The sequence below is a fragment of the Microcaecilia unicolor genome, chromosome 2 (genome assembly GCF_901765095.1).
Source record: "Microcaecilia unicolor chromosome 2, aMicUni1.1, whole genome shotgun sequence".
NCBI classification, from domain to species: domain Eukaryota; kingdom Metazoa; phylum Chordata; class Amphibia; order Gymnophiona; family Siphonopidae; genus Microcaecilia; species Microcaecilia unicolor.
In genome coordinates, this window is record NC_044032.1 from 70,107,078 (window position 1) to 71,166,659 (window position 1,059,582).

At 43.7% G+C, this 1,059,582-nt stretch overlaps 3 protein-coding genes across 3 annotated transcripts; all 3 read left to right on the top strand.

Annotated features, from left to right (window-relative positions):
* Nucleotides 1-191,283: 191,283 nt before the first annotated feature.
* On the top strand, nucleotides 191,284-741,556 carry SPEF2 (sperm flagellar 2; the record flags this gene model as incomplete). Its single annotated transcript, XM_030191922.1, has 33 exons — nucleotides 191,284-191,432; nucleotides 225,452-225,553; nucleotides 241,700-241,952; nucleotides 256,542-256,712; nucleotides 275,899-276,039; nucleotides 304,207-304,286; nucleotides 341,835-342,033; nucleotides 366,869-367,057; nucleotides 390,760-390,947; nucleotides 410,847-411,015; nucleotides 466,948-467,167; nucleotides 477,995-478,128; nucleotides 482,945-483,048; nucleotides 506,309-506,556; nucleotides 516,508-516,628; nucleotides 528,857-529,011; nucleotides 552,764-552,915; nucleotides 557,023-557,150; nucleotides 557,909-558,047; nucleotides 562,079-562,216; nucleotides 587,829-587,989; nucleotides 600,430-600,637; nucleotides 622,166-622,319; nucleotides 638,610-638,741; nucleotides 654,888-655,026; nucleotides 662,316-662,542; nucleotides 681,662-681,768; nucleotides 690,311-690,493; nucleotides 692,723-692,815; nucleotides 703,840-704,016; nucleotides 722,052-722,216; nucleotides 727,781-727,903; nucleotides 740,756-741,556. Coding segments are annotated over 33 exons (5,127 nt in total), but the record flags the coding sequence as incomplete, so codon positions are not given.
* A 40,063-nt stretch (nucleotides 741,557-781,619) lies between these two features.
* Nucleotides 781,620-791,584, top strand: LOC115462093. Its single transcript, XM_030192132.1, has 2 exons — nucleotides 781,620-782,406; nucleotides 791,093-791,584. The coding sequence occupies exons 1-2, from the start codon at nucleotides 782,031-782,033 to the stop codon at nucleotides 791,317-791,319; spliced, it is 603 nt and encodes a 200-aa protein (XP_030047992.1). The 5' UTR covers nucleotides 781,620-782,030; the 3' UTR covers nucleotides 791,320-791,584.
* A 138,351-nt stretch (nucleotides 791,585-929,935) lies between these two features.
* Nucleotides 929,936-1,028,289, top strand: IL7R (interleukin 7 receptor). The gene is made up of 8 exons (XM_030191923.1): nucleotides 929,936-930,008; nucleotides 978,961-979,096; nucleotides 991,390-991,532; nucleotides 998,245-998,399; nucleotides 1,001,588-1,001,753; nucleotides 1,013,015-1,013,105; nucleotides 1,019,245-1,019,320; nucleotides 1,027,801-1,028,289. Exons 1-8 carry the CDS (start codon nucleotides 929,936-929,938, stop codon nucleotides 1,028,287-1,028,289), a joined length of 1,329 nt encoding a protein of 442 aa, XP_030047783.1.
* The last annotated feature ends 31,293 nt before the right edge of the window (nucleotides 1,028,290-1,059,582 follow it).

Genomic DNA, 1,059,582 nt, shown 5'->3' on the forward strand with positions numbered 1-1,059,582 from the left:
ATTGAACAAATCAGAAAAACATGTAGACTATAAATTTGTCTGCAGTTTGGAGTTTAAGCATTTATCATATGATGTGATAAAAATGTTAAAGAAACATTGGTACTTGATTCAATCTATTGAGCCCTTTGTTAAAAAAAAATCTTATGATTGCATCTGCATTTGTTAATAAATCTATATCCTTACAGCGACATTACCCATGTGGGAATTGTTCAGTGTGTTGTGTTGATAGATTTGTTAGATCCATCCAACATCCAGTGACTGGAAAGAATATATATTACAACAGTTTTCTAACTGTAAAACATAACAAGTTATTTATGCATGTATTTGTCATTGCAAACTTATGTACATTGGCAAGACCAAGAGCGCTCTTAATAAAAGAGTAATAGAACACTGCAATGCCCTTAACAGAAAGATTATAGAGAAACCTTTGGTTGAACATGCAATAAAAATGAATCATAGATTTGAGGAATTCAACTTTTTTGTACTACAAAGACCGAACATTCCTTGGAGAGGAAAGGATGTAGATAAATTGTTAGGACTGAACAGAGAATGATATTTGAATTTGGGATTGTTACACCTAATGGTTTAAATAAGGAGTTATATTATCTGGCTTGTTTATAAATTATGATTTTAATACATTATAAAGTTCTTTTAGTTTACTTTGTTTTCTTGACATCTTTGAGCTGTATTTTTATTTTATTTATTAGGTATAGTTGGATCTATAATTAATACTAGTTTAAAGATATTGTGATATTACTGGAATATATGTTCTTTTTTATGGTGAAATTTTAAGTGTAGTTTGTATTTTAATCCAGGCTCTGTCATGTTTTGAAGTCATCTAATGTTCTGTTTTGTACAATGGCTCTGCTTTGGCACACTGGATATATATATATCATGCTACCTGTGATTGACATTTGATTAATTGTTTCCAACGATCTAAATACTGTTTTTAGATATAGTACCATGACACACTAGAAATATGTATTTTGTTTTATCTGTGGTGGACAAATGTGTGTTAGTTATATCGCTCTTTTAAGCTCCTATGGTCAGAGGACTTTTTTTTATCAGTTCCCATTTTATGTCACAGCTCTGTCATGGCTCCGGCCCTGACCCCAACCCCAACGGATTTACCGGAGCGGATTGTGTGACGGCATCCTTCCAGCAGCCCACGCCTGCATACACCCTCCTAGGGTGCGCGCGTGTGCCACAGCCCACTACATATAGCACTAGTGGTGGGACATTGAGGGATCATCTGGGCATCATGGGGCTGAGCGTTTTTAAGGGAGCTCAGTCCTTCCTCGGGTGCCTTTGCAACTGGTTCCTGTTTGCCAAATCTAGCTTGTCTCCTGATTCTTGCTTGTCAGGTCCAGCTTGTTTCTTGGTTCCTACTTTGCCAAGTTCCACTTGTCTCCTGGTTCCTGCCTTGCCAAGCTTCAGTCTTGTCTCCTAGCTTCCTGCTGTGCCAAGCTCTTGTCTTGCCTCTTCTCTTTCAGCTCTGGAAGTGACCTGTCTGCCGTGGTCGGGAATCTGGCTACGGTTCTAGGGCTCACCACCCAGGATCACAACATTTTAATGTATTTATATGATTCTGGGGTAACTATTTGTGAACAGTTAGATTTTCTGGACCACCAAAGCTTTCTGTTAAGGAAGAAGTATATACTTCCAGTTTTAGTGATAGACGCCGACTTGACTGTGCTTGAGGAGAGACACTGCGAATTTTCACTGCTGTAATTTGTATGATAAGCCTTTTATTGGTTTTGTTTTTGATTAATTTTGAGTGCAGTCCATACTATAATGGATAATGTTAGTTCTGCAAGTTATTTATTGTCACGACTTGGGATAAGCCCTTGAGCAGAAGCCGAGTTGACACTACCCAGCCAACCTGAGGGTTAGCTAGGCCCAGTGTGTTTTTTCTAGCGAAAAAGGTGCAGGTACTCAAATGCCAGGCCACCTTTCAGAGGTGGGGTCATCACTGAGGGGACCCACCCCACAATAGCCAGGCCCCCTGCAACCAGTCACAGAATCTATGACAAAGCAGAATCGGTGTGTAGAGCCTGAGCTCTTTCATTAAAACTTGGGGACCATGGTCAGTTTTAGCAGACAATGGAAAAGGTGCCGGTACTCAGTACCCCCAAGTACCCCCTCAAAAAAAAGCCCTGGCTAGGCCCCAACCGGCAGCAGGCAAATAACCTGGGCTAGGCTCAGAACAGACTGAACTAGGCACTGTCGGCCAGGCCTGAGTCAGGACAAAGCTGGAGTGGAGGACAAGGCTGGAACAGAAGACAAGAGTGGAGCTTGAAGGCAAGGCTGGAGCTGAAAGGCAGGAAGCAGGGCTGGAACGAGGCTGGAACACGGAGCAGGAGCAGGACTACAACAGACACAGGCAAGAACAGGAGAGAAAGTGGAACAAGGCTGCAACACACTCTAGACAACAGTAGGAGACCTATTGCAAAGCCACTGGCTAGGAGTCAGGAACTTCCTTAAATTATATCAGACAGGAGGTTATGACATCAGCCAGCACCCTCTTGCAGATCTATTAAGTAAGTGCTGGGTTTCCAGGAAGTAAACAGATCTTTCTTGGCATGGAATGCTACTGGAGACCACAGAGAATAGGTAATGGGCTAAGTCTCCTGCATTCAGTGGGTCATCTCCAGCACTCCTGACAAAGCGGGAAAGACTCCCACTCAGAAAGGGAATTGTTTTTTCTCACACTGCCACCACCGCTGGGGCTTCTCCCAATGAGCAGCAGTAGCGGCAAAACAGTAAAAAAAAAAGCAAGAGCAGGGCAGCAGCCTTAATTGTTCTGTCTGTCTGCCTGTCTTATCTAGATTGTAAGCTCTTTGAGCAGGGACTGTCTTTTTGTGTATGGTGTGTACAGCGCTGCGTATGCCTTGTAGCGCTATAGAAATGATAAGTAGTAGTAGCAGCAGCCTTCAGGCATGTGCTGTCAGTTCTGCTGGTCCTCTGCCCCCGGAACTGAATGTTGACGTCAGCGGGGGCAGTGGACCAGCAGAGCCGACAGCGCATACCTGAAAGCTGCTGCGGCCCCATGGTTGCTTTTTTTTTTTTTTGTCACAGCAATTGCCAAGCAGGTTGGATGAAAACAGGAGACGGGATGAAGTCAAAAAGTTGAAGACAATGGGTTAGTCTGTTTCCCCTTTCCATTCAAAACAAAGCAAGCAAACGTATGAGCTGCTACATCCACGTTGTCATTCTTTATTGTTGGCAGCATTTTTTATTTAATCTCACTTATATTTTCAAACATGCCAGCTTGTTCAGCATACGGATGTATAAAGAGGAAGCATAATAACAGAACAACGTTTCATAGGTAGAGTAGTAAATCGTAATCAGTGTGTCATTTGGAGGGGCTGGTTATAGGGACACCCTAGCACTGTTATATTTGTGCAGAGATTTTTTTTTTCTCAAGGTAAAGGGCCTCTAAAACAGACATCATGTTATGAGAATCAGGTGCTCAACGTTCAGAGTTTTTATCTATTTATTTCTTATTTATGTCATTTATATCCCACATTAAACATGAATTAGGTAGAAACGTGGGAGCATTTAAAATGTTTTTTCTGTCCTGTGCCTACATGAGGTAGAGTGGGCGGAGCCAAGGCAGAGTGGATGGGGCTGGGGTGTGTACTAAAATCTCCCTCTCAACAATCGGGACCCTTTGGCAGCTCTGTTTATTAAGCGCAATTTTAAGTAAACACTGCTAACAGCTCTATTTTAACTGATTGGTTTTGTGATAGTCTGGGTCACTGTCGGTCTACTATATTTATTACATCATGTTTTTTATGTAACATGGGGTACATCTACACACATTTGTCCATGTTTGTTTTATCTGTACTGCAAGATTGCCTTTTTTGTACTATGTTATATACATGTTTGCAATTTTATCTATTTGTTATATATATGGTGATATTAGTTTTATCAATCATGATTTTAAGTATTTATATAATAATAATAACCCAGTAGGGTTAGAAGGTTTCATTTACCTGTGCAGGGCAGTTTCTGCGGGTGCTGTGGGGCTGGAGTGTGCCTGGCCAACGTTTGGTGCATTGGTCAGGGGGGTCTGGCTCCAGTTTCAGAGCAGAGTGGGAGCTGAAAAGTCGAGGAGCAGTGCTGTGAGGCCTGAAGCAGTGGGGAGCATGTGGACCGCGACTGCTGGAGTTTGGAAAAGGCAGGAGGCTCTGCTAGTTCCAACTTCTGTTTCTTTGCGAGGCCGTGGCCTGACGCTTTGCCTACAGATTTCCCCTTATGCTGTGTTCCATTGGAAGTCTACTTCCAAGCTAGGGAGTCCTGAGGAGTAAAGCTTGGCCTAAAGCTTTCACCTTATGCTGTGTTCCAGTGGAAGTCTGCCTCCAAGCCAGGGAGTCCTGAGGAGTAAAGCTTTGCCTACAGCTTTCACCTAATGCTTTGTTCCTGTGAGGCCTACTTTCTAGCTTGTAGTCCTGAGGAGTAATAGCTCTGCCTACAGCTTTCACCTTTGCTTGGGTCCAGTGAAGCCTGCTGCCAGGCCTGTGAGTCCATAGCCTCCCGTGCCTCAGTTGAGATTCCAGTTGCCCACCATGAGTCCTTAGTTGCTGTATGCAGTGAGTGGCTTTGTGCTGTGTTTGGGACTGTGTAGGCTGGATGGCAGGGAGTGCTGCAGGTGCAGCGGCTGAGGCCACATCTCGAGGTATCTCTGGATGAGGGAGCAGTGCTTGGAGTGCGGAGGGGACCGCGTGGGCCAATCCTGGCCCTTGGGTGTTGTGCAGGGCCGTTGAGTCTTCTGCTTGGGAGCATCGGCTCAGGTTTGGCTTCTTCACCTTGTTTGCCTTGGGAGCGTCGGCTCGGGCTTTATTGCTTTATCTTGCTTGCCTTGGGAGCATTCAGCTCGGGCGCCTGAATCACTGTTTGCTTGTCTTAGGTGACATCCCTAGTCTTCTGTGAGCGGAGTGACCTGCTCTTGCCTCTACCTGTGGTGCAGGTCATCAAGAGACTCTTTCTTTTCCCTTTGTTTTGCTTCTGCTCCACTCTGGTTTTGAGGGAGCTTGCCGCAGTTGTTCAGCGGCTCATCTGAGTGTACTGACAGAATGAACCCTTTTCTTAACCACTACTGCTGTGAGGCAAGAATTGCCTGTTTGTCTTTGTCCAGCTAGGGCAGGCCCTTTGTCTAATCTATTGTGTTCTACTGTATGCCATATGTTTGCATTGCTTTTTCTAATAATGAGATGTGCAGCTAGGCTGCTTATGTTTGATTTCCCTATACAGCTAGGCTGTTCTACTTTACCTTAATCTATGTTTTATATTTGCCTTGCTTCAGCCAGGTTAGACTGTACAGCTAGGCTGCCTGTTTTCCTTTCTGTGCCGTTTGGCTACCCTTTTAGTCTTGTGTTTTTTGCTTCTAATAAAGCTGACTCAGTTCATCTCCACTTGTGGTCCAGTCCAGTTCTTGGGAGTACTCTTAGGTCTGAGGGGACTCGGTCTACCCAGAGGTGGTTGAGTGATTCTCATGTGGCCACGTCTGGGCCAAGGGCTCACAAACGTCACAGGAGGCAGAGGAAAACCCTGCTTGTGTCTGTGTCTGCATTTGATGTCACCACTTTGTGACGACAGTGACATCATTGCAGCTGTACAAGTGCTGGAGGAAATGCTTGACCTGAGGCTTTACCGGGAGCCTTGGTGAGGCTCTGGAGCACCAGAGGAGGAGCAGAATAGCTGGGTGAGTCATGCGAAAGTCCAGAAGATTTGTGGAGAAAGTTTTTGGGTCCCAAGTGAGTGCGGGTCTGATTCGCTGTGTGCGCACGCGTATGTATTGAAGGTACCTACATGAGGAGAAACAGTGCGAGAAGAGAGCATGCCTGGAAGCTGGCTCGTGGCACAGCTATACAGTGGTCGCGTGTTGGATTAATTTTAAAAGAATAGCACATACCTTTGGAAGAAAAGGTATGTGGGAAAAATAATGAGTAAATACTTTGTGTTTTATGTTAACTTGGGGTTTTTTTTGTGATGGAGCAAGGCTGTAATCTTGTTGTTTTGGGCTTCAGAGGTCCTGTGCCTCAGGCTCAAGGCAGGGAGTTTTGACAAAGATTCTAAACTGACTGCTGAGGCATTTGGGTGGTTATTGTTGTGAGAGACAGGTGTATCTGGGTGCTGTGTGAAAGGGCCCAGATTTTGAATTAATTTTGGGAAGATTGTGATGCTGGTGTATACAGTTTGACTGGATTAGTTAATCGTTGAAGCCCATGGTTTATCTTTGGCTCCAGGGTTCAGTGTGAGTGGACGTTGTATGACTGGCAGCTTAAAAGTTGTTGCCTATACTTTAAAATTTTCCCATTAAGGGTAAATGAATAAAACTGACCTTGTTAATTATCATATTCTATATGTCAGGTCAGAAGCTATCTAACAGCTCTGCATAACTTGAGGCTACTTTATTTTATTGTGTCAGCGTCACTGTGGATAGAGAAAAATGTAAATGTTGATGACACTGCCCCATAACTAATTGATGGGATTGTGACAGGTTGTAAATTTGAAAGTTCTGATTACAGCAAATTTGGCTGAAGTTTCCCTGAAATTAATTCACTGAATATTTAATGCTCAGAAACCCTGGTGACAGCAGTCCATTTATATATATATATATATATATATATATATATATATATATATATATATATATATATATATATATATATATATATTTAACATATATATATATATATATATATATATAATTCGCACCTCCAATGTTCTGAAGCTGACTCCGTGGCAGCGAAGCCGTGTAGTGTTCGTAGGGTTCGTAATTGCACTCACTATCACTGCCCCGCCTGCATGGTAACACGATGTCAGAAGGAGAAGCCTCAGCCGCCAACCAACGGGAGGGTAGCTATCATGATGGAGCAGGACCTGGGCACTAAGCGGGCAGAGTCGGTGGTGGATTGAGCAGCTGCGGCACTGGAAGGGTTCAGAGACCGAGCTGGTGGTGTCCCCATCACTGTCACTCTGAGAGAAGCACGTCTGGGTGAGCCTTACAACACTGACCCCCCCTACAAGCCCCCCGCCACCCGCTCCCAGTTCAGCAGTCCCACACCCCCCTCTAACATTCACACAAACACACACACCCACGCTCCAAGTTCGTCACACCTTCTCTCACTTTCACCCCCCCAGCAACGCTGACACCCCTCCAAGCCCCCCGCCATCCCCTGCCAGTTCAGCAGTCCCGCACCCCCCTCTAACATTCACACAAACACACACACTCGCGCTCCGAGTTCGCCCCACACTCTCACACTTTCACCACACCCCCCAGCAGCGCTGACCCCCCTACAAGCACCCAGCCACCCCCTCCGAGTTTGGTAGTCCCCTCTCCACCCTCCGACTTTGCTGCACCACGATGGATGGAGGGGGCAGGGGAGAGATGCTGCACATGGATGGATGGAGGAGGCAGGTCACAAAGGACGTTTGCTGCATATGGATGAATGCAGGGGAGACAGCATAATTGGTACACACAGGACACACTACATTCTCTCACTCACTCACACACACAGACAGACAGACACACACATTCTGTCTCCCTTTCAATCACCCACTGTCTCTCAATCACACACTGTCTTTCTCTCTGACACACACTCTTTCTCTCTCACACATACTCACTCTTTGACACATACTCATTCACTTTCTCACACATACTCACTGTCTCTCACACATTCTCTCTCCTAACAGTTCCCTTAAAAACATAATTGCCATTAGAGGACAGCCTTGCTAGCTCCTTTCATTTCTTTCAGAAATGGGCCTTTTTTACTAATATATATAAATATAAGAATCAAATACACAGATTAACAGTCTCCCTCTCTCTCTCTCTCTCTCTCTCTCTCTCTCTCTCTCTCTCTTTATAGATAGATAGATAGATAGATAGATAGATAGATAGATAGATAGATAGATAGATAGATAGATAGATAGATAGATAGATAGATACTGTTAACCTGTGTATTTGGCTCTTAAGTTTGTTATATGTGAGCTCAAGGAAGGGAAATGCTCCTTTAAGTCTGGAAAGTGGCAGAGTTAATATACTGAAGTGCTTGATTTTAAAATAAATATAGTTTCTTTGAGTAAATGAACAAAACTTGTGACCACTAAGAGAAGGCAGCTGTAACGGTGTAAAACCTTAGCCAGACCTGGATTGGGAGCCCTGGGAAGAAGGAAAAGTTCCTTCAAGTTAAGGGATTCTGGTTTTTGTTGAAAAGGAATTCTTCTTAGGTGAGCAAGTTCTGCTCATTTCTCCTGACAGAGCAGAAAAAAATATTTTTATGTTAGATTGTCGCTGTGTTTGAACAAGGTGACTGAAAAGAGTGAGTGCCATATGGTTGAGGGAAGGTTTTTGTGGGAGGGCCATAAGGGACTTCAATTATCTTTTATTTTTCCTAAATTAGTAATAGGGGCTCAGAGAAATACCTACCTGAAGCAAGTATTTAGTTTAGTCAGGATTTTGCCTACATTGAGTTGATTATAGTCAGGCATTAGTTACCCCTGCAGAGGATTCCGGACAGGGGTATGAGCTCCAAAGTTAAAGAAAGGAGAAGACAGAAGAAAAACAAGAAAGAGAGGTGAACGGGAAAAGCCTGACAGACACAACAACACTAATACAAAGGAAAAGAAACAAATAGACATTGAATGGTTTACTTACCTGGGGGTAAAGTCTTGAGTCTTGAAAAGTTGCTATATCTGTAGAGAAAAGGTTATCACAAAGCATCAATCCATTGCTGAGACTTGTTACTAATTTTAGACTACTTTGATTAGAAAGGTATATTGTAAAACTCACTTGTCTGATTTTTCTTGTAATGCCAGTTTGTACACTGGATCCATTTTAGGGCTCTAGAGAGAAAGATAAAAACTCATTTACTTATATTTTAGCGTTTCTGAGTATCATTCAAGTATCTATTCTGTTTGGAAAATACATTCATTCTTTTGTACTTTAGTTGTTCCTTTTATCTGTTCCCGTCTTTCCCTTTAACCCTTCCTTTTATGTGGTCCTGTTGCCTGAGAGAGAGTTGCACCCAAGGTATTGGCCATTGACTACACTGCAAGAGTAACAGTAGGGTGTAGCAGGCTCTCAGGGGGCGGGATTTACAATAATATATTTATGTGAAGTTGTATATGTTTATTCATTATTATTTATAGCTATTATAACACTTAGGCAGCCCTTAATTGGGCAAAACGTGGACCACAATGGGTATTTTTTTCAATAACGTATTTGTTGTGTGACCTTTATCTGAGATCTGTTCTTTGATTCAACCTTATGGTTCAATCTGAGAAGTTGGACCATCTGCAAATTATAGATGCATTGCTAGAATATGTCTCCACCTCATTTAAGCTGCACAACTTCTACGCATGAACTATGGATCTGTGAGGGAGTGTGTCTTCTGAGTCATAGAACTAGGAGCCAACTTTTCAGAAAGATTTGGGTGCTACACCCATCACAAGTTACCCCTCCTTGGACAAAGTGAAGGCATTTGCTCAATATTGGGGGTGCTGAAGAACCTGTGAGTACCCCCAGAGCTGGCACCTATGTTCTTCTGAATCAATGTGCACATCCTCACTGTCGCATCCCTCACCTGTGCCGCTTCTCCGTCGGGCATGCCACGCTGTCAGGGTGTCGCAGGGAGCGTTGACCAGGAGAGGTGGTCGGGCACCAAGCCCCTGCGTCGCACCGCTGGAATCCTGTCTGCAGTCTGGGCTGCTCCGGCCCTCCGGTCCGCTTCGGTGGCGGCGGGGAGACGCCGGCCAGGTGGACAGGGCCGGCGTTCCCCGAGAAAGGGATCCCTTGCAGGCGCGGAGCCTCAGAGGAACGAGGTCACTCCCCACAACGTCCGGATTGGCCGATCGCGGCTGACTCCGCCCACTGCTTCTGGCCGGCCAATCCGGGGCTGTTGAGTCACGGTTGTGGGTAGCTCCGCCTCCTTTCAGCTGTTACCGGTCCTCCTGATGGGGAGGGCTATTTAGGAGCAGCAAGGCAGAACTCTCATTGCTTCGGCTTCTGCTTTGGTGGATTCTGTGGCGTTGGATTCTTCCTGGACTGCTCTTGCTTAGAAACTTGCCTGGACCTGGACTCTGCTTTTGTTTGCCGCCTGCCCTGAAACTTGCCTGGACCTGGACTCTGCTTTTGTTTGCCGCCTGCCCTGAAACTTGCCTGGACCTGGACTCTGCTTTTGTTTGCCGCCTGCCCTGAAACTTGCCTGGACCTGGACTCTGCTTTTGTTTGCCGCCTGCCCTGAAACTTGCCTGGACCTGGACTCTGCTTTTGTTTGCCGCCTGCCCTGAAACTTGCCTGGACCTGGACTCTGCTTTTGTTGGCCGCCTGCCCTGAAACTGGCCTGGACCTGGACTCTGCTTTTGTTTGCAGCCTGCCCTGAAACTTGCCTGGACCTGGACTCTGCTTTTGTTTGTCGACTGCTCTGAATCTTGCCTGGGCCTGGACTGTGTTTTTGCTTGTCTCCTGTTCTGAGACTGGTCTGGTCTTGGATTTAGCTCCTGCTTTCCATCTGCCCTGGAAGTCTCATCTGTGGCTACACACCCCTGACCTCCTGAGGAGTGGCTGCTCCACTCTTCAAGTAAGATCAGGACTGTCCGGCTGCCTAACTCTGTTCGGCACAGGGGCTCACTTTCTGAGGGTTACTAGGCCTGACACTCACAAACACATCTGATAAAGCTCAAGTGTTTTCTAATGTAGATTTTAATTTGATGTGTTGCTTCCCAATGGCTATAAGATCACATGGTCAGAAGATGACTTAAACAAATTGAATTGTGATGCATTCAGTATGTGGAATTAGTTTATATGATTATAAAAGATGGTTGTGTTGCATGAACATGATTTCAAAGGTATACGAACATGAGGAATAACAGCCAGATTTATAGTTACCTGCCTTCAAGGGAAATGAATATTCCTCCTACGATGGAACTGTAAGGCTCTGCTTCTATGGAAAAGAAAACAAGGGACTGTATTAAAAACTCGGTGCACTTGCAAAACATGCCAATATTTGAAAAAAATCTGCTTGACATAAAAAGCTTTCCTAGAAAAGGGAAGAACACACACACATTTTACAAAGGAACGCTAGTTTTATTTTTAGTGTGTGCTAAAAATAAGTGTGAACTTAACGCTAGAGATGCCCATATATTCCTATGGGCACCTCTGGTATTTAGCATGCGCTGATTAGTGCACGCTAAAAATGCTACCACAGCCTTATAAGCCACTTAGAGACACTTTTACAAAGTGGCGGTAAGCCCAACACAGGCTTACCGCTCGCTAAAAAGGAAGTTCCGCCAGACTACCACAGCAACCCAGTGGTACTTCCCATCCCCATTTTTGCTGAATAAACAAGTCTAATTGTGGTGTTTTGGACTATCTAGAGCTTTCTCAGAGGCAACAGAGGAAGTCTGTTGTATAATTCATTGTGTTTAGCTAACCTATTCATAATTAAAGCATGGAAGAGTAGAAGAAGAGTCTCTTTATCAAGAGAAAACAAATTAAATGTATACAACACAAAAGAAAAAAAACACGCCTTAACCATGGATGATATCTAAGTCTTCAATTTCACCTCCAGGTCCAAGATTTCTAATACCTGTACAAAACAAGAGAGAAAGAGCTGGTGACCAGACAAAGCAGGTGAGGGGATTGGAGAAGGGTGCCAGCCTGAAATTCACATCACAGAGAATTTAGATGGGTTGAACCTAAGCCAATTGTCAATAACAAGTCAATAAGTGACTGGCATACCTCCTTCAGACAGTGATTAAGAGGTCTTAAATCAAGCTGTGAAGGATCTACATAACAGACCAATAGAATATTCTTTACAAAAAGAATGAAGTGATATTTTTAGATTGGATGAGATCAGCAAGGAGCTCAGAAAAAGATGGAAAAGGGTGTATGACCAAAAGGGAGATGTATAACATAAAGTATCCTCAAATCATATAAGCAAGTGATAATACAAGCCATTGTCATGCCCATCACTGTCCCTTTTATTTGGAGATAGAACAGTTCTTGAAAAAAAAAAGTGTGTTTCAAAGCAATAGATGGTTTATGGTTTATTAAAACTTGCTTATAGCACTCTGCCACAGTAGAGCAGAGCAGTGTATAATCTAAAATTTTAGAAAAGAAAAGAACTCCATTAGTGACAGGAAAGGTACACATTCATTCTAATAAAGACTATTGAAATTAAGCATTTTTGGACACCATCTGCGGAGGTTCTTTTCTTTTCTCCTCTACTGTTTTTTTTTGTCTAGAGTTTCCCTTTGAAAAATGAAGGCTTGGGCAAAAGGGAATCTCCAGTTATACTTAATTTCCTTGTGTTGTAAAGCGTGAGTGAAAGGATGGAAATTCTCTCTCTTTAAAACAGTGTAAGATGATAAATCTATGAAAATGCAGACTTCTGCTTCTTGGAAATAGATGTTGCCTTTGGTTTGTACTCTTTATGTTAAGGCCTGCTGGTTCTCAATATATTGCAGGGGTTCTCTACCCAGTCTTCATGACAGGCCTTGCCAGTCAAAGTTTCAGAATATCCACAATGAATATGCATTAGATATATTTGTATGCAGTACCTCCACTGTATGTGAATCTATCTCATGCCTATTCATTGTGGGTATAAGAAAAACCTGTAACAAATCAGACTTGTTACAGGTTTAGATTTTCCCATAAAAAGTTAATATTCTAATTGGCTTTTTTTATCTCATTTACCCTTGGTGACCTCCATCGTCACTGTATTGCCCATATCCCTAAAAAAACCTTGTGCAACCAATGGAATGAGAGAAGACAATAATGAGGAGTCAGCAAAAACATGTCAATAATGTAAAGGGTCGGATATACTGGGATAATTCTCCACAGGTCACCCACAGTTAGGTGCCGGGTTGCTGCACACTAAGGGCCAGATTATATTTATGACACCAGAAAATTGATTCTGAAAAAAAGCGCTATTCTATAAGCCAGTTTAAAGTTAGGCACGGTTTATAGAATAGCACTTATACCTGGAAAAAATGCTTAACGTTAAGCACAGCCATTTACACCAGCTGAAACGTGGTGCAACTGTACCAGGGGCTTAGCCAGACTTTGGCGGGAGGGGGGTCCAGAGCCAGAGGTGAGGGGCATATTTTAGCCCCCCCCCCCACCCGGCGCCGCTGACACCCCTCGCCATTGCCTCCTCCCCGCTGCCACCACCAACTTTGACAATCTCTGCCGCCGACCCTCTCCACCCCTTCCGCTGCTGACCCTCTCCACCCCCCCTCCCGTCGCCAACCCTCTCCCACCGATGTGGGCTACCTTTGCTGGCGGGGGACCCCCAATCCCCACCAGCCGAGGTCCTCTTCTTCCCGCGAAGGCTTCATTCTGTTTCTGAAGTCTTGCACGTACAACGTGCAGGACATCAGAAACAGAATGAAGTCTTCGCGGGAAGAAGAGGACCTCGGCTGGCGGGGATTGGGAGTCCCCCGCCAGCAAAGGTAGCATCCACCGCCGACGTGACTTTCTGAATTCCCTTGCTTCTTTTTGTTACCCCACCCTCTAGTTTAAACGTCTAGAAACATACTGTCTGAATTTCTGCCAAATGGATCCTGTTTCCTGTCACAGAAAGATGTATCCGATCCTGGCCAGTTAAATGCTTTTGAACATCGGGTGATAGGTGCCTAAATATAGGTGCTCCTTTATAGAATTTCACTCCTTCACATACTCAAAGTCACAGACATATCGGTTCCCTCCATCCATACCTAGAACCTCATGATCTACACATTCAAAGCAAAGTGACCATTCCTGCCACCCACAGTGTTAACCTAAAATCAGATGTGAAATAATCAACATCACAATTTCATTTTGGAAAAGGGGTCTCAGTTCATGGATGGGCAGTTGTATCCATATCCAGTTATAACTTAGGTGGGTGTACCTGCATCTTGAGAATAATGATGATCAAAAGGTTTTTTTCTTATAGTTTGGTGTACTCAACCTCCATCGCTTTTACTCCAAGGCCTCACCATGGGATTCAACTGAATTGGGATCCTCCAATCTATTCACCCAAGTGAAGCAGTCCTTCACCCCATATTCATGCTGAGTTTCCCTTTTCCATTTTAGTTTGTCGAACAAAAGGTTTCTACAGGGTGATGCCAAACATTTTATGATTTCATTTGGCCATAATAAAGGTTTTAACAGTGGATTTATAATAAGACTAGTGAAAAAGGCCCGTTTCGAAAACAAATGAAACGGGCACTAGCATGTAGTTTGTTTTTCTGTTATTTTGTCACTTGATATTAAAGGAAAGGCATCCCACTGTGTAGGTCGTGGTGTTTGACAAAATGGCCGCCAAAAACCGGATATTGTCGTTTGAATTGCTCACAGAAATGATTTTTTGTAATGTATGTAGAAAACCTATCCCCACAGTTGTTGTGTTTTGTAACATTATTATTGTTAACAGATTTATACTTTAGCATTTGTTTCAGTACTGGTAGTGGTGCTCAAAATGTCTGCCTATAACAGCGTTGAAAGTAGCGTGGAAATGGTGGGGGAAATAACAGCGAAGCAGCAAAGGTGTAGAAACAGAAATGAATCAGGGTAGAGGCGTGCAAGCAGATGAGCAGCTAGTAAAGTAGTGTGTAAAGGTTCGGTTGTTGCGGTCGGTGGGCATTGTAGCAGTGCAATGATTATAACACGGTGAAACGTATTGTGAAATTGGCGGGTGAAATAACGGAAAGTAGCAAAGAGGAAGGAAGTGAATGAAATGAATGAGTGCAGATGAGTAGAAGCAGACGAAATCAGTATGTTCGTTCGGTGGACGCTTTTGTTTATGTATTGTGGGCACTAATGTCCCGGCATAGCAGAGGGGGAATTGCGGACACAGAAAGCAGCAAGAAGCAGAGGGGAAATTGTGGACACAGAAAACAGCAAGAAGTCAGTAATACGTTTTTGTAATTTTGGAAAAGTAAGTCCGTGTTACCTTTGTTGGAAGAAAGTTAAGGAAAGCAATGTTGTTTTTCCAGCGTTGTTCGTCTCGTGTTACCCAGAGAAGGAGTGACCCCTTTGGCGTGTAATGCTCCTCCTTTCTTGTGTAGCAGTTGGCTGTGATAGGTCCATCATCCGTCCTTGCATTCCGTTGCCTGGCAACGATGGAGGCCCACGCAATGAGTGACAAGTTCACGTGTAAGGCACCCCCCTTCTTCTTTTTCAGTTGTTTGATAGGTGCATGAGGCGTGATTTGCATTCCTTTGCCTCGCAACGGTGCAGTCCTTCGCCTCAGACGCTCCTCCCTTCTTCTATTTGAGTTTCCTATTGGTTGTGACGCTCATCCGTGTGTGTTGCAGCTGTGACGCTCGTCCAGGTCATGGTTGCGCAGAGATGTACTGTGCTTAAAAGTGGTTACAGAGCTTCGAACATACGAACTATTGAAGCCTCAGAGTGTGGTTCAGAACATTCAGGGTGCTTTTTATGTCCAGTTGGGGCGTGGCGTAGGTCGCAGATGGGGCGTGGCTGAGGGCGGTGGTGAGTAGTCCGAATAGCCTTCCCTACCAGGAGGACTACAGCAGTTCAGGGCTGCCACAGTTGGAGGGAGCTTCAGAACGTTCAAGGTGGGATTTATTTATAGAGATGTTTCTTCTAGACGTTCCTTCTTATTGTTATCATTTATTGTGTAATCAACATCTATATATATTTAATAATTCTTCTTATTTTTTTATGTTACCCATTTGTGTCTCTTTAAGAATAACTTTTTTTTTACCTTGTTTTTGTATTGTTAATAGGAGATTTTCTTTGATGACTTTTATGGAAATATGTAGGATATGAAATCTTTCAGATACGAATCTTCTTCTCTTTTATACATTATTTTATTATTATATATGTTTTTAATGTTTTATATTGTATATATAATTTCATATTTTTTAGCTTTTTTATTGGGTTGTATTTTCTTTATTTTGTAGACCCCTGATGCAGGCCAGTAGGGCTGAAACACGAGTCATGTCGGGTCTCCCTTGTTCTTGAAGACTATTGAAATTAAGCATTTTTGGACACCATCTGCGGAGGTTCTTTTCTTTTCTCCTCTACTGTTTTTTTTGTCTAGAGTTTCCCTTTGTAAAATGAAGACTTGGGCAAAAGGGAATCTCCAGTTATACTTAATTTCCTTGTGTTGTAAAGCGTGAGTGAAAGGATGGAAATTCTCTCTCTTTAAAACAGTGTAAGATGATAAATCTATGAAAATGCAGACTTCTGCTTCTTGGAAATAGATGTTGTCTTTGGTTTGTACTCTTTATGTTAAGGCCTGCTGGTTCTCAATATATTGCAGGGGTTCTCTACCCAGTCTTCATGACATACCTTGCCAGTCAAATTTTCAGAATATCCACAATGAATATGCATTAGATACATTTGTATGCAGTACCTCCACTGTATGTGAATCTATCTCATGCCTATTCATTGTGGGTATAAGAAAAACCTGACTGGCTGGGTATATTTGAGGACTGGGTTGAGAACTACTGATACAGCGGAAACATGAAATAATAGCATAAGACATGGAACCGCTCATTTCTGCTAACTTATAGACTGTGAGCTCTATCTAAATGAATTCCTGTGCTGCTGTTTGATCCTGGTATATAATGGCTGTAGAGATCAGAGACTAATTGAAAGATATCCTCTTTTTTCTGTTTCAGAAATATCAAGTACATGAATATTGCAACATCTGTCTATTTTCTGTCATCTTGCTTATCTTGGATTTCTGTGCTGAGTGTCTCTAGTTTATGAAGCTTATTCTGAAAGACTGCCTCAGCATTAATTTATTTCCCACTGTTAATTTCATTTTGCTTCACCTGATCACCCAGGGATTTTGCTTCTACCTTTAACTCTCTTACAGTGGCTGTAATAGCCACTCTCAGGAGCTTAATCTCATTCATCAGTTCTATAAAATCTACTCTAGGTACTGGCACAATCCCTGATTGCTGCATTTCTTTTAACAGCCCCCTTATCAGTGCGATTAGTCATCATGTTAGATTCTTAGGGATGTGGCGAAACTTAGCTAGATCTAAAGAATAATTAGGCTTTTTTTCATACAATACAGAGTTCTCCAAACTGGAAAGCATAGCCGTATCAGTATAAATACATAGGCAACTGTGACCCATAATGATCTGCAAACCACAATGAACATTTTCCATAGACTTAGGAAAAGCAAATAAGAAGCTGCAACCCTTTCACGGAGAAGTTCATGAAGCAGTGATTTACAGCATCTAGAAAATTTGGGAGCAGTTCTATAATAGGACACCTCATTTAATTTTTTTTTAATTTATTATTACATTTGTATCCCATGCTTCCCCACTCATGGCAGGCTCAATGCGGCTTGCATATTGTATACAGGTACTTATTTGTACCTGGGGCAATGGAGGGGCAAGTGACTTGCCCAGAGTCACAAGGAGCTGTCTGTGCCTGAAGTGGGAATTGAACTCAGTTCCCCAGGACCAAAGTCCACCACCCTAACCACTAGGCTACTCCTCCACTTAGAGTGCCTATTCAATAACATCATCTGGGTACCCCCATTCTGTTATAGAATACTAGTATAAACCTGCATTGGCGTGCTTATTTATACCAGGTCAATGGCAGGCATAAAAGGGCATTTCTAAGTGTGTCATGCAATGCACATAACTTACCAGTATTCTGTAAGTTCATGCATATGTTGGAGACATGCACTTGCCCCTTCCATTCTCCACTTATAAGTATGCCCCCTTGCAATTATGCACTATAGCTTTTAAGTGTTGATTTTCTGTACACTTAATCATGCAAGACAACATAACTGCATACACCGAGTTATATAATTGCCTTTCATACTTTCCTGGAATATATTGATGAGACATTTACCCAATCAAAATTGAAGTAATTGAAACATCTCCTATTTACTGAGTCTCCAAATTTGCTGGCCTTTCTAATTTTTGTTAGCATTGTATTGTCCTTCTCTTCTTCCTGTCCAGGTGGATGGTAGTATACCACCACTGATATACTCCTCCATTATACATGAAAGTTCTGTCCATAAAGATTCCATATTGCATTTTGTTTTTCTGAAAAGCTTTTATCCTGTTTGGCTCTATTCATTCCATTAACATAGCACCAACCCTTCCAATTTGATCCACCCTGTCTTTTCATATAATGTGTACCCTGGTATCAGTGTTCCTTTGATTGTCTTCCTTCCACCAAGTCTCTGAGATACTTATTATGTATAATGGTTCATTTATTGCCATACATTCTCCTATCCTATTTTGTAGACTTCTAGCATTTGAAGATTGGTTTTTGTTTGCATTTACAACCTGTGCAGCAGTTGGTGGTCTAATTTGCAATCATTTATGTCTGTTTGCTCCTTATTTAAATTCTCCAGGGCTACTTCAGCTGTATCATAGCTTTAATGGTATTCGCTGTCACTTTCACATTATCTCCAAATAAGCAGTTTTCAGTACTTAGGTCATCTGTCAGGCTTGTATGGATGTTCTCTTGAGCTGAAACATGCAACCACACCAGCCCCCAAACTTTATAGATGGCGCTCAAAATTGTGTGCAGATTTGGGTGCGTGCCTAATTTGCACATGCAATTTAATTTGAGCAACAAGCCATTTAGCAGAAACAATTGGCCGCTAATAATTATTGGTGCTAATTGGCAACAATTTGCATTTACACGTGCATCTTCCTAGTCAGTATTCTATAAAGATGAACGCATACATTTTTAAGTGTGGCTCTGAAAGGGGAAGTGGCTATAGAAGGAGCATGGAAGGACAGGGGCGTTCCTATAGTTTGCACACAATGTTTCAGAATACAGCACATCTACGCCTAATTGAGGCACAAGGATCTACACCAGGTTTCAGCTGGTGTAAACCTCGCACACAAAATTGGGCACAGATGCTGGCACTAAGCACTATTCTATAAACAGTGCCCAACTCAGAATGCCATTTCTAGAAGAGTGCTTAGCACTCATATTTTTGGCATTCAAATTAGAGTACAAATATGCCAATCTAGGGTACAAAGTTTTGTTACCAGAGTACAACTCACAAATGCTTCATACATAAGTACTCCTTACTACAATCATTTTTTTCAACTTATTTATTAATCACATATGCCTATATCTTGCAACAGTCCTCGGCACTCACAGTCACTCGCCGCTTCCACTCAGACCACACAGTTCTTTCAATATGCAATCACTACTATCACTTCTAATCAATTAATGCAAAGGCTTTCATTAACTTATATCAAATACATACTCTCAGAGGAATATATATCAGTCTTTGCTATATCCAGGACTCCGTGATTATATTCAGGCACTACTCTCCACCGTACTAAAGTGCCCACAGGAGTCTTAAACCAACAGTTCACCATATTATAGAAACTTCTTAAGAACCGTGTCCATGAGGATCATTTCAGCCAGGGACAAGCTACCGAGGTACCTTCTGTAAAATTATCCACTGCGGCTAAAAGTCCTTTTAAATCCACGAGTTCTCAGTATCTCATCCTGGTCCTCTATGCCAGACCGCATTTCGGAAATTTTTCCTTCTTCAGGAGGAACCAATACCTAAATTATATTCATCGGGATCTCTTTACAAGTCAGGAGATTTCTACCACTATAGGTACAAAAAGTATCGTGTGCTGAATCTATCTGCTCAGTGCTGAGCATGCACCATCATAGCTTCTTTAACTCTGGTCAAAATGTGCCAGTAAGGTCCTGGTGCTGTCTTTTCAATGGGATCAACTATATAGAGAAGGCTGCACAGGCCTGCACTTCTCTTGTACCTTTGAAGGGGTTGTGGAAAATGACTTCACCTCAGGCTGTGTGAGCATACTGCCTTTAGACTTAGGAACCTCCAAGGAGCTTTGTGCCACCTTCAAATCTCCATGGCACTATTCCTTTGTAGCAGAACTTTTATGTTATTGTGCGGAGAGGTGTATAGGACTTCCACTGAGGAGAAACTGATGGAATAAATAGAGTCAGCTGATCTCTGTGTAGACAAAGCTCTATTTTCTCCTTTATGGGCAAGAAGAATCCTTTTCTCTGCTTCATAATGGTTCTGAAGTCAGTTAAAACAGTCCTTCCAGATTTGTGGAAATATTTATCTACAATGTTTATATTCAACTTGGTTATGATCAAGTCCAATCATACTAACCATGTAGAGTGGGTTTTGAAGTTCTGAATCTTTTGTCCACACTGTGGAAACGGAACCCTGACTTCAGTTCAGAAATGCTGAGGAACCAACAGAAAATTTTAGAAAAAAAGAAAATAATAAACTAACACAAGGGATCTGATATTTCAAAAGAGTTTAACTGGGCAGGAAAGGGTCAGGCAGGGTTAAGTCCCACTGAGCCGGCTATCTGGTAATATTAAGTGGTGCTTAAATGGGTGATGCCACTGAATATTGTCTGTGACAACCCAGGCACTGTATGGTTAATGCTGGGGTGATCCAGGGCCAGAGTTGGGTGTAGCCAGTATTTAGCCAGTGAGTAGCCAGCGTCTCGCTGCACCCTACGCCTGGAATAAACTTCCCGAGCCCCCTTCGTCTTGCCCCTTCCTTGGCCACCTTTAAATCTAGACTGAAAGCCCACCTCTTTAACATTGCTTTTGACTCGTAACCACTTGTAACCACCTACCTCCACCTACCCTCCTCCTTCCTGTACACAATAATTGATTTGATTTGCTTACTTTATTTTTTGTCTATTAGATTGTAAGCTCTTTGAGCAGGGACTGTCTTTCTTCTATGTTTGTGCAGCGCTGCGTATGCCTTGTAGCGCTATAGAAATGCTAAATAGTAGTAGTAGTAGTAGTATTTAATCTACTATTACTACTACTACTATTTAGCATTTCTATAGTACTACAAGGCTACACAGCGCTGCACAAACATAGAAGAAAGAACAGTCCCTGCTCAAAGAGCTTACAATCTAACCAGTTAATAAGTGGATAAAGTTGGGAGAGCAAAAAGGCTGTCCTAACTTTATCCAGTGAGCTAACTGGACATCAGTCTGAATATCAGAATTATGGGTGGTAGCCTGAAGGGTATTCTGGTCTTCCCCTCCATCCTGACTCTTCCCCAGAGCAATGGCTGCCCCCTGATTCAGATCCCCCTCCTTCCCCTCTTCCCCAATTCCAATCCCCATCCTTCCTTCCCTAACTCCCCCCCCTCCCCCAAAGAGAGGAAAAAGACCTGAGAAGTTCTGAGAGAAAGGACATTTCTCTGGTAAGTGAACACTATTTTGCTTTGTTCTTTGGGAACTTAAAGATTGGGTTTAAAGGAGGAATTGTAGGTTAGTGATAGGCAAAATAAAAATATAAAAAGCAAATTTTATCAACTAATCTCCATACTCTTTTCCACTTAGTTTTAAAAGCTTTGTACTACAGCATTAACAGATAGAATCTAACAGGCACTGCAAGATCTAGTTTAGTCTGCCCACCCCTAGGACAACTCTTCATTTATAGTCAGTTATTGTAATTAGGGTAACAAGCAAAGAGTGCTCTTACATAGTTTTAAATACATTCATTACCATCTAAGAAGGAACACTAAATAAATCATACAATATACTATATAAACTAAAAGACATTTTTATAATAGGCTAATGTCCTTAATACTGTAGCAAGCTTTAAATTATTGAAAAACTCAAAAACACTAAGATGGAGTCAGCAGTCCATCAGTGAGAGGGGTGCTATTCAGTCTTTTGCATTGAGTGTCACATGTATGATTATCTCCCAGTTGGTGAGATGTCATATGTGTGTGCCCGATGCAAAGAGCTCCTAGCTCTCAGAGAACATGTCTGTTCTCTTGAGGCTAGAGTAGCAGACTTGGTGGAGCTGAGGGAGACAGAGAGGTACATAGAGAAGACCTACAGGGATGTTGTAGAGAAGTCCCACCTCCAGTCTGGTAGCCCCTGTGCTACCTTGGAGGAGGGAGGTCTCCTAGAAGGAGAGCATCACCCTGGTGAAGTAGGAAGTACTCCTGTAGCCAGGACCTGCCCACCAGGGGATGTACTATCCTCTCGCACTGAGGATATGTACTCCAAGTGCTGCCCGGGAGGGAAAGCTTAGGACAGCTGTTGTAGTTGGTGATTTGATCATTAGTGTTCCGATGCACCCTTCCATGCCTACTCTAGAACCTGAACGCTCTACTCCTCCAAAATGGGATAACTTGGGTGCTCCTCCAGGAATACAGATAGCTGGGTGGCTGGTAGACATGAGGATCGCCTGGTGACTTACCTGCCTGGTGCGAAGGTGGCGGACCTCACGCGTCACCTAGATTAGATAGTGCTGGGGAGGAGTCGGCTGTCTTGGTACATGTGGGTACCAATGACATAGGAAAATGTGGGAGAGAGGTTCTGGAAGCCAAATTTAGGCTCTTAGGTAGAAAGCTCAAATCCAGATCCTCTAGGGTAGCATTTCAGAAAATGCTACCCTATCCAAGTGCAGGGCCCCAAGAGACAGGCAGAATTCCAGAGTCTCAATGCATGGATGAGACAATGGTGCAGGGAAGAGGGTTTTAGATTTGTTAGGAACTGGGCAACATTCAGGGAAGGGGGAGCCTATTCCGAAAGGATGGGCTCCACCTTAACCAGGGTGGGACCAGGCTGCTGGCATCGGCATTTAAAAAGGAGATAGAGCAGCTTTTAAACTAGAAATGGGGAGAAGGCCTACAGTCGCTCAAAAGCGCATGGTTCGGGATAAGGTATCTTTCAAAGATATCACCAAAACAGGGAACATAGGGTATCCTGATAGTGAGGTTGCAAAAGAGACCATAGTAGATCAGGTGTCCTTAAATAAAAATAAAATCAGACAAAAGATTGCAAATTAATACTGTCAAGTACTGAGCATAATGTAAATAGGAACAACAAACATAGTTTGAAATGTCTACATGCGAATGCCAGGAGCCTAAGAAATAAGATGGGAGAGTTAGAATATATTGCACTAAATGAAAAATTAGATATAATAGCATCTCTGAGACCTGGTGGAAGGAGGTTAACCAGTGGGACACTGTCATTCTGGAGTACAAATTATATCGTAGTGATAGGGTGGATCGAATTGGTGGAGGGGTAGCATTGTATATTAATGAGATCCTTGAATCAAATAGATTGAAAATTCTGCAGGAAACAAAGCACGTCTTGGAATCCCTAAGGATTGAAATTCCATGTGTAAAGGGGGGAAAGGCTTGTGATAGGAGTGTACTACCATCCACCTGGCTAGGATAAACAGACGGATGCAGAAATGTTAAAGGAAATTAGGGACGCAAACAAACTGGGCAACCCAATAATAATGGGTGATTTCAATTACCCCGATATTGACTGGATAAATGTAACATCGGGGCATGCTAGGGAGGTAAAATTCCTTGATGAAATCAAGGACTGCTTTATGGAGCAGCTGGTACAGGAGCCGACGAGAGAAGGAAAAATTCTAGACCTAGTCCTTAACATGGTAACATAGTAGATGACGGCAGAAAAAGACCTGCACGGTCCATCCAGTCTGCCCAACAAGATAACTCATATGTGCTATTTTTTGTGTAACCCTACCTTGATTTGTACTTGTCCTCTTCAGGGCACAGACCGTTTAAGTCTGCCCAGCACTATCCCCGTCTCCTAACCACCAGCCCCGCCTCCCCCACTGGCTCTGGCACAGACTGTATAGTCTGCCCAGCATTATCCCCCGCCTCCTACCACCGGCTCTGGCATAGACCGTCCTACCTATAGTCTGCCCAGCATTATCCCCGCCTCCCACCACCGGCTCTGGCACAGACCGTATAAGTCTGCCCAGCACTATCCCCGCCTCCCAACCACCAGCCCCACCTCCCACCACCGGCTCTGCCACCCAATCTCGGCTAAGCTCCTGAGGCTCCATTCCTTCTGAACAGGATTCCTTTATGTTTATCCCATGCATGTTTGAATTCCGTTACCGTTTTCATTTCCACCACCTCCCGCGGGAGGGCATTCCAAGCATCCACCACGCTCTCCGTGAAGAAATACTTCCTGGCATTTTTCTTGAGTCTGCCCCCCTTCAATCTCATTTCATGTCCTCTAGTTCTACCGCCTTCCCCTCTCCGGAAAAGGTTCGTTTGCGGATTAATACCTTTCAAATATTTGAATGTCTGTATCATATCACCCCTGTTTCTCCTTTCCTCCAGGGTATACATGTTCAGGTCAACAAGTCTCTCCTCATGCGTCTTGTAACGCAAATCCCATACCATTCTCGTAGCTTTTCTTTGCACCGCTTCCATTTTTTTAACATCCTTCACAAGATACGGCCTCCAAAACTGAACACAATACTCCAGGTGGGGCCTCACCAATGTCTTATACAGGGGTATTAAAACCTCTTTTCTTCTGCTGGTCAAACCTCTCTCTATACAGCCTAGCAATCTTCTAGCTACGGCCACCACTTTGTCACACTTTCGTCGCCTTCAGGTCCTCAGATACTATCACCCCAAGATCTCTCTCCCCGTCTGTACCTATCAGACTCTCCCTGCCTAACACATACGTCTCCCTTGGATTTCTACTCCCTAAATGCATCACTTTGCATTTCTTCGCATTGAATTTTAATTGCCAAACGTTAGACCATTCTTCTAGATTCCGCAGATCTTTTTTCATGTTGTCCACTCCCTCCAGGGTGTCCACTCTGTTGCAAATCTTGGTGTCATCCGCAAAAGGCAAGCTTTACCTTGTAACCCTTCGGCAATGTCACTCACAGATATATTGAATAGAATCGGCCCCAGCACCGATCCCTGAGGCACTCCACTACTCACCTTTCCCTCCTCCGAGCAAACTCCATTTACCACCACCCTCTGGCGTCTGCCCGTTAACCAGTTCCTAATCCAGTTCACCACTTCGGGTCCTATCTTTAGCCTGTCTAGTTTATTCAAGAGCCTCCTGTGGGGAACCGTGTCAAAAGCTTTGCTGAAATCTAAGTAGATTACGTAATGGTGCTGGGGCCGCTTGATAACAGTGATCATAATATGATCGGATTTGATATTATCTTTGAAGTAAGTATACATAGGAAATCAAATATGTTAGCGTTTAACTTTAAAAAAGGAGACTATGATAAAATGAGAAGAACGGTGAAAAAAAACATAGAGGAGCGGCTGTGAGGGTCAAAAATTTACATCAGGCATGGATGCTGTTCAAAAACACCATCCTGGAAGCCCAGGCCAGATATATTCTGCATATTAAAAAAGGAGGACAGAAGACAAACGAGAACCGGTGTGGTTAAAAGTGAGGTGAATGAAGCTATTAGAGCTAAAAGAAAATCCTTCAGAAAATGGAAGCAGGAACCGACTGAAAATAATAAGAAACAGCATAAGGAATGTCAAGTCAAATGCAAAGCGCTGATAAGGAAGGCTAAGAGGGACTTAAAAAAAAAGATTGCGTTGGAGGCAAAAACACATAGTAAAATTTTTTCAGGTATATTAAAAGCAGGAAGCCGGCAAAAGAATCGGTTGGACCGCTAGATGACCGAGGAGTAAAAGGGGGTGATCAGGGAAGACAAAACTGTAGTGTAGAGGTTAAATGAATTCTTTGCTTTGGTCTTCACCGAGGAAGATTTGGGTGGGATACCAGTGCTGGAAATGGTATTCGAAGCTGACGAGTTGGAGAAATTTAGTGAATTCTCTGTAAACCTGGTGGATGTAATGGGGCAGTTGTACAAACTGAAGAGTAGCAAATCTCCTGGACCAGATGGTATTCATCCCAGAGTACTGATAGAACTGAAAAATGAGCTTGCAGAGCTATTGTTAGTAATATGTAATTTATCCTTAAAATCAAGCGTGGTACCGGAAGATTGGAGGGTGGCCAATGTAACGCCGATTTTTTAAAAAGGTTCCCGAGGAGATCCGTGAAATTATAGACCGGTGAGTCTGATATTGGTGACGGACAAAATGGTAGAGACTATTATTAAGAACAAAATTACAGAGCATATTCAAAAGCATGGATTAATGAGACAAAGAGGGGCATAATCGAACGGCGCCCCAACCGTATTATTGAAAAATGATAGCCGGCTAGCTTTCGTTTCGATAATACGGTTGGAGCCGGCCAAATCTCAGCATTGGGCCGGCTTTAGAGATGGCCAGCATTGGTTTCCAGCGATAATGGAAACTAATGCCAGCGATCTGAGACGTATGAGGAGAGACTTGCTGACCTGAACATGTATACCCTGGAGGAAAGGAGAAACAGGGGTGATATGATACAGACGTTCAAATATTTGAAAGGTATTAATCCACAAACGAACCTTTTTCGGAGATATGAAGGTGGTTAGAACGAGAGGACATGAAATGAGATTGACGGGGGGCATACTCAAGAAAATGTCAGGAAGTATTTCTTCACGGAGAACGTGGTGGATGCTTGGAATGCCCTCCTGCGGGAGGTGTTGGAGATGAAAACGGTAACGGAATTCAACCATGCGTGGGATAAACATAAAGGAATCCTGTTCAGAAGGAATGGATCCTCAGGAGCTTAACCGAGATTGGATAGCAGAGCCGGTAGTGGGAGGCGGGGCTGGAGGTTGTGAGGCAGGGATAGTGCTGGGCAGACTTATACGGTCTGTGCCAGAGCCAGTGGTGGGAGGCGGGACTGGAGGTTGGGAGGCGGGGATAGTGCTGGGCAGACTTATACGGTCTGTGCCAGAGCCGGTGGTTGGGAGGTGGGGATAGTGCTGGGCAGACTTATACGGTCTGTGCCCTGAAGAGCATAGGTACAAATCAAAGTAGGGTATACACAAAAAGTAGCACACATGAGTTGTCTTGTTGGGCAGACTGGATGGACCGTGCAGGTCTTTTTCTGCCGTCATCTACTATGTTACTATGATCTCAAACCCGGCCAAATCCAAGGTATTTGGTCGTGAGAGGAGCCAGCATTTGTAGTGCACTGGTCCCCCTCACATGCGAGGACACCAACCGGTCACCCTAGGGGGCACTGCAGTTGACTTCAAAAATTGCTCCCCAGTGCATAGCTCTCTTACCTTGGGTGCTGAGCCCCCCTCAAATCCCCCCCCAAAACCCACTCTCCACAACTCTACACCACTACCATAGCCCTAAGGGGTGAAGAGGGGCACCTACATGTGGGTACAGTGGGTTTTTGGGGGGTTTGGAGGGCTCTACATTAACCACCACAAGTGTAACAGGTGGGGGGGGGGGGGGCACTGCACCCACTAAAAACTGCTCCAGGGACCTGCATACTGCTGTCAGGGAGCTGGGTATGACATTTCAGGCTAGCATAGAGGCTGGCAAAAAATGTTTTTTTAATTTTTTGGGGGGTGGGAGGGGGATGGTGACCACTGAGGGAGTAAGGGGAGTTGATCCCCGATTCCTTCCGGTGGTCATCTGGTCAATTGGGGCACTTTTTTGAGGCTTGGTCGTAAAAATAAATGGACCAAGTGAAGTCGGTGAAATGCTCGTCAGAGCCGGCCTTTTTTTTATTATCAGCCGAAGCTGGCCATCTCATCACCATGCCCCTGTCCCGCCCCCGTCCCGCCTCTGCTACCCTCCCGACACACCCCCTTGAACTTTGGCCGGCTCTGCGACAGAAAGCAGTTGGAGCTGGCCAAATTCGGCTTTCCACTATACCGATTTGGCCGGGTTCAGGAGATGGCCGGCCGTCTCCCGATTTGTGTCGGAAGATGACCGGCAATCTCCTTCGAAAATAAGCAGAAAGTCAACATGGATTTAGTGAACGAAATCTTGTCTCACCGATCTTACTACATTTCTTTGAAGGGTGAACAACCATGTGGATAAAGGTGAGCCAGTTGATATTGTGTATCTGGATTTCAGAAGGCGTTTGACAAAGTACTCCATAAAAGACTACAGAGGAAGTGGAGAGTCATGGGATAGGAGGTAGTGTTCTATTGTGGATTAAAAACCTGGTTAAAAGATAGAAACAGAGAGTAGGGTTAAATGGTCAGTATTCTCAATGGAGAAGGGTAGTTAGTGGGGTTCCCAAGGGGTCTGTGCTGGGACCGCTGCTTTTTAACATATTTATGAATGACCTAGAGATGGGAGTAACTAGTGAGGTAATTAAATTTGCTGATGACACAAAGTTATTCAAAGTTGTTAAATCGCAAGAGGATTGTGAAAAATTACAAGAGGACCTTACGAGACTGGGAGACTGGGCATCTAAATGGCTGAAGATGTTTAATGTGAGCAAGTGCAAAGTGATGCATGTGAGAAAGAGGAACCCGAATTGTAGCTATGTCATGCAAGGTTCCACGTTAGAAGTCACAGACCAAGAAAGGGATCTAGGTGTTGTTGTTGATGAAACATTGAAACCTTCTGCTCAGTGTGCTGCTGCGGCTAAGAAAGCAAATAGAATGTTAGGTATTATTAGGAAAGGAATGGAAAACCAAAATGAGGATGTTATAATGCCTTTGTATCACTCCATGGTGCGACCGCACCTCGAATATGTGTTCAATTCTGGTCGCCGCATCTCAAAAAAGATAGGAATTAGAAAAGGTGTAGAGAACGGCGACGAAAATGATAAAGGAGATGGGACGACTTCCCTATGAGGAAAGGCTAAAGCGGCTAGGGCTCTTCAGCTTGGAGAAAAGGCGGCAGAGGGGAGATATAATAGAGGTCTATAAAATAATGAGTGGAGTGGAACAGGTAGATGTGAAGCGTTTGTTTATGCTTTCCAAAAATACTAGGACTAGGGGGCATGCGATGAAGCTACAATGTAGTAAATTTAAAACGAATTGGAGAAAGTTTTCTTCACTCAACATGTAATTAAAACTCTGGAATTCGTTGCCAGAGAATGTGGTAAAGGCGGTTAGCTTAGGGGAGTTTTAAAAAGGTTTGGACGGCTTCCTAAAGGAAAAGTCCATAGACCATTATTAAATGGACTTGGGAAAAATCCACTATTTCTGGGATAAGCAGTATAAAATGTTTGTACTTTTTTGGGATCTTGCCAGGTATTTGTAACCTGGATTGGCCACTGTTGGAAACAGGATGCTGGGCATGATGGACCTCTGGTCTTTCCCAGTGTGGCAATACTTATGTACCCCCACACACACATATACACACCTGCAACCCCTGTAGTTCCGCCTGGGCCTACCTTTACTATCTCTGGTGGTCTAGGGGTCCTAAGAGAGGAGCTATGCTCACTCATTCCTGCCCATCCTGGTTTCAGCTTCCAAATGGCTGCTGTGACCTCTAGAGGCAGCCTTGTGGCATTATCTAATACCATGAGTGCCACTAAATTTTGTGGTGGCCATTTTGAGACCGGAGCTGCGATGGCATCGCCCCTGCCATTAGGACCCCTAGGCCACCAAGGATAGTACAGGTAGGTCCAGGGGGTCTACAGGGGTTGGGGAGGCCTTTTTCTTCTCTTCAAGTGGGTTAGGGAGTGAGTAAAGGGGGCTGGAATCAGAAGATGGTGAACTGCTCAGATCTCTTATTCGGGTCCAAGCTGATATGCAGACTAGACTCACATAAATCATGTCATGCAAGTTCTGTCTGAATATCAGCTGGGACTCATTTAAGAGCCTGCAGCCTCAGGTAAGAGCTGGTGGATATTCAATACCAGTGCTTGGACATGGCCTTGGCATTGAATATGAGGCTTAATTTTTCCCTCGGCAATCGGTGTTTTTAAAAACCCTGACCATTGCTGGCTGAATATTGACCAGAATAATTTTTGTGTTTGTTTCAGGGGCATAGCCAGACAGCAGATTTTGGGTGGGCCTAGGCAAGAAGTGGGTGGGCACCAAGTGTACTCTCCAACCACCAAAACAATATCTAAGCTGGTGGGAAAATGCTTCTCTCCACCTTGGCAGTCTGCAGTAGGCTTGCACTGAAAACAGAACATGCGCAGGTGCCAGTATCATGGAGAGCAGCGTTTTTGTTACCCTCAGGGGGAAGTCTTCAGCTGGCAGAGCTTGGGATCCCCAACAGCTACCGCTAAACATGTGCTACTATTAGGTGGGCCTGAGCCCTAACTGGGTGGGCCTCGGCCCACCCAGGCCCACCTGTGGCTACGCCACTGGTTTGTTTTTAAGTAAAAAGACAATGAAGAACAATGTTGAAGAATACACAGAAGTAAACTTCTTGTACAAACTGATCTTTGTTTCTGCGTCCTTTCGGCAGAGTAGTAAAAACAAAACTGAAGTGTTGTGACCACTGCACACAGGAAGGGCTGTGCATGTGCAGAATTTTACACTAAGTTCTGAGCTGTGGGAGAGCAGTCCAATCCTGGTGATATGAGATGACATCACCCATTTGTGTGCCTCAGTCCTGCTTTCAATGGAAAAAAATGCTTTATATAAGTATCCTTACAATACTGTGTTCAAACTGTATATAAAAATTAATATGAATTCAATTAAAATATTTTCAACACAAAAAATACAGAGGCCTTTTTACTGAAGCGCATGAAAAAGAGGTTACCATAAAACTCATTAAAGCATTTTGCACTATTTTGATTGTTTTCCTGTGATAAGAGCGCATCAACTATTTTTCATAAATATGGTTTTAGAGGGGGTCGTGTCATGGGCAGAGAATGGGCATGTAAGCATTAACCAGGATTGAGCCTAATGCATAATTGACAAACCACTGCTCCTAACCAAGGAATCTTAAAAGCATTCAAAAATGTATAGGACATCACTGATGATGTCTCAAAATGTGGTAATATAAAACATCTGAAAAAAAAAAGTATACCAAGGGTGCCCATGAAGCTGAAAACAGCTCACGCAAGCTCAGACCATCATGCCTTGCTCCCGTAGGACAAGTACATAGCATCCATGAGGTCCCTACCACATCCCTGGTGTTCATTCAGTGCCTGCAGGGGAAAACATCTAGCACCACCTGGCAGTACAAAATGTATAGTGCTGCAAAACATTTAGCACTGCAAAACGTTTTGTACTGCCCCGAGGTGCAAAATGGTTATTTACTTACTTTGATTTTGCTCACAATCTAATTTTGTACCTGAGACAACCGAGGGTTAAATAACATGCTCAAGATCACATGGAGAAGCAGTGGGATTTGAACCAGGCATTCCTGGATGTTAAGCCCAATGCTGTAACCATGGTGCTATTCCTCCATCCCATTCTGTATTTTAAAATGTTTAGCCCTACTCTGGGGTGCAAGTGTTTTGTACCCCAGAGTAGGGTTAAACATATTGCACCAGCAGCGAGAGGGGTGCTATCCAGTCTTTTGCATTGAGTGTCACATGTATGATTATCTCCAAATTTATATGTGTATGCTCGGTGCAAAGAGCTCCCAGCTCTGAGAACGAGTCCATTCTCTTGAGGCTAGAGTAGCAGACTTGGAGAAACTGAGGGAGACAGAGAGGTACATAGAGGAGACCTGTAGGGACACTACAGAGAAGTCCCACCCAGTGGAGTAGCCGCAGGGGGCCACAGGGGCCTGGGCCCCCCAAAATTGTCTCTGGGGCCCCTGGTTTGGCAGGCGGGGGTCCCCAACTCCTGCCAGCTGAAACATTTGTCCAGCACTGGTCTCCGCCACATTGCCTGCCTTGCTCTTCCCTTCACGTCGCCTACATGTTCGTTTTAGTGGCTCATTTTAGTGGCTGGTGGACACAAGGATTGCCTAGTCACTTGCCTGCCTGGTGCGAAGGAGTGGGACTTGGTAAAAAGGGAATCACATTGGATACCTCCTGATTCAGTTGAGCCTTTAATTTCATCATTTTACCAATGTGTCTTGTGTCTTATGAGACATAACCACTTTGGAGAAAAAGAAATAATGTACTTTTAAAAATGTAATCAAGGAAGACAAATCTGCCCTCAATAAGTTGAGAAATAATAGAGAGATTGTAATCAAGCCAGCAGATAAAGGGGGTGGTATAGTTATTCAAAATACTGCTGATTACATTCAAGAAGTTGAACACCAATTATCTGACACCAGCTTCTATCTTCCTCTTGATGATTCAGTTTGGATTTGAAGCAGACTATCTTACTTATAAGGAAAAACATTTCCTTACAGTGCCCAAACCAATATACCTACCCTCTACATTTTGCCTAAAGTGCACAAATCATTAATCAACCCCCCCCCCCCCCCCCACCCTCACCCCAAAAGATCAATATTTTCTGCAATTGGTTCTGAACTTGAGCCTCTGTCAATATTTTTTATACCCTTTTGCATCCTTTTGTCCCGTAAATTAAATTATATGTATGAGATTCTAGTCACATTATAAACCTGCTACATGATTTGATGCAGATACTAATGACCTAATCCTTGTCACTTTTGATAATGAATCTTTATAAACCAGCATCCCAAAGAATGAGGCACTCAAAATCCTCTATGATACACTTAATAACAGGAATACTACCCTCAGGGTGCCAATCAATTTTTTAAATTCAGTTAGCAGCTCTGACCCTCACAGAAAATGATTTTTGTTTCAAAGGGACATTTTTCAGATAAATTAAGGGTACAGCAAAAGGGGCAACCATGGCAATGAGGCAGCCATGTTATATGTGACCCATTTTGAATCTCAGTTCTTGGAGACACATTCTTTTTCACATGAAGTCAGATTCTGGCATCAATATATTGATATTTTGATGTTGTGGAAAGGTAGTGTGGAAAACCAACAGACAAAAATCAATGTTTACATTTTGAACACTTCCAAACAAGAAGACTGAAAGAAAATTTGTTGTGTTCTCAATTTTTGAGACTAAGACGATTATGCAACAATTTCCATGGTTTTGATCAGCAATCCTTCTCCATGGCACTTAGATTTTTAGAGAGGGGTTACCCAGTTGATTGCATTACCACAGGGCTATGTAGGGCAAAAGCAACACACAGGGATAACTCCTCAATATACACAAGGAAAGAGTTAACCCAGATCTGGTTTGTGCATTAAGAGTTTCAAATTTATCCAGAGGTATTAAAAAAATCATGAGGAAGCAACTGGCACATGTTAGATCATACATGTTTTTAAGGACAAAAAAATTAATAGTTGCCCATTCAAGAGGAAGAAACATTAAAGAACTTGTGCACCCTACTACAGTACCTGAACCTAACACACAAAATAATGTTGACCCTTGGTCATTTTCCCTGTGGTTCATGTACCATTTGTTCGTCTTCATTAACATCACTTCTTTCTGCTTCCGACCGGGCTTATCCACTCAGAAATCACTCTGATTGCAATACATAAGTTTGCTTTATGTAGCTTAACTTTAAGAAAGATTAAGAGCAGAATGATTGAACATAGGTGTTAACCTCAAGATCAAACGTGAATGCCCCCTTTAGTTCAATACTGTTTATCTTTAGGATACAGTTTTGAGATCTTAGATTTTTGGTTCATAAAGTCCGCCACCTATATCATGTCGTGAGAGAAATATCGAAAGAGCAAAGATTGATTTTCAAATTAGAACCAGTTGCTCCACCAGGACTTAATAATGAGATGGATCTTTTCTGGGGCTTTTTTTGTTTTTTTTTATAACACACCAGAGTCCTCTTATAATACATACTATCTGTCATTACTCACTATTATTTGAACATTTAATTTTACCTATGGATGTTTTATACTACCTTTTATGCTACTTATTAGCTTTTCAATAACCCACTAGTGAATGAATGTATTGTGAATTTGCTTGTTGTAATTAATTATTTATTCATTCACAGTAAGATGGAACTAATTTGATGGTGTAACTCAGTCCCTTATGTTAGCTCACAGTGCATATGCATATATTTTCTAAGTTTTCAAATGACGGAATAACGTTTCAATAATTTCATAAATACATAATATATATATCCTCACCTTCAAAGCCCTCCACATAGGCTGCTCTGATTACCTTTCATCCCTTACTATTCCCTATGCTCCTTTACGTTCTCTTCATTCCCTGTCCGATCATCATCTTGTCCTTCCTAATCCCAAACAGGCAATTCTTAAGTCAACCAGATATCGAGCTTTTTATTTCTGAGCTCTAGCCATCTGGAATTCTATACCATTAACCCTTTATGCTAAGTCCTCCCTTAAACAGTTTAAAATCAATCTCAAAACCTGGCTTTTTCAATCATGCTTTCTCCCCAGAGTTTATTTGCCTTGATTCACAGGGAGCTTTGCTATTCCTTTCTTTTCTTTCTTCTGTTCTATTTCTTACTATTTGTTTTTCTCTCTAGAATACTTGTTTTACCTACCCTATTTGGTATTGTAGTTCCTTTCCATTCTTTATTTATTTATTTTAGATTGTACACCACCTTGGTCTGTCAGTAAAGACGGTATAGAAAGTAAAATGAAATGAAATAGTTCATCAGGAATTAGTTTCTAGTAATGTTAGCTATCCCTTTGAATCCAAAGGTCCTTTCTTGGCCCATTAAGAGGTCAATTTGGCACCTCTTCTACTGTGTCTAACCAGGAAGTAGGATGTAAGTAATTCTAGCATATTAGACTGTTATTTATTAGACTGTACCACACTGTTCACTTACACGTGGATTCATTGGGCATGATTTTTGAAGTGGTAAATATAGGTAATCACTCACATCGTTTAAGTTTTACATGCATTTTGTTTTCACCTTTTGCATTTTTTAGAAATCAAGTTCACTCCCTCAAGACATTTCACATTCACGTTAATGATACGTTTGAAATCACTTAGGACCTGATTCTATATATGGTGCTATGAGTTACATGCGTTAAATTGGTCACATGCCCAATTTAACACATGTAACTTTATTGAGGAATGAGCTAATCAGTGCTGATAATTGCGTGATAACCAATTACCAGCACTAATTATCAATAATTAGGATTTACGTGCATATATGTACTGGGTCCATTTGGATTCCAATGAGTAAAAGCAAGAAAACCCACACTTAGACAAATACAAATACTAAAGAAATACAGACATTTATTAGCAGCTTAGGTATACATCACTAAACTCATTTTCATCATCTCAGTGTCCTTTGGCTGGGAGAACCCCTTTTCAGCAATGACTGAGAAACTCCATTATATAGTAGGGAAGCCCCACCCACTGCATCCCAGGATGCACTGGGCAGGGCACTGCAATTTTGAAGGTGGCACTGGAAATAGGAGGGAGTGTACTCCCTCCTCCAATGCAGAGGTACGAGGGTGAGTTGGCCACTTGACCACCCTGGAGGGTGGGAGGTTGGGTTGGCAGCCCACATGGGCTACCAGGTATGTTTATTTGGGTGTAGGGAGGTTAGGGGGCTTGAGATCCACTGGACCTCCAGCACCTGTGTCACCATCCTGGGGGAAGTATGGGGGCTTAGGGGTACTAGGCCACCAAGGCCTTGCTTTTGGAGGGGGGTCTGGGAGTCCCACAGACCTCCAGGCCCTGTGTTTGATGGGTCCGGGTTTTGACAGCCCGGGCCTGTCAAACAAGTGTTGAAGGATAGTGCCCGAGTGCATGCTCAGGCAAAACCCTCCCTCACTTTCCCAGGATGATCAATGCTAATAATGTGCTTAAATTTGCATGTTATTAGCGTTGATCATTGGGGAGTTAATTGTGCTATTCCGATGCTATTTTTAGGGCGCTGTTTCAGAACAACATGAGGAACTGATCATTGGGGCCATAGTTACCAACTGTCCTTAATCACCACTCCAGTAAGCAAGCAGCACATCCTCTTTTTGCAAACTGCTCAAGCTATGAATGAGAGGTCAGCTAAAGTGCAGACTCCACACTGAGCCTAACTTTAGGCCCATCACATTCCACCTGTGGATCAGTGGGGAGACTATACATTAAAACTGACCGGATAGAATGGGCAGCACACTTAAAGATACAATATGTGAGAATACAGTTCCATACAATAAGAAGGATTAATATCAAAATTACAGTCAGCATAGGATGAAACAAAGTATGGGGGACCATCCAGAAACAATGTCTTATCAATGATGTTCAGTAAGCCTCTTGGATGATTCTCCTACTGCTCTCAATGATCAGACATTATCAAAGTGTTTAGCTCATGCTGCAATATAGATTGGTTAATCGTATCCAGATTTTGTAGCACCATGGTAACATTAATGATTCGTTTCAATCGGGTTAAATCAATTAATGGAAAAGACATGCGGGTCAATTCCTGGTACTGGTAAATCTATTGTTGTTTTTGATGGGTAATATTACACAGTATATATGTTTGATTACCAAAACTTAGCAAAGATACATTATGGAAGCATTGACTAAGAGATGGAGCATAAGTTACATTGTTAATTTATACAGATTGCGAAGATACAGACAGTGTGTGTAGCATTTGTATTACTTCAGTGTAATTGACTAAATACATAACCTTCCAAGCACATATATTGATAGTATGCTACAACAACCATGGTTCATATACAGGGACTCGTGAAGGGGCATAATCGAAAGGGGCACCCAAGTTTTCCTGAGGATGTCCTCACAGGACGTCCCAGCAAAGGGGCGGGGAAACCTATATTATTGAAACAAGATGAGCGTCCATCTTTCGTTTCGATAATACGGTCGGGGACGCCCAAATCTTAACATTTAGGTCGTCCCTAGAGATGGTCATCCTTAGATTTGGTTGTTTCTGATTTTCGACGATAATAGAAACTAAGGATGCCCATCTCAGAAATGACCAAATGCAAGCCCTTTGGTCGTGGGAGAAGCCAGCATTCATACTGCATTGGTCCCCCTGATATGCCAGGACACCAACTGGGCACCCTAGGGGGCACTGCAGTGGACTTCAGAAAAAGCTCCCAGGTACATAGCTCCCTTACCTTGTGTGCTGAGCCCCCCAAAACCCATTCCTCACAACTGTACACCACTACCATAGCCCTTACAGGTGACGAGGGGCACCTACATGTGGGTACAGTGGGTTTCTGGTGGGTTTTGGAGGGCTCACATTTACCATCACAAGTGTAACAGGTAGGGGGTGGTTGGGCCTGGGTCTGCCTGCCTGAAGTGCATTGCACCCACTAAAACTGCTCCAGGGACTTGCATACTGCTGTGATGGACCTAAGTATGACATTTGAGGCTGGCATAGAGGCTGGCACAAAAGATTTTTAAAGTTCTTTTTTTAGGGTGGGAGGGGGTTAGTGACCACTGGGGGAGTAAGGGGAGGTCATCCCTGATTTCCTCTGGAGTTCATCTGGTCAGTTCGGGCACCTTTTTGTGCCTTGGTCGTAAGAGAAACTGGATCAGGTAAAGTCGTCCAAATGCTTGTCAGGGAAACCCTTTTTTTTCCATTATGGGTCGAGGATGCCCATGTGCTAGGCATGCCCAAGTCCCGCCTTCCCTAGCCTCCGACAAGCCCCCGTGAACTTTGGTCGTTCCCGCGATGGAAAGCAGTTGGGGGACGCCCAAAATCGGCTTTCAATTATGCCGATTTGGGAGACCCTGTGAGAAGGACGCCCATCTTCCAATTTGTGTCGAAAGATGGGCTTCCTTCTCTTTCGAAAATAAGCCTGATAGTCTACAAACATGATTATCTCCCACTTACATACATCCTAAATCACTAAACGTTTTGTTTGTTCCCCATTGAAATGCACTGCCTTTCAGCTGAGGTTGTAAGAAAACATTTCGTAAGATCATTGGCGTGGTATAGTATTTACACAACTTAATGTCTAGTGAAGTCTGATTATATAAGACAAAATATGCAGTGCATTGAGCTTCACTACACTAGGTGCCTCCTTCCCTAGGCAGTGTCCAGACACTCTTGGAAATGTTAAATGTCTGCCGCCACAATTCTGGGTTATGTATATGCAGCTGGGTCCTAAAATTATCAAGCTACATGATATAATACAATTTCTTTACTGAGCAGACAGTCCAACTTTCAAATTGTGATATATTCTCTAAAATTTTGACCTCTTCCTTCATTGTATAATTGAATAATTGCAGAAACTGCAGATCAACTGTGAAGAGTTGTTTCTACGAGTCCCAAACAGTGAGATTCCAATCATCTTGTAATTTTAAAGCGGCTTCCAAAATGCCTCCAATTTGCTGTGAGTGAAATTTGCTCTTCCTCAAGAGCACACTTTTCTCCGGCCTCTGCCTTAACCCTCCCTGAAGCCAGCCCCTCACAATGGATCTAAGTAGACTGTATTTCTAAGAGATAATTACTGGGTGATAGAAGTGCCCTAATTAAGAGCCCTGTTTACTAAGGTGCGTTAGCATTTTTAATGCACCTACAATTAGCGTATGCGTTAACCATGTAGGCGCCTATAGGGATATTGTAGGCACTTACATGGTTAATGCGTGTACATGGTTAACGTGCGTTAAAAACATTAGTGTGCCTATAACACAGCTTAGTAAACAGGGCCCTAAATTTTTAGCCTCCTAATTGGTTCAAGGGCTAATAAATCAGAGGTCAGACCAGGGGTGGGTGGGAGTTGAGGTTGGTGGGTGGGAATTAAGTCTAAACTGAGATTTCCTGTGCCTATTAGCTGTGTTTTATATTGATACTATAGTAACTGTAAGAAAGCCCCCTTAAAGGCTAACCTATGGAATTGTAACAGACTTTATATGCTAAGAAAAAGAATTCCTTAAATTCTTTATCTGCCATCATCTACTATGTTACTATCAGGCTTACTTTCAAAAGAGAAGGGCGCTTATCTTTCGACACAAATCAGGAGATGGGCGTCCTTCTCCCAGGGTCATCCAAATCGGCATAATTAAAAGCCGATTTTGGGCGTCCTCAACTGCTTTCCATCGCGGGGACGACCAAAGTTCATGGGGGAGTGTCGGAAGCATAGTGAAGGCAGGACTTGGGTGTGCCTAACACATGGGTGTCCTCGACTCATAATGGAAAAAAGAAGGGCGTCGCTGATGAGCATTTGGGCAACTTTACTTGGTCCATTTTTTCTTACGACCAAGCCTCAAAAAGGTGCCCGAACTGAACCGATGACTACCGGAGGGAATCGGGGATGACCTCCCCTTACTCCCCCAGTGGTCACTAACCCCCTCCCACCCTAAAAAAAAAAACCTTTAAAAATATTTTTTTTGCCAGGCTCAATGTCATACCCAGCTCCATGACAGCAGTATGCTGGTCTCTGGAGCAGTTTTAGTGGGTACTGCAGTGCACTTCAGGCAGGCGACCCAGGCCCATCCCCCCCTACCTGTTACACTTGTGGTGGTAAATGGGAGCCCTTCAAAACCCACCAGAAACCCACTGTGCCCACATGTAGGTGCCCCTCTTCACCCATAAGAGCTATGGTGGTATTGTACAGTTGTGGGTAGTGGGTTTTGGGGGGGCTCAACACCCAAGGTAAGGGAGCTATGCACCTGGGAGCAATTTCTGAAGTCCACTGCAGTGCCCCCTAGGGTGCCCGGTTGGTGTCCTGGCATGTCAGGGAGACCAGTGCACTACGAATGCTGGCTCCTCCCATGACCAAATGGCTTGGATTTGATTGTTTCTCAGATGGGCGTCCTTGGTTTTCATTATCGCTGAAAATCGGGGACGACCATCTCTAAGCACGACCACCTCTAAGGTCGACCTAAATTTCATGATTTGTGTGTTCCCGACTTTATTATCGAACGAAAGATGGACGCCCATCTGTTTCGATAATACAGGTTTCCCCACCCCTTTGCCGGGACGTCCTGCGAGGACGTCCTCAGGAAAACTTGGGTGCACCTTTCGATTATGCCCCTCCACGTAAATTTGGTGTGGATCCCCCTTATTCTATAGCAACATGTATAAATTGTGGGAACGCCTCTGATCCATCCATGTCCCTCCTATAGCCATGCCCCCTTTTTGGAGCTGTGTGTAATATTTACGTATGGATCCGGGTGTGTAAATATAAGCATGTAATTTCAATTAATGCCAATTAGCATCGATAATTTATTGCTAGCTCCCAATTATCAGTACTAATTGGCTCGTTATTCAATTAAATTACATGCACAAATTGGGTGTGCACTCAAATTTGAACAAGAAATTTAAAGCACCATTTATAGAATTATAAGGTTTATGTGCATATTGTTATTCAGTGTTATTGAGACTCCCAAAGATGTAGATTCATTGGGCACAGTTGGTGCAGAATGCAGGCTCACAGTTCCTTTTGGGTATTCCTAGACATGTTTCTCCTGTTTTGATGGAAATTTGTTGGCTTTCAATGTTTTCAGGAGTTAAATTTAAGATCATGTTGTTAACTTTGAATGCCTTGAGGAATGAATGTCCTAGGTTTTTAAATACTAAATTAGAAAAGCATGTCCTAGGAAGAGCATTGAGATCAAGCCAGGATTTTTTGTTTGAAGTTCCTACTATAAAAGAAATAAAGAGGAGTAATATTGAGAGTCAGGATGTTCTCTATTATGGTACCTATTTGGCAGAACAGCTTACCTAGGGAGCTCAGGCTGGAGAATAATCTGAAACAGTTTAAAATGAAATTATAAATGTGGCTCTTTACAGCTTAAGGAACTTTGGGGAACTGGATCTTTCGTATTTTAACTTTGTATTTGTTTTTTTTAGTTGCATTTGAGTTTATGTTTCTTATTTTATGAATGTGTTTCTATGTAATTCTTTATACCTGCAACCTGAATCCTGGTTCTGCAGGTTGTTCAGAATGCAGCAGCAAGATTAATTGCTGGTCTGAAAAGTTCAGAACATGTCACACCAACTTTGAAAAGTTTGCATTGGCTGCCACTGAAATATTGAGTTCCGTATAAGACATTAGTTTTGATCCACCACCGAATGTATGATATAGTACCTAGTACTTCATGGATAGTTTATCTATATATTCACCAAATTGCTCATTGCAATCTGAAGCAGCAAAGCAGTTATGTGTTGCTGCATGTCATTATTCTGATATATGCAATCAATCTTCATCTATTGCGGGAGTGAATTTATGGAACAATTTGCCTGATTATTTAAGACTTTGTCCCAGTAAGCAACAGTTTAAGAAACTTTTGAAGACTTTTTATTTTGTAAAGGCTTTTATGGAAGATTGACTTGATCTCATATACCTGTGCAGTTCTCCATGCAGTATTCTTTTGAATGCTAGTTATTCTGTTGTCTTGTTTTTTATGATTTTATGAAAATTTTATTGTAACCCGCGGGATATGCATGTGAAAAAGAAATTAAATAAACATATTTTTTATTTGTATAAATGGTATATAAGAATTTTAGGGGCCCTTTTACCAAACAGCAGTGAAATGTGAACTTAGCACGCCCATACGCGGGTCATTCCCATCCACTATGGCCATTTCAACTGCTGGGGTAGAATGGCCAATTTTCCAACTTTTCGTGTTAATGGCCATGGGCTGATTTTCCCATTAGAGCATGGCTATTAGCACATGAGCCCTACCAACACCTATCTCGTACGTGGTAGGCTCTCATATGCTAAATCTGCACTAATTGGTTAGTGCATGTATAACCTGGTCCTGCTATTTCGGATTAGAAGGGACTCGAGAGGCACTACATGTTCTGCTACTTACTCACTCCTGCCCTGTCAGGTCATCCATACAGGAACCACATGACACTCAGAGGATCCAAAGAACTGGAACATTTATTAATTTCTTAAACGATGGTTTCACTGCATTGATCTTCATACAGTACAATACAATACAATACAGTACAATACAATATGGTCACAGCTAAAGTTAATTCATTTGGTTAACACATGTGCTTAACCTTCATGCCTGTCCTGCAGCTCAGTTAGAACCCAAAACGGATTTCACACTCCCGATGTACTTCAATACCATCCAGGCTAGGTTTCCAGTAACTGCATACTTCCTTCAGGCTGCCACCCCGAAGGTCTTGCTATCAGCCAGGGTAGACTGCAATTCCACCCGAGCCCCAGTTACGGACAGACTCTCCAATCCACCAAGTTTCTGGCTCCTCAAAAGGCTGATGCAATATAACAGCTTACTGTCTAGGTAATCAATCATAAGTACATAGGTATTACCACACTGGGACAGACCAATGGTCCATCGAGCCCAGTATCCTGTTTCCAACAGTGGCCAATCCAGGTCACAAATACCTGACAAGATCCCAAAAAAGCTCAATCCATTTTATGATGCTTATCCCAGAAATAAGCAGTGGATTTTCCCAAGTCAATTTAATAATGGTCTAAGGACTTTTCCATTAGGAAGCCGTCCAGACCTTTTTAAAACCCCACTAAGCTAACCGCCTTTACCACATTCTCTGGCAATGAATTCCAGAGTTTAATTACACATTGAGTGAAGAAACATTTTCTCTGATTTGTTTTAAATGTACTACTTTGTAGCTTCATCGCATGCCCCCTAGTCCTAGTATTTTTGGAAACAGTAAACAAACGATTCACATTTACCTGTTCCAATCCACTCATTATTTTATAGACCTCTATTATATCTCCCCTCAGCCATCTCTTCTCCAAGCTGAAGAGCTCTACACACTTCAGCCTTTCCTCATAAGGAAGTCGTCCCATCCCTTTTATCATTATCATCGCTCTTCTCTGTACCTTTTCTAATTCCACTATATCTTTTTTGAGATGCAGCGACCAGAATTGAACACAATATTCAAGTTGCGGTCGCACTATGGATAGATACAAAGGCATTATAACATTTTCACTTTTGTTTTCCTTTCTTTTCCTAATAATACCTAACATTCTATTTGCTTTCTTAGCCGACGCAGCACACTGAGCAGAGCATTTCAACATATCATCAACAACGACGCCGAGATTCCTCTCTTGGTCAGTGACTCCTAACGTAGAACCTTGCATTTCGTAGCTATAGTTTGGGTTCCTCTTTTCCACATGCATCACTTTGCAGTGGCTCACATTTAATGTCATCTGAATAACTTTGTGTTGTCAGCAAATTTAATTACCTTACTAGTTAATCCCATCTCTAAATCATTTATAAATATGTTAAAAAGCAGCGGTCCCAGCACAGACCCCCGAGGAACCCCACTATCTACCCTTCTCCATTGAGAAGGTATCTTAGAGACGGGGAGATATCCTTGAAACAGCCACAATGGCGAAACATGAGATTGTGTCGGACAGCTGATCCCCTAAAAAACAGACTGATCAAAGTTAAGTGCTTGTATAGCATAAAAACCCTGTATAAAGAATACTGTAACAAAACCTATGGTGAATATCGCTAGTTAAAATGAAGTAAATTAAAACTAAAAACAAACAAAAATTTAAATAATACAATACATATTACGGAGACCAATGAGGACTGGAGGAGTGGCGGCTAAAACTATATAGTGCCTCATGACTCTGATGACTGAGGTCTTCTAAGACTACTTTAAAACTGATTATCACGAGGGATTTACAAGAGTCATTTCCCCATGCTCCATCCTCCTGAAACAGAGTCAACATACACTTCATGGTATTGGGATTTGAATTCCACCCCAAAGGAAAAGGGGTGATTCCAACCATATGTCTGCCCGAGGCACATGCATAGCAATCACTTTTATTCAAACTGGCCACTGTAAATTTGACCCATTCAACCCAGGCATTTATCCCCCCTATATACTGTTTCTGTCTCAAATGTTTGTCCCAAATCCTTTACCTCTATTACTTACACCACCTTGGGATCATTTAGAGCTGGTTAAAATGGCTTTATCATAGGCATATTTGTTGCAAGTGGGATATCCTGAACCTTCTTGTCCACAACAATCTTTAAACAACGTGCTACTGGGTCTCTTCGTGATACTTCTATTCTTACCATTAACCTTTTCTGTCCACTCTGTACCCACGATTGTCATAAAAACAGGATTACACTCCTTATCCCTACAGTCAGACTGCAAGGGTCCTTTAAGAATGCAAATTCTGGGCTTAGTTATTGTCACATTTACCCCACTAGGTGTAGCAGTCCACCCCTGTGTCTGTGTAGTTCACAATACATAATACCAAGTCATACAGGGTGCATTCAGACACATATACTTGTCTTCCCTGCTATAATTTCTCTGTGCTTTTAAAACCCCACAATTAATTAAGCTGCACACATCGAACCGCTATCTGGGGTTTAGTGGTTTCTGTTATCCTCATTGTGAGCTTCACAGGCAGATTCTGAAAGGGATGAACTGACTTTGGGGAGTGTGATCCTGTAAGCATTAACATGACCCATTAACATCAGTATCAGGCTTACCCATAAGCATAGGAGCCAACTTTTCAAAATTATTGGAGGTGCTATGCCCAATGGAAACGACCCCTCCCTGGACACATACAAGGAATTTTCTCAATATTGGGGGTGCTCAAGCACCCACAACACCCCCAGAGTCGGCTCCAATGCCCATAAGGAAAAGCTGAAACCACTTATGTTGGACACATTTGACTTTGGACTGGTTAAAGGTCACCACTTCCAAATCATCTCCTTCATCCCCTTTAGATCTCTAAATCTTTCCTTATGTAAGCAACAGAACAGAACAGAACTAGTCCTACAAGTTGCAACAATACTATTACTTCTAGTTCTATCTTTTCTATCTGCATTTAGGAAAAGATATATGCACTTTATTCAAAGGAAAGAGATGGTTATAGCCCCTATGCTAAAGAAAGGCAGTCTTCTAATCTTAACAAGCCTAAATAGGTATTTTCCTGTAGCCTAGTGGTTAGCGCAGTGGACTCTGATTCTGGGGAAACTGGGTTTGATTCCCACTGCAGCTCCTTGGGACTCTGGTCAATTTACTTAACCCTCCTTTGTCCCAGATACAAATAAGTACCTGTATATAATATGTAAACTGCTTTGAATGTAGTTGGAAAAGCCACAGAAAGGCAGTCTATAAGTCCCATTCCCTTTCTAATAAAGTACCACAGTTGCTAACCCCCTCCCACTATTTCATATGTAATGAGCCAAAATGTTACCAATTCCCCTTGTTAGGTCAGTATAGTAATATGTTCCTTTGTTCAACCCTTATCTTAGCATACCCATATAATATGTCCCCTTCCCTTATAAAGAATGCCCCAGGCCCCACATTCCAAGTGTCTATTAGTGGTTCACACAGTCTACAAAATAAATAAAATAAACAGGCATACACTTTCAAAACTTAGAAAAGGGGTGTGGTTTGGGCATGTTTTGAGCTGTTTTCCAAACAGTGGTCAAGCCAGGTCACAAGTACCTGGCAGAAATCCAAATCATGGCAATACTGCATACTGCCCTGGGATTTGTAGTATGGAGTGTTACCACGATTTGGGTTTCTGCCAGGCACTTGTGACTTGGCTTGGCCACAGTTTGGAAAGCAGGATACTAGGCTAGATGGACCATTGGTCTGACTCAGTATGGCTACTCTTATGTTCTTATGTACTGGGATGGGCCAAGCAGCTAGATGTGCATTCCACATTTCAGAAGGGGAATGCATGTTTATGTCTGTCAATATGAACATCGGCATTTCTAGCTGCTCCCAGAGATATCTAGGTTTTAGAAAGTTGCTCACTTTGTGCAGCATTGGAGGGATTACAGGCAGAATCCCCTTAATCTGCAGTGCTTTTTGTCCTCCTCAAAAGTGATCTGGCAAGGGATATCGGGCTCTGTGATAGCTTTGAAAAAAATACTTGTGTTTTTGTAAAAGGGCTGACAAATGTGTATATTTCAACACACACACACACACACACACACACACATATATATCCAAATAAATATATGTTCCGAAATACCAACATACACATGTATGTGCTGGCACATACATGTTTATGTGGCCGCGTTGAACCTATTGACATATCAGATGTTTATGGCTATAAAATAGATGCTCCCGCCACACATAATTGGCACACAAACGTCCATTCCTAGATATATTTTTGAAAAAGCTCTGTGTTAGCAGATTCTGTTCTGTAATACTGGCAGAACTTGGCATGTCCCAACCTGGACATCTTAATTCTGAGTTGAACATTCTTTCAAAATTTGCCTCTGTAACTCTATTATAATTTGAACTTCTGAAAAAAAAGATATAAAACAATAAACAAATCCTAAAGAAATTAAGAACTGATATAACAATGGTAGAACCCAGTGAATCTTTGTGCAGCGTGATCCAAAGAATAATAACACACAGGCACATGTGACAGAGTGACTACATCCAATAAATACTGATTGTTCCGGAATCTGAGCCTGGGTCCCAAGTTTTCTCTCAGCGACAGTGCTTTCTTGCACAGTTTTATGGCAGCTGTTATATTTGCCTTAAGGCATATTACCAAACAGTATTATAGTGTTTTATTTAAAGAGTCCTTTGACCTATTCGGAAGTGTTTTTAACATAACTGCAAACAAAACATTCATTTCATGTCTTTGCCCTTTTCTACTTCATAACAGAATATATTTAACAAGTGTCTTGTATTAGTTCCCAGTGCTTTGCTACTGTTATAATTGTCACGTGCCCGCAAATAGTTTACACTGCTATTGGCTCTAATGTTTTGTCAAGGCATAACTGGGATTTTGAGTTACAAGATCACAGTCTAACAAATACCAAATTAAATTAAAAAGCATATAAAAGCTCTCAGGCTCAACCGAACTTTGATTTGACTGGATTTTTGGAGTCATCCCTGGAAATTGTGACTGAAAGAACTACTCTAATTGCTACCTTTGCCTTGGAGATGGATCGTAATAACATTTTCAAGACTTATTTCCGCCATGCAAATGTAAATTTTATGGGTTCAAGGATACAAATTTTTCCTGATCTTGCGAGGGACACTCAAAAGAGAAGGAGAGAGTTCCTGTCTTATAAGACAAGAGCTCTCAACTTAGGAGCTGTCTTTCAATTAAAATTTCCTTGTAGATGTTTGATATCCCTAAATGCTAATAACTATGTATTCTTTGACCCTGTAAAATTACAACAATTTATTGAATTACAGGAAAGCGCTGTTAAGCATTGAACGGTTAACCCAGTGAGAAATGCTATAAGTGGGCTAGCGGGTTAAAACTGCTCTCAAAGTTTCTTTGATAGATTATATATTTTCTTTTTTCCTAGTACTTGGATCATAGAATTGTGGACAAAGTTTATAGAGAATTTTATTTCCTTTAAAAAGTTTATTTTCTTTTCTTGTGATTTTCTGAACATTTCCATTTACATTTGTATTGTGAAATAAAATGTAAAAGAATAAATAAAGAATTAAAAAAAAAAAAAAAAAAGCATATAAAAGCAATAATGTATTTAGAAGACAGCAAAGTTCAGTGTTATTCATCTGCTGGCAGAGAGACATTAATTTTTACCACATGCACCCACATATTTAATGTTGTGAATTGCTTCCTAGTACAGTTCCTGCTTCTCAGAATAGCTTCACAGCCTAATAGGATTAAAAACTAGTTTGATCCTGTAGAGAAAAGAATTTAGCATTTACCCGTTAGACCTGTACAGTGTGTCAAATATACAGATTTGGAGATGTCATTATAATTAAGGGATTAAATGTGTGAGAGTAGTAAGATATTTTTGGTCTCATTGATGAAGCATGTTATGTTGGTTAATTTTATAATTGTCTATGTATTGAATTGTAGAAACACCCTTTTGGAAGATTTATACAGCTGTGCGGAAATAGGAAGGAATTAGCAATTGCATATACTACATGGTGACTGGAAAAAACGGGAACTCCAACATTTTTCCAAGTAACCCAAAAACAAAAGTACTATTATTAAAAAAAAGTATTACTATTATTGACAGGTGTTACAGCAAGATACTGTAAAAGCTGGATAATCCCTGTTTTCAAAATGACATCATCAGGAAGTGACCATTAAGATCCATTTTAGCAAAATGGCGTTTAGTCAGTGGTGTCGAACACATCGTGAATGTGCCAAGGTTGAAGGAGAACACTTTGAACACAAATTATGAATTAACTAAAACAAAACAAAACATTACATTAATGTATTTTCAAAGGTCATAATAAATGTTTAAACAAATTGCAAACTATTTTGAAACTATGTAAAGAGTCCTGTTTCTTTTTTGACACCATGTAAATACAGGACCAGACAGTGGCAAAGTGGTAGTTCTGACAGTTGCCACATGAAACACCTGTGTTGAATTCTCAGGCCAGAACTCTGCCCCCCAGGCTGGGAGAACTGGGGATACGATAGAGGCAGTGGTTACAGCCCCGGGCATGGGTCCCAATCACTGTGCAACAGTGACTCCTAGAGGTCAATTCTATAAAGGGGTAGCTATTTTTAGGCACCTAGGGGGAGAATCTATATATGGCGCCTAAAAAAATCAGTGCTGAAATCAGTGCCGACTAAGCGTGTTCTATAATTAGCACCTAGATTTAGGCATCGATTATAGAATACGCTTAGTTGATATTTCAGCGCCTAAATCTACGCGCATCCATTTACACCAATGAAAATGTGGCATAAATCCTGGCGTGTAGATTTAGGCGCACTGGGCCATATTCTATAAGTAGGTGCATAAATTTTGCAATGCCCACAAAACACCCATTTCCAGGCCCATAACCACGCCCCTTTTTGACTGCATGCATTAGAAGTTTGGCGCACATCATGTCAGAATATGCTTTGTGAGTTGTCTGCCTAAATGTTAATCAATGCCAATTAGTGCTCATTATTGCTTGTTAAGTGCTGTTATCAGCGCTCATTAGCTTATTAAGCCAATTGAGTTGCACTCATTGTTATAGAATCTGCACCGATTTTGGCACAGATCTCTAGGTGTGCTATATAAAATTCAGGTGCTAATGCCCAATATTTAAAACCGTTTAACTCTCCGGGAATGGCTCCTAGGACTAGGGGGCATGCGATGAAACTACAGTGTAATAAATTTAAAACAAATTGGAGAAATTTTTCTTCACCCAACGCATAATTAAACTCTGGAATTCGTTGCCGGAGAATGTGGTGAAGGCGGTTAGCTTGGCAGAGTTTAAAAAGGGGTTAGACGGTTTCCTAAAGGACAAGTCCATAAACCACTACTAAATGGACTTGGGAAAAATCCACAATAACATGTATAGGATGTTTGTACTTTTGGGAAGCTTGCCAGGTGCCCTTGGCCTGGATTGGCCGCTGTCATGGACAGGATGCTGGGCTCGATGGACCCTTGGTCTTTTCCCAGTGTGGCATTACTTATGTACTTATGTAATCGGCTAGACAGCAATATTCAGTGAGAGGTAGCCGGCTATCTCCTGCTGAATATTGCTGGTTAGCACTTAGAAGATAGCTGGTTATATTACATGATATAAGTGACTATCCACTGATATTTAGCACATCATTGGCTATGTTTGGCAGCCAAATTAGGCCAGCGCTTAATATCGGCTTGGCTGGTTAAATTTAAACCTGCCAAAAAAAACCCATCCGGATATTCAATGCCAGTCACTGGAAATAGTCCAGTATTGAATATCCGGGCTCAGCGCTGACCATGGGAGACAGCCTGGCAACCTTACGCAGTCTGAATATTGGCCTTCTAGAAGGTAGAGAGTTGCATTGGGACAGAAGTTTCACCCATCCCTGCCCATCCCCAATGGAATCTAACCCACACCCACCCGTAACTGCTAAGATCCATTCCATCCCTACCCATCCCCACAATTAATCTCCTCCATCCCCACCTGTACCCACAGGAGTTAATGCTATTATTTACTTGCTCGCAAGAAACAACCACTCAAACCAAAGGGTACATCTTAACAAAGTGAGGTAAAACATTCCACATAAACTATAATCCAGCATATTTTTACTTCTTTACCCTGCCTAATAAAGTATTCAGAGGTCATTTCTACATTCCCTATTTCCCCTAACCCCCACCCTCCCCCTGCCCAGTTTGTAAATAATCCCATAGTTTTTGACCCGTATTATTTTTATCCCTTCTTGCCAAGGTTAAAGTATTCCAAGAGAATGCACTCCTCCACTGAACTATCATATGTGAAGTATCTGATTTCCAATTAAGAGCCAAAACTTTTCTAGCTGCTAAATAGCACAACAATTCTTGTTTAGCAGATTGTCATAGCAAGATGAGCCCGGCCCCCAAGAAATACCAGAATGGGTCTAATTGCTATTTTCTCTTACAAATTTTCCCCAACTATTTCCCAATTTCTTTCCAAAATGTCTTAACCTCAGGGCAATGCCACTACATGTGCATATGAGTTCCCCTCACAAATTGAGGAAGTGTTACCCAACCTCTAGGTGGGTGCCCACCCAGGCAATAGTGGCAATAGTGATCACACAATATGGTTTGATATACGAGCTAAAGCAGAGTACAGATGCACAAAACTGGATTTCAAACATACTAATGTTGGTAAAATGGAGGAGTACTTGAAAAAGGAGCTGATGGCATGGGTAGGCATAGGAGAAGTGGAAAGACAGTGGTCAAAGCTCTAAAGTGAATAGGTAGCCAATGTAAAGATACAAGAGCATTAGTAGCACTTTTGTACTTCTTAAGACCCAAAGTAAGTTTGGCTGATGTATTCTGCAACAATTGCAGCCTAGAACGCAACTTAACAGAAAATAGGCATGTACAAAGCATTACAATAATCTAGATGGCTCAAAACACATGACTGTACCAATATAGCAAAATGAGATCTGTCAAAATACCATCTAACATGACGTAATTGACGTAGTTTGAAAAAATATTTAATTTGAGGTTCCAGAGAGAGAGAGAGAAGAGTCTAAAATAATTCCAAGGATCTTTGATGACAGTTCAAATTTCAAAAACAGATCTTTAGACACGTGTAAGAAATTAGGAATTGAATTACCCTTTCAGGCTAGCCACAACAATTTTGTTTTATCAGCATTCAACTTAATACCATGAATTGAACTATAGTGTTGAATCATATCCATGCATTTAACTACCTTTGATGTAGTTATAGACCAATTTTCATCAACTGGGACTAAAAGCAGCACATCATCTGCATATGAATAAAAATAAATTCCTAATGAAGAAAAGCCTCTTTGTTCGGTGGGAAAAGATTGCATACTGTCCCAACCAAGAAAAGACATAAGAATTTATGTCCACTCCGATCCACTCAGGGCCTCCGCTCTAGGTGCCCAGCGCTCCCACCAGGTGCTGTGGAGGACTTGCAGCCCTTCTGCATTTCCTCGCAGCTGTATCCAGGGTGACTCCAGTTCCACCCCGATCTTCCCAGGGCCTTCGCTCCAAGTGCACAGAGTTTCCAGGTGCTATGTAGCTGTTGATTACGATCTACAAACAGCTGAAGACAGCACTGATGTTGAGATATGCTCCTACACGCAGGCAACAACGGCTGATGATGGAACAGATGAAGAAATGAGCAGCGAGGCACATGCTAATGAAATTCAACAACCTCCTCCTGTCACTTTTGCAAGAGCGCTGGAGAGTCTCAACACCGTGCGGGCCTATCTGGAGGCCACTGGATGTCAGTGCTATGACAGTTTTTATCGTCTGGCAGACGTAGTCTATGGAACTCACAGACCGAAGAGTGTACAGAGGACTATAACTGATTACTTCAAGCCAGCTTAATGTCAGTTAACTGAGACTGTATACTGTATGTATAATAATAAACAGTATTGTACATATGTTTATCAGATGTCAAGCTTCTTTGTGTCACAACGGTTAAGTGCACTCTCTGGTTAACTGCATGCATCTCTTTGGTCCCAGACCTTTGCACTTAAGCGGATTGCACTGTATGTATATGTATATACAGTGGTGGAAATAAGTATTTGATCCCTTGCTGATTTTGTAAGTTTGCCCACTGACAAAGACATGAGCAGCCCATAATTGAAGGGTAGGTTATTGGTAACAGTGAGAGATAGCACATCACAAATTAAATCCGGAAAATCACATTGTGGAAAGTATATGAATTTATTTGCATTCTGCAGAGGGAAATAAGTATTTGATCCCCCACCAACCAGTAAGAGATCTGGCCCCTACAGACCAGGTAGATGCTCCAAATCAACTCGTTACCTGCATGACAGACAGCTGTCGGCAATGGTCACCTGTATGAAAGACACCTGTCCACAGACTCAGTGAATCAGTCAGACTCTAACCTCTACAAAATGGCCAAGAGCAAGGAGCTGTCTAAGGATGTCAGGGACAAGATCATACACCTGCACAAGGCTGGAATGGGCTACAAAACCATCAGTAAGACGCTGGGCGAGAAGGAGACAACTGTTGGTGCCATAGTAAGAAAATGGAAGAAGTACAAAATGACTGTCAATCGACAAAGATCTGGGGCTCCACGCAAAATCTCACCTCGTGGGGTATCCTTGATCATGAGGAAGGTTAGAAATCAGCCTACAACTACAAGGGGGGAACTTGTCAATGATCTCAAGGCAGCTGGGACCACTGTCACCACGAAAACCATTGGTAACACATTACGACATAACGGATTGCAATCCTGCAGTGCCCGCAAGGTCCCCCTGCTCCGGAAGGCACATGTGACGGCCCGTCTGAAGTTTGCCAGTGAACACCTGGATGATGCCGAGAGTGATTGGGAGAAGGTGCTGTGGTCAGATGAGACAAAAATTGAGCTCTTTGGCATGAACTCAACTCGCCGTGTTTGGAGGAAGAGAAATGCTGCCTATGACCCAAAGAACACCGTCCCCACTGTCAAGCATGGAGGTGGAAATGTTATGTTTTGGGGGTGTTTCTCTGCTAAGGGCACAGGACTACTTCACCGCATCAATGGGAGAATGGATGGGGCCATGTACCGTACAATTCTGAGTGACAACCTCCTTCCCTCCGCCAGGGCCTTAAAAATGGGTCGTGGCTGGGTCTTCCAGCACGACAATGACCCAAAACATACAGCCAAGGCAACAAAGGAGTGGCTCAGGAAGAAGCACATTAGGGTCATGGAGTGGCCTAGCCAGTCACCAGACCTTAATCCCATTGAAAACTTATGGAGGGAGCTGAAGCTGCGAGTTGCCAAGCGACAGCCCAGAACTCTTAATGATTTAGAGATGATCTGCAAAGAGGAGTGGACCAAAATTCCTCCTGACATGTGTGCAAACCTCATCATCAACTACAGAAGACGTCTGACCGCTGTGCTTGCCAACAAGGGTTTTGCCACCAAGTATTAGGTCTTGTTTGCCAGAGGGATTAAATACTTATTTCCCTCTGCAGAATGCAAATAAATTCATATACTTTCCACAATGTGATTTTCCGGATTTAATTTGTGATGTGCTATCTCTCACTGTTACCAATAACCTACCCTTCAATTATGGGCTGCTCATGTCTTTGTCAGTGGGCAAACTTACAAAATCAGCAAGGGATCAAATACTTATTTCCACCACTGTATATATATATATATATATATATATATATATATATATATATACATACACACACACTGCTCTGAAATGATCCTTAAGGGTGGTATATCAAATATAATAAGCCTGAAACTTGAAGCTTATCTTGGGAGCTCAATACAAGTTGTATCCCATTTGCTGTATAGAACTAAAGCATATGGATCCTGAATAAAACTGCACTACTTTTAATAGACCAACATAATGAAAGAAGAGAGCGAGAACAGAACAGCACCAAAATAAATGAAAACAGGTAGTACTTCATCACATGTTTATTAATAAAAAGCCAAGTCAAACAATCAGTACACATTAAATACCCAGCATGGACCATGTTTTTCTTGAAGGATATGTCAACTGTTCACCCCTGATGCAGCCTTCGGGCGAAATATGGCAAAATGTCAGGTTTTTAACATGCATTGTTTTACTTGGCTTTTATTAATAAACATGTGGTATAGTACCACCTAGTCTTTCTTATTTCTTTGATACCACAGAGCACAAGCCTCTCCTTTGTTCCTTGTCCATCATAAAAATGATTCACAGGTGAAGCAATATATGAGCTTCTTCCATCTGAATAACAGACCTGTGGAGTGGCATTTTTGAAAGAATGTCCAAGTCAGAATTGGGACGACCTGCTCACAACGTCCAAAACAATCATCATCTCACAGCCATTTCTGAACAGGAAAAATGTTGGAATTTCCTGATTGAAAACACGTGAGAAGGACGTTCTTGTGCTGAAAACATCCAAAATGAACAGCCATTTTCCAAATGAAACACCCAAAATATGAACATCAGAAAAGCAGGCACAAAAACATCTGGCTGGCATCATTTGTACAAAAATGGCCACACAGACGTCCCTGCAGAGCAGATGGACAGCCTAGTGGTCAGTGCAGTGAGTTTTAAACATCAGGACCCAGGTACTAATCCTACCTTAATTCCTTTATATGCTACTCTAAGCCCTCCAGGAACAGATAAAAGCCTACTGCACCTAAAGGTACACTACTGCAATAGCTATCATGTTTGCAGGTGTCTTATAAATTCCGGTACAGTACATAATTCTGTGTTCCAGGAAGGCTCACATAGAAATAAAAGTATTGAAGTGAGAGTTACACCTGAGTCCTGTTGTTCAAAATCCATTGCACTGATCACTAGGCTACTCCTTACACTTGCTTTTTTAAAATTTAATGTATACTGCTATGTTATTATCTTTTGTTGTCTATTTTTCAATTAGGGTCCTATTTACTAAGCCACGTTAGAGGCGCACTAGCGTTTTTAGCGCATGCTAAGCATTAGCGCACACTAACAGTGTAGTTGCCCATAATAAGCCAAACCCCTCAGAGAAAAATTACACTGGCTTCCACTAAAAGATCGAATTACATTCAAAACCTGTACCCTGGTTTCATAAAATTGTCCATGGCGAGGCCCTGATTTATATGTCAGACCTTATCGACCTACCAGCAAGGAACACAAAAAAATCATCACGGACATTCTTGAACCTCCATTATCCCAACTGCAAAGGACTCAAATATAAATCAATATATGCATCCAGTTTCTCCTACCTCTGCACGCAACTATGGAATGCATTACCAAGTACCATAAAAGCAACACACGATTTGGCAGCCTTCTGGAAACTATTAAAGACTAGCCTGTTCAGAGAGACTTATCATTCGGACCCTTCTTAAATGAACTGTCATCACAACTTTACCAGAGCAAGTCAAAATTGAACTCTTTTTATTTATTTACTTTAATCTCATTGACATTATTGAATGTTATACACTATCCTTGTTTTCAAATATCTAAATGAATTGTATATCTATTCATCTCTAATTTCTACTATATTTTCTGTACCTTAAATGCAATAATATTCTGTATTTCTCATTCCGATAATGGCGATCGCCATTGCAGCATAATGTAAGCAACATTGAGCCTGCAAAGAGGTGGGAAAATGTGGGACACAAATGCAGCAAATAAATAAATAAAATAATATTCCTATGGGCCTCTACGCAGTTAGCATGCACTAAAAACACTAGTGCACCTTAGTAATCAGGGCAGTTAATGTGTACTGCTTAAAAAACTCGGTATTAAGCGATAATAAGTTAATAAATCCAATCTAAACCAAGCCTGCTATCCACTGTCACTGTCACTTCTTAGGGGGTGGGAGGGGGTTAGTAACCACTGGGAGATGAAGCAGGGGTCATGCCTTCTTCATCCCTCTGGTGGTCAGTTGCTCAATCAGGGTACCTTTTTGTACCCTGGATGTGATTGAAACAGGTCTAGATAAAAAGTCCACCTTTTTTGTCTTGGATCTTTCTTCCCATTCCATGAATGTTGAAATTTTAGAAATGCCCCTGACTCACCCGTGGACCTCTCCTGGCCACACCCCTTTTGAGTTGCATATTATGGGACTTGTGTGCACCTTGGGGGTCTTTTATTGCGTTTTTAGCTCACAGTAGAAATCAGCGTGTGGTGCGTCTCGGTGTTTACTGCCAGCTGATTTCTGCGGGGGCTTAGTAAAAGCCCCCCATTGTTATAGAATAGCGCCTAGCAAGATGTGCGCCCAAATCCAAATTGGTGCTAATTAGCACCCAATTATTGGCACTGATTAGCTTGTTAGTCAATTAAGTTGAGCGCACATCATAGATCAGCCTTCAGAAATCGGCTCGCAATTTTGGATGCCATATATAGAATCCGGAGGTTAGTGTGTTTTATAGTGACAGCATTTAGAAAAGACTAAGGTTACAAAAAGCATTGAAAGAAATATGAAATTTTTAGAGGACCCTCATATCAAGTAATTGAGTGAGAATCAATGGACCACTGTCTTCATTTATTTGAGCTCTGATGCAGAGTTTTTTTGTGTGCTTGAAACATGATCATGTTGGCGCTCTTGTGAACCTTATAGCGTCTTGCTTCAAGGTGCTGCTATACGGCCCAGCCATAAGTTAATTTATTTTGTTTTTAAGCTTTTTTGAATAGTCCGCTCAATATTTAGTGCTATTTAATAGGTCAGATTGGATGCTGACCGGTTAAATAGGATTTAACTGGCTTTCCGCTGATATTCAGCAGAGAAAAATCATCTATCCTCCAATATAACTGGCTATCTGCCAATTTTTAAACCAGATTTGGTGGTCATATTTGGCCACGTCAAACCCTGGTATATCTTTGGCTGGTTTAAAGATACCCGGCTATGTCGACATAGCCGGTTATCTTCAACTGCCTGGAAAATAACAGATATTCAATGCAGGACACCGGAAATGGCCCAGCATTGAATATCCAGATTCAGCACGGACCGTGGGAGACAGCCCAGCTATTTCCCATGGTTTGACTATTACGGCCAATGTGTTTAGAAGTTTTTGAAGTTTCTGTTTTTCACAGTTCACGTTGGGTGACGTTTGGTGTGAACACTTGGCACTGAGGACTGATGATTATAAATCTCTGCTTTCCCTGAATTTATCTAAGGAGAAAGTAAAATGATAAGAACATAAGAATAGCCATACTAGGTCAGACCAAAGGTTCATCTAGCCCAATACCCTGCTTCCAGCAATGGCCAATCCAGGTCACAAGTACCTGGCAGAAACCCAAATAGTAGTAACATTCCATGATACCAATCCCAGGGCAAGCAGTGGGTTCCCCCATATGCATCTCAATAACATACTATGGACTTTTCCTCCAGAAACTTGTCCAAACCTTTTTTAAATCCAGATACGCTAATCGCCATTACCACATCCTCCAGCAGCAAGTTCCAGAGCTTAACTATTCTTTGAGTGAAAAAATATTTCCTTCTATTTGTTTAAAAAATATTTCCATGTAATTTCATTGAGTGTTCCCTGGTCTTACTTTCTGAAAGAGTGAAAAATCAATTCACTTTTACCTGTCCTACACCACTTAGGATTTTGTAGATCTCAATCATATCTCCCCTCAGCTGTCTCTTTTCCAAGCTGAAGAGCCCTAACCTCTTTAGCCTTTCCTCATACAAGAGGAGTTCCATCCCCTTTATCATTTTGGTTGCTCTTCTTTGAACCTTTTCTAATTCCCTTATATCTTTTTTGAAATATGGCGACCAGAATTGAACACAATACTCAAGGTGAGGTCGCACCATGGAGCAATGCAGAAACATTATAATATTTTTGATCTTATTTTGCATCTCTTTTCTAATAATTCCTAGCATACTGTATGCTTTTTTGGCCACTGCCACTCACTGGGCAGAAGATGTGAAGATCCTTTAAAAATTTAAAATTTCTTTCAATGCTTTTTGTAACCTGATTTTTTCTATATGCTGTTTATGCTTTTAACTCTGTTGACCTATTTTGGGTGTGTATTTTATAATGTCAAATACTTTAGGCTATAAAATTCACAACTTCAGCAATGAAACAAGAATATGCCATTCAATTCATCTTCCCCCCTGCAAGATAATATTTTAAATGGATAGTAGACATTCTTACTACTTCTAGATAAATCCCCTGATTCTATAAAATTCACTGAAAATTGAACATGCATATTTAGCTGTGGTCTCGATTTGCACTTGCAATTTAATAGGATAATGAGCCAATTAGTGCCAATAATTGGCTTTTTAATAAGCAATTATTGGCACTAATTAAATTTAATTGGGTGTTACGCATGTAAAGTTAAGCATGGGATCTGCGCTTAAACTTTACATGTGGCCCAAAACAGGGGACATGACAAGGGAACAGTCATGGTATTTCGGGTTGGAACAGGGGCATGGCTTTGAGTTACACATATTATTAGAGAATAAAGGTGCTCTGCATGTAAATTTAGGCGCGGGCATTTGCACCATGTTTTCATTGATGCAAATCGTTGCTCCTAAATTTATGTGTGACCATAATACTTAGCATTATTCTATAAACTGTGCTGAACTTTAGGCGCGGCTTATAGAATAACGTTTAAGCTTGTTTTTTCAGTGCTGATTTTTTAGACGCCATTTGCTGAATCTACCCCAGAATGCTATAACGTTTTAACATTTTTTAGTTTTTTTTAGGACCATCAGAAAGCCTGCTCCAATCACCATTTATATTTATGAGCATCTGCCATAATTCTTCATAGGTTCTTATTATTTTTATATCTTCAACATGTATTTAAAAAGAGCATTTCAATGTTTAAGTACTTATCTTAAAAATAGAGAGCATCTCTCAGGACCACCCAACATAGTAACATAGTAGATGACGGCAGAAAAAGACCTGCACGATCCATCCAGTCTGCCCAACAAGATAAACTCACATGTGCTACTTTTTGTGTATACCTTACCTTGATTTGTACCTGTCCTTTTCAGGGCACAGACTGTATAAGTCTGCCCAGCACTATCCACGCCTCCCAACCACCAGCCCCGCCTCCCACCACCGGTTCTGGCACAGACCATATAAGTCTGCCCAGCACTATCCCCGCCTCCAAACCACCAGTCCCGCCTCCCACCAGCGACTCTGGCACAGACCGTATAAGTCTGCCCAGCACCATCTCCGTCTCCCGCCACCGGTTTTGCCACCCAATGTCGTCTAAGCTCTTTAGGATCCATTCCTTCTGAGGAATGTTTTGCTTAAAATTGTATCAGGGTAGTGGCACCTGAAAAAAAAACATATTAAAAATCAACTCTTTGAAGTCTAACTATATATATTTTTTCAGGTATCACTACCCTGACACAACTTTAAGTGAAACATGATCATGTAAGTTGGTCCTGAGATATGATCTCTATTTTTGAGATAAGTACATACTCTATATCATTGAAATACTCTTTTGAAGATATATAAAATAAGGACCTATGAAGAATTATGACAGATGCTGTTAAATATAAATGGTGAAGAGCAGGCTTTCTGATGGTCTTTTAAAACAAAACTATAACATTTAAAAAACATTCTATCTGGAAGTAGAGTGAAAATCTCTCTCATGAATATTCATTGTGGATATCCTGAACACCTAACTGGTTGGGGAGCTTCCAGAACAGGTGCTATGTTTTCTGAGTACCTATTTTTGGGGTCCTTTTACCAAAGGCACGCTGAAAAATGGCTTGCGGTAGTGTAAGTGCAGGTTTTGGGCGCATGCCAGGCCATTTTTTAGCGCGCCTGTAAAGAAGGCCTTTTTTTGGCCGAAAATGGACGTCGGCAAAATCAAAATTGCCGCGCATCCATTTTAGGTCTGAGACCTTACTACCAGCCATTGACCTAGCGGTAAAGACTCATGCGGTCTGAAAGAAGATTTATCATCTCGGGTCAATTTGATTCAAAATGATATCAAGCAATTACAAGAATTTAATTCAACAGTGGCTAAAGATAAGCTGGCTCTTCATAGAAAAATTGAGCAGATAGAAAATTACAATAGGCGTTTGAACCTTCGTATCTTGAATTTTCCAAAAGTACCAGGATTATTACCTATAGACTTACTTAAAAGGTACTTCTTTGAAAATTTAAAAATTCCTCCGAATGCTATTCCTCCGATCAATAAGATTTACTATCTTCCTAAAAGACCTGGGAAAAATGGTGGGGAATCCAGACCTGAAGTTGAAAATATTGACTTGAATAATATATCTGCAATTCTGGAACAATCGATAGATAACACATCAGAGAGAGCTACATTATTAGTCTCCTTTGTATTTGAACAAGACCTCAATAACATCTTAAGACTTTATTTTAAACATTCTAAAGAACTATTTGGAGGTGGTAAAATTTGGATTTATCCAGATGTTACTAAAGTGACTCAAGAAAGGAGAAAGATTTTCTTGGTTGTGAAACAGCAAGTGATGGATCTTGGGGCCACATTCTTTCCTGCTTATCCATGTAAATGTTTGATAAGATTAGGAGAAACTAAGTATATATTTTATACACCAGAACAATTAAAAGTTTTTCTAGATTTGAAAAGACTAAAATAATGTTGGACACGTAATAAGCAGTCTCCACACGTAGTCTTAATTTATGTTACAATTTCCTAAGATACTCCTATATTTCTTTTTCACGTTCCTCTAAAAGTGGTCTAAGAAAGCTGAAGTATACATTTCTCATTTTTGAAAATTTCCTTATTGATATTTTCTAGTGCTGTGTTGCTGTTAACAAGTGAATGACTTGTAAAGAGATGTAAAAATTACTATAAATAAATAATTAAAAAAGACTCACACGGTAACCGGGTGGTAATGACCTACGCGCACCAAATTCCACTTCGCTCGCTTCCATTACTCGCGCCTGAAAATAAAAAATATTTTTCTGATGCGCGTATGGGACACGTGCCAAAAATGAAATTACCGCAACAGCCACGCGGTAGTCAGGCATTAACTCCATTTTGGCATGCGTTGGGTGCATGTAGACGCTTACACGGCTTAGTAAAAGGGCCCCTTTATGTGCCTATACCCTCTGGGCAATTCTGTAAGTGTCTACATGAGTGTGTAAAACTGTTCTTCATGCTCAATTTCATTATAAAATTAGCCATACAAAATCTGTGGGAAAACCTTTGTGCTAGGTCTTGATTGTCGGAAAAAAAAACCCCTAGGGGTTGAAACCTCATCCACATATTTATGTTCATGTTTTGACATATTACCAGTGCCTCAACTCTGTGGTTTAGAAGATAACCCTATTTACATGCTAAAGGAAGAGACTGGCCTGCCCCAGAGAATCCCATTCTGTCAAATAGGACTCCCTGCACACGGAATCCCTAGCAACAGCTACAAATACTCCTGGGAATGTAATTCCAAATACTTTACACTAATAAAATCATGGAAGATTACTGGTATGGAACAATGAACAACTGCTCAATTGCCAGAAAAACACATAGCTGGTTAATTATACTGTTCAAAAAGGATACCATTCCAAAGAAACTTTATCTACTGTTAAATAGCAGCCGGATTGCTTTTTTAAAAACATGCAATTTTAAAATTAGGAAACTCATTTCATCTTATACAGCAGGATTATCAGAATCAAAAGAGAGAATATCAGCGAGACAGACAAAACCAAACAAATCATAGCAGTTAAAATTAGTTTCTTCAAGCAAGTATTGTGGAAACCAGGCACAATGTGGCTATTCTATAAGAAAGGTGCTATCATTTAGATATGTGTTACCTATGTAGAATGCTAGCATGTATGGTATATGTATGCATACTTGTATGTGTTGAGGAGTGGCCTAGTGATTAGAGCACTGGTCTTGAGATCCAGAGGTACCTGGTTCAAATGCTGCTGCTTCTTCTGATCTTGGGCAAATCACTTAGGGGTCCTTTTACTAAGGTGTGCTGAAAATGGCCTGCACTGGTGTAGATGTGTATAGGTCCATTTTTCAGCGCACCTGCAAAAAAGGCCTTTTTTTTTTGGCTGAAAATGGACATGCGGAAAAAATGAAAATCGACACGCATCCATTTTGGGCCTGAGACCTTACCTCCACCCATTGACTTAAAGGTAAGATCTCACGCGTTAAGCAGGTGGTAATCGTCAGCACGCGTACAATGCCGATTACTGCTCAGCTAGCGCTGAGTGTCAAAAAATGAAATTACCACCCAGGCCATGCAGTAGCCAGGCGGTAGTTCAAAATTGACACGTGTAGGACATGCGTATGCACCTACATGGCTTAATAAAATGGCCCCTTAATCCTCCATTGCCTCAGGTAAAAACTTAGCTTGTGAGCCCTCCAGGGACAGGGAAAATACCCAGTGTACCTGAATGTAACTCACTTTGAGCTACTGCTAAAAAAGGTGTGAGCAAAATCCAAATAAATGTATATACCAAATTTGTGCCTAATATTCTGTAAATAGACACCTATATTGCATACCTTATAGAATATTATAAAGTACATGCATGTATTTAGGAACCTGCACTGGGCCGTTGAGCTATACAAGTGCTTTATCCCTGTCCCTTTCTACACCAACTTCCTATTACAGAAAGGCAGGGACATGACAGAACCTTGAGCGCACACATTAGTCTTATGCTCCTGTGCTTACACTTCTCTCCAGCTGCTCCTCCAGAGCACCTCCTATAGCTGCTGTCTGGAGGCCATGACCCCACACTCAACTCTCCCCTTCAGTATGCCAGAGTCAGAGCAACAGGTTCAAGCTATACCTCTGGTGTCTTACATTCTGGAACCTAACAAGGACTGAGTTTTGAAAGCCTTGTTTTGTAATGGAGAATCTCTTTCTTGAACAAAAGATTTGGATCTTCCCAGATTTATGTCAAGCCACTCATCATGGCACATGTGGTCCAGTGATAGGAAAGAATGGGAGGGAGGTGCTAGAAGCCAAATTTAGGTATGTGTCTGGAAATATGATGAAAGTGTCAGAACAAGTTGATATCTGGAATGCATGCTTAGCAATGGCATTAGAAAAAAATGGCCCCTCTAAAGAAGGTCCTTTGCTCTACAAACAAACATTCCCCCATGGTTCTCCCTAGAACTACGGATCCTTAAGCATCAAGGACGTCGACTTGAAAGAAAATGGCGAAAATCTCACGTAGATGAAGATAGGCTCAACTGTAAGAAACACATGGCAATGTACCGCCAGGCTTTAACAACAACAAAAAAACAATAATTCTCTGAACATATAGAACAAGCTGCAAATTCAACCAAGCAATTATTTATAATAGTAAACAGACTACTGCAAACCCCAAAACAGAACCAGCCTTGCCAGTCACAACTAACAAGCAACGATTTTGCCACATACTTTGCCAACAAAATGATAGTCCCATCAAAGCTCCCACCAGCTAACAAAGAGAACACTCATTCAACCAAATCACACAGGAAGTTCTTGAAAAAAAATCCTGAAAGTCCTATGGCCTACAACCTGCCCTCTTGATCCCTGCCCAGCAAAGATAGTACAATGAGCGAGCATAGGCCTCATTGAAGGGTCCACAAAAATTGTTAACACCTCTCTTGTGGAAGGGCAGCTGCCAACAACACAAAAAAGAGCTGTGGTGCGCCCCCTACTGAAAAAGAGCTCACTCGACCAGGACAAGCTCGAAAACTACTGACCAGTCTCTTACATTCCTTTCCTAGCATAACTTATAGAAAACACAATCTGCATTCAACTCAGCGACTAGCTAGATCTACGTCAATCTAGCTTCAGGCCTGGGTATGGAACAGAGATGGTTCTTGTGTCCCTTCTTGATGATCTGCACAGAAATCGTGACAGGGGATCTTCCTCAATACTAGTGTTGCTGGATTTCTCAGCTGCCTTCGACACTGTAGATCATAATATCATGCAATTAAAGCAGCATGCATTTTGGGCCATAAAATATAATTCCAACAAAATGAACTGAAGTGAAAATCAATATGGCACTGTAACTTAAAATTTCAAAACTATCATATGCCTTTTAAAATGCTATTCAAGGTTCAACCAGTTATTCAAACATAACAAATCATTAGCATTTTCTGGAGAAAGGGCTGCCCTGAGTTTGTCTATAATGTGACCAGCCACAGAAAATAAATATTCAAAGGGAACAGTTGTCACAGGTGTTCCAAGATACTTTCTTGCTAGATGACAAGGCTGAATTATTGGATGTCCGGGATTTCCACCAATTCAAAATGTTTTCTTCTCCAGAAAAGACTGGTTCTGATTTGTACCATGAGATTTCAGCATCAACACTGTCTTTATGACCTACATCTTCATTGTCTGAATCTGAAGGCAAATTGAACAGACACCTTTTCTTTGGTGGGGGTGGTTTTTGGCCTTCTTGTATAGTCAAAGGTACCGAAGACAGCAATTGCTTTACAGAATTCCATGTGGTCTCTCGATCGGCATGATTTAGAAAAGTCAACTTTTTAAATCTTGGATCTAAGGCAGATGCAACTTTTGGCTAATCCAAGTTAAAGTTCTGCTTTTGAGCATCTAGATCAACACAAAAAGCTTCTTTGAATTTTATAATGTACCTTCTTTGGAAACTGAATAGTCATGCTCTAGATGTGAGATTGATGGTAACATGACAGAGCACGAAATGTACTTCTTACATCCAAGTAGTTCTGTTACTGTTTTGCATAGCTACATCACCCTTGACACTTTGTGGATCTTCTTCTATTCAGCGGCTGACAAGGTGGCGAGTGCTTCTGTTTGGACAGTACCGCAATGACTGCATTCTTTTGTTTCTAAAGTCACTGAAGCATATCATGGGTGCTATTCCAATGTGTGGGCACATCTTTTATTAAACTTTGCTCTAGCAGACCTTTCAATTTGTGCTGTTTATGTGACTCTACAGTGTTAGTTGGACTATGTTTGAAATGCCGATTTTTCTGTATTTTGCAAGACAAGCTTCCAAGTAGGCTGCTTTAATTGCAGTATTTACCGAAAGCTGAAGTGAATGTGCCATACACAGAACAAGCTCATCACAGTCTTGATCATGTTTCGGGCATTGTCTGTTCCAAGTGATGTTATTTTGTCTCACAGGGTCCAAACCATCTATCACTGAGATAATATGTTGTTCAACATTTTACGATGTATGTCGCTCACTGAAATTAAAAATGCCTACTGCAAACGACTGAAGAATCCAATTCTTATCAATGAAGTGAGAGTAAACTCCTAAGTAACTGTCATTGGCCATGAAAGGCCAGTACTCTACAGTAATGGCAACATAAATAGCATCTGCTAAATTTTGTACTCTCTCAGCTTTCAGTTTTGAAGATATCCAATGTTTTTCTTGAAATTGTTCTTCTTGATGGACATTCATAGGTATCATTTGACATTGCTACCCTCAGTACATCACGCAGTCCTGTATCAGCAACAATACTGTTCAGCCTGCAGTCCTTTGGAATCCATGTTATGGCATCCATAATCACATTGGCCTAGTGGTTAGGGTGGTGGACTTTGGTCCTGGGGAACTGAGTTCAATTCCCACTTCAGGCACAGACAGCTCATTGTGACTCTGGGCAAGCCTACCATGAGTGGGAAAGCACAGGGTACAAATGTAATAAAAATTGTTTTGAGCATGGCTGATTTTCTTACTCTTGTTAATAAAAGCAGATATTGTTGACTGGGAAGAGAATGATGATGATGAAACAGTTTTGTTAGTACTTGCTGATTTAAGAAGAGCAAATGAGTGTTTTGACTTTATATGGTACTGAAGTGTTGTGACACTGCAATGATATTTGAATTCTCTCCTACAGTATTTACAGACAGCCACTGATTCATTCTCAATAACAACTTTTCTGACTCCATCTATAAATTAATGTTTAAAAATCTCACTCTTAGGCCAAACATTTCTCTCCCCCTTCTTACTGGCTCGTTCCTACTGAAAACAATCTCTCTCTCTCTCTCTCTCTCACCCTCCCCTGCGCTTCCAGATCCAGCATTGCTCCTCCACCATCAAGCCTTCCCTCCCTCTCATTGAATGGAATGAACAACAGGAAACAAAAGCAGCTTCCTTTTTGAACAGATGATCAGTGTGGCTGATTAAAATCCTGTACACACTTTCCAATTTTCAAACGTTGACCCAGACATCCTTTTGAAAGAGAAACATATGCACACCATGGCTGAGATTATCCAGCACATGCTCTCCAACTTTTTTTAAACATTGACCTCAGGTGTGGTTCTTCCCCAGAGGACGAGGTCAGATACAAAAAGGATAGGGAAAACAAGGAAGGAAAATGGGTAGGGAAATATGGAATGTTCAGGGAAGGAATAAGGTTAATTTTCACTTTTCCTTAAGTCAAACAAAACTTCAATAAAACTCAATAACACAAAATTATAAGCAAATGTTTTTTTTTAATGTCTTTCTAGTACCCTAACTGGCCAGTGTGCAAACTAATTTGTGCAGCAGAGACATCATCAGATAAGTAACTTTACTTTAATTATTCGCTTAATGAAAATCTAAAATTAACATCAATGTATTCATGCAAACGAACTGATACTTTGTGTCATTTTTTCTCTTTTAACAGGTGCTTCAGGATTTCAAGACCCCCCCCCCCCCCTCAGGTAAGTTCTGGGTTTTTTTCATTATTATTATCTTCCTTTTTGTCTGTGTCTTTTGTCTCTCAATCTGACTGCATTCCAACTTTATCTCACCAATCTTTCTTGGCTTTTCTCCTGCCTTCACCTTTTTTTTGTTGGTGCTCAGCGATTCCGTCTTCTCCTTTAATTGCTACTCCCTGACTTTAGCAACTCAAAAATGGAATACCTTAACTATCCCAGGAAAGCTTGGAAAGCTATTGGCTCCCCTGGTATTCCCTATCTAGTTTGCAAAAAAGCGAATAATTACAGTCCCTGCGAGCACCCTCCCTCAAAATTATTTATGCTACACAACAGGACTTTCATACCTCAGGCACCCTATTTTCAATTGAATATTTTAAGCCAATTTAACTAGTAAAATTTGCCAATTTTTAGTGCCTTAGCAAAAGTCTGCTTAAACATAAAAAACACAACTCATTTTTCCAACCAATGAATTATTTCCATCACCAACCAGTGTTCCTGCTTAATCTCAGAACCTTCACTCTGAGTCTGTAATATTGATAAAATATGTTACAGCTCTTTATTTATTCCCTTTGCTTCTCAGTTTAGAGTGAGCAGGTCTCTCAAAGGATAAACCATCTTTGCCTTATTTTAATTTGGCATTGACAGATCTTTAAATATCTCAAATTGTCTAGAGTGCACTAACATATATCAAAAACTTGCGGATGCACTCTTGCTATACAATCTGTGGATAATTGCACAATCTTGAAATATGCCGGATATTTTATAAAGTAGCCTCAATAGCCCAGGGAACCATTAATTAGGACTCCACTGAATTGGCCTGTATCATGGGCTCCTCCTACTTTCCGAAAAAACATCCACAAGTAACAAAAAACTCCCTACTCAAGGGAGAAAAAGATCTTGTGAACAAAAAACAGATAGAGGGGTATTTTAGTAATCTAGTGCAAATATCAATATAACTATGAGTGCATTACACCACAGAGAGTAATAAATGGAAGTAAAGAAAATATGTATATAATCACTTCATAATCCTCTAAAAATGTATACTGAAACGATATTCAAAAGAGAACCACCATTCATTAAATTACTACTTGATTAGAATCTTTTTCAATGTTGGAATATGCCACTTAACTATAGGAAGTTGACTTTCCCTAAAGAGGATTTTATCTCTTTAAATTTCTCAATAGAAGTGATTGGACAATAGAACACAAGCAGGTCAACTCACCGATTGGCTACCTTAAATAACTACGGAACACCCATAGAGTGGAGCTATTAATGTTGGCGTTCTATATTAATAGTCGCCATGTTCTGGACCAAGGTTCGCGATGGATAGAAAAGAAACAAATCTATTTGTTTTTGGATATTTCTCCTGATGAAGAACGCGAAACAGTGGGGTCCCTTGCTGTCGAGAAAATTAAGAAGACATTACGGCTGAGTATATAAACCGCTGTAGTAGTACCCACGCATATAAATTTCACTTCACAACCGGAACTATATGTGACTGAAAGACATGAACCAGGGCTGGAAACCGTTCATAATTGCTTTTGGTGGATTTGGCTACTCGAATTTTGAATTTTGAATTTTGAAGTGATAGCAGTTCCAGGCTTCAAGATAAGTGGCATATTCCAACATTGAAAAAGATTCTAATCAAGTAGTAATTTAATGAATGGTGGTTCTCTTTTGAATATCGTTTCAGTATACATTTTTAGAGGATTATGAAGTGATTATATACATATTTTCTTTACTTCCATTTATTACTCTCTGTGGTGTAATGCACTCATAGTTATATTGATATTTGCACTAGATTACTAAAATACCCCTCTATCCGTTTTTTGTTCACAAGATCTTTTTCTCCCTTGAGTAGGGAGTTTTTTGTTACTTGTGGATGTTTTTTCGGAAAGTAGGAGGAGCCCATGATACAGGCCAATTCAGTGGAGTCCTAATTAATGGTTCCCTGGGCTATTGAGGCTACTTTATAAAATATCCGGCATATTTCAAGATTGTGCAATTATCCACAGATTGTATAGCAAGAGTGCATCCGCAAGTTTTTGATATTGACAGATCTTTCCCAGCTACTGTCACGATCAGGCTAACCCAACTGCCAAACTCGGCAGTTTAGAATCTTGCCCGGGACTCTGACAGAACCCTGCATGCAGCTCTGTCAGAGTATTAGGCATGTGCTGCATTTTAAAATTTCCAGCACACACACTCACACAAAACCATTTTTAAAAATTATTTGAAAAGGCCATATAAATATATCCCCTCTGCCTCCCTTACCTGAACAGGGTTTTTCTCTTCTGCAAATCCCCATATTGCACTGAAGCACCTTCAGCTGCATGGTTCTGCCCACGAGCCTGCAGCTCCCGACTACCAGATCCGACACTCCTGCCATCTCCAAGGCAGCCGAAGCTGCCTCATGTGCATGCGTGCTCAACCATTCTCGGCTACACTCAATCTGGCCCATATAAATATTTGGGAGGCTCTCCGGAGCGCTTCCCAGCACTGCCCCATCTTTTGCAGCCCTCCTTTTCCTTTCAACACCAGCCCTGTTCCACAAATCAGGCCAGTGCTGCTCAGGCCCAAACTCCCAGTGCTTCTACACATATGCAGTCAGAATGATGTCACCACCCCCAATTCGGTGACATCGGATGCCGACGCTCCCCAAACAGGGCTTTCCTCCACTTCCTGCAATTGCGATCCCTATATTCCTTGGGCCTCCCAGACCAGTTCCTACTCCAGAAACTCTCCTTTCCCCAACTGAGTGTCTTTCTAGCCCAGCGGCACCCACAGCGAACTTTCAGCCATGCGGCACCCATGGCAACCTTCCAGTCGGCCCAGTGCTCTACCAGACCGCCACTCCCAATGCTGCTTCTACCCAGCACTGCAATTCCCCCAGGTATTTATTTTTTTCTTTTTAACCCTACTGGGTTAAATTAAGAGACACAAAGTTCAAATATTTTGCAATAACTTTGTCAAGGCAAGTAAAATTATGCATTAGTAAACATACACACATTGCTGAGATGAAAAAGTTGGTCATGTATTAGTTATGGTAATTCATGTCGCATCAATCGAGCTGGGAGAAATTTCTTCAAGAAATGAAGCTAGAGTGTTAGGATCAGAAAAGTCCCTAGTGGGATTATTAAATGTGACCTGCATGTGTGTGGGGTAAAACACGCCGAAACGAGCATTAATTTCCTTAAGCTTTGGACAAAAAGCTAGGAGTTGTTTGTGTGCCTTCATGGTAGTTTTGTTCAAATCAGGTAAAAATTGAATAGTGGTATGAGGATATTTGATGGGAGCTCTCAGGTGTGTTCTCTGCATTATGTCTATAACTTGAGAATAATGAAGGACCTTTAGAGCAATAGGCTTCAGGTATTTATCATGCAACTTGCCCTGAGATGGTACACAATCTGCTCTCTCAGTTTCAAAGTCTTTGTTAAATTGAAGATCCAGGACAGAAGAAATGAATTCTTCCAAGAATTTAATCGGGTTTTGGCCCTCTCTATTTTCAGGTATGACAATTATGCGAATATTGTTTCTCCTCACTTGATTGGTAGTGTCTTCAATGTCTTTCTCAATCTGTGTAATATGCTTACACTGCCATTGTAGCCAGGCCTTTAACATTTTCTTTAGTCATAGATTAGATTGTTCTGCTTCTAATGACTCAACTCTGGATTTAAATTGTTCTACCTTATTTTTTAGCATTAAGTCTTCCTTAATGTCACTAATGTTCTCCTTAGTTTCTGAGAGAAGATCTTTTGGAGTGTGAACTTCATCTAATAAGGCCGAGGAGGCCGCATCTTCAGATTTACCTGCCATCACTTTTTGTGGCAAAACAGCTTCAGCTCTGTGCCTCTTACCACTTTTTCCTAATGACATAATACACATGTAAGTCAGCAATGTTTCTGTGTGGGAAAATCAGCTTGTGATGTGGACGGATGCTTTATATTAGGATTGAGTCAGTGAGAGCTCAGTGCCTAAGGTGCTCAACTGTGTCCCCCAGAAATTCTTTTAAAGTCTGCTTTTCTGGAAAACATTTGCAAGGCAGCTACCTGGTTTTGTGTTTCGTAACTTTACTTCATATTACTGCCTGGACCAGTCTACAATCAGAGACAGTGCTTTTGGTCAAGAAGAGCGAATTAATATGATTTCATAAGCTAAGCAACTCTCACATAAGCATTTACCGGGTTACTCAACAATGAAAAATGATCTGAAAATGGGAGCAACCCTAAGCTTGGGAGTTACCTACCTCTGTGCCTGCATACAACCTGTTTATTAATGGAATAATCAACGTATCTATAATAATGAAACCATGCACAATTACATGACATCTTTAAAAATGGTTCTAAAACTTCATTTTTTGTTAATAATAATGGCATGAATTGACTTATTCTTTCTTTATGTTGTGATATTTTATTATTATTATTACTACAGTCTTATATCCCACAAAACAGGTAGCAATAGACCAAGAAACTGAACAAATTTCAGAGGAATTACGTTTTATAAAGAAAAAAACAATAATTTCCAAAAGCATAGTTACAACAAATTAATAACATTTCTTAAAAAGAAATGTCTTGAGAGCTTTCCTGAACTGAAGATAATCACAAATTCTTAGAAGAAAAGAAGGAAGAGAATTAGATTAATACCCTTGTTTTGATCTAATTGTGGACGACTGCATGGGTAGTAAGGTTCTGGCTGGGGTGTATAAATCGCACTCCCTTCTCCCCCTCTGTCCTTCCCTTCCATATGATCTCATTTCACCCCTTTCCTTCTACTCTCTCTGACTTGCTGACCTGAACATGTATACCCTGGAGGAAAGGAGGAACAGGGGTGATATGATACAGATGTTCAAATACTTGAAAGGTATTAATCCGCAAACAAATCTTTTCCGGAGATGGGAAGGCGGTAGAACGAGAGGACATGAAATGAGATTGAAGGGGGGCAGACTCAGGAAAGATGTCAGGAAGTATTTTTTCACAGAGAGGGTGGTGGATGCTTGGAATGCCGTCCCGCGAGAGGTGGTGGAGATGAAAACGGTAACAGAATTCAAACATGTGTGGGATAAGCATAAAGGAATCCTGTGCAGTAGGAATGGATCCTCAGAAGCTTAGCCGAAATTGGGTGGCAGAGCAGGTGGGGGAAGAGGGGTTGGTGGTTGGGAGGCGAGGATAGTGGAGGGCAGACTTATACGGTCTGTGCCAGAGCCAGTGATGGGAGGCAGGACTGGTGGTTGGGAGGCGGGAAATACTGCTGGGCAGACTTGTACAGTCTTTGCCCTGAAAAAGGCAGGTACAAATCAAGGTAAGGTATACACATATGAGTTTATCTTGTTGGGCAGACTGGATGGACCATGCAGGTCCTTTTCTGCCATCATCTACTATGTTACTATGTATGCCATCCCTCACCAACAGTCTCTTCACACTCTCATTCCCTCTTTTACCCTTTCATTATTTTCTCTCCTTTCTCACCTGGCAGACTCTTCTACTGGTGCGGTACAAGAACTCCACTTGCACTCAAGCCATCCCGATACCACTGTGCAGGTCTATTCCTTTTGTCACTGGTGGTTAGGAATCCTGTTAGTTATGCTTCTTCTTGGGCTACAGAACTAACTGAAGAGACTAAGGAGACTGCTGTGCACTGGAAGGGCTGTGCATGTTCAGACTATTTCTGAGTTCTGGGAGAGCTGTTCTGTTCCAGTGATGTCACCCACAGTCATTTGTTTTGGAGGTAAAAATAAATGTTTGAATCATAATATTTTAAAATATACTTTGGACACTGTAAATTATATAATCACACTGGGAAATGATAAAGGGACTTGAGATACCACCTTTCTGTGATTACAATCAAAGCAGTTTACATACAGGTACTTATTTTGTACTTAGGGCAATGGAGAGTTAAGTGACTTGCCCAGAGTCACAAGGAGCAGCAGTGGGAATTGAACCCAGTTCCCCAGAATCAAAGTCCACTGCACTAACCACTAGGCTACTCCTCCTCTCTGAGTCCATGGTTAAATATTAGTATAATTGAAAGTTCAGCCTACCATATTTAAGCAGACAAGGACTATGTTCCTCTTACAACTGTGCACAATTGTGTGACACCTTTAAATTCTTTTGAAAATTCAGTTTTTGTAAATAATAATGGCATTGATTGAGTTATCCTCCTCTTTTGTAGCAGTGGTGTAGCCAGACCTGACATTTTGGGTGGGCCCAGAGTTAATATGGGTGGGCACTATGTATATATAGATGTGAGTAGTGTTTCTTGGAATACTCCTAAACAATGCCTTAGCATGTACTTGATGATGGATTTCTAAATAAATAATCTGCCCATCTGTCCTGCATCAACATAACCACATAAATACTCGGAGCCTATGTTGCAAACCTTAACACCACCAATTATGAACACACAAATACCAATAACAGCACCATTAAAAAGGCAGCAGTGAATATACACAACACCAATATGTGTCCTACTGGAAAAGCCAGACAAGTCAGACTGATATAGATCCCCACATAAACCACATGCCAGAATAATCTCTCACATGCAGAACACAGATCAACCTTCATTAATTACAGCATAAAGGACCAAAACTTTTAAAATGCCCTGTAGCCTAGCATCAGCTCTGCCCTTCCCTACCCCCCATCCCTCCCTGTAGCCCAACATCAGCCCTACCTTTCCATTCCCTATCCCCCATCCATCCGTATAGCCCAGAATCAGCCCTACCCTTTCCTACCCCCCCAATCCATCCCTGTAGCCTGGCATCAGCTCTAACTTTCCCTTCCTACCTCCCATCCATCCCCATAGCCCAGCATCAGCCCTTCTCTACCCTACCCCCATCCCCGCAGCCTGGCATCAGCCCTTCCCTTCTCTACCCTACCCTCCATCCCTCACTGTAGCCTAGTGTCAGCCCTGACCTACCCCCTACCCATCCCCCCGTAGTCTGTCATCTCCCCCACCCTGAGGCACATAAGCATTAAATATAAAACCTTTTGTTTTTTTAATGTCCTGAGCACAGCAGAGCCCCCACCCCCACCCACATTAAATATAAAGTTGTTTTTTTTTTTATATAATTTTAACCTGGGCACTGCAGAGACCATCACCACCCAAAAACTCACCAAAATGAGAGGAATGGACAACTTTTTTTTTAATTAAGCTGGGCACTATTAAAATTTATTGTTGGTAAATTTCTGGGTGGGGATAGGCTCCTCATTGCCTAAGGCAAAAGAGATATATTTAATGATTAAAATATACCTTTTTTTGCCCTAGGCAGTGAAAAGCCCACCCCCACCCAGAAGCCCACTACCACCAGCCAACATTTTGAATACCAAAATTACATGACATTAAAAAAAAATGTATTTAAATCTTATTGCCTGATGTGCTGGGTAGCTGCTTGCAGTTGCACATGCCAGGTAGTGCAGAGCACCCTGGCTCCTGTAGCTGACTCAAACTGTGTTTGGGGCCACTGTTGTGGGGGAGTGCTACTGTTGTGACTGTGATCGAAGATTCGAGTGACTCACTGTTAAGAACCCAACCGGTACTGAATTATCTAGACCCAGACGCGGATGGCAGGGCACCAGGCTGGCCCAGCTGTGGACTAAGGAGCCATGCCGATGACACAGCCAGGCCAACAGCTGCCTTTCCTCTGCGGTACTGCGTATGGCCCGGCTGTGCGCTGCGGGCCGGGGTGGGGGGGGAAGCAGGCAGTGCTGCGTGGCTGCAGCGCATGCAGCAGCTGAGCTTATGCTTACTTATTTTAGTGCGAGAACAAGGCTGAGCGCACACAGCCGTGGTGTGGGATGGAAGGCAGTGCTGGCCGAGGAGGAGGAGCCAGGACCAGAAGTCAAGAGCTGCCGAGACTGCCAAAATGCAGGTGGGTGGGACTGGGAGGTCAGCTGAGCGGGCTGGCACCGCGACGGCAGAAACTAAGGCTGTGCTCCGTTCAGCTGCTGCTTTGCTGTGCACTTTTCCCTGGTGCTTAAAACTGGGTGGGCCTGAGCTGAGATTGGGTGGGCCCAGGCCCACCCGTAGCTACGCCCCTTTGTAGTCATACAATCACAAACCCATTCCACTCACTTGATCACATGCAACCCTCATCCATTCACTCGTCCACACACATACCTTCACAAACAGACCCTATTTATTTACCTACTTGTAGACAGCCCCCTCCCCACTTCTCCTACCTCTTGTCTACCTTCGACCCATGCATCCCACCCATACCCACTCCAAAAATGTCTATGTCCTCTAGTCGTACACAGAGAAACATGCATTTATGTAATGCCTTTAACATGCCCTTCCAGCTTGTTTAATTTTACAGCTCTAAGAGTTCCACCTAATATCTAAAATGCTGTTTATACAAGCAAAGCAGTACAGAATGTGCATCTGATGTATGATTCCTGTGCATCATTAAATACGGAACCATAATGTACAAGAAGCTCAGCAAACACGTTTTCCAGAAATACTTCCAACTGATTAGAGACTCGGCACACAAAATTGTTATAAATGGTATTTTTGGTTCTTCATAAAAACTGCATAAGCAAAACACTACAGCCACAAATAGGAGATAAAAGAATACACGGCTTAATTGGCTTATCCTTGCTCAAAAGCAATTATCTGAGTATTGCTCAAATGGGGAAGATGAAGAGTAGAGGCGGCATGCTTATTTTCGCTGGGCTTAATTGCCTATGCATATTTCATGCACTTTTGGCTTTCACTTCCAAGACGAGATCATCATATTTGCCCAGCCACACTGAGGGTAATCATATGACAAGCCAGCTAAGTTCTGTGTCAGGTAAAGTTACAAAAAAATAATTGAGAAATGGAGTGACACCTTACAGTAAACAAAAATAATCCAAAACCCCACTAATACAAATATACAATGCTCCCCTTTATATATATACTAGCCGTTAAGCCCGTTAAAACGGGCAAGATTTGTGTTTTGCAAAATGTAATAATTCTCACCTCCATCCATCCATGTGCAGCAAACCTCCTCTCTCCCCTGCCCTCCCCCCCATGTCCAGCAGCCGTCCTGTATCCCCTGGCCTCCTTCCCCCGTCCAGCAGCCATCCTCTCTCCCCTGCCCTCCCCCCATGTCCAGCAGCCCTTCTCTCTCCCCTGGCCTCACCCCGTCCACCGATCCTCCCCCCATATCCAGCAACCCTCCTCTTTCCCTTGGCCTCCCCCCCTCCCAAATCCACCAACCCTGCCCTCCCCCCATGTCCAGCAACCCTCCTCTCTGCCCTGCTCTCACCCCATGTCCAGCAACCATGCCCTCTCCCCCCTGCCCTCCCCCCATGTCCAGCTACCCTCCTCGCCGCCGCTCCCTCCCCCCTCCGTGCCGGGCCCCCTGCACTGACCTGACAGGCGCTGTCAGGTCAGTGCAGGGGGCCCGATATGGAGGGGGGCGGGGCGGGAGCGGCAGCGGGGATGGGGGAGGGTGGAGGTGGTGCGCGCGATGTTCGTTTCCAGGCTCCAGCAGCAGCGTCCGACAGTCCGACTCAGTTTTCCTCTCTGTTCCGCCCTCTGACGTCATGACGTCTTGACGCGAGGGCGGGACAGACAGGGAAGTCTCTACTGCGCATTTGCAGATGAGTCGGTCACTTGCGATTTATATGTTTGATATATTAGAAGAAGGTGTGGAAGGAAAAAGCTTCAGAATCCTCATCAATAGTAGTAAACTGTTGACACTAGGGAACTTTCATTACACTGAATCCATTATGTTATATGAAAAAACTTTGAGGGGCCCTTTTACTAAGGCACATAGACGCCTATGTGTTGTCCAACGTGCGCCAAATTGGAACTACCACCCAGCTTCCGTGTGCCCCGGGCAGTAATTCCATTTTTGATGCGTGTTCGAAACACGTGGTAGAAATATTATCTATTTTCTACCATGTGATGCTTACCCGGCGGTAAGCAGCAGTTTACACGCACTGGCTGCTTACCGCCTGGTTAGGCGTGAGACCTTACCGCTAAGTCAATGGGTGGTAGTAAGGTATCAGGCCAAAAATGGATATGCGCTGGTTTTAATTTTGCCGCACGTCTATTTTCGGCCAAAAAAAAATGCCCTTTTGCCAGACGTGCTGAAAAAATGGCCTGTGCACATCCAAATCACATGCCTACATCAGCACAGGCCACTTTTAGGCGAGCCTTAGTAAAAGGGCCCCTTAGTTACTTATTTTAAATGAAGATTTGAAAAAAATCACATAATGGTCCCACCGACCAACCTCGCTGCTTCAGGGACTAAGGGTCATGCACTCATAAGTACATAAGTAATGCCATACTGGGAAAAGACCAAAGGTCCATCGAGCCCAGCATCCTGTCCCCAACAGCGGCCAATCCAGATCAAGGGCACCTGGCAAGCTACCCAAACGTACAAACATTCTATACATGTTATTCCCGAAATTGTGGATTTTTCCCCAAGTCCATTTAGTAGTGGTCTATGGACTTGTCCTTTAGGAAACCGTCTAACCCCTTTTTAAACTCCGCCAAGCTAACCGCCTTCACTACGTTCTCCAGCAACGAATTCCAGAGTTTAATTATGCGCTGGGTGAAGAAACATTTTCTCCGATTTGTTTTAAATTTACTACACTGTAGTTTCATCGCATGCCCCCTAGTCCTAGTATTTTTGGAAAGCGTGAACAGACGCTTCACATCTACCCGTTCAACTCCACTCATTATTTTATAGACCTCTATCATATCTCCTCTCAGCCGTCTCTTCTCCAAGCTGAAAAGCCCTAGCCTCCTTAGTCTTTCTTCATAGGGAAGTCGTCCCATCCCCATTATCATTTTTGTCACCCTTCGCTGCACCTTTTCCAGTTCTACTATAACTTTCTTGAGATGCGGCGACCAGAATTGAACACAATACTTAAGGTGCAGTCGCACCATGGAGCGATACAACGGCAGTGGCGTTCCTAGCCTGGCTGACACCTGGGGCGGATTGCCGATGCGCCCCCCCCTGGGTGCAGCGCGGGCCCTCCCCCCCCCCCCCCGTTGAAACTACACCCCCCCAGGTTCAGCGCGACCCCCCCCCCCCGGGTGCATTTTTACCTGTTGGGGGGGTGCTGCGCGCCTGTTAGCTCCGAGTCCGTTCGTTCCCTCCCTGCTGCTCCCTCTGCCCCGGAACAGGAAGTAACCTGTTCCGCGCAGAGGGAACAGCAGAGAGGGAACAAGTGGACTCAGAGTCAACAGGCGAGCGGCACTCCCCCAGCGGCGTGCACCCGGGGCAGACCGCCCCCACCGCCCCCCCTTTGGTACGCTACTGTACAACGGCATTATAACATCCTCACACCTGTTCTCTATACCTTTCCTAATAATACCCAACATTCTATTCGCTTTCCTAGCCGCAGCAGCACACAAAGGGGCTCTTTTACTAAAGGTTAGTGCATGCTAATTCCATTAGCACGCACTACATGTTAAGAAGCCCACAGGTTTAAATGGACTTCTTAGCATATAGCATGCGCTAATTCCATTAGCATGCACTAAGCTTTAGTAAAAGGGCCCCAAAGTTATTTAAATATGTCCATTCAGAAGAAAGCATTTCATACTCACTGTAATCATACATCATTTAAAGCACTGAATGAAATTCCTGTGCTCTCAACTCTCAATAATGGCCAATTGATCTTATAGACGCCTCCATTCTGTTGACACTCAACTTCATTTCCTGCTTTGACATTGAAGCATGCCTGTAGATGGCATGTTTCAATACACTGATAAACTAATGAACTTACACACAATCCATCAAAATTGCTGTTAATAAAAAAAATGATGCCATTCAGTCTTCAAGTTTAAGCCTCTTGATTCTTCTATTTTCATTCTTTTAATGTTAGAATGGGGAAGCATTGGAGATGTTTGAAATGGAGAAAGATAGAACTACCGCTAGTACCGCTTCACATCTACCCGTTCAACTCCACTCAGGTCTATAATATAATGAGTGGAGTTGAACGGGTAGATGTGTTGGGGGCATGCGATGAAGCTATAATGTAGTAAATTTAAAACAAATCGGAGAAAATCTTTCTTCACTCAACGTGTAATTAAACTCTGGAATTCGTTGCCAGAGAATGTGGTAAAGGCGGTTAGCTTAGCGGAGTTTTAAAAAGGTTTGGACGGCTTCCTAAAGGAAAAGTCCATAGACCGTTATTAAATGGACTTGGGGAAAATCCACTATTTCTGGGATAAACAGCATAAAATGTTTTGTACATTTTTGGGATCTTGCCAGGTATTTGTGACCTGGATAGGCCACTGTTGGAAACAGGATGCTGGGCTCGATGGACCTTTGGTCTTTCCCAGTATGGCAATACTTATGTACACACATTGCATTCAGGAAAACCATCCTTACTTGGACTTAAGACAGGGGTTCTCAACCCAGTCCACAGGGCACAGATGGCCAGTCAGGTGTCAGGATACACACAATGAATATGCATGAGATAAGTCAGCATGCAGTGCCTCCATTGAATGCAGATCTATCTCATGCATATTCATTGTGGGATCCTGAAACCCGAAATGGCTAGGTGTGTCATAAAAACTGGGTTGAGAACCCCTGAGTTAAGATGCTGTATGATAGACCATATTCCCTTTCATTTGTCAGGAGGAGACCAGAACAGCCAGATAGTACATCAGGTGCAACAATGGATTTATCAATTGAATACAGGAGAACCAGGAGGTTTAAACCAAAATGAAAATAGTGGGTATGCAATGCTTTCTTCCGAATGCATGTCTGGACATGTTTAAGTAACTTTGTGGTTTTTGTTTCTAATTCACACGGTCCTTTTTCCCTATGTGAGAAACGAAAGGCTGTCCAACCGACATCTGAAACTGAACATGGCAAAGACTGAGCTCCTTGTCTTTCCACCCAAACCCTCTTCTCCTCTTCCCCCACTTTCTGTCTCTGTTGACAATGCCCTCATCCTCCCCGTCTCTTCAGCCCGCAATCTCGGAGTCATTTTTGACTCCTCCCTCTCCTTCTCTGCCCATATCCAGCAGACAGCTAAGACCTGTCGCTTCTTCCTCTATAATATTAGCAAAATTCGCCCATTCCTCTCTGAACAGACCACCCGAACCCTCGTCCACTGGCTCGTTACCTCTCGTCTTGACTATTGCAACCTTCTCCTCGCTGGCCTCCCGCTTAGCCACCTATCCCCCCTTCAATCTGTCCAAAATTCTGCCGCACGTCTTATCTACCGCGTGAACCGATACTTTCATATCACCCCTCTCCTCAAGTCGCTTCACTGGCTCCCGATCCACTACCGTATACAGTTCAAGCTTCTCCTATTGACCTTCAAGTGCACTCAATCTGCAGCCCCCCCATTACCTCTCTACCCTCCTCTCCCTGTATGTTCCCACCCGTAACCTCCGCTCTCAGGACAAATCACTCCTTTCTGTACCCTTCTCCACCACCGCTAACTCCAGACTCCGCCCCTTCTGCCTCGCATCACCTTATGCCTGGAACAGACTTCCTGAGCCCATACGCCATGCGCCCTCCCTGCCCATTTTCAAGTCCTTACTCAAGGCCCATCTCTTCTCCCTTGCTTTTGGCACCTAACCACCTTCCCATTCCTGATACCTACACTGACTACATAGTTTTTACCTTTAGATTGTAAGCTCTCTTGAGCAGGGACTGTCCTTCCCCATGTTTAAACTTGTACAGCGCTGCGTAACCCTGGCAGCGCTATAGAAATGCTAAGTAGTAGTAGTAGTAGTACCACCAGTCGGACTCGTGTGTGATTTTTTTTTTCAAAACTTAAGATAAATATCTAAAAGATTTTTCTCATAATATAATGCAAGATTTTTTTGAGTTGGCGATGTGACTTTTCCCTAAAGTCAACAGTTTACTACTGTTGATGAGGATTCTGAAGCATTTTCCTTCCACACCTTCTTTTGTATGTACAACAGTAAAAAGAAAAATATAAGAGAGCACCGTATATTTGCTTTAATTCGCATCTGTTACAGTTTTTCAAAGGAAAAGCATGTGCATACTTTCCCTTCAAAAATTATCCCATGGGAAATACATGCAGCTGTTTACACCTGCTCATTTCTGTACACAAATTTGCCAGTTTATTTTTATTTTACGCTGAGGCATCCTGCAGTAATTTTGCGATGTGCATACACAACCATGTGCTAAAAAATATTAATTATTTTTCTGCAGAGGGAGCATGTTTGGATGCAGAGAGTGGGCAATTCTGAACTAATCAATTAATACAGCTGCATTACTGCACACTAACTGGTTAGCGGAGGATTAGTGTGTGAGTCCTAACCACCTCCAAAACAAGTATTGGTATGTGCTTATGCGCTAATTTTTGTTAGTGGCCGCACGGCATTAATGGCAACATTAGCACATGGCCATTAATTCAGAAAATGGAATATTAGCCATTTTCTGGTTGCAACAAAAATGGCCTTAGTACGTGGGAAAGAACCGCGGAAGGGTGTGCAAAGACTAGGGCCAGCTCAACACGGTAAACAGGGTAAGCATGGAAGGGGGGAGGGTTCTGACATTTGGGGGGCACCAACAGCTGCCACTGCTTAACTGGTGTGCCAACCCAGCAACACACAATCACTGGCATTAAGCCTCTCCAGCTACCTCCTCTTCTACCTGCCCTGCCCTTAAGAAGCATTTGCAAAACAGCAGCCTCTCTTCTTTATTGCTGCTGCTCTGCCTGTCCTCAAACCGATCTAGCGCCTGCACCGCATTCTCCTCAGAGATTAACTACTTCCACTTTCACAAAACTGGAAGTAGTTAATCTCTGACTCGGAGCCGAGTCGAAGGAGCATGCAATGCAGGCGCTAGACCAGTTTGAGGACAGTCAGGGTGGCAGCAGCTAGAAGAGACGCTGCTGTGGCTCTACAAATGATTCTTAATTGCAGGGCAGGTGGGAGAAAAGGGGGTTACTGTTAAATATGATATTGGGGATGGGGGAAGGAGGGCTTGGATTCGGAAACGCACTGATGCAAGGACAGAAACAGGGGAGAGGTGTGAAAAGGAGGGCTAGAGCTGGAGCTTGATGTAAGGGTCAGGTAGGAGAAAGAGGTAGGGGCCAGGTAAGAGAACGGGGGCTGGAGTTGGACTCTGGAGCTGGGGTTGATGAAGGGGGCAGCCGAGAGAAGGGGGGATGGAGCTGAGGGAAGGTGAGAGAAACAAGGCTGGAGCTGGAAGCTGATGTAGGGGGCAGGTGAGAGAACTGAGTCTGCAGCTTGGAGCCGATGCGGGGGGGGGGGGGGGAGGAAGGTCGGAGAGTAAGAGCTAGAGCTGGGAGCTGAGCAGGGAGCAGATGCCCATTTTTTCAGCCCCCTCCCACTTCTGGCAAGTGGCAGAAGAGGGCTAGGGTTTGGAAATGGCCCTGATTTAGGGACTAGGAGACGGTGGCTGAGGGCTGATAACAAGTCTGGGGATAGGAATGGACTGAAGGGGGATAATACTGGGGCAGGGAGACAGGGGACTAAGAGCTATCAGACTGGGGATGGCAATGGGATGGGTGAAGGGATCTACTGCTAGGCCTGAGAAAAGGGGCTGAGGTCTGACATGGGGTAGATGGGAGATGGGGGTTGGGTGCTGAAGCAGGGGCTGGAAAGACCAATCTACATTGGTCTACATTTTTTGTACCTTTGTTGTCTGACCACTAAAAAAAAGTGGTCAGACAACAAAGGTACAAAAAAATTTGATTTTAAATATTTAGGCCCTGAAATTCAGACCTCAGGAGATAGCTGGGCTGTCTCTTGTGGTCTGCGCTGAACCTGGATATTCAATGTCGGGCGGTTTTCGGTGACTGGCATTGAATATTGGGGGAGGGGGGGGTTGACAGTTTGAAAATAACTGGCTATGTTGATTTTCAGACATAGCCGGTTATCTTTAAACTGGCCAAAGATATACTAGGGTTTGACATGGCCAAATATGACCGCCAAACTCGGTTTAAAAATCAGCAGATAGCTGGTTATATCGCATGATATAACCGGTTATCCGCCAGCCGCTAACCACAGATATTCAGCAGAGGATAGCCAGTTATCCCCTGCTGAATATCGGCAGATAGCTGGTTAAGTGCTATTTAACCAGTGAGCATCAGTTCTGACTGGTTAAGTAGGTCTAAATATCAGGCAGTTAGAGAATAAGAGGAAAGCTGTGAAAATGTGGATTTCTTGTTTTTGGTTGTGTACAGGAGGAAATGTCTTTCTAGTTCTCTTTTTCAGTGTTCTGCTGCTTACAGTCTGGTTTCTTGGGTTTTCAATTTCATTTTTTGTCTAGATTTTTTTCTAATCTGTAGTCTCTTTTTTTTTTTTTAACTAGATGACGGTTTGTGTTTTCCTTTTGGAAACACAGAGGAGGACTCTTGTAACATGTGTTTGGTTGTTTGCTTTTTCCAACTTGAGGTATACTGGTGGTCTAGAATTTTTGTATTGCTAACTTTTCATAGGTAAGGTTAGTGTAGTTTGAGAGTGTATTTGCAAGGTTTTTGTTTTTAGAATTCTACTTCTGTTCTGTATCTGTTGCTGGGAGTTTTATCGGCTGATTTGGGAATGTCACATATGAATGAATAATTATATTCTAAGGGGACAATTCTATAACATTGAGCCTGCAAATAGGTGGGATACAAATGTAACAAATAAATAAATAACTAGGTGCCACAATTTAGGCATGCCAATATCATGCACTGAGGCACCAATTCTGCAATGGCATTTGTGTGCCAAAACACCATTATAAAATACTAGAGTAAGTTGGCATTGAAGTGCCTAAATGCAGGTACGAACACTTATGCCAGGTCTATGGCATGCATAACCATTCATGTCTAAACATGGCATTTTAGTGAGTAACTTACAGTAAGTTATAGAACAACGCTCTAGCACATATGTGTGTATGACTGCATTATATATGCATAAGACAAGTGCTAGTATTCAATATCATATGTGCACAAATGGTGCCTAACTTTAGGTTCCCTGTTATAGAATTAGGGTGTATATGCTTTATAGAAATTTGAGTAAATGTAAATCAACGTAGGAACTGGAAATGGAGCTCGGGTGGATACTGACTTCCCCCAAAGAAAAAAGGTGCTGTTACCCTTTGGGAGGAGAATGATAAACGAGGGAGGTTGGGAGGAGAGAAGAGAGAGGAGATGCTGGATCGGGGGGGGGGGATGAGGGGTGCCAACTGATAGTTTGCAGGGGGGTGCCAGAAACCCTAGCACCAGCCCTGCATGCTTTGTTGGTGGTGACTTTAACCTACTTCTAAATCGAAAGTCTAAATTCCCCTTAAAAAAAAATCTAAGGCTTAGCGAATATTACATGACTTTGTCACAATTAAAATTGAATGATGGCTTCAGAATTATGCAATTTGACAAACTAGACTTTACTTTCTTCTCTACTTCTCACACTACCTACTCCTACATTGCTTATTTTTTAATCAGTAATTCCTTGCTAGACAAAGCTTGGCATTCTAGTATAGGAGAGATAACATTATCTGAACATGTTCCTACAGCAAAAATATCGGCATATACAGATGATGTCTTTGTAGATACTAATCCGTCTTCTATCCCTGCAATAGTGGATATCATTTCAAAATACTTGGCATTCTCTGGATATAACTGAACACTAATAAAACAGAATCGACGCCTATCAACTGTTCTAATATAAAATCTGAGACTAAACAGTACAATTTCAAGTGGTCTCCTAGCGTCATGAAATATCTGGGTGTGTACTTTGGCTCTATGATTATTGAAACTATTAATTTAAACACTGAGCATTTAATTAAAACAACCAATAAGTTAATTACCAAATGGTCATCCCTTCGTTTGTCATGATGGGGCAGTTTGTGACTGACTAGTATTTCAGAAAGATATAGCAGAATTAGAAAAAGTTCAAAGAAGGCAACCATATGATAAAGGGAATGGAACTCCTTTCATATAAAGAAAGGCTAAAGAGACTAGGGCTCTTCAGCTTGGAAAAGAGATGGCTGAGGGGGGATATAATTGAGGTCTATAAAATCCTGAGTTGTGTAAAATGGGTAAAAGTGAATTGATTTTTTTACTTTTTCAAAAAGTACAAAGACTAGGGGGCACTCAATGAAGTTATATGGTAATACTTCTAAAACAAATAGAAGGAAATATTTTTTCATTCAACAAATAGTTAAGCTCTGAAACTCGCTGCCAGAGGATGTGGTTACAGTGGTTAGCATATCTGGGTTTAAAAAAAGGTTTGGACAAATTCCTGAAGGAAAGGTCTATAGTCTGCTATTGAAACAGACATGGGGGAAGCTACTGCTTGCCCTGGGATCGGTAGCATGGAATGGGATTCTGCGAGGTACTTGTGAACTGGATTGGCCACTGTTGGAAATAGGATACCAGGTTAGATGGACCAACAGTCTGACCTAGTATGGCTATTCTGATGATCTTAAGATTGGTGTGCTTGCTTCTATGCCCAGAAAATAAATGAATATTCACAGAGCCAAATGCAAATCACCAATGGTGCAGGCCCTGCAAAAGAATCTGACCAAGGAAGAAGATTAGCCAATGGAATACAAAAACCATTGGTGCACATAACTCTGGTATATGCTAGATCGTCAATGCCCAAACCTCTTGATTAACTCTGGGCTTGCATCTAGCCCTGCGGCATTACTGGCCACTCCAATGCAAAATGAATGGATCCCATTCAGCGTTAGGTCAAATCCAATGCATAAAATGGGACCTGTAGTAAATAAAGCACATTAATGAACATTTGTGCATGCTAATCAAATAGAAGATCCAGTTGTGCCCTTGAGTTAGAGCTGACTCCTGGTGACCACACATAAGGGACCCCCCTTGTGGTTTTCTTAGCATGACACAGAAGTGGCTTGCCTTTACCTTCTCCAGTGGCATGGAGGGTTAAATGACTTGTCCAAGGCCAGAAAAAAACTACTGTGAGATTTGAGCTTGGGCACCTCTGGTCTCTAGCCTGCTACTTGAACCACTAGGCTATTCCTCCATGACGTAGTATACCTTAGTAAATCTAGCCCTAGGTTTGTGAAATGAGTGCATAGGATTAAATGAATGGATGGATGGTTATAGGAAATAAAGAGAAAATGCAGAAATATATTTCGAATGAGTGAGATGGTGAGACTGAAAAGTGAATAAGTAATTCATTTACTTAAGGATGGCATACAATATAGGGCCCATCATTTTTCCATACAAATCAAATGAGAGAAAATCTTTAGAACACAGGCCCTGCAGTACTAGATCACTGTTTTTAGACGTTCTGGGATAAAGCAATATCTTTTATGGGAAATGCAGAGTGTGGGAAGAAAAGATTGTATAACAGATTCTTCTAAATGCAAATTATAGGGCTGCATGTTTGTTGGTGGGTAATTTTACAGTTTGTTTTGGGAGCATTCAACTGCTGATACCACAAGAGGTTTGGCATATGTTGAGTGCTGATACTAAAATCTAATCTAATCTAAGTGTTTATATTCCACTTAACCAATCATACAACTCAAGGTGCATTACAAAACAAAAACAATAAAAGAAAGGGTACAATTTCCATCCTGAATAACAATAAAATAAAATCAATTACTAAATTCAACTGTATACTGTTTATCAATAAGTCTATAACAAAAACGTATGCTTTCAAGAACACCTGAATATGATATCACAGCGCTAGATCACTTCGAACATTCAGTCTGAGATTGGAATCAACTATATTTCAGCTATGCAAAAGATTCATATCAAATAGATATGATTTCAACAAGTGTCTGGATATAGCATAACTATCCACTGCTCTAAGATTATATGGTAATTTATTCCAAAATTCCGACCCATAAAGATTGCGTTGGAGGTAAAAACACAAAATAAAAATTTCTTTAGGTACATTAAAAGGAAGAAGCTGGCAAAAGAATCAGTTGGACCACTCGATGACCGAGCGGTAAAAGAGGCAATCAGGGAAGACAAAGCCATAGCAGAGAAATTGAGGGCCCCTTTTACTAAGTCACGTAAGCGTCTACGCGTGCCCAACATGCGCCAAAATCAACTTACTGCCCGACTACCGTGTGGCTCTTGTGGTAATTTCATTTTTGGCATGTGTCCGATACGCACATCTGAAAAATAATTTTTATTTTCTGGCATGTGCGCCAAGTGGCATCTGATGCATGTGTGTCCTTACCGGCCAAATTCTTTACCACTAGGTCTATGGCTGGCGATAAGATCAGAGACCTAAAATGGACGTGCAGCAATTTTGATTTTGCCGCTCGTCCATTGTCAGGGAAAAAAGGCCTTTTTTACAGGCGTGCTGAAATTTGGATTGGCACAGGCCCCAAACCCGTGCCTACACTACCGCAAGCCAATTTTCAGCGCGCCTTTGTAAAAAGACCCCTAAATGAATTCTTGCTTCAGTCTTCACCGAGGAAGATTTGGGAGAGATACCGGTGCCAGAAATGGTATTCAAAGCTGACGAGCCAGAGAAACTGAATGAAATCTTTATGGAGGATATAATGGCACAATTTTTTTTTTTTTTTTTTTTTTTTATTATTTTATTTATTTGTAAGTTTTTTAAACAAAACACAAGCATTACATCTTGTTTAGGAAAAACAGAAACGAAAAAAGTTCTACTTCAATATATATAGTCCCCCATTTCAATTAAACTTCTTTCTTAGACCACAAAATTGAGACAAGGGGGCTAAAATTTTAAAAGGAGTTACATCAAAATAAATTTTTAAGCAAGAATATGGCCTGGATCACCTCATCAAACATATACATTGTGAATTACTGATCTTCAACTAACACCAGATCTATCTGTTCACTTTTTTCATGTCTATAAAACTTCTCAATTGTCCAGGATCAAAAAAGTGATATTTGTTGTCCAAATATTTTAACTGACATTTACAAGGATAAGACAGTATGAAACTGGCTCCTAAGGCCTTAACTTCATCTCTCATTGCCAGAAAAGACTGACGTCTCTCCTGGGTGATCTTTGCAACGTCTGAAAAAATCCAAAGTTTTTCACCATAAAATGGTTTTGCAAAATTACGAAAGTAAAGTTTTTTAATCATATTCACATCTTGTTCGAAAACCATTGAGACCAGGAGAGTTCGTCTCTCAAATATCCCATCATTAGAATTTTCCAAAAAATCAGTTAAATCCTGGAATTGCTGATTCCCATCTGTTTTCTTTTTAGGAATAGGTATATAAAATATTTTGTTGATCGGAGGTATTAAATTTGAAGAAACAGATAGGTTTTCAATTAGGTATTTTTTGAACATCTCAGTTGCATTTATTTCCGAAGAATGGGGAAAATTAAGAATCCGTAGGTTCAAACGTCTATTATAATTTTCGAAATTTTCCAATTTTTGATGAATTATCATTTTATCTTTAATCAATGAGTCTGTTTTTTTGGACAAAGAAGAAATATCCTGTTGAACCTGTACTTTATTTAATGCAAACTCCTGTTTCAATGATTCAAACGCGTTTGTTAGCAAATCCAGTTTACTCACTATTAGCGTTGTCTCCTGGGCAGTTTGTGAGACCATAGATGTTAAAGACTGAATCGCGAAACTAATAGATTCTAGTGTTGACGCCGGTGGAGTTACAGCTTCTCCCTTGTTGTTACTTCCCGCTTCTCTGGGGGTTTCCCCGCCGACCGGGGAACCTGGAACAACGACTTCCGAGTGCTCCTGGGTCTCCGAACACGCCCAGGCTACAGCGGGACACGGCGGAGGATTCACTTCCGGCGAGGACAACGATGTTTCCAAACCCAGTGGGCTAGATGCTCCTTCACCTGCCCATACTGCGGGTACACTTTCGCCGGTCAAACGTGGGGTGCTTGTGGCGTATTGGTCCAGCGTTGTTTGAATCTGCGTTGTACCTGGAGCTGCCGGCGGTAAGCTTTTCACAACGCCCTTTCTTTTAGTATGTGGCATTATAATGGCACAATTTGACAAATTAAAGAGTAGCAAATCTCCTGGATGGGATGTAATTTATCTTTAAAATCAAGCGTGGTTCCAGAAGTTTGGAGGGTAACGCCGATTTTAAAAAAAGGTTCCAGAGGGGATCTGGGAAATTATAGACCGGCGAGCCTGACGTCAGTGCCGGGCAAAATGGTAGAGACTATTATAAAGAACAAAATTACAGAGCATATTCAAAAGCATGGATTAATGAGACAAAGCCAACATGGGTTTAGTGAAGGGAATTCGTACCAAGAGGGGGGGGGGCGGTGCGGGCAGTCCGCCCCGGGTGCACGCTGTTGGAGGGTGCCACGGCGCGTGCCTGCTGCGAGAGTTCGCTAACTTCTCTCGTTCCCTGCAGCTCCCTCTGCCCCAGAACAGGTTACTTCCTGTTCCGGGGCAGAGGGAGCTGCAGCGAACGAGCAAAGTTAGTAAACTCGCAGCAGGTGCACGCTGCGGCACCCCCCCCAGCGGCATGCACCCGGGGGGGCTCTTTCACGGGGGGTCTTTCGCCGGGGGGGGGTCCGTGCTGCATCGGGGGGGGGGGGGGCGCTGCACCCGGGGGGCGGGGCGCCGCCCCAGGTGTCCGCCTCCCTAGGAATGCCACTGATTCTTGCATTACCGTTCTGTTGCATTTCTTTGAAGGGGTGAATGAACATGTGGATAAAGGTGAACCGGTCAATATTGTGTATCTGGATTTTCAAAAGGCATTTGACAAAGTACCTCATGAAAGACTCCAGAGGAAACTGGATAGTCATGTGGTAGGAGGTAGTGTTCTAATGTGGATTAAAAATTGGTTAAAAGATAGAAAACAAGAGTAGGGTTAAATGGTCAGTATTTTCAATGGAGAAGGATAGATAGTGGGGTTTCCCAGGGGTCTGTGCTGGGACCACTGCTTTTTATCATATTTATAAATGATCTAGAGATGGGAGTAACTAGTGAGGTAATTAAATTTGCTGATGACACAAAGTTATTCAAAGTTGTTAAATTACCAGAGGATTGTGAAAAATAACAGAGGACCTTACGAGACAGGGAGATTGGGCATCTAAATGGCAGATGACGTTTAATGTGAGCAAGTGCAAAATGATGTATGTGGGAAAGAGGAACCCGAATTATAGCTATGTCATGCAAGGTTCCACGTTAGGAATTACAGACCAAGAAAGGGATCTAGGTGTCGTCGTTGATGATATGTTGAAACCTTCTGCTCAGTGTGCTGCTGCGGCTAAGAAAGCAAATAGAATGTTAGGTATTATTAGGAAAGGAATGGAAAACAAAAATGAGGATGTTATAATGCCTTTGTATCGCTCCATGGTGCGACCGCACCTCGAATATTGTGTTCAATTCTGGTCGCCGCATCTCAAAAAAAGATAGAGTGGTCTTAGAAAAGCTACAGAGAAGGGTGACAAAAATGATAAAGAGGATGGGATGACTTTCCTATGAGGAAAAGCTAAAGTGGTTAGGGCTTGTCAGCTTGGAGAAGAGATGACTGAGGGGAGATATGATAGAGGTCTATAAAATAATGAGTGGAGTGGAACGGGTAGACGTGAATTGCTTGTTTACTCTTTCCAAAAATACTAGGACTAGGGGGCACGCAATGAAGCTAGAAAGTAGTAAATTTAAAATGAATTGGAGAAAATATTTCCTCACTCAACATGTAATTAAACTCTGGAATTCGTTGCCAGAGAATGTAGTAAAGACAGTTAGCTCAGCGGGGTTTGAAAACAGTTTGGATGGCTTCCTAAAGGAAAAGTTCATAGACCATTATTAAAATGGAGTTGGGGAAAACCACTACTTATTTCTAGAATAAGCAGCATAAAATGCATTGTACTGTTTTGGGATCTTGCCAGGGACTTGTGACCTGGATTGGCCACTGTTCAAAACAGGATGCTGAGCTTGATCGACCTTTAGTCTGTCCCATTATGTTAAAAAAAATCAAACAAACAAAAAAATCAAGCCTACAATCATTTTTTTTCTAGTTGAAGATTTTCTGCATTGCGAAAAAGAAAGTATTGGGAATTGAATTTCTTGGGTAGAATATAACATTCTACCTGTTGAATATAGTGAAATTGTTGAGCTCGAATACTCCGGTGCTATTTCATATGAAATTTTAAAAACAAACAATAAAACCTTAAAATGAATCCTGGCTTTTAATGGAAGCCAGTGCATTCTTCTGAGAAATGGAGTGGTGTGATCAGTAGATTTTTCTCCCAAGATAAGCTTTGCTGCCATATTCTGTACTATTTGTAACTTGCTGATCTGGCACAGAAACTCATAGCAGTTTTTGTATGTTTCTTCAAGAGATCTTCAGTTACTGATGAGCAGGAGTCCCATATGCGATCCATCGGATCACTATATAATGAGTCACCTATGGAATCTCTTTTCTCAAAAATGGATATCGATAAGGAGGCCACATCATCAGACAGTTCATTACAGATGTACAGATACATTTAAGCATGATGTACAATATGGTAACATCATCCTACCAGATAAGTTAATGTTATTTTGTTCAAATTACATAAAATATTCTTAACTCAATACAAATATATAAGCATCCAACTTATATAAATAAATAAAATAAATATCATGAACACAGGTGTTTTTTCAGAGGGCTTCAAAGTCCTCACCTATCATGCATTAATGATTCATATGGGGGGGGGGGGTTCTGCTCAAGGTCTAGCCAGGAAACTTCACTAGTTACTGATGACCAGTAGATTATGACATAAGGAGGGGCATAATCGAACGGCGTCGGCCATCTTCGGGGCTGGCGCCGCAAGGTGGCGGAGCCAACCGTATTTTCAAAATATAGTTGGAGCCGGCTAAATCGATTGCCGGGTGTAGAGGAGATGGCCGGCTTCGTTTTTCAGCCATAATGGAAACCGGGCCTGGCCATCTCAAACTCGGCGAAATGCAAGGCATTTGGTCGTGGGAGGAGCCAGCATTTGTAGTGCACTGGCCCCCCCTCACAAGCCAGGACACCAACCGGGCACCCTAGGGGGCACTTCTAAAAAAAAAAAAAAAAAAATAACAATAGCTCCCAGGTACATAGCTCCCTTACCTTGTGTGCTAATTCCCCCCCCAAACCCACTACCCACAACTTTACAACACTACCTAGCCCTAAGGGGTGAAGGGGGGCACCTACATGTGGGTACAGTGGGTTTTTTTGGGGGGGGGGGGTTGGAGGGCTCCCATTTACCACCACAAGTGTAAGAGGTGGGGGGATGGGCCTGGGTCCATCTGCCTGAAGTGCACAGCACCCACTAAAAACTGCTCCAGGGACTTGTATACTGCTGTCAGGTAGCTGAGTATGACATTTCAGGCTGACATAGAGGCTGGCAAAAAGGTTTTGGGTTTTTTTGGGTGGGAGGGGGTTAGTGACCACTGGGGGAGTAAGGAGAGGTGATCCCCGATTCCCTCCGGTGGTCATCTGGTCAGTTGGGGCTCTTTTATGAAGCTTGGTCATGAAAAAAAAGGGACCAAGTAAAGCCGGCAAAATGCTCTACAAGCCTGGCTTTTTTTTCCATTATTGGGCGAGCCGGCCATCTCGTAAGCATGCCCCTGTCCCATCCCCGTCCTGCCTTCACTACCCTACTGACACGCCCCCTTGAAGTTTCGCCGGCTCCACGACGGAAAGCAGTTGGCGCTGGCCAAAATCGGCTTTTGATTATACCGATTTGGCCGGGTTCAGGAGATTGCCGGCCATCTCCTGATTTGTGTTGGAAGATGGCCGGGGATCTCTTTCAAAAATGAGCTGGAAGGTTAATAATTGGATCTAGATTTGCCAAACAGGATTGATCCAATCCTGAGTTTACCCCATTGCATGCAGGGACATGTAGTCTTGTTTTTCTTAAGGAATTCAGGGGTCCTTTTACAAAGGTGCTATGAAAAATGGCTTGCGGTAGTGTAGGCGTGGGTTTTGGGTGCGCGCCAATCCATTTTTTAGCACACCTGCAAAAAAGGTGGGTTTTTTGCCGAAAATGGACATGTGGCAAAATGAAAATTGCTGTGCATCCATTTTGCGTCTGAACCACCATCCATTGACCTAGCAGTAAAGACTCACATGGTAACCAGGCGGTAATAACCTAAGCACGCCAAATGCCACTTGGAGTGTGTCTGTTACGCATGCCCAAAAATAAAAAATATTTTCAGATGCATGTATTGGACACGCGCCAAAAATGAAATTACCACAAGAGCCACATGGTAATCGGCCGGTAACTCCATTTTGGCACTCATTGGGCGCGCGTAGATGCTTACGCGGCTTAGTAAAAGGACCCCTCAATGGAGAAATGAGAACTACAAGTCCATGCATGCATTGGGATAAACCCAGGATTGAATCAACCCTGTCAGGCAAATCTGAACCCAGTTGGCAAACCTATTATAGCATCATTTTGCAAAGAAAAAAATATGGTTGTTAATGGCTACTATTTTGAAATATTTACTTATATTTAATTATCATAACCTGCTGCTTTTCAGTACATTTATGAATTTTCTACATTCAAGGTCACATTCATAATACTGCTGTGCCTAACCTTTCTTAACTATAATCAAATGTATAAGTCACAATTTGCAGTTAACAGTCTTAGACAAGGATAATAAACTATAGTGCAGAAGAAACATTATAGAAATAATTAATGCATGTATAAAGCAGAGAGGATACAATTTAGCCAAACTTTGGAACTAAGAAAAAGTTAGTCTGTCTTTTATTTTACTGATTTGATTAAAGAAAGAACAAAAAGGATTACATTAATGCAATCAATTATGATAACAAATAACTAGAATTGCTAAAAGGAAGAGATGCTGGTGTCTCCATTATTGCACAATCTAGAATTAATTTATATACTTAGGATCAAAGATGACTTTTTTTTTAAATTTTAAATCGTTTTTATTATTAATAACATCACTTGTACAGCTGTTCAAATAAAATCCAACAGATCACACAACTTTTCAATTGCGCTAACAGAATCGTCTAATAGTTTTATCTTTTATCCCCTCCACCTCCCACCCCCTCCCCTCCCTCCCTCATCCAACATTCCCCCACAGTCAGATTGGAGGGTTGTGCACGCTGTTGAGGTAACTGAAGAAATACACCCCTCCACGTAACTCACCGCAAAGGGCCTTGGCTCTTATGGCCCCTTGCGCAATGCTGCTTCCTCTAACAGGGATCCTCTGTGTTGATTTGGACTCAGCCATAGCCGTCAATGACGGAGCAGTTATGGTCATTACATCACAATACGTCATATTCCTACCCCAGTAAACAGTTCTCAATGACAGGGTGTTCTGCTCCCTCAAGACGTCTATTTATAACCCCCTGCCCCTCCACTTTCTGAATACATAAGCCGAGTCCGCTCCCCTTTACTATTAAACTGCATACATTATACATTCATTTAAGTTTGCTGATGATTTCTTCTTCTGCTTCCATTGCCTGTTACAACATAGATATTAAAGCACTTTTATTTTGCCATCAGGTTTAAGAGGACAGAATTCATAAAGCGAGTGATTCTACAAAGCATTTTCCATGTGTAAAGTATGTTTTACATGCTGAAAAGGGCCAGTGGCGTTCCTAGGGGGGCTGACACCCGGGGCGGATTGCTGATGCGCCCTGCCCCCTGGGTGCAGCGCCCCCCGATGCAGCGCAACCCCCCTGTGAAAGGACACCCCCCCCCTGTGAAAGAACCCCCCCTGGGTGCATGCCGCTGGGGGGGTGCCGCGCGCGCCTGTCCGTCATTTGTTCCATGCTCCCGCTCTGCCCCGGAACAAGAAGTACCCACCACCCCACCGCCCCCCCTAGGAACGCCACTGAAAAGGGCTCTGATAAAACTGCACAGATGAATTTGCAACCCAGGGCCTTAGTTTGGGAGTCACAGGAGCAGAATTGCAGTCTACGCTGGTACATTTTATAAAATACAAAGAGGGGCATAATCGAACGCGATTTCCATGGGCGTCTATGTCTAAAAACGGGTATGTGAAGAGGCGGGACAGACCGTATTTTCGAAAAAAAAATGGATGTCCATCTTTTTTTTTCGATAATACGATTTATGCCGGCCAAATGCATCGGATTTGTGCAGATTTGAGCTGGGCGGTATCGTTTTTCAGCGATAATGGAAACCGAAGGCGCCCAGCTCAAAAACGACCAAATCCAAGCTATTGGGTCGTGGGAGGGGCCAGGATTCGTAGTGCACTGGTCCCCCTCACATGCCAGGACACCAACCGGGTACCCTAGGGGGCACTTGTAAAACGTAAAATACAAAAGTAAAATACCTCCCAAGTCCATAGCTCCCTTCCTTTGGGTGCTGAGCCCCTCAAATACCCCCAAAACCCACTTCCCACAACTCTACACCATTACCATAGCCCTAAGGATTGAAGGGGGGCACCTACATATGGGTACAGTGGGTTTTGGGGGCAGTCTGGAGGGCTCCCATTTACCACCACAAGTCGAACAGGTAGGGGGGGATGGGCCTGGGCCCACCTGGGTGAAGTCCACTGCACCCATTAACAACTGCTCCAGGGACCTGCATACTGCTGTCATGGAGCTGGGTATGACATTTGAGGCTGCCATACAGGCTGGAAAAAAAGGTTTTTCAAGTTCTTTTTTTTTGGTGGGAGGGGGTTAGTGACCACTGGGGGAGTCCGGGGAGGTCATCCCCAATTCTTTCCGGTGGTCATCTGGGCAGTTGGGGCACTTTTTTGGGACTTGTTCGTGAAAAAAAGGGGTCCCAAAAAAGTGACCCAAAATCGCGGTAAAACCGCCTTTCTTTTTTTGATTATTGGCCGAAGGCGGCCATCTCTCCTTGGCCGATAACCATGCCCCAGTCCCGCCTTTACCACGCCTCCAACATGCCCCCGTCAACTTTGGTCGTTCCTGCGATGGAGTGCAGTTGAAGACGACCAAAATCGGCTTTTGATTATACGGATTTGGTCGCCCACGGGAGAAAGACGCCCATCTCCCGATTTGGGTCGAAATATGGGCGTCTTTCTCTTTCGAAAATAAGCTGGATAATAACATAAGAATAGCCATACTGGGTCAGACCAATGGTCCATTCAGCCCAGTATCCTGCTTCCAACAGTGGCCAATGCAGGTCACAAGTATCTGGCAGAAACACAATTAGTAGCAACCAATCCCAGGGCAAGCAGTGGCTTCCACCATATCCATCTTAATAGCAGGCTATGGACTTTTCCTCCAGGAACTTGTCCAAACCTTTTTAAAACCCAGATACAATAGCCACTGTTACCACATCCTCCAGCAACGAGTTCCAGAGCTTAACTATTCATTGAGTGAAAAAATATTTCCTCCTATTTGTTTTAAAAGTATTTCCATGTAACTTCATTGACAGTCCCCTAGTCTTGTACTTTTTGAAAGAGTAAAAAAATTGATTCACTTCATACTCGTTCCACACCACTCAGGATTTTGTAGATCTCAGTCATATCTCCCCTCAGCCATCTATTTTCCAAGCTGAAGAGCCCTAAGCTCTTTAGCCTTTCTTCATATCATTTCGGTCACCCTTCTTTGAACCTGTTGAAATACAGCAACCTGAATTGCATGCAATGCTCAAGGTGAGGTCAAACCATGGAGTGATACACAGGCATTATAGTATTCTTGGTCTTATGTACCATGCCTTTCCTAATAATTCCTAGCATACTGTTTCCTTTTTTGGCTGCCACCACACACTAGGCAGAAGATTTCAGCATATTATCTACAACGACACCTAGATCTTTTTCTTCCATGAGGACTCCCACGATGGACCCTAGCATCAGGTAGCTATGATTTGGATTATTCTTCTCAATGTGCATATCTTTGCATTTGAACACACATACAGTACACGGACACCTTTACACCTTCTTTGCAGCAGGTGTAAAACTGTGAACCATTGGGGATCATTCTGAGTGCCTATTTTATGAAGACGCATAGGAGCCTAACATTGCCTTTATAAAACAGGTGGGTTTTGGAACTTGACAGAGGCGACCTATTATGAAATATACCCCAGAATGAACTTCCCATGATTCTTTTCTACAATGGTGAGACTATTTGGGATGGCACATGTAATTTGAGCCTTCAGGGCTTGAAAGCTGTGATGCGTGCATTTATTTTTGCCTTAACTTAACTCATTGTTATAGGACCCAGGCAAGCAGGTCAACCACGTTATTATAATTTCAAGAGAAATCTATTATATGATAGCAGATAAAGAATGCAAGGCACATCTTGGCAGCCTAATATCTATTTCTGTTCTAGACTACAGACTCTAATTGCACTCTGGAATTACATGCACTTCCTGTAACTAAGGGTTTCCTTTTAGAATTTCTAACACTTGCAAATCAACTTTATACGCTTTAATTCATAGACTAACATATGCTAAATCAATTTTGTGTACACTAAACCAGTGATTCACAAACCTGGACCTGGAGGCACCCCAGCGAGTCAGGTTTTCAGGATATCCACAATGAATATTCATGAGAGGGATCTGCATGCAGTGGAGGCAGGGGTGCCTCCAGGACCAGGTTTGGGAATCACTGTACTAAACATTTTTTAAGTTACACTAATGAACTGAATACATGCTAAAATACATATATCCCTATTCCAAATCTGTCTTATCAGACTTATACCTATAGGCGGTCGGTAACTCAGACATTTGGGGTGGCTAAAGATGGGCGGGACTAGGTGGGGCTAGGGTGAAGTGAGCGGGGCTAGAAAGGGATGGGATCAGATGGGAAGGGGGGGTGACACCTATATCAGCAGTAAATGGTCAGTGGTTTACTTTTGAACAAAGCAGGGAAGTACCCCTCCACTGCACCAGCTGCCTCCCTTCCTAGTACTTCTATTACTAATGGTAATATGCACATTGAATACACTCCAGGGAATTATGTACAAAAAAAAATCAAAGCAATGCACCAAAAATAAAACATATTAAACAGAACAATATTGCAGTATTCTGGAAACATATACAGGTACTTTAACACTTAAGGGGTCTTTTACTAAGGCGCGCTGGCGTTTTTAGCACGCATTAAAAATAGGTGCATGCTAAACGCTAAAGACGCCAATGCATTCCTACGGGTGCCTTTAGCATGTAGTGCGTGCCTATTTTTAACGCATGCTAAAAACACCAGCGTGCCTAAATAAAAAAAACCCTAAGTTCCCAGTTGACCCTAGCCCCCCAGTTCAGTATCTTCCTGTAGGCCATGTTAATTGTTTTGCTCAGCACCACTGTAAAAGAAACCCTGTATTACTGGCAACCATAACATGATTGCCTATCAGTGTTTTTTTGGTAGGTTTCCAAATGACCTCCAGGCTTCAGATCTGCTGGCTTTTAGTTTATTGTTTAGCTACCAAACATGTTTATGCATTTTCTATGTAGCTGTATATAATGGTTAGAGCAACAGGGGTGCATTACCTCCATCTTATTTATTTGTCATACTTACTTCAATGAGTTTGAAGTGAGATACAAAAAAACCCCACATAATAAACATAACACCATAACCCCCTATATATATTGTGGATACCCTGAAACCCCAACTGGCTGGGGGTCCTCCAGAACACATTTGGAAACCAATGATCTACAGGATGTACATAGCCAAGTATATAAATAACATCCATATGAAAATAACAGTGAGACAGAAATTCAAGTTTATGAATATTGCCAATCAAAACAAAGATTCCCAATGGAGTTGGAGTTTCAGTGCTGTCTACTAATAGTGTGCTGAAGGTCTTTAAATCATTTTTACAGAGGTCAAATACATGGTATCATAGACATGCTTTCCCACTAAATAGTCAATATTGCTCTATATTAAATACTGGTGGTTATTTCAGAAGCTCTATTCCTGTTTTGGATGCATGAAAACTGGCATTTAGAGAACCCATTGAAGAAGAAGGGCACGAATACAGGCACTTTCCCATCTTGCTGTCCTACCTGTGGCATCATTGGGGAGCCTTGCAGTTCTCCATATTTTTCCAGCTAAGCCATGGTACGCAGCCGCTTAGCCATAGGCGCATGACCAAAGGGGCAGGCCTCGCCCCTTTGGAGTCCCTTCAGAGCAACTTAGGAGTGAGGAGCTGGACACCTTGCTGCTCCTAATGGGGAAACATGAAGGAGGCAAGTCCAGTTTTACAAGGCCAATTGTGGTTAAAGGACCTATGGATCAACATTTATGCTCGTTGGAAGGCGTGACCTCAACAGGAACAGTAAGTACTTTCATCTCTCACGAGGTCTCCTTATGATTGGGTGCATGAACTCCACCTCCCCAAACTGCAGCTTTGAGGGAGTCGGTTAGTACCTCAGGACAAGAGGTTATTACTTTAACCACAGGGCAGAAAACTGATGGGTTCTTCTCTCATATCTATTGGTTCAAGTGGTTCTAAAATAGCAGATTCTATTTCTGTTCCAGCTCTAATTAAGTTGTCTGTAGATGTTCTTGAATCTCATAATACATGGACTGAAGGGGGTTGGGGAAGGAAGGGCGGGGCTGATGCCATCTCAAAAGAGTGCCGCCTGAGGGCCCCCCCACTTAGTTGGCCTAATGATAGGGCTGCCACTGCTTACCACCACATATTTACTAGGCGGTAACCCTGTGCTATTTGAGCAGCACACAGTGATTTACCTGCACTACCCAATTAGCACAGGACATGCCTACCCTCTGCCTCCAAACATGACCCCGTGCTAAAAAGTAAAACCCATTAGCACATAGGTAGTGTTAGTGCTTACCACCACTTAGTAAAAGGGCCCCCAAACTCTTGACTGCAGGAGCAACTTTTTAAAAAAAGGTTTTCCTGCAAGTGTTTGATTACCTATGAATCTAATTCCTGTATTGGATCCTGTACATCTGGAGCAATTTTTGGCAGTGGCATGCAGAGGCGCCATTTTACAAAGGCGCGGTAGGCTCTATGTGCATGCAGCACATGACAAAATGAGACTACTGCCAGGCTAGCACACTCCCCTGGCGGTAATTTCAGATTTGGTGTGCACCCATAACATCTGGACAAATTATTTATTTCCTACCGTGGTGTTTCTGGCATTAATCAGCAGTTGGCACACGCCGACCAGTCACCGCAAGTGTAACACGTGAGCCCTTACCGCTAGATCAATGGGGTGGCGGTAAGGTCTCAGGCTGAAAATAGATGTGCGCTGGTTTCAATTTTAGAACACGCCCATTTTCCAGCCCCTTAAGAAAAGGCCCTTTTGCTTAGATGTGGTAAAAAATGGCCCAGTGTGCACCTAAAACATGCGCTCGCACTACCGCAGGTGACTTTTTACCATGGCTTAGTAAAAGGACCCCTGAATGCAAAGAAGCCCATTCAATTCCCATGGGCTTCTTCGTATTCAACACACGCTAATCAGCAGTGCCACTTGTAAAAAGAGTTCGTAATGTTGTATCTAGTTAAGTGAGTGGGCAAGTATTTACTTAAAAGTTAAGTTTTCTTTCTTTGTCGGTTTCCATTGATATGGTCTATAACAATTTTGTTAATTATTTGCTTGTGTATATATTTTGATACGCTGAAACCTTCTGCTCAGTGTGCTGCTGCGGCTAGGAAAGCGAATAGAATGTTGGGTGTTATTAGGAAGGGTATGGAGTCCAGGTGTGCGGATGTTATAATGCCGTTGTATCGCTCCATGGTGCGACCGCACCTGGAGTATTGTGTTCAGTACTGGTCTCCGTATCTCAAAAAAGATATAGTAGAATTGGAAAAGGTACAGCGAAGGGCGACGAAAATTATAGTGGGGATGGGACGACTTTCCTATGAAGAGAGGCTGAGAAGACTAGGGCTTTTCAGCTTGGAGAAGAGACGGCTGAGGGGAGATATGATAGAAGTGTATAAAATAATGAGTGGAATGGATCGGGTAGATGTGAAGCGACTGTTCACGCTATCCAAAAATACTAGGACTAGAGGGCATGAGTTGAAGCTACAGTGTGGTAAATTTAAAACGAATCGGAGAAAATTTTTCTTCACCCAACGTGTAATTAGACTCTGGAATTCGTTGCCAGAGAACGTGGTACGGGCGGTTAGCTTGACGGAGTTTAAAAAGGGGTTAGATAGATTCCTAAAGGACAAGTCCATAGACCGCTATTAAATGGACTTGGAAAAATTCCGCATTTTTAGGTATAACTTGTCTGGAATGTTTTTACGTTTGGGGAGCGTGCCAGGTGCCCTTGACCTGGATTGGCCACTGTCGGTGACAGGATGCTGGGCTAGATGGACCTTTGGTCTTTCCCAGTATGGCACTACTTATGTACTTATGTACTTATTTGTATATTGTGATGTAAGAAGAAAATGTAAAAATAAAATAAAATTTAAAAACATGAAAACTAACATCTAGATGTCTCATATTGCATGGATGTCCAAATCTGAATTTTACAAAGGCAGGATCTGGACGTCTAATACTGCAGTACTCCATATGGAAAGGGAGCATGGTCTGGGTGGGACTAGGGAGGGCCCAAAATATGGACATCCAACACCAATGGCAGAAAAGGAAGGGACATCCAAATCAAAAAAGATGGATTTTGTATTTATACCTGGTACTTGTCAGGTCCAGGTTACAGAAAGGTGCTCTGATTGAGCAATTCTCCACTGAATGGAGATAAAAGAAGTCACACTAGGTATTTTTTGTGTCTCTGGAGTGCTTACAACAAAAAGCTGCAGTGAACTTTGAACCTACAAGCTCTGACTTTCAGCTGCTTGCTTTAACCATTAGGTTGAACGTCCACATGGATATCTGTTTAGCCATTTGAAAATATGGATGCTCCTCTGATGCCACAGAATTTCCTCTCCCCCCCCCCCCCCCCCCCAAGTGATTTACAATACCCAACTGGAAAATAATTACAACAATCAGCCTACTTCCCCTCACCATTGAATACCTCTCAGATTCTTTCCCCTCTCTTCATCCTCACCTGCTGCATGGAAAAGAAGTCAGCAAAGGAATCAAACTCAAGTTTTCTGCATAGCAGTACTGAGGATTAGCCAAAGAGCCAGCTGTAACACAAATATTTAGTATACTGCAAACATGCTGAATATCTTTTGGTGTAAATGTTTCTATTTTCCAGTTTGCAGGAACTGAGACATAAAAAAACTGTGCATCCAGAAGTTCAACCATTTAGAAATGTGTAATTGTTTTCCTTCATGTAAAGGAGCTAAAAAGAAGTCTTAAAATAAGCTAACCTAAATTATGGTCAACACAAATAAGTTTTAGTATGGAAACTATGTAAGATTCAGAACGGATTCAAACAAGCTAAATTATGTTGCATTTGCTACTCCTTGTATAGATCAAAATGCTTAACAAGCAGACAAATCTTATTCCTGTTTCTGAGAATCTCTCACCTTACCTCTTTTTGTTACCCCTTTCTTTATTCTCTCCATAAGGGAGGTCAAGGCTCTTTGTCAATGAGGAGTAAGTCATATTTTGAGATTCTCCTGGTGAAAATGAGAAGAAGAGTACTTCAGATGCCTGAGGAATGATTCATAGCCTCACAGTAAATGTTTGTTCAAAACAGATCTTTTTACTAGAACCAGATGATTTTCAGACAGTCTTTATAGAGAGCAAAATTTTAAAAAGTTAAAAAATACATATCCATCTACTGGATTTAAACATTTCTCTTTCCTATAAAAACACAGAAACATAGAAAAATAAAGGCAGAAAAAGGACTATGGGGCTCATTTTCAAAAGAAAAAAAACATGTAAAAAGTGGCATAAAGTAGCATTTGGACATTTTTCTCACAAAAATGTTCAAATCAGTATTTTCAAAAAGCTATTTTTCAGACATGTTTCTATGCTGTTCTTCTGCAGTGCATCTAAATCCCAAGGGGGCGTGTCAGGTGCAGGATTTGGGCATTCCTAAGACTTGGACATTTTTTTGCCATAATGAAACAAAACAAAACCGTCCAGTAATAAAACTAAGATGTTTTGAGCTAGACCTGTTTTTATAAGAAATAAGGCACAAAAAGGTGCCTTAAATGACCACTGGAGGGAATCAGGGGTGACCCCCCAATACCCACCCCAGTGGTTACTGACCCTCTCCCACCCTCCAAAAATGTGAATAAAATATGACTTTCCGAGAAGTCCAAAGAGAATCCACAGATGTGGAGAACTCAAAAAGATCCCATGGAAGAACTCAATTGAAGAAGGAAAGTGGGAATGCAAACCAGGCTAAACAAGAACAGGACCACGGAGGTACTAAAATGAAGCAATATTTATTGAAAGTAAAACGACTCAACACAACGTTGTGTTTCGGCCGGAAGGCCTACATCAGGAGTCTATAAATTAAAATAAAAATAATAAAAATAAAAATAAAACAATGTGATTTTTATTTTTATTATTTTTTATTTTAATTTATAGACTCCTGATGTAGGCCTTCCGGCCGAAACACAACGTTGTGTTGAGTCGTTTACTTTTCAATAAATATTGCTTCATTTAGTACCTCCGTGGTCCTGTTCTGTTTAGCCTGGTTTGCATTCCCACTTTCCTTCTTCAATAAAATATGACTTACCAGCCAGTCTTGGATGTTGTAATAAAGCCTACTGTTTTTGGACATTGTCTGCTGCTTCTTCTTTTGTCACCCTTGCTGTGTTTGACTTGTTACCAGCCTCTATGACAGCCTCAGTGGTCCGTTCAGTGCACTATAGAGTGGGGGACTCAGGTCCCTATCTTCCTCTGTCAAATTTGTCGTGGAAATTGTAACCCCTCCCAAAGTCATCAAAATGCTACTGTACCCGGAGGAGTGGTCTAGTGGTTAGAGCAGCAGTCTTGAAATCCAGAGGTGGCCAGTTCAAATCCCACCTTCTGCTCCTTGTGATCTTGGGCAAGTCACTTAACCCTCCATTGCCTCAGGTACAAACTTAGATTGTGAGTCCTCCTTGGACAGAAAAATATCTAATGTACCTGAATGTAACTCACCTTGAGCTACTACTGAAAAAGGTGTGAGAAAAATCCAAATAAATAAAGGTGCCCCCTTCACCCATACAGGCTACTACAGTGGGGGGTAGTGGGCAACAAGATAAGGGAGCAAAGGTCAGATGTGTACTTGGGAGCATTTTTATGAAGTGCCCTCTAGGGTGCCCCATTTCTCTCCTGAGAAGTCTGGGGGGACCAGTTTACTAAAAATGCTCCTCCTACATCCTCACCTGCTCTATGGAAAAGAAGCCAGCAAGGGAATCAAACTGAAGTTTTCTGTATAGTTGTAGAGAGGATTTGCCAAAGATCCAGCTGAAACACAACTATGTATTCTACTGCAAACATGCTGAATATCTTTTGGTGTAAATACTTCTATTTTCCAGGGGCTGGGAAGATTTCCCTATGAGGAAAGGCTGAAGCAGCTAGGGCTCTTCAGCCTGGAGAAAAGACGGCTGAGGGGAGATATGATAGAGGTCTATGAAATACTGAGTGGAATGGAACGGGTTGACTTGAATAGCTTGTTTACTCTTTACAAAAATACTAGGACTAGGGGACACATGATGAAGCTACAAAGTAGTAAATTTAAAACAAATCAGAGAAAATCTTTCTTCACTCAACGTGTAATTAAACTCTGGAATTCGTTGCCAGAGAATGTAGTAAAAGCAGTTAGCTTAGTGGGGTTTAAAAAAGGTTTAGATGGCTTCGTAAAGGAAAAGTCCATAGACCATTATTAAATGGACTTGGGGAAATCCACTGTTTATTTCTAGGATAAGCAGCTTAAAATGTATTGTAGTTTTTTTGGATCTTGCCAGGTACTTGTGACCTGCATTGACCACTGTTAGAAACAGGATGCTGGGCTTGATGGACTTTTGGTCTGTCCCAATATGGCAATACTTATGTACTTATGTACATCCCAATGGCATGAATCTCTACGTTTTGCACTTATTCATTTTATTTCTTTGAAAATGGGCTAAAAAACAAAAAGCCCGAAGAACAAAACCTAGTTCAAAACAGTATTTTCGAAAAAAAAAAAATAGATGTTTTTCTTTTTCAAAAATGACCTTCTTTCCTATTCAGATTTTGGACATTTTGTGCAAAACATCCAAAAACGTACTTAGACGTCATATCGAAAATGCCCCTCCACATAGCCTATCCAGTCTGCCCATCCATGCCAGCTATTATCACTTAGAGATTCTACAATCTTATACCAAGCTTTTATGAGTTCACATACAATCTTCATCTCCACTTTCTCCACTGGGAGACCGTTCCACGAATTCACCACCCATTCAGTGAAGAAGTATTTCCATAGGTTACTCCTGATTCTGTCCTCTTTCACCTTCATCTTATGCCCCCTCATTCCAAATTTCCCTTTCAATGTAAAAAGACTTGCCTCCTGTGTATTTATGCCACAGAGGTATTTAAAAGTCTCCATCATATCTCCCCTCTCCCACCTTATTTCTAAAGTATACATATAGAGATTTAAATCTGTCCCCAAATGCTTTTTGATGAAGACCACTGACCATTCTAATAGCCATACTCTGTGGAGGTAATGCATACAAATTTATCTCATGCATATTAATGGTGGATATCTTGAAAACCTGTCTGGCTGGGTGTGTTCTGAGCTCTGGGCTGAGAATCCCTGCTCTATACATTTGGTCAGGATGACCCAGGTTATACCTGATTTTGCCACATCCAGGCCAAATCACATAAGCTAGATGTATAGGCACCCAATATCAGCACCAATACAAATTGAGAATGCGCATATTGGGCACCACCCCCTTTTATGCTATTTAATAGTACACATATTCAGGGGAATTCCACAAGTGGTGCTTAAAATTGTGTGTGTGCCTAATTCGTGCATACAATTTGAGTATCAAGACTATTAGCGCCAACAATTGGGCGCTATCAATTATTCATGTTAATTGGCAACAATTTAGATTTACATGCACATCTTGCAAAGTGCTAATCCAGTGGTTGCCAAAATTAGGTGCCCAAAATCTGTATTCTAAGATAGTATTCTATAATGGTATCCAGGTGCCCAAATTCCACACTAGAATAGATCCTAAGTTGGCATTTAGAGCCAATACTTACACCATGTAAAAGGCAGACAGAAATGTTAGCACCTAAATGTTGGCACCTAGGCGTACAACTTATAGTATTCTATACATTTAGTGCCTTTGTGTGACCCGCCCATGCCCCACCCATGCTCTTACCACATGAATGCCCCCTTTGCAGTTATGTACCAAAGCACTTAGGTGCAAACTCATAGAATAGCATTCGAGGGCAGTTGGACGCCTAACTGCCATTTACTCCGATTGGGCACCTAACTTATGTTTGAGCGCCTACAGTTAGATGCCTAATAAGTGGCACCTAACTTATGGTGCACTATATAGAATTAGGGAGATAGTGGAACATACACATACCGCCCAATATTCAGCGCTATTTAGTCAGCCAGAATGGCTGCTGACCAGTTAAATAGCGCTTAACCAGTTATCCACCAATATTCAGGGAGGGGGGGGGGGGGTAACCGGCTATCCCCTGCTGAATAACCCTGGTTAGCAGCTAGCAAGTTATATCACCCAATATAACTGGCTATCCACTGATTTTTAAAGCTGGTTAAGCGGCCATATTTGGCCACGGCCGGTTTAAAGATAACCAGCTAAGTATGAATATTGACTTAGTCAATTATCTTTAAACTGGCCAGAAATAAACGAGAGGACATGAAATTGAAGGGGGGCAGACTCAAGAAAAATGTCAGGAAGTATTTTTTCACGGAGAGAGTAGTGGATGCTTGGAATGCCCTCCCGCGGGAGGTGGTGGAAATGAAAACGATAACGGAATTCAAACATGCGTGGGATAAGCATAAAGGAATCCTGTGCCGAAGGAATGGATCCTCAGGAGCTTAGTCAAGATCGGGAGGCGGGGCTGGTGGTTGGGAGGCGGGGATAGGGCTGGGCAGACTTGTACGGTCTGTGCCAGAGCCGGTGGTTGGGAGGCAGGGCTGGTGGTTGGGAGGTGAGGATAGTGCTGGGCAGACTTATACAGTCTGTGCCTGTGCCAGAGCCGATGGTTGGGAGGTGGGGCTGGTGGTTGGGAGGCGGGGATAGTGCTGGGCAGACTTATATGGTCTGTGCCCTGAAGAGCACAGGTACAAATCAAAGTAGGGTATACACAAAAAGCTGCAAATATGAGTTATCTTGTTGGGCAGACTGGATGGACCGTGCAGGTCTTTTTCTGCCGTCATCTACTATGTTACTATATTACTAAATGGCCCAGCATTGAATATCCGGGCTCAGTGCCGACCGCAGGAGTTAGCTGGTCTAACTCCCACAGTCTGAATATCTCCCCATAGTATTATACATATAATAGTGCTAAAAATATTTTAAAACGCTTACACGTTCAGCACAGTGCCAAATATATATGTGTATTTTGAATACTGGCTTTTCTTTATCAATGAACTTTCAGCAGCTCTGCTCCATTCAATGAAACACTCTTGTTTCCATAAAAATAACATGGGGCACCCAGTAACCCTTCCACTGTATCAGTGTTGGTTAAATTATATTGATGAAGGAGGAAGGAGAAACAACAGCAACCAGAAAGGAAGGGATGGACAATAAAGTGGTAGTTAGAGAGGGAAGTTTTGAGAACCAAATGAAACGCTTGAAGAACAGAGACAGCAGAGAGGGAAAAGGAAAACTTATAGACTGGTGGCAAGGAAGAAAGGGTACATGGTAGAGGGGAAATGGGGATATGAGAACATGAGAAACAATAACAGATGGAGAGGATTGAAAATCCTGAAAAGCAAGAGCAGGATACAGGAGAAGGAAGACCAAAGTAGCAAAGTAAGAAGGTGGGAGGCTTAGAACTTGAATGGCTTGAGCTGATATGTGTCCAGCACCTAGCCAGATCTGACTTGACTCACTGCCCTCACAAACAACAGTTCAAGAGTAAGACAAATCAGCTCACTCGTCCCACCTGTTTATCATTCTTCCTGTTTATCCAGCTCTTTCCACCCTGCCTTACTCAGAAGAGCTTTTTCTGATGTGTGTGGATGTCCCCACCTACTGTCAACCTACCAACACTGCTCCAACATGCAAATTGTCCCTGCACTGTTCTCTAAGAGTGCTTTTAGAAATCAGTCATCACCATGGTAAGGAATAGTACCACACAGCTCAAAGGTAAAATTAGTTACCACACCAGTACAGACTAATGGGTTAAGTACATCCGCCAGAAGAAGGAGACAGAAAAAATTAGTTTATTTATTTATTTATTTGTTGCATTTGTACCCCACATTTTCCCACCTATTTGCAGGCTCAATGTGGCTTACATAGTACCGTCAAAGGCGTTTGCCCAGTCAGTGGATAACAAATACAAAGTTGTATAGTGATCGTATGAGGTATAAGTGGAGGGTCGGAATGGAGTTCCACATACTTTGCCCTTAAGGGTATTGTGCAGCCTGGAATGCTCAGTATTTTTCTCTGTCTCCTAGCGGATGGTAGACAGATTGTGCAGCTCCTTTCTGGTGATTGGCTGGCAGCTCCTGATCTGGTTTATCCAGGTGTCAGTTGAGCAGGGGGTTATAGCTGGTTATATTGAGTTGTCTGCCTGGAATTGAATAATACCCAGTGGTCCTAGAGCCCTCATCACTGATAGCAAACAGCACCTAAGGACACTGCCCGGATACAGAAGCTAAGGATGCTGCTAGAATACATCACATAAGAATGCAGCCAGCATATGAGGAATCAGCCAACTTGCAGAAGGTAAGAATGTGTCCAGCCTGCAGCATAGAAGGATGGAACCAGCTTGCAGCACACAAGATGTTGCTAGCACACAGTACACAAAGTTGCTGCGAGCATGCAGCATACAAGGATGCTGCCAGTATATAGCCTATAAGGATGCTGCAAGCACAGATTCAGGTTCTACGCAAAGGTTTATTATTTGTTCTCACCACTAGATATAATGCCTTTCAGAGATTCATTCGCAAATTACAGATCATTCAGGCTTTCTCCAACAATACAGTACATACTGATAATTCCATCGTCAAAAATCCATCACAATAAATTCCTCCAGAGCCTATGGACCCTCTGATTCACACTTTTAGCAACTGTGTCCAAGGTGATGACATTCTTCTTGAGAAGAATAACAAGCAATGCTTTATAACATGTTACGACAAAAAGAATAAGCAGTACGCTCATTGGCCCATGATCATTCCATAGTCATAAAACCAGTTGATGAAGGAGGAGGGATCAAGGTGCAAGACAGAAGACTATGTTGCAGAAATCAAAAGACATTTGGATGACAGACAGTATTATGCCCTTTTGGATTTAGATCCCACAGAATCCCTTAATAAGGATGTAGAAAAAGCAATTTCATTAGTTTTATTTAGAGGATTTCTGACGTTCAAAGAAAATACTTTTTGGTGGTTAAGCATCCCATTATCCCGGCCATTTACACATTGCCTAAGAAGATCCACAAGTCAACCAACCATCCACCTGGTAGACCTATCATTTCTGCCAAATATTCTGTGCTTGAGCCATTATCAGTTTTCGTAGATTCTTTTCTTCATCCGTTGAGTTCAAGGGCCATACTTCCAACCATAGAATTCCAAACTGGTTTATTATCACACTTGCGACAATAGCATTAACAAAGAACTATTTTTGCTTTTTAGATCAGTTTTATCTGCAAGTTCGAGGAACAGCAATAGAGGCAGCCATGGCCCCAGATACTGCAAACCTGTATGTTGCTCATTTTGAAGATGCTCATCTCCATAAACATCCCTATCAGAATAACATAATTTTTTATAAACACTACATCAATGAAATCTTTTTATTGTGGCTGGGTGACAGCACAAGTCTGGAGACATTTTTTTTCCTGGTGAAGCAAAGGCAACAGGGACCTGGCAGCAAAGTGACCCTGACTGCCCTGAAGAGAGAGAGCCACTGGCCGCAGTTGGCCCTGCAACTGCGGCCAGTGTTGGTGGCCAAGACATCACCTGCAGGCGCAGAGGTAAGGACTGTGCACACCATTACATCCCAGGTTGCATAACTTATACAGAGGTCTGCCAACACAGGCTATTCTTCAGCCAGTAATATATCAGTAAGGTCCCCCAGCCATCTTTTTCGCAGTCTCCAAAATATCTCTTTTTCAAACCCTTAGGGATCTGTGAGAAAGAAATGCACCATCACGTATCGGGTTCAGTTTGTTTCCATGTGGATGTCTCTGTATCTGAGAGGTGCAGGTTAAAGCCTAGCTAGACTACAAATGGAAAACAAGTGACCATATGACAGAGCTATGCTAGGTCATATGGCAGAGGTAGAAAAAAGTCTTGCTTACCTCACTGCCTTCTATTTGCTCAGCATGAGTCTCAGCACCTAATTTCCCAGAAAAAGCACTGGTCTACACCCTCATGTCCACCCTTCCACTGGACCCCCATTGTTATATCCCTATTTTTACCCCTGTTCTTCTCTATTTGGTGACAGATATTCACACCAGAACAACTGTTTCCAGTTGCCCTCCAAGCATACCACTTCCCAACCCCCACATGAACCCACTGTGATAGTCACCAGTGTGTAACTAATATTTCCAACACAACTCAGTTCATCACTGTTAGGCATTGCTGCACCTTGGGTTCCCATATCATTTACAAAGACAGATACAACAATTGCTCAACAAACAGTTTCCATGCCAACGATGCATGACAAAAGCCTCACTATCATACCTCCCAGTAATACAGGTGGCTGCAGCAAGCTATATAATTGAGATACAGTTTACAGGAAACAGGATCGCACTCAGCATTTTAGTCACCTCTGCCCTCTACTGGCAAAAAGAAGCAAGTGACGTAAGAAAAATAGGGGAAATGCCATACCTGACTTTGGGGAAGCAAGTGCTATACATGTATACTACTGTTGCTTAAATGGACTACTGTGGAGGGTCCTTTTTGTCAAACTTTTGGCAACACACCCCAATTACTGAAGTCAAAATATGTGTGCCAGGTGTTCTCAATGTGTGTTTTGTCACTTGCTTCCATTTTCCCTTTGGAAGGCAGACCGGTCAAGCATTGTCCAGTTGGTGTGCCAACATCACCTGATTGTCACAGGTCTGGTCATGCTAATGTGTCCTTTGCTCCTTTCATGCAGCTGCAGCAGCTGCACAGAACAATGGTGAGGAGGCCGCCCAGAAGCGGAGGATGCCGCTGCTGTTGGCCCTCTCCAGGTTCATGGCCCAGAAGATCAGGGTCCAGCAGCAGTGGAAGATGATGACTGCTGCCTTTGGATGGAGATGAAGACATCAGGGACACAGGTGTAAGGCAGAAAAGTTGGAGGAGGAAGAGGGAGAGCCAGCTGAAAGCCCGGAACATCAGCAACATGACCTTTCCTGCATGGCAGCAGGAAGATCTTGGCCACCCTGAGCAGGAACAACATAAGAGTACATCCAGTTGTGTTGGCTGGCTGGTGTGCAGGAAGAACTGGCAGTTGCGAAGGAGGACGGGAAGGCGAGGATGGCCTTTGAACAACAGTTTCTGCATCTACTCTCATCAGTGGTTTCAAATAAGGACACCCAAAATGACATCCTCCCCCAGCTGCTGCAAGGCCACCAGTCAGCAGGCAGCTCCCCCAGATCTCTCAGCTCTGTGTCCCAAGCGAGTGCCTCACTGGGCCTTCCAAGCCACCAACTGCTGAGCCCAGTGCCCCACCCCCAGCTCCTCCAACCTAGCTTCACAGCAGAGGCAGTGGGCCAACCTCCCATGGTTGAAGCCGGGGCAAGGGAAGGTTGAAGCAGTGATGGGTCACTTGGACCTTACCTCTCTCCCCAGGACCTTGTGGGACATGTTGCTGCTTGGACTGTTGCTTTCTGGAACTGATTTCTGGGTTTTACCACACCAATCCACTTTTTCTTTATTGTAATCCTCCATATCATGATAGGATGTAGGCAATTGAGGCGCTGGCAAATGTGATGCCAGATCCCAGTTTTTGGATTGGGCTTGACCTGAGATGCTGCAGTCCCATACAGGACATTGAAGTCTGCAGCGGAGGGGGAGGCAGGGTCACCAATTATATACTGCACAATAGGGGAAGGGGAGAGGTGAGGGTCACCAATTGTATACTGCACAATGGGGGAGGGGAAAAGCTGGGGTCACCAATTGTCACCTTTATATAAAAATATTCTTACCTTTCTCACAAAATATGTGTCTGGATGATGTTATTTCGGACTTCCTGGCCTCTCTGATATGCCTGGTGAAGTAGCAGATCCATCTGGTGTCCCTCTGGTCTCTCATCCCTCGCTGTCACTCTTCTCCCTGGCCTGTTGTTCAAGTTCTGGCATCCACATTGTAACCACCAGATTGTGCAGCATGCAGTGAAGATCTCTTAGACCTTGGCTGAATTGTACATAAGCTCCCCCCCCCCCCCCCCCCCCCCCAAAGCGAATCTGGTTTCAGAAGGCCAATGTCCTTTCAACATATTGGGTTTTATATGATCACCTGTTGTTAATAAATAATGTTTAATACAGAGCATTGTTTGTGTTCTTAGAGGGCATACCCCTTTTCTATTTTATGTCTGCTCCAGAGAGCTGCAAAGGATTGGGGATTGCAGGAATCAAGTTTCCTTTTACCCCCGCCTGTGAAGTTGATGAGGTAAACCGGAAGGGGGAGGTTTAGAAAGGGGAGGGGAGTTGCCAGGCCAATGGGTGAGCAGCGAGGCGGGACAAACACAAGATCCAGATGAGGGAAAGAGGGGAGCAAGGCGGCCACTGCTGAATTGTCTTGGGTGGGCCTGAGCCAAGAATGGGTGGGCACAGGCTCACCCATAGCTATGTCACTGCTGTACCTAACTGCATGCGTTGAGTATGAGAAAACGCAAATATGAACCCTAAGATCCAGATTAAGATCTCAAAGATGGTGGAATGCTTTACCATTAAATGTGAGATCATTAGATTGTTAAATTGTTTTTTAGGAAAACCTATCTCTTCCAGCTTTCAATAGGATTGAATTGTTAACTCTGTAATAAAATTTATACTTCTCTGGGGTTTTGCCCAGTTTTCTTTTACTGTAAACTGCATGGAGCTCCTGTGGGTTTTTGTGGGGTATAAATACCTGTTGTATGTATGTAAAGAATTGAAGGTCTTTTGATTTGGGGTTTTGAGTGCAAGAATCATTTCATGGAGTTATATACCAGTGGACTGTGGGGTTTATATGCCAATGAAATTGACTCATGCAGAGACATGCATAGGGAGCATCATGAACTGATGCTGCCATATGGCATTAGGTTCTTGGTTAAATGAAATCAGCCTGCTGTCAAAAGGAAGCTTTATCGTGCTGCATATCTAGTAGGGATCCAACATGGAAGAAATGTTGTGAATGCTGAATGATTGATTTGGGACAGTTTAGGATGAAAATCTGCAATTCTAATAGGTATATTATCATGAGAGACATCTGTGCTTCTTCTGTAGAAAAGTATTTCACCAACCAGTCATATAGACATATAAGCGCCCCCTTCAAATCCCACTACTGCTCATTGTGATCTTGAGTAAGTAGGGGCCCATTTACAAAGTCGCACCAAAACGTGGCCTGCGGTAGTCTTGGTGCATGTATTGGATGCGCATGGGACCATTCTTTCTCCAGCACGTCTGGAAAAAAAAGGGTTTTTTGGGGGCGGGGGAAATAGACGTGAGGCAAAATGAAAACCAGCACACATCTTTTTTACTGTCTGAGCCCTTAACACCACCCATTGACTTAGCGACAAGGGCTCATGCATTACCCGCGTGGTAACTGTCCAGCGCACGCCAACTGCCGATTAACACTGGGACAACCCTGCTGTAGAAAATAGAAAATTATTTTCTACTGCGTGTTTCTGGCGCATGCCAAACTTGGAAATATCACCAGGCGCACACACTAGCTCGGCGGTAATGCCAATTTGACGCATGCTGCATGTGAATAGGCTCTTATGTGCCTTTATAAAAGGGCCCCTTAACCCTCTGTTGCCTCAGGTATAAAATTTGACTGAGCCCTCCAAGGGCAGGGAAATAGTACACCTGAATGTAACTCACCTTGAGCTACTACTAAAAAAAGGTGTGAGCAAAATCCTAATAAATAATTTCGTAAACACTCTTGGTGCTGCTGAGACTGAACAGCAGAAACCAGCATTGATAGTGAACTTCCTGAACTATGAGGCAGAGGAGCCTCCTGTGAAGGGGGTGCACTGTTACGTGAACGTATGCATCCTTGATATCACAAAGAGCATAACTATTCTTCCATATACTGGAACTTGTTCAAATCAGACCCTTTAAATAGCTGCCTAGGAGCATCAAGCTGTTATTTTTTCCAGGAATAACACAGCTTGCAAAGCTAAGAGCAAGTTGTGTTGAGGGGTGTTCTATGGTCAGAAGGTTTGGATGGATCCTGACTTAACTAAGAGAGTCTTTTACAAAGCTGCGCTAGCGTTTTTAGCTTGTGGTAAAAATCAGCCGGCAGTAAATGCTGAGACGCCCATGGGCGTTTCAGAGTTTACTGCCAGCTGATTTTTACCGCAAGCTAAAAACGCTAGTGTAGCTTTGTAAAAGGCCCCCTAAATCTACAAACAGAAGAAGAAAAATGTTTCTGGCCATGAGGCAAGAGACTAATGTTTAGTAAGGCTAGGAGGGGCTAAGTATGCTTTTTGTACTCCGGAACAACTAAAGGCTTTTCAGGATGTGAAAAAAGATCTATGCTGGGAAAGTTTTGTGATGAATAAAGAGTGGGGAAGTTTCACATTCACATTAAGCTTTTCACTGAATAACAGTGTGTAAAGATATTTTCCTTTTTTTTTTGTTGTTTTTAATAATCTCTTATCTGATTCCACTCCCTCCTCTGATGGAGTCAAATAATACGTTTGTGGCTGTTAGGTATATCGACGAAACGGCTACAAGATAAGTGATCCCTACACATTTACAAATTGAGTGTTAGGAGTCACACCATTAAAATCTGTGAGGTTTTTTAGCCTGTGATGATTAGGTAGAAAGCTCCCTTAGGTTGAAGTCCAACAAAGAGTTTTCTATCTGTATTTGAGGCTTTTTCCTCCAATATAATACCAGAACAGTAGAACATAGGAGAGAGTATTGATTTAGGAAGGATCATTCACCGCATGGCCATTTCTTGTCGAGAAAAAAAGACAGCCTTTTACCCACTGCGGTAAAAGGGGGCCTCAGGAAGCATCAAAAACACATGCTGAAGCTAGCATAGGCCCCCCTTTTACCACAGCTTAGTAAAAGGACCCCTTAATGCATGCCAGTAACTACTCCCCTTAGATGTCTGAAATTAAGCACATTATTTGTGTGGCTCACCTAGATGTTTAATGATTAGCACTGAATATTGTCCCTCGACTGAGGGGGGATATGATTGAGGTCTACAAAATCCTGAGTGGTGTAGAACGGGTAAAAATGAATCTATTTTTCTCGCTTTCAAAAAGTACAAAGACCAGGAGACACTCAATGAAATTACATGGAAGTACTTTTAAAACAAATAGGAGGACATATTTTTTTCACTCAAAGAGTAGTTAAGCTCTGGAACTCATTGCCAGAGGATGTTTAAAAAAGGTTTTTACATGTTCCGGGAGGAAAAGTCCATAGTCTGCTATTAAGATGGACATGAAGGAAGCCTCCGCTTGCTCTCGGATTGGTAGCATGGAATGGTGCTACTATGTTTTTCTGCCAGGCACTTGTGACCTGAATTGACCACTGTTGGAAGCAGGATACTGGGCTAGATGGACCATTGGTCTGACTCAATATGGCTATTCTTATGTCCTTATGTTCTTAATATTTAAAAGCATTTATCTAGCTACCAGAAAAATGCTGCAGACCACAGCCAGTCGTTGATGTTCAGTGGCATTATCCAGATAATGCCATTGAAAATTAATACAGATTGCCCAAGCACTATCCAGATAGCACCAAGGTAGTCCAGGGGTGTGGATGGAAAATAACAGGATAGTAGCGACATCCAGCACCCATATCTGGATAACGTGGTTGGTGGAATTCCTAGATATTCAGAGCCAATATCAGGAGAATGGCCAGTGCAGAATGTCCAGGTATGTGTTTAAATGTCATGGCTGGCATTTACATCTACTGCTGAGTTTAAATATTGACCCATATATGTTTTAAGTGGTACCATCCCCGGAATGTCCCAAATCCTACCCTGTATTTTGGACTGAAAATTTGGCCATATTACAATTTATAGTACATGAAGCAATCACCCTCACATCCCCTCATGGAAGATCCCTCTGACTCCCAATCTCCCCCCAGCACAAGACCCTCCCTGGCACTAGATCTCCTGACAGGGCTTGACCTGGTACAAGTGGCCTGAACTTTAAAAAAGGATGCACTTATAACATCAGTGTTGCCACTGCCCACTACTGGGTGTCTGCTTGATCTTGTTTTACATGACTTAGTATTAGAACAGAATTTTGATTTATTTTTTTTAATTATGGAGACTGGTGGTCTGAAACTGATAGGGTATGTTACTCTGAGCTCTGCCTTTCTAGTTTTACTTGTTTTTATCAGGTTAGAAAGGATAGGAGTGCTAGAGAAGTAGCCCTGGCTTTTTATTCCATGTTGGCCTTCTTTGAAGAGTCAATCATGGCTCTGAAATGTTAATTAAAATGGGCTGGAACAAGAAGATGCAGATGCTGCTAGTTTATTATCCTCCAGCTGGTGCTTCTTCTTTTATAATTAGGGCTTCTGTTCATATGTGTTTATGAATTATTAGGTGTTTATTTTCCAGCTAATCAGAAGTTATTGGAGGGCCCAAGAAACTGTTTATTGGTGAGTCTGTGCACAGCTACAGTTGCTGGGTACTTTTCTGATGGAGTCAAGTATGTACATTTGTGTCACTTAGGAGTCATCAGCACAGAAAATGCACAAAAACAAGGCAAGCCAGGGGAGGGTTGAGATAGTACTAGGAGACGTGGTGTTTTTCCGGTGTTTATCCAGTAAACAGCTATTTTCAATTTTTGCATTAGAAGTGTTTTATAATTTTATTGATTAAAACCTACAATCAGAAGCCCTAATTATAAATATATTAGATAGCATTACAGTGTTCATTTTGAAAAATCTGGATTTGATGCAGGGTTGTAGCTAGCTATGTGCAGCCGCACAGGGCACAAAGGAAACTGGGGTCCCAAAATTATGCCCCACCCATTCACTTCTCTTGCTTGCACAACATAAGTAGGCAGGATGGGATCTTGCAGGGAGCATTTCTTGGCATGCCACACAGGGCACACTGTTAGCTTGTGACACTACTGGTCTGTTGGCACTAGAGGATTTGGTTGTGCATTAACTTAGAATCAAAGAATGCAACAGACTTTCTTGTATCTAGGCCACACTGCTTACAGGGTTGTAGATTCTACACATATGGCAGGTCATTCTTTCAACCTGATTTTCAATCCATAAACCCTAATTTTCTGGATTTAGTACAAATTCTTAAGATTTAGTGGTCCCCTTGTCTGCCCACAGGGTTAATTATAAAATATATGTTTGTGTTTTTGAGGCTGATAGCTATGTGTCAATAACCCATTAAAATGAGTATCTAGACCCATATTTACAGCAGAAATATTTTTAGAACATATTTCTATAAACTTAATTGAAGGTGACAGCTCAGCTTGTGAACTGGTTCATCCTTGAAATGTGGAGTTTACTTTGTAAGATTCATGCCAACAAATCTGCTCTTTAGCTCTGAAGAGCTTAGGATACTTAGTGGGGAGTTATCAAGGTATGGTTAAAAAAATTAGTTTTTACCACACATTATTTGCCACGGGAGTCACCAGCCTGTGGTATCTCTGTACTGCAGGTTGTGACTTCCATCTCAAAGTACTAATGTTGCCTGTAAGATATCTTGCAGGCAGCATTATCCATTGGCTCAACAGCATTGGGCCTCACAGTGCAGCCTGATGCTTCCAGACAACATCTTAAATGGACTGCAGTGCTGTCCCCAATGACCCCATCTCAAGCCCTCCCAATCACAACCCTTCCAATAGCAAGCTCTCCAATTACAACTCCCCACAATAATAACCTCAGCTCCAATCAAACCCCACCCCCTAAAGGATCCTGTACCTGGTAGTCTAGTCTGGGATTACTGGACAGGAGCAATCCCAATCGCTCCTGCCCTTACTAGTGCTACCCCTCAAAAATTTTATTATTTCAGTATTTATATACCACTTAGGCCTAAGCGGTTTACAGTTTCATTTTGTAGGTACTGGATCTGTCCCTAGTGGGCTCACAATCTAAGTAGTACATTGTACTACTGTTGTACCTGAGGCAATGGAGGATTAGGTGACTTGTCCAGGGTCACACGGAGCTGCAAAGGTAATTGAACATGGCTCCCCAGGATCTCAACTCACTGCTGATCATCAGGCAGCAGCAGGAACTGAACCCAGTTTCCTGTCCACAACCTGCTGCACTAACCATTAGGCCACTCCTCCACTCCTGTGTAGGAGTAGCCTATCAGGGGAGGTTGTGATGTGGGGGGGGGGGGGGGGTTGTAATCTTGCTTTTGGGGGGTTGTGATCAGGGGGCTTGCTATTGGGGGGATTGGGGTGATCATTGGAGGGTGGTGAGGATAGCAGTATGGCCCCTTTAAGAAGCAGCCTGGGAGCATCAGGCCACACTTTGAGAACTGATGATCCTAGGACAGTAAAATAACCCCAGATTTTGGTTGGGGATATTTTTCCAGCTATCACACAACTTGTGGTACTCACTGCAAGTCATGTTATAGAACTTGCATAGTAATAAGCTGCTTTATATGCATTTGCATATTCTGCATCTCAATACTATCTATCTTGCGATGACTTACTGTAATTAAATTGTGTCACAGCCCTTTAACACGTGCTAAGGAGCAAACAACACAATTTAGAGCCTAATGCAGCTTGATAACTTCTGCCCTTAAAAATTCTATTAAGTGTCTGGAAAGAAAATGGCGCAAATCCAGAGATGCTGATATACTATCAAAGAAACAGAAACGATTTATTTTTGTTAAGTATGAACATAGCACAAATACCAGTAAGGAGCTTTAACAATATCTGACAAAAACTTAGCTAGGATGAGCTGGCATTTTTATTTGGCATCACAATTAGGAAATTTCAGGGCAATCTTATCTTGGGTCATGGTGATGATCTTTGGAGGATGAGGGTGGGATCACTATGTTGGTGGTTAATAACATTCAGGGCCCAATTTTCTAATATTGACATATTCTTTTAGATTTTTTCATGGTGCTAGTCCATGTTTTCTTACAGGTTCTTCTACTAAGCTGTGATACAAATACACATTAGCATACCATTAAGCAGGTCTTTCTGGCAGGCTAAAGTCATTTTTACCACGGCCATGAAAACTCAGATTTTTTTTGGCACTAATGTTAAAAAGCATAAGAAGCCACCATGAAAAAGGGTTTCTCAACCTTGCTTTATTGATCAGACCCAACATGGTTCATGTTTCGGCAGGAACCGCCTGTGTTAGACGCCAGCACTTTATAAGCTGAGCTCTCCCTAGACTCCTTGCTTCAGCTTCTACTTTGGTAGGTGTTACTTGCTCAGTAGTGTGCTTCTCCTCTACTTTGTTCTTCGTTACTGACTCTACCTGTACCTGGATTACCCTTGTGCTGCTGCCTGCCTACTGACACCGCCTGTACCTGGATTACTCTCATGTCTACTGCCTGCTGCTTACTCTGCTGTACCTAGATTATTCTTGTGTCTGCTGCCTGCCTACTGACCTTGCTTGTACCTGGCTTACTCTCGTGTCTGCTGCCTGCCTACTGACTCTGCCTGTACCTGGATTACTCTCGTGTCTGCTGCCTGCCTCCTGACTGCCTGTACCTGGATACTCTTTTGACCTGCTGCCTGCCTACAGACTCTGCCTGTACCTGGATCACTGTCTTGTGTGCTGCCTGTCTGGCCGGCACGTTCATTCACCCCGCTTCCTGCTCCATCTCCGTAAGCCCTGCAAGCCGCCCACTCCTAGGGGCTCAACCTCTGGGGAACGGCGGCCAGCGCAGGTGAAACCCGGGGTTGTCCAGCCACCAAGCAGAACCTGGTCGAGTACTGGGCTCGGCAGCACTCTACTTGGTATAGGAAACTCACAGGTCTGAGAGTTACATTGGTCACCCTCCAATCTTCCGGAGCCATGCTTGATTTATTTATTTATTTATTGCATTTGTATCCCACATTTCCCCCACCATCAGTAGGTTCAATGTGGCTTACATATTATAAGAGAGAATGATTATAGAGTTCCGATTTCTTGGAGTAAAGATCTTAATAAAAAGGATCAAAACTGGTATGCGCTATGTTTATGGTAGTCTATGAGCATGAGTTGATTGGGCAAGGGTTAGTATCATTGTTTTCATTTCTGAGGTTATTCCAGCAATATTTAAGTTGTTTTGAGGCAGGTAGCTGCTGGAGGAAGGAGCTTCCTGAAGGCAATGGCGTAGCCACAGGTGGGCCTGGGTGGGCCTGGGCTCACCCATTTAGGGCTCAGGCCCACCCATCGTAGCAGTAGCTGGTGGGGATCCCAAGCTCTGCCAGCTGAAGACTTCCCCCTGATGGTAATGAAAACGCTACTCTCCATGATACTGGCACCTGCACATGCTCAGTTTTCAGCGTAAGCCTGCTGCAGACTGCCAAGATAGAAAGAAGTGATTTCCAGCCAGCTGAGATATTTTTTTGTGGTGGTGGGGGGAGGGGGGGTGGGGGGGGGAGCAGGAGAACACTTGGTACCCACCCACTTCTTGCCCAGGCCCACCCAAAATCTGTTGTCTGGCTATGCCCTGCCTGAAGGTGTGTTTTTAGTTTTTTTCAGAATTTAAGGTAGTTGATATTGGCTTTTAAAGATAAATTATATATCGAGATTTTAAAGATAAATCATATATACTAACAATAGTTCTGCAAGTTCATTTTTTCAAATCTATCAGTACTATGAATGCCATCCGGTCCAGGTGATTTGCTATTCTTCAATTTGTCAAATTGCACCATTACATCTTCCAGGTTTATAAAAATTTCATTCAGTTTCTCTGACTTGTCAGCTTTGAATACCATTTCTGGCACTGGTATCTCTCACAATCTTCCTGGTGACGACCGAAGCAAAGAATTCATTTAATCAGTCCACTATGGCTTTGTCTTCCCTAAGTGCCCCTTTTACTCCTCAGTAATCAAGCGGTCTCACTGATTCTTTTGCCTTCTTCTTGCTTTTAGTACACCTAAAAAAAATTTAGAATGTGTTTTTGCATCCAATGCAATCTTTTTTTCAAAGTCCCTCTTTGCCCTCCTTATAAGCACTTTGCATTTGACTTGACAATCTTTATGCTGTTTCTTATTATTTTCAGTCGTTTCCTTCTTCCATTTTCTGAAGGATTTTCTCTTAGCTCTAATAGCTTCCTTCACCTCACTTTTAAACATGCCGACTATTGTTTGGTTTTCCTTCCTCCTTTTTTAATACATGGAATATGTTTGGCCTGGGCTTCCAGGATGGTATTTTTGAACACAATCCAGGCTGATATAAATTTTGACCTTTGCAGCTGCTCCTCTGAGTTTTTTTTCACCGTTCTTCTCATTTTATCATAGTCTCCTTTTTTAATATTAAAAGCTAATGTATTGGATTTCCAGTGTGTACTTCCTCCAAAGCCGATATCAAATCTGATCATATTATGATCACTGTTATCAAGCAACTCCAGCACCATTGCCTCCTGCACCAGATCATCCACTCCACTAAGGACTAAGTCTAGAATATTATCTCCTCTTGTTGGCTCCTGTACCAGCTGCACCATAAATCAGTCCTTGATTTTGTCAAGGAATTTTACCTCCCTAACATGCCCTGATGTTACATTTACCCAGTCAATATCAGGGTAATAGAAATCACCCATTATTATTGTGTCCCCCAGTTTGTTAGCATCCCTAATTTCTGATAACATTTGAACATCTGTCTATTCATCCTGGCCAAGTGGACGGTAATAAACTCATATCACTATCCTTTTCCCTTTTACACATGGAATTTCAATCCATAGGGATTCTAAGATGTGTTTTGTTTCATGAAGAATTTTTAATCTATTTGATTCAAGGCTCTCCATAACAAACAAAGCTACCCCTCCACCAATTTGATCCACTCTATCACTCAATGCAAAGGACTGGATAGCAGCCTTCTCGCTGCTGGACTGCTGTCTGCTTAGTGTGTGGCAGCAGCCAAAAAAGCAAACAGGACGCTAGGAATTATTAGGAAAGGGATGGTGAATAAGACTGAAAATACTAGAATGCCTTTGTATCGCTCCATGGTGCGTCCGTACCTTTACTATTGGGTTCAGTTCTGGTCACCGTATCTCAAAAAAGATATAGCAGAATTATAAAAGGTTCATAGGAGAGCGACCAAAATGATAAAGCGGATGGAACTCCTCTCGTATGAGGAAAGGCTAAGAGGTTAGGGCTCTTCAGCTTGGAAAAGAGATGGATGATGGGAGATATGATTGCGGTCTATAAAGTCCTGAGTGGTGTAGAATGAGTAGAAGTACATCGATTTTTTACTTGTTCCAAAAGTACAAAAACTAGGGGACACTTGAGGAAGTTACATGGAAATACTTTTAAAACAAATAGGAGGAAATATTTTTTCACTCAACAAATAGCTAAGCTCTTTGGAACTCTTTGCCAAAGGATGTGATAACAGAAGTTACTGTATCTGAGTTTTAAAAAAGGTTTGGACAAGTTCCTGAAGGAAAGGTACATAGTCTGCTATTGAGACAGTCATGGGAAGCAACTGCTTGCCCTGGGATTTGTAGTATGGAATGTTGCCACGATCTGGGTTTCTGCCAGGTACTTGTGACCTGGCTTGGCCACTGTTTGGAAAATAGGATAATGGGCTAGATGGACCATTGGTCTGACCCAGTATGACTACTCTTACGTTCTTATGCTTTGATCCCCAGTCTTCCAATTTCCTAAAGTCTTTATGCAATTTTTCACAGTCTACGTGCGTTTTAACAACCTTGTGTCATCTGCAAATTTAATCACCTCACTCGCCGTTACAATGTCCAGATCATTTATAAATAAGTTAAATGGCACTGGTCCTAGTACTGTGGCACTCCACTATTCACCCTCCTCCATTGACAGACATGGCCATTTAACCCTACCCTCTGTATTCTGACAATATCCAATTTCTAATCTACAACAGAACATTGCCTCCTATCTCATGACTCTTAAATTTTTTCAGGAGTCTCTTATGGGGATCTTTGTCAAAAGCTTTCTGAAAATCTAGATACACTACATCAATCAAAATAATTAAAAAAAATGACAAGACAGTTTGCAACAATGGTTAGCATTTCCTATCACATTATAAACCATAAATTCTACTGCTTTGTCACCATCTGATCACCTACCTATCTCTCTACCTCCCACCACCCATACCTTGAGAGTGTCATTGGAATGCTTTTATGTAAGCAGATTGATCATCCATTGTCAACCCAAGTTTTCCACAGTATCAACAACAGTCTTCTGTCATTCTGAAAGGGTCTTTGAAAATCAACCCCAATATTTCCAGAGTTTTAACCTTACTTATGGCCACACTATAAATTTGACTTAAATTTTTCATAATAGGTGGTTTATTTTAATTGACCTCCTGGAGATTGTGTTTTTATTTTCTGCTATAGAACCACAACGAAAATTAAAAAATAAGAGAAAATGAGGATGTTATATATAAATGAGAGAATGCAGGCAGAGTCAATATTTATGTACAAGGGTCCTCATAAGCAAAGTATCCAATTATGAAGAGCATGGCCATGTTGAAGAGGAAGCTTTGGTAATTATAAGTGCACACATGGAGGTTCATTTTCAAAGCTATGTGCTTTGAAAATGAACACATAAATAAACTTTCAGGATAGTTATTACAATCATGAAAATCTATAATACTTAGCCTGTGCTTGTTGAGGACCCATAATTAACTGAAGCGACCAAGAGTTTCAATCTGTGCTCCTATTCAAAGAAAATTATATACTTTATAATTCAAGAAAAAAGCGAATTATATTGTAAATTTGTCATTTGCAAAAGGAAAGTTGTTCTCTTATGTTTGTAGCAAAGCAGGGCTGTGGACTTACATTTTTCTAGCTTCTATAAAGCAAGATAAAAAAAAATAGAAAAATCAACCATCCCCACAAGGACTCGCCAACATTTATGTTCCAATCAAAAAACAACATGGAAAGGGAGTCATTCTTGCACAGTTTACAACCTGAGTCTGCTCCTCAGGGTCAGGTATCAGAATATAACACTGTGTTCTTCAATGCAAGGTCCAGCCCCAGTTAACTTTCTGGGTTTTTTTTTTCTGGTACTCTGTCTCTTTACCAAGGCTCAGGACAAAAGGGGTAAGTGGATGATGGGAAGAGCCTTATGCTTGAAGAACAAGGCATCTCTCAATAGACAAAAGAGAATGCATTTGGAAATGCTCACAACCTTGAGGATACCCCCAAATTAAGTTTGACAGTGGGCTGGTGAGATGGATATCATTGAAATACACTGGTTGGCAGTGTTGTGGATCCCAGGAGAAGATATTTGGTGGTTGTCCTTCAGCTCATTAGAATTCAAAATGGTCCCAGCTTAAAAATTAATGAAGACCACTGACATAAGAACATAATAATTCCAATAATGGGTCATATTAAACATCCATCTAACTCAGTATCTTGTTTCCAACAGTGAGGTCGTAAGTAGAAGAGTGGTGTCCCATCAACAGATTCACTCCCCAGATCCCTCCCTGAACAATCATTTCTTCCCCATTCTCTGCCCTCTTCATGCTCAGCATACATACTCTTATTCAAAGAAACAGGTTGTCTGGTGAGGAAAGGATTTCCTTTCAAGACCATGGCCTAGAGCAGAGGTTCATAAAACTTGGTATGCATACCCCAAGAGGTATGTGAGACATGAATGAGGAGAACGAACGTGGCATCCGGCACCCAACTGCTACTTTTTTCTTCTTGCCACCACTTGCTTGCCTGCAGGGCCAATGCCTTCATATGTCTGCAGAGGCAACAAGAAATAGAAACTGAAACTTTTCCCTGCCTGCCGCCTACCCAACCCCGTGGCTGCAAGCAACCCAGAAGCAAGTGCGGGGCCATAGACTTGGGCATACTACTGACAGCTCCTGCTGACTTGCCTCTATAATATAGCATCCTGTTTTGGAAGGGCAGGACCATAAAGACTCACATGGCTGGGGAAGAGAGACCCACACACAAGAGATGCTGCACTGCTTGGGGGGAGAGACACACACAAAGAAAAGGAAGATAACTGAGAATGGGGAAAGAAGGGATACAGAAAAAGGAGATGTATGATGGATATATATAGAGAAGAAATGTCAAAAGGACAAGGATACCCTGACAAGAGAGTTAAAAGAAGACAGAGGAAAGCACAAACCAGATATTGGGACCCACATGATTAGAAAAATAACCAGACAACAAAGGTAGAAAAAGTAATTTTATTTTATTTTCTATTTCATGATTAGAAAATGTCAGTTTTTGGAATTTGCGTTCTTCATAGAAGGGTGAACTATTCTGCTTTTAGAGGTTGAAGCAGGACAATTGGAGTTCCTATCTAAAATTGTATTAAGAGCCAGATTGAAATTATCACCAAGAATAACAGGTATGTTAGGAGATTACATAAGGGCATTAGCCAAATTGTGAAAGAAAAGAAAGTTTACTAATGTAGGACCAAAGGTTTTGACATTTAAATGGATTAATTGGACCTTTAGTATTTAAAGAAATAATATTCATTGAAGAGGATGTTTCCAACAGCAAGAATCATGCTAAGAAAAGAGAAAATAAAAGTATTATTCAAAAACAGTGGCGTAGCTAGGGTAGTTGACACCCGGGGCCGGTCATTTTTTAACACCCCCCCCCCCAATCCAGTACTAGGCATACCAAGAATACAAAACACTCAGGACCTATAGAGCAATTCTACCATACCATAAGCAGTAATTTGTACGAGTCACACAAGAAAAAGGAAAGCATCTTAAACACTACAGTGAGCACTAGAACATCAATTCACCTATTGTAAAACGGAAACAGACAGATTAGTACAGATCGTCGATCCTGCACAGTCAATGCCAACCGAAAGCCATGCCTTTTTCACAAACACAGATATACCCTAATCCACTATAGAATAAGTAATCATAAACTTTCTATTTAGACAAAAATTAAACTGCCAGACTCTGCATACAATGCAACACCACAGAAACAGAAAATGTCCCCTAGTACTGTGCAAAACATAAAGACAGCAGATGTAAATTTGAAAAAACTAACAAATACCAATCACCACTTTACAAATTAACAAATAGAAATAAAACAAATACAGAAAATAAAATAATACCATTTTATTGGACTAATACGTTTAGCTTCCAGAGTCCAAAACCCCCTTCCTCAGGTCAATACAGTATAGTGCTTTTACAGTATCTTATCCTGACCTGAGGAAGGGGGTTTTGTTTTCTGAAAGTTAAGTCAAAATGTATTAAAATTAGTCCAATAAAAAGATTACCTTATTTACATGTTCTATTTATAAACATTTATTAACAGAGCTACAATACTATATCCTAAAGCAAAAAAATAAAAATATATATTTTATTTACAGTTTGTTGTCTCTGGTTTCTGCTTTCCTCATCTTCTTGTCACTGTCTTCCTTCCATCCAACATCTGTCTTTGCTCTCTCTCTCTCTCTCTCTCTGCCATCCAGTGTCTGCCCTCTCTAATGTCCCTTCCATCCAGTGTCTGCCCTCTCTCTCTGCCCCTTCCATCCACTGTCTGCCCTCTCTCCCTTCCATCCACATCTGCCCTCTATTTCTGTCCCTTCCATCCACCATCTGCCCCAGTCTGTCATCTCTCTCTCTCCCTACCATCAACATCTGCCCTCTCTCTCTCCCTTCCATCCACATCTGCCCTCTATCTCTGCCCCTTCCATCCACCATTTGCCCCAGTCTGCCCTCTTTGTCTCTCCCCCTTCCACCCACCATCTGTCCTTTCTCTCTGCCCCTTCAATCTGTCTGCCTCTCTCTCCCCATCCATCCAGGGTCTGCCTCCCTCACGCTCCCCTCTTCCATCCAAGGTCTGTCCCCTCTCTCTCTGCCCCCTCTTTTCAGCCCCCAGTTCCAGTCCCCTTATTCCACCTGCCCCTAGTTCCAGCCCCAGCCCACATCTCCCACCTGCCCCCTTTTCAGTCCCACTATCCCACCGGTCCCCAGCTCTTTTCTCCCATCAGTCCCGAGCTTCAGCCCCCAGCCACTTCTCCCTGTCCCCTTTTCAGCTCCTAGTTTCAACCCCAGCCCTTTTCTCTCACCAGTCCCGAGCTTCAGCCCTAGCCAGTTTTCCCTGTCCCCTTTAAAAGCCCCCAGTCCCACAGTTTCAGCCCCTGCCCCTTTCCAGCCCCCAGTTCCAGTACTAGCCCCCTTATCCCAACTACCCTCCTTTTCAGCCCCAAGTTCCAGCCTCCTTCATCCACCACATGCCTTGCATCCCCCATTTTCAGCCCCAGACCCATTCTCCCACCTGCCCCAGGCATGGACCCATTTTCCCTACTGTCCCCTTGTCAGACCCCAGTTCCAGCTTCAGACCCCTTCTCCCATCTGAGCACTCCCCTCCCCAGTCCCCTTCTCCCCTCTGAGCTCCCCCACCCCTCCCCAAACCCCTTCTCCCCTCCCCAATCCCCATCTCCCCTCTGAGCACCCATCTGAGCTCCCCCACCCTCCCCAATCCACTCCTCCCCTCTGAGCACCCATCTGAGCTCCCCCACCCTCCCCAATCCCCTTCTCCCCTCTGAGGTCCCCCTCTCCCATCTGAGCCCCCCCGACCCAGTCTCGTCCCCCCTCCATTGAGAGCCGACAGAGCCCTCTTCTCCTGCCACCACCCTGCCTTTTTAAAAAAAAAATCCATGCAGCGGCGCAGGCAGCGCCTTGCGTCTGCCCTTTGTGTGCTGTGAAAGGAGAAAATCGCCTCGCTGGCGTCGGGCCCTCTCCCTCGCTGTGTCCTGCCCTCAAGGAAATAAGAAGTTACCTCAGAAGAGGGCGGGACACAGCGAGGGAAGGCCCGACGCCAGCGAGGCGATTTTCTCCTTTCACAGCACACGCAGGGCAGATGCGAGGCACTGCCTGCGTCGCTGCATGGATTTTTAAAAAAAAGGCAGGGTGGTGGCAGGAGACGAGAGCTGTCGGCTCTCGATGGAGCACCCCCCACCCGCTGACACCCGGGGCGGACTGCCCCCACTGCCCCGCCCTTGATACGCCACTGTTCAAAAATAAAAGTTAAGCCTAGAGAAATCGAATGTGAATAACATAGTAAATGACGGCAGATAAAGACCTGTACGGTCCATCCAGTCTGCCCAACAAGATAAACTCATTTTACATGGTATGTGATACTTTATATGTATACCTGAGTTTGATTTGTCCTTGCCTTTCTCAGGGCACAGACCGTAGAAGTCTGCCCAGTACTGTTCTTGTACTAAGTTCTGAAGCTAACATCGAAGCCCCTTAAATAAAAAAAATAAATCAATGCTCATATGTAAGAAAACAAACACAACAATATAAATTTTGAATAACTAGTTGTGTGCCGACATAGGGATAGAGCAATATCAGTTACATACACATGATCCCTAATGTTAATAGTAAAAAGCATAACAGGCAGATAACAGTAGTTTCTTACTGAGAAAATAACTGCTGAACTTATAAAAGGTTATGTGTATAATATTTTAATGCAATGAGACACATTATATGCAAAAAAATGCTATAGAGATATATATGTTAAACACTATGGTGCTCATTTTCAAAAGAGAAAAACATCTCAAAAAACGGCATAAAGTGGTATCATTTAAACCACTGAACTGAAGGGGATGGTGAGATTTCTTTATGAAATTGCCGTGATCCTCCCAGGGGCTTTGCTGTTGGACCTAGACCTAGGAATAAGTTAAATCTGGCTGCAGTCTTCTATAATGACAGATATACAGAGTGAAAACAAACTGCAAACCCCTACTATAGGACTTTCACCAGATATATTCCCCACATCATAAAAACAGCAAGAACACTTAAATGTTGTGCTTCCCAAACTTGTATCCAATATAACCCCATTTTAGCACTTCAAAATTCACGAGACCCCAGATGATGATGGAAAAAAATAGCAGTCATTTTCTTCCCTCACCTGTCTCATTCATTTCCCTCTCCCTCATTTGATTCATAGGGAGCAGCAGGGGTGGTATCAGCAGTCAGCGCAGGACCCTGTGTGTCAGTAGGGTTTCCAGTCTAACAGGAAGCTCATACTGGGAAGAGGGGGCAGGGGGCAGGGCCTTTTTTGCTGACTGCCACTACTGGCCCTAGGCCACAGTTGAAGTCTTAGAGGGGAAAGGAACAGCCCTGTTGCTTTGACCTCATCTGTACATAAGTACATAAGTATTGCCATACTGGGAAAGACCAAATGTCCATCAAGCCCAGCATCCTGTTTCCACCAGTGGTCAATCCAGGTCACAAATACCTGGCAAGATCCCAAAAAAGTACAAAACATTCTATACTTCTTATCCCAGAAATAGTGGATTTTCCCCAAGTCCATTTAATAATGGTCTATGGGCTTTTCCTTTAGGAAGCCGTCCAAACCTTTTTAAAACTCTGCTAAGCTAACCGCCTTTACCACATTCTCTGGCAACGAATTCCAGACTTTAATTACACATTGAGAGAAGAAAACTTTTCTCTGACTCATTTTAAATTTACTACATTGTAGCTTCATCGCATGCCCCCTAGTCCTAGTATTTTTGGAAAGCGTAAACAGACGCTTCACATCTACCTGTTCAACTCCACTCATTATTTATAGACCTCTATCATATCTCCTCTCAGCTGCCTTTTCTCCAAGCTGAAGAGCCCTAGCCGCTTTAGCCTTTCCTCATAGGGAAGTCATCCCATCCCCTTTATCATTTTTGTCACCCTTCTCTGCACCTTTTCTAATTCCACTATATCTTTTTTGAGATGCGGCGACCAGAATTGAACACAATATTCGAGGTGCGGTCGCACCATGGAGCGATACAAAGGCATTATAACATCCTCATTTTTGTTTTCCATTCCTTTATTAATAATACCTAACATTCTATTTGCTTTCTTAGCCACAAGCAGAAGGTTTCAACGTATCATCAATGACGACACCTAGATCCCTTTCTTGGTCCGTGATTCCTAACATGGAACCTTGCATGACATAGCTATAATTCAGGTTCCTCTTTCCCACATGCATCACTTTCCACTTGCTCAAATTAAACGTCATCTGCCATTTAGATGCCCAGTCTCCCAGTCTCATAAGGGCTTCTTGTAATTTTACACAATGCTCCCACGATTTAACGACTTTGAATAACTTTGTGTCATCAGCAAATTTATTTTATTTTTTATTTTTATTACATTTGTACCCCGCACTTTCCCACTCATGGCAGGGTCAATGCGGCTTACATGGGGCAATGGAGGGTTAAGTGACTTGCCCAGAGTCACAAGGAGCTGCCTGTGCCTGAAGTGGGAATCGAACTCAGTTCCCCAGGACCAAAGTCCACCACCCTAACCACTAGGCCACTCCACACTAGTTACTCCCATCTCTAGGTCATTTATAAATATGTTAAAAAGCAGCGGTCCCAGCACAGACCCCTAGGGAACCCCACTAACTACCCTTCTCCATTGAGAATACTGACCATTTAACCCTACTCTCTGTTTTCTATCTTTTAACCAGTTTTTAATCTACAATAGAACACTACCTCCTATCCCATGACTCTCCAATTTCCTCTGGAGTCTTTCATGAGGTACTTTGTCAAACACCTTCTGAAAATGCAGATACACAATATCAACTGGCTCCCCTTTATCCACATGTTTGTTCACCCCTTCAAAGAAATGTAGTAGATTGGTGAGGCAAGATTTCCGTTCACTAAATCCATGTTGACTTTCAGGCTTATTTTCAGGAATCAAACAAAATAAAACATGGAAAAGAAAATAAGATGATACCTTTTTTATTGGACATAACTTAATACATTTCTTGATTAGCTTTCGAAGGTTGCCCTTCTTCCTCAGATCGGAAATAAGCAAATGTGCTAGCTGACAGTGTTTATAAGTGAAAACATTCAAGCATTACTGTGACAGTCTGACAGGGTGGGAGGAGGGGGGTGGGTAGGCAGTATGCATGGGGACATCAAAGCATATCATTGATATTCTAACAGGGTGGGTGTGGATAGGTGAGGGGAGGGTGATCAACAGAGACATACAGCTTTATGGTTTATAATGGGCTAGGAACCCCAGATCCTTGTTAAGGCTTATTTTCGAAAGAGAAGGACGCCCATCTTTCGACACAAATCGGAATATGGGCGTCCTCGACCCATAATCGAAAAAAGAAGGGTGTCCCTGACGAGCACTTGGACGACTTTACTTGGTCCTTTTTTTGTTATGACCAAGCCACGAAAAGATCCCTGAACTGACCCGATGACCACCGGAGGGAATCAGGGATGACCTCCCCTTACTCTCCCAGTGGTCACTAACCCCCTCCACCCTCTTTAAAATTATTTTTTGCCAGCCTCTATGCCAGCCTCAAATGTCATACTCAGGTCCATTGCAGCAGTATGCAGGTCCCTGGAGCAGTTTTAGTGGGTGCAGTACACTTCAGACAGGTGGACCCAGGCCCATTCCCACCTACCTGTTACACTTGTGGTGGTAAATGTGAGCCCTCCAAAACTCACCAGAAACCCACTGTACCCACATCTAGGTGCCCCCCTTCACCCATAAGGGCTATGGTAGTGGTGTACAGTTGTGGGTAGTGGGTTTTGGGGGGCTCAGCACACACGGTAAGGGAGTTATGCACCTGGGAGCAATTTCTGAAGTCCACTGCAGTGACCCCTAGGGTGCCCAGTTGGTGTCCTGGCATGTGAATGCTGGCTCCTTCCATGACCAAAGGGCTTGGATTTGGTCATTTATGAGATGGGCGTCTTCAGTTTCCATTATCACCGAAAATCAGAAATGACTAAGTCTAAGGATGACCTTCTCTAAAGTCAACCTAAATTTCCAGATTTGGGCGACCCCGACCATATTATCGAAATGAAAGATGGACGTCCATCTTGTTTGTTTGCGTCCCTAATTTCCATTAACATTTCTGCATCCGTCTGTTCATCCTGGCCAGGCGGACGGTAGTACACTCCTGTCACTATCCATTTCCCCTTTACATATGGAATTTCAATCCACAGTGATTCCAAGAAGTGTTTTGTTTCCTGCAGAATTTTCAATCTATTTGATTCAAGGCTCTCGTTAATATACATATATACAATATAATTTGTACCCCAGTATGACAGTGTCCCACTGGTTATCCTCCTTCCACCAGGTCTCAGAGATGCCTATTATATCTAATTTTTCATTTAGTGCAATATATTCTAACTCTCCCATCTTATTTCTTAGGCTCCTGGCATTCGCATATAGACATTTCAAGCTATGTACTTGACAGTATTAATTTGCAATCTTTTGCCTGATTTTTATTTTTATTTAAGGACACCTGATTTACTACTGTCTCTTTTGCAACCTCACTATCAGGATACCCTATCTTCCTTGTTTTGGTGATATCTTTGAAAGATACCTTATCCAGAACCATGCGCTTTTGAGCGACTGTTGGCCTTACCCCCGTTTCTAGTTTACAGTGAGGGGCATAATCGAACGAAAGCGTCTATCTCCATGGGCGTTTATCTCCGAGAACGGGTCCGTGAAGGGGCGGACCGAACCGTATTTTTGAAAAAAATAGACATCCATGTTTTATTCGACAATTTGTGAGCTGGGCGTTTTTGTTTTTCAGCAATAATGGAAAATGAAAGCGCCCAGCTCAAAAACGAAAAAATCCAAGGCATTTGTTCATGGGAGGGGCCAGGATTCGTAGTGCACTGGTTCCCCTCACATGCCAGGACACCAACCGGGCACCCTAGGGGGCACTTTTACAAAAACAAAAAAAAAGGTAAAAGAGCTCCCAGGTGCATAGCACCCTTCCCTTGTGTGTTGGGCCCCCCAAATCCCCCTCAAAACCCACTGCCCACAAGTCTACACCATTACTATAGCCCTAAGGGGTGAAGGGGGGCACCTACATGTGGGTACAGTGGGCTTGGGGGGGTTGGACGACTAAGCATTAAGCAGCACAATTGTAACAGGTGGGGGGGGATGGGCCTGGGTCCACCTGCCTGAAGTCCACTGCACCCCCTAACAACTGCTCCAGGGACCTGCATACTGCTGCCAGGGAGGTGGGTATGACATTTGAGGGTGAAAATAAAAAGTTGTGAAACATCATTTTTTGTGGTGGGAGGGGGTTAGTGACCACTGGGGGAGTCAGGGGAGGTCATCCCCGATTCCCTCTGGTGGTAATCTGGTCATTTAGGGCACTTTTTGGGGCCTTATTCGTGAAAAAACAGGGTCCAGGAAAAGTGCCCTAAATTCTAGCTACAAACGCATACTTTTTTTTCCATTATCGGCGAAAGGTGCCCATCTCTGTTTGGGTGATAACCATGCCCCAGTCCCGCCTTTACCACGCCTCCGACACGCCCCCATCAACTTTGTACGCTTCCGCGATGGAGTGCAGTTGAAAACGCCCGTTTGGCTTTCGATTATACCGCGTTATTCGTTTTTGTGAGATAAACGTCCATCTCCCGATTTAGGTCGGAACTTGGGCGTTTTTCTCGTTCGATTATAAGCAGGAGTGTGACCCTATTATGGATCCCGACCCATATTTTGAAAACCACTACCATAAAATCATGGGGCACAAGATCAGAGCATAGCACTGCTTTTACATAAACTCTCCTTCAGTTCTCATACAACATTACTTGAGTGAAGGGTTACACACAAAAGCTCCGTGTTTACTTATGGAAGCTGTATCTTTCTTATCATTACAAGGCATCAAATATCCTATCTCAAAAATAAAAGAACTAAAAATGTTTCAATACTTTTGAATGATTCCCCCTTTCTTTATCTCATCAGGTGTCCAATTAGACTATCACTTCATATCCTCATTCTCTCTCTACTCTGCCTCTGTAATCTTTCCTTGAGACTCTGGGCAACTTTATTGAGAGCTCCAGTGGCATAGGAAGGGCGGGGCGGTGGGGGCGGTCCGCCCTGGGTTCACGCTGCTGGAGAGTGCAGAGAGCAGCTGCGTGCCTGTCGGCTCCGCTGGTTCACTGCTCCCTCTGCCCCAGAACAGGTTACTTCCTGTTGTGGGGCAGAGGGAGCAGGGAGCCAGCAGAGCCGACAGGTGCACGGCTGCTCTCTGCACCCTCCAACAGCCAAGAATGCACCCGGGTAGGGGGGTGTCACTGCGCCTGGGGGGGGGCTTGATGTACCGGGGAGGGGGTGTCATTGGGCTGTGGGGGGGGGGTGTCGTGCTGCACCCAGGGGGTGTGCGCAGCGGCGATCCGCCCCGGTGGCAGCCGACCTTGCTACGCCACTGGACAGCTCATATCTCTCCAGGGTTCTATCTGTCAGCAGCACAAGGAATACAGAATGTTTGTTGCCTGTATAAACGCTTGTAAAATTTTAATTTTTGTAAGGATGTGGCAACCTGTTTTTTTGGGCCCCTTTTAGTGTTTTTTTTAAGGACCTTAAAATTTGTTCACATTCTGTATGTATAGATGAAGAACTTTTGTTGAATAAGGATGAGTGGGAAAATGTGGGATATACTGTAAGTGAACAATAAATAAATAAATGTCAGTTCCCCTCCATATGCTTTGAGACTTTCTTTCTAATTTGCCGTCTCTTAGTCTTGAGCACTGAATAATGTTCAGTCTGTCTCATAGCTTCTCTCTTTGCCACTTCAGGAAGGACAAGAGCATCTGATCTTTTCTGTTTTAAAATGAATCAGCCAGCTAATCTAAATTTTATAAATTGGACAGAAGGTACTCAGATTGAGTGAACATACTCAATCCACATGCAGACCCTTACTGATTACTGGGTTTATAAAACATGATAGCCACATGCACAATATGAAAAGAAAAATGAGAATAATTTTGGAAGCAGATATACTAAAGGGCTCTTCCCTTATGACCCCTTCCCAGGTCCTTCCCCACCTACCAATCCCTCATGGTCCCTGCAACCCATAACCATTTCTCATATCTTCTCCTCCTGTCATCCCACAGCTCCTTTCCAAGTTCACGCTCCTGCCCTAAAAATAGTTCCTTTTTATTTTAATTTTCTTTCTAGAAGTTATACATTTCCCAATAACAACAAAGGGAATACGAGCAAAAGTAAATAACATTATCTAAAGGACAATAAGAAAAAGACATTATTTCATACACAATAATATCAACTCAATTAGCCCACATCACGAGAGGAGATAAATTTACTAATAGACTAAAACAGCTTATGAAAAATTTAAAGAAAACAAAAAGAAGATAACTTCTTAACATTCTGGGCTTAATATTTAAATGAACTCCAGATATAAAAGTTCACTACTCCAGCACAATCAAGTCTCATATTCTTGCAAAAGCTTTTCTAACTGTATAGAATCAAAGAAAATATATTGTTTCTCCTGAAATGTAACCAAACATTTACAGGGGAAACAAAGAAAAAAAGTGGCTACCAGAGTCACTACTAAATAGTCCCTTCTTCCCTTTTTAGGTTCTTTTGTCTTCCATTTGCCATGGCCTTTTCCAGGTCTCTTGTCTTCTGCCCATCCTCCTTACTCTCATGACCCTTCTGCTAATGCCCTTCTCCATGTTGCCGTCTGGGTCCTATCCCAAATCCCTTCCCATTGCATGAGTTCCCCCGGTAACAAAAAGCCCATGCTGAAGGAGAAGAAGGGGCCACTGCAAGATTAGACCCATGAGCACTTGCTGGCTCACAAGCCTCAGGTTGGATATACCTTCCCATTACTGCCAGGCAATGAACTGTTAGGAACAGTGGATCTTTCCTCCTTCCATGTCTAGTTCACCGATGCCTATATCCACCACGGTTCCTATGTGTCTAGGAAGAAATAAAAGCTTTGTATTTCTAGCCCTTAGTTGTGCGGAGAGTGGCAGCATATTTCCACAACAAAAAGTACAGACTGAGTCAATAGTATATATATATATATTTTTTTTTTTGTTACATTTGTACCCCATGCTTTCCCACTCATGGCAGGCTCAATGCGGCTTACTTGAGGCAATGGAGGGTTAAGTGACTTGCCCAGAGTCACAAGGAGCTGCCTGTGCCTGAAGTGGGAATCAAATTCAGTTCCTCAGTTCCCCAGGACCAAAGTCCACCACCCTAACCACTAGGCCACTCCTCCACTACTATTTCCTACTATTGTGTCTATTGACTTCTAGTTTCTTCAGAAGTACACAAATCCATACATTTAATGGGAGCAATATCAGCACTGAATCAACCTGTCACTTTAAACAAGGACTCGGTATGGTAATCCTAGTAAGTTATGTTAAAATGTTTTTTGTTATGAAATATGGGATCAAATAATCATCAACACAGATTTTCTCAGTTTATTAGACGGTTGCATTTAAATTTGCACATTTTGCAAAGTGCTGTAGTTTCTGTGTTAGTTAAATATGAACAAGGAAAGGTGAATAAACAAACTGTAGCTGATAACTTTTATCCGCATTAACTCAATATATGCATAACTAGCTTAAAATTATACAGAATATGCTGAGCATGAGGTTGTGAGCATGTGCCAAGAAGTTACAGATTACAATTATGGCTCAGCAAAGTATGCTTAATTAACCATACTAGAGAAAATCTGTAGACTAAACAAACCTATTTATCAGCCCAAACTACAGATGTAAACTTGCTTACTAAAGTAAAGACAAAACAGGTGGAGGAAAAGATCTCAGTATTCCATGGGTTGTGCAACTGATCTGTCCAACTTTAAAATTTAGGACTACAAATGTTGCTGTTCACATGGATGAAAATAAATCATTGATCAGAGAAACCTCCACCTTATATTTTGTGAATCCATTCATCTTCAACATATATTTAACACAAAATCGAGGTGTGAAAAAAACACATCATCAGCTTTGATCCCGACAGGACATGATGTCTTCTTCAGGGGATCATCAAGTGATAATCTCTGCAAACAAGTAGAAAAAATTCAGTTGTTGTATAAACCACACCCAAGTGAGAAAAAAAAATCAATTCAACACATGGCAAGAACTTAGAACACACACTTACTGTGTAAGTATTTTTATCTGATGTATTCTCCTGGTTACGTCCAGCTTCTTATTAATGTTATCCACGTAGAACTGCAAGGTAATTGGTGAAATTTAAATTGTATTGTTATTGTATGAGACATGAATCAGTATGCTCCCACTGCTAATGCAAAATTCATAATATTGCCCGCTAAAACCAGGACACCAACTGAAGCTGTCCAATAAAATATGGCATAGCTGATGACATCACAGGGGAACTCCATTCAATATGTCATTCATAGGAGAACTGCCCAATCTATACTGTGCCCAAAGGTTCTTGTTTACACTGCAATAGCCTGAGCGCTATGTCACCCCTACCAACAACCTGATCAATGGCAAAACATTCAAAGTCATAAAAACTGTGCTCTGCGTTTCACTGTGTGTGACCAAAGGTGCTCCCAATTTCTGTCTCACCACACTGGAGTGATGTTCATCAATCCTAATGTTTAAAAGGCGCACTGTCCTGCCCACATGGAGTTATTACAGCTGCACTTGATCATATAATCAATATAGTCTTTTCTACAATCAGTCTAAAAATTCAACTTGTATTGCCATCAATCGGATTGGTGAAAGTCACAAGCTCCAGCATTGAGGTTCAGGCCTGTCAGAATGATGAGGACTTTAAACAACAAGCTAAACAATTCTCGAAACATTTGGAGATGAAAGGTTACCCTAAGCATATTATGAAAAGAGCTTACAGATGGGCAAAGTACAATAATCGCGATTTGTTGCTTATGGATTTCACTACTAAAATCGTTGATAAATCCATTAATATGTTTGTGATGAGGTACTTGATGGGAGGGGAAGAAATGGCCAGGATCATCAAGAGGAACTGGGATATTACACATTCCGTAATTTAAAGATCATGACTTAGATTGCTTAGTCCAGCTATGCTTCCAGAGTTATCTACCCAGCCACTGGCTGGTCTTAATGAGGCAGGTCATCATAGATGTGGCAGTTGTAAGAATATTCAGATTGCAGAATATCAATTGTGGCTGACAGTGGCTTCCTGATGCTGACCTAGTTCCTCAGGAACACCATCTCAATATCAGTCATCAGTTCTAGTCCTATTTTTTTGCTGACATTCTCATGTCTTCTCCACTCCAATTGTAACCAGTCGACTGATGGCTAAGTAATATGAAACCCACATTGTGCAGGTTGATTTGAGGAATGTAGTGGAATCCTCTTCAACAACATCTGCATGTTTGGTATTCCAATTGACTGTAGTGCTAAGAACCTGTACTTTTCCCATAGCCCCGTCAAAACATTCGTATGTAGCGCAAACCTTTTTGTGCTTCACAGCTGTCAACAGCTGTTACAAGACTGAGTGTGTATTTGGCACATATGTTGTGATTGTGAAACCAGTCGGTGTCAATGTCATCAGCGCATGATTCATCTTCGACTGCATCAAACAGAGATCCAACATCAGCAGCTTTAACCACCTCTGACTTGGAAAGTGACTGGTTGTTGGACTCTCAAGCATGAACTGCCATTCTCTTAATTGCCACAAGTGCAAATGCCGTTTAGAAAACACCATGCTTTTGTAATATTTGCTGCATTGTCAGTAACACAACAGATGATCTTAGCTGTTATGTGGAATTCTGTGAACAGTTCAGCCATCATTTGAGCAATCTACTCCCCAGTGTGGAAATGTTTAAACCTTCAAACAGCCAAAGCATGAGAATGGTGCAATAGTGTCTCTTTGCTTATGTAATTAATGATCATTCCAAGAAAACAGGGCTTCTGGCTGCTCCAAAGACCTGCTGTTACAGAAACATATTCCACCTGTTGTAATTCTGTAATAAGCTTCATGTTAGATTGCATCTACTTGGAAGATGGACAGCAAGCATATAGCATTGGAAAACCTTTCTGAAGCCTCTTTCTCACCTGTTTATTTATTTAGATTTTGCTTACACCTTTTTCAGTAGTAGCTCAAGGTGAGTTACATTCAGGTACACTGGATATTTCTCTGTCCCAGGAGAGCTCACAATCTAAGTTTGTACCTGAGGCAATAGAGGATTAAGTGACTTGGCCAAGATCACAAGGAGCAGCAGTGGGATTTGAACTGGTCACCTCTGGGATTGTAAAACCAGTGCGCTAACCACTAGGCCACTCCTCCACTCAAGTGGCATCATATCTTCTGCAATCACCAACAAGACTTCATGATCAAACTGTTTCTGTGAAATAGTATCCTTATTTTCTAGTCCATTAATGTGATTGTAGTTGTATTATATTGTAAGCCACATTGAGCCTGCAAATAGGTGGGAAAATGTGGGATACAAATGCAGCAAAATAAATAAATAAATAAATAAATAAAATAAATTTGGGCAGAAAGCTGTTGAGTGGAATGTGGATAAATTTTTTTTGCTGGTGGCTCTGATTGCTTGGATTGATCACCTCCTTCAGCACTCTACTTCTTGCTGTTCATTGTTTCCACTAATGGCTGCTTGGCCTTGAACATTGCATGATGACTAGTCTGTTGTTCCTGTTTTAATTCAATGTTTTGCACATAAGTTAATTTATGGAAGTTAGACTAAGGGGCTCATAATCAAAAGAAAAAAAATGTGCAAAAAATGGCTTAGAGGGCAGATGGATGTGTTTCTCACACAAAAACATTTAAACCATATAATCAGTGCTTTTTTGTGCCATTACGTGCCAATACTGTGTACCGGCACCTTTTTTTCTGAGGGCCGGCAGCTCCCCTACTTGTTACAGATGGACCGACAATAAAGAACAACAACGTGGATGCAGCAGCTCACAGGTTTGTTTGCTGTGTTTTGAGCGAACGGCAACTGCTGAGCGGGGGAGTGGAAGAGATTAATCAAATGTCTTCCTTACTTACAGTGGACTAGATAGGCTCACTTCCAATCCACTCTCTATTTAAGGAAGTCGCAGTGGCGAACCGGCGGGCGGTGGCGGCAGTAAAGGCAGCAAGCAGGCAGGCTCGCCTCATTCCTTCGCTTCCCTGCCCTCTCAATGTCCCGCCTTCCTCTGATGTCTTTTACTTTCCGCGAGTACTACTTAGAATGTGATACACACTACTGGACAAAAAATGGGGGGAAAAAGACCTCAGAAAATAGTGACTTGCGACTGCAAGCCCGTGGCAATTAGACCATCCTGGTCAAGTGCCTACTCTCTGTAATCACTGGTCAAAAACCCCCAACCAACCACGAAGGTTAGTGAAAATTATTTGTGTTGTTAAATAATTTTTTCAAAAGTTTTTTTATAAATTGCTTCATGCATCAATTAGAAAAAGGAAAAAGTAACTGTGTAACTGATATACAAAAATTAAACAAAGTTCAGCTTAGCTTTGCTGGCTGAGCTTGACCATATGTAATTCTCCAGAATGACCCAAGGCCATGCTAATTGGATTATGGACTTTTCTTTTAGGAAGTTATCCAAACCTTTTTTGAACCTCACTAAGCTGCTTTTACAAAATTCTCTGGAAACGAATTCCAGAGTATAATTACACATGGAGTGAAGAACAATTTTCTCTTATTTGTTTTAAAATTACTACTTTGTAGCTTCATTGTGTGACTCCTAGTCCTAGTATTTTTTGGAAAAAGTAAACAAGCGATTCACATCTACCCATTCCATTCCAGTCATTATTTTAAAGACCTTTATAATATTTCCCCTCAGCTGTCTTTTCTCCAAGCTGAACAGCCCTAGGTGCTTTGACATTTCCTCATAGGGAAGTCATCCCATCCACTTTATTATTTTTGTCGCCCTTCTCTGTACCTTTTCTAATTCCAGTATATCTTTTTTGAGATGCGGTGACCAGAATTGCACACTGCACTCGAGGTGCAGTTGCACCATGGAGTGATATAAAGGCATTATAACATCCTCATTTTTGTTTTGTATTCCTTTCCTAATAATACCTAACAATCTATTTGCTTTCTTAGCCTCCACTACACACTGAGCAGAGGGTTTCGATATATCATCATTTTCCTGATCAGTGACTCCTAATGGGGAACCCTGCATCACATAGCTATAGTTTGGGTTCCTCTTTCCCACATGCATCACTTTGCACTTGCTCACATTAAGGGGGACTTTTACTAAAGATTGGCTCGAGATATCTGCAGCAGGGCCCATTTTATTCCTATGGGCCCTGCTGCAGATAACTCGAGCTAACCTTTAGTAAAAGAACCCCTAAAAGTCATCTGCCATTTGGATGCCCAGTCTCCCATCTCGTAAGGTCCTCTTGCAATTTTTCACAATCGTCTCGCGAGTTAACAACTTTGAATAACTTTGTGTTGTCATCAAATTTAATTACCTCACTAGTTATTCCCGTCTCTAAATCATTTATAAATATGTTAAAAAGCAGCAGTCCTAGTACAGACCCTTGTGGAACCCACTATTTATCCTTCTCCATTGGTAATACTGACCATTTAGCCCTACTCTGTTTTCTATCCTTTACCCAGTTTTTTTTTCCATGATAGAACACTATCTCCTATCCCATGACTTTCCAAATCTTCCAGTACCATGCTTGATTTTAAAGATAAATTACATATTACTAACAGTAGTTCCACAAGTTCATTTTTCAATTCTATCAGTACTCTGGGGGCGGGACACAGTGAGGGAAGGCCAGCCGATGAGGCGATTTGCTTCCTTTACACGCAGAGCAGACAGACGCGAGACGCTGCACTTCCGCTTCACAGATTTTTTAAAAAAGGCTGGGTCAGGTGCTGGGTGGCAGAAGAGGGTCGTCTGTCCACGGAGCTGGTAGGCAGGTGGGGAATGGGTCGGGGAGGGGGGCTCAGATGGGAGAAAGGGCCTGGAACTGGGGTCTGAGAAGGGGGCAGGAGGGAGAATGGGTCTGGGGCTGAAAAGGGGGGCCCTAATGCAAAGCATGTGGATGAAGGGGACTGGAACTGGGGGCTGAAAAGGGGCAGGGGCTGAAACTGTGGGGACTGGGGGCTGAAAAGGGGACAGGGAGAAGTGGCTGGGGCTGAAGCTCGGCACTGGTGGGAGAAAAGGGCTGGGGCTGAAACTGGGGACTGATGGGATAGTGGGGCTGGAACTAGGGGCAGGCGGGGATAATGGGGCTGGAACGTGGGGTTGAAAAGAGGGGGTAGAGAGAGAGGAGACAGATCCTGGATGGAAGGGGAGTGAGAGGGAGGGCAGACCTTGGATGGATGGGAGAGGGAGGACAAATGGTAAATTGAAGGAACAGAGAGAAAGGGCAGACAGTGGATGGATGGAAGGGATAGAAAGGGCAGACAGTGGATGGAAGGGGAGAGAGAGAGAGGGCAGATGGGCAGATGGTGGATGGCAGGGGCAGAGAGAGAGAGAGGGCAGACAGGCAGATGGTGGATGGAAGGGGCAGAGATAGAGGGCAGATGGTGGATGGAAGAGAGCGATAGGGCAGTTGTGGATGGAAGGAAGAGAGAGGGCAGACATTGGATGGAGGGGACAGCAGAAAGAGAGCGAAGACAGATGCTGGATGGAAGGAAGACAGTGAAAAGATGATGAGGAAAGCAGAAACCAGAGACAACAATATATATTTTTATTTTTTCGCTTTAGGATAAAGTAGTATTGTAGATGTGTTAATAAATGTTTATAAATAGAACATGTAAATAAGGTAATCTTTTTATTGGACTAATTTTAATACATTTTACTTTGGGAGACCAAAACCCCCTTCCTCAGGTCAGGATAGGATACCGTAATAGCACTATACTATATTGACCTGAGGAAGGAGGTTTTGGCCTCTGAAAGCTAAATGTATTAGTCCAATAAATTGGTATTTTATTTTCTATATTTGTTTTATTTCTATTTGTTAATTTGTAAAGTGGTGATTGGTATTTGTTAGTTGTTTTCAAATTTACATTTTCTGTTTCTGTGGTGTTGCATTGTATGCAGAATCTAGCATCTTGGGGTTTCAGTTTAATTTTTGTCTAAATAGAAAGTTTATGATTACTTATTCTATAGTGGATTAGGGTGTATCTGTGTTTGTGAAAAAGACATGGCTTTCAGTTGGCATTGACTGTGCAGGATCAATGATCTGTACTATTATGTCTGGTTTCATTTTACAATAGGTGAATTGATGTTCTAGTGCTCACTGTAGTGTTTAAGATGCTTTCCTTTTCCTTGTGTGACTCATAGAAATTACTGCTTATGGTATGCTAGAATTGCTCTATAGGTCCTGAGTGTTTTATATTCTCGGTATGCCTAGTACTGGATTTTGGAGGGGATGTTAAAGAATGACTGGCCCCGGGTGTCAACTACCCTAGGTATGCCACTGGGCGGCGCAACCCGGAAGTAAGTGAGGTAAGCATGGCAGGAGGGCACCACAAGCCATGCTTACCTCACCTCCCGCCGCTCTCGGGGGGGGGGGGGGGGGTGTTAATTGTTGATTTACCTCCGTTGCAGCAGCCGCAGTGAAAGCCCGTCTCTAGTCTTCCCTTCATTCCCGTCAGTGTCCCGCCTTCTTATGATGCCATTTCCTCTTTCCATGAGGGCGGGACACTGACAAGAAACGAAGACAGCTGCTGGATATGGATGGATGGAGGGGGCAGGGGAGAGAGGAGAATCGCTGGGTATGGATGGCTGGAGGGGGGGCAGGGGAGAGAAGAGAATCGCTGGGTATGGGTGGTTGGAGGGGGGCAGGGGAGCAAGGAGAATTGATGGGCATGGGTGGCTGGAGGGGGGCAGGGGAGAGAAGAGAATTGATGGGTATGGATGGCTGGGGGGGCAGGGGAGAGAAGAGAATCGATGGGTATGGGTGGCTGGAGGAGGGCATGGGAGAGAAGAGAATCGATGGGTACGGATGGCTAGAGGGGGGCAGGGGAGAGAAAAGAATTGCTGATATGGATGGATGGAGGGAGGGCAGGGGAGAGGAGAGGAAAGTTGCTGGACATGGGTGGATGGAGGGGAGGGCAGGGGAGAGGAGAGTTGCTGGACATGGGTGGATGGAGGGGAGGGCAGGGAGGAGAGGAGGGTTGCTAAACATAGGTGGATGGAGGGGAGGGCAGGGGGAAGAGGAGGGTTGCTGGATATGGGTGGATGGAGGGGAGGGCAGGGGGAGAGGAGAGTTGCTGGACATGGATGGATGGAGGGGAAGGCAGGGGGAGAGGAGGGTTGCTGGACATGGGTGGGTGGATGGAGGGGAGGGCAGGGGAGAGGAGGGTTACTGGACATGGATGGAGGAGAGGGGAGAGAGAAGAAATGCTGGACATAGATGGAGGGGAGGGAAGAGTGAGGAAGGAGATGAGATGAGGGAAAAGGAAGAGAGGAGAAAAACTGCAAATGGATGAAGAAAATAGGCAGAAGCTGGATCCACTGGACAGTCAAGTCTGCGGAGGACCCAGCTTTTACTTACGGATGTAGGGCAAGAAATGAAGAAGAAAGGAGAAAAGTAAACAAATAAATGGAAAGGAAGCCCTGGAAACGGAGTTAAGAGGACAGATAGCAGCAGAATCGAATACTGGGCCAGCATGATCAGAAAAACAAAGTCACCAAACAAAGGTAGAAAAAATAATTTTATTTTCATTATAGTGTTTGGAGTATGTCCACTTTGAGAATCAGGTGCTCAACATTAAAAGTTTATATTTATTTACTTATTTATGGCATTTTATCCCACATTAAACATGAATTAGATTGGAACCTGGGGTCATTTAATTTTTTTTTCCTGGAGTAATGCATTGCCCCCCCCCCCCCCCCAGGCTCTCTCCCCAGCTATAGCCAGCTTTGCAATTTGGGGGGACGCAGAGGTGGACGAGGGGCACAGAAGTGGACGGGGGGGGGGGGGGGGGCGCAGAGGTGGACCAGGGAGAGAGCCTGTTGTTAAACATTTACCAGCACACCACTGACTATAACGGCAGTCCTAACCTTTTTCTCCTGTGCGGAAACCCCTGGAGACACATACTTGGTGCGAGAGGATGTTGCATCAGGATCACTTCCTGCCTCTTCCCAGTGATGCTGTCCCTTCAGGAGACCTTTCTCCTCCATGGCAGCACAGAGGTTGCCAGACTGGAGGTGGGACTTCTCTACTATGTCCCTATAGGCCTCCTCTGTAGAGCTATCTGTCTGCTTCAGCTCCTCCAGGTCTGCTATTCTAGCCTCCAGAGATCAAACCTGTTCTCTGAGTGCTAGGAGTTCTTTGCACAAAGTACACACATACGACTTCTCATCATGGTACATCAAGCAACATTTTTTTTGAGAGGATCTCAACAAGTGCACCTGCTGATAGAATCTCACCTGCTGATAGAATCTCAGGGTGGAACAGAGATTAGTGGAATATAATTGTTTAGAGCTTTAAAAACAAGTAATAAAATCTTATACTTAACTCTATACAGAATAGGTAACCAGTGAAGAGATTTTAAAATTGGAGAAATGTGACTGATGGGGAAGTTCATCAGTAATCACTCTAGCTATCGAATTTTGTGCAACCTGAAGGGCATCTAGAGTATTCTTTGTAATTCCTATAAGAAGAACATTGAAGGACAGACAATAGAAAGAATGAAAATAGTGGCATTTATACATATAAATTGTATACATGTGTAACTGGCATTTTCAGAAAGCTGCTATTTATATATGGAGATCACTGAGGTCCAGAAATATCAAGAGGCCATAGCTTGGGTATGGTTTAGGTTGACTTGAGTGCACCAAATATCTACATATTTATTCCCCATGTTACACAGGAAATCCGCATCTGTAAAAGAATTTCCCCATCATGTTTTGTACTGGCACAGAGTTTTAAATTGTGCTTATTTCTCCCAGGGCTTTATATAAGGGATTTAAAAGAAATTATTCTTCTTAATCTGACGTTCATTTTTGCCTCCTCCAAATAAAAATATTTATGGCCTTACTATTTCATTGTTGGCAATCAGACATATAGGTTCGTAAATATGACCAATTACATGTGTAAATATCTGTAGCTATACATGGAAGTTGCAAAACTGTTGCTTCCATGTGGAAAATGCCAAGTTGAAGCCATTTTTCTTGTACAAGTGTAAATTTGTAAAATATCTGCTGCTGTTGTACCCACCAGCAAAGACACATGCACTCCTTTACTTCTTGATGTAGTTTACAAAAGTCTCCACAGAGCCTTTTGTAAAATACAGTCAAAATGAGCACGTCCTGACCTGGTCATCTAAATTCCAGTCTCAATGTTCTATATAAATTGGGCCTTTAAGTGTCAGAGGCATTAGGGACAGGTGGAAAGGGAGAGCTAGATACTGGATCAATAATTTATGAGCTATTAATAGAGAGAAAAACATGATCTTACAAGGTCTGTTGTTTCCATATAAAACAAATAGGACTTATTTATTGAATGGATTTTCTTTAGTTATAATATGTAAGAAATTCTGTCATAAATCATCAGGGCATTTTTCTTTTAGAAAATTGGGTGTAGTGTTGTCTGAAGCCGCATTGTAGTACCATATGATGAGATGTAACTGTGAGGACTGGAATGGCAGTTTTCAGTTTCTGATGTATTCATTACAGGAGCTCAGCTGCATCGGTTTTATATTTAGTTGTTTTTCTTTAGTCTTGTTCTGCATCCAGGAGAACATATTTATTTCTTTAAAATAACAAAAAGGAGGGAATATTAACCTGAAGCAGTGAGAAAATGGTTTGGGTGGTAAAAACTGCAACTCAGATGTAAAGATGGCGAGCATTCAAGCAGTTTATGAAACAGATGCGAACATGGTGCTTGTATTGCATATTATACTGCGCATTTCTCCTTCATTCGGCTACAAGGACCATTCACTTTCATACAAAGAAGGTAGTCGTTCTTAGCAGGCCGGCAGCAAGTCTCATACTTTATTTTTATTTTCACAAAGAACTAATAATATTTGGTCCTGGGAATTTGGTTTCCTGCCTTGGAAAATATGTGATCAAAGGTCAACTATTTATTTAGATAAGTCATACAGTAAAGAAACTTCTGTACAGTAAATAAATAAATAAATGCTTTTTTTCCCCATCATTATCGCTCCCTCTCCTTTCAGAAAACCTTCCTAAACAGTGAGCCATTAAGTAGAAAACAGAGTAAATCCAAGCCAAAGCCTAAATGCAATATAATGAAAACCAGATTTCTTTGGTTCTCAGACATACAGATTACACACATACACACATCAGTCAAGATTGAGACCTCAAGAAGACATACTGCATGCAGTGAACACTAGCGAGACAGAAACTAATGTACTTGCCCTGCACTGTGCAAAGCTGTAAGTGATGCATATTTCCCAAAGCTGACAGAAAACAAATGACTTCCCACAAAAGAATGAGCAGGAAATACTCTATAATAATCCTCAGGGATAGAGGAAAATGGCAACTATATCAGCGCTATAAATAAATGTGACGCATGAAAAAAAAGAGACCAGAGTGGTTTTCAAAAGAAAAGGCTAAAACGTAAGGACAAATTGTTAGCGTTTAAAAAGTACACAAGATTTCAGAAAGAAAAGGCTAGGCAAAATATCTGAAAGGCTGAGGGAAGAAGGACGATATCAGAACAGCAAAGGCAAAAATGGACAGAAAATAGCTAAGACTGAGTAACAAGACTATTTTTAGCGATGCTAGTGAAATTCAAAGATAACATTGTAAGTGTGAGGTTTAAAGATTAGGAATATGTAAAGGGTGAGAAAGAAAAAGAAGGAATACTAGAAATATGTATTTAGGGCCAGATTCTGTAAATGCCCCTGGGTTCTATATATCGCACCTAGTGTTCCGTGCTAATATCCAAGCATATTATTTAATAATGCACATAACTGAATTAGCTTAACAAGCTCATCAGCATTGATAACAGGTCTTAATGAGCACTAATTGGCAATAATTTACACACACAACTTGCTGAGCATATTCTGTAATGCAGAGCACGTAAATTCTAATGTGCAATGCCAAAAGAGGGCGTGGTTATGGGTGGGGAATTGGGCGTTTTGTAGGCATTCCAAAATCTATGCACATTGTTATAGAAATTGCCCCTGTGTGTCTAAATCTACACACAGCCATTTACGCCACGTTTCCCTTGGTGTAAATGGATGCACGTAGTTTTTTTTAAAAAATTGCACTTAATATTACAATTCCAAGTTAATTCTTGTACAGAAAAATGAAGAATATATAACACATTATTATTACTTACTAATTATTACAAGAAAACTCGGTATAATCTTCCTATCATAGTCCATCATTCTGGGAGAAGACAAGGCACAATATTCAGGAAATATAGTATCAATATTAATTCAGATATGTAGTCCTGATGGGAGAGATCCAAGGATATTCTAAATCAGATTAGGATGTAGATGTCAAAACTGTTCCTGATTCCGGAGGTGGTACTCCTACCCTTTTGGATTCCAGAAAAGAACTTAAGTGTAAAGGATCAAAAATATATATATTTAACAGAATTCAGTTTCACTACACATTTACATGGGAAGTTTAACCAAAAAACACCACCTAACTGATAAACTGGAGAACAAAGCTTAAGAAAACTTTGACGCCGCTTTTGTGTGGCTTTAGATACATCAGGAAATATTCTAATATTATAACTCAAGAAAGTCTCTTGCCTATGTCTGAAAAATTGTTTTAATATTCAGTCCCTATCTGGTTGTAACACAAAAGTCACAATAAGCATTGCAGGTTTCACACCCAAGTTGTCTTCTTCTATTAATTATGTTAAATTTAAAGTATCAAAAACAGTGTCCGTTCCTTCAATTTCAGGTTGATTAACAATACTTTTTTTTCATATAAGGATGCACGTAGTTTTAAGCGCTGTGATATCAACTAAGCGTATTCTATATACTGTGCCTAAATATAAGTGCTGCTTAAAGAATATGCTTAGGTGGAAATTTATTCTGCATTGACTTTTCAGGCGCCATATATAGAATCTGGCCCATGGCATCTAAAAAAATAGGTGCATCCAAAAACAGCAATTAGCAGTATTCTGTCGCTTAATGCTATTCTATAAAGCACTTCTAAAGTTAAGCATAATTTATAGAATAGTGCATACGGTCGTAGAATGTGCCTACATTTAGGTGTGGCCATTTACACCTCTGAAAGCCTGGTTTCCCCATGCCTAGAATGTAGGCGCATTGTATAATCACATGTGTAAATTTGAGAAACGCCCCCAAGATGCCCACATTCCTCCCATGGCCATGCCTCCCTTTCCAGCTATGCACTCTGGAATTTACGTGCACCTCCTTTTAAAATATGCCTAAAAAGAAGTGTGCGCAAATTGCAATTATTGCCAATTAGTGTTAATTGGTTATAATCAGCCAATTACCATTGATAGGCTTGATACTCAATTAAGATATGCACATAAATTGGGCACAAGCCCAATTTAGCACTTGCAACTTGCTGCATCTTATATAGAATCCGTGGGTTAGTGTGCACCGACATAATGATAATAACAATAAACTTTATTTATAAACCTGCATTATCATAAAGATTCTAAGCGAGGAACAAATCACATACATAATGAGAACAACATTACAAAAAGAACATTACAAAGAATAAAGAGAGAATCATATAAGATCATGTCATCATGATTCATAATAATGGCATAATCAAAGGTTCATAGAATAAAAAACAATAGCTATTTTCACTGTTCCATTGGCCCATATACTTGAAGAAAATAGCAAGTTTTCAGTTCCTTCTTGAACTCTGTTATATTTTGTAATGTGTGAAGTTCAATGGGCAATGCATTCCATAATTATAGACCCATAACATAAAAAATAGACAATCTATATTCCTCCAATCGCACTAGGTGGTAAGATGGTACTTCAAGAAGGCAATTCTGAGAGGATCTCAAGAAACATATTGGCTGATAAAATCTTAGGGGCCCTGTTACAAAGCCGCGGTAGGGCTACCACAGCAATGGAGCAATACAAATCGGTCCTACCGGCGGGCTGCAGCAGGAGTTCGGCAGTAGTGCCGGTATATGCTACACGCCATTTCTGGTGCTCAAAAAGTTTTTCAGTGCCAGGGCTTACCTGGCAGTAATCAGGCAGTTCCACGCGCTGCCCGGTTAGCGCAGGATACCTTACCACCTCCTAACTAAATAAGAGATGCTAAGGGCTCCCCTAGGAAATGGCCACGCAGCAAGTGCTTAACTTACCGCATGGCCATTTCTATTTTTAAAAAATCTTTTTACCTGCTACAATAAAAGTGGGCCTCCGTGCACAGCAAACCCGCACACTGACAGCACCGCAACGGTCCTTTTACCGCAGCTTGGTAAAAGGACCCCTAAGAGTGGAACATAGGGTGGGGGAGACAATTATTGAGAGTTTTAAAAACAAGCAACAAAATCTTAAACTCAATATGACAATAAATAGGCAACCAGTGCAATGATTTCAGAACTGGACAAGGCCCACAGAGAGATGTCGATTTTTAAGAGCACAGAAAATGGAGGACAATGCTCCTCTTTATAAAACTGAAAATAGGGAGGCGTTTCATTTCTATAGACCAGACATTTATACCTCTAGGATGTGTCACTGAGAAATACATGTATAGTAGAATACTTTGAATCCAATAGGTTACAGGAAAAAAACAGCATGACACAGATTGGACTCTCCAGATAAAAATGAAGAGTGATTTAGGATAGCTTGTTAATCTGCTAGACACAAACAAGTCAATAGTCAAGAAACTGATATGATTAGCATTTTAAAAAATAGGGTTACCATTATCACTGAAAATTGACATGAAAGATTCAAGGCATTCTCAACTAACCCAGACACACACTCATACATCTCTGCTTCCTTACTGAGACATATTTTACTGAGTCCATCACACAGACATTTCTAAGTCTGCAAATGGAGGAGAGGGGAAACTGCCATTGTGTCATACTTCAACCCCTGAAATCTGTATAGGTCACCCACACACAGTTGGACATGGATCACAGAGGCATTAACAATCAATAATTAGTGTTAATTGGCAGTCATCAGGATCTGCCCTATGCCCTATTCTATAACATGTGTGCCTAAATTTTATGGTGCGCAACTCCACAGGGGGAGGGGCACGGGCGGGTGAGAGGCACTCCCAGGATTTAGGTGCGAGGTTATAGAATAATATCATTTATGCACCCAACTACCATCAGCATATACACCAGCTCACGCCCAAAGTTAAGCTAGTATTCGATACAAAAATCCATAGTCTGCTATTGAGATACACGGGGAAGTCACTGCTTGCCCTAGGATTGGTAGCAGAGATCTACACCGCTTACAAAACACTCCTCTACACATAATTCATAAGGCCAAAACATTTGATCACATTATCCCCTTACTCAAGACATCCCATTGGTTTCCCATCACTTATCAAATTACATATAAGCTACTTGTCTTTAAAACCTTAGCCTCCAAGGAACCCTCCTACCTCTGTCGTTTGTTACACTATAATCCTTCATGTATCCTCCATTTTCAGGACCAAAATCTGTTGATTGTGCCAACCTATAAACAAATCATTAATGGGCATAACCGTGCTTCTATCTTTTCAGTCCAAGGTCTCTGTTTCTGGAATTTCTACTCATATCCTTACGACATCAGACATCTCTAGTCTCTTTTAAGGCTGACCTTAAAATGTTTCTATTTCAAGATGCTTTTTGATAATTAGTCCCCTAATGTGGGCAGACTCGGAATTAAGTTAAGAGCATCCCTAGTGTATGTACCCTTCCCACTTTCTCTCTTAATTTTATGGAGTTCTCCCCCCTACCCCACACTTTCTGTTCATTGTCTATTATCAATGCGTGGGATAAACATAAAGGAATCCTGTTCAGAAGGAATGGATCCTCAGAAGCTTAGCGGAGATTGGGTGGCAGGACCAGTGGTTGGGAGGCGGGGCTAGTACTGGGCAGACTTCTACGGTCTGTGCCCTGAAAATGGCAGATACAAATCAAGGTCAGGTATACATATAAAGTAGCGCATATGAGTTTATCTTGTTGTGCAGACTGGATGGACCGTACAGGTCTTTTTTTGCCGTCACCTACTATGTATGTTACTTATTTTTCTTATATATACAACTTAGTAAGCCGCCTAGATAGAATTGTGGGCTGGCAGATTAGAAAATAATAATAAACTTGCTACTATTTGGGTTTCTGCCAGGTGCTTGTGACCTGGATTTGTCACTGTTGGGGACAGGGTGCTGGGCTGGATGGACCATTGGTCTGACCCAGTGTGGCTATTCTTATATTATTCTTATGTTATTCTGTAAAGGTTGTTCCGTGCAGAGCACCCTTTGCAGAATACTAACTTAAGGGCCCTTTTACTAAGCAGCGGTAAGCCCACTGCGGGCTTACCACGCACCAATCCAGAACTACCGCCGGGCTACCGCAGGAGCCAGGCGGTAGTTGCCACCCCTAGTGCACGCCACTTCCACTGCTATTTTTGTAGCACCAGAACTTAACCAGCAGTAATCGGGTAGCGCCACGCGCTGCCCAGTTACTGCTGGGTTAGAGCGGGAGCCCTTACCGCCATCTCAATGGGTGGTGGTAAGGGCTCGCCACCGAAATGGCCATGCAGTAAGTGGTTCACTTACCGCACAGCCATTTCTTTTTCCCAAAAATGGACAGCCTTTTACCCACTGCGGTAAAAGGGGGCCTCGGCGCACATCAAAAACATGTGCTGATGCTAGCGCATCCCAAGGTATGCACTTGTTTCACTGATTCTCTCCAAAGGCCCCGTGCAGACTTCTTTAGCCACAGCCCTTGCAGCTCTGCAAACACACCTCAAGAAAAAGAATCCTTTGACCCGTTATATCTGTTGTGCTGTGCATTCATTGAACTTAGTTGGTGTGAACAGGATTGAGGCATGCAGCACAGTAGTTCATTAAGTACCTTGATCTGCTGCAAGCTCTCTATGCGTTTGCATCTATCTTTGGAACATGGTGTTTGTAAATGTAGATTTGCTTGTCATTCTTACTCTAAAATCTCTGTCAACCACACAGTGGCATGCTCAGGCAGATTCTGCCAAAGTCCTTTGGAATAACCATAGCAATATAAAGTCAGTGTTGCAAGCTATTTCAGAAGATGTAGCTAAAAAGCATGACACGCAGAGAGAAGCTGATGGAGTCTGCGGACAGCTAGTCACCTTAGAAATGACTTTCATGGCCAATATTCTAGCTTGATTCAATGCAATATCCGCTGTACTGCAGAAAAGTGACATTGATCTTGCCATGGGTGTTGGAGCCCTCAAGTAGCTGATGACTTTCCTGAATGAGCAAAGAAATGTGTTCAACAGCTATGAATGCGAAGCTATGAATGCGAAGTTCTAGATGTGCCAGCTGTTAGTTGATCTTACAAAAAGGGCATTCTGTGGAGACAGAAACACAAGTATTTTGCTGAAGAAACTGATGATGAAGATTCAGACTTTACTATCAAAGGCAGGAGAACATTTCAGATGGAGACATTTAGTGTGGCTATTGGCAACTTAATCAACAGTTTCAGGTACTGCCAATTTTGGGTGGGCCTGAACCCAAAGTGGGTGGGCACAAAATTTTCTCTCTACCCCCCTCCCCCAGCAAAATTTAGTCACACTTTTCAGTAAGCTTTCAGAGGCCAAAACCTCCTGCCTCAGGTCAGTATAATGCTGTTATGGTATCCTCTCCTGACCTAAGGAAGGAAGTATTGGTCTCTGAAACTTTATTAACACAAGTACCATATTACTTTATCCTAAATTAAAAATAAAATTATTTTCTTTACCTTTGTTGTATGCCCATTTACTTTTCTCATTGTGTTGCTCCCAGTCTCTAGATTCTGCTTTCCTTTGTCTTTCTCTTGCCAGGGTTTCCTGTCCGTTCATCACCTATGGCTTTTCATCTTTTCCTCACCCTTGTTCTCCACATGCCCCTTCCTCTTATTCTCCAGTCTTTCCCTACTCTGTCCTCTCCCTCTTTCCATCCAGCAGCTCCCCTGTTTCTCTCCCCATCCTTCCAGTGTCTCCCCTCTTTCTTTTGCATCCAGCGTCTCCTTTTTCTCCCTACCCTTCCATCCAGTGTCTTCCCTCTTTCTCTCCTTATCCTTCCACTCATCTACCCTCTCTCCTGATCCTTCCATCTAGTGTCTCTATCTCCCCTCTCCTTCTATCCAGTGTCTCTCTACCCTTTTCTGTTCAGTCTCCTCCCTCTCTCCACATCCTTCTAGTTTCTCCCCTTTCTTTCTGCATCCTTTCATCCATCTCCCCTCTTTCTCTCCCTATCCTCCCATGTCCAGCAGCTCTCTCCCCTCTAGTCCCTTCTTCCTCTTCCTTCCTTGTCCAGCAGCTCTCTCCCTTCCCTCTAGTCCCTTCTTCCTCTTCCTCCCTTGTCCAGCAGCTCTCCAGCCCCTTCTTCCTCTCCCTCCCATGCCCAGTAGCTCTCTCCCTTCCCGCCAGTCCCTCCCATGTCCCAGCAGCTCTCCCTTCCCGTCAGTCTCTTCTTCCTCTCCCTCCCATGTCCCAGACGCTCTCTCTCTTTCCTCCAGTCCCTTCTTCCTCTCCTTCCCATGTCCCAGAAGCTCTCTCCCTTTCCTCCAGTCCCTTCTTCCTCTCCCTCCCATGTCCCAGCAGCTCTCTCCCTTCCCTCCAGTCCCTTCTTCCTCTCCCTTCCATGTCCAGTAGCTCTCTCCCTTCCCTCTAGTCCCTTCTTCCTCTCCCTCCCATATCCCAGCAGCTCTCTCCCTTCCCTCCAGTCCCTTCTTCCTCTCCCTTCCATGTCCAGTAGCTCTCTCCCTTCCCTCTAGTCCCTTCTTCCTCTCCCTCCCATGTCCCAGCAGCTCTCTCCCTTCCCTCAAGTCCCTTCCTCCTCTCCCTCCCATATCCCAGTAGCTCTCTCCCTTCCCTCAAGTCCCTTCCTCCTCTCTCCCTCCCATGTCCCAGCAGCTCAGCCATTTTCCCTCCAGGCCCGCCCATCTACAACTTTCGCGCACTGTCGCTGCCCTTTTGTCCCGCGGAGGCAGTGTTCAGCATTTCCTTCCTGCCCTGTCTTCTCCCCAGGCTCCGCTGCATCGTCCCTGCAAGTGAAATCCTTTTCGGCCGTCGCGCTGCGCTGCCATACACACAGGCAGCTTCACTCTCCCCCTCCGCGTTCATCCAGCCCTAACAGGAAGTGCATCAGAGAGGGCCAGAATGAATGCGGCAGGGAGGAGCGAAGCTGCCTGTGTGTATGGCAGCGCAGCGCGACGGCCGAAAAGGAGAAGGATTCCATTTGCAGGGACGATGCAGCGGAGCTTGGGGAAAAGACAGGTCAGGATGGAAACGCTGAATGCTGCCTCCGCGGGACAAAAGGGCAGCGACAGCGTGCGAAGGATGGGCGGGCCTGGAGGGAAAATGGGTGGGCCTGGGCCCGTCCAGGCCCACCCGTGGCTACGCCCCTGCTGTGTACACTGTTCGGTGTACTTTTCGCTATAGAGGCAGAGCCTGCTCCTTTGAAAATGCACAAGGCCAAGTGTTTCTCAGACTCTGTCTGACTTGGACAGCAGCCTGGGTGATGACTTGATTCAGCTGAGAACATTCATCACTTGGTGTCATGGACACGAGTCAGATGGCGGAATGCTGCCACAGAAACTAATGGATACTTTGCTGAAATATGGGTTGTAATGTACTTTCCCTAATTGCAATGTACTTCCCTAATGTCTATATAGCTCTGAAACTGATTTTAACCTTACTAGTGACAAATTGTGAGGGAGAGTGGTCATTCTCACTTATGGAGTGGATAAAAATGAGCAGCATACAAGGATGAAACAGGAACGACTAACTTCAGTTTCACACATGTCACTTGAAAGTGAACCTACTAAACAGACTTTGATGATGTGGTGAATGAGATTTCACAGAGAAAAGCAATGTCCTGTGTCCATCAAGCCCAGCATCCTGTTTCCAACAGTGGCCAATCCAGGTTACAAGTACCTGGCAAGATCCCAAAACAGTACAATACATTTTATGCTGCTTATCCTAGAAATAAGCAGTGGATGTTCTCTAAGCCATTAATAACATGGCCTTGGGGAAAATCCACTGCTTATTTCTAGACTAAGCAGCATAAAATGTATTGTACTGTTTTGGGATCTTGCCAGGTACTTGTAACCTGGATTGCCCACTGTTGGAAACAGGATGCTGCGCTTGATGGACCTTCTGTCTGTCCCAGTATAGCAATGCTTATGTTCCTATGTTCTATGTGAGCAATAAATCTCCTATTAAGCTGTTAGACAGCAATTGCTAATTACATGTACAACAGCCAGTGAGCTGGATCCTTGATGTTATACACATATTTGTTTAACTTTAAAACATAAATTGATGTTATGTGCGTACTTGTATAAATTTAAAACACTTGCACAGTTGCATGTATATTGTGTTCCATGTGTGATGGATAGTAAAACTATGTACTTGGAAGTTGCTGCCAGGAAGGGGGAGGGGGGGCCCTAGGTGCTAGTTTGCCTAGGGACCCACAAACTTGTGATCCATCTCTGGCTCCAGCAGTGGGAAAGTGAAGCCAATGCTGGAAAGACTTCTACGATCTGTGTCCCGTATATGGCAAGACAGATCAGGAGGGTTGGAGTGGGCTTCAATGGCAACTCCAGCAATGGGAAAGTGAAGCCAGTGCTAGACGGACTTTTATGGTCTGTGTCCCATATTTGGCACGACAGATCAGGATGGGCTGGAGTGGGCTTCGAAGGCAACTCCAGTAGCGGGAAGTAGGGCCAGTGCAGGAAGACTTTTTTTACGGTCTGACCCATGAAAATGGCAAAGACAGATCAGGAGCAAGTATGTGTATTTTATACGACATTCATATAGTATGAGTGCAGGTCTTGTACAATTTTAGTAAGGTTCAATAATGCTTTGATAATGCATGTGACTGTTGGGCAGACTGGATGGACTATGCAGGTCTTTATCTGAAATCATTTACTATGTTACTATATGTCACTACAAACTTTTAGCATGTGTTTAAACCAGTGTTATTCATTTCCAGTCCTTGAGGGCCCACAAACAGGTTACATTTTTAGGATATCCCTAATGCAATGTGTGATATAGATTTACATTCAACAAAGGTAGTATGCATGGGATAGAACTGAATGTTTACTACCTTGGTATGTTATACCTGTACAGTTTTATGCCCTTAAAAAAAAAAAAGTGCTCACGCCATGGCTGTTACAATTGTACCTATCCTTAGAGCAAGATGGAGTTAAACAAAAGCCACTTTGTAGATATGGTTAAAACAGTCATTCCTAAACCCAATAAAACCCTATGTTAGTGCAAAACTATAGACCAAACTCATTGTTAAATGCAGATTATAAAATCTACACTAAGATCCTTTCTAGCAGAATTAACAAAGTGATAAGGAAAATTATTGACTAAATGAAAGTGCAGTGGGCTACAGATGGAACTGAAGGGCAGAGCCTTAAGTAGGAGGAAACAAAGTAATAAGGAAAATTATTCACCTAAGTCAGGTAGGTTTTAAGCCAGGCCAGGCAGATTCATTATGGATAATTCCCACATGTTCTATCAGCTGTTTGATGTAGCCAAAACTAAATGAAAGTGCAGTGGGCTACAGATGGAAATGAAGGGCGGAGCCTTAAAGGAGGAAGCAGTATTTATTGAAGGACCTGACATGGCCTGTGTTTTGGCAAAATGCCTATGTCATGTGGAGGGGCATTTTCAAAAGGGACATCCATGTTTTGATATGGACATCCTCACAAAATGTCCCGATCTAGTGGCGGGGAAACCCGTATGTTCAAAACAAGATGGACGTCCATCTTTCGGTTCGAAAATACCATCAGGGATGTCCAAATCCTTAAATTTGGTCATCCCTAGACTTGGTCGTTTCTGATTTTCGGCGATAATTGAAACCAAGGACATCCATCTCAGAAACAACCAAATGCAAGCCAAAAAGTGGAGATTTTTTCCACTCAGGCTGCTTTTAACTCCAAACTCCTATTTACTTGTTCAGTACCCATGCCTGTTTTATCATTCCCACCTTAACTAATTCCCTTACCCCTTATTTGTCCTGTTTGTTTGTCTTGATTAGATTGTAAGCTCTGTTGAACAGGGACTGTCTCTTACATGTTTAGTATAGAGCGCTGCATACGTCTAGTAGCGATATAGAAATGATAAGCAGTAGTAGTACATGTGACACCAGACTTAGCCTCCATGTTTGATATGGTGTGGTCAGCTCAGAAAAGTAATAATAGTCTATACCAATATTTTAAAACATGTGGATAAAAATGCGCAGGAAATCATACAAATGATAAAGGAGTTTTGTCATCCTGGGCTCCTCTCAATCTCATATGGTGGAGTAGGCTTGAAACTATTAAGATGATGGTGACCCCTAAAGTTAATTTTAATCTTAGTACGATCCCAATACTTTATTTATTTATTTATTTATTTAATCATGTATTAGCCTGCTCTACCAATAACATCCAGAATGGGTTACAAAAATTACATACTTAATAAAATTACAAGAAATAACAATACAAACAGATAATACATAGAAAAAACCCTCAAACATAGAAACAATATAATATATAAAAATCACAAAATGTCATGAATTCCATCCCATACAGTGAACAAAAATGTACCTACACAAATCCAAAAAAAATAAAACAGCCTATCTAAGGCTGAACAAGAAGGTTTTAATACTTCTACGGAATTCTAAACTGTCATCGGTATTCCTAATACATATAGGCATACTATTCCATAGAAAATTCAGGAAGCATGAATATGCACAGCTACAGGCACACTCAAGCCTGAAAGAGCAAACAGAAAGAAGAGAAAAATGTCTCTCATTTTGAGAACGTAAAGAACAGTAGGTACATAAACAGGTAATTTCTTCAAGAAATATTTTGACACTGTAAGGTGTAAAACTTTGAAAGTCAAAACCAGCAATTTAAAAGAACAGCATTTCTCAACAGGTAACCAATGCAGAGACGAAAGAATATGACAAGACATAGCAGAGTTGGATAAAAGCTGAGCAGCTGAATTTTGCACTCATTGAAGTCCTTTTATACGTTTAGCAGGTAAACCCACAAAAAAAAGCATTGCAATAATCAATGCATTACTTTGGGAGTCCATTCATATCATTGGTTCCTAATAGGGGAAAAAAACCCTCTTAGGAACCATTGATATGAACAGACTCCCGAAGTGATAGTGGGTTGTAAAATTGTTGTTGGATATTCCCTTATCAGGAGATTTGAGGTTACAATTGTTTACTATGTTTTATACAGGAAGAGGGGATGTGTTATAGCTTTATTATTTAACAAACTATGGGGCCCTTTTACAAAGACGCAGTAAGCTCTATGCAGTTGTAGTGCATGCCAAAATGAGACTACCGCCAGTCTAGCGCCCCCCCCCCCCCCCCGGTGGTAATTTCAGATTTGGTGCATGCCTATACTGCTGAGACTTTATAAAGGTCGCCAGAAATTGCATATGCAAATTTAAGTGTGGTTCTGACCTGTGCATGCAATTTAATTGAATAAGCCAATTAGTGCCAATAATTGGCTCACAAGTAATTATTGGCAGTAATTAGATTACATTTGGTGTTATGAGCGCAAAGTTAGGCACAGGATCTGCACCTAAAATGCACGCATGCCCCAAAAAGAAAGTCACAGAAAGGGGACAGTTATGGGCGTGGTTTTGAGTTATGTGCGTAATTACAGAATAAGGGTGCTCCATGTGTAAATTTAGGCACAGGTATTTGCACCACATTTTTGTTGGTGCAAATGGTTGCACCTAAATTTATGCACAAAAATAGTGCTTAAGCACTATTCTATAAACCATACCGAACTTTAGGCGCAGCTTATAGAATACTGCTTAAGTGGGGGGTTTTCAGCAACAGTTTTTTAGGTGCCACATTCTGGGTGATCCGGAAAATTACAGACCAGTAAGCCTGATATCAGTGCAGGGCAAAAAAGTGGAAACTATTATAAAGAATAAAATTACAGAACACATAGACAAACACGGTTTAATGGGTCAGAGTCAGCATGGGTTCAGCCAAAGGAAGTCTTGCCTCACCAATCTGCTTCATTTCTTTGAAGGCGTGAATAAACATGTGGATAAAGGTGAGCCAGTGTAGTGTATCTAGATTTTCAGAAAGCTTTTCATAAAGTTCCTCTTGAGAGACTCCTGAGAAAATAAGTCATATGATAGGAGGCAAGGTTCTGGTGTGGATTAGGAATTGGTCAGCACTCAAGAAAAAGATCTCGGTGTCATTGTAGATAATACGCTGAAATTTTCTGCTCAGTGTGTGGCAGCAGCCAAAAAAGCAAACAAGATGCTAGGAATTATTAGGAAAGTGATGGTGAATAAGACCAAAAATACTCTGTATTGCTTCATGGTGCGACCGCACCTTGAGTGTTGCGTTCAGTTCTGGTCGCCATATCTCAAAAAAGATATAGCGGAATTAGAAAAGGTTCAAAGAAGAGCAACCAAAATGATAAAGGGGATGGAATTCCTCTTGTATGAGGAAAGGCTAAAGAGATTAGGGCTCTTCAGCTTGGAAAAGAGACGGATGAAGGGAGATATGATTGAAGTCTACAAAATCCTGAGTGGTGCAGAACGAGTAGAAGTAAATCAATTTTTCACTCATTCCAAAAGTAGAAAGACTAGGGGACACTCAAGGAAATTACATGGAAATACTTTTAAACCAACTAATTAAACTCTGGAATTCGTTGCCAGAGAATGTGGTAAAGGCGGTTAGTTTAGCGGAGTTTAAAAAGGTTTGGACGGCTTTCTAAAGGAAAAGTCCATAGACCGTTATTAAATGAGCTTGGGGAAAATCCACTATTTCTGGGATAAGCAGTATAAAATGCTTTGTACATTTTTGGGATCTTGCCGGGTATTTGTGACCTGGATTGGCCACTGTTGGAAACAGGATGCTGGGCTCGATGGACCTTTGGTCTTTCCAAGTATGGCAATACTTATGTACTTATATGTACTTATGTAGGAGGAAACATTTTTTTCACTCAACGAATAGTTAAGCTCTGGAACTCTTTGCCAGAGGATGTGGTAACAGTGGTTAGCGTACCTGGGTTTAAAAAAGGTTTGGACAAGTTCCTGGAGGAAAAGTCCATAGTCTGGTATTGAGACAGGCATGTGGAAGCAACTGCTTGCCCTGGGATTTGTAGCATTGAATGTTGCCTTGATTTGGGTTTCTGCCAGGTACTTGTGACCTGGATTGGCCACTGTTTGGAAACAGGATACTGGGCTAGATGGACCATTGGTCTGACCCAGTATAGCTACTCTTATGTTCTTTAGTTCAGTTCAAAAGTAAAGATTAATAAGTTGGGGGCCCTTTTACTAAGCTGTGTTAGGTGCTAATGCACACCTAATGTAGTAAAAATGGCCTAACGCGGGATGTGCTAAAGCGTTCTGCATTAGTTTTGCCATCTGCACGTGCTAAGCACATGGTATTTTTATTTTGAAGGGAGGGGTGGGTAGAATGGACACTGAAGCGCTATTCAGCTAGCACATAGACATGAACACACTTAAAAACTAGAATGTATAAATTGCGCCTAACAAATCGGCACTGAATAAAACGCTGTCACTTCCCAATTTTGCCCATTCATTGTTTTCTTCAGGCCATGTTGTGGTGCCCTTTATTTAGAAATATATTCTTAAAGCTCAGTTGGGAGACAAATGTGGCCTGATGAAAACTTGGTAAACAGAGGTGGGGCTTGAATTAACGCCCGTATAGATTAATTTTTGGAAAGTAGCAATGAGAGTCCTCTCTTGTGCCAGTACCAAGTGATTTCATTTATTGGGATTTATTAACCGCTTTTATGAAGAGATTCACCCAAGACGATGTACAGAAGTTACAGTTTAACATAAAACTTACAATTTTGTTAACAGCATAACAATAGTAGCAATGACCAAAAATAAACATAGATACAATAAATGAGGTAAACTTGAGAACAGCAAATTAAAACCTAATAATAGGACTACCATGAAACAGGATCAAAAATATACACGTTTAACTGCACTGAAATTCAAATAATACAATGTCGGTATAATACTACTGAAACATCTAATAAGAATGCGTTAGAACATTCAAATAACATAGATAACATGCTAATGATATTCTACAACACAGCTTACCAGGCAGCCAAGGAGCCAACTGCACATATAAACCAGGACAAGATGGGTAGTAGTCAGCTGGGATAAATAGATGGGTGGCTAAACTCAAGGGAAGTTCTTTGTACAGTTAAACTAGATATAAAGAACTGGTCTAAGTTACAGTGGGGGTAGCAAGCCAGTTCAGATGCAGAATGAGTGTATAGTCAGTAACCCTAAGTATTAAAGGCTTCGGAGAAGAGCCAGGCTTTCACCTGCTTTCTAAAGTAGAGGTAGTCTCACGTTAGATATAGCTCCTCTGGGAGTAAATTCCAGAGCGTGGGGGCTACTCCTGAGAAGATTCGCTGACGGGTATCACATCATACAATTTCTTTTGATGAGGGGACAGATTGAGATCTCTAAAGTCCTCTCAAGTATCATCACTAAGAAAAGTAAAGGACTAAGGGGCCCTTTTACTAAGCTGCGGAGGCACATATACGCATCCTACTTGAGTCAATTTGGAGTTACCGCCTGGCTACTGCATGGCCCTTGCGGTAATTTCATTTTTGATGTGTATCCACTACGTGTGCCGAAAAATAATTTTTATTTTCTGGCACGCAGCAGAAACCGGGCAGTAATTGTCATTCTCCGTGCATAAACGATTATCGCATGGTTAACGTGTGAGACCTTACAGCTAAGTCAATGGCTGGTGGTAAGGTCTCAGACCTAAAATGGATACGCACCAATTTTGATTTTGCCGCATGTCCATTTTCAGCAAAAATTTTAAAAAGGCATTTTTTGCTGGCGCGCTGAAAAATGGATCTGCGCGCACCCAAAACATGCGCCTACACTACCACCGGCTATTTTCAGCGCACCTGCGTATGTCTAGTAGCGCTATAGAAATGATAAGTAGTAGTAGTAGTAGTAAAAGGACCCCCTCACTTATTCTTTAAGTACTCTGGTCAATTTTGCCTGAGGACCTTGAAAATCAAACACAGAGTTTTAAATTTAGCCCTCTAAGGTACTGGTAGCCAGTGTAGTTTTTGCAGGAAAGGTGTGATTTGGTCACACCACTTGCAGCCTTCTATCAGTCAGGCTGCAGCTTTCTGAATTAGTTGGAGCTGATGCAAACTCTTTTTGCTTTGACTGTTGTAATTGGGATGTTATCATGGCATGGACCACTGTGGTCAGCCTTCTCATCAATATATGAAGAAAGGTTTTGTAGTTGCCACAGGTGATAGAGACAATTTTTAAAAGTTGTTTGAATTTGTGGGATCAGAGTGAGTGATGAGTCTAGCAGTATCCCAAGATTCCTGACCTGTGATCTTAGGGGGAGTTCATACTTCCCTAAAGGTATTTTGAAGTCAGGTATTTGTCCACTTGTGTTAGGTACTCAAAGAATATCTCTTTTGCTCGGGTTCAGGAAGAGTTTGTTGTTTCCCTAATCCTGAGTTGCGATTATACAGTCAGTTTACTCAAGGCTGTGGATAGATCTGGTTCAATGGGTATGAGTAGTTGAACATCATGAGCACAGATATAAAAGTTTGTGTCCATCGACTGCAGCAGCTCAACCGGAAGCTTGAGGTACATATTAAATAAAATAGGAGACAGAATGGATCCCTGTGGCACCTCACTGTTCCTTGCCCAAGGTAATCATGTGCTGTTGTTGAACAGAACTGATTGTTGTCTGACTGACAAATAGGATTTGAACCATATAAAGACTGTGCCACTGATACTTGTTTCTGCCAGATAACTCTCTAATCTTATTTTTAGGCTTCTAGCATTTGTATATAGTAGAGCTGTTCATAGATTTAAAGGTTTAATCACATGATTAAGCATGAAAATTTTTAATTGTGCGATTAATCGCATAAGGTGCCCCCCATATTTCCTCCTATACAGTGGAATATATAGACAGCAGATGTAAATTCTCAAAACTGACATATTTTAATTACTAAACTACAAATAAAGGGGCCCTTTTATTAAGCCGCGTAAGCGTTTACGCACACCCAATGTGTACCAAAATGGATTTACTGTCTGGCTACCACATGGCTCTTGCGGTAATTTCATTTTTGGTGCGTGTCTGATACGCATGTCCAAAAATTTCAGGTGCGCTCAGTTACAGTGTGAGATTTTACCGCTAGGTCAATGGCTGGCGATAAGAGACCCAAAATGGATGCGTGCTGTGATAAAGTCACATCCAGGATAGTTGGGTTAAGGCAGCTTCAGTCTGAACTACAAGTCCCAGAAGGCATTGCAGGCAACGAGCCAGGGGGTGAAATGGAAAACCCGGACTGGACTCCTAGCTGCAATAACAGAGGACATGGGTGTAAGCTAACAGGAGGTGTAGGTTGGCAGTTGGCTGCCACTAGGGGGAAAGAGAGATAGGAAACCCTGTGTGCAGGAGCTCCTCATTAGGCTCATGCTCAACTCAGCTGGTATGGTTGTGGAGAGAAGCTAATGAAAGGAGAATGATTGGTTGTGAGAGGAGAAGCCAGGGATTGATTAGGCAGGTGGGAAGGAGTCTCAGCAGTTCAGGGAGAGCAGCAAGGAAGGCAAGAAGCAGTTGCAGGCTGAAAACACCCTTTGGCAGAGAGGTCCCTAAAGTAATGAAGTCTGAGAGGCAGTTACAGGCTGAAAACCCTTGGGCAGGGAGGTCCCTAAAGTAGTGAAGTCTTGGAAGTATTTGCAGGCTGAAAATCCTTGGGTAAGAAGAAGTCCCTAAAGTATTGACCTTACTAGTGAAGCTGTTGCAGGGGGAATCCCTTGGGTGTGAGAAGTCCCTAAAATATGGCGCTCATTATGAGGGTGAAGAGAATAGAAGTATAACTGCTGCTTTGTGATTGAACTATGATGATGAATTGAATGGACTGCTGCTGTTGGAACTGTGTACTAGAAACCTGCATGGAATAAAGTCCTTGAGTTTGAAGTTACTGGTGGATATCTGTTTCTTTATTGTACCGGGAGCCTGCGGTTAGAGGAGATTGTTCTATCCCTGGCTGCACAAGAGAGGCGCCTGGTTAGAGCGCCAATTTTGATTTTGCCGCACGTCCATTTTCGGCAAAAAGTTTTAAAAAGCATTTTTTGCAGGTGCATTGAAAAATGGATCTGCGCATGCCCAAAACACATGCCTACACTACCACAGGCCATTTTTCAGTGCACCTTAGTAAAAGGACCCCAAAATAATTTATCTCACCTTTGTTGTCTGGTGATTTTATCTTTCGAATTATCTTGTTCACTGTCTCTGGTTCTGCTTTCTTGTGCTCTGAACTCTGTTTCCTGGACCTACTGCCTTATTCACTATTTCTTTTTTTTTTTTAATATTCCTTCACTTCCTGCCCTATATCCATCTTTCACACACAACTTTTTTATATTTTCTTCTTCCTGCTCATATCTAACTAGTGTCCATCTCTTCCCTTCCTTCCATGGGCACCATCTCCTCCTTTCTCTCTTCCCTTCCATGGACACCATCTCGCTTCTCTTCTCTCCAAGGGCACCATGTCTTCTCATCTTCCTCCCCTCTCCTCCCCAGACATCATCTCTTCTCTTCCTCCTCCTCTCCTCCCTGGGCACTATCTCCTCTCCTCTTCCTCTCCTCCCCTTCATGGGCACCATCTCATCCTTTCTCTCCTCCCTTTCTCTTCCCTCCTTCCATGGACCCCATATCCTCCTCTCCTCTCCTCCCCATGCACCATCTCTTCTCCTCTCCCCTTCCCTCCATGGGCACCATCTCCTCACCTCTTCTCCCACCTCCCTTTTTGTTTTGTTTTTTTTTTCCATTTCATATATCCAGGATCTCTAATGCTGCTTCTACCTGCCTCCTCAGACCTTGCGTTTAACGCTGAAGGCAGGCTGCGTCTCTGTCACCCGAAGTCTCTCTCTCTCTCTGTAGTGTCCTGCTCAGAAACAGGAAGTTCTGTCAGAGGAGGCGGGATGCCAAAGAGAGAGAGAGACTTCAGGTGACTGAGATACAGCCTGCCTTCAGTGTTAGACGCAAGGTTGGAGAAGGCAGGTAGGAGCAGCAATAGTGAGAGAATGCAGGCCGTCTTCTTCAATGGGCCACCTCTTCTGGGCCCCAACGCTGCTGCCAGAGCCTCTTCTGCTTGCCCCAGTCCGGAAGTGCTGTGGGTTCATACCTCTGTGGTCACTTCCGGTTTGCGGATGCGCACAGCTGGCTCTGCTTCCCTTGCACTGTAGGGAGCTGCCTCTTCTTGCCACAGCAGCAGGGCTGACCCAGCAGCTGGTCCATGCAGCTCAGATGAGAAAGGCGGATGGTTGTGAGTGGGTGAAAGAGAGCTGCCTTTTAACATGCATTACAATTTTTAATGCATCTTAAACATTTAACGTGTTAATCGCGTTATTAACGTGTTAAACGTACAGCCCTAGTATATAGACACTTCAGATTGTGTTTTTCTCCTAGCATCTACAAGCTGCTTTGAAGTTGACAGGGATAATTTGCATCCTTTACTCCGTTCTCCCATTAAACATTCCTGGCTTTCTTTCACCATTATTGAAACTTCTCTATTGGGATTCCCTAAATGTCGTGTTTTCAATAGTATGCTTCGAGCATATTTCACACCAAACCATGCACGCCTGGGTGACTGTCAGCTTCCCCCATCCCCCCATTTTAGTTTAAAAGCTGCTCTATCTCATTTTTAAATGTTAGCACCAGCAGCCTGGTTCCATCCCGGTTAAGGTGGACCATCCTTCTGGAACAGGCTACGCCTTCCCCAGAATGTTGCCGAGTTCCTAACAACTCTAAATCCCTCATCCCTGCACCACCGTCTCTCGAACTGAGACTGCGGAGCTCTGCCTGCCTCTTGGGTTCTGTGTGTGAAACAGGAACCATTTCTGAAAATGCTACCGTGGAGGTTCTGGATTTCAGATTGGTTTCCAGAACATCCCTCCCTCATTTTCATTTGTCTTTGGTTCCCACATGTACCAAGACAGTTGGCTCCTCCCCAGTAATATCTAAAACCTTATCTAGGTGATACGTGAGGTCTGCCACCTTCACACTAGGAAGACAAGCAGGGGTGTGCTGGTAAATTGTTAACAGGGGGCTCTCTCTCGCCAGCAAAGTAAAAGAGAATTCAGGAGGGGCCCAAGCCCACATTTTGGGATCCATTTGTTAAAGTAGCCATGGAGAACTGGCTCCCAAAATTCTTAAAAACTTAACAAACGGCTCTCGAGAGCCTGTGAGAACATGCTCCAGCACACCACTGAAGACAAGTGACCAGGTGATCCTCATGCCCACCAACCACCCAGCTATCTACATGCCTAATGACTGAATCACCAACCACAACAGCTGTCCTAGCCCTTCCCTCCTGGGTAGAATCTCCTAGAGACACATTCTCAGTGTGAGAGGATATTGCATCCCCTGGTGGGCAGGTCCTGACTACAGGATTACTTCCTACTTCACCAGGATGATGCTTTTCTTCTAGGAGACCTCCCAGCTCCAGGGCAGCACAGAGGCTGCCAGACTGGAACTGTGACTTATCTACGACGTCCCTGTAGGTCTCCTCTATGTACCTCTCCATTTCTCTCAACTCCTCCAAGTCTGCTACTCTAGCCTCAAGAGAACGGACTCGTTCTCTGAGCTAGTAGCTCTTTGCATCAAGCACACACATATAACCTTTCACCAACTGGGAGATAATCATACCTGTGATACTAAATGCAAAAGACTGGATAGCACCCCTTTTGCTGCCAGAGAATGTGGTAAAAGCAGTTAGGTTAGCAGGGTTTAAAAAATGTTTGGATAATTTCCTAAAAGAAAAGTCCATAAACTATTATTAAGATGGACTTGGGAACATCCACTGCTTATTTCTAGGATAAGCAGTATAAAATCTGTATTACTGTTTTGGGATCTTTCCAGGCACTTATGACTTGGATTGGCCACTGTTGGAAACAGGATACTGGGCTTGATGGACTTTCGGTCTGTCCCAGTATGGCAACGCTCATGTTCTTATGTTCATAAGTGCAGCTTGCAATCATAATCAGGGTCAGTAGACCTATGCAGTCTTTTCTGTCCTTTTTTTTCACAAATGCCTTTCTCTTTGTACATTTAGGGCCCAATTCTTTATATGGCACTTAAAATTATGCGAATTAGGCAATTACATCTAAGCTTAGGCGTAGTTCATGTGACTAAATTTACACGTTCCATTTACACCAACGAAAAGCTCACTGGCCCATATTTTATAACAATGCAAGTAGATTTTGGAACATGCACGAAATGCCCATTTCCACACCCCCTAACCATGCCCCTTTTAACCTGCATTCATTGGAATTTAGATGTAGTACATTACAGAATACACTTAGCAATGTACTTACGTAAATTCTAATTTTTGCCAATTAGTGCTCGTAATTGCTTAAGACCTGTTAACACGCTTAACAGTTTGTTAAAACAATTAATCTATGCATGTAGTTATAGAATACGCCTTCATTTATGTACAAAACCACGTGTAACTCTAGGTGTGCTATACAGAATCTGGGGTTTAGAGGTCCTTTTACTAAAGGGTTGGGGTGCGGCAGCCTGGCGGTAGTTCCCACCCCCAATGCATGCCATTTCCAGTGCTACAAAAATATTTCTATTTTTGTAGCGCCGGTGGTTACCCAGCAGTAATTGCGCTGCCCAGTTATCCCCGGGCTAGCACGGGAGCCCTTTCCGCCATGGGTTGCGGTGTGTTACCCCCTCGAAATGGCTGTGTAGCAAATGGTTCATTTACCGCATGGCCATTTCTTTTCCAGCAAAAAGGACAGCCTTTTAGAAACTGCGGCAAAAGGGGGCCTCAGCGTGCATCAAAAACATGCACTGATGCTAGCGCAGGCCCCCCTTTACCGCAGCTTAGTAAAAGGACCCCTTAATTTTTGTTAATGTTCATTTCCAGTTGCTGTCATCAAGCTTTTGTTTTTTAATAATTTGGCAGGATAATTCAACATTTTCACATATGGCTCAAATAAAAGGTTGCTTTGCTTCGAAGCGCTGATCAACTAGGCTAGAACAAACATGTTTAAGACAACAAACAGATATTAATATGGAAAAATTATCACTACAAATTAACTAAATTGACCTAAATTAGCTCTTTAAAATTAATTATAGCCACAGTTAGCAGATATAAAAACACTCTGTATGTGAAGTAATTAATATATTAGGAAATAAGCCTTTTTCATTTCTTTTCCTGTGGGACTTCATCTTGTGGACATAATAAGAATTTGCACAAAGCCAAAGACACAATAAAATTTGCAATGGCTAATATGAGGACGTGACCTGTTTTTCAGCAAAAATTAGTGGATAATGAACAGCCCTATGAAAGAATACCTTAGTAAGAAAATCTCAGTTTGTCCTTAAAGAGGACTTATCAGGTTTTTGCACAACACCCTTCATATTCTTTTTATCTTTGCTGACTGGATTGTAACAATATATTTAATTCTGGCATTAAAACTATCGCAATTAAAAATCTTCAGGTTTAGAAATGAATTATTTCTGGGTTCCTTTTGTCTTGCTGCACCTCACGCCCGGAATAGACTTCCCGAGCCTATGCGTCTAGCCCCGTCTTTGGCCGTTTTCAAGTCCAAAATAAAGGCCCACCTCTTTGCCATTGCTTTTAACTCCTAACCTCTACTCATTTGCCCTGTCCTTTTTCCTCACCAATTTATTCTCTTACCCTTAATTGTTCTGTCTGTTTACCTGTCTTATCTAGATTGTAAGCTCTTTGAGCAGGGACTGTCTTTTTTGTATATGGTGTACAGCGCTGCGTATGCCTTGTAGTGCTATAGAAAAGTTAAATAGTAGTAGTAGTAGGGTTTAAGAACTTTTATTTTTCCAGATATTTCCAGTCTTTCAAGAAAAACAAGTCTTTCCTAGCTATGAGATAGCGGATTATTTCTTCGGGGGCATCTTTTATACTCAGATCTCCTTGCTTGTGTGTTATTAATTATGCTAATTGGAAATATATTTTCTTTGACCCTGTTCAATTGAAGAATTTTCCTGATCATAAATTTCTGTTACACCATTGGCTTTGGGAGGAAAGGAGGGTTAAGGATACAGAGGCTCTTTTACAGAGCGGCAGTAAGGCCAATGCGGGCTTACTGCTCGCTATTCTGGGACTGCCGCTGGCCCAATGCGGCTGCCGGCAGTAGTTCCGGGTCGAGTGCGCACCATTTCCAGGGTGAAAAACCCCCTGGAAATTGTTAGCATGGCGCTGCCTGGTTACCGCCGGGTTACCGTGGGAGACCTTACCGGCACCTCAGTGGGTGGCAGTAAGGGCTTTCTGCTGCATGGCCACACGGTAAGAGTTTTCTTACCGCATGGCCATTTTGATTTTGGAGCTTTTTACCCGCTGCGGTAAAAGGGCCCTGGTGCATGGGAAAAATGGCCCCTACCACAGGGCCCTTTTTCCTGCAGCTTCGTAAAAGAACCCTCCAGAGAATTATACTAGTTATGATAACCAGGTTTGATTTCCTAAAGTTAATTTCCTGATTCTGTTCTGAATATCTTTCCCAATTGTTGTGCTCTGCTTCCTTTTATAGGGGTCTTTCTAACAAATGAGATTTCCTGATTATAAGATTTAAGGTATCTTTCCATTTTTATATATTGTATTTTCCTTCCTTAAGTTTGTTATATTACCTTAACAAGAAGTTTTGTTGCTTGTATTATTATTGTTAAAATTGCATAAATAAAAAATCTTCAAAATATGCAAAATGTATATTTTGCTCAGCGAGAAAATTTGCTCATGTCTCCTCACTGTTGAGTCAGATTACAGTTTAAGTGCTTCAATTTGCATTTTTCTTTGTTGTATCTTCACTTTGGAATGCTTTGCCTGCCTATTGAAAAGTGAAACTTCACATAATACATTTAAAAATGTTCTCAAGACTCTTTGACCTATGTTTACTAAGCGGCTCTATGGGCGCGTTAGCATTTTTAACACAAGTGAATGGTTTACACGTGTAAAACGCTAACATGCCCATAAAAATGCATAGGTGCGTTAGCGTTTAACATGCCTTAAATTTACAGGCACGTTAAAAATGCTAACACACCTTAGTAAACAGACCCCTTTGGGCCCTGTTTACTAAGCCACGCTATAGCACGCGCTAACGCTAGAGATGCCCATAGGAATATATGGGTGTCTCTAGCATTTAGCGTGTGCTAATTTTAGCTAGTGCACCTTAAACAGGGCCCTTTCTTTTGAAAGGATTTAAGGGATATTATGGGACTGCAGTTTCAAGTGGTGATTCTTACTCTCCCTCTTTACCTATTGCTTACTCACTGCTAGGTAATTACTATATGTTCCCCTCCACTGTTTTCTCCACCAAAGTTTGTATTACACTAATTATAAAGTTGAAATTGCTTTGTTGATTTTCTAATGAAAAGTATACACTAAACAAATTAAACTAAATTATTTTGAAATGCAAACCTCCTCCTCCCCCCAGTGGCATATTTATACACCCCTGTCAGACCTAGCTCCCTGCCCGTACGTTAAAATCATCTCTGTTGCAGTGTCCGGGCACCGGCACTCATAGGCTACTGGGACTTCCTCTCTGCACCGTCTAGCCCCCTCTGAAGCAACTTCCTATTTTGTGAAGGATGTGACTGTTCAGAGAGGAAGACCCGGTGCAGGGTGCAGGCAGCTTATGATTGCTGCTGTGCAGGTGAAGACTGCAGCAGAGATGATTTTAAGGGGGAGGGGACGCGCAAAGGAGATGCACCCCCTGTAAAAAAATATTTCTGGCTATGCTGTCTCCCCCCCCCCCCCAAATGATGTCTTTACCTAGACTAACACTGATTTAATGTTTGCTCATTTGTTTAGTTTGCAAGGTATGGGTTTTCTACATAACAACAACAACAAACAACCAATTACTAAAAACTAACTTGTTCAAAAAGGCATACCCTAATGATCCAACTTAAATGCCTTAACCCTGCATGGTGTACAGCGCTGCATATGCCTTGTAGCGCTATAGAAATGATAAATAGTAGTAGTAGTAGTAGGTTTTGCAAAAAACGTCCAAAATCTGAATAGGAAAGAAGGTCATTCTATACTATCCTGCTTAACATCTTCCTTCTCTCTTCCCTTACTTTATCTTTGTACTCTACTAATTGTATCTAATATCCCAGAATGAATATGTCATAACAAAACTCTGTAAGCCACATTGAGCCTGCAAATAGGTGGGAAAATGTGGGATACAAATGCAATAAATAATAATAAATAATAATAATAATAATAATAATAATTCCATAGTCTAGGAGATAGAAAATAGATTGTGCTATATCTTGTCGACTCGTAATGGGCCTGCTTCGGATGGTGGGTACAAGCCTATTAGAGTCCAATGGTCGAAGAATACAGATCGGAGTATAAGGAATAGTTTTGGATGCCATATAAGAAGGAAATCCTAAATGATAGGCCTTGTGGGTGCCCTGGTTACCGTTACGATATTGTATTCAGTTTAAAATTCTTAAACTGAATACAATATCTTAACGGTAACCAGGGCAGACAAATACAGAGAGATGTAATATGGTCAGAGCATCTTGCTTTTCAAAGCAACCTAGTATTACAATTCTGAAGTGTTTGAAGACTTTTCAGATGAGAAGACGGTAAGCCTGCATAAACAGAATTACAATAATCAAGCCGAGCTATTAGAAAAGCATGTAAAGCTGTGAACATAGAAGGAAAGTCAAGACAGTTATGGACCAAACACAGAATAGGTAAGGTTGCAAAACCTGATTTTAACAACACTGACATTTGTTTAGAAAAGGTGAATTTAGAATCAATCCAGATACCTAAGTAGTGGAAATTATCAACTGTTGGAATGGTAAGACCAAACAGAACTGGAGTCAACTGTGGCTGAGACAAGGAACCTGTAATCCAACATGTGACTGTTTTGCTGACAAGAGTAGATTTAAGTGAAGGCTTGGAATGTCTGGATTTATTGCAATTATTCATATAGCACTGACACATGTAAAGGTGGTCCATTTGTTGTCAGCTATCTGGCTTTAAAGGCTATGAGCTGAAAAAGATTACCGGTATCTAGCTCATTACAGAGAACTGCAGGGGACAGAACTGTTAAAAATGTGACCAAAAGCTTTTGGTGACAAGTTTTGTGTACTCAGTAACTGTGCCCTTTTTTTTTTCCTAACCTTTTTGTTTAGTTACTCTGAAATATTTGACAGCCTAAATAAACTTCCATTCATGGAACATTTTATCATTAGGTATTTTGCAATAAATCATGTTAAACTGTGCTGATAAATTACAAAAGGTCAGTCCCTGTGAATTGAACTTGGCTCCATATCACATCAGGCTAGATGATTCAGGAGTATTTATCATTTTGGGGATTAATTCTAAGGCTTTTCTTTTTTCTTGAATGGTGATTACTAGCCTTTTGTGGTAGTAGTTGGGATTATTTTCCCCGTGTGCATCAGTTTGACAACATTAAACTTCATCTGCCATTTAGATGTCCAGTCTCGCAAGATCCTTCTGCAAATCCTCACAATCTTCTATTTTAATGCCTTTGAATAATTTTGTGCCATCCACAAATTTGTATACCTCATTTCTCACACCTATTTCTAGATGTTAAAAAGTCCAGGTCCCAGTACAGACCCTTGGGGCACTGCACTAGTGACTCTTGTCCATGTGGATAACTGATCATTTAGTCTTACTCTCGGTTTGTCTTTTAGCCATTTACATTGCACAAAAGGGTATGGCCTCTTATCCTATGCCTATAATTACCTAAGGAGTCTTTCATGAGGGACTTTGTCAAATGCCTTCTGAAATTTCAAATACACCTATAGCAACTGGCTCACTATTATCCACTTGCTTGTTTACACCAGGGGTGTCCAACCTCAGCCCCTTCCAGGTCAAGTTTTCAGGATTTCCCCAATGGATATGCATAAGATCTTTTTATATTCAATGGAGGCAGTGCATGCAAATAGATCTCATGTATATTCATTGCCTCAATTAACCACACTCGAGTAATAAATAAATAACACTGTAGTTATTATATCTGATAGCAATAGGTAACTACTAAATGAATTTCATATAACCAGTTATACATTTTTTAATATCAATGCTTATGCAAAACATACTAAAAATTGTAACATTACATTGCATTACATGAACTTTATATACCAACTGAATTTATTAAGTGTGACCCCAATTGTGCTTATGGTTGACCCTATTTTGGCTTAAATGTCTCAAAGTAAATAATTGTCCATAACAATAAAAGCTATAGAAATGATAAGTAGTAGTAGTAGTAGTGATAAGTAGTAACAGTAGCCAAAGTGGTCAGTGATCTTCTTAATCCAATCAAATGATCGCCAGTTCCTTTTGGTAATGGATACTTTCAAACCTTAAAATTATTGTCCTCAGAAGATGTAATCCCCAAAAGGTGATCTTCCATTCAAACAAGCAACATAGGCTTTAATTGGGTACACACTCAAAGTTGCCTCAATTCAAGACTTGTACCCAACATGGTTCCATATTTCACATTTAACATCATCAGGAGCCAAGACTATAAAATCAAATAAATATACACACGCATGCAATGTAACCTACATCGACCCTTCCATTAATCCAAAATACTTTATATATAACCAACTCTTACCTTAAATACCAACATAACTTTTTCCATGGTCATGATCAGACCAGGATTTCCAAGTAGGAGTATGCATATGCACTCTGCACCTTGTTCTCAACAAAAACACCAGCGCATGCGCTACAAAATTCATGGACTGTCTGCTCTGATTGGTCGGATATTGACATGGCCTTAAACATTACCTATCCCACTTCTCTGTTTAATCCCAAAGGATTCACTGTGTTCCATAAATATACGAATCACTGTACTCTACATTCCAATCATTTGATTGGATTAAGAAGATCACTGACCACTTTGGCTACTGTTGTATATCATCGCTGTGAAAGCAGGAGTTTTATTGTTATGGACAATTACTTTGGGGCCCTTTTACTAAAAGGTTGGTGTGCGGCAAAGGGCTTGCTGCGCTCCAATCCGGAACTACCGTCGGGCTACCAAAGGAGCCTGGTGGTAGTTCCCACCCCTAGCACATACCATTTCCGGCGCTACAAAAATATCTTCTACTTTTGTAGCACCAGGGCTTAACTGGTGGTAATCGCTGCTCGGTAAATGCCAGGTTAGCGCAGGAGACCCTACCGCCATCTCAATGGGTGGCAGTAAGGGCTCCCCCCCCCCCCCCAAATGATCACGTGGTAAGTGTTTCACTTACCGCACTGCCATTTCTTTTCCTCAAAAAAAGTCAGCCTTTTACCCGATGCTGTAAAAGGGGGCTTCAGCGTGCATCAGAAACACGTGCTGACGCTAGTACAGGCCCTCTTTTTCCACAGCTTAGTAAAAGGGCCTCTTTATTAGAGACATTTAAGCCATAATAAGGTCTACCATAAGCACAATTAGGGTTCCACTTAATGGGTTCAGTAGGTATATTAAGTTCATGTAATGCAATGTAATGATGCAATTTTTAGTATGTTTTGTATGAGCATGGTTATTAAAAAATTTATGGTTACATGAAATTCATTTAGTAGTTACTTATTGGTATCAGGTGCATATTCATTGGGGTAATCCTGAAAACCTTACTGGATTGCAGCCCTCAAGGACCAAGGTTGCACAACCCTGGTTTACACCATCAAAAAAAGTCTCATTAACCGGTAAGGGAAGAGTTTCTTTGCTGAAACTTTGCTCACTCAGCCCCATTATGCCATGTCTGTTTATATGGTCAGTAATTTTGTTCTTTCACATATAGTGTAAACTCCTCCCTTCTTCCGTAGGGCGCAGCCTCCTCCCAGGTGCAACGCCAGCTGCAACTGCCCCTGTGGGCACAGCACATATACCACACTGGTTGAATAAAAAGCCCTTTTTATTGTAGTTCCAATCCTCCTCAATACAGGAGCGCTGTTCACTGGGCGCTTCCCCCCCTTTAAACTCAGGGGAACAGTTCTGAGGTCCTCAGCTTTTAGCAAGTGCAGCGTCCAAACAGAAATCCACAATCCCCAAAATATCAAAGAACAAACAGGTGAGCTGAGATTCCTCTCAGCCCGCAAACCTCAGTCAATTCCCCCCTCTCCCCTTCCCTCCCCAAGTAAAGGTTCCTTTATTTTCAAGTGTTCTACAGTTAGTAGTCCTTGGCTTCCACAATGTCCAAATCAGTTTCTCTCCTTAGTCAGGAACCACAGTACTTTGGGTTCTCAGACTGAGCAGTGCTCCACCCTCTGCACAGCAACACTCTGTGGCCTCCCACACACTGCTCTCTCCAACAGTTGTAAAAAGTCATTTATCTTTAACTTTCCAGGTCCATCTGTTCCTCCTCATAGGGTTCAGCTGCTGGAAGATCGGCTCCACTTTCCTCACACTCCATGTCCTTTTTCTCCTCACCATAGATCTCCTCAAGTCCTCCGTTCCTCAAAGACTTCAGGAAGGCAGCTCTCTCTCTCTCTCTCACAGGTGGCAGGAATTACATATTGCTTCCTGACCCAGGTAAACTGGTCCTTTTGGTTCCTGCTCCCCCTCCTGGCCACTGGTGTTTCTGCATCCCCTTTTCTGCTGATGCTCGGGCCCGCTCCCAGTAAGGGAATCCTACCCGGGTTTTGGGTCCCACCCCTTCCCCTGCTGACTTCTGGGTACAGTAGTTCTAACTCTACTGGCTTCAAGGGAGGTTTCAAGGACCCTGTCCTATTACAAAAGCTTCAACCATTTTACCCTGCACAAACAACAAATTGATTTCAAATTGTTATTGCCTATTATTACATTACATTATACCGTTTCTTATATCCCACAAACTTTCCCAATTAGCAATTTGACGCTGGTCACAAAATTAAGGGGCTAGGCATACCCAGGAGCCCTTTTTGTAAAAGTGGCCTTACATTGGCTACATTGGCCACCCTCCTATCCTTAGGTATTATGGCCATTTTCAATGACAAGTTATGGATATTTCAAGTATGAACTCTCTGGGATGAATGCCTTCTGTTCCTGCTGATTTGTTGCGCTTTAGTATGTCAATTTGATCTATTATATCTTCTAGGCTTATAAATCATCACCCCATTTTCAGCACGGTTATGACCCCAACATCCTCTTCAGTATAAACTGAAGTAAATAAATCATTTAGGGACCCTTTTACTATGCTGCACTAGTAAATGTACTTCGCTCATTTGCCTCCCTGTACTCCATCTTACCTCAGCCCACAGGCAGACATCAGGGCCAGACTTCTAGGCAGTGGCGTTGCGAGGGCAGCTGACACCCGGGGCGGGTCGCCGCTGCGCACCCCCCCCCCAGGGTGCAGCGCGACGCTCCCTCCCCCTTCCGTAGCGCAACACCCACCCCCGCCCCCGCCAACATACCTGGAAGGCGGTGAAGGGGCGGGCGGGAGGGCCAATCCGCCGAGTGCACGCCGCTGGGGAGTGTCGGCGCCTCGCTGGTTCCTTGCTCTCTCTGCCCCAGAACAGGAAGTAACCTGTTCCGGGACAGAGAGAGCAAGGATCCAGCAAGGCGCCGACACCCCCCAGAGGCGTGCACCCGGGGCGGACCGCCCCACCGCCCCCCTTCCTAAGCCACTGCTTCTAGGCACCCTGGGGTGTCTCTGGCAGTTTCCTCGGCATGGAAGGGCAGCTGACGCTGCCCTTCCCTGCAACCCAGGACCCATCGTGGCCTGGATGCAGTGGTGTGCTGGGAAATTTTTAACAACAGGCTTTCTCTCTTGGGCAAAGCCAACCTACAATTTAGGGAGGCGGAGCCAAGGTGGACTACTAAGGGAACAACACATTCTTCTCTCTCCTCCCTCCCTCCATGCAGGCATTCTAGGCATACTTTTGGTGGCAAGGATGCTGAGCCCCACCAGCCAAATAAATGGATTACCACCACTCCCCACTGCTTGTTTCTGGCTATGAGCAGCATGCCAGGAATTCTCATGCATACTTGCAGAAGAAGTCCTGGCTTTCTGCTCAGAGCCAGAAACAAGCAGCGGAGTGCGGTGGCAGTCCATTCTTTTGGCTGGATGGGCTCAGTATCCCTGCCAGCAAAGGACAAGGAGTTCAGAGACGCCAAGGGAGGCCCATCTCAAAGCTGGAGATTTGCCACCGCTATTCTAGAGATTGAAGGCCAATAAGTGAGGTTTCTCTTGTGGACTCTAGCCATGTCTAAAACCAGTTCTAGCAGATGGACATCCAAAAACTAACATATATATAATACATCAAAAATTTAATTATTATTTTCATTTCCATCTTCCAAAATTCCAGACAGCAGATGTACAGATCAGCAGGACCCAAAGCAGTCCAAAACAAGTAAAGTCAGAAACATAGTTTATACCTATACCATGTGCATGTAAGGACTGGAAAAACAAATTAAAACAAAGTTTAAAGCAAATACCCTTAATATGTAGTACTTGGTAGCAATAATGAAACAGTGATGGAAATTTCACATAGCAAGCAGCCTGAGCCAACAGATTTATTTTCCATTGAATATAATTACTTTGTATGAACTTGGCAGCTAATAGTGTGATGAACTGGCCAATGTTGGTACATTTAGACTGACTCTGGACAGTTCTGCTTGAAGGAAACCCTTCCCTCATTATTCAATACCTTCTCTGTGAAATGGTAGTAATAAAAAAGGCAAGTGCATTTTTATAATATACCACTGCACTCTACAAAACAAAAGGAGCAAGTTCCCACAAGCCATCTTTTTCTTTTGATGTAGGCACAGGAATGACTGAAACAAGTGAAGGGTGGTGTTTGTGGGGTTTCTGGAAATTCAGGGTGTTTTTGAGGAGAGTCCTGCTGGGGTGTTAGAGAAACAGGGTTACTTGTGTTTTTAAAATCTTACTGTGGTTATACATTGGTTTCTACTGGTGCACCAGGCCACATATCTAGTGGATATAGCTACTAAAGTTTTACTGTAACTCCTGAGGCAAGTGGTTGTATCCACCGAAACACAGCCCGTGTCGGGTCTGTATTCAGGTGCTGTTATTAAAGAACTTTCAAGATTCATCTCCCTGGTGGGTCGTCATTGTGTCACCCTCTATTGTCTCTTGGCTCCTGTTGGATCGTCATAGAAGCTTCTTCCTGTTTGTGTTTTTGAACTTGCAAATTTATGTCATACATATTCATTGTGGATATCTTGAAAACCAGACTGACTTGGTGTGTCTCGAGGTCTGGGTTGAGAACCCCTGTTTTATTGAACAGGCTCCTTCCAGGCACCCTCTGGGTACCTATTTATAGGCACACAGTTATGGAATTGCCCCCTGTCATGGAACCCAGGATGGCGAGCCCTTGTGCTGCAGCAGACAAGTCCTCTGAGGAGCCACAGAGCAGAGGCAAACCAGGCACTGAATACACACAGGATACCAGACATGGCAAATAGCACACTCAAGACAACCATCAAGCACCACCAGAAAAGCGAGATAGACCACTCAGGCGGGCCTCACGGCCGATCCAGAACCCACTCATACAGAGTTCAAGCGTACGGGCCTCACGGCCAATCTGGAACCGAATCATACCAGAAGAAAGGGAAAAGAAACAGAATAGAATAGAATCTCTTGAGCAAGTACTACTCAAGCAGTGCACACACACTGCACTAAACAGAGCCACAAACAAGGGGTCAAAAGACCCTACACACAGGTACAAAGAAACTGAAGGGGAAAAGACAACCCCACTTAGACTCATATGGTAGAAACCACAAGTAAAAGATAAGAAAGTGGAGGAGTGGCCTAGTGGTTAGGGTGGTGGACTTTGGTCCTGGGGAACTGAGGAACTGAGTTCAATTCCCGGCACAGGCAGCTCCTTGCGACTCTGGGCAAGTCACTTAACCCTCCATTGCCCCATGTAAGCCGCATTGACCCTGCCATGAGTGGGAAAGCGCGGGGTACAAATGTAACAAACAAAAAACACACAGGAAGGCAGCATAGGACTGGGCTTAGAACCATAGCTATAAATGAATAGTCCTAACCAAGTCAAACAGACATCACACAGAGAGGTAGCACAGGGCTGGGTTAGTAGTCCCAGAAAAACAGAAGAACCACCCACTCAAGCACAAACAGAACCAAACAGAGAGGACAATCAGGGCTGTGCTAGATCCACAGCTATAAGCGAATAATCCTAACCAAGTCAAACAGAAATCACACAGAGAGGTAGCTCAGGGCTGGGCTAGTAGTCCCAGCTAAACAGAAGAACCACCCACTCAAGCACAAACAGAACCAAACAGAGAGGAAACTCAGGGCTGTGCTAGGTCCACAGCTATAAGTGAATAATCCTAACCAAGTCAAACAGAAATCTCACAGAGAGGTAGCTCAAGGCTGAGCTAGTAGTTCCAGCTAAATGGAAGAGCTGTCCACTTGTGCCACACAGAGAGGCAGCTCAAGGCTGAGCTAGTAGTCACAGCAAACAGAAGAACCACCCAATCAAACAGAATCAAACAAAGAGTATGCACAGGACTGTGCTAGTAGACATAGCTAAACGAATAAGCAATCCATTCAAACACAACCAGAAACCTCACAGAAAGAACTCAAACAGAAAGCACACAGGAAAAAACTCAAGTCAAGGCCACACAGAGGAACACTCACGGCTATGCCATACAGAACTCAAGGATAAGGGAAGCCACTCACAGGAATACACAAAGCTGGCCATGCAGCACTCAAGGGTAAAAGGGAGCCAACTATAGGAATACACTCTAGGCTATACCATACAGCACTCAGCGAAAAAGAAAGCTACTCCAAGGAATACACAAGGCTGGCCATGCAGCACTAAAGGGTAAAGGGGAGCCAACTATAGGAATACACTCTAGGCTGTACCATACAGCACTCTGGGAAAAGGGAAGCCACTCATAGAAAAACACTAGGCTGTGCCACACAGCACTCTGGGAAAAGGGAAGCCACTCATAGAAAAACACTAGGCTGTGCCACACAGCACTCAGGGAAAAGGGAAGCCACTCATAGGAATACACTAGGCTGTCCCACACAGCACTCAAGGGAAAAGGGAAGCCACTCATAAAACTACACAAGGCTGGTCACGCAGCACTCAAGGGAAAAGGGAAGCCACTCATAAAACTACACAAGGCTGGTCACGCAGCACTCAAGGGTAAGGGGGAGCCAACTATAGGAAAACACTCTAGGCTGAGCAGTCAGGGAAAAGGGAAGCCAACTATAGGAATACACTCTAGGCTATACCATACAGCACTCATGGAAAAGGGAAGCCACTCATAGGAATACACTAGGCTGTGCCACGCAGCACTCAAGGGAAAAGGGAAGCCACTCATAAAACTACACAAGGCTGGCCATGCAGAACACAAGGATAAAGGACAGCCACTTATAGGAATACACAAGGCTGTGCCACAGAGTCAAATAACCGACACTAGAGACAAAGGGAAAAATAAGCAAACAGGGAAAGCTGCCTTTACGTACACAGATCAGATAAGGCATAATGCTCTCAAGAATCAGGAGACAGACACAGGAGACAAAGTTAAAGCAGGCTAAAGGGAAGGGCTGCTTCTAAAACACATCAGAAAGAAGCAGGGCTTACACCGCAAAGGATTAAAGCAAACAAAGGGAAAAACAAACCATGTTCTTACCAGAACTCAGCCAGGAAAGGAAGGGGAAAAGCAGGCAAAGACAGGGTACACCCAGCTGCACCAGAGCAAGGTAATCAGGGAAGCAGCTAGGAAAAAGCAGCTGGGCTGGCAACAACCGGCTCTCTGAACAGTGAAAGGTAACAAGGGAAACTACACAAGGAAACAAAACAGGTTTAAGCTAGAGAGCCTAGATAACAAGAAAGGAATCTATTCAGGTTCAAAGCAGAACCACACACAGAACAGGACTGCTTGAGGAGCAAAGTTAACAGACAAGTAATCCATACAGGTTTAAACCAGAACAACAGACACACAAAAACAAAAGAGGGCTTTGCTTGAAAGCAAACCTAACAGGAAGGTAATCCATACAGTTTCAAACCAAAACCACTCACATAGGGCTCAGGGCTGTGCCCAAAGACACAGATTAACAAGAAGACCAGTTCCCTCAGAATCATACAACAAGAAAAGGGAAAAATAAACCTGTTGCAAAGGCAACGCAGGAAAACTCCCTGGATCCTTATAAAGGAGTAGGCTGATGAAGTCACAGGTAGGAAATGAAGCAGAAGCAGGGAGACCAAAGCGGACCTTGGCTTCAGGGACACCAAAGTGAGGCTTGGCTAACAGGAAGAACAACAGGAAAAAGGCAGACTGGAGAGGTCACAGAGCTAGATACAGAGAAACAGTAGGTCTGAACATAAGGGCACGGCCACAACCGTGACACCCCCATGATCACTAACTCTTCATTTACTGAAATACATTCTAAATCTTATTTTCCACACTTCTGACCAGGGGCGTATCTGCGTGGGGCCACAGGGGCCTGGGCCCCCGCAGATTTCGCCCTGGACCCCCCCTACTGCCGTCACCTACCCCCGCCGAGGTCCACTTCCTCCTGCCTGCCGGTGCCTTTTACTTCAGCTGGCGGGGGACCCCAACCCCCGCCAGCCCAGCCGAGGTCTTGTTTAAGTTTTCTTCCTCGTGCTGTGCTGTAAAAGCTGCATCCCTTCCCTTCCAGTTTCGGACGGAGTGTCTGACGTGTCGGACGGGGTTGGCGGCGGTGGGGGGAGGCTATAATGTGCCCCCTCACTCTAGCCCCTGCCCCCCTACCGCTGAACCTCAGATACGCCCCTGCTTCTGACATTCAGATGCAGACAATGAAAAGTATGTTTTGTATGTGTACTTCCAAGTATGTCTTGTATTTGTATTTTTGACCTGTGTAGCAGTTGATGGAGTAATTTCCATTCACTACAATAGGAGAAAAGTCTTACTCTGTGTTTTACAAAGCTGCGGCAGCAGCTGCCGTGCAGTAAAGCCAATACAGCCCATTCACTTTGAATGGGCTGTCGGCATTACTGCACCGGCAGCCACTAGTGTGGTTTTGTAAAGGAGGAGGGGGGTTAGGTATCAATTTTTATAGAATTTAGCCATTTACCTTTGGAACATAGGAAGCTAAAATAGCCTCTATGTTAACAGAGATGTCTACTTTTAAAGTGCCATTAAAATGTAGGTGGCCAAAAGGAAAAAGAGCGCTAGGGAAACAAGTTAGGAACTCAGACCTGATTTTCAATGTTAATTGACCCCCCCCCCCCCCCTTACAAAACCACGCAGCAATGCCGACATAGCTCATTCACTTTGAATGGACTGTGTCGGCATTACCGCACTGGCAGCTGCTAGCATGGCTTTGTAAAAAGGGGGGGGGGGGGAGGGTTAATTAAATTAATAGCAGGTAAAATCTAGATGGCTGGATTTAGGAACCTTTTAGGATAAAATCCTTGCTATTTAAGCCAAAATGTGTTCTTCTAAATGAAGAATTGAGTATTTTTTTTAAGTTATCCCCTAGTGAATCGGGCCTTAATGCCTAATGGAACAGAAAAATACATTTAGTTGTTTTATAAAGGAAAAAATATATTTCATAATCATTAGTTAGAATGTCTACAGCCCACAGATCTCATGGCCAGCTTTTTTGTTGAAACTAAATAGTATTAGTAATGGATTCTGGAAAAAGGGAAAGACATGCAGATTATGAGTTCAGAACCTTGTGCATGGTTAATTTTCAGCAAGCAATTGTATGCAGGCTGCTGCTCTTGGAATATTAAGCAACATGTTCCTCTATCAGTTGCACAGATCAAATGCTGGATGGGATGCACATACCATTGACCTTTGCTGGATCAAACTAGGCTAAAAAAAATTTCCATGAAGCACACATAAGTCTATATTACATGAGCAAATAGGTATACTAAAAATAGAAGAAATGGAGGAGAGGGATAAACATGTTACTTTCATGGAAAGAGGATTTGAAAATTATTTTAAAAGTCAGAAGCTGGTGGATCAAGATCACCTAGCATTGAAGACAGGGGTTCTTCATTTTAAAACATGGTACCAACATGAGTCACTCAGCCTATTTTATTGTTTTTTTACTACAAAAAAGCCTCTAATTTCCATAGCTGGATTTTATTTGCAGCTTCTAACATACAATAGTTGATTTTAAAAAGTCCAAATTTACAATACATTCCTTATTTAAATCCTTCTGATGGCTTAGAAATATACCTTATTTTGCAGCTTATATATTAAAATGCATACATTTTTTGTGTGTACATGTGATAAAACTTTAGAGGAGGGAGGTAAGGAGAAATTAGGTCTTATCTGATCATTTTCTTTTCATTAGTCCTTCCCATTATTTCAGAACCTGTGAGATAGTTGTGTCCATCAACCAGCAGGCGGAGATAGAGAACTGAAAACTAAGCTGAGACATATCTCTCTTGACATCCAGTTCAGCTCCTTAGTATTTCTTTCTCTAGCAGGTGGATGGGCACACTTTTCAGTCTCAGGTTTTGAGTGTTTTGCTCCTGGTCCAGTTGCTCAACTGGTTCCCAGTTGAATTTTGTGAGTGGCTTGATTCTGCAGAGTCAAATCTGGAAGCCTTCAAATCCCCGTCTTTGGTGCACCAGAAATTTACTTCTTTCTTCCCTTCACCTCTTCCCTGTTTCCTGTAGAGCTCTCCTTTTCCAGCACAACAACCTTAAAAAAAAAGAAAGAAAGAAAGAGATTTTCTGGACAGCATGGACAGAGTATCAATCCTGAGCCTTTTTGATCTGTCTGTGGTAAGACGTGGAGACTGTGAGCTTGGGGGGGAGCAGTTGGCAGTGGTAAATCCAACTAAAGTTTGACTCAAAACTGCTTGGAGGGCTGCAAGTTCTACTGGGTACAGGGGAGGGATCCTGACTCACTGCTTGGGACACATTGTGCAGAGCTTGTGATAGGGTGAATTTCGATTCCCGTGGAGGCAGTTAAAAGGTGTTCCTGCTGTGGGACCCACCAGCCAACGTCAGATCATTGCAGTGGTATATTATAAAAATGCACTTGCCTTTTTTATTACTACTATTTCACAGAGAAGGTATTGAATAATGAGGGAAGGGTTTCCTTCATGCAGAACTGTCCAGAGTCAGTCTAAATGTGCCAACATTGGCCAGTTCAGCTAAGCCATAAGACCAAAGGGGCACGGGGTCCTTCATGAGTACCAAACCTTGCTTCAGTAGGTCATGTACTCCTGCCAACTGTTTCCTCCATGTCTCAAGGGATTCCCAGCTTCCAGGCACTGCAATGGCCTGACGTCTGCTGGTCCTGCCTACAGGTAAGGTTAGTACCATGAGAGGAGATAGCAAGTGATATAATAATATAATAATAAAGCATAATATAGAAAAGAATGTGAAACTTTCTCCCCTATATTCACAAACATTTAACCGGTCAGGAACGGAACCTGGCTGGTTAAATGACACTTAACTGGCTATCTGGCGATATTCAGCAGGGGATAGCCAGCTATCTCTCGCTGAATATTCCCGGTTAGTGGCTAGGACATAACTGGCTATATCGAGTGATATAGCACATTCCTGGTTAGTGGGAGGAGTAGCCTAGTGGTTAGTGCAGCGGACTTTGATCCTGGGGAAGTGAGTTCGATTCTCACTACAGCTCCTTGTGACTCTGCGCAAGTCACTTAACTCTCCATTGCCCCAGTTACAAAATAAGTACCTGTATATAATACGTAAACTGCTTTGATTGTAACCATATAAAGCCAGTATATCAAGTCCTACTCTCTCTTTCCCTATTGTGAGGGGCCACGTAAATAGCTGGAATATCTTTGGCTGGTTAACTTTAAACCAGCCAAAAATAAACCAGATAGTCAGTGACGGTCACCGTAAATGGCCCGACATTGAATATCCAGGCTGAGCACCAACCACAGGAGTTAGCCCTAACAAAATAAAAATAGAAAGCAGTAGCAGTACAACTTTAGACAGAATTCAAGAAAGAAATCAGAAGACAAATTGAAAGAAAACAATGACGCAAAAGTGCCAAGACAAAATCTAATAGCAGTACTCTACCCTTAAGGTGAAGAATTAAGGAGAGACCTCACATTTATTGACGCCACCTCTACCCTATACTTGAATATCTGGTCTCATTGCCAGGGGGGAGGGGGGTCAGTTATGCAGGTCAGAAAAATACATAATCCAATAATATAATTTTTAGTTAATCACTTTCTGGGAAACCTTAGAAAAGATAAACCACCTAATTATGGACTCTTGGTTTCAAAAGAAAGAATTGTCTCTGAGGTTCCTTAGTAAAAAAAAGGAAGCATCTAGGAACATGAGTGACAGTTAAAAGAGATTTTTTTCACTTTAAAAAGCATCTTCAGTAACCAGTTTCTATCAGGATCTAAGGCGCGCACACACAATAAACAATAAAGAAGATACAGCTTTATTTTTGACCTTTTCACAAACTCTATAAATTCCAGACAATCCAATATTAACTGAGAAGCTCGTCCCTATTTCTTAGCCTCTCTACCTTTGTGAGAGATTCAAATAGAATTTTTAAAAAAGGACTGCATATTTTTTAAACATTTCCATCACAGAAATAACCAGTACCCATGGAAAGTTTAATAGACACATTCTCCTAATTCTCAATCTTACTATGAACCTCCAAATAGTCCCTAACAAAACCTTTTTCTTAGAAGGGTCACAAGATTATCAATATCAGTGATTGAGGTCCTGAGCACTGATGTTTCACGTTGACTCTTCAAATTTCAAAGAAATCACCTTAGTTTGGTGGAAATACCATCCCATAAAGTCTCAAAATTAAATAGTTTGGATCTCAGCAGTGTAGGCCAAGAGCAGCTTGAGGAATAAACAACTTCACCAGAAGGCTACCTTATGAGTCTACAATCTGCTGCCCTTTCACTAAGGTCTTCATCACTGTTGAATTCATCTCCATCTCACCAGGCCTGGACTTCACAGCCAACAATTTGGGTATCTCCTCTGTACTCTTAAAGTCATCCTGCTGAACTCCCTCCCTGCCAGGAGCCCCACTATCTGTCAGACTTGTGAGTTCTTGTACCAAGTAGAGTGCTGCTGAGCCTGGTACTCAGACCAGGTTCTGCTTGGTGACCGGACAACCCTGGGTTTCACCTGCGCTGACCGCCGTTCCCCAGAGGTTGAGCCCCTAGGTGCGGTCGGCCTGCAGGACTTACGAGATGGGGCTGGAAGCGGGGTGGTGAACGTATTGGCCAGGCAGGCAGCAGGCAAGAGAGTGATCCAGGTACAGGCAATGTCAATAGGCAGGCAGCAGGCAAGGGAGTAATCCAGGTACAGTCAATGTCAATAGGCAGGCAGCAGGCAAGAGAGTAATCCAGGTACAGGCAACATCAATAGGCAAGCAGCAGGCAAAAGAGTAATCCAGGTACAGGCAAAGTCAGCAACGAGGGACAAAGTAGAGAAGAAGCAAACAACAGAGCAAAGAAAACACCTACCAAAGTAGAAGCTGAAGCATTGAGGCAGGGAAGGGTTCCACAGAAATAGTGCTGGCATCAGGCATTCACTGGAGACAGCTGAGAAGGACAGTAGGCATGGAAGAAGGAGAGCAAGGTAAGCAAACAGGCAACCAATAGGGAAACAGCAGAGGAGGCAAGGGAGAGCCCATAGGTTAAGGGCTGAGAGATGGAAAACCAGGACACCAGTCAAGGGGAGCCAATCCCCATGGAGCAAGGAGGCGGGGCAGAGACACCGGGAGTCACCCAGCCAGTGTCCACAGGGGAGAGGAGCGGAGCACCATGGGTCGAGAGTGCTGGCAGGCACGCTGCTGAAGGGAACCCCGGCCCTACACCAATGGAGGGAGCGCCATTACTGGCAAGTGAGGGGCGTGACACTACCACATACCTCCAACATCAGCCAGCATCTGCAGCAGCTCAGTATGGAGGGAGAGAGGGAATTGCTGTTTTTGACTTAAGCTCTCCTGAATGTCTGGAGACATTACAGATCTCCTTCTTGTTTTCTTCCTCTCTAAAAAATTCTTATATCAGATGTCATCATGGAAAACCAGAAGATGAACTAATTAATTCACCATGGATAAACTGTAGAAGAGTCATTGATTTTACCTGTTGGCAGCCCTTGCATTCCCTGCCCATGAAGGTAAGTAGAAATCTTGAGAAGAAAAATTCAACCACAAACGGGGAGCTCCCACTAACAAGTGTCCTTCCCACCATCTTGGATCCTCTGAAATCCTTGTATGATCCACAATACATTATTTTTTAAAGATTTGGAATATAAGGTATTTTCTACTTTTATTCAAAGGAAAATCTTAAGTATTTTGTCAAATAGTAGGAACATTTCAGACTGGATTCAGTTTCCTAAAATATTAAATTCAACATCATTAGTGGTACAGCATGTTCTTTTCCATTCAGACAAATTGATGTTCTTTGGAAACATTGTCAAATGCTGAGAGGTAAAACTAATTACTGTACCACTTCAGCTTCATCAGGCAGCAATTATACCATAACTACCCCCTGAAACCTCTAGCCTTTTGCATATATGTTGATGTGCCTCAGTACTCCTACATGATCCTTTAGTTGTAGAACTGAAGTGCATAGATGATTATAAAAAGACATGCTTCATGTGGGAGAAATTAAAGAGCAGTTGCAATGCTTTATGTTCTTGAGTGAGTTTAAGTGATGAACTTAAAGAAAAAAACATATGTAATCTGAGTTGTGAAAAAATTCCCCATCTTTATACAAGCATTGACCTATCAGCAGCCCCAGGATGGCATATTTGCTGGGTTCAAACCAAACAGGAACTTCCCACAAAAAATGAACTACTTCCAACTAACAATACTGTGAATTATAACATCAGATGCTGTAACCACTCACTGTGGAAATTAAGGAGAAAAACCTCAAAAGTCTGTGGTACTCTATGATATTTCATAGAAAAACTAGTACTCAACAGACACCAATATCATCGTTGGCCAAAAATCTCCATATTTTCTTTTGCTTAGTGTAGAAATAACAACCCCCCCCCCCCCCCCCACGTTTACAAAGTTGCACTAGTGGCTGCTGGTGCGATAATGCCAACACAGCCCCTAGGAGAGGATGTATCTGCTGCAGAGGCTAAAACTCACAGTAACAAATTTTCATGTACATAGGAAGCAGAAAGCCTGCAAGGGACCCCATGGGACTGTTAGATCATAAAGGAGCAAAAGGGGTGCTCAGGGAGGATGATGCCATAGCGGAGAAACTGAATGAATTCTTTGCTTCTGTCTTGATGGAAGAAGATCAAGAGATCTGCCTGTACTGGAAAAAGTTTTCAAGAGTGATGACGCGGAGGAACTGAAAAAAATCTTGGTGAACCTGGAAGATGTCTGAGCCAAACTGACAAATTAAAGAATAGTAAATCACCTGGACCACATGACATACATCCAAGGGTACTCTCAAGAACTCAAGCTGATGAAATTGCTGATCTGCTGTAAGTAATATGTAACCTGTTGTTAGAATCGCCCATAGTACCTGAAGATTGGAGGGTGGCCAATGTGATGTCGATGTTTAAAAAGGGTTCTAGGGGTGATCCGGGAAATTATAGACCGGTAAGCCTGACATCGGTGCTAGGCAAAATAGTGAAAACTATTATAAAGAATAACCCTCCATTGCCCCAGGTACAAATAAGTACCTGTATATAATATGTAAGCCGCATTGAACCTGCTATGAGTGGGAAAGCACGTGGTACAAATGTAACAAAAAAACAATTACAGAACACATAGACAAACATGGTTTAATGGGACAAAGTCAGCATGGGTTCAGCCGAGGAAAGTCTTGCCTCACCAATTTGCTTCATTTCTTTGAAGGCGTGAATAAACATGTGGATAAAGGTGAGCCAATTGACGAAGCGTATCTAGATTTTCAGAACGCTTTTGATAAAGTTCCTCATGAGAGACTCCTGAGAAAATTAAAGAGTCATGGGAGGAGGCAAGGTTCTGGTGTGGATTATGAATTGTTATTGGACAGAAAAGAGAGGGTAGGGTTAAATTGACATTTCTCTCAATGGAAGAGGGTGAACAGTGGAGTGCCGCAGGGATTTGTACTGGGACTGGTGCTATTTAACATATTTATAAATGATATGAAAATCAGAATGACAAGTGATGTGATTAAATTTGCAGATGATATAAAACTATTCAAGGCTGTTAAAACACGTGCAGACTGTGAAATATTGCAGGAAGACCTTAGGAAACTGGAAGACTGGGCATCCAAATGGCAGATGAAATTTAATGTGGACAAATGCAAGGTGATGCTCATTGGAAAGAATAATCTGAATCATAGTTACCTGATACTAGGGTCCACCTTGGGGGTGAGCACTCAAGAAAAAGAACTGGGTGTCTTTGTAGATAATATGCTGAAATCTTCTGCTGTGTGCAGTGGCGGCCAAAAAAGCAAACAGGGTGCTAGGAATTATTAGGAAAGGAATGGTGAATAAGACTGAAAATACTAGAATGCCTTTGTATCGTTCCATGGTGTGTCCGCACCTTGAGTATTGTGATCAGTTTTGGTTGCCGTATCTCAAAAAAGATATAGCAGAATTAGAAAAAGTTCAAAGACGAGTGACCAAAATGATAAAGGGGATGGAACTCCTCTCATATGAGGAAAGGCTAAAGAGGTTGGGGCTCTTCAGCTTGGAAAAGAGATGGAGGGGAGATAAGATTGTGGTCTACAAAATCCTGAGTGGTGTAGAATGAGTAAAAGTAAAACAATTTTTTACTTGTTCCAAAAGTACAAAGAATAGGGGTCGCTCGAGGAAGATACATGAAAATACTTTTAAAACAAATAAGAGGAAATAATTTTTCACTCAATGAATAGTTAAGCTCTGGAACTCTATGCTGGAGGATGTGGTAACAGCAGTTTGGACAAATTCCTGGAGGAAAAGTCCATAGTCTGCTATTGTGACAGACATGGGAAGCACTGCTTGCCCTGGGATTTGTTAGTATAGAGTGTTGCCATGATTGGGTTTCTGCCAGGTACTTGTGACAACCAGTGGCGTAGTCACAGGTGGGCCTGGGTGGACCGAGGCCCACCCAGTTAGGGCTCAGGCCCACCCAACAGCAGCACACGCTTAGCGGTAGCTGTTGGGGATCCCAAGCTCCGCCAGCTGAAGACTTCCCCCTGATGGTAACAAAAACTCTGCTCTCCATGATACTGGCAACTGCGCTTGCTCAGTTTCAACGCATGCCTGCTGCAGACTGCCAAGGTGGACAGAACCATTTTCCTGTCAGCTGAGATATATTTTTGATGTGTGTGTGTGTGTGGGGGGGGGAGAGCAGATGGTGCCCACCCACTTCTTGCCTAGGCCCACCCAAAATCTATAGTCTGGCTACGCCCCTGGTGACAACAGTTTCGAAAACAGGATACTGGGCTAGATGGACCATTGGTTTGACCCAGTATGGCTACTCTTATGAGGGATACCTAGGAGAGGATGTATCTGAAGCAGAATGATGGAATGAAGTAAAAGTATTGTAAAGCAGCACATCTTACAAAAGTAAATAAAAGCAACAAAGAATAAAATAGAACAGCACGGTTTTCAGAAGAGTTATTTTTCCATCTTGCTGGTTCCAATTTCTCTTTTCTACCTTCCTCTCTGTCGTCTGCTAATTCTTCTTCAAGCAGCTGCAGTCCATTTGTCTTTCTCGTCTCTCCTGTCTGTTCCCTCACTATTCCTGCCTCTGACATATTGATCATTCCTTTGTAGCTCTTTTCTGCCTCTCTCTCACCCTTCTTCAGTCTCTTTTTTACTTTTCATCTACCTATCAAATTTCCATCTTCTTCAGTCACCCACTAGCTCTCCCATTCCCTATCTTACTCCTCCCCATCTCTACTTTCTCTTTTATCTTTAATCTACTTCCCATTACCATATTTCTACCCTCTGTAATCACTATCTCTCATTCATTTCCTTGCCACCCCTCCTCCCCGTCTTGGCCTCTCCCACAGGGTTCCAATTGTCGAAACTTTGGAAATTAAAATTGTTCTGAGAATTTTCTCCTCAATAATGTTTGTTGTTATTCATTTTGACACCACACTGTCTTTTGAGTCTCAAATGGAAGCTGTCTCTTTACGAAACTTTGGAGGACTAAAAATGATTAGGCAGTTGTGCTCTCAAGGATTTGGAACAGTTATGCAAGCCAGAGTGCTCATCATCTTAGAGGCCCTTTTACTAAGCTGCGGAAAAAGGGGCCCTACGGTGGCATTGGCATGTGGATTTGCTGTGCACTGAGGCCCCTTTACCGCAGTGTTTTTGTTTTGTTTTGTTAAAGGAAATGGCTGTTTGGTAAGTACAAACTTTGCAATGCAGCCATTTCCTGGGGAACCCCTTACCGCCCTCCTGTGTTAACCTGACAGTAAAAATAAAAAATATTTCCAGTTATGCAGGAAATGGCATGTGTTGGGGGTGGCACTGTGGTGCCGGAGTGGCATGTGCCAATGCCACGGCAGCTCTACCGTGGCGTTGTAAAAGGGCTGCTTAGGTTATTATAATTCTATTTATTTACGCTTGCCCAAAGTAAACCCATAAAACTATCATATGCAACATTGCTTCTACAGCCTTAGCCTATATGCAAATGGTGCATCACTGGTAATCACAATTTCATAATAACCATCCAAAGTAACCCCGCAAAGCAACCGCCGGCCACCAGGTGCCGCTCCCACACTTATCTGTGCACCTAATAACAACTCTTTGCGCTCTTGTACGGCTGCGTGTGACATTCTGAGTCGCAGAGGGCGGCGGCCTTAGGAACCGTCGCTTGGCAACACTTCTTTCCTTGGTAACGGGACGCGGCCGGCCGGGAAGAGAGGCCGGGAATCCTGTACTGGTTGGTGGTGGTACCTGTGTGCACCTCCCGATTCCTTTACTGTCGCCGGAGCCATGTCGCAGATAATCTGTCAGTGGCTGAACGAGGAGCTCCGGATCTCAAAGCCTGTGGGTAAGTAAGACGGTAGAGTTCCGGGATGCCTGGACTAATTGGACTGCGAAGTTGAGGGGAACTTTCCACCCGTATAGAGAGGTGAGCTGGACGAGGCTGAACTCTTAGCCGTTTTTTTTTTTAAGTAGACCGCTGTTAATTACCCCTATAGTGCGGCTTCCTGATGCGGGGCGGGCGCGGTCACTGGTTTCGCCTTAGGGCGGCTTTCGAGCGCCCTCCCCTGGCTATATGCTGTGTGCCGTGCCGTGAGAGGCGATGGCCTGGCAGCAAACACTCTCCAGCTCCTGTTCAGCTGGAAGCACGTAGTTGGTGCAAGGGTAGTGAGAGCCTTAAGCAAACCTGCAGTCTTAACACCTGCCCCGCCCCCCCTCCAGGGGCTACCTACCTAGTTATGCAGCCCTGGAAGCAGGGGTAGTAGGAAGGTAACTTGTAATTTCAATAACACCAGAGCTTCCAAGTTGCCCATTCCAGGAGGGAGACTTTTTGGCCAGTCCTGGTTTTAAACTTGTATCCCCAAACAGTGTAGTATTTGTAGTCCATGATTCTACCCATTGAGATCAGTGCTGCAGGACCCATAATGCACCAGGATGAGATTGCCAGAAGTCTAGGACTGGTCAAAAAGTCTCCATGCTGGAATGGGTAACTTGGAAGCTCTGTAACACACTGCATTGAGGTGTGAGTTGAAAACTAGGATTGGCCAAAATGTTTCCCCCTGGAACCAGATAACTTGGAAGCTCTGTATATCTGAGTTTTTTTTTTATATACTACTTTTCAGTCTTCCAAAGGACTAGCCATCAGTGCAAAAATAGTTAATCATGTTCAAAGACAAACATGAACTTTCATTTGCACTACCTGAGGAATTTTTTCACCCCTCCCCCCCAACATATTAAGTTGATAGGTGCTTTGTACATAAGTATTTGTGTAAGATGATTTAAGATGATGTACATAAGTATTTGTGTAAGGGTGTTTATGTTTATGAAAACTTGATATACCGCTCTGCCAAGGCAGAGTAAAACGGTTTACGTAAAACTATAACATATATAAAGTTAGAAAAGAGAAAAAGAACAAAGTAATAATAGAAAAGCCATTCATACTTAACAGGTAAGGTCAGAGAGATGTTAAGAACCCCCCCCCCCCCCCCCCCCCCCAAAAAAAAAAAAAATCCCATGCTGGTGTGTCCGTAACCCCACGTCCTCAAATTTCTGTTTAAAGAGAGAAGTTTTTAAATTAGCCTTAAAAGAGTTCAGTGAGAATTCGCTGCGCAGATGAATAGGAAGAGAGTTCCAGATGAAAGGGGAAAGGAAAAAGAATGCAGTGTTTCTTGTGGATTTGTAGTGTGCGTTTTTTGGGCTGGGAAGAACAAGTTGATGGTCCTTGATGGAGTGGAGAAGCCTGGGGGGCATAGTGGATGGTCAGGCATGAAAGATAATCTGGGAGGCCTTGTCTTAGGGTTTTGAAAGCAAGGAGAGCTATCTTGTATGTTATATGTTTATCAACTGGTAACCAGTGATAACGTTTGAGTAGTGGAGTTACATGATCAGAGTGTCTTGGCGTGCAAAGTAATTTGATCGCAACGTTCTGGAGGGATTGTAGTCTCTTCATGACAAATTGAGGTAGGTCTGTGTATATGATATTAAAATAATTGAGTCAACTGGTGAACAACGACACAATAAGGGCAAGAGTCAAAAAGAGGACGAATGGTGCATAATTGACGAAATAGAAAAAATGAATTTTTAGACAACTGTGAGATCTGTGGAATAAATGAACATGCTAAATCCCAGATAACTCCTAAATAGCAAAGTTTGAGTACTGGGGTAACTGCTGAACCAAAAAGTGAAATAGGAGTTACAGGAGGGGAACAAGAACCAATAAGCCAGCAAGCAACCGTTTTTAATTTATTAATACAAGTTAGTGTTTTAGTAACCAGTTTGCCACTTTGTCAAGACATGCTTGCAATAGAGCAATAGATGGCCAAGGTGAAGGTGAAACAGGGAAGACCAAAAGAATGTCGTCAGCATAGTAGTATGCCAAGATGCCAAGAGATTGAATGAGGTAGCCAAGGGGCTAAGGAATAAGTTAAGTAAAAGAGGAGAGAGAATGGATCCCTGGGGAACCCCGCAGTGAATGGGTTGCACACTAGAGGTGGAGGATCTAGTGGACTCTTTAAGGAACGGTTTTGACAGAAACAAAGAAAACCAGGATAGAACTAAACCAGATATACCCAGATTGTAAGATGGGAAAGAAGTAGAGTGTGGTCAACTTAATCGAACGCTGCAGAAAGATCAAGAGAAATAATAAGTACTATCTTATGTAGGTGAAGATAGGAGTGAACATCGCTAAGAAATGCTGTTACGACTGGGTGCTGGTTAGTCAGCTCAGAAATATGAAGCTATCAGGGCTCTTGAGATCACCACAGCAGAGAATTTTGGAGTATGTTTTCTTTCTTTATCAGAAATGTTTGTGACATTTACTAGGAAGAGATTTTACAATATAAAATGGTTTACAATCTGAGGGTTCCTTTTACAAAGCAGCATTACCGATTGCGCTGAATGCGAAGAAGCACATGGGAATTGAATGGGCCTCTTTGCATTCAGGGCGCCACTAATCAGTAGCACCGCTTTGTAAAAGGAGACCTGAGTTTGTACCTGAAGAAATAGAATATGATCCTTGTGTAAATCCCAATTAAGTTCAATTAACTCCAATAATTGGCTGTTAGCAGCCAATTATTGGCACTGATTGGCTCATTAATCAATTAAGTTGCACTCGCAACATCAGTAATGCGTACAACTTTAGTCACTATATATAGAATCCGGGGGTATGAGGGTCATTTTCAATAAAATGTGCGAGTCCAATTTTGGACATTTTGCTAAAAACATCCAAAATTGATGTGACAGACATAGCCGTTTTCAAGCCTGAAAAACATCTTTCTTTTTGGTTCAAAAGTCACCTTTTTCTAAATGTTTGTGCTCAGTGTATTTTCTTTTGGGACCATTTTGGGGGAAAAGAAATCCAAAAGAAAAACAACCCAAATACCAGCCATTGGCATGTCTGGGCCATCATTCTTTATTGACTGGCCACACAGACATCCCAGCAGAGCAGTGGGGCAGTCTAGGGGGCACTGCAGTGAACTTCACATAAAAGGTTCCAGATTAGAGAGCTGCACGGCTTCCGTCCCCGCGGGAATCCCGCGGAACCCGCGGGATTCCCGCGGGGAAGGAGGCAGTTCCTGCGGGGGTTCCCGCGGGGATGGAAGCAGTTCTGCGGGGTTCCCGCGGGGACGGAGGCAGTTCCTGCGGGGTTCTCGCGGGGATGGAACCAGTTCTGTGGGCTTCCGTGGAAGTGTAAGCTGCACCTGCACCAGCCTCTCATCTACCGAATACCAATTTATTGAGTGCTGTCTCCTCCTCCTCTTCTTCCATGCTTTAACAGCATAATGTGGAAAGTCTTCCATTAAGGAGGTGGTAGAGTCACAAATGATGACGGAATTCAAAAAGGCGTGGGATGAACACAGAGGATCTCTAATTAGAAAATGGAAGTTATATAAAAGCTAACTTTAAATGGCTGCATGTGTGTGGATATGTCAAGTGACACTTAGATGGCGACTCTGGCTGTGATGAACTAGAGCTGATACCTGACAGACTTGTATGTTCTGTGTCTCATACATGGCAATCTGGTGTAGGATGGGCTGGAAAGGGCTTAGCAACTTCAGTGGCTGGAACATGAGGACAGTGCTGGACAGACTTTTACGGTCTGTGTCCCACAAATGAGAACATGAATAGGCTGGAGTGGGCTTTGATGGCAACTCCAGCAGTTGGAACATAAGGATGGGGCCAGATAGACTCCTGTGGTCTTTGTTCCAGAAACACGAAAGAAAGACCATAATCAAGTATATAATATCACACTCGTTGATTTAATGATGAATTGATCATGAGTGTGACTATTGGGCAGAGTGGATGGACCGTTCAGGTCTATTTGCTGTCACTTACTATGTTACTATTAATCTCTTTGCTCCCAGGCTGGTGCACAGACCTCAGCTCTGACACAGGCACGAGAATCAGATGTCACCTTGACCCTACTGGCGCGTGCATGTGGCGGCCTCTCAGCACACACTGCCAGTGAATCAGAGACAATCTTACATGTGCGCACCAGAGTGTTCCAAGTTCCAACTTCCCATTCCTTCCTTGCCTACAGTGCTGTGGCTCAAATCCAGAAAGGGAGCTGACTGGAACTTTCTTTTATGTACTATTAAATTCTTACGGGGATGGGTTAAATTCTTACGGGGATGGGTGAGGATGGGTTAAATTCTTGCGGGGACGGGTTGGGATGGTTTAAATTTTTGCGGGGATGGGTGGGGACGGGTAAGATTCCAGCAGGGAGGGCGGGGATGGGTAGGATTTCTGTCCCCGTGCAACTCTCTATTCCAGATGCACATCTCACCATAAATCCCTTATACTGTATGGTGAGCCCTCCAGGAACTGAGAAAAACCTACTGTACCTCAATGTGGCAGTGAAGCCATGTAGGGTCGTAATCGCCCCGCCTCGAGGGAACTCTTTATAGTTGCCAGCCCCCGCGCCTCCCTCCCCTCCCTCTCTCTGCCCTCCAAGCACGACCTGTCCTCTGGCAGCCCCTCACCTTCCTAAGTGCTGGCTGTATTTTAAAAATTCTTAGCATGGGATGCGGCATCCACAGTGAAGGCGAGCAGTGCTTCACACTGCCTTCACATGTGTCTCAGCTCTGCCTCTGGTCCCCCGCCTTCCTGAATCAGGAAATGAGGGCGGGACCAGAGGCAGAGCTGAGACACATGCGAAGGCACTGTCAAGCGCTGTTCGCCTTCACTGTGGACACAGCACTTAGGAAGGCGAGAGGCTGCCGGAGGGACAGGTCGTGCTTAGAGGGCAGAGAGAGAGAGGGAGGCGCGGGGGCTGGCAACTATAAAGAGTTCCCTCGAGGGCGGGGCGAGGGGGGCGTGGACCTCGGAGGGAGGGGGCGTCCTCCAAGTCGAAGGGGGAGGGGAGGTCCTGCGGAGGGGAGGGGAGGGGGTGGACCTGGGAACTCAAAGGGGAGGGGGTCCTGGAACTCGAAGGGGAGGGAGGTGCAGGGGTGTGGAACTCGAACGAGAATGGGGGGCATGGAATTTGGAGGGGAGAGAGGGGGTCCTGGAACTTGAAGGGGAGGGAGGGGATCCTGAACTCGAAGAGGAGGGGAGGGAGGGGTCCTGGAACTCAAAGGGGGGGGGGGGGGGAGAGGGAGGGGATCCTGGAACTCGAAGGGAAGGGGAGGGGAGGGAGGGGATCCTGGAACTCAAAGGGGGGAGGGGGGTCCTGGACCTCAGGGGGGAGGGGGGCCTGGAACTCGGAGGGCACACAGAGATGAGAACTCAGAGGGGAGAGAAATGGAGGGAGGGGGGCCCTGGATATGGGTGGATGGAGGAAGAGGCCAGGGAAAGAATGCAGAGTTGATGCACATGTAGGGGGGAGGGCAAGGGACAGAGGAGAATTGCTGCACCGCGATGGATGGAGGGAGCAGGGAGAGATGCTGCACATGGATGGATGAAGGGGGCAGGGCATAGAGGCTGTTTGCTGCATATGGATGAATGCAGGGGAGAGAGCATAATTGGTGCACATGGGACACACACTACACTCTCACTCACACAGATAGACACACACATTCTGTCTCTCAATCACACTCTCGCTCTCTGACACACACTCTTTCTCTCACACACACACTTTCTCTCACACATACTCACTCTCTGACACATACTCATTCACTCTCTCACACATACTCTCTCTTACACATACTTTCTCCTAACAGTTCCCTTAAAAACATAATTGTCATTAGAAGACAACCTTGCTAGCGCCCGTTTCATTTCTTTCAGAAACGGGCCTTTTTTTACTAGTGTAATAATAATGGGTGCTTTCAATTATCCGGATATAGACTGGGTTAATGTAACATCGGTACGCGCCAGGGAGATAAAATTTCTTGATGAAATCAAGGACAGCTTCATGGAACAGCTGGTTCAGGAGCCCGACAAGAGAAGGAAAAATATTAGAGTCCTTAGTGGAGCTCATGATCTAGTTCGGGGGGTAACAGTGCGAGGCCACTTGTTAACAGTGATCATAATATGATCAGTTTTTGATATTGGCATTGAAGTAAGTGAACTTAGGAAATCAAATACACTAGCGTTTAACTTTAGAAAAGGTGATTACGATAGAATGAGAAAAACTGTGAAAAAAAGACTGAAAGGAGCAGCCCACAGGGTAAAAAACTTGCATCAGGCGTGGATTCTGTTCAAAAACACCATCCTAGAGGTACAGGAGAAATATATTCCGCGTATTAGAAAGAGGAAAAAAGAGCAAACGTCAGCTGGCGTGGCTAAACAGTAAGGTGTGGAAGCCATTAGAGCCAAAAAACAATCCTTCAGAAAGTGGAGAAGGAGAACCAACTGAAAAATAACAAGATAAAACATAAGGAATGCCAAGCCAAATGTAAAGCGGAGATAAGGAGGGCAAAAAAGGACTTTGAAAAAAAGTTAGCGTTAGAAGCGAAAATACATAGTAAAATTCTTTTTAGATACATTAAAAGCAGGAAGCCGGCCTAAAGAATCGGTTGGGCTGTTGGAACGAAAATGGTGTTAAAGGGGCGATCAGGGAAGACAAAGCCATAGCGGAGAATTAAATGAATTCTTTGCGTCGGTCTTCACCGAGGAGGATTTGGGTGGGACACCGGTGCCGGAAAGGGTATTTGAAGCAAGCGAGTCAGAGAAACTAAACAAATTCTCTGTAAACTTGGAGGATGTAATGGGTCAGTTCTACAAACTGAAGAGTAGTAAATCACCAGGACCAGATGGTATTCATCCCAGAGTATTAATAGAACTGAAAAATTAACTTGTAGAGCTACTGTTAGTAATATGCAATCTATCCCTAAAGTCAGGTGTGGTACCGGAAGACTGGAGGGTAGCCAATGTTACGCCGATTTTTAAAAAAGGTTCCAGAGGAGATCCAGGAAATTATAGACCGGTGAGTCTGACGTTGGTACCGGGCAAAATGGTAGAGGCTATTATTAAGAATAAAATTACAGAGCACATACAAAAACATGGGCTGATGAGACCTAGTCAATACGGATTTAGTGAAGGGAAGTCTTGCCTCACCAATCTACTGCATTTTTTTGAGGGGGTGAACAAACATGTGGACAATGGGGAGCCAGTGGATATTGTGTATCTGGATTTTCAAAAGGCGTTTGGCAAAGTGCCTCATGAAAGACTCCAGAGGAAACTGGAGAGTCATGGGATCGGAGGTAGGGTATTACTATGGATTAGGAACTGGTTGAAAGATAGGAAGCGGAGAGTAGGATTGAATGGTCAGTATTCTCAATGGAGAAGGGTAGTTAGTGGGGTCCCGTAGGGGTTTGTACTGGGACCACTGCTTTTTAACATATTTATAAATGACCTAGAAATGGGAGTAACTAGTGAGGTAATTAAATTCGCAGATGACACTAAATTATTCAGGGTCGTCAAGTCGCAGGAGGAGTGTGAAAGATTACAGGAGGACCTCGCGAGACTGGGGGATTGGGCGTCCAAGTGGCAGATGAAGTTCAATGTTGACAAGTGCAAAGTGATGCATGTGGGTAAGAGGAACCCGAATTACAGATATGTCATGCAAGGTTCCGCGTTAGGAGTCACAGACCTAGAAAGGGATCTAGGAGTCATCGTTGGTAAGACGTTAAAAACTTCTGCTCAGTGTGCTGCTGCGGCTAAGAAAGCGCACAGAATGTTGGGTATTATTAGGAAAGGGATATAAAACAAACACAATGATGTTATAATGCCGTTGTATCGCTCCATGGTGCGACCGCACCTCGAATATTGTGTCCAATTCTGGTCGCTGCATCTCAAAAAAGATATAAAGGATTGGAGAAGGTGCAGAGAAGGGCGACGAAAATGATAAAAGGGATGGAACGACTTCCTTATGAGGAAAGACTGAGAAGGTTAGGGCTCTTCAGCTTGGAGAAAAGGAGGCCTGAGGGGTGATATGATAGAAGTCTACAAGATAATGAGCGGAGTAGAACGGACAGATGTGAAGCGTTTGTTTACACTTTCAACAACCAGGGGACACAAGATGAAGCTAGAATATGGCAGATTTAAAACAAAACAGGAGAAAGTTTTTCTTTTCTCAGCGTGTAGTTGGACTCTGGACTCGTTGCTGGAAAATGGTAGTGACAGCAGCTAGCCTTACAGAGTTTAAAGGGGGTTTGGACAGATTCCTGAGGGAAAAGTCCATTGAACATTATTAAAAATTAATTTTTTTAATGGTTTTTGCCGGGTTCTTGAAGCCTGGATTGGCCACTGTCGGAGACAGGATGCTGGGCTTGATGGACCCTTGGTCTTTTCCCAGTATGGCGGTGCTTATGTTCTTATGTACATAGGAGCCCTGCTAGATAGAGAGCAGGTTCATGCCTTACTTCCTCTAGCGAGAGCGGATACCTTGGTAGCACTTGCCTCGCAGTCCGTGGCAAGCCAGCAGGTTTCAGCTTTGCAGATGTTGAGACTGATGGGCCACATGGCCTCCACAGTGCACGTCACTCCCATGGCATAACTCCATTTTGAGAGCAGCCCAGTGGACAACTTAGCCTCTCAGTGGTCTCAAGCCACGGGGAACTTAACAGATGTAATTTGCTACCTACCGGAGTTGGCTCACACCCTTCTCTGGTGGACGATCTGGTCCAATTTGACTCGGGGACTTCCATTCCAAATTCCACTGCATCAAAAGATGTTGACAGTGGATGCATCCAACCTAGGTTGGGGAGGTGATGTGAATGGGCTTCATACTCAAGGTTAGTGGTCCACTCTGGAGGCTTGTCTTCAAATCAGTCTCCTCGAGCTATGGGCCATTTGGAAAGCTCTAAAAGCTTTTAGAGATCGACTCCAAAACCGCATTATCCAAATTCAGACAGGTTGTGATGTTTTATGTCAACAAGCAGGGGGGTACAGGGTCGTACCCTTTGTGTCAGGAAGCGGTAGTTATGTGGCAGTGGGCTCTGCGCCGTATACCTTGCTGGCAAGAACAACTGCCTGGCGGACAGACTCTGCAGGATATTGCAACTGCATTAGTGGTCTGTTGACATGGGCATAGCCCGAAAGAACTTCCAAGAGTGGAGCACCCTCTTGGTGGATCTTTTCGTCAGTCATCTCATCAGCAAGATCCCTCAGTTCTGCTCCAGGCTCAGCTTGCATGGCAGACAAGCATCAGATACCTTTCTCCTACGTTGGGGAAGAGGGCTTCTGTATGCGTGTCCTCCTGTACCTCTGATAGCGAAAACCTTGCTGAAACTCAGTCAAGACTGAGGGCACCCATGATACTGATCGCTCCTCATTGGCCATTCTTCTTCTGGAGTTGTCTTCAGACGGATCCGTGGAGATTGGACTGTTGTCCGACCCTCTTCACGCAGAATGAGGGGTCCCTTCTGCATCCCAACCTCCAATCTCTGACCCTCATGGCTCTGGATGTTGAGAGAGTAGAACTCGAACCCTTCGGATTGCCTGAGGGTGTCTCCCATATCTTGTAGGCTTCCAGGAAAGACCCTACTAAGAGGTGTTACTCTTTTAAATGGAGAAGGATTGCTGTCTGGTGTGGGGGCAAGGCCTTAGATCCCTTCTCTTGCCCTACACAAAAAACTGCTTGAGAACCTCCTGCACCTCTCTGGTTTGAAAATCAACTTTGTAAGGGTCATCTTAAGGCTACTGGTGCTTATCATCAGCGTGTAGGAGGCGAGTCCATCTCTGTACAACATTTAGTTGTTCACTTCATGAGAGGTTTACTGTTGACAAAGTCCCCTACCAAAACTCCAGTTTTGTCATGGGATCTTAACATAGTCCTCAGCTAGCTGATGAAAGCTCCTTTTGAGCCTCTGGATACCTGCTATCTGAAGTTTTTGACCTGGAAAGTTGTATTTCTGGTGGCGGTTACTTCAGCTCGCAGAGTTAGCGAGCTCCAAGCCCTAGTAGCTCACCCACCATAAATTAAATTTTACCACTTCAGAGTAGTCCTCCACATGTACCCCAGGTTCCTTCCTAAGGTTGTGTCGACATTCCATCTTAACCAGTCAATTGTTCTTCTGACATTTTTCCCCAGACCTCATGCCCATCCTGGCGAAAGTGTGCTACATACTTTAGACTGCATGCGAGCCTTAGCCTTCTATCAGGAATGGAATCAAGTACATAGACAGTCCACTCAGCTTTTCATTTCTTTTGACCCCAACAGGTTGAAGGTGGCCATCGGCAAACGTACACTTTCAAATTGGATAGCAGATGCATCTTCTTTGCTTATGCCCAGGCTGGGCTGACTCTTGAGGGACATATCACGGCTCACAATGTCAGAGCCATTGCTGCGTTGGTAGCCTTCTTGAGATCAGCCTCCATAGAGGAGATTTGCAAGGCTGCAACGTCATCTTCAGTCCACACATTCACATCCCAGTACTGTTTGAATCAGGACACCTGATGCGACAGTCAGTTTGGACAGGCAGTTCTACAGAATTTGTTCGGTGTCCAGAACCTAACTCCGCCCTCCTAGGTCCTGTTTTATTCTGTTCCAGGCTGCACCTGCACAGCTAGTATGTATATTGTTTCAGGTTGATTGAAGTTTTAGTCTCAACATTTCAAGACTCCATTATTCTAGCTTTCTTGTTTTTGGTGAGCCTGTTAGCTAGGGAATAACATGGCCTGCTTGTCCTCGGAGAAATCAAAGATACTTACCTGTAGCTGGTGTTCTCTGAGGACACCAGGCCGCTTATTCTCACATGCCCTCCCATCTCCCATACGAGTTGTTTGGTTGTTCTCTTTATGCTTTTCATCTGACTGAGGAACCTGCACTCGAGCATCGGGTGGGAAGGCACCAGCACATATGCGGTGGGAGGATTCAGCGTCCGCACCGGGGCTCCGTCGGATGATGTCACCCATATGTGAGATTAAGTGGCCTTCTGTCCTTAGAGAACACCAGCTACAGGTAAGTATCTTTGCTTTTCAGGAGGGAGTGCGGGAGGGAAGGAAGGAAGGAGGATGGGAGTCAGTAGGGGCTCATGTTGTTCCAGAGGAGATTGGAGTTGGGGGAGAGCCCATTGCTCTTCCGAGGGAAAACGAGGGAGGGAGTGGGCATTGGAATCGAGGGGGACCTAGCCAGATACCCTTATGTGGGTGCCAACCGATATACATAAGTGTCTTCTATCCGTTCAGGCCTGTCTCCAGTCAGACTGTCTCCTATCCATTCAGGCCGGTGGCTGTCTCCTATCCACTGAGGCTTGGATATTGAATGCTGGTGCCTGCTTGTGGCATGACATGGAATATTGAGGTCTAACTTAACTGGCAATGGTAAGTGTGTAAAAAAAAAAAAAAAGAAATAAACACAACCACTGGCTGAATATTGACTGGAACAAAATTTCTGCTGTTTGTAGCATTCGCTTATGAAACAATATAAAGCCCCTACTGCAATTTCTTTGTGTTTGCCATTTTGAGACTGGTTAGCAGAAAGGATTTCTTTTTTCCTGCAATTCAGAAGAGCCCTGTATGGAACATCCTCACTTCCTCATTCTCACCCTTCAACAACAAGAACGCCTCTAGAGCATTTGTTCCTCCCTATCCCTGAGTAAGCTCAAGGCACCTACAGGTAATCTAATTCCTTCTTATCCTCCCTTATTCACATCTGACAAAGAGCCCTGACTGTGGGCATCCCATTCTCTTACTCCCCATACCCCCTCCACAAGTAGAGTTAAGCCTGCCTACTCTGTGGCATGACCGCTCCCTTCCACTACTCCACCCAAAAAAGAAGAGTCAAGCTATGCCAGTGATTCCCAAACTTGGTTCTGGAGGCACCCCAGCCAGTCAGGTTTTCAGGATATCCACAATGAATATTCATGAAGAGATTTGCATGCAGTGCCTCCACCTCTTACAAATCTATCTCTTGAATATTCATTGTGGATATCCTGAAAACCTGACTGGATGCCTCCAGGATCAGGTTTGGGAACCAGTGAGCTATGCCTTCTAGAATATCAACACTACGTCCTTTGACTTCCTCCTCTATTCTTCCAGAATGGATGCTTATTATTCTTGTGGTTCCTTTCTTTGCCAGTAGGAAGCATTATGGAGCCCTCGTGCTAGCAGGTTTCTGTCCTGACTGTGAATGCCATTGCTTTGTTAGGTGGTATCATTTGCAGTCAGGTTGCCATGTCATAGCTGGATGTAGAGTGCAAGGATGCCCTGGACAGCTTGGGGTTGACTTTTCTTAGGGAAGGGGGAGGCAGAAGTAAGAGGAACAGGGATGCTTCTAATGGGACTTTGTGTCAGAAGGGACAATGAGAAAGTAGAAAAGAAAAATACCTCAAAAGGGATCTTGTATTTACTTAGGGAGGAAGGAAGGATAACCTAGGGAGGGCTTTATTTCACAGAGGGGTGTAAATGACCTGTGTGGGGATCATCTAGACTGCAAAAGCAGGGAGGAATTTCTCCCTATTAAATAGTCCTGTAAAACATGCATGCTAAAAATGCTCTTTGCTTTTTCCTTTGGGATTAATGGAAACAAATCAGATAATACATGAAGGGTAATTTTATAACAGGTCACCTAGGTATGGAGGTCAAGTAGGTGCCTGTTATAAGCCCATTCTAAAAATGTGTATAGGCACATGTGTCTTAATAAAATACTATCACAAAAACATCCTAAATCACAGCTAAAACACAACCATGTACATTTATACCAGCTCAGGAGCTGCTATAAATGTATGTGGCTGAAGTATATGCGTAGGTGCACTCCACCTACATTCCTCACATGAACATGCCTACATCTGGGTCATATATAGGTATGTGAGTACTCATAATGTGTACTTGTACGTATGAGATAGAGTTATAAGAGGCATATAGTTTTACTAGTAAAAAAGCCCCGTTCCTCAGCAACCCTCCAGACCGGTCAAGACGCTTGGGTTATGCATGCCTACCAGCAGAGGGAGACTGAGAACACTAACTTCAAACTGAATACATATAACCTGTGCTAGCCCTCTATCTCCAGTATTTTCTCAGTCTCAGGGTAGACATGCAGCCTGTGCAGCTTGTCCGGTCTGGTAGGATTTAGGTTCCTTGTTGTGAGATTAGTTAATCTTCAGTTGGTTTCTGGGGATAAATTGATGAAAGAACAGTGTTAATCCCTGTGCCTGGAATTCTGTGGTGTGCAAGGGCTTGGTAGGTCCGGTGGGGCCTACCATTGTCCCCTCTGGGGTGTCACACCCGGGTGGCCGGGTCCCTCCCCCCGACTGGCTCTCCCGCTTTGGGCAGCGTTGTGTCTCGGCTGCAGTGTTAATCCTGCAGCCTTGAGTGCCATACAGATAATAGCAGCAGGGCTCAAATAAAGTTTAAAAAAAAAAAAAAAGAGCACACCTCGTGTGGAGAGCTGCAGGAGCTGCACTCCGGTGTTTCCGGAGTTGTTCAGCTGGTCTGGGAGAGCTGAGCCAGTAATTAAGCGCCGGTGAGTGTTTTTTCTTTTCTTTGCTGTTCGCCGGTTGTTGTAATCAGCTGTTTCTGAGGCGCGAGTATGTCGGGGAAGTTGCTTCGTTGCCGGCTGTGTGCGCGTCGGGGTGTAGACGCGGCTGGCGGTCCCTGCCGGTTCTGTGGAGAGCCCAAGGCCCTATCCCTCGCGCCACCGGTGTTAGCAGCGGAGGTTCCTTCGGCGGGATCGCAGGAGGTTGCTGCGGCTCAGTTTGGCGCTTCAGCGGCGGTTCCGATTTTGGCGGGAACCGCCGCCATCTTGGATTCGGGTCTTTTGGGCGCTGAGACGGTCGTGGGACCACAGTCTCTCCCGATTTCGAGCCCCGCTGGGGGGGAGGCCTCGGGCAGCATGGGGTTCCCTCCGGAGTTTGTTTGGAGTTTGTTTCAGGCTTGGAAGGCGGGCCCATCGGGTGCAGAGTCCCTTAGTCCCAGGTTGGGGGGGGCTATCGCTAAAAGGCCACGTGTGGAGTGCTCTGAAGATGTAGAGGTTTTTTCTCCTCCGGATTCTGAGGGCGATTTTAGCCCCCTGGAAGAGGAGGAGGGGTCGGTTGCAGGGCAGGATGGAGACCTGCCTTTGCCAGGGGAAGACCCCTCGGTGGTTTGGATTTTTCACAGGGATGAATTATCTGAACTCATTGAGCAGGTGTCTGCCACTTTAAGGTTTGATCCTGCGGCAGCTCCCATTGGGGATGGGAAGCAGGTGGACCCTCTGGTTAAGGGGATCAGGCGGGTCTCTCGCTCTTTCCCTATGAATGCGGACTTGAGAGATATGATCACGCAGGAGTGGCAGTCGCCGGAGGCTCAATGTAAGGTGGCTCGGATTATGACCAAGCTCTATCCTCTTCCTCAGGAGGACAGAGATTCTCTCAGGCCCCCGACGGTGGATGCCGTGGTGACGGCAGTGACTAAGGCTACTGCTATTCCAGTGGATGGGGGGGCCGCGTTGCGGGACCCTCAGGATAGGAAATTGGAGACCTTCCTAAAGCGGAGTTTTGATCTGTCTGCCTTGGCGCTGCAAGCGTCTGTTTGTGGAGGTCTGGTGGCTCGGGCGTGTTTTCGCTGGGCTGAGAGGCTCCTGGATAGCCCGCAGGCTGATAGGGCTTCTCTTGTTCAAGATCTGGCCAAGTTGGAAATGGGGTCGTCGTTCTTGGCGGATGCGCTGTACGATTTGTTGAGGGCGTCTGCTAAGAACATGACCTTTGCGGTGGCGGCTCGGCGGGCCCTGTGGTTGCGGGGCTGGGTGGCCGATGCCGCCTCCAAGGCTAAACTTTGTTCCCTTCCTTTTAGAGGCTCTTTGCTTTTCGGGGAGGAATTGGATAAGTTGGTGAAGGGTCTTGGTGATGCTAAGGCCCCGCGGCTTCCTGAGCTTCGTCCCAAGGTGCCTAAGGGGGCTGCAGGGCGGGGGCGGTTTCAGGAGGCTCGGCGGTATCGGCCCGGTAGGTCTTCTGGGGGGACTAGGGGTCGGTTTTTCCAGAGAACCCAGTCCTTTCGAGGTGGCCGTCGCGGGGGGCGAGGCTCCTCTTCGGGAGCGTCCGGGCCGTCCCGTGTGTCGCAATGATGGTTTGGGGACCCAGCCTCTCGTTCGCGTGGGGGCTCGCTTACGCTTGTTTTACCAGAGGTGGGTCCAGATCACGTCAGACCAGTGGGTACTGCAGATAGTGCGAGACGGGTACGCCCTAGAGTTCGACAGTCCTCTCTCCGATTTCTTTCTCGTGTCTCCCTGTCATTCAAGATGCAAGGCAAGAGCAGTACGGGCCACTCTGTCGCGTCTAATCGGTTTAGGGGCGGTGGTACCTGTTCCCATGTTAGAAAGGGGTACGGGCTGTTACTCCATTTACTTCGTGGTGCCCAAGAAGGAAGAGGGTGCCTTCCGGCCCATTTTAGACCTCAAGAAGGTCAATGCAGCCCTAAAGGTTCCCTCCTTTCGGATGGAGACATTACGCTCAGTTATTGTAGCGGTGCAAGAAGGAGAGTTTCTGACTTCTCTAGACCTGACAGAGGCTTACTTACACATTCCCATTCTAGAGGCGCACCAGCGTTTTCTTCGCTTTGTGGTCTTAGGGAGACATTTTCAGTTTTGTGCGCTTCCCTTCGGCCTGGCGACTGCGCCCCGCACCTTTTCCAAGGTGATGGTGGTGGTGGCGGCGGCGCTGCGCTTGCAGGGCATTTTGGTTCATCCGTATCTGGACGACTGGTTGATTCGGGCCAAATCAAGGTCGGAGAGCGAGGAGGCGACCGGCCGTGTGGTGACCTTCTTGCAGTCGCTGGGTTGGGTGGTCAATCTGGCAAAGTGTCACCTGGTGCCTTCCCAGTCCCTGGAGTATCTGGGAGTTCGCTTCGACACGAAGAAGGGCCGGGTGTTTTTGACAGCTCCTCGCATTTCCAAGCTGCAGGGGCAGATCCGTCAGCTCCGAGCGCAGAGAGCGCCGTCGGCTCGGGCGTATCTTCAGGTGTTGGGTCTGATGGCGGCAACAATAGAGGTGGTGCCTTGGGCCAGGGCCCATATGAGAGAATTACAGAGAGCTTTGTTGTCTCGTTGGTCTCCTCAGTCTCAGGACCTGGAGGAGAGGTTCCCTCTGTCGGGGGTTGCCCTTCGCAGCCTTCGCTGGTGGCTCCACTCTCCGAATCTAGCGAAGGGCGTGCCGCTGGACACTCCCAATTGGACGGTGCTGACCACGGATGCGAGTCTCTCGGGCTGGGGAGCGCATTGCCTGGGTCAGGTAGCCCAAGGACGTTGGACGTTGGAGGAAGCATCTTGGTCCATCAATCGCCTGGAGACTCGAGCAATTCGGTTGGCTCTTCGGTCCTTTCAGAGCCTGCTAGAAGGCAAGGCAGTCAGGGTTCTTTCCGACAATGCCACGGCCGTCGCATATGTAAATCGGCAGGGGGGAACGAAGAGCCAAGCGTTAGCTGTGGAGGCGGCGGAGTTAATGTTGTGGGCAGAGGCTCATCTTCAGGGCCTCTCGGCGGGCCACGTGGCAGGGGTGGACAACGTGAGCGCGGATTTTCTAAGCAGGCACACGTTAGACCCCGGGGAGTGGTCCCTCCATCCCTCAGTGTTCAATCGACTGGTGTTGGAGTGGGGTCGACCGGTGCTGGATCTCATGGCATCGGCCAACAACGCTCAGGTCTCTCGCTTCTTCAGTCGTCGAAGAGATCCTCGGGCCGAGGGCATCGACGCGTTAGTGCTCCCGTGGCCGGCTCAACAGTTGCTCTATGTCTTTCCGCTGTGGCCTCTGGTGGGCCGCGTGGTGCAGCGGATCGAGCGCCATGCAGGTCTCGTGGTTCTGATTGCGCCCAATTGGCCTCGACGTCCGTGGTACGGAGACCTGGTTCGGTTATTAGTGCAGGCTCCGATTCCGTTGGGGCCCGGGGTGAGATTGGTTCAGGGGCCGATCGAGATGGCCGACCCTTCTCCATTCTCGCTTACGGCCTGGCTCTTGAGAGGCTCAGATTAAGGAAGAAAGGTTTTTCAGCCATGGTAATTGATACCATGTTGCGTTCTCGTAAGAGGTCTACTTCTTTGGCTTATGTGCGAGTGTGGCGCATTTTTGAGAACTGGTGTCAAGAGCGGGATTATGTTCCTCTACGTGTTTCGATCGCGGAAGTTTTGGAGTTCCTACAGGACGGTCTTGACAGGGGGCTCTCGCTCTCTTCCCTGAAAGTGCAGGTTTCAGCGTTGTCTTGTTTCCGTGGAAAGATTCAGGGGATTTCCTTGGCGGCTTCGCCGGACGTGGGGCGGTTCTTGAAAGCTGTCAAGTTGCTTCGTCCGCCTCGTCGGCCGACGGTTCCGCCTTGGGATTTGAATTTGGTCTTGGAGGCTCTGGTAGGCCCTCCGTTTGAACCATTGACTTCCATCTCGTGTAAAGATCTTACTTTAAAGACGGTGTTTCTGGTGGCCATTACTTCGGCGCGTAGAATTTCGGAGCTACAGGCTTTGTCTTGTAGAGAGCCTTTTCTCTCCTTGGCTAAGGAGAAAGTGACGTTGCGGACAGTTCCTTCGTTTGTTCCTAAGGTGGTATCCTCCTTTCATGTAAATCAGGTGATTTCGTTACCAGTGTTGGGGGATAGGTCTGGTGATCGCTCTCAACGTCGTTTGGCTAAGTTGGATGTGCGACGCATTTTGCGGTCGTATTTGAGCAGAACGCAGGACTTCCGAGCGTCGGATCGTTTGTTCATTTTGTTTGGAGGTCCCAGAAAGGGTGAAGCGGCTTCCAAGGCTACTCTGGCTAGATGGTTGAAGGAGACTATTGCCTCGGCGTATTTGTTGAAGCGGCGGCCAGTTCCCTCGGTACTAAAGGCACACTCTACTCGGGGGGTAGCCGCCTCTTGGGCGGAAAGTAGTTTTATTCCTCCGCAGGACATTTGTAAGGCGGCGGCGTGGTCGTCCATTCATTCTTTTGTAAAGCATTATAGAATTGATGTGCAGGCAAAAGAGGATGCTCGGTTTGGAGCGGCTGTGTTGTCTTCTGCTTTTCGTGGGTCCCACCCTTAATGTGTCTACTGCTTTGGTACTTCCCAAGCGTCTTGACCGGTCTGGAGGGTTGCTGAGGAAGGTGAAATTAGGCCTTACCTGCTAATTTTCTTTCCTCTAGACCCTCCAGACCGGTCAAGAGCCCGCCCTGTCACTTAGCAGAAGTATTTTTCAGCCGTGTCGATTATCAGAAATATTTTGAGCCGTGTTCTGCTATGACTGTTCATTTTATATTCAGTATGGTCGGAGAACTTTCTTTGACCCTAATATTCTGCAGAGTGGGACGCCTGGGCGTTACATCTGTTTTAAGCACACTGTTGGTGTTTCACTATTAGTTTTCCAGGTACAGGGGTTCTATTAGTTTCAGAGTTACTGTTCCAGGGATTTGTTTCTCTGCTTTGCTAAGTGTATACTGGAGATAGAGGGCTAGCACAGGTTATATGTATTCAGTTTGAAGTTAGTGTTCTCAGTCTCCCTCTGCTGGTAGGCATGCATAACCCAAGCGTCTTGACCGGTCTGGAGGGTCTAGAGGAAAGAAAATTAGCAGGTAAGGCCTAATTTCACCTTTCTGATGCAAATGAAACGAGGGCTAGCAAGGTTTTCTTCTGTGTGCATGTGGGAGTGTGTGTGTCCCTGCCCTCTGCCCTCTTTCCCTTCCCCTGTGCTGTCTGTCCTCTCTGTCCCCTCCCCCCTCGGAGTCGAGTCCTTCAGTGTTAAGTTTCCTGCTGTGCTGTGTTTGTGTTACAGAGATAGTGAGGGCTTTTGCCCTCTCTCCCCTCCCCCCTCTGAGTCCTTCACTGTTACAGAGAGAGTGATTTGATTTCGTGCTTTGCTGTGTTTTCCTTCACTGTTTGTGTTACAGAGAGAGCGAGGGCGGGGCAGACACTCATGGGGAAACCGGATATCTCTCCTCCTTCACACTTCCGGCTGGAGGCTTCATTTAGAACGTTGGTGGTGCCTTTTATATATAGAGATAAGAGGCATTTTATGTATGTATTCTGGCACACACTCACAAAAAATCCATTATAGAGGTACTATTTTTTTATTTCAATCCCCCTGTAACAGTATAAGTCTAATGACAAAACAACTTGGAGGGGCATAATTGAAGGGCGCCGGCCATCTTTGGGGCCGGCTCAGCAAAGGGGCTTCTTTTAAATCAACTAACTGGCTACTTCTCTGCATGGCTGTTTACCCCATAGCCTTTTCCTTCCAGAAACACTTGTAAACAGATGAAAGTGACTATTTAGCATTTCGTTTGACTTTAATATATTTATTTCTTTAAACTTTTAAAGAAAATGTGGCTCTACTCAGTTCTTCCCTAAAAGTTTATATTTAGAGCTCTACACGGTTCTGCAGACAGACTGTGCTGTTAGTGTGTGGATTTTGTACCTTTAGCAGTGTAATACTTTGCACCTGCATTTGATCAGATTTCAATTGACTCCTGACACAGGCCTTTGGCCGAAACACAGTCCGTGTTGAGCCATTTGCATGTTTCAATAAAGTATCTTCTGCCATCCATCGTCAACTTCACTGTTTTTTTTTTTTGTCTGAGTATCAGTGGCGTTCCTAGGGCGGCTGACACCCGGGGCAGATCGCTGATGTACCCCCCCGGGTGCAGCGACACCTCCCCCCGGCGAAGCGACACCCCCCCCCCCGGGGTGCATCTTTACCTGCTGGGGGGGGGGTGCCGCGCGCCTGTCTGCTTCGCTCGTTTCATGCTCCCTCTGCCCCAGAATAGGAAGTAACCTGTTCCGGGGCAGAGGGAGCACGGAACGAGCGGCGCCGACAGGCGCGTGGCACCCCCCCCCCCAGCGGCGTGCACCCGGGGTGGACTGCCCCCCCCCCCCCCCCCCAGGAACAACACCACTGCTGAGTATTCTCAGTAAAAACATAGACCCTCTCAAGTCCCAAGCATATTGTGAAGTACCCGTAACACAAAGCCTAGAAAAATCACTCAGGAACTATAGAGCTGATCTACTTTACCATAACACCACTAACTTACAGAAGTAGCACAACAAGGACCCTACCTAGGACAATGCAACACAATAAATATTGCAGTCCGATCTAGAACATCAATATGCCTATTGGGAAACTGAACAAACTGAATAATTACAAATGCTTAAATAGAAGCTCCATGCAAACAGACTACCTGGCCTTGGTCACTGAAGAAAAATAGACCCTTGCTAGGTACAGAAAAAGTGAGCACAAAGTTAAAATATGAATACATAGACAAAATTAAATTTTAACTCTAAGAATCCACATTCTTCAAGCAGTGCAACATTAGAACAAGAGAAGTAGAAACAGCATTCTGCAAAATATAAAGAAGGCAGTATGAATTTACTGTAAATTTGACATTTTCCACTCACCGAATTAAGAATAAAGCTAAAATTATTTCTCCCTTTGTTGTCTGGTTGTTTTGTTTTTTTCCAGTTATGTTTGTCCCAGTCTCCAATTTCTGCTTTCCTCTGTCTTTTCTTAACTTTCATTACAACATCTCCAGGCCATCTTCCACTTTTCTCTCCCTTCCTGTCTCTTCCATTGAAGAGATTTGCAAGGCTGCAACGTGGTCATCAGTCCACACATTCACATCTCACTACTGCCTTCAGCAGGATACCCGACGTGACAGTCGGTTTGGGCAGTCAGTGCTGCAGAATCTGTTCGGGGTTTAGAATCCAACTCCACCTCCCTAGACCCATTTTTGTTCTGTTCCAGGCTGCACTCTCAGTTAGTTGTTTATGGTTTCAGGTCAATCTGTGTTATGTCCTCACCATTGCGAGGCCCAATTGACCAATGTTCATTGTTTTGAGTGAGCCTGGTTGCTAGGGATACCCCACATATGAGAACAAGCAGCCTGCTTGTCCTTGGAGAAAGCGAAGATACATACCTGTAGCAGGTATTCTCCGAGGACAGCAGGCTGATGGTTCTCACAAACCCGCCCACCTCCCCTTTGGAGTTGTTATTTGCTTCTTTTTATGCTTTTTGATTTAACTGAGGGAACGTGCTCACGTGGCGGGTGGGAAATCGGTCCGTGCATGTGCAGTGTGCGCTGCATGTGCGCCAGAAGACTCTGGCAAAACTGTTTTTATATTTTGCTTGCAAAATGCCGTCCGATTCCTGGGCCAACGCGGACGTCGACCCACTTGTGAGAACAATCAGCCTGCTGTCCTCGGAGAATACCTGCTACAGGTATGTATCTTCGCATTCTAGTTCCATGAGTCAGGACATCTTAACTGTAATAAAGGTGGCAACTTTCCCACACTTTACTCTTTATCTTTAATATTTTCTTGGACCTGAGTCAGGGTACCTTGGTACTAATAAAGGTAGCAACCTGCTCAGCACTCCGTGCATGTTTATTTCCATGAACACCTTTCTTCCCTCATCATCTTTCCAATTGACTTTCCTCTTTTGCCTCTTTGGTCAAAGAACAAACATAATTAACAGTAACCAAGAACTTTATTTTTATTCAAACATAATTTTTTCCTCAAACTTTTTATTTTTTTTTATTTAAATCATTTATTTATAATTTTTCATTTTACAAGGGTCACTTGCAAACAGTAATACAGAGATGATTGCACATTAATACAATATAAGAAGAAAACAATCCCAACTAGATATATGGATTATATACAATCTTTCTCTTTCTTAGACCACAAAGTGAAGAAAAATAGGGAGAGTGAGATAAGACAAGGAGATCAGTTAAACAGTAAACAGAAAAAAAGAAAACATGGTATTAACCTGATTATCCCCAGATATTACTCATCTAATACATTATTCCACATTGATCATCTGGTTGGCTTCCTCAAGACCAAATGCGGCGTATAGTCAATTCATTTAATTGAGAACATATTGTCCAGGTTTTAGTTAGGAATAATACATCTGATTACATTCTCTCTCTTTTAAAAAACAGAAATTATTTAACGATACATATAGTCAAGTCTCTAATTCAAATCCCACTGATTAAAGCAATCCCAATTTTTACAGGCTTCACTCCTTTCGAAGTAATAATTAAGGAAATATTTCTGAGGAAAACTTTAGGAGTCATACCTGGAACTTTGGGAAAAACAATAATCTCAATATTAATAATCCACAAAAACATCCACCTTATTATTCAAAGTTTCTGGTCCATTATCATTTTCAAGATCATAACAACTTCTTGCTTGTACAGAACTTCATCTGTCATATCAATATTTTCACTCTCAGAGGGTTCAGTCAAATTGTCCATGCAACTCTCCAATAAGATCATTTCTGAAACAGAGTTATTTACTACCGCCATTAGGTCCCGAAGCGCCTTCCAGATGGTATTCAATGTAACTTCCACGGAAGCCAAAAACGCCAAGATGATTTCTCTTGAGGTGTTTAGGAGTGGTTCCGCCGATTCAGGTTCTGCTGTAAACGTCCTCCGTTTCAGCATACGCCTCTAACTCACTCCTCCACTCTTTTGGACATGGTGGTTGAATAATTCGGGAGCGATGGAGTTGTTTTTCCAGGTCCAAGAGTGTCGACGCTCCTTCGCCAGCGCTAATCAAAAGACTCGCCAACCCTTTCATCTGTGGGCAGTTCGATGCGCAGCGGTCCTTCACTTGCTGCTCAGCGGACAAAATGCTGGCCAGCAGTGGCTGACCGCCGGTTGTTCCCTTCCTCTCAGTTAAGGAAAATGCAATTGCAGAGAGGAAATTTACATAAAGAAGACAGAGCCTCAGAGGGCAGCTGGGCCGTTGGGCATACGAACTCCAGGTCACCATCTCACCACTCTCCCAGTTTGGGACACTCTTTGTCTGGTTTCTCCTCAGAGGCCTGTCTGATATGGGTAGCCCTTCAGCATAGCTCTCTGAGTCATTGAAACACGGAAGCCCCTCCACCACTACAAGGTGGTGTCCCTTCGGAGGGGTTTCCTCAAACTTAAACCATTTTTTTAGCAGAACTATCTTTACCCCCACCAACTTTGACATAATCTTTGTTCTCCAACCATCCACCATTTTCTTTCCCAATTTTAACATATAATTTTTGTTTTAGATACTACCTCGACATAACACAACAAAAATTTTATGCCAGTTTATTTCAGCACAACAGAAACAGCACAATGCTGGGTCTGCCCAATCTCCATGCCCTTCACCCATACCACTTGAGGTCCAGTTTTCATACCATGGCTTCACCTGGCAGGCTGGCAGTGATGCTATAATATTTACTGCTATGATAGGAGTCCTTCAGCTGTCCTAATGTATGTGGATTGATCATCCTGTCTTCCAGTCTCTACTTTGAAAGTCAATGTGATGATCTACCATCTGGTCCTCCAGGCCAGGTATCTGGTATGTAGGATTAGGGAGCATCAAAATTGGCTTCCCTGACCCAAGTGTGCCGCTGGGCCTTCATGACACACATCACTGTGAGGGGTACATATGAATATCCCAGATTACTCTTTTTAGGTGGCGATTGGCTATATTTAGGCAATTTCTTCCCTCCAGCACAGCTGGGCTTGAGCCAAGGTGCCCGAAGGAAATCAGGTGTCAGAGGAGTGTCCAGTTTCCCTCCAAATCTTTGTCCTCCCTTTAGGTCAATGTTGGGGGCTTGGAGCAGATGGTCCATCTCCTTGCTCCTCACCACCCACTCCGTAGCCAATTCCAAGGGGACTTCCATGTCCAGAACCCCTGTGGCCAAACACAAGTACTTGCCTAGGTTATTAGGATTTAGCAGCCCCGTAGCCATGTCCTTAGGGATTTGATGTAGTATACCCCTATCTCCTCGGTATGTCTCCTCTGGTTCAAGTCTTGACCTTCCTAAGTGTACCTGCAGCTTTTCAGGGACCGGTACCAGCCTGTTCCTGTCCTGCCCAGCCTTGCTCCAGCATTCCTGCCAGCCTGTTCCTGTCCAGTCTTGCTCCAGCATTCCAGCCAGCCTGTTCCTGTGCAGCCTTGCTCCAGCCTTCCGGCCAGCCTGTGCCTGCTCTGCCTTGTTCCAGCCTTCTTTCCAGCTTGTTCTTGCCCTGCCCTGCCTTGCTCCAGCATTCCAGCCAGCCTATTCCTGCCCTGCCCTCCCTTGCTCCAGCATTCTGGCCAGCCTGTCCTAGACTTTGTCAAGCAACTGCATCAGCAAATGTCAGCGGAGACCTGTGGTGTGCTTGCACCTCACAGGTGGAGCCAACCTTGCTATGGCCCAAGGGCTCTCTTTCCTCAAATTGTGACAGGACTATGAGCAACTGGTGGAGAGACATGATGTACAGTTCTTTCATGACAGTTTTCAAAAACATGACCAGAAAACTGGTACAGGAGCTCAAGTAGGGCAAAACAGCCTAGAACCCTCATGGTATGTCATCTACTGGAGGCAGAGAAAAATACTGAACTGTGCCTGCACGATGCCCTTAAAGGTTAATCGGAAAATGGAGGGAGTGGGAAGTAGGCCAGGCTAGCCAGGAACAAACAAAGAAACTTCAAATGCTGGTAAACAGTTTATCTGTGAAGACTTGACACAGCACCGTGTTTTAGCAGTCAGCCTGCTTCATAAAACTGTCGGATATTAAATGAGTGTTGATACAAGCAGATGAAAAAGTATGGTCTTGAAAAAGACCTTTTTGAAAAAACTTTGTGATCTGCATAAAGTGAGCTCACTTCATTTGTCCCTGGCTAGCCTGGTCTATTTCCCACTCCTTTTGTTTTCCTGTTATTTTTCCATGGGATCTCAGTGTTCCTCCGCCTTTGCGGACCTCCACTGAACCTTATAGGTTAATCACAAGGAACTACTTTGTTTCTCTGTCTCAATCCGCTGATAGAGGGACATAACCCACAGGTTCTGGACTGGACTAAAGGAAAGAAAATTGTCAGGTAAGAGAATTTTTCTGTCATTGGGAGAAATGCGTGGTGAATGGTGATAACTATGTGGAAAAGTAAATACATGTAATAAAAGTTTCATTCATTATTTTCATTTTATTTATTACAATATATTCATTTAAACAAAAGTTGTGGAGGCATTACTTTTCATTCAGTCCTCATATTTGTTTTTAAAAGAGGTGTAAATTTATGCATCGGCATTTGTGCACTGTTGGGGCTGGATCTGGGAGACTATTTTAGTAAAGGTATAAAAGCAGCTATATTTGTGTGTTTATTTAACATTAATTATATACCACTAATGAACCAATGGTTTATATAAAAATATAAACTAACAATGAATTGCTAAAAGAATTCAAATGCCAGCGAAAAAATCTTCTCTTCATACAGCAGCAATGCTGGAAATGATCAAATAGGTATACTTCCTGAAAGACCTCAGCAGTGCCACTCGATGTCAACCTCGTCGAGATTTAAGCACTATATTTGTCACTGGTCTTTTAATGTGAAAGTTATTATTTCAATTGCACCTTTCAACAATGAATCACTTAAATGCTTTTTATAATTAACTGATCTTGTGACAGCTCAGAAGACGTTCATCCGACATGATTCATGTTTCACCATGTGCTTTTTCTAGGATATGCCCTCTAAAAAATATTAATATTTCAAAAACTTTAAATAGTAGAAATATAAAATAGCAGAAATTACAATTGAAAGTTTATTTTTAGATAACCCTGCTACTATTAACATCTCCCTTGTGAAACCACCTTCCAATTGGTACCCATTGGGAGCGATGGATCCATTTATCCTTACATTCAGAAATCTAGTGTTGAGAGATTTTGATAATTATGATGCATCATTACCTTCCTTATATTATCACTTCAGTTTGTCTAAGAAACAATTTGAGGCTTTACAATCTTTGAGAGAATCAGAATCTCTGTGATGAGGGCCGACAAGGGGAGGAGCCACTGTGGTACAGTCCAAAACTCAATATCACCAAGAAGCAATTCATTAATTATCAGACACAAATACATATAAAAAATTTGAGAAGGATCCAACCCAACAATTACAGACTATTATAAAATCAGTGGTTGAACCAGTTCACAAACCAGGCATGCTAATGAATAAAGAAGCCCAATGATTGAGTGAAATACATCCAAGAACACCAAACATTTATTCCATATCATCAAGCTGATCAATCCATAGACTGGTGGGTTGTGTCCATCTACCAGCAGGTGGAGATAGAGAGCAAACTTTTGCCTCCCTATATGTGGTCATGTGCTGCCGGAAACTCCTCAGTATGTTCTCTATCTCAGCAGGTGGTGGTCACACACAGCAGCAGCTCTGGCTAGGCCTCCAAGCCTAATTTTTAGGTTTTGTTTGAGTGCCTGGGGTTGAGGGCTCTTTTGAGCAAGTGCAAACCTGGTGGTGCCAGGTCCCTCCTTTTCTCCCCCCTCCCGCTGGCTCCGTTAAAAAAAAAAAAAAAAATTTTTGAACGTCCTTAAAGGCTTTTATTTCGACGTTATTTTAAGCGTCTATTGCAGCTACTCACTGGGACACCAGGTCGTTACAACTCGGAGCGGACAGCATGTAATTTTTACCTTTTTATAGCGGGCAGGGGGTTCCCCGATTCTTCTCCTCGTGGCATATGGCGTCTGAGGGCGAGGGCGCAGGGCTCCCCGGGTCGCTTGAGCGCTTCTAGAGGGATGCGGGGTCTTAAAGCCTGATTCGCCCTTGTTGGGTGACAGTTTCGTGACCGATGAATGTCCCGGTCCTTCCTCCGGCGTGGCGGTTTTTCCCGCCATAAACGCCCATCCCCCGCTCCTCGCCTCCGCCATCTTGGCCGGCCACGCGGCTCGGACGGCTTCTTCTTGGGCCGCCCTTGAGGTTGGAGACATTAATGCCATGAACGCCCTTAATTGGGCGACGGCACAGAAGCGGCTAAAGTTAAGAGCCGTTCTTCCCGCGCGGCTCCTTCGCGGAGTTTCGCAGCCGGACGCCATTTTGGATGCGCAGCATGTCTCTCCCCCCGCTATTGCGAGCGCTGGTTGAGGGTTGCGTCTAGGGCTGTTGCCCAGGCTGCGGAAGTGCACAGTCTGGGGGGTTTCTCCCCCGAGTTTGTTTTGCTGCTGCATCAGGCCTTCCTCATGCACAACGCTGCCCCTGCTCCCTCGTCTGGTAAAGAGGTTGAGGTTCCCAGAGGTAAACGTCCTCGGGTTGATTCCCAGCTTGGAGGAATTTGTCTCCTCCGATGTAGATGAGGGCAGCGTGTCTGAGGTCTCCCAACGGTCCTTTGCGTGATTCCTTGGAGGAGACGGATCCCCGCTCGGATGGAGCGGATGACCCCTCTGCAGCGCGGCTTTTTAGCCCAGAGGATTTGCCCAACCTGTTGTTACAGGCCATGGACACTTTGAAGATTTCCTCTCCGGAGTACGTCTCTCCCTCAGCCCCTGTTGGCTCTGCCATTATCTGGGGGACGAAGCGCCCGCCTAGAACCTTCCACGTGCATGATGCCATGCACACCTTAATTTCGGCTCAATGGGATGTCCCAGAAGCGAGCCTTAAAGTGGCTAGGGCTATGTCCCGCCTCTATCCTTTGGCTGTGAGTGAACTGAGGCCTATCTGTGGCCTACCGTGGATTCCTTTAATCACTGCGGTGACTAAGAAAACGGCGTTGCCGGTGGAAGGTGGCACGGCCCTAAAGGACGCCCAAGACAGAAGATTGGAGGCGGCCTTAAGGTCAATGCTTTGAGGCGGCTGCTGTTAAGTTTGCAGGCCTCAGTTTGCGGCTCCTATGTGGCCAGGGGCGTGCCTGACTATGGTGCAGCGGGCTTCCCCCCTACGGATCATTCCTTGAGGGCTGATTGGCCGGCCCTGGAATCGGGCTTAGCCTATTTGGCAGACTTGCTGTATGATGGTCTTGAGGCCTCAGCGAAAGGCATGGCTCAGACAATCTCTGCGCGGCGGTGGCTTTGGCTGAAACATTGGTCTGCTGACCACGCCTCTAAATCCCGCCTGGCTAGGTTGCCTTTTAAAGGCAAGCTGCTCTTTGGGGTCGAGCTTGGACAAAATCGTGACCGATCCTCGGCACGTCTAAGGGCAAGAAATTACCAGAGGTCAGGGCTCGGGCTAGTACTCGTCCCGGTACCTCCAGAGGACGGTTGCAGGAAGCCCGTTGGTACCGCCCGGGCAAGTCGGGTTCCTCTGCCCCCTCTTCCTTCAAGAGGAATTTCTCCCCCAAGCAGCATTCCTTTCGCAGAGACCCGCCGTCCCGGAGGTGCTCCCTCCGGTCCTCCCCCAGGGTCTCGTACCCAATGACGGGTCTGGTCCACGCCCCAGTGCAGATTGGAGGGACGGCTGTCCTCGTTTCTGGGGCGAGTGGACCACAATAACTTCAGAACGCGTGTGTGCCGGAAGTCATCAGAGACGGCTACAAACTAGAGTTCTGCCGACCCTTAAAAGACGGGTTTGTACTCTCTCCCTGCAAGTCTCCGGTCAAAGCTGTGGCAGTGCAGCAGACCTTGGACAATCTGATCCGCCTGGGCGCGGGTCGTTCCGGTGCCAGAAAGTCAGCTTGGCAAGGGACGTTACTCCATTTACTTTGTGGTACCAAAGAAAGGAGGTTCTGTCCGGCCTATCCTCGATCTCAAAGGGGTCAATCGGGCCTTGAAAGTGCGGCACTTTCGCATGGAGACTCTCCGCTCTGTTATAGCGGCAGTGAAGGCAGGAGAGTTCCTGGCATCCTTGGACATCAAGGAAGCGTACCTGCATATTCCCATCTGGCCTCCTCATCAATGCTTTCTGCGTTTTGCAGTCCTGGGACGACACTTCCAGTTCAGAGCCCTCCCTTTCGGGTTGGCTACTGCTCCGCGGACCTTTTCCAAAGTAATGGTGGTCATCGCGGACCTTCCTACGAAAGGAAGGAGTACAAGTCCATCCTTATCTGGACGACTGGGTTGATCCGAGCCCCCTCTTATGCAGAGTGCGGCAAAGCTGTGGACCGGGTAGTTGCTCTTTTGAGCTCCCTGGGATGGATCATCAACTGGGAGAAAAGCCAGCTGCGCCCGACTCAGTACCTGGGAGTTCGATTCGACACCCAAGTGGGCAGAGTGTTCCTGCCAGACAATCGGATTGTCAAGCTTCAGGCTCAGGTGGACCAGTTCCTAGTAGCCTCTCCCCTTCGGGCTTGGGACTATGTGCAGCTGTTGGGCTCTATGACTGCCACGATGGAAGTTGTGCCCTGGGCCAGGGCTCATATGAGACCACTTCAACTCTCTTTGCTGCAGCGCTGGACTCCGATGTCGGAGGATTATGCTGTGCGCCTTCCCTTGGACCCAGCATGCGCAAGGCGCTGAGCTGGTGGATGCAGACAGACAAGTTGTCTGCGGGAATGCCTCTGGTGACCCCAGAGTGGATTGTCGTCACGACGGACGCCTCGTTGTCGGGCTGGGGGGCCCACTGCTTGGGAAGGACAGCGCAGGGGCTCTGGTCTCCTGCAGAGGCAAAGTGGTCTATCAACCTCCTGGAACTCAGAGCCATTCGGTTGGCGCTTTTGGAGTTCATCCCGGTACTGGTGTTGAAGCCTGTACGGTCCTGTCGGGACAATGCCACGGCTGTGGCCTATGTCAAACCGCCAGGGAGGTACCAAGAGCGCCCCTCTAGCCAAGGAGGCTATGAATCTTTGCCAGTGGGCGGAAGCGAACCTGGAGCAGCTTCAGCGGCCCACATTGCCAGAGTCATGAATGTCAAGGCGGACTTTCCTCAGTCGCCATACCTTGGAGCCCGGAGAGTGGCAGCTATCTGCTCAGGCGTTCTTGGACATCCACGAAGCGCTGGGGCCAGCCGAGCCTAGATCTGATGGCGTCATCGGCCAATTGCCAAGTGCCGCGCTTTTTCAGCAGAGGACGGGACCCTCGATCCCTGGAGTAGATGCTCTTCTCCAACAGTGGCCGACACAAGAGCTTCTCTATGTGTTCCCGCCCTGGCCCATGTTGGGCAGGGTGCTAGACCGGTGGCAAAGCATCCCGGCAGGGTAATCCTGGTGGGTCCGGATTGGCCCAGGCGTCCCTGGTATGCGGACTTGATCAGGCTCTCAGTCGACGATCCTCTGCGGCTGCCAGTGGAGCAGGGCCTGTTACAATCAGGGTCCCGTGGTGATGGAGGATCCCTCCCCCTTTGGTCTTACGGCCTGCTATTGAGCGGCAGCGTCTGAGGAAGAAGGGCTTCTCAGACAAGGTCATCGCCACTATGCGGAGAGCGAGGAAGCGCTCTACTTCTACTGCTTACGCCAGGTTTGGCGTATCTTTGCAGCGTGGTGTGAAGCAGGCTCACTTTCTCCCTTCACTGCTCCAATTTCTTCAGTGTTGGCGTTCCTGCAAGAAGGTCTGGAGAAAGGCCTGTCGCTCAGTTCCCTTAAAGTCCAGGTAGCGGCTCTGGCTTGCTTCAGGGCCGCCTGAAGGGTGCTTCCCTGGCTTCGCAGCAGATGTGGTGCGCTTCTCAAGGGAGTTAATCACCTGCGCCCTCCTCTGCACTCAGTGGTGCCTGCGTGGAATCTCACCTGGTACTAAGAGCATTGCAGAAGCCGCCTTTTGAACCCTTGTCGAGGGCATCTCTGAAAGACCTGACGTTGAAAGCAGTCTTTTTGGTTGGCTATCATTCAGCCAGAAGAGTTTCCGAGCTCCAGGCGCTCTCATGTCGAGAGCCTTTTCTGCAGTTCAACTGAGGCAGGATTGACTATTCGCACAGTGCCTTCCGTCCTGCCCAAGATTGTTTCTCGCTTCCATGTGAATCAGCAGCTCTGTCTCCCTTCCTTTCGTAGGGAGACTACCCAGAGGAGTACCTCTGCTCTTAAATATCTGGAGGTGAGACGTGTCATCATCAGATACTTGGAAGTGACCAATGATTTCCGGAAATCGGATCATCTGTTTGTCCTGTTTGCAGGTCCTCGTAAGGGTCTGCAGGCTGCTAAGCCTACAGTGGCAAGATGGGTCAAGGAAGCCATTGCAGCGGCTTATGTGGCCGCGGGGAAGGTGCCGCCTATCCATCTGAAGGCTCACTCCACGAGAGCTCAGGCGGCCTCGATGGCAGAGGCCGGATCCGTCTCCTTGGAAGAGATATGCAAGGCGGCAACTTGGGCTTCGGCTCATACATTCTCCAAGCATTACCGTTTGACTGTGGCTGCACGGGCGGAGGCCCGGTTTGGAGCTTCAGTGTTGAGGTCAGGGATTTCAATGTCCCGCCCTGGGTGAGTACTGCTTCGGTACATCCCACCAGTCTATGGATTGATCAGCTTGATGATATGGAAGGTAAAATTATGTATAATCATAGCTGATAATTTTCTTTCCATTAATCATAGCTGATCAATCCATAGCCCCTCCCAGATATCTGTACTGTTTTTATTCTGGTTGCATTTCAGGTTCAAGTTTAGTCTTCAGTTACTTCAGAAAGACTTCGTGTTCAAGTTTTTTCACTTGGATTCTTCAAGAGTTAAGACGAGTTTGTGTTACAGTGAGCTGCTGCATTCCTCTCCCCTCCGTTTTACGGGGCTGGATTGAGACTTAAAATTCTGCCGGCACTCTCCTCCCGCTTCGTGCGGCTGTAGGGCAGCTTTGTACCCTCCCGCTTCGGCGGTGTTAGGGTCAGTCAGCTCCTCCCGCGGTTGCGGTTGCAGGATAAGCCAGATCCCCCCGCATCGGCGGGTGTGGTGTCCCTCCCCCGCTCTGCGGGGATGAGCTGGACGGATTCCCCTCCCCACTTGTGTGGGGATGAGCTGGGTTAATTCCCCTCCCCCGTTTCGGCGGTGGTGAGCTGGGCAGAGTGTCCCTTCGTGGGGTGTAATTCTCTAAGTGCTGAGTCCTGCGGATGGAGCTTTGATATCGACATACTGAGGAGTTTCCGGCAGCACATGACCACATATAGGGAGGCAAAAGTTTGCTCTCTATCTCCACCTGCTGGTAGATGGACACAACCCACCAGTCTATGGATTGATCAGCTATGATTAATGGAAAGAAAAATTATCAGGTATGATTATACATAATTTTACCTTTTGTACTGAAGATATATAAAAACGTTGAATCACACCAGGCCGTCCATTTGTCTCCACCAGAAGTTCAGTACTGGAAACTCCTCAGTTTATTGACACATTTTAACTTCAAGAAGTAGTGAAAATACCTTCATATTTGTGAGACAGGACATTTTTTTTTAGGTTGCTTGAAGGATTTGGATTGGGAGATGTACCAGATTGTGCTTGGATGGCTAGTTTGGACATTGTTGTATACAAAATTCTCCATAAGGGTCTTTGGAAGTTATCTCTGAGTACTGCCAAAATGACCTATACCCATGAGAATATCTACAGAGTTTTTGTTAGCTCTACCGATCTGGTCATCACAAGGAATTATTTCTGTTATGAAGGCTATTATCAACAATTACAGGGGGTCACCAGGGAGCTACGCTAGCACCATCAGTGGCCTCCCTTTATGTGGCTCGCTTTGAGAGAGAGTTTTTTTATATCCAGATGGTAATTTCCAACATGTTATTTTTTGGAAACTATTTTTGGATGATGTATTATGGCACAGCATGGAGGAAGATCTTTTAAAGTTTGTGGAATGGATTAATACACTGGATCTTAACCTGCAATTTACAATTAAGTATAGTTTGAATTAGAATTTTTGGATGTTTTGGTGCATAATACACATATACACATGAGAAGTTATACACTACTTTATATTGAAAACTACTAGAAAAGAATAGTTTTTTACATTTCACTAGTCACCATCCTTACCAATGAAAAAAAAATGTTTACCAGTGAGCCAGTTTTTGAGACTGACACACATTTGCAGTTCTTTCAGTGATTTCAAACATCAAGCCACACTGTTGAAGGTACACTTTAAAGCACAGGGATACCCTGAGAAGGCAATATCAGAAGCATATTTATGCTCCTGGTTTGCTGGAAGAGAACTACTTCTGCAAGACAAACAAACAGCTACCACTACAGAAGATATATTAACATGTGTGCTGCCCTTTTCTTCACAAGCAATTAACCAAATTCAAACAATGAATTGCAACCCCAGACTGGATGTGTTGTTAAAGCTCGTGTAGATACAACATGCGGCAGCTCCAATGTAGTGTATATCATTGAATGCCCGTGCCCATTGGTGTATGTCGGGCGCACTAGCGGACCAGTTCGTTTAAGACTTAAGGAACATAAGGCCAAGATCACTACAGGAAACTTGAAGACACCGTTAGTTACACACTGGATAGACAACATACCATTCAGGAAATCAGGTGGAGATGTAGTGGGAGGGTGTAAACGGTGAAAAGATTCTCAATTATAGGGAACAACATTTGATTTTTTTTGTTACAATCAGTTATTCCAACTGGGCTGAATGCAGAAATAGAATGGATGTCACTGCTTTGATTAGGGTCTGTGATTGGTGGAAAGGTTAAACAGCTGATCCTATATGTTTGGAGAGTAAAATGCCAGCGACTTCTTGACTGTAGGAGAGATTTGTCAGCAGGATGGATCTGGGTTGAGTGGTAAGAAGACCCTGAAAATATAGGGGATTCTTTTTTTCTTCTCTTATTTAATACACAATTAACACGCCAATCGTCCTCCCTTCCCGACCCTCCAATTATAACTTAATACGATCACTATACAACCTTGTATCTGTTATCAACAGACTGGCCAAGCGCCTTTGACGGTACTATGTAAGCCACGTTGAACCTGCAAATAGGTGGGAAAAATGTGGGGTACAAATGCAATAACTAAATAAATAATATATTATATGAAGTTTTTGAAACACTAGTATTTTTAGGGGGCATATCCTTGAAAAAGCACATGGCGAAACATGAATCATGTCGGATGAACGTCCCCTGAGCCGACACAAGATAAATTAATTATAAAAAAACATTTAAGTGATTTATTGTTGAAAAGGTGCAATTGAAATAATAACACTTTCACATTAAAAGACCAGTGATGAATATGGTGCTTAAATCGCAAAGAAGTTGACCTATGTTCATCGAGTGGCACTGCTGAGTTCTTTCTATTTGATCATTTCCAACATTGCTGTTGTAGAAAGTTATATAAAAATATACGCATAAAACTTATAACCAATAACATTCTAAATCAAATCAAACATATACAATGAATCCAGATTGGTGACTGCATTCTGTTATTTGATAGGCCGTTAACTATTCTTTTTTTTTAATGTGCAGATCCAAAGTCGTTTTCAAAAGATTTGCTTCTGGATACCTAATTGGGGAAGTTCTAAACAAGCATGAGCTCCAGGATGATTTTGACCAGTTCGTACAGAGCAAGTTAGTAAACTTTGGTTATATGAAATGGGAAGGTATTTTTTTTTTTTTTTATCTGAAGACAAGCAGTTCATTTTAGTCACATACATATGCAGTGTGAACACACGAAGAACTGAAAAGCCAGATTCTCCAGAGCTTCAGGAAAGTCATAAAACGTCATTGCTCAATTGCTCATGCACAGTAGTTCCCACGCAGCCATGTCTCCATGGTTCCCCTAAGTTTTTTTTTTTTTGTCCACAAGGACTGTCAGATGTGTCTTCATTATTGCAACCTGGCACAGCTGATGAAATACTTCTGGTCTCTCTTTCTCTTGCCATGTTTTTTACGTGTTCTATTTTCATTTCATTGTCTCTGTTGGACCAGTAGAGTAACCCCACTGCCCAGTCATCCCTTCTATACTGCAAGAAGCATTACATTTCTTCAGGTTATCTACATTTAGGGAATAATATATAAGGATTCTCCAAGGACAAGCAAGGCCGTTGTATTCTCACATCTAGGTGACATCATCTGACGGAGCCCGGTGCGAACAATGACTAGCAGGATGAATGTAGAAATGGCTGGCAGTGTCCCACCACATATACACTGGTGTCTTCCCTACTACTACTACTATGTAGCATTTCTATAGCGCTACAAGGCGTACACAGCGCTGCACCAAACATAGAAGAAAGACAGTCCCTGCTCAAAGAGCTTACAATCTAATAGACAAAAATAAAATAAGCAAAATCAAATCAGTTCATGTGTACAGGAAGGAGGAGAGGAGGGTAGGTTGAGGTGAGTTGTACAAGTGGTTACGAGTCAAAAGCAATGTTAAAGAGGTGGGCTTTCAGTCTAGATTTAAAGGTGGCCAAGGATGGGGCAAGACGTAGGGCTCAGGAAGTTTATTCCAGGCGATGTGCAATGTGCGAGCATGGGTTTCTAAGACCGACTGCCAGTGGGAGTGCACTGGCATTGAGGAGGTCTCCACCTCTCTTGATATCAGGCACTGAAATTAGGGTGTGTACAGGTTTGACGTTGTCCTTGTCGACTCCAAAGGACCTCGATGGTGGGCATCAGGGAAAGCCCAAGAAGCATAAGCATTGGCCCAAGAAGCATAAGCATTGGTTCTTTTTGGCACATGGTGTCTGGAGTTTCGGGGCATCAGCATCGCCAGTACCCGAGAAGTGCTGGCACCGAGAGGAACGCTCCCCCTTTTTGTAGAGGTGTTGGCGCACAAGTCTCTGAGCAACCAGGTTCCCGCTTCCAGTTTGGCACAGACATCTTTTCAGACTGCCTCTGTCCTGGCTCCCCTACCTTTGCTGGTTCCTTCCTTCGATGAGTGGTACGATGAGTGGTACAGAGCCATGCTCAGGGAGGAGCTGGCTTGGAACCAGTTGCAATCCGCTCAGGCATTGAGTGAGCTTGTGCCAACTTCAGATCAGCCCCAGATTCTTCCTGAGGTTCCATCCATACCTGTGGAGAGATCCTTGACGTTGGCATCTTGAAGGGTGTTGATGTCAACAAGGACCTATGCTGTACTGCTGTCAGTGTCAGGGGAGGAAGCGTCCCTGGCGTCTGAGGGTAGGTCTGTACCTTGGCACTCTTCAGTGCATGGACGTGGTTCCACTGAGCTGAGACAGGCACAAACTCACTCAGTGTGGTCTGAGTACTGTGAGGAGTGTGACTGGGACCGCTCATGAGAGTGAGAAGAGGATTCTCATTACTTCTTTGAGGAGGAGTTTTATGGGGTACCTTCTGATCCTTCCCACCTTAAGAGAGATGTAAATCTCCACTTGAGGGTCTCTTTTCCACTGGCTTTGTCAAGGAGTTGACTTCAGCCATCCCATTTAAGTTGAAGATGGAGGAGGATCCCAGTGCAGAGATGTTGTCTGTTCTGGACTATGAGTTGTCACCTAAGGAGGGGGTCAAAGTAGCATTGCACCCTATCCTTAATGATGCACTGATGAAGAACTAGGAATCTCCCCTCTCACTACAGATCACACCTAAGAAGGTGGATACACAGTGTCATATCTAGAAGGCTCCCAGATTCAAGAGGGTACAACTGCCTCACTGGTTGTCAAATCCACCCTCAAAAGAGCTAGGAGTTCCAGGACTCATGCCTCAGCTCCCCCAGTTAGGGAGACTTGACCACTAGACTCATTTGGGAGGAAGTCTTTTCAGGCCTTGATGCTTATTGCCTGCATCCAGTCCTATAAGCTGTACATGAGCCTTTACTTGAAATCTTTGCTATGCAGTACACGTGGAAGGGCATAATTGAACGCGAACGCCCATCTCCATGGGCGTCTATGTCCACGAACGGGTACGTTAAGGGGCGGGATAGACCGTATTTTCGAAAAAAAATGGGGCGCCCATCTTTTTATTCGATAATACGGTTTGTGCCGGGCAAGTGTATCGGATTTGTGCGGATTTGAGCTGGGCATAATCGTTTTTCAGTGATAATGGAAACCGAAGGCGCCCAGCTCAAAAACGAACAAATCCAAGGCATTTGGTCGTGGGAGGGGCCAGGATTCGTAGTGCACTGGTCCCCCTCATATGCCAGGACATCAACCGCGCACCCTAGGGGGCACTTGTAACAACAAAAAAAAGTAAAATACCTCCCAAGTCCATAGCTCCCTTCCTTTGGGTGCTGAGCGCCTCAAATCCCCCCAAACTCCACTGCCCACAACTCTACACCATTACCATAGCACATATCTCTTTGTCTGGCTTCTGTGATACATATGAAAGTCTTTGCATGACATATGCTTAAAATTGTGTTGCACGAACAAAATTCTTTTGACGATTCAACCAGCAGGGGAGCAGAGAGGGGATCAGCAATGTCTTTTTCTCTCGTTAGCACCCCCATGTGTCCAGACTGACTAATAAGACAGAGATGGTTTCTCTCATTATGTGGGTAGGTGTGTTGGTCTTAGGCACATAAAAGAAAAAGAACACATTTGCCTAAAAATTAAAAATCTTGTAGGACATATCTGAAGATGTCCAAAAAGAGGACATGTCCTCTAGGACATATGGAGGGGCATAATCGAACGTAAACGTCTATCTCCATGGGCGTTTATCTCCGAGAACGGGTCCGTGAAGGGGCGGACCGAACCGTATTTTGGGAAAAAATAGACGTCCATGTTTTATTCGACAATTTGTGAGCTGGGCGTTTTTGTTTTTCAGTGATAATGGAAAATGAAAGCGCCCAGCTCAAAAACGAATAAATCCAAGGCATTTGTTCGTGGGAGGGGCCAGGAGTCGTAGTGCAGTGGTCCCCCTCACATGCCAGGACACCAACCGGGCACCCTAGGGGGCACTGTTACAAAAACAAAAAAAAAGGTTAAAAAGCGCCCAGGTGCATAGCACCCTTCCCTTGGGTGTTGAGCCCCCCAAATCCCCCTCAAAACCCACCACCCACAAGTCTACACCATTACTATAGCCCTAAGGGGTGAAGGGGGGCACCTACATGTGGGTACAGTGGTTTGGGGGGCGGTGTGGAGGGCTCCCATTTACCAGCACAAGTGTAACAGGTGGGGGGGATGGGCCTGGGTCTACCTGCCTGACGTCCACTGCACCCCCTAATAACTGCTCCAGTGACTTGCATACTGCTGCCAGGGAGGTGGGTATGACATTTGAGGGTGAACATAAAAAGTTGTGAAACGGCATATTTTTGTGGTGGGAGGGGGTTTGTGACCACTGGGGGAGTCAGGGGAGGTCATCCCCGACTCCCTCCAGTGGTCATCTGGTCATTTAGGGCACTTTTTGGGGCCCTATTCGTGGAAAAACAGGGTCCAGGAAAAGTGCCCTAAATTCTTGCTAAAAACGCATATTTTTTTTCCATTATTGGCGAAAGGCGCCTATCTCTGATCGGCCGATAACCACGCCCCAGTTCCGCCTTCACCACGCCTTTGACATGCCCCCATCAACTTTGTCTGCATCCGCGACGGAGTGCAGTTGAAAACGTCCAAATTCGCCTTTCGATTATACCGCTTTATTCGTTTTTGTGAGATAAACGTCTATCTCCCGATTTGGGTCGCAATATAGGCGTTTTTCTTTTTCAATTATAAGCTGGATGGTAACCCTGTCTGCAGGTTTGATGGGGTGTGTGGTTGTGGATCTGAATACTACTGATGTATGTGTCTCTCCCTCCTGGTTGTGAATGTGTCCTTTTATATCCCTGAACTCTCTTTTTCTAGCATATTCCTGTGTAATAATTTGGTTTGTTTGATGTAATGTCTCCTGATTACCAAAGAGGTGTGGATTCCTTTGAAGGTCCACTAGTTGGAGTCAGTTAGTCTGGGTCCTATTGTTGTGTTGAGCACTGGTTCTAATATCTTTTGTTGCTCTAAAGCACAGGTGTTAAGACATGTAAACTACACCCAAAGGGTGTGGGGGGTGGGGGGGAGGAATGTCAGAGCTGCGTGCATTATTTCCCAGAGGCCTTTTGTCTGACACTCTGAGTAGGCTCTGAAGCCAAGCCTCAGTTAGGTTCATAATGTAATGCAGACAATATCCACTTTAGATGTTTTGAGACAGGGTTTTGATCGTTTGCAGTATTTTTTGGTTATGCTGGATTTATCCGCGGCTTTTGATACAGTGAATTATAATATTCTCATACAGAGAATGAGGGCATGTGGCATTGCAGGTAATGTTCTTAATTGATTTGTTTCTTTTTCAAGCGGTAGAAAATTAGAGGTAAGAATGGGGGATCGGTTTTCACAAAAAAGGGATTTGATGACAGAGTTACCACAAGGTTCGGCTCTTTCCCTATTCCTGTTTAATATATATCTGATACCACTTTATCGTCTGATGAGCTCTCTTAACATCCATTATAGAGTTTGTGCGGATGATACTCATTTTATTTTTCCCTTTGAAACATCGATAGAAAATGCAGTGGTTCAATTGCAATTGATTTTTAATATAATAGTAAAGTGGTTAACAGATAACAAACTGGCTCTAAATGTTGATAAGACTGAAATTATGTGTTTTGGTTGTTGTGATGAAGAACAGATTCCAGTTTCAATCAAACTTTGTGAAAATGAGGTATGCCTGACAAGAGGTTCGAAATTTTGGGAGTCATTTTAGATGTTTGTTTTAATTTTAAACCACATATCAGAAAGACTAGGGAACACTACGGGAGTTACATGGAAATGCTTAAAAAAAAATAAGAGGTAATATTTTTTCACTCAATGAGTAGTTAAGCTGTGGAACTCTTTGCTGGAGGATGTAGTAACAGCGGTTAGTGTATCTGTGTTTAAAAAAGGTTTGCACAAGTTCCTGGAGGAAAAGTCCATAGTCTGCTATTGAAATTCATTTGCAGAAAACAGGGGCAGAGTTTGAATCAAATGAAGACACAAAAATAAATTTTCACCAAAGTTATTAACATGAGCATGGAAATTTAACTCAGCATACATAACCATTCCCAAAACATGTACTTCAAAGTCTGCCATGAAGGTGAAATCTTCAACAATTATAGGGGCCCTTTTTACTAAAGCTTAGCATGCGCTAAGTGCTAAGAAGTCCATAGATATAAAATGGGCATCAGAGCACAGTAAGCTTTAGTAAAAAAAAGGGTCTCACGATTAGGTAGGCATAACTCAGTAAGTAACTTTCTTACCTAAAGAAGTTCTTTTATGTCTGAGAATTTGAAATCAGTCTATTAGAAAATTAACCATTCTTGAACAACCCTTAAACACTTGCCCAATTGAACCAAAGCATTCCAATTAGTTCCCAGCTCACCATAAATCTGTATGTCATCTACATATGTTTGTCATTTGGAAATCCCAACAGCTGTAAGTATACATTAAACAGTTATGAGGACAACACTGAACCTTGGAGAACTCCACACCAGTGATCTTAGGGTTCCGACAGTTCCAAGTTTACTTCTACTCTGTGTTTTCATCCAATAAGAAAAAAATTGAACCAGTCCAATGATGTACCTCTAACACCAAATGATTGTAAGTGTTTAAATAAAAATCTCGTTATCTAGGGTACTGAAGACAGCTGAAAGATCCAGAGGCAAAAGAATAGAATCTTTACCACGATCTACATTTCACCTCAAATTAGTACTGGGAGAAAAAAATGTCTCAAGACTTATCCAACCAGTTGTTCAATTGAATGGCCACATCTAGTTCTATCAATTTACCCAAAAAGGAGACCATTTACTAACTTACAGTATGATTTCACACTTAAAACATATTAACAGACAAAGTTAAGGTATATTAGGTGCAAAACTGCTTCATTAAAAGTTGGGGGTGACCTCAACATTTTGAAGAAGAAGGCTATGTAATAACGCAGACTAGTGATTGCTGCCATAGAAAATGAAGCCAGATAAAGACTATATAGTTTATCCAGCATCCATACCATCTACTATCCCTTCCTGTCCTTTAGAGATCCTATGTACTTGTCCCAAGATTTCTTGAATTCAGATAGTGTCTTCATCTTCACCACCTCCACCAGGAGGTTGTTCTACAAATTAACCACCCTTTCCATGTAGAAACACTTTTTTAGGTTACTCCTTAGTGACCTTTTTCAATATCATTCTATGCACCCTCATTCCAGAGTTTCCTTTCAGTTGAAAGAGACTTGCTTCCTGTCCATTTATCCATGGAGGTATTTAAATGTCTCTATTATACCTCCTCTTCTCCAGCCTTAATGGCATTAATGGCATGACTGATAGTGTTGAATGTAGCAGAGATTGGAGGATGCCATGTGCTAGGTGGATACTCTTTTTGGAGAGAAGGTGGAGGAGGTCGTTGACCTCATCAACAAAACATACTGATATAATCGATCCTCTCTCCCTCCGGACACCTTCTGCACATGCCTCCTCCTCTAGGAGATTTTTTGGCACGTCAAAGAGGAGTACTTAATACTTGCAGAGGTGTAGGTAGACCCCTTCTCACCAGCCTCAGCAGGCTCAGCCCGTTGTGCTCATTCTTGTCAACTTTAGTCCATGTGCAACCCTGTCTCGACGACTACCCCAAGTCCTATCTGCTCCATATCCAGCAATTGTAGTTCATTAGAGCCTTGCTAGACATTCAGCTGGCTTTGGCTTTTCTTCCTGTGGAACAGGCAGACGCTGTTGTCGCCCTTGCCACTTGAGTCCGAGCACCTCAGCAGGTCACAGCCCGGCAGATGTTGAGGTTGTTGGGCCACATGACCTCTAATGTTCTTGTGACACCCATGGCACATCTTCACATGAGAAGTGCCCAGTGGAACCTAGTTTTCCAGTGGTGTCTGGCCACATGAAATATAGATGATGTCATCCGAGTTTCACCAGAGCTAGTTCAGTCCCTGATAATTCAGTCCAGTTTGACTCTGGGACTCCCATTCCAAATTCCACAGCCCATGAAGATACTGACGACGGTTGCATCCCTTCTAGGATGAGGAGCTCACTTAGTTGGGCTTCACACTCAAGGTGCTTGGTCAGCTCGGGAAACAGATCTCCACATCAACCTTCTGATGCTCCGGGCAATCTGGAATGCTCTAAAGGCTTTCAGGGATCGGCTGAACAACCAAATCGTACTCATTCAAATAGACAATCGGGTTGCCATATACAATACGAACAAGCAGGGGGGCACTGGATCTCGCCCTCTGTGTCAGGACGCCGTCTGGATGTGGCATTGGGTGCACCAGCACAGGATTCTCCTCAAGGCCACTTACCTGGTGGGCAAATCCAACAGCCTGGATGACAGACTGAGCAGGGTCATGCAACTGCACGAGTGGTCACTCAGCATGAGCATTGCCTGCGAGATCTTCCGAGTGTGGGGCACCCCCTTGGTGGATCTCTTTGCCACTCAGTCCAATCACAAAGTCCCTCAGTTCTGTTCCAGTGTCCAGGCCATGACAGGCTAGCATCGGGTGCCTTCCTGCTTCACTGGGGGACAAGACTTCTGTATGCATATCCTCCAATTCCTCCTGTGGGGAAGACTTTGCTGAAACTCAAAGAAGACTACGGGACCATGATCCTGATTACTCCCTACTGACCCCGGCAGATCTGGTTCCTGCTTCTTCTGGAGTTATCCTCCAAAGAACTATGGAGATTGGAGTGTTTTCTGACCCTTATCATGCAGAGTGAGGGATATCTTTGTCAAGTCTCTCAAGACTTGTATAGCTGTTTCTTAAGAGTTATTTAGCTGTAAGTCTCAATATCTTAAAGTATAAACCCCTAGCACATCAACACACCTAAATCTCTTGTTCTTTTCTGAAGTTCCTTTATTGAATATCATAGATGAGCTTGTGAGCTTTATCAGTGGAGAGAAGGTAGAAGTTTAACCAGGATCAGCTCATTGCAGAGATAAGAAAAGTAGTTCCACAGATAGAGGCGGCTCGGAGTTAGGTGTTTGGGAGTGCAGTACCCTCTTTTAGGAGAGTATTTTCGGGGTGAAAAGACTAGTGCTTTTCCAGAGCTACAACAGGATCATTGCTTTGTCCTGGAGCAAAATGGATACTGTCCTCATGGACAGGAGGGGCGGAGCCAGAAGCTCATACAGACTCAGAGAAGAAGGAGTAGAAAGGCCAATAGGGACAAAGCCTATCCTCGAGTGGCAAGGGTGGCTCTAGGGGGCAGCCCCTGATTGGAGGAAAAGGTCATACCTGGCTGACCTCTCAGGACAGAGATAGTAAGAATGGCCAGGAAGTGCTGGCACATAAACAAAGAAGCCAAGCTTGGCTGAGACAGAAGAATGATCTAAGCAGCATCACAACCAGTAGTAACAGATCTTATACAGACAGGCAAGTGGGGTTGCGTTGTCTGTGAACTACATTACACACAATGCATTGCTCACACACATATCTTAGCAGTGAAGACTGCAGCAGTCAAAATCTTTAGGAGTAAGAATAGCAGTGAAGGCATTAACACATTTTAGGGTCACACTAGAACTAGTGCCAGGCTGTTAGGGGACAGAACAATCTTCTGTATCCCAACCTCTGATCTCTGGCCCCTGACACTCATGGTCTGGATGTTGAGAGCTTAGAATTCGCTTCCTTGCATCTTCCTTAGGGTGTCTCCAAAGTCTCGCTGGCTTCCAGGAAAGATTCTACTAAGAGATGTTATTCTTTCAAATGGAGGAGGTTTGCCGTCTCTTGTGAGGGCAAGGCCCTAGATCCTGTTTCCTGCTCTACACAGACCCTGCCTGAATATCTTCTGTACCTCTCTGAGTCTGGTCTCATGACCAATTCTGTAAGGATTCACCTCAGTTCTATTAGTGCTTATCATCAATGTGTAGAGGGTAAGCCTGTCACTGGTCGACCTCTCATGAAGTGAACAGCTTAGAGGCTTGCTGTTGAGAAAGCCCCCTGTCAAAACTCCACCTGTGTCATGGGACCTCAGTGTTGTTCTCACAGAGCTGATGAAAGCTCCTTTTGAGCCACTTGATTCCTATCATCTGGAAGTACTTGACCTAGAAGGTCATATTTTTCATGGCTGTTACTTCAGCTCGCAGGGTCAGTAAGCTTCAGGCCTTAGTGGCGGATGCACCTTATACAAAGTCTTATCATAACAGAGTAGTCCTCCGCACGCACTCTAAGTTCCTACCTACGGTTGTGTCGGATTTCCATCTGAACCAGTCGGTTGTCTTGCCAGCATTCTTCCCTGTCCTCATGCCTATCCTGGCGAAAGAGCACTGCACACCTTGGACTGCAAGTGAGCATTGGCCTACTACATGGAGTGGACCAGGCCCAACAGACAGTCCGCCCAGCTTTTTGATTCTTTTGATCCCAACAGGATGGGGATCGCCATTGGTAAACGCACCATTTCCAGTTAGCTGGCAGATTGCATTTCTTTCACTTATGTCCAGGCTGGTCAGGGCTCACAATGTCAGAACCATGGCTGCATCGGTATTCCACTTGAGATAAGCCTCCATTGAAGAAATTTGCAAGGCTGTGATGTGGTCTTCAGTCCACACATTCACATCTCATTATTGCCTTGGGCAGGATACGCGACACGAATGTCTGTTTGGGCAGATAGTTCTGCAGAGTTTGTTTGGGGTCTAGAGTCCAACTCCACCCTCCTAAGCCTGTGATCTGTTCCAGGCTACACTCGCACTCAGATTGTATATAGTTTCAGGTTAATTACTTTTTTGCCTTCTCCGTTGTTCTTTTCGGTGAGCCAGGTAGCTAGGGACTCCCACATTTGAGAATTATAGGCCTCCTTGTCCTCGGAGAAAGCAAAGATACTTTCCTATAGCAGGTATTCTCTAAGGACAGCAGGCCTTATATTCTCACATATTCTCCCATCTCCCCTTGGAGTTGTCTCCTTTTTCTTAGGCTTTATATTGTACTGCTGCAGCAGGCGGGAAGGCACTTGCGTATGCATAGTGGAGCATGTCAATAAGACTTGTTTAAAGCTTGTTACAAGCTCCAGACCGGCAATATGGACCTGCATTACCCATATGTGAGAATATAAGGCTTCTGTCCTCAGAGAATACTTGCTATAGGTTGCTTTTAATAAACTTTGTTTGCCACTGGTTGGTTCCTCTTGGCTGATTTTTTCTTTTATTTACGACTTCCAATAGCACAGCTGAAATTACTGCCACCTAAAGAGGAGTGCAGTGAGCTGTTAGAGGAGATGTGGCTGCACAGACACTGATCCTTCCCAAACAGACCCGCACTCCCCTTGATCCATGATTGCATTCCCAATCTCCCAGTCCAGGCCCCAGTCCTCCCCCACGTCAAAGTTCCAACCCCCCTGATCCAGGCCCTAACCCCCTCTCGATTAAATTCCCAAGCTCTCAATCCAGGACTTCACCCACCCCATGTCAAAGTTACAACTCCCCGATCCTGGCCGTGACCCACTGAGTCAGTCCCAACCCTACCGATCTGGGTCCTGACCCCCCCCACAGATCAACAGCCCTGCCCCATCAACCCTCCCCCTCCCCCTACCAACAGCGAGCCCTTCCCAAACCTCACCTTCCAGGACTTTCCTGGGGACTGGGGATCTGCATATGTGGTGCAATAGTGCTGGTCAGCACTTTAATTCCAAAATAGCACTGATGACTCCTAGCAGTATTCTTGCAGCTGAGAATGTTATTGTAAGGATGGGGTTGGAACTGACTCAGGGGGTCAATGCCTGGATCAGGAGGGGGGTGGGTTGGGATTGACTTGAGGGGTTCAGACCCTGGATGGAGGGGTGCAGGGTTTGTGAGGGGAGGGGCGGACCTCAAACCCATTGTGCTGCCGCAGTCAGCTGTTGCTGCCACTGTCACAATTAGTACTGGAACTGTGTTACGTGCCTGGGCCAATATCGCCGAGGGCCCACGCTATCAGCCCAGTCATGTAACATGGCCCCCCTGCAAACCCCCTGCATTTACAGCAAAGCCTTTACACTTACTGCACGGTAATTTTTGCATTAACTGTGCAGTAAGTGCAAAATTTACTGCTGTTTGGTGAAAGGTTCCCCCTTTGTAACTTGTAAAGTCAATTTTACAATTTCAGATGGTCTTCCCTGTTTTGTTCCAGAATTATAAAATAGAAGACTCTCTCAACAAAACATAATTCTTGCTTGGTGGTGGTGTTGTTTTTTTACCCCCTTTTGTTGAAAACTAAAGAGTCCTACATGTGTGACCAAGGTGACCTGCTTGTCTTCATAGAAAGTGAAGTTGCTTGCTTTTAATAGGTGCTCTGTGGATGTAGCAATTCACACAAACCCTCCCTTCTTTCCTTTGGCGTCAAAGGGCCAAGGCAGCCATTGCAATCTGGAAACTAGTTTTTTTTTAAATTTTTTTAGCAAACAGACACAAATGCACATGAGAAAAAACATCAATGGCTAACAGCCAATCCATTCAATAACGTACATCAATCGGTGTAACAATGAAAACAATGTACACCAGTCATGCCATACAGTCAAAGTGAAGATAACATAGCACTTACAAATAGATTGGGATGACAGATGTTGAACAACATTAGTCAATATTGCCCCAATTCAAACCAGAACCTCACACAGAAAGAAATCAACACCATGGTTCAACGAAGAACTGAAAAAACTTAAAACACAAGTTAGAAGGTTAGAACGAGCGTGGAATAAAAAGAAAGCCGACCCCACACTTAACGCATGGAAACAACTTCAAAGAAAATATAAATATACCATAAGACAAACTAAAAGATTATATTACAAAGCCGAAATTGGACCAAACTACAAAGACACACATAAACTCTTCCAGCTCGTGAACAAACTATTAGATATCACACCAGTCACAACCAACAACAAAGATACACCAGGAGCAGACAAACTTGCGAGATACTTCAATGAGAAAATAGTACAACTACGACTTAAAATACCTGTCAGTACCATCGACTACACCGTACTCCTAGATTGCCTAGATCCAAACCCTGGTGTATACCCAGCAGACAGAACCTGGACCAACTTCGAGATTTTATCAGAGGATCTCATCTCACAAACGCTCAAAAGGTTCGCCAGATTTCACTGCAAATTAGACATATGCCCAAACAACCTTATGACATCGGCCCCTCAACAATTTATAGCAGACTTAACAAACCACCTGAACTATATGCTACAAAATGGACTCTTCCCTAAGGAGAAAGGAAACATTCTACTCACCCCCATACCCAAAGACGCAAAGAAAAGTGCTAATGAACTAACTAATTACAGACCAGTAGCATCTATTTCCTTAATAACCAAACTAACGGAAGGGATGGTGCCCAAACAACTTACTAACTATTTAGACAAATTTTCAATACTACACGACTCCCAATCAGGATTTCGAACCAACCACAGTACTGAAACAGTACTAGTTACTCTCATGACTAAGTTCAAACAAATGATTGCAACTGGCAAGAACGTACTACTTCTACAATTTGACATTTCTAGCGCCTTCGACATGGTTGATCATGGAATATTACTACATATCCTCGAGTACTTTGGAATCGGAGGCAACGTTCTCAATTGGTTCAAGGGGTTCCTAACCACACGATCATACCAAGTGACATCTAATTCGACTACATCAGCCACATGGATACCTGAATGTGGAGTCCCACAGGGATCCCCCCTCTCACCGACCTTATTCAACTTAATGATGATACCCTTGGCCAAACTACTATCAAACCAAAACCTCAACCCATACATATACGCAGATGATGTAACGATCTACAGCCCATTTAAACAAGATTTAAAGGAAATTTCCAACGACATCAACCAAAGTCTACATATCATGCATTCATGGGCAGACGCATTTCGGCTGAAACTCAATGCAGAAAAAACCTAATGCCTAATACTCACCTCTCAATATAACACGAACAAATTCACCACCATTAACACACCTGCACTGAATCTTCCAATTTCGGACACTCTAAAAATTCTCGGAGTCACCATTGATCGACACCTAACACTTGAGAATCACGCGAAAAACACAACCAAGAAGATGTTCCACCGAATGTGGAAACTAAAAAGAATAAGACCTTTCTTCCCAAGGACTGTCTTCTGAGGCCTGGTACAATCAATAGTACTTAGTCATTTAGACTACTGCAACGCACTATATGCTGGCTGCAAAGAACAAATAATCAAGAAACTTCAGACAGCCCAGAACACGGCAGCTAGACTCATATTCGGTAAAACAAAATATGAGAGTGCTAAACCCCTACGAGAAAAACTGCATTGGCTCCCTCTTAAGGAACGCATCACGTTCAAAATATGTACCCTGGTCCACAAAATCATTCATGTAGATGCTCCAGCCTACATGTCAGACCTGATAGACTTACCGCCTAGGAATGCTAAGAAATCATCCCCCACATTCCTCAACCTTCATTTCCCCAAATGCAAAGGACTAAAATACAAACTAATGCACGCATCAACCTTTTCCTACTTGAGCACACAATTCTGGAACGCGCTGCCGCCCAACTTAAAATCGATCTACGAACTAACTAACTTCTGCAAACTATTGAAGACCCATCTCTTTAATAAGGCATACCACAAAGACCAACAAATATGAACTCCTCCACATATACCCAGAATTGTCTTTATTATTTACTTATTATATTAATATCATGCTTTTCACTATCATGTTACCCAAGAACCTTCTGTAATACTAAATGTTCAATTCTTATGTATCTCTACTATTCGTGATGTATTGTAAGCCACATTGAGCCTGCAAAGAGGTGGGAAAATGTGGGATACAAATGCAACAAAGCAAACATATAAATGGCGAGTGACCGTACTCACTCGCAAATGCGCAGTAGAGACTTCCCTCTCTGTACTGCCCCCGCGTCAATACGTGATGACGGGGGCGGGACAGAGAGGGATACTGCGCGAAGCCGCCGCCGCCACCGCTCCCCCCCAAGGTCGCCGCCGCCCCCCCTCCACCCGGCCCGAGCACTCTCTTCGGTATTGAACTTACATCGGCGAAATGCAGCACGCAGAACAGCTGAGCTCCCATCACCCTTTCTTCCCTGCCTGTGTCCCGCCCTTGCCGATGTTACGTCACACGAGGGCGGGACACAGGCAGAGAAGGAAGGCCGACGGGAGCTCAGCTGATCTGTGTGCTTCCTGCGTTTCGCCGATTTAAGTTCAGTACCGAAGAGAGGGCCCGGGCCGGGTGCAGGGGTAGCGGTAACCTCGGGGGGGGGAGGGGCAGCGGCGAAGGGAGGGGGCCTTGCCAAAACCCCATACTAGCCCGTTTTAATGGGCTCAACGGCTAGTAAATAAATAAATAAACAAGTGAACAAACTGTGCATCCCTTCTGATGCCATATTTTTGTAATTTTTTTCTTTCCTCTTTCCCCCACCAGTCCACCTCTCCCCCACCCCCACATACACCGAATATAATAGTGGCAAAGCCCTTGCAGTTGTGAATGAAAGGTGCTGTGTTTCATCCTGGATTCCAGTTGAACTGGAAGTTATAAAGGAGTAGGAGAAGTTTCTGGGTCCTAAAAAGCAGGAAATGTTCCTTGATTTCTTGTTTCTGTATTTTATGACCTTGAGATCCTGTAGTTTTTACGTCAAGCATTAGTGGTTCTGACCATTACAATTTTAATTTCATTGTTTTCTACATTTTGTAGTTTAATTTTCTTTTTTTTTTTTTTTTACAAAAGAAGAAAAACATCAAAATGTGCCAGTAAAGCTTTCAATAAGATGAAACTCTAGTTATGAAATGTCTTTATGTCTGTTGAATTACAATAAGCTTTCAGATTATTTGTAAGCTTAAATATAGCATGTGAGTCATGGGTATAGAATGTTTTCAGGTTTCCCATACCTCCTTGCATCTGTTCTCTCACCATTTCTGTATTCTGCTCGTTTTGAAAGCAGATAACTCTGCAAACTATTGTTTACTCCTGTTGAGAAGTATCTTTTTTTTTTGTACACAGTAGCTAGCTTGTCTCATCTAGGGTTACCATACGTTCGGATTTACCCGGACATGTGCTCTTTTTGAGGACATGTCCGGGTGTCCGGACGGATTTGGCCAGCCTGCCCGTTTGTCCGGATTTCTGGACAAATGGGCCGCGGGACTCCTCTCCCCTACTCTACTATCCCTGGTGGTCTAGAGGTACCTCTTCGTCTTCGAGGCAGGAAAGAGCCCCCTCTTTCCTGCCCGGAGCGCTGCTGCTAGCTGCCCTGCATACTGTGAGTCCGGCTCTCGGCGTTTCAAAATGGCCGCCGAGAGTTGAAGCAGCCTCGCGAGACTTCAACTCTCGGCGGCCATTTTGAAATGCCGAGAGCTGGACTCACAGGATGCAGGGCAGCTGAGCTGGCAGCAGCGCTCCGGGCAGGAAAGAGGGGGCTCTTTCCTGCCCCGAAGAGGTACCTCTAGACCACCAGGGATAGTAGAGTAAGGGGAGGGAAGGTAATGGGGGGAGGAGGGGGTGACCGGGGAAGGGAATATGTGTCAGGGGCGGGGCGAGTGCGTGAAGGGGGGCAGGGGGCGTGAAAGGGGCGGGGCAGGGGAACGTGAAATGGGCAGGGCAAGTGTCCTCTCTTTATGAGGACAAAACATGGTAACCTTAGTCTCATCCCAATACACTCAAAGTTGTGGTTAGTGTGCTGCAGACAGTCCCATTAAGAACAGTTGTAACTTTACCTTGTTCTTCAGTTTGCCTGAGGATTCCTGACATTTGGGAGGACTCGGTGCTTTTGCCCACTTGAGAATGAAGGATAGCAGACATCACAGAGGAAATACCATTTTGAAGTGTAGAGGTCCTGCATAATTTATGTATTTTTTAACACCTTTAGGGCTGCAAATTCAAAACTTAACAATTTCTCTCGCATGGAACCAACACTTCACCTTCTGGGTTTGCCATTTGACCAAAATGTGGCCCAAGCTATCATGTCAGAACAGCATGGAGCTGCAACCAGACTTCTATATCAATTGTACATTGTTTTGCAAAAACAGAAGAGCACAGGGCTAACAGGAGTAGCCCTAGAAACAATGAGATCTCCAGCATCAGCAAAACTTCAAAATATTGAAACTGGCCTTTATCGAGATGTAAGTATTTTCATTCTATCATTCTGATCATCTTATAAGCAATTGTAAGTGCAGAAAGAGAACTAAAAACGGGCCACTTATTCTTTAAAATACATACACACATATATATATTGTTATATACTAGGGCTGCATTGCAAATTGTGTTCGTACTATATATATATATTTCTCCGAGGACAAGCAGGCTGCTTGTTCTCACGACTGGGTTGACGTCCGCGGCAGCCCCCACCAACCGGAAGAAGCTTCGCGGGACGGTCGGCACGCAGGCCACGCCCACCGCGCATGCGCGGCCGCCTTCCCGCCCGTGCGCGACCGCTCCCGCCAGTTACTTTTTTTCCGCGACTGAGAGAGTGGTGCGTTTGCCTCTCTCTCGGTTCAGCCGCCGGATTTTCGACCGCGTTTACGCGGATCGTCGCTTGGATTCCCGTTCGGTTTCCTCTGATTTTGTTTGTATTGTTTAGAAAAAAAAAAAAAAAAAAAAAGAAATTTTTTGCGCGTGTGGAGCACGCGCTCCCCTTTTTCCCTCGCTTTCTAGCGGGGACGCCACGTTGCGGCCTAGTGGCCGCTCGGTCGGTTGATTTTTTCGTGGTGTGATTTTAGCCACCATTGCCGACTTTGACTTCGCCGACGCGATTTTTCCGTCGATGTCCTCGAAGGTCCCGAGTGGATTTAAAAAGTGTGGTCGCTGCGGCCGGCCGATCTCGCAGACCGACACCCACGCTTGGTGCCTCCAGTGCCTCGGGCCGGAGCACAATCTCAAGTCGTGCGCTTTGTGTCTCGGTCTCCGGAAACGGACCCAGGTTGCGAGGCAAGTTCTGCGGGACCGTCTTTTTGGAACTTGCGCCGGCCCCTCGACGTCGACCTCGACGGCATCGGTATCGAAGGCCGGTTCTTCGGTACCGGTATCGATGCCCGAGACATCGGCACCGATGGCAGCGACCCCAGGAGAACAGGTCCCGTCGGCCCGCCGGTCCGCCGGTGAGAGTGGGGTTGAGAGGTCGCGTGGGCAGTCGGCCCCGGTCACTCCCTCAACTCGTGAGCCACGGGACCGAACCCTGTCGGACCCGGTACCTCGAGACCGAGGGGGATCGACCTCCTCCTCCTCCATGCCCTCCGGCGCCGGTGACGTGCACCGGAAAAAAGATAAGAAGCGCCGTCACCGGGAGCCCTCGGTGCACCCTGAAGAGGAGTCGACGCCGAAGCGTCATCGCAGAGAGGAGAGATCTCCGTCGGTGGTGGAGGTACCGACGCGTCGGGGTTCCGGCACCTCGGTGCCGTCTCCTGGCCCCCAGCAGCTTCTGGCACCGACACCCTTACCGGCCCCACCGCCTTTCCCGGCAGCGGGCCTGGACGAGTGCCTCAGAGCCATCCTTCCGGGGATCCTGGAAGGGCTGATGCGCCAGGCTGTGCCGGCGTCGGGGGTGCTTGCGCCCCCGGCGCCGATGACTGTGGCGCCGGCGAGCTCTAGCCCGGCGCCGGGGCTGTCGACACCGCCGCCGCTTGCGGTGCCGGTCTCGACCGCCACGCAGGTGGAGTCCCCGTCGACGTCGATGGAGGGAGCTCCGTCCCCGCCGGCGCGGGAGTCCACCGCTCGACGACACCGAGACCTTGGTGCCTCGACGTCGAGCCGGGCCCGGTACCGGACTCAGCTACATGAGCTAATGTCCGATACCGAGGATGAGGACTCGTGGGGGGAAGAGGAGGACCCGAGATATTTCTCCTCAGAGGAGTCTACGGGCCTTCCCTCGGACCCCACGCCGTCACCGGAGAGGAAGCTCTCACCTCCTGAGAGTCTCTCCTTTGCCTCCTTTGTGCGGGATATGTCTATAAGCATTCCCTTTCCCGTGGTCTCTGTGGAAGAGCCGAGGGCCGAGATGCTCGAGGTCCTCGACTATCCATCACCACCTAGAGAGTCCTCCACGGTACCGCTGCACAATGTCCTGAAGGAGACGCTGCTTCGGAACTGGGTGCGACCACTAACTAACCCCACCATTCCCAAGAAAGCAGAGTCCCAGTACAGGATCCACTCTGACCCAGAGCTCATGCGGCCCCAGTTGCCCCATGACTCAGCGGTCGTGGATTCTGCTCTCAAGAGGGCACGGAGTTCGAGGGATACCGCCTCGGCGCCCCCGGGGCGGGAGTCTCGCACTCTGGACTCATTTGGGAGGAAGGCCTACCAATCCTCCATGCTCGTGACCCGCATCCAATCTTACCTGCTCTATATGAGCATCCACATGCGGACCAATGTGCAACAGCTGGCGGACCTGGTCGATAAGCTCCCGCCGGAGCAGTCCAGGCCTTATCAGGAGGTGGTCAGGCAGCTGAAGGCGTGCAGAAAGTTCCTGTCCAGGGGGATTTTTGACACCTGTGACGTGGCATCTCGTGCTGCGGCCCAAGGTATAGTGATGCGCAGGCTCTCATGGCTGCGTGCCTCTGACCTGGACAACCGCACCCAGCAGAGACTGGCTGACGTCCCTTGCCGGGGGGATAATATTTTTGGCGAGAAGGTCGAGCAGATGGTTGACCAACTGCATCAGCGGGAAACCGCTCTCGACAAGCTCTCCCACCGGGCGCCTTCAGCACCCGCCCCCGCGGGCGGGCGTTTTTCCCGGGCTCGGCAGGCTGCACCCTATTCTTTTGCGAAGCGTAGGTACAACCAGCCGGCCCGAAGGCCTCGTCAGGCACAGGGACAGCCCCAGCGCGCTCGTTCCCGTCAACAGCGTGCGCCTAAGCAGCCCCCTGCGCCTCCACAGCAAAAGCCGGGGACGGGCTTTTGACTGGATCCATGGGAACATAGCCGCCCTACAAGTGTCCGTACCGGACGACCTGCCGGTCGGAGGGAGGTTAAAATTCTTTCACCAAAGGTGGCCTCTCATAACCTCCGACCAGTGGGTTCTCCAAATAGTGCGGTACGGATACGCCCTGAATTTGGCCTCCCTGCCTCCAAATTGTCCTCCGGGAGCTCAGTCTTTCAGCTCCCATCACAAGCGGGTACTTGCAGAGGAACTCTCCGCCCTTCTCAGCGCCAATGCGGTCGAGCCCGTACCACCCGGGCAGGAAGGGCAGGGATTCTATTCCAGGTACTTCCTTGTGGAAAAGAAAACTGGGGGGATGCGTCCCATCCTAGACCTGAGAGGCCTGAACAAATTCCTGGTCAAAGAAAAGTTCAGGATGCTTTCCTTGGGCACCCTTCTGCCAATGATTCAGAAAAACGATTGGCTATGTTCCCTGGATTTAAAGGACGCATATACTCACATACCGATACTGCCAGCTCACAGACAGTATCTCAGATTCCGCCTGGGCGCACGCCACTTTCAGTATTGTGTGCTGCCATTTGGGCTCGCCTCTGCCCCACGAGTGTTTACCAAGTGCCTCGTGGTGGTAGCGGCCTACCTACGCAAGCTGGGAGTGCACGTGTTCCCATATCTCGACGATTGGCTGGTCAAGAACACCTCGGAGGCAGGAGCCCTCCGGTCCATGCAGTGCACTATTCAACTTCTGGAGCTGCTGGGGTTTGTGATAAATTACCCAAAGTCCCATCTCCAGCCAACTCAGTCTCTGGAATTCATAGGAGCGCTGCTGAATTCCCAGACGGCTCAGGCCTACCTTCCCGAAGCGAGGGCCACCAATCTCTTGGCCCTGGCTTCGCAGACCAGAGCGTCTCAGCAGATCACAGCTCGGCAGATGTTGAGACTTCTGGGTCATATGGCCTCCACAGTTCATGTGACTCCCATGGCTCGTCTTCACATGAGATCTGCTCAATGGACCCTAGCTTCCCAGTGGTTCCAAGCCACCGGGAATCTAGAGGATGTCATCCGCCTCTCCACCAGTTGCCGCACTTCACTGCTCTGGTGGACCATACGGACCAATTTGACCCTGGGACGTCCATTCCAAATTCCGCAGCCCACGAAAGTGCTGACGACGGATGCATCTCGCCTGGGGTGGGGAGCCCATGTCGATGGGCTTCACACCCAGGGTCTGTGGTCCCTCCAGGAAAAGGATCTGCAGATCAACCTCCTGGAGCTCCGAGCGATCTGGAACGCACTGAAGGCTTTCAGAGATCGGCTGTCCTGCCAAATTATCCAAATTCGGACAGACAATCAGGTTGCAATGTATTACGTCAACAAGCAGGGGGGCACCGGATCTCGCCCCCTGTGTCAGGAAGCCGTCGGTATGTGGCGTTGGGCGTGTCGGTTCGGCATGCTTCTCCAAGCCACGTACCTGGCAGGCGTAAACAACAGTCTGGCCGACAGACTGAGCAGAGTCATGCAACCGCACGAGTGGTCGCTCCATTCCAGAGTGGTACGCAAGATCTTCCGAGAGTGGGGCACCCCCTCGGTGGATCTTTTCGCCTCTCAGACCAACCACAAGCTGCCTCTGTTCTGTTCCAGACTTCAGACACACGGCAGGCTAGCGTCAGATGCCTTTCTCCTTCATTGGGGGACCGGCCTCCTGTATGCTTATCCTCCCATACCTTTGGTGGGGAAGACCTTACTGAAGCTCAAGCCAAGACCGCGGCACCATGATTCTGATAGCGCCCTTTTGGCCCCGTCAGATCTGGTTCCCTCTTCTTCTGGAGTTGTCCTCCGAAGAACCGTGGAGATTGGAGTGCTTTCCGACTCTCATTTCGCAGAACGACGGAGCGTTGCTGCACCCCAACCTTCAATCCCTGGCTCTCACGGCCTGGATGTTGAGGGCGTAGACTTCGCTGCGTTGGGTCTGTCTGAGGGTGTCTCCCGGGTCTTGCTTGCCTCTAGGAAGGATTCCACTAAAAAGAGTTACTTTTTCAAGTGGAGGAGGTTTGTCGTTTGGTGTGAGAGCAAGGCCCTAGAACCTCGTTCTTGCCCTGCACAGAACCTGCTTGAATACCTTCTGCACTTATCAGAGTCTGGCCTCAAGACCAACTCAGTAAGGAATCACCTTAGTGCGATTAGTGCTTACCATTATCGTGTGGAAGGTAAAGCCATCTCTGGAGAGCCTTTAGTCGTTCGATTCATGAGAGGCTTGCTTTTGTCAAAGCCCCCTATCAAGCCTCCTACTGTGTCATGGGATCTCAACGTCGTCCTCACCCAGCTGATGAAACCTCCTTTTGAGCCACTGAATACCTGCCATCTGAAGTACTTGACCTGGAAGGTCATTTTCTTGGTGGCAGTTACTTCAGCTCGTAGGGTCAGTGAGCTTCAAGCCCTAGTAGCTCATGCTCCATATACTAAATTTCATCACAACAGAGTAGTGCTCCGCACTCACCCAAAGTTCCTGCCGAAGGTGGTGTCGGAGTTCCATCTTAACCAGTCAATTGTCTTGCCAACATTCTTCCCCAGGCCGCATACCCGCCCTGCTGAACGTCAGTTGCACACATTGGACTGCAAGAGAGCATTGGCCTTCTACTTGGAGCGGACACAGCCCAACAGACAGTCTGCCCAATTGTTTATTTCTTTCGACCCTAACAGGCTAGGGGTCGCTGTCGGGAAACGCACCATCTCCAATTGGCTAGCAGATTGCATTTCCTTCACTTACGCCCAGGCTGGGCTGGCTCTTGAGCGTCATGTCACGGCTCATAGTGTCAGAGCCATGGCAGCGTCGGTGGCCCACTTGAAGTCAGCCACTATTGAAGAGATTTGCAAGGCTGCGACGTGGTCATCTGTCCACACATTCACATCACATTACTGCCTCCAGCAGGATACCCGACGCGACAGTCGGTTCGGGCAGTCGGTGTTGCAGAATCTGTTTGGGGTGTAAATCCAACTCCACCCTCCAGGACCCGAATTTATTCTGGTCAGGCTGCACTCTCAGTTAGTTGTTCTTCGTAGGTCAATTTCTGTTGTACCCTCGCCGTTGCGAGGTTCAATTGACCTGGGTTATTGTTTTGAGTGAGCCTGAGAGCTAGGGATACCCCAGTCGTGAGAACAAGCAGCCTGCTTGTCCTCGGAGAAAGGGTATGATACATACCTGTAGCAGTTGTTCTCCGAGGACAGCAGGCTGATTGTTCTCACCTACCCTCCCTCCTCCCCTTTGGAGTTGTGTGTTTCATATTTTATTGCTTGTCATTCAACTGGCGGGAGCGGTCGCGCACGGGCGGGAAGGCGGCCGCGCATGCGCGGTGGGCGTGGCCTGCGTGCCGACCGTCCCGCGAAGCTTCTTCCGGTTGGTGGGGGCTGCCGCGGACGTCAACCCAGTCGTGAGAACAATCAGCCTGCTGTCCTCGGAGAACAACTGCTACAGGTATGTATCATACCCTATATATATGACAATTTGGCAAACTATATGGGTAAATAGTGATTTATATGTGCAGATTGACTGACTGACAACTGCCCTCTTTCATTGTCATTACAAGTATGTGCATTATTCTACAAAACAGGCACTTTAAGTTATTTTTAGAGGAGGTACTACTGGGAGGGAGGCGTTCCTTTCTACTTCTTTAAATGCATACTTTCTTTTTGCTTTGAGAAAGATGCAAAGTCCATAGGTGAAATATACCCACAAACTTTGTTGTAATGCAGACAGTTTAAAAAGTGCCCCATATATGATAGTAGAAGAGCTTGTGGGGATGGAGTCCAGATACATATTCCAGGCAATGTTTAAATTCTGTGCTCAGCAAAATCTGACACTGGCTTTTATACATAATCTGGATATTCAGCACTGACATAGTAGCTGGTGCCAGATACTCAGTTACAGTGGTGACCGGTGCTGCTGTCAGGTTAGTAGAAATATTCAGTCCACTATTCAAATAACTAACCAGATAAAGTTAGGACAACCTTTTTGTCTTTTGTTTCTATAATTTTCTATGCTTTTATCATCTCTGAGGAAGGAGACGATTGTATAGCTTAGTAGTTGGTAGACCAGCATCAACAGTATTTTTCTTACTTCAGTACCATACAACTTGCCTCAGAGCCCATCTTATCCTCTCAGTGTGATTAAGACTTTTGGGGTGAATCACTGGCATAAAAAAACACTGCAGCATTAAAACTCCATGTAATGTTTCCTTTAATTGGTAAGTCCCAATTCGTACTATTTAATATCAAAAAAGGTGTAGCTTTCAAAAAAACGTGCTCAGGAAATAACGCTCTGTGGACCTCCACTGACTGTGGGCCAACAAGATAAACTCATATGTGCTACTTTATGTGTATACCTGACCTTGATTTGTATCTGTCATTTTCAGGGCACAGACCGTAGAAGTCTGCCAAGCACTAGCCCCGCCTCCCACCCACTAGCCTCCCCTCCCACCACCGGCTCTGCCAGGGCCGTGCCAAGGGTCTCTGGTGCCCCCCTGCAGACTATCAGTTGGCGCCCCCCCCCCCCCACCAGTTTAGCACAAGATGCAAAGGAAATAGGAGCTGAAAGATGGAGTGCAGATCTTTTCAAGAAGGCATACCGTAATCATCCATCTTAAACACTAAATAATAACACTACACAGGATCTATCCCTCCCCATCTTCAAATCCTTGCTTAAAGCCCACCTCTTCAATGTTGCTTTCGGCACCTAACCATTGGACTAACCAGGAAACCCAGATTGCCCCAATTTGATTGACTGCATTCTTGTCCCTTAAGATTGTAAGCTCCTTTGAGCAGGGACTGTCCTTCTTTGTTAACTTGTACAGCGCTGCATAACCATAGTAGCGCTTTAGAAATGTTAAATAGTAGTATTACTATACAAAACCGAAAGCCTATCACATGATTGATTACCCTCCTTGCTACCTATATTTAAGCACTACCACTTCAAACCTCATGTCGAATAGAATCTCTCTATAGCAGATGACTACTGCTTATCATTTAAAATCCATTTTATTACTCATCAGCTTATCTTCCTTGTTCCTTTCCTCCTGCCTTGGTCTCCCCTCCTCCTCCCCCCTCCCCCCCACAGAAATTTCCTCCTTGTTTTTCCAATCTTTCTGTTTGCCTTTCTGTTCCATCAGTTCTTATTTTCCTTTCCTGCCCTTACTCTCCCCTCCTTCATTCCTCCCTGATTCTAGCTTGTTCTCCACCCCCCCCCCCCCCCACAGAAATTTCCTTGCCTGCCTTGTCTTTCTTTTCTTCTTCCCCAGCTAGCCTGGTGGTTCCAGTTCCCCCACCCAACCTGCAGCCTCAAATGTACTTAAAGTAGGCCCACCACGCCACGCCAGCCAGCAGCCATTATAATGAAAAGTACAACAACAAGGGCAGGCAAAACCTTACCAATGATGTCCAGTCCACGCCACTGCCACAGAACAGCAGCGGATCCAAGCAGCGCGGTGCCGGCTCGCCTATCCTCTCTCCTGTAGGGCAGCACTAACGTGGCGTCGGCACTCGGCTCGGCAACACCCCTCCCCCCATAGGCGGTCGGTGGCCCAACTGTTTGGGGAGGCTAAAGGGGCGGGGTTAGGGGTGGGGCTGGGGTGGAGCTTAAATCCATAATTGTCTGATCACACACAGAAAAAAATAAATAAATGTCACAATTAATACCTTTTATTAAATTTAGATATTAGTTATGTATCATATGTCAAAGAATAAAGTGGTTGCTCAAAGCATATACTAACCACAATCGCTCAACTGCAAAACACTATGCACAACTTTGTGCAAAAACACACTCTGAACCTTACTGTACCATAAATATTACACTGGGCAGAAACTAATACACCAATATACCACCCATACGGAAAATGCAGACCGTCAACAATATTGAAACAAGGGATCATAATATCACAATTCTCATGTAGAGCCACAAAACATCCTAATTCATGTTTAATGTGGGATAAAATGTCATAAATAAGTAAATAAACTTTTAATGTTGAACACCTAATTCTCAAAGTGGACATATTCCAAACACTATAATGAAAATAAAATGATCTTTTCTACCTTTGTTGTCTGGTGACTTTGTTTTTCTGATTGTGCTGGCCCAGTATCCGATTCTGCTGCTATCTGTCCTCTTAACTCCGTTTCCAGGGCTTCCTTATTTGTTTACTTTCCGCCTTTCTTCTTCATTTCTTGTCCTCTGCAAACTTGACTGTCCAGTGGATCCAGCTTTTGCCTATTTTCTTCATCCATGTGCAGTTTTTCTACTCTCTTCCTTTTCCATCATCTCATCTCCTTCCTCACTCCACCCTCCCCTCCATCCACCCATGTCCAGCAACTCTTTTCTCCCCTGCCCTCTCCTCTCCCCTTCATCCACCATGTGCAGCAACCCTCCTCTCCCCTCCATCCACCCATGTCCAGCAACCCTCCTCTCCCCTGCCCTCTCCTCTCCCCTTCATCCACCATGTGCAGCAACCCTCCTCTCCCCATGTCCAGCAACCCTCCTCTCCCATGTCCAGCAACCCTCCTCTCCCCTGGCCTCTCCCCTTCTTCCACCATGTGCAGCAACCCTCCTCTCCCCTTACCTCCATCTACCCATGTCCAGCAACCCTCCTCTCCCCTGCCCTCTCCTTTCCCCTTCATCCACCACGTGCAGCAACCCTCCTCTCCCCTTCCCTCCATCCACCCATGTCCAGCAACCCTCCTCTCCCCTGCCCTCTCCTTTCCCCTTCATCCACCATGTGCAGCAACCCTCCTCTCCCCTTCCCTCCATCTACCCATGTCTAGCAACCCTCCTTTCCCCTGCCCTCTCCTCTTCTTCCACCATGTGCAGCAACCCTCCTCTCCCCTTCCCTCCATCTACCCATGTCCAGCAACCCTCCTCTCCCCTGCCCTCTCCTTTCCCCTTCATCCACCATGTGCAGCAACCCTCCTCTCCCCTTCCCTCCATCTACCCATGTCCAGCAACCCTCCTCTCCCCTGCTCTCTCCTCTCCCCTTCATCCACCATGTGCAGCAACCCTCCTCTCCCCATGTCCAGCAACCCTCCTCTCCCATGTCCAGCAACCCTCCTCTCCCCTGCCCTCTCCTTTCCCCTTCATCCACCATGTGCAGCAACCCTCCTCTCCCCATGTCCAGCAACCCTCCTCTCCCATGCCCAGCAACCCTCCTTTCCCCTGCCCTCTCCTTTCCCCTTCATCCACCATGTGCAGCAACTCTCCTCTCCCCTTCTTCCACCATGTGCAGCAACCCTCCTCTCCTCTCCCGTCTGCCCTTGTTTCCTTCCTGCACCCCCCCCACGCCGCCGTACCTTTAAATATTATATTTTTGCTGAAGTCGCGGGCAGCACCGGCATTGAAGGCATCAGCAGGCTCATCGCGCTTCCAGCAGTGGATGATGGCTCCGCCCTCATAGAAACAGGAAATACGTCAGAAGGGGGCGGAGCCATCATCCGACTTGCGAGGGAAGGCTGCTGGAAGCGCAATGAGCCTGCTGATGCCTTCAATGCCGGTGCTGCCCGCGACTTCAGCAAAAATATAATATTTAAAGGTACAGAGGGCGGCGGGGGGGGGGCGGGGCAGTGGCGGGCTAGCCTCCCCAAGCCTCTTATACGGGGCGCCTATGCCCCCCCCCCAAAGTCCTCCAGAGTTGGACTGCCTGCGAGGCTCCAAGCGCAAGCGTTGAAGAGCTGGGGGGCGGTGCTAACAGTCACCAATGGAACGAGGCAGCGCTGCGCACGGGAAGGCATCAACCAGAGCCAGCAGCGGCGCATGCGCATATAGGCGCCAACGCGACTACGCGAGAGAGGTGAGGTTTACATTTATATTTTTTAATTGACTCGGCCGGCGGCGGCGCCCCTGAAAGGCAGGCGCCCCCCTGCCATGCTTACCCTGCTGAGTGGGTTAGCACGGCCCTGGGCTCTGCCACCCAATCTGCGCTAAGCTTCTGAGGATCCCTTCCTTCTGAACAGGATTCCTTTATGTTTATCCCACGCATTTTTGAATTCCGTTACCGTTTTCATCTCCACCACCTCCCGCGGGAGGGCATTCCAAGTATCCACCACTCTCTCCGTGAAAAAATACTTCCTGACATTTTTCTTGAGTCTGCCCCCCTTCAATCTCATTTCATGTCCTCTAGTTCTACCGCCTTCCCATCTATGGAAAAGGTTCGTCTGTATCATGTCTGTATCATGTCTGTATCATGTCACCCCTGTTTCTCCTTTCCTCCAGGGTATACATGTTCAGGTCAGCAAGTCTCTCCTCATACGTCTTGTAACGCAAATCCCATACCATTCTTGCAGCTTTTCTTTGCACCGCTTCAATTCTTTTTACATCCTTAGCAAGATACGGCCTCCAAAATTGAACACAATACTCCAGGTGGGGCCTCACCAACGACTTTCTTCTGCTGGTCACACCTCTCTCTATACAGCCTAGCAACCTTCTAGCTATGGTCACCGCCTTGTCACACTGTTTCATCGCCTTCAGATCCTCAGATACTATCACCCCAAGATCCCTCTCCCCTTCTGTACATATCAGACTCTCACCGCCTAACACATATGTCTCCTGTGGATTTCTACTCCCTAAGTGCATCACTTTGCATTTCTTCACATTGAATTTTAATTGCCAAACCTTAGACTAATCTTCTAGCTTCTGTAGATCCTTTTTCATGTTTTCCACTCCCTCCTGGGTGTCCACTCTGTTGCAAATCTTAGTATCATCCGCAAAAAGGCAAACTTAACCTTGTAACCCTTCGGCAATGTCACTCACAAATACATTGCACAGAATCGGCCCCAGCACCGATCCCTGAGGCGCTCCACTACTCACCTTTCCCTCATACGAACAAATTCCATTAACCACCACCCTCTGGCGTCTGTCCGTCAACCAGTTCCTAATCCAGTTCACCACGTCTGGTCCTATCTTCAGCCTGTCAAGTTTCTTCAAGAGCCTCCTGTGGGCATCCATGTCAAAAGCTTTGCTGAAATCTAAGTAGATTACGTCTATAGTACGTCCGTGATTCAATTGTCCGGTCACCCAAAGAATTCAATGAGATTCGTTTGGCACAATTTACCTTTCGTAAAACCATGTTGTCTCGGATCTTGTAACTTATTGACTTCCAGGAAATTCACTATCCTTCCTTCAGCATCACTTCCATTACTTTTCCAGTAACTGAAATGAGGCTTACCGGCCTGTAGTTTCCAGCTTCTTCCCTATCACCACTTTTGTGAAGAGGGACCACATCCGCTGTTCTCAAATCCCACGGAACCTCTCCCATCTCCAGTGATTTATTAAATCTTTAAGAGGACCCGCCAGAACCTCTCTGAGCTCCCTCAATATCTTGGGTTGGATCCCGTCCGGTCCCATGGCATTGTCCACCTTTACATTTTCAAGTTGTTCATACACACTCTCTTCCGTGAATGGTGATATATTCACTCCATTCTCATATGTACTTTTGCCAGTCAATCGCGGTCCTTCTCCAGGATTTTCTTCTGTGAAAACAGAACAAAAGTATCTATTTAGCAAATTTGCTTTTTCTTCATCATTATCTACATAGCGGTTCGCAGTATCTTTCAGTCTCACAATTCCCTTTTTAGTCTTCCTCCTTTCACTAATATACCTGAAGAAATTTTTGTCACCCCTCCTTACATTTCTAGCCATTTGTTCTTCCGCTTGACAGTGTCCGTTTAAAAATGGAGCGCCATCTTGTTAATAATAGTCCCGGTAAAAATCTGACTGGAGCAGCATAAGGTAAGAGCACTGAATAAGATGTGAAAGCTGTTCCATATACTTTAATTTTTCTCCGTTTGGTAAAGGTATTCTGTTACATTTTCTTATGGGGTACTCAGAGAAATAAGGGCTAATGCTCCTAAAGAAGCACTGGCGAAACAGGGGCTCGCTGTAGAGCGTACCCAACATTCTACGCTAGTATAAGATAAGTACCTTATGTTTAGAATTTAACGTTTACGGAAAAAGACTATATTACAGAATATAAGAAAAATGTAAAAAATTAAATGGTAAATTCAGAGGTTTTTTTTCGCTTATGAAGAAGCTCAATAAGCAAAATATCAGAAACTGCACTTACTACCTATGTTAATAAAACCAAAACCAACAAAACAAAATATAAAATAATATTTAAATGAGTGCTCAGTTTTTTGGGTGTATATACAGTACAATGACTCAAGGAATCAAAATGTAGATTCACACCTTATTGACATCATTGCACGCCCTGCCTCCACCTGTGATGATACTACTTCCAAGATAATTTTTTTCTTCTTTTAAAAGTTATAGAAAAGAATACCCGCTACTTAGCTTAAGCGGTGTGGAGAATCGTTCATCAGCTTGGCGTGCTTTGACAGATAAATGCGATTTCCTGGTCACTGCTATACTTTTTCAATGCGAAATTTGTGAATTCAGCCATCAAACGAAAATCAAAGTTCAGTTCCCTACATGGGCCATGTTTCGCCGATATAGCGGCGTCTTCAGGGGAAGAAGCTCGCCAGAAATCCGCATTTCAGTGATAGATGTTTTATGGTGGATTCTGGACAGCAAAGCCTTCACATAGATGAAATCAAAAGTGAAAGCGAAGCATCTGAAGCCTTTTCCTCTGTAATTATACTGCAGTATTTCTGCACTTGGGAGAGCATACCTTAATAACCTTTGCAACTTTCAATTGAAAGGAAGTTCTGAAATGAGGGGGCATAGGATAAAGATGAAAGGGGATAGTCTCAGAAGTAACCTAAGAAAATACTTCTTAAGGGAAAGGGTGGTGAATTTGTGGAATGGCCTCCCAGTGGAGGTGGTGGAAACAAAATCTCTATCTGAATTCAATAAAGCTTGGGACAAGTACATAGACTCTCTAAGGGAGTGAAAGGGAGAGTAAGTAGATGGCACGGGTGGACATACTGGATAGGCCATATTGGGCTAGATTCTATATGTAGCACTGTAAAAAAAATTGGCACCAAAACAAAATACGCCTAGGTGTATTCTATAAACTGTGTCTGACTTTGAGTGTGGTTTATACAATATGCCTAGGGCCTGTCCACACAACTAAATCTAGTCGCAAGAATTTACGCCAAGCAAACCTTGGTGTAAATGCTGATGACTTAAGTTAGTCACGGAGTGGGTGTATTCTATAACAATGCACATAATTTTTAGTAGAACCCAATATCCACCCATTCTACACCCACGGCCATGCCCCCTTTTTCAGCACACTCCCGGTGCTGGGAGGCGAGGCTGGTGGTTGGGAGGCGGGGATAGTGCTGGGCAGACTTATACGGTTTGTGCCAGAGCCGGTGGTGGGAGGCGGGGCTGGTGGTTGGGAGGCGGGGATAGCGCTGGGCAGACTTATACGGTCTGTGCCCTGAAAAAGACAGGTACAAATCAAAGTAAGGTATACACAAAAAGTGGCACATATGAGTTTATCTTGTTGGGCATACTGGATGGACCGTGCAGGTCTTTTTCTGCCGTCATCTGCTATGTTACTATGTAAGATTTGAATAATATTATATAACAATGTAATCCAACAACATCATGGATCAAGACAATAGACCAGATAGAAACATAGAAAAATTAAGGCATATGAAGTCCATTCCCCAGATTCTATATGGTGTGACTTGGGCGCACAATTCAAGTCTTGCAGTTCTTCTTTGTTGATAGTATACTGGCAAGTTCCAGAGTTGCACCACTAAAATGCCATTGTTCTCTGACTCCTTCTACTGCTTGGAGGGCATAACCCATTCATTTGGTCTGGTCATCAAGGAAAAGAAATTAGCAGGTAAGAACAAATTTCAGTGTTGTTTACAAATTTTGTATCTTGTACTCTTTTCTTAGCGCCTTAAAAACGTAGTGCCTCGTCAGACGGATCTTGACCTGCAGCATGTGTCAGAGCAGTTTGAAATGAAATCAAAGGAAATGGATGAGAAAATGGCTCGGCTACACTATGAACAGCTCAGAAAGGTTAAAAAAATACAAGAGGAGCTAAGAATACAAGATATTGAAAAGGTATGAACATAATTTCTTATGTACAGTAAGTGTTGCACACATTAATTTTTAATGCAAGTGCAGTACAATGATGTAAAAGCTATCTTTTGCTCAGTACCATTACAATTTGAATACCATTCTTGGCTATTTGTTAACAGACCTATCTTCTAGAAAATGTGTTCAAACTTGTATCATCTAGTTTTAGTACTCTCTGACAAGATAAATAACCATCCCCTATTTACTTGTTCTACATAATTTATGAGTTTTTAAACCCCCCTATCAGTTACGTTTTTTTCAAGCTGAAGAGCCTTAACTTGTTAAACCTTTCTGCATCAGAGGGATGTTCCATGCCCTTTACCATTATGTTTCTCTTCCCAGTATCATTTCTAGTTCTGCTATATATTTTGATGTAGTAACTACAACTGTATACAGTACCAAAGGTGTGATTGCCACATAGATCCAGACATATTATAATATCATTTTTATTGTCTTATTTCTTTTGGAATAATTCCTAATATTCTATTTGATTTATTTTTTTTAGTGCTGCTGCATATTGAGCTGAGAATTTCATATATTTTCACAATGATTTCTTGGTTCTTTTCCTGGACCCCCGTTACTTTATTTTCTATATTGACCCTCTTTTTCTTACATAGCACTCAGGGAAATTATTTTAATTCATGGGCTAATAATGATGAATGGAGACACATTTTCATTCAAATGTAAGCCTTGATCATCTTAGTTTCATACACTATTTAAGCAAAGGGGTTCTTGAACATAGCTTGGACTTAAAGAAGTAGAAGTGGAATTTAAGTGCTGCTCCCTGTGTTCAGAAAAATTCTTCCTCTCTATTACACAATCTAGTGTTTGGTAACACATGGAAAATTGTCAAGCCAATAGTTATCTGAATCACTGCAGCTCACTATCCCTCTCCTTGGTCCAGAAGGTGGCTACTAAAATGATCAGTGGTCTTGATCATAAAGCATATAGAGACAGACTCATAGACCTCAATATGTATACTTTGGAGGAAAGATGAGAGAGAGGATATATGACTGAGATATTTAAATATCTCCACGGCATGAATGCACAGCAGGTATGTTTATTCAACTGAAAGGAATCTCTGGAATAAGAGTACACAAGATGATGTTGAAGTGAGATAGATTCAACAGCAATTTAAGGAAATACTTCTTTATGGAAAGGGTGGTGAATGCGTGGAATGAACTCCTGGCTGAGTTGTTGGAGACACGGACTGTATCTGAATTCAAGAAAGCATGGGACAGGCATGTGGGATCTCTTAGGGGGAAGAAGAGATAGCAGATGACATGGATGGACAGACCAGATAGACCATATGGTCTTTATCCAGCATAATTTTCTCTGTTTCTGTCTTGTTTTCTCTCTATATAAAACGCACCTCCAACGTTCTAATGAAGCCACAAGTCTCCAAACGTTCTAAATTTGTAGCTGTGTAGATCGCTGTTCCTCCGTGAGTGCCCCGCCCTCGCGTCACAACGTGATGACGTCGAGGGCGGAGCACTGACGCTCAATGAATCGCGTCGCCCACCTGTTGCTACGTGACGAAACGTGACGTCAGACGCATCGCAAACCGATGCGAACGACCTGCAAGAAAGAAGGGAGGACTACCATCGTCCCGAGCCAGCCTGAACGTGCGAAGGAGGGAGGGAGGGAGACAGGCAGGCAGCCTGAACGTCGGAGGGTGGGAGGGAGAGAGCCAGCCAGCCAGCCAGCCTGAACGTGGGAGGAAGGGAGGGAGGGACCTTGAACATGGGAGGGAGGGGGGCCACGACCCTGAAAGGCGGAGGGAGGGGGGACCATGACCCTGAAGCTGGGAGGGGGAGGGGAGGAAAAAGGGGAGGGGGAGAGGAAAGGGGAAGGGGAAGGAAATGGGGGAGGGGGAAGGAGGGCGGGAGACGGAGGGGGGCCCCTGGCGCACTCTCATTCTTTCTCACACACACACTCTCAATCTCACACGCACACACTTTCACACAGACAGCCTCACTCTATGTCATACACACACACACTCGCACATTCACTCTGTCTCTCTCTCACACAGTTACTCTCACACACACTCTCTCAAACATACACACTCCGAGGAAAACCTTGCTAGCGCCTGTTTCATTTGTTACGGAAACGGGCCTTTTTTACTAGTCCTATATAATAATTCTCACCTCCAACGTTCGAAAGCTGCCTGGGACAGTGGCTCCGTGGTCTGCTTCCGTCGGTAGATCAGTGACGTCATCCGCTTCACACAGCCTCCTCTTTCGCTTCTGTTTCTGCTGAAACAGAAGCGAAAGAAGAGGCTGTGTGAAGTGGCGTCCCTACGTGCAGGAGATAAAAACGTGCAGGAGGTGGGGAGGGGGGTCCTAAAACGACAGGGGAGGGAAGGGGGGGGGGCCATGAACGACACGGGGGGGGCGGGACCACAGGAACAGCTGAAACAGAAGCGAAAGAAGAGGCTGTGTGAAGCGGCGTCCCTACGTGCAGGAGGTAAAAACATGCAGGAGGGGGGTCCTGAAACGACGGGAGGGAAAGGGGGTCATGAACGACAGGGGGGGAGGGGGTCCTGAAACTACAGAGGGGCGTCCTGAAAGGCGTGGGAAGGGGAGAGGGGGGATGGGAAGAAGTGGTGGGGGGGGGGGGGGTCCTGGAACTCAGATGTGAACAAGTGGCAGGGGTTTCAGGAACTCAGGCCCAGATGCACTAAACCTTAACGACCCTTTAACGAAGACATTTTCAACTGTAGCATGCATTAAAGGCCATTTTCCGACGACGCTGGCAGCTAACGAAAATGGAATGCAAATGAGTAACTACCATTGAAATGTGGGCAATTTGGGATGCACTAACCATTCAGGATTGCACCATCAGACGGAGGCGGGCCCAGGTCCGGAAAGGAGAGAGACGTCCTGAAGACTGCAGCGATCAGATGGTCTTCTTGCCCATGCAGCGCCTTCATACAGAGGTGAGAGACGCTGCGCGGGCCCGGTAATGCGGAGGGGAGGGCCGGTGGGGGGGGGGAGCGGCGGCGACAATCTCAGGGGGGGTGGAGGGGGCGGAGCATGGTGGCGGAGGATGGTGGGAGGTGGAGCTGTGTCAGAGTAGAGAGAAAGGAACAGGAAGGGAGGGGGGCCGGGGCTGCTAAAATTTGGAGTTTTCGTGCAGGGGGAAGCGGGGGGCAGCGGGGGGGGGGGGGGCAAGGCAGTCCATATAGGACGCTCCTGATGAGCGCCTTTGCCCCCTCTCGATCCTTTTTTGATTTATGTTTTTAGTTTTCTATTTAATGCAGGGGAAGCGGGGAGCCACGTTTTTGTGTTTTTTTGTTGTTGTTGTTTTGACGTTTGTGGCATTCGCAGAGCAGCCAGCAAAACGCTTGGCTGCTCTGTGCATGCTTTAGGGGCCGATTACCAACGGGGATTACACCACTTTTTTTTTTTATGTTTATTTATTAAATTTTCTTAATACCAGCATATTAACAACAGCTATATGTCAGTCATATATCATACTAGTAAAAAAGGCCCGTTTCTGACAAAAATGAAACGGGCGCTAGCAAGGTTTTCCTCGGAGTGTGTATGTTTGGGAGAGTGTATGTGAGAGTGACTGTTTGAGAGTCAGAGTGAAAGTGTGAGTGTGTGTGTGTGAGAGAGAGAGTGAGTCTGGGTGTGAGTGTGTTTGTGAGAGAGTGTGTGTGTGAGAATGAGAGTGTGTGCAAGTGTGTATGTGAGACACAGTGTGAGAGCGAGTGTGTGTGTGTGTGTGTGCGAGAGAGAGAGTGTGTGTGAGACACAGATTTCTCTGTGAGAGTGAGTGTATGAGACCAAGCGAGTGTGTGAGTGACTGTGTGGCACATATAGAGAGAATGTGATACAGTGTGAGACAGAGTGTGTGAGAGTGAGAGTCAGAAAGACATTGTATATGAGAGAGAGAGTGTGAGCCCTGCCCTCCCAATCCATGCCCATCTGTCCCCTGCCCCCTCCATTCATCCTTTTCCAGCAATTCCCCTCTCTCCCTGAGCCCTGCCCTCCCAATCCATGCCCATCCATGCTCCTCTGTCACCTGCCCCCTCCATTCATCCCTATCCAGCAATTCCCCTCTCTCCCTGAGCCCTGCCCTCCCAATCCATGCCCATCCATGCTCCTCTGTCACCTGCCCCCTCCATTCATCCCTATCCAGCAATTCCCCTCTCTCCCTGAGCCCTGCCCTCCCAATCCATGCCCATCCATGCTCCTCTGTCACCTGCCCCCTCCATTCATCCCTATCCAGCAATTCCCCTCTCTCCCTGAGCCCTGCCCTGCAATCCATATCCATCCATGCCCATCTGTCCCCTCCATTCATCCCTATCCAGCAATTCCCCTCTCTCCCTGAGCCCTGCCCTCCCAATCCATGCCCATCCATGCTCCTCTGTCCCCTGCCCCCTCCATTCATCCTTTTCCAGCAAGTCCCCTCTCTCCCTTCCATGACCCCCCCTTGCATCCATGCTCCTCTCTCTCCCATGTTCCAGCCTGGCCCGCCCTCTTCTCCCCCCCACCTTCGCATCCATGCCCCCCCCTTCGCATCCATGCTGTTGTTTCACTCCTGCCCTCCCGCTCCCATTGTTCAACTTTACTGCCCACCCTCTTCTCTCCCCCCAACATCCCTTTTTTTTTTCTTCTTTTTAAATTTACCTCCGTGGCGGTTCCGGCAGTGCAGCGTCAGGGAAGGAGGCGGCGCTCCCGACGTCTAGCCTTCCCTTCGCTGTGTTCCGCCTTCTTCTGATGTCATCCTTGACGTCAGAAGAAGGCGGAACACAGCGAAGGGAAGGCTAGAGACGTCGGGAGCGCCACCTCCTTCCCTGACGCTTTGCTGCCGGAATTGTTTGTTTTTTTTTCCGCCCTCGACGTCATGACGTTTGACGCGAGGGCGGGGCAGAGACGGCTGGCTGGCTTCACACCATGAATCCACGAACCCTACAGCCAGGGAGTGTTTGAGTGACTTCAGAACGTTGTCTTCAGAAAGTTCACGGTGCGTTTTATTATATTAGATATGTGTAGTTTGAATAACAAGAAACATACAACACGATATCCCCCTCCCTTCCCCCCTCTCCTAATAACAACCCCCCCCCCTTAGTCAATAGCAAAAGCTGACGTTGTGAAGTCCATTAAATATCTCATTCAAAGTCTTGGAATAATCAACTGAGGTGCATCAAGGTCTATTCCATTTTGTGCTCTCCAGGATCTATAGTGTTCCCATAGCAAATTAAATTTTGTTACAAGTCCTGATCGTAAAGCTGTCATTTTGGACATTTGGTATAGGTAATCCATCTTATGCACCACCTTTATCACTGATGGTGCCATTGGGCTTTTCCATGCTGATGCCAGTGTGATTTTCCCAGCTACTAGCCAGTTAGATGTTAACCGGTGGTCTGAAAGCCGAACTCCTGGTGGGCGAACATGCAACAGGCATACCTCTGGCTTAGCGGGATATCGTACCCCAGTCACTTTAGCAAACATGTCTAGCAGTTCCGTCCAGTAAGGTTGAATCTTCGGACAGGACCACCAGTTATGTAGCATATCCCCCACCTGAGCGCAACCTCTCCAACATTGGTCAGACCCCTGTCCATGCATTTTTACCAACCTCTTTGGCGTATAATACCATTGGTACAGTATTTTATAACTATTTTCAATCATCGAACTAGTTATAGAGACTCGCAGTAAATGTTCCAGAGCTTTTTCCCATTGTGTATAATCTATTGTTATTTACAAGTCCCTTTCCCATCGCTGGATATAGTGGAATATGGGTTCCTTATTACTAAGCAATGCCTCGTATAAGCGAGAGGCACAACCCCTATGGCTTCCCACTCTCACCGCTTTTTCTATGGCTACCTCTTCTAGGAGTAATTCTGTTTTGGCCTTCTTGTTTATATAGTCCCTAATACGATTGTAATGAAATAAATGTGATGCAGGTAACCCATATTCCTCCTGCAATTCTACAAATGGTATTATTTGGCCCTCCTCCCATAACTGGCCTAGTGTACCAAGTCCTCTCTTTTCCCAATGGCTATAGATTGGATTTTCCATCCCCAACAGACACCCTGGAGCAGTTTTTATTGCCATCTGCTGGAAATATAATCTATTGGGGAGGTATCTCTTCCTCACAGCCATCCACGTCTGTAAGGGATATTGTACCGCCAAGGGGGCTCTCTTAATATGGTGCTGCACTTGGCCCCTTGGCATCCACAATAGAGATTGTAAATTTGTTGGTCCCATCCAGTGTTGCTCTATTTGACACCATAGTTTTGTGCTGCCAGCGCTCCACTCTGCCAGCACTCGTAATTGTGCTGCATGATGATATAGAATAAAATTCGGGACCCCCATGCCCCCCTGTTTTTTAGATTAGTACATTACCTCTGCCCTCACCCGTGGTGGCTTGTGCTGCCATATGTATGCAAAAACCTTTCTTTTAAGCTGTCTAAAAAACCCCGACAGCAATGGCAACGACAGTGCAAGAAATAAGTATAGAAGTTTGGGTAATATCATCATTTTTATCGCTGCCACTCGTCCCATCCACGATAATTCTAAGCCCTCCCATCTATCTAAATCTCGGAATAATTCCTTAAGCTTCTTGGGAAAGTTAGTCTGATATAGATCTGTTAATTTGGGTGTTAAGTGGATACCTAAATACCTAAGGGACCGCTCCACCCGCTTAATCGGAAATTGTTGCCGCAAAGAGGTCTCTTCTGCAGCTATCAACCCAAGACCCAATGCCTCTGATTTTTCCATATTCACCCGAAACCCAGATAGTTTACCATAGTGATTCAATTCCAGCATTATCTGAGGCAAGGATTCTCTCGGGTTGGCCACCGCCAAGAGAACGTCATCCGCAAATAGCATAAGTTTGTGTGTCATGTGCCCCACATCGAGGCCATGGATATGTGGGTGTCGACGTATATGCTGGGCTAGAGGTTCCATTGTCAAGGCGAATAACAGTGGCGATAGCGCACATCCCTGACGTGTCCCCTGTTCCAATGTTATGGGGTCTGAACTAGACCCGTTAATCCTTACGGCCGCTAATGGTTGGGTATATATTAATCGGAGCCTCGATACAAATCGGCCTGACAATCCCATGTGCTCCAGCACCTCGAACATAAAACTCCAGCTAACCCGATCGAATGCCTTTTCGGCGTCTAAGGAGAGAAGCAACAGGGGTTGCCTGGTATTGGTTGCCTCGTTGATCAAGTGGAGTGTCCTCCTGATGTCAGTTGCTTGCCGTCCCATGATAAAGCCCGTCTGGTCCTCATGTACCAGTTTCGGCATAAGTTTTTGTAATCTCTTAGCTAATATTTTAGTAAAGATTTTATAGTCAGAGCCCAGGAGTGAGATCGGGCGATAAGAGCTGCAGTATTGTGGATCTTTCCCTGGCTTAAGTAAGACCACCAGATTTGCCAATCGCCACGTATAAGGTAACCCCTCTTGTGTGTCAAGCTCATTAAACGCCCGGACTAGTATTGGTATTAATAATTTGCTATACCTCTTGTAAAACTTGTTTGTAAACCCATCGGGTCCCGGTGCTTTGCCATTAGGTAGGTCACTTATTACCCATGCCACCTCGTCTGATGTAATGGAGGCTGAAAACATCTCCCCCTCTACTGATGATATTTAGGGAGTCTGGCTTGTCTAATGTAGCTCCAGGACTCCCGTGAATCTACGGTCCCCTCAGCTTGATATAGAGCCTTATAGTATTTGGAGAAGACTGCCTTAATATCTTCTTGCGTAGTACGCATATTCCCCCCTCCATCTTGAATAGACGTGATATGTGTGTTGGTGGACCATTTTTTCAGCTTGAATGCTAATAACCGGGAAGTCTTATTCCCATATTCAAAATGAGCCTGTCTCACCCTTTGGAGTTGTTCTGCTATCTCTGCCATTTGAATTTCTCTGAGTTTCATCCTCAATGCATGCATGCGGTGGTGTGTGTCCCCTGTTCCTTGTTGCCGGGTGACCTGGTCGTTAAGAGTGGTCAGCTCTGTATGTATTTGTTGGGTCCTTGCTCGTTTTTGCCTTTCGAGGTGCACTTGTAAAGCTATGACTTTCGGATTACACCACTTTAACGAATGTTTAATACATTGTACTTTTCAATACCGCACTGAACATGTGCGACTTGTTTTTTTGGTGCATTCTTCGTTTTTTCAAATTCGTTAAGGACTTTTACTTTTTAGATTTTTTTACCTTTGGTTGATGCATCTGGGCCTCAGACAGGGGTGGAAGGGGAGAGGGGAAGGGGGTTCAGCAAACTCTCGGTCTCACTGTGTCTTATATATGCACTCGCACACACTGTCATTCTGACACACACACACTCTCCCACAGACACACTAGTACACAGTCTCACTCTCTCTCTGACACACACACACACTCGCACAGTCACTCTCTCTCTCTCTCTCTCACACAGTCACTCTCACACACACACTCTCTTTCAAACATACACATTATGAGGAAAACCTTGCTAGCGCCCATTTCCTTTAAAACAGAAACGGGCCTTTCTTACAGTATTATATAAACTTGACACACTGAATCACAGTCCATATAATAATTATGATGGAAAAAAGGTGGTCAGATTTGAGTTGGAAAGTCCTACTTTTTCCTCTCGCCTTACCATGCAAAGCAGTCAATATGTACAGTGGGGGAAATAAGTATTTGATCCCTTGCTGATTTTGTAAGTTTGCCCACTGACAAAGACATGAGCAGCCCATAATTGAAGGGTAGGTTATTGGTAACAGTGAGAGATAGCACATCACAAATTAAATCCGGAAAATCACATTGTGGAAAGTATATGAATTTATTTGCATTCTGCAGAGGGAAATAAGTATTTGATCCCTCTGGCAAACAAGACCTAATACTTGGTGGCAAAACCCTTGTTGGCAAGCACAGCGGTCAGACGTCTTCTGTAGTTGATGATGAGGTTTGCACACATGTCAGGAGGAATTTTGGTCCACTCCTCTTTGCAGATCATCTCTAAATCATTAAGAGTTCTGGGCTGTCGCTTGGCAACTCGCAGCTTCAGCTCCCTCCATAAGTTTTCAATGGGATTAAGGTCTGGTGACTGGCTAGGCCACTCCATGACCCTAATGTGCTTCTTCCTGAGCCACTCCTTTGTTGCCTTGGCTGTATGTTTTGGGTCATTGTCGTGCTGGAAGACCCAGCCACGACCCATTTTTAAGGCCCTGGCGGAGGGAAGGAGGTTGTCACTCAGAATTGTACGGTACATGGCCCCATCCATTCTCCCATTGATGCGGTGAAGTAGTCCTGTGCCCTTAGCAGAGAAACACCCCCAAAACATAACATTTCCACCTCCATGCTTGACAGTGGGGACGGTGTTCTTTGGGTCATAGGCAGCATTTCTCTTCCTCCAAACACGGCGAGTTGAGTTCATGCCAAAGAGCTCAATTTTTGTCTCATCTGACCACAGCACCTTCTCCCAATCACTCTCGGCATCATCCAGGTGTTCACTGGCAAACTTCAGACGGGCCGTCACATGTGCCTTCCGGAGCAGGGGGACCTTGCGGGCACTGCAGGATTGCAATCCGTTATGTCGTAATGTGTTACCAATGGTTTTCGTGGTGACAGTGGTCCCAGCTGCCTTGAGATCATTGACAAGTTCCCCCCTTGTAGTTGTAGGCTGATTTCTAACCTTCCTCATGATCAAGGATACCCCACGAGGTGAGATTTTGCGTGGAGCCCCAGATCTTTGTCGATTGACAGTCATTTTGTACTTCTTCCATTTTCTTACTATGGCACCAACAGTTGTCTCCTTCTCGCCCAGCGTCTTACTGATGGTTTTGTAGCCCATTCCAGCCTTGTGCAGGTGTATGATCTTGTCCCTGACATCCTTAGACAGCTCCTTGCTCTTGGCCATTTTGTAGAGGTTAGAGTCTGACTGATTCACTGAGTCTGTGGACAGGTGTCTTTCATACAGGTGACCATTGCCGACAGCTGTCTGTCATGCAGGTAACGAGTTGATTTGGAGCATCTACCTGGTCTGTAGGGGCCAGATCTCTTACTGGTTGGTGGGGGATCAAATACTTATTTCCCTCTGCAGAATGCAAATAAATTCATATACTTTCCACAATGTGATTTTCCGGATTTAATTTGTGATGTGCTATCTCTCACTGTTACCAATAACCTACCCTTCAATTATGGGCTGCTCATGTCTTTGTCAGTGGGCAAACTTACAAAATCAGCAAGGGATCAAATACTTATTTCCCCCACTGTATTTCTGTCAATTCCTTAAAGGTGCAGGGAGTTAGTGTGCTTGATTCACTGGAATCAGAAACAGTCCATTATCTCTTGTGCTTTAAGTTGTTTTGTTTAGCTTTATCCCTTTGTCTGGCTGTTTGTTCAGGCTCAGTGTTGCCATTACCACATGCACTTATCAGATAAGCAAGTGAACCAAAGTGTCAGCCAGACAAGATTTATTGCCCTGTTTTTTTTCCACTCTTAGCATTCCACTGCCAGAGACCTCTGTGTGTGAAAGATTTATTTAAAAACCGCACAACTTACAAAACATGGTAGAGATCTCTCTTCTCTTTTCTTTTTCTCTCTCTCGCTCTTTTTTTAATGATCTCCTCTTTATTTATTTATTTATTTTCACACACACACACACACACACACACACACACACACACACACACACATATATATATATATATATATATATATATATAATCTGAACCATATGCTTATTGATAAAGCTGACAATGTCCATGCCATTTACTCTCATGAGAAACTTTGTCAAAAGCTATCTGAAAATCTACATAATTGCCTCAACCACTCACCTTTATCGACATGTTTATTCATGGCTTCAAAGAAATAAAGCAGATTGGTGAGGCAAGACTTCCCTTGGCTGAATCCATGCTGACTCTGTCCCATTAAACTATGTTTGTCTATGTGTTCCGTAATTTTATTCTTTATAATAGTTTCCACTATTTTACTTGACACTGAAGTCAGGTTTAGTGATCTATAATTTCCAGGATCACCTCTGGAACCATTTTTAAAAATCGGTGTTACATTGGCCACGCTCCAATCTTCAGGTATTAACGGACAATTTTAATGACAGGTTACAGATTACTAACAGCAGATCAGCAATTTCAAGTTTGAGTTCTTTTAGTACTTTAGGTGTGTGCCCATCTGGTCCAGATGGTTTTGTCGATTTGGCTCAATAGGTCTTCCAGGTTCACCTTGATTTCTTTTAGTTCCACTGGTACAGGTAGATTTCTTCTATAAAGACCAAAGCAAAGAATTCATTCAGTCTCTCTGCTGTGGCCATGTCCTCACTGAGTGCCCCTTTTGTTCCTTCATGATCTAATGGTCCCAGGATTCACTTACAGGCTTTCTGCTTCTGATGTACCTGAAAAAGTTTTTGGTGTAAGTTTTTGCCTCTGCCTCAAGTTTCTCTCCACATTCCCTTTTAGCCTTCTTTATGAATGCTTTGCATCTAATTTGCCATTGCTTATGTTGCTTCTTATTTTCTTCATTCAGGTCCTTTTTCCATTCTTTGAGGGATATTCTTTTAACTCTAATAGCCTCTTTCACTTCACATTTTAACCATGCTGGCTGTCGTTTGCTCTTCTCCACCATTGTAAATACGTGGAATACGTCTGGTCTGGGCTTCCAAGATGATATTTTTAAACTGTTTATGCCAGATTTATAGTCCTAACCTTTGTGGCTGATCCTTTTAGCTTCTTTTTAACAATTTTCCTCATTTTATCATAGTCACCCTTTCGAAAATTAAATACTGCTACATCATGTCGTTATCACTGTTTCCCAGTTGACCCAACACCATTGCCTCTTGTACTATGGCCTACATTGCATTAAGGACTATATCTAAAATAGCTCCCCCTCTTGACGGTTCCTGGAACACTTGCTTCAAGAAGCAGTCTTTTGTTACATTAGTAATTTTATCTAGCGCTCTCTTATGTAACATTTATCCAGTCAATATTGGGGTAATTTAAATTGCTCATTATTATATACTGTTGCCCAACTTGCCTGCTTTTCTAATTTTTGTAAACATGTTTTCATCTGTTTGGTCTGTCCTGGTGGACGTTAGTAGAGCCCTACCAGTATACTCCTTCCCTTCACTTATGAAATTTTTATCCATAAGGATTCCACGCTGCTACCTGTTTCATATAGAATGTTTATTTTGTTTTACTCAATTCTCTGTTTAGCATATAATGTAACCCCCCTCCAATTTGATCCACTCTGTCATTGCGATATAATTTGTACCTTTGTTAGCACAATGTCCCTTTGATTGTCCTCCTTCCACCAGATATCTGAGATGCCTGTTATATCTACCTCTTCATTTAGTGCTATGTACTCTAACTCTCCCATCTTATTTTTTACGCTTCTAGCACTTTTGTATACAGACACTTGTGTTTATTCCTTGCATCTGCAAGCTGCTTAGAAGTTGACGGGGATAATTTGCAGCCTTTACTTTGCTCTCACTTTAAACACTCCTGGCTTTCTTTCACCATTGTTCAAATCTCTCCATATGTCCTGTTTCAATAATATCCTTTATGGATACTCTACACTGAACTATGTGCTCCTGGGTGACTATCAGTTCCCCCCCCCCATTTTAGCTTAAAAGCTGCTATATCTCCCATTTAAATGTTAGGGCCATCAGCATGGTTGCATCCTGATTGAGATGCAGTCTGCCCTTTAGGAATAGGCTCTCCCTCTCCCAAAATGCTTTCCACTTACTACACGTGGAATGGAGAGCATTTTCAAAAATGGGTCATGTGCATGGATGGAGATCATTTCTGTAAATGCTACCCTGGAGGATCTGGATGTCAGCTTTATACCTAAGAGCCTAAATTTGGTTTCCAGAACCTACTTCCCATATTTTCCTATGTCATTGATACCCACAAGACAGCTGGTTCCTCTCCATCTCTATATAAAATCCTATCTTAGTGATGCATGAGGTTCACAATCTTCGCACCAGGCAGGCAAGAGACCAGGCGATCCTCACGTCCACCAACCACCCAGCTGCACCCGCATAGCTAAGTGGACAAAATTAGGACAGCTTTTGAACTGTCCTAAATTAATCTGCATAGTTATTCAGGTGCCGGCACTGCATATCTCTGTTACCAACATAACTGCCAGCTCCTCCCAGACACTGTCCTCTACACCACCTCTGACGTACAAGTCAGAGGCAATATTCAGTAGCACTGTCCTGTTTAGTGCCACTGAATATTGGGGGGTTGGTGGCCACAGGTGGTTTAAGCAGGCAGGAGCCTCTTCTGCCTGCTCAAATTGCTTTGAATATCAGCTGGATAGTTTCCCTTCTTACAAGGTCCCCACTAGGGACTAGATTCTATATATCATGCCTAAAAATTTGGCACCTAAATGAAATTTGCCTAATCGAATGTCTAATGATTGAACAACAACATTTGTTCTAACCCTTTGCGAGAGCATAATGCATCCGCTGGTGGGCAGGTCCTGACTACAAGTTTACTTCCTACTTCATCACCAGGATGATGCTGTCCTCGGACTTATGTACAACATCCCTGTAGGTCTCTTCTGTGCATCTCATTGTCTCCCTCAGCTCTTCCAAGTCTTCTACTCGATTTGCAAGAGAACGAACTTGTTCTCTGAGAGCTGGAAGCTCTTTTCATCAAGAAATGTGTGGTAGGTCCAAGGATTCCAGGCTTTGTTGTTTTCTAAATATCTCCCTTTTTGTCACTGTTTGAGCTCATACTCTGCCAGGAAGGGAAATATTTAATCACAGCAGCGTGCATATTTTTTTCTGACATTGCACGCTTTTTAATGCAGCAGTAATTTGATTGATATTTGCTTGCAAAATTGGGAGGCATAGTTTTTGTGTTGGGCAACTATGCGTTGGCTTTAATCCAAGATCAATGCATCAACTCCCTCAGCCAGGAAGAGAGCTCACATGATGAGAGAGAGCAAACTTTGTAGGGAAAAAATGTGCAATAAAGAAGAGGGGGCCAAAGAAACGAGAGGCACTGTAGGAAAAATGGAGAAGATAAATACAGAGTTACGGGAGTGTTGTAGTGATATAAGGAGCTGAAAAAAGAAAAGTACTATGATTAATAGGATTAAACAAAAGAAATATAATAGAGGAAACAGCACAGAGAGAAGGTATTGGGAAGGAATAATGGAAAATATCCAGTGTACTTGAATGTAACTCACTTTGAGATACTACTCAAAAAGGTGTGATCAAAATCTAAATAAATAAATAACATATACTCCTGGATTCTATATATCGCACTGAGATTTCCATGTGGAAATCGAAGCGTATTCCATAACAATGCGCATAACCTAATGGATTAACAAGCCAGTCAGTGCTGCTAATTGCCAATTAACAAGCAATTATTGACACAAATTGGCATTAATTAGAATTTACACGCAGAATTGTGTAGGCGTGTTCTATAACGTGCTGCGCATAAATTCTAAGTTGCATAGTTGAAAAATGGACGTGGCAATGGGTATGGAATGGGCAGGTCATGGGTGTTTCTAAAATCTATGGCCGTTGTTATAGAATATACCCAGTCTACACCTAATTTAGGCGTTGGCATTTACACCTGGTTTTACTTGGCATAACTGTCTCGACTAAACTTAGTCATGCGTATGGGCGCTTGTCGTATCCTATAAACCGTGCAGAAATTTTGGCTTATTCTACAAAGTACACCTAAATTGAGGCGTACTTTGTGGAATGCGCTTAGGCGAATTTCATTTTGGTGCCAAATTTTTAGACATGATATATAGAATCTAGTCCATAGTGGGGACCTTGTAAGGAGGGAAACTATCCAGCTGATATTCAAAGCAATTTAAGCGGACAGAAGAGGCTCCTGCCTGCTTAAACCACCTGTGTCCTTAAACCACCTGTGTCCACCAACCCCCCAATATTTAGCTGCCTGGCTTCTGGGATTTAGTCAGGACGCTGCTGGAATACCACCCCTAGTTCGGTTATGATATCATGAGTTACCAGGTGGGTCCGGCCTGGCACGTCAGTAAATACATCTTCATTCTGGCATACCAACCTCTCAAAGTCGTCCTTCTGTGAGTCAGAGAGCTGGTTGCCAAATTGGACTTGCAAGGGTCTGGAGTCTATTGGAACCTCTGGCCCAAAGTCGTCTCTTTGAACTAGGGCTGCCATCATGGGAACCCACTTCTTCAGCAAGTTGATGAGGAAAACCTTCGCCTTGTCCCTCTTATCAGGTTGTGCCACCCTATAGTTAACAGGTCCTATTCTTTCCACCACTTCATAAGGACCTTGCCACTTGCATAACAATTTACTTTCAGAATAGGGTACATAAGTAATGCCACACTGGGAAAAGACCAAGGGTCCATCAAGCCCAGCATCCTGTCCATGACAGCGGCCAATCCAGGCCAAGGGCACCTGGCAAGCTTCCCAAACGTACAAACATTCTATACATGTTGTTCCTGGAATTGCGGATTTTCCCCCAAGTCCATTTAGCAGTGGTTTATGGACTTGTCCTTTAGGAAACCGTCTAACCCCTTTTTAAACTCTGCTAAGCTAACTGCCTTCACCACGTTCTCCGGCAACGAATTCCAGAGTTTAATTATGCGTTGGGTGAAGAAACATTTTCTCCGATTTGTTTTAAATTTACTACACTGTAGTTTCATCGCATGCCCCCTAGTCCTAGTATTTTTGGAAAGCGTGAACAGACACTTCATATCCACCTGTTCCACTCCACTCATTATTTTATACTAGTAAAAAAGGCCCGTTTCTGTTTTAAAGGAAACGGGTGCTAGCAAGGTTTTCCTCCGATTGTGTATGTTTGAGAGAGTGTGAATGTGCAAGTGTGTGACAGAGAGTGAGACTGGGTGCGAATGTGTGTGTGAGAATGAGAGTATGTGCCAGGGTCCCCCCTCTCTCCCAATTCCAGGGTCGCCCGCCCCCCCCCCCGGTATGTCTCCCATTTGCAGGGGTGTCCCCCCCCTCCCTCCCTCCCTTCCTCCCAGTTGCAGGGTCCCCACTCCTCCCATCCTCCCTTTTTCCCAGTTGCAGGGTCCTCACATTCCAAATTACTGGAGTCTCCATCGAAGCCCTCTCCAGCCCATCCTAAACTGGATTTCTATATGTGGGATATAGACCGTAGAAGCCAGCCCAGCATCGGCCTTAGTTTTTACAGCCAGAGTTGCCATCTAAGCACCTAAACAAAGCGGGAAGGTCTCTCAAAATTGGTCATGAAATAGTCCGGGTCATCTTTTGGCGCCATTATCTTTAATAAAGAAATCGAAAAGGTCACTGACAGGCTGGATGCCTTCGCAGCTATCCCAGCTTAGACCTGCGAGCTCTGTTGTAGCTTCACAAGCTTCTGAAACACTTGCTGCTGCACTTGTTGTTGCTTCTATAGCTGTTGCCACTGTTCAAGATGCGAAAGCATAAATTGTTGTTGTAGCTATTGCTGTTGCTGCTGGCCCTCCACCAAGGCTTGGAGTAACCTCTACATATTTTCACTGTAAGCGGCCCAGGCCACACAGTACACCAGAAAACAAAATAAAAGCCTGCCTGTCTGGCACTAGCTTTTCATCCCCTCTAACTAGGGCAGGGCTAAGCCCTTTTGCCCAACGTCCCAGCGTAGTGCTGTTACTAGGCCCAGTGCCTTGAAGGTAAATAAGAACAACAAACATAGTTTGAAAAGTCTATATGCGAATGCTAGAAGCCTAAGAAATAAGATGGGAGAGTTAGAATATATTGCACTAAATGAAAAATTAGATATAATTGGCATCTCTGAGACCTGGTGGAAGGGAGGATTACCAGTGGGACGCTGTCATACCAAGGTGGATCGAATTGGTGGAGGGGTAGCATTGTATGTTAAGGAGGTCCTTGAATCAAACAAATCGTGTAATCCCTATGGATTGAAATTCCATGTGTAAAGTGGGAAAGGATAGTGATAGGAGTGTACTACCATCCACCTTAACCAGGATGAACAGACAGATGTAGAAATGTTATCATAAATTAGAGAGGCTAACAAACTGGACAACACAATAATAATGGGTGATTTCAATTACCCCTTTGTATTGATTGGGTAAATGTAACACCAGGGCATGCTAGGTAGGAAAAATTCCTTGACAAAATCAAGGACTGCTTTATGGAGCAGCTGGTACAGGAACCAACAAAAGGAAAACTTCTAGACTTAGTCCTTAGTGGAGCGTATAATCTGGTGCAGAATGTAATGGTGCTGGGGTCGCTTGATAACAGTGATCATAATATGATCAGATTTGATATCTGCTCTGGAGTAAGTACACACAGGAAATCCATTTAACTTTCAAAAAGGAGACTATGATAAAATGAGAAGAACAGTGAAAAATGAACTTAGAGGAACATCTGCAAAGGTCAAAAATGTATATCGTGCATGGATGCTGTTCAAAAATACTATCCTGGAAGCTCAGGCCAGTTTTTATTCCATGTATTAAAAAAGGAGGAAGGAAGGCCAAACGACAGCCAGCATGGTTAAAAAGTGAGGTGAAGGAAGCTATTAGAGCTAAAAGAAAATCCTTCAGCTAATGGAAGAAGGATCAAACAGAAAATAATAAGAAATAGCAAAAGGAATGTCAAGTCAAATGCAAAACGCTGATAAGGAAGGCAAAGAGGGACTTTGAAAAACAGAGTGCGTTGGAGGCAAAAACATAGAGTTAAAACTGTGGTAAAAGGGGGCCTATGTGTGCAGCAAACCAGCATGCCGACGCCACCGCACCTTGGTAAAAGGACCCCTATTTGCAGTATTGCATTTTTTTCACCAAGACTTAACATGCTAGTATATTTACTTTTTAAGATCATGCTTTTAGGGGCCCTTTCACTAAGCTGCATCAAGCAGCTAGCATGCCTTTTACTGTGTATTAAAACAGCCAGCATTGCAAAAAATTCACACTAGCTGCTTAAAATGGGAATAGGTGGTACATTTGTATAACTGGGGTGATGCGGAGGAGTGGATAGTGGTGATGGCTAGTGCTTGAAGCAGTAGTGCACGTTATTTGTCATGACTCCTAATGGCAGAGCTGCATGTATCGTCACCTCAAGAGGTAGTGTTAAGCATAGCTGCCCTATCTGGAGTCCTGTAGCATGGCTGTTGTACAGGAATTACAACAGAAGTATGCCCCCCTCCACATTTCTGACCCCACCCACCCGGTGTTGCGTGCCCCACTCCCATCAGATCCTCCTCCCTGTCCATTAACCACTATCTTAAAGCCCTACCCCCCCAGAGCCTGACCTTTCCATATCCCCCTGAACCTCCTTGAGACCCACCTTGGGTCACCACTGGTGGTCTGTTGGGCCTGGATGGGAGTGATCCCTCATTGCTCCCACCCACATTTGCTCTCGAATTCAGAATGGAACCGAAGACCTCTATCAGCACTCTCACGGTACTATTGGTAGGGAGTCATCTTTCCATATTAAGAGTGGAAGGAGGCCCCCTAGTGGTACTAGGGGGGACTACTGTTAATGGTCATAAGCACCGTTTTGCATCCTGGCATAGACTTGAATGGGAACAGAGGTGGATCACTCTCATTTGGGCCCATTAGACTACCAGTGGTGATCCCTGAGTAGGTCCTGGGAGGGGTGTGGGGAGGGTCAGCTCTGGAGGACTGGGCTTTTTGTGAGCAGAGTTTGAGAATGGGTAGGAGATCGTATGGGAGGCTTGGTATGCAATGTCAGGGGGACCATGGGGCATGATTGAATATGCAGAGGAGGGTGTTGGGGAGGAGGTATGGGAGGTGCAGGAGTAGGTTTGGGCATGAATTGGAGGTGTGGGGAGGATTGTGGATGCAGTGCTGTGATCCTGTTATTTTATTTTGTGTGGGCCCATGCCATGTCACATGCAGTGGCTGATAGTGCAAGTTCTTCCATGCTATCTGCTACTGCATGTAATGTGGTGCCCATGTGATAAGTGTCTGCCGTGCACTCACCATATATTAATTTTTTTTCCTTAGTGTGCAGTAATTGCAATAACATACCACAATTCAGTAAAAGGACCTCTTAGTTTAAATATTTGTGATATGTTATTTTTATTTTGGAGGATTTATTTCTTGTGTTATATTGTAAGTTGTTTTGAGCTTTAATAAAGAGCAACTAATAAGCCATCATAAGTAAACAAACAAACAAATGAATAAATAAAAAAGGATGCAAGGCAAATAAAGCACTAGGTCTCGTAACACTGACTGAAAAACCTTTATCTGTTTAGCTTCGCCAGGCAAGAAGAAGACAGAATGAAATCTTGGCAAGAATCCAAGCGGCTATTGTGCATATTCCAAAGCCAACTACAGATCGTACTTTAAAGGCTGTCGAAGCTCGGAAAATATTAAAAAAGAAAAAAGAAGCTGAGGTCAGTTGTAAAACATCATATTTTTTCTATTAAAAGGAAGTATGAAATGAAGGAAAATGTTATTAAGGCTAGAGGAAGGACTAGTTGAACTAGGTGGTTGCCTAGAGCGCCATGATTTGGCAGGTGACAACAGCACTGCAGCAGGATTGGATTCACATCAGTCCATGTGCGAGTGAAGAGTGCTTCTTATGGGCCTGACCCACAAGACCAAGAATGTAAGGCACCAGCGAACGGAATACCTAATTTGTTCCCCCTTCTGGGTGTCATATTATATCTGTACATACCCTTTGGTCAGAAGCCGATGCTTCTGTGGTTGTGGGGGGGGGGGGGGGGGGACTGTTTGATCCACTGCCGCTCATTCCCAAGCTGTTTTTGGACTAGGCCACTGGAAGAGATTATAAATGCATAATTTTTAATTTTATATATTGTGAGGAAGGGAGGGGAGAGAGTTGGCACAAAGCTTGGCAACTTTTTCTATAAGCCTTTGGGTAGGCTTACCGCTCATGTGTGTCTGTTCCCATCTTCTGCTGTCACTTGGGACCTCCTTAATCTAATGTTTTCTGTGAAGCTAATTAGATGCGTTTTCTGTTGCAATTGCCTCAGAACGTAAAACTTGTTAGAAAAGTTTTTAGTTCATTCTGTAAGCCCTGTCACAGTTGTGTGTGTGTATGTTTTTTTTTAAGTTCCTTACAGTTTTCAAGTTTTATTTCTTTTTCATTTATTTCAATTTATATTCTGCTTTTGTGTACTACTACTACTACTATTTAGCATTTCTATAGCGCTACAAGGTGTACGCAGCGCTCCACAAACATAGAAGAAAGACAGTCCCTGCTCAAAGAGCTTACAATCTAATAGACAAAAAATAAAGTAATCAAATCAATTAATGTGTACAGGAAGGAGGAGAGGAGGTTACAAGTGGTTACGAGTCAAAAGCAATGCTAAAGAGGTGGGCTTTCAGTCTAGATTTAAAGGTGGCCAAGGATGGGGCAAGACGTAGGGGCTCAGGAAGTTTATTCCAGGCGTAGGGTGCAGCGAGACAGAAGGCGCGAAGTCTGGAGTTGGCAGTAGTGGAGAAGGGAACAGATAAGAAGGATTTATCCATGGAGCGGAGTGCACGGGAAGGGGTGTAGGGAAGGACGAGTGTGGAGAGATAATGGGGAGCAGCAGAGTGAGTACATTTATAGGTTAGTAGAAGAAATTTGAACAGGATACGAAGACGGATAGGGAGCCAGTGAAGCGACTTGAGGAGAGGGGTAGTATGAGTAAAGCGACCCTGGTGGAAGACGAGATGGGCAGCAGAGTTTTGAACCGATTTGGAGAGGGGAGAGGTGACTAAGTGGGAGGCCAGCAAGAAGCAGATTGCAGTAGTGTAAATGAGAGGTGACAAGGGTGTGGATGAGGGTTTTGGTAGGGTGCTCGGAAAGAAAGGGGCGGATTTTACGGATGTTGTAAAGAAAGAAACGACAGGTCTTGGCGATTTGCTGGATATGAGCAGAGAAGGAGAGAGAAGAGTCAAAGATGACCCCAAGGTTTTGAGCTGAGGAGACAGGGAGAATGAGAGAGCCATTAACAGAAATAGAAAACGGGGGGAGTGGTGAGGTGGGTTTGGGGGGAAAAATGAGAAGCTCGGTTTTGGTCATGTTTAATTTCAGGTGGCGTTGAGACATCCAGACAGCAATGTCAGACAAGCATGCTGAAGCTTTGGTTGGATGCAAGGTGAGATATCAGGGGTAGAAAGGTAGATTTGGGAGTCATCAGCATAGAGATGGTAGGAAAAGCCATGTGATGAAATTAATGAACCAAGGGAAGAAGTGTAGATAGAAAAGAGGAGGGGACCAAGAACAGAACCCTGAGGTACGCCGACAGGCAGAGGGATAGAAGTAGAAGAGGATCCACCAGAGTGAACACTGAAGGTGCAGAGGGAGAGGTAGGAAGAGAACCAGGAAAGGACAGAGCCCTGAAATCCAAGTGAGGACAGGATATCGAGGAGTATGCTGTGATCGACAGTGTCAAAAGCAGCGGAAAGATCAAGAAGAATGAGGATGGAATAGAGACCTCTGGATTTAGCCAGTAATAGGTCATTGGAGACTTTAGTAAGCGCAGTTTCGGTTGAGTGGAGAGGACGAAAACCAGATTGTAGTGGGTCAAGAATAGCATACTCCTCGATATCCTGTCCTCACTTGGATTTCAGGGCTCTGTCCTTTCCTGGTTCTCTTCCTACCTCTCCCTCTGCACCTTCAGTGTTCACTCTGGTGGATCCTCTTCTACTTCTATCCCTCTGCCTGTCGGCGTACCTCAGGGTTCTGTTCTTGGTCCCCTCCTCTTTCCTATCTACACTTCTTCCCTTGGTTCATTAATTTCATCACATGGCTTTTCCTACCATCTCTATGCTGATGACTCCCAAATCTACCTTTCTACCCCTGATATCTCACCTTGCATCCAAACCAAAGCTTCAGTATGCTTGTCTGACATTGCTGAATGAGGATGGAATAGAGACCTCTGGATTTAGCCAGTAATAGGTCATTGGAGACTTTAGTAAGCGCAGTTTCGGTTGAGTGGAGAGGACGAAAACCAGATTGTAGTGGGTCAAGAATAGCATGTGAGGAGAGAAAATCAAGGCAGCGGCGGTGAACAGCACGCTCAAGTAATTTGGAGAGAAAAGGGAGGAGGGAGATGGGTCAGTAATTAGAGGGACAAGTAGGGTCGAGTGAAGGCTTCTTAAGGAGAGGTGTGACCACAGCATGTTTAAAGGCAGCAGGGACAGTCTCAGTGGAAAGTGAGAGGTTGAGAACGTGACAGATAAAAGGAATAAGAGCAAGTGAGATGGCATTAAGAAGGTGGGTGGGAATGGGATCAGAGGAACAGGTGGTACATTTTGAGGAAGAAAGGAGAAGTGTAGTTTCCTCTATAGTAACTTCAGGAAAGGAGGAAAGGAATGAGGGGAATGAGAGAGAGGGGAACGGACTAGTGGAGGGAGAGGTGGCGAGGTAGAGAATTCAAGGTTTATCTTTTGAACCTTGTCGTGAAAGAATTCAGCAAGGGTCTGACGAGATAATGAAGGGGGAGTTGGGGGAGGGGGCACCTTGAGGAGAGAGTTAAATGTGGTGAAGAGAAGTTGAGGGTTAGAGCCAAGAGAGTTGGTCAGTTGGATATAATAATCCTGTTTGGCGCGTAAAAGAGCAGATTGGAAGGAGGTCAGCATGAACTTAAAGTGTAAGAAATCAGCAAGGGCCCGAGATTTCCGCCAGAGGCGTTCGACGGAGCGGGTACAGGAACGTAGGTAGCGGATATTAGAAGTCAGCCAAGGTTGGGGTTTTGTACGCCTTATAGGACAGGTCATCAAAGGTGCAAGAGTGTCTAAGGCAGAGGATAGAGTATTGTTGTAAGAAGAAACAGCCTCGTTGACAGACGTGGATGGTGCCACAGTAGAGAGGAGGTTTGAAACATGGGAGGATAGAGATGAAGGGTCAATATTGTGAAGATTCCTAGATAAATTAGATAAGATAGGACAGGACTGGGAGGGAGGAGATTTAAGTGTGAAAGTTATAAGATGGTGATCAGAGAGGGGACGATCAGAGGCAAGGAAACTAGAAGGTGAACAGTTGGAGGAGAAGATGAGATCAAAGCAGTGACCATTTTGATGAGTGGGGGAGGTGGAGCATAGTTGGAGATTAAAGGAGGATGTTAAAGCGAGTAACTTGGAAATATAAGAGTTGGAAGGATCATTAGCAGGAATATTCAAGTCACCAAGGATGAGAGAGGGGGAGGAAGGATCATGGAAGAAGGCAAGCCAGGCATCAAAGTCACTGAGAAAGGATGAAAGGGACTTATCAGGGGGACGATAAATGACCGCTATTCGAAGAGGCAGAGGAGAGAAAAGGCGGATAGAGTGGACTTCAAAGGAGGAAAAACAGTGAGATTGAGGTGGAAGAAGGGTTTGAAATTTGGAGGAGGGAGAGAGAAGTAGTCTAACACCGCCCCCTGCGACCAGCAGGGCGAGGAGTATGTTAAAAAAGATAACCGCCATGGCAGAGGGCTGCGACTGAAGCAGAGTCATCAGGGCAGAGCCAGGTTTCTGTTATGGCGAGCAGATGGAGGTGACACGAGATAAAGAGGTCCTGGATATAGGGGAGTTTGTTACAGATAGAGTGGGCATTCCATAGGGCACAAGAGAAGGGCAGGGGGGGGGGGTGTCCAAGATGGCGACTCTCACCCGAGGTTGAACGCTCCAAGAGTTCTGGATGTGAACCTCTTTTCCTTTTGCAACGATAATAATAATGCCTCACACTAAGAGGAAAGGCTTGGTGACGAGTAAACCGCCGGTGCTCCTTACCTCTACGCCCCTCCAGACAACCCTGGACCGTTTCACCACGAGCTACCCTCGAGTGACCAGCGTGTTGCAAGCTGCGTCGAGAGAAATTGAGGGAGCAACTTCCCTCTTGGCTACCGAAACATCTCTTTCACCGCCGGACGTTAACACCCCTCCGTGTCCTGCCCGCTTGAGAGGGAGGATGTTGGACCTGATCTCTTCGGAAGGCGATAGAGACGGCTCTGAAAATGGCGGCGCTACCCCGGAGCAAGCAGAGGAAACACCGTTGGAGCTTTTTCCTCCACAGGAGGTAACGCTGGATTCGATAAGGAAGGCTATTCAAGGTCTGACAACGATAGTGACGAATACTGCTCGGGAGACTAATCTTCTTGTGAGTAAAGTTAATTCTTTAACTGAAATGATGGAAAATATTAAAACTGACTGTTCTGAAAAATTTGAAACGATTCAGGCTGAGATAAGAACGTTGAAGGCAATACATATGACTTTAATTAAAGATAAAACAGTTATGATGAGGAAAATTGAACAAATTGAAAATCAAAACAAACGATTGAATTTAAGAATTCTGAATTTTCCCATAATAGAAGGCATTGGCCCGATGGAATTATTCCGAAAATATTTAATTGAGGTACTACAATATTCCCCCTCGGTTATACCTCCTGTAAATAAGATTTTCTATATTTCCTCTCCAAAAAAAAGTCAGGGGGAATTGGAGGAAGGACCTCAAGCTGAAGGTGGACATAATTTACAGGATATATCAACATTTCTTGAACAATCCTTCTCTGCCATATCTCAACGACAAACATCTAATATAATAAAACGCACCCTCAACGTTCTGAGGACAACGTTCTGTGAAGCCTTGAAGCCTTGAAGCCTTGAAGCCATGAAGCCATCTGACGTCACTCCCAGGCTGAAGGGTTCGCGCCGGATTCGTGGTGTGAAGCCTTCAAGCCAGCCAGCCGTCTTTGCCCCGCCCTCGCCTCAAACCAAACAAATCCGGAAGCGAAGCGTCAGGGAAGGAGGCGGCGCTCCCGACGTCTAGCCTTCCCTTCGCTGTGTTCCGCCTTCAAAAGAAGGCGGGAGACAGCGAAGGGAAAGCAAGACGTCGGGAGCGCCGCCTCCTTCCCTGACGTTTCGCTGCACGAACCGCCACGGAGGTAAAGTTAAAACGAAGAAGAAAAAAAAAAAGGGATGCATGGATGGGAAGGGGGGGGGGATGCATGGATGCGAAGGGGGGGACATGGATGCGAAGGGGGGGGGGAGAAGAGGGCGGGCCAGGCTGGGACATGGGAGAGAGAGGAGCATGGATGCGAGGGGGGGGGTCATGGAAGGGAGAGAGGGGACTTGCTGGAAAAGGATGAATGGAGGCGGCAGGGGACAGAGGAGCATGGATGGGCATGGAATGGGAGGGCAGGGCTCAGGGAGAGAGGGGAATTACTGGAAATGGATGAATGAAGGGGCCAGGGGACAGAGGAGCATGGATGGGCATGGATTGGGAGGGCAGGACTAAGGGAGAGAGGGAAATTGCTGGATAGGGATGAATAGAGGGGACAGATGGGCATGGATGGATATGGATTGCAGGGCAGGCCTCAGGTAGAGAGGGCAATTGCTGGATAGGGAAAAATGGAGGGGCCAGGTGACAGATGAGCATGGATTGGAAGGGCAGGACTCAGGGAGAGGGAAATTGCTGGATAGGGATGAATGGAGGGGACAGATGGCCATGGATGGATATGGATTGCAGGGCAGGCCTCAGGCAGAGAGGGAAAATGCTGGATAGAGAAAAATGGAGGGGCCAGGTGACAGAGGAGCATGGATGGGCATGGATTGGAAGGGCAGGACTCAGGGAGAGGGGAATTGCTGGATAGGGATGAATGGAGGGGACAGATGGGCATGGATGGATATGGATTGCAGGGCAGGCCTCAGGCAGAGAGGGGAAATGCTGGATAGGGATGAATGGAGGGGCCAGGTGACAGAGGAGCATGGATGGGCATGGATTGGAAGGGCAGGACTCAGGGAGAGGGGAATTGCTGGATAGGGATGAATGGAGGGGACAGATGGGCATGGATGGATATGGATTGCAGGACAGGCCTCAGGCAGAGAGGGGAAATGCTGGATAGGGAAAAATGGAGGGGCCAGGTGACAGAGGAGCATGGATGGGCATGGATTGGAAGAGCAGGACTCAGGGAGAGGGGAATTGCTGGATAGGGATGAATGGAGGGGTCAGATGGGCATGGATGGATATGGATTGCAGGGCAGGCCTCAGGCAGAGAGGGGAAATGCTGGATAGGGATGAATGGAGGGGGCAGGTGACAGAGAAACATGGATGGCCATGGATTGGGAGGGCAGGGCTCAGGGAGAGAGGGGAATTGCTGGAAAAGGATGAATGGAGGGGGCAGGGGACAGATGGCCATGGATTGGGAGGGCACGGCTCACACTCTCTCTCTCATATACAATGTCTTTCTGACTCTCACTCTCACACACTCTGTCTCACACTACTACTACTACTATTTAGCATTTCTATAGCGCTACAAGCTGTATCACATTCACTCTCTATGTGCCACACAGTCACTCACACACTCGCTTGGTCTCATACACACACTCTCTCTCACACTGTGTCTCACATACACACTTGCACACACTCTCATTCTCACACATACACTCTCTCACAAACACACTCACACCCAGACTCACTCTCTCTCTCACACACTCACACTTTCACTCTGACTCTCAAACAGTCACTCTCACATACACTCTCCCAAACATACACACTCCAAGGAAAACCTTGCTAGCGCCCGTTTCATTTGTGTCAGAAACGGGCCTTTTTTACTAGTTGTTAATATCCTTTGTTTTCGAACAAGATATGACCTCATTGTTCAAATTATACTTTAAGAATTCTATGAAGCCCTTTTGTGGGTCAAGACTTTGGATATATCCTGATGTTACAAAAACTACTCAGGACAGAAGGAAAGTATTTCTAACTATGAGAGAAGAAACCCGAGCACTTGGAGCCACTTTTTTGTTGTCCTACCCATGCAAATGTTTAGTTAAATATTTGAATGCTAAATATGGTTTTTTTGAACCACAACAGCTTAAATGTTTTATAGAACAAAAAAAGCTTTCCAATGTGAATCCAGCTTAAGATAATAACGGTTAACATGGAAAATATTTGGGTAGATTAGAGTCAGGCCATTTTCTTTTATTTAATTTTCTTTTTAGATCTCTCTAAATTAAACAACTAACCCCCCATACTTGTGGTCTAAGGAAGAGTAGCATAATTTGACTTACAATTTTGGAGAGTGGGAATATATCCACTCTTACAGTGGGGGAAATAAGTATTTGATCCCTTGCTGATTTTGTAAGTTTGCCCACTGACAAAGACATGAGCAGCCCATAATTGAAGGGTAGGTTATTGGTAACAGTGAGAGATAGCACATCACAAATTAAATCCGGAAAATCACATTGTGGAAAGTATATGAATTTATTTGCATTCTGCAGAGGGAAATAAGTATTTAATCCCTCTGGCAAACAAGACCTAATACTTGGTGGCAAAACCCTTGTTGGCAAGCACAGCGGTCAGACGTCTTCTGTAGTTGATGATGAGGTTTGCACACATGTCAGGAGGAATTTTGGTCCACTCCTCTTTGCAGATCATCTCTAAATCATTAAGAGTTCTGGGCTGTCGCTTGGCAACTCGCAGCTTCAGCTCCCTCCATAAGTTTTCAATGGGATTAAGGTCTGGTGACTGGCTAGGCCACTCCATGACCCTAATGTGCTTCTTCCTGAGCCACTCCTTTGTTGCCTTGGCTGTATGTTTTGGGTCATTGTCGTGCTGGAAGACCCAGCCACGACCCATTTTTAAGGCCCTGGCGGAGGGAAGGAGGTTGTCACTCAGAATTGTACGGTACATGGCCCCATCCATTCTCCCATTGATGCGGTGAAGTAGTCCTGTGCCCTTAGCAGAGAAACACCCCCAAAACATAACATTTCCACCTCCATGCTTGACAGTGGGGACGGTGTTCTTTGGGTCATAGGCAGCATTTCTCTTCCTCCAAACACGGCGAGTTGAGTTCATGCCAAAGAGCTCAATTTTTGTCTCATCTGACCACAGCACCTTCTCCCAATCACTCTCGGCATCATCCAGGTGTTCACTGGCAAACTTCAGACGGGCCGTCACATGTGCCTTCCGGAGCAGGGGGACCTTGCGGGCACTGCAGGATTGCAATCCGTTATGTCGTAATGTGTTACCAATGGTTTTCGTGGTGACAGTGGTCCCAGCTGCCTTGAGATCATTGACAAGTTCCCCCCTTGTAGTTGTAGGCTGATTTCTAACCTTCCTCATGATCAAGGATACCCCACGAGGTGAGATTTTGCGTGGAGCCCCAGATCTTTGTCAATTGACAGTCATTTTGTACTTCTTCCATTTTCTTACTATGGCACCAACAGTTGTCTCCTTCTTGCCCAGCGTCTTACTGATGGTTTTGTAGCCCATTCCAGCCTTGTGCAGGTGTATGATCTTGTCCCTGACATCCTTAGACAGCTCCTTGCTCTTGGCCATTTTGTAGAGGTTAGAGTCTGACTGATTCACTGAGTCTGTGGACAGGTGTCTTTCATACAGGTGACCATTGCCGACAGCTGTCTGTCATGCAGGTAACGAGTTGATTTGGAGCATCTACCTGGTCTGTAGGGGCCAGATCTCTTACTGGTTGGTGGGGGATCAAATACTTATTTCCCTCTGCAGAATGCAAATAAATTCATATACTTTCCACAATGTGATTTTCCGGATTTAATTTGTGATGTGCTATCTCTCACTGTTACCAATAACCTACCCTTCAATTATGGGCTGCTCATGTCTTTGTCAGTGGGCAAACTTACAAAATCAGCAAGGGATCAAATACTTATTTCCCCCACTGTATATCTGTTTGTGTGTATTTCTATCTCTGTTTTTTCCTTATACAAGATGTTGATGCTTGTAAAATGTTTAAATAAATAAATAAATAATTAAAAAAAAAAAAGAGAAGAGGTGGGAAGTAGAGGAATAGAGATGAGGTTAGAGAGGTCGCGGTGAGATCTGTAGAGTAACATACTAAGGGACTCGTTTTCAAAGCACTTAGATTTACAAAGTTCCATAGATTACTGTGAGGCTCATTTTCAAAAGAGAAACTGTCTAAAAAGTGGCATAAAGCAACATTTGTATGTTTTTCTCACCAAAACATCCAATTCGGTATTTTCGAAACCCATTTTCCAGAGGTTTTTCTATGCAGTTCGTTCAAATCACAAGGGAGTGTGTTGGAGGCAGGGGCGTAGATAGGTGGGGCCACGGGGGCATGGGCCTCCACAGGTTTATCCTGGGGCCACGGGGGCATGGGCCTCCACAGGTTTAGCCCTGGTCCCCTCTACTTTCAACCTCCCCGCCACTGCTGACCCTCCCCCGCCGCTAGGTACCTTTTGTTGGCATTTCCCCAACCCCCGCCAGCCGAAGTCTTCTTCAGCGCCAATCTCCGGTGCCTTCGCTGATCTGTTTCTGTGAGTCCTGAGTGACTCCTGACGTCCTGTGTGCACGTAACATGCAGGACATCAGGAGTCAGGCCTCACAGAAACAGATTAGCAAAGGTGCCGGAGACCGGCACTGAAGAAGACTTCAGCTGGCGGGGGTTGGGTACCTCCGCCAGCAGACGTACCTGGCGGCGGCGGGGGAGGGGGGATCGAAAGTGGTGGGGGGGTTGGCGGCTGGGGGAGGCGGGCTAAACTGCCCTCTCACCTCGAGCTCTGGACCCCCTCCTGCCAAGGTCTGGCTACGCCCTTGGTTGGAGGCGTTTTAAGAGTGGGATTTTGGCGTTCCTAAGACCTGGACATTTTTCAACCATAAAGGAACAAAATGAAAACATCCAGGACTAAAACTAAGATGTTTGACTAGACCTGTTTTAATAACGACTAAGCCACAAAAAGTGCCCTAACTGACCATATGACCTGTGGAGGAATAAAGGAATGACCCCCTTCCACCCCTCAAAAATGTAAAAGAAACAATACATACCAGCCTCAGATGTTATAGCCAGTCCTATTAGAACAGCAAGCACGTGTCTGGTATAGCCTAGTGGTCAGTACAGTTCACTTTGGAGAAGGGGATCCAGGCCTATATTCCACTCTAACTGTTACTCTTGTGGTGGAAAGTGTAAGCCCTCCAAAACCTACCAAAACCTACTGTACTCACATACAGGTGACACCTGCAGCCATAAGGGCTATTGCAATGCTGTACACATAGGCGCCCGGTATAAGAGGCTTGGGGAGGCTAAGCCTCCCCAGCCGCAGCAGGATGGATCAGCTGTTTCTTTCTCTCCGACTCCGAGAGTAGACCAGTCCTGACTCTTCTTTGCAGACAGTGCTGCTGCCGGCTCGCCATGCTGCCCAGCCCATGCCCAGTTCCGCCCGCTACTTGGTCTCTCATCGTCACCGTGCGCCGCTTCCCATGCTCCTCCTCCTCTTTTTGCCTCCACTCCACACCGCCGGCGCCAATCCGCCTTAAACCGGCTTCGTTCGGTTCAGGCTCGCAACGTCACTGATCGCATCATCATGATGTGCTTCTTGCCTCACAGGCTCAGCCAGTCAGTCAGCCTTCCCTAGAGAGCTCCCGTCCTGTCACTTCCTGTTCAGCATAGGCGGGAACACGCGGGAGGGGCCATCATCACTGTGACTGAAGGCTGGATAAGAGTGTCTGAGGTGTTCCCAGACCCAGAAATTGTGACACACAGCGCAGCGCACGTTGGATTTCAGGAGGAGAGAGGTAGGTGCTGCTGACTCTGAAGGTTATGTTTAAATCGTTTTTATTCAAGAGATAAGTATGAACATTATTTGTAATACAGTTACAGTTCTTTTCTGTTTAACCCATTAAACCGAACCCCCCTTTTCTTAATCTTTCCCCCTTCCCCCTTTTCCCCCTCCCCTTCCCCCCCAAGTTGACACTGAAGGTTTTAAGTCAAAATAAAAAAATATTTTGTTTCATGCAGATCTCTTTTGTTTAAGCCCCTAATGCATATCTAATACATACATTTAATAAAATGTGTTAATTGTAACTTTTATTTTTACTTATTTTTTTCTGTGTCAGACAATTATGGATGTAAACCCCACCCCCTTTAGCCTCCCCAAACAGTTGGGCCACTGACCGCCTGTGGCTGTACAGTAGTTTTTTGGTGGGTTTTGAAGGTCTCACCATACAATATAAGTGGGTAATGGTGAGATGTGTACCTGGGAGCTTTTAGGTGGAGTCCTGCAGTGCCCCCTAGGATGCTGCACTTCTTTGCAAGGATGTTTATGTGGCTGTGCCGGCTCCTCCTACATCCCAATGGCTTGATTTTGTTCATTTTTCACTTGAACATTTTTTTCCAGAAATGGAACAAAAAGATAAATGCACAGACCACAAAAACATCTAACAAGTGGCTGTTTGAAAAAAAAAAGATGTTTTGCTGTTTCGAAAATGGGTATATTTGCTACTCGGATTCTGTCCAAAGAAAAAAGCAACACTTCAGAACTAGGACAACAGGAGTACTTTATTAATCAATGATTAATCATTGATTAATAAAGTACTCCTGTTGTCCTAGTTCTGAAGGCCCAGTGTTGCTTTTTTCTTTGGGGGTCATTGATTAATAAAGTACTCCTGTTGTCCTAGTTCTGAAGGCCCAGTGTTGCTTTTTTCTTTGGATTTGTCTATTTGTATACTGTAGTGCTCTCTCTGTCTGTATTGCAACTACTCGGATTCTGGACATTTTGGACAAAACATCCAAAGTCAGACTTAGACATCATATCAAAAATTATATGATTTGCAACTTTGTAAGTAACATAGTAACATAGTAGATGACGGCAGAAAAAGACCTGCACGGTCCATCCAGTCTGCCCAACAAGATAAACTCATATGTGCTACTTTTTGTGTATAACTTACCTTGATTTGTACTTGTCCTTTTCAGGGCACAGACCATATAAGTCTGCCCAGCACTATCCCCGCCTCCCAACCACCAGCCCCGCCTCCCACCACCGGCTCTGGCACAGACCGTATAAGTCTGCCCAGCACCATCCCCGCCTCCCGCCACCGGCTCTGCCACCCAATCTAAGTCTAAGTGCTTTGAAAATATGCCTCATAATAAAACATGTTCCACACAAAATCATACCACAGACATTAAAACATGGCAAAAGGTAATCAATCAAACAGTGATTCTACAGTTATTGCAATTGTAATTCAAAAACCAACTTGTGAGAACAAATGCTGTTTCAGCAGTTTTTTAAACACTGTCAAATTCTTCTTCCATATCATCATGCTGATCAATCCATAGACTGGTGGGTTGTGTCCATCTACCAGCAGGTGGAGATAGAGAGCAATCCTTTTGCCTCCCTATATGTGGTCATGTGCTGCTGGAAACTCCTCAGAATGTTCTCTATCTCAGCAGGTGGTGGTCACACACAGCAGCAGCAGCAGCTCTGGCTAGGTCTCCAAGCCTAATCCTTAGGTTTTGTTGAGTACCTGGGGTTGAGGGCTCTTCTTGAGCAAGTGCAAACCTGGTGGTGCCAGGTCCCTCCTTTTCTCCCCCCTCCCGCTGGCTCCGTAAAAAAAAAATAAAAAAATTTGAACGTCCTTTAAGGGCGTTTATTTCAACGTTTATTTCAACGTTTATATCAGCGTTTATTGCAGCTGCTCACTGGGACACCAGTTCGTTACAGTTTGGAGCGAGAAGCAGGTAATTTTTACCTTTTGTAGCGGGCAGGAGGGTTCCCCGATCGGTCTCCACGTGGCCTATTGCGTCGGAGGGCGAGGGCGCGAAGAATCGTTCCCCGGACCGCATGTGCGCGTCTAGCGGGGATGCGGGGGTTTCAAAGCCTGAATCGCCTTTTTTGGGCGTCAGTTTGGAGGCTGGTCAGTGTCCCGGTTCTTCCTCCGGTGCGGCGGTATTTCCCGCCATAAACGCCCATCCCCCGCTGCTGCCCCCCCCCCCCCCCCCATTTTGGCCGGCCACTCTGCTCGGACGGCTTCTTCTTGGGCCGCCCTCGAGGTGGGAGACGTTAATGCTATGGTCGCCCTTGATTCGGGCGACGGCAAGAAAGCGGCCAAAGTTAAGCGCCGTTTTTCCCGTGCGGCTCCTTTTCGGAGTTTTGCGCTGGACGCCATTTTGGATGCGCAGCATGTTTCTCCCCCGCTGTTGCGAGCGCCGGTTGAGGGTGCGTCTAGGGCCGTGGCCCAGGCTGCAGAAGTGCACAGTCTGGGGGGTTTCTCCCCTGAGTTCATTTTGCTGCTGCATCAGGCTTTCCTTATGCAAAACGCAAGCAAACGCCCTCGGGTGGATTTCCAGGCCCTAGAGGACTCTGTCCCCTCTGATGTAGATGAGGGCAGCGTATCTGAGTTCTCCCAACGGTCCTTTGGGAATTCCTTGGAGGCTACGGATTCCCGCTCGGATGGAGCGGATGACCCCTCTGCAGCACGGATCTTTTGCTCAGAGGATTTGCCCAACCTGTTAGTGCAGGCCATGACCATTTTGAAGATTTCCTCTCCGGAGGACGTCTCTCCCTCAGCCTCTGCTGGCTCTGCCATTATGCTGGGGACGAAGCGCCCGCCTAGAACCTTCCACGTGCATGAGGCCATGCATACCTTGATTTCGGCTCAATGGGATGTCCCATAAGCGAGCCTGAAAGTGGCTAGGGCTATGTCCCGCCTCTATCCTCTGCCTGAAGGTGAACGGGAGGCCTTTCTTTGGCCTACCGTGGATTCTTTAATCACTGCGGTGACTAAGAAAACGGTGTTGCCGGTGGAAGGTGGCACGGCCCTAAAGGACGCCCAAGACAGAAGATTGGAGGCGGCTTTAAGGTCGTCCTTCAAGGCGGCTGCTTTAAGTTTGCAGGCCTCAGTTTACGGCTCCTATGTGGCCAGGGCGTGCCTGACGATTGTGCAGCGGGCTTCCCCCTCGGATCCTTCCTTGAGGGCTGATTGGCCGGCCCTGGAATTGGGCTTGGCCTACTTGGCAGACTTGCTGTATGATGTCTTGAGAGCCTCGGCTAAAGCTATGGCTCAGACAGTCTCTGCACGGCGTTGGCTCTGGCTGAAGCATTGGTCTGCTGACCACGCCTCTAAGTCTCGCCTGGCTAAGTTGCCTTTTAAAGGCAAGCTGCTCTTTGGGGTCGAGCTGGACAAAATTGTGACCGATCTCGGCACGTCTAAGGGCAAGAGGTTACCAGAGGTCAGGGCTCGGGCCAGTGGTGCCCGCCCCGGTTCCTCCAAAGGACGGTTTCAGGAAGCCCGTCGGTATCGTCCGGGCAAGTCGGGCTCCTCTGCCCCCTCTTCCTTCAAGAGGAACTTCTCCCCCAAGCAGCATTCCTTTCGCAGAGACCGCCGTCCCGGAGATGCGTCCTCCGGTTTTCCCCCAGGGTCTCATACCCAATGACGGGGCCCTGGTCCATGGCCCAGAGCAGATTGGAGGACGCCTGTCCTCGTTTCTGGGCGAGTGGACCAGGGTAACTTCAGACGCTTGGGTGCTGGAAGTCATCAGAGACGGCTACAAGCTAGAGTTCTGCCGACGCTTAAGAGACGGGTTTGTGCACTCTCCCTGCAAGTCTCCGGTCAAAGTTGTGGCAGTGCAGCAGACTTTGGACAATCTGATCCGCCTGGGTGCGGTCGTTCTGGTGCCAGAAGATCAGCTTGGCAAGGGACGTTACTCCATTTACTTTGTGGTGCCAAAGAAAGGAGGTTCTGTACGGCCTATCCTCGACCTCAAAGGGGTCAATCGGGCCTTGAAAGTTCGGCACTTCCGAATGGAGACTCTCCGCTCTGTTATAGCGGCAGTGAAGGCAGGGGAGTTCCTGGCATCCTTGGACATCAAGGAAGCTTACTTGCATATTCCCATCTGGCCTCCTCATCAACGCGTTCTGCGTTTTGCAGTCCTGGACCGTCACTTCCAGTTCAGAGCCCTCCCGTTCGGGTTGGCTACTGCTCCGCGGACCTTCTCCAAAGTAATGGTGGTCATCGCGGCCTTCCTACGAAAGGAAGGAGTACAAGTCCATCCTTATCTGGACGACTGGTTGATCCGAGCCCCCTCTTATGCAGAGTTCGGCAGAGCTGTAGACCGGGTGATTGCTCTTTTGAGCTCCCTGGGGTGGATCATCAACTGGGAGAAAAGCCAGCTGCGCCCGACTCAGTCCCTGGAGTATCTGGGAGTTTGTTTCGACACCCAAGTGGGCAGAGTGTTCCTGCCAGACAATGGATTGTCAAGCTTCAGGCTCAGGTGGACCAGTTCTTTGTAGCCTCTCCTCTTCGGGCTTGGCACTATGTGCAGCTGTTGGGCTCTATGACGGCCACGATGGAAGTAGTGCCCTGGGCCAGGGCTCATATGAGACCACTACAACACTCTCTTCTGCAGCGCTGGACTCCAGTGTCGGAGGATTACACTGTGCACCTTCCCTTGGACCCAGCAGCAAGGCGCTGAGCTGGTGGCTGAGGACAGACAAGTTGTCCGTAGGAATGCCTCTTTTGACCCCGGAGTGGGTTGTCGTCACGACGGACGCCTCTTTGACGGGCTGGGGAGCCCACTGCTTGGGACGGACAGCGCAGGGGCTCTGGTCTCCTGCAGAGGCAAAGTGGTCTATCAACCTCCTGGAACTCAGAGCCATTCGGTTGGCGCTTTTGGAGTTTCTCCCGGTACTGGCGTTGAAGCCAGTATGGGTCATGACAGACAATGCCACGGCTATGGCCTATGTCAATCGCCAGGGAGGTACCAAGAGCGCCCCTCTAGCCAAGGAGGCCATGAGTCTATGCCAGTGGGCGGAAGAGAACCTGGAACAGCTGTCGGCGGCCCACATTGCGGGAGTCATGAGTGTCAAGGCGGACTTTCTCAGTCGCCATACCTTGGATCCCGGAGAGTGGCAGCTATCGGCTCAGGTGTTCGTGGATATCACGAAGCGCTGGGGCCAGCCGAGCCTAGATCTGATGGGAGTAGATCTCTGGGAGTAGATGCTCTTCTCCAACAGTGGCCGACGCAGGAGCTTCTCTATGTGTTCCCGCCCTGGCCCATGTTGGGAAGGGTGCTAGACCGGGTGGCAAAGTATCCGGGCCGGATAATCCTGGTGGGTCCGGACTGGCCCAGACGTCCCTGGTATGCGGACTTGATCAGGCTCTCAGTGGACGGCCCTCTGCGGCTGCCAGCGGAGCAGGGCCTGTTGCATCAGGATCCCGTGGTGATGGAGGATCCCTCCCCCTTTGGTCTTACGGCCTGGCTATTGAGTGGCAGCGTCTGAGGAAGAAGGGCTTCTCAGACAAGGTCATCGCCACTATGCTGAGAGCGAGAAAGCGCTCTACTTCTACTGCTTACGCCAGGGTTTGGCGTACCTTTGCATCGTGGTGTGAGGCAGGCTCTCTTTCTCCCTTCACTGCTCCAATTTCTTCAGTGTTGGCGTTCCTGCAAGAAAGTCTGGAGAAAGGCCTGTCGCTCAGTTCCCTTAAAGTCCAGGTAGCGGCTCTGGCTTGCTTCAGGGGTCGCCTGAAGGGTGCTTCCCTGGCCTCGCAGCCAGATGTGGTGCGCTTTCTCAAGGGAGTTAATCACCTACGCCCTCCTCTGCGCTCGGTGGTGCCTGCGTAGAATCTCAATCTGGTGCTAAGAGCCTTGCAGAAGCCGTCTTTTGAACCCTTGTCGAGGGCATCTCTGAAAGACCTGACGTTGAAAGCAGTCTTTTTGGTGGCTATCACTTCAGCCAGACGAGTTTCCGAGCTCCAGGCGCTATCATGTCGGGAACCGTTCCTGCAGTTCACTGAGGCAGGAGTGTCTATTCGCACAGTGCCTTCCTTCCTGCCCAAGATTGTTTCTTGTTTCCATGTGAATCAGCAGCTCTGCCTACCCTCCTTTCATAGGGAGGACTACCCAGAGGAGTACTCTGCTCTCAAATATCTAGATGTGAGACGAGTCATAATCAGATACTTGGAAGTGACCAATGATTTCCGGAAGTTGGATCATCTGTTTGTGCTGTTCGCAGGTCCTCGTAAGGGTCTGCAGGCATCCAAGCCTACAGTGGCACGATGGGTCAAGGAAACCATTCTAGCGGCTTATGTGGCCGCGGGGAAGATGCCGCCTATCCAGCTGAAGGCTCACTCCACTAGAGCACAGGCGGCCTCGATGGCAGAGGCCGCGTCCGTCTCCTTGGAAGAGATTTGTAAGGCGGCAACTTGGGCATCAGCTCATACCTTCTCCAGGCATTACCGCTTGACTGTGGCTGCTCGGGCGGAGGCCCGGTTTGGAGCTTCAGTGTTGCGGTCAGGGATTTCTATGTCCCGCCCTGGGTGAGTACTACTTCGGTACATCCCACCAGTCTATGGATTGATCAGCATGATGATATGGAAGGTAAAATTATGTATCATACCTGATAATTTTCTTTCCATTAATCATAGCTGATCAATCCATAGCCCCTCCCAGATATCTGTTCTGTTTATATTCTGATTGCATTTCAGGTTCAAGTTTAGTCTTCTGTTCCTGTTCAGGAGGATCTTCGTGTTCAAGTTTTTTCGATTGAATTCTTCGGGAGTTGAGACGATTTTGTGTTACAGTGAGCTGCTGCATTCCTCTCCCCTCCGTTTTACGGGGCTGGATTGAGACCTAAATTCTGCCGGCGCTCCCTCCCGCTTCGTGCGGCTGTAGGGGCAGCTTTGTACCCCTCCCGCCTCAGCGGTGTTGGGGTCAGTCAGCTCCTCCCGCGGTTGCGGTTGCAGGATAAGCCAGATCCCCCCCGCATCGGCGGGTGTGGTGTCCCTCCCCCGCTCCGCGGGGATGAGCTGGACGGATTCCCCTCCCCCACTTGTGTGGGGATGAGCTGGATTGATTCCCCTCCCCCGTTTTGGCGGTGGTGAGCTGGGCAGAGTGTCCCTTTGTGGGTGTAATTCTCTAAGTGCTGAGTCCTGTGGATGGAGCTTTGATATCGACATACTGAGGAGTTTCCGGCAGCACATGACCACATATAGGGAGGCAAAAGGATTGCTCTCTATCTCCACCTGCTGGTAGATGGACACAACCCACCAGTCTATGGATTGATCAGCTATGATTAATGGAAAGAAAATTATCAGGTATGATACATAATTTTACCTTCCTAAGAGCAACCGATAATTTATTCCATTCTGTTGGACCAGCAATGGAATAAATCCTCGGTGTAGGTTGATTATAGGACTCGAGCAGTTTTCTGTGGTATTTTTGTCACCACTGAGTCGTTTTGATTTTGCTGCGGCTATTTTTCCAGACGATATGTCCCAGAAGAAGACCAACATCAACAACCCAGCAAGAGGTAATAAGCAGTAATTACTCTGGGAAACTAAACATTTTAATAAGAAATCATAAAGTAAATCACACAAAACATGGAGTAAGCAGTTTGTCGAAGAGATATATGAAATTACTAGTAAAAGAAGCCCGTTTCAGAGCAAATGAAACTGGTGCTAGCAAGGTTTTCGTTGCCAACACCCCCCCTCCCTCCCTCCCTGGCCAACCCCTTCGTTGTTCTGCCATTGCTCCGCCCCCAACGTCATGATGTTTGACACGAGGGTGGGGCCTGGAGCGATTTCCGACCCCCCCCCCCCGCCTCCCTGCCAACCCCTTCGTTGTTCTGCCATTGCTCTGCCCTCGAGGGCGGGGCCCGGAGCGATTTTGGTGGCTTCTCCACCACGAACTTTCGAACCTTTTTGCAAGGGGAAGCATGCCCAGGGTATATGGACACCAGAGGAGTCGGAGTGGTCCATCAACCGCCTGGAGTTGAAAGCGGTGTTTCAGGCGCTTCTGGCCTTTCAAGTGACCCTGGAAGGATTGGCTGTCAGAGTGATGTCGGACAACACGACAGCAGTGGCCTACATAAATCGACAAGGCGGCACTCAGTGCAGAGCACTGGCCGCGCAGGCCGAACAGATTTGCCACTGGGCCGAGCTGCATCTTCAGTTTCTGTCGGCAGCTCACATTGCAGGTCAGAGCAACGTGCAAGCCGATTATCTAAGCAGGCATCAGATCGATCCAGCAGAATGGGAACTAGCAGATGAAGTATTCCTGCAGATATGTGCCAAATGGGGCAAGCCCGTGATGGATCTTATGGCGAGAAGTTCAAATGCCAAAGTCCCGTGCTTCTTCAGCAGACGGAGAGATCCTCGCTCGGCAGGGTTGGATGCCTTGACTCAGCCCTGGCCTCCGGGCCTACTATATGTGTTCCCTCCGTGGCCCTTGATAGGGCGCGTGCTCCTGCGGATTCGGCTGCACCCAGGAGAAGTGGTCCTCATCGCCCCGGATTGGCCCAGGAGGCCTTGGTATGCGGACCTCCGACAGATGCTAGTGGAGGCTCCCCTTCTTTCACCTCTGGTACCGAACCTGTTGTCACAGGGCCCGGTAGCCATGGAGGACGCCTGCCACTTTGGTCTTATGGCATGGCGAATGAGAGGGCGCAATTGAGGGACAAAGGCTATTCAAACACAGTCATTTCCACTCTCCTGCAGGCCCGCAAGCATTCCACTTCCGTGGCTTATGTCAGAATTTGGCGCCAGTTTGAGTCTTGGTGTGCTTCGAAAGCGATCACACCATCCTCGCCGATTCTGGACTTTTTGCAGGATGGTGTACAAATAGGCTTGGCCTATAATTCCCTGTGGGTGCAAGTGGCAGCGTTGGCCTCCCTTCGTGGTAAGGTTGAAGGCGTGTCTTTAGCTGCTCATCCAGATGTGGCACGGTTTCTTCGGCTCCAGCGTTCCGTGCGAGCACCCTGTCCAGCTTGGAACCTGGGGCTAGTTTTGAAGGCCCTGCAGGCTTCTCCTTTTGAGCCGCTTCGGCGAGCATCGGAGAAAGATTTGACACTAAAGGCCGTTTTTCTTGTGGCCATTACTTCGGCGAGACTGGTGTCAGAGCTCCAGGCGCTGTCCTGTAGAGACCCATTTCTGCAATTCTCAGAGTCCAGGGTCACAGTTCGGACCGTGCCTTCCTTCATGCCTAAGGTGGTTTCAGCGTTTCACCTAAACCAGCCTATTTTCTTGCCCTCCTTTGATAAGGAGGAGTTTCCAGAATCTTTTGGGCAATTGCACCTGTTGGATGTGCGCAGGACTCTGCTGCAGTATCTGCGAGTTACTATCTCTTTCAGGATCTATGATCATCTGTTTGTTTTGCTATCAGGTCCTCGCAGAGGGTCTCCAGCGTCTAAAGCCACTATTGCCCACTGGCTCAAAGAAACTATCTTTTCAGCTTATCTGCTTGCCGGCCGGTCTCCGCCTGTAGCCTTTAAGGCGCATTCTACCAGAGCGATTTCTTCCTCTTGGGCTGAAACTGGAGCACTCTCTTGTCAAGAGATATGCAGTGCAGCAACATGGGTTTCTAAGCTCTCTTTTGCCCGACATTACAGGCTGGATGTGGCTGCTAGGAGGGATGCGCGTTTTGGAGCACAAGTGCTAGCGCATGGTGTGACCTGTTCCCACCTTATATAGGGATTGCTTTGGTACATCCCATACGTAATGGCTTCATCTGCTTGATGACAAGGAAGGGAAAATTAGGTTCTTACCTTGGTAATTTTCTTTCCTTTAGTCATAGCAGATGAAGCCATGAGCCCTCCCTGTATAATTGTCTGTATGCTGTGAATCTGTTTCAGGTTCTGTTCTTGTTTCCTGAAGTTCCTTCCTTGGGAGAAAGTTGGAAAACAGTCTTCAGGATTCATGTACACTTATAGGAGGATGAGTCCATTCCCACCAGTTTATGTTTTGGAGGATGAGTTTATTCCCTCCAGGAGGTTGCGTGTATCCCCTCCAGTTATACAATAAGGAGGACGAGTTTATTCCCTCTAGGAGGATGTGTTCATTCCCTCCTTTTGAGTTCATGCCCTTGTTAAGGGGCCATCGTTCGCTATGAGGAAAGTTCATGTTATTCCCATTGCGGTTTGCCATACTGCTTTGGAAGCTTCAAATACTGAAGAGGCAGTGGAGCTGGCTGGCCATGAGGCACTGTGAAAAGTTGAGTGCTCTCTATCTCCCCCTGCTGGTTGATGGACACAATACGTAATGGCTTCATCTGCTATGACTAAAGGAAAGAAAATTACCAAGGTAAGAACCTAATTTTCCCTTCCTCACCACCATGTTGTTCAAATCCACTCTAAAAAAAGCCCCGTGTCACTCAGTGCCACCTGAGAGGGAGGCTCAGACACTGGAATCTTTTGGGAAGAATTTATTTCACAATGCTATGCTATCATCCCATGTAGCATCCTACCAGCTCTTCATGGGCATGTATTTGTGTAACACTGTGTGCAGTGTTACAGAGTTTGCAGACATTCTTCCTAGAGAAACTCCACTCACTAATAGCGAAATGGAAGGAGTGCAGAAAATGCATAGTCCAGGTGACTTGTGATATTTTTGACTGTAGCTAGGTGAGTCTGTGAACTGGCACTCAGGGACTCACCTAGCTACAGGCCTCAGACCTAAAACTGGATCTGCAGGAAAATCTTGCTGACTTGCCATGTCATGGAGAGAATCTCTTCAGAGAATAAGGTACAAGATGCAGCTACTTTCATCAGTCAATATAGTGATACCCTAAAAGATCCTCTCCAGGTACGCTTTCAATCAGCTTCCTCTTCCAGGAGGAAATATTAGCCATGTTTAATTTTTTTTTTACTTTACATTGCTAATATCAAAGGGGGTAATTGTGTAATAGCCCACATTTATGTGAAGTCCATGAGTAGTTTCTACTAATTTTCGGATGGAAAATATGTTTGTATGTGTGTACTTTTCCTTTGAAAATTACCCCAGGACAACTGCCTGCACACATTTATGCCTACAAGTGCAGGTAATTTTTCAGATCCAACCATATCTAGATAAGCGAATCATCAAGTATAATCTGCAAAATCACGGAATACGAGACACTTGGGCTAGTCACAGTAAATATTAATTATCTCTCCTCAGATTTCAAAGCCAATTTATCTGTGTGTAAAGAACCTTCAGCAGTGACTTGTTTTCCAGGGACACATATACACATACTTTTGAAAATGGAAATATGTTTTTGTAAATGCAAAAGCTCCCCTTGCCCCAGGGAACACCTCTTGTTACTGCTAGAAAACTTACACTTGCAGAGGCACTACACATGTGACCTTACTTTGTATAAAGGGCGATCAGTTTTCTAAAAGCCCATTTTCACAGATAAAACACTGTTTTGCCAGTGGAAGGGGCTTTGAAAATTAACATGAGGATACTACTACTACTATTATTTCTGGAAGTCTCTCATGAGGAACTTTATCAAAAGCTTTCTGAAAATCTAGATTCACGCCACCAATTTGCTTCATTTCTTTGAAGGCATCAATAAACAAGTGGATAAAGGTGAGCCAGTTGATGTAGTGCATCTAGATTTTCAGAAAGCTTTTGATAAAGTTCCTCATGAGAGACTCCCGAGAACATTAAAGAGTCATGGGATAGGAGGCAAGGTTCTGATGTTGATTAGGAATTAGTTATTGGACAGAAAACAGAGGGTAGGGTTAAATGGTCATTTCTCTCAATGGAGGAGAGTAATAGTGGAGTGCCACAGGGATCTGTACTGGGACTGGTACTATTTAACATATTTGTAAATGATATGGAAATCGGAACGATGAGTGAGGTGATCAAATTTGCAGATGACACAAAACTATTCAAGGTTGTTAAAACACATGCGGACTGTGAAATAATGCAGGAAGACCTTAGGAAATTGGAAGACTGGGTGTCCAAGTGACAGATGAAATTTAATGTGGACAAATGCAAGGTGATGCACATTGGAAAGAGTAATCCGAATCACAGTTACCTGATGCAAGGGTCCACCTTGGGAGTCAGCGCTCAAGAAAAAGACCTGGGTGTAGAAAATACTCTGAAATCTTCTGCTCAATGTGAGGTGGCAGCCAAAAAAGCAAACAGGATGCTAGGAATTAAAAGGAAAGGGATGGTGAATAAGACTGAAAATACTATAATGCCTTTGTATTGCTCCATGGTACGTCCGCATCTTGAGTATTAAGTTCAGTTCTGGTCACTGTGTCTCAAAAAAGATAAAATGGAATTAGAAAAGGTTCAAAGAAGAGCGACCAAAATGATAAAGGGGATGGAACTCCTCTCGTATGAGGAAAGACTAAAGAGGTTAGGATTCTTCATTTTGGAAAAGAGATGGATAAGGGGAGATACAATTGAGGTGTACAAAATCCTGAATGGTGTAGAACAAGTAGAAGTAAATTAATTTTTTATTCGTTCCAAAAATACAAAGACTAGGAGACATTTGAGGAGGTTATATGGAAATATTTTTAAAACAAATAGGAGGAAATATTTTTTCACTTAACAAATAGTTAAGCTCTGGAACTCTTTGCCAGAGGAGGTGGTAACAGCGGTTAGTGTATCTGGGTTTAAAAAAGGTTTGGACAAATTCCTGAAGGAAAAGTCCATTGTCTGCTATTGAAGCTGACATGGGAAGCAACTTCTTGCCCTGGGATTTGTAGTATGGAGTGTTGCCACAATATGGGTTTCTGCCAGGTACTTGTGACCTGGCTTGCCCACTGTTTGGAAAACAAGATATTGGGCTAGATGGACCATTGGTCTGACTTAATATGGCTACTCTTATGTTCTGTAGCGCTACTGGGTGTACACAGTGAGGGGTATAAACGAAAGGGACGCCCAAGTTTTGTTGAGGACGTCCTCGCAAAACATCCTGATGGAGGGGCGGGGAAACCCGTATTATCAAAACAAGATGGACGTCCATCTTTCGTTTCGATAATACGGTTGGGGACGTCCAAATCTTGAAATTTAGGTCGTCCTTAGAGATGGTCATCCCTAGACTTGGTCGTTTCTGATTTTCGGCGACAATGGAAACCAAGGACGACCATCTCAGAAACAACCAAAATGCAAGCCCTTTGGTCATGGGAGGAGCCAGCATTTGTAGTGCCCTGGTCCCCCTGAAATGCCAGGACACCAACCGGGCACCCTAGGGGGCACTGCAGTGGACTTCATAAATTGCTCCCAGGTACATAGCTCCCTTACCTTGTGTTCTGAGCCCCCCAAAACCCATTACCCACAACTGTACACCATTACCATAGCCCTTATGGGTGAAGGGGGGTACCTAGATGTGGGTACAGTGGGTTTTGGAGGGCTCGCTGTTTCCTCCACAAATGTAACAGGTAGGGAGGGGGATGGGCCTGGGTCCGCCTGCCTGAAGTGCACTGCACCCACTAAAACTGCTCCAGGTACCTGCATACTGCTGTCATGGACCTGAGTATGACATCTGAGGCTGGCAAAAAATATTTTTAAACAAGTAAGGGGAGGTCATCCCCGATTCTCTGCAGTGGTCATCTGGTCATTTTGGCCACCTTTTTGTGCCTTGGTCGTAAGAAAAACAGGGCCAGGTAAAGTCGTCCAAGTGCTCGTCAGGGACGCCCTTTTTTTATATTATGGATCGAGGACGTCCATGTGTTAGGCACGCCCAAGTCCCGCCTTCGCTACGCCTCCGATATGCCTCCTTGAACTTTGGCCATCTCTGCGACGGGGATGTTCAAAATTGGCTTTCGATTATACCAATTTGGACGACCCTGGGAGAAGGACGCCCATCTTCTGATTTGTGTCGAAAGATGGGCATCCTTCTCTTTCGAAAATGAGCCTGAATGTGTACTCAAACACATTAGAGATAGTCCCTGCTCGATAGAGCTTACAATAGTTGGAAGGGCAGGTAGGGTCCAGAGAAGATTTTGTGAGGAGTGGTCTAATCACACCATATTTGAAGGCATCAGGAGCAGTTACAGTGGCAAGTGATAGATAGAGGCTGTGTCAAATGGAATGGATACCATTAAGGGAGCTAGAGCTGAATAGATGGTTGACAGTGGGATCAGAGGAGCAGGTAGTGTGTGTGGAAGAAGAGAGAAGATGTGAAGGTTCCTTCTCTGTGATTTTAGAAAAGGAAGAAGAGTGGCAGGGATTGAAGGAAGGTTGTGAGAATGAAGTGGGGGAAGGAGAGATGGAGGTGACCTGGTGGAGAACTCAAGATTAATTTTGCAAACCTTACTAACTTTGCGAACCTTGTCATGGAAGTACTCAGCCATGGTTGGGACAGAAAGTGAAAGTGGAGTGTGTGTGGGTGTTATAGGTGGAGAAATTTTGAGGAGGTAGTTCATTGTGGCAAAGAGATGATCAGGGTTGGAAACAAGAAAGTTTGTCAAATGGACATAGAACTTTTATTTGGCAAGAAAAGAGTCAGCAACAATTTGAAATGTATGAACTGAGCATGGAAGTTTAGCTGAAGATACTCAGCAGAGCACGTACAGGAACATAGTTAGGGGATTCTGGAGGTTAGTTGAAGTTGGGGTTTGGTACATCTCATAGAACAGGGAGGAGCAAGAATGTCCAAAGCGGAAGAGAGTATAGTGTTATGAGAAGAGACAGGCTTGAATCACATAGTGGATGAGAGAGTGCATGGGCAGTAGCCTAAATATTCCTAAATGTGTTTGCTGGTGATTGGACGAGAATGTGGATTTGGAAGTATGAAGGTGATCAGATGATAGAGAGGGAAAGAACAGATGGAGAAGTTTGAGCAGTTTGAGAAGAAGATGAGGCAGTGGCCATGCTGGTGTGTAGGAGTTGTGTAACATAGCTGTAGATTGAACGAGGATGTGAAATCAAGAAACTTTGAGGCATAAGAGTTAGAGGGGTTATCCACATGAATGTTAGTACTCAACAATAAGGGAAGAGAAGGGTGCTTTGAGAAATAAGGAAAGCCAGGAGTCAAAGTCAGTGAGAAAGGAAGAGAGGGACTTTTCAGGGAGATCAATAAATGACAGCTACCTGGAGAGGTAGTAGAATGAATAGGTGGATGGAGTGGACTTCAGAGGAAGAAAAGAAGTGAGACTGAGTTGGGTTGGAACCTACAAGAAAGGAAAAGTAGCAGCCCAACACTAGTGCTGTGGTGATCCAGGCAAGGTGTATAGAAGTAAAAAATATCTTCCATGACAGAAGGCAGCAACTGAAGCAGAGTCTTCAGGGAAATACCAAGTCTCAGAGCAAGAAGTTGCAGCGTACATTATATAGAGGTCATGAATGTAGGCATGCATGTTGGGGATAGAGCGGACATTTCAGAAGTCACACGAGAAAGGGAAATAAGAGGGAGAAAGGAGATGAATAGGAATAAGATAGAGAACTTGTGGTTTGATCTGCACAGGTTTGGTGAGAAGTAATTAGGATTAGGATTGGTATCCCCAGCAGAGGAAAAGAATGAGCAGGACAGTAGAGAAGAGTAGAGTAGAGGAGGCATGATGATGGTGAGAAAGATGAGATGCACTCAGACAGAATGGAGATGGCTTAATGAAAGGAGGAACACCTTGAAGCTTGACAGGTGAGAAGTTAGAAGACAAAATGAATGGTGAGGTGTTGAAAGTGGAAAATTGGCAATGTTGTTTTGAAATCTGTAGTGGTTTGAGACGGGGAACAAGACTGGGGAGAGCTTGCATCAGGAAGAGAAAATGTAGTGGAGCTATAGGAAATAGAAGAAGGGAAAGTACAAACCTATGGTGATATAATATGACATGTGCCAACTGGTAGGCAGCCAGAATGAGCTTGGGGTAGCAGGAACAGAGACTCGAATGTATTGAAACTGGAAGTCACTTCAAAGGACACTGGGAGGAATGTCCAGATGGGCTACAAAACTTCCCCAGCATTTGGCAAGGTGCCAAAGGGAGTGTATGGTAGCAGGAGTAGAGGACTGAATGGTTTGAGCTGGGCCTGAAAGTCACCTCAGTAGACCCTGGGAGGAATATTCAGATGGGCTGCGAAGTCTCTTCAGCACCAGGATAATTTTCAAAGGCATTTCTGTTGGAAAAACTTTGCTTTACCAGCAGAAATGGAAAGTCTGCTTGCTGTGTGGGTAAATTTATGCAGATGCATCCTGTATATGTGTAAGCTTATCCTCTGTTTGAATAGGTGTTTGGGGTTGAGGGGAGGCATTTAGATTTACCTGCATAGTTTAGAAAATTCTACTAACTATGTATAATTTTTAGTAAGATTATACCAGTGGCATAGCTACATGGGGCCTGAGGGAGCCTGGGCCCCCTCAGATTTGGCCCTGGACCCCTCCCCCGTCGCCGCCAACCCTCCCCCGTCGCCGTTGCCATCGCCGTCGAGTACCTGTGCTGGCGGGGGTCCCCAATCACCGCCAGCCGAAGTTCTGTGTCTTCACTGAAAATTCTTCAGCCCGTCTCTGGGCTGGCGCGTTGCTGCAGCCTGCAGCAGCTGATCTGATTCTACAAGCGGGAAGCCGATTCTCTTTGCGTGGTATGAATCGTAGGAACGTGCAGGACGTCAGGACGATTCATACCACGCAAAGAGAATCGGCTTCCCGCTTGCAGAATCAGATCAGCTGCTGCAGCAGTCTGCAGCAACGCGCCGACCCAGAGACGAGCTGAAGAATTTTCAGTGAAGATACAGAACTTCGGCTGGCGGGGATTGGGGACCCCCGCCAGCACAGGTACTTGACGGTGACGGCGACGGGGGAGGGTTGGCGACACCAGGGGAGGGGTCAAAGATGGCGTCGGGGGGGGGGTCAAAAATGGTGGCGCAGGGGGAGGGGTTCGGCAGGGGGGGATGTGCCCCCTCACCTTGGGCTCTGGCCCCCCCTTCCGCCGAAGTCTGGCTACGCCCCTGGATTATACAACACAAAGAGCAGGTAAGTGCATAGTTTCCTTGGAGTTATTTTTTACAGGCATACTTTCACTCTGAAAATCTAGCACAGTTCGCACAGAGAAGAGCATGCGTACACTTTTTACCTTTGCATACAGTTATAAACTTAGCACAAAATAGCCAACTGCATGCATCTGACCAAAGAATGACATTGTCATTGCTGCTTCTGCAGGATGTCTACACTGAAATTATGAAGTTTGAAAAATCGCATAAGAAGGAGAGTCCATCTAGTAGCATTCATTCCATTGACAGGTAATGACTTAGTACATTTTTACATTAGTTTCCAGGGGGAAATTGGAATTGTTGACAATTTGGAACTCCTGTTGGGCTATGAGTCTTACAAAACAAAAATGCTTGATTTCTGTAACCACAGTTTATTAACATTTTGAACTGCCAGTGCAGTCTTAATTTGTTGTATCATATTTAGAAACAGAAGAAAACACATTAGTGTAAAACTGAGTGACTGGATAGTTGAGCTGACTGTCAGTTTCATGGCTCCTTTAAACAAAGTGAAAAAAAAGGGAGCAGTTTGGACCATAAACCTTCCCCTGGGGCATTTCTCACCGAAACATAGATCTGTGCCGAGTCCAATTATTTGTTTCTGTGATTGTTTCCTTTTGGTGGATATTTGAGTCCATTTGTTTGCTCCTGTGACTCTACGCCTTTGGATGGATGTTTATTCTAGTTCATTAATGGCTTTTGTGTGGATTTCTAAAAAATAGATTTTTAGCCACGACCTCAGACCTTCTGGGTTTTCTTTGTTGTGGAAGGTTCCTGGTCTGCCCCTGCTCCTTTGTTTTTTCAGATTCGTCCCTTCACAGGTTTTCCTCTCCTTTTTTTTTTCTGTTTGTGTCTTTCTTTCAACCAAAGTTAACTAATTATTTTTCTCTTCAGCTTTCAATATTTACTCTTATCGGGGATAATTCAGTGCCTTTTGCTTAAGTGATAATGCCTTTTGGGGAGGGTCCCTATGTCTATCCATACACATCTGTTTGTGCATATACAAACAAACATATTGGCTTTCATTTCCTCTATAAAGAGCAGAGCAGAGCAGAGTGGCAGTGTGAAGAACAAAAATCAGAGACAGGACAGACTGAAAATTTGGCAGGAGTTCTTGGGATCGTCTGGCAAGTAGTAGGGGAGAGTGGCAGGGTAGACTGAAAAGGTGGTGGAAAACCCCAAGTCCCATTGGAAATGATTGGCCTGACTTAAGAGAAGGGAAGAAGAGGGGTGAGGGAGCAGAGCATAAGGGATGGAATGGTTTAGGGAAGAAGAAAGAAAGGAGGAGTGGAGCATAAGGGTAGGAGTGGGGTTAGAGAAGAGAAAAAGAAGGGGAGAATACAAGAAGGGAAAGGGGAAGTGAGGAAGTGAAAAGGAGTGTTAGAGAAAGGAGAGGTACAAGGTTTAGTGGCAGCAAAAGGAGGGATAGAGAGTTTGTGAGCGGATGGAAGGAAAGGAAGAACAGTAGCAAAGGGTAGGGAGTGGAAAACAGTATAAGAGGGTAGGGGGGACAGGGAGTGAGTGCAGAAGGAGAGGGAAGAAGATTGAAAAGCCTACATGTACTCATTCATTGGCATTTCTGCTGTTGGGGGATGGTACCGGTACCAAAATATTGCACTCTCATTTCTTAGAAACAGACAGGAATGCTGGCAGAAGACTCCCTTTCAATTGCTAAACAGGAATGTTGCCCAATAGATAAACGCTGCCTGTGAAAATAGAAGTGCATTGATTTAGCCACACGTGGAGGGGCATAATCGAACGTGAATGCCTATCTCCATGGGTGTCTATGTCCGAAAAGGGGTACGTGAAGAGGCGGGACAGACCGTATTTTCGAAAAAATGGACGTTTTTCAGCTGGGCTTTTGTTTTTTTTAGCGATAATGGAAACTAAAAACGCCCAGATCAAAAAAACGTCCTAATCCGAGCCATTTGGTCGTGGGAGGGGCCACGATTTGTAGTACACTCGCCCCCCTGACATGCCAGGACACCAACTGGGCACCCTAGAGGTCAGTGCGGTGGACTTCAGACAACACTTCCACATGCATAGGTCCCTTACCACGGGTGCTGAGCACCCAACCCCCCTCCCCCAAAACCCACTACCCTCAAATGTTCAACACTACCATAGCTCTTAGGAGTGAAGGGGGCACCTACATGTGGGTACAGTGGGTTTTGGAGGCCTCCCATTTACCAGCACAAGTGTTACAGGTAGGGGGGGGATGGGCCTGCGTCCACCTGGCTGAAGTGCACTGTGGTACCCACTAAAAGTGCTCCAGGGACCTGCATACACGCATGCCTCTAGGACTTTTTGCTGCTATATAACATTGGCACACCAGTTGACACCTGAAGACTAATCTCTCTGAAAACGTCCTTTATTGGAATAAGCACGCTTACTCACAGTTAACTGCAGATCAGAGGTTGTGCCCCACTGGCAACGAGTCTCCCTGGTACTGAGATGAGCAGTAGGTCAGAGCTGGCAGAATGCCCTCTTTTAGCCACATTCAAGGTAAGAACTAAGTTCTGTAACATGTGAAAGGGATCTAAAATTGGCTTACAAAAATGGCCACTACCTCATGGACTACCGGAAACAAAACAGGGCACACTCTAACCCAGTAAGCAGAGGGAAAAGCACCATGGGAGTAGAGCCTACCAGCTACCAACATCGTGAGCATTTGCCACAAGCTAGTGGAATCACGGAGCCCAATACCCTACACCAACCACAATGCATTGCTGATGTGATTCTGCAGTGCGCATAACAGAAAAGGTGTCACACTCACCCGAGAGCCACATCAGAACCAGGGAAAGGCTGTCACAGGATAGAACACATTCTGCTGTCATGGAGGTGGGTACGGCATTTGAGGCTGGCATAGAGGCTGGAAAAAAAGTTTTTAAAGTGGGGTTTTTTTGGTGGGAGGGGGTTAGTGACCACTGGGGGAGTCCGGGGAAGTCATCCCCGATTCCCTCCAGTGGTCATTTGGTCAGTTGAGGCACTTTTTTGGGACCTGTTCGTGAAAAAAAAAAGGGTCCAAAAAAAGTGACCCCAAATCGCGGTAAAAACGCCTTTTTTTTTTCGATTATCAGCTAAAGACGCCCATCTCTGCTCGGCCGATAACCACGCCCCAGTTCCGCCTTCACCACGCCTCCAACATGCCCCCGTCAACTTTACCCGTTTCCGCGATGGATTGCAGTTGGAAACGCCCAAAATCGGCTTTCGATTATACCGATTTGGGCGCCCACGGGAGAAAGATGCCCATCTCCCGATTTGGGTCGCAATATAAGCGTTTTTCTCTTTCGATTATAAGCTGGATAAGCACCTCACTTTCAGTCACTGCTCACTCTATGCCAGTTGTCTGCCCAAATATATTCTTACCCCCCCTCCCCCCCGCTACCATATTTTAACATGGCTGTTTCAGCTGAGTCCCCTACTCAGATGTGCCTGAGTATATGAATGGAGGAAAGGAGAAAAACTCCATTGTGTGTTCAAATATGGGTGCACACCCAATTTGCATATGCAATTTAATTGATAAATGAGCCAGTAAATAGGCACTAATAATGCTAATTTGCTTTAATTAAAATTTGCATGCACATTTTTAGGTGCTGTAATAATATGCAGATCTGAAAAGGGGGCGTGGACATGGAAAGGGGCATGAGTGCATTAGGGGCAGTCCTGGAATTTGGGCAGTTTTATAGAATAATGGATACCCATGCCTAATTTAGGCACAAGAATTTACACCAGGTTTTACTTGGTGTAAATCCTCTGGTGCGGTTCCCGGCACCAAATGCTATTCTATAAACAGCACCCAACACTGAGTACCGGTTTTAGAATAGCGCTTAGTGCTAATTTTTTATCTGTGCCCAAATGGAATTCTATATAGAGTTCAATTCTGTAACAGTGCACTTACATCTAGATGCCTAAAGGGTATGTTTGTATGGTGCCTATGTGGTGGTACCTGTTCTATAGGTGCCTATTTTTCTTTATAAACTACTAGCGTAACAGGTTAGATATGGATATATAATTTAGTTATGAGCACTTACACTAGGCAAAGAGCTGGTATAAATGCTCATGCCTAAATTGTGAAAACATGTACATAAATGATAACATTCTATAATTTATGCATGTAACTGTGCACCCTGCTCAACCTCTGCCCAAGTACTGTCCATGTCTATGCCTACCTTCCAACTACACACCACAGCAGGATTTAGTGCATTCTGAGTATCGCTGGATAGCCGGTTATGGGGGATTTAACCGGCAGGTGCCGATCCTGGTCAGTTGAATGCCTTTGAATATTGAGGGGGCTTATATTTAACACCCACTACAGAAGGAACATAAAGAAGGCAGGAGTCTCCTAGAAGAAGAAGGAGATAATGGGAGTGCAAATAGTTTAACCAGATACTCTGGACAAGACCCTTCAAATATTTTATAGACAGACAAGCCAGCTTAAAAGAAATTCAGGTCGCAACTGGAAGTCAATGTAAATTCACTAAACAGGGGTGGCATGATCAAATTCTTACCATAAATCAGTTTGGCTATGGCATTCTGTAAAACTTGCAGTCGAGAAAGTGTAGTAAATGACTATGTCCAATAAAAAAAGGTATCATCATATTTTCTTTTCCATGTTTCATTTTGTTTGATTTCTATTGATAAACCTTTAAGAGTGGACTAACACGGCCACCACACCTCTCTACATAAAAAGTACAAATTATTACAATAATCTAGATGAGACAAAAGAGCCAGAATCATAAAATGTCTTTCAGAGAATAATAAACAAATGTTTCTTACCTGATGAAGTTTAAAAACACTGATAACCATAGAGTTGATCTGGGGAACCAAAGATAGGGAGGTATTCACATAAACTCCCCAAATTTGAAACTGATTCTACACCCATGTTAAATCATTACTTAGTACAAGTTTAACAGTAGTGGATGCACCTGCACGGTCAATTCCCTCTGTAGCTCTGTGTGACCCTGGGTAAGTCACTTAACCTTCCATTGCCCCAGGTACAACAGTACAATGTACTGTTTAGACTGTGAGCTCACTAAGGACAGACCCAGTACCTGTACAATGAAACTGTAAACCACTTATGTCTAAGCGGTATATAAATACTTGAATAAATGAATGAATGAATAATAATTTTTTCATATCTTTATTTAATTTGAAACTATGGGCAACACTCAGTTTTTCAATCCTTTCCATACAAGATATAACACTGGGCATCATGGAATCAATAACAAAAAAATATATCTGCATAAGAAATAAACTTAGCCCTCAGAGAGAGAAAACTGTGTCAGAATGAAATCATATAGACATTAAACAGCATTGGGGAAAGGGGGGACCCTTATGGAGCACCGCAAGGTGATTTCCACTGAGCTGAAAGTTTATTGTTCATTTTAACACAATAATGTCTGTAGATCAAAAACTCTCTAATCCAATTAAGTACACTACCTACAATATCCAAAAGACTCAACTTATAGAATAAAATGTTATGATTAACCGAAAGCAGTGGTAAGATCAAACTGTAGTAGTATGGCAGCTTTACCCTGAGAAAACAGTAATTTTACTTCTGATATGATAGCCAACAAAACAGCCTCTGTAGAATGAAATGGTCGGAAACCAAATTGCAGGGAATGCAAACAGTTACATTTGATAAGAAAATCAGATGATAATTCTGCCACATATGCTTCCAGTAACTTTGCAAGAAGAGGAATACTGGCCACTGGTCTGTAGCTTGCAGGCTGATCAGAGTCCAATTTAACATTTTTCAGAATAGGAAAATTGTTAAACCAGACAGCCAGAGCTGTTGGAAATGAGCCCTGTTGAAACTTAGTAACATATACATAGTAGATGACGGCAGAAAAAGACCTGCATGGTCCATCCAGTCTGCCCAACAGGATAAACTCATATGTGCTACTTTTTGTGTATACCTTACCTTGATTTGTATCTGTCATTTTCAGGGCACAGACCATATAAGTCTGCCCAGCAATATCCCTGCCTCCCAACCACCGGTTCTGGCACAGTCCGTATAAGTCTGCCCCGCACTATCCCCGCCTCCCAACCACCAGCCCTGCCTCCCACCACCGGCTCTGCCACCCAATCTCAGCTAAGCTTCTGAGGATCCATTCCCTCGGAACAGGATTCCTTTATGTTTATCCCACACATGTTTGAATTCCGTTACCGTTTTCCTCTCCACCACCTTCCCTGGGAGAGCATTCCAAGCATCCACCACTCTCTCCATGAAAAAATACTTCCTGACATTTTTCCTGAGTCTGCCCCCCTTCAATCTCATATCATGCCCTCTAGTTCTACCTCCTTCCTATCTCCGGAAAAGGTTTGTTTGCGGATTAATACCTTTCAGATATTTGAACGTCTGTATCATATCACCCCTGTTTCTCCTTTCCTCCAGGGTATACATGTTCAGGTCCGCAAGTCTCTTCTCATATGTCTTGTAACGCAAATCCCATACCATTCTCGTAGCTTTTCTTTGCACTGCTTCAATTCTTTTTACATCCTTAGCAAGATACGGCCTCCAGAACTGAACACAATACTCCAGGTGGGGCCTCACCAACGACTTATACAGGGGCATTAAAACCTCTTTTCTTCTGCTGGTCACTCCCCTCTCTATACAGCCTAGCAACCTTCTACTTACGGCCACCGCCTTGTCACACTGTTTCGTCGCCTTCAGATCCTCAGATACTATCACCCCAAGATCCCTCTCCCTGTTGGTACCTATCAGACTCTCACCGCCTAACACATACGTCTCCCGTGGATTTCTACTCCCTAAGTGCATCACTTTGCATTTCTTCGCATTGAATTTTAATTGCCAAACCTTAGACCATTCTTCTAGCTTCTGCAGATCCTTTTTCGTGTTTTCCACTCCCTCCCGGGTGTCCACTCTGTTACAAATCTTAGTATCACCCGCAAAAAGGCAAACTTTATCTTCTAACCCTTCAGCAATGTCACTCACAAATATATTGAACAGAATCGGTCCCAGCACCGATCCCTGAGGCACTCCACTACTCACCTTTCCCTCCTCCGATCGCATTCCATTTACTACCACCCTCTGGCATCTGTCCGTCAACTAGTTCCTAATCCAGTTCACCACTTCGGGTCCTATCTTCAGCCTGTCCAGTTTGTTCAAGAGCCTCCTGTGGGGAACCGTGCCAAAAGCATGCTGAAATCTAGGTAGATTACGTCTATAGCACATCCCTGATTTAATTCTTCAGTCACCCAGTCAAAGAATTCAATGAGATTCGTTTGGCACGATTTACCTTTGGTAAAACTATGTTGTCTCGGATCTTGCAACTTATTGGCTTCCAGGAATTTCACTATCCTTTCCTTCAGCATCGCTTCCATTACTTTTCCAATAATGGAAGTGAGGCTTACCGGCCTGTAGTTTCCAGCTTCTTCCCTATCACCACTTTTGTGAAGAGGGACCACATCTGCCATTCTCCAATCCCACGGAACCTCTCCCGTTTCCAATGATTTATTAAACAAATCTTTAAGAGGACCCGCCAGAACCTCTCTGAGCTCCTTTAATATCCTGGGGTGGATCCCGTCTGGTCCCTCGGCTTTGTCCACCTTTAGCTTTTCAAGTTGTTTATACACACTCTCTTCCGTGAACGGTGCTATATCTATTCCATTTTCATTTGTACTTTTGCCAGTCCATCGCGGTCCTTCTCCAGGATTTTCTTCTGTGAAAATAGGTCAAAAATATCTATTTAGCAAATTTGCTTTTTCTTCATCATTATCTACATAGCGGTTTGCAGCGTCTTTCAGTCTCCCAATTCCCTTATTTGTCTTCCTCCTTTCACTAATATACCTGAAGAAATTTTTGTCACCCCTCCTTACATTTCTAGCCATATTTTCTTCCGCTTGCGCTTTCGCCAGACGTATCTCTCTCTCTTGGCTTCTTTCAGTTTCCTCCGGTATTCCTCTCCGTATTCGGCTTCTTGAGTTTTTGTGTATTTCAGGAACGCCAGCTCTTTAGCCTTTATTTTCTCGGCCACTTGCTTGGAGAACCATATCGGTTTCCTTTTTCTCTTGCTTTTATTTACTCTCCTTACATAAATGCTTGTGGCTCTATTTATAGCTTCTTTTAGCCTGGACCACTGTCCTTCCACTTCTTGTTCATTCTCCCAGCCCATCAGCTCCTTCCTCAGGTATTCCCCCATTTTACTAAAATCAGCACGCTTGAAATCTAAGACTTTGAGTGGCTGCCCTCCACTTCAGCCGTCATATCGAACCAAACCGTTTGATGGTCACTGTCGCCCAGGTGGGCACCCACCCGGACATTTGATACACTATCCCCATTTGTGAGCACCAGATCCAGCGGCACTCCCTCCCTCTTGGGTTCCGTCACCATTTGTCTGAGCAGAGCACTTTGAAAAGCATCAACTATCTGTCTACTTTCCGATTCCGCAGATGGAACCTTCCAATCTACATCTGGCAGATTGAAATCTCCCATCAACAGAACCTCTCTCTTCTTTCCCAATTTTTGAATATCTGCGATCAAATCTTTATGTAGTTCCTCTAATTGTGTCGAGAGTCTGTAGACAACACCCACGTGGACAGAGGTTCTATCCTTCTTCCTTTCCCCAGGTCCCTGTCATTTCAGTCGCCGTGATATCATTCCTCACAAACAGAGCTACTCCTCCACCTTTACGACCCTCTCTATCCTTCCTAAATAGATTATAGCCTGGTATGCTAGCATCCCATTCATGGGAACCATTGAGCCACATCTCCGTGATTGCAACAACATCCAAGTCTGCCTCCAGCATCAGGGCCTGAAGGTCATGAACTTTATTGCTTAGACTGCGAGCATTTGTGGTCATCGCTTTCCATCTACATTTCCTGGTATGCGTTTCAACATTACTGATTTGGGGGTTTCTTTTCTCTTTGGGTACCTTCATATCTTTTTGTTCCACTTTCATTGCTTTTTCTTCGGCTTCCGTTCTGTTTTTAAGAACATCACAGTGCTGTAATGGAGCAAAAGAATTTTGTATGGTCAACACTTGTGAGGGCGGATGCTTTCTTGTCACATAACGAAGTCTACCTGAACCTACCGTGATCCGTGTATTCTTAGGTGGTTTTATCCTTTGTGGTAGTGGTGATAATTTGGTATTATTCTGTGCAGTATGATACTGTGCGGTCCTAGATGTTGCTTTAAGTGCATCTAGTTCCTGTTTTACTTTACTGAGCTCGTGTTTTAATCTAGTGAGCTGTAGACAGATAGGACAAGCCCTAAGTCTCCAGATGATTGGTCTTGAAACAAAAGCACCATAATTATTACAGAGAATAAAAGTCATCCTGATTGGTTGAAATGGGTATGAACAGGTGTACTATGATGGAGTTACCAGTCTGGAAGACTGCCTCTGTGTGACCGAGGAGTAAAGTAAGCCAAGCAACCAGCTGACTTGAGATATCTCACATAAGATGACATCTATCCAATAGACAATTGGATTTGGAATTGGATAACTTCCCAATCAAGAGTTTGAGCTTATAAACTGAAAGTGGTGGAAAATCTGCTCAAATTCTATTGGCTGGGCAGCTAATACAATTATCATGAACCGAAGACGTAGTTACTGTATCAAGATCTGGAGGAAATAAATTTCTAATTTTTATTTTATCAGAAAAGTAAAATGCCAGACTATCAGCAGAGGGGCAAAGTTGTAAGTCATTGACATTTGAATTTGAAGATGTCAAAGTATGAAACAGGCCAAAAAGTTTCTTTTGATCTAAAACATTATTTTCTATTAGATTGGCATAATATGTGTGCTTGGCAGTTTATAAATGATGTTTAAAAACTGTTTCCATTCAAGTCTACTTGCTGCATTTTTGGCCTTTCTCCACTGATGTTCTAGCTAATGACAAGTTTTCTTCAAAGCAGCCAGCTCAATAGTATACCATGGTGCCTGATGTCTAGCTGAATTCAGTTTACAAATAGTCGGTGACAGAGTATCAGTTTATTGTGGAGAGCACATTATGCTAGATATTCAGATGATCAGAAACTGTTGCAAGATCTAATTAAGTAAGAATCTTCGTCCAAAAAAACAGTTGAATCTATTCTATGTCTAGTCAGTATAGGAATAGATGATGCTGTAGAGATTGATATGGATAAAAATAATGTGAATTCAGCCAGAAAGTGGCCAGACTTACTGGTTTCCAAATAGTATCACTTGTTGTTAAATGAGAAATAGACCCAGAGAAGAATGAAACAAAGTCTAAAGCATGCCCTTTCTCATGAGTTGGGTCTAAATCAATAATCCTCAAAGATCAAGTTTCTAAAATTGACAGGCTTCCCACATGACCGTTATAATTGCAGTTTCCAGACTGTTAATTAATTAATTAATTAATTTATTACATTTGTATCCCGCGCTTTCCCACACAATGCAGGCTCAAAGCGGCTTAGTTCTTACCTGATGTGCTTCATATTGAGCTGCTTTGGGATGTCTGTTATCAACACATATTTCATCCAGTGCATCCTAAATGGTTCTGTAACCATATTGTAAAGCTCTGGTCTGATTAGCTCTTGCTGACCACCTAGTGGAAGACAAGAAGTTTGTTACTGGCATTATCAGAGCTTTGGCCATGACAGTTCCAGTAAATAGTATCAAGTTTTTCACACTGACATGACAATTTATGTCATATTGTTCAGCAGTATGACCTAGTTTCCCAATCCTTGAATTCAGAATTGAAGGCATTGTCTTTCTTAGAGAATAATTTGCAATGATAATAAAGTGATCCTGTAATATAGCACAACCACTGACCGAACTTTTTAATGCGGCGGTGGAAAAAGGGGAACTCCCAGCAACGTTGAAAGTAGCGGATATAATGGTATTTTTAAAACCGAATAAAGATCAGAATAAACCTGAATCCTATCGACCTATATCCCTAATAAATTATGAAGCAAAGATATTTGCGGGTATCTTAGCCCACCGCCTAGCAGGGGTGTTAACAGAGATTATAGCCAACCCACAGGTGGGGTTTGTTCAAGGGAGACAACCGGTCAAAAATATTAGGAAGATCTTGGCTTCGCTGGAATATATGCAGTATAAGCAGCAGGACTCTCTACTAATAAGCTTCGAAGCGGAAAAAGCGTTTGACAGGGTGAAGTGGGACTTCCTATTCCAGACATTAAAGGCCTATGGGATGGAGGGATTCTTTGAACGGGCTATCCGTACATTATATAATGGACCAGAGGCACGGATTTGGGTTAATAACAAATACACACAAGCATTTCCGATCCGCAGGGGCACCCGTCAGGGATGCCCTCTGTCCCCGCTGCTGTTTGCGTTAACGCTAGACCCATTGATACGGGAAATTTTAAGGAACCCCGAAATAGAGGGGATAAGGCTAGGGACGGGGGAATTCAAGGTGTCAGCATTTGCTGACGACCTACTAGTACATCTGTCTAATCCAATGCAATCTCTACCAGTGGGTTTATATCTCTGTACCATAGCCTAGTTCATACTGGAGTATTAATAGAGGCTCTACTTCTTTTTCATCCTGCTAGTCCAGATGAATGAGTTGGACAGGTACAGTAGGTTTGCTTGCTAGGCCTGATTGCTCAGGCTGCAGTCCCATGCTTTACAGTTCTGGAGGTAGAGTACCTTGGCTAGTTGCTCCTTTGATTTGGGTCCTGGTCTTTCCAGTTGAGCTTGGCGGGGTTCCACCCTCCAGCACCATGTGCCTAGCCTACTGGCTTGTGCTCAACCAATTATATATAATCACTTGTGTTCCTTAATGCTTCATCAATTGAATTTAAACAGTTTATTTGTGCACATATATATATTGAGACTGTATATTATTTGACACATCAGTTGAAATCTCATACTGGTATAATAATCTTCACACTAATAATGTCTCTTGAATCCTTTAGTGAACATCCATATATATATCATAACTATAAATCTTCAAATAGTGTGTTTAAGCAACTCCCAAGTATCAATCACACAACTTATTTTTAGAAAAACTGTAACGCAATTCTTTGAATTTTGATAGAGGCCATGTTTCACCAGAAAACTCAATGCAAAGAATAGAGCTTCTTAAATTTGAACCACCTGGCCCATCTGAAAACCCAAAGAATTGATTTGATTTGCTTACTTTATTTTTTTTTTTTTTTTTGTCTATTAGATTGTAAGCTCTTTGAGCAGGGACTGTCTTTCTTCTATGTTTGTGCAGCGCTGCGTACGCCTTGTAGCGCTATAGAAATGCTAAATAGTAGTAGTAGTAGTATTAATGGAGTGCTTTGCTGAGTATGGCTCTTTCTCTGGTTTTAAATTAAATACTCATAAATCGGAAGGCCTCGCAACCAACAAAAGACTTAGAGACAATTGGAGAGGAGACTTTCCTTTAAAATGGGCAGGTAAGGAATTTCTATATTTAGGGGTATGGTTAACAGCAGACACCAGACGACTATATAACAAAAATGTCACAACTCTGCTACAAGACACTGGACAAATACTTAGCCAATGGCAAAATTTACCACTCTAAGAGTGGACGGATAGCTTTGTTCAGTATGATAGTATTCCCTAAATGGCTGTATGTGATGTGACAATTACCACTATGCATCACCCAGAGGGATTTGGGGAAACTCCGATCATTGCTGTCCAGATACTGCTGGGGAGGTAAAAAGCCAAAGATAAAACTAGAGCGGCTCTATGGAGGGGGGAAAAAGGGAGGACTTGGATTACCCAATATGAATTGGTACAACTGGGCATGTCTGTTAAGACATCTGGCAGATTGGATACTAGGTACGGAGGAGTATACGCCTTGGGACTTGGAAAGGGAGTTATTCCACCCACTGCACCCACATTATTTGATACACCTTACGCAGACAAACACGCCAAAGCAGTGGAAAAATCATATATTATTGCGTCCAATGAGACGTGCTTGGCACTTTTTGATGAAACAACTAGGGAATAATCCAGTGAATACAGATATCAGAAATTTGGATTGGGATTAATACAGGGGAAAGTAAAAGAATGGGCAAAACATGGAATTGTGTATGTTACAGATATGTTGATGGACACAGGGGATATAAGATCTAGAGAGAATTTAGAGGACCTGGTGGGTAAAGAACAGGTGGATTGGTTCACTTATGGACAGGCCCAGGCGTTTATACGTCAGGCTCTGGGGAGCAATTGTTCAAGGGGAGTGTATCGGATGGTGGAGGAATTTTTTCTACCATTGGAGGTAGGGCAGATTACAGTCTCTGGGATCTATAATGCATTGAGCACTCTACACTTGCATCAGACATATGAGGACATAGAGAAGAAGTGGGCTGAGGAGTTACAAATGCCGGTACAGGAGGGAGTGGTAGCACACAGACTCAAGGAGATTCATACTATGGTACATAGTGCACGACAAAGAGAAATACAATTTAGAATCATCACTCAGGCATATTTCTCCCCAAAACAGGCGTTTTATGCGGGGCGCCTGGAAACCCCAGCGTGTGTCAAATGCACAGACCAGGGGGGGTCATTACTTCATATACTATACATGTGTCCCCGGGTGGTGACCTTTTGGAACAGGATTCAGGGATACTGTGGGACGCTTCTAAAGAAAGAGATCCGACTTAGACCGCAGGATATAGTTCTGGGAATGGAGAGGGGTAGGCTAAAGTTGCGACGGGTGGAATCACTCTTGGTATGTAAAGCTCTGATTGTGGGGAAACAGTGTATTTTACAACATTGGATAAAGGAGGATGCTCCAACATTTTGGGAATGGAGGAACGCATTCCATGGCCTGCTGGTGTGGGAAGCAAGAGGAGCAAAGAAAACCCCTAAATGTAAAAAAAGAGTTCTGGGATGTATGGGAACCGTATATTCAGTCACTGTCAGGAAGAGCTCGCAGTTTAATTCTGAACTCCATGTCATTGTAATGGGATAGGAAGGGAGGGAGGGGGGGGGGATTACGGGGTGGGGGGGACTAAGTTGGGATGGTTGGGTGCTAGAGGAGGAATGTATTATTAACAATATACAGGAGACTGATCTGTTAATGGACACTTATCTGGCTAGAAGATATATGGATATAATTGCAAGTTATGTTATTGTTTACTTGAAACAACACAGAGTGTATTTAAAACTGTTGAAAATATTGAACAACATCTGCCCATGTTTGAAATAATGTATACTTGTTCAGGTGTTCAATAAAAAATTATGTACTCTAAAGTGATCCTGTAGAGAGAGACATACAAGCTATTCTCTTGACAGTACTTCTCCTTTTGTTTTTATTTGCTAAAAGTGTTCCTGAGTTACATTCCTGCTTGTGTTTCCATATTTTCTCATAGAAGCAGAGAATACACCAATGCATTCTCTAGGTTTGTTTAAATAAAAAATAGTTTTGCAGTTTTTCCATCAACAAACCATAGAAGAACTAGCAATGGTTTTGTCTGGACAGTTGTATGACAGTGATTTCCCATGTAGTTTTATGGTTTTATCTTTCCTTTTACCTGTTGAAACCTACTCTTCAGCCATGGAAACTGTTCCTCTAAGAACATAAGCGTTACTACTGGGACAGACTGAAGATCCATCAAGTCCAGTATCCTGTTTCCAACAGTGGCTAATCCAGGTCACAAGCACCTGGCAAGATCCCAAAACAATAAAACAGATTTTATGCTGCTTATCCTAGAAATAAAAAGTGGATTTTCCCAAGTTCATCTTAGTAATGACTTATGGACTTTTCTTTTAGGAAATTATCCAAGCCTTTTTTAAACCCTTCTAAACTAACAGCTTTTATCTCATTCTCTGGCAATGAATTCCAGAGTTTAATTACACATTGAGCAAAGAAATATTTTCTTTGGTTTATTTTAAATTTACTACTTAGTAGCTTCATTGTGTGCCTCCTAGGCCTAGTGTTTTTGGAGAGAGTAAACAAGTGATTCACTTCTACCCGTTCTACGCCATTCGTTATTTTATAGACCTCTATCATATTGCTCCTCAGCCATCTCTTCTACAAGCTAAAGAGCATTTTCCTCATAGGGAGGTTGTCTCATCTCGTTTATCATTTTTGTTGCCATTCATTATTTTATAGACCTCTATCATATTACTCCTCAGCTGTCTCTTCTATAAGCTGAAGAGCATTTTCCTCAAAGGGAGGTCGTTGTATCCCGTTTATTATTTTTGTTGTCCTTCGCTGTACCTTTTCTAATTCTGCTATATCTTTTTTGAAATGCAGTGACCAGAGTTGCACACAGTATTTGAGGTGCAGTTGCCCTATGGAGCGATACAAAGGCATTATAACATTCTCATTTTTGTTTCCCATTCCTTTCTTACTAATTCCTAACATTCTATTTGCTTTCTTAGCCGCTGCTGCACACTGAGCAGAGGGTTTCAAAGTATCATCAACGATGACACCTAGATACTTTTCCTGGGTGGTGACTCCTTAATGTAGAACCTTGCATCACTTAGCTACAGTTTGGGTTCCTCTTCCCCACATGCATCAGTTTACACTTGCTCAGATTAAACGTCATCTGCCATTTGGATGTCCAGTCTCCCAGTCTTGTAATGTCTTCTTGCAATTTTTCACAATCTTTTTGTGATTTAATAGCTTTGAACAACTTTATGCCATCAGCAAATGTAATTACCTCACTAGTTATTCCCATCTCTAGATCATTTATAAATATGTTAAAAAGCAGCTATCCCAGCACAGACCCCTGGGGAACCCCACTATCTACCCTTCTTCTTTGAGAATACTGACCGTTTAACCCAACTCTCTGTTTTCTATCTTTTAACCAGTTTTTAATCCACAATAGGATATTACCTCCTATTCCATGACTTTCTAATTTCCTCACGAGTCTTGTATGAAGTACTTTGCCAAATGCCTATATCCACATGTTTATTCACCCCTTCAAAGAAATGTAGTAGATTAGTGAAGCAAGATTTCCCTTGACTAAATCCATGTTGGATTTGTCTCATAAATCCATTCTTATGTATATGTAAAACAAGTTCTGGGCACCAGCTTTTTGGGTCAGGTACCTAAAACCAGGGCCACAAACATTAGTTCTGTTTCACTGAGCTGGGTGCAGGCCAATGCCAGACTTGATCCTGGTAGGCAGAGTTTTAAGCCACACTCTTTATTATTTCTTTGACAGTTTTAGAGCAAATAGACTTCTTGTACTCCAAAGAATCTCTCCACTCCAGTTCTTATGTTAAATGCAAAACACAACTTTACTGGAACGCTGCAACAAGCAGATATCCAAACTTCATATTTTTCTTTAACAAAGAGTTTACTTTGATGAACGAGGTTTTTGTGCCAATCCAAGACTTTTGGTGTAAAGTTCCAATTGTTGAATTAATACTCTCTTGTATGTCCTAAGGTATTTGCAAATTTACAGCATCAACCAGTCCTCCAAGACCCATGCTTTCTGGCAGAACAGGGATGTGGTTTCCTGCTCCTTCCGCAGTATGCTGTCCCACTGGGCTTTTACCTAGCTGCTGAGCCCATTCAGGATCAGACCTCCCTGTCTGTTCTACTCCTCCTGTGGGCTGGGCTCTTCACCCTTCCATTCATGCTGTTATCCCTTCCTACAGTGAATCTGGAGAGTTCTGCACCAGTTCTATTAATCCCCTGGGGAAATTCACATACCCAGTTTACCAGGGGATTACATGTATGCTCTGTAATTTTGTTCTTTATAATAGTCTCTACCATTTTGACTGGCACCGATGTCAGGCTCACCGGTCTACAATTTCCTGGATCACCTCTGGAACCCTTTTTAAAATTTGTCATTACATTGGCCACCCTCCTCTTCCAGTACCATGCTTGATTTTAAAGATAAATTACATATTACTAACAGTAGCTCTGCATGTTCGTTTTTCAATTCTGTCGTTACTTTGGGATGTATACCATTCAGTCCAGGTGATTTGCTACTCCTTAATTTGTCAAATTGCCCTATTACATCTTCCAGGTTTACAGAGATTTGTTTCCGTTTCTCTGATGTGTGCTGTGGAAATGCACTTTTCTGCCATGGAAACATGGTCCTCTGCTGTTGAATGTTGCTCGTATGTGGCTGATTGGTTTACCAGAGAGTCATCAACTTGCTCAGACTCGTCTGTTAACTATGAGCATGGTACTAATGAAAAGAAGACCAACCTAAATAACAAAATAGAGCTATCTAGGATATCTTGTAATCAAATATTCATATAGCAATAAATGATATCCACATACACTCCTGATGTATTTACATAATTTGAAGTGGAGGAAAAGCCTCAAATGTTAAGGGAACACTCCGTCGTTGATTAGACCAACATAAGGGAGGTCCCTTAAATCATCACGGGCAAAAACCTCCTTTATCCAAAAGTATGGCTTTTATCCAAAAGTATGGCTAGTCTGCTCTAATACTCTTGAACGGACAATGACCATATATATTTTACTTAACGGTTCTACTTGCACTTATCTTTAACCTTGCAGTCAATTAGACACCTTCCATGGCCCGACTTCGGCCCAAGTTTCGAATTCTGCCTCAGGGTCCGTGGTGTCTGACTGAAAAGTTGTGCAGAAAAAGCAAATATAAATCACATCAGTATATTTTCTAGAGACATGACTTCATTAACTCATTTTCAAAGTGATCCTTACAATGTGCAGGTTATCTGTCCACATCCGTATCTAGCTGTCGAAAAATGACCGCGGTTTATAAAGGCTTACGCCAGACGCCCTTGCCTGAAGATCCGCCTAAAGGGGTGTCAATCACATGACATCACGCTGTATTAAACAAATTGATTCCATTCAATTCTGGTGTTTATGCCAAATGGATACAAAGTATGTAAGCGAAAAATCCAGCGTTTTTCTTGTCTCAATAGGAGAAGTTTCTTATCGCCTCCCCCTAAATGCCATTTAAGTTGTTGGAGCACAAAACATCTCAGGCTTTCAAAAGAATGTCCTTCCTTGTTACAATGAACTGCCAGAGGTGCTATAGTCTTCTTGGTATTAATATTACTTTTATGCTCCATCAATCTAGTGGATAATTTTCCTGCACTTCAAATTTTGTAAATACATCAGGAGTGTATGTGGATATCATTTATTACTAGTGAAAAGAAACCATTCTAATGCTACCCACTGTCATTTATTCACCTCTTCTTCATATTTTTTTTTTTTTGTGCTTTGCTGATCCTGGAAGAGACATTTTTATTTAGTGTATACTGTCGAGGATATCTTTTGAAAAGTGTATCCTACTCCTACATCTCATGTGAAACAACAGACAATTCTGTTTCTCCTGCATTTCAGGAAGTTATTTGCCATATCCAGAAACAGATTAGTGCACACTAAATGACACAGAGCCCATTGTATACCTATGGGCTTCTTAGCATTTAACACACACTAATTCATTATCTTGTGCTAAATCCATTAGTAAATGCTTAGTAAAAAGGCCCCCTAGCCTTCCTACATACCTTTCCATTGCATTAGACTTGGTTACAGTCCTATTTTTCTTATTGGAAACATTCTAAGATGCAGAAGGATGTGATGTTTAAAAATACTGACCTGACAAAACAAAGCAGAAGAGAGACATGACTAGTTGTTTAAAAACAGATTGGAAGAGGTGGGTTGAACTGTTGGAGGTCAGAGAGCAACCTCTGTAAATAGCTGATAAAATTCAATGTGGATAAGTGCAAATTGATGTATATAGGTAAAAATAATCCTACTTGTATGTACATAATGCTGTGTTTTGCTATTAAGTGTCATCATCTAGATAAAGAATTTTGAAATCATGTTCAATAAAGTGAAATTCTTAGTTCACTGTGAAGCAGCAGCAGAATGCTAGGAATTATTTGGAAAGGAATAGAAAATATCAGATGCCTCTGTACAGATCTATGGTGCATGGAGTTGAGGAGTAGCTCAGTGGTTTGGGCAGTGAACTAAGATCCTGATGAACTAGGTTTGATTCCTACTGCAGCTCCTTGGGACCCTGGGCAAGTTACTTAACCCTTCATTACCCCAGGCGCAAAAAAACACCTTAGATTGTGAGTCCACTAGGGACAGAGAAACATAAGAATAGCCATACTTGGTCAGACTAATTAATGGTCCATCTAGCCTAGTATCTTTCTTCCAACAGTGGCTAACCCAGGTTACAAGTACCTAGCAGAAACCCAAATACAGCCACATTCCATGCTACCAGTCCCAGGGCAAGCAGTAGCTTCCCCCGTGTCTATCTAAATAAATAGTACCTGCATATAATGTGTGCAGCACTCCATACATCTAGTAGTGCCATAGAAATAATTATTAGGTGGTACTAGGACTAGAAGACACTCCACAAAGCTAAACCATAGCCAATTTTAAACAAATTGAAGAGTGTGTTTTCAGTCAGTGCATAATTAAACTGTAGAATTTGTTAGTGGTCAAGACAGAGCTGGATTTTATGCAAGTTTGTATGAATTCCTGCAGGAAAATCCATAAACAATTATTAGGTAGAAGGACAGGGGAAAGCCACTGCTTATCCCCAAAGTGAGCAACAAGTAATTATCTACTGATTGGGATCTGACCCAGATTGGCTGCTGGTCTAAATGGATTCCTGGTCTGATCCAACATGTAAGTACATAAGTAATGCCACACTGGGAAAAGACCAAAGGTCCATCGAGCCCAGCATCCTATCCACGACAGCGGCCAATCCAGGCCAAGGGCACCTGGCGAGCTTCCCAAACGTACAAACATTCTATACATGCCTTGTACCACAGCATTAACAGATAGAATCTAACAGCCACTGCAGGATCTAATTTAGTATTCCCACCCACCCCTAGGACAACTCCTCATTTATAGTCAGTTATTGTAATTAGGGTAACAAGCAAGGAGTGCTCTTATAGAGTTTTAAATACATTTCATTACCATCTAAGAAGGAAATACTAAATAAATCATACAATACACTATATAAAGTAAAAGACACTTTTATATTAGGCTAATATCCTTAATACTGTAGCAAGTTTTAAAATATTGGAAAACTCAAAAACACTAAGATGGAGTCAGCAGTCCAGCAGCGAGAGGGGTGCTATCCAGTCTTTTGCATTGAGTGTCACATGTATGATTATCTCCCAGTTGGTGAGATGTCATATGTTTGCGCCCGATGCAAAGAGCTCCTAGCTCTTAGAGAACATGTCCGTTCTCTTGAGGCTAGAGTAGCAGACTTGGTGGAGCTGAGGGAGACAGAGAGGTACATAGAGGAGACCTACAGGGATGTTGTAGAGAGGTCCCACCTCCAGTCTAGTAGCCCTTGTGCTACCTTGGAGGAGGGAGGTCTCCTAGAAGGAGAGCATCACCCTGGTGAAGTAGGAAGTACTCCTGTAGCCAAGACCTGCCCACCAGGGGATGTACTATCCTCTCGCACTGAGGATATGTCTCCAAGTGCTGCCCGGGAGGGAAAGGTTAGGACAGCTGTTGTAGTTGGTGATTCGATCATTAGGCATATAGATAGCTGGGTGGCTGGTGGACGTGAGGATCGCCTGGTGACTTGCCTGCCTGGTGCGAAGGTGGCGGACCTCACTCGTCACCTAGATAGGATTTTAGATAGTGCTGGGGAGGAGTCTGCTGTCTTGGTACATGTGGGTACCAATGACATAGGAAAATGTGGGAGAGAGGTTCTGGAAGCCAAATTTAGGCTCTTAGGTAGAAAGCTCAAATCCAGATCCTCTAGGGTAGCATTTTCTGAAATGCTACCTGTTCCACGTGCAGGGCCCAAGAGACAGGCAGAGCTCCAGAGTCTCAATGCGTGGATGAGACGATGGTGCAGGGAGGAGGGTTTTAGATTTGTTAGGAACTGGGCAACATTCTGGGGAAGGGGGAGCCTATTCCGAAAGGATGGGCTCCACCTTAACCAGGGTGGGACCAGGCTGCTGGCATCGGCATTTAAAAAGGAGATAGAGCAGCTTTTAAACTAGAAATGGGGGGAAGGCCGACAGTCGCTCAAAAGCGCATGGTTCGGGAAAAGGTATCTTGCAAAGATACCTCACAAACAGGGAAGATAGGGTTTCTGGATAGTGAGGTTACACAACAGACCGTGGTAGGCCAGGTGCCCTTAAATACAACTAAAGATCAGACAAAAGATGTCAAATCAATAGTGTCAGGTACTAAGCATCATGCAAATAAGAACAACAAACATACTCTGAAATGTCTATATGCAAATGCTAGGAGTCTAAGAAATAAGATGGGAGAGTTGGAATATATTGCACTAAATGAAAAATTGGATATAATAGGCATTACTGAGACCTGGTGGAAGGAGGATAACCAGTGGGACACTGTCATACCGGGGTACAAAGTATATCGTAATGATAGGGTAGACCGGACTGGTGGAGGGGTAGCATTGTATATTAACGAGAGCCTTGCCTCAGATAGATTACAAATTCAGCAGGACACAAATCACACCTTTGAATCACTGTGGGTTGAAATTCCATGTATAAAAGGGAAAAAAATGGTGATAGGAGTGTACTACCGTCCGCCTCGCCAGGATGAGCAGGTAGACACAGAAATGATAAAAGAAATCAGAGATGCGAACAAAATGGGCAATGTGATAATAATGGGTGACTTCAATTATCCAAATATAGACTGGGTAAATGTAACATCGGGACACGCGACAGAGATACAATTCCTTGATGAAATCAAGGACAGCTTTATGGAGCAACTGGTGCAGGAGCCGACGAGAGAAGGAAAAATTCTAGACTTGGTCCTTAGTGGAGCGCATGATCTGGTGAGGGACGTTATGGTACTGGGGCCGCTTGATAACAGTGACCATAATATGATCAGTTTTGACATCGACCTTGAAGTAACTGTACACAGAAAGTCAAATACATTAGCGTTTAACTTTAAAAAAGGAGACTATGATAAAATGAGAAGAACGGTAAAAAAAAAACTTAGGGGGCAACTGAGAGAGTAAAAACTGTACAACAGGCGTGGACGCTGTTCAAAAATACCATCCTGGAGGCCCAGGCCATACATATTCCGCGAATTAGAAAAGAAAGACGGAAGTCCAAAAGACACCCGGCCTGGTTGAAAAGTGAGGTGAAGGAAGCTATTAGGGCTAAAAGAAACGCCTTCAGAAAATGGAAGAAGGAACCGTCTGAAAATAACAAGAAACAGCATAAGGAGTGTCAAAGCAAATGCAAGGCGCAGATTAAGAAGGCCAAGAGGGAGTATGAAAAAAAGATAGCATTAGAGGCAAAAAACATAGTAAAAAATTTTTCGGTATAGTAAAAGCAGGAAGCCGGCAAAAGAATCGGTTGGGCCGCTGGATGACCGAGGGGTAAAAGGGGCGATCAAGGAAGACAAAGACGTAGCGGAGAGACTGAATGAATTCTTTGCTTCAGTCTTCACCGAGGAAGATTTGGGTGGGATACCGGTGTCGGAAATGCTATTTCAAGCGGACGAGTCGGAGAAACTTACTGACTTCACGGTAAACCTGGAGGACATAATGGGGCAGTTCGGCAAACTGAAGAGTAGCAAATCTCCTGGACCGGATGGTATTCATCCTAGAGTACTGATAGAACTGAAAAACGAGCTTGCGGAGCTACTGCTAGTGATATGCAACTTATCCTTAAAATCGAGCGTGGTACCGGAAGATTGGAGGGTGGCCAATGTAACGCCCATTTTTAAAAAAGGCTCCAGGGGAGATCCGGGAAATTATAGACCGGTGAGTCTGACGTCGGTGCCTGGGAAAATGGTAGAGGCTATTATTAAAAACAAAATTATAGAGCACATCCGAGGACATGGATTACTGAGACCAAGTCAGCATGGCTTTTGTGTGGGGAAATCTTGTCTGACCAATTTACTTCAATTCTTTGAAGGAGTGAACAAACATGTGGACAAAGGGGAGTCGGTTGATATTGTGTATCTGGATTTTCAAAAGGCGTTTGACAAGGTACCTCATGAAAGGCTGCAGAGGAAATTGGAGGGTCATGGGATAGGAGGAAATGTCCTATTGTGGATTAAAAACTGGTTGAAGGATAGGAAACAGAGAGTGGGGTTAAATGGGCAGTATTCACAATGGAGAAGGGTAGTTAGTGGGGTTCCTCAGGGGTCCGTGCTAGGACCGCTGCTTTTTAATATATTTATAAATGATTTAGAGATGGGAGTAACTAGCGAGGTAATTAAATTTGCTGATGACACAAAGTTATTCAAAGTCGTTAACTCGCGACAGGATTGTGAAAAATTACAAGAGGACCTTACGAGACTGGGCGGCTAAATGGCAGATGACGTTTAATGTGAGCAAGTGCAAGGTGATGCATGTGGGAAAAAAGAACCCGAATTATAGCTACGTCATGCAAGGTTCCACGTTAGGAGTTACGGACCAAGAAAGGGATCTGGGTGTCGTCGTCGATAACACACTGAAACCTTCTGCTCAGTGTGCTGCTGCGGCTAAGAAAGCGAATAGAATGCTGGGTATTATTAGGAAAGGTATGGAAAACAGGTGTGAGGATGTTATAATGCCGTTGTATCGCTCCATGGTGCGACCGCACCTTGAGTATTGTGTTCAATTCTGGTCGCCGCATCTCAAGAAAGATATAGTAGAATTGGAAAAGGTGCAGCGAAGGGCGACTAAAATGATAGCGGGGATGGGACGACTTCCCTATGAAGAAAGACTAAGGAGGCTAGGGCTATACAGCTTGGAGAAGAGACGGCTGAGGGGAGACATGATAGAGGTATATAAAATAATGAGTGGAGTGGAACAGGTGGATGTGAAGCTTCTGTTCACGCGTTCCAAAAATACTAGGACTAGGGGGCATGCGATGAAACTACAGTGTAGTAAATTTAAAACAAATCGGAGAAAATTTTTCTTCACCCAACGTGTAATTAAACTCTGGAATTCGTTGCCGGAGAAAGTGGTGAAGGCAGTTAGCTTAGCAGAGTTTAAAAAGGGGTTGGATGGTTTCCTAAAGGACAAGTCCATAAACCGCTACTAAACGGACTTGGAAAAATCCAAAATTCCAGGAATAACATGTATAGAATGTTTGTACGTTTGGGAAGCTTGCCAGGTGCCCTTGGCCTGGATTGGCCGCTGTCGTGGACAGGTTGCTGGGCTCGATGGACCCTTGGTCTTTTCCCAGTATGGCATTACTTATGTACTTATGTACTTATGTTATTCCTGGAATTGTGGATTTTTCCCAAGACCATTTAGTAGTGGTTTATGGACATGGCACATCTTATGTTCTTACTGTGTGTCATATACATAAACATTAATTATCTTCTAAAATATTAGGGCCTGATATTCAGTCCAAGGCAGTCAGTGTGGTTAATAAGCCACCGATAGCTGCAGGCTGAATCAAGCCTGGATATTCAGTGCCAGGCCATGTCCGGCTTCCAACATTGAATATCCAGGGCAGTACAGTTATCTGGAAGTTAACTGAGCACTGGCCGACGTTCAGACTGTTGCTTAGATATGTCAGCAGATAAAATTAAGACAATATTCCATATCATCAAGCTGATCAATCCATAGACTGGTGGGTTGTGTCCATCTACCAGCAGGTGGAGATAGAGAGCAAACTTTTGCCTCCCTATATGTGGTCATGTGCTGCCGGAAACTCCCCAGTATGTTCTCTATCTCAGCAGGTGGTGGTCACACACAGCAGCAGCTCTGGCTAGGCCTCCAAGCCTAATTTTTAGGTTTTGTTGAGTGCCTGGGGTTGAGGGCTCTTTTGAGCAAGTGCAAACCTGGTGGTGCCAGGTCCCTCCTTTTCTCCCCCCTCCCGCTGGCTCCGTTAAAAAAAAAAAAAAAAAAAAAATTTTGAACGTCCTTAAAGGCGTTTATTTCGACGTTTATTTAAGCGTCTATTGCAGCTACTCACTGGGACACCAGGTCGTTACAGCTCGGAGCGGACAGCAGGTAATTTTTACCTTTTTATAGCGGGCAGGGGGTTCCCCGATTCTTCTCCTCGTGGCATATGGCGTCGGAGGGCGAGGGCGCAAAGGGTCGCTCCCAGGATCGCTGGAGCGCTTCTAGAGGGGATGCGGGGGTCTTCAAGCCTGATTCGCCCTTGTTGGGTGACAGTTTTGTGACCGATGTATGTCCCGGTCCTTCCTCCGGCGTGGCGGTTTTTCCCGCCATAAACGCCCATCCCCCGCTCCTCGCCTCCGCCATCTTGGCCGGCCACGCGGCTCGGACGGCTTCTTCTTGGGCCGCCCTTGAGGTTGGAGACATTAATGCCATGAACGCCCTTAATTTGGGCGACGGCACAAAAGCGGCTAAAGTTAAGAGCCGTTCTTCCCGCGCGGCTCCTTCGCGGAGTGTCGCGCCGGACGCCATCTTGGATGCGCAGCATGTCTCTCCCCCGCTCTTGCGAGCGCCGGTTGAGGGTGCGTCTAGGGCTGTTGCCCAGGCGGCGGAAGTGCACAGTCTGGGGGGTTTCTCCCCCGAGTTTGTTTTGCTGCTGCATCAGGCCTTCCTCATGCACAACGCTGCCCCTGCTCCCTCGTCTGGTAAAGAGGTTGAGGTTCCCAGAGGCAAACGCCCTCGGGTTGATTCCCAGGCCTTGGAGGAATTTGTCTCCTCCGATGTAGATGAGGGCAGCGTGTCTGAGGTCTCCCAACGGTCCTTTGCGGATTCCTTGGAGGAGACGGATCCCCGCTCGGTTGGAGCGGATGACCCCTCTGCAGCGCGGCTTTTTAGCCCAGAGGATTTGCCCAACCTGTTGCTACAGGCCATGGACATTTTGAAGATTTCCTCTCCGGAGGACGTCTCTCCCTCAGCCCCTGTTGGCTCTGCCATTATGCTGGGGACGAAGCGCCCGCCTAGAACCTTCCACGTGCATGATGCTATGCACACCTTAATTTCGGCTCAATGGGATGTCCCAGAAGCGAGCCTTAAAGTGGCTAGGGCTATGTCCCGCCTCTATCCTTTGGCTGTGAGTGAACGTGAGGCCTATCTGTGGCCTACCGTGGATTCTTTAATCACTGCGGTGACTAAGAAAACGGCGTTGCCGGTGGAAGGTGGCACGGCCCTAAAGGACGCCCAAGACAGAAGATTGGAGGCGGCCTTAAGGTCGTCCTACGAGGCTACTGCTTTAAATTTGCAGGCCTCAGTTTGCGGTTCCTATGTGGCCAGGGCGTGCCTGACTATGGTGCGGCGGGCTTCCCCCTCGGATTCTTCCTTGAGGGATGATTGGCCGGCCCTGGAATCGGGCTTGGCCTATTTGGCAGACTTGCTGTATGATGTCTTGAGAGCCTCAGCTAAAGGCATGGCTCAGACAATCTCTGCGCGGCGGTGGCTTTGGCTGAAGCATTGGTCTGCTGACCACGCCTCTAAATCCCGCCTGGCTAGATTGCCTTTTAAAGGCAAGCTGCTCTTTGGGGTCGAGCTGGACAAAATCGTGACCGATCTCGGCACGTCTAAGGGCAAGAAGTTACCAGAGGTCAGGGCTCGAGCTAGTGCTCGCCCCGGTACCTCCAGAGGACGGTTTCAGGAAGCCCGTCGGTACCGCCCGGGCAGGTCGGGCTCTTCTGCCTCCTCTTCCTTTAAGAGGACCTTCTCCCCCAAGCAGCGTTCCTTTCGCAGAGACCGCCGTCCCGGAGGTGCTCCCTCCGGTCCTCCCCCAGGGTCTCGTACCCAATGACGGGGTCTTGGTCCACGCCCCAGTGCAGATTGGAGGACGGCTGTCCTCGTTTCTGGGCGAGTGGACCACAATAACTTCAGACGCTTGGGTGCTGGAAGTCATCAGAGACGGCTACAAGCTAGAGTTCTGCCGACCCTTAAGAGACGGGTTTGTACTCTCTCCCTGCAAGTCTCCGGTCAAAGCTGTGGCAGTGCAGCAGACCTTGGACAATCTCATCCGCCTGGGGGCGGTCGTTCCGGTGCCAGAAAATCAGCTTGGCAAGGGACGTTACTCCATTTACTTTGTGGTACCAAAGAAAGGAGGTTCTGTCCGGCCTATCCTCGACCTTAAGGGGGTCAATCGGGCCTTGAAAGTTCGGCACTTTCGCATGGAGACTCTCCGCTCTGTTATAGCGGCAGTGAAGGCAGGGGAGTACCTGGCATCCTTGGACATCAAGGAAGCGTACTTGCATATTCCCATCTGGCCTCCTCATCAACGCTTCCTGCGTTTTGCAGTACTGGGCCGACACTTCCAGTTCAGAGCCCTCCCGTTCGGGTTGGCTACTGCTCCGCGGACCTTCTCCAAAGTAATGGTGGTCATCGCGGCCTTCCTGAGGAAGGAAGGAGTACAAGTCCATCCTTATCTGGACGACTGGTTGATCCGAGCCCCCTCTTATGCAGAGTGCGGCAAAGCTGTGAACCGGGTGGTTGCTCTTTTGAGCTCCCTGGGATGGATCATCAACTGGGAGAAAAGCCAGCTGCGCCCCACTCAGTCCCTGGAGTATCTGGGAGTTCGATTCGACACCCAAGTGGGCAGAGTGTTCCTGCCAGACAATCGGATTGTCAAGCTTCAGGCTCAGGTGAACCAGTTCCTAGTAGCCTCTCCTCTTCGGGCTTGGGACTATGTGCAGCTGTTGGGCTCTATGACGGCCACGATGGAAGTAGTGCCCTGGGCCAGGGCTCATATGAGACCACTTCAACACTCTCTGCTGCAGCGCTGGACTCCGGTGTCGGAGGATTATGCTGTGCGCCTTCCCTTGGGCCCAGCAGTGCGCAAGGCGCTGAGCTGGTGGACGCAGATGGACAGATTGTCTGCAGGAATGCCTCTGGTGACCCCAGAGTGGATTGTCATCACGACGGACGCTTCCTTGTCGGGCTGGGGAGCCCACTGCTTGGGAAGGACAGCGCAGGGACTCTGGTCTCCTGCAGAGGCAAAGTGGTCTATCAACCTCCTGGAACTCAGAGCCATTCGGTTGGCGCTTTTGGAGTTCATCCCTGTACTGGCGTTGAAACCAGTACGGGTTCTGTCGGACAATGCCACGGCTGTGGCCTATGTCAACCGCCAGGGAGGTACCAAGAGCGCCCCTCTAGCCAAGGAGGCTATGAATCTATGCCAGTGGGCGGAAGCGAACCTGGAGCAGCTTTCAGCGGCCCACATTGCCGGAGTCATGAATGTCAAGGCGGACTTTCTCAGTCGCCATACCTTGGAGCCCGGAGAGTGGCAGCTATCTGCTCAGGCGTTCTTGGACATCACGAAGCGCTGGGGCCAGCCGAGCCTAGATCTGATGGCGTCATCGGCCAATTGCCAAGTGCCGCGCTTCTTCAGCAGAGGACGGGACCCTCGATCCCTGGGAGTAGATGCTCTTCTCCAACAGTGGCCGACACAAGAGCTTCTCTATGTGTTCCCGCCCTGGCCCATGTTGGGCAGGGTGCTAGACCGGGTGGCAAAGCATCCCGGCAGGGTAATCCTGGTGGGTCCGGATTGGCCCAGACGTCCCTGGTATGCGGACTTGATCAGGCTCTCAGTCGACGATCCTCTGCGACTGCCAGTGGAGCGGGGCCTGTTACATCAGGGTCCCGTGGTGATGGAGGATCCCTCCCCCTTTGGTCTTACGGCCTGGCTATTGAGCGGCAGCGTCTGAGGAAGAAGGGCTTCTCAGACAAGGTCATCGCCACTATGCTGAGAGCGAGGAAGCGCTCTACTTCTACTGCTTACGCCAGGGTTTGGCGTATCTTTGCAGCGTGGTGTGAAGCAGGCTCACTTTCTCCCTTCACTGCTCCAATTTCTTCAGTGTTGGCGTTCCTGCAAGAAGGTCTAGAGAAAGGCCTGTCGCTCAGTTCCCTTAAAGTCCAGGTAGCGGCTCTGGCTTGCTTCAGGGGCCGCCTGAAGGGTGTTTCCCTGGCTTCGCAGCCAGATGTGGTGCGCTTTCTCAAGGGAGTTAATCACCTGCGCCCTCCTCTGCACTCAGTGGTGCCTGCGTGGAATCTCAACCTGGTGCTAAGAGCATTGCAGAAGCCGCCTTTTGAACCCTTGTCGAGGGCATCTCTGAAAGACCTGACGTTGAAAGCAGTCTTTTTGGTGGCTATCACTTCAGCCAGAAGAGTTTCCGAGCTCCAGGCGCTCTCTTGTCGAGAGCCTTTTCTGCAGTTCACTGAGGCAGGAGTGACTATTCGCACAGTGCCTTCCTTCCTGCCCAAGATTGTTTCTCGATTCCATGTGAATCAGGAGCTCTGTCTCCCTTCCTTTCGTAGGGAGGACTACCCAGAGGAGTACTCTGCTCTTAAATATCTGGATGTGAGACGAGTCATCATCAGATACTTGGAAGTGACCAATGATTTCCGGAAGTCAGATCATCTGTTTGTCCTGTGTGCAGGTCCTCGTAAGGGTCTGCAGGCTGCTAAGCCTACAGTGGCAAGATGGGTCAAGGAAGCCATTGCAGCGGCTTATGTGGCCGCGGGGAAGGTGCCGCCTATCCAGCTGAAGGCTCACTCCACAAGAGCTCAGGCGGCCTCGATGGCAGAGGCCGGATCCGTCTCCTTGGAAGAGATATGCAAGGCGGCAACTTGGGCTTCGGCTCATACATTCTCCAAGCATTACCGTTTGACTGTGGCTGCACGGGCGGAGGCCCGGTTTGGAGCTTCAGTGTTGAGGTCAGGGATTTCAATGTCCCGCCCTGGGTGAGTACTGCTTCGGTACATCCCACCAGTCTATGGATTGATCAGCTTGATGATATGGAAGGTAAAATTATGTATAATCATACCTGATAATTTTCTTTCCATTAATCATAGCTGATCAATCCATAGCCCCTCCCAGATATCTGTACTGTTTTTATTCTGGTTGCATTTCAGGTTCAAGTTTAGTCTTCAGTTACTTCAGAAAGACTTCGTGTTCAAGTTTTTTCACTTGGATTCTTCAAGAGTTAAGACGAGTTTGTGTTACAGTGAGCTGCTGCATTCCTCTCCCCTCCGTTTTACGGGGCTGGATTGAGACTTAAAATTCTGCCGGCACTCCCTCCCGCTTCGTGCGGCTGTAGGGCAGCTTTGTACCCCTCCCGCTTCGGCGGTGTTAGGGTCAGTCAGCTCCTCCCGCGGTTGCGGTTGCAGGATAAGCCAGATCCCCCCGCATCGGCGGGTGTGGTGTCCCTCCCCCGCTCTGCGGGGATGAGCTGGACGGATTCCCCTCCCCCACTTGTGTGGGGATGAGCTGGGTTAATTCCCCTCCCCCGTTTCGGCGGTGGTGAGCTGGGCAGAGTGTCCCTTCGTGGGTGTAATTCTCTAAGTGCTGAGTCCTGCGGATGGAGCTTTGATATCGACATACTGAGGAGTTTCCGGCAGCACATGACCACATATAGGGAGGCAAAAGTTTGCTCTCTATCTCCACCTGCTGGTAGATGGACACAACCCACCAGTCTATGGATTGATCAGCTATGATTAATGGAAAGAAAATTATCAGGTATGATTATACATAATTTTACCTTTTTGCTGTCTTAACTTTATCTACTTAATGGTTAGCGGATAAAATATCACTGTGAATCGGATAAGTTTATGACTTCTCCCAAGCCACTCTTGGGCCACCCTTGCATTAACTGAACAGTGCCTAGACGGTCACAGGCAATATTCAGCAGCACTACCCATTTAAGTGCCGCTGAATATTGCCAGATGGCTAGCTTAGCAGGGTTTAACCAGCCTGGTTAAACTCTTTGGAATATCAACCCCTTGATGTCCTATGGAAAAGTCATGAGTCCAACAACACTACAGTGATATGCTATTTCACACATACTGATTCTGTCTGGGGGTTGGGTGCCTTAATCTGGGGTCTGCCTATTTTTCTGCATAAAGCATTGCTTTACCTTCAGAAATGCTTTGGAAATTACCCTTATATGGGGCTAATTCTATAAAGAGGGTGCCAAGAATGTGGGGAAATGACCAGAATACCAGCCCATATCTGAGTATATGTGCAAATATGCGCATAGAAAGCAATATTCTGGCTACCTACTATTCTATATAATGGTGCCTAAATGCAATGGCACATAATTTGAAGATAAACATACATATGGAGAGGGACTATGTGGAATGTGAGTGGAGTACACAGTTAAGCATTTAAATGATGGAATACTGTATGTTATATACATGTTTGAACCATATAGGCACAAACATTTACATCAGCTCAGTGGCTAGTATAAATGACCATGTCTAAATTATATACACATTTGTGCTACTATTCTAGTATTCTGTAAAGCCAGATTTCTTCACCAGAGTTACTCATACCCTCAAGGGATACGGAAAAAGGTCAGATGGGGTGCAGAGATGGGTCTTGAAATCTGAGATAAATTATGAAAACTTGCTAGACAGAGTGAAGGCAGTTAGGACAGTTATTGGTAATATAACTGTGCACTACCTTAATTTTAGTGACATATTAGCACTGATAGCAGCTAACAGTGACATATGTAGCTAGTCATTAGTAGACGTGGTTTAGGAAGGGGGTGCGAAGGTTTCATTGCTCAGTTAAAGGGATGTGGGAACCAAAAAGGGTTAAGATACTCTGCTATAAAGGAAAGGAAGTGTCTACTTTCTTTTGCAGAATAAACTTCAGATAGGTGTCCCTTTACAGATTTGCCCTCTTAACAGGTTTTTATTCTGATTAAATGTCTATTTTAACAAGTATATATTCGACTCTAAGATGCATATTTTTACTCATTTTAATGTGTGTGGAAAGTAGGTGTGGCTTACACTCAATGGCTTCTTAGAATCTATGACAAAAATTACAAATCACGTAGCCATGGGCCGCCTAAATGGAAATCAATGATCAGGAGTGGCCCAAGGAAATTTGCTGCCTGAGGCAGGGATGAGATGCCGCCCCGCCCCCACCCGGCCACAGTCTGGTATCTCCCCCTCCTCCTCCTCAACCGTCTTCCTTGCATTTACTTTCTTTTTTTTTTCTTTTCCAAAATGTGGCAGTGGCAGCGATTCTTGTAGGCTGCCCTGCCTCTGAGGAAACAGGAAGTTACGTCAAGAGGCAGGCCATAGTAGAAGAGGCCGGTGCCAGCAGCAGGGCAACCTATGGGAATTAATGGTTGAGGAGGGAAGGGGGGAGATGCCGATCCATGGAGAGTGGCGCTTGAGGCCCCCCGCCTCAGTTGGCCTAATGCTAGGGCCACCACTGTCTGCAGTATTTGGCACACTCCTTAACAGTTTACTTTCAAAATACCATACTTTTTATATTGTTAAACAGCAATAGATTGAATCAGGGACAAACCATCATGATCGTCGATTTTTCATCAAGAGAGCTCAAAACATGTGATGTCATAAAAGAAATGTCGGTATAAAAGATACCAGTATATGGGTAGAAGGTAATGGTAGCATAAAGAAAAATAGTCAGGCACGTGCCTACTTACACTAAAATCTTAAAGAAAAAGGAATACTTTATTAATCATTATCAAGAAGGAAAAACTGCAGCACACGGAGTGGGCCCCACAAACAATGTCTGACACTTAACTATAGCATTCATGGTTTGGGATCCACCTGTTACACTATGGAATAACTCACATCATCACTATGCCAGAGGCACTGTAAGACATCCAGTTTGAGATTAAGCCCCCTCCACAAGCAAAGTACCATCCCTGTTGAAGGGTTGGTAGGGATGCCTAGTCCTTGCCAACTGATGAGAGTTGCTTTCCCAGTGCTGCCTCAGCAGCGAAAAGTCAACGGCCTCTTTTCCAGCCACTGACACTGATACTCCTTGCACATGCTCAGTTCACGCATGAACTGAGCATGCATGAGGAGTGCCGGCATGGGGCAGATCTCATCGGCTGATGGGGATCGGGTATCCCTGCTAGCAACGGTAACATTACTAATGGGGCTGGGGGGTAGGGGGGGAGTAGAGAGAAAAAGCATTGCCCACCAGTCCACCCCTGGGCCCTCCTCCCCTATAATAAATTGAATCATGGCCATCCCCCTGCCTTCGGGTATTCTACTGCTACTCTGTCCTGCAAATAAATGCGTTTGTGCTTTTTCTTCTGCATATGTTTATGTACTATAGTTTTCCTTAGCTTCAGCAGCAGATGAATCCAGGAACTGGTGGGTTGTATCTGTCTACCAGCAGGTGGAGATAGAGAACACAAAAACAGGCAGTGACCCTCTGTGTACTGGTCCTACTCGCTTTAGTACAACTCTATCTCCAGCAGGTGGTGGACGGAGCTTGCCAGCTCCCTGGATTGTCTGTGTTGAGGGGGCTCCTGGGGTGCCAGTTGAGCTGGGGTGTGTGGCTGATGGTGCCCACTTTAAAGGCATACTTGTTTTTTTCAGGTCCCTGTCTTACCATTGATTCCCCTGCTCCCAGTCATTTGCTGGTGCTGTGGATTCTGTGTCTGTCTGTATTTTGGCTCACAGTAAAAGAAAAAAGAAAAAAAACAGTTTAGATCAAAATCGGCACTCAGGCAGCAGCTGCATCACGTTCCCAGACCAAAGCTCTGTGGGACTGGGTGCTGGAGGATTGGGAAGCCGTTTGGCAGCTCCTCTGGGGACGGACTTTGCCGCCCTTGTTGAAAGGTTGAGTGCTGTTTATTTCTCTGCCGGTCCCTGCATTCCCACGAGCCGTCAGCGCTGCTGGTCATGGCAGCTGAGACTGCCAAGTGCTGTTTGCGCTGTGGGAAAAGGCGCAGCATAGCGGGACTCTGCAGCTTCGGCTGCATGGAGGAGTCAAGGGCAGCGGCGATCTCCGATGGGATTTCTCGCGCTCCGCAGCTCATGGTGGGCGCCATTTTGTATTCGCCGGGGGACGCTCCCAGCGTGGTCCCGGAGGCAGAGGAGCGCACGGTATTGGTGAAGAGGCTAGCAGAGGGCAGCCAGTTGCCTGAGGAGTCTCGGGGGCCGGTAGCATCGGAGACTGTGACAACTCAGGGGCCAGGAGATCCATTTTCCCCCGAGTTTATTTTGCTTATGCACCAGGCATTTTTATTAAGAAAGGCCTCTCCAGGTGTTTTGGTGTCTCCTCTGCAGTCTTCTTTCCCTTCAGACTAGGTGGGGTCAGGTTTGGGGGTCGGAGCTGCGTCATCATTTCCTGAGGCCCCGCCAGCGCTGAAGTGCAGGAGGCTGTGGTCAGGGTCTGAGACGGGCTCGGTGGCTTCGCTGGGGCCACAGCCTTCTCTGAGGGGGCCAGAGGGTCCACCAGAGGGTCGTTGAACTCGGGACTCAGAGATCTTGAAGAAGGCGAACTTGTTCAGGAGGAACAAGATGACACTAAGGCGGTGCGGATTTTTCATAGAGTCGAGTTGCCTTCTCTCATTTCTGAGTCCTTGCGGGCGCTGAATATTCAAGATTCTGAAGCAGTGGCTGCGGCAGCCGTGAATGTTAAAATGGCTAGCACTAGGAAGCTGAAACGAGCTTTTCCTGTCCATGAAGCTATTCAGGAGCTTATTTCGGACCAGTGGTCGGAGCCTGAGGGGAACCTAAAGGTAGCTCGCACTATGGCTCGCCTGTGTCTGGTGGGAGAGTCTCATTTGAGCCTCTTCGCCTTTCCGAAGGTAGATTCCCTGGTTACGGCAGTCACCAAGAAGACCACTCTTCCAATGGAGGGGGGCATTGCCCTCAAGGACATGCAGGATCGCCGTTTGGAGGCCTCCTTAAAGTGCGCCTTTGAGGTTTTGGCCTTGACTCTGCAGGCCTCAGTTTGTAGTTCGTATGCAGCACGGGCCTGTCTGTCTTGGCTTCAACAAGCTATGCAGCAGGAGTTGGAGGTCTCGGCTTCTTTGGCGGAGGTTGCCCCTCTTATGGAGTCAGGGCTTGCGTATTTGGCTGATGCTCTTTATGATTTGGTTAGGGCCTCAGCTAAGCAGATGTCTCTGGCGGTCTCTGCTCGACGGCTGCTATGGCTGCGCCACTGGGCGGCTGATATGGCTTCAAAGCAGCGGCTCACGAAGTTGCCCTTTAGGGGTAAGCTGCTGTTCGGAGAGGATTAGGAAAAGATTTGGGAGATTCCAAGACTCAGCGTTTGCTGGAGGACAGACCCAAATCCGGGCCTCTCTTCTTCGACGAGACCAAGGTTTCGGGAGTTGCAGCGTTATCATCCTGGTAGGGCCTCTGCTCCTTTTCAGCATTCTAGATTTCAGCAGCGTTCCTTTCGTCTGGACAAAAAGGCTGCTGGTTCTGTTCAGCGACAGGGAGGCACTAACCAAGCTTCCCAATGATGGGGTTCCGGTCCACTCTTCCATTCCTTGCATTGGAGGTTGTTTGACCCTGTTTCTGGGGGAGTGGGCCAAGATCACGTCAGACCTTTGGGTCCTCAATCTGATAGAGCACGGATACAAGTTGGAATTGCTGGCACCAAGGATGCCTTTTTGGAGTCCTGCTGCGCTACAGTCGGAAAGCAGAAAGCAGTGGCAGAAACATTGTGCTCTCTTGGCGTTAGGAGTGGTACTTCCTGTGCCTCAGTCCGAGCTTCGGGAAGGTCGCTATTCTATTTATTTTTGTGGTACCCCGGAAAGGGGGTTCCTTTCGGCTGGTGCTCGACTTACGGAAGGTGAACAAGTCTCTGATGGTTCGGCACTTGGAGACTCTGCGGTCGGTGATAGCAGCAGTGTAGCCTGGGGAGTTTCTCACCTCGATAGATCTCAAGGAGGCGTATCTGCATATCCCAATTTGGCCTCCTCATCAGAGATTTCTGCAGTTTGCGATCTTGGGACAACATTTTCAGTTCCTCGCCTTGCCGTTTGGGCGCTTTGCACCTTTTCCAAGGTGATGGTGGTGGTGGCGGTGGTGGTGGTGGTGGCAGCAGCAGCGGTGTTTTTGCGGAAAGAGGGAGTCAGAGTCCATCCTTATCTGGACAGTTGGCTGATCCGTGCGGACTCGGAGGTGGAGAGTCGGGCGGCCACATCTGAGGTGATAGAAGTGCTACAATCCCTCTCAGTCGTCACGCTCTAGATCCCACGGAATGGAAGTTGGCTACGGAAGCGTTTCAGCTGATATGCAGCAAGTGGGGCACTCCAGGGATAGATCTCATGGCGTCCAGTTCCAACTCCAAAGTAGTGCGATTCTTCAGCAGAAGACGAGAGCACGGATCAGAGGGGCTAGTTGCCCTCTCTCAACTGTGGCCACCTTCCACGCTTCTCTGTGTGTTTCCCCCCTGGCCATTGATCGGTCGTGGTTCTTCAGCGGATTCGCCTTCACTCGGTGGTATGCGGATTTGAGGCGGCTTCTGGTCAAGGATCCGTTCTGGCTTCTGCTTCTTCCGGGCCTTCTGCATCAGGGTCCAGTTGCTATGGAAGATCCTTGCTGCTTTGGCCTTACGGCTTGGCTCTTGAGAGGGCAAAGTTAAGGAGGAAAGGTTATTTGGAGGAAGTGATAACTACTTTGCTGAGGGCTCGCAAACGATTTACGACTACAGCTTACGCTCGGGTTTGGCATGTTTTTGAAGCGAGGTGTGACGCTCATGCATGGTCGCCTATGCGGGCTTCGGTTTCCCAGATGTTGGCTTTCTTGCAGGAAGGTTTGCAAAAAGGACTGGCCTACAATTCTGTGCAGGTACAGGTGGCAGCACTGGCGTGTTTCAGAGGCCTGGTCGTGGGTGCGTCGATTGCGGCTCACCCAGATGTGGTGCGATTTTTGTGGGGAGTCTTGAAGCTTTGGCCGCCATTGCGTTGTCCGTGTCCTACGTGGAGTTTGAAGCTGGTTTTGCATGTGTTGCTGTCGGTGCCCTTTGAACCTCTTAGGCAGGCATCTCAAAAAGATCTTACGCTTAAAGTGGTGTTTTTGGTGGCTGTGGCGTCGGCCCGGAGGGTGTCGGAGATTCAGGCCCTGTCGTGTTGCGATCCTTTTTTACAATTTTCGGAATCCGGGCTTACGGTTTGTACGGTTCCTTCGTTTCTTCCTAAGGTGGTGTTGGCGTTTCATTTGAATCAGCCGCTTTTTCAACCTTCTTTCCGGAAAGAGGATTGTCCGGATTCCTTTCAGCGACTGCGCCTTTTGGATGTCCGGCGTGTTCTTTGGCAGTACTTGCAGATGTCGAATGAGTTTCCGGGTTCAGATCACTTGTTCATCCTTTTTGCTGGGCCGCGACGGGGGTTTGCTGCGTCTAAGGCTACAGTGGTGCGGTGGCTCAAAGAGACAATTGTTTCAGCTTATCTTCTGTCGGGGAAGTCTCCTCCGGAGGCGCTGAAAGCGCATTCCACTCGGGCTCAGGCTTCTTATTGGGTGGAGACGAGTCTGTTTTCGGTTCTCCAGATCTGTCGGGCGGCGACGTGGGCGTCACATCTTTCTTTTGCTAAACATTATCGTTTGGATGTGGCTGCAAGGGAAGACACGCACTTTGGGGCAGCAGTTCTCTTTCGGGGAGCTGCAATTTCCCGCCCAGTCTAGGGAGTGCTTGTGCACATCCCACCAGTTCCTGGATTCATCTGATGCTGAAACTAAGGAAGGAAAAATTAAGACATACCTGATAATTTTCTTTCCTTTAGTCGCAGCAGATAAATCCAGGATCCCTCCCTGTTGCAGTCTGTGTTCATTTTCAGCAGAATCTGTGTTAGGCAATGCCGTTAGTTACTCAGTTTGAGTATTGTTCACTCTGGTTGAGTGTGTTTTCTTTTATTGTGAGTTACGTGATTTTCCTGTTCTTTTCTCTGCTTTGGGATTGGTGTTATACTAAAGGGAGTAGGACCAGTACACAGAGGGTCACTGCCTGTTTTTTAGTGTTCTCTATCTCCACCTGCTGGTAGACGGATACAACCCACCAGTTCCTGGATTCATCTGCTGCGACTAAAGGAAAGAAAAGTATCAGGTATGTCTTAATTTTTCCTTAACTTTTACAAAATGGGGATGCATCTTAGAATTGATGGCGTCTTAGAATCGAAGGTTTATTTGTCCACTTAAAAAAAAAAAAAATGGGGGGGGGGGGGGGGGGTCCATCTTAGAATCAATGGCATCTTAGAATTGAGGAAATACAGTAACTTCCAGAAGTAGAAAATAGTTTATTCCTTAAAAAATTTTTAAAAAGGAAAAAAGAAGAAATTTCATTGTAACAATTTCAATTTCAGAAGTACCCAGTTGGAAGGAATTAGCTCAGTGTCCTCTGTAGTAGCCCCAGCTCCAGCTTTGTTAAAACCAGATTCAACTGATGAATACATAAGAAGTATTCAGAAACGCTTGGAAGAAGACCACATGGCACGGGAGCAGCGGGAAAAAAGGCGACGAAAAATCTTAATGGAACAACTGGGAGCCCATGAGGCACAAGAGGTGAGGTGCAGCATGACATGTGTAGTGACGGGAAATTGCCCTCTTGATACTTTAAAAAACACACACTCACACATACAGGCTCTCTCTCTCTCTCTCTCTCTCTCTCTCTCTCTCTCTCTCTCTCTCTCTCTCGCACAACCTAATGCATTTCTTTCAGACTGTGATGAAGCATACTAATTTCTCTTTTCACAGTGAAGGCTAGTTGAGCAGGTAGCTTGCTGGACATTCAGTGATGAAGTCTGCACAGCAAAGGTGACCATAGTCTAGGGAATTAATTTACTGTTAGAGTATACTGTATACATTTCCCTACCAGCAATTTGCGCCATCAGATCATCTACCCAGATAGGTGCAGTGTCTGGATACTTTTTACTTGAGAGATTTATACCACTGACATAATCGGAACTGATTTTTTTTTGGCAGAACCAAAGTTAATATAGGGGCACAAGATGTACAAGTCTAGCTTGTGCTGGTTATACTCTTAAGAAGTAATTGTATAAAGGATTTTTCATAAGTAAAGTCTATATTATAAAATTATCCCAGGTGTTACATGCATAAAAATACACACGGTGCTAAGAAAGAATGTACTTTTGTGAAACCCACATGTAAGCATGTTCAAGGGCAGAATTTGGGCAGAGCACTCTCTGTTTTTAAAATACCTGTGTACATGCATAAATGCCCATGGCTTCAATCCAGGTTTACCTCTAGTATTTTATAAAGCCAAATATGCACCTGTTTGTCTTTATAAAACAGGCTAAAAAGAGGCACAATTGCCCTCCAAACCTAGGCAACCAGCTATAAAATTACACTCTTAAGGGGCAGCACTATAACTGTGCATCTCTATTTAAGCTCCCTGAGGCTGTGTGGTAGGTGCCTGTTCTATAATGGAACACAGAGGGGCATTTTCGATAGAATGTCTAAATCAGAATTTGGACGTTTTACAAAAACATCCAAATTCTGAACAGGAAAGAAGGTCATTTTCGAAAAAGATAGACGTCTATCTTTTGTGTTCAAAAATGCTATGGACATCTTGTGATTTGGACGGCCTTTTTTTTGGACCGTTTTAAAAAAAAAACATCCAAATGCAAAACAGCCAAAACAGAGGAGGAGTGGCTTAATGGTTAGTGCAGCGGCCTTTGATCCTGGCAACATGGGTTCAATTCCTACTGCTGCTCCTTGTGACTTTGGGCAAGTCAAATGCACAAGGGGCATTTTTGGATATGACATCTAAGTCTGAATTTGGACGTTTTTTGTAAAACGTTCAAAATCAGAACAGGAAAGGTCATTTTCTGCAAAAAAAAAAGTCTCTCTTCCTTTTGAAAATGCTATTTGGAAAAACGTTTTGTGATTTGGATGTTGTATTTTTTGGTCCATTTTGAAATAAATACATCCAAATGCAAAACGTACAAAATACACAAGAAAATCCACAATAAAGTGAAATGATTCACATTTTGTAAGTGTGGTAAAAGCTTTGGTTGTAATGTAAATCTCAAAGTGCATCAGAAAGTGCGGAAGAGAAATCATTTGCATGTATAGAGTCTGGTAAAAGCTTTGGTCATGAGGTAAACCTCACAATGCACCAGAAAATACACACAGGAGTGAAACCATTTACATGTCTTGAGTGTGGTAAAAGCTTTGGTTGGAAAGAAAGCCTCACATGGCATCAGAGAATCCACACAGGGATGAAACCATTTACATACACTGAGGAGCTAAAAGCTTCAGTTGTACTGGGACAGGTAATTAGGGAATGAACACTCTTGCTATGAAGTATGGAAAAATAGCACTCTGTCATTTAGATATATGTAATGAGGCCTCCTTTTCATCTATAGATCTGAATTCAAAGCCCAAATCTAATGATAAGCAATAGACACAAGGGTAAGATGTTATAATAAAATAGAAAGCTTGGCATCAGGTAGAATAGTGGAAAAGTGACAACCCAGGAAAGCAATAGGGCATCCTTGGGGGCACTGCAGTGGACTTTATAAAATGCTCCCAAGTACACATCTCACCATTGTTCCCTTACCTTGTCTGCTGAGCCCCACAAAAAACACCACCCCCAACTGTACACCACTACCATAGCCCTTACAGGTGAAGGGAGCACCCATATGTGGGTACAGTGGGTTTCTGGTGGGTTTTGGAGGGCTCACAGTTTCTTCCACAAGTGTAACAAGTAGGGGGAGGTAGAAGCCTGGGTCCACCTGTCTGCAGTGCACTGCACCACTACTAGACTACTCCAGGGACCTCCATGCTATTCTAATGGACCTGAGTATAACATCTGAGGCTGGTATAGAGATTGGCAAGTAATATTTTAATCACATTTTTTGGGGGGGTGGGAGGGGTATTGTGACCACTGGGGGAGCAAGGGGAAGTGAGTCCCGATTCCCTCCAGTGGTCATCTGGTCATTTGGGGCACCTCTTGTGTGGAGTAGAGAAGTAGCCTAGTGATTAGTGCAGCAGACTTTGATCCTGGGAAGTGGGTTCAATTCCCACTGCAGCTATTCGTTATAAAAACAGGTCTAGCTCAAAACATCTAAGTTTTAGTCTTAAAAACTACTACTACTATAAATCACTTCTATAGCGCTACCAGTCATACGCAAAAACAGGTCTAGCTCAAAACATCTAAGTTTTAGTCTTGGACTTTTGCCTGTTGCTATATCCTGTTTGAATTTGGCCAGGAGGGTGGTTAGCACTGTTTCGGTGCTGTGGTGGGGTCGGAATCCTGATTATGATTCATGTAGTATTGAGAATTTGTGTATGTAGTCGGTCAGTTGTTTGGTTACCATACTTTCCATCACTTGACTGCTAGTGGGATAGATGCTACTGGGCGGTAATTGGTGATGTTGTTTGTTTTCTTTTTGGTATCTTTTGGTAAGGGGGTGAGTAGAATGTTGCCGTTCTCCTTTGGGAAGAGGCCTTGTTGGAGCATGAAGTTTATGTGGGATGTGATATCTGTTATGAAGCGAGCAGGGGCGGATTTTAAAAGGTGACTAGGGCAGGTGTCCAGTTTGCAGTGAGTGCCAGCTGCCCTGTTAATCGCTTGAGCCATTGTTTTGGCAGTGAGGGGAGCAAATTTTGACCAGATACGATCTGCTGGGAATTCTCCTAAGGTTGGATCTAAGCCATTGATGAAAGTTTCGATATCGGCAGTGTTGTGAGGAAGGCTGTTTCGTAATTTTACAGTTTTTTCATTGAAGTATTTGGCTAGATCATCTGCCGATGGGATGTCTGAGTTGGTTGTGGTGACTGGGGTGGAGTCCAGTAGTTTGTGTACAAGTTGGTATAGTTTTGTTTTGTGTCTTTGTGATCTGGTCCTATTTTGGTTTTGTAGTATGACCTTTTGGCTTGTCTTATTGCGTATTTATATTTTCTATGTATTTGCTTCCAAGCGTTGAGTGTGTGATCATCTTTTATTTTTTTCCATGCTCGTTCAAACTTTCTGGTTTGTGTTTTTAGTTTTTTCAGTTCATCGTTGAACCATGGTACTGGATTGTGTCTGTGCGAGGTTCTTGTTCGTAAGGGTGCCTACATGTTTCTACATCTTTCGTCCCATTCAGAAAGGAAGTTTATGGCGTCCGTCTGTACTGTCCAGTCATTATTATATATATATGTTGCCAGAATGTATTCGGTTCTATTTGGCCTCTTGTAGTGTAAGTTGTTTGTTCTTGGGTGCGATATGAACCCTTTTTCCACCATTTTAGGGATAGGTTTCGTTTGTAGTGGTCGGTCCAAGGTGTTTCTGTCCATTTAATATCTGTTATTATCAGGTTCTGGTCAGTGGACAGTTTGTGTGAGAAGAGGTCAAGTATGTGTCCTTTAATGTGGGTTGGCTGTATGTGTGGCCATTTACGATCCCATGAGTGGAGGAATTCCTTGCATGCACGTGCGTTGGTAGAGTTCGGATCTTCTAGGTGAAGGTTGATGTCTCCTAGAACTAGTATATTAGAGCTAGCTACATGAGTGTTTGAGATGAAATCCATGAAGCTTGACTGGCTTTCGTTCCAGTTACCTGGTGGTCTGTAGAACAAGACACAGTTCAGATGGTCAAGCAGGGATTTGTTGTGGATCCTAATTGAGGCGATTTCGAGTTGGGGTGTAATGGTCTCGGCTATGGTTTCAGTGATGAAGTGGGAGTGGTAGATTGGGCCTATGCCTCCACCTCTTTTATCCTTTCTGGTCCAGTGAGTGATTTTGTATCCTGGCGGGCATAGGTCAAGAATTATGGGATCCTTTTGGTCATGGATCCAGGTTTCGTTAATGAAAATTAGATCGAGGTTTTCGGCCGTGATCCAGTCTGTTATTGTTGTTGTTTTGTTAACTACAGATCTGGTATTAATGTAGCCCACTTGAATCTTTTCTATAATTGGTGATGTGTGGATTTTTTTTAGTTGTCTTTCCTTTGTTTGCTTATTATGACCTTTCTTGCCGTTTTGTTGGTTATGTCCGTATGTGGGTATTCTTTCTTCATTTTAGTGGTTGTTAATTTGATGAGGTGTGGCGTTAATATTCAGCTTTTGGTGGATTTGTAGAATGGATATGATATTGATTGGTGCAAGTGGGATGGATAGTGTTAGGTGAATCAATGATAGAGAGTGGATTGCTAGGAAAAGTTTGACTATTCATTTTGGTGTCAGTTTGGAGGTAGGTAAATACTCACAGTTAGAGGATCAGGGGTGACGTCCAAGGCGCAAAGACTCTATAGTCCTGGGCGTCGGGCTATTGGTTGGGGTAAAGTCTAGGGCACCTTAGGAGACTTTATTAGTCAAAGATCCTGTTCCAGGAATCTATGAAGTCTCAGGTTCCCTTAACCAGATCCATATGCAAGGGGTGTGTGGGAAAGACTCCAATCCCTTGCTCTGCAAGGGATGGTGAGGTCCGTCTTCAGATCCTGGTGGAGAGAATCTTGTCCGTCCTCTCTTACCCCGGTGCCGTGTGGGCTGGTCTCGGCATCGCGGGTCCCTCGTGTGTCAGCCGGGAAGCGCTCCTCCCTTGTTTTCTTTGGCTCATGCAACGCTCACGGGCTCCTCTCTTCTGTTCACCCTCTCTCCCCGGGCGAGCGTCCGAACGGCCGGCGCAACTGAAGGTGCGGCTGGGCGGTCGATGTCTGCAGGTCAACACTGTCTCCGCGATGGGGGGGGGACCTCAGTTGACTCGCAGCAGCCCCAGTCGGCCCGCCGGAAAGGGCATCGGCAGGCCTGCTGGCTGGTCGCCGTCTTCTCCTGTCCCGCCTGACTCGCTGGACGCAAGAGCCTGCGCTCCCCGGTGGCGCTGGGGAGCTGGTGGACCGCCGGGCCGTTGGTGGGGTGCAAGGCCTCAAGGCAACATGGCGCTCCCGGGCTGGGAGGAAGCCAACCCTGATGGTTCTCGGCGATCGCTGGACGGACGACTGCGCGGCAGATCAACTCACCCGGTGATAGGCATTTAGGTTATTATAGAATACAAGCATAACCCAGTATAGTTGTGCCTAACATCTAGGCACCTGCAATTACTCCAGCCATAGAGTTGGTATAAGCGTGGGCACCTAAATGCAGCAGGGATGCATGGGTTCTGTAAATTACGTGTGCAAGTGGAGCCCTACCTTTGTAAGAAGCAGGTGTTTGCTGAATAGCGCCTTAGGTGCCCTGTTAGCACGCAAGTAGATATTTTTGCGAATGCATGTACATAACTGCTAGTATTCTAAACACTTACACGTGTCATGTGCACATAAATGTGGACAGTTAGGTTATAGAATTGCTCTTCACGTAACAAATGATGCCATAAGAGTGTACCTTACCTTATATTTGTAAGTAACAGCTGTCATGCATCATAGATTGATATTCAGGAGGGAGATATCCAGATCTGACTATCTTTAACTGGGTGTTCAAAAACGTAAAGGTCCATTTTTACATAGAATGTTGAGATGGGAACTGGAAGGTCCAGCTTAGGTCATACACAGTTTCCATTGTATTTTACAAAAGGCTCTTTCAAACATGGAACCTTTTGTATGAGCTTTTGTAGCTGTTGAAAGAAAAGAAAGGAAAAGAGAAAACAAGCAACCAAAGTCCCTTATTGTACCCCTTCTTGATGTTTATGGGGAAGGCAGACTGGATGGGCCATTTTGGTCTCTATCTCCATCATGTTGCTTTGTTACCATGTTTGATTTGACATAACTTTAATTGTACTACATTGTACTACAATTTTTCAACAAGAAATTCCTTATCATCCTGCTAAACCGGACCAGTTCTATGGGTTATGTTCCCATACCAGCAGATGGAGGCAGAGACATTCAAGATTCTAGTGACATCACTGATGTAAAATGTGGTGCAGCCAGAAGACTTACAGTATTTCTTCCTCCATCAGTTGGTCTGATGCTGCAAGATTTCTTTTGTTTTTAATTCTACTAGGCTAGACTTCCTCCCCCCGATATTCAGCCGGTAGCAGGCCACACGGTTGGCTGCCACCAGCACTGACTCCGGATATTCAGTGCCGGTAACTGGAAACAGCCCGGCATTGAATATCTGGTGTATTTTTTCCACCTGCTCTAACTTAATCGACTATGTGAATATTTATTGTTGGCCGGTTAAGTTAATAGCAGGCAAAGATAGGATTTCTACTTACGTGCTCCAATTTGCCTGCTCAGCTTAGCCGGCCAGCGCTTGAATATTCATGGATAGCCGACTATATTGCGCAGTATAGCTGGTTAGCTGCTATGCACTAAGCGCCAATATTCAGCGGAGATAACCGGCTATCTCACGCTGAATATTTGTGCTTAGCCAACTAAGCACTGTTTAACTGGCCAGGAGCCAACTTTAAGCCCGGTTCACTGAAAACTGCCACAGCAGCTAGGCATCTTCCCTGAAACAAGCGTGAGACCTGAGCAATCGCAGACTGAAGCATTTGCTGCTGCTCAGGACTAAGGAGTGGTAGTCTTGCTGGGCCCCGAAGCACCGACCATGCTGAGAATGGAGAAAAGGATACCTGGTGTTCCTTTGACAGTTTCTTCTCCTCTTTGGAAGGATCCCTCATTGGAGTCAGATCAGTCTACTATTAGCTCATATTTCAATAACAATGCCCTGAACAATTTTCTCTTGAGACGATTTGGAATGCGGTTACCAAGTTGAGGCAGGCTTTAATTGCAATTATGAATGCATTGAATTTGAAACTATAAGAACAAGAAACAAAGAGTAATAATTTTAGAGGAAATATCTGCCTTACAAGCTGTGGAGGAAGACTTTAAGGTGAATATTTCTATTATACAGGAGGTGAACAATGCTTTATTTGAGGTTTAAAATTGAAGCCTTAGAAAATCAGGCTAGGGCTTTGAACCTACACTTAATTAATTTTCCAAAAGTACCATGAAAAGATCACCATGTGAAGTGTTTATAAGGTACTTAATAGAGATATTGAAGATACCGAAGGAGTCTTTCAGACTTATTTTCGAAAGAGAAGGGCGCCCATCTTTCGACACAAATCAGGAGATGGGCGTCCTTCTCCCAGGGTCGCCCAAATCGGCATAATCAAAAGCCGATTTTGGGCATCCTCAGCTGCTTTCTGTCGCGGGGACAACCAAAGTTCACTGGGGAGTGTTGGAAGCATAGCGAAGGCGGGATTGGGGCATGCTTAACACATGGGCATCCTCGGCCGATAATGGAAAAAAGAAGGGCGTCTCTGATGAGCACTTGGCCGACTTTACTTGGTCCATTTTTTCTTACAACCAAGCCTCAAAAAGGTGCCCGAACTGACCAGATGACCTCCCTTTACTCCCCCAGTGGTCACCAACCCCCTCCCACCCTAAAAAAAACTTTAAAAATATTTTTGTCAGCCTGTATGCCAGCCTCAAATGTCTTACCCAGCTCCCTGACAGCAGCATGCAGGTCCCTGGAGCAGTTTTAGTGGGTGCAGTGCACTTCAAACAGGCAGACCCAGGCCCACCCCCCACCTACCTGTTACACTTGTGGTGGTAAATGTGAGCCCTTCAAAACCCACCAGAAACCCACTGTACCCACATGTAGGTGCCCCCTTTCACCCCTTAGGGCTATGGTAGTGGTGTACAGTTGTGGGGAGTAGGTTTTTTTTTTTTTTTTTGGGGGGGGGGGGTTGGGGGGCTCAGTACACAAGGTAAGGGAGCTATGCACCTGGGAGCAATTTCTGAAGTCCACTGCAGTGCCCCCTAGGGTGCCCAGTTGGTGTCCTGGCATGTCAGGGGGACCAGTGCACTACAAATGCTGGCCCCTCCCCCGACCAAATGGCTTGGATTTGGTCGTTTCTGAGATGGGCATCCTCAGTTTCCATTATCTCTGAAAACCGGGGACGACCATCTCTAAGGATGACCATCTCTAAGGTCGACCATCTCTCAGGTCGACCTAAATGTTGAGATTTAGGCATCCCCGACCGTATTATCGAAATGAAAGATGGACGCCCATCTTGTTTCGATAATGCGGGTTTCCCCGCCCCTTCGCGGGAATGTCCTATGAGGACGTCCTCAGGAAAACTTGGGTGCCCCGTTCGATTATGCCCCTCTTTGCCACCTATAGTACAAATAATATTTGTTACTACCTAAGAAAAAGAATAGAGAAGATGTACAAGTTTATCTAAATGTTTCAGAGATCTTGGAAACCTCTGATACGGAAGTGAAGGAACTAGCTTACATTAATAGTGACTTGCACTTTAAAAACTGACAGGGGCTTGGTTCTGCAACTTTTCTTCAAATATAAAGATGTGCTGTTTATGAACAGTAAAATAAGGATTTATCCAGATGTCTTCAGGCATGCTCAGAAGTGAAGGAGAGATTTTCTTTTGATGTGACCTGGGGTACTGCGGATAGGAGCCCTTTTCTTTTTAAAATTTCCCTGCAAATGTATAGTTAAATATGTTTTTTTCTATCTGGTCAATTGTCATCATTCCTGGCTGCTAATAAGAGCGTAGGAACTGAATATGTTAATCCATCTACAAGCTCTGTATAATGTTCAGAATATACAGTTTCTTGGAGATTTATCTGCATTTTTCCTTCTGATTCACTGATTATTACTTAATCCTTTTGAAGGTTTTCATTCCCACATTGTGGACTTTTGTGGTTAAGGAAAAAAGTTGTATATTTCCTTTATTTTATAGATTTCACTTTTGACCAAATATTGGATTAACCACTTTTCTGTACAAGTGGAGTATTGTGTTCAGTACTGGTCTCCGTATCTCAAAAAAGATATAGTAGAATTGGAAAAGGTACAGCGAAGGGCGACGAAAATGATAGTGGGGATGGGACGACTTTCCTATGAAGAGAGGCTGAGAAGGCTAGGGCTTTTCAGCTTGGAGAAGAGACGGCTGAGGGGAGATATGATAGAAGTGTATAAAATAATGAGTGGAATGGATCGGGTGGATGTGAAGCGACTGTTCACGCTATCCAAAAATACTAGGACTAGAGGGCATGAGTTGAAGCTACAGTGTGGTAAATTTAAAACGAATCGGAGAAAATTTTTCTTCACCCAACGTGTAATTAGACTCTGGAATTCGTTGCCGGAGAACGTGGTACGGGCGGTTAGCTTGACGGAGTTTAAAAAGGGGTTAGATAGATTCCTAAAGGACAAGTCCATAGACCGCTATTAAATGGACTTGGAAAAATTCCGCATTTTTAGGTATAACTTGTCTGGAATGTTTTTACGTTTGGGGAGCGTGCCAGGTGCCCTTGACCTGGATTGGCCACTGTCGGTGACAGGATGCTGGGCTAGATGGACCTTTGGTCTTTCCCAGTATGGCACTACTTATGTACTTATGTAAGTGGAATTTACTTGGTTATTTATGTTGTAATTATTTTATTTTTATTACATTTGTACCCCGTGCTTTCCCACTCATGGCAGGCTCAATGCAGCTTACATGGGGCAATGGAGGGTTAAGTGACTTGCTCAGAGTCACAAGGAGCTGCCTGTGCCTGAAGTGGGAATTGAACTCAGTTCCTCAGGACCAAAGTCCACCACCCTAACCACTAGGCCACTCCTTATAATTCTTCGAGGAAAAGCAGGCTCAATATTCTTACGTGTGGGTCATTGTCCTTGATGGCCCAGGAGATGGAAGAAACCTTCAAAAGCTCAAGAACCTTCCTGAACATTTCGCCGCGCGGGCGGACCCACCGCACATGCGTGGGCGGCTTTCTGCCCGCGACGCGAACGTGCAGTGATCAGTTCTTTTTCATCTGCGCTTCGAGAGAGTTCTGCTCGCCACTACTCCCTTGTTTTGTTGGCTGAGGAGAACCGCTTTTTTCGTGTTTATCGCACCCTTTTTCTTCTTTTTATTTACCTTCTAAAGAGTTTTTTCCCTTATTTTTAAGTTTTTTCCTCATGTTTTCAAGTTTCCTTTCTTTTTTCATTGCGGCCGCCTTTAGGCTGCTCGGCCGCATCTTTTTTCCCTTTTTTGTGCCTTTTTAATTGGCACAATCAAGCCTTTTGATTTCGCGGACGCTATTTTCCCACCCATGTCATCGAAGGCTCCCAGCGGCTTCAAACGCTGTACTCGCTGCAACCAGACTATCTCGGGTACTGACCCCCACGCGTGGTGCCTCCAGTGTCTTGGGCCCGATCATCTTCCAGCTGCCTGTAAGCTGTGTAAGTTATTGAAGAAAAGGACCCAGGTGGCTCGAGAGGCTCAGCGCGAGAGACTTTTTTTCTGATCGGTTCAGTCCTTCGATGTCGGCATCGACATCGGTACCGAGGTTGGCGGCATCGGCGTCGACGTCGAGTAAGCAGCGACACCGAGAGTCCAGGTAATGGCTGCCAAAAGACTGCTTCGAGCTGGGAGCAGCAAGGCATTGAGTGGGTCTCCACCCGTCTCGAGGCCTACTGCTATGCAGGCCCCCCGGGACCGACCTTCACCGGCCCCGGCCCCAAGGAGGCGTGAGGATTCCACATCCTCGGTACCGAGGAGTCTCGATGACGGGCGTCGAGCGAAGGCATTGATCTCCTTCCAGGCATGGTACCGAGAGCTCCTTCAGCTCCCAGCACAAGCAGGTACTTGCAGAGGAACTCTCCGCCCTTCTAAAGGCCAATGCGGTCGAATCTGTTCCACCAGGGAAAGAAGGGCTGAGATTCTATTCCAGGAACTTCCTTGTGCAAAAGAAAACAAGGGGGATGCGTCCCATCCTAGATCTAAGAGCCCTGAACAGATTTCTGGTCCTAGAAAAGTTCAGGGTGGTTTCCCATGATTCAGGAAAACCATTGGCTATGCTCTGTGGATTTAAAGGATGCCTATACTCACATCTTGGTACTTCCAGTTGGGAACTCAGACCTTTCAGTACTGTGTACTGCCCTTTGGCCTAGCATCTGCACCCAGGGTCTTCACAAAGTGCTTGGCAGTTGTCGCAGCATTGCTAAGCAGACTGGGAGTGCATGTGTTCCCTTATCTCGATGATTGACTGGTGAAGACCACTTCGGAGGCAGGGGCTCTACGGTTCATACAGATGACTATTCAACTGCTAGAGCTACTGGGGTTTGTAATAAATTATCCCAAGTCCCATCTTGTTCCAGTGCAGAAATTGGAGTTCATTGGAGCTCTCTTGGATACACGGATGTCTCGAGCTTATCTTCCCCAGGCAAGGGCAGACAATCTTCTGGCCCTAGTGTCCTTGGCTCGGGCATCTCAACAGATCACAGCTCGGCAGATGTTGAGACTTTTAGGGCACATGGCCTCCACAGTTCATGTGACTCCCATGGCATGCCTACATATGAGATCAGCTCAATGGACCCTAGCTTCCCAGTGGTGCCAGGCCACAGGGAATCTAGAGGATGCAATCCATCTCTCCACCGATTTTTGCAGCTCCCTTCAGTGGTGGACCATTTGATCCAATCTGACCTTGGGACGTCCATTCCAAATTCCTCAGCCACAAAAAGTGCTGACGACGGATGCATCCCTCCTGGGGTGGGGAGCTCATATAGATGGATTTCACACTCAAGGGGTTTGGTCCTTTCAGGAAAAGGGTCTTCAGATCAACCTCCTGGAATTGCGAGCGATCTGGAACGCTCTCAAGGCTTTCAGAGATCGGCTGTCCAACCAGATCATCCTAATTCAGACAGACAATCAGGTTGCTGTGTATTACACCAGCAAGCAGGGGGGCACCGAATCTTGCCCCTTGTGTCGGGAACTTGTCCAGATGTGGCTTTGGGCTCACCGTTTCGGAATGTATCTCCAAGCCACATATCTGGCAGGCGTAAACAACAGTCTGGCCGACAGGTTGAGCAGGATCATGCAACCTCACGAGTGGTCCCTCAACATGGACGTTGTCCGCAAGATCTTCCGAGCTTGGGGCACCCTCTCGGTGGATCTTTTTGCCACTCAGACAAATCACAAAGTCCCTCAATTCTGTTCCAGACTTCAGGCCCACGACAGACTAGCGTCAGATGCCTTTCTCCTACATTGGGGAACAGGCCTGTATGTGTATCCTCCCATACCTCAAGTAGGAAAGACTCTGCTGAAACTCAGGCAAGACTGCGGAACCATGATTCTGATTGCACCTTTTTGGCCCCGTCAGATCTGGTTCCCTCTTCTTCTGGAGTTGTCCTCCAAAGAACCATGGAGATTGGAGTGTTTTCAGACCCTCATCACCCAGAATGAGGGGTCGCTTCTACATCCCAACCTCCAGTCTCTGGCTCTCACGGCTTAGATGTTGAGAACTTAGAAGTTGCCTCTTTAGGCCTTTCAGAGGGTGTCTCCTGAGTCTTGCTTGCTTCCAGGAAAGATTCCATGAAAAGGTGTTATTCTTTTAAATGGAGGAGGTTTGCCATCTGGTGTGACAGCAAGGCCCTATATCCTTTTTCTTGTCCTACATGGACCCTGCTTGAATACCTTCTACACTTATCAGTGTCTGGTCTCAAGACCAACTCCGTAAGGGTTCACCTTAGTGCAATCAGTGCTTATCATCAATGTGTAGAAGGTCAGCCTATCTCTGGACAGCCTTTAGTGGTTCGTTAATAGCCTGGGAGAAACCAGGCCTCAGTAACTCCAAGAGAATAGAGCCCCTGCTTCTAGATCCTCAACGGGTAGGGTTCTGCCCAGAGTTTGGCATTGCTCCTGTACCAATAGGAAAAGTTCTTTTTGACTCTCGGTGGGTTCACAGAAAGGTCAGCCCTTTCAAGGGTGAGAGGCCAGGTGGCTCATGCTCCTTCCTTACTCGACCCCTTTGCTGGAGGGGCCATAGTGCCCCAGTGAGATTCAGCAGGTCTCCTCTGCAGCAAAATTGGTGGGAGGGAGTCTTTGTCTGTTTCACTGAGAGTGGATCCTCCTTATTTTCGACCTGCTAGACCTAGAAATAGTTCATCTTAGCTATTCACTCAAATTTGCAGAACCAGTTTCACACCCCTTTCGGGTGTTACCCTGCAGAACTGAGCCCAAACCGGACATAGTAAAGCAGACCTTGTGTCACTTGATTAACCTAGGAGTCGTCAAGCCAGTACTGCCCCAATAATGTGGTTGTGGTTGCTACTTGATGGGGGGTAGGGGCAGAGAACTTTACAGCCAACTCTGAATTTCAATGGAGTCACCACTTGTTTGCAAGTCCCACATTTCTTGATGAAGACTTAATGTTCAGTGATTTTGGTGGTGAGACCAGGAGGGGCATTTTCGAAAGAGATGTTCATGTTTTGATTTGGATGTCCTTCCAAAACGTCCCGATCCAGGGGCGTATAAACCTGTATTTTCGAAACAAGATGGACGTCCATCTTCTGTTTCGAAAATACCGTCAGGGAAGTCCAAATCCTTAAATTTGGTCATCCCTAGACATGGACATTTCTAGTTTTCTGCGATAATGGAAACCAAGGACGTCCATCTCAGAAACGAACAAATGCAAGCCATTTGATCGTGGGAGGAGCCAGCATTTGTAGTGCACTGGTCCCCCTGACATGCCAGGACACCAACCGGGCACCCTAGGGGGCACTGCAGTGGACTTCATAAATTGCTGCTAGGAACATAGCTCCCTTACCTTGTGTGCTGAGCCCCCCAACCCCCCCCCCCCCCAAAACCCACTACCCACAACAGTACATCAGTACAATAGCCCTTGTGGGTTTTGGGGGGCACCTAGATGTGGGTACAGTGGGTTTGTGGTGGGTTTTGGAGGTCTCGTTGTTTCCTCCTCAAAAGTAACAGGTAGGGGGGGATGTGACTGGGTCCGCCTGTCTGATGTGCTCTGCCCCCATTAAAACTGCTCCAGGGACCTGCATACTGCTGTTATGGGCCAGAGTATGACATCTGAGGCTGGCACAAAGTATTTTGAAAGATGTTTTTTGAGGGTGGGAGGGGGTTACCGTAGTGACCACTGGGGGAGTAAGGGGAGGTCATCCCCGATTCTCTCTTGTGGTTATCTGGTCATTTCGGGCACCTTTTTGTGCCTTAATCGTAAGAAAAACAGGTCCAGGTGAAAACGTCCAAGTGCTCGTCAGGGACATCGTTCTATTTTTCGATTATGGGTCAAGGACGTCCAAGTGTTAAGCACGCCCAAGTCCCGCCTTCGCTACACCTCTGACACACCCCCTTGAACTTTGGCTGTCCCTGAGACGGAGTGCAGTTGGGGATGTCCAAAATCGGCTTTCAATTATACCGATTTGGACGTTTATGTGAGAATGACGTCCATCATCCGATTTGTGTCGAAAGATGGGCGTACTTCTCTTTCGAAAATGAGCCCACTGGTGAGTTCTTGGCCTCCCAGAATCCTTCAAAGGCATATTTCCACATTGCCATTTGGGATACTCACAAGTCTTTGTGCTTCCTCAAGTCTAGCAGATAATGGACAATGGACTTTTCCTCGTATATTCTAACTGCTGTTACCATATCCTCTGGCAACGAGTTCCAGAGTTTAACTGTTCATTGTGTGAAAAAATATTTCATCCCATTTGTTTTAACAAAGTACATACTGGGACAGACCAAAGCTCCATTAAGGCTAGCATTTTGTTTCCAACAGTGGCCAATCCAGGTCACAAATACCTGGCAAGATCCCAAAAAACATTTTATGCTGCTTATCCCAGAAATAAGCAGTGGATTTTCCCCAAGTCCATTTTAATAATGGTCTATGGACTTTTCCTTTAGGAAGCCGTCCAAACCTTTTTTAAACCCTGCTAAGCTAACCGCCTTTACCACATTCTCTGGCAACGAATTCAAGAGTTTAATTACATGTTGACTGAAGAAACTTTTTCTCCTATTCATTTTAAATGAACTACTTTGTATCTTTATCGAATGCCCCCTAGTCCTTGTATTTGTGGAAAGAATAAACAGACACTTCACGTCAACCCTTTCCACTCCACTCATTTTATAGACATCTATCATATCTCCCCTCAGCCCTAGTCACTTTAGCCTTTCCTTATAGGGAAGTCGTCCCACCCCCTTTATCATTTTTGTCGCCCTTCTCTGCACCTTTTCTAATTCCACTATATCTTTTTTGAGATGCGGTGATCAGAATTGAACACAATATTTGAGGTGCGGTTGCACCATGGACCGATACAAAGGCATTATAACATCCTCATTTTTGTTTTCCATTCCTTTCCTATTAATACCTAACATTCTATTTGCTTTCTTAGCTGCCGCAGTTACTGAGACGAAGATTTCAATGTTTCAACACCTAGATCCCTTTCTTGGTCAGTGTAGCTATAATTCGGGTTCCTCTTTCCCACATGCATCAATTTGCACTTGCTGACATTAAACATCATCTGCCATTTAGATGCCCAGTCTCCCAGTCTCATAAGGTCCTCTTGTAATTTTTCACAATCCTCTTGCGATGTAACAACTTTGAATAACTTTGTGTATATCAGCAAATTTAATTTAATTACCTCACTAGTTACTCCCATCTCTAGGTCATTTATACATTTGTTAAAAAGCAGCAGTCCCAGCACAGACCCCTGGGGAACCCCACTAATTCCCTTCTCCATTAAGAATACTGATCATTTAACCCTACTCTTTGTTTTCTATACTTTAACCAATTTTTAATCCACAATAGGACACTACCTCCTATCCCATGACTCTCCAATGTCCTCTGGAGTCTTTCATTAGGTACTTTGTCAAATGCCTTTTGAAAATCCAGATACACAATATAAACCGGCTCACCTTTATCCACACGTTTGTTCACCCCTTCAAAGAAATGGAATAGATTGATGAGGCATGATTTCCCTTCACTAAATCCATGTTGGCTTTGTCTCATTAATCCATGTTTTTGAATATGCTCTGTAATTTTGTTCTTTATAATAGTCGCTACCATTTTGGCCGGCACCAGCGTCAGGCTCACTGGTCTATAATTTCCCAGATCTCCTCTGGAACCTTTTTTAAAAATCGGCATTACATTGGCCACCCTCCAATCTTCTGGTACCATGCTTGATTTTAAACATAAATGACATATTACTAACAATAGTTCCGCAAGTATTTCCATTTAACTTCACTTAGTGTCCCCTAGTCTTTGTACTTTTTGAAAGAGTGAAAAATCAATTAACTTTTATGCGTTCTGTACCATTCAGGATTTTGTAGACCTTAACTGTCTCTTTTTCCAATCTGAAGAACCCTAATCTCTTTAGCCTTTCCTTATATTATAGGAGTTCCATCTCCTTTATCATGTTGGTCGCTCTTCTTTGAATCTTTTCTAATTCTGCTATGTCTTTTTTGAGATATGGCGACCAGAATTGAACACAATACTCAAAGTAAGATCGCACCACGGAGCATAACAGAGGCATTATAATATTCTTGGTTTTATTTTGCATCCCTTTCCTAATAATTCTAGTGTTCTGTTTGCTTTTTTGGCTGCCGCCACACACTGAGCAGAAGATTTCAGCATATTGTCTACAATGGTATCTAGATCCTTTTCTTGCTAAGGTGAACCTTAGCATCAGGTAGCTATGATTCAGATTATTCTTCCCAGTGTGCATCACTTTGAATTTGTCCACATTACATTTCATCTGCCATTTGGATGCCCACTCTTCCTGCAATTTTTGACAATCCGCATGTGTTTTTACAACTTTTAATAGTTTTTGTGTCATCTGCAAATTTAGGCCCTTGTTTACAAAGCCTCACTAGTGGCTGGCTGTGCAGTGTTGCCAACATAACCAATTCACTTTCAATAGGCTGCGCCGATTTCCAGATCATTTATAAATATGTTAAATAGCACCAGTCCCAGTATAGATCCCTGGTGCACTCCACTATTCACCCTCCTCCATTGAGAAAAATAGCCATTAACCCTACCCTCTGTTTTCTGTCCAATAACCAATTCCTAATCCACAGAAGGACATTGTCTCCTTTTCCATGACTTTTTAATTTTCTCAGGAGTCTTTCACGAGGAACTTTATCAAAAGCTTTCTGAAAATCTAGATACACTGTATCAACTGCCTCACCTTTATCTGCATGTTTATTCACTTCTTCAAAGAAATGAACTGATTGGTGAGGCAAGACTTCCCTTGGCTGAATCCATACTGACTCTATCCCATTAAACCATGCTTATCTATGTGTTACATAATTTTATTCTTTATAATAGTTTCCACTGTTTTGCCTGGCACTGAAGTCAGGCTTACCAATCTGTAATTTCCCGGATCACCCCTGGAACCCTTTTAAAATATTGGTGTCACATTGGCCACCCTCCAATCTTTAGGTACTATGGACGATTATAATGGCAAGTTACAGATCACTAACAACAGGTCAGCAATTTCATATTTGAGTTCTTTCAGTACTTTTGGGTGCATGCCGTCCATTTCAGGTGGTTTGCTACTCTTTAATTTGTCAGTTAGGCTCAGTACGTCTTCCAGGTTAAACAAGATTTCTTTCAGTTCCTCCACATTGTCACCCTTGAGGTATAGATAGATCTCTTACATCTTCTTCCTCAAAGACCAGAGCAAATAATTAATTGTCTCTCTGCTATGACCTTGTCCGCCCTGAATGCCCCTGTTGCTCCTTCATGATCTAATAGTCCCACGGATTCCCTTACAGTCTTTCTGCTTCTGATGTACCTGAAAAAGTTGTTCATGTGAGTTTTTGCCTCTGCAGCAAGTTTCTCTTTATATTCTCTTTTAGCCTTCTTTATCAATGCTTTACATCTAACGTACTAGTGATTATGTTGCTTCTTATTTTCTTCATTTGGGTCCTTTTTCCATTCTTTGAGGGAATGTTCTTTTTGCTCTAATAGCATCTTCCACTTCACTTTTTAAACATGCTGGCTGTCGTTTGCTCTTCTTTCCACTTTTGGAAACTGTGTGGAATATATCTAGTCTGAGCTTCCAAGATGGTACTTTTTAAGCAATGTCCCTGCCTGATTTAAGTCTTAACCTTTGTAACCACTCTGTTTAGCTTCTTTTTAACCATTTTCCTCATTTTATCAAAAATTAAATGCTGCTATAGTAGATTTCCTTTGTGAGTTCACTCTAGATGTTAGCTCTAATTTGATCATGTTACTGTTTCCCAGCGGACCGAACTATGTACTATGCCCTGCATTTCACTAAGGACTAGATCTAAAATAGCTCCCCTTCTTGTTGATTCCTGGACCAGTTGCTCCAAGAAGCAGTCATTGATTATTTCTAGGAATTTTACTATTTATTTATTGTTCATTTATATCCCACATTTTCCCACTCATGCAGGCACAATGTGGCTTACAAAAATTAGGCAAATATACAAACAAGCAGATATACAGTGCAGAGGAGATAGAGGATAGACGGTGGGAAAAAATAACTAGCAACAGAAAGCTGAGCAGGGTGGGGAGCAGGAAGGGGTTATCAATTTGTGGAGTAACTAGGGGTGTAACCTTTGGTAAAGAAGTGGGTTTTCAGCAGCTTCTTGAAAAGGCTGTGCTCCATTTGTGCTTTAAGGTGCTGCGGGAGAGCGTTCCAGGATTTAGGGCACCAGTAGCGGAAGGAAGAGGTGAAAATCCTTTTGTACTTGACACCCTTACAATTTGGGAAGTGTTGATGGAGATATGTCCGTGCAGCAGGCATGGCATTCCTGGGTGGAAGGTTGATCAATGGGAGCATGTACTCAGGATCCAACCCATAGATGATTTTGAGGCATATTTTCAAAGCACTTAGCCTTCCAAAGTTCCATAGGTTTCTATGGAACTTTGGAAGGCTAAGTGCTTTGAAAATATGCCTCTTTGTGGGTTAAGGAGCAGAGCTTAAAAGTGATGCACTCCTGATTTAACATACAATATTGGGTAATTGAAATCATCCATTATTGTACTGTTGCCCAATTTGCCTGCTTTCCTAACTTCCATAAACATTTCTTCATCTGCCTGTTCGTTCTGTCCTGGCAGACAGTAGTACAGCCCTACTAGTATACAACTTCCCTTCACACATGGAATTTTTATCCATAAGGATTCCACACTGCTATCTGTTTCATGTAGAATGTTTATTTTGTTTGACTCAATTTCCTTTTTAACATATAGCACAATCCCGCCCTCCAATTTGATTCAGTCTATCGTGATATAATTTGTACCCTGTTAACACAGTGACCCATTGCAGTCTTCCACTAGGTGTCTGAGATGCCTTTTATATCTACCTCTTCATTTAGTGCTTTATTCTCTAACTCTCCCATCTTATTTTTTTAAACTTCTACCATTTGTATACAGACACTTCAAATTGTGTTTTTTCCTTTTATCTAGAGGTCTATAGTTTATTAGTGCTTTCTATTTCACTGAAACTGACTACTCAGGGCAGAGCGGTGTACATACTACAAACATATAAGAAAAAGAACTCCATTGTATGATAGGAAAGTGGATTCACTCACACTTAGAGGGACAAAAGACAAACAGGTGGAGAGAGGGAACTGGAGGAGGAGAAATAAAACCATCATTAAAAAAATGGAAAAACAAAAGGAAAGCTGATAAAAGGTCTGGTACTCCGAAAGTCTGCATGAATAGCCCAGTCTTGAATTTGGATTTAAACTTTTTAAAGGAGATGTTATTGTAGAGGGAAAGAGAAAGGTTGTTCCAGACGTGAGGTGAAATAAAGAAAAATGCGCAATGTCTAGTTGATTCTAAATATGCAAATTTGGGACTTGGGAGGATTAGGCAATGATTGTTTATAGAGCGTAGAACTCTTGCTTTAGAATAAGGAATTGTGAGACAGGAAAGGTAGTCAGGTAAACCTACTTGGAGAGCATTGAATGTCAGTGCCGCAACCTTGTAAATGATGCATTGTTGGACCGGTAACCAATGATACTACTTTAAAAGAGTTATTGTGTGATCATAACGATGGGCACGACAGAGTAAACAGATGGCAGTGTTTTGAAGAGTTTGTAACTTCTTTAGTGCTGAGTGAGGTGAACCTGTTTAGAAGTTGACTGAGATAATTTGTATTCTTTGCTCTCCTCTAACACACTCTTGGCTTTTTTTCACCATTGTTGAAACTTCTCTGTTGGGAGTTCCTAAATGTCCTGTTTCAATAGTATGGGAAATAACCAAAGCAAATACGTGGATGATAAAACAATATTTATTAAAAATAGGTGGTAATAAAATTAGAAAGCCCGACACAGGCCGTGTTTCGCCCAACTGGGCTGCATCAGGGGCTACAAGACAAACAATTATATGTACATTAATAACTTAAAATATAAAATGTCATCTCAGCTAATAACACTAAACACCATGAAAAGACATATATATCAAAATTAGTAAAATATCATCAAATCATATGTACGTATATACCACAATATAATCATATTTATGTCATAAACTTAAATATGGAATGGATACATATTATGATAACTGAAATAGTCTTTAGAATTTCTTTTGTATTAAAACTCTTATAAAATATTTAATATGACATGATTATAATTTAAAATAGTGAATTATTCCAATTATAACATCAAATTACATGTATACCATTGATGAAACTAAATATGACCAAAATAAATATTAAAATTATTAAAATAATTAAAAGAGCCGCCTATACATTGCATATGGAACATTAAATATGAAATAATGATAATGATGAAATAATAAAATAGTAAAATATGTGCTGCAAAGTGACTGAATATGCAACCTAAATATATAAATCAATTGAATACATACCTAACAGATATTTTTTATTACATTTGTACCCCGCGCTTTCCCACTCATGGCAGGCTCAATGCGGCTTACATGGGGCAATGGAGGGTTAAGTGACTTGCCCAGAGTCACAAGGAGCTGCCTGTGCCTGAAGTGGGAATCGAACTCAGTTCCTCAGTTCCCCAGGACCAAAGTCCACCACCCTAACCACTAGGCTACTCCTCCACTCGCTGTCTGATCATATAAATCCTGAAGCATAAAAAACCTGACGAATGAGAAATGAAAAGTAAAGACTAAAAAAACTGAAGAAATAATATCTGAAAGTCAACAAATAAAGAAAAATGAATTAAAATAAAAATTAAAAAAGTGAAAAAACTAAAAAATATGAAATACAAAATAAATGATACTAAGAAAATATTATAATAAAATAAATTAATAAAAAATAAATAATTAAATTAATAAAAAAAAGTATTCCAAAAAGGCAAGTGATGAGATTGAATCCATCACTGAAAAAATGTTGAAAATAATTACCCATTTGTTGAACTCACAAATATGAGATGCAATGTGTAGCTGATTAAACCAAAAATGCTTCAACATGGAAAAACCTATAACAGATGTTGGACAACATGTCAGAGAATGTGACCGATTTAAACCTTTAGATGCCATTTCTACATAGGTATCTTTTATACAACTTCATAACTATGAGAGCACAATTGAGCTATTTGTAAAGTGAGTCCTGGATTTATATTTCTCTATTGAAATATAATGTATCACTATGGAATCGTATAAACGACACATTGAGGGGCATAATCGAACGGCGCCGGCCAAATCGATGGGCGGCCATCTTCGGGGCTGGCTCCGCGAAGGGGGCGGAGCCAAGCGTATTTTCAAAATACGCTTGGCGCCGGCCAAATTGCTTGCCAGGGTTAGATGAGATGGGCGGCTCCGATTTTCTGCCATAATGGAAACCGGAGCCGGCCATCTCAAATCCGGCGAAATGTAAGGCATTTGGCCGTGGGAGGAGCCAGCATTTCTAGTGCACTGGCCCCCCTGACATGCCAGGACACCAACCGGGCACCCTAGGGGGCACTTTAAAAAATTAATAAAAAAAAAACAAAATTAGCTTCCAGGTACATAGCACCCTTCCCTTGTGTGCTGAGCCCCCCCAAATCCCACCCAAAACCCACTGCCCACTGTTGGGCAGACCGGATAGATTGTACAGATCTTTCTTCGAGGAGAAGCAGGCTGACAATGGTTTTAACCTATTAGTGCCCACTATTAGTGCCCAATGTTCCCATATGGGATTGGTCACTAATGGGTTAAAAATCAGCTGGCATATGCTAACACAAAAGGCTGATTTACAGTGGTGGAAATAAGTATTTGATCCCTTGCTGATTTTGTAAGTTTGCCCACTGACAAAGACATGAGCAGCCCATAATTGAAGGGTAGGTTATTGGTAACAGTGAGAGATAGCACATCACAAATTAAATCCGGAAAATCACATTGCGGAAAGTATATGAATTTATTTGCATTCTGCAGAGGGAAATAAGTATTTGATCCCCCACCAACCAGTAAGAGATCTGGCCCCTACAGACCAGGTAGATGCTCCAAATCAACTCGTTACCTGCATGACAGACAGCTGTCGGCAATGGTCACCTGTATGAAAGACACCTGTCCACAGACTCAGTGAATCAGTCAGACTCTAACCTCTACAAAATGGCCAAGAGCAAGGAGCTGTCTAAGGATGTCAGGGACAAGATCATACACCTGCACAAGGCTGGAATGGGCTACAAAACCATCAGTAAGTCGCTGGGCGAGAAGGAGACAACTGTTGGTGCCATAGTAAGAAAATGGAAGAAGTACAAAATGACTGTCAATCGACAAAGATCTGGGGCTCCACGCAAAATCTCACCTCGTGGGGTATCCTTGATCATGAGGAAGGTTAGAAATCAGCCTACAACTACAAGGGGGGAACTTGTCAATGATCTCAAGGCAGCTGGGACCACTGTCACCACGAAAACCATTGGTAACACATTACGACATAACGGATTGCAATCCTGCAGTGCCCGCAAGGTCCCCCTGCTCCGGAAGGCACATGTGACGGCCCGTCTGAAGTTTGCCAGTGAACACCTGGATGATGCCGAGAGTGATTGGGAGAAGGTGCTGTGGTCAGATGAGACAAAAATTGAGCTCTTTGGCATGAACTCAACTCGCCGTGTTTGGAGGAAGAGAAATGCTGCCTATGACCCAAAGAACACCGTCCCCACTGTCAAGCATGGAGGTGGAAATGTTATGTTTTGGGGGTGTTTCTCTGCTAAGGGCACAGGACTACTTCACCGCATCAATGGGAGAATGGATGGGGCCATGTACCGTACAATTCTGAGTGACAACCTCCTTCCCTCCGCCAGGGCCTTAAAAATGGGTCGTGGCTGGGTCTTCCAGCACGACAATGACCCAAAACATACAGCCAAGGCAACAAAGGAGTGGCTCAGGAAGAAGCACATTAGGGTCATGGAGTGGCCTAGCCAGTCACCAGACCTTAATCCCATTGAAAACTTATGGAGGGAGCTGAAGCTGCGAGTTGCCAAGCGACAGCCCAGAACTCTTAATGATTTAGAGATGATCTGCAAAGAGGAGTGGACCAAAATTCCTCCTGACATGTGTGCAAACCTCATCATCAACTACAGAAGACGTCTGACCGCTGTGCTTGCCAACAAGGGTTTTGCCACCAAGTATTAGGTCTTGTTTGCCAGAGGGATTAAATACTTATTTCCCTCTGCAGAATGCAAATAAATTCATATACTTTCCACAATGTGATTTTCCGGATTTAATTTGTGATGTGCTATCTCTCACTGTTACCAATAACCTACCCTTCAATTATGGGCTGCTCATGTCTTTGTCAGTGGGCAAACTTACAAAATCAGCAAGGGATCAAATACTTATTTCCACCACTGTATGCTTGTGAATGGGCTTGTATAAAATTAGATTATGCCTAAAAGTATGCATAGTAGAAGCCAGTTTGTACTTGTATAGTACACATGTTCAAGGGTGGAGGCTGGAGAAAATGTGGAAGGGGGTTGTGATCTATGCACATATTTTATAAGATACACATATACATTTAGACTTGCTCTTGAGCAGACCTAATGTCCACACTTTCAATCTAGGTGTGAGTCCTGGAGAATTTGTGCTAGTGTTTTAAAAGACATGTAAGTACTTATGTGTCTTTATAAAGTAGACAAATATGCACTCCTTTGCCCTATTAATGTAGGTGTCTTGTTAGAAAATTACCCTCCACAAGTCCACAGAAACCATAGTAATTGCCAAATGTTAAACTACCTGAGATAATGTGAATAATTGTGTATTTATATATTTTAATTATACGGGGAAATTGCAACTTCACCTGTGCTTTACCCAAATGCAACCCCAGAACATGCCTACACACTGTTTGTGTAACAGTATACATATATTCTTATCACCATCCATACTTTTACATGTGTAAACCCTGTGGTTCATTTTGTAAAAGCTTTTTCATGCATGAAAATTCCTTTATAAAATTACCTCCATCATGTTTAGAGTTGACTGGATAAATAATTCTGAATATTAATCATATAGCATCTAATGCCTCAATATTTCACTACTGATGATATACCTCCCTGCTTACTAAGCCACGCTGCAATGCCGATACAGTCAGCATGCACGTGGCTTAGTAAACAGGGGATAGGCTGCTGATAATATTTCATTTGATTATAATTTATAATCCATATGATATTGAATATAGATAGTGTTATTTGTTGAATTTACTGAATTTAAAAAGCTTGCAAAATAAAAAAGGATGCAGTATTATATTTTTGTTAAATTCTGTCAAAAGACCTTAGGATGATTCCTTTTCAGGAAGCTTACCGGGAGGAGCAACTTATTATCCGCTTGATGAGACAGTCGCAGCAGGAGCGCAGAATCGCTGTACAACTCATGCATGTTCGACATGAAAAAGAAATTTTATGGCAGAATAGAATTTTTAGAGAAAAACAATATGAAGAGAGACGACTGAAAGAGTTCCAAGATGCTCTTGACAGAGAAGCGGTAAATGATTATTTATTATATAACTAAGGCACAATTTCATTCTATGATTTGATTTTACCCAAGGTATACTAAGGGGACAGCTTAGAATTATTAGTGCAAAATTCTATCATAGTTGCAACATTTTAAACTACCTGTGATACTACTACTACTACTACTACTTAACATTTCTAGAGCGCTACTAGAGTTACGCAGCGCTGTACAATTTAACAAAGAGAGACAGTCCCTGCTCAAAGAGCTTACAATCTAATAGACAAGTGAACGGTCGGTCCGATAGGGGCAGTCAAATTGGGGCAGTCTGGATTCACTGAACGGTAAGGGTTAGGTGCCGAACGCAGCATTGAAGAGGTGGGCTTTAAGCAAAGACTTGAAGACGGGCAGGGAGGGGGCTTGGCGTAAGGGTTCAGGAAGGTTGTAAATAATGTTGAGCCGTGCTAAATCTTCTAAGCATTTTAAAAAGCCAAAGGTTTAATTTTGAAAAATCATTTTAAGAGGACAGGTTTCAAAGACATTTGCCTGTATAGTAGAAGCATTTGCCCAATTAAATGGGTTGACTGAAAATTGCCCTCCTTGGATGCTGCTAAAAGTATGGGAGGGTTCATAGTTCACATATTTTTAACTTTGTAAAAGAAAAACATTTCTGCCAGTTCATTTAGGTCAGGGAATGGAGAACTAGATTTTCCAAAAGTATGAGTACCTATGTTATTCTCTCAGCCTGCCCCTTGCTGCCGACACATGTAGCATATACAAAGTCTGTGGACACTTTTAGTCTCTGTGCTTTGTACTTGTTAATTTTTAAAGAAAAACAACATGAGTGATAGTTCTTGAGTGAAGTGCATACATTGAAGCAACTCTCAATTTGCAGCTAAATAAGCTATATAAAAATTTCCCCTAAAACAATAAAGAACTTAGGAGGAAATATTCAGCCCATGGATGTCAGTTGCTGACAGCCACCGTGATGAACTGAACCCAGATAGTCAGTGTTGGGCATTGCATTTTCAGTTAGTGTGGCCAGCTGAAAGTTAACATTCAGACCAGTGCACGGTTAGCTTGATGGGTAAAGCATCAGCTCTGCCCGAGCTCTACCCATAGTCCACCCAGCTGTAACCAGATGGTTCATTAAGTGTTGCTGAATATCGGCGAATAGGCAGGCACAAGAAATTTAACCAGGACTGAATATCTATCCCTCACATTTTCTTTTCTTATTCTTACTGAGCTCTTGAATGAGAAAAATGCCAAGCAACCAGAAAACAGGTTGGTTGGTTGGTTTGTATTTCAGTCCTAGGAAGGAAGTTATCATGCTTCGTTAGGAAACTAACCTGTGCGATTTGCCCCTTAATACATATTAAAAGCCTCTAACACTGGCTGCAGTGCCCTAACACAGCTTTAAATAAGATACCCCATGTTCTGTATTAATGAGATGCAAAACATGCAGATGCATGTAAACCAGCTCATTACTATTTAAATATTATACCACAGCTTGTGTTGTGCACTGGGTGTACACTGCAAGGCACAGTATAGCTATAAAATAACCTCATCTAAAGGCTGGGATTATTTTACTACTGGAAGCATCAGACCACCAAACTGTGGCCCAATGCTTATGGGATGTTTCTTAAAGGAGCCAGCAACATGAAAAACTGTACTCTCCTGCACGCCCCTCCCCCGCAGAAAGCCCCTGTTGGAGTTCTACCCACTAGTACACTCCAAACAGTCACCCCCACCAAAAGGGTCCCCCCCAAATGCAATCCTTTCACCCCTCCCCCAAATAGAAAGATGATCCCTAGTGGTAGTACCATGAGACTACTACTAGGGGTCATAGGCACCATTTAGGATCCTGATACTGGCAGGGGAGGAGGACAATGGGATCGCTCCTGCTCGATCACTAGAACCCAGGGAAGTTTTAAGGTCTAGGTGAGGAAAGCCTTCGGAAGCTGCCCAATGCTCCTGAGCTGATGCACTAACAGCTTGTATTATAAACATAGAAAATGATGGCAGATAAGGGCCAAATGGCCCATCCAGTCTCACCATCCTCAGTAACCACTGACTCTTCCTTTTCCTAAGGGATCCCATATGTTTGACTCATGCTTTCTTAAATTCCGACACACTCTTTGTCTCCACAACTCTGCTATTACACGTTGATAATTTCCCTTGTTAGGTGAAAACACCAAAAAACCTCAATCAGTTTTACAGACATTTTTTATGATGGAAAGGTTTTCTGGGTTTTTTTTTTTTTTAATAAAGGGCACCGAGTTATCCAGTAGCAGGGTTTGGAAGAGTTTGATCTTTCTGAAAACATTTACAGCTAAGACAGAATATTTAACACTGGACTTGTAACTTTGCTTGAATGTTAACTATTAAGGAACATATTTTAAAAAAATCTTTTTCCCATCTGTATTGGCTGTCCATTTATATAAGGAAGGATATCTTGTAGAAGACTTTTGTGCTTTTGCTCTTTTGAACCAATACAATAATTGAATTATTATTTTTTTATTTTTTTATTAAAGAATGGTACACAGGAAATTACACAAGTAAATTAACATCAACCAACTAAATAATAAGTCTGTTCAATAGACCACATAAAGATACACACTGCACACGTGTTCCATTCACATTTTATGTATTAAACCTCTATCCATACCCCCCAGGTCCTCCCCCCCTACTACATGTCCGCTAGATGAGGCAGTGACTGCACTCCCAGATGGTCCTGAGCTGCCTTCCAAAGATCAATATACAGTACCAGGTTCTCCCTCTTAGGATGCAATACACGCAGAAATTCCCAAGAGGCCATCTGCAGCATGCTGGCCTTCCATTCAGCAAAGGGTGGAGGTTCTTTCCCCATCCAGTGGTTTTGCGAGCCAGGACCAGTGTGAGAAGTACAAACTGACGTTGATGCTCCAAAAGGCCCTGGGTGCGCAAAGTAGAGTCTAAACCCAAAAGAAGAGACCATAATTCCACTCGCACGTAACCCCCAGAACCACTTCAAGAGCAGAGAGAACCCTGGCCCAGAAAGGTTGTAGTTTTAAACATTCCAGAAAATGGTGTACTGTAGTGCCCTTTCCCACTTCACATTTATCACAGATATCAGTATCCCAGAGTCCCATAGATTTTCCCCTACTCTTACAGATATATACATCATGCAGAATCTTGAGCTGAACCTCATGCAACCCCACATTGGGAGTAACCTTGAAAGCTAACCCAAAACAAACAGACAAATCTCTCCCCGTGACCACTTCTCCCAAATTTGCACTCCATCTCTCCGCCATCTGATCAAGGAAAGAAGTCCACTGCTCCTTACCCATTCTGTACCAGACTGAGAGTTTGCTAGAAGAGACTCATATTTGCATAAAAATGGTATCTAGCTGGGTAAAAGTGGGGTATCGATTCCCCAATCTCCTCAAAGAAGAATGATAGTGGTGGAGTTGGAGAAAAAGAATTTAGCAGGTAGGTGCCACTTTGTTTGACAGTCCTGAAAAGAAGGAATGCCTCCACCACCCAACTCTAGAAGCTGACCCACATATCTGCAACCCCTTCTGCACCATGAGTCCCAAAGCAAACAGCCCTGACCTGCAGGGAAGTCAGGGTTATGCACCAATTCCAAAAATGGAGATGCTCTTGTGACCCCTCCCAATCTCGAGTGCCAGCATTCCCAAGCCCTATGTAATGGCCTCAACATGGGCGATAAGGTAGTCCCCGCACCTTTGGACTGGATAGTGTTATAGGTAGTGTAAGGAGAAGCCTCCTGGGTCCAAACATACTTGGGGGCATAGCGAAATGTCGCCATATGCAATTCATGCAGCCAGCGAAGCAGAGCCGTCACATTGTAGAGTCATAAATCGGGCAAGTTGACTCCCACTTGTTCTCTATCACGCTGGAGCTTAAAATAACTGATTCATATTCTGTGGGCTGACCAAATAAATAAGGTCACAACCCCTCATACACCCCCTTATCCTTTCTAGTAATCTAGAGGGGCATCATTTGAAGGGGGTAAAGTAACTTGGGTAGAAGGACCATTTTTACCAAACTCTCAAAACAAACAACAAATTCCACAGAATCCAAAATGGCTCATTATTCAGGGGAAAAGCCTCAAAGAGCTCCCAGACAAAAACTTGATCTGACGGAGCTAAAATGGACTAAACTGTCCTCCCTTCATCATAGGCAAAAACCCCGATTCCACAGATCTAGAAACTTTAAATGCCTGTGGTAATTTTTTCATAATTTTTCTATTTTTTTGATACACAAAAACAAACTGTTATCCGTGCAAAATACACCGTGATTTGAACACACTATCCGATTTATATTACTTATCTTAAATCGAATGGTGTTCACTGGATGCTGCTCTCTGCTATGTGGTCCTCCACTTGCCGCCCTGAGCCGACGGTGGCCAGCGTTTCGCTGCTCCTTCAGGGTCTCAGGGCTGCAAATGGGGTTCCCGTCATGCTCTCATGTTTTGAGAGTTTATATTAATCCATACCACGGTATTAGTTGTTTAGTGGATTCCATTTTTACCAAAGCCACTCTGCCCAGAAAGGAGATAAGAAGTTTCTTCCACCGATGACATAACAACCGGATAGTGTCCACTCACTCTCGCACATTTTTTTGTACATGACTGCAAAATCTAAATGTAAGTACAATCCCAAATACTTAAGAGGCCCCATATTACAGACTAGGGGAAAGTCAGCCAGTGACCTGCATGGGCAATCAGAAGACAGTGCCATGGCTTCCAATTTCTCAAAATTAATCTTCAACCCTGAGAAAGAACCAAAATTCTGTATGAGTGCCACCAGTGTAGAAATGGTCTGAGATACACACTCCAGAAAAATCAACATGTCATCCACAAATAGGTTTGTTTTATATTCCTGAGCCCCCACCCTTATACCCTGCTGAGCACTTGATTGACGAACCTTGCTTGCCAAAGGATCTTGTCGAACGCCTTTTTGGCATCTAAGCTAGTAATGATCGTGTCCCCCGGTGTTCCTACTCTAGTCTATATCACACTCAGCTCTTGCAGAATATTCGTGGATGCATACCTCCCAGGGACAAATCCAGTTATATCTTCATGAACTAACGTGGGTAAGACTTTTCCCAGATGGGATGCCATAATACTAGCAAAGAATTTGAGATCTTGGTTTATGAGAGAAATAGGACAATAAGAGCCCAGAAGCTCCTTAACCCTCCCCGGCTTAAGCAGTACCACAGTGGTTGCATGTGCTAACTTACCCATATCCTGCCCTGATGTACACATTGCCTGACAAAGCGCCTGAAAAGGGCCAACAACACACAACCCACCCATGAAAAAGGTCATACACTAGACATCGTCACTCACAAATTCTCACCAGAACCAAATATCACACTAATAGACACAAAATGGACAGCCAGGCCATGGTCCAACCACTACAGTGCAAACCTTTCCCTCCACTGGAGAACAAAAAAGACACAACAAAAACAACAAACATATACTACGAGAGGCAAAATAGACCCACTAACATTCTGGCAGCAACTCTACACTGATGAATGGACAATACCTACAGACTCACCCCAATTTCTCCAAGATTGGGAGAACAGATGCAGAATAACACTAGACAACATAGCACCACTTCAAGCCAGAACCTCACACAGAAAAAACTCAATACCATGGTTTAACGAATAATTAAAAGAATTAAAAACACAAGTCAGAAGATTGGAAAGAGCATGGAGCAAGAAAAAAGACAAAAACACACACAAAGAATGGAAACAACTACAAAGAAAATACAAATACACTATCAGACAAACGAAAAGACCTATTACAAAACCAAAATAGGACCAAACTGCAAGGATACACACAAACTCTTCTCACTCGTAAACAATCTTCTAAATACTACCAAGGTCACCTCCAACAACTCAGATACCCCATCAGCAACTAACCTTGCGAGCTACTTCAACGAAAAAATCATAAAGCTCCGACTCATGATACCCACTACCACAACAGACTACACAAATATCCTTGAATGTCTAGACCAAAAACCCGGAAAATGCCCAGCAGATCGATCATGGACCGACTTTCACACACTCTCATCAAAAGAAATTTCACACTGGCTAAGAAAATACGCCAAATCGCAATGCCAATTAGACATCTGCCCTAACAGTCTAATAAGATCCGCACCCAAACAATTCAAAATAGACCTCACGAAGCATATAAACTGCAGGCTTCAAAATGGGCTCTTTCCTACGGATAAAGGAAACATCTTACTCCGTTACCGAAAGATGCTAAAAAAAGCACAATGGACTTAACTAACTACCGACCAGTAGCATCTATTCCACTCATGACCAAACTCATGGAAGGCATAGTGACGAAACAACTTACTGAATACCTAAATAAACACTCAATTCTGCACCAGTCCCAATCAGGATTTCAGACAAATCACAGCACTGAAACTGTACTAGTGTCCGCAATGAACTCATTCAAACAAGCAATTGCGACAGGTAACAACATCCTCCTCCTGCAATTCGACATGTCCAGTGCCTTTGACATGGTCAACCATGACATACTAATACATATACTAGAAATCTTCGGAGTAGGAGGCACAATTCTAAAATGGTTCAAAGGATTCTTGACCACAAGATCATACCAAGTAACAACGAATGCGGACAGATCACCACCATGGATACCTAAATGTGGTGTCCCCAGGGATCCCCTCTCTCACCAACATTGTTCAACCTAATGATGATACCTCTAGCCAAACTATTAGCCAATCAAAACCTCAACCCCTACATTTATGCAGATGACATCACAATCTACATCCCATTCAAACAAGATCTAATTGAAATCACCAACAAGATCAACCAAAGCCTCCAAATAATGCACACCTGGGCAGATGCATTCCAACTAAAACTTAACGCAGAAAAAACACAATGTCTTGTACTCACCTCACAACATAACAGAAAAAACTTCAACGCCATAACCACACCATACTATTCTCTTCCGGTCTCACAAAACTTGAAAATTCTCGGAGTCACCATGGACCGAAACCTCACTCTTGATACCCATGTGAAAAACACAACAAAAAATATGTTCTACACCATGTGGAAACTTAAAAGAGTAAAACCTTTCTTCCCGAGATACACCTTCCGTACCCTGGTACAGTCAATGGTAATAAGCCATCTGGACTACTGCAATGCACTATAAGCCGGGTGCAAAGAACAGACAATCAAAAAACCTCAAACTGCCCAGAATACAGCCGCCAGACTCACGTTTGGAAAAGCCAAATATGAAAGCGCAAAACCACTAAGAGAGAAACTTCACTGGCTTCCACTGAAGGAACGCATTGTGTTTAAGATCTGCACGTTGGTACACAAAATTATTCATGCAGACGCCCCAATCTACATGCTAAACCTCGTAGTCCTACCTCCCAGAAACGCCACAAGATCATCCCGTAAATTTCTCAACCTGCACTACCTTAAATACAAGACGATGCACGCCACTACCTTCTCTTACAAGAGCGCACGCAGATATGGAATGCATTACCTACAGATCTGAAAGCAATCAAAGAAACATCTATCTTTCGGAAATCTCTGAAAACATTCTTCTTCAACAAGGCCTACAATGAGAACTTATAACCTCACTAAGTCCACTCAACTATGAGCGCACACCTCCTATAATTACCCTAACAACTCTCTCCCCCCTTCCCTCACCCCTTCCTAAGCGCTACACATTACTAATTGTATCTGATATCCTGTTATGACAATGTTATCAAATCTATGTAAGCCACATTGAGCCTGCAAATAGGTGGGGGAATGTGGGATACAAATGCAATAAATAAGTAAATGTCCTAGTAGATTGTAAGTTCTGTCAAGCAGGGACTGTCTCTTCGTGTTCAAGTGTACAGCGCTGCGTACGTTTAGTAGCACTATAGAAATGATAAGTAGTAGTAGTATCTTATAATATTCCTGCCCCAAGCCATCCGGTCCTGGAGCTTTCACCAGCTTAAGGTGCTTAAGTATGTGAGCCCTGTTACCGGAGTATTAAGACTTAGCAGCTGATCCACAGACAGAGAGAGAAGCTCAAGTCCACGGAAAAACTCCTTCTACGCACATCACAGTGACCCTCTATCATAGAGAGTTTGATAGAAGTCAACAAACGCTGCCTGAATAGCTTGTTCCTTGGATGCCAAAGTTCCTAAAGTGTACCAGATCTTAGTAATCACTTGCTTAGTGGATCTGCTACGGATCAATGTAGCCAAAAGCCTGCTTGCTGTGTTCCCCCATCTGTACAATTGGTACTTGTACAACTGGATATCTCTCATGGCCCTCTTTTTTATGGAAGAGGATCGCCACACCTCGTTGTCTACCATTGTAAGAAGCAAATGCCAGCTCTCCAACCCAATCTCTTTTTAATTTGCCATGTTTTGTATTGGTAAGGTGGGTTTCCTGCATAAGTAGGATATCTGCCCGCAGGTGCTTAACATATGTTAGAATCTTCATACACATCACTAGCAAGTGAATCCCATCCACATTCAGATTGTTGATATGCAGGTCACCCATCCCACCAGCCATCTAGAGGATCTGCTATTAAAATCATCCCAGTTATCCTAGAAGCTGATGACGATGTCCCAACTAAACCATCCCAGCAGTGTTTAAGCAGCCTCCCCATCACATTGAAACCTTGCAGCAATAACAAACCCATCAAGAATATGGAGTAGCCCCCATCCTCCCTACCCCCCTCCTGGACAGAAGAGTCAACAACTGTATACCCCACTCGCTCATCCCCACACATGATCTTCCTCCCAAGAACCCCCATACATACTCAATCCACCCCCAATCTCTCAAATAACACCCAGTCCATACTATCATACTCAGCAGCTACACACAGTACCCAAGCACCCTTATTCCCTTGGCAGAAAACACCCTACACCCATAACCTACATGATGGAAAGATGGCCGACAGGTAAGGAGCTCCGGGATTGAGCTCCTGAGGTCCAGAGGAGTGAACCCACCTGGACCGTTCTGCACCGTCCCAACCGGACCGGAATGGACCGGAACTGACCCGCAACCGAGGAGGGACCACAAGATCGCGATGACCTCGCTGAAAGTCCGCACAAACGAGCAAGCTCGAGGCCAATCGCAGTGGTCTGCCTGCCTCGTGGCCATGACACATCCCAACTGAACTAGTCCGCTGGACCGGCAGAAAGTACAGGATCAGTCTGAATCGTCCCGAATCAGGCTGAGATCGGGCTAGAGCCGGATTAGAGTGACACGGAGACATCGGGCGGCTCCCTGGACCAGGGCGACCTCACAACATCCCCGAGTTGATCGCAGTCACCTACAGGCCATGTCCCTGACCAGACTGAGCCGACCTGAGCCAGGATCGACCGACCTCGTTGCCCGCCAGTCTTGGAGCGGATAGCGCCACTAAAACCAAGTGGCGCTACATGGCTCAACAGAGCAGAGACCGAAACAAGTCGAGCGATGTCCCCCTCCAGATCGGACCCAAATCGGACCCGCCGATTGGGCCTACCACCAGCGCCAACCAGTGAAGGAGGGACCGGCATCGCAAAATCAATTGCCGATCAGGAAACCAGGAGGCCCACTGACTTCGGAAATTCTACCTGACAGAACCGAGCCCCGACTAATAACACCAGCAGGCATCGCAGAGAGGAACAAGCAAATCCAACAAGACGGGAAAGCAGCTGCTTCGGCCCGCTCCCCCGGAACCCGAAACCGCTCTATAACCAGCGCCAACCAGCAAAAGAGGACCTGGCTGGTAAGTAAAGCATAGAGCGTGGGACGAAAAGAGGACAGAACTAAGCGAGAAATGCAGAGAGGCGAACGGAGGCCAAGGTGAGCAGGAATTTGCTAGGAGTGGATGCCACACACTTCGAAATAACTGTCTAAAAGAAAAAAAACCCACACCCATCTCGGGGTAGTAGTACAGCACCACCTTTAATACCGCTTTAAAAAACTTTTTAAATTGTTTAAATTGCATTGCTAATACCGCACTGCCTGGACTGCACTGCTGTATAGCACTGCGGATAGGGTGCTTACTGTGCATTGTTTACCGGCTAAGCTACATTGCTTACAACACGTTGCTCACATTGCTGAAACTGTACTATCAATACTACAATGCATACACTGTACTGCTAAATGTTTTAAGTTACACTGACTATCCTGCACTGCTCAAAATCTGCTCTATAACACTGCGTATAAGGTGCTTATTGTGCATTGCTCACGGTCTAAGTTACATTGCTTACAACATGCTACTCATATTGTATTGCTACTGTTCTAGATTAATTTGCACTGTTCAGATTGAAATGCTTACAACGCACTGCTTGCACTGCTTGTACTAGAGCCAACATGAATACCAAAAAACTACTCATGATAATATACTTCCTCCCCCTAATCTACCATGCTTCGACCATTCCCTACCGAAACAACAACTTACCCACTATAAATAAACCTTACAAACAACCCATCCACAACCCACCAGACCAAAAGAATAACAACCAACTGAACGGAAAAACAAACACATACGGAAACAACCAACAGAAAGGGAAGAAAGAAAACAACAAAACCAAATACCAAGAAAACAGGCAACTAATAACGATCAATACATCCATGGCCCAGACAGAACAGTACCATCCAATCCAATTGGGATACACAAACGCTAGATCAGTAGTAAAAAAACAGAGGATATAACAGACTGGATCACCACAGACAATCTCGATCTCCTATTCATCACTGAAACCTGGATCCATGACTTCAAGGATCCCAAAATCCTAGACCTGTGCCCACCAGGATACAAAATTACTCACTGGACAAGGAATGGGAAAAGGGGAGGTGGCATAGCCATAATATATAAATCCGAGTTCATTATCACAACCACATCTGAAACCATCCTACCTCAACTTGAAATTGCATCGGTTAGAATCAATCACCCAAACCTGCAGGAACACCTTAACGCAATCCTACTCTACAGACCGCCAGGTAAATGGCAAGACACCCAAACACACCTCATGGACTTCATCTCGAATACATGCATTTCTACCTCAAACCTCATCATAATAGGCGACATCAACCTGCACCTAGAAGAACTTACCTCAACAAGCACCCAAGAATTCAAAGAATTCCTACAACTATGGGACTTTTACATACCAAAGGCACAACCAACACATACCAAAGGACACACACTAGACATTATTGCATATAAATTCGATCCAGACTTAAACATTACACCAGCAGATTCAAAATGGACACCCACACTGTGGTCAGATCACTACAAAGCATTCATCTCCCTCCAATGGTGAACGAAAACCACAGTCAAAAAACAAGAACAAAAAACCTACACCACGAGAGGAAAAATAGACCCGGTAACATTCTGGCAACAGATCTACCATAACGATTGGACAATAAAGGCAGACACAACAAAATTTCTCCTAGAATGGGACGATAGATGCAAAACAATATTAGACAAAATCGTCCCAATTCAAACCAGAACCTCACATAGAAAGAACTCATTACCGTGGTTCAATGAAGAACTGAAAAAACTCAAAACACAAGTAAGGAAATTAGAACGCGCATGGATTAAAAAAAAAAAAGACGATCCCTCACTTAATGAATGGAAACAACTCCGGAGAAAATATAAGTACACCATAAGACAGACCAAAAGACTATATTACAAAAATGAAATCGGACCAAATTACAAGGACACACACAAACTTTTCCAAATCGTGAATAAACTGCTAAATACCACCCCAGTCATGAACAACAGCACAGACACTCCAGAGGCAGAAAACCTCGCGAAATACTTCAAAGAGAAAATAATACAACTGCGACTCAAAATACCTGCCAGCCCCATCGAATACGCTACATTCCTAGACTGCCTAGATCCGAACCTTGGAGAATACCCAGCAGATAGGATCTGGAATGAATTTGAAACAATATCGGAAGATCTTATCTCCCAAACGCTTAAAAGATACGCCAAATCTCATTGCAAACTAGATATATGCCCAAACAACCTTATGAAATCAGCCCCCCAACACTTCATCACAGATCTAACGAAACACGTGAACTTTATGCTACATAATGGAATCTTCCCAAAGGAGAAAGGAAACATTCTACTCACCCCCATACCCAAAGACGCAAAGAAAAATGCGAGCGAATTAACCAACTAAAGACCAGTTGCAGCTATTCCCTTAATAACCAAAATAACAGAAGGAATGGTAACCAAACAACTCACAGAATATCTAAACAAATTCTCAATACTACATGACTCCCAGTCAGGATTTCGTTCTAATCACAGTACTGAAACAGTATTAGTTACGCTCATGACGAAATTCAAACAAACGATTGCAACCGGCAAGAACATATTACTCCTACAATTCGACATGTCCAGTGCCTTCGATATGGTTGACCATGGAATCCTACTACACATCCTGGAATACTTCAGCTTCGGAGGCAATGTTCTTAACTGGTTTAAAGGATTCTTAACCACACGCTCATACCAAGTCACATCAAAATCCATTACATCAACCGCATGGACACCTGAATGTGGAGTTCCACAGGGATCTCCCCTTTCACCGACTATATTCAACCTAATGATGACACCTCTGGCCAAACAACTATCTAACCAGAACCTCAACCCATACATTTACGCCGATGACGTAACAATCTACATCCCATTCAACCAAGACCTAAAAGAAATTTCCAACGACATCAACCAAAGCCTGCACATCATGCACTCTTGGGCAGATGCCTTTCAGCTAAAACTCAACGCAGAAAAAGCCCAATGCCTAGTACTTACCTCTCAATACAATATGAGCAAATTCACCACCATCAACACACCAAAGTTAAACCTACCTATCTCGGACACCTTGAAAATTCTTGGAATTACCATTGATCGGCACCTAACACTTGAAAATCACACGAAAAACACAACCAAAAAGATGTTCCAATCAATGTGGAAATTAAAAAGAGTAAGACCATTCTTCCCGAGGACCGTCTTCCGAAATCTGGTTCAATCTTTAGTCCTCAGTCATCTAGATTACTGCAACTCACTGTACGCTGGCTGCAAAGAGCAAATACTCAAAAAACTCCAAACAGCCCAGAACACGGCAGCCAGACTCATATTTGGCAAACCAAAATATGTGAGTGCAAAACCCCTACGAGAGAAGTTACAGTGGCTCCCACTCAAAGAGTGCATCACGTTCAAAGTATGTACCCTAGTACATAAAATCATCCATGGCGATGCCCCAGCATACATGTCAGACTTGATAGACCTACCATCCAGGAATGCTAAAAAATCTTCTCGCACATTCCTCAATCTTCATTTCCCTAATTGTAAAGGTCTAAAGTACAAACTAATGCAAGCATCAACCTATTCTTATGTGAGCGCACAGCTCTGGGACGCATTACCATGTAACCTGAAAGCGTATTAACTAACAAACTTCCGGAAACTACTAAAGACTCATTTCTTCGACAAGACTTATCACAAAGACCAAGTCATGTGAAACTCACACCTATACCATGAATGTAAATCAATGCCTTCTGTTCTTACTTTCATGCATTCCATTACCATTCAACACAAACCCTTCTGCAACTCCTAATGTTTAACCTCTTCTCATTTCCACTATCCATGATGAATTGTAAGCCACATTGAGCCTGCAAAGAGGTGGGATAATGTGGGATACAAATGCAATAAATAATAAAATAATAATAACCCCACCCATCCCTTGTTGGTTCTCAAGCCCACCCACTCCCTCAGTCCCCTTGCCCCCGTGAAACAGTATAATGTGCTAGAAAAGTGTGACACAACCCCCAACTAGGTCAAGAAGATAGAATAAACCCTTACTCTAATACAATCAGATCAAAAGTCACACCAGTGCAATGAAATAACATGAAAAGATAATGAAGCTTGAGGCTCCGGGCATTAGGTCAAAAGTGTGGTGCCCGTATGTAAAACTTGTAGTCTGGCATCTCTTTCCTGGGAACTGCATATCAGAGACCCATACTTAGGCACAAGAGCGAAAAGAGCCCATCTTCATGCCCTATATTAACAAGGAGCCTTAAACACAGAACATAGCATGATCAAGTTCCTTCAAACTCCATGGGGCTTCTTGTTGGCCAGTAAATCTAGGAGGATGGTAGCTGGTCTGGAAATGAACGTAATTCTTCAGCTGTGGTGAGCACCAGAGTACGATTGTTGTGGACCAGCTGCACCTGAGCCATGTACTGGAACACAAATTTGATGCAGTTGTTAAACAGCTGCAAACAAAAAGGTGACAGAGCTTTCTGTTGCTCAGAGACGCAAAGCGAATAATCCTGAAACAAGAGCAGCTTAGATCCTTTATAATCCAAAGAGTGGTTGCGCTTATGGAAAACCATTAGCTGTGCTTTGACGGCGTAATTCAAGTAGCGGACAATGACCGGACGTGGTCTAGCTGCATCATCTCTCCTGCTCCCTTCCTGGTGCGCCCGCTTCACGTGCACCAGGCCCAAGGCCTAGGGTGGCCCAACCACTTGTGGTATCCAGGGCTCTGCAATCTCCACTAAAGCCACATCTTCTCCGGGAGGCCTATAATGCGCAAGTTATTTTGCCGTCCCGGTTCTCCTGATCTTCCACCCTTTCTGACAGCTGCCTATATTGTGTTTCCAATGAGCCCAATCTGTCCTTCAGCGTGATGACTCGGTCCTCCTGGGTGGAGATTCGCTCCTCTGCTTGTTGTATCCTGGCCACCTGTCCGGCTACTGAATCTTTCCATTCTTCCATGGCAGCATGCATTTTAGCCAGCTTGTCATCCAGAAGCTGTGGCAGATGACACATGGAGACATGGACAGTGTCCTCAGAGTTGCGCGCCGCTGGAGATACTTATTGCTGGGCTGCCATTTTGTGCATGCCGCTTACGGCCTGCTCCCTGCTGAGACAAGCCAAATGAGTCAGCATACCAGGCACTCCCAGCACTCTGCGCCTCCGCTTTCAATTCAGAGCGAATCCTGTTGGGATCAGGTAAAACCAGAAACAGGGGGTCTAATCCATCATGGGGTGTGTAAATAAGGATTTTTTTTTAGCAGAGGGAGCGGAGCTGAGCTTACAGGTGTCTGCTGAAGCAGCTTGCCATCACGTGACCCGCCTCCTGCCTCTCCCCACCCCTTCCAATAATTGAAATTTTAATGAAACTGCTTTGACTACTTTGGTCTAAACCTGGTTAGATCTGTCAGTGATTCTTTCAAGTTTGTATCTATATAGAATGCTAGGTATAAGTTTTCAGGAAGTTTGAAGAATGTGGGTTTGTTATCAATTCTATCTATTGTAACTGGGTCCCCCTTCCAGGACCCAGCCAGGCTCAACCCTGCTTAGCTTCCTTCTTCACCCGACTGTTGCCTTGCTCCACACCACCTTGGCCTGTTCTGGGAACTCAGCGCCAGACCCCCTGAAAGCTTGCAGGACTTCCTCCTCTCTCTATTGTTTCTACAGAGGCTCAATCAAGGCAAAATGTTTATAAAAAAAACTTTATTTTCTTGCTTCCATTCAGCATAGACACAAAAGGAAAACACCTTACTCCCAGGTTGTTAAGGTTTGCTGCCAAAGTCTCATTCAGGGTTTAAACAGTCCATATAACTTCACTTTAGCCAAAATTACTTCTTTTAGGGAACAGTACATTATCAGATAGAAAACACAATAGCTTGGTAGGTTGCAGGCCCAGACCTTTTCAGTATGAAACAGTTTACACAGTCTTTCTTACAGCACAGCTACACAGCTTTGGTCCCACCTGGTTCAGACTGGGGTTTCAATTGTGCCCAGCCCTCTTTCTCTCCCAGGGGCTGCACCTGTATCCTCTTTAGTAGAGATCTCCCCCAGTGCCTCAGTCTCTCTCCTCTGGTCTTCCACCAGTCTCTCCAAGGCACAGCTAGCCACCCTCTTACAGCAGCTTTTCGGGTTTGAGCCAGAGCTCCAATCTCCATCTGTTCCTCCCCTAGTCCTTCAGTAACCTCCATTTTATCCTCCTCTTCAACTTCCCCCGCCCCCAACCTCTCCAGCTGGCCCTCATCACCTTCCTCAGAGACCATTTCCCAATCTTCTATCTCCTCCCCTAACTCTTGCACAGCCGGGTGGGGAAGAGAGGGATTCTGGGACTGGTAGTTCCTCCTCTTCTTCCTTAACCCGGCCAACCTCTCTGCCTCCGGTAGCGCAGCTTTCTGAATGTGGGTGTTGTGCACCTGAAGTCTGCCCCGTTGGGGTTCCCCGGCTGCCTTCACCCCCCTTCTGCGTGCCTTTCCGGATCCCCTTTCACCTACCCTCTCACACTATTTAGAAGTTGCCTTTCTGTGTTAGTGGAGTACATTATGTGAATAATGTATATGAATGCTTTTTAGAGCTGATGCATGCAACCTTTATGCTGGAAAGTTTGGATTTACTACCCTAAATGTGGATATTATTTTCTCCGATGACAAGGAGGATAGCAAGTCTTCACAGTATGAGTAACATAAGTACATAAGTATTGCCATACGGGAACAGAACGAAGGTCCATCAAGCCCAGCATCCTGTTTCCAACAGTGGCCAATCCAGGTCACAAGTACCTGGCAAGATGCTAAAACAGTACAATTCAGTATAGTACAACATCATTGATAGATTCCGTGCAGTAAAGCTTCTCCTGCTTAGTACAGTGGAACCACAATATAAAGAGCCCCACAATAACATGAATCCACATATAACGCGATCATGTCTTGGCTCCCCCTTTTTTTACATACATCTCCTTTTGCAACAGATCAGTTTTTGGTTCAGTTGTGTTCATGTTCTATTGACCTTGCTATAATGCTACCCTGCATTTAACGCGATCATATTTTATGGATCCCAATCATAATGTTATGTTGGGGTTCCACTGTATTTACTAGAAGTCCAGTTGCGATTTGACTTTGACATCAAAGGCATCAGATTCCAGGAATCCTGGATCTGCATTAGTTGCTGGGGATGCATTAGCATTGAGAATGCACCATACACCCTCGATATTGAGTATCAGTAGAGGCCATCAGGAGTGGTAGTTATCTGAGTCCTTACCAGAGAAGAGGAATGATTCATTCTTAACTTCATTGACTCCAAGGTCTTGCGATGCCAAACATAAGATGGAGGCCAGGGCACATCAACATCACATTGGAATGTGGCACCGAGAGCACCAAGGCACCAGGATTGTTGGTGTCCTTGAAGTGCCCCTGATGTCAGGACTGCTTATCCTGTTCAGTATCAGAGCGGTTGCAATAGCCTCCAAGAGTCCTAGACTTCAAAAGCTGAGGACACAGAGGGCATGGCAGGTTCAATAGGACAAGCCTTTTGGCTCCTTGAAGACCGATACATCAACATTGGCACTGGAAGCATCGATCTCAAAGGCTGCCGAGACTTCAGCATCCTCTGGGAGTGTACCAACATCGAGGAGGTTTCCACCTTTCTCTACATCGGGCGCTAGTAGACCCTGGGGACCGGTCTGCATCGGAACTGACACAGACAGCACATACAGGTTTGATGTCATCCTTGTTGGCACCGAAGGACTGTGATGTGCATTGGGGAAAGCCCAAAAAGCATAAGCACTGGTCTTCTTCAACGCATGGTGCCGGGAGCACCAGTGCATTGGTATCGCCAGTACCTGAGAAGCACCGGGAGGAGTGCTCCCCCTCCTTGGAAGAGGTGCCAGTGTGCAAGTCTCCTAGCAGCCAGATCCCTGCTAATGGTCTGACATGACACATTCTAAGGCTGACTCTGTTCCGGCTCCCCCACCTTTGCCGATGCCTTCTTTGATGAGTGGTTCTGAGCAATGCTCAGGAAGGAGTTGGCGCAGATGCTGCAGTTGCAAACCGCTCAGGCATTGAGTGCACTTGCACCAACTGTAGATCAAACCAAGATTCTTCGTGAGATTCCTTCCATGCCGATGCATAGATCCTCAGTGCCAGCACCTTGTAGGGTGTTGACCTCAACGCCGGGAGAGGAACTTTCCCCAGAGTCAGAGTAGAGCTGTACCTCGGCACTCCTCGGGGCGTGGACATGGATCCCCTGAGTTGAGGCATGCACAGACTCACTCAGTACAAGCTGAATACAGTGAGGAATCTGAATGAAAACACTCATGGGATTCAGAGGAGGGACCCACATTACTTCTCAGAGGAGGAGTTTTATGAGATACTTTCTGATTCCTCCTCACCTAAAGAGAGATGTAAATCTCCACCTCAGGGTCTCTCTTTTACTAGTTTTACCTGGTAGTCCAGACCAGATGCATTCCATGTATTTACAAAGGTGAAAAGAAGAGGAAATAATAGCCAGCATGGTTAAAAGGTAAAGTAAGGAGGCTATTAGAACCAAAAGAATATCTTTCAAAGAATGGAAAAGTGACCCAAATGAAGAAAATAAGAAGCAACTTAAGCACTCAAGCTAGATGCAAAGCTTTGATAAAGAAGGCTAAAAGAGAATATGAAGAGAAACTTGCCACAGAGGCAAAAAACTCACAGTAACAACTTTTTCAGATACATCAGAAGCTGAAAGCCTGGGAGGGAATCCGTGGGACCGTTAGATCATGAAGGAGCAAAAGGAGCACTCAGGAAGGACAAGGCCATAGTGGAAAACTTGAATGAATTCTTTGATCTTTAAGGAAGAAAATGTAAGAGATCTATGTGTACCAGAAATGGTTTTTGAGGGTGATGATGCAGAGCAACTGAAAGGAAACCTCAGTGAACCTGGAAGATGTACTTTGGGGTTCTACATGGAATCTTGTCACTCTTTAGGATTCCAGAATCTTGTCACTCTTTGGGGTTCTACATGGAATGTTGCTATTCTTTATTTTTCTGCCAGGTACTTGTGACCTGGATTGGCCACTGTTGGAAACAGGATGCTGGGCTTGATGGACCTTTGATCTGTCCCAGTGTGGCAATACTTATGTACTTATGTAAATTGACAAATTAAAGAGTAGTAAATCACTTGGACTGAATGGCTTGCATCCAAGGGTACTGAAAGAACTAAAACATGAAATTGCTGGTTGAGACATAGGGGGGGCGTGACAAGATGGCGACCTGAGCGTTTGCGGATCGAGCAGCTGAAGTTGTTGGCAGCCTTTATTCTTTTTTTTCTACCTTTTCGCTGGAAATGCCCCACAGAAAAAGGAAGGGGATAATTAAGGGCCAGACGCCAACGGTGCGAACTTCCTCCCCGGCTCAACAAACACTGGACCGATTCACAACGCCCATTCCCGTATTGAGGGCGAGCGATGCCGGCTTGGGAGATGTTGGATGAGCTATGGCTCACTCGGAATGGGAGACATCACTTTCGCTGCCCGATAATCGTCCTCCGCCTCCAGTGATCTCAGGACAGAGCGAGGAGGGTGAGTCTACTATGGAAGGCATGTTAGACCAAACCCCGGTTGGCGCTAACTCTCTCCTGAACGCGGAAGGAACATCTTCGGAGGGGAATCCTCCAGCGGAGATTACACTGCAGACGATATGGAAGACTTTACAGGCTTTAAGCCAGACTGTAACGAAATCAGCTCAGGAAACTTCACAATTAGTAAGTAAAATTGATTTACTGACTAACTCCTTCGAGAAAACTAAGCAAGAAACGAAATTACAAACTGATACACTTCAGCAAGAAGTAAAATCTTTAAAATCTGTAACTGAGACCTTGGTAAGAGATAAAATGGTAATTCACAGGAAAGTAGAGCATTTTGAAAACTTTAATCGAAGATTGAACCTTAGAATATTAAATTTTCCATGGGTTAAAGAAATAAGTTCTACTGAAATGTTCAAGAAATATCTACAAGATATTTTACTATACCCAGATTCAGCTATTCCTCCTCTAAACAGAATATTTTATTTACCAATACCTCAGCAAGCTGAACCAGGTGATGGTGGAAAAAGTAAATCGACGAATTTACCATTGGATTGCCAAGATCAGTTGGACATTTCATTAATACTAGAGACCTCTTTATCTCAAATTGACCACCGTAGAACTCTTTTGATATCATTTGTTTTTGAGCAGGATATGAATGCAGTTTTGAAGTTGTATTTTAAAAATGCTTTAAAATTTTTTGTGGTCAAAGAGTGTGGGTATACCCGGATGTTTGTAAAACGATGCAAGATAGGAGAAAGAAATTTCTGTTGTATAGAGAAGAGACCCGAGCGCGAGCGCTGGGGGCAACATATTTATTGGCTTACCCATGTAAGTGTCTGGTTAAATATCTGGGGGTAAAATATACGTTTTTTGAGCCAGAACATCTTAAAGCGTTTTTAGAAATGAAAAAATTAGCCATTAAACCTGCAGAGTAAGAATTACCACCTGATTATCAATGTTAATGAAGGGAAGATAAGGTCAGGCCATATACGTATTTTTTTCTTTTTATTTTCTTCTTGAGATCTCCTATTATCTGAATCGCTCCCCCTTCCAGCCATTTAATTGTGGTCTAATTAATTGTATAACTTGTTTTTTCCTTTTAGGTTTAATGAATGTACCTCTAATTTTAATATTATGACTAAACTTGCTTAATGAATCAATCAAGTTATACAATGTATTTCAAATTGCATGTTCCACGTGTAAAAAACTTAATTAATTAATAAAAATAAATAAATAAAATAAAACATGAAATTGCTGATCTGCTGTTAGTAATCTATAACCTCTTGTTTGGAGGGTGGCCAATGTGACGCCGATTTTGAAAAAGGGTTCCAGGGGTGATCTGGGATAATACAGACTGGTAAGCCTGAAGTTGGTGCCGTGTAAAATAGTAGAAACGTTTATAAAGAATAAAATTATGGACACAGAGATAAACATGGTTTAATATGACATCATGGTTTCAGCCAAGGGAAGCTTTATCTCACCAGTTTGCTTCATTTCTTTGAAGACGTGAATAAACATGTGGAAAAGGTGAGCCAGTTGATGCGAGGTGTGGAATGTGATTTAAAAAAAAAGGCTTTTATTATATGTGTTATTTTTGTAAACCACCTAGGTTATAGGCGATATATACATGTTTGAAATAAATAAATAGATTTTCAGAAAGCTTTTGACAAAGTTCCTCATGAGAGACTCCTGAGAAAATTAGAGTCATGGGATAGGAGGCAATGTTCTGTTGTGCAGAAGTCAGTAGCAATAAATACCAGAATTCTTAGCACAAGTCCTAGAAGAGAACGGAAAGGAGGTACCCGGACACCTCTGCTTGTTACCAAGTCATCCTGTAGCCCCAAATCCTTGCTTATATTTCTGATCAAAGTCTATTCGTATCCTTCAGCTCTCATATTCCCAACAGAGCATGCTTAACCCTGTCACTTTTAACTTCTTTAAGTCAATTCTCCTTAAGTTCAGAGCCCCAATTTTAGTATAGCTCAGTTCAGATCAGAATTTAATGATGCACAACACAATACAGTGATTATATCACCTATATTTTGTGTTACGATAGGGTCAATGACATTTATTTGTCAGTACCAGACCAAATATAGCCTCTCCTCAAGTGGACTATCCCACTAGGTCCCCTTTAAGGCATCCAAAAATTCTTCACTCCTATATGATGTTTATGCTGCATCATTGGGGTTAGGAAGGAGGGGTGTTGCAAGGGGTGGGTGAAGGAAGAAGCGGACTAGGGATGACAGAATGCGTCTGGGGGTTGATACATGGCTGGGGATTACAGAATGGGGCTGATATTGGCAACTGCTGGGGATGGCAGAAGGGGGCTCATACTAGGGCTAGGAAAAGGTCTGATGGATAGGGCTGGAAGAAAGGGGCTTAGAGATAATACAGGGATTGGGGATGGGAGAAAGGGCAGATATTAAGGGATGAGTGTAGGACAATGGTTCCAGTGCTGGGCCTGGAAGAAGGAGGCTGTGGACAGGGGGCTGATGCAGAGGCTGGGGCTGACAGGGAAGCAAGTGAGAAAAAGAGGGTGGGGCTTGAAAATGGGTCTGATGCAGAGGTTTATCCAGCTAGATCTGAGTGCAGCCTTTGATATGGTCGATCACCCTTTGCTTCTGAACTATATTCAAGAAATAGGGGCAAGAGGTACTGTGTTTAATTTGTTTAGATCATAGTTTTCTTCTTTCCATACTTCACAGGTTGCTGTTAAAGACAACATTTCACAATCCTCTTCACTTACCCTGTGGGATCCCTAAGATTCAATAATGGCTTCAACTTTGTTAAATATTTTTATGGTTCTTCTGGTCATGTTAATGCAAAATTTAGGTCTGGTACTGTTTTCTACACTGATGATGATTCAGCAGTTGATTGTGCATGATTCCTGGGATTTGTCCTTTTGATCCTATCTGTTTAGCTGCTTTTCTCAAATATCTGACTGGATGGTTCAGCATAAGCTTTTGTTTTTCACTTTGTTTTTAATCCTCAGGAATCTGAGGCTCCCTGGCTGTCTACTCATAAGAACATACACAAAAACATAAGAGTAGCCATACTGGGTCAGACCAATGGTCCATCTAGCCCAGTATCTTGTTTTCTAAACAGTGGCCAAGCCAAGTATCTGGCAGAAACCCAAATCGTGGCAACACTCCATACTACAAATCCCAGGGCAAGCAGTTGCTTCCCATGTCTGTCCCAATAGCAGACTATGGACTTTTCCTCCAGGAATTTGTCCAAACCTTTTTTAAACCCAGATACTCTAATCACTGGTACCACCTCCTCCGGTAAAGAGTTCTATAACTTAACTATTTGTTGAGTGAAAAAAATATTTCCTCCTAAGTGAAAAAATATTTCAACCTTCTATAAATTCTACTCCTGATTAAATATACTATTATTTTATAGGTATTCTTATTGATTGTTCTCTTTTATTTGGTCCAAACTCCACACATCTCTCAGGTTGTGCAGAAGTTTCTTTATTCCATCAGAAATATAAGTGGCTGAGGGCCTGCCAGCCTGCCTGCCTGCTCGCCCAGAAACCCGGACAAATGGGCAGGCTGGAAAAAAAACATCCAGAGCCCCAACAGTTCCCTAAAAAGGAGGACATATCCAGGGAAATCCAGACACATGGTAACCCTAAACTTATCTGTCTCCTCTGCTGATTCCTTATTCCTCCTGTAGGCTACTGCAGTCTTCTAATATGAACATTATGGTTATTCCATCTATGTCTGTTTTAGGACTGGACTCTTCTCAATCATCTGCTTTCTGATGTTTAGCATCTACGCGTTAGAATCAATTTCCCACATTTCTTCGATTGGAATAATCTCTGACTAGGTTCAAGCCTGTTTTGAAGACTTGGTTATTTGCTAAGGGTTACAGTTAATATTTGCTTCTGAGATATTTTAATCCTGAGGCCCCCTATTTGATGATTCTCCTTCCTCATTCTGTTAGCTGTTTACTGGTAGCGCTATAGAAATGATTTGTAGTAGTAGTACTTGTACTTGGTCTCACAGGTATTTTATTGTTGTGATACTCATTCTCCCATCCTATAGTGTCTTGTCTTGTGCATTGTATTTGTTGGTTTCAGGTGTGTGTTGTCTATTTTCTTCTCTGAGTTTATTATGTGCACCACCACACTTTGAATAGTGGTATAGCAAAAGCTGCACAAATAAATAAATAGCAAAGATGGTAGTAGAATTCAGTAATTAAAGGTAAAAGCCTTTACATCCCTGTAATTTACTGAGCTCTTTTTGTTACACCAAAGTAGACCTAAGGTTGTGTGTTTATAACTAGAATCTTCTACTTTACCTGTTGTGGAAGAAAGAAGTAATGTTTCTTGTTGTATAGGTTTAATTGTAAGATGTTTGTTGTATTCTATTAGACACTGGCACAACAAACAAAAGTTGACAATGAGGAGCAGATTTGTAAGGAGCTAAAACTTCATGAGAAAATTGCAACTGAAAGGGCGGAGGCTCGTTACAGAAAGCATTATATGATATGTCAGCAAGTTCTAGATCGTATGATTGACTTAGTAACGAAAACAGGAGAATATCGGGAACTGACAAACAAGTAAGTGCTCTCAGGGGATCTTATGTGATAACATTTTAAATGACATTGTACTATAAATAGGGATTTTATTATTGAGTGTTTTTTAAATGATACATTTTGATACTTTTTTCCAGCTCATTAGGTATTCTTTGAGGTTGCAAAAAATCTCTGTTTATCATTGTTTTGGCACCATAATTACTATTGTGTGTATCTTTTCCAATAGAATCAAATATATACATTTCTGTCACTTAGGAGTAGTCAGTGCAGAAGAGGAACTGAAACTGAGTGGAGGGTACAAGATAAGCTGGGGAAGGAGGATTAAAAAGTACTAAGGGAAGTGGTATTTTTCCAGTGTTTATATGTTAAACGCCTAATGTTTTTGCATTGGGGGTGTTTTATTGGTATATAACAGTTAAAACAAAATTAGAATGCCTAACTTAAACATTCACCTGTTAAAAAAAGGCTGGGAAGGCAAGGGAGTGTGGAACTGATGTTTTAATGTTTTTCTTTTTTTTTTTTTAATATATTATTGCACTCCTTGCCAGGCAATAAGTGAATTAGAAGAGTAACAAACAAATAATTATCATTCATGTAATAATAGGAATGTTTTCTCTTCAAGTTCAATCATGGGAAGACTGTATCTTAATGTGTTTGAGTTATCATGCTTCTTTTGGTAGTTTGAAAACATTACCTAACAAAGTACCATAAAACTAGTTTCTTTTTATTTGTTGTTTGCGTTAACAAACAAAAGGCCTATATTTACTAAAATGTGCCACTGTGTTAGCTGCACTGTCAGTTTTAATATGTGTTATGAATTAATAATTCTGTTGCATAAAATGAGACCTCTAGTAATAGCACAGATTAATACATTTTAGTGCACTCTAATGTGGTGTAAATCTATCCTTATGAGGTCAGAGGAATGTAGGAGGATATCCAGATTACTCTGGCAAGGTAAAACACAGCAGGTGTCCACCTTGTGGAATGCCCACTCAGTCTGCAACAAACTGCCCTTCACCCACGATCTCTTCATCTCTCGCTCCCTTCAACTGCTCGCCCTAACCGAAACCTGGATCTCCCCGGAAGACTCGGCCTTAGTCGCGGCCCTCTGCCATGGAGGTTATCTCTTCTCCCACACTCCCCGCCCAGTTGGCCGTGGTGGAGGCGTTGGGCTACTACTCTCGCCCTCCTGTAGTTTCCAACCCCTCTCCCTACCGCAGTCTCACTGCTTCTCATCCTTTGAAGCCCACTCCATCCGGCTATTCTACCCGCTGCCACTCAGAGTCGCACTCATCTACCGCCCCCCTGATAAATCCTTCTCTTCCTTCCTCACCGACTTTGATGCTTGGCTTTCCGTCTTTCTTGAACCCTCATCTCCGTCCCTCATTCTCGGAGACTTTAACATACATGCTGATGACCCATCCGACCCTAACGCTTCTAAGTTCCTCATCCTAACATCCTCCTTCAACCTCCAGCTGTGCTCCACCACCCCTACTCATCGTGACGGCCATTGTCTTGACCTTGTCCTCTCCTCCGGCTCACCCTCCAATTTCCACGCTTCTGCTCTTCCTGTCTCCGATCATCACCTGATCACATTCACACTTCTTCACCCCCCCCCCCCGCCCCGTCCAACTTTAACCACCACCTCCAGGAATCTCCAGGCTATTGACCCCCCCACTTTATCCTCTAGCATCTCTAATCTCCTCCCCTCCATCATGTCCTCCGAGACTGTAGACAAAGCGGTCTCCGCTTACAATGCCGCTCTCTCCTCTGCTTTGGACACCCTCGCTCCATCCACCTCCCGTCCCACAAAGCGTACTAATCCCCAGCCATGGCTGACCCCTTGCATCCGTTACCTTCGCTCCTGCACCCGATCCGCTGAACGCCTCTGGAGGAAATCTCGTACCCATTCAGACTTCCTTCACTACAAATTCATGCTATCCTCCTTCCATTCCTCCCTATTCCTTGCAAAATAGGACTATTACACCCAATTGACCAATTCTCTCAGCTCCAACCCACATCTTCACCACCCTTAACTCCCTCCTCAAAGTGCCCCCCGCTCCCACTCCCCCTTCACTCTCTCCTCAATCACTGGCTGACTACTTCCGCGATAAGGTGCAAAAGATCAACCTTGAGTTCACTACCAAGCCACCACCTCCTCTTCACCCTTTAACCCTCTCCCACAACCAACCAACCCAGGCCTCTTTCTCCTCCTTTCCTGAGATCACCGAGGATGAAACCTCCCGCCTTCTTTCCTCCTCGAAATGCACCACCTGTTCCTCCGATCCCATCCCCACCAACCTACTTAACACCATCTCCCATACTGTCACCCCCTCCATCTGTTGCATCCTTAACTTTTCTCTCTCCACTGCAACTGTCCCTGACACCTTCAAGCACGCCGTAGTCACACCTCTCCTAAAAAAAACATCACTTGACCCTACCTGCCCCTCCAACTACCGCCCCATCTCTCTCCTACCCTTCCTCTCCAAACTACTTGAGCGCGCCGTTCACAGCTGCTGCCTTGATTTTCTCTCCTCTCATGCCATCCTCGATCCACTTTAATCCGGTTTTCGCCCTCTACACAGGACAGAAACAGCACTCTCTAAAGTCTGCAACGACCTGCTCCTCACCAAATTCAGAGGCCACTATTCCATCCTCATCCTCCTCAATCTATCCGCCGCGTTTGACACTCAATCATGATTTACTTCTTGCCACACTGTCCTCTTTTGGGTTCCAAGGCTCTGTCCTCTCCTGGTTCTCCTCTTATCTCTCCCACCGCACCTTCAGGGAACACTCATGGATCTTCCTCCATTCCCATCCCACTATCTGTTGGAGTTCCCCAGGGATCTGTCCTTGGACCCCTTCTCAATCTACACCTCTTCCCTAGGCTCACTGATCTCATCTCATGGTTTTCAGTATCATCTTTATGCTGATGACACCCAGCTATATCTCTCCACACCAGACATCACCGCGGAGACCCAGGCCAAGGTATTAGCCTGCTTATCCGACATTGCTGCCTGGATGTCCAACCGCCACCTGAAGCTGAACATGTCCAAAACCGAACTCCTCATCTTTCCACCTAAACCCACTTCTCCTCTTCCTCCACTCTCTATCTCAGTTGATAACACCCTCATCCTCCCCGTCCCATCTGCCCGCAACCTTGAAGTCATCTTCGACTCCTCCCTCTCCTTCTCTGCGCATATCCAGCAGACTGCCAAGACCTGTCACTTCTTCCTCTTCAACATCAGCAAAATTCGCCCTTTCCTCTCTGAGCACACCACACGAACTCTCGTCCACGCTCTCATTACCTCTCGCCTTGACTACTGCAACTTACTCCTCACCGGCCTCCCACTTAGCCATCTATCCCCCCTTTAATCTGTTCAGAACGCTGCCGCACGTCTTATATTCCGCCAGAACCGATATACTCATATCACCCCTCTCCTCAAGTCACTTCACTGGCTTCCGATCAGATACCGCATACAAATCAAGCTTCTCCTCCTTACCTACAAATGCACCCGGTCTGCGGCTCCTCACTACCTCTCTACCCTCATCTCCCCCTATGTTCCCGCCCGTAACCTCCGCTCACAGAACAAATCCCTCCTTTCAGTACCCTTCTCCACCACTGCCAACTCCAGGCTCCGCTCATTCTGCCTTGCCTCACCCTATGCCTGGAACAATCTTCCTCAACCCCTACGCCAAGCCCCCTCCCTACCCATCTTCAAATCTCTGCTTAAAACTCACCTCTTCAATTCTGCTTTCGGCACCTAACCTTTCGAGAAATATAGTATGCCCCCCAATCTATCTGCCCTATCAGATTGACTCTACACTTGTCTTTTAGATTGTACACTTGTCTTTAGATTGTACACCTGTCTTTTAGATTGTAAGTCCTTGAGCAGGGACTGTCCTTCCATGTTAAATTGTACAGCGCTGCGTAACCCTAGTAGCGCTTTAGAAATGTTAAGTAGTAGTAGTAGTAGTAGGATCCAGTATAGAAATTTTATTTTTTTATTTTATTTGTTAGGGAAGGGAAAGGGAAATGGGACTTGATATACCGCCTTTTTGAGGTTTTTGCAACTACATTCAAAGCGGTTTACATATATTCAGGTACTTATTTTGTACCAGGTGCAATGGAGGGTTAAGTGACTTGCCCAGAGTCACAAGGAGCTGCAGTGGGAATCAAACTCAGTTCCCCAGGATTATTTGTATCCCATATTTTCCCACCTATTTGTAGGCTCAGTGTGGCTTACATAGTACTGGAGAGGCATTTGCAGACTCCGGTGTGAACAAATACAAAGTGATGTTGTGGTAAGATAAAGTTCATGTGGCACAGCCACATTAGGGAATCGTAGAACGGAAGAGTTGTGTTATGTCCATTACGTACTTTAGTTTGGTTGTGTTGCAGAGATCAGGCATTTAAGTTGGATCGGTAGGGTATGCCTTTTTAAACAGGTTAGTTTTTAGTGATTTCAGGAAGTTTAGGCGGTCGTACATCGTTTTCAAGGTTTTTGGTAATGCGTTCCACAGTTGTGTGCTTATGTAAGAAAAACTGGATGCGTAAGTTGATTTGTATTTAAGTCTTTTGCAGCTTTGCAGCTTGAAATAGAAAAAGAAATGCATGTCATTTTATACTGTACAAAATACAAAGCTATAAGAGAATGCTGCACATTCAGATTCCCAAAGCCAACATATTCAAATCACTGAACAAAAAAAGAATTATTTTTTGGTGTCTACTTTTATTGTCTAGACAGCTTTGTAGGCCTCTGTAGCTCATGTCTCCCACATTTTGTAGGTGCAGAGCTGTTATGTTCTGGTGGCAGTATGCTGCTCCACATTCCCCCATGGGCGTGTGGGGGATTGGCTGAAGGTACTGCTTTTCCTGTAGGGACCCTCTCTGTGTGTGGATTTGGACCATGCAGAACCTGGATTCTTTCACTAATACTCAGTACTCAGGGAATATGGGACAATTTTAGCAGGCAACAGAAAGGCTCTGATGCTCAGTACCATAGAGTACCCTCTGAAAACAAAAACTCTGGGCCACATTAAGCTTATCAGACAGGATCACCCCCCCAGATCCTGCTTTTCTTTCATGCACCAATGTACTTTACTCTATACCTATACTGTCCCGCTCCAGGTTTTGCAGCCCAAATGTGTGACCCTCCATTTGTTAGCATTAAATCTTAGCATTCTTAAAGATTTACTAGATCTCTCTTCATTTTACCCACACTTTCCAAAATGTCTATCCTGTTGCAGACCTTACCCCTCAACCCCTTCCACAATATCGCTTACCAAAATTCTTAAAAGAACTAGACCAAGGAGCAGTCCCTGTGGCACATGAGTGGTAATTTACCACCGGTGTTGTGTTCAAAGTACATATTTTAATACTTAAGTAAAGGTACTGTGAAAAACACATTAAAAATTTACGTAAGTAAAAGTAAAAAAGTTATTGCCTAATGTATTACTTTTTCAGTAAAAAGTAAAAGTACTACAACTACAATGAATGGAACTATTGTTAACGTTTTTATCCCAACAACTTTATTTCTCTACAATTCAGTCCACTTTGATTTTAGTAAAACTACATTTTTGAAGATGTCACTCATGCGAGTGCACTTGTGAGTAATAGCTAAAAAGGTGTTCAACAACTGCACTACCACAAAGTGGATTATTCAGTCTGATAAGAAGTTCCTTCAAATCAGGCCAAGTTGCAGTATTACTGATGTCTTTGCATCTGGTCTACAGGTTCTGATCAAGGGAATCTCTGAAACACTTGAAATCTGTTTAGTAAAGAGTACTTTATCATCATTATTGTCATTACCATCTGCATTAGAAGTAATGCTAATTCATCTCTTGCATCTTCATCTTTTATCTTCATTAACATCATCATTCTGTCTAGTTACAAAGGAGTCTTTCACAAAGTTGGAATCATTGTCTGTTCTGTTCTAACAAACTTAGAATATGTTTGAAAATTGATGCAAAAGCATGAAATGTGTGGCAACCCTTCAGTCAAGGCCAGACCCTGATGTATACCCAGCAGACAGAACCTGGACCAACTTTGAGATATTATCAGAGGATCTCATCTCCCAAACGCTCAAAAGATTAGCCAAATCACATTGAAAATTAGACATATGCCCAAACAACCTTATGACATCTGCCCCTGAACAATTTATAACAGACCTCACGAATCACGTAAACTATATGTTACAAATTGGACTCTTCCCGAAGGAGAAAGGAAACATTCTACTCACCCCCATACCCAAAGACGCGAAGAAGAGTGCTAGTGAACTAACCAACTACAGGCCAGTAGCATCCATTCCCTTAATAACCAAACTAACAGAAGGGATGGTAACCAAACAACCCACAAACTATTTAAACAAATTTTTAATACTACACGATTCCCAGTCAGGATTCCGGTCTAACCATAGTACGGAAACGGTACTAGTTACTCTCATGAATAAATTTAAACAAATGATCGCAACAGGCAAGAACATACTACTTCTACAATTTGATATGTCCGGCGCCTTCGATATGGTTGATCATGGGATACTACTACATATCCTCGAGTACTACGGAATTGGAGGCAACGTTCTCAATTGGTTCAAGGGGTTCCTAACCACACGATCATACCAAGTGACATCTAATTTGACTACATCAGCTACATGGATACCTGAATGCGGAGTTCCACAGGGATCCCCCCTCTCACTGACCTTATTCAACTTAATGATGATACCCTTAGCCAAACTACTATCAAACCAAAACCTTAACCCATACATATACGCAGATGACGTAACGATCTACATCCCATTTAATCAAGATCTAAAGGAAATTTCCAATGACATCAACCAAAGCCTACATATCATGCATACTTGGGCGGATGCATTTCAGCTGAAACTCAATGCAGAAAAAACCCAATGCCTAATACTTACCTCGCAACATAACATGAACAGATTCACCACCATTAAAACACCAAAACTGAATCTTCCAATTTCGGACACCCTAAAAATTCTTGGAGTTACTATTGATCGACACATAAACTCGAGACTCATGCGAAAAACACAACCAAAAAGATGTTCCACTCAATGTGGAAATTAAAAAGAGTAAGACCTTTCTTCCCAAGGACCGTTTTCCGCAACCTGGTACAATCAATGGTACTCAGTCATCTAGACTACTGCAACGCACTCTACGCTGGTTGCAAAGAGCAAATAATCAAGAAACTTCAGACAGCTCAGAACACCGCAGCTAGACTAATATTCGGTAAAACAAAATATGAAAGTGCCAAACCCCTACGTGAAAAGCTACACTGGCTCCCACTTAAAGAACGCATCACGTTCAAAATATGCACCCTAGTTCACAAAATCATTCACGGAGACGCCCCAGCCTACATGTCAGACCTGATAGACTTACCACCCAGGAATGCTAAAAAAATCATCCCGCACATTCCTTAATCTTCACTTCCCCAACTGTAAAGGTCTAAAATACAAACTTAACGCATGCGTCAACCTTTTCCTACCTGAGCACACAATTCTGGAATGCGCTGCCATGCAACTTAAAAACAATCTATGAACTAACTAACTTCCGCAAACTACTGAAGACCCATCTCTTTAACAAGGCATACCACAAAGATCAACAAATGTGAACTCCTATACATATATCCAGAAGTGTCTTACAATATTTGCTTGTTAAACTACTATCATGTTTTATCAATATCATGTTACCCAAGATCCTCCTGTAATACTAAATGTATATTTTCTTATGTATTTCCACCATTCATGATGTATTGTAAGCCACATTGAGCCTGCAAAGAGGTGGGAAAATGTGGGATACAGATGCAACAAATAAATAAATAAATAAATAAACTTCCTCCCTAAAGACTCTTATCAATCCAGTGGACAATAATTATCCCAATGTAAAATTTTCTTCGGGATAACCAGCAGTCTGTTGTAATAGAGACATATGTCTGTTCACCAAGAACTGCAATCAGCTTCCCACTTCAAAGTGACCTAGCTCATCACCGTTCTGTTTGGCTGGAGACTAGTAACCACTTCAACAAACATAGGCAATTCCATTGTTCTTATAGGCTACTAGTAAAAAAGGCCTGTTTCTGACACAAATGAAACGGGCGCTAGCAAGGTTTTCCTCGGAGTGTGTATGTTTGAGAGAGTGTATGTGAGAGTGACTGTGTGTGAGAGAGAGAGTGAATGTGCGAGTGTGTGAGAGGGAGAGGGAGTCTGGGTATGAGTGTGTCTGAGAGAGAGAGTGTGTGTGCGTGAGAATGAGAGTGTGTGCAAGTGCGTATGTGAGACACAGTGTGAGAGAGAGTGTGTTTCACACAGATACAGTGTGTGCGAGAGAGAGAGAGTGTGTGTGAGACACAGACTCTCTGTGAGACTGAGTGTATGAGACCAAGAGAGTGTGTGAGTGACTGTGTGACACATAGAGAGTGAATGTGATACAGTGTGAGACAGAGTGTGTGAGAGTGAGAGAGAGAAATACATTGACTGTGTGAGAGAGAGAGTATGTGTTTGACAGAGATACCTCCCCCCCCTCTCTGGTGTTAGGCCCCCCCATCCCTCCCTCTCTCTGGTGTCAGGCCCCCCCTCTCTCTCTCTCTGGTGTCTGAGCCAGGGGCGTAGCCACGGGTGGGCCTGGGCGGGCCTGGGCCCACCCAATTTGGGCTCAGGCCCACCCAGCAACGGAGCACCCAATGGGCTTTCTTTCCCCTCCCTCCGTCGGGCAGCGCGCGCCAGCCTAACTGTACAATAAACTGGATGGGCTGAAGATAGGACCTGAAGTGGTGAACTGGAATAGGAACTGGTTGACGGACAGACGCCAGAGGTGGTGGTGAATGGAATTTGCTCGGAGGAGGGAAAGGTGAGTAGTGGAGTACCTCAGGGATCGGTGCTGGGGCCGATTCTGTTCAATATATTTGTGAGTGACATTGCCGAAGGGTTAGAAGGTAAAGTTTGCCTATTTGCGGATGATATTAAGATCTGTAACAGAGTGGACACCCGGGAGGGAGTGGAAAACATGAAAAAGGATTTGAGGAAGCTAGAAGAATGGTCTAAGGTTTGGCAATTAAAATTCAATGCGAAGAAATGCAAAGTGATGCACTTAGGGAATAAGTGCATCACTTTGCATTTCTTCGCATTGAATTTTAATTGCCAAACCTTAGACCATTCTTCTAGCTTCCTCAAATCCTTTTTCATGTTTTCCACTCCCTCCCGGGTGTCCACTCTGTTACAGATCTTAATATCATCCGCAAATAGGCAAACTTTACCACGGGAGACGTATGTGTTAGGCGGGGAGAGTCTGATAGGTACAGGATCTTGGGGTGATAGTATCTGAGGATTTGAAGGCGACGAAACAGTGTCTACAGTGGCTGTAGCTAGAAGGTTGTTAGGCTGTATAGAGAGAGGTGTGACCAGCAGAAGAAAGGGGGTGTTGATGCCCCTGTATAAGTCGTTGGTGAGGCCCCACCTGGAGTATTGTGTTCAGTTTTGGAGGCCGTATCTTGTTAAGGATGTAAAAAGAATTGAAGTGGTGCAAAGAAAAGCTACGAGAATGGTATGGGATTTGCGTTACAAGACGTATGAGGAGAGACTTGCTGAACTAAACATGTATACTCTGGAGGAAAGGAGAAACAGGGGTGATATGATACAGACGTTCAAATATTTGAAAGGTATTAATCCGCAAACGAACCTTTTCCGGAGATGGGAAGATAGTAGAACGAGAGGACATGAAATGAGATTGAAGGGGGGGCAGACTCAAGAAAAATGTCAGGAAGTATTTTTTCACGGAGAGAGTAGTGGATGCTTGGAATGCCCTCCCGCGGAAGGTGGTGGAAATGAAAACAGTAACGGAATTCAAACTTGCGTGGGATAAGCATAAAGGAATCCTGTGAGGAAGGAATGGATCCTCAGGAGCTTAGTCAAGATCGGGAGGCGGGGCTGGAGGTAGGGAGGTGAGGATAGTGCTGGGAAGACTTATACGGTCTGTGCCAGAGCCGGTGGTGGGAAGCGGGACTGGTGGTTGGGAGGCGGGGATAGTGCTGGGCAGACGTGTACAGTCTGTGCCAGAGCCGGTGGCTGGGAGACGGGGCTGGTGGTTGGGAGGCGAGGATAGAGCTGGGCAGACTTATACGGTCTGTGCCAGAGCCGGTGGCTGGGAGACGGGGCTGGTGGTTGGGAGGCGGGGATAGTGCTGGGCAGACTTATACGGTCTGTGCCCTGAAGAGCACAGGTACAAATCAAAGTAGGGTATACACAAAAAGTAGCACATATGAGCTATCTTGTTGGGCAGACTGGATGGACCATGCAGGTCTTTTCTGCCGTCATCTACTATGTTACTTTGTTACAACAAAGCTGCACGGCACCGGGTCCGTCAGCATCCTACCGGCACCCAATGGGCCTTCTTTCCCTTCCCTCCGTCGGGCAGCGCCAGCCTAACTATGCAACAAAGCTGCATGGCACCGGGTCCGTCAGCATGCTGCCGCTAGCTCCTACCTTGTCATCTTTCAGCAGAGGTGTTAGTTCTGCTGCTAAATCTGCAGCGGATCCACACGGTGCCAGGGCTGTCTCTTTGTACGCTGCTGCAACTGCTTCCTCTGCGCTAGCCCCACCTCTTCAGAAAGAGTATCGGAGGTGAGGCGGGGCTAGCGCAGAGGAAGCAGTCGCAGCAGCGTACAGAGAGACAGCCCTGGCACCGCATGGATCCGCTGCAGATTTAGCAGCAGAACTAACACCTCTGCCGAAAGCTGACAAGGTAGGAGCTAGCAGCAGCATGCTGACGGACCCGGTGCCATGCAGCTTTGTTGTATAGTTAGGCTGGCGCTGCCCGACGGAGGGAAGGGAAAGAAGGCCCATTGGGTGCCGGTAGGTGGTGCCGGAGAAACCTGCAGCGGTGGCTTGGGGGGGTGGTTCGGGGCAGTGGGTAGCCAGACAGCCAATTTTGGGGAGAGGGGGGAGAGAGAAAATTTTGTGCCCACCCACTTTGTGCTCAGGCCCACCCAAAATTGGCTGTCTGGCTACGCCACTGGTCTGAGCGTTACTGTGCAGGATGGACGCTGAGCTCTGGCTGTGCTTCAAGGAACTGACCAATCCTATTTAATAGAATGCACCTCCAACATTCTGAAGCCGAGAAACCTTGTGTGGTTGGTCACTTCTGCTTGTGACGAACCCGGAAGTACGTGATGTCAATTCAGGAGATGGATACAGAGAGCAGGAATGCCTCAGCCTTGTAGTCAGCTTCAGAATGTTGGAGGTGCGTTTTATTATATAGGACTAGTAAAAAAGGCCTGTTTCTGGCTGAAATGAAATGGGCGCTAGCAAGGTTTTGCGCGGAGTGTGTATGTTTGAGAGAGTGTGAGAGTGACTGTGTGAGAGTGAGAATGTGCAAGTGTGTGTGTGTGACAGAGAGTGGGTGTGAGTGTGTCTGTGAGAGAGCGTGTGTGTATGTGAGAATGAGTGTGTGCGAGTGCATATGTGAGACACTGAGTGTCCTTCCCTGTCCCCCCTGTCAGGTGTCAAGACTGGGGGGACTGTGGACAGTTATGAAGGCAACCCCTACCAAAATAATGAAAGCAAGACCATTTGTATAATAATCACTGCATTCCAGAGAACAAAATGGAGCAAGTTCCCACATGCTATCTTGTGCTTTCTGTATTCAGTAGCTGACAGGCTTGCTAGACTTACCTAAGTGGCTGCAGCTGCAATACACGAAAAGAAAGCAAGGAAACCTATGAGACGTAGATACGGCCGTCCCCTTGGCCTCTGACGCTCCTCCCTTCTTCTATTTGACTTCCCTCTGATAGGTCCGTCATTCGGTGTGACGCTCCTCCCTTTTCCTGTTTCAGTTCCCTTTGATAGGTCAGAGCGGTGCAGCTGTGACACTCCTCCCTTCTCTGATAGGTCAGGGCGGGGCAGAGGTGTAGTGTGCTTAAAAATGGTTACAGAGCTTCGAACATACGAACTGTTGAAGCCTCAGAGGGTGCTTTTTATGTGCAGATGGGGCGTGGCCTACGGCCCAGATGGGAGTGGCTGAGACTGAGGGTGAGTAGTCCGAATAGCCTAGCCTACCAGGAGGACAGGAGTTCAGGACAGATGGAGTAAGCTTCAGAACGTCTGAGGGGGGATTTTATTTATATAGATATTCACTGAACTCAAAAAATAAAGGAAGTCAGTCCATTCAAAAATTTAGAATAATATATTGGATGCCTAGATAAGAACCCCTACAAATGTAAAAATAGCAATAAGAAATTAGAAAGGGGGTAAAAGAGTTCAGTGTAGTCTGTCCGTTCAGCCGAGCTAGATTTTGGTGAAACTAGCCGCAGAGGCGGCTCACTTATAAAGCGCTGTACATAATGACTACTCTTTATCAATGCCCCCCCTTTTTTGAATAAAGTTTTTTTTGTTTTATGTTCACTGAACAGCAAAATTTAAGATGAGATGATCTTCTGTTTGTTTGACAAGATTTGCAATTGCAAAATCATAAGTACATTTTTGTCGCCCTTCTCTGCACCTTTTCTAATTCCACTATCCAGCTTATAATCGAAAGTGATCGCCGGCCATCTTCCGACACAAATCGGGAGATGGCCGGCGATTTTTTAAAAGCGGCGAAATCGGTATAATCGAAAGCGGCATTTTTGACAGCCTCGCCGCGTTCCCGTCGCTTCGCTGGCGAATGTTCAAGGGGGCGTGTCGGTAGATTAGTGAAGGCGGGACATGGGCGGGCATGGGCGTGGCTACCAGATGGCCGGCTTTAGCCGATAATGGAAAAAAAAAAAGCGGCGTTAAGCAGTATTTCGCTGGCTTTACTTGGTCCTTTTATTTTCACAACCAAGCCTCAAAAAGGTGTCCCAACTGACCAGATGACCACTGGAGGGAATGGGGGATGACCTCCCCATACTCCCCCAGTGGTCACCAATCCCCTTCCAAACTAAAAAAATAAAACTAAAAACCTTTTTTGCCAGCCTGTATGCCAGCCTCAAATGCCGTACCCACCTCCATGACAGCAGAATGTGTTGTATCCTCCGACAGCCTTTCCCTGTTTGCGATGTGGCTCTCGGGTGAGTGTGACACCTTTTCTGTTAGGTGCCCTGCAGAGTCACATTAGCAATGCATTGTGGTGAGTGTAGGGTACTGGGCTCTACTCCCATGGTGCTTTTCCCCCCCTGCTAACTGGGTCAGAGTGTGCCCTGTTTTGTTTCCTGTTGTAGTCCATGCGGTAGTGGCCATTTTTGTAAGCCACTTTTAGATCCATTTCCTGTGTTACCCACGTCAGAGAACGTAGTTCTTACCTTGAATGGTGCTGAAAGAGGGCATTGTACACCAATAGTGCCAGCTCTGACCTATTGCTAATCTTAGTACCAGGGGACTCTTTGCCAGTGGGGCACAACCTCTGATCTGCAGTTAACTGTGAGTAAACGTGCTTATTTCAAGAAAGGACTTTTTCAGAGAGATTAGTCTTCAGGTGTGAACTTGTATGCCAAAGTTATACAGCAGCAATAAGTCCTAGAGGCTGTATACAGGTCCCTGGAACAATTTTAGTGGGTGCAGTACATTTGTGGGTAGTGGGTTTGGGGGGCTCAGCTCCCAAAGTAAGGGAGCTATGCACGTGGGAGCTTTTCTGAAGTCCAGTGCAGTCAGGGCCGTGCCGATGCAGTAAGCGAGGTAAGCGCCGCAGGGGGGCGCCCACCTCTGGAGGGCGCCGCCGCGGTGCTTACCCTCGCCCCGGCGCCCCAGCCCAATCGTGGACTTCGGACGTCCCTGCTGCCCTCACAAGCGTAGCGCTTTTGCGAGGCAGCTCGGGCTCTCCCTCCTTCCTTCCTTAGTTTCCGCTCTGGCTCCCCGATCAGCAGCCCCCTCCCCCCCCCGCGTGTTTTAACCTTTACGCGATGTCAATCAATGAAGAACGCACACCAGACTCGTTTCCAGTTCTCTCTTCACACAGTGTCCCGCCTTCAGCGTCAGCGATGATGCATTTCCTGTTCCCGCGAGGGCGGGACACTGTGTGAAGAGAGAAGCTGGAAACGAGTCTGTTGTGCGTTCTTCATTGATTGACATCGCGTAAAGGTTAAAACACGCGGGGGGGGGGGGGGGGGGGGCTGCTGATCGGGGAGCCAGTGCGGGAACCAAGGAAGGAAGGAGGGAGAGCCAGAGCTGCCTCGCAAAAATGCTGCAGCCTGCAACATGTAGGGGGGAGGGCAGGGGAGAGGAGAATTGTTGGCCATGTATGGATGCAGGGCAGGGAGAGAGAAGAAATCACTGGTCAGGAGGGGAGAGGGCAGAGCAGGGGAGAGAATTGCTGACAGGCATGGATGGGAGGGCATGGATGGGAGGGCAGCAGCAGGGCCCAGGGAGAGGACAAATTGCTGGAAGGGGAGGGGAGAGAGGAGGATTGCTGGCTATGGATGGAGGAGGGAAGGGCAGAGAGGGACAAGGATGGACATGGGGGCCCAGGGAGAGGACAAATTGCTGGAAATGGAGGGGAGGAGGATTGCTGGCTATGGATGGAGGAGGAGGGAAGCGCAGAGAGGGACAAGGATGGACATGGGGGCCCAGGGAGAGGACAATTTGCTGGAAATGGAGGGGAGGGGAGGAGAGGAGGATTGCTGGCTATGGATGGAGGAGGGAAGGGCAGAGAGGTACAAGGATGGACATGGGGGCCCAGGGAGAGGACAAATTGCTGGAAATGGAGGGGAGGGGAGAGAGGAGGATTGCTGGCTATGGATGGAGGAGGGAAGGGCAGAGAGGGACAAGAATGGACATGGATGGGAGGGCAGGACCCAGGGAGAGAGAAGAAATTGCTGGAAATGGATATAGAGCAAGAAATGAAGAAGAAAGGAGGAAAGTAAAGAAATAAATGGAAAGGAAGCCCTGGAAATGGAGTTAAGGGGACAGATAGCAGCAGACTCAGATACTGGGCCAGCATGATCGGAAAAAGAAAGTCACCAGACAACAAAGGTAAAAAAAAAATCATTTTATTTTCATTTTAGCGTTTGGAATATGTCCACTTTGAGAATTTACATCTGCTATCTTATTTTGCAATGTATAGCAATTTGTTTCTAAGAATATTGCTGACAGTTCCTGTCAGTGTGGCAAGTGGTGAGCGATCATTTTCACCGGGGGGGGGGGGGGGGGCGTGATCATTTTCACCGAGGGGGGGGGGGGGCCCCAACTGATAGTCTGCAGGGGGGCGCCAGAGACCCTAGGCACGGCCCTGAGTGCAGTGACCCCTAGGGTGGTTGGTTGGTGTCCTGGCATGTCAGGGGGGCCAGTGCACTAAAAATGCTGGCTCCTCCCACGGCCAAATGCCTTGAATTTGGCCGGGGTTTGAGTTGGCTGACATAACTTTCCATTATCGCTGAAAAATAAACCCGGCCATCTCAACCTCGGCGAACTCTGCCATTTGGCCGGGCTAAACCGTATTATCGAAAAAAAAGATGGCCGGCCATCTTTTTCGATAATACGGTTCCGGCCAGCTGTAGCGCCACCGCCAAAATAGATCGCCGGCGATCTATTTGGCCGGCGACGTTCAATTATGCCCCTCTATATCTTTTTTGAGATGCGGCGACCAGAATTGAACACAATATTCGAGGTGCGGTCGCACCATGGAGCGATACAAAGGCATTATAACATCGTCATTTTTGTTTTCCATTCCTTTCCTAATAATACCTAACATTCTATTTGCTTTCTTAGCCGCAGCAGCACACTGAGCAGAAGGTTTCAACGTATCATCAACGACGACACCTAGATCCCTTTCTTGGTCTGTGACTCCTAAAGTGGAACCTTGCATGACATAGCTATAATTTGGGTTCCTCTTTCCCACATGCATCATTTTGCACTTGCTCACATTAAACGTCATCTGCCATTTAGACACCCAGTCTCGTAAGGTCCTTTTGTCATTTTTCACAATCGTCCCACGATTTAACGACTTTGAATAACTTTGTGTCGTCAGCAAATTTAATTACCTCACTAGTTACTCCCATCTCTAGGTCATTTATAAATATGTTAAAAAGCAGCAGTTCCAGCACAGAGCCCTGGGGAACCCCACTAACTACCCTTCTCCATTGAGAATACTGACCATTTAACCCTACTCTCTTGTTTTCTATCTTTTAACCAGTTTTTAATCCACAATAGAACACTACATCCTATCCCATGACTCTCCAATTTCCTCTGGAGTCTTTCATGAGGTACTTTGTCAAACGCCTTCTGAAAATCCAGATACACAATATCAACCGGCTCCCCTTTATCCACATGTTTGTTCACCCCTTCAAAGAAATGTAGTAGATTGGTGAGGCAAGATTTCCCTTCACTAAATCCATGTTGACTTTGCCTCATTAATCCATGCTTTTCAATATGCTCTGTAATTTTGTTCTTAATAATAGTCTTTACCATTTTGCCCAGCACCGACATACTACTACTACTACTACTACTACTTAACATTTCTAGAGCGCTACTAGGGTTACGCAGCGCTGTACAATTTAACAAAGAGAGACAGTCCCTGCTCAAAGAGCTTACAATCTAATAGACAAGTGAACGGTCGGTCCGATAGGGGCAGTCAAATTGGGGCATTCTGGATTCACTGAACGGTAAGGGTTAGGTGCCGAACGCAGCATTGAAGAGGTGGGCTTTAAGCAAAGACTTGAAGACGGGCAGGGAGGGGGCTTGGCGTAAGGGTTCAGGAAGGTTGTTCCAAGCATAGGGTGAGGCGAGGCAGAATGAGCGGAGCCTGGAGTTGGCGGTGGTGGAGAAGGGTACTGAGAGGAGGGATTTATCCTGTGAACGGAGGTTACGGGCGGGAACGTAAGGGGAGATGAGGGTAGAGAGGTAGTGAGGGGCAGCAGACTGAGTGCATTTGTAGGTAAGAAGGAGAAGCTTGAATTGAATGCGGTATCTGATCGGAAGCCAGTGAAGTGACCTGAGGAGAGGGGTGATATGAGTATATCGGTTCTGGCGGAATATGAGACGTGCAGCAGAGTTCTGAACAGACTGAAGGGGGGATAGATGGCTAAGTGGGAGGCCGGTGAGGAGTAAGTTGCAGTAGTCCAGGCGAGAGGTAATGAGAGCGTGGACGAGAGTTCGGGTGGTGTGTTCAGAGAGGAAAGGGCGAATTTTGCTGATGTTAAAGAGGAAGAAGCGACAGGTCTTGGCTATCTGCTGGATATGCGCAGAGAAGGAGAGAGAGGAGTCAAAGATGACTCCGAGGTTGCGGGCAGATGAGACGGGGAGGATGAGGGTGTTATCAACTGAGATAGAAAGTGGAGGAAGAGGAGAAGTGGGTTTTGGTGGAAAGACGATAAGCTCGGTCTTGGACATGTTCAGTTTCAGGTGGCGGTTGGACATCCAGGCAGCAATGTCGGATAAGCAGGCCGATACCTTTGCCTGGGTCTCCGCGGTGATGTCTGGTGTGGAGAGATACAGTTGGGTGTCATCAGCATAGAGATGATACTGGAAACCATGAGATGAGATCAGGGAGCCCAGGGAAGAGGTGTAGATTGAGAAGAGAAGGGGTCCAAGGACCGATCCCTGGGGAACACCAACAGATAAGGGGATGGGGGTGGAGGAAGATCCATGAGAGTGAACTTTGAAGGTGCGGTGGGAGAGATAGGAGGAGAACCAGAAGAGGACAGAGCCCTGGAACCCAAATGAGGACAGTGTGGCAAGAAGTAAGTCATGATTGACAGTGTCAAAAGCGGCGGATAGATCCAGGAGGATGAGGATGGAGTAGTGGCCTCTGGATTTGGCAAGGAACAGGTCATTACAGACTTTAGAAAGTGCTGTTTCTGTCGAGTGAAGAGGGCGAAAACCGGATTGAAGCGGATCAAGGATGGCATGAGAGGAGAGAAAATCAAGGCAGCGGCTGTGGACTGCGCGCTCAAGTGTCATCAGACTCACCAGTCTATAATTTCCCGGATCTCCTCTGGAACCTTTTTTAAAATTCCGCATAACATTGGCCACCCTCCAATCTTCCGGTACCACATTCGATTTTAAGGATAAATTACATATTTCTAACAATAGCTATGCAAGCTCATTTTTCAGTTCTATCAGTACTCTGGGATGAAAACCATCCGGTCCAGGAGATTTGCTACTCTTCAGTTTGGAGAACTGCCCCATTACATCCTCCAGGTTTACAGAGAATTCATTAAGTTTCTCCGACTCGTCAGCTTCGAATACCATTTCCGGCACAGATATCCCACCCAAATCTTCCTCGGTGAAGACTGAAGTGAATTCATTTAATCTCTCCGCTACGGCTTTGTCTTCCCTGATCGCCCCTTTTACTCCTCGATCATCTAGCGGACCAACCGATTCTTTTGCCGGCTTCCTACTTTTAAATTTTTACTATGTGTTTTTGCCTCCATCGCAATCTTTTTTTCAAAGTCCTTCTTAGCCTTCCTTATCAGCGCTTTGCATTTGACTTGACATTCCTTATCCGTTTCTTATTATTTTTAGTCGGTTCCTTCTTCCATTTTCTGAAGGATTTCCTTTTAGCTCTAATAGCTTCCTTCTCCTCACTATTTAACCACACTGGCTGTCGTTTGGTCTTCCGTTCTCCTTTTTTAATACGCGGAATATATTTGGCCTGGGCTTCCAGGATGGTGTTTTTGAACAGCATCCACGCCTGATGTAAATTTTTGACCCTCGCAGTCGCTCCTCTAAGTTTTCTTTCCACCGTTCTTCTCATTTTATCATAGTCTCCTTTTTTAAAGTTAAACGCTAATGTATTTGATTTTCTATATATACTTACTTCAAAGCTAATATCAAATCCGATCATATTATGATCACTGTTATCAAGCGGCCCCAGCACCATTACCTTCCGCACCAGATCATGTGCTCCAGTAAGGACTAGGTCTAGAAGTTTTCCTTCTCTCATCGGTTCCTGTACCAGCTGCTCCATAAAGCTGTCCTTGATTTCATCAAGGAATTTTACCTCCCTTGTGTGTCCCCATGTTACATTTACCCAGTCAATATCGGGGTAATTGAAATCACCCATTATTATTGTGTTGCCCAGTTTGTTTGCGTCCCTAATTTCCTTTAACATTTCTGCGTTCGTCTGTTCATCCTGGCCAAGTGGACGGTAGTACACTCCTATCATTATCCTTTTCCCCTTTACACATGGAATTTCAGTCCACAGTGATTCCAAGAAATGTTTTGTTTCCTGCAGAATTTTCAATCTGTTTGATTCAAGGCTCTCGTTAATATACAATGCTACCCCTCCACCAATTCGTTCCACCGTATCACTACGATATAATTTGTACTCCGGTTTAGAACTGCTTTGTTACATCCCATCAGTTTCTTGATTCATCTGCTCTGATGCTAAGGAAAATAAAATTATGTCTTACCTGATCATTTTATTTCCTTTAGTCATAGCAGATGAATTCAGGATCCTGCCCATAATTTTCTGGGGGCTGTTGGTTGAGTTGTTTTTTGTCAGTTGTGTCTGCAGGTTGAATCTGTTAGATTTGATTTGAATGAATTCTACATTCCTCTGTTATGTGCTTTGCTTGATTATGAGAAATAGTGAATCACAAGGAGCCTTACCGTCCTATCTGAGGGAATTCAGTTTTGCACTCTTATCTCCTCCTGCTGGTAGATGGTCATAACCCATCAGTTTCTGGATTCATCTGCTATGACTAAAGGAAAGAAAATGATCAGGTAAGACATAATTTTACTATTTGTATGTGATATTTAATGAATGTTTATATGTAGACCACATAGAATGGGCTGGTACTAGTTTTGTAGGCTAAAAATGGAGGGAAGGAAGTATGTATTAAATAAATACTGTACCTGAATGAGCTCACTCTGAGCTACCATTGAAAAGGCACAAGCTATATCTGAAGAAATCTAAAAGTTAGATCATTTTTAAATATCAACCCTATTAATCTTTTACTACATTGTTATCAAAGAGATGATAATTTTGTTTTCTTTACAGTTTAATCCCATTTCAACTAATGCGTGAATGGAAGGAACTGTTTTTTACTGGAAAATCAATCTATGCACAAGCATCCATTGACCCCTTACCTTCTCAGCCAACTTCAGAACAGCTTGTGGAGCTAGAAAAGCAAGAACTGTTAGATGAGAAGGGTTTTGAGGACTACAAGGTACACTTAATGGAATAAATGTATTATGTATGACATTTTCTAACCTGTTTAAATCTGATCTGGAAATAAACTTCCATGTTGTTTAATGAAAGAAGAAATCATTTCTCAGTTACAAAGTACTTAAGGTAAATGATTGATATCCAAGGCCACTTGAAAGGGTTACAGTGTCCTGAGGTGAGTGTTTCTTTTATGGCCAGTTTTGCAGTATGAGTTGCACAAGTTTTAGGGCTCTTGCACCAACAGGAAGTATGAGTTGCACAAGTTGTAGGGCTCTTGTACCAACAGGAAGATGGTACTGAAACTTAAGTGCCATTTCTTCCTCAGTTTTTGGATCTACAGTACTCTCTATAGAGTTAGATCCCAGGGTGCTTCTTCCTCTATAAACAAGCACCTTCCTACATTGCTACAGCTACAGCCATGTTCTGCCTCTCTACTTAGCTATGCATGTGTAGATTCTGCATCCTACCTCACAAACTCCCTTTACTGTTCCAGCAAGTCCAGAATCAGCTCTTGGCTAGCTCCAGCCACAATCAATAGGGAGAAGAGCAGGATATTAACCAGTTCCTGAAGTGAAATGCAAATCCAGCTCTGATTGGCCACTGATGTCTGATTGACCACTTCTGATTATGTTGCATCACCAGCCAGTTTCAGCTAGCTAGTAAATTCCTATTATAATTGATATCATCATACAATTAATTCTTTTATGTGGGAGTGAAGTCTAGATTCTGTACAGATTGGACAGGTATAGCCTATCAATTCACAATGTTCTGGGTGGATTACAAAAAAATAAATAATTAAAACTGCACATCCAGGTCTGTAACACACACACACTCCGCATTCCCCAACAATGGAGAAAGGATCTTTCCCTTTAGAATTTGCTATAGAGAAACACAAGTATTCAAATTATGATGGCACCCCAGATGGCACTGCCAGACACTTCTGAAATAAACAAACTGCCTCTTTGTCCACTCATATCTCAATTTGACCACTCCTTCCTATTCTCTAATGTTCATGTTCTGTAGACCTTAATATCTTACATTTCCCTCAAAATCTGCCTGCGTCTCCTACTATTTTTCCCTTTCAGCCCTCTGTTTATAATACTGTGCACCAGATAATTTTTGTTTATGTGCCAAGAAGCCATATCAGCTGAAAATTTAAAGGGCAGAATTCAGCTGGCAGCAGACAGCATTTCTTTAATCATTGATCACCATTAGCTGAATTAGACCCAGATATACAGTGCCAGTTTCTATCTGGGTATTTGCACTGAATATCCTTGTACTTAGCTGCCTGCCAGTGTTCAGTAGCGATACTTACCTGCCCTTTTGCATAGTTGATGACAAAGGAGGCAAAAGGTAGGTATTGGGGTAGGGCGGGGCTAGGGCAGGCCTAGGGTAGGGCCAGTTAAAATCCTTAGGGTAGGGGACAACACCTATGTCAGCAGTAAAGAAACATTAGGAGCACTTTTGAATACAACAAAAAAGGGTCCTTTCACTCTGTCTATGGTGCAGATGATCCATATGCCTCCCTCTAGCATGGGCGTAGTTTGGGGGGGCGAGGGGGGCATTGCCCTCCCAAACAAGCTGCCCTTCTGCTGGTGACTGACTGTGAATGCAACTGCAGCAGTGGCAGCCTAAAGGAACCCCAAACTTCCTGGCCCTGCCTCTTTCAGTCTATTCCATCTTTATAACAACCGGAACTAAAGTCTAAGTGCTTTGAAAATGAGCCCCACGGCTTCCCAAGGCAGATTACAACAACAGTTAAGATGAACTCACCAGGAAACAGTTTATTCTCCAAGGACAAGCAGGCTGCTTGTTATCACATGTGGGTCAACGTCCGTGTCGGCCCAGGAATCGGCATGTTGTCAGCAAAAAAATAAAAAGAATTTTGCCAGAGTCTTCTGGTGCGTGCAGTGCGCACCACACATGCGCGGACCGATTTCCCGCCCATCGTGTGAGCGCGTTCCCTCAGTTGTTTTTTCTCCTCGTTGGGTGCGGTGTTGTTTTTCATTGTTCCTCTCAGGCCCAGTCTTCATTTTTGTATTCAATTTTTTTCCTTCAAATATTATCGTTAAAAAAAAAAAAAGTAGAAAGTCCTTTTCCTATTACTTTTGTTAGCTTTTCTCCCTTTTAAAGTTTCCTTTCTTTTTTGACGCGGCCGGCTTTTTTCCCTTATTTTCGTGCCTTTTTCTTTTAGCAGGCACAATAGTGTCTTTTGATTTCGCCGAAGCCGTTTTTCCTTCCATGTCATCAAAGACACCCAGCGGCTTCAAACGTACTCTGTGCAACCTGACCATCTCAGGTACCGATACCCACGCCTGGTGTATCCAGTGCCTTGGGCCTGACCATAGCCCAGCCGCTTGTAGTCTGTGTCTTCGTATGAAGAAACAGACCCAAGCATCTCGAGAAACCCAACAAGAGAAGCTTTTTGGGGCTCGGTCCGGTCCTTCGACGTCGACTTCAGTACCGAGGTCGGCGGCATCGACATCGAGGGAAGCATCGGCGTCAGGAGCGGAGATAATGGCTGCTGAAAGACCAATTCGCACTGGGAGTAGTGAGGCATTGAGTGGGTCTCCACCTTCCTCGAGGCTTCCTGCTATGCAGGCCCCCAGGGACCGACCTTCGTCAGAACCCGGCCCCTAGGAGGCATGAGGATTCCACGTCCTCCTCATTGGTACCGAGATGTCTCGATGTCGGGCGTCGAGCGAAGCCGAAGAAGCACCATCATCGTTCTCCTTCGACACATGGTGCTGGGAGCACCGGGGCGTTGAGGGAATTGGCACCCGAGAAGAGTTGGTGCCGAGAGGATTGCTCCCCCTCTATTCAGGAGGTGCCGATGCGTCGGTCTTCTGGCAGCCCGGTACCTGCTTCCGTGCCTTGACAGATTCTGCCACCGGCTCCTTTACCGACCCTGCAGCCTTGTCCGACGGCGACTCTCAACGAACGCATCAGGGCCCTGCTTCCAGAGCTTCTGGAAGGATTGCTGCACCAGTCTGCTTCGGTGTTGGGGGTGCTTGCGCCTTCCGTAGTGTCTGCTGCAGCGGCATCTTGCCCTTCGCCTGTGGTGAGGTCCCCGACCTCGGTGCAGCCAGGTCGACTCCCCTTTGATGCCTGTGGAGGAAGCTTCTCCGGAGTCGAGGTGGGTGTCGACTTTTCGGCACCGCCATCGAGGATGTTGTTCCTCGGAGTCGAGGCAGGCTCAGTTTCGGACTGCTTTGAGGGATGTCTTGTCTGATACTGAAGATGAGCGTTCGTGAGAAGAAGAGGAAGATCCCAGGTACTTTTCTTCTGATGGTCCTATGGGATTCCCTTTGAACCTTCCACTCCACCAGAAAGGAGACTTTCTCCACCGGAGAGTCTATCCTTTACCTCCTTTGTCCGGGAAATGGCTGCAGCTATTCCCTTCCTTGTGAAGGTTGAGGATGAGCCCAGGGCTGAGATGCTCGAGGTCCTGAATTATCCTTCTCCACCTAGAGAGGCTGCAACGGCTCCTTTGCATAATGTACTGAAGGAAGTCCTTATGCAAAACTGGTCATTCCATCTGTCTAATCCCGTGATCCCGAAAAAAACTGAATCCCAATATCGGATCCACGGTGAGCCTGGACTAATGAGGTCTCAGCTACCTCACAATTCCATGGTGGTGGACTCCACCCTCAAAAGAGCCAAGAGCACTAGGGACTATGTCTCAGCGCCCCCAGGGAGAGAATCTAGAACCTTGGACTCTTTTGGGAGGAAGACGTATCAGGCCACTATGCTCACTGCCAAGATCCAGACATACCAGCTCTTCACGAGCGTCCACTTGCAGAACTTCGTGAGGCAACTGTCCAGCTTGGCTTTATTTATTTATTTCTAACATTTGTATCCCTCATTTTCCCACATATTAGCAGGCTGAATGTGGCTTACAAATACCATAATGGTGAACGCCAAGTACGGTAGGTATTAAACAAATACAATTAGAAAAAGGGTCAAGTAAGGTAGGGGTAAATGGGTACAATAAGGGACAAGGAAATAAGAAATAAAATGTCCATTGCAATGTACATGTATAGATGCATTGTAGAGTTGAGGCATTTAAGTAGAATCAATAGGGTAGGCCTTTCAAAACAGATAGGTCTTTAAACTTTGCTTGAAGTTTTGATAGTCGTGCATCGTTTTCACACTCTTCGGTAATGCATTCCACATTTGCGTACTTAAGTAAGAGAAATTGGATGCAGAGGTTGATTTGTATCTGTGTCCAATACAGCTTGGATAGTGAAGGTTCAGATAAGTACGTGATGAGCTCCCTCCGGAGCAGGCCGAGCCTTTTCACCAGGTGGTCAGGCAGCAGAAGGCGTGTTGAAAATTCCTGGCCAGGGGTACATTCGACACTTTTGATGTGGCATCCAGGATTGGTGCCCATGGCTGCATGTCTCTGACCTGGATCATTTTGTCCAGCAGCGGATGGCGGATGTTCCTTGCCGGGGGGATAACCTTTTTGATGAGAAAGTAGAGGACCTAGTTGACCAGATCAAGAAGCACAATGATGCTATGGATTCTCTCTCCCGCCGGGCGTCTTCTGCTACTACCTCCTCATCTAAGAGGTTTTTTGGAGGGAAGAGGAGTGCTCCCTATTCCTATGCTAGGCGTAGGCACACTCCTGCTTCTCGGCAGCCTGCTCAGGCTCAGTCCCAGTGCGCTTGTTCTCGTCAACAGTGTGCACCTAAGGCCAGTGCGGCTTCCCAGCAAAAGCAAGGGACGGGCTTTTGACTGGCTCCATTTCAGCATAGCCTCAATAAACGTGTCCGTACCGGACGGCTTGCCGGTTGGGGGGAGGTTAATGTTTTTTCACCAAAGGTGGCCTCTTATAACCTCCGACTGGTGGGTTCTTCAAATTGTCTGGTTAGGATACACCCTCAATCTGGAATCCAAGTCTCCAAATTGCCCACCGTGAGCTCAGTCCTACAGCTCCCAGCACAAGCAGGTACTTGCAGAGGAACTCTCTACCCTTCTACAGGCCCAAGCGGTCGAGGTCCACCAGGGGAAGAAGGGCTGGGATTCTATTCCAGGTACTTCCTTGTGCAAAAGAAAACAGGGGGGATGCATCCCATCCTATACCTAAGGGCCCTGAACAAATTTCTTATTCGAGAAAAGTTCAGGATGAATTCCATGGGCACCCTTCTTCCCATGATTCAGGAAAACGATTGGCTATGCTCTCTGGACTTAAAGGATGCTTACACACACATCTCGATACTTCCAGCTCACAGGAAGAGTCTTCGATTTCGGCTAGGAACACAACACTTTCAGTAACGTGTACTGCCTTTTGGCCTGGCGTCTGCACCCAGAGTGTTTACAAAATGCCTAGCTGTAGTCGCAGCGTCACTACGCAGACTGGGAGTGCTTGTGTTTCCTCATCTTGATGATTGGGTGGTGAAGATCACCTCGAAGGACGGTACTCTGGAATCCATGCAAATGACTATTCAGGTGCTGGAGCTAATGGCGTTCGTCATCAATTATTCCAAGTCCCATCTCACCCCAGTCCAAAAATTGGAATTCATTGGAGCTCTGCTGAATACTCAGACAGCTCGAGCTTATCTTCCCAAGGCAAGGGTGGACAGCCTTCTGTCTCTGGTGTCCATGGTTCAAGCGTTTCAGCAGGTCACGGCTCGGCAGATGTTGAGACTTCTGGGGCAGATGGCTTCCACAGTTCATGTAACGCCCATGGCACGTCTATGTATGAGATCAGCTCAATGGACCCTAGCTTCCCAGTGATTTCAAGCTGCGGGGGATCTAGAGGATGTAATCCAGCTGTCCACCGACTTTCGGAATTCTCTTCAGTGGCGGACGATTCAATCCAATTTGACTGTGGGACGACCATTCCAAGTTCCTCAGCCACGAAAAGTGCTGATGACGGATGCATCTCTCCTGGGGTGGGGAGCTCATATAGATGGGCTCCACACTCAGGGTGCCTGGTCCTTTCAGGAAAAAGGTCTGCAGATCAACCTCCTGGAATTAAGAGCAATCTGGAACATCTAAAGGCTTTCAGAGATCGGCTGTCCAACTGAGTATTCTTAATTCAGACAGACAATCAGGTTGCCATGTTTTACACTAACAAGCAGGGGGGCACTGGATCTCACCCTCTGTGTCAGGAAGCCGTCCAGATGTGGCTTTGGGCTCGCCTCATGGCATGTTTCTCCAAGCCACTTATCTGGCAGGCGTAAACAACAGTCTGACTGACAGGTTGAGCAGGATAATGCAGCCTGACAAGTGGTCACTGAGCATGGGTGTAGTCCGCAAGATCTTCCAAGCGTGGGGCACCCCACTTGGTGGATCTTTTTGCCACTCAGATCAATCATAAGGTCCCTCAGTTCTGTTCCAGGCTTCAGGCCCACGACAGACTAGCGTCAGATGCCTTTCTCCTACATTGGGGCACAGGCCTTCTGTATGCGTATCCTCCCGTACCTCTAGTAGGGAAGACTTTGCTGAAACTCAAGCAAGACTGCGGAACTATGATCCTGATTGCACCCTTTTGGCCTCGTCAAATTTGGTTCCCTCTTCTTCTGGAGTTGTCCTCCGAAGAACCAAGGAGATTGGAGTGTTTTCCAACCCTCATCACTCACAACGATGGGTCGCTTCTGTATCCCAACCTCCAGTCACTGGCTCTCACGGCCTGTATGTTGAGAGCTTAGAATTCGCCTCCTTGGGTCTTTCAGAGGGTGTCTCCCCAGTCTTGCTTGCTTCCAGAAAAGATTCCACGAAGAGGTGTTACTTTTTCAAATGGAGGAGTTTTGCTGTCTAGATCCTCTTTCTTGTCCTACACAGACCCTGCTTGAATACCTTCTACACTTGTCAGTGTCTGGTCTCAAGACCAACTCCGTAAGAGTTCACCTTAGTGCGATTAGTGCTTATCATTGCCGTGTAGAGGGTAAGCCTATCTCTGGACAGCCTTTGGTTGTTCGCTTCATGAGAGGTTTGCTTTTGTCAAAGCCCCCTATCAAACCTTCACCAGTGTCATGGGATCTCAACGTCGTTCTCATCCAGCTGATGAAAGCTCCTTTTGAGCCACTAAATTCCTGCCATCTGAAGTACTTGACCTGGAAGGTCATTTTCTTGGTGGCTGTTACTTCAGCTCGTAGGGCCAGTGAGCTTCAGGCCTTGGTAGTACATGCACCTTATATCAAATTTCATCACAACAGAGTAGTCCTCCGCACGCACCCTAAGTTCCTGCCAAAGGTGGCGTTGGAGTTCCATCTGAACCAGTCAATTGTCTTGCCAACATTCTGTCCCCATCCTCATACCCGCCCTGGTGAAAGCAGTTTGCATACCTTGGACTGCATGAGAGCATTGGCTTTTTACGTGGAGCGGACAAAGCCATTCAGACAGTCCACTCAAATGTTTGTTTCTTTTGATCCCAACAGAAGGGGAGTCGCTGTTGAGAAACACACCATTTCCAATTGGCTAGCACAGGGGTAGGCAACTCCGGTCCTCGAGAGCCGCAGGCAGGTCAGGTTTTCAGGATATCCACAATGAATATGCAGGAGATAGATTTGCAAGCACTGCCTCCATGGTATGCAAATCTATCTCCTGCATATTCATTGTGGGTATCCTGAAAACCTGACCTGCCTGCGGCTCTCGAGGACCGGAGTTGCCTACCCCTAGGCTAGCAGATTGCATTTCCTTCACTTATACCCAAGCTGGGCTGACTCTGGAGGACCATGTCACGGCTCATAATGTTAGAGCCATGGCGGCGTCAGTGGCTCACTTAAAGTCAGCCTCCATTGATGAGATTTGCAAGGCTGCAATGTGGTCATCAGTCCACAAATTCACATCTCACTACTGCCTTCAGCAGGATACCTGACACAACAGTCGGTTTGGGCAGTTGGTGCTGCAGAATCTGTTAGGGATTTAGAATCCAACTCCACCCCCCTAGACCCATTTTTGTTCTGTTCCAGGCTGCACTCTCAATTAGTTGTTTATGGTTTCAAATCAATATATGTTATATCCTCGCCGTTGCGAGGCCCAGTTGACCAATGTTCGTTGTTTTGAGTGAGCCTGGTTGCTAGGGATACCCCACATGTGAGAACAAGCAGCCTGCTTGTCTTCGGAGAAAACGAAGATACATACCTGTAGCAGGTATTCTCCGAGGACAGCAGGCTGATTGTTCTCACAAACCCGCCCACCTCCCCTTTGGAGTTGTTAGTCTGTTTCTTGCTTTTTGATTTAACTGAGGGAACGCGCTCACGCGACGGGCGGGAAATCGGTCTGCGCATGCATGGTGCGTGCTGCATGCGCGCCAGGAGACTCTGGCAAAATTCTTTTTAATTTTTGCTTGCAAAATGCCGATTCCTGGGCCAACGCGGACGTTGACCCACATGTGAGAACAATCAGCCTGCTGTTCTCGTAGAATACCTGCTACTTGTATGTATCTTCGCTTAACTGCTGTACCAGGCACAATAATTTTTTGAGCAGTTTTATTTCATGATATTTATATCTACAAATGGGAAGCTTTCAAATATATTCAAAAGTTTTAAAATGAGTAAAAAAAGAACATTTTTTTTGTTCTCCATCTTTTAAGGCACTGCCTATCCAACTGGAACAGCTTTTGACTTTTTACAGATGGACCACGCATAGGCAAACCCTTATTTCTAATAATCTTTTGGTATTGTTTTCAGTAGCATTTGCTATTGTCTTCGGTGAGTGAAAATGGTGGCAAACTTCAATCAATCTGTCTTTGGATTTTGATCTAGTTGAACCTTCTGTATTACTGCAATGTTTTATCTACAGTGGGGGAAATAAGTATTTGATCCCTTGCTGATTTTGTAAGTTTGCCCACTGACAAAGACATGAGCAGCCCATAATTGAAGGGTAGGTTATTGGTAACAGTGAGAGATAGCACATCACAAATTAAATCCGGAAAATCACATTGTGGAAAGTATATGAATTTATTTGCATTCTGCAGAGGGAAATAAGTATTTGATCCCCCACCAACCAGTAAGAGATCTGGCCCCTACAGACCAGGTAGATGCTCCAAATCAACTCGTTACCTGCATGACAGACAGCTGTCGGCAATGGTCACCTGTATGAAAGACACCTGTCCACAGACTCAGTGAATCAGTCAGACTCTAACCTCTACAAAATGGCCAAGAGCAAGGAGCTGTCTAAGGATGTCAGGGACAAGATCATACACCTGCACAAGGCTGGAATGGGCTACAAAACCATCAGTAAGACGCTGGGCGAGAAGGAGACAACTGTTGGTGCCATAGTAAGAAAATGGAAGAAGTACAAAATGACTGTCAATCGACAAAGATCTGGGGCTCCACGCAAAATCTCACCTCGTGGGGTATCCTTGATCATGAGGAAGGTTAGAAATCAGCCTACAACTACAAGGGGGGAACTTGTCAATGATCTCAAGGCAGCTGGGACCACTGTCACCACGAAAACCATTGGTAACACATTACGACATAACGGATTGCAATCCTGCAGTGCCCGCAAGGTCCCCCTGCTCCGGAAGGCACATGTGACGGCCCATCTGAAGTTTGCCAGTGAACACCTGGATGATGCTGAGAGTGATTGGGAGAAGGTGCTGTGGTCAGATGAGACAAAAATTGAGCTCTTTGGCATGAACTCAACTCGCCGTGTTTGGAGGAAGAGAAATGCTGCCTATGACCCAAAGAACACCGTCCCCACTGTCAAGCATGGAGGTGGAAATGTTATGTTTTGGGGGTGTTTCTCTGCTAAGGGCACAGGACTACTTCACCGCATCAATGGGAGAATGGATGGGGCCATGTACCGTACAATTCTGAGTGACAACCTCCTTCCCTCCGCCAGGGCCTTAAAAATGGGTCGTGGCTGGGTCTTCCAGCACGACAATGACCCAAAACATACAGCCAAGGCAACAAAGGAGTGGCTCAGGAAGAAGCACATTAGGGTCATGGAGTGGCCTAGCCAGTCACCAGACCTTAATCCCATTGAAAACTTATGGAGGGAGCTGAAGCTGCGAGTTGCCAAGCGACAGCCCAGAACTCTTAATGATTTAGAGATGATCTGCAAAGAGGAGTGGACCAAAATTCCTCCTGATATGTGTGCAAACCTCATCATCAACTACAGAAGACGTCTGACCGCTGTGCTTGCCAACAAGGGTTTTGCCACCAAGTATTAGGTCTTGTTTGCCAGAGGGATCAAATACTTATTTCCCTCTGCAGAATGCAAATAAATTCATATACTTTCCACAATGTGATTTTCCGGATTTAATTTGTGATGTGCTATCTCTCACTGTTACCAATAACCTACCCTTCAATTATGGGCTGCTCATGTCTTTGTCAGTGGGCAAACTTACAAAATCAGCAAGGGATCAAATACTTATTTCCCCCACTGTATATTGCGAATGCAAGACAAAGTTTTGTAGTGGTTAGGATCTTTTTTTGCAGGACAGGTCCTATTTTGTGAGGAAGGGTACAGTTTGTTCTGAGGTGTATTACTGGCAATGAGATGTCCTCTGTACTCCCCTTCCATTATTATTCTGTTTACAGTCGTAGTCCTCAATAGTTCGTAAATACGTTTTTGTTTTGCACTTATTTATGCTGATGTCATCGTTGTTAGTCCCCCTGAGGGAGAATAGAGATGTGATTGTTGGCTCATTAAATAACTGTCTTTCTGAGCTTAAAACTTGGTTGTATGAGGGTAGATTGCTGATTAATGTTGACAAAACTTCCTGTCTAGGAATGGGGAATATAAATCATGCTGAATTGTCTGTAGTTCCTAGGTTAGGAGATACAGTACATTCTCGATTATTCGACCTTCACTAATCCGACCATCCAGCATATCTGACAGACCCCCCCCCCCCCCCCCCCCCCCCCCGGTGACATCATCGTGTTGCCATTAAGAAGTGCACAGATTCTCTTCCCGTTTTCTGGCTTCACATGATGCTGGTTAGTGTTAATAAACAATACTGTATTTTAAATACAGATACTCTATGCCTGTTCTTTATGCACAAAGTATGTTTTCTGTGCATTTTTAAAGGGGTTACCATTGTTTTCTCTATTATCTGACTTTTCACTTATCCAACAACAGCTCAGTCCCATTTATGTCAGTTAATTGAGACTGTACTGTACTGATACATATCTTGGTTTTCTAAGATAAAATGTGTTGGGGTGATGTTGTGACAGTATGATATAGGTCAGGAACAAATCAATTATGTTTTGATTTGCCTGCTGCTGAGGCCCATGGATACAGAGTTTCAAGCTGACTGCTAGGGGATGGCTGAAAGGGAGATGAATGGAGAGGATCTTGGAAGAACAGAGAGGAATTGATGGAGGGAGGCTAGAGAGAGAGAGAGAGAGAAATTGGTATGTTGGTAAGTTTGGAATGCGATAGTAATATAGTAGATGACAGCAGTTAACGATCTGAACGGTCTATCCAGTCTGTTCTACAGTCACACTCATTATAAATTCATTCTATTCTACTTATGTCTTATATACTGTATAATATTCCATTGAGGATTCTCGTCAGCTTACAATTTAAGAAGCTCTCTGCAAAGGAGGAATATACATTATCAATTTTATAATCCGACATCCTAATCTCTAATTAGTTATCGAACAGATAAGTCTTTAATGATTTCTGAAAAAAAACAGAGGAGTGTGGTAGCCGTGTTAGTCCATTCTTAAGGTTATCAATAGAAATCAAACAAAATAAAACATGGATAAGATGATACCTTTTTTATTGGACATAACTTAATACATTTCTTGATTAGCTTTCGAAGGTTGCCCTTCTTCGTCAGATCGGAAATAAGCAAATGTGCTAACTTATATACACTGTCAGCTAGCACATTTGCTTATTTCCGATCTGACGAAGAAGGGCAACCTTCGAAAGCTAATCAAGAAATGTATTAAGTTATGTCCAATAAAAAAGGTATCATCTTATCCATGTTTTATTTTGTTTGATTTCTATTGATAACCTGAAAAAAACCAAATACGATAGTATGTATTTCATTTTTAAAGGTAGCGTATTCCACAAACCTTGCCTCTTAAAATGGAAAGGAGCTTTCATAAAGAGACTTTAAACACAGATTCTTTACAATAGGATAACCCAATTTCAGAGTTCTAGAAAAACAAAGATTTTGCCCCTGAGAAGATATCACAAGTAGTTCTCCTAAGATATCTGAATTTAAACCACAGATAGATTTATAAATCAAACAGATTATTTTAAACCTTATATGTTGTTGAACTGACAACCAATGGAGACCTCTCAAAATAGGGGAACTAGTAACATATTGACCCAGGCCATAAATCAATCTTGCTGCTGTGTTTTGCAGCAATTGTAGATGTTTCGCAGCCCAAGCAAAACATTTCTATACAAAGAATTACAGTAATCCAGCTGGGGTCTGAGTATCACCTGCAACAGAATTCTAAAATTATCTTGATGTAATGAAGACCTAAGTGCCCTTAAATGTCTAAGTTGTTTTTTTTTTTTTTGCTAAGAAAACTGATCAGTCTTTTATATGCCAGTTTAGAATCCAGTATGTTTGTTTATGTTGATTTGAATATTTGGTATACCGCTTTTCAGCACAACACATCAAAGCGGTTTACAAAACTAAATGAAATATAGAAAAAGAAAGGAACTCCAATATTCAAAAGGAAAGTAGAACATTCAGTCATGGTGGAGAACAGCTAGCAGAGAATGCAAGAAAAGAAAAAGAGTAGGGGAACAGGAGAACCAGGAGAAACACTGATTCCCCACTGGTGCCAGGACCGAATGTCCACCTTGGGCAGAACATCCTTAGAGGGGGTTGTCAAAGGCCAGTGACAATGAAAATGAGCATAGGATAGCTCAGACCTAAGGTCTGGGGGGAAAGAATTCCAAAGGAAAGGTGCTAAACAGAGATAGACTGAATGGTGAGTGGACTCCAGTCTAGCACATTAAACAGGAAGGTCTGTGAGACAGGATTCTGATGCAGAGCGAAGTATGCGAACAGGAAGATAAGGGGTAATTAATCCTGCAAGAGAAGGCAGGGAGCCAGAATGGAGAGCACAAAAAGTAATTGTAAGAACCTTATGAGTACTTTGTGATTTAATTGGGAGCCAATGATGTTGTTTCAGAAAAGATGTAACGTGATCAAAGCGTCTGGCCCAGGCAAGGGTGCGTTTAGCGGTGTTTTGAACAGTTTGGATCTTCAGTGAAATATTTGGGAGCCCGTCATAAATAATATTACAGTATGCGAGTTTAGATGCCACCAGGGTGTCTCTAGCATTTAGTACATGCTAATCATTATCACGCGCTAACGCACCTTTGTAAAAGGACCCCTAACTGCATTATCTGAAGTACTAGATGCTCTAGCATTGAAATAATCATTTACCAAAAATTAGATTGGTCAAGTATTTCCTTTTCAACTTAGTTAAATTCTGTTGAGAAAGATTATTATTTGTAATAAAAGCCTCCAAATAAAATGTAAGATAAAAACGATCTGATCATATTAAAGGTTTCCAATTCTGATGATCTAAAGAGCAAATTGGAGAGTCATGGGATAGGAGTTAGTGTCCTATTGTGGATTAAAAACTGATGAAAAGATAGAAAGCAGAGAGTAGGATTTAATGGTCAGTATTCTCAATGGAGAAGGGTAGATAGTAGGGTTCCCCGGGCTCTGTGCTGGGACCGCTGCTTTCTAACACATTTATAAATGATCTAGAGATGGGAGTAACTAGTGAGGTAATTAAATTTGCTGATGACACAGTTATTCAATGTTGTTAAATCGCAAGAGGATTGTGAAAATTGCAAGAGGACCTTACGAGACTGGGCATCTGAATGGCAGATGGATGTTTAATGTGAGCAAGTGCAAAATGATGCATGTGGGAAAGAGGAACCCGAATTATAGTTATGTAATGCAAGGTTCCACATTAGGAGTCACTGCCCAGGAAAAGGATCTAGGCGTCATCGTTGATGATGTGTTGAAACCCTCTTCTCATTGTGCGGCGGCGGCTAAGAAAGCAAATAGAATGTTAAGTATTATTAGGAAAGGAATGGAAAACAAAAATGAGGACGTTATAATGCCTTTGTATCACTCTGTGGTGCGACTGCACCTTGAATATTGTTTTCAATTCTGGTCACTGCATCTCAATAAAGATAATAGTGGAATTAGAAAAGGTACTTGAGCGACAAAAATGATAAAGGGGGATGGGACTACTTCCCTATGAGGAAAGGCTAAAGCGGCTAGGGCTCTTCAGCTTGGAGAAAAGACGGCTGAGGGGAGATATGATAGAGGTCTATAAAATAATGAGTGGAGTAGATTGGGTAGATATGAATCACTTGTTTACGCTCTCCAAAAATACTACAACTAGAGGGCACGCAATGAAGCTACAAAGTAGTAAATTTAAAATGAATCAGAGAAAATATTTCTTCATTCATCATTTAATTAAACTCTGGAATTTGTTGCCAGAGAATATAGTAAAAGCATTTAGCTTAGTAGGGTTTTAAAAAAAAGGTTTGGATGACTTTCTAAAGGAAAAGTCCATAGACCATTATTAAAATGGGGAAAATCCACTGCTTATTTCTAGAATAAGCAGCATGAAATGTATTGTCTGTTTTGGGATCTTGTCAGGTAGTTGTGACCTGTTAGAAACAGGGTGCTGAGCTTGATGGACCTTCGATTTGTCCCAGTATGGCAATACCTAAGTACTTATATATGTACTTATTTACTATAATAATTTGCACCTCCAACGTTCTGAAGCTGACTGGCAGGAAGTTGAAGCCCGGTTCGTAATGTCTGAAGCCTTCCGGTGATGTCACCTTGTTGCCTGGGAAACCGTGTCGCGTCACAAGCACGGGCGCTACGAGTTTGCACCACCCCCGCCTCCCTCCCTCGAAGAGCAAGCAGGACCTGTCCTCCAGCAGCCCCTCACCTTCCTGTGTGCCTGCTGTAATTTAAAAATTGTTACCTCGGGGTCCGGCGTCAGCATTGAACGCGAGCGGCGCTTCACTCTGCCTTCCCATCTGTCTGAGCTCTGCCTCTGGTCCCGCCCTTCCGGAAACAGGAAATGAGGGCGGGACCAGAGTCAGAGCTCAGACAGATGGGAAGGCAGTCTGTAGCGCCGCTCACCTTCAATGCTGATGCCGAACCCCGAGGTAACAATTTTTAAATTACAGCCGGCACGCAGGAAGGCAAGGGGCTGCCGGAGGACAGGTCCTGCTTACACTTCAAGGGAGGGAGGCGCGGGGGCATTGAACTCAGAGGAGAGAGGGGCGTAGAACTCGGAGGGGCGTGGAGGGAGGGAGGGGGTGTCCTGCAACTTGAAGGGGAGGGGGGCGTCCTGCAGCTTGAAGGGAGGGGCTGTGGAACTCAAAGGGCAGGGGAGGGGGTCCTTCAACTTGAAGGGGAGGGGGGCCTGGAACTCGGAGGAGACGGAGGGAGGGAGCAAGGGGGGCTGGAACTCGGACGACAGAGAGAGACAGGGGGGGGGGCTGGAATGCGGACGACAGACAGGGAGGTAGGGAGGGGGGCGTGGAACCTTGCTAGTGCCCATTTCATTCCTCTACGAAACGGGCCTCTTTTACTAAAATATAAGTAAATTAGTAAAAGAGGCCCGTTTCATAGAGGACAATCTGGTTGAGTTGTTCTCACAACTGGGTCGATGATCTACGTCGGCCCAGGAAACGGCATAATACAGCAAAAAATCAAAGTTTGGCAGAGCCTTCTGGGGTGCATGGAGCGCGCACCGCACATGCACGGACCGATTTCCCGCCCGTTGCACGACTGCACTCCTCAGTTTTTTTCCTTCCGCGTGAGGAGCAGCAGCTTTTGTCTGAGTCTCCTCTTTGTGCCTGGGAAAAGAGCCTTCGCTTTCGACCTGGTTTTATTGTTTATCGGTTGGTTTTCCACTTTGTTAAAAAAAAAAAAGAATTTCCTTTTATTTTCTTAGGTTCCTTTTTCTCTTTTGAAGTTTCCTTTATTTTTCATAGCGGCCGCTGTGTAGGCCGCGCGGTCGAGTCTTTCCTTTTTTGTGTCTCTTTTTATAGGCACAATTGAGCCATTTGATTTTGTTGGTGCGGTCTTCCCTTCCATGTCTTCGAAGACTCCCAGCGGCTTCAAACATTGTACTTGGTGCAGCCAGACCATCTGAGGTACAGATACCCATTCTTGGTGTATTCAGTGCCTTGGGCCCGACCATAGCCCAGCTCGTTGTGCCTTGTGTCTTCGTATGAAGAAAAGGACTCAACTTGCTTGAGAAGCCCAACTCTGGTGTGCTGGAGCCAGTTGTTAAATTTTGTACCGACTTGCGAGCCGGTTGTTCCTGAGTGTGAGCTGGCTCTCCTCCCTCCCTCTGGATCCGGTCCCTCACCTCGTCCAGCGAATTCTTCGGGGCCTGCCCGCTGCTGGCGCTGACTCTCCCCCGCTGCCGGATTGCTCTTTAAAAATGGCCGCCGAGACTTCCAAAGGCGGCCTCACGAGACTTCTGCTGAAATCTTGCAGGCCGTGCTTGTAAGTCTCGGCGGCCATTTTGAAGAGTGATCTGGCAGCGGGGGAGAGTCAGCGCCGGCAGCGGGCAGGCAAGATTGCCTGCCCCGAAGGATTCGCTGGACGAGGTGAGGGACCGGATCCAGAGGGAGGGAGGGAGGAGAGCCGAAGAATTTGTTGAACAACTCGGTGGCTGGAGGGGGTGGCAGGGGAGAGAAGGGAGTCTCAGTCGCTGGACTTGGGTGGCTGGAGGGGGGGCAGGGGAGAGAAGGGAGTCGCTGGACATGGGTGGCTGGAGGGGAGGCAGGGGAGAGAAGGGAGTTGCTGGATATGGGTGGCTGGAGGAGGAAGAGGGACAGGGGCGAGAAGGGAGTTGCTGGATATGGATGGCTGGAGGAGGAAGGGGGACAGGGGCGAGAAGGGAGTTGCTGGGCATGGGTGGCTGGAGGGGGGGCAGGGGAGAGAAGGGAGTTGCTGGATATGGGTGGCTGGAGGAGGAAGGGGGGCAGGGGCGAGAAGGGAGTTGCTGGATATGGGTGGCTGGAGGAGGAAGGGGGACAGGGGCGAGAAGGGAGTTGCTGGGCATGGGTGGCTGGAGGGGGGGCAGGGGAGAGAGGGCAGTCGCTGGGTATGGGTGGCTGGAGGGGGGGCAGGGGAAAGAATGGAGTCGCTGGACATGGGTGTCTGGAGGAGGAGGGCAGGGGAGAGAGGACAGTCGGGTATGGATGGCTGGAGGGGGGCCAGGGGAGAGAAGGGAGTCGCTGGACATGGGTGGCTGGAGGAGGGGGGCAGGGGAGAGAGGACAGTCGTTGGGTATGGGTGGCTGGAGGGGGGCAGGGGAGAGAGGAGGGTTGCTGGACATGGGTGGCTGAAGGGGGGCAGAGGAGAGAGGAGAATCGCTGGGCATGGGTGACTGGAGGGGGGCAGGGGAGAGAGGACAATCGCTGGGCATGGGTGGTTGGAGGGGGGGCAGGGGAGCGAGGACAATCGCTCGGCATGAGTGGCTGGAGGGGGGCAGGAGAGCGAGGGCAATCGCTGGGCATGGGTGGCTGGAGGGGGGGCAGGGGAGCGAGGACAATCGCTGGGCATGGGTGGCTGGAGGGGGGCAGGGGGAGAGTAGGGTTGCTGGACATGGGTGGATGGAGGAGAGGGCAGGGGGAGAGAAGAAATGCTGGACATGGATGGAGAGGAGGGAAGAGTGAGGAAGGAGATGAGATGAGGGAAAAGGAAGAGAGGAGAAAAACTGCACATGGATGAAGAAAATAAGCAGAAGCTGGATCCACTGGACAGTCAAGTCTGCGGTAGACCCAGCTTTTACTTACGGATGTAGGGCAAGAAATGAAGAAGAAAGGCGGAAAGTAAAGAAATAAATGGAAAGGAAGCCCTGGAAACGGAGTTAAGAGGACAGATAGCAGCAGAATCGGATACTGGGCCAGCATGATCAGAAAAACAAAGTCACCAGACAACAAAGGTAGAAAAAATCTTTTTATTTTCATTATAGTGTTTGGAATATGTCCACTTTGAGAATCAGGTGCTCAACGTTAAAAGTTTATATTTATTTACTTATTTATGGCATTTTATCCCACATTAAACATGAATTAGATTGGAACCAGGGATCATTTAATTTTTTTTCCTGGAGTAATGCATTGCCCCCCCAGGCTCTCTCCCCGGCTATAGCCAGCTCTGCAATTTTTTTTTTGGGGGGGGCACAGAGGTAGACCGGGGAGAGAGCCTGTTGTTAAACATTTACCAGCACACCACTGGACACAGGTCTGAAACTGGGGAAAATCCTTGAAAATCATCGGTTTTATTATTATTATTAACATTTGTATAGCGCTACCAGACGCACGCAGCGCTGAACACCTGACACAGAGAGACAGTCCCTACTCAATAGAGCTTACAATCTAAAAAGTAATACAGACAGACAAGACAATTAAGGGTGATGTCAATTAAGGTAATTAAGACAATTAAGGGTGCAGGGAGTATTGGGTGAGAAGGAACAAGGGGAGGCAAATGAGTAGTAGCTAGGAGCCAAAAGCAGTGGTGAAAAGGTGGGTTTTCAGCATAGATAACTTTAATCCCTCTTATCTGCTGGTAACAGTGCCTAGTGGAAAGGAGAGGAGGGGTAGAGCTCCATAGTAGAGCAAAGAAGAGCCCTCTGCTCTCTGCTTTATTCCTTCCTCTCCTGTTCTTTCTTCTTCCATCCCTAACTGCTACATTTTGACACTAAATGGCCCAGATGCACAAAACTTTAACTACCCTTTAACGAAGAAATTTTCAACCGTAGCATGCATTAAAGGCCATTTTCCGAGGACGCTAGCAGCTAACGAAAACGGAATGCAAACAAGTCACTTCCAATTGAAATGTGAACAATTCGCAATGCACTAATCATACCGACGATTGCAACGAATCATTTACCGTGATATATTTAACGTGAAGTCAGATCTGTCGTTAAGGCCTGAGCTGTCATACAGACACTGCTCCCTGCTTCTCCCTGCAGCATAAAAATCCAAGCTGGCATGTTTGAAAATAAAAAAAACCCACACAAACACGTGGCTCCCCGCTTCCCCCTGCATAAAATTGAAAAACAAAACCCCCAAAGCAAAAAAGTATCGTGGGGGGGGGGGGGGGGGGGCCAAAGGCACTCGTCAGGAGCGCCCTGTATGGACGCCCTTGTCCCCCGTCCCCCCCCCACCCGAAGTCGACGCTGCTCCCTGCTTCCCCCTGTATTAAAAAAAAATCAAAAGAAAACTCAAAACTGTAGCAGCCATGGCCCCCCTCCCTTCCTCTCTCTCTTTGTCCTTCTCCCACAGCTTTGAAAATTAACACTCTGCTCTCCTCTGAAGCCAATTTCCCGGTTCTGTAAACAACTTTAAGCTGCCCTGGTCCCCCTCCCTTCCTCTGTTTCTCCCAGCCGGGGGCGTCCCAGGTCTCTCTGCTGAGCTAAAGGGGATCACAGTGAAAGAGGTCTTTTGTTAGAAGGACGTCCTTTTTGGAGTCTTGAGGAGGACATCTTCAACTGCACTCTCCTGCTAGGATCACAGAGCTAAACGCTCGCACATCCCGATCCCCCCCTCGCACGCTCCCGTCTGACGTAAGCAACCTACATAGGTTTAATAAGTTTGTGTTGACTTTGTGGCATGCGCAGAGCAGCCAGCATAACGCTTGGCTGCTCTGCGCATGTTTTAGGGGCCGATTACCGACGGGGATTACAAATCTGTAATGCATTGTACTTTACAATACCGCACCGAACATGTGCGACTTGTTTTTTTGGTGCATTCTTCGTTTTTTCAAATTCGGTAAGCACTTTTACGTTTTAGATTTTTTTACGTTTGGTTGATGCATCTGGGCCTAAGACAGAAGAGAAAATAGCTGGAGCAGCTAGAGTAGGTGCTGTTTTGTGTTCTCCCTCTCATTAATGCCTGGAATTCCTTAGCTGAAAAAATTCTATAAACAATAAAATATTCAGACAAAATAAATAATTAAATGTATGCAAATATGCTGCATAATTGTCACAGGCTTTGAGAAATTTGCCATGGACTTTTCTACTCTTTCCACTGATTTTTGCTTCTGAACTGCCACAGGAACGTGGATAGTGTGTGTATGAACAAAGGTACAGGTATCCTGTATTTATATGGCGAGTGCTGCAAAATCTGGTACTAGCCATGAAATAATCCATTCTCTGTGGAATCAACAAAGGAGACCAGGGGTCAGTTGTATGGATGAGCAGGGAATATTTTTTATTTTGGTTTCTGTTTCTTTTGTCCTTCTTTGGATGACACCTTTGCTCTATATTTATGTTTATTAGACTTGATTTACTGACTTTACTGGTATCTGAACATAGCTCTTTACATGCTGCCTGGGAGACAGACTGCAGTGGGAATCAGCTGTTCTCCAGAGGACTGTACAATAAAGTTGTGACAAGAGCTTCATAAGATTGTACATAGCCATGCCCCGGTTTCCACCATGAAAGCACACCAAAAACTTTCCCAAGGCACAGAAGTGATTCATGGAATACTGGTTGAGAAGTGCCGTAAGAGTTTTAGTGCAGAAAAATCTACAGTAAACCCAACTCGCTAAAGTATAGCGTGATTAGCATGCGAAACCACCAAACTGGGAATTGCTCTGATGTAAAAAATGTGCTACATTTTGATGCAAATTTTTACTTCTTCTATAGGGGTAATTCTATAAGAAGCTGCCAAGATTTAGTTCCAAATATATGTGTAGATCCCAGTATTCTAGATCTTTACATGCATATATGTGAGCACATAGGCAGTTTTCAATGGTGTATACTTTGCAAGTGGGCATTCACATGAACAGAGTTTGTGTGGACTGTGGATTGGATGCACTATTTTTGTTCATAAATTATAAAATGCTGATTTACCTTTGTACTTTTCCAATCTAGGCATGAAAATTTACACCAACCCTAAGGCTGATGTAAGGTCTCATGTATAAAAACATATGCGTGCATTTGACCTATTTCACTAGTATTCTAAAAAAGAAAAGAGGTACCTGCTTTCTTTTTTAGAATAGGTTCCAAATTGGTACCTTTTTATAGAAATATCCTCTTAGTGCAGAATCTTTACTTTGGCTTAGGGCTGAAGTTTAGACTGTACATTGGAGCAGCAGGATCACTTCATCTTAAAGGACTTATGGCCCAGCTGGGCCCAGTAACCACCAAATCCCTGAGGCAATCTGGTGAAGGACATCCCTGCCCCAGATGCCCCAACACAGGGGATGCCCTCAAACTGAGAGCCTCCAGGTTGGGGCATTCTTCTGAACCAATAACACTTGCCTGTACCAGAGGGGTGTTCAGAGATGTCTTCTTCCACCTGCGTCTCGAAAAATGATCACACAAAACTATAGCACAGATTATTACATCAGCTCACGATCTCTTCTTATCTCCACTCTATGTCCCCACCCTCACTTATACATTTCCAAGATGGTGGCAGGAAGATCAAGAAGATGCTGGCTGCCTCCCTGGATCAGATAAATATTATTGGTCAGGGAGGGTGCTGCAAAAGAAATGGTCTCTAGTTGAGGGCCTCCTTGGGATGGGTGCATGGGCCAGGGGTGCCCTGGATAGGATAGCCCCAGTGAGGTAGGGGAGAGGGGAGAGCAGGAAGTTCAGAGCCTACTAGGTCATCAGGAAATGGGTGGAGGATGAGGGTCTGGGGGGGGGGGGGGTCTGGAGCCCACTGGGGTCACCAGGGATTGCTTGAATCAGGGATATAAGATTTGTAGCACAATGTTAGAAAACTGTGCGCTGAAGCTTAGCACACCATTCTAATGCATGGCTTATTACATTGGCTCCTGCATATGTGAGAGGGAGATATAAATATTGGAGGGGGAAACAAGGATGTAAATGTGTGGAGGGGAGAAGGGAAAAAGGCAAGAAAGTGTTTTGTGAGAAGACAGAAAAAAGAGCAGAGTGTGGGCAACTGCACAGCGAAGGGATCAAGAAGTTGTATATATGTCAGGTGGGAGAGCAAAAGTGTTGGGGGTCAGAAGAGACAAGCAAAGAGTGCAGGAGGCAGTAAGAAGAGAAAGCCTGTGTGCATGTGTGAGAAAGGGGAGGTCAAAAATATGGGGGGGGGGGGGTGAATAAGAAGAGAAAGTAAGGATGGAAACGGGCAAGCAAGGGGAGGGAAGACTAAGGAGAGAGAGAGGAGGGGGAGAGGAAAAGGGTGATTGAGGTGGAGTAGAATGGGGAATGAGAAAGAAGAGGAAGTACAGGAATATGGAGTGAACAAGGGGAGGGTACAAGAGGGGAAATGAGAGAACAAGATGGTGGGAACAAAGATGGAGGAATGGGGGGGGGGGGGGGTTGTTGAGGAAGCAAAAGTTGAAGCATGGAGAGAGGACCAGGGATTGCAGAAATTTTAGAAGGAGAGAAGCCTGAATTGGGGGAGAAGAAGGAATCCAAGATAATAGAAGTGAAAAAGTAGAGGAAAGGTGAAAGAAGAACAGATAGATAAAAGGAGAAAGAAGCTGAAGGGGACAAAAAGAAGAGGAAGAGAAACTATTGATAATGATCTAGATGAAAGAGACAATTGAAATAGAAAAGAAAAAGGAAGACATCAGAGGGAGAAAAAAAACAAAAATTAAACAAAGACAATGGCAGAGAGTGAGTAAAGATGCTGTACCAGAAAATCAAGCTGGAGAAACAAATGGTTGGAGAATAAGTTATTATCTGACAAGAATATTAAGTAAAAAGTAGTTTTGGACAGGGGAGGGTGAGTTGGTGAAGGAAAAGAGGTCTGTGCAATCTTCCAAACAAGATGGGCACCAACTGCTTATGATGTGCATTGATATTTTTCATGAAAAAGAGGTCAATATAATCTTTATAAAAATGAGTCTATTGTTTTGCCTTTTTTATGTGAATTTGAGCCATCTCACACACATCTTTGTTGCTGATACCATTGCTATGGTTTCCTTGAACATATTGCTTTGAGACTAAGGTTTATACTTTTTGAGCAACTTCTGCAAGATAATGTTTTTAGAATACTTTGTTGTAGCAGTTCAATCAGTGTAAAGTCTGGGTGCACTGCCATCTTAACACAGAGATCAAAAGATGTAAATACGGAGACTTTGTAGGCTAGTATTCAACAATAACTTGCTTGTTACCTTTTTATGTTTGGGAAATATTCACCACACCATACATGCAGTGCTGCCCACATCCTGACTTCTTATTTCGCTTTTTTCTGAAAGTAAACTCTTGCAAGTAAGTAAAAGTTAGTAGATAACAAACGTCTGATTGTATTTGTTTATCATTTGTAGTTTGTGTTTTGTACTAATAGTTTCCAATTAGACATGTTTTCATACAGTTTAGAACTGATTTGATTTATAACATTGAAATATAATTTGCCTGAATAAAAATAGGAAATAATAGGCTTATACATTATATACAGCGCCTTGTAAAACTTTTCATACCGTAGCACATTTTCCACTTTTTGCTGTCTGAGATAATACAGTTTAAAATGCATTAACGGAGTTTGTTTCACTGATCTGTACAGCATACTCTGCACGTTCCATGTGAAAGAATAATTATAGAAATATTCAAGATGTAATTAAGAATAAGAAGCAAAAAAATTGAATGCACAAGTCTTCATACCAAATCTAAGAAAATCCAAATTAGCTCTGTTTTCAAAAAGGTTCATAAAAAATTAAAGATCCAACCTGTGTCAATTCACAGTAGTCGAGATAATTCAAATACTCCCGAATAAAGAATCAAGATGTTTCTGTTTTGTGAAGTGAATGTGAATGCAAAGTCTAAACATTCTAAACAGGGAGCTGCTGAAAAGCTCCTGATAAAGTTATTCAAAGGTACCACCTGGGGGAAGGCTATGAGAAAATTCCAATGTGTTTGAATTTCACTTGGGGCACTGTCAGGTCCATCATAGTAAAATGGAAATATTTTTGCATCACCAAGATCTGAGTTAAGTAAACTACTAAGGAAACTCACTATGAGACAAACCTAAAATTATTTTAAAGGAACTACAGATGTCTCTTGCTGAGACAGGGGGAAAATTGCTTATTGTTTGTTGTTTTCAGAGCACTTGATATACCAGGGAATGCTCAAGGTGGTTTACAATCTAATTTTAGAAAAGGAAAGAAACTACAATCCATATAGGAGAGGTAGATAAAAGAAGGAAGGAGGAAGGAAAAAAATATTGACTGTTCAGTAGTCAAAGGCTTATTCTACAAACAGTCTGTGTGAGATGGAGGAAAGAAAGAAGCCATATGGGGTTAGATACTTTATATGGCGCCTAAAAAATCGCCCCCCCCCCCCCCCACACACACACACACACACACTTAAGCGGTATTCTGTAAGCCTTGCCTACAGTTTGGTACGGTTTATAGAATTAACACTTAAGCAGAGAGGTCACATGTAAATGTAGGCACCATCATTTGCACCAGCAAAATGTGGTGCAAATGCCTGTGCCTTCATTTACACGCGGAGCACTGTTTTTCTATAATTAATGCACGTAACTCTAAACCATGGCCCTGATCTGGCCCAAAATACCCGTGACCCTCCCATTTCCATACCCTCTTTTCTGGGCTACGTGTAAATTTTAGGCGCAAAAGTCCCAGTAAAATCTAATTAATGCCAATAATTGCTTTTTACAAATCCAATTATTGGCACTAATTGGCTCATTATTCTATTGTGCGTGCAAATCGGGAACACCCCTAAATTTACATGTGCAATTTTTGGTGACTTCCTCAGAATCAGGAGGTTGATGTACTGCATAGTATTTGTAAAGAAGCACTTAGAGTACCCTACACTCATGTGTGAGAAAATTTTATGGTCTGATGAGACCAAAGTGGAACATTTTGATCCAGTGCCGAGCAGATTTGAGAGGTCAGGGCAGAAAATGAGCACAGAGCCTTACCCGGAGGCGGTGGAAGCTTATGCAAGGTTGACTACTGTCTTAGCTGTTTATAACTAGTAGGTAAAATTTTGTGACAACACCTTTGGTTTGTTTGTAAGGCCCTGATGCAGCCTTTTGAGAGGACGAAACATGGCCATGTCGGGCTTTTAATTATTTATCTATTTATGGTTTTAGTGGCAAATAAATTGGACAATTTTGAAATATATAATGTTGGAGCAATTTGCCTCTTTTTTATTCTGTGGGACATGAAACAGACATAATACATTATCCTGCTAACACTATCCCTAACATAAAGCATGGCAGTAGCAGCATTATACTGTGGGATAGGGAAATTGTTAAGAATGAGGGATAGATGGACAGTATAGGCAGATCCTGGAAGAAAACCTGTTCCAATCTGCTTTAGTGCTGGAGAGAAGATTAACTTTTCAGTAAGACAGTGGTCCTAAGCACAAATCAAAGCAACAATGAAGTGGTTCAACAAGAAAAATGGGAATGTGCTAAAATGACCCAGTCAAAGCCCAGACCTGAATCCAATTGAAAATCTATGGCAAGACTTGAAGATCGCAGGACACAGACTGCTCCAGCCATATCAAAAGAGTTTGAGCTATTCTATTATGTAGAATGGGCAATAACTGCATCATCCCACTCATTGCTTGGTCCAGCTCCACCATCACGTAAGCACAGATCAACAATCCTATCTAACCCCTATGTTTTTACACATGTGACTTAAGTCTGTTGAGAAACAGGAACTGATAGTCTGGAACTTTCCAGACTCAAGAGCTTATGGTCCTGTGCAGTGATGAAGAGACTAGAGCCTCTTTCTTGAATTAAAAAATTGAAATGAATCCCCACATTTGATTAGTAGATAACTCCGTATGTGAAATATGATAAAAGCCATTCATTTATTTTTGTAAGATTTATAGGTAAGTATAGATTTATCATATTTATGAAGAGTATTACCATGGGCAAAATTAGGCCCCTTTATTCAATTCTGGGATATATCCGGGCACCAGCATTTAATATCTGGGGCCATGCCAGCATGTGCTGGCTGCAGGATCTTATGCAGGTCCTAGCTGATATACATCCGGGACCCACATAATACACTTATGGAAGCCCCAGCTGAATATCAGCTGAGACCCTCATAAAGAGAAGCAGGTGCCCTCACTCCTTCCAAGTCGCCCCCTCCCCAGTCCTGATCTGCTTCCCTCCGAGTTCCCCCTCCCCCCCAATCTCAATCTCCCTCCCTTCCCTAAGAAAAGATGATCCCTTGACCAGGCTCCCACACCCTCACCCTCTGTAAGCCCCACAGGCCAACCCTTGTGACTTAAAGGGTCTTAAGGGCGGGAGCAGTGCCCACACGTTCCTGCTTGTTGTGGCTGCAGTCTCAAAATGACCACCATGACTTCTAACAACAGCCTTGCCAATCTCCACCACTTCCACTGGAAAGCCATTAAGTATTTCCTCAGGTTACTTCTGAGTGTACCCCTTTCTCTTTCATCGTATGATTCCAGAGCTTCCTTTCATTTGAAAGAGACTCATCTGTGCAATTATACCAAGTAGGTATTTAAATGTCTGTATCATACCTCATCTCTCTCACCTTTCTTCCAAAGTATAGTTATTGAGATCTTTAAGTCTGTCCCCAAATGCTTTATGATGAAGATCACTGACCATCGCATCCCTTTTCCTACTGGCCATTCCTCTCACTATGCACCCAAGCATCCTTCTAGTTTTTGTCATCACCTTTTCTACCTGTTTTGCCACCTTAAGATCATCACATACAGTCACACCCAATTCCCACTGCTCTTTCTTGCACTAAAGTTCTTCACCCCCTAAACGGTACTGTTCCCTTGGGGGGTTTGCAGCATAATGCATGACCCTGCATTTTATAGTATTAAATCTTAGCTGCCAAATTCCAGACACATTCCTCTATTTTGCCAAGTCCTTTCTTGTGTTATCCACACCATTAGCGGTGTCTACCCTATTGCAGATTTTCCGCAAAGAGGCAAACCTTACATGACAGACCTTCATCAATAGCGCTTACAAAAATGTTAAAAAGAACTGGGCCAAGAACCTTTCAGCACACCACTGGTAACATCCCTTCCCTCAGAATGAGCTCTATTTACCACTACACTCTGTGGCCTTCTACTGAACCAGTTACTAACTCATTCAGTCCCTTTTGGGGCCCATACCAAGGGCATTCAGTTTATTTATTAGTCATCTATGTGGAACCATGTCAAAGGCTTTGCTAAAATCTAAATACACCACATCTAGTAATGTCCCTTGATCCAATTCTCTGGTCACCCATTCAAAGAAATTAATCAGATTTGTCTGACAAGACTTATCTCTAATGAAGCCATGTTGCCTCGTGTTCTGTAATCCATTTGGATTCCAAAAACTTTACTTCCTGGTAACTGTGAGGGAGGCTATAGGATGCTGCCATTTCCCCTTAACAACATTACCTCACAGTGTCAGAGAAACCTTAAAACCCCTAGTCCCACCCAAGGGGGAAGTGACATGGGAGGAGTGGAGCCAAGGGCATGGTCCAGGAAGTATAAGAGGCCGGGCCAGAACTAGGTTAAGGAAAAATATTCAACATAAAGGAATCCTTCACATGCTCATCTTCCAATGTAGTATATGTCATCCAGTGTAAAAAATGTGATGAAGGATGCTATATTGGAGAAACAAGCCAGATGTTGAAGAAGAGATTTAATTTACATAGAGATCATATGAAAAATGCGAGTGCCAACTTTTATTAAATCTTCATTAAAAGTAGTACTCATAAATTGTATCTCCCTCGCTCAGTATTTATCATGCACTCCAAACATTCACACTGCTCATACATCCACATAATCAGGATCATGAGTATGTGGATGTATGAGTAGTGTGAATGTGTGGAGTGCATGATTAATATTGAGCAAGGGAGATACAATTTGTGAGTACTACTTTTAATGAAGATTTAATAAAGGTTCTTGCAAAAATATTTATAACAGTTACTTAGTAAATTAATCAATATGTTTTTTTTTTTACTAGATATTATTAGATACTCAATAAATGACAGTATACTTTAATTTCTGAGATAATGGCACCTTTCCTGAAGTAATGGATATAGAAATAATATGCATTATATGAAACTGCTTCTGATGGCCATAAGATTGATCTACCTCATATTTTTCTTCTGCGCTCTTTCCTTGGCAGTTCATATTGACTATACTTTATAGTTTTTTCCGATGATGAAGATGTGAAACAATATACAACAGATACCAATACCACAGTGTATAATGTGATTGAACTGTTTAGTATTCTTTTGCCATTTTTAAATTGTGGTTTTATGTTGTTCAGCCCTGACAACTTTTCATGAAATAATATACATATGAAGGCAATATATATTATGGGCCATTATTTTTGTTTATAATGGGACTGAATTCCATAAAGCTCCCATGTTTTGAATTCTCCACCATAGTTTAGTTTGCCTGTTATTAGCAATTCTTTTTATTGTACTAGATGAGGAGATACTAAGTATTACTTGAAATTATTTCTATTCATCACATGATTGAATTGCTTTATTATTCATTGATGCTGTTTTTCTAATTCTAATTATAAGAGCTATGATCTAAACAGAACCAATGACCCTCTTCAGTATGCAACACTAAATCTTCACATTTGAAATACTGGGTTATGTTTTCTCTGCTAGTCATGATTATACTCTGTCACCAAGCAGCAAAAACGAGAGGGTCCAACCGTACACAAAATATATCCACCAAGAAAAAGTACAAAAGGGCCTCCAGAACTGGAACAATGGTACAATCCTTATTAAAAGTGACCCAACACAGGCCGTGTTTCGTCACTCACCAGTGCCTGCCTCAGGGTCTTCCTGTTGCTGCATCTGTCGCCTCACACCATGGAGATAGTCAGCCTTCAATCTTAAATGTGTCAAGGGAAGACTGGAGTCTCGATTCAGTGGGCAACTTATTCCACAATTGTGGGCCCTTCCAAACTTATTTATTTATTTATTTATTTATTATATTTGTATCCCGCACTTTCCCACTAAAAGCAGGCTCAATGCGGCTTATGTAGTAATAGGTAACACAGAATTTTGTTATGTAAAGTAGGAAATTAAGTATAACATAATAGAAGGATGGATGGGTAGTAAATGGCAACCAATCTTACTTTGTTAGCTTGGTAGGCTTTTTAGGATCCTCAACCCAGGGATTCTTTAACCCATACACTCCTACCCTTCTCCTTTGGGACTTTGTTTCTCCCTCCCAAGGGAGAAGGGTATGAGTGTATGGGTTAAAGAATTGATAATGCTATAGAAAACAATGTATAGAGCTCTTCTCAAATTTCTATTTGGTATAACTGTAAATTCAAAATAGAACAGAAAACTATATCATGGAAGTTTTGGCAACAACTAAATATTTGTATTCCTATGGGTGTCTCTAACGTTTAGCGCGTGCCTATTTTTATCGCGCGCTAAAAACATGAGCACGCCTCAGTAGAAGACCCCCTAGGTCTTCATCCAGCTTATTTTCGAAAGAGATTGCCGACCATCTTCCGATACAAATCGGGAGATGGCCGGCGATCTCCTGAACCTTGCCCAATCGGTATAATGAAAAGCCGATTTTGGCCAGCGCCAACTGCTTTCTGTCGCAGAGCCAGCAAAACTTCAAGGGGGCGTGTCAGTAGGGTAGCGAAGGCAGGACGAGGGCGTAGTCAGGAGATGGCCGGCTTCGCCCAATAATTGAAAAAAAAAGCCGGCCCTGACGAGCATTTCGCTGGCATCACTTAGTCCCTCTTTTTTCAGGACCAAGCTTCAAAAAGGTGCCCCAACTGATCAAATGACCACCGGAGGGAATTGGGGATCACTATTACACTTGTGGTGGTAAATGGGAGCCCTCCAAACCCCCCCCCAAACCCACTGTACCCACATGTAGGTGCCCCCTTCACTCCTAAGGGATATGGTAATGGTGTGCAATTGTGGGGAGTGGGTTTTGGGGGGGGGGGATTTGGGGGGCTCAGCACCCAAGGTAAGGGAGGTATGCATCTGGGAGCAATGTTTGAAGTCTAATGCAGTGCCCCCTAGGGTGCCCGGTTGGTGTCCTGGCATGTCAGGGGGACCAGTGCACTACACATGCTGGCCCCTCCCACGACCAAATGCCTTAGAGTTGGCCGGGTTTGAGATCGCCGGCCTCGGTTTCCATTATTGGCGAAAATCGATGCTGGCCATTTTAAACCCAGCCATCTCTGACATTTGGCCGGCCCCAACCGTATTATCGAAATGAAAGATGGCCGGCCATCTTTTTCGATAATACGGTTTAGGACTGCTCTTTGGGGCGCCAGCCAAATAGATGGCCAGCCATCTATTTGGCCGGCGCCGTTCGATTATGCCCCTCCATATCAACTCCTTTTGGGATAGGCTTTTCTTTTACTTGAAGATTTAGTTCGTGAATATGACTTACCTCCCAACCAATGTTTCAGTAATATTGATCTAACTTCTTTATCAAAATCATCTGATTTATATGATTTCCGTTTCTATATTTGCCAAAGGTAAAATAATGCCAGAATTTTATAAAGTTGTGAACTTAATGCATTTCCCACATTCTAATGGTATTTGAGATGTTTGGTTTAAGGTCCTGAATATACAAATTAATAATATTGATTGGTCTCATTTATGACTCAAAGTAAATAGACCAACTCATTCCACCAGCATCCCTTTACTTTTTACTACATAGGGCAATTTAGACCCCTATGAAAAAATATTTAAAACAAGATTTATAATCACATTGATATTCTGTGTATGGATATATAAAGACTTAAGGCAACCAATGTCTTATATCTACTCATACCCTTTGATATTCACAGAAAACTACCAGTTCATTATGTATCTGTATAGCATCTCCCTTCTTTTTAAAATTGTTTTTAGTATTTTAGTATTGTTTTTTCCATAATTGTTCTCACAGTTCTATTCATTTGAGCATGTAATATATTTATCTGATGGAATATCATTTTGTATACATGTTTTTGTTACTTTACTAAAAAAATTAATAAAATAAGATTTGAACTAAAAAAAAAGATATATTTCTCCAAAGAACTGATATTTATACATCAATCTAAACCATATTCTAATAATAAACATATTCTTTAATACAAAAGAAACTTTTAAAACAGATGTAAATACAGACTACCCCCAACCACACACCCTTAGTCTCATAGAAACAAAATCCAGGAGATGTGGAGGGTCATTTTCGAAAGGGACGTCCAAGCTTCGATTTGGATGTCCTTGCAAAACGTCCCAATCCAGGGGCGGAAAACCCTTATTTTCGAAAATACTGTCAGGGACGTCCAAATCCTTAAATTTCGCTGTCCCTAGATTTGGACATCCCTAGACATGGACATTTCTGATTTTCTGAGATTTTTGAAACCAAAGGCGTCCATCTCAGAAATGACCAAATGCAAGCCATTTGGTCGTGGGAGGAGCCAGCATTTGTAGTGCATGGTCCCCAACATGCCAGGTCACCAACCAGGCACCCTAGGGGGGTACTGCAGTTGTCTTCATAAAATGCTCCCAGGAACATAGCTCCCTTACCTTGTGTGCTGAGCCCGCCAAAACCCACTACCCACAACTGTCCACCACTACCATAGCCCTTATGGGTGAAGGGGGCACCTAGATGTGGGTAAAATGGGTTTGTGGTAGGTTTTGGAGGGCTCGCTGTTTCCTCCACAAACGTAACAGGTAGGGGGGGATGGTGCTGGGTCCGCCTGTCTGAAGTGTACTCACCCACTAAAGCTGCTCCAGGGACCTGCATACTGCTGTCATGGACCTGAGTATGACATCTGAGGCTGGCACGACATATTTTTACAGATGTTTTTTTGAGGGTGGGAGGGGGTTAGTGACCACTGGGGGAGTAACGGGAGATGATCCCCGATTCTCTCCGGTGGTCATTTTGGTCACCTTTTTGTGCCTTGGTCGTAAGAAAAACAGGTCCAGGTGAAAACGTCCAAGTGCTCATCAGGGACGTCCTTGTTTTTTTCGATTATGGGTCAAGGACGTCCAAGTGTTAGGCACGCCGAAGTCCCACCTTCGCTATGCTTCCTACATGCCCCCTTGAACTTTGGCCGTCCCTGCGACAGAATGCAGTTGGGGACGTCCAAAATCAGCTTTCGATTATACCAATTTGGACATTTTTGTGGGAATGACGTCCATCTTCCGATTTATGTCGAAAGATGGGCGTCCTTCTCTTTTGAAAATGAGCCCAATAGTATAACTCCAGTATTTATCTTAGCACCAACATGAGTCCAAAAAAAAGAAAAAAGAAATGTTCAGCTTTCTTCATTCCATGGCAGCATACTTGCACACACAAGTCACAAATGCTGTTTATCACAGAACCAACTCCACCTTCAGCTCTGCCATAAAGTTTCAAATCATTCTGGCTCTATCCAGACACCACATTTTCTCCAGCAAAAATGCCAGGAAGCTGGGTGTACAGTGTTGCCAGGTAGCCTTGGAAAAGCAAGCACATTTTGCTTAAAAAAACAAGCACAAAACAAGAGATATCAGTTCAAAAAGAAGCCTAAAATAAGCCTAATTTTTTTGCTTAATGTGAAGTTTAATCATACTCTAAAGCACTAAGAGGTCCTTTTACAAAGGCGCACTGAAAAATGGCTTGCAGTAGTGTAGGCGTGGGTTTTGTGCGTGCGCCGATCCATTTTTTAGCGCTCCAGTAAAAAAGGCCTTTTTTGCAGAAAATGGACGTGCAGCAAAATCAAAATTGCCGTGCATCCATTTTGGGTCTGAGACCTTACCACCAGCCATTGACCTAGTGGTAAAGAATCCGGGGCAGTAATGAGCTATGCGCATCAAGTGCTGGACGTGCGCCAGAAAATAAAAAACATTTTTCAGACACGCGGAGCGGACATGCGCCAAAATTGAAATTACTGCAAGGGCCATGCAGTAACTGGGCGGTAACTCCAATTTGTCGCGTGTAGGCACCTAAGCGGCTTAGTAAAAAGGCCCCTAATATACTTATTAGAAGGCAGTACATAAGGTACACCAATATTCAAAGGGAAGATTTATGAATTGCAATCCCTCGGGGCTGTGGCTGATGTCTCTAGGAGCAGCAGTGGGTCCTCCTCTGCCTGTTTCCTCTCACAAAGACACGGTTCAATTCAGAAGACCCCAAGGGGTCCAGGTAGGATTCCCCTGGAGTTAAATTCCACTTGTCTTGTTTAGTTTTGGTTATGCATCAGAGAAATGATCCCTTAATAAAGGTCCCAGTGAGCAATTCTTTCCAACAGTTTATAAGCTTCTGGGCTGGCAGCCCGTAGCTATAGCCCTTAAGGCGCTGGTAAGGCTTCATCCAATTCCCCTTCCCCAAGAAGTTCAAACAAGTTATCTTAGTAAGTTCATCAATTCAGCACAAATATCAGCAACATTTTTAATTTCAGTTCTCCAGTTCACACAAGAAGCCCTTCTATAACAAGGGCTGGAAGCACACCTCCCACTACACAGTACTTATTCACCTATGTCCTCCCACTCTGCCTTAGTTGCTGGAATTCTCTTGCTCTGTAGTTTCCCATTTCATAACTGCCGGCTCTGCTGAGGGTTCCAGAGGCACGTCCTTCCCCTCCTCCATATACTCCATGGTTTCTTCTGCCTCAGAGTCGTCTCTCTGGGCTTCTTGTTCTCAGAGAGTCCTCAGAAATACCTCCCTTTGCTCACCACACCCAGGAGGAATCGCATACTGCTTTCTCAGCCAAGGATACTGAGTTTCGTCCCTGCCACTCGCTCTAGTGGGGGCTGGGAAAAATGGCAAGCCTTTCTCTGAGCTGCTTTTCCCCACATCTTTGCTAGGACTCCACCCCTGCTCTTCGGGCCTGCCTTTCCCACACTGTCCCAAAAGGGGTTCTGGGTATTGTAGTCTTAGTGGATTTTGCCTTCTAATGGGGATCTGAGCGCTAACCTCATCACAGTATACTTTCCCTTTGGAAATTACCCAAAAGAAAGTACATACAGACCTTTACAACTGCTATTTAACATACATATTCTTGCCAGTAGATCACCTCTCCCACATAGCGGGAGCCATGCGCTGGTGCACATGCTACCTTGCCTCCCCCCCCCCCCCCCCCTCACACAGATCCTGCAGCTGGAACGGCAATATTGGCTCCTAACTACCAGAGAACAACCTTCTGCTAGATGTGTAAAACAGCATATTATCTGTGCATTGGCAGTCTTAAGACTGAACATGCTTGTATAATGAATTATTAAGCAAAAGAGCTGGATGCAGACAGTTTATTATTATTACTGACAATTTTTTGAATAGAACAAACCATCAAATCTTTACAACTGAAACGTGATAAACAATAATAGCACCATCCAAACCTACCCCATCTCCCTTCCCTTCCCTCCCCTCCCCCTTTCCCGTTCTATCATAACATAAAATCCAGAGGGTGGCTCGCCCTCGCCCTTAAGAAAGCCTATGTTTCCGGCAAATGAATTAGATGATGCAGTCAGCCGTGGAGCATCCAGAGCTACCCCTGAGAGGGCTCTCCGTGTGTTATACTTGTCCTATTGTTTGTGAAAGTGCACAATTTGTTGAGACCGGATAGCAGTTAGCTTAGACATCTGGTACAAGTAATCCATCTTGTGAACGGCTTGTGTCACTGGAGCCAGGAGGGAGTTCTTCCAAGCTGAAGCCAATGTGATCTTTCCCGTTACAAACCACACCGAGGCAAAGCGGTGTATGACAGGTTGGACTCCAATGGGTAGACTGTACCTATAACTTGGCTATGCAAGCAAAGCAATTCAGTCCAGTAAGTCTTTATTTTGGGACAAGACCACCATATATGGAACATATCTCCCACCTCTACACACCCTCTCCAACAATGGCCGGGATCTTGATTATACATTTTTGCTAATCTGTGGGGGAAATGCAGACAGTTTTAAGACTGATGCAATGCCAGCCACGTGTATCATTCTGCGCATTATCAAAATGCAGGTTGATATGCATTGCTTATGTGAGGGGAGAAAGTACAACACAGTGATGGAAGATACTTTGTTTGAATTAAGTTTTTCCTCTCCTTCACACTGTAAAAATTAAATAAGATATATAAACAACAATTAACAAACTTACCTAGAGTAACTCCAAACAGAGTAAACAAAAAAAGCAAATTTGGCTCAGTTGCATCCCGCTTTTGTGTCCTGTCCACAGTCCACTTCAGCAGCCCAAATACAAGGCGACAGAGTTGCACTGCTGGTGAGACTTTGCCTTATTCTGCCCTTTTCCTGGAAGATTTGTGCACTAGTCTGCACAGTCCACAGATTTAAAATGAGAGTTTTATTGAAGGAAGTATATGAAAACAGAGCGACTGCCCTACCGCGCTCACAAGTTAATTCACGACTGCCCAAATTCAATTGGCTGAACAGATGGGGAAGCAGCAAATCCAAGAGCAGCAACGCGGACTCGGACACTGCCTTTGCAACTGAGACAGCCATAGTGCCTGAGAGAGCTGGCCAGAATGATCAGATTGACAATGGTTCACACTAGGTAAGTTCCCTGCACAGAATTTTACCATGTTGCCAACCCCGCTTATTTCCTGAGAGTTTGGGCAGTGGCAATGATGACAAGCCCAAAAATAAGCTACCCACAAATTCCCCCCCCAAAATGCAAGTTCTAAAAAAAATAAGTCCAAACTCATGAGAAATAAGCAAGGTTGGGACAAATGGAGGAGCACACCATTCAGTGTACAGCTAGTCTTCAAAAGAAAAGTCCCAGTTTGCAGTGTCTCAGGTGCATCAAAATAAAAGCTTCATGGTCTAGGAAACATGCAGAAAAGAGTGTCCTCAACTGAATTCCAACAGGACTGAACTCAACACAGATCTATGTTTCACTAAAATATAGTGTCATCAAGAGTCCAAGCTGGAAAAAAAATATATATACATAGCACTCTTATAAAAATACATAAACATCAAATATACATAATCCCATCAAACATTATTTCAAATACATACCAAAAAGTTTCTTCACATCCACTAAGCCAGGATAAACACTCCCAGAGCGGCAGCCTCACAACTGAGACTAACCACCACAGAGCTGCCAAGGGGTCCTGATTTTTGAGAGGGAGATTTAAGTACAAGCCCTGGGGCACTAGTGTTTTTATCGTGCACTAACCATGTAGATGCCCATAATATTTTTATGGGCATCTACATGGTTAGTGTGCGCTAATTTTTTAGCACACTAAAAATACTTGCACACCTTAGTAAACAGGGCCCGTAGTTAACCTGCTCTGAACCTAAATTTAGGGATAGAAGCGGGCTATAAGTTTCCATCATCATCATCTGTATTTTAGCTCAAACATTCTCAACTCACAGAAATTGCTAGGTTGTAATGCTAAAATGTCAGTTACATCAACATAACTTAAGAAAATTAAATGTTTAATAGTAATATGCAAATTTGATGACTAAATAAGTACATACAATTTCTCTTTGAAATTCAAAGCAGGTGATGAGAAAACTGCAAAAAATTGTAGAGGGTTACTTTTTTTTTTTTTGGCCTCATCCTGTAGATACTCTATATGCTAATGTGAGTAAATGATCCCTCAATTATTTTTTTAAACAAAGCAGTATCAAACTGAATGCTAATGGCTAGAGGTAACTGGTTCCACTCTCTGGGACCTGCAATTGAGAAAGAAAGAGGAGAAACGACCCTTCAGAGTGCAAGGATCTAACAGAAACATGAATTTGCAATACAGCAATCAGATATTGTGCCACCACCTATAAAAAAAACTTGTATTTGACTCCAGATACAATGGGCAGCCAATGTAAGGTACAAAGATGTGGAGTAATGTGCTCAAATCAGGAGAGTCTGGCAAGTAAACGGGCTACTACTCTTACCCTCCTGTAAATTTCAACCCATTCTTCCACCTCAGTCTCACTGCTTTTCTTCCTTCGAAATCCACTTGATCCATCTATTCGCTCCTCTACCTCTCCGGGTAGCAGTCATTTATCGACCCCCTGCTAAATCCCCCTCTTCCTTTCTCACTGACTTTGATGCCTGGCTCTCCTTCTTTCTCCAACCTTCATCTCCTTCCCTCATTCTTGAGAATTTTAACTTTCATGTTAATGACCCCTCTAACTCTTATACTTCTCAATTTCTCGCCTTAACATCCTGCTTCAACCTTCAACTGTGCTCCATCGCCCCTACTCACCAGAATGGCCACTGTCTTGATCTTGTATTCTTCTCCAACTGCTCACCCTCCAATTTCCTTGCCTCAACTCTCCCACTATCTGACCATCATCTTCTAACTTTCACACTTAGACACCCTCCTCCTCAGTCCCATCCTATTCTAACCAACACGTTTAGGAATCTACAGGCTATTAACCCTTCTACCCTGTCCTCCAGTATCTCTAATCTTTTCTCTGTTACTATATCAGCCAAGTCCGTCAATGAGGTTGTCTCTTCCTATAATACTATTCTGTCATCTACTCTGGACACTCTCGCTCCTCCTGTGTCTCGTCCTGTAAAACGTACCAAACCCCAGCCTTGGATGACCCCTACTATCCGCTACCTTTGCTCTTGTGCCCGCTTTGCTGAATGCCTTTGGCTTAAATCTCGTGCCCATGCTGACTTCTTACACTTCAAATTCTTACTGACCTCCTTCCAATCTGCTCTCCAACTTGCAAAACAGGATTATTGTAATCCGTTGGGTTGGTCGTGAGCCCTTGGGCCCTGGCCGAGGCCAGCAGGGCGCCGACCCAGGCCAAGGGGAGACCGACCCACCACCGCACACCCCAGCTACACAATACCCCCTAAGCTACCCCTCCCCACAGTCCCTCAGGAAGAAGGGAAATAGGCATACATGCGGGCCTCATGGCCGAACCGGAACCCACGCACACAGAGCCACTCGTGCGAGCCTCACGGCTGAACTGGAACCCAATCACACACAGGGAGGGGTGAAAGAACCCAGAGGGCCCCAAGATGCCAGACACGTGCCGCACACCAGCAATAGGGCAGAGGGGGAAACAAAGGACCAGAGCGGGCCACGCCCACGCAGGGGACTAGCGCAGGACAGGGGAACTAACACAGCAACCCCCCCCCCCTCACCAGGGTAGGAGCCCCAGGCAGAAGCCAGAGGAACCAAACACAAAAGGAAGGCAGAAAGCCTTTGCCTCAAACCCACTGTAGACAGAGGCACCCAGAACACAAAGGGTTAAGCTTGTAGAGCCAGCAGAGAGAGAGTGCCATAAATCAACAAACAATCAGAGAGAACGCTTCCCCTCCCGAGAGGGAGTGGGGCCCATCCAACAAACACACTGGCAGAGGCAGGAATACAATACACACAGTACACAAAGGGTTAAACTCACTGAGCCAGCAGGCCAGGACACTGGGAAGAGAAATCCTTAAAACAAACAAACAAAGGAGAACGCTCTCACTCAGCCCAGAGGGAGGCTGAGCAATGCCCAGCCCCCACTAAACAAACGAGCAGCTGACCCTGATTACAGAGCTACGCACACACACACACACACAGCAGCAGCTAACCCAGAGGGAAGGAAAAGAATACACTAAATCAACACAGATCCCTGTCAGAACCTAGAGCACGTTCTGAGAGAAACCTATCAGGCTTTCCTGTTACCACCAAATAAGTAATGCAAAAGCAGAGAAACTCTTCAGCTGCAGGCTAAAGTACTATCCCCTGACGTCAGCACAACCCCTGGCAGCCAATCAGAAGAGACGTCCCCCCTCCCCCTCAGCCAAACCGGCAGAATCATAACAATTATTATATCCAATTAACTAACTCTATTGGTTCGAACCCTCAACGTCTCTTTGCCACGCTAAACTCTCTCCTCAAAGTGCCTTCTCCTCCAACTCCCCCTTCACTTTCTCCCCAGACGTTGGCTCATTACTTTCACGATAAGGTTCACAAGATTAAACTTGAATTCACAACCAGTTCTCCTCCACACCCTCTTCCCTTAGTCCACTCTCTCAACTCTCTTACCCCTTCCCTTAGTCCACTCTCTTAACTCTCTTACCCCTGCCTCCTTTCCTTCCTTTTCCGAAATTACTGAAGAAGAAACTTCACTTCTTCTTTCATCCTCAAAACTAACCACCTGTCCCACTGACCCTGTCCCCACTCATCTACTCAACACTATCTCTCCTGCTGTCACCCCTTTCATCTGTCATATCCTCAATCTGTCACTTTCTACTGCAGTTGTCCCTGATGCCTTCAAACATGCCGTAGTCACCCCACTCCTCAAAAAACCTTCTATGGATACTACCTCTCCTTCCAACTATTGCCCCATCTCCCTCCTCCCTTTCTTATCCAAGATACTAGAACGTGCTGTCCTCCGCGCTGCCTTGACTTTCTTTCTTCTCAAGCTATTCTTGATCCACTCCAATCTGGCTTTCGCCCCCTTCATTCAACTGAAACTGCACTTGCTAAAGTCTCCAATGATCTATTCCTGGCTAAATCTATCCTCATCCTTCTTGATCTTTCTGCTGCTTTTGACACTGTTGATCACAGCCTACTCCTTGGCACGCTGTCCTCACTTGGATTTCAGAACTCTGCTCTTTCCTGGTTTTCTTCCTATCTCTCTCAGCGTACTTTTAGTGTTTACTCTGGTGGATCCTCCTCTTCCTCTATCCTGCTCTCAGTGGGTGTACATCAAGGATCTATCCTAGGACCTCTCCTTTTCTCAGTCTATACTTCCTTCCTTGGTGCTCTGATCTCTGCCCACAGTTTTCAATATCACCTTTACGCTGATGACTCCCAGATCTACCTCTCCACACCAGAAATCTCGGCAGAAATCCAGGCCAAGATATCTGCCTGCCTGTCTGACATTGCTGCCTGGATGTCTCACCGCCACCTGAAGCTCAATATGTCCAAACCGAGCTCCTTATCTTCCCACCTAAACCAACCTCTCCCCTTCCCCCACTCTCTATTTCTGTTGACAACACGCTCATTCTCCCTGTCTCATCTGCTCGTAACCTTGGGGTCATCTTCGACTCCTCCCTCTCCTCTGCACATATTCAACAGATTGCTAAAATCTGTCGTTTCTTCCTCTATACTATCGCCAAAATTTGCTCTCTCCTTTCTGAGCACACTTCCAGAACCCTCATCAACACTCTCATCACCTCTTGCTTGGACTACTGCAACTTGCTTCTCACCGGTCTTCCACTCAGCCATCTCTCTCCTCTTCAATCTGTTCAAAATTCTGCTGCACGATTAATATTTTGCCAAAGTCGCTATGCCCATATCAGCCCTCTTCTGAAGTCACTTCACTGGCTCCCTATCCGTTTCCGTATACAGTTCAAGCTCCTCTTATTAACCTATAAGTGCATTCACTCTGCTGCCCCTCACTACCTCTCCACCCTCATCTCTCCCTACACTCCTTCCAAGGAACTCCATTCACTAGGCAAATCTCTCCTAATTGTACCCTTCTCCTCCATCGCTAACTCCAGACTCCGTTCCTTTTATTTTGCCGCACCTTATGCCTGGAATAGACTCCCTGAGCCTTTATGTCAAGCTCTATCCTGGCCGCCTTCAAATCCGGGCTAAAGGCCTACCTGTTTGATGCTGCTTTTAATTCCTAACTTGTCACCTGCTCGTAACCTTTATCTTGTCTTCCTCTCTTCAATAGTCCTTTTCCCCATATGTCCTATCTGTCTGTCCTACCCTTTTCCCTTATTTGTCCTGTCTGTCTTGATCTAGATTGTAAACTCTTTTGAGCAGAGACTGTCTTTTCTTCATGTTAAATTGTGAAGCGCTGCATACGACTGGTAGCACTATAGAAATGATTTATAGTAGTAGTAGTAAAATTGAAGCTCTCAATTATCACTCAGATTTGGAGCTTAAATGTCACTGACCCTACAGCACTGAGGTTTAGAGCACCAATTCCTCCTGTTCCTAGGATGCTTTCCTCTTTTCCACTTCCTGAGCTTTATACCAGTTCTTCAGTTGAAGGGAAGAAGGAATCAGAGTGTCTGTCCAGTTCCCTTTTGCTATCACAGCTCATGTTCTGTCTTTCAGCTCCTTTCACCCTCAGTGCCTGTATCTACTTCTTCCTTACAGTGCGTCTGTCCCCATCATCGCTCAGCATCTCATCCCCTTGAGTGGTGGAGTAGCCTAGTTGTTAGTGCAGGTGCCTGCAAACCAAGGAAACTGGGTTCAATTCCCACAGCAAGTCCTTGTAACTCTGGGCAAGTCACTTAACTCTCTATTACACCAGGTACAACAGGCTAATTTAATGGCTGATATACCAGCAGATAGACTCTGGAATTAATTTTTTTACTCTTTCTTCTGCTATGATTGAAAAGATCTTAAAAAGAATGGCTAGGAAAGAGAGTCCTTTAGATGTTTGTCCATATTTCTATGTAACAGCAGTTCCATCTCAAGTTATAGTATGGCTTGCAGAATTTATTAATAATGTGTTGTTGGAGGGTATATATCCTAGTGAAATAGCTTCTATCACCCTGACCTCTATACCTAAAAATATAGAAGGAGATCTCACTCAAGTTGAAAACTTTAGACCTGTGGCTAGCATTCCCTGGATAACAAATGTTTGGAATTTTGGTGAATTTTCAATTTTTTCTAGAAGAGTCTATATTTGCACTCCTCCCAACATGGGTTTCAATCAATGCACAGCACTGAAACTATGCTTACAGGAGGAGATTCTATGTATGGCGCCTAAAAAAATTGGCACTGAAATCAGTGCTGACTAAGCATATTCTATAATCAGGATGTAGATTTAGGCATTGATTATATAATATGCTTAGTTCATATTTCAGCACCAATATCTGCGGACATCCATTTATGCCAACGAAAACCTGGTGTAAATCCCAGTGTGTAGATTTAGGCGCACTGGGCCGTATTCTATAACTAGGCGCCTAAAGTTTGGAAAGCTCATGAAACACCCATTTCCCTGCCTATAACCATGCCCTTTTTTGCCTCCACACGTTAGAAGTTCGGTGCACACAATATATAAGGATAGTAGAGGACTGGGCCTTAGCTAATTTTCTTAAGCTTAATACACAGAAGATAAAACGTGTATGGTTTGGGGATCATCAGAAGGTTTCCCTAGAAACAATAAATCTTACATCAGGCACTTCTTTGTAGATTGATAGCAAGTCAAAAGTACTTTGTGTAATTCTTGATTCTAGGCTTTCTTATGAACATCAGATTAATGATCTAGTAAGGAAATTGTTTTTCACTTGCAGAAGTTTTGAGGGGTTAGAGCTTTGTTCTAATGGATTTTGTACAATAGCACAGACAATATTCGATTACTGCAGTTCTTTATATTGTAGTATAAATAAACAACAGATGTGATGACTCCAGCTTTTACAGAATACAGACACCAGACTGATTTTTGGCTTGACCAAGTTTAGTGAGGTTAGTTCACTTTTGATTAATCTACACTGGTTAAGACTAGAATCTCAAATTTGATTTAAAATAGCCTGTTTGATTTATAAATGTATTTATGGTATGACTTCAGCTATGGTTTGAAATGTATTATTGCTTCCAGGTCTTAGATGACATTTAAGAACTTCAAACATTTGACTCTTAATATTCCCTCTATAAACAATATGAAATTGAAGTCTGTTTGAGAAAATTCTTTTGCATATCAAGGCTCAAAGATATGGAATAACTTGCCAGTGACAGTACATTTAATGTCATCTTATAGTCTTTTTCAAAAGATTTTATAAACCTACTTGTTTTCTTTGTAACATTTTATTTCTAAATGTCAAAATTGTAGATTACAACTGTACATTCTATCCAATTGGGATATGCTTATTCTTTGTGATCCACTTTGAATTGCAAGTTAAAAGCGGAATAGAAATTACGGAATAGAATAGAATAAAATAAACCGCTTTGATTGTAACCACAGAAAGGCAGTATATCAAATCCAATCTCCCTTACAGCTTACATATATTACAGTAGCATTCTCTTTGCTAGGCAATAAACCCTTTTATTTCTCTTCACCTCTTCCTAGTCTTTTTACTCCTCTCCTTATTCTTTTTCCCTTTGTCAGTCTGTGGAGGAAAGCTTGGGGAAAGGGTACCTGCACAGAATGGCAGTTACAACAAAAAACACTTTACTGGGTAGACTGGATAGACCAAGCTGGTCTTTATCTGCCATGATTTAATATGTTACTATGTTATGTGATTTTACAGGTTCTGGTGATATGTGTCCATCTGTCATTTGGAGATCATAGATGCTTAAGAAGCATTTCATTAATATACTTTTCATTGTCTTGGATGCTTCTCAGCCATGCTACCTCTTTTCTTAGTTCTTGCTCTTGTTGTCATGTTCCCTGCCTGCGCAAGGTACGGGCATCTGAAGAGATGGCGGCCATCTTGGATTTGGGCATATTCAGGCGAGGGCGGCCATCTCAGGGGTGGGCGTCTTATGATGGGGCGGTCATCTTGGTATTGGGCAGCCACAGGAAGGAAGCCCATGTTTGGGCTTGAGGGCGTCTCCATTTGGGGCAGCCATCTTGAAGACAGCTGTGCATGTTTGGGCCTAATTCCTGCATTATTTAAAGCCAGGCCACCAGTCCTCCCACGCTTTGGCTTCTATTCAGTTTTCTGGGTAGTTGCAGTGCTTGGGTTTTCTTCTGTTTGCTGCCTGGTATTGACCTTCGCCTGATTCTGGGGTTGTTTCTGTCTGAAAGCATCCCACCATATGGTAGCTGATATATTTTCTATTTGGTTGTTAGAACAATATTCTAAAATAGTTTACTTGTTGTAATCAATAAAATGATTTTCTTTTAAAAGAGCAGCATTGAACCTTCAGTTACAGTGAGGAAGGTCAGAATGTTGTTACTTTATAATGAGTTGTATAGCTGCAAGATCTGAGATGGTGGTAGCCAAGATGTGGGATTGCACTAAAAATGGAATTAAAGTATTGGAGATTGGAATTAAAGTATTGGAGATAAGAAAACAATCTAAACAAGAATGTGTATGATGTGGTAGAGAATAGAAGATGGAATCTATAGTAGTAGGATGTTGTAATCCCCATGTGTCATTGAGACCTAACTCTTGTATTATATTGCAAAGGACTATGCAGCTGTTTAAGCATGGAGGAGGACATCTGAATTTTCTATCTAATATGGGATCTAATGGAAGTATCTACCTATAATATATGGAAAAGAATTATGATATTGGCTATTTCTTTGAAGAAATCTGGATTACTTTTGTTAGGAGCACAAATATTGATCCCATATTGATTTTTAGCAAAACCCAGCAACCTTCTTTGTCTAAAGATTAGAATTATATATTGATTTGATGTGAAGTTTTGAAGTATATTGCTACACCATTTCTTTTCCCCAATGCAGAAGTGGCTCCTAAAACATATTTTTTATAATGTAACAAATGAGTAGGTATGTGATTAAGATGTGTTTCTTGTAAGAATAGTATATCTGGGGAATGCTGAGCTACGTAGTGCTAAAATGTTTGCCTTTTAAAGGGATTATTTAAACCCATAATATTCGTAGGTAAAATGGAATCTAGCAGTAGAATGTTAGAACTAGAATCAGGGAATTAATATATGATGGAAGTGAATGTTAAATTTTATTTATTTATTAAGTTATTCATTTAATACATGTATATCCCGCTTTTATCCAAGGTGGGTAATAATATTCACATACATAATTTTACATAGATGTCATATACATAGTCTTCGACAATCATCACATACATGGTTTTAGCTGGGTGGCAGTTACAATTATATGGAGAAGACACCTAGTCACCTGTGTCATATACGTGGAGGGGCATAATCGAATGCGAACGCCTATCTCCATGGGCATCTATGTCCGAAAATGGGTACGTGAAGAGGCGAGACAGAACGTATTTTTGACAAAATGGATGTTTTTCAGCTGGGCGTTTGTTTTTTTTTTAGCGATAATGGAAACTAAAAATGCCCAGCTCAAAAATGGCCTAATCCGAGCCATTTGGTCATGGGAGGGGCCACGATTTGTAGTACACTCGCCCCCCTGACATGCCACCTGACATGACACCAACTGGGCACCCTAGAGGTCAGTGCGGTGGACTTCAGACAGTGCTCCCACATGCATAGCTCCCTTACCATGGGTGCTGAGCCCCCAACCCCCCTCCACCAAAACCCACTACCCACAAATGTACAACACTACCATAGCTCTTAGGGGTGAATGGGGCACCTACTTGTGGGTACAATGGGTTTTGCAGGCCTCCCATTTACTAGCACAAGTGTTACAGGTAGGTGGGGAGGATGGGCCTGGGTCCGCCTGGCTGAAGTACACTGCGGTACCCACTAAAAGTGCTCCAGGGACCTGCATACACGCAGGCCTCTAGGACTGGTTTCTGCTATATAACATTGGCACACCAGTTGACACCTGAAGACTAATCTCTCCGAAAACGTCCTTTATTGGAATAAGCACGCTTACTCACAGTTAACTGCAGATCAGAGGTTGTGCCCCACTGGCAACGAGTCTCCCTGGTACTGAGATGAGCAGTAGGTCAGAGCTGGCAGAATGCTGTACAATGCCCTCTTTCAGCCACATTCAAGGTAAGAACTAAGTTCTGTAACGTGGCTAACACGTGAAAGGGATCTAAAACTGGCTTACAAAAATGGCCACTACCTCATGGACTACCGGAAACAAAACAGGGCACACTCTGACCCAGTAAGCAGGGGGAAAAGCACCATGGGAGTAGAGCCTACCAACTACCAACATCGTGAGCATTTGCCACAAGCTAGTGGAATCACGGAGCCCAATACCCTACACCCACCACAATGCATTGCTGATGTGACTCTGCAGTGCGCATAACAGAAAAGGTGTCACACTCACCCGAGAGCCACATCAGAACCAGGGAAAGGCTGTCACAGGATAGAACACATTCTGCTGTCATAGAGGTGGGTACGGCATTTGAGGCTGGCATACCGGCTGGAAAAAAAGTTTTTAAAGTGGGGTTTTTTTGGTGGGAGGGGGTTAGTGACCACTGGGGGAGTCCGGGGCGGTCATCCCCAATTCCCTCCAGTGGTCATCTGGTCAGTTGGGGCACTTTTTTGGGACCTGTTCGTGAAAAAAAAGGGTCCAAAAAAAGTGATCCAAAATCGCGGTAAAAACGCCTTTTTTTCGATTATCAGCTAAAGACGCCCATCTCTCCTCGGCCGATAACCACGCCCAGTTCCGCCTTCACCACACCTCCAACATGCCCCCATCAACTTTACCCGTTTCCGCGACGGATTGCAGTTGGAAGCGCCCAAAATCGGCTTTCCATTATACCGATTTGGGTGCCCACGGGAGAAAGATGCCCATCTCCCGATTTGGGTCGCAATATAGGCGTTTTTCTCTTTCGATTATAAGCTGGATAGTCATCACTTATATGGACATGTAGTCACATTTATTTATTTAATTATTTATTATTACATTTGTATCCCCTGGTTACCCGCTCAAAGCAGGTTCAATGCGGCTTACATAGTAATAGGGAATACAAAATATTGTTAGAGAAAGTAAAAGTGAAATATACCATAATAATAGAAGAGATGAGTAGGTAGAGATAGGCAATGGAGAAGGGAGTGAGGTGGGAGATATAGTCTGGGTCAATGTATATATAGTCTTCAATGGGTTGCAGTTGTAATTATGTGGCGAGGAAACATGATCAGTAGAATGGGTGCCAGGTGTGGTTGAAAAACACAAAAGTAGGAACGGAGTTAACTAGATAGGCCCTCATGTGGTTGGAAAGGCTTTCACAGACAGATGCGTTTTTAGTAACCGCTTGAATTGTTGAGTGTCTTTACCTGCTTTCAGGTATCCCAGTAGGGCGTTCCACAAGGATGGGATGGCGAAGGAGATGGCTCGTTGTTTTGTCTCTATGTAGTTGCAAGATTTTGCGGCAGGTAGAAATAGTTGATGTGGTGTCTCGGATCTTAGTGCTCGTTTCAGTTTATATGATGGCATAGTGTTTCTGAAGTAGGCCGGGACTATCCCAAATATGTGTTGCTGCATCAGTACAAGAGTCTTGAATTGCACTCTGTACTGTACAGGAAGCCAGTGCAGTTTCTTGAGTGTTGGCGTGATGTGCTCGGATTTTGGTATTCCAGTGATCATTCATGCTGCTGCATTTTGGATGGCCTGTATAGCTTGCATTTGTGATGTTGTATACCCAGAAATAGTGAGTTACAGTAGTCAATTTTAGTCAGTATTAGACTCTGTACAATCGTTTGGAAGTCATACAGTATGACCATGTCTTTCAACTTGCTCAATACGCGTAGTTGAAAGAACGAAGCTAAAATCACATGGTTTATATATTTTTGCATTGTCAAATTGGTGTCTAGGAAAACTCCAAGGCTAGAGACATAGGACTTCATGATCACTTTCTCACCTTGATATTCAAATATTTTTGGTAGGGATGAGTCAGCGGTCTTACTAACATAAATTATTTCTGTCTTTGCAATATTTAGAGCCATTTTTATCTGTTTCATCCAATTAATAATTTGGACAAAAATGCTCTTCAGTCGTAAGGATAAATCCTTGTCATGGTTTGTGATAGAGATAATGAATTGGACATCATCTGCATATATTCTATATGAGATGTGTAAGTCTTGAAAGGAATTTCCCAGCGACACCATAAATAAGTTAAACAGTACTGCTGATAGGGATGAACCTTGTGGTACGGCACATGTGATTGAGAAGCAGTTGGACACTGAGTCCTGCACTCTAACGTGAAATTTTCTTTGTAGGTACGAGAGAAACCAGGATAAGCCTTGACATGAAACTCCTAGCCACCCGCCTGCAGTTATGCTGCAACCACATAGAGGGTATGTTCCCAGCACAGCTATGGTCCGCCTGCACCTGCCATTTGTGCTCTACACTAACACCCTCCTCCCACCAACTGGATCACAACCACCTCTGGGCGAGTCTCCCGCTCTCCAATTATCCCCGGTGATTTCTAGGTTACTGGAACCATGCTCCCAGTGGTCCCCAGAAAGCACTCACAGACCCAACACACAAACCACCAAGATTCTTTATCAGTCCAGACAAACAGGGCGAACAAACAATTATGTTTATTCTTTTAAAAAATATTGAACAGTCGAACAAAATAGTGCAAATAGCTAACAATAACAGGTAACTGAAATATGGATCAACTATAACAGTCACTAATCATCTGTATACATTTTATGCTGCTTATCCTAGAAATAAGCAGTGGATTTTCCCCAAGTCAATTTAGTAGTGGTCTATGGACTTTTCCTTTAGGAAGCCGTCCAGACCTTTTTTAAACCCCGCTAAGCTAACTGCCTTTACCACATTCTCTGGCAACGAATTCCAGAGTTTAATTACACATTGAGTGAAGAAACATTTTCTCCAATTTGTATTAAATTTACTTATTTATTTGTTACATTTGTATCCCACATTATCCCATTATGGTGCAGGCGGACCATAGCTGTGCTGGGGACAGACCCTCTACATGGTTGCAGCATAACTGCAGAAGGTAAAGGTTGCCTATTTGCGGATGATACTAAGATTTGTAACAGAGTGGACACCCGGGAGGGAGTGGAAAACATGAAAAAAGATCTGCGGAAGCTAGAAGAATGGTCTAAAGTTTGGCGATTAAAATTCAGTGCAAAGAAATGCAAAGTGATGCACCTAGGGAGTAGAAACCCACGAGAGACGTATGTATTAGGCGGTGCGAGTCTGATATGTACTGAGGGGGAGAGGGATCTTGGGGTGATAGTATCCGAGGATCTGAAGGTGACGAAACAGTGTGACAAGGCGGTGGCCGTAGCGAGAAGGTTGCTAGGCTGTATAGAGAGAGGTGTGACCAGCAGAAGAAAGGAAGTGTTGATGCCCCTCTACAAGTCGTTGGTGAGGCCCCACCTGGAGTATTGTGTTCAGTTTTGGAGGCCGTACCTTGCTAAGGATGTAAAAAAAATGGAAGCGGTGCAAAGAAAAGCTACGAGAATGGTATGGGATTTGCGTTCCAAGACATATGAGGAGAGACTTGCTGACCTGAACATGTATACCCTGGAGGAAAGGAGGAACAGGGGTGATATGATACAGACGTTCAAATATTTGAAAGGTATTAATCCGCAAACAAATCTTTTCCGGAGATGGGAAGGTGGTAGAACGAGAGGACATGAAATGAGATTGAAGGGGGGCAGACTCAAAAAAGATGTCAGGAAGTATTTTTTCACAGAGAGCGTGGTGGATGCTTGGAATGCCCTCCCACGGAAGGTGGTGGAGAAGAAAACGGTAACGGAATTCAAACATGCATGGGATATACATAGAGGAATCCTGTGCAGAAGGAGTGGATCCTCAGAAGCTTAGCCGAAATTGGGTGGTGGAGCCGGTGGGGGGAAGAGGGATTGGTGGTTGGGAGGCGAAGATAGTGGTGGGCAGACTTATACAGTCTGTGCCAGATCCGGTGGTGGGAGGCAGGACTGGTGGTTGGGAGGCGGGGAATAGTGCTGGGCAGACTTATATGGTCTGTGCCAGAGCCAGTGGTGGGAGACGGGGCTGGTGGTTTGGAGGAGGGGATAGTGCTGGGCAGACTTATACGGTCTGTGCCCTGAGAGAGACAGGTACAAATCAAAGTAAGGTGTACACATGAGTTTATCTTGTTGGGCAGACTGGATGGACCGTGCAGGTCTTTTTCTGCCGTCATCTACTATGTTACCATGTTACTATGTATACTGTCTAAACAGTACCTGGGAATGTCAGGACATATAATTCACCAAGCCTCAACAAAGAGATCTGTCTCTCTTTCCTCCCGCGCTAAGACTGAAGCAACAGCCAGCACTAATGGGTAATTTTTCAAACTCCAGGCCAATCAGAGCCCAGTGGACAAGATCTGAAGGTATACTGCTGCTTGCTTCCTGCTTGTGTTAAAGGAAAAGAACATTCAGTTCCCTGTAACAGCTTTACAGCAAAGAAACACCACCTGCTGACCAAATAGGAGAAATGTACTTCAGGACATAATTAAAACAGGAAAATATCTAATACATTTTACAGGCTTAAAACACACTGTTTCTTCACAACCCCCAATGCCGAAATCTGCTGATTAGGAGTTGATGGTCAATGGTGTATAAAGCTGATGCAGTGTTGAGTGTGTGGTAATGCAAAAGTTAGTGTTCTGGTCCATTTCGATCCTTAGTTTATGTAGCATTGATAGCAGTAAAATTTGACGCTATGGTTGACTCTAAATCCAAATTGAAAATCATTTAGTAAGTGACTTTCCTCCACAAGCTTCATTAGTTAGTGTATCACTGCTTTCTCAATGATTTTTACCATGAACGGGAGCGTGGAGATTGGTCTGTAGTTATTCATTATTTTTGGATCAAGTGTTGCTTTTTTTAGGAGTGGTTCAGCAGTTGCCTCTTTGAGTGAGTCCACTAACGTGCCTTCTTGAAGCAATTTTTTCACTAGCTTTGTTAAAAATCGGACAGTTATCTCAGACATTGCCCTCAGTATTATCGAACAGCAGGGATCTGCCTGCGCTCTGGTTGGAGATAGGCTGTTCACTAATTTTTCTATCATGCTCTCATCCACCAAGCAGAAGGAGTTCCCGGCTTGGTTCTTTGCTTCTTGTTTTGAAGTGAGTATAACCAATCTCTCAGATTCTGAGCTTGATACTTTGGAATTCAGTTAATTAAAACATTAACAATGATGTTTGTACCTTGACAAGCATTGCAAGGAGAGCTGATCCCAACTCACGCTAAACAAGTATATAAATTATTCAGTAATAATAAACCAAAGGACTCAATATTAATATGAAAACTATATGCCATACAAAATATGGTAAAGGGATAAGGTAACATTCATAGATCACCAACTGATTATGGAACTATAGGAACATTAGAACAAATCAGCAGGACAGTATAAGTAACTTTAAGATTAACAATTTGCAGTTGAACAGATTATTTAGAAAATATTTGAACTAGGTTTATGCTTTGAAATTTACCATACAGATAACACAGAAGAGTTATATGAATTGGAGTATTATTTTCAGAAAATCTTTGTTGCTCCAAATAGGATTGTAATGCTGACAGTTCTTCAAAAAACTTGTAGTGTTGTTGATAGTTATTTTAATCTTGGCTAGAAAGAGGAGACCATATTTGGCCTCAGTGTTTTTAAGAATGGGAGGTATAATAAATTGTGCCATTTGCAAGTTATGTTTGTTTAAATCTGGTATGGACAGGACAGTAGCACCCTCATAGCAAATTGGACTTTTATTTTCACTGCTTGGAGTATTACTAAAGCATGATGATAATGTAGTGCTCATACAACAACAGGCCTTGTTTATTTGGTGCCAGAGATTCCGTTCCATGGTGTTGTGAATGCATGGACAAATTCAAGAGGTAGATTAAGCTGTAAATTTAAAAGACCTGGCAGAAATTGTTCTAAGAAGGTGAGAGGATCAGTACCCTCTGATCCTTCAGGTAAGCCCAATATTCAAAAGTTGTTTCATCTGGATCTATTATTCAGTAGACAAATAGTTGAAATGAAACTGAAAGGAGATTAGCTGAAAAGCAACAACAAGAAATACTTTTCACTGAAAGGGTAGTGGATACCTGGTATGCCCTCATGGTGGAGGTGGTTGGGCCAAAAGCAATGACAAAATTCAAAAAGGCCTGGGGTAAATAGAGAGGATCCCTATCTAGCAACAAGATGGGACCAAAGGAAAACAAATGACATAGAGGGTGTGTAATCTATGTAGGTTACCTCCTCTACACCAAGACATAGAGGAAGTAACCTACATAGAGCAGCAGGTATGACTGTAACCATCTTGCCATCTGCAGCTAGTTGGCTAGGGCCTTTGGGTTGAATGGGCTCTCCCAGGGGCGGACTGAGAGTGGTCTGAGCCCCTGAGCACTGAGGGTGGTGTGGACCCCCTGCCCGGCCGCTGGCCGACACCCCCCCACCCCCACTGCCACCGCCGACGCCCCCACTGCCCTGGTCCTACCTGAAGAGCCCTGGTGGTCTAGTGGTCTCTGCAGAGGGGGAGGAGCATGCTCTTTCCTGCCTGCTGCGCTGCTGCTATTCCCCTGCCTTCCGGCGCTGCCGTGTTTTCAAAATAGCGTCAGACTTCCCACGGTAGTCTCATGAGTCTCGACAGTCTAGTGAGACTTCCACAGGGAGTCTCAGCTACCATTTTTAAAAACAGCGGTGCCAGGCAGGGGGAATAGCGGCAGCACAGCGAGCAGGAAAGAACATGTTCCCCCCTGCAGAGGCCACTAGATTACCAGCGGGACGCCTTTAAAGATAGGACCGGAGAGGGCTGTCGTGTGCAGTGACCATCCAGGCAGATCTTCAGTACCCCCTAGAGTCTCTGGGTCCTCGGGCACTGCCCGGTTACCCAAATGGTCAGTCCGCCCCTGGGCTCTCCCATCATTTACAGGGTAAGTGAACAGGGAGGCAAAAGCCAAAGGTAGCAATTCAGTCTGAGCACAGGGTTTCATACCAATGGCAAGTTCCCTCCAAACTAATCCTCTCCAGTGATGGGAACTCTTCCTTTCTGGAAACTGCAAGGTGAAATTAAAGTGAAAAGCATCTTGCTTAATAGAGCCACACTATGTGTCACTGTGGGAACCCTTAAAACAGGACCCTAGGGTGCTTACAGTAGGAAAACTTGTAGAACAAACAGTCTGCATTCAGATCAATTCAATGACAGGCTGTAAGAAAGAAACTGGAATGAAGATGGTCCTTGTATCTCTACTAGATACTTTTCACAGAAACTAAGATAGGAGATTCACCTTGGTATTAGTCCTGATGGATTTTTCAAAACTTTTGGCACTGTGGACCATGATATTATGCTAGTTCAACTGGCAGAACAGGCATCAGTGACTCAATACTTGCCTGGTTCAGATCCTAGCTATCAGATAGGCAACAGTCCTACTGTTTGTCAGCATCTTGTCATGATTGTAGGTGGGTGGGTCCTTAGGCTGCAGCCGTTCAACAGTAGGTGCAGGAGTCCCAGCTGTTGGCAGGCAAGTTGCTCCAAGAAACGTGGAGATGTGGAGTAGCACTGAAAAGGACTCTTGGGACAGGCCCAGTAAAAACAGAGCCTGGGGTGGGTCTGAAAAGAGCCCATGGGGTCAGGACTGGCATAACCGGGACCTGGTGTAGCTCTGAAAAGAGCTCTTGGGGACAGGGCCAGCAGAACTGGGACTTGGGTGGCTCTGAAAAGAGCCCTTGGGAGCAGGACCAGCAGAACTTGGACTTGGGGTGGATCTGAAAAGAGTCCTTGGGGGCAGAACCAGCAGAACCGGGACCTGGGGTGGCACAGAAAAGAGCCGTTGGGGGCAGGAGTGGCAGAACCGGTACATGAGGTGGCTCTGAAAAAAGCCCTTGGGGGCAGGACTGAAACCTGGGGTGGAGCAGGAGACAGGAATACAGAGCTATACTGGAGATAGTAACGCTGAGTAGGGCTGGAGTCAAGACAGGATTATAATCGGGAGCAGGGGGAGAGGCGACAGAGAGTGCTGGACCATAGGGGTAGAGGGGAAGGGAGAGGAGACAAGGAAATGCTGGCTCATGGGGTAGAGGAGAGAGAGAAGAGACAGGGGGTTGCTGGTCCATAGGGGTGGAGGGGAAAGGGGAGAGGGCAGGTATTGCTGGATCATAAGGGAGAAAGGGGAAAGAGGCAAAAAGGAGTGCTGGACCATTGGGGTGGAGGAAAGAGGGGGTGGGCAGGACATGGAGATGTGCTACAAGTGTGGTTGGATAAAGAGAGACGAATTGTTGGGCTACATAAGTGTAGGAAGGAAGAGAGAGGGAAAATGCTTGGCATGGTGGAACCATGGGGGAGAGATCATGGGGGTTCTCAGGAGAGATGAGTGAGAAGAGGATGGTGAATATAGAGGGTAGAAGAATAGATAGAAAGTGAGTGAAAGAGGACAGGAGTCGAGGGAAGGAATGAGATAGGAGAGCTAGAGGGTGAGAGGAAGAGATAGAAAGTAGATAGGTAAATTAAATATAGGTGGAGGACTTAAGTGTGAAAGGATGAAATTTGAGTAGACAGACAGAAAAGAGAGAAAGAGGAAATATGTCAGAGATGGATACAAATGTGGGATACAAATGCAATAAATAAATAAATAAATTATTGAGGGAGTGGAAGAAGCTAGGAAGAAAATTGAAAAAGCACAAATGACAGGACCCACTAGAACGAGAACAGAAAACATACAAGAAAGCTTGTTTGTAGCGTCTATGTAGAACTCTGTAGCAATCCTACTTGTACTGTTTTACTAATAGTAGGTGTATAGGTATATTGGTCCCATGTAATATTGTAGTGCTGACTATTAATAGTTAGGGTTTATGTTGTTTAAATCATAGGAATTAATGCTACTGTAATATGGTAGGTTTAGTACATGTATGTTAGGATTTTTTCAGTTTTTGTATTATTTCCTGGTGTGCCTGATAGTGGAGAGATTTATATTGCTATTACACAGATGGCATGAGAATCAGGAAAAAAAGAAAAAATATATATTGTGATATCCTCCTTCTTACTCAGGGTGACCTGGTTTTCAATATGCAGATTATATGCAAATTAGTGTGCTACCCCTTCTCGCTCAGGGTGACCTGGTTCCCACTCAGCAAATTAAACAGGTCTCACCAACTGCATATTTCTCAGGCAACACTTTATTCCAGCCCCTGGGCACACTTCTTCTAGCTTAATACTTTATGCTTTCATAGATCTTCACAATGAGCCTCCCCACACAAATACATGGGCTCAGTACTACACCAATACTTTGGTGACTCTCAACCCCAGGCTTTGCAGCCTGCTTCTCTCGGTACTTTGGACACACAGTCCTTTCTTCTTTGGACACACAGTCCCCTCTTTGAACACACAGTTCTGGACACATAGTCCTTTCTTCTTTGGACACACAGTCCCCTATTTGAACACACAGTTCTGGACACACAGTCCTTTCACTGAACACACAGTTCCTCTAAGTACTGAGGACACACAGTCAAAGAAGCTTTAGGGACTTCTTACCCCAGGATTTTCAGCCTGCTGATCTCCTTTGGACACACAGTCCACCACATGTCCATAGGGTTAGCCTGTATCTTCCAGGGGATCTCTCTTCTTCTGCTGCTAGCTCACCTCCTTTCCTTTCACAACTCAGGTGGGGTATAAAGTGGTTAATTAGCTACACAGGACCCAGCCCATCACCTCCTACACCTGGGGACATCTCAGGGTTCTCCCTGGTCCTAGCGACCTCCACCTATTCTCATACTAGCGCCCTCTGGTGGCCTAGCCCGGATAGGACAGCCTCATACTTATCACAATATATATGTATTCTTATATTATAACTTCCATGGAGAAAATGTGCTATTTATGATCTGTATCTGTTTTGTGTGGTTTTTGTGGACACAGAGCATGTTTACATTTAATTCATAAGAGCTGCCATACTGTATCAGACTAAAAGGTCCTTGAGTCACGTATGAAGTGTCACATATGCGAGCATTGTCTGTCAGATGCATCCTTACTGAAAAAAGTTGAGAACCACTGCTCTAAAGAGAAGTATGAGCATGCTTTTCTTAGAAAATTGTGCTGGGAGAAAGTACCTACAGAGAATTGTATAGGCTTTTTCTGCGGGTACTTATTCTATAGAAATTTTATTTATTTATTTATAGCATTTATACCCCACTCTTTCCCGCTCGATAGCAGGTTCAGTGTGGCTTACAAAATTTGGTACAAGGTACCGCATAGATAACACAAAGTATGGTACAAAGTGTCATAGTGGTAATCCAGTTGTGTAGAGTAGGACAATAGGAAGAGATGTGGGAAGAGGGTTGTAGTGTGGGTAGTACTAGTGTTGTGGTTCAGGTTCAAGAGTTAAGTAGGGTTGTTTGGGTAGGCTTGTTTGAAGAGGTAAGTTTTCAACAGCTGTGTAATTCAAAAATGTAACCCGTGTGTGCTATTTCTCTGTGCTTCTTAAAAATGTGGGAATTTATTCTTTTCTGGGTAAAAAGTATGCAGTGTTGAAATCTGCATGTGCTTTTACCTTGTAAGGGGCAGGCAATTTTCAGACAGCCTGAAAATTAGCATTTACTTTGTAAATGACATTTGACAATTGCATTTTTGTGTTATTAACAAACATTAGATATTACTTCAACTTCATTCCTACATTTATGTGAATTTTTATTTATTTATTGTTATAGGCTATGACTGGGGAGTGGAAACCACCTGAAGATTTGAATGTGAAAGGACCTGCACCCAACAACAATGTACTCGGTCATATAATTTACAGGCTACTGGATATTGTTACCCCTATAAGACCTGAGACTCCACCACTTATATATCATTCATCCTCAATAAAGGGTTGTGTTCTTGGAAAGATTTTTTCTGGGAAAACCACTTCCCTAAAATACTTAGCACAAGGTACAATATTATTAATATGTTTCCTTTCACTTTCTTAAGTTTCTGATGTATGTTGTGAACTGGTCACTCTTCCAAGACCTGGCCAGGGCTGACCCTGCTTAGCTTCCTTCACAAACATTCACCAACACCAGGCTTCTTATAATCAAAGGTTTTATTAGTTGCCATTTAACATAATCTTCAGGGCTTATTTCTTCTTTAACTCAAACATTCCTTCTTCAACTCAAACATAACAAAAAGGCATTACTCAGAGTCTTCTAATTAAACCCTTTCCAGACTTAAAGCAGTTCCTCAAACTTTCACAGTTCAAACAGCCAAACACAAGTATTTACTTTTCATTTAAAGACTTTCTCAGATGGTAGTGCAGCTGTCACCTTTTCACCAGAGTTTCAAAAGTCCACAGAGTTCAGCCAGTACCTTCAAGGGGATCCTCTTCCCCCAGGTCTCCAGCTTCTTCCTTTCTCTTTCACTACTCAGGCAGGTATAAGGTGGTTAATTAGCTTCACCACCCCTTTAGGCTCTTCCCCCTACTTCCAGGCAGCACCCAGCCCATAACAACTTCCACCTGTTCCCACCCCAGGACTCTCCCTGGTCCTAGCAACCTCCATCTGGACATTCCCCCTACTGGCTCCCTCTAGTGACTCCTCAATAATGACATGACCTGGACATTTTTCCCTCATTTCTATGGGACCACCGCCCTCTAGTGGCCTACCAGGATAGGACAGCCCCTTATTCTTCACAATGTGTGACCCTTTCAGTTAATGTGGGCTATGCAATATTTTGTCCATGATCATGAATGCAGGACAGGAATACAGCCATATATTTGCTTATAAGAGAGAAGCATGTTTAAAGTGATGTATCTAAAAATATCAATGGCAAAAACTGCCATAAATGTGTGTTATTTATCGCAGAATCCTATTTTGTGCAAGGTAGGCTATTTACTTATAGTGCACACTAACGATGTTAGAGTACAATAATGTGGTAGCAGACTCTGGAGCAACAAAATAAAGAGAATCCACATTATAGGAAGGTAAGCAGACCAGAAAAAAGCACCAAAAGCCTCCAAGAATGAGTAACCAGAAATCAGGGACCCGACATGGACCGTGTTTCAGTGTGAACACCTGCATCAGGGGGTCATCCTTTGTAGGATACCTTGGGTGAAATACTGTTAAAAATCACAAATAAGGCTGTCACAACACATGCAGGAAACAATTTTGCTCGAGTTGCTCAGAAAATGCTGCACATGTTGATAGAGCAACTAAAAAGGATGCCCATGTTAACTCAAGAGAAGTTGTTTCCTGCTTGTGTTGTGACAGCTTTATTTGTGGCTATTAACAGTTTTCAAGCAAGGTATCCTACAAACTCTGACTCCTAAAGCAGATGCTCACGCCAAAACATGGGCCTTGTCAGGTCCTTCATTAAAGGTTTGCTGGCTACTTTGAGGCCAGTAGCATACTTAGGACCATACTGAGCCAGAATCATGTCCTATGAAATATGCTTCCTGGTGCCCCACTGTACTATGGCCAAGAAGAGGACTATAGCAGTGTGATAGAGGGTATTGATGCAGATAGACAGAAGCAAAACAAAACACTTTATTTATATACAAAAGATTATAAAAGCTCATTCCCTTCACAGGTGTGATAAACTTAGGAATAAAAGTCTCTTGGAATGCAGTTGCAATCTTACTGCTGCCCTGTCCCTGACAGGGCCCCAAAGTCTCAATGTGCATGAGTCTTATCTACGATATTAACCAAAACCAGGCCTAACTCTGGCTTGGCCTCTAGGAATAGAATTTCACAAAGTTCCAAGGTAAAACTTAGCCTACCTGCATTAAGCTTCTGCTGCTTGTACATGTGTGATCAAGGCATATGCTAGAGAGGTGATCTTGGCTTCCCTGGTCTCTCTGGTCTGCTTGTGCTCAGAGCTTTTATCTGGCTGCCTGAACCAGGCCCTAGTCATGTTCTTTCTGTTCTGTACTGCAGGATTTAATGTGACTCTGTGAAGGAGTCTTGTTAAAGGACAACCAATAATACCTGTATCCCTCCCCCTCAACTGAACCATATCCTGTTGAGCACCTGCATTAACAGGGCCTGAGAAAGGAAGCTAGCATTCTGATGCTGCCAGGCAGCCGGGTGTTACCCAGCAAAATAGAAGGGCTGAAGACTAAGGAGCCATCTCATGATTCAACCATTGGATTCCTTATGACGGACCAGCCACTTGAGGGACTCAATGTGTATTACCAAAGTAAAGGGGTGCCTTAACAAAGTATCCGGTGCCCACTTGACATCTAGGTTCTCCTTCTCAATTACAGCGTAGTTCTTCTCATGAGGAAGCAACTTCTGACTTATAAAAGCTCATGGTGTACTTCCCTCCCAATTTTTTGGGCCAGGATTGCACTGGGGCCTACATCAGATGCATCAGTTTGTGCCTCAAAACAGCAATTGAAGTTGGCACTAATCAGAACTGGCTCAGATCAGTAGGGCCAAGATGGCATCGTGAGCGGACACAGAAGTGGAAGCTCAGTGTCTTCTGTGGCTTATGTGGGCTAATCATGGTATCACAAGAGAAATACATGTACTTACCCACGAGAAGCTGTGTATGCCTTGGGCCCTAGACAGCAGACTGTTGCGAACTTTGTTGTCCCAGCTGTGCAAACTTTGTTGTCCCAGCTGCCAGAGTTGTAACTGAGGGGAGTGAGCTTGCTGGAAGATTTAGAGCTCAAAGCATTTTAGAAACAATGCTTAGCCCTTTGAATCGCAAGATGCCCCCCATATCTGAAAGTGAGGCACAGTGCACAGCGATCGAGTCTGGGATAGATATGGATGACGTTACCCTTGGAGTCCAAGACAGTGTGACCCTGCAATATGTCTGGAAAGAAAGTCTCAAGTCATCAGAGAAACCCACCACTGCAGGTACTATCCCTCTGGGTGAATTTGGAAGACCACTTTCACCATTTGTTGAAAGAACATTACTGAGTGAGGATTTCAGAATGGGGAATGTTATGAGAGGAAAATTGAAGCCTGAAAAAGTGACTTTGGAAGGGTTGTGGGATGCTTTAGGTGAATTGGAGTATTTCTTACTACAGTGTAGTGAATGTTCCAGAAACTTTACAGACTCAGATTAAACAGTGTGTTGAAATCATTACTAAACAAGAATAGAAATTGTGTGTGGTTGAAACACAAGTAGAGAAATTGAAATCTGATCATGCAGTAGTAATGAAAAGTAATTTGATTATTCATTGGAAATTGGAGAATTATGATTGTCATTTAAATTTAATAAACTTCTCAGATCTCCTGTATTGTCACCGTTGGAACTGTTGAAGAAATATCTACTGGAAATTTGCAACTCGTTAGTGACATGGTTCCATCTATAACATGAGCTTATTGATTAGACTGGAGTGAGAAAAGTGTGCACAAATTAGAGAAGGAGCCAGCTAAATTCAGTTTTGATCTTACAAGCTTCTTGGAAAACTTTAGCCCATTAATGACTAGGACAACTTTAACTGCTACCTTTGCTCTGGAACCTGACCGTAATTGGAACCTGAGAGAGTATTTTCATCAAAACGACTTTAATTTTCTTTGTTTGCAGGTCCCAATTTTTCCTGAACTCTGAAGAGCTAGTCAGTTCAGATGTAAAGCTTTTTTTTGGCTTATCGTTCTCAACTTTTAGCATTAGGAGGGTCTTTTTTCTGAAATTTCCATGTAAATGTTTCATAAATTTTTCTGGAAAATTTATGTATTTCTTGATCCTTTTGCAATACCCTCTCCCTCTTGAGGTGTAGGTACAGGTTTTAAGTGGATGAACTATAAAAATATTCTCTGATACCACTCTTGAATAATTTTCCTTATTGTTTTTCTTGTTTCTTTTTTTTTCTTTTTTGTTTTGATATAATCTAAGAAGTTATTCCTCCTAACCTCTTAGGAAATAAATACAAGAGATTCTATTAACTACAATTAAAGGTAAATGGAGGTCAAAACTACTCTAACTTCTTAGAGTAGTGTTGGCCCCCATTTACCTTTAATTTTGGTTAATAGAATCTCTTGTATTTATTTTTCCTTATATTATTTATCTATCAAACATTTTGCTTTGTTTTACTTTGCAAGATATATTTTTCTTTCAAATAAATCTTGTACTGTGGAAATGCAATAAAAAAAATGGCTCAGAGCAGAGGGCACCTTTCAAGCCTCAGAAGGTCTGTCCAGTTCAGAAGACCAGCAGACCTTATCTGGTTCTTTTTTCTGCAGAAGGCAAGTCAATGCCTCTGCCTTCTCAGCAAAACCTAGAATGAACCATCAGTAATACCCAACTAGTCCTAGAAATACAGGAACTTGCTTCTTGGAGTGAGGGGTAGGCAGCTTGATAATTGCTTCCACTTTTTGGATTTGGAGTCTTGCTTGTCTCTTTCCAAAGGAATACCCCAGGTACTGGGCTTCCTATTTTCCCAGGAAACACTTCTTCAGGTATGTTGTAAAGACTGGATTCTTCAGTCTTTACCGTACATGACAATGTCATGTAGGTATGCAGCGGCATAATCACCATAGGGTCTCAATTGGTGCTCAACCAGACAATAGAATGTAGAGGGAGCCCCATAAAGTCCAAAGGGTAGCACCATAACTAGAAAAACCCCTGATGTGTAGAAAAGGCAGTATTTTCCTTGGCAGGTGGAGTAAGGGGCACCCTCCAGTATCTCTTGGTCAGGTCCAATGTTGAAATGAACTGGACTCCTCCCAGCCTTCAGTCAATTAATTCATCCATTCAAGGCATCAGATATGCTTTGAGATTGAAAATTGCATTAACTTTCTGAAAGTCAATGCAGAAGTGAATACTCCCATCTGTCTTAGGAACCAGTACAGTGGGGGATGATCTGTTGCTTGTAGGTTCTTCTATGCCACCTAGTTTAAGCATCTCTTAGCCATCACCTGTTGCCAGTCCTCAGGAATCTGATACACATGCTGTTGGGCCACTATGCTAGGATCCCTGTTAATGTTATGGGATGCAAGATGATTTTGGTTTGGGGTATTGGAAAAAACATCCATATACAGGCAAACCAGTTGCTCCAAATCCATTTTCTGGATGACTGAGAGCTGGTCTCCAAATGGGACTTGAAAAAGCTTAGAGTGTTATGGGATCTCAGGTCTAAAGTCATCTTCCTGGACCTGCACCACTCTTATGGGAGTCCACTTCTTCAGTAAATTCACATGGAAGTTTTTTTTGCTTTCTTCTGCTTATCTAGTTGAGCCACCTTGTAGTTTACAGGTCCTACTTTCTCAACCACTTTATAAGGCCCTTGCTGTTTTCACAACAGCTTGCTCTCTGTATAGGTTTGTCCTAACATTCAACACTTAAATGGAGAGAATCCTGCTGCACTCTGGGGCACTTCCCAGATGGCAAGCAATACATAATGAAGTAAGGTGTTCCAATTCTTCCCATCTTCAGCAACAAACTTCTTCAGTCTTTGCATAAGGGTTTTGTTGAATCACTCAGTCAGGCCATTGGTCTGGCGATGGTACACAGAAGTCCAAAACGTCTTCACATTCAAAAAGGTGTGCACCTGTTTCATGATATGTGACACAAACAACATTCCTTGGTTTGTTAGGATTTTTATGGGTATTCCCATTTGTGAAAAAATCTCCCACTGAGCATTTATTTTCCTGGCAGATATCTATGGTTTCTGGATAGTGGGTTGCTTGTTACCTTGGGTGGTTCACTCCAGTGGACCAATGAGAATCCATGGCCACTCTTTCAAACAGGGTCTTGATGATGGGCATAGGCATGAAAGAGGCAAGGGGAACTCTTGCAGGACTATTTTTTTTTTGTTACATTTGTACCCCGTGCTTTCCCACTCATGGCAGGCTCAATGCGGCTTACATATTGTATACAGGTACTTATTTCTACCTGGGGCAATGGAGGGTTAAGTGACTTGCCCAGAGTCATAAGGAGCTGCCTGTGCCTGAAGTGGGAATCGAACTCAGTTCCTCAGGACCAAAGTCCACCACCCTAACCACTAGGCCACTCCTCCACTCTGAAATGGCAGGTCAGATGTGATTGGCATTATAGTTGTACCTGCTTATACATCCAGAAATATCAAGCCATAATGTGCTTCTGGGTTTTCTCTTTACTACATTACTTACCTATGATACGGTTGAGGGACTAATAACTGCTCTACATCATCTCCTTCTAGGGTTCCCTTAGCTACTCTATATAGTAAATCACGTTTCATTATAAAATATGGGGGACTTGCTTTAGTCGGTGTTGGTTGTCTACCAACTAATGCTAGCACTTTAGCTCAGACTTCCCTAAGGGATTCATCTTTCATTTGAGCTGTTTTGAAATTTCCAGCATTGACCTCCCCACTCCTCTCAGATAAACTACCTAAGGGATCTGGGATATCCTGGGTAGCATCCTCTACATCAAGGTCAGCATCTACTGCTGCTCCCAGATTCTAAGTATAATGTAACTTCTCTAACTGACATGGATGCTGGGGTTTAGTTTAGAGTTCTCTACATATAGGTCTGGGTCCTTCAGTGGGAAGATCTCTTGGAAAAATTCTTCCTTCAGCTTTTCTGCTAAAGTTATTAGCCGTGTCCAGACAGCCTTGAACCCTGGATAATCCTGACCTAGGTCAACCAGGAAGGGAAACCAAATTCCATCTGGGCTTGCCACACTGAGGTTTTGATTGAGACCTGAGCAGTCAGGTATTATATCATGTCTCCATGTACACAAGATAAAGTCTCTGTCTTCTCATAATCCACTTGAAGCCTGGTTATTATCCCCCTCCAAATAAGAGGGGTGTGCATCTTGGAATATGATTTGTCTGTTGCTGGTTAACAGGTTTCTTAAATAGGTAGTCCATGTTGCCTCTGGCCAGCTGATCAGTTCTCTCAAAGTTTACCAAGAAATAGTCTGAGTCATCTTCAGAGGTCATTTTAAGCAACACAGAAAATTGGAAAGCATGGATCTCACAGCCAGAACCATATGTAGCAGTGTGAGCAAGGGTGTGGGTGCAGAGCCTTTACAGACATAGCCACTCAGAATGATGGAAACAAAACAAACACTTTTTGTATATAAAAGCCTGTTTTGTTGACAGGTGTGATGAATTTAGGAATAAAAGTCTCTTGGAATGCAGCTGCAATCTTACTGCAGCCTTGTTTCTGACAGGGACCCACAGTCTCAGTATGCACTAATTGTGTCTTCAAGGTTAACCAAAACCAAACCAGGTTTTAGCTTGGCCTCCAATAATAGGATTTCATAAGGTTACAAGGTAAAACTTGGTCTACCTGCATTAAGCTTTTGCTGCTTGCATGTCTGTGGTGAAGGCATATGCTGGAGGGCTACTCTTACATAAGTATTACAATACTGGGAAAGACCAAAGGTCCATCAAGCCCAGCATCCTGTTTCCAACAGTGGCCAATCCAGGTCACAAATACCCAGCAAGATCCCAAAAATGTACAAAACATTTTATACTGCTTATCCGAGAAATAGTGGATTTTCCCCAAGTCCAATTTAATAACGGTCTATGGACTTTTCCTTTAGGAAGCCGTCCAAACCTTTTTTAAACTCCGCTAAGCTAACTGCCTTTACCACATTCTCTGGCAATGAATTCCAGAGTTTAATTACACGTTGAGTGAAGAAAAATTTTCTAAGATTCATTTTAAATTTACTAGTTTGTAGCTTTATCGCATGCCCCATAGTTCTAGTATTTTTGGAAAGCATAAACAGACGCTTCACATCTACCCGTTCAACTCCACTCATTATTTTATAGACCTAGGACTATAAACTAGGAACTAGGAACATTTTTTCACTAAAGCTTTGCACAGACTGACATTTAAAAGTACTGCAGTGATCAAGAATATACAACAAGAACTCAAGTGGACTTGCATGCACTCCATCCAAGCTAAGTAGCTGATATGTACTTTTAGATCTTTTACGTTTTATTAACAAAGTATCAGCTCCAGATTTTTGGACACAGAACATTGTTTATTTGCTAAGAACTTGATTAGGATGGAGGTAGGATGTGCCATGATGTAAATGTGGTGTTTATACACATTTTGAACCGCCAGATCACTGTAATACACCCAAAAAAACTGAGCACAAAACAACAGTTTTTTAGATATATTTTTTAGATATTTTTTCACATAAATATATTTTGCATTTATTTCTGCATTTGTTCTATTTCGTTTTATGGTTTCTGAAATAGTTTACTAAGTTAAAATGTAATGCCAAGAAGTGTAGAGTGATGCACTTGGGGTGCAGAAACCCAAAAAAGAGATACTGGATAGGAGGGGAGAGATTAGTAAGCTCGACTCAGAAGAGAGACCTTGGGGTGTTGGTGTCCGAGGATTTGAAGGTGAAGAAACAATGTGACAAGGCAACGGCTGTGGCCAGAAGGATGCTAGGCTGCATAGAAAGGGGTATAACTAGCAGAAGAAAGGAGGTGTTGATGCCCCTCTACAAGTCATTCGTGAGGCCCCATTTGGAGTATTGTGTTCAGTTTTGGAGGCCGTATCTAGATAAGGATGTAAAAAGACTGGAAGTGCTGCAAAGAAAAGTTACGAAAATGGTATGGGATTTACATTCCAAACCGTACAAGGAGAGACTTGCTGACCTGAACATGTATACTTTGGAGGAAAGGAGAAACAGGGGTGACATGATACAGACGTTCAAATATTTGAAAGGTATTAATCCGCAAACAAACCTCTTCTGGAGATGGGATGGTGGTAGAACTACAGGACATGAATTGAGGTTGAAGGGGGGCAGACTCAAGAGTAATGTCAGGAAATATTTTTTCATGGAGAGGGTGGTCGATACATGGAATGCCCTACCGTGGGAGGTGGTGGAGATGAAAACGGTAATGGAATTCAAACATGCATGGGATAAACACAAAGGAATCCTGTTTAGAAGGAATGGATCCATGGAATCTTAGCGGAGATTGGGTGGCGACGCTGGTAATTGGGAAGCGAAACTAGTGCTGGGTAGACTTCTACGGTCTACACCCTGATCGTCACTGAATACATAGGGATGGGCTTGAGTGTAAATTTTAAGGGGCTTCAATGTTAGCTTCAGAACTTTTAGTACAAGAAGAGTGCTGGGCAGACTTATACGATCTGTGCCCTGAGAATGGCAAAGACAAATCAAACTTGGGTATATATATAAAGTATCGCATATCAAGTAATATGAGTTTATCTTGTTGGGCAGACTGGATGGACCGCACAGGTCTTTATCTGCCGTCACTTACTATGTTACTATCCAGCTTATAATTGAAAAAGAAAAACGCCTATATTGCGACCCAAATCGGGAGATAGACGTTTATCTCACAAAAACGAATAAAGCGGTATAATCGAAAGCCGAATTTGGATGTTTTCAACTGCACTCCGTCGCGGATGCGGACAAAGTTGATGGGGGCGTGTCGAAGGCGTGGTGAAGGCGGAACTGGGGTGTGGTTATCGGGCGATCAGAGATGGGCGCCTTTCGCCGATAATGGAAGAAAAATATGTGTTTTTAGCGAGAATTTAGGGCACTTTTCCTGGACCCTGTTTTTCCACGAATAAGGCCCCAAAAAGTGCCCTAAATGACCAGATGACCACTGGAGGGAATCGGGGATGACCTCCCCTGACTCCCCCAGTGGTCACAAACCCCCTCCCACCACAAAATATGCCGTTTCACAACTTTTTATTTTCACCCTCAAATGTCATACCCACCTCCCTGGCAGCAGTATGCAGGTCACTGGAGCAATTATTAGGGGGTGCAGTGGACTTCAGGCAGGTGGACCCAGGCCCATCCCCCCCCCCCCCACCTGTTACACTTGTGCTGGTAAATGGGAGCCCTCCAAACCGCCCCCCAAACCCACTGTACCCACATGTAGGTGCCCCCCTTCACCCCTTAGGGCTATAGTAATGGTGTAGACTTGTGGGCGGTGGGTTTTGAGGGGGATTTGGGGGGCTCAACACCCAAGGGAAGGGTGCTATGCACCTGGGAGCTCTTTTACCTTTTTTTTTTGTTTTTGTAAAAGTGCCCCCTAGGGTGCCCGGTTGGTGTCCTGGCATGTGAGGGGGACCAGTGCACTACGACTCCTGGCCCCTCCCACGAACAAATGCCTTGGATTTATTCGTTTTTGAGCTGGGCGCTTTCATTTTCCATTATCACTGAAAAACAAAAACGCCCAGCTCACAAATTGTCGAATAAAACATGGATGTCTATTTTTTTCGAAAATACGGTTCGGTCCGCCCCTTCACGGACCCGTTCTCGGAGATAAACGCCCATGGAGATAGACGTTTTTGTTCAATTATGCCCCTCCATATAGTTCAAAGTAAGGGAATGGGACTTGATATACTGACTTTCTGTAGTTTTTTTGCAACTACATTCAAATCAGTTTACATAATATATCTAGGTACTTATTTGTACCTGGGGCAATGGGGGGGGGGGGGGGGAGGATTAATGTATTCTTTTACCAAACATTAGCTTGAGTTATCTGCACCAGGGCCCATAGGAATAAAGTGGGACCTGTTGCAGATAACTTGAGCTGACCTTTAGTAAAAGACCCCCTATGTGACTTGCCCAGAGGAGCTGCAGTGGGAATCAAACCCAGTTCCCCAGGATCAAGGTCTGCTGCACTAACCAATAGGCTACTCTTCCACTCCTCCATGCAATGTAATTTTTTTTCTCTTTGGCACTCGGTGACGTTTTAAAAATGAACTCCTTAACATTTTCTACTTTGTTTAACAAAAACAGCAGAAATTGGAACTCTGTTCTTAGAATTAAAAATGTATTTGAATATACCTTATTTTGTAACATGCAAATTAAACGCACAAAAATGTTCTCTTTTTTGGTTAGCCTACACCTCTATTCATATCATCTCCATTGACACTCTGGTTCAGGAAGCTTTGCAGGCGTTCCATGATAATGAAATGAATTCTGAAGGTGGAAAAAATTTGATTCTGAAAGTGGAAGCTGGGAATATGCAGATGGTATGCATAACTTCAGTACTATCTAAGCAAATTTCAAAGTACAATAAGAGCAAAATTAAATTCTATAGAAGGCAAAGTTCAAAGCCATTGATGTGTTTAAATATGTATATGGATGTAAATTGACTGTTTGATTCACAATACCACCCGCTTACCTAACCGGAGAAAGATAGCACACCTGGCAACATAGGTATTTTATACCATGACAAGTGCATGGCAGCTGAAGTAGTGAGCTAGCTAAACTAAAAAAAAAAATCTTGTCATAAGTTGGAACACATTAGGTGAAGCTTGCAGGATAAGACTGATTAAAATGAAGTGTGGCTTTTAAACAATATAAAATTGCCATTCAATCAGCTAAATGGTAATTGTATTCTTTACATATTGAGGATAACTGTCTAGAGCAAAAGAAACTGTTCAGGCTTTTTTCTTCATTGACAATTGAACCTTTAAAGAAATATGGTATGGGAATTCATGTCTTTCCACTGAAGCACTAGCTCAGTATTTTTCAGAGAAGATCTTGAAAATTAGGTCAGCTATTACTCCCAAATTGAAAGAGGTAGTATGTTGTTCTGCAGGTTGTATTGCTGAGATTTGTCCAGCGGATAGACGTTGGGCCTTATTCCCACTTATCACTGTTAGTAAGATTATGTATATATGTGTGCGTGTATGTGTATATATATATATATATATATATATATATATATATATCATCCTTCTGTGGTCATTTTTCTGCTTTGGGGTCTAAATTCTTTTCATATGCTGACGATATGTTCCTGTTGATACCTGTTCATGACTTAACACATTGCCCTTATTGCAAAGTTTCTGTTTTGCATTAGGAAGTTAGAAATGTTATGTTCTAAACTCTGCTCTGGTTAGATCGAGTGGGCAAGAATATTCCTTCAGATTTAATATTCCTTGATAGCTCCATATTAAAGGTTGACAGAGTGTAAAAGATATTAGGTGCATATTTAGATATTTCATTATCTTTAAGCCTCATGTTGATAAAACTACAACCAACAAAAAGTAGATAAAACAAACACAGAAAAGAGAAACAGAGAAGTCAGTGTGAGAGTTACAGTGGCAAGCTAATAATAATAAAACATAACCAATCACAAGGTGTTCAAGTGCCCATATGAGATCATCATTTAACACATACCTAATAGGCCACTCTGCCACTCCTCCACTCTACTCCACTCCCTTGAAATTTGGCCATCCATGGGAAGGACGTCCTCAACTGCCGTCACAGGAATGGAGGCATAGCGAAGGACATATTTAAAAAAAAAAAAAAAAAGACAAAAAGTTTTGAAGTTCTTTTTTTCCGGTGGGAGGTGGTTAGTGATCACTGGGAAAGTCAGGGGAGGTCATCCCCGATTCCCTCCGGTAGTCATCTGGTCAGTTCGGGCATCTTTTTGATGCTTGGTCGTGAAAAAAAATGGACCAAGTAAAGTCGGCCAAATGCTCGTCAGGGACGCCCTTCTTTTTTCCATTATCGGCCGAGCATGCCCATCTGTTAACCACGCCCATGCCCCGCTTTTGGTACACTGCCGACACGCCCCCTTGAATTTTGATCATCCTCACGTCGGAAAGCAGTTGAGGATGCCCAAAATTGGCTTTTGATTATGCCGATTTGGGCTACCTTAGGAGAAGGACGCCCATCTCCCGATTTGTGTCGGAAGATGGGCGCCCTTCTCCTTCAAAAATAAGGATAATTAGCCAGATTTAAAACATCTGATGTTATAGAAGCTGGACAACACAAAAAGATAAGCTAGCAGCTGTCTCCACTACTAGGCGTGCACTTTAAACGCAAGTTATCAATAGGACGATATCCGCTATTGGTTTAAGTTTTTTCTTTAAACTCTAAACCTTGCATGAAGTGTTTTTTCATTGTATCCTTTTAAAACCAACTTTTTTTTTTATTATTCAGGATATTGTAATTGAGACCAAGCATTGAGAGATTTTTTTTTCTTATTATTTTTTAGGTATCTATACAACTACTAGGTGGTATTAAGTCAATAATGCATGATATTTGCCTTTGTAACATGTATTAAATGGCACTATCATACATTATCCTATATAATAATTCTCACCTCCAACAGGATGTGCTTGGGACCGTGCCTGCCGGAAGTGGTCTGCTAGGCAGGCACGCACTGACCTCAGTGACATAAGTGACAGACAATTTGGCAAAGCAAAACAATCTGAGTGCTGGCCATTAGGACACAGGGTTGATAGGAGAGTTTTAAAAGACTGAAGGAACCGAAAGTGTTAAATGGGGGGAGTGGGAGAGTTCTGAACGACTGAAAGACATGAACATTTGGGAAAGGAAAACAATCTGAATGCTGGCCATTAGGACACAGGGTAGATAGGAGAGTTTTAAAAGACTGAAGGAAACGAAAGTGTTAAACTAAAGAAGGGGGGGGAGTTGTGAATGACTGAAAGACATGCAAATTTGTGACAGGAAAACAATCTCAATGCTGGTCATTAGCACACAGGGTACATAGGAGAGTTTTAAAAGACTGAAGGAACCAAAAGTGTTCGGGGGGGGGGGGGGGGGGGGGGGGGGGGGAAGTTCTGAATGAATGAATGAAATGAAAATTTACGAGAGGAACACAATCTGAATGCCGGGCATTTGTACACAGGGTAGGTAGGACACTTTTTCAAAAAAATGAAGGACGTGAAAGTATTACATCTTGGGGGAGGGGTGAGGAGGAAAGCGGTGGGGTATCCGGATACTGGGCGTTAGGGCCACGGGGGGACATAGACTTTTGAAAGCCTTAAGGAACCCAAAGTGTGGGAAGGAGGAGGAAAAGGAGGGGAGGGAACGGGGTGAGGGGCATTAGGAACAGGGGAGGGGGCCCTGTCACACACTCTCATTATCACACACACACTGTCACATAGACAGTCTCACTCTGTCACACACCCGCACATTCACTCTGGCTCTCTCTCTCAAACATACACATTCCCAGGAAAACCTTGCTAGCGCCCGTTTCATTCGTTCCAGAAACGGGCCTTTTTTACTAGTATTACTATAATGCATGTTAGTTTAAGTCACCACAGGAGGTCTAGGGATTCTAGGACAGGAATGATTCCCAGTTGCTTCTGCCCCTGCCAGCATCATGTTCCCAATGGCACCAGCAACCCCTAGTGATATTTTTGCAGTGTGGGATTTGAACCTCGGTCCCCTGGTTTATAGTCTATTACATTAACCACTAGGCTACGTGTCAGACCTGTTTGTTGTTGTGTTTAGAATGCCCACACATGGGCAAAATGTGGCTGAACAAGTGCACATGTTAAGTGAGCAGCACAGCTCTGACTGGGCATGGAAACTTCCTCCTGATGAAGCTGAATAAGTGAAACTGACGGCCTTAAAAGATAAGTTCCTGGTTTTTGCTTCTGCCCTTTAAAAGTTTGTTTAATTTTTGAAAATTTGAAAATAAAAAGTACATAAAAATTGTGGGCCCTGTTTACTGAGCTGTAGGTGCGCTATCTTTACAGTGTGCGTTAACACTAGAGACATCCTTAGGAATATATGGGTATCTCTAGCATTAGCACACCTATAGCTCAGCTTAGTAAACAGGGCCCTGTGTGTGCATATAATAAAAGTGTTGCTTTGAATAAATGATTTATAGATAGGGAAGAGGTTTAGTAGACCAATGATGGGAATGATGTAAGGTGGGTTAAGCCCATGTCACAATATGTTGCTACCTCTGCCCGTATTTTGCAACTAACGTGTGCATCAGCATGCACTGTTATGCCACAGTAGTACCACCTATTATCATGTTTTTGCAGTAACAGTGTATACTAATTTATGCATTAGTTGCCTAACCCACTTTAGTAAACTGGCCCTTTAACAAAACAAATTATTTCTGATAGCAGAAAGCCCTTGCAATTACATTTACCATGTATTCTCAAATATCAGCTACTACCACCAGTTTTTTTAGTGTTATTTTTATTATGTCATTTACAATACAATTCAAGCAAAAAAATTACTTAAAATAAAAGTAACAGAACAGTTTGCAAATATAGCAAAAAGAATGATATGCATTCACTAAAACTAGAAAAGAAGTAACAAATTAACGAATCCCTATAAGCCCACTAAAAAAGAGAAGGGGGTATCCAGTTTAAGAAATAAGGCTTATATTGCTGTAAGTGTGCACCAAAATTTAAATATATGCATGTTAAGTGCAGAAATCTTAACCAGGTTAATAAATTGGTGCCTTTATGCATTATGCAGCCCTTTTACTATACAGTGTTAGAATCTGGGCTTAGTGCCTCTTTACACTTGACTTTCTTGTGTGTTAGGCCCAGATTCAATGTGGTACTTTAAAAAAACATTTTACCTTTTTTTGCAGGCCAGCTGCCATTAGTGTTTGGTATTTGCAAAAAGGTAACGCAGGACCAGGCTTTCACGTTAATCCTGTGTTATCCAGTTAGCGTGTACTAATCAGAATGTGCTAGCTGAATAACACTTCCATTCCCCACCCATGACACACACCCTCCAAAAATATGTAACAAATAATGGCGTATGGTTAGTGCATGGCGTTTTGCGGTGTTTTCTCACTCTTTAAGGGCCTCTTTTACTAAACCATTCTAGCAATTCCTGGTACAGCAATTCCAACAAAGACCATTCACTTTGAACAGGTTTTGTCGGGTTTTATCTTAGCTACCACACTCTTGATTACTCTTCAAACTTTCTTAAACCTAATCTTGTTAGAAATCATGGTATTATTCTACAAAAGAGTATACATGCCTTTGTGGATTTTCTGTAAAAAAAATACTTAAAAAATATAATTTCTTTTATGTATAACTATTTTTTCTGCAGATTTCTCCACGTGCTCAGCTTGGTGCAAAGGCCGAGGAGTTGTTGAAAAAAGGAAAAAGTATCAGTGATGAACTGTTAATTGAAATAGTGGTGAAGGCTGTCAAGTAAGATTTGGTTTCTTTAATTTTTAGCTTAAAGGAGAATTGTTTCCTTTAGTTTGTACTCATATATGTAGTAGATGGCTAAATCAATATACTTATTCAAATCAAATAAGGATTATAAGTACATAAGTAATGCCACACTGGGAAAAGACCAAGGGTCCATCGAGCCCAGCATCCTGTCCCCGACAGCGGCCAATCCAGGCCAAGGGCACCTGGCAAGCTTCCCAAACGTACAAACATTCTATACATGTTATTCCTGGAATTATAGATTTTTCCCAAGTCCATTTAGTAGTGGTTTATGAACTTGTCCTTTAGGAAACCGTCTAACCCCTTTTTAAACTCTGCCAAGCTATCCGCCTTCACCACGTTCTCCGGCAACGAATTCCAGAGTTTAATTGTGCGTTGGGTGAAGAAAACTTTTCTCCGATTTGTTTTTTTTTCATGTCGAAATCCTAAAGCAAACCCTAATATAAATCAAAATTCTTTTAAAGTGTGCTAAACTAAACACTGGAACCTTCACCCAGCATGAGCCAATAAAAACATGCAGACCCCTCTAGCAACAGAAGCAGAAATAAGCAATTTAGGATCTTAAAAGATAAAAGATAATGCAAGTAATTGAGATAATTAACCACCCTAAAGTGAGAGAAATGTTCTGTTGTAAATTTTGCACTCAGGTTTAGATGGTAATATCCCAGCTGTTCTTCCACTTAATGTACATCAGGGATTTTGTATGATGCCTGTGTTTGTCTCAAGAGAGTATGAGATCATTTGACTGTGTTCAATAGCAATAATACACCAATCAAACAGAACAGTTTTCAAAATATCTCCCACTATGTAGACCCATCAAGGCTATTAATTTATTGGAATTTATTAACCACCTTTATGAAGAGATTCACTGAACGTAGTATACAGCAGGTACAGTTTAACATAAAGCTTACAATTTTGTTTACGGCATAACAATAGTAAAATAACCAAGTATAAACATAAATGCAATAAATGAGGTAAACTTGAAAACAGTAAACTGAAAACTAATAATAGAACTGCCATGAAACGTAATCAGAAATATACACATTTAACAGCAATGGAATTCAAAAACCAGAGATATAATACAATGTTAGCATAATACTAATGATATACCTAATAAGCATGTGTTAGAACATTCAACTAACATAGATATGATGCTAAAGATTTTCTACAATTCAGCTTACCATATAGCTGAGGGACCAAGACCAGATATATGATGGGAACAAGATGCATGGTACAGAGTCAGTTGGAATAATTAGATGGTTAGCTACTCTCAAGGCAAGTTCTTTGCATAGTTAAGCAAGAGATAGGGAACTGATTATAAGTACGTAAGTATTGCCATACTGGGACAGATCAAAGGTCCATCAAGCCCAGCATCCTGTTTTCAACAGTGGCCAATCCAGGTCACAAATATCTGTCAAGATCCCCAAAAAGTACTAAACATTTAATACTGCTTATCCCAGAAATAGTGGATTTTCCCCAAGTCCAATTTAATAATTGTCTATGGATTTTTCCTTTAGGAAGCCGTCCAAACCTTTTTAAAACTCTGCTAAGCTAGCCGCCTTTACCACGGTCTCCATCAACGAATTCCAGAGTTTAATTACACATTGAGTGAAGAAAAGTTTTCTCCGATTCGTTTTAAATTTACTAGTTTGTAGCTTTATCGCATGCCCCATAGTTCTAGTATTTTTGGAAAGCATAAACAGACGCTTCACATCTACCCGTTCAACTCCACTCATTATTTTATAGACCTCTATCATATCTCCACTCAGCTGCCTTTTCTCCAAGCTGAAGAGCCCTAGCTGCTTTAGCCTTTCCTCACAGGTTGGATTTCCTCATAGGTTGGATTTCTAAAACAGTTTTGGAACACTTAGCAAAAACAGGTTAAGGCACAGTCACTTACTTCATCCCAATAACTGGTGTAAATGCCCAAGCCTAGACATTAGTCAGAATACACATAAATTATAGTACACTCTACCCATGTTGTGCCCAGACTCTGACCATGTGCATGCACTCTGGCAAAGTACATTGACTTCAAAACATAGCATATAGTTTTCTGTTTCTCATTATTCTATAAGTGGTCATTTCCATATGTAAATGACTAAAATACCACCACTTGCACATGTTCCTTATAGAATTACCCCTTAGAGGGTAATTCTGTGACAGGTCACACACAGGTGCTAGTTCTGGTACCTATTCTTATTTTGGATTCAGCTCACATATTTTCAGTAGTAGTGAGTATGTCTCTGTCCCCAGAGGGCTTCAAATGGAAGGGCCAAGTTTATAAAGATGCATTAGCGTTTTGAGAGCACGCTAAAAATTAGTACGCACTAACCATGTAGATGCCCATAATATTCCTATGGGCATCTACAAAACGTGCATTAATTTTTTGCATGCACTAAAAAAGCTAACGCACCTTTGTAAACTCGGCCCTAATTTTGTTCTTTGGGCCATGGAGGGTTAAGTGATTTACGTGAGATCACAAAGAGTAGCAGCAGGATATGAACCTTTGCTTTCCTAGTTGTCAGTTGACTGCTTTAACAACTGAGTTACCCCTTCATTCCAGTAGGTGCCTACTTTTCTGTTGCAAGTGGCCAAAAATGCATGCACATTAAGGTGTGTTCATTTACACTAGCCCTATAGCTGATGTAAATGCTTGTGCCTAGATGTTAGCAAATACATATGTATATGATAGAATTCTATAATTTCCATTCATACCTCAGCGTTCTACTCATGCTCTGCACAAACTCTACCCACTAGCAAAGTACGCATCATCAAATCATTTCACATACTTGTCTGTTCTAAAAGAGGATATTTACATGTATGAATGAATAGAATACTAACATTTACAGGGTGAGGCAAAAAAAAAAAGTAACCCTTACAGTTTTTTCCAGTTTTCAATGCAATTGCTTTGAATTTTGACAAGAAATTTACATACTTATTTAGTCATCATACTTACATATTACTGTTAAACAATATTTAATATCAAGCTATGCTGATGTTACTGACATTTTAGCATTACTACCGTGCAATTTTTGCACATTAAAAATGCTCGAGCTAAAACAAAGTAAAATAACATCATTCAAATGATACAAATAACAATGTGTCAGAACTTTGCAGTCACTGTGAATGTTCAAAGTGTCCACCCCCCAGCTTTAACACAGGCCTTCACTTGCTGTGGGTGGTTCTTAATAGCCTTGTCGATTGGTCCCTGTGGCAGGCTGTGCCAGATCATCTGCAGTGGTTCCTTGAGTTTGGCGATTATTTGCTTTTGAAGAAATTATCGTATTATCAAATACAAATTATTCAAATTTAAATTATTATTTACAAAAGTGTACATCACTGTGATATCATTAACAGCTGTGGAGGACTTGCAGCTCATCTGCATATCCTTACAGCCTTCTCCGGGGTGACACCCAGGTCCACTCCGATCCACTCAGGGCCTCCGCTCTAGGTGCCCAGCGCTCCCACCAGGTGCTGTGGAGGACTTGCAGCCCTTCTGCATTTCCCCACAGCTGTATCCGGGGTGACTCCAGTTCCACCCCGATCTTCCCAGGGCCTTCTCTCCAAGTGCACAGAGTTTCCAGGTGCTTTTTGGCTAGGATCAGGCGACCCTCAGGGGGAGGAATGCTGGCTTCGGCCTAACCCCTGGTAAGTCTTTCCTCAGCTGAGAGGTGCCCAGCTCTACCACCGGCTGCCTTTCAGGTGCTGTGGAGGACTTGCAGCTCATCTGCATATCCTTACAGCCTTCTCCGGGGTGACACCCAGGTCCACTCCGATCCACTCAGGGCCTCCGCTCTAGGTGCCACGCGCCTAACGGCGCGCGGGGCATTTTTCTCTTTGTATCTAATCTTTTTCCAGTTGCTAAAGTACCTTAATCATTCATGGCCCCTATTCACATTCTCTTCTTAGCTCTGTCCCTTCCTAATCTTTTCCCTCACCCCCTACCTCTCTCCGCTACAGGAACTCACTTCCCATCCATTGACTTCATCACCTCACCTTCTCTCCTACCCTCTTCCTCCCTCTTGGCTTTTAATCTCCGTCTCTTTCTTCCCTCCATTTTGCCTTCCCCATTCCACCTAAATACCTCTCGCCTTCGACGCCTTCGTGGCCACACCTCTCCTACTCTCCTCCGCTCTCTTTTACTCCTTCTTTTACTCTCAGCTGGTGAGATCAATCCCAATCCTGGCCCTCCTCACCAACTATTATCCAAACTCTACAGATCTCACCGCGACCTCTCTAACCTCATCTCTATTCCTCTACTCCCCTCCTCTTCTCTGCCCTTCTCTTGCGCCCTATGGAATGCCCGCTCTATCTGTAACAAACTCCCCTATATCCAGGACCTCTTTATCTCGCGTCACCTCCATCTGCTCGCCATAACAGAAACCTGACTCTGCCCTGATGACTCTGCTTCAGTCGCAGCCCTGTGCCATGGCGGTTATCTATTTTCACATACTCCTCGCCCTGCTGGCCGTGGGGGCGGTATTGGACTACTTCTCTCTCCCTCCTCCAGATTTCAACCCCTTCTTCCACCTCAATCTCACTGTTTTTCCTCCTTTGAAGTCCACTCTATCCGCCTTTTCTCTCCTCTGCCTCTTCAAATAGCGGTCATTTATCGTCCCCCTGATAAGTCCCTTTCATCCTTTCTCAGTGACTTTGACGCCTGGCTTGCCTTCTTCCATGATCCTTCCTCCCCCTCTCTCATCCTTGGTGACTTTAATATTCCTGCTAATGATCCTTCCAACTTTTATATTTCCAAGTTACTCGCTTTAACGTCCTCCTTTAATCTCCAACTATGCTCCACCTCCCCCACTCATCAAAATGGTCACTGTCTTGATCTCATCTTCTCCTCCAACTGTTCACCTTCTAGTTTCCTTGCCTCTGATCTTCCCTCCTCTGATCACCATCTTATAACTTTCACACTTAAATCTCCCCCCTCCCAGTCCCGTCCTATCTTATCTAATTTATCTAGGAATCTTCACGATATTGACCCTTCATCTCTATCCTCCCATGTTTCAAACCTCCTCTCTACTGTGGCACCATCCACGTCTGTCAACGAGGCTGTTTCTTCTTACAACAATACTCTATCCTCTGCCTTAGACACTCTTGCACCTTTGATGACCCGCCCTGTAAGGCGTACAAAACCCCAACCTTGGCTGACTTCTAATATCCGCTACCTACGTTCCTGTACCCGCTCCGCCGAACGCCTCTGGCGGAAATCTCGGGACCTTGCTGATTTCTTACACTTTAAGTTCATGCTGACCTCCTTCCAATCTGCTCTTTTACGTGCCAAACAGGACTATTATATCCAACTGACCAACTCTCTTGGCTCTAATCCTCGACTTCTCTTCACCACATTGAACTCTCTCCTCAAGGTGCCCCCTCCCCCAACTCCCCCTTCATTATCTCCTCAGACCCTTGCTGAATTCTTTCACAACAAGGTTCAAAAGATAAACCTTGCTTTCTCTACCTCACCACCTCTCCCTCCACTAGTCCGTTCCCCTCTCTCTCCTTCCCCTCATTCCCTTTCCTCCTTTCCTGAAGTTACTATTGAGGAAACTACACTTCTCCTTTCTTCCTCAAAATGCACCACCTGTTCCTCTGATCCCATTCCCACCCACCTTCTTAATGCCATCTCTCCTGCTCTTATTCCTTTTATCTGTCACATTCTCAACCTCTCACTTTCCACTGCGACTGTCCCTGCTGCCTTTAAACATGCTGTGGTCACACCTCTCCTTAAGAAGCCTTCACTCGACCCTACTTGTCCCTCTAATTACCGACCCATCTCCCTCCTTCCTTTTCTCTCCAAATTACTTGAGCGTGCTGTTCACCGCCGCTGCCTTGAGTTTCTCTCCTCACATGCTATTCTTGACCCACTACAATCTGGTTTTCGCCCTCTCCACTCAACCGAAACTGCACTTACTAAAGTCTCCAATGACCTATTACTGGCTAAATCCAGAGGCCAATATTCCATCCTCATTCTTCTTGATCTTTCCGCTGCTTTTGACACTGTCGATCACAGCATACTTCTCGATACCCTGTCCTCACTTGGATTCCAGGGCTCTGTCCTTTCCTGGTTCTCTTCCTACCTCTCCCTCCGCACCTTTAGTGTTCACTCTGGTGGATCCTCTTCTACTTCTATCCCTCTGCCTGTCGGCGTACCTCAGGGTTCTGTTCTTGGTCCCCTCCTCTTTTCTATCTACACTTCTTCCCTTGGTTCATTAATCTCATCCCATGGCTTTTCCTACCATCTCTATGCTGATGACTCCCAAATCTACCTTTCTACCCCTGATATCTCACCTTGCATCCAAACCAAAGTTTCAACGTGCTTGTCTGACATTGCTGTCTGGAGGTTTCAACGCCACCTGAAATTAAATATGAACAAAACCGAGCTTCTCATTTTCCCCCCCAAACCCACCTCCCCGCTCCCCCCATTTTCTATTTCTGTTGATGGCTCTCTCATTCTCTCTGTCTCCTCAGCTCGAAACCTTGGGGTCATCTTTGACTCTTCTCTCTCCTTCTCTGCTCATATCCAGCAGATCGCCAAGACCTGTCGTTTCTTTCTTTACAACATCTGTAAAATCCGCCTCTTTCTTTCCGAGCACTCTACCAAAACCCTCATCCACACCCTTGTCACCTCTCATTTAGACTACTGCAATCTGCTTCTTGCTGGCCTCCCACTTAGTCACCTCTCTCCTCTCCAGTCGGTTCAAAACTCTGCTGCCCGTCTCATCTTCTGCCAGGGTCGCTTTACTCATACTACCCCTCTCCTCAAGACCCTTCACTGGCTCCCTATCTGTTTTCGCATCCTGTTCAAACTTCTTCTACTAACCTATAAATGTACTCACTCTGCTGCTCCCCAGTATCTCTCCACACTCGTCCTTCCCTACACCCCTTCCCGTGCACTCCGCTCCATGGATAAATCCTTCTTATCTGTTCCCTTCTCCACTACTGCCAACTCCAGACTTCGCGCCTTCTGTCTCGCTGCACTCTACGCCTAGAATAAACTTCCTGAGCCCCTACGTCTTGCCCCATCCTTGGCCACCTTTAAATCTAGACTGAAAGCCCACCTCTTTAACATTGCTTTTGACTCGTAACCACTTGTAACCACTCGCCTCCACCTACCCTCCTCTCTTCCTTCCCGTTCACATTAATTGATTTGATTTGCTTACTTTATTTATTTTTTGTCTATTAGATTGTAAGCTCTTTGAGCAGGGACTGTCTTTCTTCTATGTTTGTGCAGCGCTGCGTATGCCTTGTAGCGCTATAGAAATGCTAAATAGTAGTAGTAGTAGTAGTAGTTAGCTGGTGTTCAATTTTTTTTCAAGTGATGGTAGTTTACAGGGCAAACATTTTTGAACGTGGAAAAATTGCTGAGTGGTCATGCTAAAAAGTTCGTAACTTCACTGTGTTTAAAGATAATCTCATTTCACTTAGCACATAAATGGTAAGAAATAAAGCTATAAAATTTCATAATGAAATTCCAAGCAGTTGCTGAGAAACAGCAAAAATCTCTCTCTCTTTTTTTTTTTTTTTGCTTCTCCCTGCACATGCCTTTTTTAGCTCCTTATTGAATTATCCCCTAAATGGAGAAAAGATATTCATTTTTGTGGAGACAGATTTAGTAGTCTGGGACTGGGATTAACTTGTCCATTTGGCAGCAGAATTTAGCCACAGAATGGATAACTTAATAGTTCAGGTGTTGACACATCAGCAGTTGGTATAACTTTAAATAGATATCTTATCCATTTAAAATGTTATTGTTATATTTGTTGCTGGTACTTATATATTTCCCGCTGCTGAATATACATACAAGTGCTCATTTTCAAAGCACATAGACTTAAAAAGCCACGGAATATAATGGGTGTCTCTGTTGTTAGCACGTGCTAACGTTTAGCGCTCACTAAAATGTTTGCGTGCCTACAGCACGGCTTAGTAAACAGGGTCTATAATAACCTATATAACTTTGTAAGTCTATGCTTTGAAAATGAGCCTCATAACTTTAAATGGATAACTGATCCTTTTGGAGTTATCCCCCAGATTCTATATAGTATGACCAAAATTGCTAACGCAATTTAATTATTTAACAAGCCAATCAGCGCTGATAATTGCCACTTAACAAGCAATTATTGATGCTAATTGGCATTAATTAAAATTTACACTCACAACTTGCTAGGCGTATTCTGTAAATTGGTGCACGTGAATTCTAATGCACACTGCCAAAAAGGGGGCATGGCCATGGCCGTGGAATAGGCAGGCCATGGTCATTCTGAAAATCTATGCGTAGGGTTATAAAATACGTCTGCTCCATGCCTAACTTAGGTGCCAGTATTTGTACCAAGGTTTACTTGGCAAAAATGGATGCACCTAGAATTAGGCGCAGGCATGGCCACTAGGCATATTCTATAGAATATATGTAGGTGGAAATATTTTCAGTGCCAGTTTTTCAGACTCCATATATAGAATCTAGTCCTATATGGCTCCTGTCCTCAAAGTGTAAAAATTGCCTTTCCCTTTAATTGCCTTTTCCAAGTGATTCCTGGGCTCTTTCCTACCTTTAAAAACAATGGAGAAGAATTTGAAAGGGAGAGAATCTAATAACTTCAAATATAAGATTTTTCAGTTCAGTGGAAGCATATATCCCATCCTTTCATGGTGCTGTCAAAAAAAAAAATCTACCAAAGAAATGATTGAGATTCTAAAAAAGGTGTGGAGTCCAAGAAAAAGAAGTTTCACTTCTGTTTATGATTGGAGATAAAGGATAAAATACCATCTACTGGAATATAATATTGCACCTGGAGAAGTATGACTTGACATGGCTGTTTTTTGGCTGAAATGCCTGCATCAGGAGTTGAATATGCTAAGCTAGAGTGCTGTTAATCCAATATAAGTGTTATTGGAAAAACTAGCAAATGAGTCCTTAATGCCAAAGAGATCTAAGATGCTTAATATCAAGGTAAATTCAGTGCAAGGCAGTTTGAGCAAAACTGAACAAACCAAAAAAAAAAAGCAAAAAAAGGTGAGGTCCAAAAAAAAGGCATGGAGTCCAAGAATAAAAAAAAGTCACTTCTGTCTATTTATTATTGGAGATAAAGGATAAAATACGTCTAATGGAATATAACATTGCACCTGGAGAAGTATGACTCGACACAGCCATATTTCAGCTGAAATGCCTGCATCAGGAGTCCAATGAAAGTTTCAAATTTATTTAAATTTGCTACCCCGCCCTATGGAAACCTTCAGGGTGGTTTACAATGTAAAAAAGTAGAGGGGGAGATGATATAACTCAAGATTGGATACACCAGAGAAGAGGGGTAGAAGTACAATTTTGATAGTAAAGAGGGTAGGGTAAAAAGGCAGGGAAGCTCTATACTGCTGGCATATCAGAGCTGCAGCCATTAAAGGAGGAAAAAGGCACGGGAAGCTCTATACTGTTGGCATATCAGAGCTGCAGCCATTAAAGGAGGAGTGAGTTATTGATAAGCATCTTTAAAGAGATAAGTTTTAAGGTCGTTTTTAAATGTTGTCACTGAAGATTGCAATCTTAACAAACTGGGAAGGGCATTCCATAATCAAGGTCATTGTGTTCGTGGACGATAATGCAGTAGCTAGGGACAATACGTTGGTTTTGTTGAGCGGACCTGAGAGTTCTATTAGGACTGTAGGAAATTGTCACATCTGTGGCCGTGACCACCCTCATACTTACCCTGTTTCTGGGAGTCAGTGGCTGTGCTGGCTTCTGCTTGTCTCTGTGTCTGTCTCTGTCTTAGTTTCTCTGGCTCTGTGTGCTGATTGCCTTACTGGACCTCACCTGTGTGGGCTATGCCTCTTCCAAGATGGCTGCCGACTCCTCTATGCCAGTATCCAAGATGGCTCCCGCTTGTTCTTCCTGTGGGCTGACTTCTCTGAGTGTCAAGCCTCTGTTTGGAAGCAAGGTGATTGCTGCAGCTGTGCCTCTGGTGTTGAAGGGCTTTATTAATCACTTAGAGACTGTAGCCCTTGCCTTTGCATTGTCTAAGGGCCCTGGTATGTAGAGTGCTCTGTGCACTGCTACATTGTCCAGCTCAGTGTATGTTTCTAGTGTATGACTTGTTAGCTTGGGCACAGCTTTGCTTGTTAGCCTGTGTACAGCTTTACCAGATCTCCTGTGTTTGCTTTGTGTATGTTTCTAGTGTATGACTTGTAGCTTGGGCACAGCTTTGCTTGTTAGCCTGTGTACAGCTTTACTAGATCTCCTGTGTTTGCTTAGTGTATGTTTCTAGTGTATGACTGGTTAGCTTGGGCACAGCTTTGCTTGTTAGCCTGTGTACAGCTTTACTAGATCTTCTGTGTTTGCTTAGTGTATGTTTCTAGTGTATGACTGGTTAGCTTGGGCATAGCTTTCTTGTTAGCTTGTGTACAGTTTCCTAGTCTTCTTGTGTTTAGCCTTCTGGTTTTCCCGTGTGTGTTTTCTTTTGCTTCTGGAGCTTCAGCCCTTGTTCTGTCTGTTGCCAGTACTCCTTGATACTGGAGCTCCAGCCATAGTCTTGCTCCTTGACCTGACCATTGCTTTGAACCGGCCTACTGCCGGAACCCGGACATCCCCTGCCTGTCTGCCTTGCTTTCGCCTAGGTGCCTGGGGGCACTTCTGTATCCTGATTCCTGCTGTTCCTGCTTGCAAGTTCCAGTTCTGGTTTTTCCTGTAAGCCCTGCCGGCTGCCCGAACCTGAGGGCTCAACCCTCGGGGAAAGGTGGATAAGCATAGGTGAAGCCTAGGTCCAGTGTGTTCCAGTCTAGCGGGTTCCGGTCCCGTGGGTTCCAGTCCAGTGGGTTCCGCTCCAGTGTGTTCCAGTCCAGCGGGCTTCACTCCTGTCTGTTCCAGTCCAGTGGGTCCACTCCAGTGTGTTCCAGTCCAGCGGGCTCCACTCCAGTGCGCACCCGTCCGGTGCGCTCCAGTCCTTTGTATTCCTGTGTAGAACTCCAGTCCGGGGTTCCGGTCAAGTCTTGTCTCGTCTCTATCTTGAAGGTGATCTTGCCTGCCACTGCCGCTCCACGGTAGTGGTCCAAGGACTCACGAACCCAGTGCTCCCGGGGAAGAAGCCTGACAGTATGCCAAGGTCCTCGGGAACACGACAGAAATGAGAAGTTGGGAAAGGTAAAGTGGTTCATGTGATGACAGAGTCTTAAAAACAAGCAACATGATTTTGTAGATAATTCGATGTGTCAGAGGCAGCCAGTGTGTGTGTCCCTTAAATAAGAAGTAACATGATCGTATTTCCTAATCTTAGCTATAAGTTGGATGGCTATGTTTTGAATGATTTGTAATTGGCGTAGGTCTTTAACTCTAATTCCTCAATAAAGAGAGTTACAATAATCCAGTTGTGTTATAACTAATGATTAATGATTGTATTGAGTGGATTAAGTAGAGCTTATAGAAGTAGTTACAAACTACTTTGGAAATTTGTGGACAGAATGAGAGTTCTGAGTCAAGTAAGACTCCTAGGATATGTATTGTATCCACCTGTGGAATTTAAGTTCCTGAAAGTACTACAGGTGTAGACAAGGCGATAGTTGGGATTGCAGAGAAAAAGACAACCTTAGATTTTGAAGGGTTCAAAACCAGTTTGTGTTCATGGAGCCAATTTGTGACCGTAGTAAGCTTTTGATTGAATATAGAGATTTTGGTGGTAATGTCAGTAATATAGAGTATTTGGATATCATCTGCATAAACATACATTGTAAGTTCAAGTGTCTGAGCCAGCATTAAAAGAGGAGCCGCAAAGATATTGATAAGTGTCAGTCATAAGATAAGCCTTGAGATACGCCTAAGTTAGGTGTGAATGGTTTGGATATAGAATCATGAAAAGTGATTGTATAGTTCAATCATTTTTATTGATGTTCAACTTTCCAAACAATCTTAACATTTCTGTTTTATCCTCCATTAAGGTATCACTTAGTTATACATAAACAGAACTCACGCAACTGGAACATCATATTATTATTTCCCCCTTTTTCCCCTCCCCTCCCTTACCCCCCACCCTACACTCCCCTCTACCTCCTCTCCCCCCTTCCCTATTGTTTTCCAGTTCAAGGTTGCCACAGACCTGATTATCATTGTTAAGATCAATAAAATGTTCAAATGTTCAACAGGCGGCTTCTTGCCACCGGGGACAAAGTCATCCAAAACGGAGCCCATCGTGTTTTAAATTTCTTTCCTGCTGCTGATGAAATGTCTCCCACTCCAACTCTCTCCAGGCGCAGCAGTGTTATCAGAAAAGTGATTATATAAGTTGTAATAAAGTCACATCCAGGATAGTTGGGTTAAGGCAGTTTCAGTCTGAACTACAAGTCCCAGAAGGCATTGCAGGCAAGGAGCCAGGGGGTGAGATGAGGAACCCGGACTGGACTTCTAGCTGCAATAGGGGGGGAAGACAAGGGAATAAGCTGACAGGATGTGTAGATTGGCTGCCCCTAGGGGGAAAGAGAGCTAGGAAACCCTGTGTGCAGGAGCTCCTCATTAGGCTCATGCTCAACTCAGCTGGTATGGTTGTGTAGAGAAGCTAATGAGTGGAGAATAATTGGTTGTGAAGGCAGAAGCCAGGGATTGATTAGGCAGGTGGGAAGGAGTCTCAGCAGTTCAGTTCAGGGAGAGCAGCAAGGAAGGTGAGAAGCAGTTGCAGGCTGAAAACCTTGGGTAGGGAGGTCCCTAAAGTACTGAAGTCAGAGAAGCAGCTGCAGGCTGAAAACCCTTGGGCAGGGAGGTCCCTAAAGTACTGAAGTCTTGGAAGTATTTGCAGGCTGAAAATCCTTGGGTAAGAAGAAGTCCCTAAAGTATTGACCTTACTAGTGAAGCTGTTGCAGGGGGAATCCCTTGGGTGTGAGAAGTCCCTAAAATATGGAACTCATTATGAGGGTGAAGAGAATAGAAAGTATAACTGCTGCTTGGTGATTTAACTATGATGATGAATTGAATGGGCTGCTGCTGGTTGGAATTGAACTAATGTTTATGGTGCACTGGATAAAGAGCCTAGACTGAAGCCGACTGTAGCCTATATTGAATCCTGACATGTGCTGAGAACCTTTGGCTTAAAGGGGACTACTGGCCACACAGTTTCAGGTGGCTTATATGTGTTTAAGATTGAAGGTGAATGCTGCTGTTGGAACTGTGTACTAGAAACCTGCATGGAATAAAGTCCTTGAGTTTGAAGTTACTTGTGGATATCGATTTCTTCATTGTACCGGGAGCCTGTGGCTAGAGGAAATTGTTCTATCCCTGGCTGCACAAGAGAGGCGCCTGGTTACAAAGTCCAGTCTGATAAGTAGAATGTGAACCAGTCAAGGGCAGTACCAGAAATACCTATAGAATACCTATAGATTGAAGGTGACATAATAGAATGGAATGATCAACTAGATCAAAGGCAGCTGATAGATCTAGCGAGAGAAAAAGAACTGATTTGCGTTGATCCAGTTCACAATAGATGAAGATTGTAATACCAAGTAGGGATGTTTCAGTACTGTGGTGTTTACAAAGTGTTGTTTGATAGGGGTGCAAAAGTGAGATTTTGGAAATAAAGTCTTGAAGTTGTGAATGTACTACTGTTTCAAACAATTTTAGATATGAATGGCAAATTTGCAGCTGGACAATAGTTATTAGGGTCATTGACAGCACCTTTGTGTCTTTAATGTTTGGGACAATGGTTGCGTGTTTCCAAAAATCAGGAAAAAATCAGCCTGATGATAAACTTTGAATGGTCATAGAATGAATAAAAGGAAATAATGAATCCATAGAATGTTTAAGCAGTCTAGATGGAATAGGATCAGTAGGTACAGTCTTCGTTGTCAGAGGTAATAATTTGGCGTAATGCAGCTTCTGATGGCAGTTTGAAGTTATTGAATCTACTGCATGGAATAATAGTGGAAGGTGATGGGGAATGGTAGACTTGTAGATAGGGTGGAAGAGAAAGAGTTTGTAAAGTCTGAACTTTAGTCTGGAAATAAAGTGCTGGAGTCTGCTGTAGGAATATGAAAGTCATAAGTTGACCTTGTTTTGTAGCGAATAGAAGAGTTTGGCGTTTTTTCAATAAATTGTTATAGTATTTCTTTTTAGCTGTTAGTATAGCATGTTTATAGGAATGTTCTGTGCTCTTATAGATTGAGTGTAAGATAGGTGATGGGTGATGACACCATTTCCTTTCAGCTTGATGAAGCTGGCGTTTATCATATTGGAGATCTTGTGTATACCAAGGACTATGCAATCTCTGTTGTTTTTTAGTGTCATAAGATTTTAAAGGACCAACTATATTCAAGGCTGAAACTAGTTCATTGTTCCAAGTCTGTATTTTTTTCATTTAAAGGGAGGCCCTGGAAATCGTTTATGTTCAGATATGAATTCAGTATTAAAGAGTTTGGTTTAAAGAATGTTAAGTCCTGAAAAGTATTACTTTTTTGTCAATACTGTAGAGGCTGGGGTTTGAACTGTACAACTAAAAAGAATGAGAAAATGACCCGTCCAAGGTAAAGATTGGATTGTGGAAATATGAATTGCAATCTGAGGGTCTGGAATAGCAAGGATAGGATCTAAGGTGTGACCCCCCCACATGAGTGTTGCCAGTTACATATTGGAGGAAACATAGGTCTGAGAAAAGATCCGAGCAGTCTTGAGAGAAAGGAGCATTAGAGACATCTAAGTGAAGATTTAAATTCACCTAACCATATAGTGGTTAGAGTGTAAGCAGAAGTCAATAATCAGCGTTTGAAGAAGGTGATAATATGCTAGAGTGCTGTTAATCCAATATATCTACTTCTACTTATCATTTCTATAGCGATACAAGGCATACGCAGCGCTGTACACCATACACAGAAGACAGTCCCTGCTCAAAGAGCTTATATGCTAGAATGCTGTTAATCCAATATATATATGTTGTTGAAAAAACTAACAAATGAGTCATTAATGCCGTGTCAAGTCATGCTTCTCCAGGTACAATGTTATATTCCAGAAGCTGCTATTTTATCCTTTATCTCTAATCAGAAATAAATAGAATTGACTCTTTTTGTTCTTAGACTCCACACCTTTTTGGTCCTCACTCTTTTCTTTAGTTGTTGCTACCCATGAGGGACTTTTTTATCCTTGTTTTTGCCTAATGTGTCAAAAGTTTATCTTTTTCTGTGGTTCAAAATGTTTTGTAATTTTATTCTATGTAATTTTAATCCATCTTTTCCTGGTGAAAATACGGAGATTAGAATGTTTGCAGTGATAAAAAAAAAAGAAAGAAACGTGAGAGCAAGAGACATCTTACCCATACCATTACAACATTGTTTCATTTTTAAAATTACTTTCTTCTTAAAGATGCTATACGTATAACAGTTGTAGAATATGAGTTAGAATCATACATTACTCATATTCTTTAATATTCCTGTGATACCAGTTTTTAAATGCTTATGCTAAGGACACAATCTGGTAAATATTCAACCATTGGTGATCAGAAGTTTTTTTCTGTTTTTTTTTTTAAAGTACTAACCATCATTGGCAAAATTAGATCCAGATATTCAGTACCAGGTCATGTTCAGACACTGGCATTGAATGGCCCAGTATTGAATATCTGGGTGTGATAGGACATATCACAGCCAGAAACCACATAAGGGTATCTGTTAGGTCCCCATAATTGCATTCTCCCCGTCCCAGAGTCCCCCCCCCAAGACTATATGCCCCCTTCCTGATTCCCCTATGCCCCTTCCTGATTACCCTAAGAGCATATGCCCCTTCCTGACACCCCCAAGAGCATTTGCCCTCTCCCCAAGAGCAGCCTCTATCTAGACTCTCCCAAAAATCCTCCCCAACCCTCCTCTGTCCCCAGGCTTACTTTAGGACCCTAGTGGTCTAGGGTGGTAGGCCAGACAGGAGCGAACTCCAGTCGTTCTGGTCCAATGCACCTCTAGTCATAAAATGGCTGCCATGACCTCTAGCAATATTACCTAGGGGCCTATAGGTGGGTGGCTGGGGAGAGCCCGTCTGACGAGGAGAGCCCTTCAGAAAGGGGAAGGTACATAAGTACATAAGTAATGCCATACTGGGAAAAGACCAAGGGTCCATCGAGCCCAGCATCCTGTCCACGACAGTGGCCAATCCAGGCCAAGGGCACCTGGCAAGCTTCCCAAACGTACAAACATTCTATACATGTTATTCCTGGAATTTTGGATTTTTCCAAGTCCGTTTAGTAGCGGTTTATGGACTTGTCCTTTAGGAAACCGTCTAACCCCTTTTTAAACTCTGCCAAGCTAACCGCCTTCACCACGTTCTCCGGCAATGAATTCCAGAGTTTAATTACACGTTGGGTGAAGAAACATTTTCTCCGATTTGTTTTAAATTTACTACACTGTAGTTTCATCGCATGCCCCCTAGTCCTAGTATTTTTGGAAAGCGTGAACAGACGCTTCACATCCACCTGTTCCACTCCACTCATTATTTTATATACCTCTATCATGTCTCCCCTCAGCCGTCTCTTCTCCAAGCTGTATAGCCCTAGCCTCCTTAGTCTTTCTTCATAGGGAAGTCGTCCCATCCCCGCTATCATTTTAGTCGCCCTTCGCTGCACCTTTTTCAATTCTACTATATCTTTCTTGAGATGCGGCGACCAGAATTGAACACAATACTCAAGGTGCGGTCGCACCATGGAGCGATACAACGGCATTATAACATCCTCATACCTGTTTTCCATACCTTTCCTAATAATACCCAACATTCTATTCGCTTTCTTAGCTGCAGCAGCACACTGAGCAGAAGGTTTCAGTGTGTTATCGACGACGACACCCAGATCCCTTTCTTGGTCCGTAACTCCTAACGTGGAACCTTGCATGACGTAGCTATAATTCGGGTTCTTTTTTCCCACATGCATCACCTTGCACTTGCTCACATTAAACATCATCTGCCATTTAGGTAAGTTGAGAGAATCTGGGTGGGGGGCTACTCACAGAGGGGAATGTTCTTGTAGGTGTTGGGAAGGGCACATGCTGTTGAAGAAGTCAAGGAGATCATATGCTGTTGGAGGTGGCTCCGCCCCTACAATAGCTATACCCCTTTTCCCAGCCATGGCACATATAAACAGTCATCATTGAAAATATTACACCAATATATAAGAAAAATAACTTGTTTTTTTTTCATTATAAATAATTTCTGTAAGCTGTTACAGCTCCAGTAAACCCAAAATGACACAAATCAAATTAGCATAAAAACTCTGCACGCAGCACAATACCAGAAAAACAGAAAGAAACACATTGCTATGCATTGCAAAATAAGACAGCAGATGTAAATTCTCAAATTGGACATATTCCAAACACTAAAATGATTTTTTTCTACCTTTGTTGTCTGGTGACTTTGTTTTTCTGATCATGTTGGTCCCCGTCTCTGATTCTGCTACTGTCTATCTGTTCTCTTAACTCCGTTTCCAGGACTTCCTTTCCATTTATTTCTTTACTGTCCTCCTTTCTTCATTTCTTGTCCTACATCCATAGGTAAAAGTTGGGTCCTCCACGGACTTGACTGGAGGAAGTATAGAGTGGATCCAGCTTTTGTCTATTTTCTCCATCCATGTGCAGTTTTTCTCCTCTTTTTCCTTTCCCTCATCTCCATCAGTATGCATCTCCTTCCTCTTTCTTCTCTCCCCCTCCCCCACCCTCCTCCGCACTCTCTTGCTCCTCCTCCTGCTATCCGCAGGAGACATTAACCCTAATCCGGGTCCCCCCCACCTGTCCCCATCCTATCCTTGTGAACGGTCCCGGGATGTTTCCAATCTCGTCTCTATTCCCCTCCTTCCCCCCTCCTCCCTCCCCTTCTCATGCGCCTTGTGGAATGCCCACTCAGTCTGCAACAAACTGCCTCTCACCCACGATCTCTTTATCTCTCGCTCCCTTCAACTGCTCGCCCTAACCGAAACCTGGATCTCCCCGGAAGACTCTGCCTCAGTTGCAGCCCTCTGCCATGGAGGCTATCTCTTCTCCCACACGCCCCGCCCAATCGGCCGCGGCGGAGGCGTTGGGCTACTACTATCACCCTCCTGTAGTTTCCAACCCCTCCACCTACCGCAATCGCACTGCTTCCCATCCTTCGAAGTCCATTCCATCCGGCTATTTTACCCGCTACCACTCAGAGTGGCAGTCATTTACCGCCCCCCGGATAAATCCTTCCCTTCCTTCCTTACCGACTTTGATGCTTGGCTCTCTGTCTTTCTTGACCCCTCATCTCCGTCCCTCATTCTCGGAGACTTTAACGTACATGCTGATGACCTATCCGACCCCCATACTTCTAAGTTCCTCACCCTAACATCCTCCTTCAACCTCCAGCTGTGCTCCACCACCCCTACTCACCGTGACGGACATTGTCTTGACCTCGTCCTCTCCTCCTCCGGCTCACCCTCCAATTTCCACGTCTCAGCTCTTCCTCTCTCCGACCATCACCTAATCACATTCACACTTCTTCACTCCCCCCCCCCTCCACCCCGTCCAACTTTAACCACCACCTCCAGGAACCTCCAGGCTATTGACCCCTCCACCCTATCATCTACTATCTCTAATCTCCTCCCCTCCATCACGTCCCTCGTAACTGTCGACACAGCGGTCTCCGCTTACAATACCGCTCTCTCCTCTGCTTTGGACACCCTCGCGCCATCCATCTCCCGTCCCACAAAGCGCACCAATCCCCAGCCCTGGCTGACTCCTTGCATCCGTTACCTTCGCTCCTGCACCCGATCCGCTGAGCGCCTCTGGAGGAAATCTCGTACCCTTTCAGACTTCCTCCACTACAAATTCATGCTATCCTCCCTCCACTCCTCCCTATTCCGTGCAAAACAGGACTACTACACCCAATTGACCAATTCTCTCAGCTCCAACCCTCGTCGTCTCTTCACCACCCTTAACTCCCTCCTAAAAGTGCCCCCCGCTCCTACTCCCCCTTCTCTCTCTCCTCAATCACTGGCCGACTACTTCCGCGACAAAGTGCAAAAGATCAACCTTGAGTTCACGACCAAACCTCCACCTCCCCTTCACCCTTTAACCCTCTCCCTCAACCAACCTACCCAGGTCTCCTTCTCCTCCTTTCCTGAGATCACCGAGGATGAAACTTCCCGCCTTCTTTCCTCCTCGAAATGCACCACCTGTTCCTCTGATCCCATCCCCACCAACCTACTCAACACTATCTCCCATACTGTCACCCCCGCCATCTGTCGCATCCTCAACCTCTCTCTCTCCACGGCAACTGTCCCTGACACCTTCAAACACGCTGTTGTCACACCTCTCCTAAAAAAACCTTCACTTGACCCTACCTGCCCCTCTAACTACCGCCCCATCTCTCTTTTACCCTTCCTTTCCAAATTACTTGAGCGCGCCGTTCACAGCCGCTGCCTTGATTTTCTCTCCTCTCATGACATCCTCGATCCACTTCAATCCGGTTTTCGCCCTCTGCACTCGACAGAAACAGCACTCTCTAAAGTTTGCAATGACCTGCTCCTGGCCAAATCCAGAGGTCATTACTCCATCCTCATCCTCCTCGATCTTTCCGCCGCGTTTGACACTGTCAACCATGATTTACTTCTTGCCACGTTATCCTCTTTTGGATTCCAAGGCCCTGTCCTCTCCTGGTTCTCCTCTTATCTCTCCCACCGCACTTTCAGGGTACACTCCCATGGATCTTCCTCCACTCCCATCCCACTATGTGTTGGAGTTCCCCAGGGATCTGTCCTTGGACCCCTTCTCTTCTCAATCTACACCTCTTCCCTGGGCTCGCTGATCTCGTCTCATGGTTTCCAGTATCATCTTTATGCCGATGACACTCAGCTATACCTCTCCACACCTGACATCACCGCGGTGACCCAGGCCAAGGTATCGGCCTGTTTATCCGACATCGCGGCATGGATGTCCAACCGCCACCTGAAGCTGAACATGTCCAAGACCGAGCTCCTCGTCTTTCCTCCCAAACCCACTTCTCCTCTTCCTCCACTCTCTATCTCTGTTGATAACACCCTCATCCTCCCCGTCCCATCTGCCCGCAACCTCGGAGTCATCTTCGACTCCTCCCTCTCCTTCTCTGCGCATATCCAACAGACTGCCAAGACCTGTCGCTTCTTCCTCTTCAACATCAGCAAAATTCGCCCTTTCCTCTCTGAGCACACCACCAGAACTCTCGTCCACGCTCTCATTACCTCTCGCCTTGATTACTGCAACTTACTCCTCACCGGCCTCCCACTCAGCCATCTATTCCCCCTTCAATCAGTTCAGTACGCTGCTGCACGTCTTATATTCCGCCAAAACCAATATACTCATATCACCCCTCTCCTCAAATCACTTCATTGGCTTCCAATCAGATATCGCATACAATTCAAGCTCCTCCTCCTTACCTACAAGTGCACTCAGTCTGCGGCTCCTCACTACCTCTCCACCCTCATCTCCCCCTATGTTCCCGCCCGTAACCTCCGCTCACAGGACAAAGCCCTTCTCTCAGTACCCTTCTCCACCACTGCCAACTCCAGGCTCCGCTCATTCTGCCTTGCTTCACCCTATGCCTGGAACAATCTTCCTTTACCCATACGCCATGCCCCCTCCCTACCCATCTTCAAATCTCTGCTTAAAACTCACCTCTTCTATGCTGCCTTCGGCGCCTAACCGCTCTAGATAGACAGAATGCCCCTATCTATCCACTCTATCAGATTAACTGTTCACTCGTCCTCTAGATTGTTCACTTGTCTTTAGATTGTTCTCTTGTCTTTTAGATTGTAAGCTCTTTGAGCAGGGACCGTCCTTCTATGTCTAAATTGTACAGCGCTGCGTAACCCTAGTAGCGCTTTAGAAATGCTAGTTAGTAGTAGTAGTAGTATATGCATCTCCTTCCTCTCTCATCCCTCTCCTCCATCCATGTCCAGCATTTTCCCTCTACTCCCTCCATCCATGTCCAGCATTTCTCCTCTCTCTCCTCCCCTCCATCCATGTCCAGCATTTCAACTCTCTCCCTTCCCCTCCATCCATATGTATCTCCGTCTTCTGTCTTCCCTCCCCTCCATCCATGTACAGCATTTCTCTCTTCTCCCCTAAATCCATATGCATCTCCTCCTCTGTCTTTCCTCCCCTCCATCCATGTCCAGCATTTCTCCTCTCTCCCTCCCCTCCATCCATGTGCATCTACTTTCTCTGTTTTCCCTCTCCTCCATCCATGCCTAGCATTTCTCCTCTCTCCCTTCCCCTCCATCCATGTGCATCTCCTTCTGTCTTTCCTTCCCTTCATTACAGTCCAACATTTCTCCTCTCTTCCCTGCCCTCCACTCCATCCATGTCCAGCATTTCTCCTCTCTCCCCTCCTTTCCATCCATGTGCATCTCCTTCATGTCTTCCCTCTCCTCCATGTTCAGCGTTTCTCCCGCCCTTCCCTCTATCCATCCATCCATGTCCAGCAACTCTCCTCTCTCCCCTGCCCTCCCCTCACATCCATGTCCAGTGATTCTCCCCTGCCCTGCCCTCCCCTCCCATCCATGTCCAATGATTTCTCCTCTCTCCCCTGTCCTCCCCTCCCATCCATGTCCAGTGACTCACCCAGCCCCCACCTGCCCCCCTTTTCAGCCCCGAGTTCCAGTTCCAACACCAGCCCCACCTGCCCGCCCTCTTCTCCCACAACATTCCTCTTTTCGTTCCTACTGCCCTGCATTTAAATCTTTTACCTCAAGTCGGCAGCGGCGGCAGCAGTGAAAGCAGCAGTCTCGCCTCCAGCCTTCCCTTCCCTTTCAGTGTCCCACCTTCACGGAAACAGGGAATTACCTCAGAGGAAGGTGGGACACTGAGAGGGAAGGGAAGGCTGGAGGCGAGCCTGCTGCTTTCACTGCCAATTTAAAATAAAAGATTTAAACGCAGGGCGGCAGGAAGGAAAGAAGGGCTTTTCATTGCTGCCGCCACCATTGCAACTTGAGGTGAAATAAAAGATTTAAGTGCAGGATGGCAGGAAAAAAAGGAGGGTGGTCAGGAAGCTGAGGGCGGGCAGGTGAGGACTGAGAGCTACCTGCAGCTGGGGCTGGAACTGTGAGCTGCCCGGCGGCAGTAAGCATGGCTTGTGGCGCCCTCCAGTGGTCAGCGCTCCCCCTGCCATGCTTACCACGCTTACCGGGTTGCACCAGCCCTGATTTTGTAAAGCTACCTTGTCACTTAGCTATGTGGGCACTGGCACTGAATACCAGTAGTACCAGCATACCTCCTGGCAGCTCCATGGCTCTGCCCCCAAAATGGTCTTTCTCTGCCAAGATTTGACTTGTGCTGTCTTAGCCGATATTCAGTGGCACTGCCCAGTTGAATGCCACTGAATATTGGTAGCTGGCACTCTGAGTGTGATTTGATTGGGGCAGGAGCCTCTCTTGCCCAGTTAAATTGTTTTGGATATTGACCACTAAATTTTATTTTTTACAGAACATGCTACTAAACTACTAATTTGGAGGGTCATGGATTTTATATACTTCCTAATGGACTAGATTCTACATGTCATGCCTAAAAAATCAGTGCTGAAACAAAATAGACAGGCGTATTCTATAAAGTATGCCTAAGAATATGCTGAGTGCCCATCCACGAAACTAAACTTGGTGTGAATGCCGACACCTAAATTATGCGCAGACCAGGTGTATTCTATAACAACGTGCGTAGATTTTAGAAATGCTCATGCCCTGCTCATTCCACGCCAATAGCCAGTCCCCCTTTCAACTATGCAACTTAGAATTTATGTGCATCACATTATAGAATACTAGTAAAAAAGGCCCAAGGAAACGGGGGCTAGCAATGTTTTCCTCAGAGTGTGTATGTTTGAGAGAGAGAGTGTGTGTGAGAGTGACTGTGTGAGAGAGAGTGAATGTGCGAGTGTGTGTGTGTGACAGAGAGAGAGAGTGAGACTGGGTGCGAGTGTGTGTGTGAGAATGAGAGTATGTGCCAGGGTCTCCCCTGCCTCCCTGTTCTAGGGTCGTCCCCCCCCCCCCCCCCCCCCCCCGGTCTGTCTGAATTAGAATTTATGTGCATCACATTATAGAATATGCTTAGACTGTTCTGTGTGTAAATTTGAATTAATGCCAATTAGTGTCAATAATTGCTTGTTAAGTAGCAATTATCGGCACTGATTGGCTTGTTAAGTAATTAATTTATGCACGCAAATCCAGAATAAGACTGGATTTGCACATGCAACTTAGGTAACACCATATAAAATCTGGAGGAATATGTCTAAATTTTTAGATTTCTTAAATTTGTTTTCTAGTAACATACCACGTGGTCATGGATGGATCTTGGATGATTTCCCAATGGCAATTAATCAAGCAAAACTACTTGACAGAGCTTTGACAGGAAAAGATTTAGACAAAGCTACCCAAAAGCCCAAAAAAACCTTATTGGTAATGGATCCAAGGGAACCAGAAAATCCACCTCTACCTCAATCTGGACTGGACTTCGCTGTTCTGCTTGATATTTCCGACTCTGTGGTACTGAAACGTGCTGCTAATTCACAAGGTAAGTGTTTCATTAAATAGTTATATGAATCCTATCATACCAATTTTATGTATTTATTTAAAATATTTATAATCTGCACAATCCAGTTCTTGGTGGCATATAAAATAAACATATACAGTCATTAAAAACAAACAAATACAGACAGAAATAATAAAATTAAATCTCAAATCATCCAAATCATATTAAAAGACCAATGAAAAGAAAGAAAGCCTTTAACTGATTACAAAACTGCAGAGGAATTGTTATTTTTCTGAGAGTTTGAGGGGGAGAATTCCATAGCATCAGTCTGACTACATAAATATGGAGGAATAAGAAACATCTGCTTAAAAGAAAGGTACATCTAATATTAATTTTTCTGCAGGACGTAATGCATGAGCCAGTTGATAAATTCATAATTTTGGGGCAAGAGCAACTGGGGCCAAGGCATTTAATATTATGAAAATCAAAAGCTAAACTTTAAATTGAATTCTCCATTAAACTGGAAGTCAGTGGACCTCTTTCAAAATTGGTGAATTATGAGTAAATCAAGAAGATCCAGTAAGTAAGCAGTCCACCGCATTTTGCTCTACCTGCAGTAAATATGTTGGACAACCTAATAACACTGCATTACAATAAGCACCATTGCCTGGACCACTGCACTGTAATTTTCTTGTGACAAAAATTCTTTTAACCTTTTAACTACTCTCAGTTAAAAAAAATACATGTTTAATAATACTTTGAATTTGTATCTGAAAAGTCAAAGTAGAGTCAAGCTAAACACCTAAATACTTCAATTGTCTAGTAATTGGAATCTGTATACCATTGTTTTCAACACTTGGAGCCCTGTTTACTATGGTGCACTAGCATTTTTAGTGCGTTCTAAAAATTAGCACGTGCTAACCATGTAGACGCCCATAGAAATATTATGGGCATCTACACAGTGTGTGCTAATGCATAACATGCGCTAAAAACACTAGCACGCCTCTAGCTCGGCTTAGTAAGCAGGGCCCTTGGTGGATGATCAAAATAATTATTCCTGATGAAAACAAAATTTGAGTTTTTTTACATATTTAGCATGAATTTATTTACATTAAGCCAAGCTTTTATAGATCATAAACAAAGTGCTACATAATTCAATGTTTCCATTATAGATCCCTCAATAGGAACCACAAATTGAAGGTCATTTGCATAGAGCCAGTATTGGACGCCCTAACATGACAATAACTTACAGATGAAAGTCATATAGATGTAAATCCATAAAATCACTTATCAAATCCAGAATATATAAAATAAAATACATGGTAGGAAGACATCAGAGCAACCCTAACTGCTAGCACGAAAGCGACATACATTCTCCGAGGACAAGCAGGCTGCTTGTTCTCACTGATGGGTGACGTCCACGGCAGCCCCTCCAATCGGAATCTTCACTAGCAAAGTCCTTTGCTAGTCCTCGCGCGCCCACGCGCACCGCGCATGCGCGGCCGTCTTCCCGCCCGAAACCGGCTCGAGCCGGCCAGTCTTCTTTCGTCCGCACTCGGTACGGCTGTGTTTTTGCCGTGTCGAGCCCCGGAGAGTCGACCTCGCGCGTCTGTTGTTCAAATCGACGTGTTTTTTCTTCGGAAAAGGTTTAAATTCGTTCGGAAAGTGCTCCGCAAACCCCCTTGGGTTTCGTTTGCCCCTTCCCGTACTTCCAGTCTTTGCCCCGGTAAGTTTTCTTTCGTCGTCGGGGTAGGCCTCTTTTCGGCCTCGGTCGAGATTTTTTCTCCCTCAAAGTTTTGGTGCTCAAATTCGTCATTTCAGATTTTGATTTCGCCGGCGTGATTTTTCCGCCCATGACATCGAAGCCTTCCAGCGGCTTCAAGAAGTGCACCCAGTGCGCCCGGGTAATCTCGCTCACTGATAGACACTCTTCGTGTCTTCAGTGTCTGGGGGCCGAGCACCGTCCTCAGAATTGTAGCCTGTGTTCCCTGTTACAAAGGCGGACTCAGGTAGCGAGATTGGCCCAGTGGAACGTTTTGTTCTCGGGCTCTTCGTCGGCATCGGCACTGGGGTCATCGAGTGCATCGACGTCGTCAGCGTCCAGACCTTCATCCTCGGCCGCCAGTGCATCGAGGCATCGGCCCTCTGCATCGGCGCCGAGACATCGGATAGCTGCATCGGCGTCGGTGGTACCGGGACCTCGTCTGCTGATGTCGTCGGACGGTGGTGCATCGTCAGGAGTGCAGGTGAGGGCTGTCCTTTCCCCTGCTGGTGGCGGTGAGCCTTTCGTGTGGGTCTCCCCCTACCCTGAGGGCTCCTGCGGTACAGCCCCCCCGGGATCGACCTGCTTCGACTTCGGCCCCGAGGAAGCGACGGATGGATTCTACGTCCTCCTCGTCGGTGCCGGGGAGCTCCGGTGACATGCTTCGGAAGAAGTCGAAGAAGCATCGACACCGGTCTCCTCCCCGCGTCGGCACCGAGAGCTCTGGGTCGCCGAGGGAGTCGGCACCCAGCAGGCATCGGCACCGAGAGGACCGCTCACCCTCTGTTCAGGAGGTGTCGATGCGCTCCACTCTGGACAGCCCGGAACAGCCTCCACGCCCGGAACAGGTTCTGACGTCGACGCCTGCATCGGCCTCCATGCCTTTCTCTGCAGCCGCTCTGAACGAGAGCCTCCGGGCCGTTCTCCCAGAGATTCTGGGAGAGCTGTTGCGCCCTACCCCTCCGGTACCGGCGGTGCTTGCGCCTCCGGTACCGTCGAGCGTGGCGCCGGCTGGCCCATCGCCCGGGGTGAGGTCTCCGACGTCGGTACCGCGTGCGGTGCCGACTGCGGCCACCTGCCAGGAGGGCTCCCCGACTACGTCGGCGGAGGGAGCTTCGCCGATGCGGGCGAGGGAGTCTACCTCTCGACGCCCCCATCGTGGACGTGGCTCCACGGAGTCGAGCCGGGCGAGGTTGCAGACACAGGTCCGTGAACTTGTGTCTGACACCGAGGGTGAGGCCTCGTGGGAGGAGGAAGAAGACCCCAGATATTTCTCTGACGAGGAGTCTGAGGGTCTTCCTTCCAATCCCACTCCCTCTCCTGAGAGACAGCTTTCTCCTCCCGAGAGTCTGTCTTTTGCTTCCTTTGTCCGGGAGATGTCTACGGCCATCCCCTTCCCGGTGGTTGTGGAGGACGAGCCCAGGGCTGAAATGTTTGAGCTCCTGGACTATCCTTCTCCACCTAAGGAAGCGTCCACTGTTCCCTTGCACCATGTCCTGAAAAAGACATTGCTTGCGAACTGGACCAAGCCACTAAGTAATCCCCACATCCCCAAGAAGATCGAGTCCCAGTACCGGATCCATGGGGACCCAGAGCTGATGCGCACTCAGTTGCCTCACGACTCTGGAGTTGTGGATCTGGCCCTAAAGAAGGCTAAGAGTTCTAGGGAGCATGCTTCGGCGCCCCCGGGCAAAGACTCTAGAACCTTAGACTCCTTTGGGAGGAAGGCCTACCATTCCTCTATGCTCGTGGCCAAAATCCAGTCTTACCAGCTCTACACGAGCATACACATGCGGAATAATGTGCGGCAGTTGGCGGGCTTGGTTGATGCTCTCCCCCCTGAGCAAGCCAAGCCTTTTCAGGAGGTGGTCAGGCAGCTGAAGGCGTGCAGAAAATTCCTGGCCAGAGGGGTGTATGACACCTTTGATGTTGCGTCCAGGGCCGCTGCTCAAGGTGTGGTGATGCGCAGGCTCTCATGGCTGCGTGCCTCCGACCTGGAGAATAGACTCCAGCAGCGGATTGCGGACTCGCCTTGCCGTGCGGACAATATTTTTGGAGAGAAGGTCGAGCAGGTGGTAGAGCATCTCCACCAGCGGGATACCGCATTCGACAAGTTCTCCCGCCGGCAGCCTTCAGCATCTACCTCTACAGGTAGAAGATTTTTGGGGGGAAGGAGGACTGTTCCCTACTCTTCTGGCAAGCGTAGGTACAATCCTCCTTCTCGACAGCCTGCGGCCCAGACTAAGCCCCAGCGCGCTCGCTCTCGTCAGCAGCGTGCGCCTCAGCAAGGCCCCGCGGCTCCCCAGCAAAAGCAAGGGACGAGCTTTTGACTGGCTCCAGCAGAGCATAGCCGACATCCAAGTGTCAGTGCCGGGCGACCTGCCAGTCGGGGGGAGGTTGAAAGCTTTTCACCAAAGGTGGCCTCTCATAACCTCCGATCAGTGGGTTCTGCAAATAGTCCGGCAAGGATACACCCTCAATTTGGCCTCAAAACCTCCAAATTGTCCACCGGGAGCTCAGTCTTACAGCTTCCAGCACAAGCAGGTACTTGCAGAGGAACTCTCCGCCCTTCTCAGCGCCAATGCGGTCGAGCCCGTGCCATCCGGGCAAGAAGGGCTGGGATTCTATTCCAGGTACTTCCTTGTGGAAAAGAAAACAGGGGGGATGCGTCCCATCCTAGACCTAAGGGCCCTGAACAAATATCTGGTCAAAGAAAAGTTCAGGATGCTTTCCCTGGGCACCCTACTTCCCATGATTCAGGAAAACGATTGGCTATGCTCTCTGGACTTGAAGGATGCCTACACACACATCCCGATACTGCCAGCTCACAGACAGTATCTGCGATTTCAGCTGGGCACATGTCACTTCCAGTACTGTGTGCTACCCTTTGGGCTCGCCTCTGCACCCAGGGTGTTCACAAAGTGCCTGGCTGTAGTAGCAGCGGCACTTCGCAGGCTGGGGGTGCACGTGTTCCCATATCTCGACGATTGGCTGGTGAAGAACACGTCCGAGGCAGGAGCCCTGCAGTCCATGCAGATGACTATTTGCCTCCTGGAGCTACTGGGGTTTGTGATAAATTACCCAAAGTCCCATCTTCTCCCAGCACAGAGACTCGAATTCATAGGAGCTCTGCTGGATTCTCGGACGGCTCGCGCCTATCTCCCAGAGACGAGAGCCAACAACTTGTTGTCCCTCGTCTCGCGGGTGCGAACGTCCCAGCAGATCACAGCTCGGCAGATGTTGAGATTGCTAGGCCACATGGCCTCCACAGTTCATGTGACTCCCATGGCCCGCCTTCACATGAGATCTGCTCAATGGACCCTAGCTTCTCAGTGGTTTCAGGCTGCTGGGGATCTAGAAGACGTGATCCACCTGTCCACGAGTTTTCTCGAATCCCTGTATTGGTGGACAATTTGGTCCAATTTGACTCTGGGACGTCCTTTCCAAATTCCTCAGCCACAAAAAGTGCTGACCACGGATGCGTCTCTCCTGGGATGGGGAGCTCATGTCGATGGGCTTCACACCCAAGGAAGCTGGTCCCTCCAGGAACGCGGTCTACAGATCAATCTCCTGGAGTTGCGGGCGATCTGGAACGCTCTGAAGGCTTTCAGAGATCGGCTGTCCCACCAAATTATCCAAATTCAGACAGACAACCAGGTTGCCATGTACTACGTCAACAAGCAGGGGGGCACTGGATCTCGCCCCCTGTGTCAGGAAGCCGTCAGCATGTGGCTCTGGGCTCACCGTCACGGCATGGGGCTCCAAGCCACATATCTGGCAGGCGTAAACAACAGTCTGGCCGACAGACTGAGCAGGATTATGCAACCTCACGAGTGGTCGCTCAACTCCCGAGTGGTGCGCCAGATCTTCCAAGCGTGGGGCACCCCCTTGGTGGATCTCTTCGCATCTCGAGCGAACCACAAAGTCCCTCAGTTCTGTTCCAGGCTTCAGGCCCACGGCAGACTGGCATCGGATGCCTTCCTCCTGAATTGGGGGGAGGGCCTGCTGTATGCTTATCCTCCCATTCCTCTGGTGGGGAAGACTTTGTTGAAACTCAAGCAAGACCGAGGCACCATGATTCTGATTGCTCCTTTTTGGCCGCGTCAGATCTGGTTCCCTCTTCTTCTGGAGTTATCCTCCGAAGAACCGTGGAGATTGGAGTGTTTTCCGACCCTCATCACGCAGGACGAAGGGGCTCTTCTGCATCCCAGCCTCCAGTCCCTGGCTCTCACGGCCTGGATGTTGAGAGCGTAGACTTTGCCTCTTTGGGTCTGTCAGAGGGTGTCTCCCGCATCTTGCTTGCTTCCAGGAAAGAGTCCACTAAGAGGAGTTACTTCTTTTTATGGAGGAGGTTTGCCGTCTGGTGTGACAGCAAGGCCCTAGATCCTCGCTCTTGTCCTACATAGACCCTGCTTGAATACCTTCTGCACTTGTCTGAGTCTGGTCTCAAGACCAACTCTGTAAGGGTTCACCTTAGTGCAATCAGTGCATACCATTACCGTGTGGAAGGTAAGCCGATCTCAGGACAGCCTTTAGTTGTTCGCTTCATGAGAGGTTTGCTTTTGTCAAAGCCCCCTGTCAAGCCTCCTACAGTGTCATGGGATCTCAATGTCGTTCTCACCCAGCTGATGAAACCTCCTTTTGAGCCACTGAATTCCTGCCATCTGAAGTACTTGACCTGGAAGGTCATTTTCTTGGTGGCAGTTACTTCAGCTCGTAGAGTCAGTGAGCTTCAGGCCCTGGTAGCCCAGGCCCCTTACACCAAATTTCATCATAACAGAGTAGTCCTCCGCACTCACCCTAAGTTCTTGCCAAAGGTCGTGTCGGAGTTCCATCTGAACCAGTCAATTGTCTTGCCAACATTCTTTCCCGTCCTCATTCCTGCCCTGCTGAACGTCAGCTGCACACATTGGACTGCAAGAGAGCATTGGCCTTCTATTTGGAGCGGACACAGCCCAACAGACAGTCCGCCCAATTGTTTGTTTCTTTTGATCCCAATAGGAGGGGAGTGGCTGTGGGGAAACGCACCATATCCAATTGGCTAGCAGATTGCATTTCCTTCACTTACGCCCAGGCGGGGCTGGCTCTTGAGGGTCATGTCACGGCTCATAATGTTAGAGCCATGGCTGCGTCGGTAGCCCACGAAGTCAGCCTCTATTGAAGAAATTTGCAAAGCTGCGACGTGGTCATCTGTCCACACATTCACATCTCATTACTGCCTGCAGCAGGATACCCGACGCGACAGTCGGTTCGGGCAGTCAGTTCTTCAGAACCTGTTTGGGCTTTAGGATCCAACTCCACCCCCCGAGGGCCCTGTTTGTTCTGTTCCAGGCTGCACTCTCAGTTAGTTGGTAAATTTTTTTAGGTCAATCTCAGTTATGTCCTCGCCGTTGCGAGGCCCAATTGACCATGGTTGTTGTTTTGAGTGAGCCTGGGGGCTAGGGATACCCCATCAGTGAGAACAAGCAGCCTGCTTGTCCTCGGAGAAAGCGAATGCTACATACCTGTAGAAGGTATTCTCCGAGGACAGCAGGCTGATTGTTCTCACAAACCCGCCCGCCTCCCCTTTGGAGTTGTGTCTTCCCTTGTATTGTCTTGCTACATACTGGACTGGCCGGCTCGAGACGGTTTCGGGCGGGAAGACGGCTGCGCATGCGTGGTGCGCGCGGGCGCGCGAGGACTAGCAAAGGACTTTGCTAGTGAAGATTCCGATTGGAGGGGCTGCCGTGGACGTCACCCATCAGTGAGAACAATCAGCCTGCTGTCCTCAGAGAATACCTTCTACAGGTATGTAGCATTCGCTTTATGTGCCATCATTAGGAAAATGTTTTATAATTATTGCATTAAACTCAAAGGATAATTGGGAAATTGCAAAGACAACACGGATTGAAGGGATTTTAAAAATAAAGCAAACTTCATTTTCTCATAACATTTCAAAAGAGCTCCATTCACATTCGTAGTCAAAGCACAATTCTTGAGGAAAGCACTGTTGATTAAGAGTCAAACAAATTTCTGACTTTCATATCAAAAAGTCACTAAAATGTGAGGCGTCAAGCTGGTAGACTGGTCTAACAATTTATTGTCTTGCGTTAAAGAGCGTACAATATGAAAAACTTCTTTTTGGCCTTTAATCTTTTTCTGATAAAACAGACTCCTCTCCTAAATAACAGCAGATTTATATTCTTCCATCTTATTATAAGCTAGTAAAAAAGGCCCGTTTCTCAAAAAAATGAAACGGGCACTAGCAAGGTTTTCCTCGGAGTGTGTATGTTTGAGAGAGTGTGTGTGAGAGTGACTATGTGAGAGAGAGAGTGAATGTGCGAGTGTGTGTGTATGACAGACAGAGAGTGAGACTGGGTGCGAGTGTGTCTGTGAGAGAGAGTGTGTGTGTGTGAGATTGAGAGTGTGTGCCAGGGCCCCCCCTCCCTCCCAGTTCCAGTGTCCCCCCTCCCTCCGTGTTCCAGGGTTATCATCCCCCCTCCCTCCCTCCCTCCCTCCATCCTTCCGAGTTCCAGGGTCATCCCCCTCCCTCCCTTCGAGTTCCAGGGTGTCCCCCTCCCTCCCAGTTTCACGGTCCCCTCCCTCCCTCCCTCCGAGTTTCACGGTCCCCCCTCTCTCCGAGTTCCAGGGTTGTCCCCCTCGCTCGCTCCCTCCGAGTTTCAGGGTCCCCTCCCTCTGAGTTTCAGGATCGCCCCTCCCTCCCTCCTCCCTCCCAGTTCCAGGGTCCCTCCTCCCTCCCAGTTCCAGGGTTGTCGTCCCTCCCTTCCTCCCTCCCTCCCTTCCAGTTCCAGGCTCCCCTCCCTCCGATTTTTAAAAGTCATCTTCACTTACCAAGTCAGGGTTACGGTGGCGGGCAGCAGTGGTAAAACACGTGCAGGCTCGGCCCTTCTCTCTCTTTCTCAGCTGTGGTTCCGGCCGTTTCAGAAACAGGAAATGAGGGCGGGACCACAGCTGAGAGAGAGATAAGGGCCGAGTCTGCATTTAAATCTATACCCAGCTATACAGGTGCTGAATATCTGGATAAAGATCAGTCACCAGAAGTTATCTGGGTACTGCCGATAGTTTATTGTTCTAAGTTGCCCTGGAGACTTGTCCAGGTATCAGCTCTGAGTATCAGCAGTACCCATATCACTACCAGCAATACCTGTATAGTGGTGAGGCACTCTGAAATGATTTTCAGCAGTATTCTTTTGATGGTGTCACTGAAAATCATTGAGTAGCTCCAGTAAACGCTATTTATCTGGGTAACAGTTGCTGATACTCAAATAACAAACTTTGAATATCAGCCCTAAATATTTACCTGATCCTCCCAAAATATTATTTACTATAACCTCCTTTTCAGCCTCTAATAAATGGCTTGACCCAGAGTGATTAATCAAATAAAATATGACTGAATATATTTTTCATCTCATTAATTTAAATCTCTATATATCTGATAGTCATAAGTTAGATGTAATCTTGGACTATGCAGCATGCTTTGTGTGTAGGGAACTAACAAATGAAGTTCTGATCTATCTTCTGTATCGGGGCAATGTTTAATACCCTGTATGCCTATAAGCAAGTTTTCAAATAAAAACTAAGGGCCCTGTTTACTAAGCCGTGCTGTCGGCAAGCTAACTTTTTAGTGTGCGCTAAAAATTAGCGCGCGCTAACAATAGAGAAACCCATAGGAATACAATGGGTGTCTCTATCATTAGGGCACACTATAAAGTTAGCGCACCTAAACAGGGCCCTAAGTTTTTTCCTTTTAAAATTTATAGGCCAGAAAGTGCTACAAGTACTTCCATAACCACAGAGCAAAGATGACACTGTAAATCTTGCATAGGAATTTCAAACTAAAATTCCTGCATGTTGCTTGTACCCTTCCTTCCCTGCCCCCAGTCTCATGCCTTTGTGGTGTTACTAAAAGTATGTGCAAAGGAAAAGGACTATTTCCCCTCATTTGAAATTGGATAACTACTGCTGAATATTGAGCCTGTTGCAAATAAGACCATACACATTGCTGTTACATTAGGGGATAGATTTGCTAAATTATGCAGTCTTGTACCACATTCTAGTACACATTGATGCATGATTTTTTTTTATTTGTTGGCCCCATTTTATGCAATGGGGGAAATTTACTAATAAAACACATTAAAGAAGCATATGTTTGTAAATCTAGACTTTTTTGCTTAGATTTTAAGTTATATCCTCTAAAATACTATCTGTTAAATTTATATGTATCTCAACAGCTATCATCCCAACAGTCGAGCCTGACTCATCTGCAAGTAATCAACAAGATGAAGTGCAACTACCAGAGAAGGAAAGAAGGAAACCTGAAAATGATCTGGTGATGGACCAGCTTGAATATAGGCTAGTTCATTAAACTTTTCTGCCTTTGTTTGCATGAATGGTGAATACACTGAATGGTGAATACAGAAGTCTGATCATCTCTTTTCACAAAATTCTTTTATTGGAAATGAAAAAAATATTATACATCTGTAAATAAGCATAAACCTAAAGGGATAAAAATCTAATGTCCTGCTTTCAGGCAGTGCCATATTGCTGACTGCTGCTGGCATTATCATGAGAAATTCCATGCTGGGCCATGTCCGAACTCCGGAATTGAATTTCCAGGTATATGGAGCTGGCAACGACATAACCAGTCAAGTGCAATATTCAGCATGTAACCGGCTATGGCAAAATACATAGACATTTATGTATTCCTATTTATGCGGTTACCTTGGCTAATTAAGTGCTGAATAAGTCCAGAGGGCGGCTACAAAATTAGTAAGTGTTCTTGAATGCAAAAATTATAGGGACAGGCTTATGAACCTCTACATGTATACGCTGGAAGAGAGGAGGGAGAGAGGAGACATGATATTTAAACGTTTCTATCTCAAGGGCATTTATGTACAGGAAGAGAGCCTTTTTCAGATGAAGGAGAGCTCTGGAATGAGGGGGAATACGACAAAGTTAAGAGGGAATAGGCTTAGGAGCAAACTAAGGAAGTATTATTTCACAGAAAGGGTGGTGGAGGCATGGAATGGCCTCCCGGTGGAGGTGGTGGAGTCGAGGACTGTTCCAGAATTTAAAAAGGCATGGGATAAGCATGTGGGATCGCATAGGAACAGGAAGAATTAGGGGTTACAGAGGATGGGCAGACTGGATGGGTCATATGGCCTTTATCTGCCGTCATGTTTCTATGTTAATGCACTGTGTGAACTGCTATGACAAACAGCTAACACCAAGAAAAAAACAAACAACATCACCAACTACTGCCCAGTAGCATCTATTCCATTAGTAGTAAAACTAATGGAAGGACTGGTGACCAAACAAGTCTATGACTACATAAACAAATTCACTATACTACATGAGTCACAATCAGGATTTCAACCCCTACACAACACCGAAACAGTACTAGTCACTCTCCTAACCAAATTCAAGAAGGAAATAGCAATAGGCAAGAGCATTCTCCTCCTGCAATTTGACGTGTCAAGTGCATTCGACATGGACTCCTAGAATACTTCTGAATCAGTGGTGGCACTCTCAATTGGATTAAGGGTTTTCTAACCACAAGAACATATCAAGTGAAATCAAAAACAAACATATTGTCACTGTGGAAACCAGGCTACGGAGTACCGCAAGGATCACCACTATCACCGATCCTTTTCAACCTCATGATGACTCCACTAGCCAAGACCCTATCCACCCAAGGCCTCAACCCATTTATCTGCGCTGATGACGTTACATTATACATCCCATACAAACATGATCTGGCTGAAATCACCGACGAAATCAAGCTATGCTTAAACATCATGAACTCATGGGCAAATGCATTCCAACTAAAACTCAATACAGAAAAAACACACTGTCTCATCATCTCATCCCAATACAATACTTACAAACCCACAAACATTAACACCCCAGGATACCCTCCCTGTCTCAGAGAGCCTGAAAATTCTCAGAGTAACAATCGACTGTAACCTATCACTAGAGACCCAAGCGAAATCCACCATAAAGAAAATGTTTCTCTCAATGTGGAAACTCAAACGCATAAAACCATTCTTTCCGAGGGAAATATTTCATAACCTGGTACAGTCCATAGTACTAAGCCACGCAGATTACTGTAATGGAAGGTTTCAATGTATCATCAACGACGGCACCTAGATCCCACTCTAAGGTAGCCTACAGCCATGAACCTGGGAGAGAAGACTGGAAAGGGAGATTGCAGTGCCATATGCTCATCCATTCCACACTGTGGAACATGATAGCAATGCCCATATACCTCACCGCTTTATCAGGTGCTGCAGTTTAGAAACAAAGTCCTACATCTATTGGTTGCAGTACAGCTCAAAGCAGTACAGCTGCAGTCATTCCACGCCACCTAGAATTTGTTAAACAGGCATGGCTGAATGTTTGAGCATTGGCTTGGGAATCTGGGGGTGGTAGGTTCAATTCCAACTAGGACTCCCAGTGTTACTTTCCATATTGGATCACCCTCCATAAATGTGGCCTATGATTAAGCATCTGTTCCATATCATCAAGCTGATCAATCCATAGACTGGTGGGTTGTGTCCATCTACCAGCAGGTGGAGATAGAGAGCAAACTTTTGCCTCCCTATATGTGGTCATGTGCTGCCGGAAACTCCTGTATGTTCTCTATCTCAGCAGGTGGTGGTCACACACAGCAGCAGCTCTGGCTAGGCCTCCAAGCCTAATCCTTAGGTTTTGTTGAGGCCTGGGGTTGAGGGCTCTTTTGAGCAAGTGCAAACCTGGTGGTGCCAGGTCCCTCCTTTTCTCCCCCCTCCCGCTGGCTCCGTTTAAAAAAAAAAAAAAAAAAAAAATTTTTAAACGTCTTTAAAGGCGTTTAATTCGACGTTTCTTTAAACGTTCATTGCAGCTACTCACTGGGACACCAGTTCGTTACAGCTCGGAGCGGCAAGCAGGTAATTTTACCTTTTTATAGCGGGCAGGGGGTTCCCCGATTCTTCTCCTCGTGGCAATGGCGTCGGAGGGCGAGGGCGCAAAGGGTCGCTCCCCGGATCGCTGGAGCGCTTCTAGAGGGGATGCGGGGGTTTTACAACCTGATTCGCCCTTGATGGGTGATAGTTTAGGGACCGATGAATGTCCCGGTCGTTCCTCCGGCGTGGCGGTTTTTTCCCGCCATAAACGCCCATCCCCCGCTCCTCGCCTCCGCCATCTTGGCCGGCCACGCGGCTCGGACGGCTTCTTCGGGGCCGCCCTTGAGGTTGGAGACATTAATGCCATGAACGCCCTTAATTTGGGCGACGGCACAAAAGCGGCTAAAGTTAAGCGCCGTTCTTCCCGCGCGGCTCCTTCACGGAGTTTCGCGCCGGACGCCATTTTGGATGCGCAGCATGTCTCTCCCCCGCTATTGCGAGCGCCGGTTGAGAGTGCGTCTAGGGCTGTTGCCCAGGCTGCGGAAGTGCACAGTCTGGGGGGTTTCTCCCCCGAGTTTGTTTTGCTGCTGCATCAGGCTTTCCTCATGCAAAACGCTGCCCCTGCTCCCTCTTCGGATAAAGAGGTTGAGGTTCACAGAGGTAAACGCCCTCGGGTTGATTTCCAGGCCTTGGAGGACTTTTGTCTCCTCCGATGTAGATGAGGGCAGCGTGTCTGAGGTCTCCCAACGATCCTTTGCGGATTCCTTGGAGGAGATAGATCCCCGCTCGGATGGAGCGGATGACCCCTCTGCAGCGCGGCTTTTTAGCCCAGAGGATTTGCCCAACCTGTTGTTACAGGCCATGGACACTTTGAAGATTTCCTCTCCGGAGGACGTCTCTCCCTCAGCCCCTGTTGGCTCTGCCATTATGCTGGGGACGAAGCGCCCGCCTAGAACCTTCCACGTGCATGATGCCATGCACACCTTAATTGCGGCTCAATGGGATGTCCCGGAAACGAGCCTTAAAGTGGCTAGGGCTATGTCCCGCCTCTATCCTTTGGCTGTGAGTGAACGTGAGGCCTATCTGTGGCCTACCGTGGATTCTTTAATCACTGCGGTGACTAAGAAAACGGCGTTGCCGGTGGAAGGTGGCACGGCCCTAAAGGACGCCCAAGACAGAAGATTGGAGGCGGCCTTAAGGTCGTCCTTTGAGGCAGCTGCTTTAAGTTTGCAGGCCTCAGTTTGCGGCTCCTATGTGGCCAGGGCGTGCCGGACTATGGTGCAGCGGGTTTCCCCCTCGGATCATTCCTTGAGGGCTGATTGGCCGGCCCTGGAATCGGGCTTAGCCTATTTGGCAGACTTGCTGTATGATGTCTGGAGAGCCTCAGCTAAAGGCATGGCTCAGACAGTCTCTGCGCGGCGGTGGCTTTGGCTGAAACATTGGTCTGCTGACCACGCCTCTAAATCCCGCCTGGCTAGATTGCCTTTTAAAGGCAAGCTGCTCTTTGGGGTCGAGCTGGACAAAATCGTGACCGATCTCGGCACGTCTAAGGGCAAGAAATTACCAGAGGTCAGGGCTCGGGTTAGTACTCGTCCCGATACCTCCAGAGGACGGTTGCAGGAAGCCCATCGGTACCGCCCGGGCAAGTCGGGTTCCTCTGCCCCCTCTTCCTTCAAGAAGAATTTCTCCCCCAAGCAGCATTCCTTTCGCAGAGACCGCCGTCCCGGAGGTGCTCCCTCCGGTCCTCCCCCAGGGTCTCGTACCCAATGACGGGGCCTTGGTCCACGCCCCAGTGCAGATTGGAGGACGGCTGTCCTCGTTTCTGGGCGAGTGGACCACTATAACTTCAGACGCGTGGGTGCTGGAAGTCATCAGAGACGGCTACAAGCTAGAGTTCTGCCAACCCTTAAGAGACGGGTTTGTACTCTCTCCCTGCAAGTCTCCGGTCAAGCTGTGGTAGTGCAGCAGACCTTGGACAACCTGATCCGCCTGGGTGCGGTCGTTCCGGTGCCAAAAAATCAGATTGGCAAGGGACGTTACTCCATTTACTTTGTGGTTCCAAAGAAAGGAGGTTCTGTCCGGCCTATCCTCGACCTCAAAGGGGTCAATCGGGCCTGGAAAGTGAGGCACTTTCGCATGGAGACTCTCCGCTCTGTTATAGCGGCAGTGAAGGCAGGAGAGTTCTTGGCTTCCTTGGACATCAAGGAAGCGTACCTGCATATTCCCATCTGGCCTCCTCTCCAACGCTTTCTGCGTTTTACAGTCCTGAGACGACACTTCCAGTTCAGAGCCCTCCCTTTCGGGTTGGCTACTGCTCCGCGGACCTTTTCCAAAGTAATGGGGGTCATAGCGGCCTTCCTGCTCAAGGAAGGAGTACAAGTCCATCCTTATCTGGACGACTGGTTGATCCGAGCCCCCTCTTATGCAGAGTGCGGCAAAGCTATGGACCGGGTAGTTGCTCTTTTGAGCTCCCTGGGATGGATCATCAACTGGAAGAAGAGCCAGCTGCGCCCGACTCAGTCCCTGGTGTATCTGGGAGTTCGATTCGACACCCAAGTGGGCAGAGTGTTCCTGCCAGACAATCGGATTGTCAAGCTTCAGGCTCAGGTGGACTAGTTCCTAGTAGCCTCTCCTATTCGGGCTTGGGACTACGTGCAGCTGTTGGGCTCTATGACGGCCACGATGGAAGTAGTGCCCTGGGCCAGGGCTCATATGAGACCACTACAGCTATCTCTGCTGCTGCGCTGGACTCCGATGTCGGAGGATTATGCCGTGCGCCTTCCCGTGGACCCAGCAGTGCGCAAGGCGCTGAGCTGGTGGACGCAGACAGACAAGTTGTCTGCAGGATTGCCTCTGGTGACCCCGGAGTGGATTGTCGTCACGACAGACGCCTCTTTGATGGGCTGGGGAGCCCACTGCTTGGGAAGGACAGCGCAGGGGCTCTAGTCTCCTGCAGAGGCAAGTGGTCTATCAACCTCCTGGAACTCAGAGCCATTCGGTTGGTGTTATTGGAGTTCATCCCGGTACTGGTGTTGAAGCCTGTACGGGTCCTGTCGGACAATGCCACGGCTGTGGCCTATATCAACCGCCAGGGAGGTACCAAGAGCGCCCCTCTAGCCAGGAGGCTATGAGTCTTTGCCAGTGGGCGGAAGCGAACCTGGAGCAGCTTTCAGCGGCCCACATTGCCGGAGTCATGAATGTCAAGGCGGACTTTCTCAGTCGCCATACCTTGGAGCCCGGAGAGTGGCAACTATCTGCTTAGGCGTTCTTGGACATCACGAAGCGCTGGGGCCAGCCGAGCCTAGATCTGATGGCGTCATCGGCCAATGGCCAAGTGCCGCGCTTTTTCAGCAGAGGACGGGACCCTCGATCCCTGGGAGTAGATGCTCTTCTCCAACAGTGGCCGACACAAGAGCTCCTCTATGTGTTCCCGCCCTGGCCCATGTTGGGCAGGGTGCTAGACCGGGTGGCAAAGCATCCCGGCAGGGTAATCCTGGTGGGTCCGGATTGGCCCAGACGTCCCTGGTATGCGGACTTGTTCAGGCTCTCAGTCGACGATCCTCTGCGGCTGTCAGTGGAGCAGGGCCTGTTACATCAGGGTCCCGTGGTGATGGAGTATCCCTCTCCCTTTGGTCTTACGGCCTGGCTATTGAGCGGCAGCATCTGAGGAAGAAGGGCTTCTCAGACAAGGTCATCGCCACTATGCTGAGAGCGAGGAAGCGCTCTACTTCTACTGCTTACGCCAGGGTTTGGTGTATCTGTGCAGCATGGTGTGAAGCAGGCTCACTTTCTCCCTTCACTGCTCCAATTTCTTCAGTGTTGGCGTTCCTGCAAGAAGGTCTGGAGAAAGGCCTGTCGCTCAGTTCCCTTAAAGTCCAGGTAGCGGCTCTGGCTTGCTTCAGGGGCCGCCTGAAGGGTGCTTCCCTGGCTTCGCAGCCAGATGTGGTGCGCTTTCTCAAGGGAGTTAATCACCTGCGCCCTCCTCTGCACTCAGTGGTGCCTGCGTGGAATCTCAACCTGGTGCTAAGAGCATTGCAGAAGCCGCCTTTGGAACCCTTGTCGAGGGCATCTCTGAAAGACCTGACGTTGAAGGCAGTCTTTTTGGTGGCTATCACTTCAGCCAGAAGAGTTTCCGAGCTCCAGGCGCTCTCATGTCGAGAGCCTTTTCTGCAGTTCACTGAGGCAGGAGTGACTATTCGCACAGTGCCTGCCTTCCTGCCCAAGATTGGTTCTCGCTTCCATGTGAATCAGCAGCTCTGTCTCCCTTCCTTTTGTAGGGAGGACTACCCAGAGGAGTACTCCGCTCTTGAATATCTGGATGTGAGACGAGTCATCATCAGATACTTGGAAGTGACCAATGATTTCCGGAAATCGGATCATCTGTTTGTCCTGTTTGCAGGTCCTCGTAAGGGTCTGCAGGCTCCTAAGCCTACAGTGGCAAGATGGGTCAAGGAAGCCATTGCAGCGGCTTATGTGGCCGCGGGGAAGGTGCCGCCTATCCAGCTGAAGGCTCACTCCACGAGAGCTCAGGCGGCCTCGATGGCAGAGGCCGGATCCGTCTCCTTGGAAGAGATATGCAAGGCGGCAACGTGGGCTTCGGCTCATACATTCTCCAAGCATTACCGTTTGACTGTGGCTGCACGGGCGGAGGCCCGGTTTGGAGCTTCAGTGTTGAGGTCAGGGATTTCTATGTCCCGCCCTGGGTGAGTACTGCTTTGGTACATCCCACCAGTCTATGGATTGATCAGCTTGATGATATGGAAGGTAAAATTATGTATAATCATACCTGATAATTTTCTTTCCATTAATCATAGCTGATCAATCCATAGCCCCTCCCAGATATCTGTACTGTTTATATTCTGGTTGAATTTTAGGTTCAAGTTTAGCCTTCAGTTACTTCAGGAGGACTTCGTGTTCAAGTTCTTCTTTCACTTGGATTCTTCAAGAGTTGAGACGAGTTTGTGTTACAGTGAGCTGCTGCATTCCTCTCCCCTCCGTTTTACGGGGCTGGATTGAGACATAAATTCTGCCGGCACTCCCTCCCGCTTCGTGCGGCTGTAGGGCAGCTTTGTACCCCTCCCGCTTCGGCGGTGTTAGGGTCAGTCAGCTCCTCCCGCGGTTGCGGTTGCAGGATAAGCCAGATCCCCCCGCATCGGCGGGTGTGGTGTCCCTCCCCCGCTCCGCGGGGATGAGCTGGACGGATTCCCCTCCCCCACTTGTGCGGGGATGAGCTGGGTTAATTCCCCTCCCCCGTTTCGGCGGTGGTGAGCTGGGCAGAGTGTCCCTTCGTGGGTGTAATTCTCTAAGTGCTGAGTCCTGCGGATGGAGCTTTGATATCGACATACTGAGGAGTTTCCGGCAGCACATGACCACATATAGGGAGGCAAAAGTTTGCTCTCTATCTCCACCTGCTGGTAGATGGACACAACCCACCAGTCTATGGATTGATCAGCTATGATTAATGGAAAGAAAATTATCAGGTATGATTATACATAATTTTACCTTAGTAAGTAGTTGCAGCTAGGGATTTAGATACATCCCCTTCTCTCCAATCCCCAGACCTGCAGTCTCATTTCCCAAGGGATGTGCTAGTACTGCTCTATGTCATGGCAGAAAGCACATTTGTTGAAAATGGAGGCACAGACTTTTGTATGCAAAACTGGAAAAATAAAATGTATTTTCATAGAAAAATAAACATGATATTAAACGACAAAAATGATATATGGGATGGGACGACTTCTCTATGAGGAAAGACTGAAGCATCTAGGGTTCTTCAGCTTGGAGAAAAGACGGCTGAGGGGAGACATGATAGAGGTCTATAAAATAATGAGTGGAGTGGAACAGGACTAGGAGGACTAGGAGGCATGCGATGAAGATACAATGTAGTAAATTTAAAACGAATCAGAGAAATTTTTCTTCACTCAATATGTAATTAAACTCTGGAATTCATTGCCAGAGAATGTAGTAGGGGCAGTTAGCTTAGCAGAGTTTAAAAAAGGTTTGAACGGCTTCCTAAAGGAAAAGTCCATAGACCGTTATTAAATGGACTTGGGGAAAATCCACTATTTCTGGGATAAGCAATATAAAATGTTTTGTACTTTTTAAGGGATCTTGCCAGGTATTTGTAACCTGAATTGGCCACTGTTGGAAACAGGATGCTGGGCTTGATGGACCTTTGGTCTGTCCCAGTATGGCAATACTTATGCACTTATAGGTAGACATGAATCATTTGTTTACTGTTTCCAAAAATATTAGGACTAGGGGGCATGCGATGAAGCTACAAAGGGGAAGAGGGAAAATCGGACTTGATATGCCGCCTTTCTGAGGTTTTTGCAACTACATTCAAAGCGGTTTACATATATTCAGGTACTTATTTTATACCAGGGGCAATGGAGGGTTAAGTGACTTGCCCAGAGTCACAAGGAGCTGCAGTGCAAATCGAATTCAGTTCCCCAGGATCAAAGTCCATTGCACTAACCACTAGGCTACTCCTCCAAAGTAGTAAATTTAATAAACGGAGAAAATTCTTCACTCAACATATAATTAAACTCTGGAATTTGTTGCCAGAGAATGTGGTAAAGGCGGTTAGCTTAGCGGAGTTTAAAAAAAGTGTGGATGGCTTCCTAAAAGAAAAGTCCATAGACCATTATTAAATTGACTAGGGGAAAATCCACTGCTTATTTCTGGGATGAGCAGCATAAAATGTATTGAACTTTTTCTGGATCTTGCCAGGTATTTGTGACCTGGATTGGCCACTGTTGGAAACAGGATACTGGGCTTGATGCACCTTTGGTCTGTCCCAGTGTGGCAATACTTATGTACTTAACTATGTACAAGGTAGTCCCTCCCCACAGTTCATTGTTGTTACCAGGGGCACATCTATGTTCTCTATGGCCAGTGAGATGGCATGACAAGGTACCCTGCAGCAACAGATGTGATGCATGTTTGTCTGATGAGAAGTTCGTCTCCATACGGGCACGTTGGATGAGGCTTAGTTCTGATGGAGGCCCTAGGGTCACCAGTCACTGGGTGAGATTTTGGATGCTAATGTGCAGTTCCAGTGATGGTGTCATGGTTACAAGTGCTGGGAAGGATAAGGGTATGATAGGGTCCACATATCTATGAGACCTACAGCTAACTGGGATGTGACAAGGGTACCAGTGTGCATAGGCAGTCGGTGGCCCAACTGTTTGAGGAGGCTAAAGGGGGCGTGGTTAGGGGTGGGGCCAGGGATGGAGCTTAAATCCATAATTGTCTGATAACACACAGAAAAAATAAATAAAAATAAAAGTCACAATTAATACCTTTTATTAAATTTAGATATTAGATATATATCATATGTCAAAGAATAAAGTGGTTGCTCAAAGCATATACTAACCACAATCGCTCAACTGCAAAACACTATGCACAACTTTGTGCAAAAACACACTCAGAACCTTGCTGTACCATAAATATTACACTGGGAAGAACCTAATACACCAATATACCACCCATAAGGAAAATGCAGACCGTCAACAATACAAAACAAGGGATCATAATATCACAATTCTCATGTAGAGCCACAAAACATCCTAATTCATGTTTAATGTGGACTAAAATGCCATACATAAGTAAATAAACATAAACTTTTAATGTTGAGCACCTGATTCTCAAAGTGGACATATTCCAAACACTATAATGAAAATAAAATGATCTTTTCTACCTTTGTTGTCTGGTGACTTTGTTTTTCTGATCATGCTGGCCCAGTATCCAATTCTGCTGCTATCTGTCCTCTTAACTCCTTTTCCAGGGCTTCCTTTCCATTTATTTCTTTACTTTCTGCCTTTTTTCTTCATTTTTTGTCCTACATCCGTAAGTAAAAGCTGGGTCCTCCGCAGACTTGACTATCCAGTGGATCCAGCTTCTGCCTATTTTCTTCATCCATGTGCAGTTTTTCTCTCTTCCTTTTCCCTCATCTCATCTCCTTCCTCACTCTTCCCTACCTTCCATCCATATCCAGCATTTCTTCTCTCTCTCTCCCTTCCTTCTCCTCCATCCATGTCCAGCAACTCTCCTCTCCCCTGCCCCCCTCCAGCCATCCATACCCACCCAGCGATTCTCTTCGCTCCCCTGCCCCCCCTCCAGCCATCCATACCCACCCATTGATTCTCTCCTCTCCCCTGCCCCCCCTCCAGCCATCCACACCCACCCACCCATTGATTCTCTCCTCTCCTCTCCTCTTTGTTCCCAGGCAGATTTTCTAACAGGAGCTGCTCATCCAATCAGAGAGCTCTATTTGAATGCAGATTAACATACAGACAATCTAATGGGAATTTTTAGTCAAAAACACTAGCTAAACCCTTCGTTTTGGATCATGCTTCACATTTGTGATCAGAGCCATGCCCTAACATTAAGGCTGTAAACATTTCCAATAATTTTTACCCATAAATATGCAAATGAGAACCTCTCAAAAATGGACTAATTTGCATACAGCTTGAGCAAATTTGAGTAGATAGCATACCAATCCCACTTCCTAGCACCTAAATTCTGCAATTAGATTTAATGCAAATACTTTTAAAACTTATTTTTAGCACTTTTAAAATTTCAGGGGTCAGTGCAAGTCTCTTTGGTATGAAGTGCTCATGTGCAGGAATTCATCCTAGTTAAATATCCCCCTGGCAACCCAGGACACCTCCAGCCAACCCCCCTCCTCTCCCAGCAGTAAGGTAATCAAATTACAACTGGTTACACAAGGCTAGAGAAGGCTTTCACTGCAGCTGCTGCTCGCGGGAGAACTACTACTACTACTATTTAGCATTTCTATAGAAACAGCTGATCCATCCTGCTGTGGCTGGAGAGGCTTAGCCTCCCCAAGCCTCTTATACTGGGTGCCTATGCCAGTGTGGCCTTTTCTGTCTTCTATACACCTCTGCAAGAACTTCCGTGATGCATTTAATGTCCCACCTAGTGGGTGGGAGATATGTTTTGGAGGATCCTGCTGTGGAATGATCATGGCATATATTGGACTGCTCTCTGCTGCCAGTGCCTGCACACCACCCCATGACTCATGTGCCTGCTTTTGGCTATGGCAATGGCCTGGGGAGGGGATTCCTGTACAGCAGGGTCTTGCATATTGGGGGAGGCAACCTATATGTTTGGACATTTCATGTCCAGTCATGGCATAGCATCCTGCCTATGCGGCAACAGAAAGTTGTGACAGAGGAAAGGACCCTGAGGCTGGCCAGAGAGGGCCTGATGTAAGAGTGTGCCAAACATGCAAGTTTGTAGGGCCCACTCAGCGGGAGAGAGGGGGGGAGGAGAATAGAGGGAAGGGAAGAGGAGATGCTGGAAGGAACGGGATAGGTGAAAGAGAGGTTAGGCAATGCCAGACTCGTTAGGGAGACCACCATGGAGTAGGGAGGATGAAATAGGGCCCCTGAAGCAAGTGAACTGGAAGGATGAAATAGGGCCCCTGAAGCATGTGAGCTGGAGAAGGGACCAGACTGCATGTGTCACACGCCGAATAAGTGTGACTTGGCATGTCTGCATTAACCATGTGGTAAGTGCAAAATTTACTGCACTTTAGTAAAAAGGCCCCTATGTAAATTACTTTAGGGCGGTAATATGAATTCTATTGGATTGCATTTGTTAAGAATTTTTATTGTCCTTTTAAACTATTATTTTGTAAGTTCCTAGTAACGATGATTTTATTTTACAGAATTTCAGGTTTCCTGGACAACTGGCCTAAGCTAGAGAAGTGGTTTTCAGAGAGACAAAATATTCTAATGAAGATTGATGGAGAAATTGAAGAAAGCTTACTTGTCAAAAGAATGGAAGAAGTGTTTTTGGCTGAACTAGTTAAAAAACAAAAAGGTAATACAAGATTATTTTTTAAATTTAAAGTTTGTGATGTGCATAAATGTATAAAAGTACAGTATGACATGTAGAAATACAAAGTATAGTTTACCTATGCAAGAGTTAAAATGCAAAATTAATTTAGTTGAGAGTTGTGGAATAAAGCACTTTTCTTAATTTAACCCATTTTTGGAAATTCCTCCTCCTCAGATAGCACCAATGGCCAAAGGCTGGGAGGAAGTCTGCTTAATGGGCTCAGCCCATTTTTGCACCATTTAATAGCTTTTTAGATCTGCTATATTTATAGCTGAATTCTTCAAAATGGTGTTTTCAAATAAGCACTGACCTGTTGAGCAAGAAGGTACAAAATTGAGTTACAAATAACAGAGATAAAGACTATGAAAGTTTGGAGGGATAAATTTGGGCAACTTTCATTTTTGTAAAGGCAGTAGAATGAGACTATGTCAGAGGTTCCCAAACCTTAGTTCACAGTTCCCTTAGGGCCTCTTTTACAAAGCTGCGCTAGCGATTCTGGTGCAGCAAATGAGAGGAAGCCCATAGGAATTGAATGAGCTTCTTTTCATTTGCCGAGCGGGAATCACTAGTGTGGCTTTGTAAAAGAGGCTCTTAGTGTCTAGTCATTTTTTTACGGAGCCCCTATCCCAAACATTTCCTCTCATCTATTCTTACTGACCACCCATCGCTGGTGGCTGCTGCAACTGCAGCTTTGAGTCCTTTCTTTTCTTGCGGGGATGCCCAAGCCTCACAAGAGATATGCTGCCCGAGCTCCCCCTCCATGATGCTTGAGCAGTGAGGAAGTCAGCGGCGTGCTTCAGCCACCGAAGGCAGCACTCATGTGCAAGCTCCATTCATGAACTAAGCATGTGCAGGAATGCCAGCATTGGCAGCAGAAGCACACCGCCGACTTCCTTTGCTCAGGCAGCATGGAAGGGGAGCTCAGTCAGTGGATATGTTCAGCTAGCAGGGTGTTACGATTGTGGCCGTGACCTCTCCCAAACTTATCTTATTCTGGTGGTCAGCTTCTGTGCTGGCTTCTGTTTCTTCTTTCTGTGTTGCTAGAGCTGGCTCTGTGTCTGTGGGCTGGCTGCTCCCAGCATGAGTCTAATTGCTTTACTATACTGCAGCTGTGTGTGTTACCTGAGCTAGCTGCCTCTGTGTGCTGGTTGCTTCCAGCGTGGCTCTAATTGCTCTGCTATACTGCAGCTGTGGGGGTTAAGCCTGAGTTAGCTATAGCTCTGTTTCAGTATGCTGCCTGCCTGTGTCTGGTAGTGGTGACATCATCAGGCAGGGCCTTGATAAGGAAGTGGTGTTCTTCCCTTCAGGGCCTTTGCAACGTTTGCTTAGTCGTTTGCTTTAGGTCCAGGTTAGTGGTAGTGCAGTGTGCACTTTTGATCTGTGTTAGCTTCCCTGCTTTTCCCTTGTGGCTCCCCTGCTTTCCCTTTTGGTGCTTTGGAAGCACTTCTGTGATTGGTGCTTTAGTAGCACCTCTGTGTTTGGTGCTTTAGAAGCACTTCTGTGTTTGGGGCTTTGGAAACTCTGTTGTGTTTAGTGCTTTGGAAGCACTGCTGTCTTCTGTGTTTAGCTTCCCTGTTTTTTCCCTTTTGGCTCCCCTGTCTTCCCTTTTAGTGCTAGGAGCTGTGCTGGTAGTTTGGTGCTTAGGAGCACCAGAGTTAGTTTAGGGTTGTAGAGCTGTTGTGCTTGGTGCTTAGGAGCACCTGTGCTAGTTTATGTGTTTAGGTTCCCTGTTCTTTCCCTGTGGCTCCCCTGCTTTTCCTAGTGGTGCTATTGGTAGCACTTCTGTTAGTATAGGGCTTAGGAAGTCCTTTTGTTGGTTTATTGTTAGGAACACTTTTGTTGGTTTCTGTTTGGAGTTCTTCTGTTGGTTAGGGCTTGGGAGCACTTATGTCAGTTTAGGATTTAGGAGTACTGCTGTTTCCAGCTTGTTCTAGTCCTGGTCCCTGTGTCATCCAGTTTCCTGTAAGTCCTGCCAGCCACTCGAACCCATGGGCTCAACCCTTGGGGGGCAGTGGCTAAGTGCAGGTGAAGCTATACGGACCAGTCCAGTGTGTTCTGGTCCGGTGTGTTCCAGCCCGGTGTGTTCTAGTCCAGTGTTCCAGTCCTGTGTCCTCCAGTCCGGGGGATTCCAGTCCAGTGTTCCAGTCCTGTGTCCTCCAGTCCGGGGGATTCCAGTCCGTGTGTTCCGGCTCGCTGGGTGGTGCCTGCAGTCCTGCTGGTGCCGGTGTGCTTGCCCAGCGTTGGTTGGTGGGTTTTGCCTGCTGCTGTCGCTCCTCGTCAGCAGCCCAAGGGCTCACGTTTGCTCCAGAGCCCGGCCCCGCGGGCACTGAACCTGAGAACCTGACACAGGGTTTGGCATCCCCACCAGCCATTTTGGAGTGGGCCTTAAAATATCCCATGGCTTCCCTGTGAGTTCACTGCAGTTTGGGAACACTGGTCTAAGCAATTGTTTTCACAGCTTTGATGTTTATGTTCTACAGCCTAAAAATTGCAGGGGCATAAAAAGGTGTCTAGATTGGGGTATGAGATTTCTGGGGTTAATTACTTTTTTTATTAATAAATGTTTCTCATTTTTGGATGGGGGAGAAGATTCAAGATGGCAACATGCCATGAACACGAGTATTACCTCTCGTGAAAAGCTGTGAATTTCAACTTATTCCTTTCTAAAAAAAAATGCCACATACAAAAAGAAAAGGAACAGTAAGGGCTGGAGCCTCATCGGCCCGAACCTCTTCCCCTTCTCAGCAAACCATTGAAAAGTTCACCGTGAAAACGCCGGACCCAACTACCGGAATGTGACCTGCTGTCTCTCTGTTATGAGAACTACGAGACTTGGGGCTTGATGTCACCTTATTGCCTCCGGAACTCAATCCACCGCCTCCACCTGAAAGCTCTCCATGCACGATGGGATTAGCCGAATCAGAAGTCGATGACGGCTACCCCCAGGAATGAGGCTCTATGCAAGGAGTAGCTGACGGAAGCTTGCAGCCTTCAGACCAGCAAACTCAAAAGAGAACACCTCTTCAAAAACCGGAGACAGTCACATTAGAGAGCATATGGATAACTCTCCAACAACTTGATATCAAACTTACTAATTCATCGGAGGAGATAGCCACATTAGTGAGAACTGTTGAAACATTAACCAAATCTTTGGACGTTGTTAAGAATGATTCTAAAACCCAAATTTCTGGGATAAAGCTAGGAATGGACAGATTGCATGATACTTCAAGTATGATTATGAGGGCATAATCGAACGCAAACGCCTATCTCCATGGGCCACTATTTCAGAAAACGGGTACGTGAAGGGGCAGACCAGACCGTTTTTTCGAAAAAAATGGGCGTCCATCTTTCGGTTCGAAAATACGGTTTGTACGGACCAAATGTGCCATGGATTTAGTTGTTTGTGATCTGGGCGTTTGTTTTTTTTAGCGATAATGGAAACTAAAAACGTCCAGCTCAAAAACGTCCCAATCCAAGCCATTTGGTCATGGGAGGGGTCAGGATTCGTAGTACACTCACCCCCCTGACATGCCAGGACACCAACCGGACACCCTAGAGGTCAGTGTGGTGGACTTCAGACAACGCTCCCACATGCATAGGTCCCTTACCATGGGTGCTGAGCCCCCAACCCCCCTCTCCCAAAACCCACTACCCACAAATGTACAACACTACCATAGCTCTTAGGGGTGAATGGGGGCACCTACATGTGGGTACAGTGGGTTTTGGAGGCCTCCCATTTACCAGCACAAGTGTTACAGGTAGGGGGGATGGACCTGGGTCCGCCTGCCTTAAGTGCACTGCAATACCCACTAAAAGTGCTCCATGGACAGGACTTGTTGCTGCTGTATAACCTTGGCACAGCAGTTCATACCTGAAGACTAATCTTGCTGAAAACGTCCTTTATTTGAAAAAGCACGTTTACTCACAGTTAACTGCAGATCAGAGGTTGTGCCCCACTGGCAAAGAGTCTCCCTGGTACTGAGATTAGCAGTAGGTCAGAGCTGGCAGAATGCTGTACAATGCCCTCTTTCAGCAACATTCAAGGTAAGAACTAAGTGCTGTAATGTGGCTAACACACGAAAGGGATCTACCTCGTGGACTACCAGAAACAAAACAGGGCACACTGACCCAGTAAGCAGAGGGAAAAGCGCCATGGGAGTAGAGCCTACCAACTACCAACATCGTGAGCATGTAACACAAGCTAGTGGAATCACGGAGCCCAATATCCTACACCCACCACAATGCACTGCTGATGTGACTCTGCAGTGCATAACAGAAAAGGTGTCACAAACACCCTTGAGCCACAGCAGAACCAGGGAAAGGCTGTCACAGGATAGAACACATTCTACTGTCATGGAGGTGGGTAAGGCATTTGAGGCTGGCATACAGGCTGGGAAAAAAAGTTTGTAAAGTGGGGTTTTTTTGGTGGGAGGGTGTTAGTGACCACTGGGGGAGTCAGGGTAAGTGATCCCCGATTCCCTCCGGTGGTCATCTGGTCAGTTGGGGCACTTTTTTGGGACTTGGACCTGAAAAAAAAGGGTCCAAATAAAGCGGACCAATTTCTCGTCAAAAACGACCTTCTTGTTTCGATTATCAGCTAAAGACGCCCATCTCTCCTCAGCCAATAACCACGCCCCAGTCCCGCCTTCACCACGTCTCCAACACACCCCCATCAACTTTGGTCGTTTCCGCGACAGATTGCAGTTGAAGCCGCCCAAAATCGGCTTTCGATTATACCGATTTGGGCACCCAAGGGAGAAAGACGCCTATCTCCCGATTTGTTTCGGAATATGGGCGTCTTTCTCTTTCGAATTAAGCACCTATGAAAGACAATATTGTGATACATAGAAAAATTGAACAAATTGAAAATTATAATCAAAGACTGAATTTACGATTCCTGAATTTTCCTAAAGCTCCGGGGATTACTCCTGTAGAAGCTTTTAAAAGATACCTTATTGAAGTACTGAAATATTCTCCAGATCTCGTTCCTCCAATTAATCGTATATATTATATACCTAATAAGAAAAAAAGACTTGGATTTGGAATCAGGGAAACGAACACAAAAGTCTGATGAAGAAAATTTGAATTTATCTGAGATTCTAGAAGCTTCTATTTGTGACAGTACAAATATCATGCACTGCTGTTTTCATATTTGACAGTGTCTTTAAGGCAGCCATAAAATTTATGCTGAAGACTACTTATGACAAATAGTGCATGAAGAATGAAAAAAAAAAGTGACTTTTCAAGTAACCATCAGTTACTTGAAAAGTCAAATTTTGTAAGTAGAAATTGATTATCTGTTCATGCTCCAAAAATAAAGGCAGTTTATCACAATCCTGGAATGACTGACTTGGACTTGTTTATCAAAACAATTATAATCATGGATTCTATGATTTTTGTTTATAACTGGAAAACTCCAATAAAACACCTCAATAACGAAAGCGAGAGTCTTAGCATTGTATTTAATCCTGCTTCTACAGATACTGTTTAAAAGGTATCTGGAACTAATCCTTGTTTCTTGTTTTAATTTCTTTATTTTAAACAATAACAATATTAACGTCATGCAGAAGATAAAAATCAGAAGTTCCCTAACAACAGAAAGGCTAAATGCTCCTCTTTCCCTATCCATCTATTACTCATCAGATCTTCATAGTCACCTTGAATTTCTACGTTTCTCAATTATAGCTGCTCCCAACCCATCATTTTCAAGCAGGACTCCTGTTCTCCACTGTTCATTGAAGCTCCATGTTCTCTTTAAATTTTCCATCTTTTCACTCTTTAGTGATCTAAGTTTTTTTAATCTATAAACATAATGCAATTTTGCCATTACAAGATCCCACAAAGGTACCTCTTTAAGTTTCTAGCACCGAGCTATAGCCAAGTGCAGCGCAGTGGCCACGTAATGAATAAACTGAAAATTAGCATGTGATAACCTGGACACAGGGCTGTTTAACAGCCAAACGTTCATGTCTTCAACTCATGCCATCCCTAATAGTTTTTCCACCCATTTAAATACAGCTTTCCACTTTTGGGCATGCCCATCACATTTCCACATTCTTGGAAAATAAGTTCTCACATTTCCACATTCTTGCCAGCACCACCCAGTTCCTTTTTTATATTTATTTATTTATTGCATTTGTATCCCACATTTTCCCACCTTTTTGCGGGTTCAGTGTGGCTTACAATATGAGTTAAATATTGGAAATACAATTTGTTACAGATTGGTTATGGATTAGATTTTGCATAATTATGCGAAACAATTGGAGTGTCCTTGGGAGTGTAACAATGGAGCACAAACATTGAAACATTGGGAGGAAACAATGGGAGCTTAGAGGGCGATAAGAAGGCATAAAGACATATCAAACAGAGCTTCATAGATGTGTAATATCATCTATAAAGTAGCTTATAGCCTTATCATATAGCTGTCCAAGGACCCCTTTAACAGTCCCTTATATATTGTTCCCCAATCCATATCCTCCCCCAGTGGTCTCAGATCCTCCACACATTTAAGTTCAAACCTAGCTAATACAAAGGGTAGAAATATGGTAATGGGAGGAGGAGGATAGAAGGAAATAGGAGGCTGGGGAAAGAGTGAGATAGAAGATGGGAAATGGGAGAGCTAGGGAGTGAGAGAAAAATATGGAAAGATGATAGGTAGATGAAAAGTAACAAGAAGGAAATGGAAGACTGGAAAGTGAAAAAGCAGAGGAAATTTCAGTAGACAGAGGAGCTCATTTTTGAAAGAGAAAAATGTCTAAAAAGTGGCATAAAACAACACTTGGATATTTTTTCTCACCAAAACATCCAAAACGCTGTTTTTGAAACCCATTTTCCAGAAGTTTTTCTATGCTGTTCATCTGTAGTACGTCTAAATCTCAAGGAGGCATGTTAAAGGCGGGACTTGGGCATTTCTAAGACCTGGACGTTTTTTTCAGCCATAATGGAACAAAACGAAAACATCCAGGACTAAAGCTAAGACATTGTGCTCTAGACCTGTTTTAATAATGACTAAACCCCCAGAAAGTGCCCTAAATGACCAGATGACCACTGGAGGAATAAAAGAATGACCCCCCCTCCCCTTACTCCTCCAATGGTCACTGAGTCCCTCTCACCCCCCAAAGATGTGAAAGAAACAGTACATAACAGCCTCTATAACAGCTTTAGATGTTATGGCCAGGCCTATTAGAGCAGCAAGCAGGTCCTTGGAGTAGTGTAGTGTTTGGTGCAGTACACTGTAGAGAAGGGGAACCAGGCACATAACTGGTATACTTGTGGTGGAAAGTGTTAGCCCTCTAAAATCCACCAAAATCCTTTCCCCCTAAACCTACCTGTCCTCTCCCCCCTTTCTCTATTTCTGTGGATGGCACTCTCGTTCTCCCTGTCTCTTCAGCTCGGAACCTTGGTGTCATCTTTGACTCCTCTCTCTCCTTCTCTGCTCATATTCAACAGATTGCCAAAACCTGTCGTTTCTTTCTCTATAACATTAGCAAAATCTGCCCCTTCATCTCTGAGCACTGTACCAGAACCCTTATCCACACTCTTATCACCTTTCGTCTTGATTATTGTAACCTGCTTCTCACCGGCCTCCTTCTTAGCCATCTCTTTCCTCTTTAATCAATCCAAAGCTCTGCTGCGCGACTCATTTTCCGCCAAAGTTGCTATGCTCACATTAGCCTCCTCCTTAAGTCACTTCACTGGCTCCCTATCCGTTTCCGTATTCAGTTTAAACTTCTCTTATTGACCTATAAGTGTATTCACTCTGCCGCTCCCCATTACCTCTTCACTCTCGTCTCTCCCTATGCCCCCCCTCGGGTACGCCGTTCTGTAGATAAATCTCTCTTATCTGTCCCCTTCTCCTCTACTGCTAATTCTAAACTCCATTCCTTTTGTCTTGCTGCACCTCACGCTTGGAATAGACTTCCCGAGCCTGTGCGTCTAGCCCTGTCTTTGGCCGTTTTCAAGTCCAAACTTAAAGCCCACTTCTTTACCACTGCTTTTGACTCCTAACCACTGCTCACTTGCCCTGTCCTTTTTTTTTCTTTTATTCTTAGTATTTTTATTGGTTTAAAACAGTATTACAGTGAACAAGTCAATACAACAGTAAACAAATTTCAAAAAGCGGGAAGGGGGGGGGGACAGAATGAAAAGCTTCTCAACATGCATCTCTAAGGTAGGTCAGTAACAAAGACCACTTCTCCTTATAATAGATATATCGACATGATTTTTGAGCTAGGAATGTTTCATATTTATAAGCCTGAAATGCTAAATTCCACCAGTCCTGATGTGTGGCTTGCTTCAGAGACTTCCAGTGCCCAAAGACAACTTTCAAAGCTAAACCAAGCAAAGTATTCACAAGCAAGCAGTCATTGTAGCTTAACAGAGAACGAAAACACTGGTCTCTGAGCAACACATACTTGTACAACATAGGACCAGTGAAGTGAAAGACATCTGTTAAAGTAAGCCACACATCAGTCCAAAATGGTGCAAGACACACACAGTCAAAAATAAGGTGTTTGAGAGTGCCCTGCTGAGCATGGCAAGACCAGCAGAGATTGGAAATGGAAGGGGTAATGGTATGTGACCGGAGGGGCGTCCATAATGACCTGTGCATAAAAAAATAAAGAGACTGGGTGAGGGCAGCAGACCTGGAACACTTAAACAGCGAACTCCAAAGCTGTCCTTTTACCTCGCCTATTTATTCCCTTACCCTTAATTGTTCTGTCTGTTTACCTGTCTTATCTAGATTGTAAGCTCTTTCAGCAGGGACTGTCTTTTTGTGTATGGTATACAGCGCTGCATATGCCTTGTTGCGCTATAGAAATGATAAATAGTAGTAGTAAAAACCTTTGCTACCCACACATAGGTGACTCCTGCAGCTATAAGGGCTATTGTAGTGGTATACAGTTGGGTAAAGTAGGTTTTTGGTGGGTTTTGGAGGGCTCACCATACAATATAAGGGAGTAAGGTGAGATGTGTACCTGGGAGCTTTTAAGTGAAGTCCACTGCAGTGCCCCCTAGGGTGCCCCACTGCTCTGCTGGGATGTATGTGTGGCTATTCTGCTAAGAATGCTGGCTCCTCCTACAGTGGCTTGATTTTGTGCATTTTTCACTTGGGCACTTTTGTTTTTCAAAAATGAACCAAAAAGATAAACGCACAGAACACAAAAACAGCAAGTGGCCATTTTTGAAACAAAAAATGTGATGTTTTGATGTTTCAAAAATGACTATATTTGCTATTCAGATTCTGGACATTTTGAGCAAAACGTCCAAGTTGGACTTAGATGTCATATTGAAAATTCCCCTCAGAGAAACAGAAAAGAAAGAAAGGGAGGTAAAGGCTAAAAGAGAAAGATCAGTATATCAGAGATAGATGCAGTGAGGGAATAGAACAAGACATACAGAGAAGACATGACAAATGGACAACTGTCTCTGGAAAGAGAGTTAGCAGAAGACAGCCAGGAAAGCAGAAAAGAAAAACTTGGACTAACATGGTAGAAAAATGAAATGTCCAGATAAAATAAAGTTAGGAAAGAGTGTTTTATTTTTAAATGTATTCACTGGATTGTGTTAGTTTGGCAGAGTAGCTTAATGGTTAATGCAGCAGACATTGATCCTGGTGACCTGGGTTTGATTCCTACTGCAGCTCCTTGTGACCTTGGGCAAGTCACTTAGGGGTCCTTTTGAGGCAGTGGGCAAAAGAAATTGAATAATTCTGAGAAATCATATTAAGGGTTAATTTTGGTTAAAGGTGCTCAAATACTATTTCTGCAAATTCTCAGTTTTGCAAGTACAGTGGAGGAATGCAGGCTGGAATTAATTACTAGAACTCTGTTGAGCCAAAGGTTAGGAAAGGTCAGTGAGAAATGAGACTCTGTCCTTTGTGAATTGCCAATGCTAGCTGGCACATCTGTATACTATTAAATCTTGAGGGGATATTATTATGAATGGACAAAGGAATGAGCCAGATATATTGTAGTTTAAGATTAGATAGAAATACTGTTTAGAGAGAGGCAATAGATTAGTATTTACAAGTTTTTGATATTTAGAATATGTGTTATAAGGATGCTTATTTTAGAATATGTATTCTGTGTAGTTAATATGTAGGAAACCTTTTTAAATTCTGTATCAATTCTTTGTCTGATGTTTCTAAGCAAAGACTGTAGTGAAGAGGTCAAACATGTGTTTTGACTTATCTGCAGTTCTGGCTGGTTCAATGTATAAGCTGATAGGTGAAAAAGGTCAGGAAAAGTCTTGATTAATTATAGGTAAAATGTAGAAATGGTCTTGAAAGTGATAACCTGATATGTATACTATTAAGTAAGACTGACTTTTGACCTCTTTAATGAATGCCAGAGTTTAGTTAGCAGTTAGTACTAGGAATATGAGAAATCAATCATAATAACATGTAAGAGACTGGAGCCCAAATGTCTGGTGTAAGGGGCCCCAGGTCACAGGTCAGTTTAGGATGTCTGGAACCTATGTAACTGATATTTCAAAAGTAATGATTGGTTGAGGCAAAGTGACCAATCTATTCCTTAACCAATTGGAGAGTAAGGGGGCTGGGCTAGGCTAGGTTGGATAGAACAGTATTTAAGTAGGAGCAGAAGCAGTTTACGTCAGAAGGAGCTCAGAAGAAAGAGAAGGACAGAAGGAACAGACAGAAGAAGGAGAAGACAGCATAAGAAGAGAAGCAGCTGAGAGAAAGACCCAGAGAGCTGAGAGAGAGAGAAGAGAGCTAGAACTGATGTCCTGCTTTGTTTGCTGGCAAATAAAGAAGATTACTCTCTCATTCTGGTGTGTGTTGTCTGACTCCTGAAGTATCACAAATTCCTATCTCAATTCCTGCAACAATTCTTGGTGGCAGCGGTGGGATGAATCCTGCATTAATCCCAGCACCCAACTGACTGGAGAACATTCGCCGGGTATGTATTTTGTATTTTGTATTGTAATTCTAGCTAGAAAATTGTAAACCAGCCCCTCAAAGAAAATTGAGGAAGGAGAGCCTGATCAACTCTCAGCGAAGGCCCTAGTACCTTCTAGTCGCGGGGACTAGAAGCGAAAACGCTTGAGCTTATCTGTATCTGAGAAATCTGAAATTGTTGGGTGGGATTTTCTGTATGGAATGTGTGATGCGTGAATGATTAACTGAGTGCGGACTTCTTATAGCTGCATTTCCAATTAACGCGAGTTCAATTGGTCAGCAACGGAAGGAAGCGATTGCTGTCTGTCTACCTAGTGTTTCGAGAGTGCAGACCCCTTACTGCACTTTCAAAAAAATTCCCTCCCTTTTTGTGTGTTGTAACTGTAAGCATTATGGGTGGGACATCATCTAGACAAATTGATACCCCCCTAGATTGTATGCTTAAGAACTTCAAAAAAGGATTTTTAATTAATGACTATGGACAGACTTTAAGCTCAAATACTCTAAGAACCTTGTGTGAAGTTGAGTGGCCATCTATGGGAGTGGGGTGGCCCCCTAGTGGCAGCTTAGATATTGAAGTAATCCGGAAGGTCTACAGCATAGTTGTAGGAGAACCAGAATATTCTGAACAACTCCCTTATATAGATTCCTGGGACAGCCTTGTGACTGACCCTCCCTCCTGGTTAAAAACTTATATGGGATCCCCAGTAAAATTCATGTTAGGCCGTGTTCAAAGAAAGATTAGAAAATCTAAACTAGAAGAGGGAAAGAGCCCCAGGAAGCCTACCACCCAATCGGTGGCTTCCGCCCCTACCCTGTCTGAGAAACCCATACTCTCTGATGACCCCTCAGACCTTGAGCCACCACCTTATGGCCCATTGTTGGGGTTCCGTGCCGCCCCTAGAGATCCACGCCGCCCAGCTCAAGCCTCTCCAGCACAGGCTTCTCCGGATAGTTCTTCCCCTCCTGTGCAAAACCTGCCACACCCTAGGTTGGACTTTTCACCCGGCCTCTACCCTTCTGTGCCACATCCTCTCCTGTTAACCTCTGAAGACCCGTTTTGGGTTCCACTCCCTGAATCCTCAACTCCCGACAGCCCAGCCTCTCCTTCTAATACCCCTACCCACTCATTAGGGGCCCGGCATCCCTTTCAATGGACTGAATCACCTGTGACCACCTCTCAGTCTATGAGTACCCCTCCCCATCCCTCAGGGGTTCAACACACCTCCACTGAATGGGTTAGACCTGCTGCAATCACCTTTGAGCATGATAGGAGGGTAGCTCCTAGCTCTACCTCAGGTTCCATTCCCACCTCCTCGAGAGTTCTGCCACTCCGACAGGTAACCATCACTCGACCGGATCCTAATAATGAGGGTCAGGTTATACAGGCACAGGCCTATCAGTATGTACCCTTCACAACCACTGATCTCCTGAATTGGAAGACGCATTACCCCTCTTATACTGAAAAGCCTCAGGCAGTGGTGGACCTAGTGGCTAGCATTATGGCCACCCATAACCCAACCTGGACTGATTGTCAACAACTTCTCCTGACCCTCTTCACAACTGAGGAGAGGCGGAAGATTTTGCAAAATGCTGAGGCCATCACGCGAGAGCGTGTCCCCGGGGGGACACAGGACCCAGAGGGATGGGTTAGAGCTCGGTTTCCTCGCGCAGCTCCAGATTGGGATCCAAATGATGGGCAGCACTATGAACTGTTGTCTGGCTATTGCCGGGACTTGCTGGAAGGTATGAGGAAAGGCATAAAGAGGCCCATTAATCTGGCAAAGGTCTCTGAAATTCTCCAAGGGGCAACTGAATCCCCTGGGGCCTTTCTAGAGCGACTAATTGAAGCCTACAGAACATACACCCCATTTGACCCTGAAGCCCAAGAAAACCAGAGAATGGTGAATAGTGCATTGGTGGCCCAGAGTATGCCAGATATCCGGAAGAAGTTGCAGCGTCAGGAGGGATTCGCAGGGATGAATACCACCCAGCTAATTGAGATCGCAACCAAGGTTTTCATTAATAGAGATCAGGAGGTGCGCCGAGAGGCTGACCGGAAGATGCAGAAGAAGGCCGACCTTTTAGCGGCAGCCATTACTAATTCCACCCTTAACCGAGGTCGACCTCTAGCTAATGGGAAGCCAAAGTGGGATCCCGGACCACCAGCCAGGCCCCGAGATTCCTTCAATCAATCCCGGCCAAGGGGGGAGAATCCCAGACCAAGATTGGAGAGGGATCAGTGTGCCTATTGTAAGGAAAGAGGGCACTGGAAAGATGAATGCCCCCAGAGGCGCCAGGGACTGAGAAGGGGACCAGGAGATCGAGGAAGCCGAGGCCGAGTTCGAGAGGGAAGATATGAGCCTCCTGAATCTGACATCATCGGGATAGCCGAGATGGCAGAATGGGATGAATAGGACAGACCGGGTTCCTACAAACTGGGCTCCCAGGAACCTATGGTCAAGCTAACTATAGGGAGCCGCTCAATTCCATTCATGATTGATACAGGAGCTGAACATTCTGTTGTGACGGAGCGATTAGCGCCTGTGTCTGGAAAAACTGTCCGAGTGGTGGGAGCCACGGGGGTGCAGAACCGGAGGCCCTTTCTGACAACCCGTAGATGCCAATTAGGCTCACACATAGTCACTCATGAATTCCTGTATATGCCAGACTGTCCAATCCCTTTGTTAGGTCGAGACCTGCTGTCCAAGCTTAGGGCCCAAATTTCCTTTGACTCTGATGGCCAGACTTCAGTCTCCTTTCGGCCCCCGATATCCAGCCCTAAGGGTATATTGAGTTTCTGCTGCCCTCTTGAAGAAGAATGGCGGCTGCATCAGTCGCAGGGCCAAGTTGACCTACCCCTGGCAGACAGCTTTCAGGTCAGTGGGGTATGGGCAGAAGATAATCCCCCAGGGTTGGCCCGAAATATTCCTCCTGTACATGTAGACTTACTTCCAAGTGCCCGGCCAATCCATCTTCGCCAATACCCAATTCCCAGAAAGGCTCTGGAAGGGATTCAAGCACATCTGAATCGTCTGTTATCCCATGGAATTATTCGACCTTGCCAGTCTCCATGGAATACGCCACTATTGCCAGTTCAGAAGCCAGGGACTGAGGACTACCGGCCAGTCCAAGACTTACGAGTGGTCAACAAATCTACTATCTCATTACACCCTGTAGTGCCTAATCCATATGTCCTGCTAGGATTGATACCTTCTGGAGCTACCCATTTCACAACACTAGATCTAAAAGATGCCTTCTTTTGTATTCGGGTGGCCCCCGCCAGTCAACTGCTTTTTGCCTTTCAATGGGAAAACCCAGTAACAGGAAGGAAGCTTCAGTATACATGGACCCGCCTGCCACAGGGGTTCAAGAACTCCCCCACTATTTTTGGGACAGCCCTAGGGCAAGACCTTAAGACTTTTAAATCTGAGCCTTCCAGGCGAGTTTTACTCCAGTATGTAGATGACCTCCTGATTGCAGCAGTGACCCAGGAAGAGTGTTTTGAGGCTACTAGAGAATTGCTGGAGCTACTCTTGGATGCAGGCTATAAGGTCTCACGCTCAAAGGCCCAACTTTGTCAGTCAGAAGTGAAGTATCTGGGCTTCTGTATTTCCCAGGGAAGTCGGAGACTGGATGCTAGTAGGAAGCAAGCGGTAGCTGCAATTCCCCAACCCAAGTCCAGAAGAGAAGTTAGGGAATTCCTGGGAGCAGCCGGATTCTGCAGAATTTGGATTCCAAATTTTGCATTGATGGCGAAACCCCTTTACCAGGCCACAAAGGGGGGTGAAAAGGAACCATTTGAATGGGGACCTACTGCTCAACAATCCTTCATTGCCATAAAGAAAGCCCTACTCCAAGCCCCTGCGTTAGGTCTTCCTGATGTGGAGAAACCTTTCTCACTGTATGTCCATGAGCGACAGGGGGTTGCTCTGGGTGTGCTGACCCAGATGATGGGATCCTGGCAGAGGCCTGTTGCATACCTGTCTAAACAGCTGGATGGAGTGGCTAAAGGATGGCCAGCCTGCATGAGGGCCATTGCAGCAACAGCCTTACTGGTCCAGGAAGCTGATAAGTTGACCTTGGGGCAAGAACTGGTTGTTAAAGTCCCCCACGCAGTTCTTACCCTCATGGAGTATAAGGGCAACCACTGGTTTACAAATAACCGTATGGTTAAGTACCAAGCCAGCTTGTGTGAGAATCCACGGATACACCTGGAAACAGTGGCTACATTCAATCCTGCTACTCTTTTGCCAGCATCTGAGGGACCACCGGATCATGACTGTATCCAAACCATGGATGAAGTGTATTCCAGTCGACCAGATCTTAAAGATGTTCCTTGGAGGGACCCAGATGTAATTTATTTCACAGATGGAAGCAGTTATGTGGAGAACTCCAAGCGACTGGCAGGCTATGCTGTGGTGACAGAGGACAAGGTGATAGAAGCAAGAGCCCTGCCCCAAGGAACTTCAGCCCAGAAAGCAGAACTTGTGGCCCTCATACGAGCTCTGGAGCTAGCAGCAGGACTGGTAACCAACATTTATACTGATTCCAAGTATGCTTTTACAATTCTACATGCTCATGGAGCTTTGTATAAGGAAAAGGGACTCATAAATGCTGCAGGCCAACCTGTTAAGTATGGACCTGAAATACTTCAGCTGCTAGAGGCTGTGTGGGCCCCTAAGAAGGTAGCTGTCATTCACTGCAGGGGACACCAAAGGTTAGATACTCCAGTGGCCCGAGGGAACCGCCATGCTGATCGGGTGGCCAAGGAAGCTGCTCGAGGACCCCCAGCAAGTACTGTGACTCCCCTGTTCCAAATTCGATTGCAAGAATGGACACCTATGTATACCCAAACGGAAGAGAAATGGGCTCAAGAAGAAGGTGCAGTAAGGAGACCTGATGGCTGGTTACATCTCCCTGATACCAGAGTTCTGGTGCCACGCCACCTAGCTTGGCCTGTAGTGTCTCAAGCTCATGACCTATCACACTTAGGGAAAACAGCACTAGCCCGTCTACTCAATCGAGTAGTGGTGCTGGAAGGATTGGATAGTCTGGTTGCCACTGCCTCTGCCCGATGTACTCTTTGTGCCCAGAATAATGCCCGCCAGGGACCCCGTATTCCACCAGGAGTTCAGTCTAGAGGACTAACACCCTTTGAGTCCCTAGTTATAGACTTCACAGAAATGCCCAGGAGCGGTAGGCTCCGATACCTCTTAGTTATGGTCTGTACCTTTTCTGGGTGGGTGGAAGCATATCCTACAGTCACTGAGAAAGCCACAGAAGTAGCTCGAGCTCTCCTTAGGGATGTCATCCCCAGGTATGGACTGCCCCTTGCCATAGGTTCAGATAATGGTCCCGCCTTTGTTGAAGCTACACTTCAGGCCCTGTCCCGCGCATTGCGCATTACCTGGAAATTGCATTGTGCCTACCGTCCCCAGAGTTCAGGGCAGGTTGAGCGAGCAAACAGAACCTTGAAAAATAGCCTAGCAAAGATTTGTCAGGAAACCCAATTGAAATGGCCACAGGCATTGCCACTAGCCCTCTTTCGCCTCCGATGCACCCCAACTAAAGGAACAGCCCTCTCTCCCTTTGAAATTGTGTATGGGAAGCCCCCAGCCATTTTACAGGGAATTAAGGGAGACATAGGGACTTTAGGGTCTGCCCAGGTGCAGGAGCAGGTAGCCCTCCTGGGTAAGATAATTTCTGAGCTTCAGTCTTATGTGAGAGAAATAAACCCTGTCCCCTTCCAGGCTCAGGTACATTCCTTCCTGCCAGGGGATAGAGTTTGGGTGAAAGACTGGAGGCTCCAGCCTTTGGGGCCCCGATGGAAAGGACCTTTTACTGTTTTGCTTTCTACCCCTGCAGCTGTGAAGGTCGCAGGGATTACTCCATGGGTCCATTGGTCTCGAATTAAGTCTGCTGACCAGACTGAGCCCAGCACGGATCAGACGGAGCCTAGACAGTGGAGAGCAGAAAGTGATCCAGCGGAGCCATTGAAGTTGCGCTTGACCCGAACCAAAGAATCTACTAGCTGAAAAGAAGGGTCAACTGCATGCTGCAGGAGCTGCTGAACTTCGGCTTCATACTGAGACTCTTTCTGTCCAGATTCTGGCTTTCTTGGAATTTGAGAGCTTGATCCTTGTCAGTTGAGGGTCTATCCCAACTGGTATAAGAACTCAAAGACTGAGAACACTATATGAGAGTAATCTGTGATTAGCACAGACTGTTGAAATATTATTGCTTAATTAGTTTACTGTATTTGTTTTAGATTAGGAAGAAAGAAAATGTTAGTAGTTTGGATGCTTTTGTTGTTTTCTACTCCTTGCCTCCTTGTTCCTAATACCCCAACTCGCTCCAACCTTTGGTTACACTCAGTCCAGGAACTAATTAGCCAGGCAAAGATTACTTCCCCTTGTATTGTGTGTTCCCGATTTTCTCCTTATACCACAGATGTCCCAGCTGTACCTGTCCCTGTGCAACTCCCAGCTCTTATACCTCCCTACTTTTCGAGTTCAGGTCCTTGGAGCCAGGATTATACTTGGTGGTCCTTTTATAATGCTACTTCCCCCTCTGACTCTTCTCTAAGGCCAGTTTTTACGTCTCCCTATCCAGCCTCTGGAGTGTTTTGTTTAACAAGAAGCATCTCAACTGTTCTTCCCATTCCCTGTAACTATACTAATGTTCTCCCAGAAAAAGGAGAATCTGTGTGGGTAGTTTCTCCAGGTACTCCTATGTGCCCTGCTACCATACCTGCAGATTATGACCCAGGTGATTATCTGGCTCCTAAGCGTACCACTGAGAAGACTATAGTGTCCAAGCTTATTTTCTACTTTCATAAGTCCCCGGGGTATGAAGAGTTACTAACAAATGAGCAGCCTGTCACAATTGGGGATTGGCGCCTATGGTGTGCAAAGTCTCCATTTCGTCTTCGTTCCCCCTGGGATAGGGGCTCGCATTATGGGCACCCTAAGTACCCTGTCCAGCCTGAGCCAACATTTATTGGGAACTTTCCTCACCCTCTCCTTGGTCATTACTGGCTCTGTGATAATGTCCTCCACATGATTCTTCCCTCCACATATGATTTTTGTGTATTGGTAACCTTGAATTATTTTCCTAAAGTTATTCCTCTTAAGCCACTATCCCCGCACCGCTCTAAGCGAGAGGCTTTGTCCTTACCCTCCTCCGTTGCCACAGAGGATGAGGCGATTGAATTAGCCCTCCAGTATATCAATTCTACTTATCCTCTGACTAAAAAGAGACTTGTAGCCCTTTCTGCCACGGCCTGGATTCCAATTGGAGGCCCGGTAGCGGGTATTACTGAACTAGGTATGGCTACTCGGAGACTTCAGTCCCTACTCCATGTTTTAGTTCATGAGCTGAACGTGGTAGTCAATGCATTGCAGGATCAAATTAATGAATTAAGTATAGTTTCTAGGTATAATCGTATGGGCCTTGACTATCTCTTTGCAGCTCAGGGTGGTCTCTGCACAGTGCTAAATTCTTCAGAGTGCTGTACTATTGTCATAAATAGGACGCATGTGGTTAGGCATGCCATGGATAAAGTCCTACAGTTGGCCAGCCTTAATGTGGAGGATTACCGAGGAGGATTAGACCTTACCTCCTGGTGGTGGTCATTGACCTCCTGGATACGTCCCTTGTTCATTTCCCTAATAGTCTTAGTTTTAGCAGGGTTGTTGTTTTGTTTCCTGGCCTCATGTGCTTCGGCAGTATGCCGTCGGACCTTAACAAGTAGGGTAATGGTGGTTCATAAGTCTATTCCCAGTTAGGATCACTATAATCTCCAGAGTTTGAGTTGTGAGACTTATCTCTGCATAAGCTGATTTTAGTCTCAAAGGGGGGAATGAGGCAGTGGGCAAAAGAAATTGAATAATTCTGAGAAATCATATTAAGGGTTAATTTTGGTTAAAGGTGCTCAAATACTATTTCTGCAAATTCTCAGTTTTGCAAGTACAGTGGAGGAATGCAGGCTGGAATTAATTACTAGAACTCTGTTGAGCCAAAGGTTAGGAAAGGTCAGTGAGAAATGAGACTCTGTCCTTTGTGAATTGCCAATGCTAGCTGGCACATCTGTATACTATTAAATCTTGAGGGGATATTATTATGAATGGACAAAGGAATGAGCCAGATATATTGTAGTTTAAGATTAGATAGAAATACTGTTTAGAGAGAGGCAATAGATTAGTATTTACAAGTTTTTGATATTTAGAATATGTGTTATAAGGATGCTTATTTTAGAATATGTATTCTGTGTAGTTAATATGTAGGAAACCTTTTTAAATTCTGTATCAATTCTTTGTCTGATGTTTCTAAGCAAAGACTGTAGTGAAGAGGTCAAACATGTGTTTTGACTTATCTGCAGTTCTGGCTGGTTCAATGTATAAGCTGATAGGTGAAAAAGGTCAGGAAAAGTCTTGATTAATTATAGGTAAAATGTAGAAATGGTCTTGAAAGTGATAACCTGATATGTATGCTATTAAGTAAGACTGACTTTTGACCTCTTTAATGAATGCCAGAGTTTAGTTAGCAGTTAGTACTAGGAATATGAGAAATCAATCATAATAACATGTAAGAGACTGGAGCCCAAATGTCTGGTGTAAGGGGCCCCAGGTCACAGGTCAGTTTAGGATGTCTGGAACCTATGTAACTGATATTTCAAAAGTAATGATTGGTTGAGGCAAAGTGACCAATCTATTCCTTAACCAATTGGAGAGTAAGGGGGCTGGGCTAGGCTAGGTTGGATAGAACAGTATTTAAGTAGGAGCAGAAGCAGTTTACGTCAGAAGGAGCTCAGAAGAAAGAGAAGGACAGAAGGAACAGACAGAAGAAGGAGAAGACAGCATAAGAAGAGAAGCAGCTGAGAGAAAGACCCAGAGAGCTGAGAGAGAGAGAAGAGAGCTAGAACTGATGTCCTGCTTTGTTTGCTGGCAAATAAAGAAGATTACTCTCTCATTCTGGTGTGTGTTGTCTGACTCCTGAAGTATCACAAATTCCTATCTCAATTCCTGCAACACTTTTACTAAGGCGTGCTGAAAAATGGCTTGTGGGTTTTGGGCATGCGTGCCTGTAAAAAAGACCAGCTGCAAGGAGTTGGCCAGAACCTCAGCACAGCTGAGAGGAAAAGTTGTAACTCTCAAAGGAAATAAAGAAGTAAATAAAAGGAGAATGACTTGGGGAGATGGTGAAAAATCTAGATGGAATTATAGTAGATTAAGGAGGGATCAGCCCTAGAACAGTTGCTGATCACAAAACTTGCAAGACTGGGCTCTCTCACACAGCCTACAGAGGGGGAGGGCTGGGCCCTAGCTCAGAGCTAACAGCCAATAGGAAAAGTTCACAAGGAGTCTATCACAGGATATTGCATACTATTGGGGGGAGGGGGAGGAGAAGCCCCAGTACACAGTGCTATCTAAACACAGATAATGCAATTGAAAACAAATAATACTCATATTAAATATACATAACAATATACCCTTCCTCCATGAATATGGGGCAAAACAGGTAAGTTTCAAATGTGCATGCACTACTCACACGCTAAAGAATATTTTTTATTTTTTGGTGTGTCTTGGGACAGAAAGTGGGCATTTCTACACTAATCAGTTACTCATCTTCATTGCCGCATGCTAAGTGATTAGTGCAGGATTAGCGCGTGAGCCCTTACCACCTACAAAATAGATGGTGGTAAGGGCTTACGCTCTAATTATCGTTAATGGTGCAGGATTAGCGCATGAGCCCTTACTGCCTACAAAATAGGTGGCAGTAAGGGCTCACATGCTATTTTTTGTTGATGGCCATGTGCTAATGGTAGCATTAGCGCATTGCATTCCAGCTGCGGTAGAAATGGCCTTAGCGCACAGGAAAGGCCACATGCTACTGCAGCTTTGTAAAAGGACCCCTTATTTTGCCATTGCTTAGATGACATGAGAATCAGAATATTTTTTGTATGGTTGGATTTATGTGGGTGCAGAGCATGTTTGCATTTGACTCATAAGTACTGCTATACTGTAAGGTCTGTGAGGGTCATGTATGTTATGTCACATATGCAAGCATCATCCATCTTATGTGTCCAAACTGAAAAAAGGTTGAGAACCATTGTACTACATCCTTAGCAGCGTTTAGTGTACCTGAATGTATGTTTATGTTTATGATATACTATCTTTCTGTTGTACAGCCAACGTGGTTAACATATTTCATACAGGTACTGTAGATATTTTCTCTGTACATAGCGGGGCTCACCTTGAGATACTACAGAGTTACAAAATCCCTTCCCTATCTTCTTCTCCATCTTAAATGTACAAAAATACCTCTGTGGGCTACTGGACTCCCTTCCTTCCCATCTTTAAAAATGTTGGCCACCAGCCCCCTTCCCTCCCTCCTTTCATATTTTAAAATGTATAAAACTACCACTTGCTTGCACTGTTTGTCTTTTTGGTAAATATAAAGGGATTGTGTCAGAGAGTATACAAAGATGTAGTGACTGCAATAATTACTAGTCTAAATTGCATGCATTTGTGGAATGAATGTAGAAGTATATGTTTTAGATTCTGAACCTCTGTGTTTCTGTTCGATCTGACGAAGAAGGGCAACCTTCGAAAGCTAATCAAGAAATGTATTAAGTTATGTTCAATAAAAAAGGTATCATCTTATTTTCTTTTCCATGTTTTATTTTGATGATTTCTATTGATAACTTTAAATTGTTGAAAGAAATTAATGAAGAAATTGGACCAAAAAAATCACAACTGTGTCCAAAATACTCTGTTGGCTAATGCAAAACTTACTTTGCACCGCCCTATGCCCATTCAATCAAAAGGCCAAAACCCAGCCAGAAGACCATGAAAGGGGGAATGTGACTTGATATACTGCCTTTCTGTGGTTTTTGCAACTACATTCAAAGCAGTATCTGTACCTGGGGCAATGGAGTGTTAAGTGACTTGCCCAGAGTCACAAGGAGCTGCAGTGGGAATCAAACCAAGTTCCCAAGGATCAACAGTCTACTGCACTAACCACTAGGCTACTCCACTTCCCTGCTGGTTTTACTCCCTTCATTCTGAATCCAGGACTCTGTATGCACTCCTACCATTTTTGGTTTATGTTGAGGGTCTGCCTTTCCTGTGAAATAAATTCCTGCAACCTTCTCACTTAATATACATCCCATTATGTATTCTTGCCTTTCAGCATTTGCTAATATTATTTAAGTTTCTAGATGATAGTTAATGTTTGGTATTTAGGTAGCAGTGAAAGTCAGCAATTTGCATGTCTCACCCCCTGCAGCTCTCTCTAGTATGAGTACAGCCCTTACCTAGTTTTCCACTGAGGGATTATATTTCACTGCAGGGATATATAACTCCTGTTTAGTGAATTCTGCCCCCCTTTGTGTCTGAAGCACATTCCAGCAAAATATTCCCTTCTTTTATATCCTCCAAATAGTTTGTTCTAGAAACATAACTATGTAAAGCCTCTGCAATGCATTGGACGCGCATAGGCACCTATGCAGCTTAGTAAAAGGACCCCTAACTGTTCCTGTTTTAAGTCTGTGTTATCCAGTTAGTGCATGCTAATCAGAACACGCTAGCTGTATAACATTTCCGTACCCATTCCCTGCCCAAGGCATGTCTCCTGAAAAAATCTCCCACATGATTAGCGCATGCCAACAGGCAAATTCGCACAAAAATACATTTTTCCCATTTTAAATGTGCATTAGCGCTTAACGTATTTTAGTAAAAGGACCCCTAAGGGAGTGATATTGACGTGCATAAAGAGTATTTCTGTAGAAATGTTGCTATGACAATCAGTTTTTCAGTACCTCACTGAGAACTGGGAATAAATAAACAAATGAATAAATTTGATTTCTGGCCCATTGACTCTCCCATTTTTCACTATTTTATTAATTACATGTGAGGAAAAATATTTTCCTTCTTTGTTTCTATGACATTTAATTGATCACTAGAAACACCTCATGCTAGTTGTACCTTTTAGGTGACTAAAATGATGCAGGATTTCTTGATTTGGATTTTAGAGTAAATGCCATTTCCTAATCTAAATCCAAGGTGAGTTACATGTATAGATACGGTTGGTGAGCCCCAAAGTATGCATCCTGGCTCCCTGAAGTGTTACCTCTGTTAAGAGCCTTATTGAAAATTTACCTTAGAAAGGTTTATGTATACTTTTCATCCCACTCAAACCAACAAAATCAAACTACTTGTATAGTTTTGTTTCACTGTTAGTTTACAATAGGGGTTCTCAACCCATTCCTCAGCACACACCAAGACAGTCTGGTTTTCAGGATATCCACACTGAATATGCATGAGATAGATTTGCATACAGTGGAGGCAATGCATTCAAATTTATCTCATGTACATTCATTGTGGATATCCTGAAAAACAGACTGGCTGGGTGTGTCCCGAGGACTAGGTTGAGAACCCCTGGTTTACAATATTTTTATTTGTTTGTACTTGTTTCAACTAACAGTTTCAATAAAATGTTTGAACTAAAAATAAACTACTGGTGTAATTTATGTTTGAAGATCTTGTTATGTTAATAAAAGCACACACATTTTATGCTATCTCAAATAAAGGCACAAAGCATAAATGCACATGTTTTTAAAACTTTAGTGTACACGCATAGTTTTCCCCCTGACTAGCTAAACCCTCTGAAATTACTCTTTTTACTACTGTTAAAATATATACAAAAATACTCAATAATAATAATAATAATTTTACTAATTTTCTTTAAAGTATTTTAGTTAAATATTTATATTTTTCAGTGTACTAATTGTCTATGTGTGTATTTAAGATTCCATACAAGAAGGAGAACTGAAACCCAGAGGCCCTGACATGTTACCAACACCCGCTTCAGATGTTCTAATATCTTCCACTTCTGAAAAACCTACAGAAATTCAGCCTGGATCATTTGAGTGGGAATATGTAAATGAACCACTTCCTGAGGTAAAAAATGGATCTGTGAACCTAGTACATTGGAGAATATTAGACATTAAGGGGAAAAGCTCCTGCCCAGTTAAATCGCAGTGAGTTGGCCATCCTCGGATTTTAGTGCTGTTGAAAAAAAAATACCAGAGGGGCAGTACAAGGGCAGAGTCAGGGCGGAGCCAGGACTTACCAGGTTAAGTGGTGATTTTCATCCAACTAACTAGGTAAGTGCCTAGATAAAGCTAGGACTCCATAAAAGTTGTCCAAACTTTATCTAGCCAATTATATGGACACCAGTATGATTATCGGCCAGGACCTATATAACTTCCTGCAGGCACTTATAACCCAGATATTCAAAGCTGGTACCTGGATTAGGTCCAGCATTGAACATCCAGGTTGGATTCAGCCCATGGCTGTCAGCACCTTTAAATTCACCGACTACCATGGATTGAATATTTGGGGGGGGGGGGGGGGGGGTTAAAGATGTTAGTGTATCAAATAAAATTAATAAATAAATAAAATAAATAAGTATGCACTATTTTTAAAATTACCGGATAGATATTCTGTCAATGACAGTGAGTGGTTTTTTTAGCCACCACTGACCTCAGACAAAATGACTCCATTCCATCTTGAAGTTAAGCCCCTTCAGACTCACTGTTTGTGAACAATAGATCCGCTTTTGTTCTTGCTGTATCAACACAAGTTTCCTGTCACCTTCTTTAATTGTAAAATTCACTTGCTGTAAAACAACGCATCTTAGTACTCAATAAATGGTTCTCATTGACACAGTGTGCTGCCAATGGTGCTGTAATCTTTTTAATATTGATGTTACTTTTGTGTTCTATTAACTGTGTGGCTAGCTTTCTCAAAGTCTGACCTGTGTATAACATGTTACAAGGGCATATAATGCAATAGACAACAAATTCTGATAGGCAGATCATTTTTTGTCGGAGTGTGAACTGTTTACCTGATTGTGGATCTAAAAAATCCTGTGTGACAAGCATCACACTGCGCATTCCCACATGACCCACATCCGGTATGGCCCTCTTCAGAATCACTCTCACTAGGCGCTGATCTTAAAGCTGCAGAGGATAGAATTTCTTTGAAATTACGTCCTCTGCTATAAGCTAGTCTCACTTTAGTGTTTGCAAATGTTGGTAATGCCTGAATAAAATGCCAGTTCTTCCTGATAACAGCAGATATTTGTGGGGCTGTGGTTGAATATTTCATAGCACATGTGAATGTTCCCTCATCATCTGTATGTTCACTCTTCCTCTGTAGTAGTAAATAGACCCAATTATTGAAATTTGCCCTTCTATAGGCTTTGTGGACTATCGATTTAGGGTATCCCCTATCTCTTAGTCTCTTCATGAAATCCTTAGATTTCTCTCTGAAGTCTCTTTCCTCTGAATAGATTCTCCTGAATTATAGGAATTGGGAGAAAGGTAAACTCTCCTTCAATTTCTTAGGATGACAACTTGTATAATCAAGAAAGTTGTTTCTATCAGTGTCCTTCCTAAACACACTTGTTTCCAGTCTACCACCCATTTTTCTAATCAAGACATCCAAAAATGAAATAGTCCTCTGACTGCATTGCATTGTAAATCTGAGCGTAGGGTTACAAGTGTTCAAATATGTGACAAACGCTTCAAGGTCACTCATAGTTCCACTCCAGATACAATAAAACATCATCTATGAATCTTACCCACAGTTTCATACTCACTGAATGGGCCGACCAATAGATATTGGTCTCTTCAAATCGAGGTACAAATAATTTGGCTATAGAGGGAGCCATCGTGACTCCCATGGCTACTCCAGTTTTTTGTCTGAAAAAGCTTCCTGTCAAACTGAAAATTTTTTTTGTTTCATAGCTATAGTCTCCAGAGACATAATGAAAGCTGTCAGGACTCGTTGATTTTCTCTAGTCTCCAAAATGTCTGTCAAAACTCCTAATGCCTCTTCTTGTGGGATCACTGTGTATAGACTAACTATATCCATAGTGACCAACCACAATCATCTTGGATGTCAACTTGTGAGTTTAAATGATTCAAAAAAATCTATAGTATCTTTTATGTACAATCTGCTGCTCTGTACAAGAGGATGTAGAAATGTATCCACATAGATAGAGAGTGGCTTGTGTAAATATCCCCTACTCGAAACGATCGGGCACCCCGGAGGTGCACTAGACTTTTATATATCTTGGGAAGAGTGTAAAAAAGGGGAATGCGTGGATTCTTCTTGTTTAAAAAAGAGAGTTCTTTTTGCATTATGTAACTTTGTTCAAATCCTCTCCCAGTAATGGAAAAGATCAATTTCTGAAGCTCTTCTGTGGGGTCATCAGTAAGTTCAGCATTGTCAAGGGGATTATGAAGCTGCCTTCAAACCTCCCTCTCGTAATCTGTTCTCTCCTGAATCACCACTGAGCCCCCTTTATCCGCTCTTCTGATAACTAAGCGGTAATTCATTTTTAATGATTCAGTTGTTTGCCTTTCTGCTTTAGAGCAGTTGGTAAACCATTTTTGTTGTTTCTGCTCCATTTGTGCCAGTTCTTTGATGACTAGTTGTTTAAAAATCATCAATGCCGGTTCAGGGGGGCTGGAGATATCCACTTAGATTTCAGTTTTACATGTGAAGTATCATTCCTTGTTTCTGAATTTTCTCCAAAATAGGACTTCATGTGTAACAGTCTCAAAAATCTTTCCAGATCCACCCTAGTCTGGAATGAATCATGGATCACAGTAGATACAAAAGTATGTCCTTTGGCTAGTACTGCATACTCAATTGGGGAAAGGGAATACTTCGATAGATTGATGACCACTGATTCCTTCACTGTTGTGACCGTGTGTGTGGTCGATCTGTCCTGTCTTGCCCATAGTTCCGATCTGTTTGTAAGAAGACACATATTGGTAATGGGATCATATGCAGTGCGGGTAGTGGAATTTCCTTCATCTCATGTAAAAGGGAGTGAATCTAAAATGTGTATATGTAGCAAGATCTTTCTATTTTCACTATCACATATATATATTTCCAGATGCTTGCAACTTCTCAGGCTTAGTTTTTTACATCAGTCTTGGCATAAATTTGCAAATATTCACATATTCCACTCTGTGGAAACAGTAAAGTACAGTTGTTGTAAAACGAAATTTGAATTAACTCACAAATTGCTCAGATATATTCCATCTTGGTTTTTACCTTGCCCTAATATGAGTCTGAATATCCAAAGCCCACTCCCTGTGTGGCTGGGAATTGGTCCAACTTGAATTCGTTCATCCATCCCTAAATTTTTTCTTACTTGAACTTTCCACAGCTATATGGATTCCCACTTAAGTATTTATGACATTCATGTCAGGTATAATTTTATAACTTTCCCATTATGAGAATTATGTGCATACTTTTTATTATGGGTATTCTGATGGATCTTCAAACCGAAAGTTCACATGAACTTTAACTATAGAAATTACCCAAGGAAATCTATATGCACGTAGTGACAATTTTTCTGATGAAAATGCATACTAATTTTTGAATTTGTCCCATTCTCGCCCTTAGGAAAGCCCTCTTAACCTGTGGGTAAAGTCACATGTGTACAGTTGTACATAGAATGGACATTTTTATGGAAATAGCTTTGAAGATTACTGTTTTACTGTCTCAAAGATTAAAGGGACAATTTTTCACAAGTAAAATATATGCATACTTTCACTTTGAAACTTTTTGTGGGTACAGAGTAGCAACGGACTTTTGCACCTGCTCTTTGTGCAGGTACGTTACCATAAAAAATAGCACAAAAAGAACTGAAAAGCAACTATATGTTACTTTCCTCTTCTGATCTAAATGCACACAATATACTTATGTCCACTACACATGCACCAAAAAATATACACATTGTGGAACAATGCATATTTTTTAGCCATACACATAAATGGCTTGTAAAAGTGTCATTCTCAGAAGAACTGAAAGATTTAAGGAGATTTTGTGATTTCATAATGACTTGATGTTTAGATTACTTATGTTCAAAAGGAATGAAACTTTGAACTAAGCTTGCATAGCAATGATGTTGGATAAAAAATAAAGATATCTATTCAGTGCAGTATGGAAAATCCATTAAAGATCTATGTGCTCAATTAACAGGAAATTCCACAATATTTAGTACCATATTGGAAAACTGTAGAAGATACTTATGTAAACACCATTAAAACTATACTAAGAAATCTAAGAGAAGAACGTCTGCGGGTGATCCATCATCTTTATGATACTAGGTAAGCAAGTATTAGACATGGTCAATGGTTATTTAAACCCTGGTTGTGGTGCCCCCCAAAAAACCCAGATATTCAGCATCATTATTTAGATACAGTCTAGCACTGAGCATTGAGATAGAGTGGTGACCAGTGCTGCTATCCGGATTACATTTGAATATTGTACCCTATATTTCTGTGTATATGTTTACATAAACTTTCAATTTGAAACTTTCTGTGGGTACAGAGTAGCAACAAACATTTGCTTGTGGTACAAATAAATAATGGGTCCTATATTAATCCGGCAGCGGACAGCGTTTTTTTTTGTCCATCGCTCATGCTAAAACTGGAAATTTAATGCTGGGCCCTGTGCAGACTTTGGCATTGAATTTTTGGTATTTTAAAAGCTGGCTAGTGTATGCCCGGTTAAGTCAATATTAAGCGGCCATGGGCCAGTGCATAAAGATGTTTACGGTCCTATTTATGCACTAAACATGGCCGCTTGGCTCTGAATATTCAGTGCTAACTGGATTCTGCCCCTGAAACATCCCTGGAATGTCCCCGATATAGCTGGCTTTCACTTTAGCGCTAACCAGTCATTTTCAGCACCACTGACCTGTTAACCACCATTAAAAATGACTGGATAGCCACATACAAGTGAGTTAATCAGTCGGTGGCTGTTCCCACCTGGTTGACTTGCTTTAAATGTCGACCAGAATGGATTTAGTAATGGTAAATAATGGATTTAGTAATGGTTAATTATTATTTCTGTACTTTTTCAGAATTAAGTTCAATGATTTCTTGAGGCGTCCCGACCATAAGCAGGAGTTTGTTTCTCAATGGCAATCTGACTACAACTCCATTCCAGAGGATATAATGGAAGATGAGGAAACAAAAGCGGAGCTACACCAACGAGTATATGTATGTACTATATGGGGGCAAGTCTATAAAGAGTGCTAACAGGTGTCAAAATGCAGCACATTGAGCACAAATTCTATAATGGCATCTGGGTGCCCAGATTCCATCATAGGATACTAGCTAAGTTGGCATTTACATGCTAACATTTAAATGCACACATTTATGCCATGTCAATAGCAGGCATTAATATGCATGCCAATCACCCACCCTGCATCAGGACTAGTTTGTCATATGCCCTCTAACTGAAACTAGTTTAAGAAACCTTATTTGACTATACATGCAACTTCCCTTCATTCTAGACATCCAGTTTTATTTATTTCAGTTCTTTTGTTTTACCCATTGTATCTATTTATATGTCTCAGCTGCATCGTCCTTTTCTGTTGTCTATTAAGATGTTTCATATGTATTGTGCCGACATTGTGAGCATCATATTTCTGTTGTGTGAGTTTCCAAATTGCTGGTTTAATGTGTACAGTACTGATACTATAAGAACATAAGTGTTGCCATTCTTGGACAGACTGAAGGTCCATCAAGTCCAGTATTCTGTTTCCAGCAGTGGCCAGCCCAGGTCAGAAGTACCTGGCAGGATCCCATAACAGTAAAACAGATTTTATACTGCTTGTACTAGAAATATAACAACAAAGAATAAATAATGGCTAAACTTAGTCCAACAAAAATTTGTAAAAAACACACAACAAAAACTGGACAAAGTTCACGTATTGCAATAGGACCATAAACGGCTAGGGAGGTTATCTCATAACGTCAGAAGTATCCGTGTGTGCCAACTGTTGTTCTGGCTCACCGGTCTGTATGTATTTGTAATCATTGAACACCTCCAGCCAACCAATGGTACCCGCTAGTACTCATATGTGAAAAAAATTGCCTATATATTGTTCATTAATTTCAGGAAAAAGGCACAACAATGTCCGTGGGTACCATTGTTCAAAAATTCAAAAATTAAACATTATTGCAATTAATAGGCAAGTAATGCACAAAATCAACTTAAGTAAATGAGCAAGTAATGCACAAAATCAACTTAGCTTGTAAGCTCCCAGCACTGTCTAATAACTTCAACGGCTGGAGCTCATCGGGTTTCAGTTTAGGTTAGTGAAACCTCTTTAGGCAACTCCGGTAATCTGATAAGCCCGACAGGACCCTGTTTCGCGGTCTCTTGCTTTGTCAAGGGCATATAGGTCTAGAGAACGGAGAACAAATAGTTAGTATTGAAAATAACATGAATAACGCTTACTTGTTAAGTAAACCCAGCGTTAGGACTCACAGCAGCCTGAGTTGTTGTCGGTAAATCGCCAATCTAAGATGGCGACCACGTTGTAATTATAAGCTTATTAAGCTCCGCCTCTAAAGGTCACGTCATAGTTAGCTGTTCGTAACAGTCAGTAAATTAAAAGAAACAGTTCCAATGGAGAAAGGTGTTCAAGCCCTGAGGCGCCACTGTATTCAGGCGAAAAATCCATTGGGTTTCTTTTTGTAACAAGAGTCTATTAATGTTACCTCCACGGGCATTAGGCACAATACAATCAATCACCATACATCGTAGGGATTCAATCGTATGTTGGTTTGCAACACAATGTTGGACAAGCGGAGCTCCAATCATACGGGCAGAAATTCTGGATCTGTGTTCAACCATTCTCCCAGCACAGATCCCTGGGGAACCCCACTGTCTTCGCTTCTCCTTTGATAATACTGACCCGTTAACCCTACTCTGTTTTGTTATCTTTTAATCAGTTTTAAATCCACAATAGGACATTATCTCCTATCCCATGATTTTCCACTTTCAGGAGTCTTTCATTAGGTACTTTGTCAAGTGCCTTTTGAAAATCTGGATACTCATTATCAACTGGCTCACCTTTATCCACATGTTTGTTCACCCCTTCAAAGAAATGTAATAGATTGGTGAGGCAAGATTTCCCTTCACTAAATCATGTTGGTTTTGTCTCATTAATCCATGCTTATGCATATGCTTTGTAATTTTGTTCTTTATAATGGTCTCTACTATTTTGTGCGGCACCGACTTCAGTCTCACTGGTCTATAGTTACAAATTGGCTTTACATTGGCCACTCTCCAATCTTCCAATACCATACTTGATTTTAAAGATCTAATATAATAAAACGCACCGTGAACGTTCTGAAGACAACGTTCTGAAGCCACTCAAACACTCCCTGGCTGTAGGGTTCGTGGATTCATGGTGTGAAGCCAGCCAGCCGTCTCTGCCCTGCCCTCGCGTCAAACGTCATATCATCGAGAGCGGAAAAAAAAACAAACAATTCTGGCAGCGCAGCGTCAGGGAAGGAGGCGGCGCTCCCGACGTCTCTAGCCTTCCCTTCGCTGTGTTCCGCCTTCTTCTGACATCAAGGATGACGTCAGAAGAAGGCGGAACACAGCGAAGGGAAGGCTAGAGACGTCGGGAGCGCCGCCTCCTTCCCTGACGCTGTGCTGCCGGAACCGCCACGGAGGTAAATTTAAAAAGAAAAAAAAAAAAAAGGATGTTGGGGGGAGAGAGGGTGGGCAGTAAAGTTGAACAATGGGAGCGGGAGGGCAGGGGAGAAACGACAGCATGGATGCGAATGGGGGGGCATGGATGCGAAGGGGGGGGAGAAGAGGGCGGGCCAGGCTGGGACATGGGAGAGAGAGGAGCATGGATGCGAGGGGGGGTCATGGAAGGGAGAGAGGTGACTTGCTGGAAAAGGATGAATGGAGGCAGCAGGGGACAGAGGAGCATGGATGGGCATGGATTGGGAGGGCAGGGCTCAGGGAGAGAGGGGAATTGCTGGAAAGGGATGAATGGAGGGGGCAGGGAACAGAGGAGCATGGATGGGCATGGATTGGGAGGGCAGGGCTCAGGGAGAGAGGGGAATTACTGGATAGGGATGAATGGAGGGGACAGATGGGCATGGATGGATATGGATTGCAGGGCAGGGCTCAGGGAGAGAGGGGAATTGCTGGATAGGGATGAATGGAGGGGGCAGGTGACAGAGGAGCATGGATGGGCATGGATTGGGAGGGCAGGGCTCAGGGAGAGAGGGGAATTGCTGGATAGGGATGAATGGAGGGGACAGATGGGCATGGATGGATATGGATTGCAGGGCAGGGCTCAGGGAGAGAGGGGAATTGCTGGATAGGGATGAATGGAGGGGGCAGGTGACAAAGGAGCATGGATGGGCATGGATTGGGAGGGCAGGGCTCAGGGAGAGAGGGGAATTGCTGAAAAGGATGAATGGAGGGGGCAGGGGACAGATGGGCATGGATTGGGAGGGCAGGGCTCACACTCTCTCTCTCATATACAATGTCTTTCTGACTCTCACTCTCACACACTCTGTCTCACACTGTATCACATTCACTCTCTATGTGCCACACAGTCACTCACACACTCGCTTGGTCTCATACACTCACTCTCACAGAGAATCTGTGTCTCACACACACTCTCTCTCTCGCCCACACACACACACACTCTCTCTCACACTGTGTCTCACATACACACTTGCACACACTCTCATTCTCACACACACACTCTCTCACAAACACACTCACACCCAGACTCACTCTCTCTCTCTCACACACTCACACTTTCACTCTGACTCTCAAACAGTCACTCTCACATACACTCTCCCAAACATACACACTCCGAGGAAAACCTTGCTAGCGCCCGTTTCATTTGTGTCAGAAACGGGCCTTTTTTACTAGTAAATTACATATTACTAACAATAGCTCTGCAAGTTCATTTTAAAATTGTATCAGTACTCTGGGATGTATACTATCCGGTCCAGGCTGTTTCATGTTATTGTATTGCTATAATTTAATTTTGCCTATAATTAAGTATACTTCACTGTATTATGTGTTTTTTGCTAACATTTGGTCAGTATTTTCTTTATATGCAGTTATACTATCGTTGTAATGCAAGCTGCCTATGACCAGCTATACTTGCTGTAGACTACTTTAGGTGAATCTCTTCAGAAAAGTAACTAATAAATCTAATAATGACAGATATAAATAATGATTCCTATTTTGTTTTTAGGACTTACGAGATCGCCTTTGGAATATTTGTGATAACAGAAAAGAGGAAACTGAACTGGAACGTGAAGATATCATCAATGATAGCTGGTTGCAAGATCATATTGGAATCTTAGTAAATGACTACTTTACTCTGATGCAGGTATGACTACATCACACTGCAAAGACAACATCATTAATCCAGGTCTCTATTTATTATTGACCCAGTAATTTTGTCCTGCATTTTTAGGCTTCAAGGTCAATCAGGGGTCTAGTCTTCATTCACAGCTTTCACACACTTGTTCTTTTCTTTTGAAAATTAGCAGCCACAAAATGTGCAAACATTGGTGGAATTTTATAACAAGATGCCTATGTTGAAAATCCAAGAAGTACCTATTTTATCAACACTTCTACCCAATACAAACGATTTCACAGAAAGGAGAATTGTTAATGCTCACAAAACACACTCATTATCTAAATGTAGGACTACAAAAATAAAAAATGCACTCATTGTGTTCCTGAGAAATATGTTTTTAGAAATATTAATTGGAGAGGATACTTTCAGTTGATCATTGATACAGACAGCCTGAAACACTGCTAGTGTTTATAAATATATGCTATAATCTAAGCTCAATGCAGCCCATTGCAGCATTTTTTTGGGATATCGCTCCAGCAGTACCGTGACAAACTTTGTTCTGACCCGGCCTTGAAGAATACCCCTGAAGCTGCTGCGGAGCAGGAACGCCTCAGGGGGCTTGGTTTCCTTATCAACCCAGTTTCTGCCATTGATCCTAAGATCTCGCTCTTTAAGTATCGCAACCTACTTACCTCCGATCTAGGCTTGTGGGATACTCCTGAAGTGCACGCAGAAAGAAAGTGTTGTAGTAGCCCTGGGGTTTTGGCTTGCCTGCCACCTTCTTGGAGGCCCAGACTAGTTTCTGCTCTGAGTTTCATCCAAGCCACTGCATCCACTCTGAGTTCCAGTTCCAGCCAAGATGCTGAGGCCAAATTGAGTTCCAGTTCCAGTCAAGAGGCTGAGTCCAAGATGAGTTCCAGCTCCAGCCAAGCTGCTGAGTCCAAGACGAGTTCCAGCTTCAGTCAAGCTGCTGAGTCCACTCCAAGGTCCAGTGCCAGCCGAGATGCTGAGTCCATTTTGAGTTCCAGTTTCAGCCAAGTTGCTGAGTCCACGCTGAGTTCCAGTTCCAGGCAAGAGGCTGAGTCCAAGCCGAGTTCCAGTTCCAGCCAAGAGGCGAAGGCCAGTCCTGATGCCAGTCCGGGTTCCAGTCTTGACTCCTGTTCAAGTTCCAGCCAAGCTACTCCTGGTCATGTTTGGAAGCTCCTCTGTAGGTTTCACCATTGCTACCCATGGAGACCTAAATTCCCTATGGAGGTCGGGGGGGGGGGGGGGGGGGCCTTGAGGGGGAGGTACTGTCACGGTTGTGCCCATGTTTCGGGCTCTCCTTCTTCTCGCCACCTGGTGGCCAGACCTGGTGGCTGCAATGAACTGTCTGGTTATTATCACCCCTTCCAGATTTCAGCCCAGTCCGGTTCGGATCTTCCGGGCTGCCAGACTTGCTTGTTTTGTTTGAACCTACACAGCACCCATAGTTGCCTGGTGATTGCTGCAGTGAGCCTCAGCTGCTGCTGGGCTTATTAGCCATTTTGAAACCTTTCTGCTTTGCCTTTGCATCGCCTTAGGCCCTGGTTTGTTGGTGCTTGTTGCACTTCTGCTTTGTGTGGGTTCTTGCCTGAAATTCTTGTCTGTTTTCAGTTAGTCTGTGTGTAGTTAGATTAGGTTGTGGTTTGTTTTCTAGTCTTGTCTCTGGGTTATAGTTTTGTGTTTAGTCCTTGTCTGCTTGTGTCTTAGTGGCTGCTCTGCAGCTTTCAGTTCTGTGTCTTGTTAATCAGTGTTTTGTTCCCTGTTTTAGTGGCTGCTTGCAGCTTTCAGTCCTGTCCTTTAGCTTATCCTTTCCCTGCCTTGCTGCCCCTTTAGATTCCTTTCCCCTCTGACCCTCAGTCCCAGTTCAGCCTAGTTGGGATCCTGTTCCTGCCCTGTCCTATAAGTCCTGCCGGCCGCCTGCAGCCAGGGGCTCAACGTCTAGTGAAAGGTGGCCATGTGCAGGTGAAGCCTAACTGTTTGTCAGAGTTCTGCCCTGTCTCTGGTGTAGGGTTGTTTTGCCTGCCAATGCCGCTTCTCGGCAGTGGCCCAAGGGCTCACAAACCTAGTTCCTGCGTGGAAAATGTGACAGGTGCATACTAATCAGTGTCCAGATCAAATGTCCATAATAAAACAATACACCTCAAAAACAATCAAACTCATGTGTGTGAACTATGCAATAGCTTAACTTGTAAGTTCAAAAGTGGTCTGTGGTAGGCCAAGGTCCGACAAGGTTCCCTGTTTCAGAGTAGTCTGCTTGAGGGTCTGATATTGCTCGCTTCCACTGCTGTTGATAGCCTCTAAAGGAATTTCCATTCAAAACACTTTTCACTGGAGGCTTACCGGAAAAAATGAAGTACTCCTTTATACCGGAACCTACAAGAAATGAAGGTGCTATATATGATTTTGGTAAGACCTCTTCTAGAATATTGCATACAATTCTATAGACCGCACCTTCAAAAAGATGTAAACAGGATGGAGTTGATCCAGAGGGCAGCTACTAAAATGGGGACAAACTTAAAAATCTCAATATGTACACTTTGGAAGAAAGGCAGGAGAGGGGAGATATGATAGAGACATTTAAATACATATGCTACATAAACGCACAGGAGTCGAGTCTCTTTCAGTTAAAAGGAAGCTCATGAATGAGGGGGCATAGGATGAAGGTGAAAGGGGATAGACTCAGAAGTAACCTGAGGAAATATTTCTTCACGGAAAGGGTGGAGAATTTGTGGAACAGCCTCCCGGTAGAAGTGGTGGAAAAACAAAAACAGTATCTGAATTCAAGAAAGCTTGTACATAGGATTTCTAAGGGAGTGATAGGGAGAGTAGATGGCATGGATGGGCAGACTGGAAAGGCAATATGGTCTTTATCTGCCTACATTTTTCTGTGTTTCTATGTGAAAAACGTGATGATGTCACTGCTCAGCAGAACTTTATATATAAACAAAAGAAGCTTCAAAGCAAGAACAAGAAGGCAGAAGGGAACAAAAGAAAGAACTAAGTGATGTTGTTCCATTCAACCATATCATTCAGTCTCCAAAGGATCCCGCTGCCCTTAACTGAAAAATCTAAACCTTTTCATGATACTTTAATCTCTGCATTCCATCCCCATCCAGAGGAAAAAGAGGAATCTGTTCAATGATAAACCATTTTCACTGAGTGAAAGAATGATGCAAAATTTCAGTTGAGATATCCATGTAAATATTTGATTTCCTTAGATAATAATTGCTGTGTTTTTATGAACCATCTCACCTGCAGTGTTTTCTAGAGCAGGGATGGGCAACCACATTCCTTGAGGGCCACAACCCAGTTGGATTTTCAAGATTTCTACAATGAATATGCATGAGCATGATTTGTATATACTGCTTCCACTGTATGCAAATATATTTCATGTATTTTAATTGTGGAAATTTTGAAAACCCAACTGGGCTGTGGCCATAAAGGACCGTGGTTACCCATCCCTGTTCTAGAAAGTAAATATTTTTGATATCAAACATGCAATCAATTATGCTTGAAACATTTTATTATTCAATTCTTTTATCCAAAAATTATATTCTATCAGTTTTTACCTTATAACTTAATTCCCGCATGCATACTCACTCACCATACAAGCCCTCAACCACCCTAACACATACTTTGCGCAAGAACTCACTAATACAAATTCATCCTAACTACTGCCTAAATCCGCAGATCAGCAAATATTTTCACTGTCCATGATCACCACAGTGAAAATATTTGCTGATCTGCGGATTTAGGCAGTAGTTAGAATGAATTTGTATTAGTGAGTTCTTGCGCAAAGTATGTGTTAGGGTGGTTGAGGGCTTGTATGGTGAGTGAGTATGCATGTGGGAATTAAGTTATAAGGTAAAAACTGATAGAATATAATTTTGGATAAAAGAATTGAATAATAAAATGTTTCAAGCATAACTAATGCATGTTTGATATAAAAAAATATATAGGAGGTGCAGTTATTGTACTATTTGATTTAGCCCAGTATATTGGTTTGTTCTAGAAAGTAGGGATGCATCGAATGCATAGTATTGATAATTGCTTCCTTGTACTTCTGAACCTGGGCTTTGATGCATTAGATTAGCTGGCTTCCTCTGGTAATGTGTGCTTCACCCTTAATGTGGACTGACAGATGAACTACTTTAGTTTAGTTTTGCTTTCTTTCATTTCTTAATACATTTTTTTTGTTTTCTTTAAGAATATTCTTTCATTGTAAATGATCGAAAATTGAAATTAAGATATACCTGCCACTAGTGCAGACCTGTGTGCACATGCTTCTGGTTTGGTCCAGTGGTATATACAGTGGGGGAAATAAGTATTTGATCCCTTGCTGATTTTGTAAGTTTGCCCACTGACAAAGACATGAGCAGCCCATAATTGAAGGGTAGGTTATTGGTAACAGTGAAAGATAGCACATCACAAATTAAATCCGGAAAATCACATTGTGGAAAGTATATGAATTTATTTGCATTCTGCAGAGGGAAATAAGTATTTGATCCCTCTGGCAAACAAGACCTAATACTTGGTGGCAAAACCCTTGTTGGCAAGCACAGCGGTCAGACGTCTTCTGTAGTTGATGATGAGGTTTGCACACATGTCAGGAGGAATTTTGGTCCACTCCTCTTTGCAGATCATCTCTAAATCATTAAGAGTTCTGGGCTGTCGCTTGGCAACTCGCAGCTTCAGCTCCCTCCATAAGTTTTCAATGGGATTAAGGTCTGGTGACTGGCTAGGCCACTCCATGACCCTAATGTGCTTCTTCCTGAGCCACTCCTTTGTTGCCTTGGCTGTATGTTTTGGGTCATTGTCGTGCTGGAAGACCCAGCCACGACCCATTTTTAAGGCCCTGGCGGAGGGAAGGAGGTTGTCACTCAGAATTGTACGGTACATGGCCCCATCCATTCTCCCATTGATGCGGTGAAGTAGTCCTGTGCCCTTAGCAGAGAAACACCCCCAAAACATAACATTTCCACCTCCATGCTTGACAGTGGGGACGGTGTTCTTTGGGTCATAGGCAGCATTTCTCTTCCTCCAAACACGGCGAGTTGAGTTCATGCCAAAGAGCTCAATTTTTGTCTCATCTGACCACAGCACCTTCTCCCAATCACTCTCGGCATCATCCAGGTGTTCACTGGCAAACTTCAGACGGGCCGTCACATGTGCCTTCCGGAGCAGGGGGACCTTGCGGGCACTGCAGGATTGCAATCCGTTATGTCGTAATGTGTTACCAATGGTTTTCGTGGTGACAGTGGTCCCAGCTGCCTTGAGATCATTGACAAGTTCCCCCCTTGTAGTTGTAGGCTGATTTCTAACCTTCCTCATGATCAAGGATACCCCACGAGGTGAGATTTTGCGTGGAGCCCCAGATCTTTGTCGATTGACAGTCATTTTGTACTTCTTCCATTTTCTTACTATGGCACCAACAGTTGTCTCCTTCTCGCCCAGCGTCTTACTGATGGTTTTGTAGCCCATTCCAGCCTTGTGCAGGTGTATGATCTTGTCCCTGACATCCTTAGACAGCTCCTTGCTCTTGGCCATTTTGTAGAGGTTAGAGTCTGACTGATTCACTGAGTCTGTGGACAGGTGTCTTTCATACAGGTGACCATTGCCGACAGCTGTCTGTCATGCAGGTAACGAGTTGATTTGGAGCATCTACCTGGTCTGTAGGGGCCAGATCTCTTACTGGTTGGTGGGGGATCAAATACTTATTTCCCTCTGCAGAATGCAAATAAATTCATATACTTTCCACAATGTGATTTTCCGGATTTAATTTGTGATGTGCTATCTCTCACTGTTACCAATAACCTACCCTTCAATTATGGGCTGCTCATGTCTTTGTCAGTGGGCAAACTTACAAAATCAGCAAGGGATCAAATACTTATTTCCCCCACTGTATGTTCTCTGCAGCCAGTCTGACATGCCCCCACCCCTTGCTCATGCCCCTCCCAAGTCAACTTAAAGCTTTAAATACCTGAGCTGGCAGGTATTCAAAAAACAAGCAGGCGGTGAGGGACTGGATCGGGAGGGAGGGAGGGAGGAGAAGAATTCACGAAACAACTCGGGAGGGGGTGGCGGGGGGAAAAGGGAGTCGCTGCTGGGCATGGGTGGATGGAGGGGGTTGCTGGGTATGGGTGCATGCAGGGCAGGGAAGAGGAGGGTACACTGCTGGACATGGGTGCATGCAGGGGAGAGGAGGGTAACTGCTGGATATCTGGGTGCATGCAGGGCAGGGCTGAGGAGGGTCGCTGGGTATGGGTGCATGCAGGGCAGGGGAGAGGAGGGTCACTGCTGGATATGGGTGCATGCAGGGCAGGGGAGAGGAGGGAAGAGAGAAGAAATGCTGGACATGGATGGAGGGCAGAGAAGAGTGAGGAAGGAGATGAGATGAGGGAAAAGGCAGAGAGGAGAAAAACTGCACATGGATGAAGAAAATAGGCAGAAGCTGAGGACCAGAAATGAAGAAGAAAGGAGGAAAGAAATAAATGGAAAGGAAGCCCTGGAAACGGAGTTAAGAGGACAGATAACAGCAGAATCGGATACTGGGACAGCATGATCAGAAAAACAGTCACCAGACAACAAAGGTAGAAAAAAAATCATTTTATTTTCATTATAGTGTTTGGAATATGTTCACTTTGAGAATCAGGTGCTCAACATTATAAGTTTATATTTATTTACTTATTTATGGCATTTTATCCCACATTAAACATGAATTAGATTGGAACCTGGGATCATTTAATTTTTTTTCCTGGAGCGAGTAATGCATTGCCCCCCCCCCCCCCCCCCCCCGGCTATAGCCAGCTCTGCAATTTTGGGGGAGCGCAGAGGTGGCCGGGAGGGCGCAGTGGTGGACGGGGGGGGGGGGGGGGGGTGCTGAGGTGGACTGGGGAGAGAGCCTGTTGTTAAAAATTTACCAACACACCACTGGTCAAGACCCTTATTTGAAGAGAAATTCTGAACCATCTGCAATTGAATTATGAGCGGACTGTGACCCTAGCATGTGTACGTTGTGACTAGAGGCAGTAACTGACAGTTCATATATACTTTAAAACACCCGCAGTACAAGGTGAAATAGCAGTCATGCCGTGGCTACCTTACCCAGTAGTTTTGAGCCGGGATTTCTCAAAGTTTGGTGCCATCTGGGCTCAGCTGATCGCTGGCCCAAAGAAGGAGGAGGAGTCTTTCCCTGATATCTTCCCATTGGAGGTCTCTGACTTGTATACCGAAAGCCCACAATTGCCTAAATCCCGCTGCCCATGATGGTTAGAGAAACTGCTCTGAATCTAGGAGCTGCAGTGGATGGAGACCGGAGCCAGGGGAAGATGGCGGTCTGGACACCCCAGACCTGTTAACCTACCAGAATGGAGTAGTGAAGGAGTTACAGGGAATTTTAAACAGGCACATTCAGAGGATGAGTCCTTTAAAGCAGCCCGAGCTAGGGTTGTTTCAGTAAATGGGAATCCCATGAGCAACCAAGACCCCTCTAAGGTAGCACTCTCCTATTTTCTAATAAAGAATGACTTGTATAGGGTGACCAAGGGAACACTGGAGGGGGAAGAGGTAGATCACCTGTTAGCCCCTTAACCCTACCGTATGCAGGTCATGCAGTTAGCCCATAGTCAGCCCACAGTCACCTATTAGGAAGTCCAGGGCCGTGCTAACCCGGTAAGCGGGGTAAGCACCGCAGGGGGGCGCCTGCCTACAAGGGCGCCGCGTCTGGCGCTGCCGTCCAGTTGTATTTCAAAATCCAAATTAAAAAAAAAAAACTTGGCGCGTCGGCGCGTTGGCGCTGCTGCCTTCCTGCCTTTGGCACCGCCCGGCGCCCAGCTCTTCCCACGCGCAGATGCAGACTTGCAGAGTACGTCTTAACTTTTTTTTTGTTTTTGCTGATGTTGATTTAGCTGCTAATTGGTGATAGAAATTGTCAAATAGGTGGCAGATAGAGACCTTGGAGCAGCGCTGAGTTTCTGAGGAAATTCCCCCAGCTCCCTCTGTCCGAGGTGTAAACACGAAACTAGTTCAATGGTTTTGAAATACCTCTGGAAGGAAGCCTCACATGCAGGGACTGGTGGGGCTGTTTAGTTTTGCACAGGTGCTTGAATCTGACGGGCTCAGGTCAGTGATGCACACTGCACGCAGTATTTTCAATCTGGTGCTGCCTGTACACTAATGACCCTGCTGCCTGCGTGATTATGTAAGTGACTTTGAGCCTTTGGGTGGTTAGCATTTGTAGTCAGAGGGAATCTATGCAATAATGCAATTCCTATTCTTATTTCCCAACGGATGGGTGATAGGGCAGTTGCTGCTATAGAAACCTTTGGGATCGGGAAATGGTTTTGATTTCCTGCATGTCCCAGCCTTGTCCTGCAAGAAGGGTACACTGCAGTGGCTGATGTGAGCCTGAAATATCAATAGCAGTTGATTGCATCCCCAGTTCTGCTCAGGATGTATCCCCTGGCTGCGTGTTTTCTTTGAAGATTGCTTGCCAGCTGCAGGGTGATCGCTGTTTTTTTTCTCTGAAACTGGTTAGGGGCGTGTATTCTCTCCGATGCTATGATGAGGTGCCTTTTTTTTTTGCCTGTGCCAGGGACAGTACTGGGGATTTTGCTGCTCTGCCTTCTGGAAACCAGCCACTCCTCCTGGCTACCCAAAGGCGTAAACATGATGGAACAGAAGATACAGAGAGGGCGGAAAGAAACAAATAAAAAGCCTTTGAGTTTCGAGGACTGGTTGTCTCGATTCGGGTTGGGTAGACTGAAGGACTTATAACCTTTGGTAACCATACAGTGAGTCCTAATCTGTAGTGTTTTTCTGATTTTTTGGAAGCAGAATACATTACTAATTTAACTTGGGCACCTTTTACATTTTATGGCAGAAGTTCTGATTCTGTTTTCGTGCAGTACTGAGCTTAGTACTTGCCCAATGAGCAGTAAATCAGTGTTTCCCAAGTCAGTCCTGGAGTACCCCCCCCCCCCCCCCTTGTCAGTCAGATTTTCAGGCTATCCACAATGAATCTGCATGAAAGAGATTTATATACAATTGAGGCAGTATTATTATTATTATTTATTGCATTTGTACCCCACATTATCCCACCTTTTTGCAGGCTCAATGTGGCTGTAAATCCATCTCATGCAGATTCACTGTGGATATCCTGAAAACCTGACTGACAAGGGGGGGTACTCCAGGACTGACTGACTTGGAAAACACTGCAATATTTATAACTTGTGCTCCTAATATAACATTTGGGAGTGGCCTAGTGGTTAGGGTGGTGGACTCTGGTCCTGAGGAACTGAGTTTGATTCCCACTGCAGGCAGAGCTCCTTGTGACTCTGGGCAAGTCACTTAACCCTCCATTGCCCCATGTAAGCCGCATTGAGCCTGCCATGAGTGGGAAAGCGTGGGGTACAAATGTAACAAAAATAAAATGTTAATGTTGCTATTGCACTAGCGTAGAAGCTGCCCTTGCAAAAAAAAAAAGCCCAGCAGTTCTTCTACTCCCAAGAGACTGGGCTCCCAGTGAGCCAGCAAGGTCAGACTGTGTAAATGAGATGAAGAGACCAAGGTAACAAAGACAGGAACATGCATAATCAAAGCTTAGGTCTCTGCAGTTACAAGGGCTGGCCATTCCTAATTATGCTAATAATTTTTAATAGGCTAAGTCCCACTGAAAAGCCTCTTTATAAAGGCAGTGCTTTCTCTGGAGAGCAGTGTTAAGAAACAGCAGGAATTGTGTTTATTTTTTTAAACTGCTTTCCTGTGTAAGCTAATTTACAGTTTTCTAGTATATGCTTGACATTGAAGGGTGTGGTAGACCCTTTTCTCAGGTCTGGCTGGGCCTGTAGTTTTCAGTCTAAAGGAAAGACAGGTAGCAACCCAAAAACATCTAATGAAGAAGCGGGGGGGGGGCGCCAGCTGATAGTCTGCAGGGGGGCACCAGAGACCCTTGGCACGGCCCTGAGGAAGTCACTTGGGGAAGAAGAAATCTCAAGAGTGGATTTTGGCTCAGTTTTTCTGTCCAGCTGTTTTCAAGCAAGTTGAGCTCTTTTGTCAGCCCTGCCCAACTTGCCAGCTGAGTAGTCCTGTGAGAATTCTACTGGCCCCTTTTGTGCCTTTGTCCCTTGTCAACACCCCATTCAAAAGAATAGTGATGGACTTTGTGGGACCCCTAGCAGGGCCGGTGCAACCCGGTAAGCATGGCAGGGGGGCGCCAACCTTTGGGGGGGGGGGGGGGGCGCCACAAGCCATGCTTACTGCTGCTGGGAGATTCAGGCAGGTCTCGGTCCTCACGATCCTCACCTGCCCACCCTCAGCTTCCCACAACAGCCCTCCTTTCCTTCCTGCCACCCTGCCTTTAAAACATTTATTTTTCCTCAAGTCACAACTGCAGCAGTGGTGGCAGTGAAAGCAGCCAGGCTCCGCTCGCCTCCAGCCTTCCTTTCCTTTCAGTGTCCCGCCCCTTGCGGAAACAGGACATTATCCACCTTATAATTGAAAGAGAAAAACGCCTAGATTTCGACCCAAATCGGGAGATAGACGTTTATCTCACACAAACGAATAAATCAGTATAATGGAAAGCCAATTTTGGACGTTTTCAACTGCACTCCATCGCGGAAGCGTACAAAGTTGACGGGGGCGTGTCGGAGGCGTGGCAAAGGTGGAACTGGGGCGTGGTTATCGGCCGAGGAGAGATGGGCGCCTTTCACCGATAATGGAAAAAAAGTATGCGTTTGTAGCTAGAATTTAGGGCACTTTTCCTGGACCCTGTTTTTTCACGAATAAGGCCCCAAAAAGTGCCCTAAATGACCAGATTACCCCCAGAGGGAATCGGGGATGACCTCCCCTGACTCCCCCAGTGGTCACTAACCCCCTCCCACCACAAAAAATGATGTTTCACAACTTTTTATTTTCACCCTCAAATGTCATACCCACCTCCCTGGCAGCAGTATGCAGGTCCCTGGAGCAGTTGTTAGGGGGTGCAGTGGACTTCAGGCAGGTGGACCCAGGCCCATCCCCCCCCCCTACCTGTTACAATTGTGCTGCTTAATGCTTAGTCGTCCAACCCCCCAAACCCACTGTACCCACATGTAGGTGCCCCCCTTCACCCCTTAGGGCTGTAGTAATGGTGTAGACTTGTGGGCAGTGGGTTTTGAGGGGGATTTGGGGGGCTCAACACACAAGGGAAGGGTGTTATGCACCTGGGAGCTCTTTTACCTTTTTTTTGTTTTTGTAAAAGTGCCCCCTAGGGTGCCCGGTTGGTGTCCTGGCATGTGAGGGGGACCAGTGCACTACGACTCCTGGCCCCTCCCACGAACAAATGCCTTGGATTTATTCGTTTTTGAGCTGAGCCCTTTCATTTTCCATTATCACTGAAAAACAAAAACGCCCAGCTCACAAATTGTCGAATAAAACATGGACGTCTATTTTTTTTTTTAAATACGGTTCGGTCCGCCCCTTCACGGACCCGTTCTCAGAGATAAACGCCCATGGAGATAGACGTTTTCGTTCAATTATGCCCCTCCACGTCAGAGGAGGGCGGGACACTAAGAGGAAAGGAAGACTGGAGGCGAGCTGAGCCTGGCTGCTTTCACTGCCGCCACCGCCGCCATTGCGACTTGAGGTAAAATAACCATTTTAAAAGCAGGGCGGCAGGAAGGAAAGGAGGGCTGTTTTGGGAAGCTGGGGTTGGAACTGGAACTCAGGGGGTTTAAAAGGGGGGCGGATGGGGTTGGGGCAAGTCACTTGACATGGATGGGAGGGGAGGGCAGAGGAGAATCGCTGGACATGGAGGGGAGGGGAGGGCATGGGAGAGAGGAGAATTGCTGGATATGGATGGAGGAGAAGACAGGAAAGAGAGAAGAGTTGCTGAACATGGATGGATGGAGAGGGGAGAGAGGAGAGTTGCTGAACATGGATGGAGGAGAAGGAAGACAGGAAGGAGATGCACATGGATGAAGTGGAGAGAGGAGAAATGCTGGACATGGGTGGAGTGGAGGCAGTGGCGTAGCTAGGGTAGTTGACACCCGGGGCCGGTCATTTTTTACCCCCCCCCCCCCCCCCCCCCAAATCCAGTACTAGGCATACCGAGAATACAAAACACTCAGGACCTATAGAGCAATTCTACCATACCATAAGCAGTCATTTCTACGAGTCACACAAGGAAAAGGAAAGCATCTTAAACACTACAGTGAGCACTAGAACATCAATTCACCTATTGTAAAATGAAAACAGACAGATTAGTACAGATCGTCGATCCTGCACAGTCAATGCCAACCGAAAGCCATGTCTTTTTCACAAACACAGATACACCCTAATCCACTATAGAATAAGTAATAATAATATTTAGACAAAAATTAAACTGAACCCCCAATGCCAGACTCTGCATACAATGCAACACCACAGAAACAGAAAATGTCCCCTAGCTAAATGCTAGAGTCATCCATATGTTCCTAAGGGGGTCTTTTATTAAAGCTTAGCTCAGGTTATCTGCAGCAGAGCCTATAGGAATAAAATGGGCCCTGCAGCAGATAACTCAAGCTAAACTTTAGTAAAAGACCCCCTTAGTGTTTAGTGCACACTAAAAATTATAACTCGCCCTTAGCGCTGCTTAGTAAACAGGGCACCAAGACATACAAAACTTATTCACCACTAAAATAAAAAAAAAAATACATATTTATGTATTTGTTTTTAGTGGTGAATAAATTGAACATTTTGTGCAAAATATAAAGACAGCAGATGTAAATTTGAAAAAACTAACAAATACCAATCACCACTTTACAAATTAACAAATAGAAATAAAACAAATACAGAAAATAAAATAATACCATTTTATTGGACTAATACATTTAGCTTCCAGAGGCCAAAATCTCCTTCCTCAGGTCAATACAGTATAGTGTTGTTACAGTATCCTATCCTGTCCTGAGGAAGGGGGGTTTGTTCTCTGAAAGTTAAGTCAAAATGTATTAAAATTAGTCCAATAAAAAGATTACCTTATTTACATGTTCTATTTATAAACATTTATTAAACACGGCTACAATACTACTCCGTATCTCAAAAAAGATATAGTAGAATTGGAAAAGGTACAGCGAAGGGCGACGAAAATGATAGTGGGGATGGGACGACTTTCCTATGAAGAGAGGCTGAGAAGGCTAGGGCTTTTCAGCTTGGAGAAGAGACGGCTGAGGGGAGATATGATAGAAGTGTATAAAATAATGAGTGGAATGGATCGGGTGGATGTGAGGCGACTGTTCACGCTATCCAAAAATACTAGGACTAGAGGGCATGAGTTGAAGCTACAGTGTCGTAAATTTAAAACGAATCAGAGAAAATTTTTCTTCACCCAACGTGTAATTAGACTCTGGAATTCGTTGCCGGAGAACGTGGTACGGGCGGTTAGCTTGACGGAGTTTAAAAAGGGGTTAGATAGATTCCTAAAGGACAAGTCCATAGACCGCTATTAAATGGACTTGGAAAAATTCCGCATTTTTAGGTATAACTTGTCTGGAATGTTGTTACGTTTGGGGAGCGTGCCAGGTGCCCTTGACCTGGATTGGCCACTGTCGGTGACAGGATGCTGGGCTAGATGGACCTTTGGTCTTTCCCAGTATGGCACTACTTATGTACTTATGTACTTATGTACTAATACTATATCCTAAAGCAAAATAATAAAAATATATATTTACAGTTTGTTGTCTCTGGTTTCTGCTTTCCTCATCTTCTTTTCACTGTCTTCCTTCCATCCAGCATCTGTCTTCACTCTCTCTCTGCCATCCAGTGTCTGCCCTCTCTCTCTCTCTGCCCCTTCCATCCACATCTGCCCCTTTCATCCACCATCTGCCCCAGTCTGCCATCTCTCTCCTCCTTCCATCAACATCTGCCCTCTCTCTCTCTGTGCCTTCCATCCACATCAGCCCTCTATCTCTGCCCCTTCCATCCACCATTTGCCCCAGTCTTCCCTCTTTCTCTCTCCCCCTTCCACCCACCATCTGCCCTTTCTCTCTGCCCCTTCAAGCCGTCTGCCCTCCCTCTCCCATTCATCCAGGGTCTGCCCTCCCTTACACTCCCCCCTTCCATCCAGGGTCTGTCCTCTCTCTCTCTGCCCCCTCTTTTCAGCCCCCAGTTCCAGCCCCCTTATTCCACCTGCCCCTAGTTCCAGCCCCAACCCACATCTCCCACCTGCCCCCCTTTTCAGCACCACTATCCCACCAGTCCCAGCCCTTTTCTCCCATCAGTCCCAAGCTTCAGCCCCCAGCCACTTCTCAGCCCCTAATTTCAACCCCAGCCCTTTTCTCTCAGTCCCGAGCTTCAGCCCCAGCCAGTTCTCCCTGTCCCCTTTAAAGCCCCTAGTCCCCACAGTTTCAGCCCCTGCCCCTTTTCAGCCCCCAGTTCCAGTACTAGCCCCCTTATCCCAACTACCCTCCTTTTCAGCTCCTAGTTCCAGCCCCCTTCATCCATCACATGCCTTGCATCCCCCCTTTTCAGCCCCAGACCCGTTCTCCCACCTGCCCCAGGCATGGACCCATTTTCCCTCCTGCCCCCTTGTCAGACCCCAGTTCCAGCTTCAGACCCCTTCTCCCATCTGAGCACTCCCCTCCTCAGTCCCCTTCTCCCCTCTGAGTACCCATCTGAGCTCCCCCACCCTCCCCAATCTCCTTCTCCCCTCTGAGCACCCATCTGAGCTCCCCCATATGTAATGAGATTGGTATAGTATGAGTCCTAGCAGTTAGCACTGTTATGGTATGGCAGGTTTGGTATGGATTCTGAGCGTACTTTTTGCAGGATTTTATGTTACTTCATAATATACCTAACAGTGGAGGGAACCTGTGTTGGTATTAATGATACAGTAATAAACTCAATACCATCATATTAATCTTAAAGCGATAGATAGATCCTCAGACAGCCCATGAGCTTATATCTGTTTCAGTTCAACCATGGCCAGCTTTCTCATCAATCCAACTATTTGCTACACCATATGTAATGTGCTTACCTTGATTTGTACCTGCCTTTTTCAGGGCACAGACCGTACAAGTCTGCCCAGCAGTATTTCCCGCCTCCCAACCACCAGTCCCGTCTCCCATCACCAGCTCTGGCACAGACCGTATAAGTCTGCCCTCCATATATTCAGTATGTAATACAGCTAAAATATTCCTTTTAAAAAGCAATGATGTGTTGAAACAAGGTTCTAAAGTTTCAATCAAACCTTTGTGGCATTTTGATTCCTAGGAAAGAAGTGCTTAGTTTTACTTTGTGATACAAAGCAGTTGTTTTGTTTTGGGGTTTTTGCTGAATTATGTTTTGTTGTTAAGTTTTGTGGAGCATGCTATGAGCAGATGTCTCATAAATACTAATAAATAGTCAATCAGTTAATCAGTTCAGGTTAAAAAAAGGCAAATTCTGTCAGACCTTTGTTTTTCTTTAGGTCTCTGTACCTTGTTGCTTGTGTTTCTGTTATAAACCTGATGGATAGAAAAGGCATCACCTTGTGAGATTTCTCTACCATGTATTGTGAATGTGGTTTTGTGCATGTTCCCATGGATATATAACATCGTTTTGTCGGTTACAGCCTCTTATTAACAGTACTGGTCTAATAAATCAAAACTGACAGGTGCTAATTTTGGTGGCTTAACTTAAAGATTAAAGATATTCCAAACGATGCAAAATCAACTTGGTTTCTTCTTTAGAAAGTTTTACCTCACTAAACATTTCTAAGTCTTTATGCTATTATTTAAGAAGGACTATAATTTCTTTTCTTATATAATATTACTGTAAGATATCTTTAAATAGATGTCACAGAAAAAATTTATAAATATAATAACTCCCAAGATGGACATATGATGCTTTGTTGAAAGCTACATGTTAGAGAAACATTTTTAGAAAATTGAGAGACCATCAGTTTGACTTACTGGGTATCAGATACTTGCACATTCTGACAGCAAGTTATTGCACCATAGGTCTAATTAGTGTATTGTCACCAGTGCCTGAGCCAGCTTACTTACTTACATCATCGGTCTCCCATCCATGTGTGAAAAAAGTGTGTAATACAGCAATTCAAAACACCAACCCTCCTTTTACAAAGCCACACAACAATGCCAACACAGCCCATTCACTTTGAATGAGCTGTGTCAGCATTATCGCACCAGCAGCTGCTAGCACAGTTTTGTAAAAGGGGAGCAAGTGTCCATAAAGGACTTAATTCTATAAATGGCACCAAAAAACCAACACCAAAAAAAACATTCTAAGTTCTATTCTATAAATGGTATTAGGGATTCGCGCCTAAGTTTAGGCACAAGGATTTACACTAACTAAACTCTGGTGTAAATCCTCATATCTAAATTAGGCTCAGATCCCCCTTATTCTATAACAGCATGCATAAATTGCAGGAATGCCCCCGCTCTGCCCATGACACTCCCATGGTCACATCCACTTTTTGGAGCTGCACGTAAAACTATTGGAGCCTAATACCTAAAATTGTACATGTAAATTTTAATTAGCACTGATAATTATTAGCACCCAATTATCAGCACTAATTGGCTTGTTATTCAATTAAATTGTGTGCGCAAATTGGGCACGCACCCAAATTTGTGCGCTCAATTTTTAGTGCCATATATAGATTTTGGGGGATAGTGCAGAATACTGAAAGGTAACTTTAAAACCATACAAGAACGTAAGACCTTTGAAGTCAGAATGATTGAATATTTTAACACCCAACAGAAAGGACTTAACAAGGATCTGGGGTTCCTAGCCCATTATAAACCATAAAGCTGTATGTCTCTGTTGATCACCCTCCCCTCACCTATCCACACCCACCCTGTTAGAATATCAATGATATGCTTTGATGTCCCCATGCATACTTCCTACCCACCCCCCTCCTCCCACCCTGTCAGACTGTCATAGTAATGCTTGAATGTTTTCACTTATATACACTTTCAGCTAGCACATTTGCTTATTTCCGATCTGACGAAGAAGGGCAACCTTCGAAAGCTAATCAAGAAATGTATTAAGTTATGTCCAATAAAAAAGGTATCATCTTATTTTCTTTTCCATGTTTTATTTTGTTTGATTTCTATTGATAACTATAAAACAATAAATTCTAAATTAAAGACACTGACAAACTTATCTCATGCTCTGTCCAGTTCAGTTGCTTTTGTTGAACGCTAAGACCCTGAATAATTTCAGCTTGAATTAATTTTTGATACCTTGATGAAGTTGTGGTTGAGTGAGTATTGAATAGGTCCCTGAAGCAGAATTCAAAACAGGGAGCTTTGTTGGACCTTAGCTTTCAACAAAAAGCAAGTGTATTGAACAGGATATGAGAAGTTTGACAGAGTCTTTAATTTGTTTTTTATTGTTTTATGGTGAATTATTGCAGGGCACTAGACTAAATGGCCACTTGTGTTGAGTTGCTGTATTATGCACTTTTTAACACATGGGTGATATGCAAGCTTGCTTGGGCAAAGGTGGCAATATGCTAAATAAATTAGCCCTATTATTAGCCCAGTTGGAATGCGAAAGTATCTGATATCCAGCAAGTCAAATTGACGGTCTCTCACTTTTCTAAAACATAACATTTAGTTTTCAACAAAGCATCATATCTTGAGTGAAAAGTTAGGGTGATATATTTTTACATTTGCACAGAAAAATTTAAAGCATCTGGATATTTTACTTTATTGTTTGGATAGAAATAAACATGCAATTATTATGTTTTTATTTTTAATACATTATATAACTGTGATGTCTTAGCAATAGAAAATTATTTGAAAATAAAACATGGGGCTGTTTTAATAAAGGGTGTAAAACACTTAGGGATTCTTTTATTAAGGTGTGCTAACAGATTTAGGGCCCTGTTTACTAAGGTACGCTAGCGTTTTTAGCGCCTGCACGAACTTAGCACGTTCTAATTTATAGGCACCCATAGGAATATTGTGGGCGCCTACACAGTTAGCGCACGCTAAAAGCACTAACACGCCTCTAGTGCGGCTTAGTAAACAGGGCCCTTAGAGTGCACTAACGATTAGTGTGTGGTAAATGCTAAGAAGCCCATTGTAGTCCTATGAACGTTTTAGCATTTAGCATGTGCTAATCATTAGTGTACCTTAGTAAAAGGATCCTTTTAGGATCAGATTCAGTAAATGGCACTAAAAAGTAGGGGCCAGGAAAAATTTGTGCTCAGCTCTATTCTGTAAAAGGTGCTATGCTCTTTATTGGCATATTCTAGTGCCCAGTTTTGGCATGTGAACTTACACTAACTTAAACTTGGCAAGACAAGAGCTGGAGACAAGACTGAAGCTTAGCAGTGTAGGAACCAGGAGACCAACGGACTTGGCAGCAGGAACCAGGAGACCAGTGGACTTGACAACAGGCATGAGGAGACCTGCGGACTTGCCAGCAAGAATCCAAAAAACAATCCAAAAAAGGAAGGCCCCAATGAACGCTTGCTTCCTTTACATTTTTTTTGAGTGGGCCACCAATATGAACGGGAGATGAGCTCTGTGGTACCTCAAATTCCAGGATGACCTGTGATTCTAGACTCATGTCCCCACTTGAGGATACTTGTGGAAAGTTAATCAAATGCAGATTCTTATTATGTAGAATATTTTCAAAATTCTCTATCTTATAGTAAAGAAGAATATTATCTTTTATTAAGGCTGCATTATGGTGCACCACAGATTCTACGTTAGTGTCAGACACTTGAATTTGGAGATGTAAGAACTTTACATTTTTCAGAGAAATCTGTGTTCTGGAATGCCTGTGCCATGCATTGTAAGGAAAGAAGCTTATCCAGCAATTCAGTAGCCATCCATATTGAGTCCAGTGATATTGTAGATGAATGCTGCAGTGTGAAAGTGAAAGTGGGAATAGATCTTGCTGACCTTGCAGGAATGCTGCCAATTCGAACTCCACTATCCTCATTTTAGATGTACTTCCACCAGACCCCTGTAACATACTCAGTGTCTTGGCAGTAATAGCAGTTTCCTCAGTCACTGACAGATTGATTCCCTCACTGGAGCTTCCTGCTCTTTGTTCTGCTGCCACAGGCCCAGACTCAACGAGATATCCAGAGCCAATGGAGCCACCACTCTGTGCTCTTGCGGTGCTGCAAGCGGCAGAGAACTGGGTTGACTCATTGGATCTGGACGTGTAAGATGACAGTCCATCAGACTGTAGGAGGAAGTCACAGGTGGAATTTCTCTATCCCCATGGCTTCCATCTTTTATTTTCTTCCCCATCAGGAGAAAAATAAAGCTATTAAACCCAAGGAAAACTGTTCAAGACACTCAGCTCTAGCTGTCGGCCTTCTTGCTCTACCCCTCCCCACCCCCCCAATGTCAATTATTGATTATTAAAGGCTTGTTACCCTCATTTATTTATACACGGATCTCAGCATTGCATGCAATTTTGAGTGCGGTTAATGCATGCAAACAGGCTACTGTGCGATTGCATTAAAGGGTTTTGTAGTATGTTGCCTGTTGCTATTTTTTTCAGAATTTTTCTGTCAGGGGACATGGCATAGGTGGAGAATAGGCATGGAAGCATTAGCCTACTAGCACATTACGCTTACTATGTGCTAATTGGCTGACACAGAATTAATGCAGGACCATTTTTCGCCTCCTAAATAGGAGGCACTAAATGCTTCCAGGTTATCCGGGAGCAGGTTGACTGAGTTAATCTCAATATTAATGATCTCCAATAAAAAATAGTATAAATTAATGAAAATTATACTGGGTTCACAATCTAATGAAAGTGGTAATAGCATATAATATCAGCAATCAAAACCCACTTGCTTTATTAATACTAAATCTTTATTATATTAAGGGAAAAGTGTCGATACATGTCTAACTTCCTTCCCAAAAGCTATGTTTTAACCCAGAGGTCAATGTTAAAGAAAGTAACTGTTCTCTGTAAGTTAAGATCTTTTATTCAAGCAACAATTAGGAAAAGATCACAATATCAATTATTGAGACAGAAACAGAAGTTTTCAATGAGAGAGGAAGCATGTCTAAATCAACAGAAATCATACTTTCTTCTTTGCTACTCTTAAAGAAAACATTAACCATTAGCAAAGTCAATCCTAGCCAAAGTAAAGAGAACATTAATGTCTCCAGCATACTGATAGTTTACATGGAGGGGCATAATCAAACGGCGCCGGCCATCTATATGGCCGGCGCCGTAAAGAGCGGTCCCGAACCGTATTATCGAAAAAGATGGGCGGCCATCTTTAGTTTCGATAATACGGTTGGGGCCAGCCAAATGCCTTGGATTTGGCTGGGTTTGAGATGACTGGCATCGGTTTTCGGCGATAATGGAAACTGAGCGGCCATCTCAAACGGCCAAATCCAAGGCATTTGGTCGTGGGAGGAGCCAGCATTTGTAGTGCACTGGTCCCCCTCACATGCCAGGACACCAACTGGGCACCCTAGGGGGCACTGCAGTGGACATCACAAATTGCTCCCAGCTGCATAGCTCCCGTATGTTGAGCCCCCCAACCCCCCCCCCCCCCAAAACAAAGCACACTCCCCACAACTCTACACCTCTACCATAGTCCTTACAGGTGAGGGGGGCACGTACATGTGGGTACAGTGGGTTTTGGAGGGCTCACATTTACCACCACAAGTGTAACAGGTAGGGGGGATGGGCCTGGGTCCGCCTGCCTGAAGTGCACTGCACCCACTATAAACTGCTTCAGGGACCTGCATATTGCTGTCATGGAGCTGGGTATGACATTTGAGGCTGGCACAAAAATGTTTTAAAATTTTTGTGGGGGGTTGGGAGAGGGTTGGTGACCACTGGGGGAGTAAGGGGAGGTCATCCCCGATTCTCTCCAGTCGTCATCTGGTCAGTTTGGGCACCTTTTCGAGGCTTGGTCGTGAAAAAAAGAGACCAAGTAAAGTCCGCCAAATGCTCGTCAGAGCCGGCCTTCTTTTTTCCATTATCAGCTGGGGGCACCCATCTGTTAAGCACGCCCCCGTCCCGCCTTCGGTACACTGCCGACACTACCCCGGGAACTTTGGCCGGCCCCGCAACGGAAAGCAGTTGAGGCCGGCCAAAATCGGCTTTCAATTATACCGATTTGGCCAGCCCTGAGAGAAGGGCGGCCATCTCCCAATTTGTGTCAGAAGATGGCCGCCCTTCTCTTTTGAAAATAAGCAGGTTAGCTATCTATTCCCTTAGCTGCCTGTTTACTCTGAGATAAATGACAAAGTGCAAACTCGAAGCTTATCTGCTTTTCTGAAAACAGGGAAGTCTGCTAGTAAGACTTCCTCCCTCATATACTCGCCACTGAGCAAGATCTGAACCTTCCACACCCCATATTAAAAAAACCTTTTCATTTCCCTCTTTTATAAGAAATCTTGATTATGGACCTCAATGACAAGCACCACCCCTGTTCTGTATGTGTCCTGAGCCCTGCAATAATGATGACATGGTGATATTCAGTCCAAGGAAAGTTTAGGGAAATTCCAGGGAGGAAAGTTTATTCTGACATCTACCATTGGTTATTTCCAATAGGTCCATTTTACAACCCCCTGTTCAGAACCTTCCATTGGTCCATGTTATTACTCTCATTAGCTTATCTGGATTGACATGATCTCCTTTCAAGGAGAATGTCAAGCTAACCTGACATCTTTGAGCCTATCTGCTGGAGTGTAAATTCTGGCCTCAGTTTTTCATGGATAGGTGAGCTATTCTAGGTCCAAATCAAATAGCATGGCTTCAAAATAATATCCAAATGTGAACCACCAGAAAATTATCTAAGCCCTGTATTCCATGGCCTATTACTATGTATTTCTTTCAGAGTAAAATGACTTCCCTGTCTTCCATTTTAAAATCCTATGAAATCTTTAATAAATTTCATTCCTAACACTTAAACATATAATCTAATAAAACATCAATATCTATCACTCAGTAAGATACACAGCCTCTCTTTGCCCTTCAAAACTACTAACATCTGCTCCCCTTAAATCTCTTTAATGCAATATTAAAAATCCATTTAATAAATCCAACTTGTCCTTATCCGCTGCCAATGAATTGTTCTTGCCAGCCTGTTGTATATATTACAAATGTGGAACAGCCTTACTTCCTATGCTCAAAATGATGTTTCTGCTTCGATCTTTCAGTAATCCAGAATTATATTTTGCACACTGCTCAGAAAACGAGCTTCAACAGGGTTACCAGCTAAAGTAAAGGGTCAAAGTGCCAGCTACAGTAAAGGGTCAAAGTCCATACTCAACTCGTTCTTATTAAAACTGCATGCACATTTTAGCTCAGTCTCTACACATAAGAACATAAGAATACATAAGAACATAAGAGTAGCCATACTGGGTCAGACCAGTGGTCCAAACCAGTATCCCGTTTCCAAACAATGACCAAGCCAGGTCACAAGTACCTGGCAGAAACCCAATTATTAGCAACATTCCATGTTATCAATCCTGGAGCAAGCAGCTGCCTCCCCATATCTGTCTCAATTACAAACTATGAACTTTTCCTCCAGGAAATTGTTCAAACCTTTTTTAAACCCAGATACGCTAACCGCTGTTACCACATCCTCAGACAAAGAGTTCCAGAGCTTAACTATTAGTTGAGTGAAAAAATATTTCCTCCGATTTCCATGTAACTTCCTTGAGTGTCCCCTAGTCTTTGTCTTTTTGGAATGAGTAAAAAATTGATTTACTAATGCTCATTCTACACCACTCAGGATTTTGTAGACCTCAATCATATCTCCTCTCAGCTGTCTCTTTTCCAAGCTGAAGAGCCCTAAACTCTTTAGCCTTTCCTCATATTAGAGGAGTTCCATCCTTTTTATCATTTTGGTCTCTCTTCTTTGAGGAGCGGGACTTGTGTTTGATCATATATGATGATCTTAAAGTGGCCAAACAGGTAGAAAAGGTGATTGGCAAAAGCTAGAAGAATGTTTGGGTACATAAGGAGAGGAATGGCCAGTAGAAAAAAGGAGCTGCCCCTGTGTAAGACTCTGGAGAAACCTTATTTAAAATATTGTGTACAATTTTGGAGACCGTACCTTCAAAAAGATATAAACAGGATTGAGTTGGTCCAAAGGGCAGCTGCTAAAATGGTCAGTGGTCTTCAACGTAAAGAGTATGGGGCAGACTTGAAGATCACAATATGTATACTTTTGAAGAAATGCAGGAGAGGGGAGATATGATAGAGACATTTAAATACTTATGCAGCATAAATGTACAGAAGGTGAGCCTCTTTCAATTGAAAGGATGCTCTTGAACGAGAGGGCATAGGATGAAGGTGAAAGGGGATAGACTCAGAAATAACCTTTGGAAACACTTCTTCATGTAAGGGTGGTGAATTCGTGGAAGAGCCTGCTGGTGGAAGTGGTGGAGATGAAAACTGTCTCTGAATTCAAGAAAGCTTGGAACATGGAGTGAAAGAGTAGATGGCTTGGATGGGCAGACTGGATAGATTGTATTGTCTTTATAAGCCTTCATTTTTCTCTGTTTCTAATATTGACGTTTATGGGGACCTTGTTTGTCTTGTAGTTCACGGATTGTGTTGTAGCCTACCTCACTGAGTGCTAAATTCCTTGTTAGTATATTCAGTGATTTACCCACATGCATTTTTTCTCTTCTTTTGTGTTGTAAGTTATCCTGTAAGCAGTTGCATGCCATATGTATAGCTCTTTCCAAAGGAGACCAAAGGGCTCATTTTCGAAAGAGAAGGACATCCATCTTTTGACATAAATCGGAAGATGGACATACTTCTCCCAGAGATGTCCAAATCTGTATAATCGAAACCCGATTTTGGATGTCTCCAACTGCAGTCCGTTGTAAAATATTGTGTACAATTTTGGAGACCGTACCTTCAAAAAGATATAAACAGGATTGAGTTGGTCCAAAGGGCAGCTGCTAAAATGGTCAGTGGTCTTCAACGTAAAGAGTATGGGGCAGACTTGAAGATCACAATATGTATACTTTTGAAGAAATGCAGGAGAGGGGAGATATGATAGAGACATTTAAATACTTATGCAGCATAAATATACAGAAGGTGAGCCTCTTTCAATTGAAAGGATGCTCTTGAACGAGAGGGCATAGGATGAAGGTGAAAGGGGATAGACTCAGAAATAACCTTTGGAAACACTTCTTCATGTAAGGGTGGTGAATTCGTGGAAGAGCCTGCTGGTGGAAGTGGTGGAGATGAAAACTGTCTCTGAATTCAAGAAAGCTTGGAACATGGAGTGAAAGAGTAGATGGCTTGGATGGGCAGACTGGATAGATTGTATTGTCTTTATAAGCCTTCATTTTTCTCTGTTTCTAATATTGACGTTTATGGGGACCTTGTTTGTCTTGTAGTTCACGGATTGTGTTGTAGCCTACCTCACTGAGTGCTAAATTCCTTGTTAGTATATTCAGTGATTTACCCACATGCATTTTTTCTCTTCTTTTGTGTTGTAAGTTATCCTGTAAGCAGTTGCATGCCATATGTATAGCTCTTTCCAAAGGAGACCAAAGGGCTCATTTTCGAAAGAGAAGGACATCCATCTTTTGACATAAATCGGAAGATGGACATACTTCTCCCAGAGATGTCCAAATCTGTATAATCGAAACCCGATTTTGGATGTCTCCAACTGCAGTCCGTCGCAAGGACGTCCAAAGTTCAAGGGGGCGTGTCGGAGGCATAGCGAAAGTGGGACTTCGGCGTGCCTAACACTTGGACGTCTTTGACCCATAATCAAAAAAGCAAAGACATCCCTGACGAACACTTGGACGTTTTCACCCGGACTTGTTTTTATTACGAATAAGGCACAAAAAGGTGCCTGAAATGACCAGATGACCACCGGTCAGAATCGGGGATGACCTCCTGTTACTCCCCCAGTGGTCACTAACCCCCTCCCACCCGCAAAAAACATCTTCAAAAATATGTCGTGCCAGCCTCTATGCCAGCCTCAGATATCATACTCAGGTCCCTGACAGCACATGAAGGTCCCAGGAGCAGTTTTAGTGGGTACTGTAGTGCACTTCAGACAGGCGGACCCAGGCCCATACCCCCCCTACCTGTTACATTTGTGGAGGAAACAGCTAGCTCTCCAAAACCCACCACAAACCCACTGTACCCATATATAGGTGCCCCCCTTCACCCGTAAGGGCTAAGGTAGTGGTGTACAGTTGTGGGTAGTGGGTTTTGGGGGGTCGGGTCGGGGGGCTCAGCACACATGGTAAGGGAGCTATGTTCCTGGGAGCATTTTATGAAGACCACTGCAGTGCCCCCTAGGGTGCCCGGTTGGTGTCCTGGCATGTCAGGGGGACCACTGCATTACAAATTCTGGCTCCTCCCACCTCCAAATGGCTTGCATTTGGACATTTTTGACATGGGCGTCTTTGGTTTCGAAAATCGCCAAAAGTCAGAAACGTCGATGTCTAGGGATGTCCAAATCTAGTGACGTCCAAATTTAAGGATTTGGACGTCTCTGCTGGTATTTTCGAAATGAAAGATGGACGTCCATCATTTTTTGAAAATACGGTTTTTCCCGCCTCTGGATTTGGACATTTTGCAAAGACATGCAAATCGCAACTTGGACGTTTCTTTCGAAAATGCCCCTCTAAATATACTTAAATTTGATTTATAAATCTACCTGTTTTTTCTTTTGAAGGTGGAAGTGGATCGTTTTCAAGATACAGTGAGACTTCTTCGTGATTACTACCAAGGGATGGAAGGTGTTATTCTGTCTGATTCAAGTCGCGAGTTTGTTCGAATATCATTGTTAGACATAGTTAATGGAGATCCAGCTAAAGATTTTGACAAGCCAAAAAGGTAACAACAAATTGGAACATCATTTATTGTTTATCATTGATTTAATATACCACCTCTGATTTGAGGCATTTTACACAATTACAAACTAAAATTGCAAAGTACAGAAATGGAACGCCATAATTTCATAGGACAGAGAACACAGACATACACACACACACTTATCAAATGTGAGCAAGATCATTCACACAGAAATTGTCACCCACTGCCCCTATACCCATACAATTCAGGTACAGGATCAATGATTATCAAATGCCATCTGAAATAAATACGCTTTCAATCAGTGGCATAGCCACAGATGAGCCTGGGTGGGCCGGGGCCCACCCACTTAGGGCTCAGGCCCACCCAACAGTAGCACACGTTTAGTGATAGCTGGTGGGGATCCCAAGCTCTGCCAGCTGATGACTTTCCCCTGATGGTAATGAAAACGCTACTCTCCGTGATACCGGCACCTGTACATGCTCAGTTTTCAGCGCATGCTTGCTGCAGACTGCCAAGGTGGAAAGAAGCGTTTTCCCGCTAGCTGAGATATTTTTTTTGGTGGGGGAGGGGGAGAATACTTGGTGCCCACCCACTTCTTGCCTAGGCCCACCTAAAATCTGTTTTCTGGCTATGCCCCTGCTTTCAATGCAGCCCAGAATGAGGTATAAGCACTTTCAAGTCTGAGATATAGTTGTATACAGTGCAGAGGTCAAGAAATAAAAAGCACTCGATCTTGTTGACTCCCATATTGGTTTGAAGGGATGCGGCAACACCAGTCTATTATCTGTCAGAGAGTGGAGAGTCCTTTGAGGAGTATGCGGAATGACCAATGATGATAGAGAGCCAGATTTATTATTGTAAAGTTAATATTTTGAATTTAATTCTAAAGTCTATTAGGAGCCAATGCAACTGTTTCAGAAGAGGTAAGACATGGTCGTGCCACTTTGCCCTGCATAGGATCCTAGCCGCAGTGTTTAGAAGAGTCTGTCAGCATTTTAAGTTAGTCTTGGTGATACCTGCATACACAATATTGCAGTAATTGTGTGAGTTAATGTAAACAGAACAAGGCACGGAGAGAGTCTGTATCTGCACAATCAAGGATCACTCTAAGTTTATGTAAAAAGAAAAATCCCAATCTAAGTTTAGAAAAAACCTTGGGTGAAAATGAAAGTGCTGTGTCCAGAATAATACCCAATAATACATATTGTATGATACAATGGTACATTTCCTCTCCAACCATTGGCAGGCTCAATCATGTCAGTGTAAGGGCTTCAATAGGGTAGGGATGTGATGAAGTATGACTCAATAGGGCAATAGAAAGTTTGGGGAGGTGTATATGAATGTAGTGGGGTGCTTGTCTTAAAGGGGAAGGTACTACTAATCATTTCTATAGTGCTACTAGACGTACGCAGCACTGTACACATTATATGCAGGTACTTTCTCTGTCCCTGGAGGGCTCACAATCTAAGTTTTGGTATCTGGGGCAACGGAGGGTTAAGTGACTTGCCCAAGGTCACAAGGAGCTGCAGTGGGAATTGAACCCAGTTCTCCAGGATCAAAGTCCACTGCACTAACCACTAGGTCTAGGTATGGTGTTTTTGTGTGTCAGTAAGGAGTATAGGTAGACTGAGTGTGTGTGTGTATCGGTAGTCAGGAGATGTGTAGGTATGATGGGTGGGTGTGATGTGTAAGTGGAGTATGTGTGTATTTATCAGGAGGCTAAAAGTAGTATGTGCATGGATTATGGGGGTATTAGTGGGTAGTGTCTCCAAATAGGTTTATTTTGCATATACCATGAGAATGATAAACCTCACTCCTAAGCCAGGGTACATGGAGCATGATGTCTGTCTCTCAAATTTGCTGCAAACTCTCACCATAATACTTGCATCATTCCAAAGAGAACATCATAATAATGAACATGTATAGACAACTTATCAGTGCGTGCTTGAAAATTCCTTTTAATGGAGACTACAGAACCCACTACAATGGAGAATATTTCTGTATCTTTATGTCACATTTTCTTGGTCTCTGCCTGCATATCTTGGTGCTAGAGGATCTTCTTTCTTCACATGATACACAGAATAACATCTTAGCATTTATTGTACCCCTCAGTTATCAATTCAGTTCTTATGTTTTGCTCCCGTACCACAATCTCTGTTTTTCTTGCAGCCAACTTTTTATTATTTGGAATGGGAATGTCTCAAGCAATTGTAACTTCTTCATTCTCCATAATTCTCTTCAAGACATGATACCAGTATTTTTCTGGTAAAACAATGTTGTATTGTTTACAGAATTTCCTGTGAATGACATATGCCACCTTACTGTGTCTTTATGAGAAGTAGCCTAATGGTTAATGCAGTGGGCTGAGAACCTAGAGAACTGGGTTCAGTTTCCACTGTAGTTCCTTGTGATCCTTTGCAAGTCACTTAATTCTCCATTGCTCCAGGTACAGAATGTACCTGTATATAATCCGTAAACCACTTTGGTTAAACCACAGAAAGGCAGTATATTAAATCCATGACACCTCCCCTCCTCATTTTCCTTGTCTCCTCTCCCTTCCCCTGCCTCTTGCCCTTACCCGCTTTCCTTCTTTCTTATTTTTTATCTTTTTTTGTTACATTTGTACCCTGCGCTTTCCCACTCATGGCAGGCTCAATGTGGCTTACATGGGGCAATGGAGGGTTAAGTGACTTGCCCAGAGTCACAAGTTATCAGATCAAGTACAGTGCATTCAGTACCATTGGCAGATGAGATCTAAGGGCTGCTCTGGGCAGCAGTCGCTCATCCTCACAATCTCTGTTAGCCAGGAAAGAGGGAGGGAGGATTTCAGTTGATGCCACCCTGCCATTTCTTTGGGTGATGGGCCTGATCTTCCTACCAACTGCTCTCATATCCTTCCAGGTGCCAGATAATGGAAGCAATCACTGAACTTTTTCAGAGACAGTGGCATCAATGAAAAGATGGGGTCATCTGGGGGTCATGGTTGGATTGAGGAGGGGTTGAGAGAATACTGTTAGGTTGATGAGAGGAAGATTATTATCGTGGTGGTGGTGGGGGGGGGGGGGGGAGATAAGAAAAGGATTGGTTTGAAAAGGTGATCATTGAGTGGACTGGCAAGAGGGGATTTGGTAAGAGTTTTCCAGGAGAGGAAAGACCAGAGATATAGGGAAAACATTTACATGACATTGAAGAAGAGCTTTTCAGGGATGTAGGAAAAGAGATTTTGGAGGTTGGGTGGGAATATGAGGAGAATCGGGTGCAGGGAGTCCTGGAGATGTGAAGACAACTTTTGTGGATGGAAAGAGGATATGGGAAGAGCCTTCCAAGTAAGTGTGGAGAGCTCCAAGAATTGGGGAAAGTATGTAGGTAGAGCTTTTTGAGTATGTTTGTTGTATGCTGCTTGCATTGGTAGATAGTGTGGGATAAAAGATTTTTGAAATAAATAAATGAGAGGGAAGATCAAATCTGGGATAGAGACAGAGAAGATGGAATGAAGAGGGAGAACGAATTCAAGATGGAGGGAAAAAGAAAGAAGATCCAGGATGGGAGAGAAGGAGTACAAGTGAAAGAAGAGAAAGGACCAGGGACTGAAGAAGAGGATTGGAGATGGGGAGTGTGGAACCAGGAAGAAGAAGAGAGCAGAAAGGCCTTGTATAGGAAGGAAATGCATTCAGAAATTGGCAGTGGAGCATAGATGATTCAAACATTCCTCCTTCTGCCATTGGAAAGACATTTTCTTATACATTGGAAAGACATGAGGCAGCCACATATAGCTGGCTGCCCTCCACAAACCATTTTGCCAGTCACCTCGGATCCGCATTACACAACAAGTCTGTGTTGCTCTGTTGCTATAGCAAGCTAGAAATGACAGCCTTTCATAACCTAAAGGGAATTCAGTAAATGATTTCATTGGCCCGGTATTTTTTCAGTACAGTACACGTACCTTGACCAGGCCATATAGTTGATTGAGGGTAGATCCTCAGGCCTGTATGGCCTTTATGTTACTTCCAGTTCACCCTGATTCTTTCCGCCTATTAGGCTTCCACTTCAATGGGGCATACTACTTCAATAAATCTGTCCTGATGGGATGCTGTATATCTTGCATTTACTTTGAGCAGTTTAGTTCCTTTACACAATGGGTGGTTGATCAGTTGGTTAGGTCTAGGAACATTGTCCACTACCTCGATGACTTTCTGTTCATAGCTGGGAGTGGGAGGAATGCCAAAGCATCTTAGATACATTTGTGAAGGTAGCTAACATGCTTGGAATCTCCATAGCAAGCGACAAAACAGAGGGCTCATGTCATCCTCGTTTGCTGTGTCTATTTGTTATGCTGCTATACTAACTGTTGCCTGTGCATCTTCTTACATTTCAGATGCTGTTGCTGCATACCTTGCTCTCTGCATGACCTGATCTTGCCCCCCCCCATCCCCCATGATGTCCCTGGAAGTTACACCTGGTAGCTATGTGAAACTGGAATTTGCTGCATCGTGCACACAAGGAGCAGGTTGTGCTCCTTGGGCGAGCTCCACGGAGCAACACCAGGGGCGGCGACGGTGACCACAGTAATTTTAATTCCTTGTGCTCAAGTCCTACCGTTAAGTAGTCTGATTTTACTCCCCCCCCCCCCCCCCCCCCCCCCCCACACACACACATACACTTTTCTCAACTATTGCTATCACCATGTTGGTCCCTCCCCTCCACCATATCCTGGTCCACTGGGGCTATCATCTTATCCAGACCCTTCCCTACCTGCCTCATTCCAGCTACCTGTATTTTGTCCCTGTTCTCCCCTACCCTGACAAGCCTTCGCTTGCTGTTCTTCCTGCTGCTTTAACGCTTTCAGGCTCACTTCTCAACTGTCAGTCTATCTAAAATAAAACTGCCGCTATTTATGAAATCATTCAAACTTTGCACCCACATCTTATATGTCTCCCCGAAACCTGGCTACATCCTGTTGAAGAGACGATTCTCTACCAGTGCCTTCCTCCCAATTACTCCATATTATCCACTCATTGGCAATCACACAGAGGCAGAGGACTAGTGCTGATTATTCCCAACTCTGCCGCTTACCAAATTGCACACGCCTACCTTATCCTCTACTCAATCCCTGCTTAGAATATAAGAATAGTCATACTGAGTTAGACCATCCATCTATCCAGCCCAGCATCCCACTTCCAGCAGTGGCCAATCCAGGTCACAAGCACCTGGCAAAAACCCAAATACAGTAGTAGCAACATTCCATGCCACCAATCCCAGAGCAAGCAGTGGCTTCCCCATATCTCGCTGGTGACACTCTGTAGTGAGTCTGTGCACAGTTTATGACCACCTCAGGTGGCTAACAGCAAGAGCCCACAAATCAGGAAAAAGCATTCTGGGCAAGTGTCACCGAGACATCCTTAGGGACTTCCAAATGCAGACCTTTAGTGGTTCTTATTTTAACTATCAAACCTCAGTGAAACGTTTCAGAATGTAAACACAACAGAGTAGTTACTTCGGCATGTAAAATGATTTCCCGTCTGGACAAGCATGCCCATACATGTTGCATTTTCCTAAACTCTCCAACATACTAATTTGCTTTAACTTCAGCTCTCTGAACTATTTTACCTTCTCCTTGTCTACTTCTCACCTGCATATAACACTGCCCTGCAGGATCCCCTTGTGCAGTCCCTTTCTGCTGCTGTCACACAATACAAAAATTTGGTTATACTGGGAGATTTAAATTTTCACATTGACGATCCTCACCGCCAGGACAAATGTTTTCTTTCCCTCCTGCCTGATCTTGATCTCGAGCAACACATTCATTTTGTTATACACAATGCCGGTCACACCCTAGATTTAATCTTAACATCGCAATCCTATCCTACTATCCTACTTGCCCAACCCTCTGCTACAACTGTCCCCTGATCAGACCATACATTTATTTCTTTTACCCTTCAGCTTTCCTGCTCACTGCCCAAATCTGCCCTTGTGCATTCCACCTCTAGAAATATTTGTTCCCTCAACCCTGTTGCAAATCTCCATTATTCTCCAATTTCCCTTCCCAATTTCCCTACTTTCCTCTTGAAGACCAAATCTCCACATGGAACTCTTTTCTTCAGCAATACTTAGACCACTATTCCCCAGAATGAATCTCCCTTAAAAAACACATAGCTCGACAACCTTGGTTCCATGAAAGGCTCCATCTCCTTCGTCATCATGTATGGCACTCTGAATGTCTATGGAGGAAATCCCACACTGACTTGTTACTCTCCTGATATAAGGCCAATTTTTCCAACAATATCCGTGTCTCAAATTGTAAAAACGCAACTATTACACCATCTTAATTCACAATGCCTCCTAAAGACCCCCAAAAATATTCTCCATGGTGTCACAGTTAACTTCTCCGCAGATGACAGTTACTCGCTCTGCAACCATTTTGACCACAGATTTTGCAATTTACTTTCATCAAAAAATTGTACTTGCCTGCTCTGTGCTTCCTATCTTGGGACAACCCTACAATATCCTTGATCCATCATCCCCCTCCTCACCGCCCTCATATCTCAGCACCTGTCTGACAGGAAGTTTCTCAGATTTCGAGTAAGGAAACACCAATACCAGTATCGCACTCTGCCTTTTGGTCTCATATCAGCTCTCAGGGCTTTACCAAATGTTTAGCAGTAGTCATAGCATCACTATACAGACTGGGAGTTTATGTGTTTTTCTCCCTGGACGATTGGCTGGTCAAGAGCATATCACAGGAAGGAGCGTGAGAGTCAATGTGGAGAACTATTTGGGTGCTGGAGCTCCTAGGGTTTGACATAAACTACCCCAGGTCCTACTTTCTCCCAACTTAGCGACTGGAATACATAGGAGCACTGCTCGATTATGCTGCAAGCTCAGGCCTTTCTGCCCCTGGCAAGAGCAGATACCATGATAGCACTCACCTCGCAGGTCCAGAGCAGCAAGCAGGTCATACCTCGGAAGATGTTGTGATTATTAGTCCACATGGCCTCCACAGTGTATGTCACCCCATGGTTTGCCTCTATTTGAGAGGTGCCCAATGGACTCTGGCATTCCATTGGTCTCAAGCCACTGTGTCAAGACAGTATGGAAGTGGCAGTGGGCCCTCCTTCACAGGATGATACTATGAGCAACATACCTGGCTGGCAAGAACAACAGCCTAGCAGACAGAGTGAGCAGGGTAATGCAACTTCTCGAGTGGTCTCTCAATAAGGGCATAGCCCACAACATCTACTGAGAGTGCAGCACACCCTCGGTGAATCTTTTTTCTACTCATCTCAACAATAAGATCCCTCAGTTCTGTTCCAGGCTCAGAGCACAATGCAGACTAGCATTGGAGGCCTTTCTCCTTCCTTGGGGGGGAGGGGGTTCCGTATGCGTATCCTCTGATACCTCTCATTGAGAAGACTCTGTTGAAACTCAGGCAAGATCGGGGAACAATGATCCCAATCACTCCATTCTGACCAAAACAGATCTGGTTCCCACTTCTTCTGGAGTTATCCTCCTAGGAGCCATGGAAATTGGAGTGTTTTCTGGCCCTCATAACGCAGAATGAGAGGGTCCCTTTTACATCCCAACCTCCGGTCCTTGGCCCTCATAGCCTGGATATTGAGAGCGTAGAATTTCTCTCCTTGAATCTGCCTGAGGGTGTCTTCAAAATCTTGCTTGCTTCCAGGAAAGATTCCACTATTCTTTTAAATGGAGATTTGCCATCTGATGTGAAGGCAAGGCCCTAGATACGGTATCTTGCCCTACATAAAAACTGCTTGAATACCTCCTTCACCTCTCTGAGTCTGTGTTAAAAACCAACCCTGTAAGAGTACATTTCAGTGCAATCAGTGGTTGCCATTTTCATGTAGGAGGTAAGCTCATCTCTGTGCAGCCTCTATAATTTGACAGCTTAGATTTGATGCTAAAAAATGCTGGGTTATGCATTTGGGCTGCAAAACCCAAGGAAACTGTACTGTTTAGGGGGTGAAGAACTTGTGTGCACAAAAGAGGAGCGGGACTTGAATGTGATTGTATGTGATGATCTTAAGGTGGCCAAATAAGTAGAAAAGGTAACAATGAAAGCTAAAAGGATGCTTGGGTACATAGGGAGAGGAATGGCCAGTAGATAAAAGGAGGTGATGATACCCCTGTATAAGACTCTGATGAAACTTCATTTAGAATATTGTGTACAATTCTGAAGAACACACCTTCAAAAAGATATAAGCAGGATGGAGTTAACCCAGAGGGTGGCTACAAAAATGGTCAGTGGCCTTTGTCATAAAGCATATGGGAACAGACTTAGAGATCTCAATATGTATACTTTGGAAGAAAGGTGGGAGAGGAGAGATATGATAGAGATATATAAATACTTATGCACCATAAATGCACAGGAAGCGAGTCTCTTTCAGTTGAAAGGAAGCTTTGGAACAAGGGGGCTTAGGATGAAGGTAAAAGGGGTTAAACTCAGCAGTAACCTGAGGAAATACCTCTTCATGGAATGGGTGGTGAATTCGTGGAACGGCTTCCCGGTGGAAGTGGTGGAGACGAAAACAGTATCTGAATTCAAGAGATCTTGGGACAAGTACATAGGATCTCTAAAGGAGTGATAAGGAGAATAGATGGTATGGAATGGCAGACTGGATAGGCCATATGGTCTTTATCTTCCTACCTTTATCTATATTTCTGTGAAACGGACAAGAAATAACTTGCAAAAGGTTTCCTTGTGAGCATAGTGATGAATGAAGGCAGTATCATATGTAATTGCTGTGATCTCACTTAAATGGCTGGGTTACCTGCAGTCCTATAGTTTGGTAGTTTGTTAATGTATTGTTCAGTTAGACATTTAAGTTCAATTTCAATTATTGTAAACTTTATGGCCATAAATAAATCACTTACAATATTGCAGCAGTCATGTTCCATCTTGCTTATTCATCTGTCTAAGTGAGTTGTATGAAGGAGAGTGGCAACATGCTGAATGCTAGGTTTGATACAGAGAGAAATGAGCTAAGAGTGTAGGGGATGTGGGAGAGCCAGCAGAAGAGAATGGGCAGAGAGGGTCTGGTCCACGGGAAAGTCTGGTGGCTGGGGATAGCACCCAGTGAGACTTTGGGAGGAATAGCCAGGAGGCCAGACCCGGGTTGCTCTTCCAGGCAAGATGGGACAGAACCTGCCAGGCGCAGGAAAGTGATAATGGATTTAGTAATAGGTTTTTTTAAATCTGTCATTACATTGTTTTCAAGTTTACTATTTGCAAAGACTGTTTATACAATCCTGTTACTGTTAGTAAAGTTAGACTGTTTTTATAAAACCTGATGTAGGAGTGAAATTCTTGACAGAACCTGGGAAAGACTTTCCTGCTTATAATCGAAAGAGAAAAACACCTATATTGCGACCCAAATCGGGAGATGGGCATCTTTCTCCCGTGGGCGCCCAAATCGGTATAATCGAAAGCCGATTTTGGGCGTTTCCAACTGCAATCTGTCGCGGAAACGGAAAAGTTGGCGGGGGCGTGTCGGAGGCGTGGTGAAGGCGGAACTGGGGGTGTGGTTATCGGCTGAGGAGAGATGGGCGTCTTTAACTGATAATCGAAAAAAAAAAGGCGTTTTACCGCGATTTTGGGTCACTTTTTGGACCCTTTTTTTCACGAACAGGTCCCAAAAAAGTGCCCCAACTGACCAGATGACCACTGGAGGGAATCGGGGATGACCTCCCTGGACTCCCCCAGTGGTCACTAACCCCCTCCCACCAAAAAAACCCCCACTTTACAAACTTTTTTTCCAGCCTGTATGCCAGCCTCAAATGCCGTACCCACCTCTATGACAGCAGAATGTGTTCGATCCTGTCACAGTCTTTCCCTGGGTCAGATGTGGCTCTCGGGTGCAGTACAGGGTCACATCAGCATTGCATTGTGGTGGGTGTAGGGTATTGGGCTCCGTGATTTCATTAGCTTGTGTTACAGTCTCACGATGTTGGTAGTTGGTAGGCTCTTCTCCCATGGTGCTTTTCCCCCTGCCTACTGGGTCAGAGTGTGCCCTGTTGTGTTTCCTGTTGTAGTCCATGTGGTAGTGGCCATTTTTGTAAGCCAGTTTTAGTTCCCTTTCCTGTGTTAGCCACGTTAGACAACTTAGTTCTTCCCTTGAATGTGGCTGAAAGAGGGCATTGTACAGCATTCTGCCAGCTCTGACCTACTGCTAATCTCAGTACCAGGGAGACTCATTGCCAGTGGGGCACAACCTCTGATCTGCAGTTAACTGTGAGTAAACGCGGTTATTCCAATAAAGGACGTTTTCGGAGAGATTAGTCTTCAGGTGTCAACTGGTGTGCCAAGGTTATACAGCAGCAACAAGTCCTAGAGGCCTGGAGCACTTTTAGTGGGTACCGCAGTGCACTTCAGGCAGGCGGACCCAGGCCACCCCCCCCCCCTCACACACACACACACACCTGTAACACTTGTGCTGGTAAATGGGAGGCCTCCAAAACCCACTGTACCCACATGTAGATGCCCCCTTCACCCCTAAGAGCTATGGTAATGTTGTACATTTGTGGGTAGTGGGTTTTGGGGGAGGGGGGTTGGGAGCTCAGCACCCGTGGTAAGGGATCTATGCATGTGGGAGCTTTTTCTGAAGTCCACCGCACTGACCTAGGGTGCCCAGTTGGTGTCCTGGCATATCAGGGGGGCCAGTGTACCACGAATCCTGGCCCCTCCCACAACCAAATGGCTCGGATTAGGACGTTTTTGAGCTGGGCGTTTGTTTTTTTTAGCGATAATGGAAACTAAAAACGCCCAGCTCAAAAACGTCCTTTTTTTCGAAAATACGGCTCGGCCCGCCCCCTTCACGGACCCTGTCTCGGAGATAAACGCCCATGGAGATAGGTGTTTGCGTTCGAATATGCCCCTCTAAGTGGTGCAGGTGAGACACCTTGGCCTAACAGGATTAAACCTGGCCCAATCCTTGCCCTATTCCAACCTGACTTGTGTATTTTGTGAATCCTGGTCTGGGTACTTACTCCAGAGATCATAGCCAGCACCGTCCAGTGTACAGCGCTGCATACATCTAGTAGCACTATAGAAATGATAAGTAGTAGTAGTAACAAGCTGACTGCTAAGGCATCCTGTTAACAGTTAATGCATATAGCTCTATGGAATATCCTTAAATACTTCTGATGTAGCAAAATAATTTATTAAAAGGAGGAGAAAAAGCCTCACATTATAAGGCAGCACTCCGTCATTGGTAAACCAATATTAGGGAGGTCCCTTAAATCATCATGGGCAAAAACCTCTTTTCTTTATTCTAAAGATGTGGCTACTGCTCAAAATGTTCAACAAGTGAGCCATCTATATTTAATCAACAGATCATATGCACTTATCTTTTTTGCTTAACAGTCTTTTAGACACCTTCCACGGCCCGACTTTGGCCTAAGTTTCGAATCCTTCATCAGGGTCCGTGGTGTCCAACTTTCAAGATAAGGTGCTCCGTGAACTCTTCACTCTTACGGAGCACCTTATCTTGAAAGTCAGACACCACCCAAGCTGGGCTGACTCTTGAGGGCCATGTCACGACTCAAAATGTTAGAGCCGTGGCTGCGTCAGTGGTCATCAGTCCACACATTCACATCTCACTACTGCCTTCAGCAGGATACCCGACGCGACAGTCGGTTTAGGCAGTCAGTGCTGCAGAATCTGTTCGGGGTTTAGAATCCAACTCCACCCCTCTAGATCCATTTTTGTTCTGTTCCAGGCTGCACTCTCAGTTAGTTGTTTATGATTTCAGGTCAATCTATGTAATGTCCTCGCCATTGCAAGGCCAAATTGACCAATGTTCATTGTTTTGCGTGAGCCTGGTTGCTAGGGATACCCCACATGTGAGAACAAGCAACCTGCTTGTCCTTGGAGAAAACGAAGATACTTACCTGTAGCAGGTATTCTCCGAGGACAGCAGGCTGATTGTTCTCACAAACCCGCCCACCTCCCCTTTGGAGTTGTTATTTATTTCTTTATATGCCTTTTGATTTAACTGACGAGACGTGCTCAGGTGATGGGTGGGAAATCAGTCCGCGCATGCGCGGTGCACGCTGCACGTGCGCCAGAAGACTCTGGCAAAACTTTGTTTATATTTTGCTTGCAAAATGCCAATTCCTAGGCCAACGCGGACGTCGACCCACACGTGAGAACAATCAGCCTGTTGTCCTCGGAGAATACCTGCTACAGGTAAGTATCTTCGCTTTCCCTGTGGAAACTCTGGATTCATGCCATTCAGTTTTTCAACATGTATATATATTTGTGAAATAGTTGCTCTTGCTGCACATACAGGCAAATATGTGTGTGTGTGTGTATTTTACAAAACACTTCACATTCAGTGGCACCTTTTTACAATACTGCCAATGTTGAATATGTCTTAGTTCCGATCTTGACATTCTATGTAAGCTGATCCTTCATACTAACAATAATGCTTTTTTGTTTATTTAAGAATTCCTCTGATATCTCGAAGACCACAGTCTGTTGAACTACCTGTAGTCAAACCAAAAGGTAAAGGTACTCCAGGAAAAAGTAAGGATGAAGGCATTGGAAAAGGCAAAGAAGAAAACTCCTCTTTAAGCCCAGTAGTGACCTATGAAACTGATGAAAAGCTAATTGCTGATATCTGGCAAACAGCAGTGATAGCTGTATCTAATTTGGTAAGGCATTTTATACAATATAATATTTACAACAATTGTTTGGTATTATTTGAATGTCCCAGACCTTCACCACTCAAGTTTCTCCTCTGTCCAAATCCTTCCACATTTATTTATGAGGATTTTATAATTATGTCAAATTCAAATACACATTTAAGAAACGGACATTTATTGTGGGTTAGTGACAGAGCTTCTTTAGTCTTGCACTGCTGTTAAAGCATGATAAATGCCAGTTTTTTGTGTATTTGAATTTAGATTTTATCAGATTTGTGATTCTTTAGACATCAACTTTTTCATATGACATTTTAAAAGGGTTTTGGGTTTTTTTGCCCCACATATAGGTTTCAATGGGTTGGTTTGGATATTTATATATATTCTGATATTCAAAGGCACTTAGGGTATAAATTATCAACCTGGGTTACCGTTAATCCGTGTTATTTTACCACAAATGAACAAAAACAGTGGAGATGACAAGGGCCAACAGAATTCTTCAATGTCTTTAATCATCAAACATCAATTGAGTCGACACGGGCCTTGTTTCGGCTATATGGCCTGCATCAGGATTCTGATAAATAATGTGGTAAAGGCGGTTAGCTTAGCAGAGTTTTAAAAATGTTTGGACGGCTTCCTAAAGGAAAAGTCCATAGACCATTATTAAATTGGGGAAAATCCACGATTTCTGGGATAAGCAGTATAAAATGTTTTGTACCTTTTTTGGGATCTTGCCAGGTATTTGTGACCTGGATTGGCCACTGTTGGAAACAGGATGCTGGGCTTGATGGATCTTTGGTCTGTCCCAGTATGGCAATACTTATGTACTTGCATATTGAATAATCTTTGGGATATTAATATGCTTCACTAGCAGACAAACAGAACTTTGCACCGCGTTTTCAATCTCCCTCATCTCCGAAGCGCTATCCCGCCAACAACTTCAGATTGCCCCTTTTCTGGGAAGATTGAAAAAGCAGTGCAAAGTTATGTTTGTTTGCCGGTGAAACATATTAATGCCCCATAGAATTACTGAATATACAAGTTATTTATCAGACTCCCGATGCAGGCCCTGCAGTTGAAACATGACCCATGTTGACTCAATAGAAATTGATGATTAAAGACGTTTCACACGATATTTAAAACCATTTAACCAGCCAGGAATGGCTCCTAACCGGTTAAATGGCACTTAACCAGCTATCTGGCAATATTCAGTGGAAGACAGCTGGTTATCTCCCCTGAATATTGCCAGTTAGTGCTTATTGGATAACCGGTTATATCACTCAATATAACTGGCTATCCACTGATATTCAGCGCATCACCAGCTAAATTTGGTAGCTAAATTAGGCCACCAAATAGCTGGAATATCTTTGGCCGGTGTAAACTTAACTGGCCAGCACTGAATGTTGGCTTGGCCGGTTAAACTTAAATTGGCCAAAAAACAACCGGATATTCAATGCTAGTCACCGGAAACGTCCCAGCATTGAATATTTGGGCTCAGCGCCGAGCACAGGAGGCAGCCGGGCTACCTCCTGCAGTCTGAATATTGGCCCCATTGAAGTATCCTGTTGTTCCTTGTCTCTGTTGTTTTTGTTCGTTTGGGACTTATTTTACCACAAGTCATGCTATTTTAGCACAGGATCTCATTGCAAAAAATGGAACTCTGTTCTAAAATAACATGACTTATTTTAATATAACCCATCTTAATAGTAACCCACATTAATAACTTCCCCCTTATCCGTTTAATAAATGCTTCTAACCAGATAGGTGCTGACCAGCAAAATATTCAGCAGCATTAACCAGACAGTGGTGGAGAACATTCCCTCTGACTGCCTTAGCACTATTCATACAGTGCCAGGGTGGCCCATGGGTGGAGCTTGGCAAAAAAGGCTGTCCTAACTTTTTCCGATTGTCTGTAACCAGATAGCACTGCTGGTCAATGCTGATTCCTAGATTTTCAGCACTAGCCACTCTTCAGATAACAGCGCTAAATATCCAGTGTTTCTTTTTTCAACCTGTGGCAGATGGTGTTTTAAAAAAATGCTGACCTCTGTACTGGCCCTATTATTTTAAGCATGTGACTGTAATTGCCTCAACCGTGCAACATATCAACACCAAAGATCGTATTGGAGATTATCTTACCCCTTTTATCCTCAACCCCCCTACATTGCCTGAATCTTATCTACCCTATTCTATCCTAACATCTAATTGTATCTGTTCTGTACTGGACTTGACGATTGCCTTTACGGTACGATGTAAGCCACATTGAGCCTGCAAAGAGGTGGGAAAATGTGGGATACAAATGTAACAAATAAATAAATAATAAAAATGAAATGTTTCCCCTGATATCTTTTTAAAATATAACATTGTTTTAAAATATTTTTAAATTTTCTTTTTAACAAATTTCACAAAGTGTGCAACACTAGAAAAGAGTCAGAAACAAAATACAGAGTCATCCTATATAATAAAACGCACCTCCAACATTCTGAAGCTGACTGCATGGCTGAGGCATTCCTGCTCTCTGTATCCATCTCCTGAATTGACATCACGTACTTCCGGGTTCGTCACAAGCAAAAGTGACCAACCACACGAAGTTTCTCGGCTTCAGAATGTTGGAGGTGCATTCTATTAAATAGGATTGGTCAGTTCCTTGAAGCACAGCCAGAGCTCAGCGTCCTGCACAGTAACGCTCAGACACCAGAGAGAGAGAGAGGGGGGCCTGACACCAGAGGGGGGGGAGGTATCTCTGTCACACACACATGCTCTTTCTCACACACTCTCTCTCACAGTCAATGTCTTTCTCTCACTCTCACACACTGTCTCTCACACACTCTATGTCTCACACTGTATCACATTCACTCTCTATGTGTCACATAGTCACTCACACTCTCTTGGTCTCATACACTCAATCTCACAGAGAGTCTGTGTCTCACACACACTCTCTCTCTCTCACAAACACTGTATCTGTGTGAAACACACACACTCTCTCTCTCACACTGTGTCTCACATACACACTTGCACACTCTCATTCTCACACACACACTCGCACCCAGACTCACTCTCTCTCTCTCACACACACACACACACTCGCACATTCACTCTCTCTCTCACACACAGTCACTCTCACATACACTCTCTCAAACATACACACTCCGAGGAATACCTTGCTAGCGCCCGTTTCATTTGTGTCAGAAACGGGCCTTTTTTACTAGTAGCACAAGAAAATATACAGTGAAACATACAGAAAACAGAGTTCTTGGGAAAACAGGATGTCTTGAGATGACTCCAAAAAGCGAGAGACATCCAGACTATCAACTGAAACAATCTGACCTAATTGTCCTTCATCCTTAGGACCCTGTTTACTAAGGTGCGCTAGCATTTTCAGCACACGCTAAAATTTAGCACATGCTAATGCTAGAGACACCCATAGGAATATATGGATGTCTGTAGTGTTAGTAAGCGCTAATTTTAGCACGCACTAAAAATGCTAGCGCGCCTACAGCACAGCTTAGTAATCAGGGCCCTTAGTCTGCTTAGAGCTTCTTAGAACATAAAATATATTCTCGACTGTCAAAGTGTCAGCCCGAGGATATTGTAATATATTTTTACGATACATTTTCAGAAGCTCTAAAGGAGCCAGGTAATGAGACACTAGAAAGTTCAAAATTCTAAGATTCTTAATCTGATAAAGGTTCTTCATCAATTCCAGCTGAGAACATATTAAGGAGCTATCTTTCACTGTTGAAACTGCAGAGGATTGCAAAGTAGCAAAAGAGGAATCAATTTTGTGCAGATGGGTCTCAATAACTATCAGTTTCTTGTCCTGTTCAACAAATATAACTGACCCCTCTTGCATAATGAAGAAATCATTTCCTAAATGGGAATGTTTTATCCTTGAAACTACTTTTTACACGTTGAATTTATAACCTGCCATTACCAAACAAGCTCAAGGCGATTCACACTAAGATAAGCTGAGTATTCTCAGGAATAGCATACAAATAATACTACTATTAGGTTAACATTCCAGTATTATTATTTGTCACAGGATACTGAAAAGACAAAAAAATGTAAAAGAAACAGGTCTATTTTGATCAAATGTTTCTTCCTGACCAAAATCAGAGGAAATCTGGACAGCTGCTGGAATTGGGGCTTTGTCAAGGTCCCCCATTATCCCTGAAGGACCAGAAACTCTGCCCCTAGCAACTGAATTAAGGATACTAGCATTATCTTCTACAGGTGTGCTAGTTCCTGATAGCAAAGTTATAGCAGGCTGAGGAGGCGAAGTACAATCTGGAGAAGAAAGAGAGGCAGCTGTAGGGGAGAGAGAATACTCACAATTCCCCTGACCCGGTGCAGAAACTACTCTTAAATGTTGGTCCATAGCACCAAGCACAGATGACACTCCAGTTTTACTTGCACTCATACTCTGTTTATTTCTCTTCTTCCCCTAATGCTGAAGATAGTTTCCAACCCTCCTCCTCTGGGCTCCAGATGGGGGTGGTATGCCCCTTTGGTCATGCCCCTTCAGGCACGCGTCTACAGGTTACATTCCACAGAAAGGCCTAGCTCTTATTTGGCCTCAAGCCCCAGATGATGTCACCAATGGGGAGTCCACAGCAGTGCCTGCCCAATCGCTGAACAGCAGGTACTCAGATGCTGATCAGATGGTAACTCTGGCATGCAGCGGATGGGCCCAGCTCTTATTTGGCAGCAAGCCCCTAAATGATGTCACCAACTGGGAGTCCACAGCAGTGCCTGCCCGATTGCTGAACAGCAGTTACTCAGATGCCAGTCAGATAGTAGTTCTGATGTGCCGCTGAAAGTCCCAGCTCTTATTCGGCCACAAGCCCCAGGTAATGTCACCAGTGGAGAATTCGCAGCGGTACCTGCCTGATTGCTGAACAGCAGGTACTCAGATGCCAGTCAGATGGTAGTTCCCAGGCAAAGGTATTTTGATCTAAATGGTTAATGCATTTAATTATGAATATAGCATAGAAAGTCCACTCCAGTCAAGCACGTTGACATAAACTTAGTCTTCAGGTGGGTGGCTCTGGAAAAATTCATAAACTCTTTAACTTATCATTATAAAATAGGGAATCCTTATAATAAGGATTGGGCTGTAAATACTTTTTTTTCTATCAGGCTCCAATGTAAATGATACCATAATTATAGCATGTTATACTACTACTACTATTTGTCGTTTCTATAGTGCTACTAGACATATGCAGCGCTGCACACTTGAACATGAAGAGACAGTCCCTGCTCGACAGGGCTTACAATCTCTAATCAGGACAGACAAACAGGACAAATAAGGGAAATACTTAAGGTGGGAATGATAATACGGACATGGGTACTGAACAAGAGAATAGGAGTTAGGAGTTAAAAGCAGCCTCAAAAAGGTGGGCTTTTAGCCTAGATTTGTAGGCGACTAGATATAGAGCTTCACGTACTGACTCAGGAAGTCTATTCAAGATGTATGGTGCAGCAAGATAAAAGGAATTGAGTCCGGAGTTGGCAGTGGAGAAGGGTACAGATAATAGAGATTTATCCAATGAAAGGAGTTCCCGGGAGGAGGGTAGGGAGAGATAAGAGTGGAGAGGTACTGAGGAGCTACAGAGTGAATGCACTTGTAAATCAATAAGAGGAGTTTGAACTGTATGTGGAAATGGATAGGGAGCCAATGAAGTGACTTGATGAGAGAGCTAATATGCTGTGCAGCAGAATTTTGAACATATTGAAGGGGAGAGAGGTGGCTTAGTGAGAGACTTGTGAGAAGTAAGTTGCAGTAGTCTAAGCAAGAGTGTGGACAGGGGTTTTGGTAGTGTTCTCAGAAAGAAAGGTATGAATTTTGGTGATATTATAGAGAAAGAAATGACAGGTTTTAGCAGTCTGTTGGATATATGCAGAGAAAGAGAGAGAGGAGTCAAAGATGACCCCAAGGTTACGAGCTGATGAGACAAGGAGGATGAGAGTGTTATCCACAGAGATAGAAAATGGGGGAAGAGGAGAGGTGGGTTTAGGAGGAAAGATAAGAAGCTCAGTCTTGGTCATGTTTAGTTTCTGATGGCGGTGAAACATCCAGGCAACAATGTCAGACAGGCAGGCTGAGATTTGAGCTTGCATTCCTGCTGAAATTTTGAGGAGAGGTAGATCTGGGAGTCATCAGCATAAAGGTAATATTGAAAACCATGGGATGAGATCAGAGCACCAAGGGGAAGACGTATAGATGGAGAAAAGAAGAGGTCCATAGACAAAGCCCTAAGGTACACCAACTGATGGTAGGATAGAAGTGGAGGAGGATGCACCAGGGTATACACTAATAGTGTGATGGGAGAGATAAGAAGAAAACCAGGAAAGAACAGAGACATGAAATCCAAGTGAGGACAGTGTATCAAGGAGTAGGAGTTGATCAACAGTGTCAAAAGCAGCAGATAGATCAAGGATGAGGATAAAATAGAGACCTTTGGATCTTGCCAGGAACCAGTTATTGGAGACTTAGCAAGAGCTGTTTTAGTTGAGTGAAGAGGGCGAAAGCCAGATTGAAGTGGATCAAGAATAACTTTTTTTTTCTTACATTTGTACCCCGCACTTTCCCACTCATAGCAGGTTCAATGCGGCTTACATATTATATATAGGTACTTATTTGTACCTGGGGCAATGGAGGGTTAAGTGACTTGCCCGGAGTCACAAGGAGCTGCCTGTGCCTGCAGTGGGAATTGAACCCAGTTCCCCAGGACCAAAGTCCACCACTCTAACCACTAGGCCAAGACAACAGCAGTTGTTCAAGTAGCTTGGATAGGAATGGGAGGAAGGAGATGGGACAATAGTTGGATGGACAGGTAGGGTCTAAAGAAGATTTTTTGAGGAGTGGTGTAACTACAGCCTGTTTGAAGGCATCAGGAACAGTTGCAGTGGAAAGTGAAAGGTTGATGATATGACAGATAGAAGGGATGACAGTAGGAGAGATAGTGCTAAGTAGATGGATGGGAATAGGACCTTTTAATGAGGATTCCAATAATGTGATCAGCTCTGAACTGTCCACAGTCAGATCACCATCCTGACTTCCCCCTCTGGCAACTGTTCTGCTATTCCTAGAAATATTGTAGAAGCTGGAGACATGTGGAAATGTTTTGGCTAGATACTGCAGTACTTCAAATTAATATTTTTAAGCATAATAGGCAAAACATAAGGGGAATTAGGAAAGGAAAATTGGTAAATCTCAAATTCCTTTGTCTGGCCAAATTCTCCAAAACCTCTACCTTATTACACAATACTATATTATCTTTAACAAATGCTTCAGTGAGAGGCACAAGAAATTCAACTATAGTCTCATAACCACAAAACTGCATGCCCTACTGCAGAATCAGAACATCCTATGAAGATAACTTCATAGCAATCCCCTTCATAAACTCACACAAAACACAGTCAATATGGAACATTAAGAACCAAATTTGGCCCAAAGTAACTCCAGCAGGAGGAACTGGTAAAGGTGGCAGGGATAGGAGAATGAGATGCCTCAGACAGTGCCTTCTGTTCCTTTAGTGTTCCACTTTTTATATCAAGTTAGTTCTGATCTTCCCAGGATTGCAGATGATCCAGCAAAAACTGTTCCCACGTCCATTAAGAGAGGAGGCCAGCACCAATGAGGAGATCTCCCAGAATGATGTCAAATGTTCAATTACAACAAAACCAGCGAAGATAACTCCTTCTGATGCAACCCTGAGAGAACTAGCACCAGGGATAATGTGTGAAGCTGCCTAACTTTACAACATTTCTGCAGGTGACAGGAGAATATGGTTCTCTGAGCTCAGCGAGGCATCTGAAATCCTAGAAGATGCTGAGGACCTCTCAGCCTCTCTGGCATACTGGGCATCTCCAACACCGAAATCCTAGAGGATGCTGAGGACCTCTCAGCCTCTCTGGCATACTGGGCATCTCCAACACCTGTACCATATGTTGAGGGTGTTACAATATCAAGTCCAATGCTGGTGCACTGTGTACATCTAGTAGCACTGTTTATCCACTCCTACCCTAGCTGAGATAATATTTAATCATCTCTCTGATCTCATGTGCAACTTTCTTTAAATTAGTCACCTTTCTTTCTAACTCTTCTTACTATCTTACCTATCTATATATTCCATATTTGCTTTACCCTTCACTATCAATTAAAATGCTAGCTTGCCTTTCCCTTTTGTCCATTCTGATCAGACCTTAAAGCAGAGCTGAACAGCCTGGAATACACATGCCCACCCTATTGGACAGACTCCTGCCCTGTATTTTCTTTTTTCTTTTTCTTGGTTCACAGCTTTATAGATTTTATGAATGAAAGAGTTACAACCAATAAAGGCTACTTTATAACTGAGTCTAAGCAGTTACATGTGCCTTGCACATCTAAATGTCCAGAAAAGTACCACTTATGCATGTATGTGCATTACGTAGTAATACAGAGGGGCATTTTCAAAAATGTTGTCTAAGTGCAAATAAAAAAAACATCTAGCATGAAATATCCCCCCAAAAAACCTGTTCATCTCACAGTTATTTTAGAACTGGGGAAAACATTGGGATTTCTAATCTAATTTAATATGGTCATTTGTATTCCGTTTAACCAGTTGCAGCTCAAGACGTATTACAACCAAGTAAAAGGATGGGCTAAAATCCCATAATACATAAAACAATAACTAAGCAAAAATATTAATCATAAAGAAAGTTTAACCTCTCAATAAATAATAATCAAACAAGCAAGATTTCAGGAGATGCCTAAATGTGAAATAATCTATTGCTCGTAGACTACGTGGTAATTTGTTCCAATACTCAGGACTGGTACCTACAATTGATCTTTTTCTTGTAGATTTGTGGCATGAAAGAACAGATGGAATTGTCAATCAGATTTCTTGACATGAATGTAAGAACTTAGCAGCAGAAGAGAGTGAAATTGTTGTTCACAAATAAAAGTCAGGCTATGTAAAATTCCAAAAACAAGTATGGCCCTGCTGAGTTGGCATATTGCCTTTAGACAGTAGTTAATTAACTAAGGAAGTCATTTTAGGGGTAAAAAAAAAAAAAGATGGCAATTCAGTCAAATTTGTTTTGAATTTTGAAGATTTTTTTTCTTGAAATAAGATGCAAAATCTTTATGAGTAATCTCCAATTTTATAACCTGCCTTGGTGAAGTTGTTAAATTATGAACAACCTTGAATAATTCTTTGAGGAATTACTACTTTAAGATATTTTAGTGGAGAAATAGATTTTTTTTTAAAGCTTGGATTGCTTTTTTGTATAAATAGATCTGCTATCTCCATAACATTTTCAAATCCTGTGTTGGAGAAAGGGTCTATATCCTCTCCAGTTTCCTACATTCCTTTTTTTCATCCTTTGTTCCTCAGTATACTTCAAATACACTAGCGTTTAACTTTAAAAAAGGAGACTACGATAAAATGAGGAGAACGGTGAAAAAAAGACTGAGGGGAGCGGCTGAAAGGGTAAAAAACTTGAATCAGGCGTGGATGCTGTTCAAAAACACCATCCTAGAAGTACAGGACAAATATATTCCGCGTATTAGAAAAAGAGGAGAAAAGACCAAACGTCAGCCGGCGTGGCTAAACGGTAAGGTAAAGGAAGCTATTAGAGCCAAAAAACAATCCTTCAGAAAATGGAGAAGGGAACCGACAGAAGACAATAAGATAAAGCATAAGGAATGTCAAGCCAAATGCAAAAAGGAGAAAAGGAGGGCTAAGGAGGACTTTGAAAAAAAGTTAGCGATAGAAGCGAAAACACATAGCAAAATTTTTTTTAGGTATATTAAAAGCAGAAAGCCGGCTAAAGAATCGGTAGGGCCGCTGGACGACGGTGGTGTTAAAGGGACGATCAGGGAAGACAAAGCTGTAGCAGAGAAATTAAATGAATTCTTTGCTTCGGTCTTCACCGAGGAGGATTTGGGAGAGATACCGGTGCCGGAAAAGGTATTTGAAGCGGACGAGTCAGAAAGACTAAATGATTTCTCTGTAAACTTGGAGGATGTAATGGGGCAGTTCTGCAAAATAAAAAGTAGTAAATCGCCGGGTCCGGATGGTATTCATCCCAGAGTATTAATAGAGCTGAAAAATGAACTTGTGGAGCTAGTTAGTAATATGCAATTTATCCCTAAAATCAGGTGTGGTACCGGAAGATTGGAGGGTGGCCAATGTAAAGCCGATTTTTAAAAAGGGTTCCAGAGGAGCTCCGGGAAATTATAGACCGGTGAGTCTGATGTCGGTGCCGGGAAAAATGGTGAAGGCTGTTATTAAGAATAAAATTACGGAGCACATACAAAAGCATGGGCTGCTGAGACAAAGTCAGCATGGATTTAGTGAAGGGAAGTCTTGCCTCACAAATCTACTGCATTTTTTCGAGGGGGTGAACAAGCATGTGGACAAAGGGGAGCCGGTGGATATTGTATATCTAGATTTTCAGAAGGCGCTTGACAAAGTGCCTCATGAAAGACTCCAAAGGAAACTGGAGAGTCATGGGATCGGAGGCAGTGTATTATTATGGATTAAGAGCTGGTTAAAAGACAGGAAGCAGAGAGTAGGGTTGAATGGTCAGTATTCTCAATGGAGAAGGGTAGTTAGTGGGGTCCCTCAGAGGTCTGTGCTGGGACCACTGCTTTTTAACATATTTATAAATGACCTTGAGATGGGAGTAACTAGTGAGGTAATTAATTTCGGAGATGACACAAAGTTATCCAGGGTCGTCTCGTCGCGGGAGGAGTGTGAAAGATTACAAGAGGACCTCGTGAGACTGGGGGATTGGGCGTCCAAATGGCAGATGAAGTTCAACGTTGACAAGTGCAAAGTGATGCACGTGGGAAGGAGGAACCCGAATTACGGCTATGTCATGCAAGGTTCCGCTTTAGGAGTTATGGACCGAGAAAGGGATCTGGGAGTCATCGTGGATAGAACTTTGAAATCTTCCGCTCAATGTGCTGCGGCGGCTAAGAAGGCAAACAGAATGTTGAGTATTATTAGAAAAGGGATGGAAAACAAGCATGAGGATGCTATAATGCCGTTGTATCGCTCCATGGTGCGACTGCACCTGGAGTATTGTGTTCAGTTCTGGTCGCCTCATCTCAAAAAAGATATAAAGGAATTGGAGAAGGTGCAGAGAAGGGCGACGAAAATGATAAAAGGGATGGGACGACTACCTTAGGAGGAGAGGTTAAGACGGCTAGGACTCTCTAGCCTGGAGAAAAGGCGGCTGAGGGGTGATATGATAGAGGTCTACAAAATAATGAGTGGGGTAGAGCGGACAGATGTGAAGCGTTTGTTTACGCTTTCTAACAATAATAGAACTAGGGGACACAAGATGAAATTAAAATGTGGTAGGTTTAAAACAAATTGGAGAAAGTTTTTCTTTACTCAGTGTGTGGTTAGACTCTGGAACTCATTGCCGGAGAAGGTAGTGACGGCAGCTGGCCTTGCTGAGTTTAAAGGGGGTCTGGACAGATTCCTGAAGGAAAAGTCCATTGATCGTTATTAAATTTTGGGTTTTTGCCAGGTTCTTGGGGCCTGGATTGGCCGCTGTCGGAGACAGAGTGCTGGGCTTGATGGACCTTTGGTCTTTTCCCAGCGTGGCAGTGCTTATGTACTTATGCTTATGTACTTATGTAGTATACACAGATCTCAGCTGGGGAAGCAATCTAAGAGGAACTACCTTATCTAGAGCTATCTGAAAGGAAGAGTTCCATTGTCCTAATAAAGATTTAGAAAGAGGTGCTATTGAACTAGACAGCAGATCTTCCACACATAACCACAGCTGGGAGGGGTCAATCTTGCCTCTAGTATAGGTCACTTTTTTGTCCCTACAATGAAGTTTGTCTGTCTGCAAATATAATGTAAATTCTTGCATATGATGGTCAGACGAAAGATAGTTGGAGGAAGACCAATGGCCTATCATGGAACTCTGGTCCCTATCTAATGAAATACTTATCAAAAAAGAGAATAGAAGAGAAATCTAATGAAACCATTATAGCATCCAATTTATGTCCCATCTCATGGGTGATACCAGTGTTAACAATCCTAAGGTTTAATTTCTGTAGGAACTCGGGAAAAGAGGCAACATTTTCGTCATATGAATCTTCTAGATGTAAGTTAAAGTCTCCTGCAAACAGAATTGACTGGAATTTATAAGAAGACATCAATAAAGAAAACAGATAATCCATACTGTTTCCCCAATTTCCAGGTGGGATATAGATCATCAAGAGACTGATCACTAAAACCTTTGGAGAAACCTTTACTTTAAGCAATGAAGCTTCTGACTTTGCTTTCATCACAATTTCAACATGACTGATATTCTACTTCCTTTTTTGTTCTTCCTAGTGGAGGGGTGAATAGCATATCCAGGAGGGCACAATAGGTTTTCAATGACTTTATCAGTTTCCTTTAACCAGGTTTCAGTTAGTCATAAAAAAAACGTATGTGTCTATTTCCAACAAATTCCCTGATCAAGTGTTCTTTATTTACTACAGATCTTATATTAGTGTAACATATTGGCACTGGAAGCAGATTACAGCAACTTTGCTTAAGTTGCTGGTTCATAATGCTTGTTTAACAATGAACCCTATTATAAGAATGCTTCTTAAAAGATGTATCATATTTGCCCTGGCTAGTGAATATGTCAATGTTATGATTAATAAACAGTCTACTAGAGTAGAGAACTTATATGGATTTTTCCTGTTACCCCAAGTAGTTGTATTAGGCAGAGGCTTATTTAAAAGAAGAAAAGGAGGGGGGTGAATTTCAGCATTATCCATAATTTAGAATTCCAACTTCTAAAGATAGAGATAACAATAGGAAATACACACGCAAGTTAACCAGAGATAACTGGGACATCTTAGACAGTATGGTTCAACAAAGAATGCTAAAATCACCCATCACTAATATGCTCTTACATTAAAAGCAGCTTCCAAATCAAAATTGAAAGTATGATAGCACCTTAGCTGTCTTGGTCCACACATGGGGCCCTTTGGTGTGGCCCTTCAGTGGGAAGGCATGCCTAATAGTTGGCCCTCTTGTAGGGCTTAGCTGTCTGGCATTGAAATGTCAGTCCCATCAAGGGGCAAGGCTTAGCTCCAGTGTTCTACTGTATTCCAGCAGTAAGACATCCCGGACAGGTAAGACGACAAGATGGTAACAGTCAAAGTAGTCTGTTCGACAATTCATGAGAAGGACATCCTTGTGCTGAAAACATCTAAAATAAACAGCCATTTTCCCAAATGAAACATCAAAAGAACGACGAAAAACCAGGGACAAGAACATCTGGCAATATTTGTAGAAAATTGGCCACACAGTCATCCCTGTAGAGCAGAGGAGTAGCCTGGTAGTCAGTGCAGTGGAATTTTTACAATGGCACCCAGGCAAAATCTCAGCTTAATTTCTTTATATTGTATTGTGAGCCCTCCAGGAACAGAAGTAAACCTACTGTACCTAACTGAACACAACTACAATAGTCTTCAGGCCTGCAGGTGTCTCATATATACAGATACAGTAGACACTTTGTTGTTGCTGGAGGGCTCACATTCTACCCAAAGATAAATAGAGTGGGTCCCCTTGTTTACAGGTGTACTGCACTGACCACTAGGCTACTCCTGAGGCCTGCTTGCTGCTCTGCTGGGTATGCCTATATTAACTGAAGCTGTCATAGGGCCTGGTATCCCTTTTCAGTTTCACTTTGTAGGGGGTGGGTGGGAGGGGGACAGTTAGCACTGGGGGATTCATGAGAGATCATGCCTTAATCCCTCCAGTAATCCGCTGCTGAATCAGAACGTTTTTTTTTAACTTGGATGTGATTGAAACAGGTCTACATAAAAACGCCCTTCCTGCTCCATTATCGCTGTTGGACATCCTAATTTTGGGCCTGCCTTAATCTCACCCAAAACACGCCTCCAACATGGTCCCTTGCTATTTGTATGTACATCAGGGTAAAACATCCTAATTCTTTCTTTCCAAAATCTCTATTTAGACATTTTTGGCAGATGGACCTTTTTTGGTCCTTTTGAGATGTCTATCTGCTTTGAAAATAAGCACCACAGTAATACAGTAAATGTCGGCAGATAAAGACTATACAGTCCATCCAGTCTGCCCAATAAGGTGGCCAGAGTTGAATCTGGCATTCTGCACAGGTTCCACTTCTTCATGATTTAATACTGTTATACTTAATTTCTGTCTCTCCCTGCCAATATTGGGTATGGACTGTAGAAGTCTGCCTGGCATTGGTCCTACTTCTCAACTACTGGAGTTGCCATCAAAGCCCACTCCAGCCTTGATCCTGATCTGTTTATGCCATTTATGGGACCCAGACTGTAGAAGTCTACCTGGCATTGATTATACTTCCCAACTTCTGAAGCTGCCATCAAAGTTCACTCCAGTTATGAAGCCATGTAAGTTTTGCTTTATTGGATTCCATTTTTCTATATAGTATTCCTATGTATGTATTTATTCCATGCATTCTTGAATTCTGTCATCATTTATGTCTTTACAACCTCCTGCAGGAGGGCATTCCAAGCATCTACCACCCTTTCTGTGAAAAAGTATTTTCTGATATTGCTCCTAAGTTTTCCACCCTTCAACCTCAACTTATGACCTCTAGTTCTACTGCTTCCCCATCTCTGAAAAACATTAGTTTTCATTTTAACACCTTTTAAATATTTAAATGTCTGTACATATGGGAGATGTGTGTGTTAGGCGGTGAGAGTCTGATAGGTACAGACGGGAAGAGGGATCTTGGGGTGATAGTACCTGAGGACCTGAAGGCGATGAAACAGTGTGACAGGGCGATGGCCGTAGCTAGAAGATTGCTAGGCTGTATAGAGAGAGGTGTGACCAGCAGAAGAAAAGAGGGTTTAATACCCCTGTATAAGACGTTGGTGAGGCCCCACCTAGAGTATTGTGTTCAGTTTTGGAGGCCGTATCTTGTGAAGGATGTGAAAAAAATGGAAGGGGTGCAAAGAAAAGCTACGAGAATGGTATGGGATTTGCGTTACAAGACGTATGAGAGACTTGCTGACCTGAACATGTATACCCTGGAGGAAAGGAGAAACAGGGGTGATATGACACAGACGTTCAAATATTTGAAAGGTATTAATCTGCAAATGAACCTTTTCCGGAGAGGGGAAGGCGGTAGAACTAGAGGACATGAAATGAGATTGAAGGGGGGCAGACTCAAGAAAAATGTGAGGAAGTATTTTTTCACAGAGAGAGTGGTGGATGCTTGGAATGCCCTCCCGCGGGAAGTGGTAGAGAGGAAAACGGTAACAGAATTCAAACATGCATGGGATAAACATAAAGGAATCCTCCTCAGAAGGAAGGGATCCCCAGAAGCTTAGCCGGCGGTGGGAGGCAGGGCTGGTGGTTGGGAGGTGGGGATAGTGCTGGGCAGACTTATACGGTCTGTGCCAGAGCCGGTAGTGGGTGGCGGGGCGGGTGGTTGGGAGGTGGGGATAGTGCTGGGCAGACTTGTACGGTCTGTGCCCTGAAAAAGACAGGTACAAATCAAGGTAAGGTATACACAAAAAATGACACATCAGGCAGACTGGGTGGACCTTGCAGGTCTTTTTCTGCTGTCATCTACTATGTTACTATGTATCATATCCCCCTATCCCTTCTTTCCTCTAGGGTATACGTACTGAGGTCTTCAAATCTCTTCTCATACATTTTTTGACACAAGCTCCATGTCATTTTTGTCACCTTCCTCTGAACCACCTCAAATCTTTTGATGTCCTTAGTGAGATATGGCCTTCAAAATTGAATGCAATATTCCAAATAACAAACCATTCTAAAAGATAGGACCTAAGTGACATAATGTGTAACTACTAAGGGGGTGTACACATGAGTAGAGCATGGGAGGAGTGTGGGCATGTCTCCAACTAATGCGCAAAACTTGAAGAATATTATGTTACATGATTTGTAAGGTGCACTTAGGCATACCCATTTACACCTGCTATTGACCTGGCATAAATGTAAACCCAAATTGGTGCTTCTAAATTTAGGTGTGACCATTTATGCCAGGTCAATAGCAGGTGTAAATGGGTATGCCTAAGTGCACCTTACAAAACATGTAACATAAAGGCCTTATAAAATACTATTGTAAACCCAAATTGGTGCTTCTAAATTTAGGTGTGACCAATAGTATTTTATAAGGCATCTTGGCGCACAGATGCCATTATAGAATTGGCACTCATTGCACTGAAGGTGCCAAGTAATAGAACTGTCCTGAATTATATTTTAAACAGCTGAAACAGGACAGTACAAACCCATCCCTCCCACCCTTCCCACAGAACAGTCCAGACAATACAGCAATATTTTCTTGCAGCACATTAAAAACTCCAGTGTTTACTATGGATGTTTATTCCTGTATGTGACAACTATTTCATGTCTATGGATTATAGTCTTTATCTGCCTTAAGAACATAAGAACGTTGGCATACTGGGACAGACTGAAGGTCCACAAAGCCCAGTATCCTGTCTCCAACAATGGCCAATCTGGGTCACAAGTACCTGGCAAGATCCCAGAACAGTAAAACTGATTTTATGCAGCTTACCTTAGAATGTATGGTGGATTTTCCCATCCATCTTCATAATGACTTATGGATTTTTTAAAAGAAACTGTCCAAACCTTTTTTTAAACCCAGCTAAGCTAACTGCTTTTACCACATTCTCTGGCAGTAAATTCCAGAGTTCAATTACTCATTGAGCATTGCGTGCCCCCTAGTCCTAGTATTTTTAGAAAGAGTAAACAAGTGATTCACGTCTACCCATTCCACTCCACTCAGTATTTTATATACCTCTATCATATCTCCCCTTAACCATCTCTCCTCCAAGCTGAAGAGCCTAGCCACTTTAGTCTTTCCTCATAGGGAAGTCGTCCCATCCCTTCTATCAGTTTCGTCACTCTTGTCTGTACCTTTTCTAATTCCACTATATATTTTTTGAGATGCGGTGACCAAAACTACACACATTATTTGAGGTGCAGTCGCACCATGGAATGACACAAAGGCATTATAACATTCTCAGTTTTGTTTTCTATTCCTTTCCTAATAATTTCTATCATTCTATTTGCTTTCTTAGCCACCGCTCCACATTGAGCAGAGGGTTTCAACGTATCATCAACAATGACACCTATATCCTTTTCCTGGTCGTTGACTCCTAATGTGGAACCTTGCATCACGTACAGTGGTGGAAATAAGTATTTGATCCCTTGCTGATTTTGTAAGTTTGCCCACTGACAAAGACATGAGCAGCCCATAATTGAAGGGTAGGTTATTGGTAACAGTGAGAGATAGCACATCACAAATTAAATCCGGAAAATCACATTGTGGAAAGTATATGAATTTATTTGCATTCTGCAGAGGGAAATAAGTATTTGATCCCCCACCAACCAGTAAGAGATCTGGCCCCTACAGACCAGGTAGATGCTCCAAATCAACTCGTTACCTGCATGACAGACAGCTGTCGGCAATGGTCACCTGTATGAAAGACACCTGTCCACAGACTCAGTGAATCAGTCAGACTCTAACCTCTACAAAATGGCCAAGAGCAAGGAGCTGTCTAAGGATGTCAGGGACAAGATCATACACCTGCACAAGGCTGGAATGGGCTACAAAACCATCAGTAAGACGCTGGGCGAGAAGGAGACAACTGTTGGTGCCATAGTAAGAAAATGGAAGAAGTACAAAATGACTGTCAATCGACAAAGATCTGGGGCTCCACGCAAAATCTCACCTCGTGGGGTATCCTTGATCATGAGGAAGGTTAGAAATCAGCCTACAACTACAAGGGGGGAACTTGTCAATGATCTCAAGGCAGCTGGGACCACTGTCACCACGAAAACCATTGGTAACACATTACGACATAACGGATTGCAATCCTGCAGTGCCCGCAAGGTCCCCCTGCTCCGGAAGGCACATGTGACGGCCCGTCTGAAGTTTGCCAGTGAACACCTGGATGATGCCGAGAGTGATTGGGAGAAGGTGCTGTGGTCAGATGAGACAAAAATTGAGCTCTTTGGCATGAACTCAACTCGCCGTGTTTGGAGGAAGAGAAATGCTGCCTATGACCCAAAGAACACCGTCCCCACTGTCAAGCATGGAGGTGGAAATGTTATGTTTTGGGGGTGTTTCTCTGCTAAGGGCACAGGACTACTTCACCGCATCAATGGGAGAATGGATGGGGCCATGTACCGTACAATTCTGAGTGACAACCTCCTTCCCTCCGCCAGGGCCTTAAAAATGGGTCGTGGCTGGGTCTTCCAGCACGACAATGACCCAAAACATACAGCCAAGGCAACAAAGGAGTGGCTCAGGAAAAAGCACATTAGGGTCATGGAGTGGCCTAGCCAGTCACCAGACCTTAATCCCATTGAAAACTTATGGAGGGAGCTGAAGCTGCGAGTTGCCAAGCGACAGCCCAGAACTCTTAATGATTTAGAGATGATCTGCAAAGAGGAGTGGACCAAAATTCCTCCTGACATGTGTGCAAACCTCATCATCAACTACAGAAGACGTCTGACCGCTGTGCTTGCCAACAAGGGTTTTGCCACCAAGTATTAGGTCTTGTTTGCCAGAGGGATTAAATACTTATTTCCCTCTGCAGAATGCAAATAAATTCATATACTTTCCACAATGTGATTTTCCGGATTTAATTTGTGATGTGCTATCTCTCACTGTTACCAATAACCTACCCTTCAATTATGGGCTGCTCATGTCTTTGTCAGTGGGCAAACTTACAAAATCAGCAAGGGATCAAATACTTATTTCCACCACTGTAACTATAGTTTGTTACTTTTTCCCACATGCATTACTTTGCACTTGCTCATATTGAAAGTCATCTGCCATTTGGATGCCCAGTCTCCCAGTCTCATAAGGTTCTCTTGCAGTTTTTCACAATCCTCTTGCGATTTAACAATTTTGAATAACTGTGTGACATCAGCAAATTTAATTATCTCACTAGTTATTCCCATCTGTAGATAATTTATAAATATGTTAAAAAGCAGCATTCTCAGCACAGACCCCTGGGAACCCCATTATCTACCCTTCTCCACTGAGAATATTGACCATTTAACCCTACTCTCTGTTTTCTATCTTTTAACCAGTTTTTAATCCACAATACGTCATTGCCTCCTATCCCAGCACAGACCCCTGTGGAACCCCACTATTATCCCTTATCTATTTAGAATACTGATCATGTAACCCTACTCTCTGTTTTCTATCCTTTAACCAGTTTTTAATCCATAATAGAACACTACCTCCTATCCCATGACTCTCCAATTTCCTCTGGAGTCTTTCATGAGGTACTTTGTCAAATGCCTTTTGAAAATCCAGGTATATCGAGTGGCTCATCTTTACCCACATTTTGTTCTTCCCTTCAAAGAAATGTAGTAGATTGGTGAGGCAAGATTTCCCTTCACTAAATTCATGTTGACTGTCTCATTAATCCATGCTTTTGAACATACTCTGTAATTTTGTTTTTTATAATATACTCTACCATTTTGCCCAGCGCTAACATGAGACTCACCGGCCTATAATTTTCTGGATCATCTCTGGAACCTTTTTAAAAAATCGGTGTTACATTGGTTGCCCTCCAATCTTCCATTACAGTGCTGCTTGATTTTAAAGATAAATTACATGTTACTAAAAAAAGTTCTGCAAGTTCATTTTTCAATTCTATCAGTACTCTGGGATGAATACTATTTAGTCCTGGTGATTTGCTACTCTTCAATTTGTCAAATTGCCCCATTACATCTTCCAGGTTTACAGAAATTTGTTTCAATTTCTCTGTGTACATTCTATAAGGCAAGACGGTTCCAGATGCGCTCAAAGCTCATTCTACTAGAGGACAGGCAGCGTCCTGGCAGACGACTCGTTGGTGGCTACGGTGGACATTTACAGAGTGGCCACCTGGTCATCCATGCATTCATTTCTCAAGTATTGTAAGGTGGATGTCCAAGCACGTTAAGACACAATTTTTGGTAGCTGGGTGCTTTTGGTGGGGCTGTTAGGGTCCCTCCCTTCATAAACTGCTTTGGTACTTCCCATCAGTTCTGCTTGGCTGGTCCAGAGGGACGCTAAGGAAGGAGAAATTAGGTCCTACCTGCTAATTTGCTTTCCTTTAGTTCCTTCAGACCAGACCAGACCAGCTCCCACCCTAGGCAGATTGTGTTTGTTGCGTCGGTTACTTGCTCTTCTATGTGTGGAAACGTTGCTAGGTCATTCTTTAAAAAAAAAAAACAGTTAAATAACATGGAGTTATCATAACTCCTTTGTGTTGGACAGTTTGCCAGCATGCTTGTTTTGCTTTATGTATATTTCAGTGGCTGTGGATCCCAGCCACTTTCTTCTTGCTTTGTTACTGATATACTGAGATTTGCTAGGTCTGAGTTGGGCTCTTATTGGCTCACGAAAGAGTCATTGTTCTCAGTCTTCACCTGCTGGAAGGCATGCACAATCCATCAGTTCTGCTAGTCCGGTCTGAGGGAGTAAAGGAAAGCAAATTAGCAGGTAGGACCTCATTTCTATTATCACTAATTGGTAATAATTGAAATTTACTTGCGCTTCTTTTTAAACGTATTCTAAAAAAGGCATGTGTAAATTCTAACGTGCGTAGCTGAAAAGGGGGCGCATCCAATGGAGGAGTGTGGGTGTGTCAGGGGCATTTCTCAAATTTACGCGTGTTCTTATAGAATTCGGGGGAACGAGCCTACATTTAAGTGTGGATATTTACACCAGGTTTTCAGTGGCATAAATAGCCAATCCTAAATGTAGCTGTGCTCCCCGGTCCTATGCACTGTTCTATATACCGTGCCTAACTTTAGGCGCATTATATAGAATAACGATAGGTGCATTTATCGGACATGTCTAGATTTTAGACTTCATTTACAGAATAGTGGGGATATTCAATCCATTAATCAGATAACTATCTAGATAAAGTTAGAACAGCAATAAGGCTGTCTTATCTTTATCTGGTTAGCTATACAGTTAGTTGCTTGAATATTGTTGCTAACTGGATAGTGTCACCGGTCAGTGCTGAATCCAGATATTCAGTGCCAGCACTGAATATCTTGATTATATTTAACTGCCGTGACCAGCATAAAAAAAATAATAATAAAGACCATTGTCACAGTTATACGATTGGGGGTAATTTTTTTTCAGGTAAACATACATATTATTCCTGCAGCCACATGACTGAGAGCAAGTTTTATTGTACTCTAACATATTATGTAAAATATTTAGGGCCTCTTTTACTAACCCACGATAGCAATTCCTGCATGGCAGATGCGACACAGCCCATTCAAATTGAATGGACTGCAGGGCATTTGCCATGCCAGTAATCGCTAGCATGGTGTAGTTAAAGAGGCCCTTAAAGTCCCATTTTAACACTGACATTAAAATTATATTGATTTCCATGGTAAGACTTTGCATAAGTTTTATTGTATAGGCCTCATTAAACATTGCTTCCTGAAAATAGAAGAATCATCTCAAATGCTTTGAATACAACTATGAATATCAATCTATCAGACAGCTGCTGAAATTCAGATAAAGGAAGCAGAAGTCTCAAAAGAACGCCGGAAAGTGGATAGCAAAGAAAAAGTGCATCGTAAAACTTCCCGAACACCGTCTAGATCCAGTGGAAAGAGTACCAAGAAAAAACCCTCAAAATCTAAAAAGAAAGGTAATTCTAACATATGGATTTTTATACTGGATGGGTCTGTATTATCTTTTTCTGCCATCATGTTGTTTACTTCTATGTGAAAGAAACCAAGTGTTACTATACTATTAATTTGATTGTGAGTATAGAACTGTTATGTTTTGTACACAAGTCAATCTTCAAAGGGACTTGTGCATGAATTTTCAGTGATATTATCTAGATCTAAATTTCTCTAACTGCCAAGGCACAATGGGGATAATTTTATAAAGTCATTTTGTGCTTATATGGACATATATGCGCATAAATGGTGTCCTAATAAAATACCTACCAGTGTAACAGTATGCATGATGACATGATGGGGTTTACTTTGCCAATAAATGTGTACATGGGCAGAGTTCGCAAGTAGATATATAGAATATAAGTTATGCTAATTTACATGCATATTTGAATAATATAAGCAAGATAGGTGGAATTTCTTCCACTTAGGCTAATATTTTATAAAGATACATATGCACTCTCTTAAACCAGGCGCCATGTTATAAAATTAGCTTTTATTGGATAGTGACTGATTTACCCTATACAAAATTGAGTTAGAGCAAGTGAGGATGGAATGCCCAAGTTTATCTAATATATAAACTGTTGTGGTGGTATCAAAGAAAGGTGGTATATCAAGTAAACAGCTGTATGTACAGCAATGGTATTCAGCCTCTACCTATATAGCAATGTTTTAATTTAGGATAGAAAAAAGGATGTCCTAAATTAAACCACTTAACTATATCCATGGCCAATAGTGGTAATTTCATTCTAACTTTATGCAGCGATGCCACCTATCTGCATATCACTCATGCAAAAAATGCTTATTAATATGTTTTTGAGACCTCAGTCAATCGGAGCTGCGGGGCACTTTATGGTTCAAGCTGCCGCTCTCCTGTTCATCACCGGTCTCCTTTATTTTAATTTTGATTTTCTAAATCTTTATATAGATAGATAGATAGATAGATAGATAGATAGATAGATTTCTCTATTCCATGTGCAAATGCAAAGTGAACATAGTGTCCTCAAATACTTAGAATCTTAAAGGGAAATAGAATCAAATCCCACTTAAATGAAATCGTTCCATGGGGAATGTCTAATCTGACACAATATGTTTCGCCTCCTAGCTGTCTCAAGGACTGTTCCCCATATCAGCACAAAACAGTCTCTCGCTGAAAAAGGAGGTGAAACATGATATCGTGTTGGATTACATATTCCCCATGGAATGATTGCATTTAAGTGGGATTTGATTCTATTTCCCTTTAAGATTCTAAGTATTTGAAGACACTATGTTCACTTTGTGTTTGCACATGGAGTAGAGAAATGTATATACAGTGCAATCCGCTTAAGTGCAAGGGTCTGGGACCAAAGAAATACATACAGTTAACCAGAGCATGCACTTAACCATTGTGACCCAAAGAAACTTGACATCTGATAAACATATGTACAGTACTGTTTATTATACGTACAGTATACAGACTCCGTTAACTGACGTTATACAGTCTACGTTGACTGACAGGCATACATGAAGTAATCAGTCATAGTCCTCTGTACACTATTGTGTCTGTGAGTTTCATAGACTACGTCTGCCAGGCAGTAAAAACTGTCATAGCACTGACATCCAGTGGCATCCAGATAGGCCCGCACAGTGTTGAGATTCTCCAGTGCTCTTGCAAAGTTACCGGAGGTTGTTGAATTTCGTCAGCATGTGCCTCACTGCTCATTTCATCATCTGTTTCCTCATCAGCCATTGCCTGCGTGTTGGCGCATATCTCAACATCGGTGCTGTCGTCAGGTGTTTGTAGATCATAATCAACAGCTACGTAGTGATGAAACTCCTCTTCAGTAACACCGACTGGGATGTCAATAGCCTGTTCATCTGATGCGTTTGCAACAGCTGCATCTGTTTCGTCCCTCTCCACATCCTTAACAAAGCTTGCCCGCTTGTAGCAGTTCACAATGGTTGCCTGTGTAACATGATTCCAGGCTTCTTTCTGCATATGTAGGGAATCCAACAGTGATAGATTACGAGCCAGTTCAACAGCACGTTTATCCTTGCCAGTCTGGTCATCCATAACGCTCATCAGACGACCTAGCACAAGAGCCCAATGATGTTGTTTGAAATTGGCTATTATGCCCTGATCCATAGGTTGGATCAGAGAGGTAGTGTTTGGTGGCAGGAAGACCACCTTGACGTTAGACAGCTTGACATCATCACTGTATGCAGCACAATTATCACAAAGCAACAAAATCTGATGCTTTTGTGCCCGCATTTTAGTGTCTAACTTCTTTAGCCACTGCTTCCAAATTTCCCCAGTCATCCATAGATTTGCATTAGCCTCGTATGACACAGGAAGTCGCTTAACATTCTTGAAGCAACGGGGCTGTTTGCTCTTTCCAGTGACGAGTGGTTCCAACTTCTCACTCCCATCCATATTGCAGCAAAGGAGGATCGTCAGTCGGTCCTTCAACGTTTTACTTCCTGTAGTTTTGGCTTGTTTGAATGCAAGTGTTCCATCAGGAATCGCTCGCCGGTAGAGACCTTTTTCGTCAGCATTGAAAATGTCACAAGGTGCAAACTCTTTCAAGATGGTAGGAAGAACTGAAACAACCCAATTTTCAGCACCAAAGTCATCAGCGTCTTGTTTTTCACTATGCTGTTTCTTGAATTTTATGTTGTTCCTCTCCTTCCATCTTTCCAACCATCCAAGTGGCTTTGAATTCAGTTAGTCCAAGACTTTCAGCTAGCTGATTAGCTTTCTCCATAAGCAGTGGACCACTGACAGGAAACTGTCTGCTTCTGACTTGAGAAAACCACCGAAAAAGAGCATCTTCTACATCCTCAGCTTTTCCCGCCCGTTTATGTTTTCTGTGTGGATTTGTATTGTTTTGCCAGTCTTTCAGAAGCTGATCTTTCTGTTGGAATGTAATTGTATTTTACATGCATTGCCTGTCACCTATTATTTCTCTGTGATTACTCTGTGACCTCTGATGTGAATTACTTAGAGAGGTCACACAGCTATGCAACTTCCTGTGGGGGATAGATGCAGCAGATGCAGCACATGGAGCACATGGAGCTCATGATCTCTCCTAACCTGAGAGGATCTATGGTGGTGTGAGCATCCATTACCATCTAAGCACATGGAAGGAGCTGATAATATAAATGTATAATAATATGTATATATAAGCCTGTCTGATTATAATCTAACTACAAACTGTGAGTAAACAGATGTTTTGTTACTTCAACTGTAAAGTGACTCAGCAGTGAATTATTCAGGGGTGAATGAGAGAGAGATGAAGAAAGAAATTAACATTTCTAAAGCTGAAGCTGTGTGTACTAAAATCTGCTAATTATTTACTACAAATAATCCAACAAAAGGGTTATGGGCCCAGGGGCCAGGAATTGAAAAAGAAGAGAAATATTACCAGGCAGAAAAAAAAGGCCACATTTTTCTCTTAAGTTTTAAAGGAAAGATTCAGTCTGTCTCTCTCTCCCCCCACACAGCAGACAGAAGGCTAAGAAAATGGCTGAGGGAAGAAATTCACCATTGTTCTATTCTCTCAAGGTGCCTAAATTAACTGAGTTTAATTATCAGCAGTGGGAACTAAGATTTATATGTCTCCTTCGAGCAAAAGGATTAAATATATGCTTAGACCAAGACAGAACAGCTGAAAATATGGCTGAATGGGACAATGCAAACTATTATGTGAAGTGCATGCTTTTGGAAGCTCTCTCAGAGAAACAAGCCATATTAGTGGAGGGAAAAGATACACCAAAGGACATTTTATATAAACTGAGAACTATGTATGCAACTACATATGCAAAGCAGCAACCAATTTGGCTGGCAGAGTTGAATGAAACCAAATTAAGGGATAAAAGTAAATGTAATGATCACATTATGCATCTTATGTCTTCATTTCAAAAGCTAGAACTTTCTGGAATTCCCATGTGTGATGCATTGAAAAGAGCATTTCTTTTTACCTCACTATCAAAGAAGTTTGATGTTTTTAGGTCTGTAAATGAGGCCATTGAAGGGCAATCTTTTGAACAGACAACATCAAAACTAAGGCAGGAATGCATAATAAATGATTCTGAGGAGATGTGTTCTCAAAGTCAGTCAGAGAGAAATGAAACAAATTTCTTGGCAAAGAACAGAGGAAGGCGGAGCTATGGGAAAACTCCACCCAAGGGCAAGCTGATTTGCTACTCATGTGGAAAGGAGGGACATGTATCTAAATGGTGTAAGGAAACACAAAACACTCCCTCTAGCTCACCTAAGCCAATGGAACTAAAGAACTTTCAAACCAGGAAATGTATGAAGGACAAAGATAAACACAAGGGCTTTCTAATGGCAGAAAAATCTTTGACTATGGTAAATAATAATTCAAATGAAAGTACTTGGATTTGGATTCAGGGAGCACATGCCATTTAACCAATTGTAAGAATTTCTTTCAGGAAATGTGTCCAGAAGAAGGTATTCTTAAAACTGCAAACGCAGGGACTGCTAAGATCCAAGCAAAAGGTATTGGATTCTTAAAATGCAAAGTGTCTAATGAAGTTAAAGAAATTCCTGTAAGTGATGTCTTGTATATTCCCCAAGCAGTTTGCAATATGCTTAGTGTATCTACATTAGATAAAGAAGGGATTTGTGATTCATTTTGAAAACAGTAAGTGCACAATCTCTAAAAATGATGAAGTGTATGCTGAAGCTTTTATGCATAATGATGTTTATAAGCTGAACATTTCAGGTGAAGCCTCACATATGGCGCAAGTAAGGAAGAATGATGGTAAATGTAGTCTGGAAATCTGGCACCGCCGCCTGGGACATCGTGATTCTAAGGTGATCCAGGATCTTTACAGTAAGCAACTGGCCACCGGCATTCAGATAAGTGCAAATGCTGGTAAAATGGAGAAATGCATAGACTGTGTTACTCAAAAAGGTGTGAGACCCTCATTTCCTGCATACACAGGAAATAGGAGTAATAAAGTGCTGGACTTAATACACAGCGACTTATGTGGACCGTTTAATATCCCATCATTGGGAAATAACAGATTTGTGCTAATATTCTTGGATGATTTCTCTAGATATTGTGTGGCCTATTTGCTGAAAGAAAAAAGTCAAGTCACAGACATGCTGAAGAAATACGTAGCCATGGTGAGCAATAAATTTGAAAGAAAACCAAAGGTTCTTCAGACCGACAATGGTGGTGAGTTCACTTCACAAAGCATGCGCACATTTCTAGAACAAGAAGGCATTCAGCATATCACAACAGTAGCTTATACACCAGAGCAAAATTCTGTTGCAGAGAGAAAATTTAGGTCAATTGTGGAAATGACCAGATGTATGCTGTCAGATAGCAATCTCCCTAAAAGACTATGGGGGGAAGCCATTCTCACAGCAGTGTACCTACAAAACAGAATGCCAACTAAAGGCGCTGAGCGCACACCACATGAGACATGGCATGGTAGGAAGCCAAACCTGTCACACATAAGAACATTTGGAAGTACAGCATATGCTCATGTACCAAAGCAAAGAAGGCATAAGCTGGATTCCACAACAGAAAGGGGCATTTTAGTTGGCTATGCTCCAGGACACAAAGGATATAGAATTTTGAATCTGAAAACTGGCATTGTTGGCATAAGACATGTTACATATTTTGATGAAAACAAAAGGGTTGATAAAGGCTGGATTATCCCAGATGAGCCTTATCATCCAGAATATGAAACTAGAACCATAATAGACATGCCAGTGTATATAAATGCCATACCAAGGCAGATGTCTGAAAGCAACTCATCTGTATCTAACGAGGAACAGGCAGAGGAAGCAGACACAGAAAGGATCATTGAAGAAGACAGTACAGTTGGAGAAGGGGAATCAATTGGAGAAGAACTCTCAGATTTAGAGGATGCGGAAAGGTCAGACCAACCTGTTGTCAGACGCTCATCCAGGGAAAACAAAGGTGTTCCACCCCCAAGACTGTCTTACCTAACAAAGTCAGCAGAAGCTCAAGAGCCCTTAACATGGGATGAGATTGAGAAAATGCCAGCAGAAGAAGCTGCTGAATGGCATAAAGCTGCACAAGAAGAAATTGATGCATTGGATAAAAATAATACTTGGATTCTTACAAAATTACCTCCTGGCAAGAAAGCTATAGGATGCAAATGGGTATTCAAGTTAAAAAGGAATGCACAAGGAAAAGTGGAAAGGTATAAAGCCAGATTAGTGGCAAAGGGATATCTTCAAAAATATGGAGACGATTTTGATGAAGTGTTTGCACCTGTAGTGAAACACACGACAATCAGAACACTTCTGAGCATTGCAGTCTCAAAAGGCATGCAAGTCAAACACATTGATGTGAAAACAGCGTTTCTTCATGGAGAAATAACTGAAGACTTGTACATGGAACAACCAACAGGTTTCATAAATACAAAACAAAGACAGCTAGTGTGTAAATTAAACAAAGGTCTTTATGGATTAAAGCAAAGTGCAAAATGTTGGAATGAAAAATTGCATGAAATATTGACAAATTTAGGATTTAAGCAAGGTGAAGCAGATAAATGCTTGTACACTAGGTGCACAAATGGACAATATGCATACATTTTAGCTTTTGTTGATGATCTGCTCATTGCAAGCAAAAGTGAGCAAGAGTACAAGGACATTGTAAAGTGTTTAAACCTGAATGTTGAGATAAAAGAACTTGGTAATGTGTCATACTATCTTGGTATAGAAATTGAGAAACAAAATGATGGTTCTTATCTTCTAAGCCAGAAGCAGAAAATAAATGAGCTTATTGAAAGTTTAGGTATGCAAGATGCCCAAGTTGTAAGCACTCCCATGATCACTGATTTTCTGAAGGATGAAACAGTAAGAGAACCTTTACCAGATAACATCCAATATAGATCAGCCATAGGTAAGCTTTTATATCTAGCTACCACATACAGGGCTGATATAGCAAATGCAGTAGGAATTTTGAGCAGAAGGGTCAGCTCACCTACCAAATCAGATTGGACTGCAGTTAAAAGGATGGTAAGGTATTTAAAGGGTACCATTGATTGTAAATTAAAGATTTCAGCCAATAGTAATCCAAAACTAATATGTTACTGTGATTCAGATTGGGCAGGGGATCATTCTGATTATAAATCCACAAGTGGATATGTGTTTATGTATGGAAATGTACAAATTTCATGGGCCAGTCATAAACAAAGTATTGTGAGTTTGTCTTCTACAGAAGCTGAATATGTGGCCGTATCGGAAGCGTGCAGAGAACTGATGTGGATTGAAAAACTTTTGCTGGATTTTGGAATAGCTGAAAAAAGACCAATCCAGATAATGGAAGATAATCAGAGCTGCATCCGACTGTCACAGAATGACAAGGTTCAGTCACGCACCAAGCACATCTCAACGAAATACCACAACGTGCGAGAGTTGGCAAAAGAAGGGGTCATCAGTCTACACTATTGTCACACCAGTGAGATGACAGCTGACATCATGACCAAACCGTTACCCAGAGAAAATTTTGTGAATCTGCGTATAAAGCTTGGACTTTGTATGAATAAATAATTGCATGACAGTTATGCATGAGAAGGGGTTTGTTGGAATGTAATTGTATTTTACATGCATTGCCTGTCACCTATTATTTCTCTGTGATTACTCTGTGACCTCTGATGTGAATTACTTAGAGAGGTCACACAGCTATGCAACTTCCTGTGGGGGATAGATGCAGCAGATGCAGCACATGGAGCACATGGAGCTCATGATCTCTCCTAACCTGAGAGGATCTATGGTGGTGTGAGCATCCATTACCATCTAAGCACATGGAAGGAGCTGATAATACAAATGTATAATAATATGTATATATAAGCCTGTCTGATTATAATCTAACTACAAACTGTGAGTAAACAGATGTTTTGTTACTTCAACTGTAAAGTGACTCAGCAGTGAATTATTCAGGGGTGAATGAGAGAGAGATGAAGAAAGAAATTAACATTTCTAAAGCTGAAGCTGTGTGTACTAAAATCTGCTAATTATTTACTACAAATAATCCAACACTTTCTGCTTCAAGATACGTGAAATTTGACTGGGATTGACATCATATTGTTTAGCAATAGATGCTTGACTTTGTTTGTTTTCTAATTTTTTAAGAACTTCTATTCGTTCAGCCAGTGCTAAAGTCTTACAGTTGCACGATGACAACGACAACTCCAGTGTACACTCTAACAACTTTCTTTTGCTTATTCTGCCTGTGGCAGTTAACCAACGAGATTTCAAATTTATCGCCCCTTTGTCACGTGCCAATCGGCTTCCATATTCCATGCATTTGCTTATGCGGAGTCTTTCCTGCAGAGGAGCAGTCTTAAACCATGCATATAAGCGAATCTTGCACTTATCAGTGGTGCGCTAAACCGAAGTTTGTCCCCATAGAACAAGATCTTCACGTAAGCATAACTCGATACCATGGTTCAATGATGAACTGAAAAAGCTAAAAACACAATCCAGAAAACTCGAACGAGCATGGAAAAAAACAAAAGATGAACACACACTCAACACATGGAAACAATCACAAAGAAAGTACAAATACGCTATAAGACAGGCCAAAAGTGCATTCTATAAAACTAAAATAGGGACAGACTATAAAGACACAAAGAAATTATACCAAATCGTGAACAAACTCCTAGACACCAGCCTTGTCACTACATTGAATACAGACATCCCATCTGCAGATAAACTTGCTAAGTATTTCAACGAAAAAATTGTAAACCTATGCAACACGCTACCTCAGCACAACACTGACAACGAAAACTTCCTTAATGAGTTGGACCCAACCACTGGAGAATACCCGGCTGACCGAACCTGGTCAAATTTTGCCCTCCTCACTGTCAATACAGTTGCACGGGTGATCAGCAGGTTTTCCAACACTCACTGTAAACTAGATACCTGCCCAACTACCTAATGAAATCCGCCCCTGACCGCTTCATAGTAGACCTCACATCCCACCTAAATTACACGCTACAGCAAGGTCTCTTCCCTAAGGAAAATGGCAATATCCTACTCACTCCGATACCAAAAGACACCAAGAAAAAAACAAATGAAATCACTAACTACCATCCAGTAGCATCCATCCCGTTGTCAGTCAAACTGATGGAAAGCATGGTAGCCAAACAACTTACAGATTATATGAACAAATTCTCAATATTATACGAAGCACAGTCAGGTTTTTCGCCCCCTCCACAGCTCAGAAACAGTACTACTCACTCTCCTAGCCAAATTCAAGCAGGAAATAGCAATACATCCTCCTCCTCCAATTCGATATGTCTAGTGCATTTGACATGGTAAACCACAATATATTAATAAGATTACTAGATAAGTTCGGGATTGGTGGAAACATACTTAGTTGGATCAAGGGTTTCCTAACCACAAGAACATATCAAGTAAAATCAAACTCAAACATACTATCATCATGGAAAGCAGACTGCGGAGTACCACAAGGATCACTGCTATCACCTATCCTCTTCAATCTAATGATGACCCCACTAGCCCTTATCCAACCAAGGCCTTAACCCCTTCATCTATGCAGACGATGTCACAATATACATTCCTTACAAATCTAAACTGACAGAAATCACCAACGAAATCAAGATCAGCTTGAACATCATAGACTCTTGGGCAAATGCATTCCAACTAAAACTCAACAAATTAAAAACACACTGTCTTATCCTCTCATCCCAACACAATGCGGACAACCCCATAATTATCAACACCCCAGATTACACCCTCCCTATCTCAGACAGCCTGAAAATCCTCGGTGTTACATTGGACCGCAACCTAACACTAGAGAGCCAAGTGACATCCACAACAAAGAAAATGTTCCACTCAATGTGGAAACTCCCAAGGGAAACATTTCGCAACCTGATACAATGAATGGTACTAAGCCATGTAGACTACTGCAATGGAATTTATGTGGAATGCAAAGAAAAAACATTAAAGAAATTCAGACCGCTCAAAACATGGCAGCTAGGCTTATCTTCAGAAAAACACGATTTGAAAGCACAAAACCCCTCTGTGAAAAACTACACTGGCTCCCAATCAAAGAACGTATTGCTTTCAAAATCTGCACTCTGGTTCACAAAATTATCTATGGTGAAGCCCCAGGATACATGACAGACTTAATCAACCTGCCAACTAGAAACACATCTGAATCAACACGAACTTACCTAAATCTGCACTACCCAAGCTGCAAAGGACTCAAATACAAATCAACTTACTACTACTACTACTACTACTATTTAGCATTTCTATAGCGCTACAAGGCATACGCAGCGCTGCACAAACATAGAAGAAAGACAGTCCCTGCTCAAAGAGCTTACAATCTAATAGACAAAAAATAAATAAAGTAAGCAAATCAAATCAATTAATGTGGACGGGAAGGAAGAGAGGAGGGTAGGTGGAGGCGAGTGGTTACGAGTCAAAAGCAATGTTAAAGAGGTGGGCTTTCAGTCTAGATTTAAAGGTGGCCAAGGATGGGGCAAGACGTAGGGGCTCAGGAAGTTTATTCCAGGCGTAGGGTGCAGCGAGACAGAAGGCGCGAAGTCTGGAGTTGGCAGTAGTGGAGAAGGGAACAGATAAGAAGGATTTATCCATGGAGCTGAGTGCACGGGAAGGGGTGTAGGCCTGGAACAGAACAAAAAAAAAGTGTCTAGGGGGCTGCAGTTGGATTCTAAACCCTGAACAGATTCTGCAGCACATCCAGTCTCTCCTACATAAGCACACAACTGTGGAACGCATTAGCAAAAGCCTTGAAAACTACGTACAACCATCTAAACTTCCGGAAAAAACTGAAAACTAACCTGTTTAAAAAGGCATACCCTACCAATCCAACATAAATGCCTGATCTCTGCAACACAACAAAACTAAAGTACGTAATGGACATAACACAACTCCTCCGTTGTACGATTCCCTAATGTGGCCGTGCCACATGAACTTTATCTTACCACAACATCCCTTTGTATTTGTTTACACCGGAGTCTCCAAACGCCTCTCCGGTACTATGTAAGTCACATTGAGCCTACAAATAGGTGGGCAAATGTGGGATACAAATGTAACAAATAAATAAATAAAAAAATAGAAATTGATGGCACTAAAAACGGGACTGAAGTATGGCATGCAGTTAAACAGAGCATGCGCTTATCCGACGTGCACTTAATTAAAATAAAGGAGACTGGTGACAAAAAGGAGAGGGGCAGCTTGAACCATAGAGTGCCCCGCAGCTCCAAATGACTGAGGTCTCAAAAACATATTAATAAGCATTTTTTGCATGAGTGCTATTTGGATTATATTTTACAATTTTCAATGTATGCATGATATTGGGGCTGTGAAGATAGTTGATTGACCTATCTGCATATCAGCATTGAATATGTTTATTTTTTAAATGGTGTATCCAGCATTTGAAAAAATACAATCAGTACCTTTGCTCAATATTGACTGAACAACATCCTTACACAGTCTTAAAACTATGCCATTTCAAATTCAAAGAGTAGTAACAAAATACGAGATAGTTACAAATATAATGCTATGTTGCTCAGAAATTCTTAGGTACAAATAATTTTTCCATAGGCAAATATGGACATTATTCATAAAGGAGCCCTTTTACAATGCGGCGGTAGAGCTACCACCGCTTTACTGCGTGCCAAATCGGGGCTGTAGTTCCCACTTCCAGCACATGCCATTTCTGGCACTACAAAAATATCTTGTATTACCCTGTGGTAATTGGGCAGGGCCACGGATTAGCACCGGAGCCCTTACTGTCACCTAAATGTAGTAGGTGGCAGTAAGGGCTCCACCTGGAAAATGGCCATGTACCAATTCCTGTGATTAGCACACGACCATTTCCTTTTTTTAAAAAAACAGCCTTATACCTGCTGCTGTAAAAGGGGGCCTTGGTGCGCGTCAAAAACATGCACTGATGCTACTGCAGGCCCCCTTTTACCGCAGTTTGGTAAAAGGGGCCCAGAGTTACTTGATTTATATTTTGAGAGTCGTTTTGTAACAGGCTGACTAACTTGTGCAGCAAGTATTTCATTTGATTACATTTGATATTCTGCATTTAGTAAACAAATTACATGAAAGCAGATGATAATACAAAACAATGTGCATATGTCAGTCCAATTTTCAAAGACAGTGTATGTATGGTACGTGCTTTGTTTTTTAAAATGACCCCACTGAAACTACATGCTCACATTCCATCTCCAATGTAGTATATTCAGAATTTTTTGGAAAATATATATGCAACATGATGAAATTTGAAAGTCAGAACCTAGCACAGCTCCACCCACAGGAATGTTTCTCTGTTTCTACTCCTTATGGATAAAAATATATGCAAAGTATCATTACATACATACTTTTATCTGCATATACTCTGAGCAATTTTATAACAGAATCTAAATATAGTGACTTCTACTAATCATGTGGTGTCTGATTAGGTATTTTATTGAAGAGGAAAAGCCTCAAACCCAGGCACATACTCCTTTTGTTGAATCCAACTTTAGGGAGCACTGCCTGATCATCACTGGCTGAACAACCTCTTCTCCTCTGTACTGTAACCCTCAAAAAAACCTTCAAAGATTTATAATAAAGTATGAGGGTTACTTATCTTACTGCCGTTAAACTACTGTGCAGTCTTGTATACAGTCACAGTCTTCTTAACCCCGTCCACGGCCCGACTTTGGCCCAGTTTCGCCTCCTGCATCAGGGTCCGTGGGATTATCTTGACTGATTCGTGGCTGTTGTATTTCGGATGTGCTGTAGTCTGTCCTGTATTATAAATCTTTGAAGGTTTTTTGAGGGTTACAGTACACAGGAGAAGAGGGTTTTCAGCCAGTGATGATCAGGCAGTGCTCCCTAAAGTTGGATTCAACAAAAGGAGTATGTGCCTGGGTTTGAGGCTTTTCCTCTTCAATATAATACCTAATCAGACACCACATGATTAGTAGAGGTCACTATATTTAGTTTTGGTTTTTGAGACTAACAGACTGTCTATGAGCTCTAGATGATTATTTTTAGCAATTTTATAACAGACCATTTCCATGTGTAAACCTGTTTAATGTGCATAAATTACTTTTAAAATTACCCTTGAATGATTTCTATGTTTAATTGCTCAATTTCTGTGACATTATCCAGCTTATTTTCGAAAGAGAAAGACGCCCATATTTCGACCCAAATCGGGAGATGGGCATCCGTTTCCCGTTGGCGCCCAAATCGGTATAATCAAAACCTGATTTTTGGCTTCCTCAACTGCAGTCTGTCACGGAGACGAACAAAGATCATGGGGGCATGTCGGAGGTGTGGCGAAGGCGGGACTGGGGCGTGGTTATCGGCTGAGGAGAGATGGGCGTGTTTAGCTGATAATCGAAACAAGAAGGGCGTTTTTGACGAGAATTTGGTCCGCTTTATTTGGACCCTTTTTTTTCAGGTTCAAGTCCCAAAAAAGTGCCCCAACTGACCAGATGACCACCGGAGGGAATCGGGGATCACCTCCCCTGACTCCCCCAGTGGTCACTAACCCCCTCCCACCAAAAAAACCCCACTTTACAAACTTTTTTTCCCAGCCTGTATGCCAGCCTCAAATGCCGTACCCACCTCCATGACAGCAGAATGTGTTCTATCCTCTGACAGCCTTTCCCTGGTTCTGATGTGGGTCTCGGGTGAGTGTGACACCTTTTCTGTTAAGGGCACTGCAGAGTCACATCAGCAATGCATTGTGGTGGGTGTAGGGTATTGGGCTCCGTGATTCCACTAGCTTGTGTTAAATGCTCACGATGTTGGTAGTTGGTAGGCTCTACTCCCATGGTGCTTTTCCCTCTGCTTACTGGGTCAGAGTGTGCCCTGTTTTGTTTCCGGTAGTCCATGAGGTAGTGGCCATTTGTGTAAGACAGATTTAGATCCCTTTCATGTGTTAGCCACATTACAGCACTTAGTTCTTACCTTGAATGTTACTGAAAGAGGGAATTGTACACCATTCTGCCAGCTCGGACCTACTGCTAATCTCAGTACCAGCGAGACTCGTTGCCAGTGGGGCACAACCTGTGATCTGCAGTTAACTGTTAGTAAAGGTGCTTATTCAAATAAAGGACGTTTTCAGCCAGATTAGTCTTCAAGTGTGAACTGCTATGACTAGGTTATACAGCAGCAACAAGTCCTGTCCCTGGAGCACTTTTAGTGGGTACTGCAGTGCACTTCAGGCAGGCAGACCCAGGCCCATCCTCCCCCCCCACCTGTAACACTTGTGGTGGTAAATGGGAGGTCTCGAAAACCCACTGTACCCACATGTAGTTGCCCCCTTCACCCCTAAGAGCTATGGTAGTGTTGTACATTTGTCCCTCCCACGACCAAATGGCTTGGATTAGGACGTTTCTGAGCTGGGCGTTTTTAGTTTCCATTATCTCTAAAAAAAAAAAAAAAAAGGCCCATCTCAGAAAGGAAGAAATCCATGGCATTTGGTCCATCCAAACCATATTTTCGGAACGAAAGATGGACGCCCATCTTTTTCGAAAATACGGTCTGTCCCGCCTCTTCACATACCCGTTTTCGGACATAGACGCCCATGGAGATGAGCATTCGCATTCAATTATGCCCCTCCACAGTGCCCAGACCTTGTTACTCAAATATGATGAAGTACCATTTACTGATGAAAAAATGATCATAAATGGTTTTACAATTTACTTGCCTATTATGTACATGTCTAGCATAAGTATCCTTTCAAATATGCTTACCCCAGTTTAGTTTTGTGCTTTTTCACAGTTCTATATTGTAAGACTTAAGAAATGTGGGTTTATAAACAGTAATACTATAACATTCTATCTCAATTTGCTCACATAATTTAATTGAATAACGAGCTAATTAGCACCAATAATCGGCTTTTTAACATGCAATTATTATCTCTAATTAGATTTAATTGACATTTATGCTGTAAATTTAGGCGCGCTATCCACGCCTACATTTTGTGAGTTGAAAAAGGGAGCATGGAAATTGGAGGGTCAAGGGCAGAATGGGGGCGTTCATCACATTTACATGCATTTTTATATAACAAGAGGTGGATACATGCTAATGTAAGCACATGCATTTGTAGCACGTTTCAGTTGGTGCAATTGGCCGCACCTAAAGTTAGGCGCAATTCCTGGGCATAAGTGCTATTGTATAAACTGCACTACTACTTGCTTAGATCATGCCTCCAGAAGAGATGATGCATTCAGTCAAGCAGCATTAAAAAATGTTTATTTTATTTATTTATTTTCTTTCTTATACCGCCTACAGGCCCAAGAACTGTCAAAGAGGTGTACATTCCAGTTATAATAGGTAGTTTTCTGTCCCTGTAAGGCTCACAATCTTTGTATCTGAGGCAATAGAGGTTTAAGGGACTTTCACAAGATCACAAAGAGCTACAATAGATTTGAACTAGTTCTCAGCCCACTGCTCTATGTTCCCATAACCAGTTCATCTCTCACAAAAAAGCTGTGATCAAGACCATTCTTAACCAAAGTTCACATATTCAAAATAAGTTTTTGCAGTGCAGATGTACACTTCCAAATTAGTCCATGTGATCCTAAAGCAACCCTCTGCAGGGGAATCCCCGCTTGTGTAGCTGATTTGCCCTGCTTGTTGATGGAGAAAGCAAAGTTGCTTACCTATAACGTGGGTTTACTATAAAAGGCAGGATAAATCAGATACATTTAGTCTTGCCCATTTACTTGAGTTAATTCTATGCTGTATACAAACTGAGGTACTAGCACAGGGGTAACAATACCCTGGTACAGCCACACGTGCTCAGAAAATTTTAAAGATAGTTTAGAGAGCTACTCTGTCTCAGCACTGTCAGATAATGTTACCCACTTGTGTGTCTGATTTATCCTGCTATCTACAAAGAACCCCTTTTACAGGTAAGCAACTTCGCTTTCTCTAATAAAGATGCTCAGCCGTATCATGGGTAACAAATAGCAAGGGAAAAATGATTCTGTACAATGAGTACTCATTTCTGTGGTAAGTTCCTTGTTGGATCAGTTGCTCCTATGTGTACCCTTCTAGGGACCTAGGAGAATGGAGGAAGTCATCCTGTGGGAGTCAAAATAAATGTGTTTGCTGAAGTTGAGATAGCAGAAAGGCTGAACACGAGAAAGTTTAATAAATGTTGCGGAAGGATGGACACTAAACACGAAACATTCTGTATAATCTATGCCTGTAGGATCCTGCTGGAGATGAGATCAATGATCATTTTACTTGCTTTTTTTAGGAAGTCCATCACCTGAGCCTGCTACTCAGCAACCTTCTTCACCCGTAGTAGAGGAAAGTGCTGAAGTTCTAAAGAGAAAAGCATTGAAAAAGAGAATGCAGGAGGAATTGTTTTTTGCTCTTCAGTTTGAAGGTTTGTGTTATCAAACATAATGAACAGTGGGGTACTACATTTTGCAACTGCTAAATTATTGATTTGGTTTATAGAAAAAATAGATTTGTGGATCACAAACTTTGTAACTTGTTACATATTATGTGATCACCATATCCTAATAAGGATATAGCACCTAATTACAATGCTCAGGGAAACAAAATAGGCAGAAATATGTAAGTTAGTCCTACAGTAATGCAAATTAAAGTAAAAAATATATTGGTCAATAATGAATTGTGGCAATCAGTTTGTTTGTTTTTTAAATGTCAGCCATTGCAGCTAAAAAAAAACAACCAAACAGAAAACAGATATTCAACATTGTATCTGAATACTAGCCAATGTGAAAATCCACATAGGGTGATCAGAGCTATCCAGATAGTGGTAATATTGAGCTTGCTATCTGGATAGCTAATCAGATAGAGTTAGGGCAGCTTTTTTGCTGTCTTAACTTTATTTGGATAGTTTTATGATTAGCAGACTGAATATAGCCAATATCCACGTAATTCAGTAGACCACTCTCACTTCCCCATGGACAGCACCAGCACCATCCAGATAATGCTGCAGCAATCTAAGGATTTTCAGTAGCACTATCCTTATAGTGCCACTAACAGGTTCATTTTCGAAAGAGAAGGACACCCATCTTCCGACACAAATCGGGAGATGGGCGTCCTTCTCTCAGGGTCGCACAAATCAGCATAATGGAAAGCCAATTTTGGGTGTCCTCAACTGCTTTCCATCGCGGGGATGACCAAAATTCACGGGGGGGGGGGGGGGGGGGGGGGTTGTCGGCACTGTACCGAAGGCGGGACTGGGGCATGATTTAGAGAAGGGCATCCTCGGCCAATAGTGGAAAAAAGAAGGGCGTCCCTGACGAGCATTTAGACGACTTTACTTGGTCCATTTTTTTTCACGACCAAGCCTCAAAAAGGTGCCTGAACTGACCAGATGACCAACGGAGGGAATCGGGGATGACCTCCCCTCACTCCCCCAACCCCCTCCCATGTAAAAACATTTTTTGCCAGCTTCTATGCCAGCCTCAAATGTCATACCCAGCTCCATCACAGCAGTATGCAGGTCCCAGGAGCAGTTTTTAGTGAGTGCAGTACACTTCAGGCAGGCGAACCCAGGCCCACCCCCACCCCCCTACCTGTTACACTTGTGGTGGTAAATGTTGAGCCCTCCAAACCCTCCCCCCCCCCAAAAAAAACCCCACTGTACCCACATAAAGGTGCCTCCTTCACCCCTTAGGGCTGTGGTAGTGTTGTACAGTTGTGGGGAGTAGGTTTTAGGGGGGCTCAGCACTGAAGGTAAGGGAGCTATGCACCTGGGAGTGAAGTCCACTGCAGTGCCCCCTAGGGTGCCCGGTTGGTGTCCTGGCATGTGAGGAGGACCAGTGCACTATGAATGCTGGCTCCTCCCACAATCAAATAGCTTGGATTTGGTCGTTTTTGAGATGGTCATCCTCAGTTTCCATTATCGCCAGAAACTGGGGACGACCATCCCAAAAATGACCTAAGGTCGACCTAAATGTGGAGATTATGCCCCTCTCAATATCCTATTTAGAAGTATTTATCTGGTTTGCAAGTACTGCTAATTGGATAAGTGCCACTGAATATTGGACTGATAATCAAAATACAGTCTAGTATTCAGTTCGGCAAACATGAACGAAAAAGAAAATCTGAATTCATAGTACAGAACTCAGAACCACTATATTTTGGATCAGAAGAGCCATGGGTACAGGAATATGTGAAGAATGAAAAGAAAATCTCTGGCAGAGTGAGAGAAGTGCTAAGTAGAGAGGGCTGGTAGAAGGAAAGAGTAACTGATATCTGAGGGAAATATGAGAGGAAAGAATAAGAATGGTGCACAGGAGAAGTAGATGAGTGGTGTGAGAAGAAAGGTCAGAGTGGTAAGGGAAAATCAAAGAGGGATAGACATTAGAAGAAAGCCACAAAATGAGGGTCAAGAAGAATGAGGTGTGTTCTCCAGAATTGTGCACAGTACTCTAAATGGGGTCTCACCAGAGACTTAGAAGCACTATCACCTCCATTTTCCTGCTAGCCATTCCTATTCTTACGCACCCAAGCACCCTACTGGCTTTTGCTGTTGCTTTTTCTACCTGTTTGGTCACCTGAAGGTCATCAGATGCAATACCCCCCAAGTCCTGCTCTGCTTTCAGATACAGAAGTACTTTACCCTCATACCGTACTGCTCCCACCTGTTTTGCAGTCCAAATGCATGACCTTGCATTTTTTAATGTTAAATCTTACCAGGCAAATTCTAGATCATTCTTCAAGCTTTGCTAGATCCCTTCTCTTATTATCCACACCATTAGTGGTATCTACCATATTGCCTGTTTTGGTATCATCCACAAACAGTCAAACCTTACCAGACAGTTCTGCATTTACACTTAGAAGAAAACTGTTAAAAAGAACTGGTCCAGGAACCTATACTTGTGGCACACCACTGGTAATGTTCCTTTCATCAGAGTGAACTTCATTTACCAGTGTCCTTTCTCAACCAATTTCTAACCTAGTCTGTCACTTCAGGGCTCATATTGTAAGCCCACAGGGGTGCTCTCCGGTGTGCAGTGGCCCTCTAGTGGCTCCTGCCCGGCCTCACCAGCCCTTTGCCTCAGGGAACCACCTTGAAACCAGACTTCTCTGTGACTGCGTTGACTTGGGCCTCCCCTTTCCCTCAGGGTGACCTCTGCATTAACCTTCAGTCCTGGCCCGGCCTCCCCGCTGTATCTCCTGGTAACCGACCTACCTTACCAGTTCTTCTGGTGGGGCCCCCTGGTCACCCTTCTCTGGAAGATAGCACAGCTTCCTCTGCTTGCAAAAATATGCAAATTAGCTGGTTGCATGTAAATTCAGTTATTAGAGCTAGGTTACAGTCTTTTGGGAACCTGGCTTTCCAACTCTTCTTTGACTGCGATTCACCCCCCTGAGACCATTTACTGGGGGACATCTGGGTCTCAGGGTATAACAGCCACCTCCCCTGGATAGGACACACTTTATTCACCTTAACCTTACGGTCCTATCCTCCACCCCACGGCTGTTTGTTCACTTTAACCACTTCACAGTTCCAACCACAATATTTTGGGGACTTCCAACCCCAGGCTTTGCAGCCTGCTTTACCTCCTCGGACACACAGTCCTTCCTCCTCAACCCCGGGACACACAGTTCCGGCCTCCAGGCTCCCATCTTCTCTCCCTCGGGCAAAACTCCTTCCTCTACTGAGAGGAAGCTATTTATGAGGTGTTCACTATACCTCCCCACCTCTTGAAACCTCACCCCTCTGGTTCCAGAAAGATTTGGCCTAGAAGACTCTTATCACTCCCCCAGCTATCTCTCTGGAGCTCCCTCTACTGGCCAGAATGGGCATTTTCCCGGTTTTCCTAGGAGAGCGCCCTCTGGCGGCCTCCTCATGTAAGGGCAGACACTGTGTTTATCACAATATCGAGGACACTCAGTTTCTTTATAAGTTGCCTATACAGAACTGTTTCAAAGGCTTTGCTAAAATCTAAATACACCGCATCTAGCACTCTCCCTCAATACAACTATCTTGTCACCCAGTCAAAGAAATTAATCAGATTTGTCTGACAAAACCTATCTCTAATAAAGCCATGCTACATTAGGTCCTGCAATCCATTGGATTCCAGAATCCTCACTATTTTTGTTTATTGTTTATATATAACTAGCCGTTAAGCCCGTTAAAATGGGCGAGATTTGTGTTTTGCAAAATGTAATAATTCTCACCTCCATCCATCCATGTCCAGCAAACCTCCTCTCTCCCCTGCCCTCCCCTCCCCCGATCCATGTCCTGCAACCCTTCTCTCTCCACTGCCCTCCCCTCCATGTCCAGCAGCCCTCCTGTATCCCCTGGCCTCCCCCCGTCCACCAACCATCCTCTCTCCCCTGCCTTTCCCCCATATCCAGCAACCCTCCTCTTTCCCTTGGCCTCCCCCCGTCCACCAACCCTGTTCTCTCCCATGCCCTCCCCCCATGTCCAGCAACCCTCCTCTCTCCTCTGCCCTCCCCCGATCCATGTCCAGCAACCCTGCTCTCTCCCCTGCTCTCCCCCCCCCCATGTCCAGCAGCCCTCCTGTCTCCCCTGGCCTCACCCCGTCCACCAACCCTCCTCTCTCCCTTGCCCTTCCCCCATATCCAGCAACCTTCCTCTTTCCCTTGGCCTCCTCCCCAACCTGCTCTCTCCCCTGCCCTCCCCCCATATCCAGCAACCCTCCTCTCTGCCCTGCTCTCTCCCCATGTCCAGCAACCCTCCTCTCTCCCCCTGCCCTCCCCCCATGTCCAGCTACCCTCCTCGCCGCCACTCCCTCCCCCTTCTGTGCCGGGCCCCCTTCACTGACATGAGAGCGCCTCTCACCTCCATGTGAAAGCTGTTTATAAACTCTTTCTTCCATAAATGGCGCACTATCCACTTCATTCCCAGATGTTTCCTTGGCAGCCGACCGCGATCCTTCTCCAGGATTTTCCTCCACGAATACCGAAGAGAGAAAATTGTTTAGCACGTTCGCTTTATCTTTATCACCCTCCACATAGCCACTCTCATTACCTTTCAGTCTCGCTATTCCATTCCTATCTCTTCTTCTTTCTCCAATATATCTGAAAAAGGTCTTGTCACCTCTCTTTAAATCTTTAGCCATTTTTTCTTCTGCTCGGGATTCAAGAGCACAAGCTATGGGAGGTGGGTTTGAGAGAGAGCTATGGTGGAATGAGTGCATTTGGAGTTGTGAAAGCTGTGGTTATGTATGTTCCAGACAGGATTTGAGAGAGTGCTATGGATGTATGTGTGCAGAGAGAGGAGAAATTGAGAGAGAACTATGGGGAGGGGGTGTACTCAAGGCTGGAGGAAGAGGAAGTTTTCAGAGCTATGGGGATCTGTGCTGGAAGGGTGTGAGAAAGAGCTATGGCTGAGTGTATGAAGCGAGACAGAGAGAGCTTTGGGGCTGCGCGTGCTGAGGGAGGTGTGAGAAAGAGAGGATGGAGAGAGAGAGTTGTGTGTGTGTGGGGGGGGGGGGGGGTATTGCTGTGGAATAGGGAGAGAGAGAAAAAAAGCTTGGGGATTTTCACTCTCAAGAGAGGACAGAGAAACTGTGGGTTGAACCTTCACGGGGATCAAGCCTATGATGGATTTCTAGCTAAACTGGGAAATGAAATTATTAGGATGGAGGGCTCTAGCCTGAGCAGGAAGAAAATTGGGTGGTGTTAGAACTGAGGCAGGGATGATCAGGCCTTTATGAGAAAATTCTACACATACAAAAAATAATAAATAAAAAAAATGAGTCTTCTGCCAGCTAATTTAGACATGGATATTTAATGCTGGGGGACATGTCCAGGCATTGGTATTGAATATTCCAGTATGACCAGGCATATGCTGGCTGCCAGCACTTATGTGGGTCCCAGACAATATTCAGCAGGGACCCAAATAAGATACTTATGTGGGCCCCGGCTGAATATCAGTTGGGACCCTCATAAGAGGATCTGTTAGGCCCCCAGCCCCCCCCCCCACCCCCACCCTTGTTTCTGATCTCCCTCCTTTTCTGATCCCTCCTGATCCTCCCATCTCTCATGACCCCCCCCCCCTCCCCACCAGACCCCTCATTATCCCAGGGACTTACCTGGAGGTGATCCCTAGTAGTTTAGTGGGATGGGACAGAAGGGTCATCACTGCTATTTTAAATCCATAGTTAGATGGAGCAGGAGCAGAAGAAGACTTCTCCTGCCATGTCCCATTAGACCACCAAGGATTACCTCTAAGTAAGTCCTAGGGGTGACTAGGGGTCTGGGGAAGGGGGAGGATCAGATCAGCAACCCAGTGGCCGCAACCCAGAAGTTATGCAAGTGCCAGATGATATTTAGTGCTGGCACCCACATAGCTAAATAGCCAAAGATAGGACAGCCTTTTATGTGGTCCTTTCTAGATGGTTATCTATCTGGACACCTGCACTGAATATGGCCCATGCCTACATGCGTGCCAGCTCCTCCCCAACTCTGCCCCTGGACCGTCCCTGCATTGCCTGGTTTTGTTTAGAGCTGATATTAAGCCTCACTCCCCATTAAGTGCTGCTGAATATCAGTAGACAGCCCGCTCAGTGTGGATTAAGTGGTCAGGAGCTCCTCCTACCACTTAAACCATGCTGAATATACTCCTACGTTGCTTACTTGTAGCAGGTGTTATCTGTGGACAGCAAAGTACAAGTCCTCACCCATCCATCTCCTCAAGGAGTTGTATTTTACATAAGCTCTATAACTAGGCTGAGGTGGTCCTCCATGACAGTGGCAGGTGGGAAATGGTGCACATGCATGATGAAGAAAATCAAAAGCTTCTAGTATTTAGTAAGCTGGAGAAGCTTTCTTGTGTGGGCTTCATCGCTGATATCACCTGTTCTGTGAGAAGTTGTATCCAGCTGTCTGTGGAGAAAATCTGTTACCCTCAGAGTAATGAAATCATTCAGTGGGATCATGAACTGGCTGAAGATTGACTTCATGATAACCTTCAATATTTTTCCTTTACAACTAGCCATTTTCAAAGTCACAATAACTTTAAAACTATTTGCACATCTCTCTCTCTCTGGTTCCTACATTGCTCCCTTATTGGTGCTGAAGGGGCTCCCAAAGGGGCATACTTGTCTGATTGCACCCTTTGGTTTTTCTCTGGTGCCAGCACACCATTGCTAGTCTGCATTAACCAGATGCATTGACCATAGTTGATAATATCAATGGACTCATGCTAGATGGTAAGCTCTTTGAGCAGGGACTGTCCTTCTATGTTAAATTGTACAGCGCTGCGTAACCCTAGTAGCGCTCTAGAAATGTTAAATAGTAGTAGTAGTAGATGGGCAATTTTCCCAGGAACATACCAGAGGTGCAGTGATGTTGCAGCCTCTTAAAGGAACTTCAGGCAGCAGTTGAATAAAAATAGTGGCAAGAATAGGACAATCAACTTGACTGCTGGGGACTGCAAGGAGAGAAAACAGAATCAGAAACAGTATATTTTCATAGATGTCTCTCTCACAGACAATTAGTACTTTGAAAGCATTTATACAATTAAGTTGTGTATACAGCTGTGAGATTGATTTCTTGCTGGACAAGAGCAATTGACCACAAGGTCAATCAATCATGAAACCCTTATCAGGATCTTTCTCTTTTTTCTTGAAGTATCTACCAGATGTTTCCTTGTACTGATTAGTCACATGTAAGTATTAAGATATTTATGGAGCCCTTTCTATTCACTCTTCCTGAAGTTGTCAGCTTCACTGAATTCTGTTACCCAAACTGTACAAGCTTTCAGTTTGATCAGAAGTTAGTCATTTTAAGTTCATGCAAATTCTACCCCAGCAGCCTATACTAACATTAATCCTATGTTTACAAATTCTGATGCATGTAAACTTATGCTAACTAGAACAAGATTAAAAAGATTCATGAGGACCCCAGCTAATGGTGGGTGTCAAAATTCCTACTCACTGTTTGTGTCTAATGTCTGCTTCTCTGCCTTTCTCTCCCTGAAGCCCTTTTCTCTTTTTTTAATCATTATCTCCAAAGCAGAAATCAATTATCCCGAATCACATTTCTCCAGCATACCCCAAGTGATCACCATTTCCCTCCTGTTCCCTCATTCCCTCTAGGGTGTCTCCCCCTCCCCCCCAAAAAACAAAAATCTTCACCAATGTATTTGAAGAGTCAGTCTCCCTTTCAGAACTCAATTATATTATAACTAGTAAAAAAGGCCCGTTTCTGCCTGAAATGAAACGGGCGCTAGCAAGGGTTCCCCCCTCCCTCCGTTGCTGTCTCCCTCTCTGTCCTCCGAGTCCCACGCCCTCCTTTCGTCCCCTCCGAGTTCGAGGCAGTCCTCCCTCTCCTCTCCCACTCCCCTGTAACTCACCACTTTGTCGAACGACGACCGCGATTGTGGCGGGGCCATTTGTGGAGGGGTGGTTGGAGGGTAGCTGGCACGTTTTTAGTCGGTGGTCACTGTGGGGTTCATCGGTTGAAGCCATCTCTGGCCATGTCTCCGCCCTCGACGTCATAACGTTTGACGTGAGGGCAGGGCTAGGAGACATGGGCAGAGAGAGATGGCTTTGGATGGGCACGTCCTCGGCCACTTTTGTTTGTTAGGCAGTCTGCAGCAATTCGTTGGAAGGGGAAGAGAAGTTTCCCTACTCCTTCCCGTTTGTTCATTTTCGTTGTTTTGTAATTGTTCCGCCCTCAACGTCATCACGTCTGACGTGAGGGCGGGGCATGGAGACATGGTGAGTGTTGTGGCTTCACCACCATGAACTTACGAACCGGTGTCTGAGTGGCTGCAGTGACGTCAGTGTCTTCAGAACGTTGAGGGTGAGTTTTATTATAGTAGATGTTTTTCATCTTGCAGACCTTGTAGCATTACTATGTCACAGCCAACAACAACCAGATGTTTAACCATTTCCAGTTCTGTTTTTCAAAAATTGCATTTACCTATTTTGAGAGGATTTTAGGAATACTGGCTGTGAACCATCTTGTTCACTGTCCATTAACAAATTTACATCCTGCTACATCTAAAGTTCTGGGCAGGTTACGAAAGACATACATAATAGTAAACACAACTACCACATACAACAGCATACAAACAAAAACAAGGGGCCCTTTTACCAAGCTGCGGGAAAAAGGGCCCTGTGCTGGTGGCGGGGGCCATTTTTCCTGTGCACAGGGCCCTTTTTATCGCAATGGGTGAAAAGGCCCCAGGCACACATGGCTATGTGGTGAGAGAACTCTTACACATGGCCATGCAACAGGGAGCCCTTGTTGCCACCCATTGAGGTGGCGATGGGCGCTCCCGCGCTAGCTGGTGGTAACCAGGCAACGTGTGGCAATGCCCTGTTACCACTGGGTTATCACCCCACAAGCCATTTCCTGGGCTTTTTCCCTCAGAAATGGCGCGTGCTCAGGGCGGGACTACCACTGGCAGCCGCATTGGGCCAGCAGTACTCCCGAAAGAGCAAGCTGTAAGCCTGCGTTGTTCTTACCGTCGCTCTGTAAAAGGGCCCCACAGTTTTTAAAATCATATAATGACCAGGATAAATATACTAACTAATTAGTAAGGCTCTGCTTAATACAAGACTATCTTTACTTCAGGAAGCAGATTAAAGCTTGGCTCTTCAACCAGGCCTTTAATGGAAGAAGTAACTAACTTGTTAGTTTCATTCACACACACACAAGGAGTAACACGGGCTGCACATACTGCAACAGGACATGTTTATCCACTCCTACCCTAGCTGAGATAACCATCTCTCTGACCTATGTGCACCTTTCTTTAAATTAGTCACCTTATTTTCTAACTCCTCTTACTCTCTTACCTATCTATATGTTAACCATCTCTCTGACCTCATGTGCAACTTTATTTAAATTAATCACCTTACTCTCTAACTCTTCTTACACTCTCGCCTATCTATCAGGCTTATTTTTGAAAGTGATCGCCGGCGATCTTCCGACATAAATCGGGAGATGGCCAGAGATCTCTCAAAAGTGGCGAAATCGGTATAATCAAAGCAGCTTTTTTGACACCATCGCCGCTTTCCCCGTCGCCGCGCCGGCAAAAGTTCAAGGGGGTGTGTCGGTGGCGTAGTGAAGGCGGGACATGGGCAGGCATGGGCGTGGCTACCAGATGGCCAGTTTTCACGGATAATGGAAAAAAAAGCGGCGTTAAGCAGTATTTCGCCGGGTTTACTTGGTCCTTTTATTTTCACGACCAAGCCTCAAAAAGGTGCCCCAACTGACCAGATGACCACCGGAGCGAATGGGGGATGACCTCCCCATAGTCCCCCAGTGGTCACCAACCCCCTCCCACACTAAAAAAATAAAAATAAAAACATTTTTTACCAGCCTGTATGCCAGCCTCAAATGTCATACCCAGCTCCCTGACAACAGTATGCAAGTCCCTGGAGCAGTTTTTAATGGGTGCAGTGCACTTCAGGCAGGCAGACCCAGGTCCATCCCCCCCTACCTGTTACACTTCTGGTGCTAAGTGTTGAGCCCTCCAACCCCCCCAAAACCCACTGTACCCACATGTAGGTGCCCCCCTTCACCCATAAGGGCTATGGTAATGGTGTAGAGTTGTGGGGAGTGGGTTTGGGGGGAATTTTGTGGGGCTCAGCACCCAAGGGAAGGAAGCTATGCACCTGGGAGCTATTTGTGTATTTTTAAAACATTTTTAGGGTGTCCGGTTGGTGTCCTGGCATGTCAGGGGGACCAGTGCACTACAAATGCTGGCTCCTCCCATGACCAAATGCCTTGGATTTCGCCGGGTTTGAGATGGCTGGCATTTTTTTCCATTATCGCTGAAAACAAAACCGGTGGTCTGAAACCCGACGAACTCTGGCATTTGGCCGGGCTAAACCGTATTATTGAAAAAAAAGATGGCCGGCCATCTTTTTCTAAAATACGGTTCCGGCCAGCTGTTGCGCCGCCGGCAAAATAGATCGCCGGCGATGTTCGATTATGCCCCTCCACATGTTACATCTTTGCTTATACCCTTTACTGTCAATCAAAATGTTCTATTACATATTGTGTTGACATTGTAAGTAGTATACCATGCCATACTTTGTATTGTTATTTGAATAATTTTACTGCTGTAATTGCCTGTTGCTGATGTTTGATTTATTCTTACTGTACACCACCTTGAGTGAATTCCTTTAAAAAGGCGGTAAATAAATCCTAATAAATAAATCATGCTGTGTGCAGTTCTGGAGACCGCACCTGCAAAAAGTTTTAACCAGGATTGTGTCGGTCCAGAGGGTGACCTCTAAAATGATCAGTAGTCTTCATCATAAAGACTATAGAGACAGATTCATAGACCTCAATATGTATACTTTGAAAGAAAGATGAGAGAGAAGAGATATAATTGAGACATTTAAATAACTACATAGCTTAAATGCACAGGGGGCAAGTCTTTTTCAACTGATAGGAAGCTTTGGAATGAGAGGGCATAAGATGAAGTTGAAGGGGGATAGACTCAAAAGTAATTTAAGGAATTGCTTCTTTATGGAAAGTAGATGTGTGGAACAACCTCCCGGTGGCGTGGTGGAGACAAGGACTGTATCTGAATTCAAGAAAGCATGGGGCAGGCATTTGGGATTTCTTAAGGGGAGGAAGAGATAGCGGATGATATGAATGGCAGACTGAATAGGCCATATGGCCTTTATCTGCCATAATGTTCTATCTAACCAATATTCAAAAGTATTTAACCTGCCATGCTGAATATGTGCAGTTAGCGGTTAGCTGCTAACCGGCTATATCACGCAACATAGCCAGTTAGGCATGGATATTCAGCATCAAGCCACCTATTTTTAGCAGTTAAAATAGGCTGCATAAGTAGCAGGCCTATCTTTAACTGCTAAGCACTTAACCAGTTAGCACTGAGTATCAGCTTAACTGGTTAAGTCACTGCAGTAAAAAATGAAACCGGATATTCAATGCCGGTCACTGGATACAGCATGAGATTGAATATCCAGCCTCACCTCCAGTGTCGGGCAGTCACCGTGCATCCCGATGCTCGCTGAATATCGGGGTGGGAGAGGGTATTTTTCTATAGAGCTGATATTCAGACCACGGGAGTTAGCCCGGCTAACTCCCGCAGTCACCACTAAACCTGGATATTCAGTGCCGGGCCGTTTCCAGTGACCGGCATTGAATATCTGGTTTATTTTTAGGCAGTTAGAAGATAACCAGCTGTGTCGATATTCAGCTGGCTATCTTCTAACCAGCCAAAGGTATTCCATATATTCACGCGGCCAAATATTGCCACTAAAGGAGGGCTGAAAATTGGCAGATAGTCGGTTATGTTGGCTGATATAACCGTCTAGCTGCTAGCTACTAACCGGTAATATTCAGTGAGAGATAGCTGGCTATCCCTCGCTGAATATCGCCGGATAGCCAGTTACGGGGCATTTAACCGGCCAGGTGCTGATCCTGGCCGGTTAAATGTTTTTGAATATCGGGGGTTATATTTCTTTATGGGCAAATCACCACAGGCATCTCCTGCACAATTTGCACTATGTAAACAACTTTGACCAAACCAGTGGCGTTCCTAGGGGGGGGGCGGTGGGTGTGGTCCGCCCTGGGTGCACGCCACCGGGGGGGGGGGGGGGGTGCCGCGCGCGCCTGCCCTCCGTTGTTCAGTGCTTCTTCTCTGCCCCGGAACAGGTTACTTCCTGTTCTGGGGCAGAGAAGAAGCATCAAACAACAGAGGAAAGGTGCGCGCGGCACCCCCCCCGGCGGCGTGCACCCGGTGGGGGGGAGGGGGTTCCTTCGCGGGGGTGTCGTTTCGCGGGGGGGGGGTCTGCGCTGCATCGGGGGGGGGGGCGCTGCACCCGGGGGGGGCGGGGCGCATCGGCGATCCGCCCCGGGTGCCAGCCCCCCTAGGAACGCCACTGGACCAAACCATAGCACTGATCAGAATTCTCTGCCATCAGCACTCACCTAGGGCAGTTCATGACAGCTCTCTTCCAGTGTAGATCATTGCTGTCCAATCTATCCAGCACAAAACCAGCATGGATGTCATCTTTGCTCTCTTTTTTGACCTTCCTCTCTGGTCACAGTCAGTTTCTTTCCAGAATCCTGCCCTACCTGATAGGGAAGGGGGGTGGGGGTTATTTATTTATTTATTTTATTTACACAGTTTCTAAACAGCACTATACATAGTACTAGGTGGTTTATAAAATTTACATGCATAATAAAATAAGAGACCTTCTAGACAAAATATAAAATATTTATCTACACAGTTTCTATACAGTTTTTTGTTCAAAAGTGGAAGAAAATCACAGCTGATTCCTAGACTCTTAGCTTTGTCAGATCATCTCAGATTTCTGTCATTTTAAAGACCCATACTCTGTTCTTCACTGTCTCAGACCCATGCCCAAGTAGATACCCTTGAGAATTGCAAGCAGATACCACTGGGGTAGTCCTATTTCACGAAAGAATTGACTCTCCTATTCCATATATTTCCTGATTCCCAAGAAGACAGGGGAATTGTGCCCTATTCCAGACCAGTGTTTCCCAAGTCCAGTCCTGGAGTAGCATCTTGCTAGTCAAGTTTTCAGGATACCCACAATAAATATGCATGAAAGAGGTTTGAATATAATGGAGGCAATGTATGCAAATCAAGTTCATGCATATTCATTGTGGATATCCCGCTTAATTGGGCTCATGTTTACAGAAGTTGTTCTAAACATAAATGCCAACATTTCAGAATTATTTGGGGTGCCAAACACAATACAAATTACCCCTCCCTGTAACATTGAAGGAGTTTGCTTAATATTGGGGTGCTCAGCACTCACTGGCACTCACATAGCTGTCTCCTATGTATTGTGAATGTAGCTTTGTGACTGAATATTGGGATAATATATGGTCTCAGATTTCTGCTATAATGGGCCTTCAAGAGCCACTTGCATATAAAATCATAATTTGGAAGCCTGTAGTAATTGTTGTAAAACTGGTAGTGACACAATGTACGGAAACCTCAAATGTTACTATACAACATTGGTGAAATACTGTTTGTTTGTATTGTAGAAATGAAGGAGTTTTAATGGAAAAATAGAAGAGCCCTCAGTTATGTCAAAATTACTGGGAATAGCTAGATAATTATGTATTGAATGGATAATTATTGTGTTCTATAGATACATATTTCTGATGCTTATGTTTTGTGTTTTGTTTGTAGTTGTATGGTAATGGAAAATATTTGGTTTGGTTTATTTGTAAACACAAGGGTTAGCAGCACCGTAATTCCTGTATATGTTTTCTTGGGTAACATGATGTTTTAATTACTGGAATGTATATCTGTTTCTTGTTGATTTTTATTATAGTTGAACATTTTGTTGTCCTGTTTGTGATGTATCTTAAGAGGGAAAATGTTTTTAAAATCAAGTTAAAATATTAAGAAAGAAATGTGAACTAAAAAAAAAATAGGCTGTTAAATCAATAGTAGGGATGAGAATTCATTTGAAATGACATTTCCCATGTCATATCATGCTATTTTTATCCAAAATTTGGTGTCATTAATAGTATGCACTTTTCTGAATGAGTGTGCTCTTTTTATGGAGTGTGTAATATTTGGAAAGAGGATACAGGGGCCGATATTCAGACCTCATGAGGTTGCCCAGCTAACTCCCACAGTTGTCGATGAACCTGGATGTTCAATGCTGGGCTGTTTCTGGTGACCGGGATTGAATATCCGGGTTTATTTTGGCTGGTTTAAGCTTAACCTGCCAAGTCAATATTCAGTGCTGACCAGTTAAGTTTATAGCAACCAAGATAGGCCTTCTATTTGGGTGGCCCAATTAGGCTGCCGAACTTAGCCAGCAATGCACTGAATACTCACAGGTAGTTGGCGATATAGCCGGTTAGCTACTATGCTCCTACTGTGAATATTCAGCGGGAGATAGCTGTCTGCCACTGAATATGAATAGCCAGTTAAGTGCTATTTAACTGGTCAGAAGCCATTCCTGGCTTGTTAAAAAGCACTAAATATCGGGCAGACAGTCTTTTGTAAAGAGTGCAAACTCTTTGCACATAGTGTGCACCAGTGTGCCCTCTAAGCTGAGAGGGAGTCCTCCACGTACAGTCCTGCCAGTAAGTGATGCTGTTTCACTATCACATTTTCAATAGTTTGGGACAGGCGAGCTCTGCAGGACTCCTGGGAACCTGACTGTCCCTAGTGATTGAAAAGTGTCTTGCGGTAGTATAGGCGCGGGTTTTGGGCGCATACATAATCATTTTTCAGTGCGCCTGTAAAAAAAGTCCTGTTTTTTTTTTTTTTTGGCTGAAAATGGACATGCGGCAAAATCAAAATTGCCGCGTGTCCATTTTGGGTCTCTGACCTTACCGCCAGCCATAGACCTAGCAGTAAAGAATTTGGGCTGTAAGGACCTACGTGCGTCAGATGCCACTTTACGTGCGTCCGCTACGTGCATCCAAAAATATTTTTTCAGATGCATGTAGCGGACGCGCGTCAAAAGTGAAATTACCGCAAAAGCCATGCGGTAGTCGGGCAGTAAGTCCATTTTGGCGCACGTAGGTGCCTACACGGCTTAGTAAAAGGGGCCCTTAATATTACTACTACTACTACAAATCATTTCTACAGCGCTACCAGATGTACGCAGCGCTTTACAATTGAACATAAAGAAAAGACAGTCCCTGCTCAAAAGAGCTTACAGGACTGTCAGACAGGATAAATAAGGGAAAAGTGTAGGACAGACAGATAGGACACATAGGGAAAAGGGAACTATTGAAGAGAGGAAGACAAGATAAGGGTTAAGAGTAGGTGACAAGTTAGGAATCGAAAGCAGCATCAAACAGGTAGGCCTTTAGCCCGGATTTGAAGGTGGCCAGGGAAGGAGCTTGACATAATGGCTCAAGAAATTTATTCCAGGCATAAGGTTACATTTGTACCCCACACTTTCCCACTCATGGCAGGCTCAATGCGGCTTACATGGGGCAATGGAGGGTTAAGTGACTTGCCCAGAGTCACAAGGAGCTGCCTGTGCCTGAAGTGGGAATCAAAATCAGTTCCTCAGTTCCCCAGGACCAAAGTCCACCACCCTAACCACTAGGTCACTCCTCCACTCCACAGGTCTGGCGAGATAAAAGGAATGGAGTCTGGAGTTAGCGATGGAGGAGAAGGGAACAATTAGGAGAGATTTGCCTAGTGAACGGAGTTCCTGGGAAGGAGTGTAGGGAGAGATGAGGGTGGAGATGTAGTGAGGGGCAGCAGAGTGAATGCACTTATAGGTCAATAAGAGGAGCTTGAATTGTATACGGAAATGGATAGGGAGCCAGTGAAGCACACCCCTCCCCCCTCCCCCCCCCCCCCCCCCCCCCCCCCCCCCCGGCAACAGGGCAGTTGGAGGACTGCCACTCAGCTTAGAGGGAACAGTGGTATGCACACAACGAAAACAGTGTTCACACTTATTCGTATTACTGTCATAATGGGGGAAAAAAAACCCAAAAAACCATCAAAATGAAAATCCCTGTAAACACAAGAAACAATAAAAAATTTTCTGACTGCACACCCCTAGTTGATAGTAAATTATCTCCCTAATTTGTAACTGTTCTCAACTAAATTTTTCTACAGATGCAGCTACAAAATCTCGACTTGAGCTGCTAAAGTCAAGAGCACTTACGGTTATTCACGAATTAACATCAAAAGCTGAAAATACGTATAAAGATATGGAAAAGTGTCTTGGAGCTAGGTATCTAGCAGAAATGTCCAGGTAATAATATATACATAAAGCTGAGATATAAGTACTTATATATGTGAAGTATATGTGCCCTACAAGAAATAACTTGATGGGTAGGAGTGAAATTATTAAAGAGATATAGAATTAAAAATTAGCAGGATAACTGTATTCAGAAACTGTGATTTACTGAGCATGTTGACCTTATTATTTCAGTCTAAATATCTTTACACAGAATCTCAAACCAAATCCTTACCAACCCATACTAAAGGGAAAAAATGTAATTGCAAATCATATGTAGGGGTCAATATTCAATGTGATTTAAATATGCAGGAGAACCTCCTGCCTAGATAAATCAGACAGTGCCACAGAATATCAACACTAACTGCCCCTGCACTGTTTACTTGGTGCAGGGGTATCCATGGGTGAGGTTAGGCAGAGGCAGTATGTAGCCGGTTAGCAGCAATATTCAAATGCTAACCGGTTAAGTAAGTGGATTAAGTTAGGACAGCAAAGGTTGTCCTAACTTTATCCAACGAGCCAACCGCACACCAGCCTAAATATTGGCCCAATGCATGATTAGCTTCTGACTGGCCACTCTACCTAGATATAGGGTTCTCTTTTACAACATAAGCAAGCACGTAAGACGTTACAGGAAGAAAAGCCTTGAGAAGCTCCCAGACTTACTCAATAGTCTTATAGGAGCGGGACTTCATCATCATCGGCAAAACCTCCTTTAGTATCAAAACAGCCCACAGATCAATTTATCAAACTTAACTTTGGCTGCCAGGTCTCTTATCTTCGCTTCACAAGATTTCTTCAAACCGACCATGATCAACGGTGGCCGACATTTCGAATAACTGCTTCCGGATCACAGGCCAGAAGAATTTCTATTCTGTTCAAACCTCTCCCTCTGATAATATTATTTAGTTTACGCTGTACCTAGATATTCAGTGCTGGAGCCTGGACGGCCCAGTATTGAATATCCACACTCAGTTCAGCCCTCGGACTTTAAAACCAAGGGCGTACTACCAAGAGTGGGGTGGTGGGGTCAGTCTGCCCCGGGTGCAGCCAGCAAGGGGGTACGCAGAGCATGCGTGCACCTGTCTTCTCTCTCTGATGCTATGGAGCAAGCTGCCTGGCTAGCTAGACCTTCTGTTATCATTGCCTGAATTTAAGAGAAGGCTAAAAACGTATTTGTTTCTACAGGCATATAATTGATGAGGAGAATGGATAGTTGCAGATGGAGATGGAGAATTCAGTATAACATGTTGTGTCTGTTTTAAATTTTATTCTGTATATGTTGTTTGTTACTTGCTTAGGTTAAAACAGGCTGCAAGTGATACATAAATAACTGCATACACATGGATAAACCTATTTTCCTTTATAGAATAGTCACTTTCTGGGCACGTAAATAAAGAAAGAATTACTTCCAAAAGAGGTAATTTTATAATCTAGGCATAATCATATGAGTGCAGATTATTCACATAAATGATTAAAATAATGGCATATATACGCACATATGTGTGCATATATGTAATAACAAAAGTAAAAAAATAAATACTGGAAGAGAAATTGGACTTGAAAATTAAACCTGTAAAAGACAACAGCACAGAAACATTTAGAAAAAAAGTCGGGTTACATGACGCCTACTGAGAAGTGAGGACATTCTTCTGGAAAGCTCCCGGCAAAGATTCTTATAAGGCAGGTGTAATTTTGTTAAAGCATTTTTCTGTTTCCTGCATTTACTCTCTTGTTCACTGGAGCAGATAGCACAAAGCACCAAAACCAACTAGGCAGCCTACCATGCTACAGTGTCTCTCCCAACAAGGTGGCACTTCCTCAGTGAGAGCTACTTCCCCCTTCTGCTCACTCCACAGCGATAACTTCGGAGAGCTGGTCATAGCAATAGTTGGGAGTGGTATATAGATATGGCCTTGCTTGCAATTAAGGAAGGCAACGCTAAATTAACAGTGCAACTCACTGATATCCAAAATGACTTAGCAGGAGTATGGATGGAGGTACAGACCATAGCGGGCAGACTGGACCAGGTGGAACAGCGCATGGGAGCTGTGGAGGATGATAATATCGAGCTCCGGAAGAAAACAGATTCCCATGACTCCATGATTAACAATCTTCTTCTCAAAATGGATAACCTGTAGAACCGCAACTGCAGATTGAATGTGTATATCATTGGTATACCACAAGGAAGTGAATCTGGCAATATGGCAGACTTTCTTGATAAAACCCTTTGGACTCTGTTTTCAGGGAAGACCTGTCTGGAGGACACCATCGGGTACCTATGCAAGCTAACCTGAGACTCCAGTCACAAGCATCCAGGCCTAATTTGGCTAATATCCTTGAGACATAAAGAATTATTGTTAGCATGGACACAGAAACTGTCCATGTTGGACTTCCAATGGTCATCAGGTTTTGTTTTTCCCGGACTTCAACCCTGATCTGGACCAGACATTAATGGAAAACAGAGAGATTAAACAGAAATTATACAAGCATGGTATACAAATGGCCTTGATGTATCCAGCCAGATTGAGCATTCAATGGAAAGGAGAAAAAATATTTTTGTTGATCCAGTAGACGTGGAGTCGTTTTTAAGTTCATTTTCCTTAGGATCTGCCATTCCAGCACCCCTATCGAGGGGACAAACCAAAGGGAGACAACACTCGGCCTTTTTCAAATAAACTGAAGAAGCAGAATAGATTTTCGATGCATGTTATTGATAATTTTGCACACTCTGATCACACAGCAGCAATGCAATGATGGTGTTACATCGTAATGTGCCAAGCATATGCCTTTCTTCAGTGAGCCATCTCCCTATAAAGCTGGGAGGGGTAGCCGCATGTTGCCTATGTGTTAATTAATAAGCTTGTTGTATATGTATACACAATAATGTTACTAATGCTAATATCTCTTTTAGAAACAGGACTTTTGTTTTTGCATCTGCATATGTATTAGATTACTTTCTCATACGCTGGGAAGGAGTTCTGTGGACTATGGGCAGGCCCCTTTTTTTTTCTTTTTTGGAAGTTTGAATTTTGATTTTGCTTTTTAACTATAGTTTTGTGCTTCTTTTAGTTTATTTTAGATTACTCTGTTGGGAAACAGCAACTGGGGGGGGGGGGGGTCTTTTTTCCACTGGATGTTCCGAGAATGAAGAACTTGAACACATCAGAGGTCTCTATTTTTTTTTTATTGCCTGAGATGATCTTTAAAATCAGAAACTGCAAAAACAGTTAAGCCTTCCATCTGCAACAGCATAACTTATGCTGAAACTCGAATGCATGCTTTTTCTGTTGCAGGACCTGGATTATGAGACAAGCTCTCAGGTCATTTGAGACTTTGTGCTAATATTCAACAATTTAAACGATTTTTGAAAGCTTACTGCTTTGTAAAGGCATTTTTGGAGAGTTGAAATTTAATGAACCTTAGTTGAGTCCTTAATTGTTGATGTTGTTTATCTGATTTTATGTGATTTTAAATAATGTATGTTGAGCTGTTACACGCATTGGTTAAAGCAGAATACAAATATAAAAATAAAATAAATACACCAATTTACTTCAATTCTTTGTAGGAGTAAACAAACATGTGGACAAAGGGGAGCCTGTTGATATTGTGTATCTGGATTTTCAAAAGGTGTTTGATAAGGTACCTCATGAAAGGCTACATAGGAAATTGGAGGGTCATGGGATAGGAGGAAATATTCTATTGTGGATTAAAAACTGGTTGAAGGATAGGAAACAGAGAGTGGGGTTAAATGGGCAGTATTCACAATGAAGAAGGGTAGTTAGTGGGGTTCCTCAGGGGTCTGTGCTAGGACCGCTGTTTTTAAATATATTTATAAATGATTTAGAGATGGGAGTAACCAGCGAGGTAATAATTTGCTGATGACACAAAGTTATTCAAAGTCGTTAACTCACAAGAGGATTGTGAAAAATTACAGAAGGACCTTACGAGACTGGGAGACTGGGCGGCTAAATGGCAGATGACGTTTAATGTGAGCAAGTGCAAGGTGATGCATGTGGGAAAAAAGAACCTGAATTATAGCTACGTCATGCAAGGTTCCACGTTAGGAGTTACGGACCAAGAAAGGGATCTGTGTGTCATCACTGATAATACACTGAAACCTTCTGCTCAGTGTGCTGTTGCGGCTAGGAAAGCGAATAGAATGTTGGGTATTATTAGGAAAGGTATGGAGAACAGATGTGAGGATGTTATAATGCCATTGTATCGCTCCATGGTGCGACCGCACCTTGAGTATTGTGTTCAATTCTGGTCGGCGCATCTCAAGAAAGATATAGTAGAACTGGAAAAGGTGCAGTGAAGGGTGACAAAAATGATAGCGGGGATGGGACGACTTCCCTATGAGGAAAGACTAAGGAGGCTAGGGCTTTTCAGCTTGGAGAAGAGACGGCTGAGGGGAGACATGATAGAGGTATATAAAATAATGAGTGGAGTGGAACAGGTGGATGTGAAGCGTCTGTTCACGCTTTCCAAAAATACTAGGACTAGGGGGCATGCGATGAAACTACAGTGTAGTAAATTTAAAACAAATCGGAGAAAAATTTTCTTCACCTAACACATAATTAAACTCTGGAATTCATTGCCGGAGAACGTAGTGAAGGCGGTTAGCTTGGCAGAGTTTAAAAAGGGGTTGGACGGTTTCCTAAAGGACAAGTCCATAGACCGCTACTAAATGGACTTGGGAAAAATCCACAATTTCGGGAATAACTTGTATAAAATGTTTCTACGTTTTGGTAGCTTGCCAGGTGCCCTTGACCTGGATTGGCCGCTGTCGGGGACAGGATTCTGGGCTCGATGGACTTTTGGTCTTTTCCCAGTATGGCATTACTTATGTACTTAACTGGAAAGGAATACCAGTCTCTGCAACAGATTCATGTATTATAGGCATTGTGAACAGAGCAGCATACAGATCTGAGGAGTAGCCTAGTGGCTAGTGCAATGGACTGTAAACTAAGAAACCCACGTTCAAATCCCACTTTAACTTTTTTTTTTTTTAAGTATGAGCCCACCAGGAACAGAAAAATACCTTCTATACTTAAATATAATCCACCTGCAAGCCACTGTACATTCAGGTATAGTATGTATTTTTTCTATTCCTGGAGGGCTCCCAGTTACAAAATAAAAGAGATAAAGTAGGATTTGAACCTGGGTTCCCTGGTTTAAAGTCCACTGCACTAACCACTAGGCTGCCTTTCTGCTCTGCAGGGATGTCTATATGACTGTTCTTCTAAGAATGCTGCCAGAGAGACGTCCTTGTCCCTGCTGCTTTGCGTTCATATGTTGGACGTTCCAGTTTGTAAAATGGTTGTTCATGCTGGACATCTTCAGCACACAGACATGCGAGCTGGATGTCCATTTTGGACATTAAGAGCTAGTCGTCTCTTTTCTGACTTGTATATTCTTTCAGAAATGTCCCTCTATGTATCTAAGTTTTGGTTAGACAAAAGATGCCAAACGTCTGAGCTACTAAAAGGTTCTGGATCAGAAGATATTTGTTCCAAATGGACTGTACATTAAATCGCCCAATGGAGGGGGATTATGGGCTCAAAGCTAATCTAGAGGAGAATCATTCCTCTGGTAGAATAATGAGTACTGAGATCAGGGTTCACGGATTAGGAAAACTACTTTTCCGTATCTTATACCAGTTAGAAAGCTGACTTCAATAAATGACTGAAATTGGAGGGACTAGGCACATGATTGCTAAATGTGTAGACAGGAGAGACCATAAGGTGGAATCAAAGGAAAGTAATCCAAGGTAGAGTGAAGTAAAAATAAAGTAAAAATGAAATGAAAAAAAGTGGTGCCCTGTAGAGGTACATAAAGGAGCGCACTAAGGAGCTCCTTATCTGTGTTCCTTTAGTGAGTTTGTTTGAATTGAAACCAGTTCCAGTTTGTTTTAGGTAAGTTTGCTCATTTTCACCATGAGATGAAAAAAATACAAATGACAGAATTGCTCCCATAAGGGATTGTCCGGAGTTATTCCAGCCCTGAGCAGCAGTCAATATTTTCATGATCTCTGGATCATGGCTTTCAATTCAAAATCTTGGGGCCCTTTTACTAAACCATGTTAAGCACTAACATGCACTTAACATGTGAAAAATGACCTAATGCAAGACATGTTAAAGTGCATTTTGTTAGTTTTTCCATTTGCACACGATAACCATGTGTTATCTTTTTGAGGGGAGGGGCATGAAAGGGGCAAAAAATGAGCATGGAAGTGCTGTTCAGCTAGTGCATTGAAATTAGCACACGCTAACTGAATAAAGCTGACTTAACGCGGGAACCCTTAGCACCTCTTAAATAGGAGACGGTATAGGCTCCTGCTTTAATTTTTATAAGTAGCCACATGCTAATGCTAACATTAGTTCACAGCCAGAAAAAGATATAATTGAAAAAGGCTGAATTTACGGATGAGATGGAAACAGGCTTAGCATGCGAGAAAGTCCCAGGTTAGAACATGCTAAGCCCATTTACTAGCGCAGCTTGGTAAAAGGACCCCTTTGTGAATTAATGAATGAATAACTCCTTATAGTCTATTCATGCCGGAACTGGGAGAGCTAATGGAATATCTGTGGTAGCTTTCCCTTCTATGTGCCCAATTAATTTTTTAAGGGGTCCTTTTACTAAGGTGCGCTGAAAAATGGGCTGCCCTAGTGTAGGCGTGTGTTGTGGGTGCACACAGATCCACTTTTCAGCGCACCTGTATAAAAGGCCTTTTTCAAATTTTGCCAAGAACAGACATGCGGCAAATTAAAAATTGGCACACGTCCATTTTGGGTCTGAGACCTTACCACCATCCATTGACTTAGCGGGTAAGGTCTCACGCGGTAACCGTGTGGTAATCGTCTACACGCGTAGAATGACGATTACTGCCCGGTTTCCGCTGCGTGCCAGAAAATCAAAATTATTTTCCAGCGCATGTAAAAAATGAAATTACCACCTGGGCCACGTGGTAGCTGGAAGGTAACTCCAAATTGATGTGCATTGGATGTGCTTAGGCGCCTACGCGGCTTAGTAAAATGGCCCCTAAGTCATGCTAAAAACATTTTAGCTCTCCCTGAATATTTTCAAATTGTGCTTTTCTATCCATACATTCATCTTTGAGAGCTCAGTAAGAAAAGGAGTGTATTGAGTCATTTGTATTCCAATTAGGGGCATCATGTAGAGATTCCATTTCAGGAAAATAAAGAAAAGTTTTATAAACTTTGTATTCAGAATATATTTTGAGATATGGACTGCAATCTGTTTCTATATAGCCATCAAATGTATTGTTTTTGTTTTTGCAGTATTGACAAGATGATTTATATTGCACAACATCACATTGAAACTGCTAATAAAATTCAGAACGAACTTGTTTTAGAACAGACAGACTTCTACATCAACGATGTGAAACTGTTCCCAGATCCTCTCCCACCATCACGCCCACCTTCAATAGAAAAACAATTCTACATCACTTTAACTGTATCTCAACTTAACAAGCTGTATCATCAGCTTCTACAGGTGTCCTCTGGAGGTAGGAAAAAGATCGGTCATCGAAGCCAGCATTTGTCAGACTTGTACAAGTACCTACTTACATTCTGTGGTCAATCTTTAGTGAGAATAATCCTACCCAGATAAGTCCCACTGACTGATTTTTAGCAGCACTTACCTGGATAGTACCACTGAGAATCTGGTCAGTCTGAGGATGGAGTCAGAGAGAAACCAGGAGTTACTGGTTTAGTGGCAATATTCGGTCTGCTAATCAGGTAACTATCTGGACAATATTAGGACAGCAAAAAGTAACCAGATAGTTATCTGGGTACTGGTCTGCATAACAGTACCCAGATAAATGCAATTAGTCGTATTTTACCCTTATATTCAGTACTAGTATCTGGGTACAGCCCAGTGCTGAATATATGGGTATATAAAGCCCATGGTGGCTGGCATTTATAAAAACACTGACCACCATGGGTTGAATATTGACCTGCCAATTTGCTACAGGACAGTGGCATTCAAATACATAAATAAAGGTATAAAGAGGTGGTGAGAAGTTCTCTACATTTTTTGACAAGAAATGAGCAGAAACTAAGAAGATTTAGATTACACAATAGGAAGAACTTCTAGCTATAAATTCTTAAAGAAAAGATAATAGAATCTTCATTGTAGCTGATTTCTTTTCTGAGCAGATCGGACAAATATTTGTTTGGGATAGTTTGGTTCAGTGATCTTGCCTGGAGGCGTGGAAGTGAACCAAATGTCTTGAATTGCCCTCAGTCCTATTTTTCTGTGATTGTACAGAACTGTGTATCCTATAAGGAGTGATTAGTGCAGTGGGCTGGGATTCTGGGAACCAGAAGACCCAGGTCCAAATCCCATAGAAGCTCTTTGTGCCCTTGGACAAGTCAAGTAACCCTCTGCTGCCTTGGGCCTAATGCTGGGCAGGTTCTGGCAGCAATGCCAGTCCAGGTCATGCCTCCCTAGGTTGTGCCACAGCAACATAGTGGTGCCTCACACTGCACAGGAGAAGGCAATGGCAAACCACTCTTGTATCATGTCACAAAAACTACAAGAGGTAGTCACCATAATTCAGTTAATCTTGAAAGCAGATCTGTATACCATTAGAAACATACAGGGGTCCTTTTACAAAACTGCGGGAGGGTTAATGCACAGGTAGCACATGCCAAATCGGTACTACCACTGGGGTAACGCATGCGCCTAATGGTAATTTCAAGTTTGGCACACGCCAAATGCCGCGGTAGAAAATACTTTTCTATTTTCTACCGCAGGGGACGTCCCCTTCAGTAATCGGCAGCACAGCCACATTGGCACGCGCTGCATGGTTACCACACGGGTAGCGAGTGAGCCATTACCGCTAAGTCAATGGCTGGCAGTAAGGGCTCAGGCCATAAATAGGCGCACACTAGTTTTAATTTTTGTGCTTGCTATTTCTTGACCCATTAAAAAATCCCCAACCATGTTAAAATTGGCCCAGCACGCACCCAAAAGATGCGCTCACACTACCACAGGCCACTTTTTACTGCTGCTTTGTAAAAGGACCCCTCAGTTCTTTATCAAGTTACCAGACCTTTCGTTTTGCCTTTTTCATAAAAGCATGGGGGGAGATGGAGAACTACCAGAATAGTGTTATCACTCTATAAGTACCCTGTGCAACTTGCACCAGCCAGTATTTCTCAATCCCCAGCAGATGGTAGATGAGGCATCTTGTGTAACTGGAGACTGGTTGGTAGGCTGGGGCCAGGTGTGGGGTGGAGGACTGAAAGTGAAAATAATTCTATTTTTGGTAAAATCAGGCAATGTCAGGATTGCTCTACTTGGATAGCATTCACATAAGGAGTTTCCCAGGGTTATATGATTTCTATAAATGAGTTTGTAGCAGGCCTTGGTATACACTATAGGCTGTATGAGGATAGTCTTCAATTTTTTTTTTCAGTGAAGGGAACCTTCTTGAATGGACTGTACTTTTTTAGATTATATCTTAGTTTTCTTCAAGAAAACAAAAAGGCAAATAGTGTGTAAGAGCCAGACTAGCAGACCAAGAAAGACCAAAGCGGTTAGCGCAGGGGCATAGCCAGACTTTGTCTGGAGGGGGGTCCAGAGCCCGAGGTGAGGGGGCACATTTTAGCCCCCCCCCCCCCAGCGCGGCTGACCCCCCTGCCACTTTTGACCCTCCCACTGCTCCCCTCCCCTTTCGACCCCCCCTTCCCGCTGCCACCAACCCTCCCCCAATGCCGCCGCCACCATCATGTACCTGTGCTGACTGGATCCCCAACCCCCGCCAGCCAAAGTCCTCTTCAGCGCCAGTCTCCGGGGTGGCGCGCTGCTGCAGCTGATCTGGATGGAAGGATTCTGTTTCTGTGTGAGTCGTCCTGATGTCCCTATGGTCACGTAGGAACGTGCAGGACGTCAGGACGACTCAGCTGAAGCAAAGTGCCGGCCCAGAGACCGGTGCTGAAAAGGACTTCGGCTGGCGGGGGTTGGGGACCCCCACCAGCACAGGTACCTGATGGCGGCGGGGGAGGGTTGGTGGCGGCGGGAAGGGGGGGGGGGTCGAAAGGGTCGGCAGTGGGAGGGCCAGGGCCAAATCGGGGGGGGGGGGGGGGGGCATGCCCCCATGGCCCCACATAGCTACTGCCCTGGGTTAGAGTATCTGGGTTTAAAAAGGGTTTGGACAAGTTCCTGGAGGACTATTGAGACAGACATGGGGAAGCAACTGTTTGTCCTGGTATTGATAGCATAGAATGTTAACCACGATTTGGGTTTCTGCCAGGTACTTGTGACCTGGCTTGGCCACTGCTGGAAACAGGATACTGGGCTAGATGGACCATTTGTCTGACCCAGTATGGCTACTCTTATGTTCTTATGTATTCCTAGGTAGTCCAAGAACAACACTGGAGGGGTAAAAGCTGCATCCGACCTGGCCAAGTTTCGTTCTACCAGGGGCTGACAGTACTATCAAAACAGAATAAATATAAACATAGCATAAAATATACTATAGTAAATAATATCATCCAGACTAAAAAATAATTATATAAAACAATAAATATGCGATTGACATCAATATAGTAAAATAAAAAGCCAGGCTATAATTAAGAACATATGCGAACATCCATAAAAATGATAAATTTTTGGTGCTCAAGTCCATTTTCTCAAGAAGTTTTCTTTACAATAAATCATTTTTTATCTCTTTAGCAGTAGATACCAACCTAGTTTTACATACCAACATAGTCTATTTATGAAGTTATTAAATTGATTTTTTATGTTATATGTACATATTTTTTATTTGAATTTGCTTCTGAGACTTTTGGTCATGTAACCAGTACCTACCTTTAAGTTTGGCTGTTTCAGCAACAAGCTGCAGGAAGTAGGGAGAGAGACAGTAAGGGCCACACTAGAAGCACACTAGCGTTTTTAGCGGACACTAAACACTAGAGACACCCATAGGAATATATGGGTGTCTCTAGTGTTTAGCGCATGATAAAAATGCTAGCGTACCTTAGTAACTTCTACAGTTGTCTGCTCATGTTTTTGAATTACAGTTTTAAAATGTTATCAATATCGATCTCATTTTCTTTTTCTTTCTTCCTTATCCCTAGTATTTATTAGTTTTGGTGGAAACCATTTTTGATATCATTCTGGGTATGTAATTTTTTGTACCTTTGTGTATATGTAAGTGATTTTTAATCATTGTGTTTTAATTACGTATAACCTTTGTATGCTTATTATTTGATACTATTTTGTGGACATTCACATTTATTCTTAATTATAGTTTGGCTTTTTATTTTATGTTACTACATTGATGTCAATCACATATTTATTTTTTTTTCCACTTTAAATATTTTTATTAATGAAGCAACTTACAACATTCAAGACAGTACAGATAATGCCAAGTTGTCCTAAAATATTGGACATCCATATAATATAACAGAAAAGAGCAAAACAACAATCCATGGTGAAAATTGAACTATCAACTCCCAATCACTATAAACAAGGGTCTACACCCTCAGCTCTGTCCTACCCCCTTAAATTTGTTCAAGCATATAATTGCCTCACTTCCCCCTCTAGCCCTCCTCTTCTGTTCCTCCCTTCCCTACTGCCCCCTCCCTCCCTTCCTCCCCCCCCCCTCCCCAACTACCACCCGTTCCTATCAAAGTTTGATTGTCCTCACCCATTCTTGCAGTCGATACCATCCTCTCTTGCACCGTAGCTCCCCATCTCTATGGTATGCCGTTAAGCGCTCCATAGCTATGAGTTGTTCTAATTTTGCTTTCCAGTCCCCCAAGGAAGGAGGGCCAGTAACTCGCCACTTCCGAGCTATCAGGCATTTTGCTGCTGCCAGACCCCAACGTAACATTTTGCTCTCCCATGAGTCACTGTCATTATACATCCCCAGCAATCACATATTTATTGTTTTATATGAGGGTTTTTTTTAGTATGGATGTCATAATTTATTATTTATTACATTATATGTTATATTTATATTTATTCTGTTTTGGCTGTACCACTAGCTTCTGATGCAGTCCGGTAGGGCGAAACATAGCCAGGTCAGGCACAGTTTTCACCCCTCCAGTGTCGTTGTTCATTAAAGTTGCTTTTGCTGTTGAAATTATACTTTAAACATCGTGTGTACTTTGAAGGTTCAAATATTTCCTAATGTTGCTAAGGCTTCACAAAAACTTAGATGCCAGTTTTTTTTCATGTGTCTGAGGGTTTTAGCTTTGAGTGGTATGTTTTTCCTGAAATATCCTTGTAAGTGTAAAATGAAATGTCAGTCTCAAACTTATCCTTTTTTTTATCCCTCTCAGTTAACTATGTTCTTGAGTAATAAATTGGTGGTTACTGATCAGGGCTCTTCTACCAGGTCAGAGGACCCCTATTATGATTTTTTTAGCTATCTTGAAATTAAAGATAGGACCGCCCTTTAGGGTTAATATCTTAGTGATTAGTGAATAACTAATCTCCCAGTCTCGTAAGGTCCTCTTGCAATTTTTCACAATCTTGTTGCGATTTAACAACTTTGAATAACTTTGTGTCATAAGCAAATTTAATTACCTCACTAGTTATTCCCATCTCTAGATCATTTATATATATGTTAAAAAACAGCAGTCTCAGCACATACTTGTACAGAAATTTAGCCACCATAAGATATTATTACAAGAAATTAAAATTACTAATGCAAACATAAATGGTAACTAATCCAGTCCTCAAAATAAAAGAAATAAGAGATAATTGAATAACCAGCAAACAAGTGTTTTACCCCCCTTTTTAAAAAGCTGCACTAGCGGCTGCCACGTGGTAATGCCGACACAGCCCATTCATTTTGACTGGGCTGTGTTGGCATTACCGCACCGCCAGCCACTTGTGCAGCTTTGTAAAAAGGGGGGTAAAACACTTGTGTACAAGTATGTGCTGAGACTGCTGCTTTTTAACATATATATAAATGATCTAGATGTGGGAATAACTAGTGAGGTAATTAAATTTGCTGATGACACAAAGTTATTCAAAGTTGTTAAATCGCAACAGGATTGTGAAAAATTGCAAGAGGACCTTACGAGACTGGGAGACTGGGCATCCAAATGACAGATGACGTTTAATGTGAGCAAGTGCAAAATGGTGCATATTTGAAAGAGGAACCCAAACCATAGCTATGTGATGCAAAGTTCCACATTAAGAGTCATCGCCCAGGAAAAGGATCTAGGTGTCATCATTGATGATACGTTGAAACCCTCTGCTCAGTATGCAGCGGCGGCTAAGAAAGCAAATAGAATGTTAGGAATTATTAAGAAAGGAATGGAAAACAAAACTGAGAATGTTATAATGCCTAAGATATAGTGAAAATGATAAAGGGAATGGGGTGGCTTCCCTATGAGGAAAGGCTAAAGCGGCTAGGGCTCTTCAGCTTGGAGAAGAGATGGCTGAGGGGAGATATGATAGAGGTATATAAAATACTGAGTGGAGTGGAACAGGTAGACGTTTGTTTACTCTTTCCAAAAATACTAGGACTGGGGGGCACGCAATGAAGCTACAAAGTAGTAAATTTAAAACAAATCAGAGAAAATATTTCTTCATTCAACGAGTAATTAACCTCTGGAATTTGTTGCCAGAGAATGTGGTAAAAGCAGTTAACTTAGCAGGGTTTAAAAAGGGTTTGGATAATTTCCTAAAAGAAAAGTCCATAAGCCATTATTAAGATGGACTTGGGAAAATCCACTGCATATTCTAGGATAAACAGCATAAAATCTGTTTTACTTTTCTGGGATCTTGCCAGGTACTTGTGACCTGGATTGGCTACTGTTGGAAACAGGATACTGGGCTTGATGGTCCTTCGGTCTGCCCAGTGTGGCTTGTGTTTTTATGTTCTTAAAAAACATTTTTTGTTATTTTTGGACTACCTTGGAGTACTTCAGTCTGTTCTTGGTCTGCTCACCACTTTAGTTCTATTCAATCCTGTAAATAGATTAAATCTGAGTATGTCAAACTCACCAATATTATTGTTGTCTGGGCAACCAGAACCTTTTCCACAGGACATTTTGTTTGATAGTGTTAAGATTCCTGTTCTCAAATAAATAAGACATTTAGGAGAGATATTAGAGTCTTCTTTATCTTTTTGTTCAAAGTTAAGTATGATCGTGAAAAATATTTTTTTACAAATTGAAGATATGTAGAAGGTTGAAAGACTTATTATCATTGAAGAATTTTAGGTTAGTGACTCAAAATTTTGTTTTACCTTATTTCAGCTACTAAAATTCTTTCTATTTAGGCCAGCCAGCATGTTTCATTAGATCAGTGCAGGTTGCTCAGAATTCTGCAGCTCATCTGTTAGGTGGATTGAGCAGTTTGATCATATTACACTGCTTCTTAGGGAAATACCATGTACAGTTTAAGGTTCTGACACTCATTTGCAAGGCAATTAATAATGATGTTCCTTTAGCCCCTGTTTACTTATTCGTCAAGAATGCCAACACAGCCCAGTCAAAGTCTTTAGCAACTACCTTACATATTTACTGTACATAAGTATTGCCATACTGGGAAAGACCAAAGGTCCATCAAGCCCAGCATCCTGTTTCCAACAGTGGCCAATCCAGATCACAAATACCTGGCAAGATCCCAAAAAGTACAAAACATTTTATACTGCTTATCCCAGAAATAGTAGATTTTCCCCAAGTCCATTTAATAACAGTCTATGGACTTTTCCTTTAGGAAGCCGTCCAAACCTTTTTTAAACTCCGCTACCACATTCTCTGGCAACGAATTCCAGAGTTTAATTACAAGTTGAGTGAAAATTTTTTTTTTCTGATTCGTTTTAAATTTACTACATTATAGCTTCATTGCATGCCCCCTAGTCCTAGTATTTTTGGAAAGCGTGAACAGACGCTTCACATCTACCCGTTCAACTCCACTCATTATTTTATAGACCTCTGTCATATCTCCCCTCAGCTGCCTTTTCTCCAAGCTGAAGAGCCTTAGCCGCTTTAGCCTTTCCTCATAGGGAAGTTGTCCCATCCCCTTTATCATTTTCGTCACCCTTCGCTGCACCTTTTCTAATTCCACTATATCTTTTTTGAGATACAGCGACCAGAATTGAACACAATATTCGAGGTGTGATACAAAGGCATTATAACATCCTCATTTTTGTTTTCCATTCCTTTCCTAATAATACCTAACGTTCTATTTATTTGCTTTCTTAGCCACAGCAGCACACTGAGCAGAAAGTTTCAACGTATCATCACGACGACACCTAGATCCCTTTCTTGGTCGGTGACCCCTAACGTGGAACCTTGCATGACGTAGCTATAATTCAGGTTCCTCTTTCCCACATGCATCACTTTGCACTTGCTCACATTAAACGTCATCAACCATTTAAACGCCCAGCCTCCCAGTCTCGTAAGGTCCTCTTGTAATTTTTCACAATCTTCCTGCGATTTAACGACTTTGAATAACTTTGTGTCATCAGCAAATTTAATTACCTCACTAGTTATTCCCATCTCTAGATCATTTATAAATATGTTAAAAACCAGTGGTCCCAGCACAGAACCCCTGGGGAACCCCACTAACTACCCTTCTCCATTGAGAATAATGACCATTTAACCCTACTCTCTGTTTTCTATCTTTTAACCAGTTTTTAATCCACAATAGAACACTACCTCCTATCCCATGACTCTCCAATTTCCTCTGGAGTCTTTTGTGAGGTACTTTGTCAAACGCCTTCTGAAAATCCAGATACACAATATCAACCGGCTCCCCTTTATCCACATATTTGTTCACCCGTTCAAAGAAATGTAGTAGATTGGTGAGGCAAGATTTCCCTTCACTAAATCCATGTTGACTTTGTCTCATTAATCCATGCTTTTGAATCTGCTCTGTAATTTTGTTCTTAATAATAGTCTCTACCACCGAAGTCAGACTCACCGGTCTATAGTTTCCCGGATCTCTTCTGGTACCTTTTTTAAAAATCAGCGTTACATTGGCCACCCTCCAGTCTTCCGGTACCACACTCGATTTTAAGGATAAATTACATACTTCTAACAATAGCTCTGCAAGCTGATTTTTCAGTTCTGTCAGTATTCTGGGATGAATATCATCCGGTCCAGGAGATTTGCTACTCTTCAGTTTGTAGAACTGCCCCATTACATCCTCCAGGTTTACAGAGAATTCATTAAATTTCTCCGACTCGTCAGCTTCAAATACCATTTCCGACACCGGTATCACTCCCAAATCTTCCTCGGTGAAGACTGAAGCAAAGAATTAATTTAATCTCTCCGCTATTGCTTTGTCTTCCCTGATTGACCCTTTTACTCCTCGGTCATCTAGCGGTCCAACCAATTCTTTTGCCGGCTTCCTGCTTTTAATATACCTAAAAAAATTTTACTACGTGTTTTTGCCTCCAACGCAATCTTTCTTTCGAAGTCCCTCTTATCCTTCCTTATCAGCACTTTGCATTTGACTTGACATTCCTTATGCCATTTCTTATTATTTTCAGTCGGTTCCTTCTTCCATTTTCTGAAGGATTTTCTTTTAGCTCTAATAGCTTCCTTCACCTCACTATTTAACCACGCCGGCTGTCGTTTGGTCTTCCGTCCTCCTTTTTTAATATGCGGAATATATTTAGCCTGGGCTTCCAGAATGGTGTTTTTGAACAGCATCCATGCCTGATGTAAATTTTTGACCCTCGCAGTCGCTACTCTAAGTTTTATTTATTATTATTATTTATTGCACTTGTATCCCACATTTTCCCACCTATTTGCAGGCTCAATGTGGCTTACAAAGACCTGTTATGGCATCGCCATACTAGGGTAAAGAATACAATTGGTGTTACAAAGAAGTCAAGGAAAGTAAGAGGATCTGGTCAATCAGTTAAAGAAAGATATATTCTGAATAAAGGTGGATAAGTGTTGTGTTATAGTTAGTTAAGGGTTCTCGTGGTAGGCCTTGTTTTCTTCTCACCGTTCTTTTCATTTTATCATAGTCTTCTTTTTTAAAGTTAAACGCTAACGTATTTGATTTCCTATGTATACTTACTTCAAAGCTAATATCAAATCCTATCATATTATGATCACTGTTATCAAGCGGCCCCAGCACCATTACCTCCCGCACCAGATCATGTGTTCCACTAAGGACTAGGTCTAGAATTTTTCTTTCTCTCATCGGCTCCTGTACCACCTGCTCCATAAAGCTGTCCTTGATTTCATCAAGGAATTTTACCTCCCTAGCATGTCCCCATGTTACATTTACCCAGTCAATATCGGGTTAATTGAAGTCACCCGTTATTATTGTGTTGCCCAGTTTGTTTGCATCCCTAATTTCCTTTAACATTTCTGCATCCGTCTGTTCATTCTGGCCAGGCGGATGGTAGTACACTCTTATCACTATCCTTTTCCCCTTTAAACATGGAATTTCAATCCACAGTGATTCCAAGAAGTGTTTTGTTTCCTGCAGAATTTTCAATCTATTTGATTCAAGGCTCTCGTTAATATACAATGCTACCCCTCCACCAATTTGATCCACCCTATCACTATGATATAATTTGTACCCCGGTATGACAGTGTCCCACTGGTTATCCTCCTTCCACCAAGTCTCAGAAATGCCTATTATATTTAATTTTTCATTTAGTGCAATATATTCTAACTCTCCCATCTTATTTCTTAGGCTCCTGGCATTCGCATATAGACATTTCAAACTATGTTTGCTGTTCCTATTTACATCATGCTCAGTACTTAACAGAATTAATTTGCAATCTTTTGTCTGATTTTTATTTTTATTTAAGGACATCTGGAGGGGCATAATCGAACGCGAACGCCCATCTCCATGGGCGTCTATCTCCGAGAACGGGTACGTGAAGGGGCGGGATAAACCTTTTTTTCGAAAAAAATGGGCGCCCCATCTTTTTTCCGATAATACGGTTTGTGCCCGGCAAATGCATCGGATTTGTGCGGATTTGAGCTGGGCGGTTTCGTTTTTCAGGGATAATGGAAACCGAAGGCACCCAGCTCAAAAACGACCAAATCCAAGGCATTGGTTCATGGGAGGGGCCAGGATTCGTAGTGCACTGGTCCCCCTCACATGCCAGGACACCAACCAGGCACCCTAGGGGGCACTTGTAACAATTAAAAATAAACAGTTAATTATTTATTTTTTCATTTATTAATTTTTGATTTATTGAGTGGAATGTGTCAGTTTTTGAAATTTACATATGTTATCTTTATATTGTGCATAGTACAGAGGGATTTGATCACAGTTTTTATTTCCCTGGTATTGCACTGTAAACAGAGTCTGGTATCTTGGGTTTTCAGTTAATATTTTGTCTACACATTTGTTTTTCATTTGTAGGTAATTATTCATTACTTGGTGAGGGCCTGTCTGTGTTTGTATGTGAAAAAAGGCAGGTATTGTGTTAGCACTGAATGTCTGAATAGGATGAATCCATACTAATCTTGCTTATTCAGTTTTCTCAATAGATGCATTGATGTTCTATTGCAGTGTGTACGGTGCTGCCTTTAAATAGGTAAGCCCTTGCTGTGTGACTCCTGGAAGTTATTGTGATTATGGTACAGTAAATTTGCTTTATAGGTTCTGAGTGACTTTTTAAATGTTTTGTATTACTTCACAATATACCTTATATTACAATTTGGATTTAGCTCACAGCATACTCAGTAGTAGCTCAAGGTGGGTTTCATTCAGGTTTACTAAGTATTATCCTGCCCCTGGAGGGCTTGCAGTCAAAGTTTGTACCTGAGGCAATGGAAGGTTAAGTGATTTGTCTAAGATATCAAGGAGCAGTAGTTGGATTTGAACCCTGGCTTCCCTGGTTCTCAGCCTGCTACTCTAACCATTAGGTGTGGTTCATACAGATAATACATAATCCAAACATGTTTGGTAACTCAACAATAAACTAAAGAGCATCAGATCTAAAACCTGGTGGTCATTTGACAAATGATTTTATCACTGCCAATAACCATTGGATTTCTTAAAGTGCCCTGGTATATTTCCTGAATGCTGCAATTATTATTCTGTTTCATGTGTTCTATTTTTATGCTTTATTTTGATTTTTGTGGCACATAATTTACTGAACTGTGTTCTGTGTACATATTACCATCAGAAACAGAGATTTCTGATGAAGCTGGCACAGCTGCACCAGAGCAACACAGTGAAGGGGTCCTTCTTTGCTGTGTCCAAAAGTGCCCCCACAGGCACAGGTGTTGTGATGAAAAGATTCAAATTTGTCCCTCCATATCCTATCCGACCCTGCATTAGCCCTGCCCTAATCTCGCCCCTCTTTAGCCTCCCCAAACATCTGAGTCACCGACTGCCTGTTTTGGTTAATATGTGCTGCTTAGTGCACTGTGATAAACAGGCCCCTTAAGCACTTCTCCCATTAATAATAAATCAAGCTCTGAATGTGAAAACATTCTTTATCTGACGACAAGCAGGAGGATATCATTTGCCACATAATGGTGACATCACCCGATAGAGCCTGTCATGGACGCTACCAAGCATTCTAATAAATTATGAAGCCTTTGGCAGCACTGTACTGTGCATGTGTGAGTGCATTCCCATTCAACATAAACACGTGGGACAAGCAGTCTTAGTCTCTCTGCAGAGCAGAGCAGTCGTGTTTCTGCACAGTTCTCCTCAGTGCTTCTTTTTGAGATTTTTGTGCCTTCCCTCTTGGTACATGGGACCTTTTTTCTCCCTAGCTTTTCCAGTCCTCCTTCCCCTTTTTTTTAATTTTTATTTTATTTTTTGTTACATTTGTATCCCGCGCTTTCCCACTCATGGCAGGCTCAATGCGGCTTACATGGGGCAATGGAGGGTTAAGTGACTTGCCCAGAGTCACAAGGAGCTGCCTGTGCCTGAAGTGGGAATCAAACTCAGTTCCTCACTTCCCCAGGACCAAAGTCCACCGCCCTAACCACTAGGCCACTCCTCCACTTTTTGATGTCTCAGTGTTTCTTGCCCATTTAAGTTTTCTTTCTATTTTTTCCGCAGCTTCTTTGGCCCTCTTAGGCCTAAGCACCGGGTGGGTACCATTTATTTTGAAATTAAACCAGTTGGGTATCATTTATTTTGTTCTTTATAATAGTCTCTATCATTTTGCTTGGTACTGATGTCAGGCTCATCAGTCTATAATTTTCCGGATCTCCTTCTTTTAAAAAAATGGGCGTTACATGGCCACCCTCCAATCTTCCGGTACCATGCTCAATTTTAAAGATAAATTACATATTACTAACAATAGTTCCGCAAGTTCATTTTTCAATTCTATCAGTACTCTGGGATGAATACCATCCGGTCCAGGAGATTTACTACTCTTCAGTTTGTCAACCTGCGCCATTACATCCACATACAGATACATCCCTGTCACAAGAAGTATCTCAGATTTCAAGTAGGAAAACACCACTACCAGTATTGCGTACTGCTTTTGGGTCTCACATCCATTCCCCAATCTTTACCAAATGACATACCATAGTTGTAGCTTGTCTACACATGCTAGTAGTGCACGTATTTCCCTACTTAGATGACTGATCAAGAGCACATCCACGGATGGGGCTCTGGAATCAATGCAAAGAACCATTTGGGTGTTGTAGCTTCTTGGGTTTGTTTAAAACTACCCAAAGACCCACCTCCTTCCAGTTCAACAGTTGGAATTCATTGGAGCCCTGCTAGACATGGTTCAAGCATGGGCCTTCCTTCTGGATGCCAGAGCAGAGGCATTAATAGCCATCACCCTGCAGGCCCTCCTGAGCCAGCAGGTCACAGCTTGGCAGATACTGAGGTTGTTAGGTCACATGGCCTCCATAGTGCATATCACACCCATGGCACATCTTCATTTGAGCGAGACTCAATGGATCCTGGCTTCTCAGTGGTGTCAGACCTCAGGGAACCTAGTGGATGTCATCTCTGTCACTCCCAGTCTGAGAGAGTCACTCTTGTGGTGGACGATTTGGTCCAATGTGGTCATGGGACTTCCATTCCAAATTTCCCCTCCTGTCACGTCTGTGGTCGTGACCCCCCTCAGGCTTACCTTATTTCTGGCGGTCAGCTTCTAAGCTGGCTTCTGCCTGGTCTTTCTAAGTTAGCTCTGTCTCTGTGTGCTGTTTCCCATTCCAGACTTCAGCCCAGTCCAGTCCGGATCTTCCGGCCTGCCAGACTTGCTTGTCTTGTTTGAGCCTGCACAGCACCCTTAGCTGCCTGGTGATTGCTGCAGCTGAATCTTAGCTGCTACTGGGCTTATTAGCCATTTGGAAACTCTCTGCTTTGCCTGTGCATCGCCTAAGGCCCTGGTATGTTGGGGTGCTGGTGCGCTTGCCTGATTCTAGTGTAGTCTTTGTGTAGCTTTGTGTTCTGTATTGCTTGTTTACTGTATTGTTTGTTTCCCAGTCTTGTTTGTATGTCTTTGTCTAGTTCTTGGTCGCCTGTGTTTCTTGTTCAGTGGCTGCCTGGCAGCTTTCAGTTCTCTTATCTATCAGTGTTTTTTCCCTGTTTCAGTGGCTGCTTGCAGCTTTCAGTTCTGTCTCTTGTCTACCAGTGTTTTGTTCCCTGTTTCAGTGGCTGCTTGCAGCGTTCAGTTCTGTCCATTGTCTATCTGAGAGCCCTAGTCTAGTATTCTGCCTAGCCTCCCTGTGTGTTCTAGTCCCTGTGTGTATCCTGCTGGTATCCAGTTCCGGCCCTGTCCGGTAAGTCCTGCCGGCCACCTGCACTCAGGGGCTCAATTCCTGAGGAACGGTGGTCAAGTGCAGGTGAAGTCTAGCTGGCCCTGTCAGAGTTCTGCCTTATCCCTGTGTGGGGTGGTTTTGCCTGCCACTGCCGCTCCTCGGCAGTGGTCCAAGGGCTCACAAACCTAGTTCCTGCTTTTTGAAAATGTGACAGAATGCAAAGGCCATGAGCTCAGCAAGATCACCCTTCCAGCTAGGTTTCCAGCCCAGAACTTTGGCCCCTGTTGGCAATCCGGGTTACTGCCCGGGTGCAGTTCCTGTTTCCTATGTGAAGTTCGGTTCTGGCGTTATAATTGTTCTTGATCTTTTTATGACACTTGAGGAATATCGTAGAAAACTTTTGTTTGGCCCACTCTTGAAGAAGCGGCCTGAAGTTTCAGTGGAGAGGAAGCGTATCCGGCAGCTTGGGCTCATTGAAACCCCAGTTTCTGCCATTGATCCTAGGACCCCGCTCTGGGAATACCACTGCCTACTTGTCTCCGACCCAGCCCTGCAGGATACTCGGGAAGCTGCTGTTGAAAGAAAGCATGCTATGAATCCCGAGGTCCAGGCTTATTAGCAGTCCATCCGGAGGGATGCTCTCAGCCGAATTGCTCCAGAGTCCAAGCCGAGTTCCAGCTCCAGCCAAGTTGCTGAGTCCAAGCTGAGGCCCAGTTCCAGCCAAGCTCGGAGGCCTGTCCGAGCGGCGCTTCTAACCGAGCCTCCTATCCCAGTTCAAGTGGCACTTCCACTCAAGCCTCGGAGTCCAGTCCAAGTGACGCTTCTAACTGAGCCTCCGATTCCAGTCCAGGTGGTGCTTCGAACCAAGCCTCCAATCCCCGGTCAAGTGGCGCTCCCACTCAAGCTTCGGAGTCCAGTCCGAGTCGCACTTCGAACCGAGCCTCCAATTCCAGTCCGAGTGACGCTTCCAATCAAGCCTCTGAGTCCAGTTCGAGTGGCGCTTATAACTGAGCCTTCAATTCCTGTTCAAGTGGCACTCCTAGCCGAACCTTTGCCGAGTTCCAGTGCCAGCCAAGATGATGCTGAGTCCACTCTGAGTTTGAGTTCCAGCCAAGATGATGCTGAGTCCACTCTGAGTTCCAGTTCCAGCCAAGCTGCTGAGTCCAAGCCGAGTTTCAGTTCCAGCCAAGCTGCTGAGTTCAAGCCAAGTTTCAGCTCCAGCCAAGCTGCTGAGTTCAAGCCGAGTTCCAGGTCCAGCCAAGCTGCTGAGTTCAGGCCACGTTCCAGTTCCAGCCAAGATGCTGAGTCCAGACGAAGTCACAGTTCCAGCCTAGATGCTGAGCCTAAGCTGAGTTCCAGTTCCAGCCAAGATGCTGAGTCCAAGTCAAGTTTCAGTTCCAGCCAAGTTGCTCAGTCCCAGCCGAGTTCAAGCTCTAGCCCATCTACCCCTGGTCATGTTTTGAAGCTCCTCCGCAGGTTTCACCATTGTTACCCATGGAAACCTGAAAGCTCCCGTGGGGACACGGGAGCCTTGAGGGGGAGGTACTGCCGGCCACCTGCACTCAGGGGCTCAACTCCTGAGGAACGGTGGTCAAGTGCAGGTGAAATCTAGCTGGCCCTGTCAGAGTTCTGCCTTATCCCTGTGTAGGGTGGTTTTGCCTGCCACTGCCACTCCTCGGCAGTGGTCCAAGGGCTCACAAACCTAGTTCCTGCTTTTTGAAAACGTGACACCTCCATAAAAGACATTTATGATGGATGCATCCAATCTGGGCTGAGTAGTGCTTGTAGATGGGCTTCACACCCAGGGTCATTGGCCCATTTAGGAGACTCAGCTACACATCAGTCTCCTAGAGTTGAGAGCCATTTGGAACACTCTAAAGGTTTTCAGAGATTGGCTACAGAACAAAATCATTCTCATCCAAACAGACAATCAAGTTGCTATGTACATCTCAACAAGCAAGGAGGCATGGGCTTCTACCTCTTGTGTCAGGAGGGAGTCATGAAATGTCAGTGGGTCTCCAGTCATGGCATAGAGCCACATACCTGGCCAGCAAGGACATGCAGTCACATAAGGGGTCTCTCAATGTGGGTATAGCCCATCAGATCTTCCAACAATGAGGCATCCTCTCGGTGAATCTCTTTGCCATTCATCTCTAGAACAAAGTCCCTCAGTTCTGATCCAGGCTCAGATCACACAACAGGGTAGCATCAGATGCCTTCCTTCTTCATTGGGGGGATGGCCTTCTTTGTGCATTTCCTCTAATATGGGGAAAACTTTATTGAAGCTCAAGCAGTATTGGGGAACCATAGTGGCTGAGACACATGTGGATTCCTCTACTTCTGGAGTTATCCTCAGAAGATCAATGGAGAATAGAATGCTTTCCAACCCTCATCACTCAGAACAGGGGATCTCTCTCATTTCCCAGCCTCTAATCCCTAGCCCTAATGCTTAGATGTTGAGAGCATCCCTCCAACTGCATGAAAGTGTCTCCCAGATCCTGCTTGCTTTCAGGAAAAATTCCACTAAGATGTCATACAGTTTCAATTGGAAGAGGTTTGCCATTTGGTGTGAGAGCAAGGCCTTAGATCCTTTTTCTTACTCTACACAAAAACTGCTTGAATACCTTCTACACCTTTCTGAGCCTGGTCTTAAGACCAACTCCGTAAAAGTTCACCACAGTGCAACTGGCACTTACCATCACCATGTGTAGGGTAAGCCCATCTCTGTACAGCCTCTAGTTGTTCACTTCATGAGAGGTTTGCTTCCAATAATACCCCCATTCAAACCTCTTACTGTGTCATGTGACCTCAACGTTGTCCTCATTTAGCTAATGGAAGTTTTTGACCTGGAAGGTATTTTTCCTGGTGGTGGCCACTTCAGCATGCAGAGTTAGCTAGCGCCGTAGTTACTGATCCACTTTCCACAAAATTGTATCATAACAGAGTGGTTCTTCATATACATCCTAAGTTCTTCCAAAGATGGTGTCAGATTTCCACTTTAATCAGTCAGTTGTTCTGCCAACATTTTTCCCAGAACATCATACTCATCCTGGTGAAAGCGCACTGCACAACTTGGACTGCAAAAGAACCTGGAGCAGACTAAAACCCAGAGATAGTCCACCCAACTTTTTGTGTCTTTTGACTGAAACAGGATGGGGGCTGCACCTTGTCTAAATGGCTAACAAATTTCATCTCCTTTACTTATGCCCAATCTGGGCTAACTCTGGAGGGTCATGTCACGGCTCACAATGTCAGAGCCATGGCTGCATCGGTGGTTCACTTGAGGTCAGCTTCCATAGAGGAGATTTTCAAGGCTACAACACAGTCTTCTGCCCACACATTCACCTCTCATTACATCCTTGAGCAGGATTCATGCCATGATAGTTCGGTCAGATAGTTTTGCAGAATTTGCTTGGAGTCTAGACTCCAACTCCACTTTCCTAGGCTCATTTTTTCTGTTCCAAGCTACACCTACACAACAGATTGATTCATTTGTTCTAGGTTAATTGGTTTGTGGGGGGGGGGGGGGGTGGGGGGGGGGGCAAAACAGATCACCACTGGAGGACAGTGCAATTGGGAACATGAACACTAGTATGATTATAATTAACACTATGGGATTTATGAAAAACAATCTTATATTCCTTTATAGATCCAAGTCCACAGCCCTGGTTATACTGACAAGCAACTGACACCTTGCCAATGTATTATAAAAATAGGCAGCTTATTTATTTATTTAGCAGCAGGTAAAAATAACAAACATGTGATAGCAATGCACAAATGCTAAATTACCTAGAGAAAAGCAATGAGAACCTGTAGGATAGTTTAGAGGAAACACACACTTTGACCTCTAGTTCCACAACTGTTGGATCACCTATGTATCCCCAACACTACAAAACAGGAAGAACCTGGCTAGTGGAGCTGGTTCCTTTCTCGGACACCAAAGCAGGAGAGCTGCCTGAAGAGCTGAGCCATTTCTGGGTGGGCAGGTGCTATGGTTTTACGAGCTTCGTAGCATGAAATGGTGCTACTAATTGGGTTTCTGCCAGGTACTTGTGACCTGAATTGGCCACTGCTGGAAGCAGTTTACTGGTCTAGATGGACCATTGATCTGACCCAGTATGACTATTCTTACATTTTTATGGTCTGATGACTTGAAGAACCACAAGACTGTACTTTTTACATCATTCTGGAGGGATTTTCTCTGAACCCCCCCCCCCCCCTCCCCTAGTTTCTGCAAATGCTGAGTCTGCTTGACCAGGAGTCATTGTTCCAAAACAATAACTACATATTGCCATTGCTGTCCATCTATTACATCAGTCAAGTAGGGCAGGGGACTTTCCTGCTAACTTTGCAGACCTTGGCAAATTCTGACAACGGCTATACTGACATTTAATTCATGTCTGTTGAATGTAGTGCAATAGGCTCTTGAAGGAGAGTTTCAACCAGCCAGGTCCTGCATTGTAGTGCCACAGGCGGGCTGTTACCCCTATAGACTTCTGGTTAACCTTGCCTGTTGCAAGTCCATATTGTCCATTCTTTGTTGTTTTCAGTGAGTCTAGTAGCTAGGGATTCCCATATGTGTCATATGAAGTCCTGCTTGTCCTCGGAGAAAGCAAAGTTACTCACCTGTTGCAAGTGTTCTCCAAGTACAGCAGGACACATCTTGCCACATATCCTCCCTGTTCTCCTAGGAGTTGTATTCCTTAAGCTTTTTTTATTATCCTTCTGGTTCTGCGCAATACAGTGCTGCCAAAGCTTTCAGAATTTACTAGAACGCTGAGTAATGTCTGTGCTGAGCTCCATCGGATGACATCCCCCATATGTGGTAATATGTGTCTTACTGTCCTCGAAGAACACCTGATACAGGTAAGTAATTTTTCTTTTTCTTCACCAGCTGATAATTTTTATTTTCCAATTTAGTAAATATAGCAGTCTTGTTGAATCTGTCTCCATATAAAAAGTATTATTTTTTATTGTTCAAACAGCTTTTATATCCAGTAAAGCATTCATTGATATTTTATTTGACTTGACAACACTGAACCTTGGAACAGACAGCCTTCCAGACATGTGGATGCATCTATCATATTCACAAGTGAGTCTAAATAAACATCCAGGCCATCGGTGTCCTAGTTCCTAGACTCATATCTACATTATTGCCTGGGCATCATTGTGTTCTGGTAGTGATGTTACCTATACAGAAAGTACCTCAAACTAGGTTATGTCTTCGGGCAGGTATAATTTGCAAAATTTACCTATTGTTTCTATAATTAGTATCTTTTAATAAGTTATCTGTTAAGTTTATCCACACCGCCGACAATAACTAAGGTCATTATTGTGTAGTATTAGTATTTTCACCATTTGTCAGTAGACCTGAACTCTTGCTTTTTGGGCTGGAGAAAGATTTGAGAATGCTGCTAAAGTGATAAGAGCCTTTGATGTTTTGAGAGAGGTACCATTTTCATCTAATCTTTGAGTAACTTAAATTTTCAGATAGAAACTAACCTTCCAGTTTTGCTTTAAACAATAGCTAGCCCACATCTGTTTATATCACGCTTTCAAGAATCTTACTGACCTGGGGACATATGGGCAGAAACTCACTACCACATCTAGTTTATTCTGTCCTGGAACTCATGATTCTCTGAGGACAAGTAGGAGCAAAACCTTAGTTCTGAGACATTATCAGATGGCGTCCAGGTCAAAGTGATTACTACAGAGCTACCAGAACATTTTAGAGTGCTCAACTGAACATATGCAGTTCAGTATATACAGTGCCTTCTCCATTTTTTATTTTCTGCTATTTTTTTAAATACAGTTCAAAATGCATTAAAGTAGGAGTTTGTTTCATTGATTTCCACAGCATATTCTACACTTTCAATGTGAGAGAACATTTAAAGGAGTATTCAAAAAGTAATTAAGACTAGGAAACTAAAATGTCTTGATTGTATAAGTCTTCACACCCTTTAACTCAATGCTTGATGGATAGCAATAACAACTAGAATCATTTATGATACAATAAGTGTCTATAAGCTTTGTGCAAAGGGATGGTGCAGTTTTTGCCTTTCTTCCTGGTGGAACAGCCCAAGTTCTTTCAAGTTAGCTCAGGATTGTCCAATGATTTTTTTTAAAAATTGGAATCAGGACTGGGGTTTGCGCCACATAAGGACAAGGTTTGGATAAGTGCATAGAGGAAAAAACCATAAAAATTATTAGCTTGGAAGCCTTGGGGAAACTATTGCTTAGCCCTGGAAAAGAATTATGAGAAATTGCTCTAATTTTTGGAATCTGCTGGGTACTTAACTATACTTCTGACAGGGACTGGCCACTGGCATAGAAAGGATGCAGGGTTCAGTAGACCTGGTTCAGATCCAGCTTGACTTTTCCTATATTCTTATGCAATCAAGACATTTTGGTTTCCTTTTCTTGATTATGTGCTTCATGTTTCACATTGGTGGCCTAATTTTATAACAGAAATCCTAAATGAGAAGTTCAAAAAGGTGTCTATCTTAAACCTATTGTAATCCTCCATTATATGGGAATTACTGAGTGGTATCAGCTTTTCCTGGAGTCACATGGGGGGAGAGCTAGGTTGTTCCTGGGTGGGAAGGAAAGCCCAGCCCAAGGGGAATGGTGTTGAAATAAACTGCAGAAAGAAAGTGTTGTGTCAGGAGTCCTTATCCCAAAAACCATATGATATAAATGTGTGAACAGAAATCCATGCCATAACCTTGCTGATCTCAGGTGGGCCACTGAAGTTGCTATAAGTCTGACACTTTCATGCTGATACAATAAACTGAGCTAAGCCATGGTTCACTTTCACATTAGTGCAGATATTTTGTGCATTATGATTACTCCCATGATTATGCCAACTGGGTAGGAAACCCATCGTTCTAAATTTTGCACAGTTATCATGGAAATGCATGTTAATGAACTACATATGGAATTACTGAGGACATAAAAGACTCCAGAGGAAATTGGAGAGTCATGGGATAGGAGGTACTGTCCTATTGTGGATTAAAAACCGGTTAAAAGATAGAAAACAGAGTAGGGTTAAATGGTCAGTATTCTCAATGGAGAAAGATAGTTAGTGGGGTTTCCCAGGGGTCTGTGCTGGGACCGCTGCTTTTTAACATATTTATAAATGACCTAGAGATGGGAGTAACTAGTGAGGTAATTAAATTTGCTGACGACACAAAGTTATTCGAAGTTGTTAAATCGCGAGAGGATTGTTAAAAATTACAAGAGGACCTTACGAGACTGGGAGGCTGGGCGTCTAAATGGCAGATGGCATTTAATGTGAGCAAGTGCAAAGTAATACATGTGGGAAAGAGGAACCTGAATTATAGCTACGTCATGCAAGGTTCCACATTATGAGTCACCGACCAAGAAAGGGATCTAGGTGTCGTCGTTTATGATACGCTGAAACCTTCTGCTCAGTGTGCTGCGGTGGCTAAGAAAGCTAATAGAATGTTAGGTATTATTAGGAAATAAATGGAAAACAAATAGGAGGATATTATAATGCCTTTGTATCGCTCCATGGTGCGACCGCACCTCGAATATTGTGTTCAAATTTGGTCACCGCATCTCAAAAAAGATATAATGGAATTAGAAAAGGTGCAGAGAAGGGCGACAAAAATAATAAAGGGGATGAGACGACTTCCCTTTGAGGAAAGGCTGAAGTGGCTAGGTCTCTTCAGCTTGGAGAAAAGACAGCTTAGGGGAGATATGACCCTGCTCTGGGACTTCTGACCCTAATATAACCTGTCTCTTGACACTTGAACAAGAATACACTAGCACCAAGGATCCCCCAACTCCTTTCATCAGCTCACTAACATTTCTCATCCACATATTCCACCAGTACTTATCCCTCCATCCTCCTACCCACTGTACTACCCCCCTCCACCCCTGATGGTCTCCCCAAATATATCTGGGGGAAGTCATTGACTTCAGCTAAACCAGTATTGTTTTAAAGATGGTGCTGGTTCAGCTAAGGTCTGTGCCTTCATCTGAACCCCTATTATTTTTAACATGAGAGCCTGCAAACACAGAAGGAGGAAGAGTAGGATGCTTTTCACAGGTAAGATAGGTATAGGGGGACTATCAAGGTGTCATATGGGACATGTTAGATGGGTGGTTTGGGTGGTAGATCAGGAAGTAAGGAATATGTGAGTACGTACGTAGGAGAGTACATAAGGGAATGAATAAGTGAATAAATGTGTTTGGGGCCTCTATGGTCCCAATACCCTCTTTCTCTGAGGACAAGCAAGATAGCAGGTCCTCATAGCATGGGTGATGTTACCAGTAGATTCTTGCACAGGAATACTGCCCAACATTCATTCCTCTCTAAGCTTTTGAGCTGGCTTACGAAGCATTCATATCACTTCTCACTTGCTGCTGTTATGCAGAACCACCTTAGTCTTCTTTCCATGGAGCCATTGGGATCCATGCCACTGAAGCTCCACAGCAAGATTCTCTTGTTTTGATTTTTTAAAATTATTTTTCACTTATTTTTCTAAGTCAGGGTCCTGAGATGCAATGAAAATGAATTTTTTATGCCAATAAATCTGGGACATCAGCATCAGAAGAATCAATCTATGTGGGTCAAGAGCTGCATTGGATACTGGGAGTGAATCATCATCAAGATAGCATCAATCACCCTCGATATCAAGCACCTATAGAGGCCATTGGGATCATTCATCCTCCGCATCCCACCCGAAGAAGAGGAAGGATTTGTCCATGTCTTCATCGACATATTAAGGGTGTCTCTCTCTCAACTAAGGTTCAATACCAGCATCAGGAGATCGAGACAGGCAGAGACCAAGATTTCTCAACTGGTGTACACTGAGCACACTTGGATTCTAATTATGAGCCTCTAAAGAGAAGGGTTCCACTGACTTGTCATCTGGTCCATCTCCACAGCATGAAAGGAGGAAATGTCCTCCTGGAGAATTCTCCTTCATTGAATGACTATCAGGGAAATGGGGGAAGCCATTTCATTTACATTAGAGATGAAGGAGAAGCCCTGGGCAGAAACACTGGTTATCCTATTCCTTGATCCACCCAAGGAAGCTATGACAATACCCATTCTCTGCATCCTCAAAGATGTGCAAATGAGAACTCCCTCTCTGTTTCACCTACTGACAAGAAGGTTGACTCAATGTACCAAATTGAAAAGGCTTACAGATTTAAGAAGCAACAATTTTCTTACTATTCCATGCTGGTTGAATCCACTCTCAAAATAGTCAAGAGCTCTAAGTTGCATTCTTTTGTGCCCCTGGGAAGATATCCATGGACACTGAAGTCTTCACAGAAAAAGTTTTTCAGAATATTATGCTCACATCTCACATAGTTTCCTATTAGCTCCTCATGGGCATGCACTTGTGAGTCATTGTGCGCAAATGAGTTTGCAGAAACTGTTCCTCAGGAGAAGACTGAACAACTCCACACTAATAGACAAAGGGAAGGAGTACAGTAAGCACATGGTCTAATAAACTATGATATTTTTGAAAAAGCACTGAAATCTTCGCTATGGGCATTGGTTATGGTCTTCAGACCTAAGCTACAATGTGCAGGAAAAGCTTGATGAAATGCCATGCCATGGAGAGAATCTTTTGAAAGATGAGATCCAGGAGGCAGTTTTCTCATTAAGCAGTACCACCTAAATCAATCTCCAGGCCCACTTCTGATGCAGCCTCATCATCATTTAGGAAGTTTCAGAGTGGAGGGCAAACGAAATCCTGTACATGTTTGATCATTTTTCTATACCACATATCATAATATTCTGTACATATTAACTCATATATAACTCAAGTCAGAACAAAATTCATAAACACAAATAAACATATGCAATTCAAGTAAAATACATCAGAATAAGCAAGACAGAATTTAAAAAAGGTTTGGATATTTCATAAAAGAAAAGTCCATAAGCCATTATTAAGATGGACTTGGGAAAATCCACTGCTTATTTCTAGTATAAGCAGCATAAAATCTGTTTTATTCTTTTGGGATCTTGCCAGGTATGTGTGAGCTGGATTGGCCACAGTTGGAAACACAATACTGAGTTTGAGTGTCCAGGTATGGCAATGCTTATGTTCTTATGTATATGAACATATACCTTTCATAATATCCGTTTAGAATATTAATGGGACTGCTTGGTGAAATTCTCAGGTCTTATGGTGCTACAGTCACGCATAGGAAATAATCAAATTTTAGAAAAATTTGGTACCTTAGTATAACAAATATCTCAATGAGATTCACATATGCCTCCACGTGAGAGAGATGGTCACATAGAAATTCTCAAAATGGGTTAGTCAAGTCAATTCACAGGTCCATAGTATCAGCGAGGGCCTAACCACTGGCAGTGGTGTGGCCATCATCAAAGGCTGATCAAAAATACAAAAAGGATGTGTAAAATATCATGATCATAAATTATCTAGAGATGGGAGTAACTAGTGAGGAAATCAAATTTGCTGACAACACAGAGTTATTCCAAGTTATTAAATCGCAAGAGGATTGTGACAAATTACAAGAGGACTTTACAAGACTGGGCGTCTAAATGGCAGATGACGTTTAATGTGAGCAAGTGCAAAGTGATGCATGTGGGAAAGAGGAATCCAAATTATAGCTACGTAATGCAAGGCTCCACATTAGGAGTCACCGACCAAGAAAGGGATCTAGGCGTTGTCGTTGATGATATGTTGAAACCCTCTGCTCAGTGTGCTGCTGCGGCTAAGAAAGCAAATAGAATGTTAGGTATTAATAGGAAAGGAATGGAAAACAAAAATGAAGACATTATAATGCCTTTGTATCGCTCCATGGTTGGTGCGACTGCACCTTGAATATTGTGTTCAATTCTGGTCGCTGCATCTCAAAAAAGATATAGTGGAATTAGAAAAGGTACAGAGAAGGGCGACAAAAATGATAAAGGGGATGGGACAACTTTCCTATGAGGAAAGGCTGAAGTGGCTAGGGCTCTTCAGCTTGGAGAAAAGGCGGCTTAGGGGAGATATGATAGAGGTCTATAAAATAATGAGTGGAGTAGAATGGGTAGACGTGAATCGTTTGTTTACTGTTTCAAAAAATACTAGGACTAGGGGGCATGTGATGAAGCTTCAAAGTAGTAAATTTAAAATGAATTGGAGACTATTTTTCTTCACTCAACATGTAATTAAACTCTGGAATTCTTTGCCAGAGAATGTAGTGTGGTAAAGGTGGTTAGCTTATCGGGGGTTTAAAAAGGTTTGGACGGCTTCCTAAAGGAAAAGTCCATAGACCCTTATTAAAATGGACTTGGGGAAAATCCACTGCTTATTTCTAGGATAAGAGCATAAAATGTTTTGTACTTTTTGGGGATCTTGCCAGGTATTTGTGACCTGGATTGGCCACTATTGGAAAAAGGATGCTGGGCTTGATGGACCTTTGGTCTGTCCCAGTATGGCAATACTTATGTACTTATGTCTGGTGTGAGGGCAGAGCTCTAGATCCTATTTCTTGCCCTACACAGACCCTGCTTGACTACCTTCTACACCTTTCTGAGTCAGGTCTCAAGACCAACTCTGTAAGGGTTCACCTCAGTGCAATTAGTGCTTATCATCAAAGTGTAGAGGGTAAGAACATCTCTGGACAGCCTCTAGTTGTTCACTTCATGAGAGGTTTGCTTTTTTTCAAAGCCCCTTGTCAAACCTCTGCCTGTGGCACGGGACCTTAATGTTGTCCTTATCCAGCTAGTGAAACTTCCTTTTGAACCACTGGATTCCTGTAATTTAAGTACTTCATCTAGAAGGTCTTGCTTTTGGTGGCTGTTACTTCAGCTCGCAGGGTCAGTGAGCATCAGGACCTAGTAGCGGATCCACCTTACACTAAATTTCATCATAATAGAGTAGTTCTCTACACACACCCTAAGTTTCTGCCTAGGGTTGTGTCAGAGTTCAATCTAAGACCAAGGACCCAAAAAGTGGGAATGACCAGACAATGGATCAGCAAGAGCAGATCAGATCTTTAATTGCAGACATCCACAGAACATTTACAATTGTCTTTGTTTGTCACGAAATACATTCACACATCTATATGCTTTTTCATTTGTCACTATGTTGGACTCTATTTGTAATGTCACACAATCATCCACGCATTTTTAAATTTTTAATTCTCATATTTTTATATGTTTTTCACACTTGTTAAGGACTCCTGTATGGTTGTCTAATATCCAACTTGTGTCATTGTTTTGTGGTTGCCTGTAAATAAAGATTTGAACTGCTCTTCCTAATTCATTGCATGGGCATTCCCACTTTTTGGTTGCTTGGTCTTGCAGACTTTGTGGAACTGTTTGTCTTTTGCTTTTGTTGGAGTTCCATCTAAACCAGTCAATCATTCTTCCAACATTCTTTCCCAAACCTCATGCCCCTCCTGGCGAAAGCGCACTGCACACCTTGTACTGCAAGTGAGCATTGGCCTTTTACTTGTAGCCGACTAGGCCCTACAGACAGTCCACCCAGCTCTGTTTCTTTTGATCCCAACAGGATAGGGGTTTCCAATGGGAAACACACAATTTCCAATAGGCTGGCAGATTGCATTTCTTTCAGTTACGCCCAAGCTAGGCTGACTCTTGAGGGTCATGTCAAGGCTTATAATGTCAGAGCCATGGCTGTGTTGGTAGCTCACTTGAAATCAGTCTCTATAGAAGAAATTTGCAAAGCTGCAATGTGGTCTTCAGTCTACACATTCACTTCCAACTATTGCCTGGAGCAAGATACCCAATGCAATAGTCAGTTTGGACAGTTCTGCTGAATTTGTTTGGGGTTTAGAATCCAATTCCACCCCCCCTAGACCCATTTTGTTCTGTTCCAGGCGGCACTCTAACTCAGTATGTATATAGCTTCAGGTTTAATGGCAAGGTCCTATTGTCCTACTGTTGTTGTTTTTGGTGACCGCACAAAACAACAAAACAAGCGGAAGAAATAAAAAATGACCAGACTGAAAACACAGATGGTAAGAGCACCAAAAAACTTTGTGGGTGCTCTTACCATCTGTGTTTTCAGTCTGGTCTTTTTGGATTTCTTCCGCTTGTTTTGTTGTTTTGTGTGTTTGGCATTTTTTTTGCAGGAGATTTGGACTCTTTTTTTGTTGTTTTTGGTGAGCCTGGTAGCTAGGGATTTCCACATGTGAGAATATGACCTGCTTGTCTTCGGAGAAAGCAGGGATACTTAACTCTAGCAAGTATTCTCCGAGGACAGCAAGCCATTCATTCTCACATACCCTCCCACCTCCCCTTGGAGTTGTCTCCTGTCTTGAGAGCTATGCTATTCTACTGATGATCTCGTTCTCTTGTGGTGGGTGGGAAGGCACGCATGTGCACTGGGGATGCTATTGCCTGTGCTTAAAGCTGTATTATGCTTTTTAAGTGTTCCATGCCAGGCGATGTGGATGATATCACCCACATGTGAGAATGAATATCCTACTGTCCTCAGAGAATATCTGCTACAGGTAAATATCCCTACTTTATACCCATTTAAATCCCTTTGGAAATTACTTTCTAAATTTTAATGATACAACCCTGGCAATGTAAAGTTTAGTACCTAGGCCCCTTAAATATGTTTATGCTTTCCATGTCTTTTTATTGCTATCTATTTTTCTTTCTGTAGTTACAAGAGCTGGCATCCACACTGACCATGGCTTTGGATGTTATCGACTGGCGGAAGTTCTTATTAGCAGCGGCACAGCCTTGGCCATATCCTTCTTTGAATGACCTTCTTAAATTACTGCACAGATTTAAGGCAATTGATAAGGCTGGGCGAGGTACTGTCACAGAAGAAGAATTTAACCAGGTTTGTATTTTTGGAGTGTAGGGTTTGTTTTCTTTATCTTCATTTTAGTAATCTTATGTTTTAAAGCACAACTGATCTTCCCTAAAGAGTTTTCCTTATTTTGATGGCAAGTTATCTGCAACTGAGGCTGTCCCAGGTGAGTTACCCTGTTTTGTATATGGCAAAATTGTATGAATATATTTAAAATAAGTATGACCTCCAGAGTAATTCACATCCAACCACTGTAACTCCCACAGATATCAACATAGAATATGTGAAAATGCTTATCAAACAAGCTGTTCCATACCAAAATGTCTCAGTAATATTTCATTAAAAAGTATGGTAAATAGGTCTCTAACACTATTCAAAGCAAATCTCTACTTTTCCAGTGAACATTACATTCTCCAAGGACAAGCACAACATTGTTTCTCACATATTATGATATTATTGTGAATGTTATTTTGTGAACTGCCCAGAATTGTAGAAAGTGCAGGCTATACATTTTTTAAATAAATATGGGTGATGTCATCCAACGGAGCCCAGTGCATTTGCTAGCCAGCATAACATGTCTTTAAGAGGCCTTTGGCAATATCCCACTGTACATGTGCAGCTGCCTTCCCCCCAACGCACGAGCACAGGACCAGAAGTCATTCGTTTTCCGCAGAACAGAGAGGTTGCATCTGTGATCTCTCCTCAATGTGTCAAACGTTTCTTTTAGTGGTGCGTTCTCTTGTGGGTTTTTGCACTTCTTCACATCTTTTTTATTTTCTCTTTTCCAGTGTGTGCCCTAGTGAATTTTGTGTGTTTCTCACATTTTAAAGATTTTTTTGGCCTTAAGGCCTTCTTGCACCCAGCTTTCCATATAAGGGTAAAGGAAGCTCTTGTATGGAAGACTGACCTCTAGTGATAGTACTGCAAGATTTCAGCTATAACTCTTGGCAGCCATTTTCTACTAGGAGCCACTAGATAGAAGTGAGTGGGGTGAAAGAATGAACATTGTTGGGCTCAGACAGGACTGTTCCCTGAGGCAGCAATCAGCGAAACATGGCGCATGTTGGTGTCCAGTCCTTCACATTCAGATAAGTGTGTTGTTGGAGTTACAAATACTATATTTAAAGAAGTATCTAAGATATGAGATTCCAAATTTAAAATATTTTCACAAATTTTATATAAAACTTGCAAAAAAAGCAAAAAGAGTTTGTATGAATAAAGGGGTTACATGGCCGGTGAAGAAGCAAGCAAGTCATGACCTGAGCTGGTAATGTGAAATGATTCGCCACCGAGGCCATTTCCCTAATTTAAGGGTCGTGCATCTTTTAATATCTATATCAAGCATTGGGTTCATTTGTTGCTGTGGCTGATATTCAGTGCCAGCACCCGCATATCTAAGTGACCAAAGTTAGGAGTGCTATTTATGCAGTCGTAAATGGTGCTCAGCTATGTTATGCTGAAGATTGCCAGCACTTGTATAGCTCCCAGCTTCTCCCCAATTCCACCTCCAGAATACCCCTTTCCTGCCCACTGTTGAAATGGTAGAGCAGAGCCAATATTCAGTAGCACTGCTCAGTTGAATGCCGCTGAATAATGGTGGCCAGCCCACTGAGAATAATTAAAGTGGGCAGGAGCCTCTCCTGCTTACTTAAATCACTTTGAATATCGAGCATAAATCTGTTTTATTTTGGGGGGGAATTTGCCAGGTACTTGTGGCATGGATTGGCCACTGTTGGAAACAGGATTCTAGGCTTGCTGGACCTTTGGTCTGTTCCAATGTGATGATGCTTATGTACTTATAAAATAGGTGCTAACATATACACATGTGTAGAATACAAGCGCATATGTGTGTCTATGCCAACATGCTGCCTAAGTGCTGTTCTGCAATTAGTTGCAAAGGGGGCTTACACAGGGGCAGAGCATGGGCAGGACCCAAACTTATATATGTAACTTATAGAATAATGTAATTTAAACACATATCTGTGGCATTTAGATGCAAACACAGCAGCTCTAGGGCTGCTGTAAGTGCTCGGTGAGCTAATACCTAGTTAGTCTAGTGTTCTATAAAGAAAGGTAGCTGCCTATATTCTTTTATAGAATAGGTTCTTACCGGGGACCCTGTTATACGATTGAACCCTAACTGTTAATAACCATTATTTTATTTAGATATTTTATGTTTTCCTTTATAATGATAAAACATAAGTAAATCATAAACTTAAATGGAAATAAAATGATTAACAGAGTTGGTTTTCTTTGTAGGTTGAACTCTGGTTTGCGCCTAACATTGAGATATGTATTCCAGAAAATCCAACAGAGCCTTTGCCTTTTAATAGAATGGAGCATCTCATAAAGGTAACTGTCACACTGTTAAAGAAAAATCCTCAAAATTTTAGATAGTTTAAGAAAAGAAATGATTTATGAAATGTTTTCTTCCATTCTATGCAGTGCTTAATCTTAACTTGTAAACAAATAAGGAAGTAGAATTGTGGTGCAGGTGGAGAAGAGGTATTTCCAGGTTGGCACACGCACATAGAAGAACATGCTGTTCTTCCTCCTTATCCTTATGGAGCACCGATGGGCAAAGTCTGACTAGGGCTGATTGTTGTAATGTGGAGAATAGAGAAAGTGAGGTTCTTTCTGTCTTAAAAAAAAATAAAAAGCAGAAAAGGGTATAAGAATTGACCAATGGTGTTCCAGGATGTCAGTTCAAAAAAAAGAGAAGTCTATAGCTTCTAAAAAAAGACTCTTTATTCTCCAAAAGTAAGCCAAATGCATGTACAGTCATGACCCTGCATGGGCTATGTTTTGACAGAAAGCCTTCCTCAGGGGTCTGTCAATAACACCAAACCATCACATTTATGAATAAAAAATAATAATAATAAACATACAAATACAATTTCAAATACAAATAAAACTGGTATGTTAAAAAGCAAGGAGTAAAATAGAAAATGGAAAAACAGAAAAAGTGACAGGTAAAAGGGAAAAATGGGAAGAGTGAATATGAAAGTAGACAATGAAACGTGAAATAGTGCAATAGTGAGGAATAAAATTAAAATGATGTTAATAAAAAATCTAAGGAAATTAGGTGGAGGAGTAGCCTAGTGGTTAGTGCAGTGGACGTTGATCCTGAGGAACTGAGTTGAATTCCCACTGCAGCTCCTTGTAACTCTGGGCAAGTCACTTAACCCTCCATTGCCCCTGGTACAAAATAAGTACCTGAATATATGTAAACCGCTTTGAATGTAGTTGCAAAAAAAAAAAAAAAAACTCAGAAAGGTGGTATATCAAGTCCCATTTCCCTTTCCCTTTATAAAATAGGCTTAAAATTGGAGACTTCTAGGTACTCAAATATAGGCATCCCTTTATAGAATTTCCCTCATAGAGTACATGCACACCTTTTCATCTTTGGAGCAGGTGTAAATTTATGCAAGAGCTTTTATGTACTACTGGGGATAGCTGTGTAAGCCTATTTTCTAAAAGAACATATTTATTTATTAGGATTTATTAGTCGCCACTATGAAGAGACTCATACAATAGGTACAGCTTGATGTAACAATAGTAAAATGACCAAAGGTAATAGGCAAATTAAATCCTAGTAATAACAATAATATGATACAGAAACATGCATATTAAAACTGCACAGTAAAACATTCATATAACAAAAATATATTAAATATTAGCAGAAATATAAATGATACACCATAAAAAGCAGCATGGTAGAACATTCATATAACATAGAAATGACATTCATGAAGTCAGCATGATGCAGTGTAACATCTTAATAGGCAGACAAAATGGGTAAGACATAGGGATCAAGATAAATAAGTGGGTGATTAGATCAAAGGCAAATTATTTGTATAGTTGAATAAGGTATGTGGAACTGGTCTCAGTTACAGGGTGTGTGGCAAGCTAATCCAGTTGCAGAATGAGTGGATAATCAGTTGCCACAGCTGTTGTAGATTTTGGAGAAGAGCCAGACTTTCACATGCTTCCTAAAGTAGAGGTAGTCTTGAGTTAGTTCTAGAGTATGAGGGCTAATCCTGAGAAAGCTCACTGGTAGGTGTCACATCACCTGATTTCCTTTGATAAGGGTACATTTAAGGATGTTCTTTGAGAGGACGTTCGAGGCCCCGAACAGGGCCGTGCCAAGGGTCTCTGGTGCCCCCCTGCAGACTATCAGTTGGCGCCCCCCCCCCCCCCCACCAGTTTAGCACAAGATGCAAAGGAAATAGGAGCTGAAAGATGGAGTGCAGATCTTTTCAAGAAGGCATACCGTAATCATCCATCTTAAACACTAAATAATAACACTACACAGGATCTATCCCTCCCCATCTTCAAATCCTTGCTTAAAGCCCACCTCTTCAATGTTGCTTTCGGCACCTAACCATTGGACTAACCAGGAAACCCAGATTGCCCCAATTTGATTGACTGCATTCTTGTCCCTTAAGATTGTAAGCTCCTTTGAGCAGGGACTGTCCTTCTTTGTTAACTTGTACAGCGCTGCATAACCATAGTAGCGCTTTAGAAATGTTAAATAGTAGTATTACTATACAAAACCGAAAGCCTATCACATGATTGATTACCCTCCTTGCTACCTATATTTAAGCACTACCACTTCAAACCTCATGTCGAATAGAATCTCTCTATAGCAGATGACTACTGCTTATCATTTAAAATCCATTTTATTACTCATCAGCTTATCTTCCTTGTTCCTTTCCTCCTGCCTTGGTCTCCCCTCCTCCTCCCCCCCCCCCCCCCCCCCCACAGAAATTTCCTCCTTGTTTTTCCAATCTTTCTCTTGCCTTTCTGTTCCATCAGTTCTTATTTTCCTTTCCTGCCCTTACTCTCCCCTCCTTCATTCCTCCCTGGTTCTAGCTTGTTCTCCACCCCCCCCCCCCCCCCACAGAAATTTCCTTGCCTGCCTTGTCTTTCTTTTCTTCTTCCCCAGCTGGCCTGGTGGTTCCAGTTCCCCCACCCAACCTGCAGCCTCAAATGTACTTAAAGTAGGCCCACCTCGCCACGCCAGCCAGCAGCCATTATAATGAAAAGTACAACAACAAGGGCAGGCAAAACCTTACCAATGATGTCCAGTCCACGCCACTGCCACAGAACAGCAGCGGATCCAAGCAGCGCGGTGCCGGCTCGCCTATCCTCTCTCCTGTAGGGCAGCACTAACGTGGCGTCGGCACTCGGCTCGGCAACACCCCTCCCCCCATAGGCGGTCGGTGGCCCAACTGTTTGGGGAGGCTAAAGGGGCGGGGTTAGGGGTGGGGCTGGGGTGGAGCTTAAATCCATAATTGTCTGATCACACACAGAAAAAAATAAATAAATGTCACAATTAATACCTTTTATTAAATTTAGATATTAGTTATGTATCATATGTCAAAGAATAAAGTGGTTGCTCAAAGCATATACTAACCACAATCGCTCAACTGCAAAACACTATGCACAACTTTGTGCAAAAACACACTCTGAACCTTACTGTACCATAAATATTACACTGGGCAGAAACTAATACACCAATATACCACCCATACGGAAAATGCAGGCCGTCAACAATATTGAAACAAGGGATCATAATTTCACAATTCTCATGTAGAGCCACAAAACATCCTAATTCATGTTTAATGTGGGATAAAATGTCATAAATAAGTAAATAAACTTTTAATGTTGAACACCTAATTCTCAAAGTGGACATATTCCAAACACTATAATGAAAATAAAATGATCTTTTCTACCTTTGTTGTCTGGTGACTTTGTTTTTCTGATTGTGCTGGCCCAGTATCCGATTCTGCTGCTATCTGTCCTCTTAACTCCGTTTCCAGGGCTTCCTTATTTGTTTACTTTCCGCCTTTCTTCTTCATTTCTTGTCCTCTGCAAACTTGACTGTCCAGTGGATCCAGCTTTTGCCTATTTTCTTCATCCATGTGCAGTTTTTCTACTCTCTTCCTTTTCCATCATCTCATCTCCTTCCTCACTCCACCCTCCCCTCCATCCACCCATGTCCAGCAACTCTCTTCTCCCCTGCCCTCTCCTCTCCCCTTCATCCACCATGTGCAGCAACCCTCCTCTCCCCTCCATCCACCCATGTCCAGCAACCCTCCTCTCCCCTGCCCTCTCCTCTCCCCTTCATCCACCATGTGCAGCAACCCTCCTCTCCCCATGTCCAGCAACCCTCCTCTCCCATGTCCAGCAACCCTCCTCTCCCCTGGCCTCTCCCCTTCTTCCACCATGTGCAGCAACCCTCCTCTCCCCTTACCTCCATCTACCCATGTCCAGCAACCCTCCTCTCCCCTGCCCTCTCCTTTCCCCCTTCATCCACCATGTGCAGCAACCCTCCCTCTCCCCTTCCCTCCATCCACCCATGTCCAGCAACCCTCCTCTCCCCTGCCCTCTCCTTTCCCCTTCATCCACCATGTGCAGCAACCCTCCTCTCCCCTTCCCTCCATCTACCCATGTCTAGCAACCCTCCTTTCCCCTGCCCTCTCCTCTTCTTCCACCATGTGCAGCAACCCTCCTCTCCCCTTCCCTCCACTACCCATGTCCAGCAACCCTCCTCTCCCCTGCCCTCCTCCTTTCCCCTTCATCCACCATGTGCAGCAACCCTCCTCTCCCCTTCCCTCCATCTACCCATGTCCAGCAACCCTCCTCTCCCCTTCATCCACCATGTGCAGCAACCCTCCTCTCCCCATGTCCAGCCACCCTCCTCTCCCATGTCCAGCAACCCTCCTCTCCCCTGCCCTCTCCTTTCCCCTTCATCCACCATGTGCAGCAACCCTCCTCTCCCCATGTCCAGCAACCCTCCTCTCCCATGCCCAGCAACCCTCCTTTCCCCTGCCCTCTCCTTTCCCCTTCATCCACCATGTGCAGCAACCCTCCTCTCCCCTTCCCTCCATCTACCCATGTCCAGCAACCCTCCTTTCCCCTGCCCTCTCCTCTCCCCTTCTTCCACCATGTGCAGCAACCCTCCTCTCCTCTCCCGTCTGCCCTTGTTTCCTTCCTGCACCCCCCCCACGCCGCCGTACCTTTAAATATTATATTTTTGCTGAAGTCGCGGGCAGAATCGGCATTGAAGGCATCAGCAGGCTCATCGCGCTTCCAGCAGCCTTCCCTCGCAAGTCGGATGATGGCTCCGCCCTCATAGAAACAGGAAATACGTCAGAAGGGGGCGGAGCCATCATCCGACTTGCGAGGGAAGGCTGCTGGAAGCGCGATGAGCCTGCTGATGCCTTCAATGCCGGTGCTGCCCGCGACTTCAGCAAAAATATAATATTTAAAGGTACGGAAGGCGGCGGGGGGGGGGCGGGGCAGTGGCGGGCTAGCCTCCCCAAGCCTCTTATACGGGGCGCCTATGCCCCCCCCCAAAGTCCTCCAGAGTTGGACTGCCTGCGAGGCTCCAAGCGCAAGCGTTGAAGAGCTGGGGGGCGGTGCTAACAGTCACCAATGGAACGAGGCAGCGCTGCGCACGGGAAGGCATCAACCAGAGCCAGCAGCGGCGCATGCGCATATAGGCGCCAACGCGACTACGCGAGAGAGGTGAGGTTTACATTTATATTTTTTAATTGACTCGGCCGGCGGCGGCGCCCCTGAAAGGCAGGCGCCCCCCTGCCATGCTTACCCTGCTGAGTGGGTTAGCACGGCCCTGGCCCCGAAGTTGTGTAGAGACCTAACTTATTCTTTGGTACTTTGTCCCATTTAAATTGGACATAGAGGCCCTTTTTCTAAGCCACAATAGAATATGGTTTTAGCACATTTTAATGTGGGACTGTCCTGCATGCTAAGCCCATTTCTAACGTGGCATTATTGTAGGTATGTTTCAATAATTTTTTTCTCAGGTCGTACGCTAATGTTCACATTAGTGCACATTACCTGGAAAAAGTTAACACGGGAGCACTTGCCATCTCCTGTTTAGGAGGCACTAAGCGCTCCTGCATTAACTCTGCATTAACTAGTTAGCCCATGCTAATATGAACACATTACCTGGTTAACTCGTCCATGCCCATGACATGCCCCCAGCAAAAATATTTTTTTTAAATATCTAACGTACAAGTTAGTGCATGCCAACAGGCAAACTACCATAAAATGCTTTAACACATTTTGCAGTAAGCCTTTTTTCTTCCATTAAGTGTATGTTAGCACTTAATGTGGTTTAGTAAGGGGGCCTCATAGTTTTACTTTGGCACTGTAGGATACTGGTAGCCAGTGCAGCTTTGGCAGGAAGGGTGTGATGTGGTCACTCTGCCTGCAATCCTCTATCAGTTGTGCGAATTAGTTGGAGCTGGTGCAAACTCATTGTAATCTGACTAGTATACAGGGCTATACTGTAGTCTAGTCGTGACGTGGATTCTTCTTCCCCATATAAGGAGAGTGATTTCTTAGTTGCCACAAGTAATAGAAGCAGTTTTTAAAAGCTGCCTGAATTTTGCAGGATCAAAGTAAGAGATGAATCTATTCCAAGATTCCTGAACTATGATTTTAGGGATAATTCATAATTGAAGAGCACTTTCCCAAAACTTAGTCCAATTTTTGTCAGTTTTGAGCTATGCAATTAATTTCATTCATCAAGGCAAGATTCATTTACTGTAGTTTATTCCTGTGCCAGATGAATGAAATTAATCACATAGCTCAAAACTGACCAAAAAAATAGACTGAGAGAATTTTGGAAAAGTGCTCTTCAATTGTCAAGTAGGATTTTGAAGTCCAGTCTCTGAATGTTTTAGGAACCCACAGAATCTCGGCATAGTTTAGTATTCACTGTTTTTTTGGGGGGTTTTTCACATTCCTGAGTTACTGTTAGACAGGAAGTCAATTTACTCAAAGCTATGAGTAACTCTGGTTCAACGAGTATGAAGTACATCATCAACGAAGATATGTAATTTTGTGTCCATCACTCAAAGCATTTCAGCTAGAGGTTTGAGGTAGATATTAAATAAAATAAGTGACAGTATGGATCCTTGTGGCACCTCATAGTCCAGTACCCAAGGTTATGATGTACTGTTACTCAACAGAACTGATTGTTGTGTGTCTGACAGAAAGGATATGAACCGTGCAAATACTCCACCTGTTTCTTCCAGCCATGCAAGCATGATATTGTGATTCGTAGTGTCGAAGGCTGTTGAGAAATTCAGCAGCACTGTTATTGAAGAAGAACCTTCCATGCTTAATGTGGAGATCGTCTGGCATGTGAAGTCAGTCTTTGAGTTTGATGCAGACTGTCTGTCCTATAAGTTTTATCAACAAATGGATGTTAAATATTGACTGGTAGTTTTCCATCTGATCCTGGTCAAGGGAGCTCATTTTCAGTAGGGGGGGCGCACCACAGTTCTTGTAAGTACTTTTGGCAGCTACCCTTCCACAAGAAAAGAGCTGACCATTTTAGCCCCTTCAGTGAGACCTTTCCTTGACAGTTTTACCATCTTTGCTGGGCAAGAGTTGGAGCAGGATGTCAACTGTGGGACATTCAAAAAAGTTTTCAATAGCCTCCTTCTTTACCTGAATGAGTCTCAGATGGCTGTGCATGGAGAGATAAGGAAGTGTCCTTCTCATTAGCTGGTGAGATCAGTGGAACTGCTTCTAGGTCCTAATCGAGACCTTTAATTTGGCAGACAAAGTATGTGGCAAAATAATTGCTGCTCAGTTGTGAGTGGGAAGGCTGATTCTGTTTTGCTGACTGCTGTAGATAGTTTGCTATTGTGAATAGCTGCTTGGTTAAATCTGCAGCCTGTTCAATGCATTAAGAGAAATATTTGGGTAGATATTCAAATCGATTTAACTGTATTGTAAAGGCCTCTGCCTGGTTAAATTGCTTTGGTCAGCTCTGCTGCTGATATTCAGTGGCATTTAATGGGAATGCCACAGCACTATTTAGTTAACCAGGATAGGTGGGCAGAGTCAGGGCAATGCAAGAACTTACCCAGTTAATGGCAAGTTTCAGTCCATTAACCAGGTTAGGACAGCAAAACATGCTGTCCTAACTTTATCAGTTAAATTACATAAGTACATAAGTACATAAGTAGTGCCATACTGGGAAAGACCAAAGGTCCATCTAGCCCAGCATCCTGTCACCGACAGTGGCCAATCCAGGTCAAGGGCACCTGGCACGCTCCCCAAACGTAAAAACATTCCAGACAAGTTATACCTAAAAATGAGGAATTTTTCCAGTCCATTTAATAGCGGTCTATGGACTTGTCCTTTAGGAATCTATCTAACCCCTTTTTAAACTCCGTCAAGCTAACCGCCCGTACCACGTTCTCCGGCAATGAATTCCAGAGTCTAATTACACGTTGGGTGAAGAAAAATTTTCTCCGATTCGTTTTAAATTTACCACACTGTAGCTTCAACTCATGCCCTCTAGTCCTAGTATTTTTGGATAGCGTGAACAGTCGCTTCACATCCACCCAATCCATTCCACTCATTATTTTATACACTTCTATCATATCTCCCCTCAGCCGTCTCTTCTCCAAGCTGAAAAGCCCTAGCCTTCTCAGCCTCTCTTCATAGGAAAGTCGTCCCATCCCCACTATCATTTTCGTCGCCCTTCGCTGTACCTTTTCCAATTCTACTATATCTTTTTTGAGATACGGAGACCAGTACTGAACACAATACTCCAGGTGCGGTCGCACCATGGAGCGATACAACGGCATTATAACATCCGCACACCTGGACTCCATACCCTTCTTAATAACACCCAACATTCTATTCGCTTTCCTAGCCGCAGCAGCACACTGAGCAGAAGGTTTCAGCGTATCATCGACGACGACACCCAGATCCCTTTCTTGATCCGTAACTCCTAACGCGGAACCTTGCAAGACGTAGCTATAATTCGGGTTCCTCTTACCCACATGCATCACTTTGCACTTGTCAACATTGAACTTCATCTGCCACTTGCACGCCCATTCTCCCAGTCTCGCAAGGTCCTCCTGTAATCGTTCACATTCCTCCTGCGACTTGACGACCCTGAATAATTTTGTGTCATCGGCGAATTTAATTACCTCACTAGTTATTCCCATCTCTAGGTCATTATTTGGGCACTGCTCTGAATGTCACCTGGCATCCAGGTAACTGCCAGCAGCCACGCATAACCTGGATATTCAATGCCGGTACCTGGATTAGGCCCAGTATTGAATATCCAAATCTAATTTGGCTGTAAGTGGTTTATAACCATTGACTTCTGTAGGCTGAATATTGGGGGTTTATTTTTTGGCTACTGTTAAGGCCTGGCAGTACATTTGCTATGTTTTTCCTACAGTTGTCGGTCTTTGTCTAGGCAAGATTTGTACCATTTCTCTTCCAGTTTGTCTGGCTAGAATCCAGAGGAACATTTCTGAGTACAGCATAGGACCTTCGTTGGTGGGACTGTTTTTCTAAGGCCATTGTTAAGTGTGAATTCCAGATATCAACCTGCTCTCACATGGTAGTCATTGTTTCATTGACATTGGAGTAGAGCAAGGCCTCCAGGAAAATCTCAGCAGTCAGATTTCTAATTTCTTGAATTTCCTTCCAAACTCTAGTAGGATCTTTCTGTGTTAGGTTGTCATATATGGAACATTTTATTAGAAAATGATCTGTCCATGATAGGGATGTTAACTTGAGGCTAACACCCTTGTGTTCAAAGTACTGGCCCCTTTACAGAATATAAATTCTAGAATGTGTCCCTTTTTGTGGGTTGGAGATCATCACCTTTGTGAATTCTAGTGTTACCATTATATCATGGTGCCTGCAGTTTCAATACATAGGTTAAAGTTTCCCATGATCACTAACTAAGGGAAGCTCAGAGCTACCCTTGTCACAGATTCAGGAGCTCTTACAAAGATTGACATGTTTTGAGGTTCCCAGTAGTTCACAAACAACCATTTTGATTCCTCATCTCCTAACTGAATGCTTCTTTTAAAAATATTGATTATTATTATTTTTTGTTACAAATCATGGAGGGGCATAATTGAACGGGGCGCCCAAGTTTTGCTGAGGGCGTTCTCGCAGGACGGCCCCGCGAAGGGGTGGGGAAACCCGTATTATCGAAACAAGATGGGCGTCCATCTTTCGTTTCGCTAATACGGTTGGGAACACCCAAATCTCAACATTTAGGTTGACCTTAGAGATGGTCGACCTAAATGTTAAGATGGTCGTCCCCGGTTTTCAGCCATAATGGAAACCGAGGACGCCCATCTCAAAAACGACCAAATCCAAGCCCTTTGGTTGTGGGAGGAGCCAGAATTCATGGTGCACTGGTCCCCCTGACATACCAGGACACCAACTGGGCACCCTAGGGGGCACTGCAGTGGACTTCACAAATTGCTCCCAGGTGCATAGCTCCCTTACCTTGGGTGCTGAGCCCCCCAAAACCCACTACCCACAACTGTACACCACTACCATAGCCCTAAGGGGTGAAGGGGGCACCTACATGTGGGTACAATGGGTTTCGGGTGGGTTTTAGAGGGCTCACATTTACCACCACAAGTGTAATGGGTAGGGGGGAGATGTGCCTGGGTCCGCCTGCCTGAAGTGCACTGCACCCACTAAAACTGCTCCAGGGATCTTCATACTGCTGTCATGGAGCTGGGTATGACATTTGAGGCTGGTATAGAGGCTGGCAAAAACATTTTTTTAAATTTTTTTTAGGGTGGGAGGGTGTTGGTGACCACTGGAGGAGTAAGGGGAGGTCATCCCCGATACCCTCCGGTGGTCATCTGGTCAGTTCGGGCACCTTTTCATGGCTTGGTCGCAAGAAAAAATGGACCAAGTAAAGTTGGCCAAGTGCTCGTCAGGGACGCCTTTCTTTTTTCCATTATCGGCCGAGGATGCCCATCTCTTAATCACACCCCAGTCCCACCTTTGCTACGGTGCCGACATGCCCCCGTGAACTTTGCTTGTCCCCGCAACTGGAAGCATTTGAGGACACCCAAAATTGGCTTTCGATTATGCCAATTTGGGCAACCCAGAGAAAAGGACGCCCATCTCCCTGGTCACCCATCTCCCAATTTGTGTCAGAAGATGGGCGCCCTTTTCAAAAACAAGCCTGATAGTGTTCTGGTATATATTGGTTGTATTTTGTTATAATTAGATTGTAAGCTCTGTCGAGCAGGGACTATCTCTTCATGTTCAAGTGTACAGCGCTGCATACATCTAGTAGCATTATAGAAATGATAAGTAGTAGTAGTTATAGGGAAAGTGGATGGGATTTCATATACCACCTTTCTGAGGTTACAATCAAAGTGGTTTATATATTATATACAGGCACTTGGGTAGTGTTTGAACACTGTCTCCTGGGTTTGTTTAGTTTTTATAAAATATACATCTTTTGAATTTTTCACATATTCATCCTGTTTTAAAATTAGCCACCACATAGGGATTAACAGAAGTTTTTTTTTCATTCACAGTTTTTCTTCACTTTGTTTGCTGATCACAGTAATGAACCACCTCGACTCAACTACACTGAAATGCTTCTTTACTTTGCATCTCACCCTGACCATAAGAGGGGATTTTACAGAGCACTTGGTATTCTAGCTGATCTAAAAATCCAAGGAAAGGAAGTTGATTCTTCTTCTGTACTTAAGGTATATGGGGGATGCAGTAAAGTACATATAGAAAGTACATATTTTTTTGCCCAATATATAAATGATTTATTTTCACTGGTCACAGATATGCAAAGGTATTTCTGTAAATTATGGTCCTCATTTTACAAGACCTAGTTGGGTTTAATACATGCCTAAAATGGCACAAAAACATCCATGTCCCCATTTTACAAAGCCTGGGATATGCACATATTAGACCAAATTGCTGGCAAATAGCAAGGGGGAGTGGCCTGTGCATGTTTTGGGCTGAGCCAATAGCATGGTAAATTCATAGACATTAAGCCCCCATTTCAAAAGGGGTCTAAAAGCTGAATTCAGTAAATGGTGATCAAAGTTCAGCACCAAAAAACCCCCCCAAAAATCGGCACTGAACGATATTCTTTAAGGGCATCTCAGGATCAGCACTCTTTATAGAATAACACATAGTGCCAGGATCTGTGCTCAACGTTTGGTGTGAGGTGTTACACCAACTAAAACCAGGAGTAAATCCCAGTACGCAAGTTGGGCGTGGATCTGAACTATTTTATAACACTACATGCATTTTACGGGAACGCCCCTGACCAATCCCATGCCACTTTGCAGATCCACACTGAAACATGTAGGTGCTATTCTCTAAATGGGTGCGTGTGTTTTCGCATGATTCTACCATTTCTGCCCCACTTTGGTAATTGAATCTGTTAGAACGCTTTTCTGCTCTGTAGCACCTAACATTCTGCACCATCATGTATAGAATTCTCTCGTAAATGTCTATGTCCTAAAAGATCCATGTCAGGAGTTAAGCCTGTTCCCAAGCACGTTTAGGATTTAGTGCATAGCTTCTACTGAGCTTCATTCCACTGGAGGGATCAGGGAGGGGGGTTGCCCCCTTATTCTCTCAGTGGTTTTTCACCTCCCAAATGCTAAAATGCGAAGGATAACAGGTCATTATGGTAGCGTCAGGAACATAATCAACTGTGATTATCCCATGTTATGTTGGTTGTGCTTTCAAAAATTTAATAAAGAGATTTAAACACAAAACTGGAGCTGGGGTGATTTGGCCCACAAGCACATGGCTGCCTTGCTCGTTGACAGGAGGTTCCTTCTACTTTTACTGCTGCAAACAAGGCCTGTATGATAGCACTATATAGATAGCACTACTTGTTCAGTGCATTGCTAAACATTTAGCACTATTTGTATAGCACTGTCTGTTTAGTGTGCTGCTCAACCTATACAGATAGCACTGCTTGCTTGGTGCTGCTGTATGTTGTAAGGTCTCCTGCACCGGGAGACTCTTGGAAGACTCTTGAGTCCCTCGGCCCTTTAGCTGAGCTGTGTGCTCTAATCCACAAGGTCAGATCATTATACTTTATTGTAATCCCTTTGTGTCAACTGCTCCTCCAAAGGTAGTTCCCACCACAGCATTTCTCAAGAAGCATAGCAGTTCAACAGCACAGTATTCAAAACAAACAAAAAAAAAACAAGAGGTTTCAAAATCTCAGCAGTTCATATAAAGCAGTTATGCAAAGCAATTCTTCAAACAAAGTAGCTCAAAAAGGGCTCATACTCCCAGCAGGTATGCCAAGTAATTCTTCAAACACGGTAGCTCCAGAAAGGGTTCAAACCCTCCCCAGCAGTTTATGTCAGCAGTTATGCAAAACAATTCCTCAAACACAGCAGTTCAGAAAGGGTTCCAACTCCCAGCAGTTCATGTATAGCAGTTATGCCCAAAACCGCCACTCCTCCTCTCTCCCTTTCAAAAGAAATCAACCTAGGGAGAGTGGCAAGGGTCCCTCCCCAACCAGGCCAGCATTATACCCTGACCACCACCCGCATGACCCTTACGTGGTAAACCTGTTCTCTCAGCTCCCCTCGTGGGATAGCTACCGTTTCCCTTCTTCTACCAGGCTCTCCTCCCGAGCAGCCCTCTCCTGTTTCACCTCCTTTCCTTCCAGTTTAGTCAGAGCAGCAATCTCCATCGGCTCCTCATTTTCTTCCCCTTGCAAGTCCATAGGTTCCTCCCCACACCCATTGCTCAGCTGCTCTCCATTCGCTTGATTGGGCAGGTTCAGAACTCTTTCCCTCATCCTGGCTCTCTGGGACAGGTTTTTCCAACTCCTTTCTCTTCCCTTCTCCTGACCTCCTCTGGGGGCGGTTGGGGATTGAAGTCCCTGTTTCTACCATGGGACCTACTCAGGGGCTGCTGGGAATTGTAGTCTTTTTCTTTTCTCCAGTCCCCCAGGGGGAAAGACTCCTTCCTTTCTCTACCCAGTCTCCCTCCCTCTCGAGCCTCCTCGTTCCTCCATGTGCCTTCATTCTCCCTCTCACCCTCATATTCCTCACAATGTATAGTGCTGCAGATTTCATGCTGCTGCCGGAACCCTGCTAGACGTATTTCCATGCAGGTGCTAAAAGTCAGCTTCTATGATGAGGAGACTTCACGGATGCTGATTACAACATGTGTAGGGATAGGGCATACACGTGTTTGAATAGATTGTAAGCTCTGTTGAGCAGAGACTGTCTCATATGTTTTTCATATGCAGCGCTGCTTACATCTAGTAGCACTAACTAGAAGTAGTAGTAGTAGTACTAGTTTGGCCATGTAGTGCATTTTGTGCATCATAGGCACCCTTTCATAATGTTATGGATTTCAGTGTTTACCATGGCATCATTTATGAGATCCACGTTTGTGTCCTATATGTTTTTGATGCTTTTTAGACATTTGGGGGGGGGGGGGGGAGGCAGGGCTAGTGCTGGGCAGACTTCTACGGTCTGTGCCCTGAAAATGGCAGATACAAATCAAGGTCAGGTATACACATAAAGTAGCACATGTGAGTTTATCTTGTTGGGCAGACTGGATGGACTATACAGGTCTTTTCTCTGCCGTCATCTACTATGTTACTAAAACTGCATTTGGGGTCTTGACCTAAGCAGGCATGTCATAAATACATAAGCACTGCCACGCTGGGAAAAGACCAAAGGTCCATCAAGCCCAGCACTCTGTCTCCGACAGCAGCCAATCCAGGCCCCAAGAACCTTGCAAAACCCCAAAATTTAATAACGATCAATGGACATTTCCTTCAGGAATCTGTCCAGACCCCCTTTAAACTCAGCAAGGCCAGCTGCCGTCACTACCTTCTCTGGCAATGAGTTCCAGAGTCTAACCATGCGCTGAGTAAAGAAAAACTTTCTCCAATTTGCAGTGGCGTAGGAAGGGGGGGGGGCGGTGGGGCAGTCCGCCCCGGGTGCACGCCGCTGGGGGGGTGTCGGCTCCGCTGGTTCCTTGCTCCCTCTGCCCCGGAACAGGTTACTTCCTGTTCTGGGGCAGAGAGAGCAGGGAACCAGCGGAGCCGACGCAGCTCCCAGCAACGTGCAGTCGGGGCAGATCGGCCCTCCCACTCGTCACTCACCACTTTCCAATGTAAGTACGCGCTCCAGAGGGGGGAGGGTGTGCTGTGCTGCACCCGGGGGGGGGGGGGGGGTACAGCGGTGACCCGCCCCAGGTGTCAGCTGACCTCGCTACGGCACTGCCAATTTGTTTTAAACCTACCACATTCTAATTTCATCTTGTGTCCCCTGGTTCTATTATTGTTAGAAAGCGTAAACAAACACTTCACATCTGTCCGCTCTACCCCACTCAAAATTTTGTAGACCTCTATCATATCACCCCTCAGCCGCCTTTTCTCCAGGCTAAAGAGTCCTAGCCTTCTTAACCTCTCCTCATAAGGTTGTCGTCCCATCCCTTTTATCATTTTCGTCGCCCTTCTCTGCACCTTCTCCAATTCCTTTATATCTTTTTTGAGATGAGGCGACCAGAATTGAACACAATACTCCAGGTGCGGTCGCACCATGGAGCGATATAACGGCATTATAACATCCTCATGCTTGTTTTCCATCCCTTTTCTAATAATACTCAACATTCTGTTCAGCTTCTTAGCCGCCGCAGCACATTGAGCAGAAGATTTCAACGTCCTATCCACGATGACTCCCAGATCCCTTTCTTGGTCCGTAACTCCTAAAGCGGAACCTTGCATGACATAGCCGTAATTCGGGTTCCTCCTTCCCACGTGCATCACTTTGCACTTGTCAACACTGAACTTCATCTGCCATTTGGACACCCAATCCCCCAGTCTCACGAGGTCCTCTTGTAATCTTTCACACTCCTACCACGACGAGACGACCCTGGATAACTTTGTGTCATCTGCGAATTTAATTACCTCACTAGTTACTCCCATCTCAAGGTCATTTATAAATACGTTAAAAAGCAGTGGTCCCAGCACAGACCCCTGAGGGACCCCACTAAGGAAAATTATGCACTCCACTCCTTTCTATTGCTCATTTTGTCTCTCTGTCTTTCACTGTGAGTATTTGTGAGAAAAACTGATGTAGATTGTTTGTGTGTAATTTATGCTTTGTGTATTTAACTAACACCTTGCTTCACCTAACTCTTACCACGTGGTAGCTTTGACTGATTGAAAAGGATTACTTAAACTCTATGTGAAGGTCAATCAAGTAGCTACACTTTTTAATGTTTTTTCTTCCATTTCTCTTTTTTGAGGAACCTTGTTCTTGCATTACCATCTGAATATGCCTTGTTGCAATTCAGATGTATCATATTTTGTTTTATTATTATTTGTTTTTAAGCCTATTTTTATCTTACACCCTTCAGGGTGCTTTTTTTAAATATTTTAATTTTTTTTCAATTTACTTAATTTTTCATTCTCAATGCTTTGTTTCTTACCATCCCTCCTTCCTGGCCCCTATTTTATACCCACGATCCACCTCCTAACATTCTGACTTCTTTCAATAACTTAACCACATAAATTGCACTACTGGTCTGTTCAAGTTTTGCCTTTCCCCAGATGGATACAGGAATCCCGTTGACGTCCCTCACCGAGGAGACGACTGCTAGCAAAGAACAGCTACCCGATAATGTATCCGATCTGAAGGTTATGTTACAGCAAAGAATCGCTAAATTAAAAGACAGATGCACAAACCCCAACATTACCTGCTTTCAGAAACGAAACATTATTGAGCGTGAGTTTCAACAGATGCATCAATTGGTCCATGAACAAAAGAGACAGGCTCTCCACTTATTGAAGTTGCAAGAAAATTTGGCCTCTACCTTTCTTTTTGAATCATCTAACTTATAAGTCCTGCTGGCCTCCTACAGCTGAGGGCTCAACCCTTGGTGAATGGTAGTCATCGTAGGTGAAGATTCCATATCTATTGGCGATAAATGGCGACGCATTGCCCTCCATACATCAATAATTGAACATTTACCATCATCTCTAAATTTTAATTGTTTTTCTCTTTTGTTCCATATACTTTACCATTGTTATTTGATCATGTCTTTCTGAAAATTACCAATCTGTCTCGCACATTATGCAAGCCAGAAGTGGGGATATATTATGCAAATCCCAATTCCAAATCCCAATTCCAATTTTAATTTTAAGTTGATGGTAGAATAAAGACATGGAAAGATCCCAATTTGTACACCATAAGTACGTCTTCAAGATCTATCCAGGTCCACATGATGTTAGATCCCCCAAGGTTGTGGCAATAATCTTTACACCTTGCAAACTACTGGACCACATGTGAAAGATATACGTGTTTACTCAGCCGCAGAACCAGATGTTACCAGCCTAACCATCTCAAGACCGTCCACTTCCTTCAACAGGCCAGCCTGAAAACCCTGCCCTGTTAGATCTTCCAGATCTCCGTCCAGATTCTTCAGCGCTTCCACCGCCTCAACCATGATCGATGAAAGAACCGATACTTAATTTGAAATTTACTGTTGCTGTTTATGGACATTATAGATTCATATTTTGTTTTATTTTCAGTTTAGCAGCAATCCTGTCTAGATATTGAAAAGGTTTTATTTTATTTTCCTATTATTTCCTTTATTGTTCTAATTGTTTTTCTAAGAGTTTCCCTGTTATTTCTGTTTAGGTAATTTAAAATTAAAGTTGATCTTGCTCAGATACAAGGGTAACATCAAACCCTAGTACGGGCTAAGATATCATAATGTAGATGTAAACTCTGTTAGTATCAACCAGCTATGCAATTGTTTAACTCTGGTGTAAGCTTACTTACGTTGCATGTCTTTCTGTAGGTTTGACTAAGCTCCAAGTGGGGTAATGGATATATAAATTGCTTCCCATACTTCCAGGTCATTATGCATATGTCAAGATCCATGCATGACCTCTGGTGATATGAATTTTTCTAGGATTGACTCTTTTTGCTGTATGAGGCAACCTCTTGCTTACTATCCACTTATTAGTGCTCATGGTTGGATGCCAATGATGAGTACTAGTAAGGTCCAGGAACCTTAAACAGCCTACAATCTGAATACTAGCCATATATTTGTTGAGCCCATAACAATGCTTAATCGAAACCACTGTTCCTTCTCAAGACTACTGAGATAGATACATTAGATTATCTCCCCATGTACTAAGTCATAACAAGACCTGAAAGTATTTATTAGTATGATCCACCTGAAATTGCTATTACCCGTATACCTATACTTCATGAGATTTTGTAGATGAACTCATGGTTTTGTCCCATTCATAAAACCTCTCTCACTACAGGTTTGAGTACACCTCAAGAGGGGTAACATCAAGATTAAGGCCCAAGGGGTTGGGTAATATAAAGGGAATTCCATATGCCCAGAAATATACCACCTAAAAATGAAGTTTTCTGTCTGGCATAATATCTGCTAGCAACCCATAAGAGCAAAACTCCCCCTCTCGTTTAATAGCTTGCCACCTTCTGGAATAGATGATGACACGCTTGACGAGTTTTGTGTCACCCCTCTCCAGAGGGGGTGACAAGTGGGGAATGTATAATTATACTGCAGCAAGAGACCCTCACTGGATCCACCGGAAGGGTGGAAGGCCAGATTTTAGGACTCAGGCTGTAAAAATACCAGCTAGGTTTAAAAATCTATGACTGGCTGCGCAAGGACTTGCTTTTCCTGTAAGTTAATATGTGTCCCCGCTTGGGATCCATCCACTGGAATAGTGGTGGGTCAATTTACATACCTTAAATAGCTAAAACAACTGAAAAAGTACTGACTGGGCCAAACAACAAGAAAGTGATTTAATATTTGAGAATCTGCAAAAAGCAGGTCTGAACAATGAGTCCTGACACAAACTGGTACAACTGTCACTTTAAATCAGATGAACAAAATGGAGTCTATTAGTTTTGTATAGAAGGCTACAGAGGTTATACAGAGTTCTTAAGATGGTGTGAAAAGTATTGCGACACAGACAGATGTGGAACTGTTATCTCAACGCTTCCCAAAACATGCTGATAAGACTGTGTGGGAAAGTATCATCTCAGAAATTGAGAGCTAGGTACCTCACCATAGACTTCTATGGAGAGGTTTGTGTATAAAAGAGGGGACAAATTGCCATAGCTTTGGAATTTTTCCCCAACGCTTCTGTCAGACGGCAGGGCTCTGTCCGGTTCTACCCAGAATCTGTCTGCTGATTGTACCTGATTAAAGTCTGATGTCTGTATTCGTACCACCTTGAAGACTTGTCTTTGGGTAAGAAATAAAATGTATCTATCTATTTAAACCTTTCTCTGTCTTTATTCTATCTTCTCTTTACCTTACATTTAGCTTACAAGGCACATCACATACACTCAGTCTCTGGAGAAACTTAGACAGATTTTTAATAGGCATTATCTGGGAACATAAATGGCTCAGAGTATACCTAGATCCAGGAAGACTGAAAGCAGTAGTTATGGGAATTAGAATTCGATTACAGCCCCTAATGCAAACCCAGAACAGACCTCCTTGTGATTGGGTGACAATGAAGGTGGGAGAAATCATACAGAACCTGTTATGTGAAGTAGGTATCTTTAGTCCCCCGTGTGATCTGGAGTCAGAAAGAGGTCCAAGAGGGGGAAATTAAAACACTACCCTTCTCCATCGAGAATAATGACCATTCAACCCTACTCTCTGCTTCCTATGTTTTAACCAGCTCTTAATCCATAATAATACATTGCCTCCGATCCCATGGCTCTCCAGTTTCCTTTTGAGTCTTTATAGATGTCATTGTCCTGCATCACCAGGGGTCATGCACTTTCCAGGACTGCATGATTTGGGTTCACTGCCACAGAAGGTTGTTGAGCACTGCTCTAATTGTATTTACAGTTTTTTAATGGTGGTTTAAGTAAACAGTTTCCCAGTTAAATCCTATCAGATTCTCCTGCTCACTCAGGCACACTTTCAATTTTCTCACTTAGAATTCCTTTTTAAGCTTTTTGGAGAACTCCTGTCTTCCTTACCCACGGCTGAGGCAGTGGCGTAGCCAGACCTGACATTTTGGGTGGGACTGAAGCTAATATGGGTGGGCACTATGTATATAGGTATGAGTAGCACTAAATGATGGATTTCTAAGTAGTCTGCCCAACAGCTGCCCTGCATCAATATAAACCACATATATACTTAATAGAAAACAGATATTTGTAATACAGTTACATTATCCCATATCTTAAACTTGACCAGACATAAGTCTGCAATAATGGCAAACATCTCAATACTCATGACAGGATCCTGCAATATAATTACAGCAATAGCATATATCCTTCAAACTTTACTTTATAACAAATGCCTGATTAAGTAAACTTTGAAGTCTTTTTCACTTCCTCTAGCTCTCTACTCTATCTCCCTTCTGATGCTGACAAAATAAAATGACCACGGTTTGGTACATTCAACTTTACATTATATATGCCTTATTAAGCTGTATTAATCAAACATTTAAAATTTGGTAAATATACCTTTGAAGACTTCTTCCTTTTCTACCTACTATGGAATTTGTTGCATATAGAACATAGCTAGAATGTTTCCTCTTATAGCTTTCCATAGGAAAAATGTATCTAAATTCGGGTAGCACCTCAATAATAGCAACACAAAATCCCTTCACCTCCAGGTGAAGTAACAGAAAATCCTGCAAAGACGCTTCTTACAGCCAGATGCACTAACTCCACGGAAAAAGCCCTTCCCTTAGCGAATCGGTAGAAAACGGGCATGCATGAAGGAAATCGCATGCAAATGAGCTGCTCGATTTTAGCTCATTTGCACGCAATTTCCTTCCTAAGGAGGGGAAGCCAGTCGGCCAGCTGAGCATGCGCAGAGCAGCCAAGCGTTATGCTGGCTGCTCTGCGCATGCCAAAGACGGCTTCATACACGCAGACAAGCTGCGTGTATAATAGCCGTCAATAAATTGCCGGGCATTTTGTGCAGCAGAGGAAGAGAGCGGGAGAGAAAATTGGGGATCGGGATGTGCGAGGACGCCCAAATCAAAACTATTTGGATGTCCCTTTCGATTATGCCCCTCCAGGTCTCTCTCAGCCAATCACAGCGCGTTTAGCTGACAGAAGTCGACATATCAAACTATTATACAAAATCCAACTCACCTTAAATTTTTTCAATGTCTTACATCATCCACTTCCAACATATATGTTCACAATCAGTCATACTCCTACAACTCGGGCATTCGGCACACCCTCAGACGTATCAACCCCCGCCCCCTTCAATACCACACTACAAGCCGTATCTTCGATAGAATTGGATTTATTTTGGCCGCAGCCAGGAACATCAAAATTGTTACAACTTAAACAAATTACATTACATCTTCTACTAATCATTATGCCAGCATGCATTTCTACCCGGGTACACAGCTTCTACACGTAGTTGCATATTCTGGGCCACAGGCCAAGCCGTACCAAGCCCCTGTGGCCCCCTGTGCTGTTTTCCAAGCACCCGATGTCACTTGGTGTCTCCCGTTGAAGGAGGCACCTACCACATTTACAAAATGACGTTCTAGGCCTCCCGGCCGCCCAAGCCAGGAGACAAGCTGTATACACGTTGTTTCCTTATAACAAGGCTGCTCACATGCAAGCCTACCATTTGCATCAACTTGATAATTTTCCACACAACTCTTTCTGCAGCAGTAGTTACCCCAAACTTGTAACTGTTATGTGTCAAGCTGCTGTGTGTACCCATTGCTGGCTGTGCGTAAACATTGTAGTCTAACGCCACAGGCCACGGCAATGACACCTCGTTTGCCGTGGTCCCCCACCCCTCCTGGCTGCGGTCATGCCCTAACGCTATGGCTTGTATCTATTCGCAAGTCATGTGGGATCGTATGACTTTTAATGCACACAAGAATGCCTGAAGCCTCCCTCCCTTACCTATACCCTGTTATGGCTACTCTATCGCCCTGGCTCCTCTATCACCCTGACAACCCAGGCTCTCACTGTTCGGTCTCACTGCTGCCCTTCTATGCGCCCACCGCCTTTCCCTGTGCCCAATGTACATACAAGATCCGGGAAATTATAGACCGGTGAGTCTGACGTCGGTGCCGGGCAAGATGGTGGAGGCTATTATTAAGAATAAAATTGCAGAGCATATACAAAAACATGGACTGATGAGACAAAGTCAGCACGGATTTAGTGAAGGGAAGTCTTGCCTCACCAATCTAATGCATTTTTTTGAGGGGGTAAGCAAACATGTGGACAATGGGGAGCCGGTTGATATTGTATATCTGGATTTTCAGAAGGCGTTTGACAAAGTGCCGCACGAAAGACTCCTGAAGAAATTGCAGAGTCATGGAATCGGAGGTAGGGTATTATTATGGATTAAGAACTGGTTGAAAGATAGGAAGCAGAGAGTAGGATTGCGTGGCCAGTATTCTCAGTGGAGGAGGGTAGTTAGTGGGGTCCCGCAGGGGTCTGTGCTGGGTCCGTTGCTTTTTAATGTATTTATAAATGACCTAGAGATGGGAATAACTAGTGAGGTAATTAAACTCGCCGATGACACAAAATTATTCAGGGTCGTCAAGTCGCAGGAGGAATGTGAACGATTACAGGAGGACCTTGCGAGACTGGGAGAATGGGCGTGCAAGTGGCAGATGAAGTTCAATGTTGACAAGTGCAAAGTGATGCATGTGGGTAAGAGGAACCCGAATTATAGCTACGTCTTGCAAGGTTCCGCGTTAGGAGTTACGGATCAAGAAAGAGATCTGGGTGTCGTCGTCGATGATACGTTGAAACCTTCTGCTCAGTGTGCTGCTGCGGCTAGGAAAGCGAATAGAATGTTGGGTGTTATTAGGAAGGGTATGGAGTCCAGGTGTGCGGATGTTATAATGCCGTTGTATCGCTCCATGGTGCGACCGCACCTGGAGTATTGTGTTCAGTACTGGTCTCCATATCTCAAAAAAGATATAGTAGAATTGGAAAGGTACAGCGAAGGGCGACGAAAATGATAGTGGGGATGGGACGACTTTCCTATGAAGAGAGGCTGAGAAGGCTAGGGCTTTTCAGCTTGGAGAAGAGACGGCTGAGGGGAGATATGATAGAAGTGTATAAAATAATGAGTGGAATGGATTGGGTGGATGTGAAGCGACTGTTCACGCTATCCAAAAATACTAGGACTAGAGGGCATGAATTGAAGCTACAGTGTGGTAAATTTAAAACGAATCGGAGAAACTTTTTCTTCACCCAACGTGTAATTAGACTCTGGAATTCGTTGCCGGAGAACGTGGTACGGGCGGTTAGCTTGACGGAGTTTAAAAAGGGGTTAGATAGATTCCTAAAGGACAAGTCCATAGACCGCTATTAAATGGACTTGGAAAAATTCCGCATTTTTAGGTATAACTTGTCTGGAATGTTTTTACGTTTGGGGAGCGTGCCAGGTGCCCTTGACCTGGATTGGCCACTGTCGGTGACAGGATGCTGGGCTAGATGGACCTTTGGTCTTTCCCAGTATGGCACTACTTATGTACTTATGTACTTATGTAAGTGATGAGTGACCGCATATCCAAATCCGCTGCAGCTCATTCTGGATATGGATACCTGTAATAGAATATAATGGGAAGCGACATGTTAGCACAGTGCAAGCAACCATTATCACTTTGCTGTGGATGCCTTAATGGGTCCAATGTACCGCTTGTATACACTAGATGGGTCTGATGTAGCGCTTATATACATTAGGTCGCCATCGGCCCAGTCTTTTGATGGCCTCTATGGACACTCCTAGCGCTGCCACTGCCGTAGCTGCCCTAATCCTAAATGAGTGGGTACTGTACATAGTGTATGAATCAGCAGGCTGGTCTTTGGTCTTTGTTTTAAGTCAGCTTAAAGGTTCAGGACAGGGCATGTCTGTTCCGATCCATTTTGATTTGTGAATAAGTAGGTCAATTGCCGCGGCTGTAATGGCCGCGTCACATATTAAGAGGGACATGCCATGGTGGGCATGCTTGTACGTAGCCACCAACTCACTGACTCGCAGAGCACCATGCAAAGCTAATGAGAATGCGCATTTGACTCGACGGCCCTCAAACTCAGTGTCACTTATCTCCTCTAATGATGCAAAGAGATGGCCCATTTCCCTGCCGGTACTGGGTTTTCTTTTACCTGGGTAGGGTACTCCCGGCCTGCCCCATCCTTTCATCAGTCTCGTGACAACAAATGACCTAGATGGATTTTGGACAGCCACCGCTTTGGCGAGAAAACTGATGGCTGCGAACATGATTGAGACCTGGTTTCTGCTAATTCCCTTCATACATGCCGGGGGCCGAGAATATATCAGTACCACCCTTCTCTTCTAAGTGTTGACTATATGTGCGGTTGTGTATCTTGTCCGCGAGATATCTGTTAACTATCGCAGCATCGGGTCCCATTTCCGGGTCTGCGCTCTAAAAACGAGAAAGAGCATCCACTATAACCATTCTCCCTGCCTGGTATATGTTTAGCTGTAATCACTGCGGAACTATCTGTCTGCACACATAACTTGTGGGAAGTGCATGGCGGACAACTACTGCCATATTGTCTGAGGGAATTACAATTGACTTGTGAGATATGCCAGGTCCCCCCAGGAAACATGATATCCTACGTGGTCCCTGCTGAAACCCGAGCTTGCTGCGCACCACGCTCCCTGGAAGTAAATCTGCCGCATCTGTAAAGAAAATGCAGGGCTTCCGTGAGAGTGGGTGAATCGTGCCAAAATGAAATCCCATGGGCCAAGAACCTGCTAAATCTCGCTTGATGTCCTGTGTACGTCTGAGATGAAAATGCGCTTTGTTTGTTCCCGATGTTGCTAAAGCTATTGGGAATCACCCTTATTGCGAAGCCTACTGGACCCAGGAGTTCCTGTACCTGCTTCAGCCTTGCTTTTTTACAGTGCCACCTCGTATTCGCCGCTCTGGCAAGCTTATCAATTTTGTCAGCCGGCAGTCTGGAACATCTAGTTCCAATTCAATACCTATAATGTAAGGATTCGCCGTGGATCTACTGTTTTTTCAACGGCTAATGGGATGTCCAATTTCTGTGCCAAGTGGATAAAGACCTGTAACACATCCGTCCACTCTTGTGATTCCCGGTCTTTGAACAGAAAGTCCTCCAGATGAGGACCAGAGACCTAGCGGGGGCTAGTTGCTCCACTACCCCATGCACAAACATGCTAAGCTCTTTGAAGTATGCGCACTAGATGTGGCCACACATGGGGACACATTTATCGCAATAAAACCTCTCCTGGAACCTGACACCTAACAAGGGAAAGGGCTGTGGGTGTAAAGGCAAGGTGCGAAAAGCCGAATCTCCGTCCACCTTAGCCCAATGTGCCTAGTTGCCTTGCCGCCGAATTATTTGAATGGCATTGTCTACAGATGTATATTGTACTGTACAGCTGCTATGGTCAATGTAGTCATTTACTGATGTTCCTATGTGGCGGGACAAATTACGACTGGGCCTACCTTTCCCCAGCTCCTTCCTTGGTATTATGCCTAGCGGAGACACTGTTGTTGCCTTGAAGGGCGGGTCCTCAAACAGCCCCGCTATGCAGCCTAGCAATAGTTCTTTGGTAATCTTGCCTGCAGCTATCTGTCGATGCATGTGAATCGAGGATGCATTGTTGGGGTAGTGTTGTCACTGTGGTGTTGTCCTCTAATATGGAATCATGCAACCTGATTGGAAACCTGTGGTGATGCACCCGTTCTGTCAGGGTAACGGGCTAACCTTGAAGCTTGATGGCTTCCGGACCCTGTCCTGAGTTAATAGGTTGCTTTCTCCTGTCTCATAAGCTTGATGGGGGGAGCGCTAGCTCCCTCAGTACCCTGTCCCATGTTACTAGATTGCTGTTCCCTGTCTCTGGGGAGCCTGCCTTGCCCTGCAGCATGCCTGCCCGCACGGGCGTGTCGGGTGCTAGGTGCAATGTCCGCTGCCTCTGTCCTGCCTTTGTCCTGACGGCATTGCCTGACAGGACTACCACTGGTGCTGACCCGATATGAATGGATTGTCTGCACTGCTTTCTTGTAAATTTAATATCTTACTTAAGCCATGCCCGTCCCCTAAATATCTCATGCGCTTTTAAAATTATATTCCATATCCCACACCAAGTCCGGGCCCCTTTCCGTTTCCTTCACTATAGTGAGTGTCCTGAGTATGTGAACAGCTGAGTGTCCTAAGTATGTGAACAGCCTCCGACCAGCCCATGAAGGACCCGAATATCTTGGGCTTCTTATCTGTTACGCTATCCCTGCCTACGGTACCCTCCTCATGCAACTCCCACACAAGGAGGGAGAAGATATCGATCCACCTGTATTGTGAGAACGGTACCTAATGCATCGCTCCTGTGATTAAGTACTCCCACATCTTGACTGGTCCCCTGTGCACCGACCGGTGCCACAACCACATTCTGTCCTGCCATATTGGGCTCCGTTACCCGTTCTTATCGTCCCATACTGCATATCTAGTTATGTCATGCGTCTGCGCTGGAAGGAGTGTGGTGCTGTCATTAGACTTACCCCTTGCCGGTACTGGCGGTAGCCCCGCAACTATGGAGGTGGAGTCTGCGGTGCTGCTACCTCCCTTGCAGGCCCCCGCACCGTCTGTGCTTGTGGTGTAGGTCCACTGTGACTTCTAAGGTCTGGGGCCACAGCACTCCGCGTCTTAGCTGGCGGAGTTTTGGTGGGCCGCTTGGCTGGCCTTGCTGGTGCATATGTCTCCTTCGCACACTACAATGACATTACTGCAATGGAGAGACTAAAAGAATAGACAATTTAAAGCAAAATGACCTCATAATAACTGATTGTGGTGACGCCGGCTTCCCCAATCGCTGCGTGCATCCTATGGTGCCTGTGTAAACTGTACCCTCCTTGCTCACAGCTACATATCCGACTGCGTGCTGCCTGCGCAGTGCGCCCTTCCTTAAATGGCTGGCCTAAAGCCCCACGGGCGATGGCTGTTACATTCAAATTTGGCCTGGTAGTCAAAACGGCTGCCGTATGCAAAATGGGCCGCTAAAATTAAATGGCCAGGCCCCTGTAAATCCGGCAAATAAATCAGTAAGACTGGTGGTCCTTCTATCAAAATGGCCACCGTTTTCAAATTAGCTGCTTTAGTCCACGTGGCCGCTCTAGTCAAAATGGCCGCTAAGTGCACATGGCCCTCTAGGACTAACACTGTTGTACCAACCCTTCCCCCCGTGGACCTGGTCCTAACGGCAGCTGAGAGTAGCATACTGTAACCGATATGTTTGTCCGATGCCCCTAAGTACTGTGTCCCGCTATGCTGGCACCAAACGGTATGATATCAATTGTTCCAACCTATGCCGTGTGTCAAAGACACAAATGCGTGCGGTATCCAAGGTGGCCGCTGCGGTTAAATTTGTATTTGGAATGTCCATTCTAGTGAATTTTAGCGCCATAAAACTGGCTGCCTTTTCGAAATTTTACTGCTAGTCAGAATGGGCGGTGTATTGAAAGTGGCCACCGTTTTTACAATCGGCACTCATGCAAATGGCCACCCTATCAAAATTCACCGCTGCCGTACGTGCCTCTGTAGGTTAATGGCCGACTGTATGGGCGGGCAATTACAACGCGTAGCGAAGCGCATGTCCCGCCAATTTGGGACTCCCCCTAAGTGGCCCGCAAGAGAAGACCCTGACTAGCGAGGATCGCAATGTGGACGTTTCTGCAAAAACCCGCATCTCAAATATCGCATGGCAGGCCAATCATACAGACATGGCGCCGGTAAGTAACGTTTAGGATGAAGCGTAGTCGACCGAGTAGAAAACACAGCATGGCCGTAGTGCTGCGTGACATGGGCAGCTTATACAACATGGGCAACTTATACCGCACTAAATTTTACCGAATTAGATAACACGGCGTGGCAGACCACAATGGGGCTTGTATAGCTCTGCGTGGCCTGGGCGGCTTATACAGCATGAGCGATTTATACTGCACTCATTTTTGCCGCATTACATCGAAAATCTGGTGTGGCCGGCCATAACGGGGCTTAAGGTCCGTCGCCGTAATGGCATGGACGGCTTATACCGCATTAATTTATCGAATTTGATAACACGGCGTGGCCAGCCACAACGGGGCTCAAAGGTCCATTGCCGTATAGCGCGTAACTGTCGGCCAAGTATTATTGGCCGGCCATCACCGCATCTTAACATGCAGTGTGCCGCTGAGGCAGGAGAAGAGCAAAAATGACGTACCATTAAAGATGTTTTCGTCTCCCTGAGATCGTTTGCGTTTGGATCAGTGCTGTGCACAAGGTCTTCCAAGTCGTGCCTCAGTGCCGTGCTATGCACTAGGTCTGCCGGATCAACCGAAATGGGCCTAGACACGTGTGCCTGTAGAACAATCAATGGCCATAACGGGTTTTAAGGTCCGTCGCCGTATTGGCATGGACAGCTTATAACGCATTAATTTTTCAAATTAGATAACCCGGCGTGGCCAGCCACAACGGGGCTCGAAGGTCCGTTGCCGTATAGTGCGTAACTGTCGGCCAATTATTAGTGGCCGGCCATCATCGCATCTTAACGTGCGGTGTGCCGCTGAGGCAGGAGAAGAGCAAAAATGACGTACCATTAAAGGTGTTTTCGTCTCCCTGAGATCGTTTGCGCCTCGGTTCAGTACTGTGCACAAGGTCTTCCTAGTCTTGCCTCAGTGCCGTGCTATGCACTGCAGATTGTGAGCACTGCATGGCCGGCCAAAAATGGCAACCGCGCTGTGGCAAACCCATCTGCCATGTGCCATGGGCAGCGTATATGGGACTCTAGCCTAGTGCACGTAATGCCGTGAGATAGGCAGCTAACCCGAGATGGCCGGCCATCCTGGAAAAACTAAATGGGGGTCGGCAGGAGAAAGCTAAAATGCCTTGCAGCTGCACAAAGTTTTAAATGTCTACATACCGTAAAATTTGTTCTCAATTTGCTGGAATATCGTGCTCTGCTGTAAGAGCTTCTTTGGCTGTACTCTGCACAAGCTCTGCCCAGGGCAGACACAAAACATGTGCCTGTAAAAATTTCAGGAGCTGCTGCCCAGGGTTGCTCTTCTCCTGCTTCCAAATTCAAAAGGACTTCCTGTGCAGTTCACATTCCTCTCTCCTCCTCCCTTGCTCCTCCCCTTTTTTCCTGCCCCCTCCCCTTGCTACCCCTTGTTTCCCTCCCACTACTACCTCTGCTCTCTAGCTAGGCCCTCCCTGTACCCTCCCCCACACTTCTGTCTTTGCTGGCCTTCAGCCCGGTTGTGGTCGGCCCCCCTTTAATGGGTGTGCCTGGTTCTTTCTTATCCATATTCCTAGTTATACCTGTTGCATCATTCTTTAATTTGTAGTTAGGATTGCCAGCTAGATCCAGATTCGCCTGACTGGGTTGATCCAGTCCTAGCTTTACCCCATTGTGGTTCTGATTTCCCCATTGGATTCTCTAAGAAAAGCCAGACTACAAGTCCCTGCATTCATTAGGGTAAGCCCAGGACTGAATCAATCCTGTCAGATGAATCTAGAGCTAGTTGGCAACCCTTTTTGTAGTACTACCATAAGCTTTAACAAGCAAATGATTTTTCTAAAGTCTCTTAAATTGCTTTGTGTCTACAGTTGTTCTTATATTTATGGGAAGCTGGTTCCACAATAATGGTCCAGCAATTGAAAATTTTATTGTAAACTGTCTGAATTACTGAAATATTGGCTTCTAATATATTTTTTTCTTTATTCTTTCTCCTATTGATAATATTCATCAGTCAAATGAACAACTTTCAGAAATAGATAATGACATCCTGGATAGACTCTACACAGGAAAAGTCACTCGTCCTGCTTTACTCAAAGTTTTTATGTATGGAACAAAAATATATGCAGAAAAACATAGATTTTCCTCTGTGTGTAAGGAAGAAACCAATTTTGAAGAGGTACGTCACACTACCTAAAGAAAATCCAGACCTCTGCTCTAGTTGCCTGATTATTGTTGTAATAGCACTGTAAACCAAAGTTCATCATTGATCCTCAGGGTGCATCTTCTTTGTTCTAAGGGTGAGAGGGTAATTTAATTTCAGTGTTATTATAAGCCTCTCTGCTGAGATGTTATTTTCTTGAAGTACCCCTGGCAAGACAATTACTTTAGAACTAAACGACTTTGAAGAACAATCTGTACTGCAGCTGAGAACATTTATGCTATCTTGAAGCAAGAAAGAATTATGTCATCAGAGCCTGTCTACTTTTCCCTTACTGTGCCAATACATATTAACATAATAACATAGTTGATGACAAGAGATAAAGACCTGAACGGTTCATCCAGTCTGCCCAACAGTCACACTCATTATCAATTCATGATTAAACCAGTAATGAATGTGGTATAAAATGCTTGATCTTGGTCTTTCTTTGCCATTTTTGGGACATTGACCAAAGAAGTCCATCCGGCACTGTCCTTACTTTCCAACTACTGGAGTTGCTGTTGAAGTCCTCTCCAGCCTATCCCAATCTGTCTTGCCATATACAGGACACAGACTATGAGTTAAATCGCATCAACATTCATCAGGAGTAGACTCTAACTCATAGGGGCCCTTGTACTGAAGCTTTGTGGGGGTCTTTTACGAAGCGGTGGTAAGCCCAACATGGGCTTACCGCTTGATAATCTGGAGCTACCACCAGGCTACTGCAGCAGCCCGGTGGTAGATCCAACCCCCAGCGCGCACCACTTCCGGCACTACGAAAATATTTTATTTTTGTAATTCCAGTGTTTACCTGGTGGTAATCGGGCAGTGTGCAGGTTAGAATGGAAGCCCTTACTGCCACCTCAGTGGGTGGCGGTCAGTGATCCCCCTCCCCCCCATGAAATGGCCGTATGGCAAGTAGTTCACTTGCCGCATGGCCATTTCTTTTCTTTTTAAAACACAGCCTTTTACCCGTTGTGGTAAAAGGGGGCCTCAGCATGCGTCAAAAACACTTGCTGATGCCAGCGCAGGCCCCCTTTTACCACAGCTTGGTAAAAGGACCCCAGCATGCAGTAATGGAATTAGTGTGCATTAAATGCTACACATCCTATTTTATACCTACGGGCCACATGGCACAGTACACGCTAATGTCCATTAGCACACACTAAACTTTAGTAAAAGGGTCCCTTAGTTTCCAACTCTTCTTTAATGCAAGCAAACAGGCGCTTGGAGTCCTTTTGCTAAGAAATGGCCTTAGCAAACTCTTATGCGAGTCTTTCCCACACACTAAGGACATTTTACTGCAGCAATGAAAAGGGGCAATTTTCTATTTTTTCAATATTTGGCCTGTACTAATGTTAGATTAGATCACAGCCATGAGATAACGGCTCCCGCGTTAACCTGAGCTAACTTGACATACCTCCTCAAAAAAAAAAGTGTAATCCACTAAGAAATATGGATTAAGTAGAATATGAGTTTTTAAATAAATAAATAAATGCAAGCTTTAGCACATTTTGCACCTAACTTTGGGAGCAAGCATTTACGCCTGCCAAATCTAGTGTAAATGCTTACGCCTAATAATAGCAGTTAGGCACGCAAAGGCAGATATTCTGTAGCACCACACCTAAATTCTGGGACTACTCCTGATATGCCCATGCCCTTCACATGGTCAAGGCCCCTTTGGAGTTGTGTGCTATGAAATTTAGGCACACATGTTATAAAATAGGGCACAGGGCAAGATCTGTGTGTAACTCCTAATTACTGCCAATTAAATGCTTGTTAACTCCAATAATTGATAGCACCTGATTGACTAATTAGTTTAGGAATGGATCTGGGATCAAATTTGAGCAACCTACTCAGAATCTAGGGGTTTTGGGTACAGATTATCCTGCCTTATTCAGGATATGCTAACATCATTGTCCGCTTTATGGATGTTTCTGTTTGCAGCATGGAAAACTCTTCAAACTAAAATTAAAATCTGCTGGTTTTTAAATATATTATTTTGCCAAAAAATGTAGTTTTTTCTTGCCAGATAATAAACCACATTGAATTTTGAACATTTAAATTTCCTTTTAAAACCTTGATTAAGATCAAAAGTTACCTGTTTATATTTGGAAAGCAGACAGGCACATTTTTTAGTGCCACTATCTTTTACAGTATAATGATGTTCTTCAAGCTATATAAGTAAAACATTTCAACCTTGTATTGTATAACACCTACCATATGTTATTGCTTACAAAGTATTTATATAGCATGTTAATAACTGGCCTTTAACACAGCTGTTCACTAAAACCTAGTAACTCACATTAAAGTCAAAATGGATTACACTTAATTTATTTTGGGTTAGCACACATGGATTAGTAAATTGGCCCTAAAAATAAAATAGAGATGTAGCAACATCACAATCACCATAAACAATACACAAACCAAAACAATGGACAAAACCAGAAGACTCCTCAGAAATCTTGGCAAGATAAAGTAGTTTATTGCAGAAAACACAACACAGACTGTGTTTCAGCACCTTGCCTGTGTCGGGGTCTATTAACACATGAAAACATGTAGATCAACAAACTTGATAAAAACAACATAAATCATGCTCATAAATGAATTACTACTACTAATCATTTCTATAGTGCTACTACATGTACACAGTGATGTACACATTATATGCAGGTATTTTCTTCCTGGGGCAATGGAGGGTTAAGTGACTTGCTCAAGGTCATAAGGAGCTGCAGTAGGAATTGAGCCCAGGTTGCCAGGATCAAAGCTGCTGCACTAACCATTAGGCTCCTCCTCTACTCAAGAGCACAGCATTCTGGAAATCTTTTCTCATAACAGACTCAAGTCTCAGCATCCTTCCCCATAGGCATCAAAGAGTGTAACTTGTAACTTTTGGTTTTCTTGAGTATGGATTAGACCGCCACTGAATTGTGTGGGAGCTATTGAGTCCACCTTCTTATTAATGGGATGCATAGAGGGTCTCCCACATTTTCATCTGCATATCCTTAAGGATTTTGTAAACAGGCAAATTTACACCTTTAGGGAGGAAGGGGAAATTGAAGAATTTGAGGATGTTCAACATTTCTGCCCCAGATTCCCTCTCCATCTCTAACTAAAATTGAGTAGCATCAGCCATTTCCATGAAAATCAGTGAAAAAGTTCTTTAGAAGAGACAGTTTCCTTTCGTTCATTGGAAAGGAGTCTGTGAGTAAGTTGATGGAGTTCTCTTTTTCAGAGACTTCTGCAGGCTCATATTCAGAGTCCTAGGAATGGTCTGATTCAGAAAATAATTCCAGCGAGATCTGACACTACACCTAGCTGAACAGCAGACCTTCAGTAGAGGCAGCTATGGAATGTGGCTGTGTAGACACCAACATTCATGTCTCCCAGGGATTTCTCCACCACCAATGTACTAACATTGCTGCTGATGAGTCACCTCCAGGGATAGCATGGGTCTGAAAGACTGGCTGCAGAACTCTGCATGTTTATGTTATCAAAGCAGAAACATTGTGTCAAGCAAGGATCCAAATAAGCCGGTTGTCAATTCTTCTGTTGAGCTTATCATTGAAGACTGCTGATTTCAACAAAGAGGATGTAGTAAATGAAGACATGCTCTATTGAGTCCCTTGGATTGTATCAGTGGCTTGAACTCAGGTTTTTAAGAGGCCGGTTTGACCCCCTCCAACATCAAGGAGGTTGACCAGACTTCCAGAGAGAGAGAGAGAGAGAGAGAGAGAATGAGGTGAAAGATGAGCTGCAAAACCTGAAGGAGAGAGATTGCATCTCATTATTATGTAACCCACTGTCACCTAAATATCATCATAGTAGGGCAAGACAAGCTGTTTTAGAGCCCTTTGTCATGTTAAAGGGCATTAACGTGACTTAAAATCCCAGTGTGATTTGATAACTTCTTCCCTCATCTCTCCCCCCCTCCTCCACCAAATAACCTATCTAGCTTGTGCATCACAATAAGTTCTTTTTAGGTCATTATTTGGATAAGATATTTATGAATTGTACTTTACTGGTGTTTACTGTTCACTGGAGTAGTTTTAATTTAATCACTTTCCCACATTCGAAGTGATGCATGTGGGAAAGAGGAACTTGAATTATAGTTATGTAATGCAAGGTTCCACATTAGGAGTCACCAACTGGGAAAGAGATCTAGGCATCTTCGTTGATGATACATTGAAACTCTCTGCTCAGTGTGTGACTGCGGTGGCTAAGAAAGCAAATAGAATGTTAGGCATTATTAGGAAAGGAATGGAAAACAAAAATGAGAATGTTATAATGCTTTTGTATCACTCCATGGTGCGACCATACCTCAAATATTGTGTGCAATTCTGGTCACCACATCTCAAAAAAGATATAGTGGAATTAGAAAAGATACAGAGAAGGGTGACAAAAATGATGAAGGGGATGGGACAACTACCCTATGAGGAAAGGCTAAAATGACTAGGGCTCTTCAGCTTGGAGAAAAGATGACTGAGGGGAGATATGATAGAGGTCTATAAAATACTGAGTGGAGTGGAAAAGGGTAGACATGAATCGCTTGTTTATTCTTTCCAAAAATACTAGGACTAGAAGGCACACAATGAAGCTAGAAAATAGTAAATTTAAAACGAATCAGAGAAAATATTTCTTCACTCAACATGTAATTAAACTCTGGAATTCATTGCCTGAGAATGTAGTAAAAGCAGTTAGTTTATCGGGGTTTAAAAAAGGTTTGGATATCTTCCTAAAGGAAAAGTCCATAGACTATTATTATTATGGACTTGGGGAAAATCCATTTCTTATTTCTAGAATAAGCAGCATAAAATGTATTGTATTGTTTTGGGATCTTGCCAGGTACTTGTGACCTGGATTGGCCACTGTTGGAAATAGGGTGCTGGGCTTGATGGACCTTCGGTCTGTCCCAGTATGGCAATACTTACGTACTTATTAATAAGGATGCTATTTATATGGGAAGTTGCTATGGTTTGTGGTGATGAAATATTATGTCATTTGGCATATCAGTGTACATGAGTGCACCTTTTTGTTGCTTAATGTTAAAATTAAATGTCATGTATTTTGTATTTACTATTTTCTGTTATCAAATTTGCCCATCTGATATATTCAGATAAACCTATGCATTACAACCTGTATATGTGTAAGTTTGCCACTGTTTGAAGATGAGTTCCCACATGCAGTGGTGTGGAATGGTTTGCATATACATACAAATTTTGAAACTTTAAATATATGTATGTATTTTAACCCAGAAAAAAATGTGCTCCCCAAATAGCAGGTGAAAGTGCATGTTTTTTTCAGGGTAATTTTCAAAGCAGAAGTACGCACATACTTTTTTCTTTGAAGATCCAACAGAGAAAACCATGTGTATCCTTTGCACCCTTGCACATATCTATACATTTACCCCTTTCATCTTTTATTAAGACATCTGTAATGAGGCAGTTTTAATGGACATTTTTAATTATATGTCCAGCTGACAGTGTTTCAGTCTGTTATTTTTTTTAATGCGCTATTAATAATTCTTACTCATTTTCTTGAAGCAATTAACAGAGGTATACAAGAGCTTCAGCTCACGGAATCTCCAATCAGTTCCTCTTAAAGATCTTTTGAAGCATCCTTTCATTCAAGATATGATTGAAAACTATCAACAGTACAAACTTCCTGTAAGTAGTATAGTTTTCCATAGGAATGAGGGTGATATCATATGCTAAAGATCATATTTTACACTTGGAAGACCGCTCTTAAAAAATCACACGTAGGTATAGATGCAAAAATGGTAAGCCATCACAAGAGTGTGTCTACTTTTAGGCATTCTGTGCATAAGCATTCCGTGGGTATAGTCTGGACATAGTTGAGGTGGAGTTGCAATATACATGCATAGGGGTTGATATTCAAAGCAATTTAAACCACTTGTATAGGGCTAACCAAGTATATTCAGCAGTGCTTAACTGATCAGTTCCACTGAATATACCCAGTTAGTGCCTCAGCTGAAACCGGCTATTTTGTGGGCTGTCCAGGGGTAGAGTCATAGTAACATAGTAACATAGTAGATGACGGCAGAAAAAGACCTGCATGGTTCATCCAGTCTGCCCAACAAGATAAACTCATATGTGTATACCTTACCTTGATTTGTACCTGCCTTTTTCAGGGCACAGACCGTACAAGTCTGCCCAGCAGTATTTCCCGCCTCCCAACCACCAGTCCCGTCTCCCATCACCGGCTCTGGCACAGACCGTATAAGTCTGCCCTCCACTATCCTCGCCTCCCAACCACCAACCTCTCTTCCCCCACCTGCTCTGCCACCCAATTTTTGCTAAGCTTCTGAGGATCCATTCCTACTGCACAGGATTCCTTTATGCCATGCATGTTTGAATTCCGTTACCGTTTTCATCTCCACCATCTCCTGCGGGAGGGCATTCCAAGCATCCACCACCCTCTCCGTGAAAAAATACTTCCTGACATCTTTTTTGAGTCTGCCCCCCTTCAATCTCATTTCATGTCCTCTCGTTCTACCGCCTTCCCATCTCCAGAAAAGATTTTTTTTGCGGATTAATACCTTTCAAGTATTTGAACGTCTGTATCATATCATCCCTGTTCCTCCTTTCCTCCAGGGTATACATGTTCAGGTCAGCAAGTCTTTGCTCATACGTCTTGGAACGCAAATCCCATACCATTCTCGTAGCTTTTCTTTGCACCGCTTCCATTTTTTTAACATCCTTCGCAAGGTAAGGCCTCCAAACTGAACACAATACTCCAGGTGGGGCCTCACCAACGACTTGTACAGGGGCATCAACACTTCCTTTCTTCTGCTGATCACACCTCTCTCTATACAGCCTAGCAACCTTCTCGCTACGGCCACCGCCTTGTCACACTGTTTCGTCGCCTTCAGATCCTCGGATACTATCACCCCAAGATCCCTCTCCCCCTCAGTACCTATCAGACTCTCCCCGCCTAACACATAAGTCTCTCGTGGGTTTCTACTCCCTAAATGCATCACTTTGCATTTCTTCGCATTGAATTTTAATTGCCAAACCTTAGACCATTCTTCTAGCTTCCTCAGATCCCTTTTCATGCTTTCCACTCCCTCCCGGGTGTCCAGTCTGTTGCAAACCTTAGTATCATCCGCAAATAGGCAAACTTTACCTTCTAACCCTTCGGCAATGTCACTCACAAATATATTGAACAGAATCGGCCCCAGCACCGATCCCTGAGGCACTCCACTACTCACCTTTCCCTCCTCCGAGCGAACTCCATTCACCACCACCCTCTGTCGTCTGTCCGTCAACCAGTTCCTAATCCAGTTCACCACTTCAGGACCTATCTTCAGCCCATCTAGTTTATTTAAGAGCCTCCTGTGGGGAACCGTGTCAAAAGCTTTGCTAAAATCTAAGTAGATTACGTCTATAGCACGTCGATGATTCAATTCTCCAGTTACCCAATCAAAGAATTCAATGAGATTCGTTTGGCACGATTTCCCTCTGGTAAAACCATGTTGTCTCGGATCTTGCAACTTATTGGCTTCTAGGAAATTCACTATCCTTTCCTTCAGCATGGTTTCCATTACTTTTCCAATAACCGAAGTGAGGCTTACCGGCCTGTAGTTTCCAGCTTCTTCCCTATCACCACTTTTGTGAAGAGGGACCATCTCCGCCGTTCTCCAGTCCCTCGGAACCTCTCCCGTCTCCAAGGATTTATTAAACAAATCTTTAAGAGGAGCTGCCAGAACCTCTCTGAGCTCCCTCAATATTCTGGGGTGGTTCTCGTCCGGTCCCATGGCTTTGTCCACCTTTAGCTTTCCAAGTTGTTGATACACACTCTCTTCCATGAACGGTGCTATATCCATTCCATTCTCAGGTGTACTTTTGCCAGTCCCTCGCGGTCCTTCTCCAGGATTTTCTTCAGTGAAAACAGAACAAAAGTATCTATTTAGCAAATTGGCTTTTTCTTCATCATTATCTACATAGCGGTTCGCTGTATCTTTTAGTCTCACAATTCCCTTTTTAGTCATTCTTCTTTCACTAATATACCTGAAGAAATTTTTGTCGCCCCTCCTTACATTTCTAGCCATTTGTTCTTCCGCTTGCGCCTTCGCCAGACGTACCTCTCTCTTGGCTTCTTTCAGTTTCATCCGGTATTCCTCCCCGTGTTCCTCCTCTTGAGATTTTCTATATTTCTGGAACGCTAACTCTTTAGCCTTTATTTTCTCAGCCACTTGCTTGGAGAACCATATCGGTTTCCTTTTTCTCATGCTTTTATTTACTCTCCTTACATAAAGGTCTGTGGCCCTATTTATTACTTCTTTCAGCCTGGACCACTGCCCTTCCACTTCATGTACGTCCTCCCAGCCCATCATCTCCTTCCTCAGGTATTCCCCCATTTTACTAAAGTCAGCACGCTTGAAATCCAAGACTTTGAGTTTAGAGTGGCCGCCCTCCACTTCAGCCGTTATATCAAACCAAACCGTTTGATGGTCACTGCTTCCCAGGTGTGCACCCACTCGGACATTTGACACACTATCCCCATTTGTGAGCACCAGATCCAGCATCGCTCCCTCCCTCGTGAGTCAGCACCTATCCAGTTAAGTGCCAGTACTCAACACTTAACCAGATAAATAGGACTGCATAAAACACAGTCCTTTCATTATCCAGTTTAGTTTATCTGGTTACATTCTGAATATCACACATAACTGGATACCTGTTATCTGGCTTTGTATAACTAGATGTTCAATGCTGGTGCCCAGACATGGCCCGGAATTAAATATCTAGGGATAGTGCTGGTAGCAGCCAAAAAATCACTGTCCGCCATTGGTTGAATATTGACTCTGTAGTTTAATCTAATCTAATCTAATCTCAGTATTTATCAGCCGCTTACTCCTACAAAGGTCCAAAGCAGCTTACATAAAAATACAGTAGAATCTCATCACGTTACAGACTGTGATGGGATTCTTTTGTACTTTTATCTAAGTTGTTTTGAGCTTTTGTAGGGAGTAAGCAGTTGATAAATATTAAGATAGTTTATAAAATGCACATGTACAGAGTATCTGCTCCAAACACCTGATTTGGAGCAGGGTGTAAATTGCGTGGAAGGATCTGTGCACGGTTTGAGCCTATTTTATAAAGACACATAGGTCTAGATTCTATGTATCACGCCTCGATTTCCACATGGAAATCAAAGGGTATTCTATAAAGTACACTTTAATTTAGGCATACTTTATACAACATGCCAAGTGCTGGTCTGCATGACTAAATTTAGTCATGGTCAATTACGCCACCTAAAACCTGGTATAAATCCCAATGCCTAAATAAGCTGTGGAGCGGGTGTACTACTACTTATCATTTCTATAGCACTACTAGACGTACGCAGCGTTGTACACTTGAACATGAAGAGACAGTCCCTGCTCAACAGAGCTTCTATAACAACACGCAAAGATTTTAGAAATGCCTACGACCAGCCCATTCCACTTACATAACCATGCCCACCTTTTAACTTTGCGACTTAGAATGTACACACACCACATGGCAGAATACACTTAGCAAGTAGTGCGCATAAATTCTAATTAATGCAAATTAGTGCTGATAATTGCTTGTTAACATCCAATTATCAGCGCTGATTAGCTTAACTAGTTAAGCTATGCACATTGTTATGGAATACACCGAGTTCTGTGCAAAAATCGAGGCATGAAATACAGAATCCTGGGGATAGGGGCTCATTTTCAAAGCACTTAGACTTGCAAAGTTATGTGGAAGTGTATTTTCAAAGCACTTAGACTTACAGAGCTGCATAGGGGCCCTTTTACTAAGCTGCAGTAGGCTCTACGTGCGTGCAGTGCACGCCAAAATGAGACTACCACCAGGTCAGCGCACCCTCCTGGTGGTAATTTCAGCTTTGGCGCGTGCCCATATAATGCCTGGATGATTTATTTATTTATTTTCTCCTATGCACTGTAATCAGCACTTGGCGCGCACCAGCCAGTCTTTATCGCTAGATCAATGGTTGGCATTAAGGGCTCAGGCCAGTTTTGAGCACATGCTGGTTTCATTTTTACCACAGGCCCTTTTTCTGTCCCATTAAAAAACCCATTTTTTTGTAGATGCAAATACACGCGCCTACACTACCACAAGCCACTTCTTACTGTGGCTTAGTAAAAGGATCCCATAGTAACCTATGGAACTTTGTAAGTTTAAGTGCTTTGAAAATACACCTATAGGCACCTAAAAGCAGGTATAAGTAGGTGTCTTTTAGATAGTTCACGTGGAGGGACATAATCGAACGGGGGCACCCATCTACAAGGGCGGCCATCTCCAATGACAGCCCCATTAAGCGGTGTACCCGACTGTATTATCGAAACAAGATGGCCAGCCATATTTCATTTTGATAATACAGTCGGGACCGGCCAAATCTCAAAATTTGGGCCGCCCTTAGAGATCGTCGGCGTTAGAGATGGCCGCCATTGGTTTTTGCCGATAATGGAAACTAATGGCGACCATCTCAAACCCAGCCAAATCCAAGCCATTTGGTCGTGGGAGGAGCCAGCATTTGTAGTGCACTGGTCCCCCTGACATGCCAGGACACCAACCGGGCACTCTAGGGGGCACTTCTAAAAATTTTAAAAAATATATACAAATAGCTCCCAGGTGCATAGCTCCCTTACCTTGGGTGCTGAGCCCCCCAAATCCCCCCAAAACCCACTCCCCACAACTCTGCACCATTACCTTAGCCCTTATGGGTGAAGGGGGGCACCTACATGTGGGTAGAGTGCATTTTGGGGGGGGGGGGGTTGGAGGGCTCAACACTTAGCACCACAAGTGTAACAGGTAGGGGGGGATGGACCTGGGTCCGCCTGCCTGAAGTCCACTGCAGCCAACAAAAACTGTTCCAGGGACCTGCATACTGCTGTCAGGGAGCTGGGTATGACAATTGAGGCTGGCATACAGGCTGGCAAAAAAGGTTTTTATTTTTGTTTTTTTAGTATGGGAGGGGGTTGGTGACCACTGGGGGAGTACAGGGAGGTCATCCCCCATTCCCTCCGGTGGTCATCTGGTGAGTTGGGGCACCTTTTTGAGGCTTGGTCGTGAAAATAAAAGTACCAAGTCAAACCGGTGAAATAATGCCGCTTTTGTTTTTTCCATTATGTGCTGAAGCCGGCCATCTGTTAGCCAAGCCCATGCCCACCCATGTCCTGCCTTCGCTACGCCGCCGACATGCCCCCTTGAACTTTTGCTGGCTCGGCGATAGGAAAGCGGTGATGGTGTCAAAAAAGGGGGTTTCGATTATACCAATTTGGCCGCTTTTGAGAGATCGCCGGCCATCTCCCGATTTGTGTCGGAAGATCGTCGGCGATCCCTTTCGAAAATAAGCCAGATAGGCACCCAAATTTACATTTTTCACGGAAATTTGTGCATGCAAATTATAGAAAGAGGTCATTTGAGTACATTAATTAACTTAATAATGAAGAGCTAAGTGGTGCCCTTGAGCAATAATAGGCCATTAATTGCTGCTAATTGGCACCAATTAGCAGTTACACCCACAAGTGCCTTTTAGTCAGTATTCTAGGAGTTGTACAAGCAAAATCTGCCATGCACAACTTCAAAGAGGATGTGGATATGAGAGGGGCATGGCCGAATCAGGGACATGCCCAGAATGAGCACGCACAGGTTATAGTATACTATCACTTAAGTGCAAATCTGACATCATTTAGGCGTGCACACTTACACCAACCATTGAGCTGGCGTAAGTGCTTGCGCCAAAAGTTGCACATGTGGACATTTACACTAGTGTTCTAAAACAGCAATTATATGCATAGTTGCCATTATAGAATTTGTGCTTACTACCAGATTCTACATAGCGTGCCTAGAGGTCTGCGTCGAAATCCTTTAACAATGCCTGTAACTTAATTGGCTTAACAAGTCAATCAGCAGTTAACAGCACTTAACAAGCAATAATGAGCACTAATTGGCAATGATTACAATTTTTGCACACAACTTACTAAGTGCATTCTGTAATGAACGGCGCCTAAATTCTAAAACACACAGTTCAAAAGGGACGTGGTTATGGGCGATTCATGGGCATTCCAAAATTTATACACATAGTTATAGAATATGGCCCACTGCGTGTAAATCTACCCACCAGGATTTATGCCACATTTTCACTGGTATAAATGGAAGCATGTAGATTTAGGCACAAGGATATCAACTAAGCGTATTCTATATACCGTGCCTAAATCTGGGTGCCACTTTAGAATACGCTTAGGCAAAATTGTGTTCCATGCAGATTTTTCAGGCACACTATATAGAATCTGGCCCTTAGTGTGTTGTGTTGGGGCACCTAACTTTAGATGCAATTTCTTGAATTTACCCCTGGATGTGCTGCTTTCTTCATCACTTTTGCTTGAATCCCAAATAGCTCAAGTGATAGCCATGGCATGGATAAAATTGAAGGTGATTTAGCAATTACGCTGTTATTTGCAACCAAGATTTTCACACAGTGTTCCAGGCAATGGTGTTGAGTTGTCTAGACTATCGTAATGCTGTTTACCTGTAACTATCAAAATGTGTTTTGAAAAGGTTGCAAAGAATTCAGAATTTCACTTCATAAATGGTGACATAAAATACTTTCTGGGATTGGGTTACAACTTCATTTTATGCATTACACTGGTTACCTGTGGAAATCTGCCATCTGATATTCGAAGTGATTTAACCAGGTAGCACTAATCCAAACAGTGCTGCTAATATCACAACAAACTGCCCCTGCACTGGCTGGTCAATGCAGGTGAGGTCTGCAGGTGGAGCCTGGGAGGAGCTGTTATTTAACCAGTTAGTGGCAATATTCATACCTCTTACCAATTAAGTAAGCAGCTAAAGTTTCAACTGCTGAACTAATCAGGTACTAGTTTGTATATTGCCCGCTGCCCGGTTAGCTTCAAGGAAGTAGGATCAGGGTTTCTGGGTTCCGCCTCCCCCTTCCCAGTCCCAAACCCCCTCCATCCTCCCGAAGACAAAGAAAGCCTGGGCCCAAGCCCCCTCCCTTACCCCCTATTCACATAGATCCCCCAGACCTATCTCGAATATCCCTGGTGATCTAAGGGGGTCATACTGGCAGGAGTACCATGAGACTGCTACTAGGGGTCACAAGTGGGCATTGCTTCTGTCCCTATGATCTCCATAGACCGCCAGGAGTATTCGGAGTAGGCCCAGAGGTGGGGGCTACAGGGTGTAAAGTGGATCCTCTTTTCTCAGCGGTTGCAGCTCTCCACAGCCTGAAGAACACCTTCCAGTACTGCTCCTTTTTCCCTCCTCAGAACAATGCAGCTTTTTAGTGCCTAAAAGGGGTTTCCCTCCTTCCCTCAGTTGTGGCACCAAAACACAAAATAAAGCACAGTTATCGTTCACCTTTCTCAAGCCGGTTAGTTTCCCAGTCCCGGCTTCCACAGCTGCTGCCTCTCCCTCCCTCCTGGGGGAGAGTAGCAGCACATAATAAAAAAAAACAAATACCCTGTTCAGTGTAGCGGGTTTTTCCAAAACCCAGTTCACTTTTAGTCAAGCTTTACAAAACACAGCTCAGTCCAGCTAGGCTTTCAAAACACAGTTCACTTCTAGCCAAGCTTCAAAAAACATAGCTCAGTCCAGCTAGGCTTTCAAAAAAACACAGTTCAGTTCTAGCCAAGCTTGCAAAACACAGCTCAGTTTAGCTAGGCTTTCAAAACACAGTTCATTCCTAGCCAAGCTTCAAAATACAGTTCAGTTCTAGCCAAGCTTGCAAAACACAGCTCAGTTTAGCCAGGCTTTCAAAACACAGTGGCTCTGCGCGGGCTCAAAGCCTAGGGTCCCACCCTCTTGGTCAGTCATACTCCTACCTGACCTCCTCCCGCTTGACCCGGCTTGGCCCCGCTACTTCCTTGGCTTTCGCTGAGCCAGAGCTGAAAAGTCCATCGGCTCTTCCAGGGTGTTCTCCGGTTCAGTCAACTCCATAGGGCAAGGCTCACTCTCTGCCTCTCTCTCCTCAGGAGCCCAATCCATATTCTCCTCGCCCCGCCCTTCTCCCAGCTGCTCACCCTTTCTTTCATTAAAGATCTTTGGTGGCTCTTCTTTCTCCACCCACCTGTTCCACCACCTCTTCCACCAGGTTGGAGAATCAGCCTTATTCCTTCCCCTGCGGCCCTCCTCTGGAGACTCCTGGGAATGCAGATAGTTTCTCTTATCCCCAATCTCCCTTGGGGCATGCTGGGAGTTGTAGTTCTTTATTTCTAGTTTTTTCCTGGGGAATGCCTGCCTATAACGGGGGTATTCGGGCCTATCCCAGGGTTCCTTTGGGGCCTGTCCTACATACTCTTTACAAGGGGTAGGGATGCTCAGGCTCACTTTGACTTAAGAGGGGAGGGAGAGAGGGGGAATTTGTTATGCAGGCCCTGGCTAAAATTCAGCCGCAGTCCGCATAAAGTGTCTTAGGCGGGTCTATATCAGCTAGGACCCACATAAGCTCCAGTGGTCAGCACTTTTGCAATTAGCCTTGGATGTTCAGTGATGGTGCCCGGACGCCGCCCAGCAGCGAATGTCCAAGGCTAATTCTTCCCTCGCTGGTCATTGTTTAAAAAAAATGCTCACTTCCACAAGCTGACTGTTGATTGACTGGATTTTATTTATAGTCCTTTGGTTTTTGGAGCTTTATGAGAGTTAGATCTACACTGTTTGGGGATGCGTTTAAAGATTTGTGAACCACAAAGGCAACTGCAGTATGTCAGCTTTGGGAACCTTCACCTCCAACCACCCCCCCCCCCCCCCCCTCCCACACACACACACACACACACTTCACTTTCTACTCAGACTATGGCTGAGTACTTCCATGACAAGGTTCACAGGATTAACCTTCACAACCAAGTCACCTCCACCTCTCCTTTCCACAGTCCATTCTGTTAACCCTCCTTCAACTCCTGCCACCTTTTCTTCCTTTTCTGAAATCACTGAAGAGGAAAATGCACATTTTCTTTCCTCCTCCAAAGTGACTACCTGTTCCTTTAATCCTATTCCCACTCATCTACTCAGCAATATTTCTCCTACTGTCATCCCTTCTATATGTCATTTCTTCAATCTTTCACTTTCCACTGCAACTCTTCCTGGTGCCTTCAAACATGCCATAGTTACACCACTCCTCAAAAAACCTTCATTGGACACTACCTGCCCTTTCAACTATCTCCCCATAAGAATGTAAGATTAGCCATACTGGGTCAGACCAGTGGTCCATCTAGCCTGACAGAAACCCAAATAGTAGCAACATTTCATGCTGCCATGCTTCCCCATGTCTGTCTCAATAGCAGACTATGGACTTTCCCTCCAGGAAATTGTCCAAACTTTTTTTAAACCCAGATATGCTAACTGCTGTTACTGCATCCTCTAGCAAAGAGTTCCAGAGCTTTACTATTCGTTGAGTGAATAAATATTTCCTCCTATTTGTTTTAAAAGTATTTCTATGTAACTTCCTTGAGTGTCCCCAGGACTTTGTACTTTTTGAAAGATTAAAAAATCAATTCCATTCTACTCGTTCTACACAACTCAGGATTTTGTAGATCTCAATCATATTTCCCCTCAGCCATCTCTTTTCCAAGCTGAAGAACCCAAACCTCATTAGCCTTTCCTTGTATGAGAGGAATTCCATCCCCTTTATCATTTTGGTCTCTCTTCTTTGAACCTTTTCTAATTCCGCTATATCTTTTTTGAGATACAGCGACCAGAACAGAACGCAGTACTGAAAGTGAAGTTGCACCATAGAGTGATACAGAGGCATTATAATAGTCTCAGTAGTATTTATTTATTTATTTATTTATTGCATTTGTATCCCGCATTTTCCCACCTGTTTGCAGGCTCAATGTAGCTTATATTGTTCCGTCATGGTGATCGCCATTTCCGGAGTGAAGATACAAGTATTATTACATTAAGGAACTTGAATGACATAGTAGATTTACTATCCATTTCCTAATAATTCCTAGCATTCTGTTTGCTTTTTTGGCTGCCACTGCACATTGGGCAGAAGATTTCAGCATATTGTCTACAATGACACCAAAATCTTTTTCTTGGGTGTTGACCCCCAAGGTGTACCCTAGTATCAGGTAACTATGATTCGGATTATTCTTCCCAATGTGCATCAATTTGCATTTGTCCACATTAAATTTCATCTGCCATTTGGATGCCCAGTCTTCCAATTTCCTAGGGTCGTTCCACAATTTTTCACAGTCCGCATGTGTTTTTAATAACTTTGAATAGTTTTCTGTCATCTGCAAATTTAATCACCTCACTTGTCATTCTGATTTCCAGATCATTTATAAATATGTTAAATAGCACCACCTCCCTTTCTTATCCAAGTTACTTGAACGTGCTGCTTGACGTTATCTTGACTTTCTTTCATCTCATGCTATTCTTGATCCACTTCAATCTGGCTTTCACCTTCTACATTCAACTGAAACATCCCTTCCTAAAGTCTCCAATGACCTATTCCTGGCCAGATCCAAAGATCTCTATTTTATCCTCATCCTTCTTGATTTATCTGCTGCTTTTGACACTGTTGATCACTACCTACTGCTTGATGCTGTCCTCACCTGGATTTCTGGGCTTTGTTCTTTCTTGGCTTTCTTCTTCTTCTTCTTCTTTCTCCTATCACACTTTTAGTATGCTCTGGTGGATCCTCCTCCATTTCTATCTCACTATCCGTTGGTGTACCTCAGGGCTGTGTCTTGAGACCTCTTCGTTTCTCCAACTCTACTTATTCCCTTTGTGCTGTGATCGCCTCCCATGGTTTTCAGTATCACCTTTATGCTGATGACTCCCAGATCTATCTCTCCACACCAGAAATTTCAGAAATAATCCAGGCCCGAGTCTCAGCCTGCCTGTCTGCTTGGATGTCTCACCACCATCTGAAACTAAACATGGCCCAGACTCAGCTTCTTATTCTTTCCCCCTAAACCCACCAATCCTCTTCCCTCATTCTCTGTCTCTGTGGAAAACACTCTCATCCTCCTTGTCTCTTCAGCTAATAACCTCTGGGGTCTTCTTTGAATCCCCTCTCTCTTTCTCTGCACATATCCAACAGTGTGCTAAAACCTGTTTTTTCTTTCTCTATAGTATCACCAAATTCATCCCTTCCTTTCTGAGCACACTACCTCAACCATACTCTTATCACCTCACGCTAAGGCTACTGCAACTTGCTTTTCACAGGTCTCCCACTAAGACATCTCTTTCTCCTTCAATCCATTCAAAATTCTGCTGCACAACTTATATTCTGCTAGCATCACTACGCTCATATTAGCCCTCTCCTCAGGTCACTTCATTGGCTCCCTATCCATTTCCAATTACACTGCAGCTTCTCAGTATGTCTCCACTCTTATCTCTCCCTATACTCCTCCCTGGGAACTCCGTTCATCTGGTAAATCTCTCTTATCTGTACCCTTATCCTACAGACTCCGTTCCTTTCATCTTGCTGCACCATATGCCTGGAATAGACTTCCTGAGTCAGTACGTCAAGCTCCATCTCTGGCATTCAAATCTAGGCTAAAAGCCCACCTTTCTGAGGCTGCTTTTAATTCCTAACTCCTATTCAATTGTTCAGTATCTGTGACTGTTTTATCGTTTCCACCATAAGAAATTCCATAATCCCTTATTTGTCCTGTTTGTCTTGATTAGACTTTAAGCTCTGTCGAGCAGGGACTGTTTCTTACATGTTTAGTGTACAGCACTGTGTACATCTAGTAGCACTATAGAAATGATAAGTAATAGTATTAGTAGTAGTAGTGACTATGACTATTGGCAAAAAAGTTCAAGAAGCAGTTTCGGGGCTTTAGAATGAATTTCCAGAGGACTTGAAACTGTCTCAGGACTTTTTCCGGAAGCAGCTCAAAACTTGGACTTTTGAGGATATTTTAAATGCTACGCTTTGCATGGTCTTGGGATATTTGGGTGGGCATGATTGGGGAGGACTAGTTTTTTGGGGTACCCCACTTTGAAAAGTTTTTTGCTGAAAGTTGTGGGCTGTAAGCCCTTGTATTAAATTAAATTAAAATATTCAAACATCCAGAGTTATTCAGATATCTCTCTTAGAATCTGTTTAAGGATAAACAGATATTTGCCAACTGAATATTGCCCTCTGTGTCTCAATTGATACACCGTATTAGTTACTACTTTTGTGTACTTTCGAAATGCTGCAAAGAATGTAAGGGCTACAGTTTTCTTTTAATGTTAAGTCCCTTCGGGACTTAAGTTTCTGTAAGACTGCTTATGGAGCTGAGGAGCGTAGTTATCAATGCAGGCTACCGTTAAGATAGGTTATTTTACCACAGGTCCCATTTTATTCAATGAGACCTAGTTACTAATGACTGGGGTTCACAGTAAAATAGCACATCTTAACAGAAGTCAACAGTGATAACTTCCCTCTGAGTATTCATTGCTAACTAGAATCGTAGATTTAAAGATACAGTTAACTCACCTCTAAATATATTTATTGTTTACATATCCCTTTTACTTTATTCTTCACAGAACATTCAAGTGATTCTTCAAAAAGTCAAACAGATTCATCCGCCTGAGGGAGAGATGCTGATGTCGGCCACAAGTTAAATAAATAACTAAATAAAACCAGGAAAAGAAAATCTGAAATTTGTAGTTATAAGGAATCATCTGTATGCATATTTCTAATAGTTTGTCAACCATTGCTAGACCAGCTAATATTCTGCAGTTTTTATTTACTTTTTGTTAAATAAAGGATAACTTTAAATTAGATTTTGGTACTTTGGGGTAAAAGCTAATATCATCTATATAATAAACAATAAGTAGAAATGAACTAAAAATGTCAGAATGTAGAATCATGATCATGAGCTTCTTCAATAACCTGGGCAGTTTTCTATGAGCATGGTTCATAGGATCACCATCCTGAAGCGCAGTAATCAGATACCTGGAAATTTAGGCCCAAAAATGTGTGTTTGAGCACTAGGTATATGTATCCAGTTGTCTTACCAACTCAAGGGCAATTTTATAATATAAGCGCTAACATTTGCCCCCGCACCCCCACCCCAAACAAAGGTATTTAACTGGCTATACACAGCTGCTGACCGGGTAAATAGCATGTCGGCATCTAAACACTAATATTCAGTGGGAGATAATTGGTTATTTTCGATGAATATTGCTGGTTAGTGCCTAGCACATAACTGGCTATATGATGCAACTTATCAGGTTAGGCGCTGATATTTAGCACCTAACCGGGTAAGTTTAGCGGTCAAATAGAACCGCGTAAATAGCTATCCTATCTTTAATTATTAAAAAGTTAACCAGTTAGCACTGAATATCGACATAACAGGTTAACTTTCTAGTTGTTTAAAAAACCTGGATATCAGTGCCGGTCCTCAGAAATGACTGGCATTGAATATCCGGGTTTAATGCCAACAGTGAACAGCAAAAGCGCTGCCTGCTACTGGCTGAATATCGTGCCCTGTATATTTAGAATACTAGCATATATGTGCATTTGTGCACACATATGTATCTGTTGTTACTCCACCTAAGCACTATTCTGTAAATACACGTGTAACTTGCGTAGCGAATATTTGCAAGGGGGGGGGGTTTACCCATGAGCAGAGTAAGGGTGGGATGCAGTTACACGTGTCCCTTACAGAATACTATAAAATATGCATGTATCTGTGGCATTTAAGACCTGTAGTAATACCAGTGCTATAGCTGGCATCATTTTCCTAAGTGTATTCTGTAAGATTTAAGTGTGGTATATAGAATACGTATAGTTGATATCCCAGCACCTACAACTACGCACATCTATTTACACCATCGAAAACATGGTGTAAATCCCTGCGCATAGATTTATGTGGACTGGGCCATATTGTATAACAGTGCACCTAAATTTGGGAATGCCCATTTCCTTACCCATAACCATGGCCCTTTTTGGATGAGTGCATCAGAGTTTAGGTACAGTGAGTTACAGCATACGCTTAGCGAGTTATGTGCGTAAATTCTAATTATTGCCAATTAGTGCTCATTATTGCTTGTTAAGTGCTGTTAACAACGCTGATTGGCTTGTTAAGCCAATTAAGTTACACACATTGTTATGGAATATGCTTAGATTTAAGCATAGATCACTTGGCGCGATATATAGAATCCAGCAGTAAGTACTTGCGCCTAACTGCCTAGAATCCAGCAGTAAGTACATGCCTTACTGTCATGCTTGCATTCTGTACAGGAAAGTAGGTGCCTATTTTTCATTACGGAATAGGCTCCTATCAAGCACCTTGTGTAGAATTGCCTTTTCAGTGGGTCTTTCGTGACTCAGACTTTAAAATTGTTTTCAGTAAACACAAGAAAATCAATGGATTGTGATTTTTTTTTGGACCACCGCTAATAATTAGCCCATATAAAATGTAGAGTTATTTATTGTCTAGAAAATGTAAATCACAGTTATCTCTGTAGGGACAGAATATGCTCATAAATTTCTGTATTTATAGTCTTTTTGTTTGAGTAAATGTGACAAATAGAATTTTTTTTTAATACACACACTATCTGAAGTTGGATAATGGGAATAAATACTGTATGCATGTTTATTGCTAATAATAAAATGCAAGCTACTTCCTATGCTATTAATAAAAGAAATTTGGCATTTAAATCATAGTAAGGGTGGTAGGGATGGTAAAAGAGTAATCAAAAGGGCTTGATATGGTTCTTTTATGCTTCCAGATGAATTTCACAAATACATTTAGAAGTATGTATTTCCCTAGTGGGTAATAAAAAATTTAGGGACCTGTTTACTAAGCTGCGCTGTAGGCGCACAAACTTTTTAGTGAGCGCTAATGCTAGAGACATCCATAGGAATATAATGGGTGTCTCTATTGTTAGCGCGCGCTAAAAAGTTAGTGCTTTAGTAAACAGGGCCCTTAGACTATGGTATATAACACCTTTCCAACAAACAGGAACATACAGTATATTTCAATTTAATGTTTCTAAATTTTGAATACAACTAACTCTGAGTTTAATATTTTAAAAAGGGCTTTTGGATTTAGCTCATGCCTTTTTGAGGTCATAGCTCAAGGTGAGTTACATTCAGGTACAGTAGGTATTTTTCTGTCACTAGAGAGCTTAAAATCTTAGAGGTCAATATACACTGTTTATTAATACCATCTGTCAGTCTGAGTATGTTATCTACTGTATTATCTATCCCTGTAACAAGCTCTAAGTGGGACAGACTTCTCGTCATCTGAACATCTGCCTGGTGGAACATAAGAGTACAATTAAGACCCACAAGAGAACTTCCCCCATTAGCGATCCACTGTGTTGCTAAACAGCATACTTTTGAAGCATTATGCTGTCCAGTATTGCAGCAAGTTGCCAATTATGAGGGGCAACGATAGATGGTATCTGTTACTACAAATAGAGCAACAGTGGATCTTCCAATTGGGAGGTGCTCCAACTGCAAAGCCTCTTATAGAGGAGTCAAGACTTTTTTTCTTTGTCTCCAGCTGCTGGCAGGAGGTAATAACCCACTCAACTTAAGTTGTATGGTAGGGCTAAAGAAAACAAAACTAACAGGTAGGTTTAGATTTAATAATTGGCCTCAAAAAGAGAGGGATATTGACACATCACATTTAGTTGTAAAGCAAGGAAAATTTGGATAGGGGTGTGGGGAAAAGATAAGCATGTGAAGGGCAATTCTATAACAGGGCGCTTGCATTTGCATGCGTGTTACACAGATCGGTGCACAGAATACTGAAAATGACACGTGCAAATAGGCACATATGCATATAAATATTAATATTCTGCCTACGCACTATTCTGTGACAATGCACCTAAGTGGTATAGCATGTAGATGCAAGGAGGGTGTACTGAAGGGTGATACATGGCTGGCACATATGCAGGACTCCCACTTATTCACATAACTTACTGCATATCTGCCACATCTAGACACTTACATTTATGCCAGCTCTATGACTGTTGTAACTGCAAGTTAAGTAAATGTTAGGCGCACTGATACCAGGTATGATAGTGATAAAACCTGGGCACCCAGGTGCTAATATAGAACATCAGGGCACTTAAGTGGAAATGCTTGTTTGTAGAACTGGCCCCTCAGGAGGTAATTCTATAAGATACAGCCTTGTTTTAGGTGGCAAGACTGCATAGAAATGCCAGTTTTCGAGTCATTTACATAAATGAGCAGTTTCCAGCTAAGTGGTATTCTAGAAGTACATGCGTAGATGCAATGGCGCATATTTTGCGGGTGGGCATTCACATGGGTAGAGTTTGGGTATAGCATGGGTTAGATGCATACTTAAGTGTATAGATTATATACAATTTTACAAGCTATGTGTGGTCTTTTGCAATCAAGGTGCAATATTTGCACCAGGTCTAAGGCTGTTGTAGGTGTTTGTGCTTTGGATATAAATGCATTTTCAGCATTTTACACTGGTATTCTATAAAGAAATGTAAGATCCTACTTCTCTTTATAGAATAGGATTCAAATAGGTGCTTTCCTAGCACTTAAATTAGGCACCTTCTTACAGAATTACCCTCATAAAGGCACTGGTTATGGTGACTATGTGCAAGTGGCCAAAATCCCACTTGCGTTTAAGGCACAAGCAAATGTCCACACCTAGTTGTGAGCTAGAATGTGGTCTATAATTTACGCATAGGAGCAGACTCTGTGGGTGCTTGAGCAGCCCCAATCTTGAGAAAATTCCTTGTATGTGTCCAGGGAGGAGTTATTTACATTGGGCATAGCACCCCCAATAATTTTGAAAAGCTGGCTTCTTTGAATTTACGTACATACTTGTGTGCTCTGCCCATGCTCTACTCAAACTCTACTCATGCGTCTGCCCACTGGCAATGAAGGCATCATGAAATCAGAGTATGTATTTTTCTGCTAGTTTGTATTCTATAAAAGGTCATTTATACTTATGCAGGGAAATGACTAGAATACCACCATTTAATGCACCTTCTTGCCACTTACAACTAGGCAATTCTGTAAAGAATTACCTCCACTCTGAATAACAATCTAAGCTTTTTCAAATCATTTATTTATTAATTATTTTAACTTTTACTCAGAATATATTTGTAGACCACAAAATTGATTAAAACCATTGTTCAGAATTTATTGCAGCTATTGAAGATATTTCTGCTTATAATAAAATGTTACGTATTTTACTGTCCTAGGCCTTAAAATCCACTTTTGGTTCCTAGAGATACATAATGCCTAGAATGTAGAATATTTGATGTATAGATATGAAACTTGCAGCAGAAAGCATAAGAGAGAGAACATTTCAGGAAATCTGTATGCATGTCGATAATTATTTATGCTAGTTACTGTACTTGAACATTTTATTGTACCATTAGATAAAATATGTTACAATATAATATTAGTATCCTCTGAGAGGTGTTAATGTCGAGTTCACTAAATGGAAAATGTATTTTAGGAAATCTTATGAATTAAATAAAATTATATGAATATAAACTCTTCTTGTTGATTACCTGTGTTAATCTCTGAACAAATACCTTGCTAAGAAAGATTTTGAAATGTAATTTGCAGTAGATGCAAAAACTAATAACATTTTTTCAAGTACATTTGAATCAAAAAGCCTGTGATGGAATCAGTTGGACCTCTAGATGATCAAGGTGTTTTGGAATCTGAAAATTGGCATTTAGACATCCATATTGCATAAAAGCCTCAATTCCGATTTTATAAAGCCAGGAATATGGATGTCTAAAATGCAGTATGTCCATATGATCTGGGTGTGTTTTGGGTGGGACTAGGGAGGGCCAAAATATGGCTGTTCAACTCTGATAGGGAAGAGATGTTCATGTCCAAAAAGATGGACATCTATATTTAGACCTGGAACTTAGCCCGTCCAGATTATAGAAAGGTGTTCCGACTGAGCAACATGATGAGGAATTCAGCAGTGTGAGGCTGCCTGAATTCTCAGTGCTGTTTCCATTTCTCATTACTGTGTCAGTGTTTCCACTGCTGTCACTATAATTTCAGTGCTGCTAAGGGAATCAACCAATAGCATAAAGCTATCTGTTTGACATCATCAAAAGTCAGACAGGCAATGCCCTCTGAGTGAACTTTGGCATCCTGCCTTATTAGAGAAAAGTGGAAGGATCAGGAAAGTTTTGGAGCACACAGGAGAGTTGTAGAACGATATGAGTGCCATTAACAGTAGGATAGGCCTGTTGGCAGCAGAGACCCTCCTATGCCTATAAAATGGACCCTCTGCTCAGAGACAGTGTCTTAGGTCATCTCTGACACGTCTAACCCATAGCCCATAGGGAGACCTTCTTGCCAAGCCTATGGCAAATATAAGACTCTGGGAAAAGTAGTTAGCCTTCCTATGCCACCCTGACTAGCACAATAAGGCAATAGAGTAAATATCTGTTATTGAGATGGACATGGAGGAAGCCACTGCTTGCCCCAGGATTGGTAGCATGGAATGTTGCTACTAATTGGGCTTCAGCCTGGTACTTGTGTCTTGGATTGGCCACTGTTAAGCAGGGTGCTGGGCTAGATGGACCCTTGGTCTGACCCAGTATGGCTTTCATATGTTCTTATGATACAAGCCAAGCACTAGAACCTAGAAAATTGCTGACTTGTTCACTGTGGAGGAATCAGGACATCTCTGCAACCCTCAAGTCACAAGAAAGGTGAAGGAAATACCTGGGCTGATTTGTTGTAACAACCAGGCACCCTGTCCATAATCCCTATGATACAGGTACTATCTAGAACAGAAGGAAAAGATAGTTATCAACCAGCAGGATTTCCAAAGAGTTCCAGGTACAAACAATAGGACCTTTACAGAGAAAGAAAACAGCTTCAAGCACAGCCACTGAATGTATCTGTCCAGCTGCCTGCTCACCAGTAAGTGATAACAACTTGTAAACAGCATTGTTAATCTAATTAAAAGAGAGTACATCTTATGAACAGCATTTATGAACTGTGTGACCTCTACCACCCAGATGTTGAAGCTTAAGGATAAAAGAAGGAAAAATATTTTGAATGGGAATGAAGGAATGACTTTGTAAATAGTTGTACACAAGAAAGTGGGAACAGAGGAAGGCTAGACAAACCTCGAGAACAATGCAATAAAAGTTTATTACGTAAAATACATGCAAGGGTAAAATAAATAGATGCTCCAAATGTAGTGTATGTAAAACAATACACAAATATGTTTAAAAAACAGTAATATACACTAAGTAGTAATATACGCTGAGAGTAATATCAGTACTCAAGACTCAACATGGCACTGTGTTTCGGCATGTAGTGTGCCTGCCTCAGTGTGTCATGAAAAAACTGCTGGGTATAAAAAGGAGGTCTTTAAAAAGACCATGCATGTGTATAAAGATGCACAATATGGGAAGGCAAAAATACCAAAGGTGCGTGGTAAAAGCATTTAAAGCAGAATTGCTACTTAGTGTATATTACTGTTTTTTAAACATATTTATTTCATTGTGTATTGTTTACATACACTACATTTGGAGCATTTATTTTACCTTTGCACATATTTTATGTAATAAACTTTTATTACATTGTTCTCGAGGTTTGTCTAGCCTTCCTCTGTTCCCACTTTCTTGTGTACCATTGTTTGTCCAGTGGGACTTTTGCTGTTCAGTTACCTTCTGGTTTTTGTAAATAGTTGGCCACATCTTATATGCTCTACAACTGTTACCTACAAATTGAAGAAGTTAGTAAAGACGTTTGGTTCAGATAAAAGAACGAGTTATTTATGTGGAGAACTGTAAAAGTGTGATCTGTTTATTCAGCCTCCTGTTGCAAACTGGGCCTGGTCCTCAACCAATAAATAGTGATTGAGTACCTAGTCACTACTCCACTGGGCTTACACTAGGCATTTACCTAGCCACATAAACAGCCAAGTGTTACATTCATAAACTACAAGAGATCAAAGAAAAAGGAAGACAGGCAACAATATCTAGAAAAGCTAAGAGAAGCTGATAAAGTAGTCAGGAAAGCAAAAATGCAAATGGAAGAAAAAATAGTCAATACAGTAAAATGGGGGAACAAATCATTTTTAGATATGTTAGTGATAGGAGGACGTACAAAGTGGCCTTGTGAGACTCAAGGATAAAGGGGAGGAATATGTAGAAGCTGATAAGGTTAAGGTGGAATTGCTCAACAAATATATCTAGGTTGTGTTTGCAGATGAAAGGCTGTCAGTAGGACTGTAGAAGACAAATAGGAATGGAAGTATGGTAGACCCTGAATGATTTGGAGGACTGTGTTCATGAAGAGTTAGTTAAATTAAAAGTGGACAATGTGATATCATACATGCAAGGGTACTGAAGGAATTAGGGAAGCCCTGGTGGCTCTGCTGTCTGACCTTTTCAAAACTTCTCTAGGGTCGAGAGTGGTTCTAGAAGACTGGAGAAGGGAGCATGTGGTCCCTCTCCACAAAAGTACTATTTGATATGTTTTCTTTTGAGTCACAAGTGAAAGTGGTATCTGGTAAAGTATTTAGAACACTGTGGAAGCCTAGGAGGATAAGAGCTTATTTTGTGCCTGACATTTTTCAAATAGTTGTGCAGACATTTATTTTGGCAAACCTGGATTACTGCAACGTCATTTATGCAGGATGTAATAAATGTTTATCGAGGAGGTTGAAAATATTGCAAAATACAGCAGCCAGACTGATATGCTGGGTGTCAAAATTTGATGTGATATCACCCTAATTAGTAAAACTACATGGGCTCCCTATGGAGGCCAGGTGGTGTTTAAAACTTGTGTATTAGTATTTTTGATATTACATGGTCAAGCTCTGGCTTATATGTTGAGTCTGGTAAAGATTCAAGCAAAAAATTATAATAGCTCCTCCAAATATTTTTCAACCCTTCATTATCCAGGTGTATCTACTACTTTCACTTTTCAAGCTTCAAAAAACTGGAGTCTTCTACCATGTTCCTTGAAATGTATGTCTAATTATAACTAATTTTGAAAATCTCTGAAAGTATTTCTATTTCAGAAATAGGTATTTTCTGAGTAGATTCAGTTTGGGTCTGATAATATAATGTTAGTTACCTTTGCCATTTATCCTGAGACTTGCTCAGTTTATTCTTTTGTGAACTGCCTAGAACTAGTTTGGTAATGATGGGTTATAAATGCAATTTATAATGTAAAGTAATGTAAAGAGGATATTGGGAACTACAGGCTGGTTAGTCTGACCTCTTTGGTAAGTAAATGAATGGAAATGCTTTTAAAACAGAGAATAGTAAGGTTTCTGGAATCCAATGGACTGCAGGATTCATGGCAGCATGCTTTGTTGGTGTCTTTGTTGATGGGCCAACTTATGTGAATTGGTAAGACACAGTGGGGCCCTTTTACTAAGTCACAGCAAAAAATGGCCTGCGGAAGTGCGAGCATGTCTTTTGGGTGCACGCCAGGTCCGTTTTTACCACATCTTGGAAAAAAAGCAGTGTGATGAGTTATCCTCTTTAAGCTGCTTATATTTTGGTTTTATTGATTTTCTAATTTTTATTTTTCATTATTTATTATTTTTTGTAGCATCCTACACACTGGCTTGCCAGTTGAATTTACAAGATAGGCACGTGTCTTATTCATACTTACCTGGTGTACTACTACTATAAATCACTTCTATAGCGCTACCAGTCATATGCAGCGCTTTACAATTGAACATAAAGAAGACAGTCCCTGCTCAAAAGAGCTTACAATCTAAATCAGGACAAACAGGACCAAAAAGGATAAGGGAAGGACAGACAGAAGGACACATAAGGATAAGATAAAAGTTACAATTCAGGAGTCAAAAGCAGCATCAAACAGGTAGGCCTTTAGCCCGGATTTGAAGGCAGCCAGGGATGGAGCTAGACGTAATGGCTCAGGAAGCCTATTCCAGGCATAAAGTGCGGCGAGATAGAAGGAGCGGAGTCTGGAGTTAGCGATGGAGGAGAAGGGTGCAATTAGGAGAGATTTGCCTAGTGAACAGAGTTCTAGGGAAGGAGTGTAGGGAAAGATGAAGGTGTACTGTTATTATTGGGATTACTATTATTATTATTTTTACTATTTAGATATGTTTTAATTATTTTGATATTGTTTGTAATTTGTTGGTTTGCTTATTTATATATTTATACATGTATGTTTTTATGTGCCAGTATTTGCCATGATTATTGTTGATATTTTTAATAATATTTTAACATTATTATTATTATTAGCTCTTCTACTAGTTGAGTTTTAATACAATATCAAATATGTACTCTGATATGTCATGTTACAGTTGTTTCTATGTATTTATTATTGTTTTTATTACTGTTTTTATTATTTATTATTTATTTTATTTTGAATTGGTGTTGTTTGATTATTGATTTTTATTTTATTATTTCATTGTTTTAAAATTATTTTGTAGCCCCTGAGGCAGCCCTTTGTGGGCGAAACACGGCCAGTGTCGGGCGATGCAAGAAGTTTGTTATTTGCATGAATAAAAGTCCATTTATACCTATTACCAATCTGCTTTTATCTTTTCCATCTTGGCGCTTGTGGATCGATTGCCTTCCTGTTTTTTGGGACCCAGCAGACAGTAGTACAGCCCTACCAGAATATTCCTTCCCTTCACACATGGAATTACTATCCATAATGATTCCACGTTGCTATCTGTAACATTTAGAATGTTTATTTTGTTTGATTCAATTTCCCTCTTTAGCATATAGCACAATCCCCCCTCCAATTTGATCCACCCTATCATTGTGATATAATTTATACCCTGTTAACACAGTGTCCCATTGATTGTCCTCCTTCCACCAGGTCTCTGAGAGACCTATTATATCTATCTCTTCATTTACCCCCACCTAGATTCCTAAAATATTAACAAATATTCCAAATACTTCAGCCATTTCCTATCCCTCACTGAATGGTAGCCATAAAATGCAAATGCTGTCTAGGTAACCAGGGGTTCAGTTCCCACTGCAGCCCCTTCTGACTCTGGGTGGTTCGTGTTAGGCTCAATGAAGTATTCCATGTGGGAGGGCTGAGTCCATGCCTGCCTTGGGTGAGTGAATGAGGTCCATGCCATTCGCCAAGGGAGAAAGTATTGGGGACAGAGCGTGGGCATTTCTGCACTAATCAGTGCAGCTACATTACCGCGCACTAACTTATTAGTACAGGATTGGTGCATGAGCCTTTACTGCCTATGTAATAGGTATTGGTAAGTTCTGACATGCGTGGCATATACATAAAGGAATCCTGTGCAGAAGGAATGGATCCTCAGAAGCATAGCCAAAATTGGGTGGCGGAGCCGGTGAGGGGAGTAAGGGTTGGTGGTTGGGAGGCGGGGCTAGTGCTGGGCAGACTTCTACAGTCTGTGCCCTGAAAATGACAGATACAACTCAAGGTAAGGTATACACAAAAAGTAGCACATATGATTTTATCTTGTTGGGCAGACTGGATGGACTATGCAGGTCTTTTTCTGCCGTCATCTACTATGTTACTATCAAGCGTATTTTCGAAAGTGATCGCCGGCCATTTCCCGACATAAATCGGGAGATGGCCGGCGATCTCGGTAAAGCGGTGAAATCGGTATAATCGAAAGCGGCTTTTTTTGACAACATCGCTGCTTTCCAGTCGCCTCGCCGGCGAAAGTTCAAGGGGGCATGTCGGCGGTGTAGTGAAGGCGGGACATGGGCATAGCTACCAGATGGCCGGCTTTCAGGGATAATGGAAAAAAAGTGGCGTTAATCAGTATTTCGCTGGGTTTACTTGGGCCTTCTATTTTCACGACCAAGCCTCAAAAGGTGCCCCAATTGACCAGATGACCACCGGAGGGAATGGCGGATGACCTCCCCTTACTCCCCCAGTGGTCACCAACCCCCTCCCACACTAAAAAAATTAAAATAAAGCACTTTTTTGCCAGCCTCTATGCCAGCCACAAATGTCAAAGGACTATGGTAATGGTGTAGAATTGTGGGGAGTGGGCTTTAGGGGGCTCGGCACCCATGGGAAGGGAGCCATGCACCTGGGAGGTATTGTAATTTTTTTTCTTACTTTTTAGAAGTGCCCCTAGGGAGCCCAGTTGGTGTCCTGGCATATGAGGGGGACCAGTGCATAACAAATGCTGGCTCCTCCCACGACCAAATGCCTTGCATTTGGCCGGATTTGAGATCGCCGGCATTAGTTTCCATTATCGGCGGAAATCAATGCCGGCCATATCTAAAACCGGCCAAAATGCTGAGATTTGGCCGGCCTGACCGTATTATCGAAACGAAGATGGCCAGCTTAATTTCGATTATAGGTTGGGAAATATCGGTGGTCCTAGCTGCTCTGTTTTGGGTGTCCTCACTTCGATTAAGGATGATAATGATAAACGTCTGCAGCTGCTGTTCCCATTTGGAAGCTTGTACTTGCTTTATTGGCACCTCTTTAAAACAGCTTATTCTGTATTGCACTTCAGAGGTATTTCTTTACATTATGGGGTGGCATTTGAAAGCGTTTGAGCTCCAGTTATAGTAAACCTTGTTTTTCCCACTGTTTGCTTGTTTGTTTGTGCTTTTGTTTTATTTTTTTGTTTTTTTTTTTGGTGGGGGGGGGGGGGGGAACTGTTTTGCCAATTCTTGAAAGATAACTGGTGTGTGGGTTTGGTTTCAGACTGGATGTTAGCGGGTAGCTTAGCATATACTCTGCATTTTCTACTTGCAATCAACTCTCCATTCTCTACCCTCCAAGAGTTCATTGCTGTGTCTGATGTGCTCCCTCACTGCCCCCAATTCTCTTTCTCCTTTGTTGAAGCAGGCAGCTTCTGGTCCCTTGGAGCCAACAGATTCTTGCAGCACAAGTTCAAGGTAAGCTCTTACCTCTCACCCACCTCTTCCCTTTCTGCTAAGTAGGTGCTAAACAAACACTTCTTGCATCTTGCAGGACAGCTGGTCAAGAGGAATGCAAAAGACAGCAGTGGTCTGTAATACACTGGACTCTGAGAGCCATGATTGGTTCTACCCAATTCATTGTACAGATGTCTTGTCCTCTATTGGACACATTCGGTTGTGGCTGCCTGTGGGGTGCGGGAGGGGAACAGGCCCCTCTTGTATGTGTGCATCCCCCATGGTCAAGGGCTCCCCATTCTGTCTCTGTTCTTTGGATTTAAATCTTACCTCTATTTTCACCAAGTTCACGGGTATCCACAGCAGGTAGTTTTTCTCCCGCTTTCCACCTCATGTGTCTCCCCGCTAGGTTCCATGCTCCTTTTTGTGGTGAACCCCAGTCCTCTTTTATGAAGTGCCCACCCATTCTCAAGGTTGTTGTGGGTGGGGAGGGGGGAGCATATATGCATTGAATGTCTTTCCACATTATTCAACACAGTCCTACAATCCTCCATAGTTATGGAACAACAACATTTCTAAATTCTAGCCGGCAAACTATTTTCAAGGTGGCCACAGGTACTGAGCCCTTAAGTCATGGTGAGGGAGAGGGTTTCTGGTTACAGTTCCTAATCCAAATTACCTGCAGGTGCCTACAGCCTGGTGGCTGCAGTGGCCTAGTGGTTAGAGCACCAATCTTGGAATCCAGAGGTTGCCAGTTTAAATCCCAGTGCTGCTCCTTGTGACCTTGGTCAAGTCACTTAACCCTCCATTGCCTCAGGTGCAAACTTAGAGCTCTCCAGAGTACCTGAATGTAACTCACCTTGGACTACTACTGAAAAAGCTGTGAGCACTATCCAAATAAATACAAAAATATATATTTATGTCCCCTAGCCTGTGCCCTTCTGTACCTATTGTATTATATTACAATTGTGATGAAGTAAACATCCATCTAATGCTTTTACCCTTATTTTTCCTTTTTCTCCTGAGCTCTATCTACCATTGCTGATACCTTCCATGTGAAAATATGACCCAGCTGTTTGTAGCTCCTTGCTGGCCCTCACCAATGTGGTTTGGTTGTGGGTAAGGGTGTCTGGTGATCAGAGAGCAAACATCGTCTATGCGCTACCTATGGTTATCCACAAGTTTCTACTTGGCAGATCACTAGTGCTAGACAACATACCTATTATTTACACAACTCTGTGCTGTGGGGCTGTATGGTAAGAGGGGGGGCGGGGGGTAGGCTAGATGGGCATTTCGGTGCCAGAACCAAAACGCCCACCCAGTCCCCCCCCCCCCCCTCCTTACCATACAGCCATGCAGTTTGGAATGGACAGGTGGCCTTCTGTATGGCCACATATGTCCCAAAGTTTCTCTCACAGTTCACCTGTCATGCAATCCATATTGCTGCCTCCTCTCATATCAACCCCAGCATTTGATAATATGTACTGCACAAAGTAGACACACACCCTGTTATATGAAAAATATGTAACTTGTATTTCAGAACACCAACAATTTAACTGTTCCCAATTTTTCCCCCCTCCCCCCCCAAATGCCCTTTAGTGCCGGCCACGTCCTCCTCCCTGAAGGGCAGTGTGCGGCAGGCTAATGAGCAGCACCTGCAGCAGCCTCACTGCCCTATGGTGCTGCTCATTAGCCTGTCACATTGCCCCCATCTCCTGTCTCATTGCTGACACTTCCTGCAGCAACTGGTTTTGGGCATCCAGCAACTGGTTTTGCCCATGAACCAGTTGCTGCAGGAGGCGCAGTGCTGGGGAAGGGGATGGTGCTGGAGATGCTGGAGGTGGTGGAGCCTCCTCCTCCTCCACGGCCTCCTCCTGCTGGCCAACCTCCTCCTCCTCTTCCTCCTGCTGGCCGACCTCCTCCTCCTCCTGGCCAGTCTCCTCAGCTGCCTCCTCCTGGGCCTCCTCGGCCGCCTCCTCCTGCTGCTGCTGGCGCCCTGTGTATGTAAAAGGATTGTCTTTGAGATCAGCACATCCAACATGGCTTGCATAGTGAAGGAGCTGGCTGGCCTGAGGCGGGGGATGGGGAAAGGTGTGGTGACCCCTGAGCTATAGCCATGGGGTGTGAGATGCATGAGATGACATGACAGGGAACCCTGGATGCTGGTCTGACTCAGAGTACCCAGGCAGACCACACTCATTGGTCATGAGCATGTTTGCAATATAATTTGTGCCTATGGTTGGCGGACCATTTTGGGTTTGTTATTTTTTTGGGGGGGAAGCACATAACTTTAATATGAGGCAATGACATCCTCTAAGAGTAGGACCTCAGGCAGGAATACCATGAAAGAGTATCCACCCCAGAAAGGGGGATACAGAAGTGAGGCATCTCAGAGGAGGTTAGTTGGAAGTTGAAGCCACATTTGGTCGTTTTTGAGATGGGCGTTCCATTATCGGCGAAAACTGAGGTCGTCCATCTCTAAGGTCGACCATCTCAGCATTTAGGTCGACCATCTCTTAGGTTGACATAAATGTTGAGATTTGGGCGTCCCCGACCGTATTATTGAAACGAAAGATGAACGCCCATCTTGTTTCGATAATACGGGATGCCCCGCCCCTTCGCGGGGACGTCCTCAGAGATGGGCGCCCTTAGAGATGGGTGTCCCTGTTCAAAAATGCCCCTCGTGTGCTGAGCCCCACAAAACCCACTACCCACAACTGTACACCACTACCATAGCCCTTACGGGTGAAGGGGGGCACCTATATATGGGTACAGTGGGTTTGTGGTGGGTTTTGGAGAGCTCGCTGTTTCCTCCACAAATGTAACAGGTAGATGGGGGGTATGGGCCTGGGTCCGCCTGTCTGAAGTGCACTGCAGTACCCACTAAAACTGCTCCTGGGACCTTCATGTGCTGTCATGGACCTGAGTATGACATCTGAGGCTGGCATAGAGGCTGGCAAGCAATATTTTGAAAGATGTTTTTTGAGGGTGGGAGGGGGTTAGTGACCACTGGGGGAGTAACAGGAGGTCATCCCCAATTCTCTCCGGTGGTCATTTGGTCATTTCAGGCACCTTTTTGTGCCTTATTCGTAATAAAAACACGTCCGGGTGAAAACGTCCAAGTGTTCATCAGGGACGTCCTTGCTTTTTTGGATTATGGGTCAAAGACGTCCAAGTGTTAGGCATGCCCTAGTCCCGCCTTCGCTACGCCTCTGACATGCCCCCTTGAAATTTGGACGTCCCTGCGACGGACTGCAGTTGGAGACGTCCAAAATCAGGTTTCAATTATACCGATTTGGACGTCTCTGGGAGAAGGACGTCCATCTTCCGATTTATGTCGAAGGATGGACGTCCTCTTTCGAAAATACAGTTGGGCTCGGCCAAATGTCAGAGTTTGCCGGGTTTGAGATGGCCGGCATCGGTTTTCGGCCATAATGGAAAATAATGCCGGCGATCTCAAACCCGGCCAAATCCAAGGCATTTGGTCGTGGGAGGAGCCAGCATTTGTAGTGCACTGGTCCCCCTGACATGCCAGGACACCAACCGGGCACCCTAGGGGGCACTTCTAAAAATTAAAAAATAAAATAAAAATAGCTCCCAGGTGCATAGCTCCCTTACCTTGGGTGCTGAGCCCCCCCAAATCCCCCCAAAACTCACTCCCCACAACTCTACACCATTACCATAGCCCTTATGGGTGAAGGGGGGCACCTACATGTGGGTACAGTGGGTTTTGGGGGGGGGGTTGGAGGGCTCCCATTTACCACCACAAGTGTAACAGGTAGGAGGGGGATGGACCTGGGTCCATCTGCCTGAAGTGCACTGCACCCACTAAAACCTGCTCCAGGGACCTGCATACTGCTGTGATAGAGCTGGGTATGACATTTCAGGCTGGCATAGAGGCTGGCGAAAAAATGTTTTTTAATTTTTTTGGGTGGGAGGGGGTTGGTGACCACTGGGGGAGTAAGAGGAGGTCATTCCCGATTCCCTCCGGTGGTCATTTGTTGAGTTGGGGCTCCTTTTTGACGCTTGGTCATGAAAAAAAAGGGACCAAGTACAGCCGGCAAAATGCTCTACAAGCCTGGCTTTTTTTTTCATTATTGGGCGAAGCCGGCCATCTCGTGAGCACGCCCTGTCTTGCCTTCACTACCCTACCAACATGCCCCCTTGATGTTTCACCGGCTCCGCAACGGAAAGCAGTTGAACCCGGCCAAAATCGGCTTTCGATTAAACCGATTTGGCCAGGTTCAGGAGATCGCCAGCCATCTCCCGATTTGTGTCGGAAGATGGCTGGTGATCACTTTCGAAAATGAGCTGGATAGTAACATAGCAAATGACGGCAGATAACGACCTGTGCGGTCCATCCAGTCTATCCAACAAGATAAATTCGTTTTACATGGTATGTGATACTTTATATGGGTACCCGAGTTTGATTTGTCCTTGCCTTTCTCAGGGCACAGACTGTACATAAGTACATAAGTATTGCCATACTGGGAAAGACCAAAGGTCCATCAAGCCCAGCATCCTGTTTGCAACAGTGGCCAATCCAGGTCACAAATACCTGGCAAGATCCCAAAAAAGTACAAAACATTTTATACTGCTTATCCCAGAAATAGTGGATTTTCCCCAAGTCCATTTAATAATGGTCTATGGACTTTTCCTTTAGGAAGCCGTCCAAACCTTTTTAAAACTCCACTGAGCTAACCGCCTTTACCACATTCTTTAGCAACGAATTCCAGAGTTGAATTACAGGTTGAGTGAAGAAAATTTTTCTCCGATTCATTTTAAATTTACTACATTGTAGCTTCATCGCATGCCCCCTAGTCCTAGTATTTTTGGAAAGCGTAAACAGACGCTTCACATCTACCCGTTCAACTCCACTCATTATTTTATAGACCTCTATCATATCTCCCCTCAGCTGCTTTTCTATTTGCTTTCTTAACCGCAGCAGCAAACTGAGCAGAAGGTTTCAACGTATCATCAACGACAACACCTAGATCCCTTTCTTGGTCCGTGACTCCTAACGTGGAACCTTGAATGACGTAGCTATAATTCAGGTTCCTCTTTCCCACATGCATCACTTTGCACTTTCTCACATTAAACGTCATCTGCCATTTAGACGCCTAGTCTCCCAGTCTCATAAGGTCCTCTTGTAATTTTTCACAATCCTCCAGCGATTTAATGACTGAATAACTTTGTGTCATCTGCAAATTTAATTACCTCACTAGTTACTCCCATCTCTAGGTCATTTATAAATATGTTAAAAAGCAGCGGTCCCAGCATAGACCCCTGTGGAACCACACTAACTACCCTTCTCCATTGAGAATACTGACCATTTAACCCTACTCACTACCTCCTATCCCATGACTCTCCAATTTCCTCTGGAGTTTTTCATGAGGTACTTTGTCAAACGCCTTCTGAAAATCCAGATACACAATATCAACCGGCTCCCCTTTATCCACATGTTTGTTCACCCCTTCAAAGAAATGTAGTAGATTGATGAGGCAAGATTTCCTTTCTCTAAATCCATGTTGACTTTGTCTCATTAATCCATGCTTTTGAAAATGCTCTGTAATTTTGTTCTTAATAATAGTCTCTACCATTTTGCCCGGCACTGACTTCAGACTCACCGGTCTATAATTTACCGGATCTCCTCTGGAACCTTTTAAAAAATTGACGTTATATTAGCCACCCTCCAATCTTCCGGTACCACGCTCAATTTTAAGGATACATATTACTAACAATAGCTCTGCAAGCTCATTTTTCAGTTCTATCAGTACTCTGGGATGAATACCATCTGGTCCAGGAGATTTGCTGCTCTTCAATTTGTAGAGCTGCCCCATTACATCCTCCAGGTTTACAGAGAATTCATTAAGTTTCTCCGACTCATCAGCTTCGAATACCATTTCTGGCACCGGTATCCCACCCAAATCTTCCTCTTCCTCTTCCTCTTCCTCTTCCTCTTCCTCGTAGAAGTCTGCCCAGTACTATTCTTGTGCTAAGTTCTGAAGCTAACGTCGAAGCCCCTTAAAATTTACACTCCAGCCCTTCCCTCTCTATTCAGTCATGATCAGGGCATAGACCGTAGAAGTTTGTCCAGCTCCCATTTTGTTTCCCAATTACTTCCGTTATGCAGTGTATAGAATATGCCTAGTGCTCGTTTCCCGTGACTAAATTTAGTCACGGCCATTTATGCCAACTAAAACCTGTTTAAAATGCCTACACCTAAGTTACGCATAGAAAGGGTATGATACATACCTGTAGCAGTTGTTCTCCGAGGACAGCAGGCTGATTGTTCTCACGACTGGGTTGACGTCCGCGGCAGCCCCCACCAACCGGAAGAAGCTTCGCGGGACGGTCGGCACGCAGGGCACGCCCACCGCGCATGCGCGGCCGTCTTCCCGCCCGTGCGCGACCGCTCCCGCCAGTTGAATGACTAGCAAAAGATGAAACACACAACCCCAAAGGGGAGGAGGGAGGGTAGGTGAGAACAATCAGCCTGCTGTCCTCGGAGAACAACTGCTACAGGTATGTATCATACCCTTTCTCCGAGGACAAGCAGGCTGCTTGTTCTCACGACTGGGGTATCCCTAGCTCTCAAGCTCACTCAAAACAAGAACCCAGGTCAATTGAACCTCGCAACGGCGAGGGAACAACAGAAATTGACCTACGAAGAACAACTAACTGAGAGTGCAGCCTGACCAGAATAAATTCGGGTCCTGGAGGGTGGAGTTGGATTTACACCCCAAACAGATTCTGCAGCACCGACTGCCCGAACCGACTGTCGCGTCGGGTATCCTGCTGGAGGCAGTAATGAGATGTGAATGTGTGGACAGATGACCACGTCGCAGCCTTGCAGATCTCTTCAATAGTGGCTGACTTCAAGTGGGCCACCGACGCTGCCATGGCTCTGACACTATGAGCCGTGACATGACCCTCAAGAGTCAGCCCAGCCTGGGCGTAAGTGAAGGAAATGCAGTCTGCTAGCCAATTGGAGATGGTGCGTTTCCCGACAGCGACCCCTAGCCTGTTAGGGTCGAAAGAAATAAACAATTGGGCGGACTGTCTGTTGGGCTGTGTCCGCTCCAAGTAGAAGGCCAATGCTCTCTTGCAGTCCAATGTGTGCAACTGACGTTCAGCAGGGCGGGTATGCGGCCTGGGGAAGAATGTTGGCAAGACAATTGACTGGTTAAGATGGAACTCCGACACCACCTTCGGCAGGAACTTTGGGTGGGTGCGGAGCACTACTCTGTTGTGATGAAATTTGGTATATGGAGCATGAGCTACCAGGGCTTGAAGCTCACTGACCCTACAAGCTGAAGTAACTGCCACCAAGAAAATGACCTTCCAGGTCAAGTACTTCAGATGGCAGGTATTCAGTGGCTCAAAAGGAGGTTTCATCAGCTGGGTGAGGACGACGTTGAGATCCCATGACACAGTAGGAGGCTTGATAGGGGGCTTTGACAAAAGCAAACCTCTCATGAATCGAACGACTAAAGGCTCTCCAGAGATGGCTTTACCTTCCACACGATAATGGTAAGCACTAATCGCACTAAGGTGATTCCTTACTGAGTTGGTCTTGAGGCCAGACTCTGATAAGTGCAGAAGGTATTCAAGCAGGTTCTGTGCAGGGCAAGAACGAGGTTCTAGGGCCTTGCTCTCACACCAAACGACAAACCTCCTCCACTTGAAAAAGTAACTCTTTTTAGTGGAATCCTTCCTAGAGGCAAGCAAGACCCGGGAGACACCCTCAGACAGACCCAACGCAGCGAAGTCTACGCCCTCAACATCCAGGCCGTGAGAGCCAGGGATTGAAGGTTGGGGTGCAGCAACGCTCCGTCGTTCTGCGAAATGAGAGTCGGAAAACACTCCAATCTCCACGGTTCTTCGGAGGACAATTCCAGAAGAAGAGGGAACCAGATCTGACGGGGCCAAAAGGGCGCTATCAGAATCATGGTGCCGCGGTCTTGCTTGAGCTTCAGTAAGGTCTTCCCCACCAAAGGTATGGGAGGATAAGCATACAGGAGGCCGGTCCCCCAATGAAGGAGAAAGGCATCTGACGCTAGCCTGCCGTGTGTCTGAAGCCTGGAACAGAACAGAGGCAGCTTGTGGTTGGTCTGAGAGGCGAAAAGATCCACCGAGGGGGTGCCCCACTCTCGGAAGATCTTGCGTACCACTCTGGATTGGAGCGACCACTCGTGCGGTTGCATGACTCTGCTCAGTCTGTCGGCCAGACTGTTGTTTACGCCTGCCAGGTACGTGGCTTGGAGAAGCATGCCGAACCGACACGCCCAACGCCACATACCGACGGCTTCCTGACACAGGGGGCGAGATCCGGTGCCCCCCTGCTTGTTGACGTAATACATTGCAACCTGATTGTCTGTCCGAATTTGGATAATTTGGCAGGACAGCCGATCTCTGAAAGCCTTCAGTGCGTTCCAGATCGCTCGGAGCTCCAGGAGGTTGATCTGCAGATCCTTTTCCTGGAGGGACCACAGACCCTGGGTGTGAAGCCCATCGACATGGGCTCCCCACCCCAGGCGAGATGCATCCGTCGTCAGCACTTTCGTGGGCTGCGGAATTTGGAATGGACGTCCCAGGGTCAAATTGGTCCGTATGGTCCACCAGAGCAGTGAAGTGCGGCAACTGGTGGAGAGGCGGATGACATCCTCTAGATTCCCGGTGGCTTGGAACCACTGGGAAGCTAGGGTCCATTGAGCAGATCTCATGTGAAGACGAGCCATGGGAGTCACATGAACTGTGGAGGCCATATGACCCAGAAGTCTCAACATCTGCCGAGCTGTGATCTGCTGAGACGCTCTGGTCTGCGAAGCCAGGGCCAAGAGATTGGTGGCCCTCGCTTCGGGAAGGTAGGCCTGAACCGTCTGGGAATTCAGCAGCGCTCCTATGAATTCCAGAGACTGAGTTGGCTGGAGATGGGACTTTGGGTAATTTATCACAAACCCCAGCAGCTCCAGAAGTTGAATAGTGCACTGCATGGACCGGAGGGCTCCTGCCTCCGAGGTGTTCTTGACCAGCCAATCGTCGAGATATGGGAACACGTGCACTCCCAGCTTGCGTAGGTAGGCCGCTACCACCACGAGGCACTTTGTAAACACTCGTGGGGCAGAGGCGAGCCCAAAGGGCAGCACACAATACTGAAAGTGCCGTGCGCCCAGGCGGAATCTGAGATACTGTCTGTGAGCTGGCAGTATCGGGATGTGAGTGTATGCGTCCTTTAAATCCAGGGAACATAGCCAATCGTTTTTCTGAATCATTGGCAGAAGGGTGCCCAAGGAAAGCATCCTGAACTTTTCTTTGACCAGGAATTTGTTCAGGCCTCTCAGGTCTAGGATGGGACGCATCCCCCCTGTTTTCTTTTCCACAAGGAAGTACCTGGAATAGAATCCCTGCCCTTCCTGCCCGGGTGGTACGGGCTCGACCGCATTGGCGCTGAGAAGGGCGGAGAGTTCCTCTGCAAGTACCTGCTTGTGATGGGAGCTGAAAGACTGAGCTCCCGGAGGACAATTTGGAGGCAGGGAGGTCAAATTCAGGGCGTATCCGCACCGCACTATTTGGAGAACCCACTGGTCGGAGGTTATGAGAGGCCACCTTTGGTGAAAGAATTTTAACCTCCCTCCGACCGGCAGGTCGTCCGGTACGGACACTTGTAGGGCGGCTATGTTCCCGTGGATCCAGTCAAAAGCCCGTCCCCGGCTTTTGCTGTGGAGGCGCAGGGGGCTGCTTAGGCGCACGCTGTTGATGGGAACGAGCGCGCTGGGGCTGTCCCTGTGCCTGACGAGGCCTTCGGGCCGGCTGGTTGTACCTACGCTTCGCAAAAGAATAGGGTGCAGCCTGCCGAGCCCGGGAAAAACGCCCGCCCGCGGGGGCGGGTGCTGAAGGCGCCCGGTGGGAGAGCTTGTCGAGAGCGGTTTCCCGCTGATGCAGTTGGTCAACCATCTGCTCGACCTTCTCGCCAAAAATATTATCCCCCCGGCAAGGGACGTCAGCCAGTCTCTGCTGGGTGCGGTTGTCCAGGTCAGAGGCACGCAGCCATGAGAGCCTGCGCATCACTATACCTTGGGCCGCAGCACGAGATGCCACGTCACAGGTGTCAAAAATCCCCCTGGACAGGAACTTTCTGCACGCCTTCAGCTGCCTGACCACCTCCTGATATGGCCTGGACTGCTCCGGCGGGAGCTTATCGACCAGGTCCGCCAGCTGTTGCACATTGGTCCGCATGTGGATGCTCATATAGAGCAGGTAAGATTGGATGCGGGTCACGAGCATGGAGGATTGGTAGGCCTTCCTCCCAAATGAGTCCAGAGTGCGAGACTCCCGCCCCGGGGGCGCCGAGGCGGTATCCCTCGAACTCCGTGCCCTCTTGAGAGCAGAATCCACGACCGCTGAGTCATGGGGCAACTGGGGCCGCATGAGCTCTGGGTCAGAGTGGATCCTGTACTGGGACTCTGCTTTCTTGGGAATGGTGGGGTTAGTTAGTGGTCGCACCCAGTTCCGAAGCAGCGTCTCCTTCAGGACATTGTGCAGCGGTACCGTGGAGGACTCTCTAGGTGGTGATGGATAGTCGAGGACCTCGAGCATCTCGGCCCTCGGCTCTTCCACAGAGACCACGGGAAAGGGAATGCTTATAGACATATCCCGCACAAAGGAGGCAAAGGAGAGACTCTCAGGAGGTGAGAGCTTCCTCTCCGGTGACGGCGTGGGGTCCGAGGGAAGGCCCGTAGACTCCTCTGAGGAGAAATATCTCGGGTCCTCCTCTTCCCCCCACGAGTCCTCATCCTCGGTATCGGACATTAGCTCATGTAGCTGAGTCCGGTACCGGGCCCGGCTCGACGTCGAGGCACCGAGGTCTCGGTGTCGTCGAGCGGTGGACTCCCGCGCCGGCGGGGACGGAGCTCCCTCCATCGACGTCGACGGGGACTCCACCTGCGTGGCGGTCGAGACCGGCACCGCAAGCGGCGGCGGTGTCGACAGCCCCGGCGCCGGGCTAGAGCTCGCCGGCGCCACAGTCATCGGCGCCGGGGGCGCAAGCACCCCCGACGCTGGCACAGCCTGGCGCATCAGCCCTTCCAGGATCCCCGGAAGGATGGCTCTGAGGCACTCGTCCAGGCCCGCTGCCGGGAAAGGCGGTGGGGCCGGTAAGGGTGTCGGTGCCAGAAGCTGCTGGGGGCCAGGAGACGGCACCGAGGTGCCGGAACCCCGACGCGTCGGTACCTCCACCACCGACGGAGATCTCTCCTCTCTGCGATGACGCTTCGGCGTCAACTCCTCTTCAGGGTGCACCGAGGGCTCCCGGTGACGGCGCTTCTTATCTTTTTTCCGGTGCACGTCACCGGCGCCGGAGGGCATGGAGGAGGAGGAGGTCGATCCCCCTCGGTCTCGAGGTACCGGGTCCGACAGGGTTCTGTCCCGTGGCTCACGAGCTGAGGGAGTGACCGGGGCCGACTGCCCACGCGGCCTCTCAACCCCACTCTCACCGGCGGACCGGCGGGCCGACGGGACCTGTTCTCCTGGGGTCGCTGCCATCGGTGCCGATGTCTCGGGCATCGATACCGGTACCGAAGACCCGGCCTTCGATACCGATGCCGTCGAGGTCGACGTCGAGGGGCCGGCGCAAGTTCCAAAAAGACGGTCCCGCAGAACTTGCCTCGCAACCTGAGTCCGTTTCCGGAGACCGAGACACAGCGTGCACGACTTGAGATTGTGCTCCGGCCCGAGGCACTGGAGGCACCAAGCATGGGTGTCGGTCTGCGAGATCGGCCGGCCGCAGCGACCACACTTTTTAAATCCACTCGGGACCTTCGAGGACATCGACGGAAAAATCGCGTCGGCGAAGTCAAAGTCGGCAATGGTGGCTAAAATCACACCACGAAAAAATTAGCCGACCGAGCGGCCACTAGGCCGCAATGAGGCGTCCCCGCTGGAAGCGAGGGAAAAGGGGAGCGCGTGCTCCACACGCGCGAAAATCTTTTTTTTTTTTTTTTTTTTTTAACAATACAAAGAAAGAAAAGAAAGAGGAACCGAACGGGAATCCAAAGCAACGATCCGCGTAAACGCGGTCGAAAAATCCGGCGGCTGAACGGAGAGAGAGGCAATTGCACAACTCTCTCCAGTCGCGGAAAAAAAGTAACTGGCGGGAGCGGTCGCGCACGGGCGGGAAGACGGCCGCGCATGCGCGGTGGGCGTGCCCTGCGTGCCGACCGTCCCGCGAAGCTTCTTCCGGTTGGTGGGGGCTGCCGCGGACGTCAACCCAGTCGTGAGAACAAGCAGCCTGCTTGTCCTCGGAGAACAGGCATATTCTATAATAGTAGATGACGGCAGGAAAAGTCCTGCACGGTCCATCCAATCTGTTCAATACCTACTATTAAAAGATTCACTTCTCCCACTACACACACCAATGTAAATAGTCCAATATCTTTGTTCTTTTTGAAATTATGCTTCTGTATTAGGTTAGTTTTAGCTTTTATAGTTTTTTTTAATGGTTCTTTGCTCCAATATTGTTTAATATTGTTGCTTGGAACCAAGAGAGGGAAATATGTAACATGATATGAGTTTAATCGTAATTAAATGTGTGGCATAATATTGATTATGCTGAATCAGATATAAAAATGCAGCTTTTAAAAGACGTATTGATAACATAGGCCCATTGATAGAGATGACTAGAAATAAGTTATCCATGTGGAGGGAACTACCACTTACAATCTGGGGTAGAATAGCGCTGTTTAATATGATGGTCGCCCCTAGGTGATTATATGTCTTCCAACAATTACCACTGTTTTTGAAACGCAAAGATGAAAAGCTGTTGCAGCGCCTGATACAAACGTATCTCTGGCAGGGGAAGAAACCTAGAATACCTTATCATCAGATGACAGCCCCAAGGGAGGGGGGAGGCATGGGACTTCTAAACATCAAATTCTCGGCAATTGCAAGTTCCATGAGACACATAAATGACTGGTATCGGGGGACGTCTGATTTCTCTATTACTCCAGTGGAGACCTCGATGTTCCCAGATATACACTTTAGCCACCTGCTCCACTCCAGGACTCCCCTGCCTACTGCGGCATTCCAGAGGCACCCTCTTTTGAAATCTCTCAGAGAAACGTGGAGGTGGGTGTGTAGACGTTATCACTTCTCTTCCCGTACAACCCCGTGGCTATCAATATGCGACAATCCAGCATTTCCACCAGGCCAAGGGGTTAGCACATTTAGCAGATAGGCACAAAAGGGGATAGTATACCTGGCATATATAGTCACAGAACAGGGACGAATTCTCCCATACCTAGAACTCCAGGCCCGGTACGGAATTCCCCTGACATGTCAATTCGCATATCGCCAGCTGAGCCACTATGTTGCTTCCCTAGAATGGACAGACCTTACAGAGGATGTGGTGGAGGTTCTCTCAGAAGAGTTTACTCTGGGAGCACAGCTCCCAATACCATTAAGATTCCACCACCAACAACTTAAGGATACGGCAGCAGAACTAGATTTTCGGCAGCTTGCGCGGGAGTGGTCAAGGGATTTGGGCTGTACACTCACGGAAGAAGAGTGTAGATCATATTTGAAATCCATTTATAAGCAACGGCTTTCCATACCACAAAGGGAGAGGCTATATAGATGGCTGCTGAGAACACACATATCTCCTCACAGAGCACAAAGGGCGGGGTTTACTGCCGAAGGAACCTGCCCTAAATGTAACCAAAGGGCGGCCTCTCTAGGGCATATGTTCTGGAGTTGTCCCTATGTGGAGCGGTACTGGAGGCAGGTTGTGAAGGGAATAGACCAATTATGGAATTGCACCCTTATTTGTGAACCCCTAATCTTATTTAATCACTTTAAGTTCACTGCAGAACCCCCAGAGGGCTTTAGGGCATTTGTCAAGATGGCTGTGTATTTTGGAATAACTACAATTTTGCAATTCTGGAGGGCAAAAGAAACACCCCCTTTACAGACATGGCGCGCGCAGCTGGTGCAACAAATGAGAATAGACCGGTGTAGGGTGACTGATTTAGAAAGCCCCGCGGGCCTTAGGTTCAGGGCACAGTGGGAAATGCTTTGGATCACTCTTCCGGCCAAAGCACGAAGTCTACTGTTGAATTTTTGAATCTTCCCCGGTACCCCGTGGGCCTGGTCAATAAGTAGAACGACTGTTGATGGCGGTATGGGTGGTATAATACTTACTGACAGATGGGGCATGCAGTATGTAATGAGAGATACCATTGCATTTGGTACTGACCACTGAGAGAACCGAATAACAAACACAGTTGACCTAATAATGGAGCAAAGGGGGGGGGGGAGGGTAGAGGGAGGGACAGGTAGGGTAGGGTGGCAGGGAGGGGTACACCCCAAGGTTAACATAGTTAAACAACTCACACAAATCGCAGTGGAATAAAAGAGTTTTTTCTGGAACAATTTAGCCAGATGATTGTTAGTTGTTGCTCTCGTTATATTTGCAATATTGGGATGTGATAAGACATAGGGAGTACCAAGGTACCCAGAGGGAAGGGGAAGGGGAGAAAATACAAACATCATACTGTAACTTGATATGTTGACTAAGCCTGTTGGTTGACAATTTTTGTATATATCTTTTTCGACAAAAAACTGTCTAATTGTCTCTCACAATTAATAAAAATGATTTAAACATAAAAGACGTATTGAAACTGCAACAGAGAAACTGGCTTTCATTTCAAGTCCCTATTCCCCCTCCCTTTTCCTTTGGAAACCTTTGATAAGCAAAAGCTTGGCTAGGAGTTCACCTATAACCATTAACACCTCTACTACTTAACAAAAGGACAAACAAGTAAGAGGCTGCTTCAAAGGTTTAACTTTCTTCCTCTGATCAAAAGCCTGGCTGGTCAACAGAACAAAGGATCAAAGGTAACCAGTAGACACAAGGAGACAGAAAACCTGTGAAGGTGGGAATCCACACACCTATTGACAAAAGGAAAGTATAATGTGTATCAGCTACAGAGATTGAGACAGGAAGCCTTGTGCTTCAAAAGACCATTTGTCAGCAAAATCCAGACAGGAAGTCTTGTGATGTCATAAGACATGAGACCAAGGTACCACAATGCTTTGCAAATGCCCAGATTCACGTGGCATGTCTTCCTATAGCTTGCAAGATATAAAAGACAGAAGCTGGTCCAGACACACACAGATTTTTCCCCTTCAGCTGCAGCTGAGATCCATCTTTGTCAGAAGCCCTGCTACAGACTCTCTCTCTCTCTCCTCTGCAATCAAGGAATTCTCTGCAAGATTTCTCTGCTCTCCTGCTGTGCTTCTGTCCATCACTGACTGCAGAAATCCCTGGGCTCCTGTAACCATGCGGTTCATCACTCAGCTTCTATGACAAAGACTTTTCTGTAAGTTATAACTTCTGATTTAAAAACCTGCTACCTTACTTAAGCACAGATTCTCTGTAAGACTCGTACCTCTCGCTGCAATTATATAGATAACCTCCTTTTGAAACTAAATATATGGTCTGTACTTTCTTAAACCTGGTAATGCAGGTTAATGTAATCCAATAAATATACTTAATTCCTTTCATTCAGTGTAATTGTGAATCTTGTTGCTTTAATCGGCAACTGGTGGAGAATTATTCAATATATATCTTACAACTTATAAAGATTAGCTAGTGCTCAAGCAATTCCCCCAAGTATAAATCATTTCTTGTTACAATGGCTGCAATACTTTGCAGGTGGAGCATCCACGTCTTCCTGTACCTTGGTTAATCAAAGCAGCCTCTCAGGAGTCCACCAGCACTTCCATGCAGTCCATGATATGACTCCTAGAACTCCTCAGATTTGTCATCAATTACTCTAAATCACACCTTCAACCAATGCAGACATTAGCGTTCATAGGGCTGTCCTCGACACAACTAATTGTCGAGCATTCCTTCCTCAACCGAGGGTGAAGAATATATTACAACTTGCCACACAGGTACCCCAGTCGACTCATAAAGTTCACACCTGCAATCTGTGAATTCAAAATTTATTTTAACTATTTAACTATTTCTAAAATTCTGAATCTGTTGAATTCATTAAAAGTAAAACTAAAGTCAAACATCAACCCACCCCTCTGCGTTAAGTCTCCAAAGAAATTCACATAGAAATGCTAAGTATAGCCATTTGTTTCTCTATTGCTGGAAGCCTTTGCTCTCACAGGCCTGGTCTGAATTTACAACTTTAAATAGGTGTGTTCTTTTTGATTATTTAAAGCCTTAACCCTGCATTGCCAACTAGTAAGATTGCTGATCCACTGGGTAAACTCCACAGGGTGGACTGCAGTGCCACCCAGTGAAATTTTGCCTAACTAGCTTCTGACACAAAAAATGCCTTGGTTCAGCAGACCATGAGACTTCTCAGCTGCTTGCTTGGAGAACCATATTGGTTTCCTTTTTCTCTTGCTTTTATTTACCTCCTCACATAAAGGTCAGTAACCATATTTATAGCTTCTTTCAGCATGGAACACTTCTTTTCTACTTTTGTTCTCCCAGCCCATCAGCTCTTTCTTCAGGTACTCCCCCATTTTACTAAAGTCAGCCTGTTTGAAATCCAGGATTTTGAGATTCGAGTGGCCTTCTACTTTAGCTGTTATATCAAACCAAATTGTTTGATGATCACTACTGCCCAGGTGGGCACCCACTCGGACATTAGACACACTTTCCTCATTTGAGATCCAGCGTCGCTCCTTCCCTTGTGGTCTCTGTCACCATTTGTCTGAACAGAGCACTTTGAAAGGCATCCTCGATCTCTCTACTTCTTTCTGATTCTGCAAATGGAACTTTCCAATCCGCATCCAGGAGGTTGAAATCTCCCAGCAACAGCACCTCCCATTTTTCCCTAGCTTTTGGATATCTGTAACCAGATCCTTATCTAGTTCCTCCAGTTGTGTTGGAGGTCTGGAACATCCATGTGGATAGAGGTTTTGTCTTCTCTTTTCAGGGTGATCCAAATTGCTTCTTTCTTTCCCCAGGCCCCCTGCATTTCTGTCACGCTGATGTCATTTCTCACATACAGAGCTATTCCTCCACCTTTTCGACCATATATATCCTTCCTAAATAGATTGTAACCTGGTATGTCTGCATCCCATTCATGGGAATCACTGAACCATGTCTCAGTGATAGCAACAATAGCTAAGTCTGCCTCTAACATCAGGGCTTGCAGATCATGAACTTTGTTGCTTAGACTGGGAGCATTTGTGGTCATTGCTTTTCAACTTCATTTCAGTGGCAGTCTCCTCTTCTGTTTAGTTTTTTGTTTAGTCTCACTTCCTGCTGTGTTGGTAAGGAGTGGTTTGCTAAGATTGTTGTTTTCATTGCTTTGTTTACTACTGTCACATTTTGCTTATGACTTGGGGGAAATTCACTCCTTATTTCTGGGACAAGCAGCATAAAATGTATTGAACTTTTTCAGGATCTTGCCAGGTATTTGTGACCTGGATTGGCCACTGTTGGAAACAGGATGCTGGGCTTGATGGACCTTTGGTCTGTCCCAGTGTGGCAACAATACTTGTGTACTTGTGTACCTATCTCAATATTTATGCCATCATAATTATTTACTTCCTCCTCTGAATGATTCTGTTAAAGCCATTTAAGTCAGGATGCTGAAATCCCCTAAATGTACAGACATTTCTAGTTACTCAATTTTCTGTCTTGTTTCAGATGTCGGAAAAGTACCGTCCTAAAAAAAACCCCAGTAAGTATTTACGTGAGTTCAGCTATTACTTTCTGTGTTGTTAAGCCATACTTCCTGAGTTTCTTCCCCTGTCTGACTTACTTTGACTCATGTTGTAGGCCCGTGTTGCTATTATTTTAATAGTGTTTCCTCCTTTTCTGCTTTTTTAAGCATCTTCCTTCTTTTCTACTGGCCTAAGATGTCTTGATTCTAATGCCCCAAGTCCTTGCACTCATATGCGTCTTCTCTCACACCTGCCTCTCTTTATCACTCAGTCTTCTAGGTGCATCAACCTACCTTGCAAATGGGACACAAGAGGCTGTTTTTTTTTTAACCCTGAGGGGAAAAAATAACAGTTTAAGTTGTGAGACTATCGGGGCTCATTTTCAAGGCACTTAAAATTACAAAGTTCCATAGGTTACTATGGAACTTTGTAAGTCTAAGTGCTTTGGAAATACGCCTCCACATCGTTATTAACTTTTTGAAAGTAGTATGTGGAATGATCCACAAATAGCTGCTAGCTGGCTTTTGTCACAGTTGTCCAGTGGAGACCAAACATGAAAGAAAGAAAGAAAGAAAGAAAGAAAGAAAGAAAGAAAGAAAGAAAGAAAGAAAGAAAGAAAGAAAGAAAGAAAGAAAGAAAGAAAGAAAGAAAGAAAGAAAGAAAGAAAGAAAGAAAGAAGCCACTTTTCTCATATAGGGGCCCTTTTACTAAGCTGTGTTAGGCGCTAACTCATGCCTAAGGCAGTAAAAAATGGAGTATTACAGAACATAATACAGCATTACACAATAATTCAAGAATGATAACTGTGCATTAAAAAATTGGGGGGAATATTTTTGAGGAGATGTATCAGGGGCAGAGAGTGGGTGGTGCACAGATAATGCAGAAACCCTTGAAATCAGTCTACGAAATGACCACTTTCCGCAAACTCCTGAAAACTTATCTCTTCGACAAAATATATCATAAAGAACAACACGCGTAACTCTACTTTCTTCAAGATATCCAGGAATGTTCTTTAATGTCTTTTGCTTTCACACTATCTTGTACCTAATGCCTTTGGCTCTAACACTATCATGTATTTCACCATCAAGTACCCAAAACTTGCTGTAAAACCACATGTACATTCTTTTCTATTTCCAGTATCCACGATGAATTGTAAGCCACATTGAGCCTGCAAAAAGGTGGGATAATGTGGGATACAAATGCAATAATAATAGTAATAATAATTACCGCTGACAAACTAGGTGTCGGTAAGTGCTCCGGTAATTATTTTTAAAAATGGCCGTGTACTAGTGGCAATATTAGCGCATGGCATTAAAGCAAAAAAACTGAAAATCTGGGTAAAAATGGCCTTAGCGCATATGAAAGACACATGAAAGCACACGCTAACGCGTATTTTTATCACAGCTTAGTAAAAGGATCACATAATATGATAGTTGCCCAAGCTGAATATACTACATCATATCGTGCCAGTGCAAGTCACAACAGCTGTGGGTATAAGACTACTGTGTGGAAATCAGACACTAACTGAACAGTGAGTCATTATACATAGCCCAGATAGGAAATTCTGGCTGCCGCTGAAAATGGATGGAGATGAGGATACAACTGAAAAATGTATTTGTAAAAATTGTTTTTAGATTCATTCATTTACCCCTGTTTACTAAGCCATGCTAGCAGCTGCCATGCAGCAATGGGCTGTGTTGGGATTAGCGCACGGCAGTCACTGACGCAGCTTACTAAACAGAGGGGTAAGATTGCCAACAAATTTAAGTAATTATGCTATAAGTCTATCAGCAGCGATTTCTTAATTAAAAAAAAAAAGTATCAGACCATGCGTTGTCTCCTTCCTCCCTCCTAGATATTTCTAAGGCTTTTTATATTCCATCTTCATTTAAGAAAACAGGTAGCGAGGAGGAGGGATTTGATTTGGTTGCTTCTAGGGGTAATTTAAATATAACTGATTTATTAGAGTCTTCCACTGAGGAAACTGTTAACAGCGCAATTCTGAATAATGCATTTATGAAGGCTTCTGATAGAAGAAATATGGTTCTTTCGTTGCCTCTTAAATTTTGCCAGCATCTGTTTCTTGGCCACAGAATTAATGCTTTCCTCGACTTGTCACCATATTGGGATTGAGGATGGGATTTAATATACCACCTTTCTGTGATTACAATCCAAGTGGTTTACATATTATCGGTGGCGTAGCTAGGGTAGTTGACACCCGGGGCCGGTCATTTTTTAACACCCCCCCCCCCCCCCCGAAATCCAGTACTAGGCATACCGAGAATACAAAACACTCAGGACCTATAGAGCAATTCTACCATACCATAAGCAGTCATTTATACGAGTCACACAAGGAAAAGGAAAGCATCTTAAACACTACAGTGAGCACTAGAACATCAATTCACCTATTGTAAAACGAAAACAGACAGATTAGTACAGATCGTCGATCCTGCACAGTCAATGCCAACCGAAAGCCATGTCTTTTTCACAAATACAGATACACCCTAATCCACTATAGAATAAGTAATCATAAACTTTCTATTTAGACAAAAAATAAACTGAACCCCCGATGCCAGACTCTGCATACAATGCAACACCACACAAACAGAAAATGTCCTCTAGTACTGTGCAAAATATAAAGACAGCAGATGTAAATTTGAAAAAACTAACAAATACCAATCACCACTTTACAAATTAACAAATAGAAATAAAACAAATAATATCATTTTATTGGACTAATACATTTAGCTTTCAGAGGCCAAAACCTCCTTCCTCAGGTCAATTCAGTATAGTACTGTTACAGTGTCCTATCCTGACCTGAGGAAGGGGGTTTTGTTCTCCGAAAGTAAAATGTATTAAAATTAGTCCAATGAAAAGATTACCTTATTTACATGTTCTATTATAAACATTTATTAACACAGCTACAATACTACTTTATCCTAAAGCAAAAAAATAAAAATATATATTTACAGTTCGTTGTCTCTGGTTTCTGCTTGCCTCATCTTTTCACTGTCTTCCTTCTATCCAGCATCTGTCTTCGCTCTCTCTCTCTGCCATCCAGTGTCTGCCCTCTCTCTCTGCTCCTTCCATCCACTGTCTGCCCTCTCTCCCTTCCATCCACTTCTGCCCCTTCCATGCACCATCTGCCCCAGTCTGCCATCTCTCTCCCCCTTCCATCAACATCTGCCCTCTATCTCTGCCCCTTCCATCCACCATTTGCCCCAGTCTGCCCTCTTTCTCTCTCCCCTTCCACCCACAATCTGCCCTTTCTCTCTGCCCCTTCAATCCGTCTGCCCTCCCTCTACCATCCATCCAGGGTCTGCCCTCCCTCACGCTCACCCCTTCTAACCCCTCTCTCTCTGCCCCCTCTTTTCAGCCCCCAGTTCCAGCCCCATCCCACATCTCCCACCTGCCCCCCTTTTCAGCCCCACTATCCCACCAGTCCCCAGCCCTTTTCGCCCATCAGTCCCGAGCTTCAGCCCTCAGCCACTTCTCCCTGTCCTCTTTTCAGCCCCTAGTTTCAACCCCAGCCCTTTTCTCTCACCAGTCCCGAGCTTCAGCCCCAGCCAGTTTTCCCTGTCCCCTTTAAAGCCCCTAGTCCCCAAAGTTTCAGCCCCCTTCATCCACCACATGCCTTGCATCCCCCCTTTTCAGCCCCAGACCCATTCTCCCACCTGCCCCAGGCATAGACCCATTTTCCCTCCTGCCCCCTTGTCAGACCCCAGTTCCAGCTTCAGACCCCTTTTCCCATCTGAGCACTCCCCTCCCCTCCCCTTCTCTTCTCACCTCTCTGAGCACCCATCTGAGCTCCCCCACCCTCCCTAATCCTCTTTAAGCACCCCTTTGAGCTCCCCCACCCTTCCCTAATCCCCTTGTCCCCTCTCTGAGCTCCCCCATCCTCCCTAATCCCCTTTAAGCACCCCTCTGAGCTCCCCCACCCTTCCCCAATCCCCTTCTCCCCTCTCTGAGCTCCCCCACCCTCCCTAATCCCCTTTAAGCACCCCTCTGAGCTCCCCCACCCTTCCCCAATCCCCTTCTCCCCTCTCTGAGCTCCCCCACCCTCCCTAATCCCCTTTAAGCACCCCTCTGAGCTCCCCCACCCTTCCCCAATCCCCTTCTCCCCTCTCTGAGCTCCCCCACCCTCCCTAATCCCCTTTAAGCACCCCTCTGAGCTCCCCCACCCTTCCCCAATCCCCTTTTCCCCTCTCTGAGCTCCCCCACCCTCCCTAATCCCCTTTAAGCACCCCTCTGAGCTCCCCCACCCCTCCCCAATCCCCTTCTCCCCTCTCTGAGCTCCCCCACCCTCCCTAATCCCCTTTAAGCACCCCTCTGAGCTCCCCCACCCCTCCCCAATCCCCTTCTCCCCTCTGAGTTCCCCCCCGACCCGACCCACAGCTGAGATCCGTTCTCCTACTGCTCCTACCCTGTCCTGCCTTTAAATTTTTTTTTTTCGAAGCGCCAGAGAGTGGCAGGCAGCGCGCCTCGCGTCTGCCCTGCTAGTAAAGAAGATCTCGTCAACGTCATCATCGTCCTTCCCACACTGAGTCCCGCCCGCCCTCGCGGTAATAGGAAGTTGCCTCAGAGGGGGGCTGGACTCAATGCGGGAAGGGCGACGACGTCAGCGCAAGATCTTCTTTACTAGCAGGGCAGACGCGACGCACGCTGCCTGCCACTCTCCGGCGCTTCGAAAAAAGTTTTTAAAGGCGGAGCAGCGGGAGCGGAGCACCCCCCACCCGATGACACCCGGGGCGGACCGCCCCCACCGCCCCGCCCTTGCTACTCCACTGCATATTATGTTACTATGTATTATATGGAGGTACTTGCCTGGGGCAATGGAGGGTTAGATGACTTGCCCAGAGTCACAAGGAGCTGCAGTGGAAATCAAACCCAGTTCCTCAGATTCTTAGGCCACTGCACTAACCATTAGGCTACTTCTGCACTCCTCCAATGTAATTTTCAAATACGTTGAAATTTAGGAAGGATTTTTGTTGTTATTATTTTTGCTACTGAAATCTAGGGTTTTATCTTTAAAAATTGAGGGCCCTGTTTACAAAGGCATGCTAGCATTTTTAGCATGCACTAAAAATTAGCACGTGCTAACCGTGCTGATGCCCATACTATTCTTATGGGTGTCTACACGGGTAGCACGTGCTAAAAACGCTAGCTCATCTTTGTAAACAGGGGCCTGGATTTGTTTGATTCCTTCATAAATGCTTGATTAAAAACCAGCTTAAAACATATATTTTATATGCCCTATCTCAACTGGAGAACTTTTTATGATCGAGAGGTACTTGAATGATTATTAATTACCATATAATGAGGTTGCTTCAGCTAAACAATTTAAAGTAAGGTAATTATTATGTTTTCCTTTTGGAGCTTATGATCCTTTTCCTATTTGATGAGTTTCTTTCATTATTCACACTCTTTTTGATACTGGACTTTTGGGACATTAGATGATTGTACTTTCATTTAGAGGCTCTTTTACCAAGCTGAGCTAAAAGGGGCCCTGCACTAGTAGTGGTGGCTGTTTTTGGTGTTAGGCCTCATGAAATAGCTTGACTTTTAGCTTGGATTTGCATCTGCATGGCTTGGAATGTAGCCAAGTTCAAACTGCCCTATTAATATCTATCTATCTATCTATCTATCTATCTATCTATCTATCTAATTACATTAATCCCAAACTGGTGTTTGCCATAGAATCTCCAAAGTGGGAGGGACGAAAGGATCTTTTCCATAGTAACAGAGGGTTTTGTCCTAGTCAAAAGGCTGATAAGTATGATACAGAGTTGAAGTATATATGAACTATGAAGAGAAATTAGGCCTCAAATATTCCCAAAGCGTGGTAATAGTTTGGAAAACCTTTGGGAAAAGGTTTTAAAAGATAGTATGCTTTTTAACATATTTATAAATGATCTAGATATGGGAATAACTAGTGAGGTAATTAAATTTGCCGATGACATGTGGAGGGACATAATCGAACGGGGACGCCCACTTCTTAAGCACGCCCCAGTCCCACCTTCTCTACACCTCTGACCAGTGGTGTGCTGGTAAATTTTTAACAACAGGCTCTCTCCCCGGTACACCTCTGCGCCCCCCCCCCCCCCCCGTCTACCCTTGCGCCCCCCCCCCCCCCGTCCACCTCTGCGCCGCCCCAAAATTGCAGAGCTGGCTATAGCCGGGGGGGGGGGGGGGGGGGGGCAATGCATTACTCTCTCCAGGAAAAAAAAAATAAATGATCCCAGGTTCCAATCTAATTCATGTTTAATGTGGGATAAAATGCCATAAATAAGTAAATAAATATAAACTTTTAATGTTGAGCACCCGATTCTCAAAGTGAACATATTGCAAACACTATAATGAAAATAAAATGATTTTTTTTTTTACCTTTGTTGTCTGGTGACTGTTTTTCTGATCATGCTGGCCCAGTATCCGATTCTGCTGCTATCTGTCCTCTTAACTCTGTTTCCAGGGCTTCCTTTCCATTTATTTCTTTCCTTTCTTCTTCATTTCTGGTCCTACTACTACTACTATTTAGCATTTCTATAGCGCTACAAGGCATACGCAGCGCTGCACAAACATAGAAGAAAGACAGTCCCTGCTCAAAGAGCTTACAATCTAATAGACAAAAAAAAAAAAAAAAAAAATAAGTAAGCAAATCAAATCAATTAATGTGAACGGGAAGGAAGAGAGGAAGGTAGGTGGAGGCGAGTGGTTATGAGTCAAAAGCAATGTTAAAGAGGTGGGCTTTCAGTCTAGATTTAAAAGTGGCCAAGGATGGGGCAAGACGTAGGGGCTCAGGAAGTTTATTCCAGGCGTAGGGTGCAGCGAGACAGAAGGCGCGAAGTCTGGAGTTGGCAGTAGTGGAGAAGGGAACAGATAAGAAGGATTTATCCATGGAGCGGAGTGCACGGGAAGGGGTGTAGGGAAGGACGAGTGTGGAGAGATACTGGGGAGCAGCAGAGTGAGTACATTTATAGGTTAGTAGAAGAAGTTTGAACAGGATGCGAAAACGGATAGGGAGCCAGTGAAGGGTCTTGAGGAGAGGGGTAGTATGAGTAAAGCGACCCTGGCGGAAGATGAGACGGGCAGCAGAGTTTTGAACCGACTGGAGAGGGGAGAGGTGACTTAGTGGGAGGCCAGCAAGAAGCAGATTGCAGTAGTCTAAACGAGAGGTGACAAGGGTGTGGATGAGGGTTTTGGTAGAGTGCTCGGAAAGAAAGGGGCGGATTTTACTGATGTTGTAAAGAAAGAAACGACAGGTCTTGGCGGTCTGCTGGATATGAGCAGAGAAGGAGAGAGAAGAGTCAAAGATGACCCCAAGGTTTCGAGCTGAGGAGACAGGGAGAATGAGAGAGCCATCAACAGAAATAGAAAACGGGGGGAGCGGGGAGGTGGGTTTGGGGGGGAAAATGAGAAGCTCGGTTTTGGTCATATTTAATTTCAGGTGGCGTTGAGACATCCAGGCAGCAATGTCAGACAAGCACGCTGAAACTTTGGTTTGGATGCAAGATGAGATATCAGGGGTAGAAAGGTAGATTTGGGAGTCATCAGCATAGAGATGGTAGGAAAAGTCATGGGATGAGATTAATGAACCAAGGGAAGAAGTGTAGATAGAAAAGAGGAGGGGACCAAGAACAGAACCCTGAGGTACACCGACAGGCAGAGGGATAGAAGTAGAAGAGGATCCACCAGAGTGAACACTAAAGGTGCGGAGGGAGAGGTAGGAAGAGAACCAGGAAAGGACAAAGCCCTGGAATCCAAGTGAGGACAGGGTATCGAGAAGTATGCTGTGATCGACAGTGTCAAAAGCAGCGGAAAGATCAAGAAGAATGAGGATGGAATATTGACCTCTGGATTTAGCCAGTAATAGGTCATTGGAGACTTTAGTAAGCGCAGTTTCGGTTGAGTGGAGAGGTCGAAAACCAGATTGTAATGGGTCAAGAATAGCATGTGAGGAGAGAAAATCAAGGCAGCGGCAGTGAACAGCACGCTCAAGTAATTTGGAGAGAAAAGGAAGGAGGGAGATGGGTCGGTAATTAGAGGGACAAGTAGGGTCAAGTGAAGGCTTCTTAAGGAGAGGTGTGACCACAGCATGTTTAAAGGCAGCAGGGACAGTCGCAGTGGAAAGTGAGAGGTTGAGAATGTGACAGATAAAAGGAATAAGAGTAGGAGAGATGGCATTAAGAAGGTGGGTAGGAATGGGATCAGAGGAACAGGTGGTACATTTTGAGGAAGAAAGGAGAAGTGTAGTTTCCTCAATAGTAACTTCAGGAAAGGAGGAAAGGGAATGAGGGGAAGGAGAGAGAGGGGAACGGACTAGTGGAGGGAGAGCTGGTGAGGTAGAGAAAGCAAGGTTTATCTTTTGAACCTTGTTGTGAAAGAATTCAGCAAGGGTCTGAGGAGATAATGAAGGGGGAGTTGGGGGAGGGGGCACCTTGAGGAGAGAGTTCAATGTGGTGAAGAGAAGTCGAGGATTAGAGCCAAGAGAGTTGGTCCTCAACTTCTGCCTATTTTCTTCATCCATATGCAGTTTTTCTCCTCTCTTCCTTTTCCCTCATCTCATCTCCTTCCTCACTCTTCCCTCCCCTCCATCCATGTCCAGCATTTCTTCTCTCTCCCCTCCTCTCCCCTGCCCTCCATCCACCCATGTCCAGCGACCCTCCTCTCCCCTGCTCTCCATCCACCCATGTCCAGTGACCCTTCTCTCCCCCTGCCCTGCATGCACCCAGCGACCCTCCCCTGCCCACCATGCACCCATACCCAGTGACCCTCCTCTCCTCTGCCCTCCATCCACCCATGTCCGGTGACCCTCCTCTCCCCTGTCCTGAATGCACCTATATACCCAGCGACCCTTCTCTCCCATGCCCTGCATGCATCCATACCCAGTGACCCTCCTTTCCCCTGCCCTCCATCCACCCAATCCAGCAGTGACCCTCCTCTCCCCTGCCCTCCATCCACCCATACCCAGCAACGACCCTTCTCTCCCCTCCATGATCCACCCATGCCCAGCGACTCCCTAGTTCTCTCCCCTGCCACCCCCTCCCGAGTTGTTAATAGAATTCTCCTCCCTCCCTCCCGTCACCGATCTGACTCCTTTAATTCTTCGGGGCAGGCAGTCTTGCCTGCCCGCTGCAAGTGCTGACTCTCCCCCGCTGGCGCTGCCGGTTCGCGCTTCAAAATGGCCGCTGAGACTTACAAGGGCGAAGTCTCACGAGGCCGCCTCTGGAAGTCTCGGCGGCCATTTTTAAAGCACGAACCTGCAGCGCCAGCGGGGGAGAGTCAGCACTTGCAGCGGGCAGGCAAGACTACCTGCCCCAAAGAATTCGTCAGGAAGAGGGAGGGAGGAGAGCCGGCTCGCGGGTTTCAACAACCGGCTCGCAAGAGGCGAGCAAAGTTAACAAGCGGCTCTTGCGAGCTGGTGCGAGCCGGCTCCAGCACACCACTGCCTCCAACACACCCCCGGGAACTTTGATCATCCCCGCGACGGACTGCAGTTGGGGATACCCAAAATCAGCTTTCAATTATGCCGATTTGGGCGACCCTGAGAGAAGGACGCCCATCTCCCGATTTGTGTGGAAAGATGGGTGTCCTTCTATTTCGAAAATGCCACTGAAAGTTATTCAAAGAGGTCCTAGGGTTCTTTAGCTTGGAAAAAAGATGGCTGAGAGGAGATACACTAGAGGTCTACATAATCCTGAGAGGTGCAGAATGGGTAAGAGTGAATTTATTTTATGTATTTATTTTTTACTTTTTCCAAAATACAATATAAGGAGCTGCAGCAGGAATCTAACCCAGATTGCCAGAATCAAAGTCCTCTGCACTAGCCATTAGGCTACTCCTCCACTTCACTTGTGATCTGGATTGGCCACTGTTTGAAGCAGGATACTGGGCTAGATGGGCTACTGGTCTGATCCAGTATGGTCATTCTTATCTTTTAGGGTGTCCATAACCATAATCCACAGGTGCAAAGGTCTTCTTCATGCTGTGTCATGTTAACTCACCCTAGCAATGATATCCTGGCTGCCAGGCCTTTCTTGATTATAGGCAACCTGCTTCTTGTGAGCTGTACTACACACATCTCACTATTTGTTTTTTAAGATCATCTACTTTGCAGTCTTGATGGCAAATGATGTTTTTTCTTTGGCATATACCACTCCGGCTTGCAATTTTATGGTTAGAACTAGTCCTTGACCCAGCAGCCCCAACTAGCACATTGCAGTGCTTACGTATTTCTCTCACAAAGAGCCTGAGCTCTCCCTGTGCGAAATTAGCTTTGCATAAATTGGCGGCCCTGCGTTGAGATAGGCTGTAGTTTCCATGAACACACGCACTTATTTTGTAAAGGCACACATACTTTACTAGTAACTACGCACACATGTTTTCAGTCAACAAGTGCTCATTATTTTGGTCTACATAACTATGTAATTGGCCCAGAAATTGTGTACCATAGCTGCACTATCCGATAGCACTAAGGTGGTCTGTAATGATAGCAACCCCCAATTTGTTTTTCAATGCACATCCCTATTAATTGGTATTGAGAATGGAGCTGAAATCTTCTTCAAAGTACTAGAAAGTAAAAGATAATGAAATAGACTGGACTTATGTAGTAATGAATATTTTTTCTAGATGTTCTGTCACATACTGAAAGAAGTCCTCAGGAAAACAGATCCCCGCCTTAATTACATTACTGTATACACAGGTTTCCAGCTTGGCTTTTATTGCTCTTAGAAGAGCATGAGAAATAAGCCACAATACAATGAGGCTATTGAAGTCTGGTTACCAAGGGATTTTTCAATTCAGTAAATGTAAAACATCCCCTTCAGCTACTGAGCAACAGAACAGGAAAGTAAACAGTTCAGCAATTAGAAACTAAAACAGAAACAGGCAATTCATCGGATCTCTGGGTTCATGTTAAATTGTGTGACTTTTACAACAAAAGAAAATGAATGTAAATTAGAAGAATGGAAAATATATATCTGTTAACTTTTCCTGCTACTAAGCTGGTACTACGGACATAGCACATAGGATTCACGGTGGTCACTGCCTATAGAAATGAAGCTTATCTTTGGATTTCTGGGTAAGTGATCTCAACAATCCTGCTGAAAGAAAAGTTCTGCCTCCGGCAGATTATTGGTGCACACACAAAAGTCTTAAAAGTAATCTCCAGGTGCATCATGGCTTTCTCACTTAGCATCGTCTTTTAGTAAAAGAGACAAATGAAAATTCTGCACCATCCAAGATACCGATGACATGACTGTTGAATAGTTTTGCTACATAAAGAGATTTCATCCATGCTTATAATGACAGTATGAAATATATGTATCCCTCTGTCTGTGTTGTTTGTGGAATTCCAGTTTCTGCTGATTCTACAGCCTATGGCTGGTCAGATGGTCTACAGGACCTGACTCTAGTCTGCACATCTGTCTTGCTATCAGTTCAATATCCTCAGTATACTCAACAGCAACTGGAGGAGAAACTCAGAAATGGGAAGATAAGTCAATCTTTTGAAACTCTAAGAAGAAAACAGATTGCAGAGAAGACAACACCAGAAATGTATGAAAAAGACAATGAACATTTTTTATCCCAGAACCAGTTAGCAAGGGCCAAGAGAAGCATTATGCCTGACAAGCCGCATGAATATTTCTTTAAAGACTTAGCACATCTGCAGAAACAACTGGTTTCAGGTAATTTTTATGTTCCTATAGAGGGTTTAATTTTATTTTCAGGCCTATTTTCGAAAGAGAAGCGCGCCCATCTTTCGACACAAATCAGAAGATGGGCGTCCTTCTTCCAGGGTCGCCTAAATCGGCATAATCGAAAGCCGATTTTGGGCGTTCTCAACTGCTTTCCATCGCGGGGACGACCAAAGTTCACGGGGGCATGTCGGAAGCATTGCAAAGGCCGGACTGGGGCGTGATTAACACATGGGTGTCCTCGGCCGATAAAGGAAAAAAGAAAGGCATCCCTGATGAGCATTTGGCCAACTTTACTTGGTCCATTTTTTCTTGAAACCAAGCCTCAAAAAGGTGCCTGAACTGATTAGATGACCACTGGAGGAAGTCGGGAACGACCTCCCCTTACTCCCCCAGTGGTCCCTAACCCCCTCTCAACCTAAAAAAAAAAGCTGTAAAAGTATTTTTTGCCAGCCTCTATGCTAGCCTCAAATGTCATACCCAGCTCCCTGACAGCAGTATGCAGGTCCCTGGAGCAGTTTTAGTGGGTGCAGTGCACTTCAGGCAGGCGGACCCAGGCCCATCTCCCTCCCACCTGTTACACTTGTGTTGGTAAATGTGAGTCCTTCAAAACCCACTGTACCCACATGTAGGTGCCTCCCTTCACCCCTTAGGGCTATGGTAGTGTTGTACATTTGTGGGGAGTGTTTTTTTTTGGGGGGGGGTTGGGGGGCTCAGCACCCAAGGTAAGGGAGCTATGCACCTGGGAGCAATTTCTGAAGTCCACTGCAGTGCCCCCTAGGGTGCCCAGTTGGTGTCCTGGCATGTGAGTGGGACCAGTGCACTACGAATGCTGGCTCCTCCCAGGACCAAATGGCTTGGATTTTGTCGTTTCTGAGATGGGAGTCCTCAGCTTCCATTATCGCTGAAAACCGGGGATGACCATCTCTAAGGACGACCATCTCTAAGGTCGACCTAAATGTTGAGATTTGGGTGTCCCCGACTGTATTATCAAAATGAAAGATGGACGCCCATCTTGTTTCGATAATACGGGTTTCCCTGCCCCTTCGCAGGGACGTCCTGCGAGGACGTCCTCAGGAAAACTTGGGCGCCCCGTTTGATTATGCCCCTTCACGTAAACGTTTTATTGAAAACACATGTGCACTTATAGAAACATCGTTTCAACATCCTTGTCTGTTTCACCAAGAAGCACTGCAACTTTAGAACCTCATTAATCACTTTTTCATTTTGAACTTTTACCCCTAATTCTATAAAAATCACCAAAAATTGCATGTAATTTAATTAAATAATGCACTAATTAGCACCAATAATTGGCTTTTTATCAAGCAATTATTGGCACTAATTTGATTTCATTGTAATTTATGCATATAAATGTAGGTGCACGATCTACGCTTAAATTTTATGGGCAAGATTTTTAAAAAGGGGCGAAGAATTGGGAGGGTAATGGGCAGAATGGGGGCAATCCTAGCATGTGCATTGTTATAGAATAAGGGGAAATATGTACCTAATTTAGGAAGGTACATTTGCATCATGTTTCAGTTGGTGCAAATGGTCACACCTAAAGTTAGGCACAATTCGTGGGTGTCAGCAGTATTCTATAAACCACGTCTAACTTTAAGCGGGTTTATAGTATGCTGCTTTTCTTGGTGCCATATATAAAATTCACTCCTTACTGTTTATCTCCCCTCCCTTATCTCCCTTCTTCTCCTTTCCTATCCACCTTAACTCCTTAGTACCACACCATTAACCATGAGCTGCTATGTTTTTTAATTTAACTACCTTGCTCTCTTTACCTCCTTCCCCCTTTCACCGCCTTCCCCTACCCTTTCATCTTTCCCTTTCTCCCCCTCTAACCCTACCTTTGTATCACCAACCCTCCATTAATGCACGCTTTGGAGGGGGGGGGGGGAAGGAGTGCAGGGACATTCAATCCTCTAATACCATCTCTGCAAGCCTCCCTCTTCTCTCATAGTAATTTTTATCTTCAAAGGTAATTCAGAATATTATTCCTGATCCGGGACAGAAGCATATCTATATAGTATTCCCAAACCTCCAGAAATACCCTCCTCCAGCCCAAAGATAGACCATTCACATCTGCTGGTGCACCATGCTCTTCCATTGCTAAAATGAGAGAGCCTTTATCAATAACCAGGCCCCTACTACTACTACTATTTAGCATTTCTATAGCGCTACAAGGCATACGCAGCGCTGCACAAACATAGACGAAAGACAGTCCCTGCTCAAAGAGCTTACAATCTAATAGACAAAAAAATAAATAATCTTCTCCCCTACCAGCCAAGCCCTCCAAACCCATAATTTTCTTTCATTCCCTGGAATACCCCCGCCTCCCTCCCCATAATGTGAAACACTATTACCTTAGGGTTCATTAAAAAAAAAATAAAAAAAGAATCCCTAATACCCAAAACTCCTGCACTTTGGCGCAACTCCAAAACATGTACCCTAGTATCGCCCATGGTGTGGTAATGTTTAATTTTAATACCATCAAGTCTTCATTTCAGTTGTTTGTCTACTGCACAACTTAGATTTTGATTTAGAGATATTGATCTGGTGTTAAAACCAGAAATAATATGAAAAATTTACAGCTAATGATAACAAAAGTGATCCATGGTCACTGATCCTCCCCTCCCGGGCTCCCCCCCCCCCCCCCTCCCAATCCCTAAGTTGACAACAAAATACCCTTCAAAGTGAACACTGTGTTACTCTGTGCTTCTGTCTTCCCATCCTCAGCTGTGAGAACTCCCATATAATGTGGATTTGAGCCCCCTTCTCACCCCCTACCATTTCCCTTCTTTGATCAAGGGTCTCCTGGACCCTGATTCACATCCCAGGTCCCATACTCCAATAAACCACCCCTTCTGTGATTTTTATCTGCTAGGTAGAGAGAAGAAGGGGCACTCCTGACTTTTCATCTGAATGCTGGGACAAAGGAGTATGACTTCTGGTGTAATTTTTAAACGTGAAACCAATGAGGCAGGAGGCCTGAGTGTTGCAACTGAAGAATTTAAAGAGGTATTCTGTGAGAGGGAAGGTATCAAAAGAGGTGCATGAAGGCCCCAGAGCCCATTCATTATCAGGATGTTGAGAAGAGGGCAGGGAGTAGGAAGAGGCCTTAGGCACACAGCTTTGGGGGTTGTCGGAATACCGGTGGGGAGATAAACTTTCAGGATTAATTTATTGTTTGCGAGGGAGGAGAATGAAGTTGAGAGAGTGTGAAGGTCTAGGGGGTTGTCAGTATTCACTTGGGGGGTGGGAAATAAGCCCCCGTTTATCCTTGGTATTCATTCCTGTGGGTACAAGGACAAGTCAGAGCCCTACCAGTTAATACTTGAATTTAATAGCACCTCATGGGCAGGTTAGCATAAACTGGATAGCTTAATGCAATTTGTTTAACCTTTTGGGATAATAATAATCTGCTTTGCATGCATTTGTGTGTTTCTAGAGGCTTACCATTTTTAGCGGAAATTTTTTTTTTTTTTAGGTACTAAGGCGGGAAGTTATCAATGTGTGCTACCATTAAGACAGGTTATTTACTATTAACATGGGTTATTAGTTATTAGATTTCATTGCATAAAATGAGATCTGTGCTAAAATAGATTGAGTTGTGGTAAAATAGCCTATAGTAATGGAGGCTCACATTGATAACTTCCCCCCCTAATGGTGCTGCAAACATGTACAGTATATTACCAGTAACATGTGAAATAATATTAACACAGATTAGAAAATGGGCCCCTGAAGGCTGTATATCTTCTCCAGTAACTTCCTAGTGTATTAATATTAACATGAACCAGCATATTTTAGTAGAATCAGATATTTGCCTGTAGTTCACACAGAGGCAGTTGTGCTGAAATCATGCCCTCAACATCCCCATTAACTTCAAACAAATGATGGAGTGAAACGTACTCTGCAAACACAGGGGTCCTTTTACTAAGCTGTGGCAAAAGCTGGCCTCAATGCTCCCTTGCATTGTTTTTTCCCACGAGTAAGGCCATTTTTACCACAGTAGTAAAATGGCCGATTTTTCATTTTTTTGTATTAATGGCCATGCACTAATGTTACTACCATTATAAAGATTACCGCACGAGCACTTAATGTCACCTATTTGGTAGGTAGTAACAGGGGCATAGCCAGACCTTGAAGTGGGGGGGGCGGGGCAGAGCTCAAAGTGGTGGGGTCATATTTCGGCCCGCCTCCCCGCTGCTCCCCCTGCCGCAATGCCACATACCTTGGCTGAGGGGGTGTCCCCAACCCCTACCAGCTGAAGCATTTCTTCAGCGCTGCTCTCCGTTCATTGTCTGCCCTTCTTCCCCTCACATGGCGCATGCTCGATTTTAATGAAATTGAGTATGCGTGAAATGTCACACATGCTCAGTTCCACTAAAACCAAACATGCACGCAATGAGAGGGAAGCAGGGAAGACAATGTACAGAGGGCAGCGCTGGAGAAATGCTTCAGCTGGCGGAGGTTGGGGACCCCCACCAGCCAAACCAGGGGGCCTGGATCCATTTTTGGGGGGCCCAGGCCCCCGTGGCTCCCCATAGCTACACCACTGCACAGCTCATGTGATAATCCTGCACTAACCACTTAATGTGCGCTAATGTAGATACACTACCTGATTAGCACCGGAATGCCCACTGTTTGCCCCCCAGACACGCCCCCTCAAACAAAAATTAAAAAAAAAATTTAGCACACAGTTAGCATGCACACATTTGGCACTTACCAGAGGATGCCTGAGCGTTTCCCACAGTACCCCATTTTCAGCTGTGTTAAGCACACGTGTATCACCTAATACATCTTGGTAAAAATCCTCTTAGTACTTTATTCTCTGTAAGTATTCTTTTCTTTACAATATACTGTATAGTCTGAGCATAAAATTCAGTTAAATACAGTGGGGTTAGAAATTTCTAGGTTAAATTTACCTTCCACCCGAGCATCCAAACTAGAAAAGGTAGGTAGCCTCACAGCTTCTTAAGCATAAACATTGCCATACTGGGACAGACCAAAAGTCATTCAAGCCCAGTATCTTGTTTCCAACAGTGGCCAAAACAGGTTGCAAGTACCTGGCAGGATCCCAAATGAGTAAATTGCATGCTGCTTATCCCAGGAATAAGCAATGAATTTTTCCCAGGTCCATCTTAATAATGATGAATGGACTTTTCTTCCAGGTACAAAACTTCGACTGTGAGTCCACTAGAGACAGGAAAAATACCTAATGTTTTATGATCACTATGGCCCAGGTGGGTACCTTCTCTGACATTAGACACATTTTCCCCAGCACCAGATCCAGAGTCACTCCTTCACTCATGGGATCCATCACCATTTGTCTGAGAAGAGCATTTTGAAGGGCATCCACTATCTCCCTAATTCTTTCCGATTCTCGCTAAGTGTATTGTGGTACGTGTAAATTCTAAGTCACATAGTTGAAAAGGGGGCGTGGATATGGGTATGGAATGGGCAGGGCATGGGCATTTCTACAATCTAAGTGTATTATTATAGAATACATCCACGCTGTGCCTAATTTAGGTATTAGGATTTATGCCAAATAAAACATGGCCTAAATGGATGCAACCTAATTTGGTTGCATGGAGAGGCGCTCGGCATATTCTATATACCGCATGGTATATAAAATTTAGGCATACTTTAGAGAATATGCTTAGGTGTATTTTTTTACCGCGCAGATTTTTCAAGCACCATATATACAATCTAGCCCAATATAACCAGCTATGAACCGGCACATACCTGGTTATGTGCTGGCTTTGAACCTGTCAATTTTTTATATGTTGATTTTTCTAAAATGCATGTTTATGCTGCATGTACCTATTGCATAAACATCCATTTCTCCTGTATTTTTAGAGCAAGTTTTGTTCTAAAATACTGGTGAAACTTGAAATGTACTGACCTGCACATCCCAATTCCTACTTCTAAATTGGGGCTGCACATGCCTTTATAAAAGTTAGTGTAAGTAGCTGAAATTGTGCCTTGAATGCAGGTGTGGACATTTAAGCCTTCCCAAGAGCTTATGCATAAGTATGTGCATAGATTAACATATCTTATAATCAATATGTGTAATTATGAACTCTGCCCCCATGCCATCCAGACGGCACCCCTAGCAAAGCTTACAGTAAAAGCATGCAGATTCATTCCTTGTGCTACTTTATTAGTCATTCTGCATATGTATATTGCCACATATGTGCTAAATTGAATTTATAAAAATTACCCCTACACTGTGTAAAATAGTTTATTTAAATGCTATATGTTAATATGTAATTCATCTTAGAGGCTGACCGAATTTCGATTCCAGTTTTGGTAATACATGCTGACCTTTCTTCTTTTGGATCGAGTCTTTATCGTTATCCAGAGATCCCTATATCCTTCAGTTATCTTATCTACAGACCCTTCCCTTTCAATAGAAGTTGCCCCTCCTCCCATACCCCCTCGAGTACCTTCTCCCCCCCCCCCCATCTGTTGGCCCTCGTGGGCTTATTTTACAATCAATGGTGGTCTAGGAGTGTAGTTGGGGCAGGAACAATCCCCAGTTACTCCTGCCTATACCGATTCTGCTCTCAAGATGGCTGCCCTAACTGGAGCTTGCTCCTGCCCTGACTACAACACTTGACTACCAGGGATTGTGAGGTAGTCCAGGTGGGTGGTGGGGGGAGCTACTCTTCGCATTATTTTTATTTGTACTGCTATTGCAAGTAATGCAATTATGATCTTGCACAATAGTTTGTATGATAAATAGAGTGCTCCAAATACATGCTTTTGACACAAACTTTTAGCAGGAGTTTGTCTTTAAATTTGGGATGATAAGCTCCTTAGGAACTAACCTCTCTGTGGAGTTATGATGTCAATTGTCCCTCCAAGTGTGGGACAAGGCAAAGCAAGATATTTGTGCATGCAACTCAATTAGTTAACAAGTCAGGCAGCGTCAAAAACTACCACTTTACAAGCAATTATCGATGCAAATCGGTATTAACTAGAATCCATGCGCAGAACTGTCCAAGCGTATTCTACAATGTGATGCGCCCAAATTCCAAGCTACACAGCTGAAAAGGGGGCATGGAATGGGCAGGTCATGGGCATTTCCAAAATCTGTGCACACCGCCACAGAATATACCCAGTCCACGCCCAATCTAGACATCAGGATATACACCAAGTTTTACCTAAATGTGGTCGCAGACAGTTACGCCACGTAAAACATTGTGTAGATCCTGACGCCTAAGTTGATTATTTCTAGGATAAACAGCATAAAATCTGTTGTACTGTTCTGGAATCTTGCCAGGTACTTGTGCTCTGGATTGGCCACTGTTGGAAACAGGATACTGGGCTTGATGGACCTTCGGTCTGTCCCAGTATGGCAGCGCTTATGTTCTAAGGTGGACTGGAGGCAAAATAAGGCAAGGCTGCAACATTAGCAAATACTAGGAAACTTGTGTTGCAAAGGCAGTGAAAGAGAGGGCATCACCTCCCTACATAGGCTAGGGTCATGATGTCATCAGCGGGTGCCTGCTCTGCTTTCCTGCTGCTGCGCCTTTAAATAAGTGTTCCTGGTGCGCATGTGCACCTAAGCATCCAGCGCTGGAGTGGCCTACAGACCCGGCGCAACATCCCAGAACACCAAAGGTAATGGTGCAGGCAGCCTGCCGTACCAAGAGGGCCGGCTGAAGCCCTGGAGGATGCCACGTATCCAAACTTCCATGCCCCCTGAAGTCAGAAGGTGAGCCAGGGTGCAGAGCATGGTGGCGGCCATGACAGACTATTAGCAGTGTTTTTTACTGATATTATGGTAATTTAAATAGTCCCTTTAAATGCTAGCCTATAGAACTGTAACAGAGACTTCATATGCTAAAAAAAAACTATTCCTTAAACTCCTTTGCTAAATAAGCAGACCAACTTAAAATACAGTCCCTGATGTTACTTATTTAATTCTAAGTGTACCTTTCCTCAAGTTTAAAAGCAATATTCCAGAAGATTCTTACCAATGAAGTTCTGTCCCTCTCTGGAAGTCCTCTCACAGCTCCTCTTCTTGACACAATATTGATATTCTGCTCTGATGCACTTAATGGTGTAGCTACAATGACAACACTAATGCAGTTTACATGTATGCTAAGAGCTGATCTCAGTGCTCAGTGCCCCAAACAGGAAACAAGTTCCAAACACAGTGACTACAGCATGTTTAATCATAGGTTTGCAGGCTTTTTCAAGATTGGAGAAATAAAAAAAAAAAACAATGATAAAAATCTCCATTCACTGCCACACAAACCAGCAGTAAGTGAATTAATGTGCCAAATGTCCAATAGTCACCCATTCATAAATGTGCATCTATAATTCAAAATCGCAACCTCAAATGTTAAAAAAAATTATAACTTACCTGCTATAATGGGTTGTGACATGCTGTCAAGGGATCAACGGATTTGGTACCCAAATTATAGAAAATGGCTGCACATTCAAACTTCACCATAAGTGTAAAGGCCACGTATGTTACCACCTGCATGTAACTGAACAAATAGTTCCAAGCTTCTCTGCTATGCTGCAGAGTTCAGGCGCAGATACAGCTTTCTGTATACTTTCTTCGATTTTTTACCTTTTCAAGTAAATAATTGCGGTTCACACTATGAAAAGGAACTAATAATGATTTATTTTCTATCCTGTTACTCAGGTGAAAGATCACAAGGAGTATCTGTCAGAAGAGGGACCAAACTTCTTCAAAGGAATTCTAGTTATCTTGCAGAAACTAGAAAGGTTCAGCACGTGGAAAAGAGAGTTGCTGCAAGGGAGGTGAAGCTTGGGCAAGATCCGCTATTGCCACCAATTTTAAGTGTTTGGGCCCAGAATGATGCAAAGTGCAGATCACTTAAGAATTTACGAAGTTGCACATTTGGTTAATTCATTTTGACACAGCAAAACAAAGCAGAAGTAGTCCATAGAAGGGGAAGATTCAAGTGTAACCACAAGTAGATTTATTTGAAATTGACCCGACTCAGCCAAGTTTCGGCATATAAGCCTTCGTCGGGGGTCAAAACTCAAAACCCTGCTCGGCACACAATTAAATGGCACGAATATGTATACATCCAATACCAATGCAAAATCAAGTACATGCTATACTGTCAGTGTCTCAACGCCATTTTGAAGCATATTTGATGTGTATTAATTTCTAACAGACTCCGGTCAAACATTAAAGAGCTTGAAAATGTTAGACTGCAAACATAAGAATTTTGACTTCAGTGAACAGTCACTGGCAGTGATAAAAATAATGCAAAATAACTAACTATATAAGACTGGATTTACAGGAAATCTATAAATATGCCCCTCCTCCCACACTCAATATTCAGTCTACAGCAGTCAGTGTTTTCTTAAATGCCAGCCGCCGCAGGCTTTTAATACCTAGATAGTCACACTGGCATCTGGCTACCAGCCGGCACTGAATATTTGGAATGTATTGGCCAGTGCTACATATCCAGGTACCTGGATAACTAACTACCCATGTAGAGTTAGGACAGCCTTTTTTCTGTGTTAACTTTATCCAGGCATTTGATTACTGGACTGAATATTGATTGAACTGAATAATCAGCAGCATTATCCAGATGATGTCATGGAAAATCTGGGGATGGTCAATGGAACTTATCCAGGCAGAAGCCATACCAATGAACTTACTTGACCATTTATAGAACATGCGTGTAAATGCCAATTATGTCAGTATTTACATGCATATGGCACATGTAACTGCTTGTGCCCAGTTATGGAATCACCCTGTTAGTTATCTTAGTAGAGGACCAAATTCAGTTCCAGGACACTTCAGTTTGTAGCCATTTTAGCTCAGCCACTCAAGAAAAGGTCTGTATATTCTATCAGAATCTATCCTGTCACACTATTAGCTTGGGTTTCCTCAAGGGAATTTATGCTATATGGAAAGATAGTATTAATAGAGGGATGTCATGTGCTATCAGCCCTTCAATGTGGCCTAGAAAAAGCCAAAGTAATCGTAACAATCCCAGTAATCTGTGGAATAAAACACAATAGACTCCCCCATCCACCAAGAGGGCACAAACTCAAGAGATAAAACACTTATCTAGCTATACTCATATGAATACCCGAGGGGGAGAAGCAGCTGAGCTGGAACCTATGGTTATCTGTGCACTGGCCAAGGTACAAGGGAAAAGACTGGCCAAGTCCACACTGCTGCTGATTCCGCTGTTCGGAGTTCATTACGTGGTATTTGCTCTATTCCCAGAACACACTGGTGTGGAAGTGCGTCTCTATTTTGAGCTTGTGCTGGGCTCATACCAGGTTTGAACATTCCGAGTGTCTCTGCAGAGACCCCTGAGGAAGGTGTGTTAGCCGAAACACGGACCGTGTTGGGTCGTAATAAAGGTTTCTTTTGGAGCATCTTACCTTGATATGGTGACTGATCACTTGGCATTGGGTCCTTTCCACCCAATTTTTACTGTGTAATTGCAATTAGTGCCAATTAACACCAGTTCTAGCCTATTGTTGGTTGTTAGTGCCAATTAGCAGCTAATTAAACAAGTTACATGCATATTTGACACTACTAAACTAAGCAATAAGTAGTAAATTTACTACTACTACTTATCATTTCTATAGCGCTACAAGATGTACGCGGCGCTGTACACTTGAACATGAAGAGACAGTCCCTGCTCGACAGAGCTTACAATCTAATTAGGACAGACAAACAGGACAAACAAGAGATAAGGGAATATTAAAGTGAGGATGATAAAATAAGGATTCTGAACAAGTGAATAAGGGTTAGGAGTTAAAAGCTGCATCAAAAAGGTGGGCTTTTAGCTTAGATTTGAAGACGGCCAGAGATGGAGCTTGATGTACCGGCTCAGGAAGTCTATTCCAGGCATATGGTGCAGCAAGATAAAAGGAATGTAGTCTGGAGTTAGCAGTGGAGGAGAAGGGTGCAGATAAGAGAGATTTACCCAGTGAACGGAGTTCCCGGGGAGGAATGTAGGGAGAGATGAGAGTGGAGCGGTACTGAAACAAACCAGAGAAAATATTTATTCACTCAACGAGTGATTAAACTCTGGAATTCATTGCCAGATAATAGCAGTTAGCTTAGCAGGGTTTAAAAAAGGTTTGGCTGATTTCCTAAAAGAAAATTCTATAAGCCATTGTTAAAATGGACTTGTGAAAATCTGCTGCATATTCTAGGATAAGCAGCATAAAATCTGTTTTACTGTTCTGGGATCTTGCCAGGTACTTGTGACCTGGATTGGCCATTGTTGGAAACAGGATAGTGGGCTTGATGACCTTAGATCTGTCCCACTATAGCAATGCTTATCTTCTTATGGGTTATTCTATAATTTGCATGCACAACTTTGAGTGCTAAATGTAAAATTAAGACTATAGAATTAGAGTCATTATGACATAGTAAGCTTCTTACTGTGTCAACATAGTGCACATTAAAACATATTATTATATAGCATAGGGTGTAAGATGAGGTGGAACATAGATAAAAGTCATTAACAGGAGTTAGGCAGAGATTACGGGTGACTAACATGGAAAAATTCCATGAATAGAGGGAGGTCACTGGCATCTCATTTAAACACTGACACATATAAGACTGGCTGAATATGTTAAACAAATCTTTGCACCGTGAGTGTACCTGTGTCTTGTATAAAATACAGATGTACATCGCTACTGTGGCCCAGCTCCACCCAAACTATAGCCCAAAAATGTCTACATGCAGATCAAGTAAAAGCAGGTGCTTATCCCAATATGATATCTTACATTATTATTATTACATTTGTACCCCGTGCTTTCCCACATAATGCAGGCTCAATGCGGCTTACGTGGACGGGCATAATCGAATGCAAACGCCCATGTGTAAGAACGTCCATCTCCGAGAACGGGTCCGTGAAGGGGTGGGCCAAATCGTAGTTTCGCAAATACAGTTTGTACCAGGCAAATGCATTGGGTGTGGGCGTTTTTGAGATGTGGGCGTTTGTTTGAGCTGGGCGTTTTTGTTTTTCAGCGATAATCGAAACCGAAGCATCCCAGCTCAAAAACAACCAAATCCAAGGCTTTGGGTCGTGGGAGGGACCAGGATTCATAGTGCACTGGACCCCCTCACATGCCAGGACACCAACCGGGCACCCTAGGGGGCACTTTTAAAAAATAGGAAAAAACGTTAAATTACCTCCCAGGTGCATAGCTCCTTTACTTTGGGTGCTGAGACCCCCAAACCCACTCCCCACAACTCTACACCATTACTATAGCACTTAAAGGTGAAGGGGGGCACCTACATGTGGGTACAGTGGGTTTTGGGGGGGTTAGAGGGCTCCCATTTACCACCACAAGTGGTACAGGTAGGGGGGGATGGGCCTGGGTCTGCCTGCCTGAAGTGCACTGCATTACCCACTAAAAGTGCTCCAGGGACAGGACTTGTTGCTGCTGTATAACCTTGGCACAGCAGTTCACACCGTAAGACTAATCTCGCTGAAAACGTCCTTTATTTCAATAACCGCGTTTACTCACAGTTAACTGCAGATCAGAGGTTGTGCCCCACTGGCAACGAGTCTCCCTGGTACTAAGATTAGCAGTAGGTCAGAGCTGGCAGAATGGTGTACAATGCCCTCTTTCAGCAACATTCAAGTTAAGAACTAAGTTCTGTAACGTGGCTAACGGACCTACAAAAATGGACACTACCTCGTGGACTACCGGAAACAAAACAGGGCACACTCTGACCCAGTAAGCAGAGGGAAAAGCACCATGGGAGAAGAGCCTACCAACTACCAACATCGTGAGACTGTAACACAAGCTAGTGAAATTAAGGAGCCCAATACCCTACACCCACCGCAATGCAATGCTGATGTGACCCTGCAGTGCACCCGAGAGCCACATCTGACCCAGGGAAAGGCTGCTGTCATGGAGGTGGGTACAGAATTTGAGGGTGGCATAAAGGCTGGGAAATAAGGTTTTAGCAAGTGGTTTTCTTTTTGGTGGGAGGGGGTTAGTGACCACTGGGGGAGTCAGGGGAGGTGATTCCTGATTCCCTCCGGTGGTCATCTGGTCATTTAGGGCACTTTTTTGGGACCTGTTCGTAGTAGGTCTTGCATTTAATTCCTCTACAGTTGGGAAGGTGTAGGTTATAAATCTATTTCTATATATAAAGCATGCTTCACACATGCAAAAGGATTTACAAAATGACCCCATTCGTGCAATGCTCATCTCTTAGTGGTTTACTGTCTGCTATGGATGAACACCTGTTACTGAAACATAATTTTAATAATTGTCTATGTATGAAACTATGATATTATAATTGTTCTATTCATTTTAATAGGTTCTAAGTACATTTAGCATAATTGTTCCAACTGAAAATGGACATAAAATAGTTGATTAAATAATAAATACTTTCTAAGTAACAGATATAACGCAAACCACATTTTTGAATTGAGCACAATGCATCTGGATGACCTTTTCCAGATGCATAAATACCCAGTAGTTAAAATCTGGCCTAATTTCTTTGTGCTTTGTGTGCTGTTTCTCACATAGAATGGTTTTGTAATGTGATATGGTTTTCTACCTAGCAAGAGCAGATCAGCATGATGTGGTTTATGCCACAAAATGTCTTTCCACGGCAGGTTCAGCCAGTTTCTTTCAGTCTTACTACTGACCAGAACATCAAAATGTCAGGGTTGCTGAGTGAACAAAGCAGTATGGTAAAAAATCTTTAATAACTTATAGTTCATTTCCTATATAATAATTCTCACCTCCAACGTTCTGACTTGCCTGGGACCGTGGCTCATTTCGAGTTGGTCTGCTAGGCTCCGTAGATCAGGCTGACATCACCATAGCCATTATGATGTCAACTTCAGAACCCAGGGGGGAAAAAAACATGCCTCACAGCTGAACCATGTCCAGAGGAGGGTCGCTGGACATGGGTGGCTGGAGGATGGGCAGGGAAGAGAGGAGGGTCGCTGGACATGGGTGGCTGCAGGGGGGGGCAGGGGAGAGAGGAGGGTCACTGGACATGGGTGGCTGTAGGGGGGAAGGGGAGAGAGGAGGGTTTCTGAACATGGGTGGCTGCAGGGGAGCCGAAGAAAACCTTCCTAGCGCCCGTTTCATTTGTGTTAGAAACGGGCCTTTTTTACTAGCGATAGTATAAAAGTCACCTGTCCATTCTATTGAGCAAATGGGCATTCCCATGTGGCTCGCACAGCGTTTGTTTTAGGGAAAGGGAAATGGGACTTGATATACTGCCTTTCTGAGGTTTTTGAAACTACATTCAAAGTGGTTTACATATATTCAGGTACTTATTTTGTACCAGGGGCAATGGAGGGTTAAGTGACTTGCCCAGAGTCACAAGGAGCTGTAGTGGGAATTGAACTCAGTTCCCGAGGATCAAAGTCCACTGCACTAACCACTAGGCTACTCCTCCACTCAGTAGGAATGTCCATTTGCAGGGCTGGCTCGAAGGATAACGATGGCCTGATCCAACTTGCTTTAGTGGTGCCCCCCCCCCCCCATCGCATTGCATCCAGTGCCCCCTCCAACAGGTTTGGCATTTCTCCCTCCCATCCAGTCTCTCGTTCCCCTTCCTAGGTCCCTCTCCCTGCAAGTCCGGTACTTCTCCCTCACCTCTCTTACTCCCCTGCACTCCTGTCAAGTTTTTGTCAGTCACCGGTAGCAGCAGCTGCAGCATGACAGGCTTCCTTCGGCCAGCCCCTGGGTCTTCCCTCTGCCACGTCCTCAGTGGCGTACCTAGCGTATTTGACACCCGGGGCCGATCATTTTTTAACACCCCCTCCTCTATATGAAAATATTATTTTTAGTAATAATCCACGAGTCACACAACAAAGGTGTATCTAGGAAAGGCAGCATCTTAAACACTGCAGTGAGCACTAGAACATCAATACACCCATTGTAAAACTAACCAAGACATTAGTAAAAATGATCCTGCCAACATTAAACCATGTTTTTTTCACAAATATAGAACACCAATACATACTCACCAAGTATAGAATAAGTAACCACAAACTAAAATTAAACCGAACCCCCAAGAGACCAGATTCCACATAGAAAACAACACCACAGAAACAGTGATGCATGTCCCCTAGTACTGTGCAAAATATAAAGATAGCAGACATAAATTTGAAAAACTGACAAATACCAATCACCACTTTACAAATTAACAAATAGAAATAATAGAAAATAAGATAATACCATTTAATTGGACTAATACATTTTTCAATTAGCTTTCAGAGGACAAAATCTCCTTCCTCAGGTCAGTATAGTATACTGCTGTTACGGTCCTGTCCTGATCTAAGAATGGAGGTTTTGGTCTCTGAAAGTTAGTCAAAAATGTATTAAAATTAGTCCAACAAAAAGATCACCTTATTTTCATTTTCAATTTATCACCACAGCTACAATACTACTTTATTCTAAAGCAAGTAAATAAATCAATCTTTTTTTCTACCTTTGTTGTCTCTGGTTTCTGCTTTCCTCGTCTTCTCTTCACTCTCTCCCTTCTATCCAGCATCTGCTTTCTTTCTCTCTCCCTGTCTGCTTTCTCTTCCATCCACTGTTTGCCCTCTCCCCCTTTCCATATGGTGTCTGCCAGCTTTCTCTGCCCCTTCCATCCACTGCCTGACTTTTCTTTCCCTTCTATCCAGCATGTGCCTCCCTCTCTCCTTTTTACATGATGCATTCCAGCATCTCCCCCTCTCTCCATCTTTCTGTCTCCACTCTGTTCCCCATCCATATCCACCTTCTGCTTATCTCCTGTCTATTTGACTTTTTTCTCTCCATGTCCACTGTCACTCCCTCTTACTCCCTCACACTCCTATCCATAACCTCCCCTCTGTGTCTCTGTCCCTATTCCCCCATGTTCAGCATTTGCTCTCTGTGTCCCCATCCCTTCCCATGTTTTTCACCCTAGGACTCTTCAGCTTGGAGAAAAGGCGGCTGAGGGGAGATATGATAGAGGTCTATAAAATAATGAGTGGAGTTGAACGGGTAGATGTGAAGCGTCTGTTTACGCTTTCCAAAAATACTAGGACTAGGGGGCATGCGATGAAAATTTAAAACGAATCAGAGAAAATTTTTCTTCACTCAACGTGTAATTAAACTCTGGAATTTGTTGCCAGAGAATGTGGTAAAGGCGGTTAGCTTAGCGGAGTTTAAGAAAGGTTTGGATGGCTTCCTAAAGGAAAAGTCCATAGACCATTATTAAATGGACTTTGGGAAAATCCACTATTTCTGGGATAAGCAGTATAAAATGTTTTGTACTTTTTTGGGATCTTGCCAGATATTTGTGACCTGGATTGGCCACTGTTGGAAACAGGATGCTGGGCTTCATGGACCTTTGGTCTTTCCCAGTATGGCAATACTTATCTACTTATGTACTTATGCAGCCCCCTTTTCCTATTCCCCTGCCATTGCTTTCCTTCCTCTCTCCACCACCCTTTCCCCTTAGGTCTGGCATCGCTGTCTCTACCCCCTCTTCCCCTTAGATGTGGCATCTCATCCTCCTCTCTCCACCCCCCCTTTCCCTTTGGGCTGGCGGGCTGGCTGGCAGGCAGGCATCGCTCCCCCCCCCCCCCCCCACACCCGGACTAGTGCAGTATCGCTTTCCCCCTCCTCACTCCATGCCCACTCCGCTCCTGCATGCCTCCAAGTTTCCAGGCCCGCCAGCAGTGTCTCAGTGAAGAAAGTGCTGCCTTCTGCCTGCCCTGGAAGCACCCTCTATACAGCTTCCCATGTAGGCGGGACGCTGTCCAGAGAAGGCTTCCAGGGATGGCTGAAGGCAGCACTTACATTGCTGATGCTGCCAGAAGCCTCAAAGTTTAAAATCCTGCAGAGTTGGGCAGGCATAGAATGAAGAGGGGAGAGTGATACCGCACTAGTTGGGGGGGGGGGGGAGGACACCCATGCAGCGCAGCACAGCACCGCACTGCACCGGCCGGGAGGGGGAGGAAGACGTCCATGTCAGCACCCCCTCATGACCTGCACCCGGGGCGGTCTGCCCCCACCACCCTGCCCTCGGTCACCACCCAGGAAAAGGATCTAGATGTAATTGAGGCATATTTTCAAAGGAATTAGACTTACAAAGTTGCATAGTAAGTAACGTGAGTAACATAGTAGATGACGGCAGAAAAAGACCTGCATGGTCCATCCAGTCTGCCCAACAAGATAAACTCACATGTGCCATTTTTTGTGTATACCTTACCTTGATTTGTACCTGTCTTTTTCAGGGCACAGACCATATAAGTCTGCCCAGCACTATCCCCGCCTCCCAACCACCAGCCATGCCTCCCACCACCGGCTAAGCTTCTGGGGATCCCTTCCTTCTGAGCAGGATTCCTTTATGTTTATCCCACGCTTGTTTGAATTCCGTTACTGTTTTCCTCTCCACCACCTCCCGCGGGAGGGCATTCCAAGTTTAAGTGCTTTGAAAATTAGTGTTATTAGATTTGCCAATTCATGTTTTACATTCAGAAAATATTTAGCCTTATTATTTTTCTGATAAATGAAGTCCTCTTGGTTTTTTCTGTTATTTAGCTTCTTCTGTATTAATATATTTTTTGTTTTAGTCTTTGTAAATCACTTCGGGACCATTCTTAAGGGTAGAAGTGGTATATAAGACTATTCTATTAGAATTCTCTACTCAGTGTGCAGCAGTGGCTAAGAAAGAAAATAGAATACTCACCAGAAACTATTACAAAATTAATCAAATTCATTCTAACTCACAACTATTTCCATTTTAACAATGACATCAATCTGCAAATCATGGGTACTGCTATGGGCACCAGGATGGCACAATTTGCTAACCTCTTCACGGAAGAACTGGAAGAGACATTGGCCATTTTTTAGAGGCTTTTTACCCACTGTGGTAAAAATGGCCCTGGTGCGTGGGAAAAAGGCCCCTGCCACTGCCACAGGGCCCTTTTTCCCGCAGCTTAGTAAAAGGACCCTTTAGTGCAGTGGAGTGAGAACCAAGGGCCCTAGGCTCAAATCCCACTTCAGCTCTTCTTTTTTTTTTTTAATTGTGAGCCCTCCAGGGACAGAAAAATATCTGCTCTACCTGAATATATAAGATACCTGCAAGCCTGAAGGCTACTGAAATGGTGTACATTCAGGTACAGTAGGTATGTTTCTGTTCTTGGAGGTTTCACAATTAAAAAAAAAAAATCACAAACAGTTGAAGTGGGATTTGAACCTGAAGGAGGAGTAGCCTAGTGGTTAGTGCAGTGGACTTTGATCCTGGGGAACTGAGTTTGATTCCCACTGTAGCTCCTTGTGACTGTGGGCAAGTCACTTAATCCTCCATTGCCCCTGGTACAAAATAAGTACCTGAATATATGTATACCACTTTGAATGCAGTTGCAACAGAAAGGTGGTATATCAAGTCCCATTTCCCCTTTCCTTTGCTGTTCAACCCACTGCTCTAACCATTAGGCTAACCCTCTGCTCTGCATGGACATCTATGTGGCCATTTTATAAGATGGACATTTGTATGCTGCCACACAAACATCCATGTCCCTCGTTCCCCCCCCCCCCTTTCAGTTTTTTAAATGAGATTTCATGCTGGACATTTCCAGCACATGGACATCCATCTCCCCGGAGGGAGTAGAAACTATGAGAAGAGATCTCCAAAAATTAGAAGAATGGCCAAAGGTCTGGCAGTTAAAAAATACGTAATTACTTTAGGGTTCTATTAATGCTATTTGGTGTTGTTAAGTATACTGTTAAGATGGAGTATTACCTTTAAGGAAGAGTAAATATCTATAGCTGACCGGGAGTTATTTCAAGGAACATTTCACTAAGGAGGAAGGGAGGCAGGTTCAGTGCTATGATGGAACAGGGTTGCTGTGCCATACGCTGTCACCGTGAACAACGGTAAATTGGCACAATAACATATACTGAGTACTGCATATTTTAAAAAAACAAATAAAAATTGTAATGATTAGAAAATCATTCTAGGTTTGGTACATTTAGCACTGGTGTTAACAGTATACTGGAGTTAAAATTAAAGACCATAAAGAGCAGAGTGATGCACTTGGGGTGCAGAAATCCAAGGGATATGCACCAGATAGAAGGAGAGAGATTGATAAGCACAGCGTAGGAGAGGGACCTTGGGGTGATAGTGTCTGAGGATCTCAAGGTGATGAAACCATGTGACAAGATGGTTGCTGCAGCTAGAAGAATGCTAGGCCGCATAGAGAGGGGTATAACCAGCAGAAGAAAGGAGGTGTTGATACCACTTTACAAGTTGTCAGTGAGGTCCTACCTTTTGTGTTCAGTTTTGGAGGCTGTATCTTGCTAACAACGTAAAAAGACTTGAAGCAGTTCAAAGAAAAGAGACCAAAATGGTAGGGGGTTTGCATCGTAAGACATATGAAGAGAGACTTGAGGACCTCAACATGTATATCTTGGAGGAAAGGAAAGACAGGGGTGATATGATACAGACAGTCAAATATTTGAAAAGGTATTAATTTACAAACAAACCTTTTCCAGACACAGAAAGGTGTAGAACTAGAGGACATGAATGGAGGGGGGGGGGGGGGGGGGGGCGGAGAACGCAGGAATAATATCAGGAAGTACTTTTCACAGAGAGGGTTGTAGATACCTGGAATGCCCTCCCACGGGAGGTGCTGAAGATGAAAACAGTAACGGAATTCAAAAATGCATGAGATAAACACAAAGTAATCCTATATAGAAGGTATGGAGCCAAACAAGCTTAGCGGTAATTAGATGGCCACACCAATAACTGGAAAGTGAAGCCAGTGCAGGGTAGACTTCTACAGTCTGTGCCCTGATTGTGACTGGACAGATTCAGCTTCAGTAACTGGAGAAAAAGGCCAGTTCCAGGCAAACTTCTAATGTCTGTGCCCTGAAAATGGCAAGGACAAATCAAGATCAAGTATGCATATGTAGTATCATATCATAGCCTCCTAACCTCCACTCTCTTCCCGCATATGCATATGTAGTATGACCTCCAGCCCCTTAACCCCCTCTCTTCCCCGCACCCTCCCGTACCTTTGTTGGAGGAGGGAGTAGTCCACCTGGAAAATGCCCAGTGCCTTTGCAAACTTGTACTTGCAGTGCCAAAACACAACCGGTAAACTTTCACTTAGCTTTGAAGGACTTCCACTTAGCTTCAAAGTCTTTCAAAGCTTCAAAGCTAAGTGAAAGTTTACAGCTTGTGTTGTGACACTGCATGTGCAAGTTTGCAAAGGCAGTATTGATTTTATGTGGAAGTGGCAATTTTGAAAATGCAAATGCTATTTCTAATTTGGGAGGTTTTTTGGCCAATGATTAGACTAAAGTTTAAGACGCTACAGCATTCAGAACTACTGAAGATATGATTACACATGGTTTAAAGTGCCCATCACTCTGCAGCCTTCAGTCTTGACTGCTGAGTCCTCCATGCTATTATAAAAATTAGAAATTGAAACAATTTTGTGATTTAATTGAATTGAATGTATACTCTCCACTGTGTTTGTGGTTAAATTTTAACTTTTTAATGATCAATCGGATTTGACCACAATATTTGATATAAATGTTACTTAAAATCAAGACAGTGGCCATAAATAGCAATTCCCACTGTAGCCCCTTGTGAACCTGGGTAAGTCATTTAACTCTCCATTGCCCCAGGTACAAAAACCTTAGGGGCCTTTTTACTAAGCTGCGTAGGCACCTACGCACACCCAATACAAGCCAAGTCGGAACTACCGCATGGCCCAGGTGATAATTTCAGTTTGTAGGCGTGCCAGAAATTTTCTGGTGCACAGCGCTAACCGGGCAGTAATCAGCATTGTACATGCACTGACGATTATGCGTGAGACCTTACCATTAAGTCAATGGGTGTCGGTAAGGTCTCAGGCCCAAAATGGACATGCTCCAATTTTTATTTTGCCGCACATCCATTTTTGGCCCAAATAAAATGCCTTTTTTGCAGATGCACTGAAAAATGGACCTGCACACGTCCAATACAGGCGTCTACACCACCACAGGCCATTTTTCAGCGCACCTCAGTAAAAGGACCCCTTAGATTGTGAGGCCTCTAGGGACGAAGAAAGTACCTGTATATAATGTCTACAGCACTGCATATGTCTAGTAACACTATAGAAATGATCAGTAGTAGTAGAATGAGGGGGAGAGAGCACATGACATTCACATGATTTTCAGAGCAGAAGTACATTTGTGCATGGGCATTTGCACAGTATTGGAGCTGGTTCTGGGAACTAGCATCTAACACAGCAACATAGAGGGGCATAATCGAACGGGGCCGGCCATATAGATGGCCGGCCCCGTAAAGTGGCATACCCGACCGCATTATCAAAACAAGATGGCCAGCTGTCTTTCGTTTCGATAATACTGTCGGGGCCGGCCAAATCTCAACATTTGGGCCGGTGTTAGAGATCACCGCCATTGGTTTTTGCTGATAATGGAAACTAATGGTGGCCATCTCAAACCCGGCCAAATCGAAGCCATTTGGTCGTGGGAGGAGCCAGCATTTGTAGTACACTGGTCCCCCTCACATGCCAGGACACCAACTGGGCAACCTAGGGGGCACTGCAGTGGACTTCACAAATTGATCCCAGGTGCATAACTCCCTTACCTTGGGTGCTGAGCCCCCCCAAACCCGCTAACACCCACTCCCCATAACTGTACACCACTACCATAGCCCTTAGGGATGAAGGGGGGCAGCTAGATGTGGGTGCAGTGGGTTTCGGGTGGGTTTTGGAGGGCTCATATTTACTACCACAAGTGTAACAGGTAAGGGGGGGATGGGCCTGGGTTCGCCTACCTGAAGTGCACTGCACCCACTAAAACTGCTCCAGGGACCTGCATACTGCTGTCATGGAGCTGGGTATGACATTTGAGGCTGGCATAGAGGCTGGAAAAAAATGTTTAAAAAATTTTTTTTCAGGGTGGAAGGGGGTTGGTGACCACTGGGGAAGTACGGGGAGGTCATCCCCGATTCCCTCCAGTGGTTATCTGGTCAGTTCGGACCAAGCCTTTTTGAGGCTTGGTCCTGTAAATAAATGGACCAAGTAAAGTCGGCCAAATGCTCATCAGAGCCACCCTTATTTTTTCCATTATCGGCCGAGAGCGCCCATGTGCTAACCACGCCCCAGTCCCACTTTCGCTATGCCTCCAACATGCCCCCTTAAACTTTGGCCGCTCCTGCGACAGACTACAGTTGAGGGCAGCCAAAATCGGCTTTCAATTATGCCGATTTGGCCGCACCTGAGAGAAGAGTGCCTGTCTCCCAATTTGTGTCGGAAGATGGGCGCCCTTCTCTTTCGAAAATGAGCAAGACGGTAAATTTAGGTTCTAACACACAGCTCAAAACAAAATCACCCCTCCTCCAGAGCTATGAGTCACCAGATGCTATGTAACCAAAATTGATTGAATTAAGTCTCTGGCAGTGTAGATTCAACAGACAATTCTAATGAAAACAGACACCAGAATCAATGTAACCAGATTAAGTCACAGGTTTAAAACACTTGGCACAGGTTAAAGCACAGTTCCAATGAAAACACCTTTAAGACAATTTTGTTTGATTTCTATTGATTAGCATAAAAAGATGAAATCACTAGCACAGGTATTCAAAACACAATTCTCTAAAATCCCTTTAAGACAATACCAGCATAAAAATAACAAATCACAGTGCAATATAGGCAATAGGATAGAGACAGATAAGGAACTTATAGAGGTCAGACCCTCTGCAAGTGAAAGGGTGTGTTTTGTTGTTGTTTTTTCTGTTAATAGGATAGAATAAAAAAGGGGGTGAAATAGAATAAAGGAGTCAATAGTTTATCAGGAAGATATTAAGAAATATTAAGAGCAGGACACAGGTAACCTCAGTTACCAATCAAACCAAGTCTGAAAATGCCCAGCGCAGCTTCCAGCTCACAAGGTAAATCTGTTATCTTGGAAGCCATTCTCCTGGAATGTTTAGTATTGTTAAATTGAAAACTGCTATATAATCAACGAAGACATGAGGATTACATTATTTTGAGAACATTAAGCAATAAAATGGACATGAAGTCTGGAGACTTCTTATCCTAAGTTTAAATCTCTATTAAAAACTTTCCCTATCTCCAAGTCTTTTAGCTCCTCCTCCTAGTCCTGTATCCCTTCCTTTTCTTACCTCAATTATTTTTACATTGTAAACTGTATAGTTGCCTCCATGGATCACTTGCGGTATATCAAGTGCAGAAAATAAATAAATAAATTGGGGTGAGAATTTTTATCCTAAGATATATTTATGTACTAAAAGATAACAACTCTCTGATAATCCAACAGTTTTTTCCTGTTTGAATAGTGAAGTTTATGTGAGAAAATATTGATGGGGGAATTTTTCACATGGACTCTGTTCTAAAGTTTCCTCCTGAATAATTATATCACACTCCCCATCTCTTTCTTTTGTTGGGCTTTTGGTGCAGCTTCTGCAATGTTTTGATATTCTTCTCAGAGTTAAGGTCATGCTATCTTGATCCATTTGGAGGTATGGCCTCCAAAACTGGACCTGATACTCCTAATGAGGTCTCAACCTATTCAGAAGCACTTTTATTCCATTTTATACTAGTTATGCCTCTCCCTATGCACGCTAGCATTCCCCTAGCTTTGGCTAATTCCTTGACTATTTTGCTCATCAGGTATGACCACTTCAAGTGGGAAAAGGTGGGATACAAATGTAACAAATAATTAAAGGTTTATCTCCTTACGCTCACCCCCTGAGTTAGTGGTCTAAAGAAGAAATTATTAATCTTTACTTTAAAGTGGTGTTATTGTAACATTTTCTTTTTCTGAATTTCCTGTCAAGTGTAATAGCTTGTTATTTAATGAAAATGAATAAACAATACATTAAAAAATTAAAAAAAAGGTTTATCTCCTTATTAGTGTAAGTCAGTACCTCACCCTATTTCATAAGGCTTCTATGGATTTCTATAGCACAAATGTATGTCTTGTCATTTTTTAAAATTTGCACCTTACCTGACAACAACTTGACAACCGTTTGAGCTTTTACAGATTACTTCTTATTTTCCCTTCTTTCTCCAGAGTGGTATATTTTGGCTCATTTGTAGCTTACTTACTCCCATATTCTTGTTTTCTTGTGTTTTCTCACTTGTAATTTGTGTTTTGCATAGGTGAAGGCAGATGACGATTTTGCTGTATTGGTAAAGATTATTTTGCAAACAAAAGTAGTATAGTACTTAAATATTTAAGGAAAGTAGTCAGGACTGGGTTATATCAGAAGGATCTTGTACTTCTCTTAGTTTTGTTCAGGTTCTGCAGCAAAGCAAATTCTGCAACCTGTTGACAGAAAGCCACTTCCTCCACTAAGATCTATCTGTTAAGAAAATTAGGTTCTCAACCCTACATATCATTGTAAACACAGAGAGGGTAAACAAAATTGCTGTGTTGTTTTTAAACTCACAAAACTAAAAAGTAATGGCAGTGAAATGATAGAGAAGATGATTCTAGGGCCCTATTAGCAAACGAATTATACTATAGATACAGGCAGAGGAGTAATGCAAATATTTACTGCATTTACTATCCACACATTACTAATAATTTCAAAGAAACATTCCTGTTTCCCAAACATCAAATACTACCTTTAATGCAAATATTACAGGAAGTGAGCCTTTTTCAACTGAAGGAGAGCTTTGGAACGAGGGGGCATATGATGAAATTAAGAGGGAATAGGCTAAGGAGTAATCTAAGAAAGTATTATTTCATGGAAAGGGTGGTGGAGACATAGAATGGCCTCCCAGTGGAGGTTGTGGAGTCAAGGACTGTGTCAGAATTTATAAAAGGCATGGGATAAGTACCTAGGAAAAGGAAGAGTTAGGGGTTACAGAGGATGGGCAGACTGGATGGGCCATTTGGCCTTTATCTGCCATCATATTTCTATGTTTCCATGTCTTGGCCTGATGGATCTGCAGCAGTGTTTCATGATGCTATGTACAACGTCTGAGCCATAGTAACATGACAACATTATAAATGACAGTAGAAAGACTTTACAGCTCATCCAGTCTGCTCACACTACTGAAGATCCCAGTTGCCGCCTATGCAATATGTTTCCAGACAGTTCTAAACGTACCTCCATAAAATAACAAATTTAACAAATATTATAACAAAATGATACGATCTAGAAATATATACTGATTCCATCAGAAAAGGAACGAGAATTATATCGATGTACATGTGTGTTTCACTCCTTTGTACTCCTACTCCACTGTCTTGGATAGAAGATCATATGAGATTTCCACATAGTTTTCTCAGGCACCCAACACCTACCTTATCCTATTCCTATCCTCAAAGTTCAATAATAGTCTAATTTCATCACCCCCCCTCTCCTTCCCATACATGTGATGGAAGTGGGACATTCTAAATTTCATTTAGCACCTGAAGATCAAAAGATCTTCAGGTCAATATTTACTAAGAAATACAGGACATAACAACAGATAGACCATATAGTCTATCCAGTCTGCCTACCTATACCAATTACTAATCTCAGGAGCAGCTGAACACCTTTATGATTAGAGGTACCAGATAAACCTAGCTCCTGTCCTGCTCCCAAGTTCTCTTGTTGCTGATGCTGTATTGGGTAAAATATTGGTAAGGCTATGGATCCAGTGGCCTACCACATTCCATCATCTATGACTAATCTCTACAAGCCCTTACTCTTCCTTAAAGATCTTCTGTTCTTGCATCATGCTTTCTTAAATTCAGATACTGCTATCCTCTCCTCCACCTCCACTGGGAGGCCATTCCATGCGTCTACCACCCTTTCCAAAATGATCCGATGTTTCTGATGCTACCACTCTAAAGAATCAGTACAGTTGCCCATGTGATGTCCAAGGCTTAAAAATTTCATGTCAGACTTCTCTGACTCCCAAGTACCTGCAAGTCACCAGAGCTATCTCAAAAGAGTTGGGCCATAGTGGGAACCATAAATAAACTATTTGAAAGTTGGGCAATCACCTATGTAATACCAAGTTACCTGTTTTTAGCTTGCATATATATATATATATATATATATATATATATATACTGTAGTTTGTAGTACCATGTTATTACTTCAGTAGCCTAGCTTAGTTGGTGCTCAGGCAGCTGCCTAGGCATGGCATTTTATTCCTATGTATTATATTATTTTAGTTAACATTAGTATAACAGTATGAAGTTAATTTCCTTTTAAACTGCATGCTATTTGAAAAAAGCCTGAACCGCATTCTGAGTTAAGTCAGAGTAAAATCCAAATTCCCCACATTCTTTCCCTACTGATAAGGAGAAAGAGGCTCCATTGTCTAAAGTGCTACTTGCAGGAAGGCAGGTTTCCTCCCATCAGATCAGAAATAAGCATTCTGAGAGACTGCCACTGGAATGCTTTGATGTTACACTTATAAATACTGTTTCATTTGCTTATTTCTGATCTGACAAAGAAGGGTTAATATCAAAAGCTTATAAAAAAATGCATTCAGTTAGTCCAATAAAAAAGGTATCAGCTTATTTTCTTTTCTATGTTTTATTTTCTTTTATTTCTAATGATGATTACATTTAGAACAAATCAGAGAGAATATTTCTTCACTCAACGTATAAATAAGCTCTGGAATTTATTTCCAGAGAATGTGATAAAAGTATATTAATGTAGCAGAGCTTAAAGGTCTGGATACATTACTGAAAAAGTCCTTAAACCATTATTAAGGTAGACTTGGATAAAATGCACTGCATTTTCCTGTAATAAGTAGCATGACATCTATATTACTTTTTGGGGATTCTGCCAAGTACTGATGACCTGGATTGGCCACTGTTGGAAACAAGATACCGGGTTTGATGGATCTCTGGTCTGTCTCACTACGGCAATGCTTATACAAATACAATAAAATTTATATTCCGCTACAAGCCATTACTGGATCCATGTGAATTACAATATATAAAAGAGACTAGGCCAACCCTAGGAAGTAACATCATCCTAAACAGATTTCCAATACTTTAAACTAAATACCTCAAACATTATATTGCAAATATGATTGTTTTTAGTAACTTATGAAATTGAAGAGGATTATGAATCAATCTGAGTTCCAAGGGTAACGAGTAACGAGTTCCAGAATTGTGCTGAACTATAAACAAAACCCATTTATACCTAACACCTTTTGGCATGGAAAACTGTAATATGCCTTGGTCTCGCAACCTAAATGATCTATCTGCCTTCCCAGTGATAAACACGTCTATCAAATAATCACAGGAATAACCATAAAGTATTGTATGCACTAGAGTACACAATTTGAAACGGCAGCAAGGCAGATGGTACCCTGTCACAGACTTTCCACAGGGGAGAGGTTCTGGCTCCTTGTTTCCCTACTAACATTAAAATAGACGAAGGATAGAGTGTTTCCTCTTTTAAGTTTTGACAGGCTTAAGACCTGTCAGGGTAAGAGAAAGTCATTGCCCAGTTAGGAAAGGAAAGGGAAGGAGAACTAAGGAAGCTCTGGCCCAGCAGGGAGAAATATGGAAGAAGAGTTCTAGAAGAGTGGGGGCAAGGAAAGCCTATGTCAAAATGAAGCACAGCCCATATTTGGGGAGAGTGGGAGGAGTAATGCCCCTCTCCTTATAGGGAGGGGGAGGAGACAGGCTCACCTATAGTTGGGGAGTTAAGGAGGTGACAGGTGTTTTAAAGCCTCTAGACCAGGGGTGTCTAAACTTGGCCCTCGCCAGGTTGGATTTTCAGGATTTCCCCAATGAAAATGCATGAGATCTATTTACATACAATGGAGGCAGTGCGTGCAAATAAATCACATGCATATTCATTGGGGAAATCCTGAAAACCCAACTGCATTGTGGCCCTTGAGGACTGAGGTTGGACAACCCTGCTCTAGACCCATAAACTCCCTAGAATGGAAGCAGGGAGGAGGACCCACAGCTTGCCAGGAGAGCCTGACCTTGAGAGCATGGAAATGGATGCCAGGAGGTACAAGAGAGGAGAAGGTACCTACAGTGACGATCTAGGTCGGCTGCCACCCGGGGCGGATCGCTGATGCACACCCCCTCCCCCCCGGGAGCAGCACGACACTCCCCCCCCCCCCCCCCGGGTGCATTCTTAGCTACTGGGAGCAGCTGCGCAGCTCTTGGCTCTGCTGGATTCCTGCTCCCTCTGCCCCGGAACAGGAAGTAACATAACATAGTAGATGACGGCAGAAAAAGACCTGCACGGTCCATCCAGTCTGCCCAAGAAGATAAATTCATATGTGCTACTTTTTTATTTGTACTGTCCTCTTCAGGGCACAGACCGTATAACTCTGGCCAGTCCTATCCCTGCATCCCAACCCCCAACCCCGCCTCCCACCACCAGCTCTGGCACAGACTGTATAAGTCTGCCCAGCACTATCCTCACCTCCCAACTACCAGTCCCGCCTCCCACCACCAGCTCTGGCACAGACCGTATAAGTCTGCCCAGCACTAGTCCCGCCTCCCAACCAACCTGTTCCGGGGCAGAGGGAGCAGGGAACCAGCGGAGCCGACAGGCACGCGGCTGGTCTCTGCACCCCTCCAGCGGCATGCACCCGGGGCAGACCGCCCCCACCGTCCCGTCCTTGGTATGCCGCTAGGTACCTATGTTTAAGATTTTTATTCATGGACTTTGAAGTTTGTTGAACTGGAACTAACAGTTGAGGGTGGAGGACAGGGCTGTAAGGTCAAGTTGAGGTTTGTCCTGTCCATGGTGTGGTGGCTGTTGGACTGAAACTCCTGAATGCCTATAAGGAGTCAGACTGGAGTTTGAGCATAGTTTAAGGAAAGCTGGCAAGAGAAAACCCCCAGGTAAAGTAAGAATCTTTCCACTTGAAAGCTCATTTGCTTAAGGGGAAGAGTGAGAAACTAATTAGCACAAACCCATAAACTTAAGCATTGTCAGTGTTCTGTCCTATGACAGCCTTGCACTAGTTTATAGTGTGACCCTAAAATGTGTTTAATGCTTTTACTGTTATTCTTACTTCTAAGGATTTTACTGCTGCAGTCATCACTGCAAAGATATATGAGCAATGCATTGTGCGTAATGTAGCCACACATGACTATCTGTATAAGGACTTTTACTATTGGTCTATCCTGCTGCAATGACCTCTTCTCTTTCTAAGCCAAGCTTGGCTCCTTTGTCTACCTGCTATCATTTCCTGGTCATTCTTACTATCTCTGTCCTGAGAGGTCAGCCAGGTATGATCTGTCCCTCCCATGGAGGGCTGCCCTCCTGGACCATCTCTGCTACCTGATGGCAGGCTCTGCCCCTATTGGTCCCTTTACCTTCTCCTTCCTGGGCCTGTGTGAGCCCCTTCTTGGCCTCTCTTTCTCCATGAGGCATTCTCCATCTTGCTTCAGACAGCACTTGTCCTGCTAAGCTCCTTGGAATGAACTTGGTTTTTACCTTGTAAACTATCTCCCTAATGAGATATTGCACTTTCCAGTCACCCAGCTCTGAGCTACTTCTACCTGTTTAACTATTTTTCCACTTCTGCAATAAAGCTGCCTTTCTTCAGATTTCTACTTCCAACCACTGATACAGCTCTCAGAATTACGGAGTCTCTGTGCCTCGGGGCAACACTTCTGAACATCTGATTGTGAGTAAATTATCTCTCTTTATTCAATAAAGAGGCTTCAGGTGTATGCTGGTGTGCCAAGGTTATACTTCAAAATATTGAGACTTTACAGATAACAAGCCTTAAGAGGCTTGACAGTCAGTGCTTGTGTGCCTTTGCCAGAAGAAGTACCAGTGATGAAGTGACAAAAAAAGGCTTGGCTATATTCTAAGCAGGAGCAGTATTTGCTAGTAGGAGACACAATAGGAGTGGTGGAAGGAATTCACCCTAAATGAACAGTGTGCTGGAAACAGACTACTGATTCTGCTGGATGAACTGACTGTGTAGCCTGTCTGATTCCTTTTTATTAGAGGTTAGGTCTCCGTCTACTGCATGGAAGGGCTAGTGACCAACTTGTTCTCCCAAAAACCCAAAGAGGCAGGATCTGAAACTGAGTGCTAGGGGGTTCACCATCAACAATCACGTGTGCAAGTGTTTAATATACTTTCTGAAATACTAAATGACTTCAAAGGAAACTGCATATATCTCCTTAGTTCTAAAACTCTAAGCTATGATTTTGGAATTTGAGTATAATTCATAACAGGTCATCCCTGACCAGATAAGATTGTTTCCACCATAACTGATAACATCATAAAAACAATCTGAAAGCCACAATCATACCAGAATAGCTGGAACTGAGAATATAGCAATGTTTTAAATCTACAGCATAAAACTTGCAATGTTTGTCTACTTGTAGATGCTGTGTATTCTCACTGCTTGTGCTTAAACAGAGGTTTTCCTTAACTAACCCATGATTTTACCACTGAGGAGTTATTGCACCACCTACCCACTCTGCTCATCAAGGACTTCATGCATTCTGCATTTATCTGGTTAATGTGCTACAGATCAGTTCACCGCAGGCAAAGTTGTTTTCATCTTTGTGTGGGAATACATTTCTTATTCTTCAGTACCATTACTCCAAAGCATATGATCACATGTTGGTGATGGCAGAGTCATTGTATGGGATGTGTTCCAAACCAAAGTTGTTAAGACGTCTGTGGTTTGTCTCTGCATTCAGTTGTACATTGTTTTCACAGTGGGTTTTTTTCATGCCTTGAAGTATTACAGATAAAGCTCCATAACCTTATTCTACAGTCTGTCAACAGAGATGCTTGTGTCACAGCTTTGTTTTCATATGTGAACTTTGTTAAAGTTGTCATTTCTTCATTTATTATTTTAAAACAAAATAAAGATACAGAGGAGGGTATCATAAATGATAAAAGAGATGAGGGAACGCATTCCAGATTTGGTTCTTCAGCTTGGAGAAGAGACAATTAAAAGGGAATATGTTAGAAGTTTATATGAATAGCAAGTTGCATAAAAGTATTTGTACCCTTTGGTTGGCAAGCAGGATGCTCTGGTGGCTGATTGGGTTCCAGTGAGTAGGCTTATGCTGGTTTGGAGACTGCAGACATGCCAAGTCCTATGCATTAGGTGTGTGACACACACACATTAGCCCATTCTCCAGCTCACACACCTAAATGCACTCTTCACATGCGTTGGCTCCCTGCTGCTCACTGCCCCCAGGGTCTTGCATCTTTCTTATGTTCCTTCTTCCCTTCTTGCAGCTTAGCATCTCTCACTCTCCTTCCCCATGCCTCCTCCTGGGGCCACCAACCGTGTCTCTATGGTCAGGAGCATTGAAGAAATGCTGCCTCTGACTGGTGTAGGCCCCTTCCCTTTGCTGTGTCCCACCACCAGAAACAGGAAGTTCCATCAGAGGGGGGATGTGGCAGAGGGAAGAGGCCTGTGCCAGCTGAGGCAGAATGCTTCAATGCTGCCGGCCACAGAGGCAAGCTTGGTCAGCTGAGACTGGGGAAAGGGTGTGATTTTATCCTAAGGGATGGAAGGGGGAGATGCTGAGACAGGGTGAGAGAAGGAAGATGTTAGGACTTGCAGGGGAAGGAAAGAGAGAGAGAGAGAGAGAAGCCTGTGAAGTAACAGAGCAGCAGATTACAACCCCTTTTGTCTATATAAAGTACTTTTGACTTTTACCTGCAATTTGTGTGTCAGTATAAGAAGCTCTGAGAGAAGAGAACATTTCTCTGAGTAAGTGACATTATTTTGCTCTGTGCTTGGTAACTTAAAGTTTGGGTTTAAAAGAGGAATTGTAGGTTATTAATAAACACAGTTTAGAATTTAAAAAAAAAAAAAGAAGAAGCAAACTTTATTAACTAGTCTCCATACACTTTTCCCCATAGTTTTGGGTTTTTAAGTCTGTAAAACTGTATTATTTCTTGGTGTAGTTCTCTAGTTTGGCCAGCAGGTGGTGCATGTTTATGTTTAAAGCTCTTACAGAGAAATGACTGCTCCCTCTTTAGTTAACACAGATAAGAGGTAACATGCAATGATGTGGCCAGCTATTTTTTAAACTTGTTGTTCTGGACTCTGATTGGCCCAGGAGCTCAAATTCAATAGGATGAACTATCTTTTTCCCCAGTCTCAGCTTGGAAGTTTTTGTTCCATCTGTTTCTGTGGTTCACTGTTCAATATTTTTCATGACAATAAACATTTTTAGTTTATTGCCTCTGCTTGTCTGGACTGACTAAGAATCCTGGTGGTTTGTGTGTTAGGTAAGTGAGTGCTTTCTGGGAACTGTGTGACCACTGGGAGTGTGGCCTCCAGTAATCGAGAAATCACTGGGGATAATTTGAGAGCAGGAGACTCTTCAAAGGCGGTTGGGACCCAGTCGGTGGGAGAAGATTGTTAGTGTAGAACACAAGCGGCAGGTGCAGGCGGACCTGAGCTGTTCTAGGGATAGACTCTCTAAGTGGTCGCAGGGGTAGCCCCAGGTGGGTGGCTAGGCATTTCGGCACAAAAGCATTAACAGATAGACTGTAGAAGGCACAGCAGGGCCTGTTCAGTTCTCATTCCCTACCCAGCTCTCACCCACCCCAAGCTCAACTCTTCATTTATAGTGAAGTATTCTAATTAGGACAAGAGGAGAGTTTTCATTAGAGCTTTAATCACATTTAATTAGTTTCTGAGAAGCAAACACTAAATAAATCACATAAGAAAATGTGGGAGAGAGGTTCTGGAAGACAAATTTAGGCTCTTAGGTAGAAAGCTCAAATCCAGAATCTCTAAGGTAGCATTTTCAGAAGTGCTCCCTTTCATGAACAGGGCCCAAGAGACAGGTCACAAAACACATCTTAGAATCCCTATGGATTGAAATTCCATGTGTAAAGGGGAAAGGGATAGTAATAGGAGTGTACTACCATCCACCTGGCCAGGATGAACAGACAGATGTAGAAATGTTATCAGAAATTAGGGAGGCTAACAAACTGAGGAACACAATAATAATGGGTGATTTCAATTACCCCAATATTGACTGGGTAAATGTAGGACATGCTAGGGAGGTAAAATTCCCTGAAGAAATCAAGAACTGCTTTATGGAGCAGCTGGTACAGGAGCCAACAAGAGGAGGAAAAATTCTAGACCTAGTCCATAGTGGAGCACATGATCTGGTGCAGGAGGTAATGGAGCTGGAGCTGCTTGATAACAGTGATCATAATATGATCAGATTTGATATTGGCTCAGGAGTAAGTACACACAAGAAATCCAATACATTAGCATTTAACTTTCAAAAAGGAGACTATGATAAAATGAGAAGAACTGTGAAAAAAAAGCTTAGAGGAGCTGCTGTGAAGGTCAAAATTATTCATCAGGCATGGATGATGTTCAAAAATACCATCCTGGAAGCCAAGGCCAGTTATATTCCATGTAATAAAAAAGGAGGGAGGAAGGCCAAACGACAGCCAACATGGTTAAAAAGTAAGGTGAAGGAAGCAATTAAAGCTGAAAGAAAATCATTCAGAAAATGGAAGAAGGATCTGACTGAAAATAATAAGAAACAGCATAAGGAATGGCAAGTCACATGCAAAGCGCTGATAAGGAAGGCAAAGAGGGACTTTGAAAAAAAGCTAGTGTGGGAGGCAAAAACACATAGTAAAAACCTTTTTAGGTATATTAGAAGCAAGAAGCTGGCAAAAGAATCAGTTGGGCAACTAGATGACTGAGGGGTAAAAGGGGCACCGGGGAAGACAAAGCCATAGCAGAGAGATTAAATGAATTCTTTGCTTTGGTTTTCACCAAAGATTTGGGAGAGATACCGGTGCCAGAAATGGTATTCAAAGCTGATGAGTCAGAGAACTTTATGAAATCTCTATAAACCTGGAAGATGTAATGGTGCAATCTGACAAAATGAAGAGTAGCAAATTGCGTGGACCAGATTGTATTCATCCCAGAGTGCTGATAGAATTAAAAAATTAACTTGCAGAACTATTGTTAGTAATATTTGATTTATCTTTAAAATCAAGCATGGTACTGGAAGATTGAAGAGTGGACAATGTAATGCCGATTTTTAGAAAAGGTACCTGAGGTGATCCGGGAAATTATAGACCGGTGAGCCTGATGTTTGTGCCGGGCAATGCCTACTTGTCTTCATAAAATACGAGCAAAAGTGGCAGAACTCATGCTTTCAATGCAGGTTTGGACATTTAAGCCTGTAATTTTTAGCTGCCTGCATAGATTAGTTTATTTTTAATCTACACATATACTTGTAATCTCCACCCCTGTATGAGCCTACCAGTACAGTTCATGTGTGCTTTTATTCTGGTCTGTAATATGTTGTTACAATTGTCCATAGTACCTGAAGTTTGGAGGGTGGCCAATGTAACAACAATTTTTTTAAAGGGATTGAGGGGTGATTCAGGAATTACAGACCGGTAAACCTGACTTCAGTGCTGGGTAAAATAGTGGAAACTATTATAAAGAATAAAATTACGGAACATGTGGACAAAACATGGTTTAATGGGCAGAGTCAGCAAGGGTTCAGCCAAGGGAAGTCTTGCCGCGCCAATTTGCTTCATTTCTTTGAAGGCATAAATAAACATATGGATAGAGGTGAGCCGGTTGATGTATTGTATCTACATTTTCAGAAAAGCTTTTGACAAAGTTCCTCATAACAGACTCCTGAGAACATTAAAAAGTCGTGGGATAGGAGGTAATGTCCTTTTGTGGATTAGGAATTGGTTATTGGACAGAAAACATAGGGTTGGGTTAAATGGCCATTTTTCTCAGTGGTGGAGGGTGAATAGTGGAGTGCTGCAGGGGTCAGTACTGGGACAAGCAAGGTGATTAAATTTGCAGATGACACAAAACTATTCAAAGTTAGCAAAATGCATGTGAATTGTGAAAAATTGCAGGAAAACCTTAGGAAACTGGAAGACTGGACATCCAAATAGTAGATGAAATTTAATATGGACAAATGCAAACATATGCACACTAGGAAGAATAATCCGAATCATAGTTACTTGATGCTAAGGTCAACCTTAGGAGTCAGCATTCAAGAAAAGGTTCTAGGTGTCATTGAGGGGCATAATCGACCAGAAACGCCTATCTCCATGGGCGTTAATCTCCGAGAACGGGTCCGTGAAGGGGCGGAGTGAACCGTATTTTTTTTTAAAAATAGACGCCCATGCTTTATTCGCCAAGGTGTGAGCTGGGCGTTTTTGCTTTTCACCGATAATGGAAAATGAAATCGCCCAGCTCAAAAACGAATAAATGCAAGGCATTTGTTCGTGGGAGGGGCCAGGATTCATAGTGCACTGGTCCCCCTCACATGCCAGGACACCAACCGGGCACCCTAGGGGGCACTTTTACAAAAACAAAAAAAAAGGTAAAAGAGCTCCCAGGTGCATAGCACCCTTCCCTTGGGTGTTGAGCCCCCCAAATCCCCCTCAAAACCCACTGCCCACAAGTCTACACCAGTACTATAGCCCTAAGCGGTGAAGGGGGGCACCTACATGTGGGTACAGGGGGTTTGGGGGGGGGTTGGATGACTAGTAGCATTAAGCAGCACAATTGTAACAGGTAGGGGGGGGATGGGCCTGGGTCCACCTGCCTGACGTCCACTGCACCCCCTAACAACTGTTCCAGGGACCTGCATACTGCTGCTTGGGAGGAGGGTATGACATTTGAGGGTGAAAGTAAAAAGTTGTGAAACATCATTTGTTGTGGTGGGAGGGGGTTAGTGACCACTGGGGGAGTCAGGGGAGGTCATCCCCGACTCCCTCTGGGGGTCATCTGGTCATTTAGGGCACTTTTTGGGGCCTTATTCGTCAAAAAACAGGGTCCAGGAAAAGTGCCCTAAATTCTAGCTACAAACGCATCCATTATCGGCGAAGGGCGCCCATCTCTGTTCGGGTGATAACCACGCCCCAGTTCCGCCTTCACCATGCCTCCGACACTCCCCCGTCAACTTTGTCCGCATCCGCGACGGAGTGCAGTTGAAAGCGTCCAAAGTTCGGCTTTCGATTATGCCGCTTTATTTGTTTTTGTGAGAAGAACGCCCATCTCCCGATTTAGGTCGGAACTTGGGCGTTATTCTCGTTCGATTATAAGCAGGATTGTAAACAATATGCTGAAATCTTCTGCCCAGTGTGTGGAAGCAGCCAAAAAAGCAAACAGGATGCTAGGAATTATTAGGAATGGGATGCAAAATAAGACCAAGAATATTATAATGCCCCTGTATCACTCCATGGTGTGACCTTACCTTGAGTATTGCGTTCAATTCTGGTTACTGTATCTCAAAAAAGATATAGCAGAATTAGAAAAGGTTCAAAGAAGAGCAAAATGATAAAGGGGATGGAACTTCTCTCATGTGAGGAAAGGTTAAAGAGGTTAGGGCTCTTCAGCTTGGAAAAGAGACGGATGAGGGGAGATATGATTAAGGTCTACAAAATCCTGAGTGGTGTAGAATGAGTAGAAGTAAATCGATTTTTTACTCGTTCCAAAAGGACAAAGACAAGGGGACACTCAAGGAAGTTACATGGAAATACTTTTAAAACAAATAAGAGAAAATATTTTTTCACTCAACGAATAGTTAAGCTCTGGAGCTCTTTGCCAGAGGATGCAGTAACAGTGGTTAGTATATCTGGGTTCAAAAAAGGTTTGGACAAATTCCTGGAGGAAAAGTCCATAGTCTGCTATTGAGACAGACATGGGAAGCAACTGCTTGCCCTGGGATTTGTAGTATGGAGTGTTGCCACAATTTGGGTTTCTGCCAGGTATTTGTGACCTGGCATGGCCACTGTTTAGAAAACAGGATACTAGGCTAGATTGACCACTGGTCTGACCCAGTGTGTGGAAGCGGCCAAAAAAGCAAACAGGATGCTAGGAATTATTAGAAATGGGATGCAAAATAAGACCATGAATATTATAATGTCTCTGTATCACTCCATGGTGTGACCTTACCTTGAGTATTGCATTTAATTCTGGTTACTATATCTGAAAAAAAGATATAGCAGAATTAGAAAAGGTTCAAGGAAGAGCAATCAAAATGATAAAGGGGATGGAATTTCTCTCATATGAGGAAAGGGTAAAGAGGTTAGGGCTCTTCAGCTTGGAAAAAGATGGCTGTTGGGGGGATGTGATTGAGGTCTACAAAATCCTGAGTGGTGTAGAATTGGTAAAAGTGAAGTTCAGGGGCCACTCAATGAAATTACATGGAAATACTTTTAAAACAAATTGGAGGAAATATTTTTTTCACTCAAAGAATGGATAAGCTCTGGAATTCATTTCTGGAGGATGTGGTAATGGTGGTTAGTGTATCTGGGTTTAAAAAAGGTTTGGACAAGTTCTTGGCGGAAAAGTCCATAGGTTGTTATTGAGATGGGCATGGGGAAGCTACTGCTTGCCCCTGGATTTTTAGCATAGAATGTTGCTGCTATTTTGGTTTTCTGCCAGGTACTTGTGACCTGGACTGGCCACTGCTGGAAGCAGCATACTGGGCTAGATGGATCATTAGTCTGACCTAGTATGGCTATTCTTGTGCCATGGCTATTCTTATAAAAGAGGTTATTTATGTATGTATGTGGCAGCACACGTGTGAAAATGACTTTATAAAATCACCTTCTTAGTGGCAATAGCAATATTCGGCTGGTAGACGGGTAAGTAGAGAGTTCTGAAAAGCAATCCTAAATCTAAATGGATATTCACCAGCAAGGTCACTACTTACATAGATAGATAGATAGATAGATAGATAGATAGATAGATAGATAATCACCACTAGTTAAACAGAATACATTTCTGAATTTACAAGTAAAGTTAAGCATCTGTGCTGCTTGCCCTGGCTGAATATTAAGCCGATAGATTTTACTTTCTCCTCTTTTGTGACATCAGGTAAAATATATATTTTGAATGTGTTTGAGTGTGATTTTTGGGTGTATGTTTGAGTGACACCTTGCTTTCTGTGTTTAAGTCCAAGACCAGCATGAAATTCCTGTTTAAAGTAAAAAAAAATAAGTATACGGTAACATATTTTGACTATTTTCTACACACATTTTCTTCAACATCTCTTGTGTTACGTTTGCTAAATTGAAGACGTTTGCAAATACTTTTTTTTCTATAAAAAGAAAATTGCCTGAGTGGCTACTGAACATCTCCTTTACAAGAGAAGATATTCAGAAAAGCTTGATATTTGATTGCTATTTGCCTCATGGAAGCCAAAACCACCAGGGTTGAGCTATGAATCCACTAAAGAAATGCAAAGTGTTAGCAATAGGCATATAGCTCACAGGAGCCAATGTCCAAAGGTTCACAGTAAAGTCCTCGCTATACCGCAAACTTCACAAAAAAATAGCTGCTGCATCTCAAACTACTGCCATGTTAAAATTGCAGCAATAATCTGCAGCTTAGCACAAAATATCAACTTTGCAGTCAGTGCCTGAGCAGTAATTGGCTTAGGTACTGACAGGAAGTTGACATTTAAAAAAAATGCTGCAGTTCCCTCCCGCCTCCACAATTTTGCACAGAAAAGGCCTGGTGTTCTAATAGACCCCAGCTTCCCTAAGGCCACAAAAAACTTCCTGGTGGTCTAGCAGAACCCTAACCCAAGCCCCTCCCGACCCTGTACCTGGAAAGAGACAGGAGCGATGCCCACTCACTTTATCTGTGCGTGCCATCATCTTCAAATTGGCAGCACCCACCCTGCCTGGTGCATCCTGGGCTGCACTGGGCGGGGCCTACCTACCATATAAGGGAGTTGGGTTGGGGTCCTGCTAGACCACCAAGGAGTTGTTTTGGGCCTTTTTTTAATATTAGGGGGGGTCAGGAGGGGGGCTTGGGGTCCACTAGACCACCAGACTTTTTTTAATATTAGGGGGAAAATGATGGTCACCTTGCTTTGCCTTGTGTCAGAAGTGGGGGCTATGTTGGAGGGAGAGAAGGGGTGCGGCTAGACAACTCTCAATCCTTCTATGCTGCCGCAGACCTGGCGGAAGTATTCTGTGCTAAACACACATGGGAAAGCTTTTTTTCCCTTTAATTAATGACAACATTTAAATGCATTTAAATATGGTCTGTGCTAATGGTTTTAGCACCAGTGCTGAAACCACTTTGTGCATGCTGTCTTGTCTAACCTGTGTGCAAAGCCAGCGTTATCAGCCTTTTAAGGCCAGCGGTACTTTTGAGCGTCAGCTCCACAGTTTGCTAACATTAAAAGCAATCACTTTGAATTTCTGTAAATGTTTCCTGTATTTCTTTTGCTATGCGATACAGTGGACGCGACTGTTTCCTCCAATGTATACCTCATTAGTAGGTGGAAATACACTGACCTAGTTTAAAATAACAGTTTGTCCTAATTGTGGTCCTTAGCACAACAATTAAACTAACTATACTCAAATACTTCGGAGAGACATGGTCTGTCCACACATAACATGGACAGGAAATGGATGGAGGAGCAGCAGTTGGCCGAGAACCAGGGAAACCAGTGCTGGTTATTTGAAATGTTTTGGTTATTATTCACCTGAATTGGTGGGCTATAAATAAACAAATACATGAATAATAAATCATGTTGCAACATCATGAGGAATTTGACAATAATAAGACTGTCTGAATCCTCAGTGCTAGTTCCACTTGAATTGGTGTCAGCATTTTCACTGCTGTCACCATTCATTTTATAGTTTCAGTGCTGCTAGGGTAATCTGCCAATAGCAGAAATCTGTCTGACATCAGCAGTCAGGGAGCCTCTATCTCAAGCCAGCAGTGGCCTTTGTGTGTGTTTCTTGACACCTAAAAGTATTTTCAGCTTATATTTGTTATTTAAACAGACGAGTAGCTGACATAGTGTTTAGAGATTGTTTCTTGACACCTGCCAGGAAATCACAGGACCTTTCCAGAGGAAGGTAGAAGCTTGTAGAAAAGGGTAGAAGCTTTTGGAAACTGGTAGAATATGGGCAGTGCCCAATATTAGGATGGTCCTGGTGGCAGCAGAGACCCTCCTATAACTTTAAAATGGACCCTTTGCCCCTTAATAGTGTCTTAGGTCATCTCTCCCACCTCTGACCCATAGTCCATAGGAAGATCTTCTTGCCAAGCCTATGGCAGATGTAAGACTCAGGAAAAAGCTATACCATCACGGTTTAGCACAAAGAAGGCACTGAAGAAATTGACAGAGGGCAAGCATCAGAACCTAGAAAGTTGCTGGCTTGTTCACTGTGGAAAAATCAGGGAACCTCCTCAACCCTTAAGTCACAGGGAAGAAAAAGGAGTTGCCTGAGCCTTTTTGTTATATCAATCAGGCGCCCTGTCTATAAACCTTATGGTATAGGTACCATCCAGAGCAGAAGGAAAAAGATATTACATCATCAGCAGGGTTTTCAAGGAGCTCCATGTAAACAGGACCTCTTAAGGAGAGATAATATCTTCCAGCAGAATCACCAGGTCTCTATTCAACTACCTGCAAACTGTAAGTGTGAAGTGTGTGCAAACAGCACTGATAATTTTAAAGGCATACATTGTGAGCTGTATTGACCCCTGCCAGATTTGATTTAAACATTCAAGCTGATGTTGGAGAAATGAAGGACAGACTGTGTAAACAGCTGGCCACTGGTTAAGTACTGTGCAACTGTTGCTTATCCATTAAAGCAAGTTTTCAGCAAAGGTTCTGGTTCACTTGGATTTTGAAGTTGACTGAGTTATTCGTGTTGAGTGAAGTAAAAGTCTGATCTACTTATTCAGCCTCTTGGTGCAAACCAGTCCTGGCTTTGTCCCTTAATCAATAAATGTGATTTTTTTTTTTACCCCTTTCCCTACTCCACTGGGTTTACTGTAGGCAACTGCCACTCCTCCTTGAGTGGAGGAGTGGCCTAGTGGTTAGGTTAGGGTGGTGGACTTTGGTCCTGAGGCACTGAGTTCAATTCCCACTTCAGGCACAGGCAGCTCCTTGTGACTCTGGGCAAGTCACTTAACCCTCCATTGCCCCATGTAAGCTGCATTGAGCCTGCCATGAATGGGAAAGTGCAGGGTACAAATGTAATAAAAAATAAATATGCACAACCAAGAGATTACATTGCTTCTCCCACTGACGTTTCTTGTGACCTTTGACAAGTCATGCAGCCCTTAATTGCCTCACATACAAATTTGGAGCATTGTTTACTAATATGTGTTAGTAGACATTAGTGCTCATTAAGCAGAGTTCAGAGCATAGTTAGTAACATCACTCCACTGAGAACGATGGAGCTAATGTTTTCTCATGCAGGTTAGACAACATTAATGTGTGTTAATTTGTTAATGCACCTTTGTAAATGAGGCCTTTAGATAGTAAGTGCTCTGGACTAGGGACCTTCCTACTATGCACGATTGTAACTTCTTATGAGCTTGGGTTTGGAAAGGCAAGTAACTTAATCCCAAATCTGATACAAACGCATTGCCTTCTACTATATTTAACTGGCTCTATTTTGTGAGTACTATATATACTCGACAAGTCAATGTCATGTATAAGTCGAGGGCAATTTTATTTATTTGTTGCATTTGTAGCCCACATTTTCCTACCTTTTTGCAGGTTCAATGTGGCTTACATTATGCCGTATTGGCGATCGCCATTTCTGGAATGAGAAATACAAAGAATTGTTACATTAAAGTTCATAAATGTTAAGGTAAATTATAAAATAAGTTGGATAAACAGTTCATTTCAGGCATAAGATATAAAGGGTAATGCTTTAATGTTCACTGGTGACAAATTGATTGATGCAATCAGGCGTAAAGAATTTGGCTTTATTTGGTTCTGACAGAGTTTTGATGTAGGTCATTTATGATGGTTCATTATGATATGTCTTCTTGAACAGGTTGGTCTTTAGTAACTTCCGGAAGGCTGTTAAGTCGTGCATTATTTTTAAGGCCTTTGGTAGTGCATTCCAGAGGTGCCTGCTGATGTAGGAGAAGCTAGATGCATATATTGATTTATATTGAATTAAAAATAAACAAAAATGCTGTGACCGAAATATAAGATGTAAAAATAATCTGGGGTTCACTCAATATGGTTTCTTCTAACATTATCACATCAAAAATATGTTAGAAACCTAACTTCACATCAACATCATATAAGATTAATGTCCTATAAGTGCAAATTGATGTATAATAATATATTATTGTAGTGCTCAGATTGCAGTGTATGTACTACAGCCATAAAACAGCTTATGACATATCACTGGGACCCACCATCACAGCACTAGCCTCCCTCCCTTCCTGTAATTGCTGAAAAATCAAAAAAAGAAAGGTGATACTTAGCTTTGCATATTATGATGGATCATGTGCTTCGGGTTCCCTGTGAATGATCAGGCTGCGTATAAGAGTATAGAAGTATAAGAGACAGCAAACGAAGTCACCAGACCCCAACACAATGGTGAGAAGCAACAAATTGAATTATCATAAAGTCTAGATCAAGAGTAAATAAAAAAATTGACCCCAGTATGGGAGGCAGATAATTAAAACACATGATATGCTGCAGATCTGGAATAGCTTAGTGCTATAGGAGATCACATAGCCTATTCGATTTGCTTTTTGATGCCTCCCTTCTGCTTTACTCTTGTTAAGTTTATCTGGTCTTTTTGGTAATCCATTTGGTTGCTTCTCACCATTTCTGTTCTTGTCTGTTGACTCCCTTTGCTGTCTCATATTTCCTATTGAGGAGTAACAGTTGTTATACTTGGGTCACAAAATATATAAGGGAACAACTGCCTTTGGATCCAATAGTGGAGACGTATTATGCAGAAACTAGAATGTCTGCCTTTACGTGGAAACTTCAGGAAATAACTTTAGAATACTTTGATCAAACTTCAGACCCAGATGAATTTGTTCCTGATAGTCTTTATTTTTCCATGCATATTATTTAGTTTGTGTGTCGCTACAGTGATTCAAGTTAAAATTTGAGAAAACTAAGGTTTCCTTTTTTCTCCAGTAGCGGGTCCAATTTTACTTGGGCATGTAAAATAGTATTTATGAGTTAGCACTTTTGTTATATGCCCCTGTAAACCTTTTGAGGGATTGACTTTTTGAATGTAGATTTTGATAGTGTCTCTCCCGACGGATTTCTTTTTTTGCATTTACTGTGGCTGGAACACAATTGAGGAATGTACTTGCAGGATGTTTGCGTTTATGTGGCAATATAGATCGATTTGTGACCCAAGTATAAGTCAAAGCTTCCCTCTAGCCCCCCTTCCTCACCTGAGCATGGGTATGTGTACCTAAGCAAGACCTGTAATGATAGGTATGCATAATCAATGTAGAAAGGAAATTTAGTATGTCTTGTACCATTCTTTGCTTAGGAGGGCATTAATGTGCACGCACAAAACAGTTACAGCAAAATTTGTTCCATAAATCTCGAATTTCAGTAAATAAAATCAAATTTAAAATGCATGAATTTGGATTGTAAATGTCGACTGAAATTTGAACCTTAAGGTTTGATATTGAACCATGGTTTATTTCTTTGCTATAACATTGACTATTTCCAAAATGAAAAGATACAAGTGCCCACAGGGAAAATTGATTTCAATGGTTGTATCATGGATCATTTGACACAAGCACTGTTACACAGCTGCTTGAAAACAAATTGGACAAGGAGAAACAGAAAAAACCAAAGTACTGGGAAAAACTCCCATCCCAATAGGAAACTACCTAAAATTGGAACAAAAAGACAGAGAGGGGTCCTTTTACAAAGGTGCGTAAGGGCCTAAGTGCGTCCAGCGTGCACCAATCAGCATTACCACCTAGCTACTGCGTGCCCTGGGTAGTAACTGAATTTGGTGAGCATTGAAAACACGCGGTAGAAAATATTTTCTATCTTCTATCACATGGCACTTACCCGGCAGTAAACGGCAGTGGGCATGCGCTGCATGCCTACCGCCCGGGTTGCACATGAGAACTTACTGCTAAGTCAATGGTTGGTGGTAAGGTCTCGGGCCAAAAATGGATGTGCACTGGTTTTTATTTTGCCACACGTCCATTTTCCAGCCCCTTAAAAAAGGGCCCTTTTTCCAGGATGTGGTAAAAGCTGGTCCAGCGCGTTCCTAAAAGACGCGCTCACACTACCGCAGGCCACTTTTTGCCATGGCTTAGTAAAAGGGCCCCAGAATGTGGCCGCTAGGCCCCAAAGAAAACTTTGTTCTAGTAGTACTGCAGAGTGGTTAATTTTATGCACATATGTTAATATATTAGCTCCTCCCTTTAGGACCTGAATCTGCTTCTGGGTGACCTGTATTGGGGACTAAACACAAAAGGTGAAATATTCACCGTGCCACTGAAAAAGGCAACTCCCCCTACAAAGGACGTAGAAAATGATTAGTTCCATGCTTGTCCTCTCCCTATGAATCACATGCATACGTGATGAGATCGTAGCTAGGTCATTTTCCAGGTGCCAGTCTCCTAGGGTCACTTTACCTGTAGAAACAAGAACATAATTTATTCATGATCAGCTTCTATAGCGTGGACATCATCCCAACAGAACTATTTTGGAAGATAAGGTCTGAGTTGGTTAATGTGAACCTACTTTAGGGCATCCTCATCCCCGCTTGCCTTGGTTATGTGAATTTGATAAGCAACCAGTGATGCTTTATTTATTTATTTTATTTGTTTATTTGTTGCATTTGTATCCCACCTTATCCCACCTCTTTGCAGGCTCAAAGTGGCTTACAATACATCATGAGTAGTGGAAGAATGTTAGTAATAAACATTTAGTATTGCATGTTCTTGGTCAGCATGATAAGAAAAGCGAAGTAGTAGTATACAAGCAGATTTTAGGAGACAGTTCTAAAATTAAATAAGCGAGTTGTGCATATTCACTTGGGTTGATCTTTCCGACTAAATAAGGTTCATTCAGCTGGGTAGAGATTTGCGGGATTTGGCTTTCTGTTTACCATAATTATAATAAAATACCTTGTCACCCACCTGATATTTCCTAGGAGTGGTTTTCAAATCATAGTAGGCTTGACCTCTCGCTGTGCTCTCATAATTCCACTGGGCAAATGAAAACACACTCTGTAGATGCTGACATACTGTAAGTGAGTAACATATTCATATGTAGTAGTGGCACCGGTAAGGTTCACATCCTGTGTGCAGTACAGCAGATGAAAGAGAAGGGCCGTTTCCCTCCCTGTCATCTCAAATGATGACACTCCTGTAGATTGGTGTAGTGACACTTAATAGCCATTAACACTAAGAGAAGCTTCATATCCCAGTCTCTCCCCGATGATGATACATAATTTTTCAAAATGCTGACAATAGTCCTATTATCCCTTTCAGTTTGACCAGAGGATTGAGGGTGATAAGCAATGTGATAGCTGTTCTCTACACCCAACACCTTCCACACATTCTGTATAACCATCCCTGTGAAATGTAGCCCCTGGTCCGAATGAATCCACATCATCAAACCTACCTACTGAACTCATGATTAATCAGTAGGGTGACAGTGGTCTCTGCAGTACAATTGGGAGCAAGTAAACGTTCAAGCCACTTGGTAAATGTACAAACTACAGTGAGCATGTATTGGTTCCCTCGAGAGAATTGAACTACTGTACCTACTCAATCAATCTTGATACCAGATCAGGGCATAGTAAGGAGCTCAGTGGGATGGTGTCGAGAGTTGAAACCTACAACAGATCAAGCAGTCCCTAGTGTAAGTTGTCACATCCTGTTGCATGTGAGGAAAATAATCCACTTGTTTCAAGGTTTCATAGGTAACATGGTAACTTCAATGCTCGGTGCAAGGTTCACCATGTACATGTTGTAACATAAGACCACGATAGGACCAAGGAACAAACCATTGGCAAATTCCACCACCTCTCACCTATATGAGGAGTCCTTTATGAATCTGAAACATCCCTTTATGGTAAGTAATACTTTTAAGTCCTCATCATCATGGCAGTCAGCTTGGGTTACAGGGTGTTTCCCGGGATCTGCAATATAGGTGTAGAATTTTCCAGTGGTTGGATCCTCCTTCGGTACAGTCACCAAATCAAACAAGGGTTCATCTGGGCACCATTACAGCACAGGGTAATCAGAAAGCTGATGTCTTATGACCATCTTAATGTGCAGGGGCCCTAGCTCCTCACATTGCCATGGATCACCTGAAATGTCCCTCACTTTGGCAAGCTGGTCTGCAAGGTCATTTCCTACCTTATCCAGATGGGGTTTTTTGGCATTTCCCTTTACTTTTTTTCCAATAGATCATGTCATTGTCCTGGGCTAGACAATCCAGGGACAATGAGATCCTCGAGCATGACAGGTTTCCCTTTTGAACTGAGAATGCCAATGGGAAAGGGAAAAGGGATGAGATTTGATATACTGCCTTTCTGTGGTTACAATCAAAACAGTTTACATATTATATACAGGTACTGTACATATTATGTACTTGGGGCAATGGAGGATTAAGTGGCTTGCTCAGAGTCACAAGGAGCTGCAGTGGGAATCAAACCCAGTTCCTCTGGTTCTCAGGCCACTAGCACTAACAATAAGGCTATTTCCTCACTCATTGGCTTTCCATGTGGGAAGATGTGTCACAAAACCAGTGCAATGACCAGGATCTTGATTCCTTTCTTGATGGCAGATTGAACTGCAGCCAGTGCAGCAGCAATTTCTGCATATTGGTTGGTCTTAGACTCCAAGCAAAATTTCAGATATTAGCTGGGGTGCTCCAGATCCCAAACTACACCAGTTCCAGAGACTACTTTGTGACTAGTTGCCTCCCAATAAGCACATCCTTCCACATATACTAGAGGATAACATAGAGTCTTTCATCGTAGAGAAAATGACAGTGAGGTTTGGTGGGTTCCATGCAAGAGTTTATACTTTGGTCCTTATTTTCTGTCCCAGAATCATGTACTGTGCAATCGTGTAATTCTACCAGGCACTTTTAAAAAATCAGCGCCATATTGCCCACCCTCCAATCTTCAGGAACTACGGACAGTTTTAATGATAGATTACATATTACTAACAGCAGATCAGCAATTTCATGCTTGAGTTCTTTGAGTACCCTTGGATGTATGCCATCCGGTCCAGTTGATTTACTACTCTTTAATTTGTCAATTTGGCTCAGTACATCTTCCAGGTTCACCGAGATTTCTTTCAATTCCTCCGCATCATCACCCTTGAAAACCATTTCTGGTACAGACAGATTTCTTACATCTTCTTCCATAAAGACAGAAGCAAAGAATTCATTCAGTTTTTCTGCTATGACTTTGTCCTCCTTGAGTGCCCATTTTGCTCCTTCGTGATCTAACGGCCCTACGGATTCCCTCACAGGCTTTCTGCTTCTGATGTACCTGAAAAAGTTGTTACTGTGAATTTTAGCCTCTGCGGCAAGTTTCTCTTCATATTCTCCATTAGCCTTCTTTATTAATGCTTTGCATCTGACTTGTCAGTTCTTATGTTGCTTTTTATTTTTTTCATTTGGGCCTTTTTCCATTCTTTGAAGGACAATCTTTTGGATGTAATGGTCTCTTTTACTTCACCTTTTAACCATGCTGGTTGATGTTCTCTTCTTTCCACCTTTGCAAATATGTGGAATGCATCTGGACTGGGCTTCCAAGATGGTATTTTTGAATAATGTCCACGCCTGATTTAGTGTCCTAACCTTTGCAGCTGATCCTTTTAGTTTCTTTTTAACCATTTTCCTCATTGCCTTATAATCACCCTTTTGAAAATTAAGTGCAGCTACAGTAGATTCATAAACAAATACATTTTGACCAGACACTTTGGCTCCAGAAGTCTTGCATTGACTTCAACTCTGATAACAGCTTGCTGGCAATGAAGTCAATTTTGATAACAACCTGAGTCAATGCTGATAACACTGACCTTTATCAGCAGCTTCTATACAATAAATTAGAGTTGTTATTCTTCTGTTAGACTTGATGTCTCTACAGTATCTTAGGGTCTTTATAGAGGAAATGTCTGAGGTTGCATATTGTAATCAGGTTGTTAATGCTGGATTATGCCATGTATGTATAAGACCATATATGTTTCCATATAGTCACAAGGACATCTGGCAAAATGCTCATAATAGTGCTTGCATTGCTTCTACAATCAGCCCCACATGATTACTCTGTGAATCATGAAAGAAAACTCTAGAATGAAGGGGCATAGGATGAAGTTAAAAGGAGTAATCTGAGGAAATACTCTTTTACAGAAAGGGTGGTGGATACGTGAAATGCCCTCCCAATGGAGGTGGTAGAACTGAAAACTATATCTGAATTCAAGAAAACATGGGACAAGCATGTGGGGTCTCTCAGGGAGAGGAGGAGATACTGGATGGGCCATTTGGCCTTTATCTGCTGTCATGTTTCTGCCTACAGAGAGAGAGAGAGAGAGAGAGAGAAGATGCTCAAGCATCAAGAAATACAGACCGAGACTAATAAAATGTAATAGAAAGATACTGAAATACTGTGTAGAAGTAATAGTCAAAGCAATTATACCATGATAATGTAATTATAGAAAACTTATCTACAATATTCTGTTCAATTTTGGAGGTCACATTTCCAAAAGGATATACACATACGCAATGCAGATAAGGGCTACCACAATGGTGCAGTACCATAAGCCCATGAAAAGAGGATCAAACTATGTATACTCTAGACAAGAGAAAGGAGAGAGGGGTTATGATAGAGACATTAAAATTCCTCAAAAGTTTAAATAACATTTAAGAACCAAGGAGTTCTTCTGTGAAAATGAAGGCCCAGAATCATGATGCAAAACCAAAATGGCGTTGACCATAGAATTTCTTCATAAAACAGATATGAATGTATGGATCATTTCCCAAATGGAAGTGTTAGAAGCAATTACAGTATGAGACTTCAAGAAAGCAATGGATAAACGCAAATGGGTGATGGTAATAGTTCCAGAGATGCAAAGGCAGGGGCGGCCCAAGACAATCTGCTGCTTGAGGTGAGAGATGAGATAGTGCCCCCCTCCCAGTACCTTGAATGGGGGAGGAGGGGAGAATTCCTCCTCAGAACTACAATCAGAGATTGTAATGGGATTGGGAGTCATAGAAAACAGAAAACTGACAGGAAACAAACAACTGTTTATAACTAAATCATGAAATTAGAAACAGAGAAAATAATGGCAGATAAGGACATGGCCCATCCAGTCTGCCCATTTATACCATATACTATCCTTTCCACTACCTCAGAGATCCAACATGCTTGCCCAATGCACACGAATTAAAATAAAAGCTTCATCTTTACCACAGTGTCTGCAGCAGCCAAAAGTGATTCTCAGTCCAGTGGCAGAAAAACTATATCCCATACCTGCAGAGGCCTTGAAGGCAAGCCGGGAAGGGGGGGGGGGGGCAGAACATTCAGGCCAGCTCTAACCCCAGCTCCCAACCAGATTTACACTTACACAATTGTCACGAAATGCCTAGCACCCACCTGGCATTACCCTGCAGCCACCTGAAGGGTCTGCCCAGCATTGCCCAGCCTTGCAATCTCAATTCATGTCCTCTAGTTCTACCAACTTCATGTCTCTGGAAAAGGTTTGTTTGTAGATTAATACCTTTCAAATATTTGAATGTCTGTATCATATCACCCTCTTTCTCTCCTTTCTTCCAAGATATACAAGTTCAGGTCTTCAAGTCTCCCCTCATATGTCTTGTGATGCAAATCCCATACCATTTTCGTCGCTTTTCTCTGAACTGCTTCAAGTCTTTTTACATCCTTAGCAAAATATGGCCTACAAAACTGAACAAAATACTCCAAGTAGGGCCTCACCAAAGACTTGCATAGGGGCATTAACACAGTTGGCTGGTTTCGGGTCAGGCACTGACTGCTTAATATTCAGTTACATGCAGCTGAATATTGGTGGCTGGCCACAGACAAGTGATTTAAACAGGCAGGACACCTCTCCTGCCACTTTAATCGGTTTGAATATTGGCTGGATTATTTTTAAATGAAGCAACAAGCTAGAATTTGCTTGCATATAATTTGCATTCACACACTTAAAAGGGTGTCAGAATGGGTTTCTTGTGATAAGGGCGCTCATACCGCACTGCAACTGATATGTAAATAGCAATAAGCAAATGCACTCGGGAACGTTTATACTTTTTGCATTGCATTGCAAAAGATGGAGCTGTAGCCTGGAAGAGACGTTGGGTTTGTAAGAACAGATCAGACAACCTGATAACCTGCAGAAAGCAGAGCCTATGCTCTACATTTTGACATCTCCCCACTCAGAAACATTTCCAATCAGTGCATTTTTCAGATCTTCAAAAGAGTTGCTGTTGCTTTATATTTTCATTCTACAGTCAGTAATGCCTATAATGATGACCGTTAAAGCATATTTTCCCACATGCACAGGAAATACAAGAAAATGACAAATACAACATTTTTTTGTTCAAGAAAGTAATAAGACAGCAAATAGCAGGTAACTGCAGAGACTTGAAAGTTATATGTCAGTATTCTGTTAGTCACCTATTCTGTATCACACATTGCTGAAGCTTGATCTGTCAGCACATGCAAATATTAACATATATGGTTTTTGCAACCTATGAAAACCACAGAAAGACCTCTTTTCTTTCCAATATCAGTATAACAACAGACACAAAGGAAATGCATGAAGAAACTGCACATGATTTGGCTAACTAAATCGTAAGAAGTTAAGCATTGCCATACTAGGACAGACTGAAGGTCCATCAAGCCCAGCAGTATCCTGTTTCCAACAGAGGCCAATCCAGGTCACAAGTACCAGGCAAGATCCCAGAACAGTAAAACAGATGTTAGACTGCTTATGCTAGAAATACAGTAAGCTGTGGATTTTCCCATCTTAAAAATTGCTTACCGACTTTTCTTGTAGGAAATTATCCAAACCTTTTTTAAATCTAACTGCTTTTACCACATTTTCTGGCAACAAATTCCAAAGTTAAATTACACGTTGAGTGAAGAAATATTTTCTCCAGTTTTAAATTTACTACTTTGTACCTTTATTGTGTGACCCCCTAATCCTAGTGTTTTTGCAAAACCAAAATAAGTCATTTAAATCTAACAGTCCCACTCCACTCAGTATTTTAAAGACCTCTATCATATCTCCCCTCAGCCATCTCTTCTCCAAGATGAAGAGCCCTAGCCACTTTAGCCTTTCCTCATAGGGAAGTTGTCCCATCCCCTTTATCATTTTCACAGTCCTTCTCTGTACCTTTTCTAATTCTGCTATATCTTTTTTTGAGATGTGGTGACCAGAACAGTATTTGAGGTGCGGTCACACCATGAAGCGATACAAAGGCAATATAACATTCTCATTTTTGTTTTCCATTCCTTTCCTAGTAATTCCTAACATTCTATTTCTTTTCTTAGTCGTTGCTGAACACTGAGCAGAGGGTTTCAACGTATCATCAACGATGATACCTAGATCCTTTTCCTGGATGGTGACTCCTAATGTGGAACCTTGCATTACACAGCTATAGTTTTGAGTTCCTCTTTCCCACATGCATCTCTTGGCACTAGCTCACATTAAAGGTCATCTGCCATTTGATTACCCAGTCTCCCAGGCTTGTAAGGTCCTCCTGAAATTTTTCACAATCCTCTTGCAATTTAACAACTTTGATTAACTTTGTGTTGTCAGCAAATATAATTACCTCACTAGTTATTCCCATCTCTAGATCATTTCTAAATATGTTAAAAAGCAGCGGTCCCAGCACAGACCCCTGGGGAACCCCACTATCTACCCTTCTCCATTGAGAATACTGACCATTTAACCCTACTCTGTTTTCTATCTTTTAACCAGTTTTAATCCACAATAGGATATTACCTCCTATCCCATGACTTTCTAATTTCCTCTGGAGTCTTTCATGAGGTACTTTGTCAAATGCCTTTTGAAAATCCAGATACACAATATCGACCGGCTCACCTTTATCCATATGTTTGTTCACCCCTTCAAAGAAATGTAACAAATTGGTGAGGCAAGATTTCCCTTCACTAAATCCATGTTGGCTTTGTCCATACTTTTGAATATGCTCTGTAATTTTGTCTTTATAACAGTCTCTACCATTTTGCCCGGCACCAACGTCAGGCTCACTGGGCTATAATTTCCCGAATCCCTTTTTAAAAATTTGGCGTTACATTGGCCTTCCTCCAATCTTCCAGTACTATGATTGATTTTTAAAATAAATTTCATATTACTAACAATAGCTCTGCAAGTTCATTTTTCAATTTTATGAGAACTCTGAAATGCATACCACCCGTTCCAGGAGATTTACTTCTCTTCAGTTTGTCAAATTGCCCAATTACATCTTCCAGGTTTACAGACATTTGTTTCAGTTTCTCTGACTCATCACCACTGAATACCACTTCTGGCACTGGTATCTCTCCCATATCTTCCTCGGTGAACACTGAAGCAAAGAATTCATTTAATCTCTCTGCTATGGCCTTGTCTTCCCTAAGTGCCCCTTTTACCCTTCGGTCATCTAGCAGTCCAACTGATTCTTTTACCAGCTTCCTTTTTCTAATATACCTAAAAAAAGTTTTTACTATATGTTTTTGTCTCCAACACAATTTCCTTTTCAAAGTCTCTCTGCCTTCCTTATCAGAGCTTTTTATTTGTCTTTCCATTCTGTATGATGTTTCCTATTATGCTATCAAGGTGTAGGGGGAATGTAATTCTGAAACAGTGGTAGTTATAGACCTAAGTATTTTGTGAAACAGGCAGCAAGCCAGGTATTGGAATAATACTTGAATTGTGATGGGAATAGCAAAAGCACTTTATTAACTACTATAGAATTAGGATGGGTTTTATTTATTTATTTCCAGATGTTTAATATATCACAAATTGAGCTTTATCAGGCAACTAAGTGGTTTACAACTTGCAGAATCAAAGTTGTATTACTTGCAGAATCAAGTTGCTTTCGCCATCGCCTTTTCTACCTGTTTGGCCTTAAAATCATCATATACAACCACACCCAAGTTCTGCTCCTCTTTCATGCACAAAAGTTTTTTACCCCCTTAAACTGTACCATTCCCTAGAGTTTTTTTGCAGCCCAAATGCATGACCCTGCATTTTTAGCATCAAATCTAAGCTGCCTAATTCCAGACCATTCCTCCAGTTTTGCTAAGTGCTTCCTCCGTTATCCACACCATAAGAAGTGACTACCCTATTGCAGATTTTGGTATCATCCACAAAGATACAAACTTTATCAGACAGCCCTTCAGCAATATCACTAACAAAAATCTTAAAAATATCCAGCCCAAGAACTGAACTTTGCGGCACACCATTGGTAACATCCTTTTCCTCAAAATTAGTTTCATTTACACATACCCTCTTTCATCTTCCACTCAACCAGTTCCTAACCCAGTCAGTCACTTTAGGGTCCATACCAAGGGCACTCAGTTTATTTATTAGTTGTCTATACGGAACCGTATCAAAGGCTTTGCTAAAATATAAATACACCACATCTAGCACACTCCCTCAATCCAACTCTTTGGTCACTGAGTCAAAGAAATTAATCAGATTTGTCTGACAAGACCTGCTTCTAGTGAAATCATGTTGCCTCAGGTCCTGTAATCCATTGGATTCCAAAAACTTTACTATTCTCTGTTTTAAAAGCATTTCCATTTACATTCAACAGAAGTCAGACTTACTGGCCTGTAGCTCCCAACCTCTTCCTTACTTCTGCTTTTGTGCATAGGGACCACATCTGTTCTTTTCCATTCCTTCGAGAGCACTCCAGACTCGAGAGACGCATTGAAAAGGTCAGTCAGCAGTTATGCTAGAACTTCCCTAAGTTCCTTCATTAACCTCAGATGTATGCCATCAGGCCCCTCAATTTGTTCACCTTTAGTTTATCAAAGGAGATATCCATGCATAAAGAATATATAAATCTATAAATTAAAATAATGTGAAGCATAATTTATACATTCTTTATACATAGACATCTACTTTAATATAATCGATGTTTTAAATAGGGAGAACTATTACAGAATATTATTCCAATTTTTAACACCTTTAGTTTAGCCGCTCCTCATGAACACAGTCCTCTAAAAATCATTCAGGGACTACCATCCCTCCATTCCTATTTGTGTCTTGTAGAATACAGATACAACCATGAACCTTGGTTCGGGAGTGAAAGCCTAACTGGCCTATGTTACTCTGAGGTCAAGGCCACTTCAAATGGAAGTATTTCAGAGAAATGGAAAGTAACCAGAGGGTGCAAGCACTTTTGATAAAAGAGAAGTAGCCTAACCTCATAAACAAGATAAAGTAATTTGGAAACCAAGGGGAATAACAAGAAAACAAAAAGTGGAGAATCCTCACGCACAGCAAAAGCAATGAACACAAAAAGTGAGGATGAGTTAAAGAGGAAATCCAAAAAAACCCTTTATTGGTGATAAAATGATGACCCCAAAGCCTGCATCAGGGGTCAAACAAATGTTTTTATGTTGTCACTCAATAAAAGACGAAGGGAAATGTGGCTGTAGGACTTCCTTAAAACACAAGAATTAAGCAGTCAACTGTGAAGCGCCTCAACGGCAATACACATAAATGGATTTCCTCTTTAACTCGTCCTCACTTTTCATGTTCATTGCGAAACCAAGGGGAATAGCATAACCAGATAATTATCATAGGAAAAGAGAACTGGATAGACTCTCTGGAAATAACCTTGTAGAAGATTAGGAAAATCCCTTTCTGTCAGTGAGGTATATAAGCAACTACATGTAAACATAACTCTGGAGACTCAGTGACAGAGAACATCTTTGTGTAGCCACACTGTACTCCCATGAGAAAACTATAAATTGTATCTGTATGTGGTAAGTAAATAAAATTGGAATTGCTTTTCTCATAACCCAGCCTTGGTTCCCATTATTTCCTCGGATATTGCATAGTGGCTACATGGTAATTTGGGGAGGGGGTAAAGGGTAACCTAAAAATAGTTTCTCTTCTGGGGTCCTGCCTTTCAGCTGTGAACACAGAGCAGAAATATTTGTTAAGCAATTCCACCTTATCTTTATCAGCTTCCACATATTCCTCCCCTTCACCTTTGAATTTCACAATGCCACTTTTGCACTTCCTCCTATCACTAACATATCTAAAAAAAAGTCTTGTCCCCCCCCCCCCCCCCCCCCCCCATTTTACATTATTGGTTATTTTTTTCTTCCACCTGCATCTTTGCTTTTCTGACTACTCTTAGTTTTTCCAGATATGTCACCTGTCTTCCTCTTTCGGCGATCTCTTGTAGTTTATCAAGACTAACCTCTTTCTTCTTACCTTTTCAGCTACTACTTTTCAGAACCAAAGTGGCTTCCTTTTCCTCTTACTTGTATTTACTTTCCTTACAAAAAGGTTTGTTGCCCTTACAATAGCTCCTTTCAGTTTTGCCCACTGCTTTCCAACTTTTTCCAGATGTTCCAGATAGCAGTTCCTGGAGGCAATCCCTCATCTGAATAAAGTTAGTTAGTTTGTTTTTTTAAGTCTAGGACATTCACTTCTAAATGAACCCTCTAGCACACCTATCTTAATATTAAACCACACCATCTGGTGATCACTGGATGCCAGATGATCACCTACTATAACATCTGAAACATTCTGCCCCCCTCCATTATGCATAAGTCCAGTATGCACCTATCCTGCATGCGTTCCATTACCAACTGCTGGAATAGTCCCCCCTGTAGAGACTCCAGGATCTATGAACTTCTAACAGATCCCGCAATAGAGATACCACAGTCAACGTGTGGCATATTAAATCTCTGTCCACTTCAGTGAAAGAAGCCTGTATCACACCAATATAAATACATTTGCCATTCCTTTTTTCCAGATTGACCCACAGTGCCTCCTCCTTACCCTGTAGGTCCTGCAATTGTGTGGCTTATATATTATCTTTAACATATTATGCCACTCCGTCTCTCTCTCTTTCTTCCTACCCTGTCTTTCCTGAACACATTATAGCTTGGTATAACTATATCCCAGTCATGGTTCTCTGTGAGCCATGTCTCTATGATCACCACTAAATCCAAATCAGCCTCTTCCATCACATCCTCAAGATCTAAAAACGTATTTCCCGTACTTTGGGCATTAGTTATACTGCTTTCCAGACGTTAACCCCTTTTCCCATTTATGTAGAGGTATTTAATGATTCATTTACCTGAAGGCTTGTACTTACCTGGGGGCTTTGATCACCTGCCCCAAAGATTGTAGTTTAAAGCTCTCTTCAGTAGGTTATCCAGTCTGCTGCTGAACACACTTCTTCCCTTCTTTGATAGATGGACACCACATCTGTTCAGCAGCCCTTAGAAAAGCATCCCATGGTCCAGGAAGCCAAAATGCTCTTGATATGAGACCATCTGCACAGCCACATATTCATCCAAGATGCAAGCTTCTCTGCCTTGTCCTTTACCCTTAACAGGAAGGATCAGTGAGAACAGGGGAAGGGACAACTTTCCTATGAGAAAAGGCGGAAACGGCTTTGGCTGTTCAGCTTGGAGAAAAGACGGCTGAGGGAAGATATAATAGAGGTATATAAAATACTGAGTGGAGTGAAACGGATAAACGAGAATCACTTGTTTACTCTTTCCAAAAATACTAGGACTAGGGGGCACAATGAAATTACAAACTAGTAAATTTAAAATGAATCAGAGAAAATATTTCTTCACTCAACGTATAATTAAACTCTGGAATTCGTTGCCAGAGAACGTGGTAAAAGCAGTTAGCTTAGCAGGGTTTAAAAAAAAGGTTTGGATGGTTTCTTAAAAAAAAATCTTAAGCCATTATTAAAATGAACTTCAGAAAATCCACTGCTTATTTCTGGGATAGCAATACATAAGCTAGAAGAAAAACAAAGGAGTGCGCCTTATGTTGAGGGAACGTCTCAACCAGTCGCCAGGGATATTGTTCACCATTCACTACTATCGGTGTCCCTCTATTTTGCGACCGTTCTCATCATCGACGTTTCCAACCTTCCTCCCATTTTAATTTTTACTTTTTTTTTTACTTTTTTTGATAATTTTTCTTCTTACTCTTAATATTAGAGCATGGAGGTTTTTATATCTGTACTATCTTCTGGGATAAGCAGCATAAAATGTATTGTACTGTTTGGGGATCTTGCCAGGTACTTTTGACCTGGATTGGCCACTGTTGGAAACAGGATGTTGGGCTTGATGGACCTTTGGTCTGTCCCAGTATGGCAATACTTATATACTTATGTGTTTAATAATACTTATATTAAATATATATCACAATATACTGTGCCTCCATGAATACGGGAGCAGAGCATAAGGATATAAGCATTGCCATATGGGACAGATTGAAGGTCCATTAAGCCCAATATCCTGTTTCCAAGATCCCAGAACAGTAAAACAGATTTTATGCTGCTTATCCTAGAAATAAGCAGTGGATTTTCCCAAGTTCATCTTTATTTCTTTATTTATTTATTTTATTAGGATTTATTTACCGCCTTTTTGAAGGAATTCACTCAAGGCGGTGTACAGTAAGAATAAATCAAACATGAGCAATAGGCAATCACAGCAGTAAAAATATTCAAATAACAATATAAAGTATGGCATAATATACCTTAATAGTATATCTTAATAATGGCATAAGAACATTTCTTTTAAGAAACTTTCCAAACCCTTTTTAAAGCCTGATAAGCTAACTGCTTTTACCACATCTTAATTAATGTTGAGTGAAAAAACTTTTCTCCGATTAGTTTTAAATGTACTACTGTGTAGCTTCATTGCATGCAGTGGCGTTCCTGGCCTGGATGGCACCCGGGGCGGAGCGCCGATGCGCCCACCCCCCGGGTGCAGCGCACCCCCCCCCCCCCCGCTAGATGACACCTCCCCCCTCCGGCGAAATGATACCCCCCGGGTGCACGCCGCTGGGGGGGGTGCCGCGGCACGTGCCTACTCCTCCGAGTTCACTAAACTTCGTTCGTTCGCTGCAGCTCCCTCTGCCCCGGAACAGGAAGTAACCTGTTCCGGGGCAGAGGGAGCTGCAGCAAACGAGCGAAGTTTAGCGAACTCAGAGGAGCAGGCGCGCGCCATGGCACCCCCCAGCGGCGTGTACCCGGGGTGAACCGCCCCCCCCCCTTGGTACGCCACTGATTGCATGCCCCCTTGTCGTTTTGAAAATCCAGATACAAAATTTTTACTACGTGTTTTTTCCTCCAACACAATCTTTTTTTCAAAGTCCCTCTTTGCCTTCCTTATCAGCGCTTTGCATTTGACTTTACATTCCTTATGCTGTTTCTTATAATTTTCAGTCAGTTCCTTTTTCCATTTTCTGAAGTATTTTCTTTAGCTCTAATAGCTTCCTTCACCTCACTTTTTAACCAAGCTGGCTGTCATTTGGTCTTCCTTCCTCATTTTTTAATACACGGAATATATTTGGTCCTCCGAGCTTCCAGGATGGTATTTTTGAACAGCATCCAAGCCTGATGTAAATTTCTGACCTTCGCAGCCGCTCTTCTAAGTTTTTTTTTCACTGTTCTTCTCACTTTAACGTGGAGGGCATAGGCGTAGTTTGACTGTTTTATTTGGGGGGGCAAGGGATGGGGAGGAGCATATTAGCATATTCATTTGCATATATACATATGCAAATGATATGCTAATATGGAGGAAGGAAGGGAAAAAGAGCTGGCTTTTTGGGGGAATAACCATAATGAATATGTATGAGATATCAAGCCAGCTCTTTCTCCCTCCCTCCCTTCCTTCCTTCTTTCCTCCTTACCCAGCACTCCCTCTTCATCTCCAGTAGTATTTCCCGCCCCCCTTTCCCATACCATACCAGTGTTGACCTTAGAAATGCATAGGCTCTATATGTAAATCCTTCAAGAGGTAGTGTGTCGTGATTTAGGCTCTACACCCTTTCTGATGTTTTGGTGCCACCTCAGTAAGGCCAACACACAATCTCTCCACTGCAAAACGCTATACACAAACTTGTACAAAAACACACTCATATTCTTACTAAACCATAACAGCACTAATTCCAAGGACAAACTCAGCATGCAGCAATACCAGAAAAATTGAACCTTACATGCAAAATATCACAGATACACATTTCCAAAAGCTGACATATTCCAATTAATAAATTCTGAATAAAATACTTTTTTCTACCTTTGTTGTCTCATCATTTAGTTTTTCTATTCGCTTTGGTCCCAGTGTCTTCTGTTTTATGCAGTGCCTTCTTTATGCAGTAGCCCTGTCTCTACCCTTCCTCGAGTTTCAGTATCTGCCCTCAACGTGTCCCTCACCCCAATCTTCATCCTGTTATTCCTGTGTTTTTTGTTAATTCTCCCCTCTTCCAGCACCCTCTCTTTCTATTTCCTCCTTTCTATACAGCACCCTCTCTCCCTATTTTCACTCCTCTGACTAGTATATTCTCTTTCTCTCACCCTCTTCTATCCAGCATCCCTCCATGTCCCCTTCCCTTCCATGTCAGCTTCTCCATTATATCATTATTTCTCCTATGTCCAGCATATCCCCTCTTTGTCCCCATCCCCATACAATGTCTAGCACACCCCCCCATCATTTTCTTACCTCCCCATTTCCAGCATCTCCCCTGTCTTCTTACTCACCCTATGTCCATCATCTTCCAATATCCCTTTTTCCCTCCCAGCATTGTCCCTGTATGCCCTTATCCCCTCTCTGTCCAGCATTGTCCCTTTGTGTCCCTGTCTCTATGCTCCCTCAATGACCACAATCTCGCTTCTCTGTCTCCCTGACACTCTCTTTTCTCTTCCCTTCCTCCTACCATCCATTCTCCCTTCTTCCCTCCTACCAGCTAATCCACATCTAACAATCCCTTCTCCCCCCCCCCCCCCAATCCATCACCTCTTCCTCTCTGTTCATCATCCCCCCCCCCAAAAAAAAAATATCCAGCACAGCAGACCTGCACCTCTCTCCCTCCATCCTGTAGATCCTCCTTCTGCCCTCCATTCACCCCTACCCACATGGTCCCATAACCTCGCTCCTCCCAAAGGTGCAGCTGAACAGTACCTCCATTTTTCTCCTTTTCTCACCCCCCCCCCCCCCCCATCCCGGTTCCAGCGTCTCTCCTTTTTCCTTCCTCCTCACTCACTTGCATTGATCGCTGCCGGTAGCGGCACTGCAGCCAGCCAGCAATAACAGCAGTCTGCCTCGGCCTTCCCTGCTACATGTCCCGCCTCCTCTGGTACAACTTCCTGTTCCGCATAGGCGGGACGTGTGGCAGGGAAGGCCGAGGCAGACTGTTGTAATCGCTGCAGCGCCGCTACCAACAGCCCCTGGTACCGAAGTTGAAGCGGCGAACGGGCGGCCGGCAGTAGTAAAAGCAGCAAGCAGCAGACAGGCTCGACTCCGCTTTCCTGCTCTCTCTGCGTCCCGCCTTCCTCTGATGTCATTTCCTTTTGGGCGGGACGCAGAGAGAGCAGGAAAGCGGAGTCGAGCCTGTCTGCTGCTTGCTGGCTGCTTTTACTACTGCTGGCCACCCGTTCGCCGCTGCGGGTCGTCGTCGTTTGGGGGGGCAAAGCCCCCCCTCGCCCCCCCCAGTCTACGCCTATGGTGGAGGGGCATAATCAAATGCGAACGCCTATCTCCATGTCTGAAAATGGGTACGTAAAGAGGCAGGACAGACTGTATTTTCGAAAAAAATGGACGTTTTTCAGCTGGGAGGTTTTTTTTTTAGCAATAATGGAAACTAAAAACGCCCAGCTCAAAAATGTCCTAATCCAAGCCATTTGGTCGTGGGAGGGGCCACGATTCGTAGTACACTTGCCCCCCCTGACATGCCAGGACACCAACTGGGCACCCTAGAGGTCAGTGCGGTGGACTTCAGACAACGCTCCCACATGCATAGCTCCCTTACCACGGGTGCTGAGCACCCAACCCCCCTCCCCCAAAACCCACTACCCACAAATGTACAACACTACCATAGCTCTTAGGGGTGAAGGGGGCACCTACATGTGGGTACAGTGGGTTTTGGAGGCCTCCCATTTACCAGCACAAGTGTTACAGGTAGGGGGAGATGGGCCTGGGTCCACCTGGCTGAAGTGCACTGCGGTACCCACTAAAAGTGCTCCAGGGACCTGCATACACGGAGGCCTCTAGGACTTATTGCTGCTATATAACATTGGCACACCAGTTGACACCTGAAGACTAATCTCTCCGAAAACGTCCTTTATTGGAATAAGCACGCTTACTCACAGTTAACTGCAGATCAGAGGTTGTGCCTCACTGGCAATGAGTCTCCCTGGTACTGAGATTAGCAGTAGATCAGAGCTGGCAGAATGGTGTACAATGCCCTCTTTCAGCCACATTCAAGGTAAGAACTAAGTTCTGTAACGTGGCCAACACGTGAAAGGGATTTAAACTGGCTTACAAAAATGGCCACTACCTCATGGACTACCGGAAACAAAACAGGGCACACTCTGACCCAGTAAGCAGGGGGAAAAGCACCATGGAAGTAGAGCCTACCAACTACCAACATCGTGAGCATTTGCCACAAGCTAGTGGAATCACGGAGCCCAATACCCTACACCCACCACAATGCAATGCTGATGTGACCCTGTAGTGCACCCGAGAGCCACATCAGAACCAGGGAAAGGCTGTCACAGGATAAAACACATTCTGCTGTCATGGAGGTGGGTACGGCATTTGAGGCTGGCTTAGAGGCTGGAAAAAAGTTTTTAAAGTGGGGGGTTTTTGGTGGGAGGGGTTAGTGACCACTGGGGGAGTCCGGGGAGGTCATCCCCGATTCCCTCCAGTGGTCATCTGGTCAGTTGGGGCACTTTTTTGAGACCTGTTCGTGAAAAAAAGGGTCCAAAAAAAGTGACCTAAAATCGCGGTAAAAACACCTTTTTTAATTTATTTATTTTTTTGCGTTTTCAATATACATTACAAGTCATATACAACTTGAACAGGCAATACGGATTTATATTAACTAATTATTAACATAACTTTCTAGAAGCATATTGATTAATCCTCTTTAGACCACTAAAACCTGGTGACCCGTGAAGAAAAATGAAACATAAAGAAAATATAAACAAAGTTTAAAGTAATATAGCATAGCAGATCTCTACTCTATCTAACACCACTTAGCTTGTTCTAACCAGCAGCCAATTTCTTCACCTTAATAAATTCATTCAAATGTTCAGACTGAAAAAACACATATTTTATCCCTAAAAACTTTACTACGCATTTACATGGATAGTTTAAGTAAAAGGATGCTCCCAGAGCTATAACATCAGCCCTCATGGCTAGGAAAGCTTTTCTTCTCTCCTGAGTGGATCTTGTTACATCTGGGAACATCCATACTTTTTTACCTAAGAAAAGTGTTTTTGCGTTTCTAAAATACAATCTTTTAACGTGTTCCAAGTCCTGTTCGAAAACAAAGGAAGTCCACCTTTCAGTTTCTTCAGCCATAGAAGTATCTAGAATTTCTGTTATATTCAATACGTCCCTTTTCTGTATGGAGTGAGCCTCTGGAGTTGATTGTGAATCAGGTAATTTTTTTGGCTGTATATAGTATATCTTATTTATTGGCGGAAACATATCTGGGGTATATTGTAATATTTCCATTAGATATTTCTTAAAGGCGTCCAGTGGGCTAACTCCAATAGATCTAGGAAAGTTCAAAAGGCGAAGTGTCAATCTACAATGAAAATTTTCAAGCTGTTCTATTTTCCGATGGACAAAAAGTCTGTCTTTTACTGTTGTCACATTAAATTCCTGTATGGTCTTCACCTCTTGTTTAAATCATTCATCTGAGTCTTAAATTCTTGTTTAGTATTTTCCATTGTATTAGAAAGTAAATCCATTTTACTTACGAGAGATGAAATTTCTTTAGTGGAATTGGCAACTGATACCTCCAAGCGCTGGAGAGCTTCTAAAACATTCTCCAGCGTTGCTGTCTCAGTTCGCTTCATCAAAGCACTAGGCTGAGGAAGAAAAACTTCTTGTTTCTTCCCTCCGTCGGTCATCGCCACCTCCAAACCTCGATCCAGGGGTTGCTGCGCTACCGAGTTCGGTCCGCTCTGCCCCTGTAGGGGGAGGCGCCCTTCGGGCTGAGGCGGCGCTCGGTGGTCCGGGGGAGATAAGGTGGTATCAAGGCCCAAGCCTCCATGAGCTCCATCCCATGAGACAGCGGGACTCCCCCCGGATATCGGAGTAGGCGTTTTCGTGGCGTATCTGTTCATTGTTTGTTGCCTGCAGGGGGTCGAGGTTTCAACCTTCACCAACCCTTTACGCTTGGTATGGGGCATTATCGGTAAGAAGAAAAACGTTTTAGGAGACAAACATCCAGAGCCTGCACGCCACGAAAATTCATGCCGCCATCTTGTCACGTGATCACCCGGGGACGCGTCTCAAAAAACGCCTTTTTTCGATTATCAGCTAAAGATGCCCATCTCTCCTCGGCCGATAACCACGCCCCAGTTCCGCCTTCACCACGCCCCCAACACGCCCCCGTCAACTTTACCTGTTTCCGCGACGGATTGAAGTTGGAAAAACCCAAAATTGGCATTCGATTATACCGATTTGGGCGCCCACGGGAGAAAGACCCCCATCTCCCAATTTGGGTCGCAATATAGGCGTTTTTCTCTTTTGATTATAAGCAGGATAGTCTCCTGTATTGGATATCCTGTGTGTACTTACTCCATATTATGATCACTGCTATCAAGTGGCCCCAGCACCATTGCCTCTTGCACCAGATCATGTGCTCCACTAAGGACTAGGTCTACAAATTTTCCTTCTCTTGTTGGACCCTGTACCAGCTGCTCCATAAAGCAGTCCTTGATTTCGTCGAGGAATTTTACCTCCCTAGAATGCCCTTATGTTACATTTACCCAATCAATATCTGGGTAATTTAAATCACCCATTATTATTGTGTTACCCATTATTATTGTGTTCCCCAGTTTGTTAGCCTCCATAATTTCTGATAACATTTCTACATCCATCTGTTCATCCTGGCCAGGCAGTCGGTAGTACACTCCTATCACAATCCTTTTCCCCTTTACACATGGAATTTCAGTCCATAGGGATTCCAAGATGTGTTTTGTTTCCTGCAGAATTTTCAATCTATTTAATTCAAGGCTCTCCTTAATATGCTACCTCCACCAATCCGCCCTATCACTATGATATAATTTGTACCCTGGTATGACAGTGTCCCACTGGTTATCCTCCATCCACCAGGTCTCAGAGATGCCTATTATATCTAATTTTTCATTTAGTGCAATATATTCTAACTCTCCCATCTTACTTCTTAGGCTTCTGGCATTCGCATATAGACATTTCAGACTATGTTGTTGTTCCTATTTACATTTTGCTCAGTAGTTGACAGTGTTAATTTGCAATCTTTTGTCTGATTTTTATTTAAGGACACCTGCCAGCTCATTTTCGAAAGAGAAAGGCGCCCATATTCCAACCCAAATTGGGAGATGGGCACCTTTCTCCCGTGGACGCCCAAATCGGTATAATCGAAAGCCGATTTTGGGCGCCTCTAACTGCAATCTGTCGCGAGAACAGACAAAGTTGATGGGGCATGTCGGAGGCGTGGTGAAGGCGGGACTGGGGCGTGTTTATCGGCCGAGCAGAGATGGGCGCCTTCGGCCGATAATAAAAAAAAAATGGGCGTTTTTAGCGAGAATTTAGGTCACTTTTTGGGGACCTTTTTTTTTCACAAACAGGTCCCAAAAAAGTGCCCTAAATGACCAGATGACCACTGGAGGGAATCAGGATGACCACCCCTGACTCCCCCAGTGGTCACTAACTCCCTCCCACCAAAAAAAAAAACTTTAACAACTTTTTTTGCCAGCCTGTATGCCAGCCTCAAATGCCATACCTAGCTCCATCACAGCAATATGCAGGTCTGTGGAGCAGTTGTTAGTGGGTGCAGTGGACTTCAGCCAGGTGGATCCAGGCCCATCCCCCCTACCTGTTACACTTGTGCTGCTAAATGGGATCCCTCCAAACTGCCCCCAAAACCCACGGTACCCCCAACTAGGTGCCCCCATTCAGCCATAAGTGCTATGGGAATGGTGTAGAGTTGTGGGCAGTGGGTTTTGGGGGGGATTTGGGGGGCTCAGCCCCCAAGGGAAGGGAGCTATGGACTTGGGAGGTATTTTACTTTTTTTTTTAATTGTTACAAGTGCCCCCTAGGGTGCCCGGTTGGTGTCCTGGCATGTGAGGGGGACCAGTGCACTATGAATCCTGGCCCCTCCTACGATCAAATGCCTTGGATTTGTTCGTTTTTGAGCTGGGTGCCTTCGGTTTCCATTATCGCTGAAAAACAAAACCGCCCAGCTCAAATCTGCACAAATCCGATGCGTTTGCCCGGCACAAACCGTATTATCGAAAAAAAAAGTCTGTCCCGACCCTTCACGTACTCGTTCTCGAAAATAGACGCCCATGGAGATGGGCGTTCGCGTTCGATTAAGCCCCTCCTGATCTACTATAGTGTCTTTTGCAACCTCGCTATCGGATACCCTATCTTCCCTGTTTTGGTGATATCTTTGAAAGATACCTTGTTCCGAACCATGCCTTTTAGAACGACCATCAGCCTTCGCCCAGTTTCTAGTTTATAAGCTGCTCTATCTCCTTTTTAAATGCCAATGCCAGCAACCTGGTCCCACCCTGGTTAAGGTGGAGTCCATCCTTCCAGAAAAGGCTCCCCTTTCCTCAGAATGTTGCCCAGTTCCTAACAAATCTGAAACCCTCCTCCCTGCACCATCGCCTCATCCATGCATTGAGATTTCGGAGTTCTGCCTGTCTCTTGGGTCCTGCGTGTAGATGGGTAGCACTTCAGAGAATGCTACCCTAGAGGTTCTGGTTTTGAGCTTTCTACCTAAGAGCCTATATTTGGCTTCCAGAACCTCTCTCCCATATTTTCCTATGTCATTGGTACCCACATGTACCATGACAGCCGACTTCTCCCCAGCACTATCTATAATCCTATCTAGGTGACGCGTGAGGTCCGCTGCCTTCCCACCAAGCAGGCTATTGACCAGGCAATCCTCACATCCATCAGCCACCCAGCTATCTACATACCTAATAATCGAATCACCAAGTACAACAGCTCCTGGGCAGTAGCTCCTGGAGACATATCCTTGGTGCGAGAGGATATTGCATCCCCTGGTGTGCTGATCCTGTCTACAGGATTACTTCCAGCTGCACCAGGGTAATGCTCTCCTTTTAGAAGACCTCCCTCCTCCAAGGCAGCACAGGGGCTTCCGGATTGGAGGTGGGACTTCTCTACAACGTCCCTATAGGCCTCCTCTATGTACCTCACTGTCTCCCTCAGCTCCTCCAAGCCTGCTACTCTGGCCTCAACAGAGCGGACGCGTTCCCTGAGAGCTAGGAGCTCTTTGCATCGAGCACACACATATGACCTCTCACCCTCTGGGAGATAATCATACAAGTGACACTCAGTGCAAAAGACTGGATAGCACCCCTCTCGCTGCATTGATTGTGTAATAGATAGCACTTTGTATCAGGACTAATTTTTCTATAGTTTGCAGTTCCTGTGATTGACTCCTTGTGAGCTTTCCCTATTTGCTGTTAGCTCTGAGCTAGGGCCAGCCCTCTCTCTCTCTCTCTGCCCCTGCGGGCTGTGTGAGAGAGCCCAGTTTTCCTTGCATGCTTTGGTGATCAGCAGCTTTTCTTGGGGTCTGATCCTCCTTAATATACTCTAATTCCATCAATTTTCACCATTCCCCCAAGTCATTCCCATTTCTTTTCCCTCAGTTTCTCCCCCTTATTTTCCTTTCAGTGTTACAGCTTTTCCTCTCAGCTAGACTGAGGTTCTGTCCAAGTCCTTGCCTCTGGGGTGGCTAGATACAGACTCCATGTACAGAGGGCAACAATTCTTTTATAAGCAGCTGAACTGTAAATCGGATTTTCTTTGTTTATTCTAAGTACTACAATAAAGAAGATTTGCTTAAGAATTGAGGGGTCCTTTTACTAAGCTGCAGTAAAAAGTGGCCTGTGGTAGTGTGAATGCGTGCTTTTGGCACATGCCAGGCCATTTTTTACCGCATCTGGGAGAAAAGGCATTTTTTGAAATGGGCCAGGAAATGGGTGTGCGCTAAAATTAAAACTAGCGCGTGCCTATTTACGGCCTGAGCCCTTACCGCCACCCATTGATCTAGCGTTAAGGGCTCACGCACTACACATGTGGTAACCATTCGGCGTGTGCCAACTGCCGATTACCACTGGAAATGCCACATATGGTAGAAAATAAAAAATAATTTCCACACTCCCAATCCAAAATTACCACCAGGGGGGGCATGCTAGCCTGGCGGTAGTCTCATTTTGGCACATGCTGCATGCGCATAGGCCCTACCACAGCTTAGTAAAAGGGCCCCCTAAGAGTCTACTGGTAAAGCTTCTACTTGGGGATGGTTTATGCTATTTAAGCTTAGAACACTATACTTGCCTAGAACAATACATCATATGTTTTTAACTAAGCAAGAACTGCATCAAACCTCTGTAGAAGGAAATGGCATAGTGGTTAGATCAGTGGATAAGAACCATGAAAGTAAGATTCCACATCCTGTTTTCTTCCACTGAAGTATTGCAACCTTGGGCTAGTCACTGTATCTTCTATTGCCTCAGATATCCATTTAGGCTGTAAGCTCCTTGGGCAGGAACATGCTGTAGCTGAGTATTTATCATTACTATACAATACTACATACATCCAGTAGCACTAACAAAAATGATGGGGTCGATATTCAAAAGGGTTTAACCAGGCAAGAGAGGCCCCTGCCCAGTTAAATCCCACTGAGCTATCAGGGCCTCCAATTATTCATCAGGCACTACATCCCCCCTCCCCCCCACACACACCTCAATCTAGGGCAAAGCCACAATGTAACTGGTTGGCAGCGATATTCAGTCCACTAACCAGCTAAGTAAGGGGTCCTTTTACTAAGCTGCAGGGAAAAGGGCCCTGTGGTAGCAGCAGGGGCCGTTTTTTCCCGCACATCAGGGCCCTTTTTACTGCAGCCAGTAAAATGCAAAAAAAAAAAAAATGGCCACGTAGTAAGATAACTCTTAACGCAAGGCCTTGCAGCAGGGAGCACTTACCACCACCCATTGAGGTGGTGGTAAGGGCTCCTGTGGTAACCGGGCAGCATGCGGCAATGCCCGATTACCGCTGGGTTAGTGCTGCGCTAGGGAAAAAAAATTCCCGGAGCGCCGGAAATGGCACATATTCCAGCTGGAACTACCATTGGTGGCTGTATTGGATCAGCAGTAGTTCCATTTTAGCATGTGTGGTAAGCCCGCATTGGGCTTACCGCCACTTTGTAAAAGACCCCCCCCCCCCCCCCCCCAAGTGCATAACGTTAGGACAGTTAGCTATCCTTTCTTTATGCACTGTGTTAACCAGCTACTGGTCTGAATATCCACCAGTGCCTGGTTAACTTCTGGGTCAGTGGATATACCTGGATATTCAATGCTTGAGGCTTTGCAGTCCCTAGCATCAAACATCAAGGGTTAGATCAGCCTGTGACTGGAAGGGGCTTATAAACTGCTTATTAACACAGATTGACTATTACCCTCGATAAGTATTATTATTCATGTCTATAGCTGCTGATCTTAGTCACTGAAGCTGCAGGGTCCCCATTTCTTAGCTGCTTGCATCCCTATCTTGGATTCTTTGTTTGCATTGTAGCAGACCTCAAATGAAGTTGTAAATAAAGATTGGTCAATTTTTAAACGTAATGATAATAAATAGAAATAAAATAAAGCATGGAAAAGAAAAGAAAAGAAAAGAAGATGATACCTTTTTATTGGACTAACAATACATTTTTTGATTAGCTTTCGAAGGTAACCCTTCATCTTCAGATCAAAAATAAGCAAATGTTGATAAATAACAGTATATATAAGTGAAACACCAAAGCATTCCAATGACAGTCTCACAGGAAAAGGGTGGGGGGTGGGTAAGGTGAGAAACGGGGGAGCTGGGTGGATGAGAGACAGGGAGAGATGTATGGTAGATAAGAGGGTGACAAAGCAGTAGAATTTTATAGTTTACTAGTAAAAAAGGCCCATTTCTCAGACACCCAGAATTTAAAAGTTCTTACCTCGGGTCCGGCGGCATCCGCAGCAGTGAAAGGCGAGCAGACACAGCGCTTCAGCCTGCCTTCCCTTCTCTCTCAGCTTTGCCTCTGGTCCCGCCCTCATTTCCTGTTTCTGCAAGGGCGGGACCAGATGCAGAGCTGAGAGAGAAGGAAGGCAGGCTGAAGTGCGAGCCTGCTCACCTTTCACTGCTGCCGCCGGACCCCGAGGTAAGAACTTTACATTCTGGGAGGCACGCAGGAAGGTGAGGAACAGGCAAAGGACTGGGAGAAGAGGGCGGGCAGCGCAGGTTGGCTGGCTGGCACTGGCTTCCGTTCGTAACATCACTCCTGATGTCAGCTCGCCTCCAGCATTCCCTTCCCTCTCATTGTTCCGTCTTCTGACATCGTTACGTTTTGATGCGAGGGCGGAACCAATGGGAATTGATGTTACAAACCCAGGTATCCAGACGTAGAACTTGGAGGTGCAAATTATTATATAGGATAATGGGCTAGAAAACCCAGATCTTTGTTAAGTTCTGTCTGGTGGGTGTCAAAATATTTAATCATTTTGACTTCAAAGGACTTATGTTCCTGGATTGTCTTAAAGTTTCCTTTTAGTATTCTCACCATAACTGGCCAGGTGGCAATCCTGGCCGATTAAATGCTTTTGAATATTGGGGGAGGGTTTTCTCTGGGTTTTGTTCCATTTTTCAATAAAAAATAGAATGGGAATAATAATGTGAAAAATAAAGGGCTTAATAGTCAGCCCGCTGCTTGTACACTGCTCACAGCTGTGGACTGGATTACTGCAGATATTCAATGGTGAGGCATGTCTGGCCTCTGGCATTGAATATTCAGGTCAGTACAGAAACCCAGAAGTTAACAGGGCACCATCTGATAATCAAACCAATGTCCAGTTAATTCAAGAGGAAAACGTTAGGACAGTTCTTCAGTTTATCTGCTTGCTTACCAGTTAGCAAACTGAATATTGCTGCTAACAGGTTACATGCTGACTCTGCCCACACTTTACCCCTAGACTGTCCAAAGCCTAGCCAATAACTCAGTGGGTTTAACCAGGTAGGAGTCTTCCCTGCCTGGTTAACCCTTTGGAATATCAACCCCAACAGTAGCCTACCAAGGGTGGGATGGTGGGGGCGGTCTGCCTCTGGTTGCTGGCAGCAAAGGGGGTGTGCAGAGCAAGCATGTGGCTGTCCGGCCCTGCCTGTCCCCGCCCCCTATGATGTTACTTCCTGTTCCGAAAAACGGGAACCGGCAGAGCCGACAGTCGCGCACCTGCTCCGTGCACCCCCTTGCTAGGAGGAAAGGTGGTGGGGTGATGCGCTTCAGGGAAGGGGGATGTGTGACACATCTTGGGGGGGTGGCATGTCAGGGTGGTGATGTGCCGGGGGGTGTGATATGCCAGGGTGTGCAGCGGCAACCCGCCCCAAGTGGTGAACAAGCTAGGAACGCCACTGAACCGCAAACTGTTAAAAAAACTAAGTTCCTCAGGCTTAGTTTTTTTTTTAATGAATCAAATTAGGATTACAAAATTCTTTTCTTTATTCAAAGAGGTTCCACTATTAAAAAATCATCAACAAAACAAACAACAGTTGAAACATGAGTACAACAAGTAAATAAAGGCTTGACATGAAAAACATGTCTGCAAATTTCTGTAAAATATTGCATAGTCATTCAAAGCAGACTAGCAAACCGCTATGCCATCCAAATCAACAACCTCTTTTTGTCTCCACAGAATAAGATCCAAAATAGTAAAGTGCCTGGAAATAACCAGATCAGGATGCATCCTCTTTTATGAGTGATACATTCCAAAAAGTGGCTGCAAGTCTTATATCACTTTTGGCACCTTGGAAAGAATTCAAGGCTATAAATCTTATCACTTCCTTAAATCTAAAGCAGTTGTGCATTGTGCTACATTTCACTATTTCAATCACAAACAGTGAGAGAAAATGAAATCAGTTGCTAATCTGCTGTGTTAAAGACATTAGCTAAACTGTGTTCACTATTGATCAAACTTCTGAAAGCTTTTCACTGTTGTAAACTAATGGCTGAAAATAGGCGGAAAATGGAATCTTATATAACGGGCAATATCAGTTTAACTGATCAGCTGTCATAGATTATTTAGAATTCTTTCATCCTGTGTCTATGCATGATCACAGTCTCATAAAGCCAGTACCTTGTTTCCAAAAGTGGCCAGTAAAGGTCACAAATACCCAACAAGATCCCAGAGAATCAAGGTTTTCTGTAGCTTATATACTTCTCAACATAGCACCTCCAGGACTCTTCCTGAGGATCTTTACCTTCTAAATGTGAGTGGAATTTGGACACAGAAGCTTCCATTGTCTGTTTACAAACTCGAGTACAGAAAGACTGTGAAAGGTGATGTTGCAATTCCATAAAATGGCTCAGTTCACCACTCAAGGTCATGATCCCGATGCCATGTCTTGGTTGTCTGAGGACCACTAACTTTTTCTCTTTTGAATAGCATACCACATCCCAGCACTTGCAGATTTACTCAAACAATTTGTAACTCATATGAGGAAAGGCTAAAGAGGTTCAGGCTCCTCAGCTTGGAAAAGAGATGGCTGAGGGGAAGTATGACTTAGGTCTAGAAAAATCCTGAGTGGTGAAGAACGAGTAGAAGTGAATCGATTTTTCACATTCGTTCCAAAAGTACAAAGACTACAGGACACTCAAGGAAGTTATATGGAAATACTTTTTAAACAAATAAGAGGAAATATTTTTTCACATCAATGAATAGTTAAGCCCTAGAACTATTTGTTGGAGGATGTAGTAACAGAGGTTAGTGTATCTGGGGTTTTTAAAAGGTTTGGACAAGTTCCTGGAGGAAATGTCCATAGTCTGTTTTTGAGACAAACATAGGGAAGCCTCTGCTTCTCCTGAGCAGGGGCGTAGCTACGGGTGGGCCTGGCTGGGCCCAGGCCCACCCAATTTCAGACCAGGCCCGCCCAGCGCCAGCCCCAGCCCCAGCACCCATCGCCGGCCACTGCTGCTTTTCCTGTTGAGCAGCAGGGCCGGCGCTACAAAAAGAAGAAGCGCCAACGGCGCTAAGGACGAAAAATGTTTAAAAAAAAAAAAGCGCGGCACCGGCAGGCACTGTCTAGGCAGCCTTGAGGCATTGGCTGCTGGCTCGCAGGCTCCTCCCGTCTCCTGCAGTGACGTAGGAGACGGGAGGAGCCTGCGAGCCAGCAGCCAATGCCTCAAGGCTGCCTAGACAGTGCCTGCCGTGCCGCGCTTTTTTTTTTTTTTAACATTTTCGTCTTAGCGCGTTAGCACTTCTTCTTTTTGTAGCGCCAGCCCTGCTGCTCAACAGGAAAAGCAGCAGTGGCCGGCGATGGGAGCTGGGGCTGGCTGGCGCTGGCATGCAGGGCGGGCCTCGTCGAAGAAAAGAGGGAAAACATGGAAGGATGGGGAGAAAAAGAGGGAAAACAGATGGAAGGATGGGGAGAAAGAGGGAAAACATGGAAGGATGGGGAGAAAGAGGGAAAACAGATGGAAGGATGGCAAAGAATGAGGGAAAACATGGAAGGATGGCAGAGAATGAGGGAAAACATGGAAGGATGGGGAGAAAAGAGGGAAAACAGATGGAAGGATGGCAGAGAATGAGGGAAAACATGGAAGGATGGCAGAGAAAGAGGGAAAACATGGAAGGATTGGGGAGAAAGATAGAAAACAGATGGAAGGGTGGCAGAGAAAGAGGGAAACAGATGGAAGGATGGGGAGAGAAAGAGGGGAAGAAACGGATGGATGGGGAGAGAGACTGGATGGAGGATGGGAGAGAAAGGGGAGAGACTGGAAGGATGCAGAGAGAAAGGGGGAGAGACTGGAAGTATGTGGAGAGAGAAGGGACACTGAACAGAAAAGGGTAGAGTGATACAGAGACACTGGTTAGAAAGAGGGAGAGAGAGACATTAGATGGAAGGATCAGGAGAGAGGGTAGATGGATGGAAGGATGGGGAGAGAAAGAGGGAAGACGCTGGATGGAAGGGTAGGGAGAAAGAGGTGACACTGACGGAAGGATGCAGAAAGAAAGAGGGGAGACTACTGGAAGGATGGGGCGAGAGAGGGGAGACTGGAAGGATGGGGAGAGAAAGAAGAGAGCTGCTGGATGGAAAAGGAGAGTAGTGAAAGACTGGAGAATAAGAGGAAGGGGCATGGGGAGAACAAGGGAGAGAAAAAGATGAAAAGCCATAAGTAGATGAAGGAAATTAAAGAATGGATAGTAAGAATGAATTAAATCAGGACAGAGAGAGAGAGAGAGGCAGAAAAATATTGAAGAAAGCAAAGAAAAAGGAGAGAAAAATGAGAAATGGCCAGGAAACCGTGGCAGAAGAGTTAAGTGAAAACGAAGGAAAGCCGAATCTAGAGACTGGGAGCGACACAATGAGAAAAAGTAAATGGCCATAAAAGAAAGGTAAAGAAAATAATTTTATTTTTAATTTAGGATAAAGTAATATGGTACCTGTGTTAATGAGTTTCAGAGACCAATACTTCCTTCCTTAGGTCAGGCGAGGATACCATAACAGCATTATACTGACCTGAGGCAGGAGGTTTTGGGCCTCTGAAAGCTCACTGAAAAGTGTGACTAAATTTTGCTGGGGGAGGGGGGTAGAGAGAAAATTTTGTGCCCACCCACTTTGGGTTCAGGCCCATCCAAAATTGGCAGTCTGGCTACGCCACTGCTCCTGAGATTGGTAACATGGAATGTGGCTACTAATTGGGTGTCTGCTAGGTACTTGTGGCCTGGATGGCCACTGTTGGAAGCAGGATACTGGGGGCTAGATGGACCATTGGTCTTACCCAGTATTGCTATTCTTATGTTCTCAATTTTGCAAAAACCACCCTGAACCCTCAGTAATGACTCATTTTATATGAGCACTGAACTCATGGCTCATCTTACTCATCATCTGTTCAAAATTAATTGTGATTTGTACTTTAATTTATTGGTATTTAACTGTTATGTCTTTTCATTATAATATACTTAAAAAATCTACCTCAATTAATGATCTTTTGATTTTGCTCTTTGTAAACCACAGGGACAATTTTTAACAGGTCACCTTTGTAAAAATAAATGCCAGATAGGTGTGAATTTAAACCTATTTTATAAAGACAATGTAGGGAGTTATGTGCCTTTCTAAAATAAGCATCCAAAATCAGATTTTAGGAAAAAATTGAAAGCCTGCATATTCCCTCGATATTTGGGTAATTTAATGCAGAACCTTTGTATTTCTGTAATGATATAGGGCCCTGTTTACTAAGGTGACCTAGAGGGGCATATTCGAACGGGGACGACCATCTCCAAGGGTGCCCAACTCTAAGGACAGTGCTGCAAGGGGGCAGGGCAATGCGTATTATCAAAACAGATGGACGTCCATCTTTTGTTTCGATAACATGGTCGGGGATGCCCAAATCTTGACATTTAGGTCGACCTTAGAGATAGATGGTCGTCCTCAGTTTTCGGCGATAATGGAAACCAAAGACTTCCTCCAAAAACGTCCAAATCCAAGCCCTTTGGTCGTTGGAGGAGCCAGCATTTGTAGTGCACTGTCCCCCTGAAATGCCAGGATACCAGCTGGGCACCCTAGGGGGCACTGCAGTGGACCTTCAGAAATTGCTCCCAGGTGCATAGCTCCCTTACCTTGGGTGCTGAGCCCCCCCAAAGACCCCCCCCCAGGTCCAGCCTGCGTGAAGTACACTGCACCCACTGCAACTGCTCCAGGGGACCTGTATAACTGCTGCGATGGACCTGAGTATGGCATTGAGGCTAGCATAGAGGCTGGCAAAAAAGTATTTTTTAAACTTTTTTTTTATGGTGGGAGGGGGTTAGTGAACCACTGGGGGGAGTAAGCGGAGGTCATACCCCGATTCCCTCCGGTGGTCACCTGTCAATTGGGGCACCTTTTTGAATCCTGGTCGTGAAAAAACATGGACCAAGTAAAGTCGGACAAGTGCGCATCATGGACGCCCTTCTTTTTTCTCATTATCGGCCGGGATGACCATCTCCTATCACGCCCCCAGTCCCGCCTTCTCTACCCTGCCGCATATGCCCTCGTGAACTTTGGTTGTCCCCGTGATGGGAAAGGCAGTCGAGGGTGTCAAAAAATCGGCTTTCAATGATGCCGATGGACGACCTGCGAGAAGGACGCCCATCTCCCGATTTGTGTCGAAAGATGGGTGTCCTCTTTCAAAAATAGTGTGCTAGCGTTTTAGCAGTCGCATTCCTAGGGGGGGGCTGACACCCAGGCGGATCGCCGAGCACTCCGCCCCCCGGGTGCAGTGCCCCCCCGGATTGCAGCACGATCCCCCCTGGCGAAAGGACACCCCCCCGCGGGAAAGAACCCCCCGCATCAGGTGCATGCCGCTGGGGGGGGGTGCTGGTGCGTGCCTGTCCTGCGTTCGTTCCATGCTCCCTCTGCCCAGGAACAGGAAGTAACCTGTTCCGGGGCAGAGGGAGCATGGAACGAACGACGGACAGGCTGCGCGCGTGGCAACCCCCCCCCCCCACCGGTGTGCTCCCGGGGCGGACCGCCCCCACCGCCCCCCCTAGGAACGCCACTGCGTTTTAGCATGTGCTAACCGTGTACATGCCCATAGGAATATTATGGGCATCTACACAGTTAGTACACGCTAAAAACGGTAGTGTGCCTCTAGTGCGGCTTAGTAAACAGGGCCCATACTTTGTTGGTTGCTCTTATTTTGTAACTTCCCAGTCTGATTTGACTGGTTTTACTTTTATTGTAATCTGCATTAAAGATTGCAGAATATAAATGTAATAATTGTAATTGTAGCCCCAACAGCATAAATATGTATCTGATCCCTATGCATGTACCCATATAGTTTATAAACTATGTTCGTACATCACAACTCTGCATCTTTCTGCCTAAACTATGGCCCCAGGACAATCTGCATGCAAAACACTTTCTGTGCACCATACTCACGTGCAATTATATACAAGCCCTTATCCATGTGTAAAATATACTTTATTTGTATAGAGGCTTTACAAAATCACCCCAATATAGAAGCAGATACTGGGTGTTAGTGGATAAGAGAAGGGGATATCAACTGCCCCAGAGGGTGGGAATCGGTTCACCAAAGCACATAGGGGTCCTTTTACAAAGAAATGCAAGGGCCTACACGTCCACCACAAGCCAAATCAGAATTACTGCTCGGCTATCGCATGTCCCATACAGTAATTCTAAATCTGGTACGTACCAAAAACACGTGATAGAAATATTTTCTATCTCTACAGCAGTGGGTACACGCTGCATGCCTACCGTCCAGGTACCGCTGTTAATGGGGTGGCTGAAAAGGCCTCAGGCTGAAAATGGACGCATGCTAGTTTGTCTCACGTCCATTTTCTAGCCCCTTAAAAAAAGGCCCTCTCCCAGGACACGGCGAAACTGGCTCAGCGCACGCCTCAAAGACGCACCTCGCACTGCCACAGACCACTTTTTTGCAACGGCTTTAGTAAAATTGCACCATACGTGAAAGCAGCAATGGAAAAGAAGAAAAGGATAGGCAAAAGCCAGAAACAAACTCCCATTTTTCACCAGGTGCACACTCAGGGTGTGCATGCAGGAGCGCACAAAGGAAGTGGTTGAGTCTTTCTTGTTTAAGAGTAATGATTACAATTAAGTGAAAATGACTCATGTTAAATTTCTCCCTACGAACAATGCAAAACTGAGACTGTTATAGATTTTACTCATACAGTAAAAAAAATGAAACTAGAGGGTACATGATTAATAAACAATTGCTTAGATTAGCATATGCACATCATCGCTTGCAGGTACTGTGGAAGTTCCTTTTGGACTCAGGCTTAGAGGTTTAGTTGGTTTAGTTTAGCAGAAGATGGAACAGAGTAGCGGTATCACAGAACAGACAACAGTGATGTCAACGAACAGACTGTAACCATGGAGTGGGAGAGACAAGGGACTGACATTCCTGGAAGCTTTAAAACAAATATAGTTTCTAAACTTTGTCATTTATTTACTTATTACATTTGTACCCCGCGCTTTCCCACACATGGCAGGCTCAATGCGGCTTACATGGAGGGGCATAATCGAACGGAAACACCTATCTCCATGGGCGTTTATCTTCGAGAACAGGTCCGTGAAGAGGCGGGCCGAACCTTATTTTCGAAAAAATGGATGTTTTTGAGCTGGGCGTTTGTTTTTTTTTTGTGATAATGGAAACTAAAAACGCCCAGCTCAAAAATGTCCTAATCGGAGCCATTTGGTCGTGGGAGGGGCCAGGATTCGTAGTACACTGGCCCCCCTGATATACCAGGACACCAACTGGGCACCCTAAGTCAGTGTGGTGGACTTCAGAAAAAGCTCCCACATGCATAGCTCCCTTACCACGGTTGCTGAGCTCCCAACCCCCTCTCCCAAAACCCACTACCCACAAATGTACAATACTACCATAGCTCTTAGGGGTGAAGGGGGCACCTACATGTGGGTACAGTGATTGTAAGCTCTTTGAGCAGGGACTGTCTTTCTTCTATGTTTGTGCAGCGCTGTGTACACCTTGTAGCGCTATAGAAATGCTAAATAGTAGTAGTAGTAGTAGTTTTGGAGGCCTCCCATTTACCAGCACAAGTGTTACAGGTAGGGGGGGTGTGGGCCTGGGTCCACCTGGCTGAAGTGCACTGTGGTACCCACTAAAAGTGCTCCAGGGACCTGCATATACGCAGGCCTCTAGGACTTGTTGCTGCTGTATAACATTGGCACACCAGTTGACACCTGAAGACTAATCTCTCCCAAAACGTCCTTTATTGGAATAACCGCGTTTACTCACAGTTAACTGCAGATCAGAGGTTGTGCCCCACTGGCAACGAGTCTCCCTGGTACTGAGATGAGCAGTAGGTCAGAGCTGGCAGAATGCTGTACAATGCCCTCGTTCAGCCACATTCAAGGGAAGAACTAAGTTCTGTAACGTGGCTAACACAGGGAAGGGAACTAAAACTGGCTTACAAAAATGGCCACTACCTCATGGACTACAACAGGAAACACAACAGGGCACACTCTGACCCAGTAGGCAGGGGGAAAAGCACCATGGGAGAAGAGCCTACCAACTACCAACATCGTGAGACTGTAACACAAGCTAATGAAATCACGGAGCCCAATACCCTACACCCACCACAATGCAATGCTGATGTGACCCTGTAGTGCACCCCAGAGCCACATCTGACCAAGGATCGAACATATTCTGCTGTCATGGAGGTGGGTACGGCATTTGAGACTGGTATAGAGGCTGGAAAAAAGTTTTTAAAGTGGGGTTTTTTTGTGGGAGGGGGTTAGTGACCACTGGGGGAGTCTGGGGAGGTCATCCTCGATTCCCTCCAGTGGTCATCTGGGCAGTTGGGGCACTTTTTGGGGACTTGTTCGTGAAAAAAAGGGTTCAAAAAAAGTGACCCAAAATTGCGGTAAAAACTCCTTTTTTTTTTGATTATCAGCTAAAGACGCCCATCTCTCCTCGGCTGATAACCACGCCCCAGTCCCGCCTCCACCACGCCTCCGACACGCCCCCGTCAACTTTATTCATTTCCGCGATGGAGTGCAGTTGGAAACGCCCAAAATCGGCTTTCGATTATACCGATTTGGGCGCCTTTGCGAGAAAAATGCCCATCTCCCGATTTGGGTCAAAATATAGGCGTTTTTCTCTTTCGATTATAAGCTGGATAGTAACATTATAAAGAATTACAAAGTCGTAAGAAGAATATACAATTTGTAGTAAACGTAATATTAATGGGGTTAACGGATAAGTAAATTGAACATAGGAGGAATTGGGTGCGGAAGGAAACGAGCGTTAGGAGGTAGGCGTAGGAAGATGGAAAGGAATAGGTACGTGATAGCAATAAGGATAATGGGAAACATGTATTTAGTGAATACCCTCTTATGAAGTGTCTGTTTTCCTTCTCCCTTAAAGATACCTGCATTCGTCCAGTTTTGAATAGAGTTCCTGGATCTTTTTTGATATAGTACATTATTGTCCAATTTCCTCTCTTCCATTTCTGTTAAAATTTATTGAAATGTTTTCTTTTACAGCTGAGCAATTCTATGGATAATCAGAATTTGAGATCTTGTCCATAGTTCGGAACTATTGTTGCTGTTTAGCATTGACACGCTTCATCAAGGGCCGGATCATGATTTCATGTTTATCCTAGTCTTGACTGACATCTCTACAGCCTTTGATATAGTGAATAAACCATCAAATTTTGCTTGGGAGACTGAAGGTTGCTGGACTATCTCATTCCGTTTACAGTTGGTTTGATTCCTATGTTTCCAACTGTTGTCAAGTGTAACTAGGTGAAGTCTATTCAACTATAATTCCAAGGGTCCTACAAAGGTCTGCTCTATTTAGTGTTATTCAATCTTTATTTGTCATCCATTTGTAAAAAGATTTAATGAACTTAGTGTTGACTACCAAATATATGCTGATGACATCCAATTTTTCTTTCCTGTTATTGCTTCTGTTTCTGATGCTTTTGATTTAGTAAAACAGTCTCGCTTTGTAATTGAAGAATGGATGTTCAATGATAGATTAGCAATTAAGCAAGTGCAAGGTATGGGCTCTGAAAGTAGTGAGGCAACTGACTGTTCTGATTCTGTTAGATTGGGTGATGTTTTGATTCCAGTGTCACTGCATGTTCAATGCCTGGGGATGATAATGGATGTGACCTTTTCAATGAAACCACATAATAAATGAAGTCCTTCAGTCCTCCTGTTTCAGCAGAGAAGTAGACTAATGGCTTAGAGCAAAAGGCTGTGGCCCAAAAGTCTCAGGTTCAAATCCCACAGCTGCTCTTTGTACTCGTAGGTAAGCCATGAAACCCCCCAAAGGCAAGGGGTGGCCTGGAATCCTTACCCCACTTAGGGCCTGCCTATAACAGCCCCCCACCCCCCAAGCCATTCACCACTTGGTATGTTGCACATAAATGCTTTAAATTTTGATTACTACAAAAATTGAAATCATTGTTGCCTTTTGATGATTTAGGATGGTTTTATAGTCTTTGATTTTAACACATATGGAGGGGCAGTTTTGGAAAGAATGCCAAGTCAGGAACTGGGATGTCCCTCTCAGAACGGAGTCCACCCCCCCCCCCCCCCCCCCCCCCCCCATTTATCTCACAGCCATTTCTGAACGGGAAAAACAAAAATAAAATGTCCAAATTATGAACACCAAAAAACCAGGGTCAAGGATGACTGCATTTCTACAAAAATGGTCAGACAAACAGCCCTGCAAAGCACAGGGGCAGACTAGCGGTCAGTGCAGTGGACTTTAATCCAGGGCACCCAGGTTCATATTCCACTGCAACTCTGTTATTTTAAATGGTGAGCCCTTAAGAGACAGGGAAATACCTACTGTAACTGAAACGTGCACCACCTCAGTAGCCCTCAGGCTTGCGCAAGTGGTCTTTATTTAGGTACAGTAGGTATATCTCTGGTTCTGGAGAGCTCACAAATTAAAAGTTAAAAAAAAATAAATTGAAGAGGTATTTGAACCTGAGTCCTCTGCTTTTTAGTGCACTACAAGCACTGACCACCAGGCTACTCTACAGACCTGTTTGCTGCTGTATTCAGAATGCCCATAATATCTGATGTTGTCAGGGAGCCTAGTTTCCCTCTCTGGTGTCAGTTTCAAGGGTGAGGGAGGGGGACAGTAAGCACTGGGAGATACCAGAAAGTCTATTCAATTCCTATAGCTTTAAATCCATATGGAGGTAGGACAAAGCCTCTAGGAAACTCTCAGCAATCAGATTTCTCATGCTCAAATTTCCTCCCCTACAATTAAGCCTTGATTTATGAGAAGGAGTCAAAGAAAAACTCCAGAAAGAAATCCTGCTGTCTTTCTTGTGAGTGAATACAGTATTCTTCAAACACTGAAATCCTGTTTGTTCACTGATCCAGAAAGAGGTGTTCAGTTCAGTCTCTGCTTCTGCAAGTGATTTATTAAATAAGAAATAGCAATGTTCCTGGGAAAGCTCATACCCATGAATTCACAATTCATTGCAGCAGGCGAATGAGGAATCATTACAGTGTAGCTTATGCAGTGGTAGTTATGGCTTCAGTCACCCTGATTTATATATCGTTCTCTTTTCAATATGGGGAGACATAAACAACTTAGTTTACCCCATATCTCCGCAGGCTGGTAGACTCCCAACAGTTCAAAACACATGACAGAACACAGTTACACATAGACAGCAGAACCCCCCACTTTTCTCCATAACAGCTCTATCTGCAGCAGCACACTATTCAAATCCATATTTTCTTTCACCTCTCCTAATTGGCTCAGGAACTACCTCATTCTTGATTGACCCTGGCTCAGGAAAACCAATTCTTCAAATTGGCAAGTTCACATTGTGCTTATTAGTGCAGCTTGTCTGCCTTCCTGCTTGGAAAGTAAAGAGTAGGGAACTCAGAGTGATGGTACTAGAGAGGGTGAGCTTTCTCTGTCTCTCTGAAAATTGGCATTGATTAGTTTTCTCTTTACCCACCCTAACCCCCTTCCTGCTGACATTTATTCTCTCACATTTACTCACACACATTCACTCTTGAACACTATCTCATCACCCACCCCCTCCTCCCAGGTCTGACCCTATGAACCGCAACCCTCCCACTTGTTCAGTTGTAGCTGCAGCAAGGTGATACAATAATATATTTCAGACCTTTGTATTTATTTATTTATTCTTGCCATAAGAACTGCCATTAGATCATAGTAGTAACATAGTAGATGATGGCAGAAAAAGACCTGCACGGTCCATCCAGTCTGCCCAACAAGATAACTCATATGTGCTACTTTTTGTGTATACCCTACTTTGATTTGTACCTGTGCTCTTTAGGGCACAGACTGTATAAGTCTGCCCAGCACTATCCCCGCCTCCCAACCACCAGCCCCGCCTCCCAACCACTGGCTCTGGCACAGACCGTATAAGTCTGCCCAGCTCTATCCTCGCCTCCCAACCACCAGCCCCGCCTCCCAACCACCGGCTCTGGCACAGACCGTACAAGTCTGCCCAACACTATCCCCACCTCCCAACCACCAGTCCTGCTTCCCACCACCGGCTCTGGCACAGACCGTATAAGTCTTCCCAGCACTATCCCCGCCTCCCTACCACCAGCCTCCCGATCTTGACTAAGCTCCTGAGAATTCATTCCTTCGGCACAGGATTCCTTTATGCTTATCCCACGCATGTTTGAATTCCGTTACTGTTTTCATTTCCACCACCTCCCGCGGGAGGGCATTCCAAGCATCCACCACTCTCTCCGTGAAAAAATACTTCCTTTTCTTGAGTCTGCCCCCCTTCAATCTCATTTCATGTCCTCTCGTTCTACCACCTTCCCATCTCCGGAAAAGGTTTGTTTGCGGATTAATACCTTTCAAATATTTGAACATCTGTATCATATCACCCCTGTTTCTCCTTTCCTCCAGAGTATATATGTTTAGCTCAGCAAGTCTCTCCTCATACGTCTTGTAACGCAAATCCCATACCATTCTCGTAGCTTTTCTTTGCACCGCTTCAATTCTTTTTACATCCTTAACAAGATACGACCTCCAAAACTGAACACAATACTCCAGGTGGGGCCTCACCAACGACTTATACAGGGGCATCAACATCCCCTTTCTTCTGCTGGTCACACCTCTCTCTATACAGCCTAACAACCTTCTAGCTACGGCTACCGCCTTGTCACACTGTTTCGTCGCCTTCAAATCCTCAGATACTATCACCCCAAGATCCCTCTCTCCGCTCGTACCTACCAGACTCTCCCCGCCTAACACATACGTCTCCCGTGGATTTCTATTCCCTAAGTACATCACTTTGCATTTCTTGGCATTGAATTTTAATTATCAATCACTAAATATCTCCAGTCTTATTGAATACAAAATATCTTTATTAAACACGTGTGCTTCAAAACCTGCTCACGTGTGTTTAAAACCTTTATTCACAAACAATGTTCTCCTATATCTTTCATACTCATTCACACCTTATAGTGCCTGCATAGAAAATCTATAACAAGGAGGATTTATATATACATGACTTTCTTGAATATCATTACACACTGTGTCAGAGTTCATAATTTCTTGTCTCTCAAAGAGACTTCACAGAATTAGAAATACGGGACCTTTGCATGTGTCCATTCACTCTGCTCTTCCGGTTTTCCGGTTTCACATAAAGTTTCATGAAAGTTCAAGACAAACCCCAACACACTTCTCTGGGGATGAACAACTCCACTTGCAATAGAATTCAGGCACTACATAAGCAGACTGAGACTTTCAATCTCATAACTGCAGTTATGAGATTGAAAGTCTCAGTCTGCTTATGTAGTGCCTGAATTCTATTGCAAGTGGAGTTGTTCATCCCCAGAGAAGTGTGTTGGGGTTTGTCTTGAACTTTCATGAAACTTTATGTGAAACCGGAAACCGGAAGAGCAGAGTGAATGGACACATGCAAAGGTCCCGTATTTCTAATTCTGTGAAGTCTCTTTGAGAGACAAGAAATTATGAACTCTGACACAGTGTGTAATGATATTCAAGAAAGTCATGTATATATAAATCCTCCTTGTTATAGATTTTCTATGCAGGCACTATAAGGTGTGAATGAGTATGAAAGATATAAGAGAACATTGTTTGTGAATAAAGGTTTTAAACACACGTGAGCAGGTTTGAAGCACACGTGTTTAATAAAGATATTTGTATTCAATAAGACTGGAGATATTTAGTGATTGATAATACGAGTGCTCCAGCAGCTCTATTGAGTCCCTAATTGTATAACATTGAATTTTAATTGCCAAACCTTAGACCATTCTTCTAGCTTCCTCAAATCCTTTTTCATGTTTTCCACTCCCTCCCGGGTGTCCACTCTGTTACAGATCTTAGTATCATCTGCAAATAGGCAAACTTTACCTTCTAACCCTTCGGCAATGTTACTCACAAATATATTGAACAGAATCGGCCCCAGCACCGATCCCTGAGGCACTCCACTACTCACCTTTCCCTCCTCCGAGCGAATTCCATTCACCACCACCCTCTGGCGTCTGTCCGTCAACCAGTTCCTAATCCAGTTCACCACTTCAGGTCCTATCTTCAGCCCCTCCAGTTTATTTAAGAGCCTCCTGTGGGGAACCGTGTCAAAAGCTTTGCTGAAATCTAAGTAGATTACGTCCATAGCTCGTCCCTGATTCAATTCTCCTGTCACCCAATCAAAGAACTCAATGAGATTCGTTTGGCATGATTTCCCTTTGGTAAAACCATGTTGTCTCGGATCTTGCAACTTATTTGCTTCCAGGAAATTCACTATCCTTTCCTTCAGCATCGCTTCCATTACTTTTCCAATAACCGAAGTGAGGCTTACCGGCCTGTAGTTTCCAGCTTCTTCCCTATCACCACTTTTGTGAAGAGGGACCACCTCTGCCATTCTCCAGTCCCTCGGAACCTTTCCCATCTGCAAGGATATATTAAACAAATCTTTAATAGGACCCGCAAAAACCTCTCTGAGCTCCCTCAATATCCTGGGGTGGATCCCATCCGGTCCCATGGCTTTGTCCACCTTTAGCTTTTCAAGTTGTTGATACACACTTTCTTCCGTGAACGGTGCTTTATCCACTTCATTCTCATTTGTACTATTTCCAGTCCATCGCGGTCCTTCTCCAGGATTTTCTTCTGTGAAAACAGAACAAAAGTATCTATTTAGCAAATTTGCTTTTTCTTCATCATTTTCCACATAGCGGTTCTTTTAGTCTCACAATTCCCTTTTTAGTCATTCTCCTTTCACTAATATACCTGAAGAAATTTTTGTCACCCCTCCTTACATTTCTAGCCATTTGTTCTTCCGCTTGCGCTTTTGCCAGTCGTATCTCTCTCTTGGCTTCTTTCAGTTTCATCCGGTATTCCTCCATGTGTTCCTTTTCTTGAGTTTTTTTGTATTTCTGAAACGCCAACTCTTCCTATTTTACTAAAGTCAGCACGTTTGAAATCCAGGACTTTGAGTTTTGAGTGGCCGCTCTCCACTTTAGCTGTTATATCAAACCAAACCGTTTGATGGTCACTGCTACCCAGGTGGGCACCCACTAGGATATTTGACACGCTATCCCCATTTGTGAGCACCAGATCCAGTGTCGCTCCCTCCCTCGTGGGTTCCATCACCATTTGTCTGAGCGAAACACTTTGGAAAGCATCCACGATCCCTCTACTTCTTTCTGATTCCGCAGACGGAACCTTCCAATCTACATCCGGCAGATTGAAATCTCCAAGCAACAGCACCTCTCTCTTGCTTCCCAACTTTTGAATATCTGCGATCAGGTCTTTATCTAATTCCTCCAATTGTGTCGGAGGTCTGTAGACAACACCCACGTGGACAGAGGTTCTATCATCTCTTTTTAAGGTGATCCATATCATCAGCCCAATATCCTCTTATTTCAACAATAGCCAATCCAGATTGCAAGTATCTGGCAGGATCCCAGAAAGTAGATAGATTCCATGCTACTTACGCAAAGTGATAAGCAATGGATTTTCCCAAGTCTATCTTAACAATGATTTATGGACGTCCCTCCAGAAACCCATCCAAACCTTTATTAAACCCAGCTATGCTAACTGCTTTTACCAAATCATTTAACAATAAAAATCAAGAGCTTAATTATGCATTGGATGAAAAAATAATTTCTCCAATTTGTTTTAAATGTACTAGTTAATAATTAACTTCATGATTTTATAGGTTTCTATGATATCTTCTCTCAGCCATCTCATCTCCAAGCTGAAGAGCCCTAACCTCTTTAATCTTCATCATAAGGGAGTTATTATTCCATCACCTTTAACATTTTTATTCCTGTCTTCCATATCTTTTCTAATTCTCCAATATCTTTTTTGAGATGCAGTGATCAGAATTGCACACAGTACTCAAGGTTTACTTCTCTAGAACTAAAGAAAATTGATTTAGTGACATTAAGAAAGCAATTAAAAACATACTTGTTTTCTTCAGAGGCAGCCCAAGACCGTCTGCTGCCTTAGGCGAGGCGATGGTCTGCCACCCCAGCAATGCTGACCCCCCCCCCCCCAGTCTGATATCTTCCCCCTTCCCCCTTCCCCCTTCCCCCTTCCTTCCTTCCTTCCTTCCTTCCTTCCTTCTCCAAACTTACCTTCTTTTCTGGCTTTCCAAAAGTCGGGCGGCAGAGGTTCCCACATGCTGCCCTGCCGCTGGCTCCGGCCACTTCTCTCTACTGCGGCCTCCGAGGAAACAGGATGTCAAAGAGATGGGCCATAAGACAGAAGGGGTCAGCAGCAGAGCAGAGTAAGGGGAACCGTTGCTGCCCTGGCTTTTGGAAAGCAAGAAGGTAAATTCGGGGAAGGAAGGGCGAGGGGCGTTGCCACAACATGGTGGGCGTGGGGGTGGATTCTGCTCCAAAAGAGTGCCGCCTGAGGCCCCCGCCTCTGGTTGGCTAATGGTAGGGCCACCACTACTTTTCTTAGTCATTTGGGGGCCCTTTTACGAATCTGCAGTAAGCACTAACGAATGCTTACTGCAGCATAAAATGGTGTACTGTGGGGCATGCTGAGGTATCCCACAGTAATTTGAGGGTATGCGTGTGCTATGCACATGCTAAAAAAGAAATTTTATTTTTGGTGCAGGGGATGTGTCTGGGGGTGGAGAGTGGGCATGTTCTATGCTAATCAGTGCCAGGGGCAGCCTGACCATTAGGCCATAAGTACATAAGTACATAAGTAGTGGGCACTCTTTAGGAGCGGCATCTTGAGGGGTGGCTTCATGGTGTTTTACCTCATCATGGTGACTTTCCAAACCTGGCAGTGGAAGTGATTTTCATACGCTGCTCTGCCAGCGGCGGCAGCAGGCAGGCCCGCCAAGAGACAGGGCCAGGGCCGGGCCCGGGACAAGGCCGCCCCTAGGCCCCCTGCCCCGCCCCCTGGGCCCTGCCCCCACTGCCACCCCAGGTTGTCGCCGCCCCGCCTGAGGGGGGCCCGGCGCCACAGTCCCACCCACCTCCGCCACCGTGCCGCTTCCACCTGAACCCCCCGCCAGCAGAAGTGCTGTCTTCTGACTCCGGTGTGCGCGGCCCACAGACGCGCTCCTCTCAGCTGATGTTCACTGTACTCTGCAGAGCTTCTGTGCATCTGACATCCTGCACATGCAGGACGTCAGACGCACAGAAGCCCTGCAGAGTACAGCGAAGATCAGCTGAGAGGAGCGCGTCTGTGGGCCGCGCACACCGGAGTCATAAGACAGCACTTCTGTTGGCGGGGGGTTCGGGTGGAAGGGGCCTGGTGGCGGAGGTGGGTGGGACTGCGGCGCCGGGCCCCCCTTGGAGGTCTGGGCCCCGGGAATTTTGTCCCCCCTGTCCTCCCCTTTCGGTGGCCCTGGCAGCAGGGACGTAGCTGCTATGGGGCCACGGGGGCCTGGGCCCCCGTAGATTTGGCCCTGGACCCCCCTGCCGGCGACCCTCTCAACCCACCCTCCCCCGGCCAACCCGCTACCTTTGCTGGTGGGGGACCCCAACCCCCGCCAGCCAAAGTCTTCTTCCTTCGTTTGGTTTCTCAGGAAGAAGACTTCGGCTGGCGGGGGTTGGGGTCCCCCGCCAGCAAAGGTAGGCGATGGCAGGCGGGGGGGGGGGGGGTCGAGAGGGTCATTGGCAGGGGGGTCAAAGTTGATAGAGGTGTCAGCAATGGCGGCGGGGGGGGGGGTCAGTGGTGGCAGCAGCGCCGGGGGGGGGGGCCTAAAATGTGCCCCCTCACCTCGGCTCTGGACCCCCCTACCGCTGAAGTCTGGCTACGCCCCTGGGAGGCAGGACAGCATATGGGAATCGCTGCCACTGCTGGGTTTGGAAAGTCACCATGACCAGGCAAAACACCTGGGTGGGAGGTGGCATTTTGCCTTGGGCTGGCCATGGTTAATGCATCTACATTGCCGTGGAATAACTGATTAGCATGTGAGTCTCTTCTGCCTACATAATGGGCTCACATGTTAATCTGTTTTAATGGCCATGCGCTAATGACAAAATTAGCACATGGCCATTAATACCAAGAATAGGATTTATTTTTATTACATTTGTACCCCATGCTTTCCCATTCATGGCAGGCTCAATGCAGCTTACATGGGGCAATGGAGGATTAAGTGACTTACCCAGAGTCACAAGGAGCTGTCTGTGCCTGAAGTGGGAATTGAACTCAGTTACTCAGGACCAAAGTCCACCACCCTAACCACTAGGCCACTCCTGGCCTTAGTGCATGGGAAAGAAGTGATAAGGGTGTGATACGGCCACTGTTTGGTAAAAGGGCCCTTTGATGAGATGTACAGTCCACAAAGGTAATAATTAAGCTGACCTTCTGACTTGAATCACCTGACTTTTTAAACATTTTATTTTATTTGATTTTAAATTGTGTGATTACTATTGTTTTGTGAGTTTCATTTTTTTAAATTATGGGCCCTGTTTTCTAAGGTGCGCTAGCATTTTTAGCACGTGTGTAGATGGCCATAGGAACATTATGGGCATCTACACAGTTAGCATGCGCTAATGCTTAGCGCACACTAAAAAAACCAGCGTGTCTCTAGCATGGCTTAGTAAACAAGGCCCTATGTATATTAGCTTGTGATCTGCCTAGAACTTGGGATAGTGCAGAATAACATTTTTTGAAATAAATAAGGTGTATTTGCGTGTCAATGAGAGTATCCTGAAAACCTGGCTGGTTTGGTGTGCTTCGAGGACTGGGTTGAAAAACCTCTGCCATAGAGCAATACAGAGACATTATAATATCTTCTGTTGTGTTTTCCATTCCTAACAATTCCTAAAATATTTGCTTTATTGGCTGCTGCCTCATACTGAGCAGAGGATTTCAACGTATTGTCCATGACAGCTAGATCTTTTTCCTGGATGGTGATTCCTAATGTGGAGCCTAGCATGACATAGCTATAGTTTGGGTTACTCTTTCAAATGTACATTTGAACTTGTCCACATTAAATTTCAACTGCCATTTGGATGCCTATTCACCCAGTCTCATTTGGTGTTTATCACAATCTGCAAGTGATTTAACAACTTGCAATAATTTCGTATCATCTGTGAATTTGATCACTTCTCTTACCTTTCCTATTTCCAGACTTATAAATATGCTATTAAAAAAATGCACCACCAGGCCCAGTACAGACCCCTGGGGCACTCCAATGTTCATCTTTCTCCACTTAACCCTACTCTCTGTTTTCTGTCTTTTAAACACTTCCCAATACCCAGCAGGACATTGCCTCCTATTCAGTGACTTTCTAATGTCTTCAGAAGTCTCTCATAAGGGACTTTGTTAAATGCTTTCTGAAAATCCAGATATACTATGGTGGTTATTTTAGAAGCTCTAATCTTGTTTTGGACAGAAAAATACCTACTGTACTTGAATTTATATGACACCTGCAAGCTTGAAGGCTACTGGAGTGGTGTACATTCATGAACAATAGGTATTTTTCTGTTCCTGGGGGGCTCACAATTTAAAAAAAAAAATCACAACAGCTGAAGTGGGATTTGAACCTGGATCCTTTGATTCTTAGCCCACTGGAGTAGTAGCCTAGTGGTTAGTGCAGCAGACCTTGATCCAGTGGAACTGGGTTCAGTTCCCACTGCAGCTCCTTGTGACTCTGGGCAAGTCACTTAACCCTCCATTGCCCCAGGTACAAATAAGTACATGTATATACTATTGGGCTCATTTTCAAAAGAGAAGGATGTCCATCTTTCTTTCAACATAAATCATAAGATGGATGTCCAAATCAGTATAATCAAAACCTGATTTAGGACATCTCCAACTGCACTCCGTCGCAAGGATGGCCAAAGTTCAAGGGGGCGTGTCAGAGGCATAGCAAAGGCAGGACTTGGGCATGCCTAACACTTGGACATCCTTGACCCATAATCAAAAAAAACAAGGACGTCCCTGACAAACACCTGGACATTTTCACCCGGATATGTTTTTATTACGACTTAGGCACAAAAAGGTGCCGGAAATGACCAGATGACCACCAGAGAGAATCGGGGATGACCTCCTGTTACTCCCCCAGTGGTCACTAACCCCCTCCCACCCTCAAAAAACATCTTTAAAAATATGTCGTGTCAGCCTCTGAGACCAGTTTATTTACTATGTAGGACTGTGGAAGAAAAGATTACAGCTGTTAATACATTTCTACAGTAAAGATTGGCCAATGGTTTGTGGTTTAACTGAACATATTATAAGATGGACATTCTGATGCTGCCACACAGATGTCCAAGTGCCTTGTTTTTCCCTCATTCACCATTTGGACATTTCAGTTTGTAAAATGGATGTTCATGCTGGACATTTCCAGTACAGGGATGTCCCATCTCATATATATTTTAGAACAGGCTGTTCTAAAATACATCTGAGATGGACTTCCATTTGTGGTGATCTAATGTGGGCATCCATGTTCTGAATTGGACATCCTTTCTAAAATGCTGCTCCACAACAACTGGCTCGACTTTATCCATATGATTATTCACACCTTCAAAAACAAATGTAGCAGATTGGTGAGGTAAGACTTTCCTTGGCTAAATTTATGCCGGCTTTGACACATTAAACCATGAAAAAATATCTATCTATCTATACATTGAGTACTCTTGTTCTTTATAATAGTTCTATCATTTTGCCCACCACCAATATCAGACTCACTTGTTTCCTAGATCACCATAGAGCCATTTTCAAAATTGGTGCTATGTTGGCCACTTTCCAATCTTCAGGTACATTTACAAAATTAAAGATAGGATATAAATTCCTAATAGTCTGCAATTTCATTTCTGAGTTTTCAATACTTTGAAATTTATACCATTTGGTTCAGGTGATTTGCAATTCTTTAGTTTCTCATTTGTCCTGTTCCATCTTCCAGGCAATGGCATAACCCCAGGTGGCATTGGATACTTTGGGCTAAGGCCGACCCAGCAGCAGTACACCCTTGCTGCAGCTGGTGGGAATCCCCAACCTCCACCCACTGAAGACCTCCTCGAAGGTAACCTGAACTCCCTCCAGCACAGCTTGGCAGTGATCAGCAGCAGTAAGCCACCCAACACCAGCACTTGGCACATGCATGGAAACTGAGCATGCTCGGGTGCTGGTGTTAGGTGGCTCACTAAACCTGCTGCCCATACTCTGCCCTTGTGTACTGTCCTCTCACACATACACCAATTAGTGGTGCCCCTATCCTGCATACGTGCTAGTATTTGATAGCATGCAAGGGCATATGGTGCCTACTCATAGGCATTAATTTTTTTAAACTTGTACCTGAAGCAATGGAGGGTTAAGTGACTTGGACAAGACCACAAAGAGTATCAGTGAAATTTAAATCCTGGTCTCTCTGGCTCACAGCTGCACTAACCACTAAGCTACTTCTCCACTCTACATACTGTTTTGTATTTTTTAGGGGGAAGGGTTGCATAGTTATTAAATAAAAATCACTGTAGAGACTGAACTGAGATTTCAGAGGGTTTTCTAAAACAATAGTTTTACCAAACAAGGATGTGTTCAGAAAATTGAAGTCTATGATGTCATCCACTGTAGGATTCACATAGTTGTGTTTCACTCCATTTTCTTCTTGTTGTAAGAAAGCCCTGATATTCAAAATTAATAAAAATATCTACTGTGACTTTATGATTATTTACTTTTTCTTCAGATAGTTCTCAAACACAATAATATAATGCAAAGAGTGCTTTATGTTATGTAGTGGTCCATAGTGATACTCTGTTTTGTGTTTTGAAATCAATGTTAGGCACGACTCAGTTTATCACTAATTCTGTTCTCAAAACCCCAGGCTTCATTATCTTCTTTTCTGCTTTCTTGGTCGTTTTTTTTCTCTGTAGATGATTACAGCTTAACAAGTATTTCAGTTTTAGGTATGAGCGGACAATACTGTTCGATAGCAATTCATGTGTGCAGATTGACTCTCTGAAAACTGCCCACTCTTAATACCATTAAAAGTATGTGCATTGTACAATATACACAGTTGTAGCCTCATTTGGTGGTGACCCCAAGGCTGGTTTCTGGACGAGGTCAGAAAACGGCATGCCTAGCTTAGATTTTACCAAGTCAACAATGTTTTCATTGCAAGATCTTCAACAAAGAAAAACATGCTTACTTTCTCTTTAAAACTTGTTGCAAAGACCAGGGCTAAGAAATACCTAGGTCTTCAGTAAAGCAGGCAGCGTGTGAAACTTATCCCCTAAACTACTAATTTTCTTGTTCTAAAATGTTTTGGAAGTGGAGAAGCAGAATGGTATGACTATCTTGTTTTCATAATGCTGTATAAAAAAAAACCCTCAGATACCACTAATGGGGATTTCCTTAGTTCTGTAACTGTTGACAGCATTAGAATCTTGGCTTAAAAGTTGTTTTCTACTATCTCGATTCACCTTCTGTTTACATTTTCAGTGGGTGTGTGGGTTGGTGGAGTTGGGGGGGGGGGGGTTGCATGTGTGTAAAAGGCGGGGATAGTTAATATTTGAGGGGCATAATCGAACGTCGCCGGCCAAATAGATCGCCGGCTATCTATGTTGGCGGTGGCGCTACAGCTGGCCGGAACCGTATTATCAAAAAAGATGGCCGGCCATCTTTTTTTTCAATAATACGGTTTAGCCCGGCCAAATGCCGTGGAGTTCACCAGGTTTGAGATGGCCGGGTTTGTTTTTCAGCGATGATGGAAAGTTGTCAGCCAACTCAAACCCCGGCCAAATTCAAGGCATTTGGCCGTGGGAGGAGCCAGCATTTTTAGTGCACTGGCCCCCCTGATATGCCAGGACACCAACCAGCCACCCTAAGGGTCACTGCAGTGGACTTCAGAAAAGCTCCCACGTGCATAGCTCCCTTACTTTGAGAGCTGAGCCCCCCAAACCCACTCCCCACAAATGTACTGCAGGGACCTGCATACAGCCTCTAGGACTTATTGCTGCTGTATAACTTTGGCACACCAGTTCATACCTGAAGACTAATCTCTCTGAAAAAGTCCTTTCTTGAAATAACCACGTTTACTCATAGTTAACTGCAGATCAGAGGTTGTGTCCCACTGGCAAAGAGTCCCCTGGTACTAAGATTAGCAGTAGGTCAGAGCTGGCACAATAGTGTACAATGCCCTCTTTCAGCACCATTCAAGGTAAGAACTACGTTCTCTAACGTGGGTAACACAGGAAAGGGAACTAAAACTGGCTTACAAAAATGGCCACTACCGCATGGACTACAACAGGAAACAAAACAGGGCACACTCTGACCCAGTTAGCAGGGGGGAAAAGCACCATGGGAGTAGAGCCCAGTACCCTACATCCACCACAATGCATTGCTAATGTGACTCTGCAGGGCACCTAACAGAAAAGGTGTCACACTCACCCGATAGCCACATCGCAACCAGGGAAAGGCTGTCGGAGGATACAACACATTCTGCTGTCATGGAGGTGGGTATGGCATTTGAGGCTGGCATACAGGCTGGCAAAAAAGGTTTCTAGTTTTATTTTTTTGGTTTGGAAGGGGATTGGTGACCACTGGGAGAGTATGGGGAGGTCATACCCCATTCCCTCCAGTTGTCATCTGGTCAGTTGGGGCACCTTTTTGAGGCTTGGTCGTGAAAATAAAAAGACCAAGTAAAGCCGGCGAAATACTGCTTAATGCCGCTTTTTTTTCCCATTATCGATGAAAGCCGGCCATCTGGTAGCCACGCCCATGCCCGCCCATGTCCCGCCTTCGCTAATCTACCAACACGCCTCCTTGAACTTTCACCGGCGAAGCGACGGGAAAGCGGCGATGCTGTCAAAAATGCCGCTTTTGATTATACCGATTTCGCCGCTTTTAAGAAATCGCCGGCCATCTCCCGATTTGTGTCGAAAGATCGCCGGCGATCACTTTTGATTATAAACTGGATTAATTCCATGCCACTTTCAACAAATTATGGCAAAATTCAACTTGAGCATTACAAGCGCAAATTATAGTACTAATTACTGTAATTATGTTAGGTGGAGTTATACACGTTTTCCTCTAGGAAGAAGTTACTTTAGAATTATCAGTGGAAAAAACACTACTATGAGGCTGGAGAAAAATTTGCCCTAGAGTAAATGTGATGCTCTTCCCCACATAGACTTTTTTTTAGTTTATTTTACATATTTTGCAAATCTGAAAAGTCAGTAATGCAATGAGCATCTTTTTTTTTTCAATTCAATGAAGACTTTTCAGGCAAAGAATTCTAATCAGTACATCAATCAGACGTAAATCTGCTGCTTTTATCTTCAGCAGCTATAAATGTGAAAAATGTTTACAATTACATTTTTTCCCTGTTTCTCTAGCAGAAAAAAAGCTCTTTGTCCTAATGATGCTGCCTAAAAATAGTTTTACTCAGCCTTTGTCAGCACAAAATAATTCTGATTCAGTACAAAAATTAAATTATTTTTGTAGATAGATGATTGTATAGATTATTACTAGAGTGTATTGGGGTTTATGTGGCAATGTAGAGATTTTGAAATATGCATTGATAGTCTACTCCTTGAGCATTAATTTTGACCTGTGTTTCCTTCTCCTCGAGTCTGGGATCTAGTATTACAAGCCCATACTCTGAACTATCTGGGAATTATTTCCCCTGTTTTTGTAACCTCCCAATTAACTTTAATCCATTCATTCTAGCAATAGTCCTTCCACTAGGGTTCTTTTAGAAAGCCTGTAATCTTGGGTTCTAAATTCAACCATTATGTGTTACTCTTGCACAATGGGCACGGTTGCTCCACAGCATCCTTGGCTCCAGTCAACTTGAGAAGAGAAAGACCTGAACCAGGAGTAAAACCGAGGCCCCTCTATATAACAGGATGCAACAGTGCCACCATCGACTCGATCTAACCATTGTTTAAAATACTCAAATCCATTTCATATTGTACTTGAATATGTATCGCTGCTGAAGTGCTGCATATGTCCACTATTGCTATAAAAATAAGTATTTTTCAATGCATAAGAGAATTATGAATTGTATCAGTTTGGCAGCTACATAATGATCATTCGATCAGCCCCTCAAACCCCAATGCTGAGGTATGATTGCTTCCAACGATATGTAAATGTTTCAAAAGGTTGTTGACAGACGTGCTATGAATGTTCTCTAAAATTTGACTAATCTTCAAATTTATTGAGACAAGTTAAAAGATTTAGAAGTGGAAAAGTAGCCTAGTGGTTAGTGCAGTGGGCTTTGATCCTGGGGAATTGGGTTTGATTCCCACTGCAGTTCCTTGTGACTTTGGGCAAATCACTTAGAGGGGCATAATTGAACAGAAACGTCTATCTCCATGGGCGTTTATCTCCGAGAACGGGTCCGTGAAGGGGCGGACCGAACCGTATTTTCGAAAAAAATAGACGTCCATGTTTTTTATTCGACAATTTGTGAGCTGGGCGTTTTTGTTTTTCAGTGATAATGGAAAATGAAAGCGCCCAGCTCAACAACGAATAAATCCAAGGCATTTGTTCGTGGGAGGGGCCAGGAGTCGTAGTGCACTGGTCCCCCTCACATGCCAGGACACCAACCGGGCACCCTAGGGGGCACTTTTACAAAAACAAAAAAAAAAAAGGTAAAAGAGCTCCCAGGTGCATAGCACCCTTCCCTTATGTGTTGAGCCCCCCAAATCCCCCTCAAAACCCACTGCCCACAAGTCTACACCATTACTATAGCCCTAAGGGGTGAAGGGGGGCACCTACTTGTGGGTACAGTGGGTTTGGGGGGCGGTTTGGAGGGCTCCCATTTACCAGCACAAGTGTAACAGGTGGGGGGGGATGGGCCTGGGTCCACCTGCCTGAAGTCCACTACATCTCCTAATAACTGCTCCAGTGACCTGCATACTGCTGCCAGGGAGGTGGGTATGACATTTGAGGGTGAAAATAAAAAGTTGTGACACGGCATATTTTGTGGTGGGAGGGGGTTTGTGACCACTGGGGGAGTCAGGGGAGGTCATCCCCGATTCCCTCCAGTGGTCATCTGGTCATTTAGGGCACTTTTGGGGGCCTTATTCGTGGAAAAACAAGGTCCAGGAAAAGTGCCCTAAATTCTCGCTAAAAACGCATATTTTTCTTCCATTATCGGCGAAAGGCGCCCATCTCTGATCGCCCGATAACCACGCCCCAGTTCCGCCTTCACCACGCCTTCGACATGCCCCCATCAACTTTGTCTGCATCCGCGACGGAGTGCAGTTGAAAACGTCCAAATTCGGCTTTCGATTATACCACTTTATTCGTTTTTGTGAGATAAACGTCTATCTCCCAATTTGGGTCTCAATATAGGCGTTTTTATTTTTCAATTATAAGCTGGATAGAGGTCCTTTTATTAAGGTGCATTGAAAAATGGCCTGCGGTGGTGTAGGTGCAGGTTTTGGGCGCGAGCAGAATCATTTTTCAGCGCACCTGTAAAAAAGGTCTTTTTTTGCCAAAAATGGATGTGCAGCAAAATTTTAATTGTCACGCGTCAATTTTGGGTCTGAGACCTTACCACCAGGCATTGACCGAGCAGTAAAGTCTCACGCAGTAACTGGGCGGCTAATGCGATAATGACCTACGCATGCCAAATGCCACTTGGTGCGTGTCTGATACGCACACCAGAAAATAAAAATTATTTTTCACCCACGCGTATCGGACACATGCCAAAAATGAAATTACCACAAGAGCTACATGATAGCCATGCAGTAACTCCATTTTGGCACACGTTGGGAGCACGTAGATGCTTACATGGCTTAGTAAAAGGGCCCATCAACCCTCCTTTGACCCAGATACAAGTAAGTACTTGTATATACTATATAAACCACTTTGAATGTAGTTGCAAAAAAGTTGAGTCCCCTTCCCTTTCCCCATTACTAAGCTGCAGGAAAAAGGGCACTGCAGTAGTGATGGGGGCCATTTTTCATGTGCGCCAGGGTCCTTTTTAACACAGCAGGTAAAAAGCCCCCCCCCCCAAAAAAAAAGCCATGTGGTAAGATAACCCATTGAGGTGGTGGTAAGGGCTCCCACAATAGCCCGGCGGTAACCAGACAGCACCCAGCAATGCCCGATTACCGTTGGCTTAGTGCCACGCTAGAGAAAACTATTTTCCTAGCGTGCTGGAAATGGCACACACTCCAGATGGATCTACTGCTGGCGGCCACGTTGCGCTAGAGGTAGTTCTGATTTAGCGTGCTGTAAGCTCGCATTGGGCTTACTGCCACTTTGTAAAAGACCCCCCCTAGTGAGGTAATTAAATTTGCTGATGAGACAAAGTTATTCAAAGTCGTTAAATCGCAGGAGGATTGTGAAAAATTACAAGAGGACCTTACGAGACTGGGAGACTGGGCGACTAAATGGCAGATGACCTTTAATGTGAGCAAGTGCAAAGTGATGCATGTGGGAAAGAGGAACCCGAATTATAGCTACATCATGCAAGGTTCCTCGTTAGGAGTCACAGACCAAGAAAGGGATCTAGGTGTCATCGTTGATGATACGTTGAAACCTTCTGCTCAGTGTGCTGCAGTGGCTAAAAAAGCAAATAGAATGTTAGGTATTATTAGGAAAGGAATGGAAAACAAAAATGAGGATGTTATAATGCCTTTGTATCGGTCCACAGTGCGACCGCATCTCAAATATTGTGTTCAATTCTGGTCGCCGCATCTCAAAAAAGATATAATGGAATTAGAAAAGGTGCAGAGAAGGGCGACGAAAATGATAAAGAGGATGGGACGACTTCCCTATGAGGAAAGGCTAAAGCGGCTAGGGCTCTTCAGCTTGGAGAAAAGGCGGCTGAGGGGAGATATGATAGTAGTCTATAAAATAATGAGTGGAGTTGAACAGGTAGATGTGAAGCGTCTGTTTATGCTTTCCAAAAATACTAGGACTGGGGGGCATGCGATGAAGCTACAATGTAGTAAATTTAAAACGAATCAGAGAAAATTTTTCTTCACTCAATGTGTACCGTATTTTTCGGACTATAAGACGCACTTTTTTCCCCCAAAATTTGGGAGAAAAATGGGGGGTGCGTCTTATAGTCCGAAGGTAGCGTTTTTGGACCTCCGTTCCGTACTTACAGGATTCCATGTTCCCTGGTGGTCTAGTGACGTCGGGGCAGGAAAGAGCCCCCTCTTTCCTGCCCATCGCGCTGCTCTCCGTGCTTCTCAATGCTTTCTGATGGTCTCGGCGATATTCAAAATGGGCTTGATGGACCTTTGGTCTTTCCCAGTATGGCAATACTTACGTACTTATGTATCTAGGTGAAATTAAAGAGGCTAAAAAAATTGAACTCTGAACAAATTGCTAAGAGGCAAATAACACAAGGAAATTATTCCAAGTTGCAAATAGTCTTTTAATGTCTATTTATGCTAATTACCAGGTTACCAAATTAATCAACCATGTCTTATTGATTGGGTAGAGGACTGTGCTCTGGATGTAAACTATTTTTCTTCTCTACTCAATACTAGTAACCTCCGTTGCAGCAAGGATCATGGGGTTACTTGTGAGCTAATTTCCATCTTTTTAGTAGAGTTTTTGTTTCTTGATATTTATTTATTTATGACACGTATGTCTCACATTATTCCAAACATGTTCGGGTTCAATGTGGCTTACATCAAACAAATTAAAACAATTACAATAAGTAAACTAAAACTAAAATACAAACAGCAATAGACATAATATCAGATTCATCAAAAGATTAACAATTGCCAGCAATGGTAAGGGATTCACTAAACGAGAATGCTTTCAGTAGTTTACGAAATTCTAAGTAATCTGTAACATCTTATTGGCTTTGGTAGAGAATTCCATTTCATAGTAATTGATAAGAAAAGCTAGCATCATGAACTGATTTGTAACACAGATTTTTGCAACACGGAAGATGGAGGAGAAGACAATCTCTCGATGTAGAATGGGCATTATGTACAGGCAATTCCAACAAACTTTGCATATAATCAGGTAAAAGTCCAAATAAAAAACTGATAAACAAGTACACATAATTTAAAGGTGACCCTCACATTAATTGGAAGCCAGTGCAACTTGATAAGAGAGGGACAGACTTGGTGTAATGAGAGGCTCTACAAAAGAGGCAAGCCACTGTATTCTGAGTCGTTTGGAGGATCCCTGCCATGGTCTTTATTACATGCAGCCCTAGATTCTTTTCTGCTTTAACTGACTCAACTTATTAATCACTATCTTTATGAAGGTGCCTATCCAATGGCTTTAAAACAAGTAGTCACTGTCTTTTGAAAAAGGCAACACTAGAACAGTCCACATGTGAAAATCCAGTGGCTAATCTTTCTTGGTATACATAGAGATCATTCAATTCAATGACCGTGGGGGGGGGGGGGGGGGGGGGGTGAATTCTATAACATAAGTGCTAATATTTACACATATTAGACTAAATTCTATAAATGGCACCGAAAAATCAGCGCCAAAAAATGTAAGCACTGAGCGCCATTCTATAAATGATCTGTGCCCTTTATAGAGTACCTGCTGGATTCTATATAATACGCCTAGTGCTCTGTACTGAAATCCAAGCATATTCTGTAACAATGCACACAACTTAATTGGCTTAACAAAGCCAATCAGCGTTGTTAACAACACTTAACAAGCAATAATCAGCACTAATTGACAATATTTAGAATTTATGCACACAATTTCCTAAGTGTATTCTGCAATGCACTGCATCTAAATTTTAATGCGTGCAGGCAAAAAGGGTTATGGTTATGGGCAGGGAAATGGACATTTCATGGGCGTTCCAAAATTTTCCTGCGTTGTTATAGAATATGGGCCCTCTGCGCCAAAATCTATCCTCTGGGATTTATGCCACATTTTCATTGGTGTAAAGGGATACGTGTAGTTTTATGCACTAGAATATTGAGTAAGCGTATTCTATATACTGGGCCTAACTCTAGGCGCTGCTTATAGAATGCAATTTGATCTGCGTAGATTTTTAAAGTGCCATCTATAGAATCTGGCCCTAAGTGAATAAATGATGACTAACTTTAGGCACAGGTGTAAATGCTGACACCCAAGTTAGGCACAGATCGAGACAATTCTTTAACAATGTACGTAAATTCTGGATATGCCCCTGGAACGCCCCCCCCCAAAACACCCCTGTCCACAACCCCTTGAAATTATGTGCTATAGGAGTGCTGCACACAGTGTTATAAGAACATATGGACATAAGGATAGCCATATTGGGTCAGACTAATGGTCCATCTAGCCCAGTATCCTGCTTCCAACAGTGGCCAATCAAGGTCACAAGTACCTGGCAGAAACCCAAATGGTAGCAGCATTCCATGCTACCAATCCCAGGGAAAGCTGTGACTTCCCCATGTCTACCTCAATAACAGACTATGGACTTTTCCTCCAGGAATATATCCAAACCTTTTTTAAACCCAGATATGCTAACCGATGTTACCACATCCTCCAGCAACGAGTTCCAAAGCTTAACTATTTGTTGAGTGAAAAAATATTTCCTTCTATTTGTTTTTCAAATATTTCCATGTAACTTCATTGAGTGTCCTCTTGTTTTTGTACTTTTTGAAAGAATAAAAATTCAATTCACTTCTACTCATTCTACACCACTCAGGATTTTGTAGACCTCAATCATATCTTCCCTCCGCTTTCTTTGCATTTGTCCACATTAAATTTCATCTACCATTTGGATGCCCAGTCTTCCAATTTCCTAAGGTCTTCTTGCAATTTTTCACAGTCCACATGTGTTTTAGCAACTTTGAATAGTTTTGTGTCATCTGCAAATTTACCCCCTGTTTACAAAGCCACTCTAATGGCTGCCGGTGCACTAATGCCGACATAGCGTGGCTTTGTAAACAGGGGGGTTAATCACCTCACTTGTCGTTCCAATTTCCACATCATTTATAAATATGTTAAATACAACTAGTCCCAGTACATATCCATTATTCACCCTCCTCCACTGAGAAAAATGGCCATTTAATCCTATCCTCTGTTTTCTGTCCAATAACCAATTCCTAATCTACACCAGAACATTCTACTGACCTATCTTCCTTATTTCTTACATAGTAATATGTTAAATTAGAACAAACCATTTACTCTGTTCATAATTATACCTTTGCAATATAATGTAAGCCACATTGAGCCTGCAAATAGGTGGGAAAATGTGGGGTACAAATGCAGCAAATAAATAAATAAATAAACATTGCCTCTTATCCCATGACTCTTTAATTTTCTCAGGAGTCTCTCATGAGGAACTTTATCAAAAGCTTTCTGAAAATCTAGATACACTACTTCAACCGGCTCACCTTTATCAACATATTTGTTCACGCCTTCAAAGAAATTAAGGTTATCAATAGAAATCAAACAAAATAAAACATGGAAAAGAAAATAAGATGATACCTTTTTTATTGGACATAACTTAATACATTTCTTGATTAGCTTTCAAAGGTTGCCCTTCTTTGTAAAGCATTACTTTGACAGTCTGGCAGGGTGGGAGGGTGGGGGTGGGTAGGAGGTATGCACCCACCCCCACCCTCCCACCCTGTCAAAGTAATGCTTGGATGTTTCACTTATATATACTATCTGCTACCACATTTGCTTATTTCCGATCTGACGAAGAAGGGCAACCTTCGAAAGCCAATCAAGAAATGTATTAAGTTATGTCCAATAAAAAAGGTATCTTCTTATTTTCTTTTCCATGTTTTATTTTGTTTGATTTCTATTGATAACCTTAAGAGTGGACTAACACGGCTACCATACCTCTCTACTTAAGAAAGAAATTTAGGAAATTGGTGAGGCAAGACTTCCCTTGGCTGAATCCGTGCTGACTCTGTCCCATTAAACCATTCTTTATAGTAGTTTTCAATATTTTACCTGACACTGATGTCAGGCTTACCGGTCTGTAATCTCCCAGATCACTCCTGGAACCCTTTTTAAAAATACAATGTGCGTGAAACTCCCAATTAATGCCAATAATTGGTTTAGCCAATTATTGGTATGGATTGGCTCAACAAATCAGCTATGCATACTGATTTGCGCATGCAACTTTAGTCGCCATATTTAGAATCCAGGTAATTATACACATAAATGTTTAGACTACTAGCTTATATATGTGTATGTGTGTATATACATACATATATGCCAATATTCCACTCAAGCGCTAGTCCAGGGTTGGACAAGCTCAGTCCTCAAGGGCTACAAACCAGTTGGGTTTACAGGATTTCCCCAATGAATATTCATGAGATCTATTTGCATGAACTGCCTATATTGTATGCATGTATGTCCTGCATTTAGGCATGAAGTTCCAAAGAAAGAGAAAACCAAAGCTTCCACTTGTAAACAAGCACAACGAATCGCAGGAGTGGAAGAACACCAAGCGTCAGGATGATGTAAATCAAGGACTGTTTATTCTTCATCCAGCAAATACAAGTCCCAGCTGAGTGAATGCAACACGAGCTGTGTTTCGGCTTTACAGCTTTCATCGGGAGTACACTGCTGAGTCTTTTCAGCACAAAATATCTTCGCAAAAATAATATGGTCAAAAAACCTTTTTAATGTTGCCAGTTAAGACGCCTTGGCACAAAACTGCCAGCTTTCCCGCCAACTTCAAAACTCCTGATGAAGGTTGTAAAGCCGAAACACAGCTTGTGTTGAGTTCACTCAACTGTATTTGCTGGATGAAGAATAAATAGTCTTTGATTTACATCATCCTGACGTTTGGTGTTCTTTCACTCCTGTGATTCGTTCTGCATTTAGGCATGAACATTTATACCAGTTCTGTGGTTGGCATAAGTGGTCACACCGAAATGCCAACATGCGCATACCTGGTTAAGCTAGTATTCTATAAAGGAAAGTAGGTGCCTAATTTATTTTATAAAATAGGTTCCTACTAGGTGCCTTGTTATAAAATTGCTCTGTTGGAGTCTAATGATGTTCTTGACCTGATTTAGTCTGGCCTATAGCACTAAAACAGTTCTGGCTGCTCTCTTAGAGAAGATGACTTTGAACCTGGGAAAGGAGTGTTACATACTCCAACTTGATTTATCAGCAGTTTTTGATCCTATTGATCTTAGTATACTGCTAAATGAACTCAGACTTTGGTATTGGGGAGAGAATAATGGCTTGGTTCACCTCCTTTCTCACAAGTAGGAGATAGCAAATAAGATGGGCACTGTATTTTATGACCCCTGGACTAAGAGGTTCCACAGGGCTCATCATTGTCCCCTATTCTACTTATATAGATATAGATATATAGATATAAACTATATGGAGAGAAAGAGAGAGAAAAAAAAAAGAGAGAGAGATGCTACACATTTAGATTCTGTTTGAGGTTTCCTGACAGGAAACCTGCTCTAAAATGCAGTAGTACATTAAATAGCTTTGGATAACTTGAAAACCTGTTAACTGTCTTACGTGAATTAAGCTTTATCTTGTGGGTTAGGGGTAAAAGGAAACTGCCTCCAGTCTGTGGTCCAAATGCTACAGAACGTCTGAAGGTTGAAATTATTATTAGATTTAGCACTTCACCTGAAAGACAAGGTGAATGCAAATTGATTAGGCAAATTAAGAATTTTTTTGTCAAACAGATCTTCATCAAATTGTTCAGCCTACAGTTTTATCTCTCATAGATTATTTAACATTTTATTAACTGGGACTTTTGACATGGCTGGGACTACACATTGGAATATTTTCCTGCCCCTCATGGGCTAGTTTTGTGAGGTGAACAAGGGGGATGGCAGGGTCCCTGCCCCATCTGCTTGGTTGTCATCAAAGCATGGATTGTTAACAATGATGTATGCCATGGTAAGAAAAAGGTTTAACAGAACGAATGGTTCTGTCCTTTTGGAAGCAGGCAGTGGTCTATCCTATGCTTAAAGATGAGAGTCAGGATAGTTTGGATTTGACTAACTACCAACCAGTATCGAACCCTTGCATGATGCCAAAGTTGACAGAGAAGGTCGTATTTACATATTTAGCTTACCATGTGGAAGAGGGTGGGGCCCTTAATCCCTATCAGTCTGGATTTTGGTCAGGTCATGGAACTGAAACACTATTTACCAAGGTCCTTAGTGTTGTTCAGTATGAATTTGATGCAGGTAAAAGTGACCTTGGCAGTTTCAATGGATTTGGCAAAGGCATTTGACCTACTGGACTATCAGCTTTTATTAACTAGGTTGTCGTCTACTGGTATTTCCAGACTGGTGTTAAATTGGTTTGAATCTTTTCTTACAGAGCAAACATTTTTTGTGCAAACTATGACCGTTAGATTGGACCTATGTAGTCTTGGTTGTAGAGTCCCTCAGGGGTCATCACTACAACCATTACTATTTAATATTCTTTTGGTCTTATTGGTTACCTTGATATAGAGTTATGAGGTTGAAGTGTACTGTATGTTTATGCAGATGACATTTTGCTGGTGGGCTACTGTTCCCCATAGGATCTGGACCTCTCTCCTTTACATGACTGTCTTCTGGCAGTGTCTGCCTGGCTACAACAACACCAGCTGATTTTGAATGTGTAAAAAAACAATATGTGCTGGTTCGTTGGCCATCTGTTAGGTTTTCAAGGCAGAAACTAGGTTCGAGAGCCCTTGGGCCACTGCTAAGGAGCGGCAGTGGCAGGCAAAACCACCCCACACCAGGGACAAGGCAGAACTCTGACAGAAATGGCTAGACTTCACCTGCACTTGACCACCCTCCACAGGAGTTCAGCCCCTGGGTGCGGCCGGCAGGACTTACAGGACAGGGCAGGAAATGGACAAGCTAAAGGACAGGAACTGAAAGCTGCCAAGCAGCCACTAGGAAAAAACACTGACAGACAGGAACTAGACAAGGAATACAAACCAGAAACAAGACCAGGGAATAAGCAATAAACCTAAGCTAAACTACACACTGTCACGTTTTCAAAAGCAGGAACTAGGATCGTGAGCCCTTGGGCCACTGCAGAAGAGTGGCAGTGACAGGCAAAACCACCCCACACAGGGATAAGACAGAACTCAGACAGGGACTGCTAGTCTTCACCTGCACCTGGCCACCCTTCCCCAGGAGTTGAGCCCCTGGGTGCAGGTGGCCAGCAGGACTTGCCGGACAGGGCCGGAACTGGATACTAGCAGGATACACACAGGGACTAGAATACACAGGGAGGCTAGGCAGAATACTAGACTAGGACTCTCAGACAGACAAGGGACAGAACTGAAAGCTGCAAGCAGCCACTGAAATAGGGAACAACCACAGATAGACAAGAGACAGAACTGAAAGCTGCAAGCAGCCACTGAAACAGGGAACAAATACTGATAGACAGGAGACAGAACTGAAAGCTGCAAGCAGCCACTGACGATGCAAAGGCAAAGCAGAGAGTTTCCAAATGGCTAATAAGCCCAGCAGCAGCTGAGATTCAGCTGCAACAATCACCAGGCAGCTACGGGTGCTGTGCAGGCTCAAACAAGACAAGCAAGTCTGGCAGGCCGGAAGATCCGGACTGGACTGGGCTGAAGTCTGGAACGGGAAACAGCACACAGACAATCCAATACAGCCATCAGGTCTAGCCACCAGAGGGCAAAAGGAACACAAACCAAAACACAGGCAGAAAGCATACTGAAGCACAGAGAGGCTTAACACACACAGGTGCAGTATAGTGGAGTAATCAGAGCCATGCTGGAAGCAGCCAGCACACAAAGACAGAGACAGAACTAACTCAGGAAGAACAGACAGAAGCCAGCTCAGAAGCGTACCGCCGGGAATAAGGTGAGTCTGAGAGGGGTCACGACCACAATCGTGACACACAGACTAACTTGAACTGGACAAGAAACTCAGACAAGAAACCAGACTAGGCAGAAGTGCAACAAAGCACACAAACATACCAGGAACCTTAGACGATGCAAAGGCAAACACAGAAGTTTCCAGATGGCTAATAAAGCCCATCAGCAGCTGAAGTTCAGCTGCAGGAATCACAAGGCAGCTACGGGTGCTGTTCAGGCACAAACAAGAAAAGCAAGTCTGGCAGCCCAGAAGATCCAGACCGGACTGGGCTGAAGTCTGGAACGTGTGACAGTCCATAGCAGCCACTGGTTCTGGCCACCAGAGGGCGAGGTGAGCACAGACAAAGAAACAGTCACATTCGTGACACCATCACTCTTGCCCACTGTTGGAATCTATCTTATTGAGGAGGCAGATGCAGGCTGCAGAGTCTTTTAAGTACCTGAGGGTCATTATTGATTCCTATTTGTGATTTGACCTCCAGATGCAAGGGTAGTCCATGCAGGTTTTTATAGCCTGCGTCTGCTCCATGCTTGTGAGACCATATTTTGAAGACAATGCTTTTCATACATGCTTTGTTTGTTCCTGAGCTGGACTATGGGAATGTGGTATATTCAGGCCTCCATGGATGTATGCTGTAGTGCTTATAGATCCTGCAAAATACTGGAAGGCATCTATTGGCTGGATTGAGGAAAAGAGATCATGTTACGTTTAAATCTTTTACATTCCTTAAATCTCATTGGCTTTCTATGGAGTTTAGGTAAAGTTTTTAGTGTGCTGACTTTGACCCATAAGGCGTTGTAAGAGAAGTCTTGCCCAGCATTAGCCCCGCCTCCCAACCAGCATCCCCGCCTCCCCCCACCGGCTCTGCCACCCAATCTCGGCTAAGCTTCTGAGGATCCATTTCTTCCGAACAGGATTCCTTTATGTTTATCCCACGCATGTTTGAATTCCGTTACCGTTTTCATCTCCACCACCTCCCGCGGGAAGGCATTTCAAGTATCCACCACTCTCTCCACAAAAAAATACTTCCTAACATTTTTCTTGAGTCTGCCCCCCTTCAATCTCATATCATGCCCTCTTGTTCTATCGCCTTCCCATCTCCAGAAAAGGTTCGTTTGCGGATTTATACCTTTCAAATATTTGAATGTCTGTATCATATCACCCCTGTTTCTCCTTTCCTCCAGGGTATACATGTTCAGGTCCGCAAGTCTCTCCTCATACATCTTGTAACGCAAATCCCATACCATTTTTGTTGCTTTCCTTTGCACCGCTTCAATTTATTTTACATCCTTCGCAAGATACGGCCTCCAAAACTGAACACAATACTCCAGGTGGGGCCTCACCAGCGACTTATACAGGGGTATCAACACCTCCTTTTTTCTACTGGTCACACCTCTCTCTATACAGCCTAGCAACCTTCTCACTATGGCCACCACCTTGTCACACTGTTTTGTCGCCTTCAGATCCTCAGATACTATCACCCCAAGATCCCTCTCCCAGTCCGTACATACCAGTCTCTCCCCTCCTAACACATATGTCTCCCGTCGATTTCTCTTCCCTAAGTGCATCACTTTGCATTTCTTCACATTGAATTTTAATTGCCAAACCTTAGACCATTCTTCTAGCTTCCGCAGATCCTTTTTCATGTTTTCCACTCCCTCCCGGGTGTCCACTCCGTTACAAATCTTTGTATCGCCCGCAAAGAGGCAAACTTTACCTTCTAACCCTTCCATCCATCTATACTAGAGCTGTTGCATTTGGTCAATAGTTTTACCCTCTTATCTGGTTTTAGGGCTAATTGGATGAAAACTGAGTGCTTGCTGCTGATCAAATTCATCTTTGCTTTGGATCTTAGTCAATATCCTTTATATAAACCAGAAAATACCCTTAAGTATTTAGGAGTATAGATTAGGGGTATGAGGGATGTAGAGAGCATGGTTGTCAAAATGTGACTCAAATCTATGAAGTAATTCATAATTTTACAACTTAGATGGAATCTATTAGAACTGCCCTAGTGGGGAAGGCTATGTGCAATAAAAATAATGATTATTCCTTAGACCAATTACATCCTTAGTATGCTTCCCTCTCCCCTTCCAGCAGAGACATTTACATGAATTGATCACTTATTCTCTACCTTTCCTTGGCACGGAAAGACCCCCTGTGTTGCATGTAGAGAAAGGATGAGTTAATTTCCCTGACTTCAACTGCTATCATGTCCAAGATGGCCGCTACCAAGAGGTCACAGAGCAGATAGCTCTGAAGACCCTGGCCAGAAAAACAGTTGGAAACCAGCTGGATACTGGCCGAATGACCATCAGACGGACCATCGGCTTGACAGCCGATTACCACCGAACCTGGGAGACGGTCGATGTTCTCACTTGGAACATCGAAGGACCTGAGGCGTCCTCCCCAACTGGGTCGCAGGTCAGGTCACAGGTCACAGGCCGGGTCGCAGAGAGCAGCCCTGGGCAGGCCGCGGCTTCCTCACCGTCCTGGAGGCCTAGCGACTCACTGCCGTGCCTCGATGCTCAACATCGCCCTCGGAGCCACCGGAGTATACGGGCTGCTGTGGCAGCACACCAGAGGGTCGGACGGAGAAGTGGACGACCCGAGCCATCCCGCCGATCCCCCCCACAGACAGGTCTCTGAGTGTCTCCGGGAGCTGATCGCAACTCTTCCCTACTCAGGAACACAGTACCAACCATCAGCTACTGTTACAAGCGGCCCGACACGGGGACCCAATAGCAGCTCCAGCACAGCACAACGATTAGACTGCAGCCGACTACCGAAGTGGATTCTTGATGGCTCAAAACCGCAGCGTTACCCGTCGAACGGATTATAACCAAGTATCGGACCACCCTTCGTGGAACACGAGAGGTGCCGGCGCAAGCGAGGTCAGTAAGCATCACACACACACACGACTGTGAATTGAAGACACTGAACGAGAAGAAGAATCTTCGACGACACTCTCAAACTGGAACAACTAATACCAGACCAACACGTGGCCCACATCGACCGCAACGAAGAGAGTTACACATGCGGAGGCAGAGCGAGAAGGGCAGAGATAGGAGCAAACTCGGGAACGCAACGGCAGCAGGAAGAACAAGACTGAAAAAAAGCTCACTTCCAGTCCGAACTGTCCCAAACCCCCACACTGACCGCCGGGCGGAGAACAACTCGTCACCACCAACCTGGAGGTTCCTAGTAGCTAACATAACTGTTTACTGATATATGAATGCTTATACGCTTCAGATAGTATTAAACCGAATTGTCTCACTGTCTTGTTGCTGACTTCACTTGTTTGCTGACTTCATGCTTTCTAAGCATCTTATAGCATTATTCTGAACTCATATTTGCCGGTGGACCTACCTAATCACCTCTACAGCTCTGAACAAATAGTCCTTAGGGTTGTGTATGTATCATCAATATTAAAAACATAGAAATATGAAAACAAAAATCCAGAAAACTTTGATTTTTCTCTTAACCATACTTTCCATATGTCTAGGATTCAGTGACAATTTGATATGGCCGGGTTCCCCACAATGGTCTGTTGTAGTGTTTTTGAAGCCTGTGCTGTTTGTATTATAAATAAGGACTCAATTGTCCTTATTTATAATACAACATCCATAAAATCCGCCCCTTTCTTTCTGAGCACTCTACCAAAACCCTCATCCAAACCCTTGTCACCTCTCGTTTAGACTACTGCAATCTGCTTCTTGCTGGCCTCCCACTTAGTCACCTCTCCCCTCTCCAGTCGATTCAAAACTCTGCTGCCCGTCTCGTCTTCTGCCAGGGTCGCTTTACTCATACTATCCCTCTCCTCAAGTCGCTTCACTGGCTTCCTATCCGTTTTCGCATCCTGTTCAAACTTCTTCTACTAACCTATAAATGTACTCACTCTGCTGCTCCCCAGTATCTCTCCACACTCGTCCTTCCCTACACCCCTTCCCGTGCACTCCGCTCCATGGATAAATCCTTCTTATCTGTTCCCTTCTCCACTACTACCAACTCCAGACTTCGCACCTTCTGTCTCTCTGCACCCTACGCCTGGAATAAACTTCCTGAGCCCCTACATCTTGCCCCATCCTTGGCCACTTTTAAATCTAGACTGAAAGCCCACCTCTTTAACATTGCTTTTGACTCTTGTAACCACTCGCCTCCACCTACCCTCCTCTCTTCCTTCCCGTACACATTAATTGATTTGATTTGCTTATTTTATTTTTTGTCTATTAGATTGTAAGCTCTTTGAGCAGGGACTGTCTTTCTTCTATGTTTGTGCAGCGCTGCGTACGCCTTGTAGCGCTATAGAAATGCTAAATAGTAGTAGTAGTAGTAGTAGGACTTACTGTCTTGTCTTGTTTGCTGACTCCACACCTTCCAAGCATCTTATAGCATTGTACTGAACTGTAGTAGGACTTACTGTCTTGTTGGCTGACTCTACGCTTACTATGCATCTTATAGCATTATACTGAACTGTAGTAAGACCTAATATCTTGTTTGCTGACCCTACGCTCTCTATGCATCTTATAGCATTATACTGAACTGTAGTAGGCATATACTGCAGATTCGGACCTCTAAATACTGCTAGTACAACATACTGCACCACATAGAATCCCAAAACTGACTGATAACGTTCATCAATAACTACTCTACACACTACTGTATTGTAATAATTACTTATGCAGCTGACCTCTACTGCACTATAGTACACCACACGGAATCGCACTACTGACTACAAACCCGCATCAATCACTGCAGCCACACTATACTGAACTATGGTAACTACCCAGTAAATCCCACTGCACGTTACAAATCATTACCAACATGAATATTAACAAGTTGCTCTTAATAATCTATTTCCTTCCACTAATCTATCACGCACTAACTACCCTCTCTTAGACAATAATTTACCCACAGCACACAAACCCTGCAAACAACCCAAACACAATATACCTGTCCAAAAGAATAACAATCAATTAAAAGGAAAATCTACTACTCACGGACACAACCAACAGAAAGGGAAAAAAGGACACAACAAAACCAGATACCAAGAAGATAGAGAAATAATAAAAATTAACACAGCTTCGTCCCCTAACGAAGCCTACCAAACAATCCAACTGGGTTATATAAATGCCAGATCGGTAACTAACAAAACAACAACAATAACAGACTGGATCACAACAGATAATCTCGACCTTCTACTCATAAGTGAAACCTGGATTCATGACCTTAAAGACCTCATAATTCTAGGTCTATGCCCTCCAGGGTACAGAATTACCCACTGGACAAGGAATGGAAAAAGAGGAGGAGGCATACCCATAATCTATAAAACCCAATTTATCGTCACAACTATAGCCGAATCCATACTTCCCCAACTTGAAATTGCCGCAGTCAGAATCAATCACCCTACCTTGCATGACCACCTAAACGTAATCCTGTTTTATAGTCCACCAGGCAACTGGCAGGCCTGCTAATCACACTTTATGGATTTTACATCGAATATATGTGTCTCTACATCCAACCTTCTTATAGCAGGGGATATCAACCTCCACCTTGAAGATACCAACTTAATAAACGTCCGCAAATGTAAGGATTTCTGCCAACTATGGGATCTCCACTGGCCAAATATGCAGTCCACCCATATTAAAGGACACACACTAGACATCATCACATACAAACTCTCCTCTGAATCAAATCTGGTATTTACAGATACAAAATGGACGGCCATACCATGGTCCGACCACTACAAAGCAAACCTTTCCCTTCAATGGCGAATAAAAGATTTACACCACAAACAAGAATGACTAATCTATACCACGAGAGGCAAAATAGATCCATCAACATTTTGGCAATTATTCTATAATAATGAATGGACAGAATCAACAGATTCATACCAATTTCTTCAAAAATGGGACAACAGATGCAGAATCATACTAGACAACATAGCTCCACTTCAATCCAGAACCTCGCACAGAAAGAACTGAATTCCATGGTTTAATGAAGAACTGAAAAAACTAAAAATACAAGTTAGAAGGCTAGAACGAGCATGGAATAAAAAGAGAGACGACTCCGCACTCAACGCCTGGAAGCAACTACAAAGAAAATACAAATACACCATCAGACAAACTAAAAGATTATATTACAAAACCGAAATTGGACCAGACTACAAGGATACACATAAACTTTTCCAACTCGTGAACAAATTACTAAATACTACACCGGTTACTTCTAACAGCACAGACACCCCATCAGCAGACAAACTCGCGGAACATTTCAAAGAGAAAATTGTAAAGTTACAACTCACAATACCAGTCAATACCATGGACCATGTAAAACTCCTTGACTGTCTAGACCCAATCCCGGGGGAATATCCAGCTGATCGGACATGGAATGACTTCGACACACTCTCGGTGGAGAGCATCTCCCAACCGAGACATATGCCCTAACAACCTCATAAAATCCGCCCCTCCCCAATTCAAAACAGACCTCACGAGGCAACTGAACTATATGTTACAAAATGGACTCTTCCCAAAAAACAAAGGAAATATTCTACTTACCCCCTTACCTAAAGACGCAAAGAAAAGCACAAGTGACATAACCAACTATCGCCCAGTAGCATCTATCCCACTGATAACCAAATTAATGGAAGGCATAGTGACCAAGCAACTCACCAACTACTTAAATAAATTCTCAATACTGCACGAGTCTCAATCAGGATTTCAGTCCAACCACAGTACTGAAACAGTGCTAGTTACTCTCCTGACTAAATTTAAACAAGCAATTGCAACTGGCAACAACTTACTTCTCTTACAATTTGACATGTCAAGTGCTTTTGACATGGTTAACCATGGAATATTACTACACATCTTAGAATACTTCGGAATTGGAGATAATGTCCTTAGCTGGTTCAAAGGCTTCCTGACCACAAGATCATACCAAGTAACAGCTAACTCAACTACATCAACCCCATGGATACTTGAATGTGGAGTCCCTCAAGGATCCCCCCTCTCGCCAACCCTCTTCAACCTAATGATGACACCATTAGCCAAGTTATTATCCAATCAGAACCTTAACCCATACATATACACAGATGACGTCACAATTTACATCCCGTTCAAACATGATATAAAGGAAATCACCAACGATATCAACCAAAGCTTCCTAATCATGAACTCTTGGGCCGATGCATTTCAGCTGAAACTTAATGCAGAAAAAATACAATGCCTCATACTTACTTCACAACATAATACAAAGGATTTCACCACTGTATCCACACCAAACTTTTCCCTTCCCATTGCAGACACTTTGAAAATTCTTGGAGTTTACCATTGATCGCAATCTCACATTGGAAAATCAAGTGAAGAATACAACTAAGAAAATGTTCCATTCAATGTGGAAACTTAAAAGAGTAAAACCTTTCTTCCCAAGAGCTATTTTCCGTAACCTGGTGCAATCATTGGTGCTGAGTCACCTAGACTACTGCAACGCACTCTATGCAGGGGAGAGGAGGGGCACTGCTGGGCATGGGTGGATGGAGGACAGGGGAAAGAAGGGTCACTGCTGGGCATGGGTGGATGGAGGGCAGGGGAGATTAGGGTCACTGCTGGACATGGGTGGATGGAGGACAGGGGAAAGAAGGGTCACTGCTGGGCATGGGTGGATGGAGGGCAGGGGAGAGGAGGGTCACTGCTGGACATGGGTGCATGCAGGGCAGGGGAGATTAGGGTCACTGCTGGACATGGGTGGATGGAGGACAGGGGAAAGAAGGGTCACTGCTGGGCATGGGTGGATGGAGGGCAGGGGAGAGGAGGGTCACTGCTGGACATGGGTGCATGCAGGGCAGGGGAGAGAAGGGGAGAGAGAAGAAATGCTGGACATGTATGGAGGGGAGAGAAGAGTGAGGAAGGAGATGAGATGAGGGAAAAGGAAGAGAGGAGAAAAACTGCACATGGTTGAAGAAAATAGGCAGAAGCTGAGGACCCGAAATGAAGAAGAAAGGAGAAATGGAAAGAAATAAATGGAAAGGAAGCCCTGGAAACGGAGTTAAGAGGACAGATAGCAGCAGAATCGGATACTGGGCCAGCATGATCAGAAAAACAGTCACCAGACAACAAAGGTAGAAAAAAAAATCATTTTATTTTCATTATAGTGTTTGGAGTATGTTCACTTTGAGAATCAGGTGCTCAAAATTAAAAGTTTATATTTATTTACTTATTTATGGCATTTTATCCCATATTAAACATGAATTAGATTGGAACCTGGGATCATTTAATTTTTTTTTCCTGGATAATGCATTGCCACACCCCACCCTCTCTCCCCGGTTATAGTCAGCTCTGCAATTTGGGGGGGGGGCACGGCACAGAGGGGGACGGGGGGGGGGCGGCGCAGAGGGAGACCGGGGAGAGAGCCTGTTGTTAAACATTTACCAGCACACCACTGGAGAGATGAGATGAGGGGAAAGGAAGAGAGGAGAAAATCTGCACATAGATGAAGAAAATAGGCAGAAGCTGGATCCACTGGACGGTGAAGTCTGCGGAGGACCCTGCTTTTACTTACGGATGTAGGACAAGAAATGAAGAAGAAAGGCGGAAAGTAAAGAAATAAATGGAAAGGAAGCCCTGGAAACGGAGTTAAGGGAACAGATAGAGAGCAGCAGAATCAGAGACTGGGACCAATATGGAAAGAAAAACAGTCACCAGACAACAAAGGTAGAAAAAATCTTTTTATTTTCATTTTAGTGTTTGAAATATGTCCAATTTGAGAACTTACATCTGCTGTCTTACTTTGCACTGGGTATACTGGAGCTGTAACAGCTTACAGCAGTGATGGCGAACCTTTCAGAGACCGAGTGCCCAAACAGCAACCCAAAATCTAATTACTCATCGCGAAGTGCCGGTACTCATTATGGGCGGGGTCACCACATATGACTCCACCCCTATGATAGCCACACCCCCTTACACCAGCCATGGCGCATATAAACAGACATCATTGAAAATATTATACTAGTATAGGAGAAAAAAACAACATGATTTTCTTTCATTATAAATCATTTCTGTAAGTTATTACAGCTCCAGTATACCCAGTGCAAAATAAGACAGCAGATGTAAATTCTCAAATTGGACATATTCCAAACACTAAAATGAAAATAAAATGATTTTTTCTACCTTTGTTGTCTGGTGATTTTGTTTTTCTATCCATATTGGTCCTAGTCGTTGATTCTGCTGCTCTCTATCTGTTCTCTTAACTCCGTTTCCAGGGCTTCCTTTCCATTTATTTCTTTACTTTCCTCCTTTCTTCTTCATTTCTTGCCCTCCATCCATGTCCAGCAACCCTCCTTTCCCCTCCAGCCACAAATGTCCAGCCACCCTCCTCTCTCCCCTGCCCTCCCCTCCAGCCACCCTCCTCTCCCCCCTGCCCTCCCAGCAGCAGGCCTCCCTCCCACCCAGCACCAGGCCACCCAGCACCAAGCCCCCCTCCCTCCCACCCAGCACCAGGCCACCCACCCAGCACCAAGCACCAGGCCACCCACCCAAGCACCAGGCCTGCCACCCAGCACCAGGCCTCCCTCCCTCCCACCCAAGCACCAGGCCATGCACCCACCCAGCACTCCCACCCAAGCACCAGGCCTCCCACCCAAGCACCCAAGCTTCCCTCCCTCCCACCCAGCACCAGGCCACCCACCCAGCACCAGGCCTCCCTCCCTCCCACCCAAGCACCAGGCCATGCACCCACCCAGCACTCCCACCCAAGCACCAGGCCTCCCACCCAAGCACCAGGCCACCCAAGCACCCAAGCCTCCCTCCTTCCCACCCAGCACCAGGCACCAGGCCATCCACCCACCCAGCACTCCCACCGAAGCACCAGGACACCCACCCAAGCACCAGGCAGGCCTTCCACGCACCCACCCAAGCACCAGGCAGGCCTCCCACCCAGCACTCCCACCCAAGCACAAGGGCTCCCTCCCTCCCTCCCACCCGGCACCAGCCCGCCATCCCTCCCTCCCTCCGAACCCGAAGAAATTTAAAAGTCTTCCCTTGTCCGAATAGGTAGCGTCAGCATCAGCAGTAGCAGCGAAAAGCGTGCTGCTGGTTCGGCGCGTTTTCAGCCTTCTGTCTCTCAAGCTCTCTGGTCCCGCCCTAACAGGAAATGAGGGCGGGACCAGAGATCTTGAGAGATGAAAGGCTGAAGACGCATCGAATCAGCAGCACGCTTTTCGCTGCTACTGCTGATGCTGACGCCGCCTACTTGGACAAGGGAAGACTTTTAAATTTCTTCGGGTTCGGAGGGAGGGATGGAGGCCGGGCGGGCTGGTGCCGGGTGGGAGGGAGGGAGGAAGGAATGCTTGACACCGGGTGGGTGGGACGGCTGAAAGTCTCGGGTGAGGCGACCGGCGGCGCGCATGCCCTCTCTGGCACGCATGCCATAGGTTCGCCATCACTGGCTTACAGAAATTATTTCTAATGAAAAAAATCACATTGTTTTTTTCTCCTATACTAGTATAATATTTTCAATGATGTATGTTTATATGCGCCATAGCTGGAATAAGGGGTGTGGCTAATGTGGGTGTGGCTATCATAGGGGTGGGGCCATGTGTGGTGACCCCGCCCATAATGAGTACCGGCACCTTTTTTTCTACAAAAAAAGCACTGATGCTGGCTGTAAAGAGTATATTCTCAAAAAACTTCAAACAGCCCAGAACACTGCAGCCAGACTCATATTTGGAAAAACAAAATACGAAAGTGCAAAACCCCTAAGAGAAAAACTACACTGGCTCCCAATTAAAGAACGAATCGTGTTCAAGGTCTGCACTCTAGTTCATAAAATAATCCACGGAGATGCCCCAGCCTACATGATAGTCCTTGTTAACTTGCCACCGAGGAATGCTAAAAGTTCGGCCCGCACATTCCTTAACCTACACTTCCCCAGCTGCAAAGGACTAAAATACAAACTAACACATGTGTCCTGCTTCTCCTACAAGAGCACACAACTGTGGAATGCATTACCACTTAACTTAAGAACAAATTGCGAGTCAATCAATTTCCGTAAATCTCTGAAGACCTATCTATTCAACAAGGCATACCACAACGAGCAATAATTTAATTATAACACAATATCACTTCAACTACACCCTAACATTTTCTTGCTATACCCGCTTGCTTAATCCTATACTGTTATCCATGTACTCCATGCAACTCTAATGTATCACTTACTCCAGAATGGCGAATGCCATAACGGAACTTTGTAAGCACAATTTAATATTGCCATCCATTTATTCCATGTAACACCAATTGTTTCTTTTACTCTGGAATGGCGAATGCCATAACGGAATATTGTAAGGCACATTGAGCCTGCAAATAGGTGGGAAAATGTGGGATACAAATACAACAACAAATAATAATAATCATTCAGCTGCAGTTTCAGATTTAACAGAATTGAATGAAACCTGGATTTTGGAAATGGGTTCTTAGAAAAATTAATCGCCCGGGGCCTAAAGTGATCTTGGGAGCACTATACCTTTGAAATAGTGGAACACTTATTGGTGAAAGGTGGTTTGTGTCTTAAGCAATAAGCTCAACCTGTGGAATTTTCAGAAATATTGCTTCTGTATGGGTGAGGGGGACCTAACAGAGCTACCCATCGTCATTTTCATTTATCTGGTTTGAAACTGAATATAGGAATGTATTGCTGGTTTACCAGAGTAGAACACTTCCTCTTCCTGATCATAAAGAACGATTGCAGATAGAGAGTGGACAGTGTTGCCAGGTGGGCGGTTTTCCCACCCAATTGGGCGACTTTCCACAACCCGCTGCGGCTTTTTCACGTCATGTGTGGGTTGCGGTTTTTTGGGTGGCTTTTATTTTGGCCGGGCGGGGTTTTTTTTTGGCCAAGTGCAGTTTTTCGGAGCCTCATGGAGGCGGGCTTAATGACGTCACTTAATGATGTCATTTGTATGCAAATGACCTCATTAATATTTTTAAGAGGTCATTTGTATGCAAATGACTTTGTGCGGTTTGGGGGCTGGTTTTGGGCGGGGAAAATGTTTTCCAGCTGGCAACCCTGAAGTGGAATCTAAAGCAGGAAATGCAAGAGGGGGATCAGGACTGATTCAGCACTTCCCACATGAATGAGATTTCCAGCTCCAACTGGTACATTTTGAACTTCAGGGAATAACAGGACAAGAGAAAGTCAGTTGGAGAAATAGCAGTTTTGCTTTCCGTTGTGAAAGGGTCCAAAGAGAGAAGCTGGCTGGGAGAAAAGGAACATCATTTTTGGTGAAGTTTTACAGCTCCTGAGCCCCAGGAGTGAACTCTGCAATAGCTGAGTTTCCACAGAATTCTCACCTTCAAGAAAATCCTTGCCTGCAGCCTTCAGTCAAGCTACGCACTAACAGCAAAGTTTTTTCATCTTCAGACCATAGACAGAACAGACATCAAAGTGGTTAACTAAATGACATTATACTAAGGTAACAAAGAGCTGCTTCCCTCCTGCTCTCTTTTCTAAGAGAATCTTTAAAACTCCTCCTTGCTTCTAATCTGGTCAAGTTTCAAGACTACTCAGCAAACCATTATCCATTTTTTTCTGTTCTTGGGAGCCTTCAAACACAGATTTGCATGCAACAAGTACAAGGGAACAACACTTAGGTAAAACTTTAAGGTGTCAGCTATCCTCTCAGCATTGGCTGCTTGGATATTTCTAAATATAAGTTATGATATATGTTTTTGCAGTTCAAAAGAAATGATATTGTGTCTGAGATGGTTTAAAGTGTATGAGGTCTTCCTACACTGTTGCTGAGACTGTTTAATTACACAGTACACAGGTTCTCAAACCTGATTTCTAGGCAGAAAGAAACGTACTGTCTCACAGTTTACAAGGCAGTATTTGAAATTATTAATCAGGTTGTGGAAGGAACCCACCGGTGAAATTCACCTCCACAAGCATTCAGAACTAGTCATCTTGTGCCTTATTCTTTTGTATAAGGGCAAATAGATGTTACAGCATGCAAGTAGTAAATTATGCTATATTAATTTCTACTTGTAAACTATCTGAGTATGATCAACTATCTGACTATAATAAAAAAAACCCTTTATTATATTGCAAAATAATAAGCTGATTAATATCAGGTCTAATACATTTTGTTTTGTCTAAAGTTTCAGCATCAATAGCATCTATTATCTCTACACCTGCACCAAAAACTCCAAACAACGTATCATACTAAACTCATTTTACTCTACAATTAAGGCAATTAAGAGTACTACAGTTTTTACACAGGTCTTCATAGGTGTAGTGTTCACACAAGAAAAATATAAACATTTGCTAATGGTGTAAATGTCAACAGTGTCCGCATTTTTGGGTCAACAATGCTGTATTGACTGTCTCTGACTTGTGCAAGTCATATTAAACTCATTCAGGTGACAGGACTTCTTTCCATATTTGAGTGTTGTTGACAGTTGCCACAGAACACGTCTAGTTAGCCGAATATGTGTCTTGTTGTCAGATTTCACTCTGATTCTTCCACTGCCACGTCAGCTTGCCTTGTCTTTCAGTGGTAAGATGTAGTCATCCACTGGGGGTAATGCCAATACCCAAAGACACCATAAGGAGGAGGACTATATTGATTTTTACAAGTATCTATAAATGAAACATATTAACAGATTAATTACTCTCTAAGATAACATTTATTCCCTGGGACATAAGTCCATTTTCTCCGCCCAGATCGGAGGATCAGAATGGTATTGTCCGCCCCTTGGGCAATAACTTCAGCAGGCCCATTTTCTTGGGTAACCCACACCTTTGCACCTGCAGACAAATTAGTGGATCCAATGCCTTTATCCCCTCATGTGGTAAAGGTGGTGGGTGGATCCAACTTTACAATTCCAGATTGTAACACAGGTAAAATTAATAATTAAGCAATTCTATCATTAGCCTGAATTAACACATCATGTGGACTTTGGTTATTAAGTATAACCCTTACTTTTCATCGATAGTCTGTATCAATCACCCCTATTTTACGTATTTGTTGGTTGAACAGACCATTCATTTGTTCAATTATTATGGTCTGAAGCATATTGTTACCAATTAATCCTCAAAAATGGGAACCATTATCAATTGTCAATTCTAAAGATAGACTTACCACCCAGGAATGCCAAAAAATCATCTTGCACATTCCTTAATCTTCACTTCCCCAATTGCAAAGGTCTAAAATACAAACTAATGCATGCGTCAACCTTTTCCTACTTGAGCACACAATTCTGGAACGCCCTGCCGCGCAACTTAAGAAAGATCTACGAGCTGACTAGATTCCGCAAACTACTGAAGACCCATCTCTTTAACAAGGAATACCACAAAGATCAACAAATATGAGCTCCTACACATATATCCAGAATTGCCTTACGATATTTGCTTGTTTTACTACTATCATGCTTTATCATTATCATGTTACCCAAGATTCTATGCAATACTAAATGTCTATTCTTTTATATATTTCCACTGTTCATGATGTAATGTAAGCCACATTGAGCCTGCAAAGAGGTGGGAAAATGTGGGATACAAATGCAATAAATAATAACAATTTACTTCCTCAAACCTGAAATTCACTTGGGAGCCCCATTCTTGGTACACACTACTTGTTACAGGGCAATCAAAGGAACTGAAGTTATGTATGATAAGGGAGAGGAAAGGTTTTGTCACACAATGCTGGTTGATAGGGATATGCATTTGGTTTACTGTTTCAGTTCAGAAAGTGTTATGGTCATAAGTCCACTAAGTAAAGGTTGCGTGCATAAAACTACCAAATTAATGTGCATAAAGTTGATTTTTTATTTGTGCTAATCAAATTGGAAACAAACTGAAAACATGTCTGAATTTGAGCTGAAAAATCTGAAACTGATCTAAAAACAAACAATTATTTTCCTGTGTACACCCCTACTGGCTGAAGAATTAGTATTGTGGTCATTGGGTATCTTGGGGGCTGGGCTATATGTGAAGAGATAAACACTGTTACTGTAGAGATTACCTGAATCTGTGTGAGAGGAGAACCAAGACCTTAGGCAAATACTTCATGTATACATTGACAGGAATTTTTACACTAGTTGAGGAAAATAGCCAGATGAAAGTTGGGCTGTCACCCTTTACAAACAATTAGGGATAATGAAGAAATACAAGACCAGGGGAGGGCAAGTGTGAGAATTTAACAAGGGAAGAGAAAGAAACGAGTAATATAACCCAGACTGCAAAATTCCACACTTGTAAGCTCTGATAACATGACAGATCTGAATTTTATGTGTCCCAAAGGTATAGTTCAGCAAGTTCCAGGATTGGAATAGTTATACTGGGCTATAAACTTCAGAAAGAACTAAGTAGTAGCAGATGATTTTAGGGGAAGGGTGGAGTTGCAGTGTTTATTGAACTTGGTTTGAGGTGCCACCTTAATTATTAAGATTTCTGTGAGGTTTCTCTGAAGAGCTGAAAACTATTCCACAGAAAGGTCTTCTATTATAGTTACTGCCTGCTCTAATGTAAAATAAGTTTGTGGGTTTAAGGTGAAAGAAGGGTAATTGAGGTGAAGCTAATGATGGGTGAGCTTTAAACTTATTTGATTCTGTAGTGGAGGTTGACTGGTTTATTCTGAAAAGAACCCAAACTCATCTTAAAGAAAAAATTAGCTAGAGAAAAAATATTAGAAAGAAGAAATTATTCTAGCTAAGGACTGAAAAATTATTCTTTTAGTTATAATAGAATGTACAATAAAAACAGGTGTTCAGAGGAACATCAAAGGAACACAGAGGTGTAGTGTACACATATTTACAGTGAGTTTTGGAGGGCTCACAGTTTCCAACACAAATGTGACACTAGAGAGCGATCGGGACCAGAGTCCCCCACTCCATGGTGCACTACACTGAGCACTACACTACTCCAGGGACCTGCATGCTGCTCTAATAGACCTAGCTCTAACATCTGAGGCTGTCATAGAGGTTGCTAAATCATATTTGTATTCACATTTGTGGGGGGTGAGAGGGGGTCAGTGGGGGTATTGGGGGGGTCACCCCTGATTCCCTCCAGTGGTATTCTGGTCATTTAGGGCACCCTTTTGTGCCTTATTCGTTATAAAAACAGGTCTAGCTCAAAACATCTTAGTTTTAGTTCTGGACAGTTTTGTTTTGTTCCATTATGACTGAAAAACATCCAAGTGTTACGAACACCCAGATCCCGCCTTTAACATGCCCCTGACATGCCCCTTGTGATTTGAACTCACTTCTGATGGACTTCATAGAAAAACGTCTAAAAATTGGTTTTGAAAATACCAATGTGGCCCTTTTGTGAGAAAAACATCCAAATGCAGATTTATGACACTTTTTGGACGTTTTTCTCTTTTGAAAATGAGCTCCATAGTAACCTATGTAACTTTGTAAGTCTATGTGCTTTGAAAATGAGCCTCAATATCTCATTTTAATTTCTTAAATGTAGGAAGTAGGTCTGCATCTAAACCATCATCCTCATCCAAAAAGAATACGAGCCCCCACTGTCAAGCAAGGAGAAGAGCAGAAGTACAAGAAAGCTAGAAAATAGATAAGTGTCATCATCATCCATACACACAAAAAGGGACTAATAGCATTATTTTATTTTCAAAGAAATGCAACTGAACATTTTGAGGTGAAGCACCCCTCTCTCAGGTACCTTAGCCCAGTGTTTCTCAACTTCTTCACGTCAAGTATCCCTGAAGTCAAACAAATTTCAACCAAGTACTCCCAACGTCTGATCAACAGAGATTTTGAAATGGACATTCCAAAAAACAGACATATTCTAATCACAAAATAGAAAATAAAATTACTTTTTCTACCTTTGTTGTCTGGTTATTTTATTTTTATAATTGTGTTAGTCTGAGTCTGATTTCTGATTTCCTCCATCTTCTCTTACCTTTTGCCATTTTTCTCTCTCCTCCTTTTCCTTTCAGCTTCCTTCAATTTACTTTTCTGTCTCTCTATACAGATTTCATTCATTCTTACTATCCAATTTCTCTCTTTTCACTGTGCCTACCTACAGTTTTCCATCTCTTTCCCTTACCCTAGCTCTATTATTCCCCTTCCTTTCATCCCCCAAGCTCTACTATTCCCATTCCTTTCCTCCCCCAGTCTTTCACTAATTTCCATCCAGCATCTTCTCTCTTTCTCGTCTCCTTCAATCCACCATTTATTATTATTATTATTATTAACATTTGTATAGCGCTACCAGATGCACGCAGCGCTGAACACCTGACACAGAGAGACAGTCCCTGCTCGATAGAGCTTACAATCTAAAAATACAGACAGACAAGACAATTAAGGGCAAGGAAAGTGCTGGGTGAAAAGTAACAAGGATAGGGGAATTGAGTAGTGGTTAGGAACCCATACGCCAGGCCCCCTCCCTGCCCATCTTCAAATCCTTGCTCAAAGCCCACCTCTTCAATGTTGCCTTCGGCACCTAACCACTATACCTCTATTCAGGAATTCTAGACTGCCCCAACTTGACATTTCGTCCTTTAGATTGTAAGCTCCTTCGAGCAGGGACTGTCCTTCTTTGTTAAACTGTACAGCGCTGCATAATCCTAGTAGCGCTCTAGAAATGTTAAGTAGTAGTAGTAGTTTTCAGCATAGATTTGAAAACAGGTAGAGATTCGTCTTTCGCAACCTAGTGCAATCCCTCGTCCTCAGCCATCTGGATTACTGCAACTCACTATACGCAGGCTGCAAAGAGCAAATACTGAGGAAACTTCAAACAGCGCAGAACACAGCAGCCAGACTCATCTTCGGAAAACCAAAATTTGAAAGGGCAACACCACTACGAGAGAAACTACACTGGCTTCCACTTAAAGAACGCGTCACTTTTAAAGTATGCACATTAGTCCACAAGATCATTCATGGCGAAACCCCAGCCTACATGTCAGAGTTGATAGACCTACCACCCAGAAATGCTAAAAGATCATCCCGAACATACCTCAACCTCCACTTCCCTAATTGCGTCAACCTTTTCTCACATGAGCACGCAGCTTTGGAATACACTGCCGCGCAACTTAAGAACGATTTACAAACAAGCTTCCTTCCGCAAATTATTGAAGACCCATCTGTTTGAAACAATTTACGGAAAGAGCCAAAACACATAGAGTCCACACTCACTGTTCATCAATGCATCATACATCCACTTCTGATCTCTCATCCCCCGTAATTCCACATCACTCATACATTTACTCACAGAAATATGTACACTTTCATATGTCTTTGTGTCTTAATACTGCCCTTTATGCTTCCCATTGTCTCCTTCCAATGTATCAATGTTGATGTCCCATTGTTATATTCCTTCGATGATCTTGCATAACTTGTACAATGTAACCCATAACCAAGTTGTAACAAATGTATTTCCATTATTCATATCTTATTGTAAGCCACACTGAGCCCGCAAAGAGGTGGGAAAATGTGGGATACAAATGCAATAAATAAATAAATAAATGGAGCTAGGCGTACAGGCTCAGGAAGTCCATTTCAGGCATAAGGTGCCGCGAGGGAAAAGGAATGAAGCCTGGAATTAGCAGTGGAGGAGAAGGGGGACAACAAGAGAGATTTGTCCAGCGAGCGGAGATTACGGGGAGGAATGTAGGGAGAGATGAGAGAAGAGAGGTAATGGGGGGCTGCAGAATGGATGCATTTAAAGGTCAGTAAGAGAAGTATGAACTGTACGCGGAAGCGGACTGGGAGCCAGTGAAGTGTCTTGAGGAGTGGGCTAGTGTGGGTAAAACGATTTCCCCTTTTTCTTCCCATCCTTCCATCTTGTATCACCACTCTTTCACTCCTCATCCTTTCATCCATCATTTCCTCTTTCTCTTCCCATCCTTCTATCCAGTGTCTTTTCTCTCCCCTCACATCTCCTGTTTCCCCTCCAGCCCTGGCCACTACTGCTATTGCTTTTCCAGATCAGCAGTGGCAGCAAAACAACTAACAGCCATCATGTGGCCCTAATCTTTGAGTGCATGTTGTTGGCTCTGCCAGTCCTCTGCCTCTTTTGATATCAATTTCCAGTTCCAGGGCAGCTGTCCAGTAGAGCCAACAATGTGCACTTTAAGGTTGGGGCTAAACAACTGCTGTAAGTTGACAAAACAGTAACAGTGGTGGGGGCAGCAGTGGGAGGGAGGTGGGAAAGGAACTGCATAGGTTATCAACATGTGCCATGTACCCCATGCAGATGGTACATGTATTTATTTATTTGTTACATTTGTATCCCACATTTTCCCAGCTATTTGCAGGCTCAATGTGGCTTACATAGTACCGTAGGCGTTTGCCAAGAATGGTAGAGAAACAAATACAAGATGATATTGTGGTCGAATAAAGGGTTCATTCCTTATTACGATATTTTTACATAGAAATGATAGCAAACGCTTAGAACTGCCTACGTGTTCTTTTTTTTATTTGAAGGCTTTTTTTTAGTTATTTTAAAACTTCCCATATGGCTTATTTGTAGTTAAAATGGAAGTGGAACTGTGAAGCTGGGAGAGACTTCAGTGTATGAAGAGCAACAGAAGAAGAACTTGAGGGGCTTGGTCTGAATTAGAGACTCACCACCTCCCCTCCGCTTCCTTCAGGCTGCTTGGAAAAAGAGAGAATACAGCACAAGACCACTGCTGGATTGGAGTCTGAAAATAAGCAATGGTTGATGGAACTGTGTTACAGACTATTCTTCCACAAACGAAGACGGTCATTTATTAAGCCGCAATATTATTTGTAGCTCACATAGAAATCAGGTGGCAATAAACATCGACATACACATAGGAATATAATGGGCTAAAAATGCTTTAAAAAGTTAGGTTAAAAGAAGAGCGACCAAAATGATAAAGTGGATAGAACTCCTCTCGTATGAGGAAAGGCTAAAGAGGTTAAGGCTCTTCAGCTTGGAAAAGAGACGGATGAGGAGAGATATGATTGAGCTGTGCAAAATCCTGAGTGGTGTAGAACATGTAGAAGTAAACCAATTTTTTACTCATTCCAAATGTACAAAGACTAGGGGGAAACTCAAATTTACATAGAAATACTTTTAAAACAAATAGGAAATATTTTTTCACTCAACGAATAGTTAAGCTCTGGAACTCTTTGCCGGAGGAGATGGTAACAGTGGTTAGAGTATCTGGCTTTAAAAAAGGTTTGGACAAATTCCTGGAGGAAAAGTCCATAGTCTGCTATTGAGGCAGACATGGAAAGCAACTGCTTGCCCTAGGATTTGTAGTATGGAATGTTACTACGATTTGGGTTTCTGCCAGGTACTTGTGACATGGCTTGGCCACTGTTTGGAAAACAGTATTGCATGTTGAGAACCTCTGCCTTAGCCCTCTCGATGCCTGTGTTCTTTTGGGGCTAGGGTAATACCCAAAAATCCCCTCTTAACATTGGTATGGGTCTTAGCCAGCACTCGAGCCCCACTGACACCAGAGCTCTGCCTCCATGCTGTCAGCTTGTCAGAAAGAAGAAACAGAAAGACAGTTTTCATCAAAACATTTGTCCTATATACCCTCTGTAACTCCTCTAGCTCCTTCCTTGAATTTCAGAACAGGAAACTCAGCTAGAAAATTCCTTGGTTCTTATAACTCTGTATTGATGCAAGGACAAGTGACCCTTAAATGATTTATACAAAAAATATCTAAAGCTTGCTAAGGAACCTTGAGGATAATTCTATAAGGACCCCCTTAGTTTAAGGAGCAAGAACATAAGTAAATGCCGGTATACTAGTTATTATGCATGTGTGTGAACATGTGTACATGACCATTTCCAGCTATGTAATGACCTGTACTTTGTAGATGGGCATTGACTTTGACAGAGCTGGGTGGAGCATGGATGGGGCGCACACATATTTATGTAGATTATAAATTCGGATAATCTATGTGCGTTCTTTTGTAATCTAGGCATGAGCATTTGTACCAATGCAATGGCTGGTTTAAGTGTTTGCACCATAAATATAAGCACGTTTGTAGTCACCTAAGCTAGTATTCTATAAAGAAAGGTAGATGCCTACTTTTTAGTATAGAATAAGCTTCAAATAGGCATTTTCCTTGTACCTAAACCTAGGGTTGTAAAATTGCTCTCTCATATGACCCCCAAGTCACACATCAAGAATGTCTCCTTTTAGTTTAGTCCACTATTTTTCTATTCTACAAAGATCTTTACCAGTTTCTCTCCCTAAGATACTACCCTATCTTAAAGCAGATACTCCTTGAATTCAGGACCATGAGCTTTCTGTGTCCTAGATCTCAAATGAACCCCTGCACTGTCTATAAGTACCAGGTCCAGTACTGCTTCCTGCCTCATGGGTTTTGTTACCATTTGCCTAAGGACAACCATAGAAGGAAGGGAGGCAAAGATCTTTCTACTTCTGTCAACAGATGAGATGCTTCAAACATTTGGCAGATTGAATAATTCCAGCAGCTACACCCCTCTCTTCACTGCAGTCTTATGGATGCCTTTGATGAAATCTTTGTCCTTTTCTTTTTCCTGTGTTGGGGGTTTCTAGATTACTGTGAAGACAGAATTGCAATCCACCCTTTCCGATCTCTCTCTACCTGTCACATTTGTGTTGGAAACTGTGAGCCCTCCAAAAATCACCAGAAACCCACTGTATCCACATATAGGTGCCCCCTTCACCCATAAGGGCTATTGTGTACAGCTGTGGGTAGTGGGTTTTGGGGGGCTCAGCAGACAAGATAAGAGAACAACGGTGAGATGTGTACCTGGGAGCATGTTTTTTGAAGTCCACTAGGGTGCCCCATTTATCTACTGGGATGTCTGGGAGACCAGTCTGGCTCCTCCTACATCTCAATGGCTTGATTTTCTTCGTTTTTCACTTGGACTTTTTTTTTTTTAATGGATCAAACAGCAAAATGTCCAAAGCACAAAACCTTGTTAGAAACAGTATTTTCTTTTTGGAAAATGAACTTCTTTCTTAGTCAGATTTTGGACGTTTTTTGCAAAACATCTCAAGTCGGACTTAGACGTCATATCGAAAATGCCCCTCTATGTAACTTTGTAAGTCTATGTGCTTTGAAAATCAGTGCCACTGAGTCCCTGGCTCTGTAAATGTGTGTACACTACACCCCTGTGTTCCTTTGATGTTCCTCTGAACACCTGCTTTTACTGTACATTCTATTTTAACTAAAAGAATAATTTTAATTCTTTTGTAATCTAGGCATGAGCATTTTCAGTCCTTAGCTAGAATAATTTCTTCTTTCTAATATTTTTTCTTTAGCTAATTTTTTTCTTTAAGATGAGCTTGACTTCTTTTCAGAATAAACCAGACAACCTCCACTACAGAATCAATTAAGCTTAAAGCTCACCACACCATTAACTTCACCTCAATTACCCTTCTTTCACCTTAAACCCACAAACTTATTTTACATTAGAGCAGGCAGTAACTCTAATAGAAGACCTTCCGGTGGAATAATTTTCAGCTCTTCAGAGAAACCTCACAGAAATCTTAATAGTTAAGGTGGCACCTCAAACCAAGTTCAATAAAAACTACTTTCTTCCTTTATCACATCCATATTTACAAGGATCAGGAGTAGTGTATCTCACCAGCATTTATCAAACTAATTTACTTTGACAGATGACATGCCCACTTGTGGGTTCTCAGTAAATCAGAAGTGAGAACATACCCAAGCCATGTCCACGCTCCACCTAAGACACACTCACTCCCAGACCACACCACACTCCCTTGATGACATCACTAGATTTGACATCATAGCCCACCCAAGCCCCACCCCTTTGTATTCTAAGCTCTCTCGAGCAAGGGCTATCTCTTCATGTTCAAGTGTACAGCGCTGCATACGTCTAGTAGTGCTATAGAAATGATAAGTAGTATTAGTAGTAGTAGTAGCAGTAGCAGTATAACTACACCCCTTGTCCCACCTTATTTGCATAGCCACACCCCAAACCCCACCTCTATACATGGTGTCATGGGTAACCACGCCCTTTCTTCAAGATGGCAGCTACTAGTAGACACATTACATCTCTTCCTGTTTCCACTACTGGCCACCAAGAATACCTTGTGATTATTTTAAGCTGGATAGCAGTGGCGTTCCTAGCCTGCATGACACCCGGGGCGGATCGCCGATGCGGCCCCCCCCCAGCGAAATGACACCCCCTCCGGCGAAATGACCCTCCCTCCCGGGTGTACACCGCTGGGGGGGGTGCCACGGCGCGCACCTGTCAGCTGAGTCCGAGTTCGCTAACTTCGTTCATTCATTCGCTGCAGCTCCCTCTGCCCCGGAACAGAAAGTAACAGGCGTGCACCTGGGGCGGACCGCCCCCACCGCCCCCCCCCCCCCTTGGTACGCCACTGCTGGATAGAGTTAGGTCCATCTCTTTTTAAGAATGACAGGCTGATTGCTGATTGACAGCTATTTTAGGCTTTGAAACAAAAGGTCCGACCCCAGACCCTCCTCCTCCTCCTCTTAGCTTTAAAGGGCACATAGACAAAAGAACTAGGGTGAATGTGGTGTGCTGTGTTGTGCCCCTCCTCTCACAGCCCTCCTGCTTTTTGTACCTGAAGAGCTGTTTGCTTTTAAGACATGTCAAAGAAAAAAAGACATTTTAACCGATGCAGGGAAAAAGCAAAATTACATTTTTTAAAGCTTTATACATTCAGCCTGTCGTTCTTAAAACGAGATGGACCTAACTCAATCCAGTTTAAAATAAGCACAAGGTATGCTTTTGAAAGAAAAAGAAAAAAAGAACAAATGCCTATTTTCTTTCTTGTGAGAAAAAAAAGTTAAGCTGCACACACATTCCTTCATGACTGTAGGGGGTGGTGTTGGGGGCATTTGATGTCACTTCCAGTTATATGACCCCATCCAAGATGGCGGCTAGTAGTGGAAACAGGAAGTGGTGTGATGTGTCCAGTAGTAGCTGCAATCTTGAAAACAAGGGGCATGGCTATGACATCACTTCCCGTGACATCAACAAAAGGGGTGGGCGGTATTGTGCAAATGGGGTGGGGTCTAGAGTGGGGCTATGCAGGCAGGGGGTGTGGTTACCCAAAAGGAGCAAGTCTTGGGCAGAGCTATGGCGTCATATCCGGTGAAAGGGTGTGGGCATGGCTTAGGTGAAGCATAAGCATGTCTTCATTTCTGATTTGCTGAGGACCTGGAAGTGGGCATGCCACCTGTCAAAATCAATTAGTTGACAAATGCTGGTGAGATACTACTATCAGGATTTATGCAAGTATCAGTGACAATATTACACTTTTCCAAGAGGTATTTTTGTAATTAGATCAATAAATCTGACAAATTGGTTAAGTCTAATCAGATATTTTATCTTAACAGTCTTCTCAGAAATAACATTTCTAGTATATTTAGTTCAGAAACCTCTGCTTACACTTTCAATAATATACTATCTGACCTGCCAAGCCTCCTGCTTTCGGCGGGAGACTCCAGCTTTCACAGGTCATTTCTTGCCGAGAAAGTGGGATCGCCTGCTGAGTGGCTTCCCATCCAGCTACAGCAGGAAGCGCCTTTATAAAGCACAATCTCCTGCTACTGCTGATCCCATGGCAGCAGGAGATGACGTTTTATGAAGACGTTTCCTTCTGGCCCTTGATGGGAAGACCACTCGTATAGCTGCTGCCCATGAATCACCTATGCTGGAGGCGGAGTTATGGGTGGAACAATAGGCTGGGAGGGCAGAGCTGGGGCGGACCCCAAATCTCCCACTGAGTGGATCGGCCCCCTTGGCAGCTCTATGCTATTCCTCAGTATCAGTCACACAAATATTTGACTTGCACCACCTCAGTCTTTTAGAAATGGACTTAGCACTCCCTTACACGATTCCTTTCCACAAAAGTAACACAGAACGCTTTAGTGCATACTGCATTAGGCCATTTTTGCTGTGTTAAGCAGGCGTTAGCACCTAATGCAGCTTAGTAAAGGACCTCTGTTTGAGTCTTAAATAGATTCTGATAAAAATACAATAGCTCTCCCACTAAAATATTTCTACGAAAAATATTTTCCATATGAATAATTATTTTAACCTCTGTTACAGCATCCACACACCGACTTAGCTTTTCCTCCTCTGATACCTGTTTTTCTCTGTTTCAGAATTTTGCTAAAAATACATTCAAACACTATACAGACACCCTTCCTCACTCACTCTCACTATTTTCTTCACATAAACATCAAAATATTCGATATTGTCCCTTTCCACAACTCTTAATTTCTTCCTGACACACTGACAAATCCTCTCTCCTCTCAGCTCAACCGTCTTCTTTCAACAGTTCTTCTCAGCACCATACAAAACAAGTTCCCTTAGTGGGTCTTTTACTAAGGCGCGTTAGCGTTTTTACCGAGCGCTAATATTTAGGGCACACTAAACATTAGAGACGTCCATATATTCCTATGGACGTCTCTAACGTTTAGCGTGCGCTAATAACACTAGTGCACCTTAGTAAAAGAGGCCCTTAGTGACTACTGCAGCCAATCAAATCCATGCATTCAGAAGTTCTAGTTCTGCAGCATGCATGCTCATAGTGACTCCACCTATGGAGCATCTGTTTTTTTGATCTTCTAAATATCCAGGAATCCACAAGCCACAAACACTCACCCACATGCTCATATATTCCTTATTTGCTCTTCACTGTCCATTTTTCTGTTCTCCAGGTTACTGTTTGCCAGGATCTCTTACAACATAGCAGGTCTTCTTTGCCAGTCTCCCTCTCACAAACCTATCAAAAGTTGTTAAAACCCATGCAGACTGTGAAAAACTGCTGGCAGACCTTAGGAAATCAGAAGACTGGGCATCCAAATACAAAGTGATGCACATTGGGAAAAATAATCCATATCATAATTTCCTGATGTTAGGTTCTACCTTAGGAATCAACACCAGAGAAAGGTCTAGGTGTCATCGTGAACAATACGCTGAAATCTTCCACCCAGTGTACAGTGGCAGCTAAAAAAAGCAAACAGAATGCTAGGAATTATTAGTAAAAGGATAAAAAATCAAATGAAAGAATACCTTAATACCTCTGTATTGCTCCATGGTGTGGCCTCACCTAGAGTATTATCTACATTTCTGGTCACCGTATATCAAAAAAGATGGAATTATACAAAGTTCAAAGAAGAGCAACCAAAATGATTAAGGGGTTGAACTACTCTCATATGAGGAAAGGCTTAAGAGATTAGGACTCTTCAACTTGGAAAAGAGATGGCTGAGGAGGGATATGATAGAGGCCTACAAAATCCTGAATGGTACAGAACAAATAAACATTAATTGACTTGTTTATTGTTTCAAACAGTACTAAGACTAGAGGACATTCAATGAAGTTATATGAATAGGAGGAAATATTTTTTCACTCAAAAAATAGTTAAAGCTTTGAACTTGTTACTAGAGGATGTGGTAACAGTGGTTAGCATATCTGGGTTTAAAAAAAGGTTTGGACAAATTCCTGGAGAAAACGTCCATAGTCTGCTAATGAGATAGAAATGGGGAAAGTCACTGCTGTCCCTGAGATTGGTAGCATGGAATCTTGCTGCTATTTCGAATTCTGCCACGTACTTGTGAACTGGATTGGCCACTGCAGGAAGTAGAATATTGGGCTAGATGGACCATCGGTCTGCCCCGGTTTGGCTATTCTTATGTTCTTATGTGCTTCTAGCAAATCCCCATCAGGACTTCTACTCACCCCACCAGAGCTAAAAAAAAAAAAAAAAAATTATCTTTGGTATTTTTGCATTTTGTATACATTTTTAATTATATTTTATTTATATTTTATTTTTATGTAAATGGATTCAACAACTATTGCACTTATATTTATCTTTATTACATCAATTAATCTCATAAACTAAACAATTATTGTCTAAAATCCCCATATATCTATCATTCATTCAATCATTCACTCTAATTCAAATCTAATATCAAATAACTATTATCAACTCTATAACATTAGAATTCCCGGAATCAAGGTTACACTTGTAATCTTTTAACAAATTATACTATTATCATTAACAACACTGGTGTGAAACTTGTTAATTGCTCTGTCAGTCAAAGCACTTGTTGTTCATTGCGATCTTATCTTAACTTTCAAAGCACTTGTTGTTCATTGCGATCTTATCTTAACTGGTGCAGGCTCTCTATGGCCGTATGAAGATCAGTCCATTGATAAAGTCAATTACCCACCACAGTAGGTTTAAAACAAGGCTTTACAGTCCATCGTAAACCATGACTGATTTACTAAGTGCTATAGTACTGAATGACAGTAGTTCCATTCACCGTAACTCCAATCTTCACGGGACTAATGTTGAATCTTTTCCTAGAACTTCAAACTGCTTCACAGAAGCTGTCCTCTCTTTTGTTAACTAAAACAGTTGTATTCAGACCCTACACGATCGTGTTTCGCAAAATTTGCGTCTTCAGGGGTCGATAATCTAAGTAAACAACAATAATATCATACATTTGTATTTCACAAAAATCATTTCAACCCTTTTAAAACCCAATATTGTAAACTCTTACCGGCTCTACAAGTGGCCAAACATTCAACAATCCTGGATGTGCTGGTGGCAACGCCTCAAAAGACGCCCACACATGCGCATACCAAGGGTTTCAGGGAGACTGAGTTAAATACCCTAGCTCAAATTTACTGGTCCTGGACGTGCTGGTGGCCACGCCTCCAAAGACGCCCACACATATGCATGTCAGGGCTTCAAAAAAACTAAATTTAAATACCCTCTCACAAATTCAACCATTCTACTTCTTTATTTAACCCATTAGGGCTTACAGTGTTCCAAAGGTAAATTAACCTTTGTTCTTTTTGCAACAACATACGAGGCACATTGCCTCCCCTTTCAAAACTAATATGGTTCAGGACTACAAAACGAAGATCCTGTACTTCATGTTTAACATCCACCCAATGTGAAACCAATGGAGCTTCCATTCGTTTAGTACGAAGGTTACTAAGATGCTGCGCTATCCTAATTTTAATCTTCTTAGTAGTTAACCCAATATACCATAATTCACAGGGACATTTTATGCCATATACACAATTTGCCGTATTGCAATCAGTGTGAGCCTGCAAACGATATATTTTCTCTGAATGAGGAACATGCACTTCCTTAACTTGCATCGCATAACTACAATATACACACCGATTGCAACTCACATGGCCCAAGTCCTCATGTATTACATTGTGGGCAATATTGTGCCTTGCCAGTTGTTCACCTAAATTTCTACCTCGAGAAAATGCAAAACGAGGGAACTGTTGGAAAACTTTATGAATACCTAATATAGACCAGTGATGTTTCATAATTTGTATAATTTGACTGGATGATTTAGTATAAGGTAGCACACAAGTCAACGGATCGTTTTTTACAAATCTATTTTTCTGGTTATCACAAGATGGATGCCAGTCATTATAGTTGTTAAACGCTCTCTTAGCCGCTTTCTTTAAAATTCTATCGGGATAACCTCTACATTGAAAACGTGAGATCATCTGAAAAGCTTGATGAGTATATTCTTCACGAGAGCTACACAACCTACGGACTCGAAGCAGTTGACTTGAAGGTATACTGTTTTTTAAACCAGAAGGGTGATGGCTGCGATAGTGCAGTACTGTGTTGCGATCAGTCTCCTTGCGGTAAATCCTGGTAATAAATTTTCCATCATCCCATTGGATATTTACATCCAAAAAATTCACCTCTCGATGACCAATACAATGTACAAATTTTATATGGGGGCTCACTGTATTTAAAATTTCCAGCAGCTTCAATAAATTATCTTCTGTCCCTTGCCATATTACCAAAATATCGTCTATATATCGCAGCCATTTAACTACACCCTTAAAGTATTGATTTGTATATATATACTGCTTCTCTAACTGGTCCATATACAAACATGCAATAGTAGGGGCTACTGTAGCCCCCATCGCAACTCCTTTTATTTGATGGAAAAATTTCTCTTTAAACTTAAAAAAATTATGGTAAATAACTAACTCAGCTACTTGGCCAAGTAAAGTCAATCTAAGTCTTTTTTGCAAACGCACCGATTGCCCTCTACATGGCTTCCTTATGGTCCTATAGATTCAGCTATTGCGACGTTTCAACAATGGGTATTACACGATCTTGAAAAATTAGAAGCAACTTTGGGGAGACAGTATGGTAATTTGACAGCTTTGCAGCGGCAAGCAGTTATAGATTTACAGAGGGACGAAAGCATTATAATTTTGAGAGCTGATAAAGGGGGAGGAGTTGTGGTACAGGATAGATTAAAGTATGAACAAGAAGCATTCACTCAGTTAAATGATCTAACATTTTACAATCCATTACAGGAAGATCCTACTGCCCAGTATCAATCATGGGTGTATGAGTTGTTAAAGGATGCTTGTGAGAAAGGTGTTATTTCTATTCAAATATTTCGATACTTGTTTAAACAATTTCCAAAAATACCTACAATTTACTTCACCCCAAAAATACATAAAAGTTTGCAAAATCCTCCTGGCCGTCCCATTGTTTCTGGATGTGAATCACTGTTTGAACCGCTTTCTCAGTTTTTAGATTTTCATTTGCAACCCTGTTTAAAGTCCATACCGTCTTTTGTGAGAGATTCAGATCATTTGCTTAATATTTTGCAAAATATACAAGTTGATGCCAATTTAGAGGTATGTTTGATAACATTAGATGTTACTGCATTATACACAAATATCCCGCAAAGGGAAGCTGTGATTATGATCAAGGGATTATTGGAAACTTTGGAGTTATCTAATCAATTAATAACTTTACTTGGCCAAGTAGCTGAGTTAGTTATTTACCATAATTTTTTTAAGTTTAAAGAGAAATTTTTCCATCAAATAAAAGGAGTTGCGATGGGGGCTACAGTAGCCCCTACTATTGCATGTTTGTATATGGACCAGTTAGAGAAGCAGTATATATATACAAATCAATACTTTAAGGGTGTAGTTAAATGGCTGCGATATATAGACGATATTTTGGTAATATGGAAAGGGACAGAAGATAATTTATTGAAGCTGCTGGAAATTTTAAATACAGTGAGCCCCCATATAAAATTTGTACATTGTATTGGTCATCGAGAGGTGAATTTTTTGGATGTAAATATCCAATGGGATGATGGAAAATTTATTACCAGGATTTACCGCAAGGAGACTGATCGCAACACAGTACTTCTAGTATTTCTAATCTCCTCCCCTCCATCATGTCCTCCGAGTCTGTTGACGAGGCTGTCTCCGCTTACAATGCCACTCTCTCCTCTGCTCTGGACACCCTTGCACCATCCACCTCCCGTCCCACAAGGCGTACTAATCCCCAGCCCTGGCTGACCCCTTGCATCCGTTACCTTCGCTCCTGCGCCCGATCTGCTGAACGCCTCTGGAGGAAATCTCGCACCCATTCAGATTTCCTTCACTACAAATTCATGCTATCCTCCTTCCAGTCCTCACTATTCCTTGCCAAACAGGACTATTACACCCAATTGACTAATTCTCTCAGCTCTAACCCTCGTCGTCTCTTCGCCACCCTTAACTCCCTCCTCAAAGTGCCCTCCGCTCCCACCCCCCCGTCACTCTCTCCTCAATCACTGGCTGACTACTTCCGCGACAAGGTGCAAAAGATCAACCTTGAGTTCACTACCAAGCCACCTCCTCCTCTTCACCCTTCAACCCTCTCCCTCAACCAACCAACCCAGACCTCCTTCTCCTCCTTTCCTGATATCTCCGAGGAGGAAACCGCCCGCCTTCTTTCCTCCTCAAAATGCACCACTTGTTCCTCTGATCCCATCCCCACCAACTTACTTAACACCATCTCTCCTACTATCACCCCCTCCATCTGTCATATCCTCAACCTCTCTCTCTCCACTGCAACTGTCCCCGACACCTTCAAGCATGCTGTAGTCACGCCACTCCTCAAAAAACCATCACTAGACCCTACCTGTCCCTCCAACTACCGCCCCATCTCCCTCCTACCCTTCCTCTCCAAGACACTTGAGCGCGCAGTCCACAGCCGCTGCCTTGATTTTCTCTCCTCTCATGCCATCCTTGATCCTCTTCAATCCGGTTTTCGCCCTCTTCACTCGACAGAAACAGCACTTTCTAAAGTCTGTAATGACCTGTTCCTTGCCAAATCCAGAGGCCACTACTCCATCCTCATCCTCCTGGATCTATCCGCCGCTTTTGACACTGTCAATCATGACTTACTTCTTGCCACACTGTCCTCATTTGGGTTCCAGGGCTCTGTCCTCTCCTGGTTCTCCTCCTATCTCTCCCACCGCACCTTCAAAGTTCACTCTCATGGATCTTCCTCCACCCCCATCCCCTTATCTGTTGGTGTTCCCCAGGGATCGGTCCTTGGACCCCTTCTCTTCTCAATCTACACCTCTTCCCTGGGCTCCCTGATCTCATCTCATGGTTTCCAGTATCATCTCTATGCTGATGACACCCAACTGTATCTCTCCACACCAGACATCACCGCGGAGACCCAGGCAAAGGTATCGGCCTGCTTATCCGACATTGCTGCCTGGATGTCCAACCGCCACCTGAAACTGAACATGTCCAAGACCGAGCTTATCGTCTTTCCACCAAAACCCACTTCTCCTCTTCCTCCACTTTCTATCTCAGTTGATAACACCCTCATCCTCCCCGTCTCATCTGCCCGCAACCTCGGAGTCATCTTTGACTCCTCTCTTTCCTTCTCTGCGCATATCCAGCAGATAGCCAAGACCTGTCGCTTCTTCCTCTTTAACATCAGCAAAATTCGCCCTTTCCTCTCTGAACACACCACCCGAACTCTCGTCCACGCTCTCATTACCTCTCGCCTGGACTACTGCAACTTACTCCTCACCGGCCTCCCACTTAGCCATCTATCCCCCCTTCAGTCTGTTCAGAACTCTGCTGCACGTCTCATATTCCGCCAGAACCGATATACTCATATCACCCCTCTCCTCAGGTCACTTCACTGGCTTCCGATCAGATACCGCATTCAATTCAAGCTTCTCCTTCTTACCTACAAATGCACTCAGTCTGCTGCCCCTCACTACCTCTCTACCCTCATCTCCCCTTACGTTCCCACCCGTAACCTCCGTTCACAGGATAAATCCCTCCTCTCAGTACCCTTCTCCACCACCGCCAACTCCAGGCTCCGCTCATTCTGCCTCGCCTCACCCTATGCTTGGAACAACCTTCCTGAACCCTTACGCCAAGCCCCCTCCCTGCCCATCTTCAAGTCTTTGCTTAAAGCCCACCTCTTCAATGCTGCGTTCGGCACCTAACCCTTACCGTTCAGTGAATCCAGACTGCCCCAATTTGACTGCCCCTATCGGACCGACCGTTCACTTGTCTATTAGATTGTAAGCTCTTTGAGCAGGGACTGTCTCTCTTTGTTAAATTGTACAGCGCTGCGTAACCCTAGTAGCGCTCTAGAAATGTTAAGTAGTAGTAGTAGTAGTACTGCACTATCGCAGCCATCACCCTTCTGGTTTAAAAAACAGTATACCTTCAAGTCAACTGCTTCGAGTCCGTAGGTTGTGTAGCTCTCGTGAAGAATATACTCATCAAGCTTTTCAGATGATCTCACGTTTTCAATGTAGAGGTTATCCCGATAGAATTTTAAAGAAAGCGGCTAAGAGAGCGTTTAACAACTATAATGACTGGCATCCATCTTGTGATAACCAGAAAAATAGATTTGTAAAAAACGATCCGTTGACTTGTGTGCTACCTTATACTAAATCATCCAGTCAAATTATACAAATTATGAAACATCACTGGTCTATATTAGGTATTCATAAAGTTTTCCAACAGTTCCCTCGTTTTGCATTTTCTCGAGGTAGAAATTTAGGTGAACAACTGGCAAGGCACAATATTGCCCACAATGTAATACATGAGGACTTGGGCCATGTGAGTTGCAATCGGTGTGTATATTGTAGTTATGCGATGCAAGTTAAGGAAGTGCATGTTCCTCATTCAGAGAAAATATATCGTTTGCAGGCTCACACTGATTGCAATACGGCAAATTGTGTTTATGGCATAAAATGTCCCTGTGAATTATGGTATATTGGGTTAACTACTAAGAAGATTAAAATTAGGATAGCGCAGCATCTTAGTAACCTTCGTACTAAACGAATGGAAGCTCCATTGGTTTCACATTGGGTGGATGTTAAACATGAAGTACAGGATCTTCGTTTTGTAGTCCTGAACCATATTAGTTTTGAAAGGGGAGGCAATGTGCCTCGTATGTTGTTGCGAAAAGAACAAAGGTTAATTTACCTTTGGAACACTGTAAGCCCTAATGGGTTAAATAAAGAAGTAGAATGGTTGAATTTGTGAGAGGGTATTTAAATTTAGTTTTTTTGAAGCCCTGACATGCATATGTGTGGGCGTCTTTGGAGGCGTGGCCACCAGCACGTCCAGGACCAGTAAATTTGAGCTAGGGTATTTAACTCAGTCTCCCTGAAACCCTTGGTATGCGCATGTGTGGGCGTCTTTTGAGGCGTTGCCACCAGCACATCCAGGATTGTTGAATGTTTGGCCACTTGTAGAGCCGGTAAGAGTTTACAATATTGGGTTTTAAAAGGGTTGAAATGATTTTTGTGAAATACAAATGTATGATATTATTGTTGTTTACTTAGATTATCGACCCCTGAAGACGCAAATTTTGCGAAACACGATCGTGTAGGGTCTGAATACAACTGTTTTAGTTAACAAAAGAGAGGACAGCTTCTGTGAAGCAGTTTGAAGTTCTAGGAAAAGATTCAACATTAGTCCCGTGAAGATTGGAGTTACGGTGAATGGAACTACTGTCATTCAGTACTATAGCACTTAGTAAATCAGTCATGGTTTACGATGGACTGTAAAGCCTTGTTTTAAACCTACTGTGGTGGGTAATTGACTTTATCAATGGACTGATCTTCATACGGCCATAGAGAGCCTACACCAGTTAAGATAAGATCGCAATGAACAACAAGTGCTTTGACTGACAGAGCAATTAACAAGTTTCACACCAGTGTTGTTAATGATAATAGTATAATTTGTTAAAAGATTACAAGTGTAACCTTGATTCCGGGAATTCTAATGTTATAGAGTTGATAATAGTTATTTGATATTAGATTTGAATTAGAGTGAATGATTGAATGAATGATAGATATATGGGGATTTTAGACAATAATTGTTTAGTTTATGAGATTAATTGATGTAATAAAGATAAATATAAGTGCAATAGTTGTTGAGTATATTGTATGAATTTAGTACAACTATTTATTGAATGATACCTTAGACAACATTATGTAAATGGATTAAGATATGTTTATTTCCTTTATAAGGTCCATGGCTTACTTTAAGAATTATTTACTATTTGCGGGGGTTTTCTTTTTAAATTTATCTTTATGGAAATTTCACAAAAATGTAACATATCACCATCCACATGGTTTACCAAGAAATAAAGAAAAGCATACACCACAATCAAAAGGAAATACAACTCAAACATATCCATCTGCAAATAAAGAAATACAGTTCCAAGAATTAGGAATTTTCTAATAAGAAATAATAAAATAATAATGGAAACGCCACCCCAGAAGACCCTCCCGAGCCTGTCCTTAGCAGCATGCATATAGGTTACACAATAACATTTATTTCCTCCCTCACATTTAGAAATTCTTCCAATTGTATAGGTTCAAAAAACTGAAACTGTTTACTCTCAAAGGGGGTCTTTTACTAAAGATTAGCTTGAGTTATCTGCAGAAGGGCTCATAGGAATAAAATGGGCCCATATGCAGATAACTCGAGCTAATCTTTAGTAAAATTCCCCCAAATACAACAAAACACAGAAAAGGAAATCTAAGAACAAAATTGGCCCCTAGAGCCTGCACCCTGGCACGATAAGCTAGGAATTTCCTGTGCCTCAGATGTGTCTCTCTTGCAAGATCAGGAGAAATCTGCATTTGTGAACCCATAAATAATAAGTCAAGATATCTAAAGGAAAGCTTCAAAACAGCAATGCAGTCTAGTTCAAGAGCAAAAGTCACCACCATAATAGTTCTCTGAGTAACAACGTCCAACGACGATTCCAAAATGGACATACATAAGTACATACATAAGTAATGCCACACTGGGAAAAGACCAAGGGTCCATCAAGCCCAGCATCCTGTCCACGACAGCGGCCAATCCAGGCCAAAGGCACCTGGCAAGCTTCCCAAACGTACAAACATTCTATACATGTTATTCCTGGAATTGTGGATTTTTCCCCATGTCCATTTAGTAGCGGTTTATGGACTTGCCCTTTAGGAAACCGTCTAACCCCTTTTAAAACTCTGCCAAGCTAACCGCCTTCACCACGTTCTCTGGCAACAAATTCCAGGGTTTAATTACGCGTTTAATTACCTGTTCCACTCCACTCATTATTTTATATACCTCTATCATGTCTCCCCTCAGCCGTCTCTTCTCCAAGCTGAAAAGCCCTAGCCTCCTTAGTCTTTCTTCATAGGGAAGTCGTCCCATCCCCACTATCATTTTAGTCACTCTTCACTGCACCTTTTCCAATTCCACTATATCTTTCTTGAGATGCGGCAACCAGAATTGAACACAATACTCAAAGTGCGGTCGCACCATGGAGCGATATAACGGCATTATAACATCCTCACACCTGCTTTCCATACCTTTCCTAATAATACCCAACATTCTATTTGCTTTCCGAGCCGCAGCAGCACACTGAGCAGAAGGTTTCAGTGTATTATCAACGACGACACCCAGATCCCTTTCTTGGTCCGTAACTCCTAACGTGGAACCTTGTATGACGTAGCTATAATTCGGGTTCTTTTTTCCCAAATGCATCACCTTGCACTTGCTTACATTAAATGTCATCTGCCATCTAGCCGCCCAGTCTCCCAGTCTCGTAAGGTCCTTCTGTAATTTTTCACAATCCTGTCGCGAGTTAACGACTTTGAATAACTTTGTGTCATCAGCAAATTTAATTACCTCGCTATTATTTATAAATATATTAAAAAGCAGAGGTCCTAGCACAGACCCCTGAGGAACCCCACTAACTACCCTTCTGCATTGTGAATACTGCCCATTTAACCCCACTCTCTGTTTCCTATCCTTCAACCAGTTTTTAATCCACAATAGGACTTTTCCTCCTATCCCATGACCCTCCAATTTCCTCTGTAGCCTTTCATGAGGTACCTTGTCAAACGCCTTTTGAAAATCCAGATACACAATGAGGCTCATTTTCAAAGCACTTAGCCTCCCAAAGTTCCATAGAAACCTATGGAACTTAGCCTCCCAAAGTGCTTTGAAAATATGCCTCAATATCAACCGGCTCCCCTTTGTCCACATGTTTGTTTACTCCTTCAAAAAATTGAAGTAAATTGGTCAGGCAAGATTTCCCCATACAAAAGCTGTGCTGACTCGGTCTCAGTAATCCATGTCCTTGGATGTGCGCTGTAATTTTGTTTTTAATAATAGCCTCTACCATTTCCCCGGCACCGACGTCAGACTCACCGGTCTATAATTTCCCGGATCTCCCCTGGAACCTTTTTTAAAAATGGGCATTACATTGGCCACCCTCCAATCTTCTGGTACCACGCTCGATTTTAAGGATAAATTGCATATCACTAGCAGTAGCTCTGCAAGCTCATTTTTCAGTTCTATCAGTACTCTAGGATGAATACCATCCAGTCCAGGAGATCTGCTACTCTTCAGTTTGCTGAACTGCCCCATTACGTCCTCCAGGTTTACCGTGAATTCAGTAAGTTTCTCCAACTCGTCTGCTTGAAATATCATTTCCGACACCAGTATCCCACCCAAATCTTCCTCAGTGAAGACCGAAGCAAAGAATTCATTCAAAATGTCCTCCTTTTTGCTCTGAGAGGCCACACCTTCAGTTCTTCCTGAACTTAAGATGTACTGTGCCCATGTATTAGGAGGTAAAGAATCACTAGACATATCTTTTGAACCTCGACCAAATCATAAGAGATAAGGGAATTACTAAGGTGGGAATGATAAAATAAGGGTACTGACATCACGTTTTGCACATTTGATGTGTGTTGGATGCACATACGCACCAGTGCACCTTAGTAAAAGGGTCCCTCTATAAATAGCATGTCAATGGCAATACAGCAGCACTGTTGCAGAAAAGTGAAGTGCTGCAGTAGCACATCCCCATCTCGCCCTGACCACATTCCCTCACTGATCCTTTCCTCCTGACAGCTGTTCCCCACTCCTGAAATGCCCCCTTCCCAAGGTCTGATGCCTCTCCTACACCCCTTCCTTTTCAGACCAGAGCCCCGCCCAGGGCCGTGCCTAGGGTCTCTGGCACCCCCCTGCAGGCTATCAGTTGGCGCCCCCCCCCCCCCATGAAAATGATCACTCACCACTTGCCACACTGAAAGGAATTGTCAGCAATATTCTTAGAAACAAATTGCTATACATTGCAAAATAAGATAGCAGATGCCCCCCCACCCTCACCCTATCTGTCTCCCACCCAGTCCCTTCTGCCCATCCGAGTCCCCCTCACCCCATCTGTCTCCCACCCAGTCCCTTCTGCTATCCGAGGCCCCCCACCTTCACCCCATCTGTCTCCCACCCTCACCCTGCCTCGTCTTCTCCCTGCCACCCGGTCTTTAAAAAGAAATTGCCGACGTGATAGCGAGCGCAGCACCTCGTGTGCAAGTAAAAGAAGCTAATCCGATCATCTCATTGGGCCTTCCTTCTCTGTCCCGCCCTAGAGGAAATAGGAAGTTGCGTCAGAGGAGGGCGGGACAGTGAGGGAAGGCCCAATGAGATGATCGGATCCGCTTCTTTTACTTGCACACGAGGTGCTGCGCTCGCTATCGCGTCGGCAATTTATTTTTAAAGGGCTGGTGCGGGGGGGGGGGGTGCCAGGATGAAGAGCAGCGGGAGCAGCGGCACCCCCCTTTCTGGTGACACCCGGGGCGGGGCGGACCGCCCCCACCGCCCCGCCCTTGCTACGCCACTGGTCGGCAGCGCTTTTACTGACGCTGCTGCGACCAAAAGATTTAAAGGCCTCGGTGGCGCGGGGCGAGGGTAAGCACCGCGGCAGCGCCCTCCAGAGGTGGGCGCCCCCCTGCGGCGCTTACCTCGCTTACCGCATCGGCACGGCCCTGGCCCCGCCCAATCCCTCACCCTGGCAATCATGACATTCACCCCAAACAGTCAGACACAGCTCCTGCCAAATTAAAAAAAACCTCCCTACTGTATATTCCTTCCTATATTAGGCCTGTAATATGGCCCAGCTAGTCCTCAGTTTTCCTAGCCTTGCTGTTCTCAGCATATTTTTAGTTTCTTCCTGCAGCTGCATGTAATCTTCAGTGCTTTCTCAGTAAATGGAAAGTACATGTAAACATGTCAAGGTGACAGGAGGAAATGAGGCTATGCGGCCCATATACTGTATGGCAGAAACATATGGATATAACCTTGGTGGTGATGAGAGACTGAGGACCCAGCTGACCCCAAGATGATCCAATGGAAATATGTGTCCAGAGAGGAAGGACACCAGGTGTTTCATATTAGCTTGCTACATGGTTTTTTGCACGCTGTGATCACACGTTACTGATAAGGCAGTAGCCAATTGCCACAAAGTGTGCATGTGAACACAAGTAGGAGAGAATGGTAGAATACAGGAAATTGCCATTTTTGTATATTGTGTGATGGAAGGAAACAGGAAAATCCATACATGATCACATTAGTTTAGGAGAAATCACATGATTTAGGAGAAACAAAACTTATAACAGTATATATATGATGGCTAGGAAAGTTTTGCTGAGCAGTTTTGTTATTCAGTCTGTGCGCCTGGCTACTTACATAGTAACATAGTAACATAGTAGATGACGGCAGAAAAAGACCTGCACGGTCCATCCAGTCTGCCCAACAAGATAACTCATATTTGCTGCTTTTTGTGTATACCCTACTTTGATTTGTACCTGTGCTCTTCAGGGCACAGACCGTATAAGTCTGCCCAGCACTATCCCCGCTTCCCAACCACCAGCCCCTCCTCCCAACCACCGGCTCTGGCACAGACCGTATAAGTCTGCCCAGCACTATCCTCACCTCCCAACCACCAGCCCTGCCTCCCAACCACCGGCTCTGGCACAGACCGTACAAGTCTGTCCAGCACTATCCCTGCCTCCCAACCACCAGTCCCGCTGCCCACCACCGGCTCTGGCACAGACCGTATAAGTCTGCCCAGCACTATCCCCGCCTCCCTACCACCAGCCCCGCCTCCCGATCTTGACTAAGCTCCTGAGGATCCATTTCTTCAGCACAGGATTCCTTTATGCGTATCCCACGCATGTTTGAATTCCGTTACCGTTTTCATTTCCACCACCTCCCGCGGGAGGGCATTCCAAGCATCCACTACTCTCTCCGTGAAAAAATACTTCCTGACATTTTTCTTGAGTCTGCCCCCCTTCAATCTCATTTCATGTCCTCTCGTTCTACCATCTTCCCATCTCCGGAAAAGGTTCGTTTGCGGATTAATACCTTTCAAATATTTGAACATCTGTATCATATCACCCCTGTTTCTCCTTTCCTCCAGAGTATACATGTTTAGTTCAGCAAGTCTCCCCTCATACGTCTTGTAACGCAAATCCCTGCTCTAGAGAGAACAATTATTTTGTATTGGCTTAGTGAGATACCAATAAAGATTTTTACTGATTACGCCTATATCTAAGTCTGATTGTCTCTCTTATTCCAGCCTCTAGGGCTGAAGTGTTTTCCCTTCCCCAGGGGCAAGGGACAGGGTTACACACTACCTTACTCTCTAGACACCCCCCTCCCAGCAATCTTCTTCCACTTCTACTTCCAAAATGGTGCCTCTGCCCCCTAGTGGTTGTCTCGTGGTACTATCACTAGAGATGGTTCATAGTGATACTATCGCAAGACTACCACAAGGGGGTAGAAAAGCCATTTTGGCAATGAGAGTTGATCCAACCACCAAAGGAGCCAACTTTTCAAAATTATTGGGGGTGATAAGCCCAGTGGAAATAAACCTTCCTTGGACACATACAAGGAATTTTCTCAATATTGGAGGTGCTCAAGCACTCACAGAGTTGGCTCCTATGCCAACCACTGTTGACACCTGGGTAAGTACTGAGGAGTCAGAGGTGGGGGAGGGTAGATGGACCAGGTAGTTCTATTGGGGGTAGAGTTGAATGTCATTTTTAAGGGGGTTGTCAGAGGGGAGCCGACTGTCATTGTCAGGAAGAACTGGTTGTCAATGACAGGGGAGTTAGTTGTCATTCTCAGGAGGGTTGGCTGGGAAGTCTGATTGTTAGGGGTGGCTGATCAAATTGGTGGGGGGGGGGGGGGGGGGGGGGGGAGTCTGACCTGCCAAGAAGGAGGTATGGGTTTGGGAGGAATGATCAACTATTGGAGATTGGATATCAGGGTGGGATGTGGTTGGAGAGGGAGGGGGTGTACCACCATGGGTTGCCAGAGCATATCTTTATTTATTGTTGGGCCACCAGTGCATTACATAGTAGATGACGGCAGAAAAAGACCTGCACGGTCCATCCAGTCTGCCCAACAAGATAAACTCATATGTGCTACTTTTTGTGTATACCTTACCTTGATTTGTATCTACCATTTTCAGGGCACAGACCATAGAAGTCTTGCCCAGCACTAGCCCCTCCTCCCCCCACCGGCTCAGCCACCCAATCTCGGCTACATGCAGTAGAATATAGTGTGACTCATCCTGCATTATCTGTCTCTGCACATAAACTCAGTGCTGTGCTGTGCTGTGCAGTGCAGTGAATGTCTGCCCTGTGCAGTTAATACAGGGTAAATGCTGGCCATGCCCCCTGCATTTACCGCATAGTCTTTGCACATACTGCACGGTAAGTGCAAAAACTGCACTGTAGTAAACTGTAATCTCCTTCTCTGCACATATCCAGCAGATAGCCAAGACCTGTCGCTTCTTCCTATATAACATTAGCAAAATTCGCCCTTTCCTCTCTGAGCACACCACCCGAACTCTCATCCACTCTCTCATTACCTCTCGCCTTGACTACTGCAACCTACTCCTCACTGGCCTTCCACTTAGCCATCTATCCCCCTTCAGTCCATTCAGAACTCGGCTGCACGTCTTATCTTCCGCCTGGACCGATATACTCATATCACCCCTCTCCTCAATTCACTTCACTGGCTTCCGATCAGGTACCGCATACAGTTCAAGCTTCTCCTACTAACCTACAAATGCACTCGATCTGCAGCCCCTCCTTACCTCTCTACCCTCATCTCCCCTTACGTTCCTACACGTAACCTCCGCTCTCTAGACAAATCCCTCCTTTCAGTACCCTTCTCCACCACCGCCAACTCCAGGCTCCGCCCTTTCTGCCTCGCCTCACCTCAAGCGTGGATCAAACTCCCTGAGCCCATACGCCAAGCCCCCTCCCTGCCCATCTTCAAATCACTGCTCAAAGCCCACCTCTTCAATGTCGCCTTCGACACCTAACCACCACACCTATACTCAGAAATCTAGACTACACCAACTTGACATTTTGTCCTTTAGATTGTAAGCTCATCTGAGCAGGGACTGTCCTTCTTGTTAAATTGTACAGCGCTGCGTAACCCTAGTAGCGCTCTAGAAATGTTAAGTAGTAGTAGTAGTAAACAAGCTTCTGTGTTTGTGCGCATGTGAAAGCTGCCTCTTTCAAGTGGTAATGTGCACCTTGTCATACAATGAACTGGTAATCACCATAAGCTGTGTAGCAGTGCAATCATTCTTTTCTTTCACTACCCAGTTATGTATCACATTCTCTGCATGTTTAGACCTCCCCCTAGTTGTGGTTATACCATTGGTGCACTTAGTTTTCTTACACTATGGAAACAAACTGAGTTGACTCACACACATCAGTAAGTTCACTCTCACAATGATAACAACATATTTCTGTGCATTGCTGCTTCTTCATGTTGCTTATGGACAGAGTGGTGGTCAACAAACTGGTAAGCAATTGAAAACATGCGTGACAGGATTATTTGAGTTACAGAACAGGAACTGAATGTACTACAAGTAGTTTCAGTGCATTCTCTCTAGGTTTCAGAATTCAAGCCAATCAGTTTTGTATTCTTGGGTTTGTGTCAGACCTATATATAGTTCTCCATGTGAACTAAAATGATGATCTTATTTTGGGGTTTAGATAAGGATGATTTCAAATTTATTTTCAAAGTTCTAAAATACGCTGAACTGTTTCATGATGTGAACTTTCTCAAGTTCATTTATGTGAAGCAGCCTATTACAGAATGAAAAGACTAAACATCCCCAAATCGGATTAGCTTCATGTGTTCCGTTTTGCTGCCCCTGTCATTTCACAGAAATACAGGGGCATGACCAGTCTGCTTGTATTTATCAGACACTTTCATTGTTATAAAATGGATCTTTGAATAATGTTATGGATGTTCTAGCTAGTTACCTCTCTGTTTTCCATTATATGTGGTTAGCTGTATTTTAATTTAAAAAAAAACACTCTTCTTAGAGCTAGCAATAGATTACCATTTGTAATTTATTGCTAGCTCTGAGCAGAGTGGGTTTTTTTTAGAATTGATTATGAGGTCTATTCTCTCCTCTATTTATTAAGTATAGCTATATTTTAAACCACCTTTTCTGTGGTGCACTCAAGGCAATGTAGAAATAAATAGCAGCTACATATCTGCAACAAACAATAATAGAAAACACTAGAAAACAGATAGGACAAGGGAATACTACCATAAAAAAGGTTCCTTATGGAATTTCTTGATAACTACAGAAAGAGTTGATTAATTATTGTGAGTACAAAACAGTTAAACATTATGCAGACACAACTATTAAAATATATATTTAAGTCTGAAGATTATCTTTTTACCTTTTCTAAGCAAGCAACCCCAATAGCAGGGCTCCAACATAATCTCTGAAATGAGGAAAACTTCTGGGGAAGTAAAGGTTGCATCTTGGATTTTTTCTGTTGTGTATACCTAGCCTGCCTATGTTCACAGCCACTGAATACGCTTCGAACATAGTTATTGCTTCGCTGAAGATGTATGCAGCTCCGTCTATGCTTTATCTGTAATTGTGGGTCATGGTTCTCCTCAGGTCTTGCTTAATATTTTGTCTGTTTAGTGTTGTTGGGTTTTTTTAGTCTTAGTATTTTTATTGAATTTTATTATAAGAAAAACAGTATTACAAGTGTCAACATTACAGAACTTTAGCATATCATTAAGAGTATAAAAAGTATATTAAAAAAAGAGGACATGGAACATGATGAGAATCATGCATATTTCACAAATAACAATCAGTTAAAGAGCTAATGAGTCATCCCTTAAATATGATACAAGTGGAGACTATTTCTCCTTATATAGGGCAAAACGAGCTGACTTTTTAGCATAATAAGTTTCATATTGATATGTTTGAAAAAGTAAATTCCACCATTCCTGATAAGTGGCTTGGTACAGGGATTTCCAATGTGGGAAAACTACTTTTAAGGCTAAAGTTAGCATGGTATTGACAAGTAAACATTCATTGTCCTTAAAAGTGTCATTAAAACATTAATCTTTAATTATCACATATTTATATAACATTGGACCAGAAAGATGAAATATGTCTACCAATGTGGACCAGCCCTCCTTCCAAAACCTCTGTAAACATGTACAATCCAATATTAGATGCCTGATAGTGCCTTTCTAGGATTGGCAGGACCAGCACAAATTGGAACTAGAAAGGTCAATTATGTGTGATTTGAGAGGTATCCATAAAGATCTTTGTGAAAAAAAAGTAAAGCGATTGTATTGTCCAGGAGGATCTTGAACAATTAAATAAGGAGCTCCATATCTGTTCCCAAGATTTATCGTTTATGCGCTGCTGAATATCTTCTTCCCAGCATTTTCGGAGACCTGAACCTTTTACAGGAGGTTTGTTTGAAATAAATTTGTATATATAACAGGCAGCATGGCTTGTAAATTGGATTCTCACAGATATATCAATGAGCTCAGGAGTGTGAGGCATCATTTGGGTTTGCAGTTTACTTTTTTTCAACACAGAACTTAGTTGTAACTATTGATAAAATTGAGAGTCTAATAAAGAAAATTCAGCTTTCACAGTTGAAAAGGATTTCCATGTGTGATTATTTGGATCTAGAAAAGCATTAAGATCCCATATGCCTATGCATTGCCACTGAGACCAAGAAATTTATCAATTGTAAACTTGGGATTATTCCAAATAGGAATATATGTGGTAGTAGACCATGGAGTGGTCAATTGTTTGTCAAAGGAGGATATTTAATTTATGTGTGGTATTGATGATGATAGGGAGGTGCATACCAATTAAATGAGAGTGTACTAGTGGATTTGTAATGAATTGTTCAAAGATTAACCATCTAGGTAGAGAAGTAGAATTTAGGGGAGTAATCCATTCCAAACCCTGACGTCTAATAAAGGCTTTGTGATATAGTAGGAGATCAGAACATTTCACTCCACCATACAATTTAGGCAATTTCAATTTGCCTAAGTAAATTCTAGGTGATTTAAAATTCCATAAGAAATTTGAGAGCAGTTTTTCCAACCTTTTATAAAAGTTTTGAGGAAAAAGGAGGGGAATCATGCTCAGAGTATATGTAATTTTAGTAACTACCAACATTTTGATAGTATCAGGTCTACCCCACCATGTTAGATTTAATGGAGACCAAGATGAGAGGGAATCCTCCACTTTAGCTATAATTTTGTCAGAATTGAGTTTGATGGTGGTAGAAAGATCTTTGTAGAAAAATACACCCAGGTATTTAATAGAGGAGACTACCCATTTGAGAGGGTAACCTGGAATAGTGAAGGAAATACAAGCATCATTAATAGGCATTAGTTCAGTTTTGCCCCAGTTAATTTTATAACCTGACAACTCTGAAAATGAGATATTAGTTGAATAAGTGCCTTCATAGATTTTTGTGGCTCAGTGAGATACAGCATTACATCATCAGCATATGCAGAGAGCATGAACTCTTCCTGACCCACGCAGACTCGCCACCAAAAGGGGCACAAGAGCCAGGTTAAATAGAAGAGGTGATATAGGACAACCTTGTCTGGTACCTTTATGCAGTATAAATAGTGCAGAGAGTTCACCATTAGCCACGATCCATGCGGAGGGTAGGGAGTACAATAAATGTAACGTGTAGGAAGAGTTCAGGAAAGCCAAAGTGTTTAAGTGCACCAAACAAATATTTCCACTCCAACAGGTCAAAGGCCTTCTTGGCATCTAAGGAGACAGATAATATGGGATAGTTCTTAGACTGGGCGAAGTGGATGAGATGACAATACTAATCTAGTGTTATCAGCACCATATCTAGATTTAATGAAACCAGCTTGATCTCTATGTATAAGTGAGTGGATGATGTTCTCCAGCCTGCAGCACAAACGTTTTGTATAAATTTTGTAGTCTGTGTTTAACAATGAAATTGGTCTGTAGTTTTGCACTAGGGCAGTCTCTATTAGGTTTAGGTAAGACTATAATGTTAGCATCCAGAAAATGACCTGGAGAAGATGGTTCTAATAAAGCATGATAGTATGTTTTCAAATGAAGTGATATGGAAGTGGAGAATGACTTGTAGAATTCCACTGGTAGACCGTCTGGACCTGGTGCTTTTGCTGATGGTAATTTCTTGATTGCAAAGATTTATTTATTTATTTATTTATTTGTAGCATTTGTATCCCACATTTTCCCACCAATTTGCAGGCTCAATGTGGCTTACATTTGCCATAGTGGTGGTTGCCTTTTCCAGGTAACAAAATTACAGATGGTATTGCATTAAGGTGCATACATACATGGTAACATACATGGAACATAACATACATGGAATAGATCATGGTATATTTATATACCATGTGCATACATACATGGTAAAGAAGAATACGTTATGGTAGTGCATGAAGGTTCCTGAGTAATGAATTGGATTGTAACATTAGGTCATCGAGTATGGAGAGAACATATTTGACATAAGGATTAAGGTGGTAGTGCTAGTTCATTAATAGCAGAGGTTAATCAGTCAAATGATAAGATTTTGGCTATGTCTAGTTCGTATATAGTCTTATTATTTAGTATTTAAGATGGCTGTTTAAGGTATGCTTTCTTGAACAAATCTGTTTTCAGTAGCCTTCGGAAGATAGTTAGGTCTTGCGTTGTTTTTATGACCTTCGGTAGTGCATTCCATACCTGCGTGCAAATGTAGGAGAAACTGGTCGCGTATGTGGATTTATATTTTAGCCCTTTGCAGTTAGGGTAGTGGAGGTTGAGGAATGTGCGTGCTGATCTTTTTGCGTTTCTAGTAGGCAAGTCTATAAGGTCTGGCATATAGGTCGGAGCTTCCCCGTGAACGATTTTGTGGACCAGGGTGCAAACTTTGAACATAATTCGTTCTTTTAGTGGGAGCCAATGTAGTTTTTCTCTTAGGGGGTTGGCGCTTTCATATTTCGCTTTCCCAAATATGAGTCTGGCTGCTGTGTTTTGGGCTGTTTGAAGAGATGGGGTGATGGGAGATGGGGTGGGTAAATTGATTAATTTGCTGCTCAGTGAGGCGGGGAAGGGGCAGTGATGTGAGAAACTTAGAACTGTGGAGATCATTAGCCATGCATTCTGAAGGAGTAGAGTGATGTATAAAATATCTCAAAAGCTTCAAGGATTTGAGGTGAAGAAGTCAAGGAAACTCCTGTAGGTGATTGAATTGTAGCTATACGGTGTTTTGTTCTTTTACCTTTAAGATAAGATGCTAACAGTTTTCCAGCTTTATTGGATTCTGAATAGTATAAAGTGCTTTGTTTAAAAGTGATAATATTAGATATGCGTGATAGCAGAGAGTTATGCTTCATTTTTAGAGATCTGACTTTTTGAAGTGTAGACTTCGATGAGAATGTGTATAAGGTCGTTTCAAGTTGGTGAATTTCCTTCTCAAGATTAATAATGGTAGCATTGTTGGTTTTATGAAGATGAGATGCATAACTAATTATTTCACCTCTCAGCCATGTTTTATAAGCTTCCCATAGTGTTATGTAAGATGATACAGAATTGTCATTGTCAGTGAAAAATTCAGTAGATTTCTGGGAGATATGTTGCAAAGTTGCTGGATCTGACAGTAGAGAGGTGCTAAGTCTCCAAGTAGAAGATTTCATGTTGTTAGAAGACCAATTAAAATCACATGATATTGCTGCATGGTCAGAAATAGATATTTCATGTATCTTTGCAGCTGAAAACATAGGAATCAAGTCTTTGGTGCTCAAAATGTAGTCTGTCCTAGAGTAGGTACTGTGAGGGGCAGAGTAAATGGAATAGTCTCTAGATGTTGGATGAAGTAGTCTCCATAAGTCAGACCATCCATTGGATTGTAATAGGAGTAAGAGGATACAGATTCAGAAATACATACATTACTAAATATATGTATTACTAACAGGAAACAAAAGAAACCAGGGTAGAACTACAATGTAATAGGAGTGAGGGGAGGTAAGGAAAAAACAATGTGTCGGGAAAATCTGTCTTCCAGGTAAAAGTAGCTTCATCTGGAAAAAAATAAGTATAAGCATCCTGAAGGAGGAAAGTCTTGAGCTCTGCTTTAAAAAAGGGTAGTGAGTTGATTTATCTGAAATGGGATGGTAAGGAATTCCTTAACTTTGGGTCCTGGAATGAAAACATAGTATATCTGCTGTGTTCATGAAAATGTTCTCTATGCAATGAAATAGACAAAAGGTTAAGATGGGATTACCTTAAAGATCATGTTTGAGTGTAAGGGGTGAAATACCTCAGAAGGGGTAGCAACATTCCATGTTACCAATCCAAGGGCAAGCAGTGGCCTCCCCATGTCCATCTCAGTAGACATGGGGGAAGCCACCTGTCACCTGCGCTGAGGTAGATGTAAATGTGTATGCATCATGTATGTATTTATGTGCATATTTTAAGAAGGATTCATGTATAGCATAATTCCACCCCTGGAAACACCTAAGTGGAGCACACATACACAAGTGCATGTGTAGCGCCCCCTAGGTTTCAGCGCTGCCCCGCTTCGCTACAATAACAGAATCTGCTATTGGTCACGGCACCGGGGTAAGATGTTTTCCCCTGAAGCGGAGCACACTTCCACCCAGCGCTACTGTTTTTCTAATAACTCAAAAAAAATAAAAAGTACTAGAATAAAATAATTTTTATTAACAGAGTTGATATAAATTCAGAATGTGAGGAACCCCATTCACACTGGCAAAGAAATGTATTTCACCACCTTTAACAAGCAAATATGTTTCACCCGCAGGAGGTGGTGGAAATGAAAACGGTAACGGAATTCAAACATGCGTGGGATAAACATAAAGGAATCCTGTTCAGAAGGAATGGATCCTCAGGAGCTTAGCCCAGATTGGGTGGCAGAGCCAGTGGTGGGAGGCGGGGCTGGTGGTTGGGAGGCAGGGATAGTGCTAGGCAGACTTATACGGTCTGTGCTGGGGCTGGTGGTTGGGAGGCGGGGATAGTGCTGGGCAGACTTGTACGGTCTGTGCCCTGAAGAGGACAGGTACAAATCAAGGTAGGGTATACACAAAAAGTAGCACATATGAGTTTATCTTGTTGGGCAGACTGGATGGACCATGCAGGTCTTTTTCTGCCGTCATCTACTATGTTACTATATTTATTCTGCAACTCACATTTGTTTAACAGTTACGTTTACTTAAGCATTATGTGAACAGCTCAAAGTAACTTCTATTTCTGTTTACACTTTTCAACCTTCAGAACCTTACAGAACAATTCTTCTCCACGGTGTGGAAAATTAAGTTGTTGTTTTAAAACAAAAAACCTTTTACCTTTAAATGCTTATACTGAAAGGAATGAAGAATACAAAGCACTAATTTGTGCACTAGCAAAGGCATTTACTCCCTTCTTAGTTTTCAGTAATCTTTGAGCTTGGGTCCATGAAATCCGGAAAACCCTAAGTTCAGAAATGTTTGGAGATCAGAACCCAGTAAAACTCAAACCTCAGCATATCATTAGATAAGTACTTTACCAGTCCAGGACTTTTTTCCTCTTGTTTTTAAACCTTAAAAGCAATTTTCCTTTGGTTTAAAAAAAATTGTTTATCTTCTTTCACAGGTAGGACGAAACAACAACAGGTATCTTTACCATTTCAGATGTTCAAAGTTAAAATTATGTGTGCACACAAAAAAAATAGTTCTAGAAAATTATTCAAAAATTCATAAAGGTAAATAACTTATCCTCTCCTTCTCGTTTTGATCTGGTAACCTCTTGCTGCTTGAGACTGGATCCCAGGAAACACTGCTGCCACAGGGAAACACCGCCACTCTGCAAGAATCAGCAGCTGCCACTCAGAATTACTGCTGCAATTCCTAGGAATCCGCTTTGCTGCAGTTGATACACAGGAACAGGAAAACCTCAACTCTATTGTGACTCTGATACAGGAGTTCTGAAACTAAAGCTGGCTAACCCCCAAACTCAGGTCCAGTTTCTTCACTTGGCCATACCCCTCTGTCCAAATATCATGTGCTATGCTCTAACACTTATTCCTCCCTTTGTAATAATAACTTCGCTGGTAGCTTGAATTTTCCAGCTCATCACCTTCAAGGTGCTCTCTCTGAATTCCAATACTTATTGATGGAAACCTTTCACCCTGGCTTTTCCCAATACAGCTAAACCCCCATTTCTTTTGGAGTACTGGAGAGTCCCCTTAAAAGTCCCTTCCCCTACCAGTACTGCCTCTGAGTTATCAGTTGACTCTACAGAAAGAAAACTTTTTTCTTTCAGCATAGAAAAAAACCTCCCTGTTAGTTCTCTTTCTCCTATCCTTCTCCCTGCCAGTGTTGCCAGTTACCCGGTCCCCAAACCTGCCCAAAAAATTCACACCCCTGCCCCTGCCGTCATCAACCCCACCCCCGCCATCATCAACCCCGCCTCTGCTGTCATCAGCCCCACCCCCGCCGTCATCAACCCCGCCTCCGCCATCATCAACCCCGCCTCCTCCATCATCAGCCCTGCCCAAAACGTCATCAACCCTGCCTAAAACGTCATCAAACTCCGCCCAAAACGTCATTAGCCCCACCCCCGCGGCCCGAAAAACCGCACAAAAAACAGCGGAAAAAACCCCAAAATAGCCCAAAAAACCGCGACCCACAGCGGACAAAAAACCGCCCACCTGGCAACCGTGCTCCCTGCTTCCCCAAGCCGTAGTCCAGGTAACCGGAATCAGATGACATCATCGGTTCCTTCTGAGCCAATCAACCTCTCCAGCACTTAAGCTACAGTTTGCGCTGAGAATATGGAATCTGAATTTCCCTGGTGTCAGCTCCATTTTAAAACCATCAGACCCATAGACCTTAATTGTAAACAAACCTTTCCCAAATATTTTGACATCCGCTCATGTCACACCCCTCCTGCTCGCTGAGCAGGTATAGCTAGGGTTACCATACGTCCGGATTTCCCCGGACATGTCCTCTTTTTGAGGGCATGTCCGGGGCGTCCGGCGGATTTTGCCCGCGCCCACGTTTGTCCGGATTTCTGGACAAACGTGGGCGCGGGTGCGGGCAGGCGCGTGCGTGCGGTGGGCGCGCGATCAGCGCCGTGGGTCGTGACCTGGTCTCCCATCCCCTCCCCTTCCTTACCATGTTCCCTGGTGGTCTAGTGACGTCTTCGGGGCAGGAAAGAGCCCCCTCTTTCCTGCCCGGAGCGCTGCCTCCCCTGTCTATCATCCTTCTCGGTCTGGCTGGGGATTCAAAATGGCCGCCGAGATTTGAACTCTCGCGAGGCCGCTTCAACTCTCGGTGGCCATTTTGAATCCCAGCCAGTCCGAGGAGGATGCAGCAGGCAAGGGCAGGCAGCGCTCCGGGCAGGAAAGAGGGGGCTCTTTCCTGCCCCGAAGAGAAGACGCTACTAGACCACCAGGGCTAGATAGTAAGTGAGGGGGGGAGGGGACTATGTGACGGGGGGGGCGTGGCGGAACCCGACCTGAAGGGGGCGTGGCATGAGGCGTGGCGGGGGCGGGGTAGGGGGCGTGACATGTGTCCTCTTTTCAGAGGACACAAAATGGTAACCCTAGGTATAGCACATCTCTCCCGGTACCCTGATAACCTTAGAATTTAAAAATACATATTCCACCGACCGCACCGCGTTTTCCCCATAAAATAACTTATAAAATTCTCTGATCACCATCTAATAATTTCCTTTACACCCCCCTCCATACTATATAACCATTGGAATTTCAAAATGCACTCTCAAAGATGTGCAGCCCCCAAAAACTGCGTATCTCTCTAAAGACAACTTAAAAACAATATTCTTTTTTGCCAGATCCCTCTAATTCCCCCAAACAGGACCCCCAAATGCCCTTACTACTCAAAAAGAGTTTAATTAATTAATCCTCGTCCAGGCCCCAATTTCAGGCCTACTTGGAGCTTCAGAACCTTACTGAGCATGTGCAGAACTTGCCATTACCCAGTAATGCTCTCTGCCTCTCCTTCACTTAAAGCCAGCAGCCAGCCATCCATCAGGGCTGGTCACAAACAACTCTGAGTGGTATAGAATGAGTAGAAGTTACATGAAAATACTTTTTAAAACAAATAGGAGGAAATATTTTTTTACTCAACAAAAATTTTCTCCGATTTGTAGTAAATTTAAAACAAATCGGAGAAAATGTTTCTTCACCCAACGCGTAATTAAACTCTGGAATTCATTGCCGGAGAACGTGGTGAAGGCGGTTAGCTTGGCAGAGTTTAAAAAGGGGTTAGACGGTTTCCTAAAGGACAAGTCCATAAACCGCTACTAAATGGACTAGGGCAAAATCCACAATTCCAGGAATAACATGTATAGAATGTTTGTACATTTGGGAAGCTTGCCAGGTGCCCTTGACCTGGATTGGCCGCTGTCGTGGACAGGATGCTGGGCTTGATGGACCCTTGGTCTTTTCCCAGTGTGGCATTACTTATGTACTTAACTCCTGCCCCTAAAAATCCCATCTCTGCAGCCCTGAGGACCCCTCCAGCACTCCAAAAGAAAAAGGTAACTTTTGTATTTTGTTTTCCATATTACACATGCATTATTGTCAGTATGTGTAATTACATGCATATAATGCCAAATGATATTAGAAAAGCCCCTTTTCCATGTGGCAAATGAAAGGGTATATAAGATAAGTTGTGGGAAACCCCTGGTAGAAGGCCTGACCAAAATGAAACTCCCCCCCCCCCCCCCCCCCCCCCCCCCCCCCCAATTCTAGCAACTTGGGCATCCAATTTTACACTTTTGATTTTTTGAATGGACAATAAATGCAGTAAGCTTACTTGCTTTGTTTCTAGTTTAAAGTACCATTAGGATTCATTTTTGGATTATGGATTTGCCAATAATAAGAAGAGGTTTTTTTGAATCAGTAGATTTTCTTCGTGGATAGGGAGTTTTTGATGCTGATTCTTTTTTCCTCTTTCTTTCTTTTAAAATAGACCTATGTTAATAACTTACTCCCATGTATGATAGTAGTTTTTGTAATACTTGGTGTATTATTCCCTATCGGGAGATTTGAGGTCAACGTTATTTAAAACAATATTTGTTTAGAGCAAGTGAAAGACACAAAGTTCAAACTATTTGATGTTAGCATTGTCATTCAATTTATAGATTGTGGTCCCAAAGGATTAGGTGTAGGTTTACATTTAACACATATACAATTTATAGAATATTGTCACATGTAGCTTTATAGCATAATTAGCTGCTAATTAGCATTAATGACCAATTATTGGCTAAAATTGGTCATAATTGGTGCTAAAGTTGGCACTAATTAGCAATTACTCATGTAAATTCTATGCACATGCAAAATTCAGAGTATGCAAATGCAAAGGAGCCTGGACCTGGGATGGGGCATGGGTGGGGAAGGGGCATGCCTAGCACTTATATGAACAGGTTATAGGATACTAGCATTTACGCGCCTAACTGCCTACAGTTAAGCACAAGCATTTACACCAGCCATTGAGCTAGCAGGCTCAGTGTGCGGTGGTGGCCAAAAAAGCAAACAGGATGCTAGGAATTATTTGGAAAGGGATGGTATATAAAACCAAATATACTATAATGCCTCTGTGTCACTCCATGATGCAACCTCACCTTGAGTACTGTGTTCAGTTCTGGTTGTCGTATCTCAAAAAAGATATAGAGGAATTAGAAAAGGTTCAAAGAAGAGCGTCCAAAAGGATAAAGGGGATGGAACTCCTCCCATATGAGGAAAGGCTAAAGAAGTTAGGACCGTTCAGCTTGGAAAAGAGATAGGTGAGGGGAGATATGGTTGAGGTCTACAAAATCCTGAGTGGTATAGAATGAGTAGAAGTTACATGGAAATACTTTTTAAAACAAATAGGAGGACATATTTTTTTCATTCAACAAATAGTTAAGCTCTGGAACTCTTTGCCGGAGGAAGTGGTAACAGCAGTTAGCGTATCCGGGTTTAAAAAAAGGTTTGAACAAGTTCCTGGAGGAAAGGTCCATAGTGTGCTATTGATACAGACATGAGGGAAGCTACTACTTGCCCTGAGATTGGTAATATGGAATATTGCTACTATCTGGATTTCTGCCAGGTACTTGTGACCTGGATTGGCCACTATTGGAAGCAGGATACTGGACTAGATAGGCCACTGGTCTGACCCAGTATGCCTATTCTTATGTTTTTCTGTTCTTATGGTTATGCTAGTATTCTGTAATGGCAATTGTATGCACAGTTGCCGTTATGAAATCCATGCTTAACTGCATCATCCCTGAATCTAACTTTAGGCAATCCGTAGAGTCCCCCTGAGGGTCAGGTGACCCTCCGGGGGAGGAATGCTGGCTTTGGCCTAACCCAGGTAAGCCTTTCCTTGGCTGAGAGGTACCCAGCTCTCCCACCGGCTGCCTTTCAGGTGCTGTGGAGGACTTGTAGCTCATCTGCACATCCTCACAGCCTTCTTCGTGGTGACTCCCAGGTCCACTACAATCCACTCATGGCCTCCGCTCTAGGTGCCGTGCGCCAGGGCATTTTCTCTTTACATTTATATTGTCTCTCAGTTACTACTTATGGCTCCAGTACACTTTCTCTTCCTGGTACTGTCCCTTCCTAATCTGTTTCTCCATCTGAAACCACTGTACTCTGCACAAACACACTGCCCACCCTCTGCTTTCTCCATCTCACCATCTCTTTTGTCCCCTTCCTTCTTCTCAGCTCTCAACCTTCAACATTTCCTTCCTTCCATTCATCCATCCATCTCCTTTCTATCTGAGTACATCTTGCCTTCGTCGCTGTCGTCATACCTCTCCAACTCTTCTCCATACTCTCTTGCTCCTTCTCCTCCTGCTCTCCACTAGGGACATCAATCCCAATCCTGGTCCTCCAAATCTTGCTCTACAACATCAGCAAAATTCTCCCTTTCCTTTCTGAGCACACTACCAGAACCCTTATCCACACTCTTATCACCTCTCACTTAGACTATTGCAACTTGCTTCTCACAGGTCTCCCACTTAGCCATCTCTCTCCTCTTCAATCTGTTCAAAATTCTATCGCACGACTTATATTCTGCCAATGTCGCTATGCTCATATTAGCCCTCTCTTCAAGTCACTTCACTGGCACCCTATCCGTTTCCACATACAGTTCAAACTCCTCTTATTGACTTATAAGTGCATTCACTCTGTAGCTCCTCAGTACCTCTCCACTCTCATTTCTCCCTACACTCCTCCCCGGGAACTCCGTTCACTGGGTAAATCTCTCTTATCTGCACCCTTCTCCTCCACTGCTAACTCCAGACTCCGTTCCTTTTATCTTGCTGCACCATATGCCTGGAATAGACTTCCTGAGCCGGTACGTCAAGCTCCATCTCTGGCCGTCTTCAAATCTAAGCTAAAAGCCCACCTTTTTGATGCTGCTTTTAACTCCTAACCCTTATTCACTTATTCAGAACCCTTATTTTATCATTCTCACTTTAATATTCCCTTATCTCTTGTTTGTCCTGTTTGTCTGTCCTAATTAGATTGTAAGCTCTGTCAAGCAGGGACTGTCTCTTCATGTTGAAATGTAGAGTGCTGCGTACGTCTAGTAGCGCTTTAGAAATGATAAGTAGTAGTAGTAGTAGTAGTAGATATATGCATAAACTGGCACATAAACATTGTCTTTCATAAACATCTAAGCCCCATTTTACAAAGCCAATGGAGGGTTAAGTGACTTGGCAAAAATTAAAAGGAGCAGCAGTGGGATTTGAACCAACCACCTCTGGATGTCAAGAGTGGTGCTTTAACCACTAGGTCACTCCTCCACTTGGGTGGTTGTGGGTTAGATTCTATTGGAGATGGATGAAATTTCTGTCCTCATGCAACTCTACCACCAGCCAGATGATTATGACCCTCTAAAGCCTTTCTATTATAACTTTGAAGAACTAACTTTATAGTAAGAATTACTAAAAAGAAAATAGTTATCCTCTTCTGATAACCCTCCTCTTCAACTCCCAGCTGATGAATCATGCTGACTCTCACTTTCATTAATCATTTCCTGACTAGTCACATTCACCCTCTACACTGAACATGAGTCACACAATGTAATACAGGTTGGAAAATCTAAACTTAATGTATAAGATCGTAGGAAAATATATATATTTTTTTTTACATATTTAAGCAGCAACAATTGAAATCTGAAACTTCAGCAATTTTAACGTTAGAATATTTTTAGAGTTAAAACACTGAGAGAAAGCTTTGAAAAAAGTTGTGTCAAGAGATGCTTTTATTCAGTTGAAGGTTCCATTACATTGTCAGAGGATAGGTTATCTGATTGTGAAATTATTTTGTTCTAAGGTATTGTGAGGTTTGTAGATAACTAAGAATATAGCTTTTTCTCTGTTCAATTTGAGGTGAAAGGTGACAGCCCAATTTTCCTTTAAGTCTAGGATTTTCTGGATTGTGTCTAAGATTAAAACAGGTCTAGCTCAAAGTATCTTAGTTTTAGTCCTGGATGATTTCATTTTATTCCATTATGGCTGAAAAACATCCATGTCTTAGGAATGCCCAAATCCTGCCCTTAACACCCGGACCCCCAACACATCCCCTTGAGATTTGGACACACTGCAGATAAACAGCATAGGAAAACATCTGGAAAATGGGTTTCAAAAATAGTGATTTGGACGTTTTGGCGAGAAAAACGTCGAAATGCTACTTTGTCACTTTTTAGGCATCATTTTCTTTCAAAAATGAGCCACTTAGGGTAGTAAAGGAGATTTGGAGAATATAGAGGGAAGGATGGGGATCAAGACACAGAAGTGGAAGCAGAGGGAAAGGGAATGAGAGAAGAAAGGAGTGTCATGGAATGGGAAGGAAGAAAATTCTGTTCTTGTGCAGCTCCTCTTTGACATTGAACCATTTTCTTACTCAACACTTCCAAAGGCCACCCCCAGACTACTAATTCACACGCCACTTCTCCTTCTTTTCTCTTACTCATAGACGGGGAAGCAGTAGAACTAGAAAACATGAACTGAAGTTGCAAGGAGGTAAACTTAAGGTAACATCAAGAAATTCTTTTTCACGGAGAAGGTGATGGATACCTAGAATTTCCTTCTGGTAGGACAAAAAGTGATGGAATTCAAAAGCACGTGGATAAACACGGAAGATCCCTGTGAGTGAGTGGGTGGTACATGGATAGATTTCCATAGGATCACTCCCTCACCGAGGCTGAAGTTGAATCACCTTACAGCAGGTGGTACTAACCTGCTGAGTCAAAAGGGTAGGGCTCAGGCAAGGAGGGGTTTAAATACCCTAGAACAAAACAGTTCAGAGAGGCCCCAAGTGAAAAGGTTTTCAGGTAGAGGCCCCGAGTCAAGAGATCTCTTATGGAATGGCAACTGAGGCTACAGTACCTGAAGGGAGTCTAGGGAAGAGAAGTAGTCAGAGCTAAGTGTTTCCCTGGGGTGAGAAACTATAAGCAGTCAAGTCAGCCTCCAGTCATTAATGATATTTGGACAGAAGACTGCTAAGGCAGGAAAGAACCTTGCAGGATATTCCTAAAGTATATGAATTTGATGTATGTCCAGAAGGGACCTGAGTTGGAATTAGTTGCACATAAATAAAGTATTTTTGACTTTATCTGCAATCTATTTGTGTCTGCCACATTTGTGTGAGGTCCTATAGCCAACCACGCTGCCAGAATCCCATATAGCAAAAGGATGGATTCAAAGAAAAACTTAAATGATCTTCATATTTTAAACAAAGCCTAGATGTTGTAACCTGCCCAAAGTGACAGGTACAATCCCAAACAAGGTTATAGAGGGATTAACCTGCATGGAGCAGCAAGTTCAACTCTAGCCACCTCACCTGGGCAGACTAGATGGGACATACTGGTCTTTATCTACTGTCATTTACAATGTTACTCTAGGAAAGTTGTGAATCCAGCAGTATGAATGCCTGCTTGGATTCATAGTGCCAATATCTTAACCAATAGAATTTCATCTCTTGTCTGACTTCAGCGATAAGCAGGAAGAGCAATATATGACCATATGGACATTCTGGTCTTTTCCAGAAAGAGGGAAGAACTGCTTGCAGAAAAACTCCCTTGACTATAAAATCTTGACTCAGCTTAGGAACATTGTTTTAGGTTCCTGATCCTTCCTGACCTCTGACCTTAAGCATAAGGACAGAGCTTTCCAGCCAAAGCCTTTTAGATCAGAAACTGTATAGGGTGGTGCTGTGCTACCCAGGCCAGTATATTTAAGTCTACAACTATCCAGGAGCATATATGTGCCAACATGCCATTTAAACATCTGCCGTATTTGTGTACTGAGGGTACAGGAAATCTTCTGTTACCTTATTGAGCTACTGAGGAGAGAAAAAGGATTGGTCCTATCTACATATCTCTTCCAGCAAGGCAACCTGGACTATCCTATATTGTTGTGGTCCAGGAACATCCTCATGGTTGAAGTATAAACACTACTATATTTAACTACAGAGATGGGAGAATCCTAATACTCCTCATATAGTCCTGAAATTCTAAGTTCTGCATCAGAGCTCGGAGTCCATGAGTCTCACTGCTGCAGTCTTCAGAACTGTAAGTGTACTCTGAAAGACTTGTCATAGCCCTACTACTCTGAGTAGCAGGAGTGCGAAAGGGAGAAAGAGCTGTACTTTATTTAAACTGTTTGAGTAGGAATTCAAAGCCTCAGATACACTATACATAATTGCTGTTAATATGGGTTGCCTCCTGTATGTTTACTGCCTCTGCCACAATATAAATTGATTGTCAAAGAAGTGACTTCGGTAAAAATTGGTCCAGAACATAGCCTTGGACTTTCCTGGCTTATTGGGAGAGTGGTGAATGAGAGGCAGTTTATTCGGCCTCCTGGAGGGTTACGATCCTAGTCCTGCTCCCAACTAACACATGTTATTTATGATCAGAGAATATCCAAATTCTTGGTACATACTAGGTAATTGCTTAGTAGGGTAGATACCCCCTTCTCTTCCCATTACAGTACTATTGGCCCTGATATTCAGCCGCGGGAGGTAGTTGGGCTATCTCCCGTGATGATCAGAGCTAAACCTGGATATTCAATGCCAGTCTGTTTCTTGTGTCTGGCATTGAATATCTGGTTTAGCTTTGGCTGGTCCGATTTTAACCAGCCACGCTGATATTCAATGATGGCTACCAAACTTGGCCGCTCTCACTTTAAAAATTGGCAGATAGCGGGTTATATCACACGGTATAACCGGCTATCTTTAAGCCGCTAAGCGGCAGTATTCAGTGCCGGATAGCCGGCTATCCAGCACTGAATATCGCTGGATAGCCACTTAAGTGCAGTTTTAGCAGCCATTTTCATTTGAATATTGAACGGTATGTCTCACCTTGCACCCCCTTCAATCTCCCTCATGCCCTCCATTACTTTCTCCTTTAGTCTTTCCAGTCCCCTCACTCATAGCCCCCAGTTTCCTGAGACACTTTAAGGATAGACTCTGTAGCAAAAGTTAGAAAATTCTGCAGCAAAGAGGGCATAGGCTTGCACAGCAGCCACTCCTTACACAGAGATAGCTTACAGGTCTGTCAGCTTTTTCTTTTTGGCCATCATCGGCATTATACCTGGATATCTAATGATGGACCATCCACAAAATAGCTGGTTTTCTATTTAGCAGTTAGTAACACTAACCAGTTAAGTGTCGCTGAATATGAGCAGATAGCCCTGCACAAGTGATTTCATGGTCAGGAGCCTCTCCTGCATGGTTAAATTGCTTTTAATATCAACCTCCATTAAATACAGAGGGTGCACAAGACAACAAACGGAAATCAGTCAGACGTAAAAATGAGCAACTAGATGACATCAGCATAAATTTAACATCAGCGACATCTCCCCTTTTTAACTTTGAGCTATGCACAACTTTCTCCTGTAAATGTCTCCCAGATCAAGTCGCTGAGATGACTTTGGAGTGTGGGCCACTGTGAGTGTAGACAGCTGCTGATCCCTGCCATCAGTAGCCTGTTATCCAACATGGCAGGAATGCTTAGTACCGTACTTCTGAAAGGTGTGCCTTCTGGCTTGGGATTCTCATTTTTTCTGGTTTCTTGTAGCTCCTGTGCTCTCTGTGCTTTGAGAATGTACTAGAGGAGGAGGGTGTGTTTGGCTCTTTCATGAATATGTGTGTGTGCTATCCTCGTGAAGCTGCCTGCTCAGCCTTGCACAGGTCCACACAAGTGCAGTGATACAGAGTTTCTTCAATGTCCACCAGATATGAGAGTGGGATGACCTTTTACACATCGGTACCCAACCACCAATGATTCATACAATTTCCTAACAACGGTGTCATGCAGACTGCATCTTCAGTATTCAGCTCATGCAAATCTCTTGCAGATATGTCATATCTTGTCTTAAAAACCTGACTCTTGTCAGGAACGGTTCACAAGTTTGTTGGCCCTTGGGCCAACTAGCACATAGGACCTCCCTCCCCCTTCCTGGCTGCACTGCCAAGTACATAGTTTTACAGTCCATCACACAAGTAACACAATATACATGCCATTTAACAATAACTGTATCAACAACAACCGGTACAATGTCAATGACAAACGACGTAGATGAATTAAGTAGAAGTAGGTTGCATAGAGTATGAAATGAAGTTTACGAAGATATTAGTAGATGGAAGAAGAGAAAATATTTTGCTTGGTCAAGTTACTGTTATAGGGTATTGATATGAGCATTAATAAATGGTACATAACAGGGTTTTAGAAGCGTTTATAAACAGATTTACATGTTCCTGAAAAACACAACCACCAGACTGTACAGGTAGGCTGCTATGGAAAGTCTGTCTTGGTAATGAGATCCTCTGGGGTCAGGCCTAGTAGGCCCATGTGGGGATTTTATTTTTTGTTACATTTGTACCCCGTGCTTTCCCACTCATGGCAGGCTCAATGCGGCAGGCAATGGAGGGTTAAGTGACTTGCCCTGAGTCACAAGGAGTTGCCTGTGCCAGGAATTAAACTCAGTTCCCCAGGACCAAAGTCCACCACCCTAACCACTAGGCCACTCCACTCCACTCAGCCCTCCATGACTCTTGTGTTGAAGCTTTCCTAAAACACCATTTATCAGACAGGGTTCAAGTAGCTTGCTCTATTTGCAGGGATATCTTTAATCTCCTTTACATCAGGTACTGTGCTGGGCTGCTATCCAGGCATTCTGGGGAAGGTGTTCCTTCACTGCTGTATGGCTTCTCATAGGGCTTTACCATCCCTTTTTTTCTTTCTTGCACAGGTTCTTCACTACCTTTACAGCTGATTCAGCTTTGCCATTAGCTTGTGGGTGTCTTGATGATGTAGTAACATGTTCAAACTCCCACTCACCAGAAAACTTTTTAAACTGCATGCAAATAAATTGAGGTCCATTATCTGAGATCACTCTATCAAGCTGACCATAACATGTCAATGGAAAGATTCACACATTCAAGTCAGGACATGGGGAATTCCCATATGATTTTCTAATAAGCTCCACAGACAGAGGGCACAGCAATTTTAGAAATCTGTACGCGAGGAAAAGAAATGTAAAAATCTCTCTCACACACACACACACACACCCTAATCCCCCTCCCTCATTGCACCAACTGTCCCAGGTAGCAATGTCCCAATAGCAGCCCCCCCCCCCCCCCCCCCCCCACACACACACACACAAGTAGGCATGTGTTTTAATAAAGTATTATTAAAGGATTGATAAAATCCACAATTATATCATCTTGTCCTGGAGATTTACAAAGAATTGAAAATGTGGATAATTTCCAAAGTTATTTCAACACATAAAACAGTTGTTTATATTGGGAAATGATTTCTTTTAAAAACAACCTCATTTCTTGGAACAAGCTGAGGAAGGGCTTGGACTTACAAGCATACATCTTGAATTTTCTAAACTATGTACATTTTCTCAAACCTTTTGTGCATACTAAATAGCATGTGTGAATGTGTACAGATATTTTTAGTGGTTTAATTTTCAAAGGGAAGGTATGTGTCTACTTTTCCTTTGGAACTGATTAAACTTGTGCTTCTTTTTTTTAAAATATATTTTATTGTAATTTTTCAACAGATAGCAACCTGTTACAAAATTATCCTCTTTATGGCCTGATATTAAAAAAAGCTCTTATACCGGTAACAATACCTGTTACCCATGGCCATTGACTGGAGCCAGTCAGTGATTTCAGTGACATTATCTGGATAATACAGCAGAAAATTATTATAGATCATTGCAGTGCTCTCTGGATCATGCTTGGACAGTCCATGAGTGAGCAAGGACGGTCGAAGGAATTAAGGGGGTTCATGGCGATATTTAGTCTACTAATCGGATAACTTTCTGGATAAAATTAAGACAGCAAAAAAAGTTGTCCTAACCTTATCTGGTTAGTTATCCAGAAACCTGCAGATTCTATATATGGTGAGTAAAGTTACACGTGCAATTTCAGCCACCCAGCCAAACTGCACTTGTAACTTATTTGAGTAACAAGCGAATCAGTTCTGATAATTGACCACTAACAAGAAATTATTGGCACTAATAGAATTTCCATGCACAACATGCTAAGCATATTCTATAAAGTGGTTAATGTAAATTCTATCGAACAGATCTCAAAAGGGGCCATGGCCATGGGAGGAGCATGGGCAGGTCATATACATTCCTAAAATGTATGTGCAGTATTATAGAATACACCCGATCTGTAGCAAAGGTATTTACACCAGGTTTTAGTTGGTGTAAATGGATATGCCTACATTTTAGTCACGAGGACAGACGCTAGATATATTCTATAAACCGCACCTAACTTTCGGCAAAGTTTATAGCATTAAGCACTTTTTTCAGTGCCAGTTTTTTAGGTGCCATCCCCCTGATATTCAGAATGAAATGACCACCTAAATGGCACTTAGTCGGCGATCCAGCGATATTCAGCGGTGGATAGCCAGCTTTTCAGGTGATTTTCAGCACGGAGCTGGCTAAGTTTGGCAGCCATATTTGGTCACCACAATAAATGAAATAACTTTGGCCAGCTCCAACTTAACCGGCCAGAGCTGAATATTGGCTTGGCTGGTTAAGTTGAAACCAACCAAATTTAAACTTCAGTGCTGGTCACCGGAAACAGCCCAGCATTGAATATCCAGGCTCAGTGCTGACCATGGGGGGCAGCCCAGCTATCTCCCGTGGTCTGATAATCGGCCCCCATATATAGAACTTGGTCCATAATGGGCTCGATATTGCTGCTCTCTGGATAGCACGGGCACTGGTCGCCCTATCTAGATATTCAGTACCAGCTACTATCTGGATACCAGTGGTGAATAATCAGATTTAATTCAGCCACATGGGCTGACATTTAATAAAAATGTTGACAGCACTGGATGAATATTGACCCACTAAAATTCAATTTGTTTTTTTACCTCATATTTAAGTGGTCCTTTTTCCAAACTGCGGTAAGCACTAATGCGTGCTTACTGCTGCTGAAAGGTCTTTCCGCGGAGTTTTGCAGAATTTAGATTGCTGATCCAAGCGCTAATCTTATCCAGAGTGGATCACTGCAACATTGTATATGTGGGTTCTTTTAAAATGTTAGTGAATAGAATTCAATTTCTGCAAAACACTGCAGCACGATTGATATTTTCAATTTCTAGGTTTGAGTCAGCTGTTCCACTTTTGGAGAAATTACATTGGCTTCCAGTTGAGGCTAGGGCTCAGTTTAAGCTCTGTGCTTTTGTTTATAATGTACTTAAGGGCCCTTTTACAAAGGCGTGCTGAAAAATGGCCTGCGGTAGTGTAGACACGTGTTTTGGGCGCACGCAGAATCATTTTACAGCGCACCTGTAAAAAGTGGCTTTTTAAATATTGTGCCAAAAATGGGCATGCAGCAAAATGAAAATTGCCACGCATCCATTTTGGGTCTGAAACCTTACTGCAGCCATTGATCTAGCAGTAAGGTCTCACGTGGTAACCAGGCGGTAATGGTCTATGCGTGTAAAATGCCGATTACCAACTGATTACAGCCCGCACACCAGAAAATAGAAATATTTTCTAGTGTGCATAGCAGATGCATGTCAAAAATGAAATTACCGCAAGGGCCACACAGTAGCTGGGCGGTAACTCAAAATTAACGTGCGTTAGGCACGCGTAGGTATCTATGCGGCTTTGTAAAAGGGCCCCTAAATGGCCTAACACCTTTTTATCTTGTTGACTTGGCTAATGTGCTTCATTTTAAGTCTTCATATGATATGCATAATTTGATGTTACTGCATTTTCCATCTATTAGACGTCTTTTTATTTATTTATTTATAAATTTACATCTTTAAATCAAGGATTTACACTTGTACAGAAAAGTGTTATGAAAGTCAAAATATATATAAACAATATTAAATAATATATAAACATTATATATAACATAATCACTCAAGTCCGCATTATTGGAATCCAAGATTAAATAATACAAATGAGGAAAGTAAAGTATCTGTAAGGCAATATTGTACCTAAGAATTGAGGCTGGTAATTATTTAAGCGAGCTTATTTATCCTCCTAATGATCTTTTGGACGCAACAAAAGATGGCTCTGTAAAGACATATTTAACTGCATTATATCTGATTATACATTTACAGGGGAATCTTAAGAAAATGTGCCCCCTATTTGCAAAACTGCAGGCTACAATATCAAAAACTGTTTCCGCCTTCGCTGAGTTTCCCTTGAAACATCAGGAAATAACAAAATTTTAAAACCTAGAAATAACTTCTCTTTATTCTTAAAGAACATACGGAATAACCACTGTTTATCAGGCAGCAGAGCCACGGTTGCTACCAAAGTAGCTGCCGTGGCTAAATCTGAGTCAGAAGAGTCCAACAGAGCAGATACATCAAGGGAAATTTGCTGTTCTAGAGCTGATACTTTCTTCGGCAAATAATACGCTTGAGTGAAAGGAGGCAAATTATCTTCTGGTATTCCTAATATTTCTTTTAGGTAACGTTTTAACATTTCCAAAGGTTTCACCAATGTGACCCTTGGAAAATTAATAAATCAAAGGTTATTATTCCTCATGTAGTTTTCAAATGTTTCAGACATTACTTAAATTAGAAATACCTTTAATCAATTATGTTTGTACATTTTCTATATTTGATATATTCCTTTCAACTCATTCCACTCATTCGGTCCTATTAGACATCTTAACTATAAATTAAATTTATATTAGACATCTTAAATATAAATCTATATTTAATTCTTCTCTATACTATCAAGCCGCTGCACTGTGGAACCTGTTACTTTAGAAATTTGTATTGTTTCTAAGTACTTGACGTTTCACAAATACTTAAAAACTAAGGGGTCCTTTTACTAAGCTGCGTAGGTGCCTACGTGCATCAATTTGGAACTACACCCCCCCCCCCCCCCCCCCCGGCTACCATGTAGCCCAGGCGGTAATTTCATTTCTGGTGAGCAGCGCTAACGGGGAGGTAAAAGGCATTGTACAAGCATAGACCATTACCGCCTGGTTAATGCGTGAGACCTTACTGCTAAGTCAATGGGTGGCAGTAAGGTCTCAGACCCAAAATGGACGCGTGCCAATTTTCATTTTGCCGCACATCCATTTTGGGCTAAAAGTTTTAAAAAAGGAATTTTTTACAGGTGCTGTAACCCGGTCACCCTTCCAGGTGCGACCAAGGCTGTCCCTGCTTAGCTTCTTCTGACTCTCGTGTGCTGGGCTCTCCTGTACACCTCGTGGTTAAGACCAGTTTCTTCCCACTCAGTCTCTCCCTCCGTTGATCAGAGTCGGTATAGCCCCTAGTTTCTTTCTTTACCTTCCTTCAGAAACTTTCACACACTCAAAGTTCTTAGAAAAAATCCTAGGCTTTATTGTTCAAGTTCTTCAAACACAGTATTAGTTGTGACTTAAATCAATTCCTCCAGCCTGGATAGTTCAGCTTATCGTTAACAGTCATCATTTCCAACATAGTTCAATCCCTCCTCCAGCATGTATAATTCAGCTTATTATAACAGTCCTTAGTTCCAGCACAGTTCAATCCTATTTTCCACATGACAGTTGCTGACTCTGCTTACCAACACAACCTAACCCGCAGCACTATCTTTTATCAGCAGACAGTTTCTGGGTTAGTTGTTTCCACCAGCCTCCTCTCCACTGGCTCACTTTAGCCTCCCCCAACATCCACAGTCTTGGCAATTGTATAAAAATGCTACAGCTATTGTTGCAGGAATTGAGATAGGAATTTGTGATACTTCAGGAGTCAGACAGCACACACCAGAATGAGAGAGAAATCTTCTTTATTTGCCAGCAAACAAAGCAGGACATCAGCATTAAGTCTCTTCTTCTCTTTCTCTCAGCTCTCTGTGTCTTTCTCTCAGCTCTCTGTGTCTTCTCCTTCTTCTATCTGTTCCTTCTGTCCTTCTCTTTCTTCTGAGCTCCTTCTGACATAAACTGCTTCTTCTCCCACTTAAATACTGTTCTATCCAGCCTAGCCTAGCCCCCTTTACTCCCAATTGGTTAAGGAATAGATTGGTCACCTTGCCTCAACCAATCATTACTTTTGAAATATCAGTTACATAGGTTTGGTATTCCTCAAACTGACCTCTAACCTGGGGCCCCTCAAGCCAAACAATATGGCACTAGGACTCTTATCTTCTCATCATGATTGATTTCTCATCTATAGCTTAAATTGCTTACTGGACTCTGGCATTCATTAAAGGGGTCAAAGGCTAATCTTATTTAATAGCATACGGCTATGGTCTGTTATTTCTTTCAGGAGGCCAGTCCTACACTTAGCTTATAATTAATCAAGGAGAAGAGAGCTAACTAGCCCTGACCTCGTTCACCTATCAGCTTATACATTGAACCAGCCAGAACTGCAGATAAGTCAAAACACATGTTTGACCTCTTCACTGCAGTCCTTGCAAATACAGCAGAGAGTAACATTAGATTTAAAAAGGTATTCTACATTTAACTACACAGAATCAGTATTTCTTATAAGACATATTCTAAATATCAAAAACTTGTAAATACTAATCTATTGCCTCTCTCTAAACAGTATTTCTTCTAAGCATTTTAAACTAATCCTAAACAAACAGCCTGCTATATACCGGCTCATAATAGAATACATGTGTTTGCTTAGCAATCCATCACTCACAAGGTTGAAAGAAATTCCTGTCTCTGACCTTTCTAACCCAGCCCGGCAAACGTAAATAACCTAAACCAGATAACATTCCTTCACTTGCTAGCAGAACTGAGAATTTAAAATAATATCTGAGCACCTTAAACAAAATTAACCCTTCATATGATTTCTCAGAATTATTCAATTTCTTTTGCTCACTGCCTCATTCCCCCCTTTGAGACTAAAATCAGCTTATGCAGAGATAAGTCTCACAACTCAGACTCTGGAGATTATAGTGGTCCTAACTAGGAATAACATTTTCTTTCTTCCTAATCTAAAACAAATACAGCAAACTAATTAAGCAGTAATATTTCAACAGTCTGTGCTAATCACAGATTACTCTCATATAGTGTTCTCAGTCTTTGAGTTCTTATACCAGTTGGGATAGACCCTCAACTGATAAGGATCAAGCTTTCAAATTCCAAGAAAGCCAGAATCAGGCAAGAAAGAGTCTCAGTATGAAGCCGAAGTTCAGCCGCTCCTGCAGTATGCAGTTGACCCTTCTTTTCAGCTAGTAGATTCTTTGGTTCGGGTCAAGCGCAACTTCAATGGCTCCGCTGGATCACTTTCTGCTCTCCACTGTTTAGGCTCCGTCTGATCCGTGCTGGGCTCAGTCTGGTCAGCAGACTTAATTCGAGACCAATGGACCCATGGAGTAATCCCTGCGACCTTCACAGCTGCAGGGGTAGAAAGCAAAACAGTAAAAGGTCCTTTCCACCGGGGCCCCAAAGGCTGGAGCTTCCAGTCTTTCACCCAAACTCTATCCCCTGGCAGGAAGGAATGTACCTGAGCCTGGAAGGGGACAGGGTTTATTTCTCTCACATAAGACTGAAGCTCAGAAATTATCTTACCCAGGAGGGCTACCTGCTCCTGCACCTGGGCAGACCCTAAAATCCCTATGTCTCCCTTAATTCCCTGTAAAATGGCTGGGGGCTTCCCATACACAATTTCAAAGGGAGAAAGGGCTGTTCCTTTAGTTGGAGTGCATCAGAGGCGGAAGAGGGCTAGTGGCAGTGCCTGTGGCCATTTCAATTGGGTTTCCTGACAAATCTTTGCTAGGCTATTTTTCAAGGTTCTGTTTGCTCGCTCAACCTGCCCTGAACTCTGGGGACGGTAGGCACAATGCAATTTCCAGGTAATGCGCAATGCGCGGGACAGGGCCTGAAGTGTAGCTTCAACAAAGGCGGGACCATTATCTGAACCTATGGCAAGGGGCAGTCCATACCTGGGGATGACATCCCTAAGGAGGGCTCGAGCTACTTCTGTGGCTTTCTCAGTGACTGTAGGATATGCTTCCACCCACCCAGAAAAGGTACAGACCATGACTAAGAGGTATCGGAACCTACCACTCCTGGGCATTTCTGTGAAGTCTATAACTAGGGACTCAAAGGGTGTTAGTCCTCTAGACTGAACTCCTGGTGGAATACGGGGTCCCTGGCGGGCATTATTCTGGGCACAAAGAGTACATCGGGCAGAGGCAGTGGCAACCAGACTATCCAATCCTTCCAGCACTACTACTCGATTGAGTAGGCGGGCTAGTGCTGTTTTCCCTAAGTGTGATAGGTCATGAGCTTGAGACACTACAGGCCAAGCTAGGTGGCGTGGCACCAGAACTCTGGTATCAGGGAGATGTAACCAACCATCAGGTCTCCTTACTGCACCTTCTTCTTGAGCCCATTTCTCTTCCACTTGGGTATATATAGGTGTCCATTCTTGCAGTCGGATTTGGAACAGGGGAGTCACAGTACTTGCTAGGGGTCCTCGAGCAGCTTCCTTGGCCACCCGATCAGCATGGCGGTTCCCTCGGGCCACTGGAGTATCTATTCTTTGGTGTCCCCTGCAATGAATGACAGCTACCTTCTTAGGGGCCCACACAGCCTCTAGCAGCTGAAGTATTTCAGATCCATACTTAACAGGTTGGCCTGCAGCATTTATGAGTCCCTTTTCCTTATACAAAGCTCCATGAGCATGTAGAGTTGTGAAGGCATATTTGGAATCAGTATAAATGTTGGTTACCAGTCCTGCTGCTAACTCCAGAGCTCGTATGAGGGCCACAAGTTCTGCTTTCTGGGCTGAAGTTCCTTGGGGCAGGGCCCTTGCTTCTATCACCTTGTCTTCTGTCACCACAGCATAGCCTGCCAGTCGCTTGGAGTTCTCCACATAACTGCTTCCATCTGTGAAATAAATTACATCTGGGTCCCTCCATGGAACATCTTTAAGATCTGGTCGACTGGAATACACTTCATCCATGGTTTGGATACAGTCATGATCCGGTGGTCCCTCAGATGCTGGCAAAAGAGTGGCAGGATTGAATGTAGCCATTGTTTCCAGGTGTATCCGTGGATTCTCACACAAACTGGCTTGATACTTAACCATACGGTTATTTGTAAACCAGTGGTTGCCCTTATACTCCATGAGGGTAAGAACTGCGTGGGGGACTTTAACAACCAGTTCTTGCCCCAAGGTCAACTTATCAGCTTCCTGGACCAGTAAGGCTGTTGCTGCAATGGCCCTCATGCAGGCTGGCCATCCTTTAGCCACTCCATCCAGCTGTTTAGACAGGTATGCAACAGGCCTCTGCCAGGATCCCATCATCTGGGTCAGCACACCCAGAGCAACCCCCTGTCTCTCATGGACATACAATGAGAAAGGTTTCTCCACATCAGGAAGGCCTAACGCAGGGGCTTGGAGTAGGGCTTTCTTTATGGCAATGAAGGATTGTTGAGCAGTAGATCCCCATTCAAATGGTTCCTTTTCACCCCCCTTTGTGGCTTGGTATAGGGGTTTCGCCATCAATGCAAAATTTGGAATCCAAATTCTGCAGAATCCAGCTGCTCCCAGAAATTCCCTAACTTCCCTTCTGGACTTGGGTGGGGGAATTGCAGCTACTGCTTGCTTCCTACTAGCATCCAATCTCCGACTTCCCTGGGAAATGCAAAAGCCCAGATACTTCACTTCTGACTGACAAAGTTGGGCCTTTGAGCGTGAGACCTTATAGCCTGCATCCAAGAGTAGCTCCAGCAATTCTCTAGTAGCCTCAAAACACTCTTCCTGGGTCACTGCTGCAATCAGGAGGTCATCTACATACTGGAGTAAAACTCGCCTGGAAGGCTCAGATTTAAAAGTCTTAAGGTCTTGTCCTAGGGCTGTCCCAAAAATAGTGGGGGAATTCTTGAACCCCTGTGGCAGGCGGGTCCATGTATACTGAAGCTTCCTTCCTGTTACTGGGTTTTCCCATTGAAAGGCAAAAAGCAATTGACTGGCGGGGGCCACCCGAATACAAAAGAAGGCATCTTTTAGGTCTAGTGTCGTGAAATGGGTAGCTCCAGAAGGTATCAATCCTAGCAGGACATATGGATTAGGCACTACAGGGTGTAATGAGATAGTGGATTTGTTGACCACTCGTAAGTCTTGGACTGGCCGGTAGTCCTCAGTCCCTGGCTTCTGAACTGGCAATAGTGGCGTATTCCATGGAGACTGGCAAGGACGAATAATTCCATGGGATAACAGACGATTCAAATGTGCTTGGATCCCTTCCAGAGCCTTTCTGGGAATTGGGTATTGGCGAAGATGGATTGGCCGGGCACTTGGAAGTAAATCTACATGTACAGGAGGAATATTTCGGGCCAACCCTGGGGGATTATCTTCTGCCCATACCCCTCTGACCTGAAAGCTGTCTGCCAGGGGTAGGTCAACTTGGCCCTGCGACTGATGCAGCCGCCATTCTTCTTCAAGAGGGCAACAGAAACTCAGTATACCCTTAGGGCTGGATGTTGGGGGCCGAAAGGAGACTGAAGTCTGGCCATCAGAGTCAAAGGAAATTTGGGCCCTAAGCTTGGACAGCAGGTCTCGACCTAACAAAGGGATTGGACAGTCTGGCATATACAAGAATTCATGAGTGACTATGTGTGAGCCCAATTGGCATCTACGGGTTGTCAGGAAGGGCCTCCGGTTCTGCACCCCCGTGGCACCCACCACTCGGACAGTTTTTCCAGACACAGGCGCTAATCGCTCCGTCACAACAGAATGTTCAGCTCCTGTATCAATCATGAATGGAATTGAGCGGCTCCCTATAGTTAACTTGACCATAGGTTCCTGGGAGCCCAGTTTGTAGGAACCCGGTCTGTCCTATTCGTCCCATTCTGCCATCTCGGCTATCCCGATGATGTCAGATTCAGGAGGCTCATATCTTCCCTCTCGAACTCGGCCTCGGCTTCCTCGATCTCCTGGTCCCCTTCTCAGTCCCTGGCGCCTCTGGGGGCATTCATCTTTCCAGTGCCCTCTTTCCTTACAATAGGCACACTGATCCTTCTCCAATCTTGGTCTGGGATTCTCCCCCCTTGGCCGGGATTGATTGAAGGAATCTCGGGGCCTGGCTGGTGGTCCGGGGTCCCACTTTGGCTTCCCATTAGCTAGAGGTCGACCTCGATTAAGAGTGGAATTAGTAATGGCTGCCGCTAAAAGGTCGGCCTTCTTCTGCATCTTCCGGTCAGCCTCTCGGCGCACCTCCTGATCTCTATTAATGAAAACCTTGGTTGCGATCTCAATTAGCTGGGTGGTATTCATCCCTGCGAATCCCTCCTGACGCTGCAACTTCTTCCGGATATCTGGCATACTCTGGGCCACCAATGCGCTATTCACCATTCTCTGGTTTTCTTGGGCTTCAGGGTCAAATGGGGTGTATGTTCTGTAGGCTTCAATTAGTCGCTCTAAGAAGGCCCCAGGGGATTCAGTTGCCCCTTGGAGAATTTCAGAGACCTTTGCCAGATTAATGGGCCTCTTTATGCCTTTCCTCATACCTTCCAGTAAGTCCCGGCAATAGCCAGACAACAGTTCATAGTGCTGCCCATCATTTGGATCCCAATCTGGAGCTGCGCGAGGAAACCGAGCTCTAACCCATCCCTCTGGGTCCTGTGTCCCCCCGGGGACACGCTCTCGCGTGATGGCCTCAGCATTTTGCAAAATCTTCCGCCTCTCCTCAGTTGTGAAGAGGGTCAGGAGAAGTTGTTGACAATCAGTCCAGGTTGGGTTATGGGTGGCCATAATGCTAGTCACTAGGTCCACCACTGCCTGAGGCTTTTCAGTATAAGAGGGATAATGCGTCTTCCAATTCAGGAGATCGGTGGTTGTGAAGGGTACATACTGATAGGCCTGTGCCTGTATAACCTGACCCTGATTATTAGGATCCGGTCGAGTGGTAGTTACCTGACGAAGTGGCAGAACTCTCGAGGAGGTGGGAATGGAACCTGAGGTAGAGCTAGGAGCTACCCTCCTATCATGCTCAAAGGTAATTGCAGCGGGTCTAACCCATTCAATAAAGGTAGGTTGAAATCCTGAGGGATGGGGAGGGGTACTCATAGACTGAGAGGTGGTCACAGGTGAGTCAGTCCATTGAAAGGGATGCCGGGCCCCTGATGAGTGGGTAGGGGTATTAGAAGGAGAGGCTGGGCTGTCGGGAGTTGAGGAGTCAGGGAGTGGAACCCAAAACGGGTCTTCAGAGGTTAACAGGAGAGGATTTGGCACAGAAGGGTAGAGGCCAGGTGAAAAGTCCAACCTAGGGTGTGGCAGGTTTGGCACAGGAGGGGAAGAACTATCCGGAGAAGCCTGTGCTGGAGAGGCTTGGGCTGGGCGGCGTGGATCTCTGGGGGTAGCACGGAACCCCAACAATGGGCCATAAGGTGGTGGCTCAAGATCTGAGGGGTCATCAGAGAGTATGGGTTTCTCAGACAGGGTAGGGGCGGAAGCCACCGATTGGGTGGTAGGCTTCCTAGGGCTCTTTCCCTCTTCTAGTTTAGATTTTCTAATCTTTCTTTGAACACGGCCTAACATGAATTTTACTGGGGATCCCATATAAGTTTTCAACCAAGAGGGAGGGTCAGTCACAAGGCTGTCCCAGGAATCTATATAAGGGAGTTGTTCAGAATATTCTGGTCCTCCTACTACTATGCTGTAGACCTTCCGGATTACTTCAATATCTAAGCTGCCACTAGGGGGCCACCCCACTCCCATAGATGGCCACTCAACTTCACACAAGGTTCTTAAAGTACTTGAGCTTAAAGTCTGTCCATAATCATTAATTAAAAAGCCTTTTTTGAAATTTCTAAGCATACAATCTAGGGGGGTAGCAATTGTTCTAGATGATGTCCCACCCATAATGCTTACAGTTACAACACACAAAGAGGGAAGGAGTTTTTGAGAATGCAGTAAGGGGTCTGCACTCTTCTAACATTCAAGCATCACACATTCCATACAGAAAATCCCACCCAACAATTTCAAATTTCTCAGATACAGATAAGCTCAAGCGTTTTCGCTTCTAGTCCCCGCGACTAGAAGGTACTAGGGCCTTCGCTGAGAATTGATCAGATTCTCCTTCCCTCTTTCTTGAGGGGCTGGTTTACAACTTCCTAGCTAGGATTACAATACAAAATACAGAATACATACCCGGCGAATGTTCTCCAGTCAGTTGGGTGCTGGGATTAATGCAGGATTTATCCCACCGCTGCCACCAAGAATTGTTGCAGGAATTGAGATAGGAATTTGTGATACTTCAGGAGTCAGACAGCACACACCAGAATGAGAGAGAAATCTTCTTTATTTGCCAGCAAACAAAGCAGGACATCAGCATTAAGTCTCTTCTTCTCTTTCTCTCAGCTCTCTGTGTCTTTCTCTCAGCTCTCTGTGTCTTCTCCTTCTTCTATCTGTTCCTTCTGTCCTTCTCTTTCTTCTGAGCTCCTTCTGACATAAACTGCTTCTTCTCCCACTTAAATACTGTTCTATCCAGCCTAGCCTAGCCCCCTTTACTCCCAATTGGTTAAGGAATAGATTGGTCACCTTGCCTCAACCAATCATTACTTTTGAAATATCAGTTACATAGGTTTGGTATTCCTCAAACTGACCTCTAACCTGGGGCCCCTCAAGCCAAACAATATGGCACTAGGACTCTTATCTTCTCATCATGATTGATTTCTCATCTATAGCTTAAATTGCTTACTGGACTCTGGCATTCATTAAAGGGGTCAAAGGCTAATCTTATTTAATAGCATACGGCTATGGTCTGTTATTTCTTTCAGGAGGCCAGTCCTACACTTAGCTTATAATTAATCAAGGAGAAGAGAGCTAACTAGCCCTGACCTCGTTCACCTATCAGCTTATACATTGAACCAGCCAGAACTGCAGATAAGTCAAAACACATGTTTGACCTCTTCACTGCAGTCCTTGCAAATACAGCAGAGAGTAACATTAGATTTAAAAAGGTATTCTACATTTAACTACACAGAATCAGTATTTCTTATAAGACATATTCTAAATATCAAAAACTTGTAAATACTAATCTATTGCCTCTCTCTAAACAGTATTTCTTCTAAGCATTTTAAACTAATCCTAAACAAACAGCCTGCTATATACCGGCTCATAATAGAATACATGTGTTTGCTTAGCAATCCATCACTCACAAGGTTGAAAGAAATTCCTGTCTCTGACCTTTCTAACCCAGCCCGGCAAACGTAAATAACCTAAACCAGATAACATTCCTTCACTTGCTAGCAGAACTGAGAATTTAAAATAATATCTGAGCACCTTTAAACAAAATTAACCCTTCATATGATTTCTCAGAATTATTCAATTTCTTTTGCTCACTGCCTCATTCCCCCCTTTGAGACTAAAATCAGCTTATGCAGAGATAAGTCTCACAACTCAGACTCTGGAGATTATAGTGGTCCTAACTAGGAATAACATTTTCTTTCTTCCTAATCTAAAACAAATACAGCAAACTAATTAAGCAGTAATATTTCAACAGTCTGTGCTAATCACAGATTACTCTCATATAGTGTTCTCAGTCTTTGAGTTCTTATACCAGTTGGGATAGACCCTCAACTGATAAGGATCAAGCTTTCAAATTCCAAGAAAGCCAGAATCAGGCAAGAAAGAGTCTCAGTATGAAGCCGAAGTTCAGCCGCTCCTGCAGTATGCAGTTGACCCTTCTTTTCAGCTAGTAGATTCTTTGGTTCGGGTCAAGCGCAACTTCAATGGCTCCGCTGGATCACTTTCTGCTCTCCACTGTTTAGGCTCCGTCTGATCCGTGCTGGGCTCAGTCTGGTCAGCAGACTTAATTCGAGACCAATGGACCCATGGAGTAATCCCTGCGACCTTCACAGCTGCAGGGGTAGAAAGCAAAACAGTAAAAGGTCCTTTCCACCGGGGCCCCAAAGGCTGGAGCTTCCAGTCTTTCACCCAAACTCTATCCCCTGGCAGGAAGGAATGTACCTGAGCCTGGAAGGGGACAGGGTTTATTTCTCTCACATAAGACTGAAGCTCAGAAATTATCTTACCCAGGAGGGCTACCTGCTCCTGCACCTGGGCAGACCCTAAAATCCCTATGTCTCCCTTAATTCCCTGTAAAATGGCTGGGGGCTTCCCATACACAATTTCAAAGGGAGAAAGGGCTGTTCCTTTAGTTGGAGTGCATCAGAGGCGGAAGAGGGCTAGTGGCAGTGCCTGTGGCCATTTCAATTGGGTTTCCTGACAAATCTTTGCTAGGCTATTTTTCAAGGTTCTGTTTGCTCGCTCAACCTGCCCTGAACTCTGGGGACGGTAGGCACAATGCAATTTCCAGGTAATGCGCAATGCGCGGGACAGGGCCTGAAGTGTAGCTTCAACAAAGGCGGGACCATTATCTGAACCTATGGCAAGGGGCAGTCCATACCTGGGGATGACATCCCTAAGGAGGGCTCGAGCTACTTCTGTGGCTTTCTCAGTGACTGTAGGATATGCTTCCACCCACCCAGAAAAGGTACAGACCATGACTAAGAGGTATCGGAACCTACCACTCCTGGGCATTTCTGTGAAGTCTATAACTAGGGACTCAAAGGGTGTTAGTCCTCTAGACTGAACTCCTGGTGGAATACGGGGTCCCTGGCGGGCATTATTCTGGGCACAAAGAGTACATCGGGCAGAGGCAGTGGCAACCAGACTATCCAATCCTTCCAGCACTACTACTCGATTGAGTAGGCGGGCTAGTGCTGTTTTCCCTAAGTGTGATAGGTCATGAGCTTGAGACACTACAGGCCAAGCTAGGTGGCGTGGCACCAGAACTCTGGTATCAGGGAGATGTAACCAACCATCAGGTCTCCTTACTGCACCTTCTTCTTGAGCCCATTTCTCTTCCACTTGGGTATATATAGGTGTCCATTCTTGCAGTCGGATTTGGAACAGGGGAGTCACAGTACTTGCTAGGGGTCCTCGAGCAGCTTCCTTGGCCACCCGATCAGCATGGCGGTTCCCTCGGGCCACTGGAGTATCTATTCTTTGGTGTCCCCTGCAATGAATGACAGCTACCTTCTTAGGGGCCCACACAGCCTCTAGCAGCTGAAGTATTTCAGATCCATACTTAACAGGTTGGCCTGCAGCATTTATGAGTCCCTTTTCCTTATACAAAGCTCCATGAGCATGTAGAGTTGTGAAGGCATATTTGGAATCAGTATAAATGTTGGTTACCAGTCCTGCTGCTAACTCCAGAGCTCGTATGAGGGCCACAAGTTCTGCTTTCTGGGCTGAAGTTCCTTGGGGCAGGGCCCTTGCTTCTATCACCTTGTCTTCTGTCACCACAGCATAGCCTGCCAGTCGCTTGGAGTTCTCCACATAACTGCTTCCATCTGTGAAATAAATTACATCTGGGTCCCTCCATGGAACATCTTTAAGATCTGGTCGACTGGAATACACTTCATCCATGGTTTGGATACAGTCATGATCCGGTGGTCCCTCAGATGCTGGCAAAAGAGTGGCAGGATTGAATGTAGCCATTGTTTCCAGGTGTATCCGTGGATTCTCACACAAACTGGCTTGATACTTAACCATACGGTTATTTGTAAACCAGTGGTTGCCCTTATACTCCATGAGGGTAAGAACTGCGTGGGGGACTTTAACAACCAGTTCTTGCCCCAAGGTCAACTTATCAGCTTCCTGGACCAGTAAGGCTGTTGCTGCAATGGCCCTCATGCAGGCTGGCCATCCTTTAGCCACTCCATCCAGCTGTTTAGACAGGTATGCAACAGGCCTCTGCCAGGATCCCATCATCTGGGTCAGCACACCCAGAGCAACCCCCTGTCTCTCATGGACATACAATGAGAAAGGTTTCTCCACATCAGGAAGGCCTAACGCAGGGGCTTGGAGTAGGGCTTTCTTTATGGCAATGAAGGATTGTTGAGCAGTAGATCCCCATTCAAATGGTTCCTTTTCACCCCCCTTTGTGGCTTGGTATAGGGGTTTCGCCATCAATGCAAAATTTGGAATCCAAATTCTGCAGAATCCAGCTGCTCCCAGAAATTCCCTAACTTCCCTTCTGGACTTGGGTGGGGGAATTGCAGCTACTGCTTGCTTCCTACTAGCATCCAATCTCCGACTTCCCTGGGAAATGCAAAAGCCCAGATACTTCACTTCTGACTGACAAAGTTGGGCCTTTGAGCGTGAGACCTTATAGCCTGCATCCAAGAGTAGCTCCAGCAATTCTCTAGTAGCCTCAAAACACTCTTCCTGGGTCACTGCTGCAATCAGGAGGTCATCTACATACTGGAGTAAAACTCGCCTGGAAGGCTCAGATTTAAAAGTCTTAAGGTCTTGTCCTAGGGCTGTCCCAAAAATAGTGGGGGAATTCTTGAACCCCTGTGGCAGGCGGGTCCATGTATACTGAAGCTTCCTTCCTGTTACTGGGTTTTCCCATTGAAAGGCAAAAAGCAATTGACTGGCGGGGGCCACCCGAATACAAAAGAAGGCATCTTTTAGGTCTAGTGTCGTGAAATGGGTAGCTCCAGAAGGTATCAATCCTAGCAGGACATATGGATTAGGCACTACAGGGTGTAATGAGATAGTGGATTTGTTGACCACTCGTAAGTCTTGGACTGGCCGGTAGTCCTCAGTCCCTGGCTTCTGAACTGGCAATAGTGGCGTATTCCATGGAGACTGGCAAGGACGAATAATTCCATGGGATAACAGACGATTCAAATGTGCTTGGATCCCTTCCAGAGCCTTTCTGGGAATTGGGTATTGGCGAAGATGGATTGGCCGGGCACTTGGAAGTAAATCTACATGTACAGGAGGAATATTTCGGGCCAACCCTGGGGGATTATCTTCTGCCCATACCCCTCTGACCTGAAAGCTGTCTGCCAGGGGTAGGTCAACTTGGCCCTGCGACTGATGCAGCCGCCATTCTTCTTCAAGAGGGCAACAGAAACTCAGTATACCCTTAGGGCTGGATGTTGGGGGCCGAAAGGAGACTGAAGTCTGGCCATCAGAGTCAAAGGAAATTTGGGCCCTAAGCTTGGACAGCAGGTCTCGACCTAACAAAGGGATTGGACAGTCTGGCATATACAAGAATTCATGAGTGACTATGTGTGAGCCCAATTGGCATCTACGGGTTGTCAGGAAGGGCCTCCGGTTCTGCACCCCCGTGGCACCCACCACTCGGACAGTTTTTCCAGACACAGGCGCTAATCGCTCCGTCACAACAGAATGTTCAGCTCCTGTATCAATCATGAATGGAATTGAGCGGCTCCCTATAGTTAACTTGACCATAGGTTCCTGGGAGCCCAGTTTGTAGGAACCCGGTCTGTCCTATTCGTCCCATTCTGCCATCTCGGCTATCCCGATGATGTCAGATTCAGGAGGCTCATATCTTCCCTCTCGAACTCGGCCTCGGCTTCCTCGATCTCCTGGTCCCCTTCTCAGTCCCTGGCGCCTCTGGGGGCATTCATCTTTCCAGTGCCCTCTTTCCTTACAATAGGCACACTGATCCTTCTCCAATCTTGGTCTGGGATTCTCCCCCCTTGGCCGGGATTGATTGAAGGAATCTCGGGGCCTGGCTGGTGGTCCGGGGTCCCACTTTGGCTTCCCATTAGCTAGAGGTCGACCTCGATTAAGAGTGGAATTAGTAATGGCTGCCGCTAAAAGGTCGGCCTTCTTCTGCATCTTCCGGTCAGCCTCTCGGCGCACCTCCTGATCTCTATTAATGAAAACCTTGGTTGCGATCTCAATTAGCTGGGTGGTATTCATCCCTGCGAATCCCTCCTGACGCTGCAACTTCTTCCGGATATCTGGCATACTCTGGGCCACCAATGCGCTATTCACCATTCTCTGGTTTTCTTGGGCTTCAGGGTCAAATGGGGTGTATGTTCTGTAGGCTTCAATTAGTCGCTCTAAGAAGGCCCCAGGGGATTCAGTTGCCCCTTGGAGAATTTCAGAGACCTTTGCCAGATTAATGGGCCTCTTTATGCCTTTCCTCATACCTTCCAGTAAGTCCCGGCAATAGCCAGACAACAGTTCATAGTGCTGCCCATCATTTGGATCCCAATCTGGAGCTGCGCGAGGAACCGAGCTCTAACCCATCCCTCTGGGTCCTGTGTCCCCCCGGGGACACGCTCTCGCGTGATGGCCTCAGCATTTTGCAAAATCTTCCGCCTCTCCTCAGTTGTGAAGAGGGTCAGGAGAAGTTGTTGACAATCAGTCCAGGTTGGGTTATGGGTGGCCATAATGCTAGTCACTAGGTCCACCACTGCCTGAGGCTTTTCAGTATAAGAGGGATAATGCGTCTTCCAATTCAGGAGATCGGTGGTTGTGAAGGGTACATACTGATAGGCCTGTGCCTGTATAACCTGACCCTGATTATTAGGATCCGGTCGAGTGGTAGTTACCTGACGAAGTGGCAGAACTCTCGAGGAGGTGGGAATGGAACCTGAGGTAGAGCTAGGAGCTACCCTCCTATCATGCTCAAAGGTAATTGCAGCGGGTCTAACCCATTCAATAAAGGTAGGTTGAAATCCTGAGGGATGGGGAGGGGTACTCATAGACTGAGAGGTGGTCACAGGTGAGTCAGTCCATTGAAAGGGATGCCGGGCCCCTGATGAGTGGGTAGGGGTATTAGAAGGAGAGGCTGGGCTGTCGGGAGTTGAGGAGTCAGGGAGTGGAACCCAAAACGGGTCTTCAGAGGTTAACAGGAGAGGATTTGGCACAGAAGGGTAGAGGCCAGGTGAAAAGTCCAACCTAGGGTGTGGCAGGTTTGGCACAGGAGGGGAAGAACTATCCGGAGAAGCCTGTGCTGGAGAGGCTTGGGCTGGGCGGCGTGGATCTCTGGGGGTAGCACGGAACCCCAACAATGGGCCATAAGGTGGTGGCTCAAGATCTGAGGGGTCATCAGAGAGTATGGGTTTCTCAGACAGGGTAGGGGCGGAAGCCACCGATTGGGTGGTAGGCTTCCTAGGGCTCTTTCCCTCTTCTAGTTTAGATTTTCTAATCTTTCTTTGAACACGGCCTAACATGAATTTTACTGGGGATCCCATATAAGTTTTCAACCAAGAGGGAGGGTCAGTCACAAGGCTGTCCCAGGAATCTATATAAGGGAGTTGTTCAGAATATTCTGGTCCTCCTACTACTATGCTGTAGACCTTCCGGATTACTTCAATATCTAAGCTGCCACTAGGGGGCCACCCCACTCCCATAGATGGCCACTCAACTTCACACAAGGTTCTTAAAGTACTTGAGCTTAAAGTCTGTCCATAATCATTAATTAAAAAGCCTTTTTTGAAATTTCTAAGCATACAATCTAGGGGGGTAGCAATTGTTCTAGATGATGTCCCACCCATAATGCTTACAGTTACAACACACAAAGAGGGAAGGAGTTTTTGAGAATGCAGTAAGGGGTCTGCACTCTTCTAACATTCAAGCATCACACATTCCATACAGAAAATCCCACCCAACAATTTCAAATTTCTCAGATACAGATAAGCTCAAGCGTTTTCGCTTCTAGTCCCCGCGACTAGAAGGTACTAGGGCCTTCGCTGAGAATTGATCAGATTCTCCTTCCCTCTTTCTTGAGGGGCTGGTTTACAACTTCCTAGCTAGGATTACAATACAAAATACAGAATACATACCCGGCGAATGTTCTCCAGTCAGTTGGGTGCTGGGATTAATGCAGGATTTATCCCACCGCTGCCACCAAGAATTGTTGCAGGAATTGAGATAGGAATTTGTGATACTTCAGGAGTCAGACAGCACACACCAGAATGAGAGAGAAATCTTCTTTATTTGCCAGCAAACAAAGCAGGACATCAGCATTAAGTCTCTTCTTCTCTTTCTCTCAGCTCTCTGTGTCTTTCTCTCAGCTCTCTGTGTCTTCTCCTTCTTCTATCTGTTCCTTCTGTCCTTCTCTTTCTTCTGAGCTCCTTCTGACATAAACTGCTTCTTCTCCCACTTAAATACTGTTCTATCCAGCCTAGCCTAGCCCCCTTTACTCCCAATTGGTTAAGGAATAGATTGGTCACCTTGCCTCAACCAATCATTACTTTTGAAATATCAGTTACATAGGTTTGGTATTCCTCAAACTGACCTCTAACCTGGGGCCCCTCAAGCCAAACAATATGGCACTAGGACTCTTATCTTCTCATCATGATTGATTTCTCATCTATAGCTTAAATTGCTTACTGGACTCTGGCATTCATTAAAGGGGTCAAAGGCTAATCTTATTTAATAGCATACGGCTATGGTCTGTTATTTCTTTCAGGAGGCCAGTCCTACACTTAGCTTATAATTAATCAAGGAGAAGAGAGCTAACTAGCCCTGACCTCGTTCACCTATCAGCTTATACATTGAACCAGCCAGAACTGCAGATAAGTCAAAACACATGTTTGACCTCTTCACTGCAGTCCTTGCAAATACAGCAGAGAGTAACATTAGATTTAAAAAGGTATTCTACATTTAACTACACAGAATCAGTATTTCTTATAAGACATATTCTAAATATCAAAAACTTGTAAATACTAATCTATTGCCTCTCTCTAAACAGTATTTCTTCTAAGCATTTTAAACTAATCCTAAACAAACAGCCTGCTATATACCGGCTCATAATAGAATACATGTGTTTGCTTAGCAATCCATCACTCACAAGGTTGAAAGAAATTCCTGTCTCTGACCTTTCTAACCCAGCCCGGCAAACGTAAATAACCTAAACCAGATAACATTCCTTCACTTGCTAGCAGAACTGAGAATTTAAAATAATATCTGAGCACCTTTAAACAAAATTAACCCTTCATATGATTTCTCAGAATTATTCAATTTCTTTTGCTCACTGCCTCACTATGAGCCTTGGTCCCCTGCCTAGACTTTGGTTCAGGCTCTAAAATGAGGGAAAAGCTTATAGGCCTGTGTGGCTCTTGCTTGAACTCCCAGTGTTGGAGCACTGCAGAGAACAACAGGAAACACAAGGGTGGGGATCCAAAGGACAGAGTGACATTGTGGTCAGCCATGGTGTGAGAAAGGAAAGGTGTAGCTGGATGCAGGGTCTTGCTTAAGATTTGTGGTCAAGCGAGCTAAAGACAAAACCATGTTAGCAAGATAAAAGCTACTCATTAGTATGAGCCAATCAGTGGTAACCATGACATTAGCATAGATCCAATCAGGTATATCTACTATCATATTATCCATATCCTGAGGGCACCTATAAAAATCAGGGTATTTCCTGGTTTAAGCTAGAGAGAAGGGTTGGCACTCTCTCTCTCCAAGGGAAACCAATGTGACCAGCAGAATTGACAAATTACCTAATTGCTTTCCCTTGTAAAACCTTTAATTGGTAAAAGAAATTATAAAAGATTAGGAACTAATTAACACCTGTTTGCAGCTGGATTATTATATTCCTATAATTAATTAATTGTACGTGCCTGTTGTCAATCACTGATTTGACTTGTATCTTGGCAAATAAACTCCTCATCCCAAATGATGTTCTGTGGACTTCACTTAATGATCAAAGGCTGTAAGTATAAATGCTTTTGCTTTCCTTCGCTGCATTGTATGTATAACCTGTAGCCTAAATCCAGTTTGTCATAAGGCTGGTATCTTTTCCTTGCCAGTGCTGAGAGGCGGACTAACGTCTCTCTCAGTGGCAATTCCTTTTAGAACTTCACAACTTCTTGATTACCCCAGTACTAGTGCTATTTAGAGATGGAGTCAGATTTGAGGTCTCTGAACCCTATATTAAAACACAATACAGAGGCCACAAAAGCTTTTACCTTTTCCCCACGAGTCTGAGCCAAACCAGCCACCTCCATACACTCTACCCCATCTTCCTCCCCCACTTTTTCCTTATTGCATTCCACCTCTTTCTCCTCCCTAATTTCCCTCAGCTATTCCTCATCCCCTGGCTCAGAACTCATCTTCCAATCATTCACTTCCCCCTCCCCCTCCTGCGAGTCCCACTGACCCTGCAGTGGCTTCTGGGGAGTGTAGTTTTTCCCCTGAACTAGAGATTTCACCACTGATTTGGCCACCAGAGGGCGAACTGCTCGCTTAGTAGGTCGGAATGAGGAAGGATGCTGACTATTAAAGGAACCGCCATCCTCCTTTCTTCGTCCCAGTACTATAGAGTGCTCACACTGCGCTGAAAATGGATCTGCAATGATCCAAAACACGCACCTACAGTAGAACAGGCCATTTTTCAGCGCACCTTAGTAAAAGGACCCCTTGGTTATTTGAGAAATTTTTCTGAGCAAATTGATATATTTTTTAAGTTATAATATGTATTTTCCTGGATGGTTGTGGTCCGTTTTTTTTTCCTTATGTAATCCGCATCAAACTGTTCAGGTGTTTGTGGACTATAAGCAATGTATAGTATAGTATAGCACTCAGAGGTCCTGTGGTAAATTTGTGATCGGCTCATGGGTCTGGGGGCAGAGAACAGGCGTGTTCTGAGCTAATCAGTTAGCACAGCTACATTGCCATGCATTAACCTATTAGTTCATAAGTAGCATGTGAGCCCTTACTGCCTACAAAATAGGTGGCAGTAGGGCTTATGTGCTAATGGGAAAATTGGCATGTGGGCATTAATAGAAATTGGAAAAACAGCAATTTTACCCACGCGGGAAAAATGACCTTAGCGTGTGGGAATGACCTGTGTAAGGACACACTAAGGCCACTTCTTACCGTAGTTTGGTAAAAGAGCCTCTAACTGAGGACAATCTAGTATATTAAGAAATGCATTGATGTGCTTAATTTCTCTCCACATAATTTGCATGATACTTGATTTTTCTTCTCATTTCTTCTCAATTTTAAATATTGTTCTAATGTGATCACCTTTCTTGCTTTCTGAACAATGCCTTTCTCAAAAGTAAATTGATTTGCCCACTTGTTGATTACAAATGTTACTAATTTGAGTGTGATTCTTTGGAATTGGAAATGAAGTTGGATTGTCCCTCTTTTTTGACTTTGACCCCCACAGAAATTACTCTAGCTTTAATTTGGCAAACTTTGGTGGATCTGGGTAAGATGATGTTGCATCAAAATACTTTACAATAACGGGTGACAAAATTAGAACATCAAGTGGATAAGGATCTAGTAGATAACCAAAACCTAGGAAAAATAATAATGAGAAGGACATTAAAGACTTAAAGACAGCTCAAGCTGCCTGTATTACTGATATAACTAATTTGTGTAGCAGAAATGAAACTCTGGAAAGCAATGCTAGAAGTGATCATTTGCATTTTTTGAATTTTCCTTGTTCAAGTTTGGTGACACCAGGAGAGATATTAAAGAAATGCATAAAGGAAGTTTTGCAAGTCCCTGAGGATAAGATTCCACTGTTTATTCAGGTTTATTATCTACCTGTGTCAAAATCTTCTGAGAAGAAATTTGAAGATCCACAGGATATGGAAGCCACTTTGGATGTCTCTGCTATTCTAGAGACACTCCTTGGTTAGTTCCACTTTGATTGCTACAGTGGCTTTGTCTTGAGATAAGCAATGGTTGTTAAATTTGGTTAAGATGATGTTGCATTGAGTGTCACATGTATGACTATCTCCCATTTGGTGAGATGTCATATGTGTGTGCCCGATGCAAAGAGCTCCTAGCTCACAGAGAATGAGTCCGTTCTCCTGGGGCTAGAGTAGCAGTCTTGGAGGAGCTTAGGGAGACAGAGAGGTACATAGAGGAGGCCTACAGCCTCTGTGCATCACCCTGGTGCAGCTGGAAGTAATCCTGTAGACAGGACCAGCACACCAGGGAATGCAGTATTCTCTCACACCGAGGATGTGTCTCTAGGAGCTACTGCCCAGGTGAGAAGGGTTAGGACAGCTGTCGTAGTTGGTGATGCGATTATTAGGTATGTAGATAGCTGAGTGGCTGGTGGACGTGAGGATCGCCTGGTCACTTGCCTGCCTGGTGGAAGGTGACGGACTTTACATGTCACCTAGATAGGATTGCAGGAAAGGAGCCAGCTGTCTTGGTACATGTGGGTACCAATGACATAGGAAAATGTAGGAGAGAGGTTCTGGAAGCCAAATTTAGGCTCTTAGGTAGAAAGCTCAAATCCAGAACCACCAGGGTAGCATTTTATGAACTGCTCCATGATCTACCTGCAGGCCCAAGAAACAGGCAGAGCTCTGGAGTCACAATGCATGGATGAGACGATGGTGCAGGGAGGAGGGTTTTAGATTTGCTAGGAACTGGGCAACATTCTGGGGAAGGGAGAGCCTATTCCAAAAGGATGGGCTCCACCTTAACCAGGATTGGGACTAGGTTGCTAGCATTTACATTTAAAAAAGGAGACAGAGCAGCTTTTCAACTAGAAACTGGAGGAAAGCCGACAGTCACTCAAAAGTACATGGTTCGGAATAAGGTATCTTTCAAAGATATCACCAAAACAGGGAAGAAAGGGTATCTCGATAGTGAGGTTGCAAAAGAGACCATAGTAGATCAGGTGTCCTTAAATAAAAATAAAAATCAGACAAAAGATTGAAAATTAATAATGTCAAGTACTGAGGATGATGTAAACAGGAACAACAAACATAGTTTGAAATGTCTATCTGGGAATTCCAGAAGCCTAAGAATATAAGATGGGAGAGTTAGAATATATTGCACTAAATGAAAAATTAGATAGAATAGGCATCTCTGAGACCTGATGGATGGAGGATAACCAGTGGGACACTGTCATACCAGGGTGCAAATTATATCATAGTGATAGGGTGGATTGAATTGGTGGAGGTAGCATGTTAAGGAGCGCCTTGAATTAAATAGATTGAAAATTCTGCAGGAAACAAAACACATCTTGGAATCCCTATAGATTGAAATTCCATGTGTAAAGGGGAAAAGGATAGTGATAGGAACGTACTACCATCCGACTGGCCAGGATGAACAGACAGATGTAGAAATGTTACCGTAAATTAGAGAGGCTAACAAATTGGGCAACCCAATAATAATGGGTGATTTCAATTACCCTGATATTGACTGGGTAAATGTAACATCAAGGCATGCTAGGGAGGTAAAATTCCTTGACAAAATCAAGGACTGCTTTACGGAGCAGCTGGTACAGAAGCCGACAAGAGAAGGAAAAATTCTAGACCTAGTACTTAGTGGAGCGCAAGATCTGGTGCAAGAGGTAATGGTGATGGGGCTGCTTGATAACAGTGATCATAATATGATCAGATTTGATATCAGCTTTGGAGTAAGTATACACAGCAAATCTAATACGTTAGCGTTTAACTTTCAAAAAGGAGACTATGATAAAATGAGAAGATTGGTAAAAAAAAAACTTAGAGGAGCAGCTGTGAGGGTCAAAAATTTACATCAGGCGTGGATGCTGTTCAAAAAATACCATCCTGGAAGACCAGGCCAAATATATTCCATGTATTAAAAAAGGAGGGAGGAAGACCAAACGACAGCCTGCATGGTTAAAAAGTGAGGTGAAGGAAGCTATTAGAGCTAAAAGAAAATCCTTCAGAAAATGGAAGAAGGAACCGACTGAAAATATTAAGAAACAGCATAAGGAATGTCAGCATAAGGAATGTCAAGTCAAATGCAAAGCGCTGATAAGGAGGGCAAAGAGGGACTTTGAAAAAAAGATTGCGATGGAGGCAAAAACACATAGTAAAAATTATTTTTAGGTATATTAAAAGCAGAAGCCGGATAAAGAATCGGTTGGACTGCTAGGTGATTGAGGGGTAAAAGGGACAATCAGGGAAGACAAAGCCATAGCGGAGAGATTAAATGAATTTTTTGTTTTAGTCTTCACCGAGGAAGATTTGTGAGAGATACCAGTGCCAGAAATGGTATTCAAAGCTGATGAGTCGGAGAAACTGAATGAAATCTCTATAAACCTGGAGGATGTAATGGGGCAATTTGACAAATTAAAGAGTGGCAAATGTCCTGGACTGGATGGTATTTATCCCAAAGTACTGATAGAATTGAAAAATGAACTTGCAAAACTATTGTTAGTAATATGTAATTTATCTTTAAAATCGAGCATGGTACCAGAAGATTGGAGGGTGGCCAATGTAACACCAATATTTAAAAAAGGTTCCAGGGGAGAACCAGGAAATTATAGACTGGTGAGCCTGATGTTGGTGCCGGACAAAATGGTAGAGACTATTATAAAAAAACAAAATTACAGAGCATATTCAAAAGCATGGATTAATGAGACAAAGACAACGTGGATTTAGTGAAGGAAAATCTTGCCTCACCAATCTATCACATTTCTTTGAAGGGGTGAACAAACATGTGGATAAAGGTGAGCTGGTTGATATTGTGTATCTGGATTTTCAAAAGGCGTTTGACAAAGTACCTCATGAAAGATTCCAGAAGAAATTGGAGAGTCATGGAATAGGAGGTAGTATTCTATTATGGATTAAAACTGGTTAAAAGATAGAAAACAGAGAGTAGGGTTAAATGGTCAGTATTCTCAATGGAGAAGGGTAGATAGTGGGGTTCCCCAGGGGTCTGTGCTGGGACTACTGCTTTTTAAGATATTTATAAATGATTTAGAGATGGGAGAAACTAATGAGGTAATTAAATTTGCTGACAACACAAAGTTATTCAAAGTTGTTAAATCACAAGAGGATTGTGAAAAATTACAAAAGGACCTTACGAGACTGGGAGTCTGGGCGTTTAAATGGCAGATGATGTTTAATGTGAGCAAGTGCAAAGTGATGCATGTGGGAAAGAGGAACCCAAATTATAATTATGTAATGCAAGGTTCCACATTAGGTGTCACCGACCAAAAAAGGGATCTAGGCGTCATTGTTGCTGCGGTGGCTAAGAAAGCAAATAGAATGTTAGGTATTATTAGAAAATGAATGGAACACAAAAAAGAGCACATTGTAATGCCTTTGTATCGGTCCACAGTGCGACCGCACCTCGAATATTGTGTTCAATTCTGGTCACCACATCTCAAAAAAGATAGAGTGGAATTAGAAAAGGTAGAGAGAAGGGTGACGAAAATAATAAAGGGGATGGGACAACTTCCCTATGAGGAAAGGCTGAAGTGTCTAGGGCTGTTCAGCTTGGAGAAAAGACGGCTGAGGGTAGATGTGATAGAAGTCTATAAAATAATGAGTGGATGGAACAAGTAGACGTAAATTGTTTGTTTACTTTATCCAAAAATACTAGGACTAGTGAGCATGCGATGAAGCTACAAAGTAGTAAATTTAAAACGAACCGGAGAAAATTTTTCTTCACTTAACGTGTAATTAAACTCTCGAATTCGTTTCCAGACAATGTGGTAAAGGCGGCCAGCTTAATGGGGTTTAAAAAAGGTTTGGATGGCTTCCTAAAGGAAAAGTCCATAGACCATTGTTAAAATGACTTGGGGAAAATCCACTGCTTACTTCTGGGATAAGCAGCATAAAATGTATTGAACGTTTTTGGGATCTTGCCAGGTATTTGTGACCTGGATTGGCTACTGTTGGAAACAGGACGCTGGGCTTGATGGACCTTTGGTCCGTCCTAGTGTGGCAATACTTATGTACTTAAGTACTAAATTTATCTTTAAACACAGAGAGGAACTTTTTCACGAACAGAAAATTAGAATATTCCCCGATGTCTTGTGATGGTACACAGAGACAAAGGCAGCAATTTATGATGTTGAAACCAGGAGTGATTCAGTTGGGAGTTATGTTCTTTTTTTTTAAATATCCATGTAAATGCATCGTCCAATATCGAGCTTGTAAATATGCCTTCTTTGAGCCTGCTCAATTCACTGCTTTCCTTAAGAGTAAAACAGTTTGCTGCCCTGCCTATAGCTGTTAATGAAAAGATGTAATTTGCCTTGTCAGTACATAGAGGTTTTAGATAGGTTGGGTCTATTTTTCTTTGTTCTTCTTTATAATGTTTGTTTAAAGCCTCCTAATCTTAAATCATGGATGCCCAATAATTGTGGACTTGAGTAATTCACATGTTTCACATTCCTTTAAATAATTTCTTGTTGTATTTATTTATTTATAACATTTGTATCCCACTTTTCCCACCTAGTTGCAGGCTCAATGTGGCTTACACGTGTGTTGTATTACTTTTCTATACAAGTGATTACTGCTTGGTTAATGATGTAAAATCTTATAAATAAATTTGAAAAAATGATGCTAATTCTGCATTTCAGTTTCCGAAGTTGCAGTAATAAAGTGTTATCTTTCCCATTGATATATTGACACTCTATGTTTGATTTATCCTTCCAAATTGTAGTTTCTACTGCTTGGATCTTTTGACATTGTCCAGCTCATTTTTGAAAGAGAAGGATGCCCATCTTTCGACACAAATCAGGAGATGGGCGTCCTTCTCCCAAATCGGTATAATCGAAAGCTGATTTTGGGCGCCCCCAACTGCAGTCCATCGCGGGGATCACCAAAGTTCCCGGGGGCATGTGGGAGGTGTAGCGAAGGTGGGACGGGGCGTGTTTATGGGCCGAGGAGAGATGGGCATCCTCGGCAGATAATGGAAAAAAGAAGGGTGTCCCTGGCGAGAATTTGGTCCACTTTATTTGGTCCTTTTTTTCATGTCCAAGTCCCAAAAAAGTGCCTGAACTGACCAGATGACCACTGGAGGGAATCGGGGATGACCTCCCCTGACTCCCCCAGTGGTCACTAACCCCCCCTCCCACCAAAAAAAAAACCAACTTTAAAAGCTTTTTTTCCAGCCTCTATGCCAGCCTCAAATGTCATACCCAGCTCCCTGACAGCAGTATGCAGGTCCCTGGAGCAGTTGTGATGGCTGCAGTGGATTTCAGGCAGGCAGACCCAGGCCCATCCCCCCCTACCTGTTACACTTGTGGTGGTAAATGGGAGCCCTCCAAAACCCACCCAAAACCCACTGTACCCACATGTAGGTGCCCCCTTCACCCCTTAGGGCTATGGCAATGGTGGATAGTTGTGGGGAGTGGGGTTTTTTTTTTTTGGGGGGTAGGGGGGCTTAGCACCGAAGGTAAGGGAGTTATGTACCTGGGATCAATTTGTGAAGTCTACTGCAGTGCCCCCTAGGGTGCCCGGTTGGTGTCCTGGCATGTGAGGGGGACCAGTGCACTATGAATCTTGGCCTCTCCCACGACCAAATGCCTTGGATTTGGTCGTATTTGAGATGGGCACCCTTGATTTCCATTATTTATTTATTTGCTGCACTTGTAGCCCACATTTTCCCACCTATTTGCAGGCTCAAAAAACCGAGGGCTCCCATCTCTAACGCCGGCGACCTCAGCATTTAGGTCGACCATCTCTTAGGTCGACCTAAATGGACAACCCCGACCATATTTTCGAAATGAAAGAGGGACACCCATCTTGTTTCGATAATATGGGATGCCCCGCCCTTTCACAGAGACATCCTCAAAGATGGGCGCCCTTACAGATGGTCGTCCCTGTTCGAAAACGCCCCTCCACGTGATGCCAGAAAAGCTGTTTACCGCTAGTCATGAGAGTTATCTTATCAGATAGTATTTTGAAGAGACAGACAGGCTGATATTCAGCCCACGGGAGGCAGGCCAGCTAAATGCTGCGATCGGAACTGAGCCTGGTCGTTTCAGGTGACCGGCATTGAATATCCAGGTTTTTTTTGGCCAGCTTAAACTTAACCACTCAATATTCAGCGCTGGTAAGTTAAGTTTATAGCGGCCAAAGTTAGCCCTGCTATTTAGGTGGCTCAATTTGGCAGCTAAACTTAGCTGGCCAAGTGCTGAATATTCGCAGCTAGCCACTTAAATCGTTCAATAAAGCCGGTTACCTGCTATGTGCTAAGTGCTAATATTCTACAGAGATAACCAGCTATATTGCACTAAATATTAACACTTAGCTAGTGAAGTGCTATTTATCCAGCCAGGAGCCATTCCTGGCCGGTTAAGTAGTTTTGAATATTGGCCAGAGAGGGTTTATTGAAATTTAACTTGTTCCTCAAAGAGCAGATCTTTCATGCAGCAAGCTCTCTAGCACTCCCCTTCTCCAAACTCCTTATTTTGATTCTTAGATTCTTTAAACTAATTTGCATAGTTATTTCTCTACTAATTGTTTTTCAGGCCTCCATGAAGATGATGATGATGACTTGAATTATGACTTTGAGTGCTTCATCAATTTGGATATAAGTGGGAATATTTTAACTTGCTATCCAGTAGATCTAGATTCTAATGTTCATAAAGTAACATTTAGCGTATGGTAAGTAATCATGATTCTCTTGAATATCACTGTAAAGTATTTCAGCATGTTATTTTAGAAGTTTCATTGCAAGGGCTTATGAGGAGTCCAGCTTACATATCCCTGAGCACAAGGTAGTGAATTTAGTTGTGCAAATGTTCTCTTTCCTCTGTGTTAGATGCAGAGCAGCATTTTACAAAGGACATTCAAATCTGAAATCAGACATCCAAGTCAGGACATCTGAAGTTCTGCTACTGTTTTAGGATCTGCCAATGTAGAGATGGAAGTCTATGGCCAGCTACATGCAGCAGAGATGTTCACTGGAAAACGTCCAAAATGTAGAAAGGAAAAAAGCAGGCAATAAACATCCCTTTCACAGCACATGAATGTCCATGTAGTGAAATAGCAGTACAGACATTCATAGTGGCCATGTCACCTGACCCAATCACCTCCCCCCCCCCCCCCCCCCCGTGAGCCAATAACACCCTCCATGTGTTATTCCCTCCCCTAACATCTACCCATATACTGATCTACCTCCCAATCCCCCTCCCTCCTTTGAGTACAGATTCCTCGTAGAGAAAACCTCACCCTGGAAGAAACAGCCAAACCCTACCATCCTCAGACTCTGAGACCTACCCAGGTGTAGATTGGGTCTGTCAGTGTTCCTGGATGGTAGCAATTCCCCTACACTACTTCCCGATATTTTATTTATTTGTGACATTTATATCCCACATTATCCCAAACAAGTTTGAGTTCAAATGCATAAAAAAGTCATTTGTTGTAAGAATCTAATTTTACAATACAGTATCATAAACGTACTGGGATAGCTATGGATGTTTAACATTTAGAAAATCTATTATGAATGAGAAATTGTACATGAAGTAAAGAGAAGGTTATTAGTAAATAGAGTAATAAACAAATCAGGTAATAATTCGTTTTTTCAGATATGGATGTTTTTTGTGAGGGTTTGTTTGAATAGGAATGATTTGAGGATTTTGCAGAATCTGACATGTTCCTGTATATTTTTTATTTTGGGTGGTGAGTTCCATCATTTGGTTCCTAGGTAAGTGAAGTCTGCAGAGTGGACAGTCTTGTAGATCACTTTTTTGCAATTTGGGAGGAGTAGTGTGAGATAATTTCTTGCCTTATATTTAGCGTTTCTTTGAGGTAAGTTTATTAATGGTACCATATATTCTGGAGCTATGCCATTTAGGATTTGAAAGATAAAAGGTACATAATTTGAAGGTGATTCTCGCTTTGATGAGAAGCCAGTGCAATTTGATTAATAAAGGGGAGGCACTTAACGAGAGATTTTGTATATGAACCTGGCTGCAGTGTTTTGAGCTGTTTGGAATTTTTTCAACAGGTACTCCTTACAACCAGCATATATGGCATTACAATAATCGAATTGGAATAATGTTAATGATTGTACCAATAGTCTAAATGTTTCTGATGAGAAATAGGGTCTGATCCTTTTCAGTTTCCAAAGAGACCTGAAAGATTTTATGATTACTGAGTAGAGGAGTGTGGTAGCCATGTTAGTCCACTCTTAAGGTTATCAATAGAAATGAAACAAAATAAAACATGGAAAAGAAAATAAGATGATACCTTTTTTATTGGACATAACTTAATACATTTCTTGATTAGCTTTCGAAGGTTGCCCTTCTTCCTCAGATCGGAAATAAGCAAATGTGCTAGCTGACAGTGTATATAAGTGAAAACATTCAAGCATTACTATGACAGTCTAACAGGTTGGGAGGAGGGGGGTGGGTAGGAAGTATGCATGGGGACATCAAAGCATATCATTGATATTCTAACAGGATGGGTGTGGATAGGTGAGGGGAGGGTGATCAACAGAGACATACAGCTTTATTGTTTATAATGGGCTAGGAACCCCAGATCCTTGTTAAGTCCTTTCTGTTGGGTGTTAAAATATTCAATCATTCTGACTTCAAAGGTCATACAAAACCATACAAGAACGTAAGACCTTTGAAGTCAGAATGATTGAATATTTTAACACCCAACAGAAAGGACTTAACAAGGATCTGGGGTTCCTAGCCCATTATAAACAATAAAGCTGTATGTCTCTGTTGATCACCCTCCCCTCACCTATCCACACCCATCCTGTTAGAATATCAATGATATGCTTTGATGTCCCCATGCATACCTCCTACCCACCCCCATCCTCCCACCCTGTCAGACTGTCATAGTAATGCTTGAATGTTTTCACTTATATACACTGTCAGCTAGCACATTTGCTTATTTCCGATCTGAGGAAGAAGGGCAACCTTCGAAAGCTAATCAAGAAATGTATTAAGTTATGTCCAATAAAAAAGGTCTCATCTTATTTTCTTTTCCATGTTTTATTTTGTTTGATTTCTAATGATTACTGAGGAAACTTGAGTATCAAATGTTAAATGTCTGTCTATGATTATACCTAGAATTTTCAGATTATTGTCAATGGAGAATGAAGTGTTGTCAATTGTGAAACTGTTTATTTATTATTATTTATTAATTAGGATTTATTTACTGCCTTTTTGAAAGAATTCACTCAAGATGATGTACAGCAAGAATAAGTCAAACATAAGCAATAGACAATTACAGCAGTAAAAATATTCAAATATTACAGTTATATAGCTAGTATAGTTATTTCAGTTTTTAATACACTGTAGTCGTTTTGGTCAAATGGGTTGGTAATGACCATAAATTTAGTTTTTTTCTTTATTTAGCTTTAGTTTGGATTCTGTGGCCCAGGTTTCCATCAAATTTAAGCCAAGTTTTGCCTTTTGTAAGATGTCTCAAATGCTCTTTTTGCAGGTTGTGTATATGGTAACATCGTCAGCATATATGAATGTTTTGAATCCTGCTGTTTCTAGTCTGTTACCTAATGGTGACATCATTACATTAAACAGTATGGGTGATAGTGGAGAGCCCTGAGGGATATGGTGTCAGTATTCAAGATAGCACCACTGCCTCCTGGCAGTGGGATGGGGAGGATATGGCTTGGGGGGGGGGGGGGGGGCTGTGGTACTTTCTAGATGTTTGTAGTAACAAAGTACTTATACTTTGTTGCAGTACTTAAGTACAATTGGCAGTACTTTGACTTGTTAATACAATGAAAGAGGAGGAAAGAGATAATACACACAGTCTAATTGATATTCTGTCACTAAACATGAAGCTCACAATGTTTTCACTGAATAAAAAAAAACTTGTAGGGGAAAAAGCATCAGAACCCTTCCTTCACTTCTTTAAAACAGAAGAAAATATGGTAGGATTTTCCTGAGTAAAATTATTTCACAATGACTCTAAACCTGCTGGCTATTCAAATAAACACCAATTATTGCACCTAAAGAGAAGAGGTATAATTGAGAGATGCTAACCCAGAATATAGGCTTCTCACATTGCTGATCAAATCTGCCTATAAACCTAGATTCAACACAGAAACTGTGTTTTGGCCTATGGCCTGCTTTAGGATTCTAAAACAAATCCTATTGGTTATATTTTAAGAAGCTTTAACAAATCATTACTCTAAGGTTTTTTTTATGCCTGTGAATTATATAGTATATTCCAAAAATATGTAAATGCTTACATAATCCACCAGGTCGACCAATAGTATCGGGGAATGAGTCAGTTTTAGAATCGCTGTCAATCTTTATAGATAAATTTTTGAGACCATTTGGTCCTCTGATTCTGTCCTATGTGAAGGATTCAACTTCTTGAGTACATAAAAGTTAGATGAAGAATGTTTTTTGGTCACACTTGACGTGGACTCTTTATATACCAACATTCCACAAGATGCAGCTCTAAACATTATTCGGATAATCTGCTTCTTAATACACATTTCAGGAAAATACCAGCTGAATTTTTACTCTCTTTAGCACAGATTGTATTGAAACAAAATTATTGTAGTTTTAATAGTTTTATTTACAAGTGAAAGGCACAACCATGGACTGCACAATGGTGCCCTCTATTGCCAACCTTTATATGGCCTATTTTGAAAAGATTTTTTTGACAGACCATCTATTCAGTCAACAACTACTCTCTTGAAAAAGGTATATAGATGACGTTTTTGTGAAGAATAGTTAGAAGAGTTTCATAGATTGCTCAACATTCAGGATGAAGACATTAAATTTAAGATGGAATACAGCAAATAGGAGATCTCATTTTTGGACATACTCATTTCCCACAGGGATGGAGAAATTTATACAGATGTGTATAGGAAACCGATTGATGTGAATAAGTTTCTTCATTTTAACAGTTGTCATAGCAGACCACTGAAGAAGAATCTTCTGTTTAGTTAATTTTTAAGGATTAAGAGACTGCTCGGAGACACTGAGATATGAAGAAAGAGCATTGGATTTAAAACATCACTTCTTAACCAGAGGATATCCAGAATCGTTTACTGATGATAGGAATAGGAGAGCCGAGCAGAGTACCAAATTTTATTTACTACAGAAGAAAATAAAAAAGACAGGAATGAGAAGATCGTCTGTACCATGGAGTTTAATCCCCTTTCTAATGATATTATGAGGATCTTAAAAATAAACATTGACATATGGTCCAAGTTAGTGATGCTTTCCAGAGCAAAGAAACAATGATTGCATACAAGAGAGGGAAAAATATAAAGGATTTATTGGTTTCTTCATCTTTTGAAAGTAAGAGAATACAGAAGAGAGTAACACAACTTGGCCATTATCCATGTGGAAAATCTACAATTTGCCCAGTATATAAGAAAACGACATCCATCATGCATCTGGTCACTAAGAAGGAGTATGTTTTGAGGCATTTCTCCAAATGTCAGTCTGATCACATAGTGTATGCCTGCCCTGTATCTGCCCATGCGACCTTATGCGCTTAAGGAAGACTAAAAGAACATTAAATAAAAGACCATTGAACATTTATTTATTCAGATTTTGCTCACACCTTTTTCAGTAGTAGCTCAAGGTGAGTTACATTCAGGTACACTGGATATTTCTCTGTCCCAGGAGGGCTAGATGCACTAACAAATCGTTAGAGCCCTTCCCTTACCGATTCCCTTAGCGAATCGGTAAGGAACGGGAATGCATCAAGGAAATGGAATGCAAATGAGCTGCTCGTTGTAGCTCACTTGCATTCTCTATTCCCTCGGAAGCCAGTCGGCCAGTCGAGCATGCGCAGAGCAGCCAAGCGTTATGCTGGCTGCTCTGCGCATGCCAAGGACGTCCTTTATGGACGTCCTTCACTCAAAAAACAAAAAAAAAAAGGATGTCCCTGATGAGCAGGAAACTTGTCAGCAGCCTGAAACCTCAGAAGAGAAAGAGTGCTGAAAAGAATGTAAGTGCTGCTGCTCTTCGCTTCTGTAACATTTCCATTGTTTACTGCTTTGCATGTTAAAGGCAGGCTTATATCAGGCAACTAGGAAGGACTCTGAACAAAAAAAAAAAACATCCAAGTGCTCGTCAGGGATGTCCAAGTGCCTAACACAAGCTGGACGTCTTCCTGCAGCTTTTGTGATGGGCGTCCTTCTTGGGCATGTTTTTATTACCTGCCTGAACTGACCACAACCACAGCCCACCCCCCCACACACACACAGGATCGGAACGTGCGAGGACGTCCAAATCAAAACTTTTTGGACGTCCCTCCCTCCAGGTCTCTCTCAGCCAATCACAGCGTGTTTAGCTAACAGTTTTGATTTGGACGTCCTTGCATGTCCCAATCCTTTGGGGGGGGGGGGGGGCGCAAGCTGAAAACAACCTTGGAGGGGACTGTTGAGAAAACTGTGGTTGTGTTCACTTCAGGCAGGTAAGAAAAACAGGGACTTCCCCCTTATGCCTTTTAGCACCAGCCTAGCTACATTTCTTCCAGGAATCCCGAAAGAAATGTAGCTAGGCTGGTGCTAAATGGCATAAGGGGGAAGTCCTTGATACAGCTTAATAGCGAAACATGCATGTCGGACGTTGTTTGAACCCCCAGTCCGCATATCTATACAGATAAGTGCTTTAAATATATAGAAAGATTTAGGTGCCAAAGTAATTGCCGGAGAAATTATGACTGGGCAATGGGTACCTCTGAGGCAAAATAACAATGATTGAATGAAAAGAATACTGTGAAATATATGTTGAAGTTGGTGGAGGGAATTTGTGATCTGGGACCTGTTTGATTACAAGACGTATTTCGAGGTACCTAGTAAGATAAGGAACAACTGCATAATTTGTTGGTATATTACATAGATAAGTTCTCATTACTACATGAATCACAATCAGGATTCCGCCCTCTCCATAGTACTGAAACTGTACTAGTCACTCTCCTAGCCAAATTCAAGCATGAAATAGCCACAGGTAAAAGCATACTTCTCCTCCAAATTGACATGTCGAGCTTATTCGACATGGTAAACCACAGTATACTACTACGACTCCTAGACCACATCGGGATTGGTGGAAACATACTTAGTTGGATCAAAGGTTTCTTAACCACCAGAACATACCAAGTAAAATCAAATACAAACATATCACCACCATGGAAAGCAGACTGCGGAGTACCTCAAGGATCACCATTATCACCAATACGTTTCAACATAATGATGACCTCACTGGCCAAGTCATTATCCAATCAAGGTCTCAACCCGTTCATCTATGCAGACGATGTCACAATCTATATCCCCTTCAAACACGATCTGACAGAAATCACCAGTGAAATCAAACGTGGTCTAAACACCATGGACTCATGGGCAAATTCAATTCAACTGAAACTGAATACTGAAAAAACACATTGCCTCATCCTTTCATCCCTACACAATAATTACAAACCCGCAACCATAAACACCCCAGACCACACTCTCCCTATTTCAGACAGCCTCAAAATACTCGGCGTCACAATTGACCGCAATCTTACACTTGAGAGCCAAGTAAACTCCACTATAAAGAAAATGTTTCAATCAATGTGGAAATTCAAACATGTAAAACCTTTCTTCCCGAGGGAAATTTCAGTAAACTAATACAATCAATAGTACTAAGCCATACAGATTACTGCAATGAAATCTATGCAGGATGTAAAGAACAACTCACAAAGAAACTCCAAACAGCCCAAAACACAGCAGCCAGGTTGATATTCAGTAAAACACAATTCGAAAATGCCACACCCCTCTGAGAAAAACTGCACTGGCTTCCAATCAAAGAACGCATCACCTTCAAAATCTGTACCCTGGTCCACAAGATTATCTACAGTGTAGTCCCAGGATACATGACAGACCTTATAGATCTACCAACCAGAAATAGATCCGGATCATCATCATCACACATGAACCTCCACTACCCAAACTGCAAAGGTCTCAAATACAAAGCAACCCATGCATCCAACTTCTCCTATATAAGCGCACAACTATGGAACGCACTGCCAAAAGCCATGAAAACAATCCATGACCATCTAAATTTCAGGAAATCACTAAAAACCTATCTGTTCAAAAGGCGTACCCTATCGACCCAACTTAAATGCCTCAACTCACCAACACAGCAAAACCAAAGATCGTTCTGGTCATTATATAACCTCCCCTATCTCCGACCCCTAATGTACCTGAAACATACCTACCTATCTGACCTTAACATCACACTGTATTTGTCTACCTTATTCGACCTCAACATTACATTGTATTTGTTCCTTTACTGGACTGGTGAACGCCTTATGGTTCTATGTAAGCCACATTGAGCCAGCAAATAGGTGGGAAAATGTGGGATACAAATGTTACAAATAAATAAATAAAATAAACAAATGGCTGTGTGCCAATTTTCTAAGTAGCGCAGGGCCATTTATTGCCTTAATTGAAAAACAACCCTTTTACCCACGGCAATAAAAGGTGGCCTCGGCTTGCACAATCCCACACACTGATGCCACTGCAAGCCACCTTTAATCACCACGTGGTAAAAGGCCTTATAAAGCACATACACTAAGGTCCAGATGACCAAAAGCAAATGCGGGCGCTATAGGCCATTAGTGCCAGACTAACACCTGCATTTGCTTGTACCCCAGGATCAGAGCTGGCCAGCACATGTAACAACTCGCTCACTGTTTCTAAATGCTAATAGCATGCAAATGCACGCTAAACAGGGCCATCTGTATTCCTCCCTAATGCTCAGCGGGCAGCGGGCCAAATTAGGATGCTGCTACTGCTATACACTCTACGCCAGCTTGGAGCTGGTGTTAGGGTTTAGAGAACATTGGCAAGAAATGGGGAGCCCTGTCCAGCATGCTAGGAGGCCCCCCATCTCCCCCACCAGAAGATGATCTCCCACCCCCTGCCAGAAGAGCCCGAACCAACCCCCCTCCCCCAGACAGAATACAGGGCTGGACATCCAGCCTTCCCCTAGTGGTTTAGTGCCCCCCAGTGGTCTAGCAACCCCCCAACTCCTCCCATACTTTCAATGACAGAGAAAGGAGTAGCACTCCCTCCTCTTTGCAGCACCAAAAAGTTAGGAGTTTAGCACTGATTTTCAGTACTCGGCTCCTAGATCTAAGCTAATGAATGGCAGGCCTAAATATAGGAGTATAACTTTTACACTTCCTAAAGGTATGAGGATTTTCAGCTGAAAATTTAAACTCCTGATTTGGTTGCAAAGAGGGTTCAATTTAGGTACCTAACTTAGGTGCAGAAATTTAGATACTCAACTTTTTTGATTGAATAGTTATAGTAGCATTCCATCATCTAATTAAAGGTTTAAAAAACACAAAATTAACCATACTCTAAAAATGGGACCACATTTTTTCCATTTTCAGAGACCTTCATTTGCCAATTCTTTCATACTACAGTCCAAAAGCCTTCTTCATCCTTATCAAACTTTTGTTGGGATTCAGGCTTGCTTTATCCATCCCTTCATTTTTTTTTCTGCCCATTGTCTTTCCTGTCTTTTACTGCTAGAGTGCTTTAATCACTCACCTGGATTGTGTTCTATTATAATCTTCCTCTAATTTTAAATAGTATGAAGTACTTTTCTATGAAAGGGGCTGAAAAAAATCACGTGAAGAATACAACGAAGAAAATGTTCCAATCCATGTGGAAACTCAAAAGAGTAAAACCTTTCTTCCCAAGGGCCATCTTTCGAAACCTGGTTCAATCCCTGGTACTAAGTCACCTGGACTATTGCAACTCACTCTACACTGGCTGTAAAGAACAGACTGTCAAGAAACTCCAGACGGCCCAGAATACCGCAGCCAGACTCATATTTGGAAAAACAAAATATGAAAGTGCAAAACCCCTAAGAAAGAACCTACACTGTCTCCCACTGAAAGAACGTACCACGTTCAAGATATGCATGATTGTTCATAAAATCATTCATGGAGATGCCCCGACCTACATGCTAAACCTAGTGGACCTTCCACCCAGAAATGCTAAACGATCTTCCCGCACCTTTCTCAACCTACACTTCCCCAGCTGTAAAGGGGTCAAATACAAACTCACACATGCGTCCAGCTTTTCCTACATGAGTATGAAGATGTGGAATGCACTACCAACTTACTTGAAAACGATCAACGGATTAAATAGCTTCCGCAAAGCTTTGAAAACCTATCGCTTTAACAAAGCCTACCATGAGAACCCATAACGACTTGAACACAACCCTTACAATCCTTTATTCAGAATGTCTCACTGTACAGCTGCATAACTAGATCCTCTTGTTTTCTTCTCTTTGCAACACCAATTGTATTTCTTCCCTGTTATGGCGATGTCATAACAGATCTTTGTAAGCCACATTGAGCCTGCAAATAGGTGGGAAAATGTGGGATACAAGTGCAATAAATAAATTGCCCAATATATTGTTGCCAGAAATTGCAGGAGCATGCACTTGTGGGCTCATTTTCGAAAGAGAAGGACGCCCATCTTTCCACATAAATCGGAAGTCCTTCTCCCAGGGACGTCCAAATCAGTATAATCGAAAGCCAATTTTGGACATCCCCAACTGCACTCCGTCGCAGGGATGGCCAAAGCTCAAGGGGGCATGTCGGAGGCGTAGCGACGGCGGGACTTGGGCATGCCTAACACTTGGACATCCTTGACCCATAATGAAAAAAAAAGAAGGACGTCCCTGACGAACACTTGGACGTTTTCACCCGGACCTGTTTTTATTACAACTAAGGCACAAAAAGGTGCCTGAACTGACCATATGACCACCAGATAGAATCGAGGATGACCTCCCGTTACTCCCTCAGTGGTCACTAACCTCCCACCCTCAAAAAACATCTTTAAAAATATGTTGTGCCAGCCTCTATGCCAGCCTCAGATGTCATACTCAGGTCCGTGACAGCAGTATGCAGGTCCCTGGAGCAATTTTAGTGGGTGAGTGCACTTCAGACAGGTGGACCCAGCACCATCCCCCCCCCCCCCCACCTGTTACGTTTGTGGAGGAAACAGCGAGCCCTCCAAAACCCACTGTACCCACATCTAGGTGCCCCCCTTCACCCGTAAGGTTGTGGGTAGTGGGTTTTGGGGGGGGGAGGTTGGGGGGCTCAGCACACAAGGTAAGGGAGCTATGTACTAGGGAGCAATTTATGAAGTCCACTGCTGTGTCCCCCTAGGGTGCCCGGTTGGTGTCCTGGCATGTCAGGGGAACCAGTGCACTACAAATACTGGCTCCTCCCATGACCAAGTGGCTTGCATTTGGTCGTTTCTGACATGGACATCTTTGGTTTCGAAAATCGCTGAAAATCAGAAACATCCATGTCTAGGGACTGCCATCTCTAAGGGCGACCAAATTTACAGAAAAGATAATATACTATAAAACAATATAAAGACATCATCTTCAAAAGAATCAATCAGTCCAAGAAAACATATTGAAAAAAAACTTGCAGTTCCAAATAGTTGACACACAATAACCAGAAAATTCAGATCTCACTCATGAAGGGGTTCACAAAGGGATATGTCCTGCCCCTTTGGTATGTCCCTTCAGCACAACACTGTGTCTTTTGTTTTTATGAGTGCTGACGTCACTGACACGTGTCTTGCCCTTAGACACTGATTCCTCCCACTCTCAACACCATTGTTGCAAAATATTTTATGTAAGGGCATGAAATAAAATTATTAATATAGGAATAGGATAGGAATGGCTGCTACTCAGATAACTCTCACTCACGGGGTCCATCCCAGATAGCGGCAGTTACCTGGATAGTGCCACTGAACATCAGGCAAATCGCCACAGCACTGTGTTTTGGGGCAACCTCAAAGTTATCCAGACTCTGCTTATCCAGACACTGCTCCTTGTGACTCTGGGCAAGTCACTTAACCTTCCATTGCCCCTGGTACAAAAATAAGTACCTGAATATATGTAAACCGCTTTGAATGTAGTTGCAAAAACCTCAGAAAGGCGGTATATCAAGTCCCATTTCCCTTTCCCTAGTTGAGATTCTACATGGAATGTTGCTACTATTGGAGATTCTGGATGGAATGTTGCTACTATTGAGATTCTGTTGCTACTATTTGAGATTCTACATGGAATGTTAATGTTGCTATTCCACTAGCAACATTCCATGTAGAAGCCTGCCCTTGCAGATCAGCAACGTGGCCGCGCACGTACGTGCAGGACGTCAGACTCACAGAAACAGAAGCCTGCGTGGCCGCATTGCTGATCTGCAAGGGCAGGCTTCTACATGGAATGTTGCTAGTGGAGGAGTAGCCTAGTGGTTAGTGCAGTGGACTTTGATCCTGGGGAACTGAGTTCAATTCCCACTGCAGCCCCTTGTGACTCTGGGCAAGTCACTTAACCCTCCATTGCCCCTGGTACAAAAATAAGTACCTGAATATATGTAAACCGCTTTGAATGTAGTTGCAAAAACCTCAGAAAGGCGGTATATCAAGTCCCATTTCCCTTATATTCCAGTGCACAGATACACAACTGGGCATGTTGAACCATATTTACAAAAAAACAATTAGTTATCTAGGTATGGCACTGAATATAAACCATATCTGGATAACTTCTGAGTACTGTCAAACACCCAGGTGTTTAGTGAAAGTACCTGGATAGAGGTAGGAATTGACTATCCGAGTCTAACATTTTTACTGCTGTAATTGTCTATTGCTCATGTTTGATTTATTCTTACTGTACGCCGCCTTGAGTGAATTCCTTCAAAAAGGCGGTAAATAAATCCTAATAAATAAATAAATAATTCAGCCTGCGGCAGTCAGAGTGCTGCTGGCCAAATATTGGCCAGTACATTTTTTTAAACATGAGTTGGTGAATAAGGGAAAATAAAATCAGGAAAAAAAAGTTTATTTATAAAGAAAGCAATGAAAGGAAGGTGAAAACATTAACTGCCAATGATCTCATATTGAAAACTGCTTTTTAAAATCCTCACAGCTCTAGCAGTAACTGCTTCAAGTTGAAGAAGGAGGATGGGTGGACATTAAAATCAATTGAGTTGACTCCACTAAGTAACCTTGAAGTATGCATGGACCTCACTCTGAAAAAACGCTGTAAGAGCTATAAGCCGACAAAAATCAGTAAGTTGCCTAATAGTATGAACTTAGAGTAATTCAAATAGTGAAAGAATAAATGTGCATGCAATTTTCTTTGAGGCTGAAGGAAAACTGGAAGAAATATTTTGTGTGTGTAAACTAAGGAGTCAGCCTTCAAACAATATGCATATATTAAAATCTGTGGATCTTTTTGCCTCATGGAGTTTACACCTGCTTTCAAAGTTGCTCCTGCTACTGTGTAGGGTACCTTTCAGTGAAAATAACTGAAACTTTCAGAACCATTTTGAGGCTGGAGCTGGCTTGGGCAAGAGCAACTGGGATTGCTCCTACCCCAAAGACCATTAGACCAGTGTTTCCCAAGTCCAGTCCTGGAGTACACCCTTGCCAGTCAGGTTTTCAGGATATCCACAGTGAATGCGCATGAACTTGATTTGCATACACTGCCTCCATTATATGCAAATCTCTTTCATGCATATTCGTTGTTGATATCCTGAAAACTTGACTGGCAAGGGGTACTCCAGGACCGGACTTGAGAAACACTGCATTAGACCACTAGGGGCAGCCAACGGGCTGCTTTTGAAGGGCGTTTGTGCTTGGGGGGAGTCCAAGAGGAGCTGCTCTGCCCTGGGGGAATGGAAATTGGTCAGCCCCCTTAATATCTAGGAAAGATTGTAACTGTTCTGGGACAAAGAATATATATTGAGCAATAACATATTTAACCATGCATTTACAAGGATATCGAAGGAAAAAGTTCCACCAAGGGAATAACTTCTTGATACATGGCTAGAAACAACTAGGACAGAATTGGCGATTTCCTGAAAAGCCTCAAAATAGCATTCAAGTCCTGCTCAAAAACAAAATTCACTAATAATGTAGGTCTCTCTTGTACTTCATCTGCTGAACTTTCTAATATAGCATATGTATCCAGTACTTGTATATCGGTTCTATGAGCTCCTGGTTTTTTCGCAGGGAGGAAGTAAACCTTATTAAAAGGGGTTTTAGAAGAATCATTCAAACCTAATATTTCTACCAAATATTTTTCTCCATATTGTTATAGAATTTTAACCAACAATTTGAGGAAAACTTCAACATTTTCCAGTTTCTCCTGTATAAGTGTCATATCTTTAATCAGGGCAGTGACAGCAGACTTACTTTCCTCAATCTTCCTTTCAGTCTCAGTCAGTCTCTTTTGAAAATCCCGAGATGTAATTCCCTGCTTTTGAGACAAGTTTGAAACATTAACTACTAAAGCAGAAACTTCAGATGAATAATAAGACAGTGTCCTTCTTAACCAGCATCTGCCAGATGGATTGCAAAGAAACTTCAGAGCCGGGCATTGTTTTTTTTTTTTTTATTGATATATCTGAAATGTTACAGCAGGAACATTACAGGACTATGCAGAGAAACATTGCTAAACAAAATATATATTATACACAAAAAAATACATACTAGCCTACATTATGGAGAACTAAAGAAAGCAATCACTGCTCTATCAATAAAGAAAAATCCCATCAGATTAGTATCTATAACTCCTGCTAACCCTGCTAGAAAAAGAAACCTTAAAAGATGAAACAATTTATAAAGAACTACATTTCCATTTTTCCATCAAAAAGTTTCCAAATGAGTAGGATCAAGAAAAATATAAGAATTATTCCCAAATGTTACCGTACATTTATAAGAAAATTTAAGAAAAAATAAGGCACCTAAAACCAAAACACCAGCTTTTAACTGAAGAACCACCTCAATTGAGTAGATCTAGCAATGTCTGGGAACATCAGGCCCAGGCATAGCTTAATATAAGTCGCCATCAAACATTTAACATTTTCCCCCTCCCCCCCATTAACTATATGTCTATTCCTAATATAAAATTCAGACAAACAAACATGGTATATGAAAGAGAACCAGTTCCGCTTACTAAACAATGAAGTACCTAACTCCATTCTCACCTAGCCTTACCTTATCATTACCATTTCCATGTTTAAACAATTTTTATTGATGTTCCAACAAAGTATACATTATTCAGCAATAGAGTGAACAATGATGTAAAAGTGTCATAAACTCAGGAAGAGAACACTGTATAGACATCTTCATCAAATTGGCCCTTTCTCCAACTCCCTCCGAACAAACAGGACCAACCAGGAGAGTGACCCCAAAACAGTATACCGTAACCCCTTCCCCATGTCTCCCACAACCGTTACCGACCCAGGCAGTATCCAACCCCACCCCCTCCCCCATTAGACCAACCAATAATTCACAGCCATCCGCCCCCCAGGGCCCATACCTTTGCAGCCTGGAGTCTCCTTTAAACTGTCTCCTAAATCTGGAGAATTGTTTCCTCCCGGTACCGGTGGCGATGTCCCAAAACCAACTTCTCCCATTTTGGCAGGATTTCCTGCCAACACCACTGCAAGATCCCTCAATGTTCCAGGACTCAAATTAACAGAAGCTGCCTCCTGCTTTAGTGAGTCGCCATCAGGAAAACCCAACAGAGAGCTCACTGGAGAGGAGTGTGCGGTCAGGTTAGAGATACCACCCCCTCCAAATAGCATCACCTCCCCCTCCAAACGGCATCACCTCTCCATTGGCGGGAGCTGCAACGGAAGACTGGCCCGACTGTGCAGAGGGAAATGGCCGAGCAAACCGTTTGATCTTGGATTGAGAGCTCAACTGCACAGATGGGTAAGTGATGAGCACTCACCGCCATCTTGACTCTGCCCCAGCTGAAACAGTTTAAAACTAAGAACTTTTAATATTTTAACATGCACATTGAAATGCCACTTAAGAAGTAGTGCTTTACATTCTTTGTGTGCATCCATATAAAATTATTCCCATAGGAAACATCCATACACCTTTATTAAGAAAGTCTCCACCACCTCGCATGGGAGGGCATTACAAGTATCCACCACTCTCTCCGTGAAAAAATACTTCCTGACATTTTTCTTGAGTCTGCCCCCCTTCAACCTCATTTCATGTCCTCTAGTTCTACCGCCTTCCCGACTCCGGAAAAGGTTTGTTTGCGGATTAATACCTTTCAAATATTTGAATATCTGTATCATATCACCCCTGGTATACATGTTCAGGTCAGCAAGTCTCTCCTCATACGTCTTGTAACGCAAATCCCATACCACTTTTGTAGCTTTTCTTTGCACCGCTTCAATTCTTTTTACATCCTTAGCAAGATACAGCCTCCAATACTGAACACAATACTCCAAGTGGGGCCTCACCAACGACTTGTACAGGGGCATCAACACCTCCTTTCTTCTGCTGGTTATTCCTTTCTCTATACAGCCTAGCAACCTTCTGGTAGATTGAAATCTCCCAGCAATAGCACCTCTCTTTTCTTTCCCAACGTTTGGATATCTGTAATCAGATCTTTATCTAGTTCCTCCAATTGTGTCGGAGGTCTGTAGACAACACCCGTGCGGACAAAGGTTCTATTTATTTTTGTTACATTTGTACCCCGCGCTTTCCCACTCATGGCAGGCTCAATGCGGCTTACATGGGGCAATGGAGGATTAAGTGACTTGCCCAGAGTCACAAGGAGCTGCCTGTGCCTGAAGTGGGAATCGAACTCAGTTCCTCAGGACTAAAGTCCACCACTCATCTCTTTTTAAGGTGATCCATTTTGCTTCTTCCTTTCCCCTGTCATTTCAGTCGCTGCGATATCATATCTCACATACAGAGCTACTCCTCCACCTTTACGACCATCTCTATCCTTCCTAAATAGATTATTGCCTGGTACATTTGCATCCCATTCACGGGAATCATTGAGTCATGTTTCCATGATTGCAACAACGTCTAAGTCTGCCTCTAACATCAGAGCTTGTAGGTCATGAACTTTATTGCTTAGACTGCGAGCGTTTGTGGTCATCGCTTTCCATCTACATTTCAGTGGCATTTTTATCTTCTGTTCAGTTTTTTGTTTAGTCTCACTTCCTGCTGTGTTGGTAGGAAGTGATTTGCTAAGTTTGTTGTTTTCATTGCTTTCTTTTCCACTGTCACATCTTGTCTTTAGTGGAGGAGTGGCCTAGTGGTTAGGGTGGTGGACTTTGGTCCTGAGGAACTGAGTTCAATTCCCACTTCAGGCACAGACAGCTCCTTGTGACGCTGGGCAAGTCACTTAACCCTCCATTGCCCCATGTAAGCCGCATTGAGCCTGTCATGAGTGGGAAAGCGCGGAGTACAAAAGTAACAAAAAAAAAACTGGGGTTGACCACTTGAAGTGGCCTGCCTCCATATGCCACCCCCACCTTCTAGTTTAAATGCCTAGAAATATATTGTCTAAATTTCTCCCCAAGGATTTTTTTCCTGCCACAGTGAGATGCAGCCCATCATTACAATATAGTCTTTTGTTTTTCCATGTATTTCCCCATCCTCCTATGTACCTAAATCCTTCTTGGTGACACCAGGCTTGGAGCCAACTATTGAAATTTTCAGTACTTCGCAATCCCTTTCCAAAGGTAGGAAGTACTTCAGCAAATGCTATTGTTTGTATCAAAGGTTTTAACCCCTCCCCCAGCTGCTGAAAAGCTCTCTGTACTGCAAGTGGAGTATTACTGGACAAGTCATTTGTTTCCAGGTGGATAACAACATCAGTGTTTGACTCCTTAGTTTCTTCTCTGACTATAGAGATTATTTGCTTGGTACTCTTGGTAGCTGAGGAGCCTGGAAGGCATTCACTTTGCATGGCCCATTGAACTGTTTTCAAAGTTAATGCCTTTGATAATGGAATCCTCTAGTAGCAACATTTTCCTGGTATGAGTTTTAATATTAGTGCTTTGGGGGTGTCTTTTCTCTTTGGGCACCTTCATATCTTTTTATTCTACTTTCATTGCTTTTTCCTCCGCCTCAGTTCTATTTTCAGGCATATCACAGTGCTGTAATGGAGCAAAAGAATTCTGTAGGGGCAACACTTGTGAGGGTGGATGCTTCTGTGCCACATAACGTAGTCTGCCTGAGCCTACTGTGAACCATCTATTCTTAGGTGGTTTTATCCTTTGAGGCAGTGGTGAGAAGTTGGTATGATTCTGTGCAATCATAGAAGCTGCCTTAAGTGTATCCAATTCTTGCTTTAGTTTACTGAGCTCCTGTTTTAAACTAGCAATCTGAACACAGATAGGACAAGTCTTAAGTCTTCAGATGATTTGCCTTGAAACTAAAGCACCACAATTATTACAAAGAATAAAAGTCATCCTGATTGGTTGAAACGGGTATGAACAGGTGTACTATGATAGTGTTAACAGTCTGCAAGATTGCCTGTGTATGACTGAGGAGTGAAGTTAATGAGTTTTGGCTTGTCTATATATGACTGGAAAACCCTGGGGTGGGTGGGAGAGACTATAAGTCCCAGTGAGTCAGCAAAGTGCTGTATCAAAAAAAGTTCTCTAGGTGTGACCAGAAATGATACAGTTTGATGAAAAAATTAATCAATTTCCACTAAAATATAACTTTCCTTTAGTAAATCTAAATATTCCCAATAATTATAGCAGTTGGGTTTGTTTGTTTTTGCCTAGGACTGGCAGAACATGTCCACAAAGTTAGAATGCTACAGGACAAGACAAGAAGCAGTTAGAAAAGTCTATCCTCTCTACTATCAGAGCTAGGCAGGAAAGGAAAGAGGTTTTTGTTGTTGTTGTTATTTTTGTCTTTTTGGGAGGGGGGCAGGGTTAGAAAATAGAGAAGTGCACCACAATACAGATTAACAGGACAAATTAATTAAGCAATAAGCAATTAATTCAAGAGAATAGATATATCAAGTAGCTAAACCTATAGCCAAAAAGTTGAGAAATTAGAATAAAATAATCAGAAATCACTTAGCAGTATTTTGTTTCAGGTCCAGCACATGGAATGCTACAAAGTGGTCTGTGTCTCCCTATTCAGAGCCCAACCCACCTGCTGCTGTGCACTGATTACCTCACAGTGAGTCAGCCAAGTGCTGTATCAAAAAAAAAAAAGTTCTCTAGGTGTGACCAGAAATGATATAGTCTGATCAAACGATTTCAGTTGATTCAACAATCAAATTTCCACTAGAATATAGTGGTCAAAGAATATCTTTAATGTCTATTCCATCAGCAGGTTTCCTAATAATTATCAAGAAGGAATTATTTTAATTATAGAGTGATTGTTCACAAAATAACCTATGCAAATTCTGCTGTCCTTTTACAAAGGCACGCTAGCATTTTTAGAGTACACCAAATGCTAGAGATGCCCATATATTCCTATGCTCACAATGTACTCAGCTTCAGATATAACTCTATACACTCACATTCTTAATAGTCTAGTATAATACCCTTTATAGGATCCTCAGATCCGTGCATCTACCCCTGTTATGGCTAAAACTGAGCCAAGCATATCTTGGGGGTAGTGACGTAATCCTCATCGATCCTCTTTTTCATTTTTTCTTTCAAAAGTAGTTTTTTAAGGACTTTTTCAATATTTTAATTATTAAGCGTTTACTTAGCTTTTTTGTAACTCAGTTACTCATTCACTTCGGTACACATAACGGAGACCCGGTTAGACCGACATGGTGCCATGTTTCGCGATAAACGCTGTATCAAGGTAGTCTCCTGTAACTTTATGGCGGATTATGGGCATCTCTCTACTGGTTAGTGTGCACTTAAACGCTAGCGTGCCTTTCTAAAAGACCCCCTCTATCTTTTAAATTTTTTACAGGATTTTAAAATATTCAAGTATTAAATGAACAAATTCTATATGTCATTTTTCCTATTTTTTGCAGTTAAGCCTTATGCCCCTTTTAATGTAACAGTCACTTACCAGGAGAGAGGCAAAGAGTATCATATCACTTTCAATGTAACATATTCATCATTTGACTACCTACACAACAAACTGGAGCACCAAATAGCTTATCGAATGGAAGATGAAAACTGGGAAGTAAGTAGAGACATTCAATGATAATTTTCTTGGTTTTCAAGTGCTTTTTGGCTATACCCAGTAATGAGAACCAAGTTCAATATTCTTGAACAGCTGGTTAAGCTCATCGCTATTGATATGGAAAGGCTTTTTAGAGAGGTTTCAATTATGTTGCCTTCACTTGAATGACTTCTTCAATCATAAACCTAGAGATTTTAGAGGGAGTATAGGCTGCAGGATTTTTTTTTAAAACAAATGATGGTATTCTAGTCATTTAGGGGCCCTTTTATTAAGCTGTGATAAAACTGGCCAGCACTATCACTAGTGTGGGGCTTTCCCATTCGCTAAGGCCACATTTAGTGCAGCTGTAAAATGGCTACATTTTTCAATTTCCCTACAAATGGCCACTTGCTAATTTCCCCATTAGTGCATAGCCACTAGCCCTAGCCCATTAGCGCATATCCCTAACCGCAATCTATTTTCTAGACGGTAAGGGCTCCTGTGCTAACCATGTGCTAATCGGTTAGCTTGCAGTGATTAGCGCAGGGCTAGCTAAATGATTAGCACTGGACACACCTACTCTCCACCCCAGATCTGCCCCCAGTGCTAAAACTACCACAGGATGCCTGAGCGCACCCCACAGTAGAGGTTTTTAACCTGTGGTAAGCATGCATTAGTGCTTACTGCACCTTGGTAAAAGGACCCCTTAAGTATGGAAGAGGCCAGTCACTTGCACAAGTAAATGACCTCTTATGAGATACCAACTAGCGCAAATGTATACGTCATGATTTGATGTCTCAAACTTTGCCAGTGGGTATGCTCATGGGATCTTTGGCGCCACTGATCCCGATGGAGATCCATTTCAAAGCAACGGTGTCAGCAGCAGGCAAGTGGAGTTTTTGTTCCAAGCTCTGATCCCTTGACAAAGCGATGGCGAAAAGGATGTCCGTCGGGATCAATGGAGCCGAAGATAAGTTCTGTACTATTTTATTAATTTTTCATGAATATACCGCCTGTCACTCAGCACATCCTATATAATAATTTGCACCATGAACATTCCATGAAGCTGCCTGGGCCCGTGCCTCCATTCTGATTGGCTGTGCCTGGGACTGAAGCCTCAGATGACGCCATCCAGAGAGCCCAAGCAACAGCAGTGCGGGCCCAGGCAGCTTCATCGAACGTTCATGGAAAATAAAACTAAGAACAAGAAAGGACAAAAACCAACCGTGACTGTTGCCCTCCCGAACCTGCCGCGCTCACCGAATGCCCTCCCGAACCACCCCTGACACAACAGACAAGATAAATGGGAAAAAACACATGAAAGAAAGCGACAGAAGAAACTTAACTCCTGGTGCCATGACACAGGCGCCTGACAGGCAGCTCCGAACAGAAAAAGAAAAAGATGATTTGCATCCTACTCCGAAGCCTCTGATGTGCCCCCCCAGCACATCAAACACCTCCTCCCCCCCCCCCAAGGCCCATCAAACACCCCCCTCCACCCACCCAAAGCACATCAACACCCCCCCCCCCCTCCCGGGCACGTCAACCCCCTCGCCACCCGCAGCTGCCACTGGTAACGCTGTCCGGCAGCTGCTGCTGCTGCTTCTTCTGTTGAGCAGCAGCGGCCGCTACAAAAACACCAAAAATGTTTTAAAACCCATCCCAAATCATTCGCAAATGCCCAAGTCTTAAAACGCAGTTTCTGCAGCCGCTCCTCCTCTTGCCTCCACGACACTGCCCCTGGAGTAAGACCCTGGAGGAGCGCAGCAGCGTGAGAGGTGAGAGGAGGAGCAGCTGCAGAGACTGTGTTTTAAGACTCGGGCAACAGTAGCTGGAGGGAGGAGGGGAGAGTCGCTGGACATGGGTGGCTGCAGGGGGGGCAGGGGGAGAGGAGGGTCGCTGGACATGGATGGCTGCAGGGGGCGCAGGGGAGAGGGAGGTGGTGAGGGGGTCCTGAGACCAGAGAGGTGGGGGTGGGGGGCCTGCGAGAGGGGGGTGGGGGCTTACACTCACTCATTGTCTCTCACACACACTCTCTCTCACACACTCCATCTCTCTGTCACACACACACAGTCTCACACATACAGTCACACACTCTCTGTCTCACACAAACACACGCATACTCTGTCTCTCTCTCATTCTCTCTCTGACACACACACTCCATCTCTCACACACACTCTCTCTCAAACATACACACTCCGAGGAAAAGCTTGCTAGCGCCCGTTTCATTTGTATCAGAAACTGGCCTTTTTTACTAGTTATTCATAATTCATAATTAATTTGTGCATGATGCTTGTTTTGGACAGAAAGGGGATTTTTGGTCAATGATTACATTAACACTGAGGGTTGTGAATATGACTCCTTGACGATCAAATAATTACCTGTCCCAATGCAACTGAAGCTTTCTTTCAAACCAAAGATTCTACCACACTCAGAACATATAAATGGTTTCACTCCTGTGTGTACTCTCTGGTGCACTGTGAGGTTTACCTTCTGACCAAAGCTTTTAACACACTCTATACATGCAAATGGTTTCTCTCCTGTGTGTACTCTCTGGTGCACTGTGAGGTTTACCTTCTGACCAAAGCTTTTAACACACTCTATACATGCAAATGGTTTCTCTCCTGTGTGTACTCTCTGGTGCACTGTGAGGTTTACCTTCTGACCAAAGCTTTTACCACACTCTATACATGCAAATGGTTTCTCTCCTGTGTGTACTCTCTGGTGCACTTTGAGATTTACATTACAACCAAAGCTTTTACCACACTTAGAACATGTGAATGGTTTTACTCTATTGTGGATTTTCTTGTGCATTTTGCATTTGGACATTTTTTGTTTGAAAATGGCCCAAAAAATAAAATGTCCAAATCCCAAAACATTTTTCCAGACAGTATTTTCAAAAGGAAAAGATAGACGTCACTGCCAATTACCAATTAGGAGATGGGAATGGGAAATATTTCTTTTAGTAATTCATTAGCACATATCACAGTACCCTACAGCTACCCACAGGGTAGACACACTGGTTCCATTCGAACACCATTGTTTTTCTAATGCAGATCATTTTTACTGCTGTGTGCTTTGGGATTGCAGAAAATGTACACATATAAATACCACACATCCTAATGACATGCTCTAGGTTTAAGTTCTATATTTCTATAACATAGAAAAGAATAATTTTCACTTCTGTAATTTTTTTACACTTCTTCTAGTATAAAAACATTGACTTTCTTGAAATAAAATTATTGGAACGAGAGTTGAAACCAGGTGCGAAGTATGAGGTAAAAGTTCGATCTATGCCGAAAGGGGAATATTTCAATGGCACATGGAGTGACTGGAGTTCTTCAGAGTACTTTGAAGCCGCAATACAGCAAAAAGGTGCAGTATGCGTACATTTTATTTTACTTCTTAATTTTTCACTCTGAAAGAACATAAGAGTTGCGCTAATGGGTCAGACCAAGTGTCAATTTAGCCCAGTGTCCTGCTTCCAACAGTAGTCAGGCCAGGTCACAGGTACCTGACAAGAGTCCAAAAAGAGGCAAGATTCCACGCTGCTTAACCCCCAGGAATAAGTGGTGGACTTTTCCTCCAAGAATTTGTACAAACCTTTTTTTAAAATCAACTACATTAACTGCTTTTACCACTTGCTCCAGCAATGAATTCTAGAGCTTAACAATACTCTATTAAATCATCTTAAACTTAGGAGTCCATTTACTAAGATGCACCGAAAAATGGACTGCGCTAGTATAGGCGCATGTTTTGGGCGCGCGGACATCCATTTTTCAGTGCGCCTGCAAAAAAAGGCCTTTTTAAAATTTTTGCCGAAATTGGACTTGTGGCAAAATAAAAATTGGTGTGTGTCCATTTTGGGTCTGAGACCTTACCGCCAGCCATTGACTTAGTAGTAAGGTCTCTCATGTTAACCGTGCGGTAATCGCCTACGCACGTCAAATCAGAGCTACCGCCCGATTTTCGTTGTGTGCCAGAAAATAAAATGTATTTCTGGCGCACTTAGTGGATGCACGTCAAAATGAAATTACCGCATGGGATTGCCGGGCGGTAACTCCAAATTGACACACATTGGGTGCACGTAGAAAACTACGCGGCTTAGTAAAAGGGCCCCTTAATCTGACTCAGTTTCTTTTGTTATCCAGTTTTGAGAGTACTGATGTGCCTACTGAGTTTGTATTTGGCACCACGACGATTGCGATCTTAAATAAGATTCGCAATCTAGGGATGATAATGGATTCTGCTTGGACCTTAAAGTGGCGTGTGTATAAGGTGATTAAAGATGTTTTCATGAAATTGTATGTATTGAGAAGGTTGAAATCCTTGCTCAATTATGATGACTTCAGAAAAGTGATCCAGAGTATTATTACACCTTGTTTTGACTACTCTTAATGGGTTAATGCTTGGTTTAAAAAAAGACTCGATTGCGAGCATTACAGGTAGCTCAAAATGCAGTAGAAAGGATCCTGACAGGAAAATCAAAATATGATCATATTACCACAGTGCTAAAAGAATTACACTTGTTGCCAATTGAACAAAGGATTAAATTCAAAATGTTATGTTTGATGTTTATAGTGCAAAAAGACAAGTGTTTCCTGTATTGGCATCAAAGTTACATGTATACCAACTTAAGCATTCATTGAGAACTGAAAACCAATACATTTTTGATGCTGTTTTCTATCAGGTTGTTAGGATATATAGAGAGTGTCAGAATTGAATAGAATTTTAAAAAAGAAACAAAACCTTGTTATTTATTGAGGCCTATAATTGTTCCTAATTTGTTTAAAATCAAAGGCACAATATGATACACTGGAATTGGCGCATTTAGAATAATGTATATGAAGGAGTCAACCATGTGTGTCTTGAGTTTATTAGTAATGTTTTAACATGTGTGTGAGTTTTTTTATTGTGCATGTGGTTTTGTAATCTGCCTCGAACTGAGACGATAGTGTGGAATATAAATTTTTAAATAAATAAATTAATCTATCCTTTCTCCAAAAGAACTTAAGAATAGCCATACTGGGTCAGACTGATGATCTGTCTTGCTTAGTATCGTGCTTCCAACAGTGGGCAATCCAGGTCTCAAGTACCTGGCAGAATCCCAACGACTAGTACATTTACACTTAATACAATACAATACAATGGCTTATATACCACAATTATCAGCCGAGGCAATGCAGTTACAATGATTAATTTTGTTTCATGTTTCTCTATATCTATTTGAAGAGCTGTTGTATTTTCCAGGGTTAACCTAGCTATTAGTCTTATTGTAACATAGTAAATATTGGCAGTTAAAGACCTACACGGTCCACCAGTCTGCTCAACAACTTGGCCTGCAGTGCCTTTTTCTTCACAGACATTGCTGCCAGGGAGAGTAAAATGGTTATACGCGAGGGGGTTACGTGCGGGGGGGGGAGGGGGCAAGGAAGGCTGCCGGTCGGGGAGAGCAGAAAGGAAGGAGGGACGGTGGGAGAGCTCCCTGGCTGCTGTGCAAGCCCTGCGTTTGTGAGGGCAGCAGCCAGGGGAAGGTAAGCCTCCCCAAGCCTATGCTCCCTGCCATTCAGTGTCTGCCTTCTCTCCCTGCCCCTTCCATCCACTGTCTACCCTCTCTCTCCCTTCCATCTAGCATCTGCCTCTGTCTGCCCTCTCTATCTCCCCCTTCCATCCACTGTCTGCCCTTTCTCTCTGCCCCTTCGATCCACCATTTGCCCTCCCTCTCCCATCAATCCAGGGTCTGCCCTCCCTCTTGCCCCCCTTCCATCCAGGATCTGTCTCCTCTCTCTCTCTGCCCCCACTTTTCGGCCCCCAGTTCCAGACCCATTATCCCATCTGCCCCTAGTTCCAGCCCCACTATCCCAACAGTCCCCAGTTTCAGCCCCAGCCCTTTTCTCCTACCAGTCCCGAGCTTCAGCCCCAGCCACTTCTCCCTGTCCCCTTTTCAGCCCCCAGTTCCCACAGTTTCAGCCCCTGCCCTTTTTCAGCCCCCAGTTCCAGTACTAGCCCCCTTATCCCACCTACCCTACTTTTCAGCCCCCAGTTCCAGTCCCCTTCATCCACATGCCTTGCATTAGGACCCCCCTTTTCAGCTCCAGCCCCATTCTCTCACCTGCCCTCCTTTTCAGCCCCAGATCTATTCTCCCACCTGCCCCTACCCCAGGCACGGCCCCATTCTCCCTCCTGCCCCCTTCTCAGACCACAGTTCCAGCTCCACGCCGCTTCTCCCATCTGAGCCCCCCAACCCAGTCCCCTTCTCCCACATGAACCCCCCCCCCCCCGACCCAGTCCCCACCTGCCTACCCTCAGCTCCATCAATAGCCCTCTTCTCCCTGCCACCTGGCACCCTGCCTTTAAAAAAAAAAAATCTCTGAAGCGGCGGCGCAGTGCCTCGCGTCTGCGTGTAAAAGAAGCGGATCGCCTCATTGGGCCTTTCCTCACTGTGTTCCTCCCTCGCAGAAACAGGAAGTTACATCAGAGGAGGGCGGGATTGTTGCCTGTCTGATAGATAGGATCTGAACCATGCAAGTACTGTTCCATTGATACCTGTTTCTGTCAGTCATGCTAGCATGATATCATGATTCACAGTGTCAAAAGCTGCAGAAAAATCTAGCCGTACTGAGGCGAATCCCGTGTCTCGGTTTCTGTAAAGATTATCTAGTAGGGTGTAACCAGGTACCTCTCTTGTGCAGCCAGGGATAGAACAATCTCCTCTAACCACAGGCTCCTGGTACAATGAATAAACAGATATTCACCAGTAACTTCAAACTCAAGGACTTTATTCCATGCAGGTTTCTAGTACACAGTTCCAACAGCAGCATAGCACATACCAGGATTCAATACAGGCTTAAAGGCTTCAGTCTGGGCTCTTTATCCAGTGCACAATAAACAGTAATTCAGTTCCCAAGACAAACAGTTCTTTCAGTTCAGCATCACAGTTCAGTCACCCCAGCAGCAGTTTCTATCTTCTATCCTCTTTACCTTCAGGAGAGTTCAATATTGTAGGGACTCCTTCTACCCAAGGGTTTTCCCCTGCATCAGCTTCACAGTGAATTCAATACTTTTGGGACTTCCTCTCACCCAAGGAATTTCAGCCTGCTTCAGTACTTTAGGGATCTCCCTGCCCAAGGGTTTTCAGCCTGCAAATACTTTAGGGACCTCCCTGCCCAAGGGTTTTCAGCCTGCAACTGCTTCTCTCTCCTGCTGCTCTCCACTGCTGCTCTCCTGGGACTCCTTCCCACCTGCCTATTCAATCCCTGGCTTCTGCCTTCACAACCAATCATTCTCCACTCATTAGCTTCTCTACACACCCATACCAGCTGAGTTGAGCATTAGCCTAATGAGGAGCTCCTGCACACAGGGTTTCCTAGCTTTCTTTCTCCCTAGTGGCAGCCAATCTACACCTCCTGTTAGCTTACACCCATGTCCTCCCTTATTGCAGCTAGGAGTCCAGTCCGGGTTTTCCATCTCACCCCCTGGCTCCTTGCATGCAATGCCTTCTGGGACTTGTAGTTCAGACTGAAGCTGCCTTAACCCAAGTATCCTGGAGGTGACTTTATCACAAGGGATACAAGGACCGTTTCTGTTCCATAACCGGATCTGAATCCAGATTGACCTGGATCTAGTCAGTTTATCTCTTCTAGCCATTCATTAAGCTGAACACAGACTGTTTGTTCTATGAGTTTCCCTAGAACTGGGATGTTGGATACTGGCCAGTGACTTCCAAGTTTGTCCTGGTCAAGTTTGTTTTTCTTTAGCAAAGGGTGAGCCACTGCCTTTTTAATGCTGTTGGTAGTTGCCCATTAGAAAGAGAGGTGTTCACAATTTTTGTGGCACCTTCTTTGAGGCCCATACATGCCTGCTGCACTATCTTTGATGGGCAGGGGTCGAGGGAGTAAGTAGTTGGTCGAAGGTATATTAAGATTTTGTCAAGACTCTCCTCTGTCATTGGGTTAAAAGTGTCCCATCTGTCTCTGTCAGGAGGGGTGAGTTTCTGCACCCCTGACAAACTGGTTGGAGACTGGGTGGGATTGCCTCTAAATCCTGGTGGAGACTTTTAATTTTGTTGGCAAAGTATGCAGCAAAATCATTGCAGTTCAGTTTAGACTGGGCAGGCTGGTTCTGTTGCGGGGATTGCAGTAGGCTGTTAACTATACTGAACAGCTGCTTGGTTGAGTTGGCAGCCTGTGCAATACATTGAGAGAAATACAGTTTTTTGGTTGCTGTTAAGGCTTGGTGGTACTTTGTCATGTGCTTCCTACATTTTAGCCTGTCTTCATCCAGGCGAGATTTACGCCATCTCCTTTCCAGTTTCTTTCCTTCACGTTTAAGGATCCAAAGTTCTGGGGAAAACCAAGGTGAGCACTTGTAAGTGGGGCATAAGACCTTTTTTAGTGGTGCCGTTTTCTCTAAGGGTTTGGCTAAGTGTGTATTCCAAATGTCAACCTGTTCTGACATTGTAGTTGTCTTTTCATACACATGTGGATAGTTCAAGGCCTCTAGGAAATTCTCAATGGTCAGACTTTTTTTTGTCCCTGAGAGGTGCCATTTGTTTCAGGTGGTTACTTAGGGAAAGTGTAATTAGAAAATGGTCTGACCATGATAGGGATGTTATTTCAATACTGTTATTTCAGAATTCTGGGATATCCACCCCTTTGTAAAATACCAAGTCTAGTATGGGATCCTTTTTGTGGGTTGGAGAATTGATCACCTGTGTAAATCCTAGTGCTGTCATCGTGTCCAGAAAGGAAGCTGTGGTGGTATCTGGGGTTTTGATGTGTAGATTGAAATCTCCCATGATCACCAGCCTAGGGTAATTCAGGGTCACTTGAGTAAGGTCTAGAAGTTCTTGCACAGATAATGTGTTGTTACAAGGTGCTCGGTATACCATGAGCAGCCAGATTGGCTTCTCCTCTTCAAGTTGGATTAAAAGAGATTCTGATCCATGTAGCTGGGGGATGGATATTTTGCGCAGTTTGATTGTATCCTGAATCAAGACTGCTACCCCTCCACCCCGTGTTCCTGGTCTTGTTTGATGTTGAATCCTTTTGGGCATAGTTCAGCCAGTGGTAAACCCCCACTTTCATCTAGCCAGGTTTCACTTATTCCTAGGATATCAAGATGCTGTTCATGTATGGTATCATGGATCACTGAGGTTTTCTTTGCAGCTGATCTGGCATTCACCAGTCCTATAGTTCCCAAGGGTGGTCTGAGGGTGCTGGGGGTTGCTTTCGTGTGGCAATGATGTGGTCTTTCAAGTACTGTTATGTAGGTGTTTGACCTCTTGCACCTTTTCTCTACTGCGGGTGGCCCACCTCCATGGAAGCAGGAAATTACATCAGAGAGGTGGTCCGCCCACAGTAGAGAAAAGGAGCTGAGACCAGTGGCAGGGCAGCCTATGGGAGTAGCTGCCGCCACCTTCTTTAAAAAAAAAAACAAGAACAGAAAAGATAAGGTCATTTCAGGGAAGAAGGCTGGGAAATGAAAGGCAGGGGCAGGGGGACGGCGGTGGTTAGGGAGCCAGGGCAGCAGCTCATTCCTTGCCTCAGGATACCACTATAAAATGCCTTTGCAGCATTGGAAAGGAATGGAATTCAGATTAATGTTAGAGATGAAAAATATACTCAGCTGACACAAAATTTGTAAGGCACTGATAAGACAACTGGAAAGAGAAAAATACTACTGTTGAGGGACTCCATTATCAGAGAAAAAGTGGCATGTCTTCCAGGATCCCTAAGTTCAATCAAAGAAGAAAGCAAGAAATCTACAATTGATATTATAATCCATCTGGGTACAAACAGCACCCTTGTAGCACAGAGAGATTTCCAGAAGTTAGGGCAGGGTCTAAATTTTCTAGTAAGGACTGTTTTCAGAAGTACTACCTGAGGGACAATGTCAGACAGACACCTTCAATATGTAGCTGAAAACCTAGTGTAAACACGTTTGTTCTATTCTTACTGTACACCGCCATGAGTGAATTCCTTCAAAAAGGCAGTAAATAAATCCTAATAATAATAATAAATAAAGGTTGCAGATGCATAGGGCAATGTACACATCTTGCTGCACCATATGCCTGAAATAGACTTCCTGAGCCGGTACGTCAAGCTCCATCTCTGGCCGTCTTCAAATCTAAGCTAAAAGCCCACCTTTTTGATGCTGCTTTTAACTCCTAACCCTTATTCTCTTGTTCAGAACCCTTATTTTATCATCCTCACTTTAATATTCCCTTATCTCTTGTTTGTCCTGTTTGTCTGTCCTAATTAGATTGTAAGCTCTGTCGAGCAAGGACTGTCTTTTCATGTTCAAGTGTACAGCGCTGCGTACATCTAGTAGCGCTATAGAAATGATAAGTAGTAGTAATGTATAGAAAAACAAAACTATGCTGTAACAATGACCCACATCATTCTGTGGCAGGAAGAAAGACACAAAGGGCCCTGTTTGCTAAGGTGTGTTATGTTTTTAGCATGCCTACACTTAGCGCGTGCACTAACCATGTAGGTGCCTATAGGGATATTGTAGGCACATACATGGTTAATGTGTGTACATGGTTAATGCACGTTAAAAATGTTAATGCGCCTTTAACGTTGCTTAGTAAACAGGGCCCTAAGTGAGAAATACAAGCGGTATATCACCAGGTACTTAAAATAGGCAATAGGGGTGGCAATTCAAAATGCATGAGCATGGGTTATTGCCCCCAGCAAAGAAGAGTCAAAGTAACCATCTCAGTAATTCACTCATCTGTAACAAAATAGAGGAGGAAACCAGGCACAAAGCTACACAGAACATAAGCAAAACTACACAAAATAGCTGGAAAGGGGAGAGGGGACATGAGTGTCAGCTGCAAGATTTGAGCATATTCTCTTTGGAATGGCCTTGCTAAGGGCAGTCCCCTAGACTGATTATCATAGGTGTAGCCAGGATTTGACATCAGGGGGAGCAGACTTTTATAAAATAGGTGCCGGTTGGTGTCAGCTAGACAGCGGTGCCTGTGTTGTTCTCAGGTGCAGTGGTGAGCAATGATTAATACAGGTTGTCTCTTTTGCGTCCTGCCTACAAGGAAACAGGAAGTTACATCAGGAGACAGGACACAGAAGAGATCCCTGGACTGGCCAGAGCAGGCAACCTGTCTTCATTAACTACAAGTAAAAATATTAAATTTGTGACCATCACCTCAGGAACAGCACATACACTCCTTCCAGTGCTGGACACTTTGATTAAATCAGATGGGCTTATGTTTGTGTGGTGACTGTACAGGATGTGGAGACCACTTGTCCTGAGCATTTTTATTTTGTGTGACAAGGGCCACCAAAGGCGGCTGTTGCCCCACAGCCTAGTTTCAAATAGGGTCAGACACTTTGTGAAATAACACAAAACTCTGCAAAATGACACCCAAAACCTATATTGAAAACTTACAACACCATAATAGGCCTAATCCACCTATGACAAGACGGTGCTACAAATATCACACTGGGCCCTAGAGCAGTGTTTCTCTAGGTGGTCCTGGATTACCCCCTTGCCATTCAGGTTTTCAAGCTATCCATAATGAATTTGCAAATCAATTTCATGCATATTTATTGTAGATATCCTGAAAACCTGACTGACAAGGGAGTACTCCAGGTCCAACTTGGGAAACACTGCCCTAGAACACCAAACTTACCACACCATAACAGCCCTAACCCACCTATGACAAGATAGTGCTATATATATTACACTGGACTCTACAGCAGCAATATACCTACTGTTAGGCAACTGGAACAAGCTGCACTGCTATACATTCCTACATAGACACTACGCGCTAGCAGAATCCTTCATCTCAATTGCACATGCAGAGCACGGACAGACCCTCATCTAATGCAGAATAGGGAGCCACAACAACAACAAAAAACATACAAACAATTTGAAATAGAGACCCCCCTCCACTCTACCCAAGAAAGCCAGACTCATTGCAATACTGGTAAAAGAGAAACAGAATGCATTTTCTCCTGTACTTTGCAAAATAAAAATAGAAAAAAAAGAAAAAATGTACATTTTCAAAGCAGGTACCTCTTAGTCCTTACAAAGTATTACATAAAAATAATTTTTTTCTTTTCTGCCTTTGTTGTCTAGGAATTTAATTTTCTAACTGGGCTAGTCCCAGTCACAAGTACCTGGCAGAAACCCAAATCATGGCAACATTTCATGCTACAAATGCCAGGGCAAGCAGTTGCTTCCCATATCTGTCTCAATAGCAGACTATAGACTTTTCCTGCAGGAACTTGTCCAAACCTTTTTTAAACTTAGATACGCTAACCGCTGTTACCACATCCTCCGGCAAAGAGTTCCAGAGCTGGTGTTATAAAGGTGGAATATACTGAATTTAAATGGAAATAAAATAAAATTAAACTCTCCTTTCATTGGGGCATATGGAATCACATCTTCACTTAATCTGTTTTGTAAATGTTTACATTAAATATACACAAATTGATTATTCTGTTTTGAGACATGTTTCAGGAACAAGTGGTTTTATAAGTCAAAATAAAAATAAATATTTTGTTTCATGCAGATTTCTTGTATTTAAACATAACTAAACGGGCTATAAGCCCCTAATGCCGTCCATTGGTTTTCTTATATTTTGTTCCTGTGATAACATACCTATGCCAAAAAGGAAAACTCTTCTCTCTATCTGGTGAATAATAAAAGGATCTCATTGTGAGCACTATCAACTCTAAAAGGTTGTTTTGTGGCTGTACATGAGGAATTGTGATGTTGAATAAATAAGTGTATGTTTGTATCCCTAGTCATGCATCCAAAGTTTATATAATCCCTTCAAGAAAGTCAGTTAATCATTTAACTTATTAGTAGAACATAACCGCAGAGGCATGGTATGGTCACATTTTCACTATGGTAATATTAGTGTCCAACTAAGGAACAGGTTATTTTGAGTTAGTCTTCACGGGATCAAACTTGCTTTCCTTGTGCCATCACCACAGAATTCAGTTATATCATGGGAGCAAGTACATAGACATGTCTGAAACATTTGACAAAGTTGAGATTAGTATACATACCAACTGGGATTTAAAAGTCTGTCCTTTAGCGATACCACTTGTTCAGAAATCATAGCCATAAGTATAGACAGTTATTCAAATATTATCACATGCACACACTGGAACAGGCATCCATACACACATTGCAAAACAACAACTTCTACAGAGTACATCCAACACTTTTTATTTTCTCATTTCCATCTTCCAAAATTCTAGACAGCAGATGTACAGATCAGCAGGACCCAAAGCAGTCCAAAACAAGTAAAGTCAGAAACAACATTTAATACCTAATTGTTCAACCGCCCTTAGGATTCATTCACCTTTGGGTTTAAAAAGCAAAACCATGTGCATGTAAGGACTAAATAAACAAATTAAAACTAAGTTTAAAGCAAATGCACTTAATATGTAATACATGGTAGCAATAATGAAACAATGATGGATTTTTCAGTAGTAAGCAGCCTGAGCCAACAGATTTATTTTTCACTGAACATAATTAACTCATATGAACTTGTCGTAGTGTGCTGAACTGGACAATGTTAGCACATTTAGACTAAGTGGACAGAACTTCTGCATGAAGGACACCCTCCCCTCATTATTCAATACCTCTCTGTGAAATAAAGTAGTAAAAAAGGCATTTTTATAATATACCACTGCAATCCACAAAACAAAAGGAGCAAATTCCTACATGCCATAATCTTTTTGATGTAGGCACAGGAAAGAAAGATATTAAATGCCCCCGGGTTTTAACCTAATTAATGTTTTTTTTTAATTATACTTTTAAATTGTTTTAAATTGTTAAGCATCTGAAAACATATCTACATGAATACAGGGAGTCCCTATAACCAGCCTTTCCAAATGACATGATTTAGAACAAAGCAGTACTCTAACCCATGAAACCAATACTTTCTCTGTATACACATCCCTATGCTGCACAAGCCGGCATGCTTAAAAATTTAAGAAAAAAAGATCGAATAAAAATGCTTCCAACAATTAAAATCAACAACCTGGATAGAGCAGCTCCTCCTAGATTCGCTTGCTTTGAGGTTAACGGCTGCACGGAGCAGAGCAGAGGAAAGGGACAATACAGGCACCTGCTCTCTGCCCAATGTGAACACCATGAGCAAAGTATACACCAATAGCATGACTCGTACTTTCATATCAATCAGTCATTTACATATATATGTGACCACATATGCACAGGAATGACTTCATGAAATTACCTCCATTGAGTGTAATAAGGTATAGTGACTTGAAGACCCTCCCCCTAATAGATCTATTGCAACATATTGCCTTGCGGAAAGGAAGTTAATCTGACTTCCACATGAGTGCATTGGAAAGTAGAAGACTCACAGGAGGGGCAGTACATAACCATCAGCAAAAATGAGAGGTACATTGCAAAGAAAAACATAACATATAAACTGCTGTATAGAATGAGAGCAGCCCAGGGCAGAGATGTTCATATAGATGGCAACAAGAGGGCCAGCAGGGACCAGACGGACTGAGATCCCCCTCCTCAAGGCATTTCAGGCATATAAGCAAACTTCTTCAGGAAATTTTCTTTACAGAAATGAGGTCAGACATGTATAAAATAAACATTAGGTTTTTTTTCAACAGATAATTCTGAGATGACAATCATTCTGCCCATTTTGGCCTGCTTTATAGTTGGTATCGTGATTGTCTTGGTCATCACATTGTGGGGAAAAAGGTAATTGTTCTCTTTCCAGATGGCTATTATGGATTTATTTATTTTATTGCATTTGTATCCCACATTCCCCCACCTATTTGCAGGCTCAATGTGGCTTACATAGATTTGATAATATTGTCATATCAGGATATCAGATACAGTTAGTAATGTGTGGCGATTAGGAAGGGAGGAGAGAAGAAGAAGAGAGTGAGGTGACTTAGTGAGGTTATAGGTTCTCATTGTAGGCCTTGTTGAAGAAGAATGTTTTCAGAGATTTTCGAAAGATAGTTGTTTCACTGATTGCTTTCAAGTCTGTAGGTAATGCATTCCATAGCTGCGTGCTCATGTAAGAGAAGGTGGTGGCATGCATCAGTTTGTATTTAAGTCCTTTGCAGCTGGGGTAGTGCAGGTTGAGAAATTTGCGGGATGATCTTGCTGCGTTTCTGGGAGGTAGGTCCACGAGGTTTAGCACGTAGATTGGGGCGTCTGCATGAATGATTTTGTGTACAATCGTGCAGATCTTGAACGCAATGTGTTCCTTAAGTGGGAGCCAGTGAAGTTTCTCTCTTAGGGGTTTTGCGCTTTCATATTTAGTTTTTCCAAATATGAGTCTGGCGGCCGTGTTCTGGGCAGTTTGGAGTTTTTTGATTGTCTGTTCTTTGCAACCGGCGTATAGTGCATTGCAGTAGTCCAGATGACTTATTAACATTGACTGTACCAGAGTACGGAAGATGTATCTCGGGAAGAAAGGTTTTACTCTTAAGTTTCCACATGGTATAGAACATCTTTTTCGTCGTGTTTTTCACATGGGTGTCAAGAGTGAGGTTTTGATCAATGGTGACTCCAAGAATTTTCAAGTTTTGTGAGATCGGAAGGGAACAGTATGGTGTGATTATGGTATTGAAGTTTTTTGTGTTATGTTGGGAGGTGAGTACAAGACATTGTGTTTTTTCTGCATTAAGTTTTAGTTGGAATGCATCTGCCCAGGTGTGCATTATTTGGAGGCTTTTGTTGATCTCGTTGGTGATTTAATTTAGCTCATGTTTGAATGGGATGTATATCATGGCGTCATCTGCATAAATGTAGGGGTTGAGGTTTTGATTGGTTAGTAGTTTGGCTAGAAGTATCATCATTAGGTTGACTAATGTTGGTGAGAGAGGAGATCCCTGGGGGACTCCACACTCAGGTTTCCTGGTGGAGATCTGTCCTTGTTCGTTGTTACTTGGTATGATCTTGTGGTCAGGAATCCTTTGAACCATTTGAGAATAGTGCCTCCTATTCCAAAGTATTCTAGTATATATATTAGTATATCATGATTAACCATGTCAAAGGCACTGGACATGTCGAATTGCAGGAGGAGGATGTTATTACCAGTCGCAATTGCTTGTTTGAATGAGTTCATTGCGGACACTAGTACAGTTTCGGTGCTGTGATTCATCCTAAATCCTGATTGGGATTCGTGCAGAATTGAGTGTTTATCTAGGTATTCAGTAAGTTGTTTCGTCACTATGCCTTCCATGAGTTTGGTCATGAGTGGAATAGATGCTACTGGTTGATAGTTGGTTAGGTCCATTGTGCTTTTTTTTCGTATCTTTCGGTAACGGAGTGAGTAGGATATTTCCTTTATCCGTGGGAAAGAGTCCATTTTGAAGCCTGTAATTTATGTGATTCGTGAGGTCTGTTTTGAATTGTTTGGGTTCAGATCTTATTAGACTGTTAGAGCAGATGTCTAATTTGCATTGTGATTTGGCGTATTTTCCTAACCAATATGAGATTTCTTTTGTGTCATCAGTACCATTAGCTCCAGATGTTAAGTGTGGGAGGACTGATTTCAACTGTAGCTGCTGACGTATATCACCCCAATCAAATTTGGTCAGATTTAAGCTTTCGGTAAAGAAAAAATGTTTACAATTTGTTCCCCCCTCCTCAAGTTTCCCTTGATTCCTCCCCCTACCTTCTATTCTCTATATGTAACTCTATATATTGCAAAATAGCAAAGCTATACAAAAGTGAACAGCAGCAGGTACTATGCAATATAATAAAACAAACTGCAAGTTTATAACAAGCAACCTGAAACATAGAAACCCTTACAACCAACCCCCCCCCCAATCAGGAGGTCAACACGTGAACGAAGAGCACACCTTGCAAGAATAATGAACCACTGCAATTACACTAAGATAGTTCCACCAGAGAGAAAGAAAGTCTTTGGTTCTTCTAGCCCTCTCCCCATCAAGAAACCCTGAGGTGATCTGATCGTAACTCTCTAACCCCTTCCCCTCTTTTGCAATGTATAGAGTTACATATAGAGAATAGAGGGGAGGGGGAGAATTCAAGGGGAACTTGAGGAGGGGGAAACAAATTGCAAACTGGAATTTTATATACTGACTTTATTGTATCTGTTGTGATATTTGACTCATTCATTCCTGATGTTTGCTATTTACTTATGGACAAGTCATCAATACAAATTTGCTTGCTGGGGAAAAATTAACTGTGTGATTTATCGAGTATCCCTGCTTATACTATTGTGCCCCATTTAATTAAATTTTAAGCAAGGCAGTTACTCAAGCCATAGAACTGATGTAACTGTGGGTACATAAATGCAGCAAAGGCACGAATAATTTACAGTATAATGTAAGTGGCAGCACTGCTCATGTCCCTCCCATTCTCCATCCATATGAACGTCTCCCTTACATTAATGTGCTATGAATAGCATTTTAGAAAGGTTATTCAAGTCCAGATTGGAACGTCCAAATCAGTGTGTCACTGATAAAACTGAGATGTCCAAACTATGGATGTAGGTAAACTGAAACTTGGATGGCAACATGAACAACTATGTTCTAAAATGGCAACAAAGTCTTCCATGTTTTGGCAGCTAAGTTTTTTTTTTTCAGGTTTAGCATTATATCACAGTGTGCCTGGCACTGTTCCCTCTATCTGAGCAGGAGTCCTCCACTATTTTCAATAGTGAGGGACAGGTAAGTTCTACAGGACTCCAGGGAATCAGCCTGGCCCTAGCGATTGAAAACAAAATAGCAATGCATTTGGAAGACCCCTGCTCAGCTTAGAGGGAATAGTGGTGCCTGGTAGTGGAGAGATTTATATTGCTATTGTCCAGATAAGAATCAGAGTTTTATTTATTTTTTTTTTTGGCATGGTAATGTCCATGAATAAATGTGCTAGTTCTGATATGCAGCTAGAAGGGATGGGGGAAGGAGGTAGGATTTTTATAACCATAGTGGACTTTGATCCTGGGGAACTGGGTTTGATTCCCACTGCAGCTCATTGTGACTCTGGGCAAGTCATTTAACCCTCCGTTGCCCCAGATACAAATAAGTACCTGTATGTACTATGTAAACTGCTTTGAATGTAGTTGTAAAAATCCACAGAAAAGCAGTATATCAAGTCCCCTTCCCTTTCCCTTATAAGAGCTGCTATACTGTGTCAGACCAAAAGTCCATGAGGTCATATATGCAGTGTGTTATATACATATATGTGTTGTAACCAGGTACCTCTCTTGTGCAGCCAAGGATAGAACAATCTCCTCCAGCCACAGGCTCCCGGCACAATGAAGAAATAGATGTCCACCAGTAACTTCAATCTTAAGAACTTTTATTCCATGCAGGTTTCTAGTACACAGTTCCAATAGCAGCATAGCACATACCAGGATTCAATACAGGCTTACAGGCTCCAGTCTGGGTTCTTTATCCACTGCACAATAAACAGTAATTCAATTCCCAAGACAAACAGTTCTTTCCGTTCATCATCACAGTTCAGTCACCAAGCAGCATTTTCTACCTTCTATCCTCTTTACATTCAGGAGAGTTCAATATTTTAGGGACTCCTTCTACCCAAGGGTTTTCCCCTGCATCAGCTTCACAATTAATTCAATACTTTTGGGACTTCCTCTCACCCAAGGAATCTCAGCCTGCTTCAGTACTTTAGGGACCTCCCTGCCCAAGGATTTTCAGCCTGCAAACTTCTTCTCTCCTTCTGCTTCTCTCTCCTGAACTGAACTGAACTCCTGGGACTCCTTCCCACCTGCCTAATCAATCCCTGGCTTCAGCTACCACCACCAATCATTCTCCTTCCATTAGCTTCCTCACACCCAAACCAGCTGAGTTAAGCATTAGACTAATGAGTCCAATGATGAGCTCCTGCACACAGGGTTTCCCAACTCTCTTTCCGCCTAGTGGCAGCCACTCTACACAACCTGCCAGCTTACACCCATGTCTTCCCTGATTGCAGCTAGGAGTCCAGTCTGGGTTCTTCATCTCCCCCTCTGGTTCCTTGCCTGCAATGCCTTCTGGGACTTGTATTTCAGACTGAAACTGCCTTAACCCAACTATCCTGGAGGTGACTTTATCACAGTGTCAATATAAATATGCATGCATGCTCTAATAGAGAAGAATCATTTGAAACAGAAGTTCAACCCCTTCGATCATGGTGGTTATTTCAGACACTCTATTTGGATATCTGAAAACTGGCATTTAGATATCTATATTGCATGGATGTCCACATCCAAATTTTATAAAGCCAGAATGTGGATGTCTAAAGCTACAGTTTGCCCATATGGCAATCAATAGAAATCAAACAAAATAAAACATGGAAAAGAAAATAAGATGATACCTTTTTTATTGGACATAACTTAATACATTTCTTGATTAGCTTTCGAAGGTTGCCCTTCTTCGTCAGATCGGAAATAAGCAAATGTGCTAGCTGACAGTGTATATAAAGCTAATCAAGAAATGTATTAAGTTATGTCCAATAAAAAAGGTATCATCTTATTTTCTTTTCCATGTTTTATTTTGTTTGATTTCTATTGATAACCTTAAGAGTGGACTATCACGGCTACCACACTCCCATATCGCAAGAAAGCATGGTTTGGTTGTGTTTTGAGTGGGACTAGGAAAGGGACATTCTTCTCTGATTTCAGAAAGGGAAGAGATATCCATATCCAAAAAGATGGGCATTTGTATTCAGACCTGGTATTTGGAACATCAAGCTCATAGAAAGGTGCTTTGATTGAGCAGTTCTCCACTGGATAGAGTAAGAGAAGTCAAAGTAGGTGTTTTTCTATCCCCAGAGGGCTAACGAAAAAATTTCTTTTTAAGAATTTGAACCAAAATCCTCTGGTCTGATTCTCAACAGGCAGCTCTAACCATTAGGTGTGTGGCCATTTTATAACTTGGATGTTCCTCTGCTGCCACTGAGATGTCCCTTGTTTTGCCCCGTTCATTGGACATTTCAGGGCCTCTATTATCAAGCCATGCTAGCAGCTCCTGGTGCAGTAATGCCAATAAAGCTCATTCACTTTGAATGGGCTCCATCGGCATTGCCGCGTGGGAAACGCAGGCACGGCTTGATAGAAAAGAAGCCCTCAGTTTCTAAAATGGATGCCTACACTGAATGCAGCCAGCACGTGGATGTCCATTTCTCGTGTATTTTAGAACAGGCTGTATGTCGGCAGATCCCGTTCTAAAATACATGAGAAATAGATGCCCATATGGGATGTTCAGACTTGGACATTCATTTTCTGAGTTGGACATCCTTTCTAAAATGCAACTCCACATCATGTATTCCCCCCCAGAAAATCAACTGAATTAATGTATTATCCCTCAGATTCTATATAGTGCGACTTAACTTGCACGCACAAATCCAGTCGTATTCTGGATTTGTGTGTGCAACTTAATTATTTAAGAAGTCAATCAGCACAGAACTGTCTAAGCATATTCTATAACGTGATGCGTGTAAATTCTAAATTGCATACTTGAAAAGGGGGCGTGGAATGGGCAGGTCGAGGGCAGTTCTAAAATCCATGCACATGGTTATAGAATACACCTAATTTGTGCATAATTTAGGCATTGGCATTTACACCACGTTTTACTTGGGATAACTGTTCATGATTAAATTTAGTTGCACAGATGGGCGCTCGGTGTATTCTATACACCATGTGGAAATGTAGGTTTATTCTATAAAGTACGCCTAAATTTAGGTTTACTTTATAGAATAGGTCTAGAAGTATTTCGTTTTGGCACTCAATTTTAAGGCGTCATATATAGAATCTAGTCCTATTTGTATTTGTTTACTAGCATCACTGGTATTATTTATTCATTTGAAAATGATTTCTTTTCTAACATGATTTTTCTAACATGTATTTCAGAATCAAGTCTACAGTGTGGACAGAAATTCCAGATCATAAAAGTACTTTGGAGAAGCTCTGTAAAAAAACAAAAACGGTTTGTACACTTGATGTTATATAAACAGATAATTATATCTGAATCATTTTTATTATCAGCAAACAGGTTTAAAAAAAAAGGCAGACTCACATAACTTTATAGAATGGAAGCATCCAAAACAAACCCAAACAGATAATTATAAGATCTAATGGCAACTTAAGCTGAACCAAAAATTGAAAAGTTTTTATTTTACAGATAATCCGCAAAGAAGAAAAAACTGCAATTTCCACATTGATTTGCTGTAGACTTTAATGGGAATTTTTTGCGTAAGATATGGATGCCCAGTGAAAGAAAAAAATCTAGCATTTAAGAACATGAATAAATGTCCAGAATACCAGCATATAATCGCATATTTGTGTGCCTATAGGTGCAATTGTTAATATTCTAGCTACATGCTATTCTATAAAATAGTAGCTAAATTTGATGGTGCATAGTTTGAAAGAAGCCTTCCATATGGGCACAGCATGGGCAGCATGCACAGTTATACACTTTTTATAGAATACTATAATTTACTTCAAATAGATGCCTTCTTAGCACAAACAAATGTCCAAAAAATGTCATAAGAGCCCCAGATGACTGGCAGAAGCCATAAAGATTTGGGTGTGGAGCCCTAGCTGACGAGTGGCAGAAGTCTTAAAGACTTGAAGCTTTAGTTGATACAAAGCTAAGTACAACGGATTTTTCTTTTCCATTTCAAAAGTTAAAATTTTTTTTTAAAAAAGTTATTGATATCTGACCAATGACGAGAGGCATATAAGTTTGATTTCTAGATGTTTAATAACATCAAAGTGAAAGCTTAACATCAACAATACCTCTGAGGTCTACTAAAATAAGAATGATTATGTATGAGAAATAATATACAGTATTATTAGTCAGAGACTGATTGGGGAATCGTTAGAGTGCTGTATATATAAATATTGAGAGTGGGCATTTTTTTGACATCATTTATAAGATTATAGAAGGACATTTTTCTCTTAAATACATCCATGTTGTAATTTTCGACACCCAAATTTTAGATGTTTTGCTCCACAGTTCATCCAAATTTCAAGGAGGCATGATGGGAGTGAGTTTTGGACAGGACATGAATGAGACAGCACAAAATAGACATTTTTCTGCAATAATGGAACAAAATGAGAATGTCTAAGGCCAAAATTCAGACGTTTTTGGCTAGACCTGTTTCAGTCACGACTAAGTGACCAAAAGGTGCCCTAAATGACCCCTGGAGGGTTTAAGGCATAAACCCCCTTACTGCCTCAGTGGTCACTGACCCCCAAACATGTGAAAGAAATAGTACGTACCAGCCACTATGACAGCTTCAGATGTTATGCCTAGTCATATTAGAGCAGTAAGCAAGTCCCTGGAGTAGCCCAGTGATCAGTGTAGTGGACTGTAGAGAAGGGAACCCATATCCCACTGTAACTGGTACAATTGTGGTGGAAACTATGAGCCCTCCAAAACTCAACCAAAACCTACCATACCCACATATAGGTGACACCTGCAGGCATAAAGCCCAACACGGTCACGGTCGGTAGTTTTGGCTTGGGTGTGTGCCATTTTCGGCATGCCAGAAAATATTTTGGAAATTTTTACCAAGGTGCTACCCTGGCAGTAATCAGGCAGTGCCGCATGCTGCTTGGTTACTGCTGGGTTACCGTGGGAGCCCTTACCGCCACCTCAATGGGTGGCGCTAAGTGCTCCCCACCTCATGGCCATGTGATAAGAGTAATCATACTGCATGGCCATTTTTAGGAGGGGCTTTTTAACCGCTGTGGTAAAAAGGGGCCTGGCGCATGGGAAAAATGGCCCCCACCGCTACCACAGGACCCTTTTTACAACAGCTTGGTAAAAGGACCCCATAGGATCCCAATCTAGCTGATTTATTTATATACCCAGGAGATCTGAATGACTGATAAAAGATGAAGAATTACAACAAACTAAGGGGCCCTTTTACTAAAGGGTGTTGAGCCCTTAAGGGTAAATTCCATATATGTCTCCAAAAAAAAAAATCAGCACCAAAAAAATGCTACAGTGAAACCTCGGTTTTCGTCGATAATTCGTCTGAAAACTATCGACGAAAACCGAAACTGATGAAAGCCGAGGCAAGTGTCTTCCCCTTACATTTGTCTCCAATAAACGTCGTGTGTCTTTTCCTCTCCATTCTCTTGCTTTTTTAGGCTTTTCTTCACTGACTGGCTGTCCAGGTTTCACAGTTCACGAGACCTTACAGGCAGTGAACATCCCTTGAACTGAAACTTAATCCCTCAGCTTTGTCTCTCTCCTCTGCTCTTTCATTTTTAATTTTACAGTTACATTCAGTTTAGCAGTCCAAAGCTTGAGGGGGGGGGGGGGGGGGGAGAAAAAAAATACTGTAAAAAGCTGCAAACCAGCAGAGAAGGAAGCAAGGAGTGCGCAGACCGCAGAAGAAAGCCTGGAGCGGGTAGATACTCACAATGAAGCAGGGGCATAGCCAGACTTCCATGGGAGGGGGGTCCAGAGCCCGAGGGGGCACATTTTAGCCCCCCCAGTGCCGCCCCCCCCCCACTGCCACCATTGCCGCCCCCCACATCTTTGTCGACCCCCTCCCGCCGCCGCCTACCTTCGCTTTTGCTGGCGGGGGACCCCAATCCCCGCCAGCCGATGTCCTCTCCGTCCTGCTGAGAGAAAAAAGTCTTCTTCCGGCTGTTGCATGCTGACATCCTGCACGTTGTACGTGCAGGACGTCAGACTCAGAGAACAGAAGTCAGCATGCAACAGCCGGAAGAAGACTTATTTCTCTCAGCAGGATGGAGAGGACATCGGCTGGCGGGGATTGGGGTCCCCCACCAGCAAAAGCGAAGGTAGGCGGCGGCGAGGGTGGGTTTGCCGGGAGGGGGTCCAGGCTGGAATCTACGGGGGCCCAGGCCCCTTCAGGCCCCACGTAGCTACGCCACTGCAACGAAGCCTGTGTGGACTTCAGAAACAGCTGGAGGTGGTAGAAGAATCCATATGGTTAAAGATTTTAGCTAGCGTCGTTCTGATGGGAGGGGGTCAGAGCCAGCCCTTTGCACGTTTGTGCTTCCGTTATTGCTCTTCTTGGCTGCAGTGAAACTCTGGCAGCTGTACTGTGTGAGCGGTCGGGACCCTCAGTCTCACTTCCCTCTCCCACCGGGAATGATGGGGCTTCCTTTTTTTGGAGAAACCCTCCAGCTGCTCCTTCAGACCCTGCCAGCTGAAGACGAAATCCGAAGTGACAGACGAAAACCGAGACAAATTTTTTGATGAAAAAAATGACGAAAACCGAAAACGACGAAATCCGAAGGCGACGAAAACTGAGGTTTCACTGTATTCTATAAGCCATGCTTAAAGTTAGAGGCAATATATAAAATAGCACTTATACCCGGGAACCACGCCTAACTTTAGGCAGGGCCATTTGCACCAAGTTAAGGGTCCCATTTACTAAGCAGCACTAGAGGCACGTTAGTGCTTTTAGTGCACGCTAATCATTAGCGCACGCTAATTTTGTGCATGCGCTAAAAGCGCTAGCACACCTTAGTAAACAGGGCTCTAAATGTGGTGCAAATGTACGCCACTAAATTAGGTGTGTATCCCCCTTATTCTATAACAATGCGCATAAATGCTAGGAACATCCTTATTCCACCCATGCCCCTCCCATTTCTGTGTTCCCTTTTTTTTTTTTTACTCAAGTGAAAAATAAAGGTTTGGATTCAGTGCCTAAATTTACGTACGTAAATTCCAATTAAATCTAATTAGTGCTAATAATTGCTTGTTAACAAGCTAATTATTGGTACTAATTAGCTTGTTATTTAGTTAAATTGCACATATAAATTTGTGCATACAATTTTTGGCAACTTTTATAAAATTAGGGGGGTAATGCATTTTGCTATATTTTGCCTGGTTGTACGTAGTAACCCATATGTTACTTATTTTTTACAAATATTTTTAGGAGGGGGTATGTCAATGGCGGAAAGTGACTGTTTCTGTATTATCGATGCAGTCCTTTGTTTTGGCGCAGAAGGCGCCTGCCTCAAGATTCACAATTAACTCTGCAAATAAATGTATGTATAAATATAAATATAATATATAAACTTTAAATATATATAATAAAAACATCTTCTAAAGCACAAATAAATTAACATAAATACATACCACAAACCAAATGGTTGCATAAACATAAATACAGTAAGTTGATAAAAGTTGCACAAAAGAAAATATAAAGTATGCAAATATAAACCTAAAACAATCATTAACCAATTTTTTTTGTTTTTTATTATATACATTTTTATATATACATATATATACTCGCAGAGTTGATTTTGACTCCTGAGGCAGGCAGCTTCTGTGCTGAAATGCAGGATTGTGTCGAGTCTATCGAATAGAACAAAAATCTATTGAATTTATAAGTTGTTTGTCAATAATAAGACTATTTTAGCTTCTGTTACACTTGTGTTTTTTTGTTTTAAAAAAATAAGATACTCTTGGGTTGGAATTTGATTGGTCATCCCTCTTTTTTCTGTTGGTTGCGTGGGGGTTTCTTCTTCTGGAGTGGAGTGGAGGTGTAGCCTAGTGGTCATTGCGACTTTGAACCTGGGGACCTGAGTTCAATTTCCACTGCAGCTCCTTGTGACTCTAATCAAGTTACTTAACCCTCCATTGCCTCAGGTACAAATAAGCACCTGTATATACTATGCAAACCACCTTGAATGCAGTTGTAAAAACCACAGAAAAGCAGTATATCATTTCTCTTTCCCTTTCTTTTTGGTTAAATTTAGGGCGCTTTTACTGGAATGGTAAAATCTAGGCATAACACATTCTAACCTAGATTTAACACAGCAATTTGTCGAGCCTCTTTTTTGGCAGGTCATGCGCTAATGTTCCCATTAGCACGGAGAACCTGCATAAAATTAGCACAGGAGCACTAACTGCCTCCTATTTAGGAGACACTAAGGACTAAATTCTATACATGGTGCCTAAAAATTGGTGCCCAAAATAATAGTGCTTAGTGCTATTCTATAAGCGGCGCTTAAAGTTAGGCGCCATTTATAGAACAGCGCTTAGTGCCGGGAACCATGACTATATTTAGGCATGGCCATTTACACCAACGAAACCTTTGTGTAAATCCCCACACCTAAATTAGGCATAGATCCCCCAAATTCTATAACAATGCACGTAAATTAAAGGAATGCCCCGATCTTCATATTTTATTTTATTTATTTGTTACATTTGTATCCCACATTTTCCCACCTATTTGCAGGCTCAATGTGGCTTATATAATACCGTAGAGGCGTTCGCCATCTCGGGTAGAGAAACAAGGGCAAACAGTTATAGTGGTCGAAGAAGGTTCACGTGTTATAGACACGTTGGGGATTCCTAGAGAGGAAGAGTTATGCAATGTCTGTTTCAGGCTTTGGTTTCATTGTGTTGCAAGGTTTAGGCATCTAGGTTGGGTCGACGGGGTATGCCTTTTTGAACAGGTTAGTTTTTATTGATTTCCGGAAGTTTAGGTGGTCGTACGTTGTTTTCACGGCTTTTGGTAGTGCGTTCCACAGTTGTGTGCTGATGTAGGAGAAGCTGAATGCATATGTTAGTTTGTATTTGAGTCCTTTGCAGCTTGGGTAGTGGAGATTTAGGTACGTTCGTGATGATCTGATTGTGTTTCTTGTTGGTAGGTCTATGAGGTCTGTCATGTAGCCCGGGGCTTCACCGCAGATGATTTTATGGATCAGGGTGCATATTTTGAAAGCAATATGACTCTCCCATGCCCATGCCCTGTTAAAATTCCAATTATTGGTTCTAATTGGCTTGTTATTAAATTAAATTGGGCTCGCAAATTGGATGCATGTTCAAATTTGTATACACAATTTTTTTGTGACTTTTATAGAATTCAGGGTAAGTGTTCCCACCTTAAGTCTGCATTATCCAGTTAGTGCATGATAATCAAAACTCATTAGCTGAGTAATGCAAGAATGCCCACTCCTGCCCATGATATGCCTCCTCAGAAAAATATTTTTTTAAAATTGGTAAGGCATGGGTTATCACGCACAAACAGGCAAAATAACGCAAAAAGCTTTAATGTGTTTCTGCAGTAGACTGCATGCGTTAACCATGAATTAAGGGTCAACTCCTGGATTCTGTATATCATGTCAAGATTTCTGCATGGAAGTCCATAACAATGCACATAATCTAATTGGTTAATATTCTAATCAGCACTGATTGCCAATTAATAAGCAATTATTTTTTTTTTTAATTTTTTATTTATGCAAATTTTATTTTATACATCCAAAGCAAGACTTTGTCAAAAAGCTTCAGTTATTAACAGGAATACCAAATAATGGGAATACTCCCAGGAAATAAATTTCTATAATTACATAGTCCTCAATATAGGAGGAGACTGTACATATAAACCTAATAAGAGGTTAGGTATTATATAAACAACAAAAAAAATAAAAAAGAAAAAGAAGGCGTCTAGGTATTTAACATCAAATAATATAAGTCCGTAATAGAAACTCTCATGACGGCTTAGGATTCCTTGCATTTAAAAATGATCGAAGCTGAACCGGGTCAAAGAAATGATATGTCTCTGTATCAAAGAAAATTACACATTTACAAGGAAAACGTAATTGGAATTTTGCTCCCAATTGAACAGTCTCTTGTCTCATTATCAAGAATTTCTTTCGTCTTTCTTGTGTGGCCCTCGACACATCCGGAAAGATTTGAATCCTTTCACCGATAAAGGTGATCATTGAAGTTTGTCTCAAATATAACCTTAACAAGGATTCTTTATCAGCTAGAAACACAAATGATACCAAAAGCGTAGATCTAAATTCAACCTCCTCCTGTGATTGCTCTAATAAAGCTGATATATCAAGACTCACAGAGGGTTGACCCCTCTGCGATATAGTTTTCACAGGAAGGAAATAAATCTTTTGCACAGGAGGAAGGTTGTTTTCTGAATATTTAAATACTTCTATCAGAAACTTTTGAAACAGATCTCTTGGTGAGGTATATTTAAGAGAAGGAAAGTTTAACAATCTCAGGTTTAAACACCTACTTCGATTTTCTAGATTCTCAATCTTTCTTTGCATTAAGTCCACATTTTGAAATATTTTAATCTCTTGATCTTTTATCTGAGTTATCGAAAGATCACATTGCTGTAAATTCTTCTTTTGAGTAGACAATTCAGATTGAAGATTTTCAATTTTCAAAGAGTTAGTATTCGTATTAGTTACAAAATTCAAGCATACCTTATGCAAAGATTCTATAGCACACCATAGAGATTCTAATGTAACACTCGATGGTTTCTCCAAAGATTGCAGAGTCACGGGTGGGTTAGGCTGGTCAGCAATACTTTGCTGAACCGCAGATATTTGCTCCATGGAGTTGTCTGTAATCCTGCTTTCCTTGGGAGTACTTTCCAGATTCGATTTTTCGCGGGGAATCCCCGCTATTGGCAGCGCCATTTCTCCAGAGGAGTTCTCCCTCCCCAACTCCGCAGCCACTTTCTCAGGCCGAAGGGCGGGACTTCCTCCCGGAGTGCTTCCTGCCACTCGAATCTGCGACGGACTTCGGGGGCTTAGCGAGAGTTCGCTATCCAAGCCCGGACTCCTCTCGGTCTCGGGCAGCGGAGCGCCCAATGGTGTTACTGGAACAGTGAAGGCTGTTATTGGAGGTTGCCTGCTGGTCCGGTCGGTGGAGGGTAGGGAGATTCCTCCTCGCACTTTCCCTTTCCGTTTAGGCATAGTAGTAGAAGCGAAAAACAATATAAGGGAAAAAAAAAACTCTCCAGCTCAGACTTCAGCGTCCTACCCAGACGCCATCTTGAAACAGTCTCCCAATAAGCAATTATTGACACTAATTGGCATTAATTAGAATTTACGCAGAAATGTCTATACGTATTCTATAACATGCTGCATGTAAATTCTAAGTCGAAAATTGGGCGTGGCCATGGGTGTGGAATGGGCAGGTTTCTAGAATCTATTTGTGTTGTTATAGAATGTACCTGGTCCGTGCCAAACTTAGTCTTTGGCATTTACACCAGGTTTTATTGACATAACTACCTGCGACTAAATTTAGTCACGTGAACCAACACTCTCATGTATTGTATAAACTGTATGGAAATGTAAGCTTATTCTATAAAGTACATCTAAATTAATGCATACTTTATAGAATGCACTTAGGCAAATTTTATTTTGGCGCCAATTTTTTAGGCATCATATATAGAATCTAGTCCTTAATGCCCTTTAATAAAAGGGCCCCTTAGTTACTTGGCCTGAGACAAATTTTTTACCCAGGGATGTAGGAATCAAGCTGTATTGTTAGACACCTAGAGCCATTTGAAAATTGTTTCCTAGATCCTTTTGAAAATTGTCCTCAAGCCAACATGTGATTGACACCACAGTATTAGTCCTTGTACCAGTATATTACTGGTACTTAATATGAACCCGATAAACCTAACACAGTCTTTTTATTTTTTTTCCATATAGAATCTGGACACAAGTTTTGATCCTAAATGCTTCCTAGATTTTAACGTACATAAAATAGATGCCTTTCGGTCAAAAACAGAATTAGAGCATCTTCCAGACGCATCGCATATTCAAGATGTAAGCTCAGTGGATAAGAACTGGAGGGGCTTAGGCCTAAACATGAGTCAGCAATTTGAGCCTGAAAATAACCTAAAGGGTCCAGTGACATACAGAGGAACATGGCCAAGCCACTCTCGGAATGGACAATGCACTAAGAATAGTTCTGCCAGTCTTCATACACTTATCGGTCCAGCTGTACTAATAAACCAAGGAAGCAATGGCTTTTCAAGTGAAACAACTGCCTTGACAAACCAATCCAGACCACATTTCATAAATTCTAACCGAGCTGTCCAAACAGAGCCAGCTAAAAGGCTTAAGGCATTGGGCCCTAAAGAAGCATATGTTACAATGTCAGCTTTCATGACCACAACCAAACTTCAAGGAACCTGATTTTAAACTATTTGAGAAAATATATGAAAAAAAAAAATTATATATATATATATATATATAATTTTTTTTAATGATAAAAGGACTCAAAGCTGTGACAGGTCAATAATTCAATTGAAGAGACCAGAGTTCAATTTCAAAAATCATATTCCTCTTTTATGACTAAAATTAGGGGGAGGAGTGGCCTAGTGGTTAGAGTGGTGGACTTTGGTCCTGGGGAACTAAGGAACTGAGTTCGATTCCCACTTCAGGCACAGGCAGCTCCTTGTGACTCTGGGCAAGTCACTTAACCCTCCATTGCCCCAGGTACAAATAAGTACCTGTATACAATGTGTAAGCTACATTGAGCCTGCCATGAGTGGGAAAGCACGGGGTACAAATGTAACAAAAAAAATTGGAATTCTGTGAAATGCAGAAGCAGGATTCATAGTTGCTGCAAGGGAAAAACATTAAATTGCTGCTCTAGAAAAGTGTGATGAATTGAATCCATAGGCAGTTGGTGGCCCAACTATTTGGGGAGGCTAAAGGGGGTGGGGTTAGGGGTGGGGCTTACATCCATAATTGACAACACACAGAAAAAAAAATAAGTAAAAATAAAAGTCATCACAAACAAAATATAAGAGAACCAATGGACTGCATTAGGGGCTTATAGCCCATTAGTTATGTTTAAACAAAAGAGACTCTTTTGTTTAAACATAACTAAATGGGCTAAGATCTGCATGAAAAAAAAATATTCATTTTTTTATTTTGACTTAAAACCTGCCTCAGAGTCAGCATTTTCAGTGTGCGCTGCTTGCCACAATTTGCTTTTGAATTTATTATGGTCTTCTACCATCGAAGTGAAGGAAGTGGATGGAAACTCTTAGCCAGCCTTGCCTTCTCAGTGACGGTCCCGCCCGCGCATTCCCGACTTTGCCGAAGTTGCATCATGACGGAGCGCCCTCGTAGGGAAGGCTGGCTGGCTGAGGGCTGAAGGCAGCAGATGAGTCAGCGCGAATCGACGATTGCTATTTGCTACTACTACTTTAGTGAATATCGATTAAGGCGGGAGCACTCAGGAGTCAGGACTCCATCATGTCGGCAGGGCAGCAGCCGCCAGCCCTGAAGGCTGAAGAGACTGAGGCGCGCGGGGGAGGGAAAGAGGAGAAATGGAGCGCAGGCAGCACTGCAAAGAAGAGAGAGGAGTCGGGATTGGTTGGAGGAGGAGAACGGAACGGAGAAGAATAACGACAGAGAAACAGCTGATCCATTCTGCTCCTGTTGTTGAGAACTTGTGGCTGCCGGCTAGCCTCCCCAAGCCTCTTATACCAGGCGCCTATGATTGAATCTAAATTCCCTAATTCGATAGCAGTGTGCCTATATTTAGGTGCCTGTGTGGTGCCTATTCTATAAAGGAAAATAGGTTTCTCCTTTCCCTTTTTTATGACAAATATGTTTATTAAGATTCAATAGCTAAATAAGCATACATAAAGGCAAATATTACAACAAAGATAGAGCAAACACAGGCTCACGGAAATCCCCTACCGCTCCCCCCTCCCTTCCCGAGGAGAAGTAATAAGTATTGTCACGTACCTGGAACATCAGACGTGGAGGCAGAGGCTAGTATACACTTCTCTCTTCAGTTCCGGTTTGACGCGCTTACACTTAGGCAGGTGCGCCTACTCTGATGTCAGACGCCTTCACTTTAAAACTAGGAGTTTTCCTCCTCTCTTTGCCTCAGCTCCTTCTTCCTGTTATCTGGTGCATCCCTGCTGTGATTATTTCTGTTTTACCTGGTTTTGGCTCTGTGCTTAAACCTGACCTTTGCTGGATTGCTGCCAGCCCTGACCCTGTGCCTGGACCTGACTTTGCTGGATTGCTGCCTGCCCTGACTCTGTGACTGGACATGACTTCGCTGGATTGCTGCCTGTCCTGACCCTGTGCCTGGACCTGACTTCGCTGGATTGCTGCCTGCCCTGACTCTGTGCCTGGACCTGACTTCGCTGGATTGCTGCCTGCCCTGACTCTGTGCCTGGACCTGACTTCGCTGGATTGCTGCCTGCCCTGACTCTGACCGTGGCATGCACTAAATGCTTCTCCAAGCCATTTTCCGATCACGGTAGCAGCTAACAAAAAAATTAGTACCCCAATGTGTATAAATCGTATTGTAATGAGATGCACTACCGTTTTCCGATTGCCTAACCGTGGAAAATCTAACGGGAGGTCTGTACCTCACGTTGGGGCTGCGCAGCCTCTAAAAACTTCTATAAATGTAACAAATAAAAATAGGGGAAAAAACGTCCAAGTGCTCATCAGGGCCGTCCTTCTAAAGCGCCTAACATGTATGTCCTTCACTGAAACATTATTTTAAAAAAAGGACGGCCCTGACAAGCACTTGTTAGAGCCGCAGGCTGGAGCACAAGCTGCAGCCGCCGGTACAGCCGGTGATCCCTGCCACCCCACTCTCGGAAGAAGGGGGTGGATTGCGGCTGACCTTGCAGACCCTCCTCCCCAGGAACGCGTTGCTCTGGGGGTGATGGGGGGTGAGAGTTGCACCAAATTACCACCACCGGCATCGGGATGTGCAAGGACGCCTAACTTGGACGTTCTTCACTAAAATATACAAAAAAGGATGGCCCTGACGAGCAATTGGACACTTTTCCCCAGATTTTTTTGTGATGGGTGTTCTTCTGCAAGGACGTCCAAATAAAAAAACTATTTAGACAACCCTTTCGATTATGCCCCCCTCCAGGTCTCTCTCCACCAATCACAGCGTGTTTCCTTCGTGCAAGTTACATCAGACAAGGGTGGGACACAGGGAGGGAAGGCCCGAAGGGAGACGATCTGCAGACTGCCGCTGCTGCACTTCTTTCACACGGAGCAAGGTCAAGGTGAGGTGCTATGATTTGAATTCAGGGGGGCCCGGCCCGGTGGTGGACGGAGAGGGGCCGGTGGAGGGGGGGCAACAATGACCTCGGGGGGCAGTGGCAGCGGGGGTGGGGCCCCGGGTGTGGCCTTGCCACAGGCCCTGCCCAGTTTCTCAGCGGCCCTGGCCGCAGGTGAAGCATGGGGATTTCTGACTGCTGGTCTTCAGATTGGCACAAGGGCTCACTCCATTCCTGGACATTGTGACAAGTATCCAATGAAGTCATATGTCCAACTCTATGTAGCATAAGCAAGAATAGAAAACTATTGCAAATCCAGATCATTCAGTAAATCAGATCGAGTCTGCGCTCAAAGTGCATCCCCAGACTTTAAGAAATCTTTTCTTAATCAATCATCCTTTATGTTCCACTGAAAGACGCTCCATTAGCAGCAATTCATATAATTGATTGCACCATTATAGAATATTAGTGTAACGGTAAAATAAGTGCCTGTAATTTAGGTATGAGCTCTTACACTAGCCACAGAGGTCAAGTGAGGCTCCTGCCAGGTTAAGGGGGGGGGGGGGAGAAGTTATCAATGTGGGCTACCATTAAGACGTGTTATTTTACTGTTAATTTCAGTTATTAATAACCAGGTCTCATTGCATAAAATGGAACCTGTGCTAAAATAGCTTGAGTTAGTGGTAAAATAACACATCTTAGCAGTAGCCTGTGATGATAGCTATGCCCCTAAATGGTGCACAGCACCATTGCCACTGATATTCAGCAGCACATAATCAGTTAATGCTGTTGTGGTCTGTGGGCGGAGCCAGTACTTAAGCAGTACTATTCAGCCTGTGAACTAGTTAAGTAAGTGGATAAAGTTAAGACAGCAAAAAGGCTGTCCTAACTGTATCCACCAAGCTAACCATGCACTGGTCTGAAACCAGAAGTGTAGCCAGGTTTTGTCATCGGGGGAGCAGACCTTTTGTAAGACAGGCGTCAGTGCGAGGCTGAAGGGACAATCCACATAGATACTTTTAATTTAGAATCCGTTTAGAGGAGTGATTGTTCCCCTTGCACCCCCCACCCCCACCCAACTACGCCTCTGGTCTGAATATCAACCTGTACACTGTTAGCTTCCGGGTGGGCACAGTGACCTGGATTTTCAATGCCTATGCCCAGGCTCACTTTAGCCTGATTGCAGTCAGCAGCTTAATAGCCACTGAATGCCGTGGGCTAAATATTACCCCCTAAATTTTATGTCTGAGGCAATGGAGGATTAAGAGGGCCCTTTAACGTGCACTAACAGAATTAGTGTGTGATAAATGCTAAGAAGCCTATAGGTATAAAATGGACGTCTTAGCATTTCATGACCTTCCATTAGCACATGCTATGCTTTAGTAAAAGAGCCCCTCACCCCCAGATTCTATATAACATGCCTAGATATCGGCACTGAAATTGGCACAGATTCTATAACAATGCACGTAATTTAAAACGCTTAACAAGCTAATGAGCACTGATAACAGCACTTAACAAGCAATAATTGGCACTGATTAGAATTTAGATGCACAACTCACTAAGCGTATTCTGAAAGGATGGGCGCCAAACGTCTAACACATGCAGGCAAAAGGGGTGTGGTTATAGGCGGGGAAATAGGTGTTTAGTGGGTGTTTTGAAATTTACACACCTATAGAATATGGTCCAGTGCGCCTAAATCTACACGCTGGGATTTATGCCATATTTTCATTGGTGTAAATGGATGCACGTAGATTTAGGTGCTGAAATATCAACTAAGCATATTCTATAATCGGTGCCTAAATCTAGGCGTCGATTATAGCATAACACATTGTCGGCACTGATTTCAGCACTGATTTTTTAGGCACCATATATAGAATCTCCCCCTTAGTGACTTCCTCAAAGTCACAAGGAAAGTAGCAAGGACTACTCCTCCACTCAAACTTTTAATAATGAAAGGAAGCATGCCGTTTGCTGTCATTATTATATCAAAATCCCATAGGTTTAAATCAGCCATAGCTCTTGCAAATGGCTCTCACACTGATTGTTCACTGCTCTACCATTTTGTTGTTATGTTCATTTGGTCACATGTAGCCCTGAAGCCTAAGTCACAGTGCATTTATGATCAATCACAGCTGCTGCTCCTGTAATGTAGCTGCTCTTGCTGCTGCTGTTGTTGCTGCTCCTGAAATCCTATACATTTAAAATGTGTTGACACTGATTGTCTTCAATTTATAATCCACATCTTCTGAACTGTGGAGGAGTAGCCTAGTGGCTAGCGCAGCGGACTTTGATCCTGGGGAACTGGCTTCAATTCCCACTGCAGCTCCTTGTGACCTTGGGTAAGTCACTTAACCTTCTATTGCCCCAGGTACAACAAACTTAGATTGTGAGCCCTTTAGGGACAGAGAAAGTACCTGCACATGTGTACAGTGCTGACTACATCTAGTAGCACTATAGAAATGATTAGTAGTTAATAGAATTGTCTAAATTGTAGAGGAAAAATGAAAATGTCTTTTAGTATGGATTATAAGTATATACTGTACTAGGTTGAAATCTATGATTTTGGTTAAGTTACACATTAGCTATGTCACACAGAATGGTCCTGATTTAACTTTCCTCAAAATGCATGCTGTGTTTCAAACACAGCTGTATAAATGGTTAAAATTCAAATGGAATGCATATAGAAATTAGAAGGGGAAATGCAAGGAGTACTGAAGTTATTCTTTAACAAAATTACAGCACAACTGTACACCATACCTTCCAAATCCTAAGCATACAGGCTCATAACTTTTATTATAAAAAAAACATAGAAGAGGTCCCAGAGGCCCTGCAAACATGTCATCAGTTGAGGATATTAAGAGTCAGCAGGCATAGTTTACTTTTTGAATGGGAATGTCTTTATTTCTCTAGGATGCAGAATACATTGCTGGTAATATTCTGCAGCATAGTGAAGCATTTTATAACTATTTATTATTTATCACTACTGGATATTTTATACATAACGGCAAATCATTTCTGACCATATACATAAAAAAGAAACCACAAAGCTGCTAATAAATGCTACATGTCTGTGACATATCTAGCTGAGAGGAATTATATCAAATTGTGTGTAAGGGCAGAAATTTTATTACATCTGAATGTTTTAGATATATGACAGTGTACTGAATGATAGAGTTGGCTTTCTTATACTAAAATGCTGATGCTGGTAATTTCTATTGCTTTTAATTGCATTTGGTTTTATAATGCCACTGATTTGTCATTAGTGTTGCCTGGGTCTGCATCTCCTGCTACCTTAACCTACTCTCAGAGAGACCAACAGAAACCAGTTGTGCTTTAGAAATAAACACCCACAGAAGGTTACATAAGAACATAAAAATAGCTATATTGGGACAGACCAATGTTCCAGCTAGCCCAGTGTCCTGGTTCCAACAGTGGCCAATCCAGGTCAAAAGTACCTGGAGGAAACGCAGATAGTAACAACATTCCATGCTACCAGTCCCAGAGCAAGCAGTGTCTTCCCCCATGTCTATCTCAAAAGCAGCTGGACCAATATTTGTTACTGCCCATACCTGAAACCATTCTCACTGCTCTTAAATGCAACAGACAGAAATCTAAGAAGGAATGTAGGCCCCTACTAAATTAATTTGCATATCACTACTCAGAAGGTTTCAGTAAAGCGGGTCTATGTGTTTGAAGCTCCTCCGGGACCAACCTGAATAGCTGGTATTCTGAAATTGTGGACTTGCAAATTAAGGGGTCGATATTCAAAATGATTTAACTGACCAGGTCCTGGCCAGTTAAATCACTTGTTCGTGGATAACTAGTCATATTTAGTGGTACTTAACTGAAGATGCCGCTGAAAATGTTCAGTTAGCACCCAATGTGAAACCAGCGATTTTCAGGGTTTTCGGGGGGTGGAGTCAGCATAACATAACATAAGAGTAGCCATACCAGGTCAGACCAATGGTCCATCTAGCCCAGTATCCTGTTTTCCAAACAGTGGTCAAGCCAGGTCACAAGTACCTGGCAGAAATCCAAAATGTGACAACACTCCATACTACAAATCCCAGGGCAAACAGTTGCTTCTCATGTCTGTCTCAATAACAGACCATGGACTTTTAATCCAGGAATTTGTTCAAACCTTTTTTAAACCCAGATACACTAACTGCTGTTACCTCCTCCTCTTCAGCACTTAACCAGCCAAAAGCAACTGCATAAATAGAACAGCATAAAAGTCTGTCCTATATTTATGCAATTCTCCATAGCTGGTTAAGGGCTGAATATTGACTTATTAACCAGCTATGGTTTTCGCCAGCTCCAAATACCTGGAAATTCAGTGATGGAACCTGGACATGGCCCGGCATTGAATTTTCAAGGATAACGCTGGTGGCAGTCAGCAAAACGCTAAGCACCGCTGATAGAATATCAGGTCCGCCATCTATTTCTTTTTTAGCACCAATGATCTGTTTGCACCTTTCTGGGTAGTATAAAGGTATATAACAGAATGCATGACTGATGGTAGTGTTATTCTGAAACTTTATCAAGGACAGCATTAAATATTAAAGCATTTTTGCTGCAAGATCAATTAGAAAAAAGCTTTATTGGCTCAGGGCTGTATTTAAAACGCTGAAACTCATAGACAGGACTAGATAAAGCGGAGGTGTAGAATATTAGAACATCACAGTCGTACCTCTTTGAAGCACATGGCCCTAAAGAAAATTGGTCCCAGGAAACAACAGGGCAAATGATCTGCAAACTCCAAAATGATGGTACAAACAAGCAGACCAGATGAGAAGATCAAACCAAATGTTTATTGAGATAACATACATTCAAACTGCTCAACACAGGCCCTGTTTCGCCCACATCAGGTCTGCGTCAGGGGATCTAAAATAACAAAAAATTGGAAATTATACTTACATACATATAATTATATGACATATACATAATAGATGAATACCAAAATATGTGTAACAAATTGTGAAAAATCACCAAAAGCAAAATAAATATACCCTCAGAAATAGTAAACCAATCAAAAAAGACAAAAATATATCATGCAAAGGTGTCTTAAATAAATACAAACCAATTGTAGCACTACATACTCCATAATCACCAGTGGTCAATAAATGTATACATGGAGAATTTTAACCCCATATACTACATAACTAACACCCAACATACAAGAGATAAAAATATCTCTCTCCTGTGACATGCTTTCTTAAAATTTAAAACTGATGGTATAATAAGGAGACAGCATAAGGTTTGTAGTTACCACTGAATACAAAAATGGGACACCTATCTATATGGAGGCAGCCAAAAAATATATCACCACATCGGTTTGACTACAAAGAATAATAAAAATAGACTAAGAAACATTATGATCATATGATATTCAAGACCATCAGAGCCGATCCTCCATACAAAATATATTACTTACCAAATACCTCCAGAAGATGGCAGCGTAACCTCATGAAACCAACAAAATCTCCAAACACAGTGTCTTCACGAAAGTGTTATATTGCCCAACAAATGGCGCGCACATATCAAGCCTGAGGTCAAAGGTCACAATTTTTAAAAAAAAAACAACAGTTAAAAGGCAAAAAATTATAATTTGACACATATCAATAATAAATCTAAACCACTGAACGAATCAATATTGTAGTTGATGGGCAAAGTGACCTGTACAGAATATCAGAATTGGAACGCATTGTATCATCATTGACATGCATTTAGACTAGATGTTACTGTTGAGTACTTTTTAGGTATTCCAAATTGTTATATTGATTCATTCAATGGTTTAGATTTATTATCGATTTGTCAAATTATTGTTTTTGCTCTTTTCCTGTTGTTTTCTTGAATTGTGACCTTAGACCTCAGGCTTGATACGTGCGGGCCATTTGTTGGGAAACGTAACGCTGTTTGTGAAGACAGTGTGGGGCCCTTTTACCAAGCTGCAGGAAAAAGGGCCCTGCACTGGCGGCGGGGCCATTTTTCCCATGCGCTAGGTCCCTTTTTAGTGCAGCTTGTTAAAAAGCTCCCGGCACACATGGCTATGCAGTAAGAGATCTCTTACTACATGTCCATGTGATGGGGAGTCCTTACCGCCACCTGAGGTGGTGATAAGGGCTCCTGCGTTAACCCGGTGGTAACCGAGCAGCGATGTCCGATTACTGATGGTTTACCGCCGTGTAAGCCATTTTTCGGGGCTTTCTTTTTCCCACTGGAAATGGCGCACACTCAGGACAGGACTACCACTGGCAGCAGTGGGCTGGGGGCAGTCCGAAAAGAGCGAGCGGTAAACCTGTGTTGGGCTTATCGCTGCTCTGTAAAAAGGCCCCTGCATTTGGAGGTTTTGTTGGTTTCATGAGGTTACGCTGCCATCTGGAGATTTTTGGTAATATATTTTGTATGGAGGATCGGCTCTGATGGTCTTGAATATCATATGATCATATTGATAATATTTCTTAGTCTATTTTTATTATTCTTTGAGACAAAGATACATTTTTTGGCAGGTGTCCCATTTTTGTGTTCAGTGGTGATTATAAAACTTAGGCTATCTCCTTATTATACCATCACTTTTAAATTTTAAGAAAGCATGTCACAGTTAGGAGAGAGATATTTTTATCTCTTGTATGTTGGGTGTTAGTTATGTAGTATATGGGGTTAATATTCTCTATGTATACACTTATTAACCACTGGTGATAGTGCTACATTTGGTTTGTATTTATTTAACACACCTTTGCATAATATATGTCTGTCTTTTTTGATTGGTTGACTATTTCTGAGGGTATATTTATTTTGTTTTGGTGATTTTTCACAATTTGTTACACATATGTTGGTATCCATCTCTTAAGTATATGTCATATAATTATATGTAAGTATAGTTTCCAATCTTTTGTTATTTTAGATCCCCTGATGCAGCCCTAATGTGGGTGAAACACGGCTTAGTCTGGAAGTTTGAATTTATGTTATCTCAATAAACATTTGGTTTGACCTTCTCATCTGGTCTGCTTGTTTGTGCCATCAACCTAAAGCAAATTGGACAGGTTCCTTCTCAGTCCAAATATTTGTCACCTTCAAAATTTGGTGCCTTAAATGCAGACCAGTATGGACTAGATATACTAAAGAGTTTTCCTATTCTGGGCCAACTCTGTATTTCAAAACAATGCTCAGAGCATAGAGTGCGGAAGAAACCTTTGGCACAGAGAGGTCAGCTATCTTCATATTAGCTACACACAGCTCTTTGAATGATGGCAGTATCAGCAACCTGCTTGTGTGGCTGAAGAAGGGAAGATATAATCACAACACCAAAATGGTACTTGTATCTGCAATGAACTCATTCAAACAAGCAATTGCAACTGGTAATAACATACTCCTTCTACAATTCAACATGTCCAGCGCCTTCGACATGGTTATTCATGGAATACTATTACATATACTAGAATACTTCGGAGTAGGAGGTACAGTTCTCAAATGGTTCAAAGGATTCCTGACCACAAGATCATACCAAGTAACAATGACTACAGACATATCACCCCTATGGATACCTGAATGTGGAGTTCCCCAAGGATCCCCTCTATCACCAACTCTCTTCAACCTATGATGTTACCTTTAGCCAAACTTCTAGCCAATCAAAACCTTAACCCCTACATATACGCAGATGATGTTACGATTTACATTCCATTCAAACATGATCTAAACGAAATAACCAACGAGATCAACCAAAGCCTCCAAATCATGCACTCCTGAGCGGATGCATTCCAGCTAAAACTCAACGCAGAAAAAATACAATGTCTTGTACTCACCTCACAACACAACAAAAATAACTACTCTACCATAACCACACCATACTGCTCTCGCCCTGTCGCACAAAATCTAAAAATTCTAGGAGTTACCATTGACCGAAATCTCACACTCGATGCTCACGTGAAGAACACAACAAAAAAGATGTTCCATTCCATGTGGAAACTCAAAAGAGTAAAACCTTTCTTCCCGAGATATATCTTCCGTACCCTGGTACAGTCAATGGTAATAAGTCATCTGGACTACTGTAACGCATTGTATGCTGGCTGCAAAGAACAGACTATCAAAAAACTCCATACAAGCCCAGAATACCGCCGCCAGACTCATATTTGGAAAAACTAAATATGAAAGTGCTAAACCCCTAAGAGAAACTTCACTGGCTCCCACTCAAGGAACGCATTGCGTTCAAGGTCTGCATGATTATACACAAAATCATTCACGCAGACGCCCCAATCTACATGCTAAACCTTGTGGATTTGCCTCCCAGAAACGCCAAAAGGTCATCTCGCAAATTTCTCAATCTGCACTTCCCAAGCTGTAAAGGACTGAAATACAAGCTGATACACGCCACCACCTTTTCTTAGATGAGCACGCAGTTGTGGAATGCATTACCTACAGCCCTGAAAGCGATCGATGAAATAACTAACTTCTGCAAATCTTTGAAGACACATCTCTTCAACAAGACCTACAAAGAGAACCCGTAGCCTTACACAACTACCTCACCAATCCACCCAATCACTAATGTCCACCTTCTATCCTGCCTAACACCTTCCTTCTCTCTTACCTTACTCAATCTTTGTACATCACTAATTGTATCTGATATCATGGAATGATTATGTCATAACCAAACTCTGTAAGCCACATTGAGCCTGCAAATAGGTGGGAAAATGTGGGATACAAATGTAATAAAATAAAATAAATAAATAAACATCAGCAGCCCACACAAGCTTGAAGGGAGGAAGAGGCAAATTCTTCTACTGCAGATCCCTAAGTAATTTTCAGACCTTAGCAGTCCTTCTCACTGCCCTCCTCAATTCCAGCTAAGCAGCTATTCTGCAATTACCAATTCTGGAATCACTATGCTCCTGCAGCCTGGAGTAGCAGTGCACACTTGCAAATCTAGTCTGAACCTGTAGCTGAGGCCCAGATGCACAAAGCCTAATGAGCCAGAAATGTACTTTTTACACCAGTTCTAACTTATTTAGCAAGCAACGAGACATGCACAAAAGGGTTCTCCAAGCTCTTTTCCTGTCACAGTAGCAGCTAACGAAAATTGTATGCAAAGTTATTATAATGAGCTAATTACTATACAAATGTGCATGCAAAGCAATGCACATTTTCTTAGTGAAGATCAGAAGCAGTCCCTACCTTTACTGTGGAAAATTTAACAGGAGGTCTGGAGATGTCGGTCCTGACATTTCTTCATGGTTACAAAGGTCCTCTGCTACTCCTACAGGAGAAGGACCCACACACCAGGGGCGAGGGGGGGGGGGGGTAAGAAGATGTGAGTGCCCCAGGAAAGCAATTTAAAAAGGGATGTGTGAGTCAAACAGCCACCTACAGCACCATAAACAGCATCAAAGAAAAGAAAACCTCCCCAAAGTTGAGTGAGTTTTATACAACAAAATATCAGGGCAGAGGAAGTGCGAGAGAACCGGCAGCAAAGATCAGGGATTCCCCTGCAGCTTGTGCAGTAGATCAGGGAGCTGGTGGCTGACAGCCCTCTCCCCCTCCCCTCCTCCCCCCCCCACCCCGTGCTCTGGTGCAAGCCCACCCCTCTCCTTCTCTTGGCCGCCTCTGCCTCTTAAAAACAGTTCCTTTTTTTAATTCTTGGTTCACTTTTCCCTCACCTCTTAAACAATTAGAAAAGCGCTCACTCCTCTTCAAGGATCATCAGGTAAGAAGGCAGCCCATCTTCAAGCTTTCTCAGGTGGGTGTAACGATTTTATTCACTCAGCTTTTACCATTTGCATATAAGAACAGGTGATGGAGTGAACTTTCTTGGCAAATGCATTTATTTTATATAGTTTTGGCTCTGACAGTAAACTGTTTCCTCTGGAACTCAATGCTTGTGCTTGCAAAAACAAAACAAAAAAATAAAGGCTACCTCTACTGTTTTCATACATGCAGCTTGTATGTGTGTATGAAAGCCATCTGTGGCATGCGCAGAGCTGCCACGCTTAGTGATTGTCTGCTCTGCGCATGCTCAGTTGACTGACTGGCTTCTCTCCTAACACATAAAAATGAGCCTGTTCGTAAAAGCAAGCAAGCAGCTTATTTGCATGGGATTCGTTTGGGGAATCCCTCTGTATTTCCAAATCGGTAATTTTTACCAAAGTGGAAATACAGATGGAGTCTTTACAGGGACCATTGTGCATCTGGGCCTCAGCCTGGAGGAGGAAAGTTGCTGCTCCCTTGTGAAGTGAACACAGAAATGATTAAAAGACTGAAGAAAACTGAGAGCAATAGACTGCTGGAGTCAGTGCTGGGGGAGTGAAAGGAAGACTGGTGGGGACAGGAGGAGGGATGGAGGTTGAGAAATATTGAGATTGTTCTGGAAACGGGTGGAATTTTAGACAGAGACCAATTTGGATGAGAAGGTAGGTGGAGAGGGAGATTGGGGATGAGGGGAGTAATGGGGAATTGAAAAAGAGGGAGATGAGGGAGAGGGACACTAATGGGTAAGAGTGTAGGGATTAATAGAAAAAGGGAGACTAGCGGAGATGAGAGTGGAAGAGAGACAGAATCTGGTGCAGCAAGGGTTAGGAAAGAAAGAGGAAGGAAGACTGGTGAAGCCAGGCTTGGAGGATTGACAGTGAATGATATATTGGGGGATTGCGAGAGGAAAGAACAGGGAGACAGGTGGGATCAGGGTGGAAGGATTAAGAAATGAAAGAGAGAGAGATTGGTGGGGATGAGGAGAAGACTGAGCGAGTTGGCCCTTTCTTAGTGAACATGGGAGATACCCCATTCCACACCCCCCCCTCCCATCCTAATTCCACCACTTCTGAAAGGTGCAGCTCTTTGCTATTGTGCAATTTGGTTTCATGGTTCTTTGTATTAAAGGTTGGTCACATCTATGTTAGACACAAAAGGACCTATGCACTATGTGGAAAATGTTTAGTATATCTGTCCCTAAGTTCATAATGTAGTACAACCAATATGCTATCATGTTTGACTTTAGCCTTTGGTGATAAATATTGTAAAATCATAAAATTATGAATAGGTGAAAAGCTTGCCATATAAATAACTAAAATGATTTTTACTTATAGAATTGTGCTTACCCCTGAATTCTATAAAAAGCGCTAAAAATTGCATGTGCAAATTTGAGTGCATGCCCAATTTGTGCATGCAATTTAATTGAACAAGCCAATTAGCAATAATAAAGATTTTAACAAGCAATTATTGGTGCTAATTGGATTTAATTACAATTTCCATACATACATTTTGGCGCAGGAGCTGCACATAAGTTTTAAATGTTGGTCTAAAAAGGGGATGTGGCCATAGGTGGGTCATGGGTGGATCAGGGTGTTCCTTTATGTGTGATGTTATAGAATAAAGAAAATCTGCACCTAATTTAGGTACGGAGATACACACCAAGGTTTTGTTGGTTTAAATGGTTGTGCCTAAATGTATAAGCACTGTTTATAGAATAGCACTTAGCGCTATTTTTTTCAGTGCCAATTTTTTAGGTGCCATTTATAGAATTTAGTCCTTAATGCATGAGAAATGCAAACCTCCAGATTGCAAATCATACAGTTGGTATGAATAAAATCTATCAGATTGAACATAGAAAACCTTGTAAGAGAAACATAACACAAGTCTCTCAATACTGAATCTTTTTGCATAAATTCCTGGAGGAAAAGTCCATAAAGCATTGTTTAGGTAGACGTGAGGAAAGGCATTGCTTATCCCTGAGGTTAAGTAGTATGGAATCTTGTTACTTTGGGGGATTGTGCCAGGTATTTGTGACCTGGACTGGCCTCTGATGGAAGTAGGATAGTGGGCTACATGGACCTTTGGTGTGACCCAGTATGACAATTCTTATGTTCCTAAAAGATAGCTGATGGAAATATTGGCATTACTGTAATAGTTTCACTTTTTTCTGAAACGGATAAAATATTGTTTTGGAATTGGTAAAGAAAGTCAGATGACGAGACAAAATCAAAAAGTGTAGCAATAATTGACTGGAAGATATACTCATAGATTACCACTCTATAATTAAGATATCCTTCTGTTCTTACACAGAAACTGAAGTAATATATGGATTTTTATAAAAGAATGACTTTGTTTTTCTTCACAATAATTACTGGCATGTAAAATAATATGATGTATGTTTAGCTGCTCACAGTGAAGTATGTTGTACTAAGAATTTTTCACCTTTTCCATAAATTATGCATGGGATAATTTTAGTAACATGCTCTTCATCTGTTTATGATCAACAATTAAGATACATTTGTAAGATGTATATTTAAGTGTAGCTTTAAATTTTTGAACCTTGATTATATTTTTATTATAACCACTATACAACTGCATTATCAAATAAAAATGGATTTTCCAAAAACATTATTGTGTGGAAATTATTTATCATTCTGCAGAAGATAAGGTTAATCATTTGAAGGTATTGAATTCTATACTGCATCCTGATATTAAGTGGTTATTTTTTTCAAAAGTACATAGCTACAGCTGAAATGTTTTGTTTTGTTGAATCAACCAAGTTTAGTTTAGTTTATTGATTTATATTCCACCTATTACCAAAGTGGATCCCAAAATCAACATACATAAATCGTACAATTAAAATACAATAAAAACAAACTAAAAAACGCTAGAATCACTCACAAACATTCTCAGTTATGCATGATAGCCTGTACATCTTCACTTACATCACCTTTTGATAAACTTCAGGAATTAAAATAGTCTGTGTTTCAATGAATAAGTAATTTTTTAGTGATTTTTTTTTGTACTTTTACAGTAACACTCAATGATCAAATGTGTATGAGAAGCTGGTTCCACAATACTTTTTGTCCTATTGTACTGACTCTCTAACCAGTCCTCAGGACACACCCAACCAATCTGGTTTTCAGAAAATTCATATAATTAATATGATTGAAACAGACAATGCAAATTTCTCTGAAGCTTATTCACTATGGATATCCTAAAAACCTAATTGGTTGAGTGTATTCTGAGGACTAGGCTGAGAACCATTGTTTTACTGATATATACTGTCTGGCATTTTCTTACAAATACAAAAGGAAACTGACCCCCGCCCCCCCCCCCCCCCCCCAGTCTTTTTAAATAAATAAGATTCTTGTGTAATTGGTACTAAGAACAGAATCCTCTTATTTTGAGTATTAGGGATGTGCATTCATTTGAAATAACATGGCAAATAACATTTTCCATGTTGTTTTAAAGCAAAAACAACATTTTAAAAATCTGAAATTTGGGGATTTTTTTCTGTGCTATCAATAGTGCACACATTTGCTTAGATTTTAGGTACTACTGCTCACCTGGGGGCCCTTTTACCAAGCTGTGGTAAAAAGGACCCTGTGGTAGCGGTGGCAGCCATTTTTGCCATGCACCAGGGCCCTTATTACCACAGCAGGTAAAGAGCTCGAAAAAAACATATGGCCATGCGGTAAGCTTATAATTACCATGTGGCCATGTAGGGGGTGTGCACTTCATGCTACCCTGGTGGTAACCAGGCAGCGATTACCACCAGTTAACCCACTGTAGTGTATTTTTTAAAAATCCAGCAGCACCAGAAATGGCGCACACTGCAGGCGGAACTACCACTGGCGGCCATGTTGGGCCGGTGATAGTTCTGGGTTGCCATACTAGGCCAGACAGGTCTGTCAAGCCCAGCATCTTGTTTCTAACAGTGGCCAATCCAGGTTACAAGTAACTTGCAAGATCCCAAAACAGTACAATACATTTTATGCTGCTTATCCTAGAAATAAGCAGTGGATTTTCCTCAAGTCCATTTTAATAATAGCTTATGGACTTTTCTTTTAGGAAGCCATCCAAACCTTTTTTTAACCCGCTAAGCTAACTGCTTGTACCACATTCTCTGGCAACGAATTCCAAAGTTTATTTACATGCTGAGTAAAGAAATATTTTCTCTTAATTCGTTTTAAATTTACTACCTTGTAGCTTCATTGTGTGCCCCCTAGTCCAAGTATTTTTGGAAACAATAAACAAGCAATTTACATCAACCCATTCCACTCCACTCATTATTTTATAGACCTCTATCATATCTCCCCTGAGCCTTTCTCCAAGCTGAAAAGCACTAGCTGCTTTAGCCTTACCACATAGGGAAGTCATCCCATCCCCTTTATCATTTTTGTCGCCCTTCTATGTACCTTTTCTAATTTCACTATATCTTTTTTGAGATGTGGTGACCAGAATTGCACACAATATAAAAGGTGCGGTCGCACCATGGAGTTATACAAAGGCATTATAAGGTCCTCATTTTTGTTTTCCATTCCTTTCCTAATAATACCTAACATTCTATTTGTTTCTTAGCCACCGCTGCACACTGAGCAGAGGGTTTCGTATCATCAACAATGACGCCTAGATCCCTTTCCTGGTCAGTAACTCCTAATGTGGAGCCTTGCATTACATAGCTATAATTCAGGTTCCTCTTTCCCACATGCATCACTTCGCACTTGCTCATTTTAAACGTCATCTGCCATTTAGATGCTCAGATGCCCAGACTCCCAGTCTCATAAGGTCATCTTGTAATTTTCACAATCCTCTCACAATTTAACAACTTTGACTAATTTTGTGACGTCAGCAAATTTAATTTCTTAAATAGTTACTCCCATCTCTAGATCATTTATAAATGTTAAAAAGCAGCAGTCCCAGCACAGACCCCTGAGGAACCCCACTATCTAACCTTCTCCATTGAAAATACTGACCATTTAACCCTACTCTCTGTTTTCTATCTTTTAATCAGTTTTTAATCCACAATAGAACACTATCTCCTATCCAATGACTCTCCAATTTCCTCTGGAGTCTTTCATGAGGTACTTTGTCAAATGCCTTTTGAAAATCCAGATACACAATATCGACCATCTCACCTTTATCCACATGTTTGTTCACGCCTTCAAAGAAATGTGATTGGTGAGGCAAGATTTCCCTTCACTAAATCCATGTTGACTTTAGTCTCATTAATCCATGCTTTTGAATATGCTCTGTAATTTTGTTGTTCATAATAGTCTTTTCTATTTTGCCCAGCACTGACGTCGGGCTCACTGGTCTATAATTTCCCGAATCACCTCTGGAACCTTTTTTTTTTATAAAATTGGCATTAGTTGGCCACCCTCTAGTTTCTGCAAGTTCAGTTTTCAATTCTATCAGTAATCTGGGATGAATACCATCCAGTCTAGGCAATTTGCTACTCTTCAATTTGCCAAATTGTGCCATTACATCTTCTAGGTTTATAGAGATTTCATTCAGTTTCCCTGACTCGTTAGCTTTGAATACCATTTCTGGTACTGGTATCTCTCCCAAATGTTTCTCAGTGAAGACCAAAGCAAATAATTAATCGCTGTCGTTTAGTCTTCCTTCCTCCTTTTTAATACATGGAATATATTTGCCTGGGCTTCCAGGATGATATTTTTGAACAGCATCCACACCTGATGTAAATTTTTGACCTCGCAGCTGCTTCTTCTTTTTTTCACTGTTCTTCTCATTTTATTATAGTCTCCTTTCTGAAAGTTAAATGCTAACATATTGGATTTCCTGTGTGTACTTACTCCAAAGCTGATATCAAATCTGATCATATTATGATCACTGTTACCAAGTGGCCCCAGAACAATTACCTCCTGCACCACCAGATCATGCACTCCACTAAGGACTAAGTCTAGAATTTTTCCTCCTCTTCTTATCTCCTTTACCAGCTGCTCCATAAAGAAGTCCTTGATTTCCTCAAGGAAGTTTACCTGTTTAGCATTCCCTGATGTTACATTTACCCAGTTAATATCAGGGTAATTGAAATCACCCATTATCATTGTGTTGCCCAGACTAAAGTAAATTAGATTTGGGAGTGAGATGTGCTCAGAGTGAATGTCTTCAGAAGAGTTGTGTTAGATGTAAGGAGGAGGGCTGTATAGTAGAAAGAAGGTTGGAAGAGGGAGATGTGGGAATCTGTGGTGCCTTGGAAATTGTGTGTATGTAGGGGCTGTGTGAGTGTGTGCTATACCTAGTTAGAGTGAAACAGGTGTTTACAGTGTCAAGCATGAGGGAGAAGGAATGTGTGACAATCGAGGAGGGTTGATAATATATTTGGGCTTCTCTGTTGCTGTTATTATCGATGACCTTTGTTGTGCAGGGGTTAGAGCCCTGCCTATATAACTTATCAATAAAGCTCAGTTAACAACTTCCTAAATTTCATCCTTCAGACAGACATTTATTTATTTATTTATTGGGATTTATTAACCGCCTTTATGAAGAGATTCACCCAAAGCAGTGTGCAGCAGGCACAGTTTAACATAAAACTTACAATTTTGTTAACTTCATGATTTTGTGATTTGTTACTATGTATGCCGCATAGAGCTTGCAATGAGTGGGAATTGTGCGGAATACAAATGTAATAAATAAATAAATAAATAAAAAGCATAAAAATAGTAAAATAGCCAAGTATAAACATACTACAATAAATTGCGTAAACTTGAAAACAGCAAACTGAAACCTAATAATAGAACTACTGTGAAGCAGTATCAAAAATATACACATTTAACAGCACTGGAATTCAAACACCATAGATATAATACAATGTTAGCAAAAATTAATGATACACCTAATAAGCATGCATTACAACATTCAACTAACATAGCTATGATGCTAATGATTTTCTGTGGACAAAAAAGTGAGGACAGATCAAGGAGGATGTCAGGAAGTCTTTAATATCAACAGCTAAAAAAATGACCCCACACGGCCGTGTTTCGGCACCAAGGCCAGCATCAGGGGTCTATTGAATCTCTTGTGTTGTGGCTGATAGCTTAACCAAGAGGGATGATTTTGTTTAGGATTTCCTCCTTAATGAAAGCCCCCCCCCCCCCAGTTGGCATCACAGGGGATTTCGCAGCAGATTGGCTGTCTGCTTCTTTCTCTGCCCCCCCCCCCCCCGCTGACATCAGAGGGCCTTTCCCCAGCTGACTGGCTGCTTGTTTCTCTACCCCTAAGCTGTTCTCTGCTCTTGGATACTGCTTGCTATTGAAAAGCCATCCCCCCAGCTGTTTCTCTGCCCCTCTAAAGCTGTTCTCTGCTCTCCAACAAGTTTTGCTATTGAAAAAAGCAAGAAGACTGCTCCTTCCAGAAGTCTCCCTCGCACAACAACAGTTTCAGACCTGATGGAAAATTTTTCATGTTAAAAGTAGGTGCTCCTTTCTGTGCATCACTCAGAATGCTCATTTTAATACTAATAAGCTCTTTGTAATACATTTGCATAGGATTATCGTCAGCTGCTACCCAAAATGGTTTAAAAAACCCAGGCAGAACCCCTTTGTGCATTAGACGCTGAATAACATGATCACTAGACTGGCTAGAACCAGTTTAAATCATACATTGCTAGCACAGTAAGCTTTGTGCATCAGCCCTAATGTTAGGGGGATGTAGTCTAGAAATCCCAATAACAGAGTGCTACCATTACACAACTGGCTGTCTTTTATACAGTGTTCAACAGGAGGCACTGCAACTATAACTGCTTCTCTTACAGTTTGGAGGTTCTACTAAGATACTGATTGATATATTTACAGATTGAAGAGTTGTAACTGACATTGTAATTAACTGAATTTAATTAATATACTAACTGATATATTGGATTAGTTCACCTGAGATAATGGAATTTTGCCACTAGATATTTAATTTATAGTTAATATACTGACAAGTATATTGTTTATCATTATCATTGTTTATTATAAAAAAATCTTATATTCCACATATCTCAAAAATTCTAGATGGATAACAGTTGAGGCACAATTGTTTCACTTTTCAGTGCTTCACTTTAATTTAGTTGTACACATTTTTCCAAAACAGTGTCCTTGATTTAGAACACAAGCTGTGTTTTCTTTATTCACATTATTTTCTACACTCAGTAAATTCTATATATATGTACTGATAAGCAATACTGTTTACTTAGCAGTGCTGAGCAAGGCCACAGACTGCACTAGTATTAAGTTGGTTTTAAAACATTCTGATTCGGTTTGTGCTGGACTGTAATTGTAAACCGGTTTGCCAAGCTGGAGCAGCCTTCATTGATCTTTTCTCCGCTAGGACCCTGAAGCAGCTATAGAGGGGCATAATCGAACGAAAACGTCTATCTCCATGGGCGTTTATCTCCGAGTTCGGGTCCGTGAAGGGGCGGACCGAACCGTATTTTTGCAAAAAAATAGACGTCCATGTTTTATTCGACAATGTGTGAGCTGGGCGTTTTTGTTTTTCAGCGATAATGGAAAATGAAAGCGCCCAGCTCAAAAATGAATAAATCCAAGGCATTTGTTTGTGGGAGGGGCCAGGATTCGTACTGCACTGGTCCCCCTCACATGCCAGGACACCAACCGGGCACCCTAGGGGGCACTTTTACAAAAACAAAAAAAAAGGTAAAAGAGCTCCCAGGTGCATAGTACCCTTCCCTTGTGTGTTGAGCCCCCCAAATCCCCCTCAAAACCCACTGCCCACAAGTCTACACCATTACTATAGCCCTAAGGGGTGAAGGGGGGCACCTACATGTGGGTACAGTGGGTTTGGGGGGGTTGGACGACTAAGCATTAAGCAGCACAATTGTAACAGGTAGGGGGGGATGGACCTGGGTCCACCTGCCTGACGTCCACTGCACCCCCTAACAACTGCTCCAGGGACCTGCATACTGCTGCCTGGGAGGAGGGTATGACATTTGAGGGTGAAAATAAAAAGTTGTGAAACATAATTTTTTTGTGGTGGGAGGGGGTTAGTGACCACTGGGGGAGTCAGGGGAGGTCATCCCCGACTCCCTCTGGTGGTAATCTGGTCATTTAGGGCACTTTTTGGGGCCTTATTCGTGAAAAAACAGGGTCCAGGAAAAGTGCCCTAAATTCTACCTACAAACGCATACTTATTTTCCATTATCGGCGAAAGGCGCCCATCTCTGTTCGGGTGATAACCAAGCCCCAGTTCCGCCTTCACCACGCCTCCGACACGCCCCCGTCAACTTTGTCCGCATCCGCGACGGAGTGCAGTTGAAAACGTCCAAGTTCGGCTTTCGATTATACCGCTTTATTCGTTTTTGTGAGATAAACGTCCATCTCCCGATTTAGGTCGGAACTTGGGCGTTTTTCTCGTTCGATTATAAGCAGGATAGTCTAGTTTACAGCACAGCGAAACGCTGGCCACCATTGGTCAGGGGAGATCTGGATAAGGCAACCGTGGATTCCATTTGAGAATATAACATAAGCTAAGTTTATTTTGATTGATCAGTACATGAGATACGCTGTATGCAGGCGATGATCTCTGGGAGGGGCGAGATCTAAGAGAACTAAGATTAGACGCCCAATACACCTGATTAGCACTGCATACCCACATGACATCAAGGAGGTTTTTGCCTATGATAAATATCAAATCCCCTCAAGACCGAGGAATCGGCGAACGGGATTGGTTTAGTGCCGAAAGGGATTATTATAGACCTTGGCACTTTGAGGCTTTTTTTCCTCCATTGATTAAGACACGACTTCATTTGAATACACATTCCTTCTTACAAGATAGTGGAGATATAAGTAGAGTATTATATTCATCAACTTAACTTCGGCAGAGGCCTATGTGGGGGGATTCAATAGCAATTCTAAGAAACAGACATGTGAAAGAAATGACAGTTCTTCAGATAAACATAGTTTAAAGCATACATATCCATTTAAATATCCTGACACTACCGCTACCAGAGTTGTTAAGACACTTCACATGCAGAGTAGAAACAAAAGCAGTAGTAGAGTGAAGGAGTAGCCTAGTGGTTAGTGCAGTGGACTTTGATCCTGGGGAACTGAGTTCAATTCCCACTGCATCTCCTTGTGACTCTGGGCAAGTCACTTAACCCTCCATTGCCCCTGGTACAAAATAAGTACTTGAATATATGTAAACTGCTTTGAATGTAGTTGCAAAAAAACCTCAGAAAGGTGGTATATCAAGTCCCATTTTCCTTACCTGTAAAACAATCCCGTAATTGCTTATATTGAGTAACCAGCAGCAATTTTTAAGAGTGCTGTTTGGCATGTTTCTTATGTTTTTACTTTGTTTTGTGACAGTCTTCAGTACCTATGTAAGGAGGATTTTGGAGTTTGTTAGTTCCTTAGCATCATGGCTATGTACAACAGAAGTCTCAGACAGTTAGTGAGCAGCTCAGTCAGGCTGTTTTAAAGCTTTATAGAACTTCAATTAATAAAAATTTCCATGATGTATTGTATACTGGTAAAGTACAGCAAGTTATTGAATGCTATAAGTTATGCATGTACCTGCAGCACTTTGGTGCTAACACTTATACCAGCTCTATGGCTGGCATGTGATCACAGCTAAGCGCATAGGTATGTAGCTATTGGGTAGTGCTAGTATTTCTACAAGGGAAAGTAGGTGCCCACTGTGCTCTCTAGAATAGGCAGATGCCTCTTATATAAAATTACTCCTAACCATCTAGTTTTAGGTGACAAGAATATGCATAAATGGCAATACTTTAATCATTTACATGCAATAAGTGGGCATTTACGTGAATAAATGGCTTTTTATAAAATACTAACCAGCATAAAAGTACACAGCATTCAACCATGTTACAGAGGAGGCACTCAAAAAGAATCCTGAAAAGCCAACATCCTGCCGATTTGACCCCGTCCAGCAAAGATGGTACAGCTAGCAATTATTTCCATGGCATGTGCTTTTACTGTGGGTAAGTGCATGGGTAGAGTTTGGGTACAGCATACATTTACACACACAAATTATAAAATGCTAGATAGCCAAAAAAGAGGTAAATCCAAATGTTACCAGCCAAATACACAAAGAAGAAGCTGTGGGGAGAATCAAAGAACAAGTAGGTATTCTTCAAAGTTTTTATTAATACACCTAAACAAAAAAACTTCCAAAGTAGGGTGGCAAACTTTTTAAAGTCCAGTTTTTCAATGGTTTCCTCAATAAACCAACATAATTCAGCACTGTTGACTGTATCAGAGGCTGATATGCAAATCTTTTCACCCTGGAGTCTCAGGGGTCCTTTTACCAAGTTGCAATAAAAAGTGACCTGTGGTAGAGGTGGGGGCCATTTTTCCTGTGCACCAGGGCCCTTTATACTGCAGCAGGAAAAAGCCCCACCCAAAAATATGGCCATGCAATAAGATTACTTTTACCGTGTGGCCATGCAGCGGTGATCACTTACCATCACCCACTGAGGTTGCAGTAAGGGCTTCCGTGGTAACCCTGTGATAACCGGGCAGAGTTACTACCAGGTTAGCGCAGTGGTAAAAATGTTATAAATATTTTCCGGCGCGCAAGAAATGGCACACACTCGAGCCGGAACTACTGCTGCCGGCTGCGTTGGGCCAGCAGTAGTTCCAGGCTGCCGCGTGGCTACCCTTTCGTAAAAGGGCCCCTCAGTTGTTCACCACTTACATGAATGAACATACCACAAAAGCAATGAGGTCAGTAGATCCAAAAAAGCCTCAAAGAAAACAAAAACATTAAAAATAAATAAATATATAAAAAGAGAAGGGAAAAGCACAACTGTGCCCATCAAAAGTGTAAAATCATTCAAAAAATGTGTGCAATCACCAAATATGCATGCAATTCTGCTTCTCTTAGGGCTGACCAAGCTTTACACAGTTAAATGGCCTCCATTTTTGTTCTCTTTGGCACTCCAGATCTCATACACCTGAGCAAACATTCAAGCTCCTTCCATTTCTTTCACCTGTTGCCCAGCTCAGATTAAATAAAAATTATCTAAATCATCTCAAGCATATACCAATGTATTACTACTGTTAACTCCAACTCTTGTGTTCCCAAATATATTAGGTTACATATTTTTATTTTTGCAGACAAATGTTGCCACACACTGTTTTAATAGGAAACTAAATTATCACCATATGACTGGCTATAAACGATAAACAGCTGTAGTATAATTTTTAATACAAAAAGTAATTTATTTTTACACTTTAATAAGCATTTCCCTCATTATCGGGCCCTTTTACAATGCTGCGATAGAGCTACCACAGCACTGTTGTGTGCCAATCCAGCACTACTGCTGGCCTACCAAAGGAGCCGGCGGTAGTGCAGCCCCCAGCACGCGCCATTTCTGGTGCAACAGAAAATAATTTTTTGTTTAGCGTTGGGGGCTTACCTGGCAGTAATTGGGCTGCACCATGCGACATAGATTGTACTAAGGGCTCCCCTGCAGAAGTGGCTGCACGGCAAGTGTGAACTTACCTCACAACCATTTCCTTTTTTTTGCCTTTTACCTGCTACTGTAAAAGGAGCCTCAGAATATGGCAAAGCCCCGGTGCCGACGCTACCACAGGGCCCCTTTTACTACAGCTTGGTAAAAGGGGCTCTATATTTCATGTGTAAATTACCAAATACAGCAACATTTACATAATTCTAGGTCCAGTAATAAGCAAGCTGATGGTTAAATGGTTTTGGTCTTCATTCATAAGACAACTGATTAAGATAAACATGCACATTTTATAGAAGAATGTTCCAATATATATAAGTTGATTAGGTCCCTGTAGACCATGAGGAATCAAGCAACATTAAACTCAAGCAGAGGTCCTTTAAGAATTATTCAAGGCAAAGTGCTTTAAAAAAAATCACACAGATGACACTTTAAAGTTTTAAATAACATGGATCAACAAATACTAACAATTTTTTAAATCAGTTTTAGATCTTAGTTTGTTCAATGGAAAAAGAAACCTGTAAGGCAAAACTAACAAGCAATTTTTATAACTATACTTTTAAAGGAAACAATCAGAAATGTACTTGTAATGTTAAATGACATTTCTTAAGTTTCAAAAGACAGAGTTTTATTCAATTATTTACTTTAGCTGTATAGCACTTTATTCCAAAGTGCAATTCATTAGATATGGTAATACAGCAAAGATCCAAAGCTATGCACCACCAAATAGAAACCATCCAGTCCAAAAGTAGGCAACAGAGAACTGGAGGAAAATGTAGATTTGAACTTAAAATATGTACTTTTCACTTTATTCTAATATGGAATTTATTGACTAAGAGGAAAACAGGAGAGAAAGAATAGAAGTAAAAGAGTATATAAGATGGACAAGGATAAACAAAGAGAAAGGTTTTAAAAAGGAGCGAGTGAAAAAATTAGGAGTGATTAAAACCTCAAGGTATGGGGAAGATTATCAGAATAACATTTTAAAGGACAGCCAAATATTGAAATCTGACTGTGAGATGAACGGTGAAACATTAAAGATCACAAAAAAGAAGTTGTATAGAAACAGCCAGGATCATAAAAGTTAAATGGAGCTGCCGAATCACTACCAAAGGAGGTATTCAACTTTCACCAAGTTTCAAATGTACTACATTTAAGTCTCAAACAGATATGAGTGGAGTGGAGGAGTAGCCTAATGGTTAGTGCAGCGGACTGAGATCCTGGGGAACTGGATTCAATTCCCACTGCAGCTCGTTGTGACCCTGGCAAGTCACTTAACCTTCCATTTGCTTTGATGTTTCACATATATACTGTCATCTACCAACATTTGCTTATTTCCGATCTGACGAAGAAGGGCACCCTTCGAAAGCTAATCAAGAAATGTATTATGTCCAATAAAAAAGGTATCATCTTATTTTCTTTTCCATTTTTTATTTTGTTTTATTTCTATTGATTATCTTTAAAAGTGGACTAACACGGCTACCACACCTCTCTACTCAATGTCAGTAAACAAACCTTACATTTGATCCTGAATCCCACAGGGAGCCAATGGAGTTGTATTAATAGAGGATTAGCATGATGACACCTTTTAGAATGACATAAAAGATATACAGTGACGTTTTGTAAGGTTTGAAGTTTTTTAAATTTTAGTAATCCCACAGTAAACTATGTTGTAGTAGTCAAGTCTTGATATAAGTATTGCATGGAGCAGAGATTGAAAAGCATCACGATCAAAGCAGTTACGCACAGAGCACACAAGAGCAAGACCTGAGTACAGCATACCAGCTGAGGCCAGCACACCTTGTCATGAACACCAAATTAGTCCAGAACCTGTGGGCTGTAAAAAAGCAATTCTCAAGATGGGAGGGGATCAATCCCTGTTCTGAAAACTGAATCTCCAAAGGAAGTTTTCTCCCTAGCTGCCAAATCCAAGCAAAAGAGCTTCATGAAAGTATGCAGAGGACCATGTTGCTGCTTTACAGATATCTGAAGGCAGTGGTTTGCTGGAGCCAGCTCGCACTGACTCGCAAGAGCCGGTTGTTAAATTTTGTACCGACTTGCGAGCCGGTTGTTCCCTAGTGCGAGCCGGCTCTCCTCCCTCCCGCCCGCCGGATCGATCGCCCACCCAATCCGGTCCCCTCACGTCACCGACCTGACTCTTCTAATTCTTCGGGGCAGGCAGTCTTGCCTGCCCACTACCAGCGCTGACTCTCCCCTGCCGGTTCGCGCTTTAAAAATGGTCACCGAGACTTCCAGAGGCGGCCTCATGAGACTTCTGCTGAAGTCTCAGTGGCCATTTTGAAGTGCAAACCGGCAGGGGAGAGTCAGCGCTGGTAGCGGGCAGGCAAGACTGCCTGCCCCGAAGAGTTCGAAGGACAGGTCAGTGAGGGACGGATCCGGAGGGAGGGATGGAGGGAGGGAGGGAGAAGTCGCTGGTGAACAACTCGGGAGGGGTGGCAGGGGAGAGAAGAGAGTCGCTGGGCATGGGTGGATGCAGAGCAGGGGAGCGGAGGGTCACTGCTAGACATGGGTGGATGGAGGGCAGGGGAAAGGAGGGTCACTGGGTATGGGTGCATGCAGGGCAGGGGAGAGAAGGGTCACTGCTGGACATGTGTGGATGGAGGGCAGGGGAAAGGAGGGTCACTGGGTATGGGTGCATGCAGGGCAGGGGCGAGGAGGGTCACTGCCGGACATGGGTGGATGGAGGGCAGGGGAAAGGAGGGTCACTGGGTATGGGTGCATGCAGGGCAGGGGAGAGAAGGGTCGCTGGACATGGGTGGATGGAGGGCAGGGGGAGAGAAGGGTCGCTGGACATGGGTGGATGGAGGGCAGGGGAGAGGAGGGGAGAGAGAAGAAATGCTGGACATGGATGGAGGGAAGGGAAGAGTGAGGAAGGAGATGAGATGAGGGAAAAGGGAGAGAGGCGAAAAACTGCACATGGATGAAGAAAATAGGCAGAAGCTGAAGACCAGAAATGAAGAAGAAAGAGGAAAGAAAAGAAATAAATAAATGGAAAGGAAGCCCTGGAAACGGAGTTAAGAGGACAGATAGCAGCAGAATCAGATACTGGGCCAGCATGATCAGAAAAACAGTCACCAGACAACAAAGGTAGAAAAAAATCATTTTATTTTCATTATAGTGTTTGGAATATGTTCACTTTGAGAATCCTGTGCTCAACATTAAAAGTTTATATTTATTTACTTATTTATGGCATTTTATCGCACATTAAACATGAATTAGATTGGAATCTGGGATCATTTAATTTTTTTTTCCTGGAGTAATGCATTGCCACCCCCCCCCCCACAGGCTCTCTCCCCGGCTATAGCCAGCTCTGCAATTTGGGGGGGGGGCGCAGAGGGGGACTGGGGGGGGGGCGCAGAGGGGGACCGGGGAGAGAGCCTGTTAAACATTTACCAGCACACCACTGTCTGAAGGCGACACTGCAGTTCACTCTGCCCAAGAAGCTACCCCTCTAATGGGGTGCACTCTCACTGTTGCAGGGAATTGTCTACCCACTAAAACTTATGCTGAAGTCATATTTTTAATTAATCAACAACAGTAGCTTAGATGATGCCTTCCTTTTCTTAGTCTTACCAATGAAGACAATCTATTTGACCTACAAAAGTTATTGGTGACTTCCAAATAGCATATGAGCATCTAGCAGCTACAAGGAGGAAAACTCTGAAGGATAGGCCACTCTACAAAATTAAAGTAGATTTGAATTTGTAATCTTCTCTGATTATTTCCAGTACCCATTGGTCTGATGTAATCCGGGTTCACTCTAGGAGGATGCCAATAAGATGCCTTCCTATCACTGACCTCAAGGAGTGGACCTAGACTCCATCATTAGCTAGCTCTAGAGACACTCTTTGCACAAGATCCCTGAGAGCCTGACCTGCTGTCAGAACAAAAGAAGGACTGCCTTGTTTGGAAACGTGGCCTACCTGCAGAGGCCCTAGGTGAGGATATAAGCTTGCTCTCAGGGAGCCTATGAGGCTTAGCCTCTACTAAGTTCTTAATAATCTTATCAAGCTCATCATCACCCTTAATAGAAGGTACCTTTAATAGAAGTTTACTTGAGAAGAGGCTTAAATACCACATCCATCAAGCAATATCAGCCAAAAAGTGCCATACTTCCAGTGGAGTAGTAGCCTAATGGTTAATGCAGTGACCTGAAAACCAGGGAAACTGGGTTCAATTCCCACTCGTGACTCAGTGCTTGTCATGTAACCCTCCATTGCTCCAGGTACAAAATACGTACCTGCATAAAATATATAAATCACTGGATTGTAACCTCAGCTCTTACTGAAGCCCAATGGTGAAACTCTATTTCATAGATATGGAAAGGAGGCAGAGGATAAGCAAAGGCTGTGTAAGAATAAATGTTACAAATGGGAATTATTGGATAATTATAGGTCAGGAATGTAATCTCGAATACCTGTTTGAATGGTATCATGATATTTTGCTTTGTTTGTCTTATTAAAACTTCAATAAAGAGATTTGAACTCAAAGGAATGTTCTAATGCTGCCGCCACTTAATGGTCTTGCAGAGCCTTTAAAGCAATACCACCTTCCACAGGTATTGTAGTCTTCCTAGTTACTGAAGTGACTAAAGATTCCACCTTCAGAAATCTAAACCATTTTTCTCAGCTAGAAGCAGAGAATACAATTTAGATGTAGCCCTGCCTACCTTAAGACCTGTGTTGGGGAAACCCATTCTGCAGTAATAAGATCCAAAATAGCCTAATGAATTGGAAAAGGTTTTGGTGGGCCCTTATGACCTCACATAATGGAATTCCCTGCCACAAAGGGGGCAGAGATGTTGAAATATCCAAGGTTTCCAAAGACTGAGTAATTAAGAGCAGGAGTTCTTTTTTCTTAAATAACTTAAAGACCTTAGGGTCATCTCCCTCTTCCAAGAGAAAGCTCTCCATCCTCCAGAAAGTTCATTAGGAAGGATACTATGGAAGTAACTGGAGGAACATGTACTGAGATCCCTGAATGAAAGGGCTCTGTTCCAAAACTTTAGGCTGCTCCAAAAGAATCCTTTAAGAGGCACTGTGTCAGATCCCTGGAAAAGGCAGGGAGATGGTCTAAAGCAAATAAGCTTTATGGAGTGACAAAATAAAATCTGGAGAGAAAACAGAACAAATGCCCTGTGTAGAAGGTAACTCCTGAAGCGCCTGCATGTTAAAAAGAAGGCAGTTCAGATATCACTGGGACTGACAGAGGTTGTACACACTTAAAATGGCTGCAAAACAGGCCAAGTTATGAAGTCATTTGAGAGATACCGAGTCTTCTTTGTTCTCCTGCTTAGTATGTACGCCTGTCACCAGGATGGCAGGTAAGATGGCCAAAAGTTAGACAGGAGTGCAACCTGAAGGAGCACAGCCAGAACATAGAAATTTCCAAAAAGGAGGTGCCAACCCCAGTCAAACCTTCTGTCCAAGACTACCTTCCTAAGGAAGGGAGGGAGCTACTGGAAATGTATTGCTCTTGGCCTCTGAACTTAGACTAACAATGACTAGTTTGGGAGGAAGGGCCTCAGGTAAGGAAGGACCTCCCATAAGTACTTGCAGCCAGCTTCTGAATTCAGTCCCTAAAATTCCAGACTTCTTCAAAAGATAGTTAACTCTTGCAGAGGATAAATCACACAACCTATCTGAAATTACAATATGTTCCATTCTGAATGGGAGCTCTAGAGATGCATGGCCAAAACATTGAGACCCTATGTTGAACCAGTCCTCAGCAGGCAGTATGGAGGAGCCAAGCAAAGGAGCTCCTAGGATCACTGATCTCCATCATGGAAGACTCACAAGCTGTCAACCTGTTCAGGAGCTGTTAGGTCCTGTGTAGGGAAGTTAAAGTCCTCTCTCCTCTGCATACTATTACTTGCAAGAAGTTCAGAATGGCGCCATCCAGGGGATACTGGACCCAAAAGGAGGATTTGATCTGGAGCGACTGCATATAGTTGCATGGAATACGAGAGTTTCTTTCTTCCATGGAGGTCCCTGAATGCAGTGCTTCTCTCCAATTATGGTTTTACATAAGGACCCCCCCCCCCCCCCCAATGTATCCATTCTCTTCACAAGAAAGAGAATATAACACCCTTGGCAACTTTAAAACTAGAATCAGGTATCACACACTGAGGCGATCCCACCTATAGCTGACAAATGTACCAGAAAGCATTTGGGGGGAGGGAATGAAAGATCTATGACCACCCAGAAATATAGGATC

Excerpts from the sequence above, each read along its gene's own strand:
- LOC115462093 (XM_030192132.1), top strand. The coding sequence starts at position 782,031 with ATGAAATATATGTATCCCTCTGTCTGTGTTGTTTGTGGAATTCCAGTT. Across the intron at positions 782,407-791,092 it reads GCAGAAACAACTGGTTTCAG|GTGAAAGATCACAAGGAGTA; the intron begins GTAATTTTTATG and ends CCTGTTACTCAG.
- IL7R (XM_030191923.1), top strand. The coding sequence starts at position 929,936 with ATGATAACAACATATTTCTGTGCATTGCTGCTTCTTCATGTTGCTTAT. Across the intron at positions 979,097-991,389 it reads AAAGTAACATTTAGCGTATG|CTCTAGCAGTAACTGCTTCA; the intron begins GTAAGTAATCAT and ends AAATCCTCACAG. Across the intron at positions 1,013,106-1,019,244 it reads ATCACATTGTGGGGAAAAAG|AATCAAGTCTACAGTGTGGA; the intron begins GTAATTGTTCTC and ends CATGTATTTCAG.